We start from the raw sequence: 1,153,433 nt of genomic DNA, 5'->3' as shown, positions 1-1,153,433 counted from the left end.
GTTCACTTCATTTCTGCTTGAAATTGCCCAGTTTTTTCTTGAGGTATGATTTGTCTTGTAACATCGCCAAACATAGCCAATAACAACAAACATAAATTTAATTTCAGTTCCTACCTCTCCCTCTAAAGATGCCTGCTCAGTAGACACATGATCTGTCTTCCATGTTACCTCAGGAGATGGTGTTACCTAATATGTTACCAAATATGTTACATGGCTCTCCATCTCTCCACCTCCAGAGAGCAGTCTTCTCAACACCTCACTGCTAGACCAATGCCACACATTATAGTTTTTGGTTTGTTTTTGCTTTGTCATTTGGTGACAGCTCACTCCTTCTGTTCCCAATACGTGTATGAGTCAGGGTAAGGTGGTGTGGTAGAGTGTATTATTGTTCCCAATTATTTGCTACCCCTTTCTGTGAAAAGATTATAGATCCCTGCCCTGTTGTAGCAAGGCTTGGCCATGTGACTTGCTTTGAGCAATGAAATGGGGACAGAAATGTTGTGTGCCGCTTCTGAACAGGAGGTTTAAAGCCATCATGTAGTTCCACCAGCTTTCTTGACTCTGCCATGAGAACCATAGCACTCCAGATAGGGGCTACTTCTTCACCTTGAATCCTGGAAGGAAGACACATAAAGCAGAGACACAGCCAATCCACAACGACATCTAATATGGGAACATCTAATAGTGTTCTAAGGCACTGACATTTTGTGGTTGTTCCTTTTCACAGCATAATTTAGTGAAAGCTACCTGATACAGCTAGACTATACTGCAGTAATAAATAAATCCCCAAGTCTTAGTGGCTTAACATAAAAGAGTTTAATGCGCTCATTTAGGCCAGGGTGGGAGTAGCTCCATTTTCTTTGGGATGCAGCCTCCTTTTAGGCATCGCTAAGTAAATTGTCAGGAACAAACATGGCTTTGAACTTATCTGACCAATTGCTCTTTGGACCGCATATAATCAAATCCACTGGGATAGAACCTCATGAAGATCTGAATTATTATTTTTATTTTCTTGTACTTCAAATCCTCTTAGCTTGTTTATATAGTTTGACTCTTGCCATTTTGAGATTTGTTTTGATCTTGGGTGTACCATGCTTTAATCATTAAAAAAGGATTAATTTGGTTGCTCTAAAATGAATTCCATTCTAATTCCAAAATTCAATATTCTTTTGAATTTATTCCAGAAGCTGCAAAGGAGTATTGGTCTCATGATGTAGAGAGCTATTTGGGCCTCTGCAATCTTGGTGTGAGGGGGAAGGTTCAGACTCAGTATTCCACCTCCTTGCTCTCAGTCTCAAACCTCACACAGAATTTCCAAACATACCAAAGTGACCTGCTTATTTCTTTCTTATCTAAAGATGGTGATTAAAATTAGCTCAATGCTGAAGCTCTAGAAGCCTTTGAAGAGATTTCAGCTGCTGAGTCTATCTATGACTAGGATATGTTCATTTAGGTGTTCCAACTCTTTTAAAAACTCTTCAGTAAATTTCCAAGCCTCTTGTCTAACACAACTGACCGACTGCCTATCCGACTCCCAGCCCTCTAGGCGTCTAAAATCATTTCTCTGACATTCTCATTGACTAATTGGACTTTGATTGGTGTCAGCTACTGCCAACTGTGATAAAACTGTTTTCAGTAAGCCTTGACATTCTGGAGGTGACATTAGGTCACTTCCTCACACTTATAAACAGGAAAGTTTTAGAATTGAGAGGAGAGTTGACGCTGCGGATAGTATTTCATTCAACAAACCTAATTTAAGAACTGACTTTTTGCCAGATACTGTTAAAAACTCACTCTTTCCTCCAAATTCCCACTGAAAAGAACAAATTAATGCAATTGGAAATTGGAAAAAATGGTGAGTCCAGTCTGAGGGAGTCTGTCCAGCTTTGAATCTCTTTGTGGAGAGGAAGAGCCCCTATGTGGGGAAGGAAGAGGAGACTCAGTGGGGGTGCACGACAACCTCTCACCTACCCAGCAGGGGCATGTGACATGACGTGTGTGTGTGTGTGTGTGTGTGTGTGTGTGTGTATGACATCTTCATCCAATCCAGACAACACTGCCATGAGGTAAGTACCAGCATCCCCCCTTATAGATGAGGAAAATGATCCCTTCATAGTGTACTCACTAACAGTGTGTAATTGACTTAGATGATAAGCTAAGTTGTGCAGACTCCTAATGAAGGCAGTTGTGCCAGTCAGAGAAAGGAAACAAGAGCCACAGATAACTATCTAGCTGCCATGACACACATGAACAAGACCCACTGGCACAGGGATGAGACTCCCTGAAGGGAAGGGCCTGGGGCTGCAGCTTCCTCTGATTTCCACAGGGGGCAGTCAAACTTCTAACCTTGCAAAGTAAAACTACAGTAAATCTGAATCCTCTCCTTTCTATTTGTCTAGAGCCCATATTCCCTGTGGCAGAAGCTGCCTGAACTCTCGGTGCTGGGAAATATATCTGTCCCTCTGCAGAATGGGCAAACAAGGAAAATGCACTGGATATATGAGAAAAAGCAGCAGCTCAGAAGACGGCGGGCACGCTGATGAACCAGGGCAGATGTTGTCCTGCAAGTCATGGGAGAAGAAGGAAAACTCTCAGATAATCTCTCACTTGTGTTTTTAATAAGAGTATATTGCATTTATGATGCAAAAGCAGGCATCTTGAAAAGGGAAGAGTCTGAAAGTCAAAAATATTTCTCGGAGATGAAGACTATCAATTCTGAATTCATGCAATGGAGGAAGCAGAGAGTGAATTGAATGCAGGAGAAAATGGAATTAATGAAAGAGAAGTAAGCTTGATAAATTGTCCCAAGACACCAAAGGAAAAGATAAAGGAATGGAAACAATGAGAGAAGAGAGACATGGGACATCATGATCTAGGTGAGCTGATATGATATAACTGAAATACCTTTAGGAGAGGTTGTAATAGATGGAGGGAAGTAACAATCAAAGAAATAGTAAAAGAAAAGTATTTTTAAGTGGAGGAAAAACTTGAACTTTAGAGTTGAAATAATTAAAACGATACTTCAGGGCAGTTTTTTAATTCAATGATTTCTCAGTGCAATAAAACAGATTCATTATAAAGGAAAATAATCTAGTTGCCAGCAGAATTCTTCTCTTTAAAATGAACACCAGCAGAAAACAACAGGACATTGTCCACACAATTTTGAGGGCCAAAATGTTGTGTTCCCAGAATCCTAGCCTTTGCAACATTAGCCTTCACGTGAGAGGATAGAGGAAAACAATCTCCATTGCACAAAGCTTAAGAAAGCATATTGTTAGTGTACCCTTCCTGAAAAAATTATTGAAGAAGTGCTCCAGTGAACCAAGAAATTAATAATAATAAAGAATTTAGAAATCAGGAGGATTTATAAAAGAAAATGTACTGAAAGATGGAACCAGTGAAATAGCATAAAATTTAGATTACTATTGCTAATGTAGTTATGAAACTTACTGCAAATGTCAAAAATAAAGAGAGAGAGAAGATACATAACATCAAAATGTATTAAAAAGATTGAGATCTAAAATCCTAGGTCATTTCAAACAAAACTGAGTGGTAAAGAGGGAGGTTGTGAAATTTCATATTTTACAGGAAGGAGTACACTGTTTCATGCTTCATGTTGATAGAAATACATGTCTTCATACATGTTTTTATAAAGTTTTAAAGATGAATACCAGTATAGTAGGTTAAAACCTTTTTGTTTTTGGCAGTTGAAATCCTCCCCTCTCTCATCCACATACCCACACACCCGAATAGAAAGGAGGTAACAGTGAAGACTGCTCTGGTTGAGACAAAGCAGCAGACCTGGAACTCTAACCCCTGGGCTTCCCCTTCACCCACATGAGGCCCTGTAACAAAATCATGGTGCTCATAGAACAAAATTCAAAAAGCACGGTACTAGTAGATAAAATGAATAAAACTTCCATTTCAGTTCACAACTTTTGCCAAGTGCTATGAATGGATTACAGGTGAGCCATGAGATAAGGATCTTCTCTAACTGTGGGGTGGCTGAGCAGGCCTGGGGCTGCTGGGCTCCCATAGCCTTTGACTCTGGAGCTGCCTCCTCCAGGGCCCCTTGAAGGGTGGATGGTCTGATCGTGTGCCTCTCGGGCCCCACAGGCTGGCAATGTGTCTTCATTCCTTTGGACTCTGCTCTACCACACTGTGCAGAGCGCAGGCAAGGAGTACTTCTAACTCCTGGATGTCTCTTTCAGCAGCCGGAGTTAACAAGATGTTGGGAGAACACTGCACTAGCCCCAGGTGAGGTTGGTCCAGTGTGTGGGCTTCTGGGTGGGTACAGCTCCCCGTTTTCCCATGCATCTGAAACTTCTGTTCATTGGTGGTGGAGTGCCTTTTTAGTGGCAACTTAGCTAACTTCAGGATGGCCTCTCGAAGAATATATGCTCATTCAGAAAATTAGAGCATTGCCATTATTTTGAAATACTTAATATGAAAAATTTCAATGGATTCAAAATCTATTCACATTATCACAAGAAATTTCAATATTACTTTAACAGAAAAAACAAAAGGAAGAGCTGTTAGCTTCTTTAAATATAATTTAAGCATGTACCTTTTTGTGTAATTGTAAAAATGCTTTAAATTTTTTATCATCAACCTGTGCAAACAAAGTTTCTCATTGATAGTGCCTATAAAGAATTTAAAAATATCATCATGAAAAATTCTTCATCAGAAATTTTGTGTAGTTACTTCAAGCATAAAATTTGGTATAAATAGAGTTATGGAAGCAAACTCATTATTAGTAAACATCTTGAGAATGTCTTATTTGGAACCTTTCTACAAATTCAATATTTAATGTGTTCCTCAATTATATTATTTTACTATTTTACTTTTTAATCATAATTTTATAATATAAAGAAAATTTATTTTGCACCAAGCCCTATATAGATGTCCTCATATTTCCTTCAATTTACTGAGTGTGCAACGAAGTATTATTTTCCATGTGTGTGCCATGATGTAAAAGAGATGGGGAAGCACTGTTTTAGGGAAACAAATATGCAGAGAATGTTTGAGCAATAACAAAAATAAAGGCGAATATAGGAAGCCCATTTGAAACATAGCCAACATATGTTAAGTGAGGGGGGAAAGTTATAAAACAATGTATATGGTTTATTTTCACTTTTGCAAAATGAAAATATTAAAAATATTACTAGTGGATAGTATGGATCCGTTATGGATATCTGTGGCTCGCCGTGATTCCTGTTCCCTTGTTGTTCCTGTCCCTCTTCAACCGGAACATGCGGTTGCAGTGGAAGCAGCCATATTGGTACTCCATTGAACACGAGCCTGCCCCTGTCCCTGGCTGCTTGGATCAGGATGAGTTCTTCAAAAAATCCTATTCCCTTCCCAGGAGCTTGGGGATTGTGACCAGGAATGTCCAGTCTCAGTCTGGCTGCTCGCTTAACAGAGGAGATGTAAACCACAAGATGTTGATACTCGCCATTTCTGCCACAAGATGAGGAAACAGTGCAGGAGGAAGAGAACAGATTTTTCCAAATCCCTGCCGTGCTTGAGTCTGTTTCTAAGACTTGCTGCATTCCTTCTTGCGAGTTCAGGGAGACATCTACTATCCTTATTGAAAATCCCCCCTTTTGCATTAACTTCAATTAGGTTTGCTTTGGTCACATTCAATGAATACATTATCTATATACTAATTCATAGGGAAAGATGAAAGACTGGAGCAGCTAGTAAAATATTAGAAGCTTAACTCTGGATGGTAGACTGCGGGTGAGTTTTATTTTTTATTTTGTGTTTAACAAAACTTTTCCAAGGAGCTTGTATTGCTCTTGTTATAAGAAAAAAATTAAACAACATATTTATTTAGGGGATAAGAAGTTGGGTAATTATTTTTAAGTCTAATTTTTCTGTTTAAGCTCTTACTTTTGAGCCTTATTATATCTGACATAAAATGGAAGATTGGACAAATAATTCTGAAAAGATTGGTCTTTATTACTATGACTATAATACTAAAATAAAAATCCAGCAATGTATTCTTTAAATACATATAAAAGGAATTATATTTTTAATTTGTTTGCTAAGGAAGGAACTTACAAACTTTTTATTGGTGCATAAGTCATACTCCATTTAGAGAAATATTTTATGAAGACAAGGATATTTGCCCTCAATTTTTTTTAAATCAAGGCAAAGTGAGCCACAGAAAAATTAACAGATCCCCGACCCTGACCCTCAGAGTGGTCTTCCACTCCCTACAATGCCTCTAACATCAATGAGTGAGAAGACTGACCAATGTTATTTCCTAGGGGAGGGGGGAGATAAGGAAGCAGATTTGATTTGGGGAGCTGCCCACTGGTTAGTGGATTAATAGGAGAATATGTTTTTAATGAAGCACAAGAAGAAAAAAGGATGCAAAGTTTCTAACCCCAGACTGTTCTCAAACTAGCAGGAAAATCTGAGCCATAGAAACCCTAGTTTTAAATTTAAGATTCTAAGGGGGCGTGAGTGAAAACTTCTTTCTGAATTGTCTCTTTCTGAGGGAAAATAAAACACTCAACACATTAATAATTTGGCAAAGTTGGCCATCTGACTCAAAAAGCTTAAATGCTGAAATAATTCATCCTGAAAACTGTGTGCTTTTGTGCTTAGCACAGATGGGTTCACCTGTGTGAATTTCTGTTCTTATTTAATGTTGTCGTCTTTAAGATGAGAAATGGAAGCTTGGCATTTCCTGATGCGTTTTCATTGGCAAGTCTTGAGCAGAAATAATCGCTAGCATGATTTGTCTGATGACAACACGATGGGGCGAAATGAATGATGACGGCCCTTGGCACCTGTACTTTGTGTGAGAAAGGAAAAGAGCTTGCCCTAGTAGAGAGGAGAAATATTTAATTAAAATAAACAGCTGTTGGATAAGACAGTGTTCAAATGTGTGGATAACTCTGTTTTCCTCCTCAACACTTAACCCTAAAGGTTGCTTAGATATTGTTCTTGAGTCTGTCACAGACCTCAGTCAATCCCAAAATGTAGGACCTAGTGGCTTTGAATTTCTGTGTCAGTGCTTTCTGAGCCCAATCAAACATCATTTAGGGCTGACACTAATTTCTTTCTCAGGTCGCCTCATCAGCAGGGATCCAGGCTTTGGATTCAGGCGAACCGGTTTGAATCCCAGTTCCTAGCAGTGAGACTTTTGAAAAGTAATTTAATCTCACTGAGTATTGTTTTTCTTCTTTGTAGAAGGGGCTAATAATACTCACGTCCCAGGTAGCTGGAGAGATTGTGTGACGAAAGTACCTGTCGTGTTCCCTGACATAACACATGCTCCTGCAGAATATTTCTGTCCTTTATCTATATTATACCTAGAGGTTTCATTTCAGCTCTAACCTTGTCTGCCTTGAAACACTTCCACTGCACAGCCTCCTTATCTTTTATGAATATACTTTGTTCATTGTACCTGCATTCACATTTGCTCAGGATCACTTAGATATTTGCTATTTTAAGATTTTCTAGAATATTCTTCTAGGGACTCCTTCCTTTGCCCAAAGACTGAGATGCCATTAGTTGTTAGAGTCTGGGAACTATCAAGTCAATAGCTTGGAAATATGATTCACCTCTGAGACTTACACTATGAAACTCTTGCAAAGTGGGAATTGGTTGTCCTTGCCTCATATGGTTACTGTGAGAACTGAATGAGATAATGGATAAAGCCCTTAGCATGATGCCTAAACATGGCTATGTAAGTGATGATGTTGATCAGGTTGGATAGGCCTGAGTGTGCCAGCCAAAACAATACTTATAAGCAGTAATTATGTTGCAATTATTTTCCAGTTAAAGATTAGAGATAGCTATAGAATAGAAATTGCAAATAGGGGTTGACTCATTCGCCCACATGCTATCTGGAATGGTGGGTTAAGAAGGATTCTGAAGCTGCCTCTTAGCTTAGTGGGAAAGCATGTGATGACTGATTAGAGATGCCAGCTGTGAGAGCAGGGTGAGTGATGGATGACATTTATTTAGCATTCTTCTTCTAGGTCAGTTTCGCTCCTTGTTTTTTGAATGGCACCTGCTTAGCTGGAGCAAAAGATTCCTCGATTCATCTATCTTACCCATTCCCACTTTCTTTTCATGAGGAAGATCAGCCCTGAGCTAACATCTGATGCTAATCCTCCTCTTTTTTCTGAGGAAGATTGGCTCTGGGCTAACATCCGTGACCATCTTCCTCTACTTTATATGGAATGCCACCACAGCATGGCTTGACAAGTGGTGCATCGGTGCGGCCCGGGATCCAAACCGGTGAACCCCGGGCCACCGAAGTGGAGCGTGCGCACTTAACCGCTGTGCCACCAGGCCGGCCCCAATTCCTACTTTCTAATGTAAAAAAAAATACTTTATGGTAACAAAAAAAAATGGAGGACAAAATAATGAATACTACATTCAAACTCTTCTATGTTAGTTCCTGAAAAATTATAGGCCCTCCAGAAAGTCATTACCAATTTTACAGTTATTAACCCATAAAAATTTGAAGTAAAAGTAATGTAGCTAAAGTAATAGTAACTAAAAAGAAGCATAGCACCTGTTGAAAACCCTGATGAATAAAGGCAACACTAATAATATTCTAATAACATGCTTTGTTCCCCTAAACAGTGGGAATATTAACTATGTCTATTATGTGGGACGTAACTATGTGTATGTCCATGCAAGAGAAGGTTTCCATTGTTGCCAAGGTTTCAGGAGTGGTCAGACTTAATCGAATCCTAAATTAGAGGCTCTCTAAATTCTGGTTACACACTAATTTTAGTTGAATGTGACAAAGATTACTAATGGCCCCCAGAGTCCCTGAATGGACACTGGGAATGATATTTGCATGTATTCATAGGGTGTGTGGACATTAAGTGAGATGCTGAATGGAACACTGAGGATACTGGCTGGCATATAGCACAAGCACAGAAAATGTTGGCTAGTACTGGTCCATGCAATTCTAGGAATTCTAGTGAGATGCTGCTCACTCCTAAAATTCTTTTCTATCTTTTATGTGAGCCCTGCTACACCATTTTAATGTACTTCCTTTCATTTAAGGTCTTGATCCATGTTTAAAAAAAAGCATATTGCCTTGGGAAGATTGACATTTTATTCCTTTAAATGTTTAGCATATTTATAAGTGTCTGTATTATATTACTATAAGTGACTATGTTGGAAAGGGAGTCACTAAGATGAATGTTATGGTCCCTGATGCCAAGGAACTGTTAGTCTTTCTGGGATGCATGTGGCTGCCTGGATTAATCCGATAACTTCTTTGATCTGGCCCAACCCACCTTTCCAGGTAAATTTCCAGTCACAGCGGATTATGCTGTGTCCACATTGAACCGCCATGTTTCCTAAGCATTCCTTATGCTTTCCAAACTTTGCATCTTGTCACATTCTGTTTCTTCTAACTTACATTCCCATCCTCACTTTTAGAAGAAATAGGTCAACTATAGCCTCACCTGTGAAATCTTCCTTTGTTATCACAGTCTGAAAGTGAGTCTCCCTTCTTTGAATAGAATATTTTTGGTGACTGAATCGATGTGTGGATGAGTAAATAAGTTTGTATCTTACTGTAGTCCTGGGGCGTGGGTACAAGCATGTCTTAGTCATGCTGGCAAGTCTGCAGAATAAGGTGGCAAGAGATTCTGAAGACAGGCATCAGAGTTTTAGCACTAAATGCATACATACAGCAAGCCATACTGTATACTGTGGTATTCAAGGACACCAACTATGGAATCAAATCCCTCTATGTTATGACCTCAAGCAAGTTACTCAGTTTTCTCATCTGTAAAATGGAGCTAACAATAGCACCTACATCAAAGGGGCATGAACATTAAAAGAGATAATAATTATTAAGCTCTTGACATGATAAGAACTTGGCACATGGTAGGAATTCAATAAATATTAATTATTATCATTTGCTATTTTGTGAGTTTCTCATTCTCCATGTAGCAATAAGACTAGACTCAGTGCTGGTCTTGACTCTAGATCCATTTTCTTGACAGATAAACATTTTAATTTCTTTAAACTGGAGACCATCAGGAGACTATTTGGAGCATCAGGAAACGTGGTTTGTGGAACTTATCTGTTTCCGATAAGCTAGTTCTTCAATTGGAGTAGTCCCTACTCCATTTTCTTTCAAGTTCATATTTACTGCGTTTGATGATCATCTCCTCTTGTTAGCTGGCAATAGTTGAAACCAATTAAAATGCAATTAATACAGACAACTCTGGTGTAGAATGATGTTGGCTTGTGGCAGAGGCATTCAGAGACGAGCTACCCAGGGGGCCTGTCAGGTTGGCAGTATAAGCTGGAAACCCATTTAAAGGTTCTTTGCAAACAGCTGAAATGCTTTCCTCTGAGTGTCACCAATAAAGCACAAAAAGATGCCAAAGAGCATCTTGATGTGCTGCTGTTTACAGGAAGTTTTCCTGATCAAGGACAAATAGATCATTTATCTTATATTTTATGTGTGTATATGTGTGGTAAGTAATGTATGCCATCCACTGTAGGAAATTTGGATAATATAATTTGAGAAGAAAAATAAAGATGTGGAGATTAGAGCCTTATCTGAAATGCTACCAAGGATGTAACGCACAGCATTTGAGGTCAATCAGAGTTTCTTTCAAATCATTTTTCATGATGTCTTGAAGCTACACCTCATTTGCGGTTTCACAGTTTCCAAGTGGACTGGTAGGTTGGACGGTGGTTGGGTAAATTCTTCACAAAATAGAACAGAGAAACATTTGAATTAGGGATGAGACTACAGGAAGAAACATCACGGGGAAGAGGAGCCAGAGAAAGAAAAGGCATTTATGAAAGTAGGATAGCCGAAGTGGCTGTATACCCTGGGTTTTTCAGAGAGTCCCAGTTTACACCTGCATTCTGGCATCTTACCCATTTAGCACCCCTTTTCACTTTCAATGTTCCCGTTTATGCAATAAATTATGTATCCACCGGAGTTAAAACTGAAGTGCTCAATTTCACTCTCATAAGCCAGAAAAAAGTAGCGTGGGCCAAAATCTGCCACTGGCTGCTGAAATTCCAATTTGTCTAATAGGGATTTAGAAGGAAAAGCAAGAGACTGCATGCTGAAAAGCCTAAGCACATTCACTTGGTTACTTCGGTAATAAAGATGACACATCTGGGGCTGGCAAGATAATCAAGTGTGTTAGTACCTAATGCAAATTTGGTCCTCTGGGAAATTGATAATCCGTTCACCTGGGATCTCCTTCTGCTCACCTTGTGGCAGAAATGTTGCCTCATTTTTCAAGGTAGTTGAAGTCAGAGAACACAGACAAATGTTATGGCTGCTTTAGAAATGAAGATTTTATTCCAAGAGGTGGGCTGGAAGGAGATATGGTCAAAGGGATGATTCTAGTCCAAGGACTGGGAACTTGTTGCTTTGGAAACAGTCTCTCTCTCCTCCCAAAGCAGAGCCCAACTGTGGACTCATCTCCTCGGGTCCCTGTGTGTCCACCCAGCAGGGGCCAACTGCCTCCTGAGAGAGCAGAATTTAGCTGTGTCTCCCTTTGGCTGCACATATACTAACAACGGAAGGAGTTCAAGAATATTAGCATGACTCCTGTACAAGTAGGTTATTGGTTTATTCCAATTTTTTGAAGCCAAGTGTTACAATTTTTATTCAACATTGTACTGGAGGCTCTAGCCATTGGAGTAAGGCAAGAAAAAGAAATAAAAGTTGCCTTGATCAGAAAGAAATAAACAAAACTGATTTTTCAGAGATGATGTGAAAATTGTCCAAATAGCAGACCTAATTTATATACACGTACATACACATACACACACATTAGGAGAGTTTAACAAGATTGCTAGATGTAAGATCAATTTTTAAAAGTCAGTTGCATAGCCATACAATAGCAACTAATATTTATAATGTGTTAATTTTAAATAAAATACATTTTAAAATAGGAATAAAAATATGATACTAAGGAATAAATTTAATAAAAGATGTCTGTTTTTTATGTAGAAAAGTACACAATTTTATTGAAAGACATTAAAGAAGACCTAAAGAAATGTAGACATGACAAGTTCCTAGATAAAGTGATCAGGTCTTCCATAGCTGCTCTATTAAAATATCAATTGAATTCTTGAGGAAACTTGATAGATAGCACCTAAAGTGTATACGAAAGAGGAAAGGGCAAACGAATAGCCAAGAACAGCTTAAAAAGAGAAAAATGTGGGTGAAGTTGACCTTCCAGCTATAAGGATTTATTATAAAGCTTTATGTAGCTCAATGCATGAGTTCATAAGAAATCACCTAGACAGAATAGAGCTGGAAACAGACTCACCCATGTATAGAAGCCTGACACATACAGAGCTCACATTGCAGACCAAGGGGGAAAAATGGACTGTGCAATCAGTGGGGTCGGGACGTTGGTTATCTCTGTGGAAACAAGCAAAGTTGGATCTCTGCCTCATCTTCTAATCAAATCTAGTTCAAGTGAATTAAAAGTTTAAAAGTAAGAAGAAATCTTAAGCTTCTAAAAGAGAATATAGAGGAAAGTCTTTACCTCAGGCAAGGATATATTTCTAAACAATTTTCACAAAATATAAACCATGAATGAAAAAGCAATAAATGTGATCATATCAACATAAAAATTTTATGTTTATCAGAAGACAAAGAAAACCTGAAAGAAAAATGGTCAAAACACATGAAAAAGATATTTCACAGAGCAAGAACCCCTAATAATAGTAAATATATGAAGAATATACTCAACCTAATTGGTAACCAGAGAAATTCAAATTCAAACTACAATGAATTAGTGTCTTATGCCAGTCAGACTGGCAAAGTTGGACAATACTAGTCTTAATGAGACTGTCAGACACCTTGTGAGTGAAAATTGGTACAACCACTTTGGAAAATTATTTGCTATTATTTTTTAAATTAGCAGAAAACATATCATTACTTAGCAATTTTATTCTTAGGTGTATACTGTGGAGAAATTCTTGCTCATGTGCATAATGTAGAAAAATGTTCATACTGTGTTTACACAAATGTCCATGCAAATATCCATAGAGAGGAGAATGGATCCATAATTTGAATACTAGACAGTCGTGCACATGATTGAATGAAACTGATGCTTCAACACGGATGAGAATCAAAAACATAATGTGGAGTGAAGAAAGCAAATCACAAAAGAATACCCAGAGTAGGATTCCACTTAATATTAAGTTCAAATGTCCAAAAATGAGTAGCATATAATTCTAGGTTATATACATGTATAATAAAACTATTTTTAAAAGTCATAATCTTTGGTGGGGAGGGAGGGAAATAAGAAAGACTAATGGAGAAGGATATCAGGGCCTTTGCCAGAATTAGTAATTTTCTATTTCTTAAGCTGGCTGTGGGCACATGGATGTTCACTTAATTATTCCTTATTCCTTAGCTATTCACTAGACGTACTTTTTTGAATGTATGAAATGTTTCATGAAAAATAAATTTTTAAAAAGATTCCAGCTGGCCACAGACTCCCATCAACTGATGCAGTCAGTCCAATTATTTCCTTATTTACAGCTGGATTTATACTTTTAACTTTGGCTCATCCCTGAACAAATTTACTGAACATGGTCTGGTGATCAGATTAGCAGCCCTTTATAATGTTGTAGCCAATCCCAACCTCAGCATATGCGTAATACAATTTTAATGATCCAGAACAACATATTTAGTCATCGAGTATAGGCAGATTCCCCATTAGCAATTGCAGCAGAAATCCCCCAGTATGTAATTTCTATTAGTGACTTTATTATGAAGTTCCAATGCTGCCTGCTGGGGGCTATCCCAGGAACCAGATTTGATGATCCCAACAAATGTTACTTCCTCGGTGAAGCGTTTCGTAATGCCTGAAGGCAGAATTTGTTCCTCCCTCCTGCTCATCCCAATAGCATTTCCTTGCTTGCTGATGGAGAGTACCAGCTCATATCTTATAGGTTGCCATGAGGAATAAACAAGATGATGCATTTAGAGCTCACAGTAAGCACTCAGTAAATACTAGCTATTCATATGTTAGTGTTTCTGTTTGCATTTATATTTATATTCTTCTTCTTCTTTTGACTTTATTGGAATGCATGGCACAGTGTGACATGCATCAGCTAATTGTGTATAGCTTTATCTCCCTCCATAGTCTACAAACCCATTGAAGGTAGGAAGTGTGTGTCTTCTCACCTACGTGTCCCTGGTGCCTAGTATTGTTCCTGGTGTGCAGTAGGCACTAAATACATATTTCTTGAATTTAGTTATAATTGTTTCTATGGTTTCAAATTCTTCTTTTAAAATTTAGGATTTCCAGACCTATTTCAGGTTCCACTCCCTGAAAGCCCCTGAAATTTGTTGTCCCAACTCTGTGCCTAGGGGATGCCAGTTGTATTTGCACTTGTTCCTAGCTGGCTGTAATCAGTGGTTTGGTGGGACGATGGCAGGGCTCTCATAAATACTTCCTAAAGAGAATGAAAAATACTTACTGCTCGTTGGGCAGTTTGCTATCCTGGTAAACAAAATTCTTAAAACACTATTCATTACCACCTGGTTTGGTCAGAAAATGTAGGACCCAAATATGGGCAAAACCTTCTTTTCCTAAGTCAAATTGTTCGCTTTAAAAGATATATTTTGGAAAGAAGGCAAAGAACTCAGCATTATTGGTCATGAAGCTATAATAGTTTTCTTAGGTGAGTATAATTTGCTGCTGAATATAATCCAATGAACATTTAGAGCTGGGCCCTGATTCACTGGCTGTAGACTTTGCCATTCCATATGGATCAATCCGAGAAGTAAGCGATAGCTGATATGATGCACAGCAAGGTGAGGGCCAGAGAATATAGGCATCTCAGACAAACAATAAGTCCATTCCTCTAAAGATCTGACATTCTACTCTTGGTCTGTGACTAATTCTAGTTGTATAGTCATCTGCTAACAGTGTTTAAGAACTTCTCTGTTTGAGAGCAAAATAGTGCGATGTGATGTATAATATAGATCATTATGAAATTTTATTGGGAATTTTATTTGTTTAATTAATAATCATATAAAATGTATTTGGTTAGAGGGTTTATAATGATATAATTATGTGGTTACATACACCTGGAAATAATTTGTTATATTAATAGAAACAGAATGTACTAAACCAGTGGATTTAGCGGAATAGATCTTTAGATAGTAAGCTATTTTAAGGCACGATCAAGATGGAGGGGAGGAGGCTGTGAGGATCTATGTTTTTGTGACCACAGCAATGGTGAGAGCCAAAGATAGCAGTCTCTCAAAGTGGGGCAGAAATCTTGGATAAGAACGGACTCTGCAAGCATCCCTCTTGGTGGTCCAGGTACTAAATCCCTCCTCATCTCAAGATACTAGGATGAGCAAAACTCCACGCAAAAGAAGTAAGAGGTCATCAAGGAAGAGCAGAGAGTCTTATCAGTTGGCCCTTGGAGGAGGGTTTGGAGTGAAGGAATGGTTGGTGTAGACGGAAAAGTGTGAGATCAAGTGGGCAAGGGTTTTCATGATAAATAATAGGTGTACGAACATTCACCCTCTAGAGCCCGGGAAGCGCTGCTCTTACTGGTCATTTTGTCCATTGGGGTGGCCATGAGGTGGGTCAATAAACCAAGATTCAGAAACCAGTGCTACCTCCCTTGTACTGTCATAGCAGCAGCAAAGGAAAACCTAGGAGCAGCAGGTAGGGGAGCCCACATCTTAGAAAGAGTGTGACTTTGGAGTCAGGTAGCACTTAGAAGTCCAACCTTTGCCACTCCCAGGACCTGAGAGCTTCTGTAGGTTACTTAATATTTCTGAGCCCGTTTCCTATTTTTCATAAAACAAGATGGAAACAAGTTCTTCTTAAGTGTACTTTTATTGGCTTTTGTTTTGTATGTTAGTTAAGGACTAGAGAGTACATCTATCAAGGGCTAGGTACATTTGCAGGTGCTTCAAATTCTCCTTTACGACTGAACATTGATTGAGTGTAGCTCCACTCAGGCCTGTGCTGGAATCTGGGAAAGATGAATGAGACTGTTTTGTTTTGTTTTGTTTTCTTCAAGGAACTTGCTATCTGGTTGAGAAGACAGGTAAACAAGCGTGGTAACCACTTTACAAGAAGGAGTGGAAGAAACTGCTAGATGCCTTCTAGCATCTATTTGTTCTTCTTCCTTACAAATAAGAACCCCAAATTTTGATTGAGATCATTGCCCTTCAGCTAAAATACTATTTCACCAACTCCGTTTTACAGGTAGATGTGTCCTTGCAGTTAAGTTACAGCCCATGAGAGATAAGCAGAAGTTCTGTGTGCAACATCTGGGATGTTTCCTGAAGGACAGGGATATTCCTGTATTGTCTTCTTTTCTTTCTCTGTTATCTGGAATGTGCAGCCATCTTGGACCTGAGGTGGAAGTCGTGCAGGTAGAGAACCGTGCAGCAGCAAAGCAGATGTACCACTGAATTGAGATCCTTGGCGACCATGAGGCCAGCCTCTAGCTTTGTTTGGGCTTCTTATCTTCAAATTTCATTTACATGAGAGAAGGATGAACATATCTTTTGTTTAAGCCACTATTCTTTGAGTTTTCTGGAACTTGCAGCCTAACTTAATTGAATTAATGCAATAGGCTTCAACAAGGGACGCCAAGGAGGAACTGGCGATTTTTTTACGGGGGAACCAGGAAAGGCTTCTCAGAGAAGGTGATGGTTCAGCAGGTTGGGAGGATGAGCAGGGGGCCTGCCACCCGATATGGTGCCCAGATTAGGAGTTTCATACTGTGTCTATTTATAGATATTGTTGGCATTATCTAGACAAGCTTATTACAAGGAGGGTTTGAGAGCTCTTATACAAATTGATCTGCCATTTCTAAAATAAGACAGGGCTGGAGATTTTCACTGAGAGGCTGAAACAGCTGGATGGGTATTTTTCAATTTACTCGTGTGTGTGTGTATGTGTGTGTGTGTGTTATGATGTTTTGGAAATGCTAATAGTTGTTTTTCCTCATATTTCCTTTTATCTCTACATTTCTCCCATATTTTAACCAACTAAACTAGTCTAAGTTCACTGGCTCAGAAGAAGAAAGTAGCTACATACAGCAGAGAAAAGGGAATTGTTTTTTTTGACTTTTGAGTTTCAAAGTACAGGCTCCAAGAAGAGACTCAGACTGTCCAACAAAGACTGGAAAAAATTCTGTCACTAGAGGTAGGAAATAGACAAGAAGCACCAATGAGTCCTTAAGAAAGAAATTTTGTGTGCCCTGCTGTCTGGGCCCAGACCCAGGGCAAGGTGGTGGGGCCACTGGAAAACCCAGATGCATTTGTGGGATCTGAAAAGAGAAGCTCTCTTAGCCCTTTCCTGGGTAGAGTCCTGGGTAAGTGACAAGGCTCCAGAAGAGAAATGAGTGTGTCATGTCTGGGCAGAATGGACCTTAGATACTCAGAATTCCCCTGAATTCTAATATGGCATGGGAGCTGCAAAATGATTCCTGTGTGTCCATGAGTGGCCCAGAAGTAGCAGAGAGAGAGTGAGTCACTAAACCCAAAGAAGTCTGGGGGAGTAGGAGGAATGATTCAGAGGCAACCAGAGAGCGCGTTTCTCCAGGTGTCAGCATGGAAAGATGACTGTGAGGATGTGGTACCCACCTTCTGACACCTGGATACTGTGTAAGGCCCCTGACCTTAGGTGTGATGGGTGACCCCGCCACAGAAAAATGGAGCTGAATCCCACACTGCTGATCTGGTGAAAAGGAGCTCGGTTCAATTATAGAAGAATAAATAAAATGATTGTGCTTGCAGACCTGAGTGTGAGGATAGAGATTAGGATCTGCTGCATCTTCATTCATTCAACAATAATTAATTGAGTACCTATGAAGTGCCTGGCATGTGGGATAGTACAGTGAACAAAACAAATGAAACTCCTGCCCTGATATAGCTTACATACTAGTTAGAGAGACAGACAATACACAGAAAACAGATAAATACTATTATATTATTTAGTCAGGTTGTCATAAGGACTAGGTAGAAAAATAAGGTAGGGTCAGGAATAACTTACCTGTACTAGAAGGTGAATATTCATACATTAGTGATGAGTCTGAACAGAACCCCTTGTTCCTATTACCAATCTTGTTGTGTGGTATATTGATCTCATGTAACTGATGAAAGCACACATTCATTGATCACTCTCAACATGAGGGATGCCAGAAATGAAGGTGAAGTAGGTAAATTGTCTATTAAACGTTCCAAAGATCAAGGCTGAGACTGAAGTTGAGTACCAAATTTTGGCTATACCCAAGGGCCAAAGCTGAACTTCAATGCAAGCCTCATATATTGTCTCTTTTAACCCTTCATCCACCTCACTGGCTAAATATCTGTACTCAGTTTTATAGAAGACAGCATTGACTCTTAGAGAGGTTAGTTAATTAGGCCAAGGTTATACTATGATTCAAGCTCGTTACCATGAATTCAAGACCTTCAATCCGCACTAAACTGGGTAAAACACGTCAGCATTTCCATGGGCTGCACTCCTGGACTCTCTTTAGCTTTGTAGCCAATTTAGGGTTTCAAACAGAAGGACAGGCCTGAGAAATCCTCTGCCACCCTAGAGGACCCTCTCTCGGCCAGGTAACTCTCAGAAAGTCATAGCACTGCCATTAAGGATGAAGGGTGGAGTGGAGGAGGAGGGGCAGAAATGTTTTGCAGTGAGACTCGGAAGTCTAGATTCTTCTGCTGCAAACTTCTATGGATGAGATTGAGCTGTAATCAGTCTGAGCCCATGGCAGAGACATACGTTCCTAAACCAGAGGATTAGGAAGTTTGAAGGGACATCAGGGATCATCTAGTCTAATAATCACCCTAATGTATGAATTTTCTCAATAAGATCTCTGACTTGGAGATGCCTCTCTTCTCTTTTTTCTTCCCATCTCTTGTTTTAATAGAGAAGTTCTAACCTGATTGAGCAAAATGCCTGTGTTCAAAAAGGTCTTTCTGTTCTAGAGGGGAGCAAAGGTAATGACCAGAGATCAGCCCTGGGTTGTCTGAAAGGGACTTCTAAGGAAAAAATTCAAGGGTCTCTGTCCAAATTCCACTGATATCCCACTATCAGTGCCTACTGATAATGGCAGAAGAAAGTCGGAGCTGATTTATCAGAGTGGGGGCCATGGAACTCAATTTCATGGCTTTCCTCAATATAGATATTAACAGTTTGGCAAAATTATTGGCCAATTGACTCACAGAATAAGCATTAATAAAAGAATTCAACCTGAACAATGTGCTGTTTTATGGCTAGTACATGTAGGCTCACCTGTATGAATTTACTGTGCTTATTTAATATCCTCTTTAAGATGAAAAATGATGCCAGCTCAGTGTTAATAGCATCTTTTGACACTGAGAAAGTGTTCCTATGGATTGAATGGCAGTCGTTCCTTCCTCAGACAGAGATTGAAAACTTTATCTTGAGTGACTTGCACTGGTGATGGCACCCGTGCAAACGTTAGGACAGAGTGCACGCTGACAGAACAGTGTGTTCCACAGGTCCCTTGACTTTGCAGGCTCACTGGTCAAGGATGACCTCTTTCAGAGAGCCTTTGTCAGTTGCCATTGGGCTAGTATAAAGGAAACTGCTAACTCACTCGTATTTCAATTTACAGGTTAGCTCTTGAGATATTCTCCATCAGATTGCATATTTTGCTTTTTCTTTATTCTATATCTTACTACCTCATTGAATCTTAAAATCCTGTCATCAGGAAAAATGATAGATTTATGGAGACACTTTGAATATGAAATTATTCAAAATTCCCTTAGAGATCCTGAAAGTGTCCTAATCAGGAATTATGGGAAGCACAAGATATTGATCTTTTCTGGGGCTCAGATTCCCTGCCTATAAACTCAGGGAGAGTCTGAAAGTACCTTCTAGCCATAATATCTCCAAAGTCTATGATTTCTCCCCTGCTTTTAGGAACATATTCTTAGAGAAGTCTTCCCATTCAGGCACACAACATTTTATTTCTCATTATTTTCTATATAAGATAGTGTAAATTGGGTGAGGTGTTAGGCAGAAAATAACATTGGATTAGGACTCAGGAAGCTGATTGTGGCTTTCGTCGATGAAAGCTGTATGGCTTTGAGTAAATCATTTAACTTCTCTAAATCTCGGTTCATTCATTTATAAAATGAAAGAGCTAGATTAAACTCTCCCTATGATTTTTTTTTAGTCCTAAAAATTTAAGTCTTGTAGACCATTGGGATTTTGGAACATGTAATAAGTTATAAAAGCCAATGATAATATATAATTGTTATTTTTACTTCTTTCTAATAAGATCAGATTCCTTTAAGCAGAAGAAGAGTTAGCCTGTTGGGTTTTTATGTTGGGGAGTCGGAGAATAGTGGATAAATCCATGCTTTTCACAGACCCCTGAGAGGCCAAAAATATATTTTCAGAGGTCTGCAAGTTCATAAGTCTGAGAAACACTGGTGTAAAGACACCAAACTGGCAGTACCTAGAATTGGAAGCAGGTGGGTGATAGGTAGAGGCGGGTGGGAGGTTGAGGGTAGGATGGTGTATTGGTCAGGGTCTTGGCAGCAAATAGAAGGACATTTAATTTAAGTTATTTGAGGAGAACTTACTACAGAGAGTATTTCCGAAGATGCACAGGGTGCAGGAAAACCATAAAGAGAAGTGCAGTGTCCAGACACCATTAACACCCCTAAGTTAGCAAGGGTGGAGAAGGGAGTAATCCCCAGAATAGAAGCAGAGAAGAGACTGTGACCTTCAGCAGAGACACACAGCCAGCCCACAGGAGGGGGCTGGGAAAATACCCCAACTTCACCCTGTCTCCCCCCTCCATTCTCCTGCAGTCTTCACACTCACTGAAATCAACCAGGGCATGGGAGTCCACAGATGTAGCCAGACAGATCTGCCTCCAGCGGACAGAACAGGATGGTAAAGCAGGGAGATGGATCTGTAGAAGCAAAATGAAGATATCCAGCACAGTGGGGTAGAGAAAAAGAGAAGGTCAAATCCTTTTAAAAGAATGACTCAAATATTGAGCACCATCTATACTGAAGGCAGGCTTTACTTAATGTGATTCTATTTCATAAGATCCTGTAAATTAACATGCCTCTGCCTTTCTTCTCTCCCTACAGTACCCAGTGCAATGCATTGCACACATGAGAGGCTCAACAAAGACGTGTTGATTAGATGGGTACTTAACAGTGCTTTAAATTTGGAGGTAAAATCTAGAGGAACATAGTTTCTCAAAAGTCATACTTTCCCCTACAAATTGAGAGAAAGAGAAATAAAAATATTCTAGATTTGGGGTTGAGAGGAAATGAAATAAAATACAAAAAAGGATGCCAGGATTTTATTTTAATTGTTAACCATTATTAATGATGCCATTTTGTTTTACAATGCCATTTCAAGGTTGCTGGCTGACTCTGGTTTTTAAAAGAATCCTCTGAGGGGTTTTTTTTGGTTTTTTTTTTACCCCCACTTTATAGATGAAGAGGTTGAGGCCCCAGGAGGTTAGGCAATTTGCCCACGGTCACACTGCTAGTAAATAGTGCTGATTCCACTGTTGATTCCATCACACTGCTCATTACTTTAAAAAGACTTAATGCAAGATTCCCTAGGTGGGGATTGGGAGGGTGGGGATGTTAGACTACTAATTTATTCATCTCCTACCTTTTCTTTTTGTAAGTGGAAAATATGACAATTTTATTTGCAACCTAATGGACTATTTTTTTGGAGGAATTGAATTTAAATGATATCATCAATCACCTACCCAGATGATATATGGCTTCAGGAAACAAAATTAAAAGAGTTAAAGCAGTTAAGCATATATTTTATTTCTCTTTTGCATTTTTAACAGAACCAGAATACAGTACATTCACCAACACCTGTTTGTTATTTGCAAAATACTATATTTAACTTGTTCTTTTCTTTAATTGAGCAAGATTTCATGCCAAATTCAGATTCTGCAGATGGATTGTTTAGAAATAAAATGTCAAATTTCTTCTTCACACATCTAATTTCTTTTTGACCTCAGAGAATTCCCCAAATCTAATGAAAATGCCAGGTAGAGGCCTGAGGAGGATCCGGCTGCTATCAGGCTGTTTTCTTCCTCTTTATGTATTTTTATGGTATCTATTTTGCAATTGCTAAATGGTGGTCTCAGGGATACCCATCTGTCATGCCTAATTAGGAACTATAAATGGGTCTTCAGCAAATATTTCATTAAAAATGAGATTTCCTAGTAATAGAAAAATATTATACCCAAGCTATAATAGTAAGTACCTTACAAAAATATCAAGGAGAAATATGGGGAAAATGAATACTGTACTATATTACCCCAATTTTAATTAGATTCATAGAATGTTAACATGAGAAGAGAGCTCAGAAAGTGGCTGGGAGGTAGAGAACTAAACATCCATTTAAATAAACATGCTTCATTTAATATCCACGACATCACTAGAAAGTTGGGATAATTATTGTCATTTTACGTGCAACAAAATGGAGGCTCAGAGAAGCTGTGTAATTTGCCCAATATCACACAGCTAAGAAGTGGCAAAGCCAGGATTCAAACCTGGGTTTATCTGGATCCATTGCCCAAACTCATACCAGTGAGTCAGTTGCATTAATAAGACCAGAATCCAGATTTCCTGTCTCAAAGCCTCCAGCATGCTCTGATGCCTCCAAGCAAGGATGGACTTGGATCCTGAGAATAAAGCCAGAGGCTTTGACTGCTTTTTTTTTCCTCCTAGTAATTGTCCCAGGCCCTTATAACATCACACATATGAACATTTATTTATATTTAATGTTACCCGTTGAACATGTATCAAGGAGGAAGAGCTAAAGAGATAGCCACATCTAATCTCTCTTCTTCATTATAATTAACTTGTTTCTTATAATACTCACAGCTTATCAAGGACTGTAGTGGTTTAGTAAATATTGTATAAAGCCATGCATTTGAATGGGTATCATTGGATTTTGGAGCTGGAAGATTCTTGGCAGATGATGTAATCTTTCCTCCTATAGTACCATATGGAAATTAAGTCCCAGAGAGCTTCAACAACTGGTCCAAAGTCATCCATTTATATCAAGTTCTAGAACCCAGGTCTTCTGATCTCCAGGAGAGTGTGTTATTCCTTCACATCAGTTTGTTCCAGAAACAACATCAACAACAAAAAGATATAAAAAGATAATCTCAATGCATGATCTGCTGAAGCAACAAACCTCAAGGAAATTGAAAAACAGCCCTATTGATATCTAGGTAAAAAGAGCAAATGACATTCAGGAAGGAAAAATCAGAGCGGCCTCAAAGTTGGGAGATATTGGAGCAGTATCTTTAGTGGTCTGAGAAGAGAGAATAAAGAGGAACCCCAGAATTTATATCAAGTCAAGTTGTTTATTAGTAGAGACAAGAGAAATACATTCTCAAACATTTGAGCTATAATTGATGAAGAAATCAAGCCAAACATGAGAATCAAATGCAGAGCTCTGGCATTATTAGAAGAGACTGATAAATTATGAGAATCAAGGTTGCAGACCAAAATGTACATGCTGTTATACTTGACAAAAGAAAAGTAGCAATACAACGGACACAACCCAAGATGTGGGGTAGGGTGGGGTTGGAGAGGAATGAGGAGAGGTGTGCACGCACCAACATCTTCAACTTTCATATTGGAGACTCAACAGATTCAATGCAACATTGTTAAACCAAGAAATGGGGACATATGTGCATTTTATATAGTTACAGAGGTAACACCAGAAAAACTAAAAGCAGATCAGAAAAGAAAATTTATAAAACAAAATAAATCCAAAATACAAACCATCTCACCAAAGATTGAAAAGGCATGAAAATTCGGATGATTTTATGATCTCACTTATATAAAAAATCAATGTATACAAAAATATTTATACACCTCCACCCACTCACACACATTACCTATTCATAATGATGACATTTGGATTGAAATGGGAGGGGAAGGGGAAAACTATAACTTTTTACTTCAGCATTTTTTTTTACAGTAAATAAGTGTTCATTTTACAACCTAGTAAGCATGATCAAACACTTTAACAATTAAATAAGTGAAAGATGAACCAGCAATAGAGATTACCTTAAAATTTTAGCAATGATTCAGACAAAAATATCCTGGGAGATATGAATTATTACCTACCATCTACAACAGACTATTAAAACGCTGTCACCTCAGTGTCCAGACAACTAAGTTGTCCATTAGAATACCAAGTCAGGCTGCTACTGCTGCCACCACCACCACAGGCTTCGGCCACTGGAAGTCACTAACACTTTCTTACACCCAGATTGGGTCAACCCAGCTCTATTAAATTGTGTGAGAATCTAAACTTCATATTCAATCCAGTTGTTTTGGCCCATCTACATAGGAAATTATTTTGATAAAAATTAGAATTTTTATTATCCCGTAAATGGTGCAAGCAGAACTTTCAGTTCTTTCTCTCTTCCGGCAAGTGCAATATGATAACAAGTTAGGAGGAGAATTTGACAAAAAGCAGGTAACTAATTCCTCACATTTTAGGAAGGACGCTATTATGCACGACATCTCATCTCATCAAGAACATTTTTTTGTGTGTGTGTGTGAGGAAGATCACCCCTGAGCTAACATCCGTGCCAATCCTCCTCTTTTTGCTGAAGAAGACTGGCCCTGGGCTAACATCCATGCCCATCTTCCTCCACTTTATATGGGATGCCGCCACAGCACGGCCTGACAAGTGGTGTGTCTGTGCACGCCTGGGATCCGAACCTGCGAACCCTGGGCTGCCAGCAGCCGGGCACACACACTTAACCGCTACGCCACGGGGCCAGCCCCTCACCAAGAACATTTTTTAAGCTCCCTTCTAGTTTTCTCTTTGGTGTATGACCTTGCAACTAACACTACGTATATTTTAACAAAATTTATATTTCCATTTTTTTTAATATACAAAAAGATATTGTTTTTACAATACAAACCACATCTTCAACTTTACTGATGTGTTGCAGTTGAGCATCCATGAAAATGTTAAGCCAGGAATACTGAAGGACAACAAGTAACTTATTTTTTGTGTGTGAAAAAATTCTAATTCTCTATGAAATACTATTTTTTCTCTAAGACAATTAACTGAGAGTAGAAGTTTAATAACTACTCTTTGATAATGATATTATTATGTTATTGATGATTTTATAAATTATTAATATGCAATCTGGTTGTCCAAAATGCAGACAAAATTGTGTTTTGTTATGTCTATTTGAGTTAGAGTGTGTGGTGTGTACATATGTTTGCAGTCGTAATAACATGTGACTGGTGAAACATAACAATGACGATCCTCTCACCCTCACCCTTTTATGGCCTCCTCAGGCTATTAATTGTGTGGGAACTCAAACTTCATATTCAATCCAGTTGTTTTGGCCCATCTACATAGGAAATTGTTTTCATAAAAATTAGAGCCAAGAAGGCAAGAATTCACATGGAGGTACAGAGCTCAGAAATGGTTCTGTTGTGGGCCTTGTCAAATCAGCCTCCTTGGAGCTCAATCATTTATTCAACTAGTATTTATTAAGAACCTAATATGTGTCAGGCAGACTAGGCACCGGGGATACAGCAGAGAATATAGTTATGATTTTAATGTTTTGTGTAACGTCTGCATGCTGGCTTCCCCAGGGAGCAGACTCTGAGCTGGAGATCTATTGGGTTGTGTTCTTGGGTTCAATGCGTGGGGCAGGGAAGGGCAGGAAGAAGGATTGGATGGAGGGACAGTGAGCTGCACTTTAATTGTGGTAGTTTATAATTGTTTTGTGCTCACCGCCCAAATCCCTCTTCTCTAGAACTTCTTGTTCCTGAGGTTCCATCCTTCTCCTTTCAGGCCCTTGGCTAACCAGCCAAGCCATTTGCCACTATCCATGAGTCCACTTATACTCTTACCTTGGGCCACGTCTCTTTCAGTACAAATTGGATGAGCCGGTAAACTGCCCAAAGCTCTGCCTTTTGGGAGGATTTCCACTCATTACCGACTGTCAAGGACTGACAACCTCTGAGTGAGGTGGTATTGCTACCACTGTTCATTTTCAGCTTTCACTCCCATACCAATCTGACCTACCCATGAACCAAGCTTAGGGGTCTGTTCCTCATCCATTAGTGGGTCATGAGGGATCTCCCAGGGGCCCTACATGTTGAAGTGCAGGCGAGAGAGAAGTGCTGCTGCAGAAACAGTGGTAGGTGACATGTGGATCTGTCCTACATCCTTTTGTAGCTTGCTTGTGCACTCCAGATTGCTCATGCTGAATCTTGGCTGTGCCACTTCCAATTTAAGATGGATTGCTGCTGGGCCCACCCAATTTTATGACTTGGTGAGTCTGACAGAATTCAGGTCATGATGGACAGTTCTGGCTTCATGGCCATTTGCTACCCATGATCTGGCTCTTCCCCAAAGCCCTAGGGCCAGAGTACAAATATATATTACTGTCTGTTCAAGTGAGTGCAGCTATTCCTGATTGGGATGGAAAAGAATTCATTTGCCAGATCAATAGCTGAATAGTATGAATCTGAGGTTGTGTTAATCTGCTCTAGCATAGATAACACCTCTAACATAGCAGCTGCAATTGGGGCTCTTACTTTCTGAGTTTGCAATAGCATACTGTCATCCTCCAGGATCCATCTGTTTCTTTATGGGGGCCAGACTTATGAACTAAATGCTGTTATGATGGCAATCACTATCCCTATCTCCTTTAGGTGTAATAGTGGCACTAATTTCTGCCATTCTTTCTGAGATGTGACCTTGTTTTTGGTTTCCCATCTTAGCTTAGAGTGTGGAGCAATTTCAGAAGCTCCCACTTGGCCTTCCTTACTATGATAGCTCTTGCCCCATAGGCCAAGCACTCTTTGTGTCACTTGTGCCAACCACTAGATATGTTCAGACTAATTACACTTTGGGGATTTGGGAAATGAATACCGGAGGGTCCATGGACTCAATGGACTCACTGTGACCTGAACCTGGTCCAGGGCTACATTTATTGCCTATCCTTTCTATATCCTCATACTAACGGGGGACCATGATGCAACCTCCAGATGTCAATGACAACTCAAACTCTGTGTCCAGGAGTCCTCTCAATGTTTGGGTAATTTTCCTTCTTCAGCGTACAGCTACTCAAGTGATTGGCTATAGGCCATTTTGGGGGAATCGTTACTGTGTTCACTTGCATGGTGTTAAAAGGCCCTTCTTCCTGAGGCCTGCCATCTCTTTCAGTCAGTGGATTCTGAGTCTGAAACCTGGCTCAGGCCTGGAAACTGGTCAAGGAATGGTGAACTCATGTTGGGGTTATTGCCCTCATCCTTGATTCTCATCTTTGCAAGGTATCACTTCATCTATCCTTGATATCTTTTGATTATGTATATTGACTAGCACCCTTGTTGGCTGCCCATTTATTCTCCACTCCCCGACCCAGGGATGTCTTATATAATTAACCATCTCTATAATCCTCTGTAGTTCGGGGCCCCTGTCTGCACTTATGACTCTGTCACTCACCCTAATTGCATTATGGCTTCTGGCATCTGGCCTTTAATATTTCAGGGTCTTATCACCCAACTGCTATTTGTGAATTCAGTACTATAATGGAGTCTCCAACTCTCAGCCCTTGCCTGCACCATTGAACTTCTTAGTGATGCTGGTACCCATCTCACCAGTGCTTTCTTTATTACTTTGGCAACTGATGTAGCATTTGGGCCCTCCCATAGAACACAGTCCTCTGGTTGGTTTTTCAACCTTGCATAGTATATCTACTTTATTATGGCTCCCTTCTCTGAGTCTTTTATTCCCTTTTTTTTTTTTTTTTTTTTTTTTTTACCATCTGTCATAGTTATTCTAGCTCACTTTGTCTGGATCATCATTTTCACCATGCTTCTAGGTGTTATCCTAGTAGAATGTTCACGTTATCTTCCAAAGTCCTTGCCAGGATGTTAAATCTTGTATCCTGGGAGAATGCTCCCAAATTGACGTGCTTTTCCTTATCAAACATCATGTTCAGGCCCCTTGATCACATGTCCTCAGAATCCAGTTCCACATGTATTCTCCCAGCCCCTGCCATCTCATGCTAGTAGCTCTTTTGGAGAATACTCTCTTTCCTCTTTATCAAGTCTAGCGTGTCTCCAGCTGGGTTATGTTGTGACTTTTCCCTAGTTATTTGCCTCGTGAGCAAGAGGGGATGTGGGGACATAGCTGGAGGGGAACACGTTTTTGTCTTGTCGAGGAGAGGCTTCTGCATCATCACCACGCAGAGGAGGGGTGATAGTTCTTAGTAGACTGGACTGCCTCTGCAGGCTCTGAGTGTTCAGGGGAATCTGGGATTCAATATTTTCAGGTGCATCAGCCCAGATGTCCCTATCCCATGTATCAGTGTCACATTCTTTCTCAATCAGGATCCTTAGTTTGGCATAGCAGACCTTCCTTGGTTTGGAATTTAACTTTCTTTAGAGCTCTGCTACCCTTTCAATGAAGTCCTGGGCTTGGTCCTTAGCTTTCTCTGCTCTCCCAGTGCAGGAGGTGAGAGCATCTTTACATGCTTTCAAAGAAGTCCCCTGGCTTTCACACTTAGCTTTTAATTGATGATTAAGCACTCTAACTTTGTTATCTTTTTCCAGAGGTCAGTGGGCTTAGCGATAGCCACGCAATGTCATTGTGCTTTTAGGTACTATTTTTCCCGTATATCTCAAAAGCTTGACCAGCAAATGCATTCCTTCCCGCTGGTGTACCTTCTCAGTTTATCACTGGTGAACATTTTCACAATTGCACTGCATGTCAGGGACTCTCTGTGCTCTACCTGCCACCAGTGATTGGGTGCTCATCGCCAGCAAGCAGCAGGTAATTTGGCTCCAAAATCCCACCCCAGCATCTGATTCCTCCAGTCACTCCTGGCACCAGCTGTTTTCAGGTTTGGTTCCTGGGAAGCAGCCTCTGAGATGGAAATTACTGTGCATGATGTTTGTTGGGGAGTGTTTTCAACTGCAGAAGGACACCCAATTGCACAGAGAAAGAAGTTGAACGGGGATAGTCTCTGTGGAGGCGGAGCTGACCCTAAGGGGAGTTCCAAAGCTGGAATAAGCCTTCAGAGTCGCCCTGACTTGAGGTTAAGGGCCTTCGTATCTCACGTGGATCAGTCATGGGATGCTTGCTGCTCTACAAAGGGTCTGTGACCTCAGGGCAAGGTGGCTCTCCGCAGCCAAGCCTATCCCTGTTGAAGCTGACAGCTATGAGCTTTCTATTGGCAGCTTTCACTGGGGGGAGAAGGTCGTTTCTTCCTGAAGAGGAATCTGGATGGTGGTGCCTCAGTGTCAAACTACAGTCATAGTAATGACAATCAGTGTTTTTCCCAGGGCTTGGTCTGTGCCAAGCACTGTGCTAAGTGCATTATTGACATTATTTCATCTAATTTTCTTTAGTCCTATGGGATAAGTGCCATGATATTTTCCATTTTAAAATGAGAAAACTGAGACCTATAGAGGTGAAGGGACTTTTCTGAGGTGACAACTGGTAAGCAAAGGAGCTGGAATTTGAACTTAATCATCACCTTGAGGGACCACCACCCAGCCTTCCTCATAGTCTGTATCTGTGTTCTGTACCACAGCCCAGCTGAACGGACTGGTGGTAGGTCCTTTGTTGCTATTCTACCCTCTTTGTTGGGTGTTCTTCCTTCTTACTCAGGCATGCTGTTTGTCTGTACTACACTTTTGTGCAAATTAGAAAAACGTACTCCCCCCAGGTTTAGTGGATGTCACAGTTCCCTAGGCACATGGCCTGCCCAGCAAAGAGCACTTTTTGGTGAAGAAAAAAAGTCCTTTCTCCAGGGACCTCAAATCTATTCCAAGACACAAAGCTTGGCACCCAGACTCAGGCTGGATTTTAGCCTCCACTTGTCCCCTTGAATCAGTACCAGCGTGCACGGCACCTTGTCATACAAACGGCTTCAAGTGCTGCTAGCAAATACAGTTGGCTCTTAAATCCCCATTTCCGGCCTGCATCAGTGCTCCGAGCTTCACATGCATTTAATCAATGGGCCACTAGATATCTCCATTTGTAATTTCTCCAAAAACTTAAACCTGGTACTTAAAAACTTTCGAAGCAGAATTCCTCCTCTTCCCCCTCCATCCCTACAAAGTCTGTTATTTCTTCTGTATTTTTTAACTCTATCATTGGCACTGCTATCTCTCAGTTGCCCAGGTTAGAAACATGAACCCGACTAACGTTTATTATCCACCTAGTATGTGTCTGGCCCTGTGCTGATGAACAAGACAAGAAAGTTCTTTCTCCTCATTGAGTTTATGACCTTCTGAGAGGGACGGACAAAAGCTAGCAAGCAGGTAAAATAAGTCCTGACTGAGATTGCTATTATGAAAAACATTAGCAGGGCGATGTGAGAGACAGAAACTGGGGAAGGGCTTTATTTTTAGCAAGGGGGCCTGGGAATGCGTCACTCTCCCGTATCCATACAACCCAGGTCTACAGCTTTTATTTCCTCAACAGTTCATAAACCAGCCTCCTTCCTTCCAGGTCTCCTGCATGTTCTTGTGTTTAGGACATAATGTTTCCTTGTGCTGATTATTTCACATGCATCCTAGCCACTGCCATGCCACTGTCGTGGTCTCTTTCCATTCCAGCCTCCACATACAGCCACAAATTTGATCATATCATTGCCCTCCTTAAAGTCTGACCATGGCTCCTCTTCTCTGTCAGTATAAAACTCGAGTTTCCTGGAATGGAATACTCCTACCTTGATCTGGCATGGAATATTCCTACCTTGGCTCTTGCCAGTGTTTCCAGACTCCCTCCCATAATTCCCTGTGTGCATCTTGCCCCATTGAGTCGCTTCCCATCCTTTACCATGCGCTCGCCCGCCTCCATTCCATGTATGATTGTTTTTCTTGGAACACCTCACCACCCCCCTGGAGCATATCAATATGCTTAGCGTTGTGAGGATTGTGATTGACTCAATTCCTCACAATCTTTCTTTGAGAATTGTCAGCTGTACCCTCATGGTGACACCTTTCTATGTCACACTTACTGTACTCCATAGAATATGGCTTGGTGGTTTTATTTATTTACTTTTCTCTTGCCCACATCTCAGTTTAACACACTGTTGGTCAGGTTACTGAGTCTTCTTCCAAACATATTCTTCCCAGTTTTTGTTATACATATTTCACTTCTTGCCAGAAGTTGTATCCAACAGCTAAATCCTGTTCATCTAACATCCTATGTAGAGCTATGTGACTTGATGTGCTCCTTTCTCTTCCAGAGACAGAAATTTTTATTGGGAAAAGGGATTAAAATGCCATGTAGACCCCCAAGTCCTCCCATTTCCTAGCTAGAACTTTAAACTCTCCAGGGATAAAATCCAGGTTTCTTTTGATTGCATCATTGGCTTTTGGGATCTTCTCAATACATTCAGTATTTATTCACTTATTCAAATATCATGTGTTGAACACCTTAGTGGTTTTGAGCACAGCTATGAAGTCAAACATATGTTGATCCAACCCCATTCCACCACTTACCAACTCTTGGGCAAGTCATTTAAACTCTCTGAGCACCAACGTCTTTATCTGGAAAGTGAGAATAAAGTCACTGTCATGTTACAACAACAACAACAACAATAATAATAATGTTTATTCATTTACTGAGTACCTACTTTGTATCAACCTATGCTAAATGCATTACACATCTTGCCACTAATTTTCAGTTATCCTGCAAGTGGGTATTATTATCTGTTGTTTTACAGATAAGGAGTCTGAGGCTCAGAGATTCTAAGATCACTCAGCTAAAAAGTGCTGGTCTAGGTCTAGGTCTGTGTTACTCCAAATCGTGAACTCTTGCTGTTCCTTTGGCAACTGCAAGAGATTTTATCTCATCACTTCATACATGTCTCCCTTCTTCGGTGTTAGTAGGGATGCTACTTCCAAATGTTCACTCCATAAACAGTCTCTTATACTTATTACAGCTCTTGTGGCATTATTTTCCCCTTATTTTAATTTTATTAAATTTGTTGAACTTGCAAATAGTCCAGACCATTTTTTTCATAGCTTTATCAATTTATCTGACTAAGTACCTACTTACTGAAAAAAAAAAAAAAAAAAAGCATAGGGATGAAAATAAAGAACACTCCAATTCCCACCTTCCAGGTCATTATTAGTGTTTGATTTTTATTTCTTTCTCCACATCTGTAATATTTTTTATTGCCCAACTCCTGGATAACTTATTTCATCTTATCTAGGAACTGATCATCCCAGCAATATAAAGCAACATAAAAGGTGGTCTGTACATTTTTTCATCCTGTTTTGATTATCTGCTGATCAGTTTGCATTTTTAACACTCATCATCGGTCACCACCTAGATAGGAAATCAAACAGAATTCTTGCCTTGAAGGCAAATATTGTAATTCCCTTGAGGCCACTAGAGTCTTTGGAACTCCCCTCTCCTCCTAAAAATGCCTGCTTTACTGGAGCCCCGGTTGTATAAAAATCACTGGTTAGAGATAAAATTTTTAAGGTTGCTTGTTAGTCTTCTCAATCTTCATGATCTCTTCGACCATCTTCTAAAACATTAGTAGTAACTTATGTGAATTGGAGCCAGTTGAATTGCCAAACTCTATTGATTTCAGGAAAAACAGCTACCCCTAGACCTTACTCTCATGAAGCTATATACATCCTTAATATATAAGGGACTCACATAAATCTTTAAGAAAAGGAGCACTGCTTTATAGAAAAGTGAATGTATAAGCAATTTTTATAAAAGAAGAAATATAAACAAGTAAATATTCTAATTGACTCCCATTAGTAATCAAAGAAATATAAATTAAAATAAGACTATTGTTGTCTATTGAAATATTAAAGATTTTAAAAATTGCCAATACTTAAAGCTGATGAATATATGGTGAGATTAACTCATGCTGGCAATGGAAAGCAATTTGGAAATATGTATTGAAAACCTTATTTTTCATATCTTTTGATGCAAAAATCTCCCCTCCAGAATACATCTTAAGGGAAATAATAACACATACAGACAAAAGTTTGGCAACAAAAATGTTTATTATAGTGTTATATAATAAAAGGAAAATATCTTCAATTAGGGCTGGGGTTAAACAAAATATGTATATTTTTATAATAAAATACTACGTTGGCTATTAAAATTATGTTTATGAAGAATTTTTAATGACTTGGTAAGATGATGATATATAATATTTTATTAAAAAGTATACAAAATTGTATATTTAGGTGTTAGCTGCATGAAAATATTCATATAAAATATTGGAAGTGAATAAGTGTGATCAAAAATTAACAGAGGTTTGGGCCCGCCCCGTGGCTTAGCCATTAAGTGCACACGCTCCGCTGCTGGCAGCCCGGGTTCGGATCCCCGGTGCGCACTGACGCACCGCTTCTCCGGCCATGCTGAGGCCGCGTCCCACATACAGCAACTAGAAGGATGTGCAACTATGATGTACAACTATCTACTGGGGCTTTGGGGGGAAAAAAAAAAAGGAGGAGGATTGGCAATAGATGTTAGCTCAGAGCCAGTCTTCCTCAGCAAAAAGAGGAGGATTAGCGTGGATGTTAGCTCAGGGCTGATCGTCCTCACAAAAAAAAAAAAAAAATTAACAGAGGTTATTTCTAGGTGGCACGGTTATTGGCTGATTTTTAACTGATGTCTTTCTACTTCTACATTATCCTTACTTTAAAATCCTCAATAGCAAAATAATAGATTTTTTTTTTAAAAAAAGCACTATCTCAGAGCATTATTTATAATATTTATCACCACTTACAAGTTATTTTGGTCATGTCGAATATCTTGGAAAAACTGTCCTGATTTTGTTTCCTTCCTGTTTGAGATGAAGGGCTGGAGTAGCTGGTTATCAATAAGCCATGGCATTTATGGTCCTCAGAGTTCCTGCTCTTGAAAGGTTCCCCAAATCCCAGTCTGCTCTTCTTGTTGACCTCACGACGGGGGTCCTCTCAAGATCCTAAGGAACTGTGCACTTTCTCTCCTGCTGCTCTGCTGAGTAGAAAGAGTAGACCAAGTTTTTACCCGGAGGCCACCAACTCCCTGCTACAAATCAAAGTAATTGGCTGCAGTTGGTCAGAAATACAGAGAGGGCGCATTCCTCAGAGATAAGAGAATGATGAGTTGGTTCCGTCTGTACTCATCTTCCTACCCCTTTGTTCTTGGTCTCTAACATTACATCCTTGATGACTTATGGGTTTCTGAAACAGGGAGAGTTGAATAAAGTCTTAGTTTTATCTGTTTCAAATCAGAACACTAGATTATAGAAATATTCAAGAGACATTAATAATCAAGATGAATTGTGTTTTTGAGTGGTTGCTATCAAGACACCTAATAAAATACTCAATTCTTGAGACTGCCAACTGAACCAAAATACAAGGACGCAGACAGTGTGGTGCTGTGCAATCAGGGTGTGCTAGATATTTCCCTTCACCGTTTGCTATTTTATATTGATGGTGGGCAGCAATACTGCCCTTGTTCATTCCCTAGCCGAGATGATGATGTTAAAAATACCCAACACCCAGTAATATTCTTTACAAAGTGCTCTCACATACACTGTCTCATTTAAGACAGGAAGTCATTATGGTGAAATGGAAGGAATTCAGGCCTTGGATTCAGACAGACCTGGACTTAAGTCCCATCTCTGCCATTTCCTGCTTGTGAGATCTGTCTCCAAATTTGGAAATAATGCTTACTTTGCAGTTTTGATATGAAAATTATCAAGTACCTGGTTTGCTCATTTTTTAATTCATTATTCAAAAGGCACTGTGTTTGTTCAACCTCAGTAATCAAAGAAATATGAATTAAAACAATATGCAGTATGTAGGGAACCAAATTAGACATTATTCCTCTTTAAATAGAACTTATGGTTTAGTTGGTTTAGATAAGCATTAATCAAATAATAACAAATAAATTAAAAATTACCACCGCAATAAACGCTATAAAGGATAGTTTCCTGATCCTAACCAAGTAGACACTTGCACTTAAGCAGAGATCTGAAGGATGTGCATGACTTTCCCAGGGAGAGAGAGGAAGGAGGAACATTCTAGAAGAGGAACTAACATGTACAATGGCTGGGCAGTGTGGCAAGTAAGTGGGACAGACAGAAAGCAAGGGACATGGTGACAGGTGTGCCTCGAAAGGTGGGCAAGGATCGGATTGTGCAGGGACTTTTGAATCAATGAGTTTGTCTTTATCCCAAAAGCAATGGGACACCATTGGGGAACATGGTCATATTTCATGTTGAAAATTGAAGCAAAATTGTAAAAACTAGATGAGCAGGGGCCCAGAGAAGCTGCAGTTAGATCAGTTAAGAGACTAATGTAGTTCAAGAGAGAGACCATGGCAGCTTCGACTGGGATAGCGATGATCGGAAATATAGAAAAGTGGATGAAATCCAGAGATATTTAGGAGGCAGAATACAACTTGGTTACGGAATGAACGTGTATGCCAAGGGGAATGTCTACAAAGCCTGTGAAATTTCTGGATTACATAACTCGAAGCCATAAAAACAAGATTGAATGGCAAACATCAGGAGTTCCTTACCTGGACATGCTGAGTCTGGGGTATCTTTGAGATAACCAAAAGGAGAGTTATATAGGTAGTTGGCACACAGTCAGCTTTTAATAAAATGGCAAGTATAATTCATCATACTGTATAAACGTTTTATATTCACAACAGTACAAGCAACTGCCTATACACTGTCCCATAGGCTGGTACTTCCCATACTGATCAGGATCCTTGTTGTAGACAACTGAGTCCACTCTAGCTCCTTGTAGCAGGGCAATATTTATTGAAGAAGACTGGTTAACTAAAAAACATCAATAGTAGATCCAGAGGGCTAGCTTTGGATACTACATAGCCACGAACAACACAACCAGGGGCAACCTGACTCAGGACAAGCACCCACCCATGGCCCTGGGCTGTTTGGCACCCACTTAGCTTAAGGACGAGACCCCAGAACTCTGGCAGCACCAGGAGAACAGACATCTCTCTCTCTATTGCTACTGGAAAAGCTAATATCCTCATGAGTATTGATTTGCCACCACACATTGCTCACTTCTGCATCCAAACTTTGAGAGACTTTGTGTGTTGAGTGTGAACTAGATAATATGCTAGCATCCTAGCTGCAAAGGGATCTAGGAATCTACTTCAAGAAAGGAAGTTAGAAGACCGCTGGATGGGTTTTGAGTGAGCCAACTTACACTATCTGCCAGGTCTCCTTTTTGGCCCTTTTACCTTCAAGCACATTTCTCTTCCCATCATCAAACTTACAAACAACAGCATGCTTCTGCCTGGATAGCACAGCCATCCTTCATACAAGGAAAACATGCTTGCCCTCCCTTCAAGAGATGGAAAGGGGTGGACAGGGGCAGAGGCACCTGCCTCTGAGGGAAAGGTCCAGAAACCACCCCATGAGGGAAAGGTCCAGATAATCATAGAAGCTTCAGCCCTGGCATACAAAAGCTTCTGCCCCAGCCCTGGGATGCTCATCTAGGCTTCCTCTTACGTGAGAAGAGAGTCAGCTCCTATTCACATAAGCCATTGTTCTCTGGAGTTTTCTGTTACAACCAACCAAATCCACATTTCTAACCAATAGATCTTCCATTTGGGCGCTCATATTCCCTCTTGCCCCTTCAAATCCATTTTCTACACCATAGACAAGTACTCTTTTAAAACGAAAATGATTATATAATTTTCTTATTCAAAGCCCTCCAATGATTTCCCATTACTTGTAGAAATAGTATTTACATAATGTGGCCTCTGCCTACCTCTCCAACCCCATCTCAAGGGACTTACTCCTTCCTTCACCAGGCTCTGGACACACCAACTTTCCTGTCAAAGGAATTCTCAAATGCCTCCCCTTGGCAGAAATGGTCTCCTTCTGTCCTCACCTCCTATACACTCATTAGGTCTTAGCTTTAAATATTCTTTCCCCATAACAGGCCTACTCTTTCCCCATAACTTAAATCTCTCTTGCTGCCCCATGTTGTTTTTCTTCCATAGCTCTTATCCCAAATTGTATTTACATACAGGCTTATTTCTTTACTATGTTTCCCTCATTAGATCATAAACTCCATGAGGACAAGGCCTTTATTTGCATGATTAATACCTACACTGAGTACAGATCCTTGCACACAGAAAATGTTTAATAAATATTGGTTGAATGTTAAATGAATTAATCTATCAGACTGTGCCGTTAGTAGACACATTTGAGCAATCAAATCTTACTTGTGGTCATAGACACAGAGAGTCAAATAGATTACAAGAGTTTATTGTAATAAAGGACCTTAGTTATCAATAGCCACACACAAAGCTAGAAAAGATCAGAGAGATTAAATGAGTTTTTCATGGGTCACAGCCTTAGAATTTGCCCCAAATCCTAAATAGTTCTAGAATTAGATAACTCACTTGTCAAGCAACTTTTATCCATTCAGTCATTTAACAAACGTTTATTGGGTGTTTACTATGTGCCAGAAATTACACTAAGAGGGAGGTGTTGGAGATGAAAGACATGTCCTGCCCTGGGAGAGTACATACCTAAAAAGATGTGGAGACAGGTGTTTCTGCAGAAGTAGGTGTAATGTCCTCTGGGACCACAAAGTCGGGGCATCTAACCCAGCCAGGGAGAGTAAGAGAAGGCTTCAAGGAAAAGATGATGTGTGTGTGAAGTCTTGAAGATAAGTAGGAGTTCCATAGGTTGATGGGCACAGAGGTGGGCATTTCAGCTAGAAGGAACAGCATACACAAAGACAAGGCCATTGAAACAGAAAGGCCAGAGCAAAGTGGGGGATTTATGAGAGATGCCATCAACTCTCTAGATCTGGTTTGCTAGGCCTCTCCCTGTTATAGAATGTACTCTGCTGTATTACGATTTCTCGTTTACTTCTCTGTCTCCCACACTAGACTGCACATAGAGCTATATAATGAATATGTGCTAAATGGGTATTTGATTTTGGGCAAGGATCAGATCGTGGAAGGCATGAACAGGTGAGTCATGTGACTGGAATTTTATTTTTGATAGATTAACATGGTCTTGTGAACTGGGAGGGGGTTGCTGTTTGAAAGGGTCTGAACGTGAAGGCGGGGCAAGTACTAGAAGGGTATTGAGGCAGAGAAACTATTTTGTAGATCCACTTTATACTTAAAGTAAAATCTCTTCTGGTAAACCCCTTAAAAATAATTATCATTTAAAATAAAACTTGAGGTGGGTAAATATGACCCAACTTTATCCCATATGTCTTGTCTAATGTCAACCTAAAGCCTCATAAGGTGTTATATATATATATATATATATATACATCATATATATATATAACACTTATATATATATAAGTATATATATCATATATAATATATCATATTATACTTTAATATGTAATATTGTGATATATATCATATATATATCATAATATGATATATATCATATTATACTTTAATATGATATTAAAGTATAATAAACAATACTGTCCTCCCCTGTGGTTCCCCTTTGATTCCTAGGCCATCTCTCCTCTTTCTCTCCTCTTCATCAGCAAACTTCTTGAAAAAAAGTCATCTGCTTTCTCAGCCATTTCTCAAACAATGGCAAATTGCACTTTCCCTACTTTTCTAAAAATTCTCACATTGCCTGAACGGCTCGCTATGTTGATAGCTCTTGGGCTTCTAATATGTTTTTTCTCTTCCTGCCCCCAGCTTCACCCCAACTCAACAATTGATGTACTATACTGAACTGCATTTTAAATGTTAAAATTCTCTTCCTTTCTCTTCCCAGTCTACATAGAACAATGTCATTGTCATTCACCTCCCAAACTTCAAGTATAACCGGTACATTTGACTTTCAAATCAATATTCCCTAGCCTCCACTTCTTTCAAACGAATGTGTCATAGACACCTCAAATTCATTGTATCCAAATGTGAATGCATCATCTCCCTCCTCCCCATAGAGCCTTTTCTTCTCCCATATCCTTTATCGCAGCTAATGAAATCATCATATACTCAATTAGCCAAGGTGTAAACCTCAGAGTAATTACTTGCTGCTCTTTCCCTGTCTCATACACTCCCCAAAATCCAATTAATCACCAAGTCTGATTAATTCTTTCTATAAAATAACTTTTAGACTGTGGTGTAATGAGCAGAATTGTCCAAAGGTGACGCTGGAAGCTCATCCTCATTGAATAATGAGCGAGGTGGAACTAGGGATTCTTCTCCCAGAGTGAGGGGCTGCACCCAAGCTCCACTGCCCATGGGTCAAGAGGTTTCCCCCTTCCAGCAAGGTCAACTGCATCATCTCATGGGCCCAAGCTTTCTAAGTTCTGAAGAGCTAGCATTCCTGGTCAATTCCCAAACGCCTGGCACCTTGAATTCCATCTTGTATTAGCAGCCTGTGTATTCCTCCACTGATAAGGCTGTTTTCTCAAGCTTCTCCAACAAGAAGAGAGAGACATTGTTGAGTAGGCGGCATCTTTCCACTGAAACATAGACCCAAAATCCATGTCCAGCAGAGCATAAGCTCCAGCCTGCCCCTCTGTGGAATACTTTTAAGGTCCAGAGACCCTCACATTTCTTGACTTCTTGATTCAACTTGTAAGTTATCCTCTCCCCCAATAAAGCCTATTCCTAAACCTTTGCCATATACCCTTGTAAAATATATCCCAAACCATTGTACCTATCAGGAGATAAGCCACAAGGCACCCAGCTCGCATGTCACAGTTCCTCTCCATCCCAAAGTAATATGTTTTGTTACAATCCTCATTACCACTAACTAGATTACTGCTTGCTAACGGAAATCCTGCTCAGGTCTTGCCCCTATTCATTTTAACCTTCACATACTGTCTGAGGGTAAATTTAAAATGAAAATCTAATTACTTACTTTCTCTTTTAAATCTTCAGTAGCAATATAGGGCTTATAACGGTGTTTTTCTTTTAAAGGGAAAAAATTCTTTCAGACTTCTAGTGTTGACTTAAATTATTTATTATAATATTAATAAAATCTATAAGACTAGGTATAACAACTCTTTTTCCTCATAGAAAATATACAAATCTAAATCCAAAAATAAATATACAATTAAATATAAACAAAACTATAAAACCAGTAAAATTCTAAATAACAATATTAATTTAATGTGAAAGATTACTAGTAGAAAGATAAAGCTAAATCTTTCTATATTTCTATGCTCTATCCTTAATCTATTTCTATACCTTAAATTTAAAAATACTAAGGAGAGCAACACTGTTTACTTAAGAATGTTGTCCGTAATGATAACAAGTAACATCACAGTTTTGTTTACTATTTTAGGATATTCAGACCACCTACTTATTCTAATTCAGCCTGTGGAATAATAGTCAAATGGCAATTTTAATGAGCTGTCGCTCGATCCCTATGAAGCTGTACTGGTAACTTGAAGATAAGGTTACCATTATGGCATATTTAAATCTGCATTAAATGATTATCTAATCCAATTATTACTGGGCTTGTGAATGGGGAAATAATAATAATATTTGAAGTTATTTTTTGTTTCTTGCATTTGTTGAAAAAATATTCACGGCTGCCACACAAAGCCAGTGCAAAGATGTCAGTAAATACAGGAAGTGACTCATTCAGACCATTTTGAAATGACTTGACCATAAATCAAGCTTTCTATTGTTTTTTCCATTTTGTCTGAAATTTGGAAGAAAGTCTATTCAAACTAAAACAAAAGCTCCTTTGTACAGTGCCCCATGATGTTATTTGGCCTTTATTTGGCCTAAACAAAACATTTACTTAATAAATCGGTCTCTGATCATTTGTTATAAGCCAAGAACACTTAAAGGGGACATCATTCCTCTGTGCAATGTTGTTTTCATGATCTCACATCAGAGTCTTAATTCATTATCTAACTTAAGAAACAAAAATCATATTCTAGGAAATGTGTTTTATTTCAATTATCGATGAGAAAGAAACATTTTTTCATAGTAACTGGTAAAATAATTCAACATAAATACAACAAATTCAGTGTAGGACAATTGTCATTTTTCCATTAGGCCGTGTCGATGTAACCCCATACAATCAAATACACTTAATAAGACATTCACTTTAGGTCAGCGTTGCAAACTGGTGGTGCTGTGTTTTGTTTGGACTGCACAGAGTTGCTTCTTTAAAAATCAGACTGGAATACTTTTTTAAGTGAGGCATGTAGTCTCTAATAGACCATGGACCCTACCACTCTGGACTGTCTTATGGTCAGTGTGATCATTTATTTGCAAAATGGAATCTATTGAGTATTCAACTCCCACATTGGATCCAAGGCAACAATGTAATCGTGGGCAACAAATATGGTGGTAATCAAATGATCCAGAATATATCTGTATTCCTTGCAGGGCTTTTGTTTGTTTTATTTGGTTTAGATTCTTATCAAAATGGGGGGAAAAATACTTTTCCCTGAGAACTTTTGCATCCCAAGAATGTGCCCTCGCTTCCTCCACCCCAAGGGAACATGGCTTCGAGTTCGAGAAATGCTGGCCTATAGGATAAAACCAAATTCCTCAACTGGGTATTTATTCCATTTTAGTGCCATCTTAATTGTTCAGCAGACCTTCCCTCCTCTCCTAGCATATACTCTATGTTCCAGCCACATCAATTGCTTCTCTTTCCTTAACTATTCCATGAATGATAATGTCTTCATGCCTACACACATTTTCTTCCTTCTGCCTAGAATGCCCATACCGCCTTATTAGCTGAACAACTCCCACTCATCCCTCAAGACTCTTTGTCACCCAGTTGAAGTGTCGTCTCCTTGGTGGAGGCTTTTCAAGCTCCCCATGGCCAAATTAGTTGCATCCTGCTCTATGTTCCCCATAACACTATTTTAAAAAACACGTCATTGTTGCACTGACTGCTTGACATTATAATGAGCTCTTTGTGAGTCCCTCACTAAGTCCTTTACTCCATTTCCTTCTATAAGAGATGGGAGCTGCATCATCACCATTCTTCTGAGGACTGAAGATTTAACATAATTTTTCCAGGGTAAATACAGATGATAAGAATAAATGAAAGAAAAGAAGGGTAAATGTCAAACAACGAAGAAAGCTAGGATGAAGAGATCCAAGACTCTTCTAAACACAAAGAAAGAGCATACAATTTAGAGTTACAAGCCTCGAGTTGAATTCCCCATTTCTGGAAAATTATCTGCCATTGTCTTTTCTTTCTTTTTTTTTTTTTTTGTGAGGAAGATCAGCACTGAGTTAACATTCATGCCAATCCTCCTCTTTTTGCTGAGGAAGGCTGGCCCTGGGCTAACATCTGTGCCCATCTTCCTCCACTTTATATGGGACACTGCCACAGCATGGCCTGACAAGTGGTGCATTGGTGAGTGCCTGGGATCCGAACCCAGTCTGCCAGCAGTGGAGTGCACGCACTTAACCGCTATACCACGGGGCTGGCCCCTGATCATTGTCTTTTAAAATATTCTCCCATTCCATTCTTTCTTTCCTCTCCTTCTAGGAATCTGATTAAATGTGTGTTAAACAGTTTCACAATATCTTCTATGTGTTTTACCTTTTCTCCTCCATATTCTGTGTTTTGTTTCTTTGTGCTATGCTCTGTACTATATCTTCTGATCTGTCTTTCAGTTCACCAATTCTCTCTTCAGCTGGGTTTAATGTGATTTAAGTATAATAACTCAGTTTTTAGTCTGTTATTGTAATTTAAGTTTTAGAAGTTCTGTTTGGTTCTTCTTCAAATCTGCTATGTAACTTCATAATTTCTTATTACTTGTAGATATTTTATATCATGATTTTTATTTCTTTAAACATGGTAAGCAAAATGTGTTATTTTATTGTCTGTGATAATTCAAGCATATTTAATCTTTCTAAGTAGAGACGATATTCTTGTTGACTCATGTCTCCTTGCTGTCTGATTACGTTTCTGTACTTGACATCCTATTTTAAAAAATTGGAGGCCTAAGATAATGATACTTTTCTCTTAAGAGGATTTTTGCCGGCCTCTGCCAGGGTCTTGAGGAAATACTAAGCTCAGACAACAGTAATCAAAGTTGAAGCTTCAAGTTGCCATGAACCTGCACTGCAAGTCCAGCAAGATTTGGTTTATTTCTGGTTCACTCTTGAGACTGTAGCTCTTTGCGGGCCCACCTTAATGTGGAGGGAGTGTCAGACTCCCCATATGGAGCAGGTCCTGGGGTTTTATTTTCTGCCCTCTTCTTTTAAAGCCACCAGAACCGCAACTTGGTTTTGCAGCTGTTTCTTCCAGGTAGGAAAGTGTGCTCAGGTCAAAAGCAGTTTTGGGTGCTGGGCTTACTTCTCTGGATTCTCAGGATCCCCTAGACTGTGGCCGAGTCATTCTTGGGCTCTTATTAGTTCTTCTGTGCTTTTAAGAAGATGCTTTTTATATTTCTTCCTTCCTTTTTGTTGTCTTCAGTGAGAGGGTTAATTAAGATTACCTAGATTTCCATTATTAGAAGAAACTTCTATGTAGTGGCCTCACTACAAAACTTCTCTGAGCTGTAAGTTTGATCATCCCCAGCACCTAGAACAGTGCAAGGCACATGGTTGGTGCTGAACAAATGTTTGCTGTTGAAAGAATCTGTAGAACAAGGGCAGCAACATCTAACCTAAAGAGCTATATTAAGGAAAAAATGAGACAAGACATGTAAAAACACAAATTCAAGGTGCTGTTGGATGGGTCCAGAGAGGTTTAGTGACCTGTCCAAGGTCCCAAAGCCAAGTCTGGGAAGAGGCAGAAGTGGAAACCAGACTCCCTGATTCCCACTCCAGGGTTCTAGGAGAAATGATGCTCCAATGAGTAATTGTGTTATGGTCTTAGAAAGGCAGATCTTCCTGAGAGTGACAGGGCTCATTGCTAATAGCCTCCTGTCAGGACAAAACTGTTTCAGTGCAACATGACTGCTTCCCGGGATCTCTCTGGTTGCACATAAATTGATCGTGTCAACTCACAGTCTGGTGACACCGTGTTGCATGCACACTCCGGTGAAGGAACAAACCAAATAAATGGAATACGCATACACTGTTACAAAAGGAAAAAAATGATAAGAGCCTGGGAGAAAAGCAGTATTTTTCTGGCTACTCTCTCTGCCTTTAAATCGAGCCCAGATCTGTGTTGAATCAGGCCAAGGTTACATAGTGGCATGTGATAATACGTTTGTTGTTGTAGCTTGAAGCTTTAATCTCTTCATCTTGTGCTTCACTCATTAAGCATGACTTAGCTGACATCCGCTCAATTCAGCTTGCCTCAAAATGTCTTTACTGAGGCCATGTCATGTGTGCTGCTAGGGGGTCAGGGGTCAGGAATATTAGTGAGACACACACAACCTTCCTTCAACGAGACTGTAGCAGGTGTAGACAGACACAGGAACACAATTATTATATCCCAGAGCACTTCACTATTGGTGTCTCTGACGAATTACTTGTTTGGGATCAGAGTGTGGGGGCATTTCTGCAGGTGAGTTTCTCCAACAGTTTTGGTCATAGATCACGTTATATCTTCAATCTGTTGAAAGTTAACACCAGAGTAAATTCTGATCTCTCTATTAGGCTTAAATTGAACTCGAATGGCACTGACTACAGACACACTTACTATTTCTAAGAGCACATGTGTTTCCTTCAGCTGTGTGTCTTTCAGTTGAGAGTCCATTCTATTTCCCTGGACCTGAATTTTTCCAACTGCCAGAAGGAAAGAGTGTTCCTCGCTGAAAATTGAGCCCTACAGAGAAGCTGGAGACTATGCAAATCTGAGAAATCTGTTTCTCGCCAAATTATTCACTCACTTTTACAAATTCAAAAGCTGGGATGAGTTTCAGGAAAAAAAAAAAAAAAGAAGAAATCTGATCAGATAAGCTGCCACGCTTCCTAGCTTTTGGGCACTAATTCACTCTGAACTGATCCAGCTTTCACCATCTAATATTTCCACACATCTCTAGAGGGTATAAAGAATAGACAGTTTCTTGATTTACTGGCCTGGTAATGATGGGGAACGTGTGTGTGTGTGTGTGTGTGTGTGTGTGGTGTGTTGTGAGGGTTATGGGAAAGACAGGGGGAATAAAACCTACCTTGAACAAAACTAATGCATATCCAAAGTGGATCTGGCATTTGACACTGAGTAGGATGAATTTTCTGCACCGTATTTGATATAAATGGAAAAGGGAGGGAGGGGAACGGTGCTGCGTCAGCATATGGATTGCAAATGTAATAAAGATGGTGTCTGAAACTCAGACAGGGAGATGGGAAACAGTTTAAAACACTCTGAGTAGGAAAAGAAAAAGCAGGGATAATTGTTTCAGTGGACAAAAAGGAATGTAAACCAGAAAAGGAAGGTCGGGGGGCAGAATGGAAAGAAGGAGACAGAGAGAGGGAGGAGGGGAAAAGAAAGTACAGAAGCCAATTCTAGAAGGCCTTAGTCCATTCCTTAAAACGCTGTGAAATATGAAGATTGTGTCCTTCGAGATCCTTCCTCTTAAAGCCTTTTCTTTTCTGTCCACGTCCTTTGTTTACTCCGTCACCCAGTCCCTTCCAGGATTCTGTGTTTTCCTGTGAAGAAGGAAGGTTTTAACTTACTCCAATTGAAGTGTTAAAGTGACTTTCTGTTTTATAGAGAACATGGTGAAATAAAGTGTTCATAGTAGAAATGTGGGGTCCGTGGCAGAGACAATTTGGGGAGGAAGAGTCTTCCTGGGAAACTTCAGACGCATCTGCCTGGTTACCACAAGGATCCCACACAGAGGGCAGTTCTGAGAATGACAGAAAATAAACCAAGGTTTCAAAGAGGTGGAGAGAAATACTAAGAGAGAAGCTGTGAGAAGTAGGTATAAGTAACAGAATATTCATTCATGGAGGTACATTTTCAGAAAGTCAAGAGGTTAGTCTCCACCTGGCCTGGTAATGATCAGAGCAGGCGAGAGAGGAAACAAGTACTGATCACCCATTAGGTGCTAAATGTGTTGTCATCTGTTTTAAATGGTTTGTCTCAGTTCTAACAACAACCATATGAAGTAGCTCCTACTATACCCATTTTACAGGTGAGAAAATGAAGGCCTAGAAAGATTTAGAAATTTGCTTAAAGTGAAACTGACAACTAATTGCTACCAGTATTAATAAAAAGTTATCAATTTTTGAGAGCTTACCATGTACCGGGCACTGGGTTAAGCACTGTGCAAATATTATCCACTTTAATCTTCATAATAACCTTTTGAAACAGGTGTTAATTCTCCCAAATTACAGGAGAAGGAAATAACACACAACCAGTAAGTGGCAAAGAGTGAATTTAGCCCAGGTCTGCCTGACCCTGGACCCCACCTGGGGTTCTCATCATGGACCTCCCGCAGTGGTCCTCGCTGAGTGCTCCTGCTCTGGACGTGCTCTCCTGGCAGTCACTAGTTCCCAGACCCCGCTCTTCATAGTGACTCTTCTGTCACCCTTTAACTCTCTATGTGATGCTCCTACACCCTGATCTTGATCCCCGCTCTCCCAAGAAAGAAAGAAAAAGACATGCTTTGCTATAGGCACTGTTCTGTACTCAAACGAATCTTTAAAACAACTCTGCAAAGTAGCCGTTATTATCACTACTTTACAGATGAGGAAACTGAGGCTCAGAGGGTTCAGCTAACTTGCCAAAAGTCACTCAGCTAGAATGTGATGGAGTTGGAATTTAAAATTAAATCCGTCTGACTCTGAGGCCTGTGTCCTTCCACTTCCCTGCATGGCCCCTCGAACGTGTTCTGGGGAGTAATCCTGTGCTCACAGTGGGGTGGGGGATTAGAATTCAGAACAAAGTGCTTTCTAATCATTTTACTGTCAGAAGGCCTCCACTTTGCTTAGTACCAAACTCCAATTTTTCCAGTGTGAAAGGAGGCCTTTGCAAAACAGAAGAAGTGCTTTTATTCCAGAGAGAGCCCCAGGAATTAAAAAAAAAAGGAATCCGCACAGAAAAGCAGTGGGGGAGATAGCTAATACCACTAGTTTTACTCTCATAAGGGAAAAAGAGACATTTTAGAAAAGATCTATTGTGTGAACTTGAAAACAAGAAGTAGCGTCAGAAGTGCTGTGGGAGCAGGTCCGTGGAGGAAGTAGCCACTAGAATAATAACCTTGATTGCAAGCCAGTGGTAATTAGGCTTGCCGGCCCGAAATGAGCAAAGAAGATTGAGTTCTAACCATCAGTTCCCACGTGAAGGTTTTTTTATAATAGGAAAAAGTTATTTAATTTTCCTTCTGTGTTGTCCTTTTGAATCCTCATATTAATAGAACCACTTTCAGTGGAAATATCAGTAGCAAGAAACAGAAAACACTAATAGCAAGTATTTTTTAAAATGCCCACGAGAAGCAGCTAGGAAATTGACACCTGATTGCCAGACATGTTTTACAGCTTTTCTCTTTGCCGTGGACCAGAGATGATCTTTGTTATGGAGAATTTACAAGTTTCCAGATGCATCATGTGGAAGATAGCTGGGATCCAGCACAAGGCAGGGGCCTGCTCCGTGCTTGGTTGGATCGGTGAGAAGAAATATGAAGGTAAGGGGAGCATGTGCCAGAGAGGAGGAGGCGTAAGACACTTAGGAAAGAAGAATGGGAGACGCACTTCCCCTTGGTTACCCTCACCATACCCTGCACTTTCAGTTCTTAATAGTCACTAACATTATGTGTTTAATGTCAGTCTCCCCTGGTAAACTACAAAGCTCTGTGTAATTGGGAGTATATCACTCGATCTCTGTGTAAGGCATAGAGGACCAGTTAAGAATTTGGCTCTGGAGCTGGGATTACTGTGTTCACATCCTACCTTCACTACTTGTTTGCTTTGTAACCTTGGGAAGGTTTCAGTTTTCTGAGCCACTCAGCAAGGGAGAGAGACCTACCTACCTCACAGGGCTATTCGAGAAACGACATGATTTCATGTTTGTTAGAATAGTGCCTGGTACCGATATAAACTAGATAAATTTTCGCTGCTATAATTATTCTTCACAGCTGTATCCCCAGTACCTGGCTAGTATAGTGCTCATGTAGAGTGGCTTTTTGGGTTTTTTTTGTTTGTTTGTTTGGTGAAGAAGATTGGCCCCGAGCGAACATCTGTTGCCAATCTTCCTCTTTTTACTTGAGGAAGATTGTCCCTTAGCTAACATCTGTAACATTTTTTCTCTATTTTGTATGTGGGACGCCACCACAGCATGGCTTGACAAGCAGTGTGTAGGTCCATACCCGGGATCCAAACCCATGAATCCCAGGCCGCCAAAGCAGAGCGCGTGAACTTAACCACTATGCCTTAGGGCCGGCTCCTAGAGTAGCTTTTTTAGAAAAAGAATGAATGGATAAATAAGTGAATCAAAATGTTATTTCCTTTTCCTCTGGGAAGGAAATGGCTTTTTCTTAAGTGAATAAGAAGTCCAAATTTGCAAAACTACCTTCATTTTGTTCCAAATGCTCAAGTGAAATCAGGATAAATGCCCTAAATGGTGCACTGATATTTTTATTCATGTATCCACACTCCTAATGGTCCTAATAATATACGTAACTTCTGTTTCGTGATGGTTACAAGGCAATTGTGTCTGTGAAAGGCAATTCACATCCACCCTTGAATATATTCTTGCTCTTTAGCTTTACCTCCAAATGGAATCAATGTGGACCCACTGGGAATTCTATAGAACGAAGAGCTTCCCTGTTAGAACTTCCTTTGAAGCCAATTCATTATTCTTATTGTGAATTTTAATATCTTTATCCTTTTTATCTTTCCCTCTTTCCTTAAAATTACATTCCAAAACCCCTGTTAGGAAGGATGCAGCTGACCAAGGGATGAATAAGTCTTCCCTGATGGTAGTCAGTGCTACAGATGGCTGAGTTGAGACTGTGTTTACTCAGGGAAGGGGCACCATCATCTAATGGTTGGTATAATTTGAGATAAGGCTGAGAAATTTGGAACAATCTAGTATTTCTCTGTTCTTTCATGATGAGCTAAAACAGCTCCAAATGGCCTTAATAATCTTTGTTGAGTGGCTTTGTATTCAACAGACATTCTTTAAAAATTTCTCTTCTCCTGCACTGAGACATCCTGAAGAGATGAAACAGCGTTATCCAAAGCCGCTGCCTGATGTTCACAATCTCTCTGAACCTAAACAACATAAACATTCTCGGTTACCTGTGGCACCAACGTCACCTCCATCGTGTATGTTCTGGGACTGTGACTTCTTGCTCTTTTGGAAGGCTTTTGTCAAATAATCTATGACAGGAAAAAATTTGGAAGAGTGAGGTTTAATAATAATGAAAAATCAGGAATGGCATGCAAGATAAGGGCCCAGCCACAACCTCAAGTCACTCATGTGATAGCATAGGGTTCATTTCAATATTTTGATTACTGTCAATTTGGTATTTGGCTTCCTTTATTATTTATCTTAAATGATTGAAGTTAAACTTTAACTGTGTCCTTTATTAATTTTTTAAATTAAACTTTTTATCTTGAAGTAATTGTAGACTCACATGCAGTTGTAAGAAATAATATAGACAGACTCTGTGTATCATTTACCCAATTTCCCCCAGTGAGCATCTTTTAAAATGCTCTAATACAATATCATAACCAGGATGTTGGTATTGATGCGGTCAAGACAGATCCACCACAAGGATCCCATACTTCCTTGTCTTAGCCACACCTACTTCGTCCTCCCTCCATCTCTAATCCCCGGCAATCCCTGTTCTCCTTTTCTATAATTTTGTTATTTTGAGAACAGTGTATAACCAGAATCATACAGTAGATCCTTTATTTTTATCTTTAGGAGAAAGAGTGCTATGGCTAATGATGGGGATAAAAGTTAAAATTTAAGGTTTTTCCTGGTGCTGCTACTAAGGAGTGCTATGACCTTGGGAAAGTCACCTGACCTCATCTGGAAAATGAGAGAGTTAGATCTGGGGATCTCAAAGGTTCCTTCCAATTCAAAATTGTTATGATTCCATGACTCAAATGCTATCGCATCTGAACTGAAACAAGAGGAGGGCAGAGCCAAGGCTTTGGGGATGAGATGTGAGGCTCCAGGCTTCTCTCTGAGAATGTTTCCTGCAATGTTCTCATCTTTTCTAGAAGAAGGTCACTGTTGGATACTCTCCTGCCATGTAAAATCTCCCTTCATTTGCAGTTCTAGAAAGCAGTAGATTATTCAGGGATTTTTATTCCTGCTCTTTGCTTAAGTAGGGTTATAGCAGCTTCTCTGAAACTCACCTAAATAGGAAAAGCATAAAACTCTTATTTGAAACTCCATCTCCTCTTATTCTTCCTGGATCCTACAGAAAGGACACTGGGGTGAACCACCATACAGGGACATCTTGTAACGAGGAGTGCACAGGCCAAGCAGACTCCAGGGCTGAAGCTGATGGGAGGGTAGGCTGTCTGACACTATTGCTCCAAATGCAAGTTGTGGTGGTATCAGGGCCGGCTTCATAGTGTCTGACTATGCAGTCACACAGTGGCCCATGCCCAGAAGTGGTTTGTCTGCTGTCACTGTCCTGAAATTCTTAATAATTCTATCTTTAAACTTATATTTTATAGTACAGTCCAATGAGATAGTGGAGTAAGTGTGTGAGCAGAGGAGGTGTAGGCACTATGCGTGTTCACCACTGTTTTTTGCCACCTCGTCTACATATAGCCTTTCCGATGCTTCATGAGCTCAGAATTCTGGTGGATGCACAATGTGTGGGAGCTCAGCGAGACTCAAAGCCAGAATAATGTAACCGTGATATTTCTACGACTGAGTAAACAGGGGTGCTGACAGCCCCGAGAGGCCGTGCTTTCCATTCTAACCAGAACCTGCTTTGAATGCAGAAAGAAAGCAGTGATTTCTAAGAAACACAAACTACCAAGGAACCTTATCACATCCTTTCTCACTTGTGTTGCTTCCCTGAAACTTATGCTGAAAATGACATAAAGAGAAGGTTCCCATAATTCCTATTCCTTTCGGTCCTTCCTTACCCATCAGTCAGTCAAAGGTGGAATGTGCATGTACCAACCAGCGAAATAAAAGCAGTTGGGTTGGTTTTGTGTGGTGTTCCCACTGTTCTGGTAAGAATGAAATATATGAGCTATGAAATATCAACTGTGTAATTTTGGTGATTCTGCAAATCAGTTCAATGCTCTAATATTTGCATTTAAAACAGACGTTGCATAATATAAATATAAACAGTAAAATTCATGATAATAATTTTAAATTAAAATTTTTTTTTTACTTAGAACAACACTAGATAAAAAAGAAACTCCATGACGAGTCGAGAGAGAGACCACAGAGGAAAGGAAAAGCTTTATATTTTAGTACCTTTAATGACACTTTCCTCCTGTTTTTGTATAAGGGGCCCCACACTTTCATTTTGCACTGGGCCCACAAATGATGTAGCCAGCCCTGAGAGGTATGACGGTGGTGAGATGCTGAGCACATGCAAATAGGGGAAAGCCTCTTTCTATACACGGGTTGAATTTTCTGGTTTAAAGAGAGCGAAACCAACTCGGCTACCTTAAAAATATTTTTATCTTGTTTTCCTTTGTTTTGTTTGGGAAGGATGCAGGGTACTCACAGAACTGAAGGAATAGCTGAGAAAACAGGTTCAGAAAAGGCAGAAATCAGGAAATTTCCAGGAATCCAGGTGTGAGAGCCAAAGGACAGTTTTACGAGTATCGCAGCTGGAGTGAATCTGTTCCCACTGGCTGCCCATGCCCGTGCAGCTCCGCTCAGCAGTCTCAGCCTGGAAGGGAGTTGGGTTGGTCCACTTTGGCTTGCCATGTGGCTAGAGGAGGGCAGATCTCCTTGGCTGCCAATATCCAAGATTGCACACAATGGGGAAGAAGTCATTCCCCAGATAGAAATGGGGGTGCTGTACCACAGGAAGGGAGAATATAAGCTAAGTTGTAAGATCACCAAATGCCCATTGCACATGAGAGAGACGTTCTGAAAAGGCTACTGAGTATCTGTACCACCAAAGTATTTGACTGAGTATTCATGCACACTGGAAGTCTTGACTTTAATAACCAGATAGATCCCACCAGTCCACATATCTATGTATAACAAAACTTGTAGAGATTATTTTTTATTCCTTAATTATTCATGCGAAAATACATATTGAGAGCCTACTACAAACTCTATACTATGTTAAATACTCTTTTTAAATATTGGCGTTAAATGTTGGCGATATAGTCGTGTGAAAGACAGACATGACCCCACCTCTTTGGAGTTTATAATTGAGGAAGACTAGGGTGACAGCTAAAGGATTATTAGAGATTATGGAATGATAATGAATATGCATTTTTCAACACATCAACATTTGCAAATATACACACAAAGGACATGCTGTTGGATCCTGATACTGATGTTCCAATCCCTCCCTCTGCGTAGCTGATGGAAAGCTGTAGCCAGTGTCTGCAAAAGCACAGCCTGATTCATTTTTCAAACATCATTGTATTAGGTTCCATCTGTCTGGTACGGGTAACGCTTCTTTCAGATTCTGTGAATCCTTTTCTATATCCCACATAGTGGTTGAAAGAATGGGCTCTTGAAACTCAACTGTCTGGATTCAAACTTGACTCCACCACTCATAGCTGTGTAAGCTTAGGCATGTTATATAACCTTCCTGTTCCCTTCCGTAAGATGAAAATAATCCCTGTACCAACCTGGGTAGGTGCTTAATTAATGTAAGCTATTACTATGACCACCACTACTACTACCACCGTATCTGATGTCAGCTTTGTTGGCCACATTCACTAAGTTCCAAGGAACTCCAGCCACCCTCCATTCTCTCCATTGTCTAGATTTACAGTGCCATTCATTAGAGTTTTCTGCAATGACAGGAATGTTCTATATTTGTGCTGTCCAAAGAGTAGCCATTAGTCACAAGTGGCTCTTGATCTCTTGAAATGTGGCTAGTGTGACTGAGGAATTGAATTTTTAATTTTACTTCATCTTAATTAATTTAAATTTAAATTTCAATAGCCACATGTGGCTAGTGACTACCATATTGGACAGTGCAAGTCTAGAAAAAGGAACTTTGATTGGATAAAGGACAACGCAGAGTCTTCGAGTCACACACAGTGGGATTTCTCTGATAGGAATGCAACTGAGTTGGAGGAGAGAAGAGAGTTAAAGTTATCTTCTCCCTCTTTCCTTCTCTTTTCCTCTCTTTTGTTCTTCGTCCTTCTGTCTCATATAGAATTGATGTTAGGGGACCCCTGGATTATGAACCTCATCACCATTTGAGGAGTCAAAGGTGGGCCTCAAGTTGAAAATGGGAGTGAGAAGAACCCTCAGCCTCTAGCCTTGACCTTAGCCTGGAAAGTTAAAGTTTTCTTGTAGGTCTCACACATACCAGCTCAGTTCACCAGGATAGGAGATCCGAAAGAAAACCGGAGTAAAAGACCAGCTAGTGACAAGGTTTGCATTTTTCTGAGGTCTCTCTTGGGCCTCTATCCATTGGAAGCTTAGTTGGGGGCCAAGATTCTGGGACTTCAGATCTTGGTTATGAAACTTTAAAGGACTATCAGCTTTTAAAATAACCTATTTGTGGCTCAGCTCTTTGTTCTTTTCAGGTACAATCTTTAGAAATAATATTGCTAAGTTTTCTTTCTCCATAAGACTTGGCAAAATGCTGGCCACCTGATTCTCATCAAGATGGCACATGAAAATAATGTCAAGGAGTGTACATTTTTTCTTCAGCATTTCCTTGAAGATGAGTGACATATTCCTTAGATCTTTGGAGGCATCCACACTGCCTTGAAAAGAATGACAATTGTTTCAGCGGAAATGAAAGAGGAAAAAGAGTCAAGCTGAGGGTTTGTTTTACTTTCTTAGTAGGCTACTGGAGTCCACAGCAGAAATAAATATTGCAAGGCAGAACTTTTGAGTGAGAAGAGATTAAGAAAGGAGAAATTTGAGAATCACAAGGACAGCCTTTAAGCATGCAGAACCTGAAGATAATGCTAGAATATTACCCTGGAAAGGGAAGCAAAAAGATCCAGGTGATCTCGCTCCTGAGGGCTTGAAACGGGGACCACTGAGACTTGGAGGAAAGGAGAAAGTGGAATGGAGTGTGGGCGTAGAGAAGGAGCTGGGAGAGGGGCTCCATCTAAGGGAACCACAGCGAGGGGAAAGAAATCAGCAACAAAGATCACTGACTCCCAGGCCATGGGGCCTTGTGGAAGCCAAAACAATCCTGCAGGCCATCTCCCAGCATTCTGGAAAGCCCTGCCCATCATCTGGGCTAGGAATACACATTAATCCTTCATGTTGTCCCTGATGCCTGGTGGGGCCCTTTTAGGAATGGCTTCCGGCACACCTGCCATTGGTGAGTTGTCCAACAGAAGAAGTGAGGCGTTGCTGAGTCCCATCTGAACTGTTCCAAGTGGACATTTCTCCATTTTTCAACCCCTCTGGGACACTCACAAGCCCCCTTAATCAAATGACGAAAATCTTTGATGCTTATAGGCATGCCGGCAGTGCGGAAGGGAACGTGGGTGGGTTGCATAGTGGAGAAACCCACCCCAGCTATGTAGGGAATGCTTCACTGGCTTACTTTGCTTGGAGCTGAAGCTCTGTCTCTTTGTAATCTGGATTCTTTAGGTCCTCTTTTTAGGTTTTGTCTTCTCAGGTATGCTACAGTGTAGGAGATATTATTTTTAACTTTTTTGGTAGAAAAGTAGCTTTCTGATTTTCTCCCTTTGGGGCAAAAACATGGTCTCCATGTATTAGTATTAAACATTCAACTCCAGTTCCAACGATTAAGAAGATATTCCCAAGCTCCAGTACCAATACTGATAATCTTGACAGCACATTAAATTAAATTAAATTCTCCAAGCATGTATTGAGCTCCAACTCTAATCCAGACACCATGCTACTTACTGATGATGTAAAGTTGAATAAGACATGGCTATTGGTGCTCAGACTTTGGATACAGCTTAGTTCTGTGTAACTCCTTAAAGACGATGCTGTTCATCTAATAAATACTGTTGCCAGTGTAGGACAACTGGTAGACATGGAGACATTCCAATAATTGAGCTTGACATTTTTTTCTTTCCTGGCTGCAAACTATTACTGACTCATTCAGTGACTAATGTGGCCCTTAAAAAGGTTAAAGAAGGCATTGGTGGTTCTGCCTACTCCAGCTTCTCTTTTTGCCATTTCTCACCTTTGTTACTCAAACTTCTCAGCCCTAAAATTCTTCCCCACTCCTATGACTGCCTCAGTGTTCCACCTCCCGCTCCGGGACTGGCTCCTGTGTGCTCCCCAAACTGAATTCTTGTTGGCTTGGTTGTTCCCATTTAGCTCTTGAGGACAGCTGCTTGAGAGTGGCTGAGTGGGTAGCTGGAAGCTATCCAGCTCCATTTGGCTTGTGATAATTTAGAAGGTTTTGTTACTTTCATTTGTTTCCCATTCTGGATTGAAAAAATTGGAAATTTGACTGCTGAGTGGGATGGAAAGGTAGCAGGTGGGCGAGGCTGAAAGAATGGGACAATGTGCATCATTCCTGCCACCTGTTAGGCTGAGAAATTTATTCCTTCTCTTTTGTGCTTTGTCCTCACCATCTGCCAAATTATACTAGTTAAGTCTCTTTGGTTACAAGTAACAGGAACTAACTTGACCGAACTTAAGTAAAATATACATTTATTTTAAGGCTATAGGGATCTTTCACAGAACTCAAGAACAGGTGGACCTCAGGAAGGATCTGGAATGCGCATCTGGAAAGTCTTTGACTCACTCCCTTTTTCATTACTTATTTTTGCTTCTTATGATTCATTGTCTCTCTCTCTCTCTCTCCCCCTCTCTGTGCTTTTCTGCACACCCTCTTTCTAGGTTTCTTGTCCAACATGTGGAATGTGGCTACCCCACAGCACCCCAATTCAGATATTACCATTCCATTCAGCTGCAGAGACTGACTAATACTTCTCAGTCCCAGTTCTGCACTCATATCTGATTGGTAAGTTTTGGTCTGGTGCTTATCCCTGGTCCAATCAACTGTGATAAGAGGGGTGGAGACACATAATATAAAGTTGATGGAAAGATCCTGTGAACAAAGAGACAGTTACCAAATAAGGCCAGACACTTGGGAATATGGGCAGACTTACTACGTACCCATATCTCCAGAGACACACTTTATCAGACACTTTTTACCCTCTAGGTCCTTCCAGTTCATTATTTATATACTTTTGCCATAAGGAAGATGTGATCACTGTAATTCTTCAAGGCTGCCCACCTGCATCCAGGCCAGATTCATATCATGGCAGGCGCTGTAATTCCAGTGGCTTTGGATCTCTACATGTTAACATCTTGGTCTCTAAATTCTCAAATAGTGGGTTTGTCATTAAGATACTGAGGCCTGAGTTCTGAGTGTTCCTGCCCAAATAACCACTGAGCATCCAATGACAAGAATAAAGGAGCAATAGCTTTTTGGATTTCTGGGGTCCTCAGTTCTCTTCCTACTCACCAAGAAAGAGGGATGGTGACACATGGAAGGTCAGAGTACTTGAGTTAAAGCCCTGACTCTGCTGATCATCCACACAACGATGTGATTATAATCTCAGTTTCCTCATCGTAGTATAGTAATGTCCACCTTGTTAATTAATTCAGGGATTTATTAGATGCCTACTTGTGCCAAGCATTGTGCTAGACTTGCCCTCATATATTTTACAGTGTAATTTGAAGACCTTCATTAAGGAGAAAAAATGTATTTTAATTATCATGTAATATATATTTTATAATTATCATAAAATATTTTAGACATAAAAGGAACTATAGAGAATTATATAGTGAACATTTGTGTATTCATGATCAACTTAAGAAATAAATTATTCCCATGGCAGTTTAAGTCCCTCTTAACTCCTTCCTGAATACCTATCCTTCCTTTTCACCTGAAGTAACCACTTTCCTTAATTTAGCAGTTATCATTATCATGCATTTCTTTGTATATTTACAGTATGAGTTGAATTGTGTCCCCCCAAATATGTTTAAGTCCTAACCCCCTGAGCCTGTGAATGTGACATTATTTGGAAAGGTCTTTGCAAATTATCAAGTCAAGAGGAGATCATGCGAGTGAGCCCTAATTCAATATAACCGTGTCTTGATAAAAAGAGGAAATTTGGACACAAAGACAGACAAGCACACAGGGAGAACGCCATGTGAAGGTGAAGGCAGAGATTAGGATGATGTGTCTACAAGCTAAGGAACACTTCAGATTGCCTACAAACCTCCAGAAGCTGTGAGTGAAGCCTGGAACAGATTCTCTCTCACTGCTCTTAGAAGGTACTAACCCTGCTGACACTTTGATCTCAGATTTATAGCCTCCAGATCTGAGACAAATTTTTGTTGTTTAAGCCATCCAGTTTGTGGAACTTTGTTATAGCAGCTAGAGCAAACTAATACAGCTTACTATATCATATATGCTCCCTAAACAAGTTATAATTTTGTTTAGATATTTTAAAACTTTGTATAAACTATATCATGCTGCAGATAGTCTTCTAGGATTGAATTTGTCTCTTAGAATTATGTTTATGAGATTCTTCCATTGGTATATGTAGCTCTAATATCTTCATTTTTACTATTGCATGGTTGTCCATTTTATGAATATACTTTAGTCAATACAATTTATCCATTTTCCTGATGATGTACCTTATAAGTAATACTGCTATGTACATTCTCATCAGTATCTCCTTGCACACTTGTGAAATAGTTTCTCTGGGGTTTATACCTAGGAGTTGAATTTCCATGTTATTACCTATTGTGCAAATTTTCACTCCTACCAGTGGTGTTAAAAAGTTCTTGTTGCTGTACAATGTTACTAACACACAACATCATCTGATTCCTAGATTGTTGTCAATCTGGTCGGTGTGCCTAGAGCAGATATTTAAAATTATGAAGGGTTCTATGAATGAGTAAATACAGGGGGCTATGGGGATGCATAAGAGAGGTCCAAACTAACTTGGGTGGTGTGGTAGAGAAGGCTCCCTTGAGGAGGTACCACCTCAGCTGAGACTTGAGGTATAAACGGGTATCATCCAGGTGAAGGGAGAGTGGGCGGTGGAGGTAAAGGGAGCAGAAAGCATAAACGTGAGAATAAATACAGCACAGTTGAGCAGGAGAACAAGAGAGAGCTTCACTAATGCTAGTATAGCCCTTCGCTGATGATTCAGGTGGGCCCTCTTCCTGGAGGGTTGGCAGCGAACACAACATCTTTTGAGCTCAATAATGACTCTTATTGACTTCAAGGCTAGGCCATATGCCTTGAAGACTGAATGAAGAATTATTCTTTTCTCAATATGGATTTAGACCAGAGTTCAAAAACTGGGACCAACAGGCTGCCTTAGATCCTCAAAAGTATTTTGTTTTGATGTCACAGTAATTTTTATATTTTATGCCTTTAGTATTTGTTGTGATGGTTAATTTTATATATCAGTTTGACCGGCCATGGGGAGTCCAGATTAAACGTTATTTCTGGGTGTGTCTGTGAGGATGTTTCTGGATGAGACTAGTATTTGAGTTGGTGGACTCAGTAAAGTGGGTTACTCTCTCCAGTGTGGGTGAGCATCATCCAATCCATTGAGGGCCTGAACAGAACAAAAGGCAAAGCGAGGAGGAATTCTCCCCTTTTTGCTTCCTGCCTGCCTGCTTGAGTGAGTGGGAAGGGACAAATAACCTACCATTGGGATAAACTGCCTAATTAACAGAGGCTCTAGTCAAAGTCGCTGGAAGGATCGCAACTCCAGTGATGGGCTACAGGAAAGAAAACTCAATTGGAGGATCCAGAATCACCCTTGCCCTGGGACTGGACCCCAATTCTCCCCTGGCAAGTGAATAAGCTTGAAAGGCTAAGAGCATCACTACCCATCTGGCTTACACATATGGCTTCTTCTTAAGTCTGCAGAAATCCGATTTGGACTATGGTGTGTAGAGGGAGGATCTGAGAGTGAGAAGGGCGGAGTTTTCCTGGAGAAGATGGAGATTTCTACTGAGAGATTTTAGAAATAAGACCTTAGGCAGAAGATCTTGCTACTATGTTGGCAGGGAGCCCTGGTAAATAATGGGGAACTATCCATGAGGTCTTATTTCCTTCTGAGGCTCAGGAAAGTCCAATTCAGTAGAACCTCCTGTTCTTTTCTAGACTTGTAGCTCCTTTCTGAAATTGCACTAGCCTTCCATTAAGTTTTCATTTCTGATGCACAGTCTGGTGTACTGAATTTGGGGAGACTGAGATGTCAGGTAACAGGGAAAGACGGTGCCGTCCTAGTTCATCTTCTATTAGGCTCCAGCAGAAAAGGACATCAGGCCCACTCATTGTGCTACAACTCAGATTTACAATGTCAGTGGGGGTTCAGGAGAGAGGTGCATGGGGAATCTTGAAGGACAGGAAAGGAATAGGGTCGTAGAGGAACAGATCTGAAAGGACAATAAACCCACATGCTATGGGTTAGTCTCACATTGATTCCCAACCATGGTTGCAAATTAGAATCACCTGGGAGCTTAAATGATCCCAGCGTCATGCTGCAACCCAGACCAATCATAAATTAGAATCTCTGAGGAGGGAGGATCCAGGTATCACTATTTTTTAAAAGCTTCCTATGTGATACCAATGTTTAGCCAAGATGGAGAACATTGGGTTAGAGGATGCTGCCTTCTGAAGGGCATGGGGGTGGTGGAGGGCGTGGCACAGCTGTCTTATGTTTAGTCTCAATGACAAAATAAGATGTATTTGAATAGGATTTCACTATCTCAGGCTTCCATGTTGTTCAAGTGGTTTATTAGTGGAAACAACAACAAAAAATGGGTGGCATTGGGGTGGGAAAGAGAGAAATGCTGTTAGAAATGAAATGGTTTGATTTTTTTTTCTCTTTCCTTGTGAAAACTTTCAAAATACTGCAAACTTTGCCAAAACAAGGTTGGATTCCCACTATATTTTATCTCTTGTTGCAATTCTAATTCTTAGCATCAAAACGCCCCCCTGTACCACCCTCTGGTTCGTAGATCCCAAAGAGGTTGCATATTCCATCTCAGAAATTCATTCTTCCTTGAACTTATAACATTTTTCTGCTCTGAGGGCATTTAAAAGGAATTGCTTAGAAAAAGCCCTGCAGGGAGCCTGTCGTAATGATGCAGTCTTAAAGAACACCCCAGACCACTTGTGGGGAATGACTTACCACCCTCCTGTGTTCTGTTTTCTTTACTGATCTCCATGCTTTCTGCAGTCCTTCGTCTTGGTTTCCAAGGCAGAATTTATGATATGTTGCTGACTGAAGGACAATTGCATTTTATCCAACAGTCTTGTTGGGTTTCAGTTTCTCACCAGGAGAACCAAGTAATCTTTTCCCACAGTTTTCCCCAATATGTTCATCTTTATTTTGTTCCACGTCCTCCCTTAAGATGGAATGGAGAAGTGAGGGAGGTGAACCTGTGAGCTCTTGGCAAGCAGGTCGCAAGTACAGATCTTTTTCCTCCTTTTTCTAAAGGAGGAAGGAGAAACTCTAGCTGTGCTTGTGTGTGTATGGACATGTACACGTGTGTGGGTGTGTACATGAGTCCTGTGGAGTGTGGGAATAGGGAAGAAAATGGATCTTCTATGGCTTCAAATATGGCCAAATGGGAGCTCAGGTTCACTCACAGACACTGCTTGCTTGAGTTTCATGACACTCGCATCGCACTGGCATCTCAACCTCTGATCTTCTGTTCAGTTAAATTTCACCTGGCAAGCAGTTGTTTTATGTGGATAACGGCCTGTGTTTGGGATTTAGAGGCTATAATTAAAAGCCCTGGAAGTTTGCTTTCAAAGCCTCCTTTTTAACCAGAGGATGCCCATTGCCTTTTATTACTAGATCGTATCACGTTTTATGTGAACTCAGTTGAGTGAGTTTTCTTTAAAAAACCGACTTTGTGTTCTTCCCCCATCTGTTCTCAAATATTTTATTCAATATTTGTTTCTCATCAAAATTCGGGTATGACAGCCCACATCTCCACACACCTGAGGCTAGTTTGCTTTCCAATTAAATGCCCCTGCTTGGCCGTCCTTCTCCTCTGCTCTACAATTGTTCATTTCTCCCCTCTCCATATCAGGCCTAAAAAAGACTCCACAGGTGTTGTCATATTTAGCATATTTTTCTCTCAGCTCTGGATAAAGACAGTGGCTCTGCAGTATCTGATATAAGTCTATGGGCTAAATCGATAATGAGCCTGTCGAGACAAATAGGCCGGCAATTGTTCCAGCCAGGCCAAAGGAAGCCAGCAAAACGCCACTTGCAGACTCAGTGGTGAACCAGCTGGGAGAGTGGAGGCAGCACTGCATTAATGAAATTGCACAGGCTCAGCTTGCCCCAGGAACTAAAGCAGCTTTGGGAAAAGCATATGGCAACAAAATAAGCCCAAGTTAATCGCAAAGTCAGGCGTCCAGTCAAGCAGCATCTGCTTGAAAAGGGAAGCGCATCGGCCCCTGCACAGTGACTTCTCTCCTGCTCCCGTCAAGCAGGGGCATGTGCGGAGAGGGATTAGCAGGGCAACGAACCACAGCGGTGCTGCTGCCAGGGTGGCAGCGGCGCTCCGGGCCGCGTGTGTGTGCCTGGGCCCCGAGACTAGCCGAGCGCTTGCCCAAGGCAGCCACCTGAGGATCTGATTATTGGCAGCAGCAAAGAGCAGCTCGGGCTTGTTCCCCGCTCTCTTTTTCCTTCCCGCTCATAAAACAGCCACCACCGTGCTCTGTTGTTTCCTACCAATTCTTCCTGCACTGCCGGTTATCAGCGATTGTCTGTGCACTCAAGAGCGTGACCTCACTTAAAGAGCTCTGGCAGACTGTCAGCATCAGGTTTTTCTCTCCGCCTTTGATAATGGCGTCCCTTTTGGCCACTTGATTCTAAATCTGTCATAATTGCCACAAAGAGCTTCTGTGTCCAGGACTTTGTAACCCGCCACTCTCCTCCCAAAGAGACCAGAAGAGACCAGAGGGTTACAGACGGTCGGACGCTGGCTGCCTTGCCTGGAATTGTTTTCCCTGTGGTGAGAGATGATGACCATGGCTTTAGCCGTGGGCTGTTCTCCTGCTCGACATCCGAATGCCTTTTCTGAAGGACATTCCATGGAATATTAGTGGGATGTAAATGAATGTCACTTAAGAAAATAGCTTCCCAAGTCACTGAAATCTGAGAAGCACTGGGTTTTACAAAGTTTTCTGATTGTACAAAGTTTTTTTCTTTTTTTTTTTTTTTGTGAGGAAGATCAGCCCTGAGCTGACATCCATGCTAATCCTCCTCTTTTTGTTGAGGAAGACCGGCTCTGAGCTAACGTCTATTGCTAATCCTCCTTCTTTTTTTTTTTTTTCTTTTCCCCAAAGCCCCAGTAGATAGCTGTATGTCATAGTTGCACATCCTTCTAGTTGCTGTATGTGGGATGTGGCCTCAGCAAGGCTGGAGAAGCGGTGCGTTTTTGCGCCCCCGGGATCCGAACCTGGGCCACCAGTAGCGGAACACGCGCACTTAACCACCAAGCCTCGGGGCCGGCCCACAAAATTTCTTGATTGTGGAGAGGCTCAATGTTTTTAAGATGCTGATGTGCTTTGTGGATGTAGACAGTAGCCAGAGTTGGCAAAATTTCCCAATTTTTTTAGCCTCAGAACACTTTTTTGGAAGAATATTGGTTATGGGTTGGATTGTGTCTCCCCAAATTTATATATTGAAACGCTGTCTTCCTTCAGGCCACTATAACAAAAATACCATAGACTGGGTGGCTTAAACAAGATTTATTTCTCACGGTTCTGGAGGTTGGGAAGTCCAAGATCAAGGCACTGGCAGATTCGGTGTCTAGTGAATACACTTCCTAGTGTATACGTGGCCATCTTCTCACAGTGCCCTCAAATGGCAGAAGGGGTAAGGGAGCTCTCTGGCCTCTCTTTTTCAAGGGCACTCATACCATTCATGAGGGTTCCATCCTCATGACTTAATCATCTCCCAAAGCCCCCACCTCCAAATACCATCACATTGGGGATTAGGTTTTAACATATGAATTTTGGGGGGACACAAATATTCAGATTAGAGCAAGCCCTAATCCTCAGAACCTCAGAATGTGACCTTACTTGGAAATAGAGTATTGCAGATGCAGTTAGTTTAAGATCAGATCATACTGGAGTAGGCTGGGCCCCTAATTCAGTATGACTGGTGTCCTTATAAAAGGAAAATATTTGGACTCAGAGGCAAACACATACACAGGGAGAAAGCCATGTGAATATTGGAGTTATGCTGCCATGAGCCAAGGAAGTACAAGACGCTATGAGAGAGGCCTAGAAAAAAATCCTTCCCTAGTGCCTTCAGGGGGAGTATGGCGCTGATGACGCCTCAATCTCGGACTTCTAGACTCCAGAACCGTGAGAGAATAAGTATCTGTTGTTTAATCACTCAGTTTGTAGTACTTTGTTATGGCAGCCCCAGGAAACTAACATAGTATTCAGGAGAATACTGTTTTGAAGAACTTATGTTGAGAAACGCTGCTTAACAGCAGTTATAGCAGTCTAAGAACATATTTGCAGAAGTTTAAGATTTAAGAAGTTTAAGCCTCAATTTAAGATTTTCTATATATTTGTGGGTAGAGTTAATTCTGACTACATTGATGTTATTTCACTTTTAAAAGAAAAACCTTGGGTCAACCATATGAGATAGTTTGTAAAGCAAATGGACTCTGTCCTCTTATATCCCCAAATGCTCAAATTATAAAACTGGTTTCATTACTTAAGCTGATGGTAATCTTTCTGCCTTGCCTGAAGAAGTGCTTCAGCCTTTAATTAGATGGGTTGGCAAAAGTGTCCCAAGAGTTACACTAGCTGTCTTCATTGTCTCCCTTCATCCCACTGGCTGGAATTAAAATGGAATGCCTTACAATTCGTGGCTGCCCGTGAGCTAGTGATACAGCTAATTTATTAAAGATATTCCTAAGGTTGAATAGTGAAACTCAAATTTGGGGGTTTCATGGACCAGCAACTTTTAAGAATTAATTTGCGGACTGACATAGGTTTGTAAACTTTTTCTTTTGTCAAGTAAGGGTATTAAAACAACAACAAATGAAATGAAATTTCATGAAATTGAATGAAATTCATTCAATTTTTCAAAAAATGAAAAAGAATCAACAACCATCATGTGCTAATGACATCATTTAAACTTTTAATTTTGCTAAGAAAGACTATTAAAACAACAAGTAACTAAACATACCAAAAAAAAAAAAAAACCCAAAACAAAACCGACATCTACAACAACCACGTGCTAGTGATACTGTTTATAAATGGAAAGAATATTCCCCAAGTCAAAAAGGTCAGAAGAACAAAATGTTGTGATGATACCAGTGGGTTCTGTGTTTTGAGTGCGATGTGCTGGGCCTATTCTAAACGCTCCATGTGCATGAACTCAATTAATCGTCACAAAAAACTGTAAGGTTGAACCTACTACCTTCATTTCATAAGAGGGGAAACTGAGGCACTGGGTTTAAAGTTGCCTCGGGGCACCCACTGGAAGGTGGTGAGACCGGGAGCTGAATCCACAAGTCTGGCTCTGGAGTGTGTGAGGTTGTGATCTTAAACATCACCAGATCTTGCACCTCTAACAAGACGGTACTTGCCAAAAAAGAAGCCTCAGCGAAATGAGTGTGCGTGGATGTTTCTATTCTTTTTTTCCCCTTGTTGCTGCAGACCTGTGATAACATCATCGCAGAGCAGTCTGGGCTGGCATCTGAGAAGGCCTCGACGGCTGCTGAAGGCAGTGCGCCAGCGAGGGACCCAGGATGGAAACGGATTGTGCTGCTTATGGAGGGAATTCCTGAGGTAGAGAGGTGAGAGGGCTCCTTTTTCTTTAATCAGTCCTCCGCGTTTTGTGGTAGGCCTTGAGCAACCTTATCAAAGGTGAGTACAATTCCGTCATTTCAGCTGACATTTTGAAAATACTTCAGGGTGGCAGAAAGTTAATGTATCAAATGTCATTAAAGGTTTAAAACAACCAAACCAAAACTAATATACTTTAAACTTAAACTTCAAAATCTGGGCTGTGATTCAATGTTGAGCTTGTGTGTGTGTGTGTGTGTGTGTGTGTGTGTGTGTGTGATATTTGGATTCTACAGCAGAGGTGCATATGAAAACAGATCACACAAGCCACTCAAAAGAGAATAGCATCAAGTATACAAATGGCCTTCTGTACCTGGAAATTACCACATCGATGTAGCCTTTGCAGTGAAAACCTTCACAGGGTAGCATGATTTAGTGAAAGCAAGGCGTGCTCTGGGAGCAGATAAACATGGTTCAGATTCCAGCTCTTATTCTTCTTTGCTGTGTGATCTTGGAAAAGTCACTTAGCCCTCCTGAGTCTATTTCATTTGTAAAATGGGAACAATAAAACCTATCTTATAGTTTTAAAATGAGAATTAGGCTATTTCATGTCCAATGGTTAACATTACTACTGACTAAAAGAGAATTTTATTTTTAAACAAATATTTATACAGTGTTCATATTGCCAGACCATGTTCTAAGTTATTTACAAGTAATCATAATAACTCCATGAGGTTATGCATAATTATGATTTCCATTTTACAGTTGAGAAAAATGAGACCCAGAGAGGTTAAGTAACTTTCCCAAGGTCACTCTGCATGGTCTGGCCCAAGGCTACCTCTCTTGCCTCATTTTCTATTACCCCCCTTACTCATCACACTGGCCTACCCACTGTTCTGCAGCAAGTATCAGAAGGAGGGTCCAAACCCAGGCATTCTGGTGCTGGAGACAACGCTCCTAGTCACTATTCTGTAACGCCCTGATAACTGACATTGAAATACTTGATTTTCAGTATTTATCAGTCAACTATAATTGAAAGATGTGCTTTACTGGAACTTCAGAAACAAAGGAAATAGTTGGATATGGACAGGTTGTGTATAGAATTAGCTGTGACTATACACTGCTACATGCATCGAGATTGTACAGTGTGGATTTTCTTGTTAATCACCACTTCCTTTGCATTAGGGGTTCGCGCTAGTGTGTGGGCATCAGCTTCCCAGATGGCTCCTATTCCTCTCTTGTCTCTTCCTATTTACCCTCTGGAGTTCCTCCTGGCCTGACTCCCCACTCCCAGGGCCCCAAGCTTCTGCCCTGGCGCTCACTGGATGCAGGGCCTCTCAAACTCTCTCATGGGCCTCCTGCCTTTAATGCCATCAGTGTGAGCTGCCACCCTAATCTCTTCCCTGATTCCAGGTCACTTCGTCTCTGGATCTCCTTTCCCCACCCTGCTCAGGGTCCCACTGGTACCCAGGCCTCTCACTGTTAGTACAAGCTTCACCTCCTCATTCTCAGGAGAAATAGGCCAGTGCACACATCTCCTGAGCCGGCCTCGCCCCCCGTGTCTGCATGTGCACAGCGGTGTGCAAACAGAAGTCCTTCCTCCTCTCCAAAGCTTCACTGCCCTTGTGCTTCTGACCTCATTCTTTTGTCTATAGGGCATTTCTTTGTCCATGATTCTCCATCTTTCTCTCCTGCATCTTCTTTTTTGTCAAGTTTTCCCCAACTTAAAACAAATCCTATTTTCAACTCTGCAACGCCATCAGGCTCCTTCCTTAGTTGATACACGTCTTGAAAGAGAGTTTGTACGTACTAGCTGTCTCTCCTTTCTCTTGTGCAATCCATTTCTCAACTCCTGCAGTCCATTTGGCTTCTTTCCACAACACTTGATCCAATTGCTCTCGCGGTGGTCATCAGTGGTCTGTTAATTGTTGAATCCAGTAGCGTCTTCTCAGTCATCACGCTTGACCTCTCAGGGAGACCCTGCATGGTCCGGCCCAAGGCCAACTCTCTTGCATCATTTCCTATTACACCCCCTTGCTCATCACACCACAGCTACACAGGCCTACCTACTGATCTGCAGACAAGCCAGCAGTGCTGTTTCACAGCCTTTGCATGTGCTGGCGCCTTTGCTTCTAGAACATTATTTTCCCAGATATTTGCATGGCTCTCTCCTTCTCTTCATTCAGATCTCTGTGTACATGTCACTTCTTAAAGAAGCCCTCCCTGAAAACTGTTATCTAAAATGGCACCACTTCCCTCATCTCTTTCAATCTCCTTGCCTATTTTAGATTTTTTCGTAGTGTGTATCACCACCTACCTGCTCCTTATCCATCTCCCCCAGAATATAATTCCATGAGGGCAGGGACTATTCCATTTTTTTTTTTTTTTTTGGCAGGTGTATTTTCAGCACCTATAGTAGTGGTATAGGTAGTAGTAGATGTTCTGTCAATATTGAGTTGAATGAACAAATTTGAATGTCCCTCATCTCTTGGCTTCTGTGATGCCACACTTTCTGGTTCTCCTATTGCCTCCCTGACCATGCCTTCTCTCACTGGCACTTGATCTTCTTCATCCTCCTTAGACACGAGAGTTTTGTTCTTGGCCCCTTTTCTTCTCTGCTCTATATCCTGCCCTTGGGTGATCTTGTCCATTTTAGTGACTTTAGCCCTTACTTACATGGTGATGTCGCCTAGGTCTTTATCTCCTGGACCTTTCTACCAAGAGGGAGATCCATATTTCCAACAGCCTATTGTATACCTCCACCCACAGATACCTCAAACTTAACATGGTCAAATGGAGGGATCATTATCCTTCCTCCAGATTTCTTTGTTCCCTGTCTCAGCTAATGGTACTGCTGCCTACCCAGTTGCCTAAGCTAAAATCTTCCTACTTTTCCCTTCCATATCCAAGTTCTGGTGTCTACTTCAGAAGAAGTCAGTTTCTTCTACCATGCTTGAGGCCAAGCTTTCATCATCTCTTGCTTGGATTATTCCAACAGTGTACTATATGGTCTCCCTGCCTCCAGCCTCTCCTATCTCCAATCCAATATATGTACATGAAATACTGCCAGAATTCTTTTTCTAAAAGTGTTTGATGGCCATTTTCCTCCTTAGAGAATCTCAGTGGATACCCATTGCCTTGTGGTTAAAATCCAAACTTCCTAGTATGACCCAAAGGCCCTCATGACTGGTCCTAAGGAACTTTGAATCAGTTCTGAGAGAATAAAGGATTTAATGTGAGCTGTATAATGGGAACATCTTTCCTCCTGGGCAGCCAGAAGAAAAGCCAGGTGGTGATGTGTCTCATACCACAGCCAAGCTCAAGTGGGGCAGGAACAGCCAAGGTCTTCTCAGTATAATGTGGGGGTGGGGTGGGAGAGTTAACCTAAGGAGAAAATCCAACACTGTGTCAACTGGCAAAATGTCCTACTCTTCAAAGATATGGAACTTTTCCTGAGGAAGATTAATGAATCTCTTTTAGAAGTGTACTTACTTCATAAGTAATAATGATAATATTTACCATTTACTATATACTAGCATTATTCTAAACACTTTACATGTGTTAATTTATTTAATGATTAAACAACATTAGGTAGGTAGTATGATTCTCCCCATTTTACAAATGAAGGAACTGAGGCACAGAGAAGTTGAGTCACTCTCCAAAGCTCTTATGGATAGAGGTGGAACTGGGATTCAAATTCAGGTGACATGACTTCAGTATTAGTAAGGAAGTCAGGGGACCTGCATGTCTTATGGATAAGGAGACGAAATTGGAACTGGGGGAGCCATGTTCCCTCCTTCTTTCCCTGGGCCCTCAATGCCTGGGCTGAAGAGAATGCCATGAATGACTGAGGCAGGAACATATGAGAGGAAGTTTTATGGGGAGGAGTTTAGTTTTCTTGAACAATAGTTTGGGTGATTGAACAGAGATACGAAGGGGTGCTATGGAGAAGAAAGGATAGGGGAGAGACAGAGAAAGAGAGAGAATGAGAATTAGAGAAGAATGAGAGTCTTTTATGGCCGTCCCTGTGAGGCACTGAGAATCTAGAAAATTCTTGTTTGACACAAGGATATAACTCAATTGATTACAGTGTGGCCTTTCATTCCTCCCTTCCTGGCTTCTACTACCCCTCCACCAAGCCAAAAGCCACTGCATCTTTTGGAGCATTTGGTCAGATGATAGTGGTTGGACAGAGTAGCCCAGAAGAAGGACTGACTTAACCCCCTCTGGTGCATTTTGGTGGAGAAGAGGCTGAAGGTATGGGTCTTTTGAATGACTGAAACTTGGATCCTGGAGAGACCAATGATCAGGGAGGCACCTCAGATGATCCAGAGCTCATGGGCAATAGTACTAATCTTATTATTGCCCCAGGTTGGTGTCCCAGCGCAAAGCAAGGGCCTGCCACAACCAGATGCACACGCTTCAGCCACAACAAAAGACTCAACGCTGACTCAGCAACCAGGACCTCTCCAGTATCTGGGGGGCGTGTCTGTCAATGTGCCACTCTGTCTCGAATGACCTTCCTTCCCATCCCTTTTCCTCCTACTCTTGTCACTTCCTTTAGTTCTTTCCTCTTTCAGTGGAAGTCTTATAGAATGTGGGGTATATTTCTATTATCATATAAAGCACATTAAATTATGATTTTTCTCACTAAACTAAGCTCCTTTAAGAACACACTTTAAATTCTATTTTGGTACTCCCAGCAAGAAGCACAGACACATGGTAGGTGCTTAATAAATGTTTGACGAATACATAAATGAATGAATACCTGTAAAACATTTCATGGTGCTGCAGCTGTTGCTGCTGTCACTCCTCATGCATCCCGGTGGATTTCTTTTTTTTTTTTTTTTGCATTGGCACGCTGATCCCATTGAGAAGTAAACAACCCCTTTCCCGTTGGGAGATTCCAGGGGTGTCATTTGTTATATGGCACTCCTTATGGCAAGCAAATAATCCCTTATCCTTTGTCCTTTCTGTTTTTTTTATTTTAAAAAAGAAATCTGCTTTGTATTACAATCCTCCTCTGATGGAGAATTACACCCAAAAGACTAATTCTTGATAATGATTATGGACAGTTTCACAGAAGGATTTTTTTTATGCTGGATACTGTGCTGGACACTTTCAACACATTTTCTCATTTAATTTTTAGAGAGTCTCTATTTGAAAAAGCATTGTTTTACATTTTAAGACAAAGCTGCAGAGGCTTAGAGAGGTTGAATGACTTGTCAAGACCATCTTGCTAATAAGTTTAGAAGTCAGAATTCAAAATCAAATTCATCTGAATCCAAAACTCCACGCAGAAGGCCCTCTGACTGCTGTGTGGAGGATGGCTCTGAGGGCAATAGGTCCAGAGCTGGAGAGGCAAGTATGAGCATGTGGCGGTGATTCCTGTGAGAGGTGACTAGGATGAGCCAGAGCGATTGTGATGAGGACAGAGAGAATTAGACAGATTGAAAACATATTTAGGACTTAAAATTTGAGTAATATTGTGATTGATTAGTTGTAGGAGATTAGGCGGGCAAAGACTTGCTGGTGAAGTTCTAGTTCCTGATTGGTTGCCTGGCGTATAGAGACACCATTGACTGAGTAGGAAATATTGGAAAGAGAACAGGCAAGAAGATAATATAATTCAGTTGACGGGTGTTGTGTTATGTATTTGGGGTTCCAAGTAAACTTCTAGAAGACCTTTGTATATATGAGACTGAAATTCAGAGGGAATGCCTTGCATCTTTTATATAGACGTTTGTGTTGTATTATCATTTGATTTAGAGTTTTTTTTAGTTACCAAAAGTTTTTCACTTAATGGTCAGAAGAAATCAAGGGAGTATCTATTAGTAATCTGAGGCTCTTAGGGAAACCTTTTCTATATTATCCTGTTAAATGCTTGGGCAAGGTTTTCCCCTTTATTGCATTTTTCCGTTGCCTGAAATCGTTCTGCATCCTTAAATTTATCGTGTTGAATATTGCTCATTGTCAGTTCTAATTCTATGTCTCAGACTTCCTTGGGTTGTTGGATGAACTCACCACATCTATGAGCCATCGCCAACTGTCTGTCTGAAAGTACATTATGATGATATCTATTTTTCTTCCACACCCTTTTAAAAGAATTTACTATTTTTAAAAGAATGACTATTTTTCCTGTTAATTAAGCATTTGGCCCTTCAATATAGCCTTGCTTATAATCCCTGGCACAAAATGAAAATACCATAATTAAATAAATCCTAGAAGTCCCAGCTCAGACTATCTCACCAAGGAGAGTGCAAAATGCTCTAAGATAAAAGGGAATACAGGATGGTAGCAAGTGATAAAAAGCATTATCTCACTGAACAAAGGAAAGAGTACATGCAAGCCAAAATGGGCTGACTACAGGGCTCTTCCCCATAAACTGGATGTCCAGTATAGCTGGCTCGATGTCACAGACTGTTGCAATGAATTTTGGCCTCCCAGCATCTGAATACCCTGTATATGTTTGTGACCACTCCCTACCCCAGCAAATTATAAAGAGCTGAATCCTACTAGAGAAACTGAAAACATTGTGATTGTTCTCCCAGATCCTTGAATTTATGGTGTGGGAACGTGACCCAGACCCTGACAATGAGAGAGAGCCGCTCCAGGCTTGCAGCTGGATGCTGGTGACTTGGAGAGGCAGAGACCGTGTGGACTCCACTCTGCTGAGAGTGGCAGCAGCAACATCCATTTTTCAGAGACTGCAGAATGTGGTCTGGGGCCAGAATGCTGTGTCCACTATCCGTGGGTTGGTAGTAATGTCGTGGAAGCCATGTCCAACTCTTGCGGCTGTCGTCTCTTCATCAGACCAGCTCTGTGATATGTGATTTTGGATATTGCTTCTGTCTGCAAAGCCTCCATGCCTGGACCTCCTGGAGATTTCATAAGCTACCTAATATGCTTTTTTTATTTTGTTTTGTTTTGTTTTTGTGAGGAAGATCAGCCTTGAGCTAACATCCATGCTAATCCTCCTCTTTTTGCTGAGGAAGACCGGCTCTGAGCTAACATCTATTGCCAATCCTCTTCCTTTTTTTTTTCTTCCCCCAAACCCCCAGTAAATAGTTGTACCCCAGTAGATAGTTGTATGTCATAGTTGCACATCCTTGTAGTTGCTGTATGTGGGACGCGGCCTCAGCATGGCCGGAGAAGCGGTGTGTCGGTGCGCGCCCGGGATCCGAACCCAGTAGTGGAGAGCGCGCACTTAACCGTTAAGCCACGGGGCTGGCCCCTAATATGCTTTTATTAAATCCATTTTCTGCTCACATTATCCAGGGCTATTGTCTATTGCTTGCAACTTATTGATGCATCGAAATTTCATGTGATATACTAAATTTTAAGGGTTCCCAACACTGTTTTCCTATAGCTTCTCTCTCGGAATGTCTTTAGAATGAATTTCATTTTGCCTTATATAGTAGTTATAAATATACTTTTTAAACCAGATTTTTGAGAAGTGGCGACTCTATCTTAATCATCTGTGTATCCTTCTGCTAATGACCCATCTCAAATGCCTTGCACATGGTAAAGATTATTTATAAAATTGACTTGAGCAGGCTGTAAATATACCAGACTGCTATAGCTGCAAGAAAACAACATGGGCTAAATCCACCTGTGAGAGTGGACTGGGGAACTCTGAAAAACGCTGGGGAGAATAGTCGAAGAGTCTCTTCTCTTGGTCAATACTTAGGCAGTGAGATGCTCCCTATGAGTCTGCCTGTTAATAGGTCCAGGCCACTGGTCAGTAATAGCCAGAGTGGTGGCAGTGATCCACTCTCTAAGACTCTCCCATCAGAGTCTATTCACTGAGCAATAATAGCCCGTATCTCAAAGCCTACTCGGTCTTCTGGTGAGTTACTGTAGTGGACCCAATGCAGTTCCTCTTTTCAGCAGGGTGGAGGGAAGCTTCTTTTCCTGTTAAAAAAAAAAAAATAGTCCCTAGAATCAGCAGCATGTGTTCTAGATTATAGTCTTTATTTCTCAGGCTCTCACTTTCCTTTCGTGGGTATGAAAGAAAACCCTGTGTGAAGTTGCATCCATTTCTTATATATACATGACTACCAGCCTAATTTTTTCATAATGCTATTGGACACACACATAATATGGTCCCTGCTGTCACATTTCACTGCTATTTGGCGTGAGTCTGGGGTGCAAACCTTCACTAAGCTGTGCTCATCAAACCTGAAATTGTTCATAGATCTAGCTGGTCTTAGCATGAAGAAGAACTGAACTTCTATCCCTTTTACCCCATATCTGTGAAGCTAATTACAGGCATACCTCAGAGATATTACAATTTCAGCTCCAGACCACCTTAATAAAGCGAATATTGCAATAAAGCGAGTCACAGGAGTTTTTTGGTTTCCCAGTGCATATAAAAGTTATGTTTACACTATATTGTAGTCTAAGTGTGCAATAGCATTATGTCTAAAAAAACAATGTACGTACCTTAATTGAATAATACTTTATTGCCGGAAAATGCTAACTGTCATCTGAGCCTTCAGCGAGTCATAATCTTTTTGCTGCTGGAGGGTCTTTCCTCGATGTTGATGGCTGCTGACTGGTCTGGGTAGTGGTTGCTGAAGGTTGGGCTGGCTGTGGCAATTTATTAAAATAAGACAACAATGGAGTTTGCCACATCGATTGACTCTTCCTCTCATGAACGATTTCTCTGTAGCATGCGATACTGTTTGATAGCATTTTACCCCCAGTAGAACTTCTCTCAAAATTGGAGTCAATCCTCTCAAGCCCTGCTGCTGCTTTATCAAGTAAGTTGTAATATTCTAAATCCTTTGTTGTCGTGTCAACAATCTTCACAGCATCTTCACCAGGAGTAGTTTTCATCTCAAGAAACCACTTTCTTTGATCATCCATAAGAAGCAACTCCTCATCCATTTAAGTTTTGTCATGAGATTGCAGCATTTCAGTCACATCTTCAGGCTCTGCTTCTAATTCTAGATCTCTTGCTATTTCCACTATGTATGCAGTTATTTCCCCCACTGAAGTCTTGAACCACCCCAAGTCATCCATAAAGGTTGGAATCAACCTCTTCCAAACTCCTGTTAATGTTGATATTTTGACCTCTTCTCATGAATCACAAATGTTCTTAATGGCATCTAGAATGGTGAATACTTTCCAGAAGGTTTTCAATTTACATTGCCCAGATCCATCAGAAGAATCACTATCTATGGCAACTATAGCCTTGCAAAATGTATTTCTTAAATAATAAAACTTGAAATTCGAAATCATTCCTTTATGCATGGGCTTCAGAATGGATAAAGTGTTAGCAGGCATGAAAACAACGTTAATCTTGTTGTACATCTCTGTCAGAGCTCTTGAGTGACCAGGTGCATTGTCAATGAGCAGTAATATTTTGAAAGGAATCTTTTTTTCTGAGCAGGCCTCAACAGTGGGCTTACAATATTCAGTAACCTATGTAGTAGACAGATGTGCTGTCATCCAGGCTTTGTTGTTCCATTTATAGAGCACAGGCAGAGTAGATTTAGCGTAATTCTTAAGGTCCCTAGGATTTTCAGAGCGGTAAATGAGCACTGGCTTCAACTTAAAGTCACCAGCTGCATTAGCCCCTAACAAGAGAGCTAGCCTGTCCGTTGAAGCCTTGAAGCCAGGCCCTGACTTCTCCTCTCCAGCTATGAAAGTCCTGGATGGCATATTCTTCCAACAGAAGGCTGTTTTGTCTACATTGAAAATCTGTTGTTTAGTGTAGCCATCTTCATTAATTATCTTAGCTAGATCTTCTGAATAACTTGCTGCAGCTTCTACATCAGCACTTGCTGCTTTATCTAGATCTTTCATGTTATGGAGAGAGCTTCTTTCCTTAAACCTCATGAACCAACCTCTGCCAGCTTCAAACTTTTCTCCTGCAGCTTCCTCACCTCTCTCACTCTTCATAGAGAGTTAGGGCCTTACTCTGGATTAGGCTTTGGCTTGAGGGAGTGTTGCGGCTTGGTGATCTTCTATCCAGACCACTAAAACTTTCTCCATACCAGCAATAAGGCTGTTTCACTTTCTTGTCCTCTGTTTGTTCACTGGAGTAGCACTTTTAATTTCCCTCAAGAACTTTTCCTTTGCATTAACAACTTGACTAAATGTTTGGCACAAGAGGCCTAACTTTCAGCCTCTCTTGGCTTTTGACGTGCTTTCCTCACTAAGCTTACTCATTTCTGGCTTTTGATTTAAAGTGAGAGACTTGTGACTCTTCCTTTCACTTGAACACGTAGAGGCCATTGTAGGGTTATTAACTGGCCCAATTTCAACATTGTTGTGTCTCAGGGAATAGAGATGCTGAGGAGAGGAAGAGAGATGGGGGGAGAGCCAGTCAGTGGAGCAGTCAGAACGCATACAACATTTATTGATTAAGTTTGCTGTCTTATATGGGCATGGTTCGTGGTTCCCCAAGACAATTACAATAGTAACCTGAAAGATCACTGATCACAGGTCACCATGACAAATATAATAATAATGAAAAAGTCTGAAATATTGTGAGAGTTACCAAAATATGACACAGAGACCAGAAGTGAGCAAATGCTGTTGGAAAAATGGCATGGAAAGATCTGCAGAGTTGCCATAAACATTCAATTTGTAAATAATGCAATATCTGCAAAGCACAATAAAATGAGGTACGCTTGTCTTGGTATTATCATGTATTTGCTTTGCAATTTCAGTTCTGGTCTTAATCCCTTCCCTACACTGTGGTCTTAAAGAGGCATGTAAATTCCTTTCCTACCCCTCCTCCTACCTGTGTATTATGTAATATACTTCCCCTATACGCTAAAGAGAATACCGATTCTTTTGGTGGAGAGAGGTCTTTCAAGGATTCTCAGAGTAGAATAACTTCTAAGACACAAATTCACATTTATCCTAAAACACTGTAAAAACTATTCTAGTTGCTCTCCCTCTCATACACAATTGTTAATTTAACTTTGTCTAGCTAGGGTCTTAAGTACAGGGCTGAAGAGTATGGCATCATGTAGTAATTACAAGTATAGCCTTTGATATCAGACCCCAGGGGATCAAATCCCAGCTCTTCCATAACCATACCTTGACTCCTTATATGTAAGAGTGTGATAATCTACTTCAGTGTGGTTGTAAGGGATAGGTTAATTTTTTTTCAGGTGTATATCATTATATTTCAATTTTTGTGTAGATTATATCATGTTCACCACCCAACGACTAATTACCATCTGTCACCATACGCGTGTGCCCTTTTACATGTAGACAGAGCATGGTTCTAATAAGGCTTCAATAAATGTAAGCTATTATTATCCAAATTTCCTTTTATTTATCTCATTTGAAACTGCAAAGACAAGGCCATTTCATAGGTCTTCTAAAACTACAACCATTGGAATTCAAAAGGAACCAAAAATGGAATCATGGCATTTTAGACTTGGAAGAGGACTTAGCTATTAGATGTTTTAATTTTCTACCTGAGAAGGAAACCTTGTTGCCCAAGGTCTCAGAATACTTAGGCATTTCATTCCCAATAAGGTCTATATTTTGCGTAGCCGTAGGACTATCTGGAAGAGAGTTTGCTCTTCTCCTGCTGGAAGATTCTGTTAATTTACAGGACATACCCAAGTACAAAGGTTTCATCTACAAGGAAGCAGTATGTAGAAATAGACAAAATTAGACTATTATTCAAAATAATTCTTACAAAGTAAAATTCATATATAAGAGAAATAATTAAATTTTCATATAACTGAATTTCATAGGTAACTAACACTCTATTTTCTTAGATCTCACTGGAGAGATTGACCATCTTAGATTTTCTCTTGTCTTGCCCACCAAGACTATCAGTGCAATTCTCCTAACAGCTTTTTGGGGGGATTGGGGGAGTTTTTTTGCTAACATAATTCTCTACAACATTAACGTTTAGTAGTGAGGTTATGATGTGATGAATGCACACAACCTTTTAGAAATCTATAAAGTGTTTTTTCTTTACTTCAGATTCATCGTAAAATAGTGATGTCTCATGGGGTTTCTTGAGGATTAAGAAATGTGCATCAAGTACAATGACTAGGTTAGAGTCTACTCAAAAAATGTCTTTTCCACCACTCTTCCCTATACACACACATATTCCCCTTTCCCAGCTGGCCCCTTGCTATTGGTGCAGAAGTATATGAGCATCAGTAACTTCAAGGGACTTTATTGTCCCAAAATTTCTTAAAGCCGATTATCAACTGGAAATAAATACTTCTTTTTAAAAATGTACATTCAGTTTTTTAACTAACGCTTTAATCTTAAGCGTTTATTAATCTTGTCCTTCAGGTCTCAGGTCAAATGTCACCCCCTAAGAGAGACCTTCCCTAACCACCCTAGCTAAAGATTCCCCTCCCCCAGTCACTCTCTCCTTTCATCCTTTATTCTCTTCATAGTTTATATCAGAAATTATATTACTCATTTATTTTTTATTGTCTCACTCTCTTACACTAGAATGTAAATTCCAGGAGGGTATATGGTATCTTGTTTAATATTGTAGCTCTGTTTACTAGAACCATGCCTGGCACACAGGTCTTTCAGTAAAACCACATTTGTTTGATTGAATGAATAAATGAAGACGTTGATAAGGAAGTTTGATTTTATTCTGAGTTCATGGTAAAGGCAATTGCAGAATTTTGTGCAGCAGAGTTAATATTACCAGATTTACATGTTAGAAAGACACTCTGCAGCGTTGTGTGCTTACCATTAGCAACCAGGAAATCAAATTTACTTTTGGACTTAAATTGAGAATACTAGCAAATGTGATTTGAGGCAAAGAAAGCCATGAGACTTGAAATTGGAGATTAGAAGAATAAGAAGAAAGAGAAATAAAATTTGAAAAGAAAAGGTTTGTGAAAACAAATGTCTAGGAAAATTAACTCCAGACATCCAAAAAGGTCCATCTCAATGAGAGGGAGAGACTCGGAGAGGCAGCAAAACTTAAGTGGACTAAAAGAATTCCCTGGCAAGAGCTTTGGGTTATGAAATGTTCTACCTCTAGAAACTAATTTAATGTTATTTTCAGAGTTGCTCTACCATCTTTTCACCTAACGTTTTCGTGAAATTTTGTACTGATACGTGGACTCAGTGATCCAGGAAGTTGCCTGTATCTCAGGAGCTCTGTTTAGCCCTCCTGGGTCATACATAAGCACGAAGCAAGCTGCTGGTGAGGTTGGGGGTGGGGGTGCTGATGATCTGAGGTGATTTTCTGTGTATTTTGATATAATAATGGCGGCTGTCGCCCAGAGAAACAGGGCTTCTTAGAGTGCTGGATCCAATTCGAGAATCCCAGCTGGTGAAAAGAAGAGGTCACATAATTAACTCTGAGTTAATGGAAGGAGAATAGTGTCATGGATCACACAAACAGTAGATAATTTTAAAATTACATATAAAATTAGGCTTTGGAACGGACTGTATGACTTCTTTGGCAGAAGATTTATGTCTTATTTGCTTTGCTTAAGCTAATAGTTATTTTAGTTTGTATTCCATCTGCATTTGAAAGATGTTTGGCAGCAGGTGGAGTGGATGGAAAGAGAGTAGGAGAAAAGGAGAGAAAAGTATAGGAGGAGAAAGCAGCTGGAAGCGTGCAGGCCGGCTAGGGTGTTCAGGCTAGGGTAAAAACTTATTACCTGGACCCGCATGGTGCAAAACCTTTGGGTGCACGATGAAGAACGAACTATATAATCAACTGATATAATTAGAAGCACCAGGCCTGATAAAATCAGCATGCAATAAATATTTGTTGAATTAATAAAAAGAATTTTTCTCTGATTTTGAAGAAATAACTCATTTCATCGGAAATATGAAATAGGTTTATTCAATGCTGTTTAGTTTTTATTAGGTGCTGTCTTGGTAAGAAGGTGCAGAAATTCTCTTCCTTTTTTTTTCTCATCAGACTGACACTGGAATAGTGGAAAAAAGTTTTTAGGCCTTGGGAATAAAACCACCTGTTGCAACCAGAGCTTATACATCAGTTTGAACTTCGGTGCCAGTGCTATTTTTGAAAAGTAATGTGTGATTGGCTTTTAGGTATATGTTTTTAAAAGACTAGAGAATTCCTTACTTTAGTCTGGGGTCTCCAGGTCTTGAATGTCTGGCTACTTTTGACCTGTCAATATAACATGTGCACACTTGGTTACTGTGGATGAAACTAGGAGTCTGATATCTACGTGCCCTGTTACTGCTTAGGGTCAGAGCTACTCTCATCTGGCCCTATCAGAGGAGGGGGCTATGGCCAACTCCCAGGACAGCCTGAGGCAGCAGGACACTCAGCCAGCCCAAGCTGCTGCTCTCGTACCAGTTGGGACCCACCGAGGATGCGATTCAGATCTCAGAGTATCTGTGGCTATCAGAACAATGCCCACCAGCAGGTCACTCCACAGTCTGCCTGGAATGGTGAGAAACTTAAAAGCTTAATTTCTTCATTGGCAGGGATCCTCCATTTTCTTTTCCACTGGATCTCAGCAGGACCAAGACATTAAAGCTTGCTTGTATTTGTATCCAGATGGTGTGAATCTGTAACTCCATCTAAATAGACTAATCTCAAAGAGAATCTGTTTTACGTCCCTGTCAACAGACTACCTAGGCATCTGTTCTAAGATACAACGTCTCCGATATCTCATATACACCTATATGCGAGTGTACAAGCTCTATGTGTCATGGCAATAGAGTGTGACACAAATAGGTGAAGACATACATGGAACAATTCTGACCAGACACCACTCACCCACCCTAGGGATGTCTGTGCTATTCCTAAAATTATGATTTAGCAGCCATATCAAGAGGAATTTTAAAGAATTCAATTAAGAACGCTTATTGTCATAGATTCTTCTTATTCATTGCTTCCAAATTGCTAACATAGTACTGAAAGAAAACCAAAGCCCAGGCTGCTCTGTGACATTTGTCAATGTTCTTTTATGGCAAAGAATGCTGGCTGGTGTCTCTCATTACTAATAAAACAAGGGCTGTGTATATATTGGTAATTGCATTTGGCTGCATATATCAGAATTTTGACCTCAGTGGTTTAACAGTATAGGGTTTATTTTTCTTAACATACTGAATTTTGGAGGTAGATATTCTAGTGCTGTAGGGTGGCTCCATGATGCCCTCAAGGACCCAGGCTTCACCTACCTGCTACTTTGACATCTACCGCTCAACTTGCTTTCTTATGCTCACAAGATAGTTTTTCTCCTCTGAATATCACATCCAATTCCGGGAAAAAACAGGGGTGAGACAAGGGAGGGTGGATAAAAGGCAAAAGAGATAATGCTAGGTGAGTCTGTCCCTTTTTGTCAGGAAAACAATAATTTTCCTAAAATCTTAACTGAGTAGATTGCTACTTCCATATCTTTGGTCAGGGCAAGACCGAATATTCACTCTTAGCAGCAGTGCAAGTTGGGAAACTTGAGTATTTTTTTCCTGTTTCAAACAAATTCAGGGTTCTATTGGTGAGAAATATGGGGAGTATTTTATTGGTAAGGACATTGGTTAGACAACTTCTTGTGTTTGCCTCAAGCTATAACATGTGGTATACAATTTTTTTCTAAATTCATTAAAATTTTTTGATACTCCAGATGATTCATCAGACAGGCTGTTCTAAGCTTATAACATATGATGCAAAGAGATAACCAGATTCTGACGAACTTTTGTTGGAGCAGTGATGGTGTGCAAATGAGACCTAGATCCTAATCCTTAACCAATAAGGAACTTATTTATTTTTCTCACCTGCTGGACTGTCAGCTCTGGTGAGTGTCAGGGAAGGCAGTGGTGGAATACAGCGTGTATGTTTTTCTTCTTCACTGTTTTTTTCCCCCAAGCATCTAATGCATCATATATGTTAAGTGCTTAACAGAACGTGTTTAGTGTTGAGTGAATGCATGAGCAAGAGTCAGTAGATCCAGGATTTGGCACCATCACTGATCGGCTATAAGATCTCGAGTATGTGACTTGACTATTCTGTGCCTGCTTTCTCCCGTCTCTGATACGGTGACGTTACATGAGCAATTGTGCCTCATGGGGCTGTAGAGAAGGTCAAATGAGACAACACATGATAACATTTCTTAAGCGGTGTAGGTATTCACAATCCTGAGTGTTTTCCATTCCATTGTCCTCTTGCTAGTTCTCCTAATCACCCCAGCTCCACCCCTCACCTGTGGTAGGGTGAGAGCAGGCATCACAGTGCCTACTTTTGATAGATTAAGAAACTAAGGCTAAAATGGCTTGTAACTGGTCTAAGCTCAAATAAATTATAAGTGGCGAAGCTTGATGTTTAGGCTTGGAAAAAAAAATAGTATGCAATAAGCCTTCCTTATTTATAACTTGCTTTTTTCCAATAAGGATTCAAGGAGATGGGGATTTGTTGTTTGTTTTATCTGGTTACTCTGAGAAACACATACGTTCAATAGCTTACAGATAGCTTAATAAATAAGGAATCATTTAGCCTCCAGAAGAAAAGATTGAAAGCCCTCATGAAGAGTTTTCAAGAATATAAGGGACCCAAGGATATAGAACAAAAGGAGTTGAAGCTCGACAAATTTAGGCTAAGTATTGTTAAATAGTGAGGGGTTTAAAACTCTGAAATGGGTTAATAAGGTTACTTTCTGTAGGGGTTTTTAAAAATAAGATTCTCATCTGTGGGGGTGGTTTAAGTTCAGCACACTAAGAACAGACCGTGTGGTCTGCCTCCTTAAGTGTGCTTTTGAGCCTTGTAATCTCTAAACTCTTAGAATTCATTATCACTTCTGCTTATTTACTTCAAAATCACAACTGACACTTTGCAATTTACGAAGTGCTTTCACACAAACCGTCTCATTTAATTCTCACAACAACCTTCTCATATATTATGCACATTTTCCAGAAGAAGTAAGTCACAAAACTGAAATTTGAACCAAGTTCTTCTTAATCTAAATTTGATGCTCTTTTTTGAACATCTCATCTACTTCCCACTTCCACGTGACCACTGTTCTCATGCTGTGACAGTAGAACCGTGAATTCACTGTCTTCTGCCTCAAACCAGCTACTTCTCCTACACTCCTTGTCTTGGTCGATGGAACTACTTTCTGCCCAGTTGCCTGACTCAGAGACCTAAGAGTCAAACTAGACTACTTGATCTTTTTCTCTCCCACTTCTGCTTAATCAAGTCCTGTCGATTTTAGCTCCTAAACATATCTCAAAAATTTGCCTCCTCTCCCCACCACCACTACCTTTTTGGTTTTATCTTCACCACTATTTATCTCTATTGTGAAAACACTTTTCTTCCTAGATTTTCTCCTTTCAGCATTGCTTCCTTATCTCCAGTCTGGGACCAGAGTGATGAGCTTTAAGCAGGAGAGTCAAGTGGGGGGATTTCTGTGGGAATCTCTGGCCCAGAGCCTTCCAAAGCTCCCTGTCTCCTACTGCAGTGCTTCCTAGATTTCAGCCATTTTCACGGTCCTTTCATATTGTTGCCATAGTCTTATCCGACTGAAAGTGATATTCGGTATTCTGTTAGAAAGAATACCTTGACATCCATAATATTCAGTATAGAAGAATCTATGTGATGAACCTATATCATGTGCTCTTTCCAACCTTCCAGAACTGTATGAGAAGTTTCAGCTGTTCAAGGTCTGAAACATTCCTGCCGGAACACTGGGCCTAAGTACACTGGATCCAGGTAGGGTAGATCACCAGAGTAATAATTATTTTGGTCCATCCAGGGCAGTAATATCCATGAAATCGTGAGTTTGGTATACTAGCTATGTTTTAACCCAATATACATTAAAATACATATATAACCATTAAAATAAAAAAAAATTTGTGTATTACCTAAAATCATCTTACTCCAGTGATAAACCTAATATACTTTTGGAAACTTCTCAGTATGAAACAAATGACTTTTTATGATTTGGTCTTTATTACACTCTGTAGCCTCATGTATAGGGTGATTATAGGGTGGCCATATAATTTATCACCCAAACCAGGATACTTTTGAGTGTGAAGTTATAGTCACACTTAACTTTGTTGGAACACAAGGTATAAAACTATAGCATCCCAGGAAAATCTGGGCATATGGTTACCTTATTCATCTGCTTTTTCCCTAATTTCCACTTTACGCACTTGAGTGATACTCAAGTATTTTCAGAGTTTTGTACCCACTGTATGATTTCAATTCTCTGAGTTTTTGTACATCCTGTTCCTTTAGCCTGGAAAACACTTCTTACTTTTCTTCTTTTTTTTTATTGAAGTATAATTGACATACAATATCTTATTAGTTTCAGGTGTATATCTTAGTGATTTGATATTTATATACATTATGAAATGATTATCATGATAGGTGTAGTTACTGTCTGTCACCATACAAAGTTATTACAATATTATTAGCTATATTCCCTATGCTGTGCATCTTACTTTTCTTTTGATACCTAACTTATAGGCATTGGCTTCTCCGGGAAGTCTTTCCAGACTCCAGACTGGACCAAATGACTGTTCCTGGTATTTCTGGAGAATTCTTGACATATCTTTGTCTCATTTTCACATTAAATCACTTTCCAGAGGAGGTACCATGTCTTACTGATTTCCTTCTCTGCAGCACATACATACGTGTTCAAGGCAAACGTAAGTGACATATATGACTCACTATTGATGTACCCAGTGTAGGGATCATGCTGTTCTCCTATAGATAATACCAAAGTTAACCATAGCCTGACTGATGATGCTGGCACTACCTAAAAGTGTGGCTCTGGAGACAATTACTTGTCTCCTCTTTTCTATATTTAGCTTCACCTTTGGTGCAGATGCAGAATATCATAGTGCTTGAGACATGGCTTAGGGGTTAGACAGAGATTTAGAACTCCTGCTCTGAACTTACTAGCTTTGTGACCGTAGGCAAATTATTCAACTTTCCTAAACCTCAGTTTCCTTGTCTGTAAAATTCAGATGATAATGAAACCACCTCATGGGGATGTAATGATGATTAAGAGTTGTGATGCATCTAAAGCGATGACTACAGTGCTAGTGTGCAGTGTGTGCTTCATAAATGTTTCAGAAAAGAGCCATGGGTGGGTGTGGTGAGATTGTGAAGAAAGGAATATCTTGCTTTTGCTGGCTTATTAAGGAACCTTGGATTTTCAAAGCTGCTTTGTTTGTATCAAAGTCCAGGCATAAAGTCTCATCCACAGGGCTCTGAAGAAACATAGAACAAACACAGAGAATTAAAACCTTACTTTAGGCAGCATATGTTTCCTGACATATAAAAATTAAGGTTTTAAAAACATTAATGTTTTTCTCCACAATATAGCATTGAGATCATCAGCTGCTTGAGTTCTATTTGGAACTCTTGATGCCACATCTTCTGTGTACCTGAAAAAGTAGGTTATTAAGTCCCTAATGCTGTCTCCTCCAGCCCCATGAACAACCTAGTTAATTAATCAATTGTGCAATAATTGATTAATTGGTTAACCAAAGAGTTATTGCATGCCTATCATACGACAGTGCTTGTCTATGCTTCCATTATGTGTTAGACATTGTAATATGTACCAGGGATAAAACAATGATAAAGTATCTTGCCTTGGGGGCTCAAGTGAGTCAGACAAATCTTAAATTACATCAGCTCCATAACTGTAGCAGTCAGATCCCCGACAAAGCTGCGCCCAGGTGCTGAGGGAGCATAGGGGAGTGATACTTAACCCCACATGGGAGTGGGTATGGCATGTCAATAAAGGCTTCAGTTCTGTTTCATGAAGTTTTTCTTCAGTGGGGATTACTTGACATGGATGATCGGATCATCCAATGATGAATCTCACAGGGCAAGAGTGGGGACCTTTTTCATAGGGTCCTTTGATCTCATGTTTTAATGAAGCTGTGAGAGTGTTGGGCAATTCTCGTGCACACCTTTGGGGATTCAGCCCTGTCTCTCTGCAACATTGCATCCTCCAACTCCCCAATCCTCAATGCTGGGAGTAGAGATAATTGAGTTAAGCAGGCAGGGAGGTAATTTAATTGATTTCTGCCATGCTAGAAAAAAACACAAGCAGGAACCAATGGAGTGAAAGAAATCTGAGCTTAAGAGGCAACAAGAGGGAGAGAGAGAGAGAGAAGTTCTGCTGACACCAAGGTTTCAGCCTGGTGACCTGATGATGGGGAAGAGTATTGAGAGTTAACAAATCATAGAAGGAGGAGGAGAAAGCTATAATGGGAGGTTTATCCTATTTTCTACAGGATATAATTTTTAACAAGAACTAATCTTTCTGACTGTAAATGACAGTTGCCTTCTGTCCAATGTTTTCACATTTTCTTCAGGTTCCAAACAAAATGAATATGGCCAAACACATCCTAGTACTACCTAAATGTACTCGGTACAGAGTAACTTTAAACAATGATTAGAGAGACAGTAAAATTCCAGTCTGTGCGCAGCTCTGGTCAAGCTCTGTCAATTGTTTGCTCACGATTTCCAACAATTCATTAGTCTTTTATTTATGTCTCTATAGACACGTTTAAAAAATGACAGAGATTAAAACTGTGGTGGCCGCTAACCAGTATTTGGCATGCTCTCCTTGACCAGCTTGGTGGGACGTGCATCCTTGAAATGTTCTTTTAACAATCCCAGTGTTGGTTACTTAAAATAAACCTTGTCACACTGGCATACAGTGCAAAGATCATGTCTAACAAAACTGTTCCAGTTTGGAATAATTAGTAAAATGTCTGAACTGTGGGCTCTTCTAAAACAGTTATAAACATCACTGTGCTTACTCTGTATTATGTCAGAAATTATGCCGATCAGCACGTTGCTGGATGTCCTGCCCTAACACAGAAATAAAAAATTATTTGTAGCTATTAAATTGAAGTATCTGCATAAGCACTATAAGCATTTAGATGATCACAAAAAGTTTGTGTGGAAATGGGTGCTTCCAAAGTGTTTGAAAGCTTTGTTCTTTGACATAGCCAAAATCCTCTTTGAAATCCTGCCTATACATTTTATTGCTCTGGAAGCACACCAGTTTTACCTCCATTAGTACAAAATTAAATTGCAGGCCATTTTCAATGTAATTTTATTGATTTCATACTTACCGAGGATCTGCTTTATATGCAGCCCTCTCCTAGGTCTAAGAGACGCAGCAGGAACTTTATGTCCCAAGTTCCCGACCTCGTGGAGCTTTCATTTCTTTTGGTGTGTGGGGATGGTGAGGTAGAAGATTTATTGTACAAACACATTTTTATATCACTAAGTACTACAAACACACTAAATAGGGAGTTGGAACAGGGAATGCCTAGGCGAACGGGAGCTACTTTAGTTAGAGTATTGGGGAAGATATCTCTGAGTTTACATTATTAGATCTAAGATCTCAGTGATGGCAGGAAGACAGTCAAACTAATACGTGGGAGTTACAGGATGCCAGGCAGAGAGGAGAACATGTGTAAAGACCTTGAGGCGTGATAGAAAATCATGTGGTCAAGGAACAGAAAGGAGGCCCATGTGGCTGGAATATATTAAGTGAGAGAGAGAGGGGAGGAGATGAGGTCAGTGGGAGACTAAGCCTTCCCTGATGACTTTACAATGGAAAGACAGTGGTGGGTGATGTGATTTAGTGTAAACACTGGGATAACTCTGGCTGCGGTGTGGAGCAGGGAATTTGAGAGACAAAAAGGAAACAGGAAAACGATCAGGAGATGATGCATTAGTCTAAGCAAGAGCTAACTGAAACTTTAGAAGCTGGAGCTGGTGAGAAGCGGTTAGGTTGGGATGTATGTTGACAGTCAGGTCTGCAGTACTGGCTGAAGGATATGTTAAAAAGAGAAAAATTAAAGATGGCAATTTTGGAGTTTTAGTTTGAACAACTTCCTGGATGTTGGTGCCATTTACTGACTTGGGGAACAGTGGGAAAAGAGCAAGTTTGGAGGATAAAATCAAGAGCTTAGTTTAAGATATATTAAGTTCGAGATAGCTTTTTAGACATCCAAATAGAAATGTCCCATAGGTAGTCATAAATATACGTCTGTAGCTTATAGCAGGGTTAGGATTGGAGACGTAGATTTGGAAATCACAAGAATAGTGAAGGTGGGGGTCGGTAGGTTGATCATTCCTGTAGGGTCAAAGGAGAGTTGTATTGGGAGGACCAGAGTAAAAGAGCTGGAAGGGTGGAAGGAGTATTCAGAAGGTAGGATGAATTGAGAGGTTGTGTTTGTTATTGGTGAAAATGATGCCTAAGTTAGGATCACGGGAGAGAGGCGCTGAAGTAGAAGGTGGAGTATAATATGTCAGGGAACAGTAGTTGGTCCTCCCTGGAGATGTTGAGGTCACCTAGAATGACTGTAGGAACAGAGGTGGAGAGGAAGTCAGAGGCTTGCATGCTGTCACTGCCATAATTGAGGAGCAGGGACCTCGATGCTGGCAGATGGTAGCAACCAGGAAGGATGGTGGGCACCAGATTTTGATAACTTGCACTCTAAAGGGTCTGGGAGAAAGGAGGATAATCGGTTTGGGAGCAGCAAAGTGGAGCAAGCAGGCCATACCCTACCCCTATTCCTGAGATATAGGTCGAGGGGAGATGGGGGAGGTGGGGAAACTATTTTTGGGAGAGTTGCTAGGAAAGCAGTATCTTCAAGGGAAATCTTACTTCCAGGTTAGAGCATCGGGATCCTCTGGGGGACTTGTTAAAGCACAGACTTCTGGGCCCTGTCTCCAAAGTTTCTAATTCTGCAGGTCTGGAGTGGGGCCTGAGAATCTGCATTTATAACATTCTCAGGTGATGCTGATGCTGCCAGTCCACAGACCACAGCCTGAGAACCACTGAGTTAGAACCAGAGAGTGAAGTAAAGTTTCAGAGAGGAGGTTGAGGGATGGGGAGACTGCTGATAAAAGACTGAACACCAGAAGGTAACATGGAAGCTTTGGGAGGTAGAAGGGATGTGATGATCAATGAAAATGAATGGCTTGGCTATCTGATGGTGCCTGAAGCCACCAGAGATGTGAGCCATCCTGGGATTGATCCTTGTTGTCTGTGGAAGGAGAGTAATCAGTGAAATCTTCATGGTTCAAGTCACCAGGCAACTCTTCAGTTTTTTCACTTAGGATGGTGTGTAGACCTGGAGGATGGTCTAGGGCCTCCTCAGGTGCAGCTCAACAACCAGGGCAGCTCTGTGAGTGTGGAGGCGGTGGAGGGACATCTTACTGGGAATGGGAGAAAATGTGACCTCCAGAGCACTGCTCTCTCCCCTGCAAAGAGGGCTGACTTAGTAGGAGAACAAAGCTGGTTGAAGAGCACCGGGCAGCTAAGGTCATGCTTCTCCATGTATTGGGTCAGCTGGAGTTTTGAGTGATTTAAAAACAAGTTAGCTCAAAAGACATTGAGCTGCTCTTTTGCGTAATTAATAGTGGCGGGGACTGCTGTGGCAGGGTAGGCTTTGCCACTAGGATCTCCAAATCCTGGAGGTGCAGGGAGGAGAGAACTTGTTTGATCAGGGCTCTTTCTATTGCCAGTCACTGGGAGTGATTGTCTTCAGGCACAACTGGTTCTAGGTGCTCAAACTCTGTCATTTGGAACCTCTCTGTCTCAAAGATTTCAGCTGCGTTGGCTTCATTTCCAGAAAGGCTCTCTCTTTCTGGTGGCAATTAGCATCCCCATACTTACATCTTACCACTCAGAAAAGCCAGTGGAAAGAAACTCTCACTTTCCCAGTAGTCCCTCATAAACTGGGGTGACATGCCAATCATTGCACAGATCACTGTGGCCAGTGGGACAGAGCTCTGATTTGATCTGGCTTATGTCATGTGCTCACCTCCAGAGAAAGAGGGGATACCTGGGGTTCTCCGTCAGCTCCATTTGAGCCATACGCACTGGAAGTGGAGGAAGTTGGTTTCCTAAAAGAAAATTAAGATATGTTATGATGAAAAAGATACTAATAATAATGTTTATTGAGTACTTACTCTTCGTAAGGCATGGTGCTGAGGGTTTTACACGCCTTAGCTCATTTAATCGTCACAAAGTGTGATGAGAACAGTACTGTTGTTATTCCCAGGTTACTGAAGCACTGAGGGGTTAAGTCAGTCCACAGGTTTAAATGGCTTGTGAGTGGCAGGGCAGAACCTGGAGTGAATACTGGGCAAGAAGCGAGGACAAAGGGCAGTGTGGGGACAGGGGAGTGGGAGGGAAATTCTGACTGAGGAGCCCAGGGAGAGCCACCTGGAGGCGGATGGAAGGAGTGGGGCCCACAGGTGAGGCAGCACAGTGGCCGGTGGACATGGCGGAGGCGCGTTCTCAGTGCAGGGACGGGCAGCATAAACAGTGACGCCGCAGCGCCAGAAAGCAAGGCATTCCAAGACTCGAAGACAGTGTCAAAAACGAAGTGCCACTGAACTCAGAAAACTTCAAATAAGTGACGATGGACTTAATGAGGCTTTGCTGAGCTAAGCTGTTCCTGTCATGATCACTTACTCCGTCTGCAAACAAGTTAAAGCTGAGGTGGCACAAATGGTAAAGGAGAGAGAATTTGAGTCACGTGGCGTATTGGTACCTCATTGACATGTTTGTGCAAAGAATCATACATTTCCCATCTGCTTTTCAATTTCACTTTATGAATCTGGATCGCTTGTTTACAGACCCTTTTCCCATAGGCAGAATTGTGCATAGTTATACTGAACTTGAGTAGAAAACATGTGATTATGATTCCAGCTTCAGCCATAAGAATGTTCATTTTGTTGTCTCACACAACACTTTTAAGTGAGACTATGGGAATGAGAAATTTACAGGGAACTTGCAGCAATTGTGAAGCTCACAGAACCATACACTGTTTCCTCTGCTTGTGTCCGGATGGAAAACCTTTGGTGAAAGCTTCGCCAGGATCACAATTTATCGGATGTGATTAGGCCCACACAATGGATTTCTACTGCCCTTGCAAGGATCCCCTCCTCTCCTCTGTGTAGGTTTCCCTTTCCTTATTTGCCTTCAGTTGATCACAACAGCTGCAGTAAAACCCACTTCACCTTAATAAAAACGAATCAGAGAGGCTGATCCTACATGTTCCAAATTTTCTTGCACAAGTGCTGATTATTGATCTGAAGACATGCTATGCCTTAGCCTGGTTGTGTTTAGCTTTATTTTCTCCCTTTGTTTCAGCCGCAGCGCCATTGCCTGCAATGGAATTGCCTTGGCAGAATTGTATGATAGCAACAGGTTAGAAAATCTATCTTGGGTCAACAATTTATCATAATGAAAATGTGTTCAGTGAACAGTTAGCAACTCCTGCTTTTCACCCGGCTCTATCGTATGCATCAGGCTTGCTGACTCTCACTGATAAATTCAACTTCTTCAGAACAGCTGATATTATGGTATACAACAATTGATTTTGCGTAACCACATAACCAAAGCTGATGTGGCTGTCACTGCTGCAAAAGAGAAAATGACAGTGGTTGCGTCTGAATGCCATGTACCCCTAAAGAACTGGTTAAGGAAGGCAAAACTCAAAAGCATCTAATTCTTCTTTCCAGATGAGCCGTGTTGCCAACTCCTCACTGTGAAGTGAGACGTAGATGTCTTGCAAGTGACAGCAGAATAATACCAAGGCCATGGCTACCTTTACTTTCATTTCATGATTTCCATCCTCTTCAAACTACAAGGTTTACGGGTTGATGAGATCATTTTGCCAAGGGCAAGAACCTCAGCTGTTCCAAGAGGGGAACATCAAGCTGTGTGTTCGGCCTCTCATTTTATTGTGAACAATAAACCCTGTAATATTCCATTCTATTCGATAGAGGTTTATTGAGTGTCCCCAGGTCTCAAGCTCCCAGCACAGGGCTGCAGGTTCCTGTGATTTGTATGCACCTTGTTTCCATTTGTGTTTGAAAGTGCCATGGGGATGGTTCCTGGGGCAGGCATTTCACTGTCAGCCAGATTTCTGCTCGGCTCCATGGCTGTCATGGTGTGTTATTGTGTTGTCTACGCTCTCACAGAAACCACAGGCGGAGGGGAGCAACATAACGGTTGAAATTCCAGGTGCCGTAACCTGCAAGCAGGGGAGGTGTGATGGGCTCTGTGGAGGTGGGCTGGCCCTCATTTTCCACGGCTGGGCAGGCTCAGTAAAGATATAACAGAATAAGATGTATCCTGCTAATCCCATGCAAATGCATGAGAGTTGAAGAACATTTGGAAATTATAGACATTGTACAAAAGGAAAAGAAAGAGAAAACTATTCATAATCACTTAAGATAACCACTGTTATTGTCATTGCTACTTTAATGTTTACTCTTTTACATTTGTCAATTACACAGACACATATTCACACTTACAAAAATGCAGATGTACTATATTGTAGATTTTCCCATGAAAAAGATATGTGAATATGTTTTCATTTATTGCAAGTTTTTTTAGTAAGTACCTATTATGTGCCAGGCACTGTTCTGGGCACAGAGATTTGTGAACAAATGAGGCAAATTCCAGATATCATGAAGGCCTCATTGTGGTGGGAGTGTAAAGAGAACAGAAAATAAAGAAATAAACAAGAAAATATGATGAAAACATCACCGGCTGTTGTGACGGATGCAGCTTGGGGGATGCTTTGTTTGGATAGGCAGAGGGGTCTTCCTTCAGAAAATGACATTAAACAGTGAATTGAATGACTAAAGGGACCGGCCATGGGAAGATTGTAGAGAGACTGGCTAGTGCAAGGGTTTAAAGGGGACCAGCTTGGCAGGCTGTAGGAACAAGGAGAAGATCCTCATAGCTCGAGAAGATGAGGAAGGGGAAGACGAGTGTGAGATGGGGATAGAGAGGGCGGCAGGAACCAGCTCTTTTCTACACAGTTTTTCTATGTGTGATCAAAGCCGTTGGAAGGTTTTAAACAGGGTAGTGACATGAATGGATTTGTTTAAAAAAAAAAAAACCCAAACCAAAAAAACCTCTAGCTGCCGTGTGAGGATGGATTGCAGCGGGGAGAGTGTAACTAGGGATGCCATTAAAGAGGTCATTAAAGTGATCCCAGAGAAAGATGAGAATGACTTGAACCAGGAGTTCAAGCCATTACCCTAGAAAAAGTTTATTCCTATCATCTAGGGGTATTAACTTATTCCAAAAGTAGCTAAGGGATGGTCAGAATCTAGCAGTAGGCTCTTGCGAGGAAGAAAACCCACGAGAATCTTTTGGTATTTAATCAGGAACAAGAAAAGTCTTTATTCTTGAGTGCCACTTGCAAGGTAACATCAGAAGAAGAGAGGGAGAGATGAAATGTGAGCAGAAAACAAGGAAAAGAAAAAGGAAAGTACCAAGGAGAGAAATTAGAAAAACAGATATCAAGTGGTTGGAGTGGGGATGCCATTAAACATTTCTACTCATTGGCACCTGTGCCAAAAGTCATCTACCTCCTCCAGCATTGCGTCATTAGTAAAATTAACTAACTGTTAGGGATTTTCAAAGAAGGGTGGAATCCAGTGGGTTATTCACAGCTATTGTCTGAACTGTGGTGGAATCTTATTAAAATATGAACATAAGCAGCACAGGTTCTTGGGCAGGAGCAGGTATGCAGAGTAACAAGATGTCATCTCAAAATCACTTTCCTGATAATTACACGTAAAGGGCTTGGTCTAGGCTCTCTTTCATGCACTTGACTCCCAATTGAAGCCAATTACAAGTAGAGAATCTGACTTTCATGCTCTCTCATAGCTTATTTTCACACTCTTTCTTCTAATCACTCCCTTTATCTGTTCTCATATGTTGTTGGCTAGTATCCCTCTCCTCAGTGGATGCACGAGAGAGAGAGAGAATACGAGAATGACATATTTGGAATTTAAGTGACTACCTCTTCACTCAGACAAATGTCTTCTAGGTGGGGACTGTGTGGAAATCTTGTTTTGCCTGAAATATATGGGCAGTAATTGAGAAAGTCCCATATTCACAGAATAATTGTTTAATGTAAGGAAGAACAGGAGTTGTGGAAAGAGCAGCACTTTGGTGCCAGAGAGATAATGATTTGAATCCTGGGTCTGACAGCTGTTCTGTGATCTTGTCAATTTATGTAACCTCTCTTGGGGCTTTGGTTTTGTCATCTGCAAAATGGAGGCAGGATTACCTGTCTTGCGAGGCCGTTATGAAGAATACATATGATCGTCATAAAAAGTGCCTCACAACAAACAGTCATTTTCTTCCTTCTTGGCATTCTATTGGTTGGGCTATGCAACCAGTTTAGCACTCCTTCCTTGAAGCCTCTTTCTAGGACAAATGTGGACAAATCTACATACATAAAGACCCAAACTTTTCCTTACCTCTCTCTTGGTTGTCACCAGGCCTCCTGCCCACTAAATCCTGCTGCCATTCTTGGGTGGATGAAGCTTTGAGATTTCAAGTGGTCAGCTCATTGGGCCACAATTTGGATCTGTGAACTTGGTTAAGGACCAGGTAGTATGTAAATAATGACACCCCTCAAAATATTTTTAATCTTTCATCTTGCTGTATGCTTTTGTGTTTCACGTTTGTCCTTAGAGGAAGGAGAAGGAAACTAATAGCTCCTCTAGGTGTAATTACACAGCAAGAGCTACGTTAGCACCAAGAACTATGCTGGGATGTCTTGCTAAAGCATGGAGTTGTTCAGAATCCCACGCCTCTTCCTGATGGTGCCAAGAGAAAGTAGATACACTTTTAATTACACTTAAACACTGGATCATCAGGGAAGTGAAAAACTGTTGCTGACCCAGCCAGTTTCAGAATTGCCTAGGAGTAGAGTCAGGAGGAAACGCCTTGGTCTCTGTGTCATGCTCAGCAAAGCCCATTTGATTGGCATTTGGAGCTGGATTCATGCACCATGGGCCCAGAAAGTCACAGCTAGAGGAGGAGATTTGATTCACGGTCTTGGTTCTGTTTCCTTGTTTCTTCTTGGCATAATCTGACCTTAGTGAAATGATTCTTGCCTGCTCTGCAGTTGCTGAAAAGGAGGTTGGCTGTAAAACACCCCACAAGCAGGACCCATCCAGGTCAATTGGATGGAGCAGTGGAGTGTAATAACAGCAAACATTTATTCAGCACTGCTATGTGTCGAGCACTTTACCTGCATGAGTCCTCTCAAACCTGTGGGTAGGCACTCTTAGTTTCCCCGTTTTACAGATGAGAAACTGATGCACCAAATGATTAAGTAGCTTCTCCAAGGTTACATGGAGGCTGCCTTGAAATTGAACCTAGACAGCCTACCTCCAAACTCTGCGCCATTAGCCACAATGCTATGTTGCCTGGTATAGACCCACACAGTAGAAGCCCAATCGACTCCGAGTCAGGAGATCTGAGCTTGAGGGCTGCCATGTGCTTGCTGTGTGCCCACAGGAAAATCCTTACATTCTCCTATGTTTAGTTATAAGGATGATAATACTGTTTTCCCAATCTCAGAGGACAAATAACTCTATAATTTATTAAGAATATACTATGTTCTAGGTGTCTTACACACAGTTTAAATATTCCTTTAAAGCACCTGAAAGGCAGGAAAGATTATCCCCAGTTCGTGGCTAACATTTTTAAATAACATGCCCAAGATCTGTGAGATCCCAAGCTTTCTGGGTGCAAACTCTACACTTGTTCTAGGGTGTGTAAATGTCAAGTGTAGACCTGAATACAAGACTCTGAAACTGACGGGGTCACACTAGTCTGCATACACTCACTATGACCTGCTTGACTAGCCCATCGGCTCATCCGTCTCTGTCTCACTGTGGCTCTGTCTCACTCTGTTTCACCCTGCCCGTCTCTTGTACCATTTCGTGATTGCTCAGTACATGCCAGCAACTATGCAATGTGCTTTCCTGTCCTCTAATTCTCAAAATAACTCTATAAAGTAGGATTTTAGGGCTCTTTTCTAGGTTGTTCTCTTGTGAATACAGAAAGGAAGGAACAACATGAGAAAGAAGTAACATTTTATTGAACACTTACTGTGCTCAGCAGTGTCCTAAGAATTTTATGGAGGTACTACTAGTCTTCCTTTTTTGTAGACGAGAAACCTGAGGTCCAGGGAGATTCATCCCAAGCCCAATTCAGGCAGTCTGACTCCAGATCCAACAGTCTTAGCCATGTTTCATTCTCTCAATGCCTCTTCAAGGTAGGTAGTATAATTCTTTTTGCCAGTGAGGAAACTGAAACTCAGAGACGATAAGTTGACTTAGGACACATACATATTATGTGTTAGAGCTGTGATTCTAACTTCGGTTCCCTGACTTGTAAAGGCCATAATTTTTGTATGGTACCATGTTGCTTCACTTACTTGTCTTTCAGTCGCTGAGGCCTGCATTGTTTCCAGAACTTCAGATTGAAAACCACTCTGTGACACTTGGAGCCCCATATAAATGAATCCTCCAAATGTGACCCTAAGAGCCAGATGATGTTCCTATGCCTTTGGCACCACACTCAGCTCTATCACTTTGGAGGCAGACGAAATTGCAAGGTAAAGTAGCCCAGTGGGTATCAGACTGAGATTGGGAAGTGTGAGGCAGGGCCCTTATTCCACTGGGACAAATGGTCCCCCAGACCTGTGGTTGTGCCTTCAATGTGGCATGATCACCAGTGAGTGTGTGAGAGATGCTCTGACACATCCCCCAACAGGTGAGCTTTTCCCACTGCATAGGGAGAGTTGCCTCATCCTACCATGTCTCAAACAAAACACCTTTCTGAATTGATTATCTACCCCAAAACTTAGGGGCTTAAAACTACTATACTATTTAGCTCACAGTTCTATTGGTCATTTGGACAGGCTCAGCTAGGTGGTCTTCTGATCTGCACTGGGTTAGCCTATTTTTAATTGGCTCCTTAAAATGTCTGGGGCCTCACCTGGAAGGGCTGGCATCATTGGGGCCCTTCTCCAAGGAGAAGTCTCTCGTCCTCCAAATGGCTAGCCTAAGCTTGTTCACGTGGAGGTGGAAGGGTCCCCAGCACGACAGTAAAAGGTACAAGATCACTGGAGGCCTGTACTGGAAACTTGCACAAAGTCATTTCTGATATATTTTGATCACGAAAGCGGGTTATAGAGTCAACTGGTATTCACAGGGCGAGGAAGTAGATACCACTTCTTGGTAGGAGAAGGTTCAAAGACTGTATGGCCATGTTTGCAATCTATCTCACTTTCCATATTTGATTCTTTCCATGTGGAAATTTCTGAATTCTTTTCTGCTCATCAATCACCACAAATCTAGTCCATTTCAGGGACTCATTCTTACTTAAAGCCTTCCCAGTTACACAGAACATTTCTATTCCCTTTTGGCTATGGTAAATAATTTTAATCATAATAATATATTATCTTTTATAGTTCTTTAAATTGAATTCTTTTGTTCCAAGTGAATATTGCCACTCCTGCCTCCTGCTTTCTTCTCACTGCCATTTGCCTGATAGAGCTTTGTCTTTCCCTTTATTTTCAACAATTCTGTGTCATTTTATTTGAGGTATTGTGGGAGATCAAGATTTGGCCACCCTGAAATCTATCTCTTTACCTTGATTGTTTTCTCTGAGGGACATTTGACCTCCCCCACTAACTGCCTGAAGAATTTGACATGGTGGCTCCTTCCTGGAACAGATCTATCATGATGGCTGTAAAGATAATGTAGGAAAGAGGTTACAATAGAAAAGGCACCAACAAGCCCATCTTATCGGAAATTCTGTCTCTCTGGACACATTCTCTGGATGGCTCTTCGAGGAGTTGCCAGACAATCATTTACATTTATAAGGGAAATCTCCATTTGTAAAGGTATCTCCCTCTCTGTTTTGGGAAGAGGGAGGATGGCCTCATTTCTAGAGGCTTATCAATGTGGAAGGTGAGGCCTTAAATCTGCATAATAACTTACTCTTGTTTACTGTGCTTTAGTGGTAATCTCCTGTAACTGACTCCCCCCACCCCCAACATCCTCCTTTGTCATTGGCTGAACATGGTATTTAAGACGAAAATTTCTGCTATTGTGTTGAGAAATGCAGTGTCCCTGCTTTCTCCCATGTATACATGTTATTAAACCTGGTATTATTTTCTCCTGCTAACCTGTCTTGTTAATTATTTGGCCAGCCATAAGAACCTTAAGGAAAAGGGCAGAAGAAGATTCTCCCTCTTCCCTCGACAGTATGTATCTTATAAATAGCACATACCAGGATTTGAGTTTCTTACCCAGTCTCAGAATCTTTTACTGGGAAATATGATGCATTTGGATTTATTATAACTCTTTTTTTATCTTTACCTAGGTTGCTTTTCTCTGTTCCCTTTGCTTTTTTCTCAGGCGTTTTGAAGTCATGCATCTTATCTCTTTCCTTCTAGGGGTTAACTTTATGTTTTCTTGCATACATTTAATCTCTGCACACCTCTCTATTCTAAACAAGACATTTGGCCTGCTTTTACAACTCCTCTAGCTTCTTGCATGCCATATAGAAATAACTTGGGATTTTAGTTTTAGACAATTCTTCATCCGCATTAATCCTGTATTCTCCTTAGAAAACAATTCTTTAAATTTATCTTAATTTTCACCCCATGTTTATACGCAACATTAAGGAAAATTGATAAATGTAGACAAAAAAATTTTGTATACGTAGATACACTGCTCAAATTCCTATGGTTGGGAAATTTGCTATTTTAATATATTTTTCTTTGCATGTTTTATAATCAATTTTATCAAGCTATAGTTCACAAATAATAAAATTCACCAATTTTAAGTGTAATGCAACGAGTTTTGACAAATATGAATAATTGTGTAACCATAACCAAAATCAAGATATAGAACATTTCCATCACCCCTGAAAGTTTTCTAGGAATGCTTTGCAATCTGTCCTCTCCATCCAACCTCCACCTCCCTGTGATACCTTTGTCAGAAACCAAATGACCACATATGCATGGGCCTAATTCTGGACTTTCTATTCTGTTCCAGTACCACTCCATCTTGCTTACTGTAGTTTTATAGTAAGTCTTGGAATCAGATAATGTAAATTCTCCAGCTGTATGTCTGGCCCCTGAAGTCTCTGTTCCGTTAGCTTAGTAGTCAACCAATGATTGGATAGAGATTTCCTTAAACTCTTGGAACCAAGAAATATTCTAGCCTTTGTTGAGGGACTCTGTGTGTGTGTTGGAGCACACCTTCAACACTTAGCCAAGCAGTTAGTTCAACACGTATCTCTGCCTTAGCCTTCCTGTCCTTCTCTCACAGAGCCTCAAGGTCAGCAGGAGATGAGATCTTAGGGCCTTCTTGGGTCTTTCCTCAGCACACAGAAAGCCCTGAGCATGCATAAGGACTTCGAGATTCCCAGGAAAATGTTGGAGCTTTTCAACAACCTTAACAGACATCTCATTTCCTAGCCTTTCCTCCCAAGTTTTTTGGTTAGTCTATTGTTTGCCCCAACTGTACCTTAGGCAACAGCAACTGAAACATTAGCCTGTAAATGTTTTCAACAAATGTCCCCTGGGAAGCAGCTTTAGCACTAGATCAGGTGATAAAGACAAACCCTTTGAGCCTGTCGTCTGAGTAGTCACCAGACAAATCAGAACAAATAATTACAAATCTTTGCAATGAGGTCCCTCTGCTCCCTCTGGGATGCAGAATGAGGGCTGGAATGAGGGCTGTTATTTTCACTGCTACTGCTGAGCTGAGAAGGGGCTGGGACTGGGGTAAGTTAAAATGCCACAAAATTCTCTATTCTTACTGGGAATCAGCTATTTTTCTTGAGTAAGTGCTATCCAGATTACTGCAAACATTTGGTTAATTTCCAGAATTCTGAAAAAGTTGATTCTGAAACTTTTTGCTAGTTTTTTCATTGCTTTTATGGAAGGATGGAATTTGGATTTCCTGATGCCACCATTTTTGCTGACGTCATTCCTCCAATTGATTTTTCTTTGGCTAAAAAGTTGTATTTTCCTGAATCTTTATATGTCTCATAATTTTTTATTAGAGCTTAGACTGTGAATTTTATAATGTTGGGTGCAGGATTTTGCCGTATTCCTTTAAATATTTGGGTTTTGTTCTGGGATGTAGTTAAATTACCTGGAATAAGTTTGATTCTTTCAAGACTTACTTTTAATCTTTGTGAAAGTAGGTCCAGAGCAGTCTTTAATCAGGGGCTAATTTGGCTCTCCTACTGATGTAATACCCTTCTGAGAACTCTTCCCAGTGTGCTATGTACTAAATGGGGTTTCCACTCTGGCTGGTTAACACACAGACTATTCCCAGCCCCGTGGGAGCTCCAGGGATTATTCCATCTATTCCCTTCCAGTGTTTCTTCTCTGGATTTGGAAAACGTTTTCACATTCATGTGCAGATTAGACAAAGATTTGAGAGGATCTTTCTGTAGATCTCTAGAATTGTACTTTTGTACAGCTCCCTCATCTCTGGTATTCTGCCCCACAAATTCTTGCCTTTTGACATCTCTGAATTATGAAATACTTCTCCTCAACTCAACAAAACTGCCGAGATATTTGGCTTCCCCTCCCCGTATGGAGGCTTCGAAACTCAGCCCAAGCAGTAAACTGGGAAAATTGCAGGACTCAACTCGTTCTTTTTTTTCACTTTCCAGCAGCGCTATCCTGTACTGCCAATGACTAAAAACCAACGTTTCATATATTTTGTCAGGTTTTCCAGTTGTTTAAAGTAGGATTGTAATGCAGTCCCTGATCATGGCCAGAAACAGAAGCCTTCATAACACCTTAATTAATAGATGTAAACAGCTCTTGTCTTTCTGGTCCTTTGGTCATCATTTTTTATTATATCCCATGCTTTTCTTCTGCTTGGATTTATTTTTATTTTGCAGAAGTATATTCTGGCAGAAGAGATTCTTGGGTGGTATGCCTTCTAAAACTTTGTATGTCTAAAACTATCTTCCTTCATTTGTTGGCTTGGCAAACGAATCTATGTTCAAAATAGACATAGCTTGAAGGCATTGCTCTATTGTTTTCCAGAATCTAGTGTTTCATATAAGACTTCTGATACCAATTTGTTGATAATTTGTTTTTATTTCTTTAGAAGCATTTAGAATTTTCTGTTTTTCTTGGTATTCAGAAATGCACGTGTTTCATGAACCAAAACTCAATTTAATGCTTTGATGGGAGGAAGATACAGGAAGATATTTTAAAAATCTAGCAATATGGAAGAAACTATGAAAAACAGATTTTCCCCTACAGATCTTTATGAGCTCCTAATCACAAGTAGGCTCTCTCTGATGTAGTTTCTCTCAGGCCTGCCTTCATCCCCAGTACTCCTGTCTGTGTCCTCATTACTTTGAACTTCCTCATCCAGTCAGTCAATGGCTCTTGTCTACTTTTGTAGGATTTTGTGTCCTGTGAACCAGGCTTGTGTTACCTGTTTAGTTCAGTCATTTCTGCTATACATAGAAACATACTCTGAAAGTTTTATTCTCCTTATAAAAAATTAAGATCAGAGACTTATCTGCTATAACTTATAGGTTTTTACAGTTCAGTACAGATAATCTGCAATTAGATATATCAACTTTGCAGCTAGATCTAAAAAAAAAATCTTTCAGGTAGAAACTCAAGTTCCGATATGAGGATGACATGTACTTACGGGTAAATGTTATAGCCTCTGAAAATTAATTTGAGGCTTAAATGGCACAAAAGAGTGATATTAGAGGTGATAATGTGTTAAAGAAAGCATTGCAATGCCCATTTTCATTTTGTGAATTGTTCTCAAATTATGTAACATCATTAAAATTGAAGCCATCCTATGGAAGGCCACAGCTGTTGATTAAAAGAAGTTGCTTTTGTGTGTGTGTGTGTCTAATCTAGTATGTCTGCTGTTATACATCATAAGAAATGGCTATTCTCCTCCCAAACTTTCAGCAGAAAAGAGGAAAAAAAGATAGGCTATAATGTGGGGTAGACACTTCTTGTAGGAATATGGTTTCTGAAATGCAAGTTTCAATATCGTTCTATTGTAGCGTATTCTGACAGATGTTTGGCAGACACAGGAAAGGTGAGAAGAGGGTAAGTTACCTTCTCTTGGGATTTTCACATTGTATACAATGAAGTATTCATTTAAATACTTTGACCAACAATATTTATTGGTGTTCCTCTGTATGGCTATAGCACAAACTATTTGCAGTGCCAAATATGTCTTTATGTCTGAAATTAGTTTATTAGGGCTTTTGTTTCCTCAGGGCCTCTCAACAAATTGCAGCGTTCAACTGTATAATCTGGAAGGGGAGAAAATGCAAAAAAAGTTTGGAAGAATAAAATAAAAGAAGAAAATATGAAAGAATACACATTTAGGAGTTAACCTTAGAAAACAAGGTAAAAGTACCTCTGAATTTCTGGTGTCAATTTTGGTGTCTTCTCTACGCTCCCCAAAGCAGGTGTGTGGACTCCCTGATGGGTGTTGTGAGCGGGCCCAGGAATAGACGGTCAGAATTCTGGTGGCTGGAGCTCGCACTGGAACAAAGAAACTTAGACCTGGGCTTGCTCAATGCATCATTGTTCTGGCCTGTAATGTTCCTGTGCTTTGAAATGAGGATGACAGAAAGCGACGATAGTAGGATATTAGTTTCAAGCAGCCCTTGCCCGTGTTGAAAGACTGGTAGAAAAGGAGAGCTCTTTTGAAAAGAAATGCTTTTAAAATTTGAAAGAAAAAAGGATAAAATAGAAACAGGAAATGCTGAAGGTGGTGCAGAGAGAAAGTGAAGATCCAAGATTTAGACAGAAAAACAAGCATGTTCTCCAATGTAGAAAGTCGACTTGGGAATGAAGATATTAAAAATATCTTCAAGAAACTGCAGAGATATACTTGGGCAAGGCAGGAATCCTGTGCACCATGGATTCCTTATAACAAATGCCCGGTAACTGCCGGTATGAACTTCTGCTGCAGAGGAAACAGCACACCGTGGGGATGGAGAGCCTGCATGGCCTTAGTTGTGCCAAATCAAAACTGTGGTGGCAATCAATCTAGTTGTTGAAGAAACTTTGGACAAGCCAGATTCAGAGAAGTTTTAATTTTGCAAAAAGGAACAAAAGCAAAGCGTCAAGAATTTTTATCTTGGGAGAAAGAATTTAGAATAGCAGAAATGATTAATCCCACAAATGCCAGCTGGTTACATTCAAACTGGCACTTTGGTACATTGCTGGTGACAGTTGTAAACTAGTATGATTCTCTTGAAAGCAATACCGCAACACAAAGCAAGAACCATAGAGACAGTCATAGCCCTTAACCCAGGAATCTCACCCCAGGGAATGTGTCCTAAGGAAATAATTCCACAGAAGCAAAACATCCATATGCAAGAAAATATTCATTGTAGCAGCTTTATAATAACTACAAAAATGTCTCTGAGAGACAATACATGTATAAAACAATTGTGAAATTGTTTAGTAAATTAGGAAACATTAAGTCTTTAGAATATTATTCAGCCATTAAAATTATAATTATGAAGATCATGAACAATAAGGAAAAATGTTTACACTATGATGTTAAGAGAAAAAAGTGGAATTAAAACACTATGTGCAGGGTGATTGCATCTGTTTAAAAATATGTACATGAGTGGAAAGAAAATGTGCAAAATAATATAGTTCTGTTAGTTTGGTGGACTTATGGATGATTTATTTTCTTTTTTGAAATTGTGTTTAATGAACGGTAAATATATTTTAATAAAGAGCAGTGAAAACAGAACTGGTCAAGGGGGATAAAAATAGTAAATAATGGAGTAAAATGACAAAGAGGATATAAAAGGCAAGCTATCTGATGCTCATGGAAATTCTATTGCTTTGGTTTGGTAGAAGAAAATCACTGTAAATGTAAAAGGTATAGATTACCTTTTATAATAAAAATGGTCATACAGGTGATGTGACTCCATTGGCGTTGTGTCCAGTTTTCTTTCCATGATCATCAGTTACAGAAATGGAGGGTGAGCAGAATTGACTGAACCACTAGCTTATTAGAAACAGATTTGCTGACTGCTGATTCCCCATCGCCAGTGACTATTACCACTGTCCACTCCCACCAAAGCTTACCTTGATACATTTAATATATACAAGTGAATATGTAATATGTATGTATCCTGTATCTGTGTGTATGTGTTTGCTTCTAATTTTTAAAAATTATGGACTATTTTATACATACAAAAAATGTATGGAATCTATAAGTGCACCTTACTACATAATTAGAAAGCGAACCCTTGTCTAACCACCATCTAGACTAGGAAGTGGAATGTTGCTAGGACCTTAGAGACTCCCAATCACGGCCCATTCTCTCACCCACCAGTGGTAGCCACAGGCAGAAAGCACTACCCTGATTTTTTGGGATAATCATTCCCTGGTTTTGCTTGCTTTTTCTCATGAGTCCCAGGTGCACAGCATTGTGTTAGTCACAATTCTTGGTTCATGGTACACTGTTATAATTTGTACATAAACTGCTGTTTTCATTTCATTTCATAATAATATGATGAAACTTACGAAATCATCACCTGACCCAAGAACTAGGACATTACCACTAACTTACTGCAGTTTCATAAGTGCTCCTCAACTATCCCATTCCACTGCCTCCTTCCCAGTGGTACCCAGGATCCCATATTATTCCTCCCTTGCCCTTTTAGAAATAGTTTTAACATCTGCATTTTTATCTTCAGACAATACATGTTTAATTTGGTCTGGTTTTGAATTTACATGGATGGAATTATACCACATGTATTCTTCAGTGACTTGATTCTTTCACTAAAATTATGTTCAGAAGCGTCATTTCTGTTGATGTGTCTATCTCTAGTTTATTTTCACATCTAAATAGCATTTGATTGTATGAATATACCACAATTTATATATTCAATTTAATGTTGATAGGCATTTGTGTTTCCAGTTTTCAAAATTATGAACAGGGCTGCTATGAACAATTTTGAACACATCTCTGGATGCACACAAAGAAGAGTTTCTCTAGGTTATATTCTGGAGGTACAACAAAGGTACATTGCAGCAGAGTATTGAAATCAATATTCAACCAAAATTGAAGCCAAACATAAATGCTATCCTAATAGAATGAATTCTATTATATAAGAATAAAATCCAAAATTTTGCATAAAATTATAATTATCATAATTCAAATATTAAAATTTTTAGTGATCAAATTTTAAATATTTGCAATGGCACACTAATTTCTCAGTGCTGTTGATCACTATCAGTTCTGTTAGTGACACTATGGTCACCGTATTGCATTTGGCAATAGGCACTTTGAACTAGGGTCAGGTGACAAACAAGGCATCATTTCTCCCACTCTGGCAGTATAGGGCCCTCTGATGGGAATGTTGGCACCAGTTATTATTATGCATTTCTTTCTTTCTAATGATAAGGGGCTATTGTAAAGACATAGCTTCACTTAGACTCAAGAATTTAAAATTTTGGTCTGCGGTGAAGATGCAATTTTACTGAAGAAAACTAAAACTTTGGGCATTGCTTGAAGTCATGTCTGACTATTTTCTGAAGTAGATTTGAGGCTAATTTCCTCACATTTTTTAAAATTTCTAATATTTTTGCCTTTAATGCTTCCTACACCCATCAAATTGATAAAAAAAATATTTTAATTGGATTTAGAAATGAGGCAATGCAGAAATGTGACTAGCTTTCAAGATTAAAAAAAAAAGAAGTCATATGGAAATTTTCATCTGCATCTCGGCTTTCACTGCCTGCACGATCATTTCATATTCTTTCTGAGTAGAATGATGGAGGAACTTTTTTCAGCAGGTGTCAGGCAAGAAATATTTGCATTTTCAAGGCACCTGAGTTTGGTTGCTTCTTCAGCAGCTTACAACAAATAAATTATTTCATTGTGTGCTAGCACATCCTGCTTTATTGATATTATTCACTGCAATATATATATTAAAGTTTTTGTTGTTGTTTCTTTTATTAACATGTAGTAGCTGCTTTTCTGATTTTTAGAAAACATCTTGTGTAAGTAGAATACAAGGGTGTTCCAAAATCTTCTGTGTGTCGTGTTGGTTGACTTTGGTGGGAGAAGAATGATGGAAGTGCTCCAACATCATTCTGTTTATGACCAGCATTTTTGTAGCATTAACGTAGAAGATTGAACACATCACAGAGGGTGTGAACAAAATGTCCTATGTGCATGATTTCGAAACCACTCATAGTTTTTTTCCATATGGTTTCATCATTAATGACGATTGCATCACACCTACTTTCATTGATTTTTCCTGGAGTTAAGCAATATGATTAACAAAATTCACAAAATGGACAAGTATAGATATTGCATCCAACAACTACGGGAAATACGTTCGATTCAAACACATGCGAAATTTGAACATATTTTGGTTCCTAAAACAAATCTCAACAAATATCTAAGGATTGGAATCACATCGACACATCTTCTGACTACAATTTAATTAACTTGGAAATAATTTAAATAACATATATTTGGAAATTTAAAAATATACATTTGTAAATAAAAATGTGGATCAAAAAAGAAATCACATTGGAAATTAGAAAACATTGGAAATTTGAAAACATTTTGAACTGAATATTTCATTTGAATAGTGAAAATGCTATGTATCAAATATTGTGGAATTCAACAAAAGCTGAAGGAAAATGTACAGCCTTCTAGCATAAAAATGCTGACATTTGAAAAGTAGGAAAACTAAAAAAAAATCAATAAAATAATTATGCAAGTTAGAATTAGAAAACAACAGTGAAATACAATGAACCAAAAAAGAAATAAAAATAAATATGAGTAACAATTAATGAACACAATTAAAATTTATAATATAGAGAACTTAAAAAGACAAACTGTTCTTTGAAAAGACTAAATGACAAAACTGTGGGTGAGAGCGAAGCAAAAAAAAAGACAAACTATATTAAGAATGTAGAAGTGTAGAAGCTTCAGACATCAGAAAGATAATAAAATATTGCTAATTTGTAGGCGGTTTCATGGAAATAAATTAGAAAATGTGGATGAAATTGGTTATAGTCTATTAAAATATAAGGCACAATATAAAAATATAAATATAATAGACTATGTCCTATAATAGGTTATATTTACCATTCCAACTCAAGGAGAAACAGGAAACATGATAGAGCTATAAACATTAAAGAAATAATAGTAGTAGTCAAAATTCTTTCCACATTGCAAACTGCAGGACCAGATAGCTTCACTGGCAAGTTTCATGAAGCATTCAAGGAAAAGATGCTTCCAATTCTAAACAAACAATTCAAGAGGTGTGAAAAAGAGGGAATGCTCCCAAATTCACTTTATGAAACTAGCTTAATCTTGATACTAAGAATTCAAAAGGATTATTCAAGAAAGGAAAAAGACAGGTCTCTTATAAACATAGACGCAAAAACTCTAACCAAAATATTAAATTGAATCCAACAATATATAAGAGGGGTAATAGTACATTATGGCCACTTTGGGTTTAATCCAAGAATTTAAGATTGATTTAACATTAGAAAAATCAATGAATGTAATTGATCTCATCAACAGATAAAAACAGAAAAACTTGCAATTATCTCCATAGATGCAGAAAAATTGTTTGACAAAACTTAACATTTATTTATGATTAAAACTGTAAACAAACCAGGGATGTTTCTTAACCCATAAAAGTATTTACAATAATTTTTATTAAACCTCATGTTTAAAGTGAAATGTTGAAGGCTTTGCCTTTGAAATCAGTAAAAGACAGGCTTGCATCTTCTCTTCTTTTAGTATTTGTTGGAGATCCCAGCCAGCACAATAAAGCAGGAAAAAGAAATAAAAGGATTATTAAAAAAAAACTTAGCTGTCATTTTTCAACTATGATAATGAGTATTATTAGAATTTATATTATTTTACGTTGAGTCTATAATTTTTTTATCAGTTGTTAAGACTCATCATTATTTTCTACTAAGAAGGAAAAAAATAATACCAATTAAATTCTGACACTGCCTTAACAATAGTTCTGCATACTGCATGAATTAGTCTTTATTTGTACAGAGCGATTTGTCAGTTTCTCCAGTCTTTCCAGGGTTTAGGGGAGTTCTGATTGCAGTTTTATTGCTTGATGTAAAGTAGATAATTATTTTGCACTTATTACAGTAACAACCTGCTACACAATTTCATCTACTTCTGGACATTATCCTTTCCTTTCTTTCTGGATGGCACTTGCTTATTTTTTGTAAGTAAATATGCTATTTTGATTATTCCTCCCATAATAAATATTTACTATATTAATATCTAGTTTATGCTCTGTTGCTTTCAGTGCCTTTTTGTGTACTCAATAACTTTTCTTTCCAAAACTTAATAATAATGTAACTGTTTTAAGACATTTTAATTGACAGCTACATTCAGCACATGTAGTACTAACTATATACACAATTCAATTGAAATGATGACCGAGTTCACTCCTTCACGGGCAATGATGACTACTACCTAGGAAATAGTGATTATAAATTAAATTATAAGATTCATTTCATTCAGAGATGTTAAAATGTATAAAAAGATACACTTTGGAACTGCTTAAATAGAAGACAGTTTAACAGGTTTGCAGGATACAAGATCAGTATAGAAAGACTCCATTTCTTTACCAATAACAGAGAGAATATCCAGTTAGTTGGGTTGGAGTTGCTGAGATTTTACCCTACTTAGGGCAACATAAAGTGGAGGAAAGTGCACTATAAGAAAACTTTCCCCCACCTCCCTGCTCCTCTTCCATTCTAGGTGCTTTCCCACTCCCTTCCCACCTCAACACACACATTGGGAGCCAACTACCTTCTGTTTCTCCAGGAGTTTTTTGCATTGCTTTTGTAACGTTTTGGCACCATGAATCTTTCTATGGCTTCTGGACCTCTCCAGGATTGGGCTTGGAGAACGGAATCACATCTGGGTAAGTTTTCCATCTCATCGAAAGATTCAATTTAGACTTTTCTAAACCTCTTTGAATCTCTCATATTTAACACGTGTGTATTTTCTTTTTCTTTTAAGACACAAGGGTGTGAGAGAGGTTTAAGTCATCCAATGTTTTTATAGAACAGGGAAAAAAATCACCATATGATCCCTTTCTCTGTTTCACCATTTATCATCTTCATATGTATATATCTGAAATAAGTACGTTTTACCAAACCCTGTCATTTCAAACAGTTAATTTAAATAAATGAGCACAGTGTTTGTTATTGGAGCTAATTCTCAAAGATCTGATAAAAGCTTTTGAATGTACTAAGTAATTAGAGTGATGGATCTTGTGTGTATTTTCTTTAGTTGTGTCAATTCTTTTTGACATCTCAAGTCTAAAGAGAATTTAAGGAGAAAAGACACCCTTTTCTTTAACTACTTTATACTCAATCCTTCCAGAATACTTCCAAGAGCTGATCAGCCAATTTTACCTTGCACTAAACAAATTCTAATGATAAACACTTTAAGATTGGCAAATCTTTTACAATGTCTATTTTTGGTAGCTGACAATTTTCTAAAATATGGCACCACCAAGAGAGCACCTGCCTAATGAGACAGGTAAGAGACCTGTTTTCAGACATGAGGATGCTCATCTTTTCACTCCCTTCACAATTATTTCTGCAGTCATTGTAGTCATTCTCCCTGGGTGATTCCTTTGACTTCATCCAGTAATGTGCCTCTTTTTGTTAATCACACAATATGGCTTTCTTATCGACCCTACCTATGCTGTGCTCTTTCTTTTCCCATCTTGGCCATTGTGTTGTGAGTAAACGAGCAAAATAAGATACATTTACTGTATTGCTTTGGAAGAAAGTGATTGTCAAAATAATATCATCCTACTCCATATATCTCTTCCCCAACTGACACAGCTGACTGCTTTATTGACAAAAACAGATGTTCACTTTTGGGAATGTTGCAAAGCCAATAGTCAGGGAAGAGAAAAAGAAGTGTTATTCAGTTTTCATCAGCAGCAATCAAATTATATCTAGTCTTACTACAAAATTTATATTACCAATTTTTGAAAGACAGGAACACCTGAACGCTTTGATCGAGTTTTTGGGATGGATACAACTATGTTAAACATGTTGAGTCTATTTTTTTCTTTTTAGGAAAGTTATTGGGACTAATACACTATAAACCACTCTCACATCAATTTTACAGTTATTTCCTTTAGTCTATTTTGCGAGCAGGCTTATTGTGGAGGAGAATTCTGTCCTGGGTGTCTATTTTTCCCTGTAACCTTTGGCAAATTGTTTTGCTGATCTGTCTGCCTAGGATGGTGGCAGAATTCTCAATAGTTATTTAACATTTGCTGCTTCATGAATACATTTAAGTTCTTCACTATTTACAACAGTACATTATAATAATGTTGAGTAGAAGTTAAGAATGTGGGCTCTGAACTCAGTAACTGGTTACAACTTTGTACAAGTTACTTAACCTATTTGAGTCTCAGTTTCCTCATCTATAAAGTGGCAATAAGAATTGTACTTACCTCATAGGGATTAAATGAGAAAATATCTATATTCCTGTAGTACAGAGACAGGACGAAAATAAACACTCAACAAATGTTAGCTCTTATTGTTACTAACACAAGGGCAAATGAGCAGAGGGAGTGGATGTGTGGTTAACAGTGGTTATGGTGTAAGGGGTAGAACTTGATCTGTACCACATCTGATATCATGAACCAGGTTATTGAAAAGGCTTCTATTGTTCTTACCAAAAAACAAAATTTATTCTAATTCATAGAAGATTCCCAAAATAACATAGAGCTGAAACGATTTGGACAAAATTACAATGCTAACCCATTGGCTGTAAAAATGATTTCTTTCTTCTGAAGGGAAGGAAATAAAAACTAATGCAATGAATGGACGTGAAATAAAATAACTTTGAAAATGATGATTAACTGATGAATAGATATTACAAAACCATTTAAAAATGAAATATGACCTAGATCAAAGCTTCTGGCTCATATTTGAGTACTTAAGAAATACTAGATGTCTTATAAAAGAAGTTTCAGGCTTATAATGAAACCCTAAATCAAACGAAGAAACAAACAAAGCCAAACAAGTCAGGAGATGTTCCACTGTATACAGTAAGTTAAAATCTCTTACCATTTCCCTATCTATCGTCATCACTGTACCTTCCCAAAGTAACACAGTCCACTGCATTAGACAGAGTAGGTGAGCCCAGACCCGAGGAGGATGTGACATACCCAGAAATGTGAAGCAATAAAGGGAAGACCTTCGCTTTATTATGGTGAGCATTGCAGAACAGGGGGCTAACAATCCCATAACCTCTGACTGATGTATCTTTCATCTGATGAAAAAGCCCCACAAATTTAACATGATAAAAGATAGATCAGAGCTTTTGAAAAAACCATTAAGTCTTAAGTGTTAATTTCCTTAGTGAAATCGTCCCTCTATCACCCTGTTATATATGAATCATGGCATGAAAGTCAGAAAGCAGTGCTCAGAGACATTGAGGGCTCAGCTTTATGTTTCCCAGCCTGGGTCAGGTCCTTAAACTTCTAGTAAATCTACCAATATGTAAGAGCCTATTTAGGAGGTCTGAAAAACAGAAGAGAAGGTTGCGGGGGGGATATCCGAACAAATCAAAAATGAAGACATATTTCACAGGGATTTCATCGATTTTTAGAAATACTTTGAACAACAGCCATGGCCACTGGGGTGCTGTAATGACATGCCCCATTATAAAATGTAACACTAAGTAAACGTAGGAGTGGAAATTTAACAATTGAACATTTAATGGCTGCAATTATGGCAAAAGAATAATGAACCTATTAGACAGGAGAACTGGCAATTACTCTACAGCTTATTGGAATACAGCTGTGAAAAAGTAATACAGCAGCATACTTAAGAATGGTTATTAACAGAGGATAATGCATTCTGTTTACACTGACAGAGCAATTTTTCTTTTGAGATGAAATGGGCCTTTTTGGCTATCAGACATGTGAACTCAGATATGATGAATCCTAGTATTTAAAGGTAATGCATTTTCAGATATGCCTCTCTGCTGTAAATGATGCCCCTAGTAAGATCATAAGGGTGAGATTTTTTCAGTGGAAGAAATGGAAGAAGATGTCAAAATGGACTTATAAACACTAAATAAATCTCCTGGAGAAAAGTGGGCTAAATTTTAAATGATCCAAATAGCTGCAGTAAATGATAGAGCTACAAGTTCAAAGATGAGGGTTGTCAAGAGAAGGTGTTCAGAACAGTTACACACATGATCTAGGAAATCGTCATTTTGGTGTCCAGGAGTGACAAATGTGTCCCACTAAATTTTCAAATGTATACACTTCTAAGTACCATTTCTATGGGCCCCTCCATTTTCAGACATGCCCTTCCCAGTGTAGTTATCAGAGCCCTGGGAGTCAGCCAAACACCAGGCTGGCTGAGAACACTACTCTAGACAAAGGGTCAGGCACTGAGGCACAGTAGAAGTGTAAGAAAAGTGTCCTACTTAAGTGCATTTGACAGAATGGAGACAGGGCTTGGCCCCTCAAGACCTAGACACCTTCTCGGAGACTGGTTTTGCAGGGGAAGATACATTCTTGTAACAAGGTGTCATTTCTGGCCATTTTCAAGATAGATTGGAGGAATATAAAATAGAAGTCTCAACTTCACATAATGCTGGAAATTCAGATCTCCGTGGGGGACGTCCTCTGGTCTATCCCTCTGCCTGCTGGCAGGACCATATTCAAGCCATCTAAAACAGATGGAGAGAAGCCTCCATTTTGTCTCTCACTGCGGAAGACTCGGTGTTTATGATAATGAGAACGATTGCACATCCCACTCTGTGAGGAAAGTCTGCTTGAAACTCAAGCTCAGATAACCTTTCTCTGTTCCTCTCCCATAATTTTATAGGACAGGATTAAAGTGAGGTGACCAGAACTTGAACCTCAACGTCCCTGGGAAACCATGGTGGACAGACACCCCAACCGCTCTAGTCTACCTTCTGCTACAATCTGTCACATGCCTGGAGCTTCAAGTCAGCTGTGCTCAGAAAGCCTTAGATAACAAGCTTATGTGCAAGGGACTGCGTGTAATAGTGTATTCTGTCTGGTCTAGGACCATTTTGATGTCTGACACATGTAAAAAGAACAAAGTAAATTATATTCTGACCCAGAAGGAAGTTGCTTAGGGTAGGGAGTGAACGTGAAGCTATAAAACAAGGGTCACAGACCCATTTTGAGGATCTAATAGAATCTGTAGACAATCACTCCAGAAAAATGCACATACATACTAGTGTTTCATGAAATTTCAGGGCTAGAAACCTAGTAGGAAGTTTGCAACTTGTATATATTGAGACTTAGATGTAAGAAGGGGCCAATATCAACTCTGCAGCCCTAAATCCAGATCAATCTTATGCAACTGCCAGTTCTCAAACATTTGGTTTAATGAGGTCAATTGACAGTGGTAAAATTAAATCCATGTAATTTTTAAAAATCATTATAGCTAACTGGTTTTCTAGCCTTCCTACCAAGTCAGATTCTAAACAGTTGGGATTTCACCCTCTCTTTCTTCCCATGTTTATCTTTGTGAAGGATCAATGAGAGCAAATATCCAGTGAGGGGACAAATAAAGAGGATTTTAGATGACCAGCTCCCGAGTAATGAAAGTTGAGTATTAGTCTTGAGATATGGAAGAGATGAAAGATTAGAGCATGGTCTTGTCCATTCTTTCCACTGACTCTGGCCTTAACTCTGAACCAAACTTCCCCCATCCAAGTTCAAGATGATGGGAAGGAATGAGAACCCCTTCTTTCAGAGGGGCCGATAAAGATGGGCTGAAAGGCCAGTCCCTTTGTGGAGTCTCCACGGTGTACTCCACTGTCTCACCTGCTGGGCTCTGATCTCAGTAGCTGTCCTCCTGCCCACACACCTTGGCCCTTCATTCAGGCTTCTCCTTGGACATTGGGTCTGGCCTCAAAATCAAAATAATGCTTATCCTGTCTACTTTCTTAACTTGGTTTGCTCTTAGACTTTCTTCCCTTGAAACAGTTGTTGGTGCTTCCTTGAGTTAACTCCCTTTTTGGTTTGCAGCTGCCCAACTAGTCTCCATCACCCAGACTCTGAAACCCAGAGAGAGGTCCCGAGAGTGGTCCTGATGCTGTGCTTCCTGAACCCACTGTGATCTGCCATCTCTGGGAACAGGCAACGGAGGAAAGGAAAAGATGGTGGTTCATAAGGTGGGGTAGGAGATAGGGAGGAAGGGGATGGTACTTGGTTGTTGTGTGCACAAAAGTCCTCAAATGTAAACTTCTGGCTTCTCTCATCCCATCACACAGACAAGTTAGAAACGCAGGTTAGAAAGAAGGCATCTTTCTTGTAATTTTTGGCTTGTGCACCATTTCAGATCACAGGGTCTATTGTGCAGTGAAATAATTCTTTAAAAATATCATAATTATCTTATGAATAGTGTAATTATACTGCTTTGTGTGTGTATTAAAATTGTCAATTTATTAAATGAAAAATTCAATACATGTATCCTGATTTGTCCTTTATTTTCATATACTTGGAGCCTCAAAAAAAAAAAATTAAAAGAAGAGGAAGTATCCCAGACGTCTATCTATTTCTGAAACATCCCAAACTTCTGTTTCCGAGAAGCCCTGGGGAAAGAAAGGAGAGGGGAAGGAGGGGAAAGAAAAATGAGAAAAGAGAAAAAAAGAAAGGACAGGACTTCTGGTTTAGGTGCAGAAGAGATTTAGTCTATCTTGCCTCACAATCCCTTTACCATCCCCTCCATCTCTCCCCACAAAAATGGAAATGCTCCTTTCCCTCTTGCTCTCTATTGCCTGCTTGTGTACTGATGAATATATGCAAATTAAAATACTCAGAGGACATGGCGTGGTTCCCATGAGAATACCCTAAAGGATTTTATTAGATGCTAAAATACAATGCACCAAAATTCCCTGATTCTGTGACTTCACGTAGTAGAGTCTCCATAAACTTTTGTAACACTGAATTCGAGTGAGTGAGTTTTGAGAGTGGTACATTTTCAAAAGCTCCTCTCCAAATGTCCGTAGCAAATCAATCAACAGCTACAGGTATCCCCATGGATCGTTTGGGTAGTGAAGTGGCCTCCATCCACTCACGACTTATCTGGTCAACCCAGTGAGTTATATGCACAAAAGAAATGTGTGACGATTTGAAAGACCTGAATGTCTGGCCGCAGCTCCGTCTTTAACTAGCTGTGTGATCTTGAGTAAGTCACTTTACCCTTCTGAGCTGTTTCCCTCTCTGAAAATAAAGGCGTTGAATTATGACAGTATGAGAGAGATTTTCCCAATCTGAATGTTTGCGATTCTGTGATTTTAATTATTGTTCAAGATGATGCTGTTTATGCTATATGACACAAAAACTCAATTTTGTCTATTTTGTTGTCTGAGTTCACTGTATCAACATTTCTAAAGGAAATTAGTATGTCTATCCATGCATACAACTCTGGAGCCCTTGTTTTTCTGAATACATCAACGGCTTATTTTCACTTGGCGTGTCAACACAGAGGTAATAGGAACTTGGTCTGAGGGATGATTGAAGAGGTAAGGCTTGTGATGATTAAGGAACTTATGCAGATTTCTCAACAGAACCTGATCCCTTCCTAGATTGCCACGATGAGATTTTTAAAAGTCTGACACCAGCTGTAGCCTACCTCTGGAGATTATGATTACATGTTTAGACATATTTTATCATATCACAGTGGGAGCTGGTTGAAAGCACCAACCAACTGTGCTTTCTTGCTCTAGAATTTTCAGCCATGCAGTAATGGCACAAGCTGTTTTCTTTAGGAAGTGCATTTTGCTGATTAGAAAATACAGAAATAAAGCTAAAGTCTGGCAAACAAGGGGCTCAGAAAGGTGATTAATACGAAAGAGGAAATTATACTTCACTGAGGTATCTTTGTGAATGTATACTCTCTAGCTAATATCTAGGCAAATATTTTGGATTTTGAATTGGCTCATAAATGCAGCTATCAGCAGAGTGATATTAGAATAATTGTTAGAGAATACATATATTGCTTAAAGAATAAACATAGCTCTTTCTTAATAAGTAGTGAAGCTTTGTTGATTATTGACAGAAACATTAAAAAAACAGTAAGGGAAAATTTTCAGAAGAAACCTATGCCACTCTAGGTAAACTGTGTTTTACAGAAAAGAGAAGCACAGAAACTTGCTTTATTAGTATGCAGCATCATTGTTTCGATATGTTCTTTGCTAGGATTCAATGTTCATGGTGAAGAAAGTAGCTGAGCTTTATCAAGAGCAGACTTGGAGGAAAGAACGTATTTCTTTCACAAATACAATACAAAAATCCCTGCACTCGGAACAGCTCTACTGTCTCAAATCTAACAGATTGATGCAAGGCCTTTATTTTTGTCTCATTTACTCTCCCTATAGCATATCACCACATATATCATTTCTGGTGTATTAATAATATTTAATGATGGTTATGTTAGCAACATTAATAAGGTATTTTAATTCTCTTTCCCAATTAAATCAATTCCCTTGTGCTAAAAAGAAATCATTAGTAATTCCACATTGACTCATAAAATTTTCCAATTATTTTAATGCTGAATTTTCAGACTTCCACAGAGAGGTGGTAAACAAGGCCTTTCCGTGTAATAATTCAAACCCTTTCATTTCAGCTTCTATGTGTGGCGTTTTTGTGATCAGTCATAAGGAAAGGAAGAGCAAGCTGCTGAGGATACTGCTCATTAAATAAAGCCCTAAGTCTCACTGGATTAATCAATCTATGTTTCCTTCTTACTCATGGCGCAGTCCAGTGGGGGTCATGAGGCAATCCTGCATGGCTCTCCTCCAAGCCATGCCTTAGGGACCAGGCTATTTCCATCTTGCAACTCACGAATCTCGGAATCCTTTGCTTCCAGGCTCTTGGCTGGAAGAGAGAAAGAGTGTGTATGGAAAAGGCACATCCACTCTTACTGCTTCAGGTTAGAAAAGATGCAGACTCTCTTTAATTTTCCACCAGCAGGAGTTAGTCACACGACCCCGCCTAGCTACATGAGGGCAGAGAAATACAGCGAAGCACATGGATATTTTGTGAGTACCAGCACTCAGGAATATCTTAAGAAAAATTATAATTATTTATCTCAGGAGGGAGGAAAAGCAAAATTCAAGGTGTAGCTAAACAAAACAAAGAAATCATCCTTTCTTCTAAGAGTGTGGAGGGCTTTTTGGATTAATAGATTCTAGACATTCAGTAATATCAGTAATTCTGACATTAGTAATGCTGGGTATTTTTACTTTGGAAAGCACTTTTACAATACTGAGTCTTCAGAGCCTTTTATAGTTTTCTGACATATAATAGCTGTTCAATAAATATTTGTCGAATCTGAGAATGCATGGCAATTCAATTCAAGCCTCTAATAGCCTTGCATCTCATCACTGGCTGGCTGATGAGGCCACTGGTAACAATGTAACTTTGGTCATGGACTACTTTGCCACAGTTTATAAAGATCATCAAGAAGTAAAGGAGCAGATTTTCCCTTTTCCTTCTTTGGCTCTGCCCAGCCAGCTGGTGTGTATGGAACTGCTGTGGCTCTGTTCTCTAGGGAGAAGAAAAAGACATACAATTGTGGCCTCATTCGCCCTCTTTTTTTTTTTTTTTTCCTTTAAATAGTTTTCCTGGTAGATTAGAGTAAATTCTAATGGCTGTTACAGATAACGCCCAACATCTTGGAAGTATCTTATCCCTGAAGGCTATTCCCTACTCCTGGCATCCAGTGCAGGTGCTCCGGGTCAGGGAGGCCCTTTTGTAAGTTATGTTACAGTAACTAAGGCTCCTTCCGTCTTGAGGCTCCACTGCCTTCCACTCGTGTCTTCCAGGTTACACTGTAGGGTCATCTCCACTCAAGTCAGCTGGAAGGGGAATGTGTCACCGAAGCCTTACTTGGGAAGTTTTTATGATAGGTTTTTTGTAGGCCTGGAAGTTATGCACACATTCCCGCCTGTATTCCACTAGCCAAAATTCAGTCGTATGAGCATATCCAGCTGCAAGGGAAATCGGCAAATGTTTTTGAGCTATCATTCTAGAAGGAGAAAAACAGACAGTCTCTGTCACAAGAGTCAACACAGATTAAATAGACATGGCGTTCATAAACTAGATGTTAATTCCCAGAAAATATAAGACACTTATGTTAACATGACTTGAAAATTTTACTCACACTGAAAACAACAGATATATATTTTATCTAGTAGCTATTCACTCTTTTGTAAGCTGCCACCCACTGAGTAATGGAAAAAGAAAAGACACTAGATTTTGGTTCAATTATGTGATACAATACCATAATCATAATCATAGTATTGGAAATCATAAAAAATAGATTTATAAATATATTAAGAATTTTAACTGAAAACGTATAAATACACATTGTTTTGCCTAGCTTTTAATATAAATGCAGACTTTCATTTGTGTATGGATGTATTGGTTAAACTGTGTCTTATTTTTCTTGTGTAAAACTATATCCACTATGTGTTTCCCACAATTTTCAGTTTCGATTTTCTCAAAAAGTACCAAATTTCCAACTCCCTCTATCTTTTACAATTGTCTCTCTCTCATCAAATTTGATAGTCATTTTTAAAACGACTTATCTTTACCAAGATTTTCCAAGACATTCATTTTTTTCTTTTATGGTGAAATGCATCAAACAAATCGAAACATATATTTACAATTAAAAAATATACTTACCACTCAGCTTTAGAAATGGAATATTGCTTGAACTCTAGAAGCCCCGCTGTGTTCCCCTCCCCAGTGCACTACTCACTCTTCTCTTCCTTCTGAGGTGACCTCTATCTTGAATTTTACGTTAACCATTTCCTTTGCTTCTTATATTATTTTCCTAGATGGCTCTGAGCTAACATCTGTTGCCAATCCTCTTCTTTTTGCTGAGGAAGATTGGCTCTGAGCTAACATCTGTGCCCATTTTCCTCTATTTTGTACATGGGACGCTGCCACACATGGCTTGATGAGCAGTGTGTCGGTCCATGCCCAGGATTCGAACCTGTGAACCCCGGGCTGCTGAAGCAGAGCAAACGAACTTAATTGCTACACCACCGGCCTTAATATTCCCTTTTATTTCTTAATATTCTCTTTTGTTTCTTAATCTCCACTCTATGTATAGTTATATCACCAGTCTTCTTAAAATTACTCATTTGTGACTTTTTTTCTCTGATTTTTCTTCCCATAGTTTTGCCTATTTTGAAGTGTGGGAGATCTAGATTTGGCCACCCTGAAATATATCTCTTTACCTTGGTTGTTTTCTCTGAGGACATTTGACCTCCCCACTAACTGCCTAAAGAATTTGACATAGTAACTCCTTCCTGGAACAGATCTTCTATCTGATGGCTATAATATAATGTAAAATAGATGTTACAATGGAAAAGGCACCAACAAGCCCATCTTATGTCTCTCTGGCCACATTCTCTGGATGGCCCTGCGAGGAGTTGCCAGACAAACATTTACATTTATAAGGGAAATCTCCATTTGTAAAGGTATCTCCCTCTCTGTGTTGGGAAGAGGGAGGATGGCCTCATTTCTAGAGACTTGTCAATGTGGAAGGTGAGGCCTTAAATCTGCATAATAATCTTGTTTACTGTGCTTGAGTGGTAATCTCCTGTAACTGACTCCCCCCACGCCCAATATCCTCCTTGGTCATTGGCTGAACATGGTATTTAAGACGAGAATTTCTGCTATTGTGTTGAGAAACGCAGTGTCCCCGCTTTCTCCCATGTATACATGTTATTAAACTTGGTATTATTTACTCCTGCTAACCTGTCTTGTTAATTATTTGGCCAGCCATAAGAACCTTAAGGAAAAGGGCAGAGGGAGATTCTCCCTCTCCTGACAGAAGAAACTTACCCTTCTTAAAGAACCAATATTTGATTTGCTAATATTCTTTATAGTAGCTTTTCCTATAGATTTATACTCTTACTCCTATTATTTCCTTCCTTCTGCTATTTTAAGGTTTACCTGGTGTCCTGTTTCTAACTAAATAGGTTGAATACTTAATTCAGTAATTTTCACACACAGAGTGAAAATAAAAAAGGAGAAGTTTGAGGATTGAGCCATGGGGCACTTCAGTGTTTATAGGCTAGGGAGATGGGGAGGAACAGACAAAAATGACGGAAAAAAAGAAAGAAGCTAGTGAAATGGGAAATAAACCCAGAGAGAGTGATCTCCTGAAAGCCAAGTAAAGAAAGTTTTGCACGGGCCCGCCCCGTGGCTTAGGGGTTAAGTGCGAGCGCTCCGCTGCTGGTGGCCCGGGTTAGCATCCCAGGCGCGCACCGCCACACTGCTTCTCCGCCCATGCTGAGGCCGCATCCCACATACAGCAACTAGAAGGATGTGCAGCTATGACATACAACTATCTACTGGGGTTTTGGGGGGAAAATAAATAAATAAATAAAATTATTAAAAAAAAAAAAAGAAAGTTTTTCAAGGAGCAGCGACTGATTACCTGTGTCAAATGTTACTGAATGGCCAAGTAAGATGAGGACTGGGAACTGAACAAACTCAAAGGCTGTTGTAGCCATATAGCTCGATTGATGGGAGGAGATGTCTACGTATGGTAGTGACATTCATACAGCTTTGTGTTACTAGCTGCTGGAATTCAGGGCGGTGGGATCCTGTCTTTCTTGTCCAGGAGCCAAAGGAAAGGGAGTCAGATTACAAGCGCTCAGTGTCTCCCTCTAGCTAACGTTGCTGCTCACCCACCTTTACGTTGATGGGGATGGGGCTGCCCCCACTGCGTCAGGTAGGCTCCTCCAGGTGCCTGTAAACAGAGTGGGGCAAGAGTCCTTGTGCCCTCAGAGTTCTGGTCCGTAATCCAAAGCCCTTCCTCAGCCTCCCAGGGTGGAGCTCACAGCATGACTTCTCACCATCAACACCTCCCCTCCCCCAGATAGACTCTCGCCCACACTTCCTTGTGGCAGGAAGGAACAGGGCTTTTTTCTTTGCCTACATTGTATTCTTTCACTCGTTTTCCAGCCTCAGTGGTAAAAAGTGGTATTTTTCTCTACGCTGGTGGAGAAGCACATGGTGAACTCTGAGCTAAAGAAGTTCAGAAAGCGTTTAATGTTTGACAATGAATAATCCAGCATGTTTGACCTGTAAGAAAGGTGAATTCTCCACCTCACTCTTCCCTTCCGCACACGCTCACACACGCAAACTGGCTGTGGACTCTGGCTTGGAGGAAGATGGCTACATTAGACAGGCCTTTAGGGAGAGGTTATGATGTAACAGTGGAATGAAGGGGCCATCTTATTGGAAGCTTTGGGAACATCAGCATAAAAAGGCCTCAGTTCTTTTTTTTTTTTTTTAATTTTATTTATTTATTTTTCCCCCAAAGCCCCAGTAGATAGTTGTATGTCATAGCTGCACATCCTTCTAGTTGCTGTATGTGGGACGCGGCCTCAGCATGGCCGGAGAAGCGGTGCGTTGCTGCGCGGGATCTGAACCCAGGCTGCCAGCAGTGGAGTGTGCGCACTTAACCGCTAAGCCACAGGGCCCGCCCTAAGAAGGCCTCAGTTCTAACCATCAGGGCTGTCCCTAAAAGGGTAAAGGACTCAAGATAGGTGAACCAGCACAAAGTGGAGTAAGGGGAAGAACTTCTCTTAGAACTGGGTAAGAGAGGCCTCTGCCATGTATCCTGCACTGTAGAGGACCCAACTCTGGCCCTTGTCTGTCGATGCTCCCCCTTACTGGGGAAGAAGTGCTGGGGGCAAAGGAACAGGCCCACTGGGAACCTGCATCTCCTCCCACCCCAACTTCTAGGCCACATTCTGGGTACCCATGATCCATGGCTCAAAGCCCATTACTAAGCCTTATGCAGAATTCTTCCCTGACATTGTCCTCCTACGCGTGGACCATACCTCAAATAAACACTCCCCTAGGCCCTGGGCGTGGCCAGTGGGTGGGTGGTTGTAGCCGTCAGGGGTATGATGGAGCTTGGCAAGTGGACAGAAGTGTCCAGATGTGTTTGAACACCCCACAGTGTGGGGTGGAATCAGGGGCAGGAAGAGTGGGCAGTGGAGTCTTGATGAGATTTTCCCAAACCACCATATTCCTGCATGGAACTTGGAGGATTCCAAGAACTCTTAAATTCAAAACTGGTTTTCCAGGTTGTTATAAATGTATATTTGTCAAGGCAGGAAAATAGAACAGTTTTCATTTAACATTTTGTTAGACTGATTTATAAATTGTAAATATTTAAACATAGTGTATGTCTTGCTCTGGGTCTTATAGATGTTAGGGATGGAGAGCAGGGGGTGGAAGGACTCTATTAAGACTGATGTTTATATAAAATAGTGTCACAAAACGATACATGTGTATGTAAAATAAAAATCATAAAAAATAAATCCTTTAGGTGTTTCCTTTAGTAAGGCACAGCATCTTGCTGCACCCCTCCCCAACACAGGGCCCAGCAGCACTCTAACTGCCGTACCCACAGGGTGGTCCTGCTAATCAGGCTGGCTTCCTCACTCCACTGCTATTTCCCTCCAAATAAAAAGCCACTTCCCTCCCCAGGCTGTGTGCCTTACCACTTTCCTGTGTTTCTCTTGTCCTCTTGCTGAGCTGAATTATGCCACTTTATCAGCTCCTTTCTGCTCTGCAGATAGTAAAACTCTACTCATCTTTCCAGGCCTAACACAAAGCCCAACCGTGGGGATTTCTGATCATCTGTTTCTGTGTCTCTCTCTCCCAGTAGTATTTGAGCCCCTGAGGTCAGGGAGCATATCTGACTCATCTTTGTTTCTCCAGGTCTCCTCCAGAATCCTACACATGCAGGCATTCACAGAATGTCTTTAGGATAAATGAATAAATTCTCTGATTCTTGTAGCATATATATCTAGCATGATGGGTTTAGTCCTGGATGATATATTGAATATATCAGCAGGAGGGCTGTTTCTCCTCTGCATAGTCTGTCTTAGCAACTGATTTAAAATTCCAAAAAGGATACTGTAGTTATCTTTCTATGAATCTCTCAGAGTAACTAGCATAGTTGTGAGATCACAGTTGGTTCCTGATAATACCTTGTTAAGTTGATTAGGGAAGAAAGGATGGGAAGGAAATGATTTAGGATGAAAATGGAGACAGGTACTTCTAAAATGATGGTAAAGAATGCCTTATGTCCACAGAGGTGTTTTGGTAAGGGGGAAGGGAAAGAAAAATTGGAGATTAGAAATTATCTCAAGATCCTGCAGCGAGAATTCTATTTCTATTTTTTTCTTCCCAATCCCGGTCCTTATTTTTAGGATTCAAAGTGATCTTTGAGGTGATCTCCGCTGTCACCACACCCTCCCTCTTAGTACGGCTGTCACACTGCTTGACAGTTGCATATTTCTATTTAGTTTATACAACTTGCAAATATCTTCCTAAGCATCATTCTGTCTTGAAAATAATGCTGGCAGTTTTGACTCTGTTTCATCCCCTAGACCAATAATAGAACTTTAAAAACCCTCCTACTAATTCACATTGGTCTTTGGAATAATTTTTCCTGAACATTAGCACAGCAGTGAATTAATTTCATTATGGCTTTAATTAAGTTTTTTTTAAAAACCATAATCGCAGATAATACAGTTGAGATGGCTAAAAAGAGTCAGTATCAAGCCAAAAGCTACACTATGATTAGGCAATATATCAGGACAACACCTTTTCTCACAATTGAAGTCAAATAAAAATGAAGAATAGAGAGTAAGGTGGCTGTGGAGACAAGGAAATCCTCCTCACTCATGTCCCTTTCACATTAGTGGGAGGGCCAGGGCTGAGATTGAGGCAGCCAGAAACAGATGTAGTGCAAAGCAGAGCTGGTAGCAAGAGTGAGCAATTAGATTTGCATGCATTTTTTAGTCAGAGAGAACTGGATGCAAACTCCACTTCCTAAATCCTTGGGCAACTTAACCTTTCCAAGCCTTGATTTCTTCGTGTTTTGTTAAATGAAAACGTGAAACCAAGACTAATAGGCAATATTTGGGATAGCAGTAGATCTCAATTGGTTGCAGCAAATAGGCTCAATCTTGAAAGAAATTTAGTAAGGAAACATAAAGTTCTACTTCTATGATTAAAACAAAATTAAAACATCACCACACAAATGCAGTAATAATTACACACACACCAAGAATGGGACCAACAGAACTTGTAAAAGAAAAAAATACACCGGCTATTAACTGTCATACACAAAAACATTGTAAAGAAATGACATATGAATTAAATCTTGGAGGACAAATTTGAAATCCCAGGAGAAGATTTTGGCAACAGAGTAAACATTCTTATTACTCCAGAGGGCTCAATGGGTAGAAATATTAGAGAAGACTTTAGGTCATTGGAAGACATGTCTCACCACCAGAACATACAAGAATAAAGTAGGCTGTTTTGGGGGCTAGTGAACTCCCCGTGCCTGAAAGTTAATCAAGCAAAAGCTGCACTGGAGACAGTATAGCACGATGGGTAAGCACGCCTTCTGGAGACAGATTGCCTAGGTTGAGATCCCGATTCTGCCCCTTACAATCTGTGCCTTTTTGTGCCTCTGTAAAATGGAGATGCCTACTCAGTGTAAAAGCAATACCTATCTCATATGGTTGTTGCGAGGATTGAATAATTAACAAATGTAAAGTGCATTAGTGCTATGTAAATTTCAGCCATCATTCACGGTAGTATTTCTTGGAAGGGTTGTTGTAGAAGGAATTCATGCTTTGGATGAGTTTGGTTCGACAATCAGTAAGGGATCAGCCTCCTCCGAGATCCCATGATCCTGTGTTTCTAAATTCCCTGCCTTTAAGGGATTAAAATTGCCAATCATTTGAGCACTGGCTGAGGCACTTTTGAAAAACAAACAACAATAAAAAGCCGCTTTCTCAAAAAAAACTTGGACCATTGTTTTTCGGTTTTTTTGTTTTGTTTTTTGGGGGTTTTTTGGTGAGGAAGATTGTCCCTGAGCTAACACTTATGCCAGTCTTCTTCTATTTTGTATATGGGATGCTGCCACAGCATGGCTGGATGAGCAACGTATAGGTCCACGCCCAGGATCTGAACCCGTGAACCCCTGGCTGTTGAAGCGGAGTGCACGAACTTAACCACTATGCAACCAGGCCAGCCCTTTGAATAGCCAATCCTTTTTTGAATAGAAATGAATAGCATGTTTGAACAATGATTTGTATAATCATTTTATGACTCCCCAAAGAAAATAGCTCCCCCTAGACTAGCACTTGGGCACCTGGGAGCAGCAGGGATAGAGGTGGAAAGGAGAGGGGATGGGAACCAAAATTAAATTCATTTCAGTAGAGACCAGTCTATAAAATGACTGTACGGTGTGATGTATACAAAAATGAAGGATGGCTACTTTGGGCCATGAGGAATACATCCCTTTGCTACGAATATTGAGCTTTGTCAGGGGTCAGGGTGGCAGCCCTAATGGGGTGGGGTGCCAAAGTGGGGTGTCCCCACTTTGAGGTAATGCAATAATTCCCTATTGCAAAGAGCTTTCTCACAGTTCTTACTACCTTTGTTTTCCTGTCTCCAATCCAATTGAGTACTGCTGTCGGAGTATTCCTTTTAAAACGCTAATTCTCCCCTGCCAACCACCCCTCGAGGGCTTCCCTCACATCTTCAGCATGACACGTAAACTCTTTGTCTAATGACTCATCATCACGGGCTCCACCCAGATGTACTGAATCTGCAGCTGGGCCCAGAGATTAAGAAACTCAACCCAACTATCCACCCACATTTTGTCCGGCTGCCACTACAGGGGAGTCTTGTTTCATTACAATTTGAATGCAGTGATGGTTGGCCCCAGCCCTCACATCTACCTCCCCATCAACAGCAGCAGCAGCAGCAAGCACTTAACAAAGCTCTGATTGAGGCAAATAGTCAAAGACGGCTTCGTCCTCTTCTCCAGCGCTGTGTCTTCCAGCTGAACCGGAGATATAATTCACGGCAGCAAACCTGAAATTACAACTCTTGACAGATTAATTCCATAACAAAAATCAATCATGGCACTTGTTGCCGGCATACATAATATTTTGAGTTTCCTGTTTAGCTCCGCCGAGAAGCAGACCTCCTTGACCTTGACTACACTAACCGAATGCACTGCTACGTGAATGTAATCAGCTGATCAGCGAGCACAGCATCATCCCCCATCTGCTTAACCGTGAGCAACACTGAGCTCGCTTCCTGTGACGCCTCCTAACCCAACCAAATTGCCATCGTTACTAGCAGAAAGAATGCTCTTCTAGTGGAAAAGAGCAGTCGTAGCAACATCCTGAGAAGGTTTTATTTTTCGACTGGTCACCTCAGGCAATACCTCAGCTGATTTGCCTGCTAGCTTTTTCCCTGTGCGAATTTCTGCCAGCCAAGACAAAAATTTAAAAAGCTCACACTGGAAATCCCAGTTTGACAGCAGATAAAATACCCTCCTGTTCAGAAAACACCCTGTTCATTCCTTGGGCCGAAGAAGCTAAACAGGAGGAGAAAAGGGAGAGGCAGCAGGCTGAGCCCATCCCCTGTAGAATGAATAAGCAAACCCCAGAGGCCGGAGCCCTGGCCTGATGAGGCGGATGGAGTGGAGAGAAGAAAAATAACTTCTTATTTGTAAGATTAGAGAAGTTGATGGTCTAGATTACACCTGGCAATGTGTCTTGCACTTGGGGCAGAAGAACCCTCTGGAAAAGGGCTAGTGACTCTTCCGCTGAATTGCTCAACATAGTATAGTCATGATGGGTGCAAACTTTTGCTGTCAAAGTCATCTGAGAGGCAAAGCTTTTAAGTAGCCTAGAGGGAACTTCGCTGGAAGTATTCTCCCAGAAACTGGGACCACTCTTGCTGATTTGCCTCAGTTGGCTATTTACAGATAGAAAATGTTATATTTGGGATGCTCAGGAAGGAGAGCTAATGTGGCCACTGTCCCCAGTGACCCAAGCCTATAGAGAAGCCTAATGTCCCATGTCTCACCAGAAATGCCCCTGCGTGACTATTTCAATTAGACAAAGAGGGCTAGAGGACACATCTGGGCTTAGATACCTGCGTGCCAAATGGAGGTGTCTCATTTTCAAAGCTCTTAATTTACCATTTTATAAAATGATCCTGTGGCAAAAGGAAAGAGCTAATTAAGCATTTCATTATCTGACTGATACAACAAAGCACAAAGTGACAGTGAAAAAAAATCAGCATTGGGAAACATCTGTCCCATTCTAATGCTGAGAATTTCACAGCCTAGGAGAGCATCTGCAGATGGAGGCTTTTAAAAACTGAAATAGAGGAATCTTCAAATAGCATGTTATAGAAATACCTCCAGGGAATAAACTTCAGGTAAAGTTTGCTCTTCAAACCCGTACATAGAGTTTACTGTTCTTAGAAATGATAGAGCACCCTCTGTACAAAGGAATTCATGTTTCAGTTGGCAGTGATTTAATGAATACAAGGAAATTATACTGGAATTTACTGTGTACTGTCTCTCTCAAGCTCAAGGCTTTCCAAAGTGTCTTACTAACAAGCAATTAAAATGCCAAAAGAGCAGGGATGGTGGGCAGTGGTCAAATGTCTGCTTATATCCCAATGGCTTACAAATTGCCTAAAACATCTCCTTAGTTGCTGGAGGAAAGTTGATTGCTGATGTCCTAGCTGTCCCTGAGGTTGTCTGAACAGGCAATGAGATCTTGGATTCTCTCTAGTTTGTGCAATTTAAGAGAGAAATCCATTTGTAGCTCTTCCTTTAATACTGTAGTAAACTAGTATGCACATAAGGCCGGCCACGCATGTGTCCCAAGCATGAGCTGCCCAAAGACAGACCACTCAAAAGCACATAAGCAAACAAAGCACACAGCTCAATTATTTTTATTATAAAATTAATAGATGACTAGTGTAGAAATACAGATAAGCAAAAAGAAGAAATAAACACAATTTATGATCCCACCCCAGGGAGAGTTAACTGGCACAATGCCTGGTACATAGTAGGCTCTTCAGAAATATTTGTTAAATAACTATTTCCTTCCAGTCTTTATAAATGCAAATATATACATTGTTTACATAAAAATTGGATCATATTGTACTACTTTTCTGAAACCTGATTGTAAAAATTTTAGTACTAGATCGTAAATAGTTTTCCAAGTCGTTAAATGTTCTAACAGTTTACATTTGGTATTACATTTGGGAACACACTTGGAGTAAAAATTAGACAGCATTTAATAAAATTCTTATTCTTTCATCCATTCAATAAGTATTTTTTGAACACTTACTGTGTGCAAGACTCTCTTCTAGACATTGGACTTCATCAGGGAGGAGACAAAAGTCTTGCCTTTAAGAAACTTAAATTGTACTTGGTGTCCTTCATCAGGCCACCAAATTAAGCATAATAACTGAATATTTGAAGCTGAGAAGCACCACGGAAGAGAATAAAGCTGGATAAAGGGATAGAGAGGGAACAAGGGGGGAAGGGGAAGAGTAGTCATTTTAAAAGATGAAATTTACATAAAGTCTTAAAGGAGGAGAGAGGTTCAGTTCCATCGATATTTTGGGGAAAGTGTTTCTAGCAGAAGAAACAGCCGATGCAAAGGCCCTAAGGTGGGAATATAATTGGCGCATTCAAGGAAGAGCACGGCAGCCAGAGCAGGTACAGCAGAGGGAGAGTGGTAGGACAAGGTTGGAGAAGCAGAGAAGGAGGATCAAGAGTTTGGGCTGCTTCTCAGAGGGAAACTGGGAGGCCCTGGAGTGTTTGGAGCAGAGGAGTGGCACAATCTGACTTCTATTTTCACAGGATCTGCCTGAGTGCTGTGTCAAGAATAGAATGTACGTAGCAAAGGTGGGAGAGGAGGCTAGTTAGGAGGCAAACAACAGTGACAACGACTCACACCAGGTGGGATAGTGAAGGTGATGAGAAGTTCAATTCTAATGGATTTTGAAGGTAGTGTCAACAGTCTATGCAAATAGATGGGATGTAGGGTACAGGAGAAGAGAAGTGTGCAAAGTAACTCAGGGTGTTTGGGCTGAGCAACTGGAAGGGTAGAGTTGCCTTGTACTAAGATGGGAAGACAGTGGGTGGAGTAGATTTCAGGAGGCAGAGATCAGGATTCAGTTCGGGGCATGTTAACTTTGAGATGTCTATTAAAAATTCAAGCGGAGATGTTGAAGATGCAGTTGGGTTTAAGAGCTTGGAATTTAGGGAAAGTGCAAGAAGTATGAGTCTGTGCCGGAGACATAATTTTAGGAATCACGGACATAAAGATAGTCTTAAAGTCAAGTGCCTGGATGAGATCACTTAAGTATAAGTGTGGAAAGAAAAGAGAAAAGAATCAAAAGTGCTGAGGCATTCCAACCTTACCATGTCCACCAGGAGAAGATGAAGAACTAGTGAAAGAGACTGACAGGAGCAACCAGTGAGTTGGGAGGAAAGCCAGCTGCATGGGGTCCTAGAAGCCAGGTTACAAAAGTGAATTAAGGAGGAAGGCATGATTAACTATGTCAACTGCTGCTAACAGGATCACTGCTACTAGTCAAGATAGTGCCTTGTGTGATGCACACCTGGGAGATGTGCTCCTGCAAACCTGCAGCTCAGCAAGTGCGGTGCGGACTTGATTTCATCTCCCACCCATCCCCTTCTCTGGGCGCCTTGTGCAGGCACAACCTGCACAACTGCATGTGGCAAGCCTCACTGCTGATGGGTAAGATAAAGACCAAGAACTGATCACTGAATATAGCAAGGTGGATGCCATGAGTGACAGGAGGAATTATGGAGGCATGGTGGTCACAAAAACGTGAATGCTAAGGGTTTAAGAGAGCATGAGAACAGAGGAATTGGAGACAAGAATCTCCTCCTCTTTGGAGGAGGTTTGCTGCAGAGAGGTCAGGCAGTAGCTGATGGGGGACATGGGGTCAAGAGAAATGGAAGAAATAGCAGTATATTTGCGTGCTAACTGGAGTGATGCACAGCATCGTCCTCTCTGGCCTTGACCCCTGCAGGAGCTTTCTCACCATTTTCTTACATTCACTCTTGCCTCTTATGGTCTTTTCTCCAAATATCCCCTCAGTGTGATCCTCTGAAATCACAAGCCAAGTAATGTCATGCTCTCTTCTCATCACACATAGAATAGAATCCCAAGTCCTTACCACGACCTGTACGATCCTGCCTACCTAACTCTCCTCCCTCGTTTCCTTCCACTCAGCCCCAAATATGCAGCTCCAGCCACACTGGCTTCCCTTTTCTTCCTCCAACACACCACGCAATCTCCCCGCTCAGGGCTTCATACTTGCTGTTCCTTCTACCTGGAACTCTCATCCCCATATTTTCTCATGCCTTGCTTCCACATTTCAATCAGGTCTCTACCCAAACGTTACTTCCTCAGTCTTTGCCTGACCACCTTATGATCTCCCTGTCACTCTCTATTTCTTTACTAGGCTCTTTTCTTTTTTTCCTTTTTTGTGAGGAAGATCAGCCCTGAGCTAATATCTGATGCCAATCCTTCTCTTTTTTGCTGAGGAAGACTGGCCTTGGGCTAACTTCTGTGCCCATCTTCCTCTACTTTATAGGGGACGCCGCCACAGCATGGCTTGACAAGCAGTGTGTCGGCGTACACCCGGGATCCGAACCTGTGAACCCCGGGCTGCCGCAGCGGAGCGCCCGCACTTAACTGCTGCGCCACTGGGCCGGCACCTCTTTTTTTTTTTTTCTTAATAGCACTAATTACTATATGACTTTATGTAATTCTTTACTACTGTCTGTCTCCTCTCTAAAATGCAAGTTCCATGAAAATAGAGACTTAGTCTCATTTTATTATGGTTAACCCTAGCCAGTACAATCATGTCTGGCATAAAACAGGCACTCAGGAAGTGTATTTTAAATAAATGAATAATTGAAAGAATGCAATTAACACTTTAATGCTTTTGAACATATGGGCAATTAAGAGTCACGGATTTGAGTTCTGTTGGCCTTTACAGATGCGTCCGGAGGAGCTCCAGTGTGCGCCCTTCCTTTCAGCATACACACGTGCCCTAAAGATATTCTATCCCAAGGCAAAGGACTTTGGGTTCAACCTAATCACACTGTTTAGGATTTTAATTTAAGGGAAAATTTTGGTAGAAAATAAAATCAGAGATGTCCTCTGTTATGGCAGAAAGGACACTGGATATGCATCAGAAGGCCTGGATTCAAGTCTCTGCTACCTGCCAGTGCTCTGTGACTTTCTCTAAGTCACTAAATATCTCTGTGCCTTAGGTCCTTAATTTTAAAGTTGTGGGAAACAATACCTCCTGTGCCTCTATCACCTCATTGCTTGAGGACCAAATGAGATATTTGAGATAGTGCTAAACAAATGCACATAAATATTTTCTCTGGATAAAAAGGGCGTTTGAAGCTAATCTGTAGGGGTGGAGGAGAGAGCACAGAGAGTTCTGCTGCAGCATATGTACCATCTTCCTCTTTAAATTGTGCCCCTCAGGAAGAAAAATGAGATTGTTGTCAAGACTGCAGTAAAAAATCATTTCAAAAGTGATATTTTCCAACTCTAATAAGTCTGTGATCAAACAATCAAGTTCTGGGGTAAAGGCCACTGCTTTCCACCAACTGACCTGCAAGCATGTACCATATATTTAATGTCAAGAGTGTGCAAGCATAAACAGTTTCTGCCTGTGAAGAACGTAAAATAAAATCGTGTAAAGTAAGAGACTAGACACCCCCATCTAGCTGGGACCTGAAAGAGAAGCGTGCCTCCAAAGACCTCCATGATGCGCCACCTGGCAAATGCCAGCCCGTCCCTGGAGTGCCCAGAGGTGGTATTTTAAATACAGCATTTGTGTGTGTTAGTTGCAAGAAAAGAGGAGTTGCCCAAAAGGATGTGCAAGCCAGGAACAGCAGGAGAGTAGGAATAGCTCAGGGCTCCTTTTTATTTGATTTCCCCCTCCTGGCAGCATTTTCTTTCTACTCTTGCCTGTTCCAGGCACCCCTCGTCCACCATCACCTTCTTCTGCTTACTCATGTTTCTGACCCTGCTACCTCAGTCTATGCATGTCCTACTAGGGTCACCCTGAACCTGTGTCAATCTATTTGCAGTGGCCCAGATAACTAAAATAGCCTCTCAGCTTCCCAGTTCCAAATATTTATAGAGAAATCACATCGGCCCAGCTTACCTACACACTTTGAGCCTGGCCATGTAAATCGTGGGTCACTGGTCTCTTTATTTTAGACTGCCCTTGAGAGAGATGTCCACCTCTGGACTACAGCTGCGGCCAGAGTGAGGTCAGGTGGTACAGAGCATGGCCCGTGGCCCACCGGCCCATTGACAGAGGCCGTGGGCTTGGGCAGATTCCCTGAGAAGGGGATTGGGTGCCACAGGCATTTTAAATGACATCTTGCTTGGATGAGGGCTTGTTATGTGTGTGAGCTGTCCCCATATCCCTTTTAGAATCATTGTTTACTCAAAAATAGAAGACTGTTACTCAAAAAGACTGGTTCAGTAGGCTACCAAATCTCCCACTTGAGACCTGTATTTTCTTTTCATCTTGTCTATCAATCTAAAATATTTTATGTCAACCTTATTAATTTTTAATGAATAACAAACTGGTTTCTAATGTGCCAAAAAGGGGCCTAGACACTAAGTCCCATTAAATTCGAAGAGCTGTTTCACTCTACATTCTTTTATCATAGCGGCTCAGCTGCCCATGTGTGAACCTGCACGGTGTAGTACAACCTGGGATCTTACTATGCTGCCCCCCTCCTTTGATGCCTACTCACCCAACACTGCTTCACTTCTCCAGGAGGTTCTTCCTGGTTCCTAGTGGTGAGAACTGGACATCAGGCCCTGACGGGTTCCCAGGAACATCCTCTTAGCTGTATAAACCCAACAAGCATTCAATACAAATGAGGAAATGAGATAACCCTTTCACCTGTCAGATTGAAAATAGAGGCTTCATTGGTCAGGTGGAGGCGCTTAGGGCTCCCTTTTCCAACCTTCAATGCCCCTGATACCACCTTTCTGGAAAAACGAATCTTTGTGTCATTGGCATAGAGTTGGGGTTTGAAAATGCTCTTCTTCTTGGCACTTAGCCATCAGCACTGACTGAGGGTGCAGCTGGTCCAGGAGATAGACAGCAGTGTGCCCTCCTGAAGGATTTTCTCAGAACAAGAGTGGGGCTTGGGACTCTTCTATCAGCTTCATCCCAGGATGTGAAGTTCAGTGAAGCCCTCGTCCCCCTGCCCCCATTACAGCCAAAGGATTGAGTCTTTGGGGACTGTCTTGAGGTGGGGGCTTCTATGGCTGTTTTTGTCACGCCCAGTGACCAGCCCAGTTGCCATTTATTACAAAGAAGAGTGAGGAGCTCTGGCTGTGCTTGATTAATGGGGCTGACTGTGTAAGGTTGCTGTGACTCCCATTCATTCCTCAGTTTCTGGACTGGCTCAGGGAGGCATTCCCACAGATAGGCTTCTGGCGGGCTGACAGCCATGCTGTGTTTGAGAGAGCCATCAGAGCAAGACGGAGTTTCCCGCCTCACCCAGGCAGTCAGGCTACCACAAATGGAGTCTTAGAGAGCCTGAAGTTAGAGTCTCCAAATCACGTTTTTTCTGACCAAGAAGTCCAGATGAGGATGACACTGATGAGGATGATAATATCAGTAAGCCCCATAGGTACTGGGTATGTTAAGTGACCTGGCTAGGGTCCATATGTAGTAAATGGCCCAGTACTGGTGAGACAGGTTCCATGACCATTAAGGATAAATATGCAGATGTTAGAGAGTTTCACATACGAATAGATTGGTTCACTCTCACTTTCTCCAGCCCAGTTGCATTTCTGACTAACTTTTAAAGGGAATAATACTGACCTGGACTCTACATATTTAGGGGCTAAAAGGATCCCACCTCTCTTTCCATCTTGAACCACTTTCTGTTTGTTTACAGTGTGATTTGGGGGTTTGGAAGAGAGATACAATAGCAAGAATTGCCCCAGAAGGCTGACCTGTGCCTGTAAAGTAAATCTTTTCAGACAAAGGACACTGGTAAAAGAACACACACATCTTTGCAGGAAGCATGCACTGGGGGTTCTGAGACTGGGCTGCCATGTACAGTTGGGCAGTTTGGCACTGCAAAAGGAGCCTGGCCTGAATGAGTGGAAGTATTAAATAATGTGCCCAGGTTATAGGGCTAGTAAGTGACAGAACTCCTAGCACAGTGCCTGAAAAACAGTAGGCCATCAGTAAATTGTTACTGAATAATGGAAGACTGAATCCAAATCCAACTTTCCATTCCAAAGGCAATGTAGTTTCCATTTGGAAATGGATAGTCTGCTTCCATCTTAAATATCTTTCATTAATTAGCTCGGAGAGAAAAGTTGTTCTTAATTTTACATGTTATCTCTGAAACAGAAACATCATATTTTGATATTAAATAACCACATCAGAGCAATGCTAGTATGAACATGGTAGGAGCCATGAGTCATTCTGACCATCCTCCTTGTCCTGGGTAAACAGCAGGCCCCAGTCGGCCTTTCCTCTGGGTTTGGCAATGGAATACTAAGTGAGTCTAAAATTAGTTTCAATAAATACTGAAGCAAAGAATCCCACTTGAGATGCTTGTGTTGCCATGAACCAAGATGTCAGTCTCCTCTGCTGTGAAGAGCAGCATGATGGATGGGGATATGCGGTGACTCAGACCTGAGTGGGACCACATCTGAGATTCATCAGGTAAGCTGATTCAGGACTACTTCATGTTTTAAAGGCCAGTTGAAAATGATCACTGTGGAACATCACTGTAACACAACTGCCACAGCTTAGAATTCAGCACAAAGTTAATAACCTATCCCAGGAGGTTGTCTTGAGAAGCATGAAAGAACTTGTCCGCTAGTCAGGCAGGCCCGTAGCGTGGTGGAGACGGCACTGGATGAGCACTTCAGTTAGTATTTAACAGGAGAAAAGAACCTTATTATAGGTCTCTCTTGGATTCAGAAATCTGAGAAATTCTCTCTCTCTCTCTCTCACTCTTTTTCTCCCTCCCACCCTTTCTTCCTGTTCCTCTTCTTCTTTTCTTTCTTGAGCTCACCGGAGCAGTAAAATTTGTAAACTCCACCAAATCTCTTACCCACTATAGCTGTGTTAGTGAAGCTTTCTCTAAAGTAACTCTCGGTGCAAGAAATGGAGCTAACGTGCTTAGTTTAAACCTTATAAAATAACTTCTCCCCCCGGATTGCTCCAGCAGCAATCTCTCTTCTCATCATCCTATTAAACAACCGAGTAAATTTTAGTTATTTTTCTTACGAGTGCAAGCAAATGCTTTGCTGCCTATTTGTCTTCTGGTCTGCCTATGGATATTAGGAATGGAGGTGGGGAAAACTCTGGCAGAGGGAATATGGAGGGGCAGGGGCAGAGGGGGGCAGAGACGTGGCTGGAATCTGTGTTTCTGCATCCCGGGCCAGAACTGACTTATTAAACCATGCAGGTGTGCAAGAGGCCATCACACCTCTAATGTGACCTGTCTATCCTTGAGGGGGAGGGCAGCACTCACTCCTGTTCCACTTCTGTCTCTGTCCATCTTCCTTTCGTTATGGTGTCACATAACCAACTGTAGGCAGCACATGGATGGAGGCGAGGGGCAAGCGAGGTGCCATCCACAGCAGCCTCGTATCCACGCAGGGACTCATCAGAGGGAGCCAGTGGCTTGACCAGGACTGGAATTAGGAGATTTTCAACATCTTGGGCCTCAGCATCCCTCTTCTTCAAAATGGAGAAGTCGGTCTGAAACACCAAATGAACTCCAAGGTCTTTCTAGCTCTGCAAAAACTTATTGAGCCCAAAATATGATTTTCATTACTCTGTTCCCCCAGTGCCCATCACCAGCACATCACTCTGATTTTCCCTTGGATGTATTTATTGTCTTGAAGGCCTCCCTGAGTTTTAGCAACTGAAAATGGAATAAGGGTTTTCACATATCATGTTTGAGTGGTGTCTCTGTCACACAAAACATTCAGTTCTCTCGAAAGAATACTATGTTAAAGAATTCCTTAATTAGTTTAAGTTGTGGTTATATGTGGGGGGTTGTGAAGAGGGTGAAAGGAGATACAGGATGAGAAGTGTTATAAAAAATTCTTAATTTAAGCAGAAAAAAATGTTTCTGGGAAGAGACTTATTTCATAAGATTGTCACTTTTTTAACAGCTTAGTCAACTTTGTAAAAGGTAGACTCCAAAATGATGATTCAATAGCCATGCTCAGGTAGGTAGTCTTTTGTAAATGAACTTAGGAGCTAGGTGAAAACTACATTCCCCTGGGAACCAGGCAGAAGTAGCCCTATTAATCCCACAGCTTGAGGGCGATGCATTTTCAACCATGTCCTGCATTAATAGGTCACGTGGATAAAATATCATCTTGGTTACAGCCAGTTGCCTAGTTTAAACAACAAATCCTGCAGCCCAGAGATCACCCGTGGGGCTTCAGGTCAGTGGATAGAATACTGATCTAGAGAACCTTACAAATCTGGAGAAAATTAGCTTCAGCTGCATGAAAAGCATGATGGATTTCAAGAAATATCATTCTTATTTTTAGAATTCGATGACTAACACCCTACTTAACCTTGAGATGCTGATATTACAGAAGCCAAGGTGTGGTCCAGCATTGGCATATATAATGATAAAGCTGCTTTGTCAGAGACATATTTCTGTGAGGGCTATTATGTTACTCTGATATTAAGATTAAAAAAGAAAAATATATGTAGGCGGGTAAGCAAATCAAGCTTTGTATTTTGATCTGAGAGAGATTGAAAGACATTTTCTAAGGCAAAGAATTATTCTAAGTTCCTTTTATTTGAATGAATTGTCCTCCTCCTACACTTTCAAAGGCTATTCTGGGTGCTGATTATAAGTTTAACAAAACTTTTTAGTGGCATGGTTTTTATGTGATAAGACTGACTTCTGCAATCATCTTTCTTCCCTTTGGTTTTTCCTTCTGACGTGTGTATGGCCTTTCAGCTTAGGTTTTAACAACTTTTTAAATAAAGCCTTGTCTTGGAAGCACAAGAAGACCTGCCCCCTCCAGTGGGAGTGAGTGGTTCTCTGGTCTTCCTCAGGATGGCAGTACAGTTTAGAGCTCACATTTGGCGTCAGCGTCAGAGCTCTCCTGTAGCATGGAGACCATCAAGGAAGGTGTGTGAGCGGGAAATTACTTAGCTGAGGCTGCAGTTAATTGGAGGTTCAGGCTGTTAATATCTCTAGGTGCTTATTCCTCTTCGACATCTCCCTCCCATGAACCAGGAACACAAGAACTGGCAACACATCTACTACCCACGTGGAATTAATTCCCTATTAATTTCCCAGGTCCTTTGAAGACACCTCTTCTCTCCCACTCTAGCTCTTCCCAAGAACTTAGTATCAGACTAAGGAAATCAGAGAGAAGATTTGAGGTGTTTGGAGTCATTTCCAAGGATAGGAAATGTGACTATCCTGGAGGATAAAGGAGAAAAAAAGAGAAAGAGTGTAGACCCAGGGAGATAGTGGAAAAAATGACGTTAAACAGAGGCTGGCTCAAGGTGAGAGGAAGCAGGACATTTAGTCGTGAAAATGGAAAGAAATCTCTAACAGAATTCTGATATTAGAGATGGTCTCCAGATGTACAGCCCGTGTGTTTGATAAAAACCGCATTACGTCATCATTACTCCCCAGAACTGTTACCAGAAAACACTGCTTTTATATAATTGCCATTTACTTAATCTTGTTTTGGTGGTAGTAAAATATACGTAATATAAAATTTGACATTTTAATCATTCTTGTGGTGCAATTCAATTCAGTGGCGTTAATTACATTCACAGTGTTGTACAACTATCACTATTTTCTATTTCCAAAATATTTCCTCACCCCAAACAGAATCTCTGTAACCATTAAGCAATAATTCACCATTCTCTCTCCCTCCCACCCCTATCCCAGGTAACCTCTAATCTACTTTCTGTCTCTATGAATTTGCCTATTCTAGATATTTCATATAAGTCAAATTACACAACATCTGTCCTCTTGTGTCTGGCTTATTTCACTTACCATAATTTTTTCAAAGTTCATTCATACGGTAGCATGTCTCAGAAGATCATTCTTTTTTATGGCTGAATAATATTCCATTGTATATATAATAACACATTTTGTTCATCCATTCATCTATGATGAGCACTTGGGTTGTTTCCACCTCTTGGCTCTTGTGAATAATGCACAATTACTCAGTCTTTTAAAACTTACAATAGCCATTTGCTGAAGATTGGTTCTTCCCTGAAAGGTTAATTCTTTAGGGGACAGCTTTAAAATATCTTTGCTGAGGAAAAGAGTTCCAAATCCATCTTGGTTGCTTAGTATGGTGGGAACCACATTCTTGCTTTGAATATCAAGTCAGAAAAATCACTTCTGACCTTATCCTAGTTCTATAAAGATGAACTAAGGGGTATCACAGCAATATCACTGTCCGGCGGCCCTGAATGAGCTTGGATGATGAACAATGTCCACCATCAAATCCAAAAATAGAAGAGAAGGGAGATTCTAAGAGAAAAACCAGTGGCTGAGTTAGTAGCTGAGAATTAACTGGGTGAGCTATGTAGTTTTAGAGCCAAGGATAATGATCCAGTCAGAGATTCCTACAGGAGACAGACTCCTCTACGTAAAGCAGGAAGGAATTTAAGATGCAGAATTGATTGCTTTCAAAACTGTCAGAAGGACTGATGGCGTGTGTACTAGGAGGATACTAGAAGGCTCTCAAAACCATTCTTCACTGACCCCTGGGGGAGCTACCATCTGAAACCATCACTGGAGCTAAGAATTCAAGAACATGCTCTTGTACCTGTGACCAGGTTTCTGGAACCTGCAATCACTGCAGTTGGTGCTGCTTCTGCCTTGGCTGCCTCCAGGGCAACTGTTTTGCAACAACTAGAAAGTTGGAAAATGGACTCTGGATAATATCTGCAGAAATGCCTCGCATTCTACAACCTTGCTTGCCAGCAGAAGCACCAAAATGGACAGGAAAAGGGCATCTGTCTTACTTTCAATTTGCTCTGATCTTGGGAACATTTGCTTTCCAACATAGCAGAACAAACTTAGAGAACATTGCACTTTTCCCCCCACATTCGTCTCATGGGCACTAAAGACAATTTAGGCTGAATCACAGGTCATGCATCCCCTGATATGATTTTCTTTCTTTTTCAGGTAGGATCAAGATAGAGATAGATTGTCTGGGGTTACTCACCAGAATTTGAAGTTTGTTAGGAAAGGAAATTGAAAATTCAGAATGAGATCTCATCATTTTGTAAATAATTTTTTAAATTACAAATTTACAGATGGTGATGGAAAATAGCATTTCCATAGTAGTGAATTTAAGATGAGTGCCTGGGTCTGTGCAAACAGGGAACTCCATGACTTTGGAGAATGGCTCCTCCTGGGGAAAAGGGTGGAGTTACCGCTGTAGAAGACCCGCACATGTCAATCAGAGCCCTGCAAGCTCTGGAATGACTCTCGAAGTTTCTGAGGAACAGATTCTAATTCGGGAGCTCTGAACATGGCTTTGTCACTTTCTAACAGGATGAAATTGGTCCCATTTTCCTTAAGTGTCAAATAACCTTGAAAGTACCCATTCTACCTAACTTTCTCAAAGAATGTTGAAAAGACCAGGTGAAATAAGAGCTTTGAGAGTACTTTATGAAAACAGTTGGAGCTATCCATAGGGAAGGTATTGTTATTATTATTCTTTTGAGCTCAATCAAGTGCCTTATAGTGCAGTATGTTCTATATAGGTAGAAGTTCAAGAAATTGCAGTTGAGTTAATTACACATATTCACTGTTCTGTGTGTCAAGATATTATGCCACGGCTGAGGAGACAGAGGTAGTTATTGTCTTTGAAGAACTCCTAATCCACAAGGCTCATAAACAGTATGTCTACCAGATACATAAACAGATCAATTCAACGCCAAGTGGAAAGAGCAGTAGTTGAGGTATACTCTAGGTACTGTGGAAGCACAGAAGCGGGTCCCCAATTTGGCCTAGGGGGCCTAAGAAAGGCTTGCTAGAGGAAGGGAGACATAGAGAATGAGGGACAGCGAAAGCATGAAGGTGCCTTTTGCCAGTAGTGACCAACGCTGTTGTTTTCTTCTTTCAGTAAGGTCTGTCAGAGAGGAATAAAAATGTTTACAGATCACATTAAAAACTATTTTAAAATAGGATACATAGTACTTTGCGCCAAAGCAAGTTTTGGTGATTCTCCCTTCACTGAAAGACTTTTGTTTTTGAATAAAATTTTAAAAACTGTATCTAACATATTTCGCAGTCTCTGGTTGTAGCTAGCATCTTTGCAGAAATTTTAAAGAAGTTGCAATCTGGTAGCGGGGTAATGAGACTGAGAGATTAGGAGAGGTGATGAATTGGCATCCAAATTCAGCCAGAGAACAAGGATGGCAAAGGCAGCCCTCAGAGAGGATTCCTAGGTACAAGGAAAGCAGGCGGAGGGGAGCTGATGTTGGGTAGGTGTGGGTCTAAGTGGGCTGTCAAGTTTCGGAGTCTCAGCAAGACATGGAAGGGGGATAGATGCAAAATTCCTTGTGAATCATAAACTTTTCTTCTCTACTGCCTATTTATAAAATAGCAGTCTTGCTGCAACACTTCTGGGAAGGGGAAGGTTAGTCGTGTGTGTGTGTGTGTGTGTGTGTGTGTGTGTGTGTGTGTGTGTGTGATGGAGGGGCTGCTTCTCCGTGCTTCCTTCCTTGGGGACCCCCGCTAGAGTTTCACTGGTTGGTGAGTTTGGAGAAGGAGCAGGGCGGGTATGACTTAGCGCCTCCTCTCTCTCTGGGAGCTGGCTGCCTTCAGGAAGGAGTATACAATCTGCTCTGCCCCTCCCTGTTGGTGGTTGTGCAGGGGCCCATCGGAGGGGGAAGAGCCTTTAGTGTTCAGTGGAGCCCGCGATTCTTTGGGACTTGCATCTTTGAACTTCAATTTCTCCTTGGGAATTTCACAAGGGAAGAGGGCTTAAGGGGATACGTGGCACTCTTTTGTTTAGGTTGTCATGTAATCTTTAGGAGACTTTAGGTTGTTGTATAATCTCACTGCAGAACCACTAATGAGCTAAATCAGACGTTGTGGCTGGACGTGACTTAGATTGGGGAACCGAGTGCAGAGTGAATTTTCAGCCTTGAGTATAGAATGACCTTGTCCTGTTCTGTCCTGTTCTGATCAAGTCTTCTGGGTACAAAATCTAAACTGCCCACTAGTGGTGAGTAAAGGACAATTTCTTCCCTCAGGGGAGTAACCACACCCTTGATGGACCCTTAGGTTAGGGAACGACGGAGGAGAAACTCATTTCTCCAGCTTCATGTTTCCATATGAAGAAACTTTGAATAACTGGTGCTTTTGGAGACATTGAGTTCACAATGCTCAGTTCCTCTCTCTCCCTGGGGTCTTTGGAAGCAGTTGTTGGCAGAAAGTATAAATTATGCTGTGCTTTGCTCCTCCCTCTCATGGGAAGCCTACGGTTGTTCAGCGTTTCCAATGATTGCGGATGGGTAAGTCTCCTTAAAACAGGGCAAAGGATTACCAGGCCCACTTGGCCAGTAGACCTAAGACACCAGTCTCCAATATCGGCTTTCGTCAATAATCTGTCTAACTTTTGGGTCTATCTCTTTATTGATTCTAAACTTGGGTCTCTGTTGATTCTGAACTTGGGTGGGGAAGGGAGATGAATGTTAAGGATTAACCCTCTCAAACCCTTACACATGAGAGCTGGGAGTCTTTTCCTTCCTCCTGTAGCCCATGCTGTATCAGACGGTGTACAAATCCATCCTGGATGGCTGACTCTCTAGTGGGAGTCGTCTCCCCAGCCCAGACTGGTGATGTCATCAACTTGGGAACAGCTTTTGTAGTGCATTTGCTTTTCAAATGGGTTATTAGCCAGACTTAATTTTTTAAGTGATAACCGCATGAATTCCAGCATTTCACATAAGTCAATTTCACCATAATGTCCCATGTAAAGAAACATAACCCAGCAACAAAAAATAACTAATAAGTACTGTGGTTCCATTTTTTACTTGCACCTCCTGAAACAGTGAAAGGGATTCAATTCAAAACACAGAAGCACTTATTCAAAAATCCTGTTTGTTCCTCCCCAATTTTTTCACAATCTCAGTTGCTTCCTGAGCCTTGTGCTCAAAACTTTGCTAGAACCTCCTCACCATTATCCTAAGTGCTTTTTTGTTTTCTCTCTCCTAGCACCATTCTTATTTCTTTACATAAAAATTGACCTAGTTTTTTTTTCTTTACTCTACCTACTTATAGGATTCTTCAGAATAAGTGAGACCCCAGTGTCAATATGAAATTTTTAATATCTGAGGGTGGCTTTTGAGCATAGAAAGAAATTGGTTTTATTAATAGTTACCTGGGTTTTAAACAAATATTCATTTATTTAAATCAGTCATAATTTGAAAACCTGGTTTTCTTTCAGCCTTTAACTAGCAAGTCTTGTTATTCTACTTATTAATTTAGTAATTTTGGAATAAAATAAAAATTTATTAATTTCCATTAACCCAAGTTAACAGACTACATTCCCTGTGACTATTGTCAACAGGACCACTCCATCCTTCATTTCCTGCTCTTCAAAATTCAATCCTAAATGAGCCCTTGGAACCTTTTTCTTCACCTGCTGGCCTGATTTAAGCTTTGTCAGTAGTGGGCGCTGGAGAGACACTGCAGAAGGAAGGGGCTTTTCTTCCTGGTTCCAGTGGATTCCTCTTGAAAGTCTCCTGCGACATGTGCAGCTTCTCCAAGAGCTCATCTACTGTGGCGTGAGTGGCTTATCCAAAGTCTATAGCTTTCAGTGCAGATGGCTTTTCCACCTCCAGGCTCCTGCAGTGTGGTGGTTTCTCCAGAGCCCGCTGCCCGCAGTATACAGCAGTCAGCAGCACCTGACAGCAACTTCCCCCAGGACCCCCAAGAGGTTTTGCAGCAGCGTGCCTCTGGCAAGACACTCCCATAACCAGCTTTCCCTTGCATCTTAGAGAGTGGATTTCTGGAAAGTTCCAGAGGGTCAGTTTCCAGAAAGTTCCACCAGTAGAGCACCACAGTGGCTTCTCTGCCATCCAGGGAGCCTTCTCCAGCAAGGTCTGGATCTCAGCCCTGGATAGGCCTCTTCCTGTGTGCTCTATCTCACCCTAAGGGTAAGACTGCTTCTTATATCTGCTATTCCTGTATTCTTCATAGTTCTCTTTACTTCCTACTAGACGGTCCCTTATTACTCCAATCCCCCATTATAGGTAATAGCGCTTTACAGTAAACTCTCTCTGTGGTAATTGCCCTGTGACTTCTATTTCTGTCTCTTGACTGGACTCTGACTGATAAACCCTTTAAACAAGCAGTCCCATTTACAGACTTAATTAATTAAATATGCTTAGACTTGTAAAATTCACATATGTATTTAATACATCTAATTTTCTCTTAAAGCATTTAAAATGCCAGAAAGGAAAAACTTAAAGTCCTAACAAGCAAAATTTTCCCAAATACTTAAGCAATCCTTATAAATCTAATAGTTAAACTTATAAAATAGGAAATTTCAAATTCACGTGAGCATTCCAATTTGTTTACAAACTAAGTTCTTGTAGAGTTTTCAATTTAAATGATAAATCTAAAATCAGTTACTGATTTAAATTTGGCATCAGAAGGCTAATCTTTCAGATTCAATTATGCCAAGGTGTCTTAAACACTATGATCACTTTAAGTAAATAATACGAATTAGCTTCAACTTAACACAACAGTATTTATATTACAGATTTGAGTTGCTTGTTCATTTCTGTACTTATTCCCAGACTTTCCCAGGGCTGAAAAGACACTTACCCAGCTATGGGACAGTTTCATTTCTGGTTAGCTAAGGTTATTGGATCAGTAATTCATACTCACGTTACACTTACCGTCTAGGACCAGCTACGGTAACAGTATTACTTATCAGTCAAGATTTTGAGACTACAGGGAAGATATGGAGACTACTTTCATCCAAGTCATTATTTCTGAAGCATACCTGGATGTGTTTGGTCCTTTTTAAAAACTAGTCCCTGTGTCAATAGGAGACCCAAAGGTTATACCCTTCCTAATTCTTTCATATGATTTGGGTAATAGGAATCCTACATTTTCCCTCAGATTTCAGTTAACTTCTTTTAATTCTTGACTGAGTTCTGAACTTCTTTAGCAACCAGTCACAATTTTGAAATCATTTTAATGCCATTTGATTAGATTGTGCATTTCCACTCGTATTTCGTTTGGTTCTTGGGGCCTCAACTCTAAAGTAATGTTAATGACACCTTGAAGCTAACACAGAAAGCTAGAATCCTTCCATCTGAGAAATAGGTAGTGGGTTGTAAGGTGGTGGAGTGTGTGAAAATGTTTCTTTCCGTTTCCATTACACTTGTGTTTCTTTCTTTTCTTTCTTTCTTTTTTTTTTTTTTTGTGAGGAAGATTAGCCCTGAGCTAACATCTGTCACCAATCCTCCTCTTTTTGCTGAGGAAGACTGGCCCTGGGCTAACATCCGGGCCCATCTTCCTCTACTTTATATGGGTTGCTGCCACAGCATGGCTTGACAAGCGGTACATCGGTGAGCACCCGAGATCTAAACCCCGGGCCACCGCAGCAGAGCGCGCACACTTAACCACTATGCTACTGGGCGGGACCACACCTGTGTTTCTGAAATCAGATTGTGGGACACACTGAGTAGGTGGACAGGCCGCATGATGACTCAGGGTTCAAATTTGGTCATTACTGCCTTTTATGCTATCTATTCTAAGGGCAAGACTGCTGCTTATATCTGCTATTCTTATATTCTTTATAGTTCTTGGTCTCCTAGGTCACACTAGTCTTGGGGATAATTAAGAGCTTCTGTATGTGGCTTGGAGGCCCTCAAGTATGTTACCAAGACTCAAAACCTGGCCTCATCCCTTTCCCATAGGCCAGAGGAGCTTACGCATCTTTGCTTTTTTAAACTACCATTTATTGAGCACTCTATTTTCCAGGCTCTGTGATAGTTACATCCTATAAATTGTCTAGTTTAATTCTCACCATGAGATAGGTATTTTTCAGCAGACTTTGATAGAGGAAGAAAGTTTTTCTCTCTCTCTCTCTCTCTCTCTCTCTCACACACACACACACACACACACACACACACACACACAGACTGCCTACATTGTGCCAGGTACTCTGCTGGGTGATAGGGATACAACGGTGAGCAAACAGTAGTCCCTGCCATCTTGGAGTTTACTTGGAGTCAACTGTGTGGAGGGGAGGAGTATAAATATCACGTAGATGTGGATATAATCCCACACCGTAATCGACATAGAACCTGACCAAGGACTAGGGCAGGGCAGGGAAGACTTCCCTGAGGAAGTGACATTTTAACTCAACCCCCATATGTTTGACAGCAAAGCCCTTTAAAGCCCCAATTAGTTGAGAGCTCTTGAAAGCACATAAATTTTATGCTCCAACAGACCTGTATTCAAATCCCAGCTCTGTTTTTGACTACCTGTGTTAAGCTATCTGAGCTTCAGTTTCCTCATCTGTAAAGTGGCGATGGTGATGATGATGGTGATGATGATGATGACAGAGACCTCAAAGGTAAGCATTACGTGAGATTATATACGGCATTTAGCCTAGTGTCTGGCATCTAGATTTTAGTTTCTCTTCTGTTCCTCTTGCCCTTGTCCAATTTTGTCCTTCATCTTTGTTGGGAGTGTTAACTCCAATTCCCAAGAGCCTGGCTATTGGGAATATCTCAAAATCTCTTTCCTTTTGGAAAGAGCATGGGACCTTCATGCAAACAGGAATCCTCAAGGCGTGTTTTCATGCCCCAACTCCCTAAAGTGGATATGCAGATTAGGTGCCCACCTCACAAACAAAAGATCTGTTCCTTATGAGGAAAAAACTCTGCACAATGAGCCAAAAATTAACAAACGAACAGAAAAGCTGATCTTCTGCAGCATCTTTCCCAATGAGGCGGTTTTTCTCAGCCCTGGCTCCCTGGGGCTTTACCTTTCTCGGGGGAAGTTAGAGACCTCTGCTCATTGTCATGGCTTGGGCAGCTCCCTCTGCTGGCTGTGCAGCTCGAGGCAACCTTGCTGAGCCTGCCGGCCCAGGACACAATTGCTGCCAATGGCACTGGCATATTTTTTGTGAGAGAATGCCCTGTTACAGAACACACAGAGGGAAGCAAAACACTGATTATTTAATTTGCATTGTTTTTCCATGAAACTAAAGAAACTCCCTTCTGCCAAGAGTGTGGAGGCGAAATGATTAAGACAGAATAGCCTGAATAGAGTAAAATAAACCTAGTTGCTTAAAAGAAAAGGGAGGGGAGGAGCTCGTAAAAGCAGAAGCAGTCATAAAAAACAATGTTATTTAAATAATACTACATCTCTCCTGCCTTATCATTCTGATTACATTCAACCAATCTACAAAATTGAAAGGTAATGAGCAGTATTTCCTTAAAGCACATTAAATAATAGTGTCAAAATGCAAATTTATTCATTAAGTATAGATAAGTGTGTTAAATATTCATGAATTGTTGCTCACAGTATATAATTAATCCCATGGTCTTTGTGTCCAAAGCATTGAGAAGATAAAGTGTTGCACCACCACTGTTATAAAATGATATCATTACCCAAAATACCCCTCAGGGCAAAGGTCAGGCGCCTAATGGACCCCAGATGGGAACTTCATTTTATTAATATATTATATTGCATTTTAATAGGAACATGGCTATCTGATGACACAAGATTTATTTTTCCAACTCCTGCTGTCTGATAATCTAGGTAGGAAATAAATATTTCAGGCTTGAAGAAGTTCTTGCTTAGCCTGAATATACTAAATCTGAGATTCTCTCTGTTTTTGATCTTGGGCAAACGGAAGTGTTTTTTAAAAGTCCCCTTCTTAAGCAGAAAATATCATGTTTCTACCTCCTTCTCTACTCTTTCTTATTTTTTTAGAATGGTTTTTTCATTTGGGTAGAGCACCTTGGTTTTAGAATTTCTTGAAAATACAGCCCATTCTCTCTACATGGCCCATTTTATCTAGGGTCATATGGATTTTGAAAATTATTTATCTCCCTAAATGGCTAATATATCTTTGTAGGTGTTGGAAAGTTAAAACCTACACTATTCATAGTGTTCCTTATTTACTTTTTAGGTTATTTGTATCATTGTTTATTTTGGTTCACAAGTGCTATTGTTGATTCTTGGGGAAACTGACAAGTGCCAAGTAGCAAATGAAAAACATTCAGATTTTTACTGAAAGTCAAAGAAGCTGTAAGTTTTACTCCTCCTCTTTTTCCTAAGTTTACTGATAAACTTTGTGATGGTTGCAAGTTTTAAAGCCAGGAATACGGTTTTTCCAATTCTGTGACTTATCAAGAATGAACTACACACACGTGATGTCTTTTATGTAAAACTATGTGAATGTGTCTTTATGTCCCTGTGTAGATTGGATTCTTGTTCTCAATTCTTTACTCTCCATACATTGTAATTTTACAGTCCTACCTTTTGCCATGTGATTTTTGCAATACAACCTCCGAGATGGCCAGAGTATATTTCTCTGCCCCATTGATATGGGACTTAGCCATACAACTTGTTTTGTCCAAGCAAATTTTGGCAGAAGTGAAAGTGAGCCAGATCAAAGCCAAGGCTTTAAAAGGCACCACGTGCTTGCGCTCATTCTCTTATTCTTCTGTCACTCACCATGAGAAGAACATGCCCCAGGGAGCTGCTAATCCAAGCATGAAAGGAAACATGGAGCTGACCTGATCCCAGGCCTGATCCCAGCTCAGCCCAGCCTAGGTCAGCTGAACTCCAGACAAACCCTGGCCTACCTGCAGCCTTGTGAGAGTGAACACAAATGTTATAATAGGCCGCTGAGTTTGGGAATATGCGTGTTTATGTGTGGGTTTATTGTGATAAATACACACAGCGTAAAATTTACTGTTTTAACCATTTTTAAATGTACAATACTGTGTCATTAAGTACCTTCAGATTGTTGAGCAACCATCACCACCATCCATCTTCAGAACTTTTTCATCTTCCTCAACTAAAACTCTGTATCCATTAAACACTTACTCCCCATTTCCTCCTCATGCCAGCCCCTGGAAACCACCATTCTACTTCCTCTGTCTATGAATTTGACTACTCTAAGAACTTCATATAAGAGGAATCATATATTATTTGTCCTCTCTTGGTTGGCTTATTTAACTTTGCATAATGTCTTCAAAGTTCATCAATCTTGTAGGATGTGTCAAAATTTCATTCCTTTTCAAGGCTGAATAATATTCCATCGTATGTATATATCACATTTTGTTTATCCATGTCTCTTAATGGACACTTGGATTGCTTTCATCGTTTGGCTATTGTGAATAATGCTGCTATAAACATAGTATACAAATCTCTATGCGAGTCCCTTCTTCCTTCTTTCGCTTTTTTTGGGTATATACCCAGAAGTGGAATTGCTGGATCATATGGTAATAAAATGTGTAATTTTCTGAGGAATCTCCAGACTGTTTTCCACAGCTGCTACATTATTTTATATTCGCACTAGCAATGTGCAAGAGTTCCAATTTCTGCACATCCTCTCCAAAACTTATTTCCTTTTCTTTTCTTTTTTTTTTTTTGGTGAGGAAGATTAGCCCTGAGCTAACATCTGTTGCCAATACTCCTGTTTTTGCTGAGGAAGATTGGCCCTGGGCCAACATCCGTGCCCATCCTCCTCTACTTTATATATGGGACACATGCCACAGCACAGCTTGATGAGCAGGCCTGCCCCTGGGATCTGAAACCACAAACCCCAGGCCACCGAAGCGGAGTGCGCGAACCCAACCACTATGCCACCAGGCTGGCACCTCTATTTTTTTTTCCTACAATAGCCATCCTACTGGCTATGAAGTGGTATCTCACTGTAGTTTTGATGTGCATTTCCATACTGCATTTCTCTAATGACTAATGATGTTGAGCATCTTCTCATGTGCTCATTATCCATTTGTATGTATGTCTTTTTTGGAGAAATGTCTAAGTCTTTTTCTAATGCAGCATTACCTGATTAATACAATATATATTAGCGCCAGAAAGATATGCATAAAAAGGGCGTAGTGGTTATTACTTGTAGAAATTCTAGTAAGTTTTGTTTTCTCTTTTATATTTTTCTGTACTATTTGAATATCTTTAAAATGATTATGCATCATTTGTTTTTGTTTCTTCTAGATTTATTATAGTTTTAGCTCTTACATTTAGGTCTATGAAATCATAGGGTGGGAGAAAACATTTGCAAACCATCCACCCAACAATGGACCAATATCTAGAAACTATAAAAGACCCTTACAACTCAGTTGTAAGTGTACAAACAACACTTAATAAATGGGCCAAATATTTGAGTAGACTTTTCATCAAATAAAACATATAAATGGTTAATAAGAACACAAAAAGATGACAAACATCACTCATCATCAGGGAAATGCAAATCAAAATCTACAATGAGATATCATCACACACCCAACAGAATGGCCATAATCAACAATACAGACAATATCAAGTGTCGGAGAAGATGAGGAAAAACCAGAACCCTTATTCATTTCCGGTTGGAATGCAAAATGAGGCAGCCACCTGCAAAACATTCAACAGTTCCCCAAATAATTAAACACAAACTCACCATATTCCCCAACAATTCCACTTCTAGAAGTTTACCCAAGAGAAATTAAATCATATGTTCACACATTGAGTTGTATGTGACTGGTCATTGCACCATGACACATCAATAGCCCTAAACTGGAAAAAATCCAAATGTCCATCAATTGGTCATGGAAATAAAATGTGGTTCATCCATGCAAAGCAATACTACTTTATAAAATATAGGGGCAAACTATTGTTACGTAGTAAAGCATGAGTGAATCCCAAAAATATATGCTAAGTGAAAGAAGTCAGACACAAAAGACTACATATCATATGACAATTTATATGAAATATCCAGAAAAGACAAATCTATAGAGGCAGAGCATAGATCAATGGTTGTCTGGGACTGGGAGTGAGAGCAGGAATTGACATCCAACTGACACTGGATAAACTTGTTGGGCTGTTGGAAATATTCTAAAACTGGATTGTGGCGATGCACAACTTGTTCATTTACTAAGACTTATTGAACTCTACATTTAAAACTAGTGAATGTTATAATGTGCAAATTATATCTAAATAAAGCTGTCACAAATAACCAGCAAAGGTAGAGGGTGTTGAGGTACCGTAAACAAGTTTGGTGAAACATTGATAATTGCTGAAGTTTGGTGTTGGGTAATGCAGGTTCATTATATGATTTCTTCTACCTTTGTGTGTATTTGAAATTTCTCGTAATAAAAAATTTTCAAGAAGATTTTTTTATGTATTGCATAGGATAAAAGAAAAACTACGCAAAACAAGGCTGGTTTGCTCTCAGGTAAGTGACAATTCCATAGGAAGGATGAGACAGATACAAAAATGACTCTAGTACAAGATAGAGAAATCTAGAAATGACTGAAATCAGAAGGGATGAGGAGAAAAGCCTTCACGGTGGAGATGACATTTGAGTTGCATCTTGATAAGAGTATGGCTTTGATGTCAGCCCAGGGTTGAAGTGGAAGTAAGAGTGTGCAGTTTGAGGGCACACACAAAAGCTGCGGAGTAGTTATTAACTGGATAGTGTGATGTTTAGGGATACTGAGAGAGACTCATTCACTCACTATGTATTTCTTTCTTTTGTCTTTTATTCCCAGTTTTATTGAGCTATACTTGACAAATAAAAATTGTATATATTTAAGGTGTACAATGCCATGATTTAATATGCCTATACATTGTGAAATGACAACCACAATCAAGTAACTAACACATCCATTACCTCACATAGTCACCTATTTTGTGTGTGTGGTGAGAACACTTAAGATCCACTCTCTCAGCAAATTTCATTCATTCACTGTGTATTTCTTTTTCTCTCCCAGCTTTATTGAAGTATAATTGACAAATGAAAATTGTGTATATTTAAGGTATACAACCTGATGTTTTGATATATGTAAACATTTTGAAATGATTACACCACAATCAAGTTAATTAACATATCCATCAACTCACATAGTTATCATTTGTGTGTGTGTGATGAGAATATTTCGGTCTACTCTCTTAGCTAATTGCAAGTATACAATACATTATTATTAACTATAGTGACCATGCTGTACATTAGGTTTTCAGAACATATTCATCTTAAAACTGAAAGTTTGTACCTTTTGACAAACATTTCTCCATTTCCCCGACCTGTGTCCCCTGATAACCATCCTTCTACTGTCTGTTTCCATGAGTTTGAACTTTTCAGATTTTACATATGTGTCAGATCATGCAGTATTTGTCTTTTTGTGTCTGGCTTATTTCACCAGCCTAATATCCTCTAAGTTCATTCATGTTGTCGCAAATGGTGGATTTCCTTCACCTAAGGTTAGATAATATTCCATTGTATGTATACTCCACATTCTCTTTATCCATTTATCTGTCAGTGGACACTTAGGTTTTCTCCGTATCCTGGCTATTGTGCATAGTGCTTCAGTGGACATGAGACTGCAGATATCTCCTGGGAATAGTGATTCTATTTCCTCTGGATATACACCCAGAAGTAGGATTGCTACTCAAGTAGCTCTATCTTAAATTTTTTGAGGAAACTCCCTGCTAGCTATCATAATGGCTGTACCAGTTTACATTCCCGCCACCGGTGCCTAAGGTTTCCCCCTTTTCCACATCCTCCCCAACACCTGTCATCTTTTCACTTTTTGAAAATAGCCATCCCAACAGGTACAGGGTAACATCTCATTGTGGCTCTGATTTGTACCCTCTGACAATCAGTGGTGCCAAGCACCCCTTCATATACCTGTTGGCCATTTGTGGGTCTTCTTTGGAAAAATGTCTATTACAGTCATTTGCCCATTTTTTAATTGGATTATTTGGGATTTTTCCTACTGAGTTGTACGAGTTTGTACACATCCTGTATACTAACCCTCCATCTGATATGTGGTTTGCAAATACCACACCCTCCCACACACATACATTCTGTAGGTTGCCTTTTCATTTTGTCAACTGTTTCCTTTGCTGTGCAGAAACTTTTTAGGTTTGATGTAGTCTCACTTGTTTATTTTTGCTTTTGTTGCCTTTGCTTTTGGTGTTATATCCAAAAAAGTCATTGCTAAGACCAATATCACGGAGATTTTCCCCTATGTTTTCTTGTAGGAGTTTTATGGTTTCAGGTGTTATATTGAAGTCTTTAATCTGTTTTGAGTTGACTTTTGTGTATGATGTAAGATAAGGCTCCAATTTCATTTTTTTCCACATGCCTATCCAGTTTTCCCAACACCATTTATTGGAGAGACTTTTTCCCATTGTGTATTCTTGGTCCCTTTGTTAAAGATTAGTTGACTGTAAATATACATCATTTTTCTAATCAGGGAAAACAATACATTTATATTAATTAATTTAATTAATTAATTACCTAGACCTAGGTGGCAAACAAGTGGTTCCAAGTCTATCTTTGGGATCATAGTCATCTTTCGAATGGCCCACATAGAAAGTTTAAAAATAAAGAAATTTCGTAGACAATTTAAATGTAAGGAAATTTCATAGATTTCTGGTTTCTCTTGGGAAAACTTATGAAGAAGCCCGAGCAACACTGGTCCTACCTTCCATCATGTCAACATAAACTCAGCACTGAATAGCGGCTGCTGACTGTCCCTCCCACCCACGTCGCTTATCATGGTAGCTCCATTTGAATTTGTGACTGCTGGGCAAACCAGAGATGTCTCAGAGCTTGGGATATTTAACTTCTCTGAGTCCCCAAATTCCATGTGTGGCAATGTGGAGTAATGGAAAGTATCTAAGATTTGAAGAGTATTCTGAGGTCAAATCACGTTGCTATCTTGGTCTCTTGGTGACCTTGCTTAAGTATCTCCACTTCTCAAAGTCTCTGCTCTCTTGTGTATAGAATGGGGCTACCTGTATTACTGGGTTATTGTGAGGACTACATGAGGTCATATATACGAAAATGCCTAGATGAGCGACTGGCGAAAGGAAGCCCCTACAGACATGAGTTCCCCTCTCCTTCCTCCATCCCAGACTCTGTGTTTAACAAGGACAACCACAGCAGCAGCAGCAGTGATAACTTTCATCTTTTGAGAGCTTATTACATGCTGAATACTATCTTAAGTACTTTACAATCACTATCTCTGGACTCATCTTTTCCAGTAATGCCTGGAGTACCCTTCCTTTGGATATCCATGTGGCTATGTCCCTGCCTCCTTCAAATATTTGCTTAAAGGTCACCTTCTCAGTGAGACCGATCCTGAGCACTTTTTTATTTTTCTCTGTGTTTCACTTTGGATAGCTTCTATTGCTATGTCCTCAAGTTCACTAGTTTTTTCTTCCTCAGTTATCTGCTGTTAATTTAATCCAGTGTATTTTTAATCCCATGCATTGTAGTTTTCATGTCTAGAAATTTGATACGAGTCTTATATATCTTTCATGTCTTTACTTAACTTTTTTGAACACATGGAAAAGTTATAATAATTGTTTTAATATCTTTGCTAATTCTAACGTCTGTGTCAATTCTGGATTTGTTTTAATTGATTGATTTTTCTTCATATTTTCCACTTTCTTTGCATTCCTAGTAATTTTTATTGAATGCCAGACTTTACTTTGTTGAGTAATGGACATCTTTGTATTTTTATAAATATTCTTGAACTTTATTTTGGGACACAGTTAAGTTATTAGGATCCAGTTTAATCCTTTCAGGTCTTGCTCTTAAAGTTTGTTATGTGGGACCAGAGTGGAGTTTAGGCTAGAGCTAATTATTCCCTACTACTCAGTCAAGAACCGTCTGAGTACTGTACTGAGTGCCCTGTAAATCATGAAGCTTTCAAGTTTTACTAATGAGCGTGGGCACTATTCATGGCTCTGTGAGAACTCCAGCAATTGTTCCCGCTAATTCTTTTAAGTATTGAATTCCGTGGTCTCAAATGCATCTGCTGATACCCATCTGAAGACTTCAGGGGGACCCTCTGCAAATCTCTGAAGTTCTCTCTCTGTGCACCTTTCTCCTGTCTGGTACTCTGTCCTGCCAACTCTGATGGCCTTGGTCTCTCTAGAATCCCAGTTTCCTCTTCTCTGCTCAGGGTATCCATTAGACTTTGCTTGGATTCCTCCTGAGACATGGCCTGGAAGGTCTTTCAGGTACTCATCTGGGGCAATCATAAGGCTCTGCTCATTTGTTTCCCATTCCTTGGAGATTACTGTTCTTTGTTGCCTGGTGTTCGGTATCTTGAAAACCAAGCTTTTATATATTTGGTTCACTTTTATTGATTGTTTCAGGCAAAAAGGTAAATCCAGCCTTTCCTTGTTATGGCCATAAGAGGAAGTCTTTAATTTTTTTCTTTTTTTACTTTTTTTGTGAAGAAGATTAGCCCTGAGCTAACATCTGTTGCCAATCCTCCCCTTTTTGCTGAGGGAGACTGGCCCTGGGCTAAAATCTATGCCCATCTTCCTCTACTTTATATAGGATGCTGCCACAGCACGGCTTGACAAGCGGTGTGTTGGTGCGTACCCTGGATCCAAACCTGTGAACCCTGGGCCGCTGAAGCGGAGCGCGTGAACTTAACTGCTATGCCACCAGGCCCGCCCCTAATTTTTTTTTTTACTTATTAAAAAATATATATTCTTATATATGTATCACAAGATAGCTATATGCAAAAAAAAAATTTTAAGTAGACCATTATCTTACACTGTACACAAAAATTAACTCAAAGTTGATTAAAGTAAGACCTGAAACTATAAAACTCTAGAAGGAAACATAGACAGTACACCCTTTGACATCAGTCTTAGCAATATTTTTTTGAATACCATTGTCTCCTCAGGCAAGGGAGACAAAAGAAAAAATAAACAAATGGGACTACATCAAACTAAAAAGCTTCTGCACAGCAAAGGAAACCACAAAATGAAAAGACTACCTAAAAATTAGGAGAAGATATGTGCAAATCATATGTCTGATAAGGGGTTAATATCCAAAATATATAAAGAACTCATACAACTCAACAACAGAAAAACAAAACCCAATTAAAACATGGGCAGAAAATCTGAACAGGCGTTTTTCTAAAGATACAGATGGCCAACAGGCACATGAAAAGATGTTCAACATCACTAATTATCAGGGAAATGCTAATCAAACCTACAGTGAGATATCACCTCATGCCTGTCAGAATGGCTATAATTAACAAGACAAGAAATAATAAGTGTTGGAGAGGATGTGGGGAAAAGGGAACCCATATACACTGCTGGTGGGAATGTAAACTGGTGCAGCCACTATGAAAACAGTATGGCGATTTGTCCAAAAATTGAGAATAGAACTACCATATGATCCAGCTATGGCACTTCTGGGTTTTTATCCAAAGAACAGGAAAACACTAATTCAAAAAGATATCTGCAACCCTATGTTTCTCGTAGCATTATTCACAATAGCCAAGATGTGGCAAACCAAATGCCCTGATACAGATGAACGGATAAAGATGTGGTATATATATGCAATGGAATACTACTCAACCATAGAAAAGATGAAATCTTGCCATTTGAGACAACATGGATGGAGCTTGAGGGCGTTATGCTAAGGAAAATAAGTCAGATGAATAAAACCAAATACTTTATGATTTCACTCACACATGGAAGATAAAATAAAAAACAACAAACAAACACATAGACACAGAGAACAGATCAGAAGGGAAGAGTGGAGTGGGGAGAGTGAAAGGGGTAAAAGGGCACATGTGTATGGTGATAGATGGCAATTAGACTTTGGGTGGTGAACACAATGTAGTCTACACAGAAACTGAAATATAATGATGTACACCTGAAATTTACATAATGTTATAAACCAATGTTACCTCAATAAAAAATTAATTAAATAAAAAAATTCTTATGTATGTATCACAAGAAAGGGCAGAGGGTTTAAATTTATTTCATTTATTATGTCATTTATTAATCAGGGAACGCCACTTTTGGTATGAGTGCTAGCCAATGCTGTTTGATTGTTGTATGATAAATTTAAGAATTTGGAAGCAGAAACCATACAAAAACATGGCACTAATCATCTTTTCTGTAAATAGCACACCGTCGACAACAAAAAGTAAAATAAAGAATGTATTTGTTTTCCCTTGTGAGTGTCTGCGGGTGGAGGGAGCAGGAAATCATCTGGATGTAATTGGGATTACCAGAAAGCAGGACCAGAGACAGGCAAAGCTGAATTTCAGGGCATCTTTTATCATCGTCAGTCCAATTATTAACGAGACGGAAGAATACACTGTGTAAAGCATTAGAATAAGATGGTGTCATTGTGAAGGACATCTCTTTGAGGTGTCATGATAGATGGAAATGAATAATGACGGCATTGATTCTCCCCTCTGGAGTTGTGAGACCATAGATGCCCGGAGTGATAAACAAAACGCTTCACTAAGCAAGAGGATCTGCTTTTGTGTGGTCCTCGGTGGGGAAGCTGAGCTTGGGTTGCTCAGCATAACGTCATGTAGGCTATAAAGTGGGACAAGGGCTGTGGCACCTGGAATTGCCTCAGATAGCTGGGTGTGGAGATGAGGGTGAAGAAGCGAGTGGGAAGTGACGTCTGTCTGCCTAATTATCACTAGGCAATTCAGGGACATTTGTAGTATTTTTAAAGGGATCCCAGATTATTGGTTTATCTTCAACCTGACACCTAAGCCCATATGTTTGTATCTTGAATTCTGCTTTCATAACGCAAATTGAAGTGGATATTGTCAACTATCACGAAAATGAAGACTTTGATCTGAACAATTCAATTTTGTTGTATCTCTTGGATCTAATTGACCAGGTAAATTATTTGGTTTCTTCATATCATATACAAATAGTTCACATATGGGAGAGTGGAGGATAATAACAGTCTTAGCAAATAACACTTATTTGGCTCACTATAGGCCAAGTTCTTTATATACATCAACTCATTTAATCATGTCAATAGCTACAGAAATTAGATATCTTAGCACTTGCAGATGAAGCTTAGAAAAACTATGTAACTTTCTCAAAGTCATACACTTTATGAGTAGTGTATCTGAAAGCCTCAGATTCCTCATCTGACAATGTGGGTGTTTATTGGAGTCCCTTGAGTTGTTGTGAGCACTAAATGAGATAAAGTGTGAAAAGTTCTTAGCTACAGTGCCTAGCACCAAGTAAGCACCCAACACATGAGAGATAGGCACCATCTCCATTATCATCAGCGTTTTGCTCAAGGCCAGACATGCAGTAAGTTGGAGCCAGGATTTGAAAACCATGTCTTTTGATTCCTGAGCCTAAGATTTTAACCACGGCTCTCCTGCCTGTAATTTAAAAAGAATTATAATCTATTTCACACAGGCTTTGATGTGATTAGAGGCATGGCTTCAATTGCTGGCAGGAAGATCTGACAACAGGAAAGTTTAAAAGAAAAAAGCAAGATAGAATCCTAGAAGAGGGGATCCACGGTTTCTAGAGGAGCCGGCTTCTGCATGAAAGGCTCACTGGAAGCTTTTCCTGCCTACTCAAAACCTGAGGCAAGCTTAGTGTGCTCAGAACAGACCAGTCGATGACTTGCCGATCAAAGAGGAGTGCATGGGATGCCATCAGAAACTCCTATGTGTATCAGTCAAACTGGAAACACGAAACGATGCGATGCAGCAGTAGCCTGCCATGACTACTAACTGGTCAGCTCAACGAGTAGCTCATATGATCAGCAAGACCAAGAAGAGAAAGGTGACCAGCAAGGTCACAGACCTTGTGACCATGTGGCTAGGCAAGAGTGGCATTCCTCAAAGCCTCCTGGTGGGTTCAAGGAGCACAGGACAAAAAAAAAAAAAGGAGAAAAAAGGAAAAACGACCCTGAAAAACTAAAGCATCAAGCCAAGATACCAGTTTAGGGTGGGAGGAGGAGTGGGGTCATGGGGGTGGGGTGAGGAGTTCAACAGTGGTAACAGGGGCAATGGTGAATGTAGCTGTTGTCCTCAAACGCTGGTCCTTTAATCAGAACCAGCTCACCCAAGCGCACACAAAAGCTGGTAATGGATGACGGCCGCTACTTGAGGAATTACCTGATCTTTCCCTTCGCTTTCTGACCGACCTGTCACTCCCTGCTTCTTGATCCTCTATTCTGCAGTTTTCCTTGGCTTCCCAATATCTTCCTCAATCTCTTTTCACTTTGCTTTCCTGTTGAGCATTATTCTCAGCCAACTGCAACGCCCGTGCTCTTTGCTGCTTCACCCATCTCTTACCTATTGCAAGTGTCCTTGTGGTCACAGAGTGCTAAGAATCCCGGACCCGGGCAAGGCTGAGCCTCTGGAGCAGGAGCACCAGCACCTGAAGGGATCAGAAGCCCTAGGGATGCCCTGGAGCCCAAGCTATGATGTGCCGGGCTGTTGAAACAAGGTTTGCGCTGGAGTTCTAGCTTGATTCTCCTCTGTCCTTCGAGGTGCCGTCTCAGCTCTCCCTCTAGACCTTGTGCTCCTTGATAACTTGAAAAGAGCTCAGGCTTTGCAGTCGGCCAGACCTGGAATACGAGTCTGCTTTGTTGCTTGTTAGCAGTGTGACCGTGAGCAACTTACTTAACTTCTCTGAACCTCACTTTCTTTATCTATAAAGAGAAAATAATGATAGCACTTACCTTGCAGACTTGATATGAGGATTAAAAGAGAGAACTCTGAAGTCTTCATTCTTGAAATAGTAGACACTCTTTAATTCTTGATCCCTTTAATTCTACCTGTTAATAGTCACCCACTTCTCCCAACCCCATCACCTATGTTTCCCATCCCTTACTTCTGTCAACTATCTTCTTCCTCCCGATTTTCCTTTCTACATGTTCAAGTATTATAAGAAAAATTCCTCTACGCTCTTCTTAAAAAATGTGTTTTATTGTTAAATACAATAGACATACAAAAAAGAATGAGAAACATGAGTGTACAGTTTAATAAACTATGCCTGCTTTGGTGGCCCAGACCTGAGAGTGAAGCTGTGTCTCCACTGCCACGGCTTCTCACAGCAAGGGAAGCACCCAGAACATAGATCCATCAACCAAGTCAAGAGAACTGCAGGAGAGAGGGAACATTTGAAGAGCTCCTGTAAGAGTCAGCTGGTTAATGGCCTCCAAGCCCACATACCACCCAGCCAAATAAGAACAGGGTTATTTCCTCACCTCTCCTCCCTTCACATACCCAAACCCCAGACTCCAGTGGGAAGCCAAACAACATAACCAATGGCAGAGGAGGTTAACAGGAGAAGAATTGAGAGTACAAAAATCCAGCCTGAAGCTAGGAAGAGCTGTGGGAGGGGAGAATACTTGATTGCTAAATCGTATTCAGAATATTCACAGTTACATGGGACAAAATATTTTAATTTCTGAATTGAGGCTTGTTTTTAATGACTTAAGTGACCAGGTGATGTTATATCACCTGAAAGTGACCAGAAAAATCTGAGTCTTTATCCTTGGGCAAAGGAAAATAACTTCCACTCAGTAAAGTTCAAAGGGACAGTAGGAGGCACAAAGTTGTGTGTTACTTATAATCTTAAACTGCTTGTTCAACATATTGGTTACTTCTATGACACCAAGAATGGTGATGACAGGTAGAATGGAAGGAAATCCAGGAGCCCCAATGCTCTGTAAGTGGTGAGGAGTTACCTAAAGCCAAAGGATGACAAAAATTAAGAGACGTGGTCAAGAATAGTCAGATGGCATGAACTTCATAAAAGAAGGAATTTTGCCTAAGTGTTTGGCTCCCCACTTCCGTCTTAGGATTGGGTATGTTTCTATCTTTCTACTGTCTTTGGATTTATTTTGCTGTTCTTTTCCCACCTTCTTGAGATAAGGGCTTAATTCATAGCTTTTTAGCCTTTCTTCTTTCCTAATGTATACATTTGAAGAATACATTTCCCTCTGTGGATATCCTTAGCTGGATCATGTAAGTGTTAACATGTCATACTTTCATTACGATCCAGTTCAAAATACTTTCCAATTTGCATTGCAACTTTCCTCTTTGACCCATGGATTATTTGGAAGTATATATATTGTTTAATTTCCAAATATTTGTTAATTCTCTAGCTATCTTTTTTATTTGCAGCGTTATTCCACTCTGACAAGACAACCCTTGGTACAGTTTCAATCTTTTGAAATGTTTAGAGACTTACATCGTGGTTTATTATATGCGCAATTTTGGAAAACCTTCCATGTGTACTTAAAAAGAATGTGTATTCTCTTATGTGAGGCTGCAGTATTCTACATATTTTAATTATGATAATTTTCTTATTTATATGAATCAAAAGTTCTAAATTTTTGCTGATTTTTTAATTTCTTTTTCTATCAGTTACTGAGCATAGTTTGTTAAAATCTCCCAGTATGGTTGTGGGCTTATCCACTTTTCATTCTGTTTGTCAGTTTTTGCTGTGTATATTTTGAGGCTCTGTTATTAGGTGAATACAAATTACATCTGTCTGGTAGACTGACCATTTTATTATGAACTATTCTCCTTTATCTCTGGTGATGCTTCTTACATTCAAGTCTACTTTGATGTTGCTCCAGATACATCATCTTTCTTTGTTTCGTGTTTGTACAGTATATCTGTTTTTTATCTTTTTATGTTCAACTTATCTGTGTACTTATATTTAAGGTGTATCCTTCATAAACAGCAGATTTTTCCTGTGTAATTATTTGTCAGTTAGTTCATTTAATTTCTTTACTGATATATTGAATTTTAAACCCACCATCTTACTGTTTGGACTGTATTTGTCACATTTGTTCTATATTCCTTCATCTGTACTTTATGGCCCTCTTTTGGATTAAGAATTCTTATATTTTTTATTTCTATTAGCTTGTTAGTTATACAATCTTTCATTTTTTGGTGGTTACCTCAAGATTGTGGTAACTTTGACTTCTTAAAGTCTAATATAAATTTGTAATTTTATTATTTCCCAGACAATATAATGTATTTAGAAAATTTTAACTCTATTTATCCTTTCCGTGCCCATTAGTTATTGTCATATATTTCCATTTAACAAATGTTTCAAATTCCACAAGTTGATCATTATTACTGTTTTATGCTATAAATATTCATTTACTTACATATTTATCCTTTCTATTGTTCTTCATTACCTGCTGCATTTCTGTATTTCCATTTGGGATAGATTTCTATCTTCTGTCTTAAGAAATCCTTTCATATTTATTTCAGCCCAGGTTTACTGATGACAAATTCATTTGTGTGAAAATGTCTTTGTTTTTACTTCATTACTGGTTATAAAATTTAAGGTTGACAGTTGTGAAGATGGCATTACATTATTTTCTAGTTTCATATTCTAGTTTCACATATTCTAGTTTCATATATTCTAGTTTCACATTATTTTCTAGTTTCATACATTATTTTCTAGTATTCATATATTGAGAAGTCATCTATCAGTATTATTTTTGCTTTTTTGAAACTAATGTGCCTTTTCTTCATCTGGCTGCTTTGAAGATTTTTCTCCTTATTGTTTTTTCCAGTTGTATTATGATGTGATCAAGTGTTGCTTTCTTTGTGTTTATCCCTCTTGGAGTTTAAAGTACTTCTTGAATCTGTGGCTTGATGTCTTTCTCATTTTAGAAAATTTCTTGGTCATATATCTTCAAATATTCTTATTCTCATCTCCTTCTGGAACTTCAATTACACGTTTGTTAATCTTATTCTTGTGGCTCAGCCTGGATATTTCCTACTGATCTATCTTCTGGTTCACTAGTCCTCTCTTCAGCTATGTCTAGTTTGATATTGAACCCATCTATTGAGTTCTTATTTTCAGTTTTTGAAGTTTTCTGTTGTAGAATTTCTATTTGATATTTTAGTTAGAATTTCTATTTGATATTTTAGTTATCTGCTGGAATTTTTCATTTTGCCGTATTTTTTCTCGAATATATTAGACATAGTTATTTTTGTTTTATATATCATGACTCTAATATTTTATTTCCCATAGGTTCAATTTCATTGTCAGCTATTTCCCTTATCTCTTCTACTGGTTTGTCTAACAGATTTTTATTTTTTAAAAAAATTATATTTTGCATATAAAAAATATAGAAATAATTTGACTCCGGGTCATATTATTTTTCTTTGGAGAGGGTTTTTTTTTCTAACAGGCAGTTAGACTGGGGCAAATCACTTTAATTCAATTTGACATTGAGATAATTGGAATCTGGTTTCACATGGGCTGGTATATTTCTTGTTAGCCTTTCTTCTAGTGAGTAATCCTTCAGGGGTCTCAACTGAAAGTCTTACATGTTTACCATATCCCTTTCTCTTTGGTGGAACTTGAAGTTGAATTTTTTACTCCCAAGCCCCATCAGGCTTGCTGAAAAATTTGCTTAGCTTCTCAGCCTCACAGGCTGCCTACAAATCAGCAACTGCTTTGAAGGGAAAAGCAGAGCTAAATGTCATGCTTATCTCTTTGTACTTCTTTACTCTAAGGATCTTGGTTCCTCATATCCTTGCTTCCTTGATGGCTCCCTAGTGTTTTTCAAAAGATTTTTTTGGTTCATATTTGACCCAGCTTTTCTTTTTGTTCTTGGCAGTAAAGTTTAGTCTTTATATCTTAGTCTATTTAATCTTAGTCTATTTACATCTTGCTCTACATACAGTATATACTCCTATTTACTGACTGATTGAATTAATGAATTTTTAATTGGGAGTCTCCCAATTTAAAAAAATGTTAAACATTTTCTGCAGGAGTTAAAATTTCCCATAAAGATGCTATTGAAGAGACATTGTGATAAATGAATATAGACTTAGAAAAGTAAACCAGCTAAATGACATCAAAGTTTTAAAATAATGTCAAAAAAGTCAGACACGGAAATTCTGAAAACCTTTAACTCCCTAGGATTTATTCATTTTACATGAAATAGGTGTTCTGCTAGTGACACTTTGATCCAACAGCCTCATGTTGTTAGAGTTCAGAAGCCTTAAGGCCTCAAAGTGCTTCTCTGATTTTCATCCAAAAGCGTAATCACGTTTTGATCCATTGCAGAAAAGAGGTCTAATCTCTAGAGTCCAGCGGCAGCTATAGCACCAGAGAAACCATAAATGCATAGACCAAAGGCCCGGTGAGGGGCAAACAATCAATAAGTATGTTGCTGAAAATGTCTGTCCACTTCCTCTTCCCTTTCTTCGCTTACTTGCCATAATAATATTTATGTCTTCCTTTGTAGTCTTTTGAATTACAGGTTTTTGTTATTGTTATTTATTTAAGAAATATTTTTAGTGTTTACCATGGGCTAAATACCATGCAAGTACTAGGTCTGGGTGGATGCAGACAGGGATATTAAAAGTACTAAATAGAACATTTGTCCCCCAAATGGGGGAGACAGGTGCATGTGTGTGTGTGTGTGTGTGTGTGTGTGTGTGTGTGTGTGTGGTGATATATATGAGGAAGAGAGTAGACATCCTAGACAGGATGAAACCAGAGCCAGCTTCCAAATTCCAGACTGAAACCTTGCTGTGGAAAATGTATGTTTATTGAATGAACAAATGGATTTCAAGAAAATTATTGAAGTGTAGTTCTCATTGCTACAGAAAGTGCTTAGGTCTGAAGTGCTTGTAACTTAAGTCACAGGAAGATGCTAAGTTAGGTTCACAGAATTTGGCAAAGGTTATTTCAAAGTAAAAGCATCTCTGAATTTTTCCTATTTTTGTCAATGTAAAAAGAGATTCTAATATTCCAACAGTCAGGAGTGTTTGGGAAGCCAGAGTCCCTAAACCAGGAGTTTTAATCTAAGTCAGACAGTCCAGGAAAATATGCGCAGGGGAATTCTCCAGCTGAAGTCCTGGAAACCTGAGCCATGAGAGAGTCTGACTGCTTTAAATTGAATGGTTTTAAGCCAGTTGAGTGGATTATTTGGTGTGGTGGGTCCAGAGATACTATGCCTGATTTATTCAAGATGGGCTCAACCAAATTATTTCGTTTTACCAGAGGAGAATGATATGGTAAACACTTCTCTTTCAACTCACCAGTGAAATGTTTATAACAATATTTTATAGCTGGCCAAACTGAGGAATATAATATTTTGATAATTAAGAGGCAATATTTCATTAAATTAATATTTCTTTGTCCAGTAGTTGTTTATTGAGTACATACACATTACTAGATTCTTGGGGAATCATAAATGAAAAATACTGACCATAATATTTGGAATAGTTTTGAAGGCTACTAATAGAAAACCCCCAAATAATAGGCTGTACAGGTCTAGTGTTGCCTATTTCCAGGTAATCTCCACCACCTGTGTTGTCATAGTCCAAGTTGGCATTCATGATCCCAGGACAAAGTAGAATGGACAAAGGATGAGTGTCAGCTGTCCAGTTTTGAAAAACTTTTAATTATTATTATTTTTAATTATTATTTTAATTATTCTTTTTAATTATATATTTTAATTATTATTATTTGGTTTACATACAAAAAGTTCACTTTTTATGTACAGTTTTGAGTTTTAATACGTATATAGATTTGGGTAACTACCACCACAAATAGGATACAGAACTATTCTATCAGCCCCTAAAATTCCCTCATGCTGCTCATTTATAGCCAACACCTCCTGCAAACCCAACTCTGGCAACCACTAATCTGTTCTGCATCCCCACAGTTTTGCCTTTTAAAAGATGTCATATAAATGGAATAATACAGTATGTAACTTTTTAGTTCTGACTTCTTTCACGTAGTATAACACATTTGAGGTTCATCCATATTGTGTAAATGTTAGTTTATTACTTTTTATTGTAGAGTAATATTTCGTCCTGTGGATGTACCACAATTAGTCTATTCACCTATTGAAGGACATTTTGGCCATTTCTACTTTGGGGTGATTATAAGTAATATTGATGTAAATATTCATGTACAGGTTTTTGTTCAGAACATAAGTTTTCCTCCTCAATATATAGGAGTGGGACTGCTGGGTCATAGGATAAGATTACGCTTAACATTATGTGACACTGCTCAACTTTCTCCAGTGGAGCTGTACCATTTTGCATTCTTTTCTACAATGCTTGAGCATTTAAGTTGCTGCACATCCTCACCAGCATTTACTATTGTGATCTTTTGTTGTTTTTTTTGCTTTGCTTTTTCATTTGCTGGATTTTTTAAGCCATTCTAATAGGTATGTTTGTGGTGGTATTTCAATGTGGTTTTAATTTTCATTTCCCTACTGACTAATGGTGTTGACCATCATTTCAAGTGCTGGAGAAATGTCTGTGTGTGGTTAATTTTATACATCAATTTGGTTAGCCTCAGTACAGATATTTGGTCATACACATTTGCTGTGAAGATATTTTTTAGATGAGATTAACATTTAAATCAGTGGACTTTGAGTAAAACAGATTACCCTCTATAATGTGGGTGGGCCTCATCCAATCAGTTGAAGGCCTTAAGAAAAACACTGACCTCTGCCAGAACCCCAACTCATACACTGTCCAACTCTTTTGCCTACTTTTACATTGAGTTTTTGGTTTCTCACTAGTGAGTTTTGAGAAGTTTTTATATTTTCTTGTTATGGACCAAATGTTTATGCCCAAATTTCATATGTTGAAGCCCTAAACCAATGTGATGGTATTAGGAGGGGCTTTTGGGAGGTAATTAGGCTTAGATGAGATCATGAGGGTGGAGTCTTCATGATGGGATTAATGCCCTTATAAGAGGAAACCAGACAGCCCTGCTTTTTTTCTCTCTCTCAATCTCTCTCTCCCTTCACCATGTGAGGACACTGCCAAGAAACAGTCATCTGCAAGCCAAGAAGAGAGTTCTCACCAGGAAGTGAATTGGCCAGCACCTTGATCTTTGACTTCCCAGCCTTCAGAATCGAGAAATAAATGTCTGTTGTGTAAGCCATACAGTCTATGGTATTTTGTTATAGTAGCTTAAGCTAAGACATTTCTGTATAAAAATCCTTTGTTAGATATGCCATATGCAAATATTTTCCCCAAGCTGTGGCTCATTTTTTGTTCTCTTAAGAGTGGTTTTCTTATAACAAAAGTTTTCAATTTTTATGAAGTCCAAGTTTTCAATTTTTTCTTTTGTGGATTGTGCTTCTGGTGTTATATATAAGAGCTCTTCACTTAATCCAAAGTCATGAAGATTTTCTCCTAAGAGTTTTATAGGTTTAAGTCTATGATCCATTCTGAATTAACTTTTGTTTCATTTGAAGAATAGATCTAAGTTCTTTGTTTTGTTATGCTTAGTGATATCTGATTGTTCCAGTACCATTTGTTGAAATGACTCTCTTTTCTTTATTACATTACCTTCGAACCTTTGACAAAACTCAGTTGAACATTTGTATAAGTTTATTTCTAAATTCTCAATTATCTTTTGTTGATCTATGTTTCTATCCTTCCACCACATTGTTTTGATTACTGTAGCTCTATAGTAAGTCTTAAAATTGGGTAATTGTGACTTCTCCAACTTTGCTCTCTTTTAAAGTTATTTTGGTTGTTTTAGTTCCCTTGCCTTTCCATAAAATGTTAGAATCAGCTTGTCTATATCTATAAAAAATCCTGCTGGGATTTTTATTTATGTTTTTTTAAATGTATAAATGTCTTTGAAAGGGTAGTTTGGAACAAAGGGCAACCAGTGCCTCAATTGCAAGACATGCAGGATTGAAAGACCCATGAAGAATTGTGTCTCCAAAATTTGTACCAAAATAGGGGCCCGCCCCGTGGTTAACTGCACGCGCTCCACTCCTGGCGGCCCGGGTTCAGATCCCAGACACACACTGATGCACCGCTTGTCAGGCCATGCTGTGGCAGCATCCCATATAAAGCAGAGGAAGATGGGCATGGATGTTAGCTCAGGGCTAGTCTTCCTCAGCAAAAAAGAGGAGGATTGGCATGGGTGTTAGCTCAGGGCCAATCTTCCTCACACACACACAAAATTTATACCAAAGTATTTCTCTCTTGTTTTTGTAGATATTATAAATTTGTAAATTTTTTTTAGCTTCCAATTATTAATTGTCAATATATATAAATACAATAGGTTTTTGTACACTGATCTCTTTTCCTGCAATATTGCTAAGATCCTTAATTAATTCTAGAAGATTTTTGTAAGTTCGTTGGGATCGTCTATGTAAAAAACTCTGTCATACAGGAATACAGAGAGTTTTTTTTTTCTATTCCCATTTTATACTTTTTATTTCTTTTTCTTGCCTTATCACACTGGCTAGGACTTCCAGTACAATGATGAATAGGAATGGTGAAAGCAGGTATCCTTGATTTGTTACCAAACATGGGAGAAAAGCATTCAGTCTTTCACCATTTATGTGATGGTAGGTTGTAGGCTTTTGTAGATGCTTTTTTTCTACACAGATTTAAAGGACCCATTTCTCCACCTCCTTCCTCTCTATGATTTCTCCAACATACTGTGGCTCTCACAGGCACCCTTTTCTGGTGCTCTGTCTATATATCCAGGCTGTTAGCCTCCCTGGGTTGTTTTGTACTTTCCTCAACTGGGTTCACGTTGAAGTGGAGAATTCAAATACAAGAGCCTTCAGTACCACTCCTGCTACTACCACCACTACTGTGGTGAGGCAGCTTCATTATTGTAGTTCCATCCTGCAGGAGCCTGACTTTCTGGGCCTCTGGTTGGAGAGAGAGAGAAAAATTTTTTTGGATGTTTTCCCAACCATGCATGATGCACTGTTCTAGGATTTGGGATACCTAAAGTGTAATCCAGGAGATATGAGAGGCAAAAAAAACAAACAAGCTGGGAATTGACTGTTATATGGGATGTTCTTCAAATTTTTGTGTGCATCCCCAGTCTACCTGCTACTATTTAGTTTTCAGGGTTCTCAGATAGTTCTTTTATATTTTTTGACTTCAGATTTTAGCCACAATCAGTGGGAGATAGGGTGGATTGTGCTCACACCTTCTTAAATGGAACCAGAAAACTGTCAACTATCTCTTAAGAAAGTTCCAACCTCAAGCTTACGCAAAACTCATGCTTACATCTCACTGACCAGAACTTAATAATATGACCATGCCCAGCTGCAAAGGTGCATGACCATATGCCCAGCCAAAAAGTAGAGGCTCTGTCACCGTGGAAGAATGGAAAAATAGATATTAGAGAACAGCTAGCAGTTTCTGCACCACTATCCTTACCTCCCAAAATCTTAAGGTCTAATAGGGGAGAAGGGCATGTAAAATATGTGTTATATTATTATATTGTAAGTGCTATAAGAGACATTTGTCCTTATGAGCATCGTATCCACACTGGAATCTCTGAAATCAAGGGCACTCAGATGGTAATCATGCAGATCCCAAACCCTTTGTAATATTTTGAAAAACTTCACAAAAGTCATATGCTTAACTTTGATTAGGTTCCAAAAGTTAATGGAACGTTACATTTCTCTCCCTTTTGTTGGAATTTTGTCAGCTCAATTAGTAATTCTAGTTTTGTCACCCTGATTAGAAGTTCAGAATAGATGTAAAATTTCTCGGTTATTAAAATTATGAAACAAATTACTTTTCACTTAATAAGTGCAATACAATAGACAATATCTTTCAAAACATGGAGTCACATGTAGATTTTATTAGTCTAGATTCTTTGACAACAAATAAAAAAATAGCAAAAATCTAATTCAGTTTTTAGACAGCTGGTCTGAAACAAAAGAGAAAAAGAGCATTTATTGGCTCATGTAATTGGGAAAAATATACTGGAATAGGCATTTCACAATTTTTTTGAGGGTACAAAAGTATCACCAGCTAGTTTTTGTCTCTTCATTTCTATGCAACATGGGCATTTTTTCTGTTGAAGGGAAGATAGCTATTGGCCAGGTTGGCTGCTAGCATACCTTCATAGCAACATCCCTGGGAAGAATCAATCTTTTCTCCCAGAATCTATACAACAATCAGAGGAAAGGGATCTGATTGTTCTTGCTTGGGATAGATACCCATTCTAAACCAATCACCATGACCAAGATTATATGGTACACAATTTGGCCCATCCTGGATTATTGGCCCACCCTTATGATCATGGTTTGTGACTGGATGAAGAGAGAGGGAAAAGAAAAGAGTATGTGTTGGAAGAAGAAAAATAACAGCTACCCAAAATTAATATGGAGTGCAATAAGAGAACCAAATATTATACCTGAGGTTATTTTCTTATGTTTTCTTTTGGTTGGATATTTTATTTTTTATTCAATTCCATGCCTATATCATCCACCAAGTTTTTCCTTTGAGAAAGATCACGATCAGAGAAGTTCCTGAAATTATTATAGTATATTCTAAATTTAGCTTTCTTCTTTCTGTCAAGAGTTCTGAATTGTCACTTTGTGTCCCCAAGTCAGGAATATTTTCTATCATTAGAGCCAGAAAGGAAATCTCAACTTCTTTTGAGCCATAGGTGGTGTAGATCTGAAAGCTCTTTATTTTATTTTTTCTCTATCCCTTTGCCACATTCCAGCTGTGATATAGATAACCTAGTGCCAGGCTTGAGTGTTAATTTGAAATATTATAGTTTCCTACTACTTTAAAAAATGTCCCAAGCTATTTTTACTTCAACTTTCACCTGTCACTTACTAAATATTTATTAAATGAACAACCTGATAAATATTGCTCATTCACAATATCAAGTACCAAAGATATTTTTGTCTTTTTTTTGAGATCTTGCAATTTCTCTTCTATACACTTTACATTTATGATGCATGTTTCACCCTAATTTAAAATGTAATTTCAGCTTTTTCTGCTTTTTTCTAGCCTGTGGCTCATGCATTTTTGGAAATGATATTCCTGATATGACATCAATTTTAACAACTTGAATGCATTCCCCACTGTTTCTGGGGAATCTCAGAAGCTATCCAGTGTCAATGCGTCTGGGATTCTTAATTCCCAATGTGTTTGTTCCTGTTTGGGAAGCCAAGTCATAAACAACACATGCTTAGAATCAGATTTTAGTCCCTTACCTCTTGATAATGACTGAATTAATACTCCTTTATTCATACCTACTCATCCTGCTATGCTTCCTTTTACCTTGATGATCTTTGATCTAAATGAGTAATATTCTTTTCTCCGTTCATTTGTACATTTGTAAACAAGATAATTTCTTAAAGTTTTTTCCCCCCATTTGATCTTGGTTTTCCTTACAAAGGCAACTCCATGGGACTATTCCTAGCCGGATTCATTCTCTCAAGCAATATACTAGATTTATTACAACTTTGTATATTTTGGTCAGTTTGGTCCATGATCAATCTTGACATAGGAAAATATGGAAATTTTGCTAATCAACATCGAGATGGGAAACTGAGGCATCACTAGTCTGCTCTCTTCTTTTTACTAACTATTTAGAATTTTCATGTCTTCCCTCAGATTCGTGTGTCACTTTTATGTGGAGGCCTTTTTACCTCTTCTAGGTAGAGATGGAGAGGTAGGTAGCTTATTGGTAGCCCAAAGTGATCCTGCCAATGGTACTCATGACTTTGTGTAATTGCTTCCCTTAGAGGAACTTGCTTCTAACCAATAGTATGCCTGAACATTGAGAGGATGTCATGTCCATGATTGGATTATAAGAGATTATAACTTTGATGTTGCTAGCAGACTCTCTCCTATGGCAATTTTGATAAAGCAAGCTGCCATGTTGTGAATTGCCTTGTGGAGAGACTCACATGGCAAGGAACTAAAAGCAGCCTCCAGCTGACAGCCATCAAGGAACTGAATCTAGCCAACAACGATGTGAGCTTGCAAGTGTATCCTTCCCCAGGTGAGCTTTCAGATGAGATGTCAGTCCTGGGTGACGTCTTGATTGCAGCTTTGTGAGAGACTCTAAACAAGAGGACCTAGATAAGCTGTGCCTGTATTCCTGCCCTACAGAAACTGTGATATAATACATGTGTGTTGTTTTAAGCTACTAAGTTTCTGGTAATTTGTTATGGAGCAATAGATAACTAATAGGGATCTTGGAGCTTTTATGATAGTCTGTACAAATTTCTAGCATGGCACTCTTCACACCTTATTTTCTATTATATGGAGGACTCCCATATTTGTATCTTTAGGCTAGAGCTCTCTCCTGAGCTTCCCATGGAAAACTTCATTTCAATGCCCTATACTCACCTCAAAGTGACCATATCTAAAACTAATTCATCTCCATTTGCTTCTTCCTCTATATTTCCTATCATATATAGTAGTATTAATATCTGCCCAATTGTTCAATCCCTAACTTGTGAATTATCCTTGATTTCTCTCCCTTTTCTGTGATCTTTTTAAACAGCAATCAGATATACTCCTTTGTTTAAAACATTTCTATGCTTTCCATGTGTTGCTCTTATAATAAAGTTAAATTTCCTTAGGACAGCCTGTAAGACTTGTGTGATATGACCTCTGATTAAATTGCTTGTTTCTCTCTAACCACAACCTTCCACCTCTCACCTCCGTGGTTTTCCTTCAATCAGCCAAAAACCTTCTTTTAGATTCTTGAACCTGTCATGCTTTCTCTCTTCTTCATGCCTTTCTGAATTATACTGTTCCTTGTCCAGGCTCATCTTCCTCATATCCGCTTTGCTTAATTCGCTTCTGCTCATCTTTCTGATCTTAGCTTAAATATACTTTCACAGAAAGACTGCCTTGATCATTCATCCCCAACCTCTTGTCTGTGTTAGAATCTCCTCCATCATCACCCCCAAAGCACCTGTATTTTTCCGGTCTCAGCACTTAACTCATTGTTTGTGAATGCCTATTAACTTGTTTGTATCTCTCATTACACTGTAAACTCTATAAAGGCAGGAACTATGTTGAATTTTTTCACCAGTGAGTCCCTTATGCCTAGTAGAGTGTTCAGTTTTAATTTGTATTTCTTGTTCACTATAATGTGGAGCATTTTTTCATGTGCTTATTGGCCATTTGTATGTCTTCCTCTGTGAAGCATATGTTCAAATTGTTTGCCCAGGGCCGGCCCTGTGGCTTAGCGGTTGAGTGCGCGCGCTCCGCTGCTGGCGGCCCGGGTTCGGATCCCGGGCGCGCACCAACGCACCGCTTCTCTGGCCATGCTGAGGCCGTGTCCCACATGCAGCAACTAGAAGGATGTGCAACTGTGACATACAACTATCTACCAGGGCTTTGGGGGAAAAATAAATAAATAAAATTAAAAAAAAATTGCCCATTTTAAATTAAAATGTTTGTCTTTTTATTATTGAGTGTTAAGAGTTCTTTACATATTCAGGATACAAGTCCTTTGTAAGCTATATATTGAAAATATTTTATCCTGTCAGTGGCTTGTATTTTCATTTTCTTAATAGTGTCTTTCAAAATGAAGTTTTAATATGATTAAATCCCATTTATTAAGATTTTTCTTTTCTGATTTTTGCATTTTGTATATTAGGAAATCTTGGTCTAACCCAAAGTCATGAAGATTTTATATTTTGTTTTCTTCTAGAATTGTTATTGTTTTATCTTTTATGCTTAGATAATCATTCATTTCAGGTTAATTTTTCTGGTGTGAGGTAAGAATTGAGATTCACTTTTCTTCCATTTAGATATCCAGTTGTTCCAGCACCATATGTTGAAAAGACTGGTCTTTTTCCACTGAATTACTCTGGCATCTCTATGAAAATCAATTGACCAAATATATGTAGATCTCTTTCTGGACTCAATGACCACAGCTCATGAGACCACCTGGGTAGCCCTTCCAGTTGAATATATAATGGAGCAGAAGAACCATTAGGAAAGAATATAATATTTCAGCAGAGAAGATTATTAATTTATGATCTTGCAACAGCTCTCTCCTCTCCCTTTACCCTCATTCGTGCCCCAGAATAACTCACCTACCACACAGAACAGCGTTTTTTCCTGGAATAGGTCACTTCCAGTAAGACATAAGTAGGTTATTTAGATCATTAGCCCATTTAATCACATAAAAGAGTATGACTCCTTTATTAGATTTTCTTTGGAAGTTGTAGACAACAGGTGAAAGTCGGGACAGGTGCATATTATGATTTCTGCTTTCCCAGTCTGTTTCTTAGCCCTGCTTAAGTCTCCAATTAGATGCATATAGCTATCATTACATTAGAAAATTTTCATTCCAGCTCAGTAGATAAGCATAGATGAAACTGTCATAAGAAAAAGCATAATCAGGGTAATTCACATTCATGGTAACTCCTAAAGCTGAGAGTGAATGCATATCAAGAATAATAACACAAGACTAATTGATCTACATGGATAAAAGGGATAAAATGGACCCATATTTACACCTTCATTGGTTCCATGTCCTACGCTATTTGAATTCACAGCTTACTTTGAAATGTCTTTGAAAGGTGCTGTTTGTTCAATAAATACATTTAAAAATAGTACCAGAGCCTTTACTGAAGCCTGGAGTCCCCTAGCAGATTCCAGAGAAGACAGGGAGAAGAGTTATTAGCATTTTACTGTATCATGGACATTTTCATTTCATTTTTCAAAAATAACTCCTACATTTTCAAGTAAACATTGCTCTTCTTCTACAAGATACTGCTGTCAGGAAGCCTCATCTTGCGTTAGATGAAAGTGTCTTTATGTGTTGGTGGCTGTCTCCTGTATTAACCATTTCTATAAGGCATTGCTAATAGAAGTTCAAGATTCACATCCTGAGATCCGCGTGTGCTGTGTCATCCTGGGAGTTTGAATCACCCTATAGATATATTTGAACATTACTTGTACATATAATGTAATGATAATTTTTGTATCTGAATCATCATTTCCTTATACTTCTTGTACTTCTGTATAACATATGACATTTTTATTTGCATCATTCTTGTGGCCATTACCTTGTTCTGAGTCATTTTGTAGCTAATTGGAATTTTGACTTATTTTTCTAAGGCAAGCTTGGTAAAGATAAATACTACAGCTTACCCATATCTATATTCTCCAAAGCCCTAATGAAGTACCATGAATTTGGTTGTATTCAGTGAATGTTTGTTAAGATAATATTTTTATATAGATATTAATAAAGACCAGGACTAATTCCATAGTTATATACTAATCATATCACTAAGCTTTCACTCGAGTGACATTGCCAAGAACACAATAAAGCTCATGGCCTATCCAATTCTCAGTAATGAGAAGACAGGTTTGACAGTGTGGGATGATTAAAATGCTTAATGTTCAATTAGCCTTCTTGGATTAAGTCTAGTAAAGGAAAAGGCAGATACTTTAAAGTTGTATTATGAAGAATATTATTTTACAAAAACTTTAAGAGGGCAATTTGAAAAGGGCATTGATTGCTCAAAACTTAAAATATCCAAGGCATCATTTTGAAACTACAAAGACTAGATAAAAAGATTATAAATATACTGAGAGTGCTACAGACTAGAAAACTGAAAAATGCAGCAAAACTAGATATGAAGAATTTATTTAATCTAGCAGGAACGGGAAAAGGTGGATAATATAAATGACCCCTAAATCTACGTGACATCCATTCTCATAAATTACCAACATGAGGAATGCTATGATACTAAATGTAATTTCCTTGAGTCATTATATTTCAAAGACATAGCACAATAGCAAGTATACAAAAACAGGATGTATGAAATGTGAACAAATTTCCCCCACTGGGAAGCAAAGGAATTACAGCCCCTCGTGAAGCGTTATGAGAATGCAGTCAGTGATAAGCAGTTGCAGCACTGGGGGTGGTGGTGCTGGCAGCATGTATGTGTAACTACCAGCAATTGAATGTACTCCCAGAATTTGGGAACCAACTCTAAACGTGAATTTGGTGAAATTTGCCATCATCAGAAATAACCTGTTTTAAGAGTTGGCTTCTGAATATACTGCTGCTAAGGCAAGGGGCTTCCAAAGCTCAACCATTTTAGGCTTATTTTTTCAGAGCTTCAGTGTGAAATCTTGCCTTCTCACATGGATTTGCATCTTATTTCACAGAACATGTGCTTTGCAGGGGACCTTGGGAGCCATTGAGTCCAACTTTCTATCTAATCGCATGAAACACTGAAGAAGTGAGTGGTCTGATCTATCTGTCAATATTTCACACAAATTCACTCATTCTAAAAATCCACACTCTACTTCTGGACTCTTCTGAATCTCCTGAGATAAAATCTGAAATTTCATTCATTGGCTCTAGTTCTGTCCAATGGAGTCACAGAGTTTAAAACTAATTTCGCATCTGCATTAATGCCTTTTAAATGTTTGAATCTAGTTCTCCCTAAAACATTCTATCAAGCTAGCTGATGTTTTCAATCCCTGGTGCAACAAGACTTCTAGTTCCTCATGATCCTGGTCGTTCTTAACCTGTTCCCTCTCTTTTGAAGGAATTCTCATTTGTCTGTATCTTTAAAGTATTGTGATTCCCACTGCAATAGAAAAATGGACAAAATATCAGAGGAGCTGATTCATGAAAGAAGAAATATAAACTGCCAATAAATATGCAATATTAAACAAAAATGTTTAATTTCCATAGTAATCAATTAAATGCTAATTAAGGCAAAATCACCCTTTTTGCACAAGTAAAATTGGCAGAGATAGAAAAAAATAACACCAAGTAGGCACTACCACTACCATACAGTAAAAGAAAAAAAAATCAGAAAAGTGTTCAAAAATTCATGGACAAACGTTTACCACATAGAGAAAAGTGACAATGGAGGAATGGTTAAGTAGATTATGGCGCAATGTAGTTATTGAGAACGTTTTAGGATGACTTAGTGACATTAGGAAAATGTTTGCAATTTCTTAAGGAGAAAAAGCAGGCTATATAATAGCTGATATATATGTATATATGTATAATTTTATTGGTATCTACAGAAATGTACTGGATGAATACTGAGCAGTGTGATAATGAGTATCATGTCAGTGTCTCTGACAATGAAAATATGCTACTTGTCAAATCAGAAATGGATAAAAACAAGTTTTAAAAATACTTCCCAAAGTGGTCTGATCAATTCCAACCTTGCTGCTTCTTCGACTTTTCTTCTATGCATCTTAGGTCATAGTGTCCCTTTGAATTGCTATGTCTTATACTAGAGTGTTCTAAAACCTCCAAATATTTTTCATGAGTACTGCTGTGAAGTCATGATGCTGTATTTTTTGAACCTAAGTGCCTGGCTTTACATTTGTTCCTGTCAAATTTCATTTGATTTCATTGAACCCATATGTTGTGCTGTTGAACGTTTTTTTCTTTTTCTATTGTTCCATATTGAACAGCCATCCACAGCTCTGCATGATCCACAGATACATTTGCATGACATTAATGTCCTCATCCAACATTAATGTCCTCTTATCCATCAAAGATTGTAAAGTATGCCTTTTTTTTTACTGGAGATGAAACCCATTACAATCAGCACCAACAAAAGATGTGTTGGACAAGCCATTTTAATTTGAAGTAAAACTGCCCCTGAAAATGGAAGACTATTCTAAGTAAATTTCATTGTAGGTGTTATACTTCTGGGGAAACAGGCATTTGGAGGAAAATTATTTTGGAAGATTATATAGAGTTTTAAGTGATTTCATAAGCTAGAAAAGAGTATATTTGAAAAGTTTTACCAATGATAGATGCAAGAACTCTTAACAATGCATGGTGTAGAGATACTGCTGTTGTACCCTGTACGCTTGCGTTATTCAAGAATTTTAGCCACGGGCTTAGGGATAGGGAGAACCTCAATTTATCCATGTAAAGCACCTTAAGATATTCTTATCAGCAGTTATAACTGTTAGAAAGAAATTCAAACCTATATCATTTACCAACCAGGTGCTATAGTCTCTTGTCCTTAAAAGGAATTTCACATTGATTTGGAAGAAGGTAAACATTAGTAGGTTCTCTTCTCTAATTATTTTGTTTTTAGAGTCTCAACTAATCTCTCTCAATAGACAAACTACGAAAATTTATATGCTAACATGAAAAGCATTTTTCCCAAGACAGCAAATAGTTTCCTATTAGGTGAGAAAGAAGTGTAGGATGTGAAATACTATTAGCATTAAGGGAATTTCTAGATATTTTAAAGAAAATAATGTCAAAGAATGGAAAGTATTGGGAAGGGAAGAGAAATGTTGAGAGCTGAAGAGAAAGACAGATATTGAGTATACTAAATCTCTCTCCCCTGCCACTGCCGCCCTATTTCTTTTTCTTTTAATGACAAATCCTCACTGGCTTTGTTCACATCTCCTCACTTGTCTTCTTGTAAAAGTAAACCAAACTGAAATATACAGCAGCCCTTTGCCACTTAGTAAGCCTCATTCTAAAGCATGGTGCCTATAAATAAAGCAATATAATGCCAGGAAAAAAAAAAATCACCAAATGCACAACTGTGTATTTACAGTTTCTTCTATAAACAGATGGAGATTACAGGTTTTTAAAGTGAATGAGAGAGTACAGCAAAAATTGTGTGAACTCAGAAAAAAGAAGGAAGCATAAAATATCCTGTATGGAATAGAAATGGGTATTTACTCAGAAGCAATGACAACAAAGTTAAACACAAGGAAATTAGTACTTTGTAGCTTCGGTAAGAAGGAACCATGAAATGCCCTGGTTTTGGTCCCTTTGGAGTTTCTTAGAAGAAACTGCTCACTATGTAGGCAAATATATGAATTTAGCAGTTGGCTATTTATTCGTCAAGATGTTCGTCACTTTTATGAAAGTGAGCTTCTATTTTTCTGAAGTCTCAAAGGCATGAACAAAAGGAGACATATCTGTGGAGAAAGAAGAGCTTTTTACTCCATAAACAAATTGTGCCTGTGCTGAAAAGAAAAAAAAGGTAGAGAACTTAAAAAAAAACGAAATGAGGTTTTCTGCAATGTGACAATGCCCAAGGATAGGTCTGATCTGGGGCCTTAGCAATTTACACGGAATTTTACTCTAGTGGTTTCTCTAAGGTTCAGCAAAGACAAGAGAAAAAACAATATGCCATTTCTGAGCCACAGGAACCATTTTCAGAGCCTAGTGCATATAGTTTCAAAATTCTCCTCTTCTATCATATGAGTGGACTGTAAAGAAAAAGACCCTTTCGATCTTGTGCGGTGGTTGAGTCTTGAAGGGCATTTGGGGCTTTGATTTACCTTCCAGAAGACAATGTGGGCTCAAAAATCATGTGCAGTGCAGAGATGAGCGCCAAACTGTCACCAGACATAGATCCTAACCCGCTTCTCTTGCCCTGCTGAAAAATCTAACTTTTATGTTTGACCTAATTCTCTGGTCTTCTTGCAAGTTACAGGTGGTCCTTTATCTAACACCTTGGGGCCTTGAGCTGATGCGGTTTTCAGCTATGTTCCAGGAAGAAGCTCTAGGCGACGACAACCGCCAAGGTTGCTGCGCTGAACTGGACCAAGTTGGCCCAGACCACGACCACGAGACTGGCACTAGCACAAATAGGCTGAAAACTGTACTAAAGTAACCTGCCCTCATTAACATCATAAATTCCCCTCCTCTGAGAGGGGCAAAGCAGCCATTTTTAGGTCATGTGTTGTATGGAGAAGCATGATTTTAAACTGTGTAAGTGCAAGCGTATGCCCACCTCTGCAAGCGATAATAAAACTTCTCCTTTGAATATTCATTCCCTACCCCAGGTAAAATTATCCACGTCCCCATGCTCGGAGGTTCATAGCTTTATGAAATTATTCTCTATGGTCGCCATTTTTCCTTGCTGCATGCTGCAAATAAAAAGTAGACTTTGTGAAACAACTACTTCTGGTGCAATTTGATTTAACTCCCAAGAAGGGACCCATGTTTGGTGTGGTAACAAAACCAAAGGGTAGCATTTCACCAACCAGTGCAGGTGGATTAGCTCACTAAACCATGCAGCTGAATTGGTTTGAGGATGAGGACGCTTAGGCTTTCAGGATTATTCAGTGACATGACCTGACGGTTACACGAGGCAACCTCCATACTCAACAGCTCTTAGGAGAACCATGGCTCCATCATCTTCAATAATAAAAGAAGTAAGAACCTGAACTTCTACATTCTTTAAATTAGTCCTAGAACTTCACGACAGTGGCACATGGCCTAGTATTAGCAACAAATGCAGATAATAGAGACTATCAACAGTTACTAGGCTATTCCTTCCATTATGTGAATATTTCTACACGTCAGTGTGGGGAATCCTCTGATCATGAGTAGAATCAACACTAATTGGAGACTTTGGTTTCCAGGAATAAACTCTTCCAGTAAGTCATTTATGCATTTTTCCAGCTACTGTTCTGTGCTAAAAAAAAAAAAAAGTGTAGTGGAAAAAGTATGAAAGAAGGAGACATGAGATAAGAATTTAAGTCTCAGGAAGGCCATCAGTCTGTTTTCGAGTCACAGGCAAGTCACGTCACCTCTGTAGTCTATTTCCTCAACTTCGAGATGCAGGAGTTGGATTGGCTGGTCTCTAAAGCCCCTCGCAGCTCTAAAAGTCTAGACGACTTACAAAGGCTAGCACTGGCTCCGTCAGTCACTGGATCTATGTACACTATTAAAATGATGAGGTCTTGCCTTTTAAAAACACAGTGAAGGGAAAAGCAAATTTTCCCTCATGGCCCTGGGGCTGTAAATCATTTGTTGTGCTAAGACACTGGACAACATGGTTTGTTTGCATTTGACATGTCACGTTGAACACTAGATGCGTGTGTTGTTAAAAAAAAAAGTAAGCAGTCTGATTATATTTTCTTGCTTATTAAAATTAAACTGAACTTATAATTAATATCCAATTGACACCACCAGGTGAAGTACTTTAGTGTTGTCTTTTTTCTAAGGAAGTAGTGAGTGATTCTCTTCTGATGGCTTTATACTTTTGGAAAGGTCAGCAAAGTCCCCAATTCAGACTCTTGCTCCCACATCAGCTGTTTCATTTCAAATCCTCAAAAAGCAATCTCCTCATATAATTTTCCTTTTTTCAGAATGGTCACAGTTCTGTAGCCATATAATAAAAATCATGCAAATCTGAGTTTGCTTACGCTAAAGATGGGCTTATTTGAATAGGACCAATGTTCATTCACTTCAGTGTGAATGAAGCTTGATGCGGTGTTTTTCAACGTGACTTTAGCTGAGCTGCAATCGGGAGAGCCTACGTACGATACAGATGGCTGTACTTAAAGGTCTGATGTGTGACAACTGTGGCATCTAATTGTGTTCTCAGTTCTAGATTTAGCAGCTTCTCTAGCTTGATTCTTCTGGCCATTGAGTATGATTTTATGTACCCTTAGCAATCAGTACATTTAATTTAGGTTTTAGCTTTTTTTTCCATGAGGATTCAAAATGTAACCCAACAAATTTCAGATGAAGTCTAAAATAGATTTTCTGTGATTCACAAACATTAGTGAAAAATATAGCATTGCATGTATGCCTTTATACACACACACACACACACACACACAAATTGATTCTATGTGCATATATACAAACATCCCCTCAAGTTGGTTTTTCTTTGATAGGTTTGATAGCAACGTCAAATCATATATTTTAAAAGTTTCTTATTTATATTGCCATTGTAACAATATAAATCATTACTACTTATCACTAGCCTAACTTAGAAAGGATTCAAACATTCATTTTAAAACTTTTTAAATTTTCTTGCTTTTTTTCTAGGATTCTGCAGAATTAAAAATAGTATTTATTCTATTATTCTTAGCTTGCATGTTTTTATGCTGATTTCAGCAAATTGTGGCCATTTTCCATAGTCTATCTGCCTAGACCCTTGTATGGTATTGAAATATTTTATTTTTTACAGACATTAATTAACTTCTGGGATACCTACACATCAGTGATGAGTGAGTTCAGTTAAATTTTCCGATATTTAGATGCTGGATGACATCTCTTTCAGTTGACTAGAACCTGTGGAAGTGACCAGAGATTTGCATGACAAAGTACTCTCCTTGAATTGCTTCTTTGCCATGCTCTTCTCTGTCAGTAAATCTTGGAAAATTTCTCCTCAACATGGGAAAAATTAGACTTTGTATTTCCAGTAGAATTAGGAAGCTAAGGGTAAAGAAGAACAGGAAATGGAAGGAGAGAAAATTAAGACTACAGAGAAAAATAAATCATGAGATTCTATCAAAATGCTGATTACACTGGAAATTATCCAGTTAGGTCTACAAATTGAGAAGAGTGGTTTTTTTCTTTCCCACTATTAGGAAAAAAGAGACAAGAGACAACAACAACAAAAATGTAGAGTTGGGATTAAGAAAAGAAAGGAAAGGAAGAGGAGGGGAGGGAAGAGAAGGACACTCACCCCTCCAAAGGAAACACTGCCTGTTCTGCATACACCTGCTGCCCTAGAGTGAGGGATACAGGGCACTGGAGAGTCTCCTTCCTCAGAGAAAGCTAGACTGAGGCAAGACAGCAGGGAAGTTTTCAAAAGTTTCTCATTAGTAAGGGCTAAAACAAATCAAGTTGGTCCTTCATTTACCAGAAAACTAAGTAAATTGCTATGCCATTTCCTGCAGCATTCTGATAACCAAGGGGTCCTTTTTATTTAAAAATGGAAATTCTGTATCACAACAGGGGATAATAGTCTGAATTACAACGGTAACATTTGTATCCATTTATTTTTCTTTGAGTGGGCATTTCTATCCATCATTAGCTCAAAAAAACCAATATACATAGAAGTGAAAATCACATAAGGAAACAACAAAAGAAGAACAAGATTAACAGATCCAACAATGGAAGTGCTGCTTGGTAATTTTTAGAGATGTGCGTACTGGGGTATCAAAATGGTAGAAGAGCAGAAGAGAGACTTTTGCCCAAAATGGCCCATTTTAATGAAAATTAATCATGAGACTTAGCACTGGGAAAGACCAGCAAAATGCTCCTGAGGTGAAATGCATCATCACTTCCAGCTTCCAAAACATTTTGTAAATTAAGGCTGGCTTTTGTCTTTTGGATCATTTGCAAGAATGTTTTTGGTCTTTCAGCTATTTTCTCAGCAAATCAACCTTCTAATATTTAATGAGCAATGAATATATGGAGAACAGAGTCATCACAAGACGGGAACAGGAAAATGTACTTCTCTGCATTCATACCCTCCTGTTGTCTCTGCTTCCTCATCTTTTCCCCACCAAAATAGAGTCATTAAAACAAAAAAAATCAAAAGTACCTATGTTCACAGGGGTCCCAGTCTATGGCCAAGACCATTCTTATGATACTTTTTGCATAATCCTGATATAATCTATTGTATTTGGCACTGAAATCAATTTGTTACTAGTCTACATAAATGCTATTCTATACAAATATTAGTAAGGGGAGCAATCTGGAATATATCAGAGCAATTAACAAATTACAGATTATCTGCTAAGGAGCTGTCAGAACGCATAGACAATAGCCCAATGGGGTGGTCATGGGGATCACACGGGACAGCATATGTGAAAGGACTCTGAATGACAAAGCACTTTGGACATCAAGGTCATTATATTGTTGTATAACAACTGATACACTGTGGGGAAAGTAAACCCTAAGAAGGCAAAAATCTCTGGTCAGATTTAATACAAGGAATCATTTCCTCTCCATGTCTAACAGTTGGCACTTAGCAATGATAATATAATGTATGGAGAGACACATCTTGGGCCTATAAAATAGAAATCTGAATATACAAATATATATTAAGAAGAATGGTAGGATACAAATTGATGTAAAAATATGCTTTGCTTTCCTTGTTTCATGATTTTAAAAAGCATACAATTTTGTGTTGTTGGATGTTGAAGCAGAGTTAGAAATCCTTTTGGTTATGTTTCATGAATGTTTTCACAGTATATGTTATTACAGTGTTGGTATCTTACGTGTTAAATAGGTTTCTGAAATACTTAGGACTCAACCAAAAATAACTAAACATTAATATAGCTCATTCTAGTAACATGTTTAGTTATATTGTTTGGGGCAGTGAGAATGGATTGGTGAGAGTGGAAATTCGTCAAGCTTTGCTAGTCGGCCTATTGTGAATTAAGCGTTTGAGATAGTCAAGTAATCCTGATGGGTATGATGTCCATAATATCATCACTGTTAATTAGGAAATGACCTGAGGCTTTAGCTGTAGGAGGTACTGTAGGAAGATGGTATGTCAGGAAGAGATTCTTCCCTGCCCTCAAGCTAACTAGTAACTGTGGTAAGATACTTGTACCTTGAGCATTTCTTGGGTCAGTGTCCGACAGTGGAGCTGCTCAGGTTCAAGAAACCACAGAGTCAATAACTTTGCCTCACGAGGCCAAATCCCATGGCATTTGGAAGTCACTCACTGTCAAGAATTCTGGGCAGCTATCTTGAAGGATAATCTTCCCATTTCTTAGGTCATTGCCGTCATGTTACTGGCCTTCATTTCAATTCCAGTTAAATTATAAAGTGCAGTATGTAACGGTGAACCTTCAGAAAGAACATAATGAGCACAACCACCCTACACAGAATCCCAAGTTCAAATTACTGGCAGAGTCACCATCCATATCTGAGAATGTATAGAAACTTGATCATCATTGTTGTCTTTATCATCACCATCATCATGATTAGCATCATTAGCATCACAGTTGCAGCATCATGATCATGTCAAGTGGTATGGCAAGATCAGAAAAACCAACATCAAGACACTGTCCAGTTTGGGTGTGTAAATATTATCCTGTGTTTCTTGGCCCATTTAGCAAACACTTTCTTCTCAGTGATAAACCTATGCCCCCCATATGGGGCATGTTCATGAAGAAAATATTCATCACATTCATCTCTTCCTTGTTCATAGTAATGATAGGGGACTTTTCTATATCCTTCTGTCCTGGAAAAGAAAAGGAAAAAAAAAAAAAAAAAAAGAAAAGGAGAGAAAGATTGAGATGAAGAATGAAGCATTCACTTACAAGAATCCATTATGTGCCCAGTAAATGCATTTACTTGCAAACCCATGCATGATTCTTGTCCATGAATTCAGTTAAAAGCTATTATGTATAAAAGCTTTTAAGAAAATGTACCAGGTCCTTAGTGCTTTAATAAATCAAATAAAATTTATATATCACACCAGTTACATTCAAACATATAGCTATCCCTTGAAGGAGGAAATGGTATATAATGGAAGCAAACTTTGGATAGCCTGATGCTCTTGCAGAGCTTGAAGCAGGTTGGTGATTTTGCAGAGTAAGATATTTGATTCAGCTGTGCTCCATTATGCTTATAGTTTGGGTAGAAATATTTGATCATGAAGATTGTGGCTTAGTTACCATTTTGACAATATGACTAAAATACTCTCGGAATTATATTGTGCCAATTGTTGGTAGGAAAATATATTTCATTACCTTGATGAAGCATGAGGGTTTGTGTTATTAAATAATTAGAAACTATCCCACCAGCAGGGATATGCTGTGGATAAACACACCCATTTTAAATAAGGATCTGGCAGATTACTCACTTCTTAGTGAAATATAATTTCCAGGAATTCTTGTTAAGCTGTCAGCTTCTCTGAGGCTTCAGGACATTTGTCCTTCATAATCAAATATAACTGCTGAGTAGAGAGCCATCCATCAAGCTATTAGAGCAGCAGAAATGACAAATTTGCCTTGCAAATTAAATAACCACTAAACTTGCTCTGTATTTCCAAGCCACAAGTCCCTGATACGCCACTGATTAAGGGAAAAATGTTCCTTCTGACACTTGACATTAGACTTTGGTAAATATTTGTCTTTTTATCACTCCTAAAAGTCACAACTCGGTACGCTGACAATAAAATGTCATGTCAGCAAAGAACACCAGGAAATAATTGTTGCTTTATCTGTTTCTCAGATTTATGGTATTAAAATGAATTGTGATATTTTGACAAGAATTGGAGATGCATAAAAATAATTTCCTGTGATCTTACCTGCAGTAGGTGTCATTTATCATGCCGTAGACGTGAATGCTGTAACAGGCATCCATGGCCAGAATGAAGGTAAACCATCCTGTGCTGAGATAAGAGCCAGACTGGACTCTGGGGCAGAAGGGGGGACCAAAAACAAACAACGACAACAAACAAAACAGAAAACATACACAGAGCAACAATAAAGTGTGGTGAGATACGGGCAACCTTTTATCAAAAACATAGCACTTGTTATCAGGAAAAAGCATTAAGAAACTTGACAGTCTGTCAAAGATACACACTTATTTTGAATTATCTCTGAATAATTTATAGGCAGGCTCTCACTCTTGCTACCTTAAGCCTAGAAGCTATATTGTATGGAAGAGAAGCCATATGGCAAATATCTGAAGTCAAATAATCCTGCTCCCTTTAGGTGAAACATAATTTATTTGATTTTCCGTAAGACACAAATTAGTGCTGTATATCAGAGGACAGGTTTTCTAAAAGTTGCTTGGAGCCCTGATGGGAACTGAATGATAATGGTGTTATCTTGCTTTCCTGGACATATCACTCTCTCTAAGGCTTGTGGGGTGTCTAAGTGTAAATTGGATGCAGTGTAGGTGAATCACTTGGTCCATGAAAGCATCTGAAAAGTTTTCCTTCACTGCTTCCCAGGCATCATGCAACAAGATTTTTCCTTTGTAAGACCTACGTTACCAACAGCTTCAACCCATTTTTATTGAACACCTACTACGTGTCAATCGCTGTTGTAGATGCTGGGGATACAGCAGTTATCAAAACAAGCAAAGCTTCTGTCTTCATGGAGGCCAAAGGATTGGATCTGGAGGTGACTCTGTTATAAAGCTTGGCCAGGGAAGGCCTCTTTGATTATGGTAGCAAAGATCTGAAAAAAAAGGGGGGGGGATGGAAAGAAGCCATGTGGACTATCTCGAGAAAGACAGTCTCATGTGTGCAGTCTTTCAACCCCCATCTTAGTCACATTAAGAAGGGGCCTTGGGCCTGGAATGCTTCCTTAACAAGAGATAAGGAGCCTTCACAGCCTGTGCCAGGCTTATTGCCCTGTATGGGAATATCTCTCCCTGTTTCAGACTCAATGTGTGCTCCTTTGTTTTGTTTAAGTGTGTGTCATATGGCACCTGGTCAGCCCCACTACTATATCTGTCCCCTGCAAAGAGGGGACAAGGTCCTTCATTCTGTGTCACAAGAGGTTGCACGCAGGCCAGTGGCTCTGAATCAGCTGCCAGGAAGGACCCAATGGCCGTGGGGGACCAACATGCACTATTGGAGAGGATCTTGCTCTGTCTCTTCTCCGTGTGAGTAAAACGTTGTTCCATCCAGTGTTTGACTGTACTGTGTTTTCCTTGGCAATTCTGACAGTAAGATGCAGTGGGCAGAAGTGCTTGGACTTCTACTCCTGGTGATAGGAGACAGATGCCACTTGCTCAACAGGCCATATGAGAGAAAAGTGTACTAGGAAAAGGAAATGTTAATGGCAAAAGCGCAATACGGAAGTGTGCTTGGTATGTTTAAGGAAAAGATGAGAAGCATAGTAACTGAAGGAGGAGAGTTGCTGGTGTAGTTAGATGCAGTGCGGATTGGAGGGGTCTGCCAAATTCCAAATGGCTCAAGGGAATGTTTGATGAGAAGCTGCATCTCCACGCTTGTCTTTAGCCAAGGGGACTCACTTCATCCAAAACAGATGACTGCTTATCTCCTTAAAACTCTCCCCATAGTGGCATTTGGGTCACCCCAGATTGTTTGGCAACTGTGTAATACCATTTCTAAAAAAACCTGAATTTCTGACCTTCCATTTAGACTTCTTGGCATACTGGAGCACAGCCAGCTCTTCTCCTACAGACTGACACTTAGCCCCTGATAACCACTCTCTGTGTCCAGCCCTCCATACAGTGCTCCCCAGTGAAGTCCAATATTGTTGATGCAGTTCTCCAGTACCAAGCAATCAGTGTGCTATAATTAGGACCCTGAATCCTTTGATTCTTCCTTTTTTTTTTCAAACAGGCACTGCTTAGTATCAAATTACTTACAATAGGCAAGCATTTCAGGAGCACCACCCACTCACAGTGGGAATTGATAACTTGGTATTTTAATCTTTATTTTCATTGACTTCGGGTGATTTGCAAGGAGAAACAAACCCATCCCATATAGATCCATCCCCTCTGCTTACTCCTCACTGAATCTGAAATGCCACAATGAAAGTAGCCTTCCTTTGTATCTCCTGGTGTGTCTTCTAAATGGAAAACAACCCAGAAACAGGATCACGTTGAGTTACATGCACTTTGCTCTGTGATAGGACTAATAGCAGACACATGGGTTAGGGATAGGTGCCAAATGGATGGGAAGATGTACCACAGGGAGGTGAAATACACTAAAGAGCAACTTTGCTGATTGTATAACTTAACTTGCCGTCGATCCTGTGTTCTGGGGTCTGAGGAGCAGCAACGATGGGAACTGCTGAAAACACCATCTGCTCAGAAAGTCCTTATTTGAAAACTGGGAGAGATCAGAAGAAGCAAGAGTCTTGACTATAAGCTCCCAAATTGAATCTAGAAATTTTGTCTGTGCGCTGAATTTTTCTGGTTATTATTCCTACTGAATTGTATACGCTTTTTTCCTTTTCTTGCCTTCTCATTACACTTTTTCTACCTTTTTATTCTCTCTATCCTTTTTCATTACTAGTCTGACCAAACACTAGTAGAGATCACTAAAAATTTGTACATAATGAGAAAAAACAAGTCTCACATTCACCCATTTATTCATTTTTTCAACAAATATTTATCAGGATCCTTCTATGTGTCACTGACTATGCCAGAAGCTGGTGATGAATATTTTCTTAAAGGGCACATGATCTAGTAGGGGAGGCACACATGTTAAAACAATTAATTGCAATATTACAGTGCAATAAGGCACAAGCCCGTGTATTTCAGAGTCAGTGCCAAGTGCAGTGCAGAATTGACAGTGAGGATACTGGTTCCAGCTCAGCCACTGCTCGAATGTGAGCCTTTGGACAACTTATTTAGCCTTTTTGGGTCATCTTAGTTTCCTTGTCTCTAAAATAAGATGGTTGAACTAAGTCATATCTAGGGTTTCTTCCAATGTTAAAATCAAATGATTCTCTGTTCATCACCTTCAATAGTCAATCTGTTTTAACCTTCAGCCATTCAACAATAGCACGCTCCATGCATGTTGGATATGTAGTTAACAAACATGTTAATCAGTCAGATCTCATTTAATGCCCATTTGTGTGATGGGCATGCCGCTAAATGTCTGGGTATATGTAAAAGGGGTATACAGTTTTTACCCTGCAATGGTAGTGGCTGTAGTCACTAAATTTTGGGGAGAGGAGCTCCATGTTTTCCTCCTTCACACTACTGCTTATGGAAGGTGCTAAAACGGCTATCCAAGACCAAGGACACAACTGGACCTCAGTATTGAAGGTAAAGCTTAATATGAGTGTGAGAAAAAATAAATCTAAAGTAGGAAAAATTGTTTTTCTTCGTATGTGTTTTTCTGGGAGTTGGTCCATCCACAGGATTGCTAACTATCAAGAACCAAGATAATACTATAGCTCCAGGATAAAGGGAGGATCCTTAGTATGACATATGGACCCCTACTCTGCAAAACAAGCTCTCCTGGCTCATCTGGTCCACCCCAGATAGTCATTTCTGAGAGTTCAGCAGCAACAGAACTCTCCAAGGATAAATACAGGACAATTGTCAAAGTGGACCCTTTGCATATCTATCTTCTCTTTACCACAGGAAGAGAGGGGCAGGAATTTTAGGGTTTGGCACTGGTCAAAGACCTTTCCATCTCACCACACAATAAGGAAATTTTACCACATTTCTGATGCTTGGTTATATTTAAGCCTAACCTGATTTGTTTCGTTTCTAGATAGACAGATCATAATAACTAGGTGGAATAATGGCAACTGCTGGACTAATCCAAGAAGTCTTCCGAATAAATGCCCTAGCGACCTGGGTCCGTAAAGGACCTCACTGGCCTGGATGGTGCTGGCTCTGGGAATTCTTGTAACTGCACCATTTCCAAACTTTCCTGCAGTGTGGGCATACTAGAAATGAGGAAGTATAAATTATACCCAAGTAGACCTTTTGAGGTTCAATAAAGACAACAACAAAAAGAGTTGAGCTGACATACGTGAAATTGTTTATGCTTTTTTTCCAGCTTGGAGAGACCTAGAGATAACTATCACATGCCTTAAAAAATTCCAAAAGGGTCTCTCTGGGGACAAATACTGTCTTGTAATTTGTCACTCATGCACGAAGCGCTAACTATGTACCAGCTGGCTATCAGCCATAGCACTTTTTATACCTTCCACATTTGGGGATCGATAAAAACAATTATTGTCATCTATAAATAAATAATCAAGATTCCCATAGGGGTAATAAGAGAATTTAAGCCCCTAATTCAGTACAATAGGAAAGCTTAAATTAATGCAGCAGAATAATGAGCTGTGCAGAGGAAAATAAAGCCAGGAGAGTTAAGAGGCAGCTATCAATCATTTTTTTCCACTGGCCAAGCTTTGCATCCCACTGCTCCTTGGTAACCTAGATACTTACCACTTGGAAACTACTTAAATTTACTTGCTCATCTCTTGGAAGAATGATGCTGTCAACACCTTGATATAGCACATGCTTGAAGGTATATCATTTAAAATGTGATCTTTCCTCTAGTCTATTACCAATAAAATATAAGCTACCTTGCCTCTTGATGTTTACCCCTGTTCCTTGATGTCTAAAGGCCATCACACATCCACAGGGATTCGTTGTCTGTCAAGCTATCCTTATTTTTACCAGTCTCAATATTTTTGTCTGTCAGCATCCTTCATTTGCCTGCACCCTTGCTTCCGAGCTTATTGTTCACAATAAGCATTTTTCTTCTACCTCCTGGCAAGCTGGAACTTTCTAGCGAGTGACACTTCCCTTTCGGATAATTTCAGGGGAAGAACTGAAGAAACTGAAATGGTTACTCTTCAAAAGAAAAGTGGATTACATTGAATTTACTATCTATTCACAAAATGCTCTGCTAATTATTGAATACCATTAGCTCAATTGCTTGGGTCTTGAACTCATGAAGCTTATACTTTGATGGGCAAAATAATAGCACTTTCTCTATATCAGGGCTTCTCAGTCTTGGCACTACTGACATTTTAGATGAGATAATTCTTTGTTGTGGGGCCTGTCCTGTGAAGTAAGCTCTCTTTCGTGTTTCACCAGATTCCCCTCTGTTCCAAGCTCAACTATACCCCAAGAGGGCAGTAGATTTCTCAATTCCCTAGTGTCTATTCTTGGCTTTACTCTTACGTCCTCTGCCCTGAGGATGTCCCCAACCCTAAAAATCCAAGTTCTTCTATCTACAGTTCCCATTGCACCTGCTCACTGTCCCACTGACTTTCCTCACCCACCAAGCATCTTCCTTCTTTCTCCTTTACAAGTCTATCTGAAGCCATTCAGTTTTGGCCAATACTGAATCATTATCTCGCCTTTTAACACAACCCTAGGATTAGCAAATTCATTTGGCCTTAACCCAAAGGGCAAGTCCTGGCCTGCAATGGGAGACAATGCACTGGGGAAAGGGAGAAAGCGTCAGGTGGGAACAAGGACAAGGATTCCAGTAGCCTCAGTCTCCGTGGCTGCCTCCTCTTTGTGGAAGGCTTCCTGTGGGGGTCTTTGGCTCAAACTTTGCAGCCTAAATTCTACTATGTTTCTCACTCATTTCTTCCGTGAACTGATAAAAACAAGGCCTGGGGCACTCCAAACTAACTTTTCAAAAGCATAATAATCATTTATCAAAGCCCGAAGGAGATCAAGACCCTCCCAACAATGGAGGTTTATTGGAGAGCATAGTATTGGCAGCAGTTTCTGAAACCTGCTACACTCAGGAGTAAAAATGGAATTTAAAAAATGAATTAATCAATATTTCATGTCTCGTTTTAACACTATTGGACCTCAGTTCTCTCATCAATATACTACACTGGCAGGATAAATAAAAATAGCAAAGTAAGTTTCCATATACCTTCCTAGGGAGAAGGAATATCTGACAGAATACAGATTATTCAATTAAAAACATTCTTTCCCCCATTTTTTTCAAAAGCACATAGATAATGAAAGAATACATTTAAACAAAGAGACTGGGCAAGAAAAACAGCTGATGATTATCAGTAGCACCTTGGGATTCCATCTAATATTGTGAACCAGTCTAATGGAAGCAGGGCTCAAAGTGTGGAAACAATTTCAGCTGTCCTCGAGTCATATATTTTTGTATATCATTCGATAGTCAGGAGCTATGGAAATACTGTGGAGTTTGCCTATTATATTAACACTGTATATTTGTACAATCTGTCAATGGGACGTGCCCAGAAAATCTTTAGAAAGCAACAACTTTCTGCAAATCAGGCAGCAGAATTCTTGATCTTGGCTTGAATCATTTGTAAATGGACATGAACTTTTCAAATGAATATAAACATCATACTGTGGATGGTGATTCTTAAGACAATGCACCAAATGACAGGATCCAGGCCAGGAAAATAATGAAAAATGGACCATGGGTAAATGGAGAAAGCAGTAAATCTTAGAGGAAGACTGTACCACCATCCCGGTCCACTACGGGATGTGAAATGCCTCTGCTAATCAGTATGCACTTGGACTGTGAATATAACAAATAGTTTTCCTGCCATAGAATCAACAGGACTCTTCAACTAGTGATGAATGCAATGAAATTGTACAAAAGGAACATAATAAGAAACGACTGTGTTCTTTTCAAAATGTACATTTAAAAGTAAAATTGTACAGCTCCCAAAGGTATGATTTATGGCTGCTGTAGAAATAGAAGATACTACTCACAAAAATAACTATGTTCATTCATCTCAGAAATTAAAAGGTTATTTTGCTCCTGCCCTTGGATTTTAAAGCCCGTTCAATTGGAAATGTTGATTTCCGGAATATCACTCACTTTCTTAAATGAACAATGAGAACCTCAGGAATGGCAAGGATGGATGATGGGGATCTCTTTGGTCCACTTCATTAAGGCAGGACTGGTTCCTTAACCACTTGGTATTGACTGAATTGTATCCCCTCCAAATTCATATGTTTGAACCTTAACTCCCAATGTGATGGTGTTTGGAGATGGGGCTTTTGGGAGGTAATTAGCTTTACATGAGGTCATGAGGGTAGGGACCTCATGATGGGATTAGTGCCCTTGTATGAAGAGGAAGAGACACCAGAGTTCTGTCTCTTCCCACCATGTGAGGACACAGAGAGAAGGCTACAAGCCAGGAAGAGAGCTCTCACCAGAAACTGACCATACTGGCACCCTGATCTCGAAGTTTCAGCTTCCAGAACTGTGAGAAACTAAATTTCTGTTGTTGAGCCACCCAGTCTATGGTATTTTGTTACGGCAGCCTGAGCAGACTGAGGCAATTGGTGTCTCTCAAGGCCCTCCCCCAATAAACCTAAACTCCCCACTGTATTTTCCAGGACTTCTCATCATGAACTCTCTCGTCTAGTCATATGGATCCATTTATCGGTCCTTAGACACATCTTGTACATGCCAGTCTCCATCTTTCTACTCTGTTTACTTCTTTCTTCCTGAAATGCTCTCCACCATGTCCCCTCCAGTTTCTAATCTTATCTACCAAGCTTCAATTTTGATTACTCTCATCTATTCAAGAGAAATTCATGGAGTACACTGTAAGTGTGGGGCACGGCACTAGGAATTGGAAATACCAAGTTGCCCCGATCTCTCAACTCAGGGTCAGGTCAGGGATACAGACTCAATGACTATTTTCAGAAATAGGGCTATCAAGGAGGTAATTCCTCTGCAAGTGCTATGGGAACATAGAGGGAAGAGCAACAGACACAGCTGGAGGGACCTGGGGAAGGTAATTCCTTCCCCAAGAGGAGATAAGTGCTGAGCTGTGGATTGAGGCTAAATAAGAACACCAGGCAGAAAAAGGAGAAGGAGGAGAGCCTTTCAAGGAGAGGGGATGGCCCTGTGCAGTCCCACTGATGTATGGGGTTAACGGGAATACAGAATAGCTCTGATCTGCCCCGCAATCTGGAACGGACCTCAAAGCATCATCAGTGTTTATTTCCATAATAGATTATCGGTTAGAGACAGGATGCATAAGTAACACTGATTTATTTTTCTTCCTTACATTATGTTTTGAAATATGAGACATATCTTGATGTTCTGTATAGTAATTTTTTCAGATGATGGACATTTATGGATCTGGAGAAAAGTATCTGGGGGAAAATTGGCAGAATTATGTTTTTATGTCATCATTAAATCCCTCATTAATTCAGAATTGAGAACAAAGGTAAACAATATATGACTTACAATAAAAACAATTTTAAAATATGTGATGATATTTGGATGTACTCAGTATATTGCAGTTCATCTGTGTTATAAACTAAGTTACAAGCCATGAGCTAACTCATCTAATCTCCACTTACTACCAAGCATGCTTCCTCAATACACGCCTGGAGGCTCTCGACCTGTTCCATTTAAAAGGGAAACAGTCTTTACATAAACATTTAATTTACTGAGTTTTTCTGATTAATGGAAATGAAAACAGATACCATTGCTGCTTTAAGGAGGTGAGCCCTTTGAAATACCTTTCAGATCTGGAAATGCTGAACTAAATGATCTCTATAGCAATGTCTCCTCCACCTAGTGAAGGTTCTGGGAGAAGGGATGATGCTATGTACCCCAAGCCCAATCACTCTAACACCCTAAGTAATTCAGTTGTCTTCTCTGGATCTCTGGTTTTCCCAAATGGCCCATAATTTTGAAGACATGAGGTAGTATGAACAGCCTGTGTGGGTTCTAGTTTCAGACTATTCAAGCTACCCTAGAGGCCCTTGTCTTGATGACCATAGATTTTCTTTCAACCTTCCTGTGCTAGGTTGTATTGCTCATTTCCTCCTGGACATGGCTCATTCCTGGGTGCAGTAACTTTCCTGCCTCATTGACTTTGGGCTTGGCCGAATGACTTGCTTTAACCAATAGAACATAAGTAGTAGTGAACATGGTGACAGTTCCCAGTAGAGACGTTAAGAAGCATCACATGGTTCCCATTTCTTACACTTCTTCCCTCCATCATATGACCAAGGCATCCCAGGGTGGAGGTCCTCCTTCAGCTTGGGTCCTGGGATGAGGAAACCCATGCAGCAAATATAAGCCCCAAATTGGAGCCAAGTTCAGCTAAGCCTAGCAGAGCTATAGCTGATCACAGATCTGTGAGTAGGAAATAAACGTTCTTGTAAGCCACTGAGTTTCAGGGTTATTTGTTATGCAGCAAAAATCTGACTAAATAAGGCTTTTTTGATTAATAATAATAACTGCTAATATTTATGGAGCGTTTATATGCTCCTCATTATATGTTCCTCATTTATTCATCTCATTTAATCCTCAAAACAACCCCATCCTGTGAGGGGTATTAATATCCCCATTATACAAATGAAGGTTCAGGGAGGTATAAAGTACTTGCCCAAGGACAGTCTGACACCAGAGAACTCAAGTCTCTAACCTAGTTCTTTCTGGGTCATCATCATTCCAGCATTGCCCAAGGCACCACACGTCTGATAGAGCAGCCACCAAAGACCTCAATTCTTCTTCTGGTTCTACTGTTAACCCTCTAGGAAATCCTAAACATGTCACTTCTTCTTGGGCCTCCTTTTTTTTGATGACAGAATAAGAGGACTGGCCTAGGTAGGCTTACGTTCCTTCATCACTAGTGTTCTGTAATTGCAGTTATAGTAACATAGTCCATGTTGGAGAGATTATAAATGTACAGCTGTATTTTCAGCCCAGAGTTACTATCACCACTTTACAGATCTGTGTTTATAACTTCAGGATTAAAAACACTTTTTAGGATTTCAGCCATAGTCATGTTCAAACAATAGCTTTATGCCACTGATGCGGATATATGTATCAACTTTAAGAGAAACAAAGGGGTAAGTCCTGAAATAAAGATCAAGTTCCTGGATCCACTGGAATCCAGGCATGGCTTCCTTCCAGCCCTTAGGTTCTATAACCTTTTAATAAATTCTCCTCTTTGGTTTGCGTCAGGTGGACGAGGTGTCTGTTCCCTGCAGCCAAAGATTTAAAGTTGGATTGGTTGACCTCTAAGATCCTTCCAACACAATGAGTCTCTTAAATACTCTAGATATAATTAGAGACTGCTTCTAACCAATCCTTAAGTCTTATTAAAAATCACTATTTGATCTGATCCTAGTTTTATACTTAGGCTTAAAAAAGTTGCTTCTTTCTAACTTAACCTTCAATTTATGTTGAAATCATGCCCTTCCTAAATTGATGTGGGTTTCCGTATTCTGAATGCTAATCACTTTTCTCTACCTAAGGCATAGGTGGCTGTTCTGCTTGCTGCTAACCTGATAGAGGTAATTAAAGGAAGGTTTTGGTTTTCTCTTCTAGTTCTTTCGTCAGCCATTCCCTCTGTATATACTTTCCTTAAGACTGAAGGAAAAAAACGGAAAGACTGTAATCAAGTAAGAGTATATCTCAGTAGATAAAAGACCCGTTCCTGCCACTTTACCTTTTCAGAAGAGAAATGAAATGACTCCTTTTCCCTTAGCTTCTTAACAGGAACTTGTGTTAAACTAAGCTTTTCCTTTAGAAATAGTTCTAACACAGAATCAGACTCAAACTTGATTCTGACAAAAACGCTTTCTGAAACCCTATTTCTCTTTCAAAATAAAAATTTATGTTTAAAAATAACTTTTAAACAACTAAAAGTTTTAACAAAGATTACAGTGGAGATTTGAGCTAGTTTCACACCACTGAAGGAGATTGGGTATCCATACTTGTTGCTAAGGTCTCCAGTACCACTGGGGACATCATTTAACCAGCCTTAGCCAGAACCTGGGCAATAAAAGTGAAATTTAAAAAACACAAAGCAACTCTGACCTTCTTCTGGTTAAGAAAGACTAATTTTTCTGCCGCTTCCTGCCTGTCTGAGGTGATTATCACTTTTCTGACCAAGTTACATGGTTCAATAAGTCCTGAAATAAATTATTTCAGAGGGAATATTTATTTTTAGTAGGAAAAGCTAAGCTGTAGCCCCATTTCCCCCATCTACTAAAATTATATTTATCTGGCTGACTAAACAAAGATAATTGAATTAGAAAAGGTCGGAAACAACCGACATACGGGGCTTTAGGCACAGAGAATTTTATTCTCTAACTTAGAGGAGGAGGCTTTGTCATTTTTCCCATGGGCTGACATTCACAACTACCTTATGCACAATACCTCTGCCAAATAATGGGCTATCATCAGTGTATCAAAGCAGGCACTAATCCAGCTCCACTCCAGCACCAGCAAACTCCTAAAAGGGGAGTCTGTCTGCTTCAGCAGAACTCCTGAAGTCAAATGGCTTGGGGATGGAATCTTCCTTGAAACAGTCAGAGCTAACAGAGTCTCACCTATTAAACAAGCTGTTTGCCCACTAAGGTAGAATGTTATTCGAGTTTAATTTTGCCCAGGAATTTCAGTCCTAAGAAATCCATTTTTCTCTCTGTTCTTGAGACGGAATGGGGCTTGAAAGGAGAAAATTCTTCCTTTGAAGTCTATCCAGGTTTTCCAGTTGAGCTAGATTCCTTGCTTAGTGAAGGATTTTTTTCACGGAGGTGATGTCTCCCCCATAGTGTTGCTACGCAGCTCTGCTGGCAATCTGTAGGGAAAGGACCTGTGTGTTGCTTACAGTAAATCTGTACCTGGGGAGAAGTCTTGCTGTGTACATCCTCCCAGAACCAGAACTTCTCCAGTACAGGAGCCTCCAGAAACTCGTAGAACCAGGGCTTCTCTTCTTCTTTTCACAATAATTTATTATGCCCACGTCAGGAAAAACCAATCAGGAATATCCAAAAATGTAAGGAGAGAGATGAATTCTAGCACTTTTATTTAAGAGCAATCTCTCTGATCAGAGAGAAGATAACAGCAATAATTCTCTTCTTCCAATCACAAGAGATAACTTTCATGTGTCTCTGGAATTCTTCAAGCCCAGGAATTTCGTTGATCCAGAGTAGACAAAATGTCATAAAGAGAGAACTAGAATACGGAGCTAAAGCACATATCCTAGAAAACAGCAGGAAGGAATATAGAGTAGAACATAGAAAATATGGCTTATTTGAGAGCATCTGATTGAAATGTGAGAATGCTATCTCCACAAATTTTCCTACATTGCAACAGTCACAGAATGTCAGAAATCTCCTCACCCAGCTACAAAAATGAGAAGGACACAGGAAAACAGTTGAGGAGATCCTCCACCTTGTGTATTTGCTTTCACCAGTTGGTGATAGCACTTTATGCCCATGTTTCTGACTAAAGGGGTTGCAAAGAAGTGACTAGAAGCTACCGAACTCTGAAAGCTATTGGACAGCAGCAGATGAATAGAATTACTCCCATTTTTGGAGCCCACTTATTGGATTTCCTCCGTTCCTCTTCCCTTCCCCTTACCTCTGGTTAGTCTTAAAGGTCCATAATCATGCCAAGAGGATGACGAGAACTACCTATTTGCTTACTCTAGAAAGGAAACACGAAGCCACATCCCGAAATAAGAAAGTGGGTTGAAAGTAGCTGCTTTCCTTCCTCATGAACTAGACAAAGGGAACTCGTGAGCAATGCTGACCATTGGGTTCTTACCAGCTCCCTCCCCCTCATCGATGTGCTTTACCAATCCTTGTGCTCCTAGAGCTGAATATTCCGAAACCCCTCCACCATTTTCCCACGCTGGAAAAACCCTTTACTATCATCAGAGACCAAAATCTCTTAAAGGGTGGGAGTCCACAACCCAATTCCTTTTCCTGGGGGAATTCTTTCTTCTTATTTCAGCCACCAGTGCCACAGTACCCGACTCCACCCTCTCCCCCTGGAGCCCTGGCCTCTGCTTCCCGGTCCTAGCCCTGATCCCACCCTCCCGTAAGGCACTGTTTCCGATCCTCTCCACCCTTCCCCAAGCTCCATTTCCCACTATTGCTGCTGACAACGGAGTCTGATTTTATTTTCCTGGGGGTATAGTCTGGGTATCGGTACTTATTAAAAAAAAAAAAAAAAAATCCCTCCTAGGTGATTATACTATGGTGTGTGCAACCAGGGTTGAAAATCACAGCTATAAACAGTAGTTAGGGTGGAAGATTCTATTAGAAGTTGAGTTCCACTTTATTATGAATTAAATTAGCCTTCGAGGATTGGCTTGAGAATCTCACCACTATTTTAAAATTTGTTTCTTTAGGAATATGTGTCCCAATTTATAAACAGCTGACTTGCAAACTGGCTGGAATCTTGCCAATGAAGCGAGGCTGGTCGGCAAAGATGTCCCATCGTAAATAACTATGTCTGGCACATAGTAGGCACTCAATTTGTCCAACTTAGTTGAATAATTTTTGGAATACAAGCTGTTCCTAAGTAGGAAATTGCCAACATTTTTTTTCCCAAGGAATTTTAAACAGTTTGCCGATGTTTTCTCATGACGACATAACAGAGAGACTTACACAGATGTCTAAGGATAAAGCACATGTCAGGGATACAACCCAAATCACCTCTCAAAATTTGGTAAGCCTGACATGCACCGTGTGTAGCCATTTACCTCCAGAATCGTGGGTTTTTTTCCCCCCCAGTATTATTGAGATATTAATGACATATAACATATGTAAGTTTATGGTGTACAATGTGAAGATTAGATACATATATATATTGCAAAATGATTACCACAATAAGGTTAGTTATCTCCATCCCTTCACGTTATTACAATTTGTGTGAGTGTGTGTGGTGATAACATTTAAGATCTACTCCCTTAAAAGTTTTCAAGTGTATAACACAGTTGTTCATTGTAGCCACTGTGCTGCACATTATTAGATTTTCCTTATAGCTGGGACAGAATCAGGTTTTAAACTCTTTTTTTTTTTTAGTCAGTTGACCCACAGCTCAGCCAGAGTTCCAACTTCATCTGTCAGGATTGAAATGTGCTCTGTAGTTTTTATAAATAACAAAGTACGGCGGAGGGCTGGGCACATACAGTGTGCCAAAGAAGAGACAATAACCGAAGACGGGGCTCCAAAAGGTGGGAAGATATGCTTTTATAATTTATTGGATCCACAGTAGATATATCAACATCAAGAGGTGTATTCACTGTTAAATCACTGAAATCATGAGGTAAAATCACAACTTAACTAAATTAATTTCAGTTTCTTGAAGTTTCACCGTAAAGCAAACTCTCAGAAAATTAAGGGTCATTTGTACCTTCTTGAAGTTGTAAAGCACATCCTTAATGGAATCTCGTGGCAATTAATGTCTCAGGTCATTCTACAGACACAGGAAAGACTCCTTCCTCCCTGCTTTTGGCTGCCATCATGCACCCGTCTTACTGCTGTGGGCTCCAGTTTCACAATCAAAAGTCCAGAAAGTGACATTTGCCTACTGGCCTCTCGTAGGAAAGCTTCCTTGGTTCCGAGGAACTTGGCCTTTCCGAGGAAAGCTGCCTCTCAGCACAAAGCTCTTTCAATTATATTCAGCCTTAGAAGTGCCACTTTATTTATCGGAAGACCGCTGTCCAGTTTTTAAATGGCTTTGGACCTGTCACTTCTTAGAGCAACCCTGACTGTAAGAGCATTTGGCCATTCACCTTGGGCTGAGCCTGTGCCAATCCTCCATGACTAGCATGCTGTTAATAGGACTAATGTGTTCAGGATGATGCCCGCACCCTGACTTATTGAGAAGGCCTTTTAAAACCCAAGCTTGCAAATTGCGCACCCAAGCTGCTGATATGCACATTGTAAGAGAAGAAAAACTAAGTGCTCACAACTGTGGTGCTGTGAACACTGTCTTCCTCCTCCTGCGGTTCAGGAATTAACGGTGATATTGATGCAGCCAAGGGATATATGTCAGATGGTAGATGGCTCCAGCTCCCGAATTACTTTATTTAATTAATTTTTTTGTATGGTGGCACTGTCATTCTCCAGGATATGTGTGTCACCTCTGATTTTGTCCTCTTCCTCATCCTTCATGCCCCATCAGTTACTGAGTTGTGTTCGCTCTTTCTTTGTGTTGTCTCTCACATTTGTTTCTTTCTTTGCATCCCACTACGACTTTCAGACCCTGGGAAACAAGGTGGCTACAGTGTCTGCCTCAGATTAGTACGTCCATCCATTGTGGTACATCTATGAAATCTACGTTCACCTTCAACAAAAGGGAATGAGGCGATGTCTGAGCTGGTGGCCCCAGTGATAAGAGCCCAGTCCCAGGGAGCCATCATCAACACCTAAGATGTCCCTTCACAATGGTGGCATTTTCTTTAAAATCACAAAAATAGGAACCGGGGAAGGGGGTAAAATTTAAAAAAAAGGAAAACACTCAAACTGTTATGGAGAAAGATATGTTTTCCCATCTCCCTACCCAATAATTTTCTCTAGTCACAGGTGATTTTATTGTGGAAACAGCCTCTGTCTATTTCCCAGTGAGGTGCTGGAACTGAAAAACTGAAAGCTGGGTTAGACACAAAATCAATATTCTTTGATTCAGTCTCAGCTCTTCACCATGACACTTTCCCCCATCATCTCTTTCAAGAAGGCAATGCAACAGGAAAATCAGATTTTTCTCTAATCAAGGGTAAAGAATGATTTTTAGCTTTGTGACAATCAGAGAGTTCAAAGAACTCAGTGTTGGTTAAAATATTACAGCCATTCAAATCCTGATTTCATATTGCAACAGACCACCAAAATCTTCTTTTGATTATTCTTTTTTTTTTCCTTTGTCCACCACTACAGACGTGGCAGTATTTAATAAGCAGGTTAAACACGGGCCTAGCAGTATTAGGTAAAAGGGCCTTCGGATGGATGAGTGGATGAATTAATTTCTCCCAACAGTTCACCTGGACAAACGTGCTTTTTTTAAAGAGAGGGGTGGGACGTGGAGGGGAGGGAACCACTTTTCTATTGATAGCCATTATTTTCCTCTAACATACATGTTTCCTTTTTTGGCATTCATCACATTACAGAGAATAACCCAGGGATTTGTAATCTTAGCAGTTTCTTTTTGTCTTTAAAGAAATACATCCAGGACTTGGTTAAAGATTATATCATGTGCAATTTGTGTTTTAGACAAAGGCACATTATTTTTATTGTTAGGCTACCAAGCATACAAAGATACAAATAGAAAAAACTGGTAATTTATTAGCTTATTTAGAAAAAATCATTTTGAATGTTAATTTCCCTTGAATATGTTGAAATATCTAAGACTATTATTATACCTTGAGAGAACTGGGAGAAAGGGAGCTGAAATTTAAAGTTTCAGTGTTAAGAAATACACCAACTAATGAAGGATAAAAACATATACTTAACACCTGAGGAATTATTTTATATCTATATTAAAAAACCTGGAAAGAAGAATTCATTTCTCTCAGTTTAATTTATGCCTCACATTTTGGGAGCATGTCGGTTGCATAAAAACAGGGAAGACAACACGTGCGTGTATTTCACAAACTCTATGCAGTTATTCAACAAACGCCAAACACAGCAAGGTGCCTGCTATGAGCCTGGTTCTGCCCTGTACCAGAAAGGAAAACATATAGACATCTTTGTGTGTTTTTATGCTCAAGCCCTCAAAAGATCTGTGAAGTATTTTGTCTATAATAGTACGGCATCTCTCTGAATAAAGGGTTCTGTGGCTTGGGGAGGAATTGGTCTCAAAAGTGGCCTTAACACCCCATTTCTCCCCTTACAGACCATAAATGTCCAACATTGTCCCAATACTGCTTCAAAGAAAGTGTTTTGAAAACCTGATTGATACTCTTCAACCCTCTTCTTGGGATTCTAGACCCCATAGTTCACCGGCTCTGTTTCCTCCCTCCTTCCAGGCCTTCATTCTTGTTACCTCACTTTGTTCCCAGCAGCAGGGACAACATGCTCATGGAGAAGTGCGATTCTCTTGTCTAGGATCCTATTATTTCCTGCTTCCCTGACCTGACTTTGATGCTCCCTTGTTCTGTGGTGAACCCGGAGTGACAAGAGCAAGGAGGTATTGCTTCTGAGCAGAGTTGGCGTCTGAACACTTACCCCTCTGGAGCAAAGAGCAATCGTGTTTACTCACAGTGAGGAAAAAGAGAGACACTTGAAACCTCCTCAGTAAAGAAAATAGAGCTAACAGGGGGATTCCATTACCAGCTCACTGACAACCAGTCAGCACTGTGTTTGGGTTCGTCTCTCTTTTGGCTACTTTATGGAAAATATTTCAAATTAAGAAAATAAAATCCTATGATAATTCCCACACTGCATAAATTCTAGACCCCAGAAAAATACGGAACATTTCCCAATTCATATTACCAATCCAGCATCACGCTTATATGGGAACCCAGGAAAGAGCCAAAAGGGGAGAGTGACAAAAAATGACAGGACAAGCCCATTTATAATTACAGACTCAAAGTCCTCAATTAAAACCCAATCAACTAATCTTAGCATTAAATTAAACAGCCATACTCTGTGGCCAAGCAGGTTCTATTCTAGGAGTGCAAGGATGATTTCATATAAGGAAAGCTATTAATATGGCACTTCTCAAGTGTGTTAGACTGGACCCTCGGTCAGCGGGATACGAATAGGTATCATACTGGGAAAGGAGGAACAGGTAATGTTTGGAAATGGTGGGCTTAGCAAAGTTAACGGAATTTCTTTTTTTTCAGTTTTATTGAGATATAACTGACATACAGCACTATATATGTTTAAGGTGTGCAGCATAATGACTAGTCTTATATATATTGTGAAACGATTATCACAATAAATTTAGTTAATATCCATCATCTCATATAGATACAAAAAAAAGAAAAAAATTTTTTTTCTCGTGATGAGAACATTTAGGATCTACTTGCTTAGCAACTTTCAAGTACACCAGTATGGTGTGTGAATATATATATATAAATATGTTTATTTTATTTTATTTTTTTAATTAACTAATTTTTTTTGTGAGGAAGATCAGCCCTGAGCTGACATCCAAGCCAATCCTCCTCTTTTTGCTGAGGAAGACTGGTCCTGGGCTAACATCCGTGCCCATCTTCCTCCACTTTATACTGGACGCCGCCACAGCATGGCCTGACAAGCTGCGCCTTGCTGCGCGCCTGGAATCTGAACCCAGGCCGCCAGCAGCGGAGCGTGGGCACTTAACCGCTACGCCACGGGGCCGGCCCTAAACGTATATATTTTAAACTGAATTTCTTGACTGCTGGATTTCTCAGCATCTTTCGTATGATAACAAGCTAAGAAATCTCTAAGAAGAGAACATGCTATGCAGCATTTCCCCAAACTGTTTGACCCGATGACAATTTCCTCCCCTCTCTCAATTTTTTTTATGGACCAGCTTGTGGAAAAAGTGTTCTTGGGGAAACATTTTTAGTGGATGTTATATTAATTTAATTCATTCTATCAGTCACGCAAGGAAACACCACGTCATTTATTCAATGATACCAGAAAGAATTTGATAAAATTCAATATTAAATCCAAGTAAAATTGTTTTAACCTATGACTAAAAGGATATCTCCTTAAAATAATAAGGAATACCTCTCTTAAATTAAGGGCCAGCATTATAAGTAATAGCAAAATGCTAGAAGGTATGTGTCATTCAAATCAGGAACAAGAAAAATGTGTATGCTGTTATTTTTTTTTCTTAAACATTGTTCTGGAAATTTTAGTAAATGGAATAAGACACGAAAGGTTAAAGATGAGAAGAAACAGATTTTATACCTACATGAAATAATTGTTTAAAAACTGTAGAAGGAAGCTAAAAACTATTCAAATAAGAGAGTTTGATAAAATGGTCAAATACAAAATATATATATTTAAAAACCAACAATTTTCTCTTATAACCAGAACCAATAGGTAGAAAATACAACGTACTGAAATAATCCTAAAATTCATAATAACAGCAAAAATATTTTTAAAATACTAGAAGAATAATCTTAATAAAAATTTGTGGGACTTTCAGGACAGGACCACCAATTTCACTGACTGGGAAGACTGAAGGCTGCAGATACGTCCATTCTTCCCAAATTAATAAGTTTGAATGCAATTCTGATCAAAATTCCACTGGTGCAAAAATAATCACAAAGGTAAAACACATTGAGGAAGTGGGATTAAAAAACATTGGTAACACATACACAGTACAAAGGGTTAATGTTTTAATGTAAAAATTACTCTTTAAAAATGAGTGAAAAAGAGCAAACACTGAAGAAAACAGGCACAGGTGCACGCACACACACATTTCCAGCTCTGGGACTGTGGTCCTCTCTCTGACAAACGTTCCTTCTTCGTGAGCTCCCTGTGACCCCCCGTATCAATATCAAATGCCCCCACCCCTCACCCTGGTCCTCTCATCCACCTCCATTGTCCTCCACTGCACTCATCTCCACCTGACAGAGTGGAGATTTCTTTATTTATTGTCTTTCTCCTCCCATTCCACTGTGAATTCCATGAGCATCATTTATTTGGTTAATCTCTGTTTTCCCAGGATCTAGAGTAATACTCGTTATATAGTAGGGGCTCAATAAATATTTGTTGATTGAATAAATAAATACCATTTAGTCTCCCCTATTTACTCAAGTATTTCCTAAATTCATGGGACATTCTGACTCATTCATTTGACGTGTGGCTGTCTTTTTCATTTGTATCAGCATGTTCATGCCTTAGGGTCAAGTACTTAGGGCCACCTCGTGGCTTAGTATGGACTTGCTAGTTTGTAATGAAACTGTACTTCCTGTGAAGCAGGGCACTAAAGCTTTGGGTAAAAACCACATTACAATCGGAATCTGTCACAGGCCTATGAAAACTCCCATTTGTGTTGACTGATCGGCTCATCTCAGTGTATGAGAAGATTCTTATAAAAAAAGTAATTTAAGAGGAATTGTCACCCAGCAGCAGGCTGGCTGCCGAGGGTAATTAGGCAAACGCTGTGCTTGCTTGGGGTACTCATGGGACCATATAAAGTACAGGGTTGCTGAGTCAGAATCAGAGCTGTAGGTCGTGACTGTGCAGCTTTTTCCTTACACAATGGCACAGGGCCAGGAGGGAGCTGGGGCACATGGGGTCTGAAACCAGCCTTTACTCAGCTTGCCGAGACTTCTGTCTTGGTTCCGGCTGCATCAGCCCAGAGAAAGGGAAGCCTTAAGTAATCTCTCACCTAGAGGGGGCATCTTTTTCTATTGTAACAAAGGCTAGGGATACGATAGCATTGGGCCTGATCATAACGGAGGCTTTCCTGGGTAAATTAACCACTAGTTCAGAAGGCAGAGAAAAAGGGAAATCATCAGAGATTCTACAGCTGGAACATTTTTTGTCAGTGAGGGGAAAAGAAAGGTCCTGGGAAGATCCACGACTAATTAGCAGTTATGAGAGCAAAATGTCTCATTGTAATAAATTTCAAGAAGCTTCAGAAATTTTTTTTTAAACAAAGGGACCAAAGTGATAACAATCCGGGAAACATGACCTTAAAAAAGACTTCAAATAAGTTTACACCCAAAATTAAGTTCACTAAGATTGATAATAAGAAATTAAGTACAGAAGTACCACCTATCCTTCTATTCATGAACTCATACATTTAGTGAGATTCTTCCAAGTGCTAATGGGTTATGGAAAATACACGGAGGACAGAGTTTAGGTGAGGAGACAGTATAATGTGTTAGGTGCTACAGTGGAGGTCCAAACAGATTTTTGGCAGTTCAGAAAACAAAGTGACTGTCTTTCTTTTTTTTTTTTTAATTTTTTTTTTTGTTTTATTTATTTATTTTTCCCCCAAAGCCCCAGTAGATAGCTGTAAGTCATAGTTGCACATCCTTCTAGTTGCTGTATGTGAGACACGGCCTCAGCATGGCCAGAGAAGCCGTGCGTCGGTGCGCACCCGAGATCTGAACCCGGGCCACCAGTAGCAGAGCACACGCACTTAACCGCTAAGCCACGGGGCCGGGCCCGAAGTGACTGTCTTTTATCAGGAGTGTTGGGGAAATTGTTCTATAGCAGGCGATATTTCTGGGTATTAAAATATGAATACAAGTTTGCTTGTTGGATGAATAGGGACAGAGCATTCCTGACAGAGGGATCAGTATATGATAAAAGACAGAGAAAGTAAAACGTGACACATTCAGGGGATGATGGGGAGCTTAATATCATCACACCATAGAGCATATATGATGGAGTGGCAGGAAACGAGGTTATAGAGGCAGATTTTGAAGTGTTGAACTGTAAAAGAAACTTCTTTGCTAAGTTTGTTTTTGGATTGTATCTTTTAAGCTATGGAGAGCTAGCAGATGATTTTTAGGAAATATGATTAGATTTTTATGATAATCAGCCCATATGGATTATGAACAGCATTTGGGAAATACTGGTGATAGAATGACAAGATAGGAGGCCCAGTTAAGACATAATCAAGATGGAGACTAAGGTGTAACAAAGGATTAGAGAGAAGAGAGACCAGAGCTAAGGAACACTCCTGAAGAATAGTTAAATGGGTGCAAGAAGATGCAGCAAAGAGTCAAACTGAAGTTATTTCTAATTTGAAAACTAGGTGGGATGATGATAACGGTAAAGGAAATGGAGAATCCAGAGACCAAGGTATTTTAGGGTGTAAGATAACAGAGTCTGATTTGGATGTGTTAAATTTGAGAAGCCTCTGGGACCTCAGCTTGGGAAGTTCCAAGATGAATTTAGAATACGAGTTTGGACAAGTCAGGTCTGGCTAGAGGGATCTTGAAATAATCAGATTATCAATTGTAGAGGAGGGAAAGAGATCAGGAGAGAAGAGGAACAACAATGGGTCTTTAAGGATCTCCAACATTTGATGTGTCAGCAGAAGGCAAGGGGTCAAAGAAAGAGATGGAGAAGACACGGTCAGAGATGTCATTTGGTGCATGATCCTTTTAGACTTTGCTAGAGATTACATTTATATTCTCTCTCCATCTCTCATAGATAATATTTAAATTATGCATACTGTTCTTTTCATTAATTTTTTTAACAGAAAAAAAACTAATCTGGCAGCCAGATTAGATGCTTACTTATGAACTTCTAAGAGTGGGTAACATAGCCAGCATTTCCGGAACACATTTGATTACAGAACTCTTACCATCTGATGTTTCATAAAACATATTTTGGAAAATATTACACTACATACTTTTAGTAATCTTGTCTTATGTAGGGAAGTTAAATTGACAGATTCATTATAATAAAGTACTTCTTACCTATTCAAAATGAAACACTGAATTGATCTTTTCTCGTAATTCAAATATTCAACCATTCTTTCAAAGAACTGTAACTTTGCAAGGCCCAGCCAATTCTTTATGTAGTTCAGAGTGAAAGTCACAAAGATTTAAACATTTGAATCAAACTTGTGTGTTTATAGACTAACACTGTTTTCTTCCATATGCTTGACTTTTCATTTTCCATTTAATTTTCGCCCAAATTTACATTTGTTATTATTATGAAATATTTCATGCATACAAAGGACTAGAGGTAATGTGTTAATAGGTCCATAGAATAATACACCATCAAGTTTAAGAAATAGAGCATTATCAATTCACACTCTTGTATTTCAATCCCCTGTCTCCCTAGCAGGAGTAATAGTTATTTTAGTTTTTGCACTTATTACTCCATTTTTTTTTTCAGTATAGTTTTACTATACATGTATGTATCCATGAACAAGATATTATTTGGTTTTGTTTTTCAACTGTATATAAATGGCATCATTTTATATGTATTCCTCTGTGACTTGTCTTTTTCATTCCATATTTTGTTTGGGAGATTCATCTCTGTTAATGCTTATGGCTATAGTTCATTCATTTTTTTACTACCAGAGTAAAATCTGTTTATGAATACATAACAATTTATTTATCCATTCTTTTGTCAATGGATATTTGAAACGTTTCCAGTTTTCTTTTTCCTCTTGCAAACATTACCACTATGAACATTTACACTTGTACTAGTGTTTCTCTAGGGAAAAATCTAGGAGTAGAATTCTTAGGTAGAAAGATAAGCAAAAGTTCAACTACAGGATAATTTCAAATTGTTTTCCAAGGGGCTGGGACCGATTTATACTCCTATCAATATAAGCATATAAGCGTATAAAAGCTTTTGCTGTTCTTCGTCCCCAGTGATACTATATATTTTCAGATCTTAAAATTTTTGCCAATCTGGTGGGTGTAGAATAATATTTAATTTTGGTTTGAATTGGCATTTCTCTGATTACTAATGAGGCTGAGAATATTTTCACATGTTTATCAGCTTTTCATATTTCTTCTTCCTTGAAATGGCTTTTCAGGTTATTGCTTTTTTTTCCCAATGGGTTGTTTGTCGTTTTCTTAATGACGTTTTTAGGAATCCTTTATGCTACTCCCATCTGTATGTGGTATAAGTATCTTCTTCCACTATGGCTTATCTTTTTACTTTTTTTCTTTGAAACTTTTTGACTCAATATTAATCAGTTTAAATTGATGGAATTTTAAAAAATAAAAATCAATACCTTAATTTATTAATAAAATTAATAAGACTTATCAAACGAATCAATCATTTCCTTTACAGTTTGTGCTTTGGGGGCTGTTTTTAAGATATCCATCCCTAATTGTATATAAAATTTAAGATTCTTTAAAGAGCACATTTCCTTTGCTTTTCTTACAACTTAAAATCACAAATCTATTGTTATACTAACTTAGTATTATTATGTTAACAACTTACAAACAAAATGGTTTAGGAGGTCTTAAGTGTACTTTTGTGCCTTTTGTCCTGCCATCCCCTTCCTGGTCTCTACTCACTCATAATCTCCTCCTATGTGAGTGCGTGCTCTCTCTCTCACACACCACACACACACACACACACACAAATGCGTGTATCTGCATGTCCCTCTTTTTCTCTCCCCACACTCATCTCCAGTTCTGCCTCCCCACTGAAGCAGTCCCCAATCGTAACTCAGGTGAACTGGCAGCATCAGGTTTTCACACTTAAGCTTGTTCCTACGAGCTTGCTACATGCAATCCTTAACCAAGCTGTCTGTAGTTAGGATTTTTTTCCAATCCTTTTTATTTCTTTCCTTTTTTAATCCAATAGCATTGCTTTTTTATTCATTTATGTTGTCACCTGAAATTATATCTGTTGTATTTAATGTCCTAATTCCTAATGTCCCAATGTCCTAATTTCCTTATTTATTAAAAATAACTATACATTTCCTTCAAATTACCTTATTCATTTCATTTTATTCTTATTATTTATCTAGTTACATTTCAGTGAATACTAAAAAATAAAAAGCAAAAAGAACTGAAATTAATATGCTGTTTAATTAATATGCTGTTTTCCTGAAAGAGAAGACTTTGTAGGAGGCATCTCGGGCTCAATACATTTCTTTCATTTTGAGGATGACCATTTACAGGAAGTTTTTCAGTGAAATGGGATTTGGAAAAATACATTAAATAAATAGCTTCTTAAGTTACATTCTAATCTAATTATTAAAGCCAATCCATATTCATAAATTGAAAGCTGGCAAAAAAAATGTTGCTTTGATGCTTTTATTTTATAATAACCTTGACATGTTTTAATACACTCAGAGACTGGAATGCACTCAGATCCAGGACATTTTTGGAGGGGAAGGGGGCACAGAAAAATGAGTAGGGATCTTTTCTTATTGGTTCTTGTATCTCTAGCTCCCAGCAAATGTATGCACTCAGAGTGGGTAGTGGTTGGACTGAGGGTTGGATTGAATAAGGAGGGTAGGATTGAACTATGACTCTTCATTTGAGAGAGTTGAAGGCAATCCTATTTCCAGATTACTGTACATTTCAAAATAACCTTTGCTCTAAAATAGATTTTTAATTCCTACCTATTTTTCTCTTCCCACTAGATCAGTTGCAGAGAATAAACACAGCACATAGGATATCAAATTGTACATTCTGAAAATTGTGTATTAATGATTATAATCTCATTGCTGGGCATCACTCAAAATAATAAAATATGATAGAGAATGGAAGTATTTTTCCACACTTTCTAAGCAACACGCCTCCCATCTCTCTCACACAGACACACACACACACACACACCATGGGCTGAAAAATGGAGGGGGTAATAAAATACAAACCCCATTTTACCATAATTTCTTGGATATTTCAGGTAATCTATGTTTCTAGATTGAATTATACTTGATTTTTCTCATGTAGACATAGCACTCAGCTCCTTTTCACCATGAAATGTTGATAATAGTTCCTTTACAACAAGCTCATACTCTAAAACTCAAAAACAGTCATGAAATCTTACATAAACATTTCAGCAATTTTATGTATGAGAATGATAAAAGATGATGTATTTTAATGTGAACAGCTAATGAAAAATAAATGAGAAGATTTAATGGTATTTCTTCTATCAAATTTATGGACATCAACAATCCTAAACAAATATGTAAGAAAAAAAGCAATGCAATGAACCTACAACCAAAAAAAACAGAAGGAAATAATACTAATAAAGGTAGGTCACTTTTGAAAAATAAGTATTTCAGTACTCATAAGTTTCATCAAGTATTTTTACTTTCCATGAAAAACACAGAAATGCAGTGAGAATTAGTTGGATATACTTAGATTTCACATATTTTTGCCAGGAATTTATTTTTTCTATAGGTAGAGGAAGAAGGATATGGTAGACATTGGTATTATTGCAGAAAATATCCTAATCTGTCCTCCCCTAAGCGTTTAGTAAAAAGAATCCTTCCCTTTTGGTCTAGCAGAGGCTTCCCACTTATTTTTTAATTTGTGAAGAATTTCTGGGAGGAGTGAGCGCCGAGGCTCCATGCTTGTCTATAAAGTGCATCTGAATCATCAGTATAGAAGAGATCAGGGGAAAGATTAGTGGAGGTTTGAAAAGGTATTTTACTTTTTCCCCTCGTTGAATACAGTGGAGTAGAAACAAAAAGTTTTTTGATCCAGAAAGATTGAAATAGGATTAGAATTCATATTTCTTTCCCAAGGCCTCACCATCAGTTTAAATTCTGAATCTGTAAGCAACATTTTGCAAAACATTTCTACTTGTCAGCTCGACTTGTCATTCCTTTGGTACCCTGGGGAAGCTCATACTTCCGAAGGCCCTGGATGCTGTGGGGTGGGCAGAAGTGCATGAACACATGCTATCCCTGCCCTCCTGGAGTCTGACTGGCACCCTGCTCATGAAGAATCTGCCTTCTTGGTTGAGAAGACATCTGTTATGTGCACTTAAACTGAGCCTGAATAACTGAAATCTGGGCCTGGTGGAGAGGAGCTTGCCAGGCAGAGTGAAGAGCATGAGCAAAGGCATTATTTTAGGAATGGCTCAGCAGAAAGAGCACAGACCGCAGGGCTCCAATCCCAGCTCTGATACTTATTAGTAATGTTAACTTGAGCCCATTACTCAATCTCTTTGAGTCTCAGTTTCTTCATTAGTAAAGTGACAATAAAAATACAGAAGCCCTCTACTTACTAATAGTTTAGGTTTTCAACAGCTGTTCAGAAGTCCATTCACTTGTTAAGTCCAAAGTAACCAATTTTTTAATATCTTTCAAAATGGTAGTCTAAGCTGGTCTTTCATATTTTAAAACCAGGAATATTTCCTCTCCTTCTTATTGGTATATATTATTATGGTGGTCCCTTTTTTCAAAACAGAGTCCTTTTGCTCGTTGAAAATCTGAAGAGAAAGGTAAACAATCTCCTTCACGCCCTCCCACCACAAAAGATGCCCACAGCGGTCAGAGGGAACACTGCCAGCTCCAGTATTTGCACGCAGTGCCTGGCTCACTTCTTCACACGTGGCAGAGTTGAACAGTCTATGAACCTATGGAACCATCCTCCTCACAGGGGAACAGTTTATCAGCAGCTATTTCCTCACACTTCTTAAACCATGCTTGACCACTCCTGAACTATTGTAGAGTGGGTCTGAATCTCAGGATGCAAAATCAGATGTATTAGATATGTAAATTTCTTAATTTGTATTTTCAGCTTCCAGTCAGCTTGATATGGCAAAAGTGAAGTCAAGTGGTGTGTGTTTATGTGTGTCTGGTCTGTGGGAAGGAGAACTTTCTGTTACTAGGTGGCTATAGCTTCCCACTAGAAAGTGACAGATACTCATCACCGTCATTACCAGGATCCAGCACATGGTAAGCAAGCAACTCATAGTTATTGAATAAATAAATAGAAAATCACTTAAAATGAATGATTAGTCAAATTGGAATGCCTAGGCTCTCTGCTACTTCGTTAGAGCTTCTGCCCACTCCTGGAAGATTCTGCGTAGGAGTGACTTCGGCAGGCGTCCTACACTGATCAAATGGGAAAACCAATCAGTGGAAAACTGCCCAGCATCTCCGCTTTATGCTTTCAGACTCAGACTAAACTATGGATTTTCTTTCCTTTTGTTAATGTCCCCAGAAATCTTTTAGGCTGGTAAATCTCTTTGAAAACACAGTAGTAGTTAGCAAGAAGGAAAAAGAAGAAACCTTTTAAGCCATCTCTTAAAATGAACTCAGTGATAATTATAAGCTCACAAGTATAAACATGTTCAATCAAAATTGAATTCAGTTCTAAAGAGACTGACAGCATCCCGTACATCTCCGCGTGCAGAGCCCCAGACTGCGGCTGCCAAGTGTCCAACCCATTGATAGCAACAGTCATAACAAATGCTCTGACATGTGAAATACAGGGGAAAAGGCCTGGGGTGATATTATTTCAGTTTTGTTGTGGCTGACTGGAACTAGTCATTCACTTGTTAGCAATTCCTATTTTAGTACATGTTGCTTTATTTTCCAACATGAGATGCTAGGCTAAATTATTTAAATACAAAATTTGATAGCTGCCATATCTCTTATAAGTGTCAGTAACAATACAAGTACAGATTTGTCTATATGGAATTTCTTGGAATTTGAAGTCAGTGTTTGTCCATGAAGAACTTTTTCAGTTAATACTAAACAATACTTTATGCCTTTTTTTCCAGATTTATGCCCTCCCTCCCTTCCTAGGACACTTATTGAACAACTACTGTGTGCCAGGAATTGGGTTAAAAGCTGAGGCTATCTCCCGTAAGCAGGATGTATGGTCTCTACTTCAGAGACTGACTGTCTAACTGGAGAGACAGGCATTGAACAAATAATTATAATTTAACATGATAAGTAAAATAAAAGAGGCGTGCATAAGTTATTAAGGAGGGAGTGATTAGTTCTGCTTGGGTGGCAAAGGAGAAAGAAAAGCTAAAGCAGGGGGTCCTTGAAGAGTTTTCCAGGAGTCCTCCAGCCTCATGTTAATAAACAAGGCCCATATTTCATGTGTCTATCTGAATTAAAAAGATAAACTCTGCATTTTCCAATGCAGTGGTTCTCAGCCTTGGTTGTGCACTAGAATCACCTTGGGAACTCTAAAAAATGGGGATGAGATCGATTAATTCAGAATCCCTGGAGTGAGCCTCAGTCATTGGTACCTTAAAAAAATTTCCCCAGGTGATTCAAACTATGTCACCAGGCCTGAGAACAATTTTTCCGTAGTAACCAACTACAGGACACCCTCTTTGACCAAAGCCAAGGGTATCATTATTTTGGGAGGAGGGTCAGAGATGGAACAGAACTATAGATATAGATATAGATATAGATATAGATATAGATATAGAAATAGATATAGATATAGAAATAGATATAGATATATAGATCTCCTTGAAGAGAAAATACAAGAAAAACATAAAGGTTTGAAATCCAGAACTTCACTTTTGTAAACCTAACTGCAGTCAACGTAAAAATCAAATCCAAAGTGGCCTAGTATATATAAATGATGTTTATTGATAGTTACTGGGCATTGAGAATTACAAATCAGTATGCGGACCTGAAGACTCACATGCTAAACACTTTGGGGTTATAAGTACTTGAAATGATTCCTGTCTGAGTTAAACTTTCCTGAGTGGTTTCTGGACATTTTAAGTATGCAATGGATTAAGTATAATATATATCACCAATTAAAAGTCTCCCCTTTTTCGAAAAATGGAGGTAATCCGAATAAAATCTGAATCTTAGTTAATGATGTTATGTATAAATATTGGCTCATTAATTGTGACAAATGAAAAATATTAATGTAAGATGCTAATAAAAGGGAAACCTGGGTGTGGGGTATATGGAAACTCTCTCTGTATTACAATCTTTGTGATACATTGCAAATCTAAAACTGTTCAGAATTTTGTTTCTTTTTAAAAAGTCCCTCCTTTTTGTTTTTAAACCTGACATACATCATTCAATACCAATTTTCTCCTTCTGCATGAGAATTTGACCTTTAGTTAAATTTCTATCTCTCTTCCTTGTAACCTAAGAAAATAGAATATCAACTCTGTTACTAGGCCAACCTTGCCTATGATACAAATGACGCCTGGTTGATAAATTGCATCTGAGCTGGAAGAACAATAAACACCCGACAGGAAGCCATAGCTTTATGCTTACTCAAGTGGGGACTCCTTCTAATTGGCATGACCCTTTGGGGTCTTGGAAGCTGTGCCTGTGGAGTTGTTATAGGTGATATTGGCTCCTGTGAGGCATGAGGCTTTTAATCAAAGGTAGCTCTCACATCTGCATGGCATGAGGGTCATTTCCTTACACTTGAGCTATTGGCTGGATGCCAAGAAAATAGCTTCTGGATGGCTATATGGATTCTGCAAGGTGTCCCCCAAGGAGGAGAGCATGATGCTGCCTTGCTTGTAGCCTGTGTTTCCTGTCCTAGAGTTTTCTGAGTAACCAAATTGCCAAGTGTGGCCGCTGGGATACCTGTGAATCTATTGAGGAACACCACCTGATAGACATTGACTACCTATATCATTACCTCCTCAGAGAAGCTGTGGACAGGTGAGAAATGGTATATTTTCTTTCAAACATCCAGTCATATTTTCATACATCTATTGAGTGGGCACATAAATCAATTCAAGGATCAGTGATAGTACAGGAACTTGTTCAGGATAATTATGTGGAATTAGAGTTACTACAAAGATGATCAAAGAAAAGAGATAAAGATCCCAAAGGAGCATCTTTATCTCTATCTATCTATCTATCTATCTATCTATCTATCTATCTATCTATCATCTATCTATCCATCCATCTGTCCATCCGTCCATCATCTGTCTATTTATTTATCTATCATTATCGAGGTTTTCCTTTATGAGAGGACAATGTTAGGATACAGTTAAGAATAATTTAGTATAGAGTATAATTTGGTAAGACAGGTCCTCTGAAAAGCTACAAGTAACAAGAGGGTATTAGAGATCTTTGGTACCTTTGAAGGTCCTAAATGTCAGGAAAGACATTGAAGTAAGAGACAAACACGTTTCTTTCTAAGAGAAGGGAGTAACCTTTAAAGAACTGGGAAAATGTGGCATGTTCCTCTTCTTTTCTTTTTATCCATGAATAATATTACAAATGGAAATCGTGGGATATCATAGTCGTAATACTGACTGATGGGACTACTAGCTCTCTAATTAAAAACAAAATTAGTTCTGGATGTGTAGAAATAGCTTCTTCTTCTTTTTTTTTTTTGGTGAGGAAGATCAGCCCTGAGCTAACAACTGATGCCAATCCTCCTCTTTTTGACCAGGAAGATTGGCCCTGGGCTAACATCAGTGCCCATCTTCCTTTACTTTATATGGGATGCCGCCACAGCATGGCTTGACAAGCGGTGCGTCAGTGCGCGCCCGGGATCGGAACCTGTGAACCCCGGGCCGCCACAGCGCAGCATGCGCACTTAACCACTGCGCCACTGGGCCGGCCCTAGCTTCATTTTTTAATAGCTTCATTTTTGTATTAGTACTTTTTCATTCTCTACATTTGTCAGAAAAAATATATTTATTTCCAAGATCCACAACTAAAATCACGTGGCCATTTAATTGGATTTCAGGAGCCACTGAAAGTTATCCCCCAACCCTTGTTCAGAGCCATATCCAAAGCCAACCAGGAGCTCCTTTGGATGAAATGAGGGAGAACCTTCCACTCCAGGTTCTTTCTCATGCTAATTGTGATGGGCTCGGCGTGAATCTGGGTAATTCTCAGGTATATCCACAGGTGAGTGGGTGGCTTATTCCGAATGAATAAGTCCACTGCCTTTGCCATCGCTGCACCCACGACCTCCCACATCAGCATGCTTATTACTTATTATGCTTATTACTTTGTACTGAAACCATTTGTCTACTGTTTTTCCCACGTGACTCCAGGGTGAGTGCCTTGAGAGTAGAGACTGCGTCCCATTTATTTTTGATTCCCCAACAAGTATCACAACTAGTAGGCATTCTATGATTAATTATGGGAATGAAAATAAACTTTTGGGGAAGTAGAGCAAACAGTCTCAGATAAAGAGTTCTGGGAGGGCATTCGAAAACTCTGGACAGGATTTGGAACATTCTTTACCAAAGAAAGAAAACATGAAAGTAGTTTAGAAAGATGGTTGATAAAAGATCTTTTTATTCTGCCAAATTCAATTTCTTCAAATTGTGCCCTGTTCAAGGCCATCAGAGCCTTCTGGGTCCCTTTTCTATCTTAGATGGATGTTTATTTCCAAATGTTCATCAGGCCAAGGTTATGTTATCTAATGTGGGCACTCAGAACTCTAGGTAGGCGCTAATAATCTTGTCGCTATTAATGAGACCAAATTAAAAATTAAAAATACAATCACATAAAATTCCAGCGATAGCATCACAATTAGCTCTGCAAAACAACACAGTTCTTTACAGAATCTTCTTTTGCTTCCATACTGCATTTTGTCTGATAAGCACTTGCCAATAAAGACATCACACTAATCACAACTTGTTATACAAAGGGCAGGAAAACTGATAAATGATTCATTGATTATTTTCTTTCAGAAATAATTCTTCCATTCTTGTCCTTAAGTTACATTTGGATAATAAATGGAGGATTTAAGTGCTTTCTCAAGGTGTTGTTTAGAAGAAATCATGTTGACAGTTTTAATTCTTAGCAACTTCACAACTGTGAGTGAATACCCATTAAAAAAAAAAAAGAGGAGGAGGAAACACACAAAAAATATTTTGTATTCTTTGTGTGTGGAAATGAACGGTTCTTTTTAAAGTAGATCTGTTCTATAAAATATTCTTTGCTTCTCTGTAAGATTCTTTTTTTTTTTTTTTTGGTGAGGAAGATCAGCCCTGAGCTAACATCCGTGCTAATCCTCCTCTTTTTGCTGAGGAAGACCGGCTCTGAGCTAACATCTATTGCCAATCCTCCTCCTTTTGTTCCCCCCCCCCAAAGTTCCAGTAGATAGTTGTAGGTCATAGCTGCACATCTTTCTAGTTGCTGTATGTGGGACGCGGCCTCAGCATGGCTGGAGAAGCGGTGCACCGGTGAGCGCCCGGGATCCAAACCCGGGAGCCAGAGTAGTGGAGCGCACGCAATTAACTGCTAAGCCACGGAGCCAGCCCTCTGTAAGATTCTTCAATCCTCACTATTCCAAGTTATGTAATATCCTCTATATCCCCAGACGGATGTGTTAGCAGGGCAAGATGTCGCTTCGCATATATCCCGGTTTTCCTGTCCTGAAAAGGTCAACACATGATAGCTAATTTGTCCAAGGACGATGGCTGGGCAATAGCAGGAATTTGGGTAGAGAGGGGATGAGAGCCAGTTCACAGGCCTTCAGTGAGTAGAAAGCAATGACCGGGAGGTCTGAGATGAGGAAGAGTGGAGGGGGATAGGGCAAGACTCACGGAGCCCCAAGGTTCTCTGTCATGCCTTCTCTTCCTTAAATAGGTGAGTAAGTTTATGATCTCCAAATCTCTACAAGAGGCCCAGAGCTCACTCCACCTGTGTGTATACCATGCTTCTCATCCATAACATGCCCCAAACTGATCTTTCTATGTTCTCTCAACCCTTTTCCCGTTTCTGTATCCCCATCTCAATGGCGTCAGCAGTTACATAGGCCAGAAACATTTCCTCATCATCCCCGTCTCCTTGTTCTCCCGTAGCTCCACGTGTTACTGCTGGATTTTACTCCATAATGTTTCTCAAATTCATTCCCTCCATCTTTCTTCACTTAAAACCTCATCATCTTTGTTCTGGGCAACTATAATCACTTCTTGACTGGTCTCTCTGCCTTCAGTCTTTTCTCCACCTATCTGTCTCCTAATCTGCTGCCATAATGATTTTTCTATCATGCAAAGCTGATTGTGTCCTACACCTTGCTTAAACTACTTCAAGTGCTTTCCATTATCTAGACCAGAGAATAAAATCTAGTATTTTTCACCTCACATTAACAAAATCTTCACTATTTTACTCCGTTTACATTTCTGGCCTCATATCTGTAAGTTAACTCCCTACTTGCATGGTATATTGGAACCAATTAGAACAACTTACAGAACTCCTTACTGTGCCATTTCTAAGTTAAACAGAAATTTATTGTTTAGATACTAGATGCCAGGTACTTTTCTAGGTCCTTGGGATATAGATGTGGCATCTTTGCACATGCTCTTTTGGAATGCCCATCCTAGATTTCCTTTAAAATTCTGCTCACACATCATCTCCTCTACGGAGTCCTCACTGACTCTCCCAGGCAGAGGCAGCCAGGCCATTTTCTGTGCCACCAGAATGTATTGACCACACACACAGCTCTGCTATGGCATATTATAAATATGTGCTTTGGTGTCTCTTTTCCTCCCTAACCTCGAGGATTGAAGTCCTTGAAGACAGAGGCTGTGCCTCAGTCATCTACCCCTGTGTCCTCTGTGGTTAGTATAGTGCCTGGCATGGAGCAGGTGCCCGGCCGATAAGAATGAATGACAATATGTGCCCATCATGTGTGTCCAGGAGAAATCCACCCATGCACATTGGCCCTGCACTCTACAAAATAAAGGCACATCACCAGAGGACCCTACATACTCCTACTATCAAAGTAATTCCCCAAACTTATGGATCAAAATAAAACTTGTTTTGCTAAAAAATATAAATAAATATAACTGGAAGGAAGGTTAACAATGGTTATCCCAGGCTTCCAGAGGGAACCTGGGCACATGTTGTTCTCACTGCCTGAAATGTCCACCCCACCCCCTACTCACACACACACTCCTTGCCTAGTTAACTCTTACCAATCCTTCATAACTCAACTCATTTGTATTTCTTGAGAAAACCTTCCTTGATCCTCCCCTCTCCTCAGATTAAGTGAAGTCCTCCTGTCATGTATTCTTACAGCATCAAATATCTTTTTTTTGAAGCCTTTGACCACCTGTAATTATATTTATTTCTGTAATTATTTGATTCCTTTCTATTTCCCCTTCCAAACCATAAGTTCAGCAAGGAGAGGCTCCCTGTCTGTTACATAGATGATGCTCAAAACATATTTGTTGAATAATAAACAAATTAATGACCTAATTTAATCCTCATAGTAATTCTCTAAGGTAAACACTGTTATCATCTGCATCTTCCAGAGAAGACGGACACAAAGTGCAATTAAATAATCTGCCCGAGGTCACACAGTCAGGGATGCAACCCTGGGACAGGTACTGGATTTCTGCATCTGGCTTCCTGTATCACAGAGAACTAATCTAGAGCTATTTCAAAACTTTAAATAAATGAGCTCAGCTTTATTATTCACTGTTGAATGCTTAAGGAAATTATTAATTTTAAACATGAGTTAAAAAAATACGAGTGGATCCACAGAGAGTTTGTCTTTTTTGATCTCTCAGCTCTGTTTGGAAATAAGTCAGTATTAAGAGTGTTGCTGAAATCTCCACCATGGAGATCCGTGTGGGTGCCTGGAGTCTGACAAAAGAAAAGGTAAGCCTATTTTCTCCTCTAATATATGGTTCTTGTATAATTCCCAGTGTGAGTTTGAAATAATTAAAAAAGTAATCTTATCTTTGCAATTTAGTGAAACATATCTGACAGCTGGGTATTGAAGAATTTATTGTTGCATTATGTTATAGCCTTCCTAAAATCCTAATCCTATTTCTCTTACAGAATGGATATAGTCTTTCCTATTAAAAGACACTGAAAAGTAAAGGCAGATGAAATGTGGTCACATGGAGCAGTTGCTCAGAACCTCAGTAAAGCATGGGTCTTGGTTACACAGAGTTCTGCAGACTGCAGTTAATGGGGAGTAGAAACAGGGGCATATCTTAAGTACAGACGTACCACATGGGTACAAGTCAGCCGCACTGAATACACCTTCCAAGGCCACTTGCTGACTCTGCTCTTAGCTGCCATTGGACTTGGCTGGAGATGACTAAGATGCATTCCCCTTGTGCGGAGTACTTAGCCCAGCAAAAAGGAAAGTGACACTGAATACAAGATGGATTACAAGAATAGAACTGGAACTCACTTTCTACTCCTCAGGGGGAAAGTAAGGACCATTGTTGCCCTCTCCTTTCCAGGTTTGATGTGGATAAAAAGCTATATGCATGCAGGGGTGCTGGTCATCAAGGAAGAATTGGTTTCTAACTCACTATCTGAATGCCCAGTTTGTCTGCTGCTAGTGGGATCTTGCTATTTTCAAAGATAATTTAAGCTACCGTTAAAAACCAGCCAGTTTTTCTATTCCCTCATCTTTCAGATGGGCTCACCTAACATTACTGAAGCAACCACACAGTTAGTACTAGAGCTCTGAGGAGTCAGCTCCCCCACCTGACATGTTGCATCATATTAGTGCTGAATGTCAGACATGAATTATTTTAATGGCCCATTTTACAAGCTACTGTCTGAATTCTTACAAGAATTAACAGTTTTATTCTCTAACCACTTAATAAAATCTCTCTCCGGGTTGTCTCATCCAGAAGGGGATAGCTGAAGCAGTCAGGGCACATTTGTCCTGTGGACCAGGCAAATTGCTTTACACAAGGGCAATGGGCAGGCCTTCTGGGGAGTAGAAACGGACTATATGTCAGGAAGCAGAAGGTGAAGGGAAAATTCAGTTCAGAGCTATTTTTCTCACTTGGAAAATTGCAGAATTCTTGCAAACTACTTTAAAGGTATTTGATTGTCGTGTGAAATAGTTTAGCCCTAATGAAAAATCCCAGAATAACAGAGAGATATTTGCAAATGGCATGAAATATGAGAGACCAAAGTAGTGCTTTGCTGTGATGGAATACCTGGGTACATTATTCATGCATTTTTGTTTTTATTCAGAGCCGTGTAGACACACATCTGCTTAAATACATTAACTGAGTCATTGGGCAGAAGTAGGTTCGTATCACCATGGGTAGTGTATCAGTCAGTCTAGGCAAGAAACTGAAACCACTCTAAGTCCTTCACATTAAGAAAATTTAATACTGGAATTGTTTGCACAGATGATGGAAGACCTGAAAAGCCAATCAGGAGAAGATGAGGTATCCCAAAGATGGGCAACAGCAGGAAGCCACCAGCCCTAGGAAGTGGTATTTCCAGAAACCAGTACACTCAGGCTGGAGCAAGTACCACTGTGAGATTGCCTAGCAGAAACTGGGGCCGTGGAGGGACGGGATGTCCAGTAGTAGTGGAGCCAGACGAGTCATGGCTTCTGCTGGAAATGCACCCACAAGGGCAGAGGGAGAAATACCTTGACTTCTCTCTCCTCCCCTCCTCCAGTCTTCTGCCAGTACCCTCTGGTGGCAAAAACTACCTGGAAGCTGGTTGTCAAGGGAAACTGAAAAATGGCATTTCCTGTGATTGACAGTAGAGCAGGGGAAGGGAGAAAGAGGGACGAAGGCAATGGTCAACCAGCACACGTGTGCTGCCCTCCAGCTTCCCATCCATGACAAATATCGGGCACATTCCTTCTGTGCTATAAGCTTTGCAATTCAGCTACTTCTTCTTTTCTTTTCCTTATATTTCTTAGTGACTTTTATTGACCTATCCCTTGTGTCCTGTGTAAACACAGATGCTGGAGTTTGCTCTGGTAGAAAAATAGAGATTGGGAGGGATGTGTAAAGGGAGGAGACCGACAGGGAAGGCATTGAACACTTTATTTGGATATGGCTTCATTTAAAAAAAATCTGGGTGGAATGCTTTATTATTATTATTTTAAAGTATGCCTCTTTTGACACACTCTACATTTAAAAAAATATTCATGACTACTGAGCATTTACTGGGTCCATCATTCATTTTTGGGATGGGTTTAGGGGCACACAGAGTGTGAAGAGAAATGGGCTCTAGGCTGAGATCTGTTCTAGCAAAGAGCAGAGCGGCTATGGGTAACCAAGGGAAAAGGGGCAGCGTGTGCTCCAGCATCCATCATCCTTGCTTCCTACCTCCACCCCCTTGTGGTGTACCTGGGGGCACCTCAGGCTTGCCGGGGGCACCTAGCACCCTCCTCATGTTCCTTGAGGCCAGAGGAGACTCCCACCTCTTGCAGGCACACTTGTAGGGAGCTTGTGCTGTCATGAGCAGCAGTGGGATCTGCCTGCACCTTTTGGTGCCATGAGCTTGCCTCTCGCCAATCCAAGCCTCCAGGCTTTGTCACCCACATGCCATCCATTTCTCTTGTCCCGTTAGAACTCATCAGATCTGAATCTCACTGCCTGAGGGCCAGGCTCTCTTTATAACTTCCATTTATCAAGAGCCCATTATTTGTCTGGAATTGGACTAGACACCTTGCCTAGATTATTTCATTTAATCCTCATGGCAACCCCCCAGTTTACAGATGAAGAAACAGATTTAGAGATTAATAATTTGCCCAACCAATAAGTCATAGAAGTGAGATTTGAACCAGCTTCTGTTTCCAAGCATATACTCCACTACACTGCAGACAGCCCAGGCCAGTACAGAGCAGCAGACCTGCCGGCTGCTCCTTGTGTATACCAGGCTGTCAGCATCTAGAGAACTTGGCCCTTTAACCAGGCATCTCAGAGCCAGAGTCAGCTCTGCACGCACACAGGAGCTGAGGAGGACTGGACGGACAGCGACGCCTTCGCGGGGACAGTGTACACGCTCACAGTGTACTGGCCAGGACTCACGCGATATGCTCTCCTGGTCCCTGGACTCCTAATTAGCCTTCCATCTCACAGAGTGAATCGGTGTCAGGTAATCAAACACATTTCTTTCCTTGTCTCTTCTCATTTAGGGGGCTGTATCTATTTCCTACAGCTTATTTTGTACCATTTATCAAGACTAATATAAAATCATTCTAATAATAATCCGCCCAAACAGGCCTTCCTATCTGGTGCCTGCTGGAGTATCACAGAAATCTTTTCATTTCAGTTTTAAAGCATTGCTCCATCCAACCCACTGACTGCAGACTGACACATATTCTAACCTAAAGTTTATGGATCAGCAGGTAAACGCAGAAATTCTATTAGTTTTCAGACCTAGGATTTATGCCATTCATTTTAAATGAAACCAAAATACAGAAATAGGAAAAGTACCATGGATAGATTCATTTTTAAAAGTATCCACTTACCTATTACATAACGGCCAAGAAAGCAGTAGTTTCTGTATCATATAGACACTCTTTTTCCTGTTCATTGACTTTGACAAAAAAGGTAAATAGCATACAGAGAATAGACACATTTTGAAGAAATGTTAAAACACTGGTTAATGTAACGTTAAGAATGTAAAGTCTCTTGGGTAAAGAAAGAAAAAAATTAAAATACATTTGGTTCTTAAAGAAACTGCACCAGGCTTATATAAATCTAAATTCTTTACCTTCACATGAGGTTAAAATAATGGGCTAACTTGACAGAGCTTTACAAATCCTACCAATGCACATTATCATTTATTACCAGAATGAGTGATAATAGGAGTCGCAGGGAGATATTGCACATTGGGAAGTGTCCAAAGAGTTTAGCAAGACAATATTTCTTTTTCACAATACAAAGATAAAACAGTCATAAAACTGAGAGTTCATTTCATTCACTTGTTAGAGAAGGGCATGTGGGTGTTCTGGTTCAACAGATTGCAACCATCTCCTATAGGAGCATAAAGGAGAAAGAACAAACATAAGAGGTAATAGTCACTCCACAGTGCAAGAAAGTACATGGATTTAAAGTCCGTCACAGTAATTAAATTTCAATGTTGACATAGTACATCTCAACATTCAGAGTTCTAAATATAGTGTATACAGTGCCTGTGAGCAAAATGCAATACACGTGAATATTTATCTCTGTAGTGACAATTCTTCTGTCACATGCTCAGAAGGGTTGAGAGTAGGACAGAGCAGAACAGAGTCCACAGAATTTGATGATAATCATTTCAAATAGTTGAAATGATCTTGTGGCCTTATCTGTGGCAGTGGTTTTCTAAACATTTTTAGTTTTGCAGACCCTTTATACAAATGAAATCTAACTAGAAGCAAAATATTTGAAATAGATTGAAGTAGAGTAGATCAGTTGATTTATGAGGGGACAGGGTGTTCCAGACCCTTGACTGCTCAATGCCACAGTAGACTCTGAGATGCGCAACCTAAAGCTACTATTATTTTAACCCATAAATAAGTAAAATAAAAATCCATTTGGTATTTGATTGATTTTAAGGTACTGACAGATGGTAGAGAGCTACGTATTTCAAAGGAAGGGCTTATGGAATTGGTTGATTATGATAGGGAAGAAGCAATAAGAGTAGAAGAAGTAAATGTTATTTACTTTCTGCCACTCTTCAGGAAGATACCATCTTTTTTCATATTATTCCCTTCAATTGTGGGGCTGGTCCTGGTATGGGCTGTGCATCTACTCTGTGTATGCCTCCATTCCCAGTCTGTCCAGCTCCGCCCTCAGAGATGGCATCTGCATCCATGCTCTCCCTTTGCTGGAAGTGGCTGGGACTGCAAAGTGTTGTTCTTCCTTTTACGCCTAACATGTTTCTCCAGCGTGAGCTCAAATTTCCTCAAACACAGTCACTGGTTTATCAGTCAGCTTAGGTTAAGCATGCTGTGGTAACAAATAACCCCAAGTCCTCAGTGACTCATAATAACTTATTTCTTGCTAGTATTACATGATGATAATAGGTTGGCTAGATCTCTTCTTCACTCTGGGACCCAGGCTAAGGGATCCCTCATATTTGGGACATTGCTGGCCTTATGACGGGGAAAAGGTCCTGTGGCAGTATACCTCATAAGGGTTCTGAAAATTTTCTGTTGGAAGTGGAAAACATCACTTCTGCTCACATGCCATTGGCCAAAAGAAGTCAACTGGCCAAGTTTGATATCAAAGAAGGGGGGATGTATCATCTTTCTATAGGGAAGGGCTAATAGGGAGGAATGGCAATATTTTAAACAATCTACTACAATTAGCTAGTTGTTTAGGCTCTCCTCTTCCCTAGCCATTAAGAAAGCTCAACTCAACGATCTCAGCTTTGTTTCTTTTGTCATATAATTTCAGTGGTGGATACCATTATTTCTCTAGAGCTGGCATGACCCATGCCAATTTCCATTGAGAGCCAAAAGTAGGATTTCTTGTATGTCCTTCTTTTAGAGCTTATTTTCATTTTAGGATTGCCCACCAAATAATTTCATGCCTGAGGCTGCTGCTGGCTTTCAAGATATTTGGAAAGCAGAGATACCTAACATGTCCTGAGCAAAAGGATTGCTCTGTGTCAGTGCTGCTGACTCCCCCAGGAGGACATTTTTATGGAATCCTATAATTATGAAATCAGAGCTTTAAAAAAATACTTTTAGTACACATTAAGAGTGGCAGACATGATTTGCATCAAGATGAATTGGCCTTTGCACCGTAGATGCTTATTAGTGTATTCATGGATTACCTGACTCATAACATATTCATTTTCATTCATTTGTTCGGCATATACTGTGAACCAAGTGAGCATTGTGCCAAATCAAGTCTGTTCTCATGGAGTTTACAAATACAACCTACCTGGGAGGGATAGCTGACAGCACAAATGGCATATTCAACATCTGATATCATCCCAACTGCTATACTGATCCTAGCTCTACCATTTACTGATTATAAGACCTACCTAGCTTCTATAATCCTCTCCATACTAAGAAGGGGAGATTATAAGTAACTGCCTTACAGGTTTGTTATAAAGATTTCCTGAGATAATGAAAAGAACTTAATTGTGCCTGGAGCAGAGCAAGTGCCCAATAACCATTAGTTACGGGCCTAATCACAACCACGACCAGATTAAATGTTAGAGTAGGGGTGAGGAAGAGAATCTGGATTTTCAGAATTTCATCTGAAAAAGATTTAGAAGTCTTCATTGAAGATGCTGACTGTGGGTCAACAGTGTAATGCAGCTGTTCAAAAAGCTAAATCCAATTCAAGTAATAGATGAAAAATGTCATATTGTAGCAAAATTAATTATACTTCAGACTTTCCTGATCAAAACTCACTTAGAATATAGAAATGTGCTTTGTGGTGTGGTGCACGTATTTCTGAAAATGAAGTTCCAACTGCATCACACAGGGTTCTAAGAACACAGTCCCTATAAAGATGAGTCCCTGGCATTATATGCTGGCAGGCACTCTTCCATTTTTGTTAAATCACTAGAAGTTATAACACGCTCTAGCTTTAGTTTCTTCTAGGAATTTTTTCAGACAACTGTTGGGCAATCCTACAGAGATGCTTTACAATGCCCTTCTGAATGTCGAAAGGACTTACACCAATCCCTAATTTCCTGCTGATCTTTACCATCTGTTACTTTGACCTTTTCATCAAAGGCTTCTCAAGCTGCTGGCAACCCTGCATGTTAACACCCAGTATGATACTCGTCCTGTGTTTCTTTGCCTCAGTCTCAGCACTACCACTTGGATACGTTTTATCTGCCATTATGGTTTAAAGCAGTTCACCAGAACACAAAAATCTATGGCAAAAAGAGAGGTTTCTGAGGGGTCTATAACACATATTGTCGAACTCTTTCAACTCAGTATGGTGCATTGGAGTGTTCACCGGCTGAGAATATTTGCCATATGGGGCACTAATGTTCGCTGCCTGAACATTTAGAACAGTCTACAACACCAGCTCTCACTGGCTCGGAGTACGCTGGCCATTCTGAGGATCTGAAAAATTATCTATTAATAGTATGCTCTAATGAATTGTTCTATAAATGGAGATATTTTCCTTTTGGGAAATGATTTCATATAAAAATAGTATTGTAATGACCCAGCTAGCAAGGGGCAGTATTAAATGGAACATGTGTTCCAGTTGAGCAGGACTGTAAGAGCGATAAGGATAAACCACCGTTTGCTTAGAGGGTGATGAGGGGTATAGGAAACTTGTTTAGAGCAACTAGGGATGTGAGCCTTCAAAAGAAAACACAGTCCACTTGGAAGCTACTTTGAAGCGAAAAGGCAAGCTGCTTGCTTTGTCCTGTTTCAGAGGGCAGAATGAGGACCAAAAACTGGAAATTATAAGAAAGCATATTTTTGTCCAGCTTGAGAAAAGAGTTTCTAATATTTAATACGGTCCATAAAAGGAATGGCTTGTATTCTGTGATAATGAGCTCCATATCACTAGAGGTAGTAAACTTGGATGACCATTTGCTAGAGGCACTATATATGAGATTCATTAATTGGGTAGTGCGGTGGTTTATAAACTGTGGTCACAAATTGACAATCGGACAAATTGACATTCCTTCTACAAACAGGTGGGGTCTATGTCCCCTCTCCTTGAATCTGGGTGGGTTTGTAATTGCTTTAATTAGCTAAGGATGGTAGAAGTGACACCATGTGACTTCCAAAGCTAGGTCATAAAAGACCAGACAACGTCCGCCTTGTTTTCTTGCAATGCTCGCTTTTGAGAGGCTCTCTCTCAGAACACAGCCACAATAAGACCACATGTGGGAAGAAAAATTCCACAAGCCATGCGGAAAGACCACATGTGGGAAGAAAAATTCCAATTCAATTTAAATTTTCATTTATATCTATTTTGTCAATTGAAAAATTAGAAATAAATTAAGTTCTACCAAAATTTAATATTCTACTCGGCAATGGCATCATCATTCATCCGTATGTCAGAGAGTCAACATATTAAACATTCTCTTTCAGCATATTGCTACACACTCTGATTTAGGTGACCTAGTCAAATTACTTTATATGTTTATTATATTATTTAGTTTTGACTTATTAATTAGCCCTCTTAAAATGGACAAGGAGATTAAAGATATTCCTGCAAAGAAATCACAGGTTGACCAAAAATGCTAACGATGCAAAACATGCCCCCAATGAGAAACTGGCAGAGCTGACATTTCCCCGTGCTAGATCCAGCTTCTCCAGCTAGCCACAGCGCCAGGGTAAAAAGTGTGATGATCTGATCAGAACTAACTAAACAACTTAGAAATTATCCAGGAGATTATATGAAACACAGATTTATATCCTCTATATTACTGTCCCTCACCCTAAGAGTTGTGCCTTGATATATTCATGATAATAGCACATATATGCATATTCTTAAATAATAAATATAAATAGAAAGTTGAAAAATATGAAATTACCAATGTTCAAATATTTTTAACCCACAAAATGTCAATTTCATATGATTCAACCTAACTTATTGAAATTAAATACTCAAAAATATTTACCTTTAGAGTGCAATAAAAAATTGCATGTAGACTACTGGTTTAGGGAATAAGACATGTGGTAAGCATGGATTTAGTAAGTGCACAGGAAACTGTTTACCATTGCTCTCCAATTGTATATATCGCTTGTGTATATGTGAGCACTGACACATGACATGTTACAGAATTATTGCTTTCCTTGTCTGGAGGATAAATAATTTTATTATAACACATGGGCCCGTTTCAATTAGAGTGGTTCTTAGCACCCAGATATATTGTGAAGCACTGACTTGAACGACAGTGATTCTTCTTTGCCTGACTCCATTCTGCAGTGATCTTGCTAGAAAATCAACATTCCTTAGGAAGAAACAAGGCTTTAAAAAGAATGATCTTTACGGGAGTTGGTGGTTATAGAGAATTTTAGTGCCAATAAAAAGAAAATGAGGATTACTTGTTCCTTCGAGGCCGTGAGGTAATTAAAAAACAATATTTAGTGGTTTTTAGAACACCTATTTCCATGAAATTTCGGCACTAAACAATTCAGGGAAATCAGAATAGATAAATCACCTAAACAGATCAGAAGAAATGGATATAGCAACCGTAATTCTATGCTACCTCCACCCCTTCAGATTCACTAAATTACTTCAACCTCTTGGCACAAAATCCCATAACACTCCAAAGCACATGTCTTGCTTTGGTGCTTGTCAAAATTAGTGTCTGGAAGACAGCACGGAGAATGCTTTTCCATACAAGGGACAGTTTCTCGCCGAAGTCTTCCTCCCCAGTGGCTCAGGAAATCCACTCTCATTCTGCTCATGCAACATCAACTCTCTCTTGTCAGCCAACATTGTGCTCAGTTTCACAGAACAACCTCTACAACTGGATTTATTCCTGAAAGTAAAAGGAGATCATGGGTTTGTTTCTTTACTTGTTCTTTCAGTCATTGATTCTTTCAACAAGTTTCCAGTGGCTACCATGTGCTGCGCAGGGATGAAGGGGACACAGAAGAGCATGGCAATTTGTAGTCTGGGGCTAAGAGACCACCAAAAAGTTAGAGTTCCAAACACCAGGTGAATTTGGTTCCCTAAGATAACATGAAAATGTGATAAAAATAAGACAGGTTGTTGAAAACTAACGTGTTCTGTCATTTTGTGTATCTCAGTAATTTTTATTTAAAACTAGCTCCTTTAGAAGCTATCCCAAAGTTAAAATCATGTGACAGGACACCTGGAATGAGCAAGAGACAGAAAGAGTAGGCTGAGTAAAAGGGAGAGGGAGCAGCCCATTTCCAAAGTCTCTGGGAGACAATACGGTTAACAGAGTTAAGAGCGGGCATGAATGTATCAAAAGAACTTAGCCAATTTTAAGAGGCTCTCACTGGCCAAAGATGAGATGACTTGAGCATCAATAAGGATAATAACTACAATGGATTGAAATACTTCAATAAATTTTAAATTCATGTATTCTTCATGATCTTAAAAAAATTAGCAGGTACTAATGAAGAATGCAAGGAAGCTAAGTCATTATTTTGAAAACTATAAATAAAAGAATCAAGAATTGACTCTACCTTTTCTATACTAACTGTACCAACGGTAATCAAAGAGCAGACAAGAGGAATTTTTTTATTACAGAAATATTACATCTAAGAAATGAAGAATGCATGAGAAATAAGAATAATATCATTTTGTAATCTAATGAACTAATGGATTAAGGCATTGAACACCAATGGCTAACATCTCCAAAAGAGACAACTAGATATTATGTGCTTTTTATTAAGTAGATGATATCAGATATGTAGATGTCTAATCAAAAAAATCAAATCTAAATATGATCAAATCTCTTGATCCAACTACTAACCATAGGAAATAAGAGGACCAAAGAAGATATTAAACTATACTCTGAGGATGCAATTAGCAAAAGCTACAGGACAAACAACCAAGCATCTTCAACGAATGAACTGTGGAGAAAAAAAGGAGAGAGGAGTATCTATATATTTTTAAAAGTCTTAAAGACATATCAATCATTTGCAATATATGGGCTTTATTTGGATCCAATGTTTTTAAAAAGTATAAATAATTATGAGCTTATGAAATAATTGGAGATGTAAACATTGACTGGATATTTGATGATATGGAGAAGTATGGTTAATTTTTTTGTGCGACATTTGTATTTTGGTCATATATAAAAACTGAGTTTTTATCTTTTAAAAGTACATACTTAAATATTTAGAAATGAAATAATATAAATAATATGGTCTTGGATTTGCCTCAAAATAATACAAAGGTTGAGGTTGGGGAGATGTGGCTGATGGTGGAGACAGGGCAGGGTAGCCCACTGAATTGATGTTTGTTAGGCCTGCTGATGGATATGGAAGGTTCATTATACTATTCTCTTTATATTTGTACATGTTTGGAATTCTCCACAATAAAAAGCAAAAAGAAAAAATATTTGTGAACCTATAAACTCATACACCCAAAAGACCAGCAAAAACTGACTAATTTAAGCTCTTTCAGATTTTCCAGTCATGTTACCATACATCTACTTGTCTGGTTTTCTCAGAGCCAAAGCCATATTCACATGGAAGCATATGAATATAGGTAAATATGATAGAAAATAGGAACTCTCTCTCAGTGCATTTATATAGAATGGATGTATGTCCACATGCAAACAAATGCGTGCATGCACAGATGTACACCCAGATGCATCTTTTTGATATTCTGCTTGACACTATTTTTAGCTTTTTGGAGAAGGCTGAGATCAAGCTGAAAACAAATAAACCAATATTTCAATTAGCACTAAAACACACTTCAGATTATGTACCAGACAAATGACCTTGGGTGGCATGGGTAGATAGCGCATATAAAGTGTGTCCACATGAGCGTGCAGACGCTGTGCCTCAAAGATTAAGGGAATTCTACACTGTCAAATGTCTGTGTCTAGGTCGATTTCAGCCTGGAGAAAATGCACTAGATCTAGGAATTCACGACTTTAGAGCAGCTCCAGGTTTCCTGGGGCTAATCTTTAAAACTGAATACATATAAAATCTTCTCCATCCAACAAATCAAGCAATAAAAAGATGGTTCACCTACTTTTCATACCAAAGGTCAAAGTGTCCATCTTAATATTATACTATGAAATGCCAGCACAATAAAATTAAAACAAAACAACACGAGCAAACGAAAATCCCCAAACTCCTGAAAAGTAACAAAGTCCAGATTATGATATAATGGCCTCCTGTGTCTGATTGCTTACCACAACTAGTTGTTTACACAACATAGAAACCCTTAAGGGCCCCTGCATTATTAGAGCAAATTAACACGTTTCAAGAAAGTAGTGGATTATTGCAGATAAAGTGTTTTACCAACAGGGGTTTTATGGTTGGCTAATGTGATTATATATCTATTAGCATCTGAAAGCCAAATAAACACGTTCACATACCTCCAGGAAACACCCCAATGTGGATATTCTAATTTCCACCATTTCAAAAGGACAAAAGGATTTTTATCCAGGCATATCCAAAGATAATTTTAAAAAACTGAGTAGTAAACTAGGGCAAATTATTTCTGTAACTTAAACAATTATCAACTCCCCATCTGCTATCTAAGGATAAATGGCAAAAAGAAGCATCTGTCATTTTTTTGAAATGAGGCAAATGTTGACCATCTACTTAATTACTCTACTGTGCTCACCCACTGAACATATTGAAATTTTATAGAAGAGAAACTTGGGAAAAGTGGTAAATAGTCTCTTTCTCCATCTGAACAAAATAGGACCATAAAAAATGAGAAAGCTGCCCTCCCAGAACTGCTCATTCTATAAATATAATTCTGTGGGCTCTGTCACTGCATGGAGGCATGCTTGCAGTTTCCATTACCACTAATGGGAGCAAGGAGAGGACAGCACCTTGATGCCTTGAGGGCGTCGATGCTAAATATTACCCCACTTTACCACAGCTTTATTTTTAACAAATACTGTTGTGCTTGCAATGAACTTTAAGCAACAGCTGGAGGAAGACATGCCCAGTTTTCAAGGTCTATGGGAAATGAATGTTTTTATGACATGATTTATAAATGATATTATATCTATGAAATTTTAATGCTTTAATTTTGGCCCACATAGCATGAATTAGTGAGCCAAGATACTATCAGGACCTGTTTCCACAAGAGCAATTTCCACTAAAAGATTCAGAGGCCATAGCTCTTGCTAAAGGTTACCCTCCTAGTGGAAGGATGCAGTGGCGATGGAAACCTACCATGGCCTTTTCTACAAAACAGTTCCTCTGGAGACGTCAAAAAGCACTCCATTCTACAGTCTTGTAATCAAAATCAGAGTAATGGGAAGATGAACAAGTTTTGCTTGGATAAGATCCAAAGGGGACATAATAGATAAGCTGAAACATGTCAGAAAATAGAAAAAAGCTTTTAAAATATTTACCTGTACAATTTCCCCTCCTTTTGTTTTTGTTGCCATCGTATCTGAATGATTATGCAGAAAGTCAAAAAAGGAAAAGAACTTAGCATAAAGCCATAATCTTAATTTTTGAAGCACAGAAATAGAAATTTGTTTTGTTTCTTTCTTTTTTCCTTTTTTGTTTTGTTTTTTTTTTTGCAGGGTGATGGTGGTGGTGGTGGCTGCTGTTCAATCAATCAACACTGCATGCACACCTCTGTACCAGCCATCAAGGGAGTGGAGAAGCAATGTCAGAGCTGGTTTTGGTCTCACAGTCTAGGGAGGGAAGGGACAGTCACCATTACAGGGCAATCTGTAAATAAAAGTGGATGACTACATTGTGTTATGTCACAGACTCTAAATAGTTCAGGGAAAAGGGAAATCAAGGACATCTACAGTGATCAGGAAAGGGGTCCATGAAGAAGAGATGAAGAGTTAGGGCTTGAACAGGGTGCGGAAGAGGATAGAATTTTGATAGCTACAGGGGAGGTGGTACTCTAGGCAAGAGACCCTACTAGATCAGTAATGGAGCTTCTAGCCTCCAGATAATGAGCGTGCATGGTAGTTTCCAAAGAATATACATTATAGGTATATATATATATATATATATATATATATATATATACAGAGAGAGAGAGAGAGAGAGAGAAAGAGAGAAGGAGAGAGACACTGATGGGAATTAGTCGCACATGCAAATCTACTCCGTCTGCTATGAGAACCCTCTCACAGTTCCTCGTGACTACTGTGGAAACAGTTAATCAGGCTCCTCAGAGCTCATCCTTCTGGCATTTCTTCTAACATATCATCTGTACATTCCAGAGTTATTATACAACTTTTATGAAACTAAGTCTACAAGACAGGCTCTAAGGTGTGACTGATGTCTCTTTTGTACGCCAGAGAAATTTGCACAGCCTGTGTCTCAGGAGATTAATATTTCAGCTGTTCTTGGGGTGTTATTACCTGTTTGTGTCTGGCTTCCACAGCACTAGACTGCCAAGATTCCTTGGTCTAACTGCAGCAAGGGAAAAGCTATCATCAATTATGGATTGGGAACAAACAATTAACTTTGCAGGAAGCAATTCAAATGAGAGCCAAATTTCCTTTTGGACATTCTGTGATATCAAAACTTGGGTTTATCAAGAGATACAAAAATACTTCATTTTCCATAATGTCTATGGGTTCCATTAAGCTCTATCCCTTGGCTTTTCCCTGTGTCGCTGTAAGAATAAAAGTACCATCATGAAGAGAAACATCCATTGCCAAATAGCTAATAATCCTATTCTCCACTGCATCTGACAGTCTCTACGGGAGAAGTAGAGAAATTTTTTGAGCAGAGTTGCCTAAGGTTTCCCTAGCTGGCCCTGACTACACTGGCCACCTGTTCCCTGTTTAGACAAACTATCCTTCCCCCTCCAACCTTCTGTTCCTTGTCTCAGACTAACGATGATATATGGGGTGCTGTGTTCCTCCTAATTATGAAAATTGCTTTCCATTGGTTCCAAGATTTTTATTTGATATCTTCTCAGAATCTTGGCTAGCCTCTGTGCCTTGGAGTCCTTAAGTAAAATTAGATCTTAGAGCCCCCATATGGAGTCTGACACACAGCTCTTAACCAGGAGCTCTCACTTAAAAAAGGAAAGCTGATGCTTCAAAGAAAAGATGCCAGTTCTTTACAACGTAGGCCACCACACCACCAGGCCCGGGCTTCCATATCTCAAGAAAATTTCTGACCCTGGTACACGAACACCATCATTGGTGAACACATCATTGTTCACTTCCTCTTCCCTGTAGATTTCCATCAGTATGCTTCCCCTTCACGATTCCTTACCTCTGTTTGTGGGGGCACTACCATCCTCTTAACTGCTCAAGTCAGAAACCTGAGAGTTATTCTTGATGCCTTCACCACTCCCATATTTAGTTACCATCAAACTTCTCGCCTCAATATCACCTAACCCAGTCTACTCCAATCCACCCACATTCTACTACTTTTTTTTAAGCTCTCATGATTTCTCACTGGGATTATAGCAAACAGGCAGCAATCCATTCTTAGTCCCATCTGCCCTCCTTGCTTTAGCCTTACTCCCATTTAATTGTTTCTACACACTGTGGTCTGAATGATTGCTCTGAAGTGCAAATCTGCTATTATTATCCCTTGCTTAAAACCTTTCAGTGGCTCTCCACTACTGTCAGGTGAGGTACAAGCCTTTCACCAATGTTGCCTGAATGCCCTTTCCCTTCTTCTCCCAAGTAACTTTGATTTGTCTTTGAGAACATGTCTCATAGATGTCTTTCATGTCCTTATGCATTTCTCTAAAATAACCTGTCTCTTTACTTGTCTGTCTCCATGAGCTCCTTTGGGGGATGAAAGGGTGTTCTGTCTGATTGGTCTATGAATCCTCAGCACAAATGACACAATGTCTGACACAGCATAGGTTCTTAATATATGTTTGGTGAATAAATCAATGATGCAATTAATAAATAAAGTCTGTCCTCCTGCTGATTGGCCGCTAGGGGGATAAGAGCATATGATACCGGTTTTCAGGTGCTACTGGAAATCACAAGGTGGAGAGCAAACTCAATTGTTTTATTTTTACAATGCAACTTAGTGTCTTTGTGATGGATGTTGGAAAGGAACCTAAGAATGATTATCTTTTTGTTAGTAATTATAGTGGATTTCCATTTCTTCTGCACATAAAGATAAAATTTTGTTATGGCTCAAACCAAGCTATTTCATCACTGGCTTCTCCATGACACTATGCTCTGCATGTTAGAGGCTCTTCTCAGCTATAAAAATAGGTATTTGGGCTGCTTCAAACCGCAATTCCATATTCAGAATTTCTATTATAATAACTTAGCTATTCAGATACCTTTGACCAAAGAAAAGTCCAGATAGAGCTTAGAAGATTAACTTCTTTGCCTTAGCATATGGCTTGAGGAAGGCCACGGTTGACACGAATCAGTGAGGGAAGAAGGTGCCACCTTTCCTACTAGCTAAGTCAGATAAAATCAGAGCTTCTGACAAAGGAGTGACATATGTCAAAGCCAGATCACCGCACCCCTAGTTCTTCCATACGCCACTGATGTTTCTTTGATCCACTCTGTTATCTTCTTCGCTGGTTTTATGGAAGAGAGTTTAGAACCTCAGACACATTCAGGGCTCTTCTTGGCTGGTTGACCTTTGAAGCTTGGGAAAGAAACATGTTCATGCCTCAACTCCACTGCCTGAGACAGTTTCTGAGACTTGCACATTACTTTCAACAGAAGAAACTATACACACATGGATTTCAGCTTCATATAAGATCATTTTTAAAACTGGAGCTACTTGTTGGTGGAATGGGCTGCCTCAGGAAGTAGAGAGTTTCCCGTGTCTGGTGATTTCCAAAGAGACTGATAATTACTATTTAATATGCTGGGGAGAAGATTCAGCCATGGGGAGCAGAGGCATAGAGTAGGTAGGAACGAAGAAGGCAGACCATATAATATTCAAGTCTCTTCCATCTCTGAGATTCTATGAGTCTAATAGACTTGACTCAAGTGGTGATAAATTCTATCTATGTGCAGACTTAAATAATTGTCAAAAGGCTGTAAAATATCATCTAGAAATAAGACTGGCATGACTGTCTCATTTTTATGTAATCCACTATTTTAGACACACAGATTAGATAAAAATTCCTGATCTTGAATTTAACACATCATCACTCAAAACTATGCCAGATACCAGGTCCTGTAAGTGCTTATTTAGAACAGTTTGGCTACAAATTATTTATTGGATTTTAAGTTTTGCACTGGGTATTTCTACCCCTTCCCTTCCACTTTCCATGGATTATAACCTCTACAAAGGCATTTTTGCATTATTCATTGCAGTATTTTTAGTATCTAAAACAGTGCTTTGTTCATAATAGGTGTTCAATTAATATTTATTGAATGATGAGCATTTTCTTACTCACAAGACTGGACAAAAAAGATAAAGGTATTTGTCTAGAGCAAATATTTTCCTTGGATCCTTCTCTACTGTCCCAGCCTCCACCCACTTCTACTTATAATTGCTCTAAGTACTCAAAGAACATGATCAGACCCTTCATTAGTTCCTAGAAGTACAAGAACAGAGGATAAGTACAAAATGTTAACAATATTTATATCTAATAGGCAAATTATGAATGTGTTTGGTTTTTTTCTTTATGCTTTTCCATTTTTAATAATTTGTCTAAGATGAACTTTTATTACCAATATGATACAAAAATAAAAGGAGAGGGAAAGGAAAGGAGATGCCACCTTGGTCACACCTTCATATAAGTCTGGGCAACATCTCTATAAACATGGAGTCAAGAGGATGGTTTTCCTTTTTCTCTGTGTAGATGAAGCACAAGCAATGTGACCTAAATCACACAGTCACACAAAAATCTGGGCAGAGAACAAGCTGAATACTTAGGATTCCTGGATCAGGGCAGGGTCCAATCCTGAGTTGCCCCCAGTTGTGCAATTCACACGCAGAGCCCTACTTCCTTGGAAATAAGAACACCGCCTCCAGGTGTTTAAAATATGTGTTATAGATGCTGTTGCGTGCCAATCAACAACAGGATTTGTAATGTGGAAGGAGGAGGCAAGTAACACAATGACCTGTCAGAGGGTTCATATTGCCTCTGAGGTTTCAACCAGTAAGTGGATGCTTGTAAGAGGACCTGAAAAGCAGTTTTACTCACAAGGACTGGTAATCACTTTTAGAAAGTGCCTGTAGGAATCATCAGGTCTCTTGCATGCTCCCTGGATGAGACTTGGCCAAGTAACTTTTGAGGTTGTTTAGCATTGCCTGAGGCCAGAAGTACAGCCAAAACCATGCAGCCTATTTCCCCACAACTCCTCTGGCAACACACTTCTAATCTAGCTACATCAATCACTGAGAAAAGATTATCCACTTCTACAAAACTTAGTTAACTTTCTGGGCCATGGTCTGAGATCAGCAAAGCTTCTCTTAACTGATAAGACAAGCAATTTCATTTTCTTCTCTAGTGAGTTTAAGGCACTAAGTCATTACCTAGAATTGTTCGAAATGGTATCTTCTTGTCTTTTTGCCAAACTGCGCAACTAACAATACTTTTGACAAGCTGAAAAATTCCTTAGCTGCCTGCTGTCTCTGCAACAAATTTCCTTCATCAACTAATTCACTAATTTGGGACTTCTTGAGAACTCAGCTAATTTGTAAGAACAGGTGGCTCATTCCATAAGTGTTCAATAAAGGTTCACACATGATTACACATAGAGCATTGCCTTTAAAACAGATGAAGAAATGTCTGCATTTATGGAGAAGCGAAAGAGACAGACAGACTCTTCAGTAGCTAACGGTGTGCATCTGGTGATCTGGTAAAATTATTTCAAAAGCTGGTGGAAGAAGGGAGCAGAGGCAGGTGACATAAGCATATAAAGTCCTTGCCACATGGATAATTAACTATTCTTGGGAAACTACCAAAACGTGATGGATACGAAAACAAATAAGCAAAAAACTACTAATCACAGCCTCACTCTTATTTTTTCTCTATTCTTACGCTTACTTCGATTTGAGTTCCTTCATTCATGCAGCATGTTTTGAGTACGTAACAGCACTTCTAGGTAGGTGTCAGGCACCGTTTCAGTCACCTCTAAGTCAGCTATCTTCTCTTGATATAAAAAGAGGAAAAAGTGTGTTATATGGCTAAGAAAATATCATTATCTTGTTATAAACATGAATTAGAAGCTGAGATATTACTGGAATAGGTAAGAAAAAAATAGTTCAGGTAAAAAGTTGTAAAGCCAATCAATTCACCAGTTGCTTGAACATAAAATATCAAAAAAAGAAAAGAAAAGAAAAGAATGACAGTAACAATTCTGGCTAATGTTTTGTTGAATTTAAGGATTATTTTCCCATTAGGAAGATATAACTTGCTTAAAAAAAAATGCCTAGCATATGAGAACAATAGAAGCTACAAAGTGATGTTATCATTCTGTATTTTGATTAAAAGGGCAATAATTTGGGGCCGGCCACATGGCATAGTGGTTAAGTTCAATGTGCTCTGCTTCAGTGGCCCAGGTTCGCGGGTTCGGATCCTGGGCACAGACCTACACTACTTGTCAGCTGTGCTGTGATGGTGACCCACATACAAAATAAAGGAAGAATGGCAAAAATGTTAGCTCAGGGCTAATGTTCCTCAAGACAAAAAAAAAAAGAGGAAGATTGGCAACCAATGTTAGCTCAGGGTGAATCTTCCTCAGCAAGAAAAAAAGAAAAAGGGCAATAATTTCTGCTAAGAGAGTAACTACAAGAAAACATAGGAATTTTTCCCTCTTTTTTCTTAGTAAGAGAATTAAGAAAACCCATGTGGATGTTGCATAAATTATTACCTTACAAATCATCAGAACCAAATAGCATAAAAAATACAGTGAGTGCCACAATGGTTTTGAACTAACACATACACAACAGGGTGATAATGACTTTAGTCACTCTTTATACATGGTAACAAAGAGCACCAACTCACTTGGGCACAATGGACCTTTATTTCCTATGAACAATTCTTGCTTTCCTTTTCTATTCTTTTATCCAGGAAAAGAAATGTTTGCATTTATAAGATAGTAAACACAGATAGTAAATACTTCAAGTGCTCTGAAGGTTTAAAATAGAGGTTAACAGAGGTAAAGAATTCAACACGGTTCTCTAACAAAACATGGTTTTCTAAAAGAAAGAGGATCCAGTTCTACAACCTGTGATAAATCACAGCTGTGAAAATCCTTCAACGGGTACAAGAGTTACTGGCCTTCATAAATGTGGAAATTACCTCTTTTAAAAGTAGATGGATACAGAAGTAGCCCACCTTTTTTGGTCCAAGAGATCAAAAGAGGCTCAGTTATTTATTCACTTTTATTAACTTTTTCACTTATTCTAAAACCATTTACAGAACATCTAACAAGAGCTAGGTATCATGATAAATTCAAGGCAAATAGAGTGTTACCATTAATGACTACAGTAAAGTTTAATAAGTGCTAAGAGAAGGGTATGTGAACTGGAGAAGGGAGTCTAAACCAGATTTCTCAGTAGAGGTAATGACAGATCTAAGGTTTGAAGAATAAGTATGAGACAGCCATAAGAAGAAAAGGTTTGGGATATAGGAAGTTACCCCAGGGCACAGTGAAGGCATAGAGTGGTAAAAACAAAGTATTTCTGAAAATAAAAGTAGTTTGGTGTGGCTGTAGAGATGAGAGGGAGCAATGTAGGTAGGAGATAAATTCAGGACGAGTTTAAGAAAACATCATCTGCTAAACTAGAGTCTAGAAATAGTGGATATGCAACAAGAAAAAAGGATAAAAAGAGTGAAGATAGCTAAAGGGAATTGTGGGATACCATAAGCAGACCAATACACACATTATGGGAGTATAATGTGTATATTATTTAGGAAAAGAGAGAAAGCAAGGGGCAGAAAGCTTATTCAAAAGAATAATGGTGGAAAACTTCCCAAATCTGGAGAAGGAAATAGACATCCAGATCCCGGAATCTCCAAGGATCCCAAAAAAGATGAATCTAAAGAAATCCACACCAAGACACATTATAATCAAATTGTCAAAAGTCAAAGACAAAGAGAGAATTTTGAAGGCAGCAAGGAGAAAAGCAACTTGTCGTATACAAGGGAACTCCCATGAGACTATAAGCAGACAAGCCTTGCGTGTTAGAAGGGTGTAGGATAATATATTCACAGTGCTGAAAGGAAAAAAACGCTGACCAAGAATATCATATCTGGCAAAACTGTCCTTCAAAAATAAAGGAGAAATAAAGACTTTCCCAGACAAATAAAAGCTGAGAGAGTTCATCACTACTAGACCTGCCCTATAAGAAATGCTAAAGAGAGTTCTTCAAGCTGAAACAAAAGGACACTCAACAGCAACATGATAGCATAAGACAGTATGAAACTCACTGGTAAAGGTAAATATATAGAAAAATACAGAATTCTGTATTACTGTAATAATGGTGGGTAAATCACTTTTAATTCTAGTATAAAAGTGAAAGACAAAAATATTAAAAATAACTATAAAAATATGTTAATGGATACACAATATAAATAGAGGTAAAATGTGATATCAATAACATATAATGTGGCGAGAGGAGAGGTAAAAGTGTAGAGTTTTTGTATGCAAGTGAAGTTAAGTTGTTATTAGCTTAAAATAGGTTGTTATAACCGTAAGATATTTTATGTAAGTTCCATGGCAACCACAAAGTAAATACCTATAGAAGTTACACAATAGAAATAGTGGATATGATGGTTAATTTTATGTGTCAACTTGACTGAGCTAAGGGATACCCAGATAACTGGTTAAACATTATTTCTAGGTGTGTCTGTGAGGGTGTATCTGGGAAAGATTAGCATATGAAATCATGGGCTGAGTAAGGCAGATTGTTCTCCTCTATGTGAGTGGGCATTATCAAATCCATTGAGGGCTCGAATAAAACAAAAAGGCAGAGGAAGGTCAAATTCGCTCTCTGCTTGAGTGCTTGAGCTGGAACATTGATCTTCTCCTGCACTCAGCACTCCTGGTTCTTAGGCCTTCAGACACAGATTGGAATCTATACCATTCGCTATCAGTTCTCAGGCCTTCAGACTATACCACCAGCTTTCCTGGGTCTTCAGCTTGCAGATGGCAGATTGTGGGACTTCTCAGACTCCACAATTGCATGAGTCAATACCTTATGATAAACCTCTTTATATATATACATATATATATATATATTCCTAGTTGTACATAAATATATATATACTCCTATTTATATATATGTTCTCCTATTTATACTTATATATTCTCATATATATATATATATTTTATTTTTTTTTCCTATTAGTTCTGCTTCTCTGGAGAACACTGACTAATACAGTGGGGAACTATTGAGAGATTTTAATCAGGGGTGTGATGTGATCGGATTTGCATATTGGAGGAGGTCATACCAGAAGTAGAGATAATATGTCAGAAGATATTATAATAACTCAATGGAGAGAGGACAAAGAAAAGGCACTAGGAATGGGAAGAAGTGTATAGACATGAGGTAGAAAAGATAAGATTTGGTATAAAATTAAATGTGGAAAATAAGGCAGAATCTTAGATAACTGAGATTCTAGCTTTAGGTCTGGATAGAAGCCTTGTCCATCACCAAGGATGTCCATCATCCTTGCCCGTCTTTAGGAAAAGAAGCCAAGGGGCAGTTTTGGGAGAAAAGAGAATATGTTCACTTTTGGACAGTTTGAGTTTTAGTTGCCTACAAGGGTACTGAAGTAGGGACATCTAGTAGATAACTGATACCTGGGTCTGGATCTCAGCAGGCATAGGCTGAGAATATGAACATATACGTGGTACTTGAAGCCGTGGCCATGGATGGTGTCACCTAAGGATTATGCATAGAATGAAAAGGAGAGAACCAAGAAAAAAGTCCTGGGAAGAGTGTTTCTAGATTAAGAAGAAGAAGATCCAAGAAAGGAGACGAAAAAAGAATAACCAGAGTGGTGTCCTCCAAGGCAAGAGAAGAGAGCATTTTGATAAAGGGAAATGTGTCAAATGCTCTAGAAAGATAAATAAAAACAAAGAAAATGTGCATGTGCTTTGGCAACATGGGATGTCATTGGTAAGTTTATTGGTGTGGTAGTGTGAAAAACCAGCTGTATCAGTTAGAGAAGTAGATCAGAATTTAGGGAGAAAGACATTGAAAGTATACTCCTCTTTGAAGTAGCTTAATATGAAGTATGGAAGAGTTTTATCATAGTAAACAGAGGAGGATATGGGATTGGGAAAATAACAAATAAGCAAAAAGAGATGGAATTAAGCAACTTCTTAGGCTGCATGGAGAAAAGTCAACAGTACAGAGAAATAATTGAAGATTGGAAGGAAGAAAGGAGCGGAGGAAGGAAGGAAGGGAGAGAAGGAAGGAAGTAGGGAGAGAAGAAAGGAAGTAGGGAGGGAGGGAGGGAGAGAGGAAGGTAAAATAAGGAGCCTTGGTCTCAGAGCAGAGGATCCACAGCACAGGTGAAGAACTGTCCATTATTATACATACATTTTTAATGATATTTCCTAAAGGTTTATATTTTATAAAGATATTTCATAAAGGTTTAAATTTCATATTGATTTAAGATGGACATTATTAGCTCAACCAACATCAGTGCACACTATTGAGAAATGGCTGAATTAACTTTCTAAATTATATCCGTTTCTTCCACAGTTCAGAGCATGCTCAGTCCTTCTTTAACCCTGTTACTTCATCGCCGAAAATGGATTGAGTCCGCATCTCATCTCAGACAGAGAACGATCAGTGATTCAGACCTCCTACACATGAGCGAGACACCAAGTGACTCGATTCTTGAAGAGAAGAGTAGATGTTAGAAACTGATTTCCTTAATTTTACAAACATCAAACCCAAGAACACAGAAGTTTCGCAGCTTAAAAAAAAAAACTCTCTGATGCTAACAGCACAAGTGATAAAATATGGGTCTAATCAAAATGAGTCAGTATTGAACAGGAAGCCCTGCAGCACCCAATTACTCAGTGCTGCTTCTGGTGAGAAATAGGGTATTGGGGGTATAACCCAACCTGTGGCCGCAAATAATAGACAGGCTGAGAAGTAGGAAGAAGCTCCCTAAATGCTGTCCTATGTGATCTTAATTATAGCCCTATTAGAAGAGTCATTATTTGGGTGTTTTTTTCAAGCAATCAGGTTTTCACACTCAAACGGTACTTCTCCTAAAGTTGACTTGCTAATAAAGTTGCATTTGCAACCCATATTAACATGATTTTATTTTGAATGTGTCATTTTGATTTGCCAAGGAGTCTAATTTTGATTTGCCTGGGCTAATTTTGCAGCAGAACAAACACAGAATTTTCTTTAGTTGTCTCAGCCCACATGAGGTTAATCGGGCAGCCTCTGTGCCGGGTTAAATAAGTGACTTGCCATGCTCCTATTAATTTATTCTGGGCAGGCTGAAATCCATTTTCAGGCTGGAATACTTCCTCCTCCTTGCATATACTGAACTCGTCTTGTACCAATACAACAAAATATGTCTTGGAAGGAAAATGTAACTTGAAAATAGAGAAATTGGTTATTTTTTTTATCATATTGTTTTTGTTCCCTTCACTTCGAACAAGTGTGCATTTGGGCAGCAGAGACAGTAGTACATGGCCCTTCACTCATTTCCCTAAAGAATGGTTCATCAACTGCTGAAAAAGGAGTTATTTTATTCTGCAAAACGCATACCAGATCCTTTGACAAGCAGTACTCATTAAGGTCCATTCTGTACGCCTGGGATGCTGGCACAGACAAGCCATCCCCTGGGGAAGTTTAACACATTTATTCTTCTCAATTTCCCTCTAGGTTTCTAGCTACAATCAGAACAAAATAAATTAAATTAACAAAATCCATTTGGAAAATGAATCTTTTGTAATGGGTTCCAGGAAGTGTGTTTAGTGCGGGAATGAAGACTACTAGCTTCATTCCACTCACACCCGAGATGACTTTGCTTTGATACATGCGTGAAGACACTCTTGGCAAACCTGGGATTTGAGGCAAGGGCTCATTAATGCACCTGCACGCTAAGCGATGTACGGCATGTCAGTGTTTTCGCTGTGCCTTTCCATCGCCTCCTCTCCATAGCGTAGAAGCTCAGACTGCTATTGTTTGGTTGAGTAAAAACTGCCAGTGTAAGGGGGGAATGGTGGTGTGTGTCAAAGTAGGTGTTAATCCATGCATCGGTTCAATGTAGTCGGGCTCCTGTAGAGATTCCAAATTACAATGCGACTGCACAGGGTTTATAGACAACTCGCATGCTGGGATGGAGATGGTCTGCAAAGAGCATGCCAGGAAGAAAGTACACACAGGATACAGAAGCAGGATTGGGCACATACTTTCCATAACATTTCTGTGGATGGGCTTTGGTGTATTAAAACAACATGCAATGCTTAACACATAAATCAGTTCCATTACTGGAGAAAATGCGCAGGTGTCCTGGAATGAGTACCAGACTACAGTTGGAAGGGCAGGGTTCAAATCATGCCTCTACCACGTACTTGTCATCCGATCTCCATCTCGGGCAAGCCACCAAACCTCTCTGAGCTTTACAAGTCGGGTGTGGTAACACCTGCTTCACAGGGGGTCTTACAGGATGGAACATCGTAGCAGACAAGCAACGTCCTAATGCCCTTGGTGAGTTAGCCAGGCATTCTGTTAGGCACTGGGGACACAAAATAATAAGATTTGATTCCTGTCTTGAGTTTAAAGTGTTTTCTTCCTTTCTTTAATTTCTAAAGCCTCTTCTCCCATTGCCATAAGACCTCAAGCAGCAATAATCTTATTTCTACCATACAGATGCAACTACTGAGGCATAGAGATATATAATTATTTGCTTAGGTCAAATAAAACAAATACTCGATAGAGAGCCTACAATCCTGATACCCAATTGACAGTTCCAAGCTTAGGAAGGCAGGACCTCCCTTATCATAGTTCACAACTGATTACAAATTTACATACCGACCCTAGACTGAAGAATTGTCAAGGTGAATAACTGAAATGCACCCAGAAGAGACACAGTGGGTTCTTGGAAGCACAATATAAGGATCCATGAGAGCTATCTATTTCCCACAGATATAGGGCTTATGATTTTGATTTGGGCTGTTCACAAGATATCTTTGAAATATCAAAGGAATTAAAACTGCAATACTATGAAGTATCTTCATATTTGGATATTATTGCATCTGGTGGAGTGGCTGCCTAGTGGTGCAGCTTTAAAATGTTTTATTGGGTAAAAGGAAAGAAAAAAGTGGCATTTTATAACATTGATTTTTTTTTTAGTACATCATTGGAAATAGTCTTTCATTTTGCTTGAGTTTTTCTAGTAAAATGTCATAAGTAAATAACAATTGGTATTCCCTCTGTTTCTCTGATTATTGTTCTCTTGTTGGTACTTACTTTGCCAGTCATATCAAAAGTAAGGGCATGACTGCTCCCACGAATGTGCATAATTATAGCGCCTACACCAGCTTGCATAGTATATTAAACCTGGAATTGAAATTCCAATCAAATGTGTTACGGTACTGTGAAACATCAAAACCAAGAATGAGGGTCTCACAGCTTTAAAAAACATATTTAAGGGGCTGGCCCAGTGGTGTAGTGGTTGAGCTTGCATGCTCCACTTCAGCGGCCTGGGGTTTGCAGTTTCAAATCCTGGGTGCAGACCTACGCACTGCTCATCAAGCCATGCTGTGGTGGCGTCCCACGTACAAAATAGAGGAAGAGGAGCACGGATGTTAGCTCAGGGCTAATCTTCCTCAGAAAAAAGAGAAAGATTGGTAAGGGATGCTAGCTCAGGGCTGATCTTCCTTACATACACACAAAAATTAAATAAATAAAAACATATTTAATTTGATCCAAGCATGCCCTGAAAACAGAGTACAAAAGTATCTCTTCTTTCCATGTATATAGTAGGGAAATATTAATATCCTTTCTTTCTCTCTTTCTCTCCCCCACTCCTTCCTTCCCTTGCTGGCACCCTCCTTCCCTGTCTTCATTCTTTTCTTTTTTTCCTTTCTTTCATTCACCAACTATTTATTGAGAGTAGGGTGACAAACTGTCTGGGGTTTCCTGGGACAGACTGGGTTCGAAGGATGTGAAATTTTCACTGCTAAAATTGAAAAATTTCCAAGCAAACCAAGAAGAGTTGGTCACTGTAATTGACGGCCTACTTTGTGCCAGGAACTATTCTAGGTGCTGGACATTCAGCAATAAATAAAGCAGATCCCGTCTCACGCAGTATACTTCCCAATGAAGAGAGATGGAAGTGACTTCTGACAATGTGAGTGAGAGGTAGGAAGAAGAAAACAAGGTAAGAGAGAGAGAGTGATGGGTAAGGCAAGGAGAGGACTCTTGCTTTATTCAGGGGGGGCCAACAAAACCTTTCTGGTGAGGTGACATGCCTGCAGGTGTGCAGGGAACCAGGGAATGAGATGCGCAGTATCTCACGGAAGAGAGTCCAGTAATTGGAAAGGCCCTGGGGCAGGAGTATGAGAAGGGTCAGAGGAACAGGCAGGAGGCCAGCGTGGAGTAAGAGACAGGAGGCAGGAGACAGGGACCTGCTGGGACATTGGAAAGAACTTGAGCTTTTACTCTGAGTCTGATGAGAAGACACCAGAGGGTTACTTACATTTATAAGAGAGATTCTGGTTTCTGCGTAGAAAATAAACTATAGGGAGAGAACGTAGAAGCAAGAAGACTAGTTAGGAAGTTCTTGCCATCGTCCCTCTATCATTGGGATGTTCTGAATATGAATTCTCTTTACCTTCTAGTTGTTAAGCCAGACCCCTTGAAAGCTACTGTACATATCAAGCCATGTCTGAGATATTTTATATATCACATCACTATTTTGGAGTAGAATCTGGGAGATACTTGCTGGTTGGAATTTGTCTGGGTTGCAGGGATCCAGATGGCACCTATCCTTCACTATTATCTAATATCTACCACCCAAAGAAGTCATCTTTCCTTCAAAAACAAAATCTTTGCTAACCAAATATAAATACTTACTTACCTGACTAGTTTCTAAGTGACATCAGAATACCAAACTGTCACTTAGAACAATAACTGAAATCAAATAAAAATACAACACTACTCAAAATAGAAACACTTTCAAAAGAAAATCTGAAAAAAAGGCCTCTTACTAGTCTTATGGTAGAGATAATAATTTTGAATTATATTAATGTGCTTTTTTCTTCTGCATCCGTTTGTGCACACCTTCATGTTGTTCCAGAGGCATCCATTTGCCCCAGGGAGGATCAGGATTATTAGGGCAGGATTGCAAAGGTAAGGGGAGAGTTGATATGCAGCTTTGGATATCCAGATCCTTGGCACAGGCAGCAAGACAACAGTTTTGAACAACTGGTTTTGTTGAAAATGGAAAGGATTTTCTCAACTCTGTTATCTCCAATCAACACATCCAGAACCAGGCCTGAAGCACAAATCAGGCATATTTGTGATTTTTCTATAATGTAGAGAGGACACCCTCTCTGCCACTTCAGCTGAGCTGTGAGGTTTATCGTTCCAGGAAGAACGATATGACTTAAATGAAGCCCCTTCAAGAGGGGAAGAGAAAATGGAAGGGCCTCCTTTCTCTGAGGAATTCCTCTGTGGGAAGAAGCAGGATAAGAGTGGTGGGGAATGATGTAGAAACACATGTCCTGATGTCTCCTGGGGGAGGGGGACGGTTGTGCTCTAGGAGGCAAGCGCAGAGGTGGCCCTACCAAAGTGAAATGGTTTGCATTTAGCTCTCCAGAATCTTCCTCAACTCATGTGTGGTGTAGAAGTTTTCCAGAAGCTTCCTCCTGTATTCTGGAAGACAGCAGCAGGAGGACGGCATGTGTGGTAAGCTTTAAAGGGGATGTGCCCACAGTTGGAGTCATTGTGTTCCCAGCATGGCAAGCCCCTGTGAAGTTCACTCAATCAGAGCTCAGAAAAAAGCACAGACCCAGTCAATGAGATTAGAGGGGCCCTGTTCCCCTGCACATCAGGGCTGAGGGATCCCCTCCACCTCCATATACCCAGACACCAGTTTTGGGAACAGATAAGGGGAGGGGAAGAACTCTGAAAAGGCCAAGCATTTTCCTGAAAAGGAGTATTTTAAATTGAAAGAAAAAAAAGAAACAGAACTGTCAAGTTGAAGTTATTCTACTTCCCGGGAGGAAGATGAAAGCTCAGGAAGATCAGATCAGTTTCAGAAAAATAAAGATGTCACTTTTACTTTGCATATTTGAAGCTGGTGGGATCCCTTTTGATCTCACCAGTTTGGTATCACCCTTGGATCCACCACTAGTTTGGCATTTAATCCAAATCTGGCCTTGCTGTGAAGATTGATGCCATTTGCTGTTGTATTATTTTGAATTAAGTGCTCTGCAGGGTGGATCCAGGTGGTATGCGGCCTAACGCCTATAGGATTGGGGGAAGTGAGGGTCTTTAAGAAAAAATAAAATTACAAATATAACTTATGTCTGAAAGTAAATATTTAGAATGAAAAAATAAACCACAACAAATTATTGGAGACTTGAGATTCATTTCCTTTCCTCCCATGATCTCTCTACCTCCCACAGGGGCCCATGCAAGCGAGGGGCCCTGGTGCTCAGGCTTCATTAGCTTCATGTTAAATCTCTGGCACTCAGTTCATCCCAATGGGTTATCCTGTTTTCTATAAGAACCTATGCTGCAAGATTAAGCCTATGGTCTAACTAGAGGCAAACTAGCAGGCCAGAAGGGGATAGTCTGCTTTCTTTGGATGTTTGTGCTTGCTGGAGAAAGAGGAACGCGGTCAAGTTCATCATATGCTCACTCCTATATCTCTTGTCTACTTCTCCTCCCTGGACCTGGGATGCCTAATGGATCCTTCTCACACATAATGGGAGAAATTATTACTACTCTCTGCTCCTGCTGAAGGTAACAGGAACATTTACTGTTAGCCAAAGTATCTTTGGAAGGACGGATGGGAGAGAGAATATTGCTGAGCATTCTCATAGAAGCTGTGCTAAGAACCCTTCTATGGGCTATATTTTTCTACGGAGAAAAACTTTTTGCCTCATGTTTTTTCACAATAAAATCAAACAAAACATATATTGAACAGTTAAAAGCACAGTTTTTTCCACTGGGTAAATTAAATAAGACAATATATGTGAAGTGCTTTGTAACTGTATCATGCTAAATAAATGTAAAATATATTCATTGTTGTTATTATTTCTACTGCTTTGGGGCATGCAAGTTAAATAGGTTACCAACTATGCCTAACTTTACCATCAGGGTGCTGCTGAGACTGAAATCCTAAGTATTTTCTTCCTTTGGGGAATCCTGGAGAAAATCCTATGGGTGAAAAGAGCGACATTTTAAAGAAAGTGCTGGAAACAATCAGCATGACTGCTGAGATACCTCCTGATTCTCCAGACAAAAGAGACGTCAGGCATCTGCCTCTCCAAGTCTGTCCCTTTGTCAGCACATGGAAAGTGATGCAGATTGTAAAGTAGATGGACCAACAAAGATTTCATTTCATCTCTGGCTCGAGGCCTAACTCCCTTTCCTCCTTTCCACAGGTCTCCTGCCAGTCTGGTGAGTGAGAGGCTTGCCAAACAAGATTGAAAACTGATTGATTTCGCATTTTGATACAGCTATGCTGCTGGCTGTACTTTTCTTTAATGGTGTTAGTTAAAATATTTAATGGAATCTTAAGAGAAAAATTCTGTCTATGTAATGTAAACATATTGTTAGGTTGCCTGAAAGGGTCACATCTTGATGAAGCCGAGTGTCAGGAGTATTGATAGGACCTTCTCAGTGTTCCAGAGAGAGCCATCAGTAGAAGCCCACATAGCAACGGAGCTGCTGTGTCTTTTATGCACATCCCAAATGTACTGATGGTGAGAGAGCCAGTCCAACACCACATGCGGGTTTGATCCCTTCATCTGCACAGCTGACTAACAGTTTAGGTTTTCAAAAATAGAATTCTAATTTGAGAATTAATCTCTCTGACCTTTATTGTACAAACATTTATACATTCTATAATCCACAACAGATCCTGATCATTTACTAAACAAACAAAGTTTTCCAAAGTTATCATAGCAACATATTTATTTCTACAAGGCAGAATTAAAGACAATGGATAAATGTTGCAGTCCAGCGAATATTGCCCCTAAATAACAAAATTAATTAGAATGGTTCTCCAGCTAGGCCAGCTGGAGGGTGGGAGGTGATGGACAGAGGCCTCAGGTCTAGATGTTTTAAAATAAAGTGACGGTGACTACCCATCAGGGATGATGGGCTAGCCTGCCCAGTTATCCCCAATCCTGAATTTGTTCTGGCTGTACCATCCCCATCACCACTATGTTAGTTTGAACCCTGCTGATTACTTCCTTGGACTATATCAACATTTTTGTTTGCTTGTTTCCTTATCTACAGTTTCAGCCTCTAACATCCTGTCTTCCACATTGACACAATTTTTCTTTTTTTTTTAACAGCTTTTTTGTGATGTAGCTCACATATGTTATTCATTCATTTAAAGTATACAGTTCAGTGGTCTTTAGTATATTCACTGAGTTGTATATCAGTTACTACAATCTAATTTTAGAACATTTTTATCAGCCCCCAAAGAAACCCTGTACCCACTAGCAGTCACTCATCATTCCTGCCCCAGGTCCCTGCCCCAGCCCCAGGAAACAGCTAATCATTCTACTTTCAGTCTCTATAGATTTGCCTATTCTGGACATTTCATGGAAGTGGAATTATATAACGTGTGGCCTTTTGTGACTGGCTTCTTTCACTTGGCGTAATGTTTTCAAGGTTCATCCAAGTTATAGCATTTATCAGAACTTTTTATTGCTGAATAATATTTTATTGTATATATATAATATATGTATATGTTTTATTCATTCATCACTTGATGGGCATTTGGATTGTTTTCACTTTTTGGCTACTATAAGTAATGCTGCTAAGAACATTCATATATAAGTTTTTGTGTGAACATATGTTTTCATTTCTCTTAGAGTGAAATTACTGGATCATATGCACCTGTATGTTTAACCTTTTGAGGAACTACCAGACTACCAGAGCAGCTGCACCATTTTACATCCCCAGCAGCACATGAGCATTCCAGTTTCTCCATCTTTGCCAACACTTGTTATCTATCTTTTTGATTATAGTCATCCTAGTGCTTGTAAAGCGGTATCTCGTTGTGGTTTTGACTTGCATTTCTCTGATGCCTAATGATGTCCAACATTTTTTCATGTGTATATTGGCCACTCGTATATCTTCTTTGGAGAAATGGCTTTTCAAATCCTTGGCCCATTTTTTAATTAGGTTATCTGTCTTTTTGTTATTGGGTTGTAATAATTCTTTATATATTCTAGATAAAATTCTCTTAGATATAATTTGCAAATATTTTCTCCCATTTTCTGTGGGTTGTCTTTTCACTGTCTTGATAGTATCTTTTCAAGCACAAAAGTTTTTATTTGGGTGAATTTCAATTTACCTATTATTTCTTTTGTTATTTGTGCTTTTGGTATCATATCTAAAAAGGTTTTGCTTACGCCAAGTTCAGGAATATTCACTCCTGTGTTTTCTTTTAATAGTTTTATAGTTTTATCTCTTACACTTAGGTCTATGATACATTTTGAGTCAATTTTTGTGTATGGTGTGAGGAAGAGGTTCAAACTCATTCTTATTCATGTAGATATCCAATTGTCCCTGTACTATTTGTGGAAAAAACTATTTTTCCCCCATGGAGTTGTCTTGGCATTCTTGTCAAAAATCAGTTGACCCTAGGTGTACGGAGTAAATTTTGCAATAAAAAAGTGTGAGTCTTCCAACTTTTTTTCTTCTTTTTCAAGAGTGTTTTGGCTATTCTGGATTCCTTGAATTTCCATATGAATTTTAGGATCAGCTTGTCAATGGGACATGTACTTCTTCAAACTCCCCAGGTGATTCTAGTGTATAGTCAGGGTTGCAAACCACTGATTTAGGACTGAGAGGGAGGCAAATCACATTTACTGATCAACTGCTATGCATCTAGCTTCTGCACTGTGTGACTTACATTTTTTTAATCATTTGATCCCCACAGTAACCTTATGGGATAGATACTATTATCTCCAACTACAGGTAATATATCTGAGTCTAAGAAAGATAAGGTCTAGTTCATATTTAGTAAGTAGTGATGTCAAGATTTAAATTAGGCTTTTGCATTAATAACTCCTTGCCCAAGAAATGTAAGTCAGTTTCCAGACAGGCTGGAAACTAATTCTTACACTCTTATGGCCTTTGTATCACTATTATAACATTCATACGTATTAAAGTTTATGTATATGTTTTTTCCACTTGGAGAATGGAATTGGATGAGGGTAGACTAGCCAGAAGCAAAGAAAATAAGTTATGTTTGTTCAGTATGGCTGAGTCAAAAGGTGTGTAGGAGGAACACAACAAAAGATGAAGCTTGTTAGATAGGAGGAGACAAGGTGTTTTTCAAATGACAAACAGTGACAAATATTCCCACCAGTACACAAGAACATGACAAAAAGAAGGGTGATCTGCTGAGGGTTTTTTTGGTGAGGAAGATTAGCCCTGAGCTAACATCTGTTGCCAATCCTCCTCTTTTGCTGAGGAAGACTGGCCCTGGGCTAATATCTGTGCCCATCTTCCTCTACTTTATATATGTGGGATGCCTGCCACAGCATGGTTTGACAAGTGGTGCGCAGGTCTGTGCCCGGGATCTGAACCTGTGAATCCCGGGCCACCAAAGTGGAGCATGCAAACCTAACAACTCTTCGACCAGGCCAACCTCTGCTGAGTTTTTAATAAAGCTAAATTCACTTAAAATATTTGGCTTATGTGTTATTTCTGGGCTGGTGTGTGCATCTATGTAAAATATGTTCTTGTTAAATTATGTAGAGAAAGTATAAACACTAGTTGTTTTACCTTTTGCTCTCCTGCATAACAGTAAAAAGTTTATAACCCTACGTAAGTCTCCCAGAATTGTTTATTTTTACCTTGCTGGCTCATGAAGTCCAAGTGTAGAAACCATACCATATGCAATATGAACTACTAAAGAATTTTGAGTGTGAAGTGAAATGAAGCCCTTAGATGTATATGTAAGAAAGATCACCCTTTCAAGAAATGGTGTTAGAACAACTGCATATCCACATACAAAAGAATGAAATTAAACCCCTATCTCACACAATACACAAAAATTAATAAAATGGATCATAGACTTAAATGCAGGAAATGAAACTATAACACTCAGAAGAAAACATAGAAGTAAATGTTCATGATCTTGGATTAGGCAATGGTTTCTTATATTTGACACCAGAAGCATGTGTAAAAACAACAAGAAAATAGATAAACTGGACTACACCATAATTTAAAAATTTGTGCTTGAAAATATTGTCAAGAAAGTGAAAAGACAACCCACATAAAATGGAAGAAAATATTTGCAAATAATATATCTGATAAGGAACTTGTATCTAGACTATATAAAGAATTATTACAATTCAATAACAAAAAGACAAATAACCCAATTAAAAAATAGGCAAAGAAGGGGGCCAGCCCCGTGGCATAGTGGTTAAGTTCATGCACTCTGCTTCGGTGGCCCAGGGTTCACATGTTCGGATCTGGGGCGTGGACCTGGGCACTGCTTATCAAGCCATGCTGTGGCAGGTGTCCTACATATAAAGCAGAGGAAGATGGGCACGGATGTTAGCCTAGGGCCAATCTTCCTCAGAAAAAAAGAGGATTGGCAACAGATGTTAGCCCAGGGCTAATCTTCCTCACCATAAAAAAAAAAGGCAAAGGATTTGAACGTACATTCCTTCAAAGAGGACATACAAGTGACCAACAGGCACATGACAAGATGTTCAATTAGGCATAGATGATCATTAGGCATCAGAGAAACGCAAACCAAAACCACAATGAGATACCACTTTACAAGCACTAGGATGATAATCAAAAAGATAGATAACAAGTGTTGGCAAAGATGGAGAAACTGGAACACTCATGTGCTCCCGGGGATGTAAAATGGTGCAGCTGCTCCGGTAGCCTGGTTGTTCCTCAAAAGGTTAAACATACAGGTGCATAGGATCCAGTAATTTCACACTAAGAGAAATGAAAATATATGTTCACACAAAAACTTGAATGAATGTTTATAGCAGCATTATTCATAATAATCGAAAAGTGGAAACAACACAAAGGTCCATTAACTGATAAATGAATAATTAAAACATATATACACACCCATATCATGGAATATTTTTCAGTCATGAAAAATAATGAAGTGCTGATACTACAGCATGGAGAAACCTTGAAATCATTATGCTAAGTGAAAGAAGTCAGTCACAAAAGGCCACATATTGTATGGTTCCATTTATATGAAATATTCAGAATAGGCAAATCTATACAGACAGAAAATAGATTAGTGGTTGCCTAGGGCTGAAGGGGATTAGCAGTATTGGGGAGTGATTTGCTAATGGTACAGTTTCTTTTTGGGGTGGTAAAAATGTTCTAAAATTGATTGTGGTGATGTTTGCACAACTCTGAATATACTAAAAAACACTGAATTGTACACTTTAAATGGGTGAATTATGTGGTATATATCTGAATGATATATCTCAATTAAGCTGTTTACAAAAACAATACCCTACTCCCAGAGTTTCTGATTCAGTTGTGGCACCTAGGCCCTTAAAAAAAAAAAAACAGATCCCTGGTAATTCTAATGAGCTCTTCATCAAGTCCTTCCTTCAATTTTCCTGACCCGTCTACCTTAGACAAATTTATTCAATCTGCCACGCCTGCTCCCGTATTTTATTTTATTTTTTTTTGTGAGGAAGATCAGCCCTGAGCTAACATCCATGCCAATCCTCCTCTTTTTGCTGAGGAAGACTGGCCCTGGGCTAACATCTGTACCCATCTTTCTCCACTTTATGTGGGACGCCGCCACAGCATGGCCTGACAAGCAGTGTGTCGTTGCCCACCCAGGATCCAAACCTGGGTCACCAACAGAGGAGCGCGAGCACTTAACCGCTACCCCACGGGGTCGGCCCCTCCTGCTCCCTTCTTTACATCTGTTACGTCCTCACTCTTTCTGCAGTTGATCCTCACTCTACCTTAGCCCCAAATCAGAACATGCCCCAGCCCTCTGAACTAATCAATATGTCTCATCTTCTTTGGATTTGGTTCAAATGTCATCTCCAGGAGATCTTTAATGACCAGCCCCACTTTGCTTTGATCAGTTGGCACTTGCTGTGTTCTCCACATGGATTTGTTCATCTACACCCATTAGAATCCCCAACTTATGTCTGCAAGCAGGAAGAAACCTTTAGTAAGTGGTTGCTCACCCCACCCCAGCATTTTACAGCTGATACAAATGAGGCCCACAGAAACTAGAATTCAATTCCAAGTATTTGCCTACTTTGCATTTGTTGACATTTTGTTTTTTAATTATTTCAAGTAATTCCTAATGTATTTGTTTTATCCACCTGATTAGATTACAATCTTCTTGAAGATATATAGTAACTTTATCCCATGTGAATTTCCTTTGCCTATAAACAGTAAAATATATGCTTACCCTAATGAGCTGACATTTCTAGTGTCTTCCTGAATTCTCTTCTTTTATTATTCAGGGAAGCTTTTATTTTTAAGGGCATTAAGGCTATTTTATAAAATGCAATAATCAACTAGTCTGTTTCCATTTCACAGAAGAGAAAGGATTTAACCCGCCTAAGGAGACATTTAGGTAACCTTGGGCAAATTACTTAACTTTTCTGAACCTCAGGTTTCTAACTGTAAAACTACAGAATACCTATCATGCATGTTTGTCATGAGTACTAAAGAAGTGAATGTTTATGTAATGTGTAAGGAGTGCTTGCACATAGTATCTGCTCGGGAAATATTAGTTACTGTTATCATCATTGTCGTTATCATTATTGCAACTATTTCTGGCCTGGAATTAGTTGTTAGCATACCAAAGATTTTTATGCAGTAGAATGTATTTTTGCCTCAGAGCACTGAAGTTGCTCTTCATTGGTCTGTTTGAGTTAATACAGTTTCTCAGATAGCTAATTTTTATCCAATAAATATAAATGCTTAGAAAACTATGCAACAAATGTTCAAAATACTAATTTCCACCCGCCCCTGCATCGAACCACATGTCTAAAGGAACTAGCTTTACTAACCAAGTAAACTTCTCGACTCCAGCCTTCAGAGAAGGAAGAGCCTGTGTCCCAGAGCTCACTGCCTTCATCAAGCGATAATGTGCCCCAAGTGGAGTGTCCTTATTAGTTAAGTTCTACCATCAATTTTCTTGTTGAAGTTTAATTTTGAGGCTGAGTAAAGCTGGCTTAATTGTCTTTTTCCTCCTGTAGCAGAAGTTTTAGCAGAAGATGTATATCTTCAAATCTAATTACATATCTTAACTGTAACCTGAGAAGCTTAAAATTCACAGATGTATTTTATCTGTCAAATATGGAGACAGTTGGCAAATGCAGGCCATAAAGGTAAAGATTTAGTACGCAATTGCATGAATTGTGGCTGCTTTCCTGTGTTTATTACTTCACAGTTAATCAACGAGGTAACTCCCAGGAGTTTGGTATCTTTCTCCCTATGTTCTACATGATGAGGAGGGAAGGAGAAAACAATATTCTCTTTGTAACACATTTCCAACTGGAATGTGGTATTTGGTTCACAAAGCCACGAATGAAGCAGTAACATTAAATGTTTTAATCAATTTCTGAAATCTTATTTAAAGCCAACAGACCAGGAGATCACATTACTGTTACTATTTGTATACAGTTCTTTTGGTACAGTAACTTCTCAGTAATTGTATGAATATGTGCATGCAATTAGGACAGATATTCAGAAACAGGATTACTCAACAACCATTAAAACCATATTTCTACCCTGACTTGGCATTTTACCACCAAAAGCAATTACATTGAAATAATTTTGTAATATGGAAGCTCTAATTATTGAGCAGAACATAGTTTCTTTGCTGAACATCAGAACTACAAAAGGTTTTACATGTATATAAGTCTCAAAAATGATGCAATTACCAAAGATGAAAAAAAAACAGAGAAAAAAACAAAAGTGACTCTAAAAGAATAAGAGCAGATACATTCTCCATCACCAGCCATCGTCAGCGCTACCTAGGACAGCTTCTAGGAAAACAAGTCCTCCCAGTTCATAAGCAGTACCCAGTTACCTGGAGCAATTAAGGGTCTGTTTCCCAAATAATTCTAGATACAGGTGTCATCAGGTTTTTAGACAAAAGGCCAGCATGATTCACCTAATCAGCAAATAACGTAATTATGGCACTGAATCAAGTTACCCTAGAAATCCTTGGCTATTAGAAAGTTCTATCCTTTTATTTCATGGTCTAAAATAAGCAGAACAAATACTTCCACCTTCCTCATCTCTCACTGTTCATATCTTTTGCTACTACTATACAAGTTTACGTGTTTCATTTTTAAAAACGTAGAAATGCCAAAAAAATCAAAGAAATAATGAATTAAACATACAAAGACCTAAAAAGAAACTTATGTGAAGTCAAAACAAAATAATAATTACTCACAAACCTTAAGGTTTATTGCCCTTTAAAAAAAGACCTAGGTGGGGCCAGCCCGGTGGCGCAAGCGGTTAAGTGCGCGCGCTCCGCTGCGGCGGCCCGGGGTTCACTGGTTCGGATCCCGGGCGCGCACCGACGCACTGCTTGGTAAGCCATGCTGTGGCGGCGTCCCATATAAAGTGGAGGAAGATAGGCACAGATGTTAGCCCAGGGCCGTCTTCCTCAGCAAAAAAAAAAAAAAGAGGAGGATTGGCGGATGTTAGCTCAGGGCTGATCTCCTCACAAAAAAAAAAAAAAAAAAAAAAAAAAAAAAAAAAAAAATTTAAAAAAAGACCTAGGTGTTTTTTTGAAACACTCTTGATAACCAGTGTGTATTATCTTAGGAAGGAAAAGATGTTTCAACATTAGAAAATCTATTAATGCATTATACAATATTACAGAGTAAAGAATAAACAATCCATGAAAAATTCAATAGACACCAAAAAAGCATTTAATGAAATTTAACATTCATTTATGTTTAACATTTAGTAAATTAGAAACAAAAAAGAATTTCCTAAACTTGATAATTACCTATCAAAAATCTATAGCAAGGACCAAACTTAACAATGAAACTTAACAGTGTTACCATCAGAGTTAAAACAAGACTAGGATGCTTGCTATCACTATTCCTCTTTAATCCTGTTAGGAGGTCTCAGTCAACACAATAAGACAAGAAAAATAAAATGAGGTACATATTGAAAAGATAGAAAAAAAACTATATTTTTGCGTAAATGAACAGTTTGTTTACATAATCCATGAGAATCTGCAGACTATTAGAACTAGTAATTCAGTAAGGTGGGTAGATACAGGATCAACATAAAAATAATAACGGGATTTCCACACAGCAGTAATAACTCATTCAAGAATAATGTACAAAAGTATCTCATTTACAATAGTAACAAACTAAAATGTAGCTAAGAATAAATATAACAAATATGTGTTGGTCTTTGTGGAATAATTTACAAAATTACTTTCTGATTGACAAAAAAGAACTGAATAGACAAGGAGGTATACCAAGTTGATGATAAGATGACTCAAACTAATCCATGTATCAATGCAATGACATTTAAATTTTCTATAGGCTTCTTCAGGAGATATTACAAGCCAATCTTGAAATTCATTTGAAAGAGCAAAAGGTCAACAATAGTTAAGACCATTTTGAAGAAGAAGGAAAGGGCAGAGGTGGCTTGACTTATCAGATATCGCAATTAGTAATAACACAGATACTACAACTAACAATAGCAGCTAACTTTTATTGAGCATTTAAATGCCAGGCAAAACCTTTTCATTCATTATGAGGTTGGTACAACTATTGTCACCATTTTAAAGATAAAAAAGAAATTGGGGCACAAAGAGATGAACGATCTTTATCAAGGTGCCATCGCTAGGCAACGGCAGAGTTAGGATTCAAACCCAAGCCATGTGGTCCCTGAGCCCCTGCACCTAACCCTATGCGATAAGGTCTCTAAAGCTATGGTGATACACGAGGTGTCATATTGACTCAGAAATAGAGAAACAGACCACTGAAACATAATACAGAACCCAGAAAATAACCCATGTATAAATGAAAACTTGATATCAATCAGTGACCAAAAAATGGAGCATTCAGTAATGCTGCTGAGATTACTAGTTATCTAAGTGGTAAAATAAAACTAGATCCCTTTATGTTACGTAAAAATAATTCCAGCTACACTAATTGTGGAAAGCAAAAACTTGAAAGTTTTTATAAGAAAATATGAGAGGATATATTTAAGACTTTAGAGGTAGAGAAGAATTTCTTATATAAGACATAAAAAGCCCAAACCACAAAGTTATAAGTTGATAAATTTTACTACATTAAAGTTTAGTACTCCTATTTACAAAGCAACATTATAAACAACACGAATAGTCAAGCAAGAGTCTGGGAAAAGGCATCTGTGATGTGTGTTAACAAGAAAGGACTGCTATCCAGAATATATAAAGATTTTTACAAATCAATAAGAAAAAAACAACTCCTTGTTACCCTAAAAAGGGCAGTGGATATGAACAGGAAATTTTCATAAAAGGAAACCTGATTGGCCAACATATCTATTGAAAGATCCTCAACCTTTCCCGTTATCAGGGAAATACAAAATAAAACAATGTGATATCATTTTACATCAATAGATGGACAAAAATCAGAGTATGATATCAAGTACTGAGTACAGAAACAGTTTCTCTCACCTACTGCTTGTGGAAGTTTCAACTGGTACAATATTTGGTAGAACACTGGCAAAATCAAAGAAGATTGAAGAAATATACCTCCTTCACCTTGTAACTCTATTTCTAGACTAAGAAACCCTTAAACATGTGACAAAGAAATATGTAGAAGAATGTTAACTGTAGGTAGCATTATTTACAATAGGAAAAGACTGAAAATAATCAATTGAAATGTTTACCAAAAGAAAAATGGATAACTAAATTGCAGTATATTCATACAATGAAATACTACACAGTTACACGCAAAAATATGGTTAAACATCAATAAGATAGATTAAAAAGATTAGAGAATAATACTTTTAGTATTTATATAATTTGTACAATGTTTATACAAAATATAATATTTATATATAGCTTGAACACATACAAAATAATACTCTGTGGTTTTGTATTGCTTATATGGACATGTATATAGAGAGTCATAGTATAAAAACACATACTAGGCTGGGAAACCCCAATTTAGGGCAGTGGTTGCCTCCAGGGAGAGAAAGGCAGGAGCAGGAGCCTGGAAACAGGGACAAGGATACAGGGATCTCAGCTGTATTTGAGACACTGTGTTTCTTAAAATACAACAATAACATCCACAGACTTCAAGGGCCTGTGGCAAAATCTGCAAATTTGATAGAGCTGGGTGGTGGGTATTTGAATGTTCATTATTTTAGCTCATTTATACCTCTCCTTATATTTGAAATATATTTTAGTAAATAAACAGGAGCTAAGTGTAAATCAAATTTTGATAACCAGAATCCTATTTTCCCAGGAGGTTGTGATTACATGATAATTTCAGCTGTTGCTTCTCTACTCTTTTCTTCTAGCGGCCAACCAGCCTGCGAATTAAGCAATATTTATGAAGTGCCTGCCATTCATCAGGCGCAAAGCTAGGTCCTGACGATGCCGTGGTGAGAGAGCCAGCCATGGAGTATTTATATATGCCAGTGTGATTACAAATGTACATCTACAAACCATGATAAATGCCATGAAGAGAAGAAGTAGGGAGCTACAACAGAGAATAACTGGGAGGAGGGGGCACATACCATGGCAGACACTGAGGCTTGGTTGCCTGAAAATTATTCACATCCCCCGTTCTCCCTGCCTTCCTCTGCTATAGAGCTTGGGAAGCTAATCATGATTTTCCAGACCACGTGGCACAGTTCTAACCAATTAGATCTAGTTAGGAGTCTCTGGGGACGGTCGCCCTTCCTGGAAAGGAAAGCAAAGCCTTGCTGGAAGAAAGTCTTTCTTCCCTCTTAACTCCTCCCATGTTATTCGGCCTGCAGCATGGATGTGATGCGGAGGATGGAACAGACATCTTGAGATGATGAAGATGGAAGCCATACGCTGTTGGGCGTGGAGCAGAGGGATAGGCTCCTGGGTCCTTGATGACACGGCTGAGCTGTAGTACCAGCCCTGGACTGCTTACTCTGAATTTCTTTTTAGTAGGTTATTAATATCGACTGGCTTGAGCTGCTATTAATAAGATTTCCTCTTATTTGCAGCCAAAATCATTCCAAACAGATACCTTCTAGAAGAGGTGACATTTACTTTGAGAAGAGAGGAATGAGGAGTTGGCCATGAAGAAAGCAGGAGCGAGGCAGGGGAGTGGGAGGGTAAACAAGACCAGCAGACGAGGGAACAGCATGTGTCTGGGGCTGGCATGTTTGAGGGACTCAGGGAAGCCCACTGAGGCTGGAGTTTGGTAATGAGTATGACTGGTTTGCAACTGGCCGGGAAGCTGAATACGTGACTCTCTTTCTCAGGCTCCAGGTTAAGAACAGTGTAGTTAATGATCTGTAAACAAATAGCAAACAAATATATGGACTCAATAGCACCCAGAATAGTTGCTGTTTTTAGAGACTCCTTTCTATAAAACAAAGAATTAGCCCCTAATCCATCTACTTGGATATTTGTGTGTTCATCTTTTAAAAGGGAAGTCCACCAAGTCCACTTTTAGTCCAGAGGTACAGTTCTCTCTACCCGCTCCTCCACTGCCTAGGAAGGGAAAAAAATTAGCATCTCACCAGTCCCCTTGACACGAAGTAAATTGCAACGATAGGATTTAACCAGAGCCTAGCCAACCATGTCTTAGGCATTCCCTGTGCTATGAAGGTTTCTATTTTGTTCTGTATTTATCCGAATGGGAAGAGGCAACTTCATTGTTGAAAAGAGTCTGATTTGAACAACACAACAAAAATCTAGTGCCTTTAAACCTGTCCTCACTGGGCATAAGGAAAGGCTTGGCTGATTTTTTAATGTGCTTCCTATTGATCTAGTTCCTGGATCCTATGCTCTTTTGGCAAATGAAGGTTATTTTATAAGATAGTATTTACTGAGCACCTGGGTAGGCAGAGTGCCAGTTCAGGCAAGAAGCCCACGGCTTGGAAGAAAATGTCCATTTTCATCTGAAAAGTCTTAATCTGATGAGTATTCAGCAAGTTTCCACTTGGCTATTTTAGAACAGACCTGGATATTGATGATTAGTTTCTGGGCCTCTCCCTCCTCTTCCCCTTAGCTTTCTTCAGCTAAACTACAGCTATCTATCATTTTAATCTTCCACCCATGTTCTTTCCTCGGGCTCCTGAATTCATTCACTCCTGTTGCTATTCTCTGCACTTCTTCCAAATCGCCTGAGCTTCCCTAGTAATGAGGTGGTGGGAACACAACACGTGGCGCCAGGTGCTGCTTAGCTAGAACTGTCCACAAAGGAACTGTTATTCCGTGCCCTTCCGCACAGCGGCCTCAACCTGGACTTCCCTCCCATCCTGCCAGACTGCCTGGCTGGCCTGAATTGAATTTGCAGACCATGGTGCCCCCTGGGCCTACTTTGGCATCACTGCGCTTTGGCGTCTGCTTCCCAGAGAACAGCTCCGTGCTTGGATTCCCTTCTCCTCGGTGTAGGCCCTGCCTTGCCTTTTTCAAATGCTCATGAAGTTATTATTCCCAGCCTACATACCTTAAGTCTCAAAGGTCATTTGCATTTTATTTCTGTTGCCTGAGCTGCTCGCGATACTTTCCAAATTGGGATCATTAGTGAATTCCAAAAACGAGCAGCTTCTTCCTCCTTTCCATCCAGGTCATGAATAAGAATGCATAAGTGAGAGTCAGACCCACAATTGTGGCAACAGCATATTAGGTGGCGCATCTTCTTAATCCCCCTTCCGTAGTAATCCCTCCACCAGCAGCGGCACTCAGAACCTTTTTAGTTTACAGGAGTTTTTCAGCCAATTTAAAACCCACGTATTTAACCCTCCAAATATTTATTGAGAATTTTGCTAGGTACTGTGAGACATTCCAAATCACGTAGGACACAGTCATTGCCCTTCAAAAAGCTTCTATCAGCATAGAATATACATGGCCTTCAATATTTAGTAGGCATCTTAAATGTGCCAAGCACTGGTGGGTGCTGAGGTTTCCAACAGGAAAAGTATAGAGACCAAATGAGTTTCTAGTGTAGCAGATAATGGCGTATAATTACAATATAATTAATTAAATACCATAAAATATAATTGCAATACAATTACATTATTGTAAAAACAATAACGAAATGTACACCTGAGATATCACGCTTTCAGCCTCAGTTTCCTCATCTGTAAAATGGATCAACTTTCTAAGTTGTAGTTAGGGAGTACATAAGATGAGGTGTGGACAACACTTAGTGCAGTGTATGACACAAAGTCCTGAGAATGTTTTTATTAATAATAATAGCTGCAAGTATAATAGTAAAATGGTTATTAGTAGTAGTAGTAGTACTATTATCTCCCACATTCAGTCTGATTGACCAAGGTTATCTGCAACACTGTGATAGGATAATTCAGAAACCTTTAGGTCCACTAGAAAAAAATACTGTGATGGATGCCAATACTGTGATGGGCAGGAAGTGGAGACGGCTATGCATGTGTTTACTGACCCTGCTGCACACAAGTAACTAGACTATAATTTGCAATGCAGTCCTCTGACTTAGCAGTGCCACAAAGTGCGTAAGAGGTAACTGACTTTGCATTTCAGGAGAGGGGGGAACTGATGTCATATTGTAGGATCTTGTGTCACTCTGTGACTTTTAGTCCTGTACGACTTTGATTCAGAAACCCCAGATGTGTCTTTAAGCTTGGAGAGCCTAAGAGGTCAGGTGAAGCTGGGTGTGGATAAGACCTTCTGCTACGAAAATGAGGTCATTCCTGCCTAAGGCAGTTGCAGAAACTCTGGGGCAGTGGTTTGCAACTGCTGCTCCGTGACAAAGTTCTCACTGATCTGCAGCAAAATGAGGATGATAAGGACAGTGGAGAGAGGATTTCATGCAACTAAATGTCCTTCATTTAGAGGACTGATACTGTGTTCTTTCTATTTTGTGGTTGTTAAAATGTCATCCCTTTCATAGAAAGATGCTCTGAAGATTTCCCATCCTGTATCAGGCCTCAAAATGTTCTAAGTTGCAAGGTGCTTATTCCTGTGAAACCTTATCTGCTCCCACAGCTTTAAACACCACCGATATGCCAATAACTCCTAAATGTATATCTAGCAGCGAAATACTCCTCTAAGCTTCTGACTTGTATATCTGCCCGCTTCAGATATCTCACAAGGACCTTAAATTTAACAAGCCCAAAAAGGGACCCTTGACTCTCCCTTCCTGCCACAACCTGTTCCTCTTTTGGTCTTTCTATCTCAGTAAATGGTATATTAAATGGCAAGTTGTGCCAACCAGGAATATAAATGTCATCCTTGATACCTCTCTTTTCCTCCCCCATCCCTCCTATCAATCAATGAGTCTCAACAATTCTAGTTCCAGAAGATTCTTCAAATCCAACTCCTCACCATCAGCATGGTCACCACACTAGTCATATCTACGCTAGTCATATCAGTCATCCCAACTGATCTCACTCCTTCCACTCCTGCTTCCTTCCAGTCCATTCCCCAAGAGCATCCAAAGGAATCTTCTAAAGATATAAATCCTGCTTAAAATTCTTTAATGACTTTCCATAACTTTTAGCATAAAGTTCAAAATCCTTACCATGTCCTACAAGGCCCTGTGTAGCCTGAGACCCGTCAAGTCCAAACACCAATTTTAAAGAGAAAGAGTTCCCTGGCCCTCTCTGTCTGTGTAAAACATATTACATGCTCTCAGAGAACCATATTTATTTCCTTCACAGCACCTATCTCAATTTTATATACATTAGTGTAGTTGATTAATACTACACTTGAGGGTAGAGGTTGTATCTAGCTGTGTTTTCCATCTCATTCCCAGGGCAGACTTTAGTAGCTGCAGATAGATGTGTTCAATAAATATTCACAAATTAACAAATGAATAATCTTTAATTTGTAAAATAAAAAGGTGACCACCTTTTGTAAGACTCCAATTAAGATATTTTTTCCCTGGTCTCTGAAATCCAAAGGACCGAGAATTACTGCTCTGTGGTTGAAAAAGACATAATTGCTCGGGCCTCTGGATGTTACAACGGCCGAAGCAAATGGCCTTTAAAAGCTTGTGGGAGGTGCTAGTAGGGACCAGCTAATGTTGGACTGCGTCTCCGCTCTTTGGGATGGAGAAGTTTTTTTTGGTCTAATTCTAGTTCTGAAGCTCTGGAACTCTGGGTATGGGCTCTAGAACTCTGAAGTGAATGCCAAAAGAGAAAAAGAGGAAAGGAACAGGGTACCAATCTCAAGTTTAAGCTTTGCATTTTAGAAGAATTTTTTTGCATATTTTATCTGAAGTGCTGATATCATCTAAAGATAGAAAAATTTATTTATGGTAAAACCTTGCCCACACACCAATTGGCTATACGAGATCCCAATTCATAATATGTGGACTATAAATTAGAAAAACAAGCTTCTAAGCCAGCCAACCAGATTTACATTCCCAGCAGCAGCTTGTGTTAAAGCACCTGGATTGTTCTATCAAATAATTTATTGAGATCCAGATGCTCCCAGTCTTCCCTGAGTGAGCGGTTGTCAGGTAGGCCTGCCCAAAAACAAGCAGTGGTATTTAACCGTAGGCTCCCACACTTGTCAAATGATCTCCAAAGAATATGAAATTTCTTGTCATCTTTGTCAAAATTACACAGGAATAGAATATTTGCTATCTGTGTTGCAATTAAAAACTCAATTAAAAGAAATTCTGAAATCATTATCAAGTTTTTCAGGCATCAGTTGTTCTAGTGAAAAGCAAGCTGTTTATAGCTTAGGCTTTTATCAGCATTCAGAAGATGGCTGAATTACAAAATAGGCCCACGGAAAGGATCAGATCTGGACCAAGATGGAAGCATCCTAAAGGAGGACAACTGCAAGGGGCAGACAGTGACATTCCCTGTTAGGTAGCAATTCCTCTCATTCGAGTATTAGCGTGTAACTGCAATTCTCTGATTAGATTGTGTCATTTCATTAACATTGAGGACCACTGTCCCTAATGAGTCTCTTCAAAACGAGCAAACAAGAGGTAGCTTATCATTATGGCTCTCATTTATACGGTGCCTATCTACTAGATGAATATTATCAGAAAAAATTAATTGCATTACAGTGGGTGCCACTGAAGTAAGCACGTTTGGTTCTTAGGGAAACTATTAGCCGAAGTGGACGATCATATTAACTGACTACAGAGAGTAGGCATCCGTGATGAGAGCGAAGCGAGGATGCGTGCATGTCTGAAAAGAAAACTCTCAATTTTATAGCCATATAGCTGAGGCTGGATGAGAACGCAGTCCCAGCCTCTGCCTGGAGCTAGTTAAACCAGGCAGTAACTTAAATCAGAGCATAAAGTATTAATACTAATAATTCAATAGGAGCCTCCTTTTACCGAGAACTTACTACATACTAGCAATGAGGCTAAGCCCTTTAAATTCATGACCACACTTAATCCACAACAACCCTATAAGATACATCTCAGAGTTTGTAAGTGGTACTCGGGGAGCAAATCAGTTTGACTCTAAAACCAGGACCCCAACTGTAAAGTTTACACTCTCAATCCCAACTCAGTAGAGATGTGAGCCTGTGGGGTATTTTTATTATTAGCCCAGCCAGCCTGTCAGCCTAGACATGGCGAGGACACTTGGGGTTAAGGTCTCTATATAGAATATTGAGCCCAAGGAGCTCCTGTGGGTATTTTTATCTTCTGTTCATTTGGAGATTGTTCGGACATAATGGAAAGCACTATTTTATAGGAGAAAATGGCTTAGCATTTGCTTCTGTGATTGTAACACCAACCAGCAAACAGCAGTAAAGCTTGATAAAAAAAAAGTAGCACTGATTCAAATTTTCCTGTTTCTGTTAAGACAGAGGGGTGATTAGGACTCCTAATCTATGGAGGTGGCATACATTGGAACATGCTGTATCAGAAACAGCAGCACCCTCCTTTACAGAGCTGGCTGTGTCATTCATTGGTCAGGTATGACAATGAGGAGATCTCAGAAAATCTTCACTGTCCTAATTATTATTCCAGCCATGTGATTTTCATACCATGTGCTTCACTTTCTGCAAAAGTGCAGACTTAGGTGTGACTAGAGCAGAGCGTGTGTGTTGGTGGTGTGGGGAAGAAAGGTTGAATGGAGGGCTGCAGTCTAATAAGGCAAAGCCCTGGAAAGCCAGAGTGCCCAACACTACCTCTCCCATGCTCTATTGCCTTGAGTATGATTACTCTGTATTCCATGGAGATGATTTCATATTGAAAACTATCTTACTTCATGTTGAAAAATTGTTAATAAAGTCACAAAGTCTTAGCAAGTTAGAGTGGATGAGGGTCGAAGAAATCATTCAGTTTAACCAAGACCTAGAAAAGCTACCTAACGTACCAAATGTCACACATCTAGTTGGTGGCAGATTAGAAACAAAAATGTAGTATCCTGACCTTGGTATAACCAATTATTCCATACCTTTTTTTATGTGAAAGGTAAGACATCCATTTACTTAAAACATATTTCCTGATAACCTACACCATGCCAGGCACAATTTTAGCTATTGGAGATGTGGTTAGAAACAGAAAATACCTACTCTCATGGAGTCATGCTATTCAATTCACTAAATAATTAAGGATTTATTGAGCACTGATTATGCACCAAGCTCCAAAGAAGGTTTGCAGAGGTGGTGATGAGTGGAGTGGGGGGAGGGAAGAGTACAAGAGATGGTCCCTGATCTCCAAAAAGTTACATAAAAGACAAGGGATACTGGACAACCAATAGATCATTGAAGAAATTTAAGGAGAAATCAAAAAATATCTGGAGACAAATGAAAATGAAAATACACTATACCAACTCATGTGGGATGCAGCAAAAGTGGTACTGAAAGGGAAATTCATAGCAATACAGGCCCACCTTAACAAACAAGAAAAATCTCAGATAAGCAATCTTAAACTACACCTAACAGAATTAGAAAAAGAAGAACAAACAAAGCCCAAAGTCAGTAGAAGGAGGGAAATAATGAAAATTAGAGCATAAATAAATGAAATGGAAACCAAGAAAACAGTAGAACGGATCAATGAAATAAAGAGCTGGTTCTTTGAGAAGATAAAAAAACTTGACAAACTCTTAGCCAGACTCACCAAGGAAAAAAGAGAGAAGGCTCAAATAAATAAAATTAGAAATGAAAGAGGAGAATTTACAATGGATACCACAGAAATACAAAGGATTATAAGAGAATTCTATGAAGAACTATATGCCAACAAATTGCACAATCTAGAAGAAATGCATAAATTCTTAGACCCATACAACCTCCCAAAACTGAATCAAGAACAAATAGAGAATCTGAATAGACCAATCACAAGTAAAGAGATTGAAACAGTAATGAAAAACCTTCCCAAAAATAAAAGTCCAGACCAGATGGCTTCTTTGGAGAATTCTACTACACATTCAAAGAAGATTTAATACCTATCCTTCTCAAACTATTCCAAAAAATAGAGGAATATGGAACACTTCCTAACACATTCTACGAGGCCAACATCATCCTGATACCAAAGCGAGACAATACAAAGAAGGAAAATTACAGGCCAATAGCACTGATGAAGATAGATGCAAAAATCCTCAACAAAATATTGGCAAACCAAATACAGCAATATATTAAAAAAATCATACACCACGATCAAGTGGGATTTATACGAGGGACACAGGGATGGTTCAACATCTGCAAATCAATCAACATGATACACCACATTAACAAAATGAGGAATAAAAACCACATGAACATCTCAATAGATGCAGAGAAAGCATTTGACAAGATCCAATACACATTTATGATAAAAACTCTTAATAAAATGGGTATGGAGGGAAAGTACCTCGACATAATAAAGGTCATATATGACAAACTCACAGCCAACATCATACTCAATGGGGAAAAACTGAAAGCCATCCCTTTGAGAACAGGAACAAGACAAGGGTGCCCACTCTCGCCACTCTTATTCAACATAGTACTGGAGGTTTTGGCCAGAGCAATTAGTCAAGAAAAAAGAATAAAAGGAATCCAAATAGGCAATGAAGAAGTGAAACTCTTGCTGTTTGCAGACCACATGATTTTATATATAGAAAACCCTAAAGAATCCATTGGAAAACTACTAGAAATTAACAACTATAGCAAAGTTGCAGGGTACAAACTTAACTTACAAAAATCAGTTGCATTTCTATACTCTAATAATGAACAAACAGAAAGAGAACTCAAGAATACAATCCCATTTACAATCATACCAAAAAGAATAAAATATCTAGGAATAAATTTAACCAAGGAGGTGAAAGACCTATATGATGAAAACTATAAGACATTATTGAAAGAAATCCAAGAAGACATGAAGAAATGGAAAGATATCCCATGCACATGGATTGGAAGAATAAACATAGTTAAAATGTTCATACTACCTAAAGCAGTCTACAGATTCAATGCAATCCCAACCAGAATCCCAATGACATTCTTCATGGAAATGGAACAAAGAATCCTAAAATTCATATGTGGCAACAAAAGACTCTGAATAGCTAAAGCAATCCTGAGAAAAAAGAACAAAGCTGCAGGCATCACAATCCCTGACTTCAAAATACACTACAAAGCTATAATAACCAAAACAGCATGGTGCTGGTACAAAAACAGACACACAAACCAATGGAACAGAATTGAAAGCCCGGAAATAAAACCACACATCTGTGGACAGCTAATATTTGACAGAGGAGCTCAGAACATACACTGGAGAAAGGAAATTCTCTTAAATAAAGGGTGCTGGGAAAACTGGACAGCCACATGCAAAAGAATGAAAGTAGACCATTACCTTTCACCATACAAAAAAATTAACTCAAAATGGATCAAAGACTTGAAGATAAGACCTGAAGCTATAAAACTCCTGGAAGAAAATATAGGTAGTACACTCTTGGACATAGATCTTAGAAGGATCTTTTCAAATTCCATGTCTACTCGGACAAGGGAAACAAAAGAAAAAATAAACAAGTGGGACTTCATCAGACTAAAGACCTTCTGCAAGGCAAAGGAAACCAGGATCAAAATGAAAAGACAACCCACCAGCTGGGAGAAAATATTTGCAAATCATATATCAAACAAAGGGTTAATCTCCATAATCTATAAAGAACTCACACAACTGAACAACAAAAAAACAAACAACCCAATCAAAAAATGGGCAGATGATATGAACAGACATTTTTCCAGGGAAGATATACAGATGGCCAATAGGCACATGAAAAGATGTTCAACATCACTAATTATCAGGGAAATGCAAATCAAAACTACAATGAAATATCACCTCACCCCCTTCAGAATGGCTATAATCACCAAGACAAAAAATAACAAACGTTGGAGAGGTTTTGGAGAAAAGGGAACCCTTATTCACTGCTGATGGGAATGCAAACTGGTGCGGCCTCTATGGAAAACGGTAGGGAGATTCCTCAAAAAATTAAAAATAGAAATACCTTATGATCCAGTTACACCACTACTGGGTACTTATCCAAAGAACTTGAAATCAACCATACAAAGAGGTTTATGCACCCTTATGTTCATTGCAGGATTATTCACTCTAGCCAAGAAGTGGAAGCAATCCAAGTGTGCATCGACTGATGATTGGATAAAGAAGATGTGGTGTATACATACAATGGAATACTACTCAGCCATAAAAAAAGACAAAATCGTCCCATTCGCAACAACATGGATGGGCCTGGAGGGTATTATGTTAAGTGAAATAAGCCAGACAGAGAAAAACAAACACTGTATGATCTCACTCATATATGGAAGATAAACTAACACACAGACAGAGAAAACAGTTTGATGGTTACCAGGGGGAAGGGGCTTGGAGGGTGGGCACAAGGGGTGAAGGGGTGCATTTATATGGTGACTGAAAAATAATAATGTACTACTGAAATTTCACAATGTCATAAACTATTATGACCTCCCTCAATAAAAAATTTAAAAAAAATAAGGGAAAAATATGAGACATTCATAGGTAAATGCAAAACAGCATATAATTAAGATCCCAGTTGTACAGTAATTGAATACCAAGGGATTTCAGAGAAGGAAGATCCAGAGAGTGGGAGGGATCTGGGTATGTACATCATGGAGAAAGCAGAGATAGTGATGGTTGCCTACCATGGAATACGCAGCAGCCAGATTTAGAAACATGAATGGACTTTAAAGGTATAGAGCTGAGTGGATAAAGTAGGAAGCAGATTAAATTTAACATATGTCATTTACATAAATCAAAATAAATGCAAAATATATAATGATATATTTATAACAATAACAATAATAATAATTTGGCAAAGATGTTTGCAGTAAAAAAAAGAGGCACATAAAACATAATAGAATGCCTGTCTATGCAGAAAGGGGAAAGAGAATAGGAATAAATATAAAAAATACATTAATGAATTGAATAATTAAAAAATAAGATCAGGGTCTCACAGGCCAATGATGAAAATGTTTCATGACCTGATTATGTCAATTCTCTGCCATTAAGTCCAAGGAAAAAACTCAAAGTGGCCTGGGAAAGAACACAGGGGTGCTTTGTAGGATGTAGACCGTATTCAGGCTGAGAAAGGAATGGAAAAGGTGATCTGGGTGAGGAGACAGTATGAGAGGGAAGAGACGTTAAGCCTGGAGGGGAAGGTGGATGCGGAGGGAGTGGAGGAAATATGGGCAGATACATGGCTTGGGTCTCTTAGGGGAAGCCTCAGAAGTCAGGCGAGGCCTCAGAGCTGATATGGTAGAAAACATGGACTGAAGAGGGTTTCCTGAGGAGGTAGGTGACACAGACAAAGAGGAGACTAAGGAAGGGGAGCCTGCCTATGTCCTCAGGAAGAAGGACCCAGAGGGTGAAGCATCTAGGAATTCAAGTTGTGGACATTCAAATGTGTAAAAATGAGGACCTGAATCAGTGGCGCCCAAGGGAAAGAAAGGGAGATGAGGAAGGGACGCGGACACTGCGAGAAGATCATAAAATGCCATGAGATGTATTTGATTCTTTGTACAGGACATTTTTGAAAATTTGCTTCAGAGTAGCCATGTTTCCTGAAAACAGTTAAGTGGGTCATTTGCTTAGCTTTCCTTAGTGGTAGATTAATTAGCCAGCTGTAACTCCCGGATCTCTATTTTTAAATAACGACTTGCATAAATCTCCGAAGACAAGAACTCACCACTAGTATACAGCATATTTCGGCAGCTGCAAGTTATTATGCCCAGTGGAAATTAAATATCTTTTAGGGAAATCATGCAAGATCTCGTGACAAATATGAAATTAACCCCTGCCACCTCAGTGCCCAACTCATTTCTTTGCCTGCCTGCCATTCTAATAAGCAGAGTCTCTGGGGTCCTGAAATGACAGTAGAATTGGCAATATTTTAAAAAGGCAGTATTCGTCTATGAGCATTAGTAGGACATAGAGCCTTTGTCACTGGTTGAACTAGAATATCTGAAAATCAAACATCAATAAACACACACAATAGGCCCCTCCTAAAAAAACTATTAACCCATGGTCAGATGGAGATACTTATAACTCCAGGGATGTAAACAAACAAACAAGCAAGCCATTTTATTTATCATTTTAGGCATTTTATTTCCTGTGCTTAACACCCTCAATTTCTCACTTTTCTTGCCTTCTGACCAAATGCATTCTCATTCTGGTTCTTTCTTACTTCTTTCTTTATTTACAAGCTCCACGTTTCAGGTAACCTGTGATTTTTCACTTTCTCTTTTCATTGCCTAATTTTTGGTTTGGGTGCTTGTAGTTTGTAGGACATATGAAACATTGCATTCTCAGTCAGAGTGACATCAGAAGAAACAGAAAGAATCACAAGTGCTGGCTATAAGTAACTCCAACAGCGCTGCATTAGGAAGGGGCCCGAGGCCTGGAGCAGTGTGGGGTACTCAGGTGCCCCGTGTAAATGTGTGCTGATAAAACGGCAGTCAATACACCAGCCATAATTACCAAGTGAAGGACTTGATTTGTTTGGCCATTTTCAATAAAAGGGAGAAGCCAGGGATGGTTTTGGTAGGAAATCTGCCCCGGGTGGGTGAAAACGGAATCCTCAAGTTTCCCAAGTTATTGTAAAGACTCCATAACAAATCCCTGATTTCCCACTTGAGCATCAACAATCTAGAATCCAGGAGAGGAAAAAAAAATATTGCTTCCATATAGATGGTACAATTTTGGGTCAGATGTGAAGCAGAGAATATCAGTAAGGACCTGAAAAGACAAACAGTGGTGATGTTCACAGCTCCCCTCCTTGGAGGGGCCCAAACTCAAGTCCACCACTGTGGAGTTGGGATCTGCTGCTCCCGTACTGGTCCCTGCTTTGAGCCCCAGGCCTTCCCTTAATTTTCCCCATGCTCTGGGGTGTCTCTGACCCTCATAGGTAAGGCTGCAAACTCCTGTGATGCTCGGCAGAACTGTTTTCCTCTTTCATCTGAGTTCAGATATGGCTGCAGTCTAGACCTTCACCTTGACCCTTTCACCTGCTATGTCAAGAAGTTAACACGGTTCCTGCCTCCAGCTAACGGCTTCCAACATTGCTGAATGGGAGTCTATCTTATCAATTATGTGAACTTCAGTCTTTGGCATAAAGGTCATTATTGTGTTACGCACCTGGAATCACACTGTAATGAAGCAAATCACATTCTCTTACAGTCAATGAGGGGGAAAAAAAGCACACAAATGGAAATTACTCCTAAAATGACCTTGTTGGATTTCTACATCTGGCTAGCAGAGCCTGTTTCTATACATCAAGAAACTGACATGGCAGCTTTGTCATACAAGCAGGCAGCCCAATCTCATGTTAGCAAACATGCTATTATGGAACATATGGCATAAGACCATTAATAGTGTGCATAGTTGATGAATTCCCAGTGTAGTACCCGTGATGTTTACTGATTCACTGCCACCTTGCCCCAGGCTGCTTCCAAACATGTCAGAAAAATAAAATGTCATCCATATTTGCATTCAGAAGTTATTCCATATTTACACACAGTAATAAAAACAAAAGCTTGCTTTTTAAGGAAGGGGCAAGCTCCATAATCAATTTTCTTAGAGGCCCAAATATTTGACATGTTCTGCATACATTGCATTCACTGGAATAGCAACTTGAAAAACACAGGTAGGCTGGCTCTGTGGCTTCTCACCTTTTGCTGGCTGACAGCAGAAGATAGCAGACAGCTACCCATGAGAGCTGGCGGTACCCGTGCATCACTCACTTCTTCTATCTAAACAACTTGTCTTAGATTGCTTCTTAGTGACCAAACAAATATTTGATGAACCAGTGAATGAATTAGGTATGCAGGTAGCCATGATCTGATGGTACCCTACAACCTTTCTGCCCCTTTCATCAATAACCAGCTCCCTCTCCAGGTTCCTCAGCCCTGCTCTCATTACTGGAATACAGCATTTGGGGTCATTAAATAGGGTATGACAATCTGGTTCTGAAAATCACTGGTAATGTGATCACCATGAACAAATCATAACCTCTCTGAGCCTCAATTCTGTCATCCATAAAATGGGTGCATTATAGCATTTGTCTTGTAAGGATTCTTTAAGACGCTAGAGACAGAAATCCAATCAAACTATTTTAAGAGAAACACAAAGAATAAGTTTATTGGCTCACATGGCTGGGAGGGCTATTGGGCTCTCTGACCAAATCACAGGATGGGGACCCAGAACTCAAATGCTAGGATCAAGGCCCAAAGCCACCAGAACTCCCTCCCTCCTCCATCTCTCGGTTCAGCTCAGCTCAGCTCAGCCTGGCTTCACTCTCTCCTCCTGCAGCCACGTCTTCTTCACTCGGAATGAACTTGGTCACTTTTAACCCTAATTTCACATTCTTCTAGCATTGTGAACCTAGAGGCAAAGCTGTTTATTCTTCACTTTCAAATCAAATCCTTCTTTAGTATGCCCAGAGAGGCCTGAGACCAGCCCTGCTGGGATCCATGTTTACCTTAGGATGAGAAGTCTATGATTGACCAGGCATGGGATCATGTCCATCCCTGTGCCTGGGGGGAAAGGCAGAGGCTAGAGTGAGCTACCAGAAGAAGGGGGATCAAAACCTTGCTGAGCAAATAAGGCAAAATTAAAAGCTACCACTCTCCTAACCTATCTCACCAGGTTGTTGTGAGGATCTGGGCACATATAGGTGTGCTGAACAAACATAGGTTAACAGTAGAAGTAAACGGGCTTTGTAAACTGCCAAATGTCATACATGAGTCCTAGCAAAACAACTACCAATCCCAGTTATTATTTCTCTTTCTGAGGGTGGAACCTGCTTAGGCCAGTATTAATGACAGTTATAATGATAATAGTTAACATTTAAGGAGCAATTATTGCATGTCAGGAACTGCTTTTCTGAGCACCTGATATGTATGAACTATGACATAAGCACTAATACTATCTCAGTTTTTACATAAATAAGCTAAGGCAAAGCGAGGTAAAGCAGCTTGCACAAAGACAGTGAACTAGCAGTGGAGTTAGGGTTTGGCCCCAGGGAGTCTGCACCAGAGGTCACACTCCCACCACCAGGCCTCGATATTTTTTGTGGTAAAAGTATGGAGTGTAGGTTGAAAAGCAACTAATATTTTGCATTGTACTGTGTGTCCTTGATGCACTGAAAACTCCCCGAGATTGGTAATTGTGTCTGTCTTACTCACAGTTGCATAAATATGCCACTCATAAGGTCTACATGACTGGTATGAGAAGAGTAGAGATAATTAGGATTGGGGTAGGCTTTTATTTGTGTGCCTGAATATCATTCAAATAATAGTGCTTTTGAAAATGATTATGCACATCCATTTTTCTGAAACTCAGAAAAGATGCATAATATTCAGGTGCCTAATAACTTGGCTGCTAGTTAATCATGCTTGACACTTATATAGCACTTTACCTTTCAAAATCATTTTAGAATATGTTAGTTCATTAATCCCTACAACATCCCTGTAAGACAGGGAGGGTTACTGAACTGCCTCTGATCTCCCTACCATCTGGTAGCTAAATAGTTGGTGGACTAGGGAAGGAAGAAAAGAACTGGATAAACCAAGTAAGGAATACATGCAGCCAAGAATGACAGAGACACGTGGGCAGTGAATGTGAAAGGAACATCCTCTGACTTTGTAGAGGTTTGCCCTTGACACATAGGCTTTAAACATACAATATTTAGACAATAATTATTCACTTTTGATTGGTTAAAATGTAAGCAAATAGCAATAAATCTGCATCTTCAACTTCAAATGCCTGTACACCAATCACTTGACCTTATCAATAGTCATTTCCATTGATTAAGACTTGCTTCTAATTGCCAATTTTCATAATATTTTTATATGTATATCCCAAGTCCTATTTCCCATCCTAGTTTCTACTTTTCTCAAAAAGTATCTGCCTGATGTTAACATTTGGCATGGTTTGGGCCATGTTAAATATAGATTCTTTTGTGTTCTCTTGTCATCTGACAGTTGCCTCTAGGGTAGGATGTGATGCTGAGTTGATCCCACCAGTCATCTGAACACAGATGCTCTTGGCCATTGTTTTCTCACTCATATACTGAGACTCCTCCTTCCTCTCCTCAGGCATGGATACTGATCACCACTCACAGTCTAAAAAAGTGGAGAGAGAAAGGTGCCTGAACAAGGTAATAGGGCTAAAATACCATCCTACGATGCTCTGGAGTCACAAACAACACTTTCAAGATTAGTGAATGGCATCCCCACTAATAGAATGGCATAAAAATCAGACTGAATCCAGGTCAGCATATAGCACATATTTCTGGTTAGTAAAAAAATCATCTTACTTCTAGCATCAGCTCACCCTGCTTTCCCAAGGCACCAAGGATTAAAGGGAAGGCAATACAGGAAAATAGTTATGAGAATAAATTCTAGGACCAGGACGACCTGGGTTCAAATTGATTGAACTAATTACTAACTGTGTGACCTTAGGCAAGTTGATCAATTTCTCTGAATATCAGTTTCCTAGGATAATACCAGAACATACCGCATAGAATTGTTACAGGATTAAACAAGATAGTTCACTCAGAGGCTTAGCACAGTGCCAGGGATATAGTGAATGCTCAGAAATAAATATCATTAACTGTCTTCAGGTTTCTTTGATATTGTCACATTCAATTTTGAGGTATGATATTGAGGCTTCTTTCAAATGATAAACCCAGGAATTTTAGATAAGGATTGCCTGTGAAAGAGGAATATGTTGTGGTCTATATTAACACATAATGATCTTTATCCACCCAGTCTAGGAACAGAAATGCTCTAAATCACCCAAAAGGTCAGATACTTGCCAGCGGTTAGCAGATTAATATGCAATGTTGACCCTGGGCACAGTCAGGGAATAGATGATCTGTCTTTGATGAGCCTGTTTTTCTGCTTGCGCCCTCTTTGCTCTTCCTGAGATGTTATCCTCATCCTATTTTATTTGGGACAATTGAGGCCCTCCCAGATGCCTTGGAAGTCCCCAAAAGTAAATGACTGCTTTACCTACTCATGAGTGTAACTCTGGCAGTTTAAGACTCTCAAGGTTACTGGTGCCAGCTTTTGTCCATTTCCTATAACCACATTATTAACCTGGAAGATTTCTCAGCTCCTTTTCCTCCCTTCAAACAGCTACAAAGACAATCCATGACAAAGGGACTTGACAGTGCCTCTGATAACCCACTAGCGTGGGACAAGGCAAGGATGTTGGGGGTTCAGGGAAGGTGTTATGAAGTTCATGGGTTAATTTGTGTTGCTACCGGGAAATGTGAGCAGACCTTTTTATAATCAATCCACTAGGGGAAAATATTGAAGGAAGCATTTAAACCACGGTGCTCAAGCAGAATGAACACTTATTTCATAGACACAATTACAACTGCCAGGGGAGAAAATTTTTCCAAAACTATTTAATCTCTGAAATGGGCAATATGCTTGTCAGCCTCTTGGGCATTTCAACCTTGGTGCAATGGTTCATAGCAAATCTTTCCATGACTAAAACCCATCAGATTTATCAAGTGTCTCCATTCTCTCACAATAAAAGTCTTTTAAGTCTCTGAGGATGAGGCAAGCTTTGTGTGTACAATATACGCTCCTCTCTGTCATCAGTGCAAAACCTGGGGATATGCTGCAGAAAGGAGCCTTGAAGAATGAGGATATTCATCTTGCAAGTGTTTGAGATGCTATTTCTCAGCTAATCTCCCCTACAAATCAAGAACTCCAATTCAACTCTAGTCCAGTTCAAACTTGTCTTTCAGAATGTCTAGTAAATCCTCAAAAGCATGAACTGTGTACTTGCTTTGTGCTTCACTTTCTACCCATCCTTTTCTCAGCCCCATGAGTTCATTACGGCTATGGAAAGTATTAAGATTAAGACTAGAATTAGCAGTCAGAGAATTTGCTAGAACTAGCCATTTTTTTCCTATCATATCTATTAATGACTGCAACATCATAAACAATAAAGTTTAATTAGGAACTAAAGTGTCTACAGCAATTAAATATGAAGGAAGTATTCAAAAAAACAGCAGGAAGGATCATATTTTTAAAGCATTTAAATTGCAAATGATGTTATTGGCAGAACTTTTAAAAGAAATTTTGTGTTTGAGAAAAAAAAGAAGGAAGTCTAAAGTGAAGTGTTGACTCCATGGCATTTACAGACAAATAAATATTTAGGATGGATCAATTTGCAATCATGAGCAGATGCTCCAGGAAATATATAGAGCTAATGGGAGCTGTCCTTAATTTCTACTGCACTGAGTCAATGAGAAAAAAAAACATCAAGTTAAAGGATTCCAGAGTAATGACATGACTCATTAGTGTTAAGCCCACTTCAAATTAAAGAACTCATATTCAGTTACTGAGAGAAGAAAGTTATTAATGAGCTTCATGCATGAATATTTGGAAAAGGCTATAGCTCACTCTCTGGGCATAAAACTATCTGAAGTTGTAACCATAAGATTTTAGGTTTCTGAGACCAGATTCTAAAAAATTTTGCCCCGCTTTGCTTCCATAGGTCACTGCTTGATAAACAGTGCTGGGAATGGAAGTTGTGTGCCCACTAATCCATTGAGAAGAGCTGAGAGTGTTATAACCTTTAGGGACAAGGTAAATGCTGGAGAGAAAGGAAAGTTCTATCATCACGGAAAGACATGCAAAGGAAGGGGGAAGATGAGCCTTCACTCCTCTAAGTTTATGCTCTTCCAAAATACAGTGGTAGCAACTTCAGAACACAATGTAAAGATGAAGAAAGGTCAGGTGTCTCTTTCTGAATGCTTTGAAGTACTGCACAGCTTCTGAATTTGTCATTGTTTTGGCATTTGCTCTTGAGCTTGGAACGTGACAGTCTGCTTCAATCTTTAACTCCATCAAGTATTAGGCACAGTCCAGAGAGGCGTCCCTTTGAAGCCTCTGGTAAGAAAAGTTTGGTGTTTGAAGGAACTGTGTTGAATGAGTTGTCTTGTTCCTTGCAACAAGTTATATGAATAATAGTCTTATGGAAAATGAAATATTCAGGTGTAAAGTCAAAGGAGAAGTCCGGAATGCGAAAACTACAAGGGGTTGGGAAGTTTGTATAACGATGCTGTCTCCTATACCAGTTAAGAGAAAGACATTAGATTAAGGTTCTCTCTACAAGGTTGGGACACTGTCAAAACAACTGGGCATTTGTTAATTGGCTCATGGGATGACCTCTACCCATAAGTCATTTTTCACTTAAGGAACAAAGGAGCAGAGGCTGATCGTTTTGGAATTCCTTTCTAATGGCCAGGAATTGTGGCCATTTTATTTTCTAGCACAATTATGTTTCTTCCTACTCTGTGTTTGAATTGCAAAAGAACAGAAGCATGGCCTTCCCAGTTGAAGTTCTTCAATTTGACAGTCTGATAGTCTGATCTATTTTTATTTACTTTTAAATTTAAATTCAAAGTCAGTGTTCATAGGCGCCTTCACAACAAGCCGCAGGTCTATGGGAAATGCTCCCTGGCTCCTCTGTTTATCTAAAGTTTGGCCTCCTCATTATGATCAACTAATATTTCAGAGAGCTAATTTTTTTCTAAGATTGGAATAGATGTCACTTTCCAGAAAGCCATTTTTATTGCTATTCGTTTTCTTTTCAGTGCCTTGTTTATGACTAAAAACTGAACTGATGATTTCATAATGAGAGTATATTATGTAGAAATGGAAATATAATCTTTGAAAAGTATGACTTTTTATGTGTTAGGTAACATCTCTCTTCAATTTCTTTTTCATGTGATTTGTTTTTCTTTTCTAAAGGGAAATATAAGTGTTAGGAGAAAACTGAAATATATACCAGTATTTTTTTAAATATATTTCTTGAACTGCTATGAAATCTAAACGGACCAGATGATTAAAGTTCTCCATTTCTAAATTCTCTTTGAGAAATCCTAAACGCTAGAGAAAAATTGTTTTCATTATTGTTTAAGTCTTGTTTAAGGGCATAGAATATGCCAGATTCTATAAAGAAAAAAAATATTCATCTCTATTTCTCTAACATTATACATAATATTTTGGATTTTTAAAAGCAATATTATTCATAATGTGCAAGATACCAATAAAGTCATTGACCATGAACATCTTGAAGTCATCTATTGATTTATTTCATAATTTATTTAACAAGTAAATGATAAGCACCTAGTGATTACATATGCTAAGTACTATGGCAAGCAGGAACATGAATAACACAGAGTTTTTACCTTTAAGAAACGTATAATATAGTAGTAGAGAGAGACATAATCCAACAAACATAATATAGGGCAGAAGAAGGTTCAAAATGTTATGGGATTTCCAATTCAAGACGGCTTACTGCAGGTACCACCTTCCCTCACAAATTACTACTGAGACGACCTTATAACAAACCATTATGAAAGCCATGGTAAGACTGGAAAACTGGGCATCTCAATAGCAGAGCATATACTGACAGAATCTGGGAAGACATAAAGAAGATAAGAATAGATTGACAGGCTTTTCTAGTCCATGTAGATTAAAGTAGTTTTTGGTAGATCAATTCACCTGCTAAGAGGAATTTTTTTTAAAAGGCAAGATAAACAAAAATCCTCTTTAAAGATATATATAGCTCTAGAAATAATGAGGACTAGAGAGGCTAAAATCATGGGAAGGGGAGACTCTTGGAAAGGTGTAATAATGATCTTCAGCTGCATCTTCCCTGGAAGATTGAGCTGATTCTTGCATGGGTAGGCTGGGAAACTGGGCTTTCACTGGACAGAGGGACCACTTTTGAAGAGAGAGAAACCAGCAGATATTTTGGCATTTAGATGAGATGGAGTCATTAAATTGATACTTGAGGAGCCTCAACTCAGAACTGATTCCTCCATCAAGATATGTGCCAAATTTTGAAGGTGTACAAGATATGAGGCTAAAGAGCTAAGTTACAAACTCTGAGAAGTGAAGCGGAAAATTCTGTAGTTCCTGGTGCTGAGAACACAGATCTACTAGGGCAAATGGATCTAGTGAATACAGCAGGCCCTTCACTGCAAGCAATGGAGGTCTCTGGACTACAGACAGGGGAAATCAGAGATAGACTGAGTTTTAGTTTAGTTTAATGAAAACTTCAATCCAGTCTAAAATTGGCTCATTCCTGAATGATTTAAGACAGCTCTCACTCTATCTACCTAGCAGAGGAAAGGATAATCCTTTTCCAATGCAAGATCACAATATCTCTTCAATAGTTATACTCAGTGTACTTTATTTATTAAAATCATTCTAGGTATGGCCTTGTGTCCGAAAACCAAGAGGGAAAAAACAGGCAACGGAAACAGATTCATAGGTGATATAGATATTGATGTTATAAGACAAGGACTATAAAGTAACTAATTAATATGAACAAGAAAAGAAAAGCGATAGAGAAAAAAAGACGAAATGTAGAATTTTATTAGGTAATAAGAATCTGAATCAGTCATGTTTACATTATATATATACATTATATATAAACATTACATTATACACATGCCATATATATGTAATGTGTATATATACATATACACACATATATACATATACACATACATACATATATATACACACTCACACATATACATATATATATGATTTATTATAGAGATTTGTCCTTACACAACTGTAATAGCTGGTTAAAAATTCACTGTACAGTGGATGGATGTCTCTGTGTCTTATACTGGAGTTTCATGTCTAAAGGTTAGGCATTTGGGAAAGGAAGATGGATATAAAGTTCAAGACAGTGAGAATAAACTAGAATCCAAAAGCATGAGCTGGAACACATGAGGACGGACTAAAACCCATGCCAGTCTCTCACTGCCGTTAAGCTGGATGGCAATTCTCCTGCAAAAGAAGTGCTTACCCTTCATCACGGAGCTGAATACACCGTTGGCTGAGGATTCAGAGGAGCTGAAAGAGTAGTAGCTGAAGACCTGGCTGCTGCCCAACACCAGTGAGGTGAACCAACAGATCAGTGACGACGTGTGTGAGATGTGACAGCCTCTGATGTTACTGCGTGACCTCCCAAGTGTAAATAACACGGCTACTGCTTCAATTCTACCTTACGTATAATGTCTTTTGTGGCCCACTTGAACTCAAAACATGTAACGAAAAACATTCTTGGAAATGTAGTTCAGCCTAGCCTAAATGACACAATAAAAAGCCACCAAAAAACCTAGACAAAGAATTAGATGGGGTTTCTTAAAATAAGAACTTGGTGTTAATGCATATAACACCAAACTGGACAGAATTGAGGGAAAAAATAGCGAATTTGAAGACAGTCAATGGAAAAGATACAAATAGCAGCACAGAGAGATAGAAGAATGGGTAAGGGGCAAGACTAGAGCAACAGAGAAATAGTACAACATACATATAATTGGTATATCATAAAGAGAAGAGAGAATTGAAAAAAAAAAACAATATTTGAAGAGATAATGGCAAAAAAATTTTCCACACTGAAGAAAAACATCAGTTTATAGATTCAAAATGCTCAATAAAGTACAAGCAGAATAAATATTGTTAAAAATCATTAAGGCACACCATAAAAAAAAAAAAGGAACACCAGTAGGTGTTCTATTGACTTCTCAATAGAAATGATGTAAGCTGGAAGACAATGGAACGGTACCTTAAAAGTGCTGAAAATAACGTCAACTTAGCATTCTACACCCAGTGAAAGTGTACCTCAAAAATAAAGAGGAAATACAAACAGTACCAGAAAAACAAAAATTAAGATAATTCATTATCAGTAGCATTGCACTAAAGGAAATATTAAAGGAAGTGTTCAGGCAAAAGGGGTATGATCACAGAGGAAAATACAGAAATGGAAGAGGAAATTAGGAGCAAGACAAAGATAAATATGTGAGTAAATATGATTGAATATCGATGGCACAAAACAGCAAAGGTTATATATGGGTAATTTAAAATATATGTAGAATTAAGATGCATGACAACAATAATCAGGAGTAAATGAAATTAAAGTTTTCTAAAGTTCCATCATTATTATGGAAGAGGTAAAAATAATCATTGGTATTAGGCTGCAACAAGTCATGGATAAACATTTTGATCTTTTAACCATTAAAAATTGTTTAAAAATGTAAAATTGATAAGATAATAGAAAAATTTGAATGACAAAAATCACTTGATTAATCCAAAAGAAGGCAAAAACTTAAAAGGCATAACAAACCCCCTAGACGGGCCAAAAAATAAACAAATAATAAGAAGGTGGATGTAAACAAGAATATATAAGTACATTAACCATAAAGGGACAGAGTACTTCAAGTAGAAGATTAATATTTTCAGGATAGGTTTTAAAAAATTATATGTGCGTAAAACAGTAAGGAGGTACCATGTATTGTGTAAATACTAACCAAAGCAAACTAGTATAGTTATACTGATATCAGCCAAAGTAACTCTAGGGCAGAAAGCATTACTAGAGATAAACAAAGTTACAACATAATAAGGTGCCAGTCCACCAGGAAGATAAAACAATTCTAAGTCTAAATGTATCCAATATATACAAAAAAAAAAAAAAATTTGCAGGTCTCTGGAATCTATAAGCTATACAGATAGAAGCCTCCAGAATAAATGAAATTTTCCAGAAGAAATCCAACTAATCACAAGATCAGAAGCAGTAATGAAGGCTGGAAGCAGCAGACTGTGGGTGGTTGGTCAGGTCATTTTTAGCATTGCGCGTGTGCGTGTGTGCGTGTGTGTGTGTGTGTCTACTATGCCATTTGGCTCTTACAGCAGCCAACGATTAAGCTCCAAGTACAGCTTTATAAAGCGGGCATTCCGAGAAGTACCTCAGGTAACTTATGGTTTCCTGTGCCAAGATGAAGGCTCTGAACGTTATCTTTAAAGAGGAGTCCAGCTAGAATGTGTCTCTCTTCCCTTGCCTCGTCCCTGGAATCGAGGCTCCTATTGTTAGAGCCTGTATTTGCTGAATTAAAAAACAGAATTACCATAAACTTAATAAATCAGCAAAATAGTTGAAACGAATAATGAACGAGAAGATCAAAATGAGAGATTCTTCTACAAAACAGTACAAATGACAAAGAGTTGAAGAGCATGAAAGAAGAGATAACTCATGGAGAATGAAAGCTTGGACTGAGAATTAAAGATTAATGAAACAACTAGATACATCTGTATGATTGTGGAGCTGCACCAATACAATAGTCACAGGCTACATGTGGCTGTTTAAATTTACATTTAAATTAATTAAAATATAATAAAATTAAAAATTCAGTTCATTAATCTACTCCCCGAATTTCAAAGGCTTGATACCACACATGATAGGTGGCTACTATTGTGGACAGTGCAAAGGAACAAGAACTGACTGATGTCATTCTCTTCATCAGAAAATTTGGATGCACAGAGATTATAGATCAATGTTTTGCAAATATGAAGACTAAGGTGACATTTTTAGATACAAGGTCTCAGAATGTCTTATTCATAGGTTCTTTTTGAAGAGAAGACTTGAGGATATGCTCCAGCAAAAACAAAAGAATCTAAAAAAGGATGCAAGTGTGAGATATAAGAAAAAATTGTTAATAATTTAACCAGAAAGCATGTTGACAGGTCTAAAAACAGTTGGTAGCAAGACTCTGACACTTAAGGCAATTTCCAGGGATAATTCCTAAGAAAGCTTTTTAAAAAATAAACAAACTGAATAATTAATTGCTCATCATTTCAACAAAACATAGCAAGGGACAGGAAAGTGGAAGGAAAGTTAAAAAGGACTAAGGGTCTAATTCAGGAGGGATAATTTTGAAAAGTACTTAACGTCAACATAGAATTGGAAATTGTAAGTTTCTATAGCGTATTTAAATATACACTATATGAGAAAAATGGAATGCATAATTACGAAAGAAGGAATGAAGAAAAACCCAATAAAACCAACTAAATACAGAAAAGGAGGAAAAAGAAACCATCAGAATATAAAATACTAAATATTTCAGTTATTATAATAAATGTGAATTAATTAATATCTTATTTAAAATAGAAGCCATAGAGGACACACAAAATAGTTTCAGCTATGCTCTTTACTACAGTCAAACCTGTATTAAAATGGCACAGAATGGTTGAACATAAAGTTTCACTAATAAATCAAGCAATGGTAAATATGCTTGAGTTTAAGGTGAAAAGAATTAAAAATGATTGGGTACTTAACGAATAACATCAAAAACATAAACTAAACATATTAGAATTACTTAAGGAGAAATAAACAAATTTACAATGATATTTGGACACTGCAATTATATCTCTCTCAAAAATCAGTGAAGGAAGTAGTCAGAAATAAATAGGAATGCACATTATTTGATATTCAAAATTAGCATGCATTTTTAAATACACGTAGCTACAACTTCATATTAATAAACAAAAATGACTCATTTTTAATATCCATAGAACATTTATAGAAACTGACTATATGAGGTCACAAAAAAATCTCATACATTTTGAAAAATAGAAATTACAGCCCCCATTTTCTGGCTAAATAGAATGAAAAACAAGCATCCCCTTCCAGCAAAACAAAATGAAATGGAAAAACAATAACAAGACAACTCTCCAACTATAAATGCAAAAAAACTTACTTTTAATAAATTTTGACTTTAAGAGGAAATCAAAATTAAAATCAAAATCTGTTTAGACGTGAATAGCAGTGAATAAGTATCAAAAAGGGCTAACTCAAAGATGAAATTTAATGAAAAAAATGTACCTTAAATGTAGAACAAATAAAATCTACAAAAAATTGACAAGTCTAATGAAAAACTATATGTTAGGTAAATATGAAAAATAATTAACTTTTTTATATGTCTCAAATAAAACATTAAGAGCATAGTTAAAGAGTCATATTCACTAGAACAACAATACCAAAAAACACATGGACATAAACCTACCCAAAATGTACAAGGCCCATATGAAAAACAGACGAAATTTTACTACAAGACATAAAAAGAGACTTAAATAAATGAAGCAATAAATCATATTTTGGGGAGGGAAGAGTCCTTTTAAAAGTGTTGATTCTCCCAATATAAATCTACAAAGTTAATAAAATTTCAATCAAAATCCCATGGTTATTCATCAATTTAAACAGATAATATTTTAGTTTGTATAGAACTATAAAATATTTAAGAACCTCAAAAAAACTTTGAAATTAAACCATTATGAATTAGGATCTGTCTCAGCAGACATCAAATTTAAAAACAAAATGATAAAAAGATTTAAAAAAAATAAAGACTGATTTTATTATATATATTTTAAACTTCTATATTGAAAAAGCTACGACAAGCAAAGTTAAAAGATAACTATGCCTATAACATATAGTATACAATGGTTTAATATTAAGTGCATACAGAGTTCTTTCAGAAAAATTATAAAGACAAATGAGCCAATAGAAATCTAAACAAAGACCATTCACAAGAAAAGAAATATATCTGGCTAAGAAACACACGCAGTGTTCATCAGTCTCATTAATATAGTAGAATAAAAATTAAAATAGGAAGATAGTATATTTTGCTCATTAAATTGAGAATGTAAAAAAGACTGATAGCATTTTTGAAACTGTGGTGAAGGGAGCAAGCTCGGTCACTACCCAGGCACAGCTGCTTTCGAAGCAATCATCAAAATATAAAATGCACATACTCTCTGACCTAGCCAACCTCACTTCTACAAATCTCTCCTATCAAAAATCTTGCATTTGGGGCTGGCCGGGTGGCGCAAGCGGTTAAGTGCGTGCGCTCCGCTGTGGCGGCCCGGGGTTCACCGGTTCAGATCCTGGGCGTGCACTGACGCACTGCTTGGCAGGCCACGCTGTGGCGGCATCCTATATAACGTGGAGGAAGATGGGCACGGATGTTAGCTCAGGGCCAGTCTTCCTCAGCAAAAAAAAAGAGGAGGATTGGCAGATGTTAGCACAGGGCTGATCTCCTCACCAAAAAAAAAAAAAAATCTTGCATTTATACAAAAGTCATATATACTCAGTAATAACAAAAAAAAGTAGAAAGGATTTCTCAGTTGCCAGTTAGAGAAACCCAACTCAAATAGTTTAAGCAAAAAACAAACAAAAACAAAAAGGAAAACCATATATCCATTCAAAGTAAACAATAAGAGAAAGAAGTGTATATAAATGTATCTAAATCCACACACGTATATGTATATTTATATGAAAATATATGTATGTGTATCTACATATACATATTTTCCAAGATGTATTGTTTGATAACATTTACAAAACAACTCAAGTGGCAGAATAATGCTGAGTATAATTCCATCTAATAAGGAGCAGCAGCAGAAAGAACCAACACCAGGTAAGTGTGAGGTGTGTGCCTGTGGGTGTCTATGCAGAGAAAAAGGACTAGACTCTTACTAGAGGTTGCCTGCAGAGAGCAGCGTGGGTTTGAAGGAGAAATGGAAGCATTTTATATTTTTTAATTCCATTTTCCATATTAATAAACTCCTCCCCTACAAAATCATAATATACAAGTATGAGGTTATCCATGTAAAAACAATCATTTAAAGAAGAAGAAATGATGCTATGATAGCACTGAGGAGGAAGAGACTAATGCCAGGAAATAATTCCGAATTTGGAGCCTAAGATACGGTCTCCGCCCTTGAGGAGGTTAAGGGAGATAAATATTGCTCAGATGGCCAGGACGCATAGTATGGAGGTCTGTAAGAAAAGCAAAAACAAATTGGAGGAGAAGTCAGGAGAGAGCTGTTACTTCAAATATGTTATCTAATAATTCATTTTCTTCCACTTCTTAATGTTGAGAGGAAAATTCCATTCATTTGAAATCATTTATTCATATCCCTAAACTGAACGGCATATTGATTTTGATATTCATTTTCACTACATCAAGAGGCCTTTGATGTGAAGGCTTTTCCATTTTTAAGTGTCCTCGAATCACCCACAATTGTACTGCCGCTCTCTGAATGTCAAAAAGGCAGAGTCACGCTAAAGAGAGATGCTTTCCTGCTCGGCTGAGTTGAATTTAACAAACATGGGGTGAATAGCATTTATGTGCCAAGCACTGTGCAAGGAAGATGGGGAAGATATCTTTGCTCTGAACAATCTTCAAATCCCCTGGGGAGAACAGAGGCATAAACGCCGGAGCTGTGTTCGGTGCGTTGTGGGAGAAGAGGAGGGACACCATACACCGGTGGGGAGGGAGGGGATTGACCAAGGAATTTTGAGGAGGAGCTGGCATTTAAGGTGAGACTTGAGCAACAGCAGGATTTACCTGAGGAAGGAGCTGTGGAGGGCAGGTCCGGGGGCATGAAACAGCAGACCTGCCTGCAGGGAGACGGAACCCCCACTTTCCGGATTGTAAATGGTAAGAGTGAGTGAGGAAAGGGGGTGGAGGTGAGGTCAAAGAGGTGGACCAAGGTCAGACTCCCGAGAGCTTAGAGTGGAGAGTTCAAGAATTTAAGTTTTATTTGGGCAGGAGTTGAAGGGTTTTAAGTCGCATTTACTTTATAAACGGATCACTCTGGTGTAGGATAAGCGGTATCATATCATAACCTATCATAACACATTCTGACGTTACATGTGCTCTCTGTCTTGCTGCAGGCTGCTAGATGGCAGGGTCCGTGCCTCGTCTGTATTGCCTTGCTCAGCACGCAGAGTACTACCTTGCACAAGGTCCTCAAGATATTTTTAGCGAAGGGTAAGAACCAAAGCCCACAATATCTTACACATAATATTTTTAGCTCAAAATCATGCTTCCAAATGCAAATACATTAAACTCAGTGTAAACACCCACACTAAAGTTTCCGTCCAGAGCTCCTAGTATGCTGTGGATTAAATCACGTCCTACATGTTTGCGCTGTGAACTCTTATTCTAACATGAAAAATCTATGCTGTCCAAGCCTTTGATTTCATTGTCAGCAGATGACACTTCAGGATGGCCCCCCATGTTTTAACTGTGTCCTGGAGAGTTGGAGTCGGCCCTCACAAAACAAACATACTCTCCACCACCTTCAGGCTGATATTCAAAGGACTGAGAAAGTCCCTTCTTCCCGGTTGTAGGTAGAATAATGGCCCCATAAGGACGTCCACATCCTAATCCCTGAAACATGTGAATATGTTACCTTACGTGCAAAGGGGACTTTGCAATTGTAGTTAAATTAAGGGCATTGGGATGGAGAGATTATCCTGGATTCTTCAGGCCCAGTGAAATCACAAGTGTTCTTATAGGAGAAAAACGGAGAAGGGAGAGTCAGAAAAGATGTGACAATGGAAGCAGAGGTCAGAGTGATGTTGGGCCATGAGCCAGGGAATGTGGACAGCCTTGCATTCCCTGCTGGAAAAGGCAAGGAAATAGAGTCTCCCTTAGAGCTTCTAGAAGGAACACAGCGCTGCCAACCCATTTTCAACTTCTAGCTCCAGAACTGTAAGATAATAAATTTGTGTTGTGTTAAGCCACTAAATTTGTGGTAATTTGTTACAGCAGCAATGGGAAACTAATACATCCCCCTAACTCGAGTCTCATTAATACAAACAATTTGCAGTTTATTGGTTCCTTCTGATGTAATTTCAACATCTCAAGAACTCCTCTTAGAGTTGAAAGTGTCAGTGTCAGTATGGTTCCTCATTACTTCTACGATTCTCACTGAGATTTCGTTGTAGCAACAGCCCAAAAAAACCCCAATATCATAAATTCCCGTCTAGTCTTAATATGAAAGTCAATCTGACCCAAGCCAGTTCTCTGATTTCCTGCCAATATTTTTGGAAACATTCTTTGAGCGCACATTGGATAGCAACTACAGTCATCGCCCCCCATTTCTTTCCTTTATCTTCCATTTGGGTTCCCTTGTTCGTTTGCCTGGTTTTTTTCCTTAGATTGCATTGAGGGATAAAAGATACTTCCGTAGACCACCAGCATTCAAATACTTTCATACTCTATCAACAACTGAAGAATAACTCTGTTGGTCTTTCCAGAATAAATAGTCCCATTTCCTGATGAGCTTAAAAATGACAAGCTGTTCAATTCTTAGACTCTTACATTAGAAGCGTTTCAGACTTAGAAAATTCTGTCCTACTTGGTAAGGTATTTATCCTAAATGTATATTGTCCTTACTAAGTTGATGCTGTATCCTTGCTATCTGGTTTATCCAGGCAATGTCAGTATATTTTTACAGGACAAAAAAAACTTTCTTCTGACTGGTTCTTAGATGAGAAATATGCTCCGTGTCTCAGACATCATTATCAATTTTCAACTTTTCATTAATGTAAAAGTGACACTGTTTCAGAATCTGTAAAAGTTTAGAGCCTAGAGTGGGGAGAATGAAAGGAGACCATGGGGTATGTGCTACCCGATGTTCACCTAGAAATCTGGAGGCCAGCTCGGCCCCCGGTTGGTGCCTGCTGTGAGGCCCTCCTCACTCTCTCACGACCCTTTCTAGAGCCTCTTCTAGAGGCCTTTCTGAGCAACACATGCTCTCCTGGCAGACTTCTGGTCGTCATGTGTCAGCAATACTGGGACCCCGGTGACCAGTTTCAAACACAATGCAGCCTTCCTAAGGCTTTCTGCAGAGACTCTGGGGGCTGTTTTGTCCAGAGACATTAGAGTGTTGAAACTTTTCTGCCATTACATCTCCATTGTGCTGGGCTGAATCTCTCTAAGGCAAGTTTATAAGTCAAGATAAAGAAGTGAAAGGAGTCAATAAGCACATGGAAAGATGCTCAATGTCATTAGCCAATAGGAAAATCCAAATTAAAACCACAATGAGATACTACTTCACATCCACTAGGATGGCTATCATCAAAAAGACAGATAATAACAAGTATTGGTGAGGATGTGGAGAAATTGGAATCCTCATACACTGCAAGCTGGGAAGTAAAATGGTGTAACTGCTTTGAAAAACAGTCTACCATTTCCTCAAAAGTCTACACAGAGAGTTACCATATGACCCAGCAATTCCACTCCTATGCACATACGCCAGAGAAATGAAAATTCATGTCCACACAAAAACTTATATAGGAATGTTCAGAGCAGCATTACTCATAACAGCCAAAAAGCAGAAACAACCCAGATGTCTATCGGTTGATGAATGGATAAATAAAATGTGTTATATCCATATAATGGTATATTATGCTACAACATGGGTGAACCTTGGAAGCATTAAGCTAAGTGAAAGAAGCCAGTCGCAAAGGACCACATATTATATGATTCCACTTATATGGAAGATCCCAAATAGGCAAATCCATAGAGACAGAAAGTGGATTAGTGGTTTCCTAGGGCTAGTAGGGCCTGAGGGGCTGAGGGGTGACTGCTAAGGAGTGTGGGGTTTTATTTTGGGGTGATGAAAAAAGTGCAAAAATTGATTATAGTGATGATTGTACAACTCCGAATATACAAAATGCCATTGAATTGTACACTTTAAATAAGTGAATTATATGGCATGTGAATTATATCTTAATAAACCTGTTTTTTAAAAAAGAAGTGGAATGAATGAATCTTTCCCACCACATTATTTCCTGAGCTGTGTCACTGGTTGCCTAACCCACATTACCTCCTCCAGCCACCCCTCCCTCCGGCCCCCCCTCCTCTTTACCTCGGACTGACAGGATCAAAACCAGCAGCGCCTGAGAGACACAGCGCCAGACTGGCCAGAATTTTATATGTTTTGTTTTGTTTGTGAAATAACAAACAGCAAAGGCGTTTGCTTAATCCTGCTTGCTTCTTCATGAAAACTCTTGCCAGGGCCCAACAGCATGTCATTTTTCATTTTTTCCAAAGGAACGTTCACCTTAAATATTTCTTTCTGTTCTCTTCTATGCATGCTCCAAGGCTCCACTCCACTACATCGACATTCACATATATTTACTTCTGCTGACTTCCAGTCATTTCTCCGGGGCGCCCTCCACAGAGAGGTGACAGCTGATTGCCTTTATGACATGATCTGAATGTTGTCATCTGCTCCAAGCCTCCTTAGCCAAACTGTCTGAAGCCTCCTCTTTTCACAGCTAAGCCACCTGCTTTGGACTTGAAACCCCCATTATTAGTCTCTCCTTTGGAATAATACACTGATGTCCTCCTTGAACAATAAATGTGCCTTGGAAAGGAACGCATATTGATATAGTCCCACATATGTCCCCCAACACAATAGTTGCTCAATAATGTTTTTAAAGAATGTGTTGCGAAGGTCTGTGGCACTTGGCACAATCTAGGCAGGGTTTTGTTATGTTGATAACCTCAGCACTGGGAAGATGAACAGAGCCAGGGAAAGCCTCCGGGCAGTGAAAATCAGTTTAGGTGGGTTGCTGAAAGAGAGAAAGGGACTATTAAAGGAAACATGAAGTTTTAGTGTAAGAGATCTTTCACTTAGTTCACAATTTTGCCTGGGATGGGCCCAGACTCCTTCCTTCCTGGGACACAAGACTTCTCTATTCCATCTTAATGCAGTATCACTCCACTACTATTGAATTTCTGGCATATTTCAGTGGTAGTAGAAGCAGTTGCTCTCTCCCCTTGGACATACAACAGCTAATAAAGATTTGCAAGAGCCCCAAGATTCAACACGGTGCAGGGTACTACCAATGTAAGCAGAAGACCATCCTGATCTCACAGGCTGCATTTCCAAGGGCCTCAGCAACACTCTGGAGTTTATTAGCATATGATGTGTCAAATAAAACCTGCATTTCATATACAGCACATTATTAAATAATGATTATGTCTCAAGGCAGGAGCTGAACATATTTCATTTTTTCCTTTGCTATTAAGTAAGGAGATCGCCCTCAGCGGCTATTGACAAGTACAAATGGTCAGATCAACACTGTGCCTGGCACTGAAATCAAGTGGCACCTCTTTCTGCCATGCATGTGCTGCTCCAATGTCTATTTTAAAGCTATTTCTGATTGTTAAGATTAGCAAAGGTGAAAGACGCATGATAGTGCAGCCTATGGCCCTCCTTTCTGAGCTGTATTCTCAGTGCTTTTAATATACAATGCTACATTTCAAGCAATGTACAGCCAGAGAGACTAGCTCTGCTTCTCCAGGGATGTAGAGGTGATTCTACATCTAAACTTACTGAAGTTGTTGCCTCTTTGGAAATAAAATTCTCAGGTCAGTCTGACTGAGTCTTGCCAATTTGGGCCCCAGTCTAGGTTTCACTTGGACCTATTTATATAGTGAAGCACAACGACTCCTTGTGGTGTCAATAAATGATCAAGCTCTAGCTTGATTACATGTCTAAATGTTATCTGGCCTATTATCCTGAGTTTTTCAATAATAGTTTTGGCTGCCCATTTCTTGCTTAGTTATGCTAATTAGCACATCACTACTGAAAAGAATAATGCTTCTACTAGGTACCAGAAAATAGTTAGCCGCATAACCTGATAGAGAATTATTTTCTTTTGGTAGGACTATGATATAAAAATATCCACCTCCTCGTTGGCCATGTTGAGTTTCATATGTGAAATTACAAGATGGGAGAGAAGGACTAGAAGCTTCTGAGCTCTCTATCATTGAACAAGGCCACACTTGAAGTATGCTAGAAAAAAATGACAGTGGGTGTGACCCCATTAAAATGTTTCCATACATCAGAACGTCTTTCTACAGTCTAAATCTTTTAAAAATATCAATACGAGTAGATATTACTACTTAATAGTTTAGAGAAGCTCAAGTCACAAATAATATAACTCCAGCAATAGCAAAATCTTGCTGTAAAATGATCTGTTATGCCACTGGACCACAAGTTATATTAGGTTCTTTCAAATCTAAGACTCCATACAGTGAAGGCCCAAAATACCCTCTAACACAGCATCTGAATGTTCTTTAAGAATCCATTGTTGGATTACCTATGCTATCTGTATATACGTTTGATCTGCATTTATATGTCTATATACTTTTTAAAACAGGTTACTTTCCTATAGTATGAATGTATAATTCTTCACACTAAATATTGAAGTCACATTGAATATTCATTCATTTATTCCCCTAGACATTTATACAACGCTGTAGTGGGTTGAATTGTGGCTCTCCAAAAATATGTCCACCTGGAACCTCAGAATGTGACTTTATATTGAAAAGGGTCTTTGCAGATGTAATTAAGGCAACACTGGATGGCTTTTCCTTTGGCAAATCCTGCTTGTTGATAGTGTTTGGTGGGCCTGTTATTGTTTCTGCCCCACTTCCTTAAATTCTTTTGCTGGCTTCATTTCTTTTAGTATATAGAGCTTAAAGCATAAACTTAACTTTTGGTTCTGTTTCTTGTTATCTGGTCGACAACTATAATTTATATCTATACTGAGATACTGATTCAAAGTTTTAGCTGAAAATGCATATTTTTTTAACATATCTATATAATATTCCTACATCCTGTCATATACATTAGAAATATTGCAATATTGTTCACTCAATTTTTTGTATAAAATTCTGTTTTCTTGTGTTATGGTGGAAATAACACAAATTTGTGATAGAACAGACCTAGGTTTGCAGAAATTGTGTCTTGGGCAAGTTATCTAATCTCTACTGGCCTCAGTTTCTTTGGTACAATGGTGTTATGGGTTGAATTGTGCTCTCCTAAAATTCATATGTTTAAGTCCTAATTTCCAGTACCTCAGAATGTGACCTTATTTGGAGATAGGGTCTTTACAGGGGTAATCAAGTTAAAATGAGGTCATTAGGGTAGGCCTCAATCCAATATGATTGGCGTCCTTATTAAAAGGGGATATTGGGACACAGAGACATGCATAGAAGGAGTATCATATGAAGAGACATAGAGAAAAGATAGCCATCTACAAGCCAAGGAGAAAGGCCTGGGACACATCCTTACCTCACTGTCCTCAGAAGGAGCCAATCCTGCCATCACCTTGATTTTGGACCTCTAGCCTCCAGAACTGTGAGACAATAAATTTCTGTTGTTTAAGCCACCTACTTTGTGGCTTACTAACAAACTAACACAAATGGCAATGATAATACTTACCTCAAAATGTTATGTGAGAGGATTAAATAATGTGGTAGACATTGCTGGTCACTTTCCCAAAGACAATCACTTTTCTTACCTGCTAACAGAGCCCTGACTTTTCTTTAGGTGTCAAGAAGAGATCCCTTGATCTCAAAAATGTGGATACAGTCCCTGGAATAGGGTGAGCATGTGACATAGCTATGGCTAAAGAGATGTGAGGGGAAACTACTGGGGGGTTCTGAGCAAGATATTCTTCCCCATAAGAGAGTCACAGGTGGAGAAACACTGCCGTTTGTCACCCTTTGTCTCAGGCTTGGAAGTGGATTCTGGGAGGATGTGATGCTTGATGCTGTCACAGCTGTCTCAGAAGGTGGGAACACTGGGGAAGCCAAAAGTATCACAGAGATGCTGAACTGATCAGGAGCTCTGATTTCATTGACTGGCTGAATCAATTCCAGTGACTGCCTATACTCAGACTGCTTGTTATATGAGAAAAGGAAACTTCTATTCCTTATGCACTCTTAGTCAGGGATTCTCGTACTGAACTGAAGCCACAAGGCTCCTATTTCATAGTGTGCACCCATTAAACACTGGGTCCCTCTCCCCTTTGTTCTCATGTTGAAGCTTCTGTAGCTTCCACTTTTTACCTTTTGAAGCTTACTTTTAGGCTGCCTTGATATCCTGCTTCTCTGTCTTTGGTTTCACTAATTTGGAAAAACTGCATTTAGCTTGTTCGTAAGCATGTTTTGTTCTTTTCTCTTCCTTCACTCACCTCATAAAATTTGCTTTCTTCACTCAATTTTCCCCAAACTGACCTCTTCTCCTGCTGTTTCAGCTCAATAAAATGAATTAGTCTTCCCCGGTGTTTGTTTTTGTGTGACTTGGAGTATAATCTCCTGGGATAAGGACCTTGCCTTTTGAATCATGTGCCTTATAAAGCATCATGTGTGCATCTGGGGATTTACAAATTATAGATGGAGCACGACCAGGGCTTTGGTGAGTGTCTCTGTAGAGAACGGATCGGGAAGAGGCGAGAGTCACTGAGCAGGCTCTGGCCTTTTCCACCAGGAGGTCAGTTGTTTAATTTGGCTCAAGGTAATAGCAAGTAAAACTCCAAATGAGAAATGGCTTGTAGGAAGAGGCAGAGGGGAGAGAGGAAAAGGACAAAGTGCATTTTAAATGAATTTCCATTTAATATGTTGCTGCCATTACTGGAACAAGGGTAAAAGAGAAAAGTATGTGTCTTCCTCCTCCTCCTGGGGTCTTTCCACCACCACCATAGGAGTAAGCACTACGTGTTATTCCAGAAGGTTTATCAATATGTGATCACATATAATTATAGATAAGTTTAATGGTATAGCCTTTTTATTTTGCACAAATGCGTTCACTATAAATACGATTCTGCAACCTGTTCTTTTACTTCAAAATATATCTTGGATATTTTTCCACATCTATATACATTCCGTAAATGCCTGAGGAAAAGGTGAAGTTACTTTCCCAAAATTATCCTTCAGAAAAGAAGGATAATTATCTTTGGGTCCTCATAAAGTATCTCAGATTATGGGAAGTTTCTTCGTTATTTAATTTTGAACAAAAGATTGTTGTTTGGGAAACATGCATTAGCCTGAAACAACCTCAGTCCACAGCAGTTTTGGATGCTTATTGAGGTCACCTGTTTGAATTGATTAAAAGGGGGCAAAGAAATTTATCACCGATTAGTCTTTACTCCTAGGGATAAGAATGCAAAATTTCAAGCTTGAGATTGTGTAAACAAGCCTTTCAAAGATCATTTAATACGCAACAGAATAAGTAGTTGTGTTGTGAAATCCTACATATACCCCTACAGAATGAGTGATAATAAAACAATTTTCCTGGTGTTATGTGAATGGGTACTTGTTTAGGATAAAATTCCTGGTGAAAGCATCGTATGTGGGCCAACAATGAATTTCAAGTAACAGATGGAAATATGTCAAATGTACACTGAAAATGTGTTAGATAACTCAGAAAGGAGCTCCAATTTGTTAAACTAGTGTTAAAGATGCATGTGAGATATTTAAATAATACTGAATCAAGAAAAAGTGGAAATTGTTCCAAAATAATGTTATGTGAAATGTGATCTTACATGTGAACGTGTAGTTAGATTAATAAACATAAGTAGACATTTGATAGTTTCATTTATAATTCTAAAAGCATACACATTTAAGTTGGCCAAAGTATTTTAAAAAAAAATCTTCACATTGGAGAATGAGATTGCTTTATACTCTAGGCCACTTTCAGTGAGAGCGTAATGGAAGATCTATCCCATTCTTAAGGGCTGCGTATATTCCATAGTAGAGACACATCACGGTATATTTTGCCAGTTGTCTGTTGATGACCATTTATATTTTATATTCTGTAATTACAAACAAGGTTGCAATTAATTTCCTCAGATGTATCTTTATGCACTTTTGCAAGTATGTCTATGGAATAAATTCCTCCAAGTGTAATTTCTGGGTCAATTTATATTATAGTTGAATAGAATTTTCTATTCCTTTTTTATTTTCTCTCTTGCTCATCAAGGCAGAGTTCTATCAGTGTAGTGCATTTGAGTTACGCTATAAGTGGTGGTCAAAATCAGCAAGGGAAATGTTTTATCTCATGTATTTTCATTCTGAAGTCTATAGGGCCCATTCCCCTCCACTAAAGCCCAGGACACAACAGGATACCACCTAACAGAAGTGAGAACCTTGTAGCTGCACATCTGGGAGATGACTTGAAAGACAAAAACACCAGCTAGGGAGGGAGAGACTCATGGAAAGAAGAGGTGAGAGAGAGCATAGAAAAGGAGATTAGAGCAGAGGCTCCCTGATTTTCATCTGAGCTGGACTCTGTAGTCTGATAAGTGACCTGATGGGCAGAGTAAACACATCCTCTAGGTTCTTTGGGACTCTGCTTTCACACTCTATTATGAGCATTTACTAAGATCTGATAGTAAATATTGCCAAATTTTCCTCCAAAAAAGCTATTTTAAAATACACTCCTTACAAGAGCCTTTCCCCATATCCTCACCAAAGTTTCATATTATCAAACTCGTTAATTATTGCCAATTAGTGAAAAATATCTCAGTGGTATTTCTTTAATTACATATAAATTTAAGAACTTTTCATGGTCACTGACCAATTGTATGTCTTCTTTGCCTATTTTTTTTTTGGTTATTTATATTTTTCTTATTGATAGGTGAAGAGCTTATTGTATATGAAGGAAATTAACTCTTTATCTGTCAAGTGGGGCAAATTACTCCCCCATTTATTTATCTTTTTATGTTGTTTAATTAGATAATATTGCTATGCAGAAGATTTATATTCTTATGTAATCAAATTTATCCATTGCTTTTCTTATACCATCTGTTGTGAAGTGTTGTTATATTTTAAGGCTAGCTGGTTAATGTATAAGAACATAGAAAATCAGTCAGAGTCTCATTCTAGCCACTTACCAGAGAAGTGACCTTGGATAAGTCACTTAAACTTTAATAAGTTTCTTCCTCTACAAAGAGGAACCTTTATCTTCTGTCTTAGTATTCTCTGTTTTTCTCTGCTGTCTTGAGAACTGAATGAGGAAAAGTTTATCAAAGGTTCTTGACCTCACACAGTTTACATGAATAGTAAAGTAGTTTAAATCCGCAAATGGAGGATAAATGTGAAGTATCTTTAGAAGCTAAGTTTCTCCAAAATAAACCCTTGAATTAGGAAAAAGTAATGCAAATTTGTGGGATTAACTAAATAGGCTTCAAGCAAGGCTGAGAGGTTTTGTAAAAACCTCTTTCTGCTGTTGGTCAAAACTCCCCCTAAATTACCCCAGACACTAATTTATCAGGGCATCTTAATGACCCTCACATTTAGAAAGTTCCTCCATCTTCTTGTCAGGAGTGGAGACTGGTGGTTACAAAAAAAACTAACCATTCAGTCTTCTCTCCTAGGGGTTGTAACCAATTGAGGACAGACAGAACGAGCCAGTTGGTGATCACAATACAGTGTTGGCTTTATTGATGAGAAAAGGCATTGGGGAATGTGGAAGGACCTCCTACCACTTTCTGTGGGGACCACATTTCTCTGTTTCGGCCACCAGGTACAAGCAGAGATGCAGAGACCAAGAGGGCAGAGTCCTGGCTGGGCTGCCAGAAGTAGGTCCTGTGTGGCCTGTTTACCACATGGAGTCACAGGGCAAGGCCCTTGGAGCGGGGCAGACTGGTGTACAGGGCATGAGAGAGAACTCAGCCACAGGGGGGCCTGGGTGAGTTTTGTGCTGTGGTCCTGTCCTTGACCAATGTGGTCAAAGACACTCAGGCTCTCCACATTGTCCCCTTTCAGATGAGGCTCTCCCTTGGGTAAAGTACGGACACTGAGAGAGAGGAAGGAGGTGTCATTCTCTTCAATATCACCCACACAGAGGCGCTGAATGGAACTCCCTTATCTTCTACTGGAAACATGAAGGAGACAGAGATCAGTATTTATCTCCTAAGATTATGGGCTTTGAGGTGCATAGTCTTGGTTTTGAATCTGCCAACACTAGCTGGTCACCTTTAGGCAAGTTACTTAAACTCTCTGAGCCCTAGCTGCCTCCTTTCTAAAATGGGACGTGAATACCTACCTGCCGGGGTTGGTGAGAGAATTAGAGACAACACATGTGAGGCACTTAGCAGAGTAACTGGAGCAGAATGTGAACTCAATAAATGTTGGTTTTCTTCCTGTATCCCCCTAAATCTTTTTTAAGGACCAGACTTAGTTTTGCTCCTTCACCTCAGTGAAGGTGAACAGGCACAAATCAACCTTCTATCTATGGTTTGGCTTCACATTTTTGAAGCTAAGTAACACCATTTCTTTTATCCTCTTCCACCTGGGCCCGATTTTCCAGCCTTGGACATTACTGTGGCCTCTTCAGAACACTCTTTTAATCCTTTTCATTTCTCTTAATTTGAAGAGCAAAAGACTGTGCAGTGGTTTCACTCTCCAAAACACAGAACCTCCAACAGGCTCAGGTACAATGGACTTTTCCCCCTGGACCCCCCAAAGTTGCCCAGTTATGCCTCACTCCTGGCCAGGAACCAGAGAGTCCCTTTCTTTGAATTTGTGTGGTGTCAATGACTCCTCATTTCCCCCCACAAAAGATATTATAGCCACCCCCTTCCTCAGAGAATCCCAAATTAGGGTTATTAATAATCGTGACTAGGTCTCCTGAAGAAAGCAGGCCATCTGGTACCTTTGGCTAGGTACCGAATTGTAATTGTTAAAAAATGAATCCCCCCAAAATAATTAGAAATAAAAAGAACTAATGCCAAACTTTTCAGTTTCTTCATCCATCTGAAGAAGGCAGATGGCAGAATGGCCCCAGCATTGGAGAAAGCTCTCACCCAAGGCCACGGAGCAGTCAGCCTTAGAGGGCAGTGACTGCAGGATGCAGACATATGGAGAGGTCATTTGTTTCTCATTTACCCAACAGATAAGAATATGGAAATAGTCTCAGTCCATTTGTTTGATGGGCCTCCTAAGCCAATAATAAACAAATCAATACAATTAGTTTTGGCTTATCATCATTAAGGAACCTTCACTGCTGGGACCTGATTTAATTATACCGCTTGTTCCACAGGAAAGGAAACCTCGAGATGGGTGGCTTCTCTCAGGGTTGAGCAAAGCGGTAGTGGGTGGGGAGACTCAGGCAGTGTCTCCACGACTCCCTGAGAATGGTGTGCACGTGTAAGGCACAGCAAGGGTCTGTCCATGATTGTTCAAAGTGTTCCTGCTACAAGTTCTTGGGAATTCATTTGAGCAAATCTGCATTCTGTGTAGAGCTCAGAAATATAACAATGCTAACAAATTGAAACAAAGATTAAAATGAGGATGTCTAATCCAGAACTGATACCAAACCAGAAGCCAGAATGCCCGGTGTGGGTCCTCCACGCCCCTCTGTGGCAGTGCCAGAGTTACAGAACTGCCTTCTGCCTCAGCTTTTCCAGCTAAGGCACACTATGACTAACAAGCAGCTAATACTCTGTAAATGAGACCTGTGAACTTAATGTTGTTTGTACAAGGCACTCTTCAGACTACAATTGGTGCTCAGTGGACTTACAGTTTTGAATAGCACCTGTCTACATCTCAGGTGGACTGTTTCATGTGGATGGTGGAGCCATGTCACATCTTTTTCATTTCATTCCCTCACCTCCAGGTGGAACTCATTCTTAAACGAAATCTAAGAGATGATTGTCCATTTGGAATAATTGCAATTTTGACTGGGAAGTGATCTTGGAAAAATCAGTGCAGCCGACATCCTAAATTTCAGGCCCAGAGTAGTTAACTGCCTTGCCCAAGCTACCCAGCTTAATGGGGACAATTTGAAACTTGAATCTAAAACTCAATTGGAGGGTTCCTTCTGCTATACCAGCCTAACAAGTCCATATTTTAAAGTTCTCTGTTAAGAAAGACTCCAAAGTAATTAATTTATTATTTGAACTTGTAGTTCTTTCCCGCTGGGTTCCACAGAGATCATCGATGGAGAAAAATGATTTGTCCAAGGTCATGCAGCTTCTAACTTATAGGAACTCATAATCAATTAAATATATGTTTCTGGAGTGGACTTTCTATCTCTTTCCTTCTCAAAGCACAGTGACACACATATTGATTTACAAATCTATACTTAAATAAAAGGAAGGGTTCTACAACTGGATATTACAACTTGGAAGTGAGTTGCCTAGGAGAGCCTCCTGACCTTTATCAGACTGTGGTGTAAGTGAGAAATAACTTTTTATTAAGCCAGCAAAATATAGGGATTGATTGTTATAGTATTTAGCATGACTTACTCCGACTAATACGTGAGACTTCACACCGAGACTACAAAAGCAGCCACAACAGACTTTCCAACCCAAACAAGAAATTCTCCCCTTAAGCATCTGACTAATTCATATGCAACAATATTATAAGTATACTGTTATTTTCAGCGATATTCTCTAATAATAGTAAAATTGACTCTCTCTATTATTCTGTTGTTAATAATAGTAAAAAGCTCTGTTAAGTAAGCACCTGGTACACACACAGTACACACTTTGTGATGGTTAATTTTTATGTATCAACTTGACTGGGCCAGGGGGTGCCCAGACATTTGGTCAAACATTATTCTGGGTGTATTGTGAGGGTGTTTCCGGATGAGATTAGCATTTGAATTGGTAGGCTGAGTAAAGAAGATTGCCCTCTCTAATGTATGGGTGGGCCCCACACATTATTTGAAGGTCTCAATAGAAAAAAATGGCTGACCCTCCCATGAGTAAGAGGGAACGCCTCCTGTCTGACTGTGTTGAGCTGGGACATCGGTTTTTTCGTGCCTTCAGACTCAATATTGGCTCTTCTCGGGTCTTGAGATGGTAGGCCTTTGGACTGGAACTACACCCTTGGCTCTCCTGGGTCTCCAGTTTGCTGAATGCAGATCTTGGGACTTGTCAGCCTCCATAATCAAGTTAGCCAATTCCTTATAATAAATCTCTCTCCCTCTCTCTCTCTCTCTATATATATATATATTAATTCTGTTTCTCTGAAGAATTCTGACTAATACACATTCAATGAAAGCTGGTAAATGAAGAAATGAATTAGAAAACTTAACTCAAGAGGATTAAATGACTTGGTAAGACCAAAATTTCCCTCAAAAAAGAAAAGCAACTTTACCTAAAAATAGGATTCCCCCAATAGAGTGTCAGAAATGAGATTACTAGATATTTAAGGTGATATGCATTCTAGAAGGCATAGGATGGGGTCAAGATATCATTTAGCCCTCAAAATGGATAAGATATGTATTAGGAAAATGGCACCAGGAATGTGTTCAGAAATTCTGCTACCAAGATTGAGTCAGGTTTGTGATAAGACACCAACACATTTTCATGGATATTCTACTATTTGAAAAACTTCATAGAATTGTAGAGATTTATAGACATATGGACACAGCAGAATCCTACTAAGGGCCTGGGCAGAGATAAAGAAGCTCTGATGGGAAAGGGGAGCAGATCTGAAGGTGTGGGATATCTACATGAAGCTGCTGATATCCTTTGGGGAAATGGCCCTGCACATATACAACATTGTGGAGATTCCTGATAAGTTTGTTGATATCAGTTTGAAAAAGTTCTGAATGGCTGAATTCAGCACCTCTTCTTCTTTAGTACATATGCTGAATGACAATGTGGGCCAAATAAATAAATCAATACATGTTAAACATGTTTTGAAATCAGACTAAACCGTACAATAAAAAGATAGAAATTATACCCAATATTTGCACTGTCTTTTACTCCAAAGAGCTGAAAATACACCCATATCTGTTACCTCCTTTAAAGCAGAGAGACAGGCATTGCCTTTGGACAGTCCATGAAGGCTCACAATTGAGAAGAAGATTTCAAAACAACAGGGCACACTGAGAAATGGTTAATCAAAATCAGGAATCAGCACTTTGAGATCTCAGTGCAAAATCAAGAGCAAAGGGCAAGCTTGAGCAGAGAGACGAACGGCGAAGAGATTACAGCTGTAGTTCTTGTGTCTTTCTTTCATACTAAGATCACATTTCTACCTCTGGTATCCCCTAAATTCCCTTGCCTTCTAAGTCCCACTCCAAAGGTTGTTTTTCAGTCTTATCCCCTCGTCAGTGTCTCTAGGCTCACTGTGCTTGTAGGCTATGTCTTTTGGACTTTGCCAACTCACTCAGCAGCATCTATCTCTCTAGCCACTTGTAGCAACGCAAGTAGTTTTATAACAGATATTCTTCACTCTCAAAGACAGTATTCAATTTTGAAAGGCTGTTGAATGATATAAGCAACTGAAAAAAAGAATCTAAAATTGAACTTGATAGGGAGTAAAATGATATATAAAAGTAGGTCTAATGGTACTTTAAAAATAAGTCCATATAAGTAGGAAGATGTCAACTCTCTGCTCCATATGCTCCCACCCATCACCTCGCAGGCCCAGCCCTCAGGGGGAAGTAAGAGTGTAGAGTTAGACATGACTTAGACTGCTCCAGTCCCAGGGCACCAGGAGATGACCTCTCCTTTCACTAGTCCGTGGAACAGGTGATAAAATATGGCTTATGGATGACATTACTGACATTACCCTGCAACAGATCTGCAGTATCCTAAACTTCTCAAACCCACGTGCTTACTTGTCTTACATATTTACTTAATCCCCCAATTGAGTCCATCTAGATTCCTGCTCAGTACTTCCCTCAGGGTGTGGGTTATACTGTACACTGGGTAGTGCTACCCCAAGACCCACTTCCACGCCCAAGTTAGGTTTGCACGTCTCCTTCCTTGTATTACTATGGTGTTACAACATGGTGGGAGTGGTTTGGTTTCCCAAAACACTTTGAATGGCATGGGTGGGGTTCACTGTTGGTGATATGTCACTGTTAATCAGTTTTCTTTCAAGCGTGGGCAAACCAAATTTAGATTTTATTATCAAATAATCAGATATTTACTTTTCAATAATAGATGATATTTTTTCTTTTTAATTTTAACCATGCTCATATTTTTAGATTTCTATTTTTGTTTCTTTTTCATGTAAGCCTATTTTTCTAACTTAAGTCTACTTATTCTAAAGCATCGTTAAATCTACTATTTTATTTTATTTTACTTCCCATTAGTTATGTGTTTTATTTATTTGATGTAAAGACCTCCTAATAATTCTGTAGACCTATAGAACACCAATAAGATAATCTGTTCATTAACTCACTTGGCCTCCAGTCCATTCTTAGAGGGCAATGTGTTAACTCATTGGCAGGGCAAGAGCAAAGACCAGGAGTGAGGAAACCTAACTAGCCACAGTTCAAGTTCCTTAATGGGTCTGAACCTTAGCTTACTCATCTGTCAAATAGGAATAACAATATATGCTGTAAATGCCATGAGATAGCTGTGTACATCAAATTGTATATTCACATCAGGATGTTAAATTGGAAGTTATGGCTAAACACTCAGCTCTTGTAGATACAGATACTAATGTGATTTATGAGACAGACCAGCCTGCGGAACTTGAAAAGGAAACAACTAAAATCAATACATGGTCTTAAGCAAGCCAGCCACACAGAATATAAGAGATTTGAGAAAGGAAGGAATTTGAGGGGAAATTTCTTTAGCAAGGGCCATGTTGTGTGGTCCCTTCCCCAAAGTGGTGCTTGACGCTTTGCATCTAATCAAGTGAAAGAGACTTTGACAGGACCACTTGGAAATTTGCTATCTGTCCCCTGAAGCTGGGGGGCTAGAGTGAACTGGCCTATAACTTTCAGTGGCAGCAAGGGCCCTGAGAAGTGTCTCCCAGAGTTTCTTGGGACAAAAGTTGTGTGTGTGTGCGCGCCTTAGATTAAACATAGGCCATGGAAACAAAGGAACCAGAATGAGGCTGTGTTAGCTCCACGCTGTTCAGTACGGGCTTTGAGATGGGAAAACTCACCAAATAGAAGCTGGGAGTGGGCTCTCCCACCCTCCATTCCTCAGGACTATGGGAGGAGTAGGAACCAGTCAGAGGAAAATGCATCATCACTTATATCAAGAGTACCGTGTGGCTGAAATGTTCTCAGCACTGAGGGTGGGAGGGGGATTCCAAAGAACCCATGGAAGTGTTCCACGAGAGAAAGAGTTTTAATATAGGCCAGGCCCAGAGGACATGAGACCAGTTTACAGCAGAACTGCCCATGTAAGAGCTTGCCTTCCTCCTCACCTCTTGCTCCAACTCCAAATGGTCTATAAATAGCAGCTGGTAGTATAGAGAGGAGCAAGAAAGGGGAAAAAAAAATGCATTACATTTCCACATTTCCAAACGCACACATTCCAGTGTGGACCCACTGGGAGGACAGAAAGTAGCTATAAATTGGAACGAAGTTGGGAGGTTTCACTATTACATGGGGCTGGACATTTAAAGCACCAAATTCTGACATATTTTGTTACTTAAAGTGACCAGAATATTTTTATTACCTAAGAGGTATCAGAAAAGCCACGGGAATACCCAAGTTGAGTTTTCATCCAGGAGCAAAGGAAAAACTGAATATATTTTAAAGAGAGATGACAAAATAATTTTACCATTACATTCCACAAGTTGTTTGTGCTCAACATACTTGAGATACACACAGACACACACAGTACAAATATATCTACTATATAATATTATGCTAAAAATTGACGTGTCTACAGAGACCACAATATAAAGTAGATGGGAATTTCTAAGGCCAATCCATCATGTGTAGATTTTCAAAAACAAGTTCCTGGATCCTAGAATGTAACCCCTGCTTTGAGAATTTAAGAGGGTCTGGAGTGTGGTGCAAGGGAGAACCAGATGAAGGAATTTCATCAGAAAGTTCTTGCTTTGCTGAATTTCCACATCCCCACTTCTACCCGAGTCCAGTGAGGGCATCTTCAAGAGGATCACTGGGAGGTTTGTGGGCTGTGTTCCCCAGTCAGGAGATAGAGAAGACTGATGCCTAACTAACCCCTGACTAAGCAGCCTACCCTCCCAGCGTCAGTCAGGGCAGGGATGTGAATGTTTCCTGTGGAGCAGATGTGGGTCATAGGAGAGAGAGCTACTGTGGGATTTTCTTACATCATCCTTAAGAAGTCTGCCTAGAAGGCTCACACCGAGGATATGTACCCTCCAGCTCCTAAGGGCTGAGAGAAGAGCCACAAGAGACCATCTAGACTAGAATAGAGATACATGCTTAGGATAAGTGTCCTCAGAATAAGGCGCCCAGTGCGGAACCTCTGAAGGGTCCATGAAAGCTTCCTCAACCAGACAGATCAACTCAAACCATCTGCCAAGTTCAGAGAACTAACAGCCAATTAAGAACTAGTGAGGCTAAGGTACTATCGCCTTAACTTTCCTCCCTCTCTTGTTCAACCCTGAATTGAGGGGCTCTGAAACAGCAGCTTTAAGGAGAGAGCAGAGAAAGAGCCTAAGCCCATAATCCCTTTCCAGACTGTAGGGCTCCCCGTGGGGGAGGGGGAAGACAATGTTAATTCAAGTTCAGAGTTCTGATTATTCCATGGAAATTACAGTTACTGAATTGAAACTGTGTTTGTGACTTCAAGGGATTTTAGGACTGTTTTACCCATGAGTGAGCAGAGGAATTACGGAGCCTACTAGAATTTTCATCCAGGAACAAAGAAAGAGAATCCCTCTCCAAAAAAATTTAAAGGGATGGTAGAAAACAAAAGTTGCATTTTGACTGTATAATGGTCAACAATAATGTACCGCAATGCCTAGAATGGCCCTGGAACATAGTAGGTACTCAACAATATATACTGAATAAATAAATAACATGCTAGTTTTGTATATATATATATGTATACACACACACACACACACCCCTACCTGCAACTCTGGAAACTATAAAGCTTCCTATAGTAATCCTTCTAAATAAGTACATTGTTATAATAATCATTAATGGTGGTAGTATCTAACCACCTGCAATCTTGATAAGCAAGGTTTGCAATGGAAAGCATTCATCCATTCACCCATTCATTCACTAATTTAGGTAACGAATGTTGACTAAACAACTATCTTATTCCAGGTACCATGACGCGCACTGGAGATAGAACGATGATGCAGCTCCCGCCTTCACAAAGATCTTACTGTTCAAAGGAGGAAGACAGATAAGCAAATAAACACTTGCTTCCAGAAAGTCTGAAATTTTGACTGGGAAGCAAGAGAAAGGAGAAGAGAGAGAATCACAAAAAAGTCCATGAGTGGGGTTTGCCTGGGCTTGCTGAGTTCTGGACAGCCAGCAGCCAGCGTAAGGGACAGCGTCGGACTGGGAAATAGCAGTACCAGCAAAGAATTTGAAAGGGCAGAGGCTGCCAAGCAGGCGTTTTGCTCTCTTCACAAATTTGTGCAGCACTTGTTCTGGAAGCAGAAGCCAGGTTGTGTTACAGAATCATGGACAACTGATAAACACTAGAATGGGCTGGAACGGGATGAGTCATGTGAGGGGCTGGGCAAAGGGCCAGAATGCGCTGTAAACTGTCTTACATTGTCTTGCATTCATTCATGTAGTCATTCATTCAACAAACATTTATTAAGCGCTGACTCTGAGCCACCCTGTATTGGCTCTGGGATGTGAGCTCTGGAGAACTGTCTATTGGAAGCCCACCCTGGGCATAGTCACCTCTTCCTGCCAGGGCTTCTTGTTCATTCCTCTCTTAGAGAAGACAATAGTAGAGTTGAGCAGTTATGAACAGAGGTTTGCAACGAATCCTGTCTGGATTTTGTCTAGGTGACTCAGGTCAAGTTATTCAACTTCCCTGAACCTCAGTTTCCACATGGGTAAAAATGCTGTAGTAAACTTGCCTCCTTGGAGAGCCGTTGGGTGGAATAAATGAAACAATGCATCTGAAGGAATTGGCACAGTTCCTTGCACGTAGGAAGCCCTGGATAAAGGTTAGTTATTTATCATTATTGTTCTTTTCTTTTCTTTTCTGCCCTGCTCCCTGGGAAATTGGGAACTTTATTTGACTCACTGCAAATGCTGTAGTGTTTAAAATATTCCTACTTTGTGAAGTCATTGAATATTGGTATGTAGAATATCTTCTTTTTACCTCCTCTTAATCAGTGTTATTGTTAACAACTCAGAAGCAACATAGTGATTATGATTCTGAAAGGAGTGAAATCTCAGGGGCTCGTAACCTTTCAGAAAATGAAAGTCTCTTGGGCTAAAATGCCAAATGCTGGCTCTTACCGCAAAGGTGAGTTTTGTGTGTATGTGTGAAGAAAATTTGGTAAAATTCTCTCTGACAAATTTCTGAGTCATTGGAGCATGAAAAAAGGTGTTTCTCATCCCTTGAAAGAAATTCTGGGTGCCTTTTTCAGTATTTGAATATCTCAATAAGCAGCTTGATTTTAAAATGTCAAACTCGCCACAGAACTTGGTTTTGGGTAGGACACATGCCTTTGATTTCTTTGAAGAAATTTGATTTTGAAATAGCCAAGTGATTAGTTGTTGAGACTAAGGCTTTGAAGTCACAGAGTATGGATTTCTATTACAGGCCCTTGCAAAGCCCCAGATATTTGCATGTAAAATATTTCTAGAACTTTTGCATATGCTTAGATATTAAAATAAGCATGCTTAATGTATTTATAATGCATTTTCACATACACAATGAACTTTAAAATGCTACCCAATGAGGAAATATCGTCTTGTTGTTTAACCTTAATCAAATAGGAGAAGGAGGAACACACAGTGCTGATGAACTATGATTGTTGAAGTCCTAAATGCACAGTTGTATTTAATTCTGTACATTGCACATTTGGGATACTGTTAAATAACAGCTATTATGAGATCTCCATTTGAAAGAGACTCAAGAATGTGGTGCTGAACCAAAGAGAGTCAAGAATCATTCAAGCATAAAAATAGAAGAACAAAAATGACCTTGAAAGGTTATAACATCCAATCTCTACCTAAAGTTACAGATTTGTGGGATGTTAGGGGTGGGAGAGACTCGGAGATCACCTACTCTAAACTATTCATTTTACAAAATCAGGAAATTGGGGTCCAAATTAGAGTTTGTTAAAATGTTATTTATGCTTTTCTTTCAGATTTTCAGAAGGGAAAATTCTACAACTTCCTCTAGCAACATATTCTTGTGCTTAATCATCAGGAAATTGTAACTACCTTAATTTCCTCCAATTAGGCCTATTTTCTTGACGTGTGTGGATTTAAAAACAGAATGCCATACATCTCTGTTAGTGACTAACGCTAGAACACAACACTATGACAACATCTTAGAAATTGGAAATAATTAATCCAGAGATGAGAAAACTCATGAGGGATCTAACCAGACAGAATTTTTCAGTAGATTCACAGTTGTGGTATGACGATGCAGGATCAGAAGGGTTAAGAGCGAGGTTGGGAGTAGATGGTCTGAATTCTAGCTCTGTCCCTTACAAACTGTGGAACTGGGTAAATTACTTCTCTTCTCTAAGTCTTTATTTCTTTATAAATAATAGCAATGCTAAAAGAAAGGGCTCAGAAGACTGTCTAACCCATTTAAACACTGAGTATATGGTGTTTTGACTGTGGTTGATATTATTGCAATATATCGTATTTGCAGGGTAATAAAAAAGGAATAGTGATAACCAGTTACCATCACCTCTAGCATCTCTAAGAAATGTTATTTTAAGCTATATACACACATAAGAATTTATTGCTATAAAGAGAGTTTGAAGGACAAGTATTTGCAGGGGTGAAGGGACTTCTAAAGCTGATTACTGAAGGATCTTTTTCTTCTTTCTTCCTCAGAGATCATTAAGTATGAGAGCAGCTGGAGATACTACGTATCCATTGCAGAGGAATGGACTAAGTGACATTTTAGTATCTTTCAAATCTATGATTTTCTGACTTTTGTCTATCCAACATCTTTGAATTCCATCTTATATTCTTAGTTTTATACAGCATTAATTCATGTTTACAGTTAAAGGAAAATGAAGAGCAGATATAGAAAGCTACATGTATAAGGTCTGTGTCCAATCTCAAGAGCCAGTCATAAGAAATAGCTATTATTTTAACCTTTTTTTTTTTCAGAAATGCAAAAGATAAGTCCTGCTTGTTATCACCAGAGATTCTAATTTATCTGGGTAAAATGAATTCTAAATGATTATTGATAGAGGTAACTCTTATGCAAAGCTATTTAAGATCAGTAGTTGAATGTTAATTTGCACCATAATGAAAAGCAAATCCTCTAAGTTCTCACTCTCCTTATTTAATACAAATTGATGTCACAACATGACCGGTAAAGAAAAAAATATCTTTCTCTATTATTTCCATTTGTTAGTTTCACACATTTAACTACAGTTGTGGAGCTGTCAATTTTGTTGCTTTTATTAACCAACAGCTAGACAACTTCACTACTTTCAGGTCACTATGTGTTAGAGAAGGTCAACAAGAAGACGTGACTGCCAGTTGACCCATGGGCTGAACCCGGGCAATTGGAGGCTCCTCATCCCCTCCTGTCCTTGGAATGTGCGTTCCACTTGCCTTCTCTGCTCCCAGAAGCTGCTCCAAGAATATAGCCTTGAGATAGTAATGTGGTGATGAGACTATCTGGACTGTGTGAGTGACTGAACCCAGTTAAGGCCTCTATATAAACTTTTAAAATTCTGACAGGCAAATGTGGAGATCTACTCATCCTGAGGCCACCCAAGACAAGCCTGTAAGTAAGTTCCCTTGCTTTTTAAACCTGCCACCTACCAATCTGGAGTGGTCTGCCTCTTTCTTCAGTCTCTCCCTGCCCTCTGCCTACAGTGCTCATTTCAGATTACACCTGGGAAGCTCCTGAGGTTGCAAAACAACAGTACGTTATATAAAAAACATGAATTTTTACAAGTGGGTTGACCAGTAAAGGGATAAACTTGGATAATAAGGGATTGACACACACATACTCAAGGGAGTCCTTACAGACCAAGAGGAAACCAATGATGGGTAGCCAGGATCTTGTCTGACTATATGAGATTATGCAAGGTTTGGGAAAAGGGAAGAATGTTGACGTTGTCTGTCTCTATGTTCCAATGACTCCCATCCTTACCCCAGAAAAAAACTTACTTCCTGGAGTAACTTCTTCTAGTGATGTCAAGATATATGTGGTATGGACAGTATTTCAGTTCTGCTATGTGTCTCCAGAATACCACTTTAAGCATGTTGATACTGTGCTAGGGAAGGTATTACAAATTAATGAACTAGAGGAAGGGCTACAACCACAAATCTGACCACAGGGAGAAGAAGGTCAACCAGAGAAAAAAAATCTAGAGACACATGACTGGAAAAAATAATGGTACTGGGAATATCTTGATTTAAGAACAGGAAAAACATGTCATTTCCTCTTGTGAGTAATAAAAGCCCATTCTCTGAACGGGAGTTAGGGATACTGGGCCTGTACGGCAAGGAACTCGACTTCACTGAGGAACTGAAGTCTCCTTAGAAATTACCTACAGTAGATCAATCAGAACAGAGAAGCCTGGATATATCAAACATAGGAAAGCATTGCCTCAGCCTGGGAGTCACAGAATTTCCTCAGAAAATAAACAAGAAGGGACCACAGAAAATAGAAAACGATGTTTGCAAAAGCTGAGGACAGGTGGTCTACCATCCAGTAAAGGAACTGCCCTGCCCCAAACAAAATAACCCTTGACTACCATGACATGATAAAGATGAAGTAAGTGTGATAGCCCCAGGCCTAAATCGGCCAGTGGAGACTTAAAGATCATAATGTAGGCTAAAGTGAAATTAGCCCAAGACCAGGCAAACAGAATAGAATCAGATGAGGTTAGAGATGAAACACACAGGACCGCACATATTCTCGAAACCTAGAGGGAGGTAGGAATGAGAGATCATCACCTGTAACAAACAGGGCCTGTGGGCAAAACAGGTTCACAGCTCGCTTTCACCACTCCTCCCAACCTACACTTCCAAATAGGACTGTGCTATGGATTAGTCAGGTTCAAAGACATTTTCCTTGGTCACAGGCCCACAGGTTTCACAATGCTGAACAAAAGTGATCAAGCACAGAGCCCAAGGAAGAGTGAGATCTTCAAACAAGGTTTGGAGTAAAATGATCAGAGACCTCGGTTCTCATGTTCACTGCTCTGTCTCCAGTACTTAGAAGAGTGTCTGGCACGTGATAGCTCCTCAATCAATCTGTGTTAGGTGGATGAAGGACTGAATGAAGCAGTGAGTGGAGGCTGGAGGGTGTACTCCCCCTTGGTGTGACTCCTGCCCTGAGACGACCTAGAGTGGAGGCACCCAGAAGGCTGGGAAAGGCAGATGAGGCCAGCTCTATTCTAGGCACAGGGACAAACATGCTCGGGTTCTCTTGGTCTTGAGCCGCTTCTCTTCCCTGACACATATGCTCTTCTTGAGCCCTCTGTCCCTCCCTACTCGTTGGGTGAGGTGCCAAAGGCCAGGCTCCAGGGTAGGCTTAGGGTGGAAGCACCAAAGAAGCTGCTTGACCTAATTTTTTCCAGGCCCCACTTTATACTAAGACCAACCCACCCAAAAGGAGCTCTCCTGGTCCAGCCGGGCTCACAGAGGACTGCATGAGAGCACAGGGCCAGGACCTCAGCCAAGGTGCTCCTTTGCCTGCCCTTGTGTTCTCAGGGTGGCAAGGGACCAGTTGAGAGCAGGATTGGAAAATTCAGATCATAGGTCATGATTCCATGTCTGTTGATGTCTCTTTAAATATAAAATATACAATTCACCAAAAACTTGCAGGATTAAAAGATAAGAATGTGGTCTGCTCTCAGCATGTCCAGGGATAAATATTTTGGGGTACTTTATATGTTTTTAAAATTATTTCTCCTTTTTCCCTATCTTTGTAGTTGATGGGGAATAGAGGGAAAGGCAGGAGAACAGAGCAAAGAGAGAAAAAAGACACTACAGGTGTCTCCAGGGAAGCATCTTGGGACACAAGTCAGAGAGAAAAGGCAAAACAAGACAATCCTGGATCGTGGCTTCCAGGAGAATATTTCTCTCCTTGGTCCACAGAGAGACGGAAGCCAAGGCAGGGGCAGGGGCTGATAGAGACACTAACCTCAAGGGGAAATTCCCTCCCAATGGGTGATTGGAAAATGTCCTAAAAATCCCCTGTTGTGAAGGGATATTCAAGCAACTTGTACACAACACAAACAGATCTGAGGGTGGTCAATGGTCTAGGGTTGACCAGCTGTTCATTTTCATAAAGGGCAACACAATTTTCAGTTTAGAGTTTTAATGGCAGCTTGTACCTGATGCCATGGAGTCCCACATCCAAACTGCTCCTCTGAGGAAGAGAAAGAAATCTGTGCAAAGCACAAGAATATTGTTCAGAGCCGAATGGTCCCCAGTCCTCAAAATCATACCTAACCTCACTGCATCTCAATGAAAACGATCCTATCTTATCAAGGAAAGTGACCAATGGTCTCATTCAAGCCTACATATGTCTGAATCAGAATCACTTAAATGTTATTTACATAGCATATTTTCTCAATGTCTTTTTTTCAGTACTTATTGGCCTAATTATCCCAGTAATAAACAATACAAATTTACACTAGAACAGGGGTCTGCAAACTACTGCCTGTGGGTCAAATTCAACCAGTGGTCTGTTTTTGCATGAGCTAAGGATGGTTTTTACATTTGTAAAGGGTTATAAAAAATCAAGAAGAATATGCAATAGAGATCACATGTGACCTGCAAGGGGAAAATATTTACTATCTAGTCCTTCCAAGAAAAAGCTCGCTAAATCCTGTGTTAGAAAATTGTTTATTTTCTTCCATCAAAAATTATGAACAATGAAATAAAGAGGAATGAACATGTCAGTTTTGGTTTGCTTTAAGATATACAAAGATTCTGCGAAACAACAGAATTTGTCCCCCAAGGGGGAAATCTTAACATTTATAAATTATAAAATGACCTTTTGTTATATAATATTTGTTATATTTAAATCATTGTTACATTTGTTACATTTAAATCATTGAGTAAAATGCACTCAGACCTCATATCCCTGAAAAATCGTCTCAATGATAGGTCAAATATATAAAAGCCTCAAATTACCACTAAATCCAATGACTATAGGTACCACTTGCTGTGCTCTTACCACATTAAATGCTTCACACACAATAGCTCATTGACTCTTCAAAACAACCCCATGAGGTAGACAGTATCCTCCCCATTTTACAGCTGAAGTGACTGAGGCTCCAAGGGGTTAATAGCGTGTCCAAGGCCTCATGGTTAGTGAGTGACGGACAAGGATTTGAACTCAGCTCTGGCTGACCACAGAGCGTGAGCGTGTAAGCTTTACACTATACTGTAAAATCCCTTCAAAGAGAGACAGTATATTTTATTTTTCACTCTTTTTACAAATATTACAGAACATGAGAGTGGGAAGTCGTAGCATCGCCTGCTAGGTGATGCCTGCCCACCTCAGCATTCTGGGCTTCCGCCCTATGCACACAGACACGGCCATCCTGCTCAGAACACAGTACCTTTTTTGAAGGTTTAAGAATCCATAAAAGGAAAGCATCTCTTGTCCTTTCATTGTGACTTAAAAAGCTGAGGTTAGGCTTTCTTATTGTCATTTGGGCCTATTTAAAGGGAGAACCTTTGAATGGCGATAATTTTAGTTGAGTATGTGTGTTGTGTTCCTCATTTTTGCTCCGGCAGTGCAGCCTTCAAGAGGTGTAACTAAAATAAGGTGCAATCCCTCAGGATATCTCCTTGCCTTTTTCTCTCACACGTCTTCTCCCTCTCCTTTCTTTCTCCCTGCCGCATTCCCTTGATGTCTCCACTTTTGCTGCTAAATACAGGAGAAAGGAATTAGAAAATACTTTTTAGGCTGGAACAAAAGGGAAGGAGAGCTGGTTGCATCTTTTTGTGTGAAACCTCTAACAGCTCCAGCTCCGACTTGGCCCTCAGCTCTGGGCCTGTGTCTCCAGCTGCTAAGTGAGCATTTTTACATGGAAGTTGTGCTGTCACATCAAAAAATAACAACGGTAAACTGGACTTACCTTCCTCCAAGTCCGGTTCTTTATCTAGACATATTGCTGTCCACAACAACATTATTGCCCAGCCATAGAGTTTCACAATAATCTTTTATTTCCCTTTCTCCTTTGCCCGCATCTAATCACCAGGCCACACTGAACCTTGCCGCCTAGTGTTCTCCCACATTTTCCTTCTCTTTCCATACCTGCCAGCTCATCACCTGACACCTAGATTATGTCTGAAGTCTTTTAATTTGTCTCCCTGCCTTGAGACCCTTCCCCTTCATATCCTATTGCAGTGTAATAAAGCTCTCAAAACTCGGAGGCTTAAAGTGACAGCCACTGTTTATCTGCTCTCAGTTCTGGAATGTGGGTAAGGTTCAGCGGTAACGGCTTGTCTCCACTGTACGTGTGTTGGCTGGAGCAGCTTGACTTGGGGCTGCAGGAATTAAGCTGGCATTACTGACGTGTCTGGTGACTCTGCTTGGGGTGGCTGAACCAGCTGGGGCTGGCTGGGCTATCTCTTCCTGTGCTCTTTCATGCCCCAGGGCCTCTGGGTACCTGGCCTCTCTGTCCAGCAGGCTAGGAAAGTTGGACTTTTTTACAGGGTAGTTCAGGATTCCAGGAGGGCCAAAATGGACTGCGATGTCTCTTAAGGCCTAGGCACAGAAGTCACACTGTGTCACTTTTGCCCCATCCTGGTCAAAGCAATTCACAACTCTAGCTCAGATTCAAGAGGAAGGGCTAGACTCTACCTCTTGATGGGAAAAGTGAGAAAATAGCATTGCAAAAGGGCATGTAGGAGGGGAGGGCTTTTTATGTGACCATCACAAGACAAAATTCATATTCTAGCACTTATGCTTCTACATTAATGGATTCCAGTCTACTCAAAAATAGAATGGTCAGCCCTATAAAAAGTGAATTTCCCATCTATAAGTATATTCAACGACAGACTGGGGTGTTATAGGGATAAGATCTAATCCAACTGTAAAAGTCTACCTTTCCAATAGCATTGCAAATTTGTAGGAAAGAGAAAGATGATTCAATACATCAAGAAAAGTATGGATATAATCAATCATTTATTTGTGGTGAAAAATCATTTTATATTCTAACCTCACACCGTAGTGTAAAAATTTTCAAATGGTTCACCTTAGACTTGTAATCTCTTGGAAATGTTCCACCTGTGGAAGCAAACACCAATATCTCACTTTGTGAGCACAATTTCTTATCATATCAGAGTTCTCACTTCTTTTGTCAGACTATACATTCTGGCTAGTGTCATCTTGTCTCCAGAAGTTACTGCTGTGTAACCACTTCATTTATCAGTCTTACTGCATTCCTCACTCCTGCCACCTCTTTTCTCTTACCAGATGAGCTTGTTTCTATCTCACAAAGACAACCTGCTATTAGTCTTGAATGCCTTCTACTTTCTGCTCCCCAACCACAAAGATATGCATCCTTATATTTTGCCCTCCTTATTACCCCCACCCCAGCCCCAGCCTTAGAAAACAAGAAGCGCCTCCTATCCAAGGTTCATCCATCCATCCACCTCTTCTCTGAGTTCCATTCTCCCTCAGTAATATTACTTCATCAGTTCACCCCTCTTTTTCCTACATCTTCAGCTTGTCATCTCCTGAGAACCACTTCTGTTCCTCCAGCATATAAAATATTCATCTTTCAACTATCTGGAATAAACTTACTAATCCCAGCCCCTTATCTGACTATGACCTCCTTTTTTCTCTAGTTTTCATAGCCAGGCTTCAAAAGTAGTCTCAACTTGCTGTCTTTGTATACTCATCAAAACCACAGCTAACATATACTGAGGACACGTAAGGATACTGACACTGTTCTATACATTTCACCCATTTGAACTCATTTACTCCTCCTAACAACCTTGAGATAGTTCTATTTTTATTCTCACCTTGTAGAAGAGGAGATTGAGCCAGAGAGAGAGAGAGAGAGAGATTTAGTGACCTCCCCACAGTCAACAGCTAGTGAATGGCAGAGTTTGGGTTTGAACTTGGGTGATCCAACTCCAGAGCCCGCACATATGCACTTACTAGACTTTACTGACTCAACTATTCATACTATTCAGTCCACTGCAGCCTGGCTTCTGCCTTCATCACGTCTCTGAAACTGCTCTCACAAAGGTCTCCAAGGGCAGGCTAGTTGCCGATCTCAACTGACACCTGTTGGTACTCATCTAAGGTGGCTGACAAATTATTCATGAAGAGGAATGAGAAGGGAAACTGAAAAGAAAGGAAAAAAGCAGAGACTTCCTGCCTCTTGTTCAGGTGGGAAGGCACAGCAAGAGAAACTTTGCCCTTGTCCAGCATGGCTGAGGCCAAGAAAACGAATCTTCTCTCCCACCCATCTATGCGTTATGAATTTTAGACCTAATTTCTACAAGGAAACATCAGAAATGTTAGTAAATTCAAATCACAAACTCACAAACAAAGGTAAGTGCTCAATTATACTTGCAAGTGACCCCACAAATCGACCGCTTACCTCATTAAACACCAATTTTTCTAGGGCCATTGGACACTCTTACTAACACCTGCACAAAACATGGGCCTGCAAGGCCCTTTGCTGTTAGAGGTACTTCATAAAACTCAGTCTTTTAACAGTGGGTCAATAGCATTGGCATGTGCAATTATCGAAAAAAAGTCCCCATTTAAAAAAGAAGTGACTTTAATCCTATTTAAATTAGAAAACAGAACTTATACATCCTTGAAAAAGCTATTCGGAAAAATACAATGCCCACAAAAGTTTCAAAAATGGTGCCAGAAGACTGAAGAATGTAAAACAAAGGGCAAATAGTTCATTCTCAGAAATTTGAATGTTTTTCGTTTCTCTCTCATTCAGATAGTCCAAAAATGTTTACTGAATGCAAAGAACATGCATGTTGCCATACTATGCGCAAAGAGAGACTTGAAAGAAAACAGGGCCCTACTCTCTTCGGCTTTAAATGCTAGTACTCAATATACGCGCACACTGGAAGAACATTTATTTGTTCATGAGGTATACGCTGATTGCCCATGATGGGTGGGTAAGTCACTGCCTTTAAGGGTCCCACATTCAAGGAGCTTATAGATTATTGGGAAAAAAAGACAAGAACACTATAAACAACAATACAAAGTACAAAAAATATTTTTTTCAACACCCAAAACAGCAATAAGGATACAGTAAGCACTCAATAAACATTTGTTAAATAAACAGTAAGTGCTATAGCATAGGTTTATGTCAAGCGTTGCAGACATTAGAAGAAAGTCAGTGGGCGTTTTGTGAAGATAGCATCTGAACTGGACCTGAAACAGATTCAGACTACTATTGATAGGCATGGAGAAGGACGTTCCAGGGCAAAGCCACGGAGGCAGGAAAACTCAAAAGACATGTGACCAGTCGCTTCTGCCAGGATTGGCAGGTAAATAGGAAGGGAGGTCAACCAAGGAGTTAGTATTTTAATCAGTAGGTAATAAGGAGCCAGCAACATTATTGAGGAGTGGTAGGACAGGATTAGAACTTTACATAAGAAGGTGAATTGGCAATGGGATATTAACATAGATCGGAGGAATGAGATTCTGAGAGGGAAAGAGACCAAGTCCTGTTTGCCCTTGTATCAACAATCTGCACAAGGCCTGGCTATCAGTACGTACAGTGGACATCTGTCATCTGCTTTCAGCATCTGGCCCCTGCTTCCTGTAAGAGCACCTGAGCAAAACCATCCCTGCCCCGTGCTCAGCCGAGTTTGTGTGGAATTGATCCTTGCTCCAGGAGAGAACAGGCCACCCAGGCACGACCTTGGCCTCAGTGATGGATTCTTGGGATGGAAATGAGACCCAGTTTGGACTAAAGAGATCCAGCCTCAAGTTTTTGTCTCAACTCTTAGGGAAGAAAAGCCATCGATTTTTTTTTTTTTTCCCTATTGGATTTGGGGAAGCATAAAGGAAAAATCTGTTTGAAAAGAGAGACAATACAGGAAAAAGTGTATTTAATGTTTGTGATACAATAACTTCTTTAGTTGCTTAAGCCATTTGTAGCTGGAATTTTCTTCTAACTTGCAAATGAGAAGGATCCTGACTGATACAATAACAGCTTTATTTAATGAATAAACATGAGAATGAGTGATTGTTTTTATAAGCAGAAATAGAATAGATCTAGTAGGAGAGGAGACCAGACTTTGGTTAGCCAATCTACCATGTCATTTCCCATCCCTAGAGGCCAACAGTCAATTTGTTTCACTTGGAATCTCTTTCACCCATGAGCTATGATTCATTTCCACCCAACGATATTATAATCTATGTTTCTATCGAGTCAGTCACAGAGAGACACAGTACTAGGCACACAGTAGCAAAGCAATAAATCTTTTGATGGATTTTGTTGCAGAACCTGGGCTTTAGAGAGAAAATAAGCTAGGAAGCAGCCTGTTTCAAAAAAAAAGGTATAGTTTCACTGCAAGTAAAAAGTAATTAATACTGGAAATTCCACTCAGCTGGCCTAAATAACCTCTAGTGGGGAAATGCTGGAGAGGCAAGAGGGGCCATTTTCATGTGTGCTCACCTGAAGCAATGGCTCCATTAATACAAAAGAAAAAAAAAAATCAAAAACCTGTCAGAACATTTCAAACTTTTTCATTCTAGGAGCTTATTACAAGCTGGTCACAGCCACTCAGTATTCCCAGGGTTGTGTTACATTGCCAAGGCCTTGGCTGTTCTGAAATAAAGTAACTGCTCTCCTCTGCCATACCTATCATTAAATTGGTGGGCTTTATACATCATTCATAAGCCTCCTGGTGTTATTTATTGTGAACTCTCTGGCTTAAGTCACATTTGATCAACATACTGAGAAACAAGTGTTCCAGCCACTAAACAAAACTTTTATAAGAAGAGAAATGATTTGAAACATGTTCCGGATTCAGCTTACCTTAATACAGTTAACTGGATTAGCTGCCAGGCATATGTCTCCTTGTGAATTATTTGATAAATTTGTGACTCTTTTCCCCAGGGTTCTGAACTGAATTCATTCAATATTTACTGAGTGCCTTTACTATGCATGACACTGTGCTAAATCCTGGGGAAATCTGATGTTTTGGACTATTAGATATCATACCTCAAGTCCATAAAGAAAGTGATGAAAATGTAAACGATGAGGAGGAGGAAATGGGAGGAGGTGTGCTGTGTTAGGGTGGCAATAAATAGTCAAAGAAAAAGAAGTCTTTCAACAGGTGTCTTCTATTAGGGGAAAAGATATTTTTGGCTAACCCTCAGGCTGAATCACTGCAAAACATAACCAGAGGAATTTAAAAGAAACAGATGCAACAATTGTCTACTCTATAAATAACATTCTTTTACTACCTAGCTAATAATATTGTAATAATCAATGGGCTACCCTTTTGTGGGGCTTCCCCTTTTATACAACTAAGGTAGGAAAAGCAAGTGCTTCCCCATCAGCAGATACAGTGGGCAAAGAAAGACTATTACTTTTTCTTGTGTGATGTCAGAACATCTCCCTCCCTTCCTCTCACCCTCTCCTCCTTCCTTCCTTCCTTGTTGCTTTTCTCCACTTAATGAATATTTACTCAAAACTACTAAAAAGTTAAGAAGTTTCCATAGTTTTTGGTATTGTCAAATTATATTGATTAGAAATCCCTTCTAATGATTAATCACACTGGCTTATCACTCCGAACTGGAATTCCATAGTCCCTCAATCTCACTTGGGATGATAAGAGTCTAGATCCTCAAGTATTACAAGCAAAGACAAAATATTTTGGTAAAAAATGTGTAAAGAACAGGAACAAAACCATCTAAAACCTCCATTTATCAGACTTTTAGAGGGATGGGTGAGGGTAGTCACCTTGAAAGTTAACATCATTTCATGAAGTGCAGGGCTGGTATATCCAATGATGAGAAGCTGACAAGTTTGGGGCCAGATGTCCTTCAATATATTCACAAACAAAAATTACAACATTATCCTTTTGCAAAGTGTTCTATTTAGCACGATTCAAGGCTAAAGGGTTTTTTGTTTCTTACTGTATGAATCCAGACAGCTAACATCAGCCTCCTCAATGTGCCCCAAATAGCTATTTAAATCACAGCCACTAACATATCAGGGGTAAAGTCTTTATCTAGTTGCTAACCAATACTTAACAGAGGGTCTTTGCTGCCTACCATTTACATTTTTTCAAGATTTTATGAACCCAAGACCTTTCACAAATGGGCAAACTGAGCTAAAACCATCCTCACTCACTCTGCATGCTACTGTAGAAATGACAGTAAGGAGGAAAAGAGGGCAAAAAGGAAGGGAGGGAGGGACAGAGGGACAGAGAGAGGGAGGAAGAATTGATTGATTCTGGTAGTAACATAACACCAAAATTTTAGCAAAAAAAAAATTTCAGGTGACATCAGCATCATGGTGGAGTGAGATGTTCCCTTTGTCTCTCCCCTCTAAGTTGCAAGTAAATGGACATTCATTAACCAACAGAGGATTCCCTACACAACAACACAGGATGCCTGAGAGATCCACCTAGCTATACATCTGAAGGTGGGTGGACTGGATCCCCAGGAAGCAGGGGAACTAGGTGAGTGGGTGGGCCCCTCCCCCTCCCAAAGGCAGTGATCCAGGTCACAGATCCTCACACCATGGCCGGTGTGACTGTGACTAGAAGCAAGGGCATGTGAACGCTTTTGGAGTGATAGCCTGCAGGAGCACCCACCTACTGAGGCAGCCCTGCCCATGTGAAGGCTCCCCACCGAGTCATGGAGGCTCAGCCTATATGAAGGCACCCCACCCACTAAGCACAGCAGCTCAGCCAGACCCGCCTGTGAGTGCAGCGGCCCCACCTGTGCAAGCACGACTTGCTGAGTGGCTGCAGCCAGCCTGCACAAACACAGAGCAGCCTGACCAGCACAACTATCAGCAGACAAGGTGGGATCAAAAAACACAGCCTCTGCACTCCCCACCCCCAGTGGTGGCAGGTGGGATCTGCAACCTGATACTACCACAAATGCAGCAGAGTATCAATTCATCAAACACCATGAAGAACTACAGTAACACTGCAGAGCAGAAGAAAAATGACAAGTCTCCAGAAACCAATTCTGAAGTCACAGAAGATTATAATCTAAACGACAGAATTCAAAATAGTTGTCATTAATAAACTCAACAAGTGATAAGAAAACACAAAAAGACAGCTCAATGAACTCAGGAATAAAATTAATGAATAGAAGGAATACTTCACCAAAGAGATTAAAGCCCTTAAAGAAAACTATACAGAAATTCTGGATATGAAGAATACAATTAATGAGATAAAAAATAATGTAGAAACCATAAAAAATAGAGTAGACATTATGGAGGACAGAATTAGTGAATTAGAAGATAGAAATATAGAAATGCTTCAGGTGGAGGAGGAGAGAGAACTAAGATTTTTAAAAAATAAAGAAATGCTTTGAGAAATATCTAACTCAATTAGGAAAAGTAACATGAAGATTATAGGTACTGCAGATGGAGAAGAGAGGGAAAAAGGAGCAGAGGGCCTGTTCAAAGACATAACAGCTGAGAACTTCCCAAACCTGGGGAAGGAAGTGGACTTACAAGTACATGAAGCCAATAGAACTCCTAATTACATCAATGCAAAAAGATCTTCTCCAAGGCATATAATATTAAAACTGTCAAAAGTCAGTGACAAAAATTTCAGGAAAAAAAGAAGAAAATAGAGGGTCAGCAAGAGCTTGCATATACATAAATACCAATATTTGGCATTTCAATACAAGCTACTCACTAATAGAGTTACATTAAAAGCAAATGTCCTTATGTGAACACTGCTGTAGACTTTTAGTCAATAGATATAATCAAAATTGCATTTTATTTTATTTCATTTTAATTTATATGATACCCCTTTCTAAAATTACTTCAGGCATCAGTTCACTCATGACATATTTGAGTGCCTGTATTAAATTCAAGAAACAGTTTTTACAAGCAAGTTTCCGTAATTAAAAGGGAGAATATGAACGTGAATAGAGAACTAAATGCCCAGTATCCCACCATTCAGATGACCACTCTCAACAAGCTCACATCTTTTAAATTTCTTTTTTTCTTATGAGTGAGACTGTAAAAATTGAAGTCATATTCTATGCATAGTTTTATATCTCACTTTTTGCCCCATAACTTTAGTGTAGACATTTACTTAGATTAATATACATCTTTCTGCTTTACTTTCAATGCCAATTTAATAGTCATCGTATGACTAGAGCATGCTTTATTTTACCAATCCTCTATTGTTGGGTATCTAGGTTATTTCCACTAGGCCTTTTTCCACAGATGTTTGTAGGTCTGATTGAAGCCCAGCAGGGAGATTTTCATATTCCCTTTCTGTTCTGTTTCTGTGGGATATAGCCCCTCCCACAGAGCCTATTTACCCCACTCACATAAGAACTTTTCAGTTCATGGCCACAAGTTACACTGTTGTGTAGCAGGTTAAAGAAAATGACTTCTGTATAAATTATTTGATAAGATCTTCTTACTCCAGGCACCAACATTAAAAACACCAAAAAAGAACAAGAACGGGAGGTCTCATTATGGAGAGATGTCTACCTTTTCTGTTTAACTATTTGATTTCTTTTTTGCTTAAATTTTATCATTTAAATGTCAATTTTCCAAATTCTTGACACTTTCAAGCCTCAAAGGTTTACATTTGAACAATTACACTATTCTTAGCAAAGTTCCAATAAAAAAAAAACCTTTCCACTGATATTAATCTTCACAGTCAAGTAGTTTTTAGATCCTGATTATTGCTAAATGCAAAACAACACTGTAAAACTAAAATGAAATTTAAAAGCTAAATCTGAATTCCAAATCCTATTTCTTCATAGGCATGCAATAATTTTATATGCTTGTAATCTGAATTTTTTCATGAAGCCCTAGATCATAAAATTTTACATGTTACCAATTAGACTTCCTGTATATAAACCCAAATAGATTTTTAAAAACTGACTAAAAGAATCTCAATTGTTGAGCACTTGGGTTGTTTCTAACTGCTCACTAATATAAAAAATTCTGCAACGAACATCTTAGCTTTTTTTATTCTTCTAAATGATTTCCTTAAGCTAAATTCCCAGAAATGTAAATACAGTATCAAAGAATATGGACACTTTTGTGTGTTGTCAAAATGCTTTTCAAAGCAATTACATGCTACCAATAGGATAGGAGTCCAGCAGTTTCCCTAATGTTTTATCAGCAGTGACTACTAATGATGAGAAATCATTAAACACGATTTCTACTTTGACAGATGTAAAATGGTAACCGCCCATGTTTTTAGTTTTTTTTTTTTTGTGAGGAAGATCAGCCCTGAGCTAACATCCGTGCTAATCCTCCTCTTTTTGCTGAGGAAGACCTGCCCATGGTTTTTAATCTATATATTTCTATGGGTTGCTCTTTCAAGAACCCTAGGGAGCTATGTGCGAAATTCTCCTTGGCATTGTGTGTGAAGTGGTAGTCAGAATAAGCAGATCATAAATAAAATGGGTCACTCCAGAGCAATTTCAGTTCATTGAGACATCTCTCCTCTTCTAAATAAAAGACGATCTAAGGAGTTGATAGAAGTTTGTATCTCCTTATATCTGAGACTGCGTCATCATCACAATGATTTAACCCAACTATTTGAAACTGAAGGTCAGTTTTTCTGGAGATTAACAACATTCAACCTAGATTTACTTGATATTAGGGCTAATACAAACCAAGACTGGGAGAAATGTTTGTTACGACACAATTTATTTTTATATGAGCATCTTTTATACCATGAGTCATAAAACATTTTACAGTGATACATAAGCTAATGGTCCATGTAGAATGCTGATTTTTCAATGTTTATTTAACTTGTGATGAAATATTGGTTGTTTTATTTTCTGGCAGGTAACAGCCGACTTTCCAGGAACCATGTAAAAGAAAATAATCCCAGATGTTTAAAAAAGTCCCTAGACCCAGAAGATCATAATTTACCCTCTCCCAATGCCTCACACAGCACCAAGGAGATGCAGCATTGTGATGAAAACAAATAAGGAAAGGAAAAGAACTAGGGAAAAAAAACAACAACCACCCTCACCAACGGGGAAAATCTGTCAACCAAGTAATATTTTTTCCTAAAAGAAGTGAAAAACACTCTCCTGTCTTTTCCCAGTGAATGTGCAACTCCTCAGCTGCTCTCAGTGAATGGCGGCTGTGACATTTAAATGATAAAGTAAGACAATCTGAAGTTCACCATATCAAATACAGTAACAGCTCTCCAAGGAACAAGAAAGAGAATCAATGGCTGTACTGTTGGATGCTTTAGGCCTGTGGTATTATTTTCATAAATTAAATTTATAACTGGCTGGCTTGCTTTCTTTTGCTTTTTATTGAAGCCAAAACATCATAACTCCCCATTGAGATGATACTGACAGTTTTCAGATAGACTTCTTGGCTCTCTCTTTTCTTTTAGCCCCAGTCCCTCATCTTAGTGCAGAAACTCTGGGAAATGCTTCCAAGGAAATAAAGTGTAGGTAGGGTTCTTCTAAAACCACACAGAAGTGACTCAGTCTGTCAATGGTAAAGCTTTTTTTCTCCAAGGACACAAGTTCAAAATCTGGAATCAGGAGAAACTCTTATTGGGTTGTAGCGCAAATGACTCAATATCTAAAATGTGGAAAATTCAATGTTTGATTGTTATTCACTCGAGGGTTCTCCAAGTCCTTTGCCAATATACAGTTCATTTATTCTTCCTCCTTCTCCCTCAAATTCCATGCTCTCCACTCCTTAATCGCTGGAGGGAAAAAGATGGATCCCAATCAGATTTTTTTTTCTCTTTTTCACAATTTATAGAATGCTTCATTTAAAAAAAATGTTTGAAGCTTTGATAAGATCAAACGATGGCAAATGAGATCTTCAGCAAAGTTGATGGCAAAAACAAAGAGACTTTTGGGAGATGAAACAGTGGAAAGAACGCTTCTGAGTTAGACGGGGCCGAGTTCAAATCTTAGTTCTGAAACTAGCTGTGTAAATCTGGGCAAGTCACTTATCCTCTTTAACTCCCAGCTTCTCTGTCTATCAAATGGAATTAAGAGCTACTTCACAGAGTAATTGCAATCTTAAATAAGATGTTAATTTAAAGATTCTAGTATGATGCCTGCCCAGTGCAATGCCTGGCATACAGCAGGCAATGAATAAATGGCCACTGATTCTGCCATTGCTGTTGCCAGGGGTTTAAATTATTACCTCATTCTATTTCATTCTTCCCTGGGAAGAGATGACAACACTCAATTAGAATTCACAAAGTAGGGGTTGGTGGCAAATTTGTTAGCAAGGTGGGTGAGTTCTCTCACTCTTCCTCCCAGGACACTTACCACAAAGCCTAGCGAACCAGGTAATTAACAATGAAGACTATGACTGATTCACGGGTCATGATCAACATCACCCACAATGACAAATATTTATTGAGCTTTTCAAGTATCAGTTGGATAGAGATAAAATGTATTCATAGGAACCAGAGGTTGTGGTTTTAAATACCTTTCCATATTGATTAATAAGACGGCTTCCTGGAAATATACATAAAATAAATGTCTTTTGAAATTGTTTCAACTATGTATGGCAGAAAATGAACTAAGGCATAATTCAGAAGAACTGGAAGGTCTTAAAGGAAAAGGTTTAGAATTAAAGTGATGCTCAGTCAAGGAACACCATGCTGAAGGGGTGATTTAGAAGGGTCTGGGCAGAGTGTAGAGAAACCATGGTGGATAGTGCTGCACCCCAGGCCTCATAACAGTGGGGGGTTGGAGGAACAAGAGGAGGGGGAGCAGTCACTGGAACACAGAGACAGAAACAACTGTGTGGAGAGCACCTGAAGAGAGCAGTGCCTTTCAGCAGAGTGGTAGAGCCAGACTGGAGTGACCTTGCAATGAGGGAGCTGGGAGAATAAATACTCCAACCTCACTTTCCTCCCTCCTTCTGATCTCCCACTAGAGCTCCCACTGGCTAAACCCAACCAGAGGCTGGAGAGCAAGGAGCTCCTGGCTGTAATCCATGTGGGTCAACCTCCCAGGGCAGAGAGCAGGTGAAGGGCACAGAGTGGGCCTGGAGGGGCAAATGGAGGATTTTCAGTCTGTTCATAGACCAGGCAAGATAAAACCAAGTCCTAAGGTGGGAAAGCTCCTAGATCAAGGACACTTTAGAGCAGGGTTGCATCTTGCTTATTTTTGTAACTCTAGTGTCCAACAAGTGCCTAGCTCAGAGTAAGCACTCAACAAATATTTGTTTTAGGAAGAGCGGTATTGCTTGGATGTTCACTTCAGTGTTAGATTTTTTAAGAAGAACATTTTCAATTTGCTACTAAACCAATCAAAAGTTTGTCTCTGCAGAGTCACAGAGAAATATGAAAATAGACGAAGTGACAAAAGTTGGCATGTGAAGTCAAAACTGTCATATCTCCCATGAGCTGTGCAAGGCAGCTCTGCACAGGAATGCATTCCGCAGCAAAGTTTGGCTCCCTCACAGCAAGTTCAAGTTTAAATCCTATATTAATGCTATTGACTGATATAAATGGAGCCCCCACAATTTACCTAAAGCAGTAGTGCTTTTAGGTTAACATTTGGAGGGGCAAATTTAAAGAAGAGTACAAAATGAAATAATTCTGTGAATTTCAAAGTTAAGCTTCTACTATTAAATTGTTTAAAACTTTCTATGTTTTTTCCTATTAAAATTATCTGAAGTATTTTTATTTTTCATCAGATGATATTAAAATAATTGTACTGGGATTAAACTTCCTAAACCTTAGCCAAAATTTTTACAAAAGTTGACTAAATATAAAACTTTAGGAACTGTTTAAGCAGAACGAGTGATGTTTGACCACAAGTCACTCACGGGGATGTCATTTAGGACAGTGTATTTCAAACACTAAGCAATATACTTCACGTAGAAACCTACTACACACTCAGATATCGACCAGGTCACAATGTAAAACTTTTTTTTTTTAATGCAGATAGTGGTCAAACATTTTGAAATATGCTACCCTAAATGCCAGTGTGGCATTTGCTCTGCTTAAAATATGCCTTAATGTATGATATTTAATCAGTGCTATTGATATGTACGTATCCTCTATTTATCCATCCATCTGAAACAAATACTGTATCTTTCTGCGTACCATGCATGCTGATAAGTTGCATTCTTTTCTAGTCTGTTTATTTCTTTTTAAAAAAATGCTGACTGCTACCCACCAAATTAATTTAAAGACCCACTAATGGGAAGAGACCTACAGTTTTAAAAGGCTTCATTTGGCTTGGCCTATATATATAAGTGCCAATTGTGGAAAACAAGAAAGCACAAGACAGCAGAAAAAAGAAACGATGAGGACTGAAGAAACTAAAGAGAAGAACAACAGAATAATTTACCCAGGGACCTACAGAGATAGCTGGGCCTAATATATTAAGAGACGGGAGAGAGAGGAGGAAACAACCTATTAATTCACACACACACACATTTATTTTTTTTCCATTAATTCAACCACTCATTCCACAGACTTTGAGTTCCTGCTCCAGCTTGTGTCCTGAAGATAGAGAGAGAAAAGACATAGCACTTACGCTCTCCAGAAGTTCACCATCTGGAAAGATGGAGACAAATATGGAGATGATTACTATATGGATGACAACAGCTGCTCTAGATGTATGTGGTGCCGAGGAAACAGGAAGCCATGCAGTCAGCCTGATTGGGAAAGTGAGGTACACTGCCCAGAGGAGGCCATGCTAACGACATGCTAGCTATCTTCTAGAACCTGCCCAGCTTGCCTTTTCAGGGCTGCAGTCGAGGTGAGCTAGGTCTGAATCCTTATTCTGCCTTTCACTGTCTGAGTGACCTTGAACAACCTTCTGAGCTTCAGTCTTTCCATCTGTAAAATGGAAGGGTAACAACACCAACCTCGTAGGGTTGTGGTAAGGATTAAGCGGGATGATGTACAATAACTAGACTACCACAGCATCAGGAGTCCAAGACACGCTCACTGCTGTTATCACTATCACTGACAACAGCAAGATCATCTTTCTGTTTCCCCCCTCAAAGTGGTGGAAAATAAGATTAGAATGATTAGATTTTTTGAGGCTGGGTCTCTCTGAACTTGTAACAGGCATGGCAGATGTCCACGCTGAGACAGGAGCCAGGGCCTGAAATCTTTGGAGAAGAAGGAAGTGGAATAAAGGCTCCAGCATGAAACACCATTGCTCTGGAGTGTCTTTTCCTGAAGTTTTACTACTGTTATCTCAAGTGTTTAATTGCGTAATTTTAAATATTTTGATGCTTTTGAGGCTTAAGGGCACAGGGTATGGTTACTTAGAGATGAAATATAAAATAAGGACTGAAGAGCTATCAAACTCCAAAGTCTGCCATGAACTACCAGCAGATATGGAGTATCATAAAGAACAATTTTGTAGGTGAGAAGAAAAAAGCAGAGCCAGATCAGATAAGACAATAACCAATCTAGACTACCAGGATTCAATTTCCACTTCCAGCTTTCCTAATTTGGACCTTTCTGTGCCATGATCTTACTTCAATAAGTAAGTGATTACGAACATTACTCCTACTCACCTGACTCATAGCCCACAGAAGCCTAACCCAACCACTATAAAATCTGCTACAAGTCCTTCTCTTAGCCATTCACCCAAAATGCTTAAACAAAATCAGAAATTCTGAGTTTCCCACCTAGCCATTGGATCTAAAACAGAATTCATCCACATTATCAGGCCAAATGTTTCCATTGAGAATGATTTCAGTGATGTGAGGAAGAAAAGTAAGCTCTTAAAAAGACTCCATCTCTGTGTAGTAAATGAAATAAATTAAAATAACGGGATGCTGGTTTGGGTTATAATCTTGTTACTGCTTAGAGCAATTGCTTATGCAAATCAAGAATGATGAAGTCAGGCCCATTTAGCAATTGTCTTTGAGGGCAATGCTAATGCCTGGAAACCCAGTGATCAAACTTCAGATGCAATAGTGAAACTTGGCTCTGCAGTGTCTCATTTATTTGCTAGAATCAAAGTTTGGCTTGTTTCTTGATAGACGGAGCCAAAGAATCAATGACCAAAGGGAAAGAAATGAGAAAGGGATTTCTTAGTGAATAGTGGGCAAAGAACTTAGCAAAATTTATCCTTGAGACTTTTCCAATCGTATGTTTTCTAATAAAATGACCTACCAGTAGCTTCCTTTTCATCTCAAGTTCTTTGCTTAAAACACCATGGCACAAACAAAAACAACCCAATTATAAAATGGGCAAAAGATTTGACATGTCTCCAAGGAAGATATATAAATCAAGAAACACATGAAAAGATATTCAATCTCATTAGTCACTATGGAAATGCAAACCAAAACCATAGTGAGATGCCACCTCACATGGATTAGGATGGCTATTAAAGAGAAAAAAAATAAGTGTTGGCAAGCATATAGAGAAATTGGAACTCTCATACGCTGCTAGTAGAAATGTAAAATGATGCAGTCACTGTATAAAACAATTTGACAGTTCCTCAATAAGTTAAATACGCAATCATCATATGACCCAGGAATTCCATTCCTCGGTATATACCCAAAAGAACTGAAAACCGGTATTCAAAGACTTGTACAAGACTATTCATAGCAGCACTATTCACAATAGCCAAAAGGTGGAAACAACTCAAATGTCCATCAACTGATGAATGGACAAGGAGAATGTGGTATATCTACACAATGGAACATTATTCGGCCATAAAAAGGAATGAAGTACTGATACATGCTAAAAACATGGATGAACCTTGATCACATCATGCTAAGTGAAAGAAACCAGACACAAAAGGCCACATATTGTATGATTCCATTTACATGAAATATCCAGAGTAAGCAAATTCATAGAGACAGAAAGCAGATTAATAAGTGATTGTTAGGGGCTGGAGAGAGGAGAATAGTGAGTAACCACTTACGAGGTATGGCTTTTCCTTTTGGATGATGAAAATGATCTGAAACAGATAGTAGTGCTAATTGTACACTGTAAATGTACTAAGTGCCACTGAATTGTACACTTTAAAATGGTGAAAATGGTAAATTTTATATCATGTGTATTTTAATACAGACACAGATACACACACCCATGGCAACTCTAGAAGTTCTATATAGAACTGAGGGAAGTGCTTAGGGGTAGCAACATGTTTGAAAGGGGTCTAGAGGCTTTGTATCTAAACTGTGTATGCTAAGCATGAACATGGTTTTCACTTAGATGGGATATTTTCTTAGAATGACTAGGAGTAAGGCACTGAGGGAGATTAAAGAAGGGAGAAAATTATTGGAACTACTCCATTGTACTGCCAATGTTAAAACACCTTATAGAAGTAGCCAGTTTTTCTATTTTAAAACAATCAATATGGGATACTATTTCTTCTAGTGGACGTTTAGAAAATAAAACAGCCTTTGCATATTCAACAAAGTTCACATTTTGTTATCTGTATTTTTTAAATGAGCATAGTCTATAATTTCTGTTTCCAGTGTCACCACTTTTCTCCCCCACAATATGGAAACACTGCTAATTTTCTTTTCCACTCCTCTGGCAATTTTTATTGTTTGGTATAGCAACAGGGAGCAAGCGTATTTACATACCTGTAATAAGCCACTCCCCTCAGCAGCCAGCAGTCAATTCCATCTATCCCCATATTTCTCCATTAGACAGCGGTGCCTTATTATCTAAGGACACAATTTTAACTTGTCAGTCCACCTTGAATCTAAGTTTAAAAATAAGGAAATGGAAGGAACCAAATTTCTCAGAACTGATGCCTTAGAGGTTGTTTCCGTACAACTTAAGCAGAGGCATGTGCACTCCAAGGGATATTTAAAGATGTACTAGGAGGTACATAAATCCCAGAAATAATACAGTACATCTTCCTGAATTGTCAGTTCACTCCACGATAAGGGATCTAAGAACATTACTTTTATATTAAAACAGATACATTATGGAGCAAAATGCAAGATCCACGTGTATTTTTAAGATTATACAAGACTTAAAAGAAATTTCTCACTAGCTACCACACTCAGAAAGGGCCAGTTCATTCTCCTCTGCCTTTAGGAACCTGTAAAAGCACTTTGTGAAGTGCAAGAGACCATACAAACCCTGCAGCAATGTAGCAATGGGCGTGCTCGTGGAAAAGTATGAGGGTCTCATTTAATACCACACAGAGAAATCACAATTTTGTTGTAGAATTGTATTGTGCTTTAAAATTAGTTCAAAAAGTGTTTTTACATATGTAATTCATTCAATCCTTATGATATCCCTGTGAGGTTGGCATTTTATACAGAAGGGTAAGAAGGCTCTGGAAATTCAAGCAATAATCATGTATAGGGATAGTAACAGTCAGTCTAAGAATCCAAGGTACCCTAAAAGGCAAAGCAAACTACTAGGCTAAAAAGGGGTGGGGTGTTGATTCAAAGTCAGTAGTAAGAGAACCATCATGCAACTGTGCTCCTCCCTCAGAGAGGAGGCTAAGAGTGCTCTTCTAGAGTAATTGAAATAAAGAGAGCAGTGGGCACAATGAAAAGTATGGCTGAAACTTTGTGGCTGAAACCCCCAAATCTGCACACTCAATGGCGAGATCCTCAGCATCCTAGCAACAAAGATTATGTCCCCAGGAGACGGGGGTGTTTCCTGGAGAAATCAAATGTCTCCCTAGAGTAACACTACATGTACTAGACTAGGAGTCCTCCAAGAAAGCTGGCTCAGCAAAACCAAGCTACAGTGAACACAAAACCCTCCATTCAACACACAGATTTCTTTCTTTTCTTTTTTTTTTTTTATTGTGGTAACATTGGTTTACAACATTATATAAATTTCAAGTTTTCATCATTATATTTCGATTTCTGTGTAGATTACATCAAGTTCACCACCCAAAGAGTAATTACAATCCAACACCATACATATGTGCCTAATCATCTCTTTCACCCTCCTCCCTTCCCTCTTCCCCTCTGGTAACCACCAACCCAATCTCTGTCTCTATGTGATTGTTTCTTGTCATTTTTATCTTCTATTTACATATGGTATTTGACTTTCTCCCTCTTACTTATTTTGTTTAGCATAACACCCTCAAAGTCCATCCATGTTGTCACAAATGGCCAGATTTCATTGTTTTTTATGGCTGAGTAGTATTCCATTGTGTATATATACCATATCTTCTTTACCCATTCATCCCTTGATGGGCACCTAGGTTGCATCCAAGCTTTGGCTATTGTGAATAACGCTGCAATGAACATAGGGGTGCATATACCTTTACACTCTCATGTTTTCACGTTCTCTGGATAAACACCCAGCAGTGGAATAGGTGGATTGTATGGTAGTTCTACTCTCAATTTTTTGAGGAATCTGCATACTGTTTTCCTTAGTGGCTGCACCAGTTTGCACTCCCATCAGCAGTGTATGAGAGTTCCCTTCTCTCCACATCCTGTCCAACTCTTATTATTTCCTGTCTTGTTAATTATAGCCATTCTGATGGGCATGAGGTGATACCTCATTGTAGTTTTGATTTGCATTTCTCTGATAATTAGTGGTGTTGAACATCTTTTCAAGTGCCTGTTGGCCGTCTATATATCTTCTTTGGATAAATGTCTGTTCAGACGTTCTGCCCACTTTTTAATTGGGTTGTTAGTTTTTTTGTTGTTGATATGCATGAGTTCTTTACATATTTTGGATATTAACCCCTTATCAGATACATAGTTTGCAAATATTTTATCCCAATTGTTAGGTTGTCTTTTCGTTTTGTTGATGGTTTCCTTTGCTGTGCAGAAGCTTTTTAGTTTGATGTAGTCCCATTTGTTTACTTTCTATTGTTTCCCTTGCTTGGTCAGACATGATACTTGAAAATATGCTGCTAAGACTTATGTTGAAAAGCATACTGCCTATGTTTTCTTCTAGAAGTTTCATGGTTTCAGGTCTTACATTCAAGTCTCTAATCCATTTTGATTTAATTTTTGCATATGGTGTAAGATAATGGTCTACTTTCATTCTTTTGCATGTGGCACCATTTGTTAAAGAGACTTCCTTTCTCCATTGTATGTTCTTGGATCCCTTGTTGAAAATTAGCTGTCCAAAGATGTGTGGGTTTATTTCTGGGTTCTCAATTCTGTTCCATTGATCCGGTTGTCTGTTTTTGTGCCAGTACCATGCTGTTTTGATTACTATGGCTTTGTAGTATATTTTGAAATAAGGGAATGTGATACCTCCAGCTTTGTTCTTTTTTCTCAGGATTCCTTTGGCTATTTGAGGTCTTTTGTTGTTCCATATAAATTTTAGGATTCTTTGTTCTATTTCTGTGAAAAATGTCATTGGAACTTTGATAGAGGTTGCACTGAATCTGTAGATGGCGTTAGGAAGTATGGACATTTTAATTACGTTAATTCTTCCAATCCAAGAGCACGGAATAGGTTTCCATTTCTTTGTGTCTTCTGCTATTTCTTTCAACAATGTTTTTTTTTTAATTTTTTTGGTGAGGAAGATCAGCCCCAAGCTAACATCCATGCCAATCCTCCTCTTTTTGCTGAAGAAGACTGGCCCTGGGCTAACATCTTCCTCCACTTCATATGGGACGCCACCACAACATGGCCTGACAAGCGGTGCATCAGTGTGCGCCCAGGATCCGAACCCAGGCCGCCAGCAGCGGAGTGAGTGCACTTAACCACTGCGCCATGGGGCCGACCCCTCAACAATGTTTTATAGTTTTCAGTATACAGTTCTTTCACCTCTTTGGTTAAATTTATTCTTAGGTATTTTATTCTTTTTGTTGTGATAGGGATTATATTGGGATATATAATGGGATTATATTCTTAATTTCTCTTTCTGCTACTTTGTTGTTTGTGTATAGAAACACAACTGATTTTTGTATGTTGATTTTGTATCCTGCAAATTTACTATATTCATTCATTATTTCTAAAAGTTCTTTGGTGGATTCTTTAGGGTTTTCTATATATAAAATCATCTCATCTGCAAAGAGTGAGAGTTTCACTTCTTCCTTTCCAATTTGGATCCCTTTTATTTCTTTTTCTTGCCTGATTGTTCTGGCTAGGACTTCCAATAGTATGTTAAATAGGAGTGGTGGGAGTGGGCATCCTTGTCCGGTTCCTCTTCTTAGAGGGATAGCTTTCAGTTTTTCATCATTGAGGACGATATTAGTTACGAGTTTGTCAAAGATGGCCTTTATTATGTTGAGGAACTTTCCTTCTATAACCATTTTTTTCAGAGTTTTTATCATAAATGGATGCTGTATCTTGTCAAGTGCTTTCTTTGCATCTACTGAGATGATCATGTGATTTTTATTCTTCATTTTGTTAATGTCGTGTATCACGTTGATTGATTTGTGGATGTTGAACCATCTCTGCGTCCCTGGGATAAATCCCACTTGATCATGGTGTATGAACTTTTTAATATATTGTTGTATTGAATTTGCTAGTATTTTGTTGAGGATTTTTTTTTGGTGAGGAAGATAAGCCCTGAGCTAACATCTGTTGCCAATCCTCCTCTTTTTGCTGAGGAAGATTGGCCCTGAGCTAACATCTGTGCCCACCTTCCTCTATTTTACAGCATGGCTTGATAAGCAGTGCGTAGGTCCATGCCTGAGATCCGAACCTGTGAACTCTGGGCCACCAAAGTGGAGTGTGCGAACTTAACCACTATGCCACCGGGCCAGCCTCTGTTGAGGATTTTTGCATCTATGTTTATCAGTGATATTGGTCTGTAATTTTCTTTTTTGTGTTGTCCTTGTCTGGTTTTGGTATCAGGGTAATGTTGGCTTTGTAGAATGAGTTAGGTAGTTTCCCTCCCTCTTCAATTTTTTGGAAGAGTTTGAGAAGGATAGGTAATATGTCTTCTTTGAATGTTTGGTAGAATTCACCAGGGAAGCCACCTGGTCCTGGACTTTTATTTTTAGGGTGGTTTTTGATTACTGTTTCAATCTCCTTACTGATGATTGATCTATTCAAATTGTCTATTTTTTCTTGATTCAGTTTTGGAAGGTGATATAATTCTAAGAATTTACCCATTTCTTCTAGATTGTCCAATTTGTTGGCATATAGCTTTTTGTAGTATTCTCTTACAATCTTTTGTATTTCTGAGGTGTCCGTTGTAACTTCTCTTCTTTCATTTCTGATTTGGTTTATGTGATCCTTCTCTCTTTTTTTCTTGGTGAGTCTAGCTAAAGGTTTGTCAATTTTGTTTATCTTTTCAAAGAACCAGCTCTTGGTTTCATTGATTTTTTTCTTTTTTTGTCTCTATTTCATTTATTTCTGCTCTGATTTTTATTATTTCCTTCCTTCTACTGATTTGGGGCTTTGTTTGTTCTTCTTTTTCCAGTTACATTAGGTGCACTGTTAGATTGTTTATTTGAGATTTTTCTTGTTTGTTGAGGTAGGGCTGTACTGCTATAAACTTCCTTCTTATAACTGCTTTTGCTGTATCACATAAATTTTGGCATGTTGTATTTTAATTTTCATTTTCATTTGTCTCCACGTATTTTTTGATTTATCCTTTGATTTCTTCATTGACCCAATTGTTGTTCAGTAGCATTTTGCTTAATCTCCACATATTTGTGGCTTTTCTGATTTTCTTCCTGTAGCTGATTTCTAGTTTCATACCATTGTGGTCAGAAAAGGTGCTTGGTATTATTTCAATCTTCTTAAATTTGTTGAGACTTGTTTTGTGGCCTAATCTATCCTAGAGAATGTTCCATGTGCATTTGAAAAGGATGTGTATTCTTTGGTTTTTGGATAGAATGTTCTGTATATATCTACTAAGTCCAACTGGTCTAATGTTTCATTTAAGGCCAATCTTTCCTTATTGATCTTCTGTTTGGATGATTTATCCACTGGTGTAAGTGAAGTGTTAAAGTCCCCTACTATTATTGTGTTCCTGTCTATTTCTCCTTTTATGTCTGTTAATAATTGCTTTATATATTTAGGTGCTCCTATATTGGGTGCATAGATATTTACAAGTGTTATATCTTCTTGTTGGACTGTTCCCTTGATCATTATGTAGTGTCCTTCTTTGTCTCTTGTTACAGTTTTTGTTTTAAAGTCTGTTTTGTCTGAGTAAGTATTGCTACCCCAGCTTTCTTTTCATTGCCATTTGCATGGAGTATCTTTTTCCATCCCTTCACTTTCAGTTTGTGAGTGTCTTTAGGTCTGAAGTGTGTCTCTGGTATGCAGCATATATATGGGTCTCGTTTTTTTATCCAGTCAGTCACCCTATGCCTTTTGATTGGAGGATTTAGTCTACTGACATTTAAAGTAGCTATTGTTAAGAATGTACTTATCTCCATTTTGTTACTTTTTTTCTGGGTGTTTTACTAGTTCGTCTCTGTCCCTTTCTTCTTCTCTTGCTCTCTTCCCTTGTCGTTTGATGGCTTTCTTTAGTATTATGTTTTGGTTCCTTTCTCTTAATTTTTTGTGTATTTATTGTAAGTTTCTGGTTTGTGATTACCATGAAGTTCATATATAATAACCTACTTATATAGCAATCTATATTAAGTTGATGGTCTCTTTAGTTTGACCTCTTGCTAAAAGCTCTACTCTTTTACTCCCCTAATCCCACATTTTATGTTTGTTTTTTTTTTTGTGAGGAAGATCAGCCTTGAGCTAACATCTGATGCCAATTCTCTTCTTTTTTTGCTGAGGAAGATTGGCCCTAACACCAGTGCCCATCTTCCTCTACCTTATATGGGACACCGCTACAGCATGGCTTGACAAGCGGTGTGTAGGTGCATGCCCAGGATCCGAACCTGTGAACCCCGGGCCACTGAAACAGAGTGTGCGCATTCAACCACTTGTGCCACCAGGCCGGCCTCCCACATTTTATGTTTTTGATATCATATCTAATCTCTTTTGTTGTGCATGTGTATCTGTTACCCTCTTATCATGGAAACAGATAATTTTAGTACTTTTGTCTTTTGACCTTCATATTAGCTTCATAGGCAACACACAACTTTTAATCAGCCTTATTCTTTGATTTATTCTTAAATATAAATCAGCAGCAGAAGATTGCCACACATTGAGGAAAGTTTCCAAAATGAAAGCCAAAACTCAAGACAAACAGAAAAAAAATGGTAAAAAGTAAGATGCATACATAATATGTGCAGGAAACAGAAGAAAATGTTATGACATGATGTAAATAAGAGAAGAATAAAATAAGAACAGGTTGTTATGAAGCAGAAACAATCTGAGAATGCAAAAGAATTCTTGAAAATGAAAAATTTAATAGCTGAATATTAAAAACCTAGTAATTGGAACATACATTTAAGTACATCTGCCAGAAAGCAGAATAAAAGAAAAAGAGACGAAAGTTGGAAAGAAAAGAAACCTAGAAAACAAAATTATATCTAATATAAAATTAACAGAAGTTCCAGAAAGAGAACTGAAAAAAATAAATAGGAGGAAATTATCAAAGAAATAATTCAAGAAAACTTCCCAGAGTGTAAGAACAAACTGGAGTCTCCATATTCAAACTGCTCTCTGAAGCCTAGCACAATTCATTTAAGAAGACCCACACTTAAGCATATCACATCGAAATATCATATCTTCAGAGATGAAGAAAAATTTTTAAAGTTTCTAACAAGAAAAATCAGGTCAGGTGCAAAGGGGCAAAAAATCAAAATAGTATCAGACCTCCCAACTAGAAAATGATGGAATAACTCCTCCAAAATTCTTAGGGAAAGGATTTCCCAGCTAAATTCTAGATTTAACGAAACTATCAATCCAGTATGAGGGTAGAATAAAGATTCTTTCAGACAAAAATGCAAAAAACCTGTCTTTCTTATTCACTCTTTCTTAGGAAGCTTCTAGAAGATGTAATCTAGCAAAATGAGGGCATCAACCAAGAAGAGAACGACAAGGATCCAGGAACCAGAAGTCCAACATAGGTGTGATGCAGGGATCTTTTAATGACAACTACACAAGACGCTTGGAGGACAATCTGTCCGTGTGGCCATATATTTGGATATTAGGGGGAAAAAACTGACATGCACATGGCAGTGTTGATGGACTGTTTAAAAAACTGTGCAACTAAAAATACAAGGCACCTAATATCACTCAAAAAAAGAGTTTTCCAAGAAAAGAAACATAACCATAGCATATTTCTTGGCTTTGCAATGAATAATATTTATACAATTTTAAATATAACTTTCGCATTAACTAAAATTATGATAAAGCTATATTAGAAGAATGGATAAAGAACATGTGTGGGGACAAGAGAAAGGTAAATTGTCAACTGCCATCACAGGAATTTAATAGAAAATGTCTAAAATTGAGACATCAGAGAAGTAGATGTATGTTATTTTGAAACGTGGATATATAAATAGCATCATGTATAGGACTGAGAAGTGATTGCCACTAGAGGTAAGGAGGAGGAGTGGGGAGGGGTGGATGGGCTACTATTTTTAAGTAGATTTCTAAGTATATGCATGCATTATTTTCATTGAAAAATTAATTTAAGAAAGAACTCCATGTTGTCAATAATAGAGCATTAAAGTAATTTTGGTATACCAATACAATAAGATGCTACACAGCCACCAAACACCATATCACAGAATATCTGTATCTCAAAGAAAGAATATTCTCAATTTTGTAACACACACACACACCCCGCACGGTGTGTATATATACTGTGGATACAAAAATAAATGGTCTTTACCCTCAAACAACTTCCAGTCCAGCATGGAGGCACATATAAGCTGATAGTTTTGATATGATGTGTTTGTAAGGTGCAGGGGTTCTCAAACTTGAGCATGCATCAGAATTACCTGGAGAGCTTACGAACAAAGATTGCAGGGCCCCAGGCCAGAGGTCCTGATTGATAGGTCTGGGGCAGGGTCCAAGAATTTACATTTCTAACATGTTCCCAGGAGATGCTGATGCTGCTGATCTGGATGACACTTTGAACACCACTGAGAGTGTTATATGCAGGGTTCTCTGACATACTTGGCCCAGCACAGGCATTAGAGGACACTTTCTGGAGGAGATGCTCCCAACTCACATCCTAAATGGTTCTCCGTAGTCTCTGAAGTTCTCACCAAGATGGAAAACATTTTCAACTGCCGACAAGGCTTAATGGAAATTCTGGACTTACCAATGATAAGGTTGTACATACTAACTACAAACAGCACTTTGCTTTGCTTTGGACTAGAATTCTCTAGTCAGTACTGGTGATTTCAGACAAATCAGCAGCTCTGCCTGGCATTTTTATATGCCTTTGATTGACAAAATGGAGAAATAAAAAAAATCATTGCTTAAGAATTGTAGTTTGATGAACAAAATCTTCTGAGTTCGGGGTGACTGGGGGGGCCTGAGTAAGCTTGAGGTCTTTGATAATGAGAGGGAGGGAATCTTGATTCAGGCTAATAAGCGGAGGACACAAGACGGGCCGCCTGGTTGAGAGAGAGGCAGGACCACTCTCTGCTGTGACTCTGATCACTGCTCGATGCTGTCCCTGTTCATTTCTCCAGAGAAGAGGGAGCAGCGTAAGTGGAGAAGGATGAACACTAGTTACTCCCTCCCAGAGCCCAGACCCTATCCTATGCACCTGATAGTACCTGCGAGGGTAAGGACATCCCCAGGTGTTTAGGATGCTAAGGACGCATCAGAAAATCTAATCTCTGCTCACACATTGGCCAGCTAGTTTCTCCTCTCATTGATTTTTTCATGTTTTTTTTCCCCTAAGGATAAAAATAAAGGGGACTTATGATATAAAATCCAGCCAGTATAAAAGACATCACACAGAAAGTCATTTACTGAGCACTGACTGGGTTGAAGGCACTGTGGTGAGCATTACCAAGGACAGAGAGATGACCCAGTCGTCCTCGGATAACATAAGCACTCTGCCCTTGAGCAAGAGGTCATTAGCAAAAATACCCACCACCCACACTCAAAGTGAGGAAGTAGAGACTGAACAATGAAATATCATTGATTTAGGAACCCACAGCCTGGGTTCTCATGGCTGCTCTGTCGCTCACTAGCTGTGTGACCTTAGACAAGCCTCCTTTTCCTTATTGGTAATCAGAAGACCGAAGGACTTCCTCTCCTTACTTCACAGGGTGGAAGTAGAAATCCAATGACATCAAAACCAAGAAAATAGTTTAGAAAATAACGGTCCTATGCAAATTTATGGTAACGTTATTGCCATTTTTATCTGCCAGGGAATTTCAAAATTATTTTCAAAGTTAGAATGGCATACTGGGCTCTTTGTGAGGTGGTTCCTGAAAACTTCTCCAGTTTCACTACAGTGTTTCATGAACTTGCCTGTCTCTAGCTGGACTGTAGGCCTAGCACAGTACATGACCCAGAATTGGTACTGAGTAAAAATTTTTAAACAAATGGGTAGACAAATGTTGTAGAAGCTGTCTGGGAGAATTAGGGAACACATTTAGAGCATACAGGGGTTTTTCTTTCCTCTAGCCTCAGAAAAATGGATAAATTGAGAAAAAATCTTCTAATATCCCTTTATCTAACTCAAAGGGTCTATAGTCTGACTCATATTTAGAGAGATGAATGCTAAGACCAGCTGGCATGCTAGTAGCTGTCAGCTGACTCCCTGGGAAAGGAAAATCTCTGGGTGTGGACACAATGAAGGCTGTAGTTGGCCAAGTTTATCATAAATTAAAAGTTAACTCTCCTTCTCTAGAAAGGTGCCAACATCGGTGCTTCTGATTCTATAAGAAGTAGGAAGTCAATTCCAGTTACCGGAAATATTGGTCTCAACTACTCTAGTGAAAACTTGTGTGGAGAAATAATTGGGAACACTATTTTCTACACTTCCACAGTTGTTAAGATGCCACATTGGATCCATTATAGAGTCTCCCAGAGAGCAAGAGTAAACAGTATTTACCTGAAATATAATTCTCATGCCATCATTCCCGGGTGGGAACCTGACCTCTGTAATGCATAAGGCAAGATCAGAAGGCTACTTTCTGTCATATTATCTTCATTTTCAAATCATTTTCTTTCAAAATTCATAAAATAATTTTTATAGAGCATCAGACTATACTTTAAAAATCTGACAAGGCCAAGAAAGCTAAACCACAGTCTCCCTCACACTTGAGACAAAGCTGTTGCAAATAGAAAGTAAGATCCATTTTGGTGTAAGGATTCTTGACGGAGGTGGGGTAGGGAAGGGGAAAGATGCCTAGGAATTACGGAGGGCCTGCCTCTGCCCTGCCATGAGCTCCCTGCCCTGGTCAGCACTTCTAAGAGGAAGTCCTGCCCTGTACTCTGCAAGGGAATCTTGCAGACACGAGGCAGAGCCCTCCCAGTTCCAGGCTGAATGAACTGACAGAGCCATCACTCTTTAAGGCCACGCTGAATCACACTGCCTTCACCTGACCCAGGAACTGTTTGAATTAACAATGACAGGCCTGCCTTTGGCTTTGGTTTGGCCAAGACACTTGGACCTTATAATGAAAAAGTACACCAGTAAATGTGCTGGAATAAAACCAAGTTGGTGCTCTCAAGACTTCAGAAATGGAGATTTCAAAAATGAGAAATCTTGAGTAATCATAATTGTGAGACTATAGATGTCAGAGATCATGGATGTCAGAGAAAGTTACAGAAAGCCAGTAATTTAAAGAGAAAAAAGAAAAGATCTTAAACACAGTAGGAGACCATTTTGATCTTCCTCCTCAGTCCTGTGTGTGAAAAAATGAGAGCTGAATTCCCCAGGAGTCTGATGAAAGAGCAATAGCCAAGTTGTTTCTATGCAAATTTTTGAGTCTTAAATTCCATTAAAGAAATACGTACTTGGATGGGCAGTCACATTTTTTGTTGGTGAAAGTCAAAAGAGAGGTCCTAAAAGGAGCAGTGTCAAGATGCCCACTCACCCTGCTGGGTGGTATGAGAATAACATCAGGCTGACCACAAGTCAGGGAGTTCTCATCAGTAACAGATCTCTCACTGGGAACAGATGGAAAAAATACTGTGTTCCCAGTCGACTGAGCAAAAAGAAGAATCTAATATTTTCTTCTCTAGTCCACACCATGGCTCACTAAAGCCTGAGATGAGTTATATCACAACACAGATAGATTGCCTCTTGCACGTGTATGGATTAAAACCAATCTCATCAACTCTGAACTATGTCACGCTAATGAAAGCAAACGGTGATGTGGATATTCCAAAAGAGAGAAAAATCAGAAAAACACTTATTTTTGGTTATAGAATATATTGTATTATTTGGGAGGTATCAGGTTTACCTTTATGCTTATGTTTTGTTTGTGGAAATGTGCAAATCGGCGTGTATCTTCTAAGTACCCATCAACTGGTAGAGGAGACAATTGAGATAGGAGGAATAAATCAGCTTGGAATGGAGTATTTCCGTAGATAAATCCAGATGGCCAAATTTAGAGCTAACTAATCATTAGATCATAAAGGGGAATGGACATCAACGCATGATGGAAGGGAAACTACAACTGATGTTACTTCACCTCACCCAGGACACACAATTAGAGGTCCCAGTCTGACTCTGAGGTTCTTTGCACTCAGTCACGCTGCTTGTTCCATGCACCTGCACATGAGTACTTATTAGAGTGGACTAGAGCGGCCTAAATGGGATGACAAGAGGCTCTAATGAACTGATAAGTGAGAGACCATCAAGGGATTGTTTAGGGAAATTAAACTGCTTTGAAGATCGAGACGCACAGCAAGGGAAGCTTACCTTTCCAATGTGTGTCCTCAGTGATCTTCACTAAAGAACCATATTTGATGAAGAATAATGGCATTTGTCTCAATGTAAAATTGTTCAGCTTTTCACATAGCGTTCCCTGCTAATATTTTTTGGGTGTCCTCAGTATAGGACAGCTAAGTGTGTGGGCTCTAGAATCAAATCTAGGTTTGAATCCCGCCTTGAGCACATTTTTTCCCCCTATAGTTCCTTCCCCTGCTACCTTAGGCAAGTAACATAATCTTTCTGAAGCTCACTTTCCTTACTTGTAAAATAAAGGCAATAATTGTACCTGCCTCATAGGGTTATTGAGGTGATCAAACGAGATAATGTGTGTAATACATGGTCTAGGGCATGGCGTATAGTAAGGATTCAACAAATGATATTTATTATCATTAGAATAATAATTATAGGTACATGCATCTTTGTTCAACCTTTTGGGTTGAGCAAATCCACATTCTCTCATATGCCTTAAGGTTTGGTGTCCATGTTGCTTTTTGTTTCTCTTTCTACTCAGCAGCTACTGAAAAAAAGTACATCTTTTATCTTATTTTCTCTGCCTAGTTACTGCCAGACAGGGACTCTCATGATAAAAAATAAGTTTAAAATTTCCATTTAATTTAAATAGTGAGTCATAAAATTAATCAATTATAGTATATGAGGCTATAATGTTCCTGGGTGGTTTGAAGGTAAAAATCTAAAACAGAATTTGATGAAGAACAATAAGATTTTATCAAATACAACTCTATTTTCTAGGAAAGGAAAAAGTGTGTCTATTGCCCTTGGTATAGTCTCTGCTTTCATATCCTGGTCCTTGTTGCCTTCCCATGGACAGCATATCCCCATCCTGGCCCCAGCATCTTGAACTTGGGATGTTGTAGTAAGCAGTTACTAACTTTAATGGGCTCTTTGGCTACACTTCTTCAATAAAACATCATTTTTTGCCACAAAACTCACTTTTTGAAACTATAAACATCAGGGTGAAAAATTCTTGATCTGGCTTACAATGCTCTCTCTTATCTGGTGCCTAATCCCACTTCTAGGACATATTTTCCTCAATATTTTCCATTAAAAGAAAGTTCTACCAACTCTGAACTCCTCCAGCACACTTCATACTTTCATGCCTCTGTGTTTTTACTCAGGCTGTTACCTCTGCCCGGGAAGTCCTTTCTCAACAAGTCCAGAATATCCTTTGTGAAACCAATCACATTTATATTCTATTGAGCACATTCTAGGTGTCAGGGGCTGTTCTAAGCATACAACACATAAACTAATTCAATCTCCACTAAATCCTATGAGGTGGTATCTTATCATCTCTATTTACAGAAGAGAAAAGTGATGCACAGAGAGATGAAGTAAAGTGTCCAAGGTCACACTGTTGGTAAGTAGAAGCTACTTCTGATCAGTCAGAATTAATTCTGTCCTCTATTCTAGTAGAGGATCTTGTTTACACCACCATTTAGGTGCTTGTTACAGTCTGATGTATTATAAGCTCCTTTTCTCATTTGCCTTTGGATTCTTAGTGTCCAGCACTGTACCTTACGTTTCATTGGCGCTTAACTAATGGTTACTAACTGCATGAATCCAAATAAGAAAAATACAGCTCTGCTCTCGACAGATTTCCCTAACTTCATGTATACTATCGTATTTTTATTTGGTTTCACAAATGGGTTTAGTGGCAACTGAATAGAAATGAAAGTGAGTAGATGAGAGGACATAAAGAGCTTCAGAGATGGTATACTTTTGTAAAAGTACAGGCTTCAACCTGCAGCAATAACCAAAACCCTTACAAACTCCTAAATCCTGAAGAGTTACTGAAGCGTATGAGGAGAAATTAAAAACATAAAACACAGCTTTTCAAAGCCCCAAATCTTTTTAAACAAACTTTATTTTTTCATTTCTTTACAATAGGTTTTATTTTAAGCTATATATATTATGGAGAGTTAACAGTTTCTTGAAACAGCTTAGTTTAGTTTTGACAGTAACTCTTTTGCTAAGACTTTACTGCCCCATTTCTCCAGGACTCGCTTCTCCTCTTAGCTGTCACAGGAAAACCAAAGATCACTGACATTTCATATCCTCACCTGGACATCCTTATCTTGACCAACAGTTTAGGCAAGGGGTTACAATGGCAGAATTACTCTGGAAGAGTTACTGTATTACTATGGAAAACCTTCAGACATTTCCAAAGACAACATCTCAGTATCCACTTCAGCCTTTAAAAACAGTATGTAGCAAGGAGCAATTGCATCCTTATTTCAAAGAAGAAAAAGTAAACTGCGGGACATATAGCTCATCATACCATAGCTTTTCTGATTTCCGAGTTAATATTTATTGCTCATGGTGTTGCAGATACAAAAAGAATAAAACTGCCTCTTGATCGCAAGAAAGCTCCCATTCTAGCAGATCAGGAGACATTTATTCAAATAGTAACTCCATTCTACAATCTGGCCAGTACTCAAGAAATATGACAGCTCAGAGGAAAGAAGTAAGCCCTCTGCCCAGGCTTGGGCATAGCAGGGAGAGTTTGTGGAGAGGGGCCATTTCTGAGCCTCGAGGAAGCCCTGGATTTGGCCCAGCAGAGAGGTACGGAGGAGGCAAGGTGGGAACCCAAATTACAGGTAGAATAAAAAGCATTCATGAGCATAAAGGCAAGAAGAGAAGCTTAAAATATTGTTTTGTTGGAGCATGGAGTGCTTAATGATATAAAAGGAGGCGAGAGAGAGAAAGAGATAAAGTAATAAAAAGATTCTGTTCTACTTCATATAAGGAAGGCAGAGGCTATAGCTGTGAATCTCATACAAGAACGTTAAGGAGAAAGACAGCGATTATAGGATTTAAATGCAATTAAATAATTTATTAGAAAGTCAGAATATGTTGTTTGATAGCATCTCATACAATGATGCTAGGATTATTTAAGGAAAATTGTAAGGGCTTCCTAAACGGATGACAAGTCATCGGTATTTGTTTTTTTTTAATTAAAAAAAAGTTTTTTTATTGATGTTACAATAGTTTATTTATTTTTTAATTTTTTGTTTATTGCAGTAACATTGGTTTATAACATTGTATAAATTTCAGGTGTACATCATTATACTTCTATTTCTGCATAGATTACATCATGTTCACCACCCAAATACTAATTACAACCCATCACCACACACATGTGCCGAATTATCCCTTTCGCCCTCCTCCCTCCCCCCTTCCCCTCTGACGGATGACAAGTCATCAGTATTTGAACGGTTAGTACCAAGGTTTGGTTCAAAAATTTAGAAGATAAGTTATCTGAGGCAAAAATAAGTTTAAATTAAGCCTTTGTCACACTTAGAATAGTCAGGTCTTTATATTTTGACATTTATTTTTTAAATAAATGCTTATTGAGGAGCTATTATTAACCAAGTAAATTCTTGGAATTGATTTTAAGAAATTGAGAAAATACAAAAATGAAAAAAGTTCCAAATGAAACTAAATTATCAGTCTTATTACTAAGGTAAAATTGCGTGTATTTTTTATGTAATGAGTAATTCAGCAAGTTAAAAAAAAAAGGCTTCATTGGACACTAAGAGTAAATCAATAATATATTTATCAGAGAACAAGTTCACCTTGGAAAGCAGAAAGCACACCTGATTGTGAGGACTATCAGACAAGGGAAAATCTTACTGAACAGGGTGCCAAGAGGCACTGATATGACACCTAACAGAGCTCTCAACTTGAGAATCTTGTGCTTCAGAGGAAGGGCTGTGAATCATTCTCTCGAGAGACCTGGAGCTGAGAAATCAACCTCCAAGGACATGGTCCTCTCTTCTGTTAGATGGAGCTTTGCTTTTTCATTCGGACTTGATTTTACAAAATACATTTCCTCTGAGGATGTGAAGACTGAAGGAAAAAAATTAAAGAAAGAAATCAAGAAGCTTTTGCTCATTTTGTGGAATTGCACTTTCCATTGGTGTGGGTACACAGAGTCACACAAGATTATGGGTAAAAGGCTTTTTAAGAACCCTGTGTTGGGGGCCAGCCCCGTGGCTTAGCGGTTAAGTGCACGCGCTCCGCTACTGGCGGCCAGGTTCGGATCCCAGGCGCGCACTGACGCCCGCTTGTCAAACCACGCTGAGGCCGCGTCGCACATACAGCAACTAGAAGGATGTGCAACTGTGACATACAACTATCTACTGGAGCTTTGGGGAGAAAAAGGGAAAGAAAAAAAAAAGAATGCTTAAAAAAAAAAAAAAAGAACCCTGTGTTGACAATAGTAAGAGCAGGTCGGCCAAGTGCAGAGCGAAGCCCACCCACCCTGAACCTCTGGTCAGAGCGAGAGTCCACTTCCCATCGTGCTACCTGAACTGGGGATTGGAGATAAAATTCCTAGAATATGCAATGGTTCAGTTCCTAAAAATAGTGACGCCCTAATCAATAGTTGTTTCAGTTTTTAAAATGGGGAAACTTTTGTAAATTAAAAAAATTCCTCAAATATGTGTATATCATCTTAGACAAAAATAAATTTGGATTGTATATAATGTCTCTATGTCTCAATTCTCCTGTGTATGTGCATGTGTGGAGGGGAGTAATATGTTTCCTCATGAAATTATTGTAAGGATTAAATGAAATAATGTAAGAAAAATAATTGTCACAGTGCGTGCTACAAAGCCAAAGATTCATTAAATGATTAAAAAAAAAAAAGCCCTAACATTTAAATACCCACTGTGTTTTTGGTTAAGGGCTTATTTCCAATATTTACTGTATTAAATCACAGCTGATGTACCACAAACAGGTAAAACAGAAATGTTGACCCTGATTTCTTGAGTTACATAGTCCTCATTAAATGAAAAAAATTGTGACTCAGGATACCTCAGTAATAACACTGGTTAATTCATTCTAAAAGAAAGTAACGTCCTTTTAACTCACAAGCCATAGCCTCAATGACCAGCAGTTTCCCAAATGTGATATTCTGGTGGATTCCAGGTCCTTCAGGAATTCCTGCCAGCCTCAATCAGCTGTCCTTTAATCTAGCTTAGAACTCAGTCTTATTTGATTATTAACAGTCTGAGCTTAAGTGAGTTTAGAAAATTGCATATTGACACAGAGAAAATTTATCCTTTTTGCAGTCAAATGCTTTAATGCAAAAGAGATAGGATTACAAATTTCATTCAAAGGAGTTTTAAAAATGAGGAAAGTGATTTAGGTTTTTCATTCCATATTGAGGAGTTTTAGAAAAGGGTGAAGCAAGTGCAATAGGTCTGTTGTAAATTGATATTCTCTATGATTCACAGATATTTCAATGGAAAATAATTTACCAATACAACCATGAACACATCAAAACTAATATTATTTTGAAGTTACACTGAAATACTGACCTGAATCCTATGGGAGTTACTTTTTCAGGAAGGAAAAAAACATTAATTTTAGGGTATTTATAGTTAAGCCTTTTTAGCTTTGGATAAATAATATTATTCAGGGAGAGTATTGCCAGGGCCTCAGCATAATGCACTTCATATTTTTAGATTTATTCAATTATTTACCCAGCATCTAGGACAATCTTTATCTGTGATCTATCATTCAAACATGAGAATGTCAAACCTCCAAGACTTCTTTTAACCTTTGCTCTAGGAACTGAGTAAGAATATTCCTTATTTTTGAAAAAGAAGATACTAGATTTTTCTCACCATTTGCCACATGCACATATTTCATAAATTTGTCTTCCATAATACGTATACATTTATTTAATCACTTGTTTTCTCATGTGCAAGCTAATAATAATAAAAATTATAACTTTCATTCTATATATATCCTCAAATTGCTTTTAGATTCATAATCTTACTTGATATTTTAAATCAACTCTTTGATATATATTTTTTAATATCCTTAACCTATACACTTTTTGAATATTGACTACATGAATTATTATCTCAACTTTATAGATACAGAAAAGGAGATATTGAGAAACTAAGTGACTAAGAGTACTAAATATAAATTACCAAAATATAAAATAGCAATAAAAAGTTATCCTCCAGTGACAGCTCACAATATGCAAGTATTCATGTGTATCAGCCAACTGCAGTGAGTTCAATACAAAGACAATTGTGTTCACACGACAGTAAAAAAATGGTTTAATAAAGCATAAGCTTCTCTCTCTACTGTATCCTATAAATAGCTGCCTCTTCTAAAATACTTTTTTATAATCTTCCTTTGCATTTATTTGTTAACATGTGTGTATCCCTCACCAGAAAAAGCACTTTTAAGGAAATTTCTATGTTACTTATTGTTGCAAGGTTTTTAGTTCACAGTAGTTGTTCAATAAATGCTTGTTGTAAAAATAAATGAAATGCTGATTTGTCATACTATGTGAGTTGATTCCTTAGGATAGAAGCTTGCATTTAATTAACAGCCTGATAGACCAAAGTGCTTAGAACACAAGAGTTTCTAGTCATGAGATACCATGTCTATGTTCACATGTATACAATGAATGGCAACAATTTTACAAACATGCAAAAATGGGCCTGCTCTCTGGCCAACATTTGTTACCTCTGTCTCTGATTCCTGCCACCTTAGTTTCTGGGTACCCTGCCGTGGTTTGCGTTTTGAGGTTGTTATCTGTGAAGAGTTAGCAAGTAGCAACACTCGTCATGCAATTTAAATGAGCCTGCAGTAATCAATAAAAGTAATCAATAAGAATGCTAAAATGAATGAATGAATAAATAGATAAAATAAAAAAATTTTAAAAACGCTCTGTAATCACACTGTGATGCTATCATAATGAATAAGCCTCATCACATCTCACCCTTATCTGCTCTCATTAGCAGCTTCAAAAATCGTTCTCATCTTGATCTAAGGGTGCTGGATTTCATGAGGCAGTTGGTGTTATTTCCCTGCATTTCTTCCATTTAGGAACAACCGGCAGCAAGACCCTGGCCTTGGGGATTCAATAGAAGTGACCCATGACTCGCAGTTCTGCAGGCGCCTGCTAACCGTCGGATCACTTCCACAATCCCCATGGACTGCTGTCCATCTCCAGTTCAGCCAGCCATTGTAGTCACACTTGGTGGTGAAGATACAAGGAAAAGGAGGTTTGACGGAGAGCTAGAAACAGGACTCCAAGCCAGGGACTCATTAAGACAGTTTTCCTTGCCAAAATGGAAATAGTTTCATTGCTTGTTCTTTCTAACTACAAATATTTGTACATATGTACCATGAAACAATTTCAGAAAATATGGAATACTATAATAAAGAAAGTAGGAGTCAGGCATAACTCCACTACTCACTCTGTTAACTACTTGTTTGGATTTTAAGACATATTGCATAACCACATTACAAAACACAACAGAGGAAAACCTGGAATAAGAGGGAGGATAAAATCTCTTTCTTTTTCTCTCATAGAGTTAAAAAAAATTAGGCAGAAATGAAAGCAAAACAAGAACAAAGCTAACAACAAGGACACACATTACCAGAAATCTAGAAGATACACAGGACAGAGAAAGCTTTCAAATGGAGGAAAGAAAGGAAGTGATCAAATCACCCTGTCTCAAAAACTCATGGTACTGAAAAGCACGGAAAGCAGAGGCAAGAGCTCTGAGGAAGAACAAAGAGATACAGAGGGGACAGAGTGGGCAGGTACCAGGAAGAGAGAGGAGAGCAAAGAGCGAGCCAAAGAACAGCGGCAGCAGGGATGAAGAAAGGGTGTCACCACAAGGAGAAAAGCACCGTAAGAAGGAAGATGCAGCAGGGATGAAGAAAGGGTGTCACCACAAGGAGAAAAGCACCGTAAGAATGAAGATGCCCCCCAGCCCCACATTTCACCCTCAGAGATGACCTCTGTAAGCTGGTGAACTGCTCGACTTCTTTGTTTTATTTTTGTTAAACAATAAAAATAATTTTAGGTGGTACAGATGAAAGAAAAAGACTTCCAGTTATATTCAAATACCCCAACTCAAAAAAGGTAAATCACTCAGTATTAAAAAAGAGAAAAAAAATCAATGAAGGCAACTTAGCTACATATTTCAGCCAGAATTTTTTCACTGTATAAAATAAAACATCTAAAAAGGAGTCAGCCTGTTTTCCTATTCCCATGTCCTATTTCATTGGCAGCTCTTTCCACATAGAGGAGAACCCAGCATGCAAGAGATTTCTGGAAAAAATGGATTTGATAGACAATTGTGTGTGTGTGTGTGTGTGTGTGTGTGTGTGTGTGTGTGTGAGAGAGAGAGAGAGAGAGAGAGAGGGAGAAAGAGAGGGAGAGAAAGGAGAGAATTTATGATGTATTTGCCTCATGAAATGAAGAGGTACAGAAAATCAATTGGATTTGTCTTGAATGTTATTTTTTTACCAAAATTCAATTCTCATTTTATTTGGATCTATCTAGCTTCTGATTGAAAAAAATAAAAATCATCAAATGTCAACTTTGGAGCTCTTCAACCACTTTAGAGTGAAGGAAATAAAGCCTTAAGACTGCAGGAAGTGACTTGTCCTAGCTTACCTAGTAGTTAGTGACAAAGTTGAGACAAGCAAATGCAGTGTTCACTACTTTTGTTTCTGGGGTTTGCTATGTATTTCTTTCAGAAATAAGGTAAGTTAAGGACCCTTCTAAGATGGGAGATTGAGACAGTTGCCTTCAGCAGAAGAGGGGGCTTCCAGAACTGTGATGCTGATCTCTGCATGTCTGTCCTCTCCATAAACCTTCAGCTAAAAGGATACTTCCCCAAGGAGAAGGGCTTTGAATTCAGGGTAGAGGGGATTGTGCTTAATTCTGCCAAGAGGTTTTATGAGACTCCTATAAGAAGGAGGCTCAGAAAACATGACTTCTAAGTAAGAAATCAGCTCCAGGCAGATTCCAGTAGTTGCAAGAAGGCTTTTGAGTATTGTCTCCAAGTGCTTACAAAATTGACATTCTCATCAACAAATATTTGTTGAGGAACTAATATAGACCGAATGCTCTATACAGAGAGATGTAAGACAGTCTTGAGGGGCTTCCAATCTTTCCAATCTTGTTGCCCAGCCAGAACCATACATAAAGAATAAGAAACAGCCAAAGCAGCCTGTACAAAGTGCAAGATACAGGGAAGGAAAAATAAGTGCCTGAGGAATTTATGAGGGGTGTGGGGAGACAAACAGAGCTGCTAAAGACAGCTGCATGAAAGAGCTGACTCTTGAGCTGTGCCTGAACAGATTTATACGACAAGAATACAAAGAGAAGGGCATTTAAGCTGGAGAAATAGAGCCAACAAAGATACAAAGCTGAGTGTGTTAGGGGCTAATGAGCAGACTCATCTGGGTGGGCTGGACAATATTTTTAAGGATTAGTTGGTGACAAACTTTGGGAGAAGGTAGAGCAAAATTCTCAGGACAAGAATGCCAGATGAAAGCTATTATAGACATGAGGAGCTGTCAACAATTTGTGGGTGGGTGAATGAAATGAAAAAGTGATTTATGGTGATTAATCTAGTAGAAGTATAAAATGTGGATTGAAGGGCAAAAGATGGGAAACAGAGAATAGATGGAGAAAATTTTAATAGTCTAGACATGAGATGATGAGAACCTTGAAATAGAAATAAAGCACGTAATCATATAATCAATATTATGAAGCAAGAGATGGTGGACTGGGTAATGCAATCAGAGTTTGGTTTGGAAAGATGAACCAAGTTTTAGACAAATTAAGTTTCGCATAGAAAATACCTAATAGCTAACCTAGTTTAAGAGACTAGTGTTTAGAAGTGATATCAGAGATGAAGATAACATGTAACAGTGCTGGTTCACACTATGGGAGTGAATGAGTCCTCTCAGGGAGGGAATGTTTCATTTATGATTAATGTATAAAGAGAACAGAAGAAAAATAAAGACCAGTGTCACATCTTCTTGAAAGTACAGTAGCAACTGACCAAGTCTGCCAACTTCTACCTGGATTTCCTTGAACAGTCTCTGCTTTCTGATGCTTCCTGATGACCCAAGAATGATGATAATGGCCAAGGGTCTGGAAGGAATCCCATTGTCCATCATTCTGAAAGTGAAACCTGAACAATTAGAAACCCTGGTGACTTGGCCAAGGCCTTCCAGACCTCAAGTGTCTCAAAACTCTATTCTGGAGAACATGCTGATTACATATTGAGGGCCCTTGTGTTGTCTTCAGTACCATACATTTAATGACTTTTTTTTTTTTCGTGAGGAAGATTTGACCCTGAGCTAACATCCATTGCCAATCCCCCTCTTTTTGCTGAGGAAGATTAGCCCTGAGCTAACATCCGTGCCCATCTTCCTCTATTTTGTATATGGAACGCCGCCACAGCATGGCTTGATGAGTGGTGCCTATGTCTGCGCCTGGGATCTGAACCTGCCAACCCCAGGCCGCCGAAGCGGAGAGCGCGAACTTAACCACTACATCACTGGGCTGGCCCCTGTAATGACTTTTTTTAAAGGAGAGAAAAATAAAAGTCTGAACGATTATCTAAATCATTAAAAACGTCAGCGGAGAAAAAGTTAGTTTGAAATTGTTCTCTTGACATTATAATATGGATGTAAAATAATTCATAATAATAGCTAGTATTTACTAATACTTACCACGTGCCAGGCCCTAGCTATAAAATTTATAAATATTACCTAGTTTAATTCTAACAAAAGTCCAGAAAGCAGATATTATTATTTCAACCTTACTTTACACATGGGAAAACTGAAGCACAGAGAGTTTACACTTGGCCTAAGTCACACAGATACGATGTGGGGGACAGTTGTGTGCTATAATCCATGGCAAAGAAGCAAAACCCACTCCCATCCATCATTATAACCCAAATCTGGGCAAATCTTCTCTAACTTGAAAATTTAGCACAACAAGTCTATAGTTATAGACAAAACACAGATGAGTCAAACATACACACACACAGACACACACACTTTCGGCGGGGAAGGGCTAATGAGTATTTTAACTCTATCAATGACACAATCCAAGAAACCTTTTTATAAAGCTACCATTGGTAAGAACTCATATTTCCAGTTCATTTAACAAAAAGGCATTAAGTTAACAATTTCTGATACGACTGATGGTTACATTTTAAAACTCATAATAGAGATGGACCTTGGCTTCACTAATGTCTCCACATACACCGTTTCGAGCAAAATATAGTCCGTTTACAAGAAGTGCAGAAATGTTGTTAAACTTAATTAGACGTAATTGTCACACTTTCATTAGCTATTAACGTTATGTAAAGATAAACTAATGCATAATGAGTTCTTTGTCACATAATTGTAATTTTAATGATTACATTATGACCATTATAATACAGTACATATTTTCAATTTTCCCATTAGTGGGCAATTATTTATACTGTTTTCTATTATGATCTGTCCCTAGAGAATACGTTATTAATGCCTTCATTTTCCTATAATGATGACCACAGTGTTGAAATCAATATGATGGCCACAGGGAGAATTGCAAAGTAACATGGAAAGAACAACAAAACGACAACCACGAGTTCAGCTCATTCAACACATGCCTGAGGAAATTTCAAGACGGAGAAAAATAACATATTAATATTCTTATCAGAAGTTCTAGTTTTTAAGGTTTCCTCAAGAATATTTTCCCTCATTTTTTTGTGGCCTTAAGTCTTCAACTCTTTCCTAAGACAATTCCATGGTATGAAATATTCAACAGCCTAACCTTTGAAAAATGTCTTAAACAGTTTTCACCATACAGAGAATTAAATTAACATCCCACAAAGCCATTTCTGGGAAATTTTTTGAATCATTCAAGCTCAAGGTTGCATGTCAAGAAGTAAAATGCTGATGAACTGTATGATTCATTCCCAAAGATGATGAAGAGTGGGGGACATTTATTGGAACAAAGGCAAAGGGCAATGTGATTTGACAGTATTAGTCCTGCACACTAATAACAATAACAGTGATAACATCTAATACAGTTTTTGTTTTTAATGACTACCTCTGAGAACTCACAGATGCCCTCATTATTCTTTTTGTGAAGACTGAGGCTATTTGGTGGACTTGGGGAGATGTCCAGGAGTTTGCAAAGAGATTTAGAAGTGTAGCCCGCTAAACACCTGGCTCAACTGGTTGGGTTGCTTATTCTGGAGGCCTCACATGGAGGCCTCACCTGCCCTCGGGGCTTCCCTGTAGCCTATGAAACCATATGTGTCTCCTCCAACTACACTGGGACTGTTCCAATTATCTTTTAATCCCTGGCACTTCGCACTCTACAAGTTTGTGGAAGAAATTAATGAACTAGTTAGATTTAAACCTAAAATTTCAGAGTACCTTATAGCTTATACTATCTAATTCGATGGTAAAACTAAACAGATGTTAACATGGCCCAGTGTAGCTCCCTGAGAAAAGCTGTTGGTCAAAGTGTTCAATAAATATGTATTCATATAGTTTGGTGATAAGATTTGAATGTTTTATTTTTCCATTCAATTGGGGAGAATCAAGAATCCTGACACATAATAGGTCACCAGTTCCTAAATACTGGTATGTGTAAGATACACCTGGGGAACTAACTAAAATGCAGAGCCCCAGATTCTATTCACAGAGATTATGAATCCACAGGGCTGAGAGGCTATGTTTTTATCAAGACCTTCCAGAAGTTTCTGAAACAGGTGGTCCATGGAGTACCTTTGAGAAGCACTGCAGCTAGTGCTCAATTCAATGGTGGGGAAGTCACAGGGATCAGTACACATGGCACTAGTCTGGGATTAAGAAGACTCTATGATCAAAGCTTTACTACAATAAGAGGTGTGACCTCGAGAAAGTCACTAAATCTCCCTGGCCTTAGGTTTCCTCACTCACGACATGTGTGTTTTGGGCAAATTTCGGAGTTTCCTTACTGAGATCTCTGTACAAGGGGACCATGAGGTTGGCAATAGAGATTCTTGAGCAATGTATAAAATTTCAAAAAGTCAAATAGGAATCATTTATTTATCCAATACAAAGTCTTATTGACACATCCACTTTTTCGATTTTCAGCTGGAACTGTATCACTTCTAGTTATCAGAATTTCTGATGGCAGTTATATGTCTCAGATTTATGAAGATGGAGAAATGAATACTACTTAATAAATGTGTTTTTTTTTTTTTTTTTTGTAGATCACATCTTTCAAAGCATAAAGCCCACAGGGGCAAAATTGCACAAAGGAATATTGGTATGAAAAATGTTGGGACACAGTGGGATAGAGATTTCTAAGTTCCAGTCCAACCCCAAGAGTTCTTGACCAATGTTGCTTCTTAAATTAAGGAACTAACAATTCCAAAGAGACTCACATCATCCACTCAACAATTAGGTAGTGAGCGTCACCTATGTGCCAGGTGATATTCAAGGGGGCAGAGATACAGCACTGTGTAAAATGCGGTCCTCCTCTCATGGCCCTTACAGTCTAGTGGGGGGAAGACCAACAAGAGCAAGTGACATAAAGGACAATAGAGTTTGGTAAGCAGGTTGGGGTGGGGGGCAGATGAAGGGTGTTGTCAAAGAAGTGCTCTCTAATAGGGCAACATTTGAATCAAAACCTAGAGGAAATGAGGGAGAAAAATCATATAGGTCTCTGGGAGGACTCCAGAGATATTGAGTTATAGAATATGCTTTTCAAAATAGGATGATGATTCACCTTCTATATTATCATAAGCTTTACTTAAGCTAACATATTTATGAGCTCATGTTCTGGGCAGACTCCAGGCTTGTAGAAAAGCACATGGTCATGATTTCTTAACAGGGCTATGAGAGCACAGGTGAAATCTCTAGCCCACTGATTTTCTACAATGAGGTAAAGCCTGGATTTTGGCACAATATTTATTTTTGCTGCTTCAAGAACACACGCTTGTTTGCTGCACATCCTTGTGGTCAACATATTTTTAGTTCACTCTGGGATTTGCTCTGTGTTGGCAGAGTCTTCTCAGTTGCTTTCATTTCCTACCTACTGACAGCCTGATGAGCACGATTTATAAATATTAAAAATAAGGAGGTGAGACCGGATGCAAAGAACCTGCCAACACATGCCAGAACCTCTGATGAGTTCCCAACAAAACTAGAGAATGTATTTCAAATACCAGTGGATTTCTCACGTCTAGGACAATGTCTGACAGCTAGCTAGCATCCAGGGAATATGTGCTCAAAGAATGAATGAAATGTTTGTACAAGACTTTAATAATGCCCCACTTCTGTGCTGCCTATCTCAAACCAAAATGAACGCTCTGCCTAAATAGAATAGCTTGATGTGAATGAATGTGGGTAAGAGCATGCGGGTGTACGTTAGTAAACAGGATGTTTTCTATCCTTTATGAGAAAGTATGGCAGCTGCTCTCTAAATTCCTAATCGAGGAAGCTGCTAGTTTTACATCCTTGAAAGCCCCTATTTGCATAGACCCTATATAGAAGGCAGACGTTAGAAATGGAAACAGTATATGATCACCAAATCTCACTTGCGCTAGAAAGTTCTGCCTGTGGTTTGTGATTGTTGGAAACGTGGATGTGCTGACGACAAAATTAACTTATCCAAAGAACTGAGAATTGCCTACTCTCATCATCCCTCTTACTATAATTTACATGACCTGACGAAATTAGACTGTTATTTTCATCGGGGTGATCTGCAAAATCATAAAATGATGTGTATTTTCGGAATGCCTAATTAACTCTCGTTAGTTCCACTGAGGTTTCAGCTACTAAAATAAGCATTGCAAATATCATGGAGGTGTTCATGTCTAGTTTTAGTAACCACAAAGAGATACTCAAAGGACTTGGAAGAAAAATCTCTTTAGAAATCAGGCAATGATGAGGATTCAAATCAAATGGTGAGCCTGTGGGATAAAATCAGATAGACATGGATTTGCCAAAAACTGCCTTGCGGCAAATAGCAAGAAATACTTCTATAGTTGAAGGCAATATTAATAACCGAAACAACAGAATTACAGACGTATACAGACAAAATCCATCCCTACTCACAGTTTTTATCACAAACATAAACTAATATTGATCAAGCTGTTTGTCACAAAAGTTTGCTTTAACATATAATCAGCATCTGAAGTGAGAGCCATGTTTCCTAGACAATTGCCAGCACCTTGTGTCATACTTGTAAATAATGGGCTACTCCTATTGAGCACCATCTGCTTAATATAGAAAAATGCTCCTCTTAATTAGGAAATTATTCTTATTATTTAATATTTATTGAACACCCACGATGTGCTTGGCAACAAAAACACCTGAAACATGCTCTCTGCCCACCAAGAATCCAGCTGCTAAGTAAAATATGATGAACCAGTTAGGCATTCATTTCTGTTTTTAACATATTTTCTGTAAGTCTTTCCAGGTGACAGAGTTGCCAATGGTTCACTCTCTGGAAGGGTCTTCTCTCCCAATTAAGGTGGGATGGTGAGCTATCAGATAGGTTATGAGTGAAATAAAGAGATAAAGAGGAGATAAAGGGCAAATTAATTATGATTGATGAAGCATAAGAGAAATTTGCTCCATTGATGGAAAAAAAATTAATACACTCCTAAGTAAACTCAACTGTATTTGTTATGGACTGACAGATTAGGACTGCATAACATATTAGAAATATAGAATGTGTTGTCGAAAAGTCACCTTGAAAAAGTAACCATTCTTTGTTTTGCATTCACCTTCAGAGCTTTGCCCGACCACAATGATACAACGATGCTGTCAGATACCCATTTCATCACAAGGATATTAACACCTTGGTTAATAAAGATTTAATGGTCAAAGATCTACTATCAACTAGAAGAATTAAGACAGATTGACAACCCCTCCTAGAAGCCTCTATCTATATCCCCTTCTCTTTTTCCTACACTCCAATCAATAAAAGTTCAAGAATATTTGACATGTTTAATATTGCGACTGTGTAGAGAAGCATTCTTGGGGAGAATAAACAACGTATTCACATCAAGAGACTGTTACATATATGCCTGTAATAGTGCCTTTGCATGAATTATCCAGCACTAACTTTAATTATCCTTTTAGTGAAAATCATAAATTAAAAAACTGTTTTTGCTCCACTAACTGAATATCTCAAATATGTTTTTTTTTTTTTTCAGATCCTGAATTCTAACCAATTCTCCACTTCACATGGGAAAAGTTTCCCCATCCACTTGCCAGCATCTCACTAAGGTTTCAGGTTTTGTTTAGTTTAGTTTTTTTACACTTTTCATTGAATCATATGCTTCCCTTATTCCGCTTTCTTATAAGGAAAATATACAATGAATGAAAAAGAATGTGATGACTTTGGCTATAACGTTACTAGTTTTTGTCTTCAAGTTTTATTGTTTTTCAAAAATCAGCAATACTAATTGCCCCAATTATCCTTTTGGAACATGGTGAGTCAGAAAATGGAATATTATCCAGTATCTTAATTTTATGGATATACTTCCCAGATAACCACCTCACCCAGATAATTCAGGCAAAAAGAGAAATTACATATTAGTGGAGGTAATGCTGTGATGATGACAGTTGTCAAACAGTGCCAATATGAACTTTAAATGAATATAATTTGAAAGAAATACATGACAGAGGGATAATGACTAGCTCATATATTGTCAGCTTAATAAATACCTAATGAGCAAAATTGTAAAGCAAATAGTAGGTTGAACATGTACCCAAATGTTGATTCTTGACTCAAAGTCAGAGAACAGAATGATCTGTCTCTGTGTCTAGAATGATAAAGCATCACTTCCTCATAAGCTAATGAGCAGCACCATCTGGCATGATTACAGAGAAGCTAGATCTTAAGAAAGTGAAGAACAAAATGACAGAGTGGCAGTAGGATTTTCACAGAAGGTTAAAGAATTCTCACCATTAAAAATAACTTTAGATGTTCACATAACACTACACCAATAGTATAAAGATTATAGAACCAAATGTTTTCAAAATAATTGACTATGATTCCTGATATCTTAGAATCTTTTTCTATTATGGTAGTTCTCAAAGTGTGGTCCCAGGACCAGCAGCAATAGCATTTGTTAGAAATGCATACTCTGGGCCTCGCCCCAGAACCACCAACTTAGACACTCTCAGGGTGGGCCCAGCAATCTGAGTTTTAACCAGCCCTCCAGGTGATTCCGATGTAGGCTCATGGTTGGGAACCACCGCTCTACCAAACCAAGTAAGAATCAATGATTTTTTTCTGTTTCTGCTGAATACCAAAGAAATTAGCTAATTTGGTCAATTCTGTTTAAACAACTCGTTCATGTGCTGAAGAATAAAAATCAGTCAGACTAGTTCCTTGAGTGACATGAAGATCTCTTTAAAGAAGAGAGTTGTCATCCTAGTATTCTTTTATAGAATCATAGAAGGACAAGTTGCCTTAAACTTCTACCTTAATTGTACAGTTTCTGAACATATGTATTTTCTTCTTTTTGAACTACTTTGATAGACTCCCTGAGACTAGTTTTGCAAATTTGTCTGAATGCTTTATTTATTTAATTGTTTTCTCCATCTCTTGGTCATTCATCAGCAAATAGTAAGTATCTACTACATGCCATCGTCTACTCTAGGTGCTGGTGATATATCAGTGAAAACAGACAAGGATCCCTGTCCTTAAGGAACTGATATCCTAGTGGGGGAGATAGACAAAAACAATAAATGATAAAATAAATAAGTATATTATCTAGAATGTTGGAAGGCAAACAGTGCTACAGGAAAAAAGGAAAAGCAGAACAAGTTAAGGAGCACTGGGAATGCTGGTTATGGGAAGCAGGGATTTCAGTTTTAAGTAGTACTATAGTAGACTCATTGAATGGGTGACAAATGAGCAAGGGCTTCAAAGAGATGATGGAATTGATCATGCAATAGATGGGGAGGAAGGGTGATCCAGCATAGAGCTAAATAGACCTGAATGAAGGAGCATGCCTGGCATGTCTGAGATACAACTAGGAAAGTCTGTGTGGCTAGAGCAGCGTGAGCATGGGGGAAGTTTAATAAATGAAGGTCAGAGAGGAAACAAGGGGCCAGATCCCCTGGAAGTCATTGTAAGTCATTGTAAAAACCTGTGTTTTTACTCAAGGGAAAAGGGGGACCATCCCAGGACTTTGAGCAGAAGAGTGACATGATCTGAACTATGTCAAAATATTTTCATTGATTTTCCTCTGAGTCTACGTACAAATTCATCAACCATTTATGCAGTGGGTTGGAAAACACTGCTACCACTTTTTTCCTTTTCTTTATGTTCATCATGAAATTATTTAAAAGTATTTTCATTAAGGCAATTCACTTTCTTTGTTATCAAAGAAGAAAATGTTTTCTGGGGAACAATTAGAAGATACGGTTGGGTAGTGATCGGTTCTCCTTTCCTTGGGTCTTCCGTTTTCTGCCTTCTGTAGTGGTGGTTGTACTTGCTTCATAAGGCCCCAGAGTATAACCTTGGGTTTGGGTGCTAGGATTTGTTTTTTCACGGGTAACTGACAGCTAACAGAATTGTGAGTGAAGTCTCGAGAACCTGCTTTGCCACTGAAGTGAAACTAAAATGGAAACCTGTATTTGAGGAATGGCTCTGTCAGTGACTTATTGAAAACCCAGTGCCCAGTCACAAAATCCCCAGAGAAGGTAATAGATTTGCCAACCTTTGGGTAAGACAGAGCAAGGGGTCGTCTCTGAGTAGAAGTGTGGAAACTTTTCTATCAAAATCCAATCCTAGAACTTGCCTCGTTTGGTATTACTATGACCCCTATATACTGAAGAAAAGTGTTTTGAAATCCACTAGTGTTTCAATGAGTGGCAAGGGACTTGTAAACTTTAAAAAAAAACTATCAGGTCTTATTTCTTTCACTCATTTACTCACTTATTTATTTATTCATTCATCAAATGTTTACTGAATACCTGTTCGAGTCGAACGATATATCAGGTGCTGGAAACAAATAGATAAGAGCTGGTATTCCCTCAAAGAGTTTATGGACTACCTGTAGAGATTAGACATAAATGGCAATAATGCATGGCAGAGAGTGATGATTTTTATCAAAGAAAAAATCCAAACACTATGAATTTTCAGAGGAGGAAACATGAGTTCTAATTAAAGATCTTACAAAAGGCTTCTTCGAAGAGGTAACATTTGATTTAGTCATAAAGGATGCATTGGTGTGCATGGTGATGGGAGGAAGTGTAATTTAGGCAGCAGGAGCAGTGTCTGCAAAGGCATAGAGGCAGGACCATATCGGTAGTCACCCGCGTGAGAGGCAAAGAAGGCTAAACTATAGCGGTGGTAGTGGTAATGACAGAAGAAAGAAAATGAGTTATTGCTGAGGTCCTGGACCTGAATCCCTGTGGGCCACTTGGCTGAAAGAAGCAGAGTGTAAACAACACATTCGTTTGGTATTTTAGTCGCAAACCACCACTCTGTTAGGTCTGAGAATAAAATGGAGATGGGCACAGTCGTTAAGACGTGTATTGTCCAATGAGAGAAATGGACAAATAAACACAATAAGATCAGATAATTAAGTCCTTTGTTGAATTCTTAAGGACTTCTGGGCCCCATGCTTACTTGGTCAGGAACAGGGCATAGCTACAAAATTGGGATCCAATTGCAAGCACGTTACAAAGGCTATCTGGGAAATAGCCATTCTCACTTATCTATTTCTCTGGTTCAAGGAACAATGAAACACTGTCTTGTCCCTTTGTTCAAAGCAATCTAAAATAGCACAATTCAATGTGTCATCCGAAGATTAACAGCATTAGCCTGGTCTGGGAGCTCGTTCAAAATGCAAATTCTCAGGCTCTACCCCAAATCACCTGAATCAGCAGGTGACTGTACGCACATTAAAGTTTGAAAAGAACTGTAGTATAGAAAGAAAGAAAGGGAGGGAGGGAGGGAGGGAGGAAGGAAGGAAGGAAGGAAGGAAGGAAGAAGAAAGGAAGAGAGAGAGAAGGAAAGAAAAAGGAAAGTACTGTATCGATCTAGAGGGCCCATTCCTTAGTAAGAAAAAGAGCTGAGGAGGGCAGTCCGTTTACAAGGTCAATAATACCACATCTAATAAAAAATCTCTTATTTTTGTTTTCAGAGAAACAAAAGTTCAATTCAACAAATATCTGTAGCGTTCCTACAACTTAGACACCGTACAAAGTATTTGGAAATGATCACCCCTGGCTCATATTTTGTAAGGACAAGTATATAACTATTCTTAATTTTCTTAATTTTACATAAACTTGAAGACAGAGGTGGTAAAAAAAAAAAAAAAGCAAAGGAGAGGAGAAATCCAAATTATAGAAAGAGAGAAACAATCAACTGAAGAGATAAATCCCATGACTTAAAATAAACAAACAAATAGAAAAAGAAAAGACCTTTAAAGCCTTTATAAAATTTAAAAGTGTGGATATATTCTAATGAGGTCTCTAATTTCAGGTCTCCGTGTCTTTGAGTTTTATATTCTTTGTCATGTTCAAAAGGCTTTTCGCTGAGGGAATATTCAGCATACGTGTCTATTGGGACTTTCTTGCCATGCAGTATAATCTGTCTGTGGATCTAGCCATTCGGCCAAGTTGTATCCTCAGGCCCAGGAGAATATTATTTTCCTAAGTAGAATGGTTGCAGATCCTGATTTGCACAACCAGTGATCTGGACAGCCTTCGGTTTTGAAATATGGTCACTGAATCCTAGATGTTTCTCTTGTTTCCTAAACTAAATTGTCTTGTCAAATATATCATAGTTTCACCCAGTGTATGTGTGTGTATGTGTCTGTATATGTGTGTACATGTCATGTAAACACACTACAGGTTGGTACTAATATCTTGATAAATTACAAACATCCCTGCCATCTTCCCATTATTAAAATAGATTCTTCCTTCTTTTTTACTGAGTTTTAAATTTCCAACACATGTGTACTATAGAGGAAGCCTACTGGAGGTCACTGGATGCCATCGTGAATAATAGGGAAAAGGAAGTCCCCTGTTTCCCAATGCTTGTTAGCATGAACACACAGCCTTCGCAATGCATTATTATGCTTTTTGGCTCAGGAGTCCTCTGGGTCTGCCCATGACTGCTGTGTGAACTCATTGTTCCCGCCAAACACATCAGCTGGGGTGCTAACATTAATTCATTTTAACAGAGGTGTGTCAACGTTGCTCCTGAAAAAGTGCTGAGATGCTGCATTTGCAAAGATCATCTTCAAAAAGAAAAAAACGGAAAATACTATTTTTAATACTGTGTCCTGTCTGTCCATCCAAGAATTTTTCTCCTTTGCCTATTTTCTCTTGATCCAGGTTTTCCTGGGTTTAGTACCTATTTATCCTGAGTTAGAAATAACAAGACTTCTTGTTTTCAGAGTCCAGGTAGAGTAATGGCACTTCTTTGGGTGAACTAGTCTTGTTTCTGTGCCTCCTGGCTGACTCTCCAGCGAGCACAGCTGTGTTTCGTTTTTGCCCCTCCTCCTCGCTGCACTGCCTTGTCCCTCAACAGAAAGGACTCAGCGAGTTCCCAAATTCTCAGGGGAGAGGCTTGAAATTTCTTTTCACTCTGGAAACTACCAAAGGTTTGCAAACCTAAGGGATGTGAGCCAATTTAAACCCTCAAGTCCATATGCAGCAGCACAAGAGACTTTCAACGAGGCCAAGCTGAAATAGCAAAACCTGGGTTGCACTTAAAACCCACACCAGACGACAAAATTGCCTCCAACAGACGGCAGTGAGAAAGGACACATCACTGACCTCTTTTTCTCTCCTTAAGATTGAGCGGGAATGGATGGAGTATGCCGACAAAGATGAGCCATGCAGCCACCTTGATATTTATGGATCGGTTTGACATTATGACAGTGTTTTCTGAAAGTGACTTGTGCATCCTGTTTCCCAAATGATCTTTAAAAGAACTCCCTCCCTTCTCATCCTCTGCACCCGGGAAGTAACGCATTGATCCAATTGCTGCTAGCTTTCATTAATTTCATCTATCCCTGAAGGCGGAGCCACATTGGTGCCAGCTAATTAAGACCTATTTAGGGCAGCTCAGGGCCCTTTATCAGCCTTGAATCAGCTTTGCGCTTTTAATGGGGACTATAGCTTTCTCAATTATTACTTAATTAAATAATGTGCCTGCATTTGCCAACGTATGTCTAAAGTGGGACGCAAGCTGCAACTGCCCACCTGCCGATAGGTGAGCAGAATATCTCACGTGAGCTCTCTGCTGCTCCTCCAAGGGAGGGAACATTCGTTTTGCATCTGTACATGGCGAGGCACATAATCACACTCCTCATACGTTCAGCGTGGTGCCCTGTGCCACCGTCAGCCCTACAGCACCTCTAGAGTATTTCAGTCTTAAGATGTATTCATGCAAATGGGTAAATGTCAGCAGGTTAATATTACTTATGCATACCAATCATTCAAAGGGGAAAAAGAGATCCATTTTGGTCCACATTATTTTGAATACAAGACTTTTAATTCCAAAGGTTTCTGGTTTGTTGAAGGTTGTTGTTCCCCAGAAAAATATTTGGTAAGTGAAAATACAAAGGTGACCACTGCCCAAAGGACCTAGAATTTCAAAGAAAACTGGGCACCAGAAGATGAAGAGAGAAAGGGCAGGAAGCCTTCTTTTTCTGTTCTCTCAGCCTTTCCCACCAGGTCACCATTTCTAATCGACAAGGCAAATAATTTCTAGTCAGTAACTGATAACAAAGCAAATTAAATTTCATTTGGCTTGAAAAAGTATTCCAATATGCTTATGAGTTGGCATAAACTCATTCTAAGAAATTTAACAGTATACATATTTCTTTTACTACATATTTCTTTTACTACTAATTCCTCAATGAGGAATTCCTCAAAATAAAAATAAAAACCACTGGAAAAATGAAAAATGCCTACCTTAAATGGGGGAGGGGCTGATATTTTTTAAAAAGAATTTTGACAATTTGAAGAAGCAAGCTGAGAAACAAATTTTTCTTTGAGGAACTCCAGTTAATCATTTTCCTATCATAAATCACTTTAACTACTAAGGACACTTTTTAAAAAATTCTATAAATTATACACCATAATGGTGACATAATCTCTCCATTAAAAACTTGATGACAAAAATGAGCACTTGCTAAAAAGTTCTAATCAGTCCAGGCAACCAATCAAAAGAGCTTTATGACAAAAGTCAAATTAAATGGACATCCTTTTTCCTTACACCATCACCCCTGCAATGATGTATACCACTTAACTTTCTCCTATTTACTCAGGAGAAAAATATTTAAAATTTTGTTAGGATATAACAAACAGACACACTTTGTGAGCATGTATCCCCATGAATGTTTGCCGTTAAAATGTCCTCTTTATTGCAAAATAATCTCAAAATGTTTACAGTAATCATGTTGCTGGTGGTGCTGTTATTCTTAGATTGTTGTGTGCACGTTGTGGAATAAAGCAGATAAGTAATTACACTGGTGTCTCTAGGCCCTGTGATTGTTAGCATGGTAGAAAAAAGAAACAGATGTAAGACAGATGAGGTAAAAGAAAAACCTGGCAGTCCTGAATTTGAATTAGAAGTTTCAGTTTGAACTCATAACAATTTTACCTTTAAACAACATATACAGCATATATTGTTATCTACTAATTCTGTCCAATGAAAAGACCAAGAAACACAGACCAACCAAGCAGCAATGAGCACCTGTAGTGCCAAGATTATGCTCTCTTAAATACTAAAAGGACCAAAGTTCTTCGGAGAAATGTCTGAATCCAGGTTTGCGTCAGAACACGGACGAGAAGAGCCTGAAACATCTTTAATACCAGGAAGCAAAGAAGCTATCCAAGACTACCAAAGACGTGTCAAAAGGACCCAAAAGCCAATTAATTTGAAGAGGTTCCCACAGCCCAAAAAAGGACAATTGAAGCATAAGGATATAATTTTAATGAATTGAAATACTTCAAATATGTTTAAGTATATAAGTTAATACATAAATATTGACAATAATAAACTTACTGGTCACTTTTGGAGGATGCTAGGGAACCAATCCATTACAACTGATAAATAAAGAGAAAGGATCTGTGATATCTTCTATCTCATGATAACCAAATGGCTAATGAGGGCAACTTTCTCTTTATAAAGTATATGAGCTAATAAATGAAAAAGAAATGATGAAATATCATCATTTTGCAACCTCTAATGAATTATTGGACGTAGACAATGATCGTTAACAACTGCTAACATAAAAAGAGAGAAATTTGGACAGTATTCCTCCTAATAGAAGTACGACCTAATGGTCTTGGCAAAAAAAAAAAAAAAAAAAAGTTGGACCTGAATCCAATAAAGACTCGTACAGAAATACCAATGTAGAAGAGATATCATAGGGGTGAAATCAGCAAAATCTAGATTGTGGAAAGCTCTATAGGACAAATGACTAGTTTTTTTAAATAAGTGGCAGGGGAGAGAGAGAGGAGAAGCTATAGGTTAAGAAACGTAGGAGACATATCAATCAATTGCAAGGTATAGACCTTATGCTAATCTTCATCTGAACAACGTATGGACCTGATGTTAATCTTGATTCAAATTAACCGTTAAAAATATCAATGAGATTATTGGAGAAATTTGAAAACTGACTAAACATATTATGTTATTAAGGAAGTATTGCTGATTTTTATGTAGGACAATGGCATTGTGTTGATTTTTAAGAATCTTTATCTTTTAGAGATATATGCTAAAATATTTATTAATGAAATAATATGATGTCTGGGATTTGCTTCAAATAATCTTTGGGGAAGGAGAAAGTGTTAGGGGTATAGATGAAAAAAGATTGGCCATGAGTCAATAATTATTCCATCTGAACACTGGCTATACAGAGGTTCATCACACCATTAGTCTCTCTACTTCATAAGTTTGACATTTTCCTTCATAAAAAGTTAAAAGATATACTTGTTTGAAATTTGGCAATGAATGTCAGGTCACTATGGGAAATCCTTAGACAATAAAATCCACACAGCTAAAGTTAGGATATAGATTTAAATCATAGTGGAGATAGCAGTCTTTGAGGTCATTTTGATCAACCTTTTGTCACCCAACCATATTCTACCAAAACCATCCATTCTGTTCATTTCTCAAACACTAGCGTAGTTGTCTTCTTCGGTTGCAATACTCAGTGAAGCAACCAGACAGGAATAGACTCAGTGAAGAAAACAGCAAGAAAGCATCATAAAATCATTTTAACTTTCTTTCTACTTTTATTTTGGTAACTCTACCAATTGACTGATACGTGCAAATTAATTTTACCAGGTGAGCTTTTTCCCACGAGATGAATAGCTTTCTCATCACAGCCAGTAGGAAAATGAATCTCCCAAAGCCACTCTCTCTCAGTTCTTGTCGTACAATCCACGCATCTGTGACAGCGCTGTCTCTTTGACAGCTCACGGCAAAAGCAAACACGATATGAACACATAGGAACATAGGCACGCTAAGCTCTTCTCTGATAACCCAAAATGATTCCAGGGCTTATAGCTACGACTGAGGGATACCCCAAGGGCTAACAACTGTGACTAATGAAAAACCAAATATACCTAATTAATTGCATTGCTCTGGGCTAATGAGAGACCAGAAATTTCTAAAGTCCCTTGATAACAGTCATATTTATACAGAATGTTGCTACATGTGAGTATTTCTTTGAAGCACATACCTACTCCTTTTATCTCTACTGCCTGTCTCTTTGCACCGCTTAAGCTACACTAATTCAAGTCTAGCCTTTGGGATTCTTCTTGCTAATTCTAGCAGTGGAAGGGGCCAGTATTACAGCTATTTTTTCTTGCATTTCATTAGAAGCTGTGCATTTTTGGTGCTCAGAATTAGAAAATGCTAAATTTAACCCACATTATCAATAGGAAAGTTGGTCCAAATAAGATTTTAAAATAATTATCAGCATTCAAATTATACCCAGAGATGTCAGAAACATTTCCCTGCCCACAAGCACATATCCCAATATAGTTAAAAGTTCAGATTTGACAATATTGAATAGTAAAAAACATACATTTTGAGGAAATCAGAATATTAATATTGGAATTATAGCCAACACTCAATTTAACCATGGTTATTACACACATTAGCAAAATTCACAGAAAATTTAAAACTTTAGCAACTGGTTTCCATATCTTCCTTCAGCAATTTTTTATTAGAACTAGATACATGAACTAAGATCTACTGATATATAATTCCACTTCTCCTCCATATACTGGCTATCTTTTTAAAGAGGAAGAAAAAATGATGGGCAGCAGAGCTATGTGGGAGATGAGGGGGGTGAGGAGGGAGCAAAGAGAGAAAGCAGGAGAAGAGTAAGGAGAGCAGACCTCAAGAAAGGGAAGTGGCAGGAGTGGCTGACAGAATGCTGCAGAAAAAATGGATGTAATGAAAAAATGCAAATCGGTTTTTGGATAATTGAGTGAATGGTATGTATACCTCATTTCTCTTCAAGAATCCACTGTTAATGATTTAAGTAATGCATAATTTCAATATAGTATTCTGCTTAACATTTTAGATACCAGGTTATGGTGTTTACAATCATAGGGTCTATTTTCACGCAAGAAGCTATGCAACCTTATTAGAAAATCAATAGCCTGTTGTGTTTGTGGTCTCAGGTAAATTTTTGCCACAACTTCCAAGGGAGTTTAGGTCCTAAAGTTCCTTAACGTTTCTGGTTTGTGTGTGTGTGTGCGTGAGGAAGATTGGCCCAGAGCTAACATCTGCGCCCATCCTCCTCTACTTTATGTGGGACGCTGCCACAGCATGGCTTGACAAGCGGTGCGTCAGTGCGCGCCCAGGATCCGAACCTGCGAATCCCGGGCTGCCGCAGCGGAGCACGTACACTTAACCGCTACGCCACCAGTCCGGCCCCTAACGTTTCTATTTTGAAACAAAAATGTGTAGACTTCCTATTTCTGCTCAAATCCAGTTTGATCAATAGCAAATTGAGCTAAATAAGCACAAATCTAAAGATATGTTGGGGAAGCATCCAGTGTTTTCTGGAGCCTCACACAAATCAAAATGGAGAGAACAAAAGCTAGTATAAGTGGAATATATGGGGCTTTGCTGCTGGCTCATCAAGTAATCATAATAGTCAAAAACATACAAAAATCAGTTTGAAAAGTAACTCTGTTCATTTGAGAGGTGGCAAAAGGGCTCAGCAAAGATTCAGCATAAAAGACAACAAGGCTGCTTCTCAGAGGACTCACCTGTCTTTCCCAGTTTCCTTCTTAAAAATTCCATCACAGTGACTCATGCGCTTCTCTGTGGTCACATAAATTTGGGCATTTGGATAGACGTCAACAGTCTTTTTCAACATGTTGTAAACAATGCCGTTGCCATCTTTCCTCATATTGCGGAAAGGGCCCCAAATAACATAAATAGTAGTGTTTGCCTCCTTGAAAAAATAATCAGGGTTTTTTAGCAAAAGCGGAACGCTGGTATGGGACACGACTCGAATTGTTGTCATGCGGCCAACATCTTCTTCATAGCCCCTGGTGGGGGCATTGTTCATTCTCCAAATGCAGGAGCATTGGTCTATTTCATTCCCCACCTTCTGGCCAACCATCTGACCCGAGTTTGACACTATGGCACAGAGGTCACAGTCCAGTTGCAAGGGCTGGAAAACAGAAAGAGAGACAAGGCAGGGAGGAGAAACATGTAAATTAGTAAGCTCTACCTATCCAAACAAATTGCCCTGGGAAAACAAAAAATTCAGCTGTTATGTGTAATTGCTGAGTGTGGGAATATCCCTGAAACATAAATACCAATTCTACAGTAGCTGCCACAGGTTATCAAACTGAGGGCATGCTTCCATTAAAAGGCAACTACAGCTTGTTAAGAAATCATTTTAATTTTTATGCCCTTGTGCTGGTTGAAAATTAAATGGAAAAATATGTGTTTTCCACTCTAAATGATGACTTTTCATTCAAAACTGTAATTTTAAATGAAATAAGGAAATACAGAAAGATTTGATCTCTCTAATAAGGATGGTGACTAAAAAAAGAAGTGCAAAAGAAACACATCCAGTCATCAATTACGTATTTTACTTCCAGGTATGAATGGTTACGTACTATTTGATAAAAATATGAAGAATTCAGCAAACGATGAGGTTGCTTCTGGAAAAGATTTTTGGAACGCAGAATTACCTAAGACAAGTCTCAGGCTAGCAAAAATGTTACAGGAACCTTTAAAAATTCCCTTGTGTCATCATGTTTACTGGCCTTTGTGTTTATGTTTATTCTAGATGGATAAGGAGGGCTTCCTTTAAGACCTCAGAGAAGGGAGGTACAGAGATAGTCTCTAGTGCTGGTCTAACCACCACTTTCCCTTTTTTGAGTCAATGAAGTACACTCATAGAGGTTAAGCATCAGCCTTCAGGACCTGCAGATAATAGATTCAAGTTGCACTGATAGATTCAAATCTAGATCTTCTAACTCTAAACCCACTGCTCTTTCCATTATTCCCTGCATTCTCTCCTCCAAGCAAACCAAATAAATTCCTTTTGCCACTTCTCTCCTACAGGAGGAAAAGACACTCTATCTTTCAAAACAGTGATAAAGAAGCAATGTGTTTTGTTGATATACATCTTTCCTATCTCCCTTCTATAGATGCCACATTTTGGTCAGTGGCCCTTCTCACACTGGATACTGTCTTTATTTTACTAGTTGTGTTGTACTTCAATTCATTGTTTAATTATGTCTGTCCACTAGACAGTAAACTCTGGAAGGGAATAGTCAATGTCTGTCTTCTTCATTTTAACCCCACTCTCCAGAAGTCCCTGGAATATTATAAGAGCTTGATAAATAGTGGTTAAGTGAGGAAACGAAAGCAATTTAATTAAAATAATTTATTAGGAGCCTGAACACTGAACTTAATGTTAAGGAAGAAATGGGCTTTTCGAATTCATCTACAATTGTTGATTTAGATGACAAGAGAAAAGCAATCCAGAAGAAATCAACATACCAGCAGGTTCAGTCTAGGTGGGTAAATTGAGAGGCGAAGTGCCTCAGAAAAGTCACAGGTTAATTACCACACAACTGTAACAGATCATCTTTCCTCTCAATGGCTGGGACCCAAAGTCACCGAGTCACTGAGCCAATGCTACACGCCAGGCCTGTCCTAGGGGTCGGAGATTCAGCTGTGAAAATTTTAAACAAAAATCCTTGCCCTCATAGAATTTACATTCAACTTGGGGGAGAAAGGCGATAAACAAACCAGCATAGTACATAATATGTTAGATGGAGACATATGCTAAATAGGGAAAATTAGAGCAAGGAAGGGGGTTAGGATGCATATGTGTGCACGTGTGCATGTGTGTATGCGTGGGTATGTGTATTGGTGGAGTGATCAGAAAAGGCCTCGGGAAAAAATGATATTTGAGGAAAGACTTGAATAAAGTAAGAGGGCTGCCCATGGGGATTTGGGGTAAAAACATTCCCGCAAAGCAAAAGCCACTGCAAACGCCCCGAGGTAGGAGGGGAACAATAGGGAGAGTAGCGTGGTCTGGCAGAGCATTGAGGAGAGTGAGTGGGTACTGCGGCCAGAGAGATGACAGGGGAGACATCACATGGGGTCTTTTATTTAGGAGCCATTGGAGGGTTCTGAGCAGGGGAGTGACTGATCCGAGTTACATTTTAACAGGTTTGGCTGCTGTGTGGAAAACTGACACAAAGGAGGCAAGGGTAGATGCTGGGAGAACAGGCTACTGCCACAATCTCAGCAAGAGAAGAGGGTGGCTTGGACCAGGTGTAGTAGCAGAGAAGGTGGCAGGAAGCTGATCGCATGCTGGATGTATTCTGAGGGTAGAGCCTACTGGGTTGACCAGTAGATAGACAGCAGGATCTGAGAGACAGAGAGGAGTTAAGGATAACTTCAGATTTTTAGCCTAAGCAACTGAAAGACTGGAGTTGTCCTTAACTGAGAAGAATACGGCTTCAGGAGAAGCAGGATCAAGGGAGGAAGACAGGAGCTCATTTCCAGACCTGTTAGATTTGAGGTGCCTTGAACACAGACTCCTGTAGCAAATGTTGTAATGAAACTCCTCAAACTGCTTTAAAAAACTTTTTTTCTGATTACTAAAGTATTATTAAGTGGAAAACTTGAAAACAAAAAAAATAATAAATAAAAGAATAAAAACTCTATATTTCTATCACTCAACAACTACTACAATATTATGTTGTATTTTCTTCCTTCTAGATACATTACTTTAGACAGGTTGACAAATGTCATACAATTTGGCAACCTTGGTTTTCCATTTATTTTCATATCAGTAAGCTTTCCCATGCCAGTAAATAGTCATCACAGATATTTTTAATGCCTGCATAATATTCCATTATATGGATATACCATAATGTACCTATTTGCCTACTGCTGAGCATTTGGGTGTTATCTGATTTTTTTCTATAATAAAAAATTTCTTTAATGAACATTCTTGTGCTTCCCATTGTATTTTGGATGCTAACAGTTATTACATTAATTTAACTTTACTTCTTTGATTCAGTTTTTATTGTGCACCTGTAAAATATGCTAGACGGACAAAGGCATCTATTTATTTGAGGTGTCAAAATTAAGAATTTTGAAAAAACTTGACTTATAGAGCCCACAAAGGTCATTTATGAAGTGTCTTGAAACTCTGCTATAAAGGGACTGTCCATCACTCCTGCTACAGTAAGATTTCTGAACTAAGGTGGGCAGCAGGTGGTCCAGGCACCAGGTTAGAATAGATCCACTCAAGGTGGGTGAGTATATGAGGGCACTTGGAATCAGCATTCTGTAGGTTGGTGCCATAAGTGAAAACTTCACCAGTGTCCAAACGGAGGCACGGAGAAATGCTCTTGGGATCAGGCATTGATCTAAGGCCCTTCCCCATGCATCTAGGATCCTACAATCTTTGGCAGCGAAAAGGAAGAAGACATTATTCTTTCTGCCAGGCGATTTGCAGCAGGGCCTGACATCCATTACACTTAGCTGAGTCTTCCAAACTCACTTAGAGTCATGCAAATCAATGCCTGATTTAAAGTGTGTCATACGGCGCACTCCAACGTATCACCAAGATGCATATGGTGCGGGGAGGTTACATTCCATTTACTGTTCCAAGAAGTTGCCTCACTGTATAATACAAGCATTTTTAGGGTCTGGCCTCCACAAATTTAAAAAAAAATCAAAAAGAAAAAAGAAAGATATAAAGAAAAAGCCTTGGACGTGTTCTAACCTACAAAATGCAGCAACTTGCATTGGATTTCCCAGTTGTTAGAGTGATTTAGTGATTCTGCTGCAATAAGGCTTAATTTAACTAATGAAAATCAGCATACTGGTCTCACTTGACAGTTCTAACCTCTGAAAGTGATCAATTAAGTCATCACAATCTGTTTCACGACTATGTGTTGGGATGCTGCAGCTGTGCAGATTATGAGGTCAGCAGCTGACTAACAACCTGAGGGCAAACACGGAGAGCAACAGCCTCTTGTTTATGTAACAAATATGTCATTGGGCAGAGGGCTACGAATGCAATGGCTTTGGGGGTAGGTGGTGATCTTTAAATTGCTCCTTTCTTTTATACTGTTCACTTGGCTATACTGTCACCATGGCAAGAGTCGTAGGAGACTTCCACATGTCTATACTGCTTGGTCACAGTCCTGCCTAGCTGTCTGACTTCCCAAATGAGGTAGTAGGAGATGTGGCTGCACATGGTGACGGCTCTATTACCACTTGGCTGCAGGAACCATCTTTATAATATGATAGGAGCGCAGGGCTAGATGAATGGAACATTCCTCATCATAATCAGAAACTTCAGGTAAATTGAAGAGCTTGCTAAGGCCCAAGGGACTCATTTATACATTTGAAGGCACCTTCCAATGACAGTAAGCCGTGATAAAAAGAAAGAAACACCTAGGTTCAAGTGGACGGTTTGACCCAAGAGCCACTGTTATCTGGTTATCTCAGTCCGTTCTATTAGCTTTATCAGATTGCAACTTTCTTTGCTAAAACGTACTGCTGTTTCCTGAACTCGTTTATATTACTTGATTTGGGGCCCTTGCTTGAAAATTTATTCCATATATCTCCACTTGCTCGGTTCTGCCTCAGTAAGCAGTTTGTTTTTAGATTGTGGCCCTGGATTTTCCAAGACCTTTGGAAAGATTTATCTGGCTCTATTTTATCAAACCCTATCTTCATTTTGAATTTTCCTTTTAAGTTGACTTGCCCTTATTTTTCACTTCTTTTCACTAAAACAAACTTGACTACTTCATCTTTTTCTCTCATAAACTCAAAACATCATCTAGCCAAATGCTGTGGTTGGGTTTGGGCTTTGTGTATCACTGAGATCACCACAAATATTCAGCCAGCCCCATCTGGGCGACTGCATCCCTGTTAGAAGAAAGCCCACAAGTGTCAAACACTGCCTTTTATTTGAAGTCTAAAATATTGATTTTTTTTACAGTAACAACACTAAATTTGATTTGGGTATTTCCTTCCTCTGCAAAAGTATGCTAACTCTATTCCTGCATATCTGGTTATAAACACTTAGCTTGGGGAAAGTTAAGAATTTGGGGACATCTACTAAACAATCAAGTAATTTTTACTTGGTACCTATTTTGTGCAAGGCACTGTGAAGGGTAAAAGAATTTTAGAATTCTACTTGGTGTGAGCTTAACCTCAGTACACAGCTCTGAGACATGTGAGGAAGTTCTAAGATCAACTAGGGTCAATTCATATACTATTTTAAAGGCCTGAGGGATGCCCTTGAAAAACAAGTCCTTTCTCTGCTAAAATGAATCTTGAAATTTACCTCCTTATAAAAAAAAGGACATGATTCCTGTCTGGGGCATAGGGAGAGGATTAGAAAGGGAGGAAGGAAAGAAACAGTGTGATAGAGATACGTAGGTTTAGCGTATTGTATTTATTGATATAAACATCACTGAACACCTATTATGGGCCAGTCACCCTGCCCAGCACTTTATTACATGATTCCACTCAATGCTCATAAGAAATTCTTCAAAAGTTAGTTTGTTTTTATTTCCCATTATAGTTGAGGAAATTGAGATGAACACGATGTCCAGTGGACACTAGAGATCGTTCAGGTTTAAAAGAGGAGCATATGTTATCTTTCATGAAATGCACTCATGAAGCTATTGAAAAGTGGGAGACATTAACGAAAAATCTATTATTAATTTGCACTATTCCTAATATACGTATAGGCAAACACCTCAAATCTCACCCAGTATTCTATTAAAATTGTTTATAGTATTAAATTATAAATTAATACTTTTAAACATGCTGGTTCCCAAGAATTTCATCAGAATAGGACAAAGTTTCTCAATTGATGAGAGTCTCCTCAAGAATGTTAGGGTTTGCATGAGTGGAATTAACCTCTCCTTTCTGGCAATGGTATTAGCATGGCATAAGAAATTATGTGGAGGGCCGGCCCCGTGGCTTAGCGGTTAAGTGCGTGCACTCCGCTGCTGGCGGCCCGGGTTCAGATCCTGGGCGCGCACTGATGCACCGCTTCTCCGGCCATGCTGAGGCCGCGTCGCACATACAGCAACTAGAAGGATGTGCAGCTATGACATACAACTATCTACTGGGGCTTTGGGGGGAAAAATAAATAAATAAATAAAATTAAAAAAAAAAAAAGAAATTATGTGGAAATTTTTTTCTTAATATTTTTAGTTTGCTATATGGCTGAAATTGCAGTCTAAGATAATCACAACCAATTTTATTAGCTTTATAGTGGTCCTTCACATCTTCTTAACTTGCTTTTCAAATTTTTTTTTACAACAGCAGTGAGTTGTGCTTCTTTCTGAAGCCTTAAATGATTACAGTTCATGTCCGTAAAAATAAAAAAAGGTCATGGCAGATGATGTTTTGATAAGCTGGTCTCCATCGCTAAAGGGAACCCCCCCACACTCGAAAGGCTCCTTGAGGTGAATTCGCTTGAGAAACCACAATGGCTGCTTTCAAGTCCTTGAGAATTGAAGGTGCTCAAGACTGCCAAGCCTTTCTCTAACTCATGAATAGCTCTCCCTCTTGCATCTCTGAAGATTCCAGGACACTGGCTGACTGCGATACCATCTCACACTAGAGGTCACTTTATAGTCGTGCCAATTTTTATTTTTATTTTATTATAAGCATGAGTATTTGGCACAAAAATGAATTCTGTTTACAAAAATGCTGAGAATGTAAGCACCAGGGAATCAACAAAGGTCCTATATTCTCTGATACTATGGGGGTGGATAGGAGGAAAATGTGGCTATTCTTACTCTTTTTAAGAATCTGTGGCATTTTCATAATTAGTCAGCTTTATTTTCTTGTGTTTAAATATTATTCATGTAGACTCTAGAAACCAATATACCACGACATGTCCAATGAATCCTTGCCTGGTTAAAAAAAAAAAGGAAAAATGATCAAAACTCACAGGTCAGTCACTCTGATTGGCAAGTTTCATCTTTTGTTGAGACACAGTCACTTTTCTCTTCAAATTAGTACACATGGAGTTCAAGAACTCTTCTGTTTCTCTGCTCTAAATTTACACACATGCGCACACACACACACAGTTACCTGCATCCAGCTGATGAGACAGCTCACTCTCCCAGCCCCTTTTTTCATCCTGCTCCTTACCAATCACCCTGGAAAATTCCCCTTCTCTCTTTGGGTAAGAATCTGACAAATTGCCCTATCCTTTTTGAATGATATATTGGGACAACTGCCAAGCACTTCACATTTTAATCAGTAAGAAAAATGAAATATTTAACCTTTACTTTTTTCTCTGTGAATAAGCTTATAGACAATAGAATAGATAATTAAAATCTCTGAATTAAAACTTACAAAACAGTGTGATTTCCCCAGCAAAGAGAAATGGTCATGTACAAAAGGTCACCTGTCAACTAGTTCTAGTTATTAAATCTCTGCATTTATCACTATAGTGGCTCTACAGAAAACGAAGGTCAAGGCATTAAATTATGAAACAGTCAGGATTAGAAAAGGTCACCAAAAACTCACGTAAAATTTAACCAAACCTGCTAATTCTACATCCTAGAAGCAAGCAGAAATAGCCAGGGCTGAAACACAACACTGGATAGCGCTCATCCCCCTCCCCACGTTACCCTCACACTGAAAATGAATTTCTACTTGATGTCTTTGAAGTCTAAAATGAAACTTGCTCATCTCAAATAAAAACAGGATCTTTGATAAAAATTTCAGAATGAAAATCATGTTTGAATCGAACCAGCTTAAATTATTTAAAATATTATTTTACACGACTCTAATGGCTGCTTTCATTTCAACCATAAGAATGCAGTTTAAAATATTGGCGATGGGGCACTCCTGACACCTTAAATGCTTTACTGGACAATTAGCAACTCACCACTCACTAATGAGATCTCACATCTCACAAATGAGATCTTTTTTTTTTCATCATCCAATTTGAATGAATTTGAACAAAGCAGTTTGAACAAGCCTCCAGAGACCCACTCTTCAGTTTGCTGTCGTTATTCCTCTGCTCTTCCTGAATGTCTTTAGAGTTTTAGTTTTAGAGGCTTCAACATGTATAATGATGCCATTGGGGAATAGGTTTTGCCTTTATTCTCCTTGATGTTCTTTTGAGGTCTTTCAAGTGAAAGGTACAAAAGAGGCATTAACAATCTGGCATTGTTTTTATTGCTTGACAAAGAAAAAAATGTATTTTAATTTTTCCCGTGTTTCAGGAATGATTAAGCAAGCTGTTTTCATCTACACTGAGTCACTTCCAGCAGACCTCTAACTGTGAGCAAACAATTGCGAAGATTGTTCTAGAGAGAAATCAACACAGTTCAACCAAGCCAGCCTGAAATGTACTTCTCTGCCCCTCCACAAACCAGCATCTTTTAGTTAATGCAGCTTTCAAAAGCAGTGTGTATCAATCACACACTATGAGTAACAGCACATAAAAAGGCAGATTTGATAACCCACGGTTTGGCTCTGACTCTCTGTGGATTTGGGATACGGCATTTACCTTCATTCCTACCTGGTGGCATTACATCCAAGCATAAAACTTAATATGGGGGTGCATAAAAATGTTAATGTCAAGAAATAACTCTAAAACAGGCCACATAAAGCTATGTTTCTCAGTTGCTGTAGATGATGTGTTCTCTTTATTCGCAAGTTCCTTGAGGGAAATGGATCTGTTTAATCACGTAGGCACGCCAAAGAAAAGCAGCTTGCTTTCTCTGAACTGGAAGGCAAAAAACGAGCCTTCTCAAACCCAAAAAGATTTTTCTCCTACGGACGGGAATAACAAAAGTCATTCATATTTCACTATCACTATTAGGTCCTAACAAATTTGACGAACTTTGAGGCCAACTTACCTTCGGGTTATTTTCCTCTCCTTTTAGGGAAATGAGCTCAGGCCCTAGTACTATTGTACCATCCAGGTATGTCACACAAAGAAAGTAAGAGAGAAAACTGATTCGTGCTATGGTATTAGTATGTTAACATATCACTCAACTAGGGACATGGTCCTCAACTGGCTACATATTACAATGACCAGGAGAGCTTTTAAAAAATTATAATGGCTGGACTCCACCCCTGACCAAATGAATCAGACAAATCTTGAAGATGGCACTTGCACATAAGTATTTTTTTTTAAGTTCCACACATGATCCCAGTGGGTATCTAGGTTTCAGAAACATTGTCCTAGAGGAACTACCAGTAGTAAAAGAGGAAATTGTAATGCCTAATCAAAGGAATGAAAATAAAATGGTAAATTTGGATCCCTGAGGCCCTAAGTGGGGAATATGGGGCAGTAAGTCCTTCCAATTACTCCTCAAATACCACTAGATTGGTGAGCAGCACTTACACATGAAATCAGCCCTAGAAGTCAGAGGTTATGAAGAGCAAATGGAGACGATATCAGCAGTTTGCATGTAGTACCAAGTACAAGAATTTTTATTTCCCACAGTTATTGTTAATTATATAGCATTAGAGGTCCTCTTTATGTTCTGGCTAGAATTTGCTTTCTAAGCAAGGAAAATCATGTTACTTCATAAATTCTCTTAACTGTCATTTGGAATTTCTGTCAGCATATAAAGCTAGTGGTAAATTAAACATTCATTGACATTCATTCAAGACAGGTTTTTTTTTATTTTTAATTTGCTTTATTTTTAGGTTGGAGGATGCTTTCGTGGGTTTGTAGTTTGAGAGGAAGGAGATGGAATGATTGCAAATATAAGAGAAGGTCCCATAAATGGAGTGAGAACTCAGAGAAGAAAGGAGTCAATAATTTAAGAATATAGTTGGATTGATAGCCTTTGAAAGGCAGAAACACTTCTTCCTGAGACAGGAAAAAGGGATTAAGAATGATAGAAGAAACAGATAACATTAGAAGAGAGGACTGTAATTAGAATTCACTCTAGATTCCCTTATATTTCTATAAAGCAAGTAAGGTTTAATGATTGAGAGATGGGATACTTAGAAGTAAGGTTAACAGAGAGGGATGAATTTTGAGAAAGAGAATATTTTGAGCAAGAATCAAAAGGATTGCCAATTGTACAACAGCTAGAATTTAAAAATTATAGACTTTTGATAAACCTACTCCAAGGCTCTGTATTCTTTCTAATACTGTTGAGGAGCACAGAGGCAGGACTGAAGACAGAATCTAGCCAGCTTGATCAAGGGCTGGAGATTGTGCCAAGTAGTGTACTGAAAGTTCGAAGTTGAGAAATAATTATGGGCACTAGTAACATGGATCCCAAGCTGAAAGTGGAAGGAAACGGTGGCAAAATGAGCAAATGGAGGAGATAAGGAAGCATGAATGTTTTAGTGGGGTTGTGTCCATTCACTGGAGACAGGGAGAGATATATTTGTATTGTATGTCCAGAGACTTTGCTTATTTTCGGAATAAGGAGAAAAATGTGGCTTATTTTGACTTTGAAATAAGAGTCTATGATTCCAACTGGGAGAGGCTTCAGGAAAGAAGCTGTAGTATAAGTCATTCCTTCAGGTTTGGAAATGCAAAATCAAAGTACATAGCATAGTCAAATTCATTATCATTAAAATGTACCAGCATGAAGAATATCTGCTTCAATACGGTAACACAAAATTCAGCCCAACCTTTCCTGGCAGATACCTAAAACAGATGGAAAAAATATAAAAAGCATCTCTTTAAGACCATCCAAGACCTAACAAAATAGTGAGGAATTGCCAGCCTGGAGAAGTCTGGTCCTCAGGGAAATACACCAACACTAAGGGCTGCTGTTGCCCTGGAGGCATTTGTGGTTAGGGAAGAAGCAGCTGAGTTCCTCTTCTGGTAACTTCCTGGGCTTAGGAGGACAGAAATCAGAATCCAGAGCCCAAAAAAGATAAATCAACATCTACTTTGGACTAGGGCCCTTATGACGTATCCTAAAAGTAAGTTTGAAATAAACCAGTCTTGCAAAATCTGTCATCCTCTTTCATGTCAACTGGTTGGTTCCGAAAATCTCAATTTTGGAAACTTCATTATCTAGTCCTGAACTTCTAATGATCTCAGATACCTGGAAAAAGCAAAGAGAAATCTTCTATGGATGAAGATAATATCATCCTAGGCCTCAAATCACTGCTATAAATAAATTTGCAAATACAATGCCCGACACACAATCTAAAAACCCAGACATATGAAGGGACAAAACACCATTAAAGAAAACCAACAGAAACATCTCAAAGGAACTCTACATATGGAATGACAGGGCACAGACTGAAACAGCTATATTCACCGTGTTCAAGGACATGAAAGCCAAGTGAAAATGTTGGCAGGGAAATGAAAATTGTAAAAAGTGATGGAGTGCATGTGAAAAAGAACCACTTAGAAGTTCTTGAACTAATAAATACAATACATGAAATGAAGAACTCAATGAATGTATTTAACAGCAAATTAGACAGAACTAATGAGAATTAGTGAACTAAAAGACAGAAGCAACTGTTCATAATGAAACATGAGATTTAAAAAATATATAGGATAAGAGACACAGAGAATTGAGTAAGAAGGCCTAACATAAATTTATTTGAAATAGCAGAGGAGAGGAGATATAGAGTGGACAGAGGACAATGGCTGAGAATTTTCCAGAACTTATGAGAATCCACAAATTCAAAATGACATGTAGGCAAAATAAACAAAAATAAATACACATCTAAACATATCATAGTGAAGCTTCATAAAAACAAAAGAGGAAATTATAGAATTAAAATTACTATAAAATAGCATACAATTTGGGAGGGAGTAAATAGAGTTAAAATATTTTAAGGTCCTTACATTGTCATGGGAAGAGGGTAAATGTGCCAAATAACATTATACTTTCATAAACTTAGGATGCCTGCTGTGATTCCCAGGATAGCAGTTCTCAAACTTCTGGTCTCAGGTCCCACTTAAACTCTCAAAAATTAAGGACTTCAAAGACCTTTTCTTTATGTGAGCTGAATATATATCAATATTTACCACATTAGAAATGAAAAATGAGAAAATTTTAAAATATCCATTAATTCACTTTAACTAATATGCCTTTTTCGTGTCTAAATGACATTTTTTATGAAAAGTAACTATTTTCCACAAAAATAGTGAAAGACTGGCATTATTTATATTACATTTTTGCAAATTTCTTTAATTGAAGATAGCTGGATTCTTCTATCTGCTTCTGCTTTCAATGCCTTGCAACACGTTGTTTTGGTTGAAGTAGAGGAAAAAAATCCAGCTTCATACAGCAATGTAGTGGGAATAAAAAGATAATTGTGGATGTTTTCCTTTGAATCTACACCAAAATTTGACAACTGGTAATTTCTTAATGTTTATTTGCAATATGGAATCTGAAACTATATCAATAAAATTTTCTACTGTTACATTAGAATCCATTGGTCTATCTTGCACTTTACGTGGATCTTTAACTCACGCATGATTTTGTAACATCACAAAGTGGTCATTTGAAAAACATTAGTCCAATGAGTTATGCAGATATTCAAAATGTTGAAATTTTCCATTATATAACATATTTTAAACACATGCATTGATTTTACTGCTGATCTCATCAAAAAAAAATTTTAAGTTTCGGGAAACTAGAAAGCTGATGGCGACAAATACAAGTTTTCCAAAATGCTAATTTTCACTTGAAAGCTCAATTTTTGTCATTAGTAAAATATGCTGCCTGTTATTTTCTTGAAGTGACAGGCTTACTTCATTCATTTTCAAGAAAATGTCTGCCAAATACCTAAATCTGAATATTCATAGTTTGTCTGTTGGCTGTTATTTCAAGCAAAAATGGTGTTCAATGAAACTTGCAACTCATATGAAATTTTTCAAAATAAAAATGTAGGGGAGAAAGAAATCAATGTAATTTGCAACATCAACAGTAAAATTAATTGATCTCAAAAGTAAAATCATATGATCATCTCAGTAGACACAGGAAAAAAACTTCATAAAAATTCAACATCAACTAAGGTTAAGGTTAAAGGAAAGTAACAGGGAGCTTCCTTAATCTAATAAAATGTTTCTACAATACAAAAATTCTACAGCAAACATTGTACTTCATGCTTAATGGTAAAATGTTGGAAGCCGTTTCTTTGAATTGGGAATAAAACAACGATTTCCACTATTAACACTGACTGCTATGCAATATTGTACTGAGGTCCTAGCCAGTACAGTAAGGCAGGAAAAAAATGACGAATTTAAACACTGGAAAAGAAGAAACAAAAATATAATTATTCACAGATGATATTATGGTATAAAATAATCCACATATAATTTGTTATAATTTTTATTAGAGTTGGTAGGATTGCTGGATGCAAATCAGAATGCAAATCTATCGCATTTTGATACATCAGCAACAAAGAAAATTTAAGAAAGCACATCATTTATAACTGCATCAAAATATAAAATACCTAAGAATAAATCTAATAAAAGATGTGCAAGACCTCTGTGGAGAAAATAACAAAACTTTACTGATAAACGTTTAAAAAGCTCTACATAAATGGAGAGATATAGCAGGTATATGGAATAGAAAACTTAATGACCTAACGGTGTAAATTCTCCTCAAATTGATCAATAGATTCAAGATACTCTCCATCAAAATCCCAAAATACCACAAGATTTCTTTTGTGGAACTTTATAAGCTGATTCCGACATTTATATGGCAACACAAAGGGCCAAGAAAGCTAAAACACCCTGATGAAAGCAAAATGGTACTGCTGCAAGGACAGACAGACTCACAGAACACAGTAAAGAGCCCAGATAATTTGTGATGAAAGTGTCAAGCAGAGTAGTGGAGACAAAAAATCAGGCTTTTAAAAAAGTGGAGCTGGGGGCTGGCTGGTGGTGGAGTCATTAAGTTTGTGTGTTCTGCTTCAGCTGCCTGGGGTTCACCAGTTTGGATCCTAGGTGTGGACCTACCCTCACTGCTCATCAAGCCATGCTGAGGCAGCATCCCACATACAGAACTAGAAGGATATACAACTATGACATACAACTACCTACTGTGCCTTTGGGGAGAAAAAAACGAAAAAAAAAAAAAGGAGGAAGATTGGCAACAGATGTTAGCTCTGTGCCAATCATCCTCACGAAAAACAAAAACATGGAGTTGGAAGACCTGGATAATCTCATGGCAAAAAGTAAATTTAGACCCTTACTTATACGAAAAAATCAGTTCCAGGTGAATTTGAAATCTGTATCTGAACAACACAACAGTAAAGCTTTACAAAGAAAATATAGGAGAAAACTTTCATAACATCAGAGCAGGAAAAATTTTCCTTAATCAAGATACAAAAGTACTAATAATAAAGGAAAAGATTGGGTAAAATAAACTCCTATTAAATTTAAGAACGGCTGTCCTTCAAAAAGACATTAAGAGAGTGAAAACGCAGGCCACAGAAATAGATATATCTCCCAATTTGTGGGATGTGTGCGTGTGTGTGTGTGTATCCTAGAAAGAGTTATTATACAAAATATATAACAAATCCTTACAAATCAATAATAAAAGACAGTCAGCCAAAGCAATAGAAAGATGGGTAAAAGATTCAGTCATTACTTAAAAGAGGAAATTCAAATGGCAAATAAGCATCAAAAAAGGTGCTTACCATTAGCAATCAGAAAAATGCAAAGTAAAACAATGAGATGCTATTGCACATCTACCAGGTGGCCTGAAATTAAAATGTCTGACAATACCAAGTATTAAAAAGAATGTATAGTAGCTGGAAATCTCACACAATAACTGGTAGGAGTATGAACTTTAACACTTTCAAAACTGTGGCATTATCTCATATACTGGATATATATATACACTAAGACCCAGGAATTCTACTCCTTGCTATGTAGCCTATAAAAATGCATTCTTTTATGTACCAGGATTCACGTACAAAAATATTCAGAGCAGCACTGTTTATAACACCCTCAAATTGCAAATGACACAAATTTTCATCAACACACTTGTGCAAGGGAATACTATCCAGCATTGAAAACAAATAAACAACATGGGTGAATCTTAAAAATATTATGTTGAGCAACAGCCAGATACAAAGGAACATATAGTAGAAGATTCTATTTATATAACACTCTTAGTAAGCTAAGAGTAGGATATTTTTTAACGTGATAAGGAATATCATTCTGAAACCAAAATCAACATCACAGTTAACAGTGCCCTACCAGAGTAGCATTGACGTATTCTATTGTAAGATGGTAGTTAAGTGTTCTTCAAAAATAGTGTTCTGTGGACAAATATGTTGGGAAATGTCATATACATTCTTCACCTCTCGGAGATTGCCAATGCATATGAAATATTAAAGGCTATGAAAAGTCACTCACTAAAGAAATCTATCCCATCTTGCTTAACTCAGAGTTCCAGAAAATTATTTGGAAACCTCATCCTCCTTTTTTTGTTTTTGGTAGGAAATCAATTAACCTCTTATGGGATAATGGTTTGAAACATAGTTTGGAAACTCTGCACTAGACATAGCCTTGTTAGGGCTGAGAACAAGACATGAATGCCCACTGATTCCAAAATTATTTCACATTGTTCTGGAAGTTCTACTGAGTGTAATAACTGAAGCCCAGAGGCAGGATGGGAGTAGGTATTAATACTGAAACACAGGAGAAAAAAATCATCATTGTTTGCAGATGATATGATAGCCTTCCTTGCAAACACAACAAACCAGAGAAAAACTATTAGAACTAATAGAATTAAAAAATGGTAGCCAGCTATAACATGGATATACAAAATTACCAACAGTACATCAGCAAGAAACAGAACTACAATAGAAAGAAATCTAATAGACAATAGCAACCAAAAAGCAAAATATCTAGGGAAAAAAACTGAATAAGAAATTTGTGAATACTCTAAGAAAACTGAGTGCCTTATGTAAGAATGAACCGCAAGAGGCTGTCAGTCCCGATACTGAATTATAACTGGTTTTTAAGAATAAAAAAATACTTGAATTTCTACATCCAGACTACATGTTTGCTAAAGTTTATTTCAGGTCTAAGACCTTATAATCTGCTATTGGACAACCTAACCCCTTTGAGTTACAGGAATCCGATATTAAGATTTAAATATAATATTTATACTTGCTTTGGAGTCTCTCTTTCCTTTATTGCTATGGTAATTATGGTTTGAAATCCCTTTCTTGTTTGAATAATTATTTTTAAACTATTTTAAATCTTCTTCTAGATATCATGGGTTATTGACCCAGCAAATGAAATTACTGAGCCCGCAGTATTTTAATGCTTTAATGAAGTGGCTTTCTAAAATCCTCAGTCCTGTGACCACGTAAAGCATAGCAATTAGCTAAAACTGAAAATTACCACCCTTCCAGTACCCAAGATTGCAGAAACCAGACTAACTAACGACTCCACTCAGGCTTCAGAAGATCAAAAGACAACAATAAACAAATATTACTCACAGGATGAATGAACCAAAATGTTTCATTGAAAACTAGGGTGCATAGTGGTCACAGTTTTAAGAGCAGATTTCAGAGTTTCTTAGTGTCTCTGTAACCGAATTTTAGAACCCTCCATGGGATCATTTTGATAAAGAGCAATTTGGGCATCTCTCAAGCACTGAACATAATAGCAACTTTGCATGTTTTAAAGCTGAAAAAAAAAAGGCCCTTAAGTTAAAGGAGATCAATTGGCACAAAATGTTAAAGCACAGCCAATCCAAAATGCAAACAAATTTTCATCTTTGTTTCATTTACAAAACAGGTTTACTGACAGGCCATGAAGAGAATGGGCTTCCTTCTTTCCGTAAAAGAAAAAAATCTGAACCTTGCAAGAATCCTGGCTGTGTGCTGCAGCTGAGACACAGCTCTTCATCCCAGTTTCCCTGCCTCACACCTAGGCTCAGATTTATAGCGTTTATCTGCAACATAGGGCCTAATTAACAAGCAAATGAATTATGTATGAATATATTATTGATCAGCCTGACCATAAAAGTAAATAAATAACCTTTCGGTACCATATAATTCATTTGGGGGGTGAAGCAGAGAGGGGGAGCTGTGAAAAGCCAAATAATTTTTCTAGTTCTAATTTTTATGAAAATGTTTTTCGCGTGTGTGTGTGTAACTGCTGTAAACACACAAGTGCTCATTTTAGGCAAAGTATAGGTAACACTTCAAAAAATGAGACTTGCTCCAGCTAAACGTTTGTTTTTTGTTAGAGGAGACAAGAAGTTTATCATACCGTGGCCATGTCATTTCTATATCTTTTTGGTTCCAAAAGCATATATTTGCCCATAAACCATATGTTCCAATACGGACTAAACAATGAAGACATAATTTAAAATAAAAGTTATTAATATCAGGACTTTGAAAGTTTAATATATAAACTTTCATATATAAAAATATAAATTGTATAATTTCAATATTGTCAACTTTTAACATTTCATCATATTCCACTTCCATCTTATCTGAAAGAACTTAAGGTGTTTTAAGAAAATTATAATAGAACTAGTTTCTAGCAGTATAGTGGAATACAAATAAGCATTGGCTTTTGTCATCAGACTTGCACTCAAGTCCCTCTCTGCCACTTTCTAGCTGTGTGCTTTGGCATAAATTTCTTAACTCTCCGTTTCTTAACTTTTGCAACTCATTTATTAGTTACCCATGACAGCAACCTCTGTATGTGTCCCTGGGCAACTACTACTCCTTCCCACAGAAGAAAAGTCACTCCACAGAGCACTAGTGGGCAATGTAAACTTAGCTGAAGATGGCTTGGGGAGATGGAAGAGGGCTCTCCTCTCCCAGATCTTCATTTCTTCCAAGCGACACACACTAGACTCTATTTCTCTCCATTTCTTTACAAAGCAGTATATTTCTTCTGGTTCCTCTAAGAACCAGGAGAACTCACAACTGTCATTCACTCAGCCCACTAAAGACTCTCTAGTTACCAGGATCCATGCACTCTTCTTAGGGTTGGTAGAGATGTATCAATTACAAATCACACGATTAATAAATAAAAGCATACACACACATTTTACAAAGGGAAATAAGGTTTTTTTATTTTCTGTATTGTATCCTGTGAGGAGTCCCTTCAGGACTTATAAAATTATTCTGTTTTGGCTTTAGCTCTTTGCTGCTTTTCCTAGAAGATGTTAGTAAAAAAGTTAAAATGTTTCAGAAGCATCATACACATGTTACTTTCATTTTTTTTCCACACAAGACTGCTTGGTAGAAAAATGCTACTTAGAAAGAATCAGGAGGTAAAATGTCAGATGCAGCAGAAGGATACACTGAGCGAAGGCTTCTGTGTGGGTTGGATCATGACTGTAGAGTATGAATTGTGAATAAAATCATTCCTCCATCTCATGATGAGAATAACTTCTCAGATCTCAGTTCTCCCCCTACCCCACAGAGGAAATCTAAGTGACAATCGTGATCCTTTCTTAAGACTGCTCTGCAAGCTTCAAAAGACGACCAAGGCCAGGAAAACTCCACTGCTGGTTGTCTGTCTCCTCTGAGTGACAGCTAGACAGTTCCAAATCAAACACAGCATTGGGCTTTGTTTCTTAGAAATAAAAGGATGTAAGATTACACTAAAAAGTTTTTAAATTAATTTCAAAATAGGTTTCCTGGTTGGGTGTTAGGAAGCCTGTTCTCGAAAAATAAAGTGCCTTTGTAGTCCTTTTTGGAAAACTAGTAAGGTTTTATGCAGAGGATGGATAACCACAGATGGCAGTAAAGTGTATAATGTATGCAAAACGGAATGGTTCCAGGCTGATATTTTTTCCCTGGAAAACTTTCTAATACTTTCACATTAATAATGGGCCATTATCTAGAAATTGAAGCTGCTAAGTCCAAACACCACAGGACTTATAGTTGTGCTTTGAATGTGTTCTCGCAATTGTCCAGCTGCAAGTTAAATGCAGTGTAGCCTATGGCTTCCCAAGCTGAGTTTTGACTTTTATTTCCAACCAGCTGACCGGTGCTCTAGTTTTTGACTGCAACATTAGGTGGATCAACCAAAATATCCTGGATGAATGAGATGACATTGCCACCAAACCCTGAGTCCCAACTCTCAAGCTGGAAGTCTAACCTCTAATTTACTCCAGTCCCAGGATGATTAGACCCATTATTTAATGAAGTCTCTCTTGGTTGTCTGTCTATCAAATTATTTGTATTCATGGAGAGAAAGTGATAAGCCAAAATGCTAATTATCCATTTTTCTAAAATAAAAGGTCGATGCTAAGAATAACAATGTTATTAAAATAGCACTTTTCATCTAACATAATACATCTTAACAAGCTCTTTAAATCCAGGGATTTTCATTGCTGGACATCTTATCTAACAAAAAGGAAGATGTTTACTTTCTATTAATTCAGACTTTGCTAGCATTGGGCAACATCTTTTGAATTTGAATGCTGTTGGAAATAATGAAATAAGATGGGAAAATCCAGTCTTTAAAAACAGATTTTTTTTTAAAAAAACCTACCCTTGATGTATTGATTTATATCATTGTTTGTCCAAGTCCCTAGGTCTAAAATACTGGTTCTCAACTGGGAGTGATTTTGTTCCCTAGGGGACATTGGGCAATATCTGGAGATTTTTGGTTGTCACAATTGGTGGGGGGGATGCCACTGGCAATTAACGGGTAGATGCCAAGGATGCTGCTAAAGATCCTTCAATGAACTGCAAAGCCCCCCACAACAAAGAAGTATCCAGCCCAAATTGTCCGTAGTGCTGAAGTTGAGAAAATCAAGTCTAAAAGAAATCAAGGAATTCTAATAAATAATTAGGCAGCAGGTCTAATGAAATTAGGCTACATAAGTGCTATGAATTTAATCTTTTCTGTGTTCCAAGTATTATTGATTTTTCACAAGAGTCTATCTTCTTCAAACAATACTAGGTGTATTAAATGTAGGTCAGGCCCTAATTTCATAAGATCACACATTTACATCTTAGTCTTGTGCTAGATTAAGTAGAAAATTTTCCCTCTGATGAAAACTAAATGGAGAAAAATATGTACTGGTGGAGAAATAGGAACGAATAAAAAGAGAAATCTAGAGTAAATAAGAGACAGGGATGGTTGGATAAAAGTGAATAAAGTCAATTCCAATGTTATGGGTCAAAAAAATACATATATACACAGTCATGTGCTGCATTATGACATTTTGGTCAATGAATGACCACACCTGGGACGACGTCCCATAAGATTAGTACCATATAGCCTAGGTGTGTAGTAGGTTATACCATCTAGGTTTGTGTAAGTACACTCTCTGATGTTCGACAACAACGAAATGGCCTAACAATGCATTTCTCAGAATGTATCCCTGTCGTTAAGCCACATATGACTGTATATATATGTTCTTGATAGCTTTGCAACTTGCTTCTAAAGAACATGCAATCCTGCAAAATGTTTTGTTAGCTAGTGAATTTATCTTCAACTAATCTTATCAGCATTACCTGCTCACATAACCCACATTCATTTATATACAACCACCCAACTGGGATAATCTCCATCCCCCGTCACACGTTCACAACACTTACTCACACCTGAGGCCTTTCACACACAGGGACTGCCTTAGCTCAAGAGCTAAAATGACTGTCACCATCATAGCAATATATTGATCACTTAAAAAAATTAATAGACATTTTGATAATTGGGAGTAAAGTGATTTGAGGAGCATAAATAATGCACTATTTTCTTTTCTGTATGAAATTATAGTATTAAATTTTCAACGTAAAGTCCAACGTCATTTTTAACCACAAAACAACCTCCAGGTTCAAACTCTTCTAGTCTTCCTAGAGGACAAGTCAAGAGAAAACAGTTTATTTTCTAGACAGGTTTCTGTTTTCTTGGCACACAAACTTCTGGCACTAGAGAGCCACTGTGAGGAACACAGTGGTTTTGGGTTGGCAAGCTCCGAGCATTTCAGTTCTCAGCAGCCAGGCTCCTCTGAGGCCTGCCAAAGCCACAAAGCAACACTTAGTCTTCGGAGCCAAAAGCCCTTGGGAGGGAACCATTCTCTGTGCAAAAACTCAATATACGCTCCATTAGCTAAAATGTTGATTACCAGCAGCAGAATCTCTAATAAATCTTAGCTAAGTTTTGGAACTTGAAGGACACTAGTGTTATAGAAGTCCAGTAGTCAATAAAGTATCAATAATGTAGGTGCCAGAGATGAGCAGTCACCTCTATTAGTTAACACCAAAGTCTTTATCATTGACTCAGATTTAATTCAATAAATTCCTTTCAAAGTTTTTTAAAAAACCCTGGAGATTAAAGATAATAACAGATGCAGATTAAAGATAATAATAGATGCAGAAAAAATCACGAACATTTGTTTATATGGAACAACTTATCTAAAATTCATACATACGCAATGAAGAAATATTTATTAGAATACGAGGTGGCTGCACCAAAACAAAATGAAACCCAGAAATAAAAACACCATGAAACCAACATAAATAATAAATATTTTCTATAAATAAATGAGCACAGGGAAATTTGTCAAAATCCATTAAAACAAGAATCACACATACAACTGAATTTGTGTGTAAACGCTGGGTTAAAGATCAGTATGACACAAAGATAGGAAGTGGTAGCCGATCACTGATAGGAGAGAAAGCAAATATCCAGCTGCTTTAAATTGTTGGCTATTATGAAAGTTAAGTTACATACATTCTTAATAAATGGTACCAAAAAGCTAGTATATACACAGTATTCTGTAAAAGCAGAATATGAAATCACCTAGAAAACAAATGCATTGGGATGGTTGGCACTTGATCTTATTTTGTGTTATTTTCTCAAAGTCTGATCATTTTTTCATTTCCTCCTTGACAGATAAATGTGTCCAACACAAAAATCTTCCAGAAGAAAGTAATTAAAATGTGGTTGATGTGTGCCGTACTTTCTTAATAGAAAACCTTTTTTAAGACGATGAATTAAAGTAATCTCAAAGGTTAAATGCAATGAAGTGTGTCTAAGGTACACAGTTACCAATTAAAAACATATTTGTGGTAATTAGCATTCAAAATAAACATGGAGATCCTAAACTCTGGAATCCACATCTTATACTCTCACAAGGCGTATAGGTCCATAAAAGTAACTGAATCAAAACATAAACCTCAGAGAGCAAGACCCTGCCCTCTGGCATTCCTTGGTAGAATAAACCTTAAGGAGACTGCTTCATTACTCCTGCTAACCCCGAATCAACAAGGTTTCCACTGCATGTAGAATAAACTGCAAACCCTTTATGTGGCTTCAGGCACCCTGGACTCTGGCCCTCTTGGTCATAGTCCGCCAGCAAACTTAATTTCTTTAAGTTTCTTGACCATGCCATGTTCTTGCCTCAGCCTCCAGACTTGGAACATTCTGTTTCTTTTTTCCTGGAATACTTTGCCTCCACATTCCCTCCCATTTTTGCAGGTCCCTTCTCATCAAGCAGGACCCAGATTAAATGTCAGCTTTTCAAAGAAGTGTTTTCCTGACCACTCACTCAAGCTCAAGGTAAATCCTCCCCATTAGGCCCTTTCATAGCACACAGTGTTGCACACTCAGACACACTTATCCTAATTATAATTGTGTACTTATTAATCCATGCACCCATTTATCGTCAGTCTCTCCCACTAGACCCTAAGTTTCTTGGAGAAAGAGAACATTCTGTTTGCCACCATACCAACAATACTAGCAAGTTGCCTGGTCCTCAGTAGGTGTCAATATTGCAGATTCAGATGCACTGTAAATATCACACTGGTTGAGACTTAGCTGTGATGTTTACCGATAGAGTGGTTTTAGCACCATTACCCAACATCAATGTTAAATAGGGTACAACATTATTTGCACAGCATCTTATATTTTTCAGAGCATAAGTCTGAATTCTGAGGAATCTCCAAGAATGTGGAGACCTCTGATACCATTAGGACATACAGTTTCCCAACTTCCTGTTGAACTGGTAAACAGTATAAAAAATACACTCAGTGTAGCCAGTGCCTAAACCACACAAATCGATGTCCACGCGTACACATACACATGTGTCAAAGCACACCTATGAGCATGTTCCTAGTCAAGAGCCTTGCTGGACAGACTGTCCCGATACAGAGCTGCGAGGATTTAGCCCCTGAGTTCTTTGTTCTCCTGAACTTTTCAAACATTGCTTTCTTAACCTACATTTTACTTTAATATCCAAGAGGTCTAATATGAAATTTCAGATAAAGTACAACATTGAGTTAGAGGGATAGAATCTAAAATAAACTTGAATTTGTAATAAAAAGGTTATGGTAGCTGGAGAAGCCAGGGTCACAGGATTTTTCTTGTTTAAGCAGGTCAGTCCGGATAGGTACAACACAAAAAAGGAAGAGGGTTTGAAAAACAGGAAAACAAAGGATAAAAAGACAATAGGATTATTTATCTACATACAAGATTATAGAATCATTTTTAACTTCCATGTTTAATTAAGAAAAGGGCAGATTTTAAGTATTATTGGAAAAGGTGTATTTAAGAAGGTATAGCTTTCAATTGCAATTTTAATAATTATTTAATAATTCGATGGTAAGTTTTATAAAGAATTTGTTTTGTTCCCTGTATAACTCCAGCATCCAAAATAGTGTCTGACATCTATAGGCAATCAGTAAATATTTGTTGAATGAATAATAACAATAATAGCAACTTCTATTAACACTTTGTCAAATATTGTGCTAAACAGCACATAGAAAATATACCAATTAACCCTCACATCAACCTGTGGAGGAAGATCTATCATCACCCTTTTATAAACGTGTTAACAAAATCCAAACAATTTCTCCAGAATCAGAGAGAAAAGCCAGCATTTAAGCCCAGGACTAGCTGACCGCTGATTTCCTGACCTCTGGACTAAGGAGGCTCCTCGGACATGCAGAATTGTATGGAGGAGACATGCAACCACATTTAAAAGGATGTGCAGCAAAAAAATCAGAATGTACGATGAACTACAGAGAGAACTGGGAACGAGGCCTATTTCTGCACAATCAGTTCACTGAAGCTGAAAGTCCGATGCCATAGGATGTTATGGAAGAGGCTAAAGGCAGGATGGGGGTGAGAAAGGGAGTTCAGGAAAAATAGATAGCAAATAAATAAAGAGCTTATTCCTTTCCCTAGTAACAACTATACCTCTAGCCGCAACAGTGCCAGTGCTGGCAGACGAACCTTACAGAAATGAGGCTGACCCTGTTTTTCAAAAGAGCAATAATGAAAAAATAAAGTCCTGTGGTGTTTTTCCTCTATCGGCCCTGCTTATAAATTCATAGCACAGCATGGAGGTTATTAAAATCCCATATGTGAGAACCACACACAGCACAAGGAGATGTGAATTGGCATTCCATGGAGATAATGCTGTCTAATGGGCAAAACAAGTAGTAGGGTTTCATTTTTATTCTGAGTACATTCGAAAAGGACTCAGCATGTCTACTGTGCATGGATAGCTGACGGTCCAAAGACCGTTTCTCCCCTTCCTTCCTCTGGATTAATAAGTGGGATATAAAGAGTAGGGTTGTTATGTGCCCAAGTCTGGATATTCCTGAGACATTTTTTCTTTGCTTGCAACTATTTGAAATAGAGTGAATTAAAAGATTCTCCGGCTGCCTTGGTACAGAAGGGAAGCAGAGCAAACTTCCCCCTTCTCCCCACACAGCATCAGGCGGCCCAGGAGTCCGAAGGAAGTCACAACTTCCCGACCAGAGTCCACTGGAGACTCACCCCAAGGCCCAGCGGAGGGGCTTACACTTCATTGTTGTTGGGTTGGTTTGTTCACGGGGCATTTTTTTTGGTCAGAAAAGGCTGCTGAATGTCCTATTAGGGAAAATCAAGTACGACTAATAGTAGAAAATGCTGTTCTATATGATCTGGCAATGAGATTAGAAAGCAGCATCTCAGATCAAAAAGCCAATTTTAAGAATATCCTATAACCTTAATCAACAGAAACCTTGTATTTGAAATTTCCCAAGTAACTTGATAGAATTTAATTAAGACAAAATAATAGCTATTTTTAATTCATTTACTTCAAAAGCAGGTAAATTTGTGGTCATAAACACCTGGAACAGGGTACGGGCAGAAAACACTACTCTAAGAGCCAGGATGTTTAAAATCAAGCTAGAACACAAAATAATTCTACAGCCTTCCAAGCAACCAAAACCCAAAATCTTCTCAACAGAATCTAAACCAGAAATCTGAAATGTATGGAAAAAGTGATAAAAAAGTAGGAAATTAACTAAAATGTGAGGGATTTCTGAGTTGGAACATCATTCATTCAGCAAATATGTAATGAGCATCTGCACTGTCCCATGCTCTGGGGGATTCTGCAGGCAAGAGAGACAAAGTCCCTGTCCTCAGGAAGCGTACATCTAGTGCTGAGAGGGAAAGGAGAAGAACACCACCTGCAGCCCTAGAGTCACTTTGGTTAAAGAAAATTAAGTGGCTTGGCTGTTGACCTAACTTTCCCCCAAGGAAACCTTGAGTGCCAATGTAAAAACTCATTACTGGGTTGGTCACTTGAACTGAGGAACAACAAACTTGTGAGCCATGGGTCAGATGATCATCTCCGGTGTGAGAGGGAAAGGACCAGAAAAGCCCACCTAAGAGTGAGAAGAGCGCAGCAAGAGGAAAGGCCATTCTGGAGAGAGGCTGAGGCTCAAGTGAGCTCCAGTGCGGGAGAGTAAAAACGTTGGGTCCAGAAGGCGGGAACATCCTTAAATGAAACTTTGATATCAAACCTTAAAGATCTCTAGCGACCTATGTCAACCATCTACCTGCCCCATCTGAAAAGACGAGATGTCCTCGTGCATCTCCTTTAGGATAATTTAGGGTAATACCTCTCTTTCAGGAATCTTGTGCACAGCATTGATGAATACTCTCTCACTGGTTATCCAGAGATAAGAATGTAGACAGAGCAGGAAGGAATAAAAATCTCAAGGCTAGCACTGAGGCCTGGGTTCTAGATTCATCTCTAACACCAATGGTTATGAGATTATTGGGCAAATCACTTTATCTCTCTATGTTATTATCTCATATGTCGATTGCAGGTAATAGCACCTATCCTGTGCAAACTCTCAGGGCTGTCAGGAGAATAAAGACAAAATGGGTTTTAAGAAATAGGGAAGGGACACATTTGGAAAGCTTACAGCTAATTTTCACAATTCAGTTCAGCCTGAATTTGAGCTTCTTGGCTGAGAGAAATTAAAAAAAAAAAAAATCCACAATAATGGTAATTGCTACGATTTACTGAATGCTTAATGCATGTACCAGGCACATATCTCATTTAATCCTTACAACAACCCTGTGGAGTTCCTATAATTATTGCCCACATATTACAAATGAGGAAGCTGAGGTGCTGAGAAGTTAAATGTTTTGTGAAAATTCACAAATCTGGTCAAACTCAAACCCATCTGACTCAAGCCTACATTCTGGTTCTTACTCATCTCTCAAGATTCACTTCAGTTCACATCAGTATAATTCAATTCAATTCAATCCACAAACATTTTTTTAAAAATATGTAGGCTTTCAGAATTCAGGTAGCTTACACATTTGCAGAAAATGATATACACACTACCCTTGCTAGATGTTCCCAACTTAGCCACGAATGAAGAATGCAGTGGAAGCAAAGTGACTGCACAGCGAAGGGACTGAGGTCACAGGTCTCGGCACTCACCATTTGGTTCCCAGCACAGCGCAAAGCTTCTCTTGACACTTTCCAGGGTTGGAGGGTTCCGCCAGAGTTGGGAAAAAATTCTTCCCATCTTATTCTTAACACTTACACTAATTTATGCAGCTCTATTTAAGCTTGTGGTTCATGAGCCAAGCTTGTCATCAGTGTAAGCTCATCCTTATCCATGGAGAGAAAACAGACTCAGTTCCCAAAATATCTTTGCCTCTAGCTTTCCGGAAATCCCATCTTCCTGATTGCTCAGTATATATACTTCTAGGTATTAGAGGGATTCAAAACAAAAATAAAGAATGATCCAATTCCCCAAGGTAATTATAGGAACAATCACAAACATTTATAGAGTGCTTACTTCTGTGCCAGACACTGTTTTAAGTTATTATTGATTCATTTAATTCTCAAAGCAGCACTATGACATACGTACTGTCACACACCACACAACAACATTCCAGTCAACAACTGATGGCATATACGACGGTGATCCCACAAGATTGGTACCATACAGCCTAGGTGTGTAGTAGGCTATATGCCACCTCGGTTTGTGTAAGTACACTCTATGATGTTCGCACAACAAAATCGCCTAACGACACTTTTCTCAGAACCTGTCCCCCTCGTTAAGTGACACAGGACTGTATTGCTATTCCCTCGACTGTACAGTGCAGAAACTAAGACACAAAGAGTTTATGTGATTTGCCCAAATGTTAAGCTGGGGATTTACACAGTCTGTCTCCAGGGCTGTCTTTAACTACATCATGCTGCTCCACACGGGGAGAAAAAAGATCTGAGACAATACCATTAACTGGTATATTTATTTCCATAATAACTAATAGGTAAGAATGCTAATGGAGTTTAAAAGTAAAAGCTTACTCGGTGGAGGGAGGTTCATAAATATAAACTGGAGATCAAGAAAAGTCCATGTTTGTAATGTCTGCCCACTTTTTCACCCAGAAAGCACTTCTGCGTTTTTTTATCTTGAGGTTTTTTGGGTTTTTTTAAAAACACATTTTTAATGAGGTACAACGTGCATACATTAAGAAAACAAAATGCTATTCTGACGTGTCATTATAGTTTAATTTTACCTGTTTTGAAATTTATAAATGGAATCACATGGTATGCATTCTTGTTTGCTCATCATTACGTCTGTGAAACTCATCCATGTCATTCTATAACAGTAATTCATTCATTATTTCATTACATGAATATATGACATATAATTTTTCCATTTCACTGTTGATAGACAAAGGGTTATTTTCAATTTCATGAATATTACTATAAATTTCCTTTCCTGCAAAAGGTACCCATTTGTGTTAGGTACCCAGGAGTGGAATTACTGGGTCATAGGACGTGTGTATATTCTCATTATATTTTTGTTATTGACTTATAGCCTAATTCCACTGTGATCAGAGGAAATGCTACATGTGATTTCAATCCATCAAATTTTTTAAAGATTCACTTTATTGACTAGCATGTAATCAATTTTGTTAAATGTTTTATGTTTATTTGAAAAGAATGTGTATTCTGCAGCTTTTGAGTGCAGAGTTCTACATATGTCATTTAGGTCAAGTTTTTTAACTGTTTTTCAAATCTATTACATTCTTACTCAATTTTTTTCTGCTAATGCTAACGATTAAAGAGAGAGAGATCTATTAAAATCTCCAACTGTGATTGTCAAATTGTCTACTTAGTTTTGTCAGTTTTTGTTTTAAACAGTATGTGTTATTACGTGCATACCTTTTCAGATTATTGGATATTCCTGTCAAATTGCCCGTTTTATCACTATGACATGGCCTCTTTCATTTTTAGTATGACTTCTTGCCTGAAAATCTCAATGTCTAATATCAGTATAGCCACACTACTTTCCTTTCGATTACTGTTTGCATCTTTTTCCATTCTTTTATTTTCAACCTTCCTGTGTCTTGATATTTAAGTGTGTCTATTCAGGTAATATAAAATTATTTTTGTATAGTTGAGCAATATATGTTTTAACGGGAATATTTAGACCATTTATATTTAATATAACTATTGATATATCTGAATTTAAATCTACCACATTCTTGTTTCCTATTTCCATTTGTTCTTTGTTTCTATATTTTTTCTTGTCTTTTTAAAAATCAATCTTTTTTTATTTTTCCATTTATTATCTATTAGTTTGCTAGGTCTACATTCTTTATTATTCTTTTTAGTTAGTACCCTAGACATTACACTATTCATGCTTGACTTATCAGAGTATAATATAATTTAGTATTTTCACCAATTTTCAAACATTGCAAGGACCTTACAACACTTTAACACTTTACCCTGCTCCTGCAGTTTTGGCTATTATTGTCATGTATTTTAATTTCACTAGACATTATCACTTTTGTTTTTCACAATGTTCATCTACATTTACCTTCATATTAACCTTTTCTCTTGCTCTTTGTTCTTTCTTTCATTTCTGTACTTCTCTATAGGGTCATTTCCCATTGCCTGAACAGCTCCATTTAATATTTTAGTCTGAGTCTACTGTCAACAAATCGTCTGTTTTTGTTTGTCTGCAAATATATTTCATTTTTACTTAGAAGGGTATTTTCACTTACTATACATTAGGTTGGCAGCTTCGTTATTATTATTTTCTTTCAGCACTTTGAAGATGCCATTCCATTGACTTCTGGGTACCGCTATTTCTGTTGATGAGGCAGCTTCAGTCTTACTATTATTCCTTTAAAGGTTTATGGGGTTTTTTTGGTAGTCTTCCAGATTTTTTTTTTCTTTTACTTAGGTTTTCAACAGCTTCATGCTGATGTGCCTAAGTATGGCTTTATCTGTATATGAGGTATAGGCTTCATGGAGCTTCATGAAGTTGTACCTTGTGGTCTTTATCAGTTTTGAAAAATCCTTGACCAATTCAGTTTCAAATGTTACTTCTGCCACATTTCTTTCTCTCCCTGACTTCTGGGACTCCAAGTATACATATGCTATACTAACGTTTTTCCAACTATTTGTGATGAATGTTTTTTCTTTTATTTATAAACCCCTATAGACTAATTCTGTCATAAAATACATTAAAGATTTTGTGACAAAGTCAATTGCTATAAATATTTATAAATACTCTATCTTTATTTACTTATCTTGTCAAGGACCAGTACTAAAAGTGGTCTCAGGATCATACTTTGAGAAACATTAATTTAGATTTTTTCGTTGGGTCTCACATTTCTGTTATGTTCTTTATCTTTCATCCTTTTCTTCTCTGTGCTTCAATCTGTTATGTTTTACTGACATCTTCAGCTTTACTAATCTTCTCTTTACTATGTGTGATGTGCTATTAAACACACCTCTTGCATTCTTAATTTAAGATTTTCAATTCTAGGATTTCCATTTGATCCTTGCCTATAGATTCCAATTGTGAAATAATGTGCACATCTATTTTCTTAAACATATTAATCCTAGTTATTTAAAAATCTGTCTGATAATCTCAATATATCAATAACCTGTAGTCTATTTCAATTTTCTTCTGAAATTCAGTTATTTGTTCCTGTTTCCTAACATGCCTGGTAATTTTCTATTGACTATTGGACACTTTAAGTAAAAGAATTATTTATGTTATCATCCTACAGAGAAAATTTCACTTTCTTCTGGAAGATAGAGCATAGACACACTATCCTGTTCCAGTAGAGAATAGTTTATTTCCAGTTTCCTCACTATTAGAGTCTAGCACTTCTGAGTCTCAATTGAGAGTCTGCCATGCTTACCAGGGCCGTTCCTCCTTGCGGGGCTCTGAACTACAGTTTCTGTCTCTTCAGTTCTATGGGAATGCTTAAATTCCTGCTTAGACTTTTGGTCTCAATTGTTGCATTCTTCTTGGCTTCTCAGTGTCTCACTCTGCTTGTGCACAATATAGAAGTCCAAAAATTCCTCAGAGAAAGTTGCATGCAGAATGTTGGCTCAAATTCCCTTTTCCCTGGGATCGTGAACCTTCATATCACTGCTGTCTTAGTATTCCTAAACATGAATTTCTGTCTCCCAATTCCATTGAAATTCCTACAAGATCTGGGCCACTACTTTCTGTTTGGCCTCTATGCCCCTTTTATGTATTGCAAATGCATCACACAAAAAAAGCCACAGAGAAGGTCTTGATCACTTCAATGCATTTCTTTTTTTCAGTTGTCTTGAACTCTCAAATTCTGGCCCCTTTAGGTGCACTATGATGACTTCAAGCAGTAATTGATCATGCTTCTTAAAGGGACAGTTACTCTGATACCAGCTACCCCATCATGTCTGCAAGCAGTATGCTCTTGTGAGGATTAATGTAGAAAAATTGCTAAAATTACTAAATAATAGTAAATAGTCAATAAATATTTACTAATATTATTATTCCTACATACTAGCTAATCTTTAGTTCAAGGGCATCTTTTATTGTAATGTTCCTGGGAGTCCTTACTCCAAAATCCCAATTCCCAGTGCTGTTTATTCGAACACTTGCCCCTGGCACTGCAAGTGCACAGAGATTGTCTTTAGGTTACATGGTCTTACGTGCCAGATTTTCCTGGTGTCTGGTAATCTTGTGTCACCACACTAACAGTTCTCTAAAGGAGTGCTTGGGTTTTTTTTTTTAGGACCCTAACCTATTTTCAAACAAAATCTTATGTAGATCCCCAATAAATGGATCCAGAGCTGCCTACTTGGCTCACTCTTATCTCAATCCTCCCTGTGATTGATAGATACCTAGATAGCAGATAAATGAATGACAGATAGATAGATAGATGATAGATAGATAGATAGATGAGAGAGAGAGAGAGAGATGATAGATATATATAGAGAGAGATAAACACTCCTGAGTTATATAGTCTTAGAGCCCAAAAGCTCTGAGAAACCCAGTTTAAAAACTACTACCATAGGGATAATTTCTGGTCACTGCAGCTGTTATAACAAAATAATCCTTAAACATTAATGCCATAATTTGGAAAACAGTGCCCAGTATTTTATCTCCTTCCCCAATATCTTATCCCCAGGTACCACTATAAAAAGCCTCAGCATGGCTCAACCAAAATTTCTGGTGATTTTTACACATCACTCCACCTCTTTAGTGCTCACCAGAATCCAAGTTATCATTATATTTCCTCCATAACGCGCTGAATACACATCATGCCTTAAGTGCCATGTCTGTTTATCATCCAGAATAAACAAGCATCAGATGAAGCAGAGTTATCTCACACAATCAAAGATGACTCTGACTCAGGATGGTCTAAATGTCAATCTTAGACTCTTCATTGCTAGAAGAAAACTACACAGAAGTGTGTAGCATGAAAGTATTAGAAAGGAAAAAGGAAAGGGAAAAGAGGAACATCCAAACATGTTATATAGAAAAGTAAATCTCCTAGGTCCCATGTGGTATTGTTTGGATACAATGCCACATTCAAAGAAATAGAGTTGAACAAATACAATAATTTAAAAACAATTCTAATCTTTACTTTGGTCTCTCAAAAATAAATGGATACAGGTAGGTAGGTAGGTAGGTAGATAGATAGATAGATAGACAGACAGATAGATAGATAGATGAGATCTAATTCATAATCCAACCTTCCTCTCCTTTTTTAATAAAACTTTAAATTGAAGTATACAATAAAAAAAGGTGGAAATCATAAACGTGCAGATTAACGGATTATTTCAAATTGATCATGGGTATGTAACCACCACCAAAAGTCATGAAATATAAGGTTACAAGGACCTCAGAAACCCCCTCATACCCTTTCCCAATCACTACCCTCTCTCTGTGCCCAAAGGGTAACCACTATCCCAAATATATATTAGCTTGGTCTGCTTTTGAATTTTATATAAATGAAATTATATAGTATGTAGTTTTTAACATCTGATTTCTTTTGTTATTATCTTCGGGAGACTTGCACACATTTCATTCTTTATAAGTGCTATATAATGTTCTATGATATAAATATACAATTCGTTTATCTATTTCACTGTTGGACATTTTTATTATTTCAAAATGTGGCTATTATGAATAAAGTTGCTATAAACATTTATGTGCATGATGTTCAGTTCTCATATATACTCATTTTGTTTGAATATATACCTAAAAGTAGAATTGCTAGGTTATAGGATATGCATATGTTCAATTTTAAAGATAGTGATAAACAGTTTACCACAGGGGTTATATTAATTATACTTACACCTGCAGTGTAAAAGAGTTCCAATTCCTGCAACTCCTTGCCAAACTTTGTTTTGTCAGTCATTTTTGGTTTAGCCATTCTGGTAATATCTTTATCTCATTGTGGTTTTAATTTGCATTATCCTGATTAGCAATGACGTTGAGTATCCTTTCATTTATTCATTGTCCATTTCACTATCCTCTTTTGTGAGGTGCCTGTTCAACTTTCTTGCCCATTTTAAGAACACTTCTTGAAAGTCTCCTTCTTCCCTTCTCCTCTTCTCTCAGGACCCTCTCCCTCACCCCCAGCCCAAGTGGATAATCTGACACACTCCTTGCCCCCTCATCTCCTCCTATTTATTTTTCTTAACATAGATGGATGTCGCCAATTGCTATAGTTTTCTCCTTATCTCTTTGCTTCTTCTACTGCTCAGATTCTCCCCAACGAAGGAGAACCTGAGATGCAGCCAGCAGGAATCCTCCCCATTCCTCCCTGATGCTACTCTCTACCATCTTTCTGTTTCTGCATCACCCAAAGCCTGGGAAACCTCACTTTAGAAGTTTCTTGCAAGTTCTGTGAGTTTTTTGTTTTTTGTAATTCCCTTTCATGACTCTACCACTCTTCTATGCTATGTTGGGCACCTGGCACAGACTGACTTCTGCAGATGGACTAGGAAAGAAAGGACACACACAAGAGGCCATTCTAAGGTCTTGAATATCAAATTTGACCATTTGCCAGGAGAAGCCTGTTTTCCTGGGAGATGAGCCACACGTTACAAAGAGGAGGAGGTGTCTACCAGCTTTCCTAATCTTCCTCCAGGGTCGGCTCATTTCTCAGTAACCTCAAACCAAAATCCATTATCAGATTCTCTTTCTCCACCATGAAAAACTACTTGGCCACAGTTTGACAGGCACAGATGGTACCACCAGCTGCAAGTTTTTCAGTTCTTGTTGACTCTTGACTGCCCTTAGTCTTAATCTCTTTGCAGTTTGCTCAGTAGAATGGGAGATGCAGCCAAACTTCTAACCTGGGAATAAAATTCACAGTGGGAGATTAAGCAGGGTCTGGTTAAGGGTGAGTTGGGGTTAGGGATATTGGCAAGATGCTTGGGAAAAAAGCCCTGGAAAGAAAATGTATGGATAGTCAAAATGAATTAGAAATTATTTCAACAAAGAATCAGGACCCATAAAGGGAAGAGGCACAAAGAGAGGAAAATATTCTTAGGTCTGATGATAATTTTTCTGCTGGTCTGAAAATGGAGCCAGATCTTTATACCATGAAAGTCATGTATCAAGTAAAGAATGATGGAAATAAAAGGAAAGACCATTCCAGGGAAGTGCTCTCCACATGGTTAGAATAGCCTTAAATGACCATTCTGATTGTGTGAAGTGACATCCAACAGACCAGGACAATCTTTCTTGCTACAGAAAACAATAAAAAAGCAACTCTAACACTCATTTACAAATATTCTGGGTCCTGTATAAAATAAGTAAGCATCATGCATTCCGTGCAAGAGAGTCTATCCACAGATCTGTCAACTAGGATGCGTAGAAAGCTGGAAAAGACTGATCATATACCTTATTGCTAGGGACAATGCTATCAGGTCTGACATCTTCCTCTCATCCTCCTGAGGTAAGAACCTATGAATCCATATCCAACCTTTTTTTAATCTTTGTTTTTCATATCTGACTACTACCAATTACCAAGACCATCAGTCAAAGGGTAGAGAAATGAGCCAAGAGGCCTGGAGTAAGCCCTTTTTACGTCGAACATGGTTGTATGGTAAAATCTGGCCTTCACGGGAAAAGTGGAAATATAATACCATCCATGCAGTCAGAAGAGTGAGCAATACGAAAAGGCATGTCTGGGGGCACTATCTTCTCATCCTAGGGAATGGCACCACGTCACTGTACACCTGCAACCCCTGGACCCAGGTAGGAAAGTTCAGAGGAAATACACTACATAATAGCAATGATTTCTTTGAGTTTTTGCCATGTGCTGGACATGACAATAAGAACTTTCCATACGTTTTCTCAGCAAATCCTCACGACAGTTCTATAACATTGGTTCCACTATTAATTTCCTTTTATAGTTGGGACTTAAGAGAGCTTAAAGAATGGAACAAGGTCCCCCAGGTGGTGAGAGGCATGTCTATAAAAACCCAATGCCAGGATACTCAACAATGTGGCTTTCTGTAGTCCATGCTTCAGAGGTCCTGGACAAACCATCAATTTTCAATTTCTCAGGCATGCCCTGGAAAGGTTTAATTTAGCACTTTCTTCTTATTCAAGATTTTTTGAGCTATTTCTCCTGAGGTACTTTGATCTTCACTTTTCTTCCTGAATACAGTCTGAATGTACTCAGGTGAGTTTTTGTTTATTTAATTTGTTTTGGGTGAATGTGAAGGGGGAAAGGGTATTTTGGTTTGTTTAATTTTATTATTTAAAAAAAAAATTAACTTGTGGGCCGGCCCGGTGGCGCAAGCGGTTAAGTGCGCGCGCTCCGCTGCGGCGGCCCGGGTTCGCTGGTTCGGATCCCGGGCGCGCACCGACGCACTGCTTGGTAAGCCATGCTGTGGCGGCGTCCCATATAAAGTGGAGGAAGATAGGCACCGACGTTAGCCCAGGGCCGTCTTCCTCAGCGAAAAAAAGAGGAGGATTGGCGGATGTTAGCTCAGGGCTGATCGCCTCACAAAAAAAAAAAAAAAAAAAAAAAAAAAAAAAAAAAAAAAAAATTAACTTGTAAATAATAAAAAGTAACCCAAAAGTTAAAAAAGGAATATAATACTAGTAGACTTTGCTAATTTATACATGTATATTGTAATACTCAGGGCAACTACTATACAAAGTGATATACTCAAAAACACTATAAATAAGTAAATATGGAATCCTGAAAATGCTCATGTAACCCTCAGGAAGAAAAGAAAGAGAAACAGAGTAATGAGACAGCAAGGAAACAAACAGAAAACAAAAAATGGCAGACAAACCCTAGCGCATCAATAATTACCTCACATGTAAATGGTCTAAAAACACCAAGTAAAAGTCAGAGATTTTTGCAGGGTGGATAAAAACAAGAATATGCTGTCTATAAGAATAGATACATGCAATAACTTGGATGAATCTCGAGGGAATTATGCTGAGTTTAAAAAGCCAATCTCAAAAGGTTACATACCATATGATTCCATTTATACAACATTCCTGAAATGATAAAATTATAGATATGGAAAACAGATTAGTGGTTGCCAGGAGTAAGGAAGGGGAGAAAAGGAGGGAGGTGGCTGTAGCTATAAAAGGGTAGTACAAGAGATCCTTGTTATGCAACTGTTCTGTATCTTGACTGCGGTACTGGTCATGCAAGCTTACACATGTGATAAAATTGCATAGAAGTAAACACACAAATGCATGTGAAATCTGAATAAGCTCAGTGGATTGTATCATTGTCAGCTTTCTGGTTGTGATATTAAACTATATTTCTACAAGATGTTACCATTGGAGAAAACTGGGTGAAGAGTATACAGAATCTCTCTGTATTATTTCTTACAACCCATGTGAATCTACAGTTATTTTAAAATAAAAAGTTTTAAAAAAATGGAGGAGGGAATATACACTGAGAAGGAAATCTCCCCTCTACTTCAGTCTCCCAATAGCTCCATTCTCTTCCCCAGGAGTCACCACTGTGGCTATTTTCTTACAAACCCTTCCAGAGATAATTTATAGTCTCTCCACATAGAAATATGTACGAATGCACATACACATATAGATTTATAGTTTTTACACAAATTTTAACCCCATACACACTTTTCTCCCACATTGCTTTATCAATTTATCTTTGAGCTTTTAGTAGCAATAGAGCTGCTCACTTTAATAGCTGCACAGTACTCTAGTATTCGCCAGTGCTCCTAGCGAGCAGGCACTCATAGACTGACATCTCACGATCCCTCTCCCTTTTCATGCTCTACCTCCCCTCGTCTCTGCGGAATTTGCAATCTCCCAAATGGACATTTTAAACAGAAAGGCAGGTATGAATTCATGAATTTTGCTATGAAAAACAAGAAAAAGAAAAGCTGGCCACTTCCCAATGCCTTTTGCAGAAAACCACAACAAAAGGTATTTTTTGATTATTTTGTTTTCATAACCAAAGTCATAGCTCAGCTCTTGCACTGGGATGTTAGTTCACTTCTGCCAATGAGTCAACAAAAGTGCTGATTGAATCGAATAAATGTGTGTGTGTGTGTGTCTACATTAGTGAAAAATTAAGATACAATAGTTAAATGATATGCCATGACAGATCCACAATTGTTTTAAAGTTGTTCCCATGCCATTTTTAAATGTATGTCTCCAACGTCTAGTAAGTGCTTGATACATATTTGCTGAGTGAATTTGAACGAATAAATGAGAATGCCCGTTCATGTCAATGGATTTTCTTAGAGCATCTATGTCTACACGTCAGATGTCTATTTCATTAGTGTTGCACATGCCTGTGATTATGAAAGTTTAATAAAAGTTAGGTGATGATTTTCTCTGGCTTTCCCTCTTCAGGTAAATATTCTGTAGCCCTAGCAATATTCCATTCTGTGCAAGCTCTGCCTTATCCCTAACCATTATTACTCTGCACAGCAGGACTGTTTTAATGTCTGATCTATTCCACCAGGTGAAGCAAACAAATTAGACAGAGCACCACAGCTGCTTGATATAGGATGTCCTCATGTTTTTGCTCCATTTTTTAATACACCCAAGCATCACATTTATTTTTTCAACAGCTGCTGCACATTGAGTAGACTTCTTAATTAGCTAATGTTTGGAAAGCCCTTTGAAGATAAAAAGCCCTATATAAGTGCTAAGTGTTATTATTACCTTGACAAAAGAGTTCTTTTTTTACCTTGGCTCACTGCAAAATGTGTGAGCTTTCCTTCTCTCTAACTAGCAGTAGTCAAACCACAGGCTACATAAATCATAGGAGAAAGAACTTAGAAATTCAGCTGTGGCCCCTGCACACAGGTAATTGGGCCCCCTGGAATGTTCCTTCAGGTCTTAAGGTAATGCTGGGGAAGGGAAGTGGTGAGGAAACACATAGGATGCTTTTGGGGGAAAGAAACACTTATAAGACCCTCTTTCTTGAAAGGGCTTTTTGAATGTCAAATCTACATTTGTTTGTCTTGGCTTGATTTCGGAAAACAAAGCAAACATTTAGCTATCACAGATTGCATTCTTGCAAATAGGTACCCATAGTCTAGAGACAAAAAAATGATTTGCCTGAAACAAATAAATGTATGAGTCACCTTCTCCCCTTCCTCATTACCAGGAGGCAGGATACCACAGAAAATCCACCAAAATAAATGGCAAAAGGCAAAGAAAGCCCCCACAGTTCAATGCTGACACCGTACTCCCACCTGACACACGCTCACCTTTGCTTATCAAAGACACGATTTTTCAAGGGTGTATAAGATGCAGCTTCTGCCCTTGAGAATCTTCCATTTTACTTTCAATAAAACAACAAGCGTAATAACTTCCATTGGCACCTATTTACCAGGCCCCATGCTACATCCCTTACATATATTTCTTATTTACTCCCCACAACAACCCTTCAAGGTAGTTATTATTATTATCTCCATCTTGCGGGTGAGCAAACAGGGCTAGTGAGTTCGAGTGACATGCCCCAGGCTCTCAAGCAGGTAGTGGAATCATAATTTGAACCCAGGTTTGCCTGGCCACAAACCCCGAGCTCTTGCAACAAACGATAACACTCCAAAGTCATAGTCATTAGAGCCTCCAGAGTGGTACAAAATAAGTCTAGTGTCATTCCTGGTACAGTTTTTTATTATGGAAAGGTAGAGGAGGCAGGGAACGTGCCTGGCTGGTCTGATCTGGGAAGTCATTGAGAAAATGACTTTGATGGCTTTTGTGAGGAGGCAGCTTTGCTACATCCATCCAAGTGTGAGAACTCGCCCTTTCTGATCGCCAGCTCCTGGATTAGCATTTGACATTATTCCCATTTCAGAATTTATTCAAGAGATAGGAGGTGAAAACAACGGGAGAAGATGGACTGAAAGAACAAACACTCATGCCATGGAAATTAGCTCTGGCTGCCGGTGCTAATGTAAATAAATTATGATTATTATTTTTGAAATCAAATAAATAATGTTTTTTTCAGTTTTTCCTATTGACATTGAAGTTTCAGATCTGAGTACCTGGAAAGATAGGACGGTGGTGGCATTAACTGAGGGGGAAGGAACTTAGAAGAAAAGGAATTGGGAACGGGGGAAATAATAAATTCTACCAAGATCTCAAATTGGAAATTTTTCCATTAAAAACCCCAAAGTGTTAGGCAAGTTCTATCAAGCAGCTTTAGTACCGTCTGCCCATGCAGAGCTCTTAATCAGGCTGCTTCTCCTATCACTTGCAAGCTGCCGTCTCTGCTTCCTGGTGCAAGTACACTTATGGAACAAGGACACACTCGACAGGCCCACATGCCCCTGCTGTCCTCCCTAGACGACACTAGGAGCAGAAAGTACTATCTGTTATCACACAGCTCTAGGGCTGAAATACCCGTAAAGGTAGAAGTCCATACTCCAGATCAACCTGGCAGAAATCTCTTGGAAGTGGGGACAATTCCTAGCTCCCTCCTGCAAAGCACAAGCAGGAGCAGTAAGCCGCTCGGTGGTGGAAGCTCGTCTGTGGCTAATATATTAGGTAAATTATTCAAGAACAACGTCCTTGAGAGCCCAGTAACTACTGCCAAGTAACTGAGCTTGTTCACCTACGAAATGTAGATCAAAGACTAAATCTGCGTTTCACAGAAGATTCATTCCAGTCTCTAGAAACTGGGCTGGCCAAGTGGCTAATTTAAAACCCAAAACATGAAGCGCAAAATATTGTCACTCAGAAGTTATAATGCAAGGAAGAAGGAGAGGCGCAGATACCAGAGAAAGAGAATCTTGGACTCAACACTGCCAACAAGCGACATCAAAATCCTCCATAATTTGACCTAATCACCCTTTCCAATAGATTTTCCATTACTTTCAGGTCCCCAAGCTTCCTGTAACCTGAAGCACTTGCTGTTCCATCTCCTACATATCCTGTGTTTCTCACCTCCACATGTTAATCCCTACTATCACTTTTTTTGTAGAATGCCTTTCCACCACAATTCACCATTTCCAAATCCTTCCCCTTGTGCGTTGTCCATCTCCTATGGCATTTCCTCAGGGGAAGCCTTTCTCGCAGGGAGAAGTATAGCACTTCTGGTTCATTTCTCTTATGGAAACAACTACTTTTCCCTGTATAGCGAGGCTGCTTAAAGGATATACTTTGGTAATGGCTTTATTAGCCTGGAATCTCCTTGAGAGTGAGATCCATATTTGTTTCAGCTTACATTCTTTTTGGCTCTTAGTCTAGTACTTTAAAAAGTAAGTAGATGTTAAATAAATATCTATGTAATAACAATTTACTTAACATTCTTTACATTTATTATCACTTATTGCCAGATACTGTTCTAGGTGCTGGCGATATGCTATGAATAAAGTGAACTAGCATTTCTTTTTTTTTTTTTAAAGATTTTATTTATTTATTTTTTCCCCCAAAGCCCCAGTAGATAGTCGTATGTCATAGCTGCACATCCTTCTAGTTGCTGTATGTGGGACTCAGCCTCAGAATGGACGGAGAAGTGGTGCCTCGGTGCGCTCCCGGGATCCAAACCCGGGCCGCCAGCATCGGAGCGCGCGCACTTAACCACCAAGCCACGGGGCCGGCCCGTGAACTAGCATTTCTGACCTAATAGAATTCACATTCTAAAGTATGGGACAGACAATAAACAAAATAAGTAAATTGTGTAGAATAATAGAAGATTGTTAAGTCCAAATAGGAAAAATAAAGCAGAGAAGGAAGATAAAATGGGTCAGGGTGGTTGAAATTTTAGATTGGATGGATGGATGAATGGATGGATGGCTAGATGGGTGGCTGGGTGGATGGATGGGTGGGTGGATGGCGGGTAGATGACTGGATGGCTGGATGGGTGCCAAGATGAATGGATTCATTACATAGTAACAAAAACTGGCTTTATCAAAAGGAAAATAAACTTCCCAACATTTTCTGTTCTCTATATAAATCAGTTTCTGGGACAAAAAAGTGATGGTTCATTTCATCCATAATATTTTTAGAAAAACAGAGGAGAGAAAATCTGATTTCTCAATTTATTGCTATATTGACTTCAAAGGCCCTGAACCAGTCACTTTTGGTGACCTCATAAAAATATTTTAATGCCTATGAGTTTATGAAGAAACAGTTTCTTTGGGTCAGAAAGAGCATATTTTAGTCTGGGGATTCTCCTATAAAAGGAATGATCTTTTTAAATGAGAATTAACCATTGAAGATGTAAATATGAGAAGGCAAAAGTTTAGAAGGAAAAAGAAAGATTTTTACATTGAAAGGCCATTAGTTACTTGTTTATACTAATTTAATCAAGCCTAGAATGAAGACAGTTTTCACAAAGCAATTGGGATCTGATATCTTCAGATCCATAGTGGTCAGTTCCTGTACCACAAATGAGTTCATTAAGCTTATTATTACTAATTTACTAATTTCTATTTGCAACAGGGAATGGTGAGAATCATTTCACCTATCACCATTCTAGACATGAAGTGAGTACCCAGTCCAACAGGGTGGCCACATTTCTCGTGCTTGGTTTCTGCCGCATTGTCACCGGGAAGAACAGCATCAGGCATTATATTCTCTACATTATTTCACAAATTGATTTCAGTTTTAGAGAAAACATCTTTTTGTGGCTAAAACTACTTCAGACTCAGTGAAAAACACTTAGTGAATAGGAACATCTTTGCAGTGTTCCAAGTGAGCTCTTTGAAAAGAGAAAGCAGCATAGCCATTCAAAGGCATTTTCATTTTTCTCATGATGTGCAAGGCTCACAATATCCTGGATTTGGAATTTTCTACCTATTGTAGAGATAGTATTGCCTACTATCTAATGTGGTCTCTGAACATTTCCACTCCAGCCTCAGCCTCTGCTATAAGGCATGCACTCTTATTTGTGTCCTGCCCCTTCTTCACTCCTACTTTCTGAGATTCTAAGAGAGAGGTGGAAAGGAGGCTCCATATGCTAGGGGAAGTGGGGGTGAGGGGAGAGGGGAGGTCAGTGATGACAGCATCAGTGAAATGGTTTAACGCACCGACTCAGAAGCAGATTGTCCAAGTTCAACTCCTAGCTCCACAATTACTAGCTGTGTGACTTTGGGTGGTGTAGCTAATTTCTCTGTGCTACAGTTATTTCTTCAGAATGGAATATAAAGATACTATGGCAGAATTGCCATGCAAGTTAAATAAGTTACTATTGTAAATAGCTTACAGATAGTAAATGCCTGGTGCACAGTGAACTCCATGTATTTATTATTAGCTGTTTTTCCTGCAAGTGGAAGAGGGAAAAAAAAAGATTCTTCCGTGGCCAAGGTCCCGGCTTGCTCTGGCTAGGATTCAAAGTAACGTCTGGGCATGTTGACAAATTAGGGGGCAGGCCCCTTGAAGTGTGTGCCTGTAAAGGATAGAGGAGCTTTCTGGGAAATAATTCTTCCCAAGGGCTGAACCCCACAATTTGGACCCAGTAACAAAGCCTTGGTCTTGGTAGAGGGAAGAGTTATTCTATTTACATCAGATCTGACTCCAGGCTACTCTCATAAGTCCAACAGACTTATTTGGTTCTAGGAAGATAATGAGCTATACTAAAAAGGAAAGAGATATTTTACTAAAAATTCTGTAAAACACAGGAGATCAGACAGCACAGTGCTGGGACCCTCTCTAAAAAGAGTGTAGGACACTGATGGGGACAGAAAGGTGCTGTCCTCCACATCCCCAGAGCAGCAGTTGGCAGGAGGGCAGGATAGGGGGACAAGACTTTTAGTGGTCACAGACAGTCCAAATGGCACTTAGCTAAAGAAGGGCCAAAACTATTGATTTCTACAGCCCTCTGAATACTACTGGAACCAAGATATGTTTAAGCTTTTGCTTTGTTACAACATGGTGGCTAAAAATGGCAACATAGCTCATAACTATAAAGCCATAAATAAATTTCACCTGCCAGACTTAGGATCCTAACAAAGTCAGGGAAGGGATAAATAATTTCATTAATTAAGCATTAAAAAAATATTAAGCCCCTTCTGTGTCTCAGCACTGAGACACTCTTTTTAGAGGGGGTCTGAGCACTGTGCTGTATGTTTTCCAGAATTTTTAGTAAAATATCTCTTTCCTTTTTAATACAGCTTATTATCTCCCTAGAACCAAATAAGTCAATTTGACTCATGAGACTAGCCTGGAGTCAGATCAGATGTAATCAGAATAAATCTTCCCTCCACCAAGACCAAGGCTTTGTTACTGGGTCCAAATTGTGAGGCTCAAATTGGGTCACATTGTTAGGTGCTAACAAGGGGGAGAAAAGCAAGCAGGTTTCTGCCCTCACAGAGCTCACAGTCTGGAGTGGAGAGCGAGAGGTCCCCAGGCAACTAGAAATCCGTCAGCGCTCTGAGGGAAAGGTATGCAGCGCTGTGGGAGCACATGAGGAGAACCAGTGAGGGCTTCTTCCTTGAAGGAGTGACCTCTATGCTGAGAGCTGAAGAATAACTAAAATCTAGCCAGGCAGAGAGAGGGAGGAGGAGTATTCTGGGTCAGCAGACTACAGCCTGCGGGCCACTGCCTGTTTTTGCAAAGCAAGTTTTATTGGAACACAGCCATATTCATTCGTTTGCATCTGTCCATAGCTGATATCATGTTACAATGGCAGAGTTTAGTTGTGACAGAGACTGCATGGGTCTGAAAAGCTTAAAATACTTACTACCTGGACCTTCACAGAAAAAAATTGCCAACCTCTGAACCAGATCATAGAGCGCATCTGGCAAAGTGGCGAGCGTTCTCCGGGTGAACTTCCTTCAGCATCATCCTGGTGCTGGATTGACAGTGGTATAAGCAAAACGGAGCGAGAGGCCAGGGACTCTTTTCTGTGCTCTTTACAAGTCAAACTGCAGCAGCAGCCCCTGTGGCTCTATGAGAGGAAGAGGTGCTTCTGCGGCGTGTTTTTACGTTTGTGCTGCAGGGAGACTTTTTATAGGATATTTTTATCCAAGTGACCAAGAGGCACTAACTCATCCCATGCTGCTGAGACTAAAACTTGCATTTCTAGATTATAGCCTCAAATTTCCAGCAACATGCAGAATAAACACACTATCTGACAAGCTACATGACAAGCTCTCTTAAAGGGAAATGCTGAAGGCGGGTGGCACACCCAGTGTGGCCGCAGTGTCAGTTCTTGACTGAAATCCTATTGACCATCATGCGGTTCAGAGAGCTATCTACAACATACAGGCAGAGGACCTTTACCTTGGGGTTTTATAATGACAACAAAAGCTTCACTGAACTTTTGCCCCATTCAAAATTTAGTACATGCGTCTTCCTGGAACCTTCTCCTCTACCCTCCTATAATCTTACCATCCTTTGTTCTTAGTTACATTCATTTCCTTTGCCCACAAGGATTCAGATGAATATCTCCACTTCCTGTTCCCATAGTGCATTGGGCTTACCACAGAGTATAGTTTCTGCTCCATTCCTGTACGATCCTTGAGGGCAAAGCTGTGTCCTTTTCACCGTTTAGGTCAGTGCCTGAAACATTTGTGGGTCTTCAATGTATATTTACTTAATGTATAAATGAAAAGAAAAACCAGTAATGATTGAATTCATACTATGAAATGAGAATTTTATATCTAGTTTACTCTCTAGTTAACAAGTATAATTACATGAACAGTGACCCATATGTTTCTGGTATCAATCCCCATTTCCTTCACACTATGGAATTAGCCAGGTGTCGCTCAAAGAACGTTCTCCTTTCTGGTATAGTTCATATGTTCTTCTGCCTTTCTTTGTCTACATTTTGCAGTCCTACTGATTCTCTGCCTCGGAGTCCTACACTGTCATTTTCTAATACTGATCTGCTAGAACGGTCACTTCCTTATGTCAGAATTTTTAATACTTACTATAAAGACATCTCAGTCTCTCTTAGATAATAGAGATTTAATTAACTGTATTTCTAGGGAGGTTTATTTATTCCAATTTTCCCTGCAAAGTGCTGGTTTCCAAATCTTGTACTTAGCAGGGGTGCTATTTATCAGCTATAGTTTTCTGTTTTCAGCACTTGTGTTTCCTGCCAGACCAGGGTGATGGGAGGCAGCTTTTACCCAGAAGAAAAAGTGATCTCTTGATTGATTTCAAGTTACGACATCAGGGGCATCTTGATACTTGCTGGGTGGGAACTTTCTGTTTAATCGTTTTATATCCACGATCACAGAGAAGAAATCAAACCTAACAGGGAAGGACCTAGAACTTCTCAGTGAAGTAAGATGTTTAAAATGAGAGAAAGATCATGGTCCATGGCAGTCATTTTATAACTTGTATCCTTATATTTATTCTTATTCTTATCATTTGCTTCTTTTGGTAAGTAGATGATCCATGAGGAAAAAAACCCACAATTTTTTCAACAAATTCAAACATGTTGATGTTTCCACAAATTCAGGAATCAACTAGAGTTGACTATGCACATTTTTTTGCACTTAAGATTGACTTTCAAATGTCTAACAATATAAAGAGTAGATAGTTCATTTTAGAAGCTAAATTAAAAATCAAGGAGAAAGAATTGTGGAGGGGTCAATCAGATTAGGTTTTTAAAAGAAGATCATGGACTTGAATTCACAGATTTCTTACCTGCTTTGAAAGCAGAAAAAGGTCCACTGGACAAAATTAAGCTGATTTAAAGGTAAATATTTCATGCACAGATTGATTTACAAAGAAAATATGGCATAAGGATAAAGAATTCTGAAACAGATAGTGAATCATCTTAGAGAATAAGAATTCAAGAAATTAATTCTGAAAATAGAGAAACCATCCAATGTAAACAGAGAAATGGGAGGGACTCAGTCTGAAGTAGTAAAGCAATAGCTTTTTCTGATGCTGGCAATTCTGTAATTTGACACCTAACACATATGTTTTGCCAGGGATTGTGGATAACATAAGGACTTGAGGGAGAGAGTAAAGAAGAGAGAGAAAATGAGTGAAAGTGGAAGATTATATTTATAGATGCATACATCCACGCAGTTGACACAAGAATGATAACCATGAATTAAACTAATGAACCTAATCTTCAGAAAATTCAGACAGTGTAAATTGCTCTGTTAGTTTATCAATTTTCAGAACATGGAAAAATGAGAAGACGATGCTTGTCATTATTTTAAAAGAATCCTAGGACCAATTTTATATATATACTCAAAGCTCTTCTGAATTCTTCTTTGAAAAGATCTTAATTATGTGGATGACACATTGATTTTCACCGGCACAAATCTCTGAGCCACAGACTTTTAGGTCCTGGAATTACTTAAGATATCACAGAAAATTCTACTCACTGTGGTGTTAAAAATAATAGCTTTATCTTCAGTAAGTGTGGAAAGGAATTTAATTTTTAAAGAGTTTTTTAGAGGGATAAGTTCGTGTTAATAATTCTGTCCAAAGTCTCCTTGATCCTTTAGGAGGTCAAAAGTCATTCATTTCCATAGTCTACTCACCTACGTGCAAAAACATCCAATATCTGTTTTTAGAATTTTAAATGTTCCTTGCACTGAGTTTCACAATATTTTTCTGCCTAAAGAAATATTTGGCACCATTATCGTCAGAGAATAACAATCTAGAATAAGAAGGCTTAATTGACAAAGATTTTTGAGAATTTTTCAAGTGTCTTAAAATATCCTTCCTTCCTTCATTTTTATAGAGGGAAAATTAATCTAAATTAATCTAGGAACTTTATAGTTTCAAATACATTTAGTTTAAAAATATCACAATAGCCAAGAGGTGGAAGCAATCCAGATGTCCATCAGCAGATGAATGGATAAACAAAATGTGGTATATGCATACACTGGAATATGAAGGAAATCCTGCCACATGCTACAATATGGATGAACATGGAGGACATTGTGCTAAGTGAAATAAGCCAGTCACAAAAAGCAAATACTCTATGACTCTACTTATATGAGATATCTAAAGTAGTTGAATTCATAGAAACAGAAAGTAGAATGGTAGTTACCAGAAGCTGGGGGAGGGGAGAATGGAGAGGAGTTGTTTAATTAGCATAGAGTTTCAGTTTTGCAAGATGAAAAAGTTCTGGAGATTGGCTGCACGATAATGTAAATATACCTAACACTACTGAGCTGTACATTCAAAAATGGTTAAAATGGTAAATTTTATGTTTCATATTTTTTACCACAATTAAAAAAAAACCCTAAGGTATGTTTCTGACTCATTTACATTTAATCCATCGCTCATTTACAGAGAAATCAGAGAGACATGAAACCCTTGCCATCAGAGCTTTAATTATCCTCTAGCTCTTTTTTCTTAGACACAAAATCTCCTATTTTGACAGGATTATATGAACAGGAGTACATGAAAGGAAAGGTTTAAATTTTCCTTGAAATTGAGATGCTGACTCCCAGAAGGCCAATGAAGTTCTAAACTAGAAATGTACATTTGACGATCACTATTCATAACTAAGATATACCATCAGGCAAATTCCCCAATCTACTTATTATGTATGAACACAAGCAATTATGCCTTTGCATAACACACATACCATATACTGCAGTGCATGGAATCAAATTAATGCATAATATAATCTAGCATGGATAATTGATAACCGGACTATTGATTAGCTACCAGAAATATTTCATCTCAACACTTCGTATTTTCATTATTAAGCAAGGGAACAAACAGGTATATTTACCACTAAACTATTGAAAGAAATAGCTGGGGTAGAGAATATTTGAAATCAGGACCTAAATGTGTTCATTTTCAAAAGAGCAGCAGTTACTAAGTTATACAGCTTAGTGTTGGACTAAAGGAACTGGCAAAGTGAACAAAACATAGTCTTTGCTCTTAGAGATCTTCCAGCAAAATGAGGAAGATAGCTAGGCCTCTCTATAATCAGAATGTAAAGAGAACAATATGAGAGTTGTAAACAAAGGGCTATAGGAATGCAAGGAGAGAGAGAAAAATAGACTGAAGTCATAAACTTCTGGTCATTTAAACTCTGCTCAAAGGCATCAGAGATAAAAATCTACCTCCCAAGAGCATCCATTCCATTTTGGGGTGTTCTGGTTGATTAAAAATTCTTACGTAGGCAGAATGAAAGTATATCTCCCTTTAGCATACAATTATTTGGAGGAGTAACACACTGTCTCTCCTCTTTCATCTACATGTTAACTCTTCTTAATTATTAGTAATTAATTAATTCAATTATTTAAACATTCATCAAAGCACCTCTGGAAAATCCAAGTGGAGATGACTTGGCATTTGGATATGAGAATCTAGAAGACTGGAGAAAGGTCTCAACTAAAGACGTACATTTGGGAATCATCAACCAATAAATGGGACTTGAAATCCTCAATGATTTCTCAATCCTTTCTTCTCTTCCCAGAATCCAAGTCTAATCATTTACCCATCCTACTTGATTCTACTCTCAAATTAGCTCTCTAATCTTTCCCGCAGTCACTCTCATTTCCTACTTTAACGTCCACAAATTGTCTCCCCATATTCAGTTTGGCACACTTCCAAACCATTCTCCACAATGCAGTCAGAGTTATCCTTACTCCATTAGTTTGCTAGGTCTGCTGTAACAAAGTACCACAAACTGAGTGGCTTAAAAAACACAGGTTCTGTTCTGGAGGCTAGAAGTCTGAGATCAAGGTATTGATTTCAAGGTGAGATCAAGCCATGCTCCCTCTGAAGCCCTTAGGGAAGGATTTGTTCCAGGCTTCTTTCCTAATTTCTGATAGTTCTTTGGTTTGTGACAGCATAACTCCAATCTTCACATGGCATTCTCCCTGTGTGCATGTCTCTCTCTCCATATGGCATTTTTAAAAATAAGGACACTAATCATATTGGAGTAGGGGCTTATCCTCCTCCGATATGACCTCGTCTTAGCTAATTACATCTGCAATGACCCTATTTCCAAATAAAGTCACATTCTGAAGTAGTGGGGTTAGGACTTCAAGCTATGAATGGGGGCAGGGGCACCACTCAACCCATATCATCTATAAAATGTAAATATGATCCTGTCATTTCCCCTTCAAACAATCTAATGGCTCCTCACTGCCTCCAGGATAAAGTCCAAAATATCTTAACACAGTTTACTAAATTCTTCATAATCTGGCTCCTAAGTTCTCTCTTATTTTATCTCTTGCAACTCTCCTTCTCCCCAGAACCCTCCCAGATTTCATCAACAACAAATGTAAAATTATAATAGCAATATGTGTTTTCATAACATGGTGCCGTAAGAGATTCTAATGGTAGATTTGACTTAATCAGGGAGATCAGAAGATGCTTCCTCAAGGAAGTGATGCTTTATCTGAGAAGTGAAATATCTGAAGGGTAGGTAGGTGAAGAAGGCAGAGAGGAGCATCACAGATGGAGGAACAGTTTGTTCTTCATGCTTAAAGATGGACTGAAGGAAGGGGAAGAGAGCAAGGTTCGAGATGCAGGACAGCCAGACAAAACAGAGGCCTGTGGGCCATATCCACGGGAAGGCACATGTAACTATTGAGAGTCTTACCCAGGGAAATAAGGTCATAAAATCTGCATTTCACAAAAATCACCCTGGTAATAGTAGAGAACTGTAGAGAATAGAGTGGAAGAGGCAAATGTGGATGTGAGATCAGTTAGAGGCTATTGGAGCAGTCCAAGCAAGAGAAGACTATTTCCTTTTGCTTGGAAATAGTCTGTCTCTAAGTGGATTCTAGATATATTAGAAGGTAAAAACTGAGAGCTTGGAAGAGGATGTGAGGCATAAACTGAGAGCTTGGATTGGACATGAGGAGTAAGTGAGAAGGGGATATCAGGAATGACTTCTAGAATTCTGCCTTGGGCACATGGAAGGCCTATAGTGCCATTCATTAAAATTGGAAAGAGTGGAAAAGGTTCATGAGTGCTGCTTGTACATGTTGGGTCTGAGGACCCCTAGAAATATCTTGAAGGAAATGTTGAGTGAGCAATTGGGGGTTCAGAGGCTTTGTCTGAGGTGGATATATAATTTAATTAATCGCCACCACGTAGATTGTAATTGAAGCCACACGCATCAATAAGTCAGAACTGAGAAGAAGAAGGTCTAAGACTGAGCACAGATTCCAACATTTAAACACTAGATAAAAGAAGAGAAACCAGCAAAAGAGATGAAAAGGATCATTTCATATCATGGACAACAAAGGGAGAAAATGTTTAAAAAAAAAGAAGTGGTAAACAGTGATGCATATTGCCAGGTCAGTTAAGAAAAAGACAAGAAAAAAGAGGAAGAAGCAGAGGAAGAAGGCAAAGGAGGAGGAAGGGGAGGAGGAGGAGGAGGAAGAGGAAGAAGGAAAAGATGAAGACTGAAAAAACTTGCCTATCATTACTTTTTCTCCTCCCCAAGCTAAACATCGCAAGCCTCTTGCCTATTAGGCATTTCATGACATTTTCCCATTTCCAAGACCTTCACCTGGAGGCACTCTAGTAAGACAATATTTTCCTTGAATACGCCACTGAGCACTTTTGTTAATCATTCCCTCTTCCCTGCTGGACACTTGTGGGGCATGGGGAAAGAGAAATGATCAGTCAGAGCAGAAGCTTACTCTCAAAGAGCTTTAAGTCTAATAGAAATGTGGAGGCACACTCATATATAAGCAAATATAATGCAAAGTACCAACAAAGAGTTTATTGACATTCAGAAAAGAAGGTAATTATTTTCACTAGGTTTTTATAGAAAAGGAAACATTTGAGCTGAGTCCAGTAGGGTGGACAGAATTTAGACACTGAAGAGACGGTAGAGAAAGATCTTCCAGCTAGAAAAAGACAAAAAAAGGCAGCAAGGAAGGCAATCAGAAGACTGGTGTTGGGAGTGTGAAGGGGAACATTAGGAAAAAAGGTTGGGAAACTAGTTGGTGGAGGGCTGTGAATATTAGGGTGAAGATTTTAGACTATTTCCTATTGTCAGGAAGGGTTCGCTAAATATTTTTCATGATTCTCATTTGTGTCTCACTCTAGCCCCTGGAAGTCCCATCTTGAGTAACCTGTTGTGGGCTGGCATCTTTGGACCAAGCTCAGCACATTCTCTCAAGCACAATTCCTTCCTTCCTTCCTTCCCTCCTTCCTCCCTCCCTCCGTCCCTTCCCTCCCTCCCTCCCTCCCTCCCTTCCTTCCTTCCTCCCTCCCTCCCTTCCTTCCTTATTTAGTTATTGTCAGTACAATTACTATATCTAGATCTCAATATGGGTTCCCTGAAAGTACTGACCTGGGACAAGGATGGTTCAGAGAGGGGGGAGAATATCTTGGTGGTTACTGTAATAGCTCTTATTGAATTATGCTCAGGCATAGATTATCACCATGATTTTGTATGACGACTAGGAAATTCAAGAAACAGTTGATAGAAGTCGAATGTCTTTTGCTGTATTCTTTTTGTTTACAATATTCCTTTAAGTTTTAATTTACTTCATCACCTCCATCACCTGCTTTATGTCTACATCTTCCTCACCCACCGCAGCTCTCCCTATGTCCTTCATTGCTTTACTTACCTTCATAGCACTTAACAACATCCAACATACTGTATTTTACTTGTATTATTTTTTGTCTCTCTCCCCTGTTCCCCACTAGAATGTAAGCTCCATAAGACAAAACGTCTTTACTCTATTGTTCACTGCTATATCTCCAGAGCTTAGAACAGGGTTCAGCACACGGCAGGCACTTAGTGTTATTGAACGCATTACTTAATTTGTTTTGGTCTTTATATCTGGATCCTATCAAAAACATTCTAAACAGATTGTCTTGCTTCTTAGAAGACAACAGACAGTATCAAGAGTCCAGTAAAAAAAAGGTGATGAAAAGCGGATACAAGAAATGTCCAGGAGGTAGAATCCAAAGGATTTGACAATTCAATAAATGTTTGAAAAAGGAGAGAGAAGGAAATCAAAGATGATTCAGGTTTTCAGCCTGAGGGAGTATGAAAAGTAGGAGCTACTGGCAAGAACAGAACCAGGAATACCAGCAAAAGAGCAAGTTTAGAGATTAATGTTCTAGAAACTGATTAACAATATAATTATCATTCCCTATAAAATATCACTTTGCTCCATAATATATTATTTTGAAAAAGCAGAGAAACGTGATAAATCTTTGCATTACAAACAATCTTCTTTAAGCCAACAGTACATATGAGATGATGCCATATGGAAAGGCGAGACAGAGAGAGGCAGGACAAAGAAATTCTGACTTTGACAGATTAAATTCTTGACTTGATAAATGGTTCATGCAGATCAGTAACAGGAAGTCCTACATGCCAACACAAAGAGCCAAAAATAATCTTGTAGTTTAAAGAATGAATGAATGATATGGCACTCTGAGTTTGGAAAAGCCTCAGCTGTGATCATGAAATATGTATCAAAAGCATTGGTTCTCTGGGTGATATGTAAAGTTTCCTCTCTGACTGTGGTGGAAGCTATTTTTTCAGATACAGAGCGGGCCAAATTCAGATTACAAATTCTATATTTTATAATTCTTCTAGCCTAAATTGCTGCACACCAAGTGAAATCCAGAATACACTTTTTCTGGGTTGGTGGAGAAGGTGGCAGTCTATAAAAGGAAATGAGCCAGCAGATTGATCCTCTTTATCACAAAGGGAAATCACAAGGCATATCTCCAAGTGGAAGAGAAAAAGACCATATATCAGAAAAAGGATTGAAAGGAAATACACTAAAATGGAAATTCTCTTTGTAATATGCATAATTTCTATTTTATTTCTTTACAATGAATATATATTATTCTCCAACCAGAAAAAATAAATAAAAGGTGTCTTTAAAAGAATGATCACTTGTCCAAAGCTGCTTGGCAATAAGCTCATAGTTCATTTTAAAGAAATTCTGACAGCATGGTATCTCCACTGAGAGAAAAAATTAATTGCAGGGGGGTGGATTTTTTATATCAATTCAAATCATTTTGAGTTTAAGCAAAAAAGAATCCACATAATTGTTCTGGAAACAACCAAAGCATGTGCAATACTAATCACCGTGATGAGATGCTAAATACATTAAATTAAATTCATAGATACCTCTTAAATTCTGTTTTAGTCAATAAAGTCAGCCTCTGCATCCAAAAATTATTTCAAACAATTTAGTATTTTTTACCTCTTAAATTTTCCCTTCTTATCTCAGTAAGAGTATACTCAAACAGTTTTGTTTTGCTTTGCTTTGCTTTGTTTTAAAGGGCCAGAATAAAAAATAAAAACAGGAGAAGCAAGGGAAAATCATCAACCTGATAGCTAAATATAGATAAATGTAGAATTGTCTATACTGGCTACATTCCCCAAACCAACATTCATAGAAGTTCTGGAGCGATACTGGCAAAGCATAACTGATCAGTTGAAAGGAAATAAAAAAGAAACCTCACCTCTATATATCCATCCACACAGGCACACATCTCACCAAATTCTATGAAATTGCACATACATAAAACCTGATTTGATTTTAAAAACCAACCAACCAATCAACAAAAACTTCTAAATACAGCACACCCTCAGCATTTAATGATTTAAGATGCATCATTTGGATCTATAAGAATTAAGCCAAAAGTCCGTCACATCAAATATACACACAAAGATCTATTGTGAGACACGTGCTGTTCTAGCTATTGAGGATGCGTTGTAAATGGAGCAACAGGTCCCTTCTTTTGTGGAGCTAACAAGACAGAAGTGGAAGGAAGGAATGAGCCATACCCAAATCTAAGATAAGCTCTAAGACCACTGTATAGGATAGGCAGCAGCCAGGCAGGGAGGCAGGGTGGTTGTGGCCTCAGGGCTCTGGCCTGGGGCTGGTGGACCAAGTGGCCTGGTAGTCACTAGTACTCAGTGGGGCTGGCGGGACTGACTGGCTTTACTCACTGGGCCAGCCGCTGTGAGGCTGTGGCAGCAGCAGTGACAGGAGCAAGACGGCTACCACAAGGAGGGTGGACACTCGGCAGGACCACAGTTCCAGCAGCGCTTCTGCAGCCATAGCCCCTATAAAGGTGGGAGATGCCATCTTGGCGTTGGTGCTGTTTGAAGGGAACCTGGGAACAAGGTGAACCTGACAGACCCGTACAAGGGCAAGAAGGATGTCTCTACCTGGGATGTCCCAAGACCCACCTGCTGGTTTTGTGGAGCAGGCTGGAGTTGTGAAGGCCAAGGGGGTCTACGTCCATGTCTGAATGTCAGCGTCTTTGTGATTGGTGAGTGGAGACAAGCCCACAATACGGAGGGCAAAGTTCAGCTCCTGGCTAACCCCCTTGGGGCCTTTGGGAAGGAGACAGATTTATTACTAGATGACTCAGTGTAGCCACTCTTTGGGGATGAATGAGTCAAGAGGTTCTCCATGGTGATAGACAATGGCATGGTGAAGGCCCTGAACGTGGAGCCTGATGGTGCAGGCCTCCCCTGCAGCCTGGCCCCCAACATCATCTTGCAGCTCTCAGGCCCACACCCAGATGCACTCCTTCTACCCTTTACTGTCTCATCCACCCAACCTTGGGTAGGGAGCCCCAGCCCCAAATCAGATGGGACCACCCAACTACAACCTTAGCCAAATTTCTGCAATAATGACTCTGGTTCAAGACAAACCAACAATGAAACTGGGCAGGGTAACTTAGTCACTGGAGGAAAGGTGCCAATGTGAGGTATAGCCCCAGAAGGGAAGGCCTCTCTGAGGAAGTGACAACAGAGCTGAGACTTTTGAGACAAGAATGGTCAGCCATATGAAGACCACGGCCTAAAGAGTGTCCAGGCAGAGGAAACAGCAAGCAACCCCATGGCAGAAACGTGTGCAGCATGTTCTAGGAATAGAAGGAGGCCAGTATAGCTGGAGGAGAGATGTGGGCAGGGTTCTTTATTGGCCATGATAAGGAGCTTGGCATTTATTCTGTCTGCAATGAAAGGCCAACAGAGATTTTAAGGAGAGGAGCCACGTAATCTGATCCATATTTTTAAAAGATCTCTTTGGCAGCTCTGGAGAATGGATGATGGGGATGGGGGCTGGGGGATGAGAGTGGAAGCAGGAGACCAGTCTAGGGGGAAGTCGATGGTGTCTTGGATTAGAGAGCAACAGGGAAAATCAAGAGAAGTGGACAAGTTTGGAGCTATACCTGGCTGGCATGCCAAAGGATGGGATGTGGAGGAAGGTAGGCAGGTAAATCTCTAGGGTGTCTCTTAGGTTCTTGGCTTGAGAAACTGAGAAGATGGCAGTGTCACTTACTGAGATGGGGAGGAACGGAGAAGAACAGGTGTGAAGAGAAAACTGTATTTTCAACATGCACATAATGGAGGTAAATATTTTATAGCCACATGGCAGTGTCAAGCAGGCAATGGGATATACAAGTTAGGAACTCACAGTAGGCTGGAGGGGTAAAGTTATAAAGAGGATTGCCAGCAATGGAATTTGATAAGGTCACCTGGGAATAAAACACAGACAGAGAAGACAAGAGGACCCAGGCTCAAGCGTTTTAGCATGCCAGCAATTGGAAATCAGCCAGAGGTGAAAAAGCGATCAAACAAGTCTGAAAACAGCCAATGAGGTGGAGGGAAAACCAGGAGACGGGCACAGCTCTGAGGGCTTCCCTGTCAGCTCAATGAAACCCTGCAAGGCCGGTAGCATTCACACTGTTAAAAGAAGGAAGGAGTGAACTGGGTCAGATGTTGTTGAGAGGTGAAGTCAGCCAAGGACATGGACAGGACAACTGTGTCGACAATGCTGATGTCCCGAGTCATGTCAACAAGAGCATTTCAGTGTTGAAAAAAATAACCTGTTGTTTAAACAGAAATTACAATTCCTTTCAAATAGTAAGTCAAAAAAGGAAATAAAATAATCAATGGCAGTATTCAAACAGCATGACAACAGTGTTTCTCAACCTAATTTTCAGTATTGTCCCTCTAAGGAGCCTGTTTAGACAATTTTTTCCTAATTGCACTCGCACCCCCATGAAATTTTAACACCACAGATAGACTGTATATTATCTTTGCAAGGCCACAAATCATTATAGTATCAAAGAACTTCTGCCCCACCCGAACCTCACAGAATCACTTCTCATCCCACTATGGATGCAACATCATTCTGGTCGTGAATGCACACACTACAGCTACGGGCTGCTGTCAAAGTCGCATTTAAGGGAAGTTGTAGAATGACCATTTAACTTATTATCCAACTGACATATTTTTGAGAGGAAAAAGGGTGTTATTGGTAATTTGCATTGGGACAGTAGGCACACAGCAAAATGTCCCAGGCAAATGGGATGTGTGATCCTTCTACTCATAGTCAACTCTGAAAAAAGAAAGCATAAATATAAAACAGGTAATAAATGAATTACAAAATGGACAAATACATAAATCTAAGAGATGGTTTGTCAGAAAAATGAACAAAATGGGCAAACGTGGAAAATATAAGAGAGATAAAAAAGAGAAAACACAAAGCAAATTAGAAGTTATCAAAATAATATGAAAATGTAGATATAATGGACTTAAAATGTATCATAGGGCCGGCCCCGTGGCTTAGCGGTTAAGTGCGCGCTCCGCTACGGGCATCCAGGGTTCGGATCCCAGGCGCGCACCGACGCACCACTTCTCCAGCCGTGCTGAGGCAGCATCCCACATATAACAACTAGAAGGATGTGCAACTATGACATACAACTATCTACTGGGGCTTTGGGGAGAAAAAAGGAGGAGGATTGGCATGGATGTTAGCTCAGAGCTGGTCTTCCTCAGCAAAAAGAGGAGGATTAGCATGGATGTTAGCTCAGGGCTGATCTTCCTCACAAAAAAAAAAAAGAAAGAAAAAAGTATCATAGAACACTATATGCACTTTATACTAAGAAACTTAAAAATCTAGATAAAAAGGGAATTTCCTGGGAATGTATAAATTTTTCAAATGGACTCAAGAAGGACTTAAAAACAGTATAGGTAATCGCAGAAGAAATTGAAAATGTTATCACTGAAATATTTCCAAAAAGTTTAGGCTATACATTTCTTTGGAAAAAAAATTCTTTGAAATCTTCAAAAAACATCTAACAATATGCTACATAATCTGTTCCCAAGCTGAACAAAAGTTACCCAATTTATTTTATAAAGCTAGCATAAGCCTAATGCCAAAGTTGGACAGTTAATACACAGAAAAGAAAACTACAGCCCAATCTTGTGTATAAATATAGACACACACATCCAAAAGAAATTCTAGCCAATTACTCTATCATCACAAGCTGATTAGTATGCACAATCCAGGACAAAATCTGCCTGACTTCTCAACACTAAGTTACACTCTGAACTTTCATACTTAGTTTAACACTCTTCTTAGTCACATGAGCAAGGAGGTAGAGAAGAATGTGATGCTGCAGATCTTTAGAACTATAAAAGTGAAAAATGTGTCAGAAAATTGAGATGTGGTGTTTAAAATAGTATCATCATATATCAGAATAATAATGCCTAGGAAAGCTCTAGCAACCTAGTGTTTGCTTCACAACTGTCAGCCTTATATTAGTGTAAGTACTAAAAGACTTTATGACAATCATATTTCATGTTGTAGATGAGATAAAACAATACTTTTAATCCATTACCATAATTTTAATCCATGTCACAGAGTTGGTATAATAGAAAGCTTATCTAAGAAGCTGGAAAACGTGTTTATTTTCAACCTGTCTTGGCTTAAAAATCTAAGACATAATTCACACATTTACCCATCTTATTGGCGATTCTTTTATTAGACTATTAATTGCATTTGAGGTGAAGAAATCTGATTCAAACTAATGTTTTTAAAATGTGTCACTCAAAAGGTATTTTCATGTTTTTTTCTTAACCTTACTAACTCTCAGTAGTTATACCTTGAAAAATCGAAGCTTAAATACCCCTTTTGAATTCAGTACTTGATAAATCTTGTGACAGAGATGTAAGCATTCAGTTCATTCATCTATTTTAAATATATTCAAATTTCTGGACTTTGAAATGGACTAGATTTTTCCTTCAGATTTTTATTTTGAAAAAATTTAAACCAACAGAAAAGTTACATGAATAAAAAAATGAACATGCATATCTTATGCACCTAGAATCACTAGTTTTTAATATCTTGCCACAATTAATTTATCTCTATCCATCTGTCATCTATCGATCTTTGTATATTTCTATATATATATTTTTGCTAAATTATTTGAAAATACATTGTAGACCTCATGACTCTTCAGCATATATATTGTAAATATACTGATGGTCTCTTATGTAAGCAAAATATATTTACCAAAGTGAGGAATTTTAATAGTGAAACAATAATATTCTCTAATATACAGTCCATTTTCAAATGTTGCTAATCTACATTATAATATATAAATCCTGTTTATTGGTTTTCAACTTTTATAAGTAAGCTATATATAAAACTTTGAAACTTCAAATATGGTTATAGAACAGAACATTAGCTGCCTTGACAATGTAAAAGGGGAGAGAAGAGCAGGGAACTAACATGCTCATCTCAGTGGACAGACAAGAAAGGCTGCCAAAAGATGACGGAACAAAAAATAGAAGTCTAAGGTTAGTATTTAAATTAAAAAGAAAACTAACCTTGAAGCAAAATACTAACATAACCATCAAACTTTGGGAAGGGAAGGGAAAAAAAGGTAGGAAGTAAGGATGAGTTCAGTCCTCCTTCTTTATGGAGGGGAGTCAATAAATAATGTCTAAGGTTGATAAATCAAGGAACCATAAAATAAGGCAGGATGGTTCTATCTCAAAATATTAATCTAGATGTTCTCTGAGCATTTCCCTCCAGATCTTTTGTCTCATTTGTACTCCAAAAGCTATTTTCCTCCTTCCACACCTACCCCTGGTCCATACCACAGGGGAAAACAAAGATTCACAGAGCCAGGCTCAGAGGGCTTTTCTTCTTGGAGAGGATGAATAAGACTGGACGTGGAGATAAGTGTGAGAGAAGGAAGGGGCCACACAGTGAAAGGAAAGGAACACGTCCTGGAGGGACAGAGAGGGAACCAGCTTGCACAGAGGTCTGGAAAGCAGTGCAGAAGGGACTGGGAAGATGAGCTGTCCTCCACTGTGGACTCCTCCACCCCAATTCATCCCCCTGGACAGCGGGTCAGGTGTTCAATAATCATGGACACTTGTAAGACCCCCACCTGAAAAAGGGTAAGAGGAAACCTTGCCCGGGGCCAAGGTGAATCTATACTGACCCAGCAGGGAACTTCCTACAAGAGCGCAGTGGAGGATGCATCACCACTGGCACCCGGATTATTTAAAGCTATATAAGAAACTATTGAAAGAACTGAATCTTTTAAAAAATTAAGGCTCTGGAGAACAGGCTGGAAAAGAACAGAAGCAGCATGGGGAATTGCTGCTTTTTATTTTAACTTTTCTGCACTGTCAGGTTCTTTACTATGCACATTTATTACTTTTGTAAAAATTTTAAGGAGAAGATTAAAACTAATAGCTTTCGTTACTGAATACCTACCCTGAGCCAGGCACTGTGTTAAGTGCTTTAAACACATTTTCTTACTTATTCTTCGAAAAAATTAAGTATCATATATGTAAAGTTAGGGGCTCAATATTGATTTAGTGAGTGGATTACTAAATGAATGCACAGCCCATGTCTACAGTTGAGCTTGTATAAATGAACAAATGCTGCATGAGAAGCTTCAAAAAATTTCAGAACTCCTATCTTGTCCACCAGCCACCTCATCACATATATGATCACTCTGCCTGGATTACAGAAAATTGGCATCAGCTTTTTCAGTTTTGTTTTTTGGGAAAGAAAAAAAAATTGGAAAATCTATCATACAATAATCATTTCAATTTCTGCAGCCTCACTCTGTCTTGGAAGCTCTCAGTCTCCAGTGGTTTGGAGGAGAGAAGGTTCTTCCTGGCACAGAAAACCATAAATTAGAGTGAATAAATGGAGACTTGGCATAGTACTTCTGAAAGGTTGCCAACCTCTGCTCAGCTGCCTTTTCCACATCAACTCTCATGTGCAAAGGAAATCAGAATACAAGTTGCTGGGAAATAGGCTTCCACATTCTGAAATGTACAAAAGTCACAGGTGGTCTCTCACAATAAATTAGACTTTCAGGGTAAATCAGTAGAGTCAGAAAGTACACAAGATAATAAAACTACAGACTAGACCATCAGTGATAAATAATAAGTTGTCTCTGTCTATAACAGAGTTTCGAAAGTTAGAAAATAACAACAGATGCTATTTTTCACATGCATTCAGCATGGGCTATTTTAATTCATAGGGCTCTTTAAGAATCAAATATCCTTCATCGTAAATACTTGTTTTCAGAGCTTCTAGTTGGTACGCTTCTAAGAAAAACAGGAAGAAAGTTGTCTAATTATACAGTTACTGCCACAGTTTGCAGAGAGAGTATTAAAATTAAACATTGTTGGTAAATTTGTCAAGTTCCCTTTTTCTTTATTAAGTTCCTAAAATGAAAATCAAGCACAAGTTATAATAACTAATATTTGTTAAACACCACGTACCAGACACCATGCTAAGCACCTTATATACATTACTCCATTTACTGATAAAAACACCTTCTGAGATAAGATGTACTAATAAGGCCCTATTTTGTTGGCATGGTTAAGCAACTTGCCCAAGATCACTGTGTTACTCTGGGTTTTCCAGAGAAACAGAACCAATAAGACGGATGGGTAGATAGATAGGCAGGTAGATAGATAGGTAGGTAGGTAGGTAGGTAGGTAGGTAGATAGATAGATAGATAGATAGATAGATAGATAGATAGATAGATAGACAGACAGACAGGACGAGCTGATCCAGATGGTATAGTTCCAGTCTGAGGCTGAGAGCCTGAGAACCAAGGGAGCTGATGATATAAGTTCCAGTCCGAGCCCAAGTCCAAAAGCAGAAGAAGACCAACGTTCCAGCCTGAAGACAGTCAGGTAGAGAGAAAGAATTTTCTTACTCAGCCTTTTTTTCTATTTGGGCCTTCAACAGATTGGATGAGGTCCACCAACACTGGGGAGGGCAATCTGCTTCACTCAGTCTACTGATTCAAATGTTAATCTCATCCAGAAACACCCTACAGACACACCCAGAAATAACATTTAACCAAATCTCTGGGAATCCCATGGCCCAGTCAAGTTGACACATAAAATTAACCATCACAATCACAGAGCTAATAAGCGGCAGAGCAAGAGCTTGAACCCAGGCAGTCGGACTGCAGATCCCTGGTTTCTAACCACTATGATATACCCTTCTCATATCTAGTGAGCAAAAGTACGAGTAAACCCTATTATAAGTAGTCAATTTCATCAAGGGTAGCAGCATAGGAACTAGACAGTTGTTAGGGTTCACCAGGATTTAAATAGCTTAGATACTAACAATTCCTTGCTAGGAGACCATATTATATTATATTATCATTCCATTCTATTCTACTCTATTCCAATACACATGACAAAGCTAAAAACATAATTATTCTCATACAAATACATAAGGGGCATGTGTCAAAGATATATTAAAATCATTAATGAAGGAACCAGTAAGACAATAAAACTGATTGAAAAGAGAATACAAGAAACTGACAGGTAGGTAGGTATGCAGGTAGATGGATGGAGGGATGGATAGGAAAAAGACTGCTGGGATAACATTTCTAAGACATATATCCAGAACTACCTAATGGTCTAGAGAACAATAAAATCTGAACATTTGTGGTTACCTTCTCTACCGTTAGAAATTATTTGCTTCTTTATTGGACAGTAGTGATTTGCATCTTACCAGTTTTCTACACATTAACATCAACTTTATAGAGTCTGGACTGTAATCAATGGTAAATAATAAGCCAAACAAAATTATATTGTCTGACAAAGTCAGAAAACCCTTAGGAAGGCATGTTAGACAATGTGTTGGTATGACAGTGAACAATTATACACTCATCTTTTTGCCTTATTTCCAAATTTTAGGTGCTCTTTTTCAAATAATAATAATGTATGAGCAGATAACATTTTAGCCAAAACTTTCTCTGCATATAGATGGTAAGTAAACTCCATAATGATTTGATAATAGTAATTTCCTGAGTGCTTACTGAACTCTTACAATGAGCCAGGTACTATGCTAACCTATCTCTTGGGACAGGTGTCTTAAGTGTGGAAAGCTCCTTAGGAACCACCGAGCACAGTGGTTAAGAGCATTGGCCCTAGACCCCGGCGGATCTCTGTTTGAAGCCTGGCTTTACCACCTCCTATCCATGACCTTGGAAAATTTAATTGCCTGATGTAAGCTTAATTTTTCTCTTCTGTACAATGGGGAATGAAAAGCCATATCCACCTTCTAGGGCTATTGTGAGGACAGAGTATTCATGAATCTACTATGAATCAAGAAGAAAGCTGATATAGCCCCTGTACTCATAGTTTAGAGTCAAAAGACAAACAACTGACACAAAATAATATTATCTGCCAGGTGATGATAAGCAGTATAGAGAAAATGAAAGCAAGGTGAGGAGGAGGGGTAGCAGGAGGAAGTGACGGCAGTGGGGAGTTGACATCTTATAGGGGGTTGTCAGGGGGAAATTTACTTAGGAAGAGAAGGAAGAAGAGCCCCAAAGGAAGCAAGGGAGAAAGTCATGAGGACATGTGGGAGAAGACTGTTCTAGGCAAAATAAGAACCAGTGCAAAGGCCCTGGGGCAGGACAATTAGTTTGATCAAGAATAGCAAGGAGGCCAATGTGGATGGAATGGAGGAAGCAAGGCAGAGGGTGGGAGGAAATACTTTCAGAGATGGGGGTGGGAAGTGAATCCTACTGAAAGGTGAGGGTGGGGAGTGGATCCCGTCAGGATACTGGCTTTTACCCTGAGTAAGATGGGACATGATTGAAGAATTTTGAGCATCAGAATGACAGGATTTGCCTTCAACTGAAAGGAGCATGCAGAGGAGATAATGCAGGTAAAACTCTTAGCATTGTGCTTAATAAATGTTACTGTCATTATTTTTATCATTAGAAATAGTATTCCAGGGCCAGCCTCGTGGCTTAGAAGTTAAGTGCGCACGCTCCACTACTGGCGGCCTGGGTTCGGATCCCGGGCACGCACTGACGCACCGCTTCTCTGGCCATGCTGAGGCTGCGTCCCACATACAGCAACTAGAAGGATGTGCAACTATGACATACAACTACCTACTGGGGCTTTGGGGCTAAAAAAAAGGGAGGAGGATTGGCAATAGATGTTAGCTCAGAGCCGGTCTTCCTCAGCAAAAAGAGGAGGATTAGCATGGATGTTAGCTCAGGGCTGATCTTCCTCACAAAAAAAAAAAAAAAGAAAGAAAAAGAAATAGTATTCCAAGGTAGAGATGCTACCCTGCGAGAATTTTCATGGACCTTGCTGTTAATGTCTTCTCTGTGGGTGTAAGTTACACCAACATCTAACAGGCTTGTTTCCCCACAGCCTCTACTCTCCTTTGTTCTGTCATTCACTCTCTTATCTCCTTTCTTCTCCTCTCTCACCCTTTCCTCTCTACACTCTGTCCTCTCTCTATGCCCCTGCTCTCTAGCCTGGCTTTCTCCTTTTTTCTGTACTATTTCATTTTCCTACTCTTACTCTGAGGAAAAGAGATTCAAGAACACTTTTCTTGAGGTTAGTCAGCAAACGTGAAAATGGGATGGATCAAGAGCCCAGCAGTGGCAGTGTCTCCTCATCACTCCCGGGAGAGGGAGGCTGAGTGCACAAGCAGGGTGATGGCGTGGGCTTGCCCCGCCCACTCTTACCCAGACAGGGTAAGGAGGGCTGGCCTGCTCCTGGCACAGCGGCAGTTGGCTAGGGGGTCAGTAGGAATTGGTTGTGATTATTCAGCTGTTCCCATGTAAACCAGAGCCAAGGATCCTGAGGGCCTAGTACGACAGACAGGTAGGACTGGATGCGGCACGATGAAGACCTGAGTGTAGTGTGTGACAGAGGAGGGCTGGAGGAAGGTGCTAAAAGAGACGAGGGCGACCCCAACAAGGGAATGGAGAAATACTAGGTATTACCTTCTACTTCACAATGTTTATAGCTCTCACCCTCACTGAGTGCACTCAGAAAAAGAGAGATGGGAGCCACAAGAGAACAATACTTACTCAGCCCTCATACACCAGCGTGGAACTCATTTTTTATGTACATTTTCTCATTTAAATCTCACAACAACCTTGTAAAGTATAGCATATTATTGCAGATCTGGCAGTTTTCAAAATCTTGATCTTTCTTCTATGCCATACTCCTCTCCAGGGGCAAAAAGAAACAGCTTAGTGTAGTGGAAATGGTATTCACTGAAACCTAGTTTTCTTCTAGGCATTGGAGACACAGCCATTGAGAACAAAATGCACAAAATGCAGGTCCTCATGGAGCTCACACTCTAGCAGGGGAGACAGACAACAAACAAGATCAATAAGCAAATTAGAAAATATGTCAGATATTAGTAATAGCTAGGGAGAAAAAATAATGCTGGGAAAGGGAATATGAAATGCAGAAGGTGGGGGTGTCTGGGAAGTGGGGGACCAAGGGGAGTCTCCTTAGAAGCAGAAGGTGACAGACTCCTCTTAGACCATGTGACTCTGTAAATCAAAATGCTCTTTTGTTAACACAGGCTTTCCCATCTTCCCAGAGTAGCTAGAGTGAACGTTGTGTCCATTCCTGCCCTCTAACAATATCCCTGGCTCCTTCTCATGCTTCAGGGCGCAGATGAACTCTCAGGAAGGCCAACCCTGGCTCCTCAAAGTTCGTTCCCTCATCCTTTACCTGCCAGTCATAACTCTCCAGCATAATATCATGTCTGTTTCTTTCTTTCATAACACTTTCGACAATTTGTGATTTAATTGCATATTTGTTTGTTTGCATGTGTGTCTCCCCCACCACTTATATTAGGAGTTCCAGGAGGCCCCGGATAAGGTCTTGTCCCACCCCTGCCCTGTGTCCAATGCTTAGCTCAGAGCATGACATCCAGGAGACACCACAACTCTTTGATGAACAAATGAATGAATATGCTACTTGAAGCAATTCTCATAGGTTGTCTTAATTCCTCCATAAAAACCTGCCTTACAATTACTTTTCACCAGTACATTTATCCCATAATGCAAGAGAATCCTGCTACTCCACAGCCTTAACGTGCTATCAAGGCTTCAAGAGAATAAAAGGCAAAGAATATCCCAGCACTTCAAAGCTAGAAGGACGTGTTTGGTCCTCACTTCTCCTCTGGACTCTGTAGGGTTCTGCTTTACATGTTGAGGAAAAGAAAGGAGAAGTAAGATAGGAATTTGTTCTGACCTTGAGGACAGGGGAAGCTGCCTGCCTACCACAGCTGACAGGCCATGGTTCCTCCGAGCTCTTCTAGCTGTTCCTCCTGGCTGCACGCCCGGTTTCTGTCTGGTTTGGACTCCTTTCCCAAGCTTTCGAGGATACAGACTCAGCTCCCACGGAACTCAGAGCACACACTGATCTCACCCTCTTTTTATTTTCCTTTCTCCCTCCAGACTGCAGAACAAACTGATCAAAGTACAGGTTTTATAAAAGAGGTTCTTTCTCTAAAAGAGAGGCAGGGCTGAAGATGTCCATTTTACTTTTGTTACTAGGTGTCTAAAAAGAGAAAGCTTCCCCGCTCAGATGATAAAGCACACACATTAATCTTTCAGTTCTGAAGATATTTCATTTATCTATCAAGAAGCGGAGAAAGACAGCTTAGGGAAACTCATTTAGGAATCTAACAGGATAATCAAATTAATGACTAAAATGCCTTTTAGCTACAAGTGGATTATTCAGCATAAAGAAGGATGAAATACACACACGTCATCTATGACCTTGCCTTGGTCATTACAAGATTAGAGACACAAAATGCACTGAAAAAGCCCCTTAAACATAAGACGGTAACGGGTAGGCCCACAGGCCAGCTCTAGATTCGGAGAGCCTTCTGGGCGCCTCACACCCTGAGCCTCCTCCAATCTTCACCCCCCAACCACTCTCCCACAGCTGCTGAGGAAAATCTTACTCCAAACACAAAGCCATGTGCAGCATTTCAGCATTTTAATTTTCTCAGCCTTTTATAAAAACTAGACCATTTTACCACCGGCAGGAAAAAGAAGTGTTAGATTATATTTCAAATATTTCAATTTCATCCTTTGGCAAAACTTGATTCTTCCAAGGGGATTACTTGCCCGCAAGGCTGGGCTGTCAGAGGCCATCCTAAGTCCTTCTCCCTGGTCCCTGGCCAGGCAGGGACCAAGGTCTTTTAGTTCCTACATGATTTCTCACCCAGGATGGCTGTGCACCTTCGTGACAGACAAGTTGACTCTCTAAGGCCCAAGTGGCTTGTGGGAAGCACCCTCCCGGACCACAGAGGTATAAGAAGTGAGATTGGCCATCATGACACGACCTCCCATCCATCCTACTCTGTCCTCGTTCCCCCCCTAAGGCTTGCCAACCTGAAGGGCACACTAGTATCACCATCAGCTCCATGTTGGGAAAATACTCCTATTTCTGGGCCTCTGTGCACAATTTCCAGATCTTTGGGCCAACAGCTGTTTTCTCTTCACTTCTGTACAGACAAAAAAATGAAGGTCACCCTCTGGGTCACTTGGCAGCCCCACAAATGCACTCTGAGGGACCATGGCAATGATAAAAACTAATATTTGCAAAGTGCTTTGCACTTCACCAAAGGGTTTCATGTATGTTGCCCAGAATTCTCACAACAGCCTTGTGAGGTAATTATTATCGTTACCACGTTGGCCCCCTCCCCGCACTTTGAATCCCTCAAGCAAGCTCCTAGTTCAGGGCACGTGTTCTTGCCGTTTCCTCTGCCAAGAACACTCTTCCTTCAGCTGTCTGCATGGCGCTCTCCCTCACTTCCTTGAGGTTTCCGCTGAATGTCATCTTATCACAGAATCCTTCCCTGAACGCCCCCTGAGGAATAGTCCTGGACTCCAGCTCCATTATCTGCTTCAATTTTCCTTCATAGCACTTATCACTTATATATCACTTACATAGTTACATATTTTTTTGTTGTTGTCTCACTAGATTAGAGCAGTGTTGTTCACTGCTCCATCCCAAGAGCTTAGAATAGTGCCTGACACATAATAGGCAATCAATAAGTAATTGTTGAATGAATGAAAGAATGAATGAATGATCGAGGCTCATTTTCCAGTGTTTCGAGCCCTGTGTTAGAGTGTGACATCAATAGAGAACATGTCTGACTCAGTGCATTAGTTTCCTATTGCTGCTGTAACAAATTATCACCAACTTAGTGGCTTAAAACAACACAAATTCATTATCTTGCAGTTATGGAAGTTAGAAGTCCAAAATGGGCCTTACTGGGCTAAAATCAAAGTATGCGCAGGGCTGTGCTCCTTCTGGAGGCTCTGGGGAAGAATCGTTTCCTTGCCTTTTTCAGTTTCTGGAAGTGGCCCACATTCCTTGTCTCATGGTCCCTTCTTCCAACTTCATTCCATCTCCAAAACTAGCAGCAGGAATCAGGTAACATATTCACAAGTTCTGGGAATTAGGACAGGGATGTCTTTGGGGCCATTATTCTGCCTACCACCCTCAAGGTCACTCAGCTATTAGATAGCAGAACTGAGACTACAGTGCAGGTGAGGCCTTCCAAACCAATGGCTGACTCATCAGAAAGACGGAAAAAGAAAGCTGAGAATGATCCTGATAACAACATCACTACCAAGGCAGAGAGGCGGCAGTGGCCTGGGAACCATTCTATCCTCCTCTACTATCTGCTCGTCTTGATTCCATCCTAGGTGGACATCCTGGCAGATAATCCTAGATGACTGTCGTGCCCATAGACCTAATTTCTTTATCTGTTGACAAACAGGATACGGACTTGGTGCCAATTCTTTGAGTCAGAATCACAGGCAGGCATGCTCTAGAGTAGAGTTTCCGAACCTCAGCACTATTGAACTTTAGGCCAGATAATTGTTTGTTTGGAGCAGGAGAGAGGACTGTCCTGTGCATTGTAGGATATTTAGCATCAGCATCATCCCTGGCCTCCAACCACACCACCTCCCTCCCAGTTATGACGACTAAAATATCTGTAGATATTCATAAACGTCCCATGGGGTAGGGGAAGGGGTACAAAATCACCCCAGTTAAGAACCACTGCTCTCGAGGAAACAGACCTAAATGCCACCCCCAGTGCAGGAGGGTGGGGAAGTCAAGCCTCCGGATATACCACGCGTCCAGGAATCTGGAATTTTAGGTGTCTTTGTCTTTATCTACATTAGGTCCATCACTTACAATACAGGATTCTGGCTGAAATCCATTTGGCTGCACCAAACATAAAGTGCTTCCCCATACTGCTGGCAAAACACAATTAACCAAATGACAATGGCTTTCACATACACATTGATTCCTGTAATTTCAAGTCGCCATTACTAGATAAATCAATAGCAGAATTATATTTATCAGCAAAAGCCTTCTCTCCTGGCAGATTTTTTGTTAAATGTATTAATCCTGGAAGAGTAACACTTTCCCTCTGCTTTGCAAAGCAGTCCGCCCATAAAAATGTTAATAGCCACAGCATCATTTTCAGCGCCCTGCTCCTCCGCGGGCTGTGTGGCTCCCTCGTGCAGGACAGCTGTGAGCTTTTCTGACTATAAGGTGCAGTGTGGTCAGAGACTGGTCCATGGAGGGCCTCGTGGCTCAAGGACAGCCGGGAGAAAGCCTTGTGGTACTCGTGCAACTCCAATACCTTGTCTGGACATGGGCCACTTTACACAGCCCTTTGGAAATGTCACTCCGGGCCAGAAACAACAGGAGGGTTAATATCACCCCACCCCCAGTACTGGAGGAGATCCCCATGCTGTGTGACCAAGTTATGCTATGAAAGTACATAGAAGTGTCACAGCCCCCAAGTGTCTCAAAGCCCCTAAGATTCTCCCCAGGCTCATGAGTGTTGTTTAGGTCAGGCTGCTCAAACATGCAAGCAAACCTCTGGAAATCTTGTTACAATGCAGATTTGGATTCAGTAGTCTGGGCTGGGCCCTGGGATTCCACATTTCTCACCAGCACCCAAATGACGGTGGTCTACAGACCATACTTTAGGTGTCAAGTCCAGACGACCTGCTTTTAAACCCCTCACCCTCGAGACAGCTTGAAAAGACCTCATTCCAAGCAGAAAGCATCCCTGAGCAGAAGCCACTGGCACACTAGTTCCAACTCAAACACAAAGAGAAGTTTGTTTGCTGCCTCAGTTACTCTGGATTCCAAACCTAGTGGGAGAGATAATTTCCTGACTTATTTCTGTACCAGTATAATTGCACAGTAGCTCCTGCCATTTGTTCGCATGCACATCTGGCAGCCCTCTTGCCTCCCGGCCAGCAGGCTCCACACTCTAGAGTCCTGCAGAGCCTGGGCGAGCATCCAGCTGCTGACACAGCAGCCAGAGGGTGCTTGGGGACTGTGGGAATGACAGCGTTCTGCATCCAACGGGGTTCAGCCTGGCCTCTGCTTAAGCAACAGGAGGGAACAGATCTGGGTGAAAGGAGTCAGGAGACCAGAGGCTGCCCTCCGCGTGGGACCCATCATTCCTCCAGCTGCAGGGAGATTTGAATAATTGGGGCTGAGAGGCAAATACAGACATCCTCTTTGGCCTGTGAAGTGAGCCCTGCCAGTCTCCACTCTGGCGGCGCATTAACTCATCTGCAGGAAGCCCTGGCTGCTTGCTAACGCAGCTGCTGTTCACAAACACACAGCAGACCAGACCAAACGGGGCGGGGGCATAACTAAGAAATCCCTTTGGTATTGGCAGGGTGGGGTGGATTTCTGCCTAGATTTAGGAGATGTGGTTCCCAAATCAGCTCTCGCCCTTGCCTACATCACTGAATCAGCCTCACTCTTTGACCTTGACCAAGTCACTTACCTTTCCTCTGCCTCATATTTTTCTCATCAGACACATGGGAATAAAAGGAGCCTCTCTTCACAGAGGTGCTGGGCAGTGCAGTGTCGTGAATCGGGCATTGAGACAGGATGAGAAAGCCTGAGACGTCGTCACAGCCCTTACCACTCACAGCTGCTTTATTTAGGGCAAATCACTTAAACATGTAGTGACTTAGTTTCCTCACCTATATAATGGGGTTAATATCACAATGATTACCCCATGAATTTCCAATGGAGAACAAACAAGAATACAACTGTGGTAATAACCTGCCCAGTGTGCTGAGATTCCATCACTGATGGCCATTGGGATACGAGAGCCTTGTTTATCCCACAAAGATTCACTACTGTTTGGAACTGAGATCTCTATACTACTGTCTTGGGATTCATTTATACTGTAAGTTTAAGGGCGTTCCATGACAATCATTAGGGAAAAACAGGAAATATTCTGTGCCTTGCCATGCTAGGAAATACAATACTAAGAAACATGTTTTAGATCAAAGTTCTATTATTCCAACAAATAATTGAAATGATGCCAAAAAGTTTCAGATAACTGAGCTCTACCTAGCTTCCTTCCTGCAAATGCAATCTACCCTGTGTTCTTCGTGGTAAGCTAATGGCCCTCTGAGGAAATCCACAGTGAGAAATTGCATCTTCCTCCCAGCTTTCTCAGCCTGCCCTAGCATTTTAATCTCCGCCTCATGTCAGGCCGGCTTTGAGAGTGTGACCCTGCCCTCCAGACTTGCTTATTATCCTTCCCCGAAACAGGAGCCCTTATTAAAATCCACGCAGGCCATTCAGCTGTGGCACTGCTGGCTAAGCCCATACTGGAAAAATTGAAAACATCAAGTAAGAAGAGAAAAACAATTTTACATGGCTCTTTTGGATCAATAAAATTAATAATTTTTATCAGAAATAAGTTAATCTTATTCCAGCATGCTTAGAGATATGTGGTCAGTCAATCTAGCCTGGTGGAATACAGCTTTTATTGTAAGAGATATTCATTCATCTAACAAACATTCCTTGAGCATCTACTATGCTGTGCCATGTGGTAACTGGAAAGCATGAATTGGAAAAAGAGGTATTAAAAGCCTCAATTAATTTCTAGCTTGGTCTTTATTGAGGTAGACATCAGGCAGAGTTCTATTCTCAATGATCTTTTGAAGCAAGCAGGTGCAGACATTTTATCAAATAGTGAAAAATGTACAGTGTTCTGAACCAAACTAACAAAGTCAGTAGAGGATTGAATGGTATCAACTCAAGCATTTTGAAAGAGTTGAAGTAATACTATGAATATGTGTAACTCCTGGGTGTGCATTACAATGACCTGTGAAGCTTTCTTAAAAAACCTGTGATATCTATGACCCAGCCTGACCTCTAAAAAGCCTAGCCACTCAAAGCATGGTCCCAGGACCAGAAGCATCAGCATTATCTGAGAACACATTACAAATGCAAACTCTTGAAACTGACCTCAGAGCTACAGAATCTGAAACCCTGGGCTGGGGCACAGCAATTGGAGTTTTACCTAATCCTTCAGGTGAATCTGATGCATGTTAAAATTTGAAAATCTCTTCTCTAAATTATACTTTCCAGGGATTTAGGTGCGCTTATAGAAGAAGTCAATTTGTCATTGGATTATTGCACACTATTGTGGTTCCCACAAAAGCAAAATGTAAATGAAGATGTCTCTGGGGAGGATAATTAACATAACTGTGGAAATAGAATCACATCTCTATGAGTTCAAACTAAAGAGATATAGTTAGATAGCAAGTTTAGAAAATCATAAATGGTTTAGATTAGATAAGCATGGATTTGGTTTGCCAATGCCAGAACACTATAAAGCAATAAAAGAAAGAGAAGCATGAAAGAAGAAATCTTTAGCAGAAGTAAAAGCAAGGGCTGCCTTGTCCAGTGTATAATAAACACATGTTAATTCTCCCAGGTGAAATCATCTTTGAAGATAAGAGATAGTATCTTGTTAAATTTATTCATCAAGAGTCAGTAATGCTTAACGGTTACAGTTTCAGATTTTAGATCAGATTGCTTGGGTTCTTCCACCTAGTAGCTCTATGACCTTGGGCAAATTAATTAACCTCTCTGTGCCTCCAGTATTCTCATCTACAAAATGGAAAATAGTACTTATCATATAGCATTGCTGTGAGTAACAAATGTGTTCCTATATGCAAAATGCCAGTAAGAACTTGAGAAAAATGTTAGCTGCCATAATCATTATCATATCTTCTTTTTATATCCTACTGCATCTGGCTCATCATTCAAGTATTTATTGACTTAAATTGAAAGATATCTTTAAAATCAGGAATTTTGTGATATATATAGATGAGGAGTGAAAAGAAACATGGATAAACAAGGACGGCTAGATTCATTGGGTAGTGAGGCAGAAGATAATTGTTCTCGTTGACTTTGATTAATAAAAAATTTTTAAATGAAGGTTAAGATAAATTGATGGATATCAAAACCATAATTGGCAATTATGAGAACTTAATGATATTTGAACTGAATTATAGAGATAAATATAGAATCTTAAGATTAGACAGGATCTTGGCAAGCACCTGTTCCAAACCAATAGAAGTATATACAGGTTTCCCCCGCTATCCGAAAGTTCATTTTACGCTACTTCTTTTTATACAAGACCTTTATTTGTACCTGTTTTTGCTAACCAAAAGAAATCCGAAAAGATTTTCACTTTTACAAAAAAGGGCAAAAAGAGCCTTCAGCGTTTGTTTTGCAGCAAGCTGTTCAAGAGGTCAAGCACTCAAGCATTCTGTCGTATTTCAAGCCTTCCACAGCAGCCACCGCAGATGAGGAACCTCGACCTTCGACATCCAGGCAGGCAGACGCAGAAGAAGGTGTAGACGTTAGTGACCTGCCTGCCCTGATGGATTCAGACGACGATGAGATGTTAATAGATGACCCTCCCCTCTCTCTCCTACACCCCAGTCTCCTGTACCTCCCAGCACCCCAACCTCCCACGACTCAGCCTAACACACCTTCATCTCCACCACCACCTCTCAGCCTTCCAGTGTGCTCCTGTCTTCCCGATTCTGGTAAGTGAAACTACACTGTGCATACGTTATTTCTACTTTATACAGGCTGTGCCTTTATCATGTCATTCCTGCTTTTACTGTATGTGAGTGTTAATTTAGGTTTATGTGTTATTTGGCACGATTTGGTAGGTTATTTTTTGGGTCTGGGAGGGCTCAAAAAATTTTCCCATATAAATTAATGGTAATTGTTTCTTCGCTTTACGCCATTTCATTTTACGAAAGGTATCATGGGAATGCCCTACTTTTGGATAGTGGAGGAAACCTGTATGTGATAGCATCCCTCTGAGTCTTGGTACAAATACCTCCAGTGACTGAGACTTCATTATGTGACAAGAGAGCACATTCCAATTTTGAACAGTTTTAATGTCCAGAAAATTATTACTTATATTGAGTTCAAATCTGTCTTTATACCTTCCAATCACTGGTCTTCCTTCTTGTGATTTTATAAAATGCAAATCCGCTGAGCATTCGCACCCATTGAACATAATATAACTGACGAGAGCCACATCTCTGGACAAAATTGATCTCAGTTTCTCCATTAGGATTGAAATAAATACTACCCTGCAATTCACACGTTAAAATATTTCTGGATGTGCTTCCATCTGAGTGGAGGCACCACTACTGGCAAGAAGGAAATGAAAGGAACATGAGATGTAAAGAGGTCCTACCTTTAAGGAGCTTACAGTTACATAGAGGGAGTCAGCTCTGCACACAAGTAATGGCAATAAATGGCTATAAGTGCTCTGGTAGAAATAGGTAGAGGCTACCCTAGGAACACGAGCACACCAAGAAGAAGGAGGTAATCAGAAAAAGCCTAGGAGGTGAGTATTACCAGGTAGATGAGGGGAGGGACAGGCATTTGAAAATCCAGAGAAGTGTGAAATATAATGTGTATTTTGCAATTCAAAGTGATGCAGAATGGCCAAAGCATTGAGCACCACGGGGAAGCGGTGCAACGAGAGATGAGCCGAAAGAGGTGGGCAGATGTCAGAGTCTGTAGACCAAAGGGTCTTAAGGACTACACATGGACTGATTCACAACACAGGCTCTAACCTTGTAACTACCTTATTTACTACCTCAAGGAATGCAATTAACCCTGAAACACTTAGAATGGCCTACACATGGTGAAATCCTGACTCATCATGGCCTTATTTCTTTCCAAGGAAGTGGTATCGATTCTGTTCTGCAGAAGGCAACTAAGAGCTTACTGAAGTTAAGAACTTTATCTCCACCTGAACACCATGGGGACCAACATAGGAAAATCAACCTCACGATTTGCCAACCCCTAACTTTTCCAAATGTTTCCGTGTCCCTTTCATGAATTAGAAAACAAGAAGAAGGAAATGACTAGGTAAAGAAAGTGCACCCCATCCCATGGCTTCAGTGAAGAGGAGTCAATAGGACGCAGCCTCCAGTTGCTGGCAGATTAGTGATGAAACTCCCAGAAGAGCATCTTAGCAGGTTCGGCTCCCACAAGATGTCTGGATCAAATGCCTTGTTTTCCCTTTGGGAGTCTCCAGTGGCATTAACCCGGGTAAGCTCCATTAAAAACACTGAGTTGGTGGAAGATACCTTGCCCACACTAATGCACTGCCAAGAATTAACTTGGGTAAGGAAAACTGTGAGTACAAGGAAATTTGTAACACTAATGACTTTAACAAATCTGAGCTGATTAACAGGATGCCATGAACTGAAACCCTTGTGTTCCAATCAAGCATCCAGGAAACTTCATGAAAGCACACTTGAGGAAGCAAAATCCATGAGATATTCTAGGCAGGTTTCTTCACAAAAAGAGAGGAATAATCGGTAAGGACACAATACACTGACAAGTAGGGTGATTATTAGCTAGTAATTCTTAAGTTTCCACTCTTTTTGGTAAATAAATGTCTACATTTACATTTATTCCCCATAAAAGGAGTCTTGACACTTTTTCAAACAAAAACCCACCTGAGACACATACTCGTGAGAGCAAACTCTGCCCTAATCAGTTGGAGGTGCTGGGGAAAATACAGTGATGGGATATTTTCATGCTAGGACCATTACTAGAATGAGAACCTGCAAGCGACTGGTGAAATGAGCGATTGGTCAGATGAAGACTTGATGGCAATCTATCCAGTATTTAAATAGATAAGTTGCAGAACACTTTGAAAATGATGGTTATGGACAAAAATTAATGAGAACGAAGTAGTCTTTGAGCAGGAAAGGTTCTATTCAATCATGACTTAGCATTTGGATGGTTGCACATCCACCAAGTGACTGCAAATAGGAACAAATCTGGATGTAGCCCTGTGGGCATTTGTTTACCTGATTGATTTCCCATTAAAGTAGAAAAGCTGTAGAAAACATCCACTCCTTTCTCAGTCCTTTTTCCACTACTCGTTAACAAGCAACCTTTCTTTATGACATCAAACTACATGGTTATTCATCTCCCCACATTGGTTGGGTGAAACCATTGCAAATCTGAGTGACTGAACATTCAATGAACATCTTAACATGGTCTTACTCAAAAGGAATGGCCAATAGTCTCACATCATCATCATAGCTATGCTAGATTATCATCTATTTGTTTTCAGTATCCATTTTTACCTTCTTCTGTGCTCTTCTCCCATCCTGCCAAGCAAGGGCTGGGAAAGTAACAACTGCATTCCCCAGACTTCCTTGCCACTAGGGTCCTGGATGCCATTTAGATTCTGCCAATGGAATGCACTCCTGCAAGATTTGAAATGCAGATGGAGATGAGGCTCAATCTTCCTGTAGCCACGGTGGCTGACGAGTGGCTTCTGGTAATTGTGAGTTTTTGCAGTGTTTTCAGTGACTAGACCCCAGATTTGTCCTGTGGAAAGACTGTGACATTCTCAGGAGCTTCTGCAGTTATCTGACCTTGACTAAGTTACTTCTCTGTCCCTTGGATTACTCATTTGTAAATAGTGGGATAATAATGGTACCTATTGCATAAGGTTGCTTTGAAGACTAAATGAGTATCTGGTAAAGAGGTGTTAGGTATTACTTCTGTTGCAGATAAACCACTTAGAAGAATGTCTGGCAATAAGAGTTAGCCAAGCTGATGATGATGATGATTTGAGACAAATAGAATACAGCTGGCAAAGGAAGCGATTTGATGGCAGAAGACAGAGGACAGCTGTGCGGCATTTAACAAATTATTTGTTTAATGTTTTCAATTGAAAATGGAGGATATAATCAAGTTCACAATTTATTTATTAAATGACATAATATGTCTATAAATTTTGTAAAGCATAAAGAATTACACAAGTGTTCATCATTACTAGTTACCATAAAAAGGGCCAAAACGGTTCATAGGAAGGGGCTATGGCTTCTAAGGAGAATCAGGCAAACCAACATGGAGGAAATGGCCTTTGGACCAGACTTTGAGGAATGGGTAGATTTCTACACGTAGAGGGAAGCTTGCCAGTTTGAACTAAGGCATGAAGGTGAAAAATCGAAGAGCCAATATAGAATATATTCTTGTTCTTCTAACATGTTTTTCTAACAGTTATACCACATAAGCTTTGAGAAAGAGTTAAGAGAAGGAAACCTAAGTGGAACCTCCTAATTGGCTTTCTGCATACTTAACCTCACTTACAGAGAAAACTAGTTATGGGGGCAGGATGCACTGAAAAGAGAAAGCTCATGGGCATGATTACGTAGCCTACAGAATTTAAGATGCATTCTTCTACGTTAAAAGCAAAAAAGAAAAAAGAAAGCTTCCTACTAGAAGAAAATGTCAAGGTGGCTCAGATGGTGAATATTTTTCTGTTGCCATGTTTCCTGTGTTTTTGTCAGCATAAGAATTTTTAACACAGGCGCCCCACTCACTGAAGAGATAAATGACCTCATGTGAGGTGACCCCAATCCCAATGTCTAAGTGGGCATCATAACAACAGACTGAGAAGGGGTTATTTAAGGGAAAGGAGAAATATAATGATGTTGATTTCAAGAGGCAATTTAGAAACTGACCACAGACCCATGCACTAAATAAATAAATAAGTTCTGAAGATGATGAGGGCGATTGGAGTCAGTTCACACTCATGTGGCTCTCACAAATATCAAAGACAAACTGCTTCTCTGAAGTAGACATTCAAGACAGAAACACCAGGGCTATTTGGCACGTAGCTCCACACCTAAAACTTTGCCTCATTTTCATCCTCTGTGGATTTCTGACAAACGATGTCAATTTCCACCTAATTTAAAATCAAGAGAATATATTACCATATTTCACTAGCTCTTTAATTTGGGAAGGTCAACATTCTCACTCTGAAAGGCTGTCCCGAGCACATCCTGTCTGCAAGCCCCTATTATTTCAAGAACACAGGGTTAAAAGGCTCGGCGCAGCCAGGGATGAAACACAGTTATCAACCATACCGCTTCTGAAACAGGGTTTAAGTAACTCATAAAACAGCACTGTTTCTTTTGAAAAATGTAAGGAGAGAAATATGAGGTCAGTTCATCAGCAAGATAGCAGGAATGGTGTATTTGCGGTTGTTATGCCTACCAGTACAATAGAGTAAAAAATCAGGAAGGAGCTTCACTTTGTCCTCGGTCCAGATGTGGGCTGCAACAAGATAATCGACTTACAGCAGCTCATACCAGAAAGTAAAAGTCTCAATCCTTATACTTGTCATCCATGAAGTTCCCCAACTCCACAAAAGCAATCAAGACTAAATCACACACGAGAGACAGAGGCCCTTGAACCTTGAGCAAAGGCATCAGGGCCAACACGAAGAATAATGTGTCAGCACATTGAATGCTCTTTTTCTGCCCTTGATCATACGACTAAAACCTGGGGCTGTAGAGTCTGGATTCAAGACTGAGCTCTGCTAATTTGAGCAAGCGTGACTTGGAGTGAGTTGTATAACCTGTCCTAGCCTCAATTTCCTCATCTACAATATGGGAGAATAATTTTACATAACCGATAGAGTATGTGTGAGAAATTTTCAAATTCAATGATTATTAAAAGAATTATACACTGGTATGGTTAATTTTATGTGTCAACTTGTCCAGGCCATGATGCCCAGGTATTTGGTCAAACATTATTCTGGATGTGTCTGTGAAGTTGTTTTTGGATGCAATTAACATTTAAATTGAACTTTGAGTAAGCAGATTACCCTCCATAATGTGGATTGGCCTTATCCAACCAGTGCATAGGCCTAATAGAACAAAGACTGCCCTCCCTGAGCAAAAAGAAATTCAGCAGACTGCCTTTGGACTCAAACTGCAACTCTTCTTTGAGTCTCAAGTATGCTGGCCTACCCCATCATAGTATGGACTCACCAGGCCTCCACAATCACACAGGCCAATTCCTTAAAAGAAATCTCTCTCTATATATACACACATCCCGTTGGTTCTGTTTGTTTCTATGGAGAACCCTAACTAATAAATACACCATGAAAAAAAGAAATTAATTGGCAAAGGTGGTTGAAAACAAGAAAGTATCATCTTGATAAGTTTCAAGAGAAAAATCATACAATCATTTCAATAGATGCCCCAAAAGTCATTTGATAAAATTCAATACATATAAATATGATTTTAGAAAAGTAATTTTAAAAGCAATTGTATTCTTCCTTAATATGGTAAAGAAAACCAAGTTGGGTCAACTTTATACTGAGTGATCAAACAATAGAAGCACTCTTTTTTTAAAAATCTCTTTAGAAGCTGTTGTTTACAATTGTTTGATAAGCTCTAGTGGATGCAATAAATATTGAAAAGAAGTGAGAAAAAGATCATTTAAAAACACTGAGAGTTGCACACTGATTGCACACAAAGCCAAAGGAAACTTCTAAAACTTAACTCAACTCATAAAAGAGTTCAGTATAGCAAACAAAGACAAATATGTAAAATTAATAGCATTTTTGCATACCCCAAATCAACAGCTATAAATATAATTTTAAAAGCTTGAGCTCAAGACAGGAAAAATAAAAAATATCCATGAATAATAGTTTGGCAAACGTTTATTGAGTTCCTATTAGATGCCACAAGAATTCTGCTTAAACTATATACACATGCTCTTTTTCAGCAAATTACTTAAGAATTATTTGTATAGATAATATATTCTTAATAGAAAGAAGAATTCTTATAAAAGTGTCTGTTTTCATCAAGTTAACATATAATGCAATTCCAATAAACATTTCACTAGTATTGGTAGATGAAATTATTTTTGGCAAATATTCACGCTCTCCACACTCACTCCCATAGGAGGAGTACAGGTCCCACTCCATTGATGGTGGACTTGGCCAGGGAACCTGCCTTGGCCGCATGGTGGATGAAGTGTACTTCCCTGTCCCTTTTTTTTGGGGCGTGGCTTTGTGACTTGCTTTTGGTCAGTGGGATGCTAGCAGATGTGTAGCCAGCAGAAGCTGGCAATGTACTTTCAAAGTTGTGTTTAATCTCTTATGCTTTTGCCTTCACCATGAGAAAATATACCCCAGGTGGCCCAGTGGTCATCAGTGGAGAAAGACAGGAGAAGCAGACCTGGACCCAACCTGCAGCTTTGGAGCTAAGCTCAGTTGAGCCCACTAAATGGGCTGTGTCCAAGCTTACTCATTGACGAGTGAGCAAGAATAAACGATAGTTGTTTAAGCCACTGAGTTTTGGGGAGATTTGTTACACAGCACTGTTATGCAAATAGTTGTCTGATACAATCAAGACTTTTCACTTTGTTCAACAAAATGATATAGAGGTGAATTTATTAAGTCTGGGAAAAAAAGGTGAGCAAAGAGGAAGCAAGTCTAATCCCACATAGAATAATAATTTAAAAAATAGTATTTACAAAAAAATATAAATGTTGATCAATGAACCAAAATGATGAGGACAAAAATAGAGCTAATGAAAAATACATATATATATACATGAAATGGGCTTCCTGAAACAAAGGGAAAGAAAATATCCTAGAATAAATAGTGTAATGATAAATGGTTAGCAATGTAAAAAATATACATAAATTTTTATATACACCACGATTACAACTTCATACATACCTTTGCATATAGAGAAAGACTAAATAGAAAATGAATGCATAACAGGATATGTAAATGAAACTACTTCTGTCTCAAGGCTTTTGGGAGAAACAACAAAGATCAGAAAAATATAACAGTACTTTCACATATTAAAACTAGAGACAAAGTTACCTATACAGGACATTTTGAAATTATCAAAATGCTTCTGTTAGCATTTGCTCATCTCTAGCATACATAAGAAATGAGGAAGAGGCATTTTTTGAGTAAGAAAATAGACCCTCTCCTTATCCCCAAGTTTTACAAGTCCTTCCATAGCAGAGACGGGGTTACTCTATAGAAGTGTTAGCTATTATTACAAGAGGCAGTATATGTGGTGGTTAAGAGCAGAGACTCTGGAGCCAGGGTTCAAATCTCAGTAACTCCACTTAGAGACAACGTAATCTTGGACAAGTTACTTAACCTTTCTGTGCCTCTGTTTCCTCATCTGTAAAATGGGATGATGATACTACCTACTTATTAGTTATGTTATGAGGTTTAAATAAATTAGTATATGTAAAGCATTTAGAGCAGGGTCTGGCACTCAGTAAACACTGTATGTGCTGGCTTACTATCATCATCATCATCATTATTATTACTGTTACATTATTGTTACCATCTTCTGGAGACAGGCTGAAAGTTGTCCTGTAAGCTTTGGGAAAGATAACCGAAAGATAGCTAAGTGTCCTCAATCCGATAAATATTATTGAACCTTATTAGAAAGAGTTATTGACAAAATACAATACCATACAGAACCACCAAAAAGTTATTTACTTTGTACCTTTCCTTCCTAGGAATTCCACAAATAATTTACATTGCCAAAAACTGGGCTGCATTACAACAGAAGAAACTGCTGAAGTGCATGAGTACAGCTAAGAGTAATTTAAAAGCTCACGCTGACTTCCACGTGTGTTCTTGGGAGAATCTTTGAAGGACTTGTATTTCATAAGCTTGTTGAAGACAAGGCAGGAATTATTTCTAGAATACTCACTTTTCCCAAAAGTATTATTGTATTCAGTATAGAAAATTAAAACAATGATGTATTTACAATGCATTTGTCTTAGATGTCCCTTCTCTATGGAGCTGGACTAGGATATATACTTCAAATTATTTTGAACCACCTCCTTCTGCAGTCTTCCCCATCACAGTTAAGGGCAATTCCAACCTTCTAGATACACAGGTCAAAAACCTAAAGCCATTGTTTAAAATAAACTTTTTATTTTAGAATAGTTGTAGATTACAGAAAATTTGAGAAGACAATACAGAGAGTTCTCATATACCCCACATCCAGTTTCCCCTATTACCAAAATCTATCAAAAATACTACAAATGCAGTATAATGCATTTTTTATAATTAATGAACCAATGTTGGTAAGTTATTATTAAGTAAAGTCCATACTTTATTGAGCTTTCCTTAGTTTTGACCTAATGTCCTTTTTCTCTCCAAAAATCTCATCTAGGATACTACATTACAGTTAGCAGTCATGTCTCCTTAGGATCCTCTTTGCTGTAGTAGTTTCTCAGACCTTCCTTGTCTTCAACGACCTTGACAGTTTTGAGGAGTATTGGTCAGGTGTTTAGTAGAATGTCCTTCAATTTGGATTTGTCTGCAGTTTTTCTCATGATTAGACAGGGGTTATGGATTTGGGGGAAGAAGACCACAGAGGCAAAGTGCCCTTGTCATCACATACCAAGGGTACATACTACCAACATGATTTACCACTGTTGATGTTGACCTTGATCACCTGGCTGAGGTAGCATTTGTCAGGTTTCTGTACTGTAAAATTACTATTTTTCCCCTTTTCATATTGTTTTCTTTGGAAGGAAGTCACTATAAGCAACCCACACTTAAGGATAGAGAGAGTACTCACTTTTAAAAGTACTCCAAACAATATATTTATCTAGACATTTTAAATTCTATTTTTTTGATGATGGAAACAGCTCTGGAGTGTTTTACAGATACATATTGCTTAAAAGACAAAGTACTTGATTCTAGTAATTTTTTTCTAGTGATAAATACAATACATGTTCATTGTTGAAAAACGTGTTTAAGAAAAAGGTCACCTATAATTTAGCACCCAGACATAGACCACTACAGTGAATATTTTGAGGTATTGTCTCCAAACCTTCTTTCTATGTTCACATTTAGAGAATTGAAATAATCTTCTACATATACTATTCTATCTCACTTATTACCATTTAACATGAAAATTGTTCTGCACTTTTAGACAAAAAGTGTTTTCTTCTTTACAATTCCCGAGCCTAGCAGAGTGCCCAGCACGTAACGGATTCAGCAAGTGTGAGCCAATTAACCTTCCAACTTGATGAACTGAAGGACCCTCCATGGACCATTTAACAGAATTTGCTGACCAAGGCAATCTCAGTCTCTCCCTTTGCCCTCACAGGACAACTACAGTCACTAGCATAGAATCACCAATTCGGGGCCTTGGAAAATTAGTTAAATCAGTAAAATGGTATGCTGTCTATACGGACTAAAAGAGATACTGGCATGTGAAGTGCTTAAGCACTTTCCAACGATCCCTTATCCCAAATCCTTTGGACTGGGTACATTTTGGAATTCAGAATTCTTCAGTCAAGGAGGAGGATAGAGCAAATGTGCAGTGTATTATGAAACATCACAACTGAGTACAGGGAAACACATCGTAATCAAGCAGTAGTATTTTTTATAGCAAAGCATGAGAATAATCACAATAAATAGACCATTTCCTTGTGTTTTATCATTTTTAATGGTGCATTTTAAGAACCCTTCATGTCTGGGTTATGGGAACACCCTCCAGAGGAGTTTCAGTCCCGTTAGCCCCAGTTTCTCCCTAGCTGGGGACCAAATTTTTGGTTGACTTCTCAGCTTGCAGGGTTCCGAGAAAATACAAGTAGTAAAATTCAAACTGTAAGACCACCAGGGTACAGATCTAGCACTTTGAATTTTCAAGGATAATTTTTTGTTATCCAAAGACCAAAGACGTAAGTAAGATTCCTTATCTGTTCTCTGTGCCAGTTTTCATGGTTCTAGCCTACCCTTTCCCTAGGGCAGAATTTGTAAAGGCCTAGCCTTAGGTAAGGGTTTGTGTGTGTGGTGGGGTCATGATGGGGCTCACTCTGTCTTTGCTGGACCCAGGCCTCGTCTTCTGTCTTGTAGACTCCATATTACCCACCCCCAGTTATTGATACTGATAAACCCCAGGAAACCACACCATCAGCTTTCATGCTTAGCTCTCTTTCCATTCTGTCTCAGTTTCTGGTGCCTGAAGATTTCCCTTCTTTCTGGCAAGGCCAGCTGGGCATTAAATAATGTATCCTATTTCATCCAGTACATCCTTGCGTTACAGCAGGAGAGCTGTCAGGTTATCTTAGACCACCGGATTGCAAGACCAAAACTCTTAATTTCATTTTCCTTTTAAATCAATAATCTATTTATCAAATACTTAAAAATTTTTTATTAGTCGATTACTCAATTAACCCAGATATTCCATTTCCCAAGCCTTGAGGGATAACATTTGCCATAGGACTCATATAGCTACATTTAAAATAAAAATTCTTTAATGAATATTTTTCTTTTGAAAGTAAGCCTTTGTAAGCCTACTCGGGAAAATGAGAAATCACAATTTGATGCCATCTACTTAGTGACAAATTATCTTCCATACATTGAATACAATTGTTTCATTGAAATTGCTTGAACGTTCACTATTCTTAAGAGCAATGAAATAAATCTGTTCTGCTGAAACGTCAATGCCCTCTAGGTGGTATCGTCCCAGGATACTTGTAACCGAGTCTATCTCACCCTCTTACTTGGTGAACCCCAATCTTAATTTTTCTTTAAAGTGAGGCTCATTGTTGGTCCTTAGCACATGGTCTGGAACTAAGCAAGCACTTATTAAATATTTGGTGATTGACTAATATTCATGGTTAATACTAACTGCCACTTGATGAATGGTTTTGTGCCAGTTACTCTGTCAGGCTATTAGCTGGAACTTGACAGAAGCTGAACAAAACTCTTACTACTGGGGCCCTCATTCTGTCATCCTTTTCAACTTTCAAATCAGGGTGCTCTTTGGTGGGTGCTTGTTTTGCTTTTCTTTGCTTGTCACAAATGAGGTAATTTGCTATTTGAATTTCTAACAGGCCCCTTCAACATCTTAACACGGCAGTTGGCCAATGGGCATTTTTTTACCTAAGGTTCTGTAACGAATAGCATCCCCTTATACCTTCCTGGGGAACCAATTACTACATTGAAAACTGGATAATTATGGATCTTTCATCAACAACAGATGTGATTTGTGAAGTGAAAATCAATCTATTTTGACTGGTGATGCTTCATAGCAATAGGGAAGATTTCATCTGAATAATTATAAAAAAGTATATGATTTATCAGTTGATTAAGACTAGAAATTCAGTAAGTAATTAGTCTTGTCTGGTTATTTTCCAGCTTTATGACCTTGGGAAATTGTGACCTTCACTTTCCTCCCTCAAAAGGGCAAGCTAGTTTCCTAAACATATGTCTCTGAGCAGGAAGATGTACAGCATGCATCTCTGTGGACACCTGAGCCAACTCATGGACTGTCAGATGAGTCTTCTCGTGCTCGGCCTCCCAGAAGGTTTGAAGTATGGATTTGGAAAGATAGCTCCTCATCGTCCAGGAAGCACCTTGTTTAAAGACGAGTTTCAGAAGACTCGGTTGTAAAATAATTATAACGTATAATGTACATATCAGCTAGGACTCTTTTGGTTGCAAGTGACTAAAACGTATTTCAAACCAGCAGACATGAAAAAGATGGATTTATTGGCTTATATACCCAAACCAGGGGGGAGGGTAGACCGGCTTCAGGAATGGCTGGTCTCAGCACTAGAGTACTGTCCAGGCCCTCAAGTTAGCTCTGCAACTGGTTTCTGCTTCTCTCAGTGTCTTGGTCTCATTCTTTCTAGGGAACACAGCCACTGACATCCAGAGACTCACATCTCAACAGCTCTACTATCAAAGAAAAGAGAGTCTTTCCCACAGCATTACCCATAAAAACAGTAAAATCTGGAAAGGGTCCAGAATGGCTCATGTTGGGCCGTGTGTCCACCACTTGACCAATCACTTGATTGGCCAGTCAACAGCCTGAATTTTCTGCTCATCCCTCTGGTCAGAAGGGAAGGGATTGTGTCTGTAATAAAGGGGTGGTGGAGAGTAGACAAGCACAAGAAGCACTAGACATCTAAGTGGCTAATTATATACATTAACCATTTTATATGTAATAGAGTATATATGTATATAGTCTATGTATGTTTGTATTTAAGACAGTATAACTTGTTCTGTGGGCACGTGTGTATATATCGCATGCATACGTGTATGTATGTATTTTCTGTATACGTGTATATATTGGTTCATGAATATGGATGGAGGTATACATTGTACGTATGAGTTACTGTCTTGCAAGTATGAGTGTGGTTTTTCCCTTTCCAGGGATCCCATTCACATCCATAGATCATAATTACCCAATGGATGCATTTTCTATCTTCTATACCCTAGAGTAAGTCGCATTCCAGGTGGATTGGCCTACTTACTACCCCCAAGTGTCTGATTTCCTCCTCTGGAAAGTCAGAGAATCATGCAGGCCTATGGCAGTGCCTCAAGGGCACCTTGGGCACAGGATGCCATGTCCCTGTCAGGGGTACACAGAGGGAAGCATTATTCGAACTGACCCCATATGTAGTTTTCGGGGCAGTAGGACCAAGGCAAGAGTGCTCCAAGATTGGTTAACTTGTAAACAAAATGAGGAGCTGAGAGATTAGAACTAAGGCTGCTGGAACCAGAGAGAGGTAAGAAATGGATGAGCGGAGTGTGAGGCAGTGGAGATCAGCAGCGACTTTAGGAGCGGACTGTGACTTCTGGTGAGATGCTCTTGACTCACTGGGAGTGGTGGGAGCTGAGGGAAAATGGACAGTGTATCCTCTGAACTCTTGGTTTTGCTCTTTCCCTCAACTCTCCTTTCTCTGCTCTCTCTATCCCATCCAATCCTTCTCTATGCACTGTCTCACCTCTCCCACAAAAGCTTTCTGGAGTTACTCTAACCCACAGCGAGATCCCTCCCTCTCATTTGGTTCTGGAACAGCGATTGCCTTGAGATACAGCCATGGTTTGGGAGCTGCTATTTCACATCTAGACTGAGAAACATAATCTCTTCTCCACTCCATAAATATATGCCCTCATACTTAGGAAAAAGATAAATTACCTTAAAAATGATGACTCCAATATGTAATGCCAAATAAGTAATCTTTATTATATGTTAATTTAGTTCTTTCCTTTTCTATAACAATTCAATAGTTGAAATTTCTTTCGCTTTACGATTACACAAATGTGACTACTCAGATTTTAATTAACAATTAAATTGATCAGTTTCAAACTTTTGGAACATATACTTGCATGTAATTGCTCTCACTATACTCACGTAAAATCCAAAGGCTATATTCCCAAATATAGAAAACCTATTCATGTCAGCTTTAGTTACATGTGAACATTTATTTGAATGTGTGGAGTGAATGCTTTTATTGCCAAGAAAGTCAGCTCTGCTCCTTAATTGTTGCTATAACCACAATTCGGGAAATTCTATTGCAACATCAATATGTTATACACATCTTTAATTAGGCTAGTGTAGCCTGTCTGTCACATCAACTGATCCTAAGTATTCTTATTTAGTCTACTTCAGGCTTTAAAACATTCTCATTTTTTAAAGAGGCATATTTCGGCCTCATTAAATTGTTAAGCAAATCAATATGCAGCCCTACAACTTGATTCGCTATGTTCTAGAAATCCTGTGTTTAGCACGTCTTTAGGCACCATCTGAAAGGGCATTTTTCCTTAAATGCCAGAAATCCTCTGCAGCTCTAGCATGTTAGGATTCTCTTATCAGATCTGAGGGAGACATCTGTTACCCCCACTGATCACCAGGAAGATCTGGCTGTGGCATCCTATTGATCGCCAGAGCTTGATTCTCTTATCTAGTAGTTAATGCAAATCAGTTACAGGCTGCTTGCTCTGAGCAATGTCTTCACACCAGGTCACCCATCAAAAAAGACAATACAATGACTGCTTCCACAGTCTGGAAACTACAAGCAGAATCTAGCCTGAAATGCATTTCCTTCTCTTTCCTCAAAATCTGCTATGATCTCAATAAAGAGAAACAACGATTACCTTGAACCAAGCCCTGTGGTCTCTTAGTCTTTAATACTTTCCCTAGCTGCTATAATTAATAATTAATTAATTTAAAATGAATCATTAAAATTTGTAAGGAGAAAGCAGAGTTCACAGGATATTGCCAAGTATAGCTATGTCTTTTTCTTTGAAATACATATGGGTATCATACACTTTTTACTATGTCCAAGGTCAAATAATAATACAGTATCTCTGCCATAATGCTATAGGTGGGGTCCCCCAAATTCAATCCTGTTAAAATGAAGCGTTGTGTTATTAACACAGTAATGACCTGAAAAAGCAAGTCTGAGCAGCTAGTGGGTCAGGAATTAAAGGGAGTGGGGGGAAAGGGCACAGGGGGAGAATAGGGCCTGTTGCAAAATCTAAATCACTCCAGGTCCAAGCTTTGGTTGGGAACTAACTCCTGGTTGTTGTCAGCTCAAACGTTAAGTACTGATGAGGAATTTTGGGTTCTGTGGCCAGCAGAGACTTCAGAATTTCAACAGTCACCCAGTTAGCTGGCACTCGTTTTGCTTCCCTGCTTCTCAAGACTTCCCCTCCCCTAAAGATAAGAACTTTAGCCTGCACTAGTTAAGAAAGGGAAGGGGAGAGGGCAAAAGATGGCCAATCACCACTGTGGATGTTCACTAAATCTTCAACCTAATTCTGTCCTCCTACCCCCACCTTGTTTTAGACAGTGGTGGAAAGACATTCTTTCTTGCAAACATTTCTGCTCATAAAATCTTTGTCTAGTGGCAGCAATGTCAGATCCAGCTGAAGCATCGGGCAATAAAACCATCATCAACAATGATCATGTTTGTAGATACTCTAGGTCTGGAAATCATTGCTGGCACGTCGACATGTTTAAAAAATTCTTGGAAGTCCGGTGGTTTTTAGAAAGTATTTGCTTTCTTTTGAGAAACTTCTGAAACCTCAAGGACCAAGATCTTAAAATAAATATATCAGCTTGGTGATCACTTAACTCAGCTCGGCCATGGCTATTGACTCTTCTCCAAATTAGAATAGAGTGAATAGGGACATAGGAGTGTGTGGCTACCTTTAAAGGAAGGTTTGAGAGTCACTATTGAAGCTATTTGCTCTAGAACATCAAATCTACCACCTATCATTTTACCTACATCATTTTGGCTCCTGAAGACTTTTTCTCCTCAAGTCTTATTTAATGCAACTATCTCGGAAGGATTGCACCTGAAGCCATCATTTGGTGAGGACCAATGCACAGAGCATTTGGGATAAGAATGGAGCGCTGACATGGTGTGTGGGGGGACTGTAAGAAGGAAAGATGAAATCAATGAGGAGGGAGGTAGAGAGCCATAAAATTTTGCTTTCCTCCCAATTAAGCCTACTACTATTTCAGTTTGGAGGAAAATCTGTCATTCTCTTTGGGTGTTATTGTGTTGTTCTTCAACTTCCATTCAAAATTTTTTGTTCATCTTCTGTGCTCATATTACCATATGGGGCCTCTCTTTCTATCATGCATAGACTAGGGAAATAAGTTACCTGTATATCTGCTAGTCTTTGCATAAAATGAAATTGCCTATTTCAAATGTTTCTACTTTGTTTTAGATAGCTTAATGCCCAATTGCTTCTTTTTAGTTATTTCTTGCTGTTAAATTAGGTGAAATGTTTGGTGTGAATCCTGATCAATAACTATCCTACTTGGGCTCAGAATATATTTTTAATTTTTTATTATGATAGACATGCAGAAAAGTTCATACAACATAAATGTATACTTAATAAATATTTAGAATGTGAACACCCATGTAACTTCCAACTGGATCAAGAGATAAAATATCACTGATAACCCAGAAACCCAAACTGATCACAAAGCACACATTTCTCTCAGAGGTAACTGCTCTTCTCACTTATATGATGGTAATTCTCTTGCTTTTGTTTCCTTTTTAGTTTTACCTCCTATATATGTCCCTAAGCATTTAGTTTGGCTTCTTTCTGGGATCTATAAATGGAATCACACTGTGTGTATTCTTTTATTCTTGCATCTTTTGCTCAAAATTATGTTTGTGTAAGGTTCAGTCATGTTGTCACATATAGCTACAGTTTCCACGTTGTCATTGCTGTATGGTATTCCAGTGTATGCAGTACAATTTTAATCCATTCTTCTACTTATAGACATTTGGGTTGCTTCCAGCTTCTAGCTGTTACGAACAGTGCTTCCATACACGCTGTCCACGCCTCCCAGTGCATGTGCTCATGGTGTCTCTACTGAATATATCGACGACTGGAAATGCTGGGGTATGGGGTATGCAGATGTTCAACTCCACTCAGGAAGCTGCTTGTTTAAAAGTGGTTGTTCTAATTTATACACCCCCTACTAATGCATAAGAATTCTTGTTGTTCCACATCCTCTCCAACCCTTGGTATTGTCAGATTCTTAATTTTTTGCTAATTTGGTATTTAGTGTGTAGTGATACCTCCTTGTGCTTTTTTTCCCCTCTCATTGTGGTTTTAATTTGCAAAACCCTGATTTCTAATGAGCTTGGGAACTCCTTCATGTGTTTACTGCCCTGAGTCCAGATTCTTTAAAATTTAAGTCTCATACTCTGGACTTTGGTATTTTGGTATTATTCATACTGAACATTTCATATCATAACTGATAAGTATAGGGGAAGAAAAAGAAACTCATTCATTGAGCGTCAATTTGGAACTGGGCACCTCATGCACTTTGTCCTACTTAATTCTCATAATACCTTTGCTAGTTGACGTTGTTGTCCCTATTTTTTAAGTGTCAGAACTGGCACCAAACCATGCCTGTGTGCCTCCAAAGCCTAAAAACTCTTTCCAGTGATCATGCTTCCCCCAAGAAATAACCTCTGCAGGAGCAAGATGATGGCCAACATCCCTTGGTAAATTCATTGTAGTAAAAACTATACCAAAAGAATTTCAAAGCTAGCCTGGTTAATATGACTAATTAGATAACTCCATCTTTAGATCAGTTTTCCCTTAACACTCCAAAATCCATCCATTAATATTTAAACAAATGAAAGGGTCTTTGATATTTGGTGGGATTTCCCTCATGAGAGTAATTCGTGAGACACTTCAGCCACATGTTTCATTTTCTGCCTGTGACAGGCCCTTGTGAAATGATTAACACGATCCAGTGGAGTTATAGAATATTAAATGACAGCCAGAAATAAAAGTAACAAGAGACGAGAGTGAGACAAACTATTCTCTAAGAGATACATTTTTATATAAGTAATCAATTTATTAAGACAGGCAACAAATTCAAACAATGGACACTTTTTAAAAAATTAATTTAAAACCAATTAAAGGATAAACATCAAGCAAGGCTCCTAAGAATTTATATGTTATTAATGGTGCCTTTTTCTTTTAACTATAAAGGTCTAATAAAAAGCCTGTAAATCCTGCAGATACAGAAACAATTTTCAAATAATCAAATTAACTAGAAGCAATGAGTCAGGTATGATATTGCCTACAAAAGGGAATGAACCAAGCCTGCTTTCAGCATCCCTCCCTGGATGCTAAGAATAACACTCAGAACAGGAGTAGCATTCTGTGCATGATTTTCCTCTCCAGTGTCTTTACAAAACAACCTTTCAATGGGATCTGATCCAAAACTCTTCCCAGCGATGTAGACACACTGGTGACCTGTACTTTTGTTACCAACAACTTCAAACAGGAGTTTGCATCTATGAATATTAACCTCACATTTATCCCACTCCATAGAAATGACAACAATTTTATTAACCACTTCTCTATACTTCACACATTTTGTGAGGTTCATTTTTTTTTACTTCCCTCCATGACACAAATCCTTGCTTGCAAAAGTGCTAACATTGTGTTCACTTTCTAGTTGTTGATATACCTCCATCCTCTCCCGTACCACCAATTGGCTACAAAGATCTAGAGGTTCAGTGATTATAGGATTTAAATTATTTTAACCCCTTTAAATTTGGAAACTCTTTAAATCCCATTATCTCTGCAGCCACTGAGAATTTTAAAATCAGCTTGGCCTTTTCTAGCTCCAGGTCTAAGGATTACAGAGTTTTAAAGAGTATAAATGCCTTTCTGCAGTTCTACAAAGAGCTGTCCCCAACCAGTTGACCTCCAGAAATTAAAGCCAGCCAGTTCTCCAGCTGGTAACTGCTGATCAGAGTTTCTAAATGGAAAGATATGTATGTTATGCCACAAACCACCAGGAAAACAGATAATTGCTTCCTCAACTCCACATGAAGCCAGTGAATCAGAAGATTTGATGTAGGAGGCGCAGCAGACTTTAGACATGTGTCAGTAAATGTCTAAGAATGAGAAAACAGAAAATGTCAGGGACCCAAAGCAGCTCGCTGGGGCAGAAAGAGCAAGTTCAGTGATCGGAAGCCATCTTGCTCCTAAAGAAAAGCTGTTACCATGGATACCTTCAAATCCTAGGTAATCCTCTGAGGTCTTACCTCTTGCGTCCTCACATTTATGTATCCATAGTGAGTTCGAAGGGGCCGCCTGTATGTGTAGGAGAACGGTATCCATTTTGTACCAGGTTGTCCAAAGCAGTTTAGTAGCAATGGGAAATTCACTTCATTTACAAGGCGCACAACCAGCAGGAAGAGGAACGCTGCTATGAAGCTCACTGCAATCACAGACTTTCTCTACAAAACATTCAAACAAGAAAAAAAAGAATGAATGACTTTCAACCAAAAGCAGCCACAGAGGGAGGTTTCTTTATTCCTCTCTCTTTCTCTTTCAAAGGACTCTGTCTTTAGGACATTTCACTTGGAGACAGAAAATAATCATTTGGTGACCAGGTTGCCTTAGTGCACTGGGCCTCCGAGAGCAAGCAGAGTAGCTTTCTTGGATTATCTTTCTATTCCATCCCTACCCTTCCTTACACCTCTCTATCGTCCTTGAAAACTCCTATACAGTTTTCAAAACCCAAACTGGACATTCTTAACTATAAGAAGCCCTTCCTAAGTGATCAGTTCCCTCCCCACCATCATCTCTTCATCCCCAACATATCTACCCTAAGAGAGGTAAGAAGTCCCACCACTCCCATACCTGGAAGGCCCTTCTCTTGTGGTACATTGAGTTTGTATATTTACGTAACTTTTCCTCAATGTCACTGTGAATCCTGGGATGTACCATGTCATTTTGATCTCTATCCCAGGTCCTTTACACAGTACCTTACATACTGTAGGCACCCAGCAAATACTTGAGTGAATGAATGAATGAATGGATGGATTTTTTGCATTCTTATAGACACAGTCTCATCATCAATTATTATTCTGTTTCTTTATCTAGCACCCTCTACAGGCAGAAAACTTTGCCTGTGCTAAGGATATGCAAAAGTAAGATTCAAAAATCTAACGATAAGAGTAGGAAAAAAATCCATGCCAAGCAACATAAGAACATCCCCCTAAATGTGTTGCCATGGAACAAGATCAGGAGCAGCTGCACCTGCCTGGGGTAGGGGAAAGCAGAGATGCATCTCAGCTCGAGCTTGATAAAACACATGAGTTTTAATTGGTAGAGGTGGGTAAGCAGAGCTTTCTAGGGAGAGGGAATATGTCAAAGAGGCAAGAAAACATGAGTTATTCATAGCCACATAGCACTTTGTCTTACCAGGGCACAGAGAAGGAGAAAAAGCTGGAAACACAAATGATAACTTGATGGTGGACCACCTCAGATATCAAGCTGAGAAGTCTACTCAGTTTGCTAGGCGATGGAACAGCAAAGGAGATTGTTGTTTGTTTGTCTATTTTATTTTTTTAAAGGTGACTGTTATATTTAAACGCCAGTATTTAAGACACTTTAGATCAAGGAGAAACTGAAGGTAGGCAGCAAGTAGTAAGGAGGCTATTCCAATGGGTCAGGCCAGAGGTAATGAGGGGTAGAAACTAGAGCAGTGGCAGGGAGCATAAAAAGGCAGAAAAACACATGAGAAACTCAATTTAGGGGAAGGAAGAAAACTTGGCTACTGATTGAACTAAAGCAGCAGACAGAAAATTCAGAGATGCCTGAGATTCTGAGTCTAGGTAACTGCAATAATACTGGTCATATCAGGAGAAAACAGAGCAGCTGGAGCAGGAATTGATTTAAGAGAGTGAGAAGATAAAGCCCTTGGCTTTCTAAGTCCTAGTTTTCGGGGATTGGTGGGTCAACTGGGTGGAGCCGTCAAGGAGTCAGGCGGAAGGTCAAGTCTACAGCAAGAAGAGCAGAGCTGAGCGCAGACATCAGGAACAACTCCAGCTTAAAGTCCAGGGTGAAGACACAATGAAATATTCCTTCCTGAAGTTGGGCTTGGCCCCTGATCCTTCTTCAAACTTAAAGAAGCCAGATAACTTGCTGGGAATGACTGAATGTTTGCTGTTGTTGTGTTTTCAGCTTACCACTTCCTGGAGGAATCAGCTTCTTTTTACTCTCCACAGAATGTCCCAAAGGAGAAAAGACCCCAAAGCACCCCTGTGTCCTCCCTGGGCCCACGGTCACAGTCTCGGTAAGGGCACTAGAAGAAGCCCCCAGAAGTCAGAAACACCCAAAGGAAGTCCTCGCTCTTGTTCAGTTCCCGTAATTTGTAAAAGCCCCAGCCCTCTGTCTAGCCAGCCTAATTTTCCAATCACCTGAAAGTCCCTTGCGTTCTGCCTCCTCAGAACCCCTTATCTCACCACCAACGACCACAGCCTTACCTCCTTTAACCTTCTAATCACGAAAAACCGTTTTAATTTGCTCCTCTGTGGAATCATTATGTCCACAGCGTCGCAATGTGTCAAGGTAACAGCGTAAATGCGGTGATGGATCTTACAAGTTTAAAGGGACATGGACCACAACAGACGGCTAAATAAAAGCAAAGAGGCCAGTCACCCATTAACTAAACAGGTAAGAACCTTTTTTATTGCCATCTGGTAGCTTGTTGCAAAACAGCAGCTTGCTTTGAAGGAGACCCAGATGGGATCTGTGCCTTTGTCTATTCCCGAGCCCAGCACAACTCTCTCGTTCTCTTGGTTGCCGCATTGCATTGCATGGCTGGGGAGTTGGGGACAAAGGCATGGAGGGCCTTTCTGAATTCCTGATTGTGCCCAGCAACACATACATAATGCATACATGAGAGGAAAATAAATCAACCGTTTTGAGAGAAAGTTCAAAATGGAATGAAATCACAGTTGTAAAAGCCTGCTCCCTAGTAATCCATGTCTGCCTCTCATGTTCTATCAAAGGGAAGCAAGTAATGAGCTCAGAGAGGAGGAGAGGAGCAAATGCAACGAGGAAGCCAGACCCCTCTCCTCTGTGCTCAATCTGAATCACAGGCTGCGGTGGGCAGAGGTGCTCCTTTCATGGCTCAGGCTTCCAGCCCAATGTCGGTTGTGCTGCCCGGACCTGCCTCTTTGCCTTTCTTCATGCTTCCATATTTTTGTTTAGCATGAAAGCATTCTCACAGTGCTGGTATAAAACCACACTGAAATTTCGCTAGAAAAGGTATAACTTCAAGCACGTTCTGTGTTCTAGGTGACAAGGACAACAGGACTCAACATGAATGTGTATTCCTCAAGTACAGTAGCCCCCACTTATCCGCAGGTTTGCTTTCTCTGGTTTCAGTTACCCACGGTCAACTGTAGTCCGAAAATATTAAATGGAAAATTCCAGAAATAAACAATTCATAAGTTTTAAATTGTGCATTCTCAGTAGTGTGAGGAAATCTTGGGCTGTCCCTCTCCCTCCTGTCCAGGACGTGAATCAACCCTTTGTCCAGCGGATCCACACCGTATACGCTACCCACCCATTAGTCACTTAGTAGCCATGTCAGTCACTTAGCAGCCATTTCAGATATCAGATTCATTGTTGCAATATCTTGTGCTTGTGTTCAAGAAACCCTTATTTTACTTAATAATGGCCCAAAGTGCCATTAATCTCTTACTGGGCCTAATTTATAAATTAAACTTTATCGAAGGTATGGATGTATAGGAAAAAATATAGTATATATAGAGTTCAATACTATCTGGTTTCAGGCACCCACTGGGGGTCTTGGAATGAATCTTCCATTTGCTAAGAGGGGCCTACCGTAGTCACTTCTGCCAGATCATGACCTTGAGCTTCAGCAATTACAACAAAAATGATGGATAAGGCTTTTTGAAATCTACACACAGCAGAACGCGGTGAGAAGGGTGCGTGTGTTTGTGGCAGGGATGCGGAGTTGGGGAAGTAGCAAAATACTGATATGCATGACATATGTGAATGTATTCACTCCTTCAAGTCACAATTGCTCATTGAGTCCATACTCTGTACAGACTTGGTGAGGTGCTGAAAAACAGAAATAAAACCACAAAAGACAGACCATGCTTCCAAAGAGTCACAACTTAGTGCAGTGGCAAGTAAACAGAAAAGTGTAGTACCACATAGCAAACGATACCAAGTGAGGTAATGGAGGTATGCACAGGACACTGTGGCAGCCCTGGGGAATGGGGTGAGGGATGTGCATGGGACAGTTCAGGGAATGCTTGTTTGAGGTCATAGTATTCAAATGGAGTCTGGAAGAATGAGGAGGAGTTGGACAGGTGGAGATGGGAAGAACATTCCGGGCTGAGGGAACAGCATAGACTAAGGCACAGAAGTTTGAAAGGCCTTGATTTGGTCAGAAACCTGCAAGTCATTTGGTAGGAAGAGTACATAGACTGTATTTGGTGGGAGATGATGTTAGGGATGTAGATGGGGTTCAAATCACAAAACAAAAAATAATAAGCCAAATATATTCTTATATTACATTAGGATAATGAAAGGATAAAGGCATAAAAGTGCTATGTTTTATAATCCCAAAATATTCTTCACTTTTCAGTCGAGTGAAAAATGTATCAATCACTTCATTTTACTTGAAATTGCCATTTAACATCCCACATCTTGTTCCAGTTATCTGACTTAAGTTTAGTCCATCAGTGGCTTGTTCTATAACTGTTTTGAGTCCATCAACACTCAACAAATTAGAAAACTACCTGTTTACACGTGATCTATGTCTAACAATTTGTTTATGGAAGTGATCACTGCTGCATTGATTCAAATACTCAGCCCATCTCCTAGATCCAATGACCATCAATTAAGTAAGAAAAAAACAGTAGTAAGTACTTGTCAAGTTTACAACATATAACACTCAGCTCAACAAACTTTCCATACTGCAAAAAAAAAAGCATAAATTTAATAAGTCATTCCTTTAAGATCAGAAGTGTGAACATTAGAGGATCTCAAGTCAAGATGGCGGCGTAAGCAGACTCTGAACTCACCTCCTCCCGCGGACACAGCCAATTTACAACTACTCGTGGAAAAATTACCCCTGAGACAGAACTGAAAACTGGATGAGAGGAACTCCTGCAACAACGGACAATCCTAACTGAGGTGGAAGAGGCAGAGACTCCCTTCCGGAGAGGAAAAACGCCGCCTTCACAAGCCGCCAGCTTCACGGCTGCCGGGAGCAGCTCACAGGTAGGCACCCTCCCTGGAGGCGCGGGGCCCTGAGCCGGGAGCACCCCCGCTGTGGGCATTTTGTGGACCCAGCACAATCGACACCAGCGGCATAATATCTGACTTTGCCTGCTACTAAAGCATTGGGGAGCACCCCCAGAAAACCCGGTTCACAAAGAAACTAAAACTGGCTCTTAAAGGGCCCGCGCACAAACTCACCCGTTCCAGAAAGCATCCTAAAATCACCAGAAAGAAAGGTGCACAGTGCTTTGGTGAAAAGAGACTCACCTGACAGGCCCTGAGTGCATCTCGGTGAGGGGTGAGACCTCTCCAGGGACTGGGACGTTGGCGGCGGCCATTGTTGTGGCCTGGTGTGAGCGTGCTGACACAGACGCCATTGGAGTTCCCCCTGAGGCCTGCTAGCCCAGGGTCTGCCCCACCCGCTAGAGCACCGATTTAATCCAGCTCAGCCAGGGCAGGCAGCTCACCCTAGAGACTGACCCCACCCAACAACAAGCCCTCAGGCAACTTGTGGGCCTGCATAGATTGGTGACTGGATTCTCTGCAGCCTGGCAACCGAGCCGACTTTAGCGGGGCAGAGTGTGCACAAGGAGCGGGTGGAGAGTGTGGGGCAGTGGCGGAGTGTGTGGGGCTCCCGCCCTGGAGAGACTGGGTCCCCTTGGGGAGGTCGGGGCGCGCACACGGATCAGGACTGTGTTGACTGTGTGTGTGGACCTGTGGGTGGCAGGGCTTGTCAGCTGCAGAAGACTTGTGCTTCTCAAAGACTCACATAGGGGGTTTGCCCCAACTTCCAAAGCCTGAAACAATTAAGTGCTCCGGTGCTTGAGGCCAGCCCCACCCAGCTGCAATCCTCAGAGAGCTGACAAGAGACCTAATAGGCTAGAGGCTTACAGCAATTGTAAGGCCCTGAACCTAACAACCAGCCATGCTGGGGGCCTACTCACTTAAAAGAAATACTGCAACACAAATGTGGTATTAGAACTTGCAGCCAACTGTGCTGGGGCTCCCCACACCTGATAAAGTGACTGAAGGGCCCACAACAACTACAAGCAGCTGAGCATGACAACAGCTGGCCTGGAGCATAAATGGGCCTCCCTGGGTGCCTACAGGGAGAGTAAACAGGCCACAACAGAAGGACAAACATAGCCCACATAGGGGTCACCCCTGGAACATTGAGAACTGAGGGAAGCACACTGGAAACCTCCTAAGGCATCACTTACATAAGGTCACCTATCCAAGAGCAGGAGACGTAGCTGACCTACCTAATACGTACTCACAAGCAGAGGGAAAGAGGCAAAATGAGGAGGCAAAGGAATGCATTCCAAGTAAGGGAACAGGACAAAACCCCAGAAAAGGAACTAAGTGAAATAGAAATGAGCAACCTACCCGACAGAGAGTTCAAACTAAGAGTGTTAAGGATGCTCACTGATCTGGGGAGAAGAATAGATGAACTCAGTGACAATGTCAACAAAGAAATGGAAGATATAAAAAAGAACCAATCAGAAATGAAGAATACAATACTGGAAATGAAAAATTCATTAGAGGGACTCAAAAGCAGAGTAGAGGATACAGAAGAACGGATCTGTGAGCTGGATGAAAGACTAGAAGAAATTACCCAAGGTGAACAGGTAAAAGAGAAAAGAATTAAAAAGAGTTAGGACAGTCTAAGGGACCTCTGGGACAATATCAAGCGCACTAACATCCGTGTTATAGGTGTCCTGGAAGGAGTAGAGCGAGACAAGGGGGCAGAGAATCTATTTCAAGAAATAATAGATGAAAACTTCCGTTACCTAAGGAAGGAAACAGACATCCAGGTACAGGAAGCACAGAGAGCCCCAAACAAGATAAACCCAAAGAGGCCCACACCAAGACACATCATAATCAAAATGTCCAGAATTAAAGATAAAGAGAGAATACTAAAAGCTGCAAGAGAATGTCACGTTACATACAAAGGAAACTCCATAAGGCTATCAGCTGACTTCTCAGCAGAAACCTTACAGGCTAGAAGAGAATGGCAAGATATATTTAAAGTATATTAATATATTAAAGTATAAAGTATAAAATATATTAAAAGGAAAAAACTTACAGCCAAGAATACTCTACCCAGCAAGGTTATCATTCAAAATGGAAGGAGAGATCAAAATTTTCCCAGACAAGCAAAAATTAAAGGAGTTTGTCACCAAGAAACCAGTGCTACAAGAAACGTTAAAGGGACTGATTTAAGGGGAAAAGAGAAGACCACAAATAGGAAAAATTATCTATTTCCATGATAAGAACGTAATGGATACAAATGTAAAAAAAGAGGTTAGATATGATATCAAAAAGATAAAAGGAGGGAGGAGAGAAGTTAAAGAGTACAGCTTTCAGACAGAGGTCAAACTAAAGTGACCATCAATTCTGTATAGAAGAAGAAAGGAACAGAGAAGGACTACTAAAACACTGAGAAAAAAAAAAACAGTTAAAAAATGGCAGTAAGTACATACTTATCAATAGCTACTTTAAACGTCAATGGACTAAATGCTCCAATTAAAAGGCATAGGGTGGCTGACTGGATAAAACAACAAGACCCATGTATATGCTGCATACAAGAGACACACTTCAGACCTAAAGACACTCACAAACTGAAAGTAAAGGGATGGAAAAAGATACTCCACGCAAATGGCAATGAAAAGAAAGCTGGGGTAGCAGTACTCATATCAGACAAAATAGACTTTAAAACAAAAACTGTAAAAAGAGACAAGGAAGGGCATTACATAATGATCAAGGGAACAATCCAACAAGAGGATATAACACTTGTAAATATCTACGCACCCAATGTAGGTGCACCTAAATAAATAAAGCAATTATTAACAGACATAAAAACAGAAATAGACAGTAACACAATAATAGTAGGGGACTTTAACACTCCACTTACACCAACGGATAGATCATCCAAACAGAAGATCAATAAGGAAACATTGGCCTTAAACGACACACTAGAACAGATGGACCTAGTAGATATATACAGAGCATTCCATGCAAAAACCAAAGAATACACGTTCTTTTCAAATGCACATGGAACATTTTCCAGGATTGATCACATATTAGGCCACAAAACAAGTCTCCATAAATTTAAGAAGATTGAAATAATACCAAGCATCTTTTCTGACCACAACGGTATGAAACTAGAAATCAACTATAGGAAGAAAATCAGAAAAGCCACAAATACATGGAGATTAAACAAAATGCTACTGAACAACGACTGGGTTAACGAAGAAAACAAAGAAGAAATCAAAAAATACCTGGAGACAAATGAAAATGAAAATACGACATGCCAGCATTTATGGGATACAGCAAAAGCGGTTCTAAGAGGGAAGTTTATAGCGATACAGGCCTATCTCCACAAACAAGAAAAATCTCAAATAAACAATCTAACAATGCACCTAAAGCAACGGGAAAAAGAAGAACAAACAAAGCCCAAAATCAGCAGAAGAAGGGAAATCATAAAAATCAGAGCAGAAATAAATGAAATACGGACCAAAAAAACAATAGAAAAAATTAATAAAACCAAGAGCTGGTTCTTTGAAAAGATCAACAAAATTGACAAACCTTTAGCTAGACTCACCAAGAAAAAAAGAGAGAAGGCACAAATAAGTAAAATCAGAATGAAAGAGGAGAGGTTACAACAGACACCTCAGAAATACAAAAGATTAAAAGAGAATACTATGAAAAGCTATATGCCAACCAATTCGACAATCTGGAAGAAATGGATAAATTCTTAGAATCATACAACCTTCCAAAATTGGATCAAGAAGAAGTAGAGAATTTGAATAGACCAATCACCAGTAAGGAGATCGAAACAGTAATCACAAACCTCCCCAAAAATAAAAGTCCAGGACCAGACAGCTTCCCTGGTGAATTCTACCAAACATTCAAAGAAGACTTAATACCTATCCTTCTCAAACTCTTCCACAAAATTGAGGAGGGGGGGGGAAGCTCCCTAACTCATTCTACGAAGCTGACATTACCCTGATACCAAAACCAGACACGGACAACACAAAAAAAGAAAATTACAGGCCAATATCACTGATGAACATCGATGCAAAAATCCTCAACAAAATACTAGCAAATCGCATACAACAATACGTTAAAAAGATTATACACCATGATCAAGTGGGATTTATTCCAGGGATGCAGGGATGGTTTAACATTTGCAAATCAATCAATGTAATACACCACATTAATAAAATGAAGAATAAAAATCACATGATCATCTCAATAGATGCAGAGAAAGCATTTGACAAGATACAGCATCCATTTATGATAAAAACTCTGAATAAAATGGGTATAGAAGGAAAGTACCTCACATAATAAAGACCGTATATGAGAAACCCACAGCTAATATCATCCTCAATGGTGAAAAACTGAAAGCTATCCCTCTAAGAACAGGAAGCAGACAAGGATGCCCACTGTCACCACTCCTATGTAACATAGTATTGGAAGTCCTAGCCAGAGCAATCAGGCAAGAGAAAGAAATAAAAGGGATCCAAATTGGAAAGGAAGAAGTGAAACTGTCACTATTTGCAGATGACATGATTTTGTATATAGAAAACCCTAAAGAATCCACCAGAAAACTTTTAGAAGTAATAAACGAATATGGTAAAGTTGCAGGATACAAAATCAACATACAAAAATCAGTTGCATTTCTGTACACTAACAACGAAGTAGCAGAAAGAGAAATTAAGAATACCATCCCATTTACAATTGCAACAAAAAGAATAAAATATCTAGGAATAAACTTAACCAAAGAGGTGAAAGATCTGTACACTGAAAACTATAAAACATTTCTGAAAGAAATTGAAGAAGACACAAAGAAATGGAAAGATATTCCGTGCTCTTGGATTGGAAGAATTAACATAGTTAAGATGTCCATACTTCCTAAAGCAATCTATAGATTCAATGCAATCCTTATCAAAGTTCCAACAACATTTTTCACAGAAATAGAACAAAGAATCCTAAAATTTATATGGAACAACAAAAGACCCCGAACAGCTAAAGGAATCCTGAGAAAAAAGAACAAAGCTGGAGGTATCACATTCCCTGATTTCAAAATATACTACAAAGCTATAGTAAACACAACAGCATGATACTGGCACAAAAACAGACACACAGATCAATGGAATAGAATCGAAAGCCCAGAAATAAACCCACACATCTATGGACAGCTAATCTTTGACAAAGGAGCCAAGAACATACAATGGGGAAAGGAAAGTCTCTTCAACAAATGGTGTTGGGAAAACTGGATAGCCACATGCAAAAAAATGAAAGTAGACCCTTACCTTACACCATACACCAAAATTAACTCCAAATGGATTAAAGACTTGAATGTAAGACCTGAAACTGTGAAACTTCTAGAAGAAAACATAGGCAGTACGCTCTTCGACATCCGTCTTAGCAACATCTTTTCAAACACCATGTCTGACCGGGCAAGAGAAACAATAGAAAAAATAAACAAATGGGACTACATCAAACTAAAAAGCTTCTGCACAGCAAAGGAAACCATCAACAAAATGAAAAGACAACCTAACAATTGGGAGAAGATATTTGCAAACCATACATCTGATAAGGGCTTAATCTCCAAAATATATAAAGAACTCATGCATCTCAACAACAAAAAAACTACCAACCCAATTAAAAAATGGGCAAAAGACCTGAACAGACATTTCTCCAAAGAAGATATACAGATGGCCAACAGACACATGAAAAGATGTTCAAAATCACTAACTATCAGGGAAATGCAAATCAAAACTACAATGAGATATCACCTGACGCCCGTCAGAATGGCTATAATTAACAAGACAGGAAACAACATGTGTTGGGGAGGATGTGGAGAGAAGGCAACTCTCATACACTGCTGGTGGGAGTGCAAACTGGTGCAGCCACTATGGAAAACAGTACGGAGATTCCTCAAAAAATCAAGGATAGAACTACCATATGATCCAGCTATTCCACTGCTGGGTATTTATCCAAAGGACTTGAAAACACCAATTTGTAAAGGTACATACACCGCTGTGTTCATTGCAGTGTTATTCACAATAGCCAAGACTTGGAAGGAACCTAAGTCTCCACCAAGGGACGAATGGATAAAGAAGATGTGGTGTAGATACACAATGGAATACTACTCAGCCATAAGAAACGATGAAATCCAGGCATTTGTGACAAGACAGATGGACATTGAGGGTATAATGCAAAGTGAAATAAGTCAGAGGGAGAAGGTCAAATACCGTATGATTTCCTTTATTAAGTAGTAGATAATAACAACAATAAACAAACACATAGGGACAGAGATTGGATTGGTGGTTACCAGAGGGGAAGGGGGGAGGGAGGAGGGTGAAAGGGATAATTCGGTACATGTGTGTGGTGATGGGTTGTAATTAGTATTTTGGTGGTGAACATGATGTAATCTATGCAGAAATAGAAGTATAATGATGTACACCTGAAATTTTTACAATGTTATAAACCAATGTTACTGCAATAAACAAACAAACAAAAAAAGTGTGAACATTAAATGATACAATGGGTGGAAAATGCAGAGCACAGTACCGGGCACAATGTGAACACTCAAAATTGGAAGATGTTATTATTATGATATAACTACCAGTTGTCACAGCCTTGCTGGACATTAGGCAGTTGGTGAGCATTGGCCAGCCCATGTGAATGCATGATGAAACCTTACAGAAATCTTTTTCGCAAATACTCCAAGCAGCTGCACACCCTTGAACTATTCAGTGCAACTTATCCATACAAGCTCTGAGAGGATGTCACTGTGCCCAAATAGATCTGATGAACTGCTTTAGGGAAAAATTTTTTCCTTCTTTGTTCTTCATTTCGGGCAAGTCTAAAGGGGCCTTTAACAGCTGAGACATTTAGAATTTAATCCCCTCTGTGCTGCAAAAATATGCATCAAAAATGTGGCATTCCAGTTGCTTGCTCTTTAGAGTTGGAATATCATTTATCAGACTTATAGCAGAAATACCTATTTCAAGATAAAACCCACAGAGAATTCATGATTTTTTTTTTTTATAATTTTTTTTCCCCCCAAAACCCCAGTAGATAGTTGTATGTCATAGCTGCACATCCTTCTAGTTGCTGTATGTGGGACGCGGCCTCAGCATGGCCGGAGAAGCGGTGCGTCAGTGCGCGCCCAGGATCCGAATCCGGGCCGCCAGCAGCGGAGCGCACGCACTTAACCGCTAAGCCACCGGGCCGGCCCTGAGAATTCACGATTTAGGGAGAAAACAATTGCAGAGATTTGGACCTAGCAAATTTGCAAGCTATATTAACAAATGTATGTTTTTATTCTTTCTACCACGGAATTAGTCTTTAACCACAGAATAAAGTTTTTAACTTTTAATTTAGTCAGTTGCTAGATTTTTTGTTTCTCTTTCATAAATGATGAACAATAGCGTAATGGAGTATTTTTCTATTTAAACAGTATCATTTAATGACTGAAGTAGTTGTGCACCAGGGCAAAATGGTATACACTTTTGTTCATATGCTGTCACTTATCCAATAATAAATATGAAATACGGGGTCAATCGTATTATTTATATCAGTACTCAGTCACCTCATACATTGATGAGTCCCTACCCATTACCTATTTGTGATCTTATCAAATACAAATTCTTCTCCTAAATAGGAAGTTGTATCATCAATGTAATGCTACCTTGTGTCACTGGCCAAGCTCCAAATCTGGTTCTCACAGAAGCTTCTTCTCATTTGTGCAAGGATGAATTAGCAAAGCTCAGAGTAGATAGATAAAATCTTCATTTGTTTTATTTTATCTGTTGAATCAACAAAGTGGATCCTGCTTATTAAACTATACTGAACTCTGGGGAAAATCTCAGTCATTTGTTGGAAGGGTAAGAAAAGCAGGGTAATAAAAAGGTGGGCAGTCCTAGATTGGTGGAGTCCATACAGGAGCTTATCAAGGGCAGCCTTAGGCAGCATAGCTGGTGATAGAATCACTGAGGTCATCAAGTAGAGAGTAGTGAATGTCAAACAAGGTCAACACGGGAGAATGAGCAGCATTTCAGAATCCAGGAGGCTGACGAAGAAAATGCGATAAGGTAAAAGAAATATATTTTGAGAGTAGTCTTTGAAGAGGGCAGAGGGAGTGGAGCTAGAGAGGCAGGAAAGGATCTGATTACGGAAAGGACTTACACTACAGAATCCAAAGAAAGGGTCTAAGTGTGATATAGGCAGGATCAGATGATTTTGGAAGCTCACTCTGGAGGTGGTGTGGTCAATGGATGGGGAGGTGGGAAAGACTCTTTAGGAAAAGACAATGACAGGGGCAAAAATGAACCACTATATCAGATGCCACTAATGAACATTAAATTCTCAATATGAAAACTGCAATCGTTACATTCAGAGATTGGCTTTTCTTCTCCTAGTAGGGACCCTGGGAATAAAGTTGAGATATAGTGCATATGTATGAATAATCATCATAGTCTTAATAGAAGATAATATTTAATGAGTGTTACCAGTTGGAGAAATATTTCTGTAATCCCCATTTTCCAGTTAAAGAAATAGAGATGTAGAGAGGTTGAGTGACTTGCCCAAGGTCATAAAGCAAGGAAATAGTAAAGACAGATATTGAACTCAAATATTCTGACCCCAGAGCCTGTGTTCTGTTGTATGAACTAAGTGCTTAATGGTTATTCAAACCAATGGGAACACTTGTATAGGTCTGGTTCTGAAATTTTAAAAACTGGTGCTAGCCCTAAATAGATTTTGTAATACATTTTGTCAATAAACAAAATACTTAATACATGTGGAAAATTAAGAGGCTGATCTGAAGAATGGTAATTATATTTAATTCACAATCAGTAATTTGTGGGCAAATTTAATTCTGGCTTTATTCCCAGTAATAAAAAGACAACTTACAGGGTCCCATTGGTTAGCACTAAGGGAAAATAAAGCAATTATTCTTCTACTTTTGCTGAAGCATATTAGGTGTCCTTTGTCAATCAATAGTATGGAGTCTTATTGCAGGCAGTTTGTAGGAACCAACATAAAATGGGTCTGTCTTCCTTTCTCCGCTCCACAATTCTATGATCTTTTTAGTCAATAAAATGCAGCTAAACAGCAAAATGTTCATGATTTAATTTAAAAAATATTAAAAGAATAATGTAAATTTAAAATAAAAAAATTTAATTTAAAATAAAAAATTTAAAAGTAGCAATATGTGACCTACTTTAAGAATTTGCAGCCCTCATCAACATGTCACCATCAGACATGGGTATAGTCCAGTAAGAATTACAAATCCAATAAACAAAAACCAAGGCAATAGAGTTTTCATGGGCATCATTGTCATAAATTATTCTGTGCAAGAAGCTAGTCCTAGGGAAGAATTATAGGTAGCAAAAATTTCTTCAGGGACTTTTTCCCAAAGGAGACTTCCTATAGCTACAAACACTATAGAGAAGTTCAAGGTAACATGAGCATTATGAGTCTGTCAGATGACATGATAAGAGGTCACACTGGACTTTCTAACACTTATTTTAAAAGCATGATGAAAAATGTCAATTATCTTTTAATATGCCTATGCATTTTTCTTATTTTATTTGAAGACGGAAGCTAGGATTTCCTGCCCTGATTTGATTTTCAAACTGCTACAGTATCAAATGAAAACAATCATGGCTACATTCATTGAGTATGTTTCATTTTGTAAAATTATATAAAACCAGTTTTATCTCATTTTGCCTCTTAATATTCATCATATTGCTTCAGCGTATGTCCTTTGACACAGCAAAAAGGAAATCACAGTTCTTCAGAAACACAAGATGGAGCTCAAGATTGATATTGAGCATGTAGAATGAAGGGTCCAGAAAGCAGTCTCTCAGTGTGGCTGTACAGACAGACACAGAAAAATTTAATCCAAAGGCTGGTTGTCATGATGAGAACATCAGAGACTGGGGACTGTTGTCCTCTCCCTGTGCCCCTGCCATTCTGTTGAGGGAATAGAGGTGCTAACTCTGAGGCAAGGAAGAGAATTAGGGAATCAGGTGCTTTTGTTTTACTCTCAGCCATCTCACAGTCTTCGGTGGCCTTCTTTGGTTTCTGCAAACATCTGCTTGGCATCTTTCACTCTTAAAGAGATGAGTTTGTCTCTTAGAATCCAGTTCTTACTTTCGAGGTGTTCAGGACACAGAAGCGGAGCAAGGATAAATTCTGGCGGTCCTAGCGTCATTAGGGAGGGAGTCCTGCCCAGGGACATCATGATAATGATGAGAATGACAACGATGATGATGATGATGATGACCCCCACTGGGACCTCTTATTTTTCTGTGAATCTACATGACGTTACATTGAACAGCATTTACCTTTTCAAGCACATTAAGACCTATCACCTCACGTCATCCTCCCCATAACCAGTGAATTAAGAAGGGAAGTTTGGTTGCTTGAAAGTGTCATCTCTCATCTCTCCTTTCATGCCTTCCATGTTTCAGGCTGGACTTCTCACCGTTCTCCAAAGCCTCTTGGCTATCCAGTTCCTGTGACTTTGTCCAGGATGCTCCTCACTGGCGCCCTACTATTTCCTACCATCCCCATCTCTACAAGCTCAAATATAACTCTGCTCAAATGTTTTTTCCTCCCTAAAGCCCTCTATTCCTCCCAGCTTCCAGTTCATGGATGGCGGTGGGGTGGGAAGGGGTGGGTGGAGAAGGAAGACGAAGGAAAGAAGTAAGGAGGAGGAGGAAGGGCAGGAGAGATTCCCCTATAATTTTGTCTTTAAAAATTCCTCCAGGACATGAACAACGTCTGAGAAACATCTCTCATACCAGTAGCACCAAGCGCAGTGTCTTGAATTTAGAAGATATTCAGTAAATATTTGTGGAAGAAATGAAAGAATAAAGGAGGCAAAGAATTGGGAAGGATGAGGGGATTCAAAATTATTGTTTTCTAAACATAAGCAGTAAATTATCTGAAAAGTTTCAGATTAAAAGATCATTAGAGGAAATATGTTTTTCTATAAGGCGAAAAATCCACAAATTATTCTTTTCTTATTTTCCTATAAATTCTCCTCACATGGAGGCCTCCATGTAGATTTGATGTGGGTGTGGTGGGAGGTGGGGAAGAGGTTTAGGATGGGGAATATAGAGTAAAGCGAAAAGAATTTGAGTATTTGTTGAACTGGACTTTTCACTGAGAATTGCTTTGAAGTTCCTGATAGAACTTGCAGATCTGAATGGTAGTAAAACTGCTTAGAGCAACATCCTTTATGTGGCATAGAATGAAAAGACTTAAAGAATTCATATTTTTTAGAAAACCAACTCTTGTCTGAGGATAACACTTAAAGCTGGAATCTCGCGTCAGGGAACGAGAAGTGGGTAACAAAAGGATACCCCGTCCTTCTAAGAAGGACAACGGCCCATTTTCTGAGAGGAGAGACTTGCGACAGTTTGCTATGTGCTCAGCAACTATCAGGTAGTGTGTCCAGGACTTTAACAGGGATGAAAACAGATTCCCACAAGCAGCCTATCTGTAGACTCAGGTGGTCCAGCTACACTAAATGAGTCAATATATGTAACCTTGGGCACATTGCATAACTTCTTTATGCCACTGCTTCCTTACCTGAAATTGGGAGAACAATAGCACCTATATAATACGATTGTTAAAGGTTTAAATGAGTTACCCCATATAAAGAGCCCTTAAAGCACTGCCTGGCAAAGGGAAGTGCTCAGGAAATGTTAGCTTTTACTGTTACAGTATTTCATCAGATCTAAGATACCATCAATGTTAGTCTCACTGTTACTCTAAATATGATAAGAAAAACAAGATGGCGAGTCTAATAATAGACTTTTGCAAAAAGCTAAGACACCAAAATGCTATTCCCTTAAAGTTAGAAATATTCTAGAAATAAAGCTGCCATTCAGAAAGGCACAGCAAGAAGAGAGAAAGGAAAAATAATCTTCCCTGAGAATTTGAACCACAAGCAGGTAGTCATGCAGGTTTTTGATACAAGTTCACGCTACCAGTGTGATTGAAGAAAAAACTCAGTAAATAATTCATTTTAAAGTGGTCTCAGGTTGGTAGCATCCCCAGGTGACCATCTGAAACAACACAAATCCTATCCGGAAGAATTTAACTTTGTTGCAGGCTGATAGCGACTGCAAGGTGGTATTAAGTATAAGTCACATCTCACTTTCAGATATGTGAAAAAATGGAAGAACATTTTAAAATCAATGAAGTATGGTTGTATCGTCATCACAGTCATCATCACCATTATCCTAGGGAACAAAGAGAATCAGGAATGGGGCCCAGACTATTTTAAACACCTACCCCTCACCCTATACCCCACGGGAGGCACAACCACAAGTCCATAAAGAAAGGATGACAGAGTCCTGGAGTTGCCCAGGGCATGGAATTCACCCATGTAAAAACCCTGTGGGGTTTTTTCTTCTTGTCAAGATTATGTAAGTAAAAAAACAAACAAACAAAACAAAAAAACCTTATGCTCTTGAACATGGTTAGACTCACACACGCATGCATATCACACCCCATCCCCATTCACAGATATCAACTGTGGCCCCTCCCAGCATCTCCCTAAGGAATAGACACTGTCCTCTTGTACGTCAGAGTTGAACTTGGCAAAGAAATGCATACCTATTACAGTCTCGTTGAGCACAAGTACAGTTTTGCCAGAGTACAGGTCTCACGGTGACAATAAATAGTATTGTGCCAAGAACACTTGAATTTCTAAGTAAGACAATTTTCCTATCAATTCTGGATTTAATATTGCATTGACAGTAATTTGAATCGCTCATGCAACATAAAGCATATTAGTTTATTACTCATAGTCTCCTGTGCTGGGATAGCAAAGGCAGAAAGATCTCCACTGTTAAGCAGAAGCCCAGAAATTCATGCACAAAGTCTTATTAGCAGGTCTTTGATGTATTTTTTTATCATAACCAGATAAGTCAATGCTATATTTCCAACAGCCTACTAGCCACCTCTATTTGGATGTCCCCAGGGCAAATCAGAGTCACCAGTCCAAATCCAAACCAATGACATCTTCCCTCCCCAATCCTCTTTTCCTCACCTATAGTGTCCTTCTGAGTAGTTACCACTAAAGTTTCTTTGGAGCCCCAATAATTAAAATCTCAGCTCTACTTAGTAACTATACGACCCCGACATCTTAATTTTATTTATCCCTGTTCTTCATCTATAAAATCATAGAATCATTATGAAAATTAAATAATTAGATAATACATAAAGGACCTAGCTTAGTGTCCAGCACATAGCAGGCAATCAATGATCATTAATTTCCTTCCTTTCTCCACATATTAGGTCCCCTGCACAAGCTATTCTTCCTTCATGGCATGTCATCTTCTTTCCTTTCCCTTTCAGGAAAACCACTACTTATTCTTCAAGATGAAATCCAAATGTCAACTCCTTTGTGAAATAGTCCTGACCCTCCAGGAAGATTTTAGAGCACTTTGTTCTGAAGCATACTTCACAGCATGTGGTAATTATTTGATTACCAATCAACCTGCATCATTCAACCAAATTCAGCAAACACATTGCACACCATGCCCCGACATTCTCCCCAGACAGACATTGCTAATCAACCACAGCACCATTTCCCCCTGAGTCAGGATGCAACTTCAGAATCCTTTCAACACGATGCTCCTGGCAGTAGTGGTACTACTCAAGGCAACCTGGTATATCTACCTCTCTAGCACATTACAGGTAGCAGCTTGAGGCCAGAGGCTATGCCTTGATGAGTCTATAATCCATGTAACCACAGGTAAGACTGTGATCCTCTCTAGGCCTCAATTTCCATCTGTACAATGGAATGTTTTTAGGATCCTAGGCTTTTAAGTCTAATGACTCTATAATGATGACCCAAAGACTCTGACTGGCCAGAGCTGGTGTCACTACAAGGAAGGTTTGCCCCACAGCTCTATACACGGCCCCCACTCTGGGTCCAGCCCATTTCTCATCACAGAGTTAGGCATGCCTTCGGACACTCACAGACTGAACCTAGTGTCTATGTAATTGAAATAGAAATGGGGTGAGAATTTGTAATCTTTCCACCTGACAGATAGCAGCTGCCACTTACCAAAGCCTACCTGATTGCAGCTATTTTGCACCTGCTGAGAAAAAGTTTGCAGTAAAAGAGATTATTTCCTTGTTAACCCTTGTCTGAAAGGAAGTTTCCATATTTTTTCACCCAGTTGTACAGAATAGGATCAGGTTCAGTCTCCCATATGTATATGGACAATGAGTTAACAGACCTGGTCAAACCACTTCCACCAAGCCCTGGCACTCACAATAGGAATTTTAAACGTCCACTGAGTTAGTTTGTTGAAAACCTGAAATCAAAGCAAAGAGAGTCTGAAAATTTTCATTTCTATGTATATTTCTTAAAATAAGAAAAATAATCTGTTTTTGTATATTACATATGACTGCATGAAGATGAAAATTTCTCTGGAGATTATTTGTTGGTTCTATAAACCAAATATTCAGATTTATTCAGTCCACATCATCATAAAAATATACGCAAAGGTAGTTCCAGGAGAGGGATTACCAATAAATAGCTGTGAAGAAATAAAGGCCATTTCCCCACATTTAGAAACAGATTCAGTTGATGGGAGGTAAGCTTGTGCTAGATCTTAATATTTTAACTAAAATCTCAGCTCTGGTGCCCAAGACTCAGCCAAGGCAGGTATTCTTTTGCAGAATTAGGTGCCAATGATGGAACTTCCCCAACCCTGACAGGACTTCCCCCACAGCCCACTGGACCTCCCCTGAGTATCTCTGTTCACTCTCTCAATGACTGCCTTAGCATCCCTTTCCCTGCTAGACCGTGAGCTCTTGAAAAGCAGTCGCTCTCTCTGTCTTGTACACCAATGCTTCCCCATTGGCAAAAGCAGCCAAGCCAGAAGCCTCGTGTACACAAACGTGGACAACACCTGAGTATTCTGGGAAGAGTTCTGGAGACCTGAGCGCGCACTGCCCGGTTCATCTCCCTTAACCGCGTATCTACTGGTCTAGCTTAGCCACAAGGGCAAGGCCACCTCCACACCCTCATTTATCCTCGAGCACCTACCCACCAATTCCTAAGATGATGCTTAGGAAACACATAATTCCTATCCACTTAAAAACAATACTTGCTGACTTTGTTAGGTAATTTTCCAAAGCACAAAATTGGCTTAGCATATTTTGACATTTTCCTGCATTTTGTTATTTTCAGGCGACATTTTGCAAATCGGGCTTTGCTCCTGATTTTAACAAAGCCTTTCTTCCTGAGCAAAACAGATGAGCAGTTCAGCAAGACAGGGCAGCTTTTATCTGCAAAAAATCTGCCTTTCAACAGAGCAGACAATACGAGCAAAACGGAGGCAAACGCATGCAATATTTTCTGTATGTGAATTGTGAATCTTTCCTCCCATGGGATGTGCAAGTGGCAAGATAGTTGATTCCCATGTGGCACTGATAGCAGGTCCTGAATACTTCTGAATATATCACTTTTATTGCCTTTTATATTGAATTACTGTGAAAGAAGAAATACTTTCGTGAGAATTCAAAATCAAAATACTTTAGGAGCTTTTAGAAACCACCTCCAGGACATACAGAAAAGCTTAAGAAAACAAATAATTCTGTTCTGCTAAGAGATACCAGATACTATTCCCAATGAGAGAGGGCCCCTTCACAAAAAGGGAGACGTTATCAAATATTTATGCTGACTTGCAGGGAAGAACGGTAAGTGTTCTATTTGGGCACTCTGAGCCCTGTCCCTGCTGCTTTAGAGCTTGCCACATAATGGCCGCAATTTGCCTCAGGGTGCTTTGACCTGTAACATTTCAGCACTGCAAGCTCCTTCTGGGACTTGGTTTAAGATGCTTCCTAATGGTCTATTTCACTAGAAATCTCAGCTCTCCATTGTCCGTCAATGATAAAGATTCTTGTTCAATATATATCATTTCTTGGTTTTTCAGACAAATTTTTAGTGGATTTCCTCTTCTTTCCATGAGCAATCAGGAACTCCACCAACGAAGATAAGTTGTTTCAAGATAATTCCAAGCTTGTCATTTTCTATTTAGGTGAGTTGTCTGTATGGTAAGATAAAGTCCAAGTGGCTTAGCATGATATAAAAGCCCCTTGATGATCTACCCTCTGATTATTTGTCCATCCTATTTCTCAGCCTCTCTGAGCTCATACTTCATACATTAGCTTTAGTAAGCATCTTGTGGTTCTTGGAAGTCTTCATGCTTTTTGATGGCTTCATACATTGGTATACTTCCTTCTATCTGAAATTTCAGTTCAGGAAAAGAAAACCAACAAAACAAAACCAAAAACATCTGTCTTCAGACTCTAAAAAACTTCACCTCCTCTCAGATAGTTCCCCTAGCCTTTCTACTGTCTCATCAGGAAATTAGTCCCTAGATTCCTGAGGAGTCCATAGCCAGATAGTAGATAGACAGAGATGTCAAACAAATATAGATATGAAACAAATTATATATATATATATATATATATGCACACACACACAAAATTTATACTGGCTCAGTTATGTTATAATTGAAGTACTATTAATTGAGCACCTACTATGTGTATGGAATTGCACTGGACCCTTTATACACATTTCCTCTAATATTTACAACTGCAATGCATGTAAATACTCTCATCCCTCATTTTACAGTTGAGGAAACTATAGTCAAAGGAGATAAATGATTCGCACAGGATAACAGCTAAGTAGTGATGTCAAGATTCAAACCAGACTGTCTAAAAAGCTAGTGATCTTTCCATTATACCTTGAGGATATTTTATCTTATGGCCCTATATTCATTTAGTTATATGTCTGTCTACTCCAATAAATTATAATGCCTTGAAGGAAAGGACCACATCTTGGACGCTTAGTCCTGGAAACTCATTCTTTGGCACATATTAGGTGCTCAAGAAATGTTGGTGAATCAATCAATTAAATGATTACAATACTTTGCCTCTGTGCTTTTCAGGTCAAAAACAGTTATTGTAAGTGGAAATCGAGATGCTTGTCTATCTCTTGATGTTTTGTTTTAATCATTTTCAAGAGGCAATGTAGTCAAAATAAAAGATGATTTGGAAATAGAGACACCATATTCTAATCTCAGCCCCACAGTGGACAAATTAGTTCCTATCTACAGATTTCTAGACTGTAAAATGGAGATTATAAGAGCCCTTTCCCCACAGATTTATGAGGTTTAGCTCTGATAAAGCCTATAAAATGCCCTTCCTTCATAAAAACCAAAGTTCCATATAAATGTTGACTGAGTTTTCATAGTCAACTGCAGAAGATGATTTTCCTCAAAGACCATTTATTTTAAAATATTACTTCCGTAACGAGAAAGATGAGCGATATTTAATTTAAAAAGATATTTAATATTTTCTACAAATCAACGTTCATTTATTGAGTACCTATACCACACTTACACAAGGTCTGAGTTCAGTCTGTTCTCCTAAAATAAGAAAGTCGATGGCAGCAGAAAATATGAAGGAGAAAAACTGGTATGTATTCACTGTAAAATAATTTAATGTCTTTCTTTCTCATTAGGGTTGAAATTCTACACAAGCAGGAGCTATATCTGTTTTTGTTGCCACTACATCATCCTAGTTTAATACCTGCTATACAGGAATAATGGTGGTGCTCAACAAACATTTGTTGAACGTACACTCATGATTCATTGTTTAGTAAAATACTATCATGGACATTTTGGGTTTCTAAGCTAAGGCAGAGTCTGGAAATAGAGGGTAAAAGCAAAGAGAGAAGTAAATTTTCTATATATGAAAAGCAACGGGAGTTTTCAGACTGAAACTAACAATAGGAGGAGATGAAAATGATAATAAAAGAAAAGAAGTCCAGGAAAGTAGGAGCAAGCAGGACCTGAGCGAGGTGACCAGAGACGTTTCCTTAGAAAGAAAAAAGAACACCTGAACATTTGCTATCTAGTGATTTACAGTACTCAAAGCATTTTATTGCATGAAAATGTATTTTCTCCTCCCACCTAACCCACACAAACACACACACACACACACTCACATTTTTCCCAAGAAATTAGCTTTGATCCCCAGGTTTTATTCTTTCCTCTAATTCCTCCTGTCTGGAACCTACCCTAGAGAGCTAATGATGGCTGTTTAAAGAAATCTGGATTTGCTCCTAGCCAAGTAAAGCTTAGCCCTCTGAACCTCTAATCTGAGAAATGAGGATAGTAATCTACCAGTTCTCAAAGTAACGGTGAGGATTGAAAACAATAATATTATGTGTCTGGCACATAGTGAGTGCTCAGTAACTGTCTATTCCATTTCCTACCCCCATCCTCTCTCCATTCATCCTCCATGAGAGAAACATGAGAAGCATGAGAGAAACAATTTATAACTATTGAGACTCAGTTCAGCAGAGGTGGGAACACACGCACACACACACACACACACACACACACACACACACAGACTCAAACACCTTACCTTTTACCAAATGCAATACTACTGAAGTCCAACATCTCCAAAGAATAATACACTTGGTAGAACATTCTGAGAGTTTTAACTACAAAGGCCCGTGCTAGTAGCACCTTGAAATACAAGCTTTGGGTCTCTTTAGTTTGAAAAATGTTCAAGAAGCTCTTTGATATCAAAGAACATACCTATTTTCAGTAGCTTTAAACTATAATTGTTCAGGCTCCCTGGTGGGGAAAAAATAAAGTCTCATAAAGAAAAAGAAAAAGAAAACATCTCAATAAAGGCTTCCAGAGGAAAAAGTCTCTCACTGGTTTGCAAAAATTCTTAACAGAGCTCTCCCTCTGCATAGCAAGGAGGGGGGAAGCTGCCAGGAAGCAGAACCAAATTACAATCGGAGGAACCAGGCAAGAATCACAGTGTTCTATGACCTGATCAGTTTTTGACAAGTTGAACATCTTCCCTTCCTCATCACACATTATGGAAATTTGACTTATTTTGTCTTCTAACAGGTGAACCAAATGTATAAAATAAATAGAATCTTCCCAAGATCTTTCACTTCTTAGAGTGATAGACAAGTGCATTAACTTCACATAAATTACATGCCTAAATACAACAACTAGCAACATGCCACCACACACCCATCTCTGCTTCTAAGTGGATTGAACTTGACCTTCAAAGCCCTTGAAATGCAAAAAAACTTACTCTTTTCTGGCATTTATGAGTGTTTTTCCTGCCTGACTGCCTTTTACCGCCTGAAAATAATAGTGAAAGTATTGTAGACAAAACCTGCTATAAACACTGACAAATAATAGGAAAGGCAGACAGTTTTATTCCGGGCAGGTTAAAGCTAATCTAACCAAATCTAATTCTCTCTCTTTCTGTAAGCCTACCACCATGTTCAATTTATTTTTTGATTAGAAGTGCAATATGATAGTCCTCTGCTGGACTGCAGTTAACCAATACTGAGGTTTACATTTTCCCTACACACAATTCTGATGAAACAACAGATTTTTAGGGTTTTTTTTTTTTTTAAAAAAAGAAACATGGTCTCACACTAAAGTTAAATTCTAAGAAGATTCTAAGGGAAACTTTTTCTCCATGTTTTTTGACTCCAGAAATTTATGGATTGGTTCTATTTTAACCGATAATAGAATACACCTAAGAGAAAAGTGTTCATTGTTCCTGGGTTTCAGAGATTTAAGGAAAATAGCTCTTTGGAAATACTGACCAATGGTAGTAAAGACATTACATTACCTGTATTTAAATACTGAATAATGGGAACAATGAGACTGTGGGTGAAGAATAGTTAACAATTCAGTCAGCAAGATACAAAGAGCTATTTTCTTTCCATTGAACAAACGTACAGTCCCTCGCCAAAAAGAGTTCCCTTAGTGAGCACAAAGCAAGGCGACATGCCCCCCAAATGGTTGTGCATAAATGGCCAGTTTGTCTTTATGTGAGAAGTTTTCATTGACTGTTAATCATCCTGTTCCTCCTACACTTTAACTACAGTATAAAGCAAAGGCACATGTACCTACATAAACACACACACTCACACTCCTCCCTCGCACACATATACACATGCTTACTTCTACCTATGATGTACCAGTTGTTAGGCAACACCACCACATCATGTTTTAAAGTTTTATATTTAGAAATAGAAAGAATTTTACAGATGGTCTTAGAAAAATAAAGAAGAAAGACCATCACTTTGCTTTATCTTCAAATTGACATTAGTATACAACCTTCACATAAAAGACTAGGAAACCTTCCACAATGTGTTGGGATTTCAACAAGACATTTAATGTTTCTTATATTGAATTTTAGAACGATATGAAGAATGACAGCTGCAGAAAAAAGTTTAGCAGTTTCTCACAAAACTAAACATACTCTTACCATATGATCCAACGACCGTGCTCCTTGGTATTTACCCAAAAGAGTTGAGAACTTACACCCACACAAAACCTGCATGCGGATGTTTATAGCAGCTTTATTCATAATTGCCAAAACCTGGAAGCAACCAAGATGTCCTTCAGTAGGTGAATGGATAAATAGACTGTGATACATTCAGACAATGGAATATTCAGCACTAAAAAGAAATGAGCTATCAAACCATGAACAGACATGAAAGAATCTTAAATGCGTATTACTAACTGAAAGAAGCCAATCTGAAAAGGCTACAGTATGATTTCAACTATAGGACATTCCGGAAAAGGCAAAACAATGAAGATAGTAAAAAGATCAATGGTTGCCAGGAGTTAGGCAGAAGGGAGGAATGAATGGGTGAAGAACAGAGGATTTTTAGGGCAGGGAAACTATTCTCTATGTGACTATAATGGTGGATACATGTCATTATAAATTTGTCCAAACCCAGAGAACGCACAACACCAAGAGTGAAGCCTAAGGTAAACTATGGACTCGGTGTGATAATGACGTGTCAAGGAAGGTTCATCAGTTGTAACAAATGTACCATTCTGGTGAAGGATGTCGATAGTGGGGGAGGTTATGCATGCGTGGAGCCAGAGAATATATCTCTGTATCTTTAGCTCAATTTTGCTGTGAACCTAAACTGCTCTAAAAAAAATTGTCTACTAAAAAAAAAAAGAGCGGCAGCTGTAATAAAGAGGAAAGGACACCTGCCCCGGGTGTGATTTGGCCTTGGTTCCAGTCTGGGTGTTTCTACTAACCAGCCACGTGGCCATGGGCTCTTTTGGATTCAGCTTCTTTACATGTAAAATCGGTAGAGAGGATCAATAGATTTAATATTTTCTAAAGTCACCTCTAGCACCATGTGGAAATTCATGTAGGCCTAATGATCTCAGAAGAGGGTTCAATGATAGATCAGTGCCACCCTAGGGGTAAAAGAGGACCCGAATGGCATCTACCAAAGTAGCTACAGTTTTTTTTTTTTTACCAATTTTGTGGATCAAATCTGCAAAGATATAACACAGTGGCAACAACATTGTTGACAAAATCAGCATCTTAAAAACTCTCAAGAAGGTAGAAAGATGGGTAAAAACCAGTATGATTAAATTCTACAATGATAAATGGGATAGGTCACAAATTCAGTTTTTTAAAAAAAGCCTTTGCTCCAATAAAAGATGGGTGGGAATGTTTCCTTGACATTACTTGAAGGAAAAAAGACCTGAGGTTTTTGTTGACCAGGAAGCGCAAAATGATTGACACAGCTGCTAAAGAAAATAATTAATTGAGAGATCTAGGGATTAATCTGGAGCAGAGAAAACCTGAGGAGTGATTAAGCATCAAAGTATTCACATGGAAGAAGGCATATTCTTTTTTTGAGCAGAAGATAGAACCAGGTCTATCAAAGTAGAAGTTCAGGGAGGCGGATTTTGACTTCAAATAAATAATAACTTTCGTTTCATATATCAGAAAATTTTTCTAGGGTATTTAATATGTCCCAGGCATAATCAAGATGCAGGGTTACAGAGACAGCCACAGTCTCACACTCAAGGAGCTCACATCCAGTAATAAACAGGCTGCTTTCAGAAGTGAACACTCCAGAGGAAGAAGTGGTCATGCAAAGGCTACTGATGATTTTTAGAAGGAAATCTTGTATTGGATGATTTGTTAAGTTAAACCTCTTTTTTTAAATGTCCATCAACAGATGAATGGATAAAGATGGGGTGTATATATATACATATATACATGTATATATATACACACACACAATGGAATATTATTCAGCCACAAGAAAGAAGGAAATCCTGCCATTTGAAACGACATGGATGAACATAGAGGACATTATGCTAAGTGAAATAAGCCAGACAGAGAAAGACAAATACTAATCTCACTTACATGTGGAATCTAAAAAAAGGAAAAAAAAAAGGTCAAACTCAGAAACAGAGAGTAGAATGGTGGTTACCAGGGGCTGGGGGTGGGCGAAATGGAGAAATACAGGTCAAAGGGTACAAGCCTTCAGTTATAAGACAAATAAGTTTTGAGGATCTAATATACTGTATGGTGACTATAGTTAATAATACTGTATTGTATACTTGAAATTTGCTAAGAGAGTAGATGTTAAGGGTTCTCACCACACACACAAAAATGGTAACTATGTGAGGTGATGGATGTGTTAATTAACCTGAATGTGGTAATCATTTCACAATGTATAAGCATATCAAATCATAACATTGTACACCTTAAATATATACAATTCTATTTGTCAAGTATACTCAATAAAGCTCAGGGAAAAAAACTAAAAACTCCTTTTCAACTCTAATTCCAAGCAACTAGTTCAAGGTGTAGCAGGGCGTTTCCTTTAAAAATTGCATTAAATGAGCCAGTCTGACTTAATGGTACCAATAGAGTCACAAGAGTACTTAAATAAAAAGAAGAGGACTCATGGTTACCCAGTAATTCATTCTTTCAACAAACAGTTCATAAGAGTCTCCTCCTTCCTGCTCTGTGCAGGTCTGCCTTTGTAATGTCAAAAGCTCACTGATATTTCCTGAGCATTCCTCAGTGCCCAGGTCCATCAGTGCCTAATCTCCCACTATACTGAAGCTACCATTTCTAACAAAATAATTTTAAATTGGGATCAAGAATGCTTTAAGTTCCCACAAGAGGGGGCACCAGTGACTGCCCATTTTCAATGTTGCTGTCAGAATATTAAGTTCCTGAGAAGGTTCACTGTTCATTACTGATTCCAGTGATGTTTTATGACAGGCTACAATGAATACAAATCCCAAGAATTATCTTGGAGGCTTCTCAAAATAGTACTGTAAGATTTCCTCAGTGAGGCTGCTAAGTCTTATGGCTATAAATCTCTCCCAATAACACTGCTTATTCAATTTAAGGCTGTAAACCCAGAGAGATTAATGAGACGAGTTGTCCACTAGTCAAGAGAAGAACACAAGATCTATCCTATCTTATTTCATCTTCTGGTTTAATCATTATAAGTGTTATATAATGTGACATTCACACATTATTGAAGACGCTCAAGGAACAAACTGCAAATCACTAATCAGCGGATCATTTTTCATTTTCATTTCTTGTAGACTCTAAAATTAATGATGCCCTCCCTTTTCTATTAAATCTTTTTTTTAAGTTATATTAAATAAGAAATTGAACATAGGAACAATAAGTATTTCTTTTTCTTTTGCCATTTCAGTGCTTTTCCCCACGCTAATGAACCCCAGCAGTGTCAGAAAAAAGGCTTAAGGAGCAGCAACTTATTTTGTTTTGGTTCATTACATCTCTGACAAGCAACTTGCTCCTTCAGGATCCAAAATGTTCTTTTCCCACTTGATTCTTTCACGTCTGTTATTCCTCTTTAACGTAGTGGTTGCAACACACTTAGATGCTATTTCCAATCTGCTAATTGGGTCCAGGGGAGTATCCGGATGGACTGGGGCAGCGAGGCCATGATGAACTCGCCGGGCTCCGTGCTCTCTGCCAGGACGGGCTCCAGCAGCATTCTCTCTGACAGGGCTGCAGGGGTGCCCCCACGGCAGGGGCAGCTGATGGAGTGGGCACTCTGGCCCTGGGCACTGCAGCCACAATCAGCTGGGGAAGAAAAGGCTGGTCCAACCGTGCCGATCCTCAGCCCCTCCAACGATGTATTGGGGGATTTTAATGAAGTAAGAAATTCTTTCAATATGTCATTGTAAAATATTGAAGAAGGCTCATCAAAAAGAAACTTGAGGTTCTCTGAAATTTAAGCTTTTAGCAGGCCCAGAAATCCTTTTTATTTCAAAGTATGACAGTCAATTAGAACATCCATCTCTGCCTTTCCTGCTCAAAACAAGTCAGTCTCCATAGGTTATTTTCCTCCACCCTCTTCTTCCTTCTTCCTGAATAATGGAAGCATTACTTCATTCTGGCATTGCTCAGTCAGAGCTTCCAAAGTTCAGCCATGGATGGATAAAACTGTTTGTGCTTTGGCACAACAGCTTGGTAAATAGTTCGGGCCAGGCATTCTGTACAATCTCCTCCACCCCCATTTTATCCACACACAGCTGTCCACCTCCCGAAGGCCTCCTGCCTACAGGGAACACGCAGAGGCTGATCTATCATCAACAGTGAGGACAGATGCAGCAATGTTCAGGGTAGCCCCTAGGATGCTACCATTATGAAATAGGTTGCCAACTGCAAATGTTCCAGTCTTGGGAGAATGTGAGGTAGCCATGCAACGGGAGGGGAAGAAAACTCATCAAACTTGAATTTGGAACCAAAAGACCTGGGTTCTGGTCCTGGACCTGCTACTCCCTGTCTGTGTCACCTCTCTGAGCCTCAGTTTCCTTTGCTGTAAGATAGTATCTCCTTCAAAGAGCAGCTATAGAAATACACTCACATACCCAAGGAGGCAGCATTCTCAGCTGTGGTAAAAGAAAAAAATGGAAATAACATAAATGTCTACCAGAAGGTGAAATGGCTAAATGAATCATGGGATATTCATTCCACGGGCATGTAGCAGTTTAAAAGAATGAGACAGACCTGTATGTTTTATTGTGGAATGATCTCCAAGACATATCATGAGTTAAAAAAAAAACCTACTAGCAGAAATTATGTATAGTGTTATCATTAACGTAAAAAAATACAAAGTAATATTGTATTTTTTTGTAGGTTTATCTATGTGTAAATGAATAGAAAAAAAGTATTGGATATACACACAGTATTAATGATGGCTAACCCTGCGAAGGGGAGCAGGCACCTAGAAGGGGAAGTGCTCCTCAAAGGGAATATTTACACCTATCTGTAGTATGTTACTTTTCTTGTAAAAAAAGTTTATCATATGTGTAATTAAAATTCTTTATCACATGTGTAATTAAAAGTCATTTTTAAAAGAATGCTTGTGAGATTACACGTGCAACTACTCTGAACTACCAAAACTGCCTGGTAGATGTGAGCTTTCACTATGAACTCTGTCCAGGCCAAACCCCACATGTCCAGGCCATTTTCCCCAGGGACGCCGTGGGTGAAGCAACTCATTCCCTCCTCAGCTCTGTTCTCCCACCACCACTAGCTTCAAGAAAGAGCCCAGCTGAATGCGGAGCTTCCTTCCACTGGTCTCTCACTGCGCAACGACCAAAATGTGGATGTGGTGGACCCAAGGCTGGACCTACAACAGGCCTTCAGTAAATGCCTGTTGATTAAATACTCTGTTGATTATTAGGCCCCAAAGCACAACCAAACTTCTTTTTGGATTCTTTCTATCAATGCGCCATCAGGTCTAATTTAATGGAGTTGATTTTAGGCAGCGTTTTCCAACCACTTTTTTTGCACACGCATTCCTGGAAAAAGGCAATCTTTTTCCTAATCACACCATTCATGAATTTTTGCCCTCTTGGGGGTACTATGACCCCTGCTGAGAATGCATGATTTAAGCTAACCATTCTTTATTATGCACCAGGTACTGCTTAAAGCATTGTACCTGAATTAACATATTTAATCGTCAAAAACAGGTGAGAAATACAGAGAGAAGCTAAGTACTGACAAGAGGTTGCACACTAGTAAGTCGCAGAGCTAGGATCCGAACCCAGACAGCCTGACTACCATCTGTGCTCACGCTGCCTCTCAGAGAAAATGTACCCAAAAATGCCTGAGGAAAATCTCTTGCCAGAGAGAGAGATCAATGGAGTTTATCCTGAATGAAACCGTCACCTTTCTGTTGTGTTTGTAGCAAATAGAGGCTGAGATTAGAGGTAACGCACCAGAGTGTAAGTAACATAAGGTCCTGTAAACATAAGTTTCAAGAACACAAGTGGGAGGAAAAACAACCCTGTTTTTATTGGAGTTCATGGCACTTGAAAATACAGCTTTTTGGACCAGATGAGAACAAAAGATAGCAGAAACATCAGTTTGGAGGGTGAAAACTGGTTCCACATGCCACACCAAAAACCAGATTTTTGAGCCCCACGCCTTCACACACCAACAAGCAAAGTACAGCATGTTCATTTTCCTGCTCCCTGTAGGGGACCCTGAGTCCATTTGTATCTTTCGAACCTCATCGCCCAGGACTCCTAAATCAGTGCTCTCTTCCTGGCTCTGGCCACTGCCTGGCTCTGACATTCCCAGAGGCTTGCTCACACACCTCCTTACAAGGAATGTCCTTCTCTCCAGTCATCCAAGTCCAACCTACTTTTGAGGGTCCACCTCAACTCCAATCTCCTTCCCATCCTCAGACAAGTCCACATCCTGGCCCCTCCTTGGAGACCCCCGCCCACCCAGCCAGATCTGATTTCTCCTCCTCTGAGCTCTCGAGGCATTTAGCGAGTGCACCGCTCATCTGTAGCTCTCTGCGGAAAGGGCTGACTTGACGGTTCTGTGTTAGACCTCTGTTCCCTGGTGGAAAGGACTAACTAGGACTTTCCCCAGGGCCCAGCAAATAGTGACCGATGGGCTGGCATGTTTGGGGGACTGGCGTCTGATATGGTTTGCTATTTAGAGTGTGCATATTAAAACATCTATATCCGTAAGGAGAGAGGAATTGTTTTGGTCACTCTGAAAGCAGAAATTGGACTAGACTTAAAAAAACATTATCATTGGATAGGACAAAATAATCAACATTTCAGATCTGAGCTTCCACGGTGACTTTACACCTTCCTTTCCGGCAAATCTTCTAGATGTAGGTTAGGCCCACAGACTAAAAAGGTAGCAGATAAAAATCCTGGTAAACAGAAGAGCCTGCCCCATCAGCGGAATAATGAATTAATATCCTCCCAACAGAAAGCGGGAGATGTAATTTGCTGTGCTACTTCCGTTTAGGGCAGTGGAGTGTAGGCAATACAAGCCCTGCTCCCAAGTCAGGCTGATTGCTAATCTCAGCTCTGCTGCCTACATGCTGTGTGGCCTTGGAAAAGTTACTTAACAACTCTGTGCCTCAGTTTCTTCATCTGTAAAATGGGGTTAACAACAATATTCCCACCTCAAAGGTTGTGGTAACAATTAAGTGTGGCACACTTGAAAGAGTGTTGTCACCTACACTATTGTTTACAAAAGTACAAACAATCCCTTTTTTATTATATTATAGAAAGTGCAGATAATCAGGAAAGAAGAACCTAGCAGATGCTCTTTATATCCGCGTAATGCGGAAGAACTAACTCACCCAACGGGCTATTAACAACGCTTCAACTCTTTGGGCATCACTGTGCATATTTCTCACACGACAGTCATAAAGCAGGCTGGCTTTTATAATGCCTGCGATTTCGGCTAGAGATCACCGAGTCATTCTTTAATTAACCTGCTCCTACCAGATGATCCTAAATAAACTAGTCATCTGCTAAACACATGAGCTTCTCACACCTACTCAAATGAACCCAAAGCAATTGCTGTTAGCTTGGGGTGGAGAGAGGCTTCAGTTTAATGTGACGATATCACTCCATTTCTAATGGGATTTAAACGCCGTCTCATACTCTGCTGGTGTCAACAAATGGCAGAAAAATAACCTACAACTGACAAAAAGCAAACTTATAAATAACTTCAACTGCCCTTCTTCTCTTAACTGAGCAAATTATCTCCATAATGATGTTGGATGGCAGCTATGACTGAATTTACAAACAGACTCACGCTGTGATCATTTGTGCAAAGTAAAAAATTACTTTGCCTAAAAACACTTTCCACAACAAGGACGTGTGAGCAGTTTGTGCTCAGGACGGGCACTATTTTCCAAAGTTCCCACTGCCTATTGCTTCCTCTCCAGCCCTGAAAGGAGGGAAGGCTGAGCCTGTTCTGGTTTAATAACTTCTCTCTTTTTTTTTTCTTATTGATTTCTTCCGACAGCCATCTCTAGTAAGATTAGAAGACCAGAATTCAGAGCAGGTTGAAGGAGATACACTTTTTAGTCTAAATTATTTCATTTCACTGGAGTTTCTTGTAGGGCATTTTAAATGGCGTGTATCTTGCTGGGTCTTTTATAAACAATCTCCAATCCTATTTTCCACAGACAATACAAGTGAAAAGGAGCCATGTGACTTTCAATTAAGTGACAAGGTCTTCAGGTTCCAGTTGTTCCCCTTTCCTGGGACATTCACAATCAAGGCAGCAGTCCCAGGGCTCCGGCCCCAACCCAACCTTGATTTTGCAATTCCAGCTGCTTTGGCTGAATGGCCATGAGGTCGGTGGCTTTGTGCCACTTTGTGGAGGAAGAGACAGGCTGTTGCATCTCAATCTACCCACAAAGAGGAGGAGTGCAGCCCAAGGTCGAGGCCAGGGACTGACACAAACCGCCCTCTCAGGACTCCCACATGCCCAGGAGCTCGGCGGGGAAAAGAGGAGGCCTGGCCCCCTCTTCTCTCTCACTTGATTCTCTGTGGCTGGAGATGAGAGAGTGGCTGGAGAGGCCCGTAGCTCCTCAGACACATCGCTCCTGGAGGCTGAAAAGATCAGAATAAGCTGATGGCTGCCCTCTTCTAGCAGAATGTTCCCTGTGATATCCTGTGCCTGTTGGTCCAGTTCAGTATGTTTGTCCTGGCTCTCCGTCTCTCTCACTCTCCCTGACACTCTGTATCATGTTGTTTCTTTCTGTGTGTGGGTGTGTGTGTGTGTGTGTGTGTGTGTGTGTGTGTGTATCTGCCTGTCTCTTCCATTGGGTTTGTGTCCTTCATCTCCCTCTTTCTGTCTCTCTCTTTTACTCTGTGTATATATCTTCCTGTCTCTTTCTCTCTCTGTTCTGTCTCTGTCCGCCTCTGTGAGTCTCTGCTCAGCTGTCTGTGCCTCTCTCACGGTTGTTCAGTCAGTCAGGGCCACATTATGACTTTCATGGGCCCAACGCACTTTGCCCTTATGGGCTCCTTTCTCCATTAAAAAAAAATATTATAACATTTTCTGACTGCATTGGTATAGAGGCAAATATAATCCAGCATGAATCCATGATTGTATATTCATTAGTATTATTACATTCATTTTTTCTCCTGATTAAAAGAAATTAAAATATTTTTGTGGACTCCTAAAGTTATTGTGGGCCAAGGCACTGTGCCCTGATTTCAGGGTCTCTCTCTTTCTCCACACACACACACCTGCACACACACACACACCACACTCTCTCAACCATGGGACTGGCCCTGCCTTCCCAGCCTAGAAAAGCACAGGCTAGATCCTCTAGCCTACTTCTGCTCTAAGCTTTGGGGCTAATGTCATTTGGCTTCTGTACATTCTTTTACTTCTCACAGGTTAGGGTGGTCATACTTGTCTTGTCCTGATGCTGGAATGTTAAGATCTAAGCTTCTGGTGAGAGCTTCAGGACAGAAATAAGCTCAGTGTGTGTTCCTGCCCGCTTTAACTCTAGGTTAGGCACAAGGAGTTCTCCACACGGCCAGGTCTAGTCCATTAGACAGCTGCCTTGGAGATGCAGCTGATGCCGGGGGATGAGTCCTTAGGGCAGGACTCACATGTGCCTTCCCCTGCCTCATTTCCTGCCTCCTTCACCAGGAGAGCTGGCTGGGGGAGGCAGCAGGACGGGTGGCCATCCATGTCCCTATCTTCAAACATGTACTGGCACCCCATGGTGACAGGACTCACACCCGCCATCATCTCTCTGAGGACGTCTTGGCATCTCACATGTAATAAAGCCTGATCTATCTGCTCAGAGGGCTAGCAGGACAATGACACTTGGTGTGGCTCAGGAGCAACTGGATTTGATCGCCTCAGCCTGTGAAGACTGAGAAACCTTACATGAGACCCTTAATAATCATTTGCCTCCAACCTACCATCATCCACACTCTCTCCCCAAGAGATAGTTTTCAGGTTTGATATTTGGTTCTTTAACTTGTTTCTATATAGTCCTAATTAAAAAGTCCCCCCAAAATCCCTAAGCTTTTTGCTATCTCCCTGGGAAGTAGAATAAAATGAAATTGATTTTCTTCTTTATCAGCAAAGCTTATAAATTGAAAGCACAAATCCCAGGAAGCCAGCACATTAAATTTATCTTAATGCTACTAATTGGACCAAAAAAAAAAAAAGCCCTTTTTTGCTTGTTAAAGTTTAGAGAAACAACTAAATCCCACCTGCTTCAGCCATACTTTCCTATCTATTTCCATTGGCCCCAGGAGAATAGAAAATACGTCCGATGTGTCCTTTTAAAAAGATTTCTCAGTTTTGGAAGGATTATTTGTCCATTTCTGGCCCAAACTCTTCCTTTTTGCCAGTTTGTGCTTACAATAATGTCCTCTTCCTATTTGCTTTCCTTTGCTAATGGATTTCCCTCTCTGCTCTTTTGGTGTTACCTACACACATTTACCTTCTAACTTTCTTCTGGTCTCAGAGACCTGTCAATAATTCACCTTACCTAAGACTAGAGGAACAAATTAAAATTATAAATCTAATAATGGTAATACTTTAAAGCATAAATTTCTGTCCTTTGAATATCCTATGCATATCTAACTTAGTTCTCTGACATTTCCATTGGTTTGAACCAATCACGAAATTCTCATCTTCCAAAAGCAAGGACACGGAAAGGATGAATGACAAAGAGATCAGGATCCTAATAACATATTCATGAGGGTTCCCTTTTGCATCCTCACAAGAAGTCCATAAACTAGGCTCAACATGTGAAATTTGCAAACGATTTCAATCCCAATCTGAAGAAAAGATGCCACTTATTTATTCATTAGCTAGCTCTGATCACACTCATTCAGAGAAGTTCACCTTGGAGGGTACAAACAAAGGAATTGCAATGAAAACACCAAGGCTCATGCTCCACTCCAGCATCACTGAAGCAGCATAGGAAACATAGGAAGAATGGAGCTCTGTTGCACAGGAAAAGAATCCTACCATTTAAAGTCATGTCAAGACATGTAGAGTTAACATTCCAAACCCAAACTCAAGGCAGGAGATCAAAAGGGACAGGACACGGAGAAGCACGGTTGTACCAACCAGCCCAGATTTTCTTTTTATTCTTGATTTCTAGGAGATCTAGGTCCTGATCCCTCGTGCCTTCCCCTAAGTTGCTGGGGCAAAGGACACTGAATGGCCTCATGTTTCTGCTCAGGCTTACACAACACTTCAGTGAGCTCTACCCCAGACTGCCTGAATGTTTTTGAGTCTGTTTAAATATAAAGGCTCTATTATAATATATAAATCGATAGAAAAATGAAAATTATTGTAATTCAGCTGGTAAAGTAGTACATCAAAACTCACCGTGAGTTAGAAAAAGAAAATGGAGTTTGAAAAGACAAATTTTCAGTACTATGTGACATCAGCAAATAATAACATTACAGAAAAAAACAAAGCTAGGAGCTAGCTCAGTGGTCTTACCACAGCGTGCAGGGGAGCTCTGGGTACTGTGGAGGCTCAGGGGTCCTGCGGGGCAGGAGGGAAAGCCCTGGAGGGAAGTGCCCTTCTACGGGCTTCCCATAGTGGGTCCTCCCTAAGACACCATGGCAAGAACAATCCCAGTGCTTTAGAAAATTAGTTTGAAAATGTAGATAATTCCTCTGACTTAAGAAAAATCACAATAAAGCTTTTTCCTGAGAAATAGGAATTTGTGCCATTTAAAAAGATTTTTTCCAGATGTCATCGCAGCACTGTTGATAAAGCTAAAAACTGGAAATGACCTAAATATCCAATAATCAAGTATTGGCCTATACTTAGTATAGAGTTTTGAGTAATATTAAAAATGATATTGCAGTTTTAAACATTTTGACATGGGAAAATGTTCATAATACACTTGGAGAGTTTAAAACAGATAACAAAAAATTAAGTATAGTATAACCTCATTTTATAATGTCTATGTGTTTAGCACATATGAAATTTTATGTATATATAAAACATAAATACACACACACATATGAATATGTGTCCATGAGCTCTTGCCCCCTCCTGAAATCCATCACCAAAGCTTAACACTCCAGCCTCTCAAGGCAGGACAAAAGGAAGGAAGGAACTGAACAGAGAAGCCAGAACTCCTTCAGGAGGCAGGAGAAAAGAACACACATAATATAATTTTTGTCTCCCCTCACAAGCCGATTATATATTGTTTCTAATCACTTCAGGTGACTCAAGGGCATGGATTTTGGAATAAAAAAGACTTAGATGCGTCCTACCTTTTCCATTTCCATTTTCCATGCATCCTGCCTTCTCCACTAACCTTTTCCTAGCTCTTCATTACTGTCTGAAGGTATCTCTGCTTCTCTGGTGTCATCAACTAAGCTAATACAGGTAGAAATGCCCACCACAGCTCCTGGTACCTGGTATGTCCTCAATATATGCTTCCTTCCTCCCTTTCCTTACTGTCAATTGTGCCTAAAAACGCGTTAATGGTCTTAAGCAATAATGATTCTGCCGCACGAATTAACATTTTCCTCGAAACTCCTAAACAGGCAGGACAATGGAGAAGCAAAGTGAGGTTTGGGGCCTTCCCAAGGACCAAACATTTGAAAATGAGAACAAGATGCTGAATACACCCAAACCACAGCCAGTTTGTAATCATTATTCTCTGGACCCGGCTCCGGAGTGCTGGTGGAACAGACAGGCGCTGACTGTCGGCCAGGTTTCACTTTCCAACGCTTCTCTCAGTGCTCTCGGACCCACCGGAATTCCCATCTGCGTGTCTTTGCGCCCGTGCGCGCCGCGCGCAGATGAGGAGCGCGGGCACTGCTGCGGCAGCTGGCACGCACCCCCGCGGGCAGCCTGTGTGGCCAGCCTCACCGCCGAAGAGCGGCCGCCGCCTCCCTCGGACTGGCACGGAGCGAGAGTGTGCTTTACGGCGTTCATTCACCTCTTTACTACATTAACACAGAAAATAAACTCATAATTAAGTGTGCTTTTGTTTCATGTTGTTTTTCCTAAGGCCTCTATGAGAGAAAATTTGCAGACTCAAGAGAAAAATCTGTATTGATTTCTAGGCAATGGCCCAGGGTAATAATATTTTCAATTGAAAGGAAAAAAGCTCGCATTAAGGTGTCTTCACACAAATATCAGTTAGTGGCTCTGCCGTTTACTCTCCATGTGGCTTTGGGCAGCTATTAAACCTCTCTGTGCTTTAGCTTCCCTGCCTGTAAAATGGGGTAATAATAGTAATTATTCAAGGGGTTATTAGGATATTAAAGTGTCAAACGCTTAGACCAGTGCATGGCACAAAGTCAGCATTAGGTGAGTGTTTGACTGATAAATACACACACACACGCGCATATCGTTGGGCCCAAGGAACAGACTTGAGTGGGGAGAAGGAAGCAATATTCAGTGAGCATCTACTCTGTGTTAGGTGATTTCACATATCATCTCTTCTGTCTCTATGACCAACTTGTAACGGGGTATTATTGATCCTATTTTACCGAAAAGAAAACAAAGGCACAAATAGAGAAAGTGACTTGCCCAAATTTACACAGCTAGTAAGTGGCTGAGCTGGGATTTGAAGAGAGCTCAATCTGAGTCCAAATCTTTGTACCACATCATGCACTTAATATTAATAATGGTGATAACAGCTACCCCTAATTTCACTCTCAATTCCATGTCCATTATTTCACTTAAATCCTACAAGAATCCTTTGTGATAGTCCATAGGACCAGCCCCTGCCACTCTCCGTGGTGCATCCAACTCAATCTTCTGTCTCTGGTTGGAGCAAGAAGGGACTTGCCAACAGAAGGTCACAGTCCTTGCGCCTGACTGAAACAGTTAGGAAGTTAGCCCCCAAAATGGCATTCTAGGTACTCATTTACCAAAAATAATAAATGCTGAAAGAACCACACAAGAAATCCAATCCATCAACCAAGACTGGAAAAGATGTAGTGGTTCTAAGCTGACAAGAGGACATTTGAGAGCAGCAGTCTCCAGCGCTTCTTCACTCCATTAGCAATATATTTGTAGAACATATCTCCAACTTACTCACAGAAAAAATAGACATATACAACTGATGAAATAAAACAAATAGAAATAGGAGTTCTCAAATTTTTTCCAACTTCCTACTTGGGCATCACTGACTCAGAACATAACAAATGGCAGAGTGGAGGAAGGGAGAGAGAACAGAGAGGAAAAAAGGAGAAATGGAGGAAAGACGAGGAGTGGAGGGGGAGAGAGAGAGGACGAGGGGAGGAACAGAAAAGAGAATGACCCATAGAAGAAGGAGCAGGAGGCAAAAGAGTAGGGATGAAGGGAGAGGCAAGACAGAGAGGAAAGGAGACAGGAAAAAATGTCTATTGAGCGCTCACTTTCTCAAAAAGCCTTTATGGTAGGCAAACATTTAGAACTCCTCCAATTGAATAACCTATATCTCTACTTTGGTTCTGAAATTGCATCTTTGAAGAGGAACTCTACTAAGTTTTGGAAACTTTCTTCCAATTTCATTTTTGGATTCTGAGGAGACCCAGGCGAGGCCCCCGAGGTCGGCGGGCCTGGTGCACGAGTCACAGCTGTGCTCCGGCTCTAAAAAGCAGGGACACCGCCAGGGGCGATGGCCTCCATGGACTCCACTTCTGCCTCGGACAGCCACGGGCAGACTTTTCTCTGGGCACCACAGCTCAACCCAGCACTCAAAAGTGCTGTATTCACTTGATTATGGCCACTACCGGCTTTGACAAGCCATCAAGAACCCCAGTCATGTCTTCCCCACAAAAGGCTCCTCCTTCCTGCTTCCTCTGTAACAACTTTCCTCTGAAGCTCTGGAGGCCTGCTGGATAGTGCAGGCTGACTGATAATAACAGCACCTCCCAGCAGAAGATTCCACCCACGAGGATCACAGATGGCGAGATGACTCGCGGTAATTTTGTCACCAAAGAACAGTGGGCTCAGGCATCCAGGCCATACTCAGGAGAGAATCTTCTCCAGTTGAATCCACAGAGGAGACTTTTCACAGCCATAAGCTTTTACTTGAGTTGTTATCGGAGTTTTCCATCACTGACTGTTTAGGAAAATATTAAAGGCTCCACACAGACTTCTGCTTTACAGTTTCATCCCAGCCTGGGATGTGCATTGAAATGCAGTCTAGGGAGGCACGCTGGTGATGTCTGCTGTCTGCTTCCTCGGGTGTGCAAAAACTCTTCCCTGGGGGCCAGTTGGCCTCCTTAGCCAGCAACAGTGACAAGAGGAGTAGGATAAAGTGTTATCAAACCTCTGCTGACTTTCGGGGGTGGAGTGTCACACAATTGGGCTATAGAATAGATTATCAATTCTGGTCATTGTACTCAGTGCTCAGAAAATTCTGAACATTCTTTTTGCCTGAGAGAAGGCACAGTGTGATGAATAAAACCATTTTGGAGTAAAACCCACCTAATTTTAAATCCTGCCTTTGTCATAAACACATAAGCTGTGTGACTGAGCAAGTTACTTGGTTTCTCTAAACCTTGGATTCCTTGTCATTAAAGTAAGAGAAATAACACCTACTTTGAAAGATGAGGTTTAATAAGATCATGGAGGTGTGGCAGACAAATTTACTGAAAATTACTTTTAAACTGCATTTTCCTCCTTTATTTTTTCCTTCCTTCTCCTTTCAAGTAGGTAGGCAAATTCTATCATTCTTTGCCTCAGGGATTTGGATGAGTCAAAAAGGTGACCAGATATCAAAGGCTCTTCTTGTCTTATGCAAACACTAAAGTCCATTGAAAAAAGAATGCCTGGCAAAAGTTAGAAAATGTGATGTTGAAAGATATCACTTAAAATAGCAACTAAAGACACAAAGACCTAAACTAGTAGAGATCCAGACATATAAAGCTATAGATAGACTCAATGTTATAAAATTATAAAGATGACATTTCTCACCTAAAGCTATAAATTTAATATAATTCAATAAAAATACTGGAACTTTCCAAGCCAATAATAAAATTTCTGCAGAGGAGCAAAGGGCCAAGAATAGCCAAGACATTCCTGAAGAACAAAGTACGGGGGGTGGGAAGGCTTCTTATAAAGCTGTAAAAGCTAGTGACAGTGTGGTACTGATACAAAGACAGACAAGCAGAAAATGGCACACAACAGAGAGCCCAGACAAGGATCCACACATATATGGAAACTTGATAGATGACAGAGATGTCATTGCAGATCACTGGGGAAAGATAAATGGTGCTGAGACAATTAACAGCCATATTAAAAAAATAAATGTAATAGGACCCCTCCTTCATGCCAGGTCAATTAAAGACGTGTGTGTGTGTGTGTGTGTGTGTGTGTGTACATACATATATTTGTATATATATAAAATATATATATAAATAAAGTTGGAATAGGAAATAATTTTTATAATGACACCAATCTATAAACCATAAGGAACAGCTGGATAGGTTTAACCATCTTAAATTTTTTTTTAATTTATTAAAAGACATTATTTTAAAAAATGAAAATTTAAGTCACGAATTGGGAGAAGATATTACAACATAAATAAGTGACATTGGATTAGTAAGCAGATACATAGGAACTTCTACAAATCAATTCAGAAGAGAAAAACAACCCAAAAGCAAAACGAGTCAAAGACATGAAGAGATATTTCACAAAAGAAGAAATAAAAATGCCAATAAATAAATGAAAGTCTCAATTAATTTGTCAAAAAAGCAAATTGAATCACAAAATATAATTTTCACAGGCCAATTTGACACCTATTTAAAATTCTGACAAAATCAAGTGTTGGAAAAGATTTCTTATATTCTACTTGTATTGAAAATAATTTTATTCTATTTTGGAAAATAACTTTGCTTTATCTAGTAACATTAAAAATTGTGCATGATCGCATTCAGCAATGTCATTCTTAAATATACGTGTACATTTGGGAAATTCTTCCATGTAGGCACCAGAATGCACAAGAAATGTTTGGCAGCATTATTCATGATAATCTCAAACTGAAACCAACCTAAAGGTCCATCAACAGTAGACAGAAGAATAAACCGTGGTTTAATTACACAATGGAATGTTGTATCACAGTGAAAATGAATAAACAGATTCATCCATCAACATAGGCAAATCTCACAAACCACGTGGAATGAAAAAAGCAAGTTGCAAAAAACTATACATGGATGATATTAATATAAAATTCAAAATCACGCAACACTAAACAATATAAAGTTTAGGAATATATCATATGGAATAAAATTACATAGAAAATCAAGATATTAAGAAACACAAAGAAACTATCTCTGGCAGTGAATGTGGGAGGCCCAACTGGGGAGGACTACAAAGGGCCTCCAACAGACCTGGTCATATTCCCTTTCTAAACTGGGTGGTAGCTCCACCAGTTTGTATTATGTTATTCTTCATATATCTTGTGTGTTACATAGTATATTCTTTTATATGTATAAAATATTTTTAAATAATTTTAACGGATTTATGGGATCCAGTGAAGACCAATAGGATGTTAAGAGAGGTTTGATGTGAGTTATTATGAGAGAAGGATTCTTCACATTCTGGAAGCCACCCAAAGCCAACTGTCCCTCTTTCCTTCTGGAAGATGTGGTACGCAAATGTAAAACCTGGAATAGCTTTAGCCATTTTCCCCCCACAAAGGAATAGGTGTTAGGATCAACATCATATCACAGTCAACATGATATAGAAGAATGAAACTGGTACCTTGATGACACTGTTAAACTGCTGAATCCAACCTATCCTGAAACTTGCACTACCTGGGGACCATCCAGATATATAAGTCAGTAAATCCTCTGTTGTTTAAAATACTTACATACCAGACAGGGTAATTTTCTTAAATACTAAAAAACCCCATCAATTAAGAAGAAAATAAAACAAAAGAACCTAATGCTACATATACTCAAGAAGAGGGAGGAAAAAGACTTTTGGGGTAAAGAGAGAAAGGGTCATGAGGGGAAAAAAAGACCTGCACCCCCATCTCCAGCAGTGAAGACTCAAGTACTGTCCAGGGAAGACCTCAGGATGGTTCCTACGCATTGTTTGAGACAACAGGAAACTGGTCAGGTGTAGACCAATGAGCAATGACCAGAACTTTGGCGCAGCACTAACAGGTGGGGACAGAGCCCCGAGAGAGGCCAAGGTTACATTTGCTGCCACCTGGGAGGGATGGGGGCTTTAAAATCAGAATTTAATGTTTCAAAAAATAAAATGTGTTATTTCTTACATATCTGAATTTTTAGACCAAGATCCAAATTTGCTACATTGGCAAGGCCCCAACATAGAATTTCCCAAGTAAGCTTCAGAAAACACTCGTCTCCGTGAAGAAGGGTTTCATGTGCATATATGTTTAGGAAATGTTGTATGCTACAACCTGTTCTTATTGATTCACAATGCACCTTAGAATATTAAAGTCCTGCAATGAATCCTTCCCTAAACGCATTTGAGCTACAAACTTTTCTAGAGGAATGTCTATCACAAGCCGAGAAACTGGAATTGCACTAAACATTTTGGAAAACACTGTCTCCATATAGCACAGGAGGTCACCTCTCTATCTACAGGATGCCATACAATGAGCCTCTCACTCAGCATACAAAGCAGAACTATAGGCTCCATTTGCTGTGGTTTCGGAGTGTGACGTTTTTCCATCTCCTAGTGAAGCGATGGCCTTCTGCCAGGTTTGAATTCACCACAAGATGAAGTTCGACATTCCCCAAATTTGAGTGCTTCTGCTGTCACAGTAACAAACTGTTGGTGAAAGTCTCTACCAGTAACTGTTAAATCACACGACTTTGTCAAGAAAACAGTAAGAAAGCACCCTGGAAAAGCAACCCCTCTCCACTCCCATCCCCTTAACATGCCTATGTTTGCATTTATTGTCTTCTTCAGAGATTAGAAATCAGACAGAGAGGACTGGGGCTAGCATTTTAAAAATAATATCAGAATATTAGAATTTAATAAGTTCTGACTATAGAACTGCTGACATTCTTTTATTGATTGAAGAAGTTTGGGCCACAGAAACAGCTTTAACTCATGTTCCACTCAAGGTTATGAATCGCTTACTTGTGGATCCCTGATGTGGAATGATGAGTAAGGGGAGAAGAGGCTGATCAGAGATACGGCTGAGCAAAGTAGAATGGCTGAATTACTGGAGGATGGGAGACACTGGGGACAAGTCCATGAAAGGCTGTCCCATACATGCTCCAGGCCACTGTGTTCTTAAAAGAGTTACAGAGACAGATTTCACAGTTGGGTCCTCTAACTTCACTTTCACAGTAGGTGTGTTTTTAAGAGGCTGGGGTAAATTAGAATCTTTGTAAAAATTTAATATGAGTTGGAATAGGTTCAAAGTCTAGTACTAAGTTTGAGAATTAGGATAAAATTTGCTTATAAATATACATACATATACAAGTGCATACATATATAATTTATGCATAGTTTAAAGAAGTGTTTCATTATTGAGAGAAGGCAACTAAGTAAAATTCCCTCTAACTATGAATGTGTTTTACAAAAATTAAAAAGGAAAATACTAAAATATTAACGATGTCTGACTTTGGATGTTGTGGTTATGGCTGGTCTTTTTCTTCCTTTTAGTTTTATGTACGCTCCCAAGTTTCTGTGATAAATGGGACTCTCACTTCTGAGCCAAATAACATGTTCCCACTGAATGAAGCAGTGAGGTGCCAATGGCTTTGGAAATGGCCAGAGATTTTTAACAACAGACCTCCATAGTATATAAAGCATAGGAGTGACAGGGGGACTATGCGTGTGGGAGGTAAAGTTCCAGGAATATCATTCCAGTAAATGAGCACAGCCAAATATTCTCATATATCTTAAGTGGATGTTTAGATTGTTTCCAATTGTTCCCTATTGTAAATAAAGCTGTGATGTAAATCTTCACTCAAATTTTAGCTTTTTCTTTTTTAGCATAAAGTTCCAAAAGTAAGATTAATGGATCGATTAATATTAATATCTTAAGGCTTTCAATGCATGTTGCATATTGCTCTCCAGATTTATAGACCAGGAAATATTTACACCAGGAATGCACAAAAGGGTCTATCTTAACTTGCTAGATTTACGTATTAAAAATTTTATTTAACCTTTGCCAAACAGAAATGGTGTCTCAGGGGGGCTGGCCCCGTGGCTTAGCGATTAAGTGCACACGCTCTGCTACTGGTGGCCGGGTTCGGATCCCGGGCGCACACTGACACACCGCTTGTCTGGCCATGCTGAGGCCACATCCCACATACAGCAACTAGAAGGATGTGCAACTACGACATACAACTACATACTGGGGCCTTGGGGAGAAAAAGGGAAAAAAAGGAGGAGGATTGGCAATGGAGCTCAGAGCCGGTCTTCCTCAGCAAAAAGAGGAGGATTGGCATGGATGTTAGCTCAGGGCTGATCTTCCTCACAAAAAAAAAAAAAAAGAAAGAAAAGAAAGAAAGAAACGGTGTCTCAGTAGTTTCGTTTTCATCTTCTTTGATTACCAGAAAGGTTATACTTTTTCCTGTAAGTTTATTTGCCATTTGTAGCTTCTCTTTTGTGAATTGTGAGTTCCTCCTCTTAACTTCAGTATGTATTGATGTTTGGGGTTTTTTCCTTCTAGATACATATAACCTTTTTACATTACGGTTATTAACCTTTTATCAAATAGGTGTTGTGAATATTTTTCTAGTTCTGTTCTAATTTTTTATGAGATAAATGTTATGGGCTTTTTTTCCTATTTTACTTTGTTTTTAAACCTTCAAAATCCTTCTCTAGTCAGAGATCAAATCAATATTCACTAAATTTCCATAGAGTTTTTTATGATTTTTTTTTTCATTTAAATTCTAATCCATGGAGATGTTTACTTCTATCTATGATATGAGATGAAACTACAACTTAATGTTTCCCCAGATATCTAATTTTCTCAACATTCTTTTCCTGGCAATACCTTCTTTATTAAATATATTAAATTATTCTATATAGAAGGATGTATGTCTTTCATAATAGAAAAAATGCTAAAAGTTTTTTAAGTTTATAAATGCAACGAACATCTTGTCACTGGAAGGAACACATAAGTGAACTCTGGAACACTTTTTTAAATGGCCACTCCTTCCCCAACACCTACCCTTTTTATCTGCTATGTAAATACCGATCCATCCATCAAGTTCCCCAAAGTATAGCCTTCTGGTCCCATTTTATACACGTCCTCTCTGTTACTCTTCCCCTCCCTGCAGCACCCACCAGTCTACAGTGCTGGCGCTCACTCAAAGAGTGACACTAAGGTGGAAAATCTGTTCATGCTTCAAGTACAGATGTAATGAGAGAACAGTGGACTACAGACAAAGCAGCCTGAGGCTACAATCCTGATTCTGGCTCGAATGACCTTGGACAAGTCAATGAACTTCCTAGGACCTTGGATGTCTCATCTGTAAAATGAAGGAGTTTGAGTATTACAGGATGAAGTTTGGAAGTTCACAGGCCAATTGTGCAGACATATTTAGTTTGGCTTACATGGTGTTTTAATTTTTTTTTTTTTTTTTAATGTAATAGGGCACAGCATTCTGTTTCTAAAAGCCCCTATTGTCCTATAGCTGGTTTTACTCATGTTCCCTACCTGGCCTCAGAAGAGGTCTAAATGATCCCTAAAGTCCCTTCCAACTTTATAAATTTATCCAATCCATCAGAAATCCACATTAACTGTACCTTCAAAGTACACTGGAATCTGACCACTTCTCATCACCTCCGCTGCTACCACCCTGCCCCAAGCCACTGGCATTTCTCCCTGGCATCATTGCAATGGCCTCCTAAGAGTCTGCATGCTTCCACTGCAGCTCATCTGTGTCTTTCCCCGTAGAGGCAGCCAGAGTAGTCTTTTTAAAGCATAAATAATCACTCAAATGTCACCTGATCAGGGACACCTACTCTGATCACCTTGTTTTAAATAGTAACCCCTTTCCCACACTCTTGATCACCCTTACCCAGCTCTATTTTCCCCACAGAGCTGGCCCCTTCTTACATACTATGTAATGTACTTCTATGTTGTGGGTTTTGTTTTTGTCTGTTTCGTCCCACTAGAGCATAAGACCACTGAGGACGGGCCTTGGTGTCTGTCTTGTTTAGTGGCTGCTACAGACCCAGTGCCTGGAATAAAGTCTGGTGCAGAAGGGGTGCTCAACAAATAATTGTGAATAAGTATGAATTTATGAATAAATTCTCTCTCTCTCCTAGAATAGGTTCTTCTGGTTCCAACAAGTAACATCAGCTAAGTGTCATTTCAAAATGGAGATAGGATCCTCTCTTCTAACCTCTCCCGTTACAGCAAACCCCCTTACACTCACTCTACAGTTTACAAAACTCTCAGCGAGGCAGTCACTTGCCAACCAATGAGGGTGGGGAGACTTTTATGATAAGCAGGCTGGTCGTTTGCTAAAGGCAGCCCACAAAGACATGAGTTCAAACAGGAGGGAGACTTCTTTTCCACAGCCATTAAGTAAGTAATCGATATGAGGATCAATTTCTAAAACAAACAAGGCAGCCAGAACCCAAAAAGCAGGCTTGGCGATGCTCATACGAAATAGGTCAAAGTTACATGGTATCATCCATGTTCTTTGAGCCCATCATCCCTCGGGGCCATCTCCATGTCTCTTTGCTGAATTCAAACACACTGACAATAAAATCTTTTGTTTCTCAAGAGTAATACATTCTCTTTCAAAGACTAGAAAAGGTCAAACCCCCCAAAACCTGAGGTGCTTGCCACAGCTTCCAGATAAATCTCTTGCAAGTGTAGACTGAATGAGGACACGCTTCCCTCGCAAAGGTAACCACTTTCGCAGAGATGAATGTCCCAGCCATTCCCTCCTTCCCTCCTTCTCCCCCGCTTTCCTCAATTGAGGGTCTGGCTCAAGAATTTTTGATTTCACAGACCAATGTGATCTAGAAATAAAGAAATAGAGATGGGAGGAACCATTCTAAGATTGCCAACGTTTTGTTGCATCAGCAAATGCACTCTTTCTAAAAAGACCTCTTCAGCAGGCTATTTTGACACACTCACAGGAAATAATAGGTACATAATCTCAAAACAAGTTTAATAATTTTAACTTTATGAAATACTTGTTTTTTTCTCACAGTATGAGCTGTTGGTCAGAGAAATTTTCTTAGGAACCAGCATTTGGGGAGCACTAATGTCAATGCCCCTGAATCTCTTCTTTGAAACGATGAAACCTCGGAGTGATCCTGACCGTGGGGATCACGGCTGTGACTCTAACTTGATGCTTTACATAAGGGCAGAAGGGAGGGACTCGGCCTCGCTGGCTTTCAGGCACAGATTTGGGGTCCCCTCTAAGTCACAGTGCTCTAGAGTAGTCAGAGTCTGGGAGAGAAGACAGGGCTCACTAGCAAGGTCCTGGACTTTGTAGGGTGTATTCATAGTGGATGTGACACAGGCCAGGTCTTTACAGAACTCAGCAACCAGCTTTCCTTTTTTCTATTCCTTTCAGAATCCTTCAACAGCTTTTGCCGATCAGCAAACGGCACTTGGCAAGTAACCAAATATGCATGGCCTTAGACTAAGAGAGCCACGGTAGGATAGTCAATCCCATTATAACTGGGCAGCCACCAAATAAAACTTTAAAGCAGATGGTGCAAACCAGTGGTGCGCAGGCTGAATATGGCAGCCAAATATTTTTTGAGGAGCTGGAGAGGCACCAAGGAATATATATAATATTATATATATTTATATATATTTGTATACATACATACATACACATTAATTGCCTATGTGTAAAAATTGTGGCATTTACTAAAGACTCTAGATTTCCGACTTCTCTTGAGAAATCTAAAAATTTGGCAACAACGGGCCCTCACGCCGGTGTGGCCACAGTGCCTGGAGCTGTGCAGGGACAGATCACGTCCTCTTCCCTGGGCTGAGTCATTCCATCACCTGCCTAGAGGCTGGAAGCATCTGTGTTGATGACCCCTGGTTTAGTGTATAGAAGGTTACTGATACTCTGCCGAATCCCTAAAAGGATTGAAAGAGGCTTATAAGAGATGGACAATGAGGAGAAAGGGGAGGGAGGAGAAAAAACAATGTGATGAAGCCAGGAACAGGGTCATGACCCACAGCGTCAGCCACACAATTCTATATGCTTCGCGGGAGATGGGCTGCAAATTTGGTTCTCGGCTTCTTCACAGCTGATGGTAGCTTAGAGACCAAGACCAAATCACAGTGAAATTTTCTTTCTTTAGTGAAATACAATCTTTCTATAGTAATAACATGAAATCCCATGAAGCAATTAACATGAGACAGCAATACAAGGCAACAAAACGTGCCAAAATGTGCGGTATTGGTGACCCAGCGATCTGGGTGGTCCCTGGAGGGAGAGGGGGCTGACAAAGGAGCCCTCAGTTGGGACTCGGATGACGGGAATATCACGGTTAGGCACAGTACACCAGGCTGTATGAAGGAAAATACAATCGCATCAAAACAGCAGGAGAAAAGGGTGTCCAACTCATTCAGCCATCAGGTACGGCCCTGAAATTCCAGCAGCTCCACTTTTCTTCCTGAAGTACTTTATTCGGGTTGTTGTCAAACTATGGGAAACACGAAGCTAGTTAAAAATGAAATGCCTCTTAGAGTTTAGTGCATAAGTATCTCAGCTTTGAGACTGGGACCCAATTTCTTTCTCTCTCTTCAAAGATCACATGTGTACGGCTTTACTGACTTGTTTGGTGTGGGGCTGAAGGGAAGGCCAACTACCACCAGGCTGGGCTCTGAAAGGAAAGGGTCCCCCCGTTCAGAGTGGCAGACACGGACCTCCAGGCTCCGGCTCCCCAGCCCAGCGTATTGCTTTTGCTTTCTCTCTCTCTATCTTAAATCTGCATCAAGCATCATTGAGACAAATGCTGGCAACTACTCGACAATCCCACCTTTATTTCTACATGTCACTGATATAGAGTTTTGTGTGGCCTGAGTGAAATTAACAGCAAATCCATTTGGCAAAGCAAAATAATCCTGAATTAACAAACAGCACCACTACCACTTCTCGGTTTTTCAGTGGAGAAAGATATATGTCGTGCGTTTTCTTCAGTTCAATATCTTTTCTGTATCAAAATGAGGAACAAAGAGCTCATCACATCAATAATGGAATTTCAAGCAGCCGTGGGGATAAGACTACAATTTTTTTCCCTACAAAAATGGAGATCTGTGAGTTCTACGGGAAATGGACTCTTTCCAGACAAATCAATTAAAAAATTATAAAGCATTTTGGTCGCTGAGTCAGATGGACATGAGAACATCACGTACTTCCTCCCGTCCTCTCTATACTGCAAAGTAGAAAGTTGAAATCTTTTTTCATGAGATATTGATTACATCCTCATATCAAAGCAGCCACAGTCATTACAGAGTCTGCAAGTATGCCTGTAAGAAACCCTATCTGGGGAGGATTTATAGAATATTGGTTGCTTTCGATTCAGAAAGAGCTGATTTTAAAGCCAGGGTCTCAGTTGCCATGAATTCATTTCATTTGTATATCACACATAGTCAGAGCAAAGCCATTCTTGGGCCTCGGACCGTTAGCAATTTTACAGAGGTGATAATTAAGATAATAGTCTACTTTCTTCAGAAAATATGTATTTTTTCAAATCTGAGAATCATGAAGATCAGATTAATATTCAGCCTCAGTTCTGACATATTTTCCTTCAGAATCTTTATCTCCTTTTCAGATGGGCTCTGAAGAAAAGCTAGTAAAAGAATAGTCAGGGGAACGCAGGTGCTCTTCTCTGCTACAGAGAAGGAAAAAAGGAAGCAGAGGGGAAAATACAGCGAGGAATGCAGTTCTGCCTCATCTGACTTTGGACAGCAGCAGGACAGAGCTTGGGCAGGATGATGGGAAGGGAGGTGACAGAGCAGGTGACCTAGCAAGATCCCAAGTGAAGCAGACTAGTGACCAAGTCCAGGAGGTCAGTACCAGCTGGAAGGAGGAAGCAGATAGTTTCATGGGTCTATGGAGCAAGGGGTCATGATCAAGAGGTTGGGCCTTGAGAATCCATACTGGGGAAGGCAACTGGGGACAAGGGCTCAGAGAGCTGGGTCAAAGAGGTCAGGATGTAGGAAAGAGATCTCAACACAGGCAATGTCTGCTGCTGCCCCACAGCAGTTCTGCTCTAGACAGAGATTTGGAATTCCCTAGAGAGATGTGGGACTCAGCCACGGTTGGGAAGCTGGCTGGAGCAGAGGGGCATTGTTGGCATTGCCAGCTCCCAGCCCAGTTCTCTCACCATTCACCATGCTGTCCCTCAAGGAGACCTGAGCACGGCCCTCCGTGGAACACAACCCAAAGAACATGCTTCCCTGGGCCATATGTGACTGGTCCTACAGAGCAGCTGTGCCTGAGATTGTGGGCAGCCACAGAACCTAAGATACAGCTGGAGAAGCAGAGAGGAGAGGTCAGATAGTTCCCAACATTCCGGACTGTTTCTGCCCCAAGGGCGACTGAAGGAAGAGCAGTTAGCGGCCAGTATAGTCACAGGGAGAGTGGTAACAGGAAGCCCAAACGGGTAGCTAGAATCAAGACACAGCAGGGAGATGAGACTGGAGATGGCACCTACTGAGCCAGTTGTTAGACAGGCCCTAAGAGCAACAGCTGCTCTTTTATCCCTAGAGACCTGGTCTCATCCTCTAGGCTTTAGAGGGCCTTGCCTTTGCAGGTGGGAGGCCACATCTGTTGCCCCAAGAGCCTGTGTTCCACATGTGATGGTAAGTATAAGTAAATTTGGTCTTAGCCAGGAATGCAGGGTCTGGTTCCAAAAAAGCAGAGGCTTCAGGCTCTACTTCCTCCCAGACAACTTCCTTCAAGACCCAACATCTTTCTAGAGCATGGGCAGGAGTCCTGGCAGCGGGGACATGAAAGGATCTACAGATCTACCTGACAGAGTCATCCTGACGCTGAGGAAGAGCTGTCCTGGGAAATAGAGCCCCAGGCTCCCAGGAAAGGGAAGTGGTCATCTCTGCCTCCACACCTGCCTTGTCCATCATTGTGTTCTCTGCAGTTAGGAGAGGGTATGCCAGAGAGGAGGTGCCCAATAACATATGGTGAATGAGTAAGTGGATTCCACAACATCCAATTTTCTACCACTAGCTTTTTGCAGTTGGTGAAGTGACCCCTGAAAGTTACAATTTCTTTCTCTGAGAAATTGAGAGAATTTGACCATAACCCAGAAAACTTTGAAGAACTCATAATACAGCCCATTTGCTTAGAACCTCAAGCATTGTTTTTCTAAATGTGATCCTCAGACCATCTACCTGTGAAACTGCAGATTCCTAGGCCCTAACCAGACCTACTGCGCCAAAATCCTTGGAGGGGGATGGCAGTGAGCACAAGAATGTGAAGCTTTCACAAGCACTGCAGGTGATAATTACGCATACAATAATCTGAGAAACACCGAGACTTATATTCATTGAAAAATACTCTATTCTAGACCCCAAGCTTGAGAGATCATACATCCTTTCATTTAATCCTTATAATTACCCTCTAAGGCAACTATTATCCTGCTCATTTTATAAACAGGGAAACTGACTTGAACGAGGTCACGTAGCCTGTAAGTGGCTGAGCTGGGATCCATCCCAGGTCTGCCTAAATCCAAACTCCTTGCTCTCACACACTGGAGTGAGTTCAATGAGCATCAGCCACAGAATCTATAATAAATGAATGTTCTGTGTCTCATTTTCTGTCTTATTTTACTTTAATTCTCAAAGTATATGCTTCTGGTGAAGAACTGAGAGGAAATACGGTTGCATTTGTAGGCACTTATGTTTTCACAGGCTATCAACATGAGGAGCAGCAGGGACAGAAAAACATAGGGAGGAAGGAAAATAGCAACATAGATGAGTTTGTGCTCTGAATGTTTGTGCACTGAAGTGAAATGTTACAACTGAATTTCATCGCCTTGATTTAAAATGGTTAGCAATGCTGGGTTATTATTCTGTAACATGCTCAGAGCATGACATTGTACTAACATCACCACCCCGTGTAACCAACACAGCTTGCCTACAGGTAACCTGGATGACCAGTGCAGCCACGATTGGTCTCAAAAACTCGAATTGTGTCCAAAAAACATGACTTACTAAAAGCTGCCATGTCTATTTTTAATTGTGCTTACACTAACCAAAATGGCTTTTTTTCTTCTTCAAAGCAGTTGTCAAAGTCAAATATCACCTGTATAAGCATTCTTGGAGCAAAATGGCACTGAGTTTTACCTTTTGGATGCTGTAAATGGTCTCTTGATGTTCGTGAAAGAGCTAACTGGCTTCACATAATGAGGACTAGGTCATTTATTTTTTGTAATACAGAGGGATAAATACCACTCCTTAAAAGCACCACTGTGTTATCAAGCAAAACACATCTCTAGGTAATATAACCTAGTAGAAAAAGCACTAGAGCTACAGCCACGAAGTTATGGTTTCATCATGGGGTATAGTTTCATCAATAATCCGTTCGATGTTTTTAGGGCCAAAAAAGACTTCTCCATCTTGTTTCAATTACCTATCACAATATCTGCTGCTACTATTTCAGAGGATTTTAACGAGGATCTATTAATTTAATAAATATGAAATAGCTTTGAGCACATGAGTTGTTATTCTAACATGATGAATAAAGATCATACCTGAACAAGACCAGGTCTAGGTTTGGATCCTAGGAGCTCCTGGCGCCCTTCCCCACCTCCTAATGAGCCACTCCACTGTAAAATATTCCATATACCATCTCAAAGGATGGATTTAAGTGAGTGATTCCTGAAAAGTACGTTGAGCAACTCACAGAAAGAGACATCTGAAGCACAAATTATTATTTTTATGGAAGATGTTACAAGGATAGGGCAGTAGTTACTACAATTACCATTCAGTGAAGAATCTAAGTGCATACAGCAGACGTGCTTGGTGAACCGAAGTATTGTCATGTGTCTTAAAGGTTTAAACTAATAACACCTATCTAGTTACTGAAGACAATTTGATGGCTATAATATAGATAGATAGATAGGTTCATTATAACAAATGAATTCAGTGCAGTATGAAGAAACACTGAAGTTACTACTATTATGCTGACGTGGTTGCCTAGAGCTAACCCCAATTCCCTCGTGACACATTCTCTCCTTGTTCTAATAGAATTTCAGACTATTCTTAAGTAAGTTTCCTCATCTGTAAAATGAGGGGGACAGAGGCAATCTCTGGGGCTCCTTCCAGGTCTATGAGTATGCAATGGTTTCTGCACGTTGTACAAAATAACAATGGTATTTCAATGGTATGCCATCGTGAGATGTCACTGAGGCACAAAAGCTAATCAACAGATAAAAAATAGAACAAGAGCATTTCCCAGGCCCACAAGAGGTGACTCTGACTTTGGTTTAATGAGTGATACTAACACATCAACAGAAAGAATATGTCAATAAGGAAGAGCATTAGAGAAACATGATTTTCAGAGGGGCAAAATGTGTTTACCCAGCAGTGTCCAAAAGAATGAGACACTGGAGCTGAGAAACTAAACCAATTCCATTACCAGAAAGGTAGCTGCTATTGTGAGGCCTGAGTACTGTGTCACTTTCCCAGACACAATACTCAGTGATGCCTAAGTGATCTCCTTTCTTTGTTGACTCCATGGTCACTGAATTATCTTCTGATTAACAAATCAGTTTCCCAGTCACCTCAATAAGAGAATGGGGGCTGGGGACAGGAAGAGGTGACAAGGGGGCAGAGAGAGCCCTTGATATGGGGATTTGAGATTTGATACCCCTATAAAAAGGATATTGCACGATAAGTTAATGCTGATTTATAGACTGGTTATGATAATATTAGCATATCATATTTATCGAGTACTTGCTATGCACCAAGCACTACCCTAAGGCTTTAAACGCATGGACCCATTTAATCAATAGAGCATCTTACAAGGAAGGTCCCATGCTAATATGAGGAAACTGAAGCTGAGAGAGATTAAGTCACTTACCCAAGGTTACACAGCTAAGAGTGGCAAAGGACTTGAGCTATAACCTCTATATTGTATTTCCAATTTAGTTTTCATGAGGCAGAGACTGAACTGGATGAGCTGAAGAAAACCATTTTCTATACTTACAAGATTGAAGATCAGATCTGGAACACCGGCTCAGCTAAGATGCTGCTCCTGAAATCCCTTGCCTGAGGCCATAGCTACGGCCTTCAGATCACAACATAACCCTGGACCCAGTGAGTCTCAGATAAAGGAAGTGCTTCCTCATCCAGGACGGGACACAAAGGCAACATCACTCCAAGAGGCTGGGAAATACTACCTGTGAATGTTCCCTAAAATTTTGAAAGGGGAAGTAGGAAATGTCCAGGCATACCCCTTTCTAATCTCCAGGGACAGATGGCATCCTGAAGGATGATGAACCATGCTCCCCACTCCCCACAATCCACTCCTGTATGAAGGTCTAATTGCTGCCTGTTGTAAGTAACATCACAATGTTTTTCACACTTGCTGATGTGTTTCTATTTCCACCGCCGTCTCTCTCATCCCAGATCGCCTTACCTCATGCCTCATGACTGCAACAGCCTGCAGCTGCCTTCCTCGGTTCCAGCTTTTACCAGCTCTACCTCATTCTACACAAAGTGGCCAGACCAGTCTCTTGAATACTGTTTCTGTCATAACCCAGCTTAGTTAATCCAAATTGATAACAAGTTGATTGCTTAGATGATCCAAATATCAACATCAAAAAAGAGGCATTAAAACTGACAAAGCAACATTCTCCTCTTGTAGCTCTTTGCATATCCCTCTTTTACTCCCAAGAGTATTATATAAATGTTCCCATATCTTTAGAAATTTCCATAAAAACTGAGCCCAATAATACATAGTTACAGCAGCATGGCATGGAATTAGCATGGTGGCTCTGGTGTCGGGCAGAGCTAGGTTAGAGTCCTGGTCTCACCAACCTGGGTAAATCTGGTACATTGCAATGAGTCTCAGTTTCCCCAAGAATAAGATGGGGATAATGAGGGTATATTCCTCACAGGATTGCTGTGATGATGAGGGGATGGTTGGTAAAGGGCGCTGGGCACATTTTTCCGGCACATGGTAAGTGCTCAATAAATGTTAGCTGTCATCATGTCATCATGATTACAGCAATATGGGTTAGCGGTTAAGTGCTCAGACACTGGAGTCATAAACACATGGTTTGGGTAAACGAAAATTGTGAGGCAAGGGCTCTATAAATTTTACCCTGTCTTTTTTCCATGTGAAAAACATTTTCTCTGTAAAACTATTTTTTTAACCACTGGAGGTTTTCCATCCCAGACGCTCTTGAAATGTGGTTCAGCAATTGGCAGAATAAAGATATAGGAAAGAAGAGGCAAATATTGCCCAGAACAGTAAGTTTTCAAACATCTTTAATCAACAAATGTTTATTGTGTCTCTATTGTCGTTAGACCCAAAGATGAATGACATGATCCTGCCTTCAGAGAACTCACATCTTAGTTCCAGTTAGAGGACATTTTTGCTGGGTCCTGGAGACACGGTTGCTCCTGTTGCATAGCACCTGCTCCATGCCTGGCCCTGTGCTAGGCCCCTGCACACAGTATCCCATTGGTCCTCTGGGTTTTTTATTGAAAGCAGCACTACTTCTCTACTTTTTCATATGAAGAAACTGAGACTTAGAGAGGTTGGATGGCTTGTCCAAGGTCTCACGGCAGGTGGGGGGTAAGGCAGCTCCTGGACCAGGGTCTGGCTGCCTCCACCACCCAGGTGCTCACCACTGGGCTTGTGTCTCCCGACTGTCCAAGCACCGCCAACACTCAATTTTCATCACATGGCAGCTGAGATACAGACAACAGAAGCTTCCAAATGAAAATTTACCTAATTGGCAAAAATCTGGAATAACGTGAATGCCTATCAATAAAAGAATTATTGAATAAATTACGGTATATCCAAACCATATTATGCAGCCACGAAAAGACAGATACATGTGTATTAACCTGAATGGATGTTCACGGCATATCATTCAGTTAAAAAAAAAGAAACTCTTTAAAAAAAAAAAAAAAAGATTGTTAAATGAAAAAACGAGCCCAAGGGGAATAAGAGAAAGATGGACACATTAAATTTAATCTCAGTCTGTATCTAATTTTCTTTAGGACTGCCCTGATTTATCTGCAAACTAAAATATCCTTCAGTAGAAACTGCATCTCATGAAACATCCATGAAGAGTATAGGAAAGTGGTTAAGTGCACAAGCTTTGCAGTCAGATCCAGGTTCGTATCCCATTTCTGTGACTTACTACCTGTGACCTGTTACATATCTCTAAACCTCAGTTTCCTCAACCACAAAGTGATGATAATAAGACCCCACCTCTCATGGAGGTTATAGTCCTGATGGAATGAGATAATGTGAGCAAAGCGCCAAGCACAGTCCTTGGCACATAGCAAGTACTCATTAAGTGTGTCTATTACTTTAACTATTATCTAATTGCCTTAGAGATCAGCCTTTGCTAAAAAGAGAAATCCTTCTGCAGATTGACATTTAAAAGGCCACAACCACAAAGAATATGCAAAGGCTTCCAGGAAGGTATTTGTGAAAGCGTGGGCTCATGAATAAATAACATTTGATGTTCTATTCCAACATCTTTCCATTTCGACATTCTCTGATGAGGCAGCCACATGGTCCCTTCTAGCTGCTCGGCTTCCCTCCCACATTTGCAAACCAGGACCATTTCAGAGGTGAAGCGTGGTCCCCTAGGCTTCCCGCTTGCCATGATCACAGGTCACCCACAGCTCTTTGGGTTCCGAGGCACTGAAGCAGGTGAGGTAATTAGCTCAATGAACACAGCCCAGTTATTCCATGCTTCAGTTGGAAAAAGAAAGAAAAAACAAAATGAGAGCAGGAGAGTGAGAAAGGAGGTCAGAGAGACCAGTCTCTGTTCACCCTCTGGAGCGCCATTGCAGGTTCTAGAGCAACTATATGAAGGAAGAAGAAAAATTTAAATTTTGGAAAGAGATTCCTCGACTTTTGGACAACCTCAGCTGCTTTGCAAACCAGAGCAAATAAATACAAGCTTATCACGAGTGAAAATGTGACTACCTAAATTTAATTAAATTCAGCTTCAGAGTGTGTGTACTCAGCACCAGTATTTATGTACTAATAGAAAGAAGTATTAATATCAATACCGTAAGGGTCATGGCGCCCATTCTGCTTACAATTTCCCCATTGCAATCTATGGAGTGCTGGTTGCTTTTAAACTATCTAAAAGGAGTCATTGGTATTAAATTATGGACTTACCTAAGAGATAAGGGCTTAATTTTTATTAGAGAAGGATGGTGGTGGTGGTGGTGGTGGGGATAACAGCTAACATTTATTGAGCACTGACTAGGTACCAGGCACCATGCTGAGTGGTTTACCCAAAAATGCATATGATAGATATCATCACACAAAACAGACTAGAAGAGGTTAAGTAGCCCTTCCCAGGCAGCGATGAGCCAAGATTTAGACCCAGGCAGTCTATCCTCCGAGCCCACGCTTTTAACACCACATCATCTTCCATTTAGGTCTCTAAAGTCCTTAGTGCCTACTGTACCCAGCATTTGATTTCTTCTGCCATTAGAAAGTTCCATTGCTGCAGCTGCTTCTGATTTTTTCGTAAGCAAATAGTAACCTAGAGCATTTCATTCTAATGCTTCTCACCTACATATTTAATTTTTTCCTCTCCGAAAAGAAATCATGGCCATTTCAGCTGAGCGTCATAATTCTATATTCTTTCAGAACATGCATTCATCTTTTATTTTCCTGAATGAATTTTTGTTTATAGCACATAAGATAAGAAAACAGGATTGAAAAGGCAGGGAGAATATAAATCTTCTCATAGAAACAAGACACTCCTATCACATTTGAAAAGAGTTTAGAGTTCTTTGATGCCCTCACTTCACTACAAAATTTTGAAGGAAGTAGATTTCAAGGGTCACAAGTATGTCCAAAACAACTTGCTGGTTTTTTAGGTCTGCTGTGTCACTTGGTGATCTCTATTTCTTCAATCACATTATGCATCCTGTAATATGGAGAGTCTGAACCCCTTCATTTGGGTTCACTGTGTTTTCTTATTGCCAGATCTTTATTTCCAGCTAGACTACAAGCCCCTTGTGGGCTGAAGCCACATCTTACAATGCCAAGTACACCCAGCCCTCCCACAGTACCTTATATATGGCAGGCACTCAAAAGAAGTTTAATACGTCAGAGATCATTTATTTTTTAAGCGAGCTCCAAACCTCTGAAATGTCGACACTCTAGACTGCATTGTTACCTCCAATATTGCTTCATCTCACGGGAGGCTTCAAGTGACAATAAAATTGATTTCCTTCCCCAGCAACCTGAAGCCCCGACGGCTCTGGAATCATCATGTGGATATAAACCCATCCATGCTAAAGGTGCCCATTTCTTTTAAGAGCTAAGGAGGTAAGGGCTTGAAGAAGCAATATCTGATGAGAATATTTGGCCTTCCAGTTTAAAGGTTACACAATTTCGTAAAGAGGCATGCTGTACTTTATAAACTGAATCTCACCATACCTAGACAGTGCTTAATAAATATTTATTGAATGAATGCCTTCTTCAAAAAAAATTAAACTTCACACCTCCTCTTATTTTACAACTGAATTTCACTATAAAAGTTGGAGACAGATTTATGACGAAGCACACTTTAGATTACATGCGAACCATTTTAATTAAGGACCAATTCTACCTTGAGCATGTATCAGTTATACTAGACAATTTAAATATGAAAAAGCCCTGCAATATGCTTATCGCCTTGAGGTGAGACATGAAAGCTTCAAGGTCACAGCAGTTTTCCGGTTCATGAGAGGGGCCTGAACACCAGTGTCTGGGTCAGAAGGAGGCCTAATGGGCAGGGCTGCCAGCCAGCACAGCTCCACATGCATCTGCTTTATGGAGAGGGACTCTGCATAAGACTCAATTTAGTGAAAGGAAAAGCACCCAAGAGTGCAAAGACACCAGACAGAAAATAAAATAACATCATTAGACTTCTAGCACCCTCTTTTTTTCCAGCGTCATTCAGCAGAATCACCTGTCATTCCTTCTCGGCTTATACCAACTGTGAATCTCGGCCCATTTGAGAAGCTCCTGGCTTTCATTAGTGAAGAGTGGGTGTAGGCCAACAAGACAGGGAAGGGCAGGAGCAGAGACTCAAGTGGGGCAATGAAAGAGGAAACGGGCAGAGACTTACCGGAACACACACGGCAGGACAAGGAGATGCTATTGCGGAAGAGCACAGCTAAAGACGCTTGACAATTTTTTAAACTAAATCGGGTGTTATCCAAACCACTGCTTTTCAAACCTGACTGCGGTTCAGAATTGTTCACGGGGTTTGTTGAAAAGATAGACGGCTGGACTCCACCCCAGATTTACTAAATCAGAATCTCCAGGAGTGGGGAGGGACCCAGGCCACTGTGTATTTAACAAGTCCCTCCACATCATTCTGATGCAAACACAGGCTTCAGAACCACTATTATAAGCCACACCAGTGTCATTGTGTGAATTCTTGGCAATGTAATTCCCAGAAAATGAATTTCTTTAAATGAAGAAATACCAAGACATTTTGATTGGTGATAATAAAACCATATTCATGTAGTATAGGTATTAAAATACCTTCCAACATCCAATAAAATTAACTCTCATTTTTAAAAATTTGGAGTTTAAACCATATGCTCTGAAACCTTTTTTATAAACATGACATTATGATGCAATGCCTCCCTGTAATAGTTCTATACTTGCAACAGATAAGAAAATTCCCTGTCTCACTCATAATAACTAGCTGCTTTTGACAACTGTCAAATTTTCTCATTGCTAAGATTTGGAGATTCATCAAAACCAATTGCCAGCCAGACATCTGGTTTGGTGAGCTTCTTTAGAAATAGAATCAGTAGCCCAGAATATGGACAGGATATTCAAAGTATTGTGAATGCCTCAGATTACTCTGATTTTAACTTTTGTGCCTGGGGTATTTTTCCCCCTCCTGTGAAATCACCATTCAGTGTGCCCTGTTTATAACTTACACAGCACTTGTTTTCTCAAGCCTCCTGGAGACTTAAAAAAAAAAAATCCCAAGTAATTTTATGTTCTCAAAACTTAATGATGTACTCCAAACCACTTCATTGGAGATTATCTGCTGCCATCCTGTGAACCCATAATAAATACCAGAAGAGGAGATATTTTTAAATCTTACTTAAAAAAAAACAAAAAACTCTAACCTCCCCGTATCTATCCTCCAAATTCTAATTTTTTAAATTGGCTTATATTTTATTTTTGGTTGACACAATTTAAACTCATGGAAGCAGTAGGATGCCACTTATGAAACCACTTTAACATACACCTACCCTGTTGGAAAGCAGCTTGTTCTGGAACTTCCTTCTTTTCCATCACTACTCTTTGCACCTATCATCTCTTGCTGCCTCTGAGTTTCAGTGTCTTTTTGTTCTGATTAAGGAATATTTCACATAGCTGGCCTTCTCTTACGTGAAGATTGTCTTAAAAATTACTATAATCTTGGGTCCGGCCCTGTGGCATAGCGGTTAAGTGCGCGCGCTCTGCTGATGGCATCCGGGTTAGGATCCCGGGCCCGCACCCCCCCCACCCCCTCACCGCTTGTCAAGCCATGCTGTGGCAGCATCCCATATAAAGCAGAGGAAGATGGGCACAGATGTTAGCTCGGGGCCAGTCTTCCTCAGCAAAAAGAGGAGGATTGGCATGGACGTTAGCTTAGGACTGATCTTCCTCACCAAAAAAAAAAAAAAAAAAAATTACTACAATTTTAAAAAGTGAATGGATTTGCAATCTGTTCAACAATGGCTGTTTCAAAGGAATAGAATTAGAGAGAGGAAGTGAAGAACACCACTTTTTTTTTCTTTTTTAAATTACAAAAGTAATTTAACATTTGTTGTAACAAGTCAAATTTACATGAAGCAGAAATATATTTTTAAACTGTTTTAAAGTACCTTAATTTTTACTTTTAAAATATTAGATAGTTTCAATTTGCTCAGTTTTATATTACAATACCAATTTTTTTTTAGATTAGTTAAATAAGTTAGACTTGGGACCCCTTTATAGCTTTTCCTAATTGTACTTGTGTGTGTGTATGTGTGTGTGTTTGTGTGTGTGTTTACCATTGAGAGGATTTTTTTAATTCTTTAATCCTATTTTTGCTCTGTATCATCATACTTTGTTTTTTCTTTCTTACAGAAGTTCTCATAGAAATAAATGTATTTGATTTCTATTTTATTTTCCTTATATCATTTTCCTGACTTTTATATATTGCCTTTTGTTTCTTTAAAATTCTTATGGTAAGAACACTTGACATGAGATCTACCCTCTCAACAATGTTTTAAGTGTACAGTATGGTATTGTTAACTATAGACACAATGGTGTACATACAGCCGAGCTCTTGAACTTTATCCTCCTGCACAACTGAAACATTACACTGGTTGAATAGCAACTCCCTATTTCCCTCTCCCCACTACATTCTTTTGCTTTTGTCCTTTTCTTTCCACACTTTTAGTTTCCAATTATTGTTTTGGTATAGATATCCTTTCCTGCCATACAAGAGAAAAAGATCAAGTCCTTAGCATAAACACACATAGCTTCTAGTAGGGACCAGTCTTTCAACGAGGGGTTGCAAACTCAAATTCATTCAGGGAGCAGGAGGCAATAGAGCAGTGAAACAGGCAGAGTGTAGACATCAAGGAGCAAGGCAGACTGTAGCAAACTGCACTGGAAAGCCACTTAACTGGAGCTGAATTTAAATTGGTACCAACTGAACAGAATACATACTGGGGCCAAATTCAGCCTTACCAGGCCAGTTTGCAACCCTGCAAGATTTCATTCCCAATCTCATTTTATCTATCTCCCAACAGGAAGTTCAATTGACTCTTTTTTTTTGCACAAGTGGACAAGGACTACAGCACAGATAAAACAAAAAAGCAGATAATCCAAAATCTCCATACAGATGACCTGAGTATGTACTGCTTTTCCTACAAAATTTATCATTTAACTAAAATTTGTTCAAGCTAACCCTGCATTAAAAATAGTGTGTACTCCTCCCAAGCACAAACAATGCAGTGGGTACGAGGGTGGAGGAGGGTGATGAAATTGATACAGGGATGGAGGCACCATCATAGAGCAAAAATAGCTTAATGTAAAATTCAGGATGGTTTTAAGGCTAGAAATTCACAGAGAGATTGTGGCAAAAACTAGACTCCCAATGTCTGTGGGACAGCCACTGAATTTAGCCTTTGCAGATGGCTGAATCCAGTAAAACAAAAGCCAACTATAGTCTCTCCCCTACCATTTTGCCATTGTCAGGAGGGAATGATTTTTCACAAAAACAGCCTTTGAAGTTTTATCCAATGTAAACTCTGCCCACTGCTAACCAAAAATGGAAACAACACAAGAGGAGGAGAATTGTCGTTTTCTCCTACACAAAAGAGAGAGAGAGAAAAATAAAAAATTCGGCATGAGGCAGCTTTGCCATCCTGATGAAGGGTGAGTCCCTAATTCCATAGCGGTTTCCTTAATTGCAGCTAAGCACACCAATATCCAGCTTAACACTCGTTTTCTTCTTGGGGCATTAGAGTACTATTCTCCTCTGACCCACTTAAGCCTCCAGATAGTAACTGTCCTAAGAACAGAGGAAAATCACATTCTAGATGGTGCATATTTCGCATCTCTATCAAATTTTATGGCTTCAAGGTTTCCTATGATTATTTGCATGATTCCTTCCATCTGCAAAAGCAGAGAAATAAAGTCATTTGCCAAGGTCACAGAGAAAATTAATGGAATGAGAATCCAAACTTACAGCCCCTTCCAGACCATTACTTCATTCACAGAGGGCTTCTACCTCATTTACCACCATTTCTCTCTTAACTACTGATTGGCCATTGAGGGGTTTTGAGAATCCTCTGAAGGAACTCAAGATCTGTGCTGCACACACCATCCTTCCACAGAATCCCACTGGAAGATGAGAGTCACTGCACAGGGTACTGATTGTACCCCAACAACCCATGCCATCTGCTAGAATCCTGGAAGCTAAGACAGAGTGCTCTACAAAGAGGGGGCCTCCTGTGCTAAAAGAGCAAATGATGCCTGGTTTGCCTGCCTTACAGTGTTTTCAGCCAAGCTTATAGCTATATGTCACCATGGTGATCCAGGTTAATGTAATTGCATCAACAACTTTCCATGGAGGGTATGCTCTAATGAAGCATTTTTCATTATTTATTTTCTTATTTCTTATTTCTTAAATAAGAAACAGTAAAAGAATTCTGTAATTTGACCAAATTTGACATAAGTTCTAGCAGGGTCATGCAATACACTAAGTCTGATGCTTCACAACATTTTCGAGATCTAGTGTGTTGACATAATCAATCTCCTTCTGTCATGCTCTCAAAAAAGCTTTGATTCTGTCAGTTCAGTTCATACGAAGCTTTAATAGGGAAAGGTTTCACATTTTAAATGAGCTCCTCCATCTTCATACAAGCCAAAAGCCATCAATGACAGTATTTTTAGTCCAGGACTTCAGGAAACTCAGCAAACACTCGTTTCTACTTCCTTCTTCAGAAAAGGAATAGGGCATATTCTTTGTTACCAATTTACTGACAGAAGAATGACACAGAAGGAAGTTTAAGTTGGAAATAATTCTAAACATAGGAGCCCACGGCTCCCAGGATTTTTTTTAAGACAAAATTACACTTCTCTCCATATTATATTTCCTTCAGATTTCTACCCTTGGGGGGAAGGTGGGTGTGTGTGTGTGTGTGTGTGTGTCTATATTTTTGTTCCATATGAAAATACTGGCTGATAATATTTCAGCACAGGGAGACAGAGCACTTCCAATACCCTAAAGTAAGCAGCACAATACAGAAGTGGTAAAATTCTATTTTATATCCTCACTTTCTCTGCTTCCCTCCACTAGCATTCTACCACCAAAAAGAGAATCCGATCGATCGGTTCATGACAGTAGACAGTGATTTAATTTCTGACACATGGCAATAAGGTAGACTCCATCAGCAATCTTTGATCCATGAGAGATTGCCTTATGATCCCCCACTCCACAAACCTCATTTAAATTGACTGTTATCACAGAGCAGCTTACCAATTAAATCAAGATGTCTTAATATTACAGAAAAGAGATTCTTAAATTCAATAACAGCATTTCTCAGCTGTGTTTACAGCATTGGACATTGCTATTTAAATACCCCCAGGGATACAAATTCCAGGAAGAATTTCACTTTGCACAATTTCAGTTCATTAGCTTTAACTGCACATCTCTCTCAGCACCAGTAGCATTCAGGAATGAGAGTTTGGTTCCCGGTCCAAGAAATTAAGAAAAGGGACCACGCATAGGGAACTGGGTCAGATTATTAGAAATATCATCTATATTTTTTCCAGACTAGTTAAATAATACATATATACCCTTTCAAACATATACATGCAATAGCTCCCATTTGACAACCACATGCAAGGACCTGGCTAAGCACAGCACACATATTCTCCTAATTATTCCTACAAAACCCTTGAGGGGAGTGTTTGTTTCATATCACAGTAGTAAATAGCGTGGTTCAGAGAAGTTAAGCAGATGACCTTGAATGAGACCTATAAGCCTGGATTCAAATCCCCTCTAAAGCCAGTGTCCATGTAACTACCACAGTACAGGGCCCCCGATCCCACGAGCCATCTCTACAGAACTGTGTGCAGCAGTTACAGAAGCTGCCGCACCACATATGGGACCAGATGAGCCACTCCAGGCTTGGCCCCTGGCTCTCCACAGCTGGCCAATTTAGCACCACTAAATTCCTCCCATTTGGTTTTTCTGGTTTTTGTTGCCCCCACATAATAAGTCTCCCCACCATGGGAAAAAAAACAATTAACGAATGAAAAGCACTTAAACCACAGTGTGGACTAATTTGAAATTTGGACATGTTTGCCTTCAGATAGTGAGGAGAGTAGTTTTAATCATATTTGGGTCAGTAAATTCATTCATTAGGGCCTTTATCTAACGTCTTTTCTGAGTGAGGCACTATGCTAGGTGCTCAGGCAACACTTATCTGCTTATCTAGGAGCTGACGGGTTTATAAGTGGAGTTTTGGGATAGAGAGAGACAGAAAGGGAGAAAGGAGAGCATTGAAGAATGCATTGGAGGGAGCAACAGTGAGGGACTGGAGCAAGAGAAACCTGTGAACAATCCCAGAAGCATGATAAGAACCATACGGAAGTCTAGGCAAGGTCCCATGGACCTCAAGGAAGACTTTCCAGAGTTCATTTTGAGTCCAGAAACCTAAAGGGTGAGTAAGAGTTCACCAAGCAGAGAAGAAAGAGACAGGACACTCTAGGCAGAGGAAAGAGAGTGGACTAAGGCATGGATGTACAGAAGACCAAGGCATGATCAGAAAACAAAGAGGAACTCAGAGCTACGAGAGAGAAAGCTAGAAAAGGGAGGTTGAGGCAAGAATTTAACAGGACTATACTAGCTGTACAAAGAGTTTAGACTTTATTCTCCAGGCAGTGGAGAGTCACTGCAAATGTGTGAACAAAGGACTGGCAGGAAGAGGTTCATGGTTTTGAAAAATAATTTTGGCAGAAACCCAGACAAAGGATTAGAGGAGAAGTTGGGCATGGAGAAGATTTCTTTAGTAATATTCAGGAAAGAGATCATCAAAATCTGAACTGAGACAGTGGAGTTGGAAAGGAAGGAACATAAATAGACTAGGACTGGTGCCATGGGGGTGAAAACAGGAGAATCTGGTAATTATGGTAGGTGGTTTCGTCAAGACCAAAGGAGTGGAACAGATTGGTAAGGGTAGAAGAGGTGAGAAAGAAGGGAGAAAAGTTCAATGTCAGATGTGTGAAACTTGTGCTGCCAAGACCTCTGTGTAAAGATTTGTGATAGGCAGACGGAAATTCAGGGTGGAGCTCAGAAGAAATGTCAAGGCAGTAAATACAGACTTGAAATTTCATCAAATTTGGCAACTAGTTGGTTACTGGTGACTTTCATTGTTCTCCGAGAGAAGAATTTGTGTGAGAGAAGAGGTTGACTGAAGCCAGAACAGATGAAGTTGAGGAGTGGATGGAGAGCATCTTACATTATTAGCGAATTACTTCCAACCATTTCATACGTGTATTTTCTATTCTTTCCAATGAGTAGAGGCTCCTTAGGGCAGGCCATGGCAGACCTCCCTTGTATGCCTCACAGCCATGTTGCAGGCACTAAATAAACATTTGCTGAATTGAAGAAGTGTGGTTGAGAGACAGCAGTCAGATAAGAAAACCTTTTTCCAGACAGCCCTTGGAAGTGTACTTGGAAGCTCCTGAGACTGCAGACAACAGCTCTTTCTCTTTCACCTCTGCAAATGAAATTCAGGTTTTCTCCCGGCTGATGGCCTCTGCTTATTTTCCATGGATTAACACTTCCAAGTGAGCAGGAATTGACTTGCCAAGTAGTCTAATTCACTTGGCCGGTGTGTCTCACTTAAAAAGCCATTAACAAGTCAGATGAGAGAGGTGAGGAATGTCCAATTAAGGCACTTGCTGCAGTGTCCAAATGCCTAGCAGCTGTGCCCTGCTCACACCACCAGCCTGCGATGAAAAGATTTTTAACAACTCTTTAATAACACAGCCAAAACTTTGTCTGGAAGCCACTGAGGCCTGACAAGGGCAGGGTAGAAATTATAAACCATCCTCTCCTGTATATCTGTTTTTAAAGCCCTGAAAGAAACTTCTGCGAATTAAGCTATGATTTCTTAGATGTGACACTCAAAGCACAAGTGATAAAAAAAAAAATAGATAAAGTGGACTTTATCAAAATTAAAAATTCTGTGCTTCAAAGTATACCATCAAAAAAGTAAAAAGACAATCCACAGAATGGGAGAAAATACTTGCAAATCATATATCTGATAAGGGACTTGTATACAGAATATATAAAGTACTCTTACAACTCAAAAATAAAAAGACAAACAACTCAATTTTTAAAATGAGCAAAGGATTTGAATAGGCTTTTCTCCAAAGAAGTATACAAATGGCTAATGAACACATGAAAAGGAACTCAACCTTATTAATCACCAGAGAAATGCAAATCAAAACCATAAGATAGCACTCCACACTAAGATGGCTACAATCAAAGAGATGGGCAAAAACAAGTGTTGACAAGGGTATGAAAAAATTGTATCCCTCATACATTGCTGGTAGGATGGTAGAATGATGTAGCCACTCCTGAAAATACTTTGGTGGTTAAACATACAGTCACCATATGATCAGCACTTCTATCTTTAGGTATATACCCAAAAACCTGTACACGAATGTCCATGGCAACATTATTCATAATAGCCAAAAAGAGAATGCAACTGATGAATGTGGTAAACAAAAGGTGGTAAATTCATAGAATGGAATATATTTGACAATAAAAGAATGAAGTACCAACACAAGCTACAATATGGATGAACCTCAAAACTATGGTAAGTGAAAGAATCCGGTCACAAAAGGCCACATATTGTATGATTCCATTTACGGGAAATGTCCCGAATAGGCAACTCGGTAGAGACAAAAAGTAGTTCCAGGTTGTAGAAGAAGAAGGGATGGGAAATGACTGCTAATAAGGACTTGTTTTGGGGGGCTGAAGAAATGAAGAAATTAGGTAGTAGAGAGAGATGGTTGCACAACTCTTTGGGTATACTAAAAACCATTGAATCGTATACTTTAAAAGAATGAATTTTATGGTAAGTAAATTATATCTCGATAAAGCTATTATTAAAAAAGGAAGGAAAGAAACTTGTGAACACATACATCTCTCAAGGTCACCCCCTCAAGTGAGAACATAAACAGTTTCCATCCAGGAAGTCAGAAGCGAACCGTGGCCTCAAGAGCATCTTGCAAGCCACATTAATACAAAATAAATCCGTGCTTTGAGAAGAAATTTGTTAGTGCTGGATCTTAGTGACTTCAGGTTTCTAACTGGCCACAAATGGAACCGTTTCTCAGTCTTCCTAGCGTCTCATCCTCTTTCCATCTTTGTCTTTGTCAACAAAGGAGAAGGAGGGACAAGCAAAGGGGAAAAGCAGAGAACAAGAGAGAGAGAGAGGGAGAAGGAAAGAGGGGAGGGAAGGAGGGAGGAGGGCAGGGGAGGAGGGAGGAGGAGCGACGAGAAGGACCAGAGAAGAGAGGAAACAAGCATTTGGTTCCAAGAGAGCAGCATGGGGAAACACACGCTTCATGTAGACAGTCCCAATTATGGATCTTCAACCAAAAACAAACAAAAACAAAACATTTCTGGGTTTAGAATAACAGCCATTGCGTTCCACCCTCCTCCTTTAAAAATTAAGGGGCAGGGATCTGACTAAGGAAAAGCATTAGCTAAGCAAAGGGCTTTAAATAGGGATGCCCGACTTGAAACCCATTTCCCTAATTCCAAGGAAGCTAATTGCTCTCAGTTTCCTTAGCTTCGATTCAGAGAGAGGTTAGCTGTTACAACTGCATGCTCAGGGAGATGGTGACATTAAAAAGGCCGTAAAGGAGAACAAAAACAGACTCAGCTTTGATATTGCAAACACATTTTAGAAGGGTTTTTAAAAGAGGAAAAAAACAATGTTTTCTTTAATGAGAAAATTCAAAACCAGTAGCCAGTGATTGTGGAAGCCGCTTTTGGATGAAAGGAAAAGGCGGCAGAATAACAACGGCTATCATTTGCTGGACAATTGTGTACACCAGGCACTGTACGTGTAAGATCTTTAATCCCAATAACAGCTCTGCAAGATAAGAGCCATCATCTCTGTTTAAAGAACGTTGCTTCCCAATTCCCACTACCCAGGTCCTGTATTCAGAGGTATTAGAGGATGTCAGCTTATACTAAATAAGAAGACTTTCATGTTTAGAGCAGCTCTGCCCAATAGGAATGTAATGTGAGCCACATATGTAATCTTAAATTTTCTAGCAACCACATTTTAAAAAAAAAAAGCAAAGGGAATTTTTTCAATAATACATTTCATTTAACCCAATATGTCCAAAATATTATCATTTCAACATGTAATCAACATTAAAATTTTTGAGCTATTTGACATTCTTTTTTTTTTTTTTAATTTTTGTACCAAGCTTGCTAAGTCCAGTGTGTATTTTACACTTCTAGAGCATCTCAATTCAGACTAGCCACATTCCAAGTATTCAACAGCAACATACGGCTAGGGGCTACCATTTTGGACAGTGAAGCTCTATAGGACTCTACAAATTTTATGCATTATCCTAATTAATATTCACAATAACTCTGTGACATATTTTGTAGGTAAATAATCTGAGACCCAAGAAGTTAAACGGTCTGACAAAGTCACATAGACTAGCATCACTTTTTTTTCAATAAGAAGGAGAAGGGTTGACTAAGTAAATAAAAAATCACGTAACTGTTTGGTGCAAACCAAGTCTGAAACCCAGTTCTGCTTTTAGGTTCATGCTCTTTCAAAAATGCTTCACAGTTTGGCGTTTTCCAACTATCTCAGTTAAACTTGGAGGTAAAAGGAGGGAAAAAAATGAGTATTAAGGTAGGCTAAACTGCCAGAACAAAAAGACCCAGAATTAAATGGCTCAAAAACAACAGTTTATTTCCAAATGTTGCTGTGCAGTGTGTGTGTGTGTGTTTTTGTGTGTGTGTGCATGTGCACACATGTGCAGGCATGTGTTAGTGGTGGTGGTGGAGGGTTGACTCTGCCCAACAGTTATTCAGGGACTCAAGCCGAGGGCAACTCAGCTGACTGGCTTCCAAGGTCTGGACAGCCCCATCCCAGTTGTCTGGAAGGGAGAGACTAGCTCAGAGCAGGACTTGCAGAAAGTTAATGGCCAAGCCCGGAAGTGGCACACATCACATCCACTCACATTCCATTGGTGAACACTTTGTCATGGCCACACTTAACTATAAAGAAGTCTGGGAAATGGAGAGAAGATGGTCAAACTGAAGAAGGACAGGAGAACGGATCTGGGTGGTCAGCCAGCAGTTAGTGCTCAACATGGCTAACTAGATATAGTTCTGCCAGGAATTGGGACAGAACGATAGCAAAGAGTAGAACAAGCTAGACACTATGTAGAGGCCTGAAAGAGGAGGAGAGGCTAGCATTTTTAAGCACCTTTTATGTAAAACACCATGCTAAGTATTTTATGTAGATTCTCCCAATTAATCTGCACAAAAATCCAATGAGATGGGTATCATCTTCTCAATTTTCCAAAGAAAAAACTAAAACTAGTCAAGGTTAAATAAGTTGCCCAAGGATAAACAGATAATAATTGTCGGAGAGAGTGCTCTCACAATCTACGGCTCTTTCCAGTATACCACACCACTAATAAAGAACTAACAGTGAAAAAAACGTAGCTACTATTTATGGAACGCCTGGACTACAAGGCACTATGCAATGTATTATACATAAGTTATCCTATTTAATCTTCCCAGCAAATCTAAAGACAAGAATTTATTTCCCAAATTATATTTAAGGAAACTAAGACCCAGAGAGGTTAAACAATTTTTCCAAAGTCATGTAGCTAAGCTAGTAATTGTTCCTAGGTTTGAACTGTCGGGAAGGGGAAAATTCCCTCCTTCCCTTCTTGGTTCTTTTGGCTAGTAGAAAAATTAAAATGACATAAGACAGATTAATAGGAGAAAATCAAATTTAATTACATATGTACTGGATATCCACATTAACACAAGAGATTTCAAATACAGTCAGGCAAAATGAGGTATGTACGTCATTCTGGACTAAGGAGAGGGGGCAAGAGTCTAGGATTTCAAAGGGAAAGAAGGCAATTCACAGGAAGAATGAAAAGAGTAAATGTTTGAGAAACAAATGTTTGCTGGGCCATCCAGAAACAATGGGACACAGAGAGGACTTCGATCAAACAGGCCTTGCTATGTTCCTTCCTGTCTATCACACGTAGTTCATGTTATACTGTAGTTATCTACAGTGATAGCTCCTTCCTGGAAGTGGTCCTCTATCTAAACTCTTTTAGGCACATCGGGTGAAAGTCAAAGATTCTTCCTGAATCTTTTGGGTGCTGATTGTTTTCAGCCCGAAATAATCTGCACGTCAGAGTGGCACATATTGGTGCGACTGTTCTGAATCCCTACAGAACCCACCTCTGACTCCAAAGTGTATATACTCTTTCCCCAGAATCAATTCATCAATGGCTACCTTAATAGGGAAAGGCAGAGGATAAAACTTTGTGCCTGGGAGGTAGAGGAACCTTCTATTAGCACAGGGCCTTCTTTGCATCTCTTTCTCAGCCTTACATCAGATTTCATAACAAAGTTGTGGTTGGAAGTTGATGTTTCCTTCTAGAAGAATTCAAAGCTCTTGTCTCCACATTCTCCCTTCCTCCCCCATGGAAGAAGAGTATTGCTATTGAGAGGTCAAATTCAAGGATGCTGCTTTGGGCCACATATTTGGAAACTGGGAAATTAGAAGGAAGAGCATCATTAGGCAAAATGCCCCTTCTTCTCTGTGTCTCTCCATGTGACCAGGGTGATAACAGGGCTGTACCATTACTTTCAGATTCTTCCTTCTATGGGGCCAACCTGAGAATCCAGGAGACAGCTGGGGGCCCAGGCCAGTTCTGCCAACACCCTTGGGGCCGAGTCCCCTTGCTCTAGTGCTTACTTCTTGCTTACTGGGCTTTACATTTTCTTAAACCGTAAAAATTCAAAATATTGGAGCAGGCTGAGTGTGAAGTAAAGCTGGTTATGTACACTGCCCCAGATAGAGAAAGGCTTCAAATGCTTTGATAAAAAATCTGGACCAGGGGCCGGCCCGGTGGCGCAAGCGGTTAAGTGCGCGCGCTCCGCTGCGGCGGCCCGGGGTTCGCTGGTTCGGATCCCGGGCGCGCACCGACGCACTGCTTGGCAAGCCGTGCTATGGCGGCGTCCCATATAAAGTGGAGGAAGATGGGCACAGATGTTAGCCCAGGGCCGTCTTCCTCAGCAAAAAAAGAAAAAAAAGAGGAGGATTGGCGGATGTTAGCACAGGGCTGATCTCCTCAGAAAAAAAAAAAAAAAATCTGGACCAAAAAATCCCTAGACGTGTCAGTATGTGTACAATCCAGCACTTGTGCACCTGCTATTTCCTGCCCTTGGAAAACATTGTATCTCACACCCATTTCAATTCTTCTACCTGAAAAATTCTACCCATCCTTTATAGTTGAAGTCCAATGTCATCACTTTAATGAAAGCCTCTCCCCCTCTCCTCTGCATAGTTGGTTCCTTCCCCCTCTGAGCTCTCAGGGGTCTTTGTTTATTGTCTACAGAGGCAATGGCATTGCATTACAATTAGCTATGGCTGCATCATTCATCTCCTCTGCTAAATTGTTGAGCTCCTGGATACAGAATGTGTCCCTCCCTGGGACTGGCAGGGGACAGACCTTCAACAAACGTCTGTGGATGAGCTAAGAAATGAAGGCTTCAAAATGCCCCGAGATGGCCTGCTTGGTCTTTGGTGTTTCAAGAGGCTCAGCTTCTTGTGGCTGAAGGTTGACTCATGCTGTGGGCATCTTCTTGTACATTTTTCATTTTCCATAATGGTCTCTTCTTATCATGCATTTTATTGATCTGTCTGAGCACTGAAATTTATTATTTATTAGATTTCTGTAATAGCTTTGCTCCAAAAAGCACAGCGTGATACATAGAGAACTCCAAGGCAACAGCAAGGAAGACCAGAACAAGAAAAGCACAGGGTGAAAAATGGAGAGGAAGGGTCGAAAGCTGCAGGCTAGGAAGGAATAGCCAGAGACGGCCATTGACCTCAGAGGAGTCGCAGCCAGGCCAGGTCCTGGGAGCCCCATGCCAGCCCTGGTCTCAGCCCAGCCACCACCCATATCCATGCTTGTTTGACAGTCTGGCAGGAAAAATAGTATAGGAAAGTACTCTGAAAGGTTAAAAGCATCCTACAAATGCAAAGTAATATTATTCCATTATCATTAATCAACATCAACATAATTCATTCAAGAGCAGGAAGTTTTTCATATTCAGGCAAGTGAGGAAAAAGTTTGGAGTATCTATCTTCCCCTACTAGACCATACGCTCTTCTAAAGCAAGAACCATACCATATTCATTTTTGTGCATGGCACCTGACCCAGCATTCCCATCTCCAGAAACGTATTCATTTTGTCAGAAGTCCTGGTGGGTGACTGCGTGTTAAAGGCCCTCTAAATATCTTCCTTCCATTCTATTCTGAATTCCCATGAGAAATGTCCCTAAGAAAAGGAAACTGGTTTTCCTTTCTCCATTTACACTGATTACCTGAGAAATTCTAGGCCCATGGCACCCATTTAACGTCTACCACATTTCTGGAAAATCAGGCATGGGTTGATACAGCTAAGTGTCTCTCAAACCTTTCAGCTTTGTTGACTGGCCTCTTCAATGAGCCTAAGGGTGCAGCTGAAATAGGTCCCCACCTCCCCCGACTTGCATTGAAAATAAGATTCTCCTCAGAATAAGAACACCTGAAGTGATTCACTGACTCGGCACCCCTCCCCAGAAGCCATTAATCTGACTCTTCCTCACCGTGCTCCAGCCCCACTGCACTCAGCCCAGTTGATTCCAAGCCTGGCCGGTGGCCCATCCCTTCAGCACACTCCTGAAGCCAACCAAGGGCTCTCTGAAGGCAGGAGACAGGTTTTATTGGTCTGGGGATTCCTAACACGGTATGGAGGACTGTTCACTGAATGTTAACTAAATCAGAAACTCACCACTATTTTAAAGAAACTATTGACAAGATCAAAATGACTACTTTATGTCTGTTTAATTAACAGTTTTTATGCAACAGTTGAGCTTCCTATCTAAAAAATTATGGCAGAACCTTGATTATGCAAACTCAACACATTATATGGAAAATTGCATTTACATACAAAAACAAGTAAGGAGTTATAAATTTTTGAAATATTCTTCCATTATTCAAAGTATTGCACAATCAGGTTGAGATTATAGTCTTGTTTACAACAATAAACAAGTTGTGCAGCTTCAGCCACATCACATCATTTCACCTCTCTAAGCCTCAGTTTGCCCCTTTGTAAACGGAGGATACTGGAGATAAAGAGTGTACTTTCCAGGTTTCTGTGAGGATTAGAAGGAAGTAAAGCAATATAATCCCTGACACATAGTAGGTCCTCAAATAGTAATGATAATTATTTATATCGTTATTCTTTAAGATGTCTACTTACCAATAATAATTAGAGCAAACCCTTATATACCACTTTATATACTCATTTAATTCACACAGTACTCTATGAGGTCGTGTTATGGGTTGAACTGTGTCCCTTCCAAAATTCATATGTTAAAATTCTAAATCCCAGTACCTAAGAATGTGACCTTATTTGAAAATAGGGCCATTGCAGATGTATTAGTTAAATTAAGGTGAAGTCATATTGGAATGGGATGGGCCCCTAATCTAATATGATTGGTGCCTTTATAAAAAGGGGACATTTGGATACAGACATGCACAAAGGGATAACACCATGTGAAGATGAAGGCAGAGATCGGGAACACCAAAGATGGCCAGCAAGCCACCAAAAGCTCTCAGAAGGAACCACTCTACTGAAATCTTGATCTAGGGCTTCCAGCTTCCTGAGCTGTGACGCAACAAATTTCTGTTGTTTAAGCCACCTTGTTACAGTAGCACCAGCAAACTAATAAAGTGGGTATTCTTATGATCCCCATTTTAAAGATGGGGCAGCTGAGGCACACAAATTTATCTATTATATCAAGTGAGAGACACCTACTGACTTACTGTTCTAGGAAAATAATCCTGGCTTTCCCAGGCATCTAAGGCAGGTGAGTTTTAGCACTTACTCACATGTGTGATTCTGTGTGCTGAAAATGTGAGGGTAACCATTTTTGTCTTTTGAACAATGGCTCTGAACAGTTCTTGCTTTCCTCTGGAGAGCCAGAGACCATCAGCTGAGGGACTGACTCTTGGCACCTCCTTCAGAGATACCCAAGTGTCCGGCCCTGCTACCCTGGCCTTAACTACTAGCATCTCTTTGCAGAAGCTGAGGCCCACCCTTCTCGGTTCTGACCAGAGTGGGGCTGTCTTTGGGGAATAGGGGGTTAGCATCTGATTATCTAAGTAGGGCCCTCCAGGGTGTTCTTGTGAAGGAAGCTTTTAAATGTAAATTTGATTGATTTGCTATTATTGCTTATATTCCTCATCTTCCATGGGCCCCCTGGGAAGAACAGAAAGATCTCCATTCTTTCTTGATAAATCAATCCTAGAAACCCTGGTTAAAAAACCAAGACTGTCTATTCAATTCTTTCAAAGCAACAACAAAGTGTTTCTCATGGCTGCCTCTGTTTACTATAAAATGTGTTTTGAAGATTGAATGTTCTTGGAATTGCTACACAGAGAAACTCATGTGTAGAGCTAGCTTATAGAATAACAGCAGGAGATTCTAGTCAAGAGGGTCAGTTGAAGATATGAAGCAGACAGGCCTTCGGTAAGAGACAGACATCTGCCTTCCTGCTGATCTGAGTGGGGCTGCAGAGCACATGGTTCCAAATTGCTTCCCACCGGCCCGAACAAGACCCTGAAATCCCACTGGGACAGAGCCAGTCCTTTGGGTAATTTCTCAACATGGCATTAAATGCAAATGCCCATCCCGCCAACCCAGCAGCTGAAATTTCTCCTGCAGTACTCCTTGGCTAACCATGAAGATGCAGAGGTGGGGTCTCAGATCCTAGAGAGGGAAACAGAGCAGTGTGAGGGCCCAGGCCACCACAGGAGAGGATACAGAGGAATCTGGGAGGAAGGGAAACAGAAAAGCCCCCTGGAGGGAGGTGGAAGGTCAGAGAGCTGTTTCCCCACCCCAGGGAGCAAGCAGCCAGGAGGCAGTGCTGGGGACTGAAGGAAAGCACAGGCTTTGGCACCACACGGACCTGGGTTTGAGTCAGAGCTCTCCCATCTAAGCCTTCTGTGTTCTTGGCAAATTATTTAGCCACTCAACCTACATTTTCACACCTATTTAATAAAAATAATAATACCAGATTGCAGTACTTCTAAGACTTTTTTTAAAATTATTGCTGCCATAAGGAGCCTTTTTAGACATACTTTTTTTTGCCCCCCACTATTAAATTTTAACACCACAGACATGCTGTATATCTGCTTATATATTGCACATATATCTGTGCTTTACAAATAAACAAAGTAAGATTATTTGTTCCCAAGAATCATTTTCACCCTTGGTGGCAATATGGCCCTTCTATGGAACGAATGTTTGTGTTCTCCCAAAATTCATACGTTGAATCTCTACTATGATGGTATTTGGAGGTATGGCCTTTGTGAGCCTAATGCTGGGGTTAGTGTTCTTATAAGAAAAAGAAGACAGCTAGCCTTTCCCTCTGTGCTATCTGCCTTGTGAGGAAACACAAAAAGAGGGTGCATACCAGACACCAGATCTTGGACTTCCCAGCCTCTGAATCTATGAGAAATAAACATTTGTTGTTCAAACCACCCCATCTATGGCAATTTGTTATAGCAGCCCAAGCTAACCAAGACACACTCCATTGATATGCATGCCATACAGGGTTGTTGTTAAAGAGTAAATGATAGACTGTAGATGAAGTTCTTAGCACAGTGCTTGATACTCAAAGTATTTAACAATAGACTCCACACTGGCACCAACCCATCAAACAAGGCACTGCCCATTTAGAACAAATAAGTGCTCTAAACAACTAGTCATCCGCACCAGCACTTAGCCTATCTGGTAGATTAAATGATAGATCACAATTCTTCCCTCTCCTGTAGAGGCAGTGTACACCCACGCCTCACCCTGGCCTCATGGTTGGTGGACGCCCTTCCCCACTCCTCACTTTGGGGCTTGCTTGTGTGCCGGCTTTGGCCAATGGATGTTAGGTTACTCTCAACTAGAACTTTTAAGTCTTTTTTATAATATTGCTGTTAATCTACATGTCATGCATCCTATACCTATGCAAGTGAGTTTTTGGAATCAAAAGTCAGTCTTTATTTACAACTCTTTTAATTCTAATCATATTAGATAGTACCAAATCTAACTAAACTGGACCCTTCCAGTGTTAACATTGTATGAATTAGTAGTAATAGCAGTGGTTTTAGTATAATAGTTCCAATATTTATATTATTAGTACTGGAAAGGAGTTTGGGAGGAAGTGAAAGATGGAAGGGACCTGGAGGGATGGGCGTAGTGTGCAGCCGCACCATGAACTGAGCATTTACTATAAAGCAAGCACTACAACAATCCCACGAGGCAGGCACTTCTCAGGTGCAGGTGTCTCAGAGGCTTGGGGAGGTTAAGTAGTGTTCAAAATCATATGGTTCCTGAGTGGTAAAACCAGGAATTGCTCTGGCTCCAAAGCCCAGGCCTGCAAGTTCCTGTGGCAGAGACACTCTCCCAGTTTCAGGCTGACGGGTGGCTCACCTGGGTCTATCTCTATCTGGCTAGTTCCTGTAAACCACTCACGTCTGTCATTAATACTCAAGTCAAGAGTTCATCATTGCTCAATCATAGGTCTTATCTGGTTGCTTCTTCCAAGATGCACGTTATCCCAATGGAGGTGGGACAACAGTCACCCAGCACCGGGAAGCAGGGACTTGTTGGTGGAATAATTTATTCACAGTTCAACTACAGTCCTACTATCCTGAGGAAGAGGGATCTGAGTAGGACACACAGAGGGCCTTAGAGAAAGGAGCTCCTCTGGTCGGATGAACATCACAAAGGAACTCCCTCTGGGAGGGTCAATTGGAAAAAGGGCCCTTTCTCCCAGCTGGCCGGGACACTGCCTTTGTCCCACTTCAGTGGAATGTAGACTGGGATTCAGAGTCCATTCGTGCCCCCTCGGGCAAGGGCCTTTGTTCAGATCCAACTTGCTGACTGCATCGGGCAGCCATGGAGTGGGGTGAATGGACCTCCCTGAGGTTACCCGCCTCACCACCACTCTCACCACCACTAGTTTAAGCCTGCTGACAATGCAGAAATAAGCTCAGAGCCGCCTGCTATGGTCTGAATGTTTGTGTCCCCTCAAAATTCATATGTTGAAATCTTAATGCCCAATGTGATAGTATTAGAAGGTGGTACCTTTGGAGGTAATTAGGTCCTGAGAGCAGAGCCCTCATGAATGGGATTATTGCCTTTAAAAAAGAGGCTCCAGAGAGATCCCTTGCCCCTTCCACCACACAAGGACACAGCAAGAAAGCACTGGCTGTGAACCAGGAGAACGGCCTCACCAGGATGTGACCATGCTAGCACCTTGATCTTGGACTTCCTAGCCTCCAGAATTGTGAGAAATAAACTTGTTGTTTATAAACTACTCAGTCTGTGGTATTTTGTTATAGCAGCCTTAACAGACTAAGACAGCACCATATGATAGATAAATACTGTCAACCTTGAGAAAGCACACTTCCTTGAACTACATTAGTCATAGATAGTCATCTTTTCAATGCTGCTGGTTCCTGATGCCTCTCTCTGTCCAGTGTAGACCAGTATAGATAAAACAATTCTGCGTATGCTTCCTTGTAAAGTACTACACTGTACTATACTAAAGAGCTGGATTCTGGTACCAGACTTCCAAGATCAAAGCCTGGCCCTGTTCTGTACAAATCACATGACCTTGGATAAGTTAGTTTCTCCCTTATAAAACAGAAATAATGATAGTCCCTACCTCTAAGTGTTGTTGCCAAGATTCAAATAGTTTGTTTCATCTATCTATCATTACATAACAATCCACCCAATTATTAATGGCTTAAAACAACAGTCATTTTAAAAATAGAATTACCAAATGATCCAGCCACATCACTCCTGGAGTATATCCAAAAGAACCGAAAGCAGGATCTTGAAGAGAGATTTGTACACCCATGTTCTTAGCAGCATTATTCACAACAGCCAAAAGGCAGAAGTAACCACAATGTCTGACAGATGAGTAGACAAACAAAAAATGGTATATACATACAATGGAGTATTATTCAGCCTTAAAAAGGAAAGAAATTCTGACAACACGGATGAACATAATGGGACATTATGATAAGTGAAATAAGCCAGTCACAAAAAGACAAATACTGCATGATTTCACTTATCTGAGGTATCTAGAATAGTCAAACTCACAGAAACAGAAAGTAGAATAGTAGTTTCCAGGGACTGCTGGCAAGAGGAAATGGGGAGTTGTTGTCTAATGGTAGAGAGTTTCAGTATTACACGATGAGAAAGTTCTGGAGATTGGTTGTACAGCACTACGAATACACTTAACACTACTGAACTGTACACTTAAAAATAGTTAAGATGATAGATTCATGTTATATGTATTTTACCACAATTAAAAAAAAATAATAATAAAAATTAAACACCATTTTCTTGGCTCACAATCCTGTGGAAGGGCAATGTGGGCTGGGCCTTGCCTGCAGTCTGGTGACTCAGCTGGACCTGGCTTGTTCAAGATGGCTTCTGAGATGGTTTATGTGTCAACTTGACTGGCCCATGAGATGCCTAGACATTTGTTAAACAGCATTCTGAGTGTGTCTGTGAGGGGGTTTCTGGATGAGATTACCATTTGAATAGGTAGACTGAGTAAAGCAGGTTGCCGTCCCCAATGTGAGTGGGCCTCATCCAATCCATTGAAAGCCTAAATAGAACAAAAAGGCTAAGTAAGAGAGAACTCGCTGTCTCTGTCTGACTGTATTCGAGCTGGGACACCAGACTTCTCCTGCCCTGGAACTCAGACTCGGACTGGAACTTATACCGTTGGCTCTCCTGGTTCTCAGGCCTTCCAACTCAAACTGGAACCAGACCATCAGCTCTCCTGGGTCTCCAGCTTGCCAACTGCAGATCCTGGGACTTCTTAGCCTCCATAACTGCACAAGCCAATTCTTTCTAATAAATATCTTTATAAATCCAGATCTAGATTTATCCTATTGGGTCTGTTTCTCTGAAGAACCTAGACTGATACAGCCTCACTCATGTATCAAGGAGTTGGTGCTAGCTCTTGGCTGGACCTCCCACTCTACAAGGTCTTTCATCCTAGCCCTACGTTCCAAGAGGGTGAGAGAGGAAGCAGTGGGGCCTTTTGAGGCCCTGGCTTGCAAGTTGCAAAATATCACTTCCACCATACTCACTTGCTCAAAGAAAGTCACAAAGTTATCCTAGATTCAAAGAGCAGGAAAATAGACTCCCCTTATGGAGTAGGGAGCAGTAGACATCAAAAATACATTGCAAACATGCATGCATAAGCAATGAAGGAATTATTACAATGATCTTCACAAAGAAACTACCACTTACGGTAACTGGAGTAAAGCACTAAGGACACTGCCTAACATGTAGTAAGCACTCAACAAAGGGCAGTTATTGTTTTGTTGCTGTTGTTGTTATAACTCTTTGAATTCCAGAAATGACTGCCAATTGACAAACTGGAGTTGATTCTGACATCGTTCCAATATATTTCTCCTGATCACAGAGATGAGGAAAAGCCGTCAGTCACTAATAGGCATCTATATCTCACAGTCTTTATAGATCTAAATATATAAGATATATATTATATATATCTCCATCACATAGAGATATATAAGAGTTTGCATATCTAAAGTCTTAAAAAAAGGCAAACCAAAAACTAAAACATGAAGTTTAATAACGCTAATTTCACACTTTTTTTATAAACTGATATAATTCAGTGGTTTACCTAATCATAATTGCATAAAATTAAATTATTTCAAAAAATTACTTGGAATCTAGTATATTGCCATAGGATCCTAAAAGCTCAACTAATAAATAAAAAAAAAATTTTGAAAATAATATTTATCTTTCATCATGAACAACGTTCAAATATTTTTGCTTCCTTCTTTTCTTTCATCTTATTAAAGCTCCATAATTGCAATCTTTAAATATAGTAATAACAGAGTGAACACAGATAATGAACTCAGTGCAGAAGAAACTAAATACAATAACACAATAAGATGTGATATGGTTTCAAACTGTTCTTAGGCAATTGTTCCAACTTCTCATCTCAACACTCATCTGTACTCCTTAAGGTTTGAGAAGAGGTCATTGCTGAAATGTCATTGAATTTTCATTAGAAAAAGAAAAAGGAGTAATGCAGCTTTTGTTTCTCAGTCCTGTTGTACTGGGACCTATTATCGTTATAAATAAGAGTATGAGGAAGTTGGAGCTTCTAAGCCAACTCATCTATAAGCAAGTACTAGCCCTTTGGTGACCTGCTAAGCTTAGATCTCCTATTTCCAAATCTTTTAAGGATAATATTTGAGAATGTTTTCCTTTATACTTTAACATTAAAAAAAAAAAAAAAGCCATTGGCCTTTGATCTCTGTCACAAAGAGGCCCTCTGCTCTGCCCCACTTGGTGCCATGAGAACGGGGTGCACCATTGGACGGTAATATCTAATGCATGCATTGACATTTAAGAATGTGTTTTACTGCTCTGCCCTTTCCACACATGGAATGGCAACTAGAGGCCATGGTGCATCTCTCTCAAGCCAGCCCCAGCCCCCTCCAGAGCCAGGAAATGCTAATGCACTCAAAGGAGCAACAGCCACATGGAATCACCAACCTCCAGAGATTAAAAAGTGCTCCTGGATAATATCATTCCCTGCCCAGCCAGGCCCTGTGGAAATAAGCAAAGACCAACGAAATGAGAAGCGCAGGCTATTTATTCAGAGCTTACTATGGCAAAGAAGCCAGCCACATCAGTTGTGTTTTGGTAGAGACCCAAAGGCAGGCAGAAGAGCAGGAAAGCTTCATAGTGGAGAAAAGAGAAGGCATTCGCTGTGCCCTGAGTGGAGGCTGTTGGCACAAGGAAGCTGTAGGTGAGCTAACCAGATGTGGGGCATCCTATGTGACTGGTTAGGGGAGATTATTTGGCTTTCCCTGGTTGGTCCTAAGTTGGAAGTGGGAACAAGAATTAGAGAAGTTGTCAGTCATTAATCAAGTCCTGGCCATTTGCAACAGATTTTTATAGAAGTTACCGTTTAGCTTCCTGGATTGTTAGCAGATATAAGTCTGACTTCCAAAAGTCTAACTTACAGCAGGCAAGCTGCCTGGGCTGTTTATTGTAGATAAGGGGTTAGTTTCCTGGGCAAGTTGCTGCAGGTCATGGCTCAAAGTTCTATTTTTATAGATGGTCTGGCACCGTGTCCATTTGTATATTCAGTTTCTCAGCCCTAAATGAAACCAGAGCAGGCGCAGTAAGCCTTAGCCTGGTGAGTCTAATCTGAATCTGATAGAGCCTATCTGAAGGCAGCTCCCTTTCCCAGGCTGCCTCGTTCTTTGCTCAGATGTCTATCAACATTTACCACCCAAGAACAATCATCAATGCACAGGGCTCTCTCCCTGACTGGTGTGACCATCTCCAGGCAGAAACCAGTGTTCATGTTGCTTCATTTCAAACTTACAAACTAATATACACCAAACAATTTGAATCTAAACTTATTCTCAGCTAAAATAAAAAGGGTTACACATTTTATGTTTTCTTACAATAGAAAGCACCTCTCATCGACAGAGATAACGTTTTTCCCGGGAGTAAACCAAGTGGGATGTCTGAGGAATAGATCACTAAAAAATAATTTGCAGGACTGATATAATAGTTCCTCTAGAGCTCTGAGACCCACTTCCTAGGGGGTTCTAAAATGTGCTGCTACCATTTGACCCAGAGCATAGAGTAGACAAGGAAATGTGGTAGATTAAGTCAGACATCAAGTGGAGCAGAAATGAATTTGAAAGGGGGCTTTGCATTGGCTCCAAACTGATCTCTCTTTCTGGGGTTACCAGACGACCTACGAATTAACCTGGTTAATACAAGTCTTTAAGGAAAAGAACTGGATTTGAGCCATAAACCTCTCAGGTTAATGCAAGTCAGAGAAGAGCAAGAATGTAAGAGAAGTGTGTGACAGAGAGCTCCACTTTAGTTGGAAGCTTGTTCTTACAGGAGTCATGATTTGATTCACAGTATTACCGAAACCACAAGGCTTTGCTTAAAATTTGGCACTCTTGACCTATAATGTTCTTAAAAATTCCTAAGAGGTAGGCAAACCTCTATGCGATGGTCTATTTCCAACATTTCAGTAGGAAAATCCACCCTTGTCTGGAGCAAATGTATTTTGCTACAATAGGCATCTTTCTGCCTTGCCATCCCAACTTCAATTCTCTTGGGCCTGAAGCATAATTGTGGCTGATTGGTATTTACCTCCGGATACACACTCTGTTAACAAAGTAATGAAATTAAATGTTCCACAAATGAGTACTTGCAGGTTTTAGATATTTTTTTCCCCTGATCACAGATTCTAGAAACCACGTCCCTTACAAAGGAGCTCAGCATGACATTTTCTAAGGTTTCCATATAGTCACAGCTGCAAATCTCTTGCAATACTTCAGATATATACCATATGGTCACATAAGAGCAAATAATACTAGAAATACCCTAATTACTTAGTAGATGCTGATTATCACTGCAATTGAACTTTTAAAAAGAGTAACAAGGAAGTTTTGGAATTTTCTTTCCTAGAGATTTTTAAAATACAGATCAGAAACTCACCTAGTCAATATCAGGGTGACAATTGCTGCTAAAATACATTCCAGTAAGTGAGATTTAAATACGGATATGTGCATGACACAATGACACATTTGCATTTATTCAGAATAAAAATTCTAAATATCTTCTACACTTTTAATTCATTTTGCAAATACTTACTAATTGCTATCTCTGTGCTGGGTACCAAGTTGGTGATGAAGATACAAAGATGGGTAAATACAGTCCCTGCCCTCAGTACTTCACTGTCTAGTGAGAAATTAAGCTGGACAAAAAAACCAAACAACTAGTTTTAATACTAAGTGATAAATGCCACAAGAGAGATTGATCTTGAAGTTCTCGGGCATCCCAAATGAGAAGGCAATTAACTCTTCCGGGAAGGACCTGGGAAGGCTGACATTCAGCCCCAGCACCACCACCATACTGCATGTTTACAGCCAGTGTCCATTTTGATTGATCAGGACCATAGCACTCCGGAATGTCAAGAAAGGAGGCAAAGGAAAGAAGGGCATTCCACAGTACAGAATTAAAATGAAATAGGGATAACTTCTTGAATTCACCTGTCAGTTTGCATCGCCAACTGACATTTTCAGTTGCATCTGGTTTTGACTTCCACTGTAAACTCAAATCACTTTTGGAAAAACAAAAAAACACCTGTCTTTCTGCGTAATGAAGAAATATTTCTCTTTTTTAACCACAAAAGTCAGTTAAACCCATCCAGGAACTGGAAGTATTTCCAGTTGTTGGGATTCAGTAAAATTCCATTTGCCAGCACTAACAAGATGCTCAATAACTATATTTGTAATTATTTTTAATTGAATGTAACCCTCCAGAAGAAAAAAGAAGTCATTCTAACTAGACCACCAGAAGCCACCTAGGCCCCCCTGAGAGTACTTAGGTCCCTGCACTAGAGACACCTGACCCTGGGTTGGCATGAAATGCTGGGTCAAACATTGATCACAGATGTACTTTAGGAAACAAAACAAAGTGAATTCTCTGCCACTCTCCATCAGGACACAGAAAAAAAAAAAAAAAGAAGAAACACAGAGTATTAAGCCAAATTTCAATATTTCTCACCCTCCACTATCTGCCAGACAAAAGGAAAACCCAGAGCATGGTGTTTTATACTCACAGTCTGAGTGCAATTGATTTACTTTCATTGAAATCATTCATCTATCAGGCCTGAAAACATAAATGTCAAAGCAGCCATAATATATTTGCACCAATAAAGCCATCGGTTATGCTTTCATACCACATAGAGAGAGAGGGCTTTATTAACCTGCGTGAGGATTAAATACAAAAACAACGTTGAAAGAAAACACTTGGGAGCATTTGGGGTGACTGGTGTGTGGGTGGGTGGAGTCGGGTAGAATAAGGCCACAAGTAAGTAATAAGATGGGGTCCTAACATGAGGAGAGGAAGAGAAAGTGGCTCTTAAAACAAAATGGCTCTTTTCAAAGCTTAAATCTTTGGTTCGCATACAAATACCCATTGCCCTCTCATCCCAATTTGTCATCATTTTCTCTCCATTGTGCAATTCATAGATGCATGCAACTTATTAGCAAACTATTTATCCCTCTTTTCCACAAGCTATTATCTAAGTAATATTATTTCCTTACAAAATGAGAGAGCATTAACTAGGCTCTCTAAATTCAGTGAAGCATATGGCAGGCTAGAAACTGCCTCCAGAATAAGTAGTGACAGAGGCAATGCTACCTTTAGTGGCCTTTAATGCTATTGGCGTGTGTGTAGGGGGGGTTCTTTTCCTTCCTTAACAGGTCTGTTTTTCCCATCATGTCTGTACCAGCTCTTTCTCGCCTCCATCAATGGATAATCTCAGGAAAGGAACTGCCGATGGACTCAATCAGACTAATACACACATCACTTAAAAATCATAATGCGTTCTTCACAGGGGACCAACCCTTAAGCTAAAGTAATGAGTTTCTAATTACGAAATTTCTGGCATCCACATACAGGAATGGGAATTGAGGAGGGGTTGTTCTTTGGATAGAAGGCATATGATTCAAACATCAGATTAAATCCCATTTCAGCAAACTTAGAGGCCTTTTAAAGTCTTCAGGCATAATGGATTTTGATTGTATCAGATATACTTTGAAATAAGCAAGGATTATACGAGCAGGTAGGTGCTCTGTTTCTCAGTAGACAAAAAGTAAAAGAGGGCTTCAGAAGAGCATTCTGAGTATCACTGTATCACATGTTGCTGATGCACACATGAGGAAGCAGCCATCTGCTTAGGTGGCCCCTGCCCTGTACTGCCAGGTGGACATCTATGCAGTCTGAAATAAGCCACACTGACCCTCCTGGGTTCTCTGCTGTTATCAGATGCCCACAGTATCAACTAAATCTCTAGGGGATCACAACTCCAGACTGGGCCTCTCTTTTCATGAGGGATTCACACACCTTCCAAAGTCACTTAGTGAGAAAACAGTGCATTTTAATACAAGACAAAGGCTATCTTGTTGTGCAGAACTTTTTATCAGGCTGATTTAGGGGAAATCTTTCTATCAGCCTAGGCCCTTTGTCCTTTTGAAGATTTACAGAGAGTCTTATAAGTACCGAAATCAATCTCCAGCACCAGAAATCTTTTATTTCATAAAACTTAGAGGAATCCATTCTAACCTGTTTGTGTTGAACAGAGAATCGATGTACTATTATTTAATAGAGGAGACTGAGATACCTCATCTGGGGGACAGGCGACTTCATGTCCAGATTACGTAAACCATTCACCTGCAGGAAGGCAATGTCGATTCCAGTGCTATGGCTCTGTAAGTCTATCTTTACCCTATCTAAGGAAAGAATGTGTCTTCTATTCTTTTGCTTATTTGTTCAACAAATATTTAATAAGCATTTACTTTGGGCCAGCACCATCCTCTAGGCTGGCAATACACAGATGAACAGAATACATTTCTTGTCCTCAGACTTAGTAGGGAAGTGTGATGAGTGTCACAAAGGAGGAAAAAAAATGAAAGAGCAACATTTTGTTGCTGACAAAGGGAATAAAATATCTCCAGAGAAGATGGGCCCGGAGTAAAATCTTGAAGGTAAAATGGAAGTTCACCAGGCAAAGCCAAGGATGAGGAACGGGCATTACCAGCAGAATGATCATTGGGTTCAAAGGCAGGGAGGTATGGGAGAGCAGAGTGGTCAGGAAAGGTTGGCCAGCATGAGGGGAGCATCATCTGATGGCTGGAGGTTGCGTGTCAAGCTGGATAGGTGTGTTTCTTGTTAAGGAGTTAGGATATTCTAGAGCGGATGAAGGATGCCTTTGAGACTTTGACCAAAATTCTAGATCCTCTAGACATAAATTTGGCATACAAATTCAGAGAGTTCACCAATTTGGTTCACCACCAAACCTGGACCCAGGTTTAAGAATTCCTAAAGCTAGAGAGGTTTTAGCCATAATGTTTGCATATTCAAATTCTTTTGAAAAAAGTCACCCTGGCATCAATAAGCAGGACAGACTGGAAAGGTGAGTTCGGAGACTCAAGATGACAGAAAGCTGTTGCAATAGTCCAGAAAAGACCATTGCACAGGTTTTTAACTGTGTTGAGCAACTGCAAGATAGTAACATGGATTTAGAAAAGCCCTGGCCTGTCCTGGGTCCTTGCAAAAACACATTTCAAATATCTAATTTTCAACGCTTAGAAATAGAGCTTTCACTGAGGCCAAAAAAGGGGAAAAAACACATGGATAAAGAGAAAATTTCAGAATCCTTCTCTTCAAAAGGGTGGCCACCCAGCAACAGAGCAATCATTCCCCTATTCATCACTCACATTACAGAGCCAAAAACACAAGTTCTTTCTTTCAACACAAAGCTCACGCCAAGAGCTGGATAATGCAATTTTGAAGGGAGTGTGAAACAGCAGAGATCTTCCTTGAGTCGAAGTATTTTTATCTTAATAATGTTTATACCAATAATCTCTACACTTAAGTTAGATTAAGTGAGAAAGCTATAATTCATTATAGGGAACAAACAGAAACAAAGCCTATCCCAAAGTTTACATTCAAGTCTGACGAGAAATGCATATCATACTTTTCTCCTCTTTTGTTTTGAGTTGCTGAGCACATGAAATAAACGGAAAGAGGGAGGGCAGGCAAAAACAGGATAACAGACCCTTGCTGCTGAATCACTGAGGCAAGTGACCAGGACTTGGAATGATGAATGGAAGATGATCAGTGGAAGATGATCTGAATGACATACAACGAAACATCCCAGGGAGCATTGGGGGAGGGAAGCTATGAGGCCCAGGAAGAGGCTAGAGCCAGGGGAGAATCACAGTTGGCCCCACAGTATTTTAAGGTGTCTAATCTCAAATGGCTGCCCTCAGGACAGCTAAATCCACGTCATGGTGCTAGCACAAGACCATAGCAGCTTCATTACAGGTTATTAACTAGTTGGCCCCAGGACACATGATTGGAACTAGAACTCAGATCCTTTGGACTTTTCCCAAGTCCAGGGCTCTCTGCACCATAAAACATGATTTTATGATGCAGTATGACTTTGAAGTTTTAAGGTTTCTTGGGAAATTAATTAAACTATGTTCCATGATTATGATCCACTTGCCTTTAAAATTTCTTTTCATTGGAGGTTCCAAAACCAAAAGAGATTCTTCTATCTATTATTCTTCTATATTCCTCATCTACCCCACACCCATCACCTCTATCTTCCCACTAGAAGCAATCTTGGAACTTGCGATTTACAAGGGCTTTCTGCCTCACGCCCAGGAGGATCTCTATCCCAGGCTGCACCAAGCACTCCAAAGCCAGCCTGGCCATTGGGTGGGAATAACTGCTCCACAGGCTTGTGCCTCAACTAAGGGCAGGGCACTGTCCGTGTGACAAGTGCTACCTCTGGACATAGACTATGCACCTGGCAAGGCTGGGATGGTTTTCACCAGGAAGCGTTTGCAATATGTCTGAAACTGTAAATGTCACAATCAGGAACAATTTGAAGTTCTTGCTCTTGTAAATATCTCTGAGAAGAAGACCCCAATAACACCATAGCTTGCTCCCAGCTCCAGGCATCTGCATGAGCTATTTCCATGGTCCTAACCCAATACCCTACCCCTAAGAGCTTCACCAAATTAACTCTCACTGTTCCTTCAGGACCTGGCTTAAATCCTGCTTCTTCCAGGAGGACATCCTTGCCCCTCCCCCCAGGCAGAGTTAGGTCACCCTACTATGTGCTCTCCCAATGCTTTCCCCTAAATTATAATGACCTGATTACTTGTTTATATCCATCAGTAGATTATAAGGTCTATGAAGGCCTGAGTAGCCCCATTACCTGGCATATAGTAGGCACTCAAATATTAACTAAATGGAATGAATGACAATTAATCAGGTGTGCGGACATGAGATACCTTAAAAATGAACCAAACCGGGGCAGGCCAGGTGGTGCGGCGGTTAAGTTCACATGCTCCACTCCACTTTGGCAGCCCGGGGTTCACAGGCTCCGGATTCCAGGTGTGGACCAACGCACCGCTTGTCAAGCCATGCTGTAGCTGCATCCCATATAAAGTAGAGGATAATGGGCACGGATGTTAGCCCAGGGCCAATCTTCCTCAGCAAAAAGAGGAGGATTGGCAATGGATGTTAGCTCAGGGCTAATCTTCCTCACAAAAATAAATAAATAGCTCAGGGCTCATCTTCCTTACATACATACATACATACATACATACATACATAAATAAATGAACCAAACAGCTAAAATACTCTTATTCTATGTAAAATGCATGTTTTTAAAGAAGAACTGTAAACAATGAGTATTTACTTTTATAATATGCATGCTCTCAATACTAATTTTTTTCTGTCTCTAATGTCTCCTAAAAAATACAAAATTAGGATAGATAGTTCTTCAAGAAATTATCTTTAACCACACTATTCAGTTGCAGGGCAAAACGTGAGAAGTTTTACCCTGTCCTCACACTTCTGACAAATTTACCAGATTATTAAGTGAGCTCTTACAAAATTCAAACCAAATAACCCTCAAAAATTTAAAAGAAAGTTATGAGCAAAAAGAAATTAATTCAGAAAATATGTTTCTACTCTAGCACAGCTTGCCATTATAGATTTTCAAGCAAAAGTGATGTTTACAAATAACAACAATAAGCCTCCTCTTCATTCACTGAAAGGTACTGTCTCTAGAACAACCATCATGAGTCACAGGAATGACTCAGGGCTGGGACGAGCAGCAACTCGGGAATCGAGAGCAAGATCCAGAACCACTCTCATCCTCTAGAAATCCAACTCTTCAATCTCAACTTGCTCAACACAAGAACTATAACTGAGTTAGAGGAGGCCAAGTGTGTCAAGTGGGTCATTTTCTACCATGGAATTTTATTCAGTTACAGACAGAAAATTGCACACTATCACATAAGGCCACTTCATATGTCATTATGACACATTCGCCACATCCAATCCCACAGCTGCCTCATGTCACTTACAGCACACACTTAGCAACATATGGTCAAAGCCCAACCTCCTGTTCACTCTTCAAGATCCCTTGAAGTCTTCAAGGAAAATTCCCATGTAGTGCTTCTAGAGAGAGCTTATTTCTGTGCAGAGGGGAAGGCCACCCTAGAAGACCCACCTGGCCCCCAGGACCTGCTTAGCTGCAGAGACAGCCTGGGAGAAAGCATCAAGCAGGGGTCTCGCATCTTCAAGACCAGAGATGTGCATCTGGGCCCACTCCACATTTGCCACAGGATCACATGGGACCTCGAAAACATTTCATGAGTTCTCAGTACTTCAGGCTTCACTGGGTTTTCTAGGATGATGAAAAGAACAAAGTCCCAAATTTAAGTGAGGGGTGAGGGAGTAGCTAAGAAGACAGAAGAAAGGCAGCCGATTGTTCAATCTTAAAAACAGACAGCTGAAGGCAGAGCAGGATCAGCCACACCCCATGTGAGCACTTACCAGTTATCATGTGCCAGGAACCAAATGGCACATGTGAAACAGTCCATCTCACTGAATCATTCCAAGCAACTTCCAGACAGGAATCAGCACCTCCGTTTTACAAAGGAGGAACCAAGTCTCAGAATAGTCAAATCACAAAGCCAGTCTCAGTTCCTTTGCTTACTTACTATGTGACCTGGGGCAACATACTATATACAATCTCAAGGCACAGTTTCCTGGGCCATTAAATGGGGGCAATAATATTATTGACATCATAGGATTGTCATAAGGGTTAAATGCAAAAGGCATGCCAATCCCTTATTGCCTGATATGGTAAGTGACTAACAAATACAAGCAGCAGGAGTAATTGTTATCTACACTAAAAATAATAACAACAATGATCATGGTAGTAGTGATAAAAAATACAACAATACCACTATGAAGTGGCAGAGCTAAGATTCAAACATAGGTCTTTCTGATTCTAAAGACTTGGTCTTAATGCTTATATCTGCAATACACTCTTAGCTAATTCATGATTGAGGAGAGGGAGGGAAGGAAGGGGGGGAAGAAGGAAGAAAGAAAAGGAAGGAGGAAGGAAGGAGGGAGGGAGAGAGAAGGAGGAGGGTAAGAATAAGTAGATAAATATTTGATAAATATTGATATCATATGAATATATATTATATATGATTTTTTCTGCAGAAAATGGTGGACGGCTTTTCTTTCCCTCAAAGAGGTAATATGCACGTGCTGCATTCGTTCTTTAGGTCGGGTATTTTATAGAACATACTGTTTTCCTCCCCACAGTACCTCTAGCCCCAAGCACAGAATCCGACATGCAGAAAGTACTCAATAAATATTTGTTGATGGAGTTTCCCCTCAAAGGAGATTTTGATGAGAAGGGAGGTACAGGTATTCAAGACTCCGAGCTCTCTGAACGGGACAGGAGGGTGCCTCCTTCTGGAAAGGCTGCAGTGCTGCTCTGCCTGGGCCAGGTCGGGCAGTCAGATCCACATCCAGCCCCAACCTTAGGAGGTCTCTTCAAATTGATGTTTGCAGAGTGAGGCCCTCAAGTTACAAAGGAACCCAGAAGCAGTCACCTTGATTGGAGTGAGGAGGCACCATTTATGCTAAGAATAGAAAATTCAGAAGTTCTACGGGATGCAGGAATAAAGATTTTGCTGGATATAGGATAATAATTTAGACTGTCTCATCATGATAGAGATAAAATATTTGATTCACAAAGCTTTTTCAACCTCCTTCTGGACTATGATTAAAAGAAAAATCTACTTCTAAAAATGAAAGGGATTTAGGATCACAATTTAATTTCCTCTTCTTGAGAAAAACACAAGAACACAAAACGAAGGAGCTGAGGATTTCTTAAAATTTTCTGTCAATAAAGGAAAGTTATTCAAGAAGCAGAGAGAGGTTTAAGTTTTTCCACAGGGAGTTAAAGGGTACTGTTATGACTTCAAAACTTATATGTTAAAAGACCTTTGAATTGATAGATTTAATCGTGTATGAAATTAAAACGAGGTGTTATCTTAAAAGGCTGGATTTATTTGAGTACAATTCAAGCATTTTAATATACGCTCAAGGCTGACTGTTTATCAGAGTTGGCATTTTTAAAATAACAAGGGATGATGCTAATACTTTTTCCTAACAAGATTTGTAATTTATGTAGCAGGAACAACTTAATGTGCCGGTGATTTGTCCTCCTGCATCTGTAATTGATGACAAAGCACTAATTTTTACACATCAAAGAAATTAAACCTAGCTTTCCTGTGCATTATTGACCTTTACTGCACCCAAAGTGGCTCCAAAGAAACAAATTACACTGCAGTAAAGCTTGCTATTTCCTCTCCACATTGGATTCCATTCAATGGTTGCCCGAAAACTGCTAATCAGTGAACAAAGTTCTGTTTTTAGAAGATGCTGTTCCCACTTGATGTGGGGAAGAAAAGAAAAACAGCTTGAAAGTGGTCATTATACCCATAAATATAAATTTTATATTATTAAATTTATCCTTCAAAGATGCAAATTAGTTGGTCTCCTTCACAGGAAGTTTATCCAGGTCAGAGCAGGGAATTTAAGACACAACTGGTGAAAGTCCATAGAAGTAGATGACCCCGGAGATTTATTCAATAATAAATATTTCTTGAGGTCCTCTGAGAGCCCAGCACCATGCTGGCACTGGGGTTACATCGGTGCACACTTGAGACAAAAGTCCTGGACCACTTGAGGCTTACAGTCTCTTAAAGGAAGACATACATACGTGTGCATGTGTGTGTGTGCATGTGTGTGATTTCAGATGGTGATAGAGAAAAAGAAAAAAGAAAGAGGGATAAAGAGACAAAGCAGAAGTTGTAATTTAAGCAAAAATCTGAGGGAGGTGCGAGTAAAGTGTGCAGGTATTTGGAGGAAAAGTGTTTCAAGCAGAAGGAACAGCAACTGCAAAGACTCTGAGGCAGAGAACATGCTTGGGGGGCTCAAAGGAGACCAGTATGGCTGAGGCAGGGGATGAAAGTGAGAGAGTAGGAGGTGGGGTCAGGGATGAAAGAAAACTTGCTGGTAGTTAAACCCACCACCTAGCCTCTTTACATCCCTTTAAATCCACAATAAAATCTGTGAGGTATCTGTGAACCTCCAGAGCCTGGTAATTCTGGGGTCTCCAGGAAGCACTGTTGTCAGCAAGCACTTCTCCACATCCATCTCCCGCAGCTTGCACTCAGTGGATCCCTTTCTGCCCTCAGGAATGCCAGAGAAGGAAACTGAATCTAGCTTCCTAAGACAGACCAAGCAAGCAGTATCCAAGACTGTCACCACTTCCTGCTGTTCTCCAAGAGAAATGTTTGTTTCCTTCCACCTCCCCTTCAGAATGTTGCGAGCGCCAGTCTTCTCACTGCCCTGACACTCCTCCCTGAATGCACTCCAAGCTTTGAGTGAGGCATTCAGAACTTCACGTAGCAGGCACTTTCCCATGCAAGTAATGTTTATAGACTGTACATATGGAGTGAACAGAACTAGGCAGGACCTCCCTCAGCCTAGACCAGTGGTTCTCAAACTTGGCTGCACACGAGGATCATTTGGGGACGACAGAAGGAGTTAAAAATCCTATATGCCAAAGCTGCATCCCACGCCAATTAAATCAGATTCCCTGGTAATGGCCCAGTCATCAGCATTTTTAACTTCCCAGGAGTTCTATTGTGCAACTCTGGATGCCTTATTCCTACTGCTGAGACTAACTTCTGGCAGACACATCATGTAATTTTTTTTAGTCTCCAAGTTTTTTTGCACACTGAGGTTAAGCCAGAAGTACTCTGTCTGCTATAGTTGCAATTTTTCTTTGAAGCAAGTATAAATCATCATATATCTCCTTACTAACTTTAAAGAATTAGATTTAGCCTATCATTTCAGTTTACTAAGGTCCCTCTGAATTCTGATTCTTAGTCCAGCTTAGGTCATCCACAAATTCAATCAATATATCCTTACTGATGTCAGAAATATAAACATTAACTAGGTCAGAATGAAGACTCACCCCATAAAATTCTACTAGAGACCCCCTTCCAGGCTAGTTCATGCTACCCTTTTATATCACAATATTTAATATTCATGACAACCTTATGATGTAGATATTATTATGCTTAATTTGAAGATGAGGAAACAGTGATTCAGAGAAGTGAAATGACTGCCTGGGATCACACAGGTTAAGGGAAAGAGCCAAGAATTGAAGGCAGCTCTATATTTGATTCCAAGCCTCACGCTCTCTTCATTACCTGCTTCTCATTATTATTTAACTAGCAACTCACTCAACTCTCTTATTCCCTAGCACCCACTGCTTCAAAAATATCATGAGAAATTTTCCCTTTTATCTTGATAAAACTGAAACTAACTACATCAATCTTATTTCTCTAATAGTCATTCAACAGACATTTACTGAACACCTTCTATGTTGAAAACACCGAAAATATTGGGAACTCAGCAATGAAGAAAATAGATCAAAAATTCCTTCTTTCATGAAGCTTAGATTGTTATGTCAAGCACTGAAGGAAATGAAGTGAACATGTTACAACTCAACTTAGTGAACCCTTGCTGGCTCCTAATTATCACAACTTCCTTTTATGAGTACTCAGAAATAATCCTTTTGTGATTTGTTCCAGAACCTTTTCCAGAATTTATATTGCAACAATCTTAAAAATATCCCATGTGCTTTGAAAAAACAGCATAGTACCATTAAAAAAAAATTCAACTGAGTAAATTTTAAGATCTTGTTGGCTTTATTCAGCAATTCATAAATCAAGCCACATCCAATCTAGTAGATAGAAAGGAGCTCTGAAGAGCTATACAATGCAAGACAGGCAGAAGCGGGGAGGACCAAGGAAGTTGTACTAGGTCAAAAAAAGCGGATTGGTTATCGAAAGGTTACTTTCCTCATAGGGGATGGCAGGGGTTTTTCAGGTAGATTACCTAACTAATGCTAATCAGGTGATTCCTGATTGACTGGCTTAAGATTCCATTTCTGGGAAAGCCGAAACTGTAATTGTCTCAGTTTGGTGATGTGGGGCTTAGCATAAGTGACTCCATTTTGGGCCTATTGTCTTGCTTTCAACAGTGCTTTTAAATACATGAGAAGTGAGAAGATCTTAAAATTTGGTTACATCATGAAAAGCTAGTTCTCTAGACCAGTGCTATCTAATAGAACTTTCAGCAATGATGGAAATGTTCTATATCTGTGCCATCCAATACAGTAGCCACTAAACATCTGTGGCCATTGCACACTTGAAATGTGGCTAATGTGACTGAGGAAATAAATTGTTCATTTTATTTAATTTTAATTAATTTAAATTTATATTTAAATAGTCACATATGACTGGTGGCTGCGATACTGAGTCACACAGCTCTAGAAGAATCTAGGTTACAAAACGACTACCTCTCAAGGGAGAGACCAAAAAACGTATAAACTCACACTTTATGTCTTTTGGTCGTTGATTTTTCTTGGATTTCTTTCAATTACATTTAATCTTTTTCTCCCAAAATAATTTTGAGGCAAGCAGTCCATTAATACACTCATAAAAAGTAGGCATTCACTTAAGATCTAAAATAAATTAGATAGTGGTCATACATGGAACTCACGTGCTTTGTCTCTGCAAACACATCTCTTTCATTTGATTTTCACAATTCAGAACATAAGCCTGAATTGTTGCCTGCCACCCCTTAACCAGATGGTGGTAGCCATCAGAGGTAGATGACCTCATCTGCTGGGTTATGCCTAGGGAAGGAGACTCCTAAATGATTTCAGAGGCAGAATAAACACCTGGCACTTTTTCACCTCTCTAAAAGATTGTGGGTTTACTTGTTTTTATGTGTACGTGACATCACAAGATCTCTGACAAATGCTCACTTGGCCTGTAAGTTAGTGTATCCCTGTGATTCTACTAGGAATAAGTAGAGCAAAAGGAATATGTTCTTAATAAGGCAGAAGCTGGCATAGGTACATTTGGTTGCAGCATTCATTGCTTTCAGGTCAAATATTTTTCAGCATAATAATACTGAGAAAGAAAACCAAGCTGAAACTTTATTGTAATTAACACAAGCTACTGAAACATCCCCAAAACCACATTTCAGTGGCTTAAAAAACAATGAAGATATGCAACTATGACATACAACTATCTACTGGGGCTTTGGGGGGGGAAAAAAGGAGGAGGATTGGCAATAGATGTTAGCTCAGAGACGGTCTTCCTCAGCAAAAAAAAAGAAGAGGATTAGCATGGATGTTAGCTCAGGGCTGATCTTCCTCAAAAAAAAAAAAAAAACAATGGGGATTTATTTCTTGTTCAAATCACATCACAGTCTCACATGGGTTGATGAGGGGCTCTGTTCCAAGCAGTGTTTCAGGGACCCAGCATGCTTCCATCTTATGGTTCCACCACTCCCTAGCTTTTCCACTGCATACTCTGCAACCAAGCGTTGGATAATGGAAGAAAGAAAACATGGAGGATCATGCAGGAGGATTTTTAGAAGCCAGGTTTTGAAGTGTCATATGTCATTCCCACCAAATCCCATTGGCCAGAATTCAACCCTAGGCACTACCCAACAACAAGGGAGAATGAGATTTGCAATTCTAGCCATGTGCCCAGGAGGAAAAGGAACAGGGGTTCAGTGAACACATAGCATTGTCTTTGCCACTGTCACTAGTTTGGATTATCCAGAAACTAGCCCAGCCTAAATTAATGAAGTCATTCATTTACTCATTCAGTTATGCATTTCAAGCATATGCAGTAGATTTAACTATTACACCAAATTTTTCCAGCACAGAATGGGCTCGACTTTACTATATAGTAGAGTCTCAGCTGTTTTCTTTCTCCCTTCCTGTGTCTTAGACCCACCAGTGGCACCCACATATACAATCTAGCCTAGTAAATAACTAATCAAATAGCGCAAATAGAAAATTCATGACCAAGAAAGTGGCCCTTATTTCACTAGACTGATGAGCTTCCTTATAACAGCACTGAAACATTTCATGATTAATCCCCAAAGAATTTGCATTTTTTATCATGCACCTGCGTTTCAAAGGGGTCTGAAAAAACATCCTCTTCTCATGGAAATCACTTTAACCCTCAGAAAAAAATCCAGTTGTCAAGTTTCTTCAATATTGCATGGTAGACAAGAAAATAAGTCTCAATGCTCCCTAAATATTTGGAGGTTCAGGTTGGATAATCAAATCCTCCTCCTCAGCATTACCAAAATTGCCCATTAATATAATATATAAGGAGGCTACTTTTTCCCTAAGAAACTAAGGCCCTAAACTCCTCTTCATGATCCAGCACCTACCCGCGAATTTAAACTCCAAACCATCAGGAAGTATTTTTCAAATGATCAAAAAAGAAAAGCTGCCAAAACAAGGCTCTTGATTAAAAATCAACATGATTACTGCAAGTACAGGCTGGGGGCCCAGCCTGTCAAGCCCTTCGAGAATGCTGCTTAGGGGACAAATACGGTCCAGAAAACACCAATTTAATTTCAGCAAAATGAGATTGTCTGGAAGCATTTGGCTATATTTAACATAGGGGAGCAGTTTTCAAAAATGAGGCTTAGATTTTTGGATATAACAATTAGGATGCTGTCTAAGGGGCAAGATCCAAAGTGTAATTATTGCTAAGCAGAGTGTTTTTCTGAGGGCGGAAATGAAGTCTTTAACGGCTGCATGAGCCCAAATGGACAGAAAAGGTATTGCTGAAATATAGTTTTAATATCTACTGGATGTGTTTGAATGAGAAAGTCTAGCAAGTGTGGGTTGTTATGGAGTAAATTGTGTCATCTCAAAATTCATACGTTGAGGTCGTAACCCCCAATATTTGGAGATGGGGCCTTTAATTACAGTTAAATCAGGTCATAAGGGTGAGGCCCTAATCCAACCAGATTGTTGTCCTTATAAAAGAAGGAAGAGACACCAGGATGGCACACACAGAGAAAAGGCCATGTGAGGACACAGGGAAGGGGCAGCCAACTACAAGCCAGGACAAAGTCCTCACCAGAAACCAAGCTTTTTGGCACCATGATCTTAGACTTCCAGCCTCCAGAACTGTGAGGAATAAACTTCTGTTGTTTTAGCCACCCAGTCTGTGTTATTTTGTTATGGCAGCCCTGGTGGACTAATACAAGGATGGATACACAAAGCCTCTGACCACATTAGTACAGGTGCCCAGGTGATAGATAACAAATTCAGTTCAATATAGATAAGGTCCAAGTCACAAACCTCAGAACAAAGGGCAACATCAGGAAATGTTTGCTAATGCAAGTGTACTATCCCTTCAGCATACTAGTCAAAGAAAGGGTATTTACGGTTGATATGAGGAAAAAAATGAAAAACCTAAGGTACCTGCAGCTCTCAGATGCAACTACAGCATGGCCAAGAAGGCTGCCAAGCCACTACACTGTTGACTTTTAGAAAATGCAGTCTGACTGCATGGGGCGCTGCTCTGGGCATTGACTAAACTAGGTGGAGAACGGAGGCTGGCTTGTCGAGGCCACTGGGGACAAGGTTATCTTAATAGGGCTGCTTGAATATAACTTGGGGGCAGTAATTCTCTAGGGAGAGTGGGACTCAGCAGGCAAGGGTGTTCCAGGGGCTACACGGACTGAAATCAGATCTATAGCTCTGACCGCAAGTCTACCACGAAGTAAAGAATAACTGATGACCACAACGAATCATCTCAGGCATGTAAAATGCTAGCAAATGCCAAGTGGTTCTTTAACAACTTTTAAACAATTTTAACAATTTGTTTTGGCTTCTAATGACTTCATTCATCTTGGGGAACTTCAAGATTCCAGGTGAGTAGGCAGATCTTAGATCCCCACAAGAAACACCACCACGTCTTCTTCCACCTTCTCCCCTAAAGATACCCAGCTAAGTTAAAGGGACTGGCTGCTATAGTCCACATGACACCTGTGTGTATATTAGGAAAAGGTTCCTCTCCTGGGGATGCAGCCCTGCACCAGGCACAAGGCTTGGCTAGGGAAGCACAGGTTGGCAGTCAGCCGCTACTTGGCCCCTTGATGCAGCACGCTTGAGCAGGATGCAATCTGCACAACCGTATGAGATGCTCTAATGTAAAAGACAGAGTTTGTGAAGCCTCATGAGCCACTGTGCTCATGACAGTAAAAAGTCTATGCTTTTATCACAGCACAAGTTCAATGGCTGCAAGAAGCGCTCCAAGTGCAATGGACCGGGGGTGGAGGCAGCCATTATACTGGGCACAGCATCACGAATCTACTCTCAAGACAATGCAACTTAGCAATTTACCAAGTGAACACTAGAGTATCAGCCCAGAAAAAATCTAAGAAATCTTTGAAAATAGCAGAATCAAATAATAAAACTCCCGAGAAAGCTCTAGCACGTAAGCAAAACGAGCCACTAAACACAACAGCTTTGAGAAGTACAAATGATAAATTCATCTCTAAAGACGAAGCACAGAAGGGTTCTGGAGACCAAAGAAACTCAAAACTGGGCCAAGAAGAATTAAGGAAAACACCAGGGAGAGAGAGAGAAACCCCATAAAATCCTTATCAGCACTAAGTGTCTCCAGAGAAATGTAGGAGGAAAAATGCCTATAGAGTACAGGTAAATCTACTGGAAGAGAGTATTTAATGTAAAAAATATTTATGATGTATATCACTCCAAGTACAATGTGACTGGAAAATGGCCGAGGCAGATGTTAAAAAAAAGTAAACCAACAATTACTTTAGAAACTCCAACATCATAAAGGAAAGAGAATCCTGCTACATACAACAGGGGCACTCAGATCCCAGCCAAGGACAAGAATCAGAGACAGGTGCAATGACCCACCCTGCCTTTCCTGACCCACATATGATGGACTTGTACTTGGGCCCACTCTCAGCCTTTTGAGGTCTAACTCAATGGCTTGACACTAAAATGTCCCCTGAACGCTCCCATCAGAAAGCTGGACTGAAAACTCTCGGATCTCATCTAGAGTGGCAATTCCACTGTAAAAGCCAGACTCGGGAAGGTCTGGAAGGTTCCAGTAAGTTGCGACCTACTCGACTCTAATCTTTTCATAGACTAATCCTCCAACTAAATGTCTTGTCAGTAATCATGAGCTTTTGCTGCATGTGACATAATAGTGGCTAAATCTGTATGATACTTGCTATGGTCTGAATGTTTGTGTCCCCACAAAATTCATATGTTGAAGTCCTAACCCCCAGGCTTAGGATATCCTAATAGGATGATATTCTAACATGATGATATTAGAAGGTTGGGCCTTTGGGATGTGCTTAAGTCATGAGGGTGGAGGCCTCATGAATGGGATTAGTGCTCTTATAAAAGAAGCTCCAGAGAGATCCCTTCCCCTTCGGCCATGTGAGGATACAGTGAGAAGTCTGCAACCTGGAAGAGGACCCTCATCCATCCATACCGGTACCCTGACCTCACACTTCCAGCCTTCAGAACTCTGAGAAATAAATTTCTGTTGTTTATAAGCGACCCAGTCTGTGATATTTTGTTATAGCAGCCCAAACAGACTAAGACAACACCTTACCATTGGCAAAGCACTTTGATATAGAAATCATTGTCTTAACAATCGTCAGCATAGCCTGCATCTTGCAGCACCATCCCAATAGCCGTCCACATCCCTGGGGCCTAAAAATGCTTCCTTCTTTGGGAATTCTTAAGAAATGTCAAAGGAATGAAAAATAAACAACAAATTGCTTCCTCAAGAGAAGCAAGCTTTGCTCCATGATATATTGTCTAATGCTGCTAATTTAGGGGAACAAAAAGTACTAAATCTGTCACATAAAGAGAGACAGGCAAACCTGAGGAAGGTGAATGGAGTTGTTCTGCTGGAAGTAACCATTTAAGTATGAGTTTAGTGGCCCAATAGAAATATCTTTACCGTTATGATTGTTACGAATAACCATCACCACTTACTGAGTGCCTTCTAAATGTCAGCACTTTGCTAACTGTAAGCATTAGTGCTGCTCCTTACACATCCCTGAAAGGTACCAATATATTTAATATTAAGTCACCTACCTAAAGCACCTCCATCTGGAACGTGGCAGGGTTAGGATTCAAATCCAGAAATAACCTCAGTGAGCAACCTCCTTCTACCACTTCCACAGCCCAGAGCAAAATTAAAGGCCACCAGCCCTCAGCTGTCTCAGGCTGACAACAGACAAGGTATGATTATACTCATCCTGAAAGGTAGTATTATTTCTATGCTGCTCCTCTCACTTCAAAGGATTCCTTCACCGTGGTTACATGAAACTGCACCACATAAGACCTCAGAGGATTATTTTATGGTCTCATTTTTCTGTTTCTTGAAATATAAGCTTCTAGGGTCCAAACGCTATATCTTACATTTTGTTACATCCCTCTCAGTAGCTAGCACCAAGCCATAACATGAAAGGAGCTCAAGAAACACTATTTGAATGAATGAATGATGTTCTAAAGAGAGAAGCCACGTAAGAAGAGAATTGGGAGAATATTATGGCATTGGCTGGGCTAAGAAACATAAAGGGAACTTCATTCAACTCCAAGATGGAAAATAATCCTGACATTTGCTGTTTGGGGATCCATGGTCTAATCTCCTTTAATGTCCCTAGTGCTTAATCTGTCAGTCACCACACATAGATTTAGTACTTACTGCCAGGTATTCATTCTCAATTCTTTGAAGCATAAAATTGGCAGCATCGGATAATATAGCTGTGGAAATGCTTTTGGTTTCTTTGGGAGAAAAAAATATATGCACTTTCATTATTTCTCAATCCCATTATAGATTTTCGTCCTCCTTGACAACATAAAAGCAGCACAGGTCCCATTCATAAATGCACAGTAACTTTCCCTCAGAGGAAGCCAAATGGGACAGAACAAGAGGCTCTTTTGAAAGGGGGCTCAGGTGTCCAGCTGGCCCATCACGGGGATCTCTCCCTCCCCTGGTCCCAGCCATCATATCCACCACTCTTTCAGCTCTGAGGTCAGTGTTTTGTAGGACATGATGAGTCAGGGACTGATCTGAGAGCCACCTCCATTGATCTGAGTGTGCCCTTCATTGATCTGAGTGTGTCCTTCATTTATCTCAGTGTATCATTCATTTATCCGAGTGCCGCCTCCATTGATCTGAGTATAGCCTCCATTGCTCTGTGTGAAGCTCTCATGGAACTGAGTGAAATTTTCATTGATCTGAGTGTCACCTGGCTCTCAAGATTTTTCTAAAAAGTACTCTAGGTGACTCTACTTTGACGCCAAGACTAAGAATGACCTTACATTCCTTTGGCGTGTACCCTAAGACCCAGCCCAGCACTTGCACATGGTGGACTGTCATTAAGTTTTCTTCAGTATATAATAACAATTTCCTTTACAATATTCTAAACTCTGATTCTACAACTTCCCACAAATTAATCAGAACCAATAAAGTTTAATTAAATGTTAAAAGTTACCATACTTGGATCCCTACAAAGATGCAGACCTGATTATCGCAGGAAGTATTTCCTTCCTTGACAGGTAATTTCGTCACAATTAAGACGAACTGAAGAACATTCAGATCTCTATATTTAACACCAACGGCCCAAAGGCCACATCAATATACACCTAATAAATCAGTACTTCAAAAACACAGTGCTCTAAGCCACATATAAATGACTTGCCTGCATTTTTTAAGACTCTAGGCAGATTTTTCACTGAAAACAATTGATATCACCCTCTAAGACTGACTGGTTTCAACAGCATAAAATTGGCAATCTCGGCAGATACTTCACACTGCACTCCCCTCATTTAATGTTGTCTAAGCATCACCTCTACTTCCCTTTCCAACAACTCACCACACACATTCATCGGCTCCTGCTGCAGAGTCTCAGGAGAGCCATGACTGGAAGAGAAGGACCTGGGGTAGAGGTGGGGGTGTTCTTCACTCTCATTTGATGCTCAGCTTTATAAAAGCAAAGCTTAGGACTTCATCCTTATCTGTATCTCCTCCAAGATCTTGCAGAGACCTTACACAAAGACGGGTCACAATAAGCACTTGTGTTGAATTTCCCTAAAGCCTTGGAGCTAATTGTATACGTATGTATATATGTACACAGACACACACACACACACACACACACACACACACAATCCACCCACACCTCCTTAAAGGACCCCCTTAGAAGCATTAGTGGTTTCCCCCGGCTCTCTGGGTAAAGGACATTGCCTTTGAGTTAAACTCAAAGTCAAAGGTGTGTGCATGGCCTTGTCTCTTTGTGTGTCATCCTTCTGTTGTAGCCACAAAATTCCCCTGATCTGCCCTCTGTGTCCCTCATGATTATCTCTGACATCTAGTCACTTTACCCAGAAGGAGTACTGAGTCAGTTAATTACTTTTGCTTTAATGAGTATTCCGTTATTTTACCAAGTCAATGCTCCCAGAGCTTTGGGATAGCTAAATTTTACTAACACACTTGCCAATATATTTTGTGCATGCTGAATGCTGTGTACATGGGGGTTATTAGTAATTATAAACTGAAAATTGCCACTCTGCCTTCAAGGACAGAGTCTTGCCCTTTTGCACATCTCCCTGTTAGAATCCCAAATGATCTTATCCAAAGGCATTTCTTTACCTCCTTTCTGCTGAGGCCTCTGATTTCCTCCCCTTTGCCTATAATTCCTTAAATTTAATAGCTCCACAGAAATATAGTTTATTTTTTGTTGTCTTCCTTTTTTGAACAGCTATTTTCTCCCTACCACCTACATCCTGGCTTCCTAAACAGAGAAACCATTACTTCTTTTTACACACAAGGAACTACAAACAATTGTCATCAGTGCCAACTGGCCATATGAACATCTATGAATTCAGTTTCCATGTCAGTGATGAATTCTCTTTCGCTTTCAGGTTCTCAGTCTCAACATAAGGATTTAATAATCTGGGTTTTTTTTTTCCTCTTATTAAAATTTTTCTTTTTCACACACTGCCACATTTTAAAAGGCCACTCTGACTGGGGTAGAGTAGGAGAAGCCTAAAAATTCAAGCATGAGTGATATTTTTATGGCATGTTCCATGGACCTGATAAGTTCTGGGTCTCAAAATATTTGTTTTTATTAATTATAATAACAACTAACATTGTCTGAGCACTTACTGTGTGCCAATACTGAGCATTTGATGTGTATTATTATTTCATCATCTCAACAACCTTATATATTATTAACCCAATTTTAAAAGGTGCCATCAATTTTCACCTGGACTATTAATATCATCTCCTTTCTTGTCTCCCATATTCAGGTTCTCAACACTGTAGCCCAATGATAAAGTGGTTGTCTTAAAACACTAAATGGATCACATCGCTGCCTCCCACTTCACTCTACTTCCTTCCCCATTCTCTCTCCTTAGAAACATGAATGCTTTCCTACTGCCCTTTGTGTAAAGGACAAATCCTTAACACGGCTCTGCACTGGCCCCTACCTACACCCAGCTCATCTCCTAACTCCCATCTCCTGAGTGCTCAGTACTACAGCTAAACTGTTCCCAGCATGCTCCACGCTCCCTCCTCAGAGCCTCTATCTGAAAACCACCTCTCGGCCCCACTCCTCCTTCACCCACTTATTCCCAACAATTCCTTCAGCTCAAGAGTCACCTATTCAGGAAGGCTTGCCTGACCTCCCATAGTTCATATGCTCTTTTGTAGCACTAGGACCGTCTCCTCGGCAACACTTACTATAGTTGGAATTTGACAACTTTGATTCACACCTGCAAGCTTTAGACTGGTGGCCCTCAAAGTGTAGTTCTGAGACCAGCAACATCAGCATCATCTGAGAACTTGCTAGAAATGCAAATTCTGGGCCCTCCTCCTAGAGCTACTAACTCAGAAATCTGGAGGAGTGTTTAGTTACCTGTGTTAACAAGCTCTGCAGGCGATGATGATGCATGACAAAATTTAGAAGCAATGTAGACCGTAAGGTCCATGAGGACGTTTTTGGATCATCATGGTATTCCACTATATTTGATGAATGAATGAACAAATGAACAGAGATGAAAAACCTAAGACTCTAAACGGTTAAATAACTTGTCCAAAATCAAAGATCCAGCAAGTAATAGAATCAAGAAGTACAACTATCACCATTTTTGCAACCATTTTTCTTCTTATTTCCTTGGAATAGCAAGGAAAAACTAAGAAATACTGCTCACTTGTATTTACATGGAATAAGACCTGGACCAGCTTCTCGAATTTCTCTTTCCCTGATACATTTTTCTATATCCCCTCATTTATATGGACGCTGATAAAAAGATGTTACTAATGAACACACAGAAAGGGCACCTAAGAGTTTCTAAGAACCTTACTTTGGGATTCTAAAGGCCATAACCAGGATGAGATGACATGAAATTGTAAAAGTCACTATAAGAGGTTTCCTTAAATGAACATAAATGACATTTAGAAAATAAAAACATGCTATATAAAGATTAATATGATGCTAATAAATAATTTGGAAATTATACAATTACCAAGGTGGATATTCACAATTTTCACTTATCTCTAAAATTTATATGCGACTTACACACATTAAAATTTACACATACAAAATTCCCCAATATATTATAGTTAGAAGTCAATTATCAATTTTCTTGTAACTTTACACACACATGCACACACATACATGCTTTTCTAAAAACTTAATTAGTAAGTAATCATACTTAGTAAGCACAATTATTAATCTTTCATCTCTCACTGCAATGATTTCAGATCACAAATAAGTAACTTTAAAATTTTACTTCTGTAGTAATAAAAAACGCATATAAAGTTAAACTCAATCTTAATGTCATCACTTTTAAAAAGTTTAAGGTAAATAAGCGAAAGTTTCCTCCCCTTGCTCTGTCAACTCCACTTTCCCAGAAGTAATCACTTTTAACTCTTTGGGGGCTATCTATCATGATATCTTTCTAAACATATAGAGACATATCTCTATCTCTACACACAAATGCATGTGTCTACATACAAATATATGTTTATATCCAGGCATATAAACCCAAATTTAGTCACAGTTTTTGAATAATAAAAAAGTAACTCACTAGCTATGTTGGGATACATTTTGTTTTTGCATTACTATGCTACAGACAGAGGATCTTTGTGAGGATATTTATTATGAATAATCTTCAGATGTCAAAGATGCAAGAGCAGTCTTCTTCTCAATCAATAAAAACACTGGGTCTAATTAGAGTGCCCTGGTTAGTCTGGGACCTCAAGGCACTTATTTCAAGGGACAAAGATGAATAGGACGAGGAAATGAGAAGCAGTCTCCTGGGAAAAGGCTTGGCAGCAACCTTTCACCCCAAGAGTGCTTCTGGTCACCACCCCGTACTGCCTCCTAACTGCCATTGAGAGACCGCCCTCTCTGTTCCCTGTCCACACATCAAACTTGAAAAAGCTTAGATTCCTAGACCTGGAACCAACCATCACTTTCATACACACACACATCCTTCCTTTGTTTTAAGAATCTAGTTTCAAACTTGTGTGTTGTTACATTTCCTATACTTATTGTTGTATTTTTCAGAAAATATCAGTAATCTTTAAACCAAAGACTAGCTCAACTTAAAGCCATCAAAAAATATTCAATTCATAAAAGAGCTTGTTTTATGGGCCGGCCCCGTGGCTTGGTGGTTAAGTGAGCGCGCTCCGATGCTGGCGGCCCGGGTTCGGATCCCGGGCGCGCACCGAGGCACCACTTCTCTGTCCATCCTGAGGCCGAGTCCCACATACAGCAACTAGAAGGATGTGCAGCTATGGCATACAACTATCTACTGGGGCTTTGGGGGGAAAAATAAATAAATAAAATAAAATAAAAAAAAGAGCTTGTTTTAAAGGTATAAACGAAGTATGATAACCACCATTCAATCAGAAAATAGAAATCTAGGCAATGTAGCCCATTTCATTGCTCCCATGTGCAGGAAATCATGAGCTGCTTTAAGCACACAGGGTGATTTACTAGAAGGATACAGAGATCTCTTGTAGACCACTTTATTAGAAGAATACAAGAATCTGCAAGAGACTCCAGAGGCGTGGATGAGCTGGGTCTTGGGAACTTACTGGAATTGGGGACTGAGATGCTCCAGGGAAGCCTGAGAGTCCTTTCTCTCTGTTACTTGTCTCTGCTTCTCTCTCCTCATTCTTCTATTTCCGCTGACCAGCTTTCTCAGTTTCCCTGTTTACATGAAAATGGCCACACCCAAAAGACATACTGGGAATCTGGCAGAACTGACTACAAAGTCCCAGATGCAAGGGCTTGTTACTGTAGCTTGGTATAGAAGCCCAATGCTGATCCAATCAGTCACTGCTAAAAAGTTGTATATACAAATATGCCTTCTCCCACAGTCAAGGTGTATAGTTGGGCAGGTAGAATTACCAAGAAAGGGGACACCACGCTAAGTTTGAGAGACAACTCACTACAAATTTAGTGCAAATGTTATTTTGTCCAGCCACAGTTTTCCATTTGAATACATAAACAAGCTCTCATTTAATCAAGAGTCTTAACTCTCCCAGTTGGGATGGCTGTAAATCTCAACTTCCCAACTCCTTCAGGACAAATGGGAAACGTAAATTAGGAAAACGAAGGTTGCCAGACGAGAAAATGTAAAGCTTCCAAAGGTTTTAATTCAAATACGAGCTACTGAGTGCATTCCATATTATGTGGAAAAAGTTATGAACATCTTATTTTAATTAATAGAGCATTGAAAATATTGATGAAATTTTTAAGCATGAAATCCAAGAATACAGCACAGAATTTCCTTCGAGTCAAATTAGCATATGGCCACAGGACTCAATTCTGAAATAGTCATGATAAATCACAGTCATTTAGAATGCACTGGATCTTAGCCTCATGTAAATAATACATTAGTACCTTCAAAGGTCAGGTATCTGAAGCACATACAACTCAGGGAAAAATCATACAATATTGTACAACACTGATCTGGGAGACTTAACCCTTCGGTGATAGCTACCAATCTCTTAATTAAAGTTCTTACTTTTTCATCAAAAATGGCTTCTCTAAAACAGAAACACAGTTCTACTACTCATCAACTCAAAAGGAATTTTCTTTAAGGAAGTAGCAAGTGATCTCTGGCTGGGGAGATTTGTCTCCATTACGAAGCCAGCTACATAATTCAGCAGTCTGGGCCAGCATCAATCCTGCAGAGGCACAGCATCTGTCTTCAACTCTAGATTTTATGATTCAGAACTTCTACTTGGGTTTTATCAGGGGTAAATGGCGAATCTCCACAACCAGTCACACCCTTCTGCCTCTTGGAGGCTCCAATAACTGCAGAATCACCCTAATGAGCATCTGGGACCACTTAAATCCACTGAAGAAAAGAAAGGACTTTGAGCTGTGGACACAAAGTTTGCTCCTCTTCACAGAGCTAAGCTCTTCTAAACGTCCCTGGCACTGCCACATCTTGGTTTCCTCTTCCACATTCCGGCTTCATCAGCCCCTCCTACTCTTGCCAGGACCTGCCTTTTGTTCCCTGCTCTTCACACTCAGTGCATTCTCCCTCAGCCTCACCCAGAGTTTCAACTTCCAGCTAGTTATTGATGGGCTCAGATCTGTCTCCTAAGTTCCAGAACCAAAACTTCACCTACAGAGGAAAATCTCCACTTGGCTCTCTCACAAGGCACCTCAAATTCAACATATCTAAAAATCCAAGTCATTCTCTCCTGATCCGCCCAAATAAATCTGTTCCTCTTCCTGTGCACCCTCCATCAGTGAATAGCACCACCATCCTCTTCAGGGCCCAAGCCAGAAACCTTGAGTCAGTCCTCTCTTTCCCTCACTACTCATTTATAATTAGTCATCAAAGCCTGCCAATTCTTTCACCTAAATATATCTCAAGTCTATATACTTCTCTCCATCCCTACAGCCACAACCTTAGATCAGATGCTGGTATTTTTCACCCAAGCTGCTGCAACAACATCTAGTGTGTTTCTATGCCTCCAGTCTTGCCAACTCCCAGTCATTCTCCACACCACTACTATAGTGATCACCCAAAGGTGTAAATCTGTTCATGTCACTCCCCTGAATAAAACTTTACAACTGCCCTCCACTGCTCTTAATATAAAGACAAAACTCGGTAACAATGGTTCCAACCAGGGCCAATTTTACCCTCCACCTCCAAGGGACATTTGGCAATGTCCGGAGACATTTTTGCTTGTCACAACTAGGGGGCCTTGCCACTGGCCTCTAGGATAGACAGCAGAGACGCTGCTAAACATCCTATAATACACAGGACAGCCCCAACCCCTACCCCAATAAAGAATTATCTGGCCCACAATGTCAATAGGGCTGAGACTGAAAAACCCAAAAGGCATAGAGGACGCTGTCTAAATTTTCTACCTTCTTGTGATTTCCTACCTTCTATATCCCCCACCCTCAACCTAACGTCGATGAGCCAAATTAAACTTCTTCTCAAAGACCTATGTTCTCACTCTCCTGTAGGTCTTCCTACACACTCTTCATTCGGCCTGAAATACTGTGCAGACTGGTCAGCCTGCTTTCTTTACTCAACTAATTCAAAGTCTCCCTTAAGGTTTCAGCTCCAATATCACTTACCCTGGGAAAACTTCCCTGCCCCCATGAATTAGGTGCCCCCTCAGCCCAATCAGCAACCTGTCCTTCTCTGTTTTGTAATTATCTGTTGACTTATCAGTGACCCACACTGGTCCATGCTCATCTTGTCTTTTGTTCGGTTCTCAGCATCTAGCACAAAGCCTTGGACACAGTTGGCACTCATTTATTTGTTAAATGAATGTATGATTTGAAATCAACATCACCGGGAATCGTCAAACTCCCAAGGCTCTTCATTTAGCACATCTGCATCAGCAGCCTTAAAATCAGCAGCCTTATCTGTACTTCTAAGCCCCGAAAGAAAGTAAGCTATGGCAGTTCAGAAAAGTGGCAAAGATGCCCTGTGACATTAGTCAGGGTGCTCAGAGTTGTTGAAAATTATGCTGGTGAGTAAAACCAATGGCAATCAACTGAATTTTTGGAACCCCGTCATCTGACTGTGATGGCATTAGGAGCAGCAAAACAGAGCACGTTAAAATAAATACTAAATCAGTTACTGTCTCAGGTTATTGTTCAGAGAAAAAAAACACACAAGCACACAGGGAAAATTTCAGTTCTTGGGCAAAGTTAAATGAAAGAAACCAAATGAAACAGGAAGAATAAGTAGACATTGCTTTCCATCCAAGGATATCAAATAATAGGCACTGGCTTGCTGAGTAACTGGGGAAGAAAAGGCCACGAAGTGAATTCCTCTGATACAGTTTCAGGGAGTGTGCTACCCAGAAGGGCAGAGTCAGTCTCACCCAGGAACTCGAGAGAAATACAGATTCATGGCCCCATCTCAGACCCGCTTAATCAGAAACTCCAAAGGTGGGGCCTAGCAATCTGTGTTTTAACAAGCCCTGTAGGGCATTCTGCTACCTACTGAAGCTTGAGAACAACTCCCTAATTCATCCTATAACTAGAGGAGAACTCCATCTTCAAAACAACACTTGTGTAGGTCCTACTACGTACCAGACCGTCTTGTAAGCTGTTTAGACATTAATTCACACCATAATAGTATTACCACATTCCCACTCTACAGATGAGGAAACACGGACAGTACCATTCTGTCCCAACAAACTACAGGAACTCCTGATTTTCTTTGAGGAGGAATTACTCCAGAATCTGAGATTCCGAGCTTTAGGATTCTTTGCTACAGCCTTTCTCCCTCTTGCCAACCTCATTTAAGTGTTGCCCTGTCCCCCACTCCACACTCATTTCAGAGTCACTAATCCTAGAACTTTATACTCAAACCAAGTGCACGCCTGTTCCTGGCTTCCTAATGGAACTCATCCCACGACATACCTCCTCCAGCCCAGCAGCTCTCAAAGTGTAGGCCACAGATCTTAGGGGAGACGCGGGAGTCCCTGAGACCCCCTTAGGGGACTACAAGGGCAAACTCATTTTTGTCATAATACTAAGGTGTATTTGCCTTTTTCACTTTGTTGACACTGGCCCCAAAGATACAAAAGCCGTGGTAGGTAAAAGGGCTAGCACCTTAGCATGAATTCAGGCATGACACCAAACTGCCCTAGAGTCATTGTGTTCCTCAAGGCCATGCACTTGCACTAAGAAATCAAGTGGTTTCAATTAAGAGTATTCTTAATGGAGCAGTAAGAATTATTAATTTAGTTAAACCTTGAGTACATATCCTTTTAATATTCTACGTGATGAAACGGGAAAACTGCATACAGCACTTCCACATGCGTAAATACAGTGGTCGTCACGAGGAAAAGCACTTGTGCAGCTGTCTGAGTTGCGAGCTCAACCAGTCGCTTTTTCCATTGAGCACACTTTTTAGTTGAAAGGAAAACTAACAAAGTATGATTATTTAGACTTGGGCATTTAGCAGACATTTTCTTGAAAATGAATGAAATGATCCTATCACTTTGAGAAAATAGCTAACAGTATTTAATGCCAATGATAAAAATATAGTTTTCAAATAAAAATTAGGATTTCATAAAACTTGTATCTGCTCCCATGAGTTTGATAGCTTCCCAGTACTTAAAGACTTTTCTGATGAGATATTTGAGTGGTGATATTAAGGAATGTAATTTTTGGCTATTGTGTAATGAAATGCGTCAACATTTGAAAGATCTGCATTAACTTAGTGAACTGATATTTTCAAATGACCAACACAAGATGTTACAAAATCATGCATGAGTAAAAAATCCATTCAAAGTGCAAGCCAGACCAATGAATTTTAACATAACAGAATATGAAAAGTTCATTGATTCGGTTTCAGATTTCACACTGCAACTAACCTTTAAGAAGCTACCACTTGGAGTTTTGCTGTAGTAACAAAGCAGAATATCCACAATGATCTGAAAAGGCTATTCATATACTCTTCCCTTTTCCAACTACATATCTGTGTAAGGCTGAATTTTCTTCATTTATTTCAACCAACACAACATATTGTAACAGATTGGATGCAGAAACATATATACCAGAAAGCAGCTGTCTTCTATTAAGGCAGACATTAGAGAGATTTGCAAAAAATTTTTAATGCTACCATTCTCACTAATTTTTTTTATTTTGGAAAATATAATTATTTCTCATAAATGTATGTTATTTGTTTTAAAATGTAATGAGTTTATTATTTTTTTTAATGAATTAATATTTTTAAATCTTCTCAGTTTTAATTTCTAACACTATAAATATCAGTAGACATAATTCACATAAAAAAAAGCTTTTTGAGATGCTCAATCCTTTTTAAGAGTATAAAGGGGCCCTAAGACACAAGGTTTGAGAGGTACTGAACTATAAAACCCTCTTCCTTGCACATAGTTCCTTCAGATCGTACTCAGTATCTCAGATTACTTCTCTTCCCAAAGTCATCCCTGGTTTACACCCAACCAACTCTAATCATTTCTTTATTCTGTAGTCCCTCAATGTACATGTAACATAGTTCAGATCTTTATCCCTTTATAAGCCAATTTGGGTACACAAGACGTGTGACTGTGACCCAGCCAGTTCACCAACTAGTGTGACTTTGGGAAAGCTCCTTGCTCTAAGCCTCAGTATCCTCATTTGTAAAACAGAGATAATCATAATGCCTATTTCATTAGGGTTGTTGGGAGTATGTATGTGTCCCCATAAAATTCACATGTTGAAGCCCTAAACCCCAGTGTGGCTGTATTTGGAGTAAGGAAGTAATTAAAGTAAAATGAGTTCATGAAGGTGGGGCCCTGATCCAGTGGGTTTAGGTTCCTTAGAAGAAGAGACACCAGAAAGCTAATTCTGTCTCTCTCTGCCATGTGAGAATACAGCAAGAAGGTGGCTGTCTGCAAGCCAGGAGGAGGGCCCTAACTAGAACCAAATCAGCCAGACCTTATCCTGGACTTCTAACCTCCAGAAGGGTGAGAAAATAAATTTCTGTTGTTTAAGTCACCCAACCTATAGTATACTGTCATGGCAGTCTGAGCAGACTAAGACACAAGATTAGTAAGACAAGATGGGTAAATCATTCAGCACAGTTTTTTAGTATATAATAAGCACAATAAATATTCTCTGCTACTATTATTATTCAACAAATATTTATTTAGTATCTACTGCAGTTACCAAGGTTCCTGCCATCATGGAGTTTATAGTCTGGGGAACATAGGAGGGGAATCAAAGAATACATAACTATAGTTGTGTTAAATGTTGTGGAGGAGGTCAAGGATCTTAAGAGAAGACAGAAAAGGGAGACCTAATGTAGACTGGAAGGGAAGTAGACATTAACGAAGGTATCTGAGAAAATGACATTTATGCTTTCACCAAAGGATGAAGAGAAGTCTTCCAAATGGAGGCTCCTAAAGAGTCTAGAGGCCATGTCTTTCCTTTGTGGACCCTGCACAGGGTGGAAGAATCTGCTATTTTCATTATTAGACAATTTTTTCTATCTAATTTAAGCTACACTCAGAAGCACAAAGGCTTGTTTCTAGTTTTTTATACAACACTCCTAAACTTAATGTTTATTCTGGCTTTCATATGAATATCCTAAGCTTAGTGCTTGTTAAGAATTACTAAAAGAAGTAGAATTACCTTCTGGGGAAATTGAAAAATGACTTTTACAGGAAAAAAAGCGAGAGATAAAAGGATCAATAAACAAAAGTCCCCAGTTTCCCAATTTGCCTGACTAATGTTACAATCAGGAAGAATTTAATTCATAAGGCCAGACTCTTCAGAGAAGTGAAGACCAGCAGGTGAGAACAAGAGCACATGGGAGCAGATTCCAGTCTCGCTGTCAAGTGATTTTTCCTGATCAAAGAGCAAAAGCAGCGAAAAGCTTTGAAAAATGATCCATAGTGCTGGAAGCACGTAGCCGCAAATATTCCAGGTAAGGCAGTATATTCTAACCACCTGGACTCAGAAACAAAACATTTTCTTACCCAAACACGGGCCCTGGCAATAAGGAGCCAACAGAAGGATGAAAAGCAGCTATGACTTCCTGTTGGCAGACACACCAGAAGGGACCGCTGAGGCTGGGTGTCAAGATGATAAAATATTCAAGCGTGTCTCTCTTTCACTTTTCCTTTGGCACTCCCACAGATGTTCTGTGAGAGCAGGACATTTCAAAAATTCTTTTTCCAAGTTGAGTAGAGTGCAGGTGCTTGATAAATATTGAAATGTCAATAGTCTAATGGAAGGAACCTCTAGCTGGGAGCCACAGAGTCTGGTACCAATCTCAGTTCTTGACTATGGGTAAAATTTGTCACATATCTGTGCCCAAGATTCTCCATCTCTCTCATGAGGATAAGGCCTTTGAAGAAAATTAGTTCATAGGTAAAGGCGTTCTGACTTTTTAGAAATAAGAAAGTATTAATACACTCAAGGCAGCCCCACACTTTAGAGCAGCATTACAACAGTTTCTTTAATTATATGATGTTTAGCACTAGAATTTAATACATATAGATCTAGGGTAACTCTTCCATTATCGAGATCTAGAAGATGTTTTGAATTGTCCAAGAGAGTGGCCAAAGCAAGCTATTAGTCAGGTCTCCTTATTTTCCCCCCCAACAGTGTATTTTTCCAAGGTCCCCTTAAGTCCTGTGACCAGCCCTGCCCCTTTACTCTCACAAAATGACCTCACCTCCATTGTCAGTGAAAGCAAGCTACCAATTTAGACTATCCTCAACTTTCCAACTTCCCTCCTTAACCCTTCCTCAACATTCAAGCGAATTTATGCACCTCCACCATTTCCCCTCTCCCTCCCATCTCGAAAGAACAAATGTCACTCACCCAATTCAACCTCGTCTCCCACTTGTGCCTGCACCTCAACCCTTCCACCTCCCCAGGGACCTCAGCACTTCTCTCCTTTCTCTTCAACCTCTTATTCCCAAAGGTCTCTTCTCTACAAATATATACATGCTCAAGGCTTGTCCAAATTAAGAAAAAAAAGAAGGCCGTGAGCCCAAGCTCCACTTCTAGGTAAGATTTTCTCCACATCCAGGCCACTTTCTGCATGGCCAAGCTTCTCGAAAAAGTAGTCCACACCAGTAGTTCTCAAACTTTAATGTGCAGACAGATCAACTGAGGAGCAGAGCAAAATGCAGATTCTGATTTAGTAAGACTGGGGCAGGGCCAGAGATTCCAAATTTCTAGCTAGTTCCCAGGTGATGCTGAGGCTGCTGGTCTGCAGGCCACACTTTAAGAAGTAAGTTTCTACACTCTAATTGCACTTCTGCTATTTCTGCTAATCAAACCAACATCCATTTTTAAATGTGCTTCTGGGGATGAGAAACTGCCTGATTTCATTCACGTGTGTCCTTTGAGTAAGAGCACCTTTCTTCTGGGCACCTCAAATAAATACAGCACATCCTTATTTACTCTTTTTCTATAACCGTAAGAACAACGACAAACAGCACATCAGTCCCAGGGTTTGGACTGGATGGCTAACAAGCCCTATCTCATGGAGACCTCTGTATGTAAACAAATAGGCTGAATAGCAAATAAAGTTTTTCAACAAATGATGAAACCCTTATTTTACAAATCTGATCAACAAGGGTGGGTCAAATTCCTGAAGCCCTTGCGGACCACAGGCAAGAACGCTTTCTGCACAGTCTAGCTGAAATTTGTAAGAAATCGCCTCACTAAGTAATTTTATTTGAGTTTGTGGGGTTTTTAATGCTATTTTGTTTGCTTGGCTTGCTTTCTCTTGTTTTTCAATACAGTGTATGCTAAAATCCTTCCAACAGCTAGGCATATGTCCCAAAGCTTGCAAAGAAGGAACTATCGACCATTTCAAAGCAGCAAGAAGTCACTAGGCTGAAAGCTTGGTGTCCTGGGTACTCTTCTAACAATTCTGCATTGCGCTGCAAACATCTTTCCCTCTCGTTTCTGAGCCTGACTCTCATCCTCCTCTACCCTCTACCCTATTAGTATAGACAGCAGATAATACAGTCCTTGAATCCTATCACTATCATAGAACACTCCTGGACAAATTACCATAAATTACCTCACTGGTGAAATTTCGTGTCATATACCATATTACTTTTGTTGCATTAATTACCAATTAGACACAATGAGTTCTCTTAAAATGAAGAATGTTAAGCTCTACCCCAAAAGTCAGAAGGGTCCCATAAGGAAAAGAGCATCGAATGAACTTTCCTTCATCTTCCACCACTGAGCTCTCAAAATTCACATTCCATTGTGAGCCAATGACTAGAAACTCATGCCTCCAGCCAGGCTCAGGGTCAGGTTCCCACAATGTCAGTCCCCACTTGATAGCCTTCAAGGGTCCCTTCAGGCCTCCAAGGTGATGCCCAAACTCCTCAGCCTGGACCATAAGACCCTTCACAAGCTGTAGCTGGACCCCGCCTCCACCCATTTCTGCAGCTCTTTCCCTCTCCACTGGCACTACTTGTACCTCCGCCAAGAGCCTCTCTCTCCTCACCCCCACGTGGCTTGGGGGGATGAATCTAATTGCAAATTAAGCTAGTATTCCCATTTAAAATTAAGGAATTTCAAACTCTAGACTATTTGTTGTTGTTAGATTTATGCTTGGCAGGCTTCTGATATCTGATTAGTCATTCTACTCACTTTTCATCATAAGCAGTATTTGTCTCAGATTTAAAAATCCTAAGTTCACCAATCACAATGACCAAAGTGAACCCGAGTCCACCATTTTTCACTCCACTGTCTATCGGACTGTCGGCTTCAGGCTAGGTCAAAGAGGGGACATCAAGAAGCCCAGGGCGACTGCATACAGAAATTGATATAAAAGAGGCAGAAAGGGCCCGTGTGCCCCAGGCTGGTCTCTGGGGTTCTGGGAGCTGTGGATTTACCACAGGGGTGATGGTGATAAACACAGGCGAAGGATACAAGTCACTTTACTGTTGGCTCCATTCAACTGCTCTGGAGGGAATGGCTCCAGACCTGCCTCCCACCAAAAGCCAGTGCCTTGTAAGACCCCAGGCTGTCCCAGTGCTTAAAAGACTAGGTAAATGGAACATCAGTTTCCAACAGACAACAATCCCTTAGCAGACCTCACAATTGCAATCCTACATACACTAAGTCCTTCATACTCCCAAATGCACAGTAATAATCACTTTTGCCCTTACTTACAACATACATACGGATTATTTCTGAATCTACTGCTATCTACTCATAAGCTGTTAATTACTACTCATTCCCGAAAATAAATCAGACCCCAAGTTCCACATTCCCCAAGAGCTAAGTGTCACAGTGATTTTAAGGCGGAAAAAAAAAAAAAAAAACCCTAATGTATATGTCTCTATATCAAAAGTTCAGAGGATGTAGGGAGCTCGAGGCAACCCCTGGGACGGACCCAAGGACCTGAAGTTAGGCGCTGTAGACCTGCAGACACTGCCAGGAGTGGGTCTCTAAACACAGGGCTGCTCACTACTGTTTTCTTTGAGTGGAGGTGTGGAGGCGTGTGTGTGTGTGTGTGTGTGTGTGTGTTTGTGTGTGTGTGTGTACGGTGGGGAAACTGTGAGGAGAGCAAGTCTTCAGTCAACATAGCTCTAAAAACCTAAACAGTGGGTCTGCAGGTTGACACTCTGTGACACTGTGTGGCTCCCCCAGCCTTCCAGCAGGATTACAAACTATTACAAAGTAGATACTTCGTTGCCTTTTGTAGTAAACATGGCTGCCTGAATTCGGTGGTTTATACAACGTCCAAGGATATTATTAGCCACCAGTAGCATAATTTATAGAGAAGTGATGCTTAGATTCAGTAAATAATTTATCTGGAGGTTGAAAATTTACTGAATCTATCCAGTTAGTTAACTGGAATGAGCACAGACACGGAGAGTAAACTATACATATATATCATCGCCTAACCTTTACTTTATTCCCAGGCCTCAGAATGGAATATCAAGCAAGCAATTATAGAACTACAGGATGTAAAACAACCAGGGTATTTTGGCTAAAGAAGCTGTGACTCTGAAGTGTGACACATTCATTATGTGTGTCATAATGACGGCAGCAATTTGTTGCAGTGCCATTTAGAATGTGAGGCTATTCTGCAGAAAAGCATCCAAAACATTAAGAAGAAGATCAGAAGGAAAACTGTAATTTCTTAGGAACTGGTGCCAGAACTAAAACTTTAACAATAGCAAGAGGTTAAAATGCCACAATTTGAGTTTTTTAAAAAAACTCAGGCTCGAAGAAGTGGGAGGGATGGAGGAAAGGGATGGATATGCAGTTTCCTTGGAAACTAAATGTGATATTATTGCAGCAATAAGCCTCTGAAATCACTGTTTAGAGGGCGAAAATACTGCTCATCTGCTTAAAACTGGACAAGGGTAATTTAGAACCTAAATAATTGTGATCTCTATGAGAATCCTCGGGGAACTCAAAAGACTGCCATAGAGTGGAAGTGCCGTGTACAAGCTCATAAATCTACAGAGGAACACGAGACAGCCCCCCACCCACCATGAGGTTGCAGAAAGCAGACGACCGCAGTGATGGGTTACAGGAACAATGTCCAAGGCGTTGATATAAATAGGCACCACCAGGCAACTGACTCTCCAGCCCTCCTCGGTCCTCGCTCACGGCCTTGAAAGTACACCACCATCCCAGACAAGCAGGTTTGCACGGAGACTGGGCTTGATTCCTCAGCACTCCACCATTCCCTCGCTCTCTGAGTGTGGACACCCCACTCACCTCACTGGCCCTCATCTGGAAAGACAGAGAACAGACCACTTTCTTCTCGGGGTTACTATGGGAATTAAATGAAACAGAAAAAGCCCCAGAACAATGCCTGGCACATGGCAGGCGGCTCATACATGTTAATGATCTTTCTCTTCCCAATGGTCAATGGTTTATTTTGACCTGTCTACTTCTTTCCACCATGGACATTCCCATATGAACAAAGAAGTAGTTTTCGTATGAGAATCCATGGCAGGAGGTCTTTATAGAGAAATTTGTAGGGTGTGGCCTCTGGTCAAGTCAGAGTTGGGGTACATGGGCCCCCTCTGCCATTCAGACACTTAAGAATCAATCCTGTTGATGACACAAGGACAGTGGGTGGCAGAGGATCACGTGTGGATGAGGAGCTGAGTTGAATCCAGAATGTCTGAAGGAGAACTGAGGATAAGAGTATTCCTCCATGAGGACACGGACCCGGCCTGGTCTGTCCACCTTTATGTCCCTATTCCCAACACAGTACCTGGAACACAGTATGTGCTCCATAAAGCATTTGTGGAAGGAATGCTAAGGGTACTAGGGCGTCTGGAGGAGGGATCAGAGTGAGGGGGGAACAAATGAAAACCACGGACAACGCAAAAAATGCTTCCTTCCACGACGTGCATTTAACAAACCTTTATTGAGCGTCTACCATGCCGCAGGCACTGTTTTAAGTGCTTCAGAACAAAACAGACAAATAAAGAAAAGGCCTCCTCTCCTGAGCTTACATTCAGTTATGCTACAGTAAAATGGTTTATATGTCTGTCTCCTCCCCTCACCTGTGAGCTTCTCCAGGCCAGGCCCGTGTCTCGGTCATCTCTGATTTCTCACTGCTGGCTATAGTGTCTGGGCACCCACAGGAAGGACACAGTAAGCGTTTTGGGAACTGAACTCAAAGTCAGGCATCAAGAGAAGAAGAAGCACAGTACCACACTGGCTGGGTTAGGAAGCACTGCAGTCCTAGATTTGAGTTTCAGCTCTTGCACTAACTAGCCACGGGCAAGGGACTTTGCTCTCTGATCCTGTTTCCTCATCTGTAAAGTGGAGATAATGGTAGTATACAGTCCACAGGGGTGTGGTGAGGGTTAAAAGACATGCTGCCTTTAAAGTAATTAATCCAGAGGAGGGCACTCGGTGGTCAGGAAGTGGTACCCGCTGCTCTCAGATCATGATCATGATCATGACCGTCATTATTCCTCATTAAGGTCAGGAGCACGGCCGCGCTCAGCTGGAGAGTGTGAGTAGAAAATTGGAGCAAATCTTCACCTGCAAAACTTCTAACTCAAAACAAGACAGTTTAATACATAAGAACTCTCCCCTACTGATAACCATGTCTAAAGGAGACCCCAGCCAGGCCAACACAATCCATTTTGTGTGACAAGACATCTTCTGATCAGCCACAAAAACCTCTGGAGGGCGAGCCCTGATTTCCAGCCCAATTCCAAACGGCATCAGTTCCCACTGATGGTCCTCATTCGTTGGTTTTCTCCCAGTGACCATTCTCAAAGGGTCACACTCAACTTTGTACTTCTAGTTTTAGTCCTGGGCAAACTCAGAAGAGCTAGGACCCTCTGGGCTGGCCACACATTTCCTAACTCGGTTCTGGTGACTTGGATAAGCTAACTTATCTAACACGAAGCAGCAACAATTCTCTCAGAGAAATACTCCTGTGGAGATGGGCTCCCATAAGGAATGATCAAAAACACAGTTCATGATTGGAAATGAGCTAAAGGAAGAAAACTATGGAAGAATATATAAATAATTATTAAAATGGGCTACTTGGATGGGCTCAGAGTGGAGAGGGAGAGGAGAAATGGCAAGGAGAAACAAGAGACTAAACATACAAACCTGTAGGTATAATTTTATATGGATGCACACAGAGGACCATATACTGATATATGTGTATGTATATTACAATGAACTGAGGTTTCAATAACATACATAACATACTCAATAACATCTATAGGTACAGATAGTCATTACTTGTCTCCACCCTCCCAAAACATATATGTAACATATTCAATTATATAATATGAAGTATATGTATATATAGTTATTACTTGTCTCTACTCACCCCCAAAAAAAGCCATTTTCAAAATTTAGTATAGAAATCAATGGCACCAACAAAAAAGATGACCTTAAGTCTTCAAGTCTTGTGGTGCTGACCATTTTTTGAAGTAAATAATAATGTAATAATATACCAATGAATAAACGAACTGGAGAAATGAGCTTCAATTGTACAAAATGTTCTCTAGACAAGTTTAAAACAGTAGAGCTAAACTAGTGTACAGAAAAGTCTCCTAAATTCTCATTATGTTACCACAAGATTGACAGTAACTACTTCATTGTCATTCCTTTCTATTCTTCTCCATCACCATATATTGAACAGAGCCCCACATAGACAGCATTAGGACTGCATTACACACGGCAGCATCTGCACACTCCAGAACAGTCCTCATGTCTCGCCTTAGACACCAATGCCATAAATACAGACTCCATTTCTCAAACGACAATTTTGCTTATAGAAAAATAAGTGGCAAGTCAAAATTCAAATGACTAAAGTTGTTTTAGGTAATTCATAGGCTGTAAAAACTAATGAGAAGTAAAAAAAAATTATGAGGGTATTACAACTCTCCCATTAAAATGAAAATCTATGTTCTAACTTTATGCTCTTCAAATACCATACCAGACTGAAGCATTGAGCAGTATATCAAGGGTTCTGTTCCTAAAAAATTACTTTGTTTATGTGGAATGACAACCTTACCTACCAATTTTTAGAAATACTTGACTTTTAAACCAGAACCATCTCCAATTCTTCATGACCATCAAAGTTTATTTTTAATCAGCAATTAATTTGAGTAACTAAAATGAAAATAATTGCGAAAAAGGCAGACGTCACCATACATACACACACACATACACTTCAAGCGCAACGAGGTAAATTGAAAGCAAATAGATAATCGTATCTTTAAAAAGAAAAATCCTATGAAGTCATCATTATGAACAGTTTTATGAATAGCACTAAAGGATTTAGCACACGTATGAGAAACGATCATGCAACAAGACTCAATCAGCCAGATACCAGTTTCATGCTGCAGAAAAGACTGTCTAGACTCATTCACAAAAATGGCAGTGTTGTTACTCTTTACTCTCTCTTAAGAGTGGCTGCCCAGGACATAGAGGGCATTCTGCAGTTGGGTACTGAATGGACAAATGATTGTCAATAATCAGATGCCATGATTGATCTTTTGAAAAACTGTGGAGCAATTCTAAGGAACACCAATAATGTAAGTGATAAGCATAGCTCACCATAGTGAAAATGCTTATTCCATTTCAGTCTTCAAACCCAGGGTACAGAGAAAACAAACAGGCACGGTGAGTTTGACACTGGGCTCTTAAATTCCTATCAGTAGGGTATGCTGATAACACACAGTGATACTCGGCCACATCATAAGAGATACTCAGCCACTCTTGCAGGTCTGAGAAACAAGCCTTCTGATTTGAATTCCTGAGTGTTCATGTTCTGTCATAGCATTAAAATAATCATGCAAATCTGCCTCCAGCTGGTCTCTGATTTGCATTCATTTTTTTCTGTTTGAAATGATTTATACATACTTGTACTAAATTCTAAATTCCAACCTTAACATTCAGTCTTGGAAGAACAGACATTTACAACATTTGAACTAAATTTACAATATTAATAGCTAGCAATTATTAACACTGTAAGTATGTGGATGACACCAAACCTGGTTAATAAGCAAACTGTCTGCCTGTGTGCTTTTCAGGAATTAAGGACTAACTGTATTTTTTTGGCTAATGTAAAAAGGAGCTGGCTACCATGGATATTACCTCTTAACGCATGGATGATAAAAACACATAAAATATTACATGTTGATTAAATATAAGAAGACAAAGAATGAATCTTCACAAACCTTATGTAATTGAAAAAATAGAACATTCTCCATTCTGTAGTTGTATTTAATTTCAATGATTTGCTTAAGAACAGTGGGAAAATTTACACTGTGGAAGTCCTTACTTATGCAAAGATCATTCAAGCAAAAACCCAGGAACCATCAGCAGGTAGCACATACTCTTTTAGGAGTAGAACAGAAGCAACCAAAACTTTCCTTCTAGAAAAGTCTCACAAGATTAGAGCCAGTTCCTGGATTCCACTTCCAATAAATCCAACCCAGGCCTGAATAAATTTAGTCTTAAATCAAACCTCAATCAATACTAACTAACAACAACAATAACAATAATAGCTATTACATTTTTAGCAGATTTAACACTTTTCTTGGAAAACTTAAGCATTAGTTGTATTCTGCAAAGGAACCCCATGAAATAGAAGTTATCTTCATTTTTAAAATGAGGAAATTTGGACTCTGAGAAGTAACATGCTGAATGTCACCCAACTAAAATCTCAACAGTCACATGCAGATAATAAGCAATAAAGCTGAACTGAAAAGGCAGATCCACTAACAATATATTCACTCAACAAATACTTTCGGAACACTTACTACGTGCTGGGTACTGTTCTAGACACCTGGGATCTTCAGTGAACAAGACATAGGCCCTGCTCTCACAGAGCCTGTATTGAGGTGTTTATTACCACTGCAAAAATGATAAACAAAACAAACAGAATGTCAGGGGATGAAACATGCTATGAAGAAAAATAAAGCAGGGTAAGGGAAAAACAGAATATGAAATGAATGGAAGGGTTCCATTTTTATATAAGTTGGTCCAGAACTGATTCTGGCAAAAATTGGTTAGACTTGAAGGAAAGTGAGGGAACCATAAGAATATTTCATTTTAAAAAAATGCTTCAGGCAGAGGAAACAAGGCAGTGACCCGGAGGCAGAGGAAACAAGGCAGTGACTCAGAGGCAGGAACGTGCTTGGCCAAATGAAAAACAGCAAGGAAGAAGTTATGGCCAGAGCAGAGCGATCAAGGGGCAAATAAGTCAGAAATGAGGTGAGAGAGATCAAGGTTGGGGAAACCCTATCATGTAGGCCTTGTAGGACATTATGAAGTCTTTGGCTTTGACTCTGAAAGAGAAGAGTTCTCAAAGAAGGGAAGGACCTGTTGCATTTCTATACACTAATAATGAACTATCAGAGAAATTAGGAAAACAATCCCATTTACAATTGCATCAAAAAGAATGAAACACCTAGGAATAAATTTAACCAAGGAGGTGAAAGACCTGTTCACTGAAAACTATAAGACATTAATGAAAGAAATTGAAGACAACACAAATAAATGGAAAGATAGGTCCATGATCATGGATTGGAAGAATTAATACTGATTAAAATGTCCATACTATCCAAAGCAATCTACAGATTCAATGCAACCCCTATTAAAATTTCAATGTCATTTTTCACAGAAATAGAACAAACAAGCCTAAAATTTGCATGGAACCACAAAAGACCCTGAATAGCCAAAGCAGTCTTGAGAAAGAACAAAGCTGGAGGCATCACGTTCCTTGATTTCAAACCATATTACAAAGTTATAGTAATCATAACAGTATGGTATTAGCATAAAAACAGACACATAGGTCAATGGAACAGAATAGAGAGCAAAGAAATAAACCCAAACATATATGGTCAATTAATTTATGACAAAGGAGGCAAGAAGATACAAAAAGGACAGTCTCTTTAATAAATGGTGTTGGGAAAACTGAACAGTCACATGCAGAAGAATGAAACTGGACCACTATCTTACATCATACACAAAAATTAACTCAAAATGGATTAAAGAGTTGAATGTAAGACCTGAAACCATAAAACTCCTAGAAGAAAACATAGGCGGTAAGCTCCTCGACACAGTCTTGGCAATGATTTTTTTGGATTTGACACCAAAAGCAGAGGCAAAAAAGCAAAAATAAACAAGTGGGACTACATCAAACTAAAAAGCTTCTGCACAGCAAAGGAAACCATCAACAAAATGAAAAGGCAAGCTACTGAAGGGGAGAAAATATTTGCAAATCATGTACCTGATGAGCTAATATCCAAAATATTTAAAGAACTCATAAAACAGAATAGCAAAAAAAACAATCTGATTAAAAAATGGGCAGAGGATCTGAATAGATATTTTTCCAAAAAAGACAAACAGATGGCCAACAGGTACATCATTAACCATCAGGGAAATGCAAATCAAAACCACAAAGAGATATCACCTCACAACTGTTAGAATAGCTATTACCAAAAATGCAAGAAATAACAAGTGTTGGTGAGGATGTGGAGAAAAGGGAACCCTTGTGCACTGTCGGTGGCAATGTAAATTGTTGCAACCACTACCGAAAACAGTATGGAGGTTCCTCAAAAAACTAAAAATAAAACTACCATATGATCCAGTGATTTCATCTCTGGGTATTTATCCAAAAAAATGAAAACAATAATTCAAGAAGATATACGCACCCCGTGTTCATTGCAGCATTATTTACAATTTCCAAGACATTGAAACAGCTTAAGTGTTCACTGATGGATGAATGGATAAAGCAAACGTGGTATATAAATACAATGGAATATCACTCAGCCATAAAAAAGAATGAAATCTTGCCATTTGTTTTGCGACAACATGGATAGACCTTGAGGGCATACGCTAAGTGAAATAAGTCAGAAAGAAAAAGACAAATACCATATGATCTCACTTACATGTAGAATTTTAAAAAAAAGAACAACTGAGCTCTGAGTTTACAGATACATCTAGCAAATTGGTGGTTGCCAGAGGTGAGGGAGTGGGGGGGTGGGCAAAATGGGTGAAGGGGGTCAAAATGTACAAATTTCCAGTTATAAAATAAAGAAGTCATGGGGATGTAATGTACAGCATGGCGACTATAGTTAATAACACTGTATTGCATATTTGAAAGTTGCTAAGAGAGTAATTCTTAAAAATTTTCATCGCGAGGAAAAAAATTGTAACTGTGAGGTGATGGATGTTAACTAGAATTATTGTGGTGATTATTTTGCAATGATTCATTACGTTGTACACCTGAAACTAATATAATGTTATAGGTCAATTAAATCTCAATTTAAAGAAGAAGAAGGGAGGGACCTGAGTTATATTTTAAAGGATCGGCATGATTGTTGTGCTGGGAAAAAGCTCAAGGAACAAGGGCAGACACTGCAAGACCAGTTAGGAGACTGTGGCAATAATCCAGGCCACAGGCGATGGTGGCTTGGACCAGATGTTAACAACAGAGATGGGTGAGAAGAGATAGCTTCTAAATCGATGGATCTGTTTGAAAGGATTCACTATTTAAATGTGGGATGTGAAAGACAGAAAGGAGTGAAGCATGACTCCAAGGAATTTAACCCTAGCAAATGGAAGGACAGGGGGCCATTTACGGAGAAAAAGCCTACAGAAAATCGATTAGACTTGAAGGTCCATGCTCTCTTGAAATCATTATGCTGCTTCATAAAGTACACTGTGCATCAAAATTAGTTTGGAATTCAAGGCAGACCCACCATAAATGTCCAGTCCTATCCACCAGGCTGGGACACCCCCGCATGGAGAGTGGAGGTTCTGGTACCATGGGGAAGGAGAACAGGTGCTGAAGGGTACCTTGTGAGCCTGCTGAGCCAAGGCAGAAAACGGACAACAGAACCAGGAGAGATGGCTGAAGGGGCAAAACCTGCGCATGAAAAGTGGACACACAGGGATGAAACAGCCAAGAGAGGCTGAAGGGGCCAGTCGTGGACAAGGAAGAGGGAAATGACAGCCACACGAGGCCAGTGGGTGAGAGTTAAATTTGCATTGCTCAGCAGGGTCTTCCCTCATGTGGCCCTTGGAACTTGACAGAGGTCTCCTGCCTCCAATTTAGCCAGCACAGTCCTGCTTTGAACTGATTTACATATTCCTCTTCCTCAGATATTTGAACGAAGGTTTCCAAAGCTCATTCTCCCTCTTTCTCTCTGTCAGTTTCCCTCTGGCCTCTCTCTCTACCTGCTCTCTCACTTTAATTGAAACTATTGACCTTGACCAGTAGTTTTCAAACCTAGCTGTGCACCAGGGAATCTTTTAGAAATACAGATTCCTGTTTATTGAAGCATTATTCACAACAGCCAAGATGTGGAAGCAACCCAAGTGTCCATCAACAGATGAATGGATACAGAAGATGTGGTGTATATATATATAGTGGAATACTACTCAGCCATAAAAAAGATGAGATTTTGCCATTTGCGACAACATGGATGGACCTTGAGGGTATTATGCTAAACAAAATAAATCAGACAGAGAAAGACAATTACTGAATGATTTCACTCATATGTGGGGGATAAACAAACAAACAAACACACAGATATGGAGAACAGATTGGTGATTACCAGAGGGGAAGGGGGGTCGAGGGTGAAAGGAGTAAAAAGGCACCTGTATGGTAATGGACGGCAACTAGACTTTTGGTGGTGAACACTATGCAGTCTATACAGAAGTCAGAATATAATGATGTACATCTGAAATTTATATGTTATAAACCTATGCAACCTCAATAAAAATATTTTTTAATTAATTAAAAATAAATATTTCAAAAATTACATTAAAAAAACAAATACGGATTCCTAGGCCCACATCAGATACAGTGAATTAGACTCAGTATATCTATGTCTAACCCCCCATGGCGTCTCAATAAACATCAAGGACACTTACGACTTATAACTTGAACTTGGCCTTGTTTCCTCTCTCTCCATACTATCAGGGCCCCTGAGATGGTCCAACATCAGCTAAGTTTTTCCAATTTTTTTTCAAGGAATCAAAGGCAGAATGCTTTCCTGAGAAATTACTCATGTCGTTGGGTCTAGGGAAACCCTGTGCCATCCACCTCCTAAGTCCAACACAAGACCTTTCTCTCTAAAAGGCCTTTCCCTAGCAAGGAGGCCAGATATTTCTCCACTTTTTCACACTCTTTATTCTCCTGTGTAGTTACTTTGGATTCTTTAATTAATATTTAATCTTCCTGTATTAGTGGCTTAAGGCAGAGCCTATGAAGGGCACAGAGTTCAAAATCATGGCCTCATCACACTCCACAGGTTTAACATTAAATAATCATGACAATTCAAACCAAAGACCAAAACCCCACTGAAATTGCCTGGAACACTGGGTCAGTTTGTGCAGGCCTTCTCTGCCGAATCTGTAATTTCGGTCTATTCTCCTACTGTTACACTGGCAGATGACTATTCCTGCTCCCTCTTTCCCGGGGAGGGGCCATATTCCATAAGAAATTTGCTCTGTCACTCAAGAGTGATGAAATCAGTGGACCAACACTGGTAGAAATGATAAAGGCCCACCAGGAGAAGCCAACAGAGACTCTATCTTAACCACCGTTCCCTCAGTACGCAGCGATCTGAAAGAGAGAGGAAAGGAGACTTCCAACTGCTAAGGTATCTTAGTGACTCATCTGACAGCTTATTTATTAAATGCATTTTAATATTAATTCCCCTCTGCATCTTAGCTGATCTTCAAAAAATTTACTGAGTCTCAAGAACGCAAAGTGCAATGGCTGAGGGGAAGCAGGAGGGGGAAGAAGCTGCACTTCAACTCGCTTTCCCCTGTGAGGTTACAGACAAAATCGGTTACGAGGAAACACTACGTTAGGTAGCCGATCTTTTAATATAGAGCATAAAACAAAGAGAAATTAGAATCCAATTAATGGGATCCAAATTATTTTTCTCTCTGCACATTTAGGGGAAAAATGCACATCACAGGAATGCACAATATAAAGAAATTTCAAGCTCCTTTTCAAACATGTCCTGGGTCCAAGACACATTCTGCCTTCTCCAGTCTTATAAAATGAGAACTGCATGCAGAATAATGACCCTCCAGCAGCCAGTACACATACAATTATATTTAATCTCCTACATTTACCAAGGCAAAATGCGGATCAAAAAGCTGTCCAAAAGAGGCATCCATTTAACTCTTTTTTTTAAATTGTGGTAAAATACACATAACAAAATTTACCACCTCGACCATTTTTAAGCGTACAGTTCAGTGATATTAAATACACTCACATTGTTGTTCACACATCACCACCATCCATCTCCAAAACTCTTTTCATCTTGCAAAACTGAAACTCTGTACCCATTAAACAATAATTCCTCATGCCCCCCTATTTAACTCTTAATCAGAAAATTCGACTTATCAGAACCCCCTTTCTTTAAATATTTTGATTGAGGTTTCATTCTTATATCGGTTAAAATTAGAACTATCTTTCTTTATGATTTTAACTCACATTTAAGCCCATTTTATACATTATGCTCAGGAAAGAACTGCTATTTTTTTCCAGAAAGTCATATTTAATCTTCAAGTATCTACATGTCAATGCTGATGTGTGTTATGGACTGAATGTTTGTGCTCTCCAAAAATTCATGTGTTGAAATCTAATCTAATCCCCAATGTGATGGTGGAGCCCTCGTGAACTGGATCGGTGCCCTTATAAGAAAAGACCGAAGAGCTAGCTCTTCTCTTCACCATGTGAGGATATGAGACGCCAGCAGTCTGTAAATTGGAAGACGGCTCTCGCTAGAACCTGACCACACTGGCACCCTCATCTCAGACTTCCAGCCTCCAGAACTGTGAGAAATAAATTTCTGTCGTTTATAAGCTACCCACTCTATGGTACTTTCTTACAGCAGCCCAAAAGGACTAAGACAAGAGTGACCGATCAATGCAGTTAGCTAATTTGAATTGGAAGTCGCACACATCTTTCTTTCCTGACTCTCTCTGAATCAGTTTATACCATTAATTAGGATTAGAGCTGTTTTCACAAGGATCTGGAAGACGACTCCCCATAAAACCACATTTTAATCTCTTTAAAGCACTGAGAAAAATGACTACCTAGGACTCCATTGAAAAAACAGTGCTTGTGACCTCCCAGAAATGAGCATCCTGTAAGTCAAACACTTTTTGGTGCAGCACTGAGCAGGTTCAGTATTGAGACCAGCTGGGTGGTGGGCGTTAGTTGTCATCTAGCAGCAAGTTTGCAAGAGGATGTGAGCGCTCTCGGGAGCATTTGCAGCCCCAGCACAAGACAAAACTCTGTGTCAGTCTTTCTTGGTTCTGAGTCATTAGTTTCAGGGTGTGAAGGCATTAGAAAACCTTTCAAGCCACAAACCACATATCTTAGGGAGATGGCTAATTAGAATTCACCCTAAACTGTGATAGAATTAACAGACATTAAATAATCATTATCTATAATTGAGGAATCAAGTTACCCAAGAGAAAAAATGCAAAGCTCATATTGCCTTGGTTAATGTCTAAATTGGAAAAATAAAAGGGTAAGTAGTTCCCCAAATGACCAATAACTTATGTTCCCCAAGTTAGTAACTTAGAAAGTATTTTTTCTGGAGAAGTGATATGAAAACTGTGATCAGGATTTTCATTCTCAAAAGAGAGCACAAAAATGATTTCATCCACGTGTAGCCAAACTATAGGACAGACGGTCTGTCCTGAGCTCTGGAACAGTGGTCAAGGAATAATGCAGCTTAGAGGGGAAAAAGAAATTTTCTTCCTTCTTTTCATGGACATGGGGGATATTTTCAAAGAAAAAAAAAAGTGTTTGATTTCTTTGTTTCTCCTTTTCTGTACCACTCTCTCATCTTCTGGTGCTTCTCTTACAAGGCCCATGATATTCTCAAACTATCTTAATTTCACTCCTCTCCCAACTGGGTCCCCATCCTGGCCAGGCCAACCCCAAAGGCCAGGGCAGCTGAGCCCAAGGGATGCAAAGCAAATGGAACAAACCAAGATACAGAGGAAAGAAGACTTCATGTTTTCTGTTTTGCTCTAAAGTAATAGCTTTGCAATATTTACCCTCAAAAAGTCAAAGAAATACAAATAAAACATGAAAATATCATCTGATGGGCTAAAGATATTAAAAAGAATGAGATTATTCAGTGTGAGAGGGTATGGGAAAAAAAACACTCCAAAAAACTGCAAGGCCGTGTAAACTGGTTACAGCTTCTCTGGAGGACGCTTTGGTTTGGTGTCCAAAATTAAAAAAAAAAAAAGTGTAACATTGACCCAGCAAAAACACCACCAGGAACTATACAAAGGAAGAAATCAAAGATGTGCACAAAGATGAATGTGTAAAGATGTTTAAGAAGTCACTCTTTACAATAGACGAAAATTAGAACCCTAAATGTCCAGCAAGAGCAGATTGTTAAGTAAATAACGAGACTTCCATACAATGGAATACATGGGTACTATTACATAACATAGCATAGAAACATATTTATTGACATGGAACAAAATCTTCATGATCTACTGCTATGTAAAAGAAAAGGGCAGACAGAAAACATATATATGTTTTATATGATATATATTATTTTACATTTTATAATTTTATACTTTATGTATATAAAATTTATATTTTAAAAATATAAAAATACAAAAAACCAATATTATTATTAGAAAGACATTCACAAAAATGTAAACGGTGGTTAGCTCTGTTTTTTTTTTCCTTTGTGCTTGTCTATGATTTTTAGGATTTCTGTACTAACAATAAAATTAACTAGAACATTCTATAATCACTTGGGAAAAGTTATTTTTTAAATTTAAGGCAGAACACTAAAAACAACAACAACTTCAACAGTTCCACTACAGAAATGCCAAGAAGCAGTGGGAGGGAGAATTTGCAAGTATGAACAGTCTGTAAGGGGGAGATTGTAGCCTGTCTCTATATAACGTTATCACTTGGGATCACACTCTTCCCAAAACACACACACACACTATGTCAGTGAATAACTGTCCAGTTAAGAACAAACAAAAGAAATACTTAGTCCTTGAAAATACATTCCTACCAATCTACAGTTCCACCTTGATACTTTTCCCCCAATATTTGGCTGTTTCTTCTATTGTAAGAAATACTGTACATCTTGATGCTTTAGAACACTTGAAATCATGTAAATTATTCCCGGGGAATGTTTAAAAATTCATATTACTTACTCCTGAGAGACCATGACGACATCTTCCCAGATTGCACCAGACCATTCTTCTGTGAATCAAGGATTTTAGTTTCTAAGATGCAACAGCAATGCTTTGAGCTCAGATCAATAAAGGGAAATGAACTACTGTGGTTTGTCTGCCTTTCCCCAGACCCCTCACTCAATACTTCTTCACAGGTCTGAGTGTATCAAAACTCCATTTGTAAACTAAACTAGCTTGTCTGATACAGAAGCAAAACTAAACTGTGTACAGCGCAAACCACACTCATGGCTTGTTCTCAGCACCCTGGATCTCTCTCTCGTGCCAAATCCCGGCCAGTGAAGAGATAAAAGGGCCACGAGTGAACTGGGCTTTACAGAATCCAAGGCTTCATAGAGACTTTTGAAATAATTTCTTTTTGAAACATTTTTGTCCCCTTTCTCCAGCAATGCAGTTTATTACCACTATCTGCATTTTAAAAAAAGGCTTGGAGATAGATGCTTACATATTTCAATTAAATATATTTTTTCATTCTGATTCCACAAAATCAACCTTGGCATTGAGTACCATCATCCTTTCTCCTTCCTAATCTGTTTATTTACTCCTATTCTTTCAATCACTAAGATTACGATAGCAATTCCTGAGCGCGCCACACCCTATTATTACGGGTTTGACATAACTACACAATTTGAATATTGTATGTAAAAATTACTTATATATTAATTTTTTAGAAATCTATCAGATTTGAGAATTGCATGACAAACCAAATGATCACTGGCTGAGCTAAGAATATCGAACTGGAACCAACGCTTAGGAATCCTAGATAAACATAAATGCCTTTAAAAGTATACTTAAGGGATACATAATATAAAAACAGAATATTTTCAAACTTTGGGATCACTCCTATTTCTGTAAACCTGCCATGTTTTGCTTCATGAGCTACCATCTATTGAAAGCCCACTCTATGCAAGGTGTGCCCCACTCTAGAAGTTTCCTTTAGGTGGGTGGGGCCCTATTGGAGTTCCCCTCCTGGCGCAGAGAGACTAATCTGCTCTGTGAGCCTCCCCTGTAGACCAGCTCCTTCCTCCCCCGTTCTGTCCTTGGCGTGAGCTGCCCACAGAGCACCAAGGTCTCCTTTGCTCCTCCACACCTTCACCTATCGGGGTGCCTGTGACTGCATGGGTAAATCTCGGTGCAGTACCAGGGAGCCCACGTGACCTAGAAATCGTGACATTTTGTTTCTCCCTCTGCCAATTCTCTCATCTTATGTCTCAATTAGCTCAGAACCTGGGCAGGAGAGAGAGCATTGCTATTGGGGGGGGCGGTTCTCAAAGACCTCAACAACTTGAGCATTCTGCCATGAACCTTAATAATATTAAAATTGGTGAGATACGCTTGGAGGGATTAAGGCTAAGGGTGGGTGGCTTTACTAAGCATGGGCCATAATGGTTTTTAACTCTGGCAGCTTGCAAAGCTTGCACTGGGTCATGAGACTGGTTTTATAGTCTGGAGTTACCTTTTAACTGTTATGGCAGCATCAGGTAAATACTAGATGACTTGTTTACATTATCTCGAATTTTCACAACAATCCTAAAAAGTAAAAATTACCGTATTTCATCAAATCTTAAAATGCCACTGAATGTAAGACACTACTATTTTACATACACCAAGAAAGAAAAAAACACCTGCAGTTGAACTAACCTGTCATTCATTGTAAGACACATCCAAGTTTTAGAGAATTTAAAATGTAGAGAAAAATAAATCTTTTACAGTCGTACAGTCAATTATTTTTGATTCAAGGAAACTGAGGCTCAAAAAGAGTGACTTGTCCAAGATCACACGCATAGAAAATGTCAAAGTCACGGTTCAACCCATCCATTTGATTGGTGCAGCAACTGTGAAAAATAGTACGGAAGTTCCTCAAAAAGTTAAAAACAGAAATAGCATACGTTCCAGCAATTCCACTTCTGGGTATTTATACAAAAGAAATGAAATTATTATCTCAAAGAGATATCTGCACACTCATATTCATTGCTGCATTACTTACAGTAGCCAAGACATGGAAACAACCTAAATGTCCATCGATAAATGAATGGATAAAAAATATGGAGAAAAACATACACAATAGAATATTATTCAGCCATAAAAAGAAGGAAATCCTGCCATTAGTGACAATATGGGTGGACCTCGAGGCCATTATGTAAGTGAAATAAGTCAGACAGAGAAAGACACTGTATGATCTCACTTATATGTGAATCTAAAAAAAAAAAAGGAACTAACTCATAGATACAGAGAACAGACTGGTGGTTGCTAGAGGGAGTGGGGCAGGGGAGGCAAAATGGACGAAGATGGTCAAAAGATACAAACTGTCAGTTATAAGATAAATAAGTCTGGGATGTAATGTACAGCATGGTTATTACAGTTAACAATACTGCACTGTATATTTGAAAGTTACTAATAGAGTAGATCTTAAAAGTTCTCATCACAAGAAAAAAATTGTAATTAAGTTGGTGGTGGTGTTGGACGTTAACTAAACTTATCGTGGTAATTATTTCACAATATATACATATAACAAATCATTATGTTGTACACCTGAAACTAATATGTTATATGTCAATTATATCTCAATTAAAAAAAAAATCCATTTGGATCCAAAATGCACACCCTCCCAACTGTAACACACAGCCCAGGGTACACTATAATTTTTTAGGTAGATGATTTATTTCAAACAACCAGCACTCCATATCTGTTAATAAGTGCACACTTAGAATTGTGCTTAGCCCTTGGGAGAAGGAGATGCTATGAAATCAGGGCTTTTCCCTCAAGGAAGTTTCAACTGATTTGATGACTCAAGAAAGATACATAAACTTTAAGAACACTTTTTTTAAAGCATATAACTAAGTGTTGGAATACGTAGCACAGACTGCGCTGTGCTAGGTTTTTAGAACAGAGTAGAATCACTTCTGAGGTGGTCAAAGAAAGCTTCATGAAAAAAGGGAAAAATGAGACTTAAGGAAGGCACCCCAGGTGTGAGTTAGGCTTCAGTGGCCTGAGAGGGAATCTTGAATAATAAACTGCCCTTCCCTGAGCACCTACGAGGCTCATGCTAGACTTCTCTCAGCTCTTCAAAACATTCCACAAGCTCTCCTGCCTGCACTTAAATACATGCTATTCTCCCACCTGGACCATTCTTTCCCTGGCTCCAGATCTGGTTACCTTCTCTTTGTCCTTCACATTGACCTTCAACACTACATCCTCTGTGAAGTCTTAAGTGATCCCCAGACCCAGCTGGGGGCCCCTGCTAAATGCTCTCACAGCACTTATTCTTCTCTTAAATACTTTGCACCCCTATAAGTATTTACTTCAAAGTTTATAGCTGTTTATAGTTATACATCCATTAGACCTGGGCATTCCACCACGGTAGGGACTCTGTCCAGTCTGTTTCTCACGCTACCTCCAGGACTAACACACAAGAGAAGTTCAATAAGTTGACTCCTGGTTATCTTGACAGGCGTTCACAAGTCTCATCTCGTTTAATCCTCAGTACAACATTGCAAGGTAGGTACCAACATTTCCCTCATTTTACCCAGTGAAAACACTGAGGCCTGAAGAGGTCAATTAACTTACCCATGTCCCACAACAGAGAAGTCAAACTCCAGCCGGACGTGCCTGACACCAAAGCCATGTTGGTAACCATTAGACCATACCCTCCTCCTGCTCATAACCAAAGCATAGAGGCAGGGATCAAATGGCATTTCATCATACAGAGAGACTTCTCTGGCTGCTATGGATAATGCATATGCAACAGACTCAAATCAAACATTTACTGAGGACCTACCATATGCCAGGCAGGGGGCTAGGTGCCTTAGACATGGGTTATCTTATTTATTCTCGTAATCACCCCAGGGGTTTGGATTTATTATCTCTACTTTACAATGGAGAAATAGACTCAGAGAGGCCAAGTAACATGCCCACACACACAGCTGGTGAGCAGCAAAGCCAACGTGGTGAATGTAAGTTTGGACAACCATGTACCCACAAGAGACTTCAGAGGATTTGGGAGCAGAGCTTTTTGAAAAATTTTTTTTCCTGGCCCTATTCCCCAAGTGTTGACTGTCTTTATCCAATTGACATTGGCAAATGTCAATTTCCAACAACTTTTTCTGACCAACTCTGATCTTCAGTTAACGGGCTTTGATGAAAACTTGATAATATTTAACTTACATACTAAAGGGCACCACTATAATTAAATAGCATTTAGAAAAGGCAAACCAATAGAAACGCACAGACTCAGCATTAGCCACTATGTTAAACTGGCATCCATGCAGACTGTGTCCAAATCAAGGAGTGGCCTTTCAAGGCAAATTATGTGGCTCATTGCTAGAGCAAGCCAGAGTTGGAAGAGCCAAATTACGGATCAGCTCCTCAGTAAAATTGAATTTGACACCTCTTTCCTCAGGAGATTGGGAATTATCTTCCCAACTTGCACTTTAGAACATCAATGTCAGCCCATCTGCTATACAGATTTAGATCTCAGTACAGTATATAAAGCATCTTTCTGCTGCGGTCATTAGCAGAGAGGAAAACCTCCAAAGGTCCCAGCATTAAATGAAGACCCACAGCATCTGTTCCATCCTCTAGGGAACCTGTCGTTTGTTCTGCAGCTCTTGGTGAAGGACAGAGGGGAAGGGGAAGGGAAGCAGAGTGATTGAGGGTCAGGAGACCTAGATGCTGGCCCCACTCTGCTGCTCACTAGCTCCGCAACCTTGGTCAAATCGAAAACTCTCAGGGGTGCAAAGAACTTGAAGGTCTGTTAGCTCAGACACTTTACCGATGTTTGAGTCCCTTTAATAACATTTCTGCTAAGTGTAGATTCCGTTTACGCTTTACACTCAAGTGATAGAGAAATCATTCCTTGCATTCCCTCTCCAGGGCTCTGTAACTTCTGAGAACCTTGGAGAAGGACTCATGACCCAAGCGTTGTAAGTTTGAGAGAACCTGAGGTCTGAAAGGCCACTAGCTCTTAATACCGGAGAGCAGGAAGAGGCCACTAGCTCATCTCGATGGAAAGAGTTATCAATTATCAATCAAGGTTAAGTGGTCACGTGAGGTTCCAGAAAACAAAAAGTTAAAGAGGAGTCCTTGACGTAAGCAGTTTGCCTGTAGAGTGAAAGAAATCTCTTAAAATGTTGAAACCATGTTTTCCGCACACAAGGTTTGGCCATAGAAAAAAGATATTTAAAGTATATAGTCTACATATAACAAATAAAACAAATTGATTATATGGCAATGCTACTCTCATTGTCGTTGTGGACTGGTGAAGGCCCACAAATTGTTAGCAGACGGCAAGGAGATAGGAGATTGCAGTAGAATATGAATCAACTTTACCACTAACCACATTGTTGCTTCAGTTGACGTGTGTGTGTGTGTGTGTGTGTGTGTGTGCATGTGCGCACGTCAAGACTTTCTCAATGAAGGAAGCAGTGCATTGCTCTGCATTCTGGTGCAAGCCCCTTATCTTGGCCCGACAGTAATAAACAGTTCACAGACCGGCTACTTCATAGAGCACAGCTGGAGAGCAAGTACGACTCCCCAAAACCACCAAGAGCAGGCACGTCCACGGTCTTATCTAGAAACTGATGCACTGTCTCTCCTAGATTAGTGTGGAGCCTTCTAGCAGGTCCCCCTGGCTTCAAACGATTCTGACACACGCCCAAGCCAGCTTCCACACTGCTGCTGCAGGAATCTTTCTGAAACATATCTAGACACTCACTCCCCTGCTTAAAATCCCCTGAGCGCTCCCTAGTGCCTCTTGCATAAGCTTTAACCTTTTGAGTTTAATCCTCAACCAGACTCCGCCACCCCTTGACTCCTGGGATTACTCGTCATTCCCTGGAAGCATTGCATACTTCCATCCATGTGTGCTGTAATTCACGTTCTTTCCTCTACTTGGAATACTCTTTCCCTTCTATCCACTGATAAACCCCTATTCATCCTTTAATAGCCAGTTCAGATAATACCTCCTCTGAAAGTCTCAATGACTATCCCCAAAAGACCTTCAGATTCAGACCCTCTTTGGGAGTGACTTTAGCGCCATAATTAACAGGGCTGGCTCTGGAACTTGACTCACAAATCTTGTCTGTATAACCTTGTACAAGTTATTTAATATCTCTATGCCTCCACTTTCCTGTCTGTAAAATGGGACCAATAACAGTACTTCCTTCACAGCGTTGATGTGAAGATTAAATTAACTAATCCATATAAAGCATTTAACACAGTGCCTGGCATCTAGTAAGTATTCCATAAATTATTGCGTTCGCAAAATACTTGTTTTCATCTCTCTGATAGTGTATTGTATCATACTAATTATTTTCATGTCTGTTTTCTCCAACATATTGTAAGCTTTTAAAAGGCAGACCTTTAGTGGGTCTTGTTTATCTTTTCATCTCTGTCCCCAGCACAGCGTCTCGCACATGGAAGGAAATAAAATGTTTGTTCAATAAATACAGAAGGATATAGATGGGTGAAGTCAGAAACAGGCTGACGAGAGGCACTGTCCATGGCTTAGAAGGCAGTTCAGAAAAGGACTCCAGGCCTGCAATCCACAACCTAACTCATCTAAACTACAGAACGAGCCACTACCTCTGACTCAGACTATTCTGTTCTCCAGCCCCTGGAAAGTGTCTTTCCCACGTCCACACCTGTTCCCTAAAAAAGGGAAAGGAAACGATCGTGCTCTGTCCAGCATCACCCAGCCCTGCGTGCACCACAGAGGAGCCTGAAAAGGTGGGGAGGACCCTGCACTTGCAGCAAAGGGCCGTGGTAGGGTCTCCGGCTCTGCCACCTGCCAGCTTCGTGATCTTGTGCAAACTCCTAAACTCTGCCATGTCCTCATCCATAAACTGTGGATACCGTTCCACCTGGTTGTTGAGGAGAGTAAGCAAGCAACACAGGAGCATGTAGTTTGTATCATAAAGCACTAGGTAAATATCAAGAGCTATTATTAGATAACAGCAAAAGCTACTAATTACCAGGTACTTACTCACTGACAGGCACTGTGCTAAGTGCCTTGTGTGTTATCTTATTTGATCCTTATAAGCAAGGTGGTAGCTGCTATTATCCCTGCATTAATTAAGGTTCCTGTAAGAAGGGGGGCTCATTCTGCCTGGCTTAAGTTTAAGAAAAGAAGAAGAAGAGGGAGTGGGGGATTTTTTTTGTTGTTATTTTTTAAGATACTGGATTTGCTCAAAGAACTAACCAATCCCTAAGCATCCAGCCCAGGCGGGGCTGGGGCCACGGGCCACCCCAGAGACCACCGCAGCAGGCGGTGATGAACCTGCTCTCCAGACTGCAGACAGAAAGGTGCCTCAAAGCCAAGGGTCCCTGTCTCTGGGCTTCAAATTCCTGGGCTAGAGAAGTTAATTGCCCTGACTCAACCAGTTGCTATGGCCAGAGAGCAGAACCACACTGCACAGACGCCCTACCGTTGCTGAGAAGGAGGATTATTTGGTAAGCCAGCAAGACAGCATTAAAAGCGTCCACTGTATTGCCATTTTACAGGTGAAGACTCTGATCTTAGAACTCATGTGTCCCCAGGGTCCCATGGTTTATAACTGGTGAAGCAAGTCTCTGGTATTAAAGCAAGAACTCTGACACTCCCCACTACACTGCCTGTATCCCAACAAAATGGGTCCAGGAAATTGCCTCATAAATATTTCCACCAAGTTGTCAAAAATAAACAAGGATTCCCTCTTGGTTACCTTCAGAGGCCATCTGCTGGGTGGTTAGGAGCCAGCCTCTGCAGCCACACTGCCTAGAGTTGAATCCTGCCTCCTCCACTTACTAGCTATGTGACTTTGAACAGGCCGCTTAACTTCTTTGGGGCTCTTTGTGGGCTGCTGTGAGGATTAAGTGAGTTAATACATGCAAAGGACTTAAAACCATGTCTGGAGCAAAAGACTAGAATAGCGGACACAATACTGAAGAGCAACAAAGTTGGAGGAATCACAGTAACCGATGTCAAAACTTACAATAAAGCTACAGTAATCAAAACAGCCCGGTATTGATGAAAGAACAGACACAGAGATCAATGGAACAGAACAGAGAGCCCAGAAGCTGATCCACACAAATAGAGGCAAGTGACCTTTGACAAAGGAGCAAAGGCAATTCAACGAAGAAAGAATAGTCTTTTCAACAAATGGTGCTGGAACAATTGGACATCCATATGCCAAAAAAGGAAGCTAAACACAGACCTTACATCTTTGACAAAAACTAACTCAAAATGGATCATATACCTAAATGCAAAACTACAAAACTGATAGGAGAAAATATAGGTTACTTTGGGTTTGCATATGAGTTTTTTAGAGACAACACCAAAAGCATGATCTAAGTTGGTCTTTATTAAAATTAAAAACTTCTGCTCTGCAAGAGACACTATTAAAAGAATGAAAACATAAGCCACAGAATTTTGCAGATATGTGCAAACACATATCTGACAAAGGACTTGTATCCAAAGAACTCATAAAACTCAACAATAAGGGAGCCCAATTAAAAATGGACAAAAGATCTGAGCAGAGATTTCACCAGAGAAGATATACAGATGGCAAACACGCATACGAAAAAATGTTTATCATTATTTGTCATTAGGGAGATACAAAATAAAACAACTAGGAGATATCACAGCGTATTTATTAGAATGATTAAAATCCAAAAAAAAATACGGAAAATGCCAATTGCCAGAGAGCAAAAAGAACAATAAGAACTCTCCTTCTTCGCTGGTAGGAATGCAAAATGGTACAGCCAACTTGGAAGCCAATTTGGCAATTTTTTACACATCTAAATACAGTTTTAGCATATAATCCAGCTATCGCACTCCTAGGTATTTACCCAACTGATTTCAGAACTACGTCCACACAAAAATCTGCATGCAAATGTTATAGCAGCTTTATTCATAACGTTAAAAATTGGAAGCAATCAAGAAGTCCTTAAACAGGTGAAGGATAAACAAACTGGAGTATATCCAGACAATGGAATATTATTCAGTAACAAAAGGAAATGAGCTATCAAGCCATGAAAAGACATGAATAAATCTTAAATGCATGTTGCTAAGTGAAAGAAGCCAATCTAAAAAGGCGATGTACTGAATTATTACAATGACATGATATTCTGGAAAAGGCAAAACTGGAGACAGTTATAAAAAATCAGTGGTTGCCAGGGACTAGGGAAGGGTTAAACAGGTGAACGGGTGAAGCTCAGAGAATTGTTAGGGTGACGCAGCTATTCCCTACCACACTGTCACGGTGGATACATGACACTGTGCATTTGTCGAAACCCACTGAAATTTACAGCACAAAGAATGAACTTAAATATATGTAAACTTTAAAAAAAAATCATTTAGAAGGTCAGGGGAGTCCCAGGATGAAATACAGAATGTGTAACTGTATTACAAATGTATGAAACCACCTCACTAAAGGGTGTGGAGGAAAAAAGGTGCTACCTCAGTAACTTTGGAAATGAGGACTCTGCAAAACTAAAAGCAAAAGAAACTGTACATAAACACTGTACTCTAGTGGATAAAGCTATTTTCCCTGGGAGTATGGGTTAACAATTCTAATACTGCTCTACACATCTACTGGAACCGAACGATTAAGTAAATACATGGCAGATGGTGGGAGCAAGTTATCACTGTTGGAGTAGGAGATTCCAGATAAGCGAGGGGAGGAGGCTAGAATGGTCCACGTGGTAATGGTTAAGAGTGGGAGACATTAGCATGAACTCATGTTTAGCTTAATACAGATACAGGTGGTTACACATAGAGAGAGTACTAGATTAGTACACATGCATGTATTTCCCTGCTCTGTCAGCTGAGAGGGCCTATAAGCAACAGCAACCCTCTAGCAACAAGCACACCTAGGGCCCAGATCTTGGTTTTAATACCATCCTCCCATAAAAGGAGGCAGGGCTCCTCAGAGAAATGACTGACTCCAGGACTAGGGCAGGAGAGGTACAAGATGAGCCTGGAGTATCTTGTAGCGCCAGAAAATAAGAAAGTACTCAAAACAACAACAGCAGCAAAAACCCACAATGATGGCGATGTCAGGGGACACAAGAGCCAACTGTGAGAGCTCCCGGTGGCCAAAGCTGGAACAATTTGACCAACAAAATAAAGTAGTATTTCATTATAACCGAAGTATAAAATGAACCTCCTCGCATCCATACTGATATAAATAAATAATTGAATAAATAAGTAAATACACGGGTGAGAAGAGAGAAATTTCCTGTGCAGAAGAATTGCAAAGAATTTGTGTAGAAACTCTGCTCTTAAGGATGTGGAGCATAACTCCCCCTCATAGTGGGCTGCACATAGCGACTCTCTTCCAAGAGCACAGTATGGGTACAAGGGGTAGTAACTTCAGGGAAGAAACCCATCAGACACTATTCAGCTAGATGATAAAGGTCAACATCAACCATGATAAGTCATGTTGACAGTATGTGCCCTTGATATGCCATGATGAGAATGGCGCTCTCTCTATGGTCTTCCTCTCAAAAATTCATCACCCCATTCTAATCATGAGAAAACCTCAGACAAATTCCAAGAGAGGGACATTCTACAAAATACCTGACAAGTGCTCCTCAAAACTGTCAAAGCCCTCAAACAAGGAAAGTCTGAGACACTGTCACAGCCAGAGGATCTTAAGGAGACATGACAACTAATGTAATATAGTATCCTGGATGGGATCGTGGAACAGAAAAAGGACGTTAGGTCAAAACTTGAAATCTGAATAAAATATGGACTTTAGTTAGTAACAATGTATCAATATTGGTTCACTAATTGTAACAAATGTGCCATACTAATGTAAGATGTTAATTACAGGGGAAAGTGGGTATAGGGTACATGGAAACTCTTTGTACTACCTTCACAGTTTTTCTGTAAATCTAAAACTGTTTTGAAACATAAAGGTTATTAAAACAAACCAACAACAACAAACCATGCCTGGAACACAGTAATGCTATATCATTATTAGAGAATAATGACGGTGGTAGCAGTATTCATGGATCTAGGGGAAAAAATATTTGCTAAGTGAGTCCTTTATGTTCTTCCTCTGCAAACTTAGGTTCACAAACCCAGAAAATAAGCTGTCACTCTGTTGGTCACCAAACAACAACCACTCCCAAACCCAGTACCCCCAACAGGAATTGCACTGCCAGTAGCTCTACAGATTAACCCTGGTGACTTTCTACGAAGGAGGCGCCCCCCATTCCCACAAATAAAGGGCAGGTCACGTCACATATCCTCCAAGGCTGAACGAAAAAAAGAGTGGTGGAAAAGTAAGGATTTCAATAAAGAGATGCTTTGTAATCAGAAGGAACCTCTGACCAAGGGTCAAGGAACTGACCCCACACAGCGGCTGCCGGATGACCATAACCCCAGAAGTTGTAACGGTGGTTTTGTTAGACGGTAGCATGCCCTGATGTATTGAGAGAGTGAAATACGGCCTGTATTTTCCTTGCTTGAAGTCTTAAATCCTCTCTAAATGGAAAATCTCCTGTCGGGCTGACCCACACCAACGGCGGGCACTCTTCAGCTCGCCCCAAAATAAACAGGACCAACACAGAGGATCGGGTCCTCGTTTCCACCTAAGTGCTGCAGCCACATTGAAACCAAGCATGTGGGCAAGGGGGAAGAGCAGAGTGGATGAACAGCCCTTCAGAGGAGGGTGCTGCTCCTCTAAGTGTAAGAAGCCCCAGGGTTACAATCACATTTCGTTAATGAAACACAAATAAGCAGGGACTGTGCTTAATTTACAATAGAAGTTTCCAGACACTAATCTTCCCCACGCTTGGCTGGGCTGGAGAGTATTGTTATGTTCATAACACTCCTTGAGAGGGGAAGCTGAGACACGAAGTAGCATCTTAAACGCAGCGGCTTCTGGGGACTTCAACTAAGAAACAACCCGAGTTATTCCTGGGTACTATTGCTTTAAGAGTGACGAGAGTGCCCTCTGGTGGGTGAGATGGGGCCCTGCATGCAGGGTGTAACCTGTGCCCACCACCTGGCTGAGCTGGTCACCGCAGGTTCAGTTCATGTAGTCGGTTCCTGCTCTCTGTTTTCTCCTTTTCATAATCGTGATGGTGTTCCAAGAGAATTGTCTACCCCCATAGTACAATAAAATTCCTAGGGGAAACGAAGAGACCCATTTTCGGGTGGACTGGGCCAGGTTCGACTTCCCTTCTCTCCTGATCGGCATCTGCCTGGGTTTTAGCTCATCCTCGACCCTGAAAACACCACCCTAACTACAGGGCACAGAGCTGACATCTCCTCACCACTAACAAAGGCCAAGCCAGCTCGTTAGCCAGTAGGAAAGGTCTTAAAGAATACACTCAAATGGAAAAAGTTGCCCATTTCCCACCTTTGGACAAACACTGGAAAGGGGAAAACTTCTTGATTTTAACAGACCTTTTTCTCAAACCAGCCACCCAGAGCATCACCCCAGACAGAGAAAAATGAGAAGGGAAGGGGCTCAGAGTCACTAGCCTGACGTAGAATATGGCTGTCCCCATCTGGGTCACCTCATTAGAAGGCAAAATAAGTCGCTCAAAGAAAGCCATGTTTATTGTTTTAAACAAAACATAGTTTTTGTTTAAAAGTTAGCAACACAGGACAAGCTATATCAACAACAAAACACAGAAAAGCCTGACTTGAGGGAGTAAGAAGTGGATGCCCTGGCCTGGACTCATGCTATGCTTCATTGAAGTGAACGAGGGATATGCCTGATTGAAATCCCCTCCCAAACGGGTTTGTTAGCTGGATGCTGCCATTCAGTCTAATTCCCATGCACAGGCCGGTGAGGCCGTGAGCTGGGAGCAGCTCTAGGGGGCAGCGCATCTCCCGGGGGCTCCCAGGTACTCTCTAGCCAGCCCAGAGGTATACAGGGGCCCCGGGGAAGCAGCAATGGAGCACCTGGCTGACTGAGGTTATTCTGGCAGCAAAAAGGGAAGGGCAGGGGAGGAGAACATTACCAGAGTCCTTCAAGAACAGGCAACTTCACATGACATGCAAATAGGCAATGGGCACAAGAAGAAAGATCCACCACGGTATTCACAGAAACGCAAGTTAAAGCAACGATGTTATTTCATTATCCACCCAACAGATTGGCAAAGTGAAAAAGAATGACAACACATCCATTACTGAAGCAGATCCACGGGAAGAGACACCAGAAACCACCACGAACGGGAGTCTGAAAATGCTCTCCCCGTCTCTGGAGACCAGATGCATCTAACACCTTAAAAAATGTGCTGATCTCAAGACCTAGCAGCTCCCTTCTGGGACTTCTAAAGGAAGACTTGGACAACCTTTTCCCATATGAAGATCCCTTTCTCAAAAGTTCATGAATGACCACAAATAGGACTTACACTTTTGGCTTCAGATACATAAGAAAACGGAGACATAATTCAACAGCCAAAATGCATCCAAGAATTAGGGAAGGTGCTGATGGCAACTCCGGACCTTTTCTCCACCTTCCCAGTGGACGTGGTCTTTGGCTGATCCCAGGATTGGGAACCTCTGCCCAAAGCTCAGGATAAGTTGTCGCGTTTCTAGCTAGTTTCACGAGTTCAGAGTCATGCACGGGCATTTTATTTCCAATGTAAACGTTTCCGGTCTGCCGGGGTCTTTTGTTTCTGCCAGACGCCGCAGTCAGCATCCTCAGCGTGTGTCCTCCTCGGCACAGGCTGGTTGAAGCCTCAGGCCCAGCCTTGGGAATCACACAGACGCGTCACTCTCGGCATTACCAAAGGCTTGTGGGCATTTCAGAAGCTAAGAAACAGCCCATCCTTACTGAGCGCAATGCTTTATAAGCAGCCCTGACCCTTTCACCAGGAGAGCTCCCCAGACTGTGATGTGCACACATCACGGGCCTCATCACACTTGGTGGGACGTGTTGAGAAGGTGTTTTTCTGTGATAAATATTTCCTGCGCATCTTAAATAAACTGGACAGTAATGAGCCATTGGAAAGGCAATGGCTGTTGGGCCCTTCTAGAATGGATGAGCCGTGTCCTTGGAAAAGCAAAAAGCCAGAATCCCAAGTAAACACTTAAGACATAACAATGACAAAAAGACATAACTAATAAATGCCTTCAAAAATATGATCTTCCTGGGGGAGTTTATTTACACACTCAGCCATTTTTTGCTCTTTCTCTGGCTCTCAAAGAGGATTTAATCCCTTTGACATTTTCTCACTCAGAATAAGACTAATGAATTCATGGTGCGAAGGAAAATATTCTTCCATTAATCAGGTGCAGGATGCCTCACAAATCACGACAAATTTAAGTTTCTGCCTTGAGTAGCCAAGGGGGAAGAGCACTAGAGCAGGAGTCAGGAAACCTGGGTACTTGCGACCTCGAACCTCAAGAACAGGCTCTGCAATCTCAGGGCTCAGTTGCCTTTCTGAGTTTGGGATTCATTCCCTGTAAAGAAAACATCTAGTCTCCTGTCTATGATCCTTTGGAAGGTGAACACCAAGTAAAAGATGCAGCAGGGTTGCGGCCTTCCACCACATTCCCTTGGCCTTTATTATTTCAGCGCCCACGGGCCTGACCTCCAACCTGGCCCCTGCATCTCTGCCTAAGGCTCTTTGGCTGGCAGATCCTTCACCACGTCTCTGGTGGGATAGCTCAGAGGCGCCTGTGCTGCACTATGTTCCAGACTTCCCCAGCGGGTTGAGTTCCGGTGGTCCACAGGGATGGCTAGCTGGATGACACAGCCTTTGTGGACCTCCCTCCTCCCCTGACTTAGTCCTCACCCCCACCAGTGTTTCCTGGGGTCACCTCCCATACAACTGTGTGCCCTGGAATCCATCTCAGGCTCTGCTTCTGCAGGAACCCCAGCTAGGACGGGGTTATATGCTTTTCTTTCAAGGTCTAAGTCTTTGCAAATGGCCTGTCCTTATATGGTTAATCCTTTTTTGTGATGTAGGAAGCAGGCAATTTTCTCCAGGGCTGACCGAGTGCAAACTTACAAAAGTGACACAGCTTGGCTTTCCTATCTCCCCTCTGACATCTCAAGGCAGTTCTGAGGGCTCCTCTTGAATCTTAGTGGTCCTCACCAAGGTCTCCCCAACAAAGGCAGAGAACAATGATCTAAACGCGTCTCCTCTTCCGTGTCAGAACTCAGGGCCACTATCCCACCTCCTCGGTTCCCTGCTTCCTCTCTGATAAAGACTACCGATGCGTTACTGCACGCTTAGAAAGGGATTCAGACGCCAGAAATGTCGGGTTGAAAAGTAGGCTGAGTGGGAGTTGTGGCTGAAGATTCGAGACCCAGCCACTCCCCTTACAGGAAACATAAGAGGCTCTTAAATTGAGACTGAAAATGTGATCTTCAGTTCTGGAAGATCTTAGAGATCATCTAGCCCAGTCTCTCTTCATCCTGCGGAGAAGGAAGCTCAATCCAGACAGGTGCGGGCTCCACCTACATCACACTGGGGAAGCCCCCCTTCTGCTGAGCAGGGCTCTTTCTAGCACCGCTGCCAGAAAGCACAAACCCAGTATCTTCACGCTCTAGGGAGGGCCCTGTATTTCAGAATCTCACCATATCATCCAGGAAATGTCACCGAACATACCCAACAGCTCCTGAAGGCCCTCCTTTGCTTACAGGTCTGCTCAGAGACTAAAGGAAAGGCCAGGCCCCCGGGAACATACTCCTTTCCACTGCACTTGAGAGTGAGCTTCATTATGAGCCTTTTCCGTTAAATGTCTGGACGTGGCAGACTGAGACCAACCACGACCTGCTCCTCACTTTACTTAGTCGAATGGCTTGTGCAGGCAAAATCCTGCATGTTTGTCTTTCACACAAAAATGACTTGACCATGATGTGTCAGGCACACAAGCATGAAAAAGATTCAGGCCCTAGGACCCCACACACCAGAAAAGCGAGAGCATCATCTGCAACATCTGGGCCATTTAGAGAGTGACTGCCAGACACCACACTGTGCTCCAAGTGTACGTGGGTTACCTGATCGGATTCTTGCTACAACACTAGGAGGCAGGCACTGCTGTCCCCATTTCACAAATGAAGAAACCGAGGTTTAGAAAAGGAAACTGACAATGGTTACACAACTAGTAAATGGGAGAACCTGGGGATGAAAGTTGGCCTGATTCCAAGCCTTTGCCATCCTACCTTCCAAATAAAAACATCTTTTTATGCATTTGGTTAATCCCTGCCTTGGAACAGAAAAAATTTAAAGTAGTGATTTATGAATAAATGGAAAAGCCGTATTAGAAAGGGCCTGGAGGATTAGGGAGGGTTTATGAGACAGAGGACAAGTTCTGGCTTGGCTGCCACCAGGGCCATGGGGACAGGAGGCATGCTGTGGAGGAGAAAGAATGACACACTTTCCTGTGGCTCAGTGGAAAGCCAGCGTCAGCAGCCTTAAAACACACACGGGGCCCAGCGCCGCCCAAGAACATGTACTTTGCAAAAAAAGAGCATTGCAGTTTCCCAGCGTTTGTTTACACATCGTGGGAGCGTCTGAATCCTCTCTGAGGGAAGGGACGGGGGAGCAAACAACAAAGAGAAAGAAATAAAGATTGTGGGGAAAAAACTTAAACAGATTTTCCCTAAACTGAGAAACCTGTTTGCCCAAAAGGGGAAAAAAGAATGAAATGTGAAAATGAAACCCAAAAAGAAAGTAAACTCCTCGAGCCCGTCACAACCCCCATCTCTCAATTCTTAGACCATTCTCTCTGACCGTGGATGAGCAGTTGAAATTTTTGCAACCCAAGCTTTGTTACATACCAAAGAAATGCCTTTTAGGAAAAAAGAAACTTTGGGGAAAAAGAATTCCCATTCACAGCCTCTTGAGGATATCAAGCATTTATCCTAAGGGCTCAAGTGAGGACGCAGATGCGTGGAGAGCCCTGTGCAGACCACTCTGTGCAGCCCGAGACACAAATGGGGCTTACTTTATGGAAGCACAATGTGGGGTCTGTTCCACCCATTTATAAATGTACTGAGCATATTCCACAGTGACGTAAGAGGCCAACACGAACACCCCACGCTCCTGTCTCAGCTGGAAAGTAACTTTCCTACCAGGCGGAACATACTCACTGATAAGACAGGCACAAACAACAGCATTCCAAAGAAAGGGACCCTTACGAGGAGGGAAGGGCTGTGATTAGAAAAGACTTTTTGAAAGAAATGGTACTTAGAGTGTTAGACTCCAAAGGGTATGACAGATCAAGACTAAGGGCTGAAAAAGAGTGAACAGATGCAAGGAAAGAGCAGAGAGTCGACACTGAGCACAGGCAGGAGAGGAAGCTGAGAACCCTCAGTCAGTCATTCATTCAACCGATATTTGACCATTTACTGAGCTACTGACAGTGTTGTGGGTGCTTGGGAGACAGCATGCACAAACAAACATCCCAGCCTCACGGAGCGTCCGTTCTAGTTGAGCAAAGACAGACGATAAACAACATAAGGAAGTAAATGGTACAGGATCTTAGGAGGTGTAAGGACTATAAAGAAAATCCCAGCACGGAGTGGGACACTGAATGCTGGGGGAGGGGGAGGTGTGCGTGCAGGTTGGTGGGTCCAAGAACACAGATGGTCTTGGATATAGGTTAAGGTGTTTGAACTTGATTTCACAGACACTGAGGAGTCAAAGGAGCTGTTCCGAGAAAATGCCTGTAAAAGGCTTGGTAATAAAAGTCAGTGATCAGCAGACGTTAGCTATTGTTGGTGGTGGTCCATTCGGGATGAATTTGAGGATACGAAATTTGCAGCAGCACATGGGCTCATTAGACGGCACAGGACAGAGAGAGGCATGTAGGAGACACACCAAGGAAGAGGTCGGAAAGTGCATTTCACTGAACACGGGTCTTGCTAGATACTTCCCAAGAGGCTCTACCGGGAAAGAAACGTGGGAATGAGACCCGCAACAACCCCACCCTGCCTGGCAGCATCTGAAAGGTTCTCAGTGGTCCTGTGGTTCAACCAACAAACAAAACTGTGTTTAATTCTGTCTAAATCAGTATTTTGCACTCTTTCCTGACCAATTAACTTTTTTAGGGGTTGAGAGGAGGCAGAATACCTATTAAAACCTGGCAGGACAAACTTTGTGAAATGTTGATCAAGAGGGACAGTAATAAAACCCCATAAATTGGAAGGAGAGGCTGGATTTGCGAAGGAGGGAGAAGCGGCTGAATGACAGGCTGTGGCAGCCGCTTGATTGGGAGTGGACGGGAGTGCAGGGGGGAGGGACGGGGGAGGAGCCGTCAGAGTCAGAGGACAGGAGGCGCCGAGATGCCACTAACAGAATCCTCAAGAATATCTCAATCAAAAGTTGAGCCACCTTCTAGGAAGGTGCAATAAATACTCACTCACTTCTGAAAGCCTCCTATCTGACAGCCATGAAAACAAGGAATTAGGAACAGGGTGATCTTCCTTTTATAAAAAGGGAGACGTTTCAGCTTTAGGCAGCAGCATCCTGGATCACCCTGCCATCGATCCTGAAGGAACGGAGGAGGACGGCGAATTTTGAACGAGCAAGAAGGAGAGAGTGTTGTTTAGAATTAAGCCTTGTTTAATCAGGCTAGGAAGGTAAGGAACATCTTAAATCATTAATCTTGAAAAGCACATCTTGTCCACGCACGCAGACATATATAATTCAAGCATCTCGTTTCCTCAGCTGTTGAGCAGGTTGTCTGTATTTATTAAACTGCCTTTACACCTTTTCAATCTCAATAAGTTTTAAAAAGCAAAGACCTAAAAAGCCATTTAAGTTTATTTACCAAGTTTTCTTAGAGGACCCAGACGACCAATGTCACCTCCTAATTATAAAGCAAATTTTTAAATTAATGACTTAGAAGTCCACAGTAAAAAAAACTAGACTAATACATAAATTTCTTTTCTAACCTCTCTATTCAGAAAAAGCCACTGAGAAAGCAGAACATGACTTACACATGTTAAAATTTTAAAGCCCCTATTAACCTGTCATGTGAAATGCATACTTATCTAATTTTTCAACACATACAGAATTGACTCTCTAGCTCATAAATGCCATCAGCTCTGCAATGTCATTACTACAGCATTAATGCAGATATATCTATTTAAACAGCCGTGCAGTCCTGAATCAGAAGTGAGTTTCAAGTTAGTAATTATCACCATAATTTAAAAAGAACAACACACCTGAGTAGTATTTTGACCCCCCCCCCCCCAGAGGTATTCAACAGACTGGTGCTTCTCAAACAGTAATGGGGGGAACTTGTTAGGCTGCAGATTCTGACTGAGTCGGTCTGAGGTGGGACCTGGGATTCCACACTTCTAACACGCTCCCCAGCGATGCCCGTGCTGCTGGTGTACACCCTACTCTTTGAGTAGCAAAGCAACTGGTTTGATGGTGGGTTCGATGAATTAAGCTGGGTGAAAGCGACTGAGTTGTTTTCCTAGTTTGCCTGGTGATTCCTGCTGGATCTCCTGGAAAAGCACGGCTGCCCCTTCTGTGTGGGGAGACTTGGAAAGCTCAGGTTCTAAAATCAGATGTGCAAAATGCGGAAGAACAAATGCGAAGGGGAAACATGAAATCATAGTAATAGCGTAGTGTTGGTGCAAGGGGCTTTACTCTGAGCTGCTAAGAATAATAAAGAGGGAGATTCTTAGGTTAATCTGGGTTGAGATTTAGGATTTGGATTCTTATAAACACCCAGCTGATTCTTAGGACCACATAAGTTCTCAACAAGCTACTACAAGATGAGCATTCTTCTCACTTGGCAATAAAGGAATTGGAAACTCAGAAGATGCCCAAGTCCATCCAGCTCATAACAGAGCTAAGATTCAAACCAGGAGGTCTTCTGACACCAAGAAAGGAGCTCTTTCCTCTCAATTACACAACTTGCCAAGGAGATCCCAAAACCATTGTTGGTAACCAATGTTTGAGAAATCATTGATGTCAAATTTTCAAGAAGTAAAGATATCAGGAACTATAGACTAGTTGCTTAACAAAATTGGGAGTGGGGAGGGAAAGAGGAGTGTTGTTCTTTTTTGTGTGTGTGTGAGGAATATCAGCCCTGAGCTAACACCGATGCCAATCCTTTTTCTTTTTTTTTTTTGTTGAGGAAGATTGGCCCTGAGCTAACATCCATGCCCATCTTTGCCCATCTTTCTCTACTTTATATGGGACGCCACCACAGTATGGCTTGACAAGCAGTGCGTTGGTGTGCACCCGAGATCCAAACCTGCGAACCCCGGGCCGCCGAAGCGGAGCACGTGCACTTAACGGCTTGTGCCACCGGGCCGGCCCGAGGAGTGTTGTTCTTATTAAAAGAAGTGGTGAGCATGAGGAAGCAGCACGGGCTCACTGTCCGGATGGAACGAAGGCTCCACTAGGACAGAAGGATCTGCCCTATTTTCTTCACTGTTGACTGCAGGCTCCTAGAGCAGTGCCTAGTCCACAATAGGTACTTAATAACTCTTTGTTGAATGATTGAACAAATGAGGGAACCAGAAACAGGCCAACACACTCCAACATTTATTGAGCTCCTAGGGGCCCAGCTCCGTGGATGTAAAAATAAGTAAGATATAGTCCCTGACCCCAAGTGCTTAACATCTCTTTTCTTAATTAATACTTTGGGAAGAAAGTTATGGATTCTTGCTCATGTGACATTTGATGTTCTGGTCGCTCCCTCCTCTGGCCCTTTCCTTGGCCTCTGAACAGGCATGGGTGACCTTTCTCTTCCCATTGGGCCCAAGCAGCACAGTTCCCCACCGTCTCATTCCATGCCCAGGAGCCTGCTTCGTCCCAGAGCCCTTGTTTCTTAATGAGGTATCGAAGTGAAGTGCGAAAAACATGGGCTCTGGAGTTTTAAAAAATCTGGTTCATTTACTGAGCCCTTCCATATGCTGGACACTGCACACTAGTGGTATCAACTATTTAGTCCTCACAGCAACTGTGTGAGGTAGCATTGTACCATTTCACAGATGAGGAGACTGAGGCCCAGAAAGACTAGTGACTTGCCCATGGTCAGCCAGCTAGGGAGAGGCCGAGCAGGCTTAAACCCTGGCAGTCTGGGTGTGGAACCCACTCTCCTAACTCCAAGCTGCCTCTCAAAGTGAAGGCCTCGACGATCATACCTTCAGATTCACAGTCTTCATCTCAAGCCCATGTTTGGTGCCTTAGACTGTGTGGCAATGATCCCACCTGCTTTGGGAGGAAAAAGAGTATTTCTTTCTTTCCAAACAAAGGCTTGATACTGCTATTAGATAACAATTTTTTTCCCCAAAAGTTCTTATCTCAACGGAGGAGTGAGCCGAAGAGTAATGTATTGAGTTGTTTGAAAAATGCTTATGGATTCTCCAACATGAAAAGGCAAGAAAAAAAAGCCATAGGGTTTGGTATTATATTCCAACAGAACCATTCAATTTACTTTTTTTTCCCAATTTTAAGTCCTCTTTCTGAATATAAACTTTTATTGGAGAGGACAACTTGAGGAAAAATGGGTGCTGTAAGCCTATCATACCGTCATGACCTAAGCACCCCAATTTCAAATATGCACACGGACAGACGGACACACACACACACACACACAGACACACACACAGACACACACCCACACACACATAACTTGGTGAGGAGTCCTTTGTGATCACCTAACAAGACTCGGACAAATGAGTTTGCTAAGAGGCCTGTCAAACAACTGGAGAGGAACTGCGTGTTCTATAAGCACTGTAAACGTTCTCCTCTCTTTGAGGGCAGCAGACAAGTTAGTGGTAAGGAGATTACTCTTTTTTTTTTGTGAGGGAGATCAGCCCTGAGCTAACATCTGTGCTAATCCTCCTCTTTTTGCTGAGGAAGACCGGCCCTAGGCTAACATCTATTGCCAATCCTCCTCCTTTTTTTCTTCCCCAAAGCCCCAATGGATAGTTGTATGTCGTAGTTGCACATCCTTCTAGTGGCTGTATGTGGGACGCGGCCTCAGCATGGCCAGGGAAACGGTGCGTTGGTGCGCGCCCAGGATCTGAACCGGGGCCGCCAGTAGCGAAGCGCGCATTTAACCGCTAAGCCACGGGGCCGGCCCAGGAGATTACTTTTTAAATAAACGCGAAGTCAGTTTTAAATGCTTCCGTGCCAAGATTCATTTCATTAAGTGCAAAAATAGGTTCCTTCCCACCACCCAGAAAGCCCACCATCAGGGTAAACAGGATAAGTTCAATCTTCCTAAAAATCGGTTTAAAAAAAAAATCACTAGCCTGTGCATCTAACTTCCTTGTGAAAAGAAAGTAATCCCTCCTTTGCCCTCTCCCCACTCTGGCTGCCCGCCAACATCTTCAAACAGAACAAAGCCAAAGAAATAGAAGACATGGTGCACCAGACCTAATCCTCCATGTGACATGACCCGACGCGGTTCGCAGCTATGTGGTCCTGAAGCAGAGGCAAAATGAGAAGAAAATGAGTCAGGCATTCAAGATGGTGAAGCGTGGCTTCTTCTGCCCATTGCACCACCTCCGCTCATTGCACCAAGACAAAATAAGCCTGCACCCCTGGAAGACATCTTGGAGAAGAGCCAACTACCCTTTCTAGACACCCAGCTACATCTACAGTGTCATGTGAAAAAGAAACAAACTTCTATTTGACTTAAGCCACCGACGTTTTATTTTTTTATTTATTTATTTTTTAATTTTTATTTATTTATTTATTTTTTCCCCCCAAAGCCCCAGTAGATAGTTGTATGCCATAGTTGCACAGCCTTCTAGTTGCTGTATGTGGGATACAGCCCCGGCATGGCCGGAGAAGCAGTGCGAAGTGCGACGGCGCGCGCCCGGGATCCGAACCCGGGCTGCCAGCAGCGGAGGGCGCGGACTCAACCACTAAGCTACAGGGCCGGCCCGCCACCGACTTTTTAAATCTCTTTGTTCCAGTAGCTTAGCCTCCTCCTTAACGAAGTCATTCATCCTGGACTTCTATCCCAACAAAGAAGAAATTTCTCCACCCTTCCCCACATTCCCTCCCATCGCCATGTCTTTGCTTTTGGGGGTACCCGCCTATTACTGGTGTCCTCTTCCTGACTAACTGGATTGATTCTCCAAGCTCGGTGCTCTCCTTCCCTCCCCTCTATAGAATCCTCCACCAACAGACTCCTCTTTCTCAGAGATTCTGTTGCCCTTATAACCTGAAAGTTTGGCACTTGATCAGGTACTGACTGGAAAGGCCTCTAATTGTCTCCTGGGCATATTCCTTTATACCTTCACGGGAGGGCAATGCAGAGTACTGAAAAACCCTAAGCCACCGCACTGCCCTCCCATGCAGACATGAAGGAGTATAGCCTTAAATCATGGTTGTTGTGAAGAGACTGAAGCACATGCTAAAATGAAGATATCATGTAAAGAAGATACTCAATTTTGCTTGTTCTTTTCAATTCCAGACAGGAGGGGCTGTGTGTGTTATTTATTTCCCCCAAAACTTTGTTATAGAACTGGGCATATAACAGGGATTTTAATAAATGCTTTAAATCACAACAATCCCCAAGTGTTTTTTTAGGCTTTTTTGCCACAAGCAAACATGATGCTGACCATCCACATAAAGGGCAAGCTTTAGTCTTTCACACTTTAAAAAAAAAAAAAAAAAAAACGCACGCTGTCTTTCGTTGGATCTTGACTCCCCTCCTCTGACCTGGATTCTCTAGGAGTTCAAGTGACTTGAGCACAAGCCTCCCAGGGGCAATGGGGGACCAGGAGGTGTGGTTTGTTTCAGGGGTTGGTTGGAGGGAATATTGGACCCTCTCAGTCTAGCAGGCCAGTAGCTATGGCCACCTCTCATCCGGGCCCGAGGTAGACAGACATCCAAGCTCACTTCTTCCCTGGGTTACAGACAAGAGGAACTCTCTCTAATCCAGGAACGGGACAGCTCTTAGAACTTGTCTGCACTGCAGAAATCCCTCTATGCAGGGTGTCTCAACTCAGCATTATCAAACAGACCATGCTGGCCAATAAACATGTGCCTGAGGCCTGTCACAAAGGGGCCTGGCAAGCCCCGGGTACCAGCTCAGTAGACGGGGCTGCCAGGGACATCCCAGCATGGAGCGCTGAAACCAAGTCTCCAGGCTACAGTAAAAACCCTCCATCTATCCCTGCTTTCATCCAGATTAACTCAAGTCATTAAGTATTTCAAGAAATATTTATTGAGTACTACTATAGGCAAGTCGTTGAGTACACAATGAGAAACAAGACAAAGCCTCGAGGGTTTTACAGTTTTGTAAGAGGCAGAAATAAACAGGTAATTTCAATATAATCTGATGAACACTATGCTAAAGGAAGAAGAAGGATCTATGGGAGGGGCTAGAAATGAGGACAGAAAGGTAAGCAGGGGACCATCTGGTTACCAGGGGCCTGGATGGACTAATCCCCCTCAGACTCCAGGTGGGTGTTGGAGCCACCCCTCGTTTTGCTCCTTACCTGGCACAAGAAAGGCCATCCTTCCTTCAGGGCCACTCCAAGGGCAGCCAAAAGTGAAAGGGGCATGAATCACCCACAGTGTTAATGAAATACCTTGTAAACGCTAAACAGGCAGAATGCAAAACTTCTCTCTGCTCAAGAGATCTTGATATCTACTTCCAGGGAGCATCAGGTGAATCCCTTTCACCAGCAAAATCACTAAGAGCTGAGATAAGAGAAAGCCAGGGGAAGCATCCACTTCTGCAGTTGAAAAACCAAACTTAGACCAATTATATTGTTCAAGAGCCTAGATTTCATGGTGAGAGGCACCATATGTATAAACCAATGATTGATAGATACATCCAACACGAGCAGTGAGCAAAGCTGGGAGAGGTAAAGAGGTTCTGTTGTTTCGACACAGGGATTCAGCCTATTCATCAAGACAGGTGAGGATTCAGATCTTATTCACGGGCTGTTCCCATTCTGTTCTACTTTCTATGTCTTCTGTCACTGGGAAAGAGACATGCATGGAATTTCAGAGCTCAGATCTTAGAGATCATCTAGCCAGCCCCTCATTTTACAGATGAAAAGTCTGAGGTTCACGGAAGGTAAGTGCCTTGCCCTGCTGGTTGGTGACAAAACTAGAATTAGAACTCAGGCCCTGAACTCAGACGAGCACTTTCCCACTAACACTCTAGAGCCCAGAAACCCGGCCCTAGACAAGCACTTATTTGGGGAAGATTATGATTTGCTTAGAGACCTTGTTCCTTTGATACTTCTCTCTCTCTGAGAGCCTATGTCACCAAGACATAGCAACCAGGACAAAAGCTGTAGCTGTTTAAAAGCTCTCAGCCTGGCTTCCTACAGGGATGAAGGCCAAGGAGCACATCTGCAAACGGAAAAAGCAGCCACCATCACCATCGCAGTGTTTCTTCCAGGAAACAGTATATGTGAGTGTGGGAGTGTGTATGTGTGTATGTACGTGTTTTTATGTGTCTATGTATGTGTGTAAGTGTGTGAGTACTGTATACGTACGTATGTGTGTCTGAGTTGTGAATGTGAGTGTATGTGTGTGTGAAGGTCTTGTTTGTGGATGTGTGTGTATATGTCTTTGTCCATTCAGGCTGCTATAACAGAATACCGCAGATTGGGTGGCTTATAAACAACAGAAATTTGTTTGTCACAATTCTGGAGGCTGGAGGTCTAAGATCAAGGCACCAGATGATCCAGTGCCTGGTGAGAGCAGCCTTCTGGTTCATAGACGGCCATCTTCTCGCTGTGTCCTCACGTGGTGGAAGGGGTGAGGGAGCTCTCTGGAGTCTCTTTTATAAGGGCACTAATCCCATCCATGAGGCTCCACCCCCATGACCTAATCACCTTCCGAATGTTTCACCTCCAAGTGCTATCACATTGACATATGAACTTTGGGGGAACACAAACATTCAGTCTATAGCAGTATGCGTATATACATGTTTATGTGTGTTTGTGTGTGTGTGACTGTGTGTAGATGTGGGTGTAGGTATTTATATATATATTTTTTAACTCTACCTTATATTCATGGGAGGAAATAAGGAAGAAAATGGAAATAAGAATCTTATTATAGAATAAGATTTAATAAGAAACGAACTGCTTTTGGCTGCCATTACAAAGCTATGCATCTGCCTCAGTGGAGAATTACTGGGGATTCACCGGCCTGGCAGCCCTTTTCAGTGTCTGGTGGATGGAAAAAGTCACTGTACCGAAGTTCTAAAGAGCAAATGGAAGCCTGAAGAAACATGTGTAAGAAGTTATGGTTAGGATGGCTTGTATTAAAAAGACAAAAGATAAATCTTGGTGACAATGTGAGAAAAGGGAACCTTTGTACACTGTTGGTGAGAATGCAAATTGGTACAGCTGACATGGAAAATGGTACAGTATTTCCTCAAAAAATTAAAAGTTGAACTACCATATGATCCAGCAATCCCACTCCTGGGTATATACCTGAAGGAACTAAAATCAGTATCTCAAAGAGATATGTGCACACTCATTTCCTGCAGCATTATTCACAATAGCCAAGATGTGTAAACAACCTCAGTGTCTGTCAACAGATGAATGGATAAAGAAGACGTAGTGTGGATGGAATATTATTCAGCCATGAAAAGGAAGGAAATTCTACCATTTGCAACAACATGGATGGACCTTGAGGGCATTATGCTGTGAGATAAGTCAGAAACAGAAAGATAAATACTGTATAATATCACTTACTGTATGTGAAATCTAAAAAAACTGAACTTGTAGAAACAGAGGGTAGAATGGTGGTTACCGGAGGCTGCTGGATGGGAGAATTGGGGAGATATTGTTTAAGGGTACAAACTTGCAACCAGTAGATAAATAAATTCTGGAGATCTAATGCACAGCATAGTGATTATAGTCAACAATACTGTACTATAAACTTCAAAGTTGCTAAGAGACTAGATCTTAGTTGTTCTCGACACAAAAAAAAGAAATAATGTGACATGATAAAGGCATTAGCTAACGCTACTGTAGTAATCATATTGTGATACATAAATGTATCAAACCAACACATTGTACTCCTCAAACTGACACAATGTTACATGTCAATCATAACTCAATTAAAAAAAACTCATTGCACTGCTAAAAAAAGGAAGCAGTGACAAATATATACCAAGGCGACAAATACTCAGGTTTCCCTCCTCTGCATTTTACAGAGAAATCACACAAACACTTGTTGGGGTGAGCAGTGACATTCGATTTGGAAGGCTGTTTGGATCTGCATATAACGACCAGTTTGAGAGGTGCCATGAAGAGGTTAGAGCTGCTGCGATGGGGGCACACGGACCCCAGGGTCAAGCCTGGCCCTGGGCTAATGCTGCCTCTTTTAAACACTGGTCTTGAATCTGCGTTTGTTTGAATTCCCGACCAGCCTCACCACGATCGGGCTGGCAATACCAATACTGTCCTCGGGAAGCGCCCCACCCTGTGTCCACAGGAAGAAACTTGCAGGAGGACACATCACCTCCAGGACACTGCTCTGTCACCCCACTAAAGCACTAAGGGGTTGTCTTTCTAAAGGGTCAGATATGTCCCCTCCACAAGCCCTTCTGAAAATGATTTTACCTTTTCTCACGTCTAAGAAAAGGTGACATCTTTTCAATCAGCATTCTCTGACATTCTGAGACTGCAGTCTTCTTCACTAGACTGTACAATCCGTGACAGCAGGGACCATGTATTTTTTCTCCATGTCCCCAGGACCTGTCATGGTGCATGGCATATTTTTAAGTGAGTGGAGATACTACTTAACATACGTCCGAGTATCACAGATACTGAAGTTTTACCACAAAACTATAAGGATTTGTTCTTAAAGTGATGCAACAGCATTTAGAGTAAGGCTCCCAAGTCACCTGAGCCATGCCAGCGGCTTCACAAGGAGAACTTGGGTCAAGGACTTGGGGAAGGATTTCTCAAGGCACCAGTGAATTCAGAGCCACAAGTGGCTGAAAGCAAGAAAAGTATATTCAAATAGATATTTCCTGCTGAACCAGACAAGCACTTTGGCTTTGGGTAAGGAATTGAATCCCTTAGAAGGATTTCTAGCCTAGAGAATCACTATCTTGAGACCCATGTGACCCACAACTTCCCTTGTGGGAGCATGGCCTCAACCTAATGAGGAAGGAAGCCAGTAATGCCTTTTGCTCAAATACTGACGACTATACATAAAGGATTATTAAATCAAAATCAATGAGCTGATGGAGGTTGGAGGAGGGTGATTCTGCTCTACCAGAAGTTTCTACTTTGAGCAAAATGCCCTGAACTTTCATTGCCTTGTTTGGTTCCTGTCTCTATCTATCTCATGCTTTTCGACCATCATCACTTGGATCACCTGCCTCCCAGAAATGTGCTTCTACCAACACACGTTGAATGTGGAGCATGTTCATTTAGAACAAGTTAAAGAAAGTCTCTCATCTGCACACAATTGGCCATCGGATCCCAAGAACTCGCCCAAACATCAGGTCTATACAGCAGCAAACAGGTGGCGGTGCCGAAAAAGGGGGCAAGAATCTCTGCAAACACTCAGGCTTCCCAGACAGATATAAGACAAGAGAAAGGACCAACTCCGAAGAGTTTTCTGCCAGTAGCCATTTAGCCTCACAGTTGCCTCCTCGCTGCATAAACAGGCCACGCAGCAGCACTGGAGGCAGCGGAGTGGACTGAAAACAGTATGGGCTCCCAGACGGGCAAATCTCACTTTCCATCCCTCCTCTGTCGCTTCCTGGCTGTAAGATCTTTACCAAGTTACTGAATCAATCTGAGTTTTGGCTTTCTAATCAAAAAAGTAAGCTAAAAATACCAACTTCACAAGCTATTATAAAGATTAAATGAGATGTGGCTTTTCAAGCACCTACTGCTGACTCTGACGGAGGATAAATGATGGCTAGGATCGTTACTAGGATTTGTATGAGAACTGCCATTTCTGAGGCCCATAGACTTGGCAGACTTCGGGGAAAAAAAAAATCTCACCAAAGGGTTAGTACAAAGACCGTGATTCCAAATCAGCCTAACCAAAAGAATGAAAAGAAAGAAAGAACTTCCCAAACACTTCGAGCCTTTTCTAAGCAACGATAAGGTTCCTGGAATTGGCATGCACAAAAGATGTCACATAATTTTGGGGTCAGATGCCTCCCCAGCTCTGATGCTTAACCAACTGTGAAAGCTATTTATCACCAGGCATCTTATGGGGTTTGCTCATCTAAAAGGAATATTTTGTACCCACACTCACACACACACACACACTCACACACACACACACACACACTTTGGTGAGAGTCTCCTTGGGGATTTTTTTTCTCCTGTGAAAACCAAGTAGGATGGAATTAGCTTAGGGATCTCTACACAGAATCACAGGAGACACCACTTAATGAGATTAAAATTGAGTTTGTCCAACATGACTAGATGATATATTATAGACTGCAAATTTAGCACTAATTTCAAAACCCTTGCACATTAGCAAGCCCTATAAATGCATTTATTTGTAAGCTGTACATCAAGGAACAAAGACTCTATTGACAACAAAGCTATTTTGGAGAAAATTTGCCTCCCGACAGAAATAAATGCATTTAAAACAGCTATTGACCAGGTTCCTGCCATTTAGTAAACCCTCTGAATTTGGTTTCTGGAAGTGCACTTATAAATGGCCTGTAGCTGTCTCTTTTTATTAGCTATTTACAGTGAAGGATATAAACTTCTAAAATAAAGCACCCGTGTTAAAAATTCTGCCGTGAGCCTGTGAGTGGTAGGCGGTGCCGCTTCCCAGCCCTGTGCAGCAGATTCCAGAAGACTGCCCATGAGCAGGCACAAAAAAACTGACCTCAAAAGGGCCCCCGTCCCAAGCAGACGTCTTTAATGCAGCCAGAGCAGAAAAGCCCGAGGTGAGCACTTGAATCACAGATCCAGGGGCACAACTCGGACACCGCTAAGCCTTTCGAGAGCGCTGCTGTGGGGCGCCTTCATCACAACACAACTTGCGACACATGTGACACCTGGAATCAACCATGCGCACCGCAGATTAGAGCAGAGCCCCGTGGGTGGAAACCTGTGCCGGGCAGGAGGGCAATTGCCTCCCTGCCTTAAGTCCGCGTGCTGGGCTGGGCCTGAAGACAGAGCTCCCCGGAAGGAGGAATTCTGTCTTGGTGGCAAGTAGCCCTACCACGGGTGCCCTCGCCTGATGTTCCGTTCACAAACGGATATTTGATAGCCATCAAAATGCACAGCCAAAAGAACATAGATTTTTGACGTCAGCCCCAAGTCAGATGAATTTTGACTCTGGCCTTTCTTTGCTTTATTAGATCTGATGAACTTTCTGAGCCTTTATTTCCTCAACTGAAAAACAGGGATAATAATGCCACCTCACCAGAGTGCTGTAGTAAATGAGCTAATTTATATAAAACCAGCCAATTTATTTCTGTCATATCAGTAGATAATATTTAGTTCATTTTTAAACAAGTTATGTGACAACATGGAAAATACTTATATATTAAGTTTAAAAAGCAAAACATTAACACAAAGGTGGCTTTGTGCAATTGAGCAAACAAATATATAAAACAGAGTGGCAGGAAATGCACTGGAATCAGCCATTCTGCCTTTGCGTGGAGGGTTATGAGTTTTTTCTCCTTTTCCAAATTTTCTTTTAAGAAGAAATATTACTTTTATAATGGCAAAACTTTATGGTTTTAGTAAAAGGTAGTTATTAAACCGGAGAGTTCTTGAAAGAGACACTTTGTCTGAAGATGGGTGGTTTTTAAGACATGCATACGGACGAGAGCCATTCTCGGGGCAGCGGGTGAAGCATTATCATGGCGGGAGTCCAGTCACTTCTCCTCGCGGTCAGAGGACACAAACAGGAGTCCACGGAATATTCCAGAGAAGGTTAAACAGAAGTCACTGTTGCTGGCTGCACCCACTAATAAAAAGGATGCAGAGCAGCTATTGGGCCTCTCCGGATACAGGAGACAGCAAGTACCCCGTCTGGGTATCCTCCTGACAGCCACGCTGGAATGGGGGCCTTCTCAACAACAAGCACTGGACGCTGCTTGACAAGCTGTGGCCCAGGCACTGCCTTTGGGAACCTGGGAGCCCACCAGCCCCATGGAATTGCAGGTGTCCACAGCCACCACGCATGCTGGTTGGAGCCTGTGGCAGCAGGAAACCACACTACAAAGCCAGCCTGTCGGCTTCTGGACACACCAGCTGCCTAAAGCCACTGCCCGATACACACCCTTTAACGGCAGCTTCTTGCTGTTGCTGGGCTCTGGCGTAAAAGGACCGTCTCACTCCAGAAGCAGCTTATGTGACTCTGAGCCCTGAGGTGACCACCCTTACCTGGGTTCTCAGCAATCCCACTAATAAAATCAGACAAGCCCAGCAGAGTTCCATCATCAAATGGAAATGGTACATCCAAGATCAAGCCAGGCTGGGACCCCAAGGGTCAGTGGAGTCTATGAGCAGCTGGCCACCCTGCCAAAGGGAATGGCATCCCATAGAGGATGCCCTGGCACCGCCCCTAGCCGCCTGGGGCCACCATTGGAAGAGGTTCTGGCTGAAAGCCTAGTTTACCGATGGTTCTGCAAAACTGAAAGCTGATGGAGTCCACTGGTTCACCATGGCCTTCCACCACATGGATGGCCACCTCTTAACAAAACTGGAGGAGGATGCTCCACGTCCTGAAGGCAAGACGATATCCTTGCCTCACTACAGCCATTGGACACTCAGAGGGGAAAAGAGTGAGGTCAGTGCCAGTGAAAGGGAAACACAGCACAGCAACCCATGTTGGGGAATCCTGACCTTGGAGGGGGCAGAGGACCAGGCAGTCGCCTGATTAGGCTCCCCCTGAGGAATCCCAACCTCAGTATACCCAACCACTCTTTTCCTCTTTTCCCTCTGGAATGCTCTGACTGGGATTGGTTTGTGGTCTGTGCAGGAGTAGGTCCCCCCCAACTCTAACTTGGAAGTCAGGCTACCCCAGGGTGCTTAGCTCCTCTGGGACCTCCTGGGGAAGAGGTGGGGGTCATAGAATGCCACAATACCAGAACCCCCGGTAGTATCAGGAGTTCCTAACTCCCCCGCACAGGTGGGTGTGTTATAGGACAGGCAAAGTTCGTACAGGACGTCACCTCACTTCCTGGATTGAATGATGGGGCTGGAAGGACTGAGTGAAAGAGCAAGGGCATGGGTTCCTGCAGAGGTAGTGGTCCCTGGGTTAGGAGAGATAGCCCTTGTGGTCATCCCTGGAGACTGCACAGCTCAAGGGGCAGGACAGGAGCATCTCCCACCTCAGGAGGTATGAGGGAGGGGGAGGCACACTGACCTCTCTCCCCACCAGGACCCGTGGTGATGCCAGGATGGACAGCATCCTCATCAAGATCAGCACTGCCACAGAAAGGGAGCTGACCTGGAACAATGTTGCATCTGCCACCCAAGACTGAGATCCTTTTTGCCTCGGCCCCCATCTTGGCAGCCTGGCTGATACATAATGACACAGGACTTCCTCAGGTCATAAGTGGATCCACCCACCCAGTGACCCCACTGATACAAGTTCAGGTGCAGGATTGTTCCAGTGTCCTCTGCTTTCCTGTCACCTATAACATCATTGGAAAGGACCCCCCATGGGATCAGGTGTTACCGACTCATACTGGCACTTTGTGAGGAGGCAAATGTGTAATTTTCCTCTTCAAGCCACAGCTGGCAACCACTGGCAGAGACAAGGTATAACTGGATTAGTCAACGGTAGAACAAGTGCATGCTGGTGGGGGGTCACTTGTGCTCCCCTGGGATACGTGTTTGTGGACCTCAATGGGCAATGGAATGCCTTTCCCCGGGACAAGAGTCTTGCTGCCTCAGAGTCCTAGGACCACTGCCCATGTGGATAACTGCATGGAGGGTTGGAGAGTCCCCATTCTGCTGGCTCATCACAGGGCGGCAGGTGACACCTTTCCCAGGGGACAGACTGACAACTGGTTCCATCTGACTGTCCAAATTTCAATACCAGGATAGCATACAGGCCCTAAAAAAGATGATACACAACCTCTCTTTGACCATGGCAGAAATGGCTAACTCCACCACCCAGCCCATTCGGGACCAACAAGACTTACTGAACTCTCTAGCCAAGGTGGTGATGGATAACCTCACTCAACTTTCTAGCCAAGGTGGTAACGGATAACCGGATGGCCCTTGATTACCTGCTGGCAGAACAGGGTGGAGTCTGTGTTATAGCCAACACCTCTTGCTGTGTGTACATAACAATTCGGGGAAGGTCAAGACCTAGCTGGAGAAAATCCATGCTCAAGCAGGATGGTCATTACCTGTAAACCCGCAGTCCCTGTTAGACTCATTCTTTGACCTTTTTAGCTGGCTAAACCCCAACAGCTGGGCTCCTGGCTGAGAGGCACGCTCCAGAGAGGCCTGATCATCCTTCCTGAAAGATCTTGTTAGTGGCCCTGACCACACGCTATCTCAATTGGGGAGGGAGGCTCTGTGAAGCTGGAATCCCTCATGGACCACACAGGACATCCTCCGCCTCCATATTTGGGGTAGCCATTGTTCCTATCAGGTGTGACATGCTTGTTGGTTGGTTTGTTTGTCTTTCCTGGCATCCCACTGAAGGCTGGGGGTAAATTGTTGGGGAAACAGCTATCGCATGACCTGCTGTCTCTCCCCAGGATTGCCAATGGGTACCCCAGGCCTGGAACATCCCCTCATAGAGCATCCAGGTGTCAAGCTGCCACTTAGCCCCAGATTCCTCTTCCTTATCAGGAGAGATCTTTCCCTGTTCTGGGTAGGCAGTGAATTTCCTGGTATTGCTTAAGTGTGTGTGTCATATGGCACCTGGCAGGCCCACTAGCTTATCTGCCCCTCACTTTCTCCAAGGAGAGGGAACGGGGTCTTTGCCTGCAGAGGGGTGTGAACAGTCTATCCCCCTGTGTCAACTATCGGGAGGGACCCACTGGCCGTGGGAGATGGGCATAGTCGCTGATCTTGCTGTGTCTCTTCTTTCTGTGAGTAAAGCACTGTTTCAACCAGCATTTCATGTGTTGAGTCCTCCTTGGAGACTCAGAGCCCACAAGTAACGCAGTGGGCTGAGGTCTGTGGCTCCTACTTCTGGTCGCTGGCATTGCTATGCTCTTTGTCGTCCTCTGGGGAATCCTCACCTGGGCCTGGTGGCTGGATCTTCCTGTTCGACACATAACGTAATGTCAGGTTGCAATAGCTGCCACATGGAAGCAGAAAGCAAAGAACTGCAGAAGATGAAGTTGGGTCACGCAGGGCTTAAAGATGAGACAAAGACTTCGATGTGTCCTACTGTGATGAGTACAGCTGGAGGGTGTACACACGGTCACCTACCTTGTGTGCACAGCCTCCAGGCACACATGCCATGGCTCCTAGCACCAACGGGAGGCTGCCTCCCGGAATGGGCAGTCAGCCCTGTCATCATTGTGCCATCTCCGACGACAGACGCCACTGACACATTACCAGGTGCCCTTGCAGAATCTGTATTCCAACCTTTTGGTGCTACTGAAAATAATAATAACATCTTACTCAGCATCGTGGTGAGGAATAAATGAGAAAATCCACATAAAATGTTAAAAACAGTGCATGCCATAAGCAAATAACAAATGTTTATTATTTCATCACACAGTAAAATATAAGAGGAGAAAAGCCCATTTAACACATAAAGTTTATTATAAATAAAGACAGAACTTTGACTTTATTTCCAGTTCAGATTTGCAATAAAGTCTACACTTTGAGTAACATAGTTCTTGCCATGCTCCCTTTAGTTACAGTCTTGGTCAGTTCAGGCTGCTATAACAAAAATACCACAGACTGGGTGGTTTAAACAAACATTTATTTCTCACAGTTCTGGTGGTTGGGAAGTCCAAGATCAAGGCACTGCAGATCCGTTGCCTGGCTTATAGATAGCCACCTTCTCGATGTATCCTCACACGGCCAAGAGAGAGACAGAGACAGAGAGAGACAGTGACAGAGGGACAAAGACAGAGGAAGAGAGAAAACAGAGAGAGACAGAAAGAGAGAGACAGAGAGAGAGGCATAGGGGAGGCAAGCTCTCTGGTGTCTCCTTATAAGGGCACTAATCCCATCATAAGGGCTCCATCCCATGATCTAATTACCTCCCAAAAGCCCCATCTCCAAATACCATCACATTGGAGATTACGGTTTCAGTGTATGAATCTGGGGGGCACAGGTACATGCAGTCCATAATAGTTACCATGTACCTCTTCACTACCATCAGTTATAAGAGAGAAGGAAATTCATATCTTTCAGTCAAAGCACATACAGTATCACTCTGCTGTCAATAACATATTACTAATGGCTTTGGGCCCCCATGGTAGATTTTTATGTTGATTAAAAGCCCACGCCCCAGGGGCAATCAGTCCTTCCCAGAGGCAGTTGTTTGGGCCTCTCCATGCTCTTGGGCTCCTGTGACACCAGCTCCCTCGTTTACACCTCCACTCAAATCTTTTTTTTCTTTTCTTTTTGCTGAGGAAGATTCACCCTGAGCTAATAAGTGCTGCCAATCTTCCTCTTTTTGTATGTGAGCCGCTGCCACAGCATGGCCACTGACAGACGAGTGGCGTAGGTCCAGGCCTGGGAATTAAACCCGGCTGCCAAAGCAGAGTACATCGTACTTGACCACTAGGCCACTGGGGCTGGACCCTCACATCCACCCAAATCTCTGAGGACACGTATTTCATATAATTCATTGCAATGAGAACCCAAAAATCTTAAAGATGATTCCAGAAATCTATTTCCTACCTCAAAACTTCCCTTTTAAAAGCATCACTGCCGAGCTGAGAAACTTTGAATTTTGTTGTAATCATTTTCTTATGTGCCTCATGACTGGGTTTTGGAAGTTTCAAACAGGATCTAGTTTACTGAATGCATGAAGGTTACATGCTTCCTGGACTCAAGAAGGCTAAGACAAGACATTTATCAAAGATCCTGGCTGGAGTTGTTTAGAACTACCATTTGAATGTCCACTAGGTGCTAAGCGTCCACTTAATACGTACACCCTTCTTTTAATCCTTAACATAACATGGCAAGGTGAATATTATTGTCCCTGTATTACAGACAAGTGAACGGAAATACAGAGCAGTGACATCATTTGCTCAGAATAAAGGTGGAGCTGGTCTCAAATTTACGGTTCTGACTCCAAGGCTCACAGTCTTCTCCTCCTGTTGGATGCTGCTTCGCAAAGCAACAATCAGAGAACAGCATCCTTTATGTGAGTAAGGAGATGCTCACTTGACTCAGAAAAAAAAAATGTACTTCATCATGAAATGCATTCACTTATGTCTGTAAGAGACATTCATTCCTCACCAAAGGGAAAAAAATGAAAGAAAACGACTTTACCCTCAGGGGCATCACTTACCAAGTTTCATGGTTAGTAAGTAATTCCATTTGAAACAGGGGCCTCAGGTTAATGAGTGAGTGAGAGAGGGAAAGGAACGTAGAGGAGAGGCATCAAAAGGCACTAAAGAGATGGAAGGGCATGGAGAGAAAAAGTATTAAGAAAATAGAAGACTTTTCGTGTTCTATTTCTCTGGAAATATTCAAAGTAACTTCCTTATCTGCAAAACTCTTGAGACAGACCTCTGAAAACGTCTTTCAAGGCAAAGACATGAGGCCCTGTTTCTGGGGGGTTTCTATATTAACTTAAGTCTTGCAAATCCAATAAGATCCAGACAGAATCCCAGGGGACTTCACTGTCTCCAACACCAGCAGGAGGATTTACACTGACTGAATAAGGCTTTTCAGCAGGGCCCGCTCAACTGGATCCATCTATCTAAATAGGATTGTAACATAGTCAAAGTAGGAGTCCAGTGTGGTGGGTGTCAGTGCACGACTTAGCATGGACACTACCGTGTCACGTGTCACGTGGCACATCCTGACAGGCATTTACAAATGCATCGGGATGAATTCGATCTTAGTGTTAAAGAGAAAGCAGAGAAACTAAAAGGTATACCCCCAGACCCACAAAAGCTGAGAAGATGTCAGAAGCAGCCAGCAGCAAAGATTTTGAACCCAGCTACAAAAGAGTCTGCTGTCTGCTGATGGGAAACACATGCCTTGTTGTACAGAGAAACCCGCTTCTGATCTTGCGCGTGTAGTCTAGGTACGAAAGTAAGACGACAAAGGATGCTTTATGGCTCCTTCCAGATGGAGCACAGGGCCTTGCACTGCAAGTTGAAAGGGGTTCAGTGTGAATCTGAGTCCCAAATCACCATTCATATTCTAATCGCAAGCTCTTAGTGTTTCATCATCCTGCTGTATCCGTACCTAAACATTTCCAAATTCTCAGACCCTACCAAAGTGAAGAACACCTTGGTGGGATACAGTGCAGACACAGTGCAAACACAGCCAGAAGCACAACGAGACACCTGTGTCCTCCAGGAGATGGGGAGGCTCAGAAGGAAGGAAGCAGGACTGGACTGGGCACTAAATGGTTATACAACTTAGCATACCTGCTAAACCACACCTTCAAGGGAACATGAAATTCACCATCTAGTGAGAAACAAAGCCCATTTAGTATGTTTTACGTTGTCAGTGTAACTGTCTCAGTCTCACACTTGGCCACTGTTTCTTGCAATTGTCTGGAAGTTAAATACGTCTTTCCAGGGGTTCCAAGTAAATGCTACACAGCCAGGAAAGAGCACGGCTTCCATAAGGATCTTGTCTCATGTACATTTCAACTATAAAGTGTTCCAAATTTGCTAAGAGCAGGTCAGGTAATGAAAACCCCAGAAACACACACACACACACACACACACACACACACACACACACACACACAAATCTTTTGAGTCATTAAATTCGAACTCTTTCCCTCACTAGATCTTTCACCAGTATGTACCGGTTTGGCCATACTGGTTGTAATTGGCCACCAGAACCCTCCCCGTGATTCAGCAGCTAAACAATGAACAGCTGGGGAAGCAGAGCCAGGTGCAGGGAGATGGCCGGCCAGTACCATTCTGAGTGGCCGTGTTCTTACCACACCCACAGGCAAGGAGCCAAGGGATGAGTTCCTGTCCAGTGTTATAACCACCTCTAAGAGCTAAACTAGTTGCTCATTTACTTCACAAAGATCATCTAAGTTCTTATATGGGTTAGACATTGTGTAGATGTGCGGAAACAAGAAGGACAAAGTCCCTGATCTCCTGGGTTCCCAGACTGAAGGACATGGAGAGACAATTAAACCAACAATTGTGACCCAGTATCATCGTCAGAACAGTGAAGAGTAAGCCTGGAGCACTATGGGAAAACTTAACCTAAACTGAGAAAGAATTAGCCAAGGCAAAGCAAGGCAGGGTGGTCCTGTGAGGCATAAAGAGAGTCCAGTTTGGCTGGTGAGTAGGGAGCTGGGGCTGGTGGGGAGAAGAGCAAGAGATGAAGTTGAAAGGACCGGCAGAAGCCAGAAAACTCGGGTCCTTGTAGGCCACATAAAGAAATATGGACTTGGTCCTAGGAGCAAGGACTTTGTGTTCTACAGAGATCACATTGGCTGTACTGAAAAGAATGGCGAAAGAGAAGAGAGCAGGACTAGAGGCAATGAGGAAGGAAGTGGGGCGACTGAGGCAGACAGATGGAAAGATGACGGTGTCCTGAGGTAGGGCAGAAGCAGAGAGTATGGAAAGAGAGAGTTGATTCAAAAGGATTTAGAAACAGAATTGACAGAGCCCGGGTATTCACTAGATGTGGGGGATGCAAGAGAGAGCTATCAAGGATATTATTGCCTGAGTACCTGACCTGGAGAAGTGGACAGATGTCAGCACCACTCCCTAAGATCTGAAGACAAAACAGCACAAAAATAAACATGGGAGGAGGAGCTGAGTCCCGCTGGGACACGCTGAGCTTTGAGGTACCTGCAGGGCAACCCAGTGCAGCTGAGTTAATGACGTTAGGAGAGGGGTGGGAGCAGAAGACACAAATTCGGGTGTCATGGGTCTAAAGATGGCAAATGAAGCCATAAGCGTGGATGGGATCACCCAAGGAGAGTGTGAAGTGAGAAGGGGGGAGAAGAAGGCCGAGGTCAGAACTGTGAGATCACTCACATTCAGGGCTGGCTGACCAGAGGCACCTGCTGAAGGGTCCCAGAAAAAGGCCAGAGGATGTTGAACGTGAGGCAATGCGCCAGCCAGCTGCCATTTGGTGATCAGTTGCCTCAGTGCCTAAACCTGGAACAGGATCTGATCAGGGGGCCCAGGATCACAAAGGCAAGGGGTGATGAGGGGAAAGGAAATCCTAGGGGGAAAAACTAAATTCACTTGACCTTCAGCTCTAAGACCAGATTACAGCAGACAGAAACCTTGCTGGCTGCTTCTTGGTCAAGCAGGTTGAGAGAGGCTGTCCCAGAGAAATATAACGCAAACCACGACTGTAAGCCACCATTTGTAATTTTAAATTTTCTAGCAGTTACCTTAAAAAGGTAAAAGTAAACAGGTGAAATTACTTTTAATATCATACTGTAGCATAATATATAACATATTATTGTTTGCTAAGTAATCAATATAAAAAATTATTAATGAGATATTTTCCATTCTTTCTCTTGGTAGTAAGTCTTTGAAATCTGGTGTGTAGCTGACTCTTACAGCATGTCTTATCTGGACCAGCCGTGTTTCAAGTGCTCAGCAACCACATGCAGCTAGGGGCTACTAGACTGGACAACACAGGCTTACAGCTGATATGCAAACACTTGACATTTCCCCAAATTTTATTGAAACAAATAAAAACCCTGAAGAAGTTTATGATCAATAGGAGCTCTCTGAAAGGCCTAGGGAGCAGTCAGGATGTCCAATCGAGATGAAGGAGAAGGGGAACAATTAGGGAGATTTTTTAACAATGTCACAAAAGGGAAAGAAGTTGGGGACAAGCCGACCTGGTGCTCATTGCTGAACAGTACAGCAAGTGACAGCTGCTGTGAACTGGAGATCAGAGCTGGTTTCCTGTCAGGAATAAGTCAATACAGCTTTTTAATACACAGTAGGTGGAGGGCTACACATCACCATCCAGGGACATGCTACATGATGCAAGGTCGGGTAGGGGAGGATTGCAATTTACCAGTGGAGACAGGCCCCCTCCTTGGCCCAGTCAATGCCATCTAAAAAGATTTCTATCTGGAACTTCTCAAAACCTTTTAGTCATCTCTTCACATCACCTTGAAAGCGTGCGAGTGATTTCCTCATGATGGGGACGCTAACAGGACCCGGCTTCCCGGCTCTCAACCTCCATCTCATCATCAGGGAGGCGGGCTCCCCAAGGAGGAAGGGCAGACAGGAGATGAATCGAATTGCCCAGCTCAGGATCTGCTGCCACTCAGCAATCACAGTCAGGAGCCCAGCTCAATCTTGCTGTCCTCCCTTCTCCAGCTTGTGAGACCTCACGGCTGTACCTGAAATCAAGAGCATTCTTTTTCTCTTTGGATAACTCCAAAAGTTGTTAGTTAGAAACTCTCATCCCTGAGAAAGAAAAAGGGTGAAATGTTGACACCTAATCCTAGGAATTGGGAACAGACTCCTGCTGCCCCTCCAGGCATATTTCCCACGTCCTTACCTTCCTCACCTCATAGTTTACGCTTTGGTAATACCACACAGCTGGTGGGCGTTCTCTCTCTCTCTCTCTCTCTCTCTCTCTCTCTCTCTCTCTCTCTCTCTGTCTGTCTGTCTCATACAGACACACACATACACACCCCTAAGAGGAGAGGCAGAATAGCAGTTGTGTAGTTAATAGACCAGACTTTGAAGACAAATCCAAATCTCACTGCTGACATCTGCTAGCTGTGTTGGGCAAATGACTTGACCTCTCTGCAAGTGAATTTCCTTATCTGAAAAATAGGGGGAATAACTATGCCAACCTCAGAGACACATGTGAGGATTAAAATGAGTTAATGTAATTAACTAAGTGTATTAGAAATTAAAGAGTAAAATGGGCCTGGAACATGCTAAGCAGTGTATAAGCGATGACCATCATCTATGACACCACTATTGGGTGTTCCATAAGTGGTAGCTATGATTATTGTTATTAAAACCCCTACTCCTTACTTCAAAGCTTACCTCAGCTCTTACCTCATTCTGCTGGCTTTTCCTGTCAATGGCTCTCTACCGACCCGCTACGTGCCACACACAAAAGCACACTCACACACTCACTCAGATTCGATGCCCTCCCTAGGCAGCTGGTGGCTCCCACTCTTCCCATTCTTAACTCAATGGTACTGTATATAGTAACTATCTGTTTATCTGTTTGTCACTTTCTCTACAGCACTGCTTTTTAAATAAGCAGATGAATCAACTAGGGATCTTGTTAAAATGCAGTTTTTGATTCAGGAGATCTGGGGTGGTGCCCGAGCTTCTGCATTTCTAGTGAATTTCCAGCTGATGCAGACACCGTTGGCCCCTGGACCACGCTCTAAGCAGCCCTGATGCGGTCCACAGGCTCCTCCAGAGCAACAGGTGGAGCTGTTTGCTCTCGGTGTCTCTCACCCTCATCTCCGTCCCTGGCTCATGGCAGATGCTCAACAAATTCTGGCCGAGCTAACCGGAAATGCGCCACCTGTTCCCGGAGCTCAGGGACCTCCTTTGTGGCTCGCCCACACATCCAGAATGTGTGAGGTGCTTGCAGTCAAGTGACTATTCTCAAGCATAATCACCCTGCACTAAACTCCCCCGAAAAGCTGTGCTTAGTTGGGGAGCAACTCTGGGGGATGGAAACACTATACGCAGGGTCACCGTCTCTAATGGGAGGGTGACCCAACGTGTGCGCACAATGGCAAGCGGAGTGGAGCCAGAGAAGGAGGCTCTCGAGGAGTCACGGGTTCACCCTGAGCAACTCGCAGTCAACAGCTCAGTACTTCCCGCACGGAGGAGTGGACAGGCCTTCGTCGACTTGGGAGAGAGCCAGCCATACACCTGTCCGCCTAGCCACCCCCCAGCACACACAGGCATGCGGGCGACCTGTGCTGACTGATATTTGGGAAGGTGTCAGGAAAACAAAGACTTTGTTGATATTACAAAGTCACACTGTTCTTTAACCACCTCTGGAGAGGAAGCATGGGGGAAAGAAGAGCACACCCCATCCAGAACCAGAAGACCCGGATTTAAACCCCAGCTCTCATTTATATATTTATTGAGCTCTTACTATGCACAAGGCGCAGTACCAGAGTCTAAGAAAATGCAAAGTTCTCTGCCCCCATGGAACTACCCTCTCACGGAGGAAGGCAGGTGACACACTTACAAGCAGTATAAACATATACCCGCACTGTACTGTCAGCAGTGCTAAGCGCTCAGGTGGGAAAATAAAGCAGGACAACAGGACCGAGAGTGTCAGGGCGGGCAGGGTGGCAGGGAAGGCAGCTCCGAGCAGGTAAACTTTGAGCGGACACACGGAAGAAGGGAGGCATGCAGATATCTGAGGGAAGAATGTTCCAGGCATGTTTCAGAAACAGCGAGTGGGGCAATGTGGCCAGAGCAGAGTAGGTGAGGCAGAAGAGAAGAGGAGGCCAGAAATGTAAGGCCAAGAGGGCAGGACAGGGGGCCGGCCTGCTGGCGCAAGCAGTTAAGTGCGCGCGCTCTGCTTCGGCGGCCCCGGGTTTGCAGGTTCTGATCCCGGGCGCGCACCGACACACCGCTTGTCAAGCCATGCTGTGGTGGCGTCCGATATAAAGTAGAGGAGGATGGGCACGGATGTTAGCTCAGGACTAGTCCTCCTCACAAAAAAAAAAAAAAAAAAAAAGAGGGCCGGACAGTAGGGCCCACAACTCACTGAAAGAGATTTGGATAGTTTTTCTGAGTAAGGTATAAACCTCCTGGAGGGCTCGCGTGCAGGGGAGTGGTGTGATCTGACCCACATTCTTAAAGGCTTCTGGCTGCTGTGTGAGAACAGACAATGGGGAGGCAGGGGTAGACACAGGGAGACCAGATGGGAGGCTTCAGCATCAGTGGTCCAAGTGAGAGAGGGTGGTAGCAGAGATGCCACCAGGATTTGCTGATGGATTGGATGGATAGAGGGCAAGGCCTTGGTTTGGCCCTAGACCTTGCTGTTGTAAACAGAATAACAGGCCCCCAAAATATCCACATCCTAATCTCCTGTGAATATATCATCCTCCATAGCAAAAGGAAATTATAGACACAATTAAATTAAGGATCTTGAGATGGGGAGATTATCCTGGATTATCTAGGTGGGCCAATGTAATCTCGAGGGTCCTTATAAGAGAAAAGATGGAAGCAGGAGCGCCAGAGTCGGAGGAGATGTGATGATGTAAGCAGAGGGCAGAGTGATGCAGGGCTGGAGCCATGGAAAACAAACAGCCTCTAGAAGCTGTAAAGGCAAGGAAATGGATTTTCCCTAGAGCTTCTAGAAGGAATACAGCCCTGCCAAACCATTTTAGATTTCCGACCTCCAGAACTGTGAAATAATACATTTGTGTTAAGTTGGTGGTAATCTGTTACAGCAGCAACAGGAAAATAATACACCTGAGTTCACTGTGATGCCATTCACACTGAGACAGAGAGCACTGGAGAAGGAGCAGGAAACAGGAGCTCTGTTAGGTCACGCTAATCTGAGGTGCCCATTATCTAACTGGAGACACCAAGTAGGTAGATGATAACCCAGCCTGCAGCTCAGAGGAAGACCAGAACTTCACATGACCTTGAGCAAGTCCCTTAACTTCTCTGAGTTTCAGCGTCTTCTGTAAAATAGGAGTTATATCTTCTTTACCTACCTTGAGGATCAAAGGAGACATTTTATGCAAGTGTTCATTGTGCTACTAATCTAAGGCACTGATTATTCCTATAAATCAAGCTTTGCCCCAAAGGCAATGGGAGTCATTTTCAGAGACATTTTAAAGTCTTCTGTCTCCACAAAGCTCTTCACATCCCATCAAGCTCTCCAGAATGCAGAGAGCAGCCCCTGTAGCAATAAATGGCCACAATTCTCAAGGAGACATCAGATCACCCTGGGCATACCCGATTAGTAGAGCTGTGAGGAAGATCCCACCCTTGGCACTCTCACCACCTGCCACTCTCTCCCAGAGTCCAGCCACACAGACTAACTGTGATAACTCATATCCAACAGCCAGGGGAGGGGATGGGTATTTTACTTCCTGCTAAATGATTAGTGAGTCTTCAAGGGCCTTAGAGTCAGAGAAGTCCAAGCTCCCTCCAAATGCAGGCTCCATTTGTTCATTAATTGAACAACCATTTGCTGAGCACTGGCTGAGGCCAGGCCCTGTGCTAGGATCTCCAGGTAGAGTGGGATGTAGGCACATAAGTGCTCACGGAACCTATTCCTCCTACAACCTCTCGTCCACTCTGTGAAGGAGGCATTCACTATTCACAAGGCTCTGGAGTCCTATGGATTCGCCATTTAAAGGTGCCCTTGGACCAGTTCCCAAACCTATTTGAACCTCAATTCCATCATCTACAAAGTAGAGATTATAATCCTTGGAAAGCATTTAGCATAGTACTTGGTACTCATTAAGGGCTCAATAATTGGCTGCCTTAATTGTCATAATTATATTGTTCAAGGATCACCTAAATTTTTTTTTTATAAATAGCCTAAAATATGTCTCCCTGAAATGTCCAGTGTAACAGAGTAAGTAAAATGCCTCCTCCTCAAGACAGCCTTAAAATATCTGAAGGCAGATTTTATTACTCCTCTTCATCTTTCTTCCAGGACAAATATACCCAATCCCTTTACCATCCCTCAGAGAACCCAACTCCCGGAACTCCTTCCCATCCTTGGTGCTTGTTCTTCTGTGTATTGTCTGGCGCAGCCCTCTTAAGATATGGCCCTCAATGGAACCCAGTGGTCTGACCAATGTCAAGTATAATGAACTGTTATAGAGCGAATATCTAGCATTAAAGGACTTAACAATCACTGTTTCAATTACTCATGAGCTATCCCAAAGATCCATGACATGTTCTAGTGTGAAATTTCACTGAAGTACAAATTTGGATCTTCCAGACGCTGCAGCTAGTGTTTGGGAGAGTTACTGAGGTTCCAGGGGCCCAGCATCTTTCTGGCAATAAGACTTGGAGATTCACTCCTTGTCTTCAGGTGCGAAAATGCCTATAACGTGATTACAAACTCAAGTTCCTTATGAAATTTGCCATCAAGCAAGAGAAGATATTTTCATAAAATTGTATTCACATAAAAGGCTTTGCACAGGAAACATATGATCCCTAATAGAAATATGATTTGGGATAAATAAGAATCCATATAAACATTTCCATATTCACAAGTTTGGAGGTTTGTGATGGCCTCTAACTGTATGTTTCACAAATGTCATATATCCTCTGTATACACATCAATGTAGCCAAAATTGCTCTAGGTCTCTGCACACGAAGTAGGCAAAGTAGCGGGTACAGAACCGAATTAAGAGAGGTTCTTGAGTTCCAGACCCAGCTCTGCCAGGCAGTGCCTGACCATGGGAAATTGCCACTCTTCTAGGTCTTAAGCTCACTGCATATAAAATGAGAGATTGGATTAAGTCAGGGATTCTTACCTGCTGTCCAGAGACAGGTAGGTCAGGGGAGACGTTTATCCACTGAAGTTTTAAGGATATGGATATGTACATTTTTAGAGTAAAAGAGACATAGCATTTATCAAATTCTAGGTATTGTGGTAACTACTTTACATAATAATTGCTCACTTAACTTACTACGTGCCTGACAAATATTATTTTACTCAATCACAATATTCCTACGAAGTAGGTATATTATTACGTCATTTTATCGATACAAAAGTTAAGATTTAGAAAGATCAAGTAACTTGCTTAAAGTCACCCAGCATGCAAAGAGCAGAGGCAGGATTTCCACACAGATCTGTACCCATAAAGCCTGCTCTTATCCACTATCCTCTGCTGCCTCCCAATCAGCCCAGTAACCAGGTACCCAGACTGGCTGGTTATCACACCACAGTGTGGAACTGTCTTTAATTTGCCCATTTTCAGGCTAGCACTTTCTCAAATCTCAGCAGCGGTTGGCAGAGACTGTTCATTCAAATTAGCAGGCCCAGAGGCCAGGCCCGCAGGAGTGACCCTGCCATTAACAAAGCTGCTCACTCCAAGAGCTGATAATGCAGCAGAGACAGAATTAGAAAAATGCAGTTGGTCACACTTATAAACAAGCCACATTTTTAAATTTATGCTAATACTATTGCTGTTAGCATCACCTTCAAAAAGAAATAAGACCTGAGTAGGCTGTAAAGACTCAGATGAAAGAGAATGCTACAGGTAAAATTTAATTTCTTATTAAGTTTTTACACTCAGATCCATAAATTATCTTGTTAAAGTGTTTCTGCTTATGCAGTAAAGTTTCCTTGGATCACATTTCCATTCTTGAGAAATGTAAGATGAACTTAACTTCTCCTGTTCCTTTGTATCCTCAAACTAAACCAGAAGACAATTGACTTTCCATGAATTAACATGCTTTGAGGCTTGTAAGTACAATCAGAAGATGGGCCTAAAGCAGCACTGTAATATAAGTCTATAAATAACTGCACGCACAGAAAAAATATTTTTACATTAGTAACAGAAACTAACTCTGGCTAGTTTAAACAAAAAGTGGGGAGAGGAGATTTTTTAAAGGAATACTATTATGGAATCCATGGCTAAAATATATGCTGGAAAGGTCTAGAACCAGGGCCTGCAGTGTGAGGAGGACTCAGGAATATGTTCCTCCTCTCTGATGTCACCTCAAGGTCTCTCTGTGGTTTTGCTTCATTCCTCTATCCTTGCGGCTCAGGCCACTTGACAGAACGTGTTGGGGGCTCTTCACTTTGCAGGTCCTCTCTTCCAGCCACCAGGAGAGAAACTAACTTCTCTTTCTCAATTCTAATTCCAATACCCCAAGAAATCAAACAGGAAAAACCCTGGGATCGATCAGCTGTGGTTGTGACACAGAGCAGCCTAAGGCAACATGGCTGCTTCCATGAGAACCATGGAGACAAAGTAATAGAGGAGCAATTTCCAGAATGAGGAGGGGGCTCAAGGAGGGGTAGTCATGCTACAGGCAAATAAAATAACATGTCCCCTACACGTCCTTCCTGAGGGAGACACTTAAGTGATCAGAAAGCTCCCAGCTCATAAAGAGCCCAAAGTCCTCAAAGCATGGCCTAGAAGCTCTCAAATCCGGCCTCAAATCTACGCTCCCAGGGGGCACACTCGCCTTCCTGCACCGCGCTTTAGTCACTGCATTTTCTTTTCATCTCCACAACTATAGAAGCTCCTTCCCACCTCAAGGCCTGCGCATAAAGTCACCTGAACTCTCTGTCCCTCCCATCTAGCCACCTTCCGCTCAGCCTGTCTCCTACTTCGACTTCCTCACGACCCTCAGACTAGACCAGAGCACCAATCACAATTGCAGTGAAAGAGTTGTGTAGCTTTTTAGTTGATTTTTTTCTTGCATCTCATAGTATAAACTGAATGAGGGCAGAGCCTCTCTCTTTCGTTTGATTCTAATTCCGTAGTGCCTGGTACAGTGCCCTGCAATAGTAAATGCTCAAAAAACATTTAATGCATATTTTGTAGTGACAAAATGAGCAAGTGAACCAGGCCAGATTCTAAACTTTCAAATTTAACGGTCTCCAAAAGGTAGGAGTGGCCTAGAATCAAATAAAGTATTTCTCACACCTCATTTTCCGACTCAGAACACTTACATAGACAGGAACCAATTGGCAGGTGATGGCTGGCAAGGCCAACCCCAAAGGCATAAGGGACGCTTTGTTACACCAAGGCAACCCTGAAAACAAAGTCAAACTGTGGTCCACCAGGCAGCAGAATTCCTGCCCTCAAAGAAGCCAAGTACATGTTCCCGTCCCCAGTGCTCTTCTAAAAAACAGGCTATTAGCCAATCATCTGAAAATCAGAAATCCCAAAACATCAAGGTTCTTTTCAACCAAAAATCAAAAGATATATTACCAAATGATCATTGCTTAAGACTCATAGCTGCTGTTAAACGTAAATAACTCCTTCTGTGGTTTTAATACTAAGCATGGCTTTGGAATACGATTGGCATGTAGTAAATTTAAATTCTTCCCCTTCTAACTGACATTAAAAAAAATTACAGCTACCCCAATCAGTCACAAATCATTGGGGGGACGGGAAGTTCCCCGGTTTACTTAGAGACATACTGAAATACACTGACAGACAGAAAATATACAGAAACCAAGCCTAGGCTCCAAGGGCCAAATTTCCACCATGAAGTGCCTGGAAATACATCCTGAAACATAATACATCTAACAAGTGATCCTGTAGTAGCAGTCTCATTTAATTTTTTTCCCTTGAAATAACAAAACCCAATTCTAAAGGGTAGAGAACAAATATGAACTGTGTCACTATTTTCAGTGAAGAGAAAGCTGCCATGTCAATTACCTGCTATTGTGGGTATGGATGCTTCTCGATCTCAGCACACTTTGGTCTCTCTTTAGGATATCTCTTCTGCTAATCAAGCTCTTAGATTAAAGAGAGGAAAACTACCATTTACATACTCCTCAATCTGTCCCTTTCTTTGCTAGTTCTTTCCATGTAGGTCTTTTCTTCAGCTGTAAATATTGTCTCTTAACAGTAATATAGAGTCTTTAATTACACGCCCTCCATTTTAGTAGGATTTATATTTTCTAATGAGAAAAAACAAATACGCTCATTGTAGAAGCTGTAAAGCTAGAAAAAAATCAGAAAGGAGAAAATAAGTGCCTCTTATTCTATCACTCAGAGGTTTAGTTTGCACCACCCTGGGCCTGGTGCAGGGCAGACAGTCCCTGTTCTAGGAAAGGAATTGATAACCAACCACACAAGTAATGAATTTAAATTTAAGAAATGCTACAAAGAAAAAGTATAGGACAGGATCCTATGAAAATTATAATGAGATCCCTTACTCTAGCTAATATTTTGGTGCCCATGCTTCCTACCTTTTTTCAGAGCAATTGTTAAATATAAATACATTTTATCCACCTGGCATCAAAAATGCACGCTGCTTGAGGATAGAAATTTTATTTGTCATTTCCAAAGCTAACTTCCACAGACAGAGGAGTTGGTTGTCTTAGAATTTCCCTCAGAAATCCCAGGAAACAATAGTTGGCAAGACAGCCATCACTGAGTTATAAATGGCCACAGATGAAACTATGGAATTATGTTTTCTAGATCTCTCTGAAGCAGTCAAATAACCTCTAGTCAAAAGGGGGCCATTGTTGAGAGCTGGATGAGGTCATCACATCATCTCAAAGGTACAATCAAAAGTATATAAGAACATATTCTAGATTCTTCTTCTTCCTGCCAGGGTCTTGCAAATTTGTCAAAATTGCTCATCCACCATTACTTCATCAGAGAGTTCTAGGTTTGCAGATAGACAAGACCCCATAACAATGTCATTTGGGAACTCCTCCACATGATCTGCACTTTAAGACCTAGATAGATCTTAAAGATGGGCTAGGGACCCACTCAACTCCATGCCTCATAGAAATACAAATCTCTCACTAAGATTTCTGCGAATTTCTAGGTGAGGCTATGTTCTCATGGTCAAACTCTGCCCACAGGATTTTATTTCCATATCCGCTGTCTCTGTTCCACTCCACACTAATCTAGACACAAAATCTCAATGCCTTCTTCAGTTTCCACAAAATAATCCACTCAAAAACCATTTGAGAATAAAATTAGAGTTACTGAAGACTAGTAGGTCACAGAAACTAGATAGCCCAGCACATAGCAAACTAAAGTAAAATTTCACATTAGACATTACAGTTCCTAATATCTCCAGGGTTTTCTTACTGGCCTTTTAGAACACAAAGCCTCCAATCTTCCACCATCTTTCCAGATTTTCCCTCTCTTCCCTCTCTTCTCTCTACTCCTCTATTTTCCTCTCCACCTCTGCCCAGGGCTGAACAAAACACAAATTCCTTTTATTTTCTCAGATTCAAAAGATTAAACATCTCTTTTTGTGGCTTGGGCTCCCACTCACTAATGTTTTCAGTGTTTCACCATCTACTCCAAAGGATTTATTGTGGTATTTTCCAAAACAAAGGCAGTTCCCTCCCTAAGGGAAAGTCTGATACCAGCTACTAAGATTATAACAATCTCCTTTTTATATTGGGCTTATAGGGACCAAAGATCATAATGCGGCAGCCTTGTTACTCCAATACCATCCACTGGTGTGCACCTGCAATCTGTCTACACAGCCTGTTCCCTCAAGACTCAGCTTCACCTCCTTGGACTCTCAGGTCTAGACGGGCCCTTAGAAATCATCTAACACAACCTTTTCACCGTACAACAGTGCAGTGAGCTGATTTTCCCAAAACCACAGCACAAACAGCGGCAAACCTGCTTTTTGCTGGGTTCCTATCTCCCCAGGACAGCACTGTTTATAAGACTAACTCACACACACTTCTGAGCTCAGTCATAGGATTAATCCAGGCAATTCAAAAACAGGGCAAAGTACAAAAGTTTCAAGTTTATTTCTGAAACGTATTTAGGTACTGGTTTCTACCTCCTTTATAAAGGAGGCAAAGTCTTCTAATTCACAATAAGTGATATCATTCAAATCCCCCTGGGAGTATCAATATCTAGGTTTACATTCACATTGAGGTGTATAAGGTGTAGGTAACTGAGATCAGATTCTTTCCTGAGAGCAAGATTCCAGGGGAGGAGGGGATGTGGAGAATACGAGGGGACTAAAGGAAAGAAAAGGAATTATAATTTTACCTTTGGGAAGAAGAAGGTAGAGACAAAGGAACCGAGCATGGCCAACCGTGTTGGTTTCCACCCAGATATCCACAAACAAACAAATTAAACCTCAGTGATAATTCACAGCTCACCTTGATCTTCTCATCATCTTATAATTTTAAAAATGAATGTGTAATTTAGTATACTTTCAAATGACCATCTTTTTCCAGTGGAAATTTACCTTAATAATTTGTTAGTGGAGGAAACCACAGCAGTAAGAGCAATGGGATCCCTTTCGAAACCTCTGTTTGAAAGCACACGCTCCCAGCCTTATTCTCAGCTAGGATTTGCTTCTCAGTCAGTTCCTACACGTCAGGAGAAATTTCCCATCTCGGTTTTCAGGGAAGAATGACTTCACCCGAAGCATGCCTGAACGCCCGGTCTCTGCACGGTGCCCTGGCAGGCAGGCACTGCCAGGAGCAAGCAATGCAGATGCAGCCTCAGCCTCTCTCTGCTCAGCCAGGGACAGGCCTGCCAGGCCAGAGAGGAATCTGGGTTCTCCAAAATGCTACACCAAGACAGCCAGGCATGGAGCAGGACACACTGCCCAGTGGACAGGAGCCACTGAAGACTTCAGGAAGGTGAAGACAGGACTTGGCCTCTTCTTTGAGTGGAACATTCCAGAGTGACTTATAGAAAGCTCTAGACAATGAGCGCCTTTGACCATTTATGTCACAGCTCTTAATAACAAATGACAAATGCCCAGCCCTTGGGTTTCATGCCCTTCCCATCTTGGCTCCATTTACGGGAGGCTTTGGTTTTCTGCACAGAAACACAATGCCACTCTAGTTCTAGAATTCTCCTGTTACCCTTAATGGGGAGGGAGCAGGGAGAGTGTAACCAGAAGTAAAGTCAGCAAAAGATTGTATTCACTCTTTTGTAATCGGCCAACTTCTGTTTACGTTGATGGAAGTCAAACATATCAGGTCACCAATGTAAACCATAAAGCAATGAGACCTAGGTACCATTGTTCTCTTCCTGTATTAAAGGACTCCAAGCTATGTATGATTCCTCCCAGGAAAGCAAAGGCTGCACCAGACCTGTCAGAGAAACTATAAATCATCTAATTAAATAATACGAAAACAGAGTCAATGAAACCTCTCATAGCATGGCAGCTTTCTGATTAGTTGTCATACTGTTGTGGACTAAGGAACCCCAGAGGAAAATGCTCCTTTTATTAGATATGAAATTTTTCATTTTCTTCAGACATTAAACACACACACATGTCTACAGATTTGAGAACTCATTGTATTGATATTTCTTTTTGCAAATACCTAACCCACTGTGCCTAACCATTTTCTTTTCCTCCCTCCTAGCATCTTCATTTCAATCAAAAGATTTAAATTCCCCATAAAATATTTTAGAGACCCTACATACCAAGGCTCAGAAGGCTGGCTGGCTGAAGAGGTGCCTTTGCTAAGGACACCTTTCTGGTCATAAGTAATTCTGCACAGTTACTTTGTTTCTTTATTAACGGTCTTGTAAAGTTTCAGTGATGAGCAAACAGAACTTGGCTGAACACAGTTCCATCCGCAAATTGGGTTGAATTTCTGTCTCTATTCATAATGGAAAGGGCCTTGATTTGGAGATGAGAACGTGCTTAAACAAGAAAGGTGGTGCATCACAAAGCCGGGGTTCCTCGCCGGGAGTCCTCGAGGGGCCTCAAAAGGGCCATGAATCCCTCTAAATTGCATGCAAAACTATGTTATGTATTCTGTGGATTTTTACGAAAAAAGAGGCTGTAGCTTTCAATAAAAGAGTTGGTGATTCAATAAAATTTAGGAACCTTGAGGAACACAGGCAGTAACTGTTTATTGAAAAAGTGAATAAATGAACTCAGGGAGAACAACTTCAGACCACTGCCAGTCCTGACCTTCCCTGATCAAGTTCTCCTTTGGAAGCACTTTAAAGAAGACGATGGAAGAAAATTGGAGATACTAGGCCAATACCACACCTCTAAGAGTCAGGTCAGACTATGTCATTGTCCTGTTCCCAACTCTCACCAAACATTACTCCTCATAATTCTCAACTCAGAGAGCCAAACAGATAACTGAAATCACAGCTCTTTTTCACACTTTTGAAAATCACTTCATGTATCAGGGATCCGTAGCCTAGATGCCATGAGATGGAAATGTCTCCAGACAGAATGCCAGAATGTGAGCGCCGAGGATGAGGGAAAGGCATTAGGGGGACAAACGGACAAAGACAGTACATTGGGGTGCAGAAGGAAGGAAAAAGGGAAAAAAGAATCTAGACCTGACATAGAAGCTTCCATTCTTCTCCACAATGTCTCCTCCTATGAGCCCATGCACATGGGCTGCCTACCCTTGTCCACAGACAGTGCAATATTTAAACATGACGGGGGCCGGGAAGCAGGACAAGAGGAAAGAGGGGCTCAATCACAAAAAGGTGCATCCTGACTAATAAGGAGGGAACTGGAGCAGGAGCAAGCAGAAAGAAGCCTCTGCGTACCGAGAAAACACGAAAACAAGGGTAATGCCACAGGCAAGAACATTTACACGGCCAGGAGATAATCGTAGTATCCAGAGGGAGCAGAGCGGTGGGTAGGAACACATTCTCTAGTGTCAGACCACTCTGGGCTTGAGAGCCAGCAGCACCTCCTAAGACTGGGACCTGGGCAAGTTACTGAACTCCCCAGAGCCTCCATTTCCTCCTCACTGAAATGAGGATAAAAATAGGATGGATATCATTGGATTATTGATTATCATGAGATAAAATGAGAATGCATTTAAAAATAATGTATCTGATTAATACTTAATTAGCAATGATGCTCTGCTCTCCTCAGCCATTGTACTCATGGGAGTAGTCAGAGAAGCAGCTAGTCAGGAGGGGGCGCCGAGTCCACTGGGACTTGAAGAAGGGCATGCGCTACAGCTGCAAACCAGCAATGAAAGTTCCCTCCCTGACCAACTAAACCCTGTCCAGTTGTGAAGACCCTGAATGAGGCCTTGTTTCTTTCCACAAACTCATGACTGGGGAGCATGTGATGATTATCCTTTGGGCTCACAGGAAGGGAAAAATAGAAGTTAATTTCTCAGGAAGGCAGCAAGGAATTGCCTTCAGGCTCCTTACAGTGCACAGATCTTGGGCAAAGGGAAATCTACACCTGTGCGCCCCTTTCAGAGTGAATGCTACCTCACATGCATTTCCCCTGACAAGGGCAGTGAGCCTGGGGGAGGAAAGACGCCTAGGAAGTGCCGCTACTTTATTTATTGAGACACTTCAGCACACTGATTTCAGTCACTATTCTCTGTGCCTGGCTTTTGTCGTGGTTGTTAATAAGTCCACTCCCTCTCATCCAAAAATTAACATTCTTCATATTTGAATGATAGACTTTTCTGTTTGCTTAATTCAAAAAGAAAAAAAAATAATAAAACGTTTCACTGCTGTTGCTCTACCTCACCCCACCAAGTGACGCAACTACGTCAGCTCACGAGGAACTTGGCTGCATCATCAGATCCCTGCACAGTGCCCTGCACGCCGTCCCCAGAATCACAGGAGGACACAGTCATCCCAAGCACAAGGCACACCACTGGGGAAAAGCACACCAAGACTCACGCACACAGCTCAGGGTCTGAGAAGGACAAAGCAGTGGGGAAATGGCCAAGTTTCCAAGATCATTTTATGGACTTAGTCTGCCCCTCTTGCCCTAATCAACATTGCTCAGCTCATTTTTTTAGGGATGATGGCTAGAGAGGAAAAAAAGATTTGCTCTGGAAGAGAGTGACCTGTTAATAACAATAACAACAATATTAATGCTAATAATAATAACAACATTCATTAACATTCACTATATGACCGACCCTGCGCTAAACACTTTACATAAATCAGCTCATTTATTCCTCACAGCCCCAAAATAAAGTAGGTACTATTACTATCCTGAATCTACAGACGGGAAAGTGAGGGTTAGAGATATCACATAACTAGGTGACCCTGGAAGTGAGCCATAGGAGACAGGCTTACAGAGAAGACCTCTAATATAACACACCTAAAATCACGCCATGCCATCTCAAGAGGCTACAAGGCCCTCAAGAACGTAGACAACGTTGCTTTCTCCCAGGTAGTTTTGCCTAAATAATTAAACTTTATTTATTGCAATGATGCAGAGTTCAATCCCTGTTACTGAAAAACCCAAATTATAGAATATGTACACAATGCAATCATATCAGTTAGGATAAGTTCAAGTGCATGAAACAGGAAAACCCAACTTAAAGCGGCTTAGACAACAAAAGAAATTGATTAGTTCATGTAACAAAAAGTCCTACAGTAAGACAGACTTTAGAGATGGTTTGATCAGTGCTCCAGCTCTGTATCTCTGTAATTCTTTCACCTCTGCCCTCCTCCTTGTGTCTGTTTCATTCTTAGGCTGGCTTCCCTCAGGGGAGTAAAATGGATGCAACAGCTCCAGGCCTCATACGGGCAGCCCAGATCACTCTGAGCAAGAGAAAATTTCTCCTTCTCCAGCCATCAAACAAAAGTCCTGGGCTTCACACTGATTTGACCAACTTAGATCACATGCACAGCGCCAAACTCATCGACATAGAGAGAGAAAATGCTACACGCTGACTACGTAAGGCCTGGGTGAGGTCTGCCCACCACTCCTCAAACACAATGGTATTTGGAAGATGAGTTCATGACAGTCAGGGTCTATCCCTTCCAAACTAAGTGGCTGTTACTGAATGAGGTATAAAATGGTTCCAAAAGAATTATCCAGGTGCTGTGAGGAAAAGAGAAGCTGGATGCTAGGAAAGTGACCAACAATGTCAACCACAGCAACTGTATTCCTTTGAAGATCAACAACCATAACACATCAAAATAATTTGCATTTAATTTTGCAGGTACAGAGGTGGTAAAATGCTTGGGAAAAGTTTATTTACTTAAACAGATCCAACATTCCCTTCATTCATACGAATGATTTGCTTAACCACTGACACCTTCAAAATTAGCGCCAGTGTAGACTTTCAGCCAAGCTCTCCATCAGCCTGGTCACAAATTCCAAATTAGCAAGAGCCATCTGCACTAGCCACATTTTCCTGATTGAATTCTCCCCACTCAATTTTGATTTTCATCAGACATGTTTTCCTTCCAATGAACTCCCCAGCATCACTGTGAACTCAGGATGTCCTGGAGGGAGGCAGTATAGCAGAAGTTAATATCACAAGCAATGGGAAGACTGAGCTTAGTATTAGCTGCCTCTTATCAGCTTGGAAATCCCAGACAAATTATTTAAGTTCTAAATTTCCTCAGCTGTAAGTGAGGATAATAACAGCATCTTTCTCATAAAGTGAGGATTAAATGAAACAGTACACATAACGCATTTAGTACACATGCTAGAACACAGCCAATGTTCAACTCATATTAGCTCTTCTAGTAATAAGAATTTAAAGTTCAAGTTCAAGTTAGTGCTTTGAGACAGTTTTTAATCTTACAAATAAATTGACTAATTAAAAGAAAAAAATTCCCATTTGCATTCATCATCATAATAACATATGATTCAACATCACAACAACGACGACAATCTATGATTTACTGACTGCTTACTATGTTCAAGGCACTGGGTTCGGTGTTCTATATATATGAATTCTAAAGGACAAGTATAATTGTTGTTGTTTGACAGAAGAGACAAGTAAAGCTCAAAGAGATTAAGAAACTTGTCTAATGCCACAGAGCAAGTGAGCAGCAGGGCAAATACCTGAACACAGATCAGTCTGCCTCCAAGCTCATACTCTTTCCACGTTGCCTGACAACTCTATTTTCTCTAGCAAGTGAAGAATTGCCTCATAAAAGTAAGCTAATATTCCCAGTTAAAAAAAAACGAAAGGAAGAAAGAAAGAAAATTGTTTAAGGCGGTATTTGTACAATAATTTTAGGAAATGTAATAGCCAGATGATAATAGCACTAGCAATCCAGGACGTATTTTATGGGGCTATTAATATATGCCTCGAGTGGTCAAAGGCTTCGCCACTCACTTGAGGCAAGTAGTAACAGCCAATAAAACTTGTCTTGTCGTGTCTTAACGCTGTATTATATCATCACACTTGTAATGAAATGCCCTTAAACCTCTGTGTTATCAGAAGAGAAGAAGAAGTGGTGATTAAACAAGCTACCAAGTGAGGAGGAAGGGTGGAAAAGTGGAAAGTGCCCTGAGCGAGGGCCTTGGCCTCACTCTGCTGTGCATCTGTGTGACCTTCAGCACATCTCAACTCTCAAAACCTCAGCATCTCCATCTGTAAACTGAGGTTCATTAGGACAAGCTAAGACTTCTTCCAGCTCCAACAGTCTACGGTTCTATAAAGAATTTCATTCATTCAACAACAGCTCGCAGAGCACAAACTAGGCACTGGTACACTCTGAGCCAGGAGCTGAGGACTCAGCAGTAAAAAAGGCAGAGGTTCTGTCTCTGATGCTGGATTTCAGAGGTGAATGGATGCTGGGGTTGAAATACTGCTCCACTTTGTAACTTTCTCTTCTTATACGTCACGAAAACGTCCAAGCAAACGTAACAAAACATTGATAATGGTTGAATATGGGTGATGGTGTTAGGAGGGGTGGTTCTTTGCACTATTCTCTCTACTTTTCTGATGTTTAAAGTTTTTCATCACAAAAATTTAAGACGGAGAGATGAGAAAAGCTTCAGGGAGACTTCTGTTTCTAATAATAACCTACTAGGTATGCCAGATAAGCCTTCCCATCAAAGACAAGTAGGAAAGATAGATAAAATATTTATTAAATGCTTAAAAATATCCAAAAGCCAACAAGATTGTGTATGGGGGATGGGAGGAAGAAGAATCAAGTGAGGATGAAGGGAAGGAAGTTCAGATGGCGTTTTGGACCTGTTTTCCCTCTGTGGATTCTTTGAGGAGCTAGGGGAATAGAGAGTATATGTTCTGCTGAGGTTGAGGGAAACAGATCTGAACATACCATTTGTTTTGGGTTAGGATCTCCCAAGAGCTGCACCCTAGCAGGAAGGGAGAACAGAAAGGACCTTGCAGAGGACTATGGCTTATCTTCAAACCAACTCAATCTCTGAAACCGAAATACAGTGCTTCCAGAGTGCTAATGCTCCAAGTACTTGCAGAAGGAAATGTAAATCCCTTCTAAAGTTGGATAATGTTGACTTCAAATTACACCTATAAACAATTGCACAAATATAACATCTCACACACATTTAAAAATAACAAGCATATAAGGAGATAAGATATAAGTAAAAACCAGCAGAAATAGAAATAGGCTCCAGATTTGGGATTATCTGAAACAGACTTTTTTGTTAAAAGTTTTACTACGTGTAGGAAGATAAAATTACAAAGTAGTTTGAGGCCAGCCCAGTGGCATAGCGATTAAGTTCCAAAAAGATAAGTTCATGTCCTAATCCCTGGGACCCATGAATATTACTTTCTGTGGCAAATGAATGAATATTACCTTATGTGGTAGAAGATCTGGCTAAATTACAATTACTTTTGAAAGGAGGGGCTTATCCTGGATTATGCAGGTGAGCCCTCAATTTAATCACATGTATCCTTAGAAGCGAGTAGCAGAGGAAGTTTTAAGACAGACACACAGAGAAGAAGGCAATGTGAGATGGAGCAGAGAGAGAGACGTGGTCACGAGACAAGCAATGCCGACAGCCACCAGAAGCCGGGAAAGGCAAGGAATGGATTCTTCCCTAGAGCCTCCAGAGGCAATGCGGCCCTGCTGACATCTTACTTTCAGACTTACAGACGCCAGAACTATGAGGGAATAAATTTCTGTTGTTTTATGCCATCTGGTTTTTAGTAATTTAGAAAATTAAGATAAATGCCCTAGGAAATTAATATAAATAGGAAACTCAAAAAAAGAAACAAGCAAATGGAAAGTTTAGACTTAAAAAAATATTAACTAAAATGAATAATTTAATGAATGAATTTAACTCTAGAAGAATAGACAAAGCTGAAATAGGAATTAGAAGTCAAAAGAAAACAACTGGAGTGAAGCACACAAAGACAAAAGGATGGAAAACACAGGCTAAGACACGTTACAGGATATAGTGAGAAGGTATAACACATGAGTAATTACAGCTCAAGAAGGAGAGGAGAGTGACTGGGGCAAGGCAACATTTGACAAGCAATATAGCTGAGAACTTTCCAAAACTGAAGAATGATATCTGGCCTTAGAAGGAGCTAAGACAAAATTAATAACAAGAAAACTTCATCTAGGCACATTAATATAAAACTGCTGAAAACCACAAAGAGAAAAACTTTAAATCAGACAAAGGGGAAAAAAAATGAACAAAAATTAGACTTCCCTCTAACTTATCAATAGAAACAAGGGAAGCCAGAAGTAAGTGAATATCTTTAAAGTGTTGAAAGAACATAATTGACAGCCTAGAATTCTATGCCTAGAGAAAATATCCTTAAGAATGATGGTAAAATAAAGACATTTCAGAAAAATAACAACTGAAAGAATTTGTCACCAGCAGACCTACAATAAAGAAAATACTAAAGAACATTTGTTCTTCAGGCAAAAAGAAAGTGATCCCAGATGGAAATCAATGACACAAGAATAAAGAAAGAGCAAAGAACAGAATAAACATATGAGTAAATCAGAATAAATAATTATTGTGTAAAACAATAATAATATCTTGGGCATTAGAAATGTATGGAAGTAGAATACATAACAACAATGACATATAAGTCAAGAAAGACATAAATGGCATTAAAATGCTCTAAGGCCTAAATCAAGAATGCATACTAAAATCTTTAATGTAGCCATCAAAATAACAATAAAAGAATGTAAAACTTCCAAGCTAATAGAGAGAAAAAGTGAAATGATAAACAAAAAAACAAACTCAATTCAAAACAAAGAAGGAAAATTACGAACATGGAACAAGCAGAACTAAAAGAAAGCACTTAATATGATAGTAAGCTTCAACCCAATGATGTGTGTAATTACATTTAAAAGTAAATGAACTAAATGCTCCAAATAAAAGATAAAAGTTATCATATCCAACAATATGCTGTATATAAGAGACACATCTAAAACATAAGGATATAGAAAAGTGGAAACTAAAAAGATTAAGAAAAAAGAACACTAGGTAAATACTAACAAAAAGAAAGCTGGTGTGGCTTTATTAATATCAGACAAAGTAGACCATAAGGCAAAAACTCTTATTAGGTGTACGGTGGGTCACTGTGTAATGTCAAAAGGTTCAATTCACCGGGAAGATATAACAACTCCCAATTTCTATGCATATAACCACATAGTTCCAAAATACACAAAGAAGACACATCTACAATCATAGTATGGAATTTGAACATACCTCTCTCAGAAACCTATAGAATAACAAGACAAAAGAAATCAGTAAGGCTATAGAAAATTTGAAGACTATAAACAGCAAACTTGACCAAATAAGCAGAACATGGCATCCAACAATTAGAGAATACACATTATTTTCAAGCACATAGCAAACATGTACAAAAATGGGCCATACGCTATGAAACCAAACAAGTCTTAACACATTTTAAAGTACTGAAATTAGAGTATGTTCTTTGCTCACAAGATAAAAATTAATAGCAAAGTGACAGGTATAAACTATTAGAAATTAGAAAATATTCAACTGGATGATAAAATGATTTCATATAAAATTGTGGGATGCAACAAAAACAGTACTTAAAGAGAAATTTATTGTTTACATATATTACAACAGGCCTAAAGCTGAGAATCAGTCAACTAAGCATTCCATTTCAAGAAATCATTTTTAAAAATTAACAAATTTAAACAAAAAAAGCAGAAGAAAGGAAATGGGCAAAGATAAGAGTAGAAATGAGTGAAGAAAAAACAAATACACAATACAGAGGATCAACCCAGGGAAACATTGAAAAGATTAATAAAATTGATACACCCTTAGAATGATCAGGAAAAAAATGTGAGAAATAAAGGGAACATCTCTAGAGATCATATAGACATTAAAAATATAAGAAGATATTATAAATTTATGCCAATAAACTTGAAAATTTAGATGAAAGGGGCAAAGTTATAGAAAAATACATTTCACCAAAACTGACACAAAAAGAAATAAAAAATCTGTAAATCTGAATAATTTTAAACTATTTAAAAAATTGTAAGGCATAATTTAAACCCTTACCACAAAGAAAACACCAGATCCTGATGGCTTCACAAGGGAATGCTACCAGAAATCTAAAGAAGAAACAATGCTGAACATACTCAAACATCTCCAGAGAACAGAAAAAGAGAAAACATTTCCTAACTAACTTGAAGCATAATCTTGGTAACCAAAACCTGACTTGGACTTCCTGAGAAGAAAATTTCAGGTCTACCTCACTCACGAACAGAGTTTTGTAAAAAGCCTAAACAAAATATTAATAAGCCAAAAACAACAATATATAAAAAGATTAATTCCTCTTGACCCAATTTGGTTTATTCTAGAAACGCATGGTTGTTTAACATTTTTAAAAAATGTTTTTCACCACATTAACAGAATTAAGGAGAAAATACATACAATGATTTTAACCTATGCAAGAGCAGCTTAGATAAAATTTAATATCCACTGATGATTAAAAACTCACAATAGAACCAGAAAGAAAATTCCTTAAAAATATACCTTTAAAAAAAAAGATTACTGCAAACCTAACACATATTGATGAAATGTTGACAGGGTTTTCTTTTTTTTTTTTTTGAAATCAACATCTTATTAAAGGTTCTAGCCAGTACAACCAGGTAAGAAAAAGATGTAAAAAATCAAAACACTAGAAAAGAAGATATAAAAGTGTCATTTTTAGGGAGCCGGCCCGTGGCTTAGCAGTTAAGCGTGCACGCTCTGCTACCAGCGGCCCCGGTTCGGATCCCGGGCGCACACCGACGCACGGCTTCTCCGGCCATGCTGAGGTCGCGTCCCACATACAGCAACTAGAAGGATGTGCAACTATGACACACAACTATCCAGTGGGGCTTTGGGGGGGAAAAAAAAGGAGGCAGGATTGGCAATAGATGTTAGCTCAGAGCCGGTCTTCCTCAGCAAAAAAAAGAGGAGGATTAGCATGGATGTTAGCTCAGGGCTGATCTTCCTCACACACACAAAAAAGGTGTCATTTTTAGCAGATGATATGACTGTGGATATAGACGTGCAAAAAAATCAACAGAAAAATGAAATTAATAAATGAAATTCAAGATTGGTGGATAAAGAAATCAATAAACAAACATGAATGCATGTTTATATAACTCCTATAACAAAACAAAAATTTAAAAAGTAACTTTCATAATAACATCAAAAATACTCAAGATACCTAGAAATAAGTGCCTAAGAATAATTCTCAAAAAGATACGAAAGATATCTATGCAGAAAACAATAGAATATTACTGAGAGAATTTAAAGGCAATAATACTTGGAGCTATAGACCATATTCATAGATTGGAAGATTCAATTTGTAAAAAGTTCATTCTTCCCAAACAGATCTACAGAGCTAATGGAGTCTTTAAAAAAAAACAAAACAAAAAAACAAACAAAAACTTTATGAAAGTATAATTTACATACAATCAAATACACACATTTTTAGGGTACAGTTGGACAACCTCTGTAATCATCACCCCAATCAGTATCCATACATTCCTGTGCAGTTCATCCCCCTACAATCTCCTCCACTCTCTGCTCCAGTCAACACTGATTTGATTTTTTAATCACTCTAGAGTTTAGTTGTGGTTGTTATAGAACTTATAAATGGAACCACATAGTATGTATTCTTTTGTGTCTGGCTTCTTTTGTTCAACGTAATGTGTTTGAGATTCATCCATGTTGTTGGGCATATCAGTAGTTCATTCCTTTTCATTGCTTAGTAGTTTTACATTGTATAACCATACTGATTCTTTCCAGTTTGAAGCAATTATGAATAAATTGCTATATATATTCACGTACAACTCTTTTTGTGGATAGATGTTTTCGTTTCTCTTGGATAAATACCTAGGAGTGAAATTTCTGGGGATTCAATGCAGTCTTAAGAATCACAAATAAAATTTCATAGTTTTTGTGGAATTTGATAAGCTAATTCCAAAATTCAAAAGGAAATATAAATCGCTAGAATAGCCCTAAAGAAGAACAATAAGGTGGAAGGGCTGGCTACACCAGAAATAAAAATTTATTATAAAACTTATTACAAACACACGACAGTTTGGTGTTGGTGTAAAAATAGTCAAACAGATCAATGGAATTTAATAAAAGACCCAGAATCAGACCCAAATATCTATGAACACTTGGAGTATGACGAAGATGCCTCTGCTGAGCAGGAGGAACGACGGTCTTTCTAAGGAACGGTGCCAGGAAAACTGGATACCATAATGCGGGGAAAACTGATACTTTATTTCACATCATACAGAAAAATAAATTCTAAATGGTTTTTAGATCTAAATTTGAAAGGCAAAATAATATAGTTTCTAGAAGTTAATTTAATAAAATATTTTCAAGAAATCAGGGTGGTGAAAGACTTCTTAAGAAAAGATTTTGAGGGGCCGGCCCCCCAGCTTAGCGGTTAAGTGCGCCCACTCCGATGCTGGCGGCCCGGGTTCGGATTCCGGGCACGCACCAACGCACCACTTCTCCGGCCATGCTGAGGCCGCGTCCCACATACAGCAACTAGAAGGATGTGCAGCTATGACATACAACTATCTACTGGGGCTTTGGTGCGGGGGGGGGGCGGGGGGGGGATAAATAAAATCTTTAAAAAAAAAAGATTTTGACAATCATTAACTCTAAAATAAGAGAATAAACTAGGCTTATTAAAATTGTTTTGTTCATCAAAAGACGCCAGTAAAAGAATGAAAAGGCAAGCCAAAAGGTAGGAGAAGATATCTGCAACAATATAATTGGAAAGTACATAATATGTTAATGTATAGATTATATATATAGAATTCCTACCAAAAAACAAGGAAAAAGACAAGTAACTCAATTTTTAAAAATAGGAAAAAGTCTAGAACAGGTAGTTCACACAAGAGGACACTGAAATAGCCAATAAACAGCTGAAAAGATGTTCAACCTCATTCTTAATCAGGGAAATGCAAACTAAAACCACAAAGAGATACCACTCACCACCCACCCAAATGGCAAAAAATGAAAAGTCTGACAATACCAACTGTTGTCAAGGCTGTGGAGCAACAGCAACTCTGGTACACTTCTCATGGGAGAGTAATATGAAACAATCACTTTGGAAAACAGTTTAGTATTATCTACTGCCAGGAATAATTGTGAATGACTTTGAATGGGGAAGAAAAAAAGAGTAGTGATGTCCAGTCTACTGCACCCTTCCACATTATCCTGTCTTTCACTGTCTTTAAACTATTTCTCCACGTTGTAGAAAACCGATAATAATACATTATTATATTATTACAATACAATATTGTAATATTACAATACAATTTATATTATTACAAAACTAAATGTATTATATTGTCTATAGAAATGCAAATGAATGGTGTCTGGTGGAATGCAATGGATTACTACTTTATGGATAGACTCATTTTGCATCTAATTGTAAATTCATTTCACCATCCCTCATTGCCTAGATATGTGTGGTTCTTTCAATTCTCCTTTGAACCAGCTGTAACATCCTATTGGTTCCCTCTTTAATTAATAAGCTAAAAAAAACCTTTGACACCTTCATTTTATATTTGGATGAGATTAATGATTTTACTTTTTAAAAAAATTATCCATTAGCACCACTAAGGCTGAAGATACATACATCATATGCCCCGGTAATTCCACTCCTAGGTACACAATGAACAGAAATGCAAGTACCTTTGCCCCAAGAGACATGTGCAAGAATGTTCACAACATCACTATTTATAATAGCTAAAAACTAGAAACAGCTCAAATATCCATCAATAGTCCAGTGGATAAATAAATTGCGGTATAGTCAGATAACAAAATACAGCAAGTAAAATGAATGAATGACAGCTACACACCATAACTGGAATGAACCTCAGACACATAATGTTGGGAAAAAAGAAGCCAAACATATAACAATACTTTACTCTATGATTCTATGTGCAGTTCAAAACAGATACAAAACTAAACCACAGTGTTTAGAAATATATGCTTAGGTGACAAAACTTACAGTAATAACTTCTCTGCTTTTCTTTATCAAGTCAGGACAGTGGTCTCCTTGCCGGGAGTGAGAGAAGGTAAGGACTGGGGAGGAGGAGAGCTCCTGGGACACCTGCAGTGTTCTGTCTTCACCTCGGCATCGGAAACAATCATAAACGTATTCCCTTTACAATAAATCATTGGGCTATTTAATTGTTTTGTGTACTTTTCTTAATGTGCATTACCTTTCACAATAAAGAAAACATAAAAAAAAAAAATTCAGGGAGCGAAGGACCCAATAGCCAATTAGAGGCAAAAGCTATATTAGTCACCGTATTGTCCATTTAGCAAGTTTTCCACATTAATATTCCAAGTCATTAAAGAAATGGCCTTCAGCGACTATTTTCTAATCCCCTAAAGCAGTAAAATAAATGCAATAAGCTGCTGAAAAGACAGGAAGCCTAATGGTCCGGCGCCGGGACTGTTTTTTTCTTAAGAGGCTTGCCAGGTTCCCAAACTGAGTATTTTCAGCCAGAAGTTAAAGTTTAAGCTTTACCCCGCTTCTCTGAAAACAGAAAATTAACTGCCAATCAAAAGAAATTCACACCTGCATCTGCCTCATTTCAAGAGAAAAGGGTTTCTTTCCCCCATAACTTGATACACTTCCACACACATCAGGCGGCGGTGACAGCCCCTTTGTCATCAGCATAGGTAAACGTTGCCTAGGCAACCAAGCCCTCCACCAGCAGCGCCAGCCCCTCCAATCTCTGTCTGGGCTGAGTTGACTAGGCAGAATTGGCACCATCCCCACACATGAGGGGCTGAAAAGTTAGAAAATTCAACCGACAGCCCTCGGCTGCTCACGTTTTGATTCATTCGTCGGTGTTAGAAGGGCATGTCTGAACGCGCTATGGCAAAGGCTGTAGCACGTTTACAAGACATCCAATTTCACCGAGCCTTGAGAGGAGAAAAAGATTGGAAATGGAGGGAGGAAGGGGGAACGACCAAGAGGAGAGGCAGGAAAGTGTATAAACACCTCTTATGCTCCCTGCCCCACTCCTCTAACGCTCAACATGGGAATACCAACTCCTTTCTTTTCAGGAATAAAAATAATAATAGTTACCATTTTTTTTGAACCCTTGTTATATGCCAAGCACTTGACATCCAATATCTCGTTAAATCTTCACAAGAGTCCTTACAAGTAGGCAGCTTTGTCTTCATCTTCCAGGAGGAAACTGAAGCTCAGAGAGGTCAAGTGATGTGTCCAACATCACCCCTACCGAGAAGTCTCACCACTGCCTGGAGAAAACTGCTATTTTCTCCCACTCCCTCACCGCCCATTCTGGCAATGAACTACCTAGTCTTCCTAAAAGGCAACTAATTAACCGTAGTCTGCCTAGAACTACCCAGCTTTGAAATGATATATAAAGTTGCCATGAATGATACAAAAAACAAAGTAGAATACAAGTAGTAAATAAAATTTCTTACACCAGAGACAATTTAAACAATAAACATTACTCATACGAAGTACATAGTCTTACTTCATATTGTTCCTGACAACAAACAGTGGAGGAGATATGGTTATTATGTCCAGTTTGGAGACAAGAAAACAAAGGTTCAAAAAGGTTTGCTGCCTGCCCCCAGATCCCAGGGCTGTAAAGGGTACAGTGAGGACGCCACTCCAGAGTCCCCAGTCGTCTCATGTACTAACAATGACCACTGGGTGTGCACATCATGTCACCCTAACAGGTATACGTGTAACCATGGACCACATGGATGCTTACAACTTATGGAGAGGCCCTCAATAAACGTTAGCTATTATCATCATCATCCCCAATCCCTTGGGTATAAATTCACACTCCTTAGCGCACGAAGTTCATCAGGATTTGGTCCCCACCTACCTCTCCAATATCATCTCCAACACTTCAACCAGGGCCAAAAACTTGCAGGTCGCCCCGACCATGATCTCCCTCATGTCCATGCCTTTTGTTCCTACTGTTCCCTCCGTCTAGGACACTCTTTTGAACTTCTCCACCTGGGTAATTCCCCGGAGCTTCCTAGACTCCTCTTAACTTTGTCAGCTGCTTTTCTGGAGCTCCTGCGGCTGATGCCTGCCTCTGTCAGGGCCCAGGGGCCCTGTGGTGACTATACTCCTGCCTTTGTCCTTACTCCTTCTACCTCCGAGCTCTGGTGTCTTGCTGGCCTCTGCCTCTTCCCAGAAAGTTCTCAGCAAAACTAAGAGACGGACCTCAGGCAGTCTCAGGCTCTCACCGTAGACCATGGAGGGATGATATTTGCCAATGTGATGGAAATCCTCTCCTATCTTTCTATATTTCCCTTTACAGCAATCCATGAACGACTAAAAAGCAGCTTCTCATAAAAGTCCATAAAGCTGTATGTGGTAATTAAGTGTCGCCAGTCCACAGAGCACCGCATGCAGATAAGCAGAGCCGAGGGACTGCCTTCCTTTCACATGCACTGGAGCTTTCTTTTGCTTTTTTTTCCAGTAAAGCTGAATGAAACAAACATGTAACAGCGTTTCCACCTTACTCTCGTTTATTTTTAGGCTATGATTGTCCACTATGGCAAGGATGTGCGATTCTCGCCATACCTTCAGATACTTCCTCTTGCTCTCCAACAAGGCTAGTTGGGAAACTGTATGTATCAGACACTTAGCCCAACAGGCAGAGCTCAAATCCAAAGAATTCGACAAAGATGAGTTAACCCACCTGTCTCTAAAGAAAGGCCCAAAGAAAAAGAAGGTGGAAGGACCTTGCTCGAAGAATATGGGACATGGGAAGCGGGAGAACGTCCAGGAAAGAGTGCAAGCTTGAGGCCGGGCAGGCTGGGTTGAATCCGACTCCGCCGCTCACCCCTGAGTGACCTTGGACAACTCACCTAGGCAGGACCAGCTACACAACTTGCAGGACCCCATGCAAAATAAAAACGTGGGTGCCCTTGCTCAAAATCATGACGAAGTTTTAGACAGCCACTACAGAACATTAAGTCAAGCAATGGGGCCCTTCTAAGCATGGAGTCATGTGATCATACAGGTCGCATGCCATGAAGCCGTCCCTTCATCTTGCTTCTCTGCACCTCAGTTTCCTCTTCTGTAAAATGGACACAATAATAGCACTCAACTCGTAGGGTTGTTGTGAGGATCAGATTAGAAACTCCCATAAAAAAACGCTTATAAGAGCACCTGGTACACAACAAAAAATGTTAGCTTTTGCCATTATGATTTCTTTGAAAGTCAAGTTATGAAACAGAATAACTAAAGCATTAATATTCAATTACAAAATAATTCTTCACTTTACCAAGGGATTAGCCACAAGGTCCTTTAAATAGCAAACTTCCTTACTTAATTCTGATTGAGTTTACAGAAGGCTGATGCCTGTACTACTTACTTAAAAAAAAAAATCTATTAGGTAAAACCAAGTATATCTCTAACCAGAGAAACAAACCCAAGCCAGAAAGATGGGCTTCAGACAAAACGAAAACGGTCCAAGAGACATTTTCCTTTCAGGTCTACAGGAAAGGAGATCTCTTTCTCTGTTCCTACCTACGTGTCTGCATTCTTTTTTTTTTTTAATTATTTATTTATTTATTCCCCAAAGCCCCAGTAGATAGCTGTATGTCATAGCTGCACATCCTTCTAGTTGCTGTATGTGGGACGCGGCCTCAGCATGGCCGGAGAAGCAGCGCGTGGGTGCGTGCCCGGGATCCGAACCCGGGTCGCCAGCAGCGGAGCGCGCGCACCTAACCACTAAGCCACAGGACCGGCCCCATGTCTGCATTCTGACCTGCCTATAGGATGGCCTTATGTCTAGGGCAGGGCTGGAGTTAAGAGCATAGGTTTTGAAGTCAGTTGAACTGAGTTGGACTCCCTGGCCCTAGATCCACTAACTCTTTGACTTAACTTCCCTAAACCCTTAATTTCTAAGCACTTAACTTCTCTAAACTCACAATTCCCCGTTAACATACAAACTCATAGGGGGCTTACAAAACACAGTCACAGAGTTGTTAAGTTTTAACTGACATATACACGTGTGGTGCTGGGCTGGAGGTCTGGAGCTTAGCATTGCTCATTAAACAGCTGTCTCAAGGGCAATAATAGGGAACCACACCCCCAGTCAGGACTGGACACAGCAGGCATTTAACAGGCCACGGGCCAGAAGTGCCTCACTCCCCCCAAATTACAGTTTAAGATTATAAGCATTAACTGTTCATCCATGTCAGAAAGACCGTGAACTGTGCCCTCAATGATCCAAGAGCTCAAAAGATTACTTCTAAACTTAGGATTGCCCTGGCTAAATGAACATTTCAAACACCTGTATTAACAGTGTCATTTGCCAAGAATATTTTACTTTTATTAGCACTTTCAAAAAAATTGATATATTTTCTTATCAAAATTTTACGGATTTTACAGATGGCACACTCTCATTAAGGGTGGTCACACAACAGTGGGCTGGGGCCAGTACAAGACCCCAGCCCAGCTCCTTGACCTCAAGGAACAAGTGCCTTAAATGTGACTGACTGCACCACACCCAAGGAGAGAAACAGCACGGCCATGTTTTAACTTACAGCCTTCTGGAAGAAACTGTGCCTGTGCAATCATTAGGGCGGCCATAATTGGAATAACTAATTTCCAAATACAAAGAACAATAACCAGAGCCAATCCAAGGACTCCAAACACTCTAAAAAGTCAATAAGACACATTCTACTCCCCAGCTCAATGGCTTGTGCTTAAAATGTCTCAAATTGTTCCATTACCCAAAATGCTCCAAAGGTGTTCTTTGGACAAGGTCACGGCCAAACTGCTTTGGCTACATAATCTTCCACCAGCCCCTCAGTCCAGCCTAAGTTCCAGCCATACAGAACTACCCACCATTCCCTATACACGTCCTATTTCAGGTCCAGGGCCCGAAAAGATCTTAGAGTAGCTAGACAGAGAGAGCAAGGCTGAGTGCCTTAGAGGAGACTGGAGAGGGAGGCAGGAGAAGGCCATGCAGGCCTGTGTAGTCAGGATAAAAAGACAGTAATTTATTCCAAATGCAAGAGAAGCCATTGACCAGTTAGGCAAGGGAATGAGATCATCTCATACGCATTTTTTATTGAGATATAATTAACATATAACATTATATTAGTTTCAGGTGTACAATATAATGATTTGATATATGTATATATTGCAAAATGATCACCACAATAAGTCTAGTTAACATTCATCACCACACATAGTTACAACTCTTTTTCCTTGTGATGAGAACTCTTAAAATCTACTCTCTTAGCAACTTTCAAATATACAATATAGTATTATTAACTATAGTCACCATGCTATACATTACATCCCCAGGACTTATTTATTTTATAACTGGAAGTTTGTACATTTTGACCCCCTTCACCCAATCCTCCCACACCCCCATCACCACCACTTCTGGCAACCACCAATCTGTTCTCTGTAAGATCAGTTTTTTAGTTTATTTTACTTTATTTTTATTAGATTCCATGTACAAGTGAGATCATATGGTATTTATCTTTCTTTGTCTGACCTATTTCACCTAGCATAATGCCCTCAAGGTCCATTCATGTTGCTGCAAATGACAGGATTTCCTTCTTTCTTGTGGCTGAATAATATTCCTTTATATATATCACATTTTCTTTATCCATTCATCCATAGATGGACACTTAGGTTGTTTCTATGGTCTTGGCTATTGTGAATAATGCTGCAATGAACATGGGGGTGCAGATATCTTTTCAATACCCTATTTTCATTTCCTTTGGATAAATACCCAGAAGTGGGATTGCTGGATCATATGGTAGTTCTAGTTTTAATTTTTTGAGGAACCTCCATATTGTTTTCCATAGTGGCTGCACCAATTTACTTTCCCACCAACAGTGCACAAGGGTTCCCTTTTCTCCACATCCTCCCCAACACTTGATATTTCTTATCTTTTTGATAATAGCCGTTCTGACAGGTGTGAGGTGATATCTCATTGTGGCTTTGATTTGCATTTCTCCAATGATTAGTGATGCTGAGCACCTTTTCAGGTACCTGTCGGCCATCTATATGTCTGCTTTGAAAAAATGTCTATTCAGATCCTCTGCCCAATTTTTAATTGGATGATTTGTTTTTTGCTACTGAATTGTATGAGTTCTTTATATATTTTGCATATTAACCCCTTATCAGACATATGATTTGCAAATATTTTCTCCCAGAATACGACCAGTTAGGCAAGGGAATGAGATCATCTTATATGCATTTTTTTGAAGTTCCTCCTGGCTGCTGTGCCAAGAACTGATTCCAGAGTGATGAGTGAAGAAGATGAGATTGTGGTAGGGAGACCAGGAGGCGAATACAGCACAGCCATCCCAACTAGTTAGCCTGATAATGCTTATGCTTATCCATCAAGATTCTGTTCAAGTACCTGCTTATCAGTGAAACTAATCCCACTAGGTGTGGAATTGAGCTAAACAGGTCAAATAAAATGTCTACCTAGGGGCCGGCCCTGTGGCTTAGCGGTTAAGTACGCGTGCTCCGCTGCTGGCGGCCCGGGTTCGGATCCCGGATGCCCACCGACGCACCGCTTCTCCCGCCATGCTGAGGCCGCGTCCCACATACAGCAACTAGAAGGATGTGCAGCTATGACATACAACTATCTACTGGGGCTTTGGGGGGAAAAATAAATAAATAAATAAAAAGAATGAGAGAGCATTAGTCTTTAAAAAGAAAAAGGCTACCTAAATGTAAACTACCTTAAAAGTTCTTCGAATCAAAAAAAAGGTTCTTAGAATTCCTTGATTTTTTAATATTCACTTTAACTCAGATCAAAATTACTTCCATAAGCTCCTTCAAAGTGTCGTTATGTCTAGTTCATTTCAATAGTCCTAGCTGAATTTCTCCTCCTCAAAAGTAGGAGTAAAAGGGTTAAAAGCAGAGCATTTTGAGTCAGACAGATCTGAATTTAAGTCCCTGGCTCCAATACTTACTTGGGAGAAGTTCTTCACTTCCCTGAGCCTGTTTCTCAATCTGTAAAATGGGAACACACCCACCTCAGACAGATGCTATAAAGTTTTACCCACATAATGTAAGATGATTAGTTCAGTGCCTCACATCGTAGGTGCTCAATAAATAATAGCTGAAACAAGGACAATACTATTGCCCTTCCAAGGCAGGGCTTGAGGACAGTCGCTATATAATGACCCATGGGGCAGAACTCCTAGCATCCTCCTCGAGAGCAATAATACCAACTGAATATAAGTCAGCACTACCAAACAGAGCCCGAAGTCTGCAATGTATCACCTAAATGACCCAAGAGATAATGTCCAAATACAAGATTCCCTTCATTAAATGGAAAAGTGAACAATCTGAACAACAACTAATAACTTACTTGTATAAAATGTTTAGTTTCATTTTATTGTTGGCTTGTCCCCATTTGGTAGTTAAAAATAAACCAAGCTCTGCCACAAACAAGCACACTTACATCTTTGGCACATTTTAATTTCCAGCATTCTGTTTGAAATTCTGCCCATGAAACCACTGTAGCAAAATCATAATTGGGACAAGTGATTTCCAAATACAAAGGACAATGACCAGAGTCAATCCAAGGACTCTGAGTACTCTCAAAGATAATAAGACAATAGAAAGTTCTTTTCTCCGACTCAATACCTCTACTGCATTTAATGATCTGTTTAAAACCATTAGTGTTTCCCCATTTCCAGAGGACAAAGTCCACACTCCTTGGCAGGACCTACACAATCCTTCATGATCTGACCCCAAATATATCATCTCCACCAGCTCCCAAAACCAGCTCAGTGACAGCCATCCACAACTTTTCACTCTTCCACAAAATGACCTGTTCCTTCATTCCACCGTATATTTGCACATGCTATTGTTTTGACCTGAAATTAATTCATTCGATCATTCGTTTGTTGACTGTACCATGCTAGATGCTAGGTACATAGTAATCAACAAAATAATCATGATCCCTGCTCTTTCCGTCTTTTGACTCACAGATAAACAAATAAGTACACATATATTCATACATTTAGAAAGAGCTATGCACACAATAAACAGGGAAGCACAACATGGAATATGAGGAAGAGTTATATTTCGTTGGTATAATCAGCAGAGGCCTGCCCGAGGCAGTAAACTTTAATTTGGGACATACAGGTGGGAAGAAACAGCCTCAAAAAGAACCTAGGAGCAAGGTATGGCAGATAGGGGAACAGCATCTCAAAGGCTTTGAAGCCAGGAGGAACCTGGCATGGTCAAGAAGAGGATGGAATGAAAATGAGCAGGGGACCCAAGTGCAGGAGATGATTTCTCAAGAACAAGCGGGAGCAAGATCATGAGCGCTGTGAGCCATGGAAGGAGTCGAGATTTTGTTCCAAGTGAAATGAAAAGCTACCAAAACATTTAAAAAGGAAACTAACAGAATCTGACTTACTTTGTAAAAGGTCACTCTGGCTGCCCTGTGGAGTTATCGAGGGGACAGGCAACAAAGGGGAGAGCAGTCAAAAGGGGAACTGCTGGCAGGCCCCACCCAGTCAGCAGAGTATGCTCATACTCAAGTACAAAGACCATCTCCACAAGGAAATTAATTCCACCAGGTCTGACGACCTCAGTGGGTCTCCCTAAGTGTGATCTGATTTAAAATTTTTCAGTCATGAAAAAAAAGGAAAAATCAAAGACTTTTTTTTATTTCAGTTTCCATCAAAAATCAAGCAATCTTTTTTATTTCCACAAGCTCCTCTGAAGTAGGTTGAATTCATACTGGAATGGATTTCAATAGTCCTAAGTGATTCTCTACACTGGGAAGTAAACCACCAAAGTGGCAAAAAAAAAAGAACCACACACAACAAAACCAGGATTTGTCGCCATGTGCACGTTCGTTACATACACAGACGCAGGAGCCAAACTGCCTGGGGTCAAATGTCACTAATGCCAAAAATAGTTTGGTGACCTTGACCACTCTGTGCCTCGGTTTCCATATCTCAAAAATAGGGATTCAATGAGTTAGAGTCAAGTGCTAAGAACTGTGCCTAGGCCTGACTGCATATAGTAAATATTAGCTAATAACAACAATAATTATAAAAATCATATAGTCACACAAATTTTCTACTCAGTGGCCACGGGACCTTGGGCAAAGAACTTGAGCTTTCTCTAAGCCTCAGAGTTTCCTCACAGGTAGGATAATAATAGGATTTTTTCTAACAGGATTGTTGAATATTAAAGGAAATCATGTGTATGCCTTAAATACAGTACCTATCATAAAGTTAGTGCCCAGAAAATGTTTCCCAATGTTATTCTATCATTATCGTTATTATTATTGCAGGCAAGTTACAAACAGGTTCGTCCATGTGTGACTATAGGAATATATTCTATAACACGTATTTTACTTGGGCCAAACTCCTGGATTCAAATCCTACTCCTCCTCGAATAGCTGTACAGCCTCGGGGAGGTTACCCAGCCTCTCTAAGCCGCCATTTCCTCATCTGTATGGGAATCTGTAATCTTATCTACCTTATGAGCAGGCAAGGATTAAATAAGATAAATGCAAAAATAAAAAGGCCCAACACAGTGCCTGTAAGCACTCAGCAAACGTAAGCCACTGCTACAATTAATGTTATTATTCACACAGACTCTCACTTCCCTTACAAAGGCATTAAATCTTCAGCCTCCCTTTTATCTCCCTCCACCCCCTCTCCCTCTCCTCTCGCCATAGAACTTGGATTCCCTCAAAGTGCTTGATGATAAACTTCCTCTTCACAGTCTCTATCTGCTGAAGATCAGACGGAAAAAAAGTCAAACACAGACCCCTCTAACCCATCAAATCTAGAGACTATATAGTGAATTTCAGTGGTTCTAATACAGAATTGAGAGTGGTATAGGGTTTGGATGTCACGGCTTTAAATAAGGTTTTAATATCAAGAGTCCAAGATGGGTGAGAGGGAAACAAGCCTTACTTTACCAACAAGTCAGGAACCGTTTCTACGTTGGCTCAGCTCAAGCCATCAACCAGGCTGCCGGGGTTAAACAACATGGCAGAATTAAATAAACATTAAACCAGCCACGGAACAATTAATTAAGTGACACAAACCAGGGTAGGAGAGAGAGATTCTCTTACTCCCAGCTGAAAGAATGAGGGAAAATAAAGGCAGCAGCGTAAGGTAGCAGTGCTTCGGGTACTTGCTGCTTCCAGAGAAGGAATTTTCTGCTAGAAAGAGGAGGAAAGGAAGGATGACAAGGTCGAGAAGGTCAGCAATAAAAGAGTAAATACGAGTGGTAGTAAAGTCAGCCTCCAGGCCGTGGCAAAGGTGTGCGGGGTGACATCCATGGGCTGTCATGAATGCCCCGCCAACGATTTTATACCAGGCAGAGAAATGAGTCCCATTTCCCAGAGAAGAATTCCTAGTGGAATGGCTTACATGCTGGGACTCTGGAAGAGGGCTTTATCTACATGGTAATCGAGCTCTATAAGGCTTCCCTCCTGTAGGGCTGAGATTAGGTTCTTTAGACACAACTAGCTGGTGATTCTATAAAACCTGTATTGGAGAGGGGCCCAGAAGCCAGATATAAAAGGGGGAAAACCAGAAAAATGGGCTGTGTAATAACTAAAGGCATAAAAATGGAGAGCGAGGAGAAAGCAAAAGGGAAAACTTTAGAGATTTATTTTCTTCTTTATGCCAATATGAGCCTATAAGAAGAGATTAAATCAGTGATTTCCAATGCTTTTTGTTACTTATTAAAATCCCAAACAAGGCTATGAATCATCAACATGAAAAAAAAAAAGCTATCACCTTTCACCAATCTTCACTTTCCCCATTCCTAATCCTCAAATAATGACTTTTTAAATATGAGCCAAAATAAGCCAATAATTAAGATATCGAACTCTAGCACTAACACATTAACTTTCCTGACCAAAGCCAGTACAATCTGACTACAGAAGCTGTTTCCTGCACTCCCAGGTCTCCTCGTTAGCCAGCAGAGAAACAAGGGGCCACAAAGTGACAAAGGATTTGACATACAATCAGCAGGAATCAAATTCCTGGTTTATAAATCATCATAAACTGATTTTGAAACTGATTTGAAAGAAACTGAGTTTCCAGAAACACATGAAGGATACCACTGGCGAGGGGTTCATTTCAACCCCAGCCCCCTTGCTGCTGGGCACAGAGACCCATGCAATTCAACATTCACCGTGGCCTGAGCTCCATAGCATGACAAGGCTTGGTGTTTAATGAGAACAATGGGGGCACAAATCAAATGATTACAATGCCTAAAAAGTTGATTAGAATGCACCTGACTTAAATTTCTCAATTGACTTAAATTTCTAGTCACTTTCTGTTGGGGAATGCATGGGTTTGAAGCCTTCCATAACTCAATAACTATTTAGGATGTAGTATGGCAGGGCTACACAGTGTGGTCCACAGATGGCCACCATCAGCATCACCTGGGGCGGGGGGGGGGGGTCTTGTTAGAAATGCAGATTCTTGGGCCCCACCCCAGACCTACAGAATCGTAAACTCTGGGGGTGGGGCTTAGCAATCCCTGATGTAACAAGCCCTTCAGAGGGTCCTGGTCCAGTTCAAGTTGGGCACTGAGGTTAGCATATCTGCTAGAAGCAACAGATCTAGGGATCCAGCTTTGGAGTAGTTTGGGGAGTTACTTATCCTCTCAAAGCTTCAGTCTCCTCTTCCACATAGAGTGTGGCTCCATGCTCTGGCAATATCCTTGACATTCACAGGGTGAGGCCTCAGGGCTAGTGTTGGACTCGCACTGCCCCGACCCGGGCTCTTATAGTCTACTGAAGGAACTTAACAGTTCAGCACAGAGATCGGCACACTTTACCTGTAAAGAGACAGTTAGCAAATATTGAAGGCTTTGCAGACCATACAGTCCACATGTCAACTTCTCAACTCTGCCACTGTAGCACGAAAGGCAACATAGACACTAGGAAATGAATAAGCATGGCTGCGTTCCAATAAAACTTTATTTATGGACACTGATTTTTTTAATTTCATACATTTTCACTCATCAGGAAATCTTATTCCTCTTTTGATTTTTTTCAAGCATTTAAAAAATGCAAAATCCATTCTTAAGCACAGACTATATATACTCCGGTGGGGGGTGGATTCAGCCCAAGGGCTGTCATTTGTGAATCCTGGTCTATTACTCTTGTATTAGCAAAGTTGTTAAGCTATGAGCCAGAGTTTCCTCCCCTGTCAGATGAAAGTAATAATGCCCATCCTGAAATCTTGTTATGAGGTAATAAATATCTGTAAAATATCTGACAGGCTCCCCGCCAGAGAGAAGGCACTCAGCACATTGCACCTATTGTCATTATTATAATGAAATGTTCATCTCATTTCATTTCCTTCAGCGAAATGCTAACAGTCTATGATCCAGGAAGACTGTGGAGCAGGAAGTGCGGGCAAAACCGAGCTGCAGGTTCACAAACTGATTTGCTCTAAGCACCATTGGACATACGTCTGTTAGCATATTGCTGAATTTACATACGCACACTAAGCAGTGAAAAAATAAGCCAACTGTACAAAGGAACCCCAACCACCTTACTCTCTTGACTTCAAAGAAGACATGTGGTTTGCTCTGGATGTCTAAATTGCTGCCATATGGCCCTCCTGGAGCAAAGGAATGACTCAAATAAAAGTGTGTAAAGTCTGTCTCTGACCTCAAAGCCTCCAGGAGTTCACACCACCACACTGAGACCAAAGCAGAACCCTCTCAGGATAATTCACAGCTGCTCAACATTTGGGGGTCAACCAAGCTGGGGATACGGGAAAACCTAGGAACTCCACTTTCAGATGAAATTTCAAGGGCTCATCAAAGCCTCCAGTGTGTCCCTGGGTCCCATGCTCCTTACGTGCTCATCACTTCCTTTCCTTCCTTTCCTTTGCCAAGAGTCTGACCAACAGGGGTCTCCTCCCCCCGGGTCCCCACCCAGTAGGCAATCCTTTCCCCACCTTTACACCTCTCTCACTGCCTCCAAGTTTATCGGTCACTTCTGACGGTGAGGATGACTACCTGGAAGAACACGCTGTCCAACAGAGCAGCCACGACCCACATCTGGCTGTTAAGCACCTGAGACACAGCTGCTGTGACTGCGGAACCACATTTTTTACTTCATTTTATTTTATTTAATTAACATTCAAAAACTGATACTCGATTCAACTCTCGGAAAACTTTTAAGCATCTTTCGAGCAACTTGGATGTGTGAATCTACTTTTTCAACTGTAAATTTTATAAAATCTAAATACAGATCAAGCATTTCTGATGAAAATTTAGCATCTGGATTGAAATATGCTGTATGGCAAAACATACACCGAATTTTGGAAGACTTACGCAAAAAGAACATAAATATCTCATTAATAATTTTTATACTGATTGCATGTTGAAATGAAAATATTTTGGATAAATTGGGTTAAATAAAATATAGTATTAAAGTAAATTCTGCCTGCTTCTTTTTGCTTTTTTTTAATGTGGCTCTTAGAAAATATGAAAGTGTGTAAGTGGCCCGCATTATATTTCTACTGGACAGCACTGCTACAGAGCATTAAATAAAGGTTTTATTGTCATGATGGATACTCCTTACAAAGCTGGAATCAGACTCAGCACCAGGTGGTCCAGCTCTGACCTCTGCCCTCACAGTCCCCTTACCGCCCACGACCCAGAGAACAGCCCCTTGCTCCTGGGTACCATTTTCCCGGATTGATAAGGCAACCCCTTCATAAACAGAGACGTTCACTTCTCTTTCTTTAGAGTCCAGCGTACTGTTGGGGCCAAGAACACCAAACAAGGATCCCAGGAAGGGCAGCCCTGCTCTCCGCAGGTCTGTGTCCCCTCCTTGTCCCAAGGAGGGGCATCGGCCTAGGACACTCATTTACTCATTCCAGTCCTTAAAATCTAAGATGAGCTCCACGTGCACATTTTGATCCCACATCGTGACTCATTTTCACCGCAGGACATGCACATTTTACTTCTAATTCTCCTGAGATCATGATCTTCTCAGAGCAAGAGGCAAAGAGAGTTTTCATAACTGACCAAAGAAGTTTTTCTTTTGTGTCTCTTAAATGCATAGCTAATAAATTCACTAGGAAATAAAACAGCCTCTGAAATTAGAGAGAAGTCCCTTCCAGAAAAGGATTGTACATGCGAGAGTTTTCAAATCTGAGTAAATATTAAGATATGATTGAATGAATGTGGGTGCATGCTTCTATTTATATATTTATATCTACTCTGCATATACAGAGACACACATACTGTTTTTACACAAACACTAGAATGACTCAAGTACAAGGCCCTCTCCTTTCCTGGCCCCTGAGCAATCTCTGCAGGAGTTAACTTTCCCCACTCTCCCAAGTACCAGATGTTGGAGCCCCCACACCTCCACATCACACAGGAAATGAGAGTGAGGCCTGGAGAATAAGGTGTGGGGCAAAGCGTCCCTCTGAGAATGTTACCTACCCTGAGGCTACTGTTCATTGAAGTCTCTGGATTCCCTAGGCCAAGCTCTGACTTAGCGACTTTAAATCAGTTTAAAATCAGAACCAGAGCCCATTCTCAATCCATGAGCTGAGAAGAGAGAAAACAGGAGTAAAAGCACAGATAATCCTCCACCTCATGTGAGGTCCTTCTTATAACTACCTTCCTGTGGATAAACCTTGACAGAGCCGCTAACAAGGAGAGGAATTAACCAGTTTGGGAGTTAGCAGCGCTCCCTTTCCGGGCTCTGCCGGAGGTGCTAATTGGCAGTAAAATGCATAAAAGGTATACGTCTGAATGGCCGGGGATAGACAGGACCTGGATAATCCATAAACTGAATAATGGGCCTTTTAATAACCAGGAGCGAGCTGCAGCTTTCTGTAATGGGATCCTGGTAGCACTTGTAAATCTACTCTCTCCAATTAGAAAAATGCCCTCCTCCACTTTTCCCTGAAGCCAGGAAACAGAAAAGAATTCATCCAACCCCCAGCCCTCAGGCACAAGCGTGTGTTAAATTCTTACAAACAGAGAGAACGTTTCCTCCTGGGGAGGAGATTTCATAATGTTCCCCATCTACTGGAAAGCTTCAGAGGCTCCTTCTGTTTTCCTCAAACCTAAACCCTTCTTTCTCCTACCAGTTCCCAAGATAGGTTTCATCGATTCAAGCTGTTATCTAATTATTAATAATACTAATAATAGTTTTGCCACATGTGTACAGTGCATTCTGCTCTGCAAACTGCACTCAAAAGCATTATCTCTTGGACTCCAACACCATCCCAAGGAGATCCCGGTTGGGGAGCTGAAGCTTATACATTTTGTGAGTCTCTTTAAGAAAATGAATATAAAGTTATAAATACAAAAACGCCACGGTCTCTTCCCAGAGCCTTGGAGGGGCCCTGAGGCTTGGCTTAATGGTAAATCCAACTTTGTAGCACCCTTCTCCTTCACTCACTCCCAAAGGGACATGTGGGTTTCTCAGGCAAGGGGGCAGGGAGTCGTGTGACTTGCCCAGGGTCAAAGGGCTATTCAGTGTTACAGGCAGAACTAGAAACTTCTAATCTCCCCAGTCTCTGTGGGCCCTCTATTTCCTTTAGTTCCTCTGTGACAAGGGAAACTCTGAGGAAGGAAGAAATAAAAACGAAGCAGCTAAAAGTGATCCCCACCAGGCGAGTGTTAGGAAGCTGCCTAGACAGTATTGCCTGGGTAGAAGGTGGTGAAACAAACTCAAAATCCCTCTAAACATTCACTTAATTGGCACTGAAAGTAAAAGACACACTCCATAACCATGCAGAGCCAGGGTGAACCCCACCTTCACCACCTACTAACCACAGGACCTGGGACAAGTTACTTAGCTTCTCTGAACCTCAGTATCTTCATCTGTAATACAAGTTTACACGAGATGATATATAACGTGATATATTAGCGCAGGACCCAGCCTGAACACTTAAGGTGTTCAATAGACAGCAACTATTATTGTTGTGATCAGTTCATCCAAAGAGCACTGCTTTCACACAAGGCCCTCATTCCCCAAAGTCCGCAAATGGAAGTTGCAAAAGCATTTGCTCAGTCACCATAAGACTGAAAGTTACACCAGGCAGCTCCTGAGACTTCAGCATTTTGGGGCAGCAGAAAGAAATGTCATAGCAGATTTATTAGACCAAGTGCCTTGTCTGTTCTCCTTGCAGGAGTTATCTTACAGTTTCAGATTTATAACCTGTGTACCTGTGAAGTCTCTGTGGCTTTCCAGTCTCAGCGAAGCCGTATTATTTTCAAATGCTTTGAGACCTCGTATTTTGAGAACCACAAATTGTGGTCATGGGTGTTGGTTTTTTGTTTGGTTTCTTGCTTTCACTTTTTTGTTCCCATTAACCTGGGGAACAAAACTGATCATAACAAAAGATAAGCCACTCCCATACTTCCTTTTCTCCTTCCAGGCCTGTTCTCCCTCCCTCCCCCTTCCCCCAGATTTCAAATGGGCTCCAGACTTTATATGAGAAGCAGTAACAGGCCATAAGAAACAAACTGAGAAGAAATATGAGGAGCAAACTGATCAACTCTAATCTGTTTGCTATATGTTAGATGAAAAATCCATGCTTTATCCATGAAGAATTCAGCTGCTTACAGAGGAGGACAGGTTAGGCATCTCAAAAAAATAATAATAACATCATTTATACATTCAACAAACATTGAGGGAACACTTTACTGAGAGTCAGGCTAGTTCTTATGGATACCAAGTTGAACAAGACAAGGCCTTTTCTGCCCCAAAGACTCAACTGGGTAACCACCAACCCCCCACGCATATACTCTCATACCTCTAGGTATACCTTCCAAAATACTTGGCATACTTTGAATTACTAGTTTAATTACTTACCTTTCCATTGAGTCTGTAACTTTACTTAAAGCAAGAACAGTATACATTTACAGATGCTTAGTGAACACTAGCTGATCGACCCATGGAATGCCTCTGCTCTCTCTGAGTTCATAGTCAAATAAAGAGCTGGGCATGTAAAGTGCTAATAGACAGTATAGGCTAATACCTGCTGCCCCAGAGGCAAGCACTAAGACCACGGGAGCACAGGGGAAGCTGCGGACGCAGGGGAAGGCTTGACCGCAGATGTGACACTGAGCTAGCAGTTGAAAAATAAGTAGAACTTTTGTCAGTGGAGGGAAAGTGATAGCAGAGGGAATTTCCTGCAGAGAAAACAGCATGTACGATAACAACTCATAGCTAATAATTCTCAAGGACTTATTATACATCGGTTCTGTACTATTAGTCTTATAAATCAGTTCATTTATTCCTCATAGCCTTAAGAAGTAGGCACTGTGTCTACTTTCACATTTCACAGATGAGGAAACTAAGGCTTAGAGATCTCAAGGCTGGAACAGGTTGGTCTGCCATCAGAGGCCAGGCGCTCAATCCCGACGCTATACTACAAAGGCACAGAGCCATGAAAGGAGGTGCTACCTCTACAGACTTGGGATAAGTTCAGATAACTGCCTGGACCACGGGTAAGGGAGTAGTAGGTGGTGAGGCCAGATATGTGGGCAGGGGCCAGATTCTGAAGGAACTTGAATGCCAAGCTAAACAGTTGGGTTTATCCCACACGGGTTGGGGAGCCAAGACAAGCATTTAAGCCTACAAATGGCTTGATCAGCACTGCACTTCAGCACAATACTTTGAGAGTGATGTGGAAGACAGGCAGGACTTCGAGGAGCCTGAAGGAAAGGAGGCTATTTCAAAAGACAGACCAAATACTAGGCTCTGAAAAGGCAGAGGGAGTTAGGATACAGAGTCATGGGCAGATCTGCGAGATTTCCCTGAGAGAGAATTGACGCAGTATGGTGAAGGATTAGGTCTAGGGCAAGGGGAGGAGGAAGAAATGAGAAGACACCAAGTTCACAACTTGATACCAACATTCATCCAATTTCCCATCAATCAAGATAAATGTCACACAAGGACAGGTGACGGGTAGAGAAGATGAGAGTAGCTTAGACATGCACCTATTATGTTATTGTCTAATTGCTTCATGTTCATAAATCTCATCAACCTGGCAAAACCATAACCTTCTCCAAGGCAGAAATGACTCACAAGTGTCTTGTGTCTACATGTCCACTTAGGGTCCACTTCAGCGCTGGATACAAAAAAACCCTGAATACAACTCACCAAATATTTGTTAAGTATCGAAGATGTACAAGATACTGTGCTCAAAAAGTACTGGCCGACCAAAGGTAGAAATCATAAAAGAAAATATGAACAGGTTTTATTACATAAAATTTTAAGGTATCTGTAATTTACAAAAGAAGAAAAACAAATGCCTAATATAAATTTAAAAGTTGTACATCACTAGTAATCAAATAAATATAAATTAAGTATCTTTCTTGTTTATCAAATTTCAAAGACTCTTAAAACACCCCATGGAAAGACACTGGGCCTGACTTGATTGTTCACAACGGGAGAGCTACCCAGGAGAGCATGGCAAGCAATGAGCCTACTAAGACTTGAGGCTGTTTTTACTGCAGGATAACTAGCCTACCCTTACTAATGTGCAGATATTCTCATTTAACCCCTAGAACCACCCATTGAGGAATGAATGCTCATCCCCATTTCAGAAACTGAGGAACTGAAATCAAGAGACTTACTTGTGGTTATACAATTAGTAGGTGGTAGGACCATAATTAAAACCCACATATTTCTAGCTTTAAAGCTTGTGCAATGTGGAGTGAGTATGTATTCCACAATTAAATGACAATTGAGGTAATCACCACTCTGCTATGAGAGCCAGCTCTACGCATGAGCAGAATGGGCCGTCGCCATGCACAATACCTTGAGGGGAGAGTTCTGTGTGCCCCCAAAGACCACCACTAGCTGCCACGGCCTGGGCTTCTCCTCTTAGCTAGTCAGAAGTGCCCACTATTAGGGTCTGTTGTGTAGGCAATAATGATGCTTTAATCAATCTCTCTGCCTCTCAGTTTTCTCACATGTAAAAACGGATAACAAAATCTACCTCAAAAATCTGTTGCGAACACTAGTTTTTTCCCACATAATAAAGTTGACACTGTCCCCAAAAGTTATCTAAAAGAGAATCACAGTAAATCCTATTCAGTCTCCAAACCCCAGCTCCAATATCATAAGTGGAAGCCTGTCTTGATTATCTGATGAGGGGGTTCATTCTCTCTCCCTCCATGCTTCTATGCCTTCCACAGACCTATGCTCTTCTTCACATTGTACATAAACATTCACTGACTTTTCTATCCCCCTTACTATACTGTAAGCCACTTGAGAATGGAGTCAGTGGTTTATATATCTTGTGATGCCAACACCAAGTCCAGGGCCAGTGTATCTTTTAAAAAAATCTGTCATTTTACCCTCACAAAACCCTCTCAGGCAATTATAGTTTTCTGCATTCTACAACTTGGGCAAATGGAGGTTCAAGTTGTAGTGACTGTCTAAAATCATATGCAGGAGACCACGCTTGCACTGAATCCAGGTCTCCGGACTGTCCACTCCACCACGCACGGCCTTTCAAAGACAACAAGGGGAAAAGGCCCACCACAGACCATCTAGACCATAAATGCACAAGGGTACTTTGTTCCTCAAAGGTGGTAAGGACTCTGAATTGTATTAGGACATCTTAGAAAATCTTCATCTGGGAAAGTGCAGGGAACAGCATAAAGCATAAGCAGGATTGGTAGATCTGGGTCTAAATTCAGGCTCTCTGTCCTTAACCCTGTCGCCTTGGGAAAATCGCTCAAACTCAGGAGTCTCAGCCTCCTCCTCTGTAAAATGGGGTTTTAAACAATGATGCTCACCTGGCAGGGTTTGATCCAAGAGTAAAAGTTATATTATATGCAACAGGCTGAGGATAGAGTAAAGATTAATTAAACTGTAGTTATTATGATATATCACAAAAAAAAAGGCACATATTAAATGCCTATGCACAAAGTATTTTTCATACCCTAGCTTATTTCATCCCCACAGCAACCCTGTGGAGTAGGTGCTATTACTATGATCTTATATTGAGGAAACTGAGACTTAGAGACATTTAAATAACTTGTCCAAGGTCACACAGGTAGCCAGTGGCAGAGCCTGCATTCAGACCAAGGTCTTTCTGAGTCCAAAGCCTTTGCTATTTGCAGTTTACTTGCCTGCATCTCAGATTAGTTTCAGTGGAGGACAAATAAGGAGGACTCGAATATGCCCCAAACGTCCGAGGTCAGTGTGAGATGCTGGAGAGGAAGGATCAGACTCACGTGTAGCTTGGGATGTGTATGGAAAATGCTTGGAACATGTGCAAGATGAGGCAGGGGAGAAACCAAGTGGGAAGAAGACAGCCAACAATAAACGTCATGCTCAACTTCCCTTTCAGCCAATAATAAATAAACAGCAGAGAGGACTCATTCATATTTCAGTCCTCATGCTGAGAGTCTCCAAGGTGAAAATCTCATATTGTACCCATCTTAATCCTGCTACCATTTGTTAGGTCCCAGAAAATATTCCACAATCAAACAGAGGAAGTTCAGAAAAGTCACAGAAAATATCTGATCTCCTTTACTCTAAGAAATGGAAACAAACTCTACCAGGTTCGTCTCTTATCTGCATCATTCCCACCAAGGCGAGTTGGAAGAGGATTCCGGTAACTAGCTGGAAGGGGATTCGGGTAACTAATACAGCAGGAGATGGCTTCCAATCACCCTACAGAGAAATAAATGCTATCTCACAATAACACAACAAAAAATTGTTTTCTGGTGTTTTCCTCTGTCACACACAGCTCCCCCAAGCTTGAAACAAATAGGCCTTTGCATTCTCCAATCCAGGACCTGGAAGCCTTCAAGTTGTGGATATTTTTGATCCAAGCAGTCAGGAGTGAGGTTAGGCACCAGTAGAAAGAGTAGCACAGAAAATCGAAAAAACAAAGAAAAACCTCTCGCCGTGGGATGAAAAGTTCCCAAGTGAGGCACTCATACCAAGTCCTCCCGCCTGATGCCACAAGGCTGTGAACCCAGAAAGACAGTCCGTCCATGCAGGCTCAGAACCCAGACTTGGAGAAACAAAACTCAACAAAGAAAGGGTGGCTGAGCGGACTCTGATGGGGAGTAAAATCATTATGTCTTTTCAAATTTCTGAGCAAAAAGAGGGTCCGACATTCTCTGCTAACAAATACATCCTCCTGTGAACTTTTCCAAAGTAGAGCTAATAGCACCTAGAGCTAGCAAGCAGATCTCACAGAAAACTCATTCCTGAGGGACTACCTGGGCACTCAGAAGTTTCTCTCTTCACTTGACCAAATGCTCAGGAGAACAACGCTCTGCTCACCCTCCCCCCATTCAAAGTGCTATCCCCCTCACCACCAATAACCCATTCCCAGCCACTCCTCCTCTCTGCGTGGCCCCCGAACGGCCTCGGGCAGCGGCGCCGCAGGACCCGCGGGAGCCCCCCTCCGCTCCCTGCCATCCCCATTACTCGGCACACAGCCCTGCTCTCCCCCGGAGCCAACAGTGCAGCTCCTCCGATGAAGGCGCGAGCAGGCAGGAACGGTGGGAAGAGAAGCTATGCCAGCTGCATGTTTCAGAATCTCCCTCCATATGCATTTGCCAAAGGAACAAAAAGAAAATCAACGCCAGGAAAAGACAACTGAGATGAGGATGCGGTGGGACCGCGGCTGACTCCGCGCCTTTGAGCAGCAAGGCGCCGGCCAATCACGCGTCCGAGCCACAGATCCGAGTGCTTACCTTCAGGATGCAGGCCATGGCGCTCCGCCGGCCCTCCTGCCACCGAGCAGCAGGCGCGCCTGGGTCAGGGGCAGTCTCGGCGACAGGCTGGAGGCTGGTACCGCGGCAGGACAGCTCCAGCCCACATTCCCGCAGATCCAAATAAGGGGACCGCGGCGCGAGCTGCGCGGGCACAGGCCCCGCCCCCCGCCGCGGGCCCGCCCCCGGCCCCGGCCACTGGCTGGCGGCCCGCGAGGCCCCGCCCCCGGGTCACGTGCCGTCCCGGCGCCGGCGGCCTCCCCTCCGTGCTTGCTGCTTTTTCTTTTCTCCTTTTTTTTCTGTGAGCGTTCTGTCGTTCAACGTATACAAAGTCTGCTCGGCAGCAGGCAGGGACCTGGATCCCGCTGGGGAGAGAAAGCGGCCTTTTCTTCCCCTCGATTTGGTCTCCTCTAACAGATAGAGAACTCCAGACATTTCACACTTTTTAAAAAAAAGTTAAATGGGTTTGGAATCACCCCTCCACAGGCTTGGGCACGTCAAAGGATTCTTCAGAAGTAGCAAACGAAATTCTCTCTGGGCCGTTTAAGGACAGAGCCTTCGCTCTGCTTAAAAACTCTCTGATGGGTTTATCTAAAATTAATAATATGCCTTTAATAAGGGAGCACAATTACCTATTAACTAAAGATGCCATGAACCTTACACTGTGTGTAATATATTTTGTGTATGTACCCATATACACACGCATATATGTATACATGTGTATATATATAATGCATTGCTCTTTCCTGCTTTAATCTCGTGTGATTATGAATAATGTGTGTATATATAAATATACAGTAAATAGAATATATGTGTATATATGAAAATGTAGTATATTCTCATATACATTGATTGTATATGTACATAAATTGTGTGTGTGTGTGAGCATGCACAGGACTTTGCCCTTCCCTGCTACAAGTTTAGAATTTGAATGAACTTTGTTGCAACTTCCATAGCAAGGTTAGATCTAAACCTTCCTGTTAGGCTTGGAAATGTAGAGAGGCCGTTTTTCACCATCTGACCTAAACTCTCTGATGCTAAAACAAAGGGTGATACAGCAGCTCTACCTAAGGAGGCAGGTGGTGTGGGAGAAGGTATGTTTTGGGTCCTCTCCACCCCAACTCAGCAGGCCCTCTTTGAGTGAAAATCAACAGGGAAGGCCCAATTCCCAAGGAAGAATTGGCTAAGAGAAGCAGAGTTATTTCTACAGGGAAAGTAACATCACACACATAGCAGAACAAGAGAGAGAGCATTTTGTGTATATATATATATATAGATTTCTGCCACTTGGTCTGGCAGAGAAATTTTAAAACCAGGCCCAAAATATTTACCCAAAAGAGGTTTCACTTGCTAGAAGCCCTGTCTAGTTTGCCTACATGGAGTCAGAAAAAGCGCTGTGCGCTGCTGGTGGCTGTGACGTCATGAGGTTGGCTCCAAACCACAAGGCAGAAACCAGACTTTCAAGGGATTTGGTGTTTTCGGGATGGGAACATTCAGAATCCTGAGAGAGCAGGAAGAACCCCAGGAAAAGTGTTGCCAAGGCTGAGACTGGACCAACTGCCTGCTCCCAAGGGAAGTTCCTCTTGCGGTCTCCCTGAGGGACCACACTCTGTCTCCCACTCCCTCCTGCCTCTGCTTCAGAGATCTGCTGCATTTTCAAGAACTCCTTGATCAGGACTCTATGTTTTAAACCACTGCTTTAGCTCATGGTCTTTAGTGGGCCAGGAAAACTCAGGATTTCATTCATTTATTAATTCAACAAAGCTTTATTAAGCTACTAATAGAAGAATAAATCTTTTCTGAGCTACCACTAACTGGAGGAAAAAATCTTTATTGAGGTACTACAAGACCTGTCGGGGATGAGCAGGAAAGATAACGTAGAAGGTCCTTAACCAAAGTGGAAGCAAAGCTCTAAGGAAAGAGGGACTGGGCTTGACAGGGTGGCAAGTGGGAGGGGCAAGGGTGGGCAGATCACATGATTCTCTCTCAGAAAGTCTTCAGGTCTCAGAGACAACAGAGCAGACACTAGTGAGCAACCTGCTGAGGACTTTCTTGCTAGGTGACCTTGATCAAGTTTCTTAACCTCTCTTTAATCTTGGCTTATGTAATAGTATCTATCCTCATGAGAATTAAATGAGATAATGCTTGTAAATTCGCTCACCTCAATTTCCGGCACTATAAACGCTCTCCAAATGGTAGCTCTTTATCTAACAGAAAAAAAAAACTTTTGCTAAAGATAGCTTGTGAGGAAGGATGAAAAGGATGATTGCCATTCACCTTGGATGCCTCAGAAAGATCAACACTGAGGAGGCAAACATTCAGCATCTTGTGACTCGGGTGTGCCAGCAGTTGGACGGAAATAAAAACAGGTTCTGAACCTATTAGGGAATGAAGGTGCAGCCAGATTTGTGGGAGGGTGGGGGAAAGGGAATGGCCGGATTTTTTTTTGTTTTAAAGCTGGCCAAACTACAGGAATAGCTTAGTGCAGCCCATAGATGTAGCATAATTTTCCAAGTCTCAAGTTATATGACTTAAAGCCAAAAGCCTGGTCCAAAAATAATAATAACAAAATGGAGGCATTTTGCAATTAAATGCAATATCCCATTTGATCCTCACAACATCTATATGGGTATTGTCATCCCCAGTTGGTAATTGGGGGAACAGGAATTTGAACCCAGGTAGTTTGACTTCTGAGTCTGCCGTCTTAACTGCTGCATTCAGCTGCCCAGTATGTTAGGAGCTCAATCTCTACCGTTTGGCACCATTCAGATTTAGTCTGTTGTCTTAGGTTTTGTAGTCAGAAAACCTAAGGTAAATATATATCCTCCCTAGGATACATACTAGGATACAAAACCTAGGGCAAGTATGTATGTGGAGGATAGATACATTGTATCTATTTGAGTGTAGCAGATAGGTACACTCACCTTGTATCTTATCAACCCCCAGCCCCTGGGTCCTACTTTAGCAAAAAGACTGCACATCCCATCTAGTCCTCCCATACAACTAAGCTGTTACCACCTTCTGCCATGAGAATTACCTCCCACCAAAGATAATCACTGCCGTATCTAGCCCTTTCTTCCCTTCATGGCAGGATCCTTGGGTGCTGGCCCTCTCACGACATCATCCTGGGGCTCTCCTTGGCTTCAATTGCTCCATCTTCCCTCTCCTCACAGGCCTTTCACCAATGAGATCTCCACATGCCTTAAGGCTGAGACTTCATGAGTTATGACAAGTCTTGGGCTAAAATGTCCTATTTAAATTCAGTTTTGCTTCATTGTAAACAGCCCCATTACCAAGTAATTCTCAGAGTTATACAGTTTCCTGATAGAAACAGAGTTAAAATGCAGACTCCCATAACTTTTCCAATTTCATCTTGCACACATATTAATTTAATATATGTATATTCAACACAGAATCATTTATTAAGGTTTTAATTGGATCTCAATTTTTCCCATCTAAAGATTGTAAATGAATTCCAGATACCATAACACTCTTCTTGTCATCCATTCCACAAATTATGCTTCCATAGGAGACTGTGACTGGAAGATCCATTATACAATGGGAATGGGAATGTCATTTTTTTACATTCTGAGTCAGAATAGGAAATGTTTTTTTTTCTAGAAACCATTGCACTGTTACAATTTTGACCCAGGAACGTTTTCATACCCTAAAGCATGTGTCTGTCTGTCCATGTCCGTGTGTGTCTATATCTATATCTGTGTCCAAGTATGTCTGTGGCTGTGACCTTTCAGGTGGATTTATGAGACTATATTGGCACGTGGGTTAAGCTTCATTTCCCTCTATTTTGGATAGTAGATCATTCCAAATGTCATCCGTTTTGCATTCCCAAGACTTGAGCTTACTGCCTTGTCAAAGCTTTACGCAGTTCTAAAGCAGAATTCATCATTATCCCCGACTAGACTGATACTTATCTGGGATGAATGCCAAAACAAGTTATGCATGATTTAAAATTGCGTTTTTAAAATATTATATATTTTCTCATTCTCCTTTAACTTTATCTCAGCTGTACCCTTCATATTGGAGGCTCCCGTCTTGTCTCAAAAAAACTTCTTTTCAATTTAAGCAAAAAAGAAAAAAATAAGATATTTGTTTTTAATTAAAAGAGAAAAAAATCTGAAATTAATGTTCTTGACCTAATTTTCATTACCTAGAAGAATGTAGGTTTTAACCAGATTTGATTTTCTTAAAGAATTCTTCCCCTAAGATTTTTTAAAAACATAATCAATTTAAAGTGAAAATGGCTGGCAGCGCTGGCATGTAGTTTGAATTTGGTTTGTATTGGATTTCTCCACGGGTATTGAAGGCTCCATTATTAATCGAGTCTGATATTTCTTAACCACATTCCCCAGAGTTTGTTTTCTTTTTATTGTAAGGTTCTTCCCATGTGTGTTTCTCTACACTCTTAGATTTCACCTCTTACTGAGGCTTGGTGACATGCTGCCTTACAATATCAGAGTGGAAATTCAGTATTTGAAATGCATCCACAGTGCATCTGATGGGAACACCCACAGGAGGGGGTCGAACAGTTGGCCTCCTTCTGCTGTTTGTTGTGCCTGAACGATTTTTTCTCTAATGAGCTGGCCCTCACAAACCCTCTGGAGAGAGCTAGGATTTTTTGCTGATTCTTTGTGTCAATACAAACCCTCACCTTTGTATCTATGTCTGAGTTGTTGTAGGAAAAGTGGGAGAACAATGTTATGCAATCCAAAGAAGAAAGGTCTAAGTTGGAGTCATCTAAATGCACTCTTAGAGCAGCCCCCAAACACAAGGTATTGTTGTGTGTCCAACGATGTCAAAATTGTGAGAGCTGCTCACAGCACACCTGTGGGAGGTCAGGATGGACAACCTGAGAGAGTCGAGGGGTGCATCCTATACAGAAAAGCCATTCATTCTTTTCAAGAACAACAGGTATGAGGCAACAGTGGGCTTAGGAATCTGAAGATTTTTATTCATTTCTTGATTTAATAAACATTTCCAAGCCCAGGTGATGTGTCTAGGAAGCAGAGACAGTCTGGCTTCCTTCTATATTCAAAACTTTCAATGGTTCCTCTTTATCTCCAGAGCTTGGTATATTTACAGGCCTGCCAACATTCCTCTCCACCAATATTGCCCATTATGCTCTTACACTAGAAGTTGGCAAATTTTGTCAGTAAAGGTCTAGATAGTAAATATTTTAGACTGTGTGGGCCATTTGGTCTCTAGGGCAACTGCTCAAGTCTGCCATTGTAGCACAAAAGCAGCCACAGACGTAAACAAAGGAGAGTGGCTGTGTGCCAATAGAACTTTATTTATGGATACCGAAATTTCAATTTCATATAATTTTCAATGTTACGAAATATTATTCTTCTCTGGTTTTTTCCAACCGTCTAAAAATGTACAATCTATTCTTGGTTCTGGGATGTACAGAAATAGTCTGCTGGGCAGATTTGGCCCAACAGCGGTGTGCCACCCCCTGTCCTGATCTTCGCACTCTTCATTCAGCCAGGTTTTGCCATCCTTCAAGCCCAGATCAAATCCTGTTTGGCCTTGATGTCTTTTCTCTGACCACCCTAGTCTATTTTAGATTCCTCTGCTTGAATTCCAGCAATGACTGTTTGCAAAATTCTTTGGCAATTAATCACATCCTATCTGGTGGCATTTCTTCTAGCATTAACTTGTCCTATTATCTAAATCCTTATTTTACCTTTTATTTTTGGCCTTACTTCCTAAATAAATCACAAGCGTCCTGGCTTATTTTTTTCTTTGCATCCTTCACATCTTTGTGCCCCAAGCAAGGAAATACAGCAACTCTGAAGAGATAACTAAGAATGCCAGGTGAGAAGGTGTTAGCAACCACAAATTTATAAAATTGAAAATCAGATTGTCCTACCATTTTGGACACCATTCGAAGATATTTTGAGAAGAGAATTATGCATGTAATATTAATACCTCCACCACGTATGATGTGCTCAGCTCATCTTAGATTTCTCTATAAGGTATGTATCAGATCATCTTAGTCTTTTTCATTTTTTAATCAACAGAGTGATTACTTGATTTAGATGGATTGTGCAGTCCATGTTTAATGACAAGAGTGGCCTGTAATTACCACTGTGGGTGTTCTCAGTTGATTGAGAAACCACTGATGCTTTCCTTCTAAGTGGAAGCTGCCTTATTTCCATCATGATGTTTTTAAAAAAATCGCTCTGTACAGTATTTTTTAATCAGTCATGGTGCATTATGTTTATCTGATGTTTATTCTCATTAAAAATGACTAGCTGGAGCCGGCCTGGTGGTACAAGCAGTTAAGTGCGCGCACTCCGCTGCAGCGGCCCCGGGTTTGAGGGTTTGGATCCCGCGCGCGCATCAACACACCGCTTGTCATGCCATGCTGTGGTGGTGTCCCATATAAAGTAGAGGAAGATGGGCACAGACGTTAGCTCAGGGCCAATCTTCCTCTGCAAAATAGAGGAGGATCAGCATCGGATGTTAGCTCAGGGCTGATCTCCCTCACAAAAAAAAAAAAAAAAAAATGACTTGCTGACTCATGCTATGATTGTTTTTCAAATCATTCCACTTTATTTTATCTTTATTTTCATTAAAATGAAAGGAATAGGATCTTATAAATAAATCAGTTTTGTCTAATAGACGAAGAGATCTGGATTTTCAAAGTATGGAATATTTAAATAACTGAGTTGGCAGTTTTTACTGACATGTTTGTAATTAAGAAATAGTAAGAAGTTACATACTAAATAATGGCATATTCCAAATAAGATTAGTCTTCCCTTCCAAGTGGTGAATTCAGCAGTATTTAGGACAAGCATTGCATGATTTGAACACTAGAAAAATGTCGTTTCCTTCATCTTTCATAATCTTACATCCTAAAGGAGTTACTCACAGCTTTCTGCATTTTTGAATTGTAATAAAAATTTGCCATTTAAAAATAGGTGAAAAATAGTAAAACACCTCTCTCCTGATAAACTAGCCTCTCTGTATTTTCAACAAAATTATGTCTATTAGCACAGCCATTGGATGAACTCACAATTAAAAAATAAATAAAACTACATTTGTCTAAACATATAAAAATGTTTAGTACATATGTCTTGCTCTTTTCTTTGACCTGTTTTTCTTTTTTCACTATTTTTGGTCTTCCTATCACCCCATTTTACCTCTTCCTTCTTTTACAACATCCTTTACCCTTTTTCCCCTGGGAAAGTTTTTCACTTTAAATTTAACAAGAAAACTAAAGACCAAGGGAGATATTTTACCTTGAGAAAGCGCTATTTTGGCTCAAGTATTTGTCTGAATAAAAGGCAAACACTCAAAACAATTGATAAGATTTGTGAAGGGCCTGAAATTTTATCCTACATGCAAACTAAGAAATTATCTGCACATTTTTATGACTGTTGGCTAAACCCTAAGACCCTCGGGCCAGAGATATAGGACTATTTGTTATTTACAGTCATAGGACTATTTATTACCCACAGGCAGAACATCAGCATTTGCACCCTTCCCCAAAGCCCCAATTCCCACAACATAACTTGAAGAAAACCACATACCCGCACCCACTGTGGATTGAGTTTAGTAGAAGAACCCTGAGCACAGGGAGCTCAAATCTTTTATAATAATAAGCAGGCTGGCCTTTTGTTCCTGAGGGAAACTCTCTCTTTCTTCGAACACTGGTAGCTACACAAACATCCCTGAAAAGGTAATCCAGAACAAAGCCATTCTGTACCTCTGTTTGCAAGATATATAGAAGCTTAAGAGACCAATTGGGAATTGTCTTTTACTAGTAATCAGATTCACTGTACATGCCGTTAGGAATTTTGACTGATGCGGTACTCATACTCTGTACTTATGTTCAACAAATTTAGGCAACTGGAAAAGCATATGAGGCATTCAGTCATGTTTCTTGAATGAAAGTGAGCTGCCTCAAATAACATTTTAGTAAACAGAGTTTGTAAAAGTAATAACAATAATAAGTAATTGTAACGTATACACAGGTTCAAAATATTTATTTCTCCTCCAGCCGCAGACCATATTCCATCAAGACACTCTATGTTTTAAATTAAATATTTACCCATTGACCTCAAAAATATTTTTTATTTAATTTTCTTTCTGTTTTCTTCTGCTACACCTATACACACACACGCACACAAGCATACATGCACGCACACTTCCTATCTTTCTCTTGGCCAGTGATTACAGAAAATGTTACTAAAGTTTTAGCCATGCAGAGAATGGTGATGAATTACTGATGAGTAACCAGTGCTCTGTTAAACATTCAAGGTGCTCATATAACCAAACAGGTGTTTTGTTCCTTCTAAATGACACTTTTTTTTTCCTTCTTATTTTCAACAAATCCAAATATTCACTTGCCAAGCCCTGGAAGGAATTAGAGTAGGTAAGTCTAGGAGGGCCCTTTATTTGCAGAATTGCTCTATCTGTTTTTGAACAATATGAAGCCGTCACATAGACCTGGCTACTGCACAAACGTTAATCATGTCCGAATGGGGCATCTGAACCCTGTTTTCAGGCAAGATAGTGCTAACTTAATCCATCTCAGAAAGGAGAGAACCCATCACACTTGAAAAGGAAATTTTACCACATTCTTTAGGAACACCTAATATTTCCAAAATCCTCCTGTATGTGAAACCTGACATTTTCCTTGCAACAAATGAAAGCTCTTCCTTCACACAGAACCCTGATCTCCCAGTCTCTTTCGGGTCCTGCACTCTCCTTGGACTCTCCACACTCCCACTCCAGCATCCACGTGTGTCTGCGTGTCCAGTGCACTGGGGCCTGAAATGTGTGTCTGGCATTGAGCCTATGATGAGAGACATAAAATAAACACTTTCCACTTCCCCTCAATGGTAAACTTCCTCTTCTCAGGCGTCTCTTGTCTGAAACTGGGAAATGGGAGTGACATCACTAAACATGTAATGTGTGGTGTGCTGTGGGGTCAGCCAAAGGGTAATTTCTAGGAAGCATGCATATTCATGAGGCAAATCAGTGTTGACATTGAGCAGGGGCACTTAGCAAAATGATGCATTTGGGATGGCATTTCCACAGGGTACACAGTGCCTGAGACCTCGTGCACCAAAACAGCCATGCTAACAGTCAGCATGCTAGTGTTCCTCAGGAACGCCGCAAGTGACTTCTTTATGGATTAGGAATAGCAAAATGATGAGAGTTAGCCACGGGTTTATCTTGAATGAAAGCAAAGACACGCTGTCAAATCAAATACTTCCGGAGACTTGCAAAGCTTTTTTTCAGCTCTGCACCTCAGAGTGGATGTGCTCAGTTATCACTCATGTTCAGGATGTTTTAAGGTTAAACCCAAGTTGACTCTAGAAATAAGCAATGCTCCTTCTCCCAATCCAAAATGTGCTTGTGTTGCATGGGGGGAGGTGGCAGGTAAGAGTGATATGTGGAAGAATAAAAACACACATAGAAAATAGTATCTCTCTAAAACCATCATCAAGTCTAAGCATGAGATAAGACACAAGGTCTACTAAATAATTTTAACTCTGTGCAGTTTTTTTTTTTTGTTTTTTTTGGGGGGGAAAATTGGCCCTGAGCTAACATCTGTTGCCAATCTTCCTCTTTTTCTTTTTTCTCTCCAAAGCCCCAGTACATAGTTGTATATCCTAAGTTATAGGTCCTAGTTCTTCATGTGGGACGCCGCCTCAGTATGGTTTGATGAGTGGTAAGTAGGTCCGCGCCCAGGATCCGAACCAGTGAACTCCATGCCACCGAAGCGGAATGCACGAATTTAACTGCTAAGCCACCAGGCCCACCCCAACTCTATGCAGTTTTTAATCCCACTCCTCACCCCCACTTTTCTTTCCATCTCTGCATTTTTTTTCACATGCTATTCCTCTACCTGGGTGGTCTTCCCTTCTCCTCTTCAGCAGTCAAAATTTAATTCATCTTTAAATGCCTAATTCAAAGGCTACAGTCTATATGATGACCATCCCAACAGGAGATATTTATTCAACCAATTCATGGAGCCCTGAACGAGGCAGACATAGTTCCTGGCCTCACAGCACCTGCAGCATCAATTCCTCCTCCAAACTCCTGTGGTCTTTACCATAACCCTGACTCATTTGGTAGTTAGGACATTCTTTGTATGGTGAGTTGGTTGGTGGATCTCTTTCATGGGCCTGTTTACAGATTTTGCCATCCTTAGAGACCCTGAGAAGGATGTCAGGCCACAGAGCAGATCTCTAGACATAACAAAACTTAATTACTGCAATGGTGGAATAACGCCAAATAAATAAACTGTGGTTTCAGTAAAATGAACTAAGAATTATGTAGAAAACTCTTTTCCTTCAATTCTTTTTTTTTTTTTTCTTTGTGAGGAACATCAGCCCTGAGCTAACATCCGATGCCAGTCCTCCTCTTTTTGCTGAAGAAGGTTGGCCCTGGGCTAACATCCGTGCCCATCTTCCTCTACTTTATATGGGACACCACCACAGCATGGCTTGACAAGTGGTGCGTCGGTGCGCACCCAGGATCTGAACCTGCCAACCCCGGGCCTCCAAAGCAGAACATGCGCACTTAATCACTGCACCACCGGGCCGGCCCCTTTTGCTTCAATTCTTATTGTTAAAAAATGTTTCTGAATGTGCTTGTCCACTTTATACGAGCAATATGGCATACAGAATTAATATTTTTTTAAAGGCTGATATTTTCCAGGGCTATTCTTCGCAATAACAGTTTTCACTAAGCAGAACTATAGATGGACGTGGGCTAGGAAATTGGGCCTAATATATACTGATCCAAAACCACGCTCAGGAACTCAATTAAAAAATTCCTTTTATTGGTTGCTGTCTTAGCATTGCTTCTTTTTCATCAAACAAAAGTGCAAGGGGAAAAATCCAATTATTTGAATGTTCCAGTTAGTTGGGTTCTCATGTAGCTTATTTCCATAGTCATTAATCTATTGGGCTACAGCTGGGCAAACTCCAACTATGGAGAGATGCTCTCTGATTATCTGCCTGTGGTGTGGTGGGTTATCTCTCATGGCATTTAATCAGTAACTGCAAATTACCCATATTTCGAACAAATGGGTATTTAACAATTTAATAAAAGACTCCATCAACGTGAGCTTTAACAACATAATCAAACCAAATAAAACATCAAACACAATTATAATTACGTTATATCCTGGTTAGGTCTCTGATTGTTTCCCGGGTATACGGCTCATGTTTGTGTAAGTCACAGGCTCCTTGTGGGAAGGGGCTGTGTCTGCTCTTTTTTTGATTCCTCTGAAAGTATAATGCAAGACATGTAATCAAGTCCTGATTGAAAATATTATGGTGTCCCCTCCCTCGGTGCATAATTCAGCATAGAAACCCCACTAAAATGCAAATTAGCTGTAAGGAAGTCTATCAAAGCTCTTGCTTGTTTTTCTCATGGAAATTACCTTGATGCTTTAAAATATATATATATACACCTATATGTGTATATATATAACATATATAAGAAGAAGAAGAAATAATATATATACACACATACATATACACGTATACACACACACATACACACATTATCAACTTCTTGCCTACCCCAAGTTGTTCCTTTTTTGGTGCCCCTGTTTTGTTGATGCTTTTAGAATATGTACAGTTTGCCTACTGGGTAATCTAACATTGCAAATAATAAAACCACATTGGGAAAAATAAACACAACAAAAGACATTTTACATGCACAGAGACCTGGGCAGAATCTCAACAACTGGTTCTGACCCTTAAGTAACTTCTCTTAAAGGAGATGCTCCCTTAAGGTATCAATCTACTATTGAATGGCCATCACAGACCATTTATCCTAGAAAATAAAATTTCTTGGATGATGTAGTTTTCATCACTAAGATATTTGGAGACAACAAGCCCTCTTAATATTCTTACTCGAGTCTATGAAATTCCTAGAAGTTGAAAAGTTTTCACAATCCATATTATTTTACTGTTGCATGAATGCACTTAGAATTAAAGATGCCTAAGAAAGAAAAAAAAGCAATTCAGAATCCATTGTTATAAAATTTACTTCTCCTGTCAGAAAAGAAGTTTCGATTCCAGTTTCATATCCAAAGTATCCATGTGTGTTATAGTTCCCCGTGCCGATACAACTCGTTTACCAGCAAATTTCAAAGTTAGAATGAACTTTTTACAGAATTCTCATCACAACTCCTGGTTTTCAAAGCCTGTGTCACTATTTGTTATGTTTTTTAAAGCAAATATCTCCTATTCAAATTCTTATGCATCATCTAAACTGTGTTTCTCATCATGGTTGTGTGCAAATTCACTGAGTTTAAAAACAAATATGATTTTGAAAGACACTGCATTGCTCTAACAAAGAGAACATTGTCCGTCTTCCCTGACAGCCTCTCTCTAATTAAAGAGGCCCTGATGCTCTGCAGAATGCCAGGCTCCTTAAACACCCCCTCCCACCCGCTATCTTCACTGCACAAACAGTGGAGAAAACAATTTGGAGCTTACTGGGGTCTGTTTCCTAGAAGAAAATTTAATAAGGTCCCAGAAGGAAAAAGGAAGCAAAATTTCCTGATGGAACATGCATTCTTCTTTTAAAATACCACTGGCTGGGAGATTTGGTTAGAAAAAGGGCTCCCTTTACCATCATCTCTGAGCTATCAGTGTGTAGCCAGCCTGGTTTTTGTTGTTTTTTTTTAACAGTGGCCTTTCGTTTATTTTATCCATACTGATAAACCATCTTTGACATTCTATTTTCCAAAATCTGGCTCTGCAAAAACACAAAAGCTGAGAGATCATTTCACGACTAGAAATGGCAATGTCAACTTCCTCGTTTTCTAAATACCATCTTAAGATGGACATTTTGCACAAACAACCAAAGATCTGCTGGTATATACTAACCCGTGTCTGTTTTGCAGTCACGATATTCTACATTAGAGCTCAGAAAGGGAACTTTTTCTCTATTTTTCTAAGCTTACTCTAGGTATTTACCTAGTGAAGCTCATGTCTACAGCACCTCACATGGGCACACATGTCTATACACCTCTACAAAAAGAATGTGATAATATCTAACATAACACCACACTCTTTCTGATTTCTTTCCATTTCTTTATGAGAACTGTTTATTCACTTAGAGGTAAAGCATTACATATTCTAAGTTATGGCAAAAGTGACAGCAATATAAATACTCTATATTCATGCTTTAAAGCTTCCAAAATAATTCGTTCCTTTCCTTTCCTTTGACCTTCACAGCAAGCCTGTGGATCAAACAGCTGGTAAATGTTAACGAGTGATACAAGGTCCAATTCCCGTGCTTGAAATCAGAGATCGGCAAAATTTTTCTGTAAAGGGCCAGATAGTAAATATTTTAGGCTTAGTGGGCCATATGGTCTCTGTCACAAATAATCAACTCTGCCATTGTAGTGGAAAAGTAACCATAGGCAATATTTTAATGAATGAATATGACTGTGTTCCAATAAAACTTTATTTGCAAAAACAGGCAGTGGTCTGGATGTCTGGCCTGCTGTAATTTGCCAACTTCTGCTCTAAACCACTATACTTTAAAGTCTTGAGAAAGTAGAAGTCACAAGACATTTACAGGCTAAAAATATTGGTCTTCAAGGGAAAGAGAGAGAACAAAACCTTTTTGAGCTATCAAAAAAGGCTTTATGGCAGAGGGAGCACTTTAGCAGGGCCAGAAATATTGGTTAGATCTACATATGGGCACCAGAGGATTGGGTATTTCATGCAAAGAGAACAACGTGAGCAAAACTGCAGACAGAATGTGGAGTGGGGTATGTATGGGAAGAGGAGGTAGTTCAGTTTGACTGAGACACAGATATGTGAAGAGGACCAGTGAGATAGGAAAGGTATTTTACCTAAGGAAAATTTTCTTTAGGTAAAAATATCTTAAAATAAAAGATAAAATCTCATTTCACACACACAAAAAAAATGGAAACCATTATATGTTGTGAATAGAGGGGTAGCAGGAGAGAAGAAATAATTATTCATTCTTCCTTATGATGATCAGAGAAAGTTGTGTCAGAGGGGCTAAGAACGGAGCTGGGTCCTAATGAGTGAGGATGCATTTCCAGTCATTGCAGTGAACTGATCCGACATGAAAGGACCCCAAGGAAAGATGGACTTGCACCCACTAGACTAGGGCAGTGAGAAGATAGCTTGCCGTCTCCCTACATCATGAGTGCAAAAAAGTCAACTGCAAGAATCAGAATCCCAAGGCTGTGTGGTGTATTCAATTTATTTGTTAGTGATCTCTTAGTCAGGGATTCAGGTCGAGCTTGACTAGATGGTTCTTCTGCTCCACTTGAGGCTGGAGTCATTTGCTCCCCCATATTCAGCTCACAGCTCAACTGGGCTGAGTGAGGCTGAAGGTCCAAGAAATCTTCACTCACATGTTTGATTGCCTTGGTGTTTCTTGACTTGGCCTCTTCCTCTATCTGTAGATCGTGTAGGCTTCTTCACATCATGGTGGTCGCAAGGTAGTCAGGCTTCTAACATAATGACTGGTCTGTAAGAGGGAGAATTCCAAGTGGTGAAGGTGAAAGTTGGGACTCTCTTAAGGCTCACTCATGGAAGTTACATGGTGTCACTTCTACCACATTCTACTGGTCAAAGCCAGTCAGGAGGCAGCTCAGAACGAGGGGAAGGGGAAGTAAACTCCACCTCTCAATGGAAAAATGGCAAGATCACATCGTAAAAGAGCTTGTAGGAGAGGAGCTATTGCTGTGGTCTTCTCTGGAAACACAATCTACCATAGAAGTTTAACATAAAAATAAGCCAGGACCAATGAAACCTCTGGGGGCCTCCCAGAGGCAAACTCAAAACCACTACCATAAACCAGACCTATGAGACTCACATGGAAAACAAACCCTGCTAAAAGTGAACTTGTGATCAAAAATTACAAACCACATAGAGAAACAGGATATAGACACAGCAGAGAGCGGAATCAGCACACTGTCACCTGGGATAAAGGAAGAAAATGAAAGAGACAGAAATAAATACATGTAAAATGTGCAAAGAGCTAAAGATAGAAGACATAAGGCGAGAAGCGGACAGTATAAAAAACAAATAGGCATGTTTGAAAATTACCAAATTAACATTTTAGCAGTGAAAATATATTCATCAAAATAAAAATCCTTAAGAATTAATGAAATGGAGGATAGACCTAAGGAAATTATTCTAGCATTAGTATAGCACAAAGAGATACAAGTATTGAAAATATAAAATAGGAAACGGATATTAAGACACTAGAAAGTTAAAATAAGAAAGTCTAATATATATCTAACAGGAATTCCAGGAGGAAAGAATGGAGAGGATGAAGAAGAACCAACATCCAATGGGATAATGGCTGAGAACTTTCCTCAACTGAAGAAAGAAGTCAGTCATTAGATTTATGGACCACAGCAAATCTCAAACAGGATAAATAGAAAATAAATCCACAAGAATGCATGTCTTAGTGAAAACGCACCATATCCATAACAAAAAGTAAATCTTCAAAGCTACTGGAGGAGGAAAACAATTGGACTGAGTTCTTCTCAGCAACAAAATGTATATAATAGAATAATATACTTAAAGCATGAGGGAAAAGAACCATCACCTAGAAATCTGTGTGGTACTAAACTATCATTCATAATGAGGACAAAAAAGTCTCATTTTGTAAAAGACAGAAACTATCAGATCAGATTTTTTTTGTTACTCAACTTACTGCAACATATTTTATGTACAATCAACTGCATCCATTTTAAGAGTACAGTCATGCACCGTATAAAAACGTTCCAGTCAATGATGGACTGCATACACCATGGTGGTCCCATTAGATTAGTAACATATAGCCTAGGTGTGTAGGAACTATACCATCCAGGTTTGTGTAAGTACACTCTATGATGTTCACACAATGGCCAAATCACCTAATGACACATTTCTCAGAATATGTCCCCGTCGTTAAGTGACACATGACTGTATAGTGTGATGAGTTTTAACAAATACTACCTTGTAATTACTACCACAAGCAAGGGACAGAACATTTCCCTCATCTTGAAAGGTTTCCTTGTGCCCCTTCCCAGTTAATTCCTCCACTCCATCCTTGCCCCTTAGCAACCACTGACCTGTTTTCTGTCACTATAAACTAGATTCATTTTTTTTCTAGAGTTTTCTTTAACGGAATTATACTACATGTAATTGTTCTGTCTGATTTCTTTCACTCGATTTAAAGTCTTTGAGATTCATCCATGTCACATGTATCACGAGTTCATTCCTTTTTATTGCTTAGTAATAGTCCACTGTAAAGAAAAGGAAAAGGAAATATGATATTTCCATATTAATTTTAGGCAAAAGAAAATTTAAGTCAGAAAGTACTATTAGGGTTAAAGAGGGACTATACACAATGAAAAGAAACAAATTAAACCAAGATAGTAAAATAAATACGAATTTCAATGCTGCTAACAAAATAACCACAAAGCATTTAAAGTAAAAACTGACAAAACTACAAGGAGCGATTTAAAAATTCACTATCACAGTATAAGCTTTAAAAGACACTTCTTTCAGAAATGGATAGACCAAGCAGTCAAAAGTGAGTAAGGATATAGAAGATGGGGGAGGGAGGTGTTGAAATTTACAATGAGACAGTCAGTGGAGGCTTCCCTGAGAAAGTCGTCCATTTGAAGGGCCTCTCATGCTCTTACATGCTTATATAGCAAAGGACCATCACCTAGCTCCAGTGGAAACGGGGTCCATATGAAGGGTTAACACTATTAGCTGTTTCGTAAGACATTGGTGACCATGCTTCTGAGGAAGATTTTAAAACAGAAGTAGGATGCCTTTTCCTTCTCCATGAAATAAAGACCAAAATAACAACAGTAATAAATAACACTGACTGAGCACTCAGCATCTATCAGGCAAGAGGCTGAACACTGTGCATGCGTCATCCCTTTTACTTCTTGCACCAACTTTTGAGTTCACGGAAGAGGAAACTGAGACTCAAAGAGGTGGCTAGCAACATCAGGACTTGAACTCGTGTCTAACTCAAGAATCAACACTACCAGACCACATTGTGTCAACCCAAAACCGAGAGCTCAAAGTCCCACCGCTGACTGCCTCCTCTTCTGACAGCGTAGCGCATTCCTGACCCGAATCTCTACTAAACCAAAGGCCAGTTCGTTCTTATTCAAACTGTGGAGCAAAGACTCAGCTGGAGTATTTCTCACGTAAAACATTCCATCTGCAGAGAAGCAAGACAGGCTTATTTTTTTAAAACAGTCTGCCTGGAGCTGGCCGTGGGATGGAAGCGAGAGGCAGCGGGGTGCCAGGGTCACAGCTGACAATGAAATGCTGGAGATCAGAGCTGGGGAATGACAGGCAGACACAGCACATCAAAGCAGTGAGGAGCGCCCTGAAAACGGGCAGCTCAGGGCAGCCCCAGCTCCCTGCTGCTGGAGGTGGGACGCTGCAACAGTCCTTGCTTAACCGCTCTCTGATTGCCCAAAACCATAACAGCCAATGCCTTGCACTGCATTTGCGTGGATCTTTGCTTCATGTGACCTCAGTTCTTACCTCACCCCCAGATCAACTTGCAAAAAATAAATAAATAATTTTTTTAATTCAAGACACACGCGAGGTCTCATGGATTTTAGAAAGCTGTGAAAACTAGAACCTGAATGAATCCCACAAGTTTGTGTTACCTCATCTAAACTTAGGTTTATGAAATCAGCATTTTCCATAATCTGAATTATGTCTTACACAAAAGAAGATAGAGCAATACTCGTTGGTATTCTGCAGAGAGCTTGTCGTTTTCTGCAGAAAGATGATGAGGAGATACAGCATCAAGAGGACCCAAATAAAAACCCTTAGAAGATAAACATTACCTTAGCTTTTGCCAAACCCTGTGTATGTTGGTCACCTAGAATGAGGTCCGGCATGTGGTTGGTGCTAAATAAATGGTGACAACAATGAATAATTATAACACTTTAGAGGGCTTGGAGTAAAACTATCTGTTGAATTAAGAGAAATGAGTGCTATACTGAGTTTACATGAGCAAAATAAAGGAACAGATGAGCAGTTGTTAAATGAATTTTATCAACCTGGATCATCAACTGCTTGGGTTCAAATCCCCATTTTTCTGTGTGACCTTGGGCATATTACTTAACCTCTCTGTGCCTCAGTCTCCTCCTCTGTGAAATGGGGGCTATAAGGTTATCTCCTTCTAGAGTTGCTATGAGGATTACATTAAATTATATATGTAGGCATGTGGCAGAGTGCCTAGCATGCAGTGGGCACATGGCAAATCTTGGCTGTTGTCTTTATTGTTGTTTCTTTAGGTCATTTCCTCTACTGTTTTACCTTTGTGAATCAATTGTAATCATAACAACTTCAAAGAGACTTTTTAACTAGAGGATTCTAACCACTTAAACCCCAAACTCCACACCAAAGCTGACTTTCTTTCCGTGGTTAATGTAATGGTGAGTGTGGCCCAGTGTTACATAAACACGGAACGTTTATTCTTTCTTCTCTTCACAAAAGACACTTGGTCTCAATGAAAACAGAAAACTGATCTCCTAATTAACATTTTCAGAAATATGGCCCTATGATGCACCATTTTTAGTCAAAATAGATAAGTATATAAGAAATACTCTCATAGGAAGTGGACTAAAAACATCTTTGGCTTCAGCATTCGAAGTACCAGAGAGCAGGTTTTTATGAGGAAAGAACTTGTCTGTCTGTTCATGGTCACTGCAGCTCAGGGCGTTGTCACAGTGCCTGGCATACACTAATTTCCCAATAAGAGAACACGGATGAGAGCGCCTAGCTGATTCTTCTCAGTGATACCATGTTGCTCTTTCAACTTCATCCTCCAAAGATCAGGTGGTGTAGTGAAAAGAACCTAAATCGGACAGACCTGGATTCAAATCCCCAACTTCTTACTAGACTGATTTTCAGCAAGATCATCTTTCTAAACTAAGCCACAGTTTTCCATTTGTAAATGGGACAACTTTTGTAGGATTGCTGTAAGAAATGGAGATCAAATGTAAAAATTTCCTGGACCTAACAGCACTCAGTAAATAGTACTTATTCTTATAAGTACTTATATAAGTACTTATAAGATTTCCCAAAGGTTTTATCATCCATGGATTCAATTAAAGTTTAGTTGATTCTATTTAAATCAACCAATACTTCCTCTTCCTCACATTTTTCCATCTTTGTGTGTGAATGCAGATTAGCGTAGCATAATGAGCTTATGTTCTGGAAACTGACAGATCTGGGTTCAGAGCCATCTCTGACACATAGAGAGGGGGCTTACTCCAAGGGAGGCAAAGATAGAAAAAAGATCTTGACCTATCATTTACTAGTCAGTGACCTTAGGCAATCAAGGACTTATCTCTGAGCCTCAATGTCTTAGATGGAGAAAGAATACTAATCACCCTAGTGTTGTTAGGAAGATTAAATAAGGGCTCAGGTAGGGCTTTGTTTTATCTGATCACCTCCCACAGAGAATCAAGTGTAGTGAGCATCTAGAAGATAATCAATAATGGGGGTTGAATAAATGATTGAATGAATAAATGGAGAAGGAAAGAGAACAGAAAGAGGGAAGGAAAAAGGGAGAAAGGAGAGAGGGAGGGAGAGAGGAAGGAAATAAAGAAGAAAGAAGGGAGGAAAGAGAGAGGAAGGGAGGAAGGCAGGTGGGAGGAAGAGAGGAAGGGATGGAGGAGAAAATGTACCCCACAGATATTCCAAGACGTAAGTACCTTACACCGAGCTTTCACTTGTAAAACATAGAGCAGTGAAATCTTGAGGGCAAATCCTGAAGGAAGCCATTTGTAAAAATTAGGCCTTCCTATAAGCCTGTCATCTCATCCTTCCCAGACCTCATTAAGCGTCTAGAATACCTTGGAAAAGCACCAAATACCAAATCATGAAAAATGGGAGAAAAAGTTCCCAAGGCAAAAAGATTGTTTTTTATCTTCCCAAGCATCTGTTCCTTCATACTGAAATATTTCATGCAAAACATATTTCATGTAATTCAAATAATTAACTGAAACAAATATTAAACAAGTAACAGAGTAGAAAATAACAAATTTCTTCTGATTTCACTGCCATTGTTCTAAGCCCTCAATAAGATAGAAACATGCTTGTACTCCAATTGCCAGCAAAATTAAGAATGCATTACCAGTTTTATTAGAAAGAATTATTTGGAAAGAAATACTCTTTGAGTTTCTTTTTTTAATCATAGAAGAGCAAAACATGCAGTTAGCATTGTTTGTTCTTTAATAAAAAGAGCAAAAAGAAGCTATTGTAATCAACTAAACCTTTTTTTATATGAAGGAAACATCCAAAATGCAACGAAAATAGTCTATTTTGAGCAGTCGTAGCTTTCATCTTAAACGTATCAGACGTAGATTTCACAGCTCATAATTAATTCCCAGCGCCCACATCACCATTAATTTTTAATCAAAGCAGAGCTGCTGTGAGCGCTACTGCTATTTCACCAAGGTTAGCGGGGGGTTGTTTCCAAGCTCAGAAACCTTATTTGTTCTGCATAACAGAGACTGATTTCTAAAAGGATGGCCAGATGCACCCTGTAATCCCAGCTAATTACCTACAGGTGATGGGAACCAAACTCAGTGTTTTGACTCAAAAAAAAATCCAGTTTCACAGATAATTACACATTTACACAGGCTAGGGATTTGGGGTTTTATATTCTTGGCGGTGTTAGACTGAGGAGGTATATATTGTTGAAAAGTATTTCCTCTATATGTATAAGGGGAATTCTCCACAATCAATTTACCAACCTTATGCTCATAAATGTATGTTTACAGGAGCTCCCCAGATAGCACGGGAACACTGCGCCAGGGAGCAAATGTGATACAAGTTCACAGAACTTTTCTGACATAAAATCACCAGACGAGGAAATGATTTCAATGTGGGTTTAGGAAGGCCCCAGGCAAGCTATTCTCCAATTCAGCATCAAACAACGCCAGGCAAAACCCGGAGGAGGAATATTCCACTTCAAAGCAAGTACCATCAATTTAACAGAAACCCCACTCCAAGGAAATTGTTTTCCCTAGGTTTAATACCTTGGCATAAAAGACATAACTTGATCATTTAGATTTAAACAACTACATATATATAAAGTTCAAATCAATTTCTTTTTGGAAAACAATGTCATGTTTATAAAAAAAAATATCTAATAAAAAGATTGTCTGGCTAACCCAACCAAATATAAATCAAAGCCAAACTGTTTTAACATATTTTATGAGACTTATATACATATATACACAGACATATCTTAACGATATATGTACTTTAAAATATTTTTAAAATATGTAAAGATATACGTATATATATATATACCTTATATATCTTAAATATATATATGAAAATAAACATTTTAAATAGCTTAAACTATTTTTAAACAGCTTGGCGTCTATATGCACACAGGCACACACATTTTGTAAGATAAAAGTATTAGTGGTACTAGTGATAATTTCAATTTTTTATTCTCTGTATTTTCCAAAGTCTTAAGATGAATATGTATTGTTTTTACAATAAGAAAAAATTTAAAAAATGTTTTCAGCTTTAAAGATTTCAGGCTTATTAACTCCCTTATACGCCAAATTTGAGATGTGCTATAAACTAAAGGAACTTGGTTCCCAACAAGCTACATAAGTAAAATTAGTTTCCTTCTTAATCATACCTTCTACTCTCAAACCCTCCATAACGTAGCAGTAAATATTCAATAAAATGACTTATAAGTGTTTATACAATGGACACACATCCAAGGACTCCAGAAGCAGATCTAGTTGAGCAACTTTAGCCCAATAAAAACAGCATGGATGAGATTAAATCTAGATCACTCCATGGAATTGTGCAGTTTTAAATTAAGTTTAGAATTCAGTTCAATATAACTGCAACTTCAAACAACATTGATTGTAAAGCCATGTAAATCCAGTGTTCATGAAATGAAATGCCCAATTCTAACCCATCGCTCTCAACTGTCCTTCCAACACCATTAGCTCCCTCCCATTCCAGCTCCCCTCCCTCCAACACCAATAGCCCTCCACCATTTCAGATAACTGGGTCACTCTATGCGTGGGCCTGTAAGCCATTAGAAACAAGGTGCACTGAAATTTCTCCCAGCTTAAAATATCATCTCCACTATCCTGTCAGGATGTCTGAATTTTCTACTATTCAAGACACTCACCCAAGACATTAACATCAGAAAGCAAAGAATCAGGATTTTTTAATAGCTGGGAATAAAGGCAGATGAATTACTAGAATGAGTGAACAAAGTTAACGAATGCAGAGAAGTGGGAAAGGAGGGCATATGTCTAGGTGGCCGGAGTTGTACCTAAGTGTAGGGAAATTGAGGCACATTTGGAAAGACAGTTTAGGACCATGTTGTGGAAGACTCTGAAAGTGAATCGAAGATGACAGATTTTATTGTTAGAGGATAGCAATCCACTGAAGACTTGTGACCAGAAGATAACACTATCAAAGTGGTGCCTTAAGCAGAGGATGGATTGGAGCGGGAAAGACTAAAGGTAAGAAGACCAGGAGATACCAGTCAGTGGTTTGAGCAGATGCAATGAGGGCATAAACAAAAGTGTAGGTGGAGGGAATGGAGAGAAGAGAAGTTGGTGGGTGTAGATCAAGGTAAAGGAAGATTCAGATATGACTTCAGGAAGCAAGAAGGCCAAGAATAGGGTGAGAAAAGGGAGACCTGATTATGCTTTAGGCTATGGGGAAGGAGCTGGTAGAAAGGAAGAGGTTGAACAGAAGCGTGGCAGAAGAAGGGGATCCAGGCAAAAGAAAAAAATTACATTTTCTGAACATTTACTATGTGTCAGACCAAGGCTGGACGTTGTAAATAAACCTCAACTGTCTGAAAGCGAAATCTGTATCTTTTTCATCTTGGTATTTCCAGTACTTCACACTCAGTAGGCGCTCAGTAAATGTTTGTCGAATGAATAGCACAGAGGAAGGAGGAAGGATTAGCCTTGGTGAGATAAAAGGACACTTTCTCAAAGGCAGGAATGAATGAAAGGAGCACTGATGGAAAGAGGTTGGGGGGTGGGGTGCGTTGCAAGCCCTGATGACTCAGTGAAATGAGAGTCAAGGTCATTTGTTTAGACAAAGGATGATGATGTGGGTTGTGGGAGTGATGTGATTAAGGCTCCAAGAATGGAAAAGGGTTTCAATAGTTATTGTAAATGGTGAAATAAAGATTCTTCTAGACATGAATAAAAATGTCCAAATAGCAGAGAGGGGCTAGCTAATGTTAGCAGGAGACCTGTATGTCTCCATTTTCTGACTTCCACTCCCTAAAAAAGGATTAAGAGTAGAGAGCCAGATAGAGGTCATCCAGGTCTTCTGGCCCTATACTCCCTGGTGTATAACTTTGTCAAGTATTTGTCACATTATTTTGAGTTATTTGTTTGTTTGAGTCTCTCCCAATACACAGTCATCTTCTCAAAGATAGGACCTATATCTTATGCATCTCTAGCCCCTAAAATGGTGCCCAGAACATCATCAGTGCTCAGCTAATATTGGTGAAACTGTAAACCAAGGGCTGTGCACCAACCAGCAGGAACAACAGAAGTTCAATGCCAGCGCAGACTCTGGGGCAGCAGATAGCATATCAGCCTGAAGCACATACTAGATAACGTATAAAATGAAGACAGAATGAGATGAGTAGATTGTAAGAACAGGAAAGGGAGTTGGCTGCAAGGAACAAAATGGCAGACTAAAGTGTCTAAACAAATAAGGCCATTTAATTAATCACATAACAAGAAGCCCAGAGGCAGGGCAGTTCCAGGGTCCAGTCCAGAACCCAGTATTTCCACATTTTTTGATCAGATTTGAGCAATCATCAACGTTCACTCTTTTTGATTGCAAAATAGCTACAGCAATTGTAGGCATTATATTCGGATATAACAAGTTCTGGCAAAAAAGAAGAGAGGCATTTGTTTTCTGTACTAGGAAGGAAAACCTTTTCCAGATCTCAAGTGCAGAGCTCAAGTGCCATTGGTCACACTAGGGTCAGACGTCCCTGCCTTAGCTACAATGTGTGCTGGGAAAGCCCAGGCATTTCCAGTTCATATATTGGGGGAAATCTGCTCTTTCAAGAAGGAAGAAGCAGTGGCGGTGTGGGTGGGGGAAAGGGCCGGAGGGCTGCCAACAAATAACACCCCCAAGAGGGATCGAAGGAACAGTGATCACAATGAGGGTGTATGGCCTGGGAAAGCCTCAGACTGTCTTGCCTACTGCCCCACCCATAATCCCATGGAATGCACCAGGTATGTGGATCTGTGATTCAATCTTTAGCTGATTGTACCAGGGTGGACACCTAACTAAGGGCAGTCAGTAATCCATGTGACATGGCTCAAAACGATAACCAAACCAATTAGATTCTTTTCAGCTATTTATATTAAGGATATTTGTAGCCAGGATAATATACTCTCAAATATATCGATGCGCTTAATTTCCCTGCTCTTCCTTGTCTGTGTCCTTCCTCTTATTCAGTAAGAGGCATCTGCAGTGCCTCAAGGAGAATTAGTATTGTTAAAGCAGGAATACAATGGAAAGAGAGGCATGACTTTATTTAAACTCTCTTTTTCTTAAGAAATGCCAAGTGAGTGACTCTCTGTTCTTTGCTATTAAAATTGCTGAAGTATAACATGGGGTAAAAACGTGGGCTATTTGAGTACCAGCTGTATGCCAAAGGACTGGGCAAGGGGCTCGAGTTTCTGAGTATCATCAGCAACAATAATAATGAACACTTGTTGAGTATTCTACTAAATGCCAGGCAGAGTGTTACTTCATTTAAGGCACACAACTGTGTGAAGATGGAACAATTATTATCCCCATTTTACAGATGCTGTTTGCAAGTGGTCTAGGGAGAAGAATTATTGGACTACTCAACATCCATCCTCACTGTCCTCTTTCTAACACCATTGTATTTCAGCTTACACTTCAGGAAAAGCTCCTGATGCTTCTAAAGATAATCCCATCCCCCTGACACAGGAATTGGTTCCAGGCCTATGACAATTAGCACATGGCATTTCTTCAAACACAATGATTGCTTCCAGAATAGAAATACGATCTCATCTGGGCCAATGAGATACAAGGGGAGGTTGACCTGTGGTTGCCGCAAAATATTCTCCTCTCTTAAAATAGACAGCACTTATACGGGATGCCCACTCTTTCTCTGATCATGGTGATTTGCAGACACAAAGCTTGGAACTACAAGAAGTTTCTGACATGGTATCACGATGATTTGGGGCAACAAATCAGTTACCCAACCAAGACTGGCTTACAAGTTAGTAAAATTTGTTGTTTCATGAACAGAAGGCCTAAAGGTAGGTAGGTAGGGAGCTTTGAGTTAATCTTGTGGTTAAGCAATGTCCTGAAAAAACCCCAAGTGTTTTCCACCTTTCTCCTCCTCCATGCCTAACATGCTACCTTGATACTTGCACTTCTCTCCTCGGGATGGCTGCCATAGTTCTGGGTATCATGGGGAGATTCCTTATTTCTTATTGGCCGTGGTTATGTCACATGCCCGTGGCTAAACCAATCTCTAGCAAGAAGAATAGAATTACCATGTTTGATTTGACTAATTATTATTCCCCTTGAGGCTGTGGAGGGTCAAATATCCCTGAATATATAGAAAGATAAATGCCTGACAAAATCTGAGCTTTCATAGAAAAGAAAAAAGACTGGTGTTGGAAAGGCAATGTGCATGCTCAGTCACCAAGGGGGAAACCAGCCTGGTGACAATATAAACAGACAGAGGAAAGCATATGGACTTCTTGAGGGAGGAGAATGTGAAGAAAAAAGAGCCAGAGCCACTGGACCATAAGCCAACCTTGAAGGCCATCCTACCTTGAATTTCCGGTTATGTCAATACATTTCCTTATTGTTTAAGCTTGTCAGAGTCAGGTATTCCATTACTGCAGCCCAAAGCATCCCAATTAGTGCAGTGGAAGAGGCAGGATTCAAACCTAGGTCTGTCTGAACCATGTCTGGCTGTTGATTCTACGGTCAAGATCTCAACCACTATGCCCACTATGTCCCCAGAACCTACAGGAGAAATGAGACAGTGGCCATCTGCCTTGACCCACTTAATTTCCAGTACCCCACCCAATTCTCCCCTTCAGATTACATCAAGAAACGAAGACCAGGCAGTCAGCTGGGGGTGTGAACTCAGCCCCTTTTCCCTCAGGTCTGGATCTTGCTCCAGTCTCGTTCACTGGCTTTTCCTCTTTGCTGTCTCACTCTTCCCATTTCCTTCCTCATGTTTCCTAATATCGTCTTTACCTGAGTCAGGCTTTAGTTTGGGGAAACCTAAAATAAAATAGTCAAGTAGTGACAAGAATAATCAAGAAAAATAAAGCAGAGGGATGTGGTGGAAAGGAAGACACCAAACCATTTTCTTGTGTCACTGGGGAAAATTTGAGAAGGTCTTGATGTCAGTAGGCTATGGTGAGAAAAAATAAAAGTGATGTGATCATATTTTATTCAATCCATTCAGCCAATATATATTGAACACTTGCTCTGTGGCAGACGCTTTACTAAGATCTGGGAGTATAACAGTGATCAAAACTGATAGTCTCGGCCTTTTTGAAGCTTGCAATCCTGTCTGGAAGACAGACATTGAAAAAAGAATTGCACAAATAAATGTAAATAAAACTGGCACGAAGGAGAGGTGTGTGCAGTTCGAAAGAGAAGTTATTGCAAGATGCAGTGGGAAGCAGGCCAAAAGTAACAGAAGACAAACATGATTTTAATTACCTTACAAGGGGAAGAATATTCAGTCTAATCTGCCTGCCGGAGTACTGTCTAGTGCATCAGACATGTCCATGCCTCATACATTAGACAGGCAGTAAAAGAAAAATAATAACTTATAATAAGCCAACCAGATAATCTGATTTTTTTTTTAGATTCAATGTTTTTGAATTTTGAATGTTTTGAATTTTAGATTCAAATGTTTGTCTAGCTCTCTTATGTAAGTACTAAAGAGCTCCCGCTCCTATATAGTTAGAAAACTTTACAATGAATGGGGAATCTAGAATCTTCTAGATTGAAAGTGGGGCTCTCATTCTCACATGGCTGGGAAAATTGTCAGCAATCTCACTGGGGAGAAAACTGAATTTTTTTTTAATATATTATAAAATTTCAGACAAAAACAGCCATAAAAATAATAGGGTGGACTCATATAGTCATTATTCAACTTCAGAAATAAAATATTTCCAATGTAATTTAAAATTTGAAGTACTGTATACCTCTCCTTCCAGTCACATTTCCTTTGCTAATATCCAGAGGTAACAATTATCCCAAATGTGATGATTATTATCACCATGAGTTTTTTTATATTTATTATAAAATGTACATATCCCTAAAGAATATTCTCATTTTATATCGTTCTATACTTTATATTAATACAATCATATTGTATATATTCTTCTGCAACCTGCTTTTTATGTTCATTGTTATATATGTGTGATCCATTTATGTGAATATATGTAGATCCAGTTTGTTACTTTTTGCTGCTGTATAATATTCCAATACTTTCATTCATTCTCCTGATGATGAAAATTTAGCATGTTTTGATTTGAATCCTTATAGCCACAGCATATGTTTCTCCTCTTAAAACAACTGAATTTTAACTTTACTTTTTCAAACTTGCTTCAAAGACATTCTATGGATTTTTGCGTGATGTCACAGAACGAGCACTCAATTGGTGTGTCAGAGGTCTAGCACTGAAGTCTATATGCTTAATGTGTTACATATGTGCTGATATTTGGTCTGAGTATAATGTGATTGGATCTGGGGAGCACATCTCTAAAATGATTCCCCCCACAACAGCCTTAAATATTTTTTCTTTGCTACCACTGAAATTATAATAGCATGCATGCATGATTACCCTGTGGACTCAGGAGAGGAAATGTTTGAAGCCTTTGTTCTTATGTGGATATAAAGACATGTCAGAAAAGGCTATCATTATTTGAATTCATGATATATCTTTCTTCTAAAAGTACTTTAAAACTATATAATTGAATTTATTCTGAAAGCACTCCTGAGAAATAGAGGAGATTTTAGCCCAATTTAATAAGTGACATTGAAGTTTGTTGGATCACTCCAGATCACACAGACTAGCTTTGATTCTTGCTCAAAATGGCATATACTCAACTAAGCTGTCGCATTTTTGCTAGAATAGTTAAAGCCCACATTATTTTAAGTTCCGGCACTAGAAGAACTATTTCAGCAACTGAATCAGCTAAGGCTCCAGACCCCCGGGACAGTTTTATCAGTTATGGTCCATTTGGCTGGTAGTAAAAGGAGCTCAATGGTGTAACAATAGGATAATTTATTATCTCACAAAGGAAGAAGTCTAGAGGTAGTTAGTGGATTCAGTAGTTTATCATTGTCATCAAAGACCCAGGTCCTTTCCAGTTCTGCTGTGCTTTTCTCAGTATAAGCATTATCCTCAGGCTGATAGCAAAATGGCTGCAGCTGTTCCAGGCATCACATCCATATACAACAACACTCAGAGGAATAGAAAAATCTATCTTTTTATAACAGTATCTCTCAGGATTGTTCCTCAGAACCCCTCTCCCACCTTCACCCAGCAGATCTTGCCTTTAGTTTCATTGGCCAGAGCTGAGTGACGTGTCCATCACTGAACCAAATATTAGCAAAAGAACTGAGATTGATATTTTGGCCAATCAGGCCCACTCCTAGAGCTGGGTTTGGGGTCAGCTTCTCCTGAAACACATGACTACATGGCAGAGGAGAAGATACCCAAACAAAATCAAAGTTCTGATAGAAAGGGACAAGAGGAAAGGATCCAGTCTAGGCAACCATCAGTGTCCATTAGAGTCAGTCCTCTTCAAATCTCTGTCTATACACTAAGGATAGATTTCATGTACAAGGAAGTGAATTCCAGCTCTGCTTTACCCCCGGGAAAGATTTTTACAAACTCTAGATCCAATCCCCAAAAAACTACCCTACTTCAAGCCCCTAAATCTTGTTGACTTCTGATCCACAGCTGCCACGGTCTGAATGTTTGTGTCTCCCCAAAATTCATATGTTGAAAACCTAATGCCCAATGTAATGGTGTTAGAAAGCGGGGCCTTTGGGAGGTGATTGGTGCCCTTATAAAAGAGGCCCCAGAGAGCTCCCTAACCCCTTCCACCATGTCAGGACACAGCGAGAAGACACCATCTATGAACCAGAACGTGGGCTCTCACCAGACACCGAATCTGCTGGCAACTTGATCTTGGATTCCCCAGCCTCAAGAACTGTGAGAAATAAATTTCTGTTGTTTATAAGCCACCTAGTCTCTGGTATTTTGATATAACAGCCCAGACAACTAAGACAACAACTTTAATTAACAGCAAAAGTGGTCATCAATATTTGGTTACTGATAGTCCAAAATAAAGACGGATCTGGGCCTGGGTATTAGAGCTGATTAAGACTAAGAATGACTGTTTAATGTCCACTGTAGCTACAGTCTGATTTGGAGACTTAAGCATATTAAATCTAACGTTAAATGGCAGACTAATATTCAACATTTTATTGAGGAACTCTCTAATGTTTGATGTAAATTTTAAAGTATATGGAATTAAGTTAAATTACTGGAAACACTTCCCTTCATTCCCCTCCCTCCTATCCCCCAAGTATGAACTGCTTAGTTTCCAGACCAACTTGGAAAAATAAATCAGACTTCAAGTAGGTATTTTAGATTAACTTGAACATTAGCTACCTTTTTTGAGTGACAGCTACAGTATTTGCCAAATGCTATAGCTAGAACACATCCAGACACTCTCTAGGGAACGTTCCTGATCCAACAGTTTGCATATATGCTTTTTTCCAAATTCACATGTTCTTCAAAATAAGTGGATTTTAAAATGCTGCCAATATACCTGAAGATGCCAGTCTAATTTAGATAAAAATTTAAAAGACGGCCTCAATTCGAGCGACGCAGCTGTCAAAAATAAGAAAGCATCCAGAAAATCTAATAATGGGGTTCCAGGCAGGTACCCTGCAAAATTTTCTCAGGTGCTTCTAGTGCCAGATTTAGATGTTGTTAACTAAACTACAAGTCAGGTCTTTAAATTATAAGGGGCCTCCAAAACTAGAAAAGTTTTCCAATAAAAGTAAACTTCTGATGCCCATGTGAGTTTTACATCAATTTCTTCTAAGCCTGTGGTAAGCTTCTGTAAGCCTCAGCTGGAGGCAATGTGCTATTACACCCATCCCCAGATTTCATGAATTCTTTGAAGTTTATTTGAAAATACACGTGGTGTCCTCATACTGCTTAGCATCAGCTCAAAGATAGTTCTGCTTTCACGCCTAAACAACTTAAACATGTATTTCTTTCAAATAAAAATTTACTCTCAAGAATTCAAAAGTATTTTTGATCTATTTGGGAAGAAATATCTTTGGACTTCAGGAAATGTAGCCTGTAGATTTCATCAATATGCATGAAAGTTGAGCCAGCCCTGGGGTCTAGCGGTTAAGATTCAGTACTCTCACCTCTGCAGCCCAAGTTCGTTTCCCGGGCAGGGAACCACACCACCCATCCAGGTAGAGTTCTGCTCAGTTGTACACAGGGTCGTTAGGAGTCCGAACCGACTTGATGGCCCTAACAACAAACATGAAAATTGACTGAAAGCTGTCAATTTGCTTTCTTCTGGAATATTTGGAGAAGAGATGCCTGGCTTGAGAAAGCCAAGTGAAGTTACTAGATTTGGCTCCAGTAGATTAAGGAAGAATGACAATGAGCCCAAAGCCTGGAATATGATTTTAAGCCATTTTACTGGTTAGTTCCCATGATCCTTTTGCATTCATCCATTTTTCTGCATTTTTCTCCCACCACACACCTTTCCAAAACGAAATTCTGTGCCTTCAGTAGCATACAGTGGTAAGAGAAAAGTACACCACAGGCCTTCATAACAGTCACCAGTGGAAGAGGAAGGCTGGCATACAAGGCACTTACTGAGATGACAGAGAAATCAGGAGGCAAAGAGAGAGGCTTCCTGGAATCTGGAACCTTTCCCTCTTTCCCATTTCCTCAGCTGCCATCCATTCCCTTATTTTCTATTATCTTTTTTCCCTCCTTTTTTTCTCCCCTTCTCTCCCCTTCTTCAGTCTCTGAAACATAGAAAAATACTTTTTAAAAAAATGTCATGCAGTTAAAAGAAAAGATAATAAATGTATCTATTAAAGCTTGCAGCCTGTTCTCCCGTCTACAGCCCCACGCACATCCTCCATGTACTAAAGAAAAGCCCTTCTTTGCAGAACAGCTCTTTCTCTCTCCCCTTCCCCATCCCAGAGCTGCCTATGGGTCACTAGATTTCACGTGTAAAGATCAAAGTACTTGTTAGAAAGAACTAAAAAATAGTGCAGGATTAAAGAAGACCTTGACAGGGAGGAGGAGGCCATGGAAGTCAAGAGCCCCATCTGGCGGGGCTTGCCAGTCAGTTTGAGATTGAGAGTTGAATGCAAGGGGTGCAGAGAGGTTGGGAGTATGGGAGATATACAAGCTCTGTGGGCACTGGAACCCTGTCTACTCTAGAAGCATGCCTGGCACATAGGAGACATTTAATAAGTATTATTGAATTAATTAATTAAGAACAAGAAAAATTTTAAGTATAGTCAGAGTTACAAATTGGATCTCCTCGTACGTATATTTTCTAAGCGTCTCCAATCAAGATTTGAATTGCTTTTAATTACTTTTGTTTGATGGATTGGAGTTCTTTCTGTGAGACTCCTTGCCCTGGCTTTTATTCCAGTTATATAAACACCTTGTCATCCACAATGTCACGAGGTTGATGGCTTTTAGTAAGCTGCAGAACTGGGGTCAGGACTAGGTTTGTGACTGTTGTGGACGAGCATCTCAATGACAGCATGAATTTGCTTTTCACATGTAAGGATGTTTCCCCAAGACAACCACAGAATTCTTACCACGTTAGCACATGATTTTAGATGGGTGATAGTGCCAAATGCTTTATTTTGCAAATGAAGCAGTGGGATGAAGGTAAATATGGGTGAAATGTATTTATACTTTCAAGAATAGTGGCTGAACGTCTGCTGAGTGCTAGGCATCATGCTAGGTGCAATATAGCATGAGAAAATGTGGTTAGAGCATAGGAAAATCAGAAATTATGATTTAAATTAGGGGCATGGTAAATGCTTTTCTATCCTTGTGAAGATATAAGTCAAAAATTATATGAAGAGATCTCCTTATAAAATTAGGGACCAGGTGGCTGGAGTTTTCTACTTAGTAATCTCACCAAAGTCTCTCAGTATGGGGGACATGCGACCCTCCTTCTAGGAATGCCAACTCCCTTCTTTTTGGAAACTTCTCTCTCCCTGACTCCACACATGTGGAGGTTCTAATGAGGGCTCCATGTGATAGAACTCCACTCTTTCGGCCACAGTTAATGAGTCCAAAGATGAGCACATGACCCAAACCAGGCAAGGATGCTGCTGGAGGCTTTGTTTCCCACCAAGTAAAAGAAATTAATCTAAAAAAAATCTTTTTCGCATTTTTTTAACACATCCATCACCTCACATATTTACGCTTTTTTTTTGATGAGAACATTGTTTTACTCTCTAAGCAAATTTCAGTTATACAAATACAGTGTTGTCAACTACAGTTGACATGTTATACGTTAGATCCTCAGACCTTATTCATCTTATAACTGAAAGTTGTACTCTTTTACCAACTTACCCTATTTCCCTCAACCCCCAGCACCTGGCACCACTTTTCTACTCTATGAATTTGCCTTTTTTTTTTAGATTCCACATGTAAGTGATACCATGCAGTATTTGTCTTTTTCTTTCTGGCTTATTTATCTTAGCATAATGCCCTCCAATTTCATCCATGTTATTGCAAATGACAAGATTTCCTTCTTTTTTAAGGTTGAATAATATTCCATTGTATACATATTCCACATTTTCTTGATCTCTTCATCCATTGATGGGCATTTAGGTTGTTTCCATGCCTTGGCTATCGTGAATAATACTGCAATGAACATGGGAGTGCAGATATCTCTTCAAAATAATGGTTTGATTTCCTTTGGATGTATACCCAGAAGTGGGATTGCTGGATCATGTGATAGTTTTATTTTTAATTTCTTGAGGAACCTCCATACTGTCTTCCATAGTGTCTGTACCAGTTTACATTCCCACCAACAGTGTACAAGGGTTCCCTTTTCTCCACATCCTCCCAGCATTTGTTATCCGATGTGTGAAGAGAAAAGGCAAGAGATGGAGAGAAAGAGAGGCCTGGCAGAGCAAGAGTCCCTGGCTCCAGTGTGCCTGTGCTCAGATGCACCACTGCTTTCTCCTGCAGACAACTGAACCAAGACATTCCCAGTTTTGACTAACCTAGCTTGAGCTGGGTTTTTGTCACTAGCAATAAAAATATTTCTAACCAATATATTTAATTAATTTAAAGTGGTTTGTAAAAATAGGCAAGGGACTTCGTTAAACCAAAGAATTATTTTATGAGTCTTATCAAAATAGGCTTTGGAAACCAAAGACTCTGGTTAAAATCCCAAGTTCACCACTCACTAGTTTAGTTACCTTGGGTTACTGTCCCTGCACTGTGGTTTCAATACGACATGTATAAAGCAGTAATGATATATACTCCGCAAAATCCTGAGGATCAAATGAAATAGTGTACATTAAACACTGTAAATGTAGTCCACTCTGTGAAAGGTGGTCATTGTTATATACCCACTGTGACAAACCAGATTTGAGGAAGCAAGAGTTACAGATATGCTGGTGCTCTCCTGGAAGAAGGCAGCCTGAAGAGATTAAAGGAGTATTAGGACATTCCTCAGTCAGATGGGGAGAGAATTATGTCTGTACTAAGTGAGCCAGCAGAATTATTTTGTCACAAGATACTACAGATAAAAGACCTGATAGAGCACATAGAACACCTCCTTATGGAGTTCACAAAAAATTATTTGGTGACATGAGAAAGTGAAGGAAATTATACTTCTAGAAGTGATTAACCCTTCTCTGAAAATTCCTGGGTTTCTCCAGCAGTCTGAGCCTATAAATGGGACACCTTGATTAGACTCTGTGTAGATTATCAATGTCTATGAACAGTCAATAATCAGAGAAGTTGCACCATTAGATCACTGGGGAACTTTAGAAATAATCTTAACTATCGATTTACACAAAAGGTTCTGGAAAATTGTCTTAGATGAAGAATCTGGTGCTAACATTGCATTTGTAATTCTCAGTTGTGTGTGAACTCAATGTCACACTATTTGGACTGATGGTCCACTTTTCAAAATTTGGTAAGTGGTTCACCCATTTGCAATAGTTACAAAGGCATCATCACAATGTGTGACCGAAGTGTCAAAGATCACTGGGGACACCTCAAGTCATTGCCAATTGAAAACCGCAAGACTGATGTTAAATGAAACTTTAAAAATGCCAACTTTTGGGGCCGGCCCTGTGGTGTAGTGGTTAAGTTCAGTGTGCTCGGCCTTGGCAGCCCAGGCTCCCAGGTTCAGATCCCAGCCACGGACCTATACCACTCATCAAACCATGCTGTGGTGGCAACCCACATACAAAATAGAGGAAGACTAGCACGGATGTTAGCTCAGGGCCAATCTTCCTCATCAACAACAACAAAAAAAAGCCAACTGTTAACTCCCAGAAGTCAAATACTCCAGAGAAGATGGAAAATGAACAAGTAGACCTTTCTCCCCACCACTCATTCCCCCTCACCCCTGACACATGAAATAAAAAAGACACCCTCAAACATTGTAAAGTGTCTCCAACCACAGTGCAGCTGTCATCTTCTCTGCGACACTCTCCCTGAGCCTCCACCACTGCTCTCACCTCCCAGGCAGAGGAAATCCTTTCCTGCGTGGGACTCCTATGGCACATTGTTCAACACCTACTGGTACAGTCCTTATCATGTGGTATCGCAGCCACTAAAATAAGTGTTTCCCACTCATGACTTCAGGTCCTAAAGCCTTATTCATTCTTGTTCCTTGAAACCTAGGACTCAGGCTCAATAAACATTTGCTCAATATTGGATTTCTTCTCACAGGAAGGACACTGGTCCCTGCTGAGAAGTTGAGTAGAGAGCCCCGAGTAACTTTAAAAGAGCGCCACCTTCCTGAGGACCTTCAGAGAAGTATTCTTTGTCCTCATGCATGTCACTACTGAAGATACCTAGTAAGAAGCCAGGGAAGTTTTTAAGATAATTGAGCCCCTCTAAGCTACACAGAAGGCAAATCATTTAACTTAAAAAATAGATGAGCCAGGTGAGGTGACAGCCAGAGAGGATGGCCCAGGGTGGGGAAAAGATGGCTTTACGGAGGCAAAGGGGAATCTGCCTCTCAAGGCTGCTGGTTATGAGGTGGGCGGGGCCGTAGATCTCTTCAGATCTGGATTATTGCGCTAGGACAGTCATCTGATTCAACCCAGCAGAGGGAATGGGATTTGTTTACCCATATCCTAGAATATTAAGAAATTTTTGCAAAACTGAAATTTCCAGATTGGTCTTGAAAGTTGCAGATATTTCATTATTCTTTAGAGTGTCAAGTATGCCATCAGATAAAGGTTTGAGGACAGGTTTTCTTTTAAGGCCAGAGTAGGATAAAACATACTGTAAGCTACTTTTGAAGAAAAGAATTAACAAAAGAGAGAGATTTGCTATCTATTCAAAAGGACTATTTAGCAAACACAAAAGCTTTGATAAAATCAGGATTTCCAGAACAGTGATTCCTGGAGAAACATCAGAATGATCTGAGCCTCACTCCACACCTTTGGCATTAGAATCCCAAAGTGGGATTCTGAGGCAGGTGGGGCCTGGAGTGTGAAATCACTGGTCCAGATTAATATCGTACTCCTTTCTTGTTTGGCAAATGTACAGAAGGAAAAACAGAAAGCATAAGAAAGAAGCTTGGAAAGCTGACCTCTGTATGTTTTAGGGAACAATTCTCTACCTTTGGAATCATTTGGGGTCCCAATAACGCTTATTTCCAGGACCAGCGCTGCCTCAAAAATCCGCATTTTAACAACCCCCTCGAGTGATTCTGGTCTTAGACTACCAATTTAAAAACATTTCTTATAGACTCATTTTAATAGAAGGATATGGGTCTTGTTAAGCAAAATGCTTTGTGTTATGAGAAGAGAATGAGAGTTGAAGCAATAATATTGAAAGTATGTAGTATGGTTTCATGTGCTACCTGTTGATTTATTGATGATGACAAGAAATGGACCACTATAGTTAAAATGGGGCAATTATCTGTCAGCTATTAGTACTGCGTTCCAGAGTTGAGCAAGCCATGGTCTAAGGGCATCTTTTGGCCCATGAGCTAATTTCAGGATGAAGGATTAGAGAGTTGTGTTGTGACAGCAAAATGGTTGTGGATAATAAGCAATGCCATTTTCTCACTGACACTCTTATATTAAATAAAGTAGGTAATTTAATTTGTATGGATATATATTCTTTCCAGGGGACTTAAATATGTTTTAAATTTCCATTTTTAAAGCGGCCCATAAATATTTTATACATCCTAAATTGGTCTTCATGCCAAAAGTTTGCTCATGTATGGTGAATCTGTGCCCGTCACTGGACACGGAGAGGTTAATGAAGCACGGCCACCGAGTGCTTACGATACTGCAAGGCACTGTGAGAAGTTCTGCACATGTATCATCTCATTTAATCCTTGTTCCAACCCTACCGACCCTTAGTAGAGATAGCTACCAATATTCCTATTTTATAGATAAGGAAAATGAGACTTAGAGACATTAAGAAACTTGAATAGAGTCATCTGTCCAGTAAGTGCTGGAATCAAGATTTGAACTCAGGTTTGTCAGACTCCAGACTCATGTGTCTCAAGAACTAAAGGTACATCCAGGCCCGGCTCTTTCTCCTAAATGGACTACGAATGGGGAAACAGTCATATTTTACTGTATGGTTAAGTTTAGACTAAGGCACAGGAAAGTTGCTGTACCCTTTCTGGTCTGGGAGAGACTATTAGAGAGCAGTTTTCTTCTATCTTGTAATCTGTGATAATGACAACGCTTAGGGGCAGCGGGTCAGAAGGGACCTCAAAATCTAGCCTTCACCCCCAGTGCTGCCCACTGTGAGCCTTTTCAGAGAGCAGCACGTGTTTGTCTAATGGAAAAGCTCACACCTAGGTGAAGAGACTCCTTGTTTAATTTTTAATGTATTGCTCCAACTAGTTTTCTGCAATAACTATTAGGAAAAGATATCGAATCATCTGGGAGTCATATAGACCTTCATTGGTTGAGAAGAAGTGGACATTTGTGAAACTCTCACAGGCATGCAACGGGAAGCCCTTAACTCTAAGCCGTCAGGCCAACCAACACCATCTCCTGGCAGAGCCAGTAAACTTCAGACTGTGAAATCACAGAAGAAGACCAGTCAGTTATGAATACAAAAGACTAACTGGAAATTACTTCTCCAGCAACCCCAACTACCAGAACACTGCCAGAAACTAGAAAACAAAGACAAAAGACTTCCAAAAAGGCAAAAGAGTGATCAAAGCTTGTGTGTTTTCGTCACACAAAACAGCTCAGCTCTTGCTTAAATCTTACTGACTCCTGTCTAGTAAACAACTTCGACAAAGCTGGTAATCAGCAATTAGCGGAGCAGATGCTAGTGGTTAGCACATTAATAGTCCCAACAGCTGCTGATACCCTGGCAGAGGAAGTTGTTTTTTTAATCTCTTTTTAAAAATCAAAAAATTGGAAGTCACTATAGGGTGAGGATAAAAGAGGGTGAGGACTTAGAGTGCTGTTTGCCTCGTGGTCATAAGGACAGCACCGTCCTGCAGCCCGTTAGTTTCCATCTATTACTGACGGACGTATAAGTCAGGAGGCTACAAGAAAATTGTTCAATAATATTTTGCTTACTGTTTTAAAGACAGGGAAGGATATAATCGTTTGAGAAAGAGGCAAGGGTAGGAGGGAGACTTTTCAAGATAATCTTTGAACCAAATTGTATTAGTCTGTTTGGGCTGCCATCCAGAATACTACAGATTGGGTGGTTTAAACAACAGAAATTTATTTTCTCATAATTCTGGGGGCTGGAAGTCCAAGATCAAGGTACTGGCAGAATTGACTTCTGGTAAGACCTCTCCTCCTGGCTGGCAGACGGCTGCCTTGGCTGTGTCCTCACATGGCCTTTCCTCTGTGTGCGTGCACTCCTGGTATCCCTCCCTCTTCTTATAAAGATGTCAGTCCTACTGGGTTAGGGCCCCACTTTACTACCTCATTTAACCTTTTTTTTTTTTTTATAATTTTATTTATTTATTTTTTTTCCCCCAAAGCCCCAATAGATAGTTGTATGTCATAGCTGCACATCCTTCTAGTTGCTGTATGTGGGACGCGGCCTCAGCATGGTCGGAGAATGGGTGCATCGGTGCGCGCCCGGGATACGAACCTGGCTGCCAGCAGCGGAGCACGCGCACTTAACCGCTAAGCCACAGGGCCAGCCCTCACTTAACCTTAATTATCTCCTTAAAGGCCCTATCTAAACACACATTGGGGGGTTAGGGCTTCAACATATGGATTTTGGGGGCAACACAATTCTGTCCATAACACATGTGAATAAAACACTTAATCAAAAAATAAAATGAAATAAATTTAAAAATAAAAAAGCAAATATTACCCTGCCACGCCTGCGCCTCCCCCAATCAATTGAGCAGCTACTATGTGCTGGGTATATGGTAAGACTCTGGAAGAAGATGAACCACAACAGAGAGAGCACACAATAGAGCAGAAGAACACGGAACATTTTCTAATGCCGTTTCTAAGATGTTTCTGTACACCCTCTATCATCCATCCTTGTTCTCTTTTTCTCCTCTCTCTCTGTTCCCCTCTCAATTCTTCCTCTCCTCATTTCTTGCTTATATTTTCAGTGACTTTTTTGTGAAATCATTCATTAGATCATTCCTGATTAGAGTCTCGCATTCAAGAAGTAGCCTAGAAACTACTGAAGGTTTTAATTCAGTCTTGCTCATTTAAGAGAATTTGGAATTCAGCAGAAATTCTGCATTTACCTCCCCCTCTTGCTTAGGGTGGAGGGTAGCAGGGATTCTGGTTTCCACTTGGGACTTGCTTTCACTCCTTTTCCCTTTCCCTTATTATTATTATTATTTGTTTATTTTTGAATTAGCTGGCTAAATCTTCAGCCCTCTGTCTTACCTATACAAATGTATCCAGTAAGGTATGATTTTGTACACACATTATTCTAGAAAACGATTGGAGAAATGCCATTCTGGTTTGACTCTTTGCCATAAAGACAGTTCCAAGAAATCAAGACAAGTGGTGACCACTCTGAAGCCAGCAGCTGCAAAGCACCGTGTTCCTGACCACAAAATGTCTCACTCACCGTTCTAATGAGATTCTAATTCATCAGCAGTTGAGGGCAGTTGCTAAACAGGCCTAGTCATTTCACGGAAATGTTTAAAAACAATATTTTTCATCTTTGATTTGTGAGTTAAGCTTCCTGTTTTAAATTTGTTTTGCCAGACATCTGAAGTACGTAAGGGAGGGCATAATCTCTGTTCTGCTACAATAAACCTGCATGCACACGAGACAAGCAGGATGGGTTATAAATATCCTATAATTTGCTAAAAGTACTGAAGCACAGCTTTATATCAGGTTTTTCTTATTCTTCTTCTTCAAACCACCTGGCATTTCTCTTATCAAGATTCGACAGTAGTAGGCCCATAGCTCAGCTGCCTATTTATGCTTTAGTACAAGACGGAGAAAACATTTCACTGCTATAGATAACTTTCTAAAAAGTTAGATCCCTTTTTAGTGTGGAAAGTTCAAGATTTGCCTGCTGAAAATTGCGTGTTAAACAATCACTGTGGAAATTGCATTTACTGAGGGGGGAAGACAAGATTGAAATGGGGAATCAGATGCTCCAAATGACCTTTGAAGTAAACTTCATAATCCGGACATTGAAATTAATGGCCATAAAATTGACTTGAGCAAGTCCCAGGCCTATGACCAGCTGCAGGGCCAACACACCTCCACGCTGACCTGCTCTGCCCTTCCTGTTCTAATAATAGTTCTCACAAGTATGGATTTTCAATAAAGGCAAAATGTCCTGTGCCGATGGGAAGTTCACTGGGATGAAAATAGCCACAAACTGACACCCTATTCCCAATTTACATTCTGGCCTCATCATGTTCCTAATCTATTTAAATTTCTGAAGGTCTGGCTGAACAATAAGTTCATGTTTTAAAATAGCCCAACACACACAGTATTCTTGAGAGCTTAACTTTAGTGGTATGAAAAATTTTGTGATTTGAAGGCTATTTCAACCAGAGATGCTTATCTTGCAAAATTTCCATGGTTCTAAAATACACACTGTGCGGGATACGTCAAGTTCACTGCAGTGGGCAGCTGTCCACATCGACACTGAAGTGCTCATTTTGCTACTTCACTATTCTGAGGACAGCGTGTGTCTCATCTTAATAGATGGCAATGGAGGTGGGTGGCATCTTAGAATTGCAGAGCTAAGAGGTCATCTGTCTAGTGATTTCAAATCGCAGCTTCTCAGCTGGTTCCAGAACAGCTGCAGAGCTTGTTAAAAACACAATGTCATAGGTCCTGCCCTGGGACACCCTCAGGTGACCTCTAAGAATCTGGAGTTTTTAAGGCTCCTTAGGTGATTAGGGTGTACAGTCAGGATTGGGAACCATTGCTATAAACCCAATCCCTCATCTGATAGAGACAATTCTGTTCTATAATCATTTATTCTTTCAAATTACACCCTAGAAATTCCCGAGCTTATGGGTTTGAGACCACTGAAAACACATGCAATTTGATAACTGGGGCATTAACAGAAATAGTAACAATAGAAAAACACTAGCATGGTTTTAAAAATGTTAAATCCTCAAAAAATAGGTGTAGTAAATATAAGACTTAACCTCAGGAAAAAAGGTGAAGTTCGTTTGATGGAAAAAATCACAAAGATTGGGAAGAACTACACAATAGCACTTCTAAGTTGGAATACACGATCAAATGGAGCCAAGGTGCTCACACCGGAGGCTGCACTGCACCCTCAGTGGCTTCCTGTGTTTGGCAGAGTGAGGGCACCTTGCCACCATTGCATGATAGTGCAAAAAACCAAAGGGCTAATGAGAGCCATAAGTGACCCAACACAACGTCGATGTCATACGGACAGCATTCCACCAGTGGCCAACTGAGTGCAAGCTAAGTCATTTAGAAACACGTGTCATAGCAGGACAGACTTAATCTTCCAGAAAACATTTCTACCAAGTGTTTATTCTGCTTCTACTTAAACGCTTCTGCCTGCGGTAGCTCAGTCCATTTTTGGAGAGCTCTAATAATTAAAAGCTTTTCTGTATGTTGAGATAAAATTTGTATTTCTGTAGTTCCCACCCATTTATCGAAGTGTAATTGTGCTTCCACACGACAGAGAGCTTTTCAGATATTTGGAAATGTGATCTTAATTACCCTACATCTTCTCTTTACCAGGCTAAGCATCCCACAGTTTTTCACATGCTCCTCAAATGGCATTGCTTAGCGTTCTCTGACCACTCAGCCTACCTCCCTTTAAAATGCTCTGGGTTTTGATGTCCAGAATTAACCATAATATTCCAGATTTGGCTGATCAATGTAGACACGAATGAAACTATTAGCTCCCCTGAGCTAGACACTGTATTTCTCTGGATGCAGAGCAAGCTGAATAGGCTTTGAGTGGTCAAATCACACACCGGCTTATATTGTACTTGCAGTCGCCCATGCCCTTACCTAGAGAGTACATCTTAACCCTCAGGGCACACCCTTGCCCTTGGCCACAGGAAGCTTACACAAGGCCTCTGTGGCTACCTGGTCACAGGCTGAGGGAGTTCTGCCTGGTCTCACCATTCCAGGTCCCTCTTCACCCACCCCTAGGCAGCAGCTATTTGTGATTCTGGACCCTTCCTTGAAAATTACATCACTCTTATCACATCCCATTTTGGACAAGTTATCTGATTTTGGACACACATGTCCCTGGAAATATCTACATCTTCCTCACATCCAGAAGGGATCATGCTCCTGAACTGAACCCAGGCCTCCAAGTTACTTCCTGCTAGGTCCTAGGGTTCCCATGCTGTCCAAAAAGGAACACAGATAACCCCAAAGTCCTAAGCACTTGTTAAGTATGAACTTCTGTTAAATCATGTCTCCCTGGGCACATTTATAGAGGTGGGTTTTGGTACATAAATGTTGGCTAATACATTTATCCTTATACAACTTTATGCTGCCAGATTTGTCTATCATGTTGTATTCCCTGTGGTTCTGGACTACTATCCAACATAGTAATTACACTACCAGATCTATATCCCCTGCCAATATGATTTATGTGGCAGCAATAGTCTTTTCCAAGGCATTAATAAAACTGTTGAAGAGCAAAGATCAAAACAAATCTTTGTGAGTATGTCCCTAGAAACCTCTTCATATGGCAGTGATCCATTAGACCACACTCTTTGGGTATTGTGCTTCAATAATATATGTATATATATAATGTAGCTGACTCAAAAAATAAACTTACAATTAAATAAATTATACTATAAACAAAGGTCCTGGAAAAACAAGGAAAGCCTGAGAAACTGTCACAGACTAAGACTAAGGAAATATGACAACTAAATGCAACATGGGATCCTGGATGGAATCCTGGGCAGAAAAAAGGACATTGGTAGAAAAAGTGGTGAAATCCAAATAAAGTCTATCTGTTATCTAATAGTATGATACAAATGTTCCTTTCTTAGTTTTGATCAACATGCCACATATTAACATTAGGGGAAGCTGGGTGAAGGGTATATGGAAACTTTCTGTACTATTTTGCAACTCTTCTGTAAATTTAAAATTATTTCAAAATAAAACATTTTTAAAGTTTAGATTAAATGTTTTTTGAAAAATGCAATAAATACTCAAAATTTGTCACTTCCTGATTTTACTACATTTTACTATTATCTATGGTCTTGCGGTTATTTACTTCTATGGTATCTACATGTATTATACATTGTGTTTTTTTTTTTCCCCAAACAGCTAGTTGTTAAACACTTACCAGCACACCATGCTTCAAGACCTTCCTGACTAATTAGCAAAATGGTGATAGTCTGCTCGTGCCTTTGACCAGAGTAACCATTTTTTTATCAACTGATTGCTATGGAAGAATCTGATCCTCTGCATTACAGCTTTAGATCTTTCTGTCTGTATGTCTGCATTCTTCCTGAAGCAATCAGGGTTTTCTGAAACCTGTAATTTGAGGAACATTTTAAATACTAAAATCAGAAGAATCACTTTCTTCTTATAGTTCAAACTAAAAATGGATTCCCCTATTGTGCAAAAACGCTACACCATTAACCGTCTCCCTGGAAACAATCACTCAAGGCCATCCTACCTAATCACTTCCTGCTCTGTGCTCTAGGTCACAATCCTACCCACCTAATCACCACACGGTCAGGACCACATTTCCCATGTTGACTGCAGAGCGGCCGCCATGTACTCTGCAAATGCTTTTCTGAAAGCAGATACATTATGTCTACAGTAGTCCCTTGACTAACTAGCCTACTTACCTCTTTAAAAGAATTAGGCTAATCTGATGCAATTTTTTCTTGGCAAACTCCATACCTATATATTACCTTCTTCTAAAAAGTATATGAGGTGACTCCCTTGTTTATTAGTTTGATTGCAAACTGTCTGAGATCCAGACAAACGTCGAGAACTGCAGGAAATTGCCCCCTAATTGCCAGACTCCCACTATACTCAGAAAAACACAGTCACGAGGCGTGTTTCAGAATTGCTTCTATTTACCTTCATTTTAATCGAAAGCAAGTAATTAAGAAATTTTCTCTCCGGAAGACTTCTAATAAGCAAATTTCCATTATCCTTAACCACATAGCGTGAGCTGGCTTTTCTTTTCTTAATGAATCCTGTAATGTGGACGTGGACACGCATTAATCCAGCCATGGCTGAGCAGAGCTGAGCCCCATGAAGACAAGAATCACGGGGCCTCCTCCTTCAGGACACAGATTAATAAGTGCAGGAGGTAGACTTTACAGTGCAAGAGTCAAAAAGGACAAGAAAACCTGTCTCTCTCTCTAGCCCAAGGGACAAGACATTATTTACGTTTTTAATGGAACCATGTTCTATTGACACAGCTGAAAATGTGACAAATTGGATGACAACTTGAATAGTGGATTTTACAAATGATGATAGATACTATTTATTGTGCCAAACACTCTAGTATGCACTTTAAATAAATTACCTCATTCAAAATAGTGGGGATTATTATCCCTTTTTCACAGATGAGGAAACTGATGTTCAGAGACTTAAACTTGTCCTAGATGAACAAGGTGGTAAGGGGTCAAGCTGGGATTTGAACCCAGAACTCTTGGTGCCAAAGCCTTCATTCTGTCCCTATGCCTCTCTCTTTGGATCTGTTCATCTGAACTACTGAACAATAAAATGACAAGCTCACTTTTCTACAGTGAAAGTTATATGAAGTAGGTCACACATCCCATTAGCAAAATCTTCCCAGAACACCCCTCAATACACATACATGTAGAGAGTCATAAATTATGTACTTGTGGTGCTGCAATAGCATAAGGCATACATTATAAAATATATAAAAGTAGGAAAATTGTAAAATGCTATAAAAATTTAAATATATTCTAATATTTTCTTCTCCCAACCCATCTTGCACACCCTTGCAATGTATGCAGCCCCTCTGATATAAAGGTTGCTGTTTGCCAAATTTAATTAGTTATACATTGTCTTGGTAAATTCTTATGCATACCTTGCACTATTTTTTTTACATGTAGGTTTATTATTCCAAATATAATTAATATCAGGAAACACTGGCTACTTTTCAACTATAGGTGACATGAAAGGAGCATGGAGAGGATCAAAGGGTCAGAGCCAACCCTAAATCCAGTCCTGTCCCATGCCTGTGACATGGCCTGTTCCCTCTACATTACCATCAGCCAGTTACACCATCTGTGCAGAAGGGGGAGCAGCATCACTAACCAATGGGGTTCTGAAGATTAACAAAAGATTATAAGTCACAGAGCTCCTGGTGATGATCAAGGTGCGATGTTAATATTCCCCAACTCAGACCCATCATCCATTTTGTGGACCGACAGTGGATGTTTACTAAACGACTGCAATGTGGAGAGTTCAGTCAAAAACTAAAGAATTTTGCAAGTGAAAGTTTCTTTTTTCACGATAATCATTTATACTGCTATTAGGATGCTCCACGTCTAGTCAGAACATAATGCAGACTGTACTTTCCCCCCTTAAATTCCCAGCACATGAAAGGAGAGTTTTCCAGAAGAATAAGCACACTACTGGTGGCATAATTCATCATGGAATAAGGGTCCACTTGGGGCAACTATACTACAGAGGGAGCCCTTCTGGAATGGCCGTCCTCACGGTGGTCCAGTTAAACATTCTTTTGCATCATTTGAATTCAGTGGTTATCAAACTGTGTTCAGTGGAGTTCAAGAATGGTGTCTGCCATGGGGGTGCAGGTGGAGAGGAAGAAACGCAGGAGACCAGCGAGGGGTGCCCTGGGCCCCCTTCTCTAACCAGAGCAATTCTCTTCTGATCAGTTTTACATATCAGGGACGCTTCAAGGATTCCATTTAAACAAAATGATCTGTTAAAAAAACTAACCAAAGCCCTAATATATGTTGGAAAAATTTAATTTTATCTTTGTAAGTAAAACATAAAAGCTTCCTGCCGTTCACTTTTAAAACTTGGCGTAAGAATGTGAGGCAAAAATCAGATTTGATAAAACTCCAAGGGCAAAGAACACTGTAAAAAAATCAGCAAATTCATCATTTCCACATGTGCTCCAAGTTAAGATAGAGGATACTTGGATCACCCAAAGTTAGAATTCCAAACTCAATGCCCGCTGAGGCTGACCTTGGTGATAAAGTCACTCAGTCTGGCACGCTTCCGAGAGTCTTTATTCAGAGGCATCACAGGATTGATAAGAGATGTGCTGAGGTTTTGAACTCTGAATCATTGATTATCAATCTCTGTGGGTGCTTCGGGAGCACAATCAAGATAGATGAATCTTCTAGGTGTGGGTGGGGGTGGGGGAATTGTAAGAATTAAAACACACTGAAAGAGCCAGTATCCTCGCTCTGAAGGACTTTCTGCAAAATATATTGGTAGAGAAGTGTCATTTTCAGTGGGGTGTAACGTGTGAGCCCGTCAGTGCTGATAGTCTGCTCAATGCCGGCCTTGCTAGCCAATTGCTACAGGCAAGACGACGAAGGGCAGTCCCAGGTGGTCGCAACACACCCGTGACTACAGGCGCAGACGGACTGCCACGAACTTGGGGAAACAGGAATTGCTTTGACGTGAGTGACTCAGTCTCTCAAACAATTCTAGTACCCATGCTCCAGAGGAAGCGCCTTACTTACTTGGTCCATCTTGCCCCAGCTGATCCTACGGTTAAATAATCCACAATAGGAAACATCCCCTCCAGCCAGACAAGTCTACTCCCAGCACATTATCACTCTCCAACTTCTGCCCTTGTTAAATCTCACTCCTGAAATGTCTCCTTGCTTCTATCCAGATCATCTTCTTTCTTCAAGAACTGAATCAAACACTCCCTGCTCTTTAATCAGCTCTGCGTAAATTCTCTATTCTCCAAATGCGTTTATTTATTCAACAAACAATTATTGAGCACCTACTATGTGTCAAGCATGGTTGTAGGTGCTGTGGATACAACGGAGAGCAAGACACACATGTCCCTACAATTTTTTTTTTTTAATTTTTTGTTTATTGCAGTAACATTGGTTTATAACATTGTAAAAATTTCAGGTGTACATCATTGTACTTCTTTTTCTGCATGGACTACATCATGTTCACCACCAAAATACTAATTACAACCCATCACCACACACATGTGCCGAATTATCCCTTTCACCCTCCTCCCTCCCCCCTTCCCCTCTGGTAACCACCAATCCAATCTCTGTCCCTATGTGTTTGTTTATTGTTGTTATTATCTACTACTTAATGAAGGAGATCATACGGTATTTGACCTTCTCCCTCTGACTTATTTCACTTTGCATTATACCCTCAATGTCCATCCATGTTGTCACAAATGGCTGGATTTCATCGTTTCTTATGGCTGAGTAGTATTCCATTGTGTATATATACCACAGCTTCTTTATCCATTCGTCCCTTGATGGGCACTTAGGTTGCTTCCAAGTCTTGGCTATTGTGAATAACGCTGCAATGAACACAGGGGTGCACGTACCTTTGCAAATTGGTGTTTTCAAGTTCTTTGGATAAATACCCAGCAGTGGAATAGCTGGATCATATGGTAGTTCTATCCTTGACTTTTTGAGGAATCTCCATACTGTTTTCCATAGTGGCTGCACCAGTTTGCACTCCCACCAGCAGTGTATGAGAGTTCCCTTTTCTCCACATCCTCTCCAACACATATTGTTTCCTGTCTTGTTAATTATAGCCATTCTGACGGGCGTGAGGTGATATCTCATTGTAGTTTTGATTTGCATTTCCCTGATAGTTAGTGATTTTGAACATCTTTTCATGTGTCTGTTGGCCATCTGTATATCTTCTTTGGAGAAATGTCTGTTCAGGTCTTTTGCCCATTTTTTAATTGGGTTGGTAGTTTTTTTGTTGTTGAGATGCGTGAGTTCTTTATATATTTTGGAGATTAAGCCCTTATCAGATGTATGGTTTGCAAATATCTTCTCCCAATTGTTAGGTTGTCTTTTCGTTTTGTTGATGGTTTCCTTTGCTGTGCAGAAGCTTTTTAGTTTGATGTAGTCCCATTTGTTTATTTTTTCTATTGTTTCTCTTGCCTGGTCAGATGTGGTGTTTGAAAAGATGTGGCTAAGACCGATGTGGAAGAGCGAACTGCCTATGTTTTCTTCTAGAAGTTGCATAGTTTCAGGTCTTACATTCAAGTCTTTAATCCATTTGGAGTTAATTTCTGTGCATGGTGTAAGGTAAGGGTCTACTTTCATTTTTTTGCATGTGGCTATCCAGTTTTCCCAACACCATTTGTTGAAGAGACTTTCCTTTCCCCATTGTATGTTCTTGGCTCCTTTGTCAAAGATTAGCTGTCCATAGATGTGTGGGTTTATTTCTGGGCTTTCGATTCTATTCCATTGATCTGTGTGTCTGTTTTTGTGCCAGTACCATGCTGTTTTGGTTACTACAGCTTTGTAGTATATTTTGAAATCAGGGAGTGTGATACCTCCAGCTTTGTTCTTTTTTCTCAGGATTCCTTTAGCTATTTGGGGTCTTTTGTTGTTCCATATAAATTTTAGGATTCTTTGTTCTATTTCTGTGAGAAATGTTGTTGGAACTTTGATAGGGATTGCATTGAATCTATAGATGGCTTTAGGAAGTATGGACATCTTAACTATGTTAATTCTTCCAATCCAAGAGCACGGAATATCTTTCCATTTCTTTGTGTCTTCTTCAATTTCTTTCAGAAATGTTTTGAGCTTTAAATTCTAGTGGGGAAGACCAGGGTGACCAAAAAATATATACATACACATACATATACACACTCACACATACAGATGCACACATATATGTATACATTTATATTTATATTTATATATTATGACTCCAGGAAATAGTGCCATGAGGAAATGTAAAGCAAGATAAGGGAGTCTCTAATATCCACTGTCTGTGCCACTCACTTTGATATAACACCTTGTATTCTGATTTAACTTTTAACGTGGCTGTTTTGTGAAAGTCTTGAGGGAGAGATGTACTTACTATCTCTGCGTTCTCCACAATGCCTTGTTCAGATCTTGCAACAGATGTTCAATAAATTCTTGTTGAATTTCCCCGATTAAATGAAATCCATTTGCCAGCGTGACAGAGAGGGATTTTGACTTCATGCCGACTAATGGGCTGGCTTAGGCCCCGCACAAAGACGAGAAACTTTGGGAATGGTTTGCAGCTGTCGTAATGACAGATGCTAGTTTAAGTCACAGATATTTTGTTCTGAAATATGCATAGGTTCCATCCATGCAATACTTATTGTAACTATACTGTAATGCTTCTTAAGATATAATGTTCATATTTTCTCCATTTCCTGGAATAGTCTCACCCCACATATTTTTATTCTTTTCAAAATAAAGTAACTATTTAATTACATCGATAACTTTAATTTGCATACATTTAAGAATTTTCGTATAAGTAAACCCACAAATCATGAGGAAAAAAATAATGCTGAGTGACACAGTATCTGTAGGTGCTCCTTGTCAGTAATGCCTTCAGTTTCCTCACATAACCCAAATCTGAAAGGCATGTTCTTTATGCCATTCTTTGCTCTATGAATAAGTTATGTTTTATAGAAAGTCAGCCTGTTAAACATTTTTGAGTGTCCACAGCCATCAGACTAGCCGGAGTGAAGGATGTAGAAATGCAGGCAATGATGCAATTCTGCACTTGCCCTGGGGTGTAGTGACTAGGCAGATACTTAATGTACTAATTTTCTTATCAGCAGCTTTCATTCCTTTCCATCTCATTATCATTCAGAAAGCAGAGCGCCCTTCCAGGATGACCTTCATTTTGTGGTTGTGGTAACCAGCATGTGTATTCTGGAGTCAGACAACCGGGGATTCACATTTCAACTCTGCCACTCGCTTGTGCGGTGACCTGAGTCAAGGTGGCCAGCTCTCTGACTCTGTTTCCTCATTGTCAAATGGACATAATAATAACCACCTCTTAGAGTTGTGGTGAGGATTAAGTGAGATAAGATGCATATTAAATGCCTTGTGCATAAAAGGCTGTCAATATATTGCCAGAATTTTTATCACTATTTCTCATTTATAATTTCCTTGCGCTAAGCAATGAAACAGAAATATAAATAAGACACCCTTCAAGACTTCAAGAAACTCCTAGTTTAGATAGGGAGAGAGAAACATAAGCACGTAATTCCAGCTAGTGAATGAAGAGAAGGTAATGAGCGCAGTGATGGAGAGACGCCAGAGTGGTGCGGGAGTGTGGAGGAGGAGTATCTAACTCATAAGGTGGCAGAAGGCTTCCTAACGCATATCACATAGCAGACCTTAAAGGACAAATGGAAGCTGAGCAATGGGGTGAATGGAAGAGTAGTCCAGGTGCAGGGAGCAGCATCAGTAAAAGCATGGAAGCAACACATAACAGCGTGTGCAGGGAGCTACAAGCCATTTGTGTTGCTGCCCACAAAGTCCAAGGCAGAGAGTGGTGACTAGGAGAGATGAGGCTGGAGAGATAAGCAGGAAACAGCACATGGCAGTATGTCAAGGTAAGGATCTTGAACTTCACCCTGCAGAAAATTGATAAAAAATGTAACTAGAGATTTAAATAATTGACATAGTTATATTTGAATAAAACATATCACACTGGTGGCTATGTAGAAAAGGGATTGGATGAAGATGTTAGAAAGTGGAGAAACACTTAAATAAGATCCTGACTTAGGGCACTGCTGTAGGGATGGATTCAAGAATCAAGAGGTAAGGAGGCAGGGCTGGATGAAGGGAGGGAGGAGTGAAGGAGAACTCACAGGTTTCTACCTGGATGGTTGAAATGGAATGAGTGTAGAAGATCCAGGGAAATTGTGAGGCCCAATGGGAGTTGACTCTTCTGTCCTCTAGATACCTGAGATACCCCACCGTTATGGCAGGGGTTGGCTTATAGATTCAAACTAAAAGCTAGAGACTTCTGTGAATTACTCAGAATGACACTCCGATTCCATAAACAATAGTCGCTGGTACACCATGGTACAACCTGGTGGTGTCAACCTCCCAAAAGTATGAGTTTTACAGAAAGGCATGCTTGTGTGAAGTGACAGTGGGCAGCCTGGGGAACACTAACGCATAGCCCAACCCTCCACCTGTGGTGAGCACTGGACAGGACTGGAGGGGCAGTCTTGTACTGGGGGGAGAGTCAGGGCAGCAGAGACCTGAGGGAACACAGCATTCTGTGAAGAGAGCTTAAGGATTAGGGGGTTTATTAGAAGTGGCACAAGATTTTCCCTCACCCCTGGACCTATCAATTCCCACACCGCCTTCAGTGGTGCCAATATTAAGTGTTCTCTAATTTATTATCCCTTCCCCTCTGGACAGAGCGCGCTATTAACTATTCTGACCTCCGCAGTCACGTGCTCCTCTTCACCGATGCAGTGATCAATGCCAGTAATATATCTTTTTCTGAGAAGTTTCAAGCACCTCAGAACTCAGCACAGTGGATGAGCAGCTTAAACTGTTTGCTGCTTGGAGCCTCGATGTGGTCACGATAGTGAGCATCAAGCGTCTGCGGTCAGGATCGATTCTTCTGATGGGGCTGGGTGCAACTGTGCCAGACCCTCAGGGATGAATCTTACTGCTATTTAACAATTGCCTGAAGAGGGGATGACTCAATGCATCTGACCTCCTCCCACCAAACAAGACCAAACCGTCTGAGTCTTTCTAAGGATTTCCATTACTTCGCAGTGTTGCAAGCAGACTCGTTACCAGTTCCGAACTTCTGACTTTAAAATCCATTCTTACTGAGGATGTATGTGAATGTTCTGATTTAGCTAATAAAATATTTAGAGGGAGAGATACCTGTAGATGCCATCAAGAGGTTATGTAAATGGACAGAGGAGTTCTTCTACCCTAGAATATATGTAAATTCAAAGCCATCAATATATACCTGTATAAACACCGAGTTCTTTTTATCCTCTTTGGGCTGGAAATGCTGCACTTTTTTGGTCTTCTAACAAGACCAACACTAACAAACACGTCTACTGAAACACGTTATTGGAATATAGAGGTTACTGAATGCACAAGTGGTACAGGAGCAAAAAGCAGATTCAGACTACTTATTAAGCCCTACCTTCAACTCTACTGGGGAAGTGAATGTGTTCACAATAATACTTTTAGGAAAATTCTTTCCAGATAGATAGCACACAAAAAGGCAGAGACAAATCCGAAGTTTTGACTGCTCTTCTGACTCCCTTCTTGGTTGTTTTAGGAAAATAAAGAATTAACTCTAGGTACAAAACTACACGACACCTTGACATGTATTCAGGCACCTGTGACATCCCCAGCTGGTGAAATTATTTTGACAAAGAGCGGCCTTGCCAACCTTGTAAAAGTGTAAATGGAAAGTGCATTAGTGTGGACGGCAGGCTACATATGGTATGGCCATGCAAAATTGCAGGAGCAAAGAGATTGCCGGTTTTGTAGGAAGGCCGGGTTGGCACAGAATACTGTTTGGAATCGATGTTAGGGCAAAAGTGTGTGAGGCTGGAGGTAGGAAATGGAGAAAATCTTGTATAACAGCAGTTTTAAGGACACAGACCCTTCTTGGTAGAAAATAAGCGAAAGGACACCCACAGTTTATTTAAACAGAATGACAAGTTGGGTTCTGTGAACAAGGATTTGACAGAACCTGTGCTAAGCACATTTGCAAACAGAGGACTAAACCGCGTGCATTTTTGCTTCTGTCGTTCAGAGTGGGGATTTTGCTTTTCAAATGCTCCAGGCACCCCTTGTGCCCGAATGCCAGTCTGTGAATGCTCACACCCAATTGAGGGTATGTTGACACTTATATTTCAATAACATTTGCAAGATTAATTTTGGCTTTTCCACTGCTGTGTGCATTGCAAAGAGCTTCATATCTTCCCAGAATAATCCCGGTTATGTCTAGAGGCTGCAAATTCAGCATGAACTTCAGCAACCTACAAACCCTATAGACTTGAGAAGTTCCATTCAGAACTAAGCGTCCATGGCGTTTCAATCCGGGCATAGAAAAGTGACAGGTATCCAGTGTTCCCACCTGGGTCAGCCAAACATGGCTGGGTTGGAGATGTTATATAAACTGTGGTAGTTATGGAATGAAGCATCAGTTTTCTCTACCTCTCTAGAGATAAATTTATTTATTGACGTTGAAGGCCCACCTTTTTAAAACATAAACGACTGATTGGCCTTTACTTTATTTAAATTTAATTAAACTCAACAACATTTACTAGCTATAGTCTGCCTGCTGAGCCAAGTACAAGGTACAAAGTACATGCTAATGAGTTAGACTAGAATAGTAACCAAGATGATGGCCCATGGGACACTAGTAGCACCTGAGAAAGAAACACTGCATATGGTATTAAAAATAGAATGCCATATAATATTTTAGCTCTAAAAATTGTTTTTTAATGTGCGTGTAAGGAAAAGACTAAATACAATTTTACAGTTGTTTTCATGATTATGCAGTTATCCATCTTGGAGAAATGGTGTCCTGTGCCCAAGACCACCAGGGAACCTTGTAAGAGATCCCCTGCTGCCAGTTCAGGATCTTCACGTTGATGCAGAGGCAGCATTCACCATCAAAAACACTGAACTAGCTATTCTAAACTAGCTATTGGCTGGTCTCTGTATGCCAGTGGTCTCCAAATTTTCTTGCTTTTTGTGTCCCCCAAAATAAGCATGAAAAACTAGATATCCCTTAATGCATTCTTAGACCATCATATAAATGTTTCAATATTAGTCTAAGTAGTTGCTAAGACATAATTTCCAGCATATTGTAAATAGCCACATTTATAAATATCAAGTGTTTCGTTATGTTTTTAAATACATTTTTATTTAAATTTTAAATAAATACAAATTAAATAAATTCCAAATAAATGGAATCTAAATAATATAGTGTTTGATACCACCATCATCTATTTTAAAGATACATGAACATACTCTTTGACAGCTGACCATTTTACACAATGCTTTTTCTCTCTGTGGAGTTTTTCCATTCCACTTTCCTCATATGATTTTCTCCTAATGTAATACTGTGTTATGCTTGAAGATATTTTATTGATCTGCTCCAAATATATTTCTAAACTGAAATTCACAAGAGAAAAATTACTTCCTCTGTAAACATGAAGCTCTAAGTGTTAAATTATTTTTCTGTATTTTGTTATTCTTAAAATTATTAGTTGTACGTGGTTGATTAAAGCAATATAACCAGGTTCCCAATTTTGAAAAGTAATTATTGGACAAAATAAGTAAAATGTTACTGGGAATACATCTCTTAATGCAATAGATTTTTTCTGAATTAATTCACATAAGCTTGGATGAATATTATTTGATGCTGAAATGAAACAGAATTCAACATCAGTTCAATTCTATTTATCTTTTAACACATTTAAGTGCTGAGAAATCATTCGAGGGAAATGGACAGAGTTCTGTTATAACAGTGTTACTCAATTTTTGATCTCTTGAGTTAGATGCCAAAAATCCCACAGTGATCTATCATCAGAAATTATTTTTCATGACCTATCACCTGACAATTCAAAGGGGTCCTTTTCAATTTTGTTGATAACAAGGAATTGGAAACAGTCTGACTTGTAAAAGGGTGTGTTATGGAGGCCTTAGAGTGATTCAGTTTTTAGTTTCTGGTACTCTAGCTAATCATAAAAGCTGCACAGAGACTTATCAAGTGAGCATCAATTATTACTTAAACTCAGTATAGTCTTTTACTTAGAGGTACATTGTTTATGTATTTAAAATTAGATGAAACTGGATGTCTACATTTTAGGCTTTTTTCCCATTACCTGTGAACAAAACCTATATCTTCTTGCCAAACTTTCATTCATTAAAACACATCAAAGCAAATTTAAAAGGGTATGGCAAATAGATGAAAACACTTGATATTCATCTATAGAGGTAGATTACTATTTTCATTTCATAGTTGAAGATTATTAAGTTTATAATTATGAATCTGACAGAATTGCAATATCATATCAATATTTAAGAGGGAGACATTGATCTTATTTAAGTGACGTTGGTTTTCTAAATTTCAGTGCATCACATGCTAGATTGCATTTGAGGAACATTTTGTTCTATACTTAGAAATTAACATCAAGAAGTAGTAAGGGCTTGGCTTAAAAGTGATATGGGTGTAGTAATGATTGTTGTTGAGCACATTCTTTACAATAGAATTCACACATATTGTGGCTAAATTAATTTATATTGTAAAAGGAAATGTTAGAAATAAAATAAATTTGCAAAAAGAGGTTGAAGGATGACAGTGAGTAGAAGCCTTGTTCCCAAGTCAAAAAAAGAAAAAATACAGATTTAGAATATCCAATTATTTTTGGTAAAAAGTCGTGAAATTATTTCTCCTACAGTTCCAAACAAATGTTTAAGGAACACTTGTTTCATTTTCACGAAGATGCAGTGTCGATCTGTTGAAAGTAAACGTGGACATTTGTAATTCCCCCTCTTTGAAATCCTGTAAAATACTCAACCAGCTAAAAGCGTTCACTTGCTCTTTTTTCATTATTGAAAATGGTGAATATGCCAAGATGATATGTTTCATAATCAATTAATATTCCCCGGCATCCTTGTTACCAATCTTAACTATCTTAAGATAAATTGGTATGGTATGTGTATGTCAAGGTCCAGTCAAGAAAAAACCACAGGAGGCATTTTAACATGAAGTTTACTACAGGGAATTGGTTTCCCAGATGGTAGAAGGCTGAATGGGCAAAAGGGGTCACTAAGGTTACTCTGATATACAACAGCGGGAGCACCTGCTATCCAGGGAAGAGGCTGGAGTTATCAGAGCTCAGAGTAAAAGTCCCACAGAGCTGGGGCTCAGACCTCTGAGGAGGGGCATGACCCAGCTGCTGCTAGTGTTCTGAGAACAGGCCCAGAGAGCGCCAAAGGAGACTGGAGACCAGAACCAGCTGCTGCTGTCAGACACAGGCCATTGCTGAGGTGATACTGAGAGGAACAACAAGAGAAGAGAAAGTCCCTTCCTCTGTCCTTGCAGTCTCCCTCTGCTCCCTACTGGCAGACCCTTACAGAAAGCCAGCTGGCAAAGAAGAAAGTTTACAGAGTCCCAGCCCAGCCCCACGGAGTAGTGTGTAGAAGGAGAGATTTGCAGCTCAGGGGTAATACCTTCGGAACTGGCTCAGCGTAAGGCTGAGTGAGCCTTGAGCTTGTCACCTGGATGATAGTGGCTGCCTCTCCCACTAGAAGGTGGACACTTGTGTTTGTCTTTTCCCCACTCTTGCATCCCAATGTCTGGAACAGAGTCTAGCACATGTAAATATTTGCTGAGTCAATAAATGAATGAATGGAATTCAAACATAGATCTCTCTGATTGCAAAGCCCATGATATTAACTCTTTTTACTCTTGCTGCAACAGCCTCTGCATTTGAGGGGGAATAAGCCAAAGAGAATCTCTTCCTACTTTACCCGTTTGCCCGCAAGTGGCCTTGGCAGCCTATTTTATTAATGTCTCCAATACTAGTAGAGAGAATCAGAAAGAACTGAGACAATATCAGCAGTGACTAATGACCTCCAATTTGCCTCTTTTCACAACATAGAACAGAATTTTACCTGATGACCAAGTTGACATAAAATCTTCACACAGAGAGACAGTCCAGGTTTTATTTTGAGCTAAACTGGAACTACAAACAAATCAAAGTGATAACTGTTACAGGAACCTGAAGAATGTTGCAGACATGCTTTTTTCCAAAAGACACCAATCTACGTATATCACTCTCTATTAAAACCTGTAAAAACGTAAATGATCTCAGTGCTAGGTAAGTTGTAAATGCGTCGTGGCCTTCTTCAGCCCATGGATTCACGCCTTGCTCTTGAGAACGCATCACTCTCTACCCTCTCTGTCTGCCCTGAGCCACGCACCAGAGCACAACAGGGAGTCTCTGCTCTTCAAAGCCCGAGACATCCGGGCCACTCTCATTTGCATTTTTAAAAAGAGAAAGAAGAGGAGGAAGCTTTTCAGATTTAAAAAACTAATTAATTCCACACAACTCTATGACAATCCATCGGGGTATACCTGTTCTAGCTGCAAGCAGGTAGGCATTTAAACTTTTTTCCACCAGCTCCCATGGGTTTAAATAACCTTTCTCAGTGGTGTCAGACACATGGCAGAACACCAAGCCCCATGCCTGCAGGAGGAGTAAGCAGGTCGCTACAACCTTGGGCCACCTCTCACCCAGCACAGAAATTTCAAGCTACGTTACTTTTAGTGGCAGCTGGGTTTGTGTCCTGGGTGGCTGAGTAAAACTCAGTAGAACTTCTTTGGAAACTTGTGCCTGGCCTTAAAATCTATTCTGGTGTCTCACACATCACCTTGAAGTTCAAGTCCATGTGAGAATGTTGTAGATTCCTGTGGCTCCTTTCAGCAAAAGTTAAGCATTAATGTAATTTTGGTTTTGAATGTCATTTATTCATTCGTTGTATTTTCTGGAAGGAAAACTGTCTTTTGCTTGATGCCCAGTTTGGAGGTAGACGGAGTTTCTCCCTCTTCCCTTGCTTGTGGGGTTGTCTGATCATATTCCCTTTCTGATTCTGGTGAATGGGGCACTGGGTTATTTTACATTCAATCACACATCTACAGTGGATTTTATGACAGTTATGCTATTAAAGCCAGGGTCTCACTTGGAGAGATGAAGTGTTGGCATCTGAGTTAGAAAAGTTTAGGTGGAGGTTGTTTTCTGCCCTAGGGTATAATGTTGGACCAACACATGGCTTTAGACACGGGAATGTGCGCTCCTTTGGGCCCCATGTGTGGGGAAGGTCTCAGGGCACAACACTTGGAACTGGTGGCTGAAGCAAAACTGACTTGTTAGATCAGAGCAGGTAGTTTATATCTGGAGCCACCGAGCCAGGCAATTTTTATCATTAGCCTCCCACTCCCACATACACCCTTTCTGTTTTATCATTTCTTTCTTCTCATTGGTCTATGACTGTTTCTTCTTCCTCTTTTTTTTTCCTTGCTTTGTTCTGCTCTGTCTGAATCTTTGCTGTTTCAGACTTAACCCTATTATCAGGATTTAAAAGGTGGTGGACCCCCAATTTTAGGCAACCTTCAAACAGTGGTCTGGTTTTCTATATACCTCCAATGTTGGTTATTATAAGTGGTAAAGGAATTCTACAGTGGTTTCATCATCTAACTCACGGCATTGATGCTAATATCTCTTTTAGACAGAGTTGTAGTCTTCCCACCAAGATCGCTTTCCTTTAGATTACCAATTCTCAAAGTACAGTCTAAGGAACCCTGGGGATCATTGAAACACTTTCAGGGAGTCTGTGAGGTCAGCATTTTTTTAATAATAATACAAAGATGTTATTGGCCTCTTTTTATCCTCATTCTCTTACAAGAGTACAGTGGAGTTTTCCAGAGGCCGCGTTAGTGATATGACAACAGACTGAATGCAGAAGCAGATATGAGAATCCAGCTGTCTTCTGTTAAATGACATTAAAGAAATTTGCAAAAATGTAAAGCAATGTCATTATTCTAACTAAATTTTTTTTGTTGTAAAGAACATAGTTTTCACAAAAAATAGGTTATTTCTGTCAACACGTAATGAGTTTATTCAGTTTACGTTTATTATTATTGGTTTTAAATGAATTAATAAATATTTGAAAATATTTATCAATAGATCTAATCCACATAAACAAATAAATAAAAAGGCTCTTTGGAGTCCTCAATAATTTTTAGAAGTATAAAGAGTTTAGGGACCAAGAGGTTTGAGAACCACGGTGTTAGATTATAGCCTGAGCAGATAAGTGTCAGTCTTCGTTTTAGAGTAACTTCCATAAAGCACAGACTTTGTGGGAGAGTTTTAATTGGTCAAAATAAATCCTGACAGTTTGAACTCCAAACCATATTGAGAATCTACCACCTTCATTGCCTACTTTCTAGTCTACTTCTGTTGGAGATATTTTCTCCAAATCTGTATCATTGCATCCACTTGTACCTCACCACTGTCCATTCTGGATATTGTAACCAGGATGATCTTTTAAAAATGAACATCTGGGGGCCAGCCGGGTGGCGCAAGTGGTTAAATGCACACGCTCTGCTGCCGCGGCCCAGGGTTCGCCAGTTCGGATCCTGGGCGTGCACCAACGTACCACTTGTCAGGCCATCCTGTGGCAGGCGTCCCTTATAAAGTGGAGGAAGATGGGCATGGATGTTAGCCCAGGGCCAGTCTTCCTCAGCAAAAAAAGAGGAGGATTGACAGATGTTAGCTCAGGGCTGATCTTCCTCACAAAAAAAAAAAAAATGAATATCTGATCATGTCTCCCCCTTGCCCAACCTTTCACTGACTTCCTATCACTCCAAGAATAAAACTTTGCACAGCCTACAAGATCCCATGTGATCTGGTCCTTCAGTCTCAATCTCCTCTCCAACGACTCCTTGCTGGTCACAATGGCCTTCTTGCAGTCCCTGGGATAAGCCTGGTTTGTTCTTGTCTCAGGGCCTTTGCTCATGTTGTTCACTCTGCTTAGTGTGTTTCTCCTTTGGATATCTACATGGCTTCATTTACCCCTTTGTCATCTCCTCTGAGTTCTCTTAAAATAGTGCCCCATTCCCATCCCACTCCATCCTCTTTATCCCCTTATCCTTCTTTATTTCCTTGTTAGCAGCTCACAGCCTGACATTATATGATATATTCTTTGTGTGTTGTCAGTCTCTCCCACTAGAGAGAAACCTCTGTGAGAGCAGAGACTTTGACTGTTCTGCTTACCACAGTATATCCAGTGCTAGAACAGTGCATGGTACTGAGTAGATGCTCAATAAATATTTGTTGGATAAGGGAGACCTAAATGCCCCATATCCTTGTAGTTATGTATTAACTCATCATGGGCTATGTACTAGCTCTACAGTAGGTACCAAGATACAGAGATGAATAAAATACAGCCACAAACCCATATTGGAAATCAGAATGACATCAGTCTCAGAAGAGAGGCACAGGTAAGGGGTATGGAAGAGAAGTACAAAGCAGAAAATTAGTAATTACAACTGGGAGATTCAAGGAAAGCTTCCTGATGGAGGCAATATCTGAAAATGTCCAGCAATGCTGATTTCAACTTCATCTTGTTTGGGCTTTGCACAAAAATCTTTTCACTTTTCACTTTGTCCTAGCTGCAACCATTCAAGGCTTTTGTTTTAAAACAATCAGTGGACCCTCTGGTTTATTCCTGCCACCAAGAGTCAGTTGTTTCAATAGACAACAGAAGCAAACTAAGGGAGCTAATTTTTACTAAAAAAAAAAAAAAGAAGAAGAAGAGAAGAAAAAAATGAACACAATGAGCAATGACTAGTCTGGCCCCCTGCTATTGAGGAGGTTTCTAGGCCTTTGGCCCCAGACACTTAGCCCAGAGGGTTTTTACCTTGTAAACAAAAAATCATGACTAAATTTCACACGCTCTGATCTGTTGTCAGGAAGATCCACAAAATCCAATCAACATTTTACAAGAATCTTATAAAAAGCATCAGATTATTGTGCTCTGAAAATTCCCATGAGCATAAAAAGAAATGAAAATTAAATATGTCAATGCACATTGCCCACCTTCACAGTGTTACTAGAATGGGAAGGAAGAATTTGAAAGATTAACAAAGAGAGGGACCTAGAGTCAGAGGAAGAGAGGGAAAACAGGTAAAAGACAGAGAGAGAGAAGAGGGAGGGTGAGAGAGAGATAACAAAGTGTATAGTCTCTACTGAGACTTCCTAGCCTTTGAAAAGAGTAGAAGTTTTTGCAATAAATAGTCTCAAAAATCACATAAATCCATGTCACTCCTAGATGTTAGATGACTTTTTGGTATCATTCACCTCAGAACAGAGGTGAGGTGAGTCTAGTGCCTCTATGATATTCCACAGTGGAGAGTTTCAGTGACTCTCCTTTTCCCCAATTTATACAGATTTTCCATACTGCATCCAAATCTCCCCAAGCCAGGCACAACTTTGATCTTTATTTCCAATCTCTGTTGAATAAAACTGGTTATATCTCATCAGACCTCATACAATACTATCTCCATCTTCAATTCCCTCACTGCAGTAGGGTCTGGTCCTGGACTACAAAATCCTACCACATCAGAAATTAATTATAACCAAACATTTCTTGTGAGTGAACACTAGATCATGTTTAAACACTAGGTGACTCATCCATGGCTACTACTGTTCTCTCTGAAATCTCACATATTGCAATTTAAAAATTTTGCACACTCAGTGGCCATCCTTTGATTGTTGGCTTAGTCAGGGAGATCCATAATTTCTCTTGATCCTTGCCCAAAGCACTGGTTTATCCAGAGACCCCAATGATGTCATTAAAGACCCAGGTTCTTGTTCCTTGTCTCCACTCTCCTGCCCACAGAGTTGACTTCCTCCTAAGGCTGGTTCCCCTCTAGATGTAGGATGGTTGGTGGTAGCTGTCACTACCACGTGCTGTTTTGTTCACATCCAGCAAGAGAGAGAGTTATTTCCAGAAGCTGTCTCTAGTGTAATAATATCTTTTCCCAGAAGCCTCTGGAAAATTCTGTATTGAGTCTTATTGCACTGAATTGCCTTCATACCTACTTAACCTGAACCCATAACTGTGGAAAGCAGGATGGGCTCACCCTGACAGGGGGTCAGCTCCCCAGGCTTTAAGGCTGGAGTATAAGGGGAGAGTAAAATTAGGGTGACACCACGGCATCCGCAACAGACTAGAGAGTCTGTTGTCTTACAACAGTTCAAGGCCACATAGGAACTTTTTTTATAGTCCTGGATATCTAACTGTAATTCTCTTTAGCTCTGCAAAGCATAACAACTTGTGATTGGTGAGCACTCATACTGCAGATCTTACTGCTTATTGGATCATACTGCATACCCCCCAACAGCTTATTTAATTGTTTTATTTGTAGCTATTGGTCTGGATTCATCGTTCGTCTCCATCAAAACCCCCTTTACTTGGCCATAACTAAGTGAGATGATATTCTCTAGTTCTTGTCTCAGAAAAGAGAGGCCATATCTTCCTTCAACCCTAAGGCTGCGTGGAAGAAAGCATTAATTAACACTCTGAAGTTGGCCAGCTCCTGGAGGGACCCTGACTGGTGTGAGTGTTTATTCCTCACCCTTCCAGCTGAGGAATCACCAACCGTGGAGCATCTGGAGGGGTCCTGAAGTGACTCCAGGGGGTTAATGTACTTACAGCCTTGATGCTGAAACTGCATTCATTTTCTTCTATCACAGGCATGGTTAAAAAATGGCAATTCATTTCTTCTAGGTTATCTAACTTGTTGACATATAGCCTTTTCATAGTATTCTCTTATAATCCTTTGTATTTCTATGGTGTAATTACTCCTCTTTTATTTATGATTTTATTTATTTGAGTCTTCTCTCTTTTTTTCTTAGTGAGTTTGGCAAAGGGTTTGTCAATTTTGTTTATCTTCTCGAAGAACCAGCTCTTAGTTCCATCAATGCTTCCTATTATTTTTTTAGTCTCTATTTTGTTTATTTCTGCTCTGATTTTTTTTTTTTTGTGGTGAGGAAGATTGGCCCTGAGCTAACATCTGTTGCCAATGATTCTCTTTTTGCCTGAGGAAGAGTGACCCTGAGCTAATATTTATGCCAATCTTCCTCTACTTTATATATGGGATGCCGCCACAGCATGGCTTGATAAGCGGTGCGTAGGTCTGCACCCAGGATCCGAACCGGCAAATCCCAGACCACTGAAGCAGAGTGTCCAAACTTAACCACTACGCCACTAGGCCAGCGCCTCTGCTCTGCTTTTTATTATTTCCTTCCTTCTACTGACTTCTGGCTTTGTTTTTTCTTCTTTTTTGAGTTCTTTTAGACCTCAATAAAATATTTTTTTTTAAATGTCAATTCACACTTTATGTTATCCTGTTTGTATAGATGAGTACTTCAATGAATAATTTGCCATGTGGATCTATTTGGTTTATCCAAATACTTTAAAGCCCCTAAAGATGCTGAAGGAAAGTTGGACCCAAAAGCATCTCTGGGGAGGCCTGAGATGACCTAGAAGCATGCCGAGAGAAATCCTCTGATGATGCTGAGACTTCCTTTAAGAGGCAGCTATTCCAAACACACTTGGGCATTGCCTGGGTGCACACAGATCCTTCCAACAGATATAAACAAACAAATACATCGTGATTCTCAATGGGCTTCCAGTCATAAAGAAGACATCCTCCGTGTCTTGCTGGAATGTTTCATTTAGGTCTTTGCTGCTCTCTCCTTTTGGTGAAAGATGACCAATTCTTTCTGATCCAAATCAACAAACCTCCGTCTCATGTGGAGAGGGAATTTCATACAAGCTCTTTGTTCTCTTGCTGTCCTTTTTCTCATGGTAGGGACAACTACTTTAAAATTCAATAAAAATTCTCTCTTAGCTTGCACATTATCAGTATCCTCTTTTACCCAGAAAAAGGGAGGAAATGTTTACTTATATTCCTGGCCATGGCTTCATCATGAAAAAAAGCTCTTCTTTATAGACATTTTATTCTCATAGGTCTTCACAATACAGATTTTAGAGGATTGCTTCTTGGACATTCTTTGATCCCAATATTTGTTCAAGACACTGCAAACATCTCATGTGACTGAGTTACCAATCATCAACTGAACCGGCAATGTGAACATCTCGGTGAGATCTCACGTACAGCAGTTGGAAAGTACAGGATCCTGGGCGAGCCCTGGTGCAGCTCTGGGGAGGATGCTAAATGATGGCTTTGCACTACACAAAGCCCAAAGCGAAAGAAGTCAAGAAACATTTGCTTGTCATCCAAATCTCCTCTAAAGTTGAACGGGCCAAATTTCATCAAATGCAGCTGCTTGCCTATTTCAAGTTCGAAGCTCATTAACAAAAACAGGAAAAAAAAGGCCTTCTTAGGACCTAATCAGGGGCCACAGAGAATTTTTTTTTTAAGCCAATGCCACTATTCAAGATCATGGCAGTCATCCAGGATTTCTGTTTGCTGGTAAATTAGTTAAAAATGAGATAACCAAAGTTTCTGCACCATCAGCTCAAGTTACCACTTGCAAAACTTAGCCAAAAAGAGGATTAAAGGACATATGCACAAGAGCTAGGGACATTTTCCAAGAAGAGACAGTAAATTCCAAAGACAGGAGCATCACTCAGCATCGTTGCACAGCATCAGTTTTATCTATCGATAACAGATGTCTGAGTTGGCTTGAAATTGGACAAGCCAATAGTTTTCCAAACTGATTTAGAAAATAGACAAAAAATTGGCTATATCTTGTTACTAAGTACAACCTACCTTATACAATTATCTATCAATCTGAAATATCCCTCAATAATAAAAATTTTGAGGTTCTAAGTTTGCCATTGGAGCCAACTCACCATTTTCTCACTCACTTACCATCAAAAGAGAGAACCTCATCATGACCCTGTTGCATCTGTACCTCCGGCCTGAACAGAGACCTGTCCAAAGCACAGGAAGGATCTCCACCCCAGTGATTTGGACAAAGAGAAAAAAAATGACAGTGATTTATTGCCAAAACCTGCCTTCATCCCTGATTTGGTTAAAAAGGCCTCACTTATGGAGCCTCTGTGGAATACCTACTGGCAGTTCTGTGATGGACACAAAAGTCGAAGACATCCACCTGGAATGAGGGTGACTGCTAACTTATAGTCTGAAAACAGGAGAGGAGAAAAGGGTACCTGCTCACAACCAGAAGTCTGAGAGAAGTCTAGGTATGCAGCCACACCTTCCTCTGACACCTGGGGTATTGTGCATCTTCTGTAGTGAAGCCACTTGGCAGTTTACACACTGCTTAGAGTATAGCCTAGAGCAGGCTGTAAAGCCCCGCTCCTCTGCTCAGTAGCCACAGGAGCTAGAAAACTGCTTAACCCCTCTATACCACCATTTCCTCACTGGTGAAATAGGAATAATACTACTACCAACCTCAGAGGGCTGTTGTGAGGATTAAATTAATTTATATATGTAAAGCGCTTAGCGTAATAATAATGCTTGGCATTTAAAATCAACACATATAATAATATTATATTCAACAATTCATATATATGAAATATATATTTCAACAATATATAATAAAAGCTAATTTTATAGTAAACAATATATAACATATATAATAAAAAGCTAAATAAAATTATCCTATTCTCTAAAGTCACTTGAAAAATGAAAGTATGCTTCAAGTCCTAGAAAATGGGTAGAAAACTAATGTACACACAGATTATAGAAGGGATCCCAATGGAGAAAACACATGAAGCTTCATGAAAAGTCTGATCTAGAGCTTATATACTAGTAGCAGTAAATTTACAAAGAATATGTGAGTAAGAGGAGATTTTTTAATGATGTATCCAATGAAGGATGAGCTGATACTTTGTTTTTTTTTAAAATCCCTTTTAGTATTGAGCAGAGTCATTAAAATAATTTTATTGACCTCATAGCTTAATGTAATAGGTATTCAATAAACATTTATCATTGTTAATAATTGTGATAGTGATAGCTCCCTCACAAACAAAATAATAAAACTTCATTACTAACAACTAGCATTTGATTAGGTCTTTACAAAGCACTTCCCATACATTATCTTGATAGAGCCTCACAGCAACCCTATGAGAATACTGTTTTTCTTTTTCTTAGATGGGAAAACTAACTCAGGATGGTCAAATGACTTGCTGGAGATTACATAGCTTGTAAGTAGGAGAGATGACCCTCAAACTCAAGTTCACTTTTTCTACACTCTAGAGAGGGAGCTAGGCATGTTCCCAACTGACTAAAGTCAGACGGTCATAATTGTTGAATGCATGCTGGTGATGTTGATGTGGATGATGGTAAGTGGAGCTACAGCTGCCCCCCTAAGATACTTACACAACACTTTTTCTTTTCTTTCTTTCCTGCCTCTATGTTTCTTCAAAGTTACCAGTGCAGCTGTCTCAGTATCAGAACAAAGCAATGCTCAGAGGAAATAAACCTACATGGGCTAAGTCATTCTTTCTGACAGTTCTTTCTGGTCGCTACTCTATAATCTTACCTTGTGTGAGTCTATGGTTATGAAAAGCAATAGTAACCAACATGATTACACATTTTATTTACCAAACTTACCTCAGAATTACTTTGGACTATTTTAAAAAAGTAAATTCACTTTTAACGAGTAAAAATTTGCGAGTAAAAATTTGCTACAAATCAGGGATATTCAATATAGAAGGGAATTTTCAAAAGGGGTCCAGAAAATTTTGATCGAAGGTACCTCATTAAAATAAGAGCCAGGTTCTTCTTCTGCCTAGTGTATGAAGAACTAGAAAGAGCATCACTCCCACCCTAATAGTGAGAGGTCAAGTGGCAGGGTAACAAAGTTGCCTGAATTCCAAGTAGAGACAAACCCCTTCAAGAAGAGTAGGACACACATACTGGCTCACCTGTAGCACAGCGTGGGAGAAAAAGGCACCGGTCACCATGCAACTGTGTAAGAAGAAATCAACTACAACTTTAGTAAGTTGCTAAAGGCCCAGTGTGGGCTAGTGTGACAGGAGAGAGCTCCCAGGTGTCCCAGACGCAAGAGGAGCTTGCACTTCCAGCAGGCTCATCATTCTGAACCACAAGGAAGAGTGAGGGAAGATGAGACACTGCAGAGAGTTGGCTTCAGCAGTGCAGATTTGCAGAAGGTGATTGCCCCTCTCAGAAGGCAAAAGCCTTAAGCCAGGTCCCAAGTCTCTTCCCAGCCCCCTTCTGCCACAAGGTAAGCACATGATCTCACAACTACGTCATTGAGGTCTCATCATTGAGAAAAGAGACAGGGACTCTTTTCTACCCAAGAGGCACCACGAATACAAGATGGCTTGGTTGCCAAGAAGAGAGGGGGCAGAAACATTGAGAAAGCACCACCCCAGAGCCCCAGGCACGCAGGGCATAGCTGGGCTGAAGCTAGACAGGACAAGAGAATGGTGGAAACAGGGAAGCTAGTTAGGAAGTTACTGCAGTAATCCAGGGAAGAGAAAATGCTGGTGGCTTGAAGCAAGATTGTAGTAATAGCAATGGTAAGAAATTGGTAGAATTTGCATCAATTCTGAAGGTACAACTAATATTTCTTGATGGCTTGGATGTGGGGTAGAGTAGGATGTCACAAATCCTTATCTTTGCCTTGGACAATCCTAGTTTAAGCTTGTTGTCTGGGAGTAATTGGTATTAGCACTTCCTTTCATTTTGAAAGTATCCTGGTTTGCATAATAAATTATATGGACTCCCTAAATTTGAAAGACAGCAAGGAGTCAAGGATACCTCCAAGTGTTTGGGCTGAGCAACTGAAAGGATGCAGTTTCCCTGAGATGGGGAAGTCTTCAGGTGGTACACGTTTGGGAAGGATAGTTGGGAGCTCAGTTCACATGTGGTGAATTTAAGATCTCCATGAGACGTCCAGTGGAGATATCAACCAGGCAATTTGCTATTCAAGTCTGTAGTTTGGGAGGAAGAACTGGGCTGGAGATATAAATTTAGGAGTCATCAACATATAGATGGTATTAAAGTAATTAGACTGGAGGAGATCATCATGGGAGTGAAAGTACATAGAGAAGAAAACAGGATTGTGGGCCGAGCCCTGGACTACTCCAACTCAGCAAAGGAGACAGAGAAGGCTCAACTACTAAGGTAGAGAAAAAACCAGGAGAATGTTATGTCCTGGAAACCAAGTGAAGAAAGTGAAAGTCCATTTTTTAAAATATCACTTTTAATTTTAAATATACTTCTAATTTTACAGTACATCATATTGACCTTTCTCCAAATTAAGCTGTTAGCAAGCTTTAAAAAATTTACAAGTATCTGGAAGAAGTGTTCACCTTATTACATAAGTTCAGAGATGCACTGAGAGAGAACACGATATGTTTACCAGGTGAGGAGACTTGGGGCTTAGTCCAAATTCTAATGTTAACTTGCTCTGTAACTTTAGGTTGAGTGTAGTCTAGTTGTGTTTCAGTTCTCTCATTTGCTAACTTTTTTAGTCCTTCACTCATTCGGCAAAAGCATTTATTGAGGGCCTACTATGTGCAATGCCCAAGTGGGATCAATTCCACATCCCCTAATTATTAGGATAGATGTCATAATGGAAAGTGCTTTGGGAAGTGCACTGTGCAAATATGCTACCTGTTACATACAATTTTGCTGACCATCATTTTCCAAAGACTCTTAAAATCTAAGATACAATATAATCATGTCTCTTAGATGCCTTGGACGCAGTCCTATTCAGAATTGGCAGAATGACTCAGGACCTTCTCTCAACATGCGCTCATTCATTTTCATGTGTTGCGAGTCCAGTGGGTGCCCAGTTTTGCACTACTCTGGGAATACAAAGATGAGTAAGATACAATCTCTGCCTTCAAGTAGCTCATAGTCTAATAGAAAGACAGTCAAGTGAACAAATGTACACAATGCAATGGGCTTTTCCTAAGACTTTTCTCAATAATCACTCCCGACTAAGCAATGGTTAGATCTACTTAAGAAACCACAGGTGGTAAAGCTTCTTTATTCTTACTGACAAATTTAAAATATTTTAATAAATTGCATACTAGAGAGGGAAACTGTCCACTTCCCATCAATTTAGACTAGTTAAAGAAATCAAAATGCTTTAAAAACCTCTTGGAAACAAGTTGATTTCCTGACAACAACTATTATCTTAAATGTTTCTTGACTAAAGGGTGAATCACCACGTCTGGGTAAAATAATGCAGAAGAAAGTTAGAAATAAGTGACAACAAAATTAAGGTATTAAAGCTCCAAAGATCGACATCCTGACCGCTATTTCCAGGAGCATTCACCCCTCTAAGATAGAGCCAAAAATACTACTTTAGAATTCTCTTAGGGATTATCTGAAATTCTGCAGACCAGCACTTTCGGTAGCTTGGCCCTCCTTGATAACAAATCAAATATTTTGCTGATTTACAATAAGATTCCAGCAGAATTGACAACCTCAAGGATGGAAAAGGAATGAATAAAGGGCCCTGAAGGGAAAAAAATTGCATCTTTTCATTGTCTTACTCATAAGCAATTACTTTGTTATTGAGAAAGCAAAATCACATGAAAATTGGAAAGAGACAAATGTTAGCCATTCCAAGGACAACAACAGTAAGAGAAGATGAAGAAATTTAGGGGGAATGAATTAAAATGAAAACTCCAAAATGTAAAGGAAAAATACCTTCAAAAAGTATTCAGCTAAATTAATAACCACAGCGTTTTTATAATAACCAAAGGGCTTACTATCAGAGTTTTCCTTTAAAGATAATGGCACTCACTATCTTACCAAAGAAAGAGATGGTTATTTCTACAGAACACTAAACAATCTTAGTTTTCAACCACCACAGAGAGTTTAGTTATGTTTATGACTGTGGCCTTTAAGGCAAACTACTTGATTGGCTTATTTAAAGAAAAATCTACTTAGAAAAACTGTCTTCTGAGTCTACATTTACCATCTCCACTCTTACCATTACAGTTTGTTAAATTGGTGTCTGCTTGGTTTTCACCCAGTTTCTCTCATCTGTTAGAATAGGGGTGTTGATTTAATATGAATTTAAGAAGAAAAATTGCATATTTCCTTTGAAAAATCCAATACATGTCATATTCAAACAATGACACTCTAAATTGATTTATAAGGTCAACCTATATAATTTTCAAATATGTGAACAGACCTCAAGGAATGAGATTGCTTTTTGCCTGATAAGCATGATTGCAGATGAAGTCTCCATTAAGACCATTTGTCACCCTTTAAAAAATTTTAAATGACACTCTAATAATAGTTAACTTCCAAACACAAAACCTTAGCATTGACACTAGCCAAATAAAATGTATAGTTAATGCATCACAGGAAATGCTAACCCTTTGCACTTTCAATGCCCCCTGTCTCCAAACAATAATAAAAAAATTACAAAAGTAGGCAATCTTTATTTCTCACATCTAGCAGTATTGCTGTAATGGGCCAGGTGATGGAAAATGTTTGAGAACCAAAGAAAATGCTATACTTGACTGGAAGTGCTTTTGCCAAGGCTCAGGACCCCGCGAAGTCTTCCCGGAAATATCCATTCATGCCAGTGCACATGGCTAATATGACAGGGAAGAAAATGGAATTTCAGAGATGCCAGAATGCCCATCTGCCGTGTCTCCCCTACTAGCCTCTCATGATACCAAGGATTCGTCCCCACAATGGCCCTGTTCAAAGTAAAACATGAAACCTGGCAGGAATAAATCAAGAGGTTATTAACACTAACTAGTATGTGACTAGCTGTTAGTAGCTGTCTCTTTGGAAAGAAAAGGATATATACACCTCATAGGGTTGTTGTAAGGGTTAAAAAAATTAATACATGAAAAGTATTTATAAAAGTACCCGCAGATTTTATATAACCAAAATTATTTGCATAAATATATATACTACAATAATAGTTATGAATATTGAATAGAAAGCTGCTCTATGGTCCATAGAATATGAAAAAAGAAGAAACTCAAAGCATTGTGAAGCTCTCTCTCCCCACTAGTAAGACTAGGGGAAAGGTTTAAATGTGCTGTAGTTTGTGGAGAGTTTATAAAAGAATAGATTATACCTTATAACATTCTAAGTTGGCAATCATGACCACGATTGTACTTCTAGCCCTCTCTCTCCTACAGCTGTTAAAATTTGCAGATGTCACCTGAAGCTCTTGTGCACCAATTTTAGTATAAATACCTTAGAATAGTATTTCTTTACATTATTTGAAGGGGATGTCTCAGGGAGCAACTCCAGAGATATCTATACACGCCAACACCCACTCTCGGGGGCCACCGCCACAAACACCACGTTGAAGAGGACACATTGTGCAGAATCTGCAGAAGTAGAAAAGCAAAGTCATCCAAGACTTTCCCAGGTTAAAAAATGACAGACCTTTGTCCTCTGGACAAAATAAGGCATTTCAACTCTTTTCATTTTGCAATAATTAAAATATTTTGAATGCATTAGTGTATGGAATCTTTTATCTACTGAGCCAGGGTTGAATCTTCTGGATGAACATTTAAAACACATAAAAACATTCTTCAATGAATAATCAGTTCCAGACAGCTTTGTACACAGCATATTTTTAATACAAGTCAAAAACAAAATACTCAGCATTATTTCCTATCAGAAAACTCTTTTGGGTGGCTATGTGACATGAAATCTGCTCCTGGTGAGGTTTTGTACTCTAATATGAATGCACTTAAAACAAAAGGCCGATGCATAAATGATTTCATGGCTTCATTTAGCACAAATGTTATTTCATTGTGGGTCTTCTCATAAGGCAAACTGAAGGCGATCTTTGGCCAACTTGGCGGAGTAGATAGCAAGGACTTCAGCCAGGTTGCATCTTTGTTTTTTAATTGAGATATAATTGACATATAACATTATGTTAGTTTCAGGTGTACAACATAATGATTCAATATTTGTATATATTGTGAAATGATCACCACAACAAGTGTAGTTACCATCCATCATCACATGTACTTGCAAATTTCTTTTTCTTGTGATGAGAACTTCTAAGATCTACTCTTTTAGCAACTTTCAAATATACAATACCGTGTTATTAGCTGTAGTCATCATGCCGTACATTACATCCCCAGGACTTACTTATTTTATAACTGAAAGTTTGTACCTTTTGATCACCTTTGCCCATTTTGCCCACCCCCACCTCTGGCAACCACCAATCTCTTCTCTATATCTATGAGTTCGTTTTTTCTTTTCTTTTCCTGTTTTTTTTTTCGATCCCACATATAAGTGAGACCATACGGTATTTGTCTTTCTCTGTCTAACTTATTCCACTTAGCATAATACGCTCGAGGTCCATCCATGTTGTGGCAAATGGCAAGATTGCCTTCTTTTCAGCCGGGTTGCGTCTTGATTACACTGCCATGTTGAAAATCCAAGAAAAACCAAAGATTTGACAGCCCTCGAAATATTCCATCTGGTCATGTTCCCCAAAACATTAGAAGATCCGCTGACACTCTACCTCTTGACCTGGAACCCTTGTTAGTTTGAAGGTTGTCATACCCTGACTCTTCACCTTTTTCCAAGCCCCTTTTCATCTCTTAACATAAGTTTTTGCGGTGAAAGACCTGGCTTAATGCTAGTGCATTAGAAGAAGAAGAAAAAAGGCTTGAGACAAGAATCCTTAATGGCATAAATAATGAAATATCATTTTGAAAGTTGCCCGAGAAAGTTGTATGTTTTAATATAACTATACTGATATTTCTTATAGATGTGGCTCAGCCCACCCCCAAAACAGAAATTTCAGAGACCAATAAGAACTTTACCATCAGAGCTAAAGCCACAACAAACCAAGTTCATGAACGATAAGATCCTAACTGATAATTAATAAAAGTGAATTTACAGAGGTCCCTGAATATACAATTCCTCTTGTTCCAAGCAGAGACATAGTTTTGAAAGAAACTAAAACAGAGAATTACTGAAAGAAATTAAATCAGACTGGTCAGTGTGTAAGGTCAAATTACATAAATAGGGATGGAAACTATTTCATTCCTACTTACATAAATAGGATAAATGGGGAGAGGTGAGGGAGTGGAGTGGCCCTCCTATTTTCCTTTGTTCAAATTTAAGTCCAATTCCTAACTCCTAAGCATATGCAGACCACACTGGACTATTTTGCTTTGTGTTATTTACTCTCTCTCTGTCTCTGTGTCTCTGTTTCCGTGTCTCTCATTGTCTCTCTGTGTGCGTCTGTCTCCTTCCCTCCTCTCCCACTCTCAATCTCTCTCTCTCTTTTCAGAAATATAGTCTGAATTAGTCAGAATTAACTTGTCTATCAATTCCTGGGCAGTCTGCATCAGAACAGGTTTCAGTAAGGAAATCACCTATTAATCTGAGTTTGGGGAAGGGGGAATTTTAAATGATCGTAACCATTGATTCTGAGGTAGGTGATACTTCAAGTGGAAAATCACTCAGGAACTCCCGCTTATCAGGTTAAGTTTTAGTTTCCCCAACTCACCCACCCCCGTATATACAGACCTTCTTCCAACTAAAACAAGGAATTGCTTGTTTGCCAAGTCATAGTCTGGTGTAGTATATGAAGTGTGACCATAAAATAGCAGAATGAACTTTTTATCAAAAATAGTCTTGTGTGTGCTCAGGAATGTCTCTTCCCACTCACACTGGGAGGCCGTGCAATTGCGCCTCTGCTCCAGATATTTCTGAAACTCCTTTAAATTCTCTTTTCATCTGCAGCATATCAATATCTCTAGTTTGAAGTGAATCTTCAAACTTCAAGGGTGTGTTTTATTTCTGAAATTTGTTCAAAGTCATTCAGAGTTAAATTTAGTGATTGAAATTGGGCAAGTATTATTTGAGGTCAAAACAAAATATAAAGTTCTAGCCAGGATATGTTATTTATCTTCTCCTTTCAGTGCCTAATACTCTGCCTGGCACAAGCTCAAGAAAAGCTGGTCGGACTGGATGATAGATTTCACCGTATGGGGCATGAACTAGTTCTGAAGACCATTCTGAGAGTTTCAGAATAACCGCAGAGGCTCTCTGGGTGTCCGCTTTGAGTGAAATAGCACTAATTTTACAGTGTTTTTAAAAATCTCCTTACTTTATAGCCGCATTCCTAATATGTACCCATTGATTGGGTCTAGCCATTTGCAGCAAGTTGATTTATCCAGCCTAACTTCTGTTCGGATATCCTGGCACTCCTGCTAACGACTGAAACAGACTCATCTATGATTTCCGTTTTGGTCTAGAGCAGGGGTTGGCAAACTTTTTCTGTAAAGGGCTAGATGGTAAATATTTTGGACTTTGTGGGCCAAGCAGCGAAATTGAGGATATTATGTATTATTGATGAAATTCAAAATATAATAATAATAATTGAGTATAATTTTTTATAATACAGATCTAATGACAAGGATGAAATTCTTTTTTGGAGGGCAAGATTTCTCTTAATTGGGGTCATAGTTAATGCTTCCTAGCATCAATTGATTGCAAATGTTCATTTGTAAAAACCATCCTTAGCTTTTAGGCTGTACAAAAAACAGGCATTGGGCCGGATTTGGCCCAAGGGCTACAGCTTGCCAACCCTTGGTCTAATGGCTGCAATGAGTCACCACTAACTACAAGGGTTGATTTAGCTCTCCAAGGAGAAATGGAAGGAACCTGCTGTGGTCTGAATGTCTGTGCCCCCCTGAAATTCATATGTTGAAATCCTAATCCCCAAAGGTGATGGTATTTAAGTAGGTAGGGCCTTTGGGAGGTGATGAGGTCATGAGAGTGAAGCCCTCAATAATGGAATTAGTACCCATATAAATGAGACCCTCCAGTGCTCCTTAGCTCCTTCTGCCATATGAGGATACAAAGAGAAGTCTGCGACCTGGAAGAGGGGCCTCACCCGACCATGCTGGCACCCTAATCTTGGACTTTCAGCCTCCAGAATTGTGAGAAATAAATTTCTGTTGTTTATAAGCTACCCAGTCTGTGGCATTTTGTTATAGTGGCCTGAATAGACTAAGACAAACCAGTCTACATTTAATCTTATTAAGAACAAGAACCATTTTCCTGGAAGCCCAGTATCCCAGGCTGTTTCGGAGCCCATCTCCTCAGTGTTCCAGGGTAGAGAGCGATTGAGGAGGAGGCTAAAACATCTAGGAAGCAACTCGTTCTGAATACTGTCCTCAGATTTCCATATTTCATTGATTCAAAGACATAAAGTTCTTTCCCACTTTAATATCTCTGAAATCAGGTTGGGCCTTACAATCTATGATTTAATTTAATCGGCAAGATTTTTTTCTTTCTTAGTGCAAATAAAACAATGGGGAGACTCATAATGGATGGCATCTTAGCTTCTATGAAATATGCTAATATTTCTCATTCAAAGCTCCCTCTGGAGTCTCTTCACCCCTCAGTAACTGCCTTTCTTATTAGAGCTTATGTTCTGCTTCCTTCTGTTGCCACAGAAATTGCCGCTTTTGGAAATGTTGTTCCCAGTGAAGTCCTTGGATGAACACCAAGAAGCTTTCAATTTTGGATTACTTGGTAGCTGAGTGTGATATGGCCTTGTCTAGGGGTGGAATGTCTTGTAAAATTAGAGTTTATCTTTTACGAAAAATTTTAAATTCCTTTCTTTTCCAGATGACAGGAGGGAGAGAATTCTTGAAGGTTAGCGCATCCAGTTTACAACCTCTCCCTTCTGGATTAGCTTCCCTGGAGGGGAAGCCAGCCTGCCTCCCAGGCTGGCGCAGAGCCTGGTTCCCTTGACGACTGCCTCTCCAAATCTGATGCCAGGCGCCGCCTGGTGTCCGCATCAAGCAGGCACAACAAATAGGCATCGGGTTGAAGGAAGTCTGAGGGATACGCCAAAGCTGGAATGGAATGAATAGGACCAGGAAGTCAGGATCTGACCAGAGGAGGCGTTACAACACCTGTACCTGCTTTACCACATGGAATATGGAGACCATATAGGAGTGAACATGATGTAACAGAACTGATTTTTTAAAAAACAAAAATGGTTACTTGGAAAGGGCATCACAATAGAAGTCAGATGTCCTTGGTATTTATTCCGGTTTTCCCATTGATCAGCAGATTGTCTGTTATGTGGCAGGCACCTCAGTAGGTACTTGAGCCTAGCATTGTGCAAATGCTCTACATAGACCATCTCACTCAAACCTTATACTAACCTTATCCTATGAGGTAGACCTTTAACATTTCATTGGGAAACTAAGCTCATGGGGGATAAATAGCTTGCCCAAGGTCACACAGCCGATAAGTGGAGGAGTTGAAATACAAATTTTTACTTGCTATCCTGCCTGCTACACAGCAGGCACTCAATTAATATTTGTGTAATGCAGAAAACCCATATCTGCATGATGCCAGTGTCACCACTCTTAGTCACTACACATTCTGCCATTGTTCCCATGCTCTAAAGCAAGTTAGCCCATGGCTGGGATGGCTGCCTCTCCTTTCCATTACCCGTGCAATATTCGGGGGAGCAGCATTTGAGGCAGAACTCAGGAGGTTTAACACCGTGGAAGACCTAATCCTCTTAGTCAAGGGGCGTGAAAGCAGAAGATGAGAGGACTGGAAGCAGGAGAAACCTCACCACTGGTCTGATCAAGGGCTAAAATCCCCTCTATTGGTAGTGAAAGTGTTTGCTCAGAGGCAAGGCTACCCTGAAGTTCTTATAAAAGTTTGTTACCAATCTGCTTTTTGTGATCTCCTGGCCTCACTGAAAATCAAATGATTTCCTGGTAAAAGTCAGGGTTCCCAGAGGTATTCCCACCACTCCATGGCTGTCTGAACTCTTCATCTTTGTGCAAATGCCAAGAATTGCATCACATCACTGCACAGCAGTCTCACCATTCCTGCAGCCCTCCCAGCCATCAATCTCCCCGGCCCCACTCACAGACGGGGCTCAAGCCAGAGATGAATCACAAACATAAGGCAAGAAAAATGTATAAACATATGGAGGAAATAAAACTCTCCTGGAAAGTGGCAGAATTTATTTTCACTCTCCAGGAGCTGTCCTCCAGACCTGCGAACCTCCATCTTCTTGAAAAAGTATCTGGAAGTTCAGAATTACATTCATCTGGCAAACTCATGAACCGTGACTCCATATTATGTATCTATTTTCCTACCTAACACTTTTGAGAGCACTAGAGGAAGAGTACTTTCTCTCACCTTTAGGTGAACCCATAAAGAAAATAATAATAATAATTTGAATCCAAGGAAAGCTTTGGAGTAAATGAGATCACATCTATGAAAATTGTGTGTAACCTGAAAAATACTGTCAGTGTGTCCGAGTTCAGTTAGGAAAGTGGAGTCCTGTGAGTACTGTGGGAATAAGGATTTAGTAGAGGAATTAGACCTTATATGAAACATGGGAGGAGCTGGGGAAGTGAAGGTCTGTAAGGGGGAATCAGAGGAAGAGTCTCTAACCAATGCACCTACAGCTCTGGCGCAGATGGACAAGTTATCCCACCTCTCCTCGCCGCTGTCTGCTCACATGTAACGGTAAGGAATATACTCTAGAACCTGACCACCTGCATTCAAATCCTGGATCTGCCATCTACCAGCTATATAGCCCTGAGCACGTTACTTTACCACTCTGCATCTCATTTCCTCATTTGTAAAATATGGATAATAACAGCATCTATCTGATAGGGTTGCTGTGGAGATTAAAGAAGATGATACTTAGAACAGTGTCTGGAACGTGTAAGCATTCAGTAAATAGAGTAATCTTTACCATCAGAGGAACATGGTGACAACTAACTGAGATGTACACCAAGCACCTAGCTCGTTACATGGTAAATAGTAAGTGCTCAGTAAACACTGGCTATGTGCTATGATGATGTAGGATTTTGAGTCAGAGACATTGTAAGGAAAAGATGGGAAAAGTTTGGAGGCTAGTAATGCTAGAACATGTTAGGGACAACTAGTATGGCTGGAGGATAGGTTCTGAGGGGCACTGATGGGAACTATGCCTGAAGAGACGTATCAAGGCTAAAGCAAGAAGTATGTGACTATCACATAAACAAGAGCCATGGCGTATCCTTGAGACTGATATAATGAAAGATATGCTTTTTAAAGATTTTCTGGCACAGCTTTTGTAGACTAGAATGGGAGAACGGGCATAGGGAATCATATTTACAAAGAGAAAGACTAATTAGAAAGTTCTTGCAATAAACTAAGGCAAACGGTAATGAGTACCTAGATTATGACAGTCAGGACAGAAAGGAAGAGATGGAGTAAATATATGTCACATGGCGGAACTAACAGACCATTGAAACTACTGGATATTGGATAAAATGAAGAGGAGGGATCAAAGGTAATTTTTAGGTTAACTAAGTCAGAAAAAGAAATAGGTATTGATGGAAGATGATTTTTGAGCAAGTGCAAATGAACTATTCAGGCGACTATGTGTGGTCTGGAGCCCAGGCGATAATGATCTGAGATTCATCTAGCGAGAGATATGAGAGTGGAAGACAAAATGCCCTCACTGCCATTCTCACTCTGGAATATGGCGCGCGCGCACACACACACACACACACACACACACACACACACACACACACATCAAGGAATAAAAATCAGAAAAGAAAGAAAGAAAAGAAAAAACCCTAAATATAGTATTAGCAAATCTTATTTAGCAATGTACGTGTGTATGTAAAAAGGTAAACAGATAGATATAGGTAGATAGAACATCATGATCCATTAAGATTTATTCAAGAAGTTGAAGGATACTTTAACAACAGAAAATCTATTAGTATAATTTTCCATGTTACCAATTAAAATTAGAAAAAACAAACGACTATTTCAATAAATGCAAAAAAAAATTTGATAAAATTCAATATCCATTCATTATGTTAAAAAAAACTCTTAGCAAACTAACAATAGAAAAGAAATTTCTTAATGTGATAAAGAATATCTACCCAAATCTAGAGCAAACATTATACTTACTATCATTAGACGCATTCATTTAAATTCAGAAACTAGACAAAAACACCCTCTATCACCATTTTGAGTCAATATTTCACTAGAGGTCTAAGCCAGTACAGCAAGACAAGAAAGAGAAATAAAAGAATTGTAAAGTAAGAAATAAAATATATTATTTTCAGGTAATGTGGTCTACAGCAAAATTATTTAAAATCATTAAAAATTTTCCTGAAAATTTGCAGAATATAAGATCATTATATAAATATCAATTGCATTTCTAAACACCATCAACAGAAAATGTATTTTTAAAAGATGCTATTTATAATAGCAACAAAATATATATAATACAGATTATATAATACAGATTATATATTTACATATTTATACATGATTATACCATATATATGTACACCATATCATATATATCTCACATGATATATATACTTATTTATATATATATCATATATATGATAATGAAAAATAAATCCAAACCAAAGATGCAGAGACCTTTATGGAGAAATTTTTTTAAAATACTAAAAGATATTATAGATATCACAAATAAATGGAGAGACACACAATGTTCATGGATAAAAAGACTCAATGTTATAAAGATACCAACTTTGCTGAAATTAGTTAATCCAATGTTATTTCAACTAAGAATCCAGAATTCTTCACAGATTTGACAATATGATTTTAAAATGTATATGGGAGAACAAAAGACAAAAAGAGAATATGAAAACTTTGAAGAAGAAAAACAAGATTTGTCCTACTTAATATCAATATTTATTATCCATCTGTGGTAATTAAGACAACATGATATTGGCCAGAGATAAACAAAAGACCAATGGAACAAAATAGAGACCCTGAAATTGACCCATGCATATCTAGAAACCTAATGCAGGACACATGTAGCATCATAGTAAAGGATAAACTGTTAAATAAATCATGCTAAAAATTGATTTTTCCATATGGAGAAAAATGAAAGTATACCTCCACCTCACACTATAAACAAAAATAAATTCTAGAAGATTAAAAATTTGAATTTGAAAAACCAAATTTTAAAAAAATTAGAATACATTGACCATGAGTATTTGTGATTCTCACACAAAACACAAAAATCACAAACTATGAAGGCAAAATTAATAAACTCAAATGTATTAAAATTTGCAATTCCTATTAATTACATACCATAAAACTGCAAAGACAGACTAGCAAATGTAATTGCAATGCATATAACTACAAAACTGTGGTGCCCATGATACCGTAACAGTAAAAGACTCATACAAATTGATAAGGAAAAAGACAAGCAATTCAAATGAAAAATGAGCAAATGATGTGAACAGGCAATTCATAGAAAGGAAACCCAATGGCCAATAACACTATGAAAAGCAGCTCACACGTGAACAGATGTTGAGCAACCAGAGTGCCAATCCACTGTGGGCAGATCTGTAAGTCGGCAGGACCACTTGGAGAGCCACTACTGCTCCTAGTGGACTTGAACGTGAACTCATGCTTCACCCAGCAATTTCACTTCTAGGTGTAGACCTAGTGAATGTGAAGAGACACATACCCTACACTCCAGCAATCTTCTCCTTAGTTATGTATACATACCCAGAAGAAACTCTTACACATTGCACCAGGATGCATGTATCCAAATGTTCACAGCAGCACTGTTTTAACAGCCAAAACTTGAAAACTACTCAAATGTGTTTCAAGAGGAAAATAGGCAAACTTCAGCTTCCTGCAACAATATGAATGAATCTCCCAAACATAACTATGAAGAACTAGCCTTATCAAAGAGATGTCTGGCCTTTGCCCTTGGCTAGTGGATCTCTAGGCCCTTGGAATATCATGCCTGAGAGGAGCCTTGGCCACCAGACAACCTAACTGTGTGATTGATGGAGGGAGTTTGGGCCACCCAGTATCCACTTTACCTCTGGAGAGGCTACAGACTAGAGGTCAGCCACATGGGCAGTCAACCACAGAGGTCTAATAAAAGTTCTAGACACCAAGGCTTGGATGAGCTTTCCAGGTTGGCAAACTCCATGCATATTGTCACACGTTGTTGCTGGGAAAGGAACACAGTCCAAGACTCCCCGGGGAGAAGATGACTGGAGGCTCCACATGTGGTAGCTTCCTGGACTCTGCTGTATGCAGTTCCCCCCTTGGCTGATTTTAATTTGTATCCTTACCGTATAATAAGCTATAAATATGAGTATAACAGCTTTCAATGAGCTCAGTGAATCTTTTAACGGATGTAAGAGTAGTTTGGGAACCCCTTGAACTTACAATTGGAAGGGAGGGTGGTCTTGTGGACTGTACCTCCCTCCCCAATTTTGCAATGATATTCAAGGAAAGAAGCAAGTTACATACATACATACATTCAGTATAATACCATTTACTAAAAGTCCCCAAACAGGGAAAACAATGAAGACCCTGTACCTCTTGGTGCAGGTTGTACTTTGCACACTTTTAGGGAGCACTTTCCCTATCACAGCCATTGTAACAGAGCCTCCCTAGACTCGTGCTGACACACGCTGCCCAAGTGGACAAGGAAGCATCTTAACAAACATTTTTAGTAAAAGTATAAAGCGTGCACGAAAATGATAACCCCAAAGTCCGGGACACCGGTTACCTCTTTTGTGGTGAAAGTAATCAAGAAGATTTCAGCTACAGCTGTAAGATTTTATTCTTAGGCTGCATGATGAGTGCATGGTTGTTCTTTATATTATTCTCTATATATTTTCATATGTTTGAATATTTCATTTTTTAAAACTCTGTATTTCAGGGACAAAAGGAAGAAGATAACCCGGAGAGGGAAAAAAAGATCAGAGCTAGATATAAGGGGAGAACTAGCAGAACACAACATCAGTAAAGTCAAAAGAGGAGTTTTAAACAGGACACAACGTTCACAGTGCTGCAAGGAGCTGAGGATGATAAGAACTGACTTGTGGATTTGGCAATTAGATCATTTTGACCTTTCAAAGAGCAGTTTCAACAGAGCAGGGAGGGTGCAATCGGATTGCATGAGGTGGAGGAGAGAGTAGGCAGTGATGAGGTGGAAACAATGAGTGTTGAGGCCGCTTTCTGGAAGTTTGGCAGCAAAGAAAGGAGGCGGAGCAGGAACAGCAGCTGCAGAGAGTATCACGGTTTAAGTTGAGAGTCTGCTGCGGACCGCACGTCTGCCCCCAAAATTCGTGTGTTGAAACCTTGCCCCCAATGTGATGGCATTAGGAGGTGATTAGGTCATGAGGGTGGAGCCCTCATGAATGGGGTTAGTGCCCTTAAAAAAGAGACCCAGAGAGCTCCCTGGTCCCTTCCCCCATCTGAGGACACAGCAAAAAGACACCAACTACGAACCAGGAAGCGGTCTCACCAATCACCAAATCTGCCAATGCCTTGATCTGGGACTCCCCAGCCTCCAGAATAGTCAGAAATAAGTTTCTGTCACTTATAAGCCACCCAGTCTATGGTATTCTGTTATAGAAGCCTGAATGGACAAAGAGAGAGTCTTTTTTGTTTTGTTTTGTTCTTAAGGAAGGAGGAGAGTTGTAAGCTGGTGGTAGAGAAGGAGAAATTAAAGATTGGAAAGAAAAAATATAATTTCATTGTCATTCTTTGGGAATGCTTACTCTCTTTCCTGATGTACATTCTAGAAGACTAGGTGTAGTGGTTGCAAGTGATTCAATAGTTTCTTTATCGAGGTCTTAAGTTACAAAAAGAATCATTTGTAAGTTTGGAAGTTTGAGTGAATTTTTCTATCCGACATATGTTACAAAGGATGGTTGGTCTCCGTGTAAACCTTTTTAACCTGCACAGAGTAAGCAAGAGGCTAAAACCTGTGAATCTACCTTACTCCCTGTAGATGTTACCTTATTCTGACCAGCTGACAAAATAGTTGTAAGATAAAAGGGAAAAAGTTGATTTTAAAACCTTTATCTAGAACTCTGGTGCTTGAGTAAAAACAGGGATAAAGGTGTAGGGACAATGAGATTGACATTTTTGTTGACAGTATTCTGAAGGGGCCTCAAGTTGCTCTTCAAGGCTGTTAAATATGATGGCCACTGGTCCTTTTGTTCAAGGCCAGGGCTGAAGCAAGAACTAGCTATATCAGGGAGCCCTCCAAGTTTATATTTGTACCCACTGTTTTCATAGAGGCTGAGAGGCTTCTGATAAAAAAACGCCTGACTTCTGTCCACAGCTGTGGCAAGAACTGGGCACGCAGAGGGGTGGAGCGGAGGCGGTGAGGGGAAGAGCAAAGTCCCTCGGGGAGAATTCTCCTTTGGGAAGGAGTCTGGTGTGGCATGTAATGAAGCAACAGGGCGGGAGGGTCTGAATGCAGTGCGGCCCCTGGCAGGCCCACTACCTAGGTGGGGAGATTGTTGGTGCATGAGCTGTTTCATGAAACCCTCTAACATTCCTGAATCCAAGTGACTCTGTTCTGTGAGGCCCCAACACACACACACACACACACACACACATACACACACACACACTCACAACAATCACATCACAGAGGACAGGAGTGCCTCTCTCTCACCACACTTAAGACTGAGCATAACTGGGGCCAGGATGAAAGACTTGGATCTGCCCTCCCTTGCAATGCTGGTGCAGCTCCCTGAGAGTGGCTTGCAGTAGTGCTGCAGTAACCTGGAAGTGGCTTGATCGGCAAGGCCAGCAGCAAGTAGCTGCTGAGGCTGATGGTGGTCCCGGTCCTAGTAAGACTTGGAGACTCCCCTATATACTAGAAGGAAGGGGCGAGTAGGTGGGGCAGGACATTATACGGTGGAGGCAAGGCATGGAACCAACGAGATTTGGGAATTAATATTAATACAAACTCATTTTTATACACAGGCAGCTAAGGCTTGGGCTCATTTGAGCTACACATCTACACTTCGACCAACTATAGCTTCCTTCTTGATTCCTGTGAATCAGGAGCTGTTCTTATTAACTCTCATTAAGGTCATTTTTAGCTCACAAATGGAAAGAACACTGTGAGCTGCTGTTGCTCAGAAGGCCACAACATTTCTTTAAAGCAAAAGTTCTTTCTCATTCTGTATCGATTCTTGCTTCTTATATTCATTTCACAGTCCTGCCCAGTCTTTCTCAAGTTAGTTTTGTCTTGCTTTTGTTGATTCTTGTACAAACACGAATGTTGGCTCAGCTGGAGGGAGTCATCCTTCCGATGCCCACGCCCTGGCCTCTCACTGACCTCTTGGCTTTGCCCCTCGGCAGGTCACAATGTGCCCAGGCTTCTGGTCACATGTACCTGAGAATGATGGGCCTAAATGGCTCAAAACATCACTCAACTGATTTGGTAGCCTTAGCCTAATCCTCTAAATATCCAGCCACAGGCCTCCAAAACCTAGGTGGGGTGGGGAAACCACAGGAAAGAGGGAGTTCCCTATCCCCAAAAAGGGAAGAGGGGAGGGCTAAGCTGCCCTCAGGCTGAAGTGAGGACTCCAGTGTCTGCTCTCCAATTCCTTGGAGACTTAAAGGGCTTCTTTTTCCATCAAAGAAATAAAACAGAGAGAGAGAGCCACAGGATGGCAGGGAACCCTGAAGTCCAACAAGCAAACCAAAACTAGCCAGTCTGTCAGCCAAAGGGACAGGACGCAAAGAAAGGAGAAATGGAAGAAGAGGGTTTTCCCCCTTCTTCCAGTGAAAAGAGTAGAGAGGGTGAATGTTGGTAGGAGGAGAAAGCAGGGAGGGAGGCAAGGGGAGAGTGAGAGGGAAGGAGGACAGAGAGCAAGGAGGGGAGAGAGCCCAGTCACTGTGATCATTTTTATACAAGGGGCATCCAGAAATCTAATATAAAAGACAAGACTATCCATAACAACTTTGTCAAAGAACCAACACGCCGGACCACTCCTTCCACATATATCTACTGTGTCTCTGTGGCAACTGCAGACTTAGGTAGAAAGCAGGACTATCCAGCATCATGCATTTCACAGGTTCCCGTGTAATACATGACTTAAAACTTCTATGCTCATGGAAGGCATGGAGTTGTGCAGAAGGAGAAATAGGGCAGCAAGCGTCCTATGGAGTCTGCTGATACCACAGGATGTCCATTGAGAACCCATGATCCCACCGGTAGCTGGTCTAGAATGATTACCTGATAACATATATTATCCATTTTAAACTTAAATTGTCCCTGTGCTTACACACTTACATAAATAATATATTGCTTTGGTCATTAAAAGTTAACAAATTAATGTTCTGGATTGGGATGGAACAGAATACTATCTGGATCAAATATGTTTGTTCTCAATCAAATGTTTTCTGTTTATCGGCTGTATGATTCCCTCATGGACTCAGAAGCCAAATCCATGTCCTCTGAGAAACCACAGGCAGAGTCTGCCACACCAGGGAAACAGCACTGCTGCTGGGGAACACCTGGCCACCAGGGGCAAGCAGATGTCTTTCCAGTTCTAGAACCCGTCCTTTGACTCATCCCCTGAACTCTCTGACTCTTCTTTTTCAGCAGCTGCCTCTCACCATCCCATTTCTGACCCCAGGTCTTCACTGCTGTCCTTCATTGGAGGGTCCCCAACCTCGCCTTTTCCACTGCCATTTTCCTTCAGCAGCTGCTGCTTGGCTGTCTTCCTGCCTGGTGTACACAACAACCACAGGCTCCCATGATCACAGCTGCGCTCTAGACTAGCTGATCAATAAAAGTCATACCAGTAAACTACAGTACCTATGTTATCTGCGAGACTAATTTTGAGCATTTTTCTTCATGCCCTTTAGGAATCCCAAGAGGCCCCTTGAAATTATATAAACCAAGTGTCAACCTCTTATGCCTATAGAGCCCAGTAGGCAACATAAATGATTGAAGTGAATGGGTAGGGAGGCACTAGGACACGGTGGGGACAGAGGCAAACTAGAGAGCACATGACCCATCTCAAGAAGGTACAGCCAAAACTCAGCTTGAATCCATTGTTGCCATGTGGGAACATGGGGCTCACTCATATCGGATCATTTGACTTTTTCAGAAATCTAATTTTTTTATGCTGGCAAATAATTTAACACTAAAAAAATATATATATACTGTATGAACTAACAGTATCAAGGACAAAAGAAACACATCTGTGACCCCAATTTCTGACGTGTGACATGTTGGTTAGTAATAGAAGTGTCAACAGGGCATTGACTTGTGAATCTGTGATGGACGGCAGCAGTCAGATAATGACCATGGGCCACATTGCGACTCTCCAGCTTCCAGAACATTATGATGAGCAGCACAGAGAAATGAATCCTAGATGGAAGCTACACAATATTATTTGCTTCTCTCCTCCTGGTTAGGTAGAAAAGGAAAGAGAAGAAGAATCAATAGTGTATTTTAGCGACACCTCAATCAGGCTCTGTAACCATGACCTGAATTCTGGTTCCAAAGTAACAGGCAGCCCCAGAGAAACTAAATTTGTGTCTCTGGACCCAGAGAGGTTTTGTGGGTGTCAGAACCCTTTGGGGGAGGGAGGATTCAAAGTGAAAACACTATGAGCTTAAGCCTACCCTTTGATTTTCTAGCAATGAAGGTACTCAAAGAGTGAGACTTACACAAATATGACAGGAAGAATTATGCTTTCCATCTTATATGGACCAGTGACCATGTGCCTTTCCCAAATGATTCCTATCAGCTTTGCACCCAATAAAACTTCCCTTATGACCTTAATTCACCACCTCCCAGCCAGTGTGCTTAGGCTCAGATTATATGAATAAGCTTGCTAAAACTCTAATCCTCTGAGCCACAAGCTGTTAGGTGGGCGTATGGTACCTGGAGCCCCTGAGCCTGTCACCTCTGACCACAAGCAGCCTAATCTGTTTATCCTAATGCAATGTAAAAATATTATTTTTGATACACCACAATGAAGAAAAGATTAGTAAGCATGGCTAAGGTATCTATCTGCAGGGGTCTTTACGGATGGGTGGCCTTGGAGGTGGCCTTCACCTCTGTCGTGGGTGTGCTGCACGAATCTCCCCTCCAGAACTGAAGAACTTGTTTCCCTAGCTTCTCGGAGCGTTGGCAGCTGACAGCTCTCCGCTGAGTCCCTCAATGGGGCTCCGTCTCTGCTGAAGAGAATCACCTGACTCAAAGCCACTGCCCTCCTCAAGGACAGCCTGTAAGCAATGACTGGTCACGGTTGGGGGATGGGATTGAAGTCCTGGCTCCCTCTCCCCAAGTCTAGTCCCGTTTGAAGGGCCACTTCAGACCCAGAACTCCTGTAAGTTCAGCTGAGGTTTTAATGCATTGCAATTTAATTTCCCTTTCTGCCCAATCCTGCCTTTTTCTCTTCCTACAGGTGCTGGTCCCAGGAGCACACCCCACAAGCCTCCTGCATGCAAATCTGCATCTCAGAGTGGCCCCCCTGAACCGAATTGCGACCACCTCTGATTCAATCTCTCTTTCACATAAAACTCACTGCCTCTGGAAACATGTAGAAACATAACTAAGCATAGCCTTACCATCTCAGACAAATCTCATTTCAACGTTCATTTCCCACATAGGTTATTAAGGTCTTAATTCCTTCAAGTCCTTTTTCTCATGGAGGTCATGAGATCTGTCTGTTTTCACTGTACTGGACTTCGTCAGTGAGGTTTTACACAGTGATGAAGAGAAATAAATTCACAAGAAGGAAAGTAAAACTTCCCATTCCAACACACTCCCTCCATCTCAGGCCCACCACAAGCACCAGATGTCGTTGTCCAGGGGCAGACTCAGGATTGGGTGGTCCACGCTAGTATCCGTACTTAGGTAGTAATTACAATAATAATGACCATTACTGCCATCAACCACATACTAGCTATGTCATAAGCTCCACAGTAAACGTTTTTTTAAATATATTTTCTTTAACTTTTCCAACAAACCCAATGTGGAAAGTGTTATTAACCTTTTTTATAGACCAATAAAGTGAGGAGAGTCAAACTGCCCGAGGCCACACCGTTCTGGAGCTGGGACTACATGCAGGATCTTTCTCCCTTCAAAGCCTAATCATGTTCCTCTGCACCAACTCTCCTATCCTCTATCCTTCCCGCCTCCCAGGTTCATAGTTCACTTTGGAGGGAAGGTTCCACGAGGGCAGGGATTTTTGTTCTCCATTGGGTCTCAGTGCCCCAACAGTGGCTGGCATGTGGCAGATGTACAATTAGTTTTTTTCTTTGCTTGTTGAATGAATGAATGAGATCCGCTGACACAATCCTGCCAGAGTGGACAAAGCACCAAAGAACACTGAGGAATATGTCTCAGCTCACTCGTTTTTGAGCAAGCAGCTGCTCCTAGCCCATACAGTGTGTGCAAATTAGAAAAGGAGCCCCTTTCTCAAGGCACTTACATCCACCTACCAGAAAATTGTCCTACTATATGGACTTGTTGGAACAAGACAATTTACTGCCATCTGCCCCCAAATAATAACCGCACACATCTATGATGTCTCTGGTGGACAATGTCCTCTAACGTGGTGCTTGTGCACAGACAACCTGCATAGCCACATGTGGCCACCCTGCCTAGGACTGGTCAGGCCTACTTTATGCTTTCCTCTCTCGGATTTATCTTATTTTCTGACAGTTGGACTCTAACCCTTATTTGTTTTTAATTCCTCACTTAGCTACCTTTTGTCAACTTTGAGATAATGGCCAAAGTCTCAGAAAGTTTGCTGGATGATAGTCTTGATATTACCCTGGCTCCCCACTCTGGATGGTTCACACTTTCAGAGAGCTCTCCTATCACTCTTTGATGGAGAGCTCTTTTCAAGAGCTGTACAATTTCCTGACATTCTTCTTTGCTTGTTGAAGACAGATTCTCTAGAGAGAGTACAATATCTTAAGTACTTTAAAGACACTGTGAATGCCATCGCCTCCCTTCTGAATCAGGCTTTCTTTCTCATCAGTAATCTTTCCCTCTGACTTGCTTTTTATAGCCTGTTTTACTCCTTTTGTCCCAGACAGATGAAACAACTGGTCTGGAAAAGGTCAAATTCAGCATGCCAAAATAATATATATTTCCACATTTCCAATGAAAAGAAAGGCAAATTGAAAGATAACATTAACCAGCCTCTCTCTGAGGTTCCTGAGGAAGAGGCACTAGAATGTGAAGTCAGGAATAGTCTTTGATTAGGGATGCCCAGACGCCAATGTATAAACCAACTGAGTATTTTATTTTATATACAGTTCTTTACAAACAAAGACCAGGATAAAAAACAAAACAAAAGAAATGTAACAGGCTATCCTGCTGTTATAAAATGTAATAAAACCAAGGCAAACCTGACAGGAACCAAAAATCTAGTTGGCCTCATTCCCAAGATACTGAAGTGAACATGATTGGGGTGTATACATAGGTCACAGTAAACAAACACCAACTTTCCTTTGATGATCAGTTCAGCCCACTCACCATGGCAACTAAACTAAATCGTAACACCCCAGGCAAACCTAGGTTGTTCTCACATTTGAGAACCCATTGCATCTTATTTGTTCTTCTGTGGAGTATTTAATATGTTGTATGGAATTTTCAGTTCACTCATCCATCTTTTCCCCATTGGATTGGGATTCCTTGAGGCAAGAACCACATCTTACACATTTTTATATTCCCAGTGATGAGTATAATGCCTGGCACATCATGGGTGTTCACAACGCTTTGTGGGAGTCAGTTGGATGTTGCTATGGACTGAATGTTTGAGTCTCCCCAAAATCCATATGTTGAAGCCTTAATCCTCAGTGTGATGGTATTTGGAGGTGGGGCCTTTGGGAGGTAATCAGGTTTATATGAGGTCATGAGAACAGAGCCCCATGATGGGATTGGTGCCCTTATAAGGGAATGGAGAGATTTGAGCTCTCTTTCTCCACCATGTGAGGATATAGCAAGAAGGCAGCATCTGCAAACCAGGAAGAGGGCCCTCACCAGAACTCAACCATGCTGGCACCCTGATCTCGGACTTCCAGCCTCCAGAACTGTGAGAAATAAATGTTTGTTGTTTAAACCACCCTGTCTGTGGTATTTTTGCTATAACAGCCCAAGTTAAGACAGATGTTTTTCCTTGGTGAAGAATAATTAGACTCCATTCTTTATTATGAAATCTTGCTTCTGGTTAGTAAAGGAAGAGGTGCCATTAGAAGCATCCAGAAGGCTCAAACGACGACGTCCATAACAGAGTGCTTTTTCCCTCACAGTGTTATTAATACATTGATTTCCTTTCATTTCTCCTGCAGTTGCTGAAATTCACCCATTTATCAGAAATCTTTGTGTATTGTCCTATTGGGTACAATGACTCAAGCAATGAAATGCAGGTGTGTAGAGGGAATCTGTGACCCTCACGATACTGGGCATGAAGTGAATGAATAGAATTTCCCTAACTACAACACCAGGAAGATGTTTAATGATACTGCACAACAAGTGCCATATGCTACACAAATGGGGGCTCTCAGAAAGAGACCCTGCCCACCAAAGAACTTCTTTGTCATTCCACCACATTCAAGGATAATCCAGGAGGGGATTACAGCCCACACTGCAGAGAATATCTATTCTGTGAAAAGAATGCAGTTTCCAGAAGATTCCAGTACAGAACATTGTGGTCAAGAAGGTAGCAAACATCACAGCTAACATTTGAGAGTACTTACTACATGCCAGGCACTTTGCTAGGGACTTGACAAGCATTCCTCCTTGGATCTACTCAGGGAAGAAAGCACTCTTATAAATCCCCATTTTATAGATAAGGAAACTGAGGTTTATTAAATAGGTTAGTAATTCACATAACGTCTTATGGAAAGTAGGAAGCAAAGTCAGCCTTGAACTTTGCTTTTTCTGTTGGAACTCTGTACTTTGAGCAAGTGCATAAGCAGAAATTAAGTGTGATAAATAATATCAAAGCTCACCAATGTATTTGGGTTCTCTCCTTCTGAACATGTGAGTGGATTACATGACCTCACCCATTTAAGTTAGACTCGATCTACTTTGGCCAAAGAAATGACATAATATACTTCATGGCAGAAACATTTAAGATCCAGAGTACAATTCTCTACTTCTCCTGCCACAGCAAAGTCGGAAGCCCCATGTTGAGATAGCAACATCATCCAATGCTCACTTCAGATATGGAAACAAGGATGATAATAAAAAAAAGGAGGACCTCCTAGAAGGAAAGCCAATAGCTGTGGAAATTGATGGACTGGGAGACTTTCTTATGGATCAGAATGGAGCTCGATTAAGAATACTCTCCACCTCCAGGGTAGGAAACCATCATATGCCAGTGAGTTTTCAAAATTGCTCCAAACCAGTAACCGCTATGTGTCTCCCATTCTTCCTCTTACAGAATGTGAACGTTTATTGAAGTCATTCTGTCCCTGCTCTACTGGGAAGGCAAGTGGAGGGGCAGATGACTTGTCTTTTTAGTTCACAATGTTTCATGGAAATTTGGGGTGCTCTCTTTTGTAGCATGCTCTAGTCTGAATGTTTGTGTCCCCCCAAAGTTCATATGTTGAAATCCTAATTCCCAAGGTGATGGTATTAGGAGGTTGGGCCTTTGGGAGGTGATTAGGTCATGAGGGCAGAACCCTCATGAATGGGATTAATGCCCTTATAAAACAGCCCCAAGAAAATTCCCATTCTTATCTTGTGAGGACACAGCAAAATGATACCATCTATGAACCAGGAAATGGGCTCTCATCAGACACCAAATCTGCCGGCATCTTGATCTTGGACTTTCCAACCTCTGGAACTATGAGAAATAAATTTCTTTTGTTTACGTGCTACTCAGTCTCTGGTATTTTATTATAGCAGCCCAAACAGACAAAGACACAGGGGGCAGGGAGCATATTCTGCATGTAGGGAAAAAAGTGAACCTAATATTTGATTACCAGATTATGGTAGGCATTACAGGTACTCCCAAACATTTCTCTTTTCTTATTCTGGGAATACTAGAGAATTGTGCTACCCTGTCTCTTGAAGTTAGGCATAGCCAATAGGCACAGGCCAATTCTTGCTTTGGCCAACAGAATATGAGCAAAAATGACGTGTCACTTTTGGGCAGATGCATTTAAGATCCAGTACATGATCATCCATGCTTATTTCCCCATCACAGCAAACGCTGAAACCTTGTGTTGAAATAGCAATGTTGTAAGATGATAAAGCTCCCACCAGCCTGGGCCCCTGGATGACCACTGATGAACGTTGTCCTCTGCCAACACAAGTTAGATAGGGAGCATTAGAAAAAGAAACCTTTGTTTTAAATACAGAAAGTTTGAAGGCTGTTTGTTACCACAGTGTAACCTAGCCTATCCTGATAGTACCCTAAAACTCAGCATTATGAGAGTCCTGAAATTAGAAGTTAATATCCCAGCTCAGACTGGACTGCATGAGAGAAAAGCAGTGGGAGACACCTAGATGACAGCCTCAAATGAATCTGAACTCTTCTTTAGCCAAAATGATTAGCATCTGCTTCTTAGTGGAAAAGAGATGAAATAGACTCAATAGAGTTCATTGTAAATGCACATGTATAGTAAAAGATATATAGTTTACAGAGTCACTCATTTGCCAAACAAACAAACAAAAAAAACTTTATTCATCTCCCAAAAGAATTGAATTAAAGATCCCTTTAGGGATCCCCAGAGAGGACAAGCAGGTAAGAAATGCAGTGAATAGCAGTATTTCTCACAATGTGCTTTGTGAACACATTACATCAGAATCACTAGAGTCCTTGTTAAAAGTCCAAATCCCTAGGCTGTACCGTTGAAACTCACTGCATTAGCAAATTCTGTTTTAAGGATCCTTATTTCTGTCTGGGAATGCTACATAATAGGCTTTCACTTTTCCTAAAGTTACATAACTCCCAACAGTAATCCCACAATCCCTTTAAGTTAATAAATATTTAAGACCATTAACAATTCCTTAGGAGTTAATGCCCAAGCTAACGCTAAAAAGTGAATTATAATCATCTGGCCTCTGAGCAGACATTCTTAGTGGACTTGGAATAAGGAAGAACTCATAAATACCATTAAAATCAGTATTTGAAATATCCTTTTGTATTATTGTAAAGAATATTAAGCACCAACCATGTTCTTAATTTTAATCATTATTCTTGGTGTTAGGTGTACAAAGATGATGGTCTCATCACTCAAGGAATTCCACAGGCACATAAACAAACATAGTCAAGTCTCATTATTCGCCCTTGTTACATTCTATAAAGTCACCACAAATGCTGAATTAGCGAACACTGAACCCTCGCTCCTAGGAAATACAGGGTTAGGTTCCTGCGAGCCTCCAGTCACAACATTTTTGTCATCTGATAAATACATAAAGTTGTTTTATGTGTGCTTCTGTTTAAAGACAACTTATTTAATATATAATTGCTGATTAATTAACATTGAACTCACAGCCAGCAGTGCTGTAACTCATGCCTGAGCAAAGCTCATATAACACATGCATTCTCTCCATAAGGCACATGACAGCCTGCCTGCACTTAGGAACACTACACAGCACTTCAGCACCATGCCTGGGGGGGGGGGGACATTTTAAACAGCAAAATCACCAACAAAAAGCACAAAAATGTGAAAAACGTGCACACAAAGGACACCTGCTCACAGTATGAGAGCTGAAATAAGAAGGCAGAGCATCGCCCATTTTACCTCAGTTGGAAATGTGCATAATGGGGGGCTCAAATTTTTTGATTCTGTGGATGTATCCACAAGTGACCACAAAAGTGCCCACAAGTATTGATTTGGGGATTGCAGATACATTTTAGCCAGTAGGGAAATTCACAAATACAGAATCATGAATAATGAGGATGGACAGTATAAACATCCGTAACGTGCAAATGCTGTAACAGAAGCATAGACAAGGTACAATGGAAAGGCAGAGGAAGGAAACTCAAGAATTTGGTGGGTGAGGATAGAGGGAGGCAGAAAAGCAGTCAGAGAGGAAGTAACGCTTAAGCAAAGACTTGTAAAGGGCACAGGAGTTTGACTCATAGATAAACAAGAAGAGAGTATTCCAGGAAGAGGGAAATGTGTGTGGGAAGAATATGAGACTGAAAAGACTGGCGAGCGACGATCTTGAAAGGCCTTGTATGCCACGCTAAGGAGGTGAGATTTTATCCTCTGTAAATAGCAGTGAGTGATACCCTGGTGAATTGAGTGGACTCTCTCAATGCACATTTCCCTTCTATTTGCCACACTGCTACCCCACTGCCAAGTACCAGGAGAGCGTAGATGATTATCCTCAGAATAGCAACTGTTTGTCCTATTCCTTTTGTAATTTCTCCTACTTTAATTTCATTTCCTAAGCATGGCTTGCCTGAAAGATTCACATTATGATTTATTCACTGAGCAATTTCACATTTAGGAGACAATGTTTTGGCAATGTTTTGATTAGATGAGAATCCAAGACGTGGAACATGACATGAATCAATATCTGTCTAATCCTCAGATAGCTACAACTCAATCAAATAAAACCAGTTGGAGTGGCTATGATGTCTCCTGCATATCAGTAGCGTGCTTTTGACTAAGCAGGGGCCATACTATCAAGGAGGGAGCTTCTGTGTATCTGGAGAAGGTGAACCAATTCAAAGACTGGACAAGTTAACGGGCCTGCCAACCGAGTGGATCTGCATTACCGGGGGCCCTGTGGTTGTTGTTGGCATTGTTTAAGTGCCTGGAGTCCTTTTGTTGCTTTGCTAGCCTTAGACAGTGCTCAGGCAGGCCTGCCCTTCATTCACGGAACAGAATGGCCAGTTACCCAGGTGACCAGATGTGGTCACCAGGCAGCAGTTCAGGCCACTATCATCCACCATCTCTTTTATTACATAATCCCTGAATTGTCCTTCCTTATGCTAGTCTCTCTTTCCCAGCCATTCTCCACACTCCTGCCAGAATGACCTTTTTAAAGTGGTAAAGCCCACATATTTCTTTCCAGCTTGGAAATCTTCAAAGACTCTCCTTAACATGGTTTCAAGGCCAGCTTGCTCAGGGCTCCCTTAACTCTCTCATGACTCTCATCCTCACACTCAGTGTTTGAGCTAGTGGCTAAATAGGCCACTATTTAACATTTGTCTTCCAAACTATGACTTGTCCTGCCTCAGGACCTTTGCACATGCTGTTCCCTCAGCCCAGAACATTGTTCCCTATTCCCCACCACAAATTCCTACTTATTTATTCTGTGTCACCTTAGACATCACCTCTTCCAGAAATCTTTCCCTGACTACCCTATCACTCCCCCTACCTACTGGAGCTCCCATAATTCCCTGTATTTTCCCTAACAAGGCACAGATCATCCTGTATTATTCCTTCCCATTTATTTGACTGTGTTCCCCTTTTAGACTGTATGCTTTACCAGAGCAGGGACTGTGTCCTACTCTGCCTCGTATTTCAAGAGCCAACATAATGCCAACACTGTCTTCATAAATGTCTCTTGAATGTTTGAGTAAATGAACAGTGAGTGAATCAATACCAGCTTCTTCCTCTGAGGAAACAAGACGCAGGATTTAGAATCTGAAAAAACCGGTTTGATTTCCAGTTCCACCAGTTACTGGTGTGCGATCCTGGGCAAGTCAGTTATTCTCTCTGAGACCTATTTCTTACCCGCAAAATAGGGAAGACAATAACACCTCTTCACAGAATTATAGTGATGGTTGATTAAAACATGCATAAACAGGCATTGTAAACTGTGATTTGTTAAATCATTGTTAGTTATTACAAATATAGAAAGTATACGTATTTATTGTTTAGAAGGTTAATTATTTTAACCACTGATTTCATTTAAAAAGAGAGTTTAATTTGGTGCTGTGGGTGCAATTTTATCCTATAAATGAAAATCATTGTACTGTGACTAGATGAGGATATTAGGACTCTCATGAAATGCAGCAGGAAATTGAAAATGTTCTGAAAAAATAACAGGCTAAATAGACGGAGGCTGTTGCAATTCTAAGCTTCCAGCATTCACTGAAAAATACTAAGACATACACTATGCAAAGATACAAATAAAAACCTCTATCCAGTGTAAAAGAAAAGAAATATGGCCCATGACGACTTTACTTGCTGAGACTAAAACAATAATTTATAGCTAACCCATTTTCTGTGTGGTCAGGCGGAAAACTGGACACTGCAGATGATCTTGGGACGTGTAGACGATGGACATTCTACTCTTCAGCTCACTCAGCCATACAGAGCTTGCAGCTCGCGTCCCCAGGACCCTGCACAGAAAGCTTCATGGGCAGTAGCTCAGCCTCACTGAATGACCAGGAGCTAATGAACAGTCACACTTATCTGAAAACCGACACAGAGTGTTTCTCGCTTTGGCTCTCAGACTATTTCCAAATCTACTTCTATTTCAATTTCTAGATCAGTAATCATTTTTAAAGATTGGAGAACTGGCTGGTTTATCTGCATATGACCTACCAGTGAACCCCAATATGGAACAACTTAATTGTTCAAATAAAACAGGGTCCTATTCAAAACAACTCCTGCCCCAGACCTCAACCGTAAACAAAAGTCAGGTCAGCAGGTAGATTTTTCAGTTGCTGTTTTTACTAAATTGCAATGTCTGACAGTCTAGAAAGTATTTCCCCAGTTGTCTCCTCTGAGCTCTGATAATGAGATGGTAGGCCCTCAGCTCCCCTGTCTTTTTTTTTTTTGGAGAGAGTGGACTCAGAGGAACCTCTTTTTTTTTTTTTTCAATTTTATTTATTTATTTTTCCCCCCAAAGACCCAGTAGATAGTTGTATGTTATAGCGGCACATCCTTCTAGTTGCTGTATGTGGGACGCGGCCTCAGCATGGCCAGAGAAGCGGTGCGTCGGTGCGCGCCCGGGATCCGAACCCGGGCCGCCAGTAGCGGAGCTCGCGCACTTAACTGCTAAGCTACGGGGCCGGCCCCCCTGTCTTTTTTATGTTTCTCTCCACATACCCACGCTGCTCCATCTCTCCTGTCTATTTGCCCCTCTGCTCTCAGAGGAGAAATTGTCCATCTTTCTCTAAGTACCTCTGTGCTACTTTGTCTCTCTATATACTAGGCAGGAAAAAGATAGTCAATAAACTCACTGATTAATTGACCTTGACCCTACACTAATACCTCCCTCTGCAGCATCTTCAATAACGACACTGACCCTTATTCAATACCTTGAAACATGCCCAAGATTTCCCTACCTTAAAACAAACAAAAAAATGTCAATCAGCTGATTCATTTCAACAAATACTTACTTAGTACTTAGATATGCCCAAAGAGCTATGATGGCACCGTGGGAAAGGCAAAAGAAGTAAGAGAGTCTGTTCCCCAGAGGCCCTTCTGGTCTGGCCCAGGAGAGGAGACACATACATGGAGAGATGCTGGCTTCAAGAGTCCAGCTCTTCCGCTGACCTCTGCAAGTTGCTCACCCCTCTGAACCTGTCTTCTTTGTCTATAAAACAGGGGCAATGATGGTGCAAACCTCAGGGCACGATTGTGGGACTGAATACATTAAACAATGTAAAGTACTTAGTACAGTGTGCCTCAGAGTAAGTGTCGGATGAGTGTTTTAAAATATATAAATTGAATACATATAATATGGTAAAAAATCTCTTATCCCTACAATCACCAAATGACTTGCCAAATTAAATAGATGCTCTATGATCCTTTTATAAAACATACTAAATATCATGGAGATCCATTGAAAGATTTTTTCAGCAAGAATCTGACATGATACAATTTATATTAAAAATAAAAATAAAAGCTAACAAGCTGAGTAATAAGTATCTTACTGTTTTTTTAGAAAACATAAAATCCACCTATCTATCATCTATATATCCACCTATCTATCATCTATCTATCTATCTATTCATCTATCATCTGTTTGTATAGGTCCATGCATACCAGCAGATAGTGAGGAAGAAGATGAGCTAGGCTGTTAATAGATTACTCAGGGGTGTGGGTTAGAGGAGAGATGACTAGATTTGTCTTTATGCACATCTCTACATCTCTTGTTTCATTTGATAAAATAAAATTACTGTTTTAATTTGAAAAATATCAAAAGAAAAAAATAGTTTTAAAAAGATCACTCGGTCTACAGTGTGGAGAATAGATCCTCAGGTGGTGATGGAGGAAACTGGGAGGTCAGGGAGGTTTTGGTGACAAAGCAAGAGTTGATAGTGGTCTGGACAAGGGTTGGAAGCAATGGTGATGGGGAGAAGTGGACAGGTTTGGGGTATATTTTAGAGGTAGAGCTACTGTATTGAATGTTGGGGGTGGAGGAATAGTGAAGGCAAGAGCAGAATCAAAAATAACTTGAAGCTTTTTGGTTTGAGCCCTTGGGAGCAGGTGACGATATCATTTCGTGAAAGGTGAGACTGGGGAAGGAACAGGTTTGGGGAGGGGTGCCAGTAGATGCATGAGTTCTGTTTTGTAAATGTTAGGTTTGAAATGCCTTTTGACATCCATATGGAGATGACTTTCCCTCTGGACTGTGCTATTCGGGATGTGAATGGAAGGTAAACTCCTGTATATAAACGTCAGCATTAAAAAGGCACAACCCTGCCTACTTTAAGATACTGCTTTCCTACAGACCAAGTTGCTCCGGCCCAAGGGAACACAGCACAGAGGTAGCTAGTCTTCTACCCCAAGATCTGTTCTCTCCTTCTTCCTGTGTAATAGAACTTTTGGTTTCTAATTGGGCACATGGCCAAGGGAATACACTACATTTCCCATTATCCCTTGCAGCTAGATGTGGCAACATTGCAGTGAGCTCAGCCCAGAAAGCTATAAAACCAGTGCTGTTCGGCAATTTCAGAAAAAACACATTAAACAATTGTTGGCATGTGCCTTTTGCACCCTCTTCCTGTATCCCTTTCTCTATCCTTCTGCTAGAGATGGATGTGGGTGCTGGAGCTTCAATAACTACCTTGGACTATGAAGCTGAGGTCCACCCATAGAGATGACAGAAAAGAGACTTGGAAGAAGCCTGGGTCCCTCATGACTCGAAGAAATCAGCATACCAACCTCAGACAACCTTCTTCTTGACTTCTTTTATGAAAGGACAAATTAAAATTCTATCATGTGTAAGCCACTGTTATTTTGACTGTTCTGTCATTATACTGTCATCAAATCTACTTCTGTCTGACAAATAGCAGAAAGAAGGTACTATTATTTCTAGGTTTGATACCCTCAAAGTTCCTTATCCTTCTTTTCCTGACCCTCATATCAGTAACCTTTATATTCATAATTGAAATTGGCTATAATTCTCTTCTTTTACTATTTTTTTCAGGTTTGAATATTAAAATTATACTGGACATATAAAATGAATTAGGTTTACAAAATAAATTTGGGCACTTTCCATCTTCTTCTATGTCCAGAATAGTTTAAAAACATTGGAATTATCTGTTCTTTAAAAGTTAGATGAAATTCAGCTGAGAAACTTTCTGATTCTTCTCTCCTTCTTAACCAGTTGATCTTTAGTCATATTTCCAATGTCTGCAATAGACATTTGTCTATTCAAGTTTCCCACTTCTTCTTATGCCAACTTTGATCATTTGTATTTTACTAGGAAAACATCTATTTTCTCTAGGTTTTCAAATTTACTGCCAAAAAGTTGCACATAGTATTGTATGTGTACATGTATCTGCAGTCTCTTTTGTATCTCCAGTTAAGCCTCCTCCCTTATTTCTAAACACTGTCCTCTCTTCTTCATCTTCCCTTATATTGAAATCTCTGTTCCAATTCTTTGCTTGCTTTGTGTCCTTTCTCAGGTATTTCTTCAGGTGGGGCGTAGCCTCACATCTCTCTCTCTCAGCCTGATCCGTGAATTTTAGATCTTGGCTTTGCATTGGATCCTTAGGTTTTAGTCCTTTTCTCTAAGTCATTTACCACTTCAAATACTGCTGGAGTTCAAAGCCAGTCTGATTGCTTGGCCTTTGTAACCACCTTTTTCTTTCTGCCTGGAATTGTGAGGTTTCTCTTTACCCTGGAATTCAGGAATTTTACCAGGATATGCCTAGATAAGTCTTTTCTGTTCAGTCTTTCCTGGAATGTGGTATGTACTTTCAATCTGAGGTCAGGCCTTTTTTCAAACTGTCTCATCCCTTTGTCTCTTTTTCTTCAGTTGGCATTCCTATAATTCCCACGTTAGGGTTTTCATAGATTTTTCCTCCAAGTCTGTTCTCTTTTCCATCATGATTTCCATCTCTTTGAAAGTTTGCTCTGTGTCTTAATAAATTTGATCTTTCAGATCTGTACACAGCTCCTGACTGGGACAATGTTCTTTTTTCTTCATCTACTGAATGTTTTCATTTATAAATCATATTTTTAGTTTCAGAGAGTCTGTTTTGTGATCTCCTTGTATATCCTGAAGTGTTCTTTTTATTGTTTTACTCATGTTATCCTTTATATTCTCCAACAGCTATATTCCAGCAGGAGTCCATTCCAAGAGTCATGCTCCATCCTCCTCTCTCTACCTGGGCCCCTGCCTTGTTATTTTCCTTTGCCTGCTTATCAGAGCTCAGAGGCCGGGGCTGGAGCAGCTTAAATGGCCAAAGGCCTGAAAATGGAAGAAGACCTACAGGTCTCTGCTCTTTGGGGTGGGCGCTATAGCAGCAGGCAGGCTATCAGGCCCCATCCATCATCTCTGCACCAACTTCCTCCCATTTGTTCACTCTCTGGAACAGAGAGGACTCAGCCCACCTGTTCAGCTACTCCTCAGTTCCTCGTGGTCCAGAGAAACTGTGTTCTGAGCAACTTTCCACGGGGACTGAGCCAGAGCAAATATGTTCTTGCACCAGCTGTCTCCAACATCCTCACGCTCACTCTCAGAGCCCTCTTCTGGGGAACCTCAATGGCTGCTTGGCTCAGAAATGGACAGATTGGAGTTGGAAATAGAGAGGAATTACATCATATTGAAGCCACCATCTTCCTACAACTCCTGTGTGTGTAGGTGAGTGTGTTTTACGTTTTGTGTTTGTGTGTGCATATGGTAAAATAGGTGAGTGTGTTTTAGCTAATATTTATGGCATGCTTACTAGATATACTGGGTTGAATAGTGTTTCCAGAAATTCATGTCCACCTGTGAATGTGACTTATTTGGAAATAGGGTCTTTGCAGATGTAATTAGTTAAATTAAGATGAGGTCACATTGGATTAAGGTGGGACCTAAATTCAAAGACTGGTGTCTTTCTAAGAAGGCCATGTGAAGTCACAGAGAGATATACAAGGGGAACAACATGTAATGACAGAGACAGAGGTTGGAGTGATGTGTCTACGAGCCAAGAACACCAAGGGTTACCGGAAACCACCAGATGCTTAAAGGTAAGGAATGTTTCTTCCTTATAGCCTTCAGAGGGAGGATGGCCCTGCTGACACCTTAATTTCTGACTTCTAGCCTCCAAAACTGTGAGAAAACAAATTACTGTTGTTTTAAGCAACCCAGTTTGTAGCAATTTGTTAGAGCAGCCCTAGGAAACTAACATGCTAGGTTTCAGATGCAGTGTGAAGAACTTTAACTTTGTTATCTCATTTAATTCTCATATCAGTCCTATGAGGTAATGCTATTATTATTATTCCCACTGTATAGACTAGGAAGCCAAGGCATAAAGAGTTTTAGCCTCCTTCCCATGGTCAAACCATTAGTCAGTGATGGAGCCTGGACTCAAACTTAAGCAGGCTGGTTCTTAATCACTGCTCTCTATAGTCTACTAGTGCCTTAGGAATTTAAACACCCTTCATATGGTTGTTACTATAGGCAAACACACTCGAAATAAAGCTTGATGGTATGGCTGTGAGGACTTGGCTCGCCGGCATGAGAGGATCTTCAGTGAGCCCCTTTCCACACCAGAGGGAAGAAGCAGGGATGCCTGTGATTAGAAATGACCCAGTAGCTCCTTCATCGATGAGTGTGAGACACTGAGAGGAAGAGCGACCAGCATCTAATGGTGCTCCTGGTCTGACCGCTACCATTTGCGGGAAAAACATTCCTTCTGACGTATGCTTTCACTGGTTCTACTACACTAAATTGTTTTCTTTTATAACTGTGATGCAGTGATTACTTGACAAAGTTAGAGAAACTAAACTGTGTGGCACAACTCCTGAGATAATGCAGTTTCTAAGGGCCACCCAGGTGAAAACAATGCACCCGCACAGATGGGTATCCCTCCTTTCTGCCACAATGCCCTGTGTCTGTTGCTGCTGTTGCATCCTCTGCACTGCATTATACTTTTCTGTTTATCTGTCTGTGTCCCTTACAAGAAGGTAACTTCCTTGGGGGTCAAGGTGATGTTTTGCTCACGAATCTATCACCAGCCCGTGTGCAAATGGCTATGGTTGTATATTATCTTGTAGTCTTTCATAGTTGCTTATTTGGAGGATGGTTCATTTCCTCAATTAAACCATACGTCTTGAGTGGAAGAGAATTTTGATTAAGCTGGGCTCATTTGAAGTAAGGGCATGGATTGCCCGAGAGATGAGAGGAAGGCATTCTGAGTGGAGACCATAGCATTGATACACTGTACAAGACAGGACGAAGACAGCATGAGTATGAATCAGGTAAGGGTGACTAGCACTGTGATTAACGTGGCTGGAATTAGAGTGCATATTAGACAGAAAATGAGAAAGAGCAAGGCTGTTCTTAATGTCTAAGAAAGCAGAGAGAGCCTATTTTCCGCGTGTTGCGATTTTAGCAATTTCAGCAAGGTCTCTCTGATTGTAGTAAAAGCCTCCTCAATCCCACTGATGTCTAAAATGAAAGCTTTTTAAATTATAAAGCTTGTTAAATTACAAAGGGGATTGGTAAAAGGAACACAATAAATCTTTTCAGTCATTGTATCTTAATGGCTATGAGTTTACACATCCTTTGCTTAGAATACAAAATGTAGAGATTAAAGAACATGGGGATTTTGGATGGAAGATAGGAGACCCAATGGCAAGAAGAAGAATAAAAAATGTATATACTGGGGCCGGCCCCATGGCTTAGTGGTTAAGTGTGCGCGCTCCGCTACTGGCGGCCCGGGTTTGCACCAACGAGCCGCTTCTCCGGCCATGCTGAGGCCGTGGCCCACATACAGCAACTAGAAGGATGTGCAGCTATGACATACGACTATCTACTGGGGCTTTGTGGGGGGGAAATATATATATATGTATATATACTAATTTCACAATTTTGCCTGGAGTCTTGCCCTGCAAATGAGGCTGGGGATGTGTGGTACAAAGCCTTTAAAGCCATTTATTCCCTAGAAGGCTGTATTTTATTTACACATTGGAAAATCTGCTGTATTAATTCATTAGAGCTCCTTTTACCAATGTTCCCCTACATCCTAGGAAAAGAAGGAGGCAAATTTCCCAGAGCAAGAGTCATTGAAAGTGAATAAGCATTTTATTTCTATCACAAAGAGTAAGGATGTATACTTAAATGATTTCTACTTTTTCCCAACTGCTTTTGATCTTACATTAGATTTGCTAAGAGGCCTTTAAAAAAAGGTGCTTCAAGGACAAACAAGTTCCAATCTGATTATTATTTCTTTTGACAATACTTATTAAAAACTGGAAAGACAGGGATGCTGTCAATTTCTCATTTTGGTTGACCTTGCCATTTTCTAATGACATCAGCAGGAATAAGGTATATCTCTGCCAAAGGTAATATTATTTTTGCAGGAGGATATGTTGGAGAAATTAACTATCTAGTGACGTACAATTTTTTATCTTCATATCACAAAACCAAGGAAAAGAATAGAGAATAATATTCATCGAATATATCTTCATTTAAAGTCCATTCTGGCGTTCTCACTATCAAGTATTCTAAGAGGACAAAGGTTTATGTTAACAAACCAATAATAATCCTTTCAATAATAATACCAGTACAACTACTAATAAAAACAATATTCACTACCATGAGTCTATGTGCCAAGCTCATAGTGATACGTTGTTTCACATTAATTTTGTAAAAATTTAATTCTCACAAAAAGCCCAGGTCTGTCCAAATTCCAAACCTCATTCTCTCTTTTAAACATTGTGCTTTGGACAGTCAGACTTGGGTTGGAGCAGATCTCTGCTATTTACCAGTTTTGTGTGACGAGGAAGTTACAACACCTCCCTCTTTTTCCTCATCTAAAAAAGCAGGATAAGTCATAGAACTTACTACATAGGTATGATGGTCAGTTTTATGTGTCAACTTGATTGGGCCACCAGGTGCCCAGATATTTTGGTCAAACTTTATTCTGGGTGTGTCTGTGAGGGTGTTTCTGGGTAAAATTAACATTTGAATTGATAGACTGGGTAAAGCAGATGGCTCTACCTAATGTGGGTGGGTCTCACCCCAACCAGTTGAAGGCCTGAATAGAACAAAAAGTCTGACCCTCTCCTAAGTAAGAGAGAATTCCTCCCGCCTGACCTCCTCCAAACTGGGACATTGGCTTTTTTCCCACCTTCAGACTCCAACTGAAACATTGGTTCTCCAGCTGACTCACCCTGCAGATCTTAGTGCTTGCCAGACTCCATAATCAAGTGAGCAAATTCCTTATAATCTCTCTCTATAGATAGATGATAGATAGATAGATGATAGATAGACAGATGATAGATAGATAGATAGACAGATAAGTAGATAGATATAGATATGGATATACACATAGACATAGATATAGATACAGATATAGATAAAGATATCTATATATCTATATTTATATAAGATATATTTATATCTTATTGGTTCCATTTCTCTGGAGAACCTTGACTAATACAATAAGGTAGTAAGATCTAAACGAGGCAATGAAATAAAACATCTACTGACTACAGTGCCTAGCACATAGTAGCACAAACTACTATACTATAATAGTCATAACAAATAAAGTGTTTTAGCCTCTTTATGAAGTGAAAATATCCCAGGGTTACTCTCTTGGACTCAAAACACAGAACAAATACAATAGTATTGATCATCCTTGCTTATCATCCATTTCATGCGCCTCTGTTGGTTGAATTATTTGTTTTAAAGAAACTACAGATTGGGTAATTTTAAGATCTATCTTGGGTTAGTTATTAAATCAATGCTATCAAAGTTGGCTTATTACAGTGTCAGGAATTTAGAAGCCAACTACCTCTTTTTCTTGACTTTTCCCATATAGAGATATTTTAGGTCCTTCATCTTTTAAAGCTGTATTTTTCTGAAAGAAAGAGAGTCTCTGAGAAAAATAGCAGTTCAATAAATAAGCAATTCAGTCAGTACAGTGATACTAACCTATATCATAAAGAGTGAGAGGAGAATTACTGTCTATAAAATATTCTTGTGAAAGGTATGCAATCAGAGCATACAGAAAGAACATGATGTAAGTTGTTTTAAATGACCTGTTCCCCAAATGAAGCTTCCAAGTAAAAATAGAAGAATAGATATAGGGGTCCTTATCAGAGCGATGAACAAATTGGATAGGGAAAACCTCCTTCAGAGCCTCAATTCAGTTCACTATGTACTCCACACTTACTTTGTGCCAGGGACTGTATTTGGTCCTAGGCATATAAAGGTGAGTGAGACAGTCTCTCTAGCCTCAAGGAGATCACAGTCTAGTTTCCATTCAACATAGAGTTCCGAGTTTAATGAGGATATGTGGAAGAAGTGGTCGGCTCAGCCTGGAAGACAAGGATAGGTTGGAGAACAACATGGTCATGGTGATGGAGAGAAAAGGAGAGGAGGAAGGATGACAGGTCTTAGGGAGAGGGAAAGTATATCGAAAAGACACCAAAGCATAGAAATAGCATGATGTGTGGGCAGCAGGCAGAGGCTTCTTAGGACACAAATATGGGATAGGTGGGTGGAGGAGCACAGAGGTGGGAGGTGGTGCTCAGGTTATTAAGGGTCTTCAATGTCATACACAGGAATTTATGTGTGTCACATGAATCATTTGTATTAATCCAATAGGATAGTGTAAAGTATTTTGGTAACACCTCATTGCTAAGAACAACAGATGCTTCCTTCACCTTTCAAGTTCACTAGCCCATTAGTGCCTGATTCCTCACCACATGATTTTCTATATTGTGGTCTTCTAGCAGAATCTATTTGATAACAGTCCTTCCTTTATCATCGGTATAAAGATAACTAGAAATGTAGAGAGGAAAAAAAAAAGAATTTGGGAAGGAATCATAGTTTTATACTTGGACTTTTCTCCATTTTACCATTTTCCTGATGGTGGAAGGGTGTGTGAGAAAGGTGAAGATACTCCACCTGCCTCCCTCTCTCACCCTAGAAAAAGCTGGAAGTCCCAGGAGAACCATCAGTCAGGGATTGAGGATCACTCTAGGACATGGGGCAAGGGACTGTTTCTTGCCTGGAGTTGCTGAGAACTGGCTCATTCTAGAGCTGATGAAAAGCATGCAAGATATTCTGTGGCTATAAGGAGAAACAGAAGGTTTCCATGCTCCTTGGCACTGAGGATTTGGAGGTGAGTTAGGAGAGATATCAGGCTGCCTGGGACAGCTGCCCTCCCAGCCAGAAACCACACACTTAAGAGGGCATGTGGTATACTCTCCTGAAGGGAGCTGAAGTGAAATGGGAGCATCTTCCTCTGGGGGTTCCCCTGGCCTGGAGCTGGGTGAGGGGAGCATGGGTGACAGCGCACATCACCTACACTAAGACCAATGAAATGATGGGGAGCCTGCTTCCTACTGTACCCAGGTGGAGATATAATCTGCAGACACGAGCAACTCTATATATCACCAGTGTCTTATGGAGAAGCAAAATTAGCCAACCTTATCTTCAAGGTGGGGGCAGCCACCCAAGTATACTGCTTTCTCTCCCTACCCAACCCCAATTTATGCCATAAGGGGCACAAGCACATGAGATGGGGAGGTAAAAGATGGAGAGAGAGGAAGCCACATTCTTTTGTGTCCTTCACTGACACTACTCAAAAGGCAGGGATACAAAATTTACCTGAGATGAGACTAAGATCTTAATAACAAGCTTAGACTCCCAGTCACTGAATTGGGACTGAGAAATAATTAATTGACAAATCTATTGTCTTTCCTCTTTCTTCTCCCCCTTAGTGACTTGGGTTTCTGAATTGCAACCAGGAGTCATGATCAATATGGAAATAGGTACCTGGAAGTGGGGTGTTGCAAATGACAGACCCCAAAATTTGGGACTGGCTGAATCAAGGAGAGCTGTGGGCTATGGGGCTTCTACTTGGCCCCAGCTGGGAAGTTGGCATACCCTGTAATACAATATGAAAGCTGCTGGTTAAACCTGCTGGTTAAACTGTCACTTATTTTATCTTAGGATCTCAGACATACCACTTGAGGCTCGTCTTGACCACTGCTACTGCTAGTGGGGATTTGAGGCTGGGGCTTCCGCTGTGGGTCAGGGCAAATGCCCCTCGAAACAGGCCCTGTGCAACAGAATACTTAGTAGCTGATTAGGAGAAGGATTCTTAAAATGTAATATGGTGGCAATAAATTTGGAGTATTTTTATATTGTGCAACTGAGTTTGGGACTATGCTTTCACATGGTGCTCATTTTAATAACCTTGTTTCATTAGACAATGTAGTTAAGCATCTTTCAGATGGCAGGAATAAATAAAGGATTTCACTGAGGAATGAAATCTTGGCTTAGTGCATATGGTGGCCATGGGGTAAACTTCATTTCCAGGCATAATCCATCTCAGAAACTTCAAGGAGTAGCCTGTGGGAAAGCTCCCCACTGAGTGGCAGCAGCTCAGCCCTCCGTGAAAGAGCCCTGCCCACCAAGCGCAGCAGCTCAGCCAAACAACCCACGAGCACAGAGCCAGCCTGCACGTGAAATAAATCACCCCTCCCCTCCCACCTAGCACAGCAGTTCAGCTGGTCATCAGAGATCCCACCTGCTCATGTGCATGACCCTCCAAGCGGCTGCAGCCAGCTCACAAATGCAGAGCAGCCCTATCAGCACAACTTCCAGCAGACAGGGTAGGATAAGAAAACACATCTCCTGCCCATCCACTAGTAGTGGCAGGTGGAATCTGTGACCTGATACTACCACAAATTCACTGGCAAAGAATCAATTCATCAAACACCATGAAGAACTACAGTAACACTTCAGAGCAGAAGGAAAATGACAAGTCTCCAGAAACCAATCCTATAAAGTCACAGAAATTTACAATCTAAATGACAGAGAATTCAAAATAGTTGTCACAAAGAAACTCATTCCTCAACGAGTTACAAGAAAACTCAGAAAGACAGCTCAATGAGATCAAGAATAACATTAATGAAGAAAAGGAATGCTTCACCAAAGAGACTGAAGCTCTAGAAAAAAAAAAATTCTGGATATGAAGAACACAATTAATGAGATAAAAAATAACCCAGAAACCATAAAAAATAGAGCTGACATTATGGAGGGCAGTATTTGTGATTCAGAGGATAGAAATGCTCCAGGTGGAGGAGGAAAGAGAACTAAGATTTTTAAAAAATGAAAAAATTCTTTGAGAAATATTAAACTCAATTAGGAAAAGCAACAAAAGGATTATAGGTATTTCAGAGGGAGAAGAGATGGAGAAAGGAGCAGAAAGCTTGTTCAAAGAAATAGCAGCTGAGAAGTTCCAAAACCTGGGGAAGGGACTGGACTTAAATGTACATGAAGCCAATAGAACTCCTAATTACATCAATGCAAAAAGACCGTCTCCAAGGCATATAATATTAAAACTGGCAAAAGTCAATGACAAAGAAAAAATATTAAGGGCAGCAAGGCAGAAGAAAATAACCTACAAAGGAATGCCTATCAGGCTTTTAACAGATTTCTCAGCAGAAACCTTACAGGCTAGGAGAGAATGGCATGATATATTAAAAATACTGAAAGACAAAAACTTTCACCCCAGAGTACTCTATCCAGCGAAACTATCCTTCAGATACAATGGAGAAATAAAAGTTTTCACAGATAAACAAAAGCTGTGGGAGTTCATCACCACTAGGCCTGCCTTAAAAGAAACGTTGAAAAGAGCCCTCCCATCTGAAACTAAAAAGCAAAGGTTTACAAAACCTTGAGCAAGGAGAAAAACAGACAGGTAGAATCAGAAAATTGTGGCTCTATATCAGAAAAGGTTAGTAAACACTCAATTTTAACATAAAAGACAAAAAAAAGGAAAGCATCAAAAATAACTATAAACACTTCAATTTAGTCACAAACAAACAACACAGAAAAGAACAATTTGTGATGACAATAACTCAGAAGGAGAAGAGGGAAGGGATGGAACCTGCTTAGGCTAATGGAAATAAGAGGCTATCAGAAAATGGACTATCTCATCTATGAGATCTTTTATACAAACCTCATGGTAACCCCTAAACAAAAAATCAGAGCAGAGCTGTGAATCATAAATAAAGAGAAAACTGAGAAAACCATCACATAAAACCCCCAAGTTGAAATGGAAGTCAGAAATACAAGAGAAAAGAAATGATAGAAATATAGAACAAACAACCATAAAACAAGAGAAAAAATGACAGTATTAAGCCCTCATATATCAATCTTCACTCCAAATATAAATGGATTGAATTCTCCAATCAAAAGACACAGAGTGGCTGGATAGATTAAAAAACAAGACTCAACAATGTGCTGTCTCCAAGAAACACATCTCAGGTCTAAAGACAAAGACTCAGTGTGAAGGGATGGAAGATGATACTCCAAGCAAATGGCAAGCAAAAGAAAGCAATGTTGCCATACTTATATCAGACAAAGCAGATTTCAAGATAAAAAAGACAATGAGAGACAAAGAGGGCAGAATATAATGATAAAAGGGACATTCCACCAAGAGGATATAACACTTATGAATATATATGTACCTAACACAGGAGTACAAAAGTATATAAAGCAACTATTAACAGACCTAAAGGGAAAAGTCGACAGCAACACGATAATAGTAGGGGACCTCAACACCCCACTTATATCAATGGATAGATTATCCAGATAGAAAGTCAACAAGGAAACAGTAGCCTTAAATGAAACACTAGACCAGATGGACTTAATAGATATGTATAGAACTTCCATCCCAAAACAGAATACACATTCTTCTCAAGTACACATGGAACATTCTCAAAGATAGACCATATGCTGAGAAACAAGGCAAGTCTCAACAGATTTAAGAAGATTGAAATCATATCAAGCATCTTTTCTGACCACAATGCTATGAAACTAAAAATCAACTACAAGAAAAAACCTGGGAAAGTCATAAATATGTGGAGAATAAACAACATGCTACTGAACAACCATTGGATCAATGAAGAAATCAGAGGAGAAATAAAAAAATATCTGGAGACAAATGAAAATGAAAATACAACATACCAACTCAAGGGATGCAGCAAAAGTGGTTCTAAGAGGGAAATTCATAGCAACAATGGCCTAACTCAGCAAACAAGAAAAATCTCAAATAAGTAATCTTAAACTATACCTAACAGAACTAGAAAGAGAAGAACAAACAAAGCCCGAAGTCAGCAGGAGGGAAATAATAAAAATTAGATCAGAAATAAATTAAATAGAGACTAAAAAAAAATAGAAAGGATCAATGAAATTTACAGCTGGTTCTTTGAGAAGATAAACAAAATTAACAAACCCTTAGCCAGGCTCACTAAGGAAAAAAGACAGAAGGCTCAAATAAATAAAACAAAAAATGAAACAGGAGAAATTACAATCAATACTACAGAAATACAAAGGATTATAAGAGAATACTATGAAAAACTATATGCCAAAAAACTGCGTAACTTAGAAGAAATGGATAAATACTTAGACTGATACAACCTCCCAAAACTGAATCAAGAAGAAATAGAGAATCTGAATAGACAAATTACAAGTAAAGATATTGAAACAGTAATCAAAAACCTCCCAAAAAACAAAAGTCCAGGACCAGGTGGCCTCTCTGGAGAATTCCACCAGAGAAGATTTAATACCTATCCTTCTCAAACAATTCCAAAAAATTGAAGAAGACAGAATGCTTCCTAACTCATTCTATGAGACCGACATTACCCTGACCAAAACCAGACAAGGACAACATAAAGAAGAAAAATTACAGGCCAATATCACTGATGAACAATATGAACAAGATGCAAAAATCCCCAACAAAATATTGGCAAACCGAATACAGCAATACATTCAAAGGATCACATAACATGATCAAGTGGGATTTATACTAGGGACACTGGGATGGTTCAACATCCACAAATCAATCAAAGTGATACACTACATTAACAAAATGAGGAACAAAAAACCCATGATCATCTCAACAGATGCAGAGAAAGCATTTGAAAAGATCCAACATCCATTTATGATTTTAAAAAACTCGAAATAAAATGGGTACAGAAGGAAATTACCTCAACCTTAAAAGGCCATATATGACAAACCCACAGCCAACCACATACTCAATCGTAAAAAAGTGAAAGCCAGCCATCTTGAGAACAAGAACAAGACAAGGGTGCCCACTCTTGCCACTCCTATTCACTCCCATTCTGGAGGTTTTGGCCAGAGCAATTAGGCAAGAAAAAGAAATAATAGGTACCCAAGTTGGAAAGGAAGAAGTAAACCTTTTGCTGGTTGTGGACAACATGAGTCTATATATAGAAAACTGTAAAGAATCCACCAGAAAACTATTAGAAATAATCAACAACTACAGCAAAATGGCAGGGTACAAAATCAACTTACAAAAATCAGTGGTATTTCTATACAATAATAACGAACTAGCAGAAAGAGAAGTCAAGAATATGATACCATTTACAATCACAACAAAAAGAATAAAATATCTAGGAATAAACTTAGGCAAGGGGGTGAAAGATCTCTACATTCAAAACCATAAGACATGATTGAAAAAAATTGAAGAAGAGGTAAAGAAATGGAAAGATAATTCCATGCTCTTGGATTGGAAGAATAAACATAGTTAAAATGTCCATGTTACCTAAAGCAATCTACAGATTCAACGCAATCCCAATCAGAATCCCAATGACATTCTTCACAGAAATAGAACAAAGAATCTTAAAATTTATATGGAACAACAAAAGACCCCAAATAGCCAAAGCAATCCCGAGAAAAGAAAACAAAGCCAGAGGTATCACAATTCCTGACTTCAAAATATACTACAAAGCTATAGTAATCAAAAGAGCATGGTAATGGTACAAAAACAGACACACAGATCAATGGAACAAAATTGAAGGCCCAGAAATAAAACCAGACATCCATGGACAGCCAATCTTTGACAAAGGATCCAAGAACATACAATGGAGAAAGGAAAGTCTCTTCAATAAATGGTGCTGGGAAAACTGGACAGTCACATGCAAAAGAATGAAAGTAGACTATTATCTTACACCATACACAAAACTGAACACTAAATGGATTAAAGACTTGAATGTATGACATGAAACCATTAAACTCCTAGAAGAAAATACAGGCAGTACATTCTTTGACATCCATCTTAGCAGCATCTATTTGAATACTATGTCTGCTCAGACAAGGGAAACAAAAGAAAAAATAAACAAATGGGACTACATTATACTAAAAAGCTTCTCCAAGGCAAAGGAAACCATGAACGAAACAAAAAGACAACCCACCAACCGGGAGAAAATATTTGCAAATCGTATATCTGACAAGGGGTTATTTCCAAAATATATAAAGAACTCATACAACTCAACAACAAAAAGACAAACAACCTGATCAAAAAATGGCCAGAGGATCTGAACAGACATTTTTCCAAAGAAGATATACAGATGGCCAATAGGCACATGAAAAGATGTTCAACATCACTAATTATTAGAGAAAGGGGCAGATCAAAACTACAATGAGATATCATCTTACGCTCTTCAGAATGGCTATAATTAACAAGACAAAAAATAACAAATGCTGGAGAGGATGTGGAGAAAAGGGAACCCTCAAACACTGCTGGTGGGATGCAAAGTGGTGCAGCCACTATGGAAAATGCAAAGTGGTGCAGACCCTCTGGAAAACAGTATGGATATTTCTCAAAAAATTAAAAATAGAAATAACAGACAATCCAGCTATCCCAATAGTGGGTATTTATCCAAAGTACACTAAATCAACAATACAAAGAGATTTATGCACCACTACATTCGTTGCCGCATTATTCACAATAGCCAAGATGTGGAAGCAACTCAAGTGCCCATTGACTGATAAATGGATAAAGAAGATGTGGTATATATTACAATGGACTACTACTCAGACATAAAAAAGACAAAATCGTCCCATTTGCAACAACATGGATGGACCTTGAGTCACTTTGCTCATTAAACATCACAGGATACATATGTGGGGCCATTCTTCTCTTTTTTTCTTTCACAGCCCTGGAGTGAAACAGGCGAAATAAGTCAGACAGAGAAAGACAGACACGGCATGATTTCACTCATATGTGGAAGATAAACAAACACACGGATAAAGAGAACAGATTAGTGGTTACCAGAGGGGAAGGAGGTGTGGGGTGGTAGGCAAAAGGAGTAAAGGGGCACTTATGTACGGTGATGGATGAAAACTAGACTATTGGTGGTGAGCACAATGCAGTCTATACAGAAAGTGATATATAATAATGTACAACTGAAATTACACAATGTTGTCAACCAATATGACCGCAATAAAATAATTTAAAAAAAGAAACTTGTAGAGGCAACTTTGAGAGACATTCACAAAGGAACTTTGGCCTAGACTGCCCTTATATTAGCTCTCAATTGTTACAGTAGCAGAGATGGCTAAAGGAGTCCCGCAAAAGGAGTAAACGGGACTTACCTAATGTGTTGCTAATCTTACCCCCATGAGAGCCACGATCACACTCTAGGTTGACCATTAGCATGGTTGTTAAGCCAACCAGATTGATAGGATAAAAATTTTAAAATGGGGACATGCTAATCCTACACTCCCAAGTTGTTGCACTTTGAAAGGGGAGATTGCAAGCTGTGATCCAGTCAGTTTTAAGGGCATTATACTGACCACTGTACTACTACTAGGTAGAGTCACTTTGCTAATTAAACATCACAGGATACATATGTGGGGCTATTCCTTTTTTTTTCATAGGCCTGGAGTGATAAGGATACTACAGCTGCCCTAAGAAACTCCGATCCTCTCTCTTTCCCTTTTTCTAGACTTTTTTCTCCAACAGAGAATCAGTCCTGGAGCTACTTGCCTGTTTAGAAAAACCGAGGCAAGCAACTCTAGGCATTAAAGGAGATCTGCCTTGTCTGTCTGCTCTCTCTGTCTGTCTGCTTTCCTGTTCAAGCAGAAGGTGCTCCATCTACTTTGCTCTTGTTGGAGTGTTATCTTTGAAGACGATCATACCTAAGAGCCTGTTGGCCTGCTTTTTTTTTTTTTTTTTCCCAATCATTTATTTTTTGTTTATTGCAGTAACATTGGTTTATGACATTGTAAAAATTTCAGGTGTACATCATTGTACTTCTATTTCTGCATAGATTACATCATGTTCACCACCAAAACACCAACTACAACCCATCACCACACACATGTACCGAATTATCCCTTTCACCCTCCTCCCTCCCCCCTTCCCCTCTGGTAACCACCAATCCAATCTCTGTCCCTATGTGTTTGTTTATTGTTGTTATTATCTACTACTTAATGAAGGAAATCATACGGTATTTGACCTTCTCCCTCTGACTTATTTCACTTTACATAATGCCCTCAATGTCCATCCATGTTGTCACAAATGGCTGGATTTCATCGTTTCTTATGGCTGAGTAGTATTCCATTGTCTATATATACCACAGCTTCTTTATCCATTCGTCCCTTGATGGGCACTTAGGTTGCTTCCAAGTCTTGGCTATCGTGAATAACGCTGCAATGAACACAGGGGTGCACGTACCTTTACAAATTGGTGTTTTCAAGTTCTTTGGATAAATACCCAACAGTGGAATAGCTGGATCATATGGTAGTTCTATCCTTGATTTTTTGAGGAATCTCCATACTGTTTTCCATAGTGGCTGCACCAGTTTGCACTCCCACCAGCAGTGTATGAGTGTTCCCTTCTCTCCACATCCTCTCCAACAATTCTTGTTTCCTGTCTTGTTAATTATAGCCATTCTGACGGGCGTGAGGTGATATCTCATTGTAGTTTTGATTTGCATTTCCCTGATAGTTAGTGATTTTGAGCATCTTTTCATGTGTCTGTTGGCCATCTGTATATCTTCTTTGGAGAAATGTCTGTTCAGGTCTTTTGCCCATTTTTTAATTGGGTTGGTAGTTTTTTCGTTGTTGAGATGCATGAGTTCTTTATATATTTTGGAGATTAAGCCCTTATCAGAAGTATGGTTTGCAAATATCTTCTCCCAATTGTTAGGTTGTCTTTTCGTTTTGTTGATGGTTTCCTTTGCTATGCAGAAGCTTTTTAGTTTGATGTAGTCCCATTTGTTTATTTTTTCTATTGTTACTCTTGCCCGGTCAGACGTGGTGTTTGAAAGATGTTGCTGAGACCGATGTTGAAGAGCGTACTGCCTATGTTTTCTTCTAGAAGTTTCATAGTTTCAGGTCTTACATTCAAGTCTTTAATCCATTTGGAGTTAATTTTTGTGTATGGTGTAAGGTAAGGGTCTACTTTCATTTTTTTGCATACGGCTATCCAGTTTTCCCAACACCATTTGTTGAAGAGACTTTCTTTCCCCCATTGTGTGTTCTTGGCTCCTTTGTCAAAGATTAGCTGTTCATAGATGTGTGGGTTTATTTCTGGGCTTTCAATTCTATTCCATTGATCTGTGTGTCTGTTTTTGTGCCAGTACCATGCTGTTTGGGTTACTATAGCTTTGTAGTATATTTTGAAATCAGGGAGTGTGATACCTCCAGCTTTGTTCTTTTTTCTCAGGATTCCTTTAGCTATTCGGGGTCTTTTGTTGTTCCATATAAATTTTAGGATTCTTTGTTCTATTTCTGTGAAAAATGTTGTTGGAACTTTGATAGGGATTGCATTGAATCTATAGATGGCTTTAGGAAGTATGGACATCTTAACTATGTTAATTCTTCCAATCCAAGAGCACGGAATATCTTTCCATTTCTTTGTGTCTTCTTCAATTTCTTTCAGAAATGTTTTATAGTTTTCGGTGTACAGATTTTTCACCTCTTTGGTTAAGTTTATTCCTAGGTATTTTATTCCTTTTGTTGCAATTGTAAATGGGATTGTATTCTTAATTTCTCTTTCTGCTACTTCGTTGTTAGTGTATAGAAATGCAACTGATTTTTGTATGTTGATTTTGTATCCTGCAACTTTACCATATTCGTTTATTACTTCTAAAAGTTTTCTGGTGGATTCTTTAGGGTTTTCTATATACAAAATCATGTCATCTGCAAATAGTGACAGTTTCACTTCTTCCTTTCCAATTTGGATCCCTTTTATTTCTTTCTCTTGCCTGATTGCTCTGGCTAGGACTTCCAGTACCATGTTAAATAGGAGTGGTGACAGTGGGCATCCTTGTCTGCTTCCTGTTCTTAGAGGGATAGGTTTCAGTTTTTCACCATTGAGGATGATATTAGCTGTGGGTTTGTCATATATGGTCTTTATTATGTTGAGATACTTTCCTTCTATACCCATTTTATTCAGAGTTTTTATCATAAATGGATGCTGTATCTTGTCAAATGCTTTCTCTGCATCTATTGAGATGATCATGTGATTTTTATTCTTCATTTTGTTAATGTGGTGTATTATGTTGATTGAGTTGCGAATGTTAAACCATCCCTGCATCCCTGGAATAAATCCCACTTGATCATGGTGTATAATCTTTTTAACGTATTGTTGTATGCAATTTGCTAGTATTTTGTTGAGGATTTTTGCATCGATGTTCATCAGTGATATTGGCCTGTAATTTTCTTTTTTTGTGTTGTCCTTGTCTGGTTTTGGTATCAGGGTAATGTCAGCTTCGTAGAATGAGTTAGGGAGCTTCCCCCTCTCATCAATTTTTTGGAAGAGTTTGAGAAGGATAGGTATTAAGTCTTCTTTGAATGTTTGGTAGAATTCACCAGGGAAGCCGTCTGGTCCTGGACTTTTATTTTTGGGGAAGTTTGTGATTACTGTTTCGATCTCCTTACTGGTGATTGGTCTATTCCAATTCTCTACTTCTTCTTGATCCAGTTTTGGAAGGTTGTATGATTCTAAGAATTTATCCATTTCTTCCAGATTGTCGAATTGGTTGGCATATAGCTTTTCATAGTATTCTCTTATAATCTTTTGTATTTCTGAGGTGTCTGTTGTAACCTCTCCTCTTTCATTTCTGATTTTACTTATTTGTGGCTTCTCTCTTTTTTTCTTGGTGAGTCTAGCTAAAGATTTGTCAATTTTGTTGATCTTTTCAAAGAACCAGCTGTTGGTTTTATTAATTTTTTCTATTGTTTTTTTGGTCTCTATTTCATTTATTTCTGCTCTGATTTTTATTATTTCCCTTTTTCTACTGATTTTGGGCTTGGTTTGTTCTTCTTTTTCCAGTTCCTTTAGGTGCATTGTTAGATTGTTTATTTGAGATTTTTCTTGTTTGTTGAGATAGGTCTGTATTGCTATAAACTTCCCTCTTAGAACCCCTTTTGCTGTATCCCATAAACTCTGGCATGTCGTATTTTCATTTTCATTTGACTCCAGGTATTTTTTGATTTCTTCTTTGATTTCTTCATTAACTCAGTCGTTGTTCAGTAGCATTTTGTTTAATCTCCACGTATTTGTGGCTTTTCTGATTTTCTTCCTATAGTTGATTTCTAGTTTCCTACCGTTGTGGTCAGAAAAGGTGCTTGATATTATTTCAATCTTCTTAAATTTATGGAGACTTGTTTTGTGGCCTAATATGCGATCAATCCTGGAGCACGTTCCACGTGCATTTGAAAAGAATGTGTATTCTTCGGTTTTTGGATGGAATGCTCTGTATGTATCTACTAGGTCCATCTGTTCTAGTGTGTCATTTAAGGCCAATGTTTCCTTATTGATCTTCTGTTTGCATGATCTATCCGTTGGTGTAAGTGGAGTGTTAAAGTCCCCTACTATTATTGTGTTACTGTCTATTTCTGTTTTTATGTCTGTTAATAATTGCTTTATATATTTAGGTGCACCTACATTGGATGCGTAGATATTTACAAGTGTTATATCCTCTTGTTGGATTGTTCCCTTAATCATTATGTAATGCCCTTCTTTGTCTCTTTTTACAGTATTTTTTTTAAAGTCTATTTTGTCTGATATGAATACTGCTACCCCAGCTTTCTTTGCATTGCCATTTGCGTGGAGTATCTTTTTCCATCCCTTTACTTTCAGTTTGTGAGTGTCTTTAGGTCTGAAGTGTGTCTCTTGTATGCAGCATATATACGGGTCTTGTTTTTTTATCCAGTCAGCCACCCTATGCCTTTTAATTGGAGCATTTAGTCCATTGACGTTTAAAGTAGCTATTGATAAGTATGTACTTACTGCCATTTTTTAACTTTGTTTTTTTTTTCTCAGTGTTTTAGTACTCCTTCTCTGTTCCTTTCTGCTTCTATACAGAAGTGATGGTCACTTTAGTTTGACCTCTGTCTGACTGCTGTACTCTTAACTCCCCTCCTCCCTCCTTTTATGTTTTTGATATCATATCTAACCTCTTTTTTCTGTATTTGTATCCATTACATTCTAATCATGGAAATAGATAATTTTTCCTATTTGTGGTCTTCTCTTTTCCCCTTAAATCAGTCCCTTTAACATTTTTTGTAGCACTGGTTTCTTGGTGAGAAACTCCTTTAATTTTTGCTTGTCTGGGAAATTTTTGATCTCTCCTTCCATTTTGAATGATAACCTTGCTGGGTAGAGTATTCTTGGCTGCAAGTTTTTTCCTTTTAGCACTTTAAATATATCGTGCCATTCTCTTCTAGCCTGTAAGGTTTCTGCTGAGAAGTCAGCTGATAGCCTTATGGGTGTTCCTTTGTATGTAACTTGACATTCTCTTGCGGCTTTTAGGATTCTCTCTTTATCCTTAATTCTGGACATTTTGATTATGATGTGTCTAGGTGTGGGCCTCTTTGGGTTTATCTTGTTTGGGGCTCTCTGTGCTTCCTGTACCTGGATGTCTGTTTCCTTCCTTAGGTTAGGGAAGTTTTCATCTATTATTTCTTGAAATAGATTCTCTGACCCCTTGTCTCGCTCTTCTCCTTCCGGGACACCTATAACATGGATGTTAGTGTGCTTGATGTTGTCCCAGAGGTCCCTTAGACTGTCCTCACTCTTTTTAATTCTTTTCTCTTTTACCTGTTCACCTTGGGTAATTTCTTCTAGTCTTTTCGTCTCACAGATCCGTTCTTCTGTATCTTCTACTCTGCTTTTGAGTCCCTCTAATGAATTTTTCATTTCCAGTATTGTATTCTTCATTTCTGATTGGTTCTTTTTTATATCTTCCATTTCTTTGTTGACATTCTCACTGAGTTCATCTATTCTTCTCCCCAGATCAGTGAGCATCCTTAACACTCTTAGTTTGAACCCTCTGTCGGGTAGGTTGCTCATTTCTGTTTCACTTAGTTCCTTTTCTGGGGTTTTGTCCTGTCCCCTTACTTGGAATGTATTCTTTTGCCTCCTCATTTTGCCTCTTTCCCTGTGCTTGTGTCTATGTATTAGGTAGGTCAGCTACATTTCCTGCTCTTGGATAGGTGACCTTATGTAAGTGATGCCTTAGGAGGCTTCCAGTGTGCTTCCCTCAGTTCTCAATGTTCCAGGGGTGACCCCTATGTGGGCTATGTGTGTCCTTCTGTTGTGGCCTGTTTGCTCTCCTTGTAGGCACCCAGGGAGGCTGAGTTATGTTCCTGGCCAGCTGTTGTAATGCTCAGCTGTTTGTAGTTGTGGGCCCTTCAGTCTCTTTATCAGGTGTGGGGAGCCCCAGCACAGTTGGCTGCAAGTTCTAATACCACATTTGTGTTGCAGTATTTCTTTTAAGTGAGTAGGCCCCCAGCGTGGCAGGTTGTTAGGCTCAGGGCCTTACAATTGCTGTAAGCCTCTAGCCTATTAGGTCTCTTGTCAGCTCTCTGAGGATTGCAGCTGGGTGGGGCTGGCCTCAGGCACAGGAGCACCCAATTGTTTCAGGCCTTAGAAGGTGGGGCAAACCTCCTATGTGGGTCTTTGAGAAGCACAAGTCTTCTGCTGCTGACAAACCCTGCCGTCCACAGGTCCACACACACAGTCAACACAGTCCTGCCCCGTGTGAGCGCCCCAACCTCCCCAAGCGGACCCAGTCTCCCCACGGCGGGAGCCCCACACACTCTGCCACCGCCCCACATTCTCCACCCGCTCCTTGTGCACACCCTGCCCTGCTCAAGTCGGCTCAGTTGCTAGGCTGCAGAGAATCCAGTCACTAATCTATGCAGGCCCACAAGTTGCCTGAGGGCTGGTTGTTGGGTGGGGCCAGTCTCTAGGGTGGGCTGCCTGCCCTGGCTGAGCTGGATTAAATCGGTGCTCTAGCGGGTGGGGCAGACCCTGGGCTAGCAGGCCTCAGGGAGAACTCCAATGGCGTCTGTGTCAGCACGCCCACACCAGGCCACAACAATGGCTGCCGCCAATGTCCCAGTCCCTGGAGAGGTCTCACCCCTCACCAAGATGCACTCAGGGCCTATTAGGTGAGTCTCTTTTCACCACAGCACTGTGCACCTTTCTTTCTGGTGATTTTAGGATGCTTTCTGAAATGGGTGAGTTTGCACGCGGGCCCTTTAAGAGCCAGTTTTAGTTTCTTTGTGAACCGGGTTTTCTGGGGGTGCTCCCCAGTGTTTTAGTAGCAGGCAAAGTCAGATATTCTGCCACTGGTCTCGATTGTGCTGGGTCCACAAAATGCCCACAGCGGGGGGCGCTCCCCGGCTCCGGGCCCGCGCCTCCAGGGAGGCTGCGTACCTGTGCGCTGCTGCTGGGTGGCCGTGAAGCTGGTGGCTTGTGAAGGTGGCGTTTTTCCTCTCCAGAAGGGAGTCTCTGCCTCTTCTACCTCAGTTAGGATTGTCCTTTGTTGCAGGAGTTCCTCTTATCCAGTTTTCAGTTCTGTCTCAGGGGTAATTTTGCCATGAGTAGTTGTAAATTGGCTGTGTCCACGGGAGGAGGTGAGTTCCGAGTCTGCCTACGCCGCCATCTTGACTCCGCCTCCTTCTCTGGCCTGCTTTTGAGTTATGTCATTCAGACCCACCTCACTTCAGTTAAAAATGTCTCCACAAACTGGGGGTTATGTATGGAGGTTTGAGGTCAAACTCCAGCTTTGCCTTGCTTCTTCATTTGTCTGTGCGTGTGTGCTTGTGCGTGTGTGTGCGTGCGTGTGTGTGTGTGTGTGTGTGTGTGTGTGTATATGTATACATTCCCTCGGGATCTTTTTGGAGGAGTTACTGGTCAAGAGCAGGATTCAGATTATGGTGGTCTTAAAGTATGTCTGCAAATTCTTCAACATTCTTCTCTTCGAAAGGTATATCCTAGGGGCTGGCCCAGTGGCATAGCAGTTAAGTTCACACATTCCACTTCGGTGGCCCAGGGTTCACTGGTTCAGATCCTGGGCACAGACCTACTCCTCACTCGTCAAGCCATGTTGAGGCAGCATCCCATAGAGAGGAACTAGAAGGACCTACAACCAGGATATAAAACTATGTACCGGGCCTTTGGAGAGAAAAAAGAAAAAGAAGAAGATTGGCAACAGATGTTAGCTCAGTTAGCCCACTACATACTGGGGTACTTTGTTACACAGCAGTAGATAACGAATCCTCTTAGTGAATAGATCACTCCCCAAGTGGTGTCCTAATGCTATTCCTAAATACTCTCTAAATAAAAATCAGAATCTGATATAATTGAAATCACCACATTTTACAATGAATAGTCTCTCTCTTCATTTGGGACAACACATAAATGATCCATTCTCTGTAAATTCTTCATTTCTTCTCTCCATACCCACAATTTTAGTGTGGAGATTGTTTCTGTATTTGCCACCCAGACTAATAGGAAGACTTCTTAAGAATTTCTATATGACCATGGTACCTTGCATATAGTAAATGACTAAAATTGTTTATTACCCAAAAAAAACGAAATCCAGGACAGATATTACACATTTTTAAATTTTAAATAAATAACAGAAGAATGACTTTTATGTAGCAGACATGCCACAAGTATTGGTTGCGTAATTGACTGATTAACTAAACACGATTTACAGCAAAAATGTTAAAAAGAATAAAGAATGTAAGGATAGAGAGGTTTGTTTAACTGGGTGAACCCAGCGCTGAAGCCGGGAGCTGGGTCAGTGTGAAAAACATTAGCAAGACGCTATTGAACATTTCCAAAAAGACATGATACCGTAATGTAGGAGGAATGAGGATAACAGAGAAAACGAGCGAAATGTATGGCTTGAAAGGAATTCAGAGAAAAAGAAATTCTCTTTTTTCTCTTCATTTCCAATCTTATTGCCTAAAAAAATGCTCAATTACATCTTTTTTCCTAGTTTAAAAAAAATACAGGAAAATATTACATGATTTTGAATCGGAAGATAGAAAATTTTCCCTAAAAGAAGCTATTCATCTCCATAATAAGTTGAAAAATATAAATAATAATTCCTTAGAGTTGGATGGTGCTTTATAAATCACATGGGAATTTTCACATGTTATCTAATCTATCTTTTGCAACAACCTTATAAAGTTGGCATAGCAAGATTTTTTTTTCGATTTGCAGATAATGTAATTACAGTTCAGAGAGGTTGAAATATTTGCCTAAGGTCACACATAAGGTAAGTGGCAGAGCCATACTTAAACCCAGATCTTCTGACTCCAAACCCACTCACTATATCACAATGAAAAACTGAGTTAAATACACGGGAAAGTCAATTCAGTTTATCAGTGAATGAATGATCTGCAAGCACAGCAGTATTTCCTAGCAAACCACAGCCATAAAAGCTCCATCGGAAACAAACTGCCCAATTCCAAAAACATAGGCCACATAAAAGTCATACCTTACCTGAAACTAGGAGGGGAACCTCAGAACACTGAGAATGATAGGCTAGTCTCACAGGGTGTCTTCCCTGACTTTATATCAGTCATTCATCATTATTATGCTGACTCATTTTCTCGTCTAATAGATGTTGACTGTGGGCGTAAAAAGAAAAAGTTATTCTTTAAACAATTTGTCACATGTTTAAAACTTTTTTCAACTTTTCCAGTGACTATAAATTTGAATCAACATAATCCCTGTATTGAAAAGCTATTACTTCCAATAACAACAACAAAAAAACCCATGCACACATTGTATTGAAAATTACACAAGTATATGTCATAAACGGAATATGTGATCACGAAGAGAATGATTTTAGTGGTGTGGGATAAATCATAAAGGATGATAAACATCAGTCAGGGGGAATCGTAAGAGGGATTCCAGAGGAAGGCAACAGGATACTGAAGGCAAAGCGGGGGAAGGACCAGATCATATGTAGAAGATAAAAATCAAGTGAATGTGGATGGAGCAGACAGGGGCTTGTTGAGAGACTGCAAAATAAAAGGTGTTTTGAAACTACTAGGTTAAGGATTTCAGATACTATTAAGCAACTAAGAACACTGATCCAAGAAGCTAATGAAAATGATTAGAAGACTTATCTGGCAGTTATCAATAGGATGAATAGAGTATAGTAATAAAGAGTATAGTAATAAAAAGTCCTGTAAAGACACTGAAAGTCAAAGAAATATACATTTTAATTAAGATCTAGAGGGAAAAAATGGAGTGATGTGGTAGCCACCATCTTAATCAAGGATCAAACTTTGTAACACTAATAGCGGGACATTCTGACATAACGTACCTTCTGGTATGAGGCAAAACATACTTCAGTATCACTCATGAAGAAATCTTGTCAAAGTGCTTATACTGAATCTAACGAAGTTAGATTATAGAAAACATAGAGATAAAGAAGTTAAATCTCAGTATGAGCAAACAATTTAGACAAATCCAGAATGTGCAACAGTCTATAATCATCATGGAAATGGCACGAAAGAAGGAGTTGGAGATCTTGCTCCAGAGTCCAAAGAGACAAAAAATTAAACGCAATGTATGAATTTCTATTGGATTTGTATATTTTAAAAAAGCTCTAAAAAGATATCTTAGAACTTGGGGAAATTTGCAGGTGGACTAGATATCAGATGATTTGGAGATGAGCTGAAGAAGAACTTAGAAATTATGTGGTATCACATATTCACTTTACAGACGAGGAGACTAAGGCCGAGGGAGTTTATAAGCAACTTGCCCAAAATTGTACATTTAATTAAGCATAGATCAAGTTTAAACACAGGTTTTCTCTTTCCTACTACAATGTTCTTTCCACAAACAGAGACAGATGCTGTTTATATAAATCATGCTATTGTGATGAGAAAACAAAAACAACCAACCATGTAGGAAGTAAGGAAAGAAATGCTGCTACTTGGATGTCTTTTACCAACGGGGTTTATTAATTTGCTGGATGAAGGACTAACTAGCTTTCCCCTCTATGAGAAGCATCTCCAGCCCCAATCTTTTGTGCCACCCTTGTATTGCTCATTGCCTTTTCAGTCCTTTAGGATTAAATTAAAAGTCTTCTTTTTCCCTACCAGTCCAACAATTAAAACCACAACAGAAACCACAGCAGAAAGCATAAAGGAGTCTATCTTGCTCCTCTTAATTTTAAAATTGTATGCTGCTTCCCAGAGAAATACAAATGTAATAAAATGCTGGATCAAGATCAAAGATGTACAATAATCCAGAGCCTAAAACTTTTGTGATTTGGGTCCATTATTCTCTCTCTATCTCCCTCCACAGCTGATATTCAATTCTTTTTAGTACTCAGAGAAGAATGGTCATTTGTATGTGAATACATACCCACAATACAATAGACTTACCCAAACACAGGTAGACAAAAAAAAAAAAAAAAAGCTTACCACAATTACAAAATTCCAACTCTCTTTCATTTTATTAAAAAGCTGACTAGAGCTATGGCTATGCTTGTTTGTTACTTACTGGCTGGTATTTTTGCTTACTTGCCTGCTTGTTTTGAAAGAAAGAGAAAGCTTTTGTCCTTCCATTTGTTTACAAGATAATTGTTAGAAATACATACATGTGATCAATTCTCATTTATGCACTAAAATGACAAGAATTGACAAAATTCAGTGATATTCCACAACAAAAGAAGCTTTTCATTACAATAGACTTTTTGGCCAATATTTTATTTTTAAAAGAAAATTAGCTTTAAGAAAGTATCCAAACATATCGATTTTAGTTTATGTTCTCTGCTAGATACTCCCTAGATAGTCAATAAATATTGGTATTTCTAAAAGGTGACCTAGAGAAACAGAAAAGAGAAAACAAGAAGCCTAAATAATATACAAGTTTTATAACCAACTCTCGGAAGGGTTAGTCATAGATCTGCAAATATTTAAACTTCTCATTTACCTCAGAAATCTGTCCTCTGATCTAACCTCTCACATTGTGATTGAGTCCCAGGTATAATGACTAATTGATATGCCAAACCAAATCATAGCTGTTCTCAGTTTTATCATTGAGATGAAAAATATCAATTATCAAATAGCCATAGAGGAACACTGGGTGGTAGAATTAAAATATAGTCAAGTCTCATTATTTTGGAGAAAAAGAAAGTTTAGGTAGAAAGTCCAAACCTAGCTAGAGGTAACTGATTTGCCTCAAATCCACTTTTCATGAAGTAATAATGAAAAGACAGTGACGCTTTGTGATCTGCCGGAACCCAAGAAGAATTTCCATAAAGCAAAATGCAGATGGGTCCTGAGGCAGAACAACTGAATAAGCAAGAACACTGTAAAATAATTAGATCCAATTCCACTTTTGTGTGCCCACACAAAATGGCATCTTTGATGATGAGAAGGACATGGCACCTTTGATGATGTAAAGGAAGGTCTCTCTCTGCACATCTCTGCACCTCCTCTTTCCAGAGTGAAAACCAAGAAAGAGGGACTGTATCTGTTTTACTCATTTTATTTCCAAAACCTAGTTCATTTTCTGACAAACAGTTGGAACTCAATACATATTGGTTAAACAAAAAATGAAGTGAAGGGCACACTTAAGAAGATTCTTAAAATCTAAAGCAAAAGAAATTTGTAGAAAAAAAAGGGAGACATGTGATAGAGACTTCCTTAAGAAACCAGAAATAAATTCACAGAGAAGTAATAATAGAATTTTTTTTAATTGATGTTATTCTGCAGATCTAAAAAAGCTTACCAGGTACCAGGTAAAATTATTGAAAAAAGACCACAGTCTACACATAATTCAAGGACATTTTAAAATTTCCAGGATAAAGAAGGAAATCCCACAAGCATTTAGAAAACTAAAATACAAAATAAACAAAGATGTGACCTAAAATATTTCCACAAAAGTAATACCAGAAGACAACTGTCTTCATCAAATAGAATTCATCAAATTTTGAAAGAAAAAGATTATGCAATACACAACAAAATTGTTGTTTGCGTACAAAGAGAAAGATATTGTCAGTTATACAAAGATTCAGAACATATACCCCTAAAGTTACCTTCCTGAAAATATTTACTTGAAAGTTTAGTTGAGGGGTTGAGAGGAAAATAAAAATAAAGAAATGAAGATTGAGAAAATATGAAAACACTTGTGGAGAGCACTGAAACCAATTAAATATGTATTGTCTAAATTGTTGAAAATATGATAGTGAAGCATAAAAATGTCTAGAATAATGAAGTAATGATTTACAGAATACATGTAAAAATAAAATTGTTACATAACATTGATAATACATTCATACATAATAGAAATAACAATAATGTGATTCTAAAATAGTACATTATATCACAAAGTAAGGAAATAAGTCAACAGCATATTGCTAATTTATTGGCCAATAAGATAACCTAAAGACATTTCAAAAAGCAGAAATTAAGGTATACAATAAATCCAGAAATAATTTTTTTAGTTCAAAAATTCAAAACACTTAGAAATATTAAAATATTATCTCAAAGCAAGAATAGTTCAGTTATTAGGAATTTACTGAAATATTTTCCATACTAATAAGTCAAAGAGGTAAAACCATATGGTTGGGGATGGCTCCGCAGGTGCTTTCTTCCTCTAGCAAACGTGCAACTCTTTGGCACAGAAGAGGTCAGCCATGAGATTTCCTGAAGTCACCCCACGGAGCAGCAGCCACCCTCCGTGTCTCAAATCTCTTCCTACTTCGTGATCGCCTATCCTTGAAATTAAAATGTGACACTGAGCAAGATATCTGATTCATGTGAGTCTGATTTGATGATCTAGTCCTTTCTGTTATATTAGATTATAGATTAGGATTTTTTTTTTTTTTTTTAAGGAAGATCAGCCCTGAGCAAACATCCATGCCAATCCTCCTCTTTTTGCTGAGGAAGACTTGCCCTGAGCTAACATCTATTGCCAATCTTCCTCCTTTTTTTTTTTTCTCTTTTTCTTCCCAAAGCCCCAGTAGATAGTTGTATGTCATAGCTGCACATCCTTCTACTTGCTCTATGTGGGACACCGCCTCAGCATGGCCCGACAAGTGGTGGGTCGGTGTGCACACCAGATACAAACCCCGGCCGCCAGCAGCGGAGTGCGCACACTTAACCGCTAAGCTACGGGCCGGCCCCTTATAGATTAGGATTTGATGTAAGGATAGCTGCCTATCCATTTGTGTAAAGTGGTGAATGCTTTGAGGCAAATTACAGATGAGAAATCTTACTAATGAATTTGGAAGAATTCAGAATTTATAGGAAATAGACTTGGACCTCAGGGAAATAGCTAAGTAAAAAGGCAGAAAGTAACAAGTTGCAACCAGAACCAGTTTAAACTTTTTCAATTGATCAATGGCGATATGCCTCAGTGAAAATGTTTTTGCAAGCCAACCAACAAGTAGGAGCTGCTTGCTTCTGAAAGCCACCTAGTCAGGAACAGACTCATTCCAACAAACCGTCTCTGAGTGCCAAGCAATTAACAGTCTCACTCAAGTAACCATGCTTCTACAGACTATGTCAGCTGATTTACAATCCCTAAAGTCCATCAACCCTTGAACTCCAAGCTTGCCCAAAAGCCCTACATGAGATCAGCAGTCTGCTCCACTCAGAGTGACTGTGTCTGACCAGCGTAACTCTCACATCATAAGCAAGAAATTCAGCCTTCTCTTTTTATTCAGATTTTATTTCTGGCCTCCTCATCATTTAACATTACTTGAGGCTTCCTCAAGATCATTTTGAAGACTCTCACTTGGCAGCATTCCAGGGGACCCTTGGACCAACAGGAATATTCACTGGGTCCCTTACGCCAAACTGTTTTGCCATTTGCTGCCTGGTGAGTCAACAATGATCTCAGCTCTGATTTCATTAAGTTCTTGTTGTTGAATTTTCTCATTTTAGGATTTGTAACCAGATTTGAATAAAGGAATTAGGACTATGTCTTTGTATAAGGTAATCAGATCTTTTGCTATAAACGTACATTATTTGATAAATATTTTAGTCATTCACCTGCTTATTTTTCCACTGCTTGTTTTTTTTTCTTTACTTTTTTTTTTTTTCTTTTTGGCGTTTGTTTGTCTACATGTACAGAGGCCTTGTTTCATATGTTTTTGTTTGTCCTAGATTGTCTTGCTTCTGATAAATGTATAAGGGAGTGTTTGATAGGGAATGAGTGGAGATATAGGCTTGATAGGTCTCCAATACAATCCAAGCCGGCCCTGACTACTAATGGATGGAGGTCCAGAACCAACTAAATAATTCGTGAGCCCAGAGAAAAAGTTTAAAAATTATTAAGAATTTCAACACAGCAAGAGCAGAAATGTAAAGCAAATGCGGGGCTCCTCTAAGCATGGGTTCCTGTGGGACTGCCCAGGTCTCACACCCATGAAGCTTGTCTTGTGGAGGTCCTTTAGATTGGCAATCAATTTGTGAAAAGATGATGGTCAATACTTTCATTGGATTCTTTCAAAACATATCTTGTTCATTTGTGAAAGAAGATCACTTTGTTTAGTCCATATTCTGGGGTCAATAATAGTCAGGTTGTCAATAGTTCAGCCCCTTTCTAGCCTCGGCTTGGTTGGGGAACTTGAGACAACATCCAAATGTATACAATTTGCCCAATCATAATGCCTTTCTTTCTTGTTTGTAATGGATTTGTCTGTGTCAGTAGCTCTCAACTGGGATGATTTTGCCCCTCAGGGGACATCTGGCAATGTCTGGACACATTTTGATTGTCACAACTGGGGACATTGTAGGTTGAGGCCAGGGATGCTGCTAAACAGTCTACAATGCAGAGGATAATCCCACACAACAAAGAATTATCTGGAGAATCAGTAACAGTGGTAAAGCTCTGGACAATCCTTGTTGGTCTCTCCTGCAGCTTTGGCTGAATGAGGATCAAAAAAAGGGACTGAGAATAAAAAGCTCCCATGCTTTTAGGAAAAGATTGGTTGTTCTGTAGCCATGGGGGCATATAGCCAATCATGGACAACCCTTTGCTTCTGGAATTCAGCCAACTAGAAATAGATTCAATCCAATAAACCTGCCTCTGAGTGCCAACCAGTAAACAACAATCTTATTGAAGTGACCAGGCTTCTACAGAGGATGTCAATCCATTTACTCCTGTGAAAGTCCACCAATCCCTGAGCTCTATGAATAAAAAAACCCTATATAAGATCAGCAATCAGCTCTACTCAGACGGTGTCTGACCAGCGATGCTCTAATTATAGTAAGCCATAAATTCAGCTTTCTCTTTTTATTCCACACATTGAATAATGCTCTCACCATCCTTTGACAACATCCACATCCTCATGGTACAATCCTTATGACCACTGAATGAGGAGGGAAAAACTTCAAGTCTGGTTTACGGATGATTCTACGTGATAATGCCGGCTCCAACAAAAAGTGGGCTGCTGCAGCAGTACAAGCCCAACTGGGAATGTTCTGGAACAACAGTAATGAAGGGAGATCCTTCCAGTGAGTTAAAACTTTGAGTAGTATGTTTATTATCCACTTAATCCAGATTAAGAAATTGCCATACATACAGATCCTCACTGATTCATAGACAGTGGCTAACTCTTTGTTTTTATTCTCAGGGACTTGGATAGAATAGGATTGGAAGAGTAATAATAAGGTAGTCTGGGAAAGAGGTAAATGAATGGACCTTTAGTAATAGGTACAGTGTGAAGGTATTTGTGTCCTATGTGAATGCATACCAAAGGGCATCCACTATAGAGAAGAATGTCAATAACCAGGTTGACAAAAGTGACATATTCTGTGTATGTCAGTCTCTTTTCCCAGCCGCCCTTGTGCTTGCTCAATGGGCCCATGAGCAAGTGGCTACGGTGAAAGAGATGGAGCTCAAAAATAAATATTCCCCCCATTGAGGCTCACTTGGAGTGGTAGATTTTATTTTCCTAAAGATGGCCGCAACAATGTATCACATCCCACATGCTTTTCTCACAATATGACCTTGACACTTTTCCCATCAAGTGATGGGTTTATGTCTCCTCCCCTCAAACTTGGGAAGGTCTTTGTGACTGCTTTGATTAGCTAAGTGCAACAAAAGTGATATGATTTAACTTTGCAAGCTAAATGATAAAAATGACATGCACTTCCAACTTGTCCTGTTAGGACACTTGCCTTTGGAGCCCTCAGCCACCAGGTAAGAGGGTTGAGGCACCAAGCTATAAGAAAGCCCGGGCCATAACGAGAGACCATGTGTAAGTTTGCCAGCCAACAGCCAGCATCAAATGCTGGACATGTGAGTGAAAACACTTCTAGATGACTCCATTCCCCATCCATCAAGACACTCTCAGTTTTCAAGTTTTCCTAGATGAGGCCCCAGATATCGAGGAGCAGAGAAAGGCTGTATCTGCTATCTAAATAGCAGTGATCTGTCTAAATTAGTGATCTATCTATCTAAAATAGCTTGTGACCTATTTAAATTCCTGATCCACAGGATCTATCTGTATAATAAAATGGTTGTTTTATACCATTAAGTTTGGGGTGGTTTGTTATACAGTAATAGACAACTAGAACAAAATTTGAAATTTGGAGGTGGAGATTTCCATACCAAAAGTCTAAAACATGTGGCACTGACTTTGGGACCAGGCAAAAGCTGGATGGCTTTGAGGAGAGTGTCAGCAGAAGACTAAATGGCTTTGAAGAGATTTTTAATGAGTGCTCAAAGTAAGAAAGGAAAATAGTGAGGGAAATGTTATTGGAATATGGAGGAAAGAGAAATCTTTTTATGTAGTGTTGGAAAGTTTGGTAGCATAGAAAATAGGAAAGGTACATGAAGAATTCAATAATATAACCTAGGAGATTTCCAAGCAGAATGTTTAAAGTGCCACCTGGCTTCTTCTCTCTGTGATAAAATATGGAAGGAGAGAAATAAGTTAAAAAATAAGCTCTTATATGTAAGGGATCTAGGACTCACTGGGTTCAAAAATAGAACTCCCTCTCACCCCTAGCAGCTTCCAAGCAAAGGTCAAATCCAGGGTAGGGCTGTAAGACCTTTGTTAAGACCTCAGAAAAATCCCAGGCCATATCTCACAGAATCTTTCAGACAGAGAAAAGGCTTCTAAGGATCTTAAGGGCTTCCAAAAATCTTAAAGGCTTTTCTCATAACAATCTCACAGGAGCCCAAAGTAGAAAAAGGCTTATAAATTGATACTTAAAAGCCCATAGTGTTTCTAAAAGAATTTACCAGCTCAAAAGAGATCGAAAGAGAAAGAGACAGTGAGAAATAAAAAGAGATATTTGGACTACTATGAACTAGTATGAGCAGATGCAGGCTAAGTTTATTTAGCTGCAAACACAGATAACTTCTTTTGAAAACAGAAGGATGACTCAAAAGCAGAGAGAATGGAGCCATGACTACAGAGGCAGAGCCAAGAGTCATGGAAAACAGCTTCTAGGAAGAGGACTGAGACCTATTCAAGGAAGTGAGACATGGCATTCTGAAACTGGCTGGGTTTCAGAATTGGTATGGACCAGTGACTGCTGTGTACCTTCTATTTTCCTCCTTTATGTATAAGGGGTTCTCCTATGTCTGTCCCACCATTGTATGTTGAGTATACGGGGGAGATACAGTCTCAATAATTCACAGGTGTCCAGAGGGAAGAGTACTCAAGGAACCACACCCAAGGAGCCTCATCTACACCTGGACCTGATTGGGTGGCAAGATCCATGATTTCGAGCTGATGTTGTAATGAGATAAGACTTGGGGGGAGCCTAAGGGAGAGGATGAGCAAATATTGCACATGAGAGTGATGTGAATCATGATCAGAAAATGGCCAAGGATGGATCTAGTTTTTCTCATGGATAAAATGACACACAAGAAAATGTGATTTATGAATTTCACATTTCACATTAAGTTCAATTTGTTCCTTAATATATCAGTTGTGTTGGAACAAATTTACATTTTCAAACCAGGCATTGTATCAGAATTGACTACTTGAAAGAACAATTAGTAGTTTGAAGATTGATTGCTTAGCATGGAATTAGAGCAAAGAAAGAATTTATGCAAGGGACATAGTCTGATAAAATCTGAAGATAAGTTCCTGCCCCATAGCAGAGAAAGAACTCCAGAGATTTTGATGCTCGTGTAATTCAGATTCATCTAAACTCAAGAAAATGCTGGGTGCACAATTGCTAATGTGTTTCTGTAAAGCCTGCTTTTTAACATACTGGCTATATCCTTTGTTAAAGTTTAAAAATATATATTAACATCACTGATTAAGCAACAGTCAAGTGAAATAATTGTTCTCCAAGGACCTAAGAGATATTTTGTAGTACTCCTAATGTGTTGGTTTGGTTAGTTTAAATTTCAAAATAACTAGCCTTGTTTTACTTAAGGCTTTACACCAAGTACAATCCATAGCGACACTTTGTATTTTATTAATTGGTATGTAAATAAATAAGTGAGTGAGATTTACCAATAAAAATATATATACAAATCATGACAATTCACTCTTACCTAAAACTCAAGCCATTCCACTACAACGCTCTTTAGTCCTCCTCATTGCCATCATCTGTAGACCTCCTTGTCCCTCTCCCTTATTAACGAAGATTTTAGAATTTTATTCACATTCTTTATCTGCTCTAACTTCTGCCATCTTCAGACCAACACCAACATGGATAACCCATATAATGACCTAGTCGCAAAATTGCTGGACTCTTAAACTGCGATAACCTTAACTCTATTTCCAGGCTCTAGTGTAGATCTTGTCTTCAATGGAACTTTTCCACCTCAGATATATTAAACTTCAATATTGCACTCTCTGATCACAACTTCCTAACCTGCCAGATCTCTCATACCTTCGCTCCTGCTTCACCTAGTCTTTGGACATGGAGAAATTTAGTCCCATTTTCTCCTAGCCCCATCCTTTCCTGACCTCTCTTGCTTTCTAACCTGGCCTAGACACCAGTATTGATCACTTCAACCACAGCTCTACTTGTTTATATACCACAATATGACCAAAAAGTTACAATACTGATTTCAAAAATAAGACTAATATGGTTTTGCTTGCTTGATACAAAAGAAACATGTGCATTGGGCAAATATTTCGAAAAAAAAGAAAATGATAAAAACAAATTAAAATCACCATTAACCACATTAGAAAGAAATTTTGAGCACTAACATTTTGATGTATATATCTTACCAGTTATTTCTATTCATATATATGCATACACATATTTTTTAAAATATATCTTAGACTGTATATATTGGTTTCTTAAAAGCATGTGGTATGGTTTTTTAAAATTCAAATGCTACTCTATAAATAACCAAGATTACAAATTTTTACGAAACTATTATTTTTGAGAATGTAATATTACAAATGCCTTTCATATAGAGATTTAGGTTATAACTATGGATAATTTATGTAGCAGAGATCTTTACAAATATTATGACCAAAACTACTATAATCTCACATTAGTTCTTGTGACTCTTTAAAATTCTAATTGTGATTGTACTTCTCTCTTGATTAAATATTGCAGTATGTAGAGGCAATCTCTTATTTTAAACACTTTTTGGCAGTCAGAATTTGTCAGAATTTTAAAACATAAGGATCTGTGTTCTTTTCAGTATTGCCATTTTCTTCAAATGGAACATAATATCACCATAAATCTCTGTATACTAATTTTCATGGGGACATATTTTCTCTTCATTATCACTACATTCTCATTTTAAAATACACATTACTATTTAAAAAAGAAAAGTCTCTGCCCTAATAAAGCCATTTCACAACCCCCACTTCAGTTAGCTAGCTACAAAAACACACAATAAAACTAATTCAGATTCAGGAGAAGAAGGGTGGAATCCAAAAAAACAGGCTACTTCACCAGAGTTGAAAATGAATGGTAGAATATTTTTAGACATTGGTTTTTTGCTTTAAAGTACAAGAAAACACCACGACAGTAGTTTTCAAATATTTTTAGCAGCGTTTATTTTGCAAAAGGAAATGTTTGTACAAGACCAACACATAAAACACATGAAGTGGGCTGCTTCAGTTAAAGCCCAAGGGAGCAGGTCCCAGACACACCCTGGCTGGCCTCTGCCTCACCCTGTGGTGACCCTTGAAACACAACTATAGACCCTCAGGGCTCTGGGGAACAGGTATTAAACAGAAATTTATGATTAAACATTTATCAGTGACATGGTATAAGCAACAGATAAGTCCAGAAACTATTAAAGAATGTGAATATGTTGTTCTGCTTTTATTTTTTAATGTTCAAATATCAATATATGGTAGTTCTATTTTTAATTTTTTAAGGAACTTCCCTGCTGTTTTCCATAGTGGCTGCACCATTCTACATTCCCACCAACAGTGTATAAGGGTTTGAATTTCTCCACATCCTCGTGAACACTCACCTTTTTTTCTTTTTTAATAATAGCCATCCTAATAGGTGTGAGGTGATATCTCATTGTGGTTTTAATCCAGCAATCCCACCTCTGGGTATATATCCAAAAGACTTGAAATCAGGATCTTGAAAAGATATCTGCACCCCCATGTTCACTGTAGCATTATCCACAGTATCCAAGATATGGAAACAATCCAATTGTCCATCAACAACAAACAGATAAAGAAATGTGGTATATACATATAATGGCATATTATTCAGCATTAGCAAAGAATGAAATCCTGCCATTTGTGACAACAAAGATGAACCTAGAAGACATTATGCTAAGTGAAATAAGTCAGCCACAGAAGGACAAATATTGCATGATTCCACTTACATGGGGTATCTAAAATAGTCAAACTCATAGAAGTAGAGAATAGCATGGTGATTGCTAGGGGTTGGGCGGAAGGAGGATAGGGCAATTGTTTTTCAATGGATATAAGTTTCAGTTATGCAAGATGAGTAATTTCTAGAAATCCTCTATACAACATAGTACCTATAGTTAACAATATAGTATTGTGCACTTTAAGATATGAGGATAGATGTCATGTTAAATGTTCTTACCAAAAAAAAAAAAAAAACAGAACACAAGGATATTTTTGGAGGTGATGGATATGTTTAGTATACCTTGGCTGTGGTGATGGTATCACAGGTGTATGCATATGTCCAAACTCATCAGGATGTATACATTAAATGTGTGAAATTTTTTGCATATCAATTATACCTCAGTAAAACCAAAAATATCAATATAAAGGCTTTTTACAATACAATTTTGTTTTCATGTGCATGAATATGTATTATTTCTGTACTTTTAGAAAGAACTTAATTTTTTAAAAAAGTTTTTGGTTAGAATTCTATCAACAAATAAATAGGTCAAAGTTGATATAATTTTTTTATCACTTCCTTTAGCTCTCAGAGTGCGATGGAAATTTAACTCTGAGTGAAGAAGGGAAGAAGGAAGTTGGGTGGAAGAGACCTCGTCTGAGGTTGGAGTACCGCTGGCATATCTCATGCCCACCATCAATGTATAAATATTTCAGCCCAAACATCTCCACAAGCACTATCTTTTTGCCACCATTCAGAGTATTTTTGTACCACAATTGTCAAATCAGTCGCCTATGATTCTTTTCAATGTTTCACCAAATTTAGATGCTGCAAAACTGCCTTCTAAATTTTATTCATTCCTGGCATAATACAAATTCATCCAGTTAAAAGTTCCCACAAGTTGAACTCTACACAGTGGAATTAGAGAATCTGGAAATCAAAGCTCATACAGGGATCTGTCCTTGTTTAATTTGTTTAGTACTTCCCTTGCTTGTGAGGATAAAGTCCACCATCCTCCATGGCACAACATGTGATTTAATAATTGCAATTTTCTAAAACCTTCAAAAACTGGAGGTTTGGGTTCTCTGTTCATTGAATATGTTCATTAAAGATCTCAAACTGATTTTGAATAAATGCTACAAAAATTTGTAGAATTGGTTTCCAAAAATAGTCCAATACCATTGTGGTAGCTTATGTTGATTTATAATACTTCTTCAAAGGTTCAAGGATTTCTAAAGTCTGATTGGTAGTCAATAAAGAGAAAGTGCATAGTTTCTGAAGTATGTTTAATAATTCAACATATTGAAAAAACTTTGTAAGTTCACTACACTGTGTATACATGTATGTCTATATTTTGACAACTGAAGCTTCTATTTAGATCGGTAGAATATGAGAGCTTTGTTTGGATGCAATTGCACTTCATGTGTGTTTCACAACCAATTCCTAGCACATTCTGTTCCATGACTTGGATGAAAAAGTGAACCATCGTTGGAATTAATTTAACTGATTTTACATTTGAATCATTTGATGATATTCATATGAAATTGGAAACATTTGGCTATTTGTGAGGTTCTGCTAATGAAGCCAACATATTCACATTCTTTAACAGTTTCTTACTTATCTTCCTCTAATACTATTCACTGATAAAATTAACTATCACTTCACTTTTCATATCTACACATGAAAACAGAATAAAAACTAAAAATTATTTTAGAAAAATTGTTTTTTGATCTAGATGAAACAATCATGCTTTCTAGGGTGATGTATAAATGCACATTCTGAAAGTTCATGTGTAAAATCACCAACTTTGGACAAAATCTTCTTCAAGTAACTACTACTTTTTGAAACAGATGATATTGCTTCTTCAGCCGATTTGTGTCTCTTGGTTTTCAAGTGACCAGACATGGTCCCCATGTAGGTTGTAATATTGACAAACATTTTGTGCAAAATACATTCTGCTCATCATCAATTTCTTTGAGAAATGGAAATTCTGTACTTAATTTTTTTATTAAATAAAGCACGTACTTGAGAGAGAAGTCAAGATGGCGGCGTAAGCAGACTCTGAACTCACCTCCTCTTGCAGACACAGCCATTTACAACTACTTGTGGAAAAATTACCCCTGAGACAGAACTGAAAACTGGATAAGAGGAACTCCTGCAACAAAGGACAATCCTAACTGAGGTGGAAGAGGCAGAAACTGCCTTCTGAAGAGAAAAAAACGCCGCCTTCACAAGCCACAGTGCCTCACGTCCGTCTGGGAGCAGCCCACAGGTACCCAGCCTTCCCTGGAGGAGCCGGGCCCTGAGCCGGGGAGCATCACCACTGTGGGCATTTTGTGGACCCAGCACAATCGAGACGAGTGGCAGAATATCTGACTTTGCCTGCTACTAAAACAGTGGGGAGTACTCCCAGAAAAGCTGGTTCACAAAGAAATTAAAACCAGCTCTTAAAGGGCCCATGCACAAACTCACCTATTTCAGAAAGCAACCTAAAATCACCAGAAAGAAAGGTGCACAGTGCTTTTGTGAAAAGAGACTCATCTGATAGGCCCTGAGTGCATCTCAGTGAGAGGTGAGACCTCTCCAGGGACTGGGACATTGGCGGCAGCCATTGTTGTGGCCTGGTGTGGGCATGCTGACACAGAGACCATTGGAGTTCTCCCTGGGGCCTGCTAGCCCAGGGTCTGCCCCACCCGCTAGCGCACTGATTTAATCCAGCTCAGCCAGGGCAGGCAGCCCACCCTAGAGACAGGCCCCACCCAACAACAAGCCCTCAGGCAACTTGTGGGCCTGCATAGATTGGTGACTGGATTCTCTGCAGCCTGGCAACTGAGCCCACTTCAGTGGGGCAGGGCATGCACAAGGAGCGGGTGGAGAGTGTGGGGCAGTGGTGGAGTGTGTGGGGCTCCTGCTGTGGAGAGACTGGGTCCGCTTGGGGAGGTTGGGGTGCTCACACGGGGCAGGACTGTGTTGACTGTGTGTGTGGACCTGTGGGTGGCAGGGCTTGTCAGCTGCAGAAGACTTGTGCTTCTCAAAGACCCACATAGGGGGTTTGCCCCACCTTCCAAAGCCTGAAACAATTGGGTGCTCCTGTGCCTGAGGCCAGCCCCACACAGCTGCAATCCTCAGAGAGCTGACAAGAGACATAAATGCTGGAGTCTTATAGCAATTGTAAGCCCCTGAGCCTAACAACCTGCCACGCTGGGGGCCTACTCACTTAAAAGAAATACTGCAACACAAATGTGGTATTAGAACTTGCAGCCAACTGTGCTGGGGCTCCCCACACCTGATAAAGAGACTGAAGGGACCACAACAACTACAAGCAGTTGAGCATTACAACAGCTGGCCAGGAGCATAACTTGGCCTCCCTGGACGCCTACGGGGAGAGCAAACAGGCCACAATAGAAGGACACACATAGCCCACATAGGGGTCACCCTTGGAACATTGAGAACTGAGGGAAGCACACTGGAAGCCTCCTAAGGTATCACTTACATAAGGTCACCTATCCAAGAGCAGGAGATGTAGCTGACCTACCTAATACATAGACACAAGCACAGGGGAAGAAGCAAAGTGAGGAGGCAAAGGAATACATTCCAGGTAAGGGGACAGGACAAAACCCCAGAAAAGGAACTAAGTGAAACAGAAATGAGCAACCTACTCAACAGAGAGTTCAAACAAAGAGTGTTAAGGATGCTCACTGGTGTGGGGAGAAGAATAGATGAACTCAGTGAGAATGTCAACAAAGAAATGGAAGATATAAAAAAGAACCAATCAGAAATGAAGAATATGATACTGGAAATGAAAAATTCACTAGAGGGACTCAAAAGCAGAGTAGAGGATACAGAAGAACGGATGTGCGAGCTGGATGAAAGACTAGAAGAAATTACCCAAGGTGAACAGGTAAAAGAGAAAAGAATTAAAAAGAGTCAGGACAGTCTAAGGGACCTCTGGGATAAAATCAAGCACACTAACATCTGTGTTATAGGTGTCCCGGAAGGAGAAGAGCAAGACAAAGGGGCAGAGAATCTATTTCAAGAAATAATAGATGAAAACTTCCCTAACCTAAGGAAGGAAACAGACATCCAGGTACAGGAAGCACAGAGAGCTCCAAACAAGATAAACTCAAAGACACCCACATCAAGACACATCATAATCAAAATGTCCAGAATTAAAGATAAAGAGAGAATACTAAAAGCCACAAGAGAAAGACAAGTTACATACAAAGGAACCCCCATAAGGCTATCAGCTGACTTCTCAGCAGAAACCTTACAGGCTAGAAGAGAGTGGCACGATATATTTAAAGTGCTAAAAGGAAAAAACTTACAGCCAATAATATTCTACCCAGCAAGGTTATCCTTCAAAATGGAAGGAGAGATCAAAAATTTCCCAGACAAGCAAAAATTAAAGGAGTTTCTCACCAAGAAACCAGTGCTACAAAAAATGTTAAAGGGACTGATTTAAGGGGAAAAGAGAAGACCACAAATAGGAAAAATTATCTATTTCCATGATAGGGAGGGTAATGGATACAAATGCACAAAAAAGAGGTAAGATATGATATCAAAAACATAAAATGAGGGAAGAGGAGAGTTAAAGAGTAGAGCTTTCAGACAGAGGTCAAACTAAAGAGACCATCAATTCTGTATAGAAGGAGAAAGGAACAAAGAAGGACTACTAAAAGACTGAGGAAAAAAAAAGTTAAAAGATAGCAGTAAGTACATACTTACCAATAGCTACTTTAAACATCAATGGACTAAATGCTCCAATTAAAAGGCATAGGGTGGCTGATTGGATAAAAAAACAAGACCCATATATATGTTGCATACAAGAGACACACTTCAGACCTAAAGACACTCACAAACTGAAAGTGAAGGGATGGAAAAAGATACTCCACGCAAATGGCAATGAAAAGAAAGCTGGAATAGCAGTACTCATATCAGACAAAATAGACTTTAAAACAAAAAGTGTAAAAAGAGACAAAGAAGGGCATTACATAATGATCAAGGGAACAATCCAACAAGAGGATATAACACTTGTAAATATCTACGCACCCAATGTAGGTGCACCTAAATATATAAAGCAATTAACAACAGACATAAAAACAGAAATAGACAGTAACACAATAATAGTACAGGACACTAACACTCCACTTACACCAATGGATAGATCATCCAAACAGAATATCAATAAGGAAACATTGGCCTTAAATGACACACTAGAACAGATGGACCTAGTAGATATATACAGAGCACTCCATCCAAAAACCGAAGAATACACGTTCTTTTCAAATACACATGGAACATTCCCAGGATTGATCACATATTAGGCCACAAAACAAGTCTCCATAAATTTAAGAAGATTGAAATAATACCAAGCATCTTTTCTGACCACAACGGTACGAAACTAGAAATCAACTATAGGAAGAAAATCAGAAAAGCCACAAATACGTGGAGATTAAACAAAAAGCTACTGAACAACGACTGGGTCAATGAAGAAATCAGAGAAAAAATGAAAAAATACCTGGAGACAAATGAAAATGAAAATACGACATGCCAGAATTTATGGGATACAGCAAAAGGGGTTCTAAGAGGGAAGTTTATAGCGATACAGACCTGTCTCAACAAACAAGAAAAACCTCAAATAAACAATCTAACAATGCACCTAAATGAACTGGAAAAAGAAGAACAAACAAAGCCCAAAAACAGTAGAAGAAAGGAAATAATAAAAATCAGAGCAGAAATAAATGAAATAGAGACTAAAAAAACAATAGAAAAAATTAATAAAACCAACAGCTGGTTCTTTGAAAAGATCAACAAAATAGACAAACCTTTAGCTAGACTCACCAAGAAAAAAAGAGAGAAGGCACAAATAAGTAAAATCAGAAATGAAAGAGGAGAATTTACAATAGACACCTCAGAAATACAAAAGATTATAAGAGAATACTATGAAAAGCTATATGCCAACCAATTCGACAATCTGGAAGAAATGGATAAATTCTTAGAATCATACAACCTTCCAAAACTGGATCAAGAAGAAGTAGAGAATTGGAATAGACCAATCACCAGTAAGGAGATCGAATTAGTAATCAAAAAGCTCCCCAAAAATAAAAGTCCAGGACCAGACGGCTTCCCTGGTGAATTCTACCAAACATTCAAAGAAGACTTAATACCTATCCTTCTCAAACTCTTCCAAAAAATTGATGAGAGGGGGAAGCTCCCTAACTCATTCTGTGAAGCCGACATTACCCTGATACCAAAACCAGACAAGGACAACAAAAAAAAAAAGAAAATTACAGGCCAACATCACTGATGAACATCGATGCAAAAATCCTCAACAAAATACTAGCAAATCGCATACAACAATACGTTAAAAAGATTATACACCATGATCAAGTGGGATTTATTCCAGGTATGCAGGGATGGTTCAACATTCGCAAATCAATCAATGTAATACACCACATTAATAAAATCAAGAATAAAAATCACATGATCATCTCAATAGATGCCGAGAAAGCATTTGACAAGATACAGCATCCATTTATGATAAAAACTCTGAATAAAATGGGTATAGAAGGAAAGTACCTCAACATAATAAAGGCCATATATGACAAACCCACAGCTAATATCATCCTCAATGGTGAAAAACTGAAACCTATCCCTCTAAGAACAGGAAGCAGACAAGGATGCCCACTGTCACCACTCCTATTTAACATAGTACTGGAAGTCCTAGCCAGAGCAATCAGGCAAGAGAAAGAAATAAAAGGGATCCAAATTGGAAAGGAAGAAGTGAAACTGTCACTATTTGCAGATGACATGATTTATACATAGAAAACCCTAAAGAATCCACCAGAAAACTTTTAGAAGTAATAAACGAATATGGTAAAGTTGCAGGATACAAAATCAACATACAAAAATCAGTTGCATTTCTATACACTAACAACGAAGTAGCAGAAAGAGAAATTAAGAATACAATCCCATTTACAATTGCAACAAAAGGAATAAAATATCTAGGAATAAACTTAACCAAAGAGGTGAGAGATCTGTACACCGAAAACTATAAAACATTGCTGAAAGAAATTGAAGAAGACACAAAGAAATGGAAAGATATTCCGTGCTCTTGGATTGGAAGAATTAACATAGTTAAGATGTCCATACTTCCTAAAGCCATCTATAGATTCAATGCAATCCCTATCAAAGTTCCAACAACATTTTTCACAGAAACAGAACAAAGAACCCTAAAATTTATGTGGAACAACAAAAGATCCCGAGTAGCTAAAGGAATCCTGAGAAAAAAGAATAAATCACACTCCCTGATTTCAAAATATACTACAAAGCCATAGTAACCAAAACAGCATGGTACTGGCACAAAACAGACACACAGATCAATGGAACAGAATCGAAAGCCCAGAAATAAACCCACACATCTGTGGACAGCTAATCTTTGACAAAGGAGCCAAGAACATACAATGGAGAAAAGAAAGTCTCTTCAACAAATGGTGTTGGGAAAACTGGATAGCCACATGCAAAAAAATGAAAGTAGACCCTTACCTTACACCATACACAAAAATTAACTCAAAATGGATTAAAGACTTGAATGTAAGACCTGAAACTATGAAACTTCTAGAAGAAAACATAGGCAGTATGCTCTTCGACATCAGTCTTAGCAACATATTTTCAAGCACCATGTCTGACTGTGCAAGAGAAACAACAGAAAAAAATAAACAAATGGGACTACATCAAACTAAAAAGCTTCTGCACAGCAAAGGAAACCATCAACAAAACGAAAAGACAACCTAACAATTGGGAGAAGATATTTGCAAACCATACATCTGATAAGGGGTTAATCTCCAAAATATATAAAGAACTCATGCATCTCAACAACAAAAAAACTACCAACCCAATTAAAAAATGGGCAAAAGACCTGAATAGACATTTCTCCAAAGAAGATATACAGATGGCCAACAGACACATGAAAAGATGTTCAAAATCATTAACTATCAGGGAAATGCAAATCAAAACTACAATGAGATATCACCTCACACCCGTCAGAATGGCTATAATTAACAAGACAGGAAACAATATGTGTTGGAGAGGATGTGGAGAGAAGGGAACTCTCATACACTGCTGGTGGGAGTGCAAACTGGTGCAGCCACTATGGAAAACAGTATGGAGATTCCTCAAAAAATCAAGGATAGAACTACCATATGATCCAGCTATTCCACTCTTGGGTATTTATCCAAAGAACTTGAAAACACCAATGCATAAAGATACATGCACCCCTGTGTTCATTGCAGCGTTATTCACAATAGCCAAGACTTGGAAGCAACCTATGTGCCCATCAAGGGACGAATGGATAAAGAAGATGTGGTATATACACAATGGAATACTACTCAGCCATAAGAAACGATGAAATCCAGCCATTTGTGACAATATGGATGGACATTGAGGGTATTATGCAAAGTGAAATAAGTCAGAGGGAGAAGGTCAAATACCGTATGATTTCCTTCATTAAGTAGTAGATAATAACAACAATAAACAAACACATAGAGATAGAGATTGGATTGGTGGTTACCAGAGGGGAAGGGGAGTGGGAGGAGGGTGAAAGGGATACTTCAGCACAAGTGTGTGGTGATGGGTTGTAATTACTATTTGGGTAGTGAACATGATGTAATCTATGCAGAAATAGAAGTATAATGACGTACACCCAAAATTTATACAATGTTATAAACCAATGTTACTGCAATAAACAAAAAATTTAAAAATAAACAAATAAATAAATAAAGCATGTACTTTATTTAGATCATTACTGCTGAAAAACTGTATTAGAAAACACAACACTGTTAATCAAATTACAAAGTAATTTCATTATACCACAAATGACAAACCCAATTGTAAAAAGCACTTTCAGTATATCCTACGTGCTCTAGAACAGGACTTTACAGTTTCTACTTTCTGCACATATTTCAGGCACACCCAACCAATAATTTCCCACGTTTCCCAGTGACTCTGCCTACCAATGGCCTGTTGGCTTTAACCAATCTTGCATGTTGTGGCACAAGCCACATCACAAATGGCTGGGACACCAAGTGCTGTCAGAGGCATCATCAATGAATACTTCTACCACCACCTGTGGCCACAATGAGTTACCTATTTCTAGGTTACAGACAAATAGATTTAACCATGTGTTGAAATGTTTCATTTTATCAGTGAGAACCATTATGTTGTCTTTGAAAGGGAGGTATTGGTTCGTTGCACCTGGGAAGGGTCAAAACACAGATTCAGTTTATCTCTGGTCATCTTTCAGATTTCACCATGTGTCTGAGTGAGAAATCTGTTAACCACACATACAGCTGATATACTGCTAGATAAGACTATGGCAGTAGCTAGAGGTGAAAAGTAGAGATCTACTGTCATTGATCATGTTACCCATGAAGCATACTCAGAAGTGGAGACTGGTACACAGAAAGTTTATAGGAGTGTGTTCTTGGGATCAAAACATGTGGTAAAAGAAGTAGAATTGGGCAAAGGGAGAACTGAGCAGCAATACAGTCACCATAAAGGCCCCAGCTGATTCCATGAGGAGCTCTAGGGCTGGGATAGCTCATGATTGTCCAAAATTGGGAGAGGGCAGGCCTTTATACCCCTGCATTTATCAGTCATTGGAAGTGATATCTAATGTGGGATCACATTTATCAGTCGTTGCCAAGGTGGTTTTATCTGAGGACAAGTCTTGGAATTAAGTTAACAGATTTTATATTTAAAGCATTTAGAGAGGAATTCAATTGAGAGCTGTTAGCTGCCAACCACTCCCAACAGCTACAGAAATTAGTGCTTCAGTCTTTGGAGGAATAAGGGTGCCATATCTCGGCATCTACTACTTCTCCAAACACACCTCAGCTTATCTTAATGAAACTATTCATAACAATTCCTCATTAAAAATGATAAACCCAGGACAATGCTAAACTGGACAGGGGTCAGGATAGGTGGCATTAATTCAGCACTGTCCTAGACAAACTGGCATGTGTGACCAAGTCCTACCATTATCTTTTGGTTCTCTTCTCTTTGGAGAACCTTAGACCACCTTTTGGCCTCTATTATACAGTCTCTTCCTCTGCCTATCTCATAAACATTTGTCTTCCCCTAAGGATCCAATCTTTGTCACCTTCTCTTATTACTTCATATTCAAGTCAATCTTGTGCATATCCATGGCTTCATTCATTCAAAAAATGTTTGAGTGGATTTTTTTGTGACAAACACTGTGCCAATTTCTGGAGATATCTTAAAAAAAAGATCTCATCTATGTTGCTGCAAAGAGATAAACACATAATTCTACGGGAGTATATAAAAGATTCATCAAGGGGCACCAAATTCAAGTCATATAAAGGAGTTTAGGGTCAGGGAAGACTTTCTGCCTTAAGACATGTAAGAGAAGAATAGGAAATAGCGGGTGAAGAGTAGGAGGGAAGATTTTCCAGGAAGAAGTAGCATGGCACATTCAAGCAGGTGCAAATATTTAACCATGGATGACGTTTACAGGGATAAAATACTGAGAGATGTGACTACACAAGGGACATATAGGAGTTTGGGACTTTATCTTGAAGGACATGATGAGGCTCAAGAAGATTTTCAGTGGAATAGCATCATCGGATTGCATTTTGGAAAATCAAACTAGCAACAATGTGGAAAATGGTTTGGATTGGACAAGATGCAATAATTGAAGAATCCAGGAGGAAAATATGGGGCCTAATCTAAATCAATTCAAGTGATGTTGGAGAAAAGAGGACTAATTTGGAAGACACTACAAAGAGACATAATATATACGACAACTGGATATGGGGGTGAGGAAAACGGAGCAGTTATGGATGACTGTAAGGTTTCTCTCTAGGATAACTGGCTAGGTGGTAGCGCCACTCACTAGGAAGGAAAATAATACAGAAGAAGGAAGAAGTTCAGGAGTGAGAGCTGGTGTGTACAATTTTGTTGTATCTGAAGTGCCTGTGAGACATCCAAGAGATGACATGTAATGGGCAGTTGCGTATATATGACTGGAGCTCAGAAAAGAAATGTGGGCTGGAGACAGACATTCTGGGAGGTCAGTACCATATAGGAAGACATGCAAGGAGATAAGAATAACCAAAAAATGTCTACAGAGTAAGAAGAGAAAGATAAATTAGTAATAGGGGGAAAACAAAATTTATGGAATGAGTCAAGGAAGAAAAGTGTTCCAAGAAGGGAAGCATTCAGAGAGGTAGGAAACATCTGGAAAGTGAAATACCATGGAAATCAAGAGATTTGCTTAGAAGGGGCTGATTTGAAGAAGATGGGAGTGATCAAAAAAAATCCAATGAGGCATTAAGTTTTAGAATAGAAGAGTTAGGAAGTGTCCATTGATTTAACAACAAAGGGAGCATTAAAAATCTTGACAAGAATAGTCTCAGTGGTGGCCCAGAAGCCAGATTGCAGCTGATGAGGACTGAGTTGAAAAGGAGACAGTGTAAGCATGAATATAAGACACACTTTCAGGGAGGCAGAAAGGAGAAGGGGTCCAGGATAGGCCACTCTAAAATATCCCACAATGGCATACTGATTATTCTGAATTAAAGTTACTTGTTTTGACTTAAAGTTTTGACCCTCATCTCTCTGTTCCCCCTGAAAGCAGGAAATAAATATCTCATGTGAAAGGTAACCTCCCACACCAGGAGACAGAGACATCCTTATCACCAGAGCTAGGGAGTTCAGGGCCTAGAAGCCTGTATAAACAAACTTTGTCACTGTCACTAATTTACTGCCTCAAGTCTAAACTGTTTAAATCCTCACTAATTATGTACCCCAAACCTAAGTTTCTTTGTCTTGTCATTTCCTTACAAATTTATTATTTCTTTGTGTGAAAAGATATATAAACTGCCTGCTTTGTTCATTTGGAGTGCATCATTTTTATGATCTCCAATACATACGTATTAAATTGGTTTTTCTCCTATTAATCCGATCTTGTGTCAATTTTATTATTAGTCCAGCCATAAGAACTCAAGAGTGGTAAAGAGGGGGAATTTCCCCCTCTCCAACACTGAGAAACAGCCAGAAAAGAGATAAAGTTTGAAGACATGAGAGAGGAAAGTGATACTTGGAACAAGGTCACTAAGAAGAAAGAGGAGGACAAATTCGAGAGAATATCCTTAAAGAGGAAGGTTATGGGGAGGTTAGAAAACCAAAAGGTAAGGATAGGTGCTATTGTGGGTCAAGTTGTGTTCCTAAAAAATATATGTGCAAGTCCTAAACCCTGGTACCTGTGAATGTGACGTTATTTGGAAATAGGGTCTTTACAGATGCAATCAAGTTAAAATGAGGTCATACTGGCTTGGGGGGGCCCTAATCCGATGACTGATGTTCTTATAAAATGATGGAAATTTGGATACAGACACAGAGGGGAGAAGACCATGTGAACATGGAGATTATTTTAACAAACTATAATATTTTGGTTTGGAAATAAGATTAGCTACAGAATTTCTATATTTGGTTGAGGTTGGGTAATATGCAATATTTGGCTTCAAGTCTCTGTTCAACCAGTGATGCTGACCAACAGAATGATTGCCTGAGACCAAATGACCAAGACTCACTAGCCTCACTTCTTTTACTCCCTGCCCTGGAAAACAAGGAGTTGTTGATCGTAACGTGATTTGGGCATCATGTAACTGGTACTTACTTGTCAGGTACTGATAGTGATTGAAAAGTTTATTCTAGTGAATAGTTTAATCTCCCCTGTAAAATATTATTGATTTCCATTGCAAATTATTTTGTCCAATGTCTTTCATTTCCTCTGCCTAGATGATCAGATATTCAGAAATAATAAAGTTCAAATTAACAATGTTTTACTCTAGTCTTTCTTCAACATTTTTTAGTCAATTGCTTCATTCCCTTCAAATGATTTGTAATGCAAATGAAAGAATCTGAGAAGTCACAAGTTGGATTCTGACCTCTTAAATTAACTTCACTTAAATAGCTTCAACTACAGGAAAGAGCAGACCTTCTTGCTTTTGGGGTGAAAAGAATCACAATTTGAAATGTCATTTGCCTCAGGCAGGCACATCACTTTAAGTTGTATTCAAACATAGCTTAAGGCTAGCTTCACACTGAATTATAATAGAAGTCACTGAAGTCATCTCTTTTCATCTGCAGTAGAAAAAGGAAAAGAATTTTAGTATTACTTAACGTAGGAAAAATGATTCATGTATATCTAACAGTCCACTAGGTTTACTTTTATATAATGACAGTTGTTCTCTGAAAAATCTAAAAACATATAAGTTATCCAATAATTGATGTAATTTGGTATAAAATCAGTATATATACGAATTAATGTGATGAAAATATAAAGATAAAAAACTAGTTCAGTAACTATTTTGGTTGACAACAATGAAGAATTGTAGTTAATGATTATCTAAGGGATATAAAACAAAAGCTGTTTGAAGTCTAGAAGTATAAATCTGTAAAAACAATTAAAGCCATCTCAGACAAAATAGTTTTAAAAAGAGGATCCGATAAATAAATGACAAACAATAGGATATATTGGAGTATATGAGGACACAAGCCAGGTTAAAACTAATTCAGCCTGACCTGGCTGGCCAAGTGGCATAGTGGTTAAGTTTGCACACTTGGCTTTGGGGGCCTAGGGCTTGCAAATTCGGATCCCAGGCATGGACCTACACACTGCTCATTAAGCCATGCTGTAGTGGCATCCCACATACAAAATAGAGGAAGACTGGCACAGATGTTAGCTCAGGGCCAATCTTCCTCACCAAAAAAAAAACAACCAAAATAAACACAAAAGGGCCTGACATTGCCTGTTGATGTGGCCTGTTGAGCATGCATTGTATATCTGCTTTAAATATTTACTATGTCCCAAAGACAAGAATGATGCCCCGAAAGATACGGATGTATCTTCCCCCATATCGGAATTTCCTTTAGGATAAGCATCTCTCCCTAAATTAAGGATTAATTACTGACCTGCTGTGCTCACCTTGTGACCACTGACCTGCTGATCACCAATCTGCTGTACCAACTACGCATCTCATGACAACTGTAAAAGAGACATTCCTGTCATATGTGATGTATGTTCTTTGTTCCAAGATGGTATATAACCACTCTGTATACCCCACTTCTTCAGTGCCCTTCCCTCCTTGGGGAAGGAAGGTCCTGGGCTAGTCCTCAGATCTGGCTCATAATAAACTCACCTTGGGGCCGGCCCCATGGCATAGTGGTTAAGTGTGCGCACTCCACTGCTGGCGGCTGGGGTTCAGATCCCGGGCGTGCACCGATGCACCACTTGTCAGGCCATGCTGTGGCGGCGTCCCATATAAAGTGGAGGAGGATGGGCACAGATGTTAGCCTAGGGCCAGTCTTCCTCAGCAAAAAGAGGAGGATTGGCATGAATGTTAGCTCAGGGCTGATCTTCCTCACAAAAGAAAAAAAACTCACCTCAGTTTTGATTTATAGATTGATTATGGATTATTTGCATTGACAGATCTCTCCTATTTCAGGTAGATCCAGCTAAAGATCCACAAAACAGTCCCAGGTTAGATTAGTAATATTTTCTCACCAACATTCCTCATAACACACATATGAGCTTAAATTATTTGCTAAATATTTCTTAGTCCAAAAAGCAAATCAAGAATATAAATAGAGACAATTTAGAAAATAACAAGAACGTATCAAATTAAAAATTATGATTGCAGTCTAAGTGATACCCAAAGGAAAATGTATAACCTTAAATATTTCTTGTAAACTGAAGAGATAACAAAAAAAGAAAAATTAGCAGTCAGGAAGCTATTTTTAAAAACTAAGGAAAAATAAGAAAAAAGAATAATGTTAATAAAAGCAGAAATCGAAATATTAGTGAAAGAAAACAGTAGCACTTTTTTATGCCCCAGCCATACTGGTCTTGAAATTTCAGTTTCCTTTTTCTGCCCTTTTAGGGCATTTTCCTAAACTGTTTCCTCAACCTAGAAAGATATTCATCTCTTCTTTTCACCTAAAGAACATTAACTAGTTCTTTAGAGATCTCAGTTTAAACATTATTTAACTTTGGAGAGGTTTTCTTGACACCCATATGGGTTAACTGCCTCTCATCTGTTCATCCATTTACCTTAGCACTTACCACACTTATGATTACTTTTTCACTGCCCGTCTCCCTCACCAGATTATCAACTCCACAAGGGCAGGATCACATCCGACCATTTCACCAATGAACCTCTAGTGCCCAACACAGTGCTCTTCATATAATATGGGCCTGAAACATCTGTGTTGAATGAGTGCATTAGTGAACTAATGAATGGAAGAAGTCTTGGGAGAAAATAGGATCAAATATACAATTTTCCATAAATTTGAATCCACAAATAAAGAAGAACTACAAATACACAAAATTAAAAAGGGGAACAGGAAAGAACAGATGCTAAGGAAATTTTATAAACTGTCATAGATCACTGTGTAAGCCTGTGCAAACATTTTAAAATCTCACTTAAATCAATAAGTTCCTGGGAATATATAAACTATAAAAAATGACCAAGGAAAAAATAATCCAACAGCCAGGGAAAAATTTTTAAGTTTTTCAAATATAATCTCTATAAAAGTTCCTTTAAACTTTCAAAGAACAAATATAATTTTGTAAAGCCAGCATAATCTAGCTTTATAAACTAGATACAACAAATATGGTACAAAAAATATAGTATAGTGATTGGCTAGCAAACCACTCTCAATTATCAACTTAGCAGTAAAAACATTAAATGGCATTCTATCAATTCAACTATAGGAGAATATTAAAAAAAAAAATAATGTTCCCTGATCAAGTAGAGTTTATCTCAGAAATTTAAAGAGGGTAGAAGATTTAAGAAATATAGTAATATAATATCAATAGGCCAAAGGAGAAAAGCCTTATGATACAGATAGATGCACAGAAAAGGATATTTGATCAAATCTAGCATATATTCCTAATAAAATAAACTAGGAACAGCTAAGGTCATACTTAATAGTAAAACAGAGCAAGAGGAGAGGCTGGCATAGAAAGGTTCCATCATCCATGCCATCTTCAACCAACTGGTTGGCTACCTGAAGTACTAGTGAAGAAGAATTTTAAGCTCCTTCCAGGCTCAGCCAGAAACAGTGCCATGATCAACCCACAAGGGTGTCAAGGAAACCTCTCTGAAGAAATAATGTTTACATTGAGATTGCTAAAGAATTACCGTTATTTAGGTGAAAAGAAGAGGCAGATATCATTCCAGGTTGAGGAAACAGCTTACGAAAATGCCCTGAGGCAGAAAAAGGCAACTAAAAGAGACCAGAATGGCTGGAGCATGAAAACGTCCTCCTTGGTGCACCAAGGCATTTCCTTTAAAGTCTGTAGGAAGGCAAGGAAGCCCACTAGAAACAACTATTTAACACTGACTTGAAATCTCAAGCCAGTATAATAAATAAGGCAGGAAACCAAAATATGATATATAGCTATTGTACATAGAGTCAAAATTATTTCAGATGATACTGTTCCAACTAAAAATGGAGGAGAAAAAACTGAAAAAAGAAAAGATTAAACTAATAAGCGTCTAGTAAGATATCTGGTAACAAAATAAGTATGCGAAATTCAAGAGTTTTCCTATATGCCTGCAATAACCAATTAGAAAATATAATGGAAATATCTCATTCAGAATACAAACAAAAAATATAAAATACATAAGAATAAATGTATTATGAAATGTATTAAGGTCTTACATGGAGAATACAATGAAATTTTATTGAGTGACCTAAAAAGAGGACTTGAATAAATGAATGGCTATTTCAAGTTTCTAGATGAAATGACTCAATATTAAAAAGATGTTTACTCTCCCCACATTAATTCATATACCAAGTGCAATTCTTATTGAGAACTTTATCATGTTATAAAAACAATTTTAAATATTAATCACAGAAAGAGGAGAAACTTGAACTGCCAATTATTAAAATATCACAAAACTGGAAAGCTGTTTTGTGAGGTATTGACCCAAAAAGACACAAATAGATAACCATAATGGAATAGAAAGTCCAGAAACATTCAATCATGAGATCCATACATATAGTACATGATAAAGGTAGTGTCTTAGTGATGAAAGGATGACAAAGGTTAATTTTTTGGAAATAAAGTTAGATCCATACTTCACACAAAACCAAAAGTTAATTCCAAAAGCATTGAAAGTAACTCAATATGTAAAATGAAAACATATCAAATCCAGGAGGCAATACAGATTAATAGTCACATAGTCTTGAGAGATGTTGGGAATGGACTCTCTAAGCTTGAAAAAAAGAAATGCTAAAGAGAACATTTACAGATTAAACTTCAGAACATCTTAACAATTCTATATATCTCATAAGATTTTTAAAAATTAAATGAACTTGAGAAAATTTTATAATGTATGACTAACAAAAAATAGACTTCCTTAAAACCAATTTGAAAAATGAAAAGACAAACACTCCAACAAAAAATGGGAAGGGTATGAGTAGGCAATTTACAAAACAACAAATTCAAATTGTCAATAAACATATGAAAAATATTCAGTCTTACTATAATTCAATTAATGAAAAAGAAAAAAGAAAAGAAATTTGATAGGTAACATCAAATTGGTGAAGTATTAAAAGAATTTTAATGCCCAGAGTTGGTTCACCGTCAGTGTGACAGGAACTTTCACACACTGCTAACAGGAATACATATTGGCCAGAAACTTTTTGAAGACCATGGTAGACAGAATAATGGCCCTCCAAAGTATCAACCACTTAATCCCCAGAACCTGTGAATATATTACCTTACATGTCAAAAAGGACTTTGCAGGTGTGATTAAATTAAGGATCTCCAGATGGGGAGATTATCCTGGATTATCTGTGTGGGCTTGATTAATCACAAGGATCCTTGTAAGAAAAGATGAAGGCAGGAAAGGTCGAGTCAGAGAAGAAGACAGGATGATGGAGGAATCAGAGGTCAGAGAGAAAGAGAAAAATTTGAACATGCTACACTCTTGGCTTTGAAGATGGAGGAAGGGGCCACAAGCTAAAGAATGTGGATGGCTTCTAGAAGCTAGAAAAGGCAAAGAAACAGATTCTCCAGTAGGAATGTAGCCCTGCTCACACCTTGAATATAGGACTTCTGACCTCCAGAACTATAAGATAATACATTTTTGTCGTTTTAAACCAAGTTTGTGGTAATTTGTTACAGCAGCAAAGGGAAACTCATACAAGAGTAATTGGATAACTTTAAAATTATACCTATTCTAGGACAGCAATTCTACATCTGGGAAGTGATCCGAAAGAAGTTATCAGAGAGAGTACAAATAGCTAAATAAAAGCACATTCACTGCAACATTTTTTTATAGTAGTTAAAAGTTGGAAGCTACTTGTGTCAAACAAAGGGGATTTATTAAATAAATTATCATATATCCTTAACAAAAAAATATAACACAGCAGTCACAAATCAGCTCCTGGAAAAATATCCAGAGAAGTGGGAACATTATCATAAGTCTTTTTTTAAGATAGTTTACAAAACTACATTATTTCGTGTCAGTCTCAGCCTACAGATAGTGATGCTATTAGCTAAACTGTAGGGGGAAGAGGGAGAATCTCCCTCTGCCCTTTTCCTTAAGGTTCTTATGGCTGGCCAAATAATTAACAAGACAGGTTAGCAGGAGAAAATAATACCAAGTTTAATAACATGTATACATGGGAGAAAGCAGGGACACTGCGTTTCTCAACACAATAGCAGAAATTCTCGTCTTAAATACCATGTTCAGCCAATGACAAAGGAGGATTTTGGGGGTTGGGGGAGTCAGTTACAGGAGATTACCACTAAAGCACAGTAAACAAGAGTAAGGTTTATTATGCAGCTCCAAGGCCTCACCTTCCACATTGATAAGTCTCTAGAAATGAGCTCATCTCCCCTCTTCCCAATTCAGAGAGGGAGATACCTTTACAAATGGAGACTTCCCTTGTAAATGTAAATGATCGTCTGGCAACTCCTCGCAGGGTCATCCAGAGAATGTGGCCAGAGAGACAGAACTTCTGATAAGAGGGGCTTGTTGGTGCCTTTCCTAGTGTAACATTTACCCTACGTTATCTTTACAGCCATCATGATAGATCTGTTCCTGGAAGGAGCCACCATGTCAAATTCTTTAGGCAGTTAGTGGGGGAGGTCAAATGTCCCTAGAGAAAACAACCAAGGTAAAGAGATAGATTTCAGGGTGGCCAAATCTTGATCTCCCACACGAGGAATGCCTGGAGCACTCGCCTGGGCCTGTACTTGTTGTGGCGAGCCCCATAGACATTTCCCTGACTGGAGCCAATGTTATGGATGGACCTGCACTTGTGGTTCTTATTATGATTACAAGACACACCTCAGCAACAACCATCAGGGAACTTTGAAAAGACAAGGTTTATTACTCACAGGTCTTGGAGGGCGCATGGCACAGCCAAAGGCCACACAGGGAGGATGTGGGCAGAGAGAGAGGGAGAAAGCGCAGACCTGGGGTTCTGTCTTTATTGGGGGCTGAGGGTGGGGTGCCTGGGGTTTCAAGGGTTAAGTCTTTATTGGTGAATTTAAAACATAAGAGCAAGGGGCCGGCCCCGTGGCTTAGCGGTTAAGTGCTTGTGCTCCACTGTTGGCGGCCCGGGTTCGGATCCTGGGTGTGCACCGACGCACCGCTTCTCTGGCCATGCTGAAGCCGTGTCCCACGTACAGCAACTAGAAGGATGTGCAGCTATGACATACAACTATCTACGGGGGCTTTGGGGGGAAAAATAAACAAATAAAATCTTTAAAACATAAGAGCAGGAATTAGGGTGCAGGAAAGAAAAAGAGGGGTCACTCAAGTGGTCAGTTATCTAGGTTAACCAGGGCTTTCTAAAAGAGGAACCTCACGGGTGGAAGCAGCCTTGTTCCTTATCTACTGGTTTAGCTGGTAGCTGTGTCATACAGCTGGCAATAAATTTATTCGAGATGGATGTCTCTGAAATGGATGCCTCAGCAATCAAAAGCTTAAGGTCAGGAACTTACATTACAATCAAAAAAGCTTATTGTCAGGCACTTACACTACACATACATAGTATAATACCAATTTTTTAAAAGATCTGATTATATTCAAAATGTTTATGGTTATCTCTGGGTGGTAGAATTACAGGTGATTTTCCTTTACACTTTGATAGAGACTAACTTCACACTCAACGTGAGTTATAAATGTATAACATAAATAATTACATACATACCTACTTGCCAAAAGACTGTATGCAATATAATTATATTCATAAATATCAGTATCAGTTATTATACAGTGTAAAATGTCCTCAAGGTATAATATAATTGTGTTTTCCTCCACGATAAACAATCCCAGCCTCTCTAATAATTGGAGACTTGTTTATATTAGCTCTACCTGTGTAAGCAGAACCTTCCAGCGACACTTGCCTGGCTCCACCTACTACCCCTTAATCTAATTGCCAATTTTAGGAAACAGGTCAATCATGAAAGTTAACTGAGAACAGCGAACAACCAAGTTTGTTAAGTCACTAGCCTTAACAATATATATAATAAGTTATCTGGCCTCTGACTATTTTAAAGTACATCAGCTTTGTAACTTGTTCCCTTTTTTTTTCCTTTAATACTCAAAGACCTTTTTTTCATTTCATGTTTGTGTTTTGGATATGTCATACTATCATTAGTCAAATGAGAAATATTTATATATTACATATTATTATACATATATAAAAGCATAATCATGAACTTAAAACCAAAAGGAGAATAACGATAAATCAAAGAACGAAAATTTAAACCACACACTTCCTTTGATTTACTGAATTCTAAATCCCTTTCTATAGGATACAAAGCTCAAACTGATGATTCATATATTAAAATAGAACAGAATAGTAAAATGATAATTCAGATAGAGGGGTAATACTTTAAAGACATGTTAACACTTAAAATCAAGTGTGTTACTGACACAGGAGCATAAAGGCTATAAAAAATGTTCTGAGTCCCAAAGTAATTCTTGGCAACAGCCAATATTTCCAAGTTATTCAGTTTCATTGCAAAAAAAGTACTTAGATAATGTTGTCTAAGCTCTTTATGGAAATTCTTTTATTAAATTATTAATAAATATCATACCCTTTCTTTTAGGGGATGAAAGGGAATAGGATAATAGAAGAAATATCCATTAAAAAGTTAGCGATTTTTATAAAACTCTAGCCAAAAACACTGTCCATTACACTTTTAAAAAGTGAATATTATGGAATATGAATTATATCTAAAAATAAAACACTGCTCATTATTCTATTTAGTATCCTTTATCAAAAGTAGCCACATCACTGCTTATAAAAGATCTGGAAACTTTAATTCCTGATAATCTAAGAATGCAGAAATAATATTAAGATAACCTAGAGAAATATATCAATAATTTGTACTTAATTTTTCTCTCTTTTAAATAATCAGCTTTAAATTGACCACTGGTTAAATCCTAGATCCCAATAATTTCATGTCTGAATTCTCTAATATGCTGATTCATTATGGTAAATGCTTGATATAAGACACAGAAGGAGGGGTGACATCAGCAAGACGGTAGAATAGGAAGCACAAGACTCTCCTTCCCCCACTGGGACACCCAGTGAACAATAATACACGGACCAATTCCCTTTGTGAGAAATCCAGAGACCAGTTAAGAGGCTCTTGCACGAGAGGCAAGCATGAAACCAGATGGAGTGAAGCCAATAGGAAAATTGGGCCATGAGGCACCCATTCTCCAGCACAGCATGATTGAGAGGAAACTCCCAACTCCCAGATTCTCCTGGTGGAGGGAAAAAGTTGGAGCATATGTCCAACATTCTAGCTTTTCAGCGGGCTGTCCAAGGGACGGGTTTCTGTCTGGTCTGACTCAGAAAGCACACTTCCAATCTCATTTTATGCAGCCAACATCACTCTGATACCAAAGACAAACAAAGACAAGAAAATAAAACTACAGACCAATATCCCTGATGAATATAGATGCAAAAATCCTCAACAAAATACTAGCAAATTGAATTCAATAGCCAAAGTATTATTAAAAGGATTATACACCATGACCAAGTGGGATTTATCCCTTGGATACAAGGATGGTACAAAATACAAAAATCAATCAATGTGATTCACCACATTAACAGAACAAAGGAAAGAAAATCATAGAATCATCTCAATAGATGAAGAAAAAGTATTTCACAAAATTCAACATCCTTTCATAATAATAATAAAAAAAAGCACTCAACAAACTACAAATAGAAGGAAATTACGTCCACATAATAAAGACCATATATGACAAGCCCACAGTTAACATCATACTCAATGGTAAAAGACTGAAAGCTTTTCCTTTAAGGTCAGGAACAAGGCAAGAATGCCTGTTCTTGGCACTACTATTCAACATAGTACTATAGTCTTAGTTAGAACAATTAGGAAAGAAAAAGAAATAAAAGGCATCAAAATTGGAAAGGAAGAAGTAAAATGATCTCTACTTGCAGATGACATGATCTTATATGTAGAAAACCCCACAGATTCCACACACAAAAAGTTGGGAATAATAAACAAATTCAGTAAAGTTGCAGGAAAAAAATCAATACACAAAATCAGTTGTGTTTCTATATATTAACATTGAACAATCCAAAAAGGAAATTAAGAAAACAACTGCATTTACAATAGCATCAAGAAGAATAAACACTATCTATTGAAGAGACTTTGCTTTCTCCATTGTATGTTCTTGGCTCCTTTGTCGAAGATTAGCTGTCCATAGTGTGTGGTTTTACTTATGGGCTCTCAATTCTGTTCCAATAATCAAAAAGGGAACCCTCATACACTGCTGGTGGGAATGCAAACTGGTGCAGCCACTACAGAAAACAGTATGGAGTTTTCTCAAAAAATTAAAAATAGAAATACCATATGATCCAGCTATTCCACTTCTGGGTATTTATCCAAAGAACATGAAAACCAAATTCAAAAAGATATATACACCCCTATGTTCATTGCAGCAACATTCACATTAACCAAGACTTGGAAGCAACCCAAGTGCCCATCAACAGGTGAATGGATAAAGAAGATATGGTATATATATTCAATGGAATACCACTCAGCCATAAAAAAAGACAAAATCTTGCCATTTGCCACAACATGGATGGACCTTGAGGGTATCATGCTAAGCAAAATAAGTCAGACAGAGAAAGACAAATACTATATGATTTCACTCATGTGGTAGAAACAAACAACAAACACATAGATAAGGAATACAGATTGGTGGTTACCAGAGGGGAAGGGGATGGGGGAAGCATGAAAGGGGTAAAGGGGCATATATGTCTGGTGACAGATAAAAACTAGACTACTGGTGGTGAATACAATGCATTCTATATAGAACCTGAAACATAATAATGTACACCTGAAAGTTACACAATGTTATAAACCAATGTGACCTCAATAAAATAATTTTAAAAAACAATAAACTACTTAGGAATAAACTTAATCAAGGAGGTGAAAGACTTGTACAATGAAAACTATACAACATCGCTGAAAGAAATTAAACACAACACAAATAAATGAAAAAAAATTTTGTGTTCATGGATTGGAAGACCTAATATTGATAAAATGTCCATGCTACCAGAAGCAATCTACAGATTCAATGCAATCCCTACCAAAATGCCAATGACATTTTTTACAGAAATAGAAAAAACAATCCTAAAATTCATATAGAACCACAAAGGACCTTGAATAGCCAAAATAATCTTGAGAAAGAAGAACAAAGCTGGAGGCCTCACACTTCCTGACTTCAAAACATATTACAATGTTACAGTACTCAAAACAGTACGGTACTGGCATAAAGGCAGAAATATAGGTGAATGGAACAGAATAGAGAGCCCAGAAATAAACTCATGCCTATATGGTCCCATGATCTTCAACAGGGTGCCGTGACTACACAATGGGGAAAGGATAGTTTCTTCAACAGATGGTGCTGGGAAAACTGGATATCCACATGCGGAAAAAAAAAAAAATTGGACCCTTACCTTATATTACACACAAAAATCATCTCAAAATAGATCAAAGACTTAAATGTAAGACGTGAAACTATAAAACTCCTAGAAAAAAATATAAAGGAAAAACTTTAATACATTGGTCTTGACAATCATTTCCTGAATTTGACACTAAAAGCACAGGCAACAAAAGCAAAATAGACCATTGCAACTACGTCAAACTTGAAAGCTCTGTGCATCAAAGAAAACAATCAACAGAGTAAAAAGGCTCCCTACAGAATGAAGAAAATATTTGCAAACCATATATCTGATAAGGAGTTTACATTGAAAATATATAAAGTACTCCTACAACACAATAACAAAAAAAAAACAAATAACCTGATTAAAAAATGGGGCAAAGGACTTGAATAGACAGTTCTCTAAAGAAGGCATACAAATGGCCAAGAGATATATGAAAAGATGCTCAACATCACTTATTATCAGGGTAATGCAAAACAAAACCACAATGGGATATCATCTCACTCCTGTTAGGAGGGGCATTATAAAAATAACAAAAAAGAACAAATGCTAGTGAAGATGTGGAGAAACTGGAACACTTCTATGATGTTGGGAATGTAAAATGGCACAGCCTTTATGGAAAACAGTATGGAGGTTCCTCAAAAAATTAAAAATAGAACTACCATGTGATCTAGCAATCCCACTTCTGGGTAATTATCCAAAAGAATTGAAAACAGGATCTCAAAGAGATATTTACACTCCTATATCCATTGCTGCATTATCCACAATAGCCAGGAACTGGAAACAACCTAACTATCCATCAGCAGACGAATAGATAAAGCAATTGTGGTATATACATACAGTGGAATACTATTCAGCCTTAAAAAATAAGGAAATTCTGCCATGTGTGACAACATGGATGAACCTTGAGGACAGTATGCTAAGTGAAATAAGCCAGTCACAGAAGGACAAGTACTGCATGATTCCACTTATATGAAGTGTGAGCTAAATTTGTCAAACTCATAGAACCAGCAAGTAAAATGGTGGTCGCCAGGGGCTGTGGGAAGGGAAAAGGGCAGCCGGTTGTTCAATGGGCATAGAGTTTTAGTCATGCAAGATGAAAAAGTTCTAGATATCTGCTGTACAGCAATGTGCGTATCATCAACAATACTGTACTGTACACTTAAAAGTTTAAGAGGGCATATTTCAAATTAAGTGTTTTTTTTTTTTTTTTGATTGCTGGGAAAGATTTGCTCTGAGCTAACATCTGTTACCAATCTTCCTCTCTTTTTTTTTTTCCCCAAAGCCCCAGTACATAGTTGTATATTCTACTTGTAGGTCCTTCTAGTTCTTCTATGTGAGCTGCCGCCACAACATGGCAACTGACAGACTAGTGGTGTGGTTCCATGCCAGGGAACTGAACCCGGGATGCTGAAATGGAACACACCGAACTTTAACCACTAGGCCATCAGGGCTGACTCTTAAGTGTTATTTTTTAAATCACAACTAAAACCAACCAAATAAAAAGACACAGAGGTGGCACAGGTGACATTCCATTGCAGAAGAGGGAAGTTAAGAACCTTACTGAGTGAAAGGCCATGTGATTTCCACACAGAAAAGTGAAGTCTGGATTTTAACGTACTTTTGATGATTCCTTCTATTAGATATGTTCATCTGAAAGAGGCTTACGTAGCTCAACAGAAGAATCACAGATAAGAATCCGTTAGTAGCCCTCAGGTCTTCATAATCCCGGAACATCTATCTTGTTAAAAACTTTAAGTATAAATTAGAGGGGTTAGACATTAGACTCCGGTTTTTAAAGGCTAAAAATGTCACATATGTGCTTATATTCTTCTGTAAGTAATTGTATTTTTAATATGCTTAATATATATAAACCATCTGTATGTTTAATTTAAAATTTTAATTGTAATACTATATATTTCGTGGTGTCTGCCTCCCCTAGCCACAAATGACTAGTCTGAGTGGTAGACATAGTCCCAAGACAACTCACATATAAGTTGGCCAGGGATCTATGATGTAAAATAGCCTAGCTCAAAAATTTGAGTTAAAAATTGATTTTAAAAATTCAGTTAATTTGAGTGGATGCCACGAAGTAGAGAGTCTAACCAACTGTGGCTCTGTGCAAGCCAAAGTTCTGAGGGAGAATTATGAGGCTAAGCGTTTCTGGAAGGCTGTCTCAATTCATGAATAGAAGAGTAAAAATTCAGTTTGTGATGTATTTTAAGATACCCTTTAAAACTGACATGGAGCTATTAAATATACATTTAAGGCATCAAAAAATATATACACATACTTTGCATTCCGCCAAATACACACTGTTCCTACCCATACTTAAAAGTCAGGAAATCCCTCTTCTCTCAATTCTGTTTGTACTTTTTATCTTCTTTAAAATAAGTAAATCAATATTTGAGATGAATGGTATTGAGAGTGATAAATTCCGGCAAAAGGGCTAACATAAACTTTCTAGCATAGGTAAAATTTTTACAAAAGATAATTTTACATAATTATGTAGAAATTACAGTATCAATACCCCATATACCCCTGGTGACATTTCTTCCCAGTACTCTCAGGGCAGCTTTCTCTTAACTTTCTAAAACTATGGGTTCTTCCTCATAGGAATCATCCTCAAAGGCAGCTGTCACCCTTTTGTCTCTTCTGTATAGATCTTCAGTGTACTGTTTCCACCTTCCCTTTATTTTCTCCTATCAGATAGTGTGCTTCCCTGTTGCTTGTTCAGAATTCCTAACCTAGGTTTAAATTTCCCTTTGATTTCTTGAATCTTCTGGAAGAAACCTCTTGTTCTTCCTTTTTTTGTTATTTTCTTCTGTCTCCTTGCACTGGCCATTATAGTAGTTCTCTTTATATCTACGTGACAGTCACTGAAAAAGTGCATTAAGGATACTAACCCTACTTTTGTCACTTTCTACTTTTGCTTCTCGCCTGTCCTTAACAATTTTTAGTGTTTCTTCTGTCATCCATCTCAATTTTTCTTTTCTTTTTACCTCAGGCATTGTCTTTTTGCATTCTTCCTTAGTAATATTTCTGGTTTCAGTCCACAGTTCTGGTTCTCGGTCAATTAAGTTCAACAGTGCAAATCTGTTTTCCACAAGGGCTTTAAATTTGTCAGGAATGTTTTGTCAAGGAGTGCAATAACTATAGGACCACTGCTCTAATTTCCCATGCAAGTCAAGTGATGCTCACAGTGCTCCACAAAGGCTTTTACCTTACGTGGAGCAAGAAATGCCTGATGTCCAAGCTGGATTTCAAAAAGGGAGAGGCATACGAGATCTAATTGCGATTATTTGTTGGCAACTGGAGTACTCCAAAGAATTTCAGAAGAAAGTTAGTCTATGTTTTACAGACTACGGTAAAGCCTTTGACTGTGTGGATCATGAAAAGCTGTAGGCTGCTCTGAAAGAAATGGGCACGGCTCAGCACTTGATTGTCCTGAGACATAAGCTGTATTATGGACAAGAAGCCACTGTCAGGACAGAATATGGAGAGACAGAATGGTTTCCTATAGGCAAAGGTGTCAGACAAAGGTGCATTTTATCTCCCTATCTGTTTAATCTGTATGCAGAACATATCATATTAAAAACTGGGCTAGACTCAGACGAAGGAGGAGAGAAAACTGGTGGAAGAAATATCAACAATCTAAGACATAGAGATGACACCATCTTACTGGCAGAAAGCAGCAGTGACTTGAAACAACTTCTGAAGAAAGTGCCAAAGCAGGACTGCATTTGAACATCAAGAAGACAAAAATCATGACTATAGAACTGCACAACTTTACTGTAGACAATGAAGACATTGAAATTGTTAAAGATTTTGTTTACCTTGGTTCAGTTTTCAATTTAAACGGAGACTGCAGCCAAGAAATCAAGAGAAGACTGAGACTTGGAAGGGCAGCAATGAAAGAATTAGGAGACATCATGAAGGGTAAGGAAATGTCATAAGAGACCAAGGCCAAGATTATCCACACCCTCTTATTCCCAGTTACTATGTATGGGTGCAAAAGCTGGACTATGAAGAAAGATGATAGGAAAAAAATGGATTCATTTGAAATATGGTGTTGAAGGAGAGCTCCACAGATACCCTGGACTGCCAGAAAGACGAACAAGTGAGTCCTAGAGCAAATTAAGCCTGAACTATCGCTGGAGGCAAAAATGATAAAACTGAGGCTGCACTGCTTCGGGCACATCATGAGAAGGCAGGGTTCTGTGGAAAAGACAATAATGCTGGGAAAAGTAGAAGGCAGTAGGAGAAGATGAACCAAATATGAGATGGACTGACTCTATAAAGGAAGCCGTAGGCTTGAGTCTACAGAAGCTGAGTAGGGCTGCTGAGTACAGCACATTGTGGACATCACTCATTCATAGGGTTGCCAGGAGTCAGAGCCAACTTCACTGCACGTAACGACAATTATCTAGAAACTGTACAATTGAATCCATCAAAACGCCATTCTTATCTACTGACATTTGTTTTACAGTTCACTGAGATTATACAAACACATCCCTCATCTGTGACTCACTTACCTGTAGAACTCATCTCTGGTGAAACCCAGTTTGTCCTTAGCACCTCCTCTTAGTCACCTCTCAGTTGTCCAGTACTGTCATGCTACATCCTTTGTACTTTCCGGATCTTTAAGCCATTGCTCTAGGATTTTTTTGATATGCTTCCCCCTTAACAAAATGTAGCTCTGCTGGGTCCAGCCAGATAACAGGCTTAGGCATCTAATACAAACGAATTTACTTAAAGGATTAATAAGTGATCATGGTTTCAAGTGTAAGCCTTCCAGATAACACCTAGGCCTGAAATGTCCTAACCTAAAGGAACAACTGAGTAGGAATTTCAGGCAGCATTTGGAACCTATATAGCTTTTGGCCTACTCACAACACATAGAGGTCAACATGTAATCTATGCATAGGTTATTCAATCTTAAATACTAAAAAGAACAGTAAGATATTTACTTGAAACTCACAATTTCTCAGTTATTAGTATATAATGTATGGAGCATTTTTCTTTAAATCAGGACATTTAGGAAAGCTGTGGAACACATTTTCAGTGCAAGTAGATTTCTAATGATTTTACTGAGGGCTTTCCATGAACATGAGATGGATAAGCAATAGCCTGGCACAGACGTTACAGCTATACCAGTGTGAAGGCAGCTGAGCACAGAGACAAAGGACATCGACTATGGGCTCAGCCTTGGTTCAAATCACTGCTACTGACCAGCTATATGACCTCTGGCAAGTGGCTTAACCAATCTAAACCTCAGCTTCCTCAACCATAAAATGGAGATAATAGTAGAGAATTATGAGGATTAAATGAGAAAATTTATATTAAGCATTTGTCTAGTACAGTCTAAGTAGATAAGAACTCAATATATGTTAGCAATTATTACTAATCAGTAGAACCTCTACTAAATATGTTTTTGATGTTTACCATTAGTAAGGGCTATAATTTAAATAAAAAACTTTTAAAGAACTAATGCAGCACAGATTTTGACTTAATATGCTCTGGTTATTATATTCAAAGTGAAAATGACTTTATTGTTTTTCTTAATTACAAAAAAATACATACTCACTGGCATTCAAATCATAAAGAAAATTATAAAGGAAAAAGGGAAAAAAATCACTCAAATTTACACATGCAGAGATATATATTGTTATTACTTTAATAATACTTTTTTCCAAAAGCAGGATTAATTTACTATTTATTTCTATTTTTGAAATATAATTGTAGAGCTCTTATTTCATGATCTCTGTTCATAAGCTAGCCATAAAAATGGAAAGGTAGCTCCTTCTTCTTAGAGAAGCAGGAGAGAGTAGAGGTGAAGGCCCTGGTACCATCCTGCCTGGGTTCAAATCCCAGCTTTGCCACTTACTAGACATATCATCTTGGGCAAGTCACTTAAGCTCTGCATCTCAGCTTCCTTACCTGTGAAGTGGAGTTGTTGTAGGGATTAAAGGAGTTAATATATAAAGTACTTTGAACAGTGCCTGGTGCATAGCAAGCAGTACATAGGAGTTTATCATTATATATGGTCATATGACTGTACCTATGATACATTGTTATATAAATAAAAAGCAGCTCATGGCACCAGCTACAAATAATATTATCCCATTTGCATAAAAAGGACAAAGTATACATCTATTTATATACATAAGCATAAAAATATTTGAAAGGGTATATATAAAACTTCTGTGATTATCTCACAGAGGGACTTTCACTGGGTCTAGAATATTTCAATTTTTTACAATCTTTATGTACACTGTTATTTAGAAATCAATAAAAATAGTTCAATTTAAAACTGTATTTTTTAATGTGGAGAAAATAAGAGATAGTAGAAGAAAATGACAAAATTCTTGGTTTCCAGAATGATGACAACAGTTAATTAGGTTTTCATACTATCCCAGGAAAAGAGAGTTTAGAGTTTATAAAATTAAACACAATATGAGTGGAAGTATATTATAGTAAATCCAAAGTTATAATTTTCCTTTACTAAAAAGACATCATTCATGAATTAAAGAAAAATACGCAAAATGAAAAAGAAAACATTTAAGTACTTTTAAAATTGCTAATAAATACACCCAAGGTTTAATAGAAATTTAACAGAAAGGTGGCTAAAGCATAAACTACTACATAACGATAAAAAACAACCATAACACATTTCCCCTTTATTTTACTGTGGCAAGGATGCCATATCAAGCTTGAAGTACCTTTAATGCTCATATTGTATATATTCTGCCTAATTTATAGAGGAATAATCCCTATAATTAAAATTCTAAAACAAAGTTTCCAAATTTTGTTTAATATCATATGACATCTTTTTTCTTTGAGCTTTAATATAGTGTCTATTGGCAGGTTACTTAACCTACTAAGCCTTAGTTCCCTCAACTATGAAATGGGGAAAACATCCTAGGAGGATTAAGTGAGAACATGCAGAACGTGTGACCAACAGTACTTCAACTTTTTCAATATCACTATCATTATCTCTTTGTTTACATGATGGCCTAAAAAGAATAAACAATCTGATTATTAATATTATTTTGTCTAATGCATAGACTGTGCTTTTAGCACGTGATAAACACACATACCAGCTTGAGCTGAATTCTTAGGAAGTTAGAAATATTCTATCTTGCTCTCACACATGCCATTTTTGGTCAATGTATCTCTCTCAAATGTCACTAGTTACATAGAATATCCCACATTTCTGACCTATGCTGATGAAAGCTCTCTACCTATTGTGATGTCATCCAGTTCTTTATGGTAATATTTCATATGATATGTTTTCTGGCTACAGTCTAAAAGGCACTTTCTGTTTGTGGAGTAAAGCCTACTACATTGTCAAAATATGTAACTGAAGGACTACAGTATGACTTCCTATGATTTTATTTCTATATTGTTGCCTTAAGTAGCAATGAATAAATCTTCTAAATTATGTCGTAAGACTTCTTGTCCAGGAAGCAATATATTCTGCAATCTCATTGACAAAATTGCTAAAAGACCATCCTTGCAGTTTTGGGGTCAATGGGGATATCACTGTTATGAACCTAAGATTTATAGAACACTGGCAAAAATTCTGAGGTACATGGACTTGGATGGGTTTGACATACTACTCACAGATTATATTGCATTTGCGGAAAAATCAGGATACCGTTTTGAACTAAATTTTAATCTTGAATTTACTGAAATATGTGTGAATATAATTCTGTACTGGGTTTTCGTCAGAAAAAGTAATCCCGACTTCGTGGAGTTGCTTCTCAAGAAGACAAAAGACTATGTTCAAGACAGAAGTAGTAACCTGGCACTGATATGGAGGTAATAATCTCATATATTTTCACCTTAAAAGGACAATATTTCTCTTTAGGAGGTTATACTACTTATTTTTGAATGAATATGCATAGCGGCTATAAATGAATATGGAATCCTAATTTGATTGCTCATTCATTTATTCACTCCTTCATTTCTTCCTTATTTATTCAATAAATTTTTACCTATATGTACATTATGTACCAATAAATTACTAGTGGTTCTGCTCTGTAAAGCTTACATGTTAGTGCTCAAGGTAATACAATGTTAGACAACTTCTCTAACTATAAAAAGACACTGTTTTATGTAATACTATGATGTCTTCTTTTTGATAATACTGAGAATGTATATCTATGGTGTTTATATAAATTGACTTTCAAAGTATAATTCAGAATATACACACATATTCACTTAGTAATATTTATTAAACACAATAATTTCCTATCTGTATGTTAAATATTGATAAATTTGACTCCAAATTCTTCAGAATTGAGCACAATGAAAGTCAAATACCTGATTCAGTCTATTATAGAAACAAATTTTCGTACAGTATGAACAGGTCAAGCTAGCTAATGAATACTACTGAGGATCTTATGAAAATAAAATCTCTAATGTGACCTCTTTGTAGAGTCCATAATATAAATTCTAAAGTTACTTAGTTTGCACTAACTCCAATTTATTCTTTGGTTTTAAGTATTATTTTGATTAGAACTGATGTGCATTTGTTCATTCATTCAACATAGTATTTACCTATCACCTTACTGTGTATGAGACACTGTACTGGGCACAATGATAGAACCATGTATGCAATGAAAAACAAGACAGACAAGATCAGTTAAAGACTAAACCAATTTAGATTCTGCCTTAAGCGGAGTCATATTCTTGAGTGTGTATCACTGTGGTATTGGAGAACCACTAGATTGCTTTCCTTAATGATCACCCAGTTACATGAACTGATAGCTGTTGTATGGAATATCAATAAATAAAACCCCTCAATTGCACTTTTTGGTTGTTTTAAGGACAATTATATTTTTAACTATAGCAGAGATCAGCAGCTTCTAACACTGAGTGTCACTAGCTGGACAATGCCTATGCGTGTCCCTGGCAGGCCCACAGGAAAAGAAAAATGGAGTAAAACAGAGGAAGAGAGGATAAATAAAAAGAATTAAAAATGGAAGGCAAAAGGGGGAAAACTCAAAGGAAAGCAAGGAAAATAAAAGAAAGAAAAACTCACAGTGGCATATAACAGTGCCAATAACAACTGTCTTAACTGACAGCTTTAAAATCAATAATTTGTGTGTGTGTGCGTGTGAGGAAGATCAGCCCTGAGCTAACATCTGTGCTAATCCTCCTCTTTTCGCTGGGGAAGACCGGCTCTGAGCTAACATCTATTGCCAATCCTCCTCCTTTTTTTCCCCAAAGCCCCAGTAGACAGTTGTATGTCATAGTTGCAGATCCTTCTAGTTGCCGTATGTGGGACACGGCCTCAGCATGGCCGGAGAAGCGGTGCATCAGTGCGCACTCGGGATCCGAACCCGGGTCGCCAGTAGTGGAGCATGAGCGCTTAACCGCTAAGCCACGGGGCCGGCCCAATAATTTTTGACTTAGATGTCTCCACAAGGTGAAAGACATTACAGGCCAATTCTACGTACCACAACATCATTTGGATCTTTCAGAATCATAGATTTTGAGATTCAGATGTAACCTAAGAATGCATTAGCAAATCTCTCCCCTGGGAGGCAACCCCTTGTAGAGCATCCCTGGCTGATGCTCATCTGGTCTCTCCTTGAACAACTCTAGTAGTAGTGAGGTAACTATTTCCCAAGGTAAACCATTCCTTTGCCCAGGGACCCTGCTCTTTCCTAGCTTATGTACTTTCCCGCAAAGATTTATCCAGTCTCATGATTTTAAATAGTATATATATGCCAATGACACCCAAATCTTTACCTCTAGCCCTGACCTCTCCTCTGAGCTACAGACTCCTCCTATGTTAAGCTGTCTACTCAATACCCCCACAAAGCAACTCAAACTTTATGGAAACAAAACAGAATATTGCGGGGCCAGCCCGGTGGCGCAAGCGGTTAGGTGCGCGCGCTCCGCTGCGGTGGCCCGGGGTTCGCTGGTTCGGATCCCGGGCGCGCACCGACGCACTGCTTGGTAAGCCATGCTGTGGCGGCGTCCCATATAAAGTGGAGGAAGATGGGCACCGATGTTAGCCCAGGGCCGTCTTCCTCAGCGAAGAAAAAGAGGAGGATTGGTGGATGTTAGCTCAGGGCTGATCTCCTCACAAAAAAAAAAAAAAAAAAAAAAAAAAACAAAAAACAGAATATTGCTCTAACTCACTCTCTCCCTGTCAATTTGCTCCTTCCCCTGAATTCCCCACCTGCTTAAAGGCCTCTGTTGTTCTATTCTGTTGCTCAAGCCAGAACTCTAAGATTTATTCTTGATTCTTCTCTTTCCTTCACCAACACATCAACAAGTCCTTTTGACTTTGTCTCTAAAACATATCCCAATTAGTTATACTTCTTTTCATCTCCTCCATTTCTAACCCAGGTGAAGCCATCATCATCTCTATAATCTATTCTTAACTCAGAAGCCTGAGTGACCTTATAAAAACATAAATTAGGTCATATTACCCATGGTTTAAATCCTCCAAAGTTTTCCCACTACAAGTGGAATAAAATTCAAACTCAATACCAGTTTTTAAAAAGTTCTACATGATCTGGTCCCTCACAATTTCTCCCAAATCCAATCTCATGTCACTCTTCCCCTTGAACACTATATTCCAACCACACACACCTTTCTATTATATGAACATCTTCAAGTTCATTTCTGCCCAAAGGCCTCGTAATAACTATTCCCTCTGCCTGAAAATCTTATCATTCAGATCTTCCTATGGCTAGCTCCTTTTTATCGGCTGGATCACAGTATAAATGTCATCTCCTCAGAGAGACCTTCCAGGTCACACCTTCTAAAGAAGTCACTCCATCATTATCAGAGCACTCTATTTTAATTCTCTGCACAGCACTGATCACTGTTTATTTGCTGCTGTTTTTTTTTTTCATTGATTCATTTATTCACTACTCTTGCTAAAAGTAAGATCCATGGGAGGAGGAACCCTGACTACTTCAACACTGAATCCTCACTGCCTATAACTATACATATACATAACAAGTCCTCAATCAAAATTTTGTTGAATGAAAAAGTGAATTTTTACACAGCTTTATGAGATTCTTCTTCCTCATAGTGTGCTGAAATCTGTCTCCATTTCTCCAATTCTAACCCCAGAGCCATAGAGAACAAAGCCCACTTATTCTCTCTCCTACCTGAAAACCTCTCAAATATTTGAACACAACTATTAGTTCGCCATAATGGATACCCTAAGTTTCCTATTATCTGTTGTTCTTTATTTCTATAGTAGCATCATTCTTTGGTCATGTTCCCCTGTATACACTCCAGTATGATAATTTCCCTATTATAACAATGAAGTTTCTAAATATGTCCCTAGAGGAGACGATATAGAATTAATAAGGGAAAGGAACTTAAGTTTGTTCATTTTACAAGAAACCTGCAATAAACATCTAAATGCCACTGTATGACAGACTGTAAGTGGTTTAAGAGAGAGGATGTCATTTAGTTAAAATGACAATAATCACTTATTAAGCATTTTCTAAGTGCAAGACACTGTGTTATTTGTTGGGGATACAAAAACAAAGTAGACGTATTTCCTGGTTTTGGAGAGCTCATACACTAGTAAGTGAGCCATAAAAAAATTATAACCACAGGGGCCGGCCCGGTGGCGCAAGCGGTTAAGTGCATGTGCTCCCCTGCTGCGGCCCGGGGTTCGCCGGTTCGGATCCCAGGCGCACACTGATGTACCGCTTGCCATGCTGTGGCAGCGTCCCATATAAAGTGGAGGAAGATGGGCATGGATGTTAGCCCAGGGCCAGTCTTCCTCAGAAAAAAGAGGAGAATTGGCAGATATTAGCTCAGGGCTGATCTTCCTCACACACACAAAAAAATTATAACTACACTATAAATGCAAAAATAGAAGCATGTACAGGTAGGGAGAACAGAGGACACTGTTAACACTATTGGGGAAGAGCAGGTATCTGAGAAGGCTCTCTAGAAGAGGCAATATATTAAATTGAGTTTTAAAAGATGAAAGGGAGTTTTCCCTGTCTTTCCATTGAAGAAATGTACTCTAGGCAGATGGTGGGTGACTAAAGCCAAAGGAGACACAAACAACATATATCCAGTGACTATAAGGCAATTCAGCAATTGCTAGAGAGTGAGACAGGAATCAGGTAGTAGCGAAAGATGAAGCTTAGAAGTAAAACCTGGGTCGGCCCCGTGGTGTCGTGGTTAAGTGCGCACGCTCCGCTGTTGGCGGTCAGGTTCGGATCCCGGGCGCACACCAATGCACCACTTGTCGGGCCATGCTGTGGCGGCGTCCCACATAAAGTGGAGGAAGATGGGCATGGATGTTAGCTCAGGGCCAGTCTTCCTCAGCAAAAAAAAAAAAAAAAAAAAAGAGGAGGATTGGCATGGACATTAGCTCAGGGCTGATCTTCCTCACAAAAAAGAAAAACAAAAAAGAAGTAAAACCTTGTAGGACTTGGTAGGTCGTACTAAGGAATTTGAAATTTACACCATGGCATCTCATGCACAACCAGTGAAGTGTATGTATGAAAGTGTAGTATGAAAAGATACATCAGCTCCCAGTCCCCTTTGAAGACTGGATTGTGGGAAGGGAAGCTGGGGCTAGCTGGCCCTCTAGCTGGGGCTAGAGGCCGGGAGAACAGTTAGTAGACTGGGCAAACACTCCAGGTACAATGGCAGCTCCAGGATTTCTATATAGAAAGAGTTGGGGAAAGCAATCTGATTGAAAAGAGGGAGGTCGTTAGAGGAGTTGCTTGAAGCTGAATTTGCATAACACGCACAATGTGCTAACTTAAATTATATGTGTATTTATAATTGTTTGGGGGGAAGAATTAATTCCACTCTGCCACCATCCCCTCTAATCTCTAGCCATTCTTTGGTATGATTGTCAGGGTAAATTATAAGGAGGACTTCAACTAAAGCAATAGCAGTGAGGCAAAGAAGACATATTATTAAATAGAATAACCAGACATAGTGAGTGACTAGAAGAGAAGAATCAAAGAGAGAGAAGAGTTGATCTTCAGATTTCTAAATTTTGAGACTGGTTGATGGTTTTATTAGTTTCTTGTTGCTGCTGTCACAAATTATCACAAACTTAGTGGCTTAAAACAACATGAATTTATTATTTTATAGTTCTGTAGGTCAGAAGTTCAAATTGAGGCTATAGGGCTAAAATCAAGATGTCAGCAGGGCTGATTCCTTCTAGAGGCTCTAGGGGAGATTCTGTTTCCTTGCCTTTGCCAACTTTTAGAGGCCATTTGTATTCCTTGATTCATGGACTCTTCCTCCATCTTCAAAGCCAACACTGTAGGGTCATATCTCCTTCACTGGCTCTGCTTCTATCATTCTCTGACATTTATTATAAGGACTGCAGTGATTACATTGGGCCCACCGGATAATCTCCCATCTCAAGATCCTTATCTTAATTACATCTGCAAAATCTCTTTTGCCATACTGAGAGACATTATTCAGCCTAACACAATGGTCATGCCACAAACCGATCAAGATTATTACAAGAGACCTACAAAGTCAGTTTGGACATATGAGTTTGCATTGCCTAAGAGATATCCAGGTAGAGATGTGCAATAGGTGGCTAGACAGTGTCATCTTTGACGTCTCTTTTTCTCTTACATTCCAAATCTCATCTGTCAGGGATCTGTTGGTTCTACCTTCAAACAATATACAGAATCTGACCGCCTCCACTGTTATCACCCTGTACCAAGCTAAGTTATTTCCCTTCTTCTGTCCTATAACAAATTCTCAACAAAGGTAAGATCATGTTGCTTTTCTACTCAAAATTTCCAACGGCTCCTCTATTCCAGAGTAAAAGATGAAGTTCTTACAGCGATCTACAAAGCTCTACATGATGTGGCATCCCATACCTCTGTCCTCATTTCCTACTACTCCCCACCCTTTTCACTCTTTCAGCCACCCTTACTCTTCCTTCAACACTCCAGAAACACTCTCCTGCTTCAGGGTCCTTGAGTATCCAAATGGCTAACTTCTTCATCTCCTTCTTCCCTATCCAAATGTCACTCTTCATAATGTCCTATCTTATCGTCCTATTTAAAATTGGAAAATGCCCTCACTGCACCCCCTGTCATTTCCATTCTCTTTATCCTGCTCTACTTCTTTTTCCCAAAGCACTTATCAAATCTTCTAACATATAAAATTTGTTTGTTTACTATGTTTATTCTGTACTGTCAAGTACCCCTCACTACAATATAAGCAAGAAAGTACACGTCTTTGTTTTGTTCACTCAAGTATCCCAAGTACCTAAAACAATGCCTGGCATATAGTATGCTTTTAATAAATGTTTGTTGAATAAATTAATAGACAGAATTTGAGGTTTTGGTCATGGATGAAATTGCCTGAGAACAATTAGTCAAATGAAAATTAGTCAAAAGGCCTCATCTACTTTACATAGATGTTGACGGCAGAGTAAGAGGAACCAGTGAAAGAGACTTGAGAAGGAATAGTCAAAGCAGTGGAGGCATAACTTGGAGAGAATGGTCCCATTGAGTCAAGGGAAAATACGGTTTCAAGAAAGTCAACTGCGTTAAATATCAGAGATAGAATTATTACAGAGAAACATCTACTGAATTTGGCAGCTAGAAACCAAAGGGGAAACAGTAGAAAGAATTTAGAAATTATTATACCTACAAAACTGAGTCATTCTCTGCATGTCTATATGGAAATATCACGCCCCATTTCATAAGCGTATATGACAGGTTTTCAGATACAGAGGGTTCGGTTCATTAGCCTCACATTTACAAACTGATTCTTGCTTTGCCTGCCTCACTTCATCCACATAAGTACTGTTATAATTAACTGTCAGTACAGATTAAACAAATTTTGGTTTACAATAAATGCTCTTTAAACATGAGGATTAATCATATGTAATTTAGGTACAGATTAGACTTTAAATCTCATTTTAAACCAATTTGAGTTTTAGTTATATTTTCAACATTTTTGGTCCAAAATATCTTCTAAAAGTAATGTCAATCTTCGTATCTTAAAATCAACAGATATCTCTAAATCTTAACAAGGGCCACTGTGGTATTTTTTGTTCCCTAAGTCCCCTGAATTTCCATACTTATAAGACTCTTAAATCAAATATCTTCTTAAGAGTTAGCAAGATGAATAAATTAGATTGCTTTTGAAAAATTTAAATGATTGCACTTCACTAAAAATCTTGTTAGTCCCGGAAGCTACAGAATAAATTTAAGGAATATATACAGTCATGTGCCACATAATGACATTTTGGTCAACAATGCACTACATATGGGATGGTGGTTCCATAAGATTAGTACCATATAGCCTAGGTGTGTAGTAGGCTGTACCATCTAGGTTTGTGTAAGTACACTCTATGATGTTCACACAGTGACGAAATCGCCTAATGACGCATTTCTCAGAACGTATCCCCGTTGTTAAGTGATGAAGGACTGTATATGTGTATATATATATATTTTTTTTTTTTCAGGCTGAGTAAAAAAAAATAAATTAACAAATATCTGAGTGTCTACTATGGGCCAATCATTGTTCTCGGCATTTAGGGATATAATAATGGACTAAACAGACAAAAATTATTGCCCTTGTAAAGCTTAAATTTTTATAGTTTGTCTTGCTCACCCATTTATTTTGAAGATGAGAAAATGAAAGATCAGAGACATTAAGCAAGCTGTCTAAAATGATAAGGGCTTGACAGAGGTATGTACAAAGTGCCATGAGGAGTAAGAGGAAAGTCAGATGATCAAAGAAGACTTCACAGAAGAGTCTATTACACAGGGTCTTAGACAATGAGCAAGATTTGTCCCAGAATTGAAAAGGGAGGGGAAGAACATATACAAATCAAAGAAACGTGAAAGAGTTGGATGAAGTGGTGGTTTGTGAAAGTGACTACCAATAAGCAGGATAGGGAATACAAAAGAAGTGGTTTACGAGTTCAATTTTGGATATGTGTTAGAAGTATCTGTGAAAAAGACAAGATGTCCAGGAGAACATTGATCTGGAGACAATTCCAGGACATGGTGTATATACCTATACGTAGAACTTAAAAGGACATATATAATACCACTGGCAGAGTTATGACAAAAATCCACTCCTTAACTTCTAAAATACTACTCTGCACTACACCACACTATTATTTTTTTTTAATCACAAAATCTTGGCATTTCAGTGCTCAATTAAGCTTTGGAGATAAACTAGTTGGTCTAGTGATTTTCAAACTGTACGTTTCAGAGCTCCTGACAAGGCAATCACCACAGTGGAGATCTCTAGGACTCCCAAATACACTCAACCAGAGAACTTACCTAATACAAAACATTCATTTTATATAGCTAGTTCAGGTATAACAATCCACCAACGTTGGTTTATGTTTGTAAATGAAACATTCTTTCCAATTTTTTATCGGCAAACACCTACTAATCCTTCAATTCTTAGCTCCAGGATAACGTACAGGCAATGACCATTCCAGGTAGAGTTAAATGCCCTCCCCCCAGTATGTCTATAGTACCCCAAGCATGTTTCTATCATAAATTATCACCTTGTGTTGTATTTATTGAATTACTTGTCTGTTTCCCTTACTAGACTATGAGAGAATAAGCATCTTGAGATCAAGGACTATATCTTTCATCTCTGCATACCTAGTACTCAGTACACTCTGGACAATCAAGTCTTAAATAAATTAGTTAATAAATGAATGAGCAAATGAGTACTAAATGCATGAGGAAACTGAAACTCAAAGAGGCCGACTGAAAAGATTCTCTTTTGGAATAACACTTTCCTTGCTCTGTATAGTTATCCAAACCAATATTTATAGTTTGTATGCTGTTTTGCAGAATATATTAGTATTTTACTAGACCAATCAAGAGAATTCCAGAGACAAGAATCATGAATAAAATCTCTCTTTAGTCCTAAAAGCCGTGTTTACTTGGCCAAATCAAGACTTGAAAATATAAAATCCCCTGTGGTTTGTTCTACCATGTCCTGTCTACATATAGAGATCAAGTCAATAGCAAACATAAATGTCTACTAAATGAAACAACTGCAAGGACTATATAAAATTAGAAAAAAAATAAAATTTTCATTTCTGTCATAAGGGAAGAGATATTTTCAAGTCCAGCCATCATGTAGTACTCCAGGAAAAATGAGATTTCAGAGGACTCTCAAAACTACTAAAGAAAGAAAACAAAATTCTGCCCTTGAGGGACCTGATATGGCCCTCATCATAATTTACATTTCTTAAACCTACAAATACCAATTCTAATTTTATTAAAGTGAAAAAAATAGAATTAAGGTAGTTGCACTTATTCCTTTTTCGTTTAATCTTCACTTCATGTCTGATATATGATCAAGAACAACAAAAACAAACAAAAAGATATAAAAATGGTCACATAAGACTGTTCTACTAATAAAGTGAAATAAAAAAGAGACTTTCCCTCTTTTCCATTTTGGAATTTCCAGGGCTACATCAGTTTTATGATACTACTTCTAATCACTATGGACCTCTCAAATGAGAAACAGAATTGCTACTACTAGAGACAAACACTCTCCGAGCCACCCCTAACGGCCTAATGGTTAAAGTTTAGCACTCTAACACTTCGGCAGCCTGGGTTCAGTTCCCTGGCGTGGAACCACACCACTTGTCTGTCAGTAGCCATTCTGTGGCAGCAGCTCACATAGAGGAACTAGAAGAACTTACAACTATGATATACAAACAGGCACTGAGGCTTTGGGGACAAAAAAAAGAAGAAAAAAAGACAAAGATTGGCACCAGATGTTAGCTCAAAGCGAATCTTTCCCTGGAAAAATAAAAAACATTTTCCACACTTTGTAAATCATTTTTTGTTTGTTTTTACAAGTGTAAAGAGGATTTAAATGTGTAGTAGAAGTTTTCTTATTTTTCAACCTTCAGTTTCATCTAAATTCATAGAGTGGAAAACTCTTTTTAAGACATTCTATATAAACGTAAAGTTTCATTAAAACTTTTTAAGACGTTTAATATTTAAGATTAATACTATTATTTTCCCAGTACTGTTAAGACAAAATGTTTACCACATTTCTTAATTCTATACTCAATGAGGCTTTATTTGTTTGTTTAATTCACAGAACTTTTACACCAGTATACTGCCCAAGCCCACTAAGTGGCATCACGCCTCTAGTTTATGTAGCTCAAACGAGACAATCCAGTATCTTAAAAATACTCCTGCAATATGGAATCTTAGAAAGAGAAAAAGACCCTATCAACATTGTGTTAACAATATTGCTCTACCCTTTAAGAGTGAAAATAATGTTTGATCACACATTGGTAGACATCCAGGAAGATGCCAAAACATGTTTAGTGCTATGTTCCAGAGTGCTTTCTGTCATTTCAGTCACGGAAATAGAGGTAAGCAAAATATTGTTCTTTGGGTTTGGGCTCAAATATTGATCAACTTTAAGATAAAATTGTGAGGCAAGAATGAAGTTAATTTTTAATCTATGGATTACATCCAGTGAAAATTAATCTTGAGTATATGCTTATAAATTAAAAATGGGCAAAATCCAAATTATCTCAAACATTAGTCATTTATTTCATAATTTTCTATCTTATAAATATGAAAGAATATTAATAGTTAAGTTTATGGTTTACTTTAGTAGTTATTAAGTAGATGTATGTTGTTATTACATTCTAATTACATAGTAACCTGTGTTTATTGGGATATCTAAGTCTCTTAAAAACACAATACATTAAAACTTTAACAGACTTCTTTTCCAATAGAATATTTTAAAATAAGAGTTATAGTTCTCCCCACAAATACAATCACACACCAAAAACCAGATTTTTCTTTTCAAAATTCCAAAACAATTTTTTTTTCTTTTTTTTTTGGTGAGGAAGATCATCCCTGAGCTAACATCCATGCCAATCCTCCTCTTTTTGCTGAGGAAGACCGGCTCTGAGCTAACATCTATTGCCAATCCTCCTCCTTTTTTTTTTTTCCCCCAAAGCCCCAGTGGATAGTTGTACGTCATAGTTGCACGTCATAGTTGCACATCCTTCTAGTTGCTTTATGTGGGATGCTGCCTCAACATGGCCAGACAAGCGGTGCGTCGGTGCACGCCCGGGATCAGAACCCGGGCCGCCAGTAGCGGAGCGCATGCATTTAACCGCTAAGCCATGAGGCCGGCCCCCCAAAACAATTTTAAGCATAAAAATATAAAGACTTAAAATATTTGTTCAATTGACAATATCTATCCCTTAGAAATGTGGAGGGCTTCTCCTTGATATGGTTTTTGGAATAAACCAGGTTTAGAGAAAAAAATCAACCATATAGAGCGCATGTTCACCCTGTCAAAATGAACTGCACGTTTCAGCATCAAATTGTATCATGTCAACTAGAACCAAAAAATAAGTCTGCTTAAGGGAAAAAAAGCTACTCCTATAAATTTAAACCAGTCCAATTCCCAAGGAATCTTGCCATTTCCCTTATCTTTAAAGGTGTGACTTCAGAAATAAACTCCTAAGAGATATAACTCTGCTGAGTTTTTTTCTTAAACCTCAGCAATGCTTATCAATCGACCATGCCAGGGCCAACTGTAAGGAGAGCAAATTGGTCAAATTATTTTGGAACCCAATTTTTAAAACAAAAAAAATTAAAACTTTTTGCATCTTCAGTAATTTGCTTGTCCTTTTCCAGGGTTAGTTCTGCACAGTTCTTATAGGACATTCTCAACCAGTTCCCTGAAAGCTATTCCTGAGGTACAATCACAATAGAAAAGTACTAGGATAGAGTGAGTTGATCAAAATCACCTGCCTGAGCAGCAAAAAATTTATAGCTGGGTTCCAGTCAATTGCAATTTAATAAGCTAAAGTAAAGGTGAAGAATTGAGCAAGAAAGTGAAGGATGGCATAAAAACCAGCTTAACGAACACTGAATGCTCCTGCTTTACATTTCACTCTTCCCAGTAGTTTCCTCTATTGTAGCTCATATATTTTATTGTAAATATATCTTTAGATATCTTACCTCTAGACCACGGTTCTGTGAGCACAGCGACCATGTCTATTTTGCATACCCTAGTAATTATCCAAGTACCAAGCTCAGTGCTGAGCATATACTAGATATTCTTTAAATAGTTGTTTATTGAATACATAACGAAAAATTATATATCATTTAAGTAAAAGTGTCACGTAGTCTACGAGAGTATAGGTTCTACTGGAGAAGTATCTCTGTAATACAGCAATGGTTTTACTCCTAAGTTGACCTAATAACATGTGGCTTCTAGAATTAAATCTTTAAAAGGTAGCTTAACTAAAACTTAAAAAGTTATCTTTTCATATGGACGAGCCTCCTGTCAGGTTTTCTCGTGACTCTGCTGTATGAAGGTTTACTCTACAATGATTAGAATCACCTAGGGGAACTTTTAGGCTTTATGTTGTCTGTGCCCAACCCCAGACCAACTGAATCAAAATTTCTGGCATAGAACCTCAGCATTGGTATTTTTTAAAGTTCTCTAGATAATTTCAGTGTATAGCCAAGATGAACACTACTCTAGAAGGAGAAGCTAATAAAACATAAGAGTATGATCTGTCTAAAATTAAAAACATATACAGATTCATAGTTGTAAGAAATACTGTTTTGTGTCCTTAGACATATTATTTAAACTTTATATATCATTGTGAGAATAAAATGGGAATAAAAATACTTGCCTCAGGTGAAAATGCTTTGGGAAAAATATAAGGGCTATATAAATTTAACATCTATTTTCTGAATTTAAGTATAAAACAAAAACGCTAATTTGGATTAACCTAATGAATATTATAAAATTAAAATATCTTCTTTTTCTTCAGACGCAGCTAAGTTTAGGAAGACGTCCAGTTATTTCAGATTGGTTGGACTATATTCCATCAACAAGATACAAAGATCCATGTGAACTATTACATCTTTGCAGAATAACCATCAGGGCTCAACTACTGACCAACAATATGCTCCCAAATGGAATATTTTCACTTCTAATTCCTGTTCGTCTACAGAACTACCTGAATTTAGAAAGCTAATATGGGTCTTTTTCCTGAGTTCTTTAAGGAAGCTCACTGTTGTGCAATTTAGAAGTTAATAAACTATTAACTTCACGCAAATTTTTATTGCATTGAACATTCCATTAGAAAATATATTTTCACATGACACCCTAAATGAACCACTTCCAAAGCAACACATGGCTCTGCCCACTATCGGTCTATACAGTAGAACAAATTACATGCATTTTTTTAATAGTTTAGATTTATCCTTTACATTTGTTCTTAAAAGTTGTTTTTGCCTTAGAGCATTCTTGTTATTGAGAAAATTTTGGTCAGATTAATGTTCTGAACTCTGAAGCCCTTATTATTAGTATGTTCTAAGCTAGGTAAATATTATCTTATACTGTATATCCATATTAACAAATATTTACTGAGTTTGTTTGCAAATAAAATATTGTGCTTGGTAGGAGGGAATAATCAAGGAAATTAAGATGTGATCCATTCCTTGAGAAGAATTTACAATTCTGTAGCAGCCATAGTCGCCAGTAATACAAGGTGAAGAATCAGTCAACTAAAGGGAGGAGGTTGGGAATAGGATGTCAGAAATGGATTATATTTGGAAATAACTAGCCTTAAGTTACAGTATACCAAACACAGTATACCAAACACAGCTTTGGTGTTTGGCACGTGATACCTCTAAATACTAGCCCAGTAGTATTTTTCTTTAATTGAAATACAATTGACATATAACATTATATTTGTTTCAGGTGTATAACATAATGATTATATATATATATAGAAATGATAACTACAATAAGTCTAGTTAACATCCATCACCATACATAGTTACAAATTTTTTTTCTCGTAATGAGAACTTTTAAGATCTACTCTTAGCAACTTTCAAATATATAATACAGTATTATTAACTGTAGCCACCTTGCTGTACATTACATCCTCAGGACTTATTTATTATATAATCGGAAGTTTGTACCTTTTGACCCCCTTCACCCATTTTGCCCACCCCCAAATTATATGCATTTTGATACAAAGAAAGAAAAGAACAATTTTGATCCAACATTATATCACAATGAAAATATTATCAGTTAAATCTGTATATTCTTTGGTTACAAAGAAATTTATCTTTACAAAAATAGAATTTATTCTATGACAATTTTTTAACTCTTTTCTTTTTGAATATCTAGGGTACTAGACTTTATAACCATGTGGTGAAACTGTTGCAACACTAAAATGAGAATTGGGAGACAATTCTCCATGGGTTTCTCATGTTTCTGCCTGTCTTATGAGCAGAAGCACTGACTGCCTTATTCCAGAGTACCTTTTCAAGGATGTTTGTATAGTGAGCAGCCTTGGAAGATGGAATGTCTCTCTCTGAGCAGAGGAAAGGTTTGCTCAACATCTAGCATACTAGAGATAATGTCTTCCTCCGGGGAAAAGGTGGAGCAGGTTTGCTTGAAGCTCATTATAAAAGAGTGGAGTTTCCCAAGCTTGGAGTTCCTCAGCTATAACACAAATCCACTGTGTGCACATCTACCTGGACCACACCATGTCTTAGAGGATGGGGGTATGTGGGACCAACACAAACATGAAGCTCATGCTGCATGCCATGCCATTAGTCATAAAGCTCTTTGTTTCTGATCCAGGAGTCTTGTCTTCTGACAGCAAACATGAAACTGTGGCAAGTTTACAAGTGAGGTAAACATCTCAGACCTTTCACAGTTCTTGACAACAAGAATCTGTTCCCCACCTCATCACTGTGTATTTTAGGATCCATTTTAATAGATTATGGCAGATAGGAGCCATTGTCACTGTCTGCCATCTGGGGACTATCAAAATTTTGACAATTCATATGAAAAGGGTATTCATTCTGGCCCTATATTAAGAGAAACAACTGTGTGATTTAGCAAAATAGTAATATAACTAGATCACTGGCTCTTTTCCTTCCACTTTCAATCCTGTGAGGTACAAATGCATTATAGGATTGAATTATAGATATGTTTATTTATACACTTAATTAAACTACATTTAATTATAACTGAGCATATTTTAGGCTTATAAATAAGTAAATAGGAAGTTCATACTACAAGCAATGTATTAACACTTGAATATTTTTTTACAGTAGCATATAAGATGGTTATATATTTTGGTTGAAAATATGTGTTAATATGAAGAAAGTTAAAAAAAGATACCTTTAGTCTAGCTTATAAAGAAACACTAGATCACTGATCCAGATGAAGTGATTTGCCTGGGAAAATATTTCAGCAGATCTTTTTACATCTATTCTCTAATTTCCATCCTTTTCTTCCTTCCTCTTCTTACATCTTCAACTCTAAGCGAGCTTAATGAATTTAGTCTAGTCATCACTTTTATTAGACATGGCTCATGCCTATGCTAGAGTGTGGTCAATAAGCAGCATCTAAATTTCCAGAACTTCTTCCTACTGAAATTCTTATTACTTTCTTATTTCTCAACATAGTTGATGGCATCACCACCTAGAATCACATTTAACTCTTCCCTTCCATATTAGTTTGCTAGGGCTGCCATAAGAAAGTAACACAAACTGGGCGGCTTAAAACAACAGAAATGTATTGTCTCAGTTCTGGAAACTAGAAGTCCAAAATCAAGGTGTCAGCAGAGCCACGCTCCCTCTGAAACCTGTAGGGGAATCGTTCCTTGCCTCTTTCTAGCTTCTGCTGGTTTTTCAGCAATCTTTGGCATTCCTAGATTTGAAGATGTATCACTCCAATCCTCTGTCTTCACATGGTGTTCTCCCTGTGTTTTCGTGTTCGCACATGGCAATCTCTACCAGTCTCTCCCCTACCAGCCACTCCACACTCTCCATTCTCCTCCTCTACACACACAGACACACACAGACACACACACACACACACACAAAACATACACACACAGCTGTTCCATCTCATTGTTTCTAGCTTTTATCATCAACTCTCTACTGGACTACCGAAATAGTCTTTTAAACTATCTGGTTTCCTTGACTCTGGTTTCAACTGCCCATCCCAAAACCATTCATGACACCACCCAGATGATCTTTCTAAAATGGAAAGTGAATCATGTTACCCCTCCACTACTACCACCACCCTCTAACAACAAACACAGCTTAAAACTCTTCAGTGGTCGACAGGAGAAATTGATAGAAAGCACCTGGTTTTATCTTTTTCCCACTCTCTCATATACACTCTATCCCCTAGCTAAGCCAAACTGCTTACTGTTTCACATCTCTTTGCTTTTACATATGCTGACCCTTCTATCTAAAATGTTCTTCCCTTCCTGAACACCTGACATATTTTACTATCTTTTAAACTCCTTTGACTCACAAAGAATTATACATTTTTGTGTGTGTCACTACCCTTCTTAACATGTTGCTCTATTATTGTACTTAAAACATGGTGTTAAAACCCTAAAATATGTGTTTTGGTCTTTATTACACCTGAAAGGTCTCCTCAAGGTCAGACATCTTTTGTACTCTTAGCACCTAGTATGTCGCCTGTTCCATTACTCACTAATACCTATTAGAATGGCTAAAATTAAAAAAAAAACTGACAATATCAAGCGCTAGAGGACATGTAGGACAACCGGAACTCTCATACATGGCTGATAGGAATGCAAAATAATACAGCCACTCTGGAAAAAGGCTGGCAGCTTCTTATGAAGTTACACATACACTTATAATATGATGTAGCCATTCTGCTCCTTTTTGACCTAGATAAATTAAAAACACTCACACAAAAAATAGTACACAAATATTTATAATAGCTTTATTCATAATCACCAAAAACTGAAAACCTAAATGTCCTTCAGTGTGTGCATGGATAAATGGCGGTACAACAATTCCATACAAACAATGGAATACTAATCAGCAACAAAAAGGCACAATAACAGGGATAAATTCTAAAACGCATTATTCAGAGTAAAAGAAAACAGTCTCAAAAGCTTACACGCTATATGATTCCATTTGTTAGACATTCTGAAAAAAAAAAAACTATCAGGAAGGAATGCTTAACTATTCCCAGTGATTGCTGGGAATCAGGGGTCAGGACGGATTTAACTACAAAGGGATAGCACTAAGAGAATCATCTGGGGATGACGGAACTGTTCTGTATCCTGATTGTGGTAGTAGTTCCATGACTCCATAAATGTGCTAAAATTCATAAAACTGTACACCAATAAAGAGTTAATTTTACTGTATGTAAATTTAAAAATAAACAGATGCATTACTTCCTTAGGCATGAGGATAAGCTGCCCTTTTCCTCTACTCCCATATATTATATCCCTAGACCCCAAAAAGACTACTTTATGTGAGGAGAAAAGTGAAACAGACTAAAAGAATGGCTTTTAGGTGGAAATAAAAAGAGTTTGCTAAAACATTATGGACATTTATCTTAAAAGGCTGGATTATGAGATAATGATCTATAATTTTAGAGAAAGGCAAAGGCAAAGAGGTACTGAAGAGTAGAGCAAATCTTAAAATTAAAGAATGGATTGTCTCTCTAGTATTCACCTCTATTATACAGTAACATGACACAATAATTATATCTTCATTTGATTTGCTTTTTTGTATGTTTCTGCTACACACGAAATGATTGAAGAAAAAGTAATTTAATTTTAAAAAGATATAAACCTATTTTTATTTCAGTATTCCAAATCTAAAATAAAAAGGATTAATCAGTTGGCTGCAGTTTTTGCATAAAAAGCTCTGAATGATAAAAAATTTTCTTAAAAGTCTGGTGGAATCTAATACTGGAGGTTAAATCTAAAAGGAAGTTAATACACTTCAGCAAATGATATTCAGCATATTTAATGTTTTGCACCATCTCTGCTTGCCTGTTTTTTTTCCACTGCCTGCTCCCCTTCTGCGTTTTATTGCTTCCTCCCTTTTCTTCCTTGCCCTCCCAAACACTCGGCCATGCCCTTTTCCTCCTCAGTACCTTCTAGAAATTTGCTGCAAGCCTACATAATCTAACTGCTTTTAGAAATGACTGCATAAAATATAATTCATTTCAAAGGCTGTGAATTAAAACAGCAAATGGTCAAATTCAAATACTGTGGTACTCTCTTTCTAAAACATGACACCTTCTAATAGGACATTTAATATATATCAAATGTAAATATTAACACTAATTTACATTTACTTTTCCAAAAAAAATGTCATTCAAATTATAACTTTTTCAATATATCTGCCTACTAATACATATTTAGAATGCTGAGAGTTTAATAAAGTGAAAAATATTAATATTAAATTTTGTAAAATAAAATATACATATATTGACCAAAAAAGGAGCCCTAACCAGTCTGTGAATAATTTTTTTTGGCTAAGTTACAATGAATACTGCAGCTTATTGAATGCACACCCTGAATTCCAGATACTTAGTTGTCCAAGAAAAGAATAACTTTCCTATCTTAGGCCTTTGGTCTGAAATTATACAAATAAGACATCCACTAAGCTGGAATTGTAGAAATAAGGTGTTTGAGAAGACAACAGCTCTTTACAGTTACTGAACAACTGATGGTCTTCCATTTTCTTTTGTCCATTTATGAAACAAGAATGACATCTGGGTAAACTCTGAAATGGTGGTATAAGCCACTTGCCTACAGAAAAACGGTTCCATAAAATGTTCCCTTGTGAACTAAACAAGGGAGGCAAACAAATCAATATTACCTTTCTGCTGCTTTGGTTACTCACCTGAAAAAGACGGCCAAAATGAAAACTTGGAAAGGAGAAGAGGTTGGTGAGTAGAAAATTGATTGCCTGGCTGTTTGGAAAACTGAAAGGGTCAGTGATGGTGACTCCCCTTCCAGAAGCACTCTCTGCATTGCAAAATATCCAGTTGTTTATTTTCATCTTTTAGAACTACACTGAATGTCAAAAAAAAACCTTTAAAATTCCTAATATCATTCTAATGAACTTCAGAAGCATCCAGTGTTGGAATTTGAGGGTATAAGAAACCAAGTCATAGGGTATTATTGCTTCAGAACAGAGTGTAAAAGAAAAACTCACATAAGTTTCCAGACCTAAAAAGAAAGGGTTTTTTTTGAACTAAAGTATTTACAATAACATTTTAAACCATACCTTGTAAGTATAAATAAACTTAAGACTTACTAAAGTGAATTTTCATAAATGAGACGAGTGTCGCATTAGACTGACTTTTTTCTAACATAAAAATCAGTCCTTTACATAGTTCTTATTTGTTAAGTTATAATAACAAATACCTTCTTATACAGAGTATATAGATGAGAATTCTGAGGTTAATATAATGTAATTTTCAATTAAAATATAAAATTTAGCAAATATTTTCTTTTGCCCTTGGGAAAAATGAATTCTAGCTTCCTCATATTAAGATATATTATTTCATTAGTATAACATATGAATTGTTATTACTCTTCAGTCTTTCCTGAAATTTGTTCACCCTCGGGAAAATCTGCTTCATACTTCTTTTTGAGATTACTTAAATATGTTCGTAAACTGTCTGGATCCAATCGAGAGTTTCGAGCAGTTTGAACAAGCCTAGTAGCAAGATGGTACACAGCTCTCTGTCTTTCCATCTCAGGGGTACTCCTCTGGTTTTGCTGTTATTGGAAAAAATATAGATAAAAGGTAAAATATGAATACTATGATTTTCATTTTAAAATTTTGGCAATATTCTATCTCCTTTCACAGAAATAAGAACTGAAGCATTAACCAATCCCATTGGATAAGTCAGTTCCATCCAACTAGCTAAGAATATACCAGCAGAAGTAAATATTATTTTGGAGAATAAAATTTCTCATGAGTATGTACTGCTTTATGACAGAAACTTATATTCCTTGAAAACCACTTTTCAATGAAAAAAAAAATCTGCAATCTGCTAAATAGGTCAAATTTCTCAACACAATACTAAAAAGTAATAGAAAATCCACCAGAGTTATGTTCTACAAACACTTTCCCATTAAAAAGGTATGGGAAAACAGCTCTGCTCATGGCTATGCAGTATTCATAATTTTAAATGTCACCCAAGAGTAAGTATTACTCTGCTATCTCCTACTTTAATTCCTCAGCAGGTAAACTGGTAGACAGGAATGGGTCATAAGTAAACTGCTTGTCCCTCAAGAGAGTTCACACATACAAACTGCTAGAGCCTAAGAGAAAATACTGTCTGAGGGGTATAATACATTTTTCAAATAAGCAACATATATAGCTACTTGAAATTGTGCTGTAATTCTTAACAAACTATACTTGAGGATATACAAGAAATAATGTTTAAAAAGAGAATCTTCTAATACTTTGGAAGGCCTTTAGATATTCAGTCCTTGAACAGTACTTCAGGGTTGGGAGTATAGCTGGAATTTATTTATTTATTTATTTATTTATTTATTTATTTATTATTGCAGTAACAATGGTTTATAACATTATATAAATTTCAGATGTACATCACTATATTTCAATTTCTGTGTAGATTACATCAGGTTCACCACCCAAAGACTAATTATAATCCACCACCACACACGTGCCTAATCACCTCTTTCACCCTCCTCTCTCCCCGCTTCCCCTCTGGTAACCACCAATCCCATCTGTCTCTATGTGATTGTTGTTGTTTTCATCTTTCTACTTATGAGTGAGATCATATACTGTTTGACTTTCTCCCCCTGACTTATTTTGCTTAGCATAATACCCTCAAGGTCCATCCATGTTGTCACAAATGCCTGGATTTCATTGTTTTTTTATGGCTGAGTAGTATTCCATTGTGTGTATATACCACATCTTCTTTATCCATTCGTCCCTTGATGGGCACCTAGTTTGCTTCCAAGTCTTGGCTATTGTGAATAACGCTGCAGTGAACATAGGGGTGCGTGTATTTTTTGTGTGTGTGTGAGGAAGATCAGCCCTGAGCTAACATCCGTGCTAATCCTCCTCTTTTTGCTGAGGAAGACCGGCTCTGAGCTAACATCTATTGCCAATCCTCCTCCTTTTTTTTCCCCAAAGGCCCAGTACATAGTTGTATGTCATAGTTGCACATCCTTCTAGTTGCTGTATGTGGGACACGGCCTCAGCATGGCCGGAGAAGCGGTGTGTCAGTATGCGCCCAGGATCCGAACCCAGGCTGCCTGTAGTGGAGCGCCCGCACTTAACTGCTAAGCCATGGGGCCGGCCCGGGTGCGTGTATTTTTATGCATTCATGTTTTCTTGTCTTTTGGACAAATACCCAGCAATGGAATAGCTGGATCATATGGTAGTTGTATTCTTAATTTTTTAAGGAATCTCCATACTGTTTTCCATAGTGGCTGCACCACTTTGCACTCCCACCTTCAGTGTATGCGAGTTCCCTTCTCTCCACATTCTCTCCAACACCTGTTGTTTCCTGTCTTGTTAATTACAGCCATTCTGAGGGGAGCGAGGTGATATCTCATTGTAGTTTTGATTTGCATTTCGCTGATAGTTAATGATGTTGAAAACGTCTTTTCATGTGCCTGTTGGCCTTTTGTATATCTTCTTTGGAGAAATGTCTGTTCAGATCCTTGGCCCATTTTTTAACTGGGTTTTCAGTTTTTTTGTTGTTGCGATGCATGAGTTCTTTATATATTTTGGATACTAACCCCTTATCAGATATATGGTTTCCGAATATCTTCTCCCAATTGTTAGGTTGTCTTTTCGTTTTGTTGATGGTTTCCTTTGCTCTGCAGAAGCTTTTCAGTTTGATGTGATCCCATTTGTTTATTTTTTCTATTGTCTCCCTTGCCCAATCAGATATGGTACTTGAAAATATGCTGCTAAGACCGATGTCAAAGTGGTACTACCTATATTTTCTTCTAGAAGCTTCACGGTTGCAGGTCTTACACTCAAGTCTTTAATCCATTTTGAGTTAATTTTTGTGTATGGTGGAAGGTACTGGTCTACTTTCATTCTTTTGCATGTGGCTGTCCAGTTTTCCCAACACCATTTATTGAAGACGCTTTCCTTTCTACATTGTATCTTCACATTGTATCTTCCTGGCTCCCTTGTCGAAAATTAGCTGTCTAGATGTGTGGGTTTATTTCTGAGCTCTAGATTCTGTTCCATTGATCTCTGTGTCTGTTTTTGTACCACTACCATGCTGTTTTGGTTACTATAGCTTTGTAGTATATTTTGAAATCAGGGAGCATGATACCTCCAGCTTTGTTCTTTTTTCTCAGGATTCCTTTGGCTATTCAGGGTCTTTAGCTATTCCATATAAATTTTGGGATTCTTTGTTCTATTTCTGTGCAACATATTGTTGGAACTTTGATAGGGATTGCATTGAATCTGTAAATCCCTTTAGGAAGTATTGACATTTTAACTACGTTAATTCTTCCAATCCAAGAGTACAGAATATCTCTCCATTTCTCTGCATCGTCTTCCATTTCTTTCAACAATATTTTATAGTTTTCTGTGTACAAATCTTTCACCTCTTTGGTTATGTTTACTCCTAGGTATTTTATTCTTTTTGTTGCAATTGTAAATGGGATTGTATTCTTAATTTCTCTTTCTGCTACTTTGTTGTTAGTGTATAGAAATGTAACTGATTTTTATATGTTGATTTTTTATCCTGCAACTTTATTGTATTCATCTATTATTTTTAAAAGTTTTTTGGTGGATTCTTTAGGGTTTTCTATATATAAAATCATGGCATCTGCAAATGGTGACAGTTTCACTTCTTCTTTTCCAATTTGGATCCCTCTTATTTCTTTCTCTTGCCTGATTGCTCTGGCTAGGACTTCCAATACTATATGAAATAAGAGTGAAAGCGGGCATCCTTGTCTGGTTCCTGTTCTTAGAGGGATGGCTTTCAGTTTTTCTCCATTGAGAATGATATTAACTATGGGTTTGTCATACATGGCCTTTATTATGTTGAGGTACTTTCCTTCTATACCCATTTTATTCAGAGTTTTTATCATAAACGGATGCTGTATCTTCTCAAATGTTTTCTCTGCATCTATTGAGATGATTACGTGATTTTTATTCTTCATTTTGTTAATGTGGTGTATCACATTGATTGTGGATGTTGATTGTGATCACATTGATTTGCGGATATTGAACCATCCCTGCCTCCCTGGAATAAATCCCAGTTGATCATGGTGTATGATCTTTTTAATGTATTGTTGTATTTGATTTGCTAGTATTTTATTGAGGATTTTTGCATTGAAGTTCATCAGTGATATTGGCCTGTAATTTTCTCTTTTTGTGTTGTCCTTGTCTGGTTTTGGTATCAGGGTGATGTTGTCCTCATAGAATGAGTTAGGAAGCTTCCTCTCCTCTTCAATTTTTTGGAAGAGTTTGAGAAGGACAGGCATTAAGTCTTCTTTGAATGTTTGGTAGAAATCACCAGGGAAGCCATCTGGTCTTGAACTTTTATTTTGGGGGAGATTTTACTGTTTCGATCTCCTTACTGGTGATTGGTCTATTCAAATTCTCTACTTCTTCTTGATTCAGTTTTGGAAGGTTGTATGATTCTAAGAATTTATCAATTTCTTGCAGATTATCCAATTTGTTGGCATAAAGCTTTTCATAGTATTCTCTTATAATCTTTTATATTTCTGAGGTGTCCATTATAATTTCTCCTCTTTCATTTCTGATTTTATTTATTTGAGCCTTCTCTCTTTTTTTCTTGGTGAGTCTGGCTAAAGGTTTGTCAATTTTGTTGATCTTTTCAAAGAACAAGCTCTTAGTTTCATTGATTTTTTCTATTTTTTTTTTTAGTCTCTATTTCATATTTCTGCTCTAATTTTTATTATTTCCTTCCTGCTACTGATTTGGAGCTTTGTTTGTTCGTTTTCCAGTTCCTTTAGGTGCACTGTTAGATTGTTTATTTGAGACTATTCTTATTTGTTGAATTAGGCCTGTATTGCTGTACACTTCCCTCTTAGAACTGCCTTTGCTGTATTCCATAAATTTTGGCATGTTGTATTTTCATTTTCATTTGTCTCCAGGTATTTTTTAATTTGTCCTTTGATTTCTTCATTGACCCAATTATTGTTCAGTAGCATTTTGTTTAATCTCCACATATTTGTGGCTTTTCTGATTTTCTTCCTGTAGTTGATTTCTAGTTTCATACCGTCATCATCAGAAAAGATGCTTGGTATTATTTCAATCTTCTTAAATTTACTGAGACTTGTTTTGTGGCCTAATATGTGATCAATCCTGGAGACTCTTCCATGTGCATCTGAAAAGAATGAGTATTCTGTGGTTTTTGAAAGGAATGTTCTGTATATATCTACCAAGTCCATCTGGTCTAAAGTGTCGTTTAAGGCCAATGTTTCCTTATTGATCTGTTTGGATGATCTATCCATTTGTGTAAGTGGAGGGTTAAAGTTGCCTACTATTATTGTGTTACTCTCTATTTCTCCTTTTATGTCTGTTAATAATTGCTTTATGTATTTAGGTGATCCTACGTTGGGTGCATAGATATTTACAAGTGTTATATCCTCCTGTTGGATTGTTCCCTTTATCATTATATAGTGCCCTTCTTTGTCTCTTGTTACAGTTTTTGTTCAAAGTCTATCTTGTCTGATGTAAGTATTGCTACCCTAGCTTCCTTTTCATTGCCATTTGCATGGCGTATCTTTTTCCATCCCTTCACTTTCAGTTTCTAAGTGTGTTTAGGTCTGAAGTGTGTCTCTTGTATGCAGCATATATATGGGTCTTGTATTTTTATCCAATCAGCCACCCTATGCTTTTTGATTGGAGCATTTAGACCACTGACATTTAAAGAAGCTATTGACAAGTACGTACTTACTGCCATTTTGTTACTTTTTTATGGGTGTTTTAGTAGTTCTTCTCTGTTCCTTTCTTCTTTTCTTGATCTCTTCCCTTGTGGTTTGATGGCTTTCTTTAGTATTATGTTTCTTTAGTATTATGTTCCTTTCTCTTAATTTTTTGTGTATTTATTATAGGTTTCTGGTTTATGATTACCATGAGGTTTGTATATAACAACCTACATATATAGCAATCTATATTAAGTTGATGGTCTCTTTAGGCTGACCTCTTGCTAAAAGCTCTTCTCTTTTACTCTCCTCCTTCCACATTTTATGTTTTTGATATCATATCTAACCTCTTTTCGTGTGTGTGTATCTATTACCCTCTTATCATGGAAATAAGTAATTTTAGTACTTTTGCCTTTTTTTGTTGTTGTTGATGAAGACTGGCCCTGAGCTAACATCTGTTACCAACCTTCCTCTTTTTGCTTGAGGAAGATTATTGCTGAGCTAACATCTGTGCCCATCTTCCTCTATTTTGTCTGTGGGACACTGCCACAACATGGCTTGATGAGTGGTGTGTAGGTCTGCGCCCAGGATCCAAACCCGTGAACCCCAGGCCACCAAAACCGAGAGCACAAACTCAACCACTATGCCACTGGGCCAGCCAGTCTCCCAAGTATACTTTGTCTTTTGACCTTCATATTACCTTCATAGGTAGTTCATCTGCTACCTTTATTATATTTTTGCATTTACCAGTGATTTTATTGCTTTTTCTTTTTTTGATAATTTTCTTATTCCTATTTGTGGTCTTCTCTTTTCCACTTAAGTCCCTTTAGCATTTCTTGTAAGATTGGTTTCTTGGTGATAAACTCCTTTAATATTTGCTTGTCTGGGAAACTCTTTATCTCTCCTCCATTCTGAATGATAACTGTGCCAGGTAGAGTATTCTTGACTATAGGTTTTTTCCTTTCAGCACTTTAAATATATCATGTCACTCTCTTCTATCCTATAAAGTTTCTGTTGAAATGTCAGCTGATAGCCTTATGGGATTTACTTTGTATGTAACTTGTTGTCTTTCTTTTTCAGCTTTTAGGATTCTCTATCTTTAATTCTTGACATTTTAATTATGATGTGTCTTGGTGTGGGCCTCTTTGGGTTTATCTTGTTTGGTGCTCTCTGTAATTCCTGTACCTTGATGTCTGTTTCCTTCCTTAGGTTAGGAAAGTTTTCAGCTATTCTTTCTTCAAATAGATTCTCTGCCCCTTTGTCTCTCTCTTCTCCTTCTGAGACACTTATAATATGAATGATGGTGTACTTGATGTTGTCCTAGAGGTCCCTTAGACTGTTCTCGTTCTTTTTAATTCTTTTTTCTTTTATCTGTTCAGCTTGGGTGATTTCCTCTAGTCTTTCATCCAGCTCGCTGATCTGTTCTTCTCTATCATCTACTCTGCTACTGAGTCCCTCTAGTGAATTTTTCATTTCCAGTATTGTATTCTTCATTTCTGATTCTTTTTTATATTTTCCAATTCTCTGTTGAAGTTCTCACTAAGTTCATCCACTCTTCTCCCAAGATCAGTGAGCATCCTTATGACTCTTTGTTTGAACTCTTTCTTAGGTAAACTGTTTATTTCTGTTTCATTTAGTTCTTTTTCTGGGATTTTGTCCTGTCCCCTTACTTGGAACGTATTCCTTTGCCTCCTCATTTTGCCTCTTTCTTTGTGCTTATATCTACGTATTAGATGGGTCAGCTACATCTCCTGATCCTGGAGAGGTGGCCTTATGTAAGAGATGCCTTATGAGGCCCAACAGCGTGCTTCCCTCTCGTCACCAGTTCCAAATGTTCCAGGAGTGACCCCTGTGTGGGCTACATATGTCCTTCTGTTGTGGCAAGGTTGCTCTTGTTGCAGGTGCCCAGGGAGACTAGGCTGCCCGCCTTGGCTGGCTGGTTGTAATGCTCAGCTGCATGTGGCTGCTATGGACCCTTCAGTCACTTTATCCGGTTGGGGGAGCCCCAGCACAGTTAGTTGGAAGGTCTAATAGCACATTCCTGTTGCAGTTTTTCTGTTAAGTCAGTAGGCCCCCAGCATGGATGGTTGCTAGGCTCAAGGGCTTACAATTGCTGTAGGCCTTCAGCCTGCAAGGCTATTTTCAGCTTTCTCAGGATTGTAGCTGAGTGAGGCCGTCCCCAGGCACAGGAGCACCCAACTGTTTCAGGCTTTGGAAGGTGGGGCCAATCCCCTATGTGGCTGTTTGAGAAGCATAAGTCTTCCACAGCTGACAAGCCCCACTGCCCACAGGGACACACACACCATCAACACAGTCCTGCCCCATGTGTGCGCCCAGACCCCCTGAAGTGGACCCAGTCGCCCCACTGCAGAGGCCCCACACACTCCACCAATGCCTTACATAATCCACCTGCTCCTCGCGCACACCCTGACCCATGAAGCAGACCCACTTACCCGGATGCAGAGGATCCAGGCACCCTGCCTATGTAGGCCCACAAGTTGCCCAAGGGCTTGTTGTTGGGTGGGGCCAGTCCCTAGGGCAGACCTGCCTGCCTTGGCTGAGCTGGATTAAATTGGTGCTTTAGTGGGTGGGGCAGATCCTGGGTTAACAGGCCAGGGGAATAACTCCAATGGCGCCTGCCAGCATCTGTGTCAGCACGCCTGTACTAGGTCACAATAATGGCTGCCGCCAATGTCCAGCCCCTGGAGAGGTATCCCCTCTCACCGAGATGCACTCAGAGACTATCAGGTGAGTCTCTTTTCACCAAGGGACTGTGCAACTTTCTTTCTGGTGATTTTAGGTTGCTTTCCGAAACAAGTGAATTTGTCTGTGGGCCTTTTAAAAGCAGGTTTTTTTCCCCTTATGTCTGATAGCTTTTCTGCGGGTATTGCCCGTTGTTGTGAGTAGCCAGCAAAGCCAGGTATTACGACTCTCATCTCAGTTACGCTGAGTCCAAAAGCTGTTTATAGCAGTAATGCTCCCCTGCTCAGATCCCTTCCTCCTCCAAGGAAGGCTGTGTACCTTAGGATTGCTCCCGGCCAGCCGTGAAGCACCGTGGTTTGTGAAGGTGGCTTTGTTTCTCTCCAGAAAGGAATTTCTGCCTCTTGCACCTCAGTCAGCACTGTCCCATGTTGTGGAGGTTTTTTTAATCCAGATTTCAGTTCTCTCTCAGGGGTAATTGTTCAAGAGTAGTTGTAAATTTGTTGTGTCCATGGAGGAGGTGAGTTCAGAGTCCACCTACACCGCCATCTTAACTCTCCTATCTGGTAAATTTTTCCTTCACCTCTTTGCCTGAGTTAGACAGGGGAATCAGCATTTTCAAACTTAACTGTGTATGGAAAGTCTTAGTGAGTTTTCGTTCACTAAGGGAAATACAATCCCTTCAACTCTTTCTCAGTAGTAAGCAATTCCAGATATCTTTCTACTTTCACTATAGAAGAAATGAATACAAGTCCATGAGGTAGAATAAGATTATCATATATTTACCTATCTATTTGATACATTGCCTGATCAACTATCAGTTTATTATTTTAAAAAAAAGTTATTTAATATCTATTATAACCTATATTCCAGGTCCCATACCTTGTGTTTATGTCTATGGAGGATACAAAAACGTCTACCTAACGTGATAATGGAACTCAAGAAGCTCAGTCTTATAGTAAAGAAAGACATGTTTATAAGTAATTGATTAAGGTAATTATGAAAAGTCTCATAACAGACATACAAAATGCTCAGAGGAAGGAGAGTTCACTTTCAGCTCAGGTCAAGAAAAGCTTAAATAGGATGGAGTATTTGGAATGAATCTTGATGGAGGGCATTCCAGATGGAGGAAACAGCTAGAGCAGACACATTAGAAAGCATGGTACACAATCAGGTCAAAATGATGAAATGATAAGTAACTCAATGTGGCAGAAATGTAGGTTACAGTTAAACTGAGTAATGTTATGTAAGATTGAGGCAGTAAACAAAGGGAGATCATAAAGCAGTAGTTAACAAATGTTAGTGTGTTTAAGAATCAGCTTAAGATTGGTTAAAAATGTAAATTCTTGAGCCACAGGAGACCCTTAAAAATCTACAATGGTACCCAATATCCCAGGTGATTCTAACTTATGTAATCCTAAGACTGTATCTTGAGAAATAATCGTAGAAGACTTTTAACACTAGGCTAAGGAATCTGACTGTTATTTGGTAAGAAATAACTGAAAGTTTCTAAGGAGGGAAACAACATAAGAGCTACGTATTAGGAGATACTCTGGTAGAAGTACGTAGGATGGATTGGAAAAGAGAGAACCTACTGCAGAGTTGTAATGTGAGGTGATTAAGAAGAAAGATTCATAGGCTCTGATGGGTCACTGGGAGATTTGAAAGTAAAGAGATGAGAAGATTTTTCAGAAGATGATAAATTTAGTTTTGAATCTACTGAAGAGTGAAAACATAAATTAAGGTTTCAAGAAGAAATATGGAGAAAAACATGTAGATTCAGAGTCAAAAAGAAATGAAAAGGAAAGCTGAGGAAAGCAGATCACCAAGAGTACAGAGTTTTAAATTAAAAAACAAGAGCAAAATCTTAGTGACATTTCTATTTTATAAATGGAATGATAACAAGCACTGGTGAAGAAAGGAAAGAAAGAGTAATCAAAGAGAGAGGAGAAAACATCTAGGAAAGGACAATTCCACAGTAACCAAGACAGGGAAAAATTATGAAAAGGGAAAGAAGGGTAGTGTCAAATGTCAAGAGAGACCTGGGAAGATAAGTGAAGAAAAGGCCATACGAGTTTATGATTAGCTGGTATTTAAGAGCAAAGTTTCAGTAAAGTGATGACAAAAAGATCCAGTTTGCAAGTGGGAAATGGAAGAAGCAAGTATAGATTACTTTTCAGAAGTTGGCAGTAAAAAGAGACATAGTTTGAGAAGAAAGGTAAAAAAGAAGGATTTCTTGGGGAAAACCTAAGCATATTCATAGACAAAAAAGAAAAGCCAGCGAAAAAAACAGTAAGGATGCAAAGAGATGAAAGGAAACTGACGAAGTAATATTTTAATGGAGAAGGAAAGAAAGTAGAAAAGTTAACATTAAATAGGTTAAAAGGTAATCTCTTCCTCTGAGATAGGAGAGAAGAGAAATGGACGAAAAATACAAATTCCAAAATAGAATTTTGAAGGAGGAAAGGTTCAAGGACTCATCAAGATGACCTCAAGTCTCTCAAAAAGTAAAGGAGGTGAAATTTCTATAGAGAGTGAGGGGATCGAGGGCTCAGGAAGAATGGAAATGTTTTGAAAGAATTACTGTAAAGAAACCATACAGATCAATAAAAGAGAAGAAAAAAACTATCCAGTAAAGTATACAACTAAAGTTAGACTATCTGAATTTGCAATAGATAAAATTAGCCTGTCTTGAACATATTTTGAGCATCATTATTAGGAATGCCAAAGCCTAGAAGGCTATTAATAGGAGAGGTTACCCATAATTGGAATTTGGTAAGATGAAGTGTGAAGAACTAGGAAATTAGAGGTTCTTCAGAAGAGCACTGCCGAAATCACTGATGAAGGGATTCAAGGGGGTAATTAGGCAACTGAAGTCATAAAGACAGTCTAGGAGCTCAAAAGCAGAAGTGCAATAAAAATTGAAGGCAGGTTAAGAAAGGGTGAAAGACATAGGAAACTGTTACTGCTAAAGAAAATTTCACACTGCATCTGGCTTAGTTTACTGAACACACTGGATTCTTAAAACAATATAAAGCAACCTGATGGTAAAAAAAAAAAAAAAAGGTTTCCGAAGTTTGAGTCAACAGTTGTGAATTCAGTGTTGGATCTACTGCTTCTCAGCAAAGCACTTAACCTCTGTGAACCTCAGCTATAAAAATGTAAGTAAAAATAATACCTATATTATTTACCTTAATAGAAAGATCTAACTGCTTCATGAAGAGTTATGAGACTTATATAATAAATAGAAGAGCTTTGAAAACTATAAAAAGATATGAAAATGTGCATAGTGATTTTTACTTTTAACGCTTACTTTATATCCATTTATTTTCTCATCATAAAGTTAGTGTAGTAATAAGTATTGTAGGAACTGAACTGTTTAACTTTTGTCTCCTATCTTAGTTGATTTGCTGGGAAAGTTTATAAAAGACCTAACCAGGGCCGGCCCCGTGGCTTAGCGGCTAAGTGCGTGCGCTCCGCTACTGGTGGCCCGGGTTCGGATCCCGGGTGCGCACCCACGCACCACTTCTCCGGCCATGCTGAGGCCGCGTCCCACATACAGCAACTAGAAGGATGTGCAACTATGACATACAACTATCTACTGGGGCTTTGGGGAAAAAAAAAAAGGAGGAAGATTGGCAATAGATGTTAGCTCAGAGCTGGTCTTCCTCAGCAAAAAGAGGAGGATTAGCATGGATGTTAGCTCAGGGCTGATTTTCCTCACACACACAAAAAAAGACCTAACCAAAAAAGTTTTGAGAAGTAAAAAGGATTTTCTCTATTTAAGAATTAGGTTTTTTATTTTAAATATTTTAATTATTATATATTTAGATCAAAGGTCATAATAAACATGTACACCAAAAGTATTCTCTTGAATTTGAAAAACCACTCTTATTGCTAAAAAGTTTCTTACCAAAATTTGTCTGGTAATTTGAGTTGTGATTTCCTTGGCATCTAAGACGATTGATGGTGGGAGTGATGACACCTCTGCAGCTTTTAATCCTAAAAGTATAACAATGGGGCTTCAGTATTGTTATTGCTGGTATTGTTGTTTGTTTGAACCACTATTAATCTTTTCTTCACAGATTTAAACTTCCCTTCTCAGGCATTTCTGAACTACTTAACAATTCCCAAAATCAAGTTTTCCAGAGTTCTGGATGACAACTTACCAATTATTAGATTTAATTACTTGTCCAAGACATATAAGACAAATTAAGAATAAGACATATATATAAGACATATAAGACAAATAAGAATACCAATTACCTCTCAAGAAACTTCTGAGATAGCAGGAAAACATGATAGGGAAAGGAAAAGAGGTAATTAGAAAAGTGAATAATAGTAATAACATCGAAATTCCAACTATACATACAGTTGGTTAATAGAAGGTCAAAGGATATATGGGATTTTCAGGGGAAAAGAATGTTTAGTCACAGAGATAACCGACAGCTGAATATTCATCTATTTAGCAGATCAATGAGGGAGGAATTTCTCAGAAGATATAATAAATTAAAATACAAATTCATGCAAATTTAAAGTACCAACTAGTATTCTTATGTTCTCAGAGTTCAATTGTATTGTATAAATGCCATATAGGCTTTCTACTGTTTCTACTGTGCTGACGGTTTATTGTATTTATTGCTTTAGAGGCAATAGAAGCAACACTGACATTTATTTACGTGATACTAATTGCTAAGCACTATGCTAGACAGTTCGTATTTGATAATTCACTTAATCTTCACAAGCCCACATATATGGAAAATTATCCCCATTTAATAGGTGAAATTGAGGCTTATAAAGGTTAAACATCTGACACAAATTAAGTTATCCATTGACTTCCCATTTCAAACAGCAAAACAAAGATGCTTTTTTTTTTCCTCTCACAAGGGTCACATTCACGGCTAAAATAACTTTTGGAACTTTATATGTATAGGTCAACTGAAAATTATCTGAATCCAGGAGATTTTACACACGTCACATAATGATTTAGATAGAAAATATCTAATCAAGTTTATGAATATCATATGCTTTGGTAATATATTCCACTTTAAGACTTTAAGTTTAATCATCAAGTTCCCTGAATCTGAAGAAAAGAAGGAAGGACCCTGTTACTGTAAGATGGTGTAAGAAATACACAATTTTCAACTCATTCTATAACTTGCAAATATAAACTAAATTACATTTTTCTAAGATAGAAATTAATACTTCTGGGCCTGTCATGTGTTCTAATTCTATGTAATGCTACATAGTTACTGGTTAATATAAATTTAAAAATAAGCTTATTATATATAAAATGTGAGTTTAACATAGAAAATACAGTCTTAGAGCAAACAAGTGCTAAAAAGAATGAGAGGGAAAGTTGCTTAGATTAGCAGACAAGGAAAGGGGAGAAGAAAGTTTGTCTTATGAGAATATGTGTGCTTCAGTGTATAGATATAATTTCTATATGCAATACCATAATTTTTTTCTTCTGTGAGTCCTTTAGAAAGCTTGTAAGTATACAAGATTGCTTCTTTATTTCTTGAGGTATTCTTTACATGTTGAACTTCAAAATGCATGTTTTCTACATTAGGATACAGGACATCTATATGGCATAGTTCCAGGAAATGTGTAGCAAACAGTGTAAATGCCTAGAATATATAATAATGAATATCAGTACCCTTTAAATAAACTAGAAAATTCTATTTTAACTATTTAAACATAAAATTTTAGTTTAATTTTCCAAGTAGCTTGGCAGAAATGTAGGAATGAAACTGATAACTGTGAGGCTAACATAGTTGATTCATTTTTAAATGTTTTGAAAATTTATATTCAATGAAAGAAACATGCTTATTATGTTTACACATACACATATATGTAACATTATGGGAAAGAGAATAAATCCAAAAATAAAATCCTAAAAAAACTGAAGATGTTGAAAAGATGATGTTTACCAGAAATAAAGCTATTAACTGAGGTAATCATTAATTAGAGAAGTAATCCACAAACAAAATCATAACATTTCCCTCAAGTTTTAAAAAACTTTAAAAGGAGCTTCCCTCCATATAAGTAGTTTTTGAAAAGTGGAATCAATGTGTTGTCTTAAGTATTTGAAATTGCAAAGATTTTTAGTTTTTATATTTGCACTGTGTTGGGGTTAGGTACTCCTAGGGGGAAAAAAAACACTGGAAACAGTGCTATGACAATGATTCTCAAACTTTAGTAATCCCCTGGGGAGCCTGTTAAAGATGCAAATTCTTGGTGCTTATCCCCCCAAATTCTCAATCAGTGGCTGTAATGTGGGGCCCCAGGAAAGTACATTTTCCCTGAGTACTTTAGGTGACTTTGATGGAGGTGGTTCAAGTGACTTATGACCACCAGCACATGGTTTCCTGCCCAGAGTTACTAAAGCAGATAGAGATTTGAATAATTGGTTATTCATACAATCAAGAATGTATTAATCTCTTTCCCAGAAGAGGACACAAACTCCTTGAGTGATGTTTACTCTTCTCCTTGATACCCTGTAACTTAAACACTGTGATATAAAATTAATAATACTTAAACTATGATAAAGAGTCAACGCATCTTATGCTATATGATAAGAATATAAGAGAGGGAAGAAAACAAAGATATATACACACGCACAAACATATTCATAAAAGAATAAGGAAGAAATACACATTACTCATGACAATTACAATCCTCATCTGTAACTGCTCACATGGTCATAGCTGGTATTTATAACTATCTTCTTCCACTATCCATGTCATATTCCCTTTGCCTTCAGCAAGCACCTCAGTTGGTCACGGTTTTTTACTTGGTAGAGTGGCCCAAACCTTCATTCCTGAAAGGTCTGGGCCATTAGTAGTCATGCCTGAATTGGGTTGCTATAGTTTTCAATTGCCCTTAATCATAAAGCATGGTAGTAGTAAAAGACACCTTAAGGGATCTTCTGTATTCCAGACATAGTCTTCCTTACCTCCATTGTGAAGTAGTAATCCAATTTCCCTTTGGTAGTCAGGATCAATCACCACAGCCAGCACAGTAACTCCCTTCTTTGCCTATTGATTCAGAGGCATAAGGAGCACAAAGTAGTCAGGTGGTAGTCTTAATTTCCAGTTGAAAGGAATCAGTGTGTCTCTTGGTGGAAGCATTTCTCCCTTTGGAACTCAGAGCTCTAGGCCAGCAGAGCATGAAGTCACGGGAACAGGAAGCAAACATTTTGCTAGTGGGTCACTAGGGGTAATAGTGAGTGGTGCTAATCCCATTTCCACTTCTTGATTTCTAGACCCATGAATGCTGGCCATGGGAGAAACAGTACCATATACTGGACACTAATACAGGTTTATGGAGAACTTTGCCCCAGCCCTGTAAGATATTGCCACCTAAATGGCGCTGTAACTGCGTCTTCAGAAGGCCATTCACCATTCTATCAAGCCAGCTGCCTCAGGATGATGAGAAACATGATAAGACCAATGAATTCCATGAGCACGGGCTCATTGCTGCACTTCATTTGCTATGAAATGAATTCCTCAACTACAAGCAATTCTGTATGGATTACCATGATGGTGGATAAAGCATTCTGTTAAGTTCACAGGTGGTAGTTTTGGCAGAAGCAATACATTCAGGGAAGGCAAATCTGTACCCAGAGTAAGTGTCTAGTCCAGTAAAAACAAACTGCTGCCCCTTTCATGATGGAAGCGGTCCAATGTAATTAACCTGCTAGCAGGCAACTGGCTGATCACCTCGGGGAATGGTGCCACGCAAGAGGCTCAGTGTTGGTCTTTGCTGCTGAAAACCTGGGCACTCATTGGTGGCTGGAGCCAGGTCAGCCACGGTGAGTGGAAACCTATGTTGCTGAGCCAATATATAACTTCCATCCACCACAGCCACTTTGTTCATGAGTTCATTGGGTGATGGCAGGGGTGGCTGGGGAGACACGCCAACTGGCACCCACAGAACAAGTCATCCTATCCACTTGATTATTAAAATCCTCTTCTGCTGAGGCCACCATTTAGTAAGTATTCACATGGAATAAGAATACCTTCACATTTTTTGCCCATTCAAAGAGATTTATCCACATACCTCTTCCCCAAATTTCCAATCAATACAATTTTCCAATCATGTTCCTTCCAAGTCCCAGCCAGACCAATGGCCACAGCCCATGAATTGGTATATAATAATCACACATCTGGCCATTTCTCCTTCCAAGTAAAACGAATAACTAGGTACACTGCTTGAAGTTCTGCACACACGAACAATTTTCCTTCATCACCGTCCTTCAGGGATGTCCCAGAAAGGGGCTGTAGTGCTGCAACTGTCCACTTTCAGGTGGTGCCTGAATATCATGCAAAACCATCTGTAAACCAGGCAGTCCTTCTCTTCTTCTGTCAACTGATCATATGGGACTCTCCATAAGGCCACAGGTACAGACAGAGAGAGAGAAAGTAGTGCAGCTGGAGTGGGCACCATGAGCATTTGGGCCATTTCTTCACGTAACTTACTAGAGCCTTCAGGGCCTGCTTGGGCCTGATCATGTATATACCACTTCTATTTGATGATGGAGTGCTGCTTTGCATACCAACTTTATGGCTGGTGGGTCAGGCAACACTCAGTTCACGATGGGCAGCTTAAGCTGCATGATAACAGTGGCCCATGGTTAATCATTCAGTCTCTACTAAGGCATAGTAGCAGGCCAAGAGCTGTTTCTCAAGGGGAGAGTTGTTATCCACAGAGGATAGCGGGGCTTTGCTCCAAAATGCCCTGTGTTGCAATTCACCTACAGAGTCCTGCCAAAGGTTCCAAACAACACCTCTATCTGCCACTGACACTTCAGGCACTACTGGATCTGCCTGATTACATGGCCTAAGCAGCAGAGCAGTTTGCATGGCCGAAACTGTTGCAGAGCCTTCTCTTGTTCTGGGCCCCACTCAAAACTAGCAGTTTTCAGGTCACTTGGTAAAGGGGCTGGAGTAACACATCCAAATGAGTAATATGTTGTCTCTAAAATCCAAAAAGACCTATTATGCATTTTGTCTCTTTTTTGATTGTAGGAGGAGCCAGACATAACAACTTACCTTTCAACTTAGAAAGGATATCTCAACATGCCCCACACCACTGGACCCCTAGAAATTTCACTGCGGGAGAAGCCCCCTGTACTTTCATCAGATTTATTTCCCCCTCTGACACACAGATGTCTTACCAATAAGTCTAGAGTAGTTGCTACTTCTTGCTTACTAGGTCCAATCAGCATAATGTTATCAATGTAACAGACCAGTGTGATATTTTGTGGGAAGGAAAGTGATTAAGATGCTTGCAAACTAATTTATGACATAGAGCTAGAGAGCTGATATACCTCTGAAGTTGGAGAGTGAAGGTGTATTGCTGACCTCGCCAGCTGAAAGCAAACTGCTTCTTGTCGTCATTATTAACAGGTATGGAGAAAAAAGCATTGGCTAGATCAATTAGCTACATATCAGGTACCAGGGGATGTGTTAATTTGCTCAGGCAATGAAACCTCATCTGGTACAGCAGCTGCAACTGCAGTCATCACTCAGTTAAGGTTATGATAATCCACTGTCATTCTCCAAGATTCATCTGTCTCCTGCGCCAGCCAAACAGCTATTGAATGGGGATGTGGTGAGAATCACCACCCCTGCATCTTTCAAGGCCTTGATCCTGGCACTAATCTCTACAACCCTCAAGGAATGCAGTTTTGCTTCTGGTTTACTATTTTCCTAGGCAGAAGTAGTTCTAGTCGCTTCCATTTGGTCTTTCCTACCATAATAGTCCTCACTCCACAGGTCAGGGAACCAATGTGGGGATTCTGCCAGCTGTTGAGTACATCTATCTCAATTATGCATGCTAGAACTGGCGAAATAACCATAGGATGGGTTGGGGACCCACTGGGCCCACTGTGAGATGGACCTGAGCTAAAACTCCATTAATCACCTAACTTCCATAAGCCCCTACTCTGACTGGTGGACCACAATGATGTTTTGGATCTCCTGGAATTAGAGTCAGTTCAGAGCCAGTGTCCAGTAGCCCTCAAAAGTTCTGGTTATTTCCTTTTTCCCAATGCACAGTTACTCTGGTAAAAGGCTATAGGTCCCTTTGGAGAAGACTGGGAGAAAGATTAACAGATAAATTTTTGGCAGTGTATCAGAGTCCTTCCTCAAGGGCACCTAGCCTCTTTTATTCAAGAGGTTCTAGGTCTGTAAACTGGCTCAAGTCTAGAAATTGGTTGAGGGGCTGTGACTCTGGTTTTGTGATTCAGACTAGATTTTTGTTCACTTGACTTAGAACTTTTATGCTTATGCAGATAAAGTAAGAATTTAATAAACTTCCTATCTATTTCACTTCTAGGAACACCATGATCAACTAGCAATGCCATAGGTCTGCCCAAGTCAAGACTATTCTGATTGATGCTTTGACTCTGTTGTCTGTTTTGGTAACCACATCCACCTTGCCACCAGTTGGCTCTTGCCATTCCAAGATCCAGTTACTCCATTGTATTTAGGTTTCCCAATTCAGTGACTGCAGTTTCTACTGAAAGGTCTGGCCTACAGAGAAGAGCGATCACAGAGCTCTTCTAGGATGTTGGGGCTCTTCTTACAAATTTATTTCTCACAGTCATGGTGAAAGGTATGTCTTCTGGACCTGTTAATGGTAGGTGAGTAGTTCTTAAATGACAAATCCACAATAACATTCCAATCTCTCTAATTCTCTGAATCCTTTCCTCTACATTAAACCAAGGCAGGTCCAGCATTTTCAACACACTCACTGTGCGCTACTTTTTGGTTCATCTTTCAGCCAATCAACCAAACATGCTGAGCTGCAACAGTAAATGCAAAATCTCTGCTTAACGAGTCCATATCAATAAATTTGGCCTAATCCAACTTTATGTTCTTTCCATCATTATCCCATATCCTTAATATCCAGTTCCACACATGTTCCGCAGATTTCTATCTGTATATATTAGAAAACTCACGTAGTTCTTTTGAAGTGTAGTGTATCTTCTCATAGGCCACACTTTGTACTTCACCTTTAGAGGCTTCCTGGGACCTCAGTCTAGTTATAGGTCTAGAAGCAAAAAAGAGTGGTACAGGTAGATCCTGAGGAGAATCAGCATTGTCTTACATGGAAACTGCCTCAAGGGAGGCCATTACAGTTTTCTCAGTCAACGCAGAGTTAATCTCTTCAGATGGGGCAGCGAAGCCACTCCCACTGAAGGCCTCTTCCACTGGCAAAGAAGGCTCACCAGAATTTAAAGGCTCAAGTCCCCACCTTCATCAGGATCTTCCCATATGTCCCCTTTCCAACTTTCAGAATTCCACTCCTTCCCAATCAGTGCTTTCACTTTAATAACAGAGTTGCTAATATATGGCTGGGAGTTCAACCTTCATTGTAATTCAGCCAATCACAGGATTAGATTCTGGGTTTAATTTTCAGTAATCTCAGGTCTGTGGCTACAAAAGATAAGAGTCTCCTTCAGGACACACATTGAAGCTTTCAGTCATTTAGGCAGGGATTTATGCAGGAATTTGAATTCCTGAACTCATTCTTTTCTTTCCCCACTTTGTCCAGTGACATTAAGAGCAAAGAGTCAACCTTGTCATATTCATTAGTTTGCCAAAAATGTTTGAAAACATCATATACACAGTCATCCAGCTCCGTGCTTCTTACAAGTGGATACATAAGAGTATCCAATGGTGAATGGTGATTTGTGTATTTCTATTGCCAGATCACACTATGGACTACCAGTGCTTTCTTTACTACTGGAAATAGAGTCATTAGTATCTTTAAATCTAATTAGATTAGAGAGTTAATTCCAGAAACCCTAGAACAAATTCGAAAATTTATTCTTAAATTTTGTTCCTCTAGAACCATTCTCGATATCAAAATCTGTTATTAGTCAGGGTTCTCCAGAGAAAAAGAATTAATAGGATATGTGTGTCTGGAGAGAAATTTATTATAAGGAATTGGCTCACATGATTATGGAGACTGACAAGTCCCCAGATCTGCAATCAGCAAGCTGGAGACCCAGGACAACTGATGGTGTAGTCCTAGTCTGAGTCCAAAGGCCTAAGAAGCAGGAGGGCCAATGGTGTAGTTCCAGCCCAAATGTTGGCAGACTCAAGACCCAGAAAGAGCTCATGTTTCAGTTCAAATCCAAAGGCAGGAAAGAACAGGTGTCCCAGACTGAAGGCAATCAGGCAGGAGGAGTTTCCTCTTATTCCCGGGAGGGTCAGCCTTTTTTTTCTATTCAGGACTTCAACGGGGCCCCACTAAAAACTGACTAGATGGGGCCCACCCACACTAGGGAGAGCAACCTGCTTTACTCATTCTAACAACTCAAATACTAATTTCATCCAGAAACACCCTCACAGATACACCCAGAATAATGTTTGACCAGATGTCTAGGTACTCCATAGCCCAGTCAAGTTGACATATAAAATTAACCATCACAGATACTAATTAGCTTTTAATCCTAACATGTAATACATGCATCTTATTTATATGAGAAACTCTGCTCAACCGACGTAGACTCAGAGTTACAAAGACTAATGTTATCTATTAATATTACTTTTGATTCATCACATACTTTAAGTATAAAATAAGATTTTCCTCATTCTATATAATAAATCATTATGGACTCTCATTTAAGGTAAAGAACTTCATTTTAGGATATTTTAAGGTGCTTTAAATATGGAAAAATATTTTCATCTAAGTTTTTTCATATCTGTGTCTATATTTTCAGTGATCATCTAAAAAGATATTTTACAAATTAGCTTTATAATAGCAAAATATATAGTTTGTTTTAGATAGTTGATTGTAAAAAAACGTTTTCTCTAAAAGAATGAAATCTTAGTTAGGTAAGTAAAATAGATATTCCATAAAGTGACCTCAGATGCCTAGTTTTACTTCACGTTGTGACATCATAGTCAATGTTATTATACATGGAGACAATTACTGAAATGCTTTCATGTTTTGATATTTAATTTGATTAAAGCCAAGTGACTAGTTTTGACATTATTTGTATTTCTTGATTTCCTCCTTTCCTTGTCTACATCATGACTATCATATTAACCATTCCTGCTTCCATCAGAAATGAAGTAACAACAATATACAAGCTATGGTATGTTTTTATTACCTAAAATTGCTTAAGAGCTATTTGTAGTTGCCTATAAAATCCAATCATGATAAATATATAAAGGATACCTCAAAAAAAAGACTCAAAATTAGTATACTTAAAATAGAGAAGAGTACCTTTAAGCTCAGCAGATGTTCACAAACAGCATAACAAATGCCAATACCTTCTTCTGTATTAGTACCTCTGCCAAGTTCATCAATTAATATGAGTGATTTGTCATTAGCATTATGTAGAATATATGCTATCTGAAAAATATAATTTTAATATTATTCATTGTAACCAAATAGCTGTCACTATCATACAGAAAAATGAGGAAAAATCCAGTCTCTTTATAAGTTCATCTGAAATATATTTTTATAGAGAAATCCCACTGAGCAGAAACTAACATATTGCTTTTCTTTCTAAAAAATCTCATGACTAATAATTCCAATAGAATAGCTGATGTGTATATAAATAGACATATGCATATGCATGAGACAACAGAGTAAATAACCATTATCTAAAATATTGATGTTTTAGATACAGTGAAATAAAACAAAGCAATGAATTAAATGTTTAAATGAAGCACAAAGATGGCCATTTTCTTCGCCACAAATGACTAATCAATTGTTGACATAAAATACTCAAGACTATCTCTCAAATTTATTTCAACATCTCCATATCCAGAAAAGATGGAAAGAAAAATTAGGAACCAGCATCCAAATCCATTGATTCCTGGTTAAACAAATGAATTTAAATCCATGCCCAACAAAAGACCAAGATTTTAATTGACAGAAATGCTCCTTCTCGGGCCGGTCCTGTGGCTTGGTGGTTAAGTGAGCGCGCTCCGCTGCTGGCGGCCCAGGTTCGGATCCCGGGCGCGCACCGATGCACCGCTTCTCCGGCCACGCTGAGGCCGTGTCCCACATACAGCAACTAGAAGGATGTACAGCTATGACATACAACTATCGACTGGGGCTTTGGGGGAAAAATAAATAAATAAATAAAATTATGAAAAAAAAACAAAAAGAAATTCTCCTTCTAGAGAACACTGAAGATTATTAATTTCCTTCTCAAAACTAGAATTCCACTCTTATTATGTCATGACACAATAGCAACCTTCAAGGCCATTTTACCTTTCTGTGGGACTAAGTTTCTTGAGAGCTAGAACCATTTAAAAATATACCTCAAGCACCTAGTATATTGCTATATTCTCCCAGAGATATACAATACATACTGAATAATTATATAACTGTCATATGCTGTGGGCAAATAACTTTATTCTCTCTCTATATGCAGAAAATTAGCCAACTGTATAGTGATAATTCCTACCTACTAGAGATAGCCCAAGAGCTATACTAAATTCCTTTAGCCCTTCAAGCCTACTTGACATTTGCTCAGATCAGAAATAGGTGATGATACATACTTTGTTATGGGAAGTGAAAATTCTATAAGGGCACAGAAGAGGATGCTTTTTAAAAGCCTTCTAACACAGTGATCTTTTATTTCAAAATCAAGTCTAACAGACAATAGATATTATGTAAAATGGTCCTAAACAGGTCATCCTTTTCTGAAAAGTCTTTTATATATTCCATACAAAAACATAACAGCATGTTTTTATCATTCAATAACACTAGCTTTTTCTTTAAAAGTGTATTTTTCAATAAAACATTTGCCTCCATTTCCACATAAGACAGAAATTAGGAAGCTGTCTTTGACTGCCCTCTGGCTCTTGTAGAGGTATACAAGCAGATCTGCATGTTTCAGAATAAGACTACTTTCTCACACTATAATTGACCATTAGTGGGAGAATTTAATGTTTTTAACATAAGAAAGTTCAGTTTGGGTACCTCTTTCATTTCCTTCATAAATGTTGATGAATTTGTTTCTATATCATCATCAGTACTGATTCTTGTAAAAATCTGTTCAGCAATTCTAAAGGAAGAATATTCTGCTGGAACATACGAGCCTATAAAATATAAAGTCAAAGTAAATTGAAATGCTTTTATGAAATATAAGTACTAACACTTTGCACTTTCCATCAATTCAGATTATTTACTAGCCTATCTAAGGATGATGTGGCAGAAAGATCACTGCATATGGAGTTAGAAGACATTGCCCCAGCTCTGTCACTTATTGTATAACCTTGGACAGCACTTAAACTCTCCCAGTCTCATCTTTCTCATATATAAAATGGAAATACTTCCCTTACCTATTGTGCAAAATTATTTGGAAATTCAAATAAGATAGTATATATTCAAATACATTAGAAAGATTCTTATAAACTTGATAAAAATTTTAAATAATATAGTTAGATGATAAAGAACATTCAAAATATGAAAATTTGAAGGAAATGCTTATGAAGCTCAAGTTGATAAAATCATTATAGAAAGATATATTAGGAAATATCTGTTATTAGAAAGGTACAAAAATACCCACAATCAGAACGAAAGAAAAACATTTTATTAAAAAAAAAAGGTGAATTTTCATCCACAAGATTATTTCTGCCTGAGAAGTTATCAGGCTAACTAATCTAAAACATTCACCTTTTGAAAACAAGTCAATCTGAATGCACCTACCTCTATACGGAATGGGATAGAAAAGGTATTCTAAAATCAAAAGAAGATGAAAATATACAAATAGTTGAATAGAAAAGTATCAAGTATACAGAACTCTGTATAGACAAAATGGTAAAATAATGTGAACAAAGAAACAAAGCCAGATTATTCTAGCATTTAAAACAAAGATAAGGATGAAGAATAGGATCTACCTCTGAGGAATAAGGACTAGCAGGAAAAGAAAGCAAAAGTTAGGATAATACTAATAAAAATAAAAGTAATAATAATAACAATAGTAGTTACAATGATCTCACTGGTTGAGAACCACTGCATTAGGATCAATCACCTCACCTCTGATTCATATGGCTCTCAAGGAAACCCAGATTTCAGAGATAAGAGGTAAGTTGTGTCTCTACACCAAGAAATATGTGACACTGTTGGCCCAGTGACAGGCATTTATATGCGTGTGTGTGCACACATGCGTGTGTAATATATCCATTGCTGTGGCCAAGTTACTGTACCCCTTAAATTAAGTATGGGAAATATTTCTCTGCCCATTGTTATAATTTTGGACAAATCTTACATGGGTTATTAAAGGCAGCAGCTTATCCTACTTATTTCACTTTTTCTTACAACAAAGTTTGGTTTTGAATCTGAGATAATTATATGATTCAGTTTAGTAATAACCGATATAACATTAATAGTTATAGTAAGGAAGTTTCTACTTCTGTTATATCCCACAAAATTTTTAGAACAATGCAATCCAAATTGGATGGAAGTTAATAAATACCAAATAGTAAGAGTTATGGTCTACATACTAGACACTATATACTTTTAGGTAAGAAAATCTACTCCAAACTGTTCTTGGGTAAATTAAGCACCTGGATCTAAAATATCAGGCACAAAACATTTTAAATGGGGAGGAGAATTGCTAACTATAAAGTAAAGCCATAACTTACCAATCTGGGCCATAATCTGACAAAGAGCAATCTGTTTTAAATAGGTGGATTTCCCACTCATATTCGGTCCAGTTATGATCAAAAAATTACTCCCTTCCATAATATAGGTATTGTTGGCAACAGGTTTTTCCACAGATATTTTTTCAAGAATGGGATGCCATCCCTGTTTGATTGCTAAAGTATCAGTAAATTCTGGCCGAACTAAAGAAAAAAATAGAATGGTTTGGTTTTGAAAAATTAATATATTTATATTTAAAATTTCTGTGGTGTGTACATATTGTGTATACCTTAATGATTTTACGAGGGTCAATTTGGAACAATAACAGTAAGGTATTATTTTATCCCAAATCCCTCTAAATTATAACTGATTCATTCTAATCACCACCACAACTTTTATTCACTTACAGAGAAATCTAGGGTTTAGTTCTCTGTGATTCTCCTGGGCTCCAAAACAGTTCATAACACTTTCAGATTTATGTAGATTAGAAAGAATCAACCAGCCATTAATAATACTTTTAAAATAATAATTAATTATCGGTACTCCAAAATTCCACATTGACTTAACCCCCGCCTTAAGCATTATTTCAAATTTGGCATACTTAGCTTTTCAAATGAGGTATGAACATAAGAGTAAAAGCAAATAAAAAATAATTTTACATCCAAACTTTTTTTTTTTGAGGAAGATTAGCCCCGAGCTAACATCTGTTGCCAATCCTTCTCTTTTTTGCTGAGGAAGATTGGCCCTGGGCTAACATCCGTGCCCATCTTCCTCTACTTTATATGGGATGCCACCACAGTGTCACTTGATAAGCGGTGCATAGGTTCACGACTGGAATCCGAATGCATGAACTCCGGGCCACCGAAGCAGAGTGCCCAAACTTAACTGCTATGCCACTGGGCCAGCCCCTGTACAAACTTTTATAAAAGTTTTGACAAAAAAAATCTCAGAGGATAGGGAAAACAGACACAAAAGATAAAGTTTTAATTTATAGAAACAAAGAACAATCAGGTCTCTACGGATACCTTCTGAGGGGAAGGGAGGAGGAAGAAGGTGGGAGGACAAGCAAAAATTAAAATGCTACAAGCCTCTAGATGAAACACACGGGTAAACTTGAAAGTACTCATTATAAAAGTGAGGTTGATTAGAAGAAAAATTTTAAACTGTTTTAAAATCATTTTTAACACACAAAATTCATTATTTATAGGTTTAGAGTTTCAGGATGGTCCCTCTCAAATTAAAATGGAGCAACAGCAAACATTTTAATAGTTAAGAAAACTACTATTAAAATAGCTGATGCCCGGTTTTGACCAAAAAGGAGATACAAAAGATTGAAAAGTTTTGGTCTTTAAAGCACCCATTGAAAAAGTTAAAATTTCCATAACAAATATGGAAATATGAACTGTGAAAAAAAATCTTATTATAAAAATAAATTAACATAATATTTTGGAAACATTACTGCTGATTTTAACTAGAAATTTTAATGTTATTAATCCCACAATTATTCAACCTTAATTATCACATACTAGTTCCGTAAATTTGCATACTGGAGTATGGTTATTACTGATAAGTTGGACAAGAAATTTCAAGGGGCTAACTTGAAGTATTCATTTAACATTAGAAAATTACTTAACATTCGTAATCGAGGCCTATGTATAGATTTGGGATACAAAAATAAACGATATAATTCCTGATCTTGGGATGCTCACATCTAAGCAGTTAGCTTAGAAAATACTCACTTTAGAGACTCATTTCTCTCATATCTATTAGTATTAGTATCAAACTGCTTCTAAGGAGTCTTCAGATTTGAACTTTATACATTTGGATCATTGTCATTTTCACCAAGGAGACAGGTCTGCAGTCTTTCTTATTTTGGGAATCTTTAAAGTTTCTTGCAGTTTTTTCCTTGTGATTTGTCAATTTCTCAGTAAATAATTTTTTGATTTTTAAAAGAAATTTTAAGGGTAATTTCACTTTCTCTATTTTGAGTCTTAGTCCAAGACAATAGGCAAGAGACTATATTTCACGTAAAAAATGTAAAACATTCATAATTATTACATAAAATTGCTTGAATGGAATAAAAATTTCAGTATGCAACATATTTATTCCAAAGAAAGTAACTTACCATAGTCAGAAAGAGTGCAGGCATGAGCAAATGACAGTAGCATATCCAGCATTGACACAGCGTCAGATAGTTTATATAAGCAATGAATATGTTCATAAATCTCACTAAGCAGTTTGCACACTATCCTGAAAGTGCATGTTTGGTAAGACAAATAATGCTTTTTAAAGAGGAACATACAATGTAATTGTAAAACAATATTAAATTCATTGCCTGAGGTAAAATAACATTCACAGTTGAGTTGTACACTACAGATAAGGTCCATTGTTCTATTGTCACATTTTAGAGATGAGGACATTGAAGCTCATACTCAAGGTCACAGCTACTTAGTAGCAAATAATCCATCTTCTGGTGTGTTAACACCATGATTCGAAATGACTGCTTTCATTAAATGCTAATAAAATAAGTTTTTATTAATAAAAATATTTTTATATAGGTCAAATCAAGCCCTCACTATACTTCAACAGATCCCAGCTGCTAACAGTTTTGTGTTTTGGCAGATGTTAAGCTCAACACAAAAGCTATTACTATTTTTCTCTCACTCATTCTCTCTCTTTCTCTCTTATACACACACACACACACACACACAAATATCCTAACAACATAATTATTTAAGCTTTTATGTGGCAGAGTTATCGCATTGTGACATAAGATAAAAATTTTTCCTTTACAAGGAGAAATATGTTCCCCAAACTTACTGCATCTCATAATCTCTGTGGTCTGTGCCCTGAAATGGTTTTGAAAGCCCAACATTCCTCTTTATCATCTCAGCTCACCAATTCTAAGTGTTCTATTTCTTTTTTTTTTTTTTTAAAGATTTTATTTATTTATTTCCCCCCCCAAAGCCCCAGTAGATAGTTGTACGTCATAGCTGCACATCCTTCTAGTTGTTGTATGTGGGACACGGCCTCAGCATGGCTGGAGAAGCGGTGCGTCGGTGCCCGCCCGGGATCCGAACCCGGGCCGCCAGCAGCGGAGCGCACACACTTAACTGCTAAGCCACGGGGCGGCCCAGTGTTCTATTTCTTATTGCTAGCTGAACTGCTACTGTTTCATGAACAGCAAAAGACTGGCACTATTGTGATGTTGCTATGAAAGTATTAAGGCATGAGAAGTTGAGGGTTTACATACCATAGGAAAAGAATAAATTGAATGATGCCCAAGATAAGCCCATGATATGCCAAGTTCTACATCATGATGGAATGCATACTACAGAAGTATCAGTTATAATGGGGTTTTTTTTGCAATTAGATTTGCCCTGAATCTTCTGCGAGGTTCAGTGATCCCAATCACAATAAAAGACTTTAAAAGTTTTAACTATTCTTCTCAGAAATGTTCTTTCATTGCTAACATTCATAATTTTACATCTTTCTGCAACCAGACAAAAAGTCAATTAATGAAATTTACTATAGAGCCTCGAATTAAACCAATTTAATTCAATATTCAAAAATTTCAAATGTTCTTACATGTAAGTCATGTGATAGATTTCTCTCAAAGACTCTTGGCATCTTTCATTCATTTTAATTAAATCTGCTGATGTAAAGCTATAAGAATTTTTCACTTTAGAAATCTGCTGGGAAATTAAAAAACAAATGTCAAGATATGTGTATACTCCTATGAAGTAAAACATACAAATTTTAAACAATAGAAATATAGGTATTTAGGTTAATCACTTTAATTTTTGAGATAGAGTATCACAAAGAAAGTCCCAAATAATGTTTGTGAAAGAGAAAAGGAAGATAACTTCCAAAGTTAAAGCAGAATTTTTTACCCTGGTCCATCTGACGTAACTACTTTTACAGGTCTTAAAATGGCCATATAGAAAGGTTAAAACACTACATCTTATTACCAAGTAATATGCTTGATAAATATCACCAACCATCACTCCATCTCTGACCCTTGTGTTAGCCCTTGCCCCATATCTGAATCTCACTCAATCTCTAACCCCATCACTAAGTCTCAACCCATTCTTTATTTCATCCATCCCACATTACTTGGTAATATAGTCTATATTTTAAAACCCTGAAAGTTAAATGGTTCATTTTTATCAAAATGTACCCCTTGGGAGCAGAGAAAGCAAAGATTAGAATGAGTTAGACTTTCCCAAACTGGTATATTGTGGAGGAGTTAATATGTATGTAGGAAAATATATTTCCCTGATCCAAAGGTTTGGCAATAGTGGATTAAAAAGGTTAAGTAGATTTTTTTACTCCAGGACTTTTAAACCTTTAATAGGCAAATGTGCATTGAGAACTACCTAAAACAGGAGATGGCACAGTATTTTCCAAATTTCTTTCACCAAAAGTACCTTTTGGACTTTCTTTCTTTATTTTCATTTTTTTACCCACACCAAGCTCCCAGAACTGTGGGAAGCACTGTGTTTGATATTTCACAAAACAAACCAAAAAAAAGCTTCTAAATCACTCTTAGATTAGTATAGCTGTTAGGAGGGCGGGTAGGAATAGGAGAAGCAATATATATACAGAACTTTCAGAAATTTGGCATGTAAAACTCAAGGAGCACCTGAAATATGTAAACATAATTCTGTAAAATCAGAAACAATAATTTCCTAACCAAAACTCCAGAATGAACCTTAATAAACTCTGAAGGAAGTTGATCATCGGGTAGGGCTGTACAATCTGTACTCATCTGGATGAAAAATCCTCGAGCAGAGCTAAAACTTGTTCTTAAAGGAAGACTATATTTTTCTGCAAGCTGGGATATCATTCCTAGTGACCAGAAACAAGAGAAACAAGAACGAAACAAGAAAATTTTAACGAGAAAATTACTCTGTTAAAAAAAAAAACAAAACATGATATTTTTCTTGTTATTTTATATATAAATAGGAAGGTCTTATTACTCGTTTAATCTCTAAAGATTTTTAATGTCTAAAATACATAGTTAAGTATTCTTTTAAGAAAAAAACATTACAGTAGAAAGATAGTCATTCTGATAGGTATTTTGAAAGTGAAAGAAACTATAAAAATTAAAATTAAAAAATAAAGCCAAGACTATTTTACACTCTCTGTATTAGGAATATTAGTTTGTAATTCATTCCACTTTTTTGAAAAGGAAGAGAATAATCACATAAATTATTGCAATCTTTAATTCACAATAAGAAACTCCCTCTACAAAATATATTTTAGAAAACAAAATATTCCAAGAAGGAAATAGATGATTCATCAAATAAAATTCCTAAAAAGTCAAAATCTCCCTATCAACCTCAAACTCAACCTCACTACAGAGTTCTCAATTTATATTTTTAACTTGATGAGATTAAGGCTTTGAACAAATCTCAATTAGCCCCAATGGCTATATTTCCCTTTACCATGGCCATATCTACTCAATTACTAACTCTTATCAATTCTTCCTTCAACTTTTGCATTTCTCTTTTCTCATATTACATTGCTATTACCCTAAATAACACTGTGTTAACTTGTAATGGTTTAAAATGGTGTCCCTGTCTCCAATGTTCCACTCAAATTCATTCAGCATATCTTCTTGATCAATTTCACTACACAGAGCAAAAACATCCCAATGCCTCTTCATTCTCCTTGGGAAAAATTCCAAACTCCTGGCCTTCAAAGACTAAATTCTGGTTCCCAGTCTACATCTCTGATCTTATCTCTTACAAGTTCTGTGAGGGAAAGCTCTGTTCCACCCTAGCAAATTTCCTCACTCATCCTTTGAGGTTTCTTTGTGCCTTTGTGCTCAGGTTTGTACCACTGCCAGTGGGTGGAATTCCTTTTTAGGCTATTTTATCTACTAAAAACATGACCATCCTCTTTGCCTCCACACCCAGTCACTCTCTAACCCTTCTAACTTGCAATATTTTTCTTCATATATCTTATATCCATGTGAAATTATGTGACATGTGATTGATATATATCAGCATCAATATACATAAATATACACACAGATGTGAGTGTGTACTTGTGTCTTTATTGTCTGTTTCCCCTACTACAACATAAGCTTCATGAGGAAGAGATTTTGTCTTGTCCACTATGTATTTCCAGTACCCAGAAGAGTGTCTACATTGGACACTACTAGGAGCTCAATATTTGTTAAATGAATTACCGTATTGGCTCAAATGCCATCTCTTCTGGACAAAAATGATCTCTCTCCCTCCACTGAAACTCTTTAGTACTGATAGCCTGCATTTTTCATGTGATTTATACAAAATGTTTTATGAAGGTTACTTTATATTTAAGTTTGGAAAAAAGAACAGACACGTTATAACACTTTGGGATCTTTATTTTTTTTTTAAGTTTCTTTAAATGATAATATATGTTAACCTTATCTGTTTTGATAACAAAAAAATAAATTAAAAATATGCATGGCTAGTTATCACCAGCAAAAAAGTACAGTATGTCCTAAAAAAGTTTATTTCTAAAAACCAGAAAAATATGCTTGAGTAACTAAATTACCTGCTATGTCATCCACAATCTCCGTATATGTTCTTCTGGCTATGTCAAGAAATTCATTTATGTTAGATCTCACTGCATAGCACTTCTGAGTCCTCATGTTTAGGCATCCTTTCATGTATCTTGCATCATCATTAATTACTGTTTTAATCTTTTCAAGTATGATTCCAAACCTAAAAAAGAACATTATAGGCAATAAATCAGTTACTTTATAATTTGTCATAGTTAATGACAGCAAATAGCATATTTTCTTGAAATCATTGTTGAAAATTATTCTGAAAATAAATAATTAAGCAATATATATATTTAAATATACATAAATTAGAACTGTGACTATGTCAATTATAAACTCTTTGTCAGCCGGGACTAGTATCCTAAAACAACATGAAGCCACCAAGAATAATTTTACAACTGCTAATAAACAGATCCCTGAAGTTATACATACTGACTGTGCCTTTGAGTATAAAATATATCCTTGAGGAACTGTTATAAAAGTTCTGGCTTCATGCTCATTGACTCAATAAACATTTACTTATCCAACTTATCAATCACTGTATTAGGTGCAAAGATTCAAGGAAGGATTAACACACAGTCCCTGCCCTCAGGTGGAGCAAGGACACTAAACACAGATTGTGAGACAGTGTAACAAGAATCTCACAATTAGTGATCAGTGCAGTGATCATGCAACCAGAAGTCTAGTAATATATTTAGGAAAAAATTTGTAAAATATTTTCCTAAAGTTTTGTTTTATTCTGTTCTATATTTTATTTGTAATTAATTCATTTTTATTATTAACCTTAATTTGTGGCCTCACACAAGGTGTGAATCTTGTGTTAATAAAATAACAGTTCTTAAGTACCACAAATCTTTTTGGCCAAGAACCAAGGTGCCATTGCAAAAAACAATATTAAAATTAAACTGTATTTAAATCTTATTCAGTATTCATAGCTACTATTTTTTGGTTAATTAGGCCCTTCACGATTTAACAAAAGAGAAGAATATATTTTTATATTTGCAAGTCTTTCCATGGAGAATGGCTAAAAAAAGAAATATTAAAATTGTGTATGATTTCAATTTTTAATGCTATTCCTAATTGTCCATTAACACAAATACTCAGTGTGCTATTACCCTATTTATTGGTATTTATAAGATGAAATGTATAATTAGAATTTTGATAAATAGTTTAAAGGTTCTATTAACTAAAGCTCAAGTAATTGTTCTACAGAATACAATTAGAGTCCTTAAAATCAGTTATGATCAGGTAGAAAGGAATAATCTGATATTTTATTAACAGCTGAGTGACAAAGACCTCTTATCTTCCAAGGAACCATAGTAAGCTCTTAATAAAGGTGTGTCACAGTTCTGCAGAGCAATCTATTAAAGAATAAAATAAAGATAGTTAAGGATAATAAATTATGACATTATTCAAATATAGCATTTTACATTTAATAATTTACAGTTTACCAAGTGCTTTCATGGCTCATCTTCTCATTTATACACTCATAAAAAGTATTTTAGGTATACAAGTGAGGAAAGATGCTATCTTTCCCATTTTCCCAATAAAGAGCACATGGCTAGTAAGTGGCATCCACTGCTTTACTATTATGACTTGTATTTTTCCTGTCTCCCAACTAATTGCTAACATTCAACTACTTACCAGATACGGATACTTAAACAACTATCATTGAACATCTAGAGTACTCCTCACATAATTCCAAAATTTGGATTAAATATACATTAAAAAAGTGCTCTGTATATTTATAAATAGAGCAATTTCTCCATTCTTATATGGCAGAAGTAGGGATTTTATTTTGCTTAATGGAAACTATGAGTGGTCACTATCTGAATAAACAGAAAAGAGGAGGAGAAAACATAGTTAACCTGATTTTACCTTCTATTTTAGTTTGCTATGAGACAATGGCAATAATAACATATTTTTTTTGCTTATGAATAAAAAATTTACATATTGATAAAAATTAGAAAATTCACAAAAGTATAAAGAAAAACATTTAAATCATTCATAATTTTACCACTCTTCCAAAGATAAATACTCTAAATATTATGACATATTTCCTGTCACTTCTTTTTTTTTTTATTCTTTTTTTTTTTTTTGGTGAGGAAGATTAGCCCTGAGCGAACATCTGTTGCCAATCCTCCTCTTTTTGTTGAGGAAGATTGGCCCTGGGCTAACATCCATGCCCATCTTCCTCTACTTTATATGTAGGACGCCTGCCATAGCACGGCTTGATAAGCGGTGCGTTGGTCTGTGCCCAGGATCCGAACCTGCAAACCCCGGGCCGCCAAAGCAGAGCGCACGAACTTAACCACTACGCCACCGGGTCAGCCCCACCCTGTCACTTCTTTAAATCAAAAACTTTATATAATTGCATGTTCCTTTTCTCCCCCACTTAATACTGTATCATACAGCATTAGAAATTTTTCACAGCAAAAATTTAAAATAATTCACAATATTCCACCCTGTGGAAAACAAATAGTCTCTTTCCCTAATTATTGGAGTTCTACGCTATTTATAATTTCTCACTAATATAAATAATGCTGCAATGACCATCATGGGGCATAAATTTTGGTCAACATTTCTTAATAATCCTCACAGACAGATTTCTAAAAGTAGAAAGATATGATATACATTGCAAAATTTTCCTGTACAGTACGTACAATTTGTACTCCTACCAGTTGTCTGAGTTTCCTGTCTCACTGCACTCTCATTACAGTAAGTTGCAGCCATTAAGAAAAAAAATCTTTGCTTTTTTGATACATAAAAACTATGGTTTTAATTTGCATTTCTTCAACTAATAGTGAGGTTGAACTGTTTTGGTGGATTTACTAACCACTTTGATTTCTGTTTTTTGGTCATTTTCCATATTTCCATTGGCATTCCAGTATTTTCTTAGGAAATTACACAAGTTTTATGATGACAGAAGTTAATATTTGTCTGTCATTTGTTATAAATTTTTCCTCACTTTCTTTGGCTTTTATTTTGCCTTTGACATATCAAAGTTTGAAATTTGTGCAATTTTGGGGGGAGATTTATTATATTTCTTTTATTCTAAAAAAGATGACAACACTTTTGCCAAATTGCCTTCATTATATATATTTATTAGAATGAACTCAAAAACAAAATTCTTCCACATTTTTCATTTTAAAAAGCAGTTCTTTTTTGTCACTTTAATTTAAAAAAATGTTTTACACAGTAGAATATTTAAAAATTAATGAGAAAATCACCATTTTGTAACCATCAGAGTAACAACTACTTCAGGTAAGACTCATCAATAAATACTAAAATCAATGGGTGAAAGTTTGATGAGAAACAGGATATTTATAAACTAGCAAAGTATCCCTCCACAGATCACTTATAACTTTACAGCGAAGAAATTGATCAAAGTTAATATCACCAAGAACAAGGAAATGATATCATGTGCCTCTTGATGTCATGCACTGAGAAAGATACAACATTTCTCCCAGAGTATTACTGCCAAATATGCATAAAATAAATTTAATCATGAGAAAACAACCACATAAATTGAAGAATATCCTGTAAAACAACTGATCCTTATTCTTCGAGATGTCAATATCATGAAAGACAAAGAAAAACCGAGAAACTTTTCAGTTTAAAGGAATAAAAATAAACATAACATTAAATACAATGTGTGGTCCTGGACTAGACCCTGTATCAAGAAAAAAAAAATCCATAAAGAACATTATTAACACAATTGGAAAAATCTGAATATGGGCTATATATTATATAATAGTATTGTATTGATGTTAAATATTCTGAATTTTATAATTACATCGGTTACGTAAGAGAACATCCTTGTTCTTAGGAGATACGCACTTTAGTACTTAGGTACTGCAGCTTATTCTCAAATGGTTCAGTAAGAGTAATAACAAGGATAATGATATGTGGGTGCGTGCTGTGTATGTAAAGAGAAAGAATATGGAAATTCATTCATTCTTGCAATTTTCTCTGTCTGAAATTTTTTCAAAACAGAAAGTTAAAAAAAACTGATGCTAGACATGTTTTGTACGATATACACACATATAAATTACCTTTAAAGGATCCACAAGTTCCAAGGTATGTTTTAGGTATATTAAATTTGTTATCTTTGATTCAGCTGCATTAACCTATTAAGATAAAAATACAAATGTGAACAACATAAATATTTAATACAAGAATGGGTTTTCCTCTTGAACATTTTATGTTTATCATATTCCATACATTTTTACAAATCAACCTAGCCAGGATACAAGCCTAAACAACGCTTAGAAATGACTGACCCATCATAGTAAGACTAGTGCACTAGTCTCCTGAAAGTCTGACAATGAAAAGAGTTTACCTCATCATATCCAAATTTCATTTCTATTTCAGCCCTTTGAGTCTAGCTTAACCCATAGTAGTGATAGGAGATACAGTTCTATCCTGAGTAGCACCGAGAGACTAAGATTAATTGAAAAAGGCACAAACGATATTTGTGGATAGATGATATTTGAAAAGTTGAATCTGAACATCCCAGATAGTTACAGAACAACACAAATTTCCCTCAGTGGTTCCTATCTGTGCAAGTAAAACAATTTTCATAATTCTAGAGGTCCAAATTAATTAGTTTTTCAAAATAAAGCAACATCGACATTCTAAATTTTATAAATAACTTTTGTTAAGTTAAATTGTACTATCTCTAGAGCCAAGCACTGGTACTAAACCTGGGGAAATGAGGATGATCTTGTGGATGGAGTAATTTACCAATACTGACAAGGAGTTTTAGGATATTACAATTATGACATAATGTACTTCATATGGCGCTGTTTCTTTTTGAAGCCCCCGGATCTATACCCTCATTGCACAATACCTGGACGGTTCTGTCACCATATGGAACAATTTAGAAAAAATAACAAAATGAATGTTGTTAGCCCCAAACAAGTTATCTCATGCTTTCTTACAATGGATCTCTGAAACTAACTGGAGGATTAAAAATAAGTAAAATTCACCAAACGGAAGACAACTATCATCACTATTACCAAAGCAGAACATCTTCCAAAAATAGACAAGATACCCTTGAAGAAGAACAAGGTGGAAGGACTAACTTTAACAAATATCAACTTATAGTAAAATTAAATTAAGAAACTGTGGTATCTGCACAAGGGCAGACAGAGAGACCACGGGAACGTAATAAAGAGTCTAGAAATAGACCCAATCACATATGGGCACTTGATTTATGACAAAGACTGACAGCAGAGCAGTGGGGAAAGGACAGTCTTTTCCACAAATGGTGCCAATATGATTATGAATCCATATGAGAAAAAAATGAAATGTGATCCCTTCTCACACCACATACAAAAATCAATTCCAGGTGGACTGTAGATCTAAATATAAAAAGTAAAACAATAAAACATCTGGAATATAACAAAGAAGAATATCATCATTACCTTGGGTGTTCTAACCAACTTTTATAAATTTCATAATTGATGATTTGGCATCCATTAACCACAGGGCCAAACTAATGGCCAAAGTTGTTTATATCTCCCCCATGGTCTGGCTTTTGCCAGTGCACAAAAATTATATGAAAAGCCCTTCAACCACAAACTCCAACATCTGTGTTTTGCTTCCTACCCAATAGGAGATGTTCCCACCTAATAACTTCCAGATACTGTAGTAAAAGAGGCTTTTGCGATGTTTTCCTTTCACTCCTTCCACCTCCTGACCAACCCTGGTTCTTCCCCATGTGACCCTTTGTGGCGTGCTCTTTCCTCTCAGGAATTGTAAGTAATAAAAATCTTCTTTTAACAGCATTAGCCTCTCCATGTCATCACTCAGTCACTTCCATAAATTAAAATCCCATGGGTACAATGAAGACATTGGGGTAGGTAAAGACTTCTTAAGCAGGATACAACAAACACTAACTGTAAAGGAAAAAACACAAACTACCTTACATTTAAATTAAGAATTTCTATTCATCAAAAGACACCACTGACCCAGGAAAGGTTCTCCAAAAGCCAACTTTGAGAAACTAGAATTCGAAGGCAAATAACTTATTTGAAAAGTAATTCCAGTAAGCATGGGCAAGGGAGTGGGGAAATAAGAAGGGAGGGGAAGGACAGCAATAAAGGATGCATTGATGATCAGGTTACCACTGCATGGTACTGTGGCTCCATCCTGCTGAAGACCTCTCAGAGATGATGTAGAGTAAGCTTCAGAAGCTACTTCCAGAGGTAAGGGAAATGGGGTATGTATTCACCAACTCCTATTCAGTATTAGTTAAGACCTATTGCCAGGGCAACAACTCCCTGATTACCCTCTGGACTCTCCCGTGGCAGAGAAAGTCCTCGGGTACTGAGTTTCAGCTACTTGCAGTAAGAAGCCTTCCTTGTAGAAAAGCAAATGCCAAGGGGATGTGGGTGGCACACCAACAGAATCTACGCCACAATACTACTAAGTAAGAAAGCCAACTACAAAGTGGAAAAAGATATCTGCAACAGACAGACTCAACAAACAGCTCATATCAAAAGAAGCCCTACGAATAAAAAAAGAAGATAATCCAATGGAAAAATGGGCAAGAGAATTGAACAAGACTTTCACAAAGAAAGATATTCAAACGGTCAATATACATATAAAAAGGTGTTCAATTTCATTAACAGGAAAATGCAAAATTAAAATTACAATGAAATACCACTATCTACCAACCACTACAGCTAAAATATTTCAACTGACAATATCAGGTTTTGGGGAAGAGCAATGGGAATTCTCATATACTGCTGATAGTAGTGTAAAGTGGTACAACTGTTTTGAAAAATATTTTGGCAAACATTTTGTCATTATCTACTAAAGTTGAAGATACGCATACCCCATGATTCAGAAATTCCACTCCTAACTATGTACCCAATAAAATTATGTACACAATTGTATTAAGAAACAGGTACAAAATTGTTTAGCAGTATTATTTCTAATTGTCAAAAACTGTCAACAACTCAAAAGTCCAACAACAGTGAAAGGAATAATGGCACATTAATACAGTGGAATACTATACAGTAATAGAAATAAATGAGCTACAGCTACATGCAACAACATGATTAAAGCTCACAAACATAATGTTGGCTAGAAGAAGTGAGATATAAAAAATATACACTGAGGGGGCCGGCCCCGTGGCGTAGCAGTTAAGTGCATGCGCTCTGCTGCTAGCGGCCCAGGTTTGGATCCCAGGCGCACACTGAGGCACCGCTTATCAGGCCATGCTGTGGCAGCATCCCATATAAAGTGGAGGAAGATGGGCACGGATGTTAGCCCAGGGCCAGTCTTCCTCAGCAAAAAGAGGAGGATTGGCATGGATGTTAGCTCAGGGCTAATACCACTCAAAAAAAAAAAAAAAATATATATATATATATATACACTGAATGATTACTTATATGTAAAATTTTTGAAAGAATAGGTAAAACTAAATAATAAAGAAAAATAAGAAAGTGATTACTAAAAAAGTGATTTCTTGGAGCCAGCCCAGTGTCATAGGGGTTAAGTTCACGCACTCCGCTTTGGCAGCCCAGGGTTCACAGGTTCGGATCCCGGGGGTGGGCCTATGCGCCACTTATCAAGCCATGCTGTGGCAGGCACCCCACATATAAAGTAGAGGGAGATGGGCACGGATGTTAGCTGAGGGCCAATTTTCCTCAGCAAAAAGAGGAGGACTGGCAACGGATGTTAGCTCAGGGCTAATCTTCCTCACACACACACACAAAAAGTGATTTCTTTTTGGAGGGAGGTAGAGAATAATGAATGGGAGGAGGCAGAAAGGGAGCTTTTGAAGTACTGGCAATATCTATTTCTTTATCCAAGTGGTCATTACATGGAAGTTCACTTTGGCAATGCCTGAAGACATTTTTGGTTGTTACAATTGGGGAGATTCTACTGGCATCTAGTGGGTGGAAGTCAAGGATGTTGCTAAACATCCTGGAATGCACAGGACAGTAAAAGAATTATCCAGCCCAGAATGTCAATAATGCCAAGGTTGAGAAATCCTGCTGTAAATCCTACTACAAGCACACGGGCATCCTCTTAACTTCTTATATCACTGGCGATTTCCTCCCTGTTTGTTCTTTCTCTGTCTCCCTCTCCAATCTCTCCCTAGCTTGTTGGCTTTGAAGAAGTAAGCTGCCATGAATCCTACAGTTGCAAGGAACTAAATGTTGCCAACACCACACGAGCACAAAGGCAGACCTTTCCCTAGTTGAGGACTTCAGATAAGTATACAGCCCTGGATGACACCTTAACTGAAGCTTGTGAGACTCTAAGCAGAGGACCAATCTAAGATGTGCACAGACTCCTGACCCAAAGAAATCATGAGATAATAAATATGTGTAGTTTAAGCCGCTATGGGCGATCATTTGTTATGCAGCAATAGAAAACTAATACAGAATCTCTTTGCAGCTAGAGAGAGTCTCTCCATGGAGAACTGGGGGACAATTCTCTACCGGCCTTTTGCATTTCTGCATTATCTTGTGAGCAGGGGCACTGACCGCCTTTGTGCTGGACAGTCTTTTTCCAGGATGTTTATATAGTGAATAGCCTTGAAAAATATAGTGCCTCCTTCTAGAGCAAAGGGCAGGTTTGCTTACAAGTCTTAGAAGATAAAGATTGCATCTCCCTCCAGAACAGCAAGCAAGCATGCTTATTGCCCATTTATAAAAAATTCAGGTTCCCTAAGCTCAGCTATTCTCTCCTACAACAGACTGCATGTGCAGGTGTCACGTGGCCCTCTTCACATCACCCAGTGGGAAATGGAACTTGGGGAACCAATGCAAGAAAATGCTGACACTCTGGCTACCCCTATTGTTGTGAGTACTAAAGTCCTTTCCTTCTTACCCAGGAGTCCTGTGTCTTCTGTCAGCATCTATGAAACTGTGGCAGACTAACTTGTTAGCTTGCAAGTAGGGTAGAATATCAGATCCATTACAGTTCTTGACAATACTATACTGTAATTGCTTATTTTTTTTACTCAAATCTCACATTGGATTATAAATTTCTTTGGATAAGAGGCTTACTTCTTATTGTATCCCTAGCACTTATCTCAATGTTTAGTAAAATAAATTACTTGTTGAATGAATTAAAGAAGGAGCCATGTACTACAGATACTGTATTTGGCAGTTTGAAATCAATTAAAAAAAATAAAAGTTATTCAAAATGAAGCAAAGAAACTTGAGTAAAAACTTGAAAAAAACTGGTTAATATCAAATTTTTCAAATGTTGAAAGAAGTATTTTGGATGTTTATAATGGAAAACAAACATTCTTAATGTGATACATTAAATAGTAAGGCCATTAATATTGTATAGAAAGAAAAGACATTTGGGTTAATTAAAATCAGAAATTTAAGCTTTATTATTAGTGAATATTTACGATCAGAAAACATGCATTTTCTAAAATCAATATTCTTAAGGGAAAAGTAAAAGAACTCATGTCAGGCAAACAATTTCATTCTGGAAATTTTCAGAGAACATTTAGTTCATTCAGAAGTTTAAGGAAATCATATAATTCAGCCAAGAGAACATTTAGTTCATACACAAGTTTTAGCAAATCATGCAATTTAACCAGCACAATTTTGAACTAATTTAGTAAATATTGTGTTCAATTAAGAGATATATGCTTATATTAAATGAAGAAAGAGCCTCATCTAAAATATATCTCCAGATGGTTAAGAAAACATCAACTGAGAAACAGTATAAGGAATATTGAAATTCATGAATCATGTATGAAGTCAATATATTGCTTAAGTTTCCTTAAAAGTTAGTAAATCTCATCTGAAAAGCACTAAAAAAAGCCTCCGAAAAGGATAGATGTGCTGGTTAGAAAAAATTTACAGTTATGACTGATCCTCCCAAAACTAAAAACGATGGGAAATAACACTGACCCTTAAAAAACTTATGGAGCTAGTTATAGATTGCCTTTTCTAGACAGGAAAAAAGATTCCAGATTCTCAGCATACAGAATCATCTTAAACCTAGCCCAGAGGACTTTTCTAAAATCTTTCAGTCAAATTGATTACAGAAGATGGCTGGCTAATCATAGATATTTCTCAGAGAGCTACTTGGCCCATCTTAAAATAACCAAAAATGGTCTAATGCAAAAACATGTATATTACTAATTCCGATAGTTAGTGAAATGAAGCTACATGACTGTATAATACTATACATTACAGTTGGCAACAAAGAGATTGCTCTCAGGTATAATCTGATGATTAATTCTTTCCTATAATAAAATTGAAACAAAGCCTTTGTTTACATACTGTTAAGGGTTGAATTGTGTACCCCCAAAAAGATATGCTGAAGTCTAAACACTCAGAACCTCAAAATGTGATCTTATTTGGAAATAGGGTCATTACAGAGGTAATTAGTTAAGATGACGTCATATTGTAGTAGGGTGGGCTCCTAATTCAATGACTGGTGTCATATAAAAGACAGCCATGTGAAGATACAGAGATACAGGGAGACCACCATGTGACAAAGAAAGGAGAGATTTAAGCTATGCAGCAGCAAGCCAAGGAACACCAAAGATTGCCAATAAACCACCAAAAACTAGAAAGAGGCAAGAAACCTACAGGTTTCAGAGGGAGTATGGCCCTGCCAACATCTCGAGTTCAGATTTCTAGCCTCCAGAACTGTGAGACAATAAATTTCTGCTGTTGTAAGCCACACAGTGTGTAGTATTTTCTTTCAGCAGCCCTAGGGAACTAATACACATGACAATTATCAGTATAGAGTAGCCGTTTCCTGTTCCTACACTGCACTGCATTTTTCTGTGTAAAACATGTCATTTATAAATAAAACTCCTCCTTAAGTTATCTAAGATATTTTTCATTTGAAAATATCATTCAAAACAGTGGCATTTGGCAAAAGGTCATAAAAGCTAACTGTAGTGCTTTGTGTGTTTATATTCATAATTGACCATTCATTTCTAAGTCTCTGAAAGTCCTAAGATGTTCAATGGCCCCCAAAACACGGCTAAACAAATACAAAGTAAAAAGTATAGCAAGAGTATATCCAAAAGTAAAGTGAAGGCGGCTCCATATATATTCAGAAAAAATCTGATTTTAATATGAACACTATGATTTAATATTAGTTTTCAGGATACAAACAAGAAGAGAGCATCTTTGGTGTGGGGGAAGCAAAGCCAGAACATGGTGAGAATGGAGAGGTGCCACAGCTCAGGAGGATAAAGAGGATACCATATTGGAGGGCTGCCCAGCACAGAGTATATGAGCCCATACAAGGTCAAGAGGGTATCCAGGCAAGGGAAGAGGGGGCAGCCAGGCATAGGTCTTGGATCCCAAGTTGGCTGAAGAAAGTCTCTGCATAAAAGGACAGCTTAATGCAGAGTATCAGAGCCTGAGACAGGCGAGAAGGATTTCTGCACAGGAAAATGGTTTAGTAGGGAGTACTGGAGCACAGACAGAATGCAGGTGGCATCCGCATGGGGGAGGGAGTGGCAGTAGTCAGAGATTGGTCACATACAGGAGGATGGGTCAAATATGTTACTATATTAAGGCTAATGGGAGCTAGGTTTCTCACTGTCAAAGAAGGGAGTTAATACATAAAGGGAGAAAACTAGTATGAACCCTGAAATGTTGGATTCAAACTGGAGGTATTCGTGTGAATTCATGGTTTTCAACAGTATAGATGGACATAGAAACAAATACAGAGGTAAATATGTACATATTTATACATTTATTCATATAGATATACTTATTCCCTAGCGATGAGTGGGCTTGGGAGCAATGGTACCCCAATAGTAAAGAGTACACCTAGTGCCCAGATCTTGATTTCTTTTTCTTTTTTTTTTTTTTTAATTTTTTGTTTATTGCAGTAACATTGGTTTATAACATTGTAAAAATTTCAGGTGTACATCATTGTACTTCTATTTCTGCATGGACTACATCATGTTCACCACCAAAATACTAATTACAACCCATCACCACACACATGTGCCGAATTATCCCTTTCACCCTTCTCCCTCCCCCCTTCCCCTGTGGTAACCACCAATCCAATCTCTGTCCCTATGTGTTTGTTTATTGTTGTTATTATCTACTACTTAATGAAGGACATCATACGGTATTTGACCTTCTCTCTCTGACTTATTTCACTTTGCATTATACCCTCAATGTCCATCCATGTTGTCACAAATGCCCGGATTTCATCGTTTCTTATGGCTGAGTAGTATTCCATTGTGTATATACACCACATCTTCTTTATCCATTCGTCCCTTGATGGGCACTTAGGTTGCTTCCAAGTCTTGGCTATTGTGAATAACGCTGCAATGAACACAGGGGTGCATGTACCTTTGCAAATTGGTGTTTTCAAGTTCTTTGGATAAATACCCAAGAGTGGAATAGCTGGATCATATGGTAGTTCTATCCTTGATTTTTTGAGGAATCTCCATACTGTTTTCCATAGTGGCTGCACCAGTTTGCACTCCCACCAGCAGTGTATGAGAGTTCCCTTTTCTCCACATCCTCTCCAACACATATTGTTTCCTGTCTTGTTAATTATAGCCATTCTGACGGGCGTGAGGTGATATCTCATTGTAGTTTTGATTTGCATTTCCCTGATAGTGATTTTGAACATCTTTTCATGTGTCTGTTGGCCATCTGTGTATCTTCTTTGGAGAAATGTCTGTTCAGGTCTTTTGCCCATTTTTTAATTGGGTTGGTAGTTTTTTTGTTGAGATGCATGAGTTCTTTATATATTTTGGAGATTAAGCCCTTATCAGATGTATGGTTTGCAAATATCTTCTCCCAATTGTTAGGTTGTCTTTTCATTTTGTTGATGGTTTCCTTTGCTGTGCAGAAGCTTTTTAGTTTGATGTAGTCCCATTTGTTTATTTTTTCTATTGTTTCTCTTGCCCGGTCAGATGTGGTGTTTGAAAAGATGTTGCCTATGTTTTCTTCTAGAAGTTTCATAGTTTCAGGTCTTACATTCAAGTCTTTAATCCATTTGGAGTTAATTTTTGTGCATGGTGTAAGGTAAGGGTCTACTTTCATTTTTTTGCATGTGGCTATCCAGTTTTCCCAACACCATTTGTTGAAGAGACTTTCTTTTCCCCATTGTATGTTCTTGGCTCCTTTGTCAAAGATTAGCTGTCCATAGATGTGTGGGTTTATTTCTGGGCTTTCGATTCTATTCCATTGATCTGTGTGTCTGTTTTTGTGCCAGTACCATGCTGTTTTGGTTACTATAGCTTTGTAGTATATTTTGAAATCAGGGAGTGTGATACCTCCAGTTTTGTTCTTTTTTCTCAGGATTCCTTAAGCTATACGGGGTCTTTTGTTGTTCCATATAAATTTTAGGATTCTTTGTTCTATTTCTGTGAAAAATGTTGGAACTTTGATAGGGATTGCATTGAATCTATAGATGGCTTTAGGAAGTATGGACATCTTAACTATGTTAATTCTTCCAATGCAAGAGCACGGAATATCTTTCCATTTCTTTGTGTCTTCTTCAGTTTCTTTCAGAAATGTTTTATAGTTTTCGGTGTACAGATCTTTCACCTCTTTGGTTAAGTTTATTCCTAGGTATTTTATTCTTTTTGTTGCAATTGTAAATGGGATGGTATTCTTAATTTCTCTTTCTGCTACTTCGTTGTTAGTGTACAGAAATGCAACTGATTTTTGTATGTTGATTTTGTATCCTGCAACTTTACCATATTCGTTTATTACTTCTAAAAGTTTTCTGGTGGATTCTTTAGGGTTTTCTATATATAAAATCATGTCATCTGCAAATAGTGACAGTTTCACTTCTTCCTTTCCAATTTGGATCCCTTTTATTTCTTTCTCTTGCCTGATTGCTCTGGCTAGGACTTCCAATACTATGTTACATAGGAGTGGTGACAGTGGGCATCCTTGTCTGCTTCCTGTTCTTAGAGGGATAGCTTTCAGTTTTTCACCATTGAGGATGATATTAGCTGTGGGTTTCTCATATACGGTCTTTATTATGTGAGGTACTTTCCTTCTATACCCATTTTATTCAGAGTTTTTATCATAAATGGATGCTGTATCTTGTCAAATGCTTTCTCTGCATCTATTGAGATGATCATGTGATTTTTGTTCTTCATTTTATTAATGTGCTGTATTGCGTTGATTGATTTGCGAATGTTAAACCATCCCTGCATAGCTGGAATAAATCCCACTTGATCATGGTGTATAATCTTTTTAACGTATTGTTGTATGCGATTTGCTAGTATTTTGTTGAGGATTTTCGCATCGATGTTCATCAGTGATATTGGCCTGTAATTTTCTTTTTTTGTGTTGTCCTTGTCTGGTTTTGGTATCAGGGTAATGTCAGCTTCGTAGAATGAGTTAGGGAGCTTCCCCCCCTCCTCAATTTTTTGGAAGAGTTTGAGAAGGATAGGTATTAAGTCTTCTTTGAATGTTTGGTAGAATTCACCAGGGAAGCCGTCTGGTCCTGGACTTTTATTTTTGGGGAGGTTTTTGATTACAGTTTCGATCTCCTTACTGGTGATTGGTCTATTCAAATTCTCTACTTCTTCTTGATCCAGTTTTGGAAGGTTGTATGATTCTAAGAATTTATCCATTTCTTCCAGATTGTCGAATTGGTTGGCATATAGCTTTTCATAGTATTCTCTTATAATCTTTTGTATTTCTGAGGTGTCTGTTGTAACCTCTCCTCTTTGATTTCTGATTTTACTTATTTGTGCCTTCTCTCTTTTTTTCTTGGTGAGTCTAGCTAAAGGTTTGTCTATTTTGTTGATCTTTTCAAAGAATCAGCTCTTGGTTTTATTAATTTTTTCGATTGTTTTTTTGGTCTCTATTTATTTCTGCTCTGATTTTTATTATTTCCCTTCTTCTACTGATTTTGGGCTTGGTTTGTTCTTCTTTTTCCAGTTCCTTCAGGTGCATTGTTAGATTGTTTATTTGAGATTTTTCTTGTTTGTTGAGATAGGCCTGTATCGCTATAAACATCCCTCTTAGAACCGCTTTTGCTGTATCCCATAAATTCTGGCATGTCGTATTTTCATTTTCATTTGTCTCCAGGTATTTTTTGATTTCTTCTTTGATTTCTTCGTTAACCCAGTCGTTGTTCAGTAGCATTTTGTTTAATCTCCACGTATTTGTGGCTTTTCTGATTTTCTTCCTATAGTTGATTTCTAGTTTCATACCGTTGTGGTCAGAAAAGATGCTTGGTATTATTTCAATCCTCTTAAATTTATGGAGACTTGTTTTGTGGCCTAATATGTGATCAATCCTGGAGAACGTTCCATGTGCATTTGAAAAGAACGTGTATTCTTCGGTTTTTGGATGGAATGCTCTGTATATATCTACTAGGTCCATCTGTTCTAGTGTGTCATTTAAGGCCAATGTTTCCTTATTGATCTTCTGTTTGCATGATCTATCCGTTGGTGTAAGTGGAGTGTTAAAGTCCCCTACTATTATTGTGTTACTGTCTATTTCTGTTTTTATGTCTGTTAATAATTGCTTTATATATTTAGGTGCACCTACATTGGATGCGCAGATATTTACAAGTGTTATATCCTCTTGTTGGATTGTTCCCTTGATCATTATGTAATGCCCTTGTCTCATTTTACAGTTTTTGTTTTAAAGTCTATTTTGTCTGATATGAGTACTGCTACCCCAGCTTTCTTTTCATTGCCATTTGCGTGGAGTATCTTTTTCCATCCCTTCACTTTCAGTTTGTGAGTGTCTTTAGGTCTTAAGTGTGTCTCTTGTATGCAGCATATATATGGGTCTTGTTGTTTTATCCAGTCAGCCACCCTATGCCTTTTAATTGGAGCATTTAGTCCATTGACGTTTAAAGTAGCTATTGATAAGTATGTACTTACTGCCATTTTTTAACTTTTTTTTTTTTCTCAGTGTTTTAGTACTCCTTCTCTGTTCCTTACTTCTTCTATACAGAATTGATGGTCACTTTAGTTTGACCTCTGTCTGAAAGCTGTAATCTTTAACTCCCCTCCTCCCTCCTTTTATGTTTTTGATACCATATCTAACCTCTTTTTTGTGCATTTGTATCCATTTCCCTCTTATCATGGAAATAGATAATTTTTCCTATTTGTGGTCTTCTCTTTTCCCCTTAAATCAGTCCCTTTAACATTTCTTGTAGCACTGGTTTCTTGGTGACAAACTCCTTTAATTTTTGCTTATCTGGGAAAATTTTGATCTCTCCTTCCATTTTGAATGATAACCTTGCTGGGTAGAGTATTCTTGGCTGCAAGTTTTTTCCTTTTAGCACTTTAAATATATCGTGCCATTCTCTTCTAGCCTGTAAGGTTTCTGCTGAGAAGTCAGCTGATAGCCTTATGGGGTTTCCTTTGTATGTAACTTGACATTCTCTTGCGGCTTTTAGGATTCTCTCTTTATCCTTAATTCTGGACATTTTGATTATGATGTGTCTAGGTGTGGGCCTCTTTGGGTTTATCTTGTTTGGGGCTCTCTGTGCTTCCTGTACCTGGATGTCTGTTTCCTTCCTTAGGTTAGGGAAGTTTTCATCTATTATTTCTTGAAATAGATTCTCTGCCCCCTTGTCTCGCTCTTCTCCTTCCAGGACACCTATAACACGGATGTTAGTGTGCTTGATGTTGTCCCAGAGGTCCCTTAGACTGTCCTCACTCTTTTTAATTCTTTTCTCTTTTACCTGTTCACCTTGGGTAATTTCTTCTAGTCTTTCTTCCAGCTCACAGATCCGTTCTTCTGTATCCTCTACTCTGCTTTTGAGTCCCTCTAGTGAATTTTTCATTTCCAGTATTGTATTCTTCATTTCTGATTGGTTCTTTTTTATATCTTCCATTTCTTTGTTGACATTCTCACTGAGTTCATCTATTCTTCTCCCCAGATCAGTGAGCATCCTTAACACTCTTAGTTTGAACCCTCTGTCGGGTAGGTTGCTCATTTCTGTTTCACTTAGTTCCTTTTCTGGGGTTTTGTCCTGTTCCCTTACTTGGAATGTATTCTTTTGCCTCCTCATTTTGCCTCTTTCCCTGTGCTTGTGTCTATGTATTAGGTAGGTCAGCTACATCTCCTGCTCTTGGATAGGTGACCTTATGTAAGTGATGCCTTAGGAGGCTTCCAGTGTGCTTCCCTCAGTTCTCAATGTTCCAGGGGTGGTCCCTATGTGGGCTACGTGTGTCCTTCTATTGTGGCCTGTTAGCTCTCCCTATAGGCGCCCAGGGAGGCTGAGTTATGCTCCTGGCCAGCTGTTGTTATGCTCAGCTGCTTGTAGTTGTTGTGGGCCCTTCAGTCTCTTTATCAGGTGTGGGGAGCCCCAGCACAGTTGGCTGCAAGTTCTAATACCACATTTGTGTTGCAGTATTTCTTTTAAGTGAGTAGGCCCCCAGAGTGGCAGGTTGTTAGGCTCAGGGCCTTACAATTGCTGTAAGCCTCTAGCCTATTAGGTCTCTTGTCAGCTCTCTGAGAATTGCAGCTGTGTGGGGCTGGCCTCAGGCACAGGAGCACCCAATTGTTTCAGGCTTTGGAAGGTGGGGCAAACCTCCTATGTGGGTCTTTGAGAAGCACAAGTCTTCTGCAGCTGACAAGCCCTGTTGCCCACAGGTGCACACACACAGTCAACACAGTCCTGCCCCGTGCGAGCGCCCCGACCTCCCCAAGCAGACCCAGTCTCCCCATGGCGGGAGCCCCACACACTCCGCCACTGCCCCACACTCTCCACCCGCTCCTTGTGCACACCCTGCCTGCTCAAGTCGATTCAGTTGCCAGGCTGCAGAGAATCCAGTCACCAATCTATGCAGGCCCACAAGTTGCCTGAGGGCTTGTTGTTGGGTGGGGCCTGTCTCTAGGGTGGGCTGCCTGCCCTGGCTGAGCTGGATTAAATCGGTGCTCTCGTGGGTGGAGCAGACCCTGGGCTAGCAGGCCTCAGGGAGAACTCCAGTGGCATCTGTGTCAGCACGCTCACACCAGGCCACAACAATGGCCGCAGCCAATGTCCCAGTCCCTGGAGAGGTCTCACCCCTCACCAAGATGCACTCAGGGCCTATTAGGTGAGTCTCTTGTCACCAAAGCACTGTGCACCTTTCTTTCTGGTGATTTTAGGATGCTTTCTGGAACGGGTGAGTTTGTGCGCGGGCCCTTTAAGAGCCAGTTTTAGTTTCTTTGTGAACCGGGTTTTCTGGGGGTGCTCCCCAATGCTTTAGTAGCAGGCAAAGTCAGATATTATGCCGCTGGTGTCGATTGTGCTGGGTCCACAAAATGCCCACAGCGGGGGCGCTCCCCGGCTCAGGACCCCACGCCTCCAGGGAGGGTGCGTACCTGTGAGCTGCTCCCGGCGGCCGTGAAGCTGGCGGCTTGTGAAGGCGGCGTTTTTCCTCTCCGGAAGGGGGTCTCTGCCTCTTCTACCCCAGTTAGGATTGTCCGTTGTTGTAGGAGTTCCTCTTATCCAGTTTTCAGTTCTGTCTCAGGGGTAATTTTTCCACGAGTAGTTGTAAATTGGCTGTGTCCACGGGAGGAGGTGAGTTCAGAGTCTGCCTACGCCGCCATCTTGACTCCGCCTCCAGATCTTGATTTCTAAATACCATATCCCACTGAAAAGAACCAGGACTCCTGGGAGAAATGGTTCATTCAAAGGCTAGGGCAGGGAAAAGTACAAGAAAAGCCTGGTTCATTTTCTTGAGCCAGAAAGTGATAAAGCGCTCAAAGAATGATGTTCCCATCATTTCCAAAGGACATAGAGATCAGTTAGAAGGGGTTTGCACTGGTCAAATTTGAGACAATTTCAGAATCAAAATAAATATTGATAGTAAGGGATTGAAACCAATTGAATAAAAGATGAAACTATGAGTCCACAGAGATTAAATAAATTGAAAGTTTGATAAGGAACAGGATATTTACATGGTCTCAAACTACCTCCCCACAGAATACTTATTAATTACATAAGGAAAATAGTAATTTTACAGTGGAGAAGCCTGGTGGACATCACCTCAATCAAGTGCACTAAGTTAACATCATCATAATGGGGCAAATCAAAATCATGAGCCATCTGATAAATTGCAATGAGAACAACAACTCTTTTCTGTGATATTCCTGACAAAGATACATAATCTGAATCTAATGATGAGGAAACATCAGACAAACTCAAATTGAGGGAAAATAACAGACCTGTAATTTTCAAGTGTCAAGGTCATGGCTGAAGACTAAATAGACACAAAAATTAAAGGCAATCCTTGATTCTTAACTGAATCTTTTTTCTATAAAGGACATTATCAGCAAATTGGCTAAACTTTAATGGGATCTGAGGATTAAATGGTATTATCATCGTTAATTTCCTTATTTTGAAGGTTTATTGTGGTTGAATAGAAGAATATCCTTGTTTGTAAGAAATACTCATGAATGTGTAAGTGATAGAGCACCATGTCAGCGACTTACTCTTAAAAGTTTCAGGAAAATAAGTTATTTGTAAGTTTTCGCAAATTTTCTGAAGGTTTGAGATTTTATTTAATTTTTATTGTCACTTTTTTCATGTTGAAACCAAAAGGTCTTACATGCTTCCAGAGAAGGGAGGGGAAAAAAAGTCAGTCATATCCAAAATGCAGGAATCTCAATGGTTTCAGCTTCTCAATAGGAACATTAGAAGCTCCAAGACAACGGAGAAATGCCTCCAAAATTTTGAAGGAAAATTACTTCCTGACTAGAATTCTATTTTCAGCTAAACTATCAATCGATTATGAGAGAATAATAAAACATTTCAGATGTGCAAAGCTTCACTCTTTCTCAGAAATTTACTAGACAACGTGTTCCACAAAAAGGAGAGAGTAAGCCAAAACACAGGAAGACTTGATACACAAAAAACACAAGCTTCAACACAGGAGAGACAAAGAATGATGTTGAAGAGAGAACCTGGGGTCACAGCTGCATACCAGAGAAAGAGGGGCAACCAGTGCAGGCTGGAACAGGTCAGAAGCTATGGGAGAGACATCTTCCAGAGATTTAAATTGATTGAATATCTGTGGTGAATGAATATACTGAGAGGATATTTAGATAATTGGTGGAAATACCTACACCTGAATTAGTGAAAGTACACAGTAAACCAAACAAATAGAAAAACGGTTATTAATTCTGGGGGAAAAAACACAAAGTTGTGCAAGCTCAGCTCTGTGTAGCATGAAGAGTCATAATAATTTTGATCTAATTAAAATTATGTTATAACCCTTCGGGGTGATGAGAGGTAGGGAAGTGTCCATGTTTACGCAAGAAGGGAAAGGAAAGAGAGCTAATCACAATCCCTGATTTCAAATTATACTACAAAGCTATAGTAACCAAAACAGCGTGGTACTGGCACAAAAATAGACACAAAGATCAATGGGACAGAATCAACAGCCCAGAATAAACCCACACATCTATGGACAGCTAATTTCCTAAGGGAGCCAAGAACATACAATGAAGAAAGGAAAGTCTCTTCAATAAATGGTTTTGGGAAAACTGGACAGCCACATGCAAAAGAACAATAGTAGACCATTATCTTAACACCATACACAAAAATGAACTCAAAATGGATTAGAGATCTGAATGTAAGACCTGAAACCGTAAAACTCCTAGATGAAAACATAGGCAGTACCTCTTTGACATTGGTCTTAGCAGTCTCTTTTTGAACCCCATGTCTCCCTAGGCAAAGGAAACAAAAGAAAAAATAAACAAATGGGACTACATCAAACTAAACAGCTTCTGCACAGCAAAGGAAACTATCAACATGAAAAGATAATCTAACAATTGGGAAAAGATATTTGCAAATCATATATCTGATAAGGGGTTAATATCCAAAATATATAAAGAACTTACACAACTCAACAACAAAAAAACAAACAACCCAATTAAAAACTGGGTAAAGGATCTGAACAGACATTTTTCCAAAGAAGATACAGAGATGGCCAACAGGCACATGAAAAGATGTTCAACATCACTAATTATTAGGGAAATGCAAATCAAAACTTTAATGAAATATTACCTCATGCCTGTCAGAATGGCTATAATTAACAAGAGAAGAAATAACAAGTGCTGCAGAGGATGTGGAGAAAAGGAAACCCTCATACACTGATGGTGGGAATGCCAACTGGTACAGACACTATGGAAAACAGTATGGAGATTCCTGAAAAAATTAAGAATAGAACTACCATATGATACAGCTATTCTACTTCTCACTATTTATCCAAAGAACATGAAAACACTAACTCAAAAAGATATTTGCACCCCTGTGTTCATTGCAGCATTATTCACAATAGCCAAGACTTGGAAACAACCTAAGTGTCCATCTACAGATGAATGGATAAAGATGTGGTATATATATACACAGTGGAATACAGCTATAAAAAAAAGATGAAACCTTGCCATTTGCAACAACATGAATAGACCTGGAGGGTATTATGCTAAGCAAAATAAGTCATATGGAGAAAGCCAAATACCGTCTGATTTCACTCATAAGTGGAAGATAAAAACAACAAACAAACACATAGATAGACAGATTAGACTGGTGGTTACCAGAGGGGAAGGGGGGAGACGGAGGGCAGAAGGAGTAACAGGGCACATGCGTACAGTGACGGATGATAATTACTCTTTGGGTGGTGAATATGAGGTAGTCTATGCAGAAATTGAAATATAATGATGTACAACTGAAACTTATATAATGTTATAAACCAGTGTTACCTCAATAAAAAAAAAGAGAGAGAGCTACATATGTGGAATATAAACTAACACACGGACAGAGAGAACAGTTTGGTGGCTACCAGGGGGAAGGGAGTTGGGGGGTGGGCACAAGGGGTGAAGGGGCGCATTTATATGGTGACTGACAAATAATAATGTACAACTGGAATCTCACAATGTTATAAACTATCATGACATCAATTGAAAAAAAACCCTAAAAAAAAAAGAGAGCTAAATATTCATCCTTCAGGTAGGGAATTAACATGTATTGTCAAAGGATATCATTAAGAAAGTGAAAAGACAACCCAAATAATGGTAGAAAATATTTGCAAATCATATATTCAATAAGGAACTTATGTCCAGAATATATAAAGAACTCTTACAACTCAACAATAAAAAGACAAATAACCCAATTAAAAATGGGCAAAAGACATGAATAAACATTTCTCCAAGGAAGATATACAAATGGTCAACAAGCATATGAAGAGATGCTCAGCATCATTAATCATCAGGGAAATGCAAATAAAAACCAGGAGATACCACTTCACACCCACAAGGATGGCTAAAATCAAAAAGTCAGATAATAACAAGTGTTGACAAGGATATGGAGAAATTGGAACCCTCATAGACTGCTGGTGGGAATGTAAAATGGTACAGTCACTTTGGAAAACAGTCTGGCAGTTCCTCAAACAATTAAACATAGAGTTATCATGGGACCCAGCAATTCCACTCCTAGGTATATAACCAAGATAAATGAAAACTTACGTCTACACAAAAACTTGTGCATGAAAATTCATAGCAGAACTATTGATAAAAATTAAAAGTGGAAACAAATGTTCATCAACTGATGAATAAACAAAATGTGCTATATCTATACAATGGAAGGTTATTTGTCAATAAGAAAAATCAAGTATTGATACATGCTACAACATGAATTAACCTGAAAATATTATGCTAAGTGAAAAAGGCCAGTCACAAAAGACTATATATTGTATGATTCCATTTATATGAAACGTCCAGAATAGACAAACCTATAGGGATAGAATTAGATTAAGGCCAAGAACTGGGGGGAAGAGGGTTGGGAGAAATGGGAAGTGATTGCTAATGGGTACAAGGTTGCTTTCTGGGGTGATGAACATGTTCTAAAATTGACTGTAGTAACTGCTGTACAACTCTGGAAATATACTAAAACTGATGGAATTGTACACTTAAATGGGTGAAGCGTATGCTTTGTGAATTCTATCTTGATAAAGCTGTTATATTTAAAAAACAATGAATTGTGGAATATTTATAGAAGTAAAATGTATGACAACAATAGTACAATGGGAAGGGGAGAATGACAGCATCCTACTGTAATGTTCTTTTCTCTTTGTTTCAGCTTTATTGAGGAATAACTGACATATAAAATTGTAAGATATTTAAAGTGTACATCGTAGTGATTTGATATACATATACACTGCAAAAGGATTCCCCCCATCTAGTTAATTAACACATTTGTCACCTCAAAAATTTATCTTTTGTTTGTCTGTTTGATGAGAACTTTTAAGTTCTATTTTCTTAGCAAATATGAATTATACAGTAGTGTTATCAACTATAGTCACCATGTTATACATTATATCCTCAGACCTTATTCATCTTGTTAAAGTTTGTGCCCTTTTACCAACCTTTCCCTATTTCCCCCAACCCTTAGCAACCACTTTTCTACTCTCTGTTTCTATGAATTTGCTTTTTTTCTTTTTTTTCAGATTTTATATATAAGTGACATCATACAGTATTTGTCTTTTTCTGTCTGGCTTATTTCACTGAGCATAATGCCCTCAGGGCCCACCAGTGTTGCTGTAAGTGGCAGGACTTCCTTCTTTCTCATGACTGCATAATACTCCATTGTATGTATGTATGTGTATATATAGATATATATGTCACATTTTCTTGATCCATTCACCCATTAATGGACACTTGTATTTTCTGTATATTGGCTATTGTGAATAATGCTGTAATGAACATGGAAGTGCAGATATCTCTTCTGATATCCTGTTTTCATTTCCTTTGGATATATACCCAGAAGTGGTGTTGCTGGATCACATGGTAGTTCTATTTTTTATTTTTTGAGAAATCTCGATACTGTTTTCCATAGGGTTGTTATTAGTGCTGTTGAGGCGATTCTGACTCCTAATGACCCTGTGTACAGCAGAGCAGAACCCTGCCAGGTCTTTCTGCATCATCCTCTCATCTTCTGGCGCTATGTCAGACAATGTTCTGTGGCAATTCATAGAGTTTTCATGACCAGTTTTTTTCAGAAGTGGGTGGCCAGGTCCTTCCTCCGAGTCTGTCTTAGTCTGGAAGCTCTACTGAAACCTGTCCACCATGGGTGACCCTGCTAGTATTTGAAATAGTGGTGGCATAGCTTTCAGCATCATAGCATCATGCAGCCACCACAGTATGACAACTGACAGATGGGTGGTGTGGTTCCCTGACTAGGAACTGAACCCAGGCCACGGCGGTGAGAGTGTCGAACCTTAACCACTAGACCACAGGGTTGGCTTTTCCATAGTGACTGCATCAATTTGTATTCCTACCAAGAGTGCACAAGGGTTCCTTTTCTCCACAACCTTGCCAATACTTTTTATCTCTTGCCTTTTTGATAACAGTCATTCTAACAGGTGTGAGGTGATATCTCACTGTGGTTTTGATTTGCATTTCCCTGATAATTAGTGATGTTGAGCACCTTTTCATGTGCCTGTTGGCCATTTGTATATCTTCTTTGGGAAAATGTCTATTCAATTCCTCTGACTATTTTTTAATCAGATTGTTTTCTTGCTATTGAGTTGTATGAGTTCTTTATATATTTTGGATATTAACTCCTTATAATATATATGATTTGCAAATATTTTCTCCAATTCCATAATTGCCTTTTCATTTTTCTGATTGTTTCTTTTGCTGTGCAGAAACTTTTTAGTTTGATGTAGTCCCACTTGTTCATTTTTGCTTTTGTTGCCACTACTGTAAGGTTCTTATTTCATATGTAAAGTGGTGTAATATTATTTGAAGGCAGACTGAATTCAGCTAAAGATGTATTCCATAAACTGTAAAGCAACCATTAAAATAACAAAACAATGAGTTCTAGCTAATAAATCAACGAAGGAGATAAAATGTGATCATAAAAAATACACAATCCAAAAGAAGGCCAAAAAAAAAAAAGGCGGGGAGAGGGGGCAAATAGATGAGACAAATAGAAAAAAAGTACCATGATGGCAGATTTAAATAGAAACACATCAATAAGCCTAAAAGGAATAAACACTCCAATTAAAAGTAAGATATTCCGGGGCCGGCCCGGTGCCATAGTGGTTAACTTTGCCCACTCTGCTTTGGCAGCCTGGGGTTCACAGGTTTGAATCCCGGGTGCCGACGAATGCACCGCTCATCAAGCCATGCTGTGGTGGCATCCCACACACAAAATGGAGGAAGATGGGCACAGATGTTAGTGTAGAGCCAATCCTCCTCAGCAAAAAGAGGAAGACTGGCAATAGATGATAGCTCAGGGCCAATCTTCCTCACCAAAAAAAAAAAAAAGTTGAAAAAATAGAAGTAAGAGGGGCCAGCCTGGTGGCACAAGTAGTTAAGTGCACGCGCTCCGCTTCGGCGGCCCAGGGTTTGCAGGTTCGGATCCCGGGCAGGCACCAATGCACTGCTTGGTAAGCCATGCTATGGCAGCATCCCATATAAAGTAGAGGAAGATGGGCGCAGATGTTAGTTCAGGGCCACTCTTCCTCAAGAAAAAAGGGGAGGATTGGCATCGGATGTTAGCTTAGGGCTAGTCCTCTTCACAAAAAAAAAAAAAAAGAAGTAAGATATTCTCTGATTGTATACAAAAAAAGCAAGACTCAAATATATGTTGTCTGCAAGAAATTCAGTTTAACTATAAAGACACAAATAAGTTAAAAGCATAAGGATGGTAAAAGCTATATCATGCTAACAGATCAAAAGAAACCTAGGATGGCTATATTAATATTAAACACAAAAGATTTCAGAGCAAATAATATTACTAGGGAAAAAAGAAGATCATTTTATAATGATAAAGGGATCAATTCATCAAGAAGACCTAGCAATCTTAAATGTTTATGTACCTAACAACAGAGCTCCAAAATACATTAGATGAAAACTGATAGAACTGCAAAAAATAAACAGAAAAATCCACAATTATAGTTGAAGATATCAACACATCTCTTTCAATAATTGATAGAACAAATAGAAAAAACACCCAATAATGATATAAAAGACTTAAAGAACACTATCAATCAACTTGAATTAACTGATTTATGGAATACTCCATGCAACAACAGCAAAATACACATTGTTTTCAAGTACACGTGGACCATTTACCAAGATAGATCATATTCTGGGCCATAAAAACAGGTGTCAATAAAATTAATAGGATCCATATCAACTAACATATGTTCTCTGACCCTTATGGAATTAAATTAGTAATCAACAACAGAAAGATATCTGGAAAGTTTCCAAATATTGGAAACTAAATAACACATTTGTACATAGCCCATACATCAAAGAAGAAATCAAAAAGGAAATTAGAAAGTATTTTTAACGTTTTTGAGAGAAAAGAAAAACACAATATCAAAAATTGTGAAATATAGCTAACACATTACTAAATGCTTATATTAGAAAAGAAAAAGGTCTCAAATCAATGACCTCAGCTTCAACCTTCACAACCTCAAAAAAGAAGAGTAAACTAAGCATAGAGTAAGAGGAAAAAAGGAAATAAAACAATAAAAGCAATAATCAATGAAATGGACAACAGGAAAGAAAAAGAAATCAATGAAATCAAAAGTTGGTTTACTGAGAAGACCAATAAAACTAATAACCTCTAGCCAGACTGACTAAGAAAAAAACAGAATATTCAAGTTACCAATATCAAGAATGAGAGAAGTACATTATTGCAAACTTTACAAATATAAAAAGTATAAAAAGGAGGATATTATGAACAATATCACACCAAAAAATTTGACAAGTTTGGTGAAATAACAAATTCTTTGAAAGACACAATCTACCAAAGCTCATTCAAGAAGAAACAGGTAACTTGAATAGCACCATATCTATTTAAGAAGTTGAATTTATAGTCAAAAATCTTCCTACAAAGAAAATTTTAATGCCTTCATTTGTGAATTCTAGCAAACATTTAAGGAAGAAATAATACCAGTTATACACAAACTCTACCAGAAAACTGAAGACGAGGGAATACTTCCAAACTCATTTTACCAAACCGACTAACTTTTTTTCTACACTTGAGTTGTTCTAGGTTATCTCCCATTTGTATATATTTAATTATAAGGTGTTTCAATTATTTAAGGAAATTTCCAGTTCTGTGCCTGCCCAACAGCCAAAACTTTTCCAGTGATGTTTTTATTATAAATGAACATTAAGAATGTTATCTCTACGATATAGAAAGACTTCTCGAACACAGATTAGTCTTCAGTGGATTTGCAAGGTAATCAAATTTTAAATCAAACTTTACTGATGTGTAAGTCTTCTTTCCTTTTTAAGCATATGAGCAAAAATATCCATGTATTTCATCAAAGTAAACATTTTTCAATTCGGCTTACACAAAAGAATGAAAACCATCTATTACCTTCTTTATAGGATATGCCTATAAACAGTATTTAAATTTGAAAAATATCCAAAGATGTTCTTTTATTCTCAAAGGTTAAACGTATTTGAAAACTAATCAAATTTCACATGATCACTTTTAAGAAGTACATATACTCTTTGGATCTAACACAATTTTTATATAGTTACTTATTAAGCAAATGTTATTACAGTTTAAGTTTTTTGAAAATTATACATAAACTCTTTAAGTAAATATTTAATTAATGAAAATATGCCAATTCCACAACTAAGAAACTTTTAATTTTACTATTACATATAGGATAATACATTGGGGGAAAAGCATCCTTTAAAAAGGCATAAAAATACTCCAGATACTAATAATGAAGTACTTTTCCCAAACATTTTGATATTTTCCAATTGTTACATCACATGAAGACAAGTTATATCACATAATGTATAATAATATAACATACAGCATGTACATAAACATACCGTGTCTTGCTTTGGAATTTGGATTAAAACAGAAAGAAGCTGCTCTGTATCAAGAAATCTTGATATAACTGAAACGAACAAAAAATATAAGCATTTAAACTTTGTTATAGTTTAAAATATAAACTTTGTAAAATATTATCCTTGAATAATAAAAATAGAACATTTCTACCTGCAAGTATTACTTGTTCTGTCTTTATCTATCTTACATGTACCTGGAATAAAACAAATTTTAATGGTCTTTTAATTTCGATTACTCACAATCCATCTTCAAAATTTGACACTGTTGATCACCCCTTCCTTCTTAAAACTCTACTTCTCTGGCTTTTAGATGTTGCTTATCATAATTTTCTTCCCACTTTTTTGATCTCTAACTTTTCTTCCTGATACTTAAAAGATCTGATAAGATTAGTTTAAAAGCACAGTTCAACCACTAACCATGTAACCTTTTGGAAGTTACCTAACTTCTCTGAATTTGAGCTGTTCTCATTGTAGAGGAGGAAGAGAATTCCTCTACCCTCTAAGTCCTTCTGGCTGCTACGAATTAAATTGACATGAGACAGAATAACAGGAGAAAATCAAACAAAGCTTTATAACATGTATATATGGGAGAAACCCAGAAAACCTGAGCAACTCAGCCAGAATGGCCAAAGCTGCCACCTTAAATATCATCTTCAGCTAAAGACAAAGGAGGATGTTGGGGGTGGGGGGAGTCAGTTACAGGAGAGTACCAGAAAAGCACAGAAAACAAGAATAAAGTTATTACGCAGATTTAAGACCTTGCCTTCCGCATTGATAAGAGTTTCTAGAGAAAAGGTCATCCCCCTTTTCCTGGTACAGAGAGGGAGATATCTTTACAAACGGAGACTTCCCTTACAAATGTAAATATCTCTTACAAAGGGTAACTTCTACTTGGTTTTCAGAGCTTTTCCCATGTCTGCAGATTCTTAAAAGTAACCAGCCCCTCATGCCATCCTCATGCCAAAGAGACACATTTGGGGTGGCCAATTCTCATCCCTCACATCATCTTTTAAATGTGGATAATAACATCTCCATCCTAGAGTTGTTGTGAAGATTAAGTGAGATAATACATGTAAAGTATCTTGCACATACCAGAGCTCAAAACTGCTATTTTATTCTTCTCAACTCATTTTCCAGTTTAAAGTATTCTATAAAAGTAAATGTATAGATAACTGTAATCTATCTAAATATCCCCAGATTTCTTTTTCACCTTAACCATTTAACACAGATCTTTCAAGAATGCACTCATTTCCCCATACTTAAAACACAGTAATTTTTTCTTAGTGACTCATGGTTATTATCATCATTGTAATGTGTGACCTCAAAAGTTTTATGTAGACTTATTTATACTTTCACCAAGTGTCCCCAACCTGTTATCTGTTAAAAAAAACAAAAAAACAAAAATTTTGTCACTTGGTTCCTATTCAAACTGACAGGTATTTTTTGATAGTTTTCAGTTTGCCTACCTCCAGAACTGTGCCCCTTTCTATTTTGCCACTTCTATGGTAATTAATTATGTTAAAACTATGTTTAAAAAATTAGAGTAAATAGACTGAATATACTACTACTATACTGTTCAATATGACAGAATACTATTACGACATTTTACATGTGGTTCCACTAGTCAGACTCTCTTAAGCCCTCACTTAGATCGGCCTTTCTCTTTTTCAGTCTCTTTCTTCTTCCTTTTACCAAAATCTATCATAACAACCAGAATGTTTCTAAAATAAGTATTTGATCATATTACTCTCTTGGTTTAGAATCTTTAGCTCCCTATCGCTGACAGGATAAAATCCAAATTTCTCAGCATTATATAAAGCCCCTTCAAGCTAGACCCAATTCACATTTCCTGCCATTCCCTAAGGCTTCAAGTCACAAATAACCACTGCCATGCCTTAAATACAGCAAGCTCTTTTATATCAACGTAAGTATAACTAACTGCAGAAGATAATGTTAACTCTGCCTTCCCCAACTTCCCAAACAAGTGTACCCTAGAAAGTAATGACTGTTTAAGATCACAGCCAATGACACCCATACCAGATCTTTATCCCAGCCTCCATATCCAAAAAACATTTTTGTTACCCAGATAAGCATCTTTATTACATGTTAAGTTATAAACTGTCAAGATATAGAAAACAAAAATGTTTAACATTTGTAGATGTTTTGCCTAGTGGTTAAGTTCAGTGCACTCCACTTCAGTGGCCCAGGTTCAGCTCCTGGGAGTGGACCTACACCACTCATCTTGGTGGCCATGCTTTGGCAGTGGCTCACATACAAAAACAGGAAAATTGGCAAATCTTTCTCAGCGCAAAAAAAAAAAAAAACCACACAAAAAACAAAAAAACCTTTTCAGTTATAAGGAATTATAAAACTTAAAATATATAAAAACTAAAGTTTCAAAGAAAATCCATGTTTTTCATTAAAATCTCATCAAATAAAACATTATAATCTTAGGAACAAAAGAATACAATTTTCAACAGTAATCAGTAAATTCAACAATAAATCAATAGTTTAACAAATATGAACACTTGTTATATCCTAGCCTTGTATGAGAATCATCCTGCAAAACATGAACTTACAGTACAGTAAGATAAGTGCCATAAGAAGATACTACAGGAAACATGTAGAAAAGATGGCTAACACAGACTTGTGAAGTCAAAGAGGCTTCTAGCATAAGTGCTATCTAAACTGGAATGGTAAAGCACAAACTGCAGTTAGCTAAAAAGTAGCTTGGAAGGAGGGTAAGAAGGTAAGGTGAAGGAAAGATTCTAGGCAAATACTACAGAGTGCAAAGACCAGAAGGTGAGAGAGGACATGTTCAAGCAACTAAAAGAAGTTCAATTATAGTAGAAGGCAGAGTGGAAAGTTAAGAGTAGCAAGAAATGCTGTGGGAGATGACAAAGAAAGAGCCATATAGAAGAGTCTAGATTTTATCCTAAAAGTAATGAGAAGAGATTAAATGATTTTATGCAAGTAGGTATGTGGTAGCCGCCCAAAGATGTCCACATCCCAATCCCTGGAACCTGCGAATATGTTACTGGTAAAAGGGACTTTGAAGGTGGCATTAAGTTAAGCACCTTGAAATGGAGAGATTATTCCGGATTACTTGTTGGTTCCAAAGTAATCAGAAGGGTTCTTATAAGAGAAAGTCAGGAGGATCAGAGAGAGAAGCTATAAGGACGAAAGCAGAGGTCAGAAAGTAGAGAAGATACTATACTGCCGGCTTTGAAAATGGAGGAAGGGCCATGAGCCAAGGAACGTAGATGGCTTCTAGAAATGAAAAGGCAAGGAAACGTTCACCTCTAGAGCCTCCAGAAGGAACGTGGACCTGCTAACACATTGATTTTAGTCCAGTAAAACTGATTTCTGACTTCCAGAAATGTAAGCTAATAAATTCATGTTGTTTTAAGCCACTAAGTTTGTGGTAATTTGTTATACCAACATAGGAAACTAATAGAGAGCGATACACTCAGATTTATATTTTCAAAAGATCACTCAGCCTGCAATGTAGAGAAGAGACTGTAAAGAGCAGAACTGGAGGAGGGAGACCAAACAGGAGGCTATTGCAATAAATCAGATTATAGATAAATGGTAGCCTGGGCTGAAGCAGCAGCATTGGGAATAGAAGCTTATACATTATACAAGACAGAGAAAAAATTTTTGCAGAATTTGATGATTGAGTTCAGGGAAGAGAAGAGTCAAGAATGACTTTCAGAGGGCCAGCCCTGGTGGCCTAGTGGTTAAGTTTGGCACGCTCCATTTCGGCGGCCAGGGGTTCAGTTCCTGGGCACGGACGTACACCACTCATCTGTCAGTGGCCATGCTGTGGTGGCGGCTCACATACAAAAGAAAGAGGAAGATTGGCAGCAGATGTTAGCTCAGGGAGAATCTTCCTCAGCAAAAAAAGTACAGAATGACTTCCAGGTATCTGGTTTGGTAAAGAGGTTGGATGTAAAGCTACTCACTGATTTAGAAGGAACGATGGCATGGTTTGAACACATTAAATTTGAGGTGATTGAGGAGCATCTAATAAATGCTCAGCAGGCAATAAAATATATGGGGCTGAAGGTCTGTAGAGAGATCTGCGCATGAGACATAAATTTGGAAGTCATGAATTTTTGAATGATAACTATAAAACCAGGAAGGTGGGTAAGTCACATAATAAGAATATACAGGGTAAAAAGACAACCTAGAACATACCTTTGAAGAGCCATAGCATTTAGGGAATGAGCAAAGGAAAAGAAGCCTATAAAGAAGACTCAGAAGTCTTTCCCTCTTCCACTTGAAAGAAAGGACTCGGGGGTTTGTACTCTGTTATCTGATCAATGACAGAGCTTTCTAAGGACCTTCCAAGACAGTATGCAGTTCTGTGGTCTCTTTGGAAATCCGTGTAGATAACATTTCAAGGGAGACAGCCTGTAGGTTTTGACAGAATATTCACATAAACTTTTCAAAGAAATGAGTGATAGAGCTGGGGAAAACAAAAAAAGGAAACCCCAAAGAAGTAGGAAGAAAATCAGGAGATCGTGTAATAACAGAAGCAAAGAAAGGCAGTAATTCAATAAGGAGAGATATTTAGCAGTACCATACAAGTTGGAGTTCAAATAGGAGAACTAATATGTGGTCCATTAAATTTAACAACTATGAGCCTGTAGGTGACGGTTTTAGGCTGGGTTCTCCAGAAGCAGATCTTGAGATGAGGACTCACGTGCAAGTGATTTATTAAGAAAGTACTTTCAAGAGAAACCACTAAAGGAGAGGTGAAGGACAAGGAAGGGAAAAAAGCCAAGGAAAAGTACAATTTCGGGCAAAGTCCTGTAGAAGGTAACTTCAACTGATACTGTAGAAGAATTCGGCACTTTTAATTTATACTCAGGGTTTTGGCTAAATCAGTGTGAGACAGCTGGGCTTTCATATCCCATACTATTCAGTCACTTAAGGGCTGCAAGGCACTTCTGGCACTTTGTGCTTGAGAGCCAAGTGCTCTAATAGCCTGAGCGCAGGCCTCCAAAGAGAGTCCAAGTGTGGGCCACTAGAAGCAAAACCACACAGAGTAGGGAAGGGGGCATGCAGAAAGGTAAAAGAGACCCAAGATGATCTGGACAGAGAACCAACAATATTTGCTACAGTGACCTTGACAAGAGCAGTGTCAGAGTAGTAGTGGGCAGGGAAACAAGACTACAGCAGATTGAGATGTAGTGCAGAGAAGATAGTGCGTGCAGAAAATTTATTTTTAAACAAATTTGGCTATGAATAGGAGAAGAGAGATCAGGTGGTAACTGGAGAAGATGAAGTCCAGGGAGATTTTTTACAAAGATGATAAAGACTTGAGGAAGAGAGAAAGAAATTGAAGATACAGGAGACAATCAAGTGCAAGGATGGGATCCAGAACACAGGTGGAGGAATAAGTTATAGACAGGAGCAAGAATACCACTTCCAGTTTAAACAAAGGGAAGGAAAAAGGGATGAGTACAACAACATAATTAGAAGCGGAAAGTTTAAAAAGATGACGATGTTTGGAGCTTGACTAACATTACACAATTAAATGACTTTTCACATTCCTGGCACTTATTATTACATGAAATGCCAGGTATAGGTAGGCCAATAAGATGTTGCTGTGAACAACAAAAAAAAAGCGTTACCAGTTAAAAATGGCCTCTTTGTACCATTCCCAAAGTCTCACTAAATACATAAGAATATATAGAAAAAAATGAATATACTCAAAAATATTGGAAATGCAAACAGTCAATACGATGCCAGATTTTTGAAGGAATTATACTAATTAAAAGGTATTTGGAATTTTTTTTTTTTTTATAATTTTATTTATTTACTTTTTTTCCCCCAAAGCCCCAGTAGATAGTTGTATGTCATAGCTGCACATCCTTCTAGTTGCTGTATGTGGGACGCGGCCTCAGCATGGCCGGAGAATCGGTGTGTTGGTGCGCGCCCGGGATCGAACCCTGGCCGCCAGCAGCAGAGTGCGAGCACTTAACCGCTAAGCCACGGGGCCGGCCCGGTATTTGGAATTTGACTGAGTAAAACCTGTTTAGGCTGTAAACGCCTTCTAGATTTTCAGGTACCACTTCAGTTTAAACTATCAGAATACCTGGTGGGGTGGTTGGGGGTTTGGGGGTATGGAAGACAGACCAAGCTGCTAGAAACCAGGAATTGGATGAGAAGCAGTGCATATAAACTGTCCTTCCACCTATAGATTTAAGAAGAAAATTATACTGCCATGCTAGTGAACAAATAGCCAGGGGCCAAGAGCAATTCTCTTACCTCAAGTTATGGGTTGAATTGTGTCCCCCAAAAAGATATTTTGAAGTCTTTTTTTTTAATAATTTGATTTATTTATTTTTTCCCCCAAAGCCCCAGTACATAGCTGTATGTCATAGCTGCACATCCTTCTAGTTGCTGTATGTGGGACGCGGCCTCAGCATGACCGGAGAAGCAGTGCGTCAGTCCGCGCCCAGGATGCCAGCATTGGAGCGCGCGCACTTAACCGCTAAGCCACGGGGCCGGCCCCATTTTGAAGTCTTAAACCCTGGAATCTGAATGTGATCTTAGTTGGAAATTGGATCTTTGCAGATGTAATCAAGTGAAGATAAAGTCATTAGAATGAGCCTTAATCCAATATAACTGGTATCCTCATAAGAAGACAATGTCTTTTTTTAATAAATTGTATTTATAAAATTAGATGGTATTCACTTACCTGACTGAAGTCCAAAAAAGAGTTCTTCATCATGAAGTAGTTCTTGAACACAATCTAGTCTCATGTTAATGGTTTCAACATCAACTAAAGGTTCTAATATATTGGAACGAAGTCTTCTACTTCCTCCAGGAGTCTTAGTATAATTTAGAACACCAAACAGTGTGTGATTATTCCTTTGAAAACACAAGTTAGAAAGATTTCATTAAGTATACAAAGGAACATTTCAAGAAAACTGCAGTTTGACTTTCTAAATAATCCTATAATATACAGTAGTGATTCTCAAACTTCAATCTGTACACAAATCACATGGGGATTCTGATTCAGCAGGTCTGGGATGAGGCCTGAGAATCTACGCTTCAAATAAGCTCCCAAGTAAGCTGTCAGTCAATGAACCACACTTTGATTAACAAGGATCGACAGTATCTTTTGGCATTTAGTTAATGACTTTTTTCATAGATCACCTACAATACTCAGACTAATATAAAATGTTCTAGTCCATGGCATTCCGTCAATAATAGCAAGATATCAATAATATATCCTTGAGAGTGAAAAGAACTTTTACTTTGATAAAATGAGTATTTAAGGGGCTGGCTCCGTGGCATAGCGGTTAAGCGCTCGCACTCCACTGCTGGTGGCCCGGGTTCGGATCCCAGGTGTGCACCAATGCACCGCTTGTCAGGCCATGCCGTGGTGGCGTCCCACATAAAGTGGAGGAAGATGGGCACAGACTAGCTCAGGGCCAGTCCTCCTCAGCAAAAAGAGAAAGATCGGCATGGATGTTAGCTCAGGGCTGATCTTCCTCACAAGAAAAAATAAATAAATGTAAAAAAAAATGAGTATTTAACATAATCACTCTGTTCTAATTTAAGAAGTTAGAGAATTATAAGCAAAAGAGAAAGAAAGAAAATAATTTCAGGTTAAAAAACAAACAAACAAAACAGGAATGTATAGAGAATGAGTAGGAGGGTTGCTTTAGTTAGGCTGGTTGAGAAAGACCTGTATATGTATTTGGCAGTTGAGTTAAGAAGGCATCCATGCAAAGACAATGATGGGATGGGGATGATGATGATAATGATGGTGAGAATAGCTAACATATATTGAACACTAAGTATGTGTCAGGCGTTATTTAATTCTAACAACCACAGTATGAGGTAGATGCTATTACTAACCACATTTTACCAGGGAAGGAACGGAAGAATAAAGGAATTAGGTAACTTGTCCAAGGTTTCCAAATAAGTGAACAACAAGAAAAGAGTTACCAGTTAAAAATGGGAGAGCAGAACAGTAATTTAAGCCCAGGAAGTCTATCTGGCTCCATAACCAGAAAGATCAAGGTTGGTGGTGTTTTGCAAGTGAGGGTAAGAATGGAGGGACACGGGCCAGCCCCGTGGCTTAGTGGTTAAGTGCCCGCGCTCCGCTGCTGGCGGCCCGGGTTCGGATCCCGGGCGCGCACCGACACACCGCTTCTCCGGCCATGCTGAGGCCGCGTCCCACACACAGCAACTAGAAGGATGTGCAGCTATGACATACAACTATCTACTGGGGCTTTGGGGAAAAAATAAATAAATAAAATCTTAAAAAAAAAAAAGAATGGAGGGACAGGAATGGAGAAGTTGATAGAGGCCAGCACAGAGAAGTCCTTTTAGGCCATGGTAAAGAGTCTAGATTTGGGGCTGGCCCAGTGGCCTAGCGGTTAAGTTCTCGCACTCCACTTCAGCAGCTCGGGGCTCGCGGGTTCGGATCCCCGGCCCGGACCTACACACCGTTCATCAAGCCATGCTGTGGTGGCATCCCACATACAAAATAGAGGAAGATTAGCACAGATGTTAGCTCAGGGCCACTCTTCCTCAGCAAAAAGAGGAAGATTGGCAACAGATGTTAGCTCAGGGCCAAATCTTTCTCACCAAAAAAAAAAACAAAAGAGCCTGGATTCTATTGCAAATGTAATGTGAGCCACTGGAAGATTTTAAGCAGGAGTGTTACAAAATCTGATTACTAGTTTAAAAGGATCACACTCTGGCCACTAGGTTGAGAAAAGACTAATTGTAGGAGGGTAAGAAGAAAGCAGAGAGACAAGTAACGGCTATTATAGTAGTCCAGGCTAAATGATGGACGTATAGATTAGGGTTGTAGCCTTGGAAATGGTAAGAAGTAATCCAGAATTGGCATGTACTCTAAAGGCTGAGTCATGAGGGTTTACTGATGGGTTGAATCTGGGTTGAGAGAGGAAAGGAGACCAGAATGACTCAATTTAAGTCATCAGACTACCAAAGTTTTGGTATATCAATTTAAACAAATTTCTAGGGAATTACTCAAATCAATTCCTGGCTGGGGAGTTTCATTACAGGCACATTACAGGCACAATGTTTTTACTTTCCGAGAATTTGGCTTCTGCAGGAACAAAGGAAATGAGAAGCATACCCAAACCTATCATTTGCTATAGAAATCAATGAGGGAAACAGTGTGCTCAACAGGTGACAAGTCTATAGAAGCATTAGAGCAATTCAGATAATTCCGTAGGTAGAATATCTATCTTTTAACCTGATATTCTTTGGGTTCAAGTCTGTGAAAAGACTTCTCAATTTCTCCTTTTTAACTACCATATGAACTCCTGGAGGTCAAATATCCTATCATGTAATATACAGCAGGAACTCAAGCAATGTTTGACAATGATAATCATAAACAATGATGAACTATGAAATGTGACAAAGTAAAACTGAGTATGAAACACTTTGCAATAATTACCAGCCTTGGTCAATGACTTTCTATGTTACTCTATGTTATTATAACATATAAAGTCAATGACAGAGCAATTTTTCCAAATATTATTATTTTAACCCTTTTTACCTAGCAATAGGAAAAATATGACTTAATTCACTAAGCTGAAAAGGAATAATAACTACAATTAACTATAACCTCCTAAAAAAGGCTATCATTTTAGGCCATCATTATTCAATGGAACTGCAAAGGTGTTGAGGCCACTATATTGATGGATAACTAAAAGTAGTATATACAATACTACTGTTACTTTTACTAAAAGTAATACCAACAGTACCTAGACAGTCTAAACTGTTCTTGATGATTAAAGTAAATAATAAACAAAATTAGATAGCCTAGGTTTCTAAGTTTACAACAGTAAATAATGTCTGGAGATTTCACACAATGGAAACTGAAGCCAAGATAAGAATGCACAAAGTGACAGTGATATTTAAACAACTCTAAATTGGCTCTAAATTGGCACTGAGTACATTAAGGTTTTAATTGTCTAAGGTACTCTTTATTCCTTTCAATACTCTTAATACTAAAATTCATGATAATTTTAAGTTTACCCCTTTCATTGATGTCTGAAGCTATATTTAATTACTGAAAGCTGCGATTTAACTACTCTAAGCTTACTTTAACTACTCTAAGGAGTAACCCATCTTGCACTTTACCAATCAATAATACTAAATAGCTTATAGTTTCCTTGCACTTACATATTGTGATATTGAAAACTATACTTTCAAGACTTTCTTTTTCACTCTTACCACTTTTTCTACTTCTTCATCTGGATAACTTCTATTTATACTTCAACAGATTTGTCTCCTCTAGAAAGCCTTTCCTAAATACTCCCCTTTACTCCTTAACCAAGCCCGATTAACTCTCTATCTCTGCTATGATCTCATCATTTTTTATGCAGATTTTCATATCTCTGTACTTAGTACATGTTAATGATACTGTCTATGCATCTCCTCCTCTAGACTATAATTCCTCAAGGAGAAAAACCATGACTCATTAACTTTTTGTACCAAACTGAACCCATATTAATACATCCCTGCTATAAAAAACATCACAGGTTGATTACATTACCTACTAATAACATTTTAATTCTAGTTTAGGTAACTCACTATGAAATCTATAAACACTGTGTGTGTGTGTGTGTGTGTGTGTGTGTGAGAGAGAGTGTGTGTGTGTGTTTGTGTGTGCCTCTCCCTATCTCCGTCTCTTTCATGCTCACCATCAATATTCCTGGTACTCTAACTAAAGCTAATAATAAACCAGTAAAACCAGCAATCTAGTCATACACCATAGACCAAGTTGATCCAACTATTTTTACATTCTCAAATGATTGCAGAATCCCTTGAATTTCCTGTATTTGATGCTTTTAAAACTGGCTATTTTAATTTTGTGGTATTCTGGACACAAGAGCTTCTTTTTTATTGCGGCAAAACATTTTACATTTTAACCACACAATTCAGTGTCATTAGGTATACTCGAAATATTGTGCAACCATTACCGCTATCCATTTCCATCATCCCAAACAGAAACTCTGAATCCATTAAACAATTCCCTATTCCCCACTTCCCCATCTCCTCCAGCCCCTGGTAACCTCTGTCTACTTTCTGTCTCTATGAATTTGCTTATTCTAGGTACTTCACGTAAGTGGAATCATAAAATATTTTTCCTTTTGTGTCTGGCTTATTTCACTTAGCACAATGTTTTCAAAGTTCATACATCTTGTGGCAGGTATCAAAATTTCACCCCTTTTTAAGGCTGAATGATATTTCATTGTATGTATATATCTCATTTTCTTTATCCAATCAGTCACTCATCGATGGACATTTGGTTTTTTCCCACCTTTTGGCTACCGTGAATAATGCTGCTATGAACACTTGTGTGCAAGTATCTATTTGAGTCCCTGCTCTCAGTTCTTTTGGGTATCTACCTAGAAGTGGAACTGTTGGATCATATGCTAATTCTATTTTTAACTTTTTGAGGAACCACCGTATCATTTCCTAAAGTGACTGCACCATTTTACATTCGCACCATAAATGTACAAGCGTTCCAATTTCTCCACATCCTCACCAATACTTATTCTCCATTTACTTGATGATAATCATCCTAATGGGTGTGAAGTGATAATTGTGGTTTTGATTTGCATTTCCCTAATGACCAGTGACGTTGAGCATCTTCTCATGTGTTTATAGGCCATTTGTATTTCTTCTTTGGAGAAATATCTGTTCAAATCCTTTGCCTAGTTTTGAAATGAGTTGTTTGTTTTTTTGCTGTGCAGTACAAATATTTTATTAAAACCTGATTTTTGTGAAACATCTGCACATTTTGGCAACAATGGTACAATGATTAAAAGTATGTTTACTGAATATTGCTCCATCGAACAATTCAAAGAAACATAAAGTAACTATTCATAGAAAAATATGACATAATAAAATATACTGATATATTTTGTAAGAAAAAAAATGGATGATCTTACCTACAGTCTTGATTATTAATTATTAATTCAAGGTTTTGGGCTGATGATGAATCTATCATGGCTGTCTGTTCACTACCCTGGAAACAAATCTTCAGTGATTTTGGTGCATAAACTGAATTTTGAATAAATTCAACATATTTTAATAAAGCTGCAACAGCTGCAAGGCAGTAATACCTGTAAGGTGACCAATGATACATCACTATAAATCTTTAGAACAAAAAAATTATTGCTATAGAAGGAAACATTTATTTAATGTTTAATATTAGGAAAATTACAAATAATTGCATAGCATCGCTTAAATTCAAAGGAAAAAAGCACACCAAGCGTTCCTTATTTTTGAAAACCAGCTAAATAGTCTCTAAAACATAAATGTTGATAAAAGTAGTTTTCTGAGGTCTAACACTTAAGGGATATCAGACTCTAATAAATCATGTTACCATTCAGTGGTAATTTGAGCCAATTTTTGATGTACCATTATAAATATTCAAATGATGTTGAAAGAGTCTGAGAGCTTTAAAGGTGAAGTCAGGGGGTCCCAATGTGGGAAAGTACGTTATGATCCCAGTGAGGGTAGTCATTATGATTAACTGAGTAAACAAATGGTCCAACCTGGCTCAAAGAAAGTATCTATTTAGCATATTCTAAGAAATAGCCATTCCAAAAATATCACTCCCTGTTTCATGCTGAATCTTTTAGGAGTAAAGGTATGAAGTGACAGCAACACAGCTTTATTTGTATTTCCTTCTGTACCCTCACATTTCTAGTTTACTGTAGCTACTTGAGCTTTTCACTCCAAAGTGAGGTGAGCAGCAACCACTAAGATAACAGACCATGACTACTTTGGAGAAATTCTATATTAAGTTAGCAACATATGCCTTGTGTATAAATTTTAGTTAACTATTTTACTATTTCAATTAGTACCGAGTGTGCATTATGAGCCAGGCACTTGTCCAGGTGGTAGGGATAGAGCAGAGAACAAGAGACAAAAAACCTTCCCCTCGTGGAACTCACACTAGAGATTTATTACTTTCCTTAAATTATAACTTACTTGGACTGAACCTCCATTAGGACAGTGCTGAATTCTGCTGTACATAACTGTTCAATGTACTCTAATCCTTTTGTTTCATTGAAGTATTTCCTTTGGATAGTAGTGAAATTAACATTCTGAAAAAAAATTTTAATTTCAAAATAAATTTTAAGTTTCATGTGCTTGCCTGAAACTGCTTTCTTAAACACATGCTGGTATATGGGTAAGTGGCTTAAATATTGTACAAAGTTATTTTTTTATTATTTGTTATTTTCAAGAATTAAATAAGAAGTGTTCTTAGTTATTTACAAAAAGAGAATGATTATCTGTCTTGCTAAGTGAATTATAGTAGTCTGTAGCTCTTATCAGACCATACTCACATGAAATTTAACTGAATATGTTAGGTACAATAAAAAATAATCATGAAAATCTCTGCCTTCTATTAATTTTATTCTACAGCAACAACATCACACAGATTTAACATTCAGCCTTACATACTCTATCATAATTGAGAGAGGGTAGATCCTTGTAATATACTAGATGAGGAAGAAGAAAATACTAATTCCAGCTATCAAATCTATGAAATGCTATCTACATGAGTTGAATTTAATTTATTTAGAATAAAAAGGATGTGATGGAACTTTTAAAAAAGAGCAAGAGAAGTTGTAGAGTAAAAGCTTTACCTACTTTGAATAAAAGTAATACCTAAGAAAGGTAATACAATAACAATGTACTGTGAAAGAACTGTAAGATGGAAAAACCAATCATAAGCAGGTAGGGAATTTGTTACATGCCAAGTCTGTTTTACCAGTTATCTCAATTAATCTTCACAATAACCCTATGATGTAAGTCTTGTATTAACTACAATTTTCCTCTAAGTAAAATTCTGAAAAGTAATTTTTCTAATATCATACAATTGATATATGCCAGAGCTGAGACTTGAGTTTACATTTCTTTGTCCACGTTCCTTCCACTTCACATTGCTTAATTAATGAAGGTCTTTTTACAGCATGATCATAATGATAATAATAATAATAATGATTTTTCCCTCTGCTTATAAAACTTTTAGCCCAAATACCTCTATGGCTCTCTCCCTCACTCCCTTCAGGACTTTGCCCACAAGGAACCTGATCAATGAGGCCATTTCTGATTACCCTATGTAAAATATCAATTCTCTAGGACATAGATACTATTATTATTCCTATTTTACTGACGGAAAAAAATGAAGATTAAAGAGGTTAAGTAACTCAACTTGGACAGGATCACTTAGAATCAGGATTTGAAACCAGCACAGTCTGACTCTATTCTGAAGCACTTTGCTATACTCCCTTACATCCCAAGTGTAGTGAATATATGTTGTTTTTTGCCTTTTTCCATGTGCTTCTGGTAAGACTGTCAATTACAGTACTCTGTGCCCCACAGCAAAAAGCAAACGACCTGGGATTAATCAATCATAGTGCTTCCACCCCCGTCACTAAATAGTGATTAGTCTAACATGTGGGAACATGAACAAAGCAGGACCAGTCAGGGTCTTTCCCTGGAATTCATAAATGTACACTGGAAGAAAGAAGTTATTTCTTCTCTGAGTTTGCTAAGCTGAGATGACATCAGCCTGGAGCCATCAGCAATCATCTTAAACCTCATAGAGGTAACCTATCTGCAGTGGAAAAAAAAAAAAAAAAGATGGTGCTGGGGATGAGAGTAGACATAAGAGCTATCCAACCATTTGGCTTCCCAGTTATGTAAGCTAATAAATTTCCTTTTTTACTTAACCTAGTTAAGTTGAATTTTGGTTATTTACAAACAAAAGACTTAGAATACTTAAGCAAAACAAAATAACAAAAGTTGGAAAGGTATACATAAATAAAAGTGATGAAAAAAAGTTTGAAGTAACGAATGAAAGAGATAACAGATAAAGAGACTTGTCTAATAGTGACAATAGATTTATAATAGGAACCATTCCTGGCAATGAGTCAGACAGCTGAGCTACATAGGATCTCTAAGAGCATCACAAAAAATCTCATATGACTGCAGGTGCTGTATATATTAAGAACAATAAAGAACTCATTGGACCCTAAATCTCAGCTTGGTTCCAAATGTGTAAAATATAAGTCCACAAACATGACAAAATATACCTTGAAAATAATTTGCACTCCTCAGGAATTATTCCTACCACAATGCTGCCTACTTGGTTCAGAACCACAGCCCCTGTTCCATAGAACAGGGACACTTGCTAGAGGGAAGACATAATCTACATGGTGGAAAGGCCCTTACTGAGAGGGAGAGCACTGGTTGGATCAAGTTCCAGAGCACTTATTCATCACAGTCCCACAGATAAAGTCTAGAGTAGCAGGCTAATTATGAGGCAGTACATTATATCAGGGGAAGCTGAAACAATTCTGTAATATAGATCAAATTCTCTAAAAGAAAAAGCACTTGCTGGGGCCAGCCTGGTGGCATAGTGGTTAAGTCTGTGCACTCCACTTCAGCAACCCAGGGTTCACGGGTTTGGATCTCGGGCATGGACCTACACACCACACATCAAGCCATGCTGTGGCAGCATCCCATATACAAAATAGAGGAAGACTGGCATGGATGTCAGCTCAGGGACAATCCTCCTCAAGCAAAAAGAGGATGACTGGCAACAGATGTTAGCTTAGGGCCAATCTTCCTCACAGGAAAAAACAAGAAAAAAAAACAGCACTTGCTGATAGACTCTATCCCCTAGAAGAATAAGAACTTCAATTTCAACTAGTCTGGTAGCACAATAACTAGTTTCCAGGAAGCTATACCTAAGAAAATCCATGCTTTCTTTAAAGGTCTGCCTCCTATACACTCTAAGAAACCTCTTTATTACCTAAAACATTTTTCCTTTTGTTTAAAGTAGATCAAGGGTGCCAATCAAATAAGTGGATATCCTGTCACTTTTACTACACGTATTAACAGTTCCTTATATTAAGACCTGTATTTAGTGATTACTTTAGGGTACTAAATATAGTTACTCAAACTATTGTTCTTTAGAATGATATTACAAAATGGATTTTTAATAAAGTAAGAAGATCTTGAATGTTACTATTGAGAATAAAAATCACTTACCTTGAAATTTTCTGTGATCAGATTAAACAACTTGGTTGAATTCCCCACAACACAAGCAGTATTTGACATTATTATCTCCAAAGGTGATAAAATTTTGAGCTTAGTGATTACCTAAAATCGTTCAAATAAACAATTTCTTAAACGTAAGCTTAGGAGTCTCTAAAACAAAAAAAGTGTCATATTTTTCTGAGAGATAAGTACCTAAAGGTAATTCATAGATACACAAAATTATAACTGTCCTAATTATATATTTCAAATAAAATATATTTCTAATGGTTATGTATTAAACATATATCCTATATAATTACAAATATAAAATATTATAAACATAGGCTATATTTTACTCATAATAGTTTATAATAGTTCTAACCCCAAAATTAATTTGAACTTATCAAACATATATTCCTAAAAAAACATTCGTAAAACAAATTCTTCTACTCAGTATTTTATCCATCTCCATGAAGAACATAAACACATTCAATAGCCTAACTATGGTGATACAATCAATATGTCCAGACTGGTACATTCCAGAAGTTGAAAAGTAAAGAAACACGGATGATAAACATCTGCTTTACGACTTCTGCTTTTCACAATATAAGTTGTATTTCTTAGAACTACTTTAGACACAGAAATTCTTAATCAATTCGCCTAACATTCCTGTTTTTAAAAAACTTTTTCCTATTCTTTTTAAAGTGCATAAAAATGTGAAATACTCAGAGATGAAGTTAGTATGCAGTACTAATATCATTTAGGTTGTTAGGTATATTAAAAAATTTATTATTAGGTAGGAAAAGGAAATCTACATGGTGGGGAATCATAAAAGGGAATTAGGTAAAAGAATAAAGAAAAATAAAACACCAAAAATAACATAGTATATCATATTTTTTAATAATAGTAATTGGGTCAAATGACTTTTTAGATTATAAAGATTAGGAGTAGACTAGCTCTAACTGGTAAGTCACAAGTCACACAAATTCCTATGACAATAAGCCAGTGGCCCAAATTGATGAGTGATAGGAAGGGAAGGCAAGAAGAGACTAAATTATGACTGACCTAAGACATCAGTTTCTCTTAATTCTGGAAAATAAAATTCAAATACAGTTCAGTGAAAACAACCCTTTGGAGATAACATTATTACATGGTTATTATCTTTGGAATGAGTCTAGGAATTATTAATTTCAAGATATTAATTTTAGGAACTAATATTAACAGTAATTTGAAATTTCAAGTAACAGTTAAACATTATTTTTAGGACAAAATATATTCAAAAAATTAAAATAAGATGTAAAACAATTATTTTAATTCAGAGTAACCTATATTAGTGCAATTGTAAATAACCTTTATTCTACCAAAAAGTAAACTAATTAGAAAAGCACTGACTTGAAAATCTGCATACTGCCCTCTAGATCAACCATTTTATAGGATTATAAATATTCACCTTTGCATAAGTTGTGTTGTCTGCAAACTGAGATAATATAATTTGTGGGCTTTTTAAATCAACACTTGCCATTCCTATTTCACCTCTGGCAAGTCCTCTCCCTTCTACAACAGCTACAATAACTGATGAGGAGTGCGCAGAAACTGCAGATGAGGACGTAGCTGTTAAAATATTAAAAAAAAAAAAGTATAAACATTAATAATTTCTAGTTCTTTCTCATAAGATCTCAAAGCACTGAGTCTAGGACACAGCTATTAATATCCAAGGAAATAACTTTTTTTCATCAGCAAAAAATAACTTTTCATATCCAGACCAAATAAAAATGTTAATTTACAAAGTATTCTGTAAAAACTTAACTTCACATTTAGAAATAATAAATTTATATATTGTCCCATTTTGCAATTTATTGGAATGGAGTTATAAAAGGAATATTGAATTTGGGATCAGAAAATCTAGATTATTTATCTTACTGTGTAATTTAAAGCCTATATGAATTTGAGCAAATTATTTCATAATAAATTATCATAAATCACAAAATACAACACAATAACTGCTCTGCCTAACTCAAGAGCTGGCTGAAAGGATCAAATGCGATTATATATGTGAATGTATTTTATAAAGTATAAAACGATGTACAACTATAACTCCAATTATGAGACATCTGTGGAATGCTGGATATTTTATGAATGTGCAAAGAATGTTCTAAGTTCTTTACTTGGATTAACTCATTTGTCACAATAATTTTATCAAATAGATATCATTATTTTCTCCATTTACTTACAAGGAGACTGAGGCATGGATGGAACTGATAGAGTCAAAATTTGTAGCCAGGCAGCTCGTCTCCAGAGCTGGTGCTCTCAACTATTACATAAATTACTGATTTTGAGACCTCTGCCTTACAAACTATGAATATTCAGGTAAGATTTTTAACTTTTCTAAAACTACCACTTCTTCATCTGTAAACTAAAAATATCAAACCTTTTGCACAAAGTTGTTATAAGAATTAAATGCAATAATACAGAAGTGTTTTATAAAGAATACAAAATTATTTAAATATAGGGCATTACTCATGAATGAAAAAAGTGTCAGACTAAAAATACCTAAAATTTTATTTTCAAAGAAGAAAAATTATGTTTTATGCCCTTGTCAACCTTTCCATATACCCCCTTCTCTCCTTTCCCTCCCTGACTTAGATTCCATTTTTCTTTTCTATTCTTTTATTATAAAGCCTACAAAATTACTTATACATATATGCTTAGTCAGAAGTCAACTTAAGAGTTCATTTAAAAATCTATTGTGTCTAGATCTCAGAACCCTTTTCACCATGAAAGCCATGTTATACATGGTGATTGAGTTTATATTACATCTACAGAAGTTCATTTAAGTTCAGCAATAGAATATGACCTTCCTGGATCCGGCCTGGTGGCCAAGTGGTTAAAGTTCCACACGCTCTGCTTCGGCAGCCCGGTTCACCGATTCGGATCCCGGGCCGGACCTACTCCACTCACCAGCCACGCTGTGGTGGCGTCCCACATACAAAAAAAAACTGAACAAGACTGGCACAGATGTTAGCTCAGGGCCAATCTTCCTCAAGCAAAAAAAATATATATATGACCTTCCTATTTTTAACTGGAAAATAAATACCAACTTTCAGTGAAAGTTCAGTACACTCAGAAAACATCTCAAACTTCTAAAAGAACATTTACACTGTTATCTCTCTGTTATAAATAATACTATAATGAGTATCCTAGTGCATAAAGCTTTTTTCTGGGTCTCTTATTATTTCCCTAACGTAGACCCTTAGAAGTCAAATTACTGGAACAAAAGAAAACCACCATTTTTTTTTTTTATTGATGTTTTAATGGTTTCTAACATTGTGAAATTTTGGGTTGTACATTTTTGTTTGTCCATCACCATACATATGACTCCCTTCACCCCTTGTGCCCACCCCCTACCCCTACTGCCCCTGGTAACCACAGTCCAGTTTTCTCTGTCCATGTGTTGGTTTATATTCCACATATGAGTGAGATCATACAGTGTTTGTCTTTCTCTTTCTGGCTTATTTCACTTAACATAATACGCTCCAGGCCCATCCATGTTGTTGCAAATGGGACGATTTTGTCTTTTTTTATGGCTGAGTAGTATTCCATTGTATATATATACCACATAGAAAACCACCATTTTTTAAGGGTCTCATATATCTTGCCAAATTTCTTCTCTGAATTGTACCAATTTTTAATTCCATCAGCAGTATACAAGGAGAACCAATCTTAATGTATCCTGTTACTAATTTATGGAATGTATTATTATATTATTATTATTAGCTAATTTAATGGACTGGTGCTTAAATTTGTACTTTCAAAAATTACTATCAAAATTGAACATCATTTAGGATATCCGTTTGTTTTCTATATTTTCTTTTGAGATGTTTAAACCCTTTTTATACAATTTTTATTAGGTCTTAATGTTTTTCAGTCTGTTTTTATGAGAATTTTGTAAATCGATGACAATAATTTATAGTTGCTACCAATCTTGATTTTTTTGATATCTCAAAGATTTCTACTTTTGTATAGATAATCTTTTCCTTTATAGTTTCTTCCACTGCTTTTGTTAAGAAACTCCTCCTTCATTGAGTTATTTGATATTTGATAGGCATTACTATTTTCTTCCAACTTTTTGAATTTTTTTGTTCATTTTGATCTTTCATCTAGGAAGAACTCTGAGCAGTACATTTGGTTCTCCACCATGTCTGTAATGAGAGATGACTAGAAGTACAGATTTAGACTCATTTGTGGGCAGTTGCTAATGGTTTAGCTGGATGATCAGGGATTTAGAAGGAACAGGATTGGAAGATGGTGACAGGAAACACTGGGGAAGAAGTATGCGGGTGGATCTCTTAGAATGGGCATAAACTTTGAAAATATTTGTGTCTCATGTGGATGCCCACCAAAGGGCATCCACTGTAGAGGAGTCTCGTAACAATCGGGTGAACAAATGATACGCTCTGTGGATGCCAATTAGCCCCTTTTCCCAGCTATCCCAATGCTTCCTCAATAGACCCATGAACAAAGTGGCAATGGTGCCAAGGATGCAGACCATGCCTGGGCTCAACAACATGAACTTCCTCTTACCAAGGCTGACCTCGTTAACCCTACTGTTGAGCACCTAATCTGCCAACAGCAGAGGTGAACATTAAATGCCCCATATAGCACAACTCCCCAGGGGGACAGCCTACCACCTGATGGTAGGTGGATTACTTTGGATTTCTTCCATCATGGAAGGGGCAGATATTTGTCCTCACTGGAATAAACACAGATTCTAGATATGGATTTGCCTTCCTTGCCCACAATGCTTCTGCCAGCATCACCACCTGTGAATTCATAAAATGCCTTATCCATCATCATGGCATTCTACATAGTACTAAGTCTGATTAAGGAACTCATTTAACAGTAAAGGAAGTACATCAGTGGGCTCACATTCATTGAATCAACAGGTCTTACCACATATCCCAACACCCAGAAATGACTTACTGAAGACTCAATTATGGTGCCAATTGGAAGACAACACCCTAAAAGAATGCGGTTCTGTCTTACAGGATGCAGTTTATACTTTGAATCACAGACCATTATATAATGCTGTATTCCTCACAGCCAGAACACATGAGTCCAGGAATCGAGGGGTGGAAGTGGGAGTGGCTACGCTCACTATCATACCTACTAACCCACCTGAAGAATTTCTGATTCTCATTCTGGCAACTTTGAGCTCTGCTGGTTTGGAGATCTTAGTCTCCATAAGGTTACTGGTTCCACCAGGTGACACGAAAATGGATCCACTAAACTGGAAGATAAGACTGCCACCTGGCCATTTGGGCTCCTTATTTATGCTACTGAAGCAATAGGTAAAAAAAAAAAGGGGGGGGGAGGGTTATCTACGGATGGGGTAGTCGATCCTGATTACCAAGGGGATATCATGTTGCTATACACAATGGAGGCAACGAGGACTGTGTATGAAACCCAGGGGATTCTCTGAGATACCTCTGAGTATTTCCAATAGTAAAGGTCAATGGAAAACTACAGCAACCAAAAAAAGGCAGGGTGACTAAGGACTCAGACGCTTCAGGAATGAAAGTTTGGGTCACTCCACCCTTAGTGCTGAGAGTAACGGGTAGTGGAAGAAGGCAGCCATAGATATCAACTACAACCTCATGACCAATTATAGAAACAAAAACTGTAGTAGCTTTGGATATTTTCTGTATGCTTTGTTATATGCATGTGTTTATTTGTATAAACTCACCATTTTTTTCTCTCTCTTTTCAATTTTAAAAAATTTTATACACAATTTCATGGAGGTTAACTTTATAATTAGTCTTTAGGTAACAGAATATTCAGTGAATAATTAATATTCAATATTAATTTCAGATAATTAATATACAATGACTGTTGGAACTATAAGTCATCTCATTTTGGGCAAGAGTGAGAACTTCCTCACTTGTAAGGATAGATGTATCAATAGGTAGAGATATAGAGTCATTTTTGTTGTTGTAAAGGAGTCCAAATGTGTTAGAAGGACATATATGGCAGTTGAGTACACAAAGGAGTTACGCCAGTTACTTTATTGTCACTCAGCTCCAAATTCACCCTTCAATATAAGCTCTGAAATAATGGACAGTATTCCTATAAGCATTTCTCCTTAAAGTGTGTATGTTAAGTTTTCTCAGTAGAGGGCACTGCAGGGACCTTGCAGGATGAAGGGTTCCCTTGCAGTTTCCACTGCAGCATGGTGGATCAGCAGTGTAGGTACAAGGACATCTGGTGGTGATGTTTCCCAGCCACACACCCAGAATGTGCTGTCTCTTGACAATCTCATAGCCCCAACATGGCATGGTAATAGCCTTCCCACAGCCCTCTTGATACAGATATCCTGCACTCCAGGCCTCCTGCCTATGCTGATTCCCTCTGATCTTTCACTCTCTCCTCACGTTCGTCTCCCACAGTCCTCTTGATGCCACTATCATCCCAAATGGGAGACTGTGTACTCCAAGCCTCCTGCCCACACCAGAGCTCTCTCCCATTGTACATCCATGTGCCAGCCACCAGGTGCAGTTCACCCACCCTACCTGCTTCCTGTTTGCCCTGGACAGTGAACCAGCACTGGCCTGGCAAATCTGCAGGCACTATTGAATCTGCCATTCAGTAGTTTCAACTTCACCTTCTCCAATGAGATCTGTACCCCAGCCTTGGAAAGGGGTCCCAGAGGGGGCCGACTTCCAAGTATAACCTCTTGGGAGTCCCCTCAGCCCTAGAGTGCCTTATAGAGTTTTCTTATAACCTATAGTTACTCTTTAATCATAGTTTAATAATTCTTTACATTAAATCTCCCCTGTTTAAATCACTGTATGGTTCTACTTCAGATTGGATCCAGACTGCTACAGTATCTGCCCTTCATGGAGTTTATAGTCCAACAGAGAAGACAGACAATTAAGAAAAAATAATCAGGGCCGGCCCCGTGGCTTAGCGGTTAGGTGCGCACGCTCCGCTGCTGGCGGCCAGGGTTCGGATCCCGGGCGCGCAATGACGCGCCGCTTCTCTGGTCATGCTGGGGCCGCGTCCCACATGCAGCAGTGGAAGGATGTGCAACTATGACACACAACTATCTACTGGGGCTTTGGGGAAAAAAAAAAAAGGAGGAGGATTGGCAATAGATGTTAGCTCAGAGCCGGTCTTCCTCAGCAAAAAGAGGAGGATTAGCATGGATGTTAGCTCAGGGCTGATCTTCCTCACAAAAAAAAAAAAAAAGAAAAAATAATCAACCTCTTAATAACCAGGAAAATGCTAATTAGGACTACAGTTAGGTAGTATTTTACAACTGCTAGACTGGTAAAGATTAAGAAGTCTGACAATACCAAATGTTGGAGACAATGTAGATCAAAAAGAATTCTCATATATTGCTAGTAAGAGTGTGCATTGGTAGAACCACTTAGAAAAACAATTTGTCATTATCTTGTAAATGTATACATTCACATACCGTGTAACCAAGAAATACCACTATATGTACTTTAGAGAATGCTTACACATGTAGACCTATTTCACATATTTTCCCCTCAAGAAAATCTAGTAGATTTAGATAAAAACTAAAATTTAAGTCTTAAAAAAAAATTCTCAATAGTATTATCAGGACACACTTCTAAATTTAAATGAATGTCGTGTATAAAAGGGAGAGCTTCTCTTTCTTGTGCTATTTTGTCAGAATGGTTAAAATAATGTAGACTTGCATTTAACAAATATCAGAAACTATGTAGCCTTATTAACCTGGCCTCAAATTATGGATATACATAAATTGATGTATTTACTTTCAGTCATCCATATCCGTTACAAATAACTTCAAATGAACTCAACCATCCTAATTTACAATTTACAAAACTTTAAAAGTTTCAAAAAGTCATCTATGTCAATATTCCACTCATTTTACCTGAATATCCCACTTGCGGTGTCCAGCTTTTATAACTTGATCTCTGGGGATTTCCAGCAGACAATGGAGTTTTTGGTATTTGAGGATAATTACTATCTCGTACAGAAGACGAGCTTGTACCAAAAGTAAAATTTGATGCAAATGTGCTTTCTGCGTAAGATCTTTTGTTTCCAAAGAATAAACCTAAATTCAAAAAATTAAATATAAGTTCTTAAGGATTCAGAATTATGCAATGATGTATTAATCCCTATAACTTATACCATATTCACTTTCTATAAAATTTCATGATGACTTTTTAAAATATAACAAATTATGACAAATTTAATGACATTATTGATAAATAATCTTATACTAAAATATAAGGAAATGTGCTTGCTAATATGGCTTTCGCTTCTACAAAATCAGAGACTACGCTTGCTAAAATCATAAATAACCTTCTGATTTTCAAATACATCAGGTATGTTTACTTCGTATAGTAAATATGAAATCTCTTTTCCTCTGTTGACTCCTTCATTGAAACTCTCTCCTCCCATACAATTGGTATAAAGAGAGTTTTAGACTCACTTGGATTCAGTTCCTTGTTTAGGTACTTACATATTGATATATTACCTATTTTACAGAGTTGTCATAAAATTTGAAAGAACATACATAACCAGCCAAGCATAGTGTCTTGGAATATAGAAGTTTTTAAAAAAATATATTGGGGCTCTTTTCTCCTATTCCCCTTGATTTCCATGACAACTCTCTATCTTTTTTCTCCTTAAACCACTTGCTTTTAGTTTCCTATGCCAGATCCTTTTTCCAACAGTCTGCCTCTTTACTCTTGGCCTACCAGGGTTCTATATGTTTTTCACCTTTTCTCACAAATCAACATACACTTTCTCTGGGCATCTCATCTATTATCTTGGTTTCTATTAATATCTATTTCCTGAGAACTCCCAAACCTTCATATACAGCCCTAACTCCTCTCCTACTTGTAAACCATGGGTTTGCAAACTTTTTAATAAAGGGCTAAATGGTAAATATTTTAGGTTTTGTGAGCCATACGGTCTGTCACAATTACTCAACTCTGACACCATCACAGGAAAGCATCTATAAACAATACGTAAATGAATGAGCAGTGCTGTGTTTCAATAAAACTTTATTTCTGGGTACTGAAATTTTAATTTCATATAATTTTCACATGTCAAAAATATTACTCTTTTACTTTTTCAACCATTAAAAATGCAAAAACCATTCTTAGGTCTATACCTGCATTGTTCAATATAGTAGCTACTCACAACATGTGGCTATTCAAATTAAATCAAAATTAAATAAAATTAAAAATTCAGTTCCTTAGTCATATTAGCCACATTTCAAATGCTCAAAAGCCACATCTGCCTAGTGGCTACCATTTTAGACAGCATAGATATGGAATATTTCTATCATCACAGAAAGTTCTATCAGACAGCATGGCTCTAGGTCCCTATATCTACCTACCTTTTGGATGTAAACCTGTAGATTGTCCCAGAACATTTAAATGTCCAAAAGTGAACTCATTATCTTTCTCTCAAAATTTATTCTTTATTAGTAGTTGTGGTCAATTGTACCATTTTGTACCCTTGTTACCCAAGTCATAAACTTAGGACTCATTCTTAACTCTTATTTCATCAATTCTAAACACCCAATCAGTGACCAAGTTGTGTAATTTTTTTTTTTTAATATCACTAAAATTTCTTTCCATTTCCACTCCTACTAGCCCATTATAAGCCCATATCTTCTTCAGGCCTTTTGTACAAGTCTCCTAATTGTTCTCCTTGCCTTCAATATTATGCCTCTCTAATCCATTCTTCACATCATAACCAGTGATCTTCCTGAAAAAGAAATTTCAGAAATTTCTCCCTTTCTTACAGTTCCTCAGTGACTCTCCATATCCACTACAGGATAAAATCTAGCTTCTTTGTATGAGTCTCAGCAGGAATCAGATGACACATTCAAGCTAGCATAATTTGAGGAGAGTTTGATAAAAGAAATATTTACAAAGGTGTGGATAGGGTATAAGGATATCATCATAAAGAAGTGTGTAGAACCAAGATATACTGCACTCCATTACCATCCCTAGGCTTAAAGGAGCTAAGGAAGGGAGTGGTTACTAGAAACTGGAGATAGACAGGCCTGTTTCTTGTTCTCAGGTTACTTTTAGACTCTAAGGCCCTTCTTCAAACTTCTCTTAGCTCTCCTCCAATTTCTTTGATCTCTATTTGGCTGTATCTTCTCCCCTCTGGCCTCAAATATCAGGTAATTTTCAAATCTTCATCTCCCTCAATTTTCTCTTCTTAGCCCTCAACCCATATATTCAACTGCCTTAATATGAATACGTGGATATCCCAGAGGCTCTTCTCACTCAACATGTCTATAGCAGAATGGACACATTTTCCCCTCTAAAAGCTGCTGCTTCTACAAAATTCCTTTTATCAGGATATAGTATTACCATCTCTAGAATCACCAAAACCAGAGAGACCTGTTGTTGGCATGGCAGATAAACTCCCAGATGGAATTTCTACAAATACTCCAAGTTTATCTATATCAGATCACCCCCCTGCTCTAGCCAAATGAAATTATTTGTAGTCTACAAACATGACATACTATATCATACTTCTTTTGTGCCTTTGCACGTTTTTCTTTCTTAAGAATGCTCTCTAGTTTCTCTTTTCTCCTCCTTCCCTTTAGCTGACATTGTCTTACTTATCCTTCAACATCAGCTCAAGTCGAACTTCCTCTGCAGAATTTCTTTTGCCACTTTTGTTCCCCTACTTATAAATACCTCAAAAATCTGTAAATATCTCACATATAGTTATCTTTTAAAAGTGTATTTATTGATTTTTCCTACTGAACCATAAGCTGAGAGCACAGAATATTATTACCCTCAGCTCCTAACATAACTATTTCATCTATTTTGGCCTTGGCTCCCTCTGTAAAATGGGGACAAAAGAAAAATCTATTTTGCAGAATTATTGTAGGGATCAGAGATACCATATGCCTAGTAAGAAGCTAGAACAGAGTAGTGTTCATTAATTAGTGGATGTTATTGTTACTGTTTAAAATAAATGAGTGACAAAGCATTTCATGAAAAGAGGGGATTAGATTGACAATGTAAACATGCATGTTGCCTTGGAGGAACTGCAAGTAGCTCAGTTAGGCTAGAAAGTAGGGTTAATATTAAGAAGTGATGAGAGACAAGACTGTAAAGATTGGAGAAAGATCCCGAATGGCCTTGGATATCCTGCTAAAGAGTTTGATTTTTTAATTGCAGATACAGAGCCACTGATTTATTTTAAGTGGCAAGGGACACGATAAGATTTTCATTTTCCATATGACTCTGGTGACGCTGTAAGCAAGCTTGGAAGAAGGAATACTTAGGAGTTTGATGCAATAATTCAGACATAAAATTATGAGGGTCTGTCATGGCACAGAGATAGAAAGAGATAAAATTATTTAAAAGATAAAGATAGACAGGACTTGTTAACTATTTGATGTTGTGGGTGAGGGAATACTTGATTCAAGTCTTCTAGGTTTAAGATTTAGAGAATCCAATCATTGAGATAAGAGAAACAGGAGGAGCTGCATAGAGATGAATTCAACTAATCATATAGCGAATCTGAGGCATCCACTGGTCTCTCACTAAAACCTTCAGAAGACAGGCTGACACAGGAATCTGGAGCATAGATGGGACCTGAGCTGTGGTGATAATCACATCCAGGTAGAAGTAGCCTAAGAATAAAACTATAAGGGCAAATGAAGAATACGGGAACAAACAAAGGAGTTGAGCAGTTCTCTGGGAGGCAGAAGAAAAACAGGGGGGAGTGTAACCAAGGAAATCAAATTAAGAGAGTTCAAGAGAAGGCTGGTCAGGAACATTAAATACAGCAGAAAGGCACAGGAGATGCAAGGAAAAGGGAGCACTGGATTTGGCATTTGTTACTTTACCACTGAGTCCGAATGTTGTGTGAAAACCCTGTGTGATGGTTTTGCCATGAATGGAGTAACCAAATATAAAATAAACAAGTTGACCTGGCCTTGAAGGACATACATATTTTAATATTAAACATATTATTCACCTGAATAAGATGAAATGTTAAATTTAATCTACTTGCATCCTGTTCTAGAAGGCCTCGGCCTAGCGGTTAAGTGGGCGCACTCCGCTACTGGCCACCCCGGGCCGGATCCCCGGCGCGAACAGACACACGGCTTCTTCCGCCATGCTGAGGCCGCGTCCCACATACAGCAACTAGAAGGATGTGCAACTATGACATACAACTATCTACTGGGGCTTTGGGGGGAAAAAAAAAAAAGAGGAGGATTGGCAATAGACGTTAGCTCAGAGCCGGTCTTCCTCAGCAAAAAGAGGAGGATTAGCACGGATGTTAGCTCAAGGCTCATCTTCCTCACACACACAAAAAAGAAGGCGGCCTTGGAGACTTAAGTTCAGCAGCCAAGTGGTTCACCAGTCCCATCCCCAAACTCAGTCCTTTGTCATACGCTTCCGGAGGGCGGGGAAAGAGGGACACCACACCGGAAGTTACTTCTGCCTTCCTCAGAACTGAGCCGTCCACCATGACAGCGTCGTAATAAACCCAATTTGAAGAGTGCAGCCTTTTAATCACTCAGACCCATCAGATTCCCAGAGCACCCTGTTCTCAGCCTCCGACCCACCGCAGCTGATTCCTCTGGTAACCACTAACCACGGCTCCCCGAACCCCGGCCCGCAGGCCTCGGCCGACGGGAACTCCCCCCACTCCTTGCCTTGCGCAGGCCGGGCGCTCGGCGGGCGGCGAGGGAGACTGCTGCTGCTGCTCCGGTCGCCCGCGGCCCCAGACGTGCCTGGAGGGCTGGACGCGGAGACGGCAGCGGCTGAAGCGCGGCTCTGAGTCTCCGGGAGTCTGAAATCGTAGCGGGGACCCTGTGACGGAGCCTCCACTGAGGAGGAAGCCGCAGGGACGGAAGGCGAGGTGGATGAGATCTCGGGCCTCAGCATTCTCACAAGCCTTCCCAGGCACAATAAGTATGAGCTTTCCGGGCGTCGCTTCGCGGAGCCCCACAACACAGGCAATGTGGAAAAAGGCGGGAGGAGGGCGCGCAGGCGCACGGAGCCGCAGAGCGCCGGCTCGCCGCGCTTTCCAGGGCGCAGGCGCAGAGCCCCAACCTGCCGGCTCCCTCACCTTTCCCCCATCCACACCTAGCAATCCCACCACCTCCCACAGTACTTGGTTATGAGCTTAATCTTAGGTAGTCTTCCTCAACCTGCCGGTATTAGCTGAACTGAATTCTTTAGTGTCTATCAAATAACCATGCTACTTGGTAGCCCCGTTATTCTCATAGCACCGTATTTCCCTTATTGCAGTGTGTTGGGTGCTTTTTAACATTTCCTATACACCCCTAGGTACACTATCTTCTTTTTAAATACAGAAATCATCCATCACAGTGTGTACCCAGTACCTATAAGATAGTGAAAATAAATTCGAGGCTCACACATGAGCACAAATCTAACATCCGTCTTGCGGCTCAAGACAAGAGCGAGCCATTAACCTCTTACAGCTTAGATAATCCAGACTGTATTAGGATCACTGCACGACTGCCCTTCACCAAGTAAGCACATGGCTGTGTGCACAGTACAGTAGGAACCAGAGAAAAGAACGGATGAGACCTCTCGGACAGTTTCAGTTCCCAATCTTTCAATTTCTAGTGCTGTGGTTTCCACACATACGCATGGATTACTTAAGAGCTGACTACACAAATTCAAACTAGCTTTGCATCAAACAATGACCTTTGGGAAATTAAGTTCTGTGCCTGTTTACTATTCTAGAATATGGAACTAGTACCCATTTCAGATACTCTAGGATTGGGAAAAAAGAATACGTACAGTCACGCGTCTCTTAACGACAGGGCTATGTTCCAAGAAATGTGTCCTTTTCCAATTTCATCGTTGTGAACATCAGAATGTACTTACACAAACCTAGACAGTACAACCGACTACACACCTAGGCTATATAGCACTAACCTTATGGGACAAACATTGCATGCCAAATATTGTTACACAGCATATGACTGTAACACCTGGATACTATTACAGAAGACATTCATTTACAGTTATCACTGAATTCACACAAGTGTTAAGTATCTCAATAATCACGTATTCACACCACAGGTCACCCACATGCAGTGACTGCAGTCCTAAAAACTCCCTTCAAATACTTCCAATGATACCATTTAAATCACATTGTTCCATCCAATGACTTCCAAACTTTCAGAAACAAAATACTGGCAATTCAACCTAAACTCTTCAGTGAATTGCCAAAACAATGCCAGACATTTCAAAAATCCCATCTTGAAAAAATTTTCAGGATGTTAAAATCAACACTGGTCAATGATTGTGTTGAATCATCACTACTCATGTGTAAAATCCTTCTTAAAATGACTATTACACAGGGTATTGCAAACATGCTTGAGAAAACTTCAACTCCCATCTCAAGACAAGTGTTCACTAAAATACTTTACCAAGAATGTAAAACTCTGAGAATAGTTATGCTCATTTTAGTCTTCCTGAAAACACAGGTTCAAAAAATGTTGTGACAACTATCCAGTTCTGTTTCCTTATTGAGAAGGGAAAAAAAGGTAACAATCTCTTGGGTAAGTCGCCTGATTTTGACATAAAATGTTAAAAAATGAGAATAAAGTGTAGTTTAGATTACAATCCTATTCTAAGATGGTGAATTGTCATTTACCTAAATTACTTTGTGACCAATTCAGAGTAACCATAAACCTATGAAATAGTCACAAATTTCAAAAGCCAGTTATTTTTGTGCATCTTTTAATATGGGGTTTATCAATTTTTCTCAGTTAACATTCTCATCGACACAGACCAATTTACATTAACTATCGTTATATAACTTATAAAGGGAGCACACGGAAAAAAAAAAATCAAGCAGAACACAAGACTTCTTCAACTAAATAGTTGTTAAACTAAGAAAGTTTGCTGTTATGGAGACATAAATAACAAATACATTAAAGCACAAACAAAATACTGTACTTAGAGTAACAGCATTCCAGGAAAAAGTTTAAAATTAAAGATACAATAAAGGTCTTTATTTTACACTATGTATAATTATATAATTTAAAATTAACACAATTCATATACAAAATATTAACATAGTAGTCATTTTTAAGTTTGATAAGCACTTCAAATACAGAAATGTTAAGATGGCAAAACCACACTAAGCAACTTTTGCATCAATGAATCTAGCTCACAAGTTCAGGCTGAACATTCACTCTCTGGAGTACTTCTTCAGGCATACAGAAAATGGGACTAACAGGTTTAATCTGTTCTTCTCCCAAAAGTGACAATCCAGCAATTCCAAATAAAGTGTGAAAAGGATCTACCTATTAAAAAAATAAGAATTTATAGAGTATTACAAACTGTAAACTTCTAAAACCCTGCTTCTGAACAATGGTTATATTGTAGCCTATTGTATTTCCTTTACTTGAATGTATGCTTAGTTTTTGGAAATAAAAATAATGGTTTCGAATTAAGGGTTTTTTGTTTTTTGTGAGGAAGATCAGCCCTGAGCTAACATCCAATGCCAATCCTCCTCTTTCTGCCAAGGAAGATTGGCCCTGGGCTAATATCCGTGCCCATCTTCCTCTACTTTATATGGGACGCCGCCACAGCATGGCCTGACAAGCAGTGCGTGAGTGCCCGGGATCCAAACCTGCAAATCCTGGGCCGCCGAAGCAGAGCGCGCGCACTTAAACACTGTGCCACCGGGTCGGCCCTCAAATTACAGTTTTTAACACAGGACCTTTACCATAAACTAATTTTGTGGCAACAGGTGATGAAAAATTTCTGTAAACTTGTTTTATATCCTTCATATATTCTCAAAAATTACAAAGAAAGTATCCAGCTTTCAAAGCAACACTTGGAATATTTTCCATTTCTAAGTCTGGAAAGGCTTAGAACCATAAAAGTAACACAAACCAACACTGAAAATATAACTACTCCATGAACATGTCAGAAATATACTTGCCATATCTCCTGGCCTGTCTGCAAATCCTCCTGTTTCTTCATCTTGACATGCTAAGATGAAACTACGCAGTTTCTCTCTATCAATCCAATGAAGCCTTCCAATTATCTTCAGGGAAGCCAAGACCCACCATGAATAGCATACATCTGGTAGCTAGGAGGGAAAAAAAGCCACAAAAAGTTGCCACAATTTTATTCTCTAAACACTGGGGGGCGGGGCAGGGAGTCAAAGGATATACTGACACAGTGTTTAAAATGCTGAAATCCATAAATTGCTTAGAATTAAAGATAATCACTTGAAAACAGATGACCAAACACTCCAATCCACAGAAACCCATGCTAAATGTTCCAGAGTTGCAGTACTCGGGGACAACCATCCATCTACCTTTATTTCTATCTGCAATGAATGCCTAACTCAGCTTCTTATCCAAGAAACTGGTGATAAGGCTCATGAAATCCATCATGATCTAAGGATGTATTTCCCTAGGTAGCACATTTTCAACAAGTGCTGTCCAGGTAGATACAGACCTGCTTAAAAAATCACCTAAAACCTGGCTCCTTAAACATGGTCACTTGAGTTTAAGAAATGCAGAAGATCCCATCTTAGGCTGAGTAAGAATCTTCATTTCAACAAGATCCTTGGGTGATTCAGAGGCACATTAAAAGCTGTCCTGGATTGTAAGTGTAGGTTCCTGGCAATCTGCACCTTGAACCATTTTCTAATTGTTCAAAGTCGCCCAGGTTTTTCATCAGACTTTAACTAGAAACCACCTGTGGGTATTTCCCTACCGCCCTCCTCCCTTAACTTACTCAGAAATCTTGAGAAAGCCAAGTTAAAAATACAATGACCCAGAAGAAAGCACTACCATGCCCTATCATATTTTAGGTCAGGGGCCCAACAAAAGCTATAGCCCCTGAAGTCAAATCTAGGCTACAATAAAGCCTTTTTGTATGTGTCAATGGTTTACAAAAATATAGTTTTGTGACAGGAAAATCATATAAAATACAAATGCATCCACAGTAATTTTACTGGAACACAGCCATGCCCATTCGTTTCTTATTGTCTATGGCAGCATTTGCTCTTCAGGGCAGTTATGTAGTTGCAACGAGACCATATGCCCTACAAAGCTGAAAATATTTACTATCTCGCCCTTAAGACCCACAACGTGTGAAAGCTTTACAGAACTGTGGACTTGTGTAGGAAAATCTAATTTCCTTTCTCCAAATCAAAATGTCAAAAATTGGGTTTTTCCTTAAAAAAAAAATTACTAAAGATTTTGAATAAAAGTTTTGTAACCTAATTTTTTTTTTTAATTTCTTTGATTTGGCAAATCCATTGCCCTTTCAGACCCATAAATGCACATGGAGATGTTTGTACAAGATGCATGTGTTCACTTAATAAATAGTCTCTGGCTATCAGATACTAAGTTTTTAAAGGATGACTGATTCCCTGGTATAGGTTCAGAATTAAAAAGTTTTAAGGGCTGTGGCGTAGCGGTTAAGCATTCGCACTCCGCCGCTGGCGACCTGGGTTTGGATCCCGGGCATGCATTGACGCACCGCTTGTCAGGCCATGCTGTGGGGGCATCCCATATAAAGTGAAGGAAGATGGGCACAGATGTTAGCTCAGGGCTGATATTCCTCACACACAAAAAAAAGTTTTTAAGAAATAGCTTTATTTCAATGTCTGAAAAATACAAGGACTTCAGAAGGATAGGGTAAAAGATCTTTTAAAAATTCATGCTATGTCCGAATACAAATACATTTTAAAGCTAATGAGAGACATCATCTTTAAACCCTGTGGCAATCCCTGACACACTGCTATGATGCCCAGGGAAGAAAGGATGACCTGGAAGTCCAACCACTTCCTTAAGATCATCCAACTTTTGAAATGATTATTCAAAAAGCTCCACTGCGGGAGCAATGTGGGCTCCCAGCAGATCTGCATGCCCCTCCCAAGGAGGGCTGTGTGTGGTGCTGACGGGTAAGAACACCATGATGCACACGGCCATCTAAGGGCAGCTGGAGAACCACCCAGTTCTGAAGAATGTGGGCTTTGTGTTCACCAAGAACGACCTCTCTGAGATCAGGGACATACTGCTGGCTAATAAGGTGCCATTGCCCCATATGAAGTCACTGTGCCAGCCCAAAACACTGGTCTGGGGCCAAGATCTCCTTCTTCTAGGATTTAGGCATGACCACTAAAATCTCCAGGGACTCCACTGAAATCCTGAGTTATGTGTAGCTGATTAAGACTAGAGACAAAGCAGGAGCCAGAGAAGCCACATTGCTGAACATTTCCTCCTTTAGAGTATTTGCCGTTTTTGTATACTCCTTCAGATAACTCAAGAGTCTATTTCAGGACAGGAAAGACCAAAAGGCCTTTGTCATAAAAAAGAGCATCAAAAGGTACCACGTACATCTTTTCTTTAAGAGTGTCTTTTAAATGGACACTAGGGTTAGTGAGCATTTCAACCCTACTTGTTTTAACTTTGCCAAGGGCATTTTTTAGGAGGTATAGGTATATAACTGAAAAACCAGCAACGGGGGCAGCGGGGGGGGGTGGGGGGTGGGTGGTTTAAGCTCACTACCAATTTACAAGAGCAACGCTGAAAAATCTAAGACTAAGTGGTACTTACTCAAGGTTATATAGCTATTAGAACAGTTTACCTTACAAAACAGTACCTTCTCTGGTCTTCCATTGAGTCCACCTGATGGTAACTGTCGTTCACAAAGCCACCAACCGAGTAAATCAGAATTCACTTGATGCAACTGACTAGTAATAGCCAGGAATCCTGTGCAACAATAGATCTAAAATTACAGACATAAAGTACATGTGTATAATAATTTTTCAATAATAAAATAGTGATAAAGACTACTCAAATTATTAAAACTCCATTTTATGTTTAAAAGTTCGCTGATAGGTGAACAGTTAGAATTGCAAACATGTAAATGTCACATAACTATTTGAGCAAATCCAATTACACTATTACTAAGATCCAACTCTGCAATGAAATACTATTGTCAAATTTCTTCATGGCTAAAAGCAAATTTTACTTGACAACTACTTATACATACGATAATCTCTGGTACTAGCAAATAGGTGTTCAGGATAGGTAGGGACAGAATATTTTCATTTGCTTAGTTAAAAACTAATGGAAAATCAAAACGTACTTTTGGTGATTACAAACCTACTTATATTTGCCTAGATCAGAAGGTTCCACCAACAGAGGAAGGTATATAAATCAAACTACTGTAAAAATACCTTCCTTGATCAGCAACTAAGCAATTCTTATGTAACATCTCACATTATATTACATTCAGTCAAATTAACTTCATTCATATTTCACGGACACTGAAATTGCTATTAACATATTTTCCCAGTTTATTAAATTGGTTATCCCTTCAAAATTAACACTACATTTTAATCTGCATTAGTAAATTACCTGCCCAGCATGGGATTCAGAACCTGGCCTGCAACCAAATCCACCATCAAAGTTCATACATGACAGAACAAATTCAATTGCCTTTTCCACATTAATAGCATCCAGCTTCCCCTATAAACAAAAAAATATGCCTGTTAAACTCCAGAGTAATCATGGATGCTTAATTATTCCAATACAATATTCAAAACTTACCAATAGAGCCAAAGTTGCCACCGCACAAAAAGAGAATCTTGTATCAATTTCTCCTAAAAGAGAAAAGGGATCAAAACAAAACCTAAGTGTTACTGGAGGCTTCTGATCATAACAGTGCAAGTTAACCAAAAACAAACTCTGTACAACTACCGTGGCTAAAGTTCCAAGAGTTCAAAAGTTTAACATTTACTTTTAGGTCGCCAGGAGGAAAGCTAAACCCGAAGACAAATCACTTTACAAGAAATCAAGAACTAGAAAAACGCTTTGTCGCCGGCCCCGTGGCTTAGCGGTTAAGTGTGAGCGCTCCGCTGCTGGCGGCCCGGGTTCGGATCCCGGGCGCGCAGGGGCCGCTTCTCCTGCCATTCTCCTGCCATGCTCAGGCTGCGTCCCACATCCAGCAGCTGGAGGGATGTGCAGCTATGACATACAACTATCTACTGGGGCTTTGACGGAAAAAAATAAATAAATAAAATCTTTAAAAAAAAAAAAAAAATGCTTTGTCAAAAGTAACAGCACATGAGGGGCCAGCCGGTGGGGTAGCGGCTACGTGCACACACTCAGCTGCGGCAGCCCGGGGTTCAGATCCCGAGCACGCACCGACGCACCACTTGTCAAGCCATGCTGTGGCGGCGCCCCATAAAAAGTGGAGGAAGATGGGCACGAATGTTAGCCCAGAGCCAGTCTTCCTCAGCAAAAAGAAGACTGTGACAGATGTTAGCTCAGGGCTGATCTTCCTCACAGAAAAAAAAAAAATAATAACAGCAAATGATCTTCAATTGTTTACAGAGTGCTCAGAAAGAAAAGGTAACTATCACAGAACCAAAAGGATTAGTCAATTTCTAATTGACATAAACTTACCCTATTATATAAAAGTAGATTTTCATATCCCATGAAGCAGCTGGTCTCTCGGGCCTGCACTGTATTCAGCCCTAAAGCAGAGATTATCTACATTTATCAAGTAAAATACTATTCCTTCCCTCCACTCAAATATTCAGTAAGTTTGTAAAGTTTTTTGAATATTTTTCCCTGCCAGTAATCAGTTTTTAAAAAACTGTACAAAGCCACCAAATCTGCAGAAAAAAATGTCACCTACCTGATCTTTTAGACTGGCCCCCTCTGCTCCAGTGCTCCTGTATGCTGCTATAACTAGCACAGTGCATGCTGGAACTTCCAGCAGACCATTAACTCCAATTAGACCAGCTGCTTAGTGGGACCTGAAAAGATGAAAAACTTAAAAATCTCCTTATAAACTATTAGCAAAGCCTCTGATTTATTGTACTTTAAAGTCTGCTACAAAGCCTTAACTACAATAAACACCAAAACACGACATTTTAACACTGGTATTTTGGATAGCATGGATTAAACTGACATTACCCCAAGTATCTCCAGCAAAAGAACCATCTTCTTTCTGTAGACTCTGAACATATTCCACAACTTTATTTACGTCAATAACATTAATACTATCATACAGAGTAAGAATCTGTAACAAAAACAAACCATGTTAAATAAATACCTCTTCAACTCTGCTAAGTTTCTTCTAATGATTTCTTCCTCAACTTCCTTTAAAGTTGTCAGGCAAGCAAAGTCTTTTTGTCTATACACATTGTGAACTTTTCTCAAACATGCAGACTATCTCCTATGCAATAAAATTATAGGTATTACCAACAAACCCAAACCTTTAGCCATAAAGCATTATTTTTCTCATATAAATTTAACTTAGCATTCCAATACTCTTTATACTAACTTATATATACAGAAGTAGACTTTAAATCCTTATTTGTGGATCTTCATTAATACCAAAGTTATAACATTTAACTCCTAGTGATTTTCAAGTATTTACATATACTGAAGATAAACATTTTACCATCCAAGGTCTCAGTGTAATTTTAGAATTTACATCACCTTTGGATTCAATTAATACATGCCATCACATCATTGACCTTGCAGAATAGATTTCATTTGAAAAGATACAGGTAACTTTTTGACAGATACTGATTTTGTCACCTTGTTAATACCTGGTTTCAAAATCCCCCCTCTCAGAGAATACACTACCAAGACTGATTAATTTTAATTAGTATTTACCTGAACAGCACTAAGAGTATACAAAAGATGAGGATCGTGTCCAATACTAGCACTTATTCCACCACACTCATGTTGACATGACTTAATAAACATCAGAATTTCTTCTCTATTCATGCGATGCAGTTGTCCCATGAGATCCATTACGGTCAGACCCCAATAGATGCCACTCATTCTCAAGTACTCAGACATACAGTATTCCTAAAATACACAATTACTTTAATGTGCCAGTCTGAACTGACGCAGGGTTAGAGATTGAACACATACATAAAGCTAATAGCCACACGGTTACTCTTTACTTCACTTGATCCTAACATTAGTAGCAAGTTTAAATTTGTGAATCTCAAATCTGGGGGGAGGGCGGAGGTGGCGGGTAGTCAGTTATCTGAAAAGCACACAATAAACGCCTCTGTAACTGACAATACAAATAGGGCTTTACTCTCTCAAGAGGCAAACAGAAGTGTAAGCCAGAAAAAGATCTGCCTTTTTCAAGCTTAAGGAGAACATTTCTTTTAGAGTATTTACATCCTATTTATTAGACATCCTTTTTTTTTTTTTTTGGCCAGGAAGATTGGCCCTGAGCTAACATATGTGTCCACCTTCCTGTGTATGTGGAACACCTGCCACAGCATGGCTTGATGAGCGGTGCATAGGTCCACGCCCAGGATCCGAACCGGTGAACCCCAGGCCACTGAAGGGGAGCGTGCAAACTTTACCAACATGCCACGGGGCCAGGCCCTAGACCTCCATTCTTTTAATATAAGGACTCTGTACAAGATCTATTTGTTATCTACTAGCAAATGATATAACTACTTGAAAACCAAAATAGCCAAAGCATGCAAAAGGTTAAGATAAAACAGCTAACAGTGGCTAATCAAGGAGATATAAAAACTGGTACACAGAAGCGTCTACAAACAAATTTCCGCTACAGTCACCAATGGATTGCATTTTTAGAGATTCTGAATCAGGCAGGTGGTCTTAGCAGTTTGCTGTGAACCCAAATTTAGGGTTTAAAAAATCGGCACGTGAGCCGTACATAAAAAGGCAGGAATCAGTCATGCCCTAACCTTTTAGTCATCCAGAAAAAAAAATAAACAGGGCCCTAACAACTCCATAACTACAAGGTTATGGGAACCTAACACGTAAGTCAAGAATTCATCAATACTAGGTGATTTCCAAGACGGCAGATAATTCAGCTCTCTGCATACTACAGGGGAAAATATTTACTTTCAGCTGAGTTGTTCATTACTTTTTCCTAAGATTGTCCAAGAGAGGAAAACTATTCTTTAAAGTCTAAAACTCAAGGCAAAACTTTTTCAAGGTCTCAGCGTAATTCTAGAGCTAAAGTGTTATTACACATCAGCCGTAAAATCAGATAATACATGCCAACACATCATTGACCTTGCAAGTATTGCCTCAACTACAAAAGTAGAAATCTATTCTATACCTCATACCTCTTACAGATCTGGGCAGGAGGGGAATCTCCTGTCTGCCAAGCACTGGAACTAAGTATTGGTAAGAACCATTGCTAATTCTGATGGACCCTCAACCTCAGATATGCAAAGGTACACCCAGTGCAGTTCAAGGACATAAATTCAGTCCTTGCCATGCAGGAGTTGGATAAAATTTTTAAAAAACATTGGCCACAAACACCGACCTACCAAACACAGACCTACCTTCTGCTTATGCAGAATGGTCTGATTTCTTTAAAATACATTTTTTAACGAAATCATACATACATAATCGTCTTTCTTTGAGCCATAGGATGCGATATAATCTGCATGCTTCTCCAATAACAGGGTGTCAGGTGCATCTGACTTGATGATAACATCTTTCTGCGGTGTGCCCTTTCAAAACAAAAAAGTAGTGATTTCGTAAATGTTTATCTTTTTAATGTTTGACCCCAGAATATATATTCAATACAGATCTGAACTTTTTACTTTGATTTCATCTTGCCATACAAAAACTTTCAATTTAGAAATTGCCAAGTATCTGACTAAAAAGAACGTAAGCACCAAAGCCTTGTACAGATTTAGGTATTTTTCAGGTCTCAGAGTAATTCTAGAGCTTAAGTAGTAGTAATCAACTTTAGATTCAGAATACATGCCAGCTCATCATCGACCCAAAAAATTATGACCTTCATCTGTTATCTTTCACTTAAAAACGTTAAGTAAAACATACACCATAAAGTATGAAAGCTTACCAATTCGGGACAACTTATTGCTTACATGTGGCAGAAAGCAAGCTGCAACACTAAAATAAAAATCTAGCTAGCCCATAACTTGCAGCTAAGTTCTTTAACGAAATTTTATTAATCCTAAAAATTCAGGTTCCAAAGCACTTTCTACGCACCGCCAAAGTTGTTCAATTTATCGAGCAAGCAGTCCCTTTAGCCTCATCTTTTCTAGCTTTAGTCTTAGTTTCTGCATTTGCAATAAGGCCCCAGAAGATAAGAATGCTGCTCTAGTTCTCCGAATTTCTTATCCAAATCTTTGTGATTGAGACTGTATTGCCTTCACTTTAAGTAGGTCATGACGATTACCAAAAACGACTAAGGTCTAGCGAATTTCCTTCGGATCCCATTTAAAATTTACTAGATCTTCAACGAGACCACACCATTAACGATTCTAAGATTTTCAGCCATAAAAAGTACATATACGCGGAAGGAAAAAAGAACTACCCACTGGCCTGGCTCCTGTGAGGTATTAAGAAATCGGCCGTTGCATCCCGAGGCCCGCCCGGCAGGAGGAGGCCTGGGTAAAATCGGAAGCGGCGACTGCGCCCGCGAGGTCTGCAGAAAACGCTGAGTAATCCTTCAGCCTCTCGGAGCCCTCAAGAAACCTTCCAAAGCCCGTGTCTGAACCCAACCATTCTCCAACACTTGGGAAACAACCGTGCGAGCGACTGAGCTGCTCAACACTACCCCACCCGATCTCCTCCCGCCACTCCTGGAAAGCCGCCCAGGACACGACCACACTCACCATGTCTGAGAGCGAAAAGGGAACTCCGCGCGTTCCTGGGTCGATTTAGGCGGCAAGCGCCTGCGCAGAAGCGCCCTCAAGTCCCCTCCGCGCCCCGACATAGCTGACCATACTCCCGCCTGAAGGAAGGAGCGGTTCCAGGGCTGCCCTAGGACCCCACCGGCTGCTCATAGCTGTCCTCGCTGCCTGCACACAAAGGGTGTGGCGCCGATTTTCTCTTCCCGTAGCCACCTCGATTTGTCTAAAAACAGGTTTAGGTAATACTTAAATATCTGAATTACTTTTAAGAAATCATTTGTTCTCGGAGCTCTTTGAGCTCTGGAGATCTGAAATGGCTGGTAATTAGTAGAGTTCCTGCACGTAGTAAGTGTTCAATAAAGGTTTTTTGAGCGAATGTTAGTGAAATGTGCACATTCGCCGCCTGTTTGCGCTGTCCGTTGGGGGCCGGCTCCCTCACCCACTGCCCCGCTTCTTCAGGAAGCGCTAATAGCTGAAATATTTGGAAATGACTTTCAAAAAAAAAAGAAACACCATGTGCCTTTTACGAGCTTTCCACAGAGTTCGGCTTTACTAGGTGTGTTGTTACAGCTATGTTCATCTGTGCTTTCTTAGGTCTTTCATTAGGAAATATTGGCACCCCATACCCTTAAAATTTATTGCATTTAGTAGCGATTTGGAGAAGGGTTCCTGGCACAGTGACGTATGTGGGCTGTCAGTAACAGAGTGTTGAATCTACTGTGATGACAGATTTTATTATTTCTCCCTGTGTCTGTTGATACTCCCGTTTATAGTTTGAGGCTACTTTATTAAATGCATGTAAGTTTAGAATTATCTATTTCTGGTGATTGAGCCTTTATCATTAAGTGGCCGTCCCTAGCCCTAATACTTATTATCTTTAAAAGTCTGCCTTGTTAAATATTAATGTAATTTCCCCAGCTTTTTTTTGCCTCTAAATCCGATGGGGGAGGGATATGGTGGAGTGAGGGAAAACAAGGGGGAGAGGGAGTGGTCAGATCTCTTGGGAAAAGCAGTGCTCAAAATAATAATACAAGCATCGGATCCAAAAAGTAACATTCAGATTGAGTCTATAACTGCTGGAATGAAAAATAAGCCTCACTTCTTATTTTATACATTCTTTCAACAAATAAGTATTGGATGCCTAGAATGTGCCACATGTTACAGATTCTAGCATTCTTGTAATTACATTCAGCAATTCTATTTCTAGGTAGTTGTCCTACAAATATACTCCCTTGGGTATGAAGTAACTTATATGCAAAAATACTCATAGCAGCAGTCTTTGTAATAGCGAAAGATTACAAATATTTTAATTAACCATCAAAAGGTTAAATAAAAACATGACGTATTCATTATGCAGCCATTAAAAAGAATGAGGGGAAAAAAACAGAAAGAATGAGGAAGTTCTGCATACAATGCTATGAAAAAATCTCTAAAATATATTAAGTGAAAACAAAAACAGAAAGTGCCCAACTAGATATAGTATGCTACTGTTTGTGTGGGAAACAAAGGAAAAAAAATATGGATGTATTTACGAATGCACAGAAATACTAAAAGCAGTTTCCTACAGGAGGAGAAATGGGTGGCTGGGGACAGGATTTAAAGGCTTACTTTTCACTGAATACTCTGGTACTTTTGAAATTTGGTATGTTTTACCTCTTCAAAAAATAAAAATATCCCCCCTCCAAAGAAAAGTAGCTACAAAAAACCAATACTGGTTAAAAAACAAGTTGATCTCTCCCTCTAGACCTGCGCTGTCCAATATAGCCACATGGGGCACTTGAAATGTGGCCAGTCTGAATTGAGATGTGTTGTTAAGTGTAAAATACACACCCTGCTTCAAAGATTTAGTAGGCAAAATAAAGTAAAATTTCTCATTAGCAATTTAAAAGTATTGATTGATGAAATGATATTTGGTATATATTGGGTTAAATAAATGTATTCTATGGCTGGCCTGGTGGCATAGTGGTTAAGTTTGCCCACTCTGCTTTTGGGACCCGGGGTTCTCAGGTTCGGGTCCGGGCGTGGCCCTACACACTGCTCATCAAGCTATGCTGTGGCAGCATCCCACATGTACTTTGTCCCACATACAAAGTAGAGGAAGATTGGCACAGATGTTAGCTCAGGGACAATCTTGCTCAAGCAAAAAGAAGATTGGAGACAGATATTAGCTCAGGGCCAATTGTCCTCACCAAAAAAAAAAAAAAAAGTATTCTTTAATTTCAGTTGTTGCCTTTTTAATGTGACTATTAGAAAATTTAAAATTACACGTGTAGATCACATTCTACTGGACAATGCTGCTCTGGTTTATGAGCTTTATTAAAGCGGTAGCTGTGTCTGTTTTGTTCACCATGTACATATCTTACACTTAAATGAAAAAAGTTTCTCTTTACCCACAATTTTGTTCAAAGCCCATATTGTGACTTGCTGCATCTATGAGCATAGTTGCATTAGCGTTCAACATCTAAACTGTTTCTAGTCTGGTTTAACATCTTTATAATGTAATGGAATAGCATTTCCAGGGGACAGCAGTACTATATTTCACCTAACTAATATGCTATCAATTAAAGGACACATCTCAATTGCAAAGACGACAAATGTAGAGAAAAATAGCCAATGGCTGTTAAAATAAAACTTATCCAGATTTCTGAGATGTTAAATATGAAAAGTATGCATTTTGGAATCAATGAAATATTGTGAGTCATTTATTTCTGAAATAGCAAATGTAGAAGCAGAATATTACATGCTCCATATTCCACCTGTAAGATTATATTACTTTCTATGTATTTTATGACGTCTCTGATTTCTTTACCCCTCCATTTTTTGATTCAGTTCAAGAAAATGAGATCTTATCTAAAGTCTTAGAATTGCAGGCCTTCCTAACCAAGTAGTATCAATAATAAAAGGAACTCTGGATAGGTAAGATGAAGGTACAGAAGGAGAAGAATTCTGGAGCCATTTAAAAGAAACTTTTTAGATAATCTTGGAGATGAAAAACATTTAAAATATAAAATCCTTTGATAATGAACTATAAAAAAGACTTTGAAGGTTAGCAGCTTAAAAAAAAAAATATTTGAGACATCTAAGTTTTAAGGTTTAAATTGGTTGATGGAAATTGGTTTTAATATCTTATTGGTTCTCTCCTTGGTTAATGAGTTAAATAAAATTTTTGATGTGTTCATTTTATATTTGTATGCATCATAATTTTATTATTTTGAAAATTATACTGTAGCAGCTTTGGAAGTCATTTACCTAGATACCCAAGTGGACTCACAGAGCCAAGTAAACCTCATTGCTTGAGAACACCACTTCGAGATCTACTTAAGCCTAGGCACGTCTTTTCTTGGCTCTCAGAGTGATTCCCTTGTGGCAGTAAGGCCTTAACTTTTTTGGACTCTATTTGTGTAGGTTTTGCCCTCCTTACTGATACTCTGTTTGTTTTTGTTTCTGCTTCAGGTATGGCCCATAAGTTAATTTCCATTGGTGACATGATTGAGACTATGTTTTTATGGCCCATTTGGTGATCTCTGTCAATGGCAGAAATCGATTCTCTCTTGGGTGAAAGATGACGGAGAATCTGGTTTGTTCATCTTGTCTGTGTGTGTGAGAGCCCTGTCAGTTAAGAAATAAATGCCCACTGAGAAGGAGAACAGCTATTTGCGATCTGGACTGGTAAATTTACTTTTGGCCTGTGGCTACGGTTGTAGATTTGAAACTTTTAAATTCTCGGTGTGTCTGTGTGTTTATAATTGAGGAAGCCCTTGACCTCTCATTGCATGCCTGTGAAATACTTTCCTACTTCTGAACAATATAAATTAATAAATTAGATTATGCCTATTAAGGAAGTCTGTTCCGATTGGTTTATAGAGATAAATAAGCACTTATATAAATGGAATAGTCTCCAAATTAATAGAAAATTTTAAAAATTAACTTCTAATACTTTGAGTGAGGTAGACTTTAAAGGAAAAAAATTATTCTTATAGAAACTGCTAGCTCAGAAACGTTTTTAAAAATTCAAATGCACATAATTAAGATGAATCTTTGGACAGATCAGAGAGGTTTAGTAATTTGGATTAAAGAAAAAAACAGCTATATGTCTTTTTCTCTGCTTGTCGGTGTTAAGTATAATACAAGTATAGTACCATTGGTATAAGTACAGTTTATTTTTTAATGAAGAGACTAGTCTGAATTTCCTAAAATTTTTATATTGGTTTATTGGTGAAATTACCTAACCTAACTCCTACATAAAGTTTAAGATTTTTAAAAAAGTAAATTTGGGTTCCACTAAATTGAATCATAATTCTAACAAACTTTTTTTATTCTAACAGTAATTATGTTTTGAATTATGTCAGATTAAAGATAATTTCCAAGATCTTTAGGAAATTTAAAACCTTAGACTGATAGTGAATTACTTAATGAATAATCATTGCATACCTAGATTGTTTCTTGGATAGAATATTGAATCATTGATAACTAAGTTTTTTTTTTCTTTAGATTTTTTTTTCGGTGAGGAAGATTAGTCCTGAGCTAACATCTGTTGCCAATCCTCCTCTTTTTGCTGAGGAAGATTGGCCCTGGGCTAACATCCATGCCCATCTTCCTCTACTTTGTGTATGGGACGCCTGTCACAGCATGGCTTGATAATCAGTGCCTAGGTCCGCACCCGGGATCTGAACCTGCGAACCCTGGGCCACCAAAGCAGAGTGCACAAACTTAACCACTACACCACTGGGCCAGCCCCTGATTACTAAGTTTAAGTTTATATACTTTTGCTTCTTATTTTGATATGCTATGGAGTAAGTTATATATTTGAGTCAAGTTAAATATGTTTCTTACTGCCACTTTAAAGTGTAAAGGGGTATGTATAGCTGTATAAAGTTGTGTTAATATTCATGAGCTTGCTGGTCTGCTAAAATGTTTGTGTGTGACAAACAGTTCTCAATGACCTGCCTCCCAGCTTTCTCTGTGAAATAGAAGTTAGTTTCTTTGATTAAGTTGTAATAGTATGGATGATCATATAACTATAATAGGAGCAATAGTGACAGAGAAATACAACTATGTATCTTTTTATTTTTCAAGAGAAGAAGAGTAGTTTTGTTCCAAAGTATCAGTTTGTTCTAGAGTACGAAAAAACATAGGGAAGGACAAAACCTTAGGAAAGTGAATTTTATTTGCCTTGGCGTGAAATACCTGAGTCTGAAAAAACACTGGAATGTGCCACGATTTCCGGGAAAGTTCACTCAGTTTTAAGGGGCTTGTTCCTTGGTTTACTGACTAATCCCTTCACCAACAATGTAAAAGATTAATCTTGGGATCAGCCCGGTGGTGTAGCGGTTAAGTTCGTGCCCTCAGCTTCAGCGCCCCGGGGTTCACAGATTCGGATCCCAGTTGTGGACCGACGCACGGCTTGTCAAGCCATGCTGTGGCAGCATCCCACATAAAGTAGAGGAAGATGGGCGCGGATGTTAGTTCAGGGCCACTCTTCCTCAAGAAAAAAGGGGAGGATTAGCATCGGATGTTAGCCGAGGGCCAATCTTCCTCACAAGAAAAAAAAAAAGGTTAATCTTTACCCTCTGCCTAGATAGCAGAAATTTTGTCTGACGAGAATAAATTTCCTGTGCTCTATACGGTGACTTTTTCATATCCTTGTTTTTTAAAAAAGGACAAAGTTTCCTCATTTGAGAAACAAAGTTCCTTATAATCATGTTACATTCTTCTGTGTTTATTTTTATTTATTGTCCTTTTAATTAAACAGGTAACCAAGTGTTCTTTCTCAGGCACCTATAATCCTGTTTTAATCAAGTGATCATCTCTGACATCTCTTTTGATTTTGCCTTCCCAAGGTCAAATCTTGAATTTAGAAAAATAAAAATTTCAAGATATATTATACACTTAAATGTAAATTTGAAATTTCCTGGAGTGTGGGGGGGAATCCTGAAAAATAAAAAAAAAATCTATTCTTTCACCTTATAAAAAGAAAGATATTAGAAATAATGAAGTTTATTTCATGTGCTCCATGTTTCTTATTTATCAACACTACTGTGAGAGCTTCATAGGAAAAGTTGGTAAATAAATCAGATCAACGCAGCCTTCCTTAGCTTAAATTTGTATAGGTAAAATGTAATTAATATAAATATGTCCAAAATTGTGTACTTTATGAGAAAGCCCTGGAGCTTTGTCAGTGTTTCTGTTTCCCTCAGGGAAACTAATGGTTAAATTCTTGTGAAATAATTATGCATTATGCTGTAATAGAGATTTTTACTCACTTCCATTCTGATATTATTGGATATAGTAATTAACAACAACCTTCACTCTTGATCATTGCAATAGACTGAATGTTTCTGTTTCCCAAAATTCGTATGATAAAATCTTAATCCCCAAGGAGATGGTATTAGGAGGTGGGGCCTTTGGGAGGTAATTAGGTCATGAGGGTGGAGTCCTCATGAATGAGATTAGTGCCCTTATAAAAGGGACCCCAGAGAGCTCTCCCACCCTATTTCTGCCATGTGAGGATACAGAAGTTAGCAGTTCACAGCCCAGGGGAGGGCCAGCACCTTGATCTTGGACTTCCTAGCTTCCAGAACTGTGAGAAATAAATGTTTGTTGTTTAAGCCACTCAGTCTGTGGTATTTTTACAGCAGTAAAAGACTGAACTAAGACAGTCATCTACAGATAGTTTCTGTTTTATTCTGATGCTGGCTTGAAGGCTCTGCTATAAACTACAGGCCTAAGTTTGTGCATTCAGCAAGGGTCAAGGGTCAGTCTCAGAGCCTCATGGAAAGGATCAGGTGCTTTGAACCCTTGATAGATACTTCAAAGAATAGTCTCTTGGGTTCAGACTTCCAGGAAGACATAGCTTAGACAAATTTCACACCATACCAGTGGACTGAGTCAGGATTTCTGACTCTTTAGTCTGGAGGCAGACAGCCTCTTGAAAGCAGTTCACTGACCCAAGATCTAGCAGAACAATTACAGAGAACCGATGAGGGAAATTTAGTCATGGTCACTTGTTTGGAATTTTGTTTATGCAGTTGTAAGTTTCTATTTTTACAGATAGACTAGGAAGCCCTTTTTAATTCTTGGCTATCTCTCGCCTTCAATTTAGTAGACTCTGCTTTTGTAAACTGGAATTTTAAAATGGTATCTGATTGTCACTGAGCCCCTAAAATGCAGAAACATTTGCTGAATCTCCTTACGTTTCATGGCAATATTCAAAAGGAATCTACTCCTGTTTACCTGGATATAATTGAACAAATTGATTGTGTAACCAAGGCCATACCTGGTGTGTCATATTTGAGAATAATTCTCAATCAGGTATAACAAGCACACTATTAAAAAACAAGTTGACTTTATATGTAGAGTCAGTGCCTACAAAGCTGTCCCAGTAAAACTGGGATGGTGTCTGGCTTATAGGGTTCCAGATTTACAGGTAGTAAGGAGAGGCCCTTCTCGGCAAGCCAGGAACCTTAGTAAGTTTTGGAGATGCTGAGGAAAGAAATTCACCCAAATTCTTAGGAACTACTGGAGAAATCTGGTGGAGTTTCTTGGGCTTGGTTCCCTAGCCTTGAGATAGCAAATTATGGAAGCTTTTAAAAGTCCAATTTGAGTGTCCCTATGAAAACTTTCAGACAGAAGTGAATCCTGCAACCTTAGTAATTGTTCAGTACTGCATGTCTCTGGATTTGCAAAGGAAATTCAAGGAAGCCTACGTGGTTCGTTGACATTCTTGCTTTACCAAGGTAAATAATTAGGCCAAACCTAAAGAAACCTCCCTTTTTGTAAACAAGAATAATCTTGGCAGATTATTTATGATCACAAGGAAGGAACTGTCAGGAAACATTGTCAAAGACTTGGAAATGGTTCAAAGGAATTACTGAGTGTTGTTTTAGTGGAGTGCTAGGTATTATCTACCGGATCCTCTGGGTATTTGCTGAAGGGATATTTACCTGTGATTGTCTTTCTATTGGCCAGGCTGTTTTATAACTCTGTCAAGTTAGAAGTTAAATTGTAGAAAATGGAGTAATGCAAATGAACCATAAACTACAACTGATTTCTGCTCTGTAGAAAAGGTGACCTCTTTACATTTTATTGTCCTATAGGTTATTAACCAGTTTATATTTATTAGCAAATTCTTTTAAGCATTTCTAACTGCCTATATATATCTGTTCTTCATATTCTCCCTTACAGCATTTTTAACATTTTAGTAGTTCCCTTATTCATTAATGAGTTAAATGAAATCTTTAACTTGTTAAAAAAAAAAAAAAAAAAACAACACTGTTGCCTGTAGAATTTAATCTTTAACCTCCAAAGACCTTTTGTACTATTTGATCATGAGTGATGTATTCAAATTAATGGATGTCATTCTAGAAGCCATATAAACAGCCATTTTTTTATCCAGAGGGATCTTGGAATAATGTTGTCTCCTTTTCTGCAAATTGATGACTCTAGTAGATTCCTTAAACATTCATTAAAATTGTCATAAACATATCAGATCTTTTATAAAACTATGCTTTCTCCAGGGACCATCAATTCACAGATGTAGGCAACTAACAATCAGGTTTGTAGTCCATGACTGTACCTACCCTCCTGGCTGTAATGGCCCTAGCCAGTCAGCTTATATAAATGGAGGGAAATCTAATATATAAATATTAGGTCTTATTCTATCATGGGATCAAAGCAGCAGAGAAATGTAGAGTACAGAACAACAAAGAATGAAACATGACAGGGAGAAGTAGAGTTGAGAGGTAGAAAAATACTATTTCATGGATTCCGAAAGACTAGTTCAGTTCTAGTCTGTTCCTTAAACTGACTCCATTCCTGCCTTCAGATCCATGAGGCACTTAAAGATACTTAAAATACATTTGTTCACTTTCTTGTTTAAAGTAGCTTAAGTTCATTTGTGTTACTTGTGACTAAAAAGTCTTAATTGATAGTTATATAATTGCTTAATATTTATTATCAAGAGCACTTTAATAAATATTCTCATCATATGGCTTTGGAATACATTTATATGTCTAGAGGTTTCATGTATAGAATTGGTAGGTGAATTTTTGGACTTGTGTAAATTAAAATCTGCATTTGGAATGTATATATTCTATTTAACTTATAATTTTTATGTAATATCCAATTTAATTAGGAAGTCTCTAAATCTCCTTACTAATCTCTAGTTGTGCCATTAAAATACAATTTCATAACTAAGCATGAAAAAAAGTCATTTAAGTATTTTTTGTAAAAGATTAGATTTTTATTTTCCTAGAGTGGTATAAAAGGAAATGTATTTGGCCTTTGTCCCCAGTCTCTGGCTCTGAGCTCCTAAAACCCTTGAAATTTCCTGATAGGTTGTTATAACTTGAGCCCCTTTCAAAAGATCACACCTGAGTTTATGCTAATAAGGTGACAGGGTAGGGCCCCTAAACAGACTCAGGATGGGGCTAGTGACCATAAAGACTAAGTAATTAGAGAGTGGTGTTATGGACTGAATTGTGTCCCCCCAAAATTCATATGTTGAAGCCCTAAACTTTCCCCCATGTGGCTGTATTTGGCCTTGAGAGAGGTAATTAAGGTTAAATGAGGTCATAAGGGTAGGGCCCTAATCTAATACGATTGGTGTCCTTATAAAAAGAGGAAGAGACACCAGAGCTCACTCTCTCCCCCCATGCATGCCCACAGACAAGAGGCCATATGGCGACACACTGAGAAGGTGGCAGTCTATAAGCCAGAAAGAGAGGTCTCACCAAAACCAACCCAGATGGCACCTTCATCTTGGACTTCTAGCCTGCAAAACTGTGGGAAAATAAATTTCTGTTGTTTAAGCCACTCAGTTTGTGGCATTTTGTTATGGCAGCCCTACCTGACTAATACAGGTGGGAACTTTCAGCCCTACCCTTGACCACTGGGGAAGAGAGGGGACCTGAAGATTCTCTATAAAAACTCTTGAACAGTGCGATTCAGGAGCTTCTAGGTTGGTGAACACATTGAGGTACTGGGAGAGTGGTGCACTGGGAGAAGGTGTGAAACTCTGTCTCCCCCCTCTTCCTTGCCCTATACATCTCCTCCATTTGGCTCTTCCTTAGTTGTATCCTTTATAATAAACCAGTAAGTGTAAGTAAAGTGTTTTTCCTGAGTTCTGCAAGCCATTCTAGCAAATTATCAAACCTGAGGGCAGGGTCACAGGAATACCTGAATTTGTAGCCAAACTTGACAGAAGTGTGGGTAGCCTGGGGACCCAGGACTTGTGACTGGTGTCTGAAGTGAGGGTAGTCTTCTAAGACTGAGCCCTTGAACCTGTGGAGTCTGATGCTAACTATTCTGAGTTAGTGTCAGAATAGGACTGAACTGTAGAGGCCCAGTTAGTGTCATAATTGGAAAATCAGGAAATGGTGTCAGAAACACCATTTAGTATAACATATTTTAGCAGTATTTGATGTTTAGAATTACAAAGAAATATTAAATTTACAAATTCTGGTTCTTACGTTATTTTATATTTTATGAGGTATCTAATAATATCATCTAATGAAAAACAGGCAAGTAACGTAATGCAGTTCAAAATCAAAACATGACTTTTTTTCCATTATAGTAAATAAATCAAGTATATACTATTACATGAAGTAATTAAACTCCCTGGAAAGAATACAAACAGATACATCAATAAGTATTGAACAGACAATTTTATTTAAGTTTCTTTTTAGAATGTATGTACATGAAATGATACTGTGTACAACAGACCAAAGGCTACCCAGAGAACAACAGAGTCATATAAAAATAATTTAAGGCAAATTTTATTGATTTATATTAAACAAGGCAAATCAAATGCAGGCTCAGAATTAAACAAGATTTTCAAGTAACTTCTGGTCATTGTATAATGGAAGAATATGAATATCAAATGTTTTACTATTACTGTACCAAACTGAAAACAAATGCTTTCCAAATTGTAGTAAAATGAACTCCTCTAATACAATACCATTGTCTTCAAGTCACTGGCAAGTTATTTGATGGCATCTAAATCCTACAATATTTTCTCAATGTAAATTTTAGAACATTCTGAATATTGTTATAAGCCTGCTTTTCTGTCGTTGGAAAAATACTGTAATCCCAAGGAATTTATTTAAGTGGTCGAAATAACAAAACAAATGTATTTTTATAGGTTAATGTAATTCAAGTACAGTGGTACTAAGGACAACACTTAATTTTAATGAAACCAAAACTATTTTAGAAAAGGCAAGTCATAAAGTTAAACAAAAGTAGAAAACTGTTAGAATCAGTTGCATAGGTTTAGAGTAAGAGTACTTATTTTAAATTTTCACTTGAAAAAAACCTTAGAGCCCTTTCTCTTTTGTGGAGCTTAAATAGTGGATCATGTTCTAATTACTCAACAATTAATCATGTTTCTATAGCAATCTTAGTAATTTTTATACTTGCCAATGTGTTCACGGGCTATAATAACCCTTTGAATTTGTGCTGTACCTTCATAAATCTGTAAGAAAAAAATATACATGTTAAATACCTTCTGTACATAAATATTTCAATTTACTTAACATTTTGGACAGTAGTATAATAAGGTCCACTGTAATACCAAACTGAATCAAACCATATAGTCATGTGCTGCATAACAACGTTTCGGTCAACAACAGACCACATGTACGATGGTGGTCCCAAAAGATTAGTATCATGTAGCCTCGGTGTGTAGTAGGCTATACCATCTAGGTTTGTGTAAGTATACTCTTTGACGTTTACAAAATGAAGAACTCGCCTAACAATACATTTCTCAGAACATAACCCCATTGTTAAGTGATGCATGACTGTATAGGGTCTGTGGTCTACAGTGATTCCAAAACCTGATTTTGTGAAACACATGAAAATATATAATTCTCTAAAGATTAGTTTAAATTATTATAAAAAATCATTTACCAAAATTTTGGAGGAGAGTCTTAAAAATTGAAAGGATATTAACATTTCAGAAAGTTTGTGAAATCTAAAGTTTAATGTTGTTAAAATATTACCCAACTTTTCTGAACTGTTTTTAGCTAGTTGTCAGTCATTTTCTATTCTTACTCTTAAACCTGATTTTTTTCTCTTGCTGCCTAAGGAAAAAGATGCTGGATGGATTTGATTTTATTCACTTAGATATTCCCAGTAGCCAGCCCTCACTTTTAAACTTCTAACCCTAGCGATTTGTTAGTTCATCTTCTCAGATGGGAGAGAAAAGTTAAATGGTTTATAATACTAATATGAATAATTACAGACTTTAGGAGAGGGAGGGTACCACTAGATAAACCTGTAACTTTGGATAAAACACAAATTCTGGTCCTCAGTTTCTTCATGTCTAAATTGAGGGGCTGCACTATGTCTAAATTTCCTTCTCACTCTAGAATTCTGATTCTACCTTTCAATTTCATTTTTTTTTTTTTTTGGTGAGGAAGATCAGCCCTGAGCTAACATCCATGCCAATCCTCCTCTTTTTGCTGAGGAAGACCAGCTCTGAGCTAACATCTATTGCCAATCCTCCTCCTTTTTTTCCCCAAAGCCCCGGTAGATAGTTGTATGTCATAGTTGCACATCCTTCTAGTTGTTGTATGTGGGATACCGCCTCAGCATGGCCGGAGAAGTGGTGCGTCGGTGCGCGCCCGGGATCCGAACCCGGGCCGTCAGTAGCGGAGCGCGTGCACTTAACTGCTAAGCCATGGGGCCGGCCCCTCTACTTTTCAATTTCAAATGAGTAGATTTGTCAAATAATTTGTTAGGGGTAGAGGGAAGCAAGGGAAGAGATATTGAGGAGCATGGGTTATAATTACTTAAGCTACATGTGGAGAACATGTGCATTTTAATCTTATTTACTAAATTACTCCTATCTCTGAGGTTTTTTAACCACCAATTTAATTTAGAAGACAGAGGTATCTATATCATTCTCCTCATGTTGGTTTTTTACTCCCAAATATGGTTTAAATCCAAGAGTTGCCTGGCAAGATTCAAAACAAAATAATTTAATTAATTTTAAATGCTATGCATACTTTTAGGAGAGCAAAGAGTGGGTTATGATTAGCTAGGATGTGAAGACTCAAAGGCGGCTGATCCAGACATACTGTACACGTCTATACCATTTACTTTGTTAGCCTATTCTCTCTTAAGGTATATACTTAAAGGTAACATTATTCTTTCTGTTAATTAGTTCTAAAAACTTTGCCTCACAGCCATTGATGATAGTCATTTATCATTACTAGTGACATAAAATCCCTAAATAATCAGAATCAACTCAGTCAGTTAGCAATATTCTATTGCCTAAAAAACAACAAAAATCATTTTTTAACCTTACCTGAAAGATCTTGGCATCCCTCATTAGTTTTTCTACAGGATATTCTGTATTAAATCCATTGCCTCCGAAAATCTGCACAGCATCAGTAGCTAACTGATTTGCAATATCTCCAGCAAATGCCTTTGCAATAGAGGCATAATAGGTATTGCGGCGACCACAATCAATCTCCCAAGCTGCTCTCTGGTAACTCAGTCTAGCTAGTTCAACTTTCATTGCCATTTCAGCCAGCAAAAATGCTATTCCTTGGTGCTGGAATTAAAAAGAAAAAAGTTTAATGATATCTATTGACTAATTTAAAAGTTTTTCTCTGGAACTTTTTTAAAACTAATTTTAGAATTAAAAAGTTACACTCTGCTTTCTCCAATGTTAACATATTACAAAACCATAGTATAATGATCAAGGACAGGACATTAACGTTGTATAGTAGTATCAACTACGCTAGACCTTCATTCACATTTGGCCACGTTTTCCACCAATGTCCTTTTTCTGTTGAAGGATCCCATCCAGAATTCCAATTGAATTTAGTTGTTATTTCCCAGGCTGTCAGCATTCCTCAGTCTTTCCTTGTCTTTCATGGCCTTGGCACTTTTGAAGAATACTGGCTCATTATTTTTTGTATAATATCCCTCAGTTTGGTTTTGTCCAATGTTTTCTCAGGACTGGAATGAGGTTATGCATTTTTGGCAAAAATACCACAAAAATTTTATGTATCCTTCTGAGTGTCTGCTGAGACTTTTTAAAGAAAATTGCTACAGACAGTGAAAAATAATGTGGCACTGTTATCAGATGCTGACAGGGGAAAGTGAGTACCATGATAGGACAAATAAAAGATGCTTCTTATCCTCTAGAGCTTCATAATCAAACAGACATAAGAGAAGTACTTTCAATTAGAGATAGTCAATGTTCTATGAGTTACATGGCCAAGATATGTTACAGGATGGAAATATGTTCACTGTATATTCCTCCCCCTTACAGTAGTCCCCCCTGGTTTTGCTTTCCGCGGTTTCAGTTACCCACGGTCAACTGTAGTCTGAAAATATTAAAAGGAAAATTCCAGTAATAAACAATTCATACATTTTAAATTGTGCACGAATCTGAGTAGCATGGTGAAATCTTGGGCCTTCCCGATCTGTCCCGCTGGGACGTGAATCACCTTTGTCCAGCATACCCATGCTGTATACACTACCTTCCCATTAGTTGCTTAGTAGCCATCTGGGCTATCAGATCAACTGTCCATCAACTGCAGTGCTTGTATTCAAATAACCCTATTTTACTTAATAATGGCCCCAAAGTGTAAGAGTAGTGATGCTGACAATTCGGATCTGCCAAAGAAAGCCATGAAGTGCTTCCTTTAAGTGAAAAGGTGAAAGTTCTCAACTTAACGAAAGAAAAAAATTGTATGCTGAAGTTTCTAAGATATATGGTAAGAATGAATCTTCTATGACATTGTGGAGAAGGAAAAAGAAAGTGGTGCTGTGTTTGCTGTTGCACCTCAGACTCCAACAGTTATCGCCACAGTGCATGATAAGCACTTAGTTAAGATGGAAAAGGCATTCAATTTGTGGGTAGAAGACACGAACAGAAAACGGGTTCCGATTGATGGTGCAACGTGTTGCGCCAGAAAGTACTGAGCCTATATGAAGACTCCAGCAAGGGATCCCCAGAAACGCGTGACACCAAGCCATTTATTCCAAGTAAGGGATCCGTTACACAGATTCAAGAATAGATTTGGACTGAAAGACCACATGCACATAACTTATTACAATATATTGTTATAATTGTTCTATTTTCTTATTAGTTGTTGTTAATCTCTTATTATGCCTAATTTATAAATTAAAATTTATCACAGGTATGTGTATATATAGGGAAAAACAGTATATATAGAGTCCTGTACTATCCACGGTTTCAGGCACCCACTGGGGGTCTTGGGACATATCCCCCGTGGATAACAGGGAACTACTATATAGAGTAAAATGTTCACTGTAATTATCTCTGGACAATGGGATTATGGATGAGTTTTATTACTTAATTTTACTTGTATCATATAAATTATTCTACAACAACCATGAAATGGAACATATGCTGTAAAATGTACATTAAAAGAAGTCCTACTGGCATTCAGAAACAAGACTACTAAGATGATTAGAAAGGTGCTTTGTATAGTAGGCAACATCAAAATGGGTTTTGAGGACTAAAAGGGGTTATAAAAACCACACATTCTATGACTGTGCATGGACTAATATGAACCAAAGGTCACAAAAAATAAAACAAAAAACTGAGCTGTTCAATTTCATATATTTGCTGTATTTAGTAACATAAACCTGGTCACACTACTTTAGAATGTGACCAGTTGCTTGAGATTGGCGTGGTAAGTAAGTCTTAGAGGAGGCATTATTAACCAATGTGAATAATTCCTACGTGGAAAAAGGAAAGTAATATCCTTCCTTATTTCTACCTGCCTGAACTGTGCTCATTCTTCTAAGCCAATGATTCTTGCAAGTGTTTTTTTTGTTTTAGTTTTCACTATATTTTTTTCAATAGGTTAATACATCTGCTAGTTTGAAGTTCATGTTTTCCTCATACTTCTCTCTATCATCCCTGTCCTTCCCCACCCCATTTAGTTCCCCTTCCTGGAGGTAACCAGGTTAACAGTTGGTTTCTCATCCTATCATATACACATATAAGCAAATACATCTGTAGTCTCTCCCTTTTTTACACATTTGTTAGCCGACCATGTTGATGGCTCTTCATTTTGCTTTTCTTACTTATCAATAAATCGGAGCACTTTCTATATCAATACAGTCATCCCTCAGTATCTGCGAGGGATTGGTTCCAGTACCCCTGCACCCTTGGCCCCCCCATCCCCCACCTCAAGGATACCAAAATCTGAGGATGCTCAGGGCCCTTATATAAAATGGCATAGTATTTGCATATAACCTATGCACATCCTCTCATATTCTTTAAATCATCTCTAGATTAATTATAATACCTAATACAATGTGAATGCTATGTAAATAGTTGTTATACTGTACTGATTGGGGAATAATGACAAGAAAAACAAGTCTGTACATGTTCAGTACAGATGTAACCATCATAGGCCTTTCGATCCATGGTTAGTTGAATCTGCAGATGGGGAACCTGTGGATACAGAGGGCTGACTGTACCTAAAGAACTTCTTTATACTTTTTTTGTGTGTGTGTGAGGAAGATTGGACCTGATCTAACATCTGTTGCCAATCTTCCTCTTTTTGCTGAGGAAGATTATCCCTGAGCTAACATCTGTGCCCATCTTCCTCTATTTTGTATGTGGGACGCCGCCACAGCATAGTTTGATGAGTGGTGTGTAGGTCCACGCCCAGGATCTGAACTTGCGAACCTGGGGCCGCCAAAGCAGAGTGTGTGAACTTAACCACTACGCCATCGGGCCAGCCCCAAGAACTTCATTATACTTTTCTACAGCTGCAAAGTATTCCAATGTATGGATGATCAACATTTTGGTTGTTTCTATATTTGTTTGTTTCTACATAATGCTGAAATTACATGTCATACTGCACATGTGGGAGTATATCTAAAAGATAAATAAATAAATAAACAGAAATTCACTGCTTATATGGCACATGCATTCCAGTGAGAGAGTAAGGAGAGAATAAACAAACACATACGTGATATAATGTTGAGTAGTGATAACAGCTATGAAGAAAAAGAAGCAGGATTAGTATATAGAGTGTTGGAGGTGTTATTTTTTTCATAGGGTGATTCTTTAGTCAAATGAATGAGGAAGTGGATATTTGGGAGGAAGAGTAAAGGTACAGACAACAGCAAAAGGCTGGGTGGCCGACAGAAGACCACTGTAAGGACTCTGGATTTTAATCTGAGTGTGATGAGAAGACACTAGAAGAATTTTGAACATAAAATAGTTAAGGAAGAGGGAGATTTCTTCATAAGTATATCTTATTTCAGTCCGAAGTCTCAAATAACATTTGTCGCCTCATCCATTTTCCTATCAAGAACTCGAAATCATAGGGAAAAGTTATTGCTAATAAGCAATAATAACAAATACAAATGGAAGTTATTCTTAACAGATTCTTTAATACCATCCCACACCACTCCAGCTTCACCCAAACGGAGGATTTTGACAAGACAAAGGAGGAGACAATTATTGCCATTAAGAGGTTTTACCATCCAGTAATCTGTTATCAGTGTTCTTACTTTTACTCATTGGTAAGGAAAAGCACCATCCTCTGTTTTCGGCTGCTTTCTATACCACATCAAGTTAAGCAATATGAGGATAAGTAACGTACATAGCATTCACTTAAAGAGACGCGAGGATAACAATAATAATCAACATGGTAGTGAATGGGAGAGCTGTGATTAGAGTACCACTCTATACTGTCTCTTAAAGCGAAACAAAACCAAAGGAAAAAAAACCCCTCTCTATTCTTCCTTTTTGGAGATAATAGACCAAAGCTGTATATAAATCAGCCCCTTAGTATTTCCTTTGTTTAGCCTAGAAAAAAGAAGACTAATGGTGAGGGATCCTGGAATCACCATATTACTAAGAAAAAATAATTATAGTACAGGATACTTTTATCATTTTGGACTGTATGGAAAAAATACTCTTGCTGGATGCTTTATGAAGTCAGGACATAAAACGATCACTGAGTCACAAAGTACTGGTGTCATATGCCTCCAGCATAAAACACAGCCAGTGCACTCAGAAAGTAAGAATAATAAACAGAATTGGTAGAAATAGAATGAGAAATAACTAAGAACTATGCAAAGGCTTGTTATTCTGGAAGTGAGGGAAAAAAAGGCAGGTATAATGCAACATAGTTTTCTAAAAGAAAGTAATAAGTCCTAATGTGTTCATTTAATATTTTACTTTTAAATGGAAGAAAATAAAGTAGACTACATAGAATGTCATAGGTAAGTCTGGACTATCCATGGATATAGACAGAAAAACAATGTAGATGGTACTAAACTAAGCTTTATCACAAATAAATAAAAAAAAACACATACTATATACTTACCATTTTACCTCCCTCCCATATTTATACCATATCCACACCTATTACAAAATTAAAATATTTTACATTTTTTGGCTTCAAATTTCTATATGAAAACATAGGTGTGTGATGATATATCACTGTATATTTCCTAGTGTCACTCATGAAATGGCTAAAAAGTTATTCAAATGTGGACGCCAAGTATGAAGTGACTCTTCTTATTCATAATGCTATATACAGACAACACAGACTCGAGCAGATTGGAATTGCAAAGAGTACACAGATGGGGGGGCACCTGGCAAAGGGGTGACAGGGAATTATGGCCTCCCACCACTATACCTATTAATTAAAAATACAGGCAGCCAGCATTTTGTAAAGTAATTAAGAGGGAAGCAAATCTTCAGAAGAAATCAAATGATAAAACCCTGTATTTTGACTAAGTAGTAAGCAAAGACTAAGACCCTTCTATACTTAATAATAAGGGCCATGAGGCAAAAATATCCTAGTGTAGATGGTAAGAATACAGAAAAGAATCTTCAGAGCCTGTAAGAAAGGGAACATAAAAGAAGATTCCATATTGAGTTGAAAATAGCCAAAAGACCTAAGAGTTATCATCAGATACTTGGTGAGAAGGACCTGTAAATAATGACAGATCTGCACTGAATAATATTTATAGTTGCTATTTATGATTAAGCTAAACTAATATTTAGTAATATAAATTTTTACTAATCTGTATATATGTAGTTCTGGCAACATGAACAAGCTAATGTGTAGACCCTTCTTGCTGGCTCAAACACAAAGAAATGCTTAAAAAAGAAAAAAAAAAAAGAGCTCAAAGGAAAGACACAAACCTCCAGGTGCCTCCAAGAAGGAATTTAAATCCCAACTGAGAAGAAAAGACATAGGGAAGGAAAAAAAATCAGACTGAGATTTGGGTTCAATAGGATAGGAGCTGGAGTTTTAATGAACACACAAGAACAGGAGCGTTGGACATAAGCATGAACAGGATGAGGGGCTGAAACCAACACTCCCAGATACAGGAGCTTCTCTTTCCAAAGAGGGAACTAAAAGTCTGCATCAGGGCAGGAAGGCCATAATGAAGCTTATGACTGGCCCAGGACTCTGTCCAGGAGGTTAAAAAAAAAAAATGAGTCTCAAAGTGTAGAATCAATGTGTACAGCCTCTGTGGGTCAGGACTCCCCAAGTGGAGAAATTAATGTAAAAAAAAAACCTTTTAGAGTGATGAAACCTCTGGGGTACCTGATAAAAGTACAAAAGCCAATCTCTAGGATGCTTCCAAAATGCATTGGAAAAAAAATACCTGCTGCAGATAAGCTTACAAGCAAAATTTGACAGGAAATAATTGGCCATAATGGAGACAGAAGATGCAATAGACTAAACAATTAGCACCCTAAAGAGCTTGAGATAACAGAAAAAAATCTGAAAGTGACTACAAATGAAATATTTTTATATAATTAAGGAAATAAAAAGAGAAAGAGAAGCTATGTTGAAAAACTAGGACACCATAAAAGGGGTGGAATTGAAAAAGACCTGAATATAAATTCTAGAAATGAAAAGTTATTTAAAAAAATTCAACAGATGGATTAAGTAGCAGATTAGGTACAAGATCAAAGAACTGGAAAGCAGTCTGAGAAAATTATCTAGAATACAGCATAGAGAGATAAATGATGACACTAAGCTTAAGGGACATAGAGCAGTACTAATCCAGGTTTGATCTGTGGACCAGTGCCAGTCCACAAACTGTTACTGGTTCATGGTATAGAAAGTGAGAGCAAGCATTTAGAAACTTTTGTAACGGCTTGATATTGTTGTGAGTCTTCTATTTTACAAAAATAATGGTCCACAATCGACTGGAAATTAAAAACAAACTTATCTTTTACCACAGATAGTTTGAGAACCACTGATATGTGGGGATAGAAATAGGGGGTGTTCACTGTACAACCTATAGCAAGTTACAGAAGGAGAGAATATGGATAATAGGGGAGCATCGAGATTTGAAGAGATAAGAGTTAAAAATTTCCCTGGAAATTCATGGAAGACATGACTCTTTAGTACTAAAATGTATTCAATACTCAAGAAGACACGGCAAGTAACATGGATTAAGAGCATGAAATGGAGTCCTGGATCTGTGACTTAAAAATTGTGTGACTTTGAACAAATATTTAATCTCTCTGAGCCTCGGTTTCCTAATCTTTAATTGAGATTTTAGTACCACCAAAATAAGGACAGTACTGGGAGAATTAGATAATATATTTAAAATGTGTTCTCAGTGTCAGGCACGCAACAGGCACTCAATTAATATTGGCTGGGTTTTTTTTCTTCTTAATTAACATAATTCCCTGAGTGGATAGTACTTAGTGGCAGTCTACAGAAAATCTGTTCTTGAAACCCACCCTGATAGATCACATTATCTTCTTGCTATCAAAGCAGAAATAAATTAGTTTGTACTTAAAAGATAATTTTCAAATATTTAGATGAAAATGAATGTCTTTACATTTGAACAAAGCAAATACAGTATTAAAATTACCTCTACAAGTAGCTTTCCAAAAGTTTTCCTCTCCAGGGCATACTTGGTAGCTTCATCCAAAGCTCTCTGTGCTAGTCCCACAGCACCAGCTGCTACCTAGTATTTGAACATTTTACAAAGCAAAAGTTCACGTTGTCTTTAAAACACACAGTATAATGGCCATTTGCCTAAAATTCTAAATTAAGGATTACACAAAGAGAAGACGACCTATAGGTTAAGGCAAGAAGAGAATGAGGGGAGGGGGAACGCACAAGCACTTAAATTTATATTATTTATGAATTAAAAGTTAATGGAAGGCATTTGTGAGGCACAGGATCATAGCCTAGAGATAAGTCATTCCTTCTGTTTAACAAAGGAAAGCTTCTTAGGGGAAATATTCTTAATGAGTGAGGGAAGAGGAAATGAGAACATAACAGCAGGAATGATTAAGTGTGAGCTGCCTCTCCATAAATCTAGCAGCAACTACAGTAATTTTGTATTTGCTAAAATAATTTCTCTAACAGGCAGCAAGAAAATTGAAGAATTCTAAAAAATAAAAAAAAATAGCATCTCTCCATCCTTAATAAAAGCAGCAGATATTTAAAAAGAAATATACACCAAGCATATAATGTTAAAATAAAATCACTCAGTGTAATAAATAAAAGAGGATTATAAAGATTACCAAGTCATATTACTTACTGGAGGTCTGGTTTTATCAAAAGCTCCCATTGCAATTTTGAAACCAGCTCCCTCACCAAGTAAAACATTTTCTTTAGGCACTTTCACATCTTCAAAGACAATTCCTCTTGTATCTGAACATCGCTGGCCCATATTTAACTCCTAATAAGGAAAATGATATATATTAAGGAACATTTTGAGCTAGCATGAATTTTTTCTTTAACACTGTTTTATGACTCTGCAATTGTCTAAAACAGGTCGACAAACTATGGCCTGCAATGCCTGTTTTGTAAAGAAAGCTTTATTGGAATACAGTCACATGTATTCTTTTACATATCATCTATGGCTACTTTCTTGCTACAATGGCAGAAATAAGTAGTTGTGACAGAGACCATATGGCCCTCAAAGTCTAAAATATTTACAATTTGGATCTTTACCAAAAGAATTTGTCAACCCCTAGTCTAAAAACAATGTTTCACAAACTTGGAAACCAACATTAGTCTAAAGGTCTTCCTGTACATACTACCTACAAAGACAAATTTCATTATATGTTTGAAGCCTATCTTTTTTTACCATGTCAGGAAAAAACATTTAGCAAACATAATCTGATTTGGGACGTTTAATTTTAGCTTAACTAACAGAGCTAGCAAAGTAATGTAAGGGGTGAAAGCTGAATTTCTGTTTTTCCCTCACTTTTTCAAAATTAGGTTTACTGAGGTAGAATTTACATACAGAAAAACTTACCCTTTTTACATATACATTTCTAATAGTTTTGACAAATGTGTATGTGTGTAAGCACTGCTACAATCAAGATACAGAATATTTCGGCACCTCAAAAAGTTCCCTTGTTACTTCTCTGTAGTCAATTCTCTAACTCTGCTTCCAGCCCCAACCAACTACTGATCTGATTTCTGTCCATATAGTTTTTCCTTTTCCAGAATGTCATATACATGGAATAAAAAGGTCAGCCTTTTGTGTATCACTTTTCACTTAGCACAGTACTTTTGAGTCATCCATGTTGCTATTGATCAGTAATTCATTTCTTTTACTGGTGAGCAGTATTCCACTATATGGATATACCATATATCCATTATCCATTCACTGGTTGATGGACATTTCCCCCCCTCCCCAGTTGTTAGTAATCTTAAGTAAAGCTGCTGTAAACACTCATGTATAGGTCTTTGAAAATACCTATATACTCTTGACCCAGATTCACCAATTGTCAACATTTTGCCACATTTGCTTTATTTCTGTGTGGGTGTGTGTAACTATAGCATTATTTGCTGAATTATTTGAGAGGAAGCTGCAGACAATGTGACCTCTCTCCTTAAGGAAAAGAATTTTTTTGATCTTGTTTTTAATAAGCAGGCTGAGAAGCAGGGGCAATGGGAACAGAGTGCTTTAATATTAATACTCTGCTTCCAGGTTTGAAGAAGTAGTGACAATAATCCAGAGTTTGACCCAGAAGGAAACAACATCTCTCTCTCTTTTTTTTTTTTTTGGTGAGGAAGATTAACCCTGAGCTAACATCTGTTGCCAATCCTCCTCTTATTTTTTACTGAGGAAGATTGGCCCTGGGCTAACATCCGTGCCCATCTTCCTCTACTTTATATGGGACGCTGCCACAGCATGGCTTGATGAGTGGTGCGTAGGTCCGTGCCTGGGATCCAAACCCTGGGCCACAGAAGCGGAGCGCATGAACTTAACCGCTATGCCACCGAGCCGGCCCTGCAACATCTCTTTATTTTGTCTTTATAAGTTGATAAACTCTAGTACATTAGGCCCTCACTCAGATATAATAAGAAAATACTGCTTACAAAAACACTGTTTACTCTATCCTGTTTCCCAGACTCACCCCAAACACCACAACATTGAAAACCAAAATGCTTCCTAGACTCATTTCAAGCCATATAATTTCTAAACTGAAAATATTTTTGAAAAACATCAAATTTCACAAATTTGTAAGAATGTCCACATATTTCCAAAAAAGATTGGAGGAGTTAAGTTTAAATATATACAATATAATTATGTGTCTCACTAGAAAGGAAGCTCCCCAAGGGCAGGGATTTTTGTCTGTTTTAATCCATTAGCATATCCCCTATACCTAGAATAGTGCCTAGCAGATAGTATGAACTCAGTAATAAATATTTATTGAATTAGAGATTTTTTTAAATTATAATTTATTTATTTTTTTCCCCCAAAGCCCCAGTAGATAGTTGTATGTCATAGCTGCACATCCTTCTAGTTGCTGTATGTGGGACACGGCCTCAGCATGGCGGGAGAAGCGGTGCGTCGGTGCCTGCCCGGGATCCGAACCCGGGCCACCAGCAGCAGAGCGCGCGCACCCAACTGCTAAGCCACGGGGCCGGCCCTAGGGATTTTTATAACTGAGAAAATTAGGAAAAAAGAAAATGAGACTAGAAATAGCAAGATAAAATCACAAGTGGGTTTATTACTGAAAAAAGTATAAGCTGTTAGGTCCTTTACACTTTCTAGAGATGGCCATAAATTTGGCCCTGAGTTTTCTAGCAACCATTCCTAAAAAGGAAACGTGAATAAAACATAAATAAAGCAACTGCTTGGAAGAAGCACAACTATTCTTAGTACTTCTATTTTGTTATATACCACAATGTTGTCATAGTTTTATATGTAAAGTGCAATCTATCTTTAATATCTACTCTTAAAAAGAAAATATAGAATAACATAGTATCAGACACTGCACTGGGCAAGTTCCTAGGATACCTTAGTACTGATCTCAGTTCTACCTCTTAGTATGTAACCTTGAGTAAATCACTTTACTTGAATCTCAATTTCAATATTCAGCAGATAGACTGAAATAAATATTTCAGGGTATCTTCCACCTTCAACAGTCTATGACCTAAAAGAGAAGTTACCCCTCTTATATATACTCTAGCAACATGCTTCCATTTTAAAGAGGCTTGGGTACAACAGAAAGATTCTCATGGCTTTTAATAAAACAAGATTATACAAATACACAGGACTGGTTTAGAAGTTTGCATAACTTGGTCAATTCAAATTAGCATGTCCAGTTCCGGTTATGCCACTGTTATAGTCTATTATCCAACCAGATAATGTACCTTTCCACATCTGGGAGGAAGAAAATGTATTTATGCAACCTTTAGTAATTCTTAACTAACTTCCATAATTCCTCCTCCTTTGCCTTAGATATAGACATCATTTGGTCATTAATAGGTTTTCTTTTTTACAAATCCATTTTGCAAAAAAAGAGTTTTTACAGTTGTAAAATTGAGTCTCCTCTTCCTATTCTCAGAGATCTTAAATTATGCTTTACTAGCGCTCACTAGGACTACTTTAATGACTTCTTTCTTTCTTTGATTTGTTAAATTTTAAACTCCTTTCTCTTTAGTCTACCTCAAAGGCTACTGCTAAATTATCTCCACACATTCAGATAACAACCCTTTTCAAATATGTTAAATTATTTTTTCCTATTTAAATAAAATTTTTCTTGCCTTCCCACATTCAAGGCCCTTTGCCATTTCCACACTTTTCTCAGGCGCAGATTTTTCTCTCAGTGTTGTATGACCTTGGGCAATCAATTTATGTCACATTGTTTTAATCCAAAAAATGAGCATAATGTCACTTATCCTACCTGAAAGATTGCTGTGAGGAAAGAAAGAGAGTGGGAATAGTCTTTTGATATACCTAAAACTCTACTATTGGGCAGGCCATATGAATGATAGTTTGATTTCTGCTTCATTATCCCTCACTGCTGTTATTAGCATTCCCCATGGACTGGCACCATGAATGGCCACTCTTTCAAATAATGACTTGAAATGACTATTCTCAACTTAAAATCTTCAGCAATATATAGACTATTTCACCTGATAACATGAAAATACAACTTTATTTTTATTTCAATACAAAATGTTTTCAATAAAAGACACTGAAATAGTAAATTTGAAATTTACTTAAATTTAGTTAAAATAATACTGGAGGCCTTCATCACTGATAAATATACACTTTACCTTTCTTCCAATCTGCACTCCTGGAGTATCTGCTTCCACAATAAATCCAGTAAAGGCTTTATTCGGAGGAGCCTTAGGATCCGGGTCAGTACGAGCCAATAAAAAGTACCTAATATATATATGATGATAAAGATAATGACATCAGCAGATAACTTATGGTCACTGCTATCTCAGTTAACTCTCCCAACAATCCCAATTATTATCATCCTCATTTTACAGATGAGGAAATGAAGAATCAGAGAGGTTTAAAAGTTTGCCCAAGTCACATGCTTATGATGTGGCAGAGCTAGTATTTCAACCAGGTCTGTTTCTTAACTAATACGGTATTTAACTTTTTTCGGTAGTATGAGTTCTAAGTAAAAAATTCCTTGTATCAAGATAATGTAATATAAAAAGAAAGTATGTGCATGTTGGAATTGGCACTTTTTCTTTCCCAAAACTAGTTTAATTCTTTAAGGGACAAGCTATCTGGAAAAGGACGGCAAATAGGGCTGCCTGTGAAAAGGAAGAATATGCGATAGAGACCCCTGTGTTCTAACTACTGTCCTCTTTATACAGCAAAATCAGTGTTTTTGTTATAGTTGAATTACTATGAATATTTGCTGCTTGTTCTTTCCAGATGAATTTTTCCCAGAAAGATTTTAAAATGAAACATGAGGAAAAAAGGCCAAATATCCATGTAATCCATGTTCTATATAGCCTGGTATAGGAGAAATTTTTAAAAATTTCTTAAGCCATAAATTTATTTTCTATGCTTTAAACTAATAAATTATCATTCACTCTACAGTTTTACTTAATAATAACAGTAAAAAATAGTAAAAATTGTTTTCTACTTTCATATATTACCTAATTTGTCTTACTACATGAAGAGTTGTATTTAACGAGTTTTTAAAATTATGAAAACTTCCAACTGCATTGTTAAATTTCTCTCAACTTGTTAAATTTTAATCGTTTCTTCACTTTTTTATTACCTGATGATGACTTACTTAAAGATAATAATATAGCACTCCTTAATACTGGACACTTATACAGGGATTGATAGACATGTTTAAAATGAACAGCTTGTGATAGGCTTATTCCCAGGAACAATGCTTTACTTGCCAGAAAACTACACTGCACAGCACACATATATACTGAATCAAAATTTTTGCAGATGAGGAAAGATAGCCCATTTAGTTCATTATTCCAATCACCAGAAAGTCCTTCTTCTAGATATATAGTATATAAAAGTCTCTATTTATACACTTGTATTGCTGGGTAAATACATTATTTTCCATGACAACTTCATACACATTGGACAGCACCAATTTTCCACCAAAAACACCAACAACTTTCCACCATTGTTGGAAAGCTTGTTGAGCTATATTCTACATTTTTCTAACTTTTACCCATTAATTGTAAACTGGCTTCCTGACGCAAACATACAAGCCTGCTCTTCTTTCTGTGTGATATTATTTCAAAAATTTCAAAATTCTTCCAAACTAACCAGACCTAATTCCTTTACTTTTCACAAGACATGTTTCTTTAGGCTCCTCCTAATACAGGACACTTACTTCCTTCTGAACTTATTCTATTTTGTCAATGCATGTCTGAAAATGTGTTGCCTAGAACTGTTACCATTTTTTCCCTTGTTTGTGATACACTTCTGTTATAGTCATACATCGCTTAAAGGCAGGGAAATGTTCTGAGAAATGTGTTGTTAGGCGATTTCGTCATTGTGGGAACATCATAGAGTGTATTTATACAAACCTAGATGGTGTAGTATAGCTTACTACACACTTAGGCTATATGGTGCTAATCTTATGGGACCACCGTGGTATATGCGATCTGTTGTTGACTGAAACCTCATTATGCGGCACGAGTGTACTGTACTTCAGCTTGAAACTACGTTAGCTTTTTTTTTTTGGTGAGGAAGACTGAGCTAACATCTGTTGCCAATCTTCCTCTTTTTGCTTGAGGAAGATTATCCCTGAGCTAACATCCGTGCCAATCCTCCTGCATTTTGCATGTGGAATGCCACCACAGCATGGCTTGATGAGTGGTGTGTAGGTCCGTGACCAGGATCCAAACCCACAAACCCCAGGCTGCAAAAGTGGAGCGCATGAACTTAACCACTATGCCACTGAGCTGGCACCTATGTGAGCTTCTTAAAGGCTGATACATCACACTGTTGATTCCCACTGAACCTACAGTTTCTTATTAAACTTTCTTCATCTTTTTTCCACAAATAATTCTGTCAAATATGTTTTTCTTCAACATTTTATATTTATGTAAGTGATTTTATGATTCCTTGTTAATTTCATGTCATTATTTTTGGACCCATATATTTGGACCTTTTAGATTTTATTGAAGTTAAATTCTGTCTTCTCTAGAAGATAACCTGAGTTTTAAGACTGCCTTTGCTTACTGCTCAGAATCAGAGAAATGTGCTATACCAGTGGTTTCCCTTTTTCCTCAGAGTCTTGGGGGACGGTTCCAGGAGGTGCTGATGTTGGGTATGGAGAGTGGAGAAAGTAAACCCAGCAGACAGAGCTTTAGCTTTCCTAACCAGAGTCACCAGACCAGGTGTTTCTGTTTTATTTTACAAATTAAACTTCTGAGAGTTAATTTAAAGAAATAGTTCAGGGCTTAAAAATAGTTTTTGAAAATCACTGAACTATTTATAATCTTTTATGGATCTTCCAGTTCGATGAATAAAAATTATCTTAATTGTGCTAGTTTAATAATGAAAGAAGAGAGGAGAGATTTTGAATATAAAGTAATTAAGCAGTAACATACAGAGATAGTGTGTTTTTTTTGTTTGTTTTGTTTTTATAATTTTATTTATTTTTCCCCCAAAGCCCCAGTAGATAGTTGTATGTCATAGTTGCACATCCTTCTAGTTGCTGTATGTGGGACGCGGCCTCAGCATGGCCAGAGAAGCAGTGCGTTGGTGCGCGCCCGGGATCTGAACCCGGGCGGCCAGCATGGGAGTGCGAGCACTTAACCGCTAAGCCACAGGGCCGGCCCTATACAGAGATATTGTAAACAACATACCAATTAGCTTTTCCTCCATTGGTTATCCACATCTTCTGACCATTAATAATATACTCATCTCCTTTCTTTTCTGCTTTGGTCTTTATACCAGCTACATCAGATCCTGCTCCAGGTTCTGTTACACAGTAGGCCTTGAATATATAGAAACAAGAGAAAAAAAATTGAATGTTAATTATTAAATTATGAACATTTAGAATCAGGAGTGTGTTTTATTTTTTAAGCCAGTATTTTAAATATTTTCAAATACCTGAAAATAAAATGTTCTTAGAGAGCAAATAAACCACTCAAATGTAAAAACATTTAATATATAATTTAAAACTAGGTATAGGATACCTATAAACCATATCAAAAACTAAAATGTTAGGTATCTTTAACCAAGTTAAATTCTATTTCACATATACTCATTCATTCAAACATTTATTGAGTGTCTACTGTGTACCAGGTTATGAAGTAGGAGATGGAAAAACCAGAGATGAAAGACATCCTGTCTTCAAGATTTCCACAATGTAACAGTGGAGATGAATCCTATATTGCAATTACATATCTAAGTATTAAGGTTATACACAATGGGCTTGAGAAACTAGCTTAGCTTTAGGGTGTTAGGGAAAGCTTCCCAGAGGTGATGTTTAAATTCATTCTCAAAAAGGAAAAGGAATTCTTTGGGAGTAGGGAAAAGGAGGAATAACATATGAAATGATAACGAGATAAGAAAGCAGGGTTACCCAGTGTTTGTAATAGGAAAGTACCAGAGTTCCATAACATGTAAACTCTGTGCATCTAAGGGAATGGTAGGAAATGAGTTTGGAAAGAAAGGAAGGAAATAGATGACCAAGAACCCTTAAATCACACCAGGAAGTTAAAATTTTATCTGGTAGCAAGAGGGGAGCCTCTTAAGGCTCTTAAACAGAGGAGTGACAAGACGTAAGCAGTAATGGATCCAGGGGGTGGTGGAAGGTAAGCATTACATAGTTGAAGTTCATTCAAGTTTACTGAGTGACAGGTACTGTAGATACAAGGCCTAAAGACACAAGTTCCTTGCCCCTAAGGCACTTATAGTCCAAAACATTTCTTTTTAATTAAAAGTAGTAAGGGTAGGGGCCAGCCCAGTGGTGTAGTGGTTAAGTTTGCGTGCTCCGCTTCAGTAGCCCAGAGTTCGCGGGTTCGGATCCCAGGCACGGACTTGGGATACGTACTGCTCATCAAGCCATGCTGTGGTGGCAACCCACATACAAAATAGAGGAAGACTGGCACAGATGTTAGCTCAGGGACAATCTTCCTGAAGCAAAAAGAGAAAGATTGGCAACAGATGTTAGCTCAGGGCCAATCTTCCTCACAAAAAAAAAAGAAAGAAAGAAAGAAAAAAAAAGTAGTAAGGGTACATAGGGACATTAGAAATGATTACTTAGACCTGTAGGGGCTGGGAGGTGATGAGTGGTAAGGAAGGTTAAAATAAGAGTAATAAGTAAAACTCATTGGAAGAGAGAAGTCTTGAAGGACAAGTAATTGAGGCAAGTAGATCAAAGGCAAGGAAGGATGAAACAGCAGTCGTACAGGGGAAAGTACTAGCAGTTCAGCACTGGAATGTGAAGTATGAAACTAAAAGCCATGAAGAGGCTAAAGAAGCAACCAGGGGCCTCGTCATGGAGGCTGGGGAACATGCCCTGCTCAGGAGAGTAGACTTTCATGCAGTCAACAAGAGTTCACCGAACACTTACTATGGTACCATGGAACCTTAAAGAATCAAGTACATGGGCTTCAGGGGAATAAAGAACACCCTAGAATGCAAAAGTGAGGACTACATGCATTTTTCTGAGGAAGTCAGATTCTAAAATGGGTTCACAGGGGCCGGCCCCTTGGTGCAAGCGGTTAAGTGTGCGTGCTCCACTGCGGCGGCCCGGGGTTCGTCAGTTCGGATCCCAGGCATGCACCAACGCACTGCTTGTCAAGCCATGCTGTGGCGGCGTCCCATATAAAGTGGAGGAAGATGGGCACGGATGTTAGCACAGGGCCAGTCTTCCTCAGCAAAAAAAAAAAAAAAGAGGAGCATCGGCAGATGTTAGCACAGGGCTGATCTTCCTCACAAAAAAAAAAAGTAAAATGGGTTCACAAACTAAAAAATATATTAGATACCATTGTCATTGATGAAATGGAACCACTGAATGTTTCTGTAAAGGCAGGAGAGGAGCACAGTAAGATCTGCATTTTTTTATTATTACAAAGTATAAAGGATAGTTATTAAGAAGAGATAATAACAACTACTCACTATCTTCCAGGTGCTGTTCTAAGTGCTTGACTCATTTAAACCTCACAGTAATCCCTATGAAACAGGTACTAGGTATCTATGTTTTACAAACAAGGAAACTGAAGCGCAGTGAGGGTAATTAGTTTGCCAAGTTCACCAAGCTAGTGAGCAGCAGAAATAGCTGCATAAGGCTGGAGCTGGGGCAAACATTAAGAGGCTTTGCAATGGGACAGGCAAGAAATAAAGACGGAACCGAGAGACAAGCAAGAGAAGGGAAAAAGAGAAAACAGCGTTGAGAATTGCGGTGTGAAGTCCACAGCACGGGATGACTAAATAGGACGTTGGGGAGCTAACGAGGATGTTATGATGACTCCATGTTTTCAGTTTAGGCAGCTTCCAATTAGGGATAATATAGGAGAGAAGCAGTTCTAAAGAGTGGGGAGAAAATACTTTGGTTTGGGACGTGTTTAGTTTAAGGTATTTAAGTCTAGCCAAGAAGAAATGTCTAATAGACGTTATAAAAATAAAACCAGAAAGAAAAATAATACCCCGCAACACATGCTTTGAGGTTCAAATAATTACTAATGGTGGACTATAACATTGGCTCTATGTTTCCTACTTACCAAAACCAAAAAATACTAGTTATAAGTGTAACTGGTAAGTTTATAAGTGTGAACTGCCCATAAGCTGAAGTCTGGCATAGAGCATGCAACTCAGATATTAAGGAAATTAATGAATGAATAGCAGTTAAAGAGAAACAAAGTTTCCCCTGGTCATTAGATATGAAAGAAATTTCTCAAATATATTTTTGCAAAAGGGACACTACATGAAGATATTTCTATAGAATACAGATATTTTGTTTTATCTTTACTATATCTCTTTTAGATATTATACTCCCTACTTTCAGAAGAGACTTTGAGGCTAAGTGACTGTGTAAGATCACACTGCTATTATACGGCTGAGCCAAGACTTGAAGCCAGGTCTTGGGACCCACGTTCAGTGTTGTTGCAGTTATATTCCAGCTACTTCCTAGCTCCACTGGAAATGAATAGTTTTATGACAAGAGTTTTTTTTCACCATTATTAGGCTTTTTACAGAGACTTCTGGGTTCTAAGACCATGTCTGGACAAATGAGTTTACTAAATGTCTTGCCCATAACAAGCCTGTCCTAATAGTCTAATACTTATTTCTAATCGTCTAATACTAGATATATTTTAGATATATATTGTTTAAAAGATTTAACTCAATCTTTAAAAAAGAAATATGGTTTCTAATTATTATTTTAATATTTTATATATATTATATATGCAATAATATAATTAGTTTTGATTTTATGAAATTTTTTTGCACTAAATAGTATTACAAAATAACTACAGTGTGGCCCTTACTTCTCTCTGTACTTGCTTCCTCAGCAAGAGTTTATCTGACCACAGGATCAGGTAAGAGATTAAGTCTTATGAATATGCAACAACAATATATCTGAACTGTAAAGTTAAATCCAAAAACTTGTATCAGCTGCTTCTGTAACGATTTTTACCACAACATTATTTTTATTTTCTTTATTTTTTGGTGAGGAAGATTGGCCCTGAGCTAACATCTGTTGCCAATCTTCCTCTTTTTCTTGAGGAAGATTGGCCCTGAGCTAACTTCTGTGCCCATCTTCCTCTATTTTGTATATGGGACGCTGCCGCAGCATGGCTTGATGAGCGGTGCACAGGTCCATGCCCAGGATCTGAACCTGCAAACCCCAGGTCACCAAAGCAGAGTGCGTGAACTTAACTACTATGCCACTGGGCTGGCCCCACCATGACATTATTTTTAAAAGCAAAAGTCTAAGGAATTTAAATATTCAACAATAGGGAATAGTGACATAATTTATATTACATCCATTAGATAGCTTATTATGCAGTAATAATAGCATAGTATTTAAAAAGTAGAGCATAAGAAAATGCTCATGTTAAAAAGGATATAACTGCATATATGACCCTAATTGTTAAAAATATATTTATATAGGGAATACAGTTAAGACAGTAATACCAGTTAACTTCATATCTGAGGGATTATAGATGTTTTTGTTCTTCATACCTTTCTATAGCTTCTATACTATTTTTATAATCAGAAAAGTTAAAAAAATATTATTTTTTAAAAAGTTTTAGAAAACAATATTTTATGAGGTATAATTTTATAAATATTTATTGGGAGTTAAATAATTAACTGGAGTTAAATAATTAACAATCTCAATGTAAATTAACCAAAACTTATAATTAATATACCTATTGACTATTTTCATTTTTACCCTTGGCTTCATATTTTGAGTACATTTATTGCTATTGTGCATTAGAAGGGGAAAATGTATAGTAAACCTTTATTTATTTATTTTTGGTGAGGAAGATCAGCCCTGAGCTAACATCCATGCCAATCCTCCTCTTTTTGCTGAGGAAGACTGGCCCTGGGCTAACATCTGTGCCGATCTTCCTCCACTTTATATGGGACACTGTCACAGCATGGCCTGACAAGCAGTGCATCGGTGCGCGCCCCGGATCCGAACCCGGGCCGCCAGCAGCGGAGTGCACGCACTTAACCGCTATGCCACGGGGCCGGCCCCAGTAAACTTTTATTAATTCAGAAGTTAGAATAACTTAGGGACTATAGTGAATGTAGTTTTACATATACTGAAGGTATTAATAACAAACATAACTGCCAAAGAAATCTTTAAAATACTCAAACTACTTTTAAAGACTCTTAATATTTTAGAAATAGCTATTTATAACTAAAAAGATAATTATAAATATTCTTATCAATGCATTAGGTGGGTTCTCCTAAGCATCTCTATGCTGCAATTTTTAAGAATATTTCTAATATTATATACATTACAAGAAAGGAATCTAGATGTTTCACACAATTCTTAGACAATATTGAGAATTAACCTACTACACTCTTATTTGTTGAAAAAAATTACCAATTAACTAGGAAATAAGTATAAATGTCTTTATTAAGCAGTTTGCCTGAAATTTAGGTAGCTGAATTAAAAAAAAACATTTATTTTCAAATATTACTTTCTATTCTTTCAGACCAATTTTCACAATTAGCTCAAAACTAATAAATAATTTACTGTATTTTGGTATCACATCCTAGACTGAAATCTGTTCTACTAATAAATAAAAGAAGTAAAAATCCTTAGATAAAAACACTTTCAGAATAGAACCTCAGTATGTATGGAAGTGTATGTGTGTGTGTGTGTGTGTGTGAGAGGAAGATTAGCCCTGAGCTAACATCCATTGCCAGTCCTCCTCTTTTTGCTGAGGAAGATTGGCCCTGGGCTAACATCCGTGCCCATCTTCCTCCACTTTACTTGGGACGCCACCACAGCATGGCTTGATAAGCAGTGCGTCGGTCCACACCCAGAATCCGAATCTACAGACCCCAGGCCGATGAAGTGGAGCACTTGAACTTAACCGCTACGCCACTGGGCCAGCCCCTATATACATATATTTTTTAAAAAATCCAATTTAAATATTTGTTGAGTAGCTCTCCGGGAATTAAATAAAATCTATACATATTCTCCCCAAGTCACTGGGTCATTCAACAAATAAACTGAAATCTTTTCAGTCACTTTATTAGTTCAAAAGACTACTTAGTTCAAACACCCACTGTCATACATTCAATCTGAACTTCCTGACACAACCACTCAGTTCTTCAACTGAAGAGTGCTCCATTAAGTAGATACTTCTCTCCTGGAAATAAGCTAGGGGATTGTTATAATACTTTTTTTGGCATCCCAGAAACATTATAAGTAGGTGTCTTTCTCCTGGAAATAAGCAAGAGGATTATTATGACACTTTCTTGTCAATCCCAGAAACATCATTATACCTAAATACATTGCTAACTTTTGTCTTAATGTGTGATAGCCCCATGTATACACACAGATTGAAAAGGAGAACTAACACCCTTGTTAGCTCCTTTAAACGTGAAATGAAGCAGCGGCTGCACATACTCACACACATGATTGGCTCCTCGGTCATCCTCCCCAAATACTTCTTTTGTTGTTGGTCATTTCCAGCAATAATAACAGGCGCTTGCTACCAAAGGAAAGTGATATTAAAAGAAGAAAGATATTTTCATTCTGAACTTACATACATAGGTATCTAAGTTCAGAGACACCATAATTCAAAACAAGAGAATTATTTTCCCCCAAAGGGTAAGTCCAAAGAACTAGCCTTTATTCTGCCTCTGAGAGAGCCAAAACCATGAGGAAATAAATCTGTTAATCCAAGTACATAAAGTTATATATAGAACTTTTTGGTAATATATTATGTAAAAATCTACTGTAGCAAAATGCACAAATAAAGAATTAAATTGAGGATAAATTACGTGGTATATATGACCAGGCCTCCTCAGAATTGCTCACCAAATTTCAGCACCGCCAGCAGTGGCAGCAAGCCATCCTAATCCTCCTGAATGCTGGTTTTTGGCCTTGCCATTTGTTACCTAAGAACTGAAGCAGCAGCCAAAGTGTACAGTTTCCCCACAGGGACAGCTAAGACTCCAAGTACTGGAGACAACAGGGCCAGAATGATCAACTCTTGGAATAAGCAACTCCAGGCTTCACTGCAGAATCCCGCGTTCTTTTTTTGAAGAAAACTGTGTTCCACCAACCAACCTAACCTAGCAGTAACTGTCTCATTAACAACAGCTCAGTTAGGCAATTAATTTTCTAAGTAACTTACCCCCAGAGAATTTCCTTCAATAGCAGTCTGAATCCCTGTACATCCATAAGCCAATTCTTCAGTAATTAAACAGGCATCAAAAATTCCAAGTCCAAGACCTCCTATAGTATCAAAATGTTTTAAAAGCCCATTATAATATGTAGGCCATCTCAACAGAAATAAAGCTAAACTACTTTAATAACTTCCAATGTGACCTAATTGGTTTTAAAAGCAAATTTGCGAATACAATACCTATACCACAAGAAAGTAAAAAGTGTTCTGGCTAGCACAGTAACAAATTATACTTTTCTAAAATAAGTTCCAAAAATTTCAAAAACCTATCTTACTATTTTTAATCTGGACCTATCTTCCTGTTTCAACTTGATTTTGTAAAAACTTAATTCAGCTCTGCAAAAACTTAGACCCTTTAACCTGAGGAAAGGAGTTGACAACTTTACAGGAAAAAAAATCTCAGTAACATGTAAAATCGAAGGTAGAATTAAAATGCAACAAATTGACCAACTCTAGATAGAGAAGTTACCAAGTTTAGGATCAAGTTAACGTTGGAACCAGTTATAAAGAAGGAAAAATGCCTCCAAGTGTTGAGTAGAAGGCTTCTAAATGCAGGCAAATGCTGAAGTCTGAACAAGGAGACGAAGGTAGAAAGCCATTTAATGGCAAAAAATATTTGAAAGAATGACTGAGTAGAGTTCCACAATTTTTCTTGTTCATATGCATTCTACGATTAAAAATGGGAAGAAAGTTTACCACAACTCTCTGGAATGTGTGTATTCATTAAACCAAGTTCCCAGGCTCTTTTAATTAGGGGTACAGGGTACTAAAAGAAAAAAAGATAAAGAAAAAAGCCCATCACATTTAAAATCTAGATAGTTTGATTATATAATCTTGCAAAAAATGTAAAAGACTTTTTCTCTCTTCAAAATGTATATACCTACCTCGCCAGTTTTATCATATTCTGCAGCAACCGGGATTATCTCCTCCCTGGCAAATTTACGAGCAGTAGCTTGAAATTCTTTCTGCTGTTCAGTTAACTCTAAGGGAAAGTTATTTAGGAAACATTAAAATAGGACAGTGAGTTGAGGGAAAAAGTCCTCTGAAATCAGAATGTAGGGAAATTTATATTTATAACGGAGACTTTAACCCTTGATTAACCAGAAAGTCAAAGACTACACTGTGCTTTCATACTAATCAAGATTTCACTGTACAATGTAAATAAATCTATGTCAAAACAGATGCTAAAGGAGGTAGGTAAGATTTCTAGCTTTTATAAATGAGTAATAGATATAAACTTGAGTTTTTCTCTTCTGATTGGTGAGGTAAAAGAAATACTTTTTTTACTTATTACTAGTTCCTAAGCAGAGTTATCAAATGTTTACTAACACTGAAATGAAACTAGTATATAAGACATGCCCTGATCTCAAGAATCAATGTAACTAGGGAGATGAAACATGCTCGGTGACCAAAAACCAATAATCTGTTCCAAAATATCATATAAGAATATCAATACCATAATTTCAATTTTACTCCTTCTTTAAACTCAGATAATTTAAATTTATAAATTAGCATAAAGCAATTGGTAAAAGTGGTGGGAAGGTTTCCCAAAAGGTAATAATAACATAAAACTCTGCTGTAATGCTATGATAAGTGGTGTCCAAACAATTCAATTACATAAAATATAGGGTTATGTTGTTATAAAATTAACAAAATGAATATGGTGGCTGGACTGAGGACAGGAACCAATCGCTGTTGCCTTTTTTCAGATCCACACTATCATAGGGTTTTAATGTGGTTGCATCCAACATCAAAAGACAGGTAAAATTTAAAGAGTTAGAGGGTATTTTGGGCAAGAAGAATGAGAGCAAAAGCACAGAGGTTAAGAATGAGCAAGAACGTTTAAGACTATAGTAATCAGGTGTATAGGGATGTGAGAAAGAAATGTAAAAGACTTTAGAATTTTGATGCTGAATCAAATAGCCTAAGATCAAATCTCTCATTTTATAGATAAGGAAACTAAAGCCCAGACTCAGAAAGTGATCGCCCTATAGTCTTACAACGAAGGAGCTGTAAAAGTATACTTTGAGTTTCAGTCCAGTCTTCTCTACATGACAACTTTACTTCTAAAATCAGGGCCAGTCCATATCAAGGTTGTGGGTAGGTAAAGGGCAGGGAAGGCAGGGATCTATTATGTATTATTTATTGAGAACCTACTTTGATCCAGTAACTATGTACTAAAGACTTTACATATATCATATAATTTAATCTTCAGATAAATCTTGTATTGTAAATATTACCCCCATTTTATAAAGCAGCAGGTGCAACCGGTCATAGGTATCCCTATTCCTTTACTTGAGTTTCACAACCTCCCCCTAAACTCTTACATTATCTCATCCTCTGTCACTCAGCAACCACCATATTCCTCCTGCTAGTCTCTTACCACTGAGTATGAATCTGTATGTGACAAACTGAAAGTAGACAGCAATCATACCATACCAATGCTACCATCTCAATAAGGAAGTAAGAAGATCCAGTGCCCCAAACTAACCTCATATTGCTTGAAAATTTTCATTTAATTCTGTTAAAAAAAACTTTATATAAAGAAGCTAACCATCTTAAAAGGTAAAATAAAAACCAAAAAGCATAACCCTAGAGGGCTTTGAGATTGTCATTTGTACCTGGATGTGAATTAATCATCTCAGCTGTCTTTTAACTGTTCTTCTGAGAACAAGTAAACTGAGAAACTGAGAACTGAGTTTTTAAGTAGAGAAAAGGTAATAATTTTGAGGCAAGAAGCACTTTAGGAGGCAAAGGATACCAAAGATATGGATTATTATTTCAAAATTTTTTGCCCAGGGTCTTCATTTTAGAGAGGAAAGGGAAAAGAAAATCTTTTTTTTTTTTTTTTTTGTGAGGAAGATCAGCTCTGAGCTAACATCCAAGCCAATCCTTCTCTTTTTGCTAAGGAAGACTGGCCCTGGGCTAACATCCGTGCCTACCTTCCTCCACTTTATATGGGATGCCGCCACAGCATGGCCTGACAAGCGGTGCGTCAATGGTGCCGGGATCCGAACCCGGGCCGCCAGCAGTGGAGCACACACACTTAACTGCTACGCCACGGGGCCGGCCTCGGGAAAGAAAATCTTATTCCTTTTCCCTCCAACACCCCATGGCTCCCTGGTCCCAGGACTGAAAACTACACCTAGTAACACCCAAACTGCAGTTCAGATATATCATGGCCAAAACAGGCTTTGGCTTATTAGCAGGCACCTAGCATTGTGTATCTAGCACGTGTTGAAGAAGTATTTGTTGCAGGGGCCAGCCTTGTGGCATAGTGGTTGAGTTTCGCACACTCTGCTTTGGCGGCCCAGGTTTGCAGCTTCATATCCCGGGCACAGACCTGTGCCACTCATCAGCCACGGTGTGGCAGTGAACCACATACAAAATAGAGGAAGACTGGCACAGACATTAGCTCAGGGCTAATCTTTCTCAAAGAAAAAAAGAGGAAGATTGGCAACAGACATTAACTCAGGGCAGATCTTCCTCAGCAAAATAAATAAATAAATAAAAGAACTATTTGTTGCATTCAAATTTCTAAGTTGAAAATTATTCATATGTATCAGTAAATCTGTTAATTATTTTGGGGTATATATTTAGAAAAAAAGGGCAGGAATATATATGTATGCTGCTAAGACAGATCTATGTGTAGGGTACTCAAATACGAAAAGAAGAAGAAAACAAGATCAGGAAGAATGGGTATGACCAACTGTGAGAAATCTGTGAATGGTGATTGGTTCTACTCATTGGCAGACATTACCAAGTTTGTTTAAAAACATATTCCAGATGAATACGTATACAGAGCTGCATATATATAACAAATATAAGTTTCAAGTGAAAAGACAGAACGAAACATATACCAAAACTAAATCCCAATCCTCGTTCACGTTGTAGGGCAGCTTTTGTATGTTGTGATCTCCAGTCAAAACGAGAAATACTTCTCAGGAGCTGTAAAGAACAATTCTATTAAAATAAATTGGATAAATTAAACATCAATCAAACAAGGGAATGCTAACAATTACAAGTGAGTACAGCAACTTGTTTGACCGTGCTCAAGAGCATAGTTCTTTAAGTCATCACTTAAATGCCTTCAAGTACAATTTGATTTCTATATTAAATAAGCACCAGATATTTGAAGACCTATCATAAAGAATTTTTTTTTGGTGAGGAAGATTAGCCCTGAGCTAACATCAGTTGCCAATCTTCCTCTTTTTGCTGAGAAAGATTGGCTTTGGGCTAACATCCGTGCCCATCTTCCTCTACTTTATTTGTAGGACGCCTGCCACAGCATGGCTTAATAAGCAGTGCGTAGGTGCGCACCTGGGATCCAAACTTGCGAACCCCAGGCCGCCAAAGTGGAGCGCGAGAACTGAACCACTACGCCACGGGCTGGCCCCATAAAGGAAATTTTTTTTTTAAAGAAAGCAATGAAATAAAACTAATCAGTGCTATATGGTATTGTAATGTGTCCAAGACTTGCCTAATCCATCAACTTTGATACCCTGTTACTGTGAGCCCTGAGAGCCAGCCCTCGTGGTCTAGTGGTTAAGATTCAGTGCTCTCACCACAAGGCCTGGGTTTGTTTCCTGGTCAAGGAACCACAGCACCCGTCTGTCAGTCATTATATTTTGGTGGCTGTGTGTTGCTGTGATGCTGAAAGCTATGCCATCAGTATTTTCAAACACCAGCAGGGTCACCCATAGTGGAGAGGTTTCAGTGGAGCTTTCAGAATAGGACACTAGGGAGAAGGACCGACCTGGCCACTCACTTCCAGAAAAAAAAATTGGCCATCAAAACCCTGTGAATAGCAGCAGAGCATTCTCTCACACAGTGCCAGAGGTGAGAAGATGGCACAAAAAGACCCAGCAGGGTTCCGCTCTGCTGTGCGCAGGGTCACTAGGAGTCGGAATCAACTCTATAGCACTAACAACCCTGTGAGCCCCCCAGGTGTGCCTCTGGGAATCTTCCCCTTGGAGGACCCCATTTCCTATACCCTCACTCTATTTAACAAAACAAATTAGCCCAAAGCCATGTTCTATATTTTCTGCTGTTGTCTATAAGCATTCTCAGAATGCTCTAAGCCAGAGGTCAGCACACTATGGCAGCCTCCATTTTTGTAAAAAAACTTTATTGGAACACAGCCACACTGTATTGTCTATTGCTGCTTTGACAGCAGAGTTGTGTAGTTGTTAGAGAGATCATATGGTCCACAAAGCAGAAAATATTTACTATCTGTCCCTTCACAAAAAAGTCTGCCAACCCTGTTCTAAATTATTAATATACTACTTGTCTTAATATCTGAAATATAATATTTATTCAAAAGGATATATAAAAACAATATAATCTGATATACACATATTATTCCTTTGCAATCCTTTTTTATACTGATAAAAATGTACACAAAAGTAACCACTTGCATTTATTAAAGTTACCAAACTGGGGGCTGGCCCTGTGGCATAGCAGTTAAGTGTGCACACTCCGCTGCTGGCGGCCCAGGTTCGGATCCCGGGCATGTGCTGACGCACCACTTCTCTGGCCATGTTGTGGCGGCGTCCCACATAAAGTGGAGGAAGATGGGCACAGATGTTAGCCCAGGGCCAATCCTCCTCCTAAAAGAGGAGGATTGGCATGGATGTTAGCTCAGGGCTGATCTTCCTCACAAAAATAATAAATAAAAATAAACAATAAAGTTACCAAACTGGAAACTATATTGGAACTCCTGAATAAAGGTTGGGGGACAGCCAAAATTACACAATTTACACTTCAAAAGACTTTGATGGAACTATCCCTAAACAATTCTAATAAGGTAGACACTGAAAGAGGAGAGAAGCTGCACAATATACTAAAAGATCAAGAACTGAACTTGCTTTGTTTTTCACAATCTGTAAATCCACTTTGTAGATGACAGCTTCAACTTGGAAAGAGAATCACCTACATTTAAAGTGACAACATAGACTGTCAAATATCTTAATTTAAATAGCCCTTTAAAAATGGTAACATGCTGGACGCAGCCGTCAGTGCAGCCCCCTGCTGCCCTGCCCACAGCGGGCTAGCATCGGGCCTAGGGAAGGCAGAGCAGGTCTATAGGTCTAAGTGTCAAGCATCCTGGCAGCGGACTGGTGGCAAGAATCAGGAGGAAGAGGAGACAGCAAGGATCCTACCAGGAAAACAAACAAATGAAGCACCCCCTGCAGAAGGGAGAGGAAGATGGCCCTTCAGGAGGGAGCAAAGGCTGCCAGCCCGCAGGAAATAACAGATGGCACAGGCTCCCTGACTTGCCCCTAACTTCCTGTGGGTCATACCCAACAGGCAGGTCAGTGATGGGATGGGTAGAGATGAGATGATATGGAAATGTTCCTGGAAGAGGTGAGAGAAATCAGGAGAAAACTTAAGGAGCTGCAGTTGAGGAACTGTCTGCTTATCCTTATATAGGGGACCTCTCTAATCACCGTGACTATTATGATGAATTTTGCCTTATGCCTTGACTCCTGCCATTTTCCATGAGACTAATCCTGTGATTCCCACTGTTGTTTTCTTTTTCCTTGCATTTTCCTGATAGGCCTTTACTGGTCCGTTTGCTGTGAACCTTGTGTAATTTCCATGTGTCAGGTGGGTTCTGTGTTACCAGCTTCTAATTGGAGATTCCCTTGGCACCTAGTCTAAGTTTCTGTCAACAGTAGAGTATGAAAATTCACATTTCTTTGCAATTTTCATTAATTTTACTTTGGAAGTAAAACATGGTTTCTCTGGTCCTCATTGACTAGCGGTCATAGTCCAAACCTATTGTTGTTTACAGTCACATTCCACTATTAATTCACTGAATCTCCAGGTCAAGCCTAGGATTAAGGTACTATTTTTATTTCTGTTTTGCATATGAAGAAACTGAGGCTCAGGGAGGTCAAGGAAAATTGGCCAAGGTCACTATTAGGAAGCAGAACCAGGATTCTAACTCTCACATTTACTATCAAGAGCCCATGCCATTAACCACCTTACTATACTGCACTTTCGATTTAAGTCTCCTAATTGGTTATTAGATTCTATAAAGAAGAAAAATATCCCACAAAAATCAGACCAAAAAACTTGACTGTATTCTAAATGTGTGTTTAGACACCAATGCACAAAAATGAGACCTCACAAAACAGGTAAAATGGTCTGCTGAGGGACTTCAAATAGGGAATTAGTGGATTTAAAATAATTTACAAAAAGTCAGCTTACCTATGATTTTTTAGGAAAACATGTTATGTAAAACAAAGTACAAAGGTAGCTACAGCCAGGGAATAATGCCCATTGACCTGTTAGTTACGTAATCATGTTAGTCATTTAATTAGAGAGGTGGCTTAGTAGACATAGAATATAGAAATAGTACATTATTTGGAGTTATAATTGCTGAATTTGAGTCTTGACTCCACAACTACTTTTAAGAACCTGGACCAGTTACAAACTTCTTGTAGCTTCTTTTCAAATCTGGAAAATGGGGCTAAAATCTTACTAGATATTTTGTTGCGATGATGAACATAAGATAAAGTTTTGAAAGCATAATGCCATATAAATATTGGTTTTATTACTTTGGACTCTCTGGCCAGAACAATGAAATTCCAAATCTGCAAAAGACAGCAACTTTAATTAAGCATCAACTCTGCATAACAGCACAACTATAATTAAACACTTTTGCATATTTCTTAGGAATATAGAGTCTTAGTTTTAAGGGAGTGTCAAAGAAGTGACACAGGAGTGTAAGTTTTCTCGACCGGGTTTATCTATATCCTTCCTTGGAGAGATTGAGAAATCTCTTTTTTTCTGATGTCAGAGTTAAAAATCATTTTTAAAGTCCCCCAAGTTTTGCCTTCAGAGTCCATTAACTTGTATAGCAGTGACGAATATTGGGCAACAATCTATCAGAATTATTCTGAATTCTAAAACTGCTGCTTTTTTGGTCAAGGACATAACTTTCTTAACTCAATTATAAGTGACATTTAAATGGCAGTCTTGTGTGAATATATCAGTATTTAAGACAGCAAAATGCATCTAGTGACTGAGACAATTTAGAATCTGTAAGACACAACACTAGATAGATAGACAAGCTTCAAGGAAAAATCTGTGGTAGGTTTTTTTTCAACTTATGCAACGTCGAAGCATGCTACTCCATATTGCAACACAAAAAGCGTGTTAAACATATTAAGTATCTCAAAGAGCAGCTGCTCCATTTTCCTTTCCCCGTGACTTCGCAGGCACCCAAGATAAGACTACCTGAATTCTGCACAATTACAGAATGACATCTACTTTATCATTTCCTTCTTGGGCTGAGGACAGAGAGCCGGTATAGAGAGTTTTCTCGAAGAGATACTATGCCAGTTCAGCAAAAACAGGGCGGTGCTTCTGAGATCCCCCCAATTCAGAGACAGCTTCACTTCGGAAAGGGTGGGATTCCTAAGGGAGATATTTAGAGGGGTCCCGGGCCAGAGACAGAAAAAGGATATTCTGAAAAGTGAGCGCCGCCTATACAGGGAGCAGTTGCCGGGAGGAAACGGGAAAGTGAAAACCCGGGATGCACTGTGTCCCCCAGGGAGCCGAGGGGCCGGGACGCCGGCCCGCAGCCAGGGCTGGGCGAGGCGGGCTCCTTCCCCAGCACGGCGTCCTGCCCCTCGGGCCGCCCCTATTTTCGGCCCATGCCCCCTCCCCGAACACCACAACCTCCATTCCCCACCCCCAGCGACCCTGCTTCTCCTCTCACCCCGCAGCTTCGCCTCAACACCGCTGCCATGTTGCCCCGCGGGCGGGTCCCTCAGTCTCTGAGCCAGGGGACAAAGCCGGGACTCCGCGGCCCCGCCCACACGCTGGGCCGGCCCCGCCCACACGCTGGGCTCGCCCCGTGGGTGTGGGCGGGGCCGGGGAGGGGACGTGGCGGCCGAAGGAAGGGCGTGCAGGCAGCGGGAGGAGGCCAGGGCGGCGTTTGCGGGTTAGCGACAGCGACACTCGCTGACCTCGCCTGTGCCCTCCGGGCGACCTTGAGCGGGGGTCTAAAGCGCTCTCGAGGCCCGACCTGTCCGAGGGGTGGTCCCCGAACGGGCTTCGCTTCCCTCTGGTCGTCCGAGTCCCGACGCCGCGCCCTCCGGGGGAAGCCGGGGCCGACAGCAGTGCGGAGACGGACACGGAGGGCTGCAGGGCGCGGAATCTGGGTGAGAGGGCTCCCGGGGCCTCCGCGCGGGCTCCGGCAGAGGCCTGGCGGAAGCTGGCCGTCTGCCTTGACCTTTACCGGAGAAACCTACCAAACCCAAATCGGGTCTGCTTTAAGGACTCAAAGTACACTTAACTCGCAAACGCTGGACCTAAAGAGAATGGTGTTCTGTGCTTCAGACAACTTAAACGGAAATTTAATCACTTCGGTAAATTCGATCATTTTGAATATTCCGGAGGCTATTTGTTACTGAGCACGTGCGTGATGAGGAGAGTATCCTTGGAAATAAGGGTGCCAGAGGAGGCTCTCTAAAGGTCCTGGCTTCAGCGAATGAATGTTGGAGCTGCCTGAAGAATTCTACTTAAAGTCACCCTCTCTCCCAGTTAGCCCCTGAGTTCACACGTGATAGCTGTGATGTTGCAAAGCTGGAGAACTTTCAAGGCTGTCCCGGTTTGGATAGGTATTTGTGAAAGCTAATAAAAGCCCAAATGCAAGCTAGGAGTGTAAATGGTTTGCATAATTCCCAGGACTTTTCATTTTTATTGTTACCTTCCCAGTTTTGGCCCTCATCATTCACCCTTAAGTCTTGTTATTAACTCGCTTAATCACCTTGGCTCAGTAAAGGCCACCCATTATCTCATTCTAATTTAGCTGTATAATTTCTTTTTCTGTTGTTTTTTTTTCTTTGGTGAGGAAGACTGGCCCTGAGCTAACATCTGTTGCCAGTCTTCCTCTTTTTGCTGAAGAAGATTGGCCCTGAGCTAACATCTATGTCCATCTTCCTCTATTTTGTATGTGAGATGCTGCCACAGCATGGCTTGACAAGCGGTGCATCAGTGCACACCTGGGATTCAAACCTGCAACCCCTGGGCTGCTGAAGCAGAACGCAGGAACTTAACCACTAGGCCACCAGGCCGGCCCTAGCTATTTAATTTCTATATCCTGTTGTTGTATTCCACTACAAGAACCTTCCACTTGGTCCTCTAGGAATTTAGAATGTGTTTATTCAGACTAGGTTTAAGGCAGAATGTTAAGTGCTGAATTCAAAGTAAAAGCACCAGAGAAATTTGGAAAAGAGAGAACTCAGTTTGTCCTGGAATCAGCCAGAAAGCCTTCGAAGAGGTAGGTAAAGCACAAAGTGGACTCTTAAAGATGGATAGGATTTGGCTAGGCATGTCTTCTTTTTTCAGTTTCTTATTCTGAACATTTTAGACGAAGAAAAGATGAACAGAAAAGAAAAATCACCCATATGCACATCACCTAAAAAAAATGTTAATGTTTGTCATATTTGTTTTATTTATGTATTTGTGTGTGTGTTTGGTTGTTTTTGTCAGAACCGTAAGTTGCAGACTTTAAGACACTTCATCTCTAAATATTTTAGCTGTACATCTCCTGTGAGGACATTGTCTTACATAGCCACAAAATATGTATCACACCTAACAAAATTAACAATTATTCTCTAATATCATTTAATGTCCAGTCAATATTTAGATTTCCTCAATTCCCAAAATGCCTTTTGTATGTAATTTGTTTTTGAACCAGGATCCTATCAATGACCACCTATTGCAGTTGAGTTTTAACCTTGGTCTCTTTTAATCTAAAACTTTTAATCTAATCACTCTATCTTCCTCCGCCATTCATAATTTTGATTTTTTTCTTTAGCAAACAAGCCAGTTGTCTTGAATAATGCCCTAATTCTGAGTTGTCTGATTGTATTTATTTTTGCTTCTAGACCTTGTGTTTCCTATAAACTTCAAGTTACTCAAGGCTTGAGTAGTTCACATTAGACATGTTTGGCAAGGATACTTCATAGGTCATACTATGTAATTCATATTGTGTCACATTAGGAGGTGTGTAATTTCAGGTTTGTCCTACTATTAGTGATGATAAATTTGATGTTATGATTAAGGTGGTGAAGGGGAGGAAGACCATCCTCTACCCACTCTGGGTCCTTTCTGGCTGGGCTACAAATTAAATTGACATGAGACCGAATAGCAGGAGAAAATCAGACAAAGGTTTATAACATGTATACATGGGAGAAACCAGGGAAACTCAGTTTCTTGACAAATGGTGGAGGTTTTCACCTTAAATAGCATATTCAGATAGATAAAGGAGGATGTTGGGATGGTGGTTTGGGATTTCAGATGGGAAGAAGACAATTCACATGGAGATGGAAATGCAAATGTTTGTCAGACAACTCTTTACAGGGCCGCCTATAGAGAATGTGGTCTGAGAGACAGAATTTTTGATAAGATGGGCTTGTTGGTGCCTTTTTTTTTCCCCCTAAAGCTGCAGTAGATAGTTGTATGTCATAGTTGCACATCGTTTTAGTTGCTGTATGTGGGATGCGGCCTCAGCATGGCCGGAGAAGTGGTGCGTCGGTGCGCACCCGGGATCCGAACCGGGGCCGCCAGTAGCGGAGCGTGTGCACTTAACCGCTAAGCCACGGGGCTGGCCCTGTTGGTACCTTTCTTATCACACCTATTTTATACACCTATTTTACGTTATACTACAACTATCATACAGTAGTGGATCCTTCCTGGAACAGGCCTTCTATGTTAAATTCTTTAGGCAGTTTGGGAGGGTAAGGTCAAATGTCCTTCAGAGAAAATAATCAAGGTAAAGAGACATATTTTGAGGTGGCCAATTTTGATCTCCCACAGTGGTGACAGGCAGTTCTTTGTATGGTAAAGGTTTATTTTTCCTTTTTACAATTAAGTAATCTATAAGATGATATTTGGCATCATGCCAGTCTTTCTCCTAAATTTTTCCCAATGGCAGACATAGAATCAGCTCTTAATAGATACCTTTTTATTAACTGAGCACTGTTCCACAAAACTTTTAGTACATTTTTAGGTGAAATAATTCAAATATCTCCCCAATGTTCCTTCATCCCTTGCCACCTCCCCCTAACGCATGGGAATATGAAATAAATGACAGGCCATTTTTTACATTAGTGATTCTTAACCTGAGGCCCCTGAATAAACTTAATGTAGATCTGAGATTCCTTTGGAGTTAAATGAAAAATTTTATATGTATGTATACATTCCTGAGGAGAAGATCCTCGCACGGGTAGGAAAGTAAGAGTATATGACTTCAGATGCCAACTGGTTAGTAGATGTAATGAAGGGAGTGTGTAGTTGGAGGTTTTCTTCTGATCTGTTTCTCTAATAGGAAGTCAGGTTATCAGCAGAGAGTGAGGAAATGTTGGAAATTTGAGGAAAGACTGAAAAATTATTTTCTCTAAGTATCAACTTATTTCCTCTTTCCTCAAACTTCCTGGGAGTGAGGATGTGAGGGGGTGAGGGACAGTGCAGAGGTGGTAGGTTCAATTCATTGGCATGCCTAGTGAATGTGAAAAATTAATGAAACTGGGATGTTGGAGAGAATGAACTGAAAAGGTAGAGGGTATTCATCAGATGGAGGAGGTGCAGTTATAGTAAAGACAGGGTCTGGGGTATCATCACAGGAGTAAGTAGTTGAAGCAGCGCAGAGAACAAGATTATTGTAGGAAAGAAAGTGAAAGAATTGAGAGGCCAGCTTAATGGAAGGATTGTCTCTGTGTATATTGAAATTATTAAGAATTATGACTATAGTTAAGTCTTGGTAGTGTGGAAGTCAGAATTTTCCACCTCAAAATGTGTTTCTTTGGCTTGATTATTTTTAAGAACAAAAGACTCAGAAAGAAACTTTGACCTTACCCCTAACTGCCTAAAAGAATTTAAGCTAGAAGGCCTGTGTCAGGAAGGAACAAATACCGTAGATAACTATAATATAATAAAGTAGGTGTGGTAGACAGGGAGGAACCTAGCCCTCCTCACATCCCATTGTCTGTGCAAGGCATGGCAAACATTTGTTTACCAAACGTTTGCTTTTCCTTCTCCATGTGAATTACCTTCCTTCCTTTTGAAGTCCCAAACCACTATCCTCAAACATCCTCTTTTGTCTTTAGCTGAAGATGGTGTTTAAGGTGGTGGCTTCAGCCATTTTGATGAGTTACTCAGGTTTCCTGGGTTTCTCCCATGTATACTTGTTAGTAAACTTTGATTTTCTCTTGTTATTCTGTCTCACATCAATTTAATTCTTAGACCAGTCAGAAGAACCTGGAGGGTAGAGTAATAGTTCTTCCTCCCCTACGGTAGCATCCATATTTTTCACTCTCTCAGTTAAATAAGAAAAAGTGATGATAGAATTGTAATAATAAGCTGTTACGTTTGCTGCAAAACAACATTAACCTTTTTGATACCTGATTTTTTTTTTCATTCCCTTTCCAAATAATACTCTTGCTCTATCTTCTTTAGCAATAATAACAGAGCCAGGCATACTACATTATATTGCTATGAAAAATTATTTCATAGAAAAGAAATTTATGATCATACCTCTGCCAAGCTGCTGGGCGTTGCTTAAGGCTTTGTCAACCTTGGCAATGAAAAACCAGTTTCTCATCCAGTGACACTTCTGTTTTTAGAGCAAAGGTCATACTTAAAAATTGTTGATCTCACTTTAAGCACTAGATGTAGCTATTGGGCTTGGATCCCAGGAACTAATCCTTATGGTGAGGTTTTCTCTCTTAAAGACCTCTTTCTCCTATCTTCCATTATCTTCCACTGTCTTCCTTGTTCTTAGTCACTTTGACTGTGCTGAACTCGCCTTTGTAAACCCTAGATCTTATCAAGTTTCCAAGCTCACCTAAAAAATATATATATAGAAAAATATAGACAAAAAATTATTAACGCTTCAACTTTACAAAGTTGAATGTTATTACACTGTATGTACAAAGTAATTTTATTAGTATGTGCAAAGTTGTATGATTTTTGTATCTACAATTTAAAAATGTAATAGATCATGAATATTTTTCCATATGAGTTTGTAATTGTCATCAGTTTCAGTGTTTCCATAATGTGTATACTAAATATCTTAGGTTGGAGTGACGTCAGCATCATGGCGGAGTGAGCTTTCCCGTGAATTCTTCCCCCACAAGATACAATAAAAGCAACAGCCACAGACCAACAACGGAATCCCAGACAGTGAAAAGCTAGAGCAGAGGGATCCACACTGCCGCACATCTGAGAGCGGAACGTGCTGGGCCCCCGGAGGAAGTGGGGAGAGGTAAGGAGAACTCCGCTCCCTCCCCATCAGATCAGCGATCTGGTCCGCGCGGCTCCCAGAGAGGGGGGAGGGGCGGCCCTCGGCGGGAAACTGTAGCTCTTCGGGCTCTCACAGCCAGTGGGAAACTCCCGCACAGAGGGCTCAGAGGAGCCACAGGGCTACCATCAACATCTGAGCACCCCAGAGAGTGGATAAAGAGGGGCAAACGAGAAGCCTCCCACGTCAGGGACCCAGAGGGCAAAAGAGAGAGCTCCCCCCTCCCCGCAACCCGGAGTCTGCAGCTCGACCAGATCTAGCGATCCGAGGCAGACCTGAACAAACTGGACTGGACCCGTGGATCGCAGTGGGGAAAAAAAACAAAACAAAACTGCGGATCGCAGCAGAAAAACTGGGGCAGAGCGCAGGGGGCTTAGACTACACAGCCCTTTACCACCAGACAGTGGCGGCAGGTGGAAATTGCAACCAGAGACTTCCAGGATGAGGAAAATCAAAACCAACACAGGAACCACAATGCAAAAATATATGAAATCACCAGACCAGAAACAAAATGACAAGCACCCAGAAATCAACCCCGAAGACACAGAAATCCATAAACTAAATGACAGAGATTTCAAAATAGCTATCATAAAAACACTCAACGAAATACGAGACAACACAGACAAACAATTAAATGAGATTAGGAGTTTCTTCACAAAAGAGATTGAAATCATAAAGAAAAACCTATCAGTGCTGATGGAGATGAAGAACACAATGGAGGAGATAAAGGAGAATCTGGAATCTTTAAAGAACAGAGCTGACAATATGGAGGAAATAATTAGTACTTTAGAGGATAGGAATACAGATATACTCCAGATGGAAGAAGAGAGAGAACTAAGACTAAAAAGAAATGAAGAAAGACTCCGAGAAATATCAGACTCTATTAGAAAATGTAACATAAGAATTATAGGTATTCCTGAGGGAGAGGAGAGGGAAAGACGAACAGAGAGCCTATTCAAGGAAATAATAGCTGAAAATTTCCCAAATCTGGGGAAGGAGCAGGAAATACCAGTAAGCAAAGCCAACAGGATGCCTATATATATTAACAGACAAAGGCCTTCACCACGACACCTAGTGGTAAGGCTAGCCAGGGTCAACGACAAAGAAACAATATTAAGGGCAGCTAGACAAAAACAAAAAATAACGTACAAAGGAACTCCCATCAGGCTCTCAGCGGATTTCTCACCAGAAACTTTTCAGGCTAGAAGAGACTGGAATGATATATTCAAAATACTAAAAGACAAAAACTTTCAGCCAAGAATACTCTATCCAGCAAAAATATCCTTCAAATATGATGGAGAAATAGTAACTCTCCCAGATAAACAAAAGCTAAGGGAGTTCATGGCCATGAGACCCCCACTACAAGAAATACTCAAGAAGGCCCTCAGGCCTGAAAACAAGAAGAGAAAGGGAACACAAAGCTTGGAGGAAGGAGAAAAGTAGGTAGACAAAATCAGAGAAATAGTAGATCTTTACCGGAATAGGTTAGCAACCACTTAAATACTAAACTCAAAGATCAAAGGAAGAAATTCACCAAAAATAAATTTAACCTCATCACTGTAAACACACAGCCACAACACAAGATAGAATAAGGTATAACAAGAGCAACTTAGAAGGGGAAGAGGAAAGTGACTGAATTGACTTAGTACAAGGAAATAGGAGGCTATCAGATAATGGACTATCTCATACAGAAGATTTTTTGCCCAAACCTCAAGGTAACCACTAAACAAATAATCAAATTAAAACCACATATGATAAACAAAGAGAAAACTAGAAGAATCATAAGACAGAACAACCAAACTGAATTGGCAGTCCAAAACAAATGGGACAAGAAACAAAGGAAATGCAAAAGAACCAGAAAATAAGTGACAAAACAGCAAAATTCAGCCCTCATATTTCAATAATTACCCTAAATGTAAATGGATTGAACTCTCCAATCAAAAGATACAGAGTGGCAGGATGGATTAAAAAGCAAGACCCAACAATATGCTGCCTTCAGGAAACACATCTTAGCACTAAAGACAAGCACAGGCTCAGAGTGAAAGGATGGAAGACAATACTCCAAGCTAATGGCAAACAAAAGAAAGCAGGTGTTGCCATACTCATATCAGACAAAGTAGACTTCAAGATAAAACAGGTTAAGAAAGACAAAGAAGGGAAATATATAATGATAAAAGGGACACTCCATCAAGAAGACATATCACTTATAAATATATATGCACCCAACATAGGAGCACCAATGTACATAAAACAACTATTAACAAACCTAAAAGGAGAAATCAACAACAACACAATAATAGTAGGGGATCTTAACACCCCACTTACAGCAATGGATAGATCATCCAGACAAAAAGTTAATAAAGAAATATTAGACTTAAATGAAAAACTGGACGAGATGGACCTAGTAGACATATACAGAGCACTCCACCCAAAAACAGCTGACTACACATTCTTCTCAAGCGCGCATGGAACATTCTCTAGGATAGACCATATGTTGGGAAACAAAGCAAGCCTCAATAAATTTAAGAAGATTGAAATCATAACAAGCATCTTTTCAGACCATAAGGCTATGAAACTGGAAATGAACCAGGAAAAAAAAACTGGGAAAGTGACAAAAATGTGGAGATTAAACAACATGCTACTGAACAACCAATGGATCATTGATGAAATTAAAGGAGAAATCAAAAACTATCTGGAAACAAACGAAAATGATAACATGCCATATCAAACCATATGGGATGCGGCAAAAGCGGTCCTGAGAGGGAAACTCATAGCGATACAAGCCCACCTTAACAAACAAGAAAAAGCCCTAATAGGCAACCTTAAATTACACCTAACAGAACTAGAAAAAGAAGAACAAACAAAGCCCAAAGCCAGCAGAAGGAGAGAAATAATAAAAATCAGAGCAGAAATAAATGATATTGAGACCAAAAAAACAGTAGAAAGGATTAATGAAACAAAGAGTTGGTTCTTCGAGAAGATAAACAAAATAGACAAACCCTTAGCCAGGCTAAGAAAAAAAGAGAAAAGGCTCAAGTAAATAAAATTAGAAATGAAAGAGGAGAAATTACAACAGATACCATGGAAATACAGAGGATTATAAGAGAATACTATGAGAAATTATATGCCAACAAATTGGACAATCTAGAAGAAATGGATAAATTCTTAGACTTATACAACCTCCCAAAATTGAACCAAGAAGAAATGGAGAATCTGAATAGACCAATCACAAGTAAAGAGATTGAAATAGTAATCAAAAACCTCCCAAAAAATAAAAGTCCAGGACCAGATGGCTTCTCCAGTGAATTTTACCAAACATTCAAAGAAGATTTAATACCCATCCTCCTCAAACTATTCCAAAAAATAGAGGAAGATGGAACACTTCCTGAATCATTCTATGAGGCCAACATCACCCTGATACCAAAACCAGACAAAGACAATACAAAGAAAGAAAATTACAGGCCAATATCGCTGATGAACATTGATGCAAAAATCCTCAACAAAATATTGGCAAACCGAATACAACAATATATTAAAAAGATCATACGTCATGATCAAGTGGGATTTATACCAGAGATGCAGGGATGGTTCAACATCCGCAAATCAATCAACGTGATACATCACATCAACATCAACAAAACAAAGAATAAAAACCACATGATCGTCTCAATAGACGCAGAGAAGGCATTTGACAAGATACAACATCCATTTATGATAAAAACTCTCAATAAAATGGGAATAGAAGGAAAGTACCTCAACATAATAAAGGCCATATATGACAAACCCACAGCTAACATCATACTCAACGGGGAAAGACTGAAAGCCATTCCTCTGAGAACAGGAACGAGGCAGGGCTGCCCACTCTCACCACTCCTGTTCAACATAGTACTGGAGGTTTTGGCCAGAGCAATTAGGCAAGAAAAAGGAATAAAAGGAATCCAAATAGGTAACGAAGAAGTGAAACTCTCACTATTTGCAGATGACATGATTGTATATATAGAAAACCCTAAAGAATCTGTTGGAAAACTGTTAGAAACAATCAACAACTACAGCAAAGTTGCAGGGTACAAAATCAATCTACAAAAATCAGTTGCATTTCTATATGCTAATAATGAACTAACAGAAAGAGAGCTCAAAAAGATAATACCATTTACAATTGCATCAAAAAGAATAAAATACCTAGGAATAAATCTTACCAAGGAGGTGAAGGACCTATACAATGAGAACTACAAGACATTATTGAGGGAAATCCACGATGACATAAAGAAATGGAAAGATATCCCATGCACGTGGATTGGAAGAATAAACATAGTTAAAATGTCTATATTACCTAAAGCAATCTACAGATTCAATGCAATCCCAATCAGAATCCCAATGACATTCTTCACAGAAATAGAAAAAAGAATACTAAAATTTATATGGGGCAACAAAAGACCCCGAATAGCTAAAGAAATCCTAAAGAAAAAGAACAAAGCAGGAGGCATCACAATTCCTGACTTCAAAACATACTACAAAGCAATAGTAATCAAAACAGCATGGTACTGGTACAAAAACAGACACACAGATCAATGGAACAGAATTGAAAGCCCAGAAATAAAACCACACATATACGGACAGCTAATTTTCGACAAAGGTGCTAAGAACATGCAATGGAGAAAGGAAAGTCTCTTCAATAAATGGTGTTGGGAAAACTGGACAGCCACATGCAAAAGAATGAAAGTGGACCATGTGCTATCGCCATTCACAAAAATTAACTCAAAATGGATCAAAGACCTGAAGGTGAGACCTGAAACTATAAAACTCATAGAAGAAAATATAGGCAACACACTATTTGACATTGGTTTTAAAGGAATCTTTTCGGATGACATGCCTACCCAGACTAGGGAAACTAAAGAAAAAATAAACAAGTGGGACTTTATCAGACTAAAGAGCTTTTATAAAACAAATGAAACCAGAATCAAGATGAACAAACAACCAACCAGCTGGGAGAGAATATTTGCAAAACATACATCTGACAAGGGGTTGATCTCCATAATATATAAAGAACTCACACAATTGAACAACAAAAAAACAAACAACCCAATCAAAAAATGGGCAGAGGAAATGAACAGACACTTCTCCAAGGAAGATATACAGATGGCCAATAGGCACATGAAAAGATGCTCAACATCACTAATCATCAGGGAAATGCAAATCAAAACAACACTAAGATACCACCTCACACCCGTTAGAATGGCTAAATATCTTAGGTTAATTTTTCAGTTTCGTATTGTTGGACGTGTAGGTTGATGTTTTTACTTTTATAAGCAGTAGAGAAATAACCATCTTTACACTTGCATCACTAGGTACTTGTCCAATTATTTCCTTGGTACACATTCTTGAAGTTCATGTACTGTCTGGGTCAAAGAGAATAAACATTTTTAAGAATTTTGATATAGTCTCTAGTAATGCTTTACCAGTTTACATTCCCACTAGCCTTGTCAAATAAAAATAATATTACTGACGGTTATAATAGCAAACATCTATTAAATGATTACTATGTGCCAATCACACATCGAATACAAGTTACCAAATTTAATCAATAGCACTTTCTTCCCAATCTTATTTTTAGTCTTTGACAAATTAATAGGTGCAAATTTATAGCTTGTTTTAATTTGTATGTTTTGATTAATGGTCATGTTGGACTTCTGTGTATACTAATTAATCTATCCAATCTTTTGGTATTTTTCCAGTGGAGTACTTTTTTTTTTTTTTTTTGTGAGGAAGATCAGCCCTGAGCTAACATCCGTGCTAATCCTCCTCTTTTTGCTGAGGAAGACCGGCTCTGAGCTAACATCTATTGCCAATCCTCCTCCTTTTTTTTGCCCCAAAGCCCCAGTAGATAGTTGTATGTCATAGTTGCACATACTTCTCGTTGCTGTATGTGGGACGCGGCCTCAGCATGGCCCGACAAGCGGAGCGTCGGTTCGCGCCCGGGATCCGAACCCGGGCCGCCACTGGCGTAGCGTGCGCACTTAACCACTAAGCCACGGGGCCGGCCCTGGAGTACTATCTTTCTTTGGATATTTCTGTTCTGTTCTCCAGGTCATATATTTGGAAACCCTTTATGTGGAGTACTTTTCAGGTTTCAAATCAGTGGCAAGAGGATAGGGTTTTCATAATGAAATCATAGAAGAAAAGATTATCAAGTTAAAGCTGTCAATGCAAAATAACCAATAACTATTCTATAGATAAGAGAGATAAGGTGAGTTTTACTTGAGCCAAGCTAAAGTTTGTAACACAGGCAGGCAGTTTCCACAAAGGATGAAAGCGTTCCAGAGAAGCATGGTTTTCAGTATAGTTTTATACTTTTTTAGAACAAAGAACAGGGGCCAGCCCAGTGGCATAGCGGTTGCGTGTGCGTGCTCCACTGTGGTGGCGCGGGGTTTGGATCCCGGCTGCACACTGAGGCACCACTTGTCAAACCATGCGGTGGCGGCATCCCATATAAAAAAGGTGGAGGAAGATGGGCATGGATGTTAGCCCAGGACTAGTCTTCCTCAGCAAAAAGAGGAGGATTGGCAGATGTTAGCTCAGGGCTGATCTTCCTCCACCCCCCAAAAAAGAACATACATTAAACAAGCCCAAGATACATATTCATCAAAGTTTCATAGAGGTATTCAGTTGCAAATTAGCAGGTTAACATGACCCTGATGTCCAGGAAAGGGAACTTATTTTCAGAAGTACTAATATATAGGGCGTTACCTGTACTGGTGGGCATAGGAAGGGAAGTATACTTATCTTAAAAAAGTGCTTTTTTTTACTTTGAGATGTTTATTGCATTCTTTATTTTAATGGTTAAAACAGATGTACAATGTATGTTTGATAGGCCATAAGTCAGGCCAAAACAAAGCTTTGAACCAGAAAGCTACCCCGTATCTCAATATGTGAAAATCTCTTGTCAAAGCAGAAAGGACCTTTTATTATTTTGTTGTTAACTATGTTTAAAATAGTTCCATTATTATATACATTATTTTCTATATATGCGTATTTAAAATGTGGTCAGTTTTGTGTTACAATCTGATGTGAAAAAGACTGGACAGATTCTCAGCAAAATTTGAAGGTATGTCTGAAATAGTCTGCCTGAACATGTAGAATTGGTAGCAAACATGAAATTTACTTTAAGGGATCCTAGGAGGCACTATAAAGATATAGCCAGTCATCTTCCAGAAAAGCTGGAACTGAGATATACTGAGAGGCTTATATGATTTCTAATCACGAGAAATGTTCTACATGTGTTAGATGCTATGGACACCAAACTAGTAGTTGGGAAGAAAAGGAAACAGGAAATTTTATCAATCCAATTGAAGGGAGGAGAAAGGAAAAAAGGAGAAAAAAAAAAGAATGGTAAACAAGACACAGGAATAATAGGACAGAAATTAAATAAATCTGTCACTAATCATAAAATCACCTTCCAGGGGCTGGCCTGGTGGCATAGCGGTTAAGTGAGCGCGCTCCGCTTCGGCAGCCCGAGGGTTCCCAGGTTTGGATCTCGGGTGTGCACCGACACACCGCTTGTCAAGCCATGCTGTGGCAGCATCCTATATAAAGCAGAGGAAGATGGGCACAGATGTTAGCCCAGGGCCAATCTTCCTCAGCAAAAAGAGGAGGATTGGCATGGGATGTTAGCTCAGGGCTAATCGTCCTCACAAAAAAAATAAAAATAAAATAAAATCACCTTCTGAAAGATTATCGGATATGTTACTTATAAGAGACATGCATAAGACAAAACCATACAGAAAGAATGAAAATAAACAGGTGGAATATACTTGTTTGTACTTAACAACAGAGCCTGGGCCCATAAAGAGCAAAAATAATAGATATATTGAAAAACTGACAAATCTACAATCTCACTAGGAAATTTTAGCATACCACCATCAGAAGTTAGTAGCTCAATCAGAAAAACATTAATAATATAGATTAACAACAAAATTAGCAAGTGCGATCATATATACATTTGTGCATAACAAATAGAGAAAATAAATTTTTATGTTAAAGTGCACATGGAATATTTGCAAAAATTGTCTGTATTCAAGGTCAAAAGAGAAACCTCAACAAATTTCTTTGAACTAATGCTGTTCTCTGATAATAAGTTTCCATGTGTTTGGAAATTTAAAAATGACTCATAAGTTAAAGAGGAAATAAATACAAATAAAATATTTGAACTCTTTAATAATGTATCATATTAAAATCTGTGGGCTAAATTAGGGGGAAATTTACTACTTAGAAACATTTTTTTAAAAGACTAAAATTAAGTGAAGCACTCAATTCTAAAAGCTAGAAAAAGAGCAAAGTAAATTCAAATAATGTAAAAGATTTTATAGAAATAAGAGCAGAAATTAACGTAGAAGAAAACAAGTAGTAGAATCAACAACAAATGCTAATTCTTTAATAAAATAGGTATACCTCTAACAAGACTGAGGAAAAGATGAGAAAATATATAGTGTTAAAAATAATAAAAGGGATAACCATAGATTTAGTTGGATTTTAAAGAATCAGAGAATGCATGAAAAGTTTTATAGAAACAGACAAAACAGATACTTTTCTAGAACAATGTAAATCACCAAAATTGTATTGAGAAGAAAGAAAGAGTAAACCTGAATAAACTATTAACCACCCTCCAACCACATCGCTTTAAGATGGCAGCCCTAGATATAGGTACATTCTTTCAAGCAACATGTAATTCCTATCATATACAAACTATTCCAGAGAATGGAAAAAGAGAGCTACTTAACTCATTTTTATTAAGGTAATATTACCTTGATACTAAAACTAGACAGGGATAGCATAAGAAAAGGGTATCAATGTTATGGACAAGCAAACTAAACTGAGCAGCATATAAAAAATACTTCATGACTAAGTAGGATTTGTCTCAGTAATGCAAAGATGGTTCAACATTCAGAAATTCATTAGTGTTATACTGTATTATCAGATTAAAGGAGGAAGAACTGTACGATCATCTCAATAGATTCAGAAAAATCACATGATTGAATTTAATGTTCATTCATGATAAAAACTCTTAGCAAACTAGGAAAACAAGAGAACTTGCTTGATAAAGAGGACCAAAAACCTATTTCAAATACCAAACAGTGATGAAACATTAGAAGTGTTTCCACTTAAGGCAGAAACAAATAAGGTTACCTACTGTTAATTCGTTTTTTCAGTACTAGAGATCAGAGACTATGTAGTGTAACAAGAAAAAGAAAGAAATTTAGGAATTGGAAAGAAAAGATAATACTGTCATTATTTGCAGATGATATTACTGTCTACATAAGAATAATATTAAGCAGTTATTGATCACTTACTACATGCAAGACACTACAATATACTTAGGATCAACATACAAAAATCAATACCTTTTCTACAAATCAATAACAACCAATTACAAAACATAATAGAAAAGAAGATACTACAATAGCACCAAAACCATAACTAAAAAGAAATAAAATAAGTGCAAGTCTTTTAGGGAGAAAATTACAAAATTTTATTGCTTTGAATAAAGAAACTCAAATCAGAGCCCAAGAATCTTAATTATACAGTATCTACCTTGGAAAATTGAAAATTTGGAGCTCCATTTTCCTGTTGTTGAAGAGAACTTATGTGGAATCATCACTGATAATGTATTTTTAAATGAATTCTCAGAAGGCTGTGGTTGCATAGGATTTGTTACTGCTCAGAAAGTTTTGGGTATTGGGTTTTAAATTTGGGTTATATGCTGGTACAGTATATGCAGGTGCAACACATAGATTCATTTTCTTACTCTCTACCTCCTTTTTTTCTTTTAATTCCCCTATTTAGGTGTTCTGTTGATTTATGTAAAGACAGTATTGAAGCCTGTTATGGCCTGCTCCACAAACCTGTAAAGCCTCCTCTAGTCAAGTAAATAGGTCTGATACTGAACGAGTGTGGCACTTGACTTCCAGAGACATCTGAACAACAAATGTGCCTTTGAACAACTTTGAACAACAAAAGTATGCCTTCTGATATCCTCTCTGAGGAGTGCACTTCCAGATTCGTCAGTATGTCTTCATGTTGGATATATGTATTGCATGACCACACAGGTGATTTATGTTTTCTGTAGCAATATGCTTGGTTTTTTGTTTTGTTTCGTTTTGTTTTCTGAATGGTCTTTATCATCCCCTACTTGCTTGAGTTCTGCCCCAGCTCCCCTTAAGATATCTGCCCTGTGTCTGATTCAATCTCACCTAGGCCTTGAATTAGTGAGAACAAAGCCTAGATATACATTTGGAGTTATCTCTCTTCCTGATATTGGAGTCTAGAAATAATCTGCTTCCCTGTACCTTGTCGCTGAGTGTCTGGAGGTTAGCACTGAAGTGTAGCCTCCTGATTGCTTTCATTGTATATGGGTAGAATTCTTTTTTTTTTTTTTTTCTCAGCCAAGGAAGATTAGCCCTGGGCTAACATCTGTTGCCAATCTTCCTCTTTGTTTTTGCTTGAGGAAGATTAGCCTGGAGCTAACATCTGTGCCAATCTTCTTCAACTTTGTATGTGGGTCACCACCAGAGCACAGCTGATGAGTGGCGTAGGTCTGCGCCTGGGATCTGAACTGCAAACCCAGGCCACCAAAGTGGAGAACGTGCCAAACTTAACTACTATGCCATGGGGCCGGCCCATAGAATTCTTATCTAACATGTCTTCCTCTGTCCCTGGAGCTTAATTTCTCACTTTGCTTGGATGCCTAGTGTCTGACCATTCCCTCAGTGTTTTAGTTCCCTGACAAGACTAGAGACTAGCCCTTATATCCAACTAGATGGCTGTGAGCTATGAAAGACCTATTGTTTTAGCTTGGGCTGCTATAACAAAATACCGTAGACTGAGTGGCTTAAACAACAGACGTTTATTTTCTCACAGTTCCGGGGCTGGGAAGTCTGAGATCAGGGTGCCAGCGCACTTAGATTCTGGTGAAGTTCCTCACTTGCAGATGACAACCTTCTTGTTATGTCCTCAAATGGCTTTTTCTTAATGGGTGGGGAGAGAGATCTTTTCTTCTTCTTATAAGGACACTAATTCCATCATGGGGGTCCCATGACATCATCTAAATCTAATGATCTCCCTAAGACACCACCTCCAAATACCAACACATTGGGGGTCAGGGCTTCAACATGTGAATTTTGAGAGGGTGCAAACATTCAGTCCATAACACCTACCAAGTTTCTAATAGTCCCTTCCCCCTAAAGGTTAATTTTGCTTCTTTTCTCTTTACACTTTACTTGAGCAGACATCTGAGAAGATGTCTGTACATCTTTGTAAATACCACGAATGTCTATCAAAATGAAGATTGACTAAGGGGTCTTAAATTTCCCCATTGATTCCAAATTTTTAGCCACTGACTTCAGCCTAAATACCCCTGAGTTTGTCATACTAACTTGAAGTTGGTTTTATTTTTATTTTTTTTATAATTTTATTTATTTATTTATTCCCCCAGAGCCCCAGTAGATAGCCACACGTCACAGCCGCACATCCTTCTAGCTGCTGCACATGGGACGCGGCCCCAGCATGGCCAGAGAAGCGGCGCGTCCGTGCGCGCCCGGGATCAGAACCCAGGCCACCAGCAGCGGAGCGCGTGCACTTAACCGCTAAGCCACGGGGCAGCCCTGAAGTTGGTTTTAGATTGCTGATCCTCTCTTGGGGGTGGGAAGGAGATGGATCTAAATTGCTACTCCTGTATGGCCTGTTGCCAAGTAAAAGCAACAAAAATATTTGGTGTTTTAGAAAAAAAATTACTAGACATTACTTAGTTTAAGCAGGAATTTTTTTCGATGGTTTGAAATAATTCACCATACCTAGATCTTCTACAACTGTCACTATTTCATTCAGATTAGAGTATATACCCTAGTCCATGGATTCCTCTATGATTGGCCTTTAGGGGTTCATTGTTTCATGGGCAGATTTATGTGTACACATGTGCATTTTCTGGCAACTTGGTCCTTGACTTTCAGGAGATTCTCAAAGGGATCTCTAAGAACTACTGCTCTATTTTATTTGCCTCTTGCACACAAAATTAGATCCATGCCCAACAAGAGGCACCAGAAGCTAAATATTCTTATGCAGTTAGGTTAAACATATGTTACCATACCGACTTCCCAAGTCATAGTTTCAAACCAATTGACTTTTTGTATCCTGGGTCCATGTGGCTTTTTTATTTTCCTTGATCAACTTTGTGTACTGGTTTTGGAATCATGCCTGTGTTGATGTCCTGGCTCTTACACCTTCTAATCATGTGTTCTTGGACAAATTAATTAATCTTTCTGAGCCTTAGATTCTATAAACTTGTTGGATTCTTGTGGGCTTTATTTGAGATATATGTATTTAAGTGTCTAGGGTGGCCTTTGTGACAAAAAAGATTTTCAACAAATTTAACTTTCATACCTACTTAAGAAAAATCAAATCTTTTGAGAAATAATTTATATTCAGTGAATCTCATCACTTCAATGAGCTTTGACAAATGCATACACCATCCCAATAAAGATATAGAATATTTCCGTCACTCCAAAAGTCCTCACTACTTTTTTTGTCTCTGATATTCACAGTGCTGGACACTCTTTTTTTCTTTTTTTTGTGAGGAAGACCAGTCCTGAGGTAACATCCGATGCCAATCCTCCTGTTTTTGCTGAGGAAGATTGGCCCTGGGCTAACATCCGTGCCCATCTTCCTCTATTTTATATGGGATGCTGCCACAGCATGGCCTGACAAGCAGTGTGTAGGTGTGTGCCCGGGATCTGAACCTGCAAACCTCGGACCACCGGAGCAGAGCGCGTGCATTTAACCACTGTGCCACTGTGCCGGCCCCTGCTGGACACTCTTGACCATGATAAAAGATGATAACTCCTTGTGTTAGCAAACCAATTGGGTTCACCTCCTGGCAAGTTAAATAAGACTCTACACCAGTGGAAGTTGTTTCACAAAGTAAAGTGTATTTTCAGCAAATAGAAGACCATGAGGAATCAATTCCAACGTCATGGGGTCCCTGAACAAAGGGAAGCAAGGACATTTTATTTTGGATGGGGAATGAATATTCAAAAGGGAGAAGTGGGTATTCACTTGTACAAGCTCAGTTAGAAAACATGCTTTCATATACAGGTTATGGAGATAAGGCCTAAGCTCCTTCTGGAGAGATCTTAGCAATAAAAATAAGACAAAGGTCATGGGCATAGCTCTTGTGGTGAGGCTTGGTCTGGTTCAGGGTGGTTGTGATACCGAACCAAGTAGGCTCACCGTCCTGGTGAGTTAAGTAAGACTCCATACCCGTGGAAGTTGTCCACAAAGTAAAGTGTATTTGCAGCAAATAGGAGGCCATGAGAAATCATTTCCAAAGTCATGGCATCCCGAAACGAAGGGAAGCAGGAACTTTTATTTTAGTTGGGGAAAGAATATTCAAAAGGGAGAGGCAGGTACACTGCAGATTATGGTAGTGAGGCTTAATCTCTTCCTGCAGACATCTTCATATTAAAATTAAGGCAAGGTCATGGGTGTAGCTCTTGTAGGGAAGTTTGGTTAGCTTCAGGGTGGTTGCTGGTTGTGTCTCCTTAACATAAAAACAGTTAAATGCTTCCAAACCCACCCTTGAGTTCCTCAAGGCACTAATCGGTGACAAATCCCCCCTTTAGTTTTATCCTGCTCCTCATTCTTGAGGCGCACAGGTCAAAGGTCCATCTTCTGTAACTGCTTCCTGCTGAGGATGGGTGTTGTCATAGGGACAAGTAGAGGAGCAGAATTTACAACTAATCTTTAAATAGGTTTGCGAGTCACCAGAGGCATAGCCCCGAATTGTTCATAACAACCATTTGTAATTTTATAGCCTCAAAGTGTTTAGGATATGGGCATACTTGCCCCCCTTCCCCCTCCAGATTCCACTAGCTCTTTATAGTCTAGCTGCTGGGTTGCCCATTTCTCTGATGGACCTGGTCTTGCTGCCTGGGAATGTACAACTTCCTTGTAAGCATACTGTACCTAAATGGTATGGGATTGGTTAGGATCCAGGGCAGAGCCTGGAGTGGATATCTGGTCATTACTTATCTGCACAGTGTCGCCAAAACAAGAGTTTCCAATCAGAGAGTGGTTTGCAGGAAAACTCGGAGTCATCAATTGTCTGTGATGATCTCTTGATGTTCAGTCATGGGTGCCTTTTTTACCCGTGTGTGGTGGGTCCAAGGGGTGACTCCTTAGAAAAGAATGCTTCAGCAATTTTTATCCTATCTCACAGTCCTTTTGAAACTTAAAGAATTTTCATAGTCCAGAAGCTGAGTGGTAGATTGTTCCATCTCACTGAACACATTTCTTAGTTCTGATAATGGATCAGTCCAGTTAAGTTCATTTTAGAAGGCGATGAGACAGGTGGGCTCCCAAAGTTAGACCTATATTGTGGAAGCAAGCAATCAAGTATTTAATAAGAAGCATTTCTATGGAAACGAGAAAAACAAGGTTAATCGTTGGAGCAAATTATAAACCAGTTTCTGAGTTCAGAGGAGAGCCAGTTAAGGAGATTTCTAGATGTCAGCGTTGAAGCATCTTTTGCAGCTTAAAATGTCTCTGATGATGTCACCCTGCATTCAGGTATCTTTCACAGTAACAGACATGAATCTCTTAATTTTGTATCAAGTCCTCCAGCTTCAGTTTGCAAGACTTCAGGAAAAAGTGCAAATTCACTTCTCAATGATTCCAAATGAAAATATTGGGAAAATTGAAAACGTTACTTCAGAGATTTGTAGCCAGATATTTCAGGAGATTAGAAGAATTCAGGATCCAGTCCAGGTAACAGATACAAAACAAAAACCTCAAAGACAGTTAACAGAACTAGAATCTAATATCCATGAATGTGTACTATAGTTTCTATTGAAATATAATTTTTCTTTCTAAAATCACCCTCATTTTTACCAAAGATAGCTGAATTAAGACTAACTGGTTTGCAAAATAAGTCTAGTTCCAATAAAACTTGATTCAATTATTTACATAAGTACAACAAGAATAGAAGCTGATCATATAGGCTCTTTTAAATCTGCTTTGCTGGAACTGTTTATGAGGAATCTCAGACTGAACTTTAAAGGCCTCTCGAGGCCAGGAAAGCCAAGCCAAGGACTTTGTCATCAGACTTTGCCTGCAATACCTTCAGATTTAGGTGAATTCCTCTCTTCTTTTGAGGTTCCCCAAAATATTGAGGTTCCAGGCACCTGCCAGATCACTGACTTTCCTTACTCACCCACATAAGATTTCTTGGAACTTCTGTAAACAAGCTATCAGGCCAATATTTCCAAGTGGCTTTATTCCATAAAGTCCAATCTGTGTCTTTCAAAAGCTGTCTGGTCATATCTTCATATTTGAGTTTATGCATGTTTTTCTCAAATATGATATTCCAGTCAAAGCTTTGGTAATATAACTAATGTTTCCAATTGTGTCCTGTTATAAGGAGAACAGATTCTTATTGAACTTATGCAAATAACTATATTGCCATGAAAACAATACTCACTCACTAAGAATTTCCAAATCCTGGAGGGATCAGGTAGGGATAAAAAGATAAATGTTTCAATTCTGCTTACAAAGTTATAATTTACCAAATTGCTATAAGCCACAGTTAGCCTGACAGAAAAGAGAACAAGTTTCCTTAAATCTGGAAAAAAACAAAACATCAAAAAATCAGCAATATTTCAAATGAAAAATCATAAAAATTATAATCATCCTCCTCAGTTCATTCAGTCCTGTATAATCGATTCTTGATCTTAACATTTTGTTAGCAATTTCATGAAGTCATCAGTTTCTCTGTTAGAGTTCTGTAATTTCTTACCCAGTTCAGTTTTATAATCAGAAACTTTATCAGAAGCCTTATTCTAGAGTAAGCGTCAGAGTCCTTTCCGTGAATTTCTCTGAAGATGAAACATATTTTGCAAAAGCATCAGAGTAAAACAATAATTGTCTGTAAACGACAAGACCCCAAAATGTCAATTAACAAAGAAATTTGGTTAATTTTTGTGACATACAACACTTTAAAATAATAACCAGAATTATGACTGATAACCAGGACAGATCAGAGTTTTTGTAATGTTATACAGTTTTTAAAACACTTAGATCAGTAACGTTTACCCACATAATACCACCTAAGAAGGTTTATCATCACTTATTTGACAATGCTTCCCATGTAATATAATATATCAAATAAGCCTAATAAGTTTGGCATCTTCCTCTTTATAAGAAGAGAGAAGATTTCTTTAAGAAGTCCCAGGGGCCCTCTGAGAATTCTCAAAGGGAAAAAAATTTTTTTTTTCTTGCAGGTCAAAAGCAAGACTTCATTTAGGATCTGAATGTTTTTTCAAGGAGAAGCTTGTCAAAAATATCAAAGGGTTTCAAAACACTTGATCAAGTAGGAAACAATGCTCACTGTGAAACAATGCTCAGTTATCCATTCAATCAAAGTGACAACAGAAACAGTCAAGGGCAAACAGAGAGTTAAAACAGTACCTAAGTCTTTTTGAACAGAGGAAATTATTTTAAGAGAAAGAAGATCAAATTTTTGGGAGCCGGCATGGTGGTGCAAGTGGTTAAGTGCATGCACTCCGCTGTGTTGGCCTGTGGTTTGCCGGTTCGGATACCGGGCATGCACCAATGCACCACTTGTCAAGCCATGCTGTGGCGGCCTCCCATATAAAGTAGAGGAAGATGGGCGTGGATATTAGCCCAGGGTCAGTCTTCCTCAGCAAAAGAAGAGGAGGATTGGCAGATGTTAGCTCAGGGCCGATCTTCCTCACACACACACACACACACACACACACAAAAGACCAAATGTTAATTTTGCACCAGCTTACTTTTTCTTTTTTTTTGAGGAAGATTGGCCCTGAGCTAACATCTGTTGCCAATCTTCCTTTTTTTTCTTTTTTTTTCCCCAAAGCCTCCATTACATAGTTGTATATCCTAGTTGTAGGTCCTTCTACTAGTTCCTCTATGTGGGATGCTGCCCCAGAATGGTTTGACGAGCGGTGAGCAGGTCTGCACCCAGGACCTGAACCAGCAAACTCTGGGCCGCTGAAGTGGAATGTGTGAACCCAACCACTACACCACTGGTCTGGCCCCTTGCACCAGCTTACTTCTGACATTAAAACTCATTTACTTAGTTGGATTTAGTTTAATCTTAGCCAACTTGACCATGCATAAAACTCAGAGTTTTACTTTCACAAACTTTCTGTCAATTTTTACTTTCAGAATTTGTCCCATGCCTGCCTTCTAGTACTTTAGGACAAATTTATCTTTCTTAGCAAGTCAAACAAAAATCTTTCCATTCTTTACACCATCTTTACTGAAAACATATATCTTACATTCCTTGAATACAAAGATGCTTTCCTCATTAATTTTTGGTAGTTTTAATCACATATTAGAATTTTTAACCCTTAGAAACATTAATTTTTAAGTAAAAACTAAGTAAGCAATTATAAACTTTTTTTACATTAGCATTTTAAACACTTTTCATATATATATATTTAGAAACATGCTACTTTATAGTATAATTTTAATAAAACACAAGACATGTTTACCAATAGACCCCAAACACCTTTTAGTTTCTCTGAGATAAGAAGTCACAAGTAGATAAACTTAGATACGTTTGGCAATAATGTTTCAGTATTTTATCTTATTTGGAAATGAGCCAGATACCCAACAAATTTTTGTCATTTAATTTAATTTAGCAAAACTCTAAAGTTTTAATTTAGCAAAAAGGATTTGGAAGCTGTTTTTTTTCCAGTATACTGACCATAAAACATAATTATTGTACCCCAAAACTCTTACCCATTTGCATCTCCCTAAATCATTTGTTTCCAACAATTATGTTTAGATTACCCATGACAACTTCATGAGACATTAGACAAAATTAGCTATCATTTAAAACTATTATTTTTGGGGCCAGCCCTGTGGCTGAGTGGTTAAGTGCGCGCACTCTGCTGCTGGTGGCCTGGGTTCGGATCCCGGGCGTGCACCGATGCACCGCTTCTCTGGCCATGCTGAGGCCGCGTCCCACATACAGCAACTAGAAGGATGTGCAGCTATGACATACAACTATCTACTGGGGCTTCGGGGGGAAAAATAAATAAATAAAATCTAAAAAAAATAAAAAATAAATAAAACTATTATTTTTTGCTGATTAATTTGTAACAGATAACATGAGCTTAATTGACAAACCCAGGCTGCATGTCAGTATCACACCCAAATACTGACTAATCTGAGGGCATGCCTATTTCAATCAAACCAACAAACTTAAATCAGCTTTCATTTACCCAAGGTTAATCTATAACACGTTAACTTGAAAGACATTTGGGTTAATTTCTATTACATTTAGAATTTATGTAAGTGCTTACTTTAAGCCAATTTCAGTAGAGCTCTTAATTTTGGTCATACCAACTGGAAGCAGAAAAATATCTCACGTTTACAACATACATATAGACACACATACATGGGGGTTCCACAGCTATTGTTTTAAAATTACTGTCATGAATCAGGCACAAGCCTCCCTAGTTATGAATCCAAATTTTGTTCTAAGCCTTTTTACTAACATTTTTGGAGAAGACACTCAAGATGCTAGATTTTTGGCAAGGGTGCTCTTATGGCCATTTTTTGGCCTTCCTCCTTTTTTGTTTTCGTTCTCCAGTCTTAGGATTTGGTGATGGGCCAGATAATACTTCCCAGAGAGGTGATAATCCTTTCTGAGATAAAGGAACTGGGTGGAATCTGAACTGCCTCTAGGATGCTTTTACCAGAAAAGCACAGAAAACAAGAGTAAGGTTATTATGCAGATTTAAGGCCTCACCTTCCACAATGATAAATTTCTAGAGATGAGGTCATCCCCTCCTCTTCCCGGTACAGAGAGGGAGATACATTTACAAATGGAGATTTCTCTTACGAAAGTAAATGTTTGGTAAACAGCACTTTGATTAGAATGGGCTTAGCAAGAACCTTCCCAGTCTATCCATATTGGGAGTTATCTATGGTGATGGCCTGTCCTAGGGACAGTCCTCTTATCTTAAATTCTTTCAGGCAGTTAGCAGTGGGGGAGGTCAAGCCTTCCCTCAGAGTTCCCTGTTCCCAAAACAATCAAGGTAAAGAGACACATTTTGAGATGGCCAACCTTGGTCTCCTACACATACATATAGACACACAAAAACACACAGGTAGACACTGACAGAGATGTTAAATTTTTGTTATGAATCAGGCGCAATACAAAACTCACTAAATTCTGAGAAACGTTTGCATTTCAAAGAATGGCTCTTACGTTCTAGAGAAGATGGAAGCAGAAAATCTACATCAAAGAAAGCAGTCAAGTTTTCTTTAAGATGGAGTTTCTGGGGCATAACCCATCCAATTGAAAGTGTTTCCAATTAGTTAAAATGCACCCAAGGGGTGAGTCTCTGGGGATGCTTGAGGTGTTCCCCATGGCGGTAAAGCTGCTGTCCAACTGACAGCGGGCCGGAGAAGGGTGCTGAGACCAACTGCGGGCATCAATATATCTATGAGATTTAGTCAAGTCCCATTCAGCCCTGGTACCCAGTCCCTGAACCAGCACAAGGCAAGCTAAGGAGGCCAGAGGCAAAAGCCTAGAGCAGGCTGGGAACTGGGGCTCCCATTGCCGGGGTTGAGAGTTAAGTCCCTGGCAAAAGGTTTTCAAGTTTTCAATTTTACAGAATGTCCAGGTTCTGCTCAGGTCCAGCCTGAACTTAACTTCGACTTGCTGACAAAAGAGGAGGTTATGAAAAAGACAAAGACGGGAAAAAGGTGATCAGGCCTCGCCCTCATGGCCTCTTCCCAAGGATTCTCAAGATAAGGGTCACACAAACAACAGTTCCCATGCTGGGTCAACACAACCCTGAAGGACAGTTGACAGAATACAGATCTCCCGTCCCTATAACTGACTCAGTAGGCACCTAAAATACTCAACAGGTTCTTGACAGGAGACTAAACATGGTTCCAGATTGTCAGTCAAATGACTGACCCAGGGGCCAACATGGAATCACTCCAGGTGCCCACAAACCAGAGGAGAGCTCCCAGAGGCGAGAGTGGGATGTGGAACTTTCATTAAGACCACAAGAGGAGGCTGAGACTCCAAATTTGATTAAGTTCTTAAGACTAGTCATTGCAAGAGCTCTCTGACTGTGGATTCTAGCGTCTTTTCTTATCGTCTGTTTCCAACCTCCCAGGAGCAACCTGTAATGGTTAATGGTGAGGCACATGCCACAAGGTTGTGCCCAGAGGAAATTTAGCACCCTAACAGCCTGAAACTGGACCCAGGCCACGTAACTAAATCCTTAAAGGGAAGATAAAATGGGTGGACGCTGGGTTTCACCCAGCAACCACTGATAAGGAGGGCAAGGGAGAAAAGAAGACCTATGAGTCCAAAAAGCCAGGCTGTGGAAAATGTCGAGCATCCTCAACCAAAACACACAAAGAAACAAAAAAACAGGCTCAGCAACTCTAGAGGGGTTTAACCCCATCCAACGGGGATCCTCCTCTGATCACAGGCACAACACAAAGACAGACTCAGTGACCACAGGGGACCTCAAACCGCCACCTCATCACTCCAGATGAAATTCAATCTCCATAGGGAATTTGACCCCTAGACAGACTCAGTGCACTCCAGATGAGATTCAGTCTCCAGATGGGGTTTGACCCCTGACTGGTCACCAGGGATTGCTCCTGTTTCACCAGAGCTGAGCATTGGCCCTTCCAGAGTAGCCAGGTCATGCAATCCATCCAAACAGAGGGGACTCTCACTCCCCTTAGCCAGGCTACCTCCTGGTGGGGATTCAAACCCCGAAGCCAGGCCCCCAACAGACAGGCTTTATGAGACAGCTTAAGAAAATAACTCTTATAGCCATGCTGTGGGGTTGGCACCACTCACCTCCATGGAGAGATCCTCCAAGCAAAGCACTCAGTGTGGCCACTGGGTTTCCTGGTGGAGCAGTGATGTCAAGCTGACGGCACAGGCACCACAAAGGAGTATGCCCTGCCGCGGTCGCCAGTTTGATACCGAACCAAGTGGGCTCGCCTCCTGGTGAGTTAAATAAGACTCTACACCGGTGGAAGTTGTCCACAAAGTAAAGTGTATTTGCAGCAAATAGGAGGCCATGAGAAATCATTTCCAAAGTCATGGCATCCCCAAACAAAGGGAAGCAGGAACTTTTATTTCAGTTGGGTAATAAATATTCAAAAGGGAGAGGCAGGTACGCTGCAGATTATGGTAATGAGGCTTAATGTCCTCCTGAAGAGATCTTCACATTAAAAGTAAGGCAAGGTCATGGGCATAGCTCTTACAGGGAGGCTTGGTCAGCTTCAGGGTGGTTGCTGGTTGTGTCTCCTTGACATAAAAAAACAACTTGGAAAAACAGTTAAATGCTTCCAAACCCACTTTTGAGTTCCTCGGGGCACTAGTCAGTGACACTTATATCCAAGGGTATTTCTTCCACTTGTGCTCTAGAGGCCACCTCCTTGGACTGTTAGTATTTCAATTTACTCGTCTATTCCATCATTTTAAAGAAATCATATTTTAATCTCTTATCTGCCTTGACCTATTTTCCCACTTCTCTGTTCCCATTCACAGCCATATTTCTTTTTTTTTTTCCTGGTGAGGAAGATTGTCCTTGAGCTAACACCTGTGCCAATCCTCCTCTATTTTGTATGTGGGATGCCACCTCAGCATGGGCTTGATGAGCGGTGTGTAGGTCCGCTCCTGGGATCCAAACCCACAAACCCTGAGCCACCGAAGCAGAGCACATGAACTTAACCACTGTGCCACTGAGCCAGCCCCAGCTATATTTCTTGAAAGAAAAGTTCATATTTTCTCTCTCATCATCTTCCTCTCATTCACTCATTTATATATATATATATATACATTTTTTTTGTGAGGAAGATCAGCCCTGAGCTAACCTCCGATGGCAATCCTCCTCTTTTTTTGCTGAGGAAGATTGGCCCTGGGCTAACACCTGTGCCCATCTTCCTCTACTTATTTATATGGGTCTCTACCACAGCATGGCCTGACAAGTGGCACATCGGTGTGCACCCAGGATCCGAAGCTGCGAACCCCGGGCTGCTGCAGCAGAGCGCGCACACCCAACCGCTGTGCCACCAGGCTGGCCCCCACTCATTTATATATTTTTTGAGCAATCTGATAATATTTATTGAATTCCTACTATGTATCATGTGTTGTTTCAAGTAATAGGGACACAGCATTAAAAAAAAAAAAAGTATTCTTGCTCAAGAGCTATGGTTCCCATAGGTTTTACAGGTGAAAAACAAGGACAAAATAGACAAGAGAATTTCAGATAGTGATAAATGCTAAGAATAAAACAGGTCTTAATAAAAATGGTAGTTAACATGGACTGATGTCTCCCCCCTCCTGTTTACCAAGGAGATGCTACGGAAAAGAGAGAAAATTGAAGCAATAAGAATAGAATTTTCACAGGCCGGCCTGGTGGTGCAGCGGTTAAGTGCTCTCGCTCTGCTTAGGTGGCCCAAGGGTTCACAGGTTCAGATCCCGGGTGTGCACCAACACACCACTTGTCAAGCCATGCTGTGGTAGCATCCCATATAAAGTGGAGGAAGATGGGCATGGATGTTAGCCCAGGGCCAATCTTCCTCAGAAAAAAAGAGGAGAATTGGCATTGGATGTTAGCTCAGGGCTGATCTTCCTTACAAAAAAACAAAAAAACAAAAACACCAGCATGGTATCCTGGTATCCTTTAAAAAAAAAAAAAAGAATAGAATTTTCACAAATTCTCACTGCCATCTCTTTCCACCCACTAGCATCTGTACTTTTACACCCTGCCTTCCCTGCTGTTACTTGTATAAAGCTCTCCATTTTTCTGGTATAAGGCCAAATCCTCCACTTGTATGATAGAAGCCATCCCTTCTTACCTACTCATCTATTTTTTTTTTAATTTTTTGTTTATTGCAGTAACATTGGTTTATAACATTGTAAAAATTTCAGGTGTCCATCATTATACTTCTATTTCTGCATAGATTACATCATGTTCACCACCAAAATACTAATTACAACCCATCACCACGCACATGTGCCGAATTATCCCTTTCACCCTCCTCCCTCCCCCCTTCCCCTCTGGTAACCACCAATCCAATCTCGGTCCCTATGTGTTTGTTTATTGTTGTTATTATCTACTACTTAATGAAGGAAATCATACGGTATTTGACCTTCTCCCTCTGACCTACTAAAAGATATCGCTTTAACAATTCTTATTTTCCTCTTCTGCGTCTTAACTTTTTCCTTCTCTACTTGATCATTTCTGTTAGCATACAAACATGATATTATCTCTCCCATCTTAAAAAAAATCTTGGCTACATTTCCTCTGCCAGCTATTTTCCTATTTCCATTGCTCTTTACAGCAAAACTCATCTCCAGTTCTTGTCCTCCCATTTTCTCTTAAACCTTCCCCATCCAGGCTTTTGCTCTACCACTCCACCAAAACTGTTTTAAGATGTGGTTCTCATTTTGCTAAATCTAGTGGTCGAGTCTTAGTCTTCGTCTTACTTGACGTATTAACAGCATTTGACAGAGTTGATAACTTCCTCCTTCTGGAATCACATTCTTCACTTGACTTCTAGGATATCCCACTTTCTTCATTTTTCTCCTACCTCACCAGTCTCTACGTCTCAGTCTCCTTTACTAGTTTTCCTCATCTCCTGAACTTGTAAACGTTGGTGAGCACCAGGGCTCCACTCTCAGAACTCTTCTTTTTTTAATTAATATTCACACTCTTCCCCATCTTTATCAGTCTCATGCCTTAAAATACTATAATGCCTTGGGATAAGAAACACTTCACTAATTGGAATCTAGATATAACCTTATTGTCTACTGGATCTAGTCTTCCACTCAATACCCATTCTCAAATGTACGTGGGCAATCTAAAGTTTTTATCTTCTACGGGTTGGAGGATCAAGAGGAGAGAGTAAAGCCAGATGGACAAACAGCATGTAACCCTTTTGGAGAAACTGGGAAGCAGACGGTGTATCTTCCAAATCCTGGCCTAAATCCCAGATGGAGCTGCTGAAATGGGTGACAACTAACTGGGAGATTCCTGGGATCACTGCTGCTTTCTGAAAGTCCAAGTCAGCCTGAAGCCACAATGTAACTTGATGATTAAGCCGAAATTCAAAACTGTCCCCATGGCACCAAACTAACCCAGGCCTTGATGAATTCAGATGGCACAGCCAGACTCCCAGAACTCCTGGCTAACTCTCCAGCCTCAACTTGGTCATTTCACTATAGATATCTTTCCAATTAACTTTCTGGTACCCCAACTTCAACAATTCTTTGAGCCCACTAGGCCCTCTAATTCATTGCCCTGACATCTTTGCACTGTCCATCTCCCTTCATGTCCTCACTTCCTCTTCTTGTATGACTTAGATTCCATGTCCCATCACTATATTCATTCCTTTGCATATACTCTGGTATATTCCAAAGACATATGCATGTCTTTTGGTGGATGTATAGTGGTATTGCCTTGTGGTTTTCATTTGCATTTCCCTGAGGACTAATGAAGTTAAACTTCTCTTATATGTTAATAGGCCATTCAGATTTCTTCTTTTGTGAAGGATCTTTCTTTTGTCACTGAAGAGTAGCAGACTATGCCACGGAGATATGCCTCTTTGGTATAAGCATTATTTTGAGAAACTGCAGACACTGGAGAAGCTCTGAAAACAGGGTAGAATTTACTCTTTTGTAAAGGAAATCTACATGTATAAAGGAAATTTACTTTAGAAAGGGGACCTATACCAGGAAGAGAGCTATTAGCTGAGATAACTTCTCACCTGAGAGACTTATCTGCAGAGCAAGGCAACTTTTGTTTACCAAACATTTCCTCCTTTCACCTTGCTGTGAATTGCCTTACCCACCCACCCCCACCCCAACATCATTCTTTTGTCTTTAGCTGAAGATGGTATTTAAGGTAGTGGCTTCCGTCATCCTGGGCAGTTTTACTCCATTTTCCTGAGAATCCCCATGTATAGAGGAGGAAAAACTTTTCCTTGACCCTCTTAGGGTCCCTGGCTGGGTCTGAAAATTAAGCTGACAAAGACAGATTAACAGGAGAAAAGCACACAGATTTATTAAATTTTTACATATACACGGGAGCGTTCACAAGAAGTGAATAGAAGTGAAGAAGTGACCAGAGCAGGAAGCTTTTATACCTTTTAGACAAAGAAACAATAAATTTGTGAAGAGCTGACAAGACAAAAATGTTTGGGCTAGAGGTAGTAAATGGGGAAGAAGTAACTAGGAAGATAAGGGTTAGTTTGGCAAGGTTTGTTTGCACAGATTTCTTGGCCCCAAATTCCCTGTCTCTGGTGATAAGAATGTCTTCCCTCATCCCTGTACAGGAAGGATGTCTTTCACATGGGAGTTTTATGACCTGTTTCAGGGAAGAAAGGTGAGGTGGGGAGGTCAGAGTGACCTTCCTGCTTCTGCCATTTTTTCAACCTCCTTCAGCTTAAGATATTCAACATGCCAAGGTGCCATATTTTGGGCTAGCATGTCCTGAAAACCCATCACATGTATACGCGAGGTGTACATGTTAATAAACTTCTGCTTGTTTTTCCCTTATTAATCTGTCTTTTATTACCGTTGTGGGGGGGGTCTCATCCAAGAACTCAGAAGGGTAAAGGGAAATTATTTTTCCTCCTCTATACCACATTTTCTATTGAATTATCTGTCATGTTCTTATTGATTTACAGGAATTCTTTATGTATTCTTGAAGCTTTTTCTCTTGTTAGATATATACAATGAAAACAACTTCTCCCATTCTGTGGCTTGCCTTTTTGTTGTCTTAATGTATCTTTTGGTGAACAGAAGGTTTTAATTTCAACATAGTCCAACTTATCAACTTTTTCCTTTATTCTAAGGACTTTTTGAATCCTATTAACGTTACCGAACACCAACACAGAGGTCGTTTACCCACAGCATAGTATGGCCATTAAAGAAAAAAACTGAAACACCAGGGTTGTGGCAAAGAAAGAGGTTTACTGTTATTGAGAGGCAGCCAGAGAGGGAGATGGGAGTTAGAACTCTGATCCACCTCCTCAAAGGGAAAAAGTTAGGGACTTTCATCTGGGGTTTTAGGTAGGGGAGGGAGAGCAGGTACTGGGGTTTTAGGTAGGGAGGGGGAGCATGTGGCTGTGTTGATTGGCTCCTTCCCACTAGCCTGTGTTTGGCCTTGAAGGCTGAATTTCTTTTCCCTTGATTGTCTGGACTTTTCTGGTTAGTTTTCATCTTCAGCCTGTGTTTGGCCTTGTGAGGCTGAATCTTGACGTCTGGACTTTGACTTCCTGGGAAAGACAGCTCACTCATATCCTAAGGAGGGACAGAAAGACCTGGTTAGTTTTAAACAACAGTTGATTATGCTGAATATGCAGCAGCTGCAGTTAGCAAAGCTAATAAAGTTTTTTGCTCTAGGGAAGATTTTTTTAACTTCTTCATGCTTGGTTTCATTAAGATATCTTTGTCCACCTCAAAAGCATGGAAATATCCTCCTATCTTTTTCTTTAAAAGATTTATAGTTTTACCTTTCAAGTTTAGATGTACAATCTATCTAGAAATGATTTTTGTGTATGTAGTATAAAGTAGGAGTCATGATTAATTTTTTACCACGTGCATATCCAGCTAGCCTGCATCATTTATTGAAAAGACCATACCTTTATCGAGCACTGTAAAGTTGCTTTTATCAAAATCAGATGACTATATGGGTTGGTCTGTTTCTGGATTTTATATTCTGTTCCCTTGGTCAGTTTGTTATCCTTGAACTAATAACACACTCTCTTAATTACCATAGGTCTAAAATATATGATATTTGGTTGTGTAAATCCTTCTTCAAAATGTCCTTATCTATATTTGGTCCTTTGTGTTTCCATATAAATTTTGGAATAAGCTTGTTAATTTACACTGTTGGGGAGGAAGAACTATTCCTCTACCCTCTAGGTCCTTTTGGCTGGTCTAAGAATTAAATTGACATGAGACAGAATAACAGGAGGCTATCAAAGTTTAGTAACGTAAACATGCGAGAAACCCAGGAAAACTGAATAACTCACCAAAGTGGCTGAAGCCACCACCTTAAATACCATAATCAGCTAAAGACAAAAGAGGATGTTGGGGGTAGTGGTTTGGGACTTCAAAGGGGAGGAAGGCAATTCACATGGAGAAGGAAAAGCAAATGTTTGATAAACAAATGTTTGCTTGGCCATCTATAGACAATGTGACCTGAGAGATGAAACTTTGATAAAAATGGGCTCAGCAAGGACTCTCCCAGTTTACCAATACTTAAAGTTATCTATGGTGATGGCCTGTCCTGGAACAGGCCTTCTATCTTATATTCTTTTAGGCAGTTAGGGGGAAAGTCAAAGTTTCTTTCAGAGTCTTTTGTTCTTAAAAATAATCAAGGCAAAGAGATACATTTTGGGGTGGCAAATTCTGATCCCCCACAACACACACACACACATGCACACACACGCACACACACAGGAATTTTGGTTGAGATTGCATTGAATTCATAGATCAATTGGGGAGAATTGAAATCTTTACAAGATTGAGTTTCCAAACTATGATCATGGTAGGACCCTGTATGTATTTAGGTCCTTAATTTTATTCAGTAATGTCTTATAGTTTTCCATATAGAAGTCTTACATATCTTTAATTAAATGTATTCCTAGATTGATGTTTTATTAGCAATTCTCTCCTCAAAATACATTTTTCACATGGTTTCTGGACCATCACTCTCTCTTTGCTCTTCTTCTTACTGCTTATTCCTTTGTTGGCTCTACCTCATCATCCAGATTTCTAAATTCTGGTTGTGAGACTTAGTCCTTGGTCCTAGACAATGTTGGTGCTCCAACCAGGTCTCTTTTACCAGATGGTGCACGCATGCCCTAACTCTCATAAGTTCCTCAGTTAAAGGCTTATCCCTGTGACCTTTGGAGAATTTCCTCATCTAATGGGAGCTTCCCCTCAAGAAATGTCTGGAAGTATATCCCACCCCCAACCCTACCCCTTACAACCAATAACTGATTCAGGAGTGCAAAAGCCTGGCCTCCTTGCCTCCAGGCAGATTAACTTAGCCCCCAGTGGCTTTATGCCATCTATCTCCCAACCAAGTATTAGGAGAAAGTTAGAATTTACCCGAGACTATATTCTTACTCAGCTCTTTCCCCTTCTTTATTTTGCTTCCTTATGCCCTTACAGGTTTTTCTTGAAGAGAATCTTCTCAATAAACCAATTGCTCCCAATCCCTGTCTCAAGCTCTGCTTTTAGGGAAACTGACGTAGCTCTGTAGCTCTTCTTTTCTCTGTCTCACTCCCTAGGTGATTTCATGCAGTTCAATGGCATTAAATACCTTCTTTATGCTAACCAATCCAGAATTTATATTGCTAGCTTTCACCTTTCCTCTGAACTCTAGAGTCAAAAATATATCTCATTGCTATCATTCCCATTTGAATGTCTAAAAGGCCTATCAAATTTAACAAGTACAGAACTAAACTTTTAAACTTTTAAATTTCCCCAAACCTGCTCCTTTCCTAGTTTTTCCCATCTCAGTGAAAGGCAATTGTATTTACCAGGTTGCTTAGGCAAACAAGAGTCACCCCTGACTTTTCCCTTTCTCTTATATCCTAACCCATATATCAGCAAATCCTATTTATTCTGTTTTCCAAATACATCCCCTTCCAGCTAATCCTGTTGACTCTAGCATCCAAATATATTCCGAATCTGTCCACATATAATTGTCCAGGCAACCCCTTCTCCAAGCAACCATCGTCTCTCACTTTGTTGAGATGTGTTTAACAGCCTCCTAACCTATCTTCTTGCTTTCCTACAACACCAGAGTTATTCTTTTTGAAAGCAAATCATACATGTCCCTCCTCTGCTGAAAACTCTCTAGTGACTTCCCACGTCACTGAAAGCAAAAGCCAAAGTCCTTTCAATAACTTCTGAGATCCTACAAGATCTGGCTTCTTCCTACCTCTCTGACCTCATTTCTTACCATTCTCCCCCTCATTTCTGACCTTCTTATTGTTTCTCCAAATGCCAAACACACTCCTGCTTTAGACCTTCTGTACTGTACTTTCCTTTGCCAGAAGGCTTTAGCCCCAGATGTTGAAATGATTCATCCTCTCACTTCATCTAAGTCCCTGTTAAAATCTCATCTCATCAGAAAGGCCTTCCATGATTATCTTTTCTAGCATTTCACTCCCCCACATTCTCTGTCTTCTCAACCTGTTTTATTTTTCTTTGTAGCATTTATCATTCTCTGACATATTATGTGCGTATACATACACACACACACACACACACACACACTAGCAGAGGCATTATTTTGTTCTCCTCTGTAAAAAGGTATTTCTTTTTATAGTACCTTACCTTATATTAGAAGAAAATAAAATTATAGGTCCATTTCCTGATGAAAATAGTTGCAGAAGTCCTAAGTGAAATGTTTAAAGGTAGCATGTTCTAATCAAATAGGGTTTATATCAGGACTGCAAGGAGAGTTTAACAACATAAAATGTATCGATATAATTTATCACAGTAATGGGCTAAAAAATCACTTTAAGTAATTGCAGCAAAACCATTTAGTAAAGACCAACACCCACTTATAATTATACACTCTCAGAAAAGTTTGACTAACCAGAAATTTTCTCAACGTAATAAAAAGCTATATACCAAATCTATCAACAAGATTATCCATAATGGAAGAACTTTAGATGCCTTCTGAAACAAGACACCATTGCTTGCTGTGCAGTACTGTGTTGGCCCCCATTGTCAACCCCTTTCTCTTTGCCATCCTCTGGTGTAGAGTCTAGGTAGCCTGAATGCTCATTTTTCAGCCCCCTCTATACCATGTGCTGCAGTTCTTGTCAATGAGATGTGGGCCGGATTCTACGGGGGTGGGGGTTGGAAAGCTTTTCTTTCCTGGGAAAAGGGACATACAGTGGTGCCACCCTTCCCCCTGCCTGTCTCAGAATGCCTTCTCCAATCCAATCTCTTGTCTACCACCTTTAATTTACCACTCAATATCCTGCCTTCCAGCCATAATTAACTTCTTTCAGTTTCCCCAAAATACCGTGATTCCTCTTGCCTCAGGGTCCACACACTGTTCTCTAGGCCCAAAACACTATCAATCCCCTAGCCTTCTTTTGTTACCAACTTAGGTAACACTTCACTCAAGAAGTTTTCCTTGGTCATTCCTCCATATCTGAGAAGGTTTTCTCACATAGCACCCTGAATGTCCCCTGTCAAAGCACTTCTTCATTGTACTGCTTTGTAATTGTCTAATTGTCTATCTTCCTCACCATACTTTAGGTTCTGTTAGTATAGGGATTGTATTGTGGGGGGGAACAAATATTCATCTACCTTTCTAGGTTCTTCTGGCTGGTCTAAGAATTAAATTGACATTAGACAAAATAACAGGAGAAAATCAAACAAGTTTGATAACATGTATACATGGGAGAAACCTAGGAAAACAGTAACTCACAAAAATGGCTGAAGATACCACCTTAAATGCCATCTGTAGCTACAGCCAAAGGAGATGTTCTGGTAATGGTTTGAGACTTCAAAGGGGAGGGAGGCAATTCACATGGAGATGGAAAAACAAATGTTTGGTAAGCAAATGTTTGCCATGCCTTGCAGAGACAATGAGACCTGGAGAGGACCTTGATCAAATGGGCCCTGCTGGGTTCCTCCCTGTCTACCCCACCTAGTTCATATTATACTGTAGTTATCCGTGGTATTAGCTCCTTCCTGGAACAGGCCTTCTATCTTAAATTACAGTCAGTGGGGAGGTCAAAGTTTCTGTCTGAGTCTTTTGTTCTTAAAAATAGTCAAGTCAAAGAGACACATTTTGGGGTAGCAAATTCTGCTGCCCTGCAGTATCTGTCTTGTTGTGTCCTTACACCTTGCTCAAAACTTGGCACTTAAGGGTGCTCAATAAATATAAGTTTAGTGAATGAATGAATATTTCTCATAAAATTATTTCTTTGGATTTTTGGCTCTTTTCCTATTTTATTGAATGAAATTTTAGTTTAATTATTTTCATCCTTTAAAATGAAAGGATTTTAGATTTTAAACTTTTTATGATATAAGGTTATGCTTAGTCTTACATCAGTGTATGTTAGGTTCTCTTAATGAAGACTTCTTTTAAGAATTCATGTGAAATTGGGGAGGAGAGGAAATAGTTTCAGTCACTCCACAGCCATCTCACTGAGAACTGCAACCTGAATCAAAAGACAACATGGTTCTAGAGACCTGGCTTTCCTGTTGTCCCTTCAGGAGAAGGTGTCTGTTTCTACTCTTGAGGACTTTGCCCTTTTGTGACTTAGAATTCTCTGTCTTTGCTTCTACTGCATTCATTTCTGTAGACTCATTTTGCTCTTGTTTTCTCTGCTGTTGAATGATTGATGGATAGACTGAGTGATCCGTTCATTCATTCAATGCATGTATATCAATACAACATCAAAGTTGCTGGAGATATTCAACTGCGAACAGGATGGACTCAATCCCTGCTCTCACAGAACTTAGAATTTCATGGCTTTTTGCTTTTATATGGTTCTATTTCCCTGTGGCATCTATTGCTTTATGAATTCTACTTACTGATTTCTCTCAGTAAATCTCTCTGCTTCTGTAACTATCCTGTTAGCATTTGTGTATTAATCATGTTTTTAATTTTCTGTACTTTATGATATTTTGACATCTTGAGGCCTTGCTAATCCTGGAGAGATTGCCCCTCCCAGGGTTAGCCAATTCATAGAGATAGCAAATGACTCCCCTGTGAGTGCATGTTTGATGTGCAAACCAACCGCTCCAGAGCCCATACTCACCAACTTCCTCCTTTATGAAGCTCTCACAGGATAAACCACTATGCTCCTGCCCTAATATCACCACACGGCCAGGTATTAGACAACTAGGGGTAGCCCATACACCCCAGAGCCCACTGAAATTATTGAAAATAGCCAATCCTATATCTGCCTACACTGCTTCACCCATACTTCCCCACAAAAACCACAGTGAAATCTTTTGTCCATGCTTTCCCCTTGTCCCCTCTGCCTGCCAACCAACCCTGGTGCTTCTGCATGTGGCCCTGCATGGCTTGCTGTGCATCCTGTTTCTGGGGATCTGTGAGTGTAGCCCTCTTCTTTTGTGGCAATCATTTCCATGTCTGCGTGTCTTACCACACCTGATTAAAACATATCCCAGGTACATTTTAACATAATTCCTTACCATACGTCTAACATTCAAACAACCAATAAGATAATTATCTCTATTATTGGGATAATTAGGTCAGGAATTACAAAGTACAGTCATAGAAACCTCTCTGAAGAGGGCTGTGGGCATGGCTTGTATCCTATAGCTTGTCAGAAAGAGACAGTATAATTGGTAGATACTTGGACTGGGTTGTTCAGCACAACTTCCTGCCCCCACCCTGTATGATTTTCCCCTCTATAAAGACTAGTTTACCAGGGCTGGTCTGGTGGCATGGTGGTTCGGCTTGCACGCTCTGCTTTGGTGGCCCAGGTTCTGCAGGTTTGAATCCTGGGCGCAGACTGGTGCACCCCTCATCAAGCCATGCTGTGGCGGCATCCCACATGCAAAATAGAGGAAGATGGGCACAAATGTTAGCTCAGGGCCAATCTTCCTCACCAAAAAAAAATAAATAAATAAAAGACTGGTTTACCTGCCTTTATCTTCTACAGTGATTGGGAAGTTAGACCATTCTATTTTAAATTCTACTTCAAGTCAAGAAAAAATTTCAAAACGTTATTAAACATATATTTATATAATTGTCAAATATAAAAATGAAATAACTTTATATTCTTCTTTATAGAAGGTTTAAACCTAGTTTTCATTCTATTTTCTTCTGTATTTAGAATTGCAAAGGAGAAGACAAATATACTTTCATTCTGTTTTAGATAATTTATTTTTTTTGTTTGGAGCTTTTAAAGAATGTGTCTTTACTTTTAAGCTTTAAAAAGTCACTGTATTTATTAATTTTTCCTGGAACTTAGGAAATTCTCAACTCTGGGATAAAATACTTTTTTAAATCAGTAAGGTTTTCTCTTGGGGTATCATTGATTATTTCCTTTGCTTACTTTATTTTCTTTCATCCTTTAGAGTTTTCTATTATTCACAGATTAGAAAGATGATTTTCTTCTGTATTTATTATCCTATCTCCTATCATTTTCATCTCTTTATGCTTTTCTTTCTATTTTAGTCTTGTATTTTATATCATTAGTTTGGTTTGCTGAACTGTGTGCTCTTTCAAGCCAGGGACTAAGTCTTACTCATATTTTTTACAGTAAGTGCTTAATACAGTGTTTGGCACAGAATAATAAATGTCTGTAATATGAATATAGTTTGGCTGTTGTATTTTTGGTTTTCCTTGAGTTTCTTCTCATCTTGGTTGCCATCCAAGTGCACAAATTTTCCTTTGCAAAAGTACCCCTAGCTAAAGAGCTGTGCTGGAGGCTACAATTCAGTCTGAGCTCTGCTAGTTTAGCTCTGCAACCTGCTACAGGGGAGGAAGGGACATTTTTTTTCTAATTTGTATAGATGTGCTCTATGGGTTAACAGAAACCTGGATTGGCCTGATATCCTCTTATCAGACTATTCTTGTTTAATTAATCCAGTGTCCTCTTAAATGTTCTTGAGAACACAAAGTAAATATTTTCTAAGATTTTTCTTTTGTTTTTGGCAGAAAAATTTTTAAGTGAAACTTTGTCCTCTTCCTTCTTTGTCATCAGAACATTGCTCTCCTCTTGCTGTACATTTTTATATAGGTTAGCTTTTCCTCTGATAATTCAACCTTTAACAAAGAGATATCTAGCTTGTACTATTTACTGAGGTTCTGGCTTAGACCCTTTTGCTCACTTGTGAAGGTGAAGCATAAGGTGCTATATAGAGAGTTTAGGAAAGTTCCTTGTATGTTTGAGATTCTATTTCTGTCCTCAAGAGAGTGAAGGAATTGCTCAAGCCATTGAGGGTGAGTGTCAGGTAAAGAGGTTTTTTTTGTGTGTGTGTGTGTTGTATACATGTGTGTACGTGTGTTGGCAGTGTGGGGAATGTGTGTGGCGGCTACTTACAATGGCATCAGAATTCTGAGAACAAGAGAATTAGAAGAATATTCATTGTTCAAATTGACAGGATTTCCCAACCATTGGTTCCCAGGGATTAAAGGACTCCTTATCTATCTCTGTCACCACCTCCTAAGCTGAGGCAGCAGTGATAGTTTGACATGGGATCATTTTCGGGATGGGACTATCTGGTTAAAAGTGGTATACTCTAGGGGCTATCCCAGGAAGCAGATAGAGTAGCAGGTCTTGGAGATGTTTGTTGGGGTGTCCATGTCAAGCCAGATGAGAGACTAGATGTAGAGGGAGTAGACCATAAGCAGTAGCCAATACAGTGCCCTAAGGTACAGGGAATCCAAGTACCAGGCTTGGGAATCAAGGAAGGAGACTGGGTCAAGCTTAAGGACTGGGACATCAATAGAAGTGCAATTTAAGGAAGCATCACCTGGTTGACAGGGTGTTTTAGCTGCCAGTGTGTAAGCACTCAAGAGAAAATTAACAGAGGAACAAATTGGATAAGAAATTTAATTTAAAAGATTAGGTTTGAGACCCAATACTTCTAAAGTGATTTGTTTTCTTCATAGCGAGTCAAGTGTTCTTTCATCTACAGAAAGATAAAGAAAAAAGTTTGGGAAGTCTGTCAAAAGGCTCCTAGAATTCAGGAAATTCTTACTAAGTCTCCCCAAAGAATATAATGAAAGAGAGTTAATAGTTATCATTTTTTTTATTAACCCCTGTGCCACTTCCCCAATATAGCTTGTTATCTCTTACCTGGACTGCTAAAATAACTTGCTTAAAAATTATTTATAAGTTCCATTAGGTAATTCCATTGTTGTCTCAGTGGGACAGCTATGTGTTTGGCAGAAAATTAGGAACAGATACTATTAGAGGATTCAAAGTTCACACATGGCAAAGTATATGGAAACTAATAAAGCAGTTGTCCAAAGCCAGAGGCAACCACGGTGCTTCCAGGTGAGGATACTGGCTGTCAGAGGGACCTCAGTCTGGGAGCATGCTTGTTATTCTTTTGCTTTGTGGAAACATCTCCATATGCTCCCATATTCTTTGACTGAAATGAAATTTTACATCTTCTGACAGTGACCACTGGGTTATTCCATGAGTTACACCACTTTTTCTTTGTGACAATCTTACAACAGTACATTCTCATGGTAAAAAAAAAAAATTCAAACAATACAACAGAAAAAAGTAACTCTTCTTATTTCAACACTTACTTCCATTCCCAAAGTAACTACCATTACCAGTTTCTTGTGTATCCTTTCAGATATGCTAAACACATCTGTGTCTCAATATCCTTATCTGTAAAATGGGATTAGAACCTAGGTTCTAGCTATTAGGTATTAGAACCTATTTTATTTTATTTTTTTTTTGCTACAAATAAAAGCTTGCTATACACGGGATTTGTCCACTTAGCTTTTAAAATGTAACCATATACTTTGGAGATCATTGCATACATATTCAAAAACTGTTTCAATTTAACAATGTGAGAGTGACCTTTATGTCCTTCAGTAGCTTTTAAATGTTTTCTTCATATGTAGCTTACATACTTTTTATTAAGTATATTGCTTTTTTGTTTTTATTGTAAATGGAATCTTTATTTGTATTTTTTACCTGCCATTGGTATTTTTTACCAATGGTTGGGAAATCCTGTCAATTTGAACAATCAATGTCTGTATATAGGAAGACCTTTGATTTTTATGTTAATTTTGTACCTAGCTAACTTCTATTTTTCAAAAATAGTTTTACTGTTGATTCTTTTATTTTTTTCCAGTTATATAAATGTGTCATTTGCATAATTATATATTCTGCCTCCTCCTTATTTCTTTTTTTCCTAATTGCTTCCATTATGACTTTTAGAACAATATTAAACAATTATGGTAAGGGTGAATAGTCATATTTGCATTGATCCTGCCCTCTCTATCTAGGCTACTGCAAGTCACCAGTATCTCCCTGGAAGGAGCTTGTACACACATCTGTGCCCCAGCTTTTCTAGCTGCCACCTGAGGGTCAGGCCCTCGGATCACCTGGCACTGATAGCCAAGGGGACTTGCATTCAAGAGTTCCACAGGACTGTAGCAAACAAAGAAGAATGGGCTCAGGAGCACCTTCTCTCCCCATGGTTACACATCCAGGTCCAAAGCAGAGAGAGCAGGCAAAAATGCTCACCTCCCAGTTTTTCCCTGGAAGAGGCCTAACTATATACTTTCCCAGTTGCTGCCCGAAGGTCTGGGTTTCAAGTGGCTAGCATCTAGGTGCAATTAGAGTGTAAAAATGTAGAGCTTTTGTATGTGTTCAAAGTTAAGTAGTTATATTTTTAAAAAACTGTTATAAATATTAGATGTTTTATGTAAGCATTATAGTAACAACAAAGCAAATATATACACAAAGATAAAGAGAAGGGAATCAAAGCATACCACAACAGAAAATCATCAAATCACAGAAGAAGAGAGCAAGAAGTAAGAAAGGAACAAAGGAATTATAAAGCAACCAGAAATCAATTAACAAAATGGCAATAGTAAGTCCATACCTATCAATAATTACTTTGAATGTAAATGGACTAAATTCTCCAATACACAGGCATAGAGTAGCTGAATGGATTAAAAAAAAAAAACAAATCCCCACTGTATGCTACCTACAAGAGACTCACTTAAGCTTTAAGGACACACATAGACTGAAAGTGAAGTGATGAAAAAGATATTGTATGCAAATAGAAACCAAAAGAAAGCAGGGGTAGCTATACTTTAGCAGACAAAATAGACTTTAAGTCAAAGATTGTAACAAGAGACAAATAAGGTCATTATATAATGATAAATGGGTCAATTAATCAAGAAGATATAACATTTGTAAATATTTATGCACACAAAATAGGAGCACCTAAAAACATAAAGCAAATAAAACAGATCTGAATGAAGAAATAGATAGCAATATAATAATGGTAGGGGAATTCAATACCCCACTTTCAACAATGGATATATCATCCAGACAGAAAATCAATACGGAAGGATTGAAGAAACTTAAACAGTGTGTTAGACCAGTTGGAATTATCAGACTTAACAGACTTTTAGAGAACATTCCATCCAACAGCAGAATACACATTCTTTTCAAGCGCATATGGAGCATTCTCCAGGGTGGATAATATATTAGGCACAAAACAAGTCTTAATAAATTTAAGAAGATTGAAATATCAAGCAAGCATCTTTTCTGACCACAATGGTATGAAACTAGAAATCAGTTACAAAGAGAAAACTGGAAAGTTCACCAATATGTGGAGATTAAACAACGTGCTACTGGATAACCAGTGGGTCAAAGAAGAAATCAAAAGAGAAATCAAAAAATAGCTTGAGACAAATGACAATGGAAACACAACAAACCAAAACTTATGGACTGCAGAAAAGCATTTCTACGAGGGAAGTTCATAGTAATAAATGCCTACATTAAGAAAAAAGACAGGGCCAGCCCAGTGGCATAGTGGTTAAGTTCGCACAATCTGCTTCGGCAGCCCAGAGTTCACGGGTTTGGATCCTGGGCACAGACCTACACACTGCCCATCAAGCCATGCTGTGACAGCATCCTACATACAAAATGGAGGAAGATTGGCATAGATTTTAGCTCAGAGACAGTTTTCTTCAAGCAAAAAGAGGAGGATTGGCAACAGATGTTAGCTCAGAGCCAATCTTCCTCACCAAAAAAAAACAAAAAAGAAAAAAGATGGATCTCAGATAAACAACCTAACTTTACACCTCAAGGAATAGAAAAAGAACAAACTAAGCCCAGTGTTGATAGACGGAAGGAATTAACAAAGATAAGAGTGGAAATAAATGAATTAGAGACTAAAAAGTCAATAGAAAAGATAAATGAAATTAAGAGCTGTTTTTTTCAAAAAGATATATAAAATTGACAGACCTTTAGCTAGACTTACCAAAAGACAAAAAAAAAAAAAAAAAAAAGACAGAGGACTCAAATAAATAAAAATTATAGCTAGGATGAAACATTACAACTTTTACCACGGAAATACATAGCATCATAAGAGACTACTACAAACAATTATATGCCAACAATTTGGACACCCTAGAAGACTTGGATAAATTCCTAGAAATGTACAGCTTACCAAGACTGAATCAAGAAAAAATAGAAAATCTGAACAGAGCAATTACTAGTAAGGAGATTGAATCAGCAATCAAAAACCTCCCAAAAGAGAAAATTCCAGGACCAGATGGATTCACTGGTGAATTCTACCAAGCATTTAAAGGAGAATTAATACCAATCCTTCTCAAACTCTCTCAAAAAATCAGAGAAGAGGGAAGAGCATTCCAAGATCATTTTACAAAGCCAGCATTACCCTGTTGCCAAAACCAGGCAAGGATACTACAAGAAGAAAAAATTACAGGCCAATATTCTTGGTGAAAATAGATGCAAAAATCCTTAACAAAATATTAACAAACTGAATTCAAAAGTACATTAAAAGGCTCATACACCACAATCAAGTGGGATTTATCCCTAGGACTCAAGGATGGTTCAACATCTGCAAATCAATCAATGTGATACACCACATTAGCAAAATGAAGGCTAAAAATTGTATGTTTATTTCAATAGATGCATAAAAAGCATTTGAATAAATTCAACATTGTTTCATGGTAAAGGCTCTCAACAAAGCAGATATAGAAGAAATGTACCTCAACATCATAAACACCATTTATGACAAGCCCACAGCTACCATACTCAACAGTGAAACACGGACTACTTTTCCTCTGAGATCAGGAACAAGACAATGATGCCCACTCTTGACAGTTTTATTCAGCATAGTACTGGAAGTCCTAGCTGGAGCAGTTAGGCAAGAAAAAGAAATAGAACGTATCCAAATCAGAAAAGAAGTAAAACTGTCTTTATTTGTAGATGACTTGATACTATATATAGAAAACCCTAAAGACTCCACCAGAAAACTTAGAACTAGTAAATGAATTCAGTAAAGTTGGGGGATATAAAATCAATGTACAAAAATCAGTTGTGTTTTTATACAGTAACAACAATGTATCAGAAAGAGAAACTAAGAAAACAATTCCATTTACAATAACATCAAAAAGAATAAAATACTTCAGAATAAATTTAACCAAGGAGGTGAAATACCTGTACAGTGAAAAGTATTAGACACTGATGAAAGACATTGAAGAAGACATAACTAAACGGAAAGATATTGTATGCTCATCGATTGGAAAATTCATATCATTAAAATGTCCATACAACACCAAGTAATCTAGAGATCCAATGCAATCCCTATTAAAATTCCAAAGACATTTTTCACAGAAATAGAACAAACAATCCTAAAATTTGTATGGAACCAGAAAAGATCCAAAATAGCCAAAGCAATCTTGAGAAAGAACAACAAAACTGGAAGCATCACACTTCCTGATTTCAAGTTTATTACAAAGCTATGATAATCAAAACAGTATGGCATCAGCATAAAAACATTGATCAATGGAACAGAATAGAGAGCCCAGAAATAAACCCACATATATACGGTCAATTAATTTACAACAAAGGAGCCTAGAATATACAATGAGGAAAGGATATTCTCTTCAATAAATGGTGCTGGGAAAACTGGATAGCTGAAAAAGAATAATACTGGACCCCCATCTTACGCCATATAAAAATCAACTCAAAATGGATTAAAGACTTGAACATGAGACCTGAAACCGTAAAACTCCTAGAAGAAAATGTAGGCGCTAAGTGCTTTGACATCGGTTTTGGCAATGATTTTGTGGATTTGACATGAAAAGCAAAGGCAACAAAGGCAAAAATAAACAAGTGAGACTACATCAAACTAAAAAGCTTCTCATAGCAAAGGACACCATACACAAGACAAAAAGGCAACCTATGGAGTGGGAGAAAATATTTATCTAATAAGAGGTTAATGTCCAAAATATATATGGAACTCGTACAACTCAATAGAAGAAAAGCAAACAATCCTGTTTAAAAATGAGCAGAGGAACTGAGTAGACATTTTTAAAGAAGACATACAATGGTCAACAGATACTTGAAAAGGAGCTCAACATCGCTAATCATCAAGGAAATGCAAATCAAAACCACAATGAGATGTCACCTCACACCTGTTAGAATGGCTGTCATCAAAAAGACAAGAGATAACAAGTATTGGTGAGGATGCGGAGAAAAGGGAACCCTTGTTAGTACTGGTGGGATTGTAAATTGGTGCAGCCTCTAAGCAATACAGTGTGGAGGTTCCTCAACAAATTAAAAATAGAACTACTACATACTCTAGCAATCCCACTCTGATAGATATCAGAGTCATTATACCTTTTAATATAAAAATTTCTTTAATCATAACTATTAGCATCTAATATGATGAAATAAGATTATAAAGATGATGTCATAGTCTTTAGGATTCCTTTCATTTTTTATCATATTTACCTCATAGGGATGTTGTGAGGATTGAGTTAATAGAATAATTGCTATATGTGTTATCTATTATTATATAATTATAATAAATTTTATAAGAAGGAAGATCAAGAGTGTATACAATAATTTGGCAAAACTATATCAGCTACTTAGGCTGAATAATTATAAGTTAATCACTGTAGTACTAGCAGAAGAGAAATTCCCTATGCCTTGAATAAAAGTGCTAAGCATTATTCTAATGTCTTTTTGGGAAAAACTAATTCAAGTGGATCTCCTGGCTAGTCCGTTTAAAGGCAGGCCTATGTGCATTGTCATTTTTTTTTTTTTGTGAGGAAGATCAGCCCTGAGCTAACATCCACGCCAATCCTCCTCTTTTTGCTGAGGAAGACTGGCCCTGAGCTAACATCTATCGCCAATCCTCCTCCTTTTTTTCCCCAAAGCTCCAGTAGGTAGTTGTATGTCATAATTGCACATCCTTCTAGTTGCCATATGTGGGACGCCACCTCAGCATGGCCAGACATGCGGTGCGTCTGTGCGCGTCCGGGATCTGAACCTGGGCCGCCAGTAGCGGAGCGTGAGCACTTAACCACTAAGCCACGGGGCCGGCCCCCATTATGTTTTAATTCTTATAAATTTCCCCAAATTATTTTTTTGATCAGTCTCATCCACTCCTTCAGTTTTAGCCCGTATTGATAAATCTTATAAACATAATGCTCTTCTGAGCTCTGGACTTGTACTTCAAATACCTGCCTAGATATACCATAAGCACCTCAATCTCAACGCCTCTAAGTGTAAGGCACTTTCTCCCCTACGCATGTTTTTCTTTCTATAGTCCTGCTGATTAATTGTACCATTATCTAGGAAGCCACCCAAGCCTAGAAACCTGGTGCTCCTCATTGATCTGCACCTCTCCCTTACAGCCGCACCTAAGCAGTCATTAGTTAACTGCCAGTTTTGCTCTCTCGCGACTTTCTTCTCCATCCCTATTTCCTCTGTGTTAGTTTAGGTCTATAACTTATCTTGCCTGGTATAGCACAATAACCACAAAATTAGTGTTTCTTCCACCAGTGTATTCCTCACATTGTTTCTGATTTACCTTTCTCAAATATAGGTCTAGAAACTGCTTCTTTGCTGATACCTTCCAAGTTTCCTAATCACTTGCAAAATAAAGTGTAAATACCTTCTTGTGCCCTAAATTCCCTTTATGTTTTTATCTCAAAGCAATTTTTCCTTATCTCTATTAGCACTTACTATGTGCTTTTTATCATCATTGATTGTTTACATATCGGTTTTCCATCTAGATATTCATTTCCTTGAAAGCAAGGACTTTGATTTATTTAATTTTATGTTGCCAGGGCCTAACAGAGTACCTGGCATTCATAGTTGAAGCTCAGTAGCTTTATGAATAATAACTCTAATAAATATTCATTTATTATCTACCAGACACCATTCAGAATTTCTTTTACATGTAAATAAGGTTTTCTTCTCAACAATCCTGCAAAGTAAGTGCTCTTATTATTCCTATTTTACAGGTAAAGAAACTGAGAATCAGAGCAATTACATAATATGTGCATAGTCACACAGTAAGTGGCAGTACTGAGTTTCAGGTCCAGACAGTCTGACTCCAGAGTCATTTTTCAAAAATCACTATATGTGTCAAGTGAATCAATCAATGAATAAAAGAAAATCAAGAGAAATGTTTTCCATATATAATCCTAATCCACCTGCTCACATTTTTCCCAGCTTTGAAACATCAAATGATGCTGTGAACTGGAAAATACTCTAAGATGAACACACTAAATTTTTGTCTGGAGAGACAAATAAAAATATAGCTAATAGACATAGTGCTTATTCTATGCCAAGCACTACTCTAAGATCCTGTTCATTTGCCTTACACTTTCTTAATATAAATCTTTTTCCTAATTTTTTAAATCAGTCCTTTATTGTCTTTATGACCTATTTCAATTTCTGATTTGTAATAGATAGCTATAGGAGCAGGCTTGTATATATTTTTAACTTGACAGGAGAAAAAAGTGATCAAGACTCATCTATAAGAGACAATCACCGATCTAAGAAAATGGAAAGGCAATTAAGAGGATAAAAAGCCAGACTGATGTGTCTTCATCTTATTTTATTCCTCAGTAGCAGTCAACACTGTTGACCAGTTCTTCTTTTTAAATTGGTCTTTCCATTGACTTTCACATTATTATATGAAAGAAAGAAACAAAGAAAGTCTTTTCTTGTTCTCCATTTTCACTTACACTGATATTCTTAAGTTTCTTTTCTTGGTTTCTCTAACTTGTTGCCTTTTATTTATTTATTTATTTATTTATTTATTTATTTATTTATTTTTTTAATAATTTTATTTATTTATTTTTTCCCCCAAAGCCCCAGTAGATAGTTGTATGTCATAGCTGCACATCCTTCTAGTTGCTGTATGTGGGACGCGGCCTCAGCATGGCCAGAGAAGTGGTGCACCGGTGCGCGCCCGGGATCTGAACCCCGGGCCGCCAGCAGCGGAGCGCGTGCACTTAACCGCTAAGCCACAGGGCCGGCCCACTTGTTGCCTTTTAAATATTGATGTAACATAATGCACAAATCTTAGAGTGGTCTCTCTAGAAATGGGAAATCTGCAGACTTTATTGAGTAGTGTGCTTGGGAGATACACTTCTAAGGAAGTAAGGAAGAGAGTGTTGGGCAGAAGAAGCTGACTCTCAATGTGGTTGGAACTGAGACCTCAGCTAATTCTACAGAAAGCTCTGGAGCTGGGATGGCTCTTCAGAGTTGTCCCAAATCAAGGCAAGGGAGTTGAGTCTATATCCCTGCCTCAGCTAGTCATTGGCTAGAGATCAAACTAGTGGGTGAGAAGTTTCCTGCAACCAAGGCAATTTCAAAAGAAGGGCATAGCTGAGACCGATCAGGAGCTAATATCCCCAACAGTGAGGGTATGAATGCATGGGCCTTGAGGAGGGCATCTGGGCAAAGCTCTACAGTATTAACTACATATCCTAAGCCTTTTCCTCTTATATACCTCCTTATTTATCTTTCTAAAATAAGAATCTGATCGTATCTCTAATTTTAACACCTATCTTGGCTTGTTATCATTTTTAAGATAAAGTTAAAACCTCATTGCATAATAGAAAAGAACCTACCCTTGGTAACCCTATGTGATTTCTCCACCTCGTTTCTCTTTTATGCCATGCTCTTTTACACCACCATTTCTCTTCATAAACTCCCTCTGCACATAATACTCTGCCTCTTAGATCTCCATCTGATTATTACTCGTCCTATGAGAGGCAGCTCAAATGTCACCTTTCGTGAAATTCCCAAAGTTTCTTGTCAAATGAAGTACTTTTTCCTGTGTGCTTTTTGTACAAACCTCTTTTATAATATAATCTTAATAAAAGGCCAGGGCCCTACTTGGTCCAATCTCTACACAGAGTTACATATTAGGAAGCATATTATAACAATAAAATTATTACATAGGAGGAATTGTAATCTCTTACTTATATCTCTCCAAGAAAACTATAGATTAAATTTACAATCCATGGCTATCATCTGTTAAATCCCTTTGTCTTTTTCTATTGATTGATTATCTTCCATTCTGAAACTGCATTCAAGTCTCTCTCTATCCCTCTCTTTGTTCTTCATTCCTTATTGAGAGGAAAACCCACAAGTGCAGGTCTTGCTTTTTTCATTTTCTTGTCTTTCCTCTCCTCTTCTCTACACTACCTTCCTCTCTTCCAACCTCCTTTTTCCCCTCTTCTTCTCTTTTTTTTCTCTATGGTTTCATTGAAATATAGTTCACATACCCTAAAATTCACATTTTTAAAATGCACAATGTAATGGTTTTTAGTATTCACAGAATTGTGCAACCATCACAACTATCTAATGTTATAGCATTTCATCATCCCCAAGAAACTCCATACCCATTAGCACTCACTCTACAATCTCACCTCCTCCCAGGCCCTGGCAACCCTTAATCTACTTTCTGTTTCTACAAATTTGCCTAATCTGGACATTTCATATAAATGCAATAATAAAATGTGGTCTTTTATGGCTGGCTTCTTTTCCTTAGCATCATGTTTTCAAGGTTTATCTATGTTGTTGCATGTATCAGGACTTCATTCACTTTTTATGGCTGAATAATATTCCAGTATATGGATATGCCACATTTTATTTATGCATCCATCAGTTGATGGACATTTGGGTTGTTTCCACTCTTTGGCTATTAGGAATAATGCTGCTATGAACATTTATGTACATGTGTTTATGTGGATGTACGGGTTCGTTTCTCTTGGATATATACCTAGGAGTGGAATTGCTGGGTCATATGGTAACTATGTTTAACATCTGAGGAGCTGTCAACTGTTTTCCAAAGAAGCTGCAACATTTTACATTCCCACCAGCAATGTATGAAGGATTCAATTTCTCCACATCCTCCCCAACACTTATCAGCTGTCCTTTTGATTATTACCATTCTAGGGCATGTGAAATGGTATTTCATTGTGGTTTTGATTTGCATTTCCCTGGTGACTAAAGATGTCAAGCATCTTTTCATGTGCTTGTTGATCATCTGTATATCTTCTTTGGAGAAAAGGCCACTAAGGTCCTTTGCCCATTTAAAAATTTGGTTATTTGTCTTTTTATTATTGAGTTGTAAGTGTTCTTTATATATTATAGATACAAGTCCCTCATTAGATATATTATCTGCAAATATTTTCTCCCATTCTGTGGGTTACTTTTTCTCTTTTTTGATGGTGACTTTTGAAGCAAAAAAATTTTTAATTTTGGTGAAGTCCAATTTATCTATTTTTCTTTTGTTGCTTGTGCTTTTACTATCATATCTAAGAAGGCTTTGCCTAACTCAAGATCATAAAAATTTACTCCTATGTTTTCTTCTAAGAGTTTATGATCCATTTTGAGTTAATTTTTGTGCGCAATGTGAGATAGGGGTCCAACTTTGTTCTTTTGCATGTGGATATTAAGTTGTGACAGTGTTTCATATTGCATGACTAATCTAAAGCCAAAAAAAGTGTTTGCAATTTTTCAAAATTTAAATCTACTGGCCTTTGATATTGCTTGAAAGATCTTGTATTCTAGAGCCAATTATTTGGTGGCTTAATTGAAGATATTTAACTTTTGTAAAATACCATTTTCATTTTTAGTCTTTTCTGTGACTGAAATAATTGCTCTTTTACCACCTCTCTATATAAATTTAATTTACATGAGTGTGCAAAAATTCAAGCCAATTTATGACTGACCAAAGTTACAAGCTCAGATCCTGTTATAAATCATTAAAGCAATACCATTGGACATTTGATCCTGATTCTAGGTGGTTGATTTCATTGATTTTTTTTTCACAGTTGAGAGGAGACTGCTTTTTTCAAATTCTTTATGTAATTGCCGAAAATGTACCCTAAAATTATGAACTTTATTATCTTTAATTTTTCTTATACAAAGAAGAGCTTTTTTTTAAAGGTGTTGATGATGTTTTGTTTTGTTTTTCTTTAAAAAAATTTTTTTTGTGGTAACATTGGTTTATAACATTATATAAATTTTGAGTGTGCATCATTATATTTCAATTTCTGTGTAGATTACATCATGTTCACCACCCAAAGACTAATTACAATCCATCACCATACACATGTGTCTAATCACCCCTTTTGCCATCCTTCCTCTCCCCTTCCCCTCTGGTAACCACCAATCCAATCTCTGTCTCTCTGTCTTTGTTTGTTGTTGTTTTTATCTTCTATTTATGTATGATCATACATTATTTGACTTTCTCCCTCTGACTTATTTTGCTTAGCATAATACCCTCAAGGTCCATCCATGTTGTCACAAATGGCAAGATTTCATCCTTTTTTATGGCTGAGTAGTATTCCGTTGTGTATATATAGCACATCTTCTTTATCCATTCGTCCCTTGTGGGGCACTTAGGTTGCTTCTAAGTCTTGGCTATTGTGAATAATGCTGCAGTGAACATAGGGGTGCATACATCTTTATTCCTTCATGTTTTCATGCAAAGAACAGCTTTTAAATTTTACTCTGCTCAGCAAATTTCAATTGCCATTAATTGTGAAATTTGCAACATATCTTCTTCCAGTCTCTTTTTTCTTTACCATTCCAGTCATATTACTAGCTTCTTTGTCTCTCTTTGATTCTACATTATGTTATGTCTTTATACAAAATTTAAAATCTGTCCATACTTTTGTTTTTAAACTAGAAAATCATTTAATTACAATATAATTTTAAAATTATGAGTATTTCAATTTACTTACCAATTATAATTTACATAGGTTTTACTATAACTTGTGCTGGCTGCATAAAATATTCAAACAAACACATTACAATTGTTACATTGATACCTAGAAAAAATTATTTGGAACCAAATCAATCCATTGATACTGACTAGATTGGTGTTGGTCAAAGTTCTTCAGAGAAACAGAACCAAATATATATATATATATATATATATATATATATATATATATTTTTTATTATAAGGAATTGGCTCATGTAATTATGGAGGCTGAGAGGTCCCAAGATCTACAGCTGGCAAGCTGGAGACCCAGGAGAACTGGTGGTATGGTTCCAGTCCAAGTCTAAAGGCCTGGGAACGAGGAGAGCCAATGGTGTAAGTTCCAGTTCAAGCCTGAAGGCCGATGTCCCAGCTTAATAGTCAGGCAGAATCAATTCCCTCTTACTCACCCTTCTTGTTCTAGTCAGATCTTCAATGGGTTGGATGAGGCCCACCTACATTGGGGGGTCAATCTACTTTACTCAGTTTACCAATTCAAATGTTAAGCTCATCCAGAGGCACCCTCACAGACACACCCAGAATAATGTTTGACCAAATGTCTGGGCACCCTATGGCCCAGTCAAGTTGACACATAAAATTAACCATCACAATTGGTGATGTGTTTATGTGAAATACTGGAAATTATACATGAGCTTGATGATACACACACTATTATACAACATCTTACACAATGTAACAGTTAAAGTGAAATGTAGAGCTACTGAAACAATAAAGACAGGCTTAACAGAAAAATATTTTGTACTGCATAGTTTTTTAATGTAATAAAACATATATAACATAAAATTTGCTATTTTAACCATTTTAAGTGTACAATTCAGTGGCATTAATTACATTTACAATGTTGTACAACCAACCTATTTCCAAAGCATTTCCAAAGCATTTCATCACCCAAACAGAAACTCTGTACCTATTAAGCAATAACCCTTCATCCTGATATTGGCCTAAGGCAAGTTTGACTTGAGGGAAGCCGTGTTGTAACTTAAAATACCCTCTGACTAACCCACACAGCTATATACGTTCTAACTTGCATATAGCCTAGGCGATTAACAGCTACTCTCCGGGAAATATGCATGCTCTGTAGATTTTATGACCCTGGCTGACACATGTACCTCCCTCTAGCGATAGATGATAACTTTGTTCTTTTGAATTTCTTAGGTATATGATGACCTCCTCGTAAAAGAACATCTATGCTGGCATCCATCATCGATGACAGCCGAAAGACCTACAGTGGCACCTCCAGCTGCGTATGCCAGATGGTCAACCTTCCTGAGCCCCTCCTCCATAGCCCACTAGTCCCTGTATATCTGCCTCAAGATTATGTGGTTGTTTAAGATTGTCTTTGGGACATGAGTCCACCATCTTCCAATTTTCCTGGCTAATTGAATAAATCCCTTTCTCAACCACCGACTCGTCTTGCAATTGATTGGCTTCAAGGTTGTGGTGAGCAGAATGAGCCGTTGCTGAGTTACAATTTCCCTTTCCCTCTAGCCCCTGGCAACCTTTAATCTACTTTCCATCTCTATGAATTTGCCTATTTTTGATATTTCATATAAGAGGAATCCCAAAATATTTGTGCTTTTGTGTCTGGTTTATTTCACTTAATATAATGTTTTCAAGGTTCATTCATGTTGTATCAGAACCATTTCTTTTTATAGCTGAATTATAAATTCCATTGTATGTATATCCACATTTTGTTTATCTATTCATTTGTTGACGGACACCTGGGTTGCTTTCACCTTTTTGCTATAGAGAATAATGCTGTAATGAACATTTGCATGCAAGGATCTGTGTGAGTCCTTGTTTTTAATCCTTTTGGGTATATACTTGGGACTGGAATTGCTGGCTCATATGGAATGCTTCAGTTTTTAAATATAAATTAATTAAAATGAAAATAAATTAAAAATTGTGTTCCTTAGTTGTACTAACCGTATTTCAAGAACTCAGTAGCCACATACAGCTAGTGACTACACTATTGGACTGTGCAGGTCTAGAGTACAACATTACAAACACTCAATAATTTGTTGAGTGACTTCATAATAAATCTACCAGTTGTGCCTCTCTTTCTCTACTACTCAGATAAGCTTTGTGCTTCCTGCTTTTGTTCACCTTTCCTCATGTCATAATTATTTTTGCCCAAAATATCTATGGTTATTTCCTATTTTCCCTTATGGAAATTTTATTTCTTTTAGGAAATATTATCATTGGAGCCCACATTGATCTCTTCTACTCATAAATCATCAGAGCATTTTTTAATTTTTAATTTCTATGACATTTACTTTGCATTATAGTTATTTATATATATTTCTTAGTTTCTTATCTAGATTTTAAATTTCTTAGTGGCAAAGATATTAATAATAAAAACAAGAACTACATCACTATTTGTTAAATGATTATAATACATCAGGCACAGTGTTAATCATTTTATACACTCCATTTCATTTAATCCTTACAAAAGACCTAGGAGAGGAGGTAGTATTATCTGAATTCTACATCAGAACTTAAGGCTTAGAGGCTAAGTAACATGTTGAAGACCATATTTCTAATGAGTGGTAGTGTCAATATTCACGCTCAGATCTGTCAGATGCTCTTACATGTGTAGTTATATTACTTTTTTTTTTTTAAACAGAAGTCATCTCTTCATGTACCAATTTCTTTTTTTCTTTCTTTTTTTTTCAAGGAAGATTGGCCCTGAACTAACATCTGTTGCCAATCTTCCTCTTTTTCTTTTTTCTCTCCCCAAAGCCCCAGTACATAGTTGTATATCCTTGTTGTAGGTTCTTCTAGTTCTTCTACATGGGATGCTGCCTCATCATGGCTTGATGAGCAGTGTGTAGGTCCGTGCCCAGAATCCGAACCAGCAAACCCCAGGCCGCCAAAGCAGAATATGCGAACTTAATGTCTACGCCACCGAGCAGGCCCCATATTACTTTATAAACATTACTTCAGGAAATCTTTATGAATAATATAATCTAACATTTATTGATTGCTTACTATGTGCCAGATCTAATTGTCTTTTTCATGCATACCATAATTTAATTCTTACAACAATCTTATGAAGTAGGAGCTGTAATCACCACCATGTTATGTATGTGATAGTAGTGCAGAAAATTAAGTCTTATAGCTAGTATGGCAGAGCCAGAATTGGAAGTCAAGTAGTGTGAGTCCAGAGCCTGGACTATTCTTAATAATCATATTATTTGTAAATTGCATTTGCTGAGTGATTATTATGTGCCAGGCATGGTGCACAGTGCTAGGGATCTAAAGATAAATAGAGCAGAGTGTGTGTGTCTTTTTTAGGAGCTTAGTCTACTAGAAAGAACAAATAAGAAACTTTTGTCATTGGTAGGAAAGTTATTAAACACAGCTATCACCACCACCAAACAACAAGAATAATGAGGACTTGCTGTTTCCCAGGTACTGTTCTATGTGTTTTGCAGGCATTAATTCATGTAGCCTCACCAACACCTTGTAAGATCATTACTCTTATTATTCTCATTTTCAGATCACAAAACTGGGTGGCAGAGATGTTGTCCAAGCTATGAAGTGGAAGCACTGGTTTGTGAACACAGGCAATCTGGCTCCAGAACCCAAGTGCCTAAAGGAATATTACCTATGGGTAATAGAATTTCAATTTTTCTGGAGTGTGAACGTGTAGTAATATATATAGCACATTACAAAACTGGCTTTAGCCAGTTTCAGGAACTTGGAGAAATGTTTAGTCATTCCAAAATGAGATTCAAGAAGGTGCAGTTACTAGAATGATCAGCAGAGGGAGAACGGAGGCAGCGTTTGTAACGCACTGCTACATTAAAATGAGATAAACTATGGGAATTACAATCTCTGAAGTCCCTTCTTGCTCTAACGTTTTATGATTATCCTTGTCTGGATTTCACAAAGGAGTGGTCCCTTCCAAAATATATATAGATAAGATGATTTTTATCTGATTTAACATGGTATTTATTTCAATATTTATTGAATGTTTGTTAAGAACTTCTCTAAAGAAATAAGTATAGGATGATCCATATCCTTAAAGAGCTCAGGGTCTCACTGAAGAGGCAAGATAAATAAAAATTTAAATGGTGATATAAAACATCATATTAGCAAAGTTTTGGAGGAGATCAGAAACAAGGAGAAATCAATGAGGCTGAAATGGAATGGGACTGCTTCATGGAAAAGTACTGAAGGGTGGGTAGTATGTGCATACGTAGAAATGAAGGGGAAAGTTGATCTTTCTTTAAAATTAAATTCAATTTCCCAAGCATTTATGAGCTGCCTTCAGTGAGCAAGGCACCATCCCAGGCACTGCAGAGAAAATAAGAATGAGTGATACAGTCTCTGCTTGAAGGAAGTCACAAATCCCTCAGCAGTAATAATATGTCAGGATATGGTAGACGAATAACAGAATGCTCTATTAGAAGCCTCAAAAGCTGACAACAAAATGATGTGTGCCTCTCATTCTCAAGAGAGGTACCAGACCATTCATGTAGAATGTTCTAAGTTGATGGTCCTAAACTAGCTCTGCCAGCTTTAGCTGTCCACACTTCTCCTGCCTATATACAAAGCTGAGGCTGAAGAGAGAGAGGTTTCTTTGAAGGGGAGGTGACAGAATACTTTGCGTTTCACCTGCCTTACTAACCTTCTCCAATGGAGAAGAAGAAAGATGAGTTCCTCTGTGGTAGAAATCCCCTAAATAGATACAGATGGAAACTCCTAGGCCTGCAGAGCTTGCTCAGAGAGGAGGAGATTGCCCCAGTGCAGGCACAACAAGAATTTCAGAGCCTAGAGAATATGGCTTCCTTATAGCAGAATTATTGCCTAATGTTGGTGTTCTAAGTTGTTTCTGGGTATTGCTATAGGTAGGGACATGGAAGACACTAAATTGACATCTTTCTCTGACCTGCAAAGTTGGCAGGTTGCCAATGCCACTGAACTTCAGGGGTTTCTGTGGAATGTATGTAAAGCATGGGGAGCTGTATCCACTGACCTCTTCCTATTTTATTTGTATCAACAGCAGCTTATTCACTGCTTTGGGAGTAAATAGAAGTAAAAGCAACCTTATATAGAGGCCAAGCTATGTTTTCACCTGTTCTTGAACTTGGACCAGAAAAATAGCCCAGTAATAATAATAATAATGATAATAATAATAATGATAATGATAAAAGGCAGAATATGGTAGATGTCCCCTCTTCTCAAGTAAAGGAGAGACCTTTCTAGGGGGCACTTGGAGAGATTTATGCATGTCTCTAGGAACTCGAGGGTCTTACCAGTGAATACTATAAAGGCGGGATGCTGTGGCTGGAACTGCCCTGTCTGCTGGCAGAACACACAGGTGGCTGCTTTAGGTCTGGGTATGTTTCTTCCCATGGCAGGGTAAAGGAGCATGTTTTTGAGCCTTGATAAGGACCCGGTGAAAATGATCCTAACCAGGTGTGCTACCTGAGGGACTTGAACAGAGGGTGACTCCAGAAATCCAGTAGCCAGACAGAAAAGAGGCAAGCCCAGGCAAGCCCAGGGATTCATGAGGAACCCACAAGGTTACCCCAAAGTCAGCAGTTGTACATTGTACCTAGAGGGCGCTGCAGGTGGATCACAACAGTACCTGCCACAAAAGTGTGCCCCGTTTCCCCAGCACCTCCTCTCCCACCCTCCAGACATCAGAAACAGTGACTAACAAAATGGGGAGATGGAGCCAGGAAGAGAAAAAATGCTAATTTTGACATTCTACCCCGCATAGGTGAGGGGATAGAAGGAATTTAAATTTGAATGGGTTTAGAGTTTGAAATCATATTTGATAGAGCTATTTCTGTGCTTTCTAATTTTTTGGTTGTATAACAGTGCTCTATGGTTCTCTGTTTTAGCTTTGCATTTTCTCATTTTACATTTAATATTACTTTACATCTTATTTTTAAAATTGATTTTATGTTCTCATTAACGTCTATATCATGAAGTACTTGCCGGAAATTTTTTCTTTGCGGGGCTCTGCTTACTTCCAGAATGGTTTCTTCATCTGTATTATCCTTTCTCATATTTATTTATTTTTGCTGATATGTGTTTGGAAAGTTGTTGTGCCCTTTCTATCTTTTTTTATATTGCATATGAGCAGCTTTGTCTAGACCTTCTGTTTGCTCTGCTATCGTGTGGGTGAATTCCACCTGTTTGTCTGTTACCTTAGGTTCAGGGTGGACAGAAGAGCTCAGATGTTGCGTGTATAGCCTTGGTTGGAGGACTTGTGCTCTGCTCTTGGGATTTTATTAAATGTTTCCTGTGCTAAACTCTATCCATCTGTTGGAGTTGATCTTCCTCTCACTAAGGAATCATTAGGCTTTGTATTATTCCTTCTAATCATCATGGAGTCCTGGGTTCTTTGTTTCCTTTAAAGAAAGTAATCTAAAATTTTATTTTGTTTATTGGGGTCTCTGCTTCAATGTCACCAATGTTCTGTTTCCACATTCACCCGTTTCTCCCCAACAGCCATTTCTTTTCCTCTCAATTCCAATTCTTTCCTCCTCTGGGGAAAAGATGAGTAATAAACGGAGAGGTTTGCCCCTGTATCAATAACCTAAGTGTAGGGTGCTTCCCTGCAGACATTAAGCGTTCCTCTTCTCCACTTTTCCTCCCGCAGAGACTCTTTCCTAATTATTTTATCTTTTTTCTTCCTGTCTGCTGAATCACTATTGCTGGAGATAATTAAAGCTGGGTGTTGATGATTGTTCTGTTGTCCTCTCCATTTTCCTCTCAGGTGGAAGATACCAAAGTAGAGAGTCCCAGTGTGTCCCTTTTCTGGTAGGATATGAAGGTAGTTGTGATGGGACTTTTCCTCCCTTGCAAAATTCTTTGCCTCCTCCAAGGGCTACCCATGTCTCTCTGAATCTCCTTCCCACATGGCAGAGCAGTTGACGGGGGTGGGGTGGGGGTGGGGGGGGATTCTTCACTGTTTTGTTAACTTATGTTCGCCACATGGTACTTGTTTGGAGGATGATGTTAAGAGGCTTGCCATACTGCCCTGAGCTTTGTTCTATAAATTCTTGGAAACTCTTGTGTCTTTCTTTGATAGTCACCAATTTTTGAAGGTTATGACGTGACCCCTTCCCCTTGTTTGATTGCTATTGATATGTTTTTGCTGCCTTAAAATTTTTTTCCCATTTGCTATTCATACAATTAAGTTATATGGAAGGGAGATTGTTAGATTTGGCTGAACTCTAATATCTAAACTTTGAACTCTCTTATTCTCATTTGTCACTTGTAGAAATTAAAGGTCATAATGTTTAAGTGATTTGCTTGAAACATAGCTTATCAAAGAAAGTGGCAGGGAAGAGCCATGATTTGAATCTAGACCTGTCTTCTATCCTGTAATCCATATTCTGTTCTGTAATCAATGGAGAGTAGTCAGGATTTTTAAATAGGTGACTGATAAAATGAAACATTCATTTTAGGTTTAGGAGCTGGCATGTGGTCTCGTGGAGGTATAAGGGATGAATTTGCAGAGAGGGAACTATGAAAACAATGAAACAAGTTAGGAAGGTTTTATAAAATCAGACATAAAGCAATGAGGGCTTGAGGTAAAAAGGAACCTCTTTCATATCAGAATTTTGAATTGGGTAATCAGGGTCTTTTTCCTCATAGGTGTCTAAGGTACCATCAATTTGTCTATCACACACTGAAATGTGTAAGAATTTTTTATTAAAACTGGAAAGCTATGGGTTAGAAAGTAATGCATGGAAGAAATGCTTCTCCTCATTTTTTTGCTGTGTACTTGCAGAGAGACCTACACCACATCATTTCCGTTTGCTGGGCCTCAGTTTCCTTATGTTTAAACTGGGGAAGTTTAATCAGATGGACTGTAAGTTCCCTTTCAATTCACAGGAGAAACTCAGAAGCAGAGGAGTGATGTCAGCATCATAAGACATTCCTCCTTACTGTCCCCCCTTTTAAACAACGAATTTGGCATCCATCCATGAGCAAAAGTACCTCTGTGGGAGTTGTGGGATCCAGCACCATACACCAAAGGACCCAGGAGGAGTCTTGTCCAGCTGTGCATTGGGTAATGGCAGGCAGACCTTGGTATGGTTGTGGGACTGGCAGGAGCTTCTGAACTGGCCACAGCCCTTCTCATCCGCGTTGGAGAACATCAGGACAGTGTTGACTTGGGCAGACACCCAAGGATGAGGGAGACTTTATAGAAGTCCATGCTTCCCAAGGAGAGATTCTAGCACTTCATTGGAACAGAATAGAATACAAGTTTGGATGCACTGGAGGGGGTAAAGGGGACTTTGCCAATGCCGCCCCTCCCCCAAAGAGGCACAGCGTAGAGCTGAACTGGGGGGGGGAGGGGACACGACGGGACATTGGACGACTTATCCCGTGAGGGGAAAGGGAGAGCAGTGAGTGTCCAGCTACTCCAGCTGTGCAGGGCAGCGCTGGAGAAGCCCATTCTCTCCTGCAGCACCCAGAGTATTGTGGCAGGACCTCCATGACTAGGAGAAGGGAGGAGATTGGGGAAAGAGGCAGATAAGAATATCAAAGGGATTAAAGGGACTGCTTTCAGGACTCCAGCAGGAAGCTCACCTGTGAGCAGCTGGGAGAACCTCACTCAAGGATCCTTGACCTGGCGCAGGGCAAGTCCGACGCTCGGAGTGCTAAAACCACACCTTCGCCACTCTGCAGCTGGCTCCTGAGGCCGCTCCTGAGTGCAACAGCGAGAGCGAGCTCTTGTAAACAGGGAATCCCCTCGTAAAACAGGCCGGAGTCTGTGGGCAGGGAAGAAAACACAAACTTGAGCTGTGGCGCCACCTTCAGTAAAACAAAAGAGAGGTTTCCAGTATCCAGCCAGGTGAGTTGTAAGAACCAGAGAAAACATACAGTCTTAAGAATTATGCCACAAGAGGGAGCAAGAAGCATGGAGCAAGTGTATCCATACAGGGCTGGAGAAAGTACCAGATATAAACTGGACCAACAAAAAATATCTACCACCAGAAGACAAGAAGTAAAGATTTGAGGAGGTCTCTACTGCTTCAAATGCTAAAGCAGCAATGCAAAACTCCAAGGAACATGAAAAATCAAGGAAATATGTCATCACCAAAAGATAATGCTAATCCTACACTATCCAAATTCCAAGGCATGGAATTTTGCAATTTAGCTGATAAAGAATTCAAAATGTTTTGAGGAAACTCAATGAGTTACAAGGAAACACAAAAAGACAATTCAATGAAATCAGGAAAACAATTCATGAACAAAATGAAAAATTTAACAAAGAGACAGAAATTATAAAAAGAACCAGACAGAAATTCTGGAGCTGAGGAATTCAATGAATGAAATGAAAAATGCAATAGAGAACATCTACAGCAGAATAGATCAAGCAGAAGATAGAACCAGTGATCTAGAGAATAGAAACTTCGAAATAATCCAGTCAGAGGAGAACAAAGAAAAAGGAATGAAAAAGAGTAAAGAAAGCCTATGTGATCTATGGGACACCATTAAATGTACAAATAGTAGAATAATTGGCATTCTAGAAGGAGGAGAGGAGAAAAGGGGGACAGAAAGTCTATTTAAATAAATAATAGCTGAGAATTTCCCAAACCTGGGGAGAGATTTGGACATCCACATTCTCAAACTAAGAGATCACTCTATTATCTCAGTGCAAAATGACCTTCTTCAAGACACATTATAATGAGACTGTCAATTATCAATAGCAAAGAGAGAATCCTAAAAGCAGCAAGAGAAAAAAAAGATTGTAACCTACAAAGAAATCCTTATTAGGCTATCAGCGGATTTCTCAGCAGAAACCCTACGGACAAGGAGAAAGTAGAATGATATACTCAAAATTTTAAAAGAAAAAAAATACCTGCCAAGAATACTCTATCTGGCAAAGTTATCCTTCAGAAGTGAAGGAGAAATAAGGACTTTCCCAGAAAAAAAAAAAGCTGAGAGAGTTTACCACACCACCAGACCTGCCTTGCAAGAAATGCTGAAAGGAGTTCTTCAAGCAGAAATGAAAAGATGCTAATTAGTAACATGAAAACATATGAAAATATACAACACAATGGTAAAGGTAAATATATAGTCAGATTTAGAGAGCTCTAATTCTGTAATATGAGTATGTGTTAACCATTTAACTATATAAAGGTTAAACAAAAGAGTATTAAAAATAACTATAGCTAATAATTAACAAGACAGGAAACAACAATTGTTGGAGAGGGTGTGGAGAGAGGGGAACTCTCATATACTGCTGGTGGGAATGCAAACTGGTGTAGCCACTATGGAAAACAGTATGGAGAGTCCTCAAAAAATTAAGAATAGAACTATGATATGTCCAGCTATTCCACTGCTGGGTGTTTATCCACAGAACATGAAAACATGCATGTGTAAAGATACATGCACTTCTGTGTTCACTGCAACATTATTCACAATAGCCAAGACTTGGAAGCAACCTGAGTGCCCATCAAGGGATGAATGGATAAAGAAGACGTGCTACATATACACGCTGGAATACTACTCAGCCATAAGAAACGATGAAATCTAGCCCTTTGTGACAACGTGGATGGACATTGAGGGTATTATGCCAAGCAAAATAAGTCAGAAGGAGAAGGTCAAATACCGTATGATCTCACTCATAAGTAGAAGATAAAAACAACAACAAACAAACACATAGGGACCGAGATTGGATAGGTGGTTACCAGAGGGGAAGAGGGGAGCAAGGAGGGTGAAAGGGATGATTAGGCACATGTGTGTGGTGGTGGGTTATAATTAGTATTTGGGTGGTGAACATGATGTAATCTATGCAGAAATGGAAATATAATGATGTACACCTGAAGTTTATGTAATGTTATAAACCAATTTTACCACAATAAAAAAATAAAATAAAAAATAACTATAGCCACTATAATTTAATAAATACACAACATAAAAAGAGGTAAATTGTGGCATCAAAACGTAAAAAAGGGGGAGTAAAAGGGTGGAGCTTTTGTACACAATCAAAGTTAAGTGGCTATCAGCTCAAAATGGACTGTTTTATCTATAAGATGTTTTATGTAAGCCTCTTGGTAGCCACAATGCAAAAACCTATTGTAGACTCACAAAAGATAAAGAGAGGAGAATCAGAGCATGCCACCACAGAAAAGCACCAATTCTCAAAGGTAGGAAGAAAGAGAGGAAAGAGAAATAAAGGAAACACAAAACTGCCAGAAAGTAATTAATAAGATGGCATTAGTAAGCCCTTACATATCAATAATTACTCTAAATGTAAATGGATTGAATTCACCAATCAAAAGGCACAGAGTGGCTGGATGGATAAAAACACAAGACCCAACTATATGCTGCCTACAAAAGACTCACTTCAGATTTAAAGATACACATAGGCTCAAAGTGAAGGGATGGAAAAAGATATTCCAAGCAAGTGGAAACCAAAAGTAAGTGACAGTAGCTATACTTATATCAGACAAAATAGACTTTAAGCCAAAAATGGTAACAAGAGACAGAGAAGATAATTATATGTGATAAAGGGGTCAATTCATCAAAAAAGACTTATCAACCATAAATATATACACACCCGACATCAGAGCACCTAGATGTATTAAGCAAATATTAACAGATCTGAAGAGAGAAATAGACAACAATACAATAATAATAAGGGACTTCAATACCCTACTTTCAGCAATGGATAGATCATCCAGACAGAAAATCAACAAGGAAACATTGATTTGAACCATACATTAGACCAAATGGACCTAATGGACATATATAGAACATTCCATCCAACAGCAGCAGGATACATATTCTTCTCAAGCGCAAAGAACATCCTCCAGGATAGATCATATGATAGGCCACAAACCAAGTCTTAGCGAATTTAAGAAGATTGAAATCGTACCAAGTATGTTTTTCAACCATAGTAGTATGAAACTGGAAATCAACAACATGGGGAAAGGTGGAAAATCTATACACATGTAAAAAGTAAACAACACACTCCCGAACAACCAATGGGTAAAAGAAGAAATCAAAAGGAAAATAAAAAAATATCTCGAAACAAATGAAAATGGAAACACAACAACTGCAAAAGCAGTCTGAGTGGAAAGTTCATAGTGATAAACGCATATATTAATAGAAAGATTTCAAATAAACAACATTACACCTCAAGGAGGTAGAAAAAGAAGAAAAACTAAGCCTAAAGTTAGCAGAAGGAAAAAAATAAGAAAGATCAAAGTAGAAATAAATGAAACAGAGACCAGAAAAACAATACAAAAAATCATTGACAATATGAGCTGGTTTTTTGAAAAGATAAACAAAATTGACAAACCTTTAGCTAGATTAACTAAGAAAAAAAGAGAAGACAAATAAATAAAATCAGAAATGAAGGAGACATTACAACTGATACTACAGAAATACATAGGATCAGAAGAGACTACTATGAATAATTATATGCCAACAAATTGGACAATCTAGAAAAAATGGATAAATTCTTAAAAAATACAACCTATAAGATCAAATCATGAAAAACCAGAAAATCTGAACAGACCAATAACGAGTTAGGAGATTGAATCAGTAATCCAAAACTTTCCAACACAGTAAAGGTCAGGGCCCGATGGCTTCACTGGTAAATTCTACCAAACATTTAAAGAGGAATTAATGCCAATCTTTCTCAAACTCTTCCAAAAACTTGAAGAGAAAGGAACATTCCCAAACTCATTTATGAGGCCAACATTACCCTGATACCAAAGCCAGATAAGGATACTACAAGGAAAGAAAGCTATAGATCAATATCTCTGATGAAATTCTCAGCAAAATATTAGCAAACCAAATTCAACAACACACTAAAAGGATCATACACATGATCAAGTGGGATTTATCCCTGTGATGCAAGGATGGTTCAAAATATGCAAATCAATAAATGTGATACACCACATTAATAGAATAAAAGATAAAAATCATATGATGCTCTCAACAGATGCTGAAAAAGCATTTGACAAAATACAACATTGTTTCACGATGAAAACCCTCAACAAATTAGGTATAGAAGGAACGTACCTCAACATAATAAAGACCATATATGACAAACCCACAGCTAACATCATAGCCAATGGTGAAAGGCTGAAAGCGTTTCTTCTATTGTCAGGAACAAGACAAGGATGCCTACTCTCACCACTCTTATTCAACATAATATACACTCAAGAAAAATTGAATGAACAAATGATGTTCTAAAAAATAAAGGAAAAATTTCCTTCCCTATGCAAATGGGAAAACATGTTAGACTCTGTCAAATGAAAAGGAAGATATTTGGGTTATTAACACCTCTTCAATTAAAAAATGTTTATTAAATAACCATTATATACTACTGTCCTTTCTTTTTCATAACTTGACATTTAGGGGCTCCCTAACCTGATCCCAAAGTATCCTATCTTTCAGTCCTATCCCTCACTGCTCTAGCCAAGGAGTTACTTATCAGTAAACTAGGAGCTAAGCCCCCATTATAATGGCTAAGACAAAAATCTCAACCCTAATGGACCATCTAGTTTAATGGGGAGACAGATATCCACATGGTTTACCAGGATATAAGGTAAATAAAATAAATATAATGATAAAGGCACAAACAACATGCTATGTAATGTACAAAAGGAGCAACTACTTCTGAGCAGAAGATTGGAATGAATATCGTATATGCCAGGCCTTAAGGGATGAATAGGACTTTAAAAGGTGGAGATGGGAAGTGAAGAAGAGCATTCAATGTAGAAGAAACAATGTGAACAAAATAAAAAATATGAACATGTGTGACATATCTAAGCAATTGTGAAGAGTCCAGTTTGACTAGAATAGAACGACAGAGTGTTAAGGGCAAACAGTTGAAAACAGGAGGCTGGAAAGGGGAGCTGAGGCCGAATAGTGGAGAGCTCTGGGTGACATAGGGGGCTTGTGCCTTAGTATATATGCTTTCAGAGTAGAAGAAGAATATGCTTTGCTCTGTGTAATAAGAAGATAACCAAGGCATCTGTGAAGGTGAAGAGGGATTAGAAAGGTGAGAGAACAGAGGCAGAGAGACCAGATAAGCTTCAACGAGAAGAAAAGAAATGAAGAAAAATCAGCAGTGGGATTGCTAGTGACATAGAAAAGGGGCGAAGCTAATGAAAAATGAGCTCACAGAAGCCAAAAAGATTTGGCTAAAAAGCCAGGCTGAGGGGATGCACACGGGAAAGAAAGGAAATGGAATTCACTGAGAACTGTATACTTGGATTACTTTCTTCAGCCCACTTTCTGCATGGCTTGAGTGCAGAGAGGAAAGGGAAGAGCGACACAAGAGGAAGCTGGAAATAGTCATGGGTCAGATCATTCCGTGCAGGCATGTTGAGGATTTGGGATGTTTTTCCATAAGCAGTTGAACCCCATTGCAGGGATTTTAGCAGGAGAAAGAGATGATCAGCCTCCGCCCTTCGTCACAACCATCCCTATTCTGGCTAGATTCCATAATACATTACTTCCTCTTCAACTTGTTATCCTTCTCTCAAATCCTTCCTATAAATCATACACTAAAGATCAATCCAATTTCCTGTCTTCTCTGGTCCTATACACTGAGTAAAATAAAATAATTCCCAGCTTGATTCTACTATAAATCCATTGTCTTCAGCATCATCTTGCCCTCAACAATGCCCAGGATTCCTTCACTGTTTCCTTATTTACCCCTTTTGCCATTCTGTTCTTCTCAGATGTTCTCTACAATCGACTCCCTCAAACTCAGCAGATCTCTCACTTCAAAGAGAAAGTAGAAGCCATTAGACAGAAACTTTTTCAACTTTCTGCCACCATATCTACAAACTCATCTGCACCTATACCCCTCAACTCCCAGTATCAGTTAGGAAAGTGACTGCAAATGTCAGAATGCACAACAGCAGTTTATAAACCATATGAGTTCTTGTTTTCTCACATAAAAATTTAAAAAGGCTGGGGCCAGAGACTAGAGGGGCATGGTGAAGACTTAGGATAATAATTTAGGGACTGGGACAGGAGTACCAAAAAATAAATAGAAGACCCAGCATCACTGATGACCCAGCTTCACTGGCCGTCATAACATGAGCTCTGTTGTTGTTGCTGCCATTTTTTTTTTTTTATCATGACTTTTGTCCAAAGTCACAAATCATATCAGTAGACAAGATATGACTAGAACTCAGATTTCCTAATTCGATATACATTGGTGACCCTAACTAAAGTAAGGTTTTTGGCCTAGGAAACCAATGAATATTTAATTCCTTGTAAACCATTTGCCCTGTGGCTCCTTGCACATTGAATCAGTGGCATTCATTGCTTCTTGGAAGACATAATCCACGTAGAGAAAATGGATCTTTGCTTAGTTTTGAATCTTAAAGCCAACTTTCTTGAGTCATTTATAAGACAATTGTCTTGAAATCCAGGCTTTTTGAAAGGAAAAAGGCATCTAAATTCCAAAAGTGTCCTTTTACAAAACAAGAGGAAAGTTTAGTTATTTGAAAATAGAGTTTTACAGTGAGCCATAATAGAGAAAGGATGGAGCATATAATTCAAGAAAAGTCCCACCACATGAAAAGTAGAAAGTGTTGGGGAAAAGGTTAAGGAGTGTGTGTGAGAGACAAGTGAGCAACAGATGAGACAGTGTCCTTTATTCACAGTGAAACTCAGTAGGTTGATAGTTTTGGGGGGAGTTTGGGAACATCACTGACTGAGAGGTTGCAAGCCTCTGAGAGAAGCCTTGTGATAACAGGGAGTGGCCACAGTGGCTTAAAAATGCTTGCATGGTGTGTTAGGAAGAACAGTAGCTGGTTCCCCATGGCTGGTGAATATTGCAGAAGAGATCTAGAAGTTTCTGAGCAACTTTGAGAGATATAAATGGTAATTTAGAGATAAGCAATATACTTGCCAGAAAGTCACAGCAGAGAATTCTCAGTAGAGGTCTCTGTTCAAAGGAACCCCACACAGTGGTAGCTGTGAGTGGGCAACGCCAAGTTGAGGTCCAAATGGAAGATATTGGTAAGTCTCAGAGGATCAGCAGCATCAGTGAAAATCAGTGTAGACAGCCTGGTCAGCAGGAGATGGCTGAGTTTCTTGAGAGAAATCGCCATGCGTTACCTATGCCAAGAGATCAGACTCAGCAACACCAGTTTTAGCAGTGGTCACAGTAAGCATATAGACCAATGCCCAGAGCCCAGGTGAGGCAAGCTATGCATCAACCAGACATCATATGGGTGCCAGGAGAGAAGGATGACATGTAGACCAGATAACACCCCCATGGTGCTATTGCTAAGATGTTATATAAACTTCTATGCCCAGATCTCAAAGGATGAGAGAGGACGAGAAAGAGTGAGAGGGGGTAAAACTTTGAAACATTGAGCATTAATCTCCCAAAATACTAAATTTTTCCTAAATAAACTGTTTCACCTTTAATCCAGAAAGCCTGAGTTTTTCACTTTTTTCCCCATTTTCAACTTTGTGTTTTGAAAATTTTCAAAGCAACAAAAAAGTTGAAAGATTTTTACAACGAACGTTCCTGTTCCTTCACCGACGTCCATCAGTTTTTAACGTTTTGTCTTATTTGATCAACCTACCTACCTATTCACCTATCATCTATTAATTTTTTGCCTATTTGAAAGCAAGTTCCAGATATCATGGCGTTCATGTCTAAATATTAGGTTTAACCTTATGAAATTGCCTTTATTTAGTCATTTTTGTATGTTCAGCTTAATACTTTGGTATGCATTTCCTAAGAATAAAAACATTCTCCTACACAGCAACACTACTACCAACAAGTGAGAAAATTCACATTAATTCAGTAATATCTAATATACAGGCCGTATTTAACTTTTTCCAGTTGTCCAAAATGTCTTTTATAGGTGATTCATTTTCTCCACCCTGGTCCAAGATCCAGTTGAGGTTCATGCATTGCATTTGGTATTTACACCTCTTTAGTTTCTAGAACAGTCTGCTTGTCTGTTTTCATGACATTGATTTTTATTTTTTTTATTTTTATTTTTTTGTGAGGAAGATTGGCCCTGTGCTAACATCTGCCAATCCTCCTCTTTCCCTCTCTCTCTCTGTTTTTTTTTTTTTTGCTGAGGAAGACTGGCCCTGGGCTAACATCCATGCCCATTTTCCTCCACTTTATATGGGATGCCGCCACAGCATGGCTTGACAAGTGGTGCTTTGGTGCGCGCCCGGGATCCGAACCGACGAACTCCGGGCCACTGCAGCGGAGTGTGCGCACTTAACCGCTTGCGCCACCAGGCTGGCCCCTGACTTTTATTTTTTTTAATAAAAGTCCAGTTCAGTATCTGTAGAATTGCACATTTGGGATTTATCTGACTTGTTTTCTCATGATTAGATTTAGGTTAAACATTTTTGATAAGAATACTATATAGGTGACATTGCGTACTTCTTATTGAGTCCCATCAGGAGGCACATGACACATTGTTCAACTATTGGTGATGCTACGTTTGATCATTTAGTTGATTAAGGTGGTGACCACACAAACTCTCCTTTATAAAGTTACATTTTCCGTTTTTAATTAATAACTAAAATACGGGATAATATTTTGAGACCATATGAATATTATGTTCCCAACAACCTTTTATCCAAAGGCTTTAGCTTCCATTGATGATCCTTGGTTGTTATATTGGAGATTGCCAAGTGATGATTTTCTGATTCTATCATCTCTTCTACACTTACTAGCTCAATTCTTCTGAAGAAAAAATAGCTTAAATTCTCTCTCTCTCTCAACTATCACTATAGATTCGTAAATTTTACTTTATTTTATCCAGTGTGTTATAATTCATTATCATCATTATTCTTGTTGAGGCTCAAATCTTCATATATTTGATCAGTAGGCAACCACTTTGAGCTGGCTCCTTCTTCCTTTTGGCATGACCTCATTAGTCTTTGAGTGCTTCGTTGCTTTCTGGTATGTTAAGATGTTCCATATTCACCTAGTACTTTGACTGCTACAGACCTGGAGTCATTTCTCCAAGGACCCCTGTCTTTTTTTAGTGGACAATGGCATTTAGGAACCAAGGTTTGGGTGCCAATTGTGCTCATTGCTATGGAGTGCGTTGCTTCTAGGCCCAATAAGGGGCTCCAGAGCACATCTGAGTCTTAGTGTGAAAATTTAACTCTCACCCAACCCCATAACTATACAATTAATTTACTAGACTTATTCCAGTCACTCATACAGGAATCAGAGTTGTATTTTAAAATGTAAATTAGATCGTATTTTCCCTGTTTAAATTCATCACCTGCTAAACTTCAGCCACGTTGGTTTTCCTTCAGTTCCTCTAATACAGTAGTCTCTGGAGGTATCCAAAATAGTCCATTTTTAAAAACCTAATCCTTTACGACTTTCAAATTTTTGTGTATTTTTATAATGTATATTTTAATACAACTGTACACACAATGTAAATATAACCAAATAAATATAGTTGGAGTTGTGTGATCAAATTTTTTTTTAATTGATGAAATGCCTGATCGATTTAGAATTTGGAAACCACTGCTTTAATCCTGAATTTCCTGCTGGAGGCCTTTGGACGTGCTGTTTCCATGCGAAATTTACAGGTTAATTCTGTCTCCCCTGTAAAACTGTAAATACCATGAATGCATGGACAGTGTTGTTTTATTTCTCCATTGTATAACCATCACCTAAAAAGGTGACTGGCACATAGTATTACTTAATACATAGTTGTTGAATAAATGTTGGATAGAATAAATAGAAATAGAAAAAAACAGAAAAGGATAGAAAATACAAGTTGGTCCATTGTCAAAAATACCTCAGAAACATTTAATTATTTTGTATGCCATTTATTTTGCATGTAAATTGCTCACTCACATATGAGGGAATCAATTGGTGGATTGGTAGACTGAGTAAAGGAACAAAGCGATAAACAGGAATTATAATGGAGGAGGGTACTGCAGACAGTCTGAGAACGTTTTTGGGGTAAACTGATTAAATGGAAGCTAGCAGAAGTCAGAATCTGTCCTTGAGCAGGCCAACTGGAGTATCCAAGAACAATTTTATTTCTTTATATATGTTCCGTGAAGTCTTGAGTGTTTAGCTGTGGATCATACATAGCAGACTATCTCTATGAAATGTCTGACCATCCTTCTATCCATACTCCACCTTACACAGGCCAGGTCTGGGTAATTTCTCTCATGGGAATTTCTGGGTAATTTGAGCAGAGACCTAGCTTTAGAGTTTCTGGCCCTGCCAGTTGCCTTCTTTGGTTTCTCTTGGATTTCTGTGGGATTGAACTGTAATAAGCATACACTTCATTGTGGGTGCAAAAAAAGCTCCCTGTTAATTAACTCCCTTTTAGAGGGATTTGGTTCTAGAGGTTAGGTGACAGTTGGTAAATTGAACTTAGCAAAATTAAATAAAATTTTCTTTGGCACAGACTCAGCATGATATTTTCAATTGCTAGCAGTGATAGTAGAGTCATAGGTAAAGCAGCCAGCTCTGTGGGAGAAGTTTGCTCTGAAAGTAGTGAAGTGTTAAGGGGTCTTTTTGTGGAGGTTTTATCTAAGAAACTAGAATTTACATTTAAGCCCCTAAATGATGTCTCTGAATTTCATGTCTTTCTGTGCAATTCAAACATGCGCAAGTGAAATTACGTTTCTTGAGGTCAAGGTCATCAATGGGAGAATCAGAATGAGGCAAAGAGACAAAGATTTCTATAAGCTCTCACTCCAGGACCCTCCATTTAAATTCAGGTGAAATTTTATTATAATGAATATCTGTGTCAGCATGGTTATCAGAGAGAATGGGAAGAAGTGTTATTGAAGGCCCCGTATAGGGGTGTATGGGATGGGGTAGGAAGCCAGCCTCAGTTTCCCCACTCCTTCACATGTTGATTTTGAGTACAAAAATGATGCAGGAATTGTTTTTTCATGTACTAGTTGGCCTATCCCACTCTCTTCCCACCATCCTTTCTCTTTTTACCTTTCTCTGGCTCTAGTCAGAGAATTGTAAGTTCCCTTGAAACCTCAGCTGAGGTGCATATTAGGATTTTTTTTGCTTGTAAAATTTAAAAATACTAGATGTTTTTTCAATAATGGGGCAAGTTCAGATTCTTTTGTCATCCTTTGGTATCAACATGATTAAAATCAGTGGGGCTTTTGTTTCTTTTTTTCATTTTCCCTAAACTATAGTAGTTAATTTATGAACAGGCATTCAATATAAAATATTTCAGCCAAAAATACTCTTCTGAGGGTTATATTTTTCAACCTTTTTGCTGCAATTGCAGTAACATACAATTAATGACAATCATGCTTTGTGTAGTATGAATTATATTTTCATTTTGGTCTTTAGTATAATTTGTGTGACAAGTTCATTTTCCCCGTTGAGCTCACTCGATACTTCTACACAAGGAATGTGTGTTCTTTTTCATCATTCTGATTATTTTTCACTCCATAGGTAGTCTTGACAGGTCTAGCATAATCTAAGAAGAGTGATTACACTAAATATAACTAAAGTTACCATTTTAACACCATCGCTATTTTTTGAAAGGATTCATTCAAAACTTTTCTATAACGAAAATGGAGATTTGGCCAGTTTTGTCCTCGTCATCACCATATCATTGTCAATACTCTGTCATTGTTATGGTCATCAAATGTGTAAGTTTCCTCATGCCCAGCAGAATCACATGTGACTTAAAAATTATTTGATTTATTGTGTTCTTTCTCATTGGTGGCTCCCAGAAGAGCCAGAAATTTAGAAACACCAATCTCTGGAAACCTATCTTTAGAAATCACGATTAATTGGGCCCAAAGCCTTGATAATCTCTAATTCTAGGGGCATGTAGATACCATTGGAATCAGAACTATACCCAAGGATTCGGTTCAATCCTGGCTGTCTGGTGATAAAACTCAATTGATGGGATATAAAAACAGACATGCTAGACACACAGCGCATAGGCTGCATTATTACTGACAGATGTGTCCTGTTAGACCTGCCTTGTTTTGCTTTGTTTTGTTTTATGTGTTAACCAACATCAAAAAGGATATTTTACCTGGAAATCTGGATTCCTGACTGCTCTTGAAAAATTGGAATTCTTACATCCCTAGGTTTCCATTCCCACAAGGCAACCTGTGGCTGCGTAGTGGTGGGTATACTTCCAGCTCCCCGCAGTCCCTACCCTTCACTCAAGCACAGTATAAATATTTATACTGCTTGTGTCATGCATTTTGCCTTACTGATCCCTACAGTAACCCTTAAACAAAAACATGCGGTGTGGGCTAGGGCTAATCAGGAAATACTAGGCCTGGAAACCCAAGACCTGGGTAGTTATGACTGTCATGTTGGTGAGTCTGTTTCCTCATCTGTTCAGTGGGGCTGAATAAACCTCTTATGATGATCTCTTGTGATAGTTGTGGCCTTCAATTGAGAAAATGCATGTGAAAACACTTCGAAGTACTACAAGTGTAAAAATAGGTTAATCATATCCATGTACAAAAAAATAGACATAATTTGTCAATTAAAATTTTGAGTTCCCTTTTCTGAGAATAGTATTGACGCTGTGGAAGGAATAAATAGAAGAAAGGAAACTGTCCTGTCCCTGGTCTGAAGCAGAAAGATTCTGTTTCATAGGCAACTGGTGTCTTGGGAAGTGCCTGGTACTAAGTTAGAAGAGCTGTGTGGGACAGAAGTCCTGGAAGCTGTGCACAAGTCATTGTACCTCCATGGACTTCATTTCTTCATCTATAAAACGTGGAAGACAGGACCTGCCTTCTGAACTCACAGGTCTATGGTCAGGGTCAAACGAAATAAAGCAGGTGCAATTAATGAATAAACCGTAAGACATTATTCTAATATAGGCAATAATTAGTACTTACTGATAAAATATGAACATATAAAATAGAGTAAGAATATTTACAAACCAAATATTTACACACCTTAAGAGTTTGAAGAGATGACAGAGTAGTTTTGAATTAAATCAGAGACAGCGTTTTGGAAGACGAACATTTTGAGTCCGATTTCTGGCCATCCGTTTGAGAACGGGCCTATTTTCTTAATTAAAATAAGCTTGCTCTTTGTGTTTTATTTTTGATGCACACCTCTATTGTGAGAGGAATTGGGAATTTCACATGTTCGTCAGATTATGTACTTCAATATAATACATTATATAAAATTAAATTTAGAAAGAAAGCAAAAAATAATTTGTGATGATCTTGTGACTAAAAACATCTCGGGATATTTATTCGAGTTGGAAGGAATTTTCGAGACGATATTTTACCAACCAGAAAACAGAAGAACAGAGGAATTGAATGACTTGTGCAAGTTCTCAAAGCTATGAAGTTGCAGGGCCAGGACTCAAAACCAGGGGTTTGGATTCTAGTGTTCTTTCTGCTGCACACTGTTGATGCTGGGGCCACTTCTGGCTAGTGGCACTGCATTGACTCACTGGATGTTTAGATAATCAGATTGGGCTGGGAATACAGGAGGAGGAGAGGAGAGGTGTTAGTAAGATCACTGTCAATTCTAAAGTGTGTTTTGGAGAAACCTCAGCTCCCATAAGGAAAAAAAAATGATTTTGCATCCTTCTCTCACACTGGTAATCCCCTCCCCACCCTATTCCTTCTGCCATTCTTTTAAAGCCCGGTTACTACCTTTACATTCTCAGACGTGTCTTAAACTTTTGCATGCCCTTGCGGTCCTGGGACACTGGCTAGATTCCTTCTCTGATCAGCACGCCAGAGGAGGACAGCTGCTCCAGGAGAATGCAACTTTCCAAACCCTCAATCAAAGCAAGAAGGAACGCGGCCACGGGACCAAAGTTTCTACTGGGGGCCGAGAAATCCCTCCTCCCTGTCCCAATTCCTCCAGCATCTGAGAACGTGAACTTTCTTTCCTCTTTTCCCACAGCCCCAAGGGAACCGTCCCGAGTCTTCGCCGTTAAGAGATGTAGGATCTGAACTGGGTCATTCTTCCAGGTTTCTGGCGGCGGGCTGCCTCTGGAATTGAATTTCTCTGCTCTCCACCAGCCTCCCGTTTCCTTCTTCCCCTCTCGGTTCCGGAGGGGCAGAGGCTTGCGCGCGCCCTGGGGCTCAGCGCCCGCTTGGAGTTCGGGTTCGGTGCCCGGGAGGAGGCTTTTTGGGGACGACGGCGGCGGGGCCCGGTGGCAAGTGCAGATGCCTGTCCTCTTGCAGTTGGGGGAGTCCTCGTTGGCTTGTTGGCTTATGGAGACGGGTGCCTTTCGCCGGCCCACCCCGCCTCCCACATCGCGATCTGCCTCCCGAGGTGTGGGGTGGGGGGACTTCGGAGGCCTGGAGGCAGGCAGGCGGGCAGAATTCGGGCTCCCCCAGAGTCCAGCTGCCTAGCTTTCTCCTCCCCAGCCCCAGATGGCCGCGGGCTCCCCGCTGCCCCCAGCAGCCCCCCGCCGCCGCCACCGCCTTCCCCGGCAGCGGCCGCTGGATGACGGCGCCGTCACTGGTTGGATTGGAGCTGGCAGCTCAGACGGGACACCGGGGCTGGAGGAGTGGGGGAGGGAGGGTGTGGGAAAGGGGGAGGTCAGGGCTGGGCGGGCGCTCGGGGGACCCAGCGCTGCCCCCTCCAGCAGCAGGAGCAGCACAGCAGCATCAACAGCCGCCGCAGCGGCCACAGCGGCCACAGCAGCGCGAGCGCGAGGCTGGCAGCGCGGCGCGGCCGAGAGCGGAGGGGCGGCGGCGCCCGCCCAGCCGAGCCGAGCGGAGCCGAGCGCGCAGCCGGGCCGCCGCCGCGCCGCCTCGCAGATGCCATCACAGCAACAAAGAGCTCGCTGAGCCGGGAGCCGCGGCGAGAGCTCGCCTGGAAGCCACGGCGGCGGCTCGCGGAGCCGCGCGGCAGCGGGAGGAAGCGCGTGGGGGGTCCGGGGGAGGGCAGGGGACAGAAGATGGCCAAGAAGAGACAGCCCCCCAGCGTCAAGGGTGAGTGCCGCTCCATTCCCGCCTCGCTGCATCCCACCTCCCACCCGTCCGCCCCTCGGGCCAGACTGTTTACATCCAGGCTCGGCCAAGTGGGAGGCTGTCTGCGGGGAAGAGTTTGCCTTCTCCTGGAGGTGGGGGCACCTCGGCACTGCTGCACCTCCCTTTGCCTCCGTGGAGACTCTGACAGGAGTTTGTCCCTTTTTTGTAACCTGGGGAAACCCGGAGACTCTTTCTCTCACCCCATCCCTTTCCTACTCCACGAGCTTGGGTATCTGTTGCACCCCCCCCCCCCAAGGGCAGCGCGGTGAGAAGCGACTCCTGGCTCCTAGTGTCTCATCCTTTTCGGAGTCACTCTGTGTGTGTATGCGTGTGTGTGTGTCTATGTGTCTGTGTGTGAGAGAGAGAAAGAGAGTTTTTCAAGGTCTCTCCTATTCTCTCCTTCCAGTCTCCTCCTCCCTCCGCCCCTTTATCCCTAGGGTGACAAGTTCTGCATCCATTTTCCCAACGTCCATCCTCAGGAGGAGATAGGAGCTGTCTGGCTCTCCTCTTCCCCGATTGCCAAGGGGACTTGCTACCAGCCGGGTCCCTGCAGGTTATTTCCCCCTTTCCCACCTGCCGAGACAGGCAGTGACTCGGGATGAGCAGTCTCCGTTGCTCCTTTGGAACCGAGGGCTTCCAAAGTTGGAAAGTCCAGGAGGAGGAGAAGCAATGGTACGGAGGACAAGGAAGAGCTTGTTGCTGGGGTGACTAGAGGCATCGTGTGTGGTCCGGGGCTAGACTCAGGAGGGAGCCTCCCGGGCGGCCTGGGGCTGCGGGACGTCCCCGGGACTCCCAGAGCGCGGCGCACCGGGAGCAGGTGCACCGGCCGCCGGCGGCCGCAGCGCGCACTCGCAGAGGTCGCGGCTCGCCGGCTCCCCGGCGCTCCCGCGCTCTCGCTGGGAAAACGGCAGCGGCCGAGAGGTTGTCTGCAGCACTGCGGAGGGGTGGAAGCCGGCTCGGCACCACGCGCGGTGAGGAAGGCTGAGCGCGGGGGAGCCGGACCTGAACGAGGTGGAGAGGAGGAAGGGGCGGCGTTTGAAGTTGGGTTTCGACCCAATGGGCCTAGTGGTCCGGGAGGCGAAGACTCATTGCACCTTGCGGTTATATAAAATAGGACCAGGACCCTGAGATGGGAGGGCGTGTGTAATTGAATAGATCGGCTTGGGTTACAGAAGCGCGCCTGGCTTTGGCGTGCTTGCTTTTTCCCCCAAGTCTTGCTTGTGGGAGCTCAGCTCCACTCTAGAGGTCACTAGGGGGATACAACTTTATCTTGGTGCTCCAGCTTGCTTTTTAATTGCTCCGGGGTGCTCAAATCACTTATTGGAAAGGGTTGAAAACCATGATTCTTAATCTTTTGGAAGCCGTTACTACAAAACACCTGGGATCTTCTGTTTGAAACTGTAATATATGTCTAATAATTTTGTTGTAATGTATTTCCTTAAAAATGTTACAGTTCTTGTAAATTAGAAGAGGCTTTAAACCTGATTTTTCTCTCTCAATGAATTAGTACGTGTTTATAGTGGTAGACGACTAAATAAAGAATGAAAAAATATATTCATCTACCAACAGGTTCCTTACCATAATATCAAAGAATTAGTCTAAACCCAGATTGACAAGGTGCATGTGCTGCACTTTTGGTTTGCTCCTTTTTTTATGGAACCATATGGCACGATGAGCGAAACAGACGGATTGGTTTTCAGCACTGCTGATGTGGCTATCCATTGGCAGGAACACATTTCATACCCACCCCAAACCTTGCAGATTGTAAATGGTCCATGAAGAGTGGAAAAAATTTTACAGTTTTACAGTACATGCTAGCTGGAGACAATCTTACCCTTGAAATTAATCTTGGCAGAAGCACAGAAAGATACAAATGAGATCAAATTAATAAGAAGTGACCTAGTATAAGAAGTTTGATGAAAAAGACACCTCCTCTTTACTCCCTCCCAAAAACACCAAGAAGTTTTTGTTTCATATGCCAAAATGGGATTGTGTTTATGTATTTTCTTAAATTTGATAGTGAAATAATTGAAGAATAGTAGTTAATAGAGTTTTGTCATTTAAATGTTAACAGTTCCTCTGGAAGAGTTAATAATTAAGCTTTCCTAAGACATGTGGTCTCAAGAAATTTCATTGTAGTTCTTTAAAAATAAGGTTTGCTACATGTTTTTCTTAAAGAGAAAGTTATGTTATTTAGCTCTTATTGACTTGTGTATTTTCTCTCTCTCTCTTTACTAATATTGAGTTTATTTTTTAATCAGTTTATTTCATATTTCTTAGAAAGAATGATACCTTTTTTTTTAATCCTTGGAGTTTCACTTTAGCAAAGCAGGATTACTTGTGATATTTTATAGATAACAAAAGCAAGCCTAGGAAGTTGTAATCCATTGACTTGCCTCAGTTCTGCCTTTTAAGAGGAGAGCTCTACAAAATCCTCTGACTGCAGGCTTATTGAACTGTTCTCAGACATCTTCTAAGTGACAACCAACTAGCCTGAGACTGCCTGTTAGAAAACCAAATTGCTAAATTGCTAGGCTATTTTTTTTTTTTTTTTGGCAGGCTGCTAGGGTGAACTTTGCTGGATAATAAACTACAGGTTTAGCAATATTCCGTACTGTGTTGGTTATCCTCTTACGAGAGCTGCTTCTCTGCTTAGCTACACTGCTTGTGGGGAGAGATCATTCGTTGGAGCATGTGACAGGCAAGTTGCTCATTGGCTGCTGAAGTCCTAGCAATAGAGACTACATATCTAGAACAGCTAGAAATTGGCCAAAGGGAAATGCAGTTTCTTCACATGGACAGAAGAGTAAGATGAGTTGGCAGGACTTCTCAAAGGATACTAGTGTTCATCTGTGACACCTCATCAAAGGGACAGCTTTTCAAAAAGGCAAATGCAATATTTATCAATCAGATGTTTATAATATTTTCATGAAAAAATGCTGTAGTCCATGATCAATAAAAGTCTTGTAAACACAAGTTAGTTACATTAATTATAGTGATATTAAACCCCTCGCCCCTGCTTTTCCAGTATTATTACAACAAGGCTTTCTTACGCACTTAAGTTTAAAGGTTAAGTTATGCTTGGATTCATCTATTTATGATGAATTCATTCAGCACATATTTATTGAGCACTGAATATATACAAGGTTCTGTGCAACGTACTAGGGATGCATTGATGAACATGATAGACGATGAAGGGGACATTTGGAGGGAGCCTGGAAAGAGCAGATAATCAAATACTTGAATAAGAAAACTTCACAGTGATTAAGACCATGAAGAAAATAAAATAGGAGGATGTGCTAGAAAGCGACTGTGGGGTTACTTTAGACTGTCTGATGAGGTGACATTTGAGCTGGGAACCAAAGGATGGGGAGTAATTTACATGCCAAGAGCTGGAACCTAGCACTGCAGGCCTCAAGGCAAGAATGAGGTGGGAGCTCGGTGTTCTAGCACAGCAGGAAGCCAGTGTGGCTGGAGTGTCGTGTGTGAGGTAGAGACAGATAGGGAGAGGCCAGATCTTTTTGATCCTAAACAGGAGTGTAGGTTTTATTTGGAGTGCAATGGGGAAGCCAGTTGGATACTCTAATGAGTATCCAAGGATAGGATATACTCCTATCCTTGGGGAAGATTTCAGGGAGAGCAGCTTTCCTAATCAGCTCCCTAGGTCTAGTAAAGCTACCTAATGGACTTCACTTTTCTAAAAGGTCTACCTATACTCAGGAATCCCCTCTTACTATTCATCAAAATACCTACAATATTTTGGGCTGAGATGTTGATAGCATTTCTAGGAATCTCTGCTTAAAAAACAATTCTAAAGAGAATGAGGACTAATTCAACATTTTAGTAAAGATGATCAGGTTAGTCACCCACCTGGCAAGCCTCTCAAAGCAAGTAAGTTCTAGGAAAAACATCCTGTAGCGTTAGAAGGGAGGATTTTAAAGAGTCTGGAACATGACTGTGCAGTAGGCGGAATGCGGAAGGCAGCAGAGAGGCTCCTAGGTAACAGAAAGGGGTCCATGAAAGAAGAGGGATGCTGGGAAAGGGGACATGGGAAAGCCTCTGAGACAATGTCAGCCAATTCACGATTTTGCCAAGAGAAGCGGAAGCCTGATGTGGGAGTGTTCCAAGGAAAGACTCTAATTCAAGCACAAAGGAAGTTCAAATCGGGGCACCTTTATGCTTTTGACAGATCTTTTACTTGTGAAGCATTTATGACAATAAAAGCATACAGGTTTTTAAAAGATCTCTTTGATTTTAGTTAATCATTATTAGGTGGTTCTTATGGATCACAGACCTCACAGATGAAAATAGCATGAAAAAATTCAGATAAAAACTGCCATTTGTTGGATAGCTGCTTGACAGCTAGTTAGCAGGGAAACTGTGCTCTTGGGTCTCAGGTCTTACTGTAGAGACATTGGCAGGGGGGAAATGGAGTCTGTTGGATGATTTTCCACTCCCTAAGCATTTGTGACTAGAAAGTGCCGTGATTTTTAGGGAAGATATATATAACAATTATTTTTAAGCTCTCCCCTGCCTTCTCTCACCTCCAAGTCTGCTTCTTTGCCAAGGATTAATAATGAAAAATAGACTAAAAAGTTTTGTAGCTTTGTGGCTTTGTTCAGTCCCCTCCTCTCTTTCTTTGTTCTCCAAGTGTCTCTTTTGAGGCTGGCAAGACTGGTAATACCTCAGAGATTATGTGACTAAGAATGGGTCTGGCCCTTAATGATACTGTGACGCAATGTGTTTATGACATCAGCTTTTTTCATAATACTGAGAGTCATAGTATGTTAGAGTTAGATGGAAGGCTCAGTGTTTATAGAGTTATTGGAGGAATGATATAGTAAGAGGTGAGTGATGCTGCCAAATACCAATAGTCTATGTCTATAAAGAATTTGGTCAAGTTTATTATTTGTAAATACATAGTCTATATAAGTCAAGATATATATCTTGATTTTATATATATATATCTTGAATTTGGTCAAGTTTACTATATGTAAAGATGTATTCCATATAAGTCAAGATATATAGATATATCTTTGTATATACAAAATAGAACTCAGTTCCCGACTTATATTCAGACTTCACTCTTTATACACGTGAGCATGGAAATATTATCTGCATTTTACATATGAGGAAATTAAGATACAAAGACATTAGGTACTTTCTCGAGGTCTAAGAATAAATTATGTACTGTGAATGGAGGCATAACCAAGCCCCCTGACTCTTTTTCCCTTGTCTACATCCAGTATTTTAATATCTGTTCACTCCTCAGGGTCTATCAAGTCTAACATAGAAAGGTAGATCATCAACTTTTTTTCCCCATTGAATCAAAAGGATGATATATCTTATACTTTCCTCAGAAGTAAGTATCACAACTTTGTTGTTTGTGATCCATTTTTAAAATTAGAAATACATTGCTAACAAAAAGTAGGCTAACTGTTCACAGATGCTAAGATGATATTGTGTAGAGGGTTCAGGGCTCTCTAGAGATAGGGAGGCAAGACAAAGTGGACAAATGTTCTCACTTTTTAAAGTAGTATAAACAGGAAAAAATGCATCTGGGTCAACGCTAAGGTGGATTGGGCTTATCTCGCCATTCCTGTGGTAGGCCGTGTGACTGCTGTGCTGGCCGGCATTCAGGGTGGCCTCAACATTCTTCACCAACTTGTATTCACACCCTTACATACTCTTCTCCTGCACTGAAGCTGGGCTGCCCTGTGTGACCACTAGAGTACAGTAGAAGGCTACATTTTACATAAAGGCATTGTGGCTTCTGCCTTGCTCTTGTGTATCCTTCGCTTTCTTATATTGCTTACTTTGGGGAAGACCGGCTGCCATATTGTGAAAACATTCAAGCATCCCTGTGGAGAGGCCCTTGTGGGAAGGAACTGGGGCCTTCTGCTAAGAGCCAGCATTACCTTGCCAGCCATGTGAGTGACCTACCTTGGAAACAGATCCTCCAGCCCAGTTAAGCCTTCAGTCGTCCATAGCCTCAGCCAACGCCTGACTGAACTGCATGAGAAACCCTAACCCACAACTGTCCAACCAAGCAACTTCTAGATTCCTGTATTGCAGAAACTGTGAGAGAGAATAAATGGTTCCTGTTGTCTTAAGCCACTAAATTTTGGGAGTAATTTGTTACATCGCATTAGATAATGAATACATCTATGGTTCATTATTTTTGCACCAGAGGGAGGTAGGGACCCTTTCATTGGTGTGTAAATATTAGAGAAGACTAATTTGTGTGTGTGAAAGAATATTTTTTACCCCCCCCCACTATTAAGGGATTAATTTCCTTATTTACACAATTACTTTAGGGTTTACCTGCACCCTATCTGCCGCTTCCAGGCTCCTGAGAATAAAAGGAACAGTGTAATTCACAATCTTCATTACTAGTCCTTGAAGCTCAGACCTCTTTCCAACTTTAGTGAATTGTAGTGAAAGCCTGAAGTTCTCTTTTCCTGTTTCCCTTGAGTTCCTTTTAGCAGCTTGTTTCCTCTTTCGCTCTTTTGGTCCTCATTCCTAGCCCCTATAGTTCACTTGGTTTACAAGGTATCTTCCAAATAGAAGCCGCACCAAACTGAAAATCAAGTGATAAAAAATCCCACAAAAGTCCTAAAATACCCCACCAGCCCAAGACTTCACAGACCCCCAAACTGAAAGGACAAAAAGTCCCTTAAAACCTAAAATCTTCCAATAAAAACTTCTCCAACTATATTTATCTACTCCTCCCTACCAAAGTGTCCCTTCCCCTCCCAGCCCAACTAGTCCTTTGATGTATAACCAGGAGAGTGAGAGAGAGGATAAAGGGAAAAGGGAGAAGGCTGCCATACCTTCTACTTCAGGGTGGGATATTAGTCCACTTTATTTCACTCATTCATTTATTCCTTTATCCATTCAACTAATATTAATTGAACACTTACTCTGTGCTAGGCACTATACTAAGTGTACTTGAGATACATCAGAGAATCAAATGGAGCCTTCATGAGGTTTACAGTCTAGATAGGGAAGACAGACAATGAATAATAACATAATAAACAAGTAAATTATTGATATTATAAATTCAAAAGTGCTGTGAGAAGAAAATAGAGCATGGTTGGAGCACTGGCGATGGGATGACGGGGGAGGTCCAGATGTAAGTATTAATAGGATGGTTAGGGTAGACCTAACTGAAAAGGTAATAGTGAAGGAAGTGAAGTAGTTATTTATGGAAGAGGAAGAATTTTACAGAAAGAGAAAAGCCAGTGCAAAGACCCTAATGTGAGAGTATACCTGGCATGTTTGATGGACAGAAATTTCTGGAGGCTGAGTGGAAATAGTGAGGAGAATAGAAATAGGAAAGGAGGTCAGAAAGGTGAGGGAAGACCAGATCATATTAGCCCTTTAGACAATTTTAAGGACTTTGGCTTTAATCCTGAGTGAAATGGGATACCAGTGCAGGTTTTAAACAGAAGAGTAATATAATATGACTTACAGTTTAAAAGAATTGCTGTGGCTTCTGTGTTGAGAGTATCCTATAGGGCAAGGAGAGAAGCAGGAAGACACAGTGAAGAGTCTTCTGTACTATTTCAGTTGAGAGATGGTGGTGGCGTCTGTTAGGGTGGTGGCAGTGGAGGATGTGAGCAATAGAAGGTACTGAATATATTTTGAAGGTGGAGCTAATATGGTTTCCTGAGCTAACAGGATGCGGACTGTGAGAGAAAGATAGGAGTCATGGATGACTCCACAGTTTTTGGCCTGAGCAACTAATAGGGTGCAGTTGCCATCAGCTGGTATTGGAAGATTGTGGATGGGGCAAGTTTAGGGGGAAGGATCAGGAGTTCAGTTTTGGACACATTTGGGTTTGAAATATTTATTTCATATTCAAGTGGAGATGGCAAGTAGGAAGTTGGATATATGAGTCTGGAGTCTGGGAGCGGGGCCCGGAGTGATGATTTGGGAGTCATCGGCAAATAGGTAGTATGTAAGACTGTAGACTGGATGACTCACTAGAAAGTGGGTGCAGACTAAGATAAATGATCTGAGCCCAGGGTTATTGCATTATTAAGAGGAAGGGGAGAAGAGGAAGAAACCAGTAAAGGAGATTGAGAAAGAACAACTGGTGAGAAAGGGGGAAATCAAGAGAGTGTGGGGTCCCGGAGCCAAGGGAGAAAGTGTATTAGGAGGAAAAGAATAATCAGTTGTGTCAAATGCTGCTGATAGGTGAAGTAAGATGAGGGCTGAGAAATGAGCACCAGATTTATTAATGTGAAGATCACTGAAGACCTAGACAAGGGCGATGTAAGTGTAGTGGTGGCAGCGGTGGTCTGAATGGAGTAGGTTAAGAGAGAATGGGAGGAGAAGAATTAGAGATGGCACAATCAACTCTTTTCAGGGGTTTTGTTGCAAAGAGAGCAAAGAAATGGTGCTGAGGCTGGGAGTGGGAGGAGTAGTCGAGAAAAAAAAATTGTTTTTTTTTAAGATGGGAGAAATAGTAGTAGGTTTCATTCTTTTTTTTTTTGGTGACGAAGATTTGCCCTGAGCTAACATCCATTGCCAATCTTCCTCCTTTTTTTTGCTTGAGGAAGGCCAGCCCTGAGCTAGCAGCCATGCCAGTCTTCCTCTATTTTGTACGTGGGATGCCTCCATAGCATGGCTGCTGAGTGGAGTAGGTCCGCACCCGGGATCTGAACCCTTGAACCTGGGCTGCCAAAGCGGAGCGCCGGGAACTTTAGTCACTTGGCCACGGGGCCGGCCCAGATGTCTTTTCTTGTTATTTGTTACTAATTGCTTTTTGAGGTGGTCTTTAGCTTCTCTTTCACCATTTTAAATTTTGGCTGCTTTTTATGACAGTTTCCTGGGGAGGTAAGAAATTAGTGTAGAATGGCTTTATATTACTTAGTTATAAGGATGTTTTTCTTTCTCTATTTTATTTCATTAAATACATTGTTTTTTAAAGAATATTAAATAGAATATTAAAAGAGGTATAGAAATGGACTTCCTGACAGAATATTTAATAAAATATGCCACAATAGGAGAAAGTTGCCAGGAAAGAAAAGTTAGTCAGTCATCATGTTGCTGGCTATAGCAGTCCATTCTTCCAGCTGGAAAGCTCAGAAGGAACCAAAGGAAACTTAAAAAAATATTTTGTGTAGGGGCTAACCTAGTGATTCTCCAATAGAGGCAAGTTTACAGTGTCTGGAGACATTTTTGATTGTCATGACTGAGGTGGTCCTATTGGCCTCTAGTGGGTAGAGACGAGGGGTGCTGCTAAACATTCTATAATGCCCAGGACAGCCCCCCAGAACAAAGAATTATCTGGCTTGAGTTGTCAATAGTGCCAATGTTAAGAAATTCTCGCTACCCTCATCATTTTCCCATTCTTCCAGAGAAAATCTAGGAAGATACTTCTGAAAAAGGAATCTAAAAGAATCTGCTCTACCCACCCCATTGTTCTATGTTTAGACGAGGCACAGCTTTTTTAACAAATAATTAGGGTTCAAAATAAAGACATTTGTTTTTTTGCCTTTCCTTTTTCTTTGCCCCCTCCCTTCTCCTTCCTTCTATTGGTTCCTACCGTATATTACAGTTTTGATAAAATTGGGTAGTTTCCCGTTAGGGCCTAAGATGTTAGAGGAACATTAAAATCACAGTAAAAAATCCCTAGTTCAGTTGAGGAATCACAATTTCTTATTGCTGATTCCTATTCTGCATCTGTCTGACAACTTTGTGAAAGAAAGAATCAAGAACAGGGTGACTCGTTAAGCTCCGGCTCGATAGCTCTTCAATGTAAAAGGACGGGTGGCCTCCCAGCCATCTTTTCTGTGGTTTCTTTTGGCCATTAGGACTTCAGAGGAGAGCCGCACTCTCAATAACCCTACCTTCAAGGTGTGCTTTATCTGATAAGGAAGACTCTGAGCAATGTCAGCAGTGGTCCTAAGTGCTTGTTGAGTGAAAATTTTCCTGTTGGATCAAAAATTTAAAATCCAGTTTCATAAGAAGCAATTTAAAATTTATGCATTTTAAAAACTTGAAGGACACGTTCTTTATATAAATTTTGTAGTTCACTGGATTGTGTTTCAGTGTTCAAATCCAGAGAGAAAAATAATATTTCTAGGGGCCAGCCCAGTGACATAGTGGTTAAGTCCGTGTGCTCTGCTTCAGTGGCCTGGGGTTTAGGGGCCCAGATCCCAGGTGTGGACCTACGCACCGCTCATCAAGCCATGCTGTGGCGGCATCCCACGTACAAAATAGAGGGAGATTGGCACAGATGTTAGCTCAGGGACAATCTTCCTCACCAAAAAAAACCCCCAAAAACCCCAAAAAAACCCCACACTTTCTACCTGAACAAAAATAAAGCCACCAACCATTACTTAAAAAAAAATAAGAATTTTAAATTGACATTAAAATTTTATTAAAAATTTATTATCACTCCAGGTTTGCCTTCCAAAAAATTCAAAAGTCATTTTTAAAGTTAGCCTATGGTTACACACATTTTGTAAGTATAGTTTAAAAGTATTAAAAGTCATAAAAAAAAAACTGTAAAAGCTGCTTAATGGACATTCACACTTCACAAATTCTAGTATTAACAGTATTTTTCGCTTTGAACTAAGCTCTGTTTTATTCTTATTCACTGTTCTCATCCTCTTATTCACACTGCTGCTGTTTGGCTGCACAAGAATGTCATCACATTCTTTTCCCATGGCAATGACATTGATTCTGCTGATTTAACACCTTTACTGTAGTGAAAGAATATCTGTGACTAAAGAAGGAACATTACATTGTTTAAAAAAATCTTTGGTCATAAATAAATGTGTCCGGGGATATTTCGGCTGTAAGAAGTAGGATAGACTTGAAGTTATAAAGAATATCTTTGGAATCCTCCCCTCCCCTCACCCTTCTTAACCACTAAGAAAGACTTGCATTAAAATGTATACTTTGTAAAACCTTATGGGAACTCTGCATTGTATGATTATCACACTTCCCACAAATAAACTTTATTTAGTAATCTATGGAAACAACACAAAGACAAAAGAAGGACATATGCTTCATGTGCCTAATTCTAAGATCAAGAATCTTTATGTTTTAACCTCTGCAAATTCTCGCTACCTGATTCTGAATTAATGCCTTAGGTAGGATACAGAGTAAGCATATTCATAATTATACTTGAGTTTGTATGAGTCAAGAGAGGCATGTAACCTATTTAACCTATTTGGGAAACAAACCATTTTCAAGTTTTTGGCAGCATTAAATGGTAGAAAAGCATATTAATTAGAAACAACTTACTAAAACACATCTTTGAGGAATGCTAATGGATAATATTTTTAGCTAATTGTTTATATTATATGAAAGGACCAGAATCACTTTTGAATATTTAGAATTTTCTTGTGTCTAGACTTCTTTTCCTTCAGTCGGCCCTTTTTAGTGAGGTTTTATGCTGCATCTTGTATTTCTGAAAACTGGGTTTCTGTATGTATTGAGGCTGAAGAATCTTGAGAACTGCCGCCGTCAGACCGATGGCTCAGTAATCATTAAGAAGACCACTGGGGGTGGGAAGGTGGTTATATGGTATCCTTGAGTAACTTTATGGGAGGGCTCTTTATGAGGGATTTCCTGAATAAACACACAGTCCTTTCATTCCTTTAGATATGCTAAAATTTTTCTTGGAATCAGCCAGATCCTGAGAAGCTCTCTACCCAGCTTGTGTTATTTGGCTCCCATAGAAATGCTTTTGCTGATGCGTGCTCAGCTGTTGTAACACTGACTGACATTGAGAAACTTAACGTCTTTAAGTTAAGGGATGTTATTTCTTGTGCTGATCACTATTTTACAAAGTATCTGTGTTATCAGTACCTGGTGGAGCAGTTTCTCTGCGATAGTACTAGCTAACAATGGACAAAGTGAGTCATGCAACGTATTGCGTTTCCCACTGTGGGTAGACAGTTAGGAAGCTCAGAACTGAGTCTGAGTCCATTTCTTGCTCAAGACTGTGGGATCGTAAATCATGTACTTGTGGATTAATTTTGTTTTCCATATCCTTATTCTCCTTTCCCTTCATTGTCTCTCTTTATATACTTTGTTGTGTTGAATTGTATGTATTTTTATAAACTACTTTAAATCTTCTTGAAACAAGATGAATTATAAACAAATTAATTTCAGCTTAGACTAAATTCATAGAGATTAAATAATCTACTCAAAGTCATAAACTAGTAATTTGCAGAGCCTGCATTTAAACCGAGGTGTAGCCCCAAACAATTTTTTTTACATAAAATAGAACATTGAAACAGATGATCTTACCGCCCTAACCCAACTTTTTATTTGCAGGTTACCATCTAGTCTTTGTTCATGTATAATTTTCCATAGTTGCGAATTTATTTAGTGGCGTCTTTATCCACCTCAGCACAAGCTGAGAAGAATCTGGAGTTATCTTTGACTTTTTTTTCCAGGCCTCTGCTCAACCCTGATTAAGTCAGTCACTACTATTGATCCTAAGTATCTACTTTTCTTTACCTCCACTGCCACAGATATAATTCAGTGCTCATCATTTCTAGTATGGATTAGAACCACTTACACACTAATAAGTCTCCTTGCATTGGGCCTACATCACCTTCAATTTATTTTTCACATTATTGCAAATATGATACTCCTAAAAGGCAAATTTGATCACTTCACATCCCTAAAACCCAGCAATAGCTCTCGAATACCTACCCACGACAAAAATCAAAATTCCATGGCAAGGTATACAAGACTCTCTAGGTTCTGACCCATGATTACCTTTCATGCTTATCTCCCACCACTTCCCACATCCCTCCTAAGCTTAATGATCCCACTGTTCTAATACTGGGGGCCACACACATTCTTTTATGCTCTCTGCCTTCATGATGCTGTTTTTCTTTTTGTGATGCTGAAAATTCCTTTTTATCCTTCAAGCCTCAGCACAAATGTCACTATTTTCTGTGTAAAATGTTCGCCATCTTCTCCTCTGACACTCTCTGCACTGCCCCCATCCCTACGGGTACAAGTAAGCACTTTCTCTTTGCTGCTCCTATCGCATCTTGCACGTACCTCTATACGTGCTCCTATATTGATTTAAAATGTTGAGTTTACTCTCCATCTCCTTTCTCAGTCCTCCTGTGGATCTTCAGTCCTATCTCTGCCCTGAAGCAAAAGGAACCAAAATCCTGACAGGAAATCAGTCAATGGCTTAACATCCCAGAGTCAAAGTGTCACTGTAGCTTACTACTGCCTCCCATTGTTCTGGTGACACTACCGGGCAGTTTCAGGCCAGCCAGTGTGTGCTTGGTGCCTGAGAGAACAGTGCCCTATTCCCAACCCAGTCAGCTAGACACTTTCCACTCTTTCCTGGGGCTGCTTCCAATCTTTCTGCGTCTCAGATCAATTTTCCTGGATCAAACCTGGCTCTGAGTAGCTTGTCATGTGCCTGGAATTGGACCTGAGTTTTATGGGATTGCAACAAGGGACTGCTCCCTCACAGTGTATGGGGTTTGCCAGGTGCCTGTTTGCATTCCACTTCTCCAGGTCCCTCCATAGATACCCACTGCTAGGCTATGAGTTCCTTGAGGGTCCTGATTGTGTGATATTTATCCTTTCATCTAAAATGTCTAGTATAATTCTGGGTATATCACAGATACTAAATGAATATATCATTGAATGAATCAAGCATACATATTTCTTTACATTTTTATACACTCTTCGTCGTTTTAATGGTTTGATAATATCCAATTGCATTGCTGTAACAAAACTAGCACCATTAACTGAATTTTCTAGGTTGCCTCTGCAAATATAGTGATCTAATGAGCAAGTGTGTGTGTGTGTGTGTTTGTGTACTCTGTTGAACTATCTCTTTAGGTTAAGGAGCCCCAGTAGTATCTGAGTCTAAAAGTTAAGTGTGGCTCGTGAAAGGGAAAGTGAATTTGTTATTAATATATCTGGGGACTTGTACTGATTGGATATTGGAAGATTTGATTTAACTATAAATTGTAATCTTATTATCTTATAATAATGTGACAGATTCTCAGACAGTTAGCTAGAAAGTTAGTCTACGGGTCAGATATGTAATAATAGCTTGAATTCTAAGAAAAATGGTGTAGAAGAAAGTGATGCTAAATTATCTCCCTTTAACTAGAACTCCTAAGGTTTGTATTTCAAGTATTCATTTTTCTTTCTGTCTTTTTCTTCCTTTATTGATGGTACATTTTCACATGAATATGAAATTAAGCTGTAAACGTTTTGGAAGTAGAGACTATTGTATCTTTCTCTGGGTGCCTAGCACATAGTAAGTGTTCAATAATAATTTTTTGAATGAATATATGAGTGAGTTTTAAGATGCAGTTCTTTTAAAATTATGCAAATGAATGGAATATAGTGCTCGTGCTGGCCACGGAGCTGAAACCCATAGATACAGCTCAGAGCGGATATTGCTTCTTCCTGTGGTATGAAGAGTTCCCAGACCATGGCTGAATAATCCATAATGTGAATCTATTCCTAGATAACCAGGAATTGACTATTATTGTTTTTATTTTTTCAAAATTTCAAATAGGGGACTGTTCAATTCATCAAAACATTTTTATCGTAGGAAAAATTTGGTTTCATGATCCACAGGAAATAAGGAACTTTTGAGTCAGGGCCTTTGAGATGTTTTTGAAACACTGAAATCTGGTATGCTTGGACAGGAAAATTTTGATTTAAAAATATAGACAATGGGGGGGGGTGGTGAATTAAGTATGAAAGGCTGCCTTTAGGCAGTGTCTTTTCCAGAGCATACGTCACTGTCCCCAAGAGATAGTCTTTAGCTGGTTCCTAATAAATGACTTTTCTACATTCGGAATCTTTAAATCTCATTACTCTAGAATTATTTCTGAAATACCTGTAAAGATATTTTCTCTTCCCTCCCTTCTTACTTTCCTTTCCTTTGTTTGTTATAATTATTTTCTTATTTTGGGTTAGTCTTCATTAACAAAAAGTAATTTATTGAAAATGGTTTCATTAAAAACTGTAGATATGTAATACCAAGTATAATTTTATGGATTGTCAAATGAATTTATATATTTCTGTTCAATCTTTTATGTTTCACTAAAATATGAGGCAAAATATTATGTCTTGAAAAATCAACTTTATTTTCAGATTGTTATTATTTAACATTGTGAGTTTCATAATCTTTTTTACTAAAATGATTTTAAAAAAAGGTATCATATTCCTTCTGCCTGTTTCTGTTGCATTGTTAGCTTTCTTTCAAGGTATAAAAATTTTATAATTGTTAACTCATTAATCTTCAAGAGGCAGGGAAAATTTGCAGGTGTTATTTTTTCCCTTTTCTAAAGATGAGGAAGCATAGAATCTTTGTTGCTGGCTATCAATTTACATATCACTTGATGATTTCATTAAAATTTTGAATGTCGTTCTATATTCGACATATGGGCACTTTTTAAAAAGGTTGACCTAGGAATAATATTATTGACTGAAACTGAGTTTTCCTAACTTTTAGTCTTATTATTTTTCTATTCTGTAGGCAGTCAGATGTTATGATAGAAGATGAGGAAAATTCTGTCTTTTAACATTTCTTTTCATTTGAAGACACTAATGACATTTGGATTTGGCTTAGAAGACTCTCATGCTATATTTAAACGTTCTTTTTTCCTTTTAGAACTTAATTTTTTCACTTCAATTTTTCAAAAGCTGATATATTTCCATTTATGATGTCAGTTTTCTTACTTTCTTTAATATTGATTGTGAAATTCATGTGACTGGGGTCAGCATATTTTTAAAATAACATAACTTGAAATAGTCATCAATATAAAAGTCTACAGCTCTAAGATAATTTTCAACCAACTTCTGATTAGCAAGCTGTGATAGGTAGTTAGAAGTCATTAGAGTTAAACCTCCAGAGTGTGTTAAAAGTGGGAGAAACTTTACAAATGGTTTTTTAACTCCCTTTGCAGATGAGTAAACTTGGGCTCATAGAGGTTAAAGTTACTTTTCCAAAGTTACACAGCCAGAACTCAGGCAAGCCTAAATTAAAAGTTAGACCTGACTTTTAGTCCAGTCTTGCTTTTCACCACATGCTCTGGAATTGGCTCTATTGTCTGTAGATGACATGGCAGATGGAGCAACGGAGAGCTCCCATTTATGGCCTGGAATGAGAGTATTGTTGGTGTGTGTGTGTGTGTGTGTGTGTATGCGTGTGAGTGCACGCGCATGTGCAGTTCCTCCAACCTGAGTGTTACCAGTAGAAGAAAGTTGCTACCTTTGCTTCCTCATGCCTTAAGTCTCAACCTGAAGCTTTGTCTGACCTTCCTCCTTGCTGATTCTTATGTGTTCCCGCACCTCCTTTGGTTTCGCTTGTTATAGCATTTTTCAAACTGTATTTTGATTGCATGTATACTTGTCTCTCTTACCTACTAGAACATAAATTTCATGCCTTTTTACAGATGTACCCTTGATGGCTACTAGCACAGTGTCTTACTCACTTAGTGCTCCACAATCATTTGTTGAGGAAATAAATGAACAGTACCTTGTTTTAAAAAGGAAAACATTATAGAGTATATACGGGAATCAGATATCCTGTTTTGGAAAGAACAATTCCATATCTCAATTCAGTTTCCTATCATGTCTGATCACATATTCGCAATAGGATTTTTCTTAACATTTTTAACAACATCTTCCCAGAGCCTACCCTCTTTCTTTTTTTCTGGACTTTCAGGTCAGACATATGTGTTTGAATCCCAGCTATATGATCTTGGGCAAGTTACTTAACCTCTTTGAACTTCACTTTCCTTATCTGAAAAATGGAGCCAATACTACCTGCCTTACAGGACTATTGTGAGGATTAAATAACATAACAAATGGCAAAGTACATGGCGTCGTGTGTAGTAGGTATCGAATAAATGCTCATTTCGTTTCCCTTTCTCCTTTCTTCCTTCCCTCTCTTTCTCTCTGCTCCCTCCCTTCCTTCCTTCTTTCCTTGCTTCCCTCCTCCCTTCCTTCCTTCCTATCTTCCTTCCTTTCTTCTTCTACTTTCCTATTTCTGGAAATGAGAAAACTACAGAAAATTAGAATCATGGTTAAAGCTGGCTTGTTCTTACAGCAAAGGTGCTGTATCCAGTAAATTACCCCCAGCCCAGCTTTCCTCCAGGCCAGCCTCTGTTTTTTCATCCTTCTTTTTCTCTGCCCTATTTGTACCCACAACTGACCAAGTTTACCTTCTGTTTCCCACATTGGCTTGCCTGAAATCCAATGATTCTGCCATATGCCTGATGATCAACAAGTATTCGTAGTGAGGTACAGAAGAGGGAGCCAGTGAGGACAGGGAAACCTGGGAGTGCCAGAGGCAGTAAAACGTCAAGAGTTTGTGTTGATTGCAGAAAGTTGTTCCAGGAGCGGAGTCTTTGGAATGACATTCAAGGATGTCTAAAACGGAAAAGGGGAAGGTCACAGCTGTTTGTTTTTCTCGCTCTTCACTGTTAAGGATGCTGTTTCGTTATCTTTCAATCAGGCTATGTTGCAAAACATTTCTATCGGAGATTAGAATTAATATTTAAAACAGGCCTAGTCTGAAAAAGAAGAGCTGAGCCACATAACTGAATGAAAGAAAATCATAAAAATAAGTTAAATTATTATCAAAACAACATCGGAAGGAAAAGTCTCTCTTGACACAGGCAAGCTTGCCTAGGCCCAGAATGTGAGCCATCATGAGCAATCAGTGGTCCAGCAGCTCCTGGTGAGGTGCGATTAGATGAGGGATCAGCCGGCCAAGAGTTAAGAAGAAAGTCTTCAAGAGGGTTTGGCTCAGAGACTGTATTTTATTTCTAATCTACCACTAACCAGCTGTGTGACCTTGAGCCCTCAGATTGCAAAATGCTATCTGTAAAATAGACTGTTCTATATTACTTGTAAATTGTTGCTGCTGATACTCTTTCTTTGGTTTAAGGCCAAACTTGTTTAGGAGGGTGGTGGGAGAGTTCAGGACCTCTGCTTAATTAGCTCAGTTGGAGGCCTCTACCGTCAAGTTTCTCAATGTAGGCACTTTTGACATTTTGGGCTGGAAAATTCTTTGTTGTGGTGGCTGTCCTGAGCATTGTAGGATGTTTAGCAGCATCCCTGAACTCTGCCCGCTAAATGCTAGTGGGGGGCCGGCCCCGGGGCTTAGCAGTTAAGTGCGCGGGCCGCTGCTGGCGGCCCAGGTTCGGATCCCGGGCGCGCACCGACGCACTGCTTCTCCGACCATGCTGAGGCCGCGTCCCACATACAGCAACTAGAAGGATGTACAGCTATGACATACAGCTATCTACTGGGGCTTTGGGGGGAAAATAAATAAATAAATAAAATCTTTAAATGCTAGTGGGACCCTCTCCAGTTGTGACAGACAAAAATGTCTCCTAACAGAGCCAAATGTCTTCTGGGGGTACACCCTCTCCCTTTTTGAGAACCACTGCTCTAATGAAAGAGAGATGAAAGGAAGATGGTTGTCTATACACATCTGGACTTTCCCATAGAGTTACCATGAGACAAAAAAAAATCATGAATTTACTCTATTCCAAATGGAATTTTCATCCATTCATTCATTAAGCATTTTGTTGACTATCTGCTGGCACTGTGCTGGGCTCTGGGGTACATGGATAAGTATGACTTGATCCCTACCTTCAAGGAGCTTGCTTTCTACTAAAGGGAGGAAGTAATGTCTCACCAGTTCATCTCCATACAAAGCTAAGTGCAATGATACATCTCAAGTCAGTATAAGGTGGGTGGGACTGCAAAGGTGTGACCTTCCCATTCACCCTAAGGGACAGGTGTCAGTTAAGGCTTCACTGAGGAAGTAGTAACCACATGAGACTACATTTTATGTCATCAAACAAAATCAATCTCGCTGACATCTAAACCATAACATTTTCATACTGTATTTTCTGCCTATTGTTTTTATTTTATATGTACATAATTTTTTAGATATGATTAATGTTTCTCTAATGCAGTGGTTCTCAAAGTCTCATCTTTGAACCAGCAGCATCAGCATCATCTGGGAACTTGTTAGAAATGCAAATTCTTGGGCGCCACCTCAGACCTGGTGACTTGGAAATTCTGGGGTAGGGACCAGCAATCGGTGCTTTTTTACAAACTCCCCTACCCCTCCCTTGGAATCATGCTGAAGTTTGAGAACCACTGCTTTAATAATTCACTGATTATTTCTTAAATGTGTTATGTAAAACAATTTTTATGAACAAATATATATATATATAAAATAATGTTTTTACAAAGCAGGATATAATCTCCATACTTGCATGAATTAAGCATATGCTCAGCACCTTTATACATTATCTAATTTAATCCCACACTAGCCCTCTGAGGGAGCTTAGTGGTTCTCAGCCCCAGGTTAACTTCCAAAGACTGTGGAGCTTAAAGGCAGTTGTCCAGGCCTTCCCTCAGACCCACTGAATCAGAAACTACTGGGTTTCTAACATGCACTGTGATTGAGAATCCCTGAAGTAGGTATTCTTATTTGTATACTTTATATGCATGAAAATTGAATTTTGGAGAGGATACATAATTTGACTAGGGGTTCCGACAGATGATGAGGCTGAACAGCTATTTCATTATTTGCTCAAATACTTATTGACAATGAATGATTACTGAGACTGTCTGACTTCAAGGACTGTGCTTCTAATCGTTCAGAAAAAAAATTCTGTTTATGTTATGTATCAGAAAAAAATGCTTTTTTAAAGAGAGAGAAAGCTAATATTTGCAAAGTGATTTACAGTTCCTTTACAAAGCATAACAACCTTGCAATGTTATCATCATTACTATTTTACAAATTAGGAAACCAAGGCTGAGTGAGATTAAGTGATTTGCCTAGAATTATACAGCCAGCAAGTCCTGGGGCCAAGAGTGAATCCAGGTTTTCTGACTCTAGACTTTGGCTGTTTTCCACTACTACTCACCTGCATATTTATGTATAAAATTAGATTAAGGAAGCTAGTTATGTGACAATATCAGGATTAATTATCTTCCTGATCATGAAATTTACTTAGAACTTAAAACAAAACTAGCATAATATCTTTGGTTGGATTTTATTTTTTTTTAAATTTAAACAGTGTCAGTGAATTATCCATCTTCCAAATATGAGGACTCTAGCTTTTCTAATTAGCTAAAAGATATACTGACAGTGTCCTATTTCATTGCTATTTCAGAATGCATTTACCAATTTTACTATGATAAGGTTTTATATTCTTGTATGATATGGTACCTGGACTAATTTGCTGGCGTGGTGACTGAAGCAGATGGATTTATTTACACAAGGAAGAGTGCAATTAGGATAATGTTGTGCTGCTCTTGATGCCACGACCCTTTTAATTACCTTTGCCTTATGCCCCTTCCACCTGGCTGGATCACAGAAGAAGCTCAATAAAAGGACAGTTTCAGGGGCCGGCCTGGTGGCACAGCGGTCAAGTGTGCGCTCTGCTTTGGCGGCCCAGGGTTCGCCGGTTCGGATCCCAGGCACCCACCGACGCACCGTTTGTCAAGCCATGCTGTGGCGGCGTCCCATATAAAGTGGAGGAAGATGGCCACGGATGTTAGCCCAGGGCCAGTCTTCCTCGGCAAAAAGAGGAGGATTGGCATCGGATGTTAGCTTAGGGCTGATCTTCCTCACAAAAAAGAAAAGAAAAAAAAAACAGTTTCATTCGAAAGGGATAGAGTCATTAAGGGTGAGGGCCTTCAGCTCTTTATTTTAACTTCTTGCAGGGTAGTTGGGTGGCAATTCAGAAAGACAAATTCTCATTAAAGGAGCTTTAGGCAAAAGTCACTTGACATTTATAACAACATATGGAATGGGAGATCTGTTGTCTTAAAATTTGAGACCTCAAAGCTTAGGACATAGGGTGACGATTACCTCCACACCTCAAGGAGAGGTACTAGACACAGCCCCACAGGACTTACTGAAAGCCGGTCAGATCACCAATCCTGTCTTCTGCCTCTGGTCTATTTAGAAGAGAGATTCGTTTAAGATTCTTTGAAGGGAATTCATAGGAGTGGAAAGCATTGTGGCATTTCTTTTACAGGGAGGGAAGAGAAATGCTTCCCTCACTCCCAAGTCAAGGGTTGGGGAGCCCGAGAGTACTGCTTATCAAAGTTAGAGTTATCTATGGGGTGGTGGATTGGCATCTCAGCCCCTGGCCAGATGCTTGGAAAATTGCAGAAACTAGCAGGCTTTTCCCATGCCTCTACCTTAGCCGAGTGTGAGCATTTTCTTGAGAGAATGTCACATTGTGGACCCCCATAATTTGGAGCAAAGTGTGATAATAACAGGTCTGTGCTTCTCTTCTGGGAAAGACTGAAGACAGAAAGCTAAGTAGAGCTGCCCTTGACTGCAGGGCAAGGAGGAAGGGGTTAGTTTGTCAAGCTGCACTTCACTGTAATTCTTGTGAGCCAAGTGGACCCTACCTAAGAGGGCTGCCCACTGGGGCAAAGCTGAGAGATGGTGGTGATGATTGCAACAGGTTGGCTGAAGAGTTCCTGCATTGCAGGAAACATGTAGGCCATAGGACCTTGCTGAGGGTCTCCCAAGAATCCACAAATGTGTCTTGTGAGATCCAGTATTTGGAAGCCTGCCATGCAGAGGGCATTTAATAGTCGAATGAGAATTATAAAGAGGACTTCCGTTTTTGATCCCTGGCGTCTCCCAGGATCCAGAAATGCAAAGGGCAAGGATGGAGTTGGGGTGGGGAGGGAAGAAAGGAACATAAAAGAACAGAATAGAGCCCTCCTTTATATTTTCCTACTGTGTCTTCTCTTCTGCACACCAGGAGTCTTTCTTGAGCTGGCAAGAGGGGAGAAGCTCCAAATCAAATATGAGATTAACACTTTGATTTAGACAAGACTGAACTTTTTAATATCTGGCGGTGAAATTGTTATGAAAAGGGATCTGAAAGAGATGTTTTCAAGGGTAGAGGAGAGGAGACCTGACAGAGAATGTTTGGATGCAGTGATGGGAGGAAAATGAAGCTCTTTCCTGACTGCTATTGAGTCTGGTTCACGCAATGGCGAATAATGAAGGTCCCTCTATGAAGGTTTCTCTAACAGGTAAATTGTAAGGAAAGGAAAAAGATGGAAGAGGATTCTGCTTTTCGAATTATAAACAGTTTAGAAAAGTACTATACGGGATTGCTTTATTTAAATGAGATGCTAAATTAGATCATTTCCATGAAACCTTCAAATTTCAAAAATCTATACATTTTTGGGGTATGTGTGTGACTTTTTCATAGATTATGGCCAACAACATGTTAGCTCTCAATATGCTTTTGTACATAACTGGGGCTCAAATATTATTTTTGGAATATTATCTACCTTTCCCATATCATTGTATCCCATAGACATCGTTTTTATGAGTTATTATAGGAGAGTTTTCATTATAGTTTTGAAATTACACTCTTCGTTGCTGACAACGCAGCATTTAAATTGTTGGTCCTAATAGTGGTATTAACTAGCTGGCATTTTTATTATTTTATGCCAGGAACCGAGCCTTTTGAATACAGGCCAGTTCATTTAGCTAGCTCCATCATTTCTTTAAAGCCAGGATCCCCATGGAACAATTTTAACGGATAGACTCCATGATCAATTTTTAGACAATGAGCTTTCATTTTTGAAAAAGCTTGATTACGTGTGGTAATATAAGTACTAGGCCCCCTCCAGTTTTTTTTTTTAAGGCTTTGGCTACTAATGGTAATGGTCCTTGACTCTCTGTAGGTAATGAAAGAATTAAATCATTGGAGTCATTATATGTTGAATTTGGCTGTTTTCATCAGCCTTCAGGATCTGGCCTGAGTTTTAAATGGGCAAAATTGGGTAATACCATTTGTTTTTAAAACTTTTGTTGCCTTAGGAGATTTCCAACTTTTCGATGTGTACTTATAGCCAGGCATCGTGGATAGTAGGTATCTAGAAAGATTCTTTCCTCTCTATAGGCACTAATCTTGTCTCGTGGGTTTTGCTTTAAAAAAAAAATGTCTTCTCTGCGCAATATTCCAGCTGTACTGCTCCTAACACATTATTCTCTCTAGGTCCTACAAATCCTTTAGCAGAGCTAAATTTGGAGTGTCATGGTCCTTTCTGCTAATAAGCCTGGTTATCTAGTCCTTAGTCTGTTTCCTCCCCATGAATAAGGAACTATGCACCGTGTGGTTGAGACAACACAAGAAAACACAAATATTTGCATATGACTCTCAAATCACAAGTTTTAGAGCTAGTCTTATGAGAAGCTCACCCTCTCTGTTTTAGATGGTGGTAATTCATTGTTCAGGATGCTGTGGGTTTTGCTTCTTGCCTAGGCTCATAGATCCTACAACTGCCCATGAATATTCTTTAAGGCTTAATTTAGGATTTTGCCTTTTTATTTCCTTTTTTGCTTCTTATAATATTAGTATTCTAGCTGGGACCTAGATTTGCGTCTTTTGACCCTAGAAATATAATTTTTTTTTACTCTATGCTGTAGGTAGTTGTTTTTTGTTTTGGGAAGGGCCTGAATACGAGACTCTCTGCTTTTAATGTTTTATCAATAGATGCTTATGCAATGTGAGTACAACCATAAAGACATGCCACTAGATTGTTTCCAATTTTCGACTAGTAAAAATATACATGCAAAATGTTATACTCACTCCTTATGAGCTGAAATATTAAAACATACAAGAGCTTGACTTGAGATCCTTTTTTTTTTTTTTTGTGAAGAAGATCAGCCCTGAGCTAACATCTGTGCCAATCCTCCTCTTTTTGCTGAGGAAGACTGGCCCTGGGCTAACATCTGTGCCCATCTTCCTCCACTTTATGTGGGACGCTGCCAAGCCGTGAGTTAGTGCACGCCCGGATCGAACCTGGGCCACCAGCAGCGGATTGCACGCACTTAACTGCCAGGCCATCGGCCCAGCCCCTTGACTTGAGATCTTAAAAGCTAGCCTTTTGTGTTACCTCCTTGAATTCCTCCTTTTCTGTGCCTCCTGGTTAGCACATTGAGATAGGTTGACTACTTTTTGTGTATGTGTAGATAATTAATTGAATTTTGGCTTCCCAACATTTTCTTTCTTCGTTAAAAGAAAGTCTATAGGGTCATTTCAGATGTGTTCTCATATATTCTGTCTTCTCCAAACCCTATCTGTTGAGAAAACTATTTTCATGTTCTGTCATTTCAAAAGCATTCCTGTGTCTTAGCCCACTATATATGACTCTTGACAAAGGGTGTAGTTAGTAAGAAAGACATCTCTTAAATGCGTTGGGTCCAAGAAAGGATGTCCACATTTAGAATTCAAAATAAAGAGGAATATACTAGTGTAGAGAAGTGAGTGAAAGAGATCCTTTTAAAAGATTTTGCTTAGGGACCTAGAATTTATTCTTAGTTCTACAGCCATGGACTTAAATTTATATATTCTGGTCAAATCCAGCAGATTAGTCAAGGCATTTCCCCTCATTCTGATTTACCTTTAGTTGTCATCTAAATGTAACACTTTCCTGATTACAAGCAACTCTTTTTCCTGGTAAATTAATGGTCATAGGGCCGGCCCCGTGGCTTAGTGGTTGAGTGGACGCACTCCGCTGCTGGCGGCCCGGGTTCAGATCCCGGGCGCGCACCGACGCAGTGCTTCTCCGGCCATGCTGGGGCCACGTCCCACATACAGCAACTAGAAGGATGTGCAGCTATGACATACAACTATCTGTTGGGGCTTTGGGGGAAAAATAAATAAATTAAAAAAAAATTATATAAATTAATGGTCATAATCCAGAGTCCATTTCATTTCCTGACTGAAACCCCTACCTTCAGGAATTTAAACTGTAGATTTTAATTCTTTGGTTTATAATGAGCATTTAAAGGCCAAAGATGTCAGTTTTTAATCAATATTACTATTATTGATTAGAGTATTTATAATAACATGTACCATTTTAGCTCATATGGTAGATTTTTATGTTAATATTTTTATATATATTTTATTTATTTATTTTTTGTGAGAAAGACTAGTCCTGAGCTAACATCTGATGCCAGTCCTCCTCTTTTTGCTGAGAACAATTGGCCCTGGGCTAGCCTCTGTGCCCATTTTCTTTACTTTATATGGGACGCCGCCACAGCACGGCTTGACAAGCAGTGCTTTGGTGCGCACCCGGGATCAAAACCAGGGAGCCCCGCGCTGCAGAAGCGGAGCGCGTGCACTTACCCGCCACGCCACCAGGCCAGCCCCAATATTTTCATATTTCTAAATGCTGAAATTTGGCAACATAGGTAATTTTTTTCTTGGAAGCTTAAAGTACTGTATAAAAACATATGTGGTACATTATACCTATATTATTGGTTAGGTAGGAGAATGAGGCATTTGGTAAATAAAATATTTGGAAGATTATTATATATGCATTATAAATTAATAACTGATTTGGCAAAAATTATAATACAATAAAATGCCTATACCACTAAAATTATGCAAAACAATCAAGGTTTTCTAATAGTGAGTCAGCATAATTACTATGAACATTTGCTATCCTTGTGCTATAGACATAAAGAGGTGCTAATTAAGAGAGCTTCGGTTATGTTTGATTCCTGAGAGCCACCTGAGTATTGTCCATATTTCTAACTTATGATCCTGTTATGTGTGGAATTTAAAAACAGATAAAGAGAATGATAGAGGAAGATAATGGGATGCTAGATTTTTTTTTTTGCTATTTCAGTAATTTATTACAGAGCTTGAGGAAAATTCTTTTCACTAATTGTTTAAACTCATTTAGCTCATAACCTTTAAGAAATCATAGAAAATCAATAAAGAAATATATACAAACTATATATCACTAGGAATTTTTATAATTCTTCTTCCTTAAGATGTACTTAGGGAAAAATGTGTTTAAGTCCCTACAGTGTATTTTGTAGTATAAAAATATGTATTTGAAGGCTACTAAAAACTACTTTTTAACAGATCATCCTTGTAGGGAATGTCTTTGGAGCTTTATAATCATGAGTTTTTAATGTTATACTAATTGCATACTGAAGACAAAACAAAAGCAAAACATTAGGAAACTGTTTTGAAATTAGTATAATCTATGAGCAAAGTATATATTGAGAAGACTTAAAAAACTAGAAGTGGTTACATAAACAAATACCCTCAGTAAACAATAGCCAACACTATGGTATGCTTATGTGTCAAGCACATTTTAAACATTTTGTACTTATTAACTTATTGAATTCAATTATTTAATAAACGTTTATTGTGTACCTACTCTGTGGTAGGTATTAGTTTAGGCCCTGGGGGATATATACTGGATAATAAACCAAAAAAAACCTCTACCCTCAGGGAATTTATATTCTAGTGGGAGAAGACACACAATAATAAAAATTAATGAGTAGAACATAGTGTGTTATATGGCAGTAAGTTTTGTGGTGAAAAATAAAGGAGTAAAGGAAGAAAGTGTTCGTGAGTGAACGTGGGAGTTCTTAAATTTTAAAAAGCTTTGTCAGGTAAGCCCTCATTAAGACGGTGACATTTGAGCAGAGGCCTGAAATAGGTGCTAAAGACATCTGGACATGTGGAAGAAGAAAGGCCCAGAGAGAGGGGACAAGCGCAAAGGCCCTGAGCTGGAGCAGCTTCACACCTTCATTCCAGGTACAGCAGAGAAGCCCATGACGCAGGAATGGAGTGAGCAAGGAGGGAGTAGCAGGAGATGAGGTCAAGGAGGTCTGAGGGACCTGATCTTGTAGACTTGGGCTTTTATTCTGGGGGAGATGCAAAGCCAGTGAAGGGTTTGAGCAGCCAATGGAGGGTTTGTGCAGAGAAGTGACACAATCTGATTTACATTGTAACGAGATTCCTCTACCTGCTGTGTTGATGATAGACTGTGGGAGGGCAAGGATTGGAAGAGGAGGTCAATTAGGAAGCTGTTGGAATAGTCTAAGCAGGGATTATGGTTCTTGGAACAGGGTTGTGTAGTGGTGGAGTGTAGGGAGAAGTGGTTGGATTCTGGATGTGTTTGGAAGGTAGAGCCAATAAGGATGTGGTGTCTGAGAGGAAGAGAAGAATCAATTATGACTCAACGCTTTAGCCCTGAACAATGAAAAGAGGAAATTACGATGGAGATGTGAAGATTGTGGAAGGAGCAGGTTTAGAAGGCGAAGATGAGGAATTCAGTTTTGGACATTTTGAATTTGAGATGCCTGTTAGTCCTCCAAGTAGAGATGGATCCTCACTACAACTCTATGAGATAGTTGCTATTGCCCCTTTTGTGCAGACAAGTATCAATACAGAAAGGTCAAGTTCTCTTTATGCACTCAGGAAGTAACAGAGGCAGGATTCAAACCCAGGCAGTCTGGTACCACAGCTCCTGATTTTAAACATGGAGGGGTCTACATCTAAGGAATGTAGAAATGAATATGGTCATGTTGAGTTACATATAATTATAACAAGAAAAAGTCCTACCACCCATCAGATCTAGGGCATCTGGCAGCTTAGATTAAAATGATTCTTTTTAAAGGACTATTTATGAAAACTTAAGTGGTTTGCACTTTTTGTCTATGTCTAGCTCCATCTCCATCTCTATATTTATGTCTATTTCTCTCCCTCTTCACCTTTATCCTAGAGAGCTACCTCTCCATGACTGTCTAGCTGGAGTGGGACAGAGTTTTCCATACTACGTAGCTCTAAATAGCTGGGGCAACAGGTCCTATTTTGATCTCTACAACATTTCTGGTACTGTTTGTAGTTATGCCTGTTAGTCGCAAGCTCTCCAGTATCTTAGCTTCAAAGAAGCTCCTACAGTTGCTGATTGCTTCCTAAACGTTGGTTGACCTAACATTCTGGTTTCCTAGGAGTCCATAGCTAATGGCATTGTTCAAGGGTCATATCCTTATAGTTCCATTTGGCCCAAAGTACTTATAATTGTTTAACTGACCACATAGCAGCTGTTTAGGTGTCCTTTTGTCAATTAATCTCACCGTACAAGCCCAGCCCAGTTGTGTTGCATTGTACACTATATAACTCAGCAACACATGTTATTACAATTTAAATATACACCTTTCGTATTAAGTAGGATAGCATTAATGTGGATTACTGTATACAATTTGTCCAAACAATTGTGGAGTTATAAAAATTTAGTTTTTAAAGAATTACTTATGATCTGGATTAAGTTTCCTACTATCTTGTAAGTTTTATATCTTGGCACGACATCCTTGGAAACATGTATTTATAAATGAATGGCTGACATACCACTAACTATTCAGCAATACATTCACCAAATCAATACAAATGTAGCGCATAGTCAATAATATGATTCATTTGTCACTTGGCGGTTGGTCTCATCAGAATAAGTACAATATTATAAAAAGTGAAATTTTTTCCTTCCTACATTGTATGCTGTGTGACTGCATGATTAAACCAAAGTCTTAAAGCCTGAACTCATTATATTTCATACTTACAAAGAATGATACATGTAGCTGGAAGCATTTAGTGAAACAACATAATTTGTTGAAGGAATATAATCTTATGCTGCATTGAAGCAATGTGTGACTTGGAGTTAAGAAGCTTGATTAACTATTAAAAATATGGAGGGTATAGAAGTTAAGTAGTTTGAGGAAAAGAAGTGATTTTTGGAGTTTCTACTTGTGTAAACTTTAATAAGCATTTTAATGTTATAAGTTTTCTCTAGAAAATAGGAGTGATAGCACCCCTTTTCCCTGGACTATTCTTTTCAGAGTCCCCTCCCTGAGACTTCCCTCATTCTTCCTCGTCCTTGTTTATTACCCTGAAGGAATGTGTAGTGCTGCCATCCACTTACAGTCTTTTGTGTTTGATTCCTTAGTTCTCAAGGATGTTGCATATAAATATTCATAAATGCCTAATCAGTCTTTCTCCTTCTGTATCTTTTATTGTTTAAATAATTTGCTTGGATTACTTAGATTCCTACAATCTGGGCTTAACACTTCTGCTAATGACTGGACCTAAGAGAGGACGGAGCCACATTTAGCAGAGGTGTGGTCACTGAAGGGTACTTACTCCACAGTTTTGCCTAAGAGGCAGATCTCTTTCTGCCCTGATATTATTAAAGAGTCTGTTTTGTCAGCACTGCTGGGTTATAGTTTAGTATCAGGAATATTTACTCTTTTCAGTATTTCATCAAGATTTATCTGTTATTTAAAACTGCATAAATTTCAGGTGACACAGGAGAAGAAAAGTTCTCAAGTTTAGTGACATAATAATTTACTATTAAGATATTCTTTCTTAAGTCAGGTAGACCAAAGCCAGGTGGCACTATTTAATCCTTTTTTTTTTTTTTGAGGAAGATTGGCCCTGAGCTAACACCTGCCAATCCTCCACTTCTTGCTGAGGAAGACTGGCCCAGGGCTAACATCCATGCCCTCTTCCTCTACTTTATATGGGACGCCGCCACAGCATGGCTTGACAAGCGGTGCATCGGTGCGCGCCTGAGATCCAAACTGGTGAACCCCGGGCCGCTGCAGCAGAGTACACGCACTTAACCACTTGCGCCACCGGGCCAGCCCCTGTTTAATCCTTTACTAAACAATATCAATGTATATTTTCTGTCCAGGCTTCCTTGAGATTCGATTGCTGCAATGCAGTCTACCTGGAACAACTTTAAAAATGCAACTCAGAAAATGAGTGAGGCCTGATTTCTTAATAGAGTAAGCCACAGGGAGAATATTGTTTTTGCCCTCTGGTTCCACAATTTACTGCTAGGTGCAATTCACGGTGTTGACTTTGATGTATTTCGCTCTCTTCGCTGGATATTTTTTTCCAAACGCTACCTCATGGAGTTTATTCAGCTGAAACTGAAATGAGTTGAGTTTTTTGCTGACTGTCTCTGGTTTTGCCATGTTTGCTGATGCATTGCGTGCACCAGTGCATGGGGTGCATATTATCCTTACCATAAACATTGTACCTGGGTAGAAGATAAAAGCACTATTTTTGAACCTCAGTATGGTGAAAACATTGTATGTATTTCTCAAAGCAAGAAACACTCTCATAGGAAGAGGAAGGAAAATTTTCTTTTGGCTTCATGACTTGGATGATGCGCCATTTCGTTTTATTCTTGTGCTAATTTACATGAGATTTATTGTAGCAACTTCTATTGTTTCATAAAATAAACCTGCGTCATTTTGTGGCAGAGGGCTCATTTAGGGTAGAGTCATTCCTGTTGTGTACAGTCTCTGTCACCTTTAGTAGTCAGGATCACACTCAGCGACATGTGAGCACGTTCATTTTATATTACTTGAAAGGGGACGCTCTAAGGAATATTTTCATTTATGCTACATCGACAAACATTAAGTTTTATTGAAATAGTGAATGCACGTGGTTAAAAAGTGCAACAATACAGAAGAATTTATAATAAAAAGCAACACTATCTTAGAGATACAGCGGTAACTACTGAAAGAATGGAAACAGAAAGCGTTAAAAGTTGGTCACCTCTTGGGTAGGGAAGGATGTGGCTGGATATTGAGGCTTTTTGTTTTTATATATACACACACCATCATTTCTTGATTTATCTTTAATTTCTTTCTTGATCTGCTAGATTAGGGCTGCATTCAGTTACACTGTTCTTCACCTCCGCATTCCTTTTTATCTGCATGTAATTATATCAATAGTCTTTTTCCATACAAGTTACCTTTGGTACTTGAAAAGCATAATTAAATCTTTATTTCTTATTCCATTGACCATGGATGGTACCTCTTAACGCCCCACTTTGTAAGACAAACACATTATAACTCTAATTCCTTCTTCCACTTCTTTTCACCCTCTACTTCCCAATCTTCCAAGTCAATAAGCAATATTCCCATTAATATGACCAGATAAATATTCTTTACTGCAGAGCCATATATAGTGGGTTGGTATTACACTTCCTTCTCTATGGGTCTAAGGCTAGGACTTCTCTGCCACTCGGAGGAGAATGTTTCTAGGTTCAAATCCTAATGAATTATGTATTTAAACATTCTACCAATTGACTTGATCATATCCTTACCTTTTTCAGAATTCTCGATCCATTCAGTTCCTTTTTTCCCCTGGGATTTCCCTCTTGGGACTTGCATCTCTGGGGTCTGGTCTGTACTGGCTCCTCTCTAGGGCCTTTCCAAAGGTGTTGCGTTGAGACTTACTTTCACTCTCCCCTGAACAGCACTGTTTCTTGGATCTTATGTTTTCTTTCTGGCTTACATCCTCAAGTTAACTTCCTGAAGAAGGGTATACAGAAGGTAAAATGAATGAGATCTTGTAAACCAGTAATGTCTTTATTCTGCTTTCATGCTTAATTAATCCAGTCACTGGCTGGCAATAAATTCTTGGTTGAAAATCATTTGCTTTCAGAACTTTGAAAGCATTGCTTCACTGTTTTCCAATATTTAGTTTTGCAGTTGAAAAAAATTTGATGTCAGACTAATGTTAATTCATTTGTTGATTACCTGTTTTTTTCTCTTGAATCTTTTAGGATCTTTTCTTTATCCTTTGTGTTTCAATCGAACAATTTCTGTGTGTATGTCTTTACTTTTAGCTCTAAGATATTCCCTTATGTTATTTCTTTGATAATCTTCTCCCCACTATGTACTCTCTTTTATCTTTCTCCAGAATTTATTAGTGGATATTAAGCATTCTGGATTTATCCTCCTTGTTTCTTTATTCCGTATTTTCTGTTTCTTTGTACTGCTGTTCTATGTCCTGGGAGATTTCCCTGGTTTTATCTTCCAATACTTCTCTTGAGTTATATTTTTCATCTAAGAGCACGTTCTTGTTTACTGATTTTTTTTCCCTAATATCTTCTTCCTGTTTACAGATTCAGCATTTTCTGGGATCTCTCTGAGAATAATATTTTGAGGTTTTTAAAAGTTCTCCTAAATCCCCTGGATCATTATTGTTTCTTGTGGGATCACTTTTTTCTGCTAGTTCGTCTGTATGTCTGTCTTCTTTAATATTGCAGGCTTCACTCAGATGTCTGGTGATTTTGGTGGCCTGTTCATATGGAACAATGAAGCTGACTGGGGGCTCTGGGTAGTGAGATGACTCCCTGACTGGCATCCTCTGCTTTTCGGTTCATGGCGGGGGCACCAGCCAGTAAGCTTGGGAATCTCTAATTATCAGGCCGAGGAACGCTTTAACCAGCACAATAACGCTTACACTCACTGCCTTACTTTTTCCAAGTATGATCAGAGAAGATAGGTCAGATTTTTGTGCAGCGTTACTGCCTGGCTTCCTGGGATGGGGGAGGGGCTTGTACATCTATCGATTGTTCTATAAACCAGGGGTCAGTAAATGTTTTCTGTAAAGGCCCAATAGTAATATTTAGGTTTTGTGGCCCACATACAGTTGCTGTCACAGTCTTTTTATTTTTAAACAATACTTTAAAAATATAGAAACCATTCTTAGCTCACTGGCTGTATAAAAACAGGTGGTAGGCTGTAGTTTGCCAACCCCTGCAAAACAGACCTGCAGTTAATCCTTCTGTTTTCAGCTCTATGTTTCACTCTCAACTTCTACTTTTCAATCCTATCTGGGATCCCCCACCTGCCCCCCTTCCTGAGCTTCAGCCTTTCTCCTTGTGTATTCTGGGTTGTGTTTCTTTCTTCTCTGACTTCTCAGTACTAGCCTTCTATCTGCTTTGTGTCTTCCAAGAGTCGGTTGAAAATTCATGTCCACTATGGCTCCCTCTCCGTTCTTTTTGTTATTGTGTGTGGTAGATGCTGTTGGTACCTATATTACCCTCTCATCACTTACAATTTCCCAGTACCCATTCCATCTTTCAACGACTACCACCTGCAACTCTCAGCCTGAGGGTTCTGTCTGGCTGTAGGAGCTTGCTCTGCCTGCCCATGTGGTCCCCTTCCACCAGCTCTCTACTGATGGCTAACAGGAATTGGTGAGCAACTACCCTAGCTCCCTTGCCCCTCTGTTGGGATAACTCTGAGATGCACGTTCTACACTGGCTCCAGAGCTGCCAGCAGGATTGAGCCCCAAGTGCTAATGATATCTCGTTTGATAACGCACTCTCTATTGGCTCTCCTCTACTCCATGACTCGCTTTCCTTCTCCCCTACTAAAATTTCCTGGGATTATGTCTCACATAAATTGCTTGTATTTAAAGCCTTGTCTAGAGTCTGCTTCTGAGGAACCTAAATGGAGATACTTATGGGTTAGTTTTTTCCCTTTATTATAACTTGAATGAAATCTCAGGTAGAAGAGCAGATAACTTTGAGTACTTTTATTATATTGAATCTGAATTTGATTAATCAATACTATATTGAGTATTTACTATGGATCAGGTGTTATTTGTGGGGGATAGAATAACGAATTACTCATGAATTCTATCTGCAAATAGCTTCTCTTCTACAGAGCAGATAATCCAGACAGGAGAATGTTTGAAGTGTTGTTAAGAGAGGTTGAGATGTGTGTCTTGTGGGGCTTAGTAAGCATGAGAAGTTATTTGCAGGTGGGTGATTAGGGATGACTTCAGGAGGAGGTGAGATTTGAGGTGGGTATAGGGGAAATCCACTTGAAAACAGAATGATGGGGCTGGGCATTCCTAGGGGAGAAAACAGAATGAACACAAACCCTTTTCAAGAGGCATGTGAAGAGGAATGGTTGACTCAAGAGAAACTGTCCATGCCTGAGAGATGACAAATTTATCTAAAGCCACAGGAGTACATGTAAAAACACAGATCTCTCTCTCTCTCTCTCGATATAAATATTTAGTGAATTAATTAAAATTGTTGGGAGACATTCGTATGAATATTGGTGGAGATTTGTCATACATTATTTATATAATCAGGAATTTGGATTTGATGTGGGAAACAAATGGGAGCCATCAGATTCCTCTGTGAAGGGAAATTAAGGGAGAATGCTGTGAGTTATTATGTTTTATTCTTGTGATGAATAGATTGAATGGAGGTGAGGAAGAGACTAGTGAAGGTGAGTGGTGATTTTTCAGTCTGCATCACTGTGGAGGACTGTGGGATTAGGAATCTAAGAGCTAATCTGAGAAATATGGAGAAAAAAGCTGAATTGCCATAGGGATAAAAAGCAGTTAGAAGTATGGAGAATAGGAATCCAAGAAAAAGTTCAAAGGAAGAAGTCAAGCTCTTAGGAATCTCTCAAAATGCGAAGGATGCTAGAGAGAGTGAAAAAGAGAAGGGCCTGTATGGGGACTAGTGAGAATGGAGAAGGTAGGCTGGGTAGCTTATTGGCAGGAGCTCTGCTTCATCTTCTGTTTATCTTGTCACCATTTCTAACCATTTGTGTCCTCCAGAGGAGATAGTGAGCAACTGTATAAACCCATTGAAGGTTAAGCTTTGGGTTTATTCTGAAAAAAGAAATTTGAGAGGGGGAAGTGGTACCCGTTTGCTAAAGGGGTTTCAATGGGAACAATTTTAAAAAATAGAAAGTAATACATTCTTCATTGATAATAAAGTCTTGAGTTTAAGTGAAAGACTCTCAGAGCCTTCAAGTTGTACAGTGGAGTTTCTATTTAAACTGATTTACTGCTGTAGTCACAACAGTTATTTTGCTGATTTCCATATGAAGGCTTCCTCTTGGAGAAAAAGTACAAAACAGAATCTACTGCTTTCCCACAATGTCAATTTCCTAGGCACCAATCCATAAATTAGTACTATTAGTGGGGAAGGGCACTCTGTGTCTAGCTTCATGTGTTTAACTATATGCCCGAAAGACTGTGCTCATTACTGCAGCTATAGGGTAGCTGTAGCTACACATTAATAACTTATGAGCTACTATTTCAGAGAAATTGCTCCACCAATAATAAGTAGCCTATGTTGTATTTTTCTTCTCCCTTGGATACCTGCATGGAATAAAATTAATTCAGAAAACAACAATCTCAGAGAAGTGGGAGAGCTTAAATCATCCCATAATGGGCCTTTGCTCTCCTTCCCCAACCTTATTAAGCAGTATTTAGCTTTATTCTAGCATATGAGTTGCTCTTTCAGATCCTAAATCTTAAGCATTTATTTTATTTCACACATCCCTTCAAGGTCACCCCCCACTGTCTTTTCTGTTAGCAACTGGTATAAGTGGGATCACACTCTTCTTGTTTTCTACATTTTTACCTATTAGTAATTTACTCTGAAGGTTCTTTTCCTTTCCTTTGTTATCCAACAACGCAGGCTACCCTATAGGAATTCTGCTCTCTTCTTAGAATTTTGGAATGAGCAATTCCTCAAAAGTCCCTGGGCACTATAGGAACACCTTTCTACCAATCTCACCTATTCTTTGAACACATATATCATTGCTTATAATCTACAATAGTATAGTTAGAATATTGCTGCTTGGTTACCGTCAGATATTTCTGCTTAGCAAATTATGCGAAAGGTTCTAATACCAGGACAGGAGGTACATTTCCTGGGGAACTTCTGAGGTTGTCATGTATGGGGTAAAGCTGTACTTAGGAAGTTAGCACCTTTGCTGTTCCATATTTAGCTTTGGAAAAAGTGCAACATCCTGAAGAAACCAGGGATACCTGAATACCTGCAGAAGTTGTGTGACTCTGTCTGAACTCATCCACCTCAAAGACCATGTAATCATTAGGCTAAGGAGCCTGAAAAAGACCGTGCAGATTGAGTCTCCAACTTTGCTTCCACTCGACTTCCCATTTAGTACTTGACCGGTGAAAATATGAGGTACGGATGGAGCGACATAACGTAGAAGCTAAAAGTGTGGGCTCTGAAGTAAGGCATTGAATTCCAGATCTTCCACTTACAATTATGTGATTTTGGAAAGGTTATTAATTTCTTTTTGCCTTAATCCTCTCAACAGTAAACTAGGGGTATTAATAATACCTGCACCATGAATTGTTGAGATTAAGTGAGGGGCCTGGAATATCTTAAAAATTAAATAAATGTAAGCTGTTCTTATTTGTCACTTTCAGAACACGTAACTACCATTTCTTTAAGTTTGTGCTAAAATTTTTATTGGCTCTAGTCAAAGAAATGCGTTGTCAGGCCAACTTTTTGAATTAAATCTTTTTTACTGTGCTCTGCGTTGTACCAAACTAGCTTAGTAACGTAGTTTACACATCTTTCACATGTATATACATGTTTGAGATATTTTTAAATATCTAGCTATATTTTCACAAAGAGTTTAATTAAAACATTGCTAGAGATGGTAAAAATATTTTTCTTTTAGCAGCAGGATTTATTTTCATGCTGGTATGGGGGCTTCGGGCCTGTGCTGTTTTGCATGACTGCTTATAAGAAAAACAACATGTATTCTGCTTTAACTGTAGCTGGAATTGACCTTCTTTTCATAGACTCAGGCTCAGACCGTGAAAAATAAAGGCATTTTTATTGAAAATTTGATTCTATCAAAATGATGTCTGAATCTCACAGGAGAACTTTGGTTGTTATAAGTAGACGTGAGGTGACTATCACGTACGTGTATTTTATCATAATATAACCAGTGCTGGGATGACTTCTGCCCCTTTTGATTTTGTGTGGGTTGGTCCTCTAATCATCAGGCACTGAGTCTCAGTCACGTCTGGGGCCGTGGCGTTCTGTTTTCTCCCAGCTCTCATAGGCCTCAAACCCTCATTTCAGAAGTGCCTCATTACTGCATAATGTTCCTGGTTCATTGTCATGAACAGTCTGAAGTGGAATGTATGCTATTTAAAGACAGCAATGTTTTCTTTCTTTCCTCTTTTTTGTTGCGTTTGAATAATGCATCAATGTGGAAAACAGCACCTTCAATATTATGTTTGGAAGCCAAATTGAATTGCACGAAATTTTAAAAGTCTGTTTTTTAAAACTCAGATGCTACTTTACTACATGTAAAGCTCTATCCATACTAGGGAGGGAAGCATCTCATATTCATTTCGTGACTTTCTAGTTCTGGGCACTGTGGATAAGTTGTATTATTTAATTCTCATAATAGCTTCTGGAGGTAGGAATTATTACCCTCATTTTATAGAGGAGGAAACTGAGAGTCAAAGAGGTAAAATGATTTGCAAAACTAGTAAGTGCAGAGCAAGGACTTGAACCTGGATCTGACAGCAAAGACTGTCTACCTTTCCCCTCTGCTGCCTGGAGTGAAGCAGAAAGAAATGTGTGTAGTGAAAATGGAAATGGCTATGACCATCTGGAAGGATAGTCCTGCCAACTTCTAATATGAAAAGTGCTGGACCTTGTTATGGCAAACATTAACATAAAGTTGAACCCCTCTACAGAATGATCCCAGTCCTGTAAAGCACTCTGATATAGATACATTTTAGTTCTGAGTTTTGTTCCCATATGTGAGGGTACAGTGCTGGCCATAATTACTGCCGTTGTAACTTTGTACCTTAACGGCAATTTTGTGAGCGTTGGTGAATTTTCCTATTTAGCAACAGCTTGATTGTTCTCTCTAGACTTCCCTTAATCTCCTGCTGAGATCTTGTTAAACATTTTGAGGATGAACTAATCAGTGTTTTGCATCCTTTCAATAATGTGAATGCTTTTTTTTTTCCCCCAGCATAATTTAATGTGAAACTATTCAGATGGAAATAGATGGAAAGACTCCCTCACCAGTCATGGTCTGGTAAAAGGGACTAGCTTAGTGATGCTGATGGGTAGGCAACCTCATTAAGGTTTAACCTGAGGTAGAGATTGCAGATAAATGTTTGTAATGGGCCGCAATGTATAAATAATTTCGAATCGTTTATTCTCTCATTCTCAAAATTAATGGTTTCAGGTCGCTTGCAGATATTGAAATTCCTTCTGGGGATATTATGAGAGGAAGGGGATCCATTCACAAAATCCTCATAGGCAAATTGATAAGCTTTCAATAGTGCCTACTGATGCTTGAAAATCAAATTTGCTCTTCCCCTACCCCAGTGGATCACTTCTGCATAAAATTAGATGCTTAACTTGAAACTAACTCTCCCAAAAGGAGAAAAAGCTCCAGTTTTCCTGTAGAGGCCATCAGTACTGCTTCTTCGGGTTTAGTGTTAGTAGATTACAGTACTTTTCATCCTGTTCCTGGGTCAAGATAGTGATTGGCATGTTACAACTTGTAACAAGGAGCCAGCATGTATTTGGATAGTATTCTGATGTACAAGGTGAAAATATGTTTTGATGTCTTTGATGGCAAGAGTCTTTTAATATAATTTCTTCACCAGTTAAATGTGTAGAGACATGGGTAATAAACCAGTCTTTTTTTTTCCCTAAATGCTACAGGGTACAGATATTAAATTTCAGCAGTATAGTTCCGATTTTTATTTTATGTTCTATATTACTAATCTGAATATTTTCCAGGCAAGCTTTTTGAGGACAGTTTATATGATTTGGTTTGAAACAGAGTTGGAAATCATAAGCTGTTTGCATGATTTTCGGATACCTGTATGAAAACTGAAATAGTCAAATGCTTTGATATATATTGTAATGGAACAATTATGTTATTTTCAGTTATTGTATGGTTTAGGATGATGAGTTCACATAAATATAACCATTTCTCTTACATTTGATACCAAGACCACGACCCTGGCTTGTCTTACAGAGGAGATTTTAAAATTCCTTCAGACTCATGTATAAAACTATACTCTAAATTATTTGTTTAGCTATATATATATATATATATGTATGTATGTATAGTTTGTACATATAGTTTATCTTACACTATTGGTTCAATTATTCCTAAGTAAACCTTTTGGCTATCATTTAAAATATTATATAAAAACAATTTTTCCAGATAGTATTAAAGATAGTGTCTGAACTGGGATGACACAATAGAAAATGTCATTCAAGATTTTGGAGTTCAGAGTAGGTAGAATAGATAAACTACTCCCTTTACAGAATGGTTTCTGAATAAGGCCCCTTCTTGTTCAGGTCTGCCATGTTCAGTCATTTTATTTTATTTTATTTATTTATTTTTTTAATTCTTTGTTTATTGCAGTAACATTGGTTTATAACATTGTATAAATTTCAGGTGTACATCATTATACTTCTATTTCTGCATAGATTACATCATGTTCACCACCCAAATACTAATTACAACCCATCACCACACACATGTGCCGAATTATCCCTTTTGCCCTCCTCCCTCCCGTCCCTTCTGGTAACCACCAGTCCAATCTCTGTCTCTATGTGTTTGTTTATTGTTGTTATTATCTACTACTTAATGAAGGAAATCATACGGTATTTGACCTTCTCCCTCTGACTTATTTCACTTTGCATAGTACCCTCAATGTCCGTCCATGTTGTCACAAATGGCTGGATAGAGTTTCACAGTAAAATATCAGGGATAGTTTGTGTGGGAGATGTAAAACTAAGATAAGCAGTCGCTGAGGTTGGTTAACAGTTTAGGACCAATTGCCTTAACAACCCACTAACACTGAGGAAAAATAGAAGATGATGAAAAATAGAAGACGATGAAATCCAGTCATTTTAAAAATACTCATCTACGCTTAGCATCATCATCTTCTATTTTTCCTCAGTGTTAGTGGGATGTTAAGGCAATTGGTCCTAAACTGTTAACCAACCTCAGTGACTGCTTATCTTAGTTTTACATCTCCCACACAAACTATCCCTGATATTTTACTGTGAAACTCTATTTACATCCAAAATCCTTTTATTTTTCTACCAAAGCAAGGATTCTTTGATTTGTATACTTTTATGAAATGTTCTTGTACAAAACTATACCATGCTAAACTATACTATCTTAATAATATTAAGATATATGTAATCTATATTTAAAATTCCACAGAATCTAATTATGCCCATCAAAGAGACAAATAACAAATAGAAGTTTCAGTATTTGAAAGGAACCCAAACTAAATAATCTCAAAACAGACAAAAATTTTGAAATACAATATACAAGCATGTTTGGAAAAACCACACAGTGTTTTCCCATGAACTGTTTCTCGAGTTATTTCAATATTGAGAATTACCACGATGTCATGATAGCTAGAACAAAGTATGGAAGCAAAAAAAATCATAGACAACTAAGAAAAGTGGGTGGTGTCACTCATTTGATAGAGAAAGAGACTGAGGCAGGATATAGATCCTGAGTTGGCAGAAGGTAAAGATTAAGGGAAACTTTCATGAGGGTTAGAAAGACAAAAATTAGAATATTATCTTAGCAATTTCTTTAAAATTCTGTCTTATGAAAATAATAAAAGACAAAATTATGCAAAAAATGGTGACATAAATTTTGGATTTATTTCTAAAAAAAGTAGAAAGGTGTTTAAGAATTGAAAACATTTTCCATAGAGGGGTGATGATGGAAGTGGGGCAAAGGAGAAAGAAAATATGAATAATAAATAATGGGAAATGTTAGTATCTAATATGACTACTATAAGGAGAGTATTTATCAAAATTTTATTGAAAATAAAGTTGTGTTTGTTGTAATGAAAAATATTACATTAATGTGGCTCTTGATAAGAAGTAACCTGTATATCCAAATAAAATTTTCTCGTTATTATTCCAGTGTGCATCAGATAATAGCCATCACTTCATGGTAAATTACAACAATAATAAGCAATAAATTTAAAATAACCATGGTATGACAGTAAATGATAACGTGGAACATTTTTGTTCACTGCATTTGTTGAAAATGCCAAATCTTATTCTGCTTACAGTAGGGATGGGGTCCTCAGGAAATTGGAGGGATTTCATGATTTAGAATAGTTAAAATTTTAAAACATTTGATTTTCTGCTTTTAATTTTATTTAGCCAAGGATCACAGGACTCTCCCGATGTTTTCTAAATTATAAATTCATCAAATATTTATTGATCACCTAACATATTGCAATATTGAGCTCTACAATATTGAATGTTATAGGTGCTGGAGATATGGTAGTGAAAAATACCAAAGTCACTGTTCTCATAGTATTTATATTCCCTTGGGAGAAGAGGGACAATTAAAAAAATGACAAATGCATGTAAAGTATGCCGATTTGCATTAAATGCTATTGAGAAAAAAATTAAGCATGGGTAGAATAATTTTTTGGGGGGGTAAGAGTAATTTGAACAACTAATCTTCATTGTAATAAAATATTTCTATTCTTGCCTTTCCTGTTGTCAGGAAATTTGCTAATAATAAACTGTTAGTATACTGTGAGACCCTTTGTCTAATTACACATAATTTATTCCTCCACTTTTTCACATATTACAAAGAGTAGATTATGCTTTTAGTAAATTTGGATCACGCAGAGAAAAGATTTCAGATAAAAGTGATCCATGGAAATAGAGACTGACATCTCATTTGCTGCCCGAAGCCACAGCTAAATAGCTGGCCGAGTGTTGAGTTAGGCCACGGACAGATGTTTGGGAGTCTTGGAGAGAAACAGTTTTAATCAGAGGTGATTTTTAACCCTATTAGAATTTTTGCCTCAGGTGTAGCTACATAGGATTGAGTACATAATTTAGCATCAAACTGGTTATGTTTTGGTCACTGAAAGCATACATCTAAAATGTAACTAAATTAGAAATCTGAGTAAAATGTAGGCCCATTTGTCAATATAGTAGGTGATTCATAGCAGGTGATAAATAAACAGTTCTTTGAGGGACTAACCTGTTTAAATGAGCAGAAACTGGGGTTACTTCCATCCCTGGAGGCATTTACTCAGTCTTGGGGCACGGAGAGGTAGAGGGTCAAATCCACCATAGATAAAACTTTGTTGGGACAAATAGAAGTCAGCCAAAATTTTTGAAACTTATTTTTGTAAAACCTTGTTTTTCAAGATTTCATTCACATACCATATCATTCACCCATTTAAAGTGTCCAACTCATTTTTTTTAGTGTATTCATAGGGTTGTGCAATCATCACAATCTAATTATAGAACACTTTTTTCCCCATTAAAGAAACTCCAATCCCGTTAGGAGTCACTCTCCATTCCTCCAAACTCCCCAAATCCTAGGCAACCACTTATTTACTTTCTAACTTTATAGATTTGCCTATTCTGGACATTTCATTCAGACTTTTTATGGGCAAATAATATTCCATTGTATGGAAATATGCCACATTTTGTTTATCCATTCATCAATTGATGGACATTTAGATTGTTTCCACTTTTTGGCTATTATAAACAATGCGTCTATAATTACATGTGTACAAGTTTTTCTGTAGATGTATGCTTTCATTTTTCTTGGGTATATACCTAGGAGTGGAATTGCTGGGTCATATGGTAACTCTACATTTACCTATTTGAGGAACTGTCAAACTGTTTTCCAAAATGGCTGCACCATTTTACATTTCTATTGGCAACGTATGAGGGTTCCAATTTCTGCATATCCTCACCAACACTTGTTATTTTCTTTTTTATGATAGCCATCCCAATGGATGTGAAGTGGTATCTCATCATGGTTTTGATTTGCATTTCCCTAATGACTAATTATATTGAACATCTTTTCATGTGCTTATTGGCCATATACATATCTTCTTTGGAGAAATGTCTCTTCAAATCTTTGTCCATTTTTTAATTGGACTATTTGTCTTTTCATTGTAGAGTTGTAAAGTTCTTTATATATTCTGAACGCAAGTCCTTTATCAGATATATGATTTGCAAATATTTTCTCCCACTCTGTGGGTTGTCTTTTCATTTTCTTGACTGTATCATTTGCAGAATGAAAAATTTAAATTTTGATGAAATCTAGTTTTTCTTTTCTCACTTATGCTTTTCATGTCATATAATAAATATTTGAATGTGTAGTCCATAAGCACCTATTTTGTGCTAGACACTGCTGAGGATGAGTGAGTCCAGGGATTGGCAACTTTTCTGAAGTGACATCATGAATCATTTCACTATATTTAAGAGGATATTTTGTGATGAGCGGCTAACTGTTCATGAAACTACTGTGATTCGAAGTGGCCTGATCAAGCCACTCAGTAGAAGTATGGATGGGAATGCGATGAGGTAGTATTTTTAGGAGGACTAGGAAGATTTCCTTACCCTTCCTCCCAACCACCTCTTAAACTCTTAAAGAGGGTTTTTTTTTTTTTTTTTGAATGGAGAACTTCCCTATAAGGGTGTGGGGGTGAAGTTTAACACTAGCCCCAGATGTACCATTCAATCATTTATGTGTCATGCACTTTACATAGCTTCATTTAGTTTTCATAAGATCCCACAACCAACTCCTCCAATCCTCGCTCCAGAGAATGTTTCCTCTACCATTTCCCTACTGTTTAAGAAACCTGATTCTTCCAAAAGGACACTTTCCTGTGGAGCTTCCTGGAGTGGGTGCTGCTGCTTCTCTCATGCTCTGTGTGTCATAGATCCCAAAAATCTCATTTGAGTTGCATGCTATCTGGAAATCGCTCCCTATCCGTTCTGTTTACTATAGTTTACCGACATCTTGGTTACTCTCTCATGCCCACCCAGGCTTTAGCATCTTGCTCACAGCTTTCCCCTCAAGGTTGAGACTTAACTATTCTTCTAGGTGTCTTCATCTGTATATTGACCACTCATTTCTTCTTTAGTGCATCCAATGGCACTATATCAGATTCAAACCCCTCAATCTAGTATCAGTGCTCCTAACGTAATTGCCCAACATTATCAGACCCAGTTTTTGGTGCTAACTGACCATAAAAGCTAGAGCTGCACTTTTTTTGAGCCAGCCAATTCCCGCAACCTGTGTGCGTTTCCAGTTCTGTGCTTTTGCTTGTGCAGTTCCATTTAGACTGTTCTGCTCTTCTCTTATTCATATTCTGTCCACCATTTAACACCCGATTCCAAATCTGTTCTCTTTTCCTTGACTGCTCATTACTATTTCCTATTACACTTGTTTGAGCCAGACAATTAATACTTACTCTGAACTGTTTATTTACTATAGTTTCTAATACTCTGCATAGTTCAGTTTAAAATTTGAAGAATATACACTCTTATTTTCTCATGGTTTCGTGTTTGCAAGACATTTCTTCTCAGTAGATAACAGGCTTCTTGTGAGCAAGTCACTGCCTGCCCATCTACCACAGTGCCTGAGACATGGAGATGGTCAATAAGCACTTAGTGTTTATACACTGACTCCCTGAGACCTTGAGTCTCTACCAGTGAGATCATGAGTTTTCTTTAATAATGATAATAATAAGGTTTTTTTCTTTTCTTTTTTGGCTGAGGAAGATTAGCCTTGAGCTAACTTCTGTGCTAATCTTCCTCTATTTTGTATGTGGAAATAGGTCTGCACCTGGGATCCGAACCCCCAAACCCGGGCCGCAGAAGCGGAGCGCATGGAACTGGAACCATTCGGCCACGGGCCAGGCATAATAAGCTATCTTATCTTTTGTTGATCTTGGGGGAAAAATGTGTGACTGAGATCATTCTGCACTTTCCTTCAATTTGGATGAGTTTGATTCCACATGAATGTGTTTTTCTCAGATCAGACAGAATGGTTTTATGGTAGTGATTCAATATTGAGGTCTCAGGACCTACATCAAAATGTCACAAAATCATTGATGATAAGAGAAGAAAATTATATTCAATTCATGTCCTGTAGTTCTGTATGGAAGTTTGGGGATTCTTTAAATATAATCTTTAATTTTGTTTTCTTTTTAAAAAGCAGCTAACCAACTGACAGTATTCAGGCAGTATTTATAGATGAGTGTTTCCTTTTCTCTGAGTGCAATGGCAAATCCACAGTGCACAACTGCTGTGCTTGTTGATGACAAAGGGCATGAACTGAGCTCGTCTTGAATACCCACTTCTGTTGGTTTGAGTACAATGCAGTATCTGTGTTAGTTTCTAGGCAGCAGTCTGAAACCTACAGAAAATACCTGATATGTCTCCATAAGCAACACACTTGATCTTTGGCAAAGTAATTTGAAAATTTGTGTTACATTTTATCAAGTGATAAAAATTTTAGATAGTACATTCCTAAAATCTCTCAGGCGTAAACTCTACAGTGCTTTTGCTGTTACTTGAGCATCTTGCTCAACTATCCTGTTGTTATTTCTAAAGAAATAATAAAAATGAAAAATGTGAAGGAAACAGAAATAAGAATTAGAAGGATATTTTCTGTGCCAGTTACAGACATCTGTTATAGCATCTACCAAATTGTCATTGTTAGATTGTGAATTTTTTTTGAGGGCAGGGTCTATGCTTTATTTCATTTCTGAACCTAGCACAATGTATGACTTATAGTAGGTGCTCAATAAGTAGTTGCTGAATTTACCATATGTTTTTGGAGTGGGCTAATATATAATGAAGCTTTAATAATTTAGCCTGAAAAAATGAATTTTTAATGTTTGACTCACTGACCAAAAATTGTATATTAATAGAGTCATAAATAACAATTAACACATATTTTATACTTGGAAAAGTGCCTTTCACATCTCCTGAATTCTTGAGCAAAGGAATGGCATCCATTCCAATTTACCAGAATACTGGGTACACACTATGTATATAATAAATATGCATGAGGTTGATCTCATAGCTGGGAATGAATGGAGTGTGGTTTGGATTTCAGTCATTGTGGAAACATTTAAGCCTTCTAAATATGAACCATGTTGTTTTTCTTTCCTCATTTAAAAAATTTATTTTCTTAGAGATGATATTCTTCGTATCTTGCCTCCTCTTCACATCCAAATAACAGTTGTAGAATGAGAAAATTACCCTGACGGAACATCAGAGAACTTTCTACATATGAAACATTCAGGAAGTGGTTCTATGTCACAGGGCAACACAAGAGGCAAAGCTCTTGGATAGAAAATTTGTGAAGCTAAGCTATCAGTCACCATCCCCCACCCCCCATATTCACTCTTTCCTTTCTCTTCTGTTTTTTCCTTAATTATGCTTGCTCTCCCAAAAGATAAGAAACTAATGTCACTTAACAAATACCTACATGCTCCCTCTGGCACTCATACCATATCAAGTCCATGTTTCCCAGGATGAAATTTCTTCCCCTTGCTTGGCATATTAAGATGTCTTTTGGAAGAATTTATAGAAAACTTTACTCATATAGCATCATGGTTAATGGCACAGGCTTGGGAAATAAATTTAGATCAAATCCTGAGTCCACTTGTTAGTAGCCGTGTCAGAAATTACTGGTTTACTCCTCTGGCCTCCACTTACAATCCCCTTCTCCCTAGCTGTCTTCCAGTTGGGGTGGCCGTGTGATACAATTCTGGCCAATGATAAATAAGCAAAAACTTGCTGGGTGGGGCCCCTGGGGAAGCTAGGAGATTCGGCTATATAACCCTTTTGTCTTCTCCTTCACTCTTTCTCTATTCCTCCTGCCTGGATCCTGTGATGCCTGAAAGTGCAGCAGCTACCCTGCAGCTGTGAGGCAATCAGCGCGCCACGCGTGGTGAAGCAGAAAGAGGGAGAGCCTTCCCGTCCTTGTCCACATTGCTTAGCGCCTAAAACACACCTGAAGTGCCTACCTCAGCCTTCTTTTTCGTTTGTATTTGTCTTTAATAACAACAATCATTTCTCGTTTAAGCCACTGAAGTTGGTTATTCTGTTACTCACAGTTGAACACATTTCTAGTTCTGTGTCTTCAGTTTCCTCATTTATGACTTGGAGATATTAATCCTACCTACTTCATAGGGTTGATGTGAGGATGAAATGAAATGAGGTGAGAAGCATAGCGAAGTATCTGGCTCAGAGTAAACACTCAGTAAAAGTTAGCCAATATCATTATTCCAACTTGAATATTTTTTCATTATATTTTGTGTTAGAAATTTACATTGTAATACAGATTATATGCTACTCAGTGCAGCTATAATGTGATATCTCTCTCATCTCCCAAGATTGTTTTTAGTGTTTTTTAGAACAGTTTTGTTGAAATGTAATTGACTCCTTGTTATAATTGACTATATTGGTATGTAGACCTGTATAACCACCAAACCAATTAAGATGTAGAAACATTTTTATTTCCCCAAAGTTCACTCTTGGACCTTTGATTGTTTGAGACTACTCAAACTGTCAGTCTCTTGCACTAACCCTTTGTCCCAGGCAACCACTGATCTGATTTTTATCAATATAAAGTGGTTTTGTCCAATTTAAACTTTCATATGAATTGAATTATTCAGTATGTACTCTTTTGGTTCCAGTTTCTTTCACCCAGCATAATATTTATGAGATTCAACCATATTGCATTCATTTGTCCTTTTAAGTGGGGATGTTTAGTTTATTTACATTTGGTATAATTATTGAAATATTTGGGTTTAAGTGTACTATCTTGCTTTTTTTTTTTTCATTCTGGCCTTCTGTTTTTTCCTCTATTGCTCTTTTCTTGACTTCTGAGTTGATTGAATATTTTTTGTGTTCCATTTTATATCCTCCATTGGCTTCTTAGCTACACCTTTTATTATTATTATTTTTTAACGGTTGTTCTAGGGCTTGTAATGTGTAGCCTTGACATAGCATAGTCTATTTAAAGGCAATATTCTACCTTTTTGTATTTCCTACTTCCTTTTCACACATTCCACTTCTCATTTCACAAATATAAAATGTCAATGATTATTATTCCATTTACACCTTCTTCCGAATTTACTTTTTCATTTACAACTACTCAAATGACTGTCTATTTTTTTTCTGATACTAAATTTAAACTCCTAACATGGCTTATCAAATCTGTTACGTTTTGGGCCCTATCCACATCTCTAACCTCTTCTACTGCCACTTCAACTCCAGGAATACTGATTTTTCTTACAATTCTTCAAATGCATCTTGCTGTTTCAAACCTCTGTGTCTTATACATATTGTTCCTTCCATCTGGAATACCCATGCCCTTTTGCCGTTTGAAGAATTTTTCTGAGGAATTGTGTGTCTGTGAAACTTTTCCTGACCCTTCTCCCTCCAGGCAGAATTAACCATTCTCTACTCTGTTCTACTTCTGTGCCTTATATATGGTCAGATCAGATGCTTCTTGCACCACCTCAAATTTTCTTGACCTTACCTCTTATTCCAGCCATGACTCCAGTGACCATTTCTGTGAAGATGCATCCATCTTCATGCAGGTACAACCTGACAGTACCCTGCCTGGGGACTGTGCAGTTTACCTCTCGCTCCCCCACTTCACCCTCCCCATGGATTCTTTACTTGATGATTAAGTAGCATGGGACACCCCTGGGATTTTGCTCAGCACCGCAGCATGTGCAACCCAGAAGTGATGGGGAGTTAATGCCCTAGGGGATCACTCTTAACCAGTGACGAACAGAGTAATGGATAAATGCTTCCTGCTTTCTTTCCCTGAAAGGTTTTCAAGGTGTCCTCATAAGACTGAGTATCCAGCCATCTGGATGGCCGGTCAAATGGTGGCCAATCAACTCAATAACGAATCTGTTTTTGACTCTTCTTCCTTTCCTGCTTTGCTCCCTCTTCCCTAACTTTTACTCCCTGAGTCACCCCTTTGTCTTAGGCTTTGTGTTTTAGGGAATCCAGGCTGAGAAAAGCAATTATTTCCTATATAACACTGTATTGTAATTATTTAAATGTCTGTTGCTTCCAAACCGGTGATTTTTCAAACAGCTTAAAGCAGTAATATCTTACATCAAACCCCAAAATAGACAACTGGTAAAAGTATAGCAATTATGATTGAAATGAGAATCAGGCCAGAGGCTTTGAAAAACAAAAAAACAATGTACTAATTAAGCTATGAACTTCATGAGAGTTAGAAAATATGTCTTATTAATCTTTGACTCCTAAGAACCTGGTATAGTGGCTGGCTCCCAGCAGGTAGTCAATAATGTTTGTTAAACTGAACTAAATTGAATTGAGGGAAACTGGTCTAGAAAGTGTAAATCATTTCATTTAGGCTAACATGATTGTGGATAAAAGAAGAAATATAGTTCTAATACTTTTTATAGAAACATGAGGTTTATTAGAAAAGATGATAAAACCTTTCCTACAAGCTCAAGTTTTTCCATTCTTGACTTGGTATGTTAATTTTCAAATTGTTGTCCTGGTTTCTGCTGTATGCCATCAGTAATAGATCGAAACTGAATTTTTAAAAATCTCCCATATTCTTTAAATAGTTTATCAACAAAGGTGAAAGGAATGGGAAAGTTATCATTTATAGTTATTGTATAGTCACAAAGGTGGAACGGGTGAGATAGAAAGCTAAAGATAATTTCTAGAAAGTAAATATGCCACTACAAAATCAAAGACCCACAAATGCAAGCCCCCTTATGTACTGTGATTACAATCAATATTGAAGGGTGTCATCATTTCTTAAAAGTGACACAAACTCCAGAGGGATAGATTTGTTGAATTAGTTACTGTGAGCAGGGTTTTCTGAGCATTCAGAGGTATATTTTTCTATGAATAAGGTATTTTGCTTATCGATTGATCCATCAATCCACCCACTCATTCACCCACCCATCATAGCAGCGATGAGGTTGGCATAAAGAACTACAGGAGAGTCTGTTCTTTACCATCAGTCAATGAATTTTTTTCAATCATGTTTCTTTACATAAGAACTTTTATGGATAGCAAGTTAGTGACTGATTTCCATTTTGTTTATTATAAAAATTGGGCTTATTTATGAGAGTCGTGAGCAAAATATAGTCTTAAAATACATCCATCCAATCATTCAACATAAGTACCAATAGCACATACTTTGTGCTAAGTGCTGGAGAATTCAGTAGCGAATATAGTTTATAGATATTAGAGATAAAAGGGACAACCAAGAGACATTATAGATGGATGGTAAGGCACGTAGTTACTGACTAATGAGACACAGACATGTAGAAAGTTTAGGTGACTTGCCCAAGATGATAGAGCTTGTAAATTATTCCTCAGAATATATAAGATTATTTTCAGATATCATTTTTATTTGCATTGATCCTCTCTGTAGACATTGTAGAATGATAAACTATGAACACAGCCAATGGCAAAAGGTAGTAGCATAAATGAGAAACCACTAGAAAGGAAACTCTTTGGAAGAAGGAGGGTTAAGGATAGATTGGGATGGAGTGGGGAAAAAAATTTAGGATCATTTCAGTTCATCTGGAAATTTTTCATACTTGGATTTTTTTCCCTGTTGAATTGCATATGGTTTAAAAAATAAACTAATGTTTATTGAGAGTCTAACATGTTCCAGGCACTTTAATATATATTAACTCATTTAATAGTCACAACTACTCTGTGAAATATTGTATTGTTAAATCTGAATGTCTGTTTCAGCCTGGTGTCACAGTGTATGTGTCATTCCTTGACATTGCCCAGAGTCTGACTCCCCAGCTTTCAGGTTCAGAAACAGGGTTATTGTGTGGTCACCCAGAGGTTAACAGGCCCAGGCAAATTGATTCCTTCTAACCAAACTTACAAGAGTCTGATTATAAAGCAGAACATCAATTTACAAGTCTCTATGAGGAAATTAACTGCCAAGCAGACTGGAATACTCATGTCAGCTTGTCAGCACATTTTATTCCCTGTGGGAAAGAAAGCTTGGGAAATAAAATTAAGGACAGGAGGATGCCAAGTACGTATAAAATTAGAAGAAAGTGAGTTGGATGCTTTTAATAAGGAAATTGTCCTGCAATTATTTGAGCCCAATGTGCTTTCCCCACCATAGGAATATACCTACCTAGTTAAGGGATCTGAATATTATTTTCAGCAAGTCAGGTCCCTCTGTCAAGATGTCTCAGATCATGGCTAGTTGTGGACTCAGCTGCAGCAAGACAGAGCAGATTGGGAGAGTCTGAGACTTTGTTCAAAACCTGCCCTCTGGGTTGGGCCAAGCATCTCCAGGTGCTGGAGGAGGAACAGAAAGGCAGCCTATGGAATAAGTATGGTAATCAGGACAAAGATTATAACAACAACAATAATCTCTAACAGTGATTGAGGATTTAATCATGTGTTAGAAATTGTGCTAAGAACTTTACATCAATTACCTAATTTAATTCTCACAACAACCATCTCAGATAAATACTGTTCATATTCCTGTTTTATAGATAAAGAAACTGAAGTTGAGAAAAGTTGAAGTAATGTACTGGAAAGTGGAAGTTTCCTTACTGGGTCAGGGGCATCTTAAGGTTAATGTGTCCAAAGTTGAGCTCTTCATTTCTTCTTAGAGCATGTTTCTCCTCCAGGTCCGGCAGTCTCTGAGTACTTCTAGGTCCCTCCCTCCTTTTCTCTCTTTCTTCTTCTCTCCTTCTCTGCCTCCCGCTCTTACCCTCAGTCCCTGACATCAGCAAATCCTATAAATTTTGCTTCCAAAATATATAATGGATCTTTTCCCTTTTCTCCACCTCTACTGTCTCCACTCTAGTCCAGTTATGGACTGCCTCCTGTGGTAGCTAGCGCCCCACCCCTACAAACTAATCTGTTGTGCAGAGTGGTCCTTTTCTGTATTGAGGTAAAATTCATGTAGCATAAAATTCATCTTAACCATTTTAAAAGTGTACAATTAAGTGGCTTTTCATATATTCACAACGTTTTGCAACCATCAATATTTTCTAATTCCAGGACATTTTCAAAAAGAAACCCACATCCATTAATCACTCACTTCCCATTCTCCTTCCCTCAGCCCTTGGAAACCACTGATCTACTTTCTGTCTCTATGAATTTGCCTATTCTGGACATTTCATATAGGTAAAATTGTACATTTGTGACCTTTTATATCTGGCTTCTTTCACTTGGTGTAATGTTTTTGAGGTTTATCCATGAAGTAGCATATATCAGTACTTCATTATTTTTTATGGCTGAATAATATTCCAATGTATGGATGTATCACATTTTGTTTATCCCTTCATCAGTTGATGGACATTTGGGTTGTTTCTACTTTTTGACTATTATGAATAATGCTGCTATGAACATTTGTGTACATGTTTTTGTTTGAACACCTGTTTTCAACTTGCCAGAGTAATCTTTTAAAAATGAAGATCATGTGGTTTCCCTACTTAGAGCCTTCAATGGCTTCTCATTATGATTATATTATAATCAAAATTCCTTCCCCTGGTCCACAAGAGTTTGCATGATCTGCCTCTCCTTTCTCGTTTAAGCATCTTTCCTCTTTCCTCAATATATTCCAGCCACACTAGCCTCCATTTAGTCCCTCCAATTCCCCAAGCATTTTTAGGATATTCACACCCACTGTTTTCTGGCCTGAAATCCTCTTTCCAGTGCTTCACATGGCTAGTTCAGTTTCATCCTTCAAATCTCCATCCTTCGCTGTTACCTTCCCAGAGAGGGTTTCCCTGACTAAACTCCATTATTTCTTATTTCCTTCCTGACGCTTTTCTCACGTAGTAATTACATGATTGTTTCTCTGTGACCCCACTTACAGTCTGTCATCCTCACAAGAATGTAAGTTCCATAAGGTCAGGAATTAAAGTACACCCCTTTTCATCACTACTCTCTACACCTGTGCTTAGCACAATGCTTGACATAGAAGAGGTACTGAATAAATGTTGAATAAATGAATCTGTTCATTTATTGAGAAAGATCACAGGTGTTGGAAGTGAGATGGAGTAATTCAACATATGGTGACAGAGGTATACTAACAAAGAAGGAAGAGCAAGATAGTGGAGAATTTTCAGTGATGCTAATATTTGAAGATCTGGGCAGGTGAGTGGCCAACAGATAGAAGAGGTCAATCATTGGTTCAAGATGGGAATTTGGTCAAGGAGTCAGAGCAGAACTTCTGCATATAAAGTCAGAGTTAAGAAAAAAGAGCACGTTTAATTTGATGTCGGTTCTAGAGAGGTTGGCTAAATTTCCTTAAATCTCACCTTTCTAAAATCAGGATTGCTTCTAGAAACCAGGCTGGGACTGAGATTATAGCCATAGCTTTTTAAAAAAATTTTTTGTGAGGAAGATTTGCCCTGAGCTAACATCTGGTGGTGATCTTCCTCTTTTTTTTTTTGTCTGAGGAAAACTAGCCCTGAGCTAACATCCATGGCAGTCTTCCTCTTCTTTGTATGTGGGATGTCTCCACACCATGGCTGATGAGTGGAGTAGGTTCCGAACCCATAAACCCGAGCCTCTGAAGTGGATCTCAGGGGACTTGAACCACTTGGCCTTGGGGCCGGTCCCCCCCTACAGCCATAACTTTTGAGAGAGGAAGGATGCAAAAGATGGGGAACTAGGCAGCACTTGACAAACCTGACAGTGTGTTATAGAAACACTAATGGACTTAAGCTCTTCAGATCATCAACCTCATTTCTGCATTTTTAATTAACACTTCACCCTTATCTACTTTGACATGAATTTGGCCGAGTCACATCAGGCCTCCTTGTCTTGATTTCTTCATCTACAAAGTGAGGTCTTTGGATGAGATCCTTTCTAGGTCTGAAAATCTATGATCCTCTACGCCATAGTTTCCCGGTTTCAAATTATTTTTCACCGTACACAATTGGTGTTGGCTGTTTCTTGATAACTTCATTGGTAAACAATCTTCACAGACATAAGAAGCGTTATACGTAGTCCGTGGTCCTTGTTAGCCCCTTTCCAACAGACAGGCACTTCTTGACTTGGCTGTTTGACTTGGGAAAAGAGCATATTTTGGGACCTTTAGCATTTAATGTACTGACTAGAGATAGAACATCAGAAATAAAGAATTTTAATAATATTTAGTAGCAAAATTGCCTAAATTATTGTTTAGTATTGTGGTTGCTTAATAGTAAATACATACATTTAAAAATTATTAAATTTCAGAAAGTTAACTTCCTAAGTATTTTTTTCACTGAAGTTATTAGACCAATCTATTCTCTGAGGATTTCATTTTGATTCTTGTCTGAACATAAAATTGAACTAGTAGGATAGAAGGTTACTGGTCCCTGAATTACAAGATTAGACTAAGTCTTCCTTATTCTCCGCTGTGTGATGAAACATGATAAAAATGAGAATTAGTCTGTACAAACCAGAGATGTATTAACAAGATTCTTAGACAGGAGTAAGACATTTTCCAGGACTAGTAGCATTGTAATGAGACAGGGCTAGTCTTGCATGATAATAAGTTTGAAGCAAGACTTAGAGGTTTCAAGCAAAGTAGAAAAACGGTTAAGCGGAGCAATATGAAATGTCAGCTCTAGGCTTCTTAACGTGTAACACGGAAAACGTAAAATTAAAGAAAAATGTGAGAACATTTAAAAAACAGATTTAAAAATAACTTTTGAAAAATCTTGAATTTGGACATACTTATAAGGAATAAAAATACAAATCAAGGAGAAGAACTTTAAGAAAAAAGAAAAGTTATGTTAACTAATAGACATAGAAGGAATAATGGAAGTAGGGAATTGCCATTTTGCAACCACTATGGAAACAACTGATTCAGAGGAATAATCAGGAGATGCTAAAAGTTTGAAGAGGAATGGCATATTTGTATATTATCAAGGTATCTCCCCAGAGGTAACTTATTAATTACAAAGTGAGAAATGGTAACTTTACAGTGGAGCAACCTGACCAACACCACCTTATTGGGTGATCAAAGTTAATATCACCAATGATGGGATAACCTGAGATTTGGTTCCTCATGTGATGCGCTGAGAAAGTCACAACATCGTTTATGTAGAATTCCTGCCAAAAATGCTTAACTTGGATCTAATCACATGGAAACATTAGACAGACCCAAATGGAAATTCTTCAAAATAACTACTGTGGTACTTTTGAAAAATTTCAATATCATGAAAAACAAAGTATGAAGAACTGTTCCAGATGAAGTTGACTAACAAGACATGCCAACTACGTGTAATGTGCAATCTTGGATCTGGATCAGAGAAAAAAAATTCTATAAAGGACATTGGAGAAAAAGGAATGTAGACTGTATATTAGATAAAAATGTTATATAAATGTTATATTCCTGGATTTGACAAATATGCTGTGACTACATAAGAGAACGTTCTTGTTCTTAGGAAATGAACACTGAAGTATTTAGGGATAAAAGGGCATGATTCTGCAAATAACTCTCAAATGGTTTAGGAAAAATATTTTGTGGGGTGTGTGTGTGTGTCTGGAGAAAGAGAGAGAAATCAAATATGGCAAAATGATAACAACTGGTGAATCTGGTTGAAGGGTGTACAACAGTTCTTTGTTCTAGCCTTCCAACTCTTCTGTAAGTTTGAAATAATTTCAACATACACAGTTAAAGAAAAAATGATTATTAATCTTTTACCTGAGGAAAGGTGTTCTTTTCTGCTTGAGTCACTGTTACCGAACAGAAAGCATTCGACAGTGCCAAAGTGACACTGTGGACCCCAAGAGACAGAACTGATGGCAGAATTGGTAGAAGAACTTGCAATATTATTTGTTGGTATAATTCAGAAAACAAGGTCGAGTTTCTTATAACTCTCCCAGAAGATTATTACCTTACATGGATAATTCAGTTCATTTTGTAAACATTAATGGGGCTTCTATTGTATGTCATGAACTTTGCTATGCACTGGGGCTGCAGCGATGACTGAGGCTTCTGTTCTCAGGTTACTGACAGTAGGGGAAGGGCAGCTATAAAAACAAATTTAATATGTGATGGTAAAAGTAAACATAGAGAAGTAGTTATAGAGAACGCAATAATTAAGACAATATGGGGAAGGGGCGGCCCGGTGGCTAGTGGTTAAGTGCGCAGTCTGCTGCGGCTGCCCAAGGGTTTGCAGGTTCGGATCCCGGGCGCGCACAGACGCACTGCTTGTCAAGCCATGCTGTGGCAGTGTCCCATATAAAGTAGAGGAAGATGGGCACGGATGTTAGCCCAGGACCAGTCTTCTTCGGCAAAAACAGGAGGATTGGCATCGATGTTAGCTCAGGGCTGATCTTCCTCACAGAAAAAAAAAAAGACAATATGGGGAAGAAGAGGTGGTATGGTGGAGAGGAACAACAAGGAGGCCCAGGAGTTTTCCACTTGGTGGGGGTGGAAGGATGGAGCAGGAGAGATTCCAGGCAAAGGGAGCAGTAGGGCAGAGGCAGGAGATGGAAGAAAGCTTGGGCTGTTTTGGGGACTTTTAAGCAATTTGGTATTGCTGAAGTGTAATATAGCTCTCTGATTTTCAGTTTGTAGCAATAAAAAAGAAATTAGTGTTCAGTTTAGTTATAGTTTAGTTATAAATATTTATAAGACATTAAAATATTATAAAATAATTAACACTAGAGCACATACAATACAAATTGATCCTTTGATAAACCGTTTTTATTTTGTATGACATGGCATCTTATTATAACTTGGGATTCCCCCTTTGATCTTTGTACCTATCGCAGTTTTTGTTAAATTTGAATAATATATGAATCTTTTTTTAAAGGGAAGAAATTCCCGTAATTCCCAATAGTCACATCTTCAGATGCTTAGTGATTGGTGGGTCTCAGTTTGAGAAACGTTGAGTTAGGGAATGAGAGTCTTATTTTATGAAGATGTCTTTCAATTACAAATTTCTAGTATAAGAGAGATATCTTGTTTTCAATTGGCAGAATTGTTTTTGATTATCAAAATGAAAACAAAACAAATTATCAAAATGTAATCATCGATAAAAAATATTTGCAATCTTTGAGTCAAAAGCTTAATGTTCTTAATCTGCAAACTTTAGACAAATTTGTAAGTAATACATTCAAACACCCACACGTACATAGGCAAAGAGCCTGAATAAATAATTTAGAAAAGATGAAATAAAAATGACTGATAAGCATTTAAAATGTTCACCTTCAATAATAACTAAAAACGTAATTTAAAATGAGAGACCAACAGTGTGGAAATAGTTAAATGAAATATTCATTGGCACAGTATGACATTACTTAACATTAAAATGTTTTCAAAAATTTGTAAATTATAGAAATGTTTATGCTGTCATATTAAATATAAGAAGCAGGGAACAAAAAGTATGATTTTAACTTTGTCAAAATATACAAAGAAGATTTCGATAATTATACCGTAATAATGAAAGATGTTATCAGCAGGAGAAGCTGGGTGAAGGGTATGCAGAGACTCTGTACCATTTTTGCAACTTTTCTGTAAGTTTAAAATTATTCCAAAGTAAAAAGTTAAAAAACATACATAGAGAAAATAACAAAACTTTAGTAGTGATTTCTATGTGGTAAAATTAGGTTGCTTTTCCCTTTCATTTTAAACACGCTTTTTTGTAACAAATTTTTACAATGAGTTATGTGTTATTTAATCATTTAAAAAAAAAAAACCTCTTCCTAATATTAGAACAAACAAAGCTAAACTCAAAAGAAAAATGCCATCTCTCGCAATTAATTTGTTGATCAGTGTGGCAGCTAAACATAAATGTGATGCTGAAAAAGGGTGCCTCTGGGTGGAGGCTGAGATAGAGACATCAACTGGTTAGGGATGTATTTTACAGGTGGATGTAACGTGTAAGAGTAGATAATAAAAATAAGGACTGAGATAGATTTAGGATGCTGTAGCACTGAGAATTTTATTTTAGTAGTAGAGGAGAACGAAGTCTTCTCGAGAGAGTGGATACCTGTAGTATTTTATGTTAGAAGAGAAGTAGGCTAATTCTCTGGGTTTTTAGGGAGCATAAATCATCGTAGGTTATGGGAATATTCCCAAAAGGCTGGTTTTTAATAAGTTAAAGTCATTTGCTTTAGATAACCATCTTCATACTTGTTTTTATCACAGACTCCTTTCTAAGCCACTCAGTTTTGCGGTGTTCAGGCCTCCTTCTGAAGAGACAGCCTCTTACCTTAATGAGTGACGAAGGTAATCATCTCCCTGAATTAAGTCCCTCTTGATCTGGACTTTTGTGTGAAATAGTATTTGTTCAATATTAAATAAGGAAAAATAGAGAAATGAATATACACTCTGGTGTCATTAGGAGCTGCACCTGAAAAACTACAGCATGTTGGACATTGTGGTTCTCAATCTTTTCCTGTCTCCAGCCCTCTGAGATGCATGGCATCCTCCCTTCTACACTTGGAGCTCCCCAGAGCAGTGATTCTGGGGGAGGGGTGGTAAGCAAGGGAAGTGGTTTGTAGAAGCACATCCCCATGCATACACAAGTCAATTCTGAAACTTTCTACTACTTCACTCCCTCCACCTTAAGAGTTATTGCTAGAACCGGAATCTCTAACATTGATCTTAGAGGATTATTGTTTTCAGCCTCCTTTCTCATATTGGGAAGCCAGAGCTTGCTCCTTAGAGAAGCAACATGGTGTCAGAAGTTGTTCCTTGGAGAGGGATTATGAGTTTCCATTTTAAATTTTGACCCTGATTTCTATTTCTGTCTCCATGATTAGGTTTTAAGCCCCTGGCAGGGACAGACCATGTCTTATCCACTGTTTTACCCTCTTCAGGGTTAGCTTTTAACTTTCAAAAAGGTAGTTACTTAGTAAATTTGTGTGTGTGTGTGTGAGGAAGAGCAGCCCTGAGATAACATCCATGCCAATCCTCCTCTTTTTCTTTTTTTGCTGAGGAAGACTGGCCCTGGGCTAATATCTGTGCCTATCTTCTGCCACTTTATATGGGACGCCGCCACAGCATGGCCTGTCAAGCAGTGCATCTGTGCGCGCCCGGGATCCGAACCCCGGCGGCCGGCAGCGGAGCGCGCACTTAACCGCTACGCCACGGGCCGGCCCCGACTTAGCAAATTTTTATTGAAAATGAATACTATTTTCCTTAAGGGCAAATTTTATTCCTTCATGACAGAAAAATCTATTCTCTGCTATGAAGATAAGTAAAGTGTTGCGTAAGTACAAATTAAATTGGAAGATACGGAATGTGGAGCTGAAGGCTAAGCAGCAGCTTTGATCTCTGCTGAGCATTTTAAAAAGATTGAAAAGGTTATTAAGAATAGGATCTAAAGGTCTAACAAGACTCTTAAAAAAGGGCCCAAGAATGTGTAAATCTGCGTGGGCTCCTCGAAGGCTGCAGCTGCATTGTACCATGTGGGCGGTCACTGACAGGGACCACTGCTCCCGAGAACGTGTCACAGGGGATTCGGCCTCCAGAGCCTCCGCCCTCCGAGAGCGGATTGCAATTGCTCCTCAAGTATGAAAACTGGGGCATGACTGACTTAAAGGACAGAAAATTTGCATCATTTTATTTTATGCAAATATGCAGTGTTACTAATGCACTCACGCCTGAGGGAGATTACTTTAGTATTTTAGGCCTGTTTGCTCCTCTATAAAAGGGAGTAACAGTAATTGTCTCACAGACTGAAGTAAGGACTAAATTGGTGCACTGGCTGAGAAGTAGTATGTATGTGCTGAATAAACAGTGGTTTTTATTTTGTTCACAAATTGAAATTCAGAAGTGTGTTACAAATGGTTAAGTGTATTTAAGATAGAATTACGAGGGCCTTATTGTACTTCAACTACGTTACAGCTTAGATTGGCTTATGTGAGCAGCGAGCAAGGTGTTGCTACCATGTCTAACAGAGCTTTAAGGGAAAATAATTTCTCAGAGCTACACCACTGGCACACTCCTGGAGTTTTGAAACCGTGGTACACTTGTAAATTGAGTGTTACTGAGCTCTTTTCCATGTTGCCTATCTAATATTTACTCTCTTTTCTGAATATCGGCTGTTAGATAACCTAGAAGAGACATCACAACTTTCACCATCAGAAGGAAACCATTTCTTTGACAGTAGTATCCACTTCTTTTTTAACTTCTGCTAATTGATGCTTCTCTTGGCTTCCATTTAATGTCAAGTAGCTTGCAGGCCTTTGACCCTAAATTAATGAATGACTTTTTCTACAGCATTTATAAGTCAGACTCCTCGGGCTTGAGTCATTATTCGTCTCACTCTGTAAGGACATTTACATTTTATCTTTTAGTCAAATTTTTTGTGGTTTTATATGTACAATAAATGAAAAACTATGATGATTAGAAATCTGTAACAAAAATCATAGAAAATAGCATAGATCTTGGTAGAAACTTGTCCATTCGTAGGACAGCACTTGTATACTCATTCAAGTGGAACAGACAAGCTGCAGCACCATCAATACAAGATAGTCAGTAACATAAAATGAGCTGTGAAGCTGTGCTAGGTGTCGTAATATGAGAATCACATCAAGAACAGCGACCGGGAATTATTTATATAAAGTTGGTAGATGGACAGAATAAAAACATTAAGCAAATATCTATAGATGGGCACTGTGGTTTTCATTGTATATAAGTAAAGTGCAAACGAATTTTGGCACGTGGAAAAGGTTAATTATGTGACTGAAGTAGAGATTAGAGATAAAGTTTAGGATTTTCATGTCTTGTCAGATTGATGCGTAATAGTAGATCTATGTTACTTGATCTGTTGAGTTTGTCCCTTGAGTTTGTCAGGGGATAAAGCATTTCAGTTTTGGTGGCCACCAGGACAGGACATCAGGACAGAGGCAGGGAGAGTGATGGCTGTTTTTCTTTCGAGTGGGTTCTTCAAGGCCGGCCCGGACTCTGGGTGAGCCTGGTGCTAGTACCATAGGCAAGCGAATGCCTTGTGCTCCATTTCAGAAAGTGCCATTGGCTCCTGTGACTAGGGGAGGGGTCATGGAGCGGAACACCAATATCTTTATACATGTAACTCCAGGGCAGTAGATGGCTTCAGGGACAACAAAGAGGAATGCCAACACCAGAGATAACCCAGATGAGCCCTGGGTAAATGATTTAGCACCAAACATTGCCTCAGAAAGGAATAATATATTTCATCTGAAACTGATGTGAATTTTATGTTTCCAAGTGCCCGTGTTGGCAACAAAGCCAGTAAACATTTAAATAGGATTTTCAAGCTGACAGTTTACTCAGACTTTCTACTACTTTCGCTTAAATGGGAAATGCATCAATTCACTCCTTATTCATTTCTACAATTGAAAGGAAGTCTTTATGGTCTGTTTTAAAGCTGCTGTGGATTTATTTGTATTAACATCTTAATTTTGCTAAATGCCAACAAATGCTGTGCCTTGTATTCACTCTCTGTTAGTAAATTGCCTGAAAGAAACAGTTTCATTGTAAAATTTAAGAAATATGTCATAGCTAATATTTCCAGAAGCCAAGAAGCTATCTATTTCTACATTTATCTCTACATCTACATCTGTATCCGTACCTACATCTATCTATATTGTCCAATGGTCACATTCTCAAGCATACTGTAGAAAATAGAAATTGGCATGTTCAGATGGAGTTAATATGATTAAAATCTATATAAAAATTAAACATACACACATACTTAAAAAAAAGACTGCAATAAATGAAGGTAAAGACTTTTTCTTACACCCTAAAACAAACGTAGTTTATAAGACCCATCTGTTCATTCTTGGATTTTCTGTTCTACTTCTGTGGTTGGCCTCACTTCTGTAGCACTTATAACAACAGTGGAATATTACAGAGAAGATTAGCATAGCTCCTGTGCAAAAATGACTTACAAATTTGTAAAGTTGCCATGTTTTTGCATGGTTAATTACTTCTTTCTTTGGGTTCCCATGGCATACTGTATACACATTAGCTGTCATCTTACTGTGTTATAATTATTTGTTTACTTCTCTGTCCCTCTCATTAGAAGCAGAAGCCCTAAAAGAAAGAAATTATTCTTTGTATCGTAGTGGGTAGCGCAGGGCCTGGCTTCTAAAAAGCATCCAGAAAATGTTTAATGAATGAATAAAGCTTTATAGTCTGTGAGTAAGAAACGTGCAGCAATTCTTTCTATATAGCACACTAGCCCAGAAATTGATTCTAAACAGTTAATCCTTTTCTTCCCTCCTCATCTTGTCTTCCTGATGACAGAAATTCTATTTTAGTGTGATGCCCACATGGCCACCTCCTGTTGATGACTAGTGGGCACAACTCAGCTCAGTGATGGACAGATGGACACCCCTGCTGTTGTTCTTGGCCATAAGACTGTTCCTGCCTACTCTCTTAGATGCATCAAATCTGTTTTTCTCCCCTCTTTTTTTGTAGGACTGTGCATATTTGCTCATAAGACTGTCTTGCTATATTTGCAATATTAGAGGCCATAAGAAGGCTCTGGAAGGACAGATAAGCAGAAATATTTTGAGAGATGCATGTTGTCCAACACAAAAGAAGAGGACTCCATGGAAAAGAAGCCATAAAATATTGCTATTATTCAACTGAAGGGGGGTAGATCTTCCCTCTTTCTTTTCTACCGTAGTGGGCTTGATTAGAAGAGAAATAAAATTGCAAAATATTCCTGGAAAAAGAGATCCAGATTATGGTACCCATTTGAATTTTTCAACTAGATGACTGCGTAGAGTTATAATTCATTTAAATTTTATGTATAATTACATACATAAATAGTAGTTGCTTCAAATTAGCAATGTAAACTACAGTTGCATAGATAAGACATTGACATGTTACTTAATTTTTTAAACCATATACAACATTCAAAAGCATTTTAACATAGATATTTTCTTTACTAGAAAAAAGGAAATGGGGGAGGAAATTAATATTTTTTTAGTTTCTATCATGGGTCAGGCATTTTTATGCCTTTTCCTGTGTTTATGTAATCCTCAGAATTGCATTGTGAAATACATTTTATTAGGATTATTTTACAAAAGAAAAAACTTGGGCTCAAAGATAATAAGTAATTTGCTCCTGGTCACAGAGCTAGGAAGTGACAAAACTGATTCCAAATCAAGTCTTTCCAACTCACATTATCCTCTCCTTACTATGTTGGATTAGCCAGCACACAGTCAGTTTTCAGGAATTTCGGTTTTTGTTATGTAAACAGTAGTGTTTTAAAGAATTTTCCATAATTGTGAAGGGTGTCTTTGACACCAACTAAAAATATTTCTGCTAAGTGAGTTGGGGTACTTGTCCCCTTTTCCAGATGAGTAAGTGGGTCGATTGAAAAAATGATTCAATAATGTGATGCCAGGGAAGTGATCTCTGAATTTTTGGAATGACTAGGCTGGAGAGCAGAGAGCTCCAATGTTTCACAAACATTTTTCAGAAACTACTGGTCCACTTTCTCAAAGTCAAGATTCATTTTGGTTACCTTGTCTACCTGAAGGATCCATGCCTGCGCTAGCATGATGGGGTCTGACCAGATCTCTTGATTTCATTCTTGTTTTGACCCAATTCGTGGAACACCAGTGATCTCAACTGACAAAGGGGGTCGAGCTAAGAATCACTCCAGCCTTCTGGGGCTCTCTTAGCAAGCATCAATTTGTGGCTAGATTTTTCTGAGGGGATTTTTCTGGGATTGTTCCTGTGTATATCTAGCCCCTAGGAGAACCCCCGAACTGACTGCCTTTTTTCGTGGAGCAGGGGCAGTGCAAGCCCTGAACTTCCTATCATCCACCCGCCCCCGTCCCCGCATGACACGGTGCATGTTGAAAAGAAGAGACTGTGTGTTTGCAATTTCCCTCATCCTACCCTCAAATATGAGACAGGCTCACCTTCTCAGGGTCAAAGGACAGGCTATGGGACCAACTGCTGGTATCTTATAACTAAGTAACATAGTTGCTAAAATGGACTAACTCTGTGAAGTAATAGAACTGCCAGTTGTCATCCTGGTTTCCTTGGGTGATGCAGACAGTGCTAGAGGCAATTTCTAACTGTGTTAGATGATGATTTCTCCCAAAAATCAGCTCCAATTGTAGTATGCCTAAAAATGAGAGTTAATCAAGACAGAATTATCAATTGGCTAGGTAAAATTTGACAAGTCAGTTTCATTCCAACTGAGTTACAAAGGTGGTTGTAATATTTGGAAACTGCTTTAGAGAGAGGCTCTGGAAAATTATAATTGTAAAATGTGGCCATAATTTCCATGGTGAGGAAATGGTCATTATTTATTTTAAAATAGATGTTTATTTCTCTCCCTCATCTCTCTTTTCATATTCCTTCAAATATATACATTTTCCTATAATTTAACTTTAGTGATTAAGCTATATTTGAAATAATGCTTTGCCATTAATGAGAGAAAGGTCACCTTTAAAAGTTGATTCAGTAGTATAAATTATTTTGGGACTGGATTTGAGCCCAGTTCCTATTAATGAAGACTACCTCCCTTTTCTTTTTCTAGGACAGTGAAATTAAAATCATCTGTTTTGTCTATTTCCAGTCATGACACATTCTAGGCTTAGGTAAATAAACCCAACTGATAAATAACAGACTAACCGACTCTGTCTATCACTCAACTCGAAGCCGTCATTTTTTGTTTCAATGTTATATTCATGAGCATTAATATGAAAACTCGCTGTAAAAGGTTTGCTTCTTGTGTTTTGATTGCTTTAGAATAGAAATTTAAATACTGAATTTCAGAAATGAATTAAGAGGGGCAGTGGAGAGAGTCCTGGACGAGGAGTCAGGAGGCTGGTTCTGGTCTTGGTCTGCTACCACGTATGTGCCTAGACAAGTTACTTTAAATTTCTTAGCATCAGTTTCCTTTGCTTTTAGAACCGAGATGGTTAGACTAGGTTAGGATAGCAAATGGGTGTCCCCTTGTCTGCCAGCTCTGATCAATTTGGCAACGTCTGCCTAAAGGGCTGCACTGGGGATGATGGTGAGCCTCTTCCAGACCCAGTTAGCAAGAGGACTGGGGGCAAGAAAGCCTCTAATTTACCATTGCTGAACTTGACAACTTCTTGGGTCATTATCTGCTTCTATTATAACTTTCATGATTTATTCTTAATTCTTCACTTCAAGAAATGGTGTCACCGTAGTTTACTTGAAGATATTTTAAAAATTTGAGACGAAGGAGACATAGTCTCTGAGATCATCTAGTCAAAACTAGGCTGATGTGTATAAAAGTGCTTTGTAAAATGTAGAGCATTATTTTTGTTATTTGAGGAAAACATGGCTAATTAACGGTAAGTTTTCCCATGATTCTATTGGGGTCACCTTCCTCTCTAATTTTTCATGAAGGCTTGTTGCACGAAGGATAAAGCCTCTTTCAGTAAATTTCTTAGAAGTGACTCATTCCACTGACAATTAACTAAGATAATTAAGTGTTAAATTGTATAGCATAGACAGTAAACGCTGTAGACATTCAGGGAGCTGGAGAGCTAGAGTCATCAGAGAATATTAAAGTAAGCGGTAGACCTTGAGCAGAGCGGAAAATGGGCTGAAGTGGGATAGAAAGGCGTTGTTAGGTGTGGGACAGAATTTGAACGAAGCACGGAAGAAGACGTGAGCACAATTCGGAGCAATAAATAGGAAGTGTCAGCTGTTGCTTCTCAATAAGGAAAAATTTGGATTGCTAATAATATGAATATATTTATTCACTCACTTATCCCACCAACATTTTTTGAGTACCTCCAATCTGCCAGACCCTGTACCAGACACTGGGGATGCAGCTTTCAGAGAAACAGACAAAAATCCTTGATTTTACAGAGCTTACACCCTAGTGGGGGAAGACAGATAATAAACAAAACAATAAGTGGAATATGTGGTATGTTAGAGAGTGATAACTGCAAACCAGAAAAATAAACCAGTGTAGGGGATAAAGGAATGGTAGAGATAGGTTGCAATTTTGGATAGAGTGGCCAGGAAGTCCTTCCTAGGAGGGTAATGACTGAGTAATGACCTGAAATACCACATCTCAGGCACTCTGCTAAGTGAATTACATATATGAGATCATTTAATTTTCATAACAACTCTATGAGAATAGGTACTATTATTATCCTCATTTTATAGATGAGGATCTGAAACACAGACAACTAAGATAACTCATCAAGAGTG

The 1,153,433-nt window shown here is 39.2% G+C and overlaps 5 protein-coding genes, 1 long non-coding RNA gene, 4 other non-coding genes and 2 pseudogenes across 20 annotated transcripts; 5 read left to right on the top strand and 7 right to left on the bottom strand.

The window, feature by feature from the left end:
- Positions 1–180,125: 180,125 nt before the first annotated feature.
- ST6GALNAC3 (ST6 N-acetylgalactosaminide alpha-2,6-sialyltransferase 3) lies at positions 180,126–681,929 on the bottom strand. 8 transcript variants are annotated; one of them, XM_058538316.1, is made up of 6 exons: positions 681,807–681,929; positions 566,497–566,667; positions 462,475–462,669; positions 370,763–371,172; positions 183,417–183,524; positions 180,126–182,345 (listed from the first exon to the last, which is right to left on the bottom strand). In XM_058538316.1, the coding sequence occupies exons 2-6, from the start codon at positions 566,503–566,505 to the stop codon at positions 182,159–182,161; spliced, it is 909 nt and encodes a 302-aa protein (XP_058394299.1). In that variant the 5' UTR covers positions 566,506–566,667; positions 681,807–681,929; the 3' UTR covers positions 180,126–182,158. The 8 variants fall into 8 exon arrangements, with proteins under 8 accessions (XP_058394299.1, XP_058394298.1, XP_058394305.1 ...); XM_058538317.1 differs by lacking the exon at positions 566,497–566,667 and adding an exon at positions 292,923–293,080 and having other exon boundaries at positions 182,283–182,345; XM_058538318.1 differs by lacking the exon at positions 566,497–566,667 and adding an exon at positions 292,923–293,080 and having other exon boundaries at positions 182,283–182,340.
- LOC131405015 (peroxiredoxin-5, mitochondrial-like) lies at positions 422,826–425,458 on the top strand (annotated as a pseudogene).
- A 165,631-nt stretch (positions 681,930–847,560) lies between the features above and the next one.
- ASB17 (ankyrin repeat and SOCS box containing 17) lies at positions 847,561–861,221 on the top strand. The gene is made up of 3 exons (XM_058538313.1): positions 847,561–847,961; positions 858,225–858,504; positions 860,944–861,221. Exons 1-3 carry the CDS (start codon positions 847,561–847,563, stop codon positions 861,148–861,150), a joined length of 888 nt encoding a protein of 295 aa, XP_058394296.1. The 3' UTR covers positions 861,151–861,221.
- A 6,063-nt stretch (positions 861,222–867,284) lies between these two features.
- On the bottom strand, positions 867,285–956,602 carry MSH4 (mutS homolog 4). The gene is made up of 20 exons (XM_058538314.1): positions 955,286–956,602; positions 950,504–950,686; positions 944,036–944,196; positions 942,598–942,708; positions 939,523–939,638; positions 938,475–938,648; positions 933,224–933,396; positions 926,494–926,561; positions 902,782–902,856; positions 900,023–900,087; positions 898,717–898,886; positions 896,882–897,018; positions 895,756–895,859; positions 894,293–894,417; positions 892,170–892,370; positions 890,503–890,621; positions 888,790–888,918; positions 880,997–881,171; positions 879,455–879,543; positions 867,285–867,714 (listed from the first exon to the last, which is right to left on the bottom strand). The coding sequence occupies exons 1-20, from the start codon at positions 955,515–955,517 to the stop codon at positions 867,523–867,525; spliced, it is 2,799 nt and encodes a 932-aa protein (XP_058394297.1). The 5' UTR covers positions 955,518–956,602; the 3' UTR covers positions 867,285–867,522.
- A 758-nt stretch (positions 956,603–957,360) lies between these two features.
- Positions 957,361–967,296, bottom strand: RABGGTB (Rab geranylgeranyltransferase subunit beta). Of its 3 annotated transcripts, none has more exons than XM_058538309.1 (9): positions 967,258–967,296; positions 966,016–966,123; positions 964,280–964,477; positions 963,572–963,677; positions 962,198–962,250; positions 962,006–962,116; positions 961,245–961,370; positions 958,560–958,713; positions 957,361–957,915 (listed from the first exon to the last, which is right to left on the bottom strand). In XM_058538309.1, exons 1-9 carry the CDS (start codon positions 967,258–967,260, stop codon positions 957,779–957,781), a joined length of 996 nt encoding a protein of 331 aa, XP_058394292.1. In that variant the 5' UTR covers positions 967,261–967,296; the 3' UTR covers positions 957,361–957,778. The 3 variants fall into 3 exon arrangements, with proteins under 3 accessions (XP_058394292.1, XP_058394295.1, XP_058394293.1); XM_058538312.1 differs by lacking the exon at positions 967,258–967,296 and adding an exon at positions 966,961–967,196 and having other exon boundaries at positions 961,230–961,370; XM_058538310.1 differs by lacking the exon at positions 967,258–967,296 and having other exon boundaries at positions 961,230–961,370; positions 966,016–967,196.
- LOC131405080 (small nucleolar RNA SNORD45) lies at positions 964,067–964,138 on the bottom strand. The gene has a single exon (XR_009219939.1). It is a non-coding gene; the product is annotated as a small nucleolar RNA SNORD45 (small nucleolar RNA).
- On the bottom strand, positions 965,595–965,678 carry LOC131405079 (small nucleolar RNA SNORD45). Its single transcript, XR_009219938.1, has one exon. It is a non-coding gene; the product is annotated as a small nucleolar RNA SNORD45 (small nucleolar RNA).
- LOC131405081 (small nucleolar RNA SNORD45) lies at positions 966,321–966,399 on the bottom strand. The gene has a single exon (XR_009219940.1). It is a non-coding gene; the product is annotated as a small nucleolar RNA SNORD45 (small nucleolar RNA).
- Positions 967,297–978,454: 11,158 nt separating the features above from the next.
- ACADM (acyl-CoA dehydrogenase medium chain) lies at positions 978,455–1,011,674 on the bottom strand. Of its 2 annotated transcripts, none has more exons than XM_058538307.1 (12): positions 1,011,586–1,011,674; positions 1,006,715–1,006,802; positions 1,003,739–1,003,836; positions 1,003,551–1,003,620; positions 1,002,804–1,002,904; positions 1,002,075–1,002,155; positions 995,835–995,965; positions 992,799–992,907; positions 988,813–988,953; positions 988,135–988,230; positions 980,582–980,830; positions 978,455–978,745 (listed from the first exon to the last, which is right to left on the bottom strand). In XM_058538307.1, the coding sequence occupies exons 1-12, from the start codon at positions 1,011,613–1,011,615 to the stop codon at positions 978,671–978,673; spliced, it is 1,269 nt and encodes a 422-aa protein (XP_058394290.1). In that variant the 5' UTR covers positions 1,011,616–1,011,674; the 3' UTR covers positions 978,455–978,670. The 2 variants fall into 2 exon arrangements, with proteins under 2 accessions (XP_058394290.1, XP_058394289.1); XM_058538306.1 differs by having other exon boundaries at positions 1,006,715–1,006,817; positions 1,011,586–1,011,630.
- Positions 1,009,019–1,009,416, top strand: LOC131404071 (protein BEX3-like; annotated as a pseudogene).
- A 52,606-nt stretch (positions 1,011,675–1,064,280) lies between the features above and the next one.
- Positions 1,064,281–1,067,867, top strand: LOC131404075 (uncharacterized). The gene is made up of 3 exons (XR_009219721.1): positions 1,064,281–1,064,380; positions 1,065,221–1,065,505; positions 1,067,568–1,067,867. It is a non-coding gene; the product is annotated as an uncharacterized LOC131404075 (long non-coding RNA).
- Positions 1,067,868–1,149,076: 81,209 nt separating this feature from the next.
- LOC131405064 (U6 spliceosomal RNA) lies at positions 1,149,077–1,149,182 on the top strand. The gene has a single exon (XR_009219925.1). It is a non-coding gene; the product is annotated as a U6 spliceosomal RNA (small nuclear RNA).
- Positions 1,149,183–1,153,433: the final 4,251 nt, after the last annotated feature.

The sequence above is a fragment of the Diceros bicornis genome, chromosome 4, assembly GCF_020826845.1.
Source record: "Diceros bicornis minor isolate mBicDic1 chromosome 4, mDicBic1.mat.cur, whole genome shotgun sequence".
NCBI lineage: Eukaryota > Metazoa > Chordata > Mammalia > Perissodactyla > Rhinocerotidae > Diceros > Diceros bicornis.
This window is presented reverse-complemented; position numbering and strand designations above follow the sequence as displayed.

Excerpts from the sequence above, each read along its gene's own strand:
- ST6GALNAC3 (XM_058538315.1), bottom strand. Across the intron at positions 371,173-462,474 it reads TAAATGTGAGGACGCAAGAG|CCCTTGCAACTGGACTGTGA; the intron begins GTAAGACCTCAG and ends TCTGTTTTCCAG. Across the intron at positions 182,346-183,416 it reads ATAAATGACACCTACTGCAG|GACAGAAGGATATAGAAAAG; the intron begins GTAAGATCACAG and ends TTTCTTTTCCAG.
- ASB17 (XM_058538313.1), top strand. The coding sequence starts at position 847,561 with ATGAATAAATCTTCTAAATTATGTCGTAAGACTTCTTGTCCAGGAAGC. Across the intron at positions 847,962-858,224 it reads AACCTGGCACTGATATGGAG|AACTTTTACACCAGTATACT; the intron begins GTAATAATCTCA and ends TTTAATTCACAG. Across the intron at positions 858,505-860,943 it reads TTTCAGTCACGGAAATAGAG|ACGCAGCTAAGTTTAGGAAG; the intron begins GTAAGCAAAATA and ends CTTTTTCTTCAG.
- MSH4 (XM_058538314.1), bottom strand. The coding sequence starts at position 955,517 with ATGCTGAGGCCCGAGATCTCATCCACCTCGCCTTCCGTCCCTGCGGCT. Across the intron at positions 944,197-950,503 it reads ACCGCAAGTGGGATATTCAG|CTACGTCCTCATCTGCAGTT; the intron begins GTAAAATGAGTG and ends ATATTTTAACAG. Across the intron at positions 879,544-880,996 it reads CACAGAAGAAAAAAATTATG|GATTAAAAGCTGCAGAGGTG; the intron begins GTATTGCATATA and ends TTATACTTTTAG.
- RABGGTB (XM_058538309.1), bottom strand. Across the intron at positions 963,678-964,279 it reads ATACTCTTAGTGCTGTTCAG|ATTCTTACTCTGTATGATAG; the intron begins GTAAATACTAAT and ends TTTTTGTTACAG. Across the intron at positions 961,371-962,005 it reads CTGAATCCCATGCTGGGCAG|ATCTATTGTTGCACAGGATT; the intron begins GTAATTTACTAA and ends CTGTAATTTTAG.
- ACADM (XM_058538306.1), bottom strand. The coding sequence starts at position 1,011,615 with ATGGCAGCGGTGTTGAGGCGAAGCTGCGGG. Across the intron at positions 1,006,818-1,011,585 it reads TGTTGAGGCGAAGCTGCGGG|AATTGTTCTTTACAGCTCCT; the intron begins GTGAGAGGAGAA and ends TTATTTTAATAG. Across the intron at positions 1,002,905-1,003,550 it reads ACACATTCCAGAGAGTTGTG|GAGGTCTTGGACTTGGAATT; the intron begins GTAAACTTTCTT and ends TTGATACTATAG.